General features: G+C 41.0%; 4 protein-coding genes and 1 pseudogene across 10 annotated transcripts; 2 read left to right on the top strand and 3 right to left on the bottom strand.

Annotated features, from left to right (window-relative positions):
- Positions 1 to 191,658: 191,658 nt before the first annotated feature.
- MSL3 (MSL complex subunit 3) lies at positions 191,659 to 207,812 on the bottom strand. Of its 3 annotated transcripts, none has more exons than XM_055393291.2 (13): positions 207,655 to 207,812; positions 206,286 to 206,368; positions 205,814 to 205,909; positions 205,383 to 205,474; positions 204,420 to 204,544; positions 203,792 to 203,914; positions 203,062 to 203,222; positions 202,178 to 202,336; positions 200,396 to 200,658; positions 199,500 to 199,609; positions 195,911 to 196,010; positions 195,492 to 195,576; positions 191,659 to 193,057 (listed from the first exon to the last, which is right to left on the bottom strand). In XM_055393291.2, the coding sequence occupies exons 1-13, from the start codon at positions 207,754 to 207,756 to the stop codon at positions 192,958 to 192,960; spliced, it is 1,599 nt and encodes a 532-aa protein (XP_055249266.1). In that variant the 5' UTR covers positions 207,757 to 207,812; the 3' UTR covers positions 191,659 to 192,957. The 3 variants fall into 3 exon arrangements, with proteins under 3 accessions (XP_055249266.1, XP_055249267.1, XP_055249268.1); XM_055393292.2 differs by having other exon boundaries at positions 204,465 to 204,544; XM_055393293.2 differs by lacking the exon at positions 202,178 to 202,336.
- A 92,498-nt stretch (positions 207,813 to 300,310) lies between these two features.
- Positions 300,311 to 864,201, top strand: ARHGAP6 (Rho GTPase activating protein 6). Of its 5 annotated transcripts, XM_088834028.1 has the most exons (14): positions 558,868 to 563,444; positions 748,044 to 748,119; positions 763,565 to 763,724; positions 795,215 to 795,286; positions 803,299 to 803,555; positions 812,013 to 812,208; positions 817,612 to 817,667; positions 820,861 to 821,011; positions 821,945 to 822,093; positions 828,641 to 828,820; positions 844,364 to 844,461; positions 854,166 to 854,437; positions 858,489 to 858,569; positions 862,170 to 864,197. In XM_088834028.1, exons 3-14 carry the CDS (start codon positions 763,586 to 763,588, stop codon positions 862,868 to 862,870), a joined length of 2,352 nt encoding a protein of 783 aa, XP_088690154.1. In that variant the 5' UTR covers positions 558,868 to 563,444; positions 748,044 to 748,119; positions 763,565 to 763,585; the 3' UTR covers positions 862,871 to 864,197. The 5 variants fall into 5 exon arrangements, with proteins under 5 accessions (XP_055293685.1, XP_088690154.1, XP_055293687.1 ...); XM_055437710.2 differs by lacking the exons at positions 558,868 to 563,444; positions 748,044 to 748,119 and adding an exon at positions 300,311 to 302,165 and having other exon boundaries at positions 862,170 to 864,201; XM_055437712.2 differs by lacking the exon at positions 748,044 to 748,119 and having other exon boundaries at positions 558,869 to 563,444.
- On the top strand, positions 322,104 to 328,676 carry LOC129564111 (glycogen synthase kinase-3 alpha pseudogene; annotated as a pseudogene).
- On the bottom strand, positions 701,217 to 705,942 carry AMELX (amelogenin X-linked). The gene is made up of 5 exons (XM_088833968.1): positions 705,889 to 705,942; positions 703,372 to 703,419; positions 702,078 to 702,119; positions 701,970 to 702,014; positions 701,217 to 701,693 (listed from the first exon to the last, which is right to left on the bottom strand). Exons 1-5 carry the CDS (start codon positions 705,940 to 705,942, stop codon positions 701,217 to 701,219), a joined length of 666 nt encoding a protein of 221 aa, XP_088690094.1.
- Positions 864,202 to 875,703: 11,502 nt separating the features above from the next.
- Positions 875,704 to 885,575, bottom strand: HCCS (holocytochrome c synthase). Its single transcript, XM_055393574.2, has 7 exons — positions 885,427 to 885,575; positions 884,481 to 884,630; positions 881,964 to 882,115; positions 881,050 to 881,198; positions 880,169 to 880,288; positions 877,970 to 878,056; positions 875,704 to 877,185 (listed from the first exon to the last, which is right to left on the bottom strand). The coding sequence occupies exons 2-7, from the start codon at positions 884,596 to 884,598 to the stop codon at positions 876,987 to 876,989; spliced, it is 825 nt and encodes a 274-aa protein (XP_055249549.1). The 5' UTR covers positions 884,599 to 884,630; positions 885,427 to 885,575; the 3' UTR covers positions 875,704 to 876,986.
- Positions 885,576 to 1,153,433: the final 267,858 nt, after the last annotated feature.

The following is a 1,153,433-nucleotide window of genomic DNA, read 5'->3' as shown; positions in this document are numbered from 1 at the left end:
GAGAGCAGGAACTAAATATGATCTGAGAATCTAGCTCAAGAGAGAACATGGAAGGGACACTTTACTCTCCTTACTTGTGCTTCTTTCATCCACATTCTATACTGAATTATGGTTTGGATTTCTTCCCCTACAATACTAATTGCTGTTCAGGGTAAAGTCTGTCTTCTCTGAGCTCAGTATCCTTTATTAAAAGTCAGATTCAGGATGCTTTAGCTTCAAATTTTTAAAAATACAGCTGGAACTGGCTTAAATGATAAAGTGTTAGTTGCTCAGTTGTGTTCGACTCTTCACAACCCCATGGACTGTAGCCCACCAAGCTCCTCTGTCCATGGAATTCTCCAGGCAAGAATACTGGAGTGGGTAACCATTCCCTTCTCCAAGGGATCTTTCCGACCCAGGGGTCAAACCTTGGTATCCCCATTGCAGGGAGATTCTTTACTGTCTGAGTCACCAGGGAAGCCCTAATTGATAAAGGGGATATATTAATCCACATAACTGAGAACTCCCAAGATAGGACAGGGTCTAGAACCCAGTTCCTTTTCAGCATTTCACATTGCTGTCGAAATTGCTGACCACATCTGGGGCCTGTCCCACTTAAGAGTTCTAGGATGTGGATGGCCAGGGACTCTCATAGCTACTTGCTTCCTCATTTCCACTTGAGAGGAGGACCATCTCTTCCCCAAACTATCAAAGTCCTGAGCTTCACTCTCAGAGAACCAACTCATTATACTGGATCCATTATAAGATGCATATTTTTCATACTGTAACATCTCTGAAGTATTGCTAAAAATATATCTTTACAATTCATATACAGTTAGGTCAGGGTTTTTCCTCATTTTTTCTTCAAAAGGGGAAGGGTTAGTTGTCAATCATGTCTGACTCTTTGCAACCCATGGACTATAGCCTACCAGGCTCCTCTGTCCATGGAATTCTCCAGGCAAGAAAACGGGAGTGGGTTGCCATTCCCTTTTCCAGGGTATCTTCCTGACCCAGGATTGAACCCAGGTCTCCTGCATTGTAGGCAAATTCTTTACCATCTGAGTCACCAGGGAAGTGGTTCCTAAAATAGTGTGTCCTTTTTGGTACCTAACACTTGGACTAACCAGTCAGGAATGATCTCCAAAGCCAAGGCAGCCTCAATCCTTGTACCAAATGCATCACTGCTAGTTCTCATGGGGGAGGGTGGAACAAATGTTGGGAAGACAATTGAAATGTGCTTTAAGTTACTAGGCACGTACTAATGTGAAAAGTCTAGTGCTAAGTTATTCATTCTTTTATCCCATCATTTATTTATTCACTTAAATGAAAGCATTTATTGAATTCCAACCATGAGCTGGTATTCTTCAAGGTGCTAGAATATAAATAATTAAGATACAGACGTTGCGACTGACTAGCTCATACTCTCTGCTGCTATTACATTGTAAAATTTTACATATACATATGTTTCTACATAAGTAATACAATAACAATATTATAATAATTCTGGAGTCATGTTCTACTAATAATAATCAGATAATAATCAGTTGGACAGGGAGGCCTGGCGTCCTGTGATTCATGGGGTCGCAAAGAGTCGGACACGACTGAGCGACTGAACTGAACTGAACTGAACTGAATCAGCTAAAGGAAATGGCCAGGCCACAGATAAAGTGCTGTATGGAATCTTATATTCCAAAAGCTTTGCTGCAAGAGAAGGAAGCATGTCTCCTTGGCTCTAACAAAATCTGGGGCATGTAACACAGCAACTCAGATTTCGATTTTGGAGTAAGAATGGCAGACCCATCTGTGGCTAAGATGCATCCAGTGACTCACAGATTCCAGAAAGGAAGGAAATAAAGAAATGTTGGATATCAGATCATGACCTACAGATATCTAGGAAGCCCAGTGGAAAAACCCAACCATGTGAGACATACAAATGATCTGGAAGAAGGGAAGAACAATTGCCAATTACACATACTGACTATCAGATCAATACTATATTTATTTTCAGGGGAAGCTTAAGCCAGGGGACAATAAAACAGAATTGGATTGAGCCAAAGGATGATTATCCAATTTCTATGAGATTCTTGGCTGGGAACAAATTCTCTGTCTCAGCTGTGTATAGTATGAGATAAATAACAAGCATTTGTGATGAGAGCCCCAGTGAGGTCAAACCACATTAGCAAAACTAGCAAATGCTTTAGGCAATCACCAAACCTTCCGGGAAAAATCATTTCACCCAGCCAAAGTGGCAGAGATTTGCAGTCAGCAGAAATTTTCCTCCTGACAGCTGCTCTTTCTGTTCCCTGGTGGTTCTTATATACCTCCTATTTATGAAGAACAGTGGTATCCTGCAGATCATCTGTACAGAGCGCTATTAGTTAATTTTTGTGATTGAGATGTGGTTGGTTAGTGCTGAGAGCATGCCTTCCTCCCCTGTTTTCTAGGCAGTCAGTGTGTTTAGGCATTTATCCTGATCACAGTATGTGGACTTTTGGCAATGATGAGGCAAAAGTGATCAAAAAGTTTGCACACAATGTGGCAGCATCAGACTCCGACTAGGAAGGCAAGTCCCATGCCGATATGACAACTATGTACTACAAAGTGCCAAGGGCCTGCAAGAAGATTAGATCACCTGATGGGCCCCAGGAAGAGAAAAAAAAGACACCAGGAAAAGCTGTCCTCTTTAGACTCTCCCGATAATCACTGCTCATTAGGGATGAAGATTGTTATAGTGACAAGAGTGGTAAGGGGAGTTGAAATGGAAATGGAGAAGAGACTTCATATACACCTTTAGAAAAGTGTATCTCTTTGATCTGGGCTAGAGACCCAAGTTGCCTACTCTTTTGGTTCTAATAGGCATCATAAAATTAGTAAGGTTTCCTTCAATATAGCAAGTTATATCTGCCTCTGGTTTTGCTACAGTATCCTAGAAACCCCAAATACCACAGTTATTGGATCTGAGATGGAGAAGGAATGTAAAATTAACAGCTTATTACTGTAACTCAGTCATGAAGAAGCAGATGGCTTGAGTAAAACTAACTGTACTTTGGATATTCCGGTGAGTGTTGGTGGGAGTGGAGAGAGGCAGAAATGGGGTTAAAGTGGTTAAAGTGACCCTCTAAATCTAGAAAGCGAACTACCTTGACAGATGTCAGTAAGAATGAATTGACATGTTCAGTTCAGTTCAGTTCAGTCACTCAGTCGTGTCCGACTCTTTGAGACCTCATAGACTGCAGCATGCCAGGCCTCCCTGTCCATCACCAATTCCTGGAGTTTACCCAAACTCATGTCCATTGAGTAAGTGATGCCATCCAACCACCTCATCCTCTGTCATCCACTTCTCCTCCTGCCTTCAATCTTTCCCAGCATCAGGGTCTTTTCAAATGAGTTAGTTCTTCGCATCAGGTGGCCAAAGAATTGGAGTTTAAGCTTCAGCATCAGTCCTTCCAATGAATATTCAGGACTGATTTCCTTTAGGATGGACTGGTTGGATCTCCTTGCTGTCCAAAGGACTCCCAAGAGTCTTCTCCAACACCACAGCTCAAACGCACCAATTCTTTGGCACTCAGTTTTATTTTAGTCCAATTCTTACATCCATACATGACTACTAGGAAAACCATAGGTTTGACTAGACGGACCTTTGTTGGCAAAGTAATGTCTCTGCTTTTTAATATGCTGTCTAGCTTGGGCACAGCTTTTCTTCTAAGGAGCAAGCATCTTTTAATTTCATGGCTACAATCAGCATCTGCAGTGATTTTGGGGCCCAAAAAATAAAATGTCTCACTGTTTCCACTGTTTCCCTATTTCCCATGAAGTGATGGGACCAGATGCCATGATCTTAGTTTTCTGAATGCTGAGCTTTAAGCCAACTTTTTCACTCTCCTCTTTCGCTTGCATCAAGAGGCTCTTTAGTTCTTCACTTTCTGCCATAAGGGCGGGGCTGTCTGCATACCTGAGGTTATTGATATTTCCCCCGGCAATCTTGTTTCCAGCTTGTGCTTCATCCAGGCCAGCACTTTGCATGATGTGCTCTGCATATAAGTTAAATAAGCAGGATGACAATATACAGCCTTGACGTACTCCTTTTCCTATTTGGAACCAGTCTGTTGTTCCATATCCCGTTCTAACTGTTGCTTCTTGACCTGCATACAGATTTCTCAGGAAGCAGGTCAGGTGGTCTGGTATTCCCATCTCTTTAATAATTTTCCACAGTTTGTTGTGATCCACACAGTCTAAGGCTTTGGCGTAGCCAATAAAGAAGATGTTTTTCTGGAACTCTCTCGCTTTTTTGATGATCCAACAGATGTTTGCAATGTGTTCTCTGGTTCCTCTGCCTTTTCTAAATCCAGCTTGAACATCTGGAAGTTCACGGTTCACATACTGTTGAAGCCTGGCTTAGAGAATTTTGACCATTACTTTGCTAGCGTGTGAGATGAGTACAATTGTGCGGTAGTTTAAGCATTCTTTGGCATTGCCTTTCCCTGGGATTGGCATGAAAGCTGACCATTTCCAGTCCTGTGGCCACTGCTGAGTTTTCCAAATTTGCTGGCATATTGAGTGCAGCACTGTAACAGCATCAACTTTTAGGATTTGAAATAGCTCAACTGGAACTTCATCATCTTCACTAGCTTTGTTTGTAGTGATGCTTCCTAAAGCTCACGTGACTTCACATCCCAGGAAGTCTGGCTCTAAGTGAGTGATCACACCATCATGATTATCTGTCATGAAGATCTTTTTGCAAAATTCTTCTGTGTATTCTTGCCACCTCTTCTTAATATCTTCTGCTTCTGTTAGGTCCATACCATTTCTGTCCTTTATTGAGCCCATCTTTGCATGAAAAGTTCCCTTGGTATCTCTCATTTTCTTGAAGAGATCTCTAGTCTTTCCCATTCTATTGTTTTCCTCTATTTCTTTGCACTGATCACTGAGGAAGGCTTTCTTATCTCTCCTCGTTCTTCTTTGGAACTCTGCATTTATTTTTTTCTCTTTTTTAAAATTTATTTATTTTAATTGGAGGCTAATTACTTTACATTATTATATTGGTTTTGTCATACATTGATATGAACTCTGCATTTAAATGGGTATATCTTTCATTTTCTCCATTGCTTTTTACTTCTCTTCTTTTCACAGCTATTTATAAGGCCTCCTCAGAGAACCGTTTTGCCTTTATGCATTTCTTTTTCTTGGGGATGGTCTTGATCACTGCCTCCTGTACAATGTCATGAACTTCTGTCCATAGTTCTTCAGGCACTCTGTCTGTTAGATCTAATCCCTTGAATCTATTTGTCACTACCACTGTATAATCGTAAGTGATTTGATTTAGGTCATACCTGAATAGTCAAGGCAATGGTTTTTCCCGTGGTCATGTATGGATGTGAGAGTTGGACTGTGAAGAAAGCTGATCGCCGAAGAATCGATGCTTTTGAACTGTGGTGTTGGAGAAGACTCTTGAGAGTCCCTTATACTGCAAGGAGATCCAACCAGTCCATTCTAAAGGAGATCAATCCTGGGTGTTCATTGGAGGGACTGATGCTAAAGCTGAAACTGCAATACTTTGGCCACCTCATGCGACGAGTTGACTCACTGGAAAAGACTCTGATGCTGGGAAAGGTTGGGGGCGGGAGGAGAAGGGGACGACAGAGAATGAGATGGCTGGATGGCATCACCGACTCTGTGGACATGAGTTTGAGTGTACTCCGGGAGTTGGTGATGGACAGGGAGGCCTGGCATGCTGTGATTCATGGGGTCGCGGAGAGTCGGACACGACTGAGCAACTGAACTGAACTGAATGGTCTAGTGGTTTTCCCTACTTTCTTCAATTTCAGTCTGAATTTGGCAATAAGGAGTTCATGATCTGAGCCACAGTCAACTCCTGGTCTTGTTTTTGCTAACTGTATAGAGCTTCTCCATCTTTGGCTGCAAAGAATATAATCAATCTGATTTCAGTGTTGACCATCTGGTGATGTCCATGTGTAGAGTCTTCTCTTGTGTTGTTGGAAGAGGGTGTTTGCTATGACCAGTGCGTTCTCTTGACAAAACTCTATTAGCCTTTGCCCTGCTTCATTCCGTGCTCCAAGGCCAAATTTGCCTGTTACTCCAAGTGTTTCTTGACTTCCTACTTTTGCATTCCAGTCCCCTATAATGACAAGGACATCTTTTTTGGGTGTTAGTTCTAGAAGGTCTTGTAGGTCTTCATAGAACCCTTCAACTGCAGCTTCTTCAGCATTATTGGCCAGGGCATAGTCTTGGATTACTGTAATATTGAATGGTTTGCCTTGGAAACAAACAGAGATCATTCTGTCATTTTTGAGATTGCATCCAAGTACTGCATTTCAGACTCTTTTGTTGACTGTTAGGGCTACTCCATTTCTTCTAAGGGATTCTTGCCCACAGTAGTAGATATAATGGTCATCTGAGTTAAATTCACCCATTCCAGTCCATTTTAGTTCACTGACTCTTAAAATGTCGATGTTCACTCTTTCCATCTCCTGTTTGACCACTTCCATTTTGCCTTGATTCATGGACCTAACATTCCAGGTTCCTATGCAATACTGCTCTTTACAGCATTGATCTTTACTTCTATCACCTGTCACATCCAAAACTGGGTGTTGTATTTGCTTTGGCTCTGTCTCTTCATTCTTTCTGGAGTTATTTCTCTACTGATCTCCAATAGCATACTGGGCACCTACCGACCTGGTGAGTTCATCTTTCAGTGTCCTTTCTTTTTGCCTTTTCATACTGCTCATGGGGTTCTCAAGGCAAGAATACTGAAGTGGTTTGCCATTCCCTTCTCCTGTGGGCCACGTTTTGTCAGAATTCTCCACCATGACCTGTCCATCTTGGGTGGCCCTACATGGCATGGCTCATAGTTTCCTTGAGTTAGACAAGGCTGTGGTCCATGTGATCAGATTGGTTAGTTTTCTGTGATTGTGGTTTTCATTCTGTCTGCTCTCTGATGGAGAGGAAAAGAGGCTTATAGAAGCTTCCTGATGGGAGAGACTGCAAATGGCAAAAGTAAATGGCTTTACTGCTTCCCATAATTGAGAAGGATGAGGCAGAGATGGCAAGTAGCTTAACTGAATGAGTGGCTTGTTGGTTGACAACATGGGTGCTGCAGCCAGGCTGCCTGGATTTGAATTCTCTTTGCCACTCATTACACATTTTTAACCTTAGTCAAGTTACTTAACCTCTCTGTGCCTTGGTTACCATATTATGGAAAAAAGACGGAAGAGGAAAATATCTTAGCATCTCATTGGGCTGGTGCAAATATGAGTACAGTGTCTGGCACAAAACAATAACTTTCACCATGAACTAGACCCAAGGCTCAAAAACTAGGCATTGGGAACTGGTTGTACCCAGCTGGTCACAGGAAAACAGAATGCAAGAGCAGAGAAGATGGAGTAGAAAGAGTTGGTGGACCTACCCGGTCAAACAGAGAAAACAGAGGACACAGAATTCTAGATGTTGGCCACATCCCTCAGTGAAGATTCCTGTGAATCTTTCATTTCTAAGAGAAAAATCAACAGGTCAGTCACTGTAGCATCTGCAATGAACTACCCACTCCAGCTGCCACTCATCAGTCTTCTTAAAGAAACCACAATGCCCAGGAGTCAGCCACTTGTCAGTGTATCCCAGGCTCCTGTCAGTCTGGGTCTAAGCTGAAGGAAGTTGGAGAGCTTCCCCTCCATTCTTGAGTCTGTAAGATCAGTTCTGGTCCTGATGCACTGCAAGTCCAGGTGTTCATTGTAAAAATGAAAATGATCAAGGCCCACAGTAAGAGCTCAAGGCACCAGAAATTTACAAATTCAAACCCTTTTTGCTTTGAATGCATTGTGCAAATAAAAGTCATTCAGGGACTCTTGGGAGGTACAGCTCTAATTGAGACAGCAAATTGTGACTCTAATGCTAAACTAAGGAATGCATCAGTCAGAGTCTCACAAGTCATCACCATATAACAGCACTATCCATGCAAAACCAGTCCATGATGCTGTACATTTTCAGCAGTAAAGGGAGTGGCGGAAGGTGGCGTCTCCAATTTCTGAAGGCAATGAATTGGGGAGAAATCCCATCATGGATGAGATATATTTACATCTAAAGTCTTTGCTCAGTTTTAATTCCAGAATAGTAATAGCACTTTATTTTTTAAATGGCTGTTACCTTTGCCATGAAAAACATAAAAGAAACCCAGATAAATGAGTAAAACTCACGCCCAAACTACTTACTTTCTGATGGCTGGGGAAGTGGGGCCTGAAATGAGCACAATTAGAAGAGAATCCTCCAGTGTAATCCAAATAAGTGTGGGCACGCAGAATATTTAATCTATCCTACTTGAAAAAAAATCAGCTGTATTCATATAAGTTAGGTTCTTAAAAATAAATGAAAATAGAGACATAAAGCATGAAACGTTCAGAAGGATTATGGATCAAAGCAAGAGTCTGTGTGAATTAAAGGATTGTCACTTGGCATTACCGGAAAGAAAAAAGAGAAAAAAAGCAAATTCGACTTAACTGGTGTTACTTATTGATTATGCTTTAGAAAATACTAGATTCATGAAAAATTAAGTCTTGGTTAAAGCATTTTGAAACCACAGATTATTTTTATATATCCATGCTATCTTTTCAACCCATTGCCATGGTCAATTGAGAAAAATTAAGGCTAAAATAGAATTATTATGATTAGATGCAAATATGTCCATCCCATATAAAGGTTTCATTCATTCTATTCTTTGTATAAAAGTTTCTTTCCTTCCAACTTTGTATATGTTTTCACTCGATTTAAGTCTCTTTTGGGCAGGATTTGTATCTTAGATGGATTTTCAAGCACAGCACTTAAAAAATACCACCTGACTGAGTCACTAAATATAAAATACAGAGTTGAGGAAGTATGACAATATTGTGAGAGACTGCAATAAATTTCATATTTTAATGCAAGACAAGAAAAATTTGTGAATGAAAAATGTTGCCTGCTTTATCAGTAAACAAAGGATGCTATAGCCATCAAGCTGCTTTGGCCTCCCCCATGGTCAGCCCTGAGGGGACTCGGTAGGAGAAAAATGGGCTGCTGGCTGCCAAGCCCTCAGCCACTGTAGTCACCCCCAATAGTGCACCCTAAGGGGACTCAGGAGTAGAAAGAACAAGATACTGACCTTAGATAAAGGGCATATCAAAGGAATGATTTCAATGAGCCCAGACTCCTGCATCTCCCCATATAAAGAAAAGCACTAAATTCATTACCTTGAGATACCTGGTTTTCTTTCATTAACAATAATCTTTTGACTTTCTGACTACCTGGTCTTTGCTGCAAAACTCCTATAAATCCTCCTCCTCTTACCTCTTTCCTCAGAGATATGAAAGTCCACCAAACAAAACATAAAACTCCACTTTTAGGTTGTGCAGTTTTTCAGTCGACAGCTTTAAACATAAAAAACTTTCTCTGCCCTTTGGCCCCCTCATTCGCCTCCACTGTGCACTGTGCAACTACATTTAGGCGCCCACCAAACCTTCCCATCAGCAGAAACACCTGCTCAGACACAAAGGCAACATTCTCCGAGCACCAACAAGACAACTCCGGAAAAGATTATCTGTTTTCTTGATCTTAAAAGGGCCCATGATGACCCATGACCTGTTAGACTGTGTAAACTGTCAGTAATTCACCATTAATATACAGCCCTGTCTCAAAAACATATATCTGTGCTTTGACTCCTAATAAGTGGAACAGTTCTCAGAGCTTTCTGCAATGCTGTTTCCAGGCTGCAATCCTCACTTTGACTTGAATAAAATTTTCCATTTCTTTTCTTAGAGAGACTACTTAAATTTTTCATTCCCCCTGTTAGAGAGGAAAGAACCTGCATTGCAAGACTATGGAACATAAGGAGTTTGCTTCTAAATAACAATCAAATCAAGGTACTATTCAAGTTCCATACCAGGGTGAAAACAGCTAACACCATTTTCTTTTATATTCATGTATTGTTTGATTTTTTTATTTTAAATTTAAGATGCTGAGAGAGTGGAAAGCAACAGACAAGAACCATGTACAACCAGCACAAGAATACTAATTTCTATTCCCAACAACGATGAAATGAGAGGATGCTTTTGCTGGACTCATCCTGACAGACAGCCCAGGGACTCCTGAAGGAATGAAACACTTACTGAAACAAACAATGGGAAGAGCATGTGGTAAATGACAACACCTTTGGTAGCATGTGAATTGATATAAATAAGCAGATATAATATCTTTTTGGACACTGAGGCAAGTTATAGTGAATTAATGAGTCTTATTTCTGATTAAAATACCCATAACAAAATTATTCTGGAGTATGAAGCAACATGCAGGGAAGGAATGCCACTTGTTAGCGTATGAAATTATCCAGCCCACATATAAGAAGCTTGATATTTCCCTTTCACTGCATCATAAAGGCCAGGAGAAATTAGTTCAACAACCGATCTTCAAGATAATGACTATCCATCAAAAGAAGATATCAGACAAGTTCACAAGAAACTCTGAAAAAAGCAAAAAAGATTGCTGAGTATCTCCAATGGGAAAACAATGAACTGAGAAGAAAACAACCTTCTGGGTTATCTGATTCTAGCCTATCATTTTCTTTGAGCTATTTTACAACAGTAAATTGTAGATGACAGCAATGTAAAATAATTCTTGCTTATGGACGTGCAAATAAATTGTCTGGCAGCCATTGACTCCCTCAACCACATTCCTCGATATTTTCGTACATTTATTTGTGTCCATTTGTACATTTGCTTCAACATTTCTTTACTCCATACGGATCAGTAGTTCACTAATGATACTTTGAATTGGCTGTAACATCTTTCTGGGACTGTCATTTAATTAATGAGTTACATAAAATAAGTTTTTTTAATTTAATTTTATTTTTTATTGGAGGCTAATGGGGCGGGAGGAGAAGGGGACGACAGAGAATGAGATGGCTGGATGGCATCACCGACTCTGTGGACATGAGTTTGAGTGTACTCCGGGAGTTGGTGATGGATAGGGAGGCCTGGTGTGCTGTGATTCATGGGGTTGCAGAGAGTCAGACACGACTGAGCGACTGAACTGAACTGAACTGAATCACTTTATAATATTATATTGGTTGGTTTATATGTTCAGTTTGTATTTGTATGAATCATGATTTTACCTTTTGTTTAAAATTATCCTTTAACAGGTTCTATGAAGGAAGTTGTTAACAGTCAAGGTCTCCAGAGGGAGATGACACCAGCCAGTGAGTTCATCTACCTTTTTATTGCTCTAGTTCTCTGGCTTGCCAACAATCACAGTGAAGAGGGAAATCATAGGGCCTAGACTCCATCTTGGAGAAGGCAATGGCATCCCACTCCAGTACTCTTGCCTAGCAAATCCCATGGACAGAGGAGCCTGGTAGGCTGCAGTCTATGGGTTCGCAAAGAGTTGGACACGACTGAGTGACTTCACTTTCACTTTTCATGCATTGAAGAAGGAAATGGCAACCCACTCCAGTGTTCTTGCCTGGAGAATCCCAGGGACGGGGGAGCCTGGTGGGCTGCCGTCTATGGGGTCACACAGAGTTGGACATGACTAAAGTGACTTAGCAGCAGCAGCAGACTCCATCTTAGGCCTGTTCATGGTGATCATGCTTGGCCACCTCTCCAATGGACTCTGAACTCTGTGCTTAGTGCCTATGGAAACTACCCTCTCTAGATAGGGGAATCTTGAAGATCACATCCAGGTTATTCATTGCCTAAGAGAAAACATACTTTAAATTCCCCTGCCTCCGGACAGGTCATAAATTCTTTCTGTGTCTATCGGAATGTAATCACAGGCTTATTGATTATTAACTGTTTGAACACCTAACACATGAATGATGGGGCTATTGTGATTGTATTTACCCTTCCTTTATCTTATGTAAGTCTCAGGAAATTGGGGTGGTGGGTTCGACATACACATAGGGTATAAAAGATTTTCACAAATGGTGGTCGGGGTCCTTGGCTAAGAGGAGACTCTGCCTTGGGCCCGCCGGTGTAATAAACTGCACTCCACTATCTGCACTGTTCTTCTGAGTGAGTTTGTTTCCCGGAATGCATGGCTATAACAACAGCTTTTCTGTAAGGGAGAAAAGGTAATACAACAGGCATGCTCATTTTCTTACAAACTGGATTTCTTAATGTGAACAAATAAATTTTGACTGATGATAAACCATTCTCTTATGAGGATGATTCAGTTCAGTTCAGTTCAGTCGCTCAGTCGTGTCCGACTCTCCGCAACCCCATGAATCACAGCACGCCAGGCCTCCCTGTCCATCACCAACTCCCGGAGTTCACTCAACTCATGTCCACAGAGTCAGTGATGCCATCCAGCCATCTCATTCTCTGTCGTCCCCTTCTCCTCCCGCCCCCAACCTTTCCCAGCATCAGAGTCTTTTCCAGTGAGTCAACTCGTCCCATGAGGCGGCCAAAGTATTGGAGTTTCAGGTTCAGCATCAGTCCTTCCAATGAACACCCAGGATTGATCTCCTTCAGAATGGACTGGTTGGATCTCCTTGCAGTCCAAGGGACTCTCAAGAGTCTTCTCCAACACCACAGCTCAAAAGCATCAATTCTTTGGCGATCAGCTTTCTTCACAGTCCAACTCTCACATCCATACATGACCACGGGAAAAACCATAGCCTTGACTAGACGGACCTTGGTTGGCAAAGTAATGTCTCTGCTTTTTAATATACTATCAAGGTTGGTCATAACTTTCCTTCCAAGGAGTAAACGTCTTTTAATTTCATGGCTGCATTCAGCATCTGCAGTGATTTTGGAGCCCAAAAAAATAAAGTCTGACACTGTTTCCACTGTTTCCCCATCTATTTCCCATGAAGTGATGGGACCAGATGCCATGATCTTTGTTTTCTGAATGTTGAGATTCCAGCCAACCTTTTCACTCTCCTCTTTCACTTTCATCAAGAGGCTTTTGAGTTCCTCTTCACTTTCTGCCATAAGGGTGGTGTCATCTGCATATCTGAGGTTATTGATATTTCTCCCAGCAATCTTGATTCCAGCTCGTGCTTCTTCCAGCCCAGCGTTCCTCATGATGTACTCTGCATAGAAGTTAAATAAGCAAGGTGACAATATACAGCCTTGACGTACTCCTTTTCCTATTTGGAACCAGTCTGTTGTTCCATGTACAGTTCTGACTGTTGCTTCCTGACCTGCACACAGGTTTCTCAAGAGGCAGGTCAGGTGGTCTGGTATTCCCATCTCTTTCAGAATGTTCCACAGTTTATTGTGATCCACACTGTCAAAGGCTTTGCCATAGTCAATGAAGCAGAAATAGATGTTTTTCTGGAACTCTCTTGCTTTCTCCATGATCCAGCGGATGTTGGCAATTTGATCTCTGGTGCCTCTGCCTTTTCTACAACCTGCTTGAACATCTGGGAGTTCACAGTTCATATATTGCTGAAGCCTGGCTTGAAGAATTTTGAGCATGATGTTACTAGCGTGTGAGATGACTGCAATTGTGTGGTAGTTGGAGCATTCTTTGGCATTGCCTTTCTTTGGGATTGGAATGAAGACTGACCTTTTCCAGTCCTGTGGCCACTGCTGAGTTTTCCAAATTTCCTGACATATTGAGTGCAGCACTTTCACAGCATCATCTTTCAAGATTTGAAATAGCTCAACTGGAATTCCATCACCACCACTAGCTTTGTTCATAGTGATGCTTTCTAAGGCCCACTTGACTTCACATTCCAAGATGTCTGGCTCTAGGTCAGTGATGACGTTATCGTGACTATCTTGTTCGTGAAGATCTTTTTTGTACAGTTCTTCTGTGTATTCTTGCCACCTCTTCTTAATATCTTCTGCTTCTGTTAGGTCCATACCATTTCTGTCCTTTATCGAGCCCATCTTTGCATGAAATGTTCCCTTGGAATCTCTGATTTTCTTGAAGAGATCTCTTGTCTTTCCCATTCTGTTGTTTTCCTCTATTTCTTTGCATTGATCACTGAGGAAGGCTTTCTTATCTCTCCTTGCTATTCTTTGGAACTCTGCATTCAGATGCTTATATCTTTCCTTTTCTCCTTTGCTTTTCACGTCTCTTCTTTTCACAGCTATTTGTAAGGCCTCCTCAGATAGCCATTTTGCTTTTTTGCATTTCTTTTCCATGGGGATGGTCTTGGTCCCTGTCTCCTGTACAATGTCATGAACCTCCGTCCAGAGTTCATCAGGCACTCTATCTATCAGATCTAGACCCTTAAATCTATTTCTCACTTCCACTGTATAATCATAAGGGATTTGATTTAGGTCATATCTGAATGGTCTAGTGGTTTTCCCTACTTTCTTCAATTTCAGTCTGAATTTTGCAGTAAGGAGTTCATGATCTGAGCCACAATCAGCTCCTGGTCTTGTTTTTGCTAACTGTATACAGCTTCTCCATCTTTGGCTGCAAAGAATATAATCAATCTGATTTCGGTGTTGACCATCTGGTGATGTCCATGTGTAGAGTCTTCTCTTGTGTTGTTGGAAGAGGGTGTTTGCTATGACCAGTGCGTTCTCTTGACAAAACTCTATTAGCCTTTGCCCTGTTTCATTCCGTGCTCCAAGGCCAAATTTGCCTGTTACTCCAGGTGTTTCTTGACTTCCTACTTTTGCATTCCAGTCCCCTATAATGACAAGGACATCTTTTTTGGGTGTTAGTTCTAGAAGGTCTTGTAGGTCTTCATAGAACCATTCAACTTCAGCTTCTTCAGCGTTACTGGTTGGGGCATAGGCCTGGATTACTGTAATATTGAATGGTTTGCCTTGGAAACGAATAGAAATCATTCTGTCATTTTTAAGATTGCATCCAAGTACTGCATTTCAGACTCTTTTGTTGACCATGATGGCTACTCCATTTCTTCTAAGGGATTCCTGCCCACAGTAGTAGATATAATGGTCATCTGAGTTAAATTCACCCATTCCAGTCCATTTTAGTTCACTGATTCCTAGAATGTCTATGTTCACTCTTGCCATTTCTTGTTTGACCACTTCCAATTTGCCTTGATTCATGGACCTAACATTCCAGGTTCCTATGCAATATTGCTCTTTACAGCACCGGACCTTGCTTCTATCACCAGTCACATCCACAACTGGGTACTGGCTTTGCTTTGGCTCCATCCCTTTATTACTTCTAGAGTTATTTCTCCACTGATCTCCAGTAGCATACTGGGCACCTACCAACCAGGGGAATTCCTCATTCAGTATCCTATCATTTTGCCCTTTGATACTGTTCATGGGGTTCTCAAGGCAAGTATACTGAAGTGGTTTCCATTCCCTTCTCTAGTGGACCACATTCGGCTGTGGTCCATGTGATCAGATCAACTAGTTTCCTGTGATTATGATTTCAGTGTGTCTGCCCTCTGATGCCCCCTCGCAATACCTACCGTGTTATGAGTATGATTAGGCTACACATAAGGCTGATTGACTCTGAGTACCACACAAGCCTCATTTCTGAAACTCCAAACCTGAGAGCCAGATGCTAGAACATATGTTAGTAGCCAGCCTGCTTTCTTTGGCAACAATTCAATCTCAGTTCTCCAACCATAACATGGAAAAAAATTTCTAATGCTCTTGAAATATTCTAAGTATATTTTCTGAAAGGCCAGAGATGAAAAGAACAAAGATGCTATTTAAAACTGGTACAGAAGAATGTTTCAAAGAGTTTTCTACACAAAAGAAAGCACAGTGATAAAAGAGGAACTATCCACAAGCAAGGAAGAGCTAGGTCACACTAGAGACTAATTCAAAATGTGCATACATGTATCATAGGACCACAACACATATGAATTCTACTAAGGGTCAATCTAACTCTACTAACAGTAAAATGAGCTCTTATTACTATATTCAGTATCTTCTAATGTAATGGTTTTACATGATTTTTGAGTAGCTAATGTGTCTAAAGCAGTCCTCCTCTCTTCAAAGCTCATGTACATTTTTAATTGAATTTATTACAATACCATCTTTTGGAAAGCAATAAATAGAATACATAGTGGAGGAAGCCTCCAGTCTAATTGGGGGAAATGGAATGCTTAGACATGGAGTAGAACTGGGCAATGAGTTCAATGCATGCAGAGAGCTGGGGAGAGTGGAAGCTTTGTGGACACATCAGCGATCAGGAACATGGTAGGCAGTAAGAATAGAGCACACCTTCCAGAGGGCATGAGCCATTGCATGGGAAGAAAAGTATCTTTTCCTTCTACTCTTCTAGGTTCTCAGCTGAGGCCACCATAACAAAAGACAGATTAACAAGAGAAAAGCACCCACATTTATGTTTTATGTGACCTGGGAGCCTTCATAAGGAAATAAAAACATGAAGAAATGTCAAACCTAAGTTCTACCACCCAACACAGAGAGCCCAAGCAAACCAAAATGGAGTGTGGAGCACAGAAAGGTTTATTGCAAGGGTCATCCAAGGGGAACAGGTGGCTCATGCTCAGAGACCTGAACTCTCTTTGATGGGTTTCAGGGAAGAACGTTTCAAAGGCAAAATCTCAAGGGAGGGCTGCAGGGTGTGTAACCCTCTTCAGTTGGTGGGGAGGTAAAAGAGTGGTGTTCCTGAAATCTCAACTATCAGTCTTCTGGTTCCAACAGGTTTGAGGTGCCCTTACTTGTGTTCAGCCTGAAGTTACCATTCTCCACCTTGGTGGGAGGCCTGCATTCCTGTAGAAGAACTCACAGATTTGTATCAAATTGTTATGCACATCCCTGAGAAGGAACCAGGACCAGGCCAGGTGCATTGTTTCTTTCTGCTTCCTCTCACTTCTCTAATTAGTAACTGTTTGAATCTGCCCTTTGGAACTCAGAGAAGGTCTAGGAGGTTGAAACCTTTGTCCAATAAACAAGAAAAGGGGGACACAGAAAACCCTTTGTATTCAGGAGGGCCCCATGAGGTCCTGCTTGGTTTCAGAAATAGAATGAAGTATTTTCATACTAGGTCTGATAAAGAATGGAAAGTTGTGGAAATGAGACAGGACAAAGGGTATGAGCTTAGGGTGGTCAACTGGAGGAAACTGACCAAGGACTATTCCTTCAGATTCCCTCCAGCATCGCTCCACTTGCAGAGAAAGGAATGCTCCTCCTCTTGGGTATGGGGGCGGGGGACACCTCTCACTTGAGGGCCTTGTGACCTGACTCAGGGGAAGGGCAGAGGCCTTCCTGCTCCTGCCATTTCTCAAATTTCTTCAGCTTAAAATGTTCAATATGCCAAGGTATCATAGTTTGAGGTAGAGTATCCTGAACCCTGTGGGCTTCCTAGATGGTGCTAGTGGTAAAGAACCCACCTGCCAATGCAGGAGACACAGGAGGCATGGGTTCAATCTCTGGGTTGGGTAGGCCTCCTGGAGGAGGGCATGGCAACCCACTCCAGTATCCTTGCCTGGGAAATCTCATGAACAGAATAGCCTGGTGGGCTACAGTCCAGATGTCTCAAAGAGTTGGACATAACTGAAGTGACTTAGCATGCATGCACATCCTGAACCCTGTAACATTGCCATACTGCCTACCTCTGTCAGAGTTGACTTTGCAACTTGGCGAAGATGAGCCTGAAATGTGAAGCCACTGAGGCCCATAGCTGTGAGAACCTGGGAATACCTTCACCCCCACATTGACCCCTTATTTGTCCTTCAGAAATCTAGGCTCAAAAGGGGACACCTTTCTTTGCCACGTGTTTTAGAAGTTTCCTCTAGTGGAGTGATAAGACTGAGACTATCCTTTTGGAAATTCAATTTTGCATCTGTGGAGTGAAACAATATCCACCAAATAGGTTGTGAGGTTTAAATGAGATAAAATGCATAAACTCCTAGTAAGGTAAACTAGTTAAAGCTGAGTTGGAGGTCTGTGATTGGTATGAGGTTTCCTTGACCATGAGGCATGTAAATACAGGCTGACTTAGGTTTAGATTTGTGATAGGGATCAGGCCATGTGAACAGCCTCCATTTTGTGGGGCCCAATATAAGAATTAACTTTATCACTACCTAAGACAGGGTCTGGCTGATTGTTAATACATGGTTTTCTTGTTACTGCTGTCACTGTGGTTGTTTGGGAGGAGTTGTAGCCTCCTCCTTGGTGATAAGACTTTCCTGTGAAAGAAAGTGAAAGTGTTAGTCACTGTCATGTCCAACTCTTTTGGGAGTCTATGGACTGTAGCCCCCCAGGCTCCTCTGTCCACGGAATTTCCTAGGCAAGAATATCAGAATGAGTTGTCATTTCTTTCTCCAGGGGACCTTCCCAACCCAGGGATTGAACCCAGATGTCCCACATTGTAGGCATATTCTTTACCGTCGGAGCCACCAGGGGTTCCTACTCTGTTAAAAAGCTGCCAAGGACACGAGCAAGGATAAGAGCAAATTCTCAATGGAAATCAGCAGTTCCTACAAGCAATTCATGATCTTATAATGAAAGACAGAATGATAGCAAACAACAGTGCAAACTGTAGAACACTATGTCAAGACTCCAGGATGATATTAAAAAGGATCTGCCTTGTTTTACAGAAGCTGTAGTCAGTGGATAGTCATAGTGGACCACAGCACTGAAAAATATAGTGTTAAAAAAATTAACCTTTTTTCCTCCCTCATCTCCACTGAAAGATTCCCCTGCTCTTAGTTGTGTTTCTTAATTTAAATTATTAAGCTTTTCATATTAAAAAAAAGCACTTCAGCCATGATGATTAGTTTTAGGAGGTGATAATGGGACAACCTGTGAACACCCTCTTAGCCACAATGTTCTCTCATTACTGTAATTAATGACCTCCCAGCATTTCTTTGTTCACCAAAATCACATATTGGTGTACACCAGATTCACTGACACGGGAAAAATTATGTAATATCTTTATCAGTTGCAACTCTTCCATCCAGCTTTAAATAGTTTACTCAATTCTATCTATCCTCAAAGTATTTTTAAATAATCTATGCTATATATTTGCATGTGTTTAAAATCACTGCAGATGCTGATTGCAGCCATGAAATAAAAGATGCTTACTCCTTGGAAGGAAAGTCATGATCAACCTAGATAGCATATTAAAAAGCAGAGACATTACTTTGCCAATAAAGGTCTGTCTAGTCAAGGCTATGGTTTTTCCAGTAGTCATGTATGGATGTGAGAGTTAGATTATAAAGAAAGCCGAGTGCAGAAGAATTGATGCTTTTGAACTGTGGTGCTGGAGAAGACTCTTGAGAGTCCCTTGGACTGCAAGGAGATCCAACCAGTCCATCCTAAAGGAGATCAGTCCTGGGTATTCATTGGAGGGACTCCAATGAATGTTGAAGCTGAAACTCCAATACTTTGGCCACCTGATGCAGAGAGCTGACTCATTTGAAAAGACCCTAATGCTGGGAGGGATTGGGGGCGGGAGCAGAAGGGGACAACAGAGAATGAGATGGCTGGATGGCATCACCGACACAATGGACATGGGTTTGGGTGAACTCGGGAGTTGGTGATGGACAGGGAGGCCTGGCGTGCTGCGATTCATGGGGTCGCAAAGAGTCGGACACGACTGAGCAACTGAACTGAACTGAACTGAACTGAAAATGGTACAGTGGGTGCCTATTTGTGGCCACATATATGCAAGCTTCAGAGGTTTGGATTCATGTCACCTGATTTCTTTTTGTTGGTTTTGCACCAGCTCTCAGAGCCATCTTGTTATGTCTTGCACTCCGAACCCCACCTGATCTTGGTCTTCTCACTGCATTTTGAATTTAAATGTGCAAAAAGAATCTCCTGTAGAGTTTGTTAAAACACTGCTTACTAGACATCACTCTCAGTTTCTGATTCTGGTGGAACCTGAAATTTTGCATTCCTGATCAATTTCAGGGCAATACTGATGCTGCTGATGGTCCCCACATTGACTCTATTCATTATATGGCCATCCTCCGGCAGGAAGTCCCAACCCCCTTGGCCAGGGCAGCCATCCGCAAGAGAGGTGTTGGTGACAGGGGAGATGCAGTATGAAAGTGGGTAGGGTGATGGCTGCAAATACATCCTCAGGGTTAGCTTTTCCCCTTCTAGAATCTCTAGGACAGGAAGAAACACAAAACACCAAGGCCTTTCAAAGCTCATTTTTTTGAGCTTTGAGTAACAGCTTCAATCTCAAGCATCTACTTCCTGCAATGGGAGAAGAAAGGAGACATTGGTTGGAGTGCTGCCAGTTCCCACTGCCTTTCAAAGATGACAATTGGGCTCTGGGGAAGGCGGATTAAGTGTGGCTCCCCTGGGATGCAAACTGTAGCATCTGCGACAAATTTGAGGAGGTGTTACCCTGATAAACAAGACTTCCCTTGAATGCTCCAGCTGTGATTTAATGCTCCCATCCTGATGTACCAAGAAGTGTCGATTTTGTAGCTTCAAGAAATAAAAGCACCAAGCTTAGCCTGACAGGGAAGGAGTCTGCAACCTGTTATTCTCTTAAAGTTCCCCTTAGGGAGATAAGGCTCCCACAGGCCCTGGGTCTCCCTGAAAAGCTGACCAGTGACTGGACTATTCATGAAAGCAGGACTGACTCACTCACTAGGTATATGAGGCTTGATGCCCAAGACTCAATCTTGTGAACATATTAAGCACCACTGAACTGGGCACTTTAAAAGCACGAATTTCACGGTATGTGAATTATATTTCAATCTTTTTGCAGAGTGATCATGGTCCAAGGCCAACCACAGTCCTCACTGAGCCTATCCTTGACCCCAAGTAAACTTATACTATTCTCACTTAAGAGTCCTGGAAATAAGACACATTCTGGATATGAGAAAAGAGGAAAAGGGAAAAATTCTGTTCCCCACCCGCCCCCTGCAAGCTAGCCTTCACCACCATATATGTACACATGTTTTCAGAGTTCATTCTAGAAATGTCAACATTATCTGATCTCTTCTTTGGAAACTTGCCATCTCCCTGCAAGGCTCTAACTTGGATTAGGTGTTAGAAGCTGCTTCTTGCCCCAACTCTTCCCCTTCTGAACAAATACTCTGCAAGTTTCCAGTTTCTTTTTTGTTTTTCCAATAAGGGCTCCCAAGAACAGGAATCCTTGAAGTACCAACAGTGAAGAAGGATGAGTAGGAAAAGCATCTTCTTATGAGACTTCACAGATCAGTCAGTGCATGAGAGGACAGCCATCTGTACATACACATACACCTCACAGCCCACACAATTCAAAAGCCAGACTGGGCTTTTGTTACTCAATGACATCACATTTATCATATTAATGGGACCACAAAAAGAAACTCTCCAACAGCCTTTTCTCAAAGCCTCTATTATACTTTAAAGTGGAACACTGATAGCCTCTCAGAGAACTAATTCACAAGCCAAGGAGGAAATTCTAGGAACTTTAAGTAATATCTCATTAAATTCTAGCTTAGCAGAGCTCTCATATGACTAACCTTACACATTTTTTAAGACTAATAATTTGTTTTTTGAGAACACAGGGAAAATGTTGTAAGGATTCAAATGCTCATGATTGCTAGAGCATCAAGTATTTTTTTTTTTAATGGTATGTCCAAATGCTACATTAAAACCTTAATTAGCCAGAATACCAGGACACCACGAATAATTTGTTAATTCATTTATTTTAAAAAGAAATTTACCAAAAAGCCTTGGTTTTCAACACTAGCTGCTGAAGGTCTCTCTGAAATATATTTTTCTTTTATTATTTTATTTTCATTGAAATATAGTTGATTTACAATACTGTCTTAGTTTCTAGTGTGCAGCAAAGTGATTCAGTTTATACACACACACACAAACATATACATAAATATCTTATTTAATGATCTTCAGGGTTGTTTTTATCTATAGGACTCCTTCTTCAATCAAAGTCCTATGTGAAAGCTAACCCATGATGGCTGCAAAGCAGAGCTGTTGAGGTTGGAGTGGGCATTGATGGTTCAGGCTCTACCCACATAGCTGCCCCTTCCCCTCTCTAGGGTTGAGAGATAATCCACCCTAGAGGTATTAAAGAGGTGCTTCAGAATCCACTGAAGAGTAAAGTACAGTTTGAAAGCCATAATTATTAGCCAGTTTCCCCTCTCCAATACAGTTTCAGGGGGATTGCTATTTTTTTTTTACGAATTGGATTTATTTATTTATTTACTACTATACAGTAGGTCCTTGTTGGCTATCTATTTTAACTCCAAATGTATTTTTAATTAATATTAATAATAGCTACATTTACTACAGGTTAACTATAAACCAGGACTTCCCTGGTGGCTCAGTGGTAAAGAATTCGCCCACCAATGCAGGAGATAAGAGTTCAAGCTCTGGGTGGGGAAGATTCCCTGCAGAAGAAATGGCAACCCACTCCAGTATTCTTGCCTGGGAAACCCCATGGACAGAGGAGCCTGAGGGGCTACAGTCCATGGGGTCGTAAAGAGTTGGACACAACTTAGCAACTAAAACAACAACTGTAAACCAGTTCTGTGCTAACAGCCTTACTTGTTCAAATTACCTCAATTAATCTTGACATCCACCCATGAGCGTTAACTTATAGCTAGTATATGGTCCTTTCAAACAAGATTTGTTCTGCCTCCAGCTCATTATTTTAACAAGGCAAAACCATGAACTAGATGAAGTAGATAACTTCTGCCTTCACCTCATATCTTCCTCTTTTGCTCGCTCTCTCTCTCAGAGCCTCAAGCTCCAGGTATTATCTGTCTTTGTGCCATTAATATTTTTCAGTGCCTAATTACCAAGTGTTCACTTCATATCAGGCATTGAGGCTACCAAGACAATCTCTGACTTCCAAGAGCTCAGTCCAGAGGACATTGCCCAGATGCTAGTCTGCTCATTTCAGGAAACTGCTGGGCTCAAAGCACCGACACAGTTCAAATTTTGGGGGGAAAGCACCCAACTTCAAATATTTAAATAAAGATCCACAATATCTTATCTGAAACCCTTGGTGCCAGATGTGTTTCAGAATTTAGAAATTTTCAGATTTTAGAAAGGTAAGGTGGTACTTATACCACTATATTTGTCAGGATAGACTAGATTATACTCCAGGAACGAATATCTCCAAAATGTAAGTTGATGGGAGCTCTGCTCTCCATCTCTTCAGGTCAGAATAGAGACTGTCAGGAGCATTGCTGGTCAGAGTTGTAGAGGGAAAGAATGAAAGCTAATTGCAAATTGTCTCCTAAAACTTTGACTCAGAAGTGACATAGATTACCTCTGCTCACTTTTCTTTGGCCAAATCAAGTTGCGTGGTCAAACCTAACTTCCAAGGGGAAGCAAAGTGCCAGCCTCACAATGTGCCCAAAGAGTGAAGAACAGGAAATGTCTGTTACAAAGTCACTTGGATTTCCACACCATATATTATGTAGCAGAGTCTGCCACAGCAAGGAGTAAGCAAACCCAATGTCTGTGCCACAAAAATTGTGGATATTTACACTAGGGGGTGGTTGCAAAAAGAGATGATGTATGACCTCACATTGGTTCAGTTCAGGTCTTGTACACAAATGACTTTGGGGGCCAAACTTACAAAAGTCTCTGCTTTTCAAGCTTCGGGCATTTCAGATGTAAAGGATGGCAGACATGTGCTGTGGTCAAATTTCTATTGTTGCTCAGTTTTATATTTATTTTATTATAATTCGATTCTTTTCCATAAAGACAGTGTCTATTTGCAAAATTAAATGTAGAGGGAGTGTGGTCATGACCTTGAACCCTGGAGGTGGACTTCCAGATCTGCTACTTATTTCTTGAGTATAAATAATCTGGGATGGGGCCTGGGCATGAGAATTCTGAAAAGCTCCCTAGGTGATACCAAGGTACAGTCCCATTAGAAAACTGCTGCTCCTATGGCAGTTCCTGAAACAGGAAATCAGCATTCTCTAGTTGGAAAAAACAGTGTATTTTTTTTTTTTAGCTCTCTTTCCTCAGCAACAGCACACAAAGCTTTTGTGTCTTGCTCTAAGAGAGGAAGGGAGGGAGTTTTGGAGCATAATTGTGGTTTGTGGACATATGTGGTGCTGTTCTCAGCTTATTGGGAGGTGTTGGTTCAGAGAGTGGCTTTCTGTCCTATTTGCCACCATGGCTCAATGTTCAGGGCACAAGGACTAGCAACTGCTCTTGGTGGCCTCAGTTCTATCCCTGGTGGGTGGTCATGGAAGCAGCAGCCTCTGGATTATCTGAGCATATTCTGCTGCTCCTGGCCTCTCCCTGGGAGAGCTGTTTTTCTCATCTGCCATTTGTAAGTTAGCCTCATACTGCCTAAAATCTATGTTCTATTAATTTTGTACAAAATCACAAATGCATGGCCTAAAATCTATGTCCTATTAATTTTGTGCGAAATTACAAATGCTAACATCCCACCAACTACTGGAAATAGATTTCTTGATAAAAGCTGACATGAGAGTAAAATTTGTATGGCAAGAAAGGAAAACAATGATTATAAGCCCCAAATCAGTCAGCCCTGCAAAATGGTGAAAAAAGTAAAATCATTTAAATGGCTTACAATGTCTGGGTCAACTTACAGAAATGGAAACCCCTAACACTACCCTTTATTAATGCTCAACTGCCATGTTCAGGTAAAGGTGTTGATAGAAACAAGATATTCCAATATTTATTTACATTCACTCCTGAAACTCCAATGAAAGCACTATAAAAACTATTTAAAACAACTAATCTCAAAATGGCAAGAATTGAACAGGGAGCAAACAACAGCAACAAAATCCTGGAAGCTGGAAAGCAGATGGGTCAGAAGTCAGAAAGTTAGCAGACCGAAAGACACTCCATCCTAACTTGACAGTGGGAAAAGCCACAATGCAGCTCAATGTATACACAGACCAGGGGTAAGTACATCAAGTTTGACTGAAACACAGATATGCCCATTTCTTTCAGTATTGTCTATGGCTGCTTTCATGATACATCAGCAGAACTGAGCAGTTGTGAGCAGCTGTGATTTTATAGTTGAGCAGTTATATGGTCCACAAAGCCTAAGATACTATCTGCCCCTTTGGAGAAGCTTGCTGATCCCCATCATACATTACTCCAGAGGGTTACGAACTGGCAGTATCAAGTACCTCAGGGAGTTGGTGAGAAGGTGAAGTTATAAAAAAAAAAAAAGATGGTTGGTTAAAAGTATGTTTAAGAAACAATTACATATCCGTTTCCCAGATCCTGTACAAAAAAGACATCCAGAGATTAAATACAAAAGGGGAAGGAGGTTCATAGAAATTAAAAATAGCTCAATGAATGGGTCAGAAGATAAGATTAAATGTTCCAAAACCAGGGGAAAAATATAAAGGACCAGTCTAGTAGTTCGGTATCTGAATATAATAAGATATCTAGAAAGTAAAAAGAAAATGGGAGACAGGAAATCATTGATGAAATTATTTTAAAAATATCAGGTACTGAAGAGAATGAATGTTGAGAATGAATTTGCCCAGTGAGTGCCCAGCAAAATGGATGACCAGAGACCCAAACAAAGGCCTGTCAACATCAAAGAGTGGAACAGAAAAGATCCCTCTGGTTTCCAGAGAGAAAAACCAGGTCAAATCAAGAGATGAAGGATCAGAACAGCTTTGGTCTTCCCAACAGCAGTACCAGCGCCTGAAAGATATACATGGAAGCAATGCCTTCAAAGTTCGAAAGGAAAATGGTGCCATCTGCTTGGCACAGACAGACATTCAATAAATATTTATTAAGCTGCAGCAAATTACCAACCTTATTCCTGATTTGTACTTTCTTTATTTCCAAGTCCCCTAGAGGAATATTACATGGACAAAATACGACAAGAATATGAACGCCCATGCTCATTCCATCTTGCCTGGCACAGTTGTAGAACTCCAGAGGTGATTAGTGTATAAATAGGTATACCTCCACCCTGTCCGGCCACCACTATCTTGCTCCCAGATGTTTTCATCATCCTCGTAACTCTACTCTTGCCTGCTTAATCATATCTTCTCACAGCAACAAGTGAAAAAAATTGCATCAAGTCAATCTCCTACTTGGTGTTGCCCAATGACTGACCATTGCTTTCATAATAAATTCTGTACCATGGGCTAAGAAGCCCTGCACGACTGGCCCCTTGGCTACTTCTCCAGCCTCACCTCACTCACTAAGTTTCTGATCTTTTCTTCATAGAATGTGTTATGATCCTTCTTGTCATGGGGCTACTGCACATGGCATTTTTTTTTAAACCTGGAACTCTTGTACACCACTTTCACACAGTTGCCTCCTTTGTATCTTTCAACTCCTAGCTTGAATACAACAGCCTCAGAGAGGCAACTCTTGAACACTTGATCTAAAGGAGCTTCCTACTTCAATTGTTCTCACTTCTATTATGGTTTTCTCTTCCTTCATAACACTTAGAGCACAGTGTAGCTATTTATTTTATTGTGTCTCTCCACACAAGTGTAGACTCTGTGAGGGCAGAGATAATGCCTGCTTTGTACATCATTGTTTCCATAGTGTTGACCATGCTATGTGCTTAATAACACTTGTTTGAAAAAGAAAATAAGGAAGGAAGGGCAAGAGACATGGAGAAAGCTGACTTAGCTTACCATCAGTAGTTTCATGTACCATACTCAGGTCACTGTAATGACTTGAGATTCCAGTATGGAATTCTGCCCAGATTTCTGGTTTTGTGACACAGGAATTCACCTGACATTCTAGTTTCATCCACAGTACCTAGGTAGTCTAGCATCACTTTCTGCTCAATTATCAAGATTCTCCAGCTGGTCCTTCACTTTTGGCAGAAGGAAAGGCCCCAGACTGCAAAATCTAACAATTCGCTTTTAGCGTACTTATCAAAGGATGATGATTGTTGGCTTAGATTATCCTGTTAAAAAGTTGATCCATTTACATGAAATGTTCAGAATCCATAAATCCGAAGAGAAAGCATATTTTACTGGCTGCCGAAGTTTGATAACTCAGTTGCAGGAGCTGGGAGGAGGGGGAAAGAGGAAACGACTGCTCAGCGGATATGGGGATTCCTTTGGGGGTGGTGAAAACATTCTGGAACTAGCTCAATCTGATGGAATATACTAAATGCCCCTGAATTGTGCACTTTAAAATGGTTAAATTGGTGAAGGAAAATGTCATTATTTACAAATTTTGCAAAAATAAAAAAAAATAGATCCTATGTGATTTCCTTTTACTTATTCTAAAAATAAGAGACCAGGATTATTGAAGACAACCTAATCCTTAACACCCCTTTGTTAGACACAAAAATCTGGTCCCAAATGGATAATAAATCTCACTGTGTTTGGGCGGAGCTTTCATTTTACGAGGTGGGAGGTTACTATTTTACCCTAATTCTACTATAGCCAGAATTTTACTTTGCTTCTTTTGTGCCTTAATTTGTAGTTAACACTTTTTAAGTTAAATACTATTCAGAAAACTAAGATCATGGCATCCAGTCCCATCACTTCATGGCAAATAGATGGGGAAACAATGGAAACAGTGACAGAGTTTATTTTTGGGGGGCTCCAAAATCACTGCAGATGCTGACTGCAGCCATGAAATTAAAAGACGCTTACTCCTTGGAAGAAAAGTTATAAGCAACCTAGACTGCATATTAAAAAGCACAGACATTACTTTGCCAACAAAGGTCTGTCTAGTCAAGGCTATGGTTTTTCCCATGGTCATGTATGGATGTGAGAGTTGGACTGTGAAGAAAGCTGAGAGCCAAAGAATTGATGCTTTTGAACTGTGGTGTTGGAGAAGACTTTTGAGAGTCCCTTGGACTGCAAGGAGATCCAACCAGTCCATCCTAAAGGAGATCAGTCCTGAATGTTCATTGGAAGGGCAGATGCTGAAGCTGAAACTCTAATACTTTGGCCACCCGATGCAAATAACTGACTCATTGGAAAAAGACCTTGACGCTGGAAAAGATTGAAGGCGGGAGAAGGGGAGAACAGAGAATGAGATGGTTGATGGCATCACTGACTCGATGGACATGAGTTTGAGTAAGCTCCAGGAGTTGGTGATGGACAGGGAAGCCTGGTGTGCTATAGTCCATGGGGTCACAAAGAGTCTGACACAACTGAGAGACTGAACTGAACTGATTATTTAGGTAATGATATATTTTAAAATGTATCTTGCAACTACAAATCAACATAATCATCCAGAAAAATTCCACATGGTAAGAATTTGAAGCAAAGTTACTATTAAAATGCAAAACGCAGCATAAATTTCTGCTACAGCACAACTTTTCAAAGATACATTTACACTGGGAAGAATCAGTAGTAGCTTTTCCCTTGCTATTTTATATGCATCAAAACCAGAAACCAATTTGCAATAACGTTTAGCCTTTGTTCACCTCCAAAGGTTTAGCATTCATATGCATCTTGGTGGTGTGTTTTCCTCATTTCCTCACCACACATGTCCTTCCTGGGAGCCTCTGGTCACAACTGGCTATTGGAGATTGATGTTTAACAGGGCTCCTGTTGGCCTCACATGCACAGCCTTAGGAAGGAAGAAGACCTGAAGTTCTCAGCACAGGAGAAAAGCCTTCTCAACCTACAGAGCGATAAAGATATCCCTCCATAATAAGTGCTAAAAATAACTGCCATGCCTTCAATCGCCTTTGCCTAAGTCCTCTAAACTAGGGGATAAATCTAAAAGCTTGCTTGAAGTTGACTGGATTTCTTCAAACTTTGAACACTAGATTTTTTCCAACAAAGGTACTGCTCTCTTTAAGATTCTGAATACTTGAGGCTGAAATGTTTCTTAAGCAAATGAAACACATTCCATGCTTCTCATTTTGGAATAAGCCTTCATATATGTAAGCTGTTTTTCCTTCTCAGGAAGGGATGATGTGTAAGAATTACCTATGGATCTGAAGTGGCATATGGCTAACTGTGGGGAAGGACTGGCAGAAAGTTTCTATATTTCATCAAGTGTTCAGAGCTGTGGGGAATGTGGTTACTAGCAAATACCAGAATGGCCTACAGGTAAACATATGGCACTGCACATAATAATCATCTCCTAAAACCTTCCAGTACTCTTGCCTAGAAAATCCCATGGATGGAGGAGCCTGGTAGGCTGCAGTCCATGGGGTCGCTAAGGGTCAGACACGACTGAGCGACTTCACTTTCACTTTTCACTTTCACACATTGGAGAAGGAAATGGCAACCCACTCCAGTGTTCTTGCCTGGAGAATCCCAGGGATAGGGGAGCCTGGTGGGCTTCCGTCTATGGGGTCACACAGAGTCGGTCACGACTGAAGTGACTTAGCAGCAAAACCTTCTGAATGTACTGTAAAAAAATTCAACACTACTTTATTGTACTGCTAGAAATTCAGTGTCACAAAGAGCCAAAGTTTACTGGCAAACTTGTATATATGGATGAACCCGATCTTCACCATTCACAAGAAAAGACCAATCACATTGCAAGTAATTTGTCTGTCCTAGGTTGGGGATACAGAAGTGGAAGAGACAGTCATGGTTCATAACTTCAAAGAGTTTATAAGCTTGCAGACCTGTAAATAATTACAAACAAATAATTGTTTTAGAAAAGACAAAGTCTTCCTTCATCAAGTTACAGTCTCAAAATACTACATACTACCCAATTATGTTTGTCAAGAACACATTACTTTCTCATGTGGGAACAGAAAACACTTCCTCAAATGCTCTCTTTACATTTATAATGCAAGTCAGTCTCCCTCATGAGTTAAGTAAACCACTCTTACCATGGAGACTTTCCTGGGGGTGGGGAGGGGGTAGAGCCACCGTTTAGAAACCACTGTTTCAAGCATCCAGAGAGATGCTCTCCATTTCTCAACAAATTCTCTACCGGTATTGAACTTGGAGATGCTGAATATCAAGATGTTCCTTCCAGCTTCAAACTTCCTGTTTCTGTTTTAGATCAACTGCCACGCAGGTTGGCAGAACCACACTTAAGTGTGAACTCAAGCACACTTTCCTATTTTAAAAGTTAGGTAGACTCAAATAAGGCAAGCAAACAGACAAAATCCTTGCAATTTCAAGTTTGAGTACTCAATGCTGTGACCCAGTCAGCATGAAGGGGTCTTTTCATCTTACCAGCACAGTAGATTAAATCCACACCTCTTGGTTGAAATTCTTTGAAATTAAGATTATCAGACAGCAGACTGGTTGCCTGGCATTGTCAAACCATCTTGATAAGCTTATCCCCCTTTAAGTATGACTGGCAATGGGCCAGGAGAGCTGGGTATATGCCATGAATAAGCCAGGACTACTTAACTGAAATAAAAATTCCACACCTTAAGCTTTCTTCTGAAGAGTTTAATTTAAAAAGAAAATTAGCACAGAGGCAAACATAAACAAGAGGGCAAGGTTATTGCATGCTTAGCACCAGACTGATCAACTGAATCATAATTAGAAGTTCTGCCACTGAAATAAAGTAATTTGATGCTACATTTATTCTAGCATTATATTGATCATCCCTAAAGAAACAAAACTAACTTCAATAATATCACCAAATATTTTGGAAACTCAGTTTCAGTCCTACAAATGTACACAATTATTCTACCCAATTGAGAGTAGGTGGGTACAACTGGTTTCTGAAATAGAATTGATGGTGGAGGTACTGAGAAACAGTAAGGGTTTTGATTCTCTGGAATTTCTGGGTGGTGATTTGGGTATAGGAAGAATTCAAAATCATTTTGCAGCAATAAAATATGTTTGATTTTCTGCTGACTTTTTCCTGGTTTACTGCAACTCCACACATCTGGAAAACTTTCAATGATCCAAATGAAAGATATTTCCAATGAATCATTTGAGGTTGCTGAGATTAGCTCATAGCTTAAATACAAAAAAGGAGAACAGCCAATGGAAGAGAGGGGACTGCTATGAAAGGCAGTAAGCCCATCTTCATGAGGAGCATTGCAAGGGGATGGTTAGTACAAAACAATAAATACTGCTGACAAGCCATCTTCCAAGAGGAAGAAACAATTCTTTTTTATGATCCATGAATAATGAGGCCAATCTGAAACTGTCAGTCTTTTCCACAATTGGGGCAGATGTCTCCACGTTAGAATCTAGGACTTACACTGGCAGTGTTTATCTTTCTCTTTTGTGGAAATGTGTACCTGAATTTGGAGTGTCTAAGCCCTCAACCCCTGTGCTGGCATTTGGGGATTTGGTCTTATGAATAATACATAAATATTCACTGAGCAGCTGCTATATGCCAGGCACTATACAGTGGCAGTGGAAAGCAATGCCCCTGCACTCACTGGAGAGAGACAAATTATAAAGAGGAAACCAATCATTCAATGAGAAGAAACTTAGAATAATGGGGATGATATTTTAGCAAGGGTAGTCAGGAAAGGTAACTCTGGTGCTACTGGTAGAATTTAAGCAGGCCTGTGAATAGAATCAGGGGCTAGTCCTGCCAAAGATGTGAGTTTCAGGGAGAGGAGGATATGGGCAAAGGCTGGACAAAGGTACCCAGGAAAATGCGTGTCAAGTTCAAGGCATCTTTTAATGTTTCTTGTATTATTCTCTGGTCCTTAGGAGACCTCCATTTGCTCAGAGAGGAGAACAGTACTTGCTTTGGGTATTTAATATCTGGAACCTGGTTTGAGACACTCTACTCAAAGTAGTGAATGTTGAATAATTTCATTGCACATTATATAGCTGGAGATTTCTGCTTTAAAATGACATATGTAAAACGAATCGCCAGTCCAGGTTCGATGCATGATACAGGATGCTCGGGGCTGGTGTACTGGGATGAACCAGAGGGATGGGAGGGGGGTTCAAGATGGGGAACACATGTACACCCAGGGCAGATTCATGTCAATGTATGGCAAAACCAATACAATAATGTAAAGTAATTCGCCTCCAATTAAAATAAATAAATAAAAATAAAAAACAAAATGACATAATCATTTGAACAGTTGACTAATCCCTCAATTTGAATAACATTCTCCCAAAAAGTTATTAATATTCCCCCAGCATTTTGATATACTTTAAAAAATATTTTTACCAATTAAAAAACTTTATTGAAGTATGACTGATTTATAATGCTGCTGATAAACTTTTTGTATGCTGCCTCAATCATTAATATAACTGGCAGTATTTAATTCATAAAATTAAAGCAAGCATGATATCTGAAAGTAGAAAATTTATGACTTCTAGGATTCCTATCACAGGAAAGAGAGAAAGGTAAAGGTTAGAAAAAGTTAAGCAATGGAAATAATGTGATTGTGAACATAGAATTACTCATAAAGATAAAAATGTATATATTGACTTAAAAGCTTTTAAATTCCATAAAGTTTTTTAGTGAATACTTCATCTTTCTTAATTAATGCCTATAGTAGTTTCATCTGCTAGATTAGAATTCATTTTTAAAAGAGGAACTAATCGTCATTAATATCCCTTTATAACAAGTCTCCCACCTAATGGCAAGGGGCAAACACAGTGTTTTTCCTGGGCTCAGGATTGTGGTATATATAGCCACCTTGCAGTTAACAACATGATTTAATTAATAACACTACTGCTACTGCTACTGCTAAGTCACTTCAGTTGTGTCCGACTCTGTGCGGCCCCATAGATGGCAGCCCACCAGGCTCCCCTGTCCCTGGGATTCTCCAGGCAAGAACACTGGAGTGGGTTGCCATTTCCTTCTCCAATGCATGAAAGTGAAAAGTGAAAGTGAAGTTGCTCAGTCGTGTCCGACTCTTCATGACCCCATGGATGGCAGCCTACCAGGCTCCTCCGTCCATGGGATTTTCCAGGCAAGAGTACTGGAGTGGGTTGCCATTGCCTTCTCCAATAAATACTGCTGCTGCTGCTGCTGCGTCACCTCAGTCGTGTCCGACTCTGTGTGACCCTATAGATGGAAGCCCACCAGGCTCCCCAGTCCCTGGGACTCTCCAGGCAAGAACACTGGAGTGGGTTGCCATTTCCTTCTCCCATGTGTGAAAGTGAAAAGTCAAAGTGAAGTCGCTCAGTCGTGTCCAACCCTTAGCGACCCCACGGACTGCAGCCTACCAGGCTCCTCCATCCATGGGATTTTCTAGGCAAGAGTACTGGAGTGGCTTGATCTGTAAGTAGACCCACACAAAATTCAAACCTATGCTGTTCAAGGGTCAACTGTAATTAAATAAATTCTGCTTCATGCTAATTATCATACTCCTAACAGGACAAGATCCATGGGGTCGAAAAGAGTCAGACACAACTGAGCAACTGAGCACACATGTGCATGTGCACACACACACACACACACACACACGCCAGGACAAGAAGGTTTTCTCTTTTTTCTAATGTAATAGCTAAACAATATTTCTGCCAATTTCATTACAATGTCCTTGTTATGATCAAAGCTTTTTAAAGTGACTTGGGAATTCTGAAACATAGGTGACTGCATGTGTCATGTAGTCATAAATCTATTAATCAAATATTCACTGAATACTTACCCTGTGCCTCTTCTTCTCCCAACTGTTGTGCTTAAGGAAAAAAAGTGCAACTTTAAAAAAAAACAGCCTTGAGACAGATTAAATATGGCTACCAATTCTTGGTCTTCTCTCATCAAGAAATGGAGGTTATTTCTCCATTTCTCATTTTTCATTGAATCTGGTTTACTGTGACTGCTTTAACTAAGAATGCAGCAGTAGCCAAGCCGTTCTAATTTCAGACTTGCCTTTTAAGAGTATGCACAGTTTCTGTTTTCTCTCTCTTAGAACTCTCACATTTAGGACCCCCAAGTCACCCTGCAAGAAGTCCCATTCTCTTTCTGGAGAGAACATGTGGAGAAGCCAAGTGGAGGGGAGAGGTACTGAGACAACGTGGGGAGGGAGAGAAGCCTGGCCGCCCCAGAGTCCCAGGTGAGCCTCTAGATGACTCTAGACCCAGCGTTATCTGACCACAACTGTGAGAAACTGCAAGAAAGGCCAGCAGAAGAGCTGCACAGCTGAGCCCAGTCAACCAACGGAACTAAGAGAGAGAATAAAAGGACTGTTATTTTAAGCCCCTATATTTTGGGATGGTTGGTTATATAGTAATAAGTAATGAAATAACCCTCAATGGAATCTGGGGGCTCACCAATGAGACACTCCTGCACAGACTCTGCACTCAGTATTTCTGAGGTCAGTATTCCAGAGGAGGCAATGTGTGGCCAGAGGGTTACAAACTTTCTGCCCTTTACAGAAGGGACTCACTGAAAAGGATGAATTCCCCTTCCTCTAGTAATGAACTGGCTATTCTGGAGCTACATAAAGGCAGTCTCTTAGACATCCCCTAAGAGGGCGGTGGGTTAAGTCACTGTTTGAGAAGAGACTACGGGACCTCAGAGCCAAGGCACAGTGAGTGTCTCTAGAGGCAGATGCACAGCTCCAGTCCCATTGTACCTTGGGCTCACCCACAGCTCTTCATCACCCCCTCTCCCAAGCACAAGCAGACTTACAGTAACTGTCTGATACCTTTCTGAGCCATGAGCATTGCCTTTTCATTTTTATCGATGTACAGTTGATTTACAATACTGTGTTAGTAGAGTTCCATCATGAAGATTATCAGTAATGCCTCCTGTGCCCATTCCCTGCTCTGAGGATGATGTCCAAACTCCTCAGGAAGACAGAACAGACTCTCCACATCTTCGTATATTAGTTTCCTGTGGTTGTCATAATAAATTACCTATATATAAACTTCATGGCCTAAAAACAGTAGAAATTTAGTCTCTCACAGTTTTGGAAGCCAGAAGTCTGAAATCAAGGTGTCTACAGAACTGTGCGCTCTTCAAAGGCACAAGGATTCTAGAAGAATCCTTGCTTCTTCTAGCTTCTGGTGGCTCCAGTCATCTCTTAGCTTGTGGTTGTATCACTCCATCTCTGCCTCTATCCTCACATGGCCTCTGTGTACATGAGTTCTTCTCTTCTTATGGGGACACATCACTGGAGTATAGGTGTTCACGCAGAGGGGGACAAAATGCACACCGATATTTCATTTTCCTGGGCATTTCGGAAACTGTTTCTAAGCCTCCCTTGCATTTAAGTTTGAACCATCAGATTAATTCTCATCAAAGAAATGAAAATAGAATGGTATATTCCATTTCTAGGCTTTTCCGCTAAAATTTCCCAAGAAACCATTGGCTTTCTCTTCTTTCCATCTGTGTGTCTGTGCTGCTGCTGCTACTAAGTCACTTCAGTCGTGTCCGACTCTGTGAGACCCCATAGACGGCAGCCCACCTGGCTCCCCTGTCCCTGGAATTCTCCAGGCAAGAACACTGGAGTGGGGTGCCATTGCCTTCTCCGTGTATGTCTATAGCCATGTGCAAATTTCATTAACTCTTTGAGTTTTACTTCGTCTGTTCGTCAAATAACACTGATAACCGTGTCCCAGGGCTGCTGTGAGAAGTAAAGGAGAGAAAAATCCAAGCACAGAGTAGGTTTTCATTAAATGTTATTTTGTTTTCTTCCTATATCCTTCTTAGGAACTGAAGAAGTTCATCCTGAGGGGAAGTTAAAGCTTAGCATGTATCAGTGTTACCAAAAGTGACATTTTCCTTTGCTGCCTAAATCATTATTTTAAATCAAAACTCATCTTAACAGGACTAATTACTGTATAGAGATATTGACTAATTGTATGGGGACTCTAGAGAGTGGAGATGGGGAAGGAAGAATGGAGGCTGTTGGAGCCAACCTGCAGGCAAGACAACAGGTTCACTGCATTTGGTTAACAGGGCCACTGTGTAGCTGACTGGAGTTTCCTTGTCCTAACAAAGCTGGCATTTAAATAAAGAAGTTAGTGTTAATCATCAATTTTGATTAAAACCTACAGTTACTGCAGAAGCTGAAAACATCCTTGGCTTTGTTTTCCCTCCCTTATTTTTCCCCTGGTCCTAGCAATGTAGAATCTCAATGGTCCAGAGGAAAATTTTTCTATTTTTATTAGAAACAAAATGAGCAGGGTGTGGAAATTATATAAGGAATTTAGACAATGGAAGGGAGGAGAGTTTGGTGTGTTTGTGTAACGCTTCATAAAAGGATGCCAGCTGTGTTGTTTTTAATTCAGGAATTATAGGGCTAAAAAGAGATTTACTCACCAATAAATAGCCATTTCCTTATTCTTCATGGCCATATTGTCCTCCAGTAATTCAGTACTAATTCCAGACCAGTTTAATATTAATAGTAACCTAGCAGATAACACAGTGCTGTCACAGATGCTGAGCTCTGTACCATTCATAAACTGACACTCTGAAGAGCAGCAAGGAGGAGGGGCAGAGGGCTTTTTCTAAAGATATTCTACACTGTTTAGCTCTAAAACCTAGAGAATGGGATATTATGAGGCAGCGTCAATCAACAGTCTTGAAGCGGAAGCATAAACTAGTTTTGTAGTGGAATTCTGATTTGGGCAGCGTTTTCCTCAGTCACTTATCCTCAAATTCAACTCGTCAAGTAGGCAAGAACTGTCACTGGACCCTGCCAATGGTAACTGCCAAGCACAATTTCTTGGTGCCCACTGTTGGCCCTGAGTTCCTAAGAGTTTTCTGAAACGTCCCAGCCAAACCAGTCACACCTCCGCAGCACCTATGTCACCTAGCGCCCCGACCCCTGTGGGCAGCCTCCCACACTCCATGGGCCCTGTCCTCCCCACCATGCAATCCTGTTTGATGGATTCTTATGTATTCACCAGTGATTCATAACAGACATTTGCATAGTTCCTATTCTTTGCCCTTTAGATTTTGACATATAACCACAGCATCTACCTAGAGCAGCGGTTCCCAACTGGGGAACAGGTTTGCCTCTCAGGGGACAAGAGTAAGAGGATGTATAGAGTCAGGGGAAGTCTGAGGAGAAGGGCAGTCCATGTTTGGTCCAGAGCCTCAACAACATCAGGATTCAGTGTCAGCTTCTACGATCTATTCACATTTGCCCCACTGTGACAATAAGAGTGGCCACAGCTCTATTATATTTCCATGGAACTATGTCTCAAAGCAGGAAGGAGAGAGAAGCCTCCCATTTCCATATGCTCCTCTGTCAAGGAAGAAAGTTTCTGTCTAGCCCCAGGCCCAGTAGTTTCCTGAGGTCACTTTGGCCAGAACTGAATCACACGTCCATGTCTAAGCCTTAGTGGCAAGGGAGGCAGGGAACATAGGTTCTGGCATTTTAGTGGGCGCGGGTGTCTGCTGTCAAGGAAAAGGCCTTGGGAGGTTCCAAAGAAGGCAGAGAATAGTGTAGACACTGCCTGGCTCTGTCCTCAGAAAACTCACAGCCTATGGCAGGAAGAATCAGAATAGCACAAGGCTGCTGCTGCCATCTAGAGCTAGAAGGTAAAACACAAAACAGGAGCTGTCAGCACTGTCTGGAGAGGTCAAGGAAGGCTTCACAGGACACACATGCCTGACTTTTGTCCTGAAATCCCTGTTGTAGAAAGACCATCTTCACCCAAGTCAGGAGCTCAGGGAGTTGTCTCTGAATCCCCCTTTTCCACCTCCCCACGTGTGACTCACTCCCAATATGTATCAACACTCCTCTCTCTCCCAGCTCCATACTTTCTCAGTCTTAATTCAAGATCACAGACTTAGTTCAAGATCTCATCCCCACTTTCCCTCCTGATTGCTGGACCCTTTGACTTTAATCCATCTTCCACGCTACCTCCATAGTTATTGTTCCAAACCTTAAATAGGGTCATGTCAAAACTGCTTGCTGACTCCTTACTTTTTAAATTAAATACAATCTGGCCTCCTTGGTGTACCAGGCAGGGCATTGCAGTCTTTCCTCAGCTGCCTTCATAGCCTCATCTTCTGCCTTTAAGCTTTTGCACCAAAAAATGGGGCTATTTTGCTATTACCCGGATATGCCACATAATTTCATGCCTCTGTGCGTTTGCACAGGCTACTTGTCCTTCCTTCCTATCCACGTCCCTTATTTGTTAAAATTCATCATTTTAGGTCCAACTTAAATGTCACCATATCCATGAAGCTTCCTCAGTCTCTCTGTGGCAGAATTAATGTGCTGCCTCTTCTGAGTGTTCAGAATGTTCTGTTGAACCTCTACTGTATTGAGGAATTCCCTCACTGTATCTAATATACACTTTCAATGGGCCAGGTACTTATTAAAGTTTTTTTATATGAAACTCATTTAATCCTCACAGCATCCCTCTCTATAATTATCACCCATTTAACTATGGGGGAAGCTGAGGCACAGCGATCTCAAGAACTCTTCTTGGTTTCAAATGCAGTCAATGAGTCCAGAGGTGAGTTCATCATTTCTATACCAGCACGATGGAACTTTCTATGGCGATGGACACGTTGCATCTCTCCACTGTCCAATATGGTAACCATTAACCACACAGAGTATTGCACACTTGTAATGTAACCAGGGTGACTAAGAAACTGGATTTTAAGTTAATTAATTTAAACAGCCATATGTGACTAGAGGCTACCATACTGGACAACACGGCTCTGTACCATATTCCTCTCCGTATAAGGGCAGAGACTACAGCTAGTTCATATGCCCCTAGGACACAGCTTCAAGGCTTGTTAGATTGAAATAGACTTATTTCCTTTTCTGCCATAAAAATGTAGTGCAGCCTTTCTACCCCTACAAATGAGGGACAAGACTGTTTTGCTGAGTTCCATTCTGCAGCATATACTACGCAATTCCTATTATTAGAAAATTTGGTTAACCACTCTAATTGAAAATGTTTCTCAAAAAAGCTGTTTCATTACTTTTGATACCACGAGCTCACAAAGCAACCTCATGCAGCTTAGAAGAGAATCCGACCTCTGTGTTCAGAAATACAGTTCCACTTATTGACAATTCTTCTTTATATTTACAGGTTAACATCTAATAACATTTTTAAGGTCAGCACACGGCAGCAAGGAATAGGAAATAAAAGTCAACTGCAGTAAACACAAGCACATCCTGAAAGCTATTTGTTTTGCATTGCTAGAAGGCTCTCTATTTGTATGTGTGTGTGTGTGTGTGTGTGTGTGTGTGTGTGTGTGTATCTCACCATATCCCATGATGATTTATGCTTAACTTTGGAAGATATCCATATCAAGAAATAACATTAAATTTCTGAACACTATTCACAAATCAGTGCGAAAATATCTAAGTGACAAAGGCAGCATATGTTTTGTCTTCACCATGTTATTTAATGTATACATAAAAAAAGGTTAATCTTTCTCCCCCATTCAGCACAATGCACAGAGAATAATAATATCCATAGAAATAACTTTCCCATATGGTTAGCTACAGTTTAAAGAACAGGCAGGGTTGTTTGCATGTTTTGAGTTTTGTTTTCTTTATCAGGGAGACAAGAGAGAAGGCAAGAACGTGACTGTTAAAAGTTGTAAAGAATTTTCCAATAATCAAAGGATTGTGGCTTTAAAGCTGTATATAACATAAGCCTGCAACAGGATACTAAATGGTTTTGTTGAATCAGGGGTTACAAAGTGGTGGCCCTGGGATGTATTTTATTTCACCCACACAATGCTTTTTTAAGAAATGTACTATCTGAATGCTTTCAGATAGGACCTGCATGCTCAAATGTTTCATTGTTCCCACCATTCTGTTTTGCTTTATATCTGTTGAGTACTCCCCTCTAGTTTGCCTGTTTGGCCCTCTGGAGGCATTTAAGTTTGAACACCTGGCTAGGTGGTATTCCACTAACTCAGAGCACCCAGACACTTTTCCCCGCAGTCCTATTCTTACCTAGTTATTATTCAAATGACATCATAATTGAAGGACACCGTGTAATGTGCTGCTCAGATGCAACACACCATCAGTTCACCAAGTTAGATTGATTTACTGATCTTTTAAACAAAAAGGACAAATTCACTTCCTGCACTTATGAACATTCTCTAAATCTGAAGGAACTGATTCATCCACGAAATATTTACAGAATACAGAGTTATAGACCCATGTTCTTCAAGTCACAGAATCCTAGCAGAACTAGAATTCTGGGATGTATTGGCAGGTTTCACTGCCTACAGTAGTTAAAATGATTTTAATTATCAAATCTACAAATCCATCCATTTTCTTTCCTCCATATCTGTTTTCTCCAATGTTTGCTGGGAATTCCAGTTAAACAGGAAACTTGAACTCAGGTTTCACCACCCCTCTGCTCACTCACTCAATCTACCATCTTCAGCTGCTATCTTTCTCCTATTTCACAGCTTTGGGGAAATTCTTGATCTTTCTTCTATAGGAGATGCTGAAACACAATCAGTTAGAAACATGCAAATACTGAGTTTTTCCTTATTTGCCAAAGGAAAAATGACATCAAAATGTTTAATTCCAGAAAGCAACAATCTATTCGAACATTTACTGAACCATGAAACATCCGATATCAACTAGTTTTCCTCTAAGACTCAGGTAACTCAAAGAGATCTTGAAGGTCAAGTTCAGTATTGGTCAGGGTTCTCCAGAGAAACACAACCAACAGGATATGCAAAGATAATAGAAAATGTATTATAGAGCTTGTTTCATGAGGTTATGGAGGCCAAAAATTCACCCTTCTTCTGCCTTTTGTTCTATTTGGGCCCTTGATAGATTGGATAATGCCCACTCACAGTGGTGAGGGCACACTTTCTTTACCCAATCTACTGATTCAAAGGCTAATCTCTTCCAGAAACACCCTCACAGGCACAATCTAAAATAATGTTTCATCAGCTATCCCTTAGCCTAGTCAAACTGACACACAAAATTAAACATCCCAGTCCCATGCCTTATGAAGGAGCAAGGACTGTTAGTGATCATGTAGTTACTCCCTACCGAAACTGAGATCAAAAACATCTAGACCAGAGATTCACAACCCTCAAACCCATTAAAATGATCATGACCCAGAGGAGCAGGACTTTACTTTAACATACCGATGCCTGGGCTCTACCCCAGAGAATCTGAGGTGAGGCACCAAATATTGGCACTTTGTAATTGAGGTTACTCAATGTGCAGCCAGCATGGAGAACCTCAGGTCCAGACTAGCACTCCTGCAAGTACTGGCTTCAGACAGTCAGCATCACAGTGGGAGGGGGTGCCCAAGAAAATCGGAATTTCTGCCTGTACTTCCAAAAGCACAACAGAATTAGGATACCTGGGGCCAGGGCTCAGGAATTTGCATATGCCCAGCTCTCTCTGAAATATGTAGGCTTAGTAAAATTGTAAAGCACAAGCTAGACAAAAGTATAGAACTACAAGGACCACTGGCTTTAGAGGCAGATATGGGTATTAACCTCAACTTGCCCACTTAAAAACTACAGGCCTCCTTTACAGGTGAATTTCTTAATCTCCTAAGCATTAGTTTCTTTATCTCTAAAATGGGGTAAAGATAATGGCCTCAGAATTAAAGGAAATAATATGTTATAAAGCCACAGCATCACAGAGTTGGTGATCCATAAATTCCCTTCCCCATTTTGCCACTGTCTAGAAGAAGCCTCTTTTGTGTAATCTCATTTATTCTGCCATAAATATCAGAAAACAAGCAACTTGGAGTCATGTCCTACAACCGTGATTGAGCAACAAAGTGCTTCCACATCTAGAAATATTGCAAGGATTGATGGAGTATTTTTAAATTGTCTGTTTGACCAAAAGAAATCTTCAGGCAGGGTCCCAAATCTTGTTTTGTCATCATGTATACATAGAACTTTTTTACTCCATAGATCAAGATAAGTTCACTAGCTTGTAAGGCCAGTGGACTCAACTGTCAAGTGGCATTTTTGTCCTTGGAGAAATCTGAGCCTTTGTATTTTTTTGGTGTGTTATTATCCCAACAAGTCATTTGCTATCTAACCTACCAGAGCAGTAGTAAACTAAAACTGTCCACTGTGTCAATCATTTAGACGTAAGGCAGGAGGAAAACATCTTTCTGGTAAATGATCTTCTTTTTGATCTCGAGAAGAGAAAACAATTTGTCCTGTGTTAACCATGAGCTTTCATTTCCAAGGGTAACCTTCTAAGGCTGCTTGCTTGCATGCTCAGTCAGGTCCGACTCTTTGTGACCCCATGGACTGTAGTCCGCCAGGCTCCTCTGTTCATGGAGTTTTCCAGGCAAGAATACTGGAGTGGGTTGCCATTTCCTATTCCAGGGGATCTTCCCAACTCTGGGATCGAACTCATGTCTCCTGCATTGCAGGAAGACTCTTCCTCCTGAGCCATCTAAGGCTGAGCTAAATATAAAGATGTGAGGCCAACATGGTTACACTAAAACTTTCAAACTAAGAGGCAAAAAATAAGACAAGAGGCTGGGAGTGGTTTAGAGAAACTCACTTTCCCCCAACTGTCAGCTTCTACTGAGAAGACCAAGGGCCGTGATTTTTCTTTCTTTAGTGGTTTCTGAGGAGGAGCACACCTTTGCAACTGACATAGCCTGGGAAAGCCTTCCCCTCTTTTCTGCACTGCTCACCTTCTTCATGCCTAATAACACTCATTTGTGAAGCAGCCGCACTGAAGTCCCCAACTCTCTCTCCTGCTATTATCATCACAGGAGCTCTCAGTTCCCACATATCCCCAAAATGGCTGCCAGCTACAGTCCATCCTAGCTGTCTACCCTGTGCTCCACACTCTTGCTAACCTGGTCTCTGTACCCTACCCACTGAGTCTCTAGGAGAAGCCTCCCTGATGCCAGTACCTATCAGGTCCCACCAAAATTACGCCGAAGAGTCTCTCTTTGACTGCTTTCTAAGGTGTCAGCACGGAGTTGGGGTCCATTCAGAAGGATGGAGAAGCCCTTTGCCCCAACATGGTGTCACAGTTTGGCATTCTGCACCACAAAGCTTCTGTAATTACTCCAGAGTCTCCTAGAGTACTTGAATGATTCTGTTAACCTTGGCCTCTATATTGCTTTCACTGTAGGGGGTTTAAAACCAGCTCAAAGTAGAGTATATGGATGATTTGCCTGAAGAATATGACAAAAGCTGAATCAATAAGGAAGGCTTCTTACTGTGGAATAGAATTATTAACCATGTGAAAGTAGATATAATTTATTACCTCAATAAAAGAAGGTAGGGAGTTCCTAGCTTGTTGCCTTAGATCAGCAAAATCACCAAGGTCCCAGGATCATTTCTATCTTTCCACTTTGTCACTGTCAGCATTTTTGCCTTAGTTTGTAACCTCGTGGTTACAAGATGGACGCTACAATCCAGGCATTACATCTTATAACCACATTCAAGGCAGTAAGAAAGGGGAAAGTGCAGTGTAGAGGAAGTGTCTTTCCAAGCTCCCTCTTTTGCCAGGCAGTAAAATCTCTCCTGATATCCCTTAGTAGTCTTCCTCATATGTCTCATTGGTCAAAAGTCACATAGCTACCTAGTTAATAAGAGGGGCTGAGAAAGGGAGTATTTGTCCAAAGGAAATGGAATTACCATGCATTTATTTAGACCACCAGTTTAGGCCACTTTCTGAGACTCATCTTATATAGTACATATTGCCATCTAAGTAAAATTGAATTCTTGGTGGCAAGGGAAAGGGGGGAATACTATTTTGGATAGATGAGCTTAGCATGCCACAGAAAGTAGGAGGAGAAAACACAGTCTTGTTACTTGAGGAGCTACTTCCATTATCACCAAAAGTAGACTTACTCTGTACATGTCAATAATACTGTGTATCTTTAAACAAAATCATAATATAAAAGTTCAGAAGCTGTGAGGACAAGGTCAAGACTTCAGAGTCCTAACATTAAAGGGAGAACAGCAATTAAAGGATCAATAACAATTCTGTCTTAGTATGGTCACTGTTGATATTCCTAAAAGGTGCTGATGAGTATTGACCTCCCTTGAGTGTTGGAGGTCAAGGCTGATGCAGAGTCAATTCCAACTTGCTTCCTGAGAAGGGTAAAAGTGAGGACCAACACAGGAATCTCAATATTGGTTTCAGCTAATTGTGTGAAACCACTTGACTTGATGTTGGCAGGGCAAAATCGAACGCCGAATTTAAAACCCAAATTCAACTCTTGCCTTCCTTACAGCCAATATTTTAAGACTGCCCCTTATCCTTCACCTGAAAAGGTCAAGGATCAATGGGATTTGATGAAAGAGACATACACCCTCCCTAGCCTCAAGCCTAGTAGCAAAGTTTCTTCTTAATGATGTGAGTTAAGTGAAAAAGACAGCATTTTATGAAGTCTACCTTTCATGATGAAGAGTCCTGTCTGATTTTCATCGAAATAGATATTGTATTAAGCAAAAAATGACAATGGTTTAAACCAGATGATAACGATTTATACCTACTCATTTGAAAGAGAAAGACAGAGGGGATAAGTGTGACCACTTCAAAATAAATGACACCATTTATGTTTCACTTAATGGATGTCTGGGTCAAGGAATTTAGACTATATATATATATAAACGTGGTTTTAATTTGCTCTTCAACCAAAGTTTCATTCAACTTTTCTTCAATAAAAGTGCTATATTAGAATAAATATTAAAATCAAAAATATTACAGTTGAGAAAACAAAGGCAATATATTCCATTTTGGGGTTGATGTCTGTCCTCAGGACTGACATATAAAACACATAACCACTCATCTCTGCAGCGTTTTTCATTTACTAGGGAGATTTGGAAGATGTCCAGTGGTACATTAGACTAGTAATCACACTCAAAGACTATAAACAAAATGAAAAATGGCAGCTATCTCCTGCACAATGCCTTCCAAATCCTGCCTTCCTCAGTTTCCCTTCTATAGGCCTCCAAGAATGCCCTGCTTATAAACTACATTCTTCCAGTTATTCAAGCCCCAAACCTCAAAATTATCTTAGACCCACACATGATATTTATGCTATCAGCAAATCCTGTTAGCCCCATATTAAAATCATCCCCAGAATCCACCCATCTTCTATAAGCTCCACAACCGGGCCAATGGCTCCAGCCTCCCTATTCACTCCCCTGGATTCTTGCAATAATCTCCAATCTCCTGACCCTTACCTTTACCCCTTTGTCAGCCACTCATTTTCCTTCAGGGAATTCTGCCCCATAGTGGGTGTGATAGAGAAGTCAGAGGCCACTACCATTTCCATTTCAATTCCATTTAACGATATGATCTCCCATGCCAAGTATGAGTGGACACAAAGTAAATTCCTACCAATTCTATTTTTCTGGGGTGAGAGTTAAATAACAAATCTCACTGAAAGGAAATTTAATAAGTTGTTAAGTTATCATATCTTTTATATTGGATTGCTTATGATTGGATAAAAAAACAAAAGATAAACAAAGAACTTAGCATCTGTCAGACCTGAAGACTATTGTTTAGTGGTTTGGACCCCTGAGTCACTAACAGAGTATTTTTCCAAAGACCAAGCATTTGGATAATTCTTTAATACCCAATACTTATGTATTATTGTGAAGTTATGGTAATAGCAGAAAATAATTCAGGGAAGGATGATGCTATACTGGTAGCAAATAACAGAGAGATGAAAGGGAAGGAATATTGTCCATTTGGCATTGTGTTCTCTATTTTTAGTACAAAATGACCCATAAACATTCTTTCACATAGTAGTCCATCTAAGTGCATGTATACTCATGTTCAAAACTCCTCCTAAAAATAAAAGTATTATCAGGTAACTCAGTGACGACAACAAAATAATCATTAACACATTATCTATCATTTCAGCCTTAAACCTTAGCTTTCATGAGAAGAGAGAGAAAGATGTCAAGGGGGTGACAATCAAAAGCAAAAATAAAGAAATAAAAGTGAAGGATGATAGCACAAAGTGTCAGCTGCAAAGAAAGTCAACATCACTTCTGAGTCACAGCAAGTGAAAATAAGATTAGGAATGCTATCAGGTTTTAATCCACAAGAAACTCTTCAGCCATTTTCTTCTGCACTAACAAATTATTCTGCAACATGCCTCTTGCTACAGTCACCAGCAATAGCCTGAAAGGAAACAAATACACTCTCTATCACCCAGGTGCATTTTTGGCATGAACAATTGGAGTGCCACAGAGAGAAATGTACAGCATGATACTGTTAGCTGCTACATCACAGACATGTCCTACAAATTTATAGTTCAGACTTCCTGCATTCCTCGGTACAATGGAAAAGCCATTTTGTCATCTGTATGAAGCTGTTGCACAAACATGTCTGTCTTTAGGGCAGGTAGATGTTATGTTCACTGCAGAGTGGAGAGTTTGTCAAACTACCTCTAAACCCTAACTCAGACAACCAAAGCAGTCTTCTCATCTCAAAGGCAACTCCATTTTTTCCCCTTCACTCAGACTCTCACCTTGGAGATATCCTTTGCTCACTGGTACTCTCACAGTCCACACACAACTGGTCAGGAAACCCTGTTAGCTCTACTTTCAGATGACTTCTGGAATCTGACTTCTTACCCCTATCTCCAGAGCTGCCATTGTGTCCAACACCCCCACAGTCTCTCACTCAGATTAGCGACAGGGCATGTCTGAGGCTCCTCCTCCAGGTGAGGTTGATGCTGACGATCCAGGGACCACACTTGGGTGGCCAGGCTCTGGAGTGTTTCCAATGGAAGGATATTGGAGAGAGGGGGAGAGATTGGAAAACAGGAGAGTATCCTTGGTTGTGAATAATAGGATATGGAGCCAATGACACACAGCACGTGAGAGAAGGTACTGGAGACAGTCCAGGCTAGTGGAGTCACCTGCCTGCCTGCCCCCCACCCCTTACTTCTGCCCTTGCTCTGAGAGTCTCCTCTCAACACAAGAGTCAGATAAAACCATGCCCTGCTCAAAACCCCCAGGTGGCCTCCATCTGAGAGCAAGTTAGTCATTACAGTGACTGGTCTGGACCCTCACTGACTGACTTCCTCTCTTATTTCCTTCTTCCCTCTTCCCCATAGACCACTCAGTCACAAGGTCCTCTTCCTTTTGGCTTAAGCCTCAGGCTGCTCTTGTTGAGGTTTCTCACCAGTTGTTCTTTGCCTAGGATGTTCGGTCCCACCACATGCGTCCTCTGTCCCTTACTTCCTTCAGGACTTGACACAAATGTCATCTCAGGAAGGCCTATCCTGAGCACCCAACTCCTCAGTGAGCCCTCATCTGTCCCTCACACCCTTCCCCACTTCTGCTCCCCTTACCCTCTTCTAGTTTTCCCACGGCACTTATATCTTACACACTCTACAGTCTATTTACTTATTACCTTAATCAGTTACTGCCTGTCTTCTGCACCAGAATGCAAGCACTATGAAGGCAGGGATTTTCTCAGTTCCATTCACTGATGTATCTCCATCACCTAGCACAGTGTAAGGCACAACGAACATATGTTGAGCAACTGAATCAAAGTAAGCTTTGGTGATAATACCGCCTACATGAAGAAAAAATTTTCACTGTGACAAAAAAAAAATCTGAAGAGAAAATAATTTTTTTTAAAAAGTTTGTGTTCTGGAAATAGTCACATATACAGAAATAGAGAACAGTACAATGAAGGTCCATCTAGTCAAAGCTTTGGTGTTTCCAGTGGTCACGTATGGATGTGAGAGTTGGACTATAAAGAAAGGTGATCACCGAAGAATTGATGCTTTTGAACTGTGGTGTTGGAGAAGACTCTTGGGAGTCCCTTGGACAGCAAGTAGATCCAAGCAGTCCATTCTAAAGAAAATCAGCCCTGGACATTCATTGGAAGGACTGATGCTGAAGCTGAAACTCCAGGCAGGACTTTGACCACCTTATGTGAAGAGCTGACTCATTTGAAAAGACCCTGATGCTGGGAAGGATTGAAAGCAGGAGGAGAAGGGGACAACAGAAGATGAGATGGTTGGATGGTTGGATGGCATCACCAACTCAATGGACATGAATTTGAGTAAGCTCTGGAGGTTGGTGATGGACAAGGAAGCCTGGCGTGCTGTGATTCATGGGGTCGCAAAGTCGGACACGACTGAGTGACTGAACTGAACTGAACTGACAGTGAAGGCCCTGTACCCAACACCCAGCTTCAACAATTATCAACACATGGCCACTCTTGTTTTAGTTATACCTCTATCCATTTCCCCAGTGGATTATTTTGAAGTTAGTCTCAGGAACTGTATCATTTATTTGTAGACATATCAGTATTATCTCTAAAATATAATACAAGGACTATTATCACCCCTAACAAATCCAGACAATCCTTCCATCACCAGAGGCCTAGGAAACCACTGATCTAATTTCTGTCACTCTAGCTGAATTTCACCTATTCTAGAAATTCATGTAAATGGAATCGGACTCTATGTATTCTTTTGCAACTGGCTTCTTTGATCAACATACTGTTTTTGCAATTCACCCACAATTCATACCATACTTCAAAGTAGAACTGGAACAGCAGTTGTCACCCAGGTTGCACTAGCAGTAAAGAACTCACCTGCCAATGCAGGAGACATGAGATACAAGGGTTCCATCACTGGGTCAGGAAGATTCCCCAGAGGAGGGCATGGCAACCCACTCCAGTATTCTTGCCTGGACAATCCCATGGACAGAGGAGCATAGTGAGTTACAGTCCATGGGGGTAGCAAAAGAATCAGGCATGACTGAAGAGACTGAGCATGCACGCAAGATACAGTGCATATTAAGTGACTTACACCCTGACTTGGAGAAGGCAATGGCAAGCCACTCCAGTACTCTTGCCTAGAAAATCCCATGGATGGAGGAGCCTGGTAGGCTGCAGTCCGTGGGGTCGCTAAGGGTCGGACACGACTGAGCGACTTCACTTTCACACACTGGAGAAGGAAATGGCAACCCACTCCAGTGTTCTTGCCTGGAGAATCCCAGGGACGGGGGAGCCGGGTGGGCTTCCCTCTATGGGGTCACACAGAGTCGGATACGACTGAAGTGACTCAGCAGCAGCAGCAGCAGCAGCAACACCCTGACTAAGTGAGATACTGAATTTAGCAGCTTCCAAACTTCCAACCACAAAAAGACAGGGTTAAATCCTCACTGTCCAAAGTGTGTTCTGTTGGGGACCAGCAGCGCTGACATCCTCTGGGAACCTGCTAGAAATGCAGGGTCCCAGGCCCTGCCCCAGACTGACTGAATTAGCATTTACATTTCAACAAGATCCCCAGGACACCTTCTAGTTTCAGCAGCACCTGGTTAAGTAGTCTTTGGGGGAACAGTTCAGACGGCTCAATAGCTTTAGGTAGAGGGTTGAGCACTTCCATATGTGTGTATGTATGTGTGGTTGTGTCTGTGTGTCTATGAGAGTAGACAGATTTTTCAGATGCTGCTAAGTTGGTCAAAAATGATACTGCTTTTTTTTTTTTCGGAAGCTAACTTTCCCCCTTCTCTCCTTCTCTCTTCCCCTTCCTCCCTTTCTTTTTCTTTTATTCCTTGGACTGTAGTTGAGCCTAGCCAAGTTGACACATGCAAAAAGCCATGGCAGAGTTAAATGCCTTATCACACCCAGCTCACCAGGTACAGTACCTCATTCATGGTTAGTACTCAATACGTGTGACAATTATCCTTACCAGAGCCATAAAACTTTATTTAGTCCAAGATTCTTATACCAAACTGCTTTGTGCATGCAATGCATTTTGATATTTTTGAAACTGAAATTCTCAATTTCAATTTTACATTGACTTATATTAGCTACAACATATTTTCATCCCTAACCAAAAATAGATTATTTGTCATCAAGATGTCACGGATTCTTGACAGACAGTATGAAAGCTTAATAAAGAATTCAGGGGGAAAATACATGCAAAATAAAATGCAAGCTCAAGCACCTGTACAGAAAGGAATTCCTAACAAAAGTGCCCTTTATAGTCAGAATCAACTCCAAACTTTTAAAAAGTAAATATACTCTTAGACAGGATTCCTCAAGACTCTCAAGGTCATAGAAAACAAGGAAACACAGAGAAACTGTCACAGAACAGAAAAGGCTGGGGAGACATGTCAACTAATTGCCATGAGGTACCTCAATGGGGTCCTTGAACAGAAGGAGTAGTAGAAAAACTGGTGAAATCTAAATCTAGTCTGAAGTTTGGTTAATAGAAGTACCATTGCAGCATGGAGATCTAAGATGTTAACACTGAGAGGAAATGGGTGAGGGCTACATGGAAGCTGTCTGGGCTATCTGTGCAATAAGCTTGTAAATCTGAAATTACTCTAAACTTAAAAGGGCTATTTAATAAAATAATAAACAAACCTGAATGATCTTCCAGGAATATTGATCAAAATCCTGAAGCCCAGACATGTGTACAGTGACAAACTGTCACTGATTCTGAAGCAAATCCCAGGACTGAGAGTCTTCCCAAGCTTCATTTCTGAAAGAGCATATTCTATTGCCATCTCTTTTATTTTTTGCATGATATACAGGATTGCAGTTCTCTGAACAGGGATCGAACTCATGCCCCATGCACTGTAAGCACAGAGTCCAAACCACTGGACCACGAGGGAAGTACCCTGTTCCCAGTTCTTGTTATAAAATCATCCCTTCAGGAAAAGAGAGGATACCTGAGGGACAAGAGAGCAATGTCTGCCCAGGATCCTTGTTGGGCTCCCCAGTCTCTGACCTAAAGCAGAAGACCCCTAGGAAATGCAAGGCTAGTCTTTTATTCTAGGCCCTTTCTTTAACTATGGAAAGTCCCCTCAGTCTCACCATCTCAGAACTTAATTACTGAGCACAGTAACTCCATTCTCTGCACAGTAGATTTTTATGTACTGATTCTTGTGCCTCTGGTTGTGTCCTCCTACACACGTGTCTTTTTGCTTACCCTGTCTTCCTTCCAGCACATGCAGGAGTGAAGGAGCAGATGGCTGTCAGAGCCTTCAGGCCTCCAACAGCCCAGACTGGGAGGAGCTCCACTCCCTCAGATGTTCATTCTCCCAAGGAGGGCTGCAGAAGGACTGTCCTGGCGCTTAGTTTGAATTACAACAAAAGCAAGTGCATTGTTGAAAACAGAGCAGGAAGGTTGTACTATTTCACTTGGCAAAGACCTTGGGTCTCCACCTATGTTATTCATTTCTGCTCTATTGTGAGCATGAAAGCAATCTATTCAGATAAGCCCTGAGGCAGGATTTAAATGCCAAAGCCAAAATAAGAACAGGAAATAAAAAGAAAAAGAAAGGAAGGGGAAGAGAGAAGGAGAGAAGGGGGAAAGTTAGTTAGCTTCTCAAAAAAAAAAAAAAACAGTATCAGTTTTGACTAGCTTAGCAGCATCTGAAAAATCTGTCTACTCTCATAGACACACACACACACAATCACACATACATACAAACATATGGAAGTGCTCAACCCTCTACCTAAAGCTATTGAGCCGTCTGATCAAGCACAGAAATAACAGTCAGAATATTATAGTATAGTATTTGGTCAGTAACTCATTCATCAAATAATTCATTTATTTATCAAACAATCACAGTCAGAACTGTACATGGAACAACAGACTGGTTCCAAATAGGAAAAGGAGTACGTCAAGGCTGTATATTGTCACCTTGCTTATTTAACTTATATGCAGAGTACATCATGAGGAACGCTGGGCTGGAAGAAGCACCAGCTGGAATCAAGATTGCTGGGAGAAATATCAATAACCTCAGATATTCAGATGACACCACCCTTATGGCAGAAAGTGAAGAGGAACTCAAAAGCCTCTTGATGAAAGTGAAAGAGGAGAGTGAAAAGGTTGACTTGAAGCTCAACATTCAGAAAACTAAGATCATGGCATCTGGTCCCAACACTTCATGGGAAATAGATGGAAAAACTGTGGAAACAGTGTCAGACTTTATTTTTTTGGCCTCCAAAATCACTGCAGATGCTGATTGCAGCCATGAAATTAAAAGACGCTTACTCCTTGGAAGGAAAGTTATGACCAACCTAGATAGTATATTAAAAAGCAGAGACGTTACTTTGCAACAAAGGTCCGTCTAGTCAAGGCTACGGTTTTTCCCGTGGTCATGTATGGATGTGAGAGTTGGACTGTGAAGAAAGCTGATTGCCGAAGAATTGATGCTTTTGAATGGTGGTATTGGAGAAGACTCTTGAGAGTCCCTTGTACTGCAAGGAGATCCAACCAGTCCATTCTAAAGGAGATCAATCTTGGGTGTTCATTGGAAGGACTGATGCTAAAGCTGAAACTCCAATACTTTGGCCACCCCATGCGAAGAGTTGACTTACTGGAAAAGACTCTGATGCTGGGAAAGGTTGGGGGCGGGAGAAGGGGACGACAGAGAATGAGATGGCTGGATGGCATCACCGACTCTGTGGACATGAGTTTGAGTGACCTCCGGGAGTTGGTGATGGACAGGGAGGCCTGGCGTGCTGTGATTCATGGGGTCGCGGAGAGTCGGACACGACTGAGAGACTGAACTGAACTGAACTGAACTATGTGCCAGGAACTGTCTTGGGAGCTGGGGATACAACAGTGGATGAGTCAAAGTTTCTATACTCACAAAAACTTTAGCATTACTAAATAACATTTATCAAAAACACATTAATTGCCAGTTATTGGCCTATGTACTCCCTTTACATGTATTTTTTTCCCATTTATTCCTCACAGCAACCATATGAGGAGATAAAATTATTACTCTTAGTTTTCAAATGATAACCCTGAGGCTTATCAAGATCTAGTAAATTACCCAAAGAAACTGACAGCACATAAATTTGAATCCAGAGAGGGTAATCATAGCACCAGGGCTAATACTACACAACTAATGTTAGATGTCAACTGTTAACTTATCCTGTGGTGGCATAAAGTGTTGATGGGACCAAAACAAATGTGAATCTTGCTCTTTACTTCAATGTAGAAGAATTCTGGAGCTTTCTTTCTTTGCTTTCTCTTCCCATGGCTTCTGGGTCTAGGAAGAGAAGTGCCCTTGCTTGCACTTGGTCCTCATTCTTCATTCCTTCCTCTCTCATTCCTGGAAAGGGAACAGCAAGGAGGATATTGCCTTTCCAGCCCACGCACAGCTGGTGGAAGGAAGCTCTGGCAGGCACCGAGCTCTCCCAGAAGCGGGATTCCAGGAGGAGCTGTTCCCTGCTCCTCGCCTTGGCTCGCCCACTTTTGGATGCACTGCATTCACATGCCACCTGTTATGTGCAGCTCAAGGATTGGCACTGGCTCCCTGTCAGAGCCCAAACAGGGCTCTCTGCTTCAGGTGGAGGCCCGAAGAGTGGCAGGAAGATGTGTCTGAAAGGGAAAGCAGAGAAAACACTGGACTGCACTCTCTGAGCAACGGCTCTTGGACACACCTCGAGAGGCAGCTGCCCAACAGGCAAGGTCTGAGTCAGGCAGCTGTGTGCCCAGGAATGAGGATCAGTGCACATATGGCAGAGCGGGGCCGTACCATCTGTCACACACCCATGCCAGCGTCTTCGCTTTAGGCATGGTGGGAGTGGGAGGTGTCAGGAGAAAAGTGGCAGCTCACCAAGCCAGCCACACAACATGGCTCCCTTCTAATGGGCTCTTCCTCTAAACATTTAGACTCCTTCACTGCAGCCATATGGCAGTTGCCAATGTATACAGTCCCATAATTAAGAGCATGGAGTTTGGAATCAGAAAATCCTAGGATTGAACTCTGCTCCACTAGGTACAAGTACAGGTCTTTGAGCATCAGTTTCCTCTTTTGTAAAATGAAAGTTATAATAATTACCCCTCAAGGTTGTTGTAAGGATTAAATTCAAGAGTAACTGTAAAGACCTAAGGGCAGTGCTTTTAAAAAAAAAAAAACATAATAAGTACTAAGTAAACAAAGCCTTTTCCATGCTGAGTCAAGCCTCTGACTGTAAAATGTTCTTCTTTTCTAGGTGGTAGCTTTACTGTCTCAATTTTTGAAAGTAAAAAGTGCAACAGCACTTCTCAGTAAACTTAAATGTGCATTCAGAGCCCCTGAGGATTGTAGGGAAAGACAGATGCTGGCTTAGTAGGTTTAGGGGAGCCTGAGAATCTGTATTTCTAACAAGCTCCCAGTGATGTTCATGCTCCTGGTCCAGGGACTATAATTTGTATAGCAAAGCTCTAGGAAAACAGCTGTGGTACCCTGGGTAAGCCATCTAACATTTTTACATTTCATCATTCTTAGATGTAAAATTTTTAAAGTTTGTCTAGATGATGTCACATTTCTTTCATGCTATCATGCTGTGATAGATTATTTGAAAAATGGCCACCTACAGTTCCTCCCACACTGCCTGCTCTTCAGCAGTATGACTTTGCTGCCCCTCCCATTGAAAGGTGGAGCCCCTTCCCTTGAATCTGGCTGGTTCTGGGACTTGCCTAAACCAGGAGAATGTGGCAGAAATAAAGTTGTATGACTTTCAGTTTCTGGCCTGAGGAAGCTTAGCAGCTTTCCTTTTTGCCTTCTCAGGAACCAGATGCTATGTAAAGAAGGTAAGGCTAGACTGCTGTATGAGAAGAGGGGGAGGGTCACCTGCCCCAGCTGTAAGTACCACAGCTGAGGGGCCAGACATGGGAATATAGCTGTCTTGAACATTCTAGCCCCAGCTGACCACCTAACTTTATGCGCAGCTATACAAGTGACCCCAGCTGAGATTTCATTCAGCAGATGAACCACCCTGCTGAGCCCAACCCAGAATTATGAGAAATAACAAATCTACTTTTAAAGCCATTATGTTTGGGGAGGTGGTTTGTTACACAGCAATTGACAGTTGATATACATGTTTTACTCCCATAGGAGATAATACAACCTTCAAAATCAGAACTGTTGGAAGAACTACAAAGAAATATGCCTACCAACTGGAGAGCAGAATGTATGCCAAGAGTTGACTTTTACATTTAGAGATCTCCCTTCTATATTCAGTTCAATTTAATAAGTACTTAGGGATACTGTGAGAGAATTTAGAGACATAATTTCAAGAAACTTGTAATATATTTGGGAATGGTAATATGTTACAAAGAAAACAATAAGAAAACATGCACCAATTAATAATAGTACACTAAGCCTTAATTTGAGTCCCATGGAACAGAAGACTGGTTCCAAATCAGCAAAGGGTACGTCAAGGCTGCATATTGTCACCCTGCTTATTTAACATATATGCATAGTACATTATGTGAAATGCCAGGCTAGATGAAGCACAAGCTGGAATCAAGATTGACAGGAGAAATATCAATAACCTCAGATATGCAGATGACACCACTCTTATGGCAGAAAGCAGAGAAGCACTAAAGACCCTCTTGATGAAAGTGAAAGAGGAGAGTGAAAAAGTTGTCTTAAAACTCAACATTCAGAAAAAGAAGATCATGACATCTGGTCCCATCACTTCATGGCAAATAGATGGGGAAACAATGGAAACAGTGACAGACTTTATTTTGGGGGGCTCCAAAATCACTGCAGATGCTGATTGCAGCCATGAAATTAAAAGAGACTTGCTCCTTGAAAGGAAAGCTATGACCAACCTAGACAGCATATTAAAAAGCAGAGACAATACTTTGCTAACAAAGGTCCATGTAGTCAAAGCTATGGTTTTGCCAGTAGTCATGTATGGATGTGAGAATTGGGCCATAAAGAAAGCTGAGCACCGAAGAATTGATGCTTTGGAACTGTGGTGTTGGAGAAGACTCTTGAGAGTCCCTTGGACTGCAAGGAGATCCAACCAGTCCATCCTAAAGGAAATCAGTCCTGAATATTCATTGGAAGGACTGATGCTGAAGCTGAAACTCCAATACTTCGACCACCTGATGCAAAGAAGTGACTCACTAGAAAAGACCTTGATGCTGGGAAAGATTGAAGGTGGGATGAGAAGGGGACAACAGAGGATGAAATGGTTGGATGGCATCACCGACTCGATGGACATGAGTTTGAGTAAGCTCCGGGAGTTGGTGATGGCAGGGAAGCCTGGTGTGCTGCATTCCATGGGGTCGCAAAGAGTCAGACACGACTGAGCGCCTGAACTGAACTGAAGCCTGAATTTGAGAATCAAAATATTTTAATATCAACAATAAAATTCAATGGACATTTAAAAGGAGTTCAGTCAATGTATTCTAGAGTTATCACAGAACAATTTACTAGAGGAAGTACAACTTAGGCCTGGATAAATGGAGGAGTAAAAAGAGGTATGTAAAGATTGAGTAATGGTGTTCAAATCTGCTATACAAAAATGAAAAACTCAGTCTTACTGACAAATGCATTCTAGAAAGTTCTCAAAGTCCTTTATACGGAGAATGACAATTTTAAACAGACCTTTGAAATTATTATTTGCTATAACATATGACATGTGTAATTTCACTAAATTAGTAAATTGTGGGGATTCAAGAACATTATAGAATATATGTGACAGTAATACAATAGTAGAATTTCAGAGATATAATACAGGTAAAAATTGGGATGGAATAGTGTGAAAGCCAAAAGATGATGACATAGAACTTTAAAGGTGAAAAGTGTATACAAAATAGACTTGGGACAAATAAATATAAAAGATTCAATGTATGCAGTGATCATCTTTAGCTCTCTCATCCAAATCCCAGTAGTAATACACTTCATTTTGTAAAGTATTTTCTATTAAGTTGCTATTGGCAATGTGAAACCTCAGAATTAAAAATTTCCAATAATATTCCAATAAAATGAGTTCAGTGTTTAAGGATAAAATGTAAGGAAAACAAAATTATACTTATTTTTAATAATATTATTTATAAGCATTTTCTGTAAGAAAATTATGCACTTGAAATCATATTTCAACTGTTCTGGATAATAAATCAACCAATCTATTTTTTTAGAACAAGAAATTAATCTTTTAGGCATCCTCTCAAAACTCCATTTATCTGTGTTATCATTTTGCTACCTCTTTCCCCATGAAAACCCAAGGGGAAAGAACAGAATCCTGACATACTGGTAATATGAAACCTCAGAATAGTATTTGTTTTAGACGAAAGCTCGAACTCAAAATCATAGCTGAGTGTTCAAGTATTCACAAAGTCTAGCTTAGTAAGGGTGTAACATTACTCCCCCACTAGCATATAGATCAATGCCAGGTACATAGTCAGCACTCAACAGTTACTACCTGAACACACGTCAGTGCATCCAAGCTTTCTCAAAGACAGCTTTGGAGAGAGGAAGTAAGAAAATACAGGGTTTTTTCCTCAACCTCTTATAGTTAAATCCTTCAAACACTCTTTCATTTATCCATTTAACAATGAAGATAAAAGGCCAATATTGGAAAAGCTACAGTAATTTAAACTCTAAATAAAGGGTTATTTATTTGTTGAGTACCTGTACCATGCTGGGGAAAAACAGACAATAACAAAGTAATACATTTATGGGATGCTAAATGACTGAAAATACTCTGAAGAAAATTAAAACTGCATTTAGAGGAGGAGAGCAGTGAGCATGAACAATTTTTAAGTAAAGCGTTCAGGACAATTTTGTATTTGAGGAGACATTTGAGCAGAGATGTGAGTGGTAAAACATTGCAGAGAAAGAGAGCCATTAGCACCAAAATCCTGAGTCGGAGACTCGCTATAAAGATATGACTAACAGATTACAAAATTAATACTAAAAAATAGAGAAATAGAAGAAGCCAAAAAGTTAAATAATAACAAAATCAAAATGTGATGACTGGAGCTGGCTTTGTGTGTGTGTGTGTGTGTATATGTGTGTGTGTTTATATTCTCCACTTTGGGGTTTTGAGTTCTGTATTAGGAAGGAGAGATGACATTTCTCAGGGCAAATAGATTAAAGACACAGAACTTTCAACCCATTAGCTTCAGTCCCCTGGGAGGATTCTGTTCAATCCTGTCAGCCATTATCTATAATACAGGATAACCATCTTTACCTGAGTGGGCTTTGAAATGGCAAAGCATAGTCCTTGTCAGAGAAGGGTCCTTCAAGTGCATGTTGAATTGCCTCGGGAAAGACCTTCTGACATCTCTGCTTTTCAAAACACTGAGTTTGTCTGGGCTTTGTAACCAAGAAGAAAAAAAAAAAAAAGGTTTGTCTAAATCGATCTCTTCTCTATAATTCCAACATATTTCCCAGCTGTTTCCTTCTAGAAATCCCACTTATTGAGACAGTAGAAGACTCCCTAATCGTCATCTCAAAATATCTTCAGAAAGTAGCGGTACATTTTGAGGAAAATTATGAACGGGGAGTATGCATTGGTGGGGCTTGAATTGTTGATTACTATTGGATTCACTTTCTTGACTTGTGTCAGAAGAGCTGAGAAAAAGACAAATATGATTCCTCAGGGCAGGTGTATCTTTGCAGAGTAAAGCACTCTCTAATCTGGGCATCTCAGAGGGACACCCTGGTTTCATAAGTATTTAGCCATAAATTCATCCCAGCAACTGAAAGCGTAGATGGAATAATCAATCACACAAATGAGCCTTAATAAGATTTTTGTTTATTTGAGTATATATTCAACTCAAAGCTTTGTGCACAGTTTATTTAATAAAGTCTATCAAATAGAGACAATCTATCGGGCAGCACTTCCAAGCCTTTTCTAATGGGGAGGGAGCTATATACCTCTTTGAGAAACTGAAGAAAGTAATGCCCTTTTCCTCAGGAAAAAAATGCTTAAACAAATAAGAATCTGAATTAAGTATGGAGGAGTTTATGAATCTCCTGGGTCTGTTGTTGAGGCCCCCCTGCCTCACAGACACTGGAAGACAAAGAATGTGACAACGGTAACACCTCAGGTCTGCTGGGCACTAGAAAAGTTTGAATTTTATAGGTGATATGTATACTCAAGCAGGCCATGTTGACATACAGCTTTTTTTAGCATTAAAAAATTTTAAATTGTGGTAAAATATACATAACATAAAACTTACCTTCATAATCATTATTTAGTGTACAGTTCAGTAGTCCCATCACTTCATGGGAAATAGATGAAGAAACAGTGCAAACAGTGTCAGACTTTATTTTTGGGGAGCTCCAAAATCACTGCGGATGCTGATTGCAGCCATGAAATTAAAAGACGCTTACTCCTTGGAAGGAAAGTTATGACCAACCTAGATAGCATATTAAAAAGCAGAGACATTACTTTGCCAACAAAGGTCCATCTAGTCAAGGCTATGGTTTTTCCCGTGGTCATGTATGGATGTGAGAGTTGGACTGTGAAGAAAGCTGATCGGTGAAGAATTGATGCTTTTGAACTGTGGTGCTGGAGAAGACTCTTGAGAGTCCCTTGGACTGCAAGGAGATCCAACCAGTCCATTCTAAAGGAGATCAATCCTGGGTGTTCATTGGAAGGACTGATGCTAAAGCTGAAACTCCAATACTTTGGCCACCTCATGCGACGAGTTGACTCACTGGAAAAGACTCTGATGGTGGGAGGGATTGGGGGCGGGAGGAGACGGGGACAACAGAGGATGAGATAGCTGGATGGCATCACTGACTCGATGGAGGTGAGTTTGAGTGAACTCCGGGAGTTGGTGATGGACAGGGAGGCCTGGCGTGCTGTGATTCATGGGGTCGCAAAGAGTCGGACACAACTGAGCGACTGAACTGAACTGAACTGAACTGAACTCAGTAGTGTCAAGTATATTTGCATTGTTGTAGAACCTCTGGAAGTTTTTCATCTTGTAGAACTGAAACTCCATATGCTTTAGACAAAAGGACAACTCTCCATTTTACCTCCCTCTCCCTCCCAGGAACTACTATTCTATCAATACTTTCTGTTTCTATGAATTTGACTACTCTAGGGACCTCATACAAAAGTATTTATCTTTTTGTGTCTGTGTTATTTCACTTGGCATAATGTTAGAAAGGTTCACCCTTGCTGTAGCATTTATCAGAATTTCCCTCCTTTTAAAGGCTGAATAACGTTCCACTGCAAGTATAGACTTTGAGACCCCATGGACTGTAGACCACCAGGTTCCTCTGTCCATGGGATTTCCCAGGCAAGAATACTGGAGTGGGTTGTCATTCCCTTCTCCAAGAGATCTTCCCAACCCAAGGATTGAACCTGGGTCTTCTGCATTGCAGGTAGATTCTTTACCATCTGAGCCACCAGGGAAGCCATATGTATAGACTACATTTTGCTTGCTCATTCATCTGTGATTGACACTTGGTTTGCTTCCACCTTTTGGTTGATGTGAATAATTTTGGCATAAACATGAGTGTATAGCTATCTATTCAAGATCCTGCTTTCAGTTCTTTTGGATGCATACTCAGAAGTGGAATTACACAATGATTTTAATGGAGATATTTTTATGGGTCTTATTGACCCAAGGAACACTTGTTGTGATCGTTCAGTCAATAAGCCAACTCTTTGTGATCTCCCGGACTATAGTCCGCCAGTCTCTGTCCATGGGACTTCCCAGGGGAGAATACTGCAGTGGGTTGCCATTTTCTTCTCCAAGGGATCTTCCTGATCCAGGGATCGAGCCTGTGTCTCCTGCACTAGCAGGAGGATTCTTTACCACTGAGCCACCTATGACTCAGCAATTTTGAATCAGGTCCCTTGTTGAAAAGGACCCTTCAAAATGTATGATTGGCATTCTGTTACCAAGTCATGCATAGGACAGACTTCCCTGATCCTTATTCTATACTTAACCCCTCCACAATTATGTGAATTTCACTTTCTACTTTATTCATTTGTTATTTTTTGAATTTTTATAAATATGCATTAATTTTATAATAAAAAGGCAATAAAGATTATCTAAAGTCTGTTAGAACTAAGTATCTAATGGTTTCTCAACTGTCTCTTAAAACCACCAATTCAAAGGAAATTTATAATGTGAATATTGGGATATGAATTCTATAGAGAGAGAATATATATATATTCTAATATATTAAAACATCTGCTAGAAACTTTTATTTGAAGACTTTCTGTGCAGTGTCGAGCTAAGAATATGAACACAAATTCCTTCTTTTTCCCCTAGTATCCAACATAACACTGACCAATACAATTGAGAATGCTCAAGAAGCCTCCAAATATGAGATGTATATCCTTTAATTATTAAATGGAAAAGGAAAGAAGTCAAATTTTTAGTTGAGTATGTATAAGCCTCTGTTGAACATCAACAAAGTAGGGCCACTGTAATTTTATAGGTGAAATTAATTAACATGAGGTGTTCAGTGGTAAAGAATCCACCAGTCAAGGCCAGAGAGGCAGGAGATGCAGGAGACACAGGTTTGATCCCTGGGTTGGGAAGATCCCCTGGAGAAGGAAATGGCAACCCACTTCAGTATTCTTCCCTGGGAAATCCCATGGACAGAGGAGCTGGGTGGGCTACAGTCCATGGGGTCGCAAAGAGTCAGGCATGACTGAGGGACTGAGCATGCACACACATAGACTATTCAAGATGTCCATGTTAGCTCCAAGACTGAGTGGTCACTCAGCGGAGAATGGCCTTTAAGAGCCAAGGACAGTGGTTAACACATGACTCCCTGTTATGGGTGGTTTGCCTACCAGGAGATGGTGAACCTACTCTTTACCTCCTCACTTCTAACTCCCACCTTCTCTCAAGCCCACCACAGGGGAAATGAGACTCTAGGATGGAGAAAGGGCATCCATCGATTTATTTTTCGGTTATCAGAACAGCTGGAATTTTAATGATTTTTTTCTTGGGACCATGTCAACACCATGACATCAGTAGGTACCTGAGTCACAAGAGCTCTAAAACACAGCTGGGTCTAAACTGCTTCAATAGAGTAATCTCTTCAAACACCAGTGTCCATTTATATTGTTCAAAGCGAAACTCAAGAACTTGCTATGGTATCCCAAGTCACTGTGGATTCAGGTCATCAACAATTTCAGAACATACTGCTTTTAGAAGTGTACTCGATTACTTTAGAACTTTGTCTGGAAGATTCAGTCCCCTTAGCCAGTGAGAATTTGCACTTGTTTGCTTATGGCTGTTTTCAGGTACTAGTTTACAAGGAGTCCGGAGGCTCTCTCTCTGTGTAGATTGTGAGTGTTTTCAGAACAGATACTAGGTCTACTCTTTTTTTTGTTCCATCCTCTCTGCCCACTCTCCACCCACACATTAGTATTATGCTGTGCATATCTAAAGTATTTGTAAATTTTAAGATGTAATTATCTTCTAGAAAGATTAGAGAGCCCTTTACCAGGATGTCAGAAAAAAGGAATGTGGATGGATGAGAATCCTTGAGTTATAGCATATGCTAGATGCACTGCTCCTTTCTCTCATGTAAGGACAAATTCTGATAGCAAGTTATTGAGAATTTTGGTGAAAAACTTAGAACTTTTTCCCAGCTTTATTGAGGTATAAAAATTGATTATTTAACCAACTTCTCAGGTTCTAATTTCTATCTTTGTGCCAGTGAGTCCTGATTTGTATTTTCAGCCCAGACTGCTCTTTACAGTTCCTGTCTACTAGGTATTATTACCTCAGAGGCCCTTTACACTCCAACACTGTCCAAAGCTGAGCTCGTTGAGCCTCTAAAATATCAGCTCCATAAAAGCTGGGATGTTGTTCTGTTTGCTGTTGAATCCCCAGGACCTAAAATAGTGCCTAGCATGCAGGTGGGTGCTCAATAAAGAGTTGTTGAATGAAAAGATCCTCCCAGAAGGCAGTCTTCCAGTAATGCTCCACATGTTACAAGAGGGTTCTCCAGCACTTGACAGTTAACATCGAACCCTATACCTCTTCTCATTATCTCAGCCCTCCAGCCTCCTCTCTTGAATCAAATTGCCCTCTCTGCTGCTTCATCCCCATTAACCTCTAAATATACTCAAAATCTGCTATCATAAAACAAACTGTTACTTTATTATACAAAGTTATCTATAAATCTGTTCAGTCTGTATTCCTATAATTTTGAATACCCTAGAGCTCCCACCTCACATCCCACTCTTCCTCTTCTCCGTACCTTTCTCAGGCAAGGAATGGTTCGCTTGGAATGCCCTCCTACTCTCCTGGAAAAGCCCTTTTTGATCTGGCTAGCTTCCTCTTATCCCTTAATTTCCACTGCAGGTATTATCCCCTCTATGAAGCCTTTCCCGGTACCCATCTCCTCCCAGGCATCCAGGCTAAGTGTTCTTCCCCTGTGCCTTCATAGTATCCCCAGCCAGGCCTTCCCAAATTTTTTCACATCTTGGTACACGTGGAAAATGCTTGAGCCCGAGTCTCAGTCCACCACAGCCCTTGTGCAACACCATTCGGGTACACTTGTGACTGAGTCATAGTATGCCAGTATGGCACATCACAATGCTTCACAGCTCTGCCGTCAAGATGGCACAATCACTACATGCACCCCGTTCTACTATGATTATCTGTGTTTGTGTCTGTCCCTCACTGCACCTGTGAACTCCCCAAAGGCAAGAATTTTGGATTCTCATTTTTTACATTTTAAATGATCACATACTAAACTTGACCTTTCTCTGGATGTACAGCTCTATAACTGTTATCACATGTATAGATGCCTCCAACCAGGACCACCATTAGGACATTGAATAGTTCCATCACACAGGGTTCTATCACACCCTCTTTCCACTTCTAACCCTCATTGGTCTGTTCTGTCACTATACTTTTGTCTTTTCAAAAATGTCATATAAATAGAACCATACAGTATGTAACCTTTTGAAATTGGCTCTTTCCACTTAGCATAGTGTGTCTGACATTCATCCAAATTGTCATGTATATCAATAGCTTGTTCCTTTTTATTACTGAGTAATATTTCATTGTGAGCATTTAAGACAGTTTGTTTATCCATTCATCCACTGAAAGATATATGGGGTGTCTCCAGTGTGGGCCAATTTCCAATACAGCTGCTATAAACATTTGTGAAAGGTTTTTCTGTAAACATAAGTTTTCATTTCTCTAGGGTAGATACCCAGGAGTGGGATCTTATGGCTTTTATGGCAAAGGTATATATATATATATACTTTTATGAGAAACCAACAAATGGTCTCCAAAGCAGCAATACTGTTTTGTTGCTACATTGTGCTGGCAATGTATGACACTTTCAGTGGCTCCACATCCTTTCCAGCACTTGGCATTGTCAGCATTTTTTCATTTTTCCCATTCTATTAGGTGTGTTGTGGTTTCTCATTGTAGCCTAGACTTTTATCTTGGTACCCCAGCATTTAGCACATTGGTAGATCCTCAATAAGTATTTACTGAACTGAAATAAACATCCCATTTTTTGACTCATGTTTCAAGTTCACTAACATTTTAATTATACTTTCTATAATAAAAGCTTTGTGTTTAAAACCAAAGAAGCTACACAGAAGTATTGAACTCCCTTGTACCCTCCTATACTCACTGCTCCCAAGTCCTAGAGGAACCACTGATCCTTTTGGAAGACTGATATAGTGATATAATCTATAACTTTCACTCAAACATAAATCAAACTTAAAGACCTGCCAGCAAGATTGCTTTGAAAGGCTCACTATCACCGCTACAAGTACTAACAATAAGAATCACTATCGGTTATCAGATAATTGGGTGAGCCAGGCACTGTGCTAGGAGCTATTCCTATAGTAACTCATTTACCCCACCAACCCCATGAGACAGGTATTATCCTCTCTTTATAGACATGGGGACTGAGGTTTAATGAAGCTGACAAATTTGCCCAAAGTCATACAGCCAATAAGAGAAGGCATCAGGGTACACACCCAGGTCAGGCTGGTTCCAGAAACCATGGTCCTGACCCCTATCCTGTGTGGCTCGCTCTCCTGGGCAAAGGAACCAGCTGCTCTCTAAACAACAACAAAAACTATCTCAAGTCACTTAAAATCTGAAGGATTATCAAAGTTCAAGAAAGCAAACCATTCTCCTCATCACATCAGTCTTATAATCAACAATGAGTTTTTGATCCTTCAGATCAACAACGAGGCACCTGGATGAGGGGTGCAGGGACCCCCAGTCTGGGAAGACTGCTCTGCCTGAATGGAGGACAGACTCGGGATTTTAGATCTTATTCCTATGAAGCCAGTAGCAAGAGTGGGACTCAAGTGAGCAGCACTTGTAGTTCTATGAAAATTATCCCCATCCACTGAATCTTGAGAGCATCCTCCACAGGAAACATGAGTTGAAGTTATAATAATGGTTGCTTTTTAGTCATAAAAATACAATGGAATTATATATGTATACATATAAAATAAAATTAGTAATGTACTAACCTGAATCATCTAATGACTAAGCATATCCAGAGATAACACAGAACTTCAGTCCTTAGAGATATATCTAGCATTAATTCTAATAAAACAAGACATACTACACTTTTCACTGGATGCATGGAATTAAAACTCTGGCCAACAAACCATCAAATTGGAATTCAGTGGTTTAGCTTTAGAATTTTTTATTTTAAATATTTCTTATCTCTTTTATTACCTACTTTCTCCCAAACTCATAAACAATATGCTTCAATGAGCTTGGAGCTGAATCTATTTCTTTTTATGTTATTGACCAGGCCAGAAAGAGACACAAGTCTCAGGATCCTATATCATAAGGAGTCACTTTCCTTAGCCCAAATATTAAATCATTTCATCCTTCAAGAATGAAATCAACAGGAAAATATGTGCACTAAAAAGTTACCAGATGAAATTATGTCACAAGCAAACAACAGTTTGGAGGGCATAATAGCTAGTTTCAAAATGTCAGACTGTTCTGTGTGATTTAGTCCTACATAAGGACATAATTTTCTAAATTTTCCTTACAGTGAACTACATAACAAAGAGAGGTTTCATCTGCACTCATGCAAATGAGTTAAACTGGTTTAAAAGGAAGAGTGCCACCAAGTGATTACTGTTGTGGAAAATTACAACAACTCTAAAAAATATTTGGCTCAAAGTCTCAAGTAGTAGAAGTCAAGGGTAATGAATTTTGTCCATTTGGAGAGCAGTTCCTTTATATGTGGCAGTTCCTTTACAGTCGGGCCTCCACACAATGTTCCTACAGCGATGCTTAAACACTCAATTATCACATGGTCTACCGAAAGAATATCATTTAAACAAATTCGTAAGTGGCTTAAAACACACACTGCCAGTGATTAATGAGGAAGCATTAAATAGCAGACTGACTGGAAACTTTCCAATCAGCATTCCAAAATGTATTCATTACTGACAAATTTCTCATCCTTGAAATTTTGACAACCTCGAGAAAGAATTTTGTATTTATGTAAACCATAATCCACTCAGCAGTGATCTGAACTTGCTGTAAAATTGTGGTTTTTCTCAAAGGAGAAAACCTTATTTATCAATACCACAGAACACAGAGATTAAATACAAACCAATTTGCATAGCCAACATAGCATTTTCTGTTTAAAATCAAAACTTTTCATCCAGACAGATACATTTGTCTCTGAGAAGACACCTTTTTTAAAAAGAAAATAAACACAACATAATCCAATTTCCCTTTCAAAAAGGGCAGTCCAAAGTTTACTGAATTATAGCCTATTATATCGGACACGACTGAGCGACTGAACTGAACTGAACTGAACTGATAATACCATATCTAAGGACGAGCAGCTGAAATCAGTTTCTTTTTCCTTAAAATGCCTTTGGACATTCAGTCTTATGGAAATAACCAGAGTTGAGTTGAGTTTTGTACTTTTCTTTAACAGTCTATTCGCGCCTCATCTGCAATATTCTTTTGAAATACTAGAATTTCCCGGACAAAAACTCAGAAACATCTCATCACTTTTCTATCAAAGGCATCATTCTTGTATAATTCTGACACATGTCTTGCAACTTTTGTGCAAATAAATTCGTCCAACCAAAAAACAGGAGCTAATCTCTGAAAACAATGATAAGCCCCCTGCTATTTGCACTTGAGGACTCTTACTCACTGGCATACGTGTGCTCCTTCCTCCTCTACTGTCTTGCCGAAGCCCCAGGGAATGGAGAAGGTCTGCCAAGTTCCTCCTTCAAGATCCTTATCCATGGTAGGAAGCCAAAACAGCCCACCACTTCCTAAAGATAGAAAGAAAGAACTCAGTTTTTGATTCTTTTATAAGAAGAATGTTTGTATCATAATAAACAACTGCTAGACAAGAAGAGTGAGGGGGAAGGAGAGGCGGAATCAATGCTGAGAGGCCAATCGTATTTCCTCACTCAGCTACTTGGAAACCAGATATGCTGAGATAATCACGTGCTTTGAGAGATTTGAAGATGCAAAAGAGGAGTAGCTCTGTCTTCTGTAAATTATTAACAGGGACCTTTTTCCTGACCATGAGCAAAGATTCACATGTTACCCATTTCAGAAAAAAAGCAATCATGTTTGGCAGGGAGCACATAAATCGACGGGCCAAAGAACAAGATTTCTGATCTGAGCTCTGCCACTGACCCGTATGAATCAGGACAACTCTGCGTTTAGAATCAAAGTGGTATTACGCTGGGAATAAAGCAGCACCTTCTGAAGAGGCCATAACTGCAGTTGCAGCATCTGCCTCTGATGAAAATGAATATTTGCTCCTCCCCATCTGAAAACTCACTATAGGCTATTTGGCACTATGAGCTGGAATGAAGCCACACCTGCATGCAATTCTCACAGCTCTCGTAGATTTCAAAGTGCTGTGAACGTCTCTCATGGCTTTCTTGTGTTTCATCCAAATTTGAGATTTAACACAACTGTCTTAAAGCCATTTGAAATTGCCAATGTTAACGCTAGAGCCTAACCGGTAACTTAAACTCAGTGGGAAAATGCTGATTCAGAAAGCTTTCAGAAAGCATCGGCTTCCAATGACACAGATGGGGACATTTGGGGCACACTGTGTTGAGTGCTGTGGAATGTCTCTTTTTCTCTAGACCAGGATTTCTCAACCTCAGCATTATTGGCATTTTCAGCTGGATACTTCTTTGTTGCCAGGCTGCCCGGTACACTAGGGGATGTTTAGCAGCATCCCTGGTCTCTACCCACAGATGCCAGCAGCACCTCCAGTTGTGACACCCAAAAATGTTTCCAGTTCAGTTCAGTTCAGTTCAGTCGCTCAGTCATGTCCGACTCTGCGCAACCCCATGAATCACAGCACGCCAGGCCTCCCTGTCCATCACCAACTCCCGGAGTTCACTCAAACTCACCTCCATCGAGTCGGTGATGCCATCCAGCCATCTCATTCTCTGTCGTCCCCTTCTCCTCCTGCCCCCAATCCTTCCTTCCCAGCATCAGAGTCTTTTCCAGTGAGTCAACTCTTCGCATGAGGTAGCCAAAGTATTGGAGTTTCAGCTTTAGCATCAGTCCTTCCAATGAACACCCAGGATCCATCTCCTCTAGAATGGACTGGTTGGATCTCCTTGCAGTCCAAGGGACTCTCAAGAGTCTTCTCCAGCACCACAGTTCAAAAGCATCAATTCTTCACCGATCAGCTTTCTTCACAGTCCAACTCTCACAATCATACATGACCACGGGTAAAACCATAGCCTTGAACAGAGGGACCTTTGTTGGCAAAGTAATGTCTCTGCTTTTTAATATACTATCAAGGTTGGTCATAACTTTCCTTCCAAGGAGTAAACGTCTTTTAATTTCATGGCTGCAATCAGCATCCGAAGTGATTTTGGAGCCCCAAAAAATAAAGTCTGACACTGTTTCCACTGTTTTTCCATCTATTTCCCATGAAGTGATAGGACCAGATGCCATGATCTTTGTTTTCTGAATGTTGAGCTTCAAGCCAACCTTTTCACTCTCCTCTTTCACTTTCATCAAGAGGCTTTTGAGTTCCTCTTCACTTTCTGCCATAAGGGTGGTGTCATCTGCATATCTGAGGTTATTGATATTTCTCCTGGCAATCTTGATTCCAGCCTGTGCTTCTTCCAGCCCATCGTTCCTCATGATATACTCTGCTTATAAGTTAAATAAGCAGTGACAATACACAACCTTGACATACTCCTTTTCCTATTTGGAACCACTCTGTTGTTCCATGTCCAGTTCTAACTGTAGCTTCCTGACCTGCATACAGGTTTCTCAAGAGGCAGGTCAGGTGGTCTGGTATTCCCATCTCTTTCAGAATTTTCCACAGTTTATTGTGATCCACACAGTCAAAGGCTTTGGCATAGTCAATGAAGCAGAATATTGCCAAATATCCGGTGGGAGGTAGAAGCACCCCAGCCAAAACCACTGCTCTAGACCCAATTCTTTTTTTAAATTGTACTTGTGCTTCGTTACTCAGTTGTGTCCGACTCTTTGCGACCCCATGGACCGCCAGGCTCCTCTGTCCATGGGATTCTCCAGGTAACAATACTGGAGTGGGTTGCCATTTCCTCCTCCAGGGGATCTTTCCGTCCCAGGGACTGAACCAGCGTTTCCTGTGTCTCCTGTATTGCAAGCAGATTCTTAACCTGTTGAGCCATTGGGGAAGCACTGTGCTGGGTCTTTGTTGCTTTGCACGAGGCTTCTCTAGTTGTGGTGAGCGGGGGCTATTCTTCATTGTAGTGCTCAAGCTTCTCATTGTGGTGACTTCTCGTGTTGCAGAGTATGGGCTTTAGGTATGCAGGCTTTAGTAGTTGTGGCTCACGGGCTTAGTTGCCCTTCAGCATATGGAATCTTCCGGGACCAGGGATCAAACCCATGTTCCCTGCATTGGCAGGCGGATTCTTATCCACTGCACCACCAGGGAAGTCCTAGACCCAATTCCTAACTAAAGCTTTACAAAATTGGAGGAATGTTATTTAAATTTGAGATAGGCGTATGCCAAAGACAGGTGGTAGGTAAATAGTCAACGCTGTGGGTTAACCCGAGGACTCATATGCAGGTGGCCAATTGATTTGTCTTAGTGGACATTTAAAGTGGAGAATACAGTGAATTCCCTGACTGTCCAGTGGTTCAGTTCAGTCGCTCAGTCGTGTCCGACTCTCTACAACCCCATGAATCACAGCACATCCAGTGGTTAGAGCTCTGCAATTCCATTGCATGGGGCACAGGTTTAATCACTAGCTCAGAAACTAAGACCCCACAAGCCACAAGTGGCCAAAAATAAATAAAGTGGGGAAGACAAACTCTACATTTACATTTGCCAAACTACTCACTACTTGTGATGGTTAACTGTATGTGTCAACTTGACTGGGCCAAGGGGTGCCCCCATATTTGGTTAAACATTATTTGGGATGTGTGAGATTTCATCTAGATGAGATTAACATCTGAATCAGTAGACTGAATAAAGCAGACTGCCTTCCCCAATGTGGGTGGACCTCATCCCAGGGAGAATTTACTCTCCACCTGTTTCTGAGCAGGGACATGGGCCTTCTCCTGCCCTCAGATTAGAACTACACTACTGGCTCTCCTGGGTCCCCAGCTTGCAGATGGCAGGTCATGGGCCTTCTCAGCCTCCATAATCACGTGACCCCTTTCCTTATAATCAATCAATAAATCTCTGTATGTATATATATATACACACACAGACCTCAGAGATAATGTGTGTTTGGTTCCAGATCACTGCAATAAAGCAAATATCACAACAAAGCAAGCCACATGAATTTTTTGGCTTTCCAGTACATATAAGAGTGATGCTTATACTATCCTATAGTCTGTTAAGTGTGCAATAGCATCATGTCTTAAAAAAAAAGGGTGTGCCTTAATTAAAAACAGTTTATTGCCCCCAAATGCTATAATCTGACAACACAGGGTTGCTCTAAATCTTCAATTTGAAATAAAAACAAATGCAGTATCTGCGAAATGCAACAAAATGAGGTATGCCTGTAAACACAATAATAGCAGCCTACTTAAATTCAACACAGAAAAAGTAGGTGCATGGTTTCAAAAGCAAAAGTACAGAGCAGCCATTCCACAGGTATGGTGGACCTCTCCTCATTAAGAAGACTAGCATGCCTAGGAGAAACCCTGCAATGGGGTAGTTGTCATGGGAGAAGGAACAACCTTCAGAGCCTCAGAATTTCCTTTCTGAGTAGGAGCAATGACCGAGAGGAAGATGAATTTCTCACGTGGTACAGTGTGTCAGGATGGCTGGCTGTCCACTCCAGGGCCTTATTGTGGAAGTTAGTATAGAGGGGTCAGTCTCTGAAGGGTTGAGGTTTGCGCTTTGTGGTTCCTATGGGAAAGGGTATGAATGGGTCTGGAAAGAGAGATGCTGCATCCCATTTCCTTTGGGATAAAACAGAGAAAGAGTTTTTAATAAAGCAGAAGGGTGTTCTGAGATGGTTAAACCACATCCCCCTCTATGGACTGGATTGTACAAGGAGGAAACTGTGTGCCTTGGTAACTGTCCAGGGTGCTCAATGTGGCCTGGATGGGGGAAAGACCCTCCACCTGAACACTGGGACCCAGAAGCAGGTGCTTCAAGAAATAAAATCTCTTTATTTCTAGTCAATTTATCATATTTATTCCTTGATTTGGTGCTGTGGATTTTCTTTTCTTTAAACTTAGAAACACTCCTTAATAATGTCAAGAGCTACCAACTGGAGTGCAGAAGTTTTATCCATATGTTACAGCTGGACACCAAAGGTCTATTAAATACCTACCAAACAGTCTGCACAAGGGCAAATATGAAAGACAGATCACATGTTGCTATCCTTAAATACCTTAGATTTGAGGATTGGAGAGAGATGATAAATATCCAAGAGCAGCAGATTTGAAATATTTCAATTCATATTTTCATTTTATGTTTTTACATAAAGTTGAATTGCTTTTCTTAGTTAAAAAAACTAAAGGTACACTTTGAGTGACTTTAAAATTATGAACATATCATCATTTCTAACTAGCCAATAGAAAAAGACTATATTCTATTGCCTAGTCAAAAAGAAGTAAGATTACTATTTGAGAGTTGAGAAAATGATTTTATACTCTTCTAAAGGAAGGTGTTGAGAACTATTTAGAATTGTTTAGATAAAGTCCTTAATTCTGGGTCTGACATTCAAGGCTTCTGCCATCTCTTTCCAACCTTCCTTTCTGGTCCTGCCTCTCTTCTGCTTTTATTCATACGTTCCATGCTAATTACACTAAAGAAAGCAATGAGCGCCCTGTGATTTTCCATCTCCAGACATTTGGGTTTCTTCTCTTCTTTCCCATTAGGACACCAATTCCCTTCTTCCGGACAAAAATCAATTCTTCCCCAAACACCGGTTTCACGACCCATCTCCTATGATGCATTTCACTTTCTCCAGGAGAATTAATCTTCCCCTCTGGGTATTTATAAAGGACATGGTGTATGCATGCATGCTCAGTTGTTTCTGACTCTTTATGACCCCTTGGATGTAGCCCACCAGGCTCCTCTGTCCATGGCATTTCCCAGGAAAGAATACTGGAGAGAGTTGCCATTTCCTCCTCCAGGGGATCTTCGTGATCCAGGGATCAAACCTACATCTCCTGTGTCTCCTGCATTGGCAGGCAGGTTTTTTACCGATGTGCCACCTGGGAAACCCAAAGGACATGGTGCCTCTGCAAAAGCAGCTATCACACTCTGCCTTCCATTGCAGGGACTTGTGCTCAATTTGCTAAACTCACTGATTGTCCTAATACGGTTTTTGAAGATACTTTAGGATTTTCTATATAGCTGATCTGCAAATTAAATCAGTTTTACTTCTTCCCTTTTGAAACCTTATCCCCACATCCCCCACCCCCGCCTTGCTTCAATGCACTGGTTAGAACCTCCAGTATAATTCTGAATGGAAATGGTGAGAGTGGAAATCCTTGCCTGTTCCTGACCTTATGGGAAGAGTATTCTTAAGTAGTACAAAGAATTGATAAACCAAACTTTATAAAAATTCAAAAAACATGTTCTTCAACAGTGTATGGGGTAGGGAAAACATTTTCGTGTTTCTGAATAAATTTTGCTGAAAACTTGGGATCCTGAGCTAAAAGCAACCCTTGGGACAGTAATTTAAAACTAGGTACACACTGAGAGAACTCCGGAGAGATGGGCCTAACTCTAGGGGTATATGTTTACATTTCAAGGGAAAATGGGGCTCAGGGCCTTAGAGAGCCAGAGACATTCAGGTTTATGCGGTCCTTGAAAAGATTTCACGACATTCCAAAACATTAGAGTAAGAACCCAGGATTCTTCCATCCTATATCCGAGGAGCCAAAGTTTTATTCCCTCTTTTTGAGAAAAGAGAGGGAGGCAACTGCCTCTTTCTCTTGTACACAAGCAGAGAAAATCCATTTTTCTCCATTCTTCACCTATGGATTATCTGGCCCCTCACATAAGAGGTTTTTCCATCTGACTTTCATTGTGATGGCCCAGGGATAAGGTCTGGGGCAAGGGGGCCAATGTAGTGATTATTAGGAAAGTAACACTAATGACAGTCTGTCTCTGATTCAGAAAGCCTCATGAACACATTAAGGATAAAATTAAAGAAGACGAATATTAAGAATGCAACAAAAAGACACTGGGCAAGATTTCTGTATCTCTTATGGTAGGAGGCTGTAAAGAAAAGGTCTGAGAAACGGCACACACCTTCAGGTTAAAAGCAGTTTTTGTGCTCACTTACCTGCCAATTTTCTCATTTTTTTCTTTTATTGTGGTAAAATATACATAACATAAACCTTAATATTTAAAGCCACTTTCAATTTACAATTCAGTGACACTAAGTACATTCGCAATGTGCAACCAGCACTACTATCCATTTCTAGAACTTTTTCATCACCCACCAAAGAAACTCTGTACCCATTCAACAATAATTCTTATCACTCTCTCCCCCAGCCCCTGGCAATCACCATTATACTTTCTGTCTCTATGAATTTGCCTATTCTAGGTATCTCGTATAAGTAAAACAATACAGTATTTGTTCTTTTGACTTTGGCTTATTGCACTTAACATAATGTTTTCAAAGTTCACCCATGTTGCAAGATGTATGAGGATTTCATTCCTTCTTATGGATGACTATATCCCACTGTATGGATAGACTATATTTTATTTATCAGTTCATCTGCTGATGGACACATGGGTTGTTTCCACCTTTTGGATATTGTGACTAACGCTGTGAGTCTCTGCTTTCAGTTCTTTTGAATATATACCTAGGAGTGGAATTGTTGGATCACATGGTATTTCTATGTTAACCTTTTTAAGGAACTACCAAACTATCTCACACAGCAGCTACACCATTTTTCATTCCCACCAGCAATGCACAAGGGTTCCAATTCTCCACATCCTTACCAACACTTGTTATTTTACAGTTTCCTTCACTTTTATACTTTTGTAAGCTGTTCAGCAATTTTAAGCTTTAAAAAAACTTTTTTTATCTAGAGAATTGGTCTCAATAACCGACCCTGCCACTGTCAGAAGCAGATCTTTTACTTTTTAAAAAAAAAACAAAACAAATTTCCATGACAATATCACACACAGTTGGTACAATAAATCTCAAAGTAATCTCACTGGCTCTACAACATCTGGGGAAACTTTTGATAGAAAGCCAAGAACAAGTACATCTTTAAATTTACATTAAAATATGTTATTTTCAATTCTTATGCTTATTTTTAGTACTTCTCCTTAAACAGATTTCTGCCCTTCTCATGTGGTTGACATGGTGTTAACATGAAATGAACATGTTAACTCTAAAAATAAATCATCCACAGAATAAATTAAGTTAAAACTACCCTTTGAAGAGCAGCCTCCTTGGTGTTTTGTAAAAATGTTTTTCTCCAGTAACAACAAAAGCTGACTTTAATGAAAATTGAGGAAATGTTGACATTACTTTCCTGTTATCTATACACTGTCATATATTTTTCTATTTTCTGTCGTTTTCTCTGTAAAAGAGTAATGAAAATACCACACAGCTTGCTGGAATAAGAACAATCTTTTTTAACTTCGAACTTATAGTTAGAAATAATTGTCAGAGAATGAGATTTTATCCTTCCTGCATAAAGAAAAGGAAATGTCATTAAAAGCATAAATTGATTACAGCTTTTTGAAATTGAAGGGAAAATTTTCTTCCCAAACTCTTTCTCTCAATCTAAATGCTCCCAGTAATATTGTTCAAGGTTCAGATAAGTCGGTTATTAAGTAAATTAGCTTTGAATATACAAGTGGCATTCAAAAACCTGTCTAACCATGAAAGATTTAAGTAAGTTCAATTGTACCTGCAATGAAAAATGAGGAAAAGATTAGAAAAGCTCATTACTTAGAATTCACATAGCAATTCATGTTTTCTATGCATCCATAATCAGATGCAAGTCATTGCTCAAAAAGGATCTGCATTTTTTGTTGGGCGCCCTTCTCCATAAAACTCATAACAGCAGAATTTCCTATTTCCATCCATCTTCCTTCCCATCATTCATTCAATGTCTACTGACTACCAAGAGTGACCTAGGCATTGTTTTAGGCAGTAGGGCTAGAGAAATGAATAATGTCTGGGTAAGTGCAGTGACTTCAGCATTCCCTCCCTGCAGTGTTTGAGACTGCTGGCTGTAGTTTTGCTTCCCTTCCTGAGCCCGTCAAATCAATAATTCCTTATCTGCCACCCCATATCCATCTGCTGTTTGGTTCCTGACCTGGCTTTGGCAGTGGCAGCGGTCTAGTTGCTAAGTCGTGTCCGACTCTTGCAACCCCATGGACTGTAGCCTGCTAGGCTTCTCTGTCCATGGGATTCTCCAGGGAAGAATACTGGAGTGGATTGCATTTCCTTTATCCCTGGGCACTGCTATGTAAGTGTGCTAAACAGCACTCCTTCCACATGCTGCATCTTGCAAGCCAGTCTCAATCACCCTCCACCTTCTCTCCAGCTCTGAAATTCTGTCTAGCTGTAGTGCCCAATGTTCCCAATGAAAGCTGGGATTCAGGACGACAGATAAAACTTAGGACTCCCATTATATTTGAATTTCAAATAAACAATGAATTTTTTAGTGTAAATATATCCCACACAATACTTCAAATGGGACATACTCATACTAAACAATTTTCTGATATTATCTGAAAGTCAGATGTAACTGGAATCCTGTGTTCTTTTATTTGCTTAATCTGGCAACCCTAGTCACAGCAAATAAAATACATTCCTCAAGAAACTGACCACTGTGAATTAACATGCATGCTACCAGAGGAATCACAGCAGAACTTGCTTGGAACTGGTTCTAGGTTGAGTTTCCCTGGAAGCAGACCCTAAGACAAGAATCTGAGTGCAGTTTATTTGGGAGGTGACATAAAAGAGGGCAGGGAAGGAATCCAAAACAATGTGCATTAACCAGCAAGTTACTGCTCTGGATAAGTGAGAACCCACTTGAGAGATGTGTCCCCAGGAGACAGAAATGCTGCGCTATTGTTCGTCAGCTCACATTTGGCATTAGTTAAGGATCACTCCTGGGGATTTTAACTCCCCTGCATTTCCAGCCAAGCGTGTCTGGGCAGCCAGCTAAAAGCCTCTGGCAGAGAGTGATAGGTGCTTGTGGAAAGCCAGCAGAGATGGTGAGTGCCAAGCAGACAGGAATAGGCACTGCTGTGACAGCATCTGCCACAGTGATATCTCTGGATGGTGAGCCCTGTATAAACTGAGTTAATTTGGGAATCAAACCTAAGTCCAAAAATCTCAGTCCAAGTAAGAATTGGGAAAGACCTCAAAGATAATCTAGTCTAATTCCTTACTTCACAGATCAGGACGTTGAGTTTCTTATCCAAAGGAAAGAGTTACCTTTTGGCAGGTCCAGATGCTGTTTCTATTACTGTAGGTCACTATCAGAGAGTGATGAATGAGTTGCAAAGAATTTTCACGTTTCATGACCTGGATCCTACCATTTCACACCCAAAGGAGAAGAAGCTCTTTGAGCTTGGTCAGGAGTGGGGTGTTGAGCAAGGACCAAAGTGATCTGGGTATTATGTAGACTCAGAGGGTCCCCCTCACTGTGAACTGAGAAGCCACCGTCCTGCTTGGATCTGGGAAATAGTAGGGTGTGAATCAGGAATCAGGCCCTTTGTATGCAGAGGTCACCCTAGAGCCACGTCACTACCCTTTTTCTGTTTCCTACCCATCCAATACTTTGGGCACCTCATGCAAAGAGTTGACTCATTGGAAAAGACCCCAAAGCTGGGAAAGACTGAGGGCAGAAGGAGGCAACAGAGGAGAAGATAGTTGGATGGCATCCTGAACTCAATGGACATGAGTTTGAGCAAACTCTGGGAGATGGTGAAGGACAGGGAAGCCTGGCATGCTGCAGTCCATGGGGTCGCTGAGTCAGACATGACTTAGCAACTGAACAACAACAACAATGCTCAAGTCAACAAGACACCTGGTCTTCCCCAGATCACACCAAGATCTCATATAATGAAAGTTGCCTGAGGAAAGATGGAACTAATCCAGGAGTGCCAGCTGAGGCTCACCTCTTTACTCCATCATCTCAGTATTCCTTCAGAGTGGTCCCATAGAAACTTTAGGGGTGGACAGAATTCTTGTTCTCATTCCCTCCCAAATTTGGGGTGAAAATCGAGTGGAATCATGGTGTGAAATCTCTAAATTTCTATAGGTTTGTAATCTGCAAAAGATAACATAAAATAGATATTCCAGCTCCTGGCACAGAACTGCCACATAGTAGAAGCTCAGTTAGTGTTTAATGAATGAGTGATAGAGTCCTTGAATTGAAACTTATTGCTTACTCTCACTGAAAAATAAATGTATTCCACTTGTTGCTCAGTTTGCTAGGAACCCTTGACTATATGATTTGATGGTGATGTTCATATTCCATGGCCTGGGATAGAGGGTGTAACCAATAGTATTATGAGTAGTTAAGGAAGAGGATGGCAAGTATTGGAAGAAATACCCAATGAAAACTTTATGACCTGAAGAAAATTTTGAGAGATCTGTCTTTGGAAAGTATCCATGAAGCTTTATTTAAGCATTTATAATTTAAACCGAAACAAGAAAACCAACCAAGATAATGTAATTGATTCTAACTTAGAATTTTTCTCCTGCCATATGTAGCAACTAATAATTTTCTTATCTGGTCCATAAATGACCTCACAGTAGGTCAAGGAAATTTGACTGGGATCTAATTTCATATTTAACATTATTTTTCACTTCTTTTAACTCAATATGCCAGACCTACACTTAAAGCATTACAGATTGTAAGTGAAGCCACTTATCAGAGTCACTTTACAAGGTCTTTACTCTTACTTTAGTAAAGCTGTTGGGGAAAGCAGTGAGATAGTAGCAAGCAAGATAATAACTCTCTTCTCTAAGCACTAAACACCAAACCATAGAAACGAATTCAACCTGCAATGCTCTGTATGTCTTCAAGATATCTGTGGTAAAATCTTTATGTCTATTTAATGAGAACTTTTACTTCTTGAAATCAAACGTTTTCTAAGAAGACAATGAGTATAACCCTAAGTCTGTATCACTCTGAGTTTTCTTTAGGGACATTGTGTCTTTTAATCATTTTTTATTTTTAATTGGAGGATAACTGCTTTACCATATCATATTGGTTTCTGCCATACAACAATGTGAATCAGCCATAACGGACATAGTGTCTTAAATTCTAGGGAATTTAGACATGAGCTCTGAAAAGGATCTTGCATACCACTGAGTCCACTGAATTCATTTTACAAATGACACAATCAATGCCCAAAGAAGTTAAGTAATGTTCTCCAGTCCAGGGATTAGCAAACTTTTACTGTAAATGACCAGATAGTAAATATTTTAGGCTTTCTGGGTCCTATGGTCTCTGCCACACCTACTCAGCTCTCTCACTGTAGTTTGAAAGGCAACATGGTTAGCCCTCCATATTCATGGATTCCACATCCATGGATTCAACCAATCACAGATCTAAAATATTCACAGACAAAAAAATTCCAGAAAGTTCCAAAAAGCAAAACTTGAATTTACTGCACACTGGCAATTACTTACATAGCATTTACATTGCATTTACAACTATTTACATATAATTTACATTGTATTAGGTATTTTAAGTTATCTAGAGATGATTTAAAGTATATGGGAGGATGTGTGTATATGATATACAAATATGACACAATTTTACATAAGGGATTTGAACATCCCAGATCTTCATATCCATGGGGGTCTTGGACTCCAATATCAAGGGATGACTGTACTTTGACAAATGAGCATGGCTGTGTTCCAATAAAACTTTATTTACAAAAACAAGTGGGAGCTTGGACTTGGCCTCTAGGCAGTAGTTTGCCAAACCCTGACCTAGACTGCACAGCTGAATAATGTCATAGCCAGGCCAGACTCAGCTTATATAACCATCTGTGTTTATTTATTTAGTCATCTAACTAATACCTACTAAGAGTACACTGAGTGCCAGCCATGAGGCAGAATGGTAGGGCATTTTGGTACAGTTGAATAACCCCAAGTTGAGACTGTAATATTTTGTCTACAGGGATAAAACTTAGCAGTCTCTACTAATTATGTCTCAAGAAAACATTTTCATTTGGAGATCAAATTTTTGATCATTGAAACTGTCTATGAGACACAAAAATTTGATCTCCTTTAGAGCTAATGGACTTCCCTTATGGCTCAGCTGGTAAAGAATCCTCCTGCAATGCAGGAGACTTGGGTTCGATCCCTGGGTTGGGAAGATCCCCTAGAGAAGGGAAAGGCTACCCACTCCAGTATTCTGGCCTGGAGAATTCCACGAATTGTATAACCCATGGGGTTGCAAAGAGTCAGACATGACTGAACAACTTTCACTTTAGAGCTAATAGTGTAATACACCTACAGTTGTAAGTCTCTGTTCTCAAATGCATAGGTGGCCTGATAATTTTATTCCCAGAAACAAGCCATCAGGATTTCCATGATCAGCACCCCTACCCTCCTGATAGATCATGAGCATTTCTTCCAGTGAGTTTTCACAGAATTTGGCTCACCCTACAACTAACTCCTCCTTTCTAATACAGAGTCTCTGCCAAAGGATATCATGGGGAGGAACCAGTGATCCAAAGGCACTGATTCAACTGAAGCAGAGGACAGGAAAAATGTTTTGAATCTTTCCACAAATATTTACAAGTCCTGATAACATTCTGGGCATACTGGGTTGAACTGTAAAGGCAAAATCCCTTTCTAGAAGGGCTTAAAGTAGAGTTTGGAGGACATTAAACAGTGAAAATTCCTGTGAAAATAAATAAATGAGAGTAATTGAATGCAGAGGGATGGGGGCTGTGGAGAGAGAGAGAAGGGGGCTATATAATATACAGTGATCAGGGATAAATGCTACATGGTGACAAGGAGACAGCCTCATAAGGATCATGGTGATAAGAACTGATTCTTAATGCACTGAGTTCAAATGTCCTGAGGTAGAAACTTGCTTGGTGTGAGTTCAGTGTGGTTAGACTAGAGAAAGTAAGTAAGCACAAGAATAGTGTGAGATGATGTCAGAATGGGGGGGCAATGGTGTGCAACCCCTGGCCACTGTGCCTATGAGTCAGTGTTTACAAAGTAGGGTACATGTTCCACAGGGCAGGACCCCAGACCATCCACTGGAGTGAGGGATAAAGAAATTAGCATTTATTTGAATATATTTCTATCAAAAATAACAGGAAAGGAGTTAAGCTTTGCTAATAGGTCATATAAAGACTGCCACTGGTGCTCTCTCTTAGTCAGGATGTCTGAATGTCATAAACCAGGTATGTTATTGGAAACTTTCCAAAGGAAAAGGGTTTTCAAAGGGTCTGCAGGACACCTGCAATGTTTTTGTCCTGTTGCAGTTGATGTGTGCCTTAAGTGAATTTAGATTAGATTCTTCAGCTGTAACTAAATGAAATAAATACAATACATGAATGCTTAAAAAGCTCTGTGCAAAGGAATCAAGCACTGAAAATAAGTCAAATAATGAGAAAATTGTATAGTTTACATTGTTTCTCCTTTCCCTAGTATAACCTCTTTAATAGCAACAACTCCTGGGTAAAAATAATAATGATCTAATTTAATACTTTCAAAAGTGTTTGCATGCCACATTTCACATCATGGTTCAGTAGATATGTATATACAGTCCTGTAACTATACACAGATACATAGATATAGGTATACAAGTGAAATAAGAGTGTATCAAAACAATACTTATTAGTAATATATGCTGATATTTTATCTTCTGTTTTTTTAAGTTTTATTAATTTTAAGAGATAGTTATTAGTAATATTATAATCTACCAATAGGTTGCAATATGCAGTTTGAAAAATACTGACACAATCAGATCTGAGGAGAAATCAGCCACACAAAATTGAGTTGAGACTATCTAAATATGGATTGACCTCCATTACGGTTAACCATCAATCTCACCACAAAAGTTATGTTCTAAAAGTTTTTCCTTTTAGAATTTGGCTAATGGTAGCAATGACGTCATCAGAATTCACAAAATATTTTAAAAACCAGCATGCATGCAAACACCCAGGCCACAAAACAAACCACTACCATATTTTTCAGTACTATTAAAACAATGAGACAATACTCATATATCACTTAACAAAATCTTACTAAACTTAAAAGTCTCTTTAAATATATATATATATATAATCTGTAAACATATTTGGACATATAAAGACACAGGCATATATAGATAGTCTCACCATTTTTGGGGGGCTGAGGTGATATATAAACATTAAATACGTTTGGAGATCACCATTATAGCTCACAGAATTTGTCTGCCCTGGGCCTTCATTATCCATCTGTGGATCTTCAGGGCTCTAGAACTGAAAACTGTGATTTTCCACCTTGTTTCTCCTACTATTGCCTAAACTCAATGTTTGCAGTCCTTTATTACCTGAACTACTAGCCTGAAACGTGTACCTACACTGTGAAATCCTTTTCCCCAGTGCAAGTAATTGATGGACAAAAGGCCTCTAAAGAGTAGGCCACATAGTAGTTATTCTCATGCCAGACCCTTGTATGATTTGCCTTGTTTTGATTCAACTTACTCTACAATCTGGATATCCTTTTAGAAAAATCAAATGTCTGAAAGGATTTGGTGTATCCCAATCAACAGTTTATCAGTCACATAATTTACTCTAGTTAGAACTATATTTGGAGAGAGATAAACAAGTCTTCCCTGGTGGCTCAGATGGTAAAGTGTCTGCCTACAATGTGGGAGACCAGGTTCAATCCCTGGGTTGGGAAGATCCTCTGGAGAAGGAAATGGCAACCAACTCCAGTACTCTTGCCTAGAAAAGCCCATGGATGGAGGAGCGTGGTAGGCTACAGTCCACGGGGTCACAAAGAGTTGGACACGACTGAGTGACTTCACTTTCTTTCTTTTAAACAAGTCTAGTCATATTAGATACATGAACCTCAGCCAGTGTCTTAGCCTTTCTAAACCTGTTTCCATATTCATAAAATGGTGAAAATACATAGCTCTAATTAATCCTACTACAGGGATCAAAAGTTTGCTTTACACTACAATGTTTTACACTACTTGTTTTCACTAACTTAAAGAAATATGAAGATTTCTGCTCTTACCAAAAAAAAGCCAAAAAGTGAAAACAGTGCTCAGCGTTTGCTTTGTAGCAGCCCTTAGAGAGGCAGTATGAATCCCAAGCAGTGAGAGTGGTACCACCAACCTCCTTCCTCAGGAACTACACTCAGCACCTCAGCATCAAGCCAACACAGCCCTGAACTATGTCTGTGAGCATCTGTGCTTTCTTATTTGTGCATGCATTAGCAAGATGTGTCCTAAGGTAACTGCCTCTTCGCTTTACATCATTTCAGTTTATGAAAAGTTTCATAGGAATACTTGACTTTTGGACAGTGGAAAAACCAGCATAAGGGTTAATTAGAAAATCTATAGAATGTACTTTAGCACATTGCTCAGTGTAGAATGAGTACTCCGTAAATTGTGGCTACCTTTTTCTTGTGGCGATTCAGTTCTGTGTAGCAGAACATCTTCATATGGTGTATACAACTGTCACAGATGTGCTTTAAAAAAAATCATACTTTTCCTCTAAGATCAGGAACAAGACAAAGATACCCACTCTTGCCACTTTTATTCAACATAGCATGGGAAGTCCTAGCCAGAGCAATTAGACAAGTGAAAGATATAAAGGGCATCCAAATGGGAAAGGAAAAAATAAAACTATCACTATTTGCAGATGACATATTATATGTAGAAAACCTAAAGACTTCATCAGAAGAACTGTTAGAAGTAATAAATGAATTCAGTAAAGCTTCAGGATATAAAATTAATACACAAATCTATTGTTTTTATACACTAATAACAAAATATCAGAAAGAGAAATTAAGAAAAGAATCCCACTTACAATTGCATCAAAAAGAATAAAATACCTGGGAATAAATTTAACCAAGTAGGTAAAAATCCTGTATATTGAAAACTACAAAACAATAATAAAAGAAACTGAAGAAGACACAAATAAATAGATAATCCATGCTCATTAATTAGAACAATTAATATTGTTAAAATGCCCATACCAACCCAAAGCAGTAGGCAGATTCGATGCAATCTCTATCAAAAGTCCAATGGCATTTTCCACAGAAATAAATAATCCTTAAATTTGAATGAAAGCACAAAAGATCCTAATTAGGCAAAGCAATCCTGAGAAAGAAAAACAAAACTGGAGGTAGCATGCTCTCTGATTTCAAACTATATTACAAAATTATAGAAATCAAAAAGTATGGTTTTGGCATAAAACAGACACATAGATAAATGGGACAGAAAATAGACCATAAATGTAAATCCACACATAATGGTCAATTAATTTATGATAAAGGATCCAAGAATATACAGTGGGGAAAGGAGAGTCTCTTCAGTAAATGGTACTGGGAGAACTGGACAGCCACATGCAAAAGAATGAAACTGGACCACTATCTTACACTGCAAACAAAAATTAACTCAAAATGAATTAAGACCTGAACATAAGACCTGAAATCATAAAACTCCTGGAAGAAAACACAAGCAGTAAGTTCCTTAACATAGGTCTCAGCTATGATTTTTTGACACAAAAAAGTGAAAGCGACAAAAGCAAAAATAAACAAGTGGGATTACATCAAACAGAAAAGCTCTCCACAGCAAAGGAAACCATCAACAAAATGCAAAGGCAACCTACAGAATGGGAGAAAATATATGTGAGGCATATATCTGATAAGTGGCTGATATCCAGAATACATAAAGAAGTCATACAATTCAATAGAAAAAAAATCCAATTTAAAAATGGGCAGAATATCTGAATAGACATTTTTCCATAGAAGACATGAAGATGGCCAACAGTCACGTGAAAAGATGCTCAAAATCATTAATCATCAGAGAAATGCAAACCTAACCACAATGGGGTATTACCTCACAACTGTTAGTATAGCTGTTATCAAAAAGATAAGAAACAAGTGTTCGTGAGGATGTGGAGAAAAGGGAAATCCTGTATGCTGTTGGTGGGAATGTAAACTGTTGGTGGTGTAGCCACTATGGGAAACAGTAGGGAGGTTCCTAAAATCTAAAAATAGAACTATCATATGATCCAGCAATTCCACTTCTGATATTTACCCAAAGAAAAAGAAAACACTAACTCAAAAAGATATCTGCACTCCCATGTTTACTCCAGGATTATTTACAACAGCCAAGACACAGAAACTACCTAAGTGTCCATCAATGAGTGAATGGATAAAGAAACTGGAGTATAAATACATGATGGAGTACTATTTGGCCATGAAAAAGAATGAAATCTTGCCATTTGTAACAACACAGATGGATCTTGAGGGCAATAAGTTGAAAAAAAATGGAGAGAAATAAACAAATATGTCCATCTATATGTACATAAGGTATGAATTTAACTAAATACATATATGTTATACACATATAGCTTTGAATATTTTGAGTGTATTATATAATACATATAATATATAATACACATACACACACACAAAATTCTAAAGTCTTTAGTCCTGGTAGTGAGCGCAATTCCCAGCCAGGTACGTGGGAGAGTTCAGCCTCTGGCACTCCGGCAGAGGGAAAGGCAGCAATGAAGTAAAGAAGGAGCAGCAAGCACAGGGATTGGGTAGGATGAAACCCAGATGAGGATGGCATCCTGGAAGGCCAGAGGAAGCAGGGAATGTGTGGCAGATGACAGAACACTGCTGGGGCACGTGGCTCCCCTCTGCTCTCTACCAGAGGCTCAAAGTGGGAAGCCCAGGAGACTTGGGTGGAGAGTCAGATGGGCTGACTGGTCACCTGTGACTCAGGGCTGTAGCCTCATATCTCCCTAGCACACAGATTTGTACACTGCCAGTGTTCCATCCTGCAGAGTAATGCAGCAAAGAGCTCTTCTTCCCTGCGCCAATTACCATGGGAGCGAGGGTGGCATATCTTGCCAAGCTAGTGCAACACAGCATTCAGGCCAGGTGGCCCTCAGATAGCCAGACATTCACTGTGAGTGACTGGGAAGAGGCAAGGACTGGGAAGAATCTCCCAGAGGAGTTCAAATACAGGAAGCATTGGTCATTGGTCATATTGCTGGCAAAATCCAGACTAGCCTGCAGCCTGACCCACCTCCCCACACCCTTGCCGTTCTTCTTTGTTGTCAAGAGAAAAAAAATCAAGTCACATACTTTTACATTCACAAACAAGAAGACAATACCATCCTAATGATGTTTGCAAGAAAATGAAAACAATCTTTCTGTCAGATTAGCACTGCTGTCTTGGTCACTTTCTGTTTCCTTAGACACTAGGTCAACTTTGAAAATGATTCATAAACATTCACCTGTATTTTTCAAAGATGAAATGGAAGGGCAGGGATTGGAATGTTGCATTTTATTTTCCACTCTCTGGATAAAGCGAGGTTATGAAGCCACTTATTTTTTTCTCTTGGTCTCATTTCCATCCACCTATAAGACAAATGATATCACGTTTGACTATCTTCTTCGTACAAAACACATTATGCATTTTTAAAGAACAGTGTGATTCAGTCAGTTTTACTCACTGACAAAAATCCTTCTTTTGGGAATGTCACAGATGGGTGTTGTTCAGACTTTTCTACCTCTACCACCCTCAATTTAAATAATGATTAACTTTATGAAACTACTGAAGACAATGAATTATAAGGTTTTTGTTCACATTTTTCTGCACAAGAGTACACATTTACCGGAGAAAACCCCATTTTACTATAAGCAGAAGTCAATATTGCCAACAACATCAAAGAGCAGTAAGGTCAATAGGAAGTGTCCATTAAATCCCTTCCAATTTTGGAACGCATCTTTGTGCCAGGGGATCAGCAGATGGGTGAAAGTCTTTGTGGATAAATGAGGTACCAATTTTCTAGAATAATCCCAGAGGAACAAAAGAATGACAGAATAGTTTTACATATAAAGACAAGAGGCCTGACTGCTGTTGCATTTGCTAAATAACCCCTCAGTCATTCAGAAGAAAGCATGAGTTTTCTCCAAAGAATACTAACAGCTCCTACTCCCCAATAGTGCAAGCAAATCAAAGCCACTGGCCGTTCCCCCCTCCCTCCTATCACCCTGTTCACAGTCTTGGCTCACTCTCAGGACTGCTCTCGGTCCTCTAGGCAGTCTCCTCTGTTTTCGCCCCGCAGTGTGTCTGGCCATCCTGTTAGTGCTGCCAATGCAATGCTCTTTAAGTGCCCTCCATCAGCACCCAGGCTCCTCTTGCTCCCACATCCCTTCACTCCTGTTAACTATCTGATCAGTCTTCATTTATTTATTGCACATATTCCCAGCATAAATTATTTTCACAGATGCATATAAGTGTGTGACTGGCCAAGGCCACAGCATGTGTGGGAATCCAGTTCTCCCTTCCTCTGCTTCTGCCTGTCAGACATCGTCTCCTCTAGTTAGCACCTGCAGCAAGGTCACAGCCTCAACTTGTGACAGTACCATGATATCCAAGGCAACCAATGGCAAGGTCCTAAACATAGAATTATTTCAATGCAAGACAAAGCATAACACAAAGCTGAGGAACAGGCAAACAAAGCGCATGCTTTAACATATGTCTTCATTAATATTAAATTGAGTTACTTTCTGGATGGCAAAGAGTTGTTTCACAAATTATACAAAGAAGGAGCACTGTAAATTAAGAAATTGTATGGCCATGTCATAATGCCTGATAAAATGTATTAAAAGTATACTGAAGAGAAAAAAATTAACAGAGAAAAGAATTCTTAAGTTGTTTTTCTCAAACACTTAAGACATCAGTTCTGAGTCTGAATCACTAAACTAGAGGCAGAAACTATTAATATTATTCATTATTTTGAGTTTACATGGAGTTAACTACAGTTCAAATAATGTTTTCTTTAGTCATACATTAAAACACAACTTTAATCATACTTTATGACTGAACTATGAAATAAACTGCAACTTCATTTTTGTAATAAGTCAAAAACTTTGTGACTCCCCGCCTACCAACACCTAGGGTAACCTAGGGAGTGCTACAGACCTCCTTAGTTTTCACCAGTTTCACCAGAGTCTCCTCAGATATCCATGAAATCAAAACAAAAGCAGTATGTTCACCATACAAACACCTCTTCAAGACAACATCCCTAGCCATACACCTCCAACCAGGTTGCTATCCTTAAAAACTTTGGTCTTAGTCCCTTGTCTAAGATGTAGAAGTCAAGATGATATTAAATGTACAAGGATTTTATTAGTGAAAATGCTTGTGCAAAGAGAAATACAGATGAAGCCAGGCAAGGCTAAGAGAGCTGATGCACCCACTTTCTTATGGATGGAGGCAACCCAGACTTCCTTAATTTATAAGTAAAGGTTCAGCAAAACCATCTGGGAGTTCTTGAGTCAAGGTCGACTGACAAAGGAGTTTGTGTTTCCTGGAACAGCATGCCTTATTGTCTTCAACCGGCTTGGTCACAGTTGGGGAGCAGCCTCTGGGAAGCAAGATCCACAATTGACTCGGACTGTAGGAGTGGGGGCCTTGGGACAACTGTTCCACAGTGTAGGAAGGTCCACAGGGTGCATTCCCAGGGCTTAACACACCACTACTACACAGAAATTCAAGTTTGTACCTATAAAATAAATCTTGAGCCTCAAATTTTCACTGATCACCACCTAACCTACCTGCAAACAATTTCTAGTATTTTGTTTCAGATACCTTTTTAGTAATTTAAGTATCATTTTCATCTGCCTATGAGCCCCACAGGTGGCCAAAATGCTTTCCCTCATGTTATTTCCTCATTCTAATACTTTCTTCATCTCAAATCCTCTTTTCAAGATCCTACCCACTTTATAAGGTCCATATGAAATGTCAATCAACCACTAAGACTGTCCTCAAAATTCTTGCTCCCACCCCATCTGCTCAACCTCCACCCAAGTTGACAGGTTCTCTCTCCTATCTAGGAACCTTCACGGGTTTTCACCGACTTAGACATGAGCAGTTAGAACGTTAAACACTGTCCATCACTTTAGTTGTTATAAATTTTATCACCATCACAAACCCCTGGAAGGACTGCCCATATTTCAAATTTGTATTCCTGTAATATTATACAAAAAATAAATTGAATAAACAAATGAATTTATTAGTGAAAGACCAATTCTGGCCTGGTGTATATCTTGAACAATCCAGGTTTAAAAGTAAAGCTAAAAGACCTTCGTTATATCTTGAGTTCTATGCTTGTGCTGATTTTTTAAAATTTTATAAGATAAACAGAAACTATTAAACCCAAGGGTAGCTCAGTGGTATAGAATCCGCCTGCCAATGCAGGAGACATGGGTTCAGTCCTTGGGTCAGGAAGATTCCCTGGAGAAGGAAATGGTAACCCACGCCAGTACTCTTGCCTGGGAAATTTCATGGACAAAGGAGCCTGGTGGGCTACAGTCCACAGGATTGTAAAAGAGTCAGATACAACTTAGCCACTAAATAAAAACAACAATATTGATCCTAACATTTGAGGCTAAAAATCCCATAGACCTGGGAAAGGACAGCTGCAGTCATAGAGAAATATACAGTAAAATAAGCTGACATAGGAAGTTGACCCAATAAATGACTATTTTGTGAGAGGTTTAAATATAGAATCCTGTTAAATTAATTAAACAAGGCCATTAGATAGAGGTGGCGCTAATGCCCTACAGGCCCACCTAAGTAAACTGAAATCTAAGTTTGTAAATGCCTCAAGGTTACAAGATCAAAATGCTAAGTATGACCAATCAGAAACAGCCAACTAGGCTTGAAGTTACAGCCAATCAATAATTTCCTTACTTTGCTTTAATTTCTATGTCTTTCCCCAGGCTCCTGTCAGTGGAATGTCCCTAACCACTTCTGACATGGCCCTGCCCGATTCAAACTGATTTTTGCTCAGAGAAATTCTACGAACTTTTAATACGCCTCAGTTTACCTTTTAACAACTCTGGTGTCAGCACAGGGGACCAAAGCAGCCCCGAGAGCCCCCAGGAGCGGTGAGCAAACAGGCACCCGTGAAGTCGCCTGACGGGCAGCCCGCTCGCCGCCTCCTGAGCTGACGGCCGAGTCCCTCTCAGAGCCTGGACCTTCACACTCTGAGCGTTTCTCTTCTCAGACTGGGTCCAGAAACTGCTCAGAATCAGATTGGATCCGACTTAGAAACCGAACGGAGTCCAGGGACAAACTGTGTCCACCTTCAAAACTGGGCCAGGACAGACCAGGTCCGACTTAGAAACCGAACCAAGTCTGATGGGGAACTGGGTCCGGCAAAGAACCGGGTCCGAATTAGAAACTGGACCGGGGCCAGGGCCAAACTGGTTCCAACTTAAAAACCGAAATGGGTCTGGGGACGGACTGAGTCCCACTTATTAAAAGAAACCGGAAACCTGGTCCAGGACGGACTGTTTTTGTTTTAATGTTTTCAATTGTGGTTAAAAGTCACATAATATAAAACATACTATGTTAACCGTATTTAACTGTGCAGTTCAGAGGCACTAGGTATATTCACATTGTCGTGCAACTCACCATCAGGACGGACTGGGTTTGACCTAGAAACCGGACTGGGTCTGGTATGAGGCCTCAGGTCGATAAAATGTTGTCTTGAAATCAACCTTACTGGACTTCCCTTCTGGCCCAGGGGTTAAGGTTTCCAGCTTCCAATGCAGGGGGGGGCCAGGGTTTGATCCCTGGTGGGGAAACGAAGATCCCGCGCATGCCTGGTGGCACAGCCAAAATATTTTAAATAAATACAAATTTTTAAAAATGAATTGAAAGAGACACATGTACTCCAGTGTTCATTGCAGCACTGTTTATAATAGCCAGGACATGGAAGCAACCTAGATGTCCATCTGTAGATGAATGGATAAGAAAGCTTTGGTACATATACACAATGTAGTATTACTCAGCCATCAAAAAGAATGCATTTGAATCATTTTTAATGAGGTGGATGAAATTGGAGCCTATTATACAGAGTGAAGTAAGCCAGAAAGAAAAACATCAATACAGTATACTAACGCATATATATGGAATTTAGAAAGATGGTAACCTTAACCCTGTATACGAGACTGCAAAAGAGACATAGGTGTATAGAACAGTCTTGGGGACTCTGTGGGAGAGGGTGAAGGTGGGATGATTGGGGAGAACGGCATTGTAGCATGTATATTATCATATGTGACCAGTCCAGGTTCGACGCATGATAGAGGATGCTTGGGGCTGGTGCACGGGGATGACCTGGAGGGAGGATATGGGGAAGAGGGAGGTGGGAGGGGGGTTCAAGAAAGGGAACACATGTACACCCAGGGCGGATTCGTGTCAATGTATGGCAAAACCAACCAATATATTAATGTAAGGTAATTTGCCTCCAATAAAATAAATTGTAAAAAATGATGTTAATTTTAGCAAACATAATCTTGAGTTACAGTGGCCGCAGTGGAGAACTTTTAACCACCTGAGATGACCTTATCCAGTTACGAGGTGCCCTAGAGAAAAGGGTCTCAGCCACGCACTCACTATGAAGGGTCAAGAGAGAGTTACTTTTCCTCCTCTACGGTTTCCAGTGACCAGGATGAGACCCACTGAAACAACCCACTTGCTCTGAATCGTGCAGACGGCATTATGGGAAAACTGGCAGAAGCCTGGCAAAGGGTAACAGTTCTTAGCAAGGTCAGCTCTCCTGATCTGTGGAGCATGAGCAAGAGAGGAAGGGGACATTTCACATTGTCCTTTCCTTTCTAAATTCACACGGGCAGGAAAACACATTGGCTATCGATCCTTTCCTTCCCAGGAATAGCTACTGCCTTCTTGTTTGTCTCATTTTGTGCCCTGAGAACTTAACTTGGCAACTGTCACGTTGGGGACCTTAAACATATAGCCAAACAGATTGAGATGATCCAGATGTACAAGTTGGATCATCAAAAAAGCAAAAGAGTTACAGAAAAAAACATCTGCTTTATTGACTATGCCAAAGCCTTAGACTGTGTGGATCACAACAAACTGTGGAAAGTTCTTAAAGAGATGGGAATAACAGACCACCTGACCTGCCTCCTGAGAAACCTGTATGCATGTCAAAAAGCAACAGTTAGAACTGGACGTGGAACAACAGATTGGTTCCAAACAGGGAAAGGAGTACATCAAGGCTGTATTTTGTCACCCTGCTTATTTAATTTATATGCAGAGTACATCTTGAGAAATGCTGGGCTGGATGAAGCACAAGCTGGAATCAAGATTTCCGGGAGAAATATCAATAACCTCAGATATGCAGATGACACCACCGTTATGGTAGAAAGCAAAAAAGAGCTCAAGAGCCTCTTGATGAAAGTGAAAGAGGAGAGTGAAATAGTTGGCTTAAAACTCAACATTTAAAAAACTAAGATCATGGTATCTGGTCCCATCACTTCATAGGAAATAGATGGGGAAACAATGGAAACAGTGACAGACTTTATTTTGGGGGGGGGGTCCAAAATCACTGCAGATGGTGATTGCAGTCATGAAATTAAAAGGTGCTTACTCCTTGGAAGAAAAGTTATGACCAACCTAGACAGCATATTAAAAAGCAGAGAAATTACTTTGCCAACAAAGGTCCATCTAGCCAAAGCTATGGTTTTTCCAGTAGTCATGTATGGATGTGAGAGTTGGACTATAAAGAAAGCCAAGCCCCAAAGAATTGATGCTTTTGAACTGTGGTGCTGGAGAAGACTCTTGAGAGTCCCTTGGACTGCAAGGAGATCCAGTCAGTCCATCCTAAAGGATATCAGTCCTGAATATTCATTGGCAGGACTGATGATGAAGCTCCAATATTTCGGCCACCTAATGTGAAGAACTGACTCATTTGAAAAGACCCTGATGCTGGGAAAGATTGAAGGTGGGAGGAGAAGGGGACAACAGAAGATGAGATGGTTGGATGGCATCACCGACTTAATGGACATGAGTTTGAGTAAACTCCAGGAGTTGGTGATGGACAGGGAGGCCTGGCATGCTGCAGTCCATGGGGTCGCAAAGAATTGGACATGATTGTGTGACTGAACTAAACTGAATCTAAACAGAATTAATAACAACTAAATTAAAGAAACAGAAGTAACATAAATGTTTGTAAATGCACTTTTCAACAACAATCATGCTTTATGGTATGTCTACTTAAAAATAGCTTTCACAACCACTATGGAAAACAGCACGGGGATTCCATAAAAAAGTGAAAGCAGAGTCACCAAAACACCAGCAATTCCACTCCTGGGCACGTAGCTGAAGAAAGCTCTAATGAGAAAAGATACATGCACTCCAATGTTCATAGCAGCATTATTTACAATAGCCAAGACCTGTATGTCCACTGACAGATGAATGGCTAAGGAAAATGAGGTACATTTATACAGTGAAATATCACTCAGTCATAAAAAATGAAATAATGCCAATTGTAGCAACATGGATGGACCTAGAGAGGATCATATTCAATGAAGTAAGTCAGGTAGATAGACAAATGTCATATGATATCACTTACACGTGGAATCTAAAACATGATACAAATGAAAAGTGAAAGTGAAAGTTGCTCAGTCTTGTCCAACTCTTTACGACCCCAAGTACTATACAGTCCATGGAATTCTCCAGGCCAGAATACTGGAGTGGGTAGCCTTACCCTTCTCCAGTGGATCTTTCCAACCCAGGGATCGAACCCAAGTCTCCCACATTGCAGATGACTTCTTTACCACCTGAGCCACAAAGGAAGCCCAAGAATACTGGAGTGGGTAGCCTATCCCTCCAGATTCACTGGAAGATCCAGTGGATCTTCCCAACCCAGGAATCGAGCCAGGGTCTCCTGTACTGCAGGCAGATTCTTTACCAACTGACCTATGAGGGAAGCCCTGATACAAATGAACTTATTTACAAAACAGAAATAGACTCACAGAGATAGAAGACAATCTTATGGTTACCAAAGGGTAACACCAGAAACTAACACAACATTGTAAACCAACTATACTTCAATAAAAACAGTTTCAAAAATATTTTTGGTAACTTAAAACCCTAAAGTTACCTGAGATAAGTTCAGTTTAGTTCAGTTCAGTCGCTCAGTCATGTCTGACTCTCCGCGACCCCATGAATCCCAGCACGCCAGGCCTCCCCGTCCATCACCAACTCCCGGAGTTCACTCAAACTCATGTCCACAGAGTCGGTGATGCCATCCAGCCATCTCATTCTCTGTCGCCCCCGTCTCCTCCCGCCCCCAACCGTTCCCAGCATCAGAGTCTTTTCCAGTGAGTCAACTCGTCGCATGAGGTGGCCAAAGTATTGTAGTTTCAGCTTTAGCATCAGTCCTTCTAATGAACACCCAGGATTGATCTCCTTTAGAATGGACTGGTTGGATCTCCTGAGATAAGTTAAATGATGGCTATTAATTGAACATCTAGATCATTTCCAAATAAGATAAAATACTGAAACATTAATTAATGAATATAAGTTTATTCACTTTTGATTTTCTTTTGCAGAGAAAGAAAAATATTTGGTTCTACTAGTAAATATGTTTTGTATGCAAAATTGCTAAAAAGAATATACTTCTAGAAACTGTGAAAGGTATTTATAAGTTTGCCAATCCACAGAATGGTAGTATAACAGATATGCCACACTGCTTACTTCTTAGTTTTCACTAGGGATAAAGGATTCTAAGAGTCAAGAATTTTAATAAATATATGTAATTAAAACTACTTAGAAATAATAAAGGTGAGAAGAAACAACTGTACCTGTAAACTGAACTGAATCCTGAATTCTTTTAGTTTCCTCAAATATCTGCTACAACTCTCCAAACTAGTGTTTCCAGTTTTCTCCCACTCTTCTGATTTGGAATCACTGAGAACAACGATGACCCTTGAACCTCCTTGGAAGGGACGATACCGAGTCTTTCTCACTACTCAAATGGCAGCCAAACTTCAGGGAACTGATCCTGGATACACATCCCCCACTTAAAACGGGCTCTTCCAGACCCTTGGAACTGCACACCAGATGGAGATATAAAATTGACTAGGGAGGTTCCTCCCCAGAAGCAGATGGCATCTTGAGGGAGACAGCTCTCCCGAGATCATGGATCAAAATCATCATCCCCAATATGAAATCTTTACTCCTTTGCCTTCCTGCTACTTTCATTTTCTCTCTGTTAACCCTGGGAAAACAATGCCCCTTAACTCTGAGCACTATTGATGCATCTGGGGCTAAGGCCATAGTGACAAAACAAGTCCCAAGACTATCTCGCTAAGGTGGTTTAGACACTATAATTGCTATAGATTACTTGTTGGCTGAATAAGGAGGACTATCTGCCATAGTAAATATCTCCTGCTGTACTTGGATCAACATCTTTGGTATTAGAGCAAATGCAATAAATTAATCAAGCCACCTGGCTAAAACTGGTTGATACTCCTATGGGTGCATTCTTTGATTTATTTGATACCAATTGGTTTGATTCATGGAGGCCCTGGTTAAAAAATATACTTCAGGCTCTTGGTATTATCCCCCTATAGTCAGCACTGTAGAGCCCCTGATGTGCTGTGTTCTCTCAAAGTTCTCAAATGTGTGTTCACAGCCATCAGCAGTGTATCAGGTGGTCTCACTGCACTTAGAGAGACAAAAACAAGATAATCATCAAAAATAATTCTCCCACAGATCAGACATCATAACCGATGAGTCTCACAGTGAGACAAGAGCAATTTAAGTCTGTTGGTGCCTGAAAGTGGCTCTAATACCAAATTTTAAGTCAATGTCTCCCGCATGAGAGGATGACCAAAAGAGGGGAATAGTTTCATTAAAAAGAAAACATTATTAGAACTGAGGTGGCTCGAATGCCTTGGTAGCCTAGTTAAGCAAACAAAATCTAAGCTTGTAAATTCTTCAAGGTTACGAAATCAAAATGCTATGGACTACCAATCACAAACAGCCAGCTAGGCTTTAACTAATAGTCAATCAATACTTTCTTTACTTTGCTTTCCCCCTTTTCTCTATAAAAGTCTCCCCCAGAGTTCCTGTTAGTGGAGTTCTCCTAATCACTTCCAGTTTGGGGCTTCCCTCTTCCAACTGACTTTTTGCTCAAAAAAACTCAAAATGTTTAATATGTCTCAATTTATCATTCAACAATCTTAATAATAATAATCCCTCTTCATCTATCTATCTCCTTTTTCTTGACTTCTTTTTCAAATATCACTTATCTCAGCTATTGGGCTTCCCTTGTGGCTCAGCTAGTAAAGAAGCTGCCTGCAATGCAGGAGACCTGGGTTTGATCCCTGGGTTGGGAAAATCCCCTGGAGAAGGGAAAGGCTACCCACTCCAGTATTCTGGCTGGAGAATTCATGGACTGTATAGTCCATGGGGTCGCAAAGAGTCAGACACAACTGAATGACTTTCACTTTCATTCTCTCAGATATCATAGTCAAACTCCTATTTGAACTTGTGACTCTTGTTTCCTTTGTACCAAACACAGCTGACCTTTGAACAATGTGGGGGTTAGGGGGACTGCACAGTTGAAAATCCAAGTATGACTTTATAGTTGGCCCTCTGTATCCATAGTTCTTTATCTGCAGAATCAAACAACTGCAGATTGTGTAGCACTGTAGTACATATTTATTGAAAAGAAATCTGGTATAAGTGGATCCACACGGTTCAAACTTGTGTTGTTCAACAGTCAATTGTATATCCATAATTAATACAAGGAAATAAAATCATTAAATGCTTTTAAGTTGCTTAAGAGTCCCATAGCAGAGATTGAACTGTGACTGGAGTCCCTCAGACAGCAAGGAGATCAAATAAGTCAATCTTAAAAGAAATCAACCCTGAATACTCATTGGAAGGACTGATGCTGAAGCTGAAGCTCCAATATTTTGGTTACCTGACACAAACAGCCGAGTCATTTGAAAAGACCCTGATGCTGGGAAAAATTGAGGGCAGAAGGAGAAGAGAGCATCACAGGATGAGATGGTTGGATGGCATCACCGACACAATGGACATGAACTTGGGCAAACTCTAGGAGATGATGGGGGACAGCAAGGCCTAGCGTGCTGCATTTCATGGGGTCGTGAAGAGTTGGACACAACTGAGCAACTGAACAACAGAATGTTGTAAAGTTTTCAGTAAAAAACAACCAGCAGTAAAAGATGATTAATCAATCTTCATATCTGAGAATAACCAGGAATTTGAGCTTTATGGATGCCCCTAAAACTCATCTCATCTTACCTGCAGCAATGAAGGAACCATCAGTTCCTAAGTTGGTGCAGGAAGAATCCAACTGACTTATGAAATTGTTATCTCCTTCATGAGTTCATTTGTAATCAGGTTTCAAGAACCTTGTAAGATGCTTCCAAGGCAGAAACATTTCTCCAAGACAATTTGTCTCTTTTAAATATCATTAAAGCATGATTGGCAAGGAGCCCTTAAGGATCAGACATCCAGAGGGAGAAGAATATATTACTAATAGCTAGTCAGGTACGGAGAAGGCAATGGCAAGCCACTCCAGTACTATTGCCTAGAAAATCCCATGGATGGAGGAGCCTGGTAGGCTGCAGTCCGTGGGGTCGCTAAGGGTCAGACACGACTGAGCGACTTCACTTTTCACTTTCACACATTAGAGGAGGAAATGGCAACCCACTCCAGTGTTCTTGCCTGGAGAATCCCAGGGACGGGGGAGCCTGGTGGGCTTCCATCTATGGGGTCACACAGAGTCGGACACGGCTGAAGTGACTTAGCAGCAGCAGTCAGGTACCAACTGGCTCAAAGTTGCCAACTCTCTTTCCTGGGAAAACCAAGGATACCTAAGCAAAGGGAACTTTGATGATAATCAGGAGACATTCTCTGGCCTCAATAAGCTGCTTGGCAGGAGATGAATCAGGATTGCAAATGCCACCTGGGTCATGGTATGGCTTCAATCACACAGTCCAGATACATCCTGGAAGAAGCTGAACTTCAGGCCAAGATTTCATAGAAAATTCTCCAGCAAGAAGTTCTCCTTAGACCCAATCTCCAAAACATGATTAACCCAAGAGATAGTAACCATGTGTAATAAGTTTTCTTAAAATTGACAACCAAGAACCACAGCAATAGAGTCCCTTGGACTGCAAGGAGATCCAAACAGTTCATCCTAAAGGAGTTCAGTCCTGGGTGTTCATTGGAAGGACTGATGTTGAAGTTGAAACTCCAATACTTTAGCCACCTGATGCAAAGAGCTGACTCATTGGAAAAGACCCTGATGCTGGGAAAGATTGAGGGCAGGAGGAGACAGGGATGACAGAGGATGAGATGGCTGGATGGCATCACTGACCTGATGGACATGAGTTTGAGTAACTCCGGGAGTTGGTGATGGACAGGGAAGCCTGACATGCTGCAGTTCATGGGGTCGCAAAGAGTCGGACACGACTGAGTGACTGAACTGAACGTCTAAAAGATAAAACAATAAACTGAGAAACTCTTCTTTCCAAAATATATGTCCATTGTTGTAGATTGCCAGTGTTCTGGCAAATGTGTTCTTACTTTCATATTGTCCTGAGAAATGTCTCTGTTGCATTTAATTGATAATTTCACTCATCTAAGTCAACAATGAAAGTGGAAGAAAAGTGAAAGTCAAGTCACTCAGTCGTGTCCAACTCTTTGTGACTCCGTGGACTGTAGCCCACCAGGCTCCTCCATCCATGAGATTCTCCAGGCAAGAATACTGGAGTAGGTTGCCATTTCTTTCTCCAGGGGATCTTCCCGACCCAGGGATCGAACCCAGGTCTCCCGCATTGCGGGCAGACGCTGTAACCTCTGAGCCACCAGGCAAGCCCAAGTCAACAATTACTGAGTATTATTATTATTAAGTCAACAACAATACTCAGTAATTTGCAAGGCAAAAGTTGTTGCTATTTAGTTGCTAAGTTGTGTCCGATTCTTATGCCACCCCATGGATTGCAGCACGCCAGTCTTCCCTGTCCTTCACCATCTCCCAGAGTTGGCTCAAATTCATGTCCACTGAGTTGATGATGCCATCATCATCTCATTTTCTGTCATCTCCTTCTCCTCCTGCTCTCAGTCTCTCCCGGCATGAAGTGTCCACTCCATCTCAAGATTCTGTCTCAAAGGATCATTCCAAGTTCAAAAAAGCAGGAGTGAATATATTTTGTAAAACTTGTTCATGTGAAAGGCTTTTTAACACTGCAGGAAAAACATCAAAACACACTGCGTAATGCTGTACTTTTCTGCTTTATGCTTCCTCTTTTTAGCTATTATCAACTTCATATTGCAGACAATAAAAATTGATGGCCTGGATAATTTTGTCTTTGTCTGCAAGTGTATTTCTTCCCATATGCCATAAATGAATACTACTTTAATTAAATAAATGTCAAATAGTTCAGTTCAAGCATAGGAATGGCTTTAATAAGTCTCTATTATGTACACAAGTGTTGAAGAACATGGTGAAGAAACAAATAATATTTTCACATCTTCAACTTTATTAGAACCAGGGTAAGAAAAATAAATTATTTTGACAGCTACATTTTTAAGGATTTCTGCAAGTATATTTGTTTTCTTAATAATCTATATTATAAATATGCATCATTTTGTTAAAGTTATCCTAAGATAGGAAGAAGGCTCATTTACACAGCAGTATTATAAACTGATTCAAAGTACATTTCACAGAATATTTCTTTTCAGAATCAACTTATTTTCTTCTACAAGAGTCTTCATAGTAAGAATTCTTTTAAAGTACATATGGAACATTATACAGGAGAAACTACAGACAGGGCCAACATACCATCCCCCCAAATTTGAAAAGGTTGAGATCATACAAAATGTGTTCTCACCATAGGCTCTGAAAAAGTACTGAAGTGTAACCCACTTTACTGATGAAGTCTGGTGCCTCCTCCTCCTGACACATAAGTAATTCCCAAACAGAAAGTGTGATTGTGGGGTCCAGAAGGCACAAAATGGCTGAATGGGAATATCCCAAGCCCCAGCTCACCCATCATCCATTTTTCTGCCCAATGGGCTGGACTCTTATTTTCAGCTAACACCCAGTAAAGAAACAGATTTGCCACCAAAACTAGGACTGTCTCCTTAGGCATCCGAGACAAAGATGTTTCACTAACTTCCTTGTGATAAAGAATTATAAGTTGGTAACAAAATCTCACTGTATATCTGTTAGAGGGGGTTTCTGGTATATACTTATACCTAAGTCGCTGTGGGTACACTGCATGTAATTCACATTCCACGTGGTCAGTTTCAGTTCAGTTCAGCCACTCAGTCGTGTCCGACTCTTTGTGACCCCAAGGACTGCAACACACCAGGCTTCCCTGGCCATCACTAACTCCCGGAGCTTACTCAAACTCATGCCCATTGATTCGGTGATGCCATTCAACTGTCTCATCCTCCGTCACACCCTTCCCCTCCCACCTTCAATCTTGCCCAGCATCAGGGTCGTTTCCAAGGAGTCACTTCTTCACATGGGGTGGCCAAAGTATTGGAGTTTCAGCTTAAGCATCAGTCCTTCCAATGAATATTCAGGACTTATTTCCTTTAGGATGGACTGGTTGGATCCCTTGCAGTTGAAGTGACTCTCAAAAGTCTCCTCCAACACCACAGTTCAAAAGCATCAATTCTTCGGCACTGTGCTTTCTTTATGGTCCAACTCCCACATCCATACATGGCTACTGGAAAAACCATAGCTTTGGCTAGATGGACCTTTGTCAGAAAAGTAATGTCTCTGCTTTTTAATATGCTATCTAGGTTGGTCATAGCTTTTCTTCCAAGGAGCAAGTGTCTTTTAATTTCATGGCTACAGTCACCATCTGTAGTGATTTTGGAGCCCAGGAAAATAAAGTCTGTCACTGTTTCCATTGTTTCCCCATCTATTTGCCATGAAGTGATGGGACCAGATGCCATGATCTTAGTTTTCTGAATGCTGAGTTTTAAGCCAACTTCCTCACTCTCTTTAACCTTCATCAAAAGGCTCTTTAGTTCTTCACTTTCTGCCCTAAGGATGGTGTCATTTGCATATCTGAAGTTACTGATATTTTTCCCAGCAATCTTGATTCCAGCTTGTGCTTCATCCAGCCCAACATTTCTCATGATGTACTCTACATACAAGTTAAATAAGCAGGGTGACAAAACACAGCCTTGATGTAATCCTTTCCCTATTTGGAACCAGTCTGTTGTTCCATGTCCAGTTCTAACTGTTGCTTCCTGACCTGCATACAGGTTTCTCAGGAAGCAGGTCAGGTGGTCTGGTATTCCCATCTCTTTCAGAATTTTCCACAGTTTGTTGTGATCCACACAGTCTAAGGCTTTGGCATAGTCAATAAAGCAGTAGTAGATGTTTTTCTGTAACTATTTTGCTTTTTTGATGATCCAACGGATGTTGGCAAATTTGATCTCTGGTTCCACTGCCTTTTCTAAATCCAGCTTGAACATCTGAAGTTCTTGGTTCATGTACTGTTGAAGCCTGTCTTGGAGAATTTTGAGCATTATTTTGTTAGCATGTGAGATGAGGGCAATTGTGCGGTAGTTTGAACATTCTTTGGCCTCGCCTTTCTTTGGGATTGGAATGAAAACTGACCTTTTCCAGTCCTGCGGCCACTGCTGAGTTTTCCAAATTTTCTGGCATATTGAGTGCAGCATTTTCACAGCATTATAATTTAGGATTTGAAATAGGTCAACTGGAATTCCATCACCTCCACTAGCTTTGTTCACAGTGATCACTGCTTCCTAAGGTCCACTTGACTTCTCATTCCTAGATGTCTGGCTCTAAATGAATGATCACACCATCATGGTTATCTGGGTCATGAAGATCTTTTTTGTATAGTTCTTGTGTGTATTCTTGCCACCTCTTCTTAATCTCTTCTGCTTCTGTTAGGGCCATACCATTTCTGTCCTTTATTGTGCCCCTCTTTGCATGAAAAGTTCCCTTGGAATCTCTAATTTTCTTGAAGAGATCTCTAGTCTTTCCCATTCTATTGTTTCCCTCTATTTCTTTGCACTGATCACTGAGGAAGGCTTTCTTGTCTCTCCTTGCTATTCTTTAGAACTCTGCATTCAAATGGGTATATCTTTCCTTGTCTACAAGATGGCTATAAGATGGCAGAGTACAAGGACATGCACTCATCTTCTCCTGCAAGAACTCCTAAATTATAGTTCAGTTCAGTTCAGTCGCTCAGTCGTGTCCGACTCTCCGCAACCCCATGAATCACAGCACGCCAGGCCTCCCTGTCCATCACCAACTCCCGGAGTTCACTCAAACTCATGTCCACAGAATCGGTGATGCCATCCAGCCATCTCATTCTCCGTCGTCCCCTTCTCCTCCCGCCCCCAACCTTTCCCAGCATCAGAGTCTTTTCCAGTGAGTCAACTCGTCGCATGAGGTGGCCAAAGTATTGCAGTTTCAGCTTTAGCATCAGTCCCTCCAATGAACATCCAGGATTGATCTCCTCTAGAATGGACTGGTTGGATCTCCTCGCAGTATAAGGGACTCTCAAGAGTCTTCTCCAACACCACAGTTCAAAAGCATCGATTCTTCGGCGGTCAGCCTTCTTCACAGTCCAACTCTCACATCCATACATGACCACGGGAAAAACCATTGCCTTGACTAGACGGACCTTGGTTGGCAAAGTAATGTCTCTGCTTTTTAATATACTATCAAGGTTGGTCATAACTTTCCTTCCAAGGAGCAAGCGTCTTTTAATTTCATGGCTGCAATCAGCATCTGCAGTGATTTTGGAGCCCAAAAAAACAAAGTCTGACACTGTTTCCACTGTTTTTCCATCTATTTCCCATGAAGTGATGGGACCAGATGCCATGATCTTTGTTTTCTGAATGTTGAGCTTCAAGCCAACCTTTTCACTCTCCTCTTTCACTTTCATCAAGAGGCTTTTGAGTTCCTCTTCACTTTCTGCCATAAGGGTAGTGTCATCTGCATATCTGAGATTATTGATATTTCTCCCAGCAATCTTGATTCCAGCTTGTGCTTCTTCCAGCCCAGCGTTCCTCATGATGTACTCTGCATATAAGTTAAATAAGCAAGGTGACAATATACAACCTTGACGTACACCTTTTCCTATTTGGAACCAGTCTGTTGTTCCATGTCCAGTTAACTCACTGCTGAACAACCATCAACAGGAGAATGTTGGATCCCAGCAAAAAAAGATACCCCACGTCCAAGGGCAAAGGAGAAGCTCCCGCAAGACGGTAGGTGGGGCAAAATAGCGATTAGAATCAAACCTCATACCCACCAGAGATGCTTGGAGGGCTCAAATAAACCTTGTGTGCACCACAACCTAGAGACCCCACAGAGACTGGGACAGAACTGTGTTCAGTGTCTCCTGCAGAGGGATGGGTCAGCAGTGGCCTGCCGCAGGGGCAGGGGCTCTGGGTTCAGCAAGCCTGGGTATGGAATATGCCCTCTTGTAGGAAGTCACCATTAACCCCACCATAGAGCCACCAGAACTTACACAGGACTGGGGAAACAGACTATTGGAGGGTACAAACAGAACCTTGTGCGCACCAGGACCCAGAAGAAATGAGCAGTGATGCCACAAGAGACTGACCCAGACTTGCCCGTGAGTGCCCAGGTGTCTCTGGCAGAGGCTGGGTCAGTGGTGGCCTGTTGCAGGGTCGGGGGCACTGAGCACAGCAATGTGTACACAGGACCTTTTGAAGGAGGTCTCCTCACTGGAAAAGGCTCTGATGCTGGGAGGGATTGGGGGCAGGAGGAGATGGGGACAACAGAGAATGAGATGGCTGGATGGCATCACCGACTCGATGGACATGAGTTTGAGTGAACTCCAGGAGTTGGTGATGGACAGGGAGGCCTGGTGTGCTGTGATTCATGGGGTCGCAAAGAGTCGGACATGACTGAGCGACTGAACTGAACTGAACTGAAACTCCACCATAGTTTGGCCCCAGGTCAAACAACAGGGAGGGAACACAACCTCACCCATCAACAGAAAATTGGATTAAAGATTTACTGAGCATGGTCCCACCCATCAGAACAAGACCCAGTTTCCACCTCAGTCAGTCTGTCCCATCAGGAAGCTTCCATAAGCCTCTTATGCTTTTCCATCAGAGGGCAGACAGAATGCAAAGCACAATCACAGAAAACTAACCAAACTGATCATATGGACTACAGCCTTGTCTAACTCAATGAAACTATGAGCCATGCCATGTAGGGCCACCCAAGACAGATGGGTCATGGTGGAGAGTTCTGACAAAACATGGTCCACTGGAGAATGGAATGGAAAACCACTTCAATATTCTTGCCTTGAGAACCCCATGAATAGTATGAAAAGGCAAAATGATAGGACACTGAAAGATGAACTCCCCAGGTCAGTAAGTGCCCAATATGCTACTGGAGATCAGTAGAGAAATAACTCCAGAAAGAATGATGAGATGAAGCCAAACCAAATACAACACCCAGTTGTGGATGTGACTGGTGATAGAAGCAAGGTCCGGTGCTGTAAAGAGCAATATTGCATAGGAACCTGGAATGTTAGGTCCATGAATCAAGGCAAAATGGAAGTGGTCAAACAGGAGACGGCAAGAGTGAACATCGATATTTTAGGAATCAGTGAACTAAAATGGACTGGAATGGCTGAATTTAACTCGGATGACCATTATATCTACTACTGTGGGCAAGAATCCCTTAGAAGAAATGGAGTAGCCCTAATAGTCAACAAAAGAGCCCGAAATGCAGTACTTGGGTGCAGTCTCAAAAACAACAAAATGATCTCTGCTTGTTTCCAAGGCAAACCATTCAATATCACAGTAATCCAAGTTTATGCCCCTACCGGTAATGCTGAAGAAGCTGAAGTTGAATGGTTCTATGAAGACCTACAAGACCTTCTAGAACTAACACCCAAAAAAGATGTCCTCTTCATTATAGGGGATTGGAATGCAAAAGTAGGAAGTCAAGAAACACCCGGAGTAACAGGCAAATTTGACCTTGGACTACAAAACAAAGCAGGGCAAAGGCTAATAAAGTTTTTTAGAGAGAACGCACTGGTCATAGCAAACACCTTCTTCCAATAACACAAGAGAAGAATCTACACATGGACATCACCAGAAGGTCAACACTGAAATCAGACTGATTATATTCTTTGCAGCCAAAGATGGAGAAGCTTTATACAGTCAGCAAAAAGAAGACCAGGAGCTGACTGTGGCTCAGATCATGAACTCCTTATTGCCAAATTCAGACTTAAATTGAAGAAAGTAAGGAAAACCACTAGACCATTCAGGTATGACCTAAATCAAATCCCTTACAATTATACAGTAGGAGTGACAAATAGATTTAAGGGATTAGATCTGATAGAGTGCCTGAAGAACTATGGACAGAGGTTTGTGACATTATACAGGAGGCAACGATCAAGACCATCCCCAAGAAAAAGCAATGCAAAAAGGCAAAATGGTTGTCTGAGGAGGCCTTTCAAATAGCTGAGAAGAGAAGAAAAGTGAAAGGTAAAGGAGAAAAGGAAAGATTTACCCAAGTTGTCAGTTTACGCATTTTCAAAAATTTCTACTGCTGTCATACCCAAGCTGCTGCTGCTGCTGCTAAGTCGCTTCAGTTGTGTCCGACTCTGTGTGACCCCATAGACAGCAGGCAAGAGGCTCCGCCATCCCTGGGATTCTCCAGGCAAGAACACTGGAGTGGGTTGCCATTTCCTTCTCCAATGCATGAAAGTGAAAAGTGAAAGTGAAGTCGCTCAGTCGTGTCCGACTCATCACGACACCATGGACTGCAGCCTACCAGGCTCCTCTGTCCATGGGATTTTCCAGGCAAGAGTACTGGAGTGGGTTGCCATTGCCTTCTCTGATACCCAAGCTAAAGCCAAGTATTTCCCCAAAGCCTATGTTAGCAAAATCCATGTGTGTTAGTCGCTCAGTCGTGTCTGACTCTTTGGGACTCTTTGGGCTATAGCCCATCAGGCTCCTCTGTCCATGGGATTCTCCAGGCAAGAATACTGGAGTGGGTAGAGATTCCCTTCTCCAGGGAATCTTCTCAACCCAGGGATTGAACTCAGGTTGCCTGCATTGCAGACATATTCTTTACTGCCTGAGCCACCAGGGAAGCCCAGCAAAATCTATAAGAAGAGTTTAAAAATTAACAATTAATTTCTTAGCTCTTTACATTGAGAATACATAGAATAATCTTGTAACTCAATAATAAAAAGACAAACCATTTTTTAAAAGACTTAAATAGATACTTCACCAAAAATGATACACAGATAAATAATAAGCATAAAAAAGGATGTATATCATTAGTCATTCAGAGAAAGGAGAACCCTTATATACTGCTGATGGCAATGTAAAATGGTATAGCCACTTTGTAAAATAATTGGCAGTTTCTTTAAAAAGTGAAACTTCCCATATAGACCAGCACTTCTACTTCCTGGAGTCTACCCAAAAGAAATGAAAACATATGTCTACACAAAGACTTGTGTGTGAATGTTCATAACAGCATTATTCATAATAGTCAAAAGGTGAAAACAACCTAAATGTCCATCAACTGGTGACTCCACAAACTCAAGGCACTCTATCCATACAATGGAATGTTGCTCAGCAATAAAAAGAAACAAACTACTGAGACATGCTACAATATGAATGAATGTCAAAAAAACAATTGTGCTAAATAAGAGAAACCAGAGACAAGAGATTGTCTATCATATGATTCCATGTATTAGAAATCTCAGAAGGGCAAATCTACAGCTACAGAAAGCAGATCAGCATTTGCCTGGGCCTGATAAAGGTAGGGGTGAAGGTTGGGGCAAAGGGCTAGGAATTAACTAGAAACGGGCTCAAGACAAATTTTGAGGATAACAGGAAAATTTTAAAACAAGATTGAGATGATGGTTACACAATTCTATGAGACTTACAAAAAATTAAAAAGAAAACCATTGGGTCCATTTAATCCAAAATCTTTATTTTTCAAATAAGAAAAGTGCCTTCTTTAGCCCATGAAAACATATGAATGTCTTCCAGCACCTTTTGCTCTGTCTCATATTCAAACTCTGACATTGATTTCTAATTTTTCATGTTGAGGATCCTATTTCTCATGGAATGAAGGATATACCTTAGAATATAGGGCAAGAATTTGTGCTAGATTCTTGATGAGTTACTTTGAACTAAACTGTCTTGATTTAAATTTATTGGAATAAGCTTGTTGAGACTGAGCCATTCTCCTGAATCAGATCTAACACTGTGTTTCGTCGTTTAGTCGTTTGACTGCATGGACTGTAGCCTGCCAGGCTCCTCTGTCCATGGGGATTCTCTAGGCAAGAATACTGGAGTGGGTTGTCATGCCCTCCTCCAGGGGATCGTCCCAACCCAGGGATCGAACCCAGGTCTCCCACATTGCAAGCAGATTCTTTACCATCTTAGCCACCAGGGAAGCCCAGATCTAACATAGTGGCTTTTTTATTCATTAATTACTCAGCTTGTACTACTGTAAATTCCCCCAAACATACACAGAAATACTCATATCCAGGGGTAAACAAAAAATAGCCTCTAGGTTAAAAACAAAAGCCAAATCACAGATTCCTGTCACTGTGAATTAATATTCATTTCTAGTTTTCTACTCAGTCCATGGGATTCTCTAGGCACGAGCACTGGAGTGGGTTGCCATGCCTTCCTCCAGGGGCTCTTCCTAACCCAAGGATCGAATCAGCGTCTCTTATGTCTCTTGTATTGGCAGATGGGTTCTTTACCACTAATGCCACCTGGGAAGTCCTAGCAATATGGAGAGTCCATAGTGAGGGGAGAGGCTGGGTGAGCCCTAAGTTTCCTTGCGGATCTAACATAAATCTTTCCCTTCTCCAGGGGGTCTTCCCAACCCAGGGATGGAACCCAGGTCTCCCACATTGCAGGTGGATTCTTTATCAGCTGAGCCAACAGGGAAGCCCAAGAATACTGGAGTGGGTAGCCTATCCCTTCTCCAGAGGATCTTCCTGACCCAGGAATAGAACAGGGGTCTCCTGCATTGCAGATGGATCCTTTACCAACTGAGCTATCAGGGAAGCCCACATAAATCTCAACTCCGTATTACTCCTGACTACTATTTATCATTTCAACCCCCTATTACCGATTTCGTAGAAGATGAGCATGAGTCTATTTTCATCTCACTCTTCTACCACATCCTTAGGAAAGAAAGTAAGATTTTTGTCAGAGCCAGCATAAAAGAAATAATTTCAGCTTAAAAAAAAAAACCTGAATCCAGGAACATTTCAAAATAATTTCCTCAAAATCCAACATCAATATAAATATTTCAGATTGCTAACTTAAATAATTGACCAGTAGGATTTTTTTTATAAAAAAGAAATGTATTGAAATAGAACTCCACTTCAGGCTAAAATGAAGTGAAATATAAACTAAAATAATATTTATAGTAACATAATTTATAGTCAGAAATATAATTCATAGTCTGAAACACAAGTTCAGTCCAACATGGCAATGAGCAGTCAGGATGCCCTCAGTTCAGTTCAGTTCAGTTGCTCAGTCGTGACCGACTCTTTGCGACCCCATGAATCACAGCACGCCAGGCCTCCCTGTCCATCACCAACTTCCAGAGTTCACTCAAACTCATGCCCATCAAGTCGGTGATGCCATCCAGCCATCTCATTCTCTGTCGTCCCCTTCTCCTCCAGCCCCCAATCCCTCCCAGCATCAGAGTCTTTTCCAGTGAGTCAACTCATCGCATGAGGTGGCCAAAGTATTGGAGTTTCAGCTTTAGCGTCAGTCCTTCCAATGAACACCCAGGACTGATCTCGTTTAGAATGGACTGGTTGGATCTCCTTGCAGTCCAAGGGACTCTCAAGAGTCTTTTCCAGCACCCCAGTTCAAAAGCATCAATTCTTCAGCGATCAGCTTTCTTCACAGTCCAACTCTCACATCCATACATGACCATGGGAAAAATCATAGCCTTGAATAGAGGGACCTTTGTTGGCAATTTAATATGCTATCTAGGTTGGTCATAACTTTCCTTCCAAGGAGGAAGCGTCTTTTAATTTCATGGCTGCAATCAGCATCCGCAGTGATTTTGGAGCCCCAAAAAATAAAGTCTGACACTGTTTCCACTGTTTTTCCATCTATTTCCCATGAAGTGATGGGACCAGATGCCATGATCTTTGTTTTCTGAATGCTGAGCTTCAAGCCAACCTTTTCACTCTCCTCTTTCACTTTCATCAATAGGCTTTTTAGTCCTCTTCACTTTCTGCAAATTGTTACATTAAATATACAGCAAGAAAAAGCATACAAGCGAATATCTCATTAAGTTGACCACACCCTGAATACCAGGTGATGATTGACTTTATTCCTGAACCCAGCCAGGGTCACTATTGATTGCAAAGATGCTTCTTTCTGCATCAAAAAAGTGTCTGATTCTTGGACAAAAAGAAAGCACACTAAAAAGCTGCTACATAGCACAGGGAGCTCAGCCTGGTTCTCTGGGATGACCCAGAGGGGTGGCATGTGGGGTGGGAGGGAGGCTCAAGAGGGAGGAGGTATATGTACACATATAGCTGATTCATTCTGTTGTACAACAGAAACTAACACAACATTGTAAAGCAATGATACTCCAATTTTTTTAAAAAGCAAAAAAAATGGATGCAGATTTTAACTTTACACGTTACTTTTTTGAACTGTCAGACTTTTTTTTTTCATGAAAATATACTTCTTTTACATTTCAAAACCTAATAAAAGTACTCAAGAAAAAAATAGGGCTTTTTCACTTTCCTCATATGCATTTCCCCTGAAAGGAATGGGGGTGGTGTTATATCAATAATGAATTTTAAAAAGAAAAAGCCTAAATTCTGCCATCAAAAATATTTAGATTCAAATTTCATAGCACCCCATATATTTGTCCTAAGCTTTCACCAGAGCCTAACAATTAGGTTTATCTGTTTGTCTCCTCCTTAAATAGTGAGCAACTCTATAGTTGGGTCTTGGCATCACTGATCATTTTTGCTCTTGTGCCTAGCACATTGCTTGTTCATTAAACTGAACTAAACCACTAATGTCCTGCCTCCTCCAACTTCCATCTTTGTGATCTTTGCTGAGTCAGCTTCCTACATCCACAGTAGGAGTGATGATAAAAACCTCACAGAGTTGTTGATTAAGATGGCACAATGTATATAAAGCACTTGGGCTTCCCAGGTGGCTCAGTGGTGAACAATCTGCCTGCCAATGCAGGAGACGTGGGTTCGATCCCTGGGTCAGGAAGATCCCCTGGAGGAGGAAACGGCAACCTATTCCAGTATTCTTGCCTGGAGAATCCCATGGACAGAGGAGCCTAGCAGACTACAGTCCACGGGGTCTCAAAGAATCAGACATGACTTAGCAACTGAACAACAACAACAACAAATATAAAGCACCTGGCACAGTGCCTGGTGTGTAATAGTCTCCATTCACTCTCACTTCTTTGCAAATAAGTCTATTCCCAATGAGAAACAGTAATAGTTTTCACAAGGTAAAAAAACCCCAGCAGTTATTTATCAGACTTTCAGTTTTTTTAATTATTAAAAATTATATATGTTACAAATATTTCTTCCCAGTTTATACATATATATTCATAAAATATGTATATATATATTTTGTTATTGTTGTGTCTTTTGGCCACATTGTGCAGCATGTGGGATCTTAGTTCCCCAAACAGATTTCAAATCTGTGCCCCCTGAATTGGCAGTTCAGAGTATCAACCACTGGAACACCAGGGAAGTCACGATCTGACTTTTCAATGCCACTTTGAAGGAGGCAAAGATGGGCCAGGAAAACCATTAGCATTGGCATGTGTTTCAGGGGGCCCAAGACTGCCCATACATTCTTCGATGTGCAAGAAGAGCTCACAAAATTCAGAAGCCATTGGACCCACGATTACAGGGTATTGGAGTAAGCACCGAAGGGAAAAAAACACAGCAGGAGGAGTCTGAAGGAATACATGTCCAGATTTCCTCTGTTCTCTCCTGGCACCAGGTAGGAATGTGTTTCTTCTAAAAACGAGAAGCAGCAACAGATGGGCAGTCTTCTGCCCAGTGAGGCCTGCTTGAGACTCAGAGTCCAGAGTTTATATCAGGCCTTGGTCACTTCCCTTGTGGCTCAGCTGGTAAAGAACCTGCCTGCAATGAGGGAGACCTGGGTTCAGTCCCTGGGTTGGGAAGATCCCCTGGAGAAGGGAAAGGCTGCCCACTCCAGTATTCTGGCCTGGAGAATTCCATGGACTATATAGTTCATGGGGTCGCAAAGAGTTGGACATGATTGAGCGACTTTCACTTTCATTTTGGTCAGTGAGGTATGATGACCTTCCACCACTGCTGAACTTCCAGGTTCCCAGAAGGAAACAGGTGTCTAGGAGCCCAGATGGGCCAAACAACCTAATGCCTGGAGAATGCTTCAAAGGCAAAGTTCCCAGGTATCTACCAAGGGCCAACCTTGTAAAGCGAGCCATTTAAAGACAGCCACCTCGAGCCAGCTATGCTAACTCTTCCCTGCACACCTGGCAAGGGATAACCTGGGCAAAGAGGGCAGAAGTTACAAGAAAGGAGAGTAATCAGAACTGAGGAAAGCAGAGAAAGGAGACAACTGTTGAAAGGAAGAGAGAAAATGAAGCAAAGGGAAGGCAAGGAAAGAACACAGGAAAGGAAGAAGGCAGTCAGAAGAGAAAGTCATCACCTGGCTGACCCAAGCTGACCTTTCCTCCAGCCACCAGACCCTCGAGCATCCTGGCTCCACGCTGCCCTCCCAATGCCCCACCTCGTCATCCGCTCTGTTTATATACATAACTGTTGCGTTGGGCCTCCTGCCTTGGAGTAACCTGGCTGTTCTGATAAGGAAAGAAGAGAAGGGAAGGGGAGGGAAAGCCCAACAGTGATGAGATGGAAATAGGAAAAGGCACTTGAGCTAAATGAAACAAGATGGCAAGAACAGGCTCCGGGGGCCCCTCTGAACTTTGAAAGAAACACACAGTCCTTCCAGTTTTAAAAGACAAGAAACACTGGGAAAAGATCATGGCTAAATAGGCTCTTCTGAGTGTATTTTAAATTACAGTGGCCTCCTTGACTTCTGAGATGTCCTTGCTTACTTCACTCATTTAAATACCTACAGCAAGTTTTGTTTTTTAAGTTGAAACTTTCTAGGGTTCTTAGTCTTTCAACCTTCCCTTTTTTGACTTCCTGAGTTCATGAAAAGGAAAAGAAGAGAAACTCTTCCTTGCTTTAGTGCCTTTGTAATTGAAAAATATGACAGATCCTTTTCTCACATTCCATCGTTTTAAAAATGCTGTCAGACTAAGGCTTTGCCAAGTTTCAACACCAAGTGAAATCTTACCAAAAAAACTGAAAGATGTATTAAAAGCAGATGGGTTATAGGTATAATCGTACAGCCTACACACGTGTTATTTTTTTTAAATAAGCTCATCTCTCTTGTGTTAAAAGTATAATATTAGCTACATTTATGTACTTAACTACATATATATCCTTTTATTATTCCTTTTTCTTATAATCAGGAAAGTTTCACTTTTGTAAAAGATGTATATATTCACCTGGATGAAATGAGACACTCTAGATAAGAGAAGAAATTAGGAGGCACACGATAGCTTGCCATCTTCAGTTGCCTAGAAAACTACCACATAGAAGGAGGAGATAATGTAAAGTAATTAGCCTCCAATTAAAATTAATAAATTAATTAAAAAAGGAGGAGATATTTTCACAACTTCAGATAATGGTAGTTGAACAAATACAAGACAATTTGCATCAGGCACAGCAAACTCACTTAAGGAAAAACTTGATGTCAGTTAGAGCCTTCTAAAAGTAGAATGGACTGCCTCATTCAGTAATTAAGTGAGGGGCATCGTCACTGAAGGAGCTCATGCCTGGAGCCCTCGTGTTGGTGAGACTCAGATATCAGTGGAGACCCCGTGGAAGGACTGGCTGGAAGAGTGAACACAGAGATTCCCACAGAGTTTAAAGACAAAGAATGAAGTGGGAGCCTGGGAAGCTGTACTGACATGGTATAGATCCCCAAAGTCTTACTGAGATGGGTCATGGGCCAAAGAAAGCTAAAGAGGTTGGAAAGTACAGTTTAGGACAGACATGGACGGGGATTCTGACTGGATGGAGCAACCTTAAAGATCAGCAAACAGAGGTGTACTAGTTAGGTTAGGCTAGACTGCATGGAGGTAACAAAGTAACCTGGAATCTCACTGGCCTAACATGACAAGCGTTTATCCTTGCTCAAAATACACGTCCCAGTGCAGGTGGGTAGGGAGTTCCACACAGGTATTCTGGGGTCCAAGCCCACAGAGCTCTGGTGCCTTATAGCTGCTTCATCTGCGTCACAGAGGCTCCAAGTTCTCTGAATATAAGGAACAGAAAGAGGCAGTGCTACACATACTCTTAAATTACTCACACCTAGAGTTAGGCTTCACCTCTCCTCTTACTCCCATTGGCCAGGGCTCAGTCACAGGTGCCAACTTAACTATGAGAGAGACCAGGAAAGACAGGGGAGGAGACGGACAGCCAGTGCGGTAGGAGGGTGCACTGCCCAGCGGAGGTGCCACAAACATTCTTTATTCCAGCCTATCACCCTGTAAGGCCTTCCTTGCCTGGCTATTATACATGTTCCGAATTTCTGACATAGTGACTTACCATTGTCTGAGCATTCAAACAGAAGCCAAGGAATGGCCAAAATCCAAAGCACTGAACACCACATGAGAGCAAGGATGTAGGGCAACCAGAACTCTCTCATTCACTGCTGCTGGGAACACAAAATGGCACAGGCACTTTGGCAGACAGCTTGGCAGTTTCTTTCTAAACCAAACATGCTCTCATTATAGCATCCAGCAAATGCTACTCCTTCGTATTTTACCCAAACACCAAACTTACGTCTACACAAAAACCTGCACATAGATGTTTATAGCAGCTTTGCTCATTATTACCAAAACTTGGAATCCATCAAGATGTCCTCCATACAGGACAGCAGTGGAGACATAGACATAGAGAACAGACTTATGGACACGGTGTCGGGGGAAGAAGGAGAGGGAGGGATGTATGGAGAGAGTAACATGGAAACATACATGCAGTTCAGTTCAGTTCAGTCACTCAGTCGAGTCTGACTCTTTGTGACCCCATAGACTACAGCACCCCAGGCCTCCCTGTCCATCACAACTCCCAGAGTTTACTCAAACTCATGTCCATTTAGTCAGAGATGCCATCCAGCTATCCCATCCTCTGTCATCAACCCCTTCTCTGCCCACCTTCAACCTTTCCCAGCATCAGGGTCTGTTCAAATGTGTCAGCTCTTAGCATCAGGTGGCCAAAGGACTGGAGCTGCAGCTTCAGCATCAGTCCTTCCAATGAATATTCAGGACTGATTTCCTTTAGGATGGACTGGTTGGATCTCCTTGCAGTCCAAGGGACTCTCAAAAGTATCCTCCAACACCACAGTTCAAAAGCACCAATTCTTCACCACTCAGCTTTCTTTATGGTCCAACACTCACATCCATACATGACTACCGGAAAAACCATAGCCTTGACTAGAAAGACCTTTGTTGGCAAAGTAATGTCTCTGCTTTTTAATATGCTGTCTAGGTAGTTCATAACTTTTCTTCCAAGGAGCAAGCATCTTTTAATTTCATGGCTGCAGTCACCATCTGCAGTGATTTTGGAGCCCCCCCCAAAATAAAGTCTGTCACTGTTTCCACTGTTTCCCCATCTACTTGCCATGAAGTGATGGACCAGATACCATGATCTTAGTTTTCTGAATGTTGAGTTTTATACCAACTTTTTCACTCTCCTCTTTCACTTTCATCAAGTGGGTCTTTAGTTCTTCTTCGCTTTATGCCATAATGGTGGTGTCATCTGCATATCTGAGGTTATTGATATTTCTCCTGGAAATCTTGATTCTAGTTTGTGCTTTATCCAGCCCTGTGTTTCTCATGATGTCCTCTGCATATCAGTTAAACAAGCAGGGTGACAATATACAGCCCTGACCTACTCCTTTTCCTATTGTGAACCAGTGTGTTGTTCCATGTCCAGGTCTAACTGTTGCTTCCTGACCTGCACACAGATTTCTCAAGGGGCAGGTCAGGTGGTCTGGTATTCCCATCTCTTTTAAGCATTTTCCACAGTTTATTGTGATCCACACAGTCAAAGTCTTTGGCATAGGAGAAGGCAATGGCACCCGACTCCAGTACTCTTGCCTGGAATATCCCAAGGATGGAGGAGCCTGGTAGGCTGCAGTCCATGGGGTCGCTAAGAGTCGGACACAACTGAGCGACTTCACTTTCACTTTTCACTTTCATGCATTGGATAAGGAAATGGCAACCCACTCCAGTGTTCTTACCTGGAGAATCCCAGGGATGGGGGAGCCTGGTGGGCTTCCGTCTATGGGGTCGCACAGAGTCGGACACGACTGAAGCGACTTAGCAGAAGCAGCAGTCAATAAAGCAGAAATAGATGTTTTTCTGGAATTCTCTCGCATTTTCAATGATCCAGTAGATGTTGGCAATTTGATCTCTGGTTCCTCTGCCTTTTCTAAATCCAGCTTGAACATCTGGAAGTTCATGGTTCACATGCTGTTGAAGCCTGGCTTGGAGAATTTTGAGAATTATTTTACTAGCGTGTGAGATGAGTGCAATTGTGCAGTAGTTTGAGCATTCTTTGGGATTGGAATGAAAACGGACTTTTTCCAGTCCTGTGGCCAACTGCCGAATTTTCCAAATTTGCTGGCATATTGAGTGCAGCACTTTATCACCATCATCTTTTAGGATTTGAAACAGCTCAACTGGAATTCCATCACCATCTTGGCTAATAGAGTTTTGCCAAGAGAATGCACTGGTCATAGCAAACACCTTCTTCCAACAACACAAGAGACAACTCTACACATGGACATCACCAGATGGTCAAAACCGAAAACAGACTGATAATATGCTCTGCAGCCAATCTACAGATCCAATGCAATCCCTATCAAGCTACCAACAGTATTTTTCAGAGAACTAGAACAAATAATTTCACAATTTGTATGGAAATACAAAAAATCTCTAATAGCCAAAGCAATCTTGAGAAAGAAGAATGGAACTGGAGGAATCAACCTGCCTGACTTCAGGCTAGACTACAAAGCTGCAGTCATCAAGACTGTATGGTACTGGCACAAAGACAGAAATATAGATCAATGGAGCAAAATAGAAAGCCCAGAGATAAATCCACGCACCTATGGACACCTTATCTTTGACAAAGGAGGCAAGAATATAAACTGGAGAAAAGACAATCTCTTTAACAAGTGGTGCTGGGAAAACTGGTCAACCACTAGTAAAGAATGAAACTAGAACACTCCCTAACACTATACACAAGAATAAACCCAAAAGGGATTAAAGATCTAAATGTAAGACCAGAAACTATAAGATTCCTAGAGGAAAAGATAGGCAAAACACTCTCTGACATCAATCACAGCAGGATCCTCTATGACCCACCTCCTGAAGTAATGGAAATAAAAGCAAAAATAAACAAATGGGACCTAATTAAACTCAAAAGCTTTTGCACAACGAAAGAAACTATAAGTAAGGTGAAAAGATAGCCTTCAGCATGGGAGAAAATAATAGCAAACAAAGCAACTGACAAAGAATTAATCTCAAAAATATACAAGCAACTCCAGCAACTCAATTCCAAAAAAATAAGCGACCCAATCAAAAAATGGGCCAAAGAACTAAACCGACATTTCTCCAAAGAAGACATACAGATGGCTAACAAACACATGAAAAGATGCTCAACATCACTCATTATCAGAGAAATGCAAATCAAAATCACAATGAGGTACCATCTCACGCTGGTCAGAATGGCTGCTATCCAAAAGTCTACAAACAATAAATGTTGGAGAGGGTGTGGAGAAAAGGGAACCCTCTTACACTGTTGGTGGGAATGCAAACTAGTACAGCCACTATGGAGAACAGTGTGGAGATTCCTTAAAACACTGGAAATAGAACTGCCATACGACCCAGCAGTCGCACTCCTGGGCATACACACCAAGGAAACCAGAACTGAAAGAGACACATTGTACTCCAGTGTTCATTGCGCACTGTTTATAATAGCCAGGACATGGAAGCAACCTAGATGTCCATCAGCAGACGAATGGATAAGAAAGCTGTGGGACAATGTGGGACATTTACTCAGCCATTAAAAAGAATACATTCGAATCTGCTCTAGTGAGGTGGATGAATCTGGAGCCTATTATACAGAGAGAAGTAAACCAGAATGAAAAACACCAATACAGTATACTAACACATATATATGGAATTTAGAAAGATGGTAACAATGACCCTATATGCGAGACAGCAAAAGAGACACAGATGTACAGAACAGTCTTTTGGACTCTGTGGGAGAAGGCGAGGGTGGGATGATCTGGGAGAATGGCATTGAAACATGTATATTATCATATGTGAAACACATCGCCAGTCCAGGTTCGATGAATGAGACAGGGTGCTCAGGGCTGGTGCACTGGGATGACCCTGAGGGACGGGTTGGGGAGGGTGGTGGGAGGGGGGTTCAGGATGGGGGACACATGTACACCCATGGCCGATTCATGTGAATGTATGGCAAAACCCATTATAATATTGTAAAGTAATTAGCCTTCAATTAATATATATATATATATTCTCTGCAGCCAAATATGTAGAAGCTCTACACAGTCAGCAAAAAGAAGACCAGGAGCTGACTGTGGCTCAGATCATGAACTCCTTATTACCAAATTCAGACTTAAATTGAAGAAAGCAGGGAAAACCACTAGACCATTCATGTATGAACTAAATTAAATCCCTTATGATTATACAGTGGAAGTGAGAAACAGATTCAAGGGATTAGATCTGATAGAGTGCCTGAAGAACTACAGACGGAGGTTCGTGACATTGTATAGGAGGCAGGGATCAAGAAAAGCAAAAAGCCAAAATGGTTGTCTGAGGAGGCCTCACAAATAGCTGAGAAAAGAAGAGAAACAAAAGGCAAAGGAGGAAAGGAAAGATATATTCATTTGAATGCAGAGTTCCAAAGAATAGCAAGGAGAGAAAAGAAAGCCTCCCTCAATGATCAATGCAAAGAAATAGAGGAAAATAATAGAATGGGAAAGACTAGAGATCTCTTCAAGAAAATGAGAGATACCAAGGGAACTTTTCATGCAAATATGGACACAATAAAGGACAGAAATGGTATGGACCTAACAGAAGCAGAAGATATTAAGAAGAGGTGGCAGGAATACACAGAAGAACTATACAAAAAAGATCTTCATGACCCAGATAACCACGATGGTGTGATCACTCACCTAGAGACAGACATGCTGGAATGCGAACTCAAGCAGGACTTAGGAAGCATCACTATTAACAAACATACATTATCATATGTAAAATAGACAGCCAATGGGAATTTTCTGTATGACTCAGGGAACTCAAACCGTGGCTCTGTAACAACTTACAGGGGTGGGATGTGGAGGGAGGTGGGAGGGAGTTTCAAGAAGGAAGGGACATACGTATACCTAAGGCTGATTCATGTTCATGTTTGGCAGAAACCAAAACAATACTGTAAAGCAATTATCTTTCAATTAAAAATAAATGAATTTTTTAAAAAAGGTGTCCTCCAGTAGATGAATGGATAAATAAACTGTGGGATATTCACACAATGGAATATCATTCAGTGCTAAACATAAACGGGCTATTAAGCCATTAAAAAATGGAGGAAATTCATATAACTAAGTGAAAAAAGCCAATCAGAAAAGGCTACATACTGTATGATTCCACCGAGATGGCACTCTGGAAAAAACAGAACTATGGCCACAGTAAAATGATCAGTGGCTATCAGAGGTTATGGAGAGGAAGAGATGAATAGACAGAGCACAGAGGACTTTTAGGGCAGCTGCTAACTGAAATGATTACTGGTATTTGACCATCTAGTAGTTTCCTCAACATTTTTATATAGTATGCTTTATGTCACAATATCTTGGTTTATCAAAATCAAATTTCTATTAATCTTTTGCTACTGCAGATGAAGATTTAACCTACTTCCCTCACCCAAATTCCCAGAAGCCCTTCTTCCCAAAGTTCTGCACATAGTCATATCTAAGGCAAGATTTTTTCAGAAAATTATCCCATCAAAAATTAAGTCCTTATTAAGCCTTTCATATGACAGGCAGTCTCTCAATTACTTCATTTTGAATAGCAAAGTTCTATGTGGGGAGGATACATTAACCTGAAATGACCTCAGTCAAACTCAGTCTGAAAGCTTACAGGGGTCACTTGACATGATGTAGGGAAGGGAAATCAGTTTAACACAGATTGAGTCATCATTTGTCGAGAAACAACTTCAAACTGCAGCTCTACGTGCCACTGCATACAAGCTTTTTTAAAAAAATCAGCTTATTACCCTAAATTAAGTGCTTATGCTGTAGAGCTTAATACACATTAATACGTGAATTATGATAAAATTTATATTGGCAGCATCATGCTCAGATTCAAAAAGTGCTGTGAACAATTGGAAGTGAGCATGGCACTGTTTTCAAGCAGCTCTGTCTAGAGAAGTGTACGTCCATGTGCATGTATGGGAGTTTGAAAAAATTCATCATCAAATGTGAGCATGAAAAAAGAATCTGGTGGACCTGGTGGTGCAGTGGTTAAGATTTGTCACTTTCACTGCCACGGCCGCAGTTTGATTCCTGGCCCAGGAACTTAGATTCCACAAACCACACAGCATAGCCAAAAATAAATAAATAAATAAAAGGCCATTTTGTAAAGCAATAAAGGAGATCAGTCCTGGGTGTTCATTGGAAGGACTGATGCTAAAGCTGAAACTCCAATACTTTGGTCACCTCATGCGATGAGTTGACTCACTGGAAAAGACTCTGATGCTGGGAGGGATTAGGGGCGGGAGAAGAAGGGGACGACAGAAAATGAGGTGGCTGGATGGCATCACTGACTTGATGGACATGAGTTTGAGTGAACTCCGGGAGTTGGTGATGGACAGGGAGGCCTGGCGTGCTGTGATTCATGGGGTCGCAAAGAGTTGGACACGACTGAGCGACTGAACTGAACTGAACTGAATATCTGATATAACACAAGGTTTAGAATACGTGCTTAAAATATGTATTTATATAACTGAAGTTTAACTGAACTATGATAGGTAGACATTTGGCCATTTCAACTCTTTCCGTAAATATCATACATTCAAGTTGAGAAAACAGAAGTTGTTTTCAACTTTCTCATTTAGGAAAATAATGATTTCACTTGTAGTCAGTGTCCACTAGGTCATATTTGGGAATGTGTTCTACTTTTGCCGTCAGACTGAGACCTCCACTGATCAGCGCACCATCAGGAAGCACACCTCTGTGTCTCCAGTTCACCTTCTCTCTACCAAAGGCAAAGTCGCCTGGCTCTTCACTCTGTCAGGAGAAACAGTAATGTTCTCTTTTTCCTTCCACCACTCCTTTCTGGTCTCCAACACTCTGATTCTGTAATAAAACTCGTCTTTGATTTGTCCAGCCATGGATGAAAAATTACATAGCTGTGTTTTGTTCGATTTAAATAGAAATTTATCCATTACATTTATGTCCCTGTATTTTAAAGTGAGAGACTTTCCCTATAACGCAAGTAGTGTTTTCTTAATATTGCTTTTGCTGTTTTAGTTGCTAAGTTATATCTGACTTTGCGACCCCATGGACTGTAGCCCGCCAGGCTCCTCTGTCCATGAGATTTCCCAGGCAAGAATACTGGAGTGGGTTGCCATTTCCTTCTCCAAATATGGCTTTAAGGCTTTACTTTTGTGTCATCTCAATTACATTCCCTTCACCCTAGAATGCTCAATCATCCAGCTGCCTGGAAAAGAGAAAGTCCGAGGGACTATGCATTTTCTGATCTTCAAAAAATGGGCTTATGAAAGAGGACACTAATCCTCTAAAACTAGCTCTCTTCTTGAGGGAGGATATTCTGGATTACTTTACGTCCCTCTTAAGTCTGCCAAGGACCAGCTTCAAGGAACCAGACTAATAGATTTCTACAGTAGCCGGACAAGAGGTAGTCTTCCCATCTCTGCCAGGAGGACATTAGCTACAACAGGTAGGGTTTAAGTGCAGTCACCATACTGCCTAGTTTGACTTGGACAGTCCCAGTTGATACTTGTTGTTCATACATCCCTTCCAGCTAGGGCCTCCTTTCATTCTCAGGTGTGTCCCAGATTAGAGGATACATTTTATGGTCATCCTAATGATACCGGAAGTTAAGAGAAAGTCCTCTGTGATGGTTAATTTTATGTGTCGACTTGACTGAGCTATGGGGTGCCCAGATATTTGGTCAAATGTTTTTTGCAGTGTTTCTGTGGGAGTGTTTTTATTTTTATTTTTAAAATTTATTCATTTTTAATTGAAGGATAATTGCTTTACAGTATTGTGTTGGTTTATACCAAACATCAACATGAATCAGCCATAGGTTTACCCATGTCTACTCCCGCTTGAACACCTCTCCCACCTCCCTCCCCATCCCACCCCTCTAGGTTGTTACCAAGTTTCAGTTTGAGTTCCATGAATCATACAGCAAATTCCCATTGGCTATCTATTTTATATATGGTAATATATGCTTCCATGTTACTCTGTGAGAGTGTTTTTAGATGAGATAAACTTGAAATTGGTAGACTAAGTAAAGCAGACTGTCCTCAACATGGTTGGGCCTCACCCAATCAGTTGAAGGCCTGAATAGAACAGAAAGGCTGACCCTCCCTGAGTCAGGAAGATCACCTGGAGGAGGGCATGGCACTCCAGTATTCTTGCTTGGAGAATCCCATGGACAGAGGAGCCTGGTGAGCTACAGACCATAGGGTCGCAAAGAGTTGGACATGACTGAAGTAACTTAGCACAGCACAGCAGCACAATACAGTACTATATAACTGATTGTGTTCGCTGGATACCTAGGCTAACTGGACATTCAAACAAATTGGACTTACAAACGTGCTTTTGGAACAGAACTTGATCGTATGTAGATGACTTACTGTATTTTGTTATAGCAGCCCAAATGGACTAAGTCAAGGTCAAGTGGAAGTCAGGGTCAGATCTCAGAGGGATTTGAAGTGACAAGAGAGGTAAGGTTGAGGCCATAGCAGCCAGAGCAATGCAGGACCCTCAGAGAACTACAAGCAGCCAGATCACCGGTTTTTCCATTAAAGCTGTGAGCCACAAATGCCAGCCAAGCTAGCAGCACCCGAGTGGACAAATAACATTGCTTCAGGAGCTCAGAAGAATATCCAAAGAGCCTAATTCTTCCCTCCTACTAGGAGGTCACAAAAGCAACACCCTATCTCACATACCTCAAGGCTCTTCTAGGGAGAAAAATAGGAGACTGGGTATTTTTATACTAGTTTGAACCATTTTACTTGCCAGATTCAACCATTTGTGACCTACAAAATATGAAAACAACATACATTTCAAACTGTGTTAAAAGCATACTGCACAATAATAAAAAGACAAATAATATAATTTTTTAAATATGTAAAGGATTTAAATAGACATTTCTTCACAGTAGATACACAAATGGCCGATGAGCACACAAAAAGAAGTTCAAAATTATTAGTCATTAAAGAAATAAAAGTCAAAACCACCAGGAGATTCCATTTCATACCATTAACTGATACGCAGAGTACATCATGTGAAATGCCAGGCTGGATGAAGCACAAGCTAGAATCAAGATTGCCAGGAGAAATATCAATAACCTCAAATATGCAGATGACACCACCCTTATGGCAGAAAGTGAAGAAGAACTAAAGACCCTCTTGATGAAAGTGAAAGAGGAGAGTGAAAAAGCTGACTAAAATCTCAACATTCAAATAACTAAGATCATGGCATCCGGTCCCATCACTTCATGGCAAATAGATGGGGAAACAATGGGAACAGTGTCAGACTTTATTTTCTTAGGCTCCAAAATCACTGCAGACAGTGACTGCAGCCATGAAATTAAAAGACAATTGCACCTTGGAAGAAAAGCTATGACAAACCTAGAGAGAGTATTTAAAAGCAGAGACATTATTTTACCGACAAAGGTCCATCTAGTCAAAGCTATGATTTTTTCCAGTAGTCATGTATGGATGCGAGAGTTAAACCATAAAGAAGACTGAATGCCAAAGAATTGATGCCTTCAAACTGGTGTTGGAGAAGACTCTTGAGAGTCCCTTGGATAGCAAGGAGATCAAATCAATTAATCCTAAAGGAAATTAACCCTGAATATTCATTGGGAGGATTGTAGCTGAACCTGAAGCTCCAATACTTTGGCCACCTGGTGCAAAGAGCCAACTTAATGGAAAAGACCCTGATGCTGGGAAAGATTGAAGGCAGGAGGAGAAGGGGACAACAAATGACAAGATTGTTGGATGGCATCACCAACTGAATGCACACAAGTTTGAGCAAACTCCAGGAGATGGTGAAGGACAGGGAAGCCTGGCGTGCTGCAGTCCATGGGGTCGCAGAGTTGCACATGACTGAGCGACTGAACAACAGCAACCCACTAGAATGGCTAGAATCAAAAAAGACAGATAATAACAAGAGTTAGTAAGGTGGAGAAACTGTAACCCTCATACACTGCTGATGACAATGTAAACTGGTATAGCCACTTTGGGGAAGAGTTTGACAGTTGCTCAAAAAGTCAAAACCAAAGTTCATATAACCCAGTAATATCCCTAGGTAAATATCTAAGAGAAGTGAAAACATATGTTCATATAAAGAATTGTGCACAGATGTTCACAGCAGCATTATCTGGAATAGCCCTAAAGTGGAAATAACCCAAATGTCCATCAACTGACATAAACAAAATGTGGTCTATCGATACAGTGGAGTATTATTCAGACATAAAAAGGAATGAAGTATTCACACATGTAACACACAGATAAACCCTAAAAATACACCAAGTGAAAGAAACCAAATAAAGAGAGCCATTATATGATTCCATTTATATGAAATGTCTGCAGTAGGCAAATCTTCAGGGACAGAAAGTAGATTAGTAGTTACCAGGGGCTGGGGAAAGGGGAGTGACTCCTAAAGGGTATGATTTTTCTTTTTGAGGTGATAAAATGTTCCGGAGCTAGACAGTGCAGTTGTTGCACAATGCTGTGAATACACTAAAAACTACTGAATCGTAAACTTTAAAAGGGTGAATATTATGGCATTTGAATTATACCTTAATGATTTAAAAAAGAAGATGGCAACATTTTCCAAATTTTCAGAGGGGACTAGCACTTACACAGGATTGACTTTTAGGTGTTATTTTCTTGGGTTTTTCTTCTAATCAGCAAAAGGGAGGTTGGAAGAGGTCATAATTATAGACTAAAGTATGAAGTGAGATTTTGTTTCTTCTTATCTATATTGTGGTATGAAAAAATTCTGACCCCATGATATGCATAAAGATCTAGGCTTCCAGTTCTCTTAATTCTTTTTTTTTTAAATCTGTTAACAGTAGGCTGGAAGTCCTGTATGAAAACTAGCCTCTCAGTTCAATAGCAGCAGCAACAGCCCACCTTATTATTCTATCCTATTTTATTTTTCAAAATTGAACTATAGTTGATTTACAATGACAGAGACAGATAATAACAAGAGTTAGTAAGGTGGAGAAACTGTAACCCTCGTACACTGCTGATGACAATGTAAACTGGTATAGCCACTTTGGGGAAGAGTTTGACAGTTGCTCAAAAAGTCAAAACCAAAGTTCATATAACCCAGTAATATCCCTAGGTAAATATCTAAGAGAAGTGAAAACATATGTTCACATAAAGAATTGTGCACAGATGTTCACAGCAGCATTATCTGGAATAGCCCTAAAGTGGAAATAACCCAAATGTCTCTGCTATACAGCAAAGTGACTCAGTTTTACACGTATATATACATTTTTTTTCAATATTCTTTTCCATTATGGTTTATCCCAGGAAACTGGATATAGTTCCCTGTGCTATGGAGTAGGACCTTGTTATTTATCCATTCTAAATGTAATAGTTTGCATCTGCTAACCCAAAACTCACACGCTAGTAAAGTCATGCTCAAAATTCTCCAAGCCAGGCTTCAGCAGTATGTAAACCGTGAACTCCCAGATGTTCAAGCAGGTTTTAGAAAAGGCAGAGGCACCAGAGATCAAATTGCCAACATCCGCTGGATCATGGAGAAAGCAAGAGAGTTTCAGAAAAACATCTATTTCTGCTTCATTGACTATGCCAAAGCCTTTGACTGTGTGGATCACAATAAACTGTGGAACATTCTGAAAGAGATGGGAATCCCAGACCACCTGACCTGCCTCTTGAGAAACCTGTATGCAGGTCAGGAAGCAACAGTTAGAACCGGTCATGGAACAACAGACTGGTTCCAAATAGGAAAAGGAGTGCGTCAAGGTTGTATATTGTCACCTTGCTTATTTAACTTATATGCAGAGTACATCATGAGGAACGCTGGGCTGGAAGAAGCACAAGCTGGAATCAAGATTGCTGGGAGAAATATCAATAACCTCAGATATGCAGATGACACTACCCTTATGGCAGAAAGTGAAGAGGAACTCAAAAGCCTCTTGATGAAAGTGAAAGAGGAGAGTGAAAAGGTTGGCTTGAAGCTCAACATTCAGAAAACAAAGATCATGGCATCTGGTCCCATCACTTCATGGGAAATAGATGGAAAAACAGTGGAAACAGTGTCAGACTTTGTTTTTTTGGGCTCCAAAATCACTGCAGATGCTGATTGCAGCCATGAAATTAAAAGACGCTTGCTCCTTGGAAGGAAAGTTATGACCAACCTTGATAGTATATTAAAAAGCAGAGACATTACTTTGCTGACCAAGGTCCGTCTAGTCAAGGCAATGGTTTTTCCCGTGGTCATGTATGGATGTGAGAGTTGGACTGTGAAGAAAGCTGATCGCCGAAGAATCGATGCTTTTGAACTGTGGTGTTGGAGAAGACTCTTGAGAGTCCCTTATACTGCAAGGAGATCCAACCAGTCCATTCTAAGGGAGATCAATCCTGGATGTTCATTGGAGGGACTGATGCTAAAGCTGAAACTGCAATACTTTGGCCACCTCATGTGACGAGTTGACTCACTGGAAAAGACTCTGATGCTGGGAAAGGTTGGGGGCGGGAGGAGAAGGGGACGACGGAGAATGAGATGGCTGGATGGCATCACCGACTCTGTGGACATGAGTTTGAGTGTACTCCGGGAGTTGGTGATGGACAGGGAGGCCTGGCGTGCTGTGATTCATGGGGTCGCGGAGAGTCGGACACGACTGAGCGACTGAACTGAACTGAACTGAACCCAAAACTCCCATTTTACCCCCCACCTTGGCAAGCATGAGTCTGATCTCTATTTCTATAAGTATGTTTTATAGATAGGTTTGTGTCATATGTTAGATTCCACATATAAGTGATATTGCATAGTATTTGTCTTTCTCTTTCTGATTTACTTCACTTAGTATGAGAGTCTCTAGCTCCATCCATGTTGCTGCAAATGGCATTATTTTGTTCCTTTTTATGGCTGAGTAGTATTCCCTTGTATATATGTAATACATCTTCTTTATCCATTCCTCTGTTGATGGACACTTAGTTTGATTCCATGTCTTGGCTATTTTGAATAGTGCTGCTATGAATATAGGGGTGTATGTATCTTTTTGAATCATGTTTTTGTCTAGATATATGAGAGGAGTGGGACTGCTGTGTCATATGGTAGCTTTATTTTAGTTTTCTGGGGAACCTCCATACTGTTCCCCATAGTAGCGAGGGCCCACTTCAGATGGGATACTCATTCTCCAGTTCGCCATGCCCCCTCCTCAACAGTTATCACCCACTCACATCACCCACCTAGTTCTGAATATATTTGAATTTGCGATTCCTGGTCAAAAAGTCCATTCTAAAAATTAAACTTCAATAAGCAGTGCTTATATTGGCTTCAGTTAGTAATGTGTTTAGCTGCAAATAACAAACATCTAAATAACAGTACCTTAAACGCTTAGGAGTTTATTTCAAGGCATCTGGAAGTGGATAGTCACTGAAGCTAGATCAAGAGCTCAGTGATAATAAGATCTCCACGTTGTAGAGGTTACTAGCTGTTTACCAAATATTATTTTATCTTTTCTGAGTTACATGAACCTTGAGATTATTTGAAAGGATGACGTAACAAGCTAAAAATGAAATTTCCTGTGGCTCAGCTGGTAAAGAATCCACCTGCAATGCGGAAGACCTGGGTTTGATCCCTGGGTTGGGAAGATCCCCTGGAGAAGGGAACAGGTACCCACTCCAGTATTCTGGCCTGGAGATTTCCATGGACTGTATAGTCCATGGGGTTGCAAAGAGTCGGACACAACTGAGCAACTTTCACTTTCACTTTACAATTAGGAGTATTTCAGAAAGCTCCTTATCAGCTAGATGTAAGTAAAAGTCACTGAAGGGAACTTCCATGACGGCAATTTTAAAGGGTTCACACAGCTGGCATATGCCTTCATTTCTCTTTGCTGTTCTCCTTCTTTATGCCTGAAAAGAAACTATGATGGCTGGAGCTCTGGCTGCCATTTTGAGAAGAGAAGGATCAGGAAGACAAAGCACAAAGTCAAAAGAGCATCTGTCCCTGGTTAAATCATATAACCACCATAACAGTCTTGGACTCCAGACTTAATAAAAACTGTCATTTAAGCCATCATTTTATGGGTTTTTATTACTAGCAGTTGAATGCAGTTTCTGATTGATACACTGCCAGTGTATCTATAGCTCCCTTTGTTTTTTCACTAAAATATTTAAATTGCTGCTGCCTTGCTCATGACAAGAATATGGAAAAGGGGGAAAGGATCTGTCACAGGTTCAGCTTTTGTGTTCACTGAAAGCACTGGGCATTATTCAGGCACAACGGATATCTTATCTAGCTGTGGTTGAAATTAGGAGCACACAAAATTTTCATTGACTATGTACATACTACTACACTTCCTATCAAGGAAGTTTTGCTAGTTAGGACAAAGGTGGCATATATGCAAAACATTCATTGGAGCTCAGAATATACCACTAATGCTCTAGTCCAGGTTCTTTCAATTCCACGTTCCCAACTACCCTGTGCTCTGGAATGACTCAGTTTTCTTACCTACTTTCAAACTAAAGCAAAACACTCACTGCAACAGTACATAGACGTAAATGCACTGAAACCATGTGGCCATGAGTGTTCAGTAAGATACAGGTTCATCCAATTCACAATAACTGCATTGTGGAAACAACCTATATATCCAGAGACAATGAATGGATAAAGAAAATGTGGCCTATTTATACAATGGGATATTCAGTTCAGTTCAGTTCAGTCACTCAGTCATGTTTGACTCTTTGTGACCCCATGGACTGCATCACGCCAGGCCTTCCTGTCCATCACCAACTCCCAGACTTTCCTCAAACTCATGTCCACTGAGTCGGTGATGCCATCCAACCATCTCATCCTCTGTTGTCCCCTTCTCCTCCCGCCTTCAATCTTGCCCAGCATTAGGTTCTTTTCCAATAAGTCAGTTCTTTGCATCAAGTGACCAAACTATTAGAGTTTCAGCTTCAGCATCAGTCCTTCCAATGAATATTCAGGACTGATTTTTTTAAAAATATGGAATATTAACCTTAAAAAATAAGGAAATCATGGAAATGGGACCACATGAATGAACGTGGAAGACATTATGCTAAGAGAAATAAGCCAGTCACAAAAGACAAATATTCTATGATTTCATTTATATGAGAAAGTGAGAGTAGTCAAACCCATAGAGGCAGAGAGTTGACTGGTGATTGCCAGGCAGTGAGAGGAGGTGGAAACAAGGAGAAGCTACTCAATGGATACAAGGTTTCAAATACAAAAGATGAATAAGTTCTAGAGCTTTGCTGTACAACACAGGACCGGAGTTAACAATAATGTATTGTGCACTTAAAAAAGTGTTATAAGAGTAGACCGCATGTTAAATATTCTTACTATAATAAAAAAATGTTAAGTTAGATTTAGCCAGATAACTGGAAAAAATATGTATGTAAGTGTATATATATATAAACATATAATTTCCACCTAAATGAAAACCCAGCAGCTAAAAAGATCCCACAAGCCATAATAAAGATCGACGTTTTCTCAACTAAGATTCGGTGAAGCCAAAGAAATAAATATTTTTTAAAAATAAATGAAAACACAGAAATTTTAAATTCTTGTAGTAAACTCAACACAGCCCAAGAATACACCTTTTTTTCAGACCCAGTTTAAGCCATGCTGTCCTAAATAGTTAATGATGTCTCCCTTATATCTTTCTTTGAACCTTACATGTGCCTTCTTTGCTGTGCTTGTCATTTTGTGATATACTTCTTTGTTTTCTCATCTTTTCCTACTTGTCCAGGAGCCTTTTGAGGTCAGCAACTGCTCTTCTCTATTTCCTTACAGATAAATCCAATTACTTACTACTGGATAAATGTTCTAAAAATACTGGTTGCTTTGAATGAAGCTCTAGATAAAATTCATCACACTTTGAAGGAGCCCCATCAGTATGACAAATCTGAAATTATCTGTACTTGCATTTGTGCAACACACACACAAAGGAAAACCCACTAAAAAGTACTCAAGCCTCAAGATTTTGACTTTCACAACCTGCAATGAAGACCAAAGAGGGCATCTTATTCTCTTTGATGGGTATTTATTATTTATCCTTTTTATCAGAACTCATAGATTTTGTTCATCCTTCCGGTTCCATCAGCACCAAGAGGCATAACGATTATGAAAGGTCCCCTAATGTCTTTGGCGCCCCCTTCCCAGCCTTCTATTTTAGGGCAGAGCCAGTGATCTCATTTACAGAGAGGCTTGCCAGGCTCTGCATATGGTTTGTAATATAAATAGATCACATCTTACGCATATCAGCAAGACAGGAGGCTTGCCCTCCCCAAAGTCTGCTGAAGTAGAAATTCTCACCAGAAAAGTAGGCAAGCCACCTCTACTTTATACTTCTCAGGGAATTTAAGGATGTGTTGGGCAAAGATTTCAATCTCTGGCAAATTTAGATGAATTCTGGACTATCCAAAGATAAAATATGCCCAAACTAAAGATAAATGATAATCCTGTTTCATTTCAGACTTCTTCCTTTCACTGGGCTTTGTGACTGCATAGTTAATATCAATTTATGTTCATGGTCTGGATTATAACCTACTGCATTAGCCTCAACATATATTGATTAGATTTTGTTTTGTTGTTTATAAATAAAACCTGATAACTGGGCTTACTCATGAGAGGAGTCGCCATTAAAATAAAAATAAACCACGATGCTTCTGAGCAACAAATTGTCACAAACAGGCGATCTTTCCAATCTATTTCAACACCTAATATTTTTTTCTTTTTAACACTTGTTATTTGAAAAAGTTTAACACTCATAAGAAACTACAAAAATAATATAGACATCTATGTACCCTCTACCCAGATTGTCCCATTGAGAACATCTTTAGTACCTAGAGTCCATTGACAAAACCAGGAAACTGACACCAAGACAATACACTGACATTAACTCAACTAATCATCTTATTTGGATTTCACTTCTTTGTCTCACTTTTTTGGAGGTAAGACTGCAGTGTCTAATTCTGTGGCATTTTATTATGTTTAGACATGTATAACCACTACCACAACCAGGATACACATTATTATTATTTTTAAACATCTACGGAAGTCCAGCTATGCACAAAGTACTGTTGGGTGCATTTATTAAATAATTTCATGAGGTAAATTTATTGTCTCCATTTTGGAGAAAGAAGACTTAAATAAAAAGGAAAAAGCAGACATTTCCCCTTTTTTTGGTCTTTTAGTATCAGCCGTGTGGCAAAGAGACACTCCTGTCTAATGATGCTAAATTCAATGTGAGGGATTTATTGTTTTTAACTTTTATAATCAACCTTTCTTAAGCCATAGCCCTCCGATTTTCAAATGTATAAAGTTCACACAATCTACTCACTTCTTAAAAATACCACCATTAGGCACAAAGTAAGGGAAGAGATCATAAAAGAGAGTCCATCCTACAGTTCAGGATGGCAAAAGCTCCAGGTCTTAAGTCACTTTTGCTTTTCCTCAAAACCACAGCAACTCTATTTCTGTTCTTACTTTTCTCTTGCACCCAGACAATAGTGTTTTTGTCCTCTGAGGATTATTCTAAAAATAAAATGTGAAAGAAGAAGAAACACGTAAAGGTCTCTATCTGGTTTCAAAACATTACTTTTAACCTCCTATTTAGTTTAACTACCATTCCCTACCAGAAAATACTCTGTCCACTGCACTGTCTTCAGATTCCATGCGGTTAGAAAACCCACATGGCCTTAGTGCTTCCTGTGCCCCTGGCCCTTCTACCACCACTGAGGAGCTCACAGAGGAAATATGGTGGAGCTCACTGGGGCTAGGGGACATTCAGTTCAGTTCAGTCGCTCAGTCGTGTCTGACTCTTTGCGACCCCATGAATCACAGCACGCCAGACCTCCCTGTCCATCACCAACTCCCAGAGTTCACTCAAACTCACGTCCATCGAGCTGGTGATGCCATCCAGCCATCTCATTCTCTGTCGTCCGTGTCTCCTCCAGCTCCCAACCTTTCCCAGCATCAGAGTCTTTTCCAGTGAGTCAACTCGTCGCATGAGGTGGCCAAAGTATTGCAGTTTCAGCTTTAGCATCAGTCCTTCCAATGAACACCCAGGATTGATCTCCTTTAGAATGGACTGGTTGGATCTCCTTGCAGTCCAAGGGACTCTCAAGAGTCTTCTCCAACAACACAGTTCAAAAGCATCAATTCTTCGGCGCTCAGCTTTCTTCACAGTCCAACTCTCACATCCATACATGACCACGGGTAAAACCATAGCCTTGACTAGACAGACCTTGGTTGGCAAAGTAATGTCTCTGCTTTTTAATACGCTATCTAGGTTGGTCATAACTTTCCTTCCAAGGAGTAAGCGTCTTTTAATTTCCTGGCTGCAATTAGCATCTGCAGTGATTTTGAAGCCCAGAAAAATAAAGTCTGACACTGTTTCCACTGTTTCCCCATCTATTTCCCATGAAGTGATGGGACCAGATGCCATGATCTTAGTTTTCTGAATGTTGAGCTTCAAGCCAACCTTTTCACTCTCCTCTTTCACTTTCATCAAGAGGCTTTTTAGTTCCTCTTCATTTTCTGCCATAAGGGTGGTGTCATCTGCATATCTGAGGTTATTGATATTTCTCCCGGCAATCTTGATTCCAGCTTGTGCTTCTTCCAGCCCAGCGTTCCTCATGATGTATTCTGCATATAAGTTAAATAAGCAGGGTGGCAATATACAGCCTTGACGTACTCCTTTTCCTATTTGGAACCAGTCTGTTGTTCCATGTCCAGTTCTAACTGTTGCTTCCTGACCAACATTACTTCCTGTCTAATTTTAACCTCTGCCTTTCAGCAACCATTCAGCCGAGTCCAGCCTAAGCAAGTTGGGACCTCACATACGAGTTTTCTTCCTACTTCCCTGGCCTCTCCTTCTTAGTCTCTTTTCCCATCTCCTTCTCTTCTTTCTGACCTCCAAAGCCAGAGTCCTTGGAGACCAACCTCAGTCTTTTCCCTAAAATACCGATACTCTACCAAGGGTGATTTTTCACCCCAGGGGCCAATTGGGATTGTCAGTAGACATTTTTAGTTAAGGGACAGGGTGGGAGGGGTGTAGGGTGGGAGGGGTGCTAACGGTATCTAGTGGGTAGAGGCCAGGGATGCTGATAAATACCCTATAATGTATATTGTAGGACAGAACAGTCCCTGCAACAAAGAATTATCCCACTCCAAGGGTCATTGGGGATTCCCAGACAGCTCAGTGGTAAAGAATCCACCTGCCAATGCAAGAGCCACAGGAGAGGTAGGTTCGATCCCTGGGTTGGAAAGATCCCCTGGAAGAGGAAATGGCAGCCCACTCCAGTATTCCTGCTGGGAAAATCACATGGACAGTGGAGCCTGGTGGGCTACATCCATGGGGAATCAGAGACCCAGACACGACTGAGCAGCTGAGCACAAGCACACAGGGTCAACAGTCCCCACATTATAAAGTCTTGCCCTAAAGATCTTACTCAGTGGCACACTGTACCCAGAGTCGGTCCACATGCTGATGACTCCCAGGTTTCAATCTCCAGTCCTGTCTTCTCCCCCATCTCCAGGTGCTTATACACAACTGCCTCCACTTAAATCTATCATGTGCTTCAAACTTAACTTTTTCACAACCGAATGTACTGGCATCCACAAACCTGCTTCTCCCCTAGTCCTTCCCATACTGATGATGAAAGCATGTGAAGTAGTCATCTTAGACCCAAATTCTGACTGCAGGAACACTCTGATTAGGATCAAAGAACAGTGGAGCTGCGAGGGATTTCATTTGGGAGATGAGGAGAGCAAGACCCAGAAGTTTTGAGATGTCCCTACATCTACACATTAAACTTGATAGTAGAGCCAGAATGAGAAAGACTGTTTCCTACAGCTTTGGGGCCAGTAAGCTGACTTAGCTCCCTCGGGTAAAATACATAGCTCAGTTGCATTCTCTTTTTTCAGAAGTCAATGTTAGACAGCTTTGTACAATTCAGGTTCAGCAAATCACAGCCCGAGGGTCAATCTGGAGCTGCCACCTGTTTTTGTATGGCCCATGAACAGAATGATTTTACCACCTTGAAATATTTGGGGGAAAAAATTAAAGGAACAACAATAATGTATGACATATGAAACTGACATTAAAAACAAATGACATTCACAAATGTCTGTGAATCAAGTGTGACTGGGACACAGACACACTCATTAATGTTTTACCTATGTCTGCCTTCGTGCTACAGAGCTGAATTGAGAAGCTGCAACATTCACTGTATGACAGGCAAAGCTGAAAATATCTGGCCCTTTATAGAACAAGTTTAGTGACCTCAGTACATTAAGTGTCCAAATTAAACAAACATGGATTTCAGCTTCATCTCAACCGGCAGTGTGATCTTTGACTATGTTCCAATGTCTATGAGCCTCACATTGAATAGGGGTAATGATACTTCCCTTAAAAGATTGTTTAGGAGTATAAGAAGTAAGGCTTGTAATGATCTGGAGTACAGTAGGAGGAACTCAACAAATACTAGCAAAAATAATAATAATATTTACTAATACTATTATTACCACAAACTTTACCCCTCAAAATGTCCTCTTTGGTACGCTTTGAGAGATTCTGTGTCAACTGCCTTCTGAAATCCAGGCAAACATGGAATTTAAAAGTCCTAGTCCTTTTCACCCATTAGTTGCATGATAACAGAACAAGTTCCCATCATATTATGGTTTTGGTAACAAGCTGGAGGGTGGTTAATATCTTTATAACTCATATGACATTGTGCCCAATTGTGAATTCCCTGAGTTTCCTGGAAAAATAATCTCCTGAGTAATAAAGGTAACACTACCTGAACGAGAAAATCATCGAGACCTACCCCATCCTTTTTCCAACTTTGTTATCCCAAGACTGTCAGAAAATAAGTTTAGTTAACAGAAAATGGGGAAACCAACATTAAGTTAGTGAAGAGCGTGTAGAAACAGTTCCCAAACCCCCAGGACCCCACTCTTTCAGATTTCCCAGAGGGTACTGCGTGTGGCCGGAGAGTCAGAGCCTGGCTATGGTTTTGGACTGGCATCCCCCACAAGCTTCCAAAGATAAGAGATGGGAGCATGGCTGACACTCACCTTGCCCATGGCTGCCCTCGGGGCCTTGACCTCAGCCCTGGCCACATCCAGTCCTGCAGGAGACTCTGCCATCCCTGGGGGCTTCTCAGCCTCAGGCTTGCCTCTTGGCTTATATCTCATTCCTGGAGTGGAAAAGAAGTCAAGCCTAACTCTTTTTCTTTGTGTGACCCCATCCTTTCCCCCTCTCACATCCTGCCATTTTCTCCGGCTCTCCAGGTCTTTTGGCTAAGCACAGGGTCCTTTCCAGTCTCCTCACACTTCCTCCTTCCACTGGACTGCCCCTTTCTATGGTACCTTCTGGGATGATCCACATTTCTCGTGAGTGACAAGACATCATCTTGCTAATTAACATATGGCCTAATTATGGCGGTGTTACACTTTAGGAGACAGAATTAAAGTCTGAAGTGACCTAAGTAATTAGGAGAGGCAGACAGAGACAAATGAAAGCAGTAGCAGTACCGTGGGGGTGGCCATGACTTGGCCACGTCCTGTGAGGCTGAGCACCACAGGCCAAGACTCAGGTGCGTGGACACCTCAGGATTCACCCTGCTTGGAGGTAGCATCCCCATGTAGGGCAAGATGGGATTTTCTTTCCTCCTCCCTCCCTTTATCCTTTCCCTGGCACTGAGGTTGCCTCTTGATAAGATGGAGTAAATGAATCAGAAAAATGCACGCCCACAGAGATGAATTTTCACCCCATGCTGCAGAAGAGACAGGACTGACAGCTTAATTGCTGTGCTGAGGGTGACGCTGCTAAGAAGTGGCCCCTACTCTGCTAGGAAATCTGGCCAAAAACTAGGACAAATGAGGACAGCAGGTATGCATTCTGGGTTCCCCCCAGAAGTTGACTTGGGGTCACGAATGTGAGTACAAGTCGTTTATTTGGGAGGCGCTCTAACAAGCACTGGCAGGGAGTGAGAAAATGAGGCCGAGGAGGGAAAGAAGGCAATAGAAGGTATGTTGACAAGCAAGCCAGCCCTGCAGCTCAATTCGGCTGGGCGAGTGGGAGAGCGAGGAGAACCAGCGGTCAGTGAACTTTTCCTATAAAGTGCAGAGAGTGAATATTTCAGGCTTTGGGAGCCATGGAATGTCTGTCACGATGACTCATTTCTGCCATTGTAGAAAAAATGTAGCCAGAGACAATATGGAAATGAATGGATATGTCTGTGTCTCAGTAAAACATTATTTACAAAACCAGGCAGCCAACCCAATGGCTGTAGTTAGTCAACCCCTTGTGATAGAAGAGTGTTGCTCAAACTCTCGTGGTTTAGGACCCATTTTTTTTTAAAGGTCCAATCCATTGAACGAGACTTTTGTAAATACAACAAAAATGAATCACTGGAAAAGCAAATTTTAAAAAACAGGCATACAAAGTCTTTTAAAATTAATTAAAATCAAAAGACACAGAATATCTTGGTCTAGTTGCTTTAGGAAGTTTCTAAATGCCCACTCTGAACTTCTGCTAAGTTATCACAGAAAGGTGGAATCCTTGATCTCGGCCAAGGCCCTCACCACAGTTTATAGCCCCACGGTCTCTCTTACTAGGTGAGGAAGCTGGGACTGTTACCCACTGATACCTCTGTTGTTATCAAGAGCTGCTCCCCAGCACATCAACTCCTGGTCCTTCTGGCCTGTCTGGCAAATGGACCATGTACATTTCTGCCATCTGAGAAGGAGAGGCACAGGGGCTCCAGGTAGGAAGTTGAAAGCGAGTATGGGAATGGTGAAGACCAAGAGGTCACTGGCAGGCCACTGTCTGCATCGCTACACTGTGATAGAATAGAAAGATCATGGGCTTGGAATGCAAAGAAATTGAGATAAAAGTCCTGGTTCTGCCACTTAACTTCTCTGTTTCTACATTTCCTTGTCTGAAAAATGAGTATAATATAGTGAGGGTTGGGCACTGTTGTTGTTGTTTTTTTTTTTTTGCTATTGTTGTTGCTGTTAAAGACTTTCTTTTTTTTTAAGAGCAGTTTCAGGTTCACAGCAAAATTGAGAATAAGGTATTGATACAAAGAATTCCCATATACTTCCCACCCCACACAAGCATAGTAAAGTCGTTCAGTCATGTCTGACTCTTTGTGATCCCAAGGACGTAGCCTACCAGGCTCCTTTGTCCATGGAATTTTCCAGGCAAGAGTACTGGAGTGGGTTGCTATTTCCTTCTCCAGGAAATCTTCCTGACCCAGGGATTGAACCCAGGTCTCCCACATTGCAGGCAGATGCTTTACCTTCTGAGCTACCAGGGAAGCCCACCCATACATGCATAACCTTCCCCATTAGCAACATCCTACCAGAGTAACACATTTGTGACAACTGATGAACCTACACTGACACAGCATAATTACCCAGAGTCCATAGTTTCCATTAGGGTTCAACTCTTGGTGTGGTACATATGGTATGCATCTATCATCATAGTATTATACAAAGTATTTTCACTGCCCTAAAAATCTTCCTTGCTCTGTCTGCTCATCCTTCCCTCCCCTCAACCCTTGGCATCACTGCTCTTTTCACTGTCTCCATCAGTTCAGTTCAGTCCAGTCGCTCAGTCGTGTCCGACTCTCTGTGACCCCATGAATCACAGCACGCCAGGCCTCCCTGTCCATCACCAACTCCCGGAGTTCACTCAAACTCATGTCCATCGAGTCGGTGATGCCATCCAGACATCTCATTCTCTGTCGTCCCCGTCTCCTCCCACCCCCAATCCCTCCCAGCATCAGTCTTTTCCAGTCAGTCAACTCTTCGCATGAGGTGGCCAAAGCATAGTTTTGCCTTTTTCAGAATGTCAACTAGTTGGAATAATCTTTTCAGACTGATTTCTAATGCTCAGTAATGTGCATTTAAGGTGTCTCCATGACTTTTCATGGCTAGATAGCTCACCTTTTTTTTTAGTACTGAATATTCTACTGTCTGAAATTACCACTGTTTATTCACCCATTCACCTATTGAAGGGCATCTTGGTTGCTTCCAAGTTTTGACAATTATGAATAAAGCTGCTGTAAACATCTGTGTGCAGGCTTTTGTGTAGACATAAGTTTTCAGCTCCTTTGGGTAAATACCAAGGAACACAATTGCTGGATCATATGGTAAGAGTGTATTTACTTTTGTAAGAAGCTACCACACTGTCTTCCAAAATGGCTGTACCATTGCATTCCCTCCAACCAGTGAATGAGAGTTCCTGTTGCTCCACGACCTTGTCAGCATTTGGTGTTTGTCAGTATATAAATTTTGGCCATTTTAACAGGTATCTAGCAGTATCTCATTTTTGTTTTAATTGTATTTCCCTGATGATATATGATGTGGAACACTTTTTCATATGCTTATTTGCCATCTGTATGTGTTCTTTGGTGAAGTGTCTGTTAAGGTCTTTGGCCCGCTTTTTAAAAAGGATTGTTTATATTCTGACTGTTGAGTTTTAAGAGTTTGTTGCATATTTTAGATAACAATCCTTTATCAGATATCTCTTTTGCAAATATTTTCTCATTTTGACTTGAGTTTTAAATGGTCTGATAAAAAGCCCTAGCATATGTGCAACATTTGGGGCACATTAACAAGAACTCAATAATAACTCCCTTCCCACAAAATATAAAAATTATACAAAAAGTTAGTGGTAGAAATATAGTAAATGTTTATTAAGCACTTATTATATCCTGGGTCCCATCCTTATATATGTAAGAATAATACATGGCCCTTATTCTTAAAGAATTTATGGTTTAACCAGGGTGGATAATAAAACCATTAGATAAATATAAAGTGATATTCATTGACAGTCTACTATGTGCCAGGGATCTCACAAGATTCTTTGTATACATTAGCTATGATTCAGTTGAGAACGCTGCAAAGAAAACACTGCTAACCTCATTTTAAAAAGGAAACTGATGTGCAAGGAAGGTATGTGACTCATTCCAAGCCACATGGCTAGTAAGTAACAGAGCTGAGATTCAAGCCCAAGGCTGTCTGATTCCAATGCTCACACTCTTCATAATACCAGGCTATTGAGAAAAGCTCCTAAGACAAATCACAGCTAGTTTCACTGTAAGAAGTGCCACCTGGACTGAAAAAAGAATACACAAAGACTCATAAAAAGAAAAACAATCCATAAGGAAGATACAAAAGAAATGGCTCCACTGTAACGGAAGCCTGTGAAAAATGGAAATAGAAGTAGGGTCAGGCGTTTGAGGGTTCTGACTGGTTTTGATGGTGTTTGCCAAGGATACTCTCAAGGAGATTTTTCTAGGAGCTGGAAACAAAAAATCAAAATTCATCTGAAAAAAAAATTTAAAAATTAAGCAAAAGTGTAATAAGGCCTGACACTAATATAATGTTGTATGTCAACTATAGAGTACATGTATAAAGGATATATATCCATGTCTGTGTCTATCTATAGATATCTATATCTACATATCTATACTACAGCTATGCTTGTGTTCAGTCATGTCTGACTCTTTGGGACTCTTTGGGCTATAGCCCATCAGGCTCCTCTGTCCATGGGATTTTTCAGGCAAGATTACTGGAGTAGGCTCCTGACCCAGGGATTGAACCCGTGTCTCCTGCGTCTCTTATATTGGCAGGTGGATTCTTTACCACTGGCGCCACTTGGGATGTTGATTATAGCTTCCCAGTTGGTTCAGTGGTAAACAGTCTGCCTGCCAATGAAGGAGACACAGGTTCAGTCCCTGGGTCGGGAAGATCCCCTGGAGGAGGGCATGGCAATCCACTCCAGTATTCTTGCCTGGAGAATCCCATGAACAGAGGAGCCTGGCAGGCTTCTGTAGCCCGCCAGGTTCCTCTTCAAAGATCACAAAGAGCTGGACACAACTGAGCACACATGCACACATATGTCAATTATATCTCAATAAAAAATTTAAAAATAAGTTTTAAAACTACGTACTATTTAAAAGAAGTGCAATAAAGAAGACTAGTCCTCACAGGAACTTACACATACTAAAAAGCAGTAAGAATTTGAACAGTAAAATACTGGTTCAAGAACAGACAGAAATCAGTCAGCAGAAGAGAATCAGCAGCCCAGAAAATGAGCTTTTTCGTATAAAATTGAATATTTAATAAAGAAAGCATTATAAAATAGAAAGGAAAAAATCATTTACCGTATGTTGTTGAAAAAAACAAATTAGGATAAAAGATGCTCTCACCTTATGCTATATATCAAGTTAAATTTCAAGAGGATTTAAGAGTTTTTTTAAGTTAAATATAGAAAATATTTAATTTCTGGTAAAGCATGCTTCAAAAGATAATGAAATTTAAAAAAGGAAAATGCAGAAAGCTATTCTCACATCTAAAGTTCAAATAAGGGTATGGTTAAGGAACAGCAGTACTTCAGCTCCATGGAATGACAGAAGGCCATTTGAATAATTATAAAACTATAGCAACATTAAAAAATATTTAGGCTGGACATAACTGTGAAAGATACGGCACATTATTTTTCTATTGTTGCTGTAACAAATCACCACAAATTTAGCTGGTTAAAAATAACACATATTTATTATCTTACAATTTTGGAGGTTAGAAGTTTGACATAGGTCTTACTGAGGTATAATCAAGGCATCCTCAAGGCTGCATTCTTTTCTGGAAACTGTGATGGAGAATCCATTTCCTTGCCTTTTACAACCTCTAGAGGGCACCCACATTCCTCAGCAGGTGGCCCATTCGTCCATCTTCAAAGTCAGCAAAAGCCAATTGAGTCATTCTCACATCACCACACTCTGACTTCTTTCCAGAGTCACATTTCCCTCTGACTCGTCTTCTGCCTCTCTTCCATTTCTTTTTTCAAAAATAATGGCTTCATTGAGATATAGTTCACATGCCATACTATTCACCCATTAAAAGTGTACAAGTCATTGGTTTTCAGCAATTCACAGAGTTGTGTAACATCATTATAATCAATTTTGGAAAATTTTTATCACTCAAGCTAAGAAACCTTATAACCATTAACAGTTACTTCCTCTTCCCCCTCAAGCTCTTATTCCTGGATGAATACTAATCTATTTTCTGTCTCTACGAATTTTCCTATTCTAGACATTTCAGATAAAAGGAATCACACAATACACAGTCTTTTGTGACTGGCTTTTTTCACTTAGCATAATGTTTTGAAGGTTTGCCTATGTTGTGGAAGTATTAATACTTTATTCTTTTTATGGATGAGTAATATTCCAGTATATGTATATAACATATTTTGTTTATCTATTCATCAGTCATGGACATTTGGATTGTTTCAGGGGATATTGTGAATAATGCTACTATAAACATTTATGTACAAGATTTTTTGTGGATATGATTTAATTTCTCTTGGGTTTTTATTCTATCTAAGAATTGAGTGGGGTGAGCCAAGCACTGGGGGTCATATGGTAACACTATGTTTAACTATTCAAGGGCTTGCTAGACTGTTTTCCACAGGAGCTGCCCTATTACATTCCCATCAGCATTGTATGAGGGTTCTGATTTGTTCATATCCTCACCAACATGTGTTATCTGACTTTTTGATGACAGCTGTCTTAGTGGATGTGAACTGGTTTTCCATTGTCGGTTATTTTTCTTTTTTATTTATTTATTTTAATTGGAGGCTAATACTTTACAATATTGTGGTGGTTTTTGCCATACAGTCACATGAATCAGCCATGGGTGTACATGTGTTCCCCATCCTGAAACCCCTCCCACCTCCCTCCCCATCCCATCCTTCAGGGTCATCCCAGTGCACCAGCCCTGACCACCCTGTCTCATGCATCGAACCTGGACTGGCGATTTATTTCACATATGATAATATACATGTTTCAATGTTATTCTCTTAAACCATCCCACCTTCGCCCTCTCCCACAGAGTCCAAAAGTCTGTGTTTACATCTGTGTCTCTTTTGCTGTCTCGCATATAGGGTCATCATTACCATCTTTCTAAATGCCATGTATACACGTTAGGATACTGTATTGGTGTTTTTCTTTCTGACTTACTTCACTCTGCAAAATAGGCTCCAGTTTCATCCACCTCATTAGAACTGATTCAAATGTACTCTTTTTAATGGCTGCGTAATATTCCATTGTGTATATGTACCATGGATTTCCTATCCATTCGTCTGCTGATGGGCATCTAGGTTGGTTCCATGTCCTGGCTATTGTAACCAGTGCTGTGATGAACATTGGGGTCCACGTGTCTCTTTCAATCCCGGTTTCCTTGGTGTGCATGCCCAGCAGTGGAATCGCTGGGTCGTATGGCAGTTCTATTTCCAGGTTTTTAAGGAATCTCCACCCTGTTCTCCATAGTGGCTGTACTAGTTTGCATTCCCACCAACAGTGTAAGAGGGTTCCCTTTTCTCCACACCCTCTCCACAGTTTATTGTTTGTAGAGTTTTGGATAGCAGCCATCCTGACTGGCGTGAGATGGTACCTCACTGGGGTTTTGATTTGCATTTCTCTGATAATGAGTGATGTTGAGCATCATTTCATGTGTTTGTTAGCCATCTGTATGTCTTCTTTGGAGCAAAGGAATTTAGAATGGAGCAGTGGGCTCCCACAGGTAGGGCAGGGCAAGTGGCCCACATCCAGTGCAGGCAATCCTGGGGGGCATTGCCCACGAAGAGTTTTATTACAAGAATAAAACCAAGTAAAAGCTGGTTCTGGTTTGATTACCATCTCCATACTCCAATATTCGAAAATAATGTCAGTAATTAAATACTTTTCCTCTGCAAAACCACATTTTGTTGGTTTCAGTTTTAAAAGTTTCTTGTCATCTATGTCAGGTTTTAATATTTTATATATTATTCACAAGGTAGAAAATTTAGTGTACATATACAAACGCACACACACGTGTGTATATATATACAAAGGCACATACATATGTGTGTGTGTGTGTATATATATGTATAATTTCATACGGCCACAGTTTTACTACCTATCTTTAAAAATTCATTGTCTTCTATGAGGGAGTTCATTAAGAGAAGACCCTGTTAAACAATTGTCGCCAACACAGGCTGCCATGGTTACTGCTGCTCCATTCCACAGAGCATCCTTAATGATTTGCAAGGCCTTGAGATCACTTCCTGCACAGCCTGCAGTCCCTGAAAGTGAAAGTGAAGTCACTCAGTCATGTCCGACTCTTTGGGACCCCGTGGACTGTAGCCTACCAGGCTCCTCCACCCGTGGGATTCCCCAGGCAAGAGTAGTGGAGTGGATCGCCATTTGCTTCTCCAGGGATCTTCCCAACCCAGGGATCGAACCCGGGTCTCCCGCATTGGAGGCAGACGCTTTAACCTCTGAGCCACCAGGGAAGCCCTGGTGGAATGTACTAAAGCAGTCCCTGAGGGAATGTACTAATACGCACCCCACATTCAAACAGTTGATTCTAAATACACAGTGATACCACAAAAACTGTCAAGGGAAAGACACACAATGTGCTTGTATTTATGTCTAAGTCAGTGAAACAAAGCATTCCCTGCAAGGTACAAACTTTTTCAGCTTGAAAAGAGTAAAATCATCTCATAGGTGAACATAAAATATCTTACTGAATTTGAAAAATATGTTTTAAACGAAATTCATTCTTAATTGTCAGTTGTCTTGATACTATGGAACAAAGAAAATAAACTTATGTTAACTGGGGCTGCTTAGGCTGTATCGTTTGCAGATTTTTTTTTTAATTCCCTTACACTTTTACAGTCATACGTAGATATAATAGACAAGGTTTGGAGGAGACATGCTCTCCCTGCCATGTGACCCATCGGAGTTGACTTAGAGAGATGAGGATGGCAGGTGAGTTTGGAGGCCTCTTTAGGGGCATTAAAAATGCCTCATTTCTCCCACCCAAACATCTGAATTGCTCCCCATCCTCTGCTAGAGGTGTCAGGATGGGGCTTTGTGATGTCAAGGCTCACCCAGGGCCACCATTGGCTGGGGAAGAGACTGGCTGACCTCATAAAGCATGAGGGTGTGTCTCCCTGGGGAGGGGTATATATAGGGGTGCTCAGGGGCTCTGGAACAGACAACTGCGAGTTCTCAAAAGGACTGAGGTGGCTGGGAAGCCACAAGGCTCCAGAGTAGTTATGGAACACAAGCCTGGTGCTCCACAGGACAAGAAGATGAAGACGTCCTCTCAAGTGAGGTCCGAAAACAAGATCAAGGTGAGCTGGACCCAACCAAACTCCTCTTGCCCATTGACCGCACCCCATAAGACCCCCTCCCCTGTCCTTGCCTGGCACATAACCCTTCTCTGCCCACACCCCTTGTCCTGAAGCTGTCGTTCCTGTCCATCTTCACCCTCTTCCCCAAACCAATGCCATTCTGTCCCCCTCTCTTGTTTTCTCCAGGTGGTCAGGCTAACTGTGAGAATGAATAATCACCTTTGGGAAAAGCTGACCACGAAGAGGTCTGAGAAACCTCCCACCACCCAGAAACTTACACAAATCAGAGGCTCAAAGCTCTGTAGCCAGTGTTCCAAGGGGAATGAAGAGCTGAATCAGAACCAACCGGAGGAGGTTGCGGAGACTGTGGAGACCCCTGTCATTCCAGCTGGACCGGTGGGCAGCCAGTGACCTCAGAGCATGGCTAGAGACCTCAGACATCTTCTGGGGTCTTGCCGCTGAGAGCTGGTACAGATGTTGCATATTATACCCACTGCATACATTAATAATGAAAATAAAATAAAATCAACCTGATGTGAAATGATGTTTGTCTCTGAGTTCTCTGATGGGGGGGGGCAGAGAGGGCAGGGAAGGGATAAATGTGTGAAGAGGGAGGGAGATGGGTCCTGTGGGGGGTGGAGATGGGACCAGAAGGTCCAGTTTTCCAGAAAGTAGGGGGGGAAGCACTGGTTCCAGACTCAGCTTCAAAGATGTACTTCCCATGGGAGAAGAGGAAGAGGACTTGGTGTGTGTCTGTGTGAGTGCAGAGATGGAAAATTAGCTGGGGAGCTGTGTCATGTGTGGGGTGGTAGTGCCATTTGCTAAAAAGGCATCCAAAGTAGTTGCCCTGTAAAAAGAATGGAATATCGACATTTGCAGCAACATGGAAGGTATAATATTAAGTAAAAGAACTCAGAGAGAGATAGACAAATCCTGTATAATAGCACTCATAGAATCTAAAATACCACAAAATAGAGAATATAACACAATTGGAGGTTCACAGATAGAGAGAATAATCTACTGGCTCCCAGCGGGGAGGGGAAGAGGGAGGGGCGATGCAGAGGTGGGGGAGTGGGAGGCACCCAGTGTTAGGTGTCAGATGAGCTCAAGGATGTATTGTACAACATGGGGAATGGAGCCAGTACTGGGTAAGAACAATTAATCGAAAGCCAACTGTAACAATGGTATAAAGAGAAAGAAAAGGGAAGAAAGAGGGGGGAGGAAGGAGGGAAGAAAGGAAGGAACAGAATGGTGTTTGTGGAGGTCCAAAAGCCAACACTGATTAGGCCCTCTTTAGCATAGGAATTCCTTTAATTCGTTGAAATTTATTTATTTTAATTGGAGGCTAATTACTTTACAATATTGTAGTGGTTTTTTGCCATACTTGACATGAATGCGCCACGGGTGTACATGGCTTCCCCATCCTGAAACCCCCTCCCACCTCCCTCCCCATCCCATCCCTCTGGGTCATCCCAGTGCACCGGCCCTGAGCACTCTTTCTCATGCATCGAACCTGCACTGGTGATCTGTTTCACATGTGATAATATACATGTTTCAATGCCATTCTCCCAGATCATCCCACCCTCGCCTTCTCCCACAGAGCCCAAAAGACTGTTCTATACATCTGTGTCTCTTTTGCTGTCTTGTATACAGGTTATCATTATCATCTTTCTAAATTCCATATATATGGGTTAGTATACTGTATTGGTGTTTTTCTTTCTGGCTTACTTCACTCTGTATAATAGGCTCCAGTTTCATCCACCTCATTAGAACTGATTCAAATGTTTTCTTTTTAATGGCTGAGTAATATTCCACTGTCTATATGTACCACGGATTTCCTATCCATTCGTCTGCTGATGGGCATCTAGGTTGCTTCCATGTCCTGGCTATTGTAAACAGTGCTGTGATGAACACTGGAGTCCACGTGTCTCTTTTGATCCTGGTTTCCTCAGTGTGTATGCCCAGCAGTGGGATTGCTGGGTCGTATGGCAGTTCTATTTCCAGGTTTTTAAGGAATCTCCACACTGTTCTCCATAGTGGCTGTACTAGTCTGCATTCCCACCAACAGTGTAAGAGGGTTCCCTTTTCTCCACACCCTCTCCAGCATTTATTGTTTGTAGACTTTTGGATAGCAGCCATCCTGACCGGCATGAGATGGTACCTCATTGGGGTTTTGATTTGCATTTCTCTGATAATGAGTGATGTTGAGCATCATTTCATGTGTTTGTTAGCCATCTGTATGTCTTCTTTGGAGAACTGTTTGTTTAGTTCTTTGGCCCATTTTTTGATTGGGTCACTTATTTCTTTGGAATTGAGCTGCAGGAGTTGCTTGTATATTTTTGAGATTAATTGTCAGTTGCTTCGTTTGTTATTATTTTATTCCATGCTGAAGGCTGTCTTTTCACCTTGCTTATAGTTTCCTTAATTGTGCAAAAGCTTTTAAGTTTAATTAGGTCCCATTTATTTTTGCTTTTATTTCCATTACTCTGGGAGGTGGGTCATAGAGGATCCTGCTATGATTTACATCAGAGAGTGTTTTGCCTATGTTTTCCTCTAGGAGTTTTATAGCTTTTGGTCTTACATTTAGATCTTTAATCCCTTTTTAGTCTATTTCTGTGTACGGTGTGAGAAATGTTCTAGTTTCATTCTTTTACAAGTGGATGACCAATTTTCCCAGCACCATTTGTTAAAGGGATTGTCTTTTCTCCATTGTATATTCTTGCCTCCTTTGTCAAAGATAAGGTGTCCATAGGTGCATGGATTTATCTCTGGGTTTTCTATTTTGTTCCACTGATCTATGTTTCTGTCTTTGTGCCAGTACCATACTGTCTTGATGACTGTAGCTTTGCATTATAGCCTGAAGTCAGGAAGGTTGATTCCTCCAGTTCCATTCTTCTTTCTCAAGATTGCTTTGGCTATTTGAGGTTTTTTGTATTTCCATACAAACTGTGAAATTATTTGTTCTAGTTCTCTGAAAAATATCATTGGTAGCTTGATAGGGATTGCACTTGATATAGATTGCTCTGAGTAGTATACTCATTTTCACTATATTAATTCTTCCAGTCCATGAACTTGGTATATTTCTCCAACTATTTGTGTCCTCTTTGATTGCTTTCATCAATGTTCTATAGTTTTCTATACCTAGGTCTTTTGTTTCTTAAGGTAGATTTATTCCTAAGTATTTTATTCTTTTTGTTGCAATGGTGAATGGAATTGTTTCCTTAATTTCTCTTTCTGTTTTCTCATTGTTAGTGTATACGAATGCAAGGAATTTCTGTAAGTTAATTTTATATCCTGGAACCTTACTATATTCATTGATTAGCTCTAGTAATTTTCTGGTTGAGTCTTTAGGGTTTTCTATGTAGAGAAATGGGTGAATTTAACTCAGATGACTATTATATCTACTATGGTGGGCAGGAATCCCTTAGAAGAAATGGAGTAGCCATCATGGTCAGCAAAAGAGTCTGAAATGCAGTACTTGGATGCTCTCTAAAAAATGACAGAATGGTCTCTGTTTCTTTCCAAGGCAAACCGTTCAATATCAAAGTAATCTAAGTCTATGCCATGACCAGTAACGCTTAATAAGCTGAAGTTGAACAATTCTATGAAGACCTACAAGACCTTATAGAACTAATGCCCAAGAAAGATGTCCTTTTCATCATAGGGGACTGGAATGCAAAAGTAGGAAGTCAATAAAAACCCGGAGTAACAGGCAAATCTGGCCTTGGAGTACAGAATGAAGCAGGGCAAAGGCTAATAGAGTTTTGCCAAGAGAACGCACAGTTCATAGCAAACACCCTCTTCCTAAAACACAAGAGAAGACTCTACACATGGACATCACCAGATCAGTTCAGTTCAGTTCAGTCATGTCAGACACTTTGTGACCCCATGAATCACGGTAGGCCAGGCCTCCCTGTCCATCACCAACTCCCGGAGTTCACCCAAACTCATGTCCGTCGAGTCAGTGATGCCATCCAGCCATCTCACTCTCTGTCGTCCCCTTCTCCTCTGCCCCCAGTCCCTCCCAGAATAAGGGTCTTTTCCAGTGAGTCAACTGTTCGCATGAGATGGCCAAAGTACTGGAGTTTCAGCTTTAGCATCAGTCCTTCCAATGAACACCCAGGACTGATCTCGTTTAGGATGGACTGGTTGGATCTCCTTGAAGTCCAAGGGACTCTCAAGAGTCTTCTCCAATACCATAGTTCAAAAGCATCCATTCTTTGGTGCTCAGCTTTCTTCACAGTCCAACTCTCACATCCATACATGACCACTGGAAAATCACCAGATAGTTAACACCAAAATCAGACTGATTATATTCTTTGCAGCCAAAGATGAAGAAGCTCTATACAGTCAGCAAAAACAAGACGGGGAGCTGACTCTGGCTCAGATTATGAACTCCTTATTGCCAAATTCAGACTTAAATTGAAGAAAGTAGGGGAAACCACTAGACCATTCAGGTATGACCTAAATCAAATACCTTATGATTATACAGTGGAAGTGAGAAATAGATTTATGGGACTAGATCTGATAGACAGAGTGCCTAATGAACTATGGACGAAGGTTCATGACATTGTACAGGGGACAGGGATCAAGACCATCCCCATGGAAAAGAAATGCAAGAAAGCAAAATGGCTGTCTGAGGAGGCCTTACAAATACCTGTGAAAAGAAGAAAAGTGAAAAGCAAAGGAGAAAATGAAAGATATACCCATTTGAATGCAGAGTTCCAAAGAATAGCAAGGAACGATAAGAAAGCCTTCCCCAGCAATCAATGCCAAGAAATAGAGGAAAACAATAGAATGGGAAAGACTAGAGATCTCTTCAAGAAAATTAGAGATACCAAGGGAAAATTTCATGCAAAGATGGGCTCAATAAAGGACAGAAATGGTATGGACCTAAAAGAAGCAGAAGATACTAAGAAGAGGTGGTAAGAATACACAGAAGAACTGTACAAAAAATATCTTCATGACCCAGATAATCATGATTGTGTGATCACTCACCTAGAGCCAGACATCCTGGAATGCAAAGTCAAGTGGGCCTTAAGAAGCATCACTACGAACAAAGCTAGTGGAGGAGATGGAATTCCAGTTGAGCTATTTCAAATCCTGAAAGATGATGCTGTGAAAGTGCTGCAGTCAATATGTCAGCAAATTTGGAATACTCAGCAGTGGCCACAAAACTGGAAAAGGTCAGTTTTCATTCCAATCCCAAAGAAAGACAATGCCAAAGAATGCTCAAACCACCACACAATTGCATTCATCTCACACTCTAGTAAAGTCATGCTCAAAATTCTCCAAGCCAGCCTTCAGCAATACATGAACCATGAACTTCCAGATGTTCAAGCTGGTTTTAGAAAAGTCAGAGGAACCAGAGACCAATTGCCAACATCTGTTGGATCCTTGAAAAAGCAAGAGAATTCCAGAAAAGCATCTATTTCTGCATTATTGACTATGCCAAAGCCTTTGACTGTGTGGATCACAAGAAACTGGAAAATTCTGAAAGAGATGGGAATACCAGATCACCTGACCTGCCTCTTGAGAAACCTGTATGCAGGTCAGGAAGCAACAGTTCAAACTGGACATGGAACAACAGACTGGTTCCAAATAGGAAAAGGAGTACATCAAGGCTGTATATTGTCACCCTGCTTATTTAACTTCTATGCAGAGTACATCATGAGGAACGCTGGGCTGGAAGAAGCACAAGCTGGAATCAAGTTTGCCGGGAGAAATATCAATAACCTCAGATATGCAGATGACACCACCCTTATGGCAGAAAGTGAAGAGGAACTAAAGACCCTCTTGATGAAAGTGAAAGAGGAGAGTGAAAATGTTGATTCAAAGCTCAACATTCAGAAAACTAAGATCATGGCATCTGGTCCCATCACTTCATGGGAAATAGATGGGGAAACAGTGTCAGACTTTATTTGGGGGGGCTCCAAAACCACTGCAGATGCTGATTGCAGCCACGAAATTAAAAGATGCTTACTCCTTGGAAGGAAAGTTATAACCAACCTAGATAGCATATTAAAAAGCAGAGACATTACTTTGCAAACAAAGGTCCATCTAGTCAAGCCTATGGTTTTTCCCGTGGTTATGTATGGATGTGAGAGTTGGACTATAAAGAAAGCTGAGCACCAAAGAATTGATGCTTTTGAACTGTGGTGTTGGAGGAGACTCTTGAGAGTCCCTTGGACTGCAAGGAGATCCAACAAGTCCATCCTAAAGGAGATCAGTCCTCGGTGTTCACTGGAAGGACTGATGTTGAGGCTGAAACTCCAATACTTTGGCCACCTCATGCGACGAGTTGACTTACTGGAAAAGACTCTGATGCTGGGAGGGATTGGGGGCAGGAGAAGGGGACAACAGAGAATGAGATGGCTGGATGGCATCACCAACTCGATGGACATGAGTTTGGGTGAACTCTGGGAGTTGGTGATGGACAGGGAGGCCTGGCGTGCTGTGATTCATGGGGTCGCAAAGAGTCGGACACGACTGCGCAACTGAACTGGACTGAACTGATGTAGACGATCATGTCATCTGCAAACAGTGAGAATTTTACTGCTTCTTTTCAAATCTGCATTCCTTTTATTTCTTTTTCTTCTCTGATTGCTGTGGCTAATACTTCCAAAACTATGTTGAATAGTAGTGGTGGCCTCTCTTCCATTTTTAAGGACCCTCATGATGACGTGTTGTACCCACCCAGAAAATCCAAGATAATCTTTCTATTTAAGGCCAGCAATAAGTAATCTTTGTTTCATCTGCAGTGTTAATTTCTAGGTTTTCATGTAACCTAACAAATTACCAGGTTCAGTGGATTCAGACATGGGCATCTTTGAGAGGCCATTATTCTGTCTATCACATATGGTTTTCAACTGATGAAGAAAATACAGAAAAAGATAACTTAACGTAGGCTGGCAGGACAGTGAGTGAATGCCATCCAGACAATCAAAGTGGGCAGTGTGCATGCGTGCTCAGTCGTGTCTGACTCTTTGCGAGCCTATGGACTATAGCCTGCGAGGCTTCTCAGTCCACAGGATTCTCCAGGCAAGAACACTGCAGTGGGTTGCCATTTCCTCCTCCAGGGGATCTTCCCGACCCATGGATTGAATCCACATCTCCTGGATTGACAGATTCTTTACCACTGAGCCACCTGGGCAGCCTTGGGTGTTTCAGCTGAAAAGGGCTGGAAGCCATTGATGGGTAAGCAGTGGTCCTTGAGCAGGGCCGAATGCCCCAGGGCAGACATTCACACTTTGATGTGCATGTGTCCAGGGGATCTTGTAGAAGTGCAGATTCTGCTTCAGTAGGTCTGGGCTAAGGCCTGAGATTGTGCCTTGTAACTATGCCCCCAGTGGATACTGACGTGCTGGTCCCTGGATCACATTTGAGTAGCAAGGCACTACAGTGCCTCCAATTCCCAGTCTACCTGGCTTTCAGAAAGATATGTGACTGGTGGCCAACAATTCTGGTTTGCTTGGGACTGAGGAGGTTGCCCAGGTACAGGACTTTCAGGGATAAAACCAGGAAAGTTCTAGACAAACCAGGATGAATTAGTCATCCTATTTAGAAATGTGAGGACGGACATTTATTAGAAAAAGCAATGGAGACTTTCCTGGCAGTTCAGTGGTTAAAACTCCACATTTCCATTGCAGGGAGCATGGGTTTGATCCCAGGTCAGGGAACTAAGATCCCCACACACTATATGGTGTGGCCAAGAAGAAAAAGATAAGAAAAACAACAAAAATCCTGTCTATTTTACTCCCAACTATTCTCTAATGGATCACAACTGTCTTCTGAGCAAGCCTAAACTTTGGCCCCAGGATTCTTCCTCATGTTGAGTTCCAGCAATCACTACCAATCCATTGGCACTGGAAAAGGAAATGAAACCTACTTCCAACTGAAGTTGGAACTAACAGTCAAAAAACATGCTTCAGTGCTTTTTGTTCTCTCCACAGAAATGATAGACATGATGATGACAATGAGGGTGATGATTACAACTCAGCAAAAATTTGGTGTGTGTTAGGGAGGTCATTTTTCATATTTTTGTAGCAGTAAATATAGGTGAGAATGACTCGTTCAGATCCCAATGATAATTATAAACACAGCTTGATGTGATGGAGCAAAAAACATATCTAAGAAAGTGAAGGTTGGGGTCCAAACAAGGGACATAACTGCCAGGAGCCTGTTTCACCCTTAGAAACATGGGGAAACCACTGACCTTACACTTATGACTAATGTTTGGGTCAAATGGTGAGCACATGCTTACAAGCCTGCACTCCATTTCCTTATTTCTGTTCTCCTTTTACCAGTGGATTCACTTCTCAAGTTACAGACTTATCAAGAAGAGCATTCATGACAGGAGGAATGAAGCCTGATTGCTGAATGACAAACCCTGTGAGGGGGGATCAGATCCTCAAAGTCAAGCTCTGGAGGGGTGAACCTTGTTTTTTTTTTTTGTTTTTTTTTTTAACTCAACTGTTACCATTGCTTTCACTGAGCTCCAAGTCTCAAAAAGGAGCATCGCCGGCAACTCCTCCAGCCACATTCGCCATCAGCACTGTTATTAGTTATCTATTGCTCTCTAACAAATGACCCTAAAACTTTGTGTCTTGAAACACCACACATTTGTTATCCCATAGTTCCTGTCGATGAAGGATCTGGGCACAGCTTACTGAGCTCTCTGTTTCAGGGTCTCTCGCATGGCTGCACTCAAGGGTAAGGCTCATCTGAAGGACTGAGGAGGGAGGATCCACTTTCGAGTTCACTCAGGTGCTTATACGGAGAAGGCAATGGCAAGCCACTCCAGTACTCTTGCCTAGAAAATCCCATGGACAGAGGAGCCTGGTGGCCTACAGTCTATGGGGTCGCTACTAGTCAGACACGACTGAGCAACTTCACTTTCTCTTTTCACTTCCATGCATTGGAGAAGGAAATGGCAACCCACTCCAGTGTTCTTGCCTGGAGAATCCCAGGGATGGCGGAGCCTGGTGGGCTGCCGTCTATGGGGTCACACAGAGTCGGACACGACTGAAGTGACTTAGTAGCAGCAGCAGCAGCAGATGCTTATTGGGAGGAGTCACTTCTTCAAGCATCCTTAGACTGAGAGCCTCAGGGCCTCATAGGCAGTTGCCTAGAGGCTCTCCTCAGTTCCTTACCATGCTGGCCTCTCCAGTTGGCTTAAAGTCAGCCTGTGAGTGTGGAGAGAAGGGAACCCTCCTACACTGTTGGTGGGAATGTAAATTGGTGCAACCACTGTGGAGAACAGTATGGAGGTTTTAAAAGATTAAAAACAGAGCTACTATATGATCCAGCAATCCCACTCCTGGGCAGGTATCTGGAGAAAACCATAATTTTCAAAAGATACATATACCCCCAATATTCATGGCAGCACTATTCACAATAACCAAGACATGGAAACAACCTAAATGTCCATTGACAGATGAATGGATGCAGATGTGGTATATATACACAATGGAATACTACTCAGCCATGAAAAGAACAAAATAATGGCATTTGTAGTAACATGGATGGACTTAGAGCTTAGCCTACTAGGTGAAAAGACGAATACCATATGATATCACTTATATATGGAATATAAAATATGACACAAATGAACCTATCTATGAAACAGACTCACAGACAAAGAGAACAGATCAGTGGTTGCCAAGGAGGAGAGGCGTGGAGGAGGAATGGATTGAGACTTTGGATTTAGCAGATGCAAACTTTTATATATAGAATGGATCAACAACAAGGTGCTACTGTTTAGCTCAGGGAACTATATTCAGTGTCCTGTGATAAACCTCAATGGAAAAGAACATGAACATATATATATATATATATATATATATATATATATATATATATATATATGTTGTGCTTACTCACTTGGTCATGTCCGACTCTTGGGACCCCATGGACTGTAGCCAGCCAGGCTCCTCTGTCCATGCGGATTCTCCAGGCAAGAATACTGGAGTGGGCAGCCATTCCCTCCTCCAGGGCATCTTCCCAACCTAGAGACTGAACCTAGGTCTCCTGTATTGCAGGCAGTTTTTTTGTTTTTTACTGTCTGAACCACCAGGAAAGCCCAAGAACACTGGAGTGGGTAGCCTATCCCTTCTCCAGGGGAACTTCCCAACCCAGAAATCAAACTGGGGTCTTCTGTATTGCAGGCAGATTTTTTACCAGCTGAGCTACCTGGGAAGCCTACATATACACACACACACAGTGATATGCATCCTAAGTTGCTTCAGTTGTGTCCAACTTTGCAACACTATGGACTGTAACCTGCCAGGATCCTCTGTTCATGGGGATTCTCTATGCAAGTATACTCTGAGTCTCTTACATCTCCTGCAAGCATCCCCTACTGAAATCACTGATTCTAAACCAGCAACAAGCATTTTGTGAAGCAACCACAGAATTGTTTCCATTCCTGCTTCTAGAAATGAAAGCACATTTCCTCCATCGCATTATTTAAGGAATAAAAATAAAAGATGATGTGTACTTTATTTGTTGCCATGGTGCAGTAGCAAGACAATAAGGTCATTAGGGGAACAGTCATAAAAGTCACAATGTCCAGTTTTGGAAAAATTGAGTAAGTTGGCCTTTAGTCTATGTTCATGGATCAGCCATGAAAATTGGTGTCAGAAGAGCTATGTGTCTTAGTTGTTCCTTAGCTCTCCCTGACTTCCTAAACTTTACTAAAAACTTAACTCCTCTGAAGGGGTTCCAGGGTTAACGCTTTCCAGCTCCAGCCCTTCTATTTATTGAATAACTTCAAATTATTACTCATGAATAATGTTCCATATATGTCGAGTCAACTATGTAGCTTGAGAACGCCTTCTCCCCATGAGTGTAAAATATTTTAATATTATGGATTACGTCAACCCAAATTACAGACACTAGTTCTCAATCTTGACTCAGAGCATCCCTCCAAACACTTGCATTAGAATCTCTGGGGGTGAGACTCGGGAATCAGTGGTTTTAAAGCTCCCCAGCACCAGAGCCAATGTTCAGAACCATTGCTCCACCCTAGAAAATGGGTGTCCAGAGAGGTGAAGTGATTTTCCTAACACTGTATGGCTAAATAGTATCAAAACCACCAGCACTGTGCTTTCTTTAGAGCTGGGACTCAGTCTGTATTCTACTCTGGCTGTGATCTGAAGGAGTTGTCCCCAACCTTGGCTGCCTAAAAGAGACACTGAAGTCTTTATTTAACACATACAGATTCCTGTCCTCATCCCAACAGAAATACTGCTTTATATCTTTATGAAGTTCTCCAGGTGATTCTAATATGTAGGCAAGGTTGAGCACTGCTGCTGCTGCTGCTGCTAAGTCACTTCAGTCGTGTCCGACTCTGTGTGACCCCATAGACGGAAGTCCACCAGGCTCCCCCGTCCCTGGGACTCTCCAGGCAAGAACACTGGAGTGGGTTGCCATTTCCTTCTCCAATGTGTGAAAGTGAAAAGTGAAGTCGCTCAGTCGTGTCGGACCCTTAGCGACCCCACGGACTGCAGCCTACCAGGCTCCTCCATCCGTGGGATTTTCTAGGCAAGAGTACTGGAGTGGCTTGCCATTGAATGTGAGCATATAGCACACAATGTATCTGCTCATCTTTCTTAACCACAGACCACAAAGCAGGAGGATGAGACTCCAGCATGTCTAAGGGGCTTTATCAGAATGAAGTCATGTCTAATAAGCTCTTAATGTCCAGAAGGAGAATGTAGAATAGACATAATACATTTAAGCTATCCCAAAATTACAGAAAACTTTCTGTGAAGAATGAGGAAGATTTCCAACAACAGGCTTCATTGTTTAAACCTCTAATACCAGAAGAAATATAACACTGAGCACATAAAAATTAATCCAAGGCATAATGTAAGGGAGTTTGTGATACAAATATTATCTTAAATATGAAATATTCAAACATGATAGAAAAAAACAGATATGTTCTTAGGAGCCTTGAGTGAGTCAGTGTGAGAAGGAGTTATTTAGGAGTAAGTGAAGATGTCCCAGTCCATTCTAAACGAGATCAGTCCTGGGTGTTCATTGGAAGGACTGATGCTAAAACTGAAACTCCAATACTTTGGCCACCTCATGCGACGAGCTGACTCACTGGAAAAGACTCTGATGCTAGGAAGGATTGGGGGCGGGAGGAGAAGGGGACGACAGAGAATGAGATGGCTGGATGGCATCACCGACTCGACGGACATGAGTTTGAGTGAACTCCGGGAGTTGGTGATGGACAGGAAGGCCTGGTGTGCTGTGATTCATGGGGCTGCAAAAGAGTCGGACACGACTGAGCGACTGAACTGAACTGAACTGAGCTTCTGTCTCCAACTCCGAAATTACAAGATTGTTTGTAATGCAAACCTTCCTTCTTTGCCTTTAAAAGCTCCTGACTTTTACTTCCTCAGTTCAGTTCAGTCACTCAGTCGTGTCTGATTCTTTGCGACCCCATGGACTGCAGCATGCCAGGCCTTCCTGTCCATCACCAACTCCCGGAGCTTGCTCAAACTCATGTCCATCAAGTCAGTGATGCCATCCAACCATCTCATCCTCTGTCGTCCCCTTCTCCTCCTGCCTTCAAGCTTTCCCAGCGTCAGGGTCTTTTCCAATGAATCAGTTCTTCGCATTAGATGGCCAAATTATTGGAGTTTTAGTTTCAGCATCAGTCCTTCCAATGAACATTCAGGACTGATATTCTTTAGGATTGACTGGTTGGATCTCCTTGCAGTCCAAGGGACTCTCAAGAGTCTTCTCCAACACCACAGTTCAAAAGTATCAATTCTTCAGCGCTCAGCTTTCTTTATGGTTCAGTTCTTACATCCATTTACTCCCTAGTGGGACAGTTTGGGTTGCTACCCAAATCTGTGTGCCCCAAATTGCATTCTTTGATCCCCAAGGAACATTTTATGCTTGATTATTGCCTCCTAGGTTTATTTAGGTTGACAGGACACAAAAGGGTTAGGATGAGAGGTAGATTGACTGGACTTCAACGTCCCCACAATTTTGCCCAGGTAGGGCTTCCAGTTGTTCAGTAATTGATCAGCTACTTCTGGAATTTTGCTTCATACTCTAGACAATGAGAAATACTAAGGCAGACACTTAAGATCTCATTCTCTGGAACTCTGAGGGTGAATCTCAAGTTTCATTCTTTGCTTGCTATGTTGTTTAGCAAGTCACATAAACATTCTGCACCTCTCCTTCCTCATTTGGACAAGGAGAATAACAAGGCCTATTTTAAAGGTTATTGGGTGAGTTAAACAAGTTATTATTTTCACATTATTAGAAAAAACACCTCTTGACAGTATGGCAAGATGCCCCATGACTCAACCTCAATATTTCTGAATATTTGTTGATTAGAAGCAGTACCAAAATTTCTAGAAATATGCATCCTCAATTGCTGCAGTTATTTGTCCTTCCAATTGACCCTGCTGTCTGAGGGACCATTTAAGTGAGCCTTCTTGTTCACATACCTATGTTAAGAGCAGACCCACAATCCTTGGGTAGCTCCTGACTACTTGAAAGTAGTAAAGTTAATTATTAAACATCAATAAATGTTTTTTGCTTATTCTTATATCAGCTTTTGGGCTTCTCTGGTAACTCAGCTGGTAAAGAATCTGCCTGCAATGCAGAAGACCACGGTTCAATTCCTCAGTAGGGACGATCCCCCTGGAGAAGAGATAGGCTACCCACTGTAGTATTCATGGGCTTCCCTGGTTGTTCAGACAGTAAAGAATCTGACTGAAATGCAGGAGACTTGGGTTTGATCCCTGGGTTGGGAATATCCCCTGGAGGAGGGCATAGCAACCCACTCCAGTATTCTTGCCTGGAGAATGTGCATGGACAGAGGAGCTTGGCAGGCTACCATTCATGGGATCACAAAGAGTCGGACATGACTGAGTGACTAAGCACAGCATAGCATATTAGCTTTTACCCACAAAAATGTCTTAACTTACCTTTGATATTTACAAACAAATTATTAAAGTTTCCAACTCAAAAATTAATTCTTCTCAGCTCTTCCACTCAATCTACTAATCATATTATTGTACTTGTAAATCTACCAAATTCTAATAATCGCTCATGGGGGATCACTAATTAATGCTTGTTCCCATCACCAATGCAGTTGATTAGACTCTAGTATATTAAGCAGCACCTAAATTTTTAATACATTCTATGTCTTTTTTACATGCTTCAATTGTGTAACAAATTTTCACAAGTGCTTAAGTCATGTTTATAAATCTAATGAATTAAATTTATAAATATGGTGATAAACTCAAGCTTTCCTGAATTTTCTAATACTGTTACTGAACACAAGTTGGTATGCCCAATGCATATTCAGGCCAAACAGATAAAAATGTGGGAGTTTGGAGCAAAGAAAGGTTTACTGCAAGGCCATACAAGGAGAACAGGTGGCTCGTGCGCAAAAACCTCGAACTTGCAGATGATTTTCAGGGAGAGGTTTTTATAGGCAAAATTTCGGGTAAGGGCTGTAGGGCATGTGACCTTCCTCTGATTGGTTGGTGGTGAGTTAACAGGGCGGTGCTTCAGGGATCTTGAGCTCAGTCAGAAGTTGCCATCCTCCACGTGTGTGAGTTCCCACAGAACTCAGAGATATTGTTATGTATATTCCTTGAAAAGGACGCTGGACTCTACCCCAAAGCTGCTTTATTATTCCTTCCTTTCTTCTTTTCTTCCTCTGTTTTATAACACCCATTTATTAACTCACAGCTCTGAAAGTCATAGTCTGGGTAAACTTGATTGGGTTATCTGCTCAAGGTCTCACAAGGCCAGAATTCAATTCTTGACTGGGTCGGGTCCTTTTCAGGAAGCTCTGGGGAAAATACATGCTTTCAAAATCATTCTTACAGGTAGCAGAATTCAGCTTATTTGCTGGCTGTTGGAAGGGGGTTGATCTCATCTCTTAGACGCTGCTCTTAGGTCCTTTCCACATGGCTCCCTCTCTCAAGCCGGCAATGGAGAATTTTTCATGTACTGAATCCCCCTTGTGCTTCTACTCTGTGATTTCCTCCTTTGATACACTACTGTTTCTTGACTGTTCCTCCTTTGTTTCTGCATTCCCTCCCTTCCAATCTGCCCTTTGGAACTCAGGAAATGTCAAGGAGGCTGAAGCTTCTTTCCTGCAAATAAGAAATGGAGGTGGGGTGTAGGGTGGGGGTCAGGACATGGAAAGAATCTGTACCAGGAAGGGCTCCGTAGGGTCCTGCTCTATTTCAGTATTGCTTCAGTTCAGTTCAGTTCAGTCGCTCAGTCGTGTCTGACTCTCCGCGACCCCATGAATCACAGCACGCCAGGCCTCCCTGTCCATCACCAACTCCCAGAGTTCACTCAAACTCATGTCCATCGAGTCGGTGATGCCATCCAGCCATCTCATTCTCTGTCGTCCCCGTCTCCTCCCACCCCCAATCCCTCCCAGCATCAGAGTCTTTTCCAGTGAGTCAACTCGTCGCATGAGGTGGCCAAAGTATTGGAGTTTCAGCTTGAGCATCAGTCCTTCCAATGAACACCCAGGATTGATCTCCTTTAGAATGGACTGGTTGGATCTCCTTGCAGTCCAAGGGACTCTCAAGAGTCTTCTCCAGCACCTCAGTTCAAAAGTATCAATTCTTCGGCGATCAGCTTTCTTCACAGTCCAACTCTCACATCCATACATAACCACGGGAAAAACCAGAGCCTTGACTAGACGGACCTTGGTTGGCAAAGTAATGTCTCTGCTTTTTAATATGCTATCTGCTGCTGCTGCTAAGTCACTTCAGTCGTGTCCGACACTGTGCAACCCCATAGACGGAAGCCCACCAGGCTCCCCCATCCCTGGGATTCTCCAGGCAAGAACAGTGAAGTGGGTTGCCATTTCCTTCTCCAATGTGTGAAAGTGAAGTAGCTCAGTCGTGTCGGACCCTTAGCGACCCCACGGACTGCAGCCCACCAGGCTCCTCCATCCATGGGATTTTCTAGGCAAGAGTACTGGAGTGGCTTGCCATTGCCTTCTCCAATATGCTATCTAGGTTGGTCATAACTTTCCTTCCAAGGAGTAAGCGTCTTTTAATTTCATGGCTGCAATCAGCATCTGCAGTGATTTTGGAGCCCAAAAAAATAAAGTCTGACACTGCTTCCACTGTTTCCCCATCTATTTGCCATGAAGTGATGGGACCAGATGCCATGATCTTCATTTTCTGAATGTTGGGCTTCAAGCCAACCTTTTCACTGTCCTCTTTCACTTTCATCAAGAGGCTTTTTAGTTCCTCTTCACTTTCTGCCATAAGGGTGGTGTCATTTGCATATCTGAGGTTATTCATATTTCTCCCGGCAATCTTGATTCCAGCTTGTGCTTTCGTCCAGCCCAGCGTTCCTCATGATGTACTCTGCATATAAGTTAAATAAGCAGGGTGACAATATACAAACTTGACGTACTCCTTTTCCTCTCTTGTTCCATGTCCAGTTCTGACTGTTGCTTCCTGACCTGCATACAAGTTTCTCAAGAGGCAGGTCAGGTGGTCTGGTATTCCCATCTCTTTCAGAATGTTCCACAGTCTATTGTGATCCACACAGTCAAAGGCTTTGGCATAGTCAATGAAGCAGAAATAGATGTTTTTCTGGAACTCTCTTGCTTTCTCCATGATCCAGCAGATGTTGGCAATTTGATCTCTGGTTCCTCTGCCTTTTCTAAAATCTGCTTGTTAAACTTCATAAGATTTCAAGCTAAAAAGCACAAGCTTAAATCAATAACAAATATACATTTTGAATTGGAATAACAAAGCTGACTGGTTATTTTAATAGGGGAAATTTTCTTAAATATTGAAAACATCTTAGGGACTTCCCCAGGGGTCCAGTGATTAAGATTCCATTCTTTCATTGCGGGAGGCAAGGGTTTGCTACCTGGTCGGAGAGGTATGATCCCACATGTCACATGGCATGCCCCCACTCCCTCAAAAAAGAAAGGAAAAAAAACACCTCAAATAGCAAATACGTGTTGGTTATTCTTAACCACAAAGATATTAATGCTATAGTTTTCATTTTCTTAAAAATTTTTTTTCTAAATTCTAACTTTTCCTTGGATTAAAGGATGTTTATCCACTAAGAAAACACAACTGTTTCCTTAAGCATTGAGCATCTTAATGTTTTCATTCAAGCAGTTATGGCATCCCCCAAGAATGTTGGTTTGCTTCTCCAAGTGATAATTAATTAGGCTTGTCTTCGAGTTCCCTGAAGAGAGGCCCTTCCCTCAGTCCTCATGAACAGATGCACATACATAACTCTGAAGGGACACACTGAAGGCTCTTTATAACTGACACATTCATGCTCTCCACATGGGGTGGTCTCACAGCTCAACTCCATTTAATCTGATTCTTGAGTCTGCCAATAAAAGCCTGGAATCCCTTCCCCAAATCTAAACGATGAGGTTTTGACTATATTTGCTTCATGAATATACTGAACACTTTTTCCTCCAGCTCTAGAGGCTTGAGTGAACCCTTCAGTCTTTTCGTATCCTTCAGTTCAGTTCAGTCGCTCAGTCGTGTCCAACTCTTTGCGACCCTATGAACCACAGCATGCCAGGCCTCCCTGTCCATCACCAACTCCCGGAGTTCACTCAAACTCATGTCCATCGAGTCGGTGATGCCATCCAGCCATCTCATTCTCTGTCGTCCCCGTCTCCTCCCACCCCCAATCCCTCCTAGCACCAGAGTCTTTTCCAGTGAGTCAACTCGTCTCATGAGGTGGCCAAAGTATTGGAGTTTCAGCTTGAGCATCAGTCCCTCCAATGAACACCCAGGATTGATCTCCTTTAGGATGGACTGGTTGAATTTCCTTGCAGTCCAAGGGACTCTCAAGAGTCTTCTCCAGCACCACAGTTCAAAAGCATCAATTCTTCAGTGATCAGCTTTCTTCACAGTCCAACTCTCACATCGATACATGACCATGGGAAAGCCTTGACTAGACGGACCTTGGTTGGCAAAGTAATGTCTCTGCTTTTTAATATGTTATCTAGGCTGGTCATAACTTTCTTTCCAAGGAGTAAGCGTCTTTTCATTTCATGGCTGCAATCAGCATCTGCAGTGATTTTGGAGCCCCCAAAAATAAAGTCTGACACTGTTCCCTAGTATCTAGTAAAGTCAGAGTCCTATAGTTATTAAAATAATATGCAACTGGAGAATGGATTGTTAGGGGAAATAGAGAAGCAGGAGGAAGGTAGTTCAATGATCCACAGGAGACACGACAGTGTCCAGGACCAGAGTGATGTAACCGAGGACTCTATGACGCCTTTCCAGGACAGACCTCCCCTCCCCCCCTCCCCCCCGCACCGTGTCCTCTGCCTGCCTCGTCTCTGTCAAAAGATGTAGTCTCCCAGGCCTCCTGAGTCACAAAAGCCTGACTCAAGAATTAACGATTGTACTGCTTTTCAAAAATTGGCTTTATTATAAAATATTTTGGTTTCAAATGACTTACTAGTCAAGAATTTGCTAAATATTATCATGATGGTTAAATCTGATGTGTCAATTTGCTTAGGCTATGTCTGGTTGCTTGATCAAATACTAGTCTAGTGAAGGTATTCTGTAGATGTGATTAACATCTATAATCAGTTGTCTTTAAGTAAAGGTAATTATTCTCCATAATGTGAGTCAGTTCAGTTAAGTCGCTCAGTCATGCCTGACCCTTTGCGACCCCATGGACTGCAGCATGCCAGACTTCCCTGTCCATCACCAACTCCTGGAGCTTGCTCAAACTCATGTCCATTGAGTCGGTGATGCCATCCTACCATCTCAACCTCTGTCATCCTCTTCTCCTGCCTTCAATCTTTCCCAGCATCAGGGTCTTTTCCAATGAGCCCAATAATGTGTTCCAATAATGTGGATGGGCCTTATCAATCAGTTGAAGCTCTTAAAAGCAATAACAGGTTTCCCAGAGGAGGAATTCTGCTTTAAGACTCTAACAGAGAAGTCTTGCCCAAGTTTCTAGCTTGCTGGGCTACCCTACACATTTAGACCTGCCCCTACAGATCTCAGACTTGGCAGCCCCACAATCACATGGGCTAATTCCTTAAAATAAATCTCTTCAATATATGTTATATAGAAATGTATGTATAATGCACATACGTGCAGATATATCCTATTGATTCTGTTCCTCTAGCATTAAAGAGAGACTGATACAGTTAATTATTCCCATGTTACCTGCAGGCAAAAATTAATAAGGAAACTACGTCTAAAAAGTAACCTTGGGGCTCCTCTAATTATGTACCCTACCTCATGTACATCTGATGTGTTTCAAATTTTTGATGAATCGAAGAAGGAAGAAGGGAAGGAAGAATTTCCATTTGCAAAGTGAACGTTCCTGGAGTCTGCTTGATAGAGACGAAGGTTGTAGCAGCTGGTCTTACTGCTGATACAAACTATCCTCAGCACCTCTTGGAGGGCTCACCATGTGATACTCATAAAAGAAAAAGGCTGATGAGTTGTTCTGCACAGAAGCTGAGAAAAGAGATTTCTAGAGACAATATGCCATTGATGAGAAATTATTTCAAATTGTGAAGTGCATCTGTGTAAAAGAAAAGTATTGAAAAACCTGCATATTCTTTTGTTAGCAAAACTGAATTCAGCTAGATAATCTTCCCCATATTATTACAAAGCAAGTTTTACACTAATTAGCAAGCTCTCCCAACAGAATGAAAGGCAGCTGATTTTCTAAATCACTTGCTTACTAATACATGATTGCAATTTAATAGGCTGCTATGAATAACTTATTTTTAGGACATATGTTTTGCATGCCATTATTTTCACAAAGAGATGTTTTGTCATATAAATTGGTTTTCATGTCCCTGACAGATTTGTATATATGCAGAAAATGAGAAATACTGTCACTGGATTATAGGACTAAATGTAAAAGCAAAAACCTTAATATTTCTTGAGGAAATCACAGGAAAATATCTCTTTGACCTTGAAGTAAGCAAGGGTATCTTTAAACAGGACTCAAAAGGTATTAACCATAAAAGAAAAAGTGATTAACCACACTTGATCAAAATGAAAAATTTCTGCTCACCAGAAGACACCATCAAGAAAATGAAAAGGCAAACCACAGACTAGGATAAGACTTGCAATACACAATCCATGACAAAGTACATGAATCCAGATGCTGAAAAGAACTGCTCTGTGTGTGTGTGTGCTCGGTCATGTTTGTGACCCACAGACTACAGCCCGCCAGGCTCCTCTGTTCATGGGACTTCCCAGGCAAGAACACTGGAGTGGGTTGCCATTTCCTTCTCCAGGGGACCTTCCCAACCCAGAGATCCAACCCATGTCTCTTGTGTCTCCTGTATTGGCAGGCAGGTTCTTTAACACTGCATCACCTGGGAAGGAACACATAGATGTATTCCTCTGTAAAAACTCCCTGAACTGTGCACTGAAGACCTTTGCCTTTTACTGCCTATACATTATTAGAAATTTCTTCTTCATGGGTAATATACATTGTTGCTTCCCTGCTTTCCCCATTCATAAGAAAATTTCCAGAATATACATAGGACAGTCACAATTTTAAAAAGTAAGTTAGATTGTTTTCAAAGGCTCCAAATAGAGCAACATCTTAAGATATTACAGCAACCGCTCTATCATGGTTTTACTAATGTTTAGCTTCTATAAAAGAGGCAGAATGTAATAATTGAATCCTCTGCTCTTTGCTAAAGTGGGCCATGACAGCATGGACAGCATGCAGGCACAAGGTCACCTAAGGAAGAGCTAACAGCATTCCTTCTTTGCAGCTCACCTGTCCTCATCAGTGTAGTTTCACTGGCTCCGGTATGTCATGTCATCTTATGTCTGTGTTCTATCATGACAGCTGTGTGGATCTCAGGAGTCTGCTGTGGGGCTGTTTCCAGGTGGCTGTCATCCTCTCTGAAAAGGTTGTTGGCTCTGTGGCCCCCTAAGCCTCTCCAGTGACCCCCCACCTCAGGCAATCCAAGTAGAACTCCTTGTCTTCCAGCAGAACATTGGTGCTCTCCATTACATAAAAAGGCTCATATTTCCAGTCCACTCTCCCTACGATTGGGTTTCCCAGGTGGCTCAGTGGTAAAGAATCCACCTGCCAAGCAGGAAACGTGGGTTCGATCCCTGGGTCGGGAAGATCTCCTAGAGAAGGGAATGGCTACCCACTCCAGTATTCTTGCCTGGAGAATCCCATGGACAGAGGAGCCTGGTGGGGTGCAGTCCACAGGGTCACAAAGAGTCAGACATGACTGAAGTGACTAAACAGCAGCAGGAGCAGCTCCCTACAACTATGGCAGATGTTTATGAACTTGGGCTGGGGGACAATTTGAGAGCACGCAAGGGGCTATTTTCACAATGTTTCCTCCATTCTACTTTGTCCCAAACCTCTGATTTAATCCCTACTGGGCTCTGTCCACCTCTAATCCTCTGGCCCTGCCTGCAATTGGAGGAGTTTGACCCTCAGCTGCTTCCCTATTGGCTTGGACCTTAATAGGCCACCTGCCTCTCAGCATCCCATGTTTTGCCCTGCAGATTCCAAACCCTGGCCCAGGTATACGGCCAACCCCAGATCCAGGTATGGGGCCATCACTCCATTACCACTGATTACTCTGAATGAGGTTGAAGAATGATTACAAGTGGTAATATGTTGATGGGAACGCTTCTATTTGAGAACAGTTTAAAGAACTCAAAGAAGAGCAAGTTTACACTATCCCCAATTTAGCAATTTTCCTATTTTGTAAATGCAGTTGAAAAAATTTCTACCTTATGTAAAACTTCTTGCCTTTTCATACCATTCACTCCAATACTTCGGCCACCTGGGCAAAGAACTGAGTCACTGGAAAAGACCCTGATGCTGGGAAAGATTGAAGGTGGGAGGAGAAGGGGCTGACAGAGGATGAGATGGTTGGATGGCATCACTGACTCAATGGACATGAGTTTGAGTAGACTCCAGGAGCTGGTGATGGACAGGGAAGTCTGGCGTGCTGCAGTCCATGGGGTTGCAAAGAGTCAGACACGACTGAGCGACTGAACTGAACTTTGTAAAACTTTGGGCAGGCAGCTCAAACTGGAATTTTGATATATTGAAATCCTTTTCTCAGTTTGGTGTTTTGAGGTATATATCTGAATGGGAACTTTCTTTAAAATGCTATAATGCTACATACACATACCCACATTTATGGGATACTAATACTAATATGTTTTCATAAATAAAGGGCTGGATTGAGAAAACGATGAGCTTTTCTGTTATCTGAGAAAAGTACTTTCTTTCAGATCCATGTATTGACTCTGAGCAAATTTACTGCCTAAAAGAGGTTTTGTTTTGGTTTTCTACCTAGCCGAGTGTAGGAACTAGCCTTAGTTTATAGCAAAACCCAAGAAGCACATCTTTATAGACTGAAATGAAAAGAACAGTTTCTGCAAAATTAAGTATGCATCACACTTGAAAACACTGAGGTCAAAGAGAAACTTAGACCCTCTCAGGAAACTCTTTTGTCCTAGGCTGAAATTCAAGACTGAAGTTCAATTTAGAAGCCTGGAAGTATCATCTATTATTTTTTACCCTGGCCATTGCACTGTTAAAATGGAAGATGTGTCTAATCAATTATAGCCGCTGAGGTGGAATACTGCATAGCTTGTAATCTCTGAAGCTTAAAAGAAAATCCGTTTACAAAAATTTAGAGATACATCAAAATGACAAGGGGAATAAAAGGGCCTTCATTTTCAATTAACACCAGCCCGAGTTTTAGAAAGTGGTAACATCCTCTCTCCCCTTTTCTTTACCTCTTTCAGTATCTTCCAATTTGATCATCACCACATCGTGGAAACAGAATTGATGGGATGTTTACAAAACAGATGTTTTCAAGGGATGCTAATAATATATTTACACTGAAGAGTTACTTTTCCAAGGGGACATAAATTACAAGTGACAGAATACAAGGTACACAAGGATGCATTAAAATGTATACCACAGAGCAGACAATATCACAGGAGATATTGTCTAGTCAGTATTTACTGAACACCTGCTATATGATAGAAAGTTTCCAGGTTTCTCCTGAAGAATTAATAACCTTTTACTCTGTCAAATTATGGACTACCTGTTTAGAAGATGACTAAAAAAAAAAAAGTATAATAATTCACCATACTCAGAACCAACAAGGAAGAATTAAGGATATTCAGGGTACTATCGTCTTATGACTAAGTGAAGGGAGAATCATATATGTGAGTGTGTATATACACCCTGGTGGCTCAGCTGTAAAGAATCCGCCTGCAATGGGGAGATGCAGGTATGATCCTTGGGTTGGGAAGCTCCCCTGGAAGAGGAAATGGCAACCCACTCCAGTATTCTTGCCTGGGAAATCCCATGGACAGAGGAGTCTGGTGGGGTACAGTCCATGGGGTTGCAAGAGTTGGACACGACTTAGCGACTAAACCACCACCATATGTGTATGCATGTGTCTATGGATATACACACACACACACATGCACACCCACATCTTAACGATGAAGTGCTTTTCCTTAACTTAATTACGAATGGAATATGCTTGTGCCTTCCCATGGCAAGTGCCCTCAGAAGGGAATTCTATTAGTGATACAGAGGTCCAACTGTTGTTGGTAATTTGTTCCTCCTGTTTCTTTCTTTGCTTCTCTGCCTGAACATAACTTTCTCATACCAAATACAGACTTTTTTACCTCTAACTTCAGCCAGCACACATCAGCGAGACCATTCTTCTGGTAGCATAGCCTCAGTTTCTCGATCACTACTCTAAGTCAGTGGTTCTCCAGCAGGGCTGACTCTGTACCCCTAGGGTCTTGGGCAACGTCTGGACATATTTTGACACAACTTGGGATGAGATGCTACTGGCATCTAATTGTTGGAGGTCAGGCTGCTCAATGTCCTGCAATGTATAAGCCAGCACCCCGATGACAAAGAATGATCCAGCCCAAAATGTCACTTGTGCTGAGATTGAGAAATTCTGCTCCAGACTTAGATATAACCAGGCCGACTATGTGACCTGGTAATGGCTTAATGACTAGCCCATTTTATGTTAGCATCTCAGAGGCAGAGGGCTGAATCAATCAGAGTTCCTGGTTTATGGCACATTCTCATCACTGGACTCTACAAGGCCTGATTTTCTTTATTTTCTATCCTCATTCCCCCACTCGACCACTCTAATGTACTTGATGTGTATCTTTTATTTGTATATGACCTTGGATAGCCCTTAGGGGTATGTTTGTGTACGTGTGTTTTTTGTTGTTTCTTTTTTTTTTAGGTAAGAAGTGGATTTATTCAGAGTGAAACAGATTCCAAAGACAGAGTGTGGGCCGTCACAGAGGGCGAGTACAGCAGCCTCGAAATGAGACGTGGTTAGCTTTTATGGGATGGAAAGGAGTGGGAGGATTATTCCAACTGTTTGGGGGAAGGAATCGGGCCCCCACCCGCTTTGGGGACTGTCATGGTGCTGTGTGCATGTATTTGATGCTACGTGCTTGGCCTTGGCTCGAAACCCACAGCATTCTCTTTCTGATTACACACAGCACTGTTCTCAAGATCTACCCACACTGCTGTGTGTGAATCCAGTATGCTCTTTCTCTAAGAAAAGAGAGGGGCATGCTAAGAAATATTCCAGAGTATGCTTTCACCACAGTTAGCTAATAGCCTCCCCCACTCCCACCAGTGGTGGCGTTTGTAACACTTCACTCATACAAATGTCATGACGAACACCTTAGGAAATGTTCCTTCTATATCTGTGTGAGAACTTCCCTGAGACATGGATCCAGGAGAGAGACTATTCAGCGCTATTTCAGATATTCTCACAAATGGTCTTCCAAGCAACAACGTGAGGTATCCAGCATCACTGTTTTCAACTGTAGAGAAGGAACAAAGGAAATGTCCAGGGATTACATACAGCGCCCAGGGTTACTCAGCAGAGCTAGGATTTGAACCTATTTTTTCTGAAGCTCACACCTCACTTTCTCTTGAGAAGCTTCTAGATGTAGAAGAGAATAAAATCCAGACAAGAAATGCCCTGAGCATTTCTGGAGCAATAAAATCCAGGAGTAAATTTCACAGGGACAACTGAACCCATCACAGGGAGGATGAGAAGGACCTGATGGCCTGAGCTTCAAGCCCAAAGGGCACTCTGCCAAAAAACCCCAATCCTCTCCTGGTGTTGGAATGTCTTCCCCATTTGTTCTTTCATTCATTTTCAGCATTAATCAATCCTTATATTCTCTTGCCTTCTAGCTGAATCATGTTTAGAGAAGTCAAAACTGGATTAGGCTGTGTACCAGGCAGGCTAATGAAATCAGAAGGAGGAAGCTAGTAAAATACCCCAGGCTCAGAATCTAGATTCCCAGGCCTGGGTCCAAATGCTATTCCACCGCTGAGAAACCGTGAGCAGCTCACCTTCTGTGAGTTTCACTGAACTCCCCTGGAAAAGAGGTGAGGTTCAACTTGTTTCAAAGCACACTCAGGGTCAGTAAACGTCCCTCAAGAGCCCTTCAGAACAGCAGGGCATTTGGGAATGAGAGGGCCAGAACTTGTCCACTTCGACCAATTTTATAGACAATTATCTCTCCATATCCACAGAAGGCTGGTTCCAAGACCCTCCTCAGACACCAAAATCCAAGGATGCTCAAGACTCTTATATAAAATTGTGTGGTATTTGCCTAAGCCTACACACATCCTTCTGTGTACCTACTTAAAATCGGCTCTAGACTATGCATCGGAGAAGGCAATGGCAACCCAATCCAGTACTCTTGCCTGGAAAATCCCATGGACAGAGGAGCCTGGTAGGCTGCAGTCTATGCAATCACTAGGAGACTGAGTGACTTCACTTTCACTTTTCACTTTCATGCATTGGAGAAGGAAATGGCAACCCACTCCAGTGTTCTTGCCTGGAGAATCCCAGGGAGAGGGGAGCCTGGTGGGCTGCTGTATATGGGGTTGAACAGAGTCAGACATGACTGAAGCGAATTAGCAGCAGCAGAAGACTATGCATAATACCTAACACAATATAAATGCTATGTACTCAGTTGCTCAATTGTGACCAAATCTTTGTGACCCCATGGACTGTAGCCCACCAAGCTCCATGGAATTTCCCAGGCAATATTACTGGAGTGGGTTGCAATTTCCTTCTCCAGGGGATCGTTCTAACCCAGGGATCAAGTCCAAACCTCCCGCACCTCCTGCATTAGTGGGTGAATTATTTGCCATTGTGCCACCTCAGTTCAGTTCAGTTGCTCAGTCGTGTCCAACTCTTTGCGACCCCATGAATCACAGCACGCCAGGCCTCCCTGTCCATCACCAACTCCCAGAGTTCACTCAAACTCACCTCCATCAAGTTGGTGATGCCATCCAGCCATCTCATTCTCTGTCGTCCCCTTCTCCTCCTGCTCCCAATCCCTCCCAGCATCAGAGTCTTTTCCAATGAGTCAACTCTTCGTATGAGGTGGCCAAAGTATTGGAGCTTCAGCTTCAGCATCAGTCCTTCCAATGAACACCCAGGACTGATCTCCCTTAGAATGGACTGGTTGGATCTCCTTGCAGTACAATGGACTATAAGAGTCTTCTCCAACACCACAGTTCAAAAGCATCAATTCTTTGGTGATCAGCTTTCTTCACATTACAACTCTCACATCCATACATTACCACGGGAAAAACCATAGCCTTGACTAGACGGACCTTGGTTGGCAGTTATGTCTCTGATTTCTAATATGCTATCTAGGTTGGTCATAACTTTCCTTCCAAGGAGGAAGCGTCTTTTAATTTCATGGCTGCAATCAGCATCTGCAGTGATTTTGGAGCCCCCAAAAATAAAGTCTGACACTGTTTCCACTGTTTCCCCATCTATTTGCCATGAAGTGATGGGACCAGATGCCATGATCTTTGTTTTCTGAATGTTGAGCTTCAAGCCAACCTTTTCACTTTCCTCTTTCACTTTTATCAAGAGGCTTTCTAGCTCTTCTTCACTTTCTGCCATAAGGGTGGTGTCATCTGCATATCTGAGGTTATTGATATTTCTCCCAGCAATCTTGATTCCAGCTTAAGCTTCTTCCCAGCCCAAGGTTCCTCATGATGTACTCTGCATATAAGTTAAATAAGCAGGGTGACAATATACAACCTTGACGTACTCCTTTTCCTATTTCGAACCAGTCTGTTGTTCCATGTCCAGTTCTGACTGTTGCTTCCTGACCTGCATACAGGTTTCTCAAGAGGCAGGTCAGGTGGTCTGGTATTCCCATCTCTTTCAGAATTTTCCACAGTTTATTGTGTCCACACAGTCAAAGGATTTGGCATAGTCAATGAAACAGAAATATATGTTTTTCTGGAACTCTGTTGCTTTCTCCATGATCCAGCGGATGTTGGCAATTTGATGTCTGGTTCCTCTGCCTTTTCTAAAACCAGCTTGAACATCTGAAGTTCACGGTTCATGTATTGCTGAAGCCTGGCTTGGAGAATTTTGAGCATGACTTTACAAACGTGTGAGATGAGTGCAATTGTGTGGTAGTTTGAGCATTCTTTGGCATTCCCTTTCTTTGGGATTGGAATGAAGACTGACCTTTTCCAGTCCTGTGGCCACTGCTGAGTTTTCCAAATTTGCTGGCAGATGGAGTGCAGCACTTTCACAGCATCATCTTTCAGGATTTGAAATAGCTCAGTTGGAATTCCATCACCTCCACTAGCTTTGTTTGTAGTGATGCTTTCTAAGGCCCACTTGACTTCACATTCCAAGATGTCTGGCTCTAAGTCAGTGATCATGCCATCGTGATTATCTTGGTCGTGAAGATCTTTTTTGTATAGTTCTTCTGTGTATTCTTGCCACCTCTTCTTAATATCTTCTGCTTCTGTTAGGTCCATACCATTTCTGTCCTTTATCGAGCCCATCTTTGCATGAAATGTTCCCTTGGGTTCTCTAATTTTCTTGAAGAGATCTCTTGTCTTTCCTATTCTGTTGTTTTCCTCTATTTCTTTGCATTGATCACTGAGGAAGGCTTTCTTATCTCTCCTTGCTATTCTTTGGAACTCTGCATTCAGATGCTTATATCTTTCCTTTTCTCCTTTGCTTTTCACTTCTCTTCTTTTCACAGCTATTTGTAAGGCCTCCTCAGACAGCCATTTTGCTTTTTTGCATTTCTTTTCCATGGGGATGGTCTTGGTCCCTGTCTCCTGTACAATGTCACGAACCTCCGTCCATAGTTCATCAGGCACTCTGTCTATCAGATCTAGTCCCTTAAATCTATTTCTTACTCCCACTGTATAATCATAAGGGATTTGATTTAGGTCATATCTGAATGGTCTAGTGGTTTTCCTACTTTCTTCAATTTCAGTTTGAATTTGGCAATAAGGAGTTCATGATCTGAGCCACAGTCAGCTCCTGGTCTTGTTTTTGCTAACTGTATACAGCTTCTCCATCTTTGGCTGCAAAGAATATAATCAATCTAATTTTGGTGTTGACCATCTGGTGATGTCCATGTGTAGACTCTTCTCCTGTGTTGTCGGAAGAGGGTGTTTGCTATGACCAGTGCATTCTCTTGGCAAAACTCTTACCCTTTGCCCTGCTTCATTCCGTGCTCCAAGGCCAAATTTGCCTGTTACTCCAGGTGTTTCTTGACTTCCTACTTTTGCATTCCAGTCCCCTATAATGAAAAGTACACCTTTTTCGGGTGTTAGTTCTAAAAGGTCTTGTAGGTCTTCATAGAACCGTTCAACTTCGGCTTCTTCAGCATTACTGGTTGGGGCGTAGGCTTGGATTCCTGTAATACTGAATGGTTTGCCTTGGAAACAAACAGAGATCATTCTGTAGTTTTTGAGATTGCATCCAAGTACTGCATTTCGGACTCTTTTGTTGATCATGATGGCTACTCCATTTCTTCTAAGGGATTCCTGCCCACAGTAGTAGATATAATGGTCATCTGAGTTAAATTCACCCATTCCAGTCCATTTTAGTTCACTGATTCCTAGAATGAACAGTATGAAAAGGCAAAATGATAGGATACTGAATGAGGAATTCCCCAGGTCTGTAGGTGCCCAGTATGCTGCTGGGGATCAGTGGAGAAATAACTCCAGAAAGAATGAAGGGATGGAGCCAAAGCAAAAGGAATACCCAGTTGTGGATGTGACTGGTGATAGAAGCAAGGTCCGATGCTGTAAAGAGCAATATTGCATAGGAACCTGGAATGTTGGTTCCATGAATCAAGGCAAATTGGAAGTGGTCAAACAGGAGATGGCAAGAGTGAACGTAGACTGTGCCACCTAGGAAGCCCCAAATGCTACATAAATAGGTATAAATACAATGTAATGTAAATAGCTACCAGTGCATGGCAAATTCAAGTTTTCCTTTTGGCAACTCTTTGAACATTTTTTTCCAGAATATTTTCGATCCATGCTTGATTGAATCTGAGGATGCAGAACCAGAGAAAAAGAGGGCTTGCTGTAGCACTGCTGCTGCTGCTAAGTCGCTTCAGTCGTGTCCGACTCTGTGCGACCTCATAGACGGCAGGCCACCAGGCTCCCCTGTCCCTGGGATTCTCCAGGCAAAACACTGGAGTGGGTTGCCATTTCCTTCTCCACTGCATGAAAGTGAAAGTGAAGTCACTCAGTCGTGTCCAACCCTCAGCGACCCCATGGACTGCAGTCTTCCAGGCTCCTCCATCCATGGGATTCTCCAGGCAAAAGTACTGGAGTCGGGTGCCATTGCCTTCTCTAGTAGCGAAGCTACATATCATACACATCTTTTCACAACAAAGGGTTCCAGCAAAAATGAAAGATTCTGAAAAATGATGGATCACAGTGACTTTCAAACCCGGCTCAATGCCAGATACTCTCTTTTTCTGTGACAAATCCCCCTTCTCTTGTCCCCAGAGCTCTGGCTTCCTTTAATTTCCCTTCTGCTAAAAACAAAGACACTGAAGGAAGAATCGTGGTAGAGGGACCAGGCCACCTTCTCCACTGAACACAATAAACCCGGGGTCCAGAGCTCACAGTATGTGTTGAGGCCCACACACTTTATTTGCATTTTCATTTCTTTTCAAATCAGAAGAAAAAAGTAGTATAATAATAACATACAAAAATGACTCCATCCTGGATTAGATTTGTATTTAAGCCAAAAGAGTGTGTGAGTGTGTGCTAAGTTGCTTCTGTCATGTCCAACTCTGTGTGATCCCATGGATCGCAGCCTGATAGGCTCCTCTGTCCATGGGGATTTTCCAGGCAAGAATACTGCAGTGGATTGCCATTTCCTTCTCCAGGGGATCTTTCCGACTGAGGAATTGAACCCACATCTCTTATGTCTCTGGTATTGGCAGGCAGGTTCTTTACCACTAGCGGCCTCTGGGAACACTATAGTAAAATACAATTTTTACTACATATTGGTGGAAGATGGGGTCCATGAGGGCATCATCCACCCCAGCCTTTGGAAGACAGATCTGGGTTCATATCCCTGCCTTTGCCTTCTTGGTGGCCTGTTATTTGTCTCTGTGTCTGAGTTTCTGGTCTGCTCAGCGGGGACTCAAGTGCCCCCAGGCATTGCTGGGAGGGTTAAGTGAGCACCACTGCTCGAGGTTCTGGTCCACAGGAAGGACAACACCAGCCCTCCTCCTCCTCCTGCATCCTTTTGGCACAAGCCTCCAGCCAGATCACACAGGCAGACATTTCACAGGGTACTTAGCCAAGATTTCCTCCTTGACCTTGCCTCTAAATTTCTACAATCTCCTGCCAGATAATTCAGCCGTGCTTTGTTCCCTCTGTGAGGGATTAAATAGAAATCAGAGAATGGTTTTATAATTACCCCCTGCTTTTCCGTGGAAAAACTCCAGTGTTGACATAAGCTGATGTAAATGCCGGAGGTCCCGCCTGGGCCTTACCCTCTGTCATTTTTATGCCCCAGAGCTGAGAAGCAGCCAGACCTGACAAGAAAAGTAGAAATGAGTAGAATGTACGGCTTGATACACTGGAACGATCTATCCCTGGAAAGGTGCACCTTTCAGAAACAAAGGAAAACTTTTAAACTTTGAGGTATTTGCTGTTTTCATTAAAAAAAATAAGAATATGACATTAGTAGAACCACTTCAAATCAAGAACCTGCTTAAAATAAAGCATAACTGATGGGCTACTTTAAAGCCATAGAGGTAGAATGAACAGTTCTGTGTACGAAAGTATTAATAGCTAGAATTCATTTGGGAAACTGTGTAGAATGTGTGTGTGTGTGTGTGTGTATGTTTGTGTGTGTGAGTATGTGTGTAGAGAGAGCGTGATAATAGACATGTACACACACACGTGTGCATGCGTGCTAAGTCGCTCAGTCAAGTCCAACTCTTTATGCCCCCATGGACTGTAGCCCACCAGGCTCCTCTGTGCATGGGATTTCCCTGGCAAGAATACTGGAGTGGGTTGCCGTGCCCTCCTCCAGGGGATCTTCCCAACCCAGGGCTCGAACCCGCCTCTCTTACATCTCATGCATTGCAGGCATGTTCTTTACCACTGATGCCACCTGGGAAACCCTACACACACACACACACACAACCAGTTAAAAGGAAATTAGGATAAAAAAGTGGCCTGGGACCCTAGCCCCACCCCCAGCTAGATCACCTGGACTAAAATCAGGCTGTGCTCATGCTTCATGTAAGAAGCAGCATGCCTCTTACACTCTTTCTCCAGTGAAAGGGGCCTCACCTGAACACAGCTCCCTCTAGGTCCAGGGACTCCCTTCCTGAGACAGAAGGGGCCATAAGTCCTCAGGGACTCTGAAGGCCTTGGGTCTTGTATAGTTGACATTTCTGGACCAGTCCTGCAAACATTGGACACCCATATCTAGACTTGTGAGTGCCAACCTTTGGGTTATTCCACCTTTGACATGGTTGCTCTCAGGTTCTCTTATTAGAAGGAAAACTCACAAGGGGCAAGGTGATTCAGCCAGCACATGGACCTCTGATGCATATGCAGCAAAAAGCCAGACTCCTTTCTATTGGGAGGATGGGGTGCTCACACCTCTTGTCAACCCTGGCTTGATAAATCCGCCCTTTCCCTATAGGACGTACTCCTTATCCCATACTGTGTAACATCCAGCTATTCCACATCATGATGAATGGCCCAGAGGCAGCCATAGATATAGGCTGAGATGTTGCTGCTGATCTCTGAGTGGTGGGGCTGTAGGCAATGGATATTTTCCTCTTTCTACTTCTCAGACTTTGCCAATTTTCTTCCTTTGCATTAGAATGGAGGAGGGGATAGTTACTATCTGAAATGAACTTGGGGACTTCTCTGGCAGTCCAGTATTTAAGACTTTGCCTTCCAATACAGGAGGTACAGGTTCGATTCCTGGTCAGGGAGCTAAGATCCCCACATACCTTTCTGCTCAAAAACCAGAACAAAAACAACAGAAACAATACTGTAACAACTTCAATAGAGACTTTTTAAAAAAGATCCTCTACATTTGAAATAAAGTAAAATGAGTGGGAAACCAAGCACATGGCAGCCCCTCAAAAGAAACCAATCTACTTGGTGATGTTGTCTGGAATTAACCACCAGTTCCTTCAAAGGAGTAATCTATGAGATACTGGTTTTAAAGGAAAGTTAATCTCTGCTTTCATTTTCTCACCTTAAATGCTGCTGAAAGAGAAACCAGTTTGTGTCTCTTTAGGTTAGAGGAGACTAGTCTCTGTTAGAAAGAGTCTTTCTTAGAAAATGTCTTGTTGCATCTTGACAAGGTTGCTTTCCCTCCAGGACCCTCAGGGAAAGCTATTTTTGTGAGAAATAATAAATCAAGCTAAATAAAAGATGGACTGGTACGTGGCAGTACATGAATCAAAGTCACCTCATTTAATTCGCTGTCCTAACAAGGGTGGTTATCTGGCTTCACAGCCTGCAGGAGAGAAGTGGGAGAGGAACAGGATGAAGACGGCAGGGCGAGAGATGTCATGGGCAACGACGACAGTGGCGAGCGGACACAAATAACCCCTGCCTGACTCAGAAGGCAAACGCCGAAGCGGTATTGAGATATTTCAATAGCAGATACCAAGAATTGCAAACAAAATACGTGAGGCACTATTGGACCAAAATTAAGAAATTGAGTCTGCGTTCCTTTGTTTGTTTTATGAACGGTGCCTGGCACACGGCAAGCATTTGCTGTAGGGATACTGAAAAGATAAATGACACAGATCCCTGACAGGAACACAGTGAAATGGCCAAACAGATTTTGCTGGAGCCAGTAGAAATTCTATTTTATTTTTGGCAAGTCATTTAGAAAAATGCATCAGATCTTAAAAATGCCATTGACTTGGGATTCAGCAATTGTATTTCTAAGAATTTGATCTAACAACATAATCTTAACAAACATATTATCAATTGATAGGCTATTAGCAGTCACACTGGAAACAAATCAAGTTTCCAATAAAGTGGAATGGTTAAATAAACTCAGTGGACTATTACACCACCAGTATCATAGGATGTTTAGGACAACCTATCGAAATATAAGAAAATTCTCTAAATTCTTTAAATATATCTATCAACCTATTTATCCATCTACAAATAAATATACACATATGTGAACATGTATAATTGTATGTGTATGTACAAAAGCATATATGTGGTATGATTATACTTCTGAACTAAAAGAATAACTATTATTTCCTATACCAACAGTGGTGGTGGTGGTGGTGGAGTTGCTAAGTTGTGTCCGACTCTTGCAACCCCATGGACTGTTGCCCACAAGGCTCCTCTGTCTGTGGAATTCTCCAGGCAAGAATACTGGAGTGGGTTGCCATTTCCTCCTCCAGGAGATCTTGCCAACCAAGGGATGAAATCCAAGTCTCCTGCATTGGTAGGCTGGTTCTTTACCACTGACTCACCTGGAAAGCCCACCAACAATACCGCAGAGTAATTAAATAGTCATTGAAGGAAAGTTTCATTTTATAGAAGTATTCTAGGCAATAAATGAAGATTGAATGAAAGGATTAGATTAGAATAACACCAAACTAGTTACCTTTGCTGAGTAACAAATTACCCCAGGACACAGTGCCTGAAAACAACATGGCTTCTAGGGGTCAAGAATTCAGGGGTAGGGCTTCCCTGGTGGCTCAGTGGTAAGGAATCCTCCTGCCAATTCAGGAGACACGGGTTCAATCCCTGATCTGGGAAGATCCCAGACACTGAGGGGCAGCTAAGGCTGTGTGCCACAACTATTGAACCTGAGCTTTAGAACCTGGGAGCCGCAACTACTGAGCTCACGTGCCATAACCCACGTGCCACAACACAAGAAAACTGTGCACTGCATCTAGAGAATAGAGAAAGCCTGTGCACAGCAATGAAGACCTAGCATAGTCAAAAATTCAAAAAAAAAGAAAAAAAAAAAAGACTTCAGGAGTGCCTCAGCCAGAGGTTCTGGTCAGGATCTTCCAGGAGCTGCCATCAAAACGCCATGTGAAGACGTGACTTCCAAATACACTTGTGGGGCTGTGGTCAAGAGGCCTCAGTTCCTTTCCCCCTGGTCCTCCTGACATGGCTACTGGCTTTTCTCAGAGCAAGGGGCCCAAGAAAGAGAGGCAGAAGCCATGTTGCCTTTTAAGATCTTGCATCACAAGTGGCATACAATCACTTCGCTCATATTTTAGGGGTCATGTACACTATGCCAAAGCCTTTGACTGTGTGGATCACAATAAACTTTGGAAAATTCTGAAAGAGATGGGAATCCCAGACCACCTGACCTGCCTCTTGAGAAACCTGTATGCAGGTCAGGAAGCAACAGTCAAAACTGTACATGGAACAACAGACTGGTTCCAAATAGGAAAAGGAGTGTGTCAAGGCTGTATATTGTCACCTTGCTTATTTAACTTATATTCAGAGCACATCATGAGGAACACTGGGCTGGAAGAAGCACAAACTGGAATCAAGATTGCTGGGAGAAATATCAATAACCTCAGATATGCAGATGACACCACCCTTATGGCAGAAAGCGAAGAGGAACTCAAAAGCCTCTTGATGAAAGTGAAAGAGGAGAGTGAAAAGGTTGGCTTGAAGCTCAACATTCAGAAAACTACGATCATGGCATCTGGTCCCAACACTTCATGGGAAATAGATGGGGAAACAGTGGAAACAGTGTCAGACTTTATTTTTGGGGGCTCCAAAATCACTGCAGATGTTGATTGCAGCCATGAAATTAAAAGACGCTTCCTCCTTGGAAGGAAAGTTATGACCAGCCTAGATAGCATATTAAAAAGCAGAGACATTACTTTGCCAACAAAGGTCCATCTAGTCAAGGCTATGGTTTTTCCCGTGGTCATGTATGGATGTGAGAGTTGGACTGTGAAGAAAGCTGATCGCCGAAGAATTGATGCTTTTGAACTGTGGTGCTGGAGAAGACTCTTGAGAGTCCCTTGGACTGCAAGGAGATCCAACCAGTCCATTCTAAAGGAAATCAATCCTGGGTGTTCATTGGAAGGACTGATGCTAAAGCTGAAACTCCAATACTTTGGCCACCTCATGCAACGAGTTGACTCACTGGAAAAGACTCTGATGCTGGGAAAGGTTGGGGGCGGGAGGAGAAGGGGACGACCGAGAATGAGATGACTGGATTGCATCACCGACTCTGTGGACATGAATTTGAGTGAACTCTGGGAGTTGGTGATGGACAGGGAGGCCTGGCGTGCTGTGATTCATGGGGTCGCGGAGAGTCGGACACGACTGAGCAACTGAACTGAACTGAACACCAACCCTGATATGGGCCAGAAGGACATCACAATCGTCCATGGCTACTGACATCAGAAGAGTGACAAGACCAGATATGAAGGACCACTGAAGTAACAGCAGCAGCCGTGAAGTAGTCTGCTCAAACAATTTGAACTTGGATCTGATGAAGCCTCTGCTCCCATCTACATTAGAAGGAACTAGAGGAGCCTAAGAAACTAGGCCTTCCCTGGTGGTCCAGTGGGTAAGAACCCGCCTGCCAATGCAGGGTACACAAGTTCGATCCCTGGTCTGGGAAGATTCCACATGCTGCAGATCAGCTAAGCCTGCAAGACACAACTACTGAGCCCACGGGCCGAAACAACTGAAGCCCACACACCCATGCTCTGCAACAAGAGAAGCCACCCCAATGAGAAGCCTGGACACCACAACTAGTGAGTAGACCCTGCTCTCCACAACTGAACAAAGCCCGTGCAAAGCAGTGAAGACCCATGGCAGCCAAAAATAAAAGTCATTAATTAATTTTAAAATGATTGAGTCAAATAATCTGAAGTTTGACTTGGGTGGAAGACACCAAATAAATGCTCTTATCTTCTTTGCTTTAATTTTGTAACAGATGTTGTCAAAAGACATCACTATCTTACCTTCATGATTAATATTCCTGCCCTAATTCTTCAAGCTTTTAGTGTCAAAGTAGATCCATTTACTTTCTTTTGGTGTGATTCAGTATTCTTGTTTCCATAGCATTATTTAGACTGAGACAGAATTCACATATCATAAAATGCACCCATTTAAAGCACACAATTCTGAAGTTTTTAGTGTATTCACAAAGTTATGCAACTATGACCACTATCTAATTCTAGAACAATTCCATCATCCCCATAAAGAAATCCCATATCCATTAGCATTCCCTTCCCAGAGCCCAACCCCCTCACCCATGCCTTCCCCCTTGCCGTAGGCAACTATTAAATCTATTTTCTGTCTCTATGGACTTACCTATTCTGGGTATTTCTTATAGATGAAATCATATAATCTATATATTCTTTTGTGACTGGCTTCTTTCACACAGTATGATGTTTTCAAGGTTCAGCCACATTGTAGCATGTATGAGCACTTTGATACTTTTCATGGCTAAATAGTACTCCATTGTACAGATAGACCACATCTGTTCATCTCTTTTTCACCTGATGGACATTTACACTGTTAACACTTTGGGGCTATTATCAATAATGCTGCTATGAACATTTGTGCACAAGTTTTTGTATGGACTTATGTTTTTCTTTTGGGTAGATACCTAGAAGTAGAATTGCTGAGTCCCATGGTACCTCTGTGTTTAAATTTTTGAGTAACTGCCCACACTTACATCTTCCCTGTGTCTACTCCACTCAGGGTCTTACTGGACTGGCTTGCCTTGTCCACATGTTCCTCCTCAACCAAGCACCATGATGGCTAAGCGTCTGTGAGGGGCTGACTGGTCAGTCTATGTCCTTTGCCCAACCTTGGAGCTGGAGAGGAGCTCATTCACCTCACATGCAAGCCACAAGCCACCGGGGACTGGCAGTGAGGAAGTGGGGTGGCTCTCACAGGAAATGTGAGGAAAGGGGAACAAAGCAGGGAGCAAAAAGCAAAAATGCCTGCCATGCTGGCTTTCTATGAGTCCAGATCTAGCTGACCCAAAGTAATGACGAATTGAGAACAAGACACAATCTGCTATGATCTTTTTGCCTCTCTCTGGCACTTTGTCCAATAGCTTGCATGTCATCAAAATCATTTTTAATACTGCCACAATTATTCCGGAAGCAAAAAATCTCATTCCAAGAAACCCGTAAAACAAGAAACACCAAAAAAGCAAATGAAAGTCTCCCTACTCTGAGCAACCAGGGTTAAAATTTCAGTGATTTACATGCTTTTTCTATACATATGCAAACATGTATGTGGACAAAATATTTATTAAGCAACTATAACATTTCAATTTGACTGGCTCTCAAATTATACCTAATTTGTTATTTTGGAAAAGTCTGGTTTTTTGCCATCAGGTTGACATTTAAATGCAGGACCTCACTCCATTTCTTGCTTTAAGTTGACATAATAGCTGTTATTACCTAGTACCTATTTATACTTTATTTTGTCCAATGTTTTTAAATGCTTCCATTTGTCATGGTATTTTTAATGGTGTGATATCTGGGATTTACTTCAAAAATTTTGACAGCAGTACAAGAAGTGGGCAAAAATGTGGATAAAACAGATTGGCTATGAATTGATAATGGTTGAAGCTGATGATCATACCTGGGGGCTCAGTACTCTACAGGGTCAACTTTTGTATATGTTCAACATTTCCCATAATAAAATGCTTAATAATAAACATTTTACACATGACTTTCCTAGATCTAAGCCAAAATTTTAAGAAGTACTTATTTTGCAATTTTCATTTGAACTGAAAAATCATTACACCATCCTTTTCTGTTATAAAACATAAAATATATTTCACTGGACAAATTTTCTCTTCTTCCTTTGTCCAAGAGGTACCGTGAAAACATATATTTATGTTGGAGTCCTATGTGGAAAGAATGTCCTTGTTATACCAACGCAAAATGAGTATTACAGAATCGTGTAGCAATGAACGCCCAGTTAGACCATTTAATGTGATGCAGAGCAGACTCCATGTTGACAAATTAGCTACAGAACAACCAGCTATGAAAAACGGTGCCACATCAGAGGGGCCCAGGCATCAGTTCTTCATCAACCTGTCCATCATGAAGGCCAATAGGAGCCATGCACCCTGAAAGCATGTGATTTACTCAAGCTGACGGGAGGCCAAGCCACGATTTAGCAAATCTCCAGCAAAACCTATGTGATTGTCACAAATGACTATGTATTATTTTTGCAACACTGCCTTAAATAATGCTATTGTTTACTCTTTTGTTAAAAAAAAAAAAACTCCCTATTTTAAGATGATTAAAATCAGCTCAGATGCTCTTTGGCTGACTTGATCGAAATATACAATTCAGTCATCAACACTGAAAACAGTATGCATTATATTGCTGTTTTTGCATATCCTGATAGCACACTAAATCTGTGGTGTGTCCCTGGAAAAGATTTGATTTGGTTCATTTAGATAAAGGAAATGGGGGAAACAGGAAACTATCCTTAGGAAAAGAATATCCTTAAGATTGCTGTTTACAATGAGATACTAAACATGAAATCACCAGTTCGGAAGTATTGAACAGTCTACTGGAAGAATAATTTCTCAACAACACATACTGGGAGGTGTCCATGGAATGCCCCTAGATGTGTCTATAAAGGCAATTAAGGCTAAAAAGTGGACAGCCAATTTTAACGTGCTCATTTTCCCCTGTCAAGGTCCATATCCTTATGAGGTGGCAATTTCCACAGTAATCTAGGAAATTGAAATGAAATAACTGTCATTTCTAAGTCTTCAAAAAACTCATTACTGGCTCTTTCAAACTATTCTGTACCTTTTAGAAAATATAGGAAGAGGGCTTTTCGGTTTCATAGTGGATCCTTGATTCCTCTCTCAAGCCTTGAATCACCAATATCAGCCAACAGCCTCACAAGCATATTTAATGTCTCAATTTCAGACTCTCTGAAGAAGATACTTCAACAGATGGTTGAAAAGGAAATAGGACAAGAATCAAAGGAGATGGTTTCAAAAGGAAGCTTAGAGAAACTAACCCAATGCATGGTAACTTCATATGGCTAAAAAAAGCGCCAGTCAGCTGGCTGGTGGATGAAATGGAATAAGGTCTGTGCATCACCGTGGACTGATTTTCCTTAAGGAAGGAGAAAAGAGAAACAGCCCCTCCCAGAGATCCAGGCTCTGGGCTGGGTTCTAGAAGCCTGATCTTGGCAATCAGAGGGGTGGAGCCCACCTCTAGGCTGAGTGCTCTGGAACTGAAGGGGAAAAAAAAATCAGGAAACGAAAAGATAATACATAGGAAGCACCAGTCTGAAAGAGCCAAAGAGGAAGGCAAAACCCACTTCCAGACAAAAGGTGTGAGGAATGAATTCTATTTATTTTTCTTTCATTTCTGAGACAGTTCCTGGAGAGATTCGTGGTGGCTGCAGGAGCTGAGAAGGAACTTTCTGTGGCAGGAGGAAGAGGCAACAACTGCTATCCTAGCCATGTTGATATTTTCAACCTACAGCACTTCTTGTGTTGTCTGTGCGAAGCCATAGCATGCCCAATACTATTCTAATCAAAGGAGGAGGGATCCGTGGGAGAAGCTAAAGGAATTCCATCACACTTAGAAAACAGACACTTAGTCACAGCTGCTCTCCAGTGAAGTGTGGGTTTTCTCGACCCCCTTCATGCATACAATAGGCACACACCTCCAGGGGAGGGTGTGACAGTCTGATCCAGGGGCAAACTGGAAAACGTGAGGATAGGACAAGGAAAGGCAGTGTTCCCGCCTGAGCTCTTCCAGGCTGAGAAAAGGAAGCCCAGAAGGCAGCACAAGCTTTTCGGTTCTGGTGTCTCAGACACAGGTAGAGAATAAACTCCCGAGACCTAGAATGAAATGGCTGTAAAGGGCAATACCATCGGCTTGAAAAACAGTTAAAATATTTACTTTTTAACAGATTGCATAGTGTTTTGCTTCCCTTTGGCTTTAATGTAGGTCACATTGTAGCAATGAGAAGAATGGCATATCTGATTTATGTAACGCACACACACAGAAATAGATGAAGCATCTTTGGTGCTGAGGAAGGAAATTCCTTTCCCTGAAATCCCTTGTACTTTTAAATGGCATGCAAACCTCCCCCAAAACCCCCTCCCATAAAACAAACCAAAAAAAAAATGGTGTGCATACTAATGAAAAACTCTCCACAATTCCTACCCACATATGGGCATCTGTGGATATGAAAAAAACCCAGCCATGACCTCATACAGCAGCAATGTATCACGAATGAAATATGAGATATTGAGGGATTACAGAAAAGTGCAGAGGTCAAAAAAAAAATCAGTCACTACAAAAAAGTGGGCAAGAGGGTTTTGAAATCATGACTTTCCTTTAGCTTCATTATTTGAAAGCCCAAGAACTCAGCTATTTGGAGTCACAGAATAGAAAGCTACTGAATGTACTTTGAAAACTGCAACTATCCCACTGTTTGCCTTCTGCTTACCAAACAGGATTTCACATTATCAAATACCCTTTCCCTGAAGACATTAAGTGATTTTATAGAATCGAAAAGGCAATGGTAATCAAGTAAGGAAAAAGCATGTGTCACTCTCTAAATCATAAACAGATTCTACAAATGGTGCTTGATGCTATTAGCATGGGGGTGATGCTAACGTTATAAAAATAACAAGTACAAACTCACTAGTTGTTCATTATTATATTCATTTAGTTAGTTTCAGATAGTTTATGTGGGTATTATCAGAATCTGAAATCTCCTTCCTAGATAATTAAAGTCCTTTAGAAAGCAGGAAAAGTACTGCAGAATTTCTCTAGACAAGGAGCACCAAAACAGCCTGCAGGACAAATCCTGCAGAAACCAAAACCACAGCTGTTGAATAAGTCAGCTGATGAGAGGTGACTTGTAATTGACTAGTGATAAAAGGATCAAAGTTGATAACTCCTCCCAGAGAAAACAATTGAGAAGAGGAAGGCTATGGAGAAGAAACTGATACAGCCTTGAGAAGAAAAGTCCACCTGGTGTCACAGAAAGGTAGAGCAGGGGATTAGATTTCCCAGGGAGTGTGGAAAAGGGCGTTTAAGCAAATATAATTTAAATATCATAGAACAGGGGACCCTGGTGGCTCAGTGATCAAGAATCCACCTGCCAATGCAGGAGACTCTGATTCCATCCCTGGGTCAGGAAGATACCCTGGAGAAGGAAATAGTAACCCATTCCAGTATTCTTGCCTTGGAAATCCTGTGGACAGAGGAGCCTGGGGGCCTACAGTCCATGGGGTCACAAAGAGTCAGACATGACTTAGAGAACAGAAGGACTTCAACTAACCTTTGAAATACCCTTGCCTCAAAGAGGAGTGGAGAAGGCAGTGGCGACCCACTACAGTACTCTTGCCTGGAAAATCTTATGGACGGAGGAGCCTGGTGGGCTGCAGTCCATGGGGTCGCAAAGAGTCTGACACGACTGAGCGACTTCACTTTCATTTTTCAGTTTCATGTATTGGAGAAAGAAATGGCAACCCACTCCAGTGTTCTTGCCTGGAGAATCCCAGGGAAGGGGGAGCCTGGTGGGCTGCAGTCCATGGGGTCGCTAAGAGTCGGACACGACTGAAGTGACTTAGCAGCAGCAGCAGCAGCAGCAAAGAGGAGGCTGGAAGAAAAAAATCCAAAATGACTGTGGCACCTGCTATAGTGGTGCGAGGATGGATGATATCTTTCCCCCCACTTTTTAATTGTGCTTTGATATGTCTCTGCCTTTCAGTTTTTATCTTGGTTTTATTTGGGGGGCTGAAAAGCGTTAGTATCATGTGATTTAAAATAAATAGGGGTGGGTTGGTTTAATAATAAAAAATAATAACCTTATATAGATGAACCTATCTGCAGGGCAAGAATAGAGACAGACTAGAGAACGGACATGTAGACACAGTGGGGGAAGGGGTGGGTGGGGCAAACAGAGAGTAGCCTTTACATGTATACACTGCCAAGTGCTCTATAATTATATCAGGGAGCTCAGCTATGAGCTCTGTGAGGACCTCCAGGGGCGGGATGGGGGTAGTGGTGGGAGCAAGGATTCGGGTGTGTGTGTGTGTGTGTGTGTGTGTGTTACAGTGTGTTTCAGTTCGGTGTACAGCAGAAAAACCACTGTAAAGCAATTTTACTCCAATTAAAAAAATAGTAAAATTATTTTTGAGTCTAAGTAGGATGAAGAAAATTAAGCATAAAGAGAAATATATTGGAAAAGAAAAATATAGCCTTATTGATCAATCTAACTGCAAATTTCTTGTGGGAATCCCCCCCCCCATAAATGTGGTCACTTTGACAAATAAAATCAACTTTAAAAAGAGGAAAATACCTCCGAAATAAATTATAAGTGTTAAAATGAGCCTAACAGAGGACTTCCCTGGTGGTCCAACGATTGAAACTCCCGTGGCCACTGCATCGGGCATGCCTTCCATCCCTGGTGGGGGAACTAAGAGCCCACATGCCACGAGGTGCCGTCAAAAAGCAAAAAACTAAATAAAAAATAAATGGGCCTAACGACAGCTACTGAAGAATAACTCTGAAAATGTAAACAAACAGGCAGGCACAATTTGAAAATGTGGATTGGGTTTCGTAAACTTTACCTGTAAAGCATCAGATAATACATATTTAAGTCCTTGCGGGTAAAAGACAAAGATAAGTTAATTAAGACTAACAAATGCACTGGAGCGGGCTTTCTAGAAGCATTTTCACATGTAACCAGTGAGAGTGTAAATCACAAAAATGCGTCTGGAAAGCAATTTGGCAAATGTTTCAAGAACTTTCCAAACGTGTATGACGTGTTGATACCTGTGGAGCAGAAAGTGCTGCTATTCGGCTGCTGCTGAGACCAGGGGTTTGAGAAGGGGCTTCTGAAGAACGGTGAACCTCCAACAAGGATGCTTCTGGAAAGTGCCTAAAGCAGGCGGAGGCTGCAACCCACTGCGGCTGCCAGGGCGAGGTGCCCTCACGTCCGAGAAGGGAAAAGCCAGAGCAGCAGGACGAAGTCCCGCCCCGCTCTGTCTTCCCTCTCCAGTGCCCTCTACTGGCGGAAACAGGAAGCAAAGCCAGCACAGGAAAAAAGGTGGTTTGCCAAGCCCCATTTTCAGCAAAACAGAGGACAGCAGAAAGCGGTGCATTTGAAACTGCCAGATAATCACTGAAAAACTGGCAACACCTGAAACCTCTTTATAAAAATTCCCTTAGGGGTACAAGATGTGATGGATATTTCCCAAATCAGAGCCTTGATTCCAAACATCTTCAAGGGCAGAACAATCTTCCCTGGTGGTGCACAGGGTAAGAATCTGCCTGCAATGCAGGACACGCAAGTTCAATCCCTGGGTTGGGAAGATCCCCTGGATCCGCACTCTTCTTGCTTGTACAATTTCATGGACAGAGGAGCCTGGGGGTGGGGGGAAACTACAGTCCATGGGGTTCACAGAGAGTCGGACATGAGTGAGCAAAAATAGACATATAGATGTTTCTTTTAGAGTGATTTCTGGGTGCAAGCAGTTTACATTATAATTTTAATCATTATAATTTTAATCATGATTTTGTGATCGTTCTGACTTGGAAGTTTTACACTTGATCTTAGCCAAAAGGCTGAGGAGTGATGGCTTGGAAGTTTTAAGGACAAAGATGTAGCTTTCCAGTAGTTTTAGTTTTCCTCATTTTTCTATACAAAATGCATGATGGGGTATTACTTCTGTTACTTCTAGTACAAACCAGCAATTCTTATTGCCAGTTATAAGAATTTTAAACTAGCAGCTGTATTACAGAGCATCTATAATGTAACCTGGCATAAATCAAAAAAACCTCAGGTGGCTCTCAGATATGGTTACACATTGAAAGCACTAGGGTGCTGCTGACATCATCCTGTCATGATCTGCTGGTCTGGACTGAACCCAAAGGACAAAGGGTACACACAATTTGTTAAGAAGAGTGTTTATTGGGAGGATAGGCTTCTTGTGGACTGATGCACTTTTGACAGGGGATGTGTAAAATCTAAGAACATTTAGCTACTTACTCCGTAAGCAACAAGGAGTATTGTTGATTTTCTCCTGGCTACAGAGAGAATATTGTTTGACCGAACCTTGATTGTACCATGGCTCAGTTCAGTTCAGTCCTTCAGTCATGTCAACTCTTTGCAACCCCATGGACTGCAGCACACCAGGCCTCCCTGGTGCATCAACTCCCGGAGTTTACTCAAACTCATGTCCATTGAGTCGGTGATGCCATCCAACCATCTTATCCTCTGTCGTCCCCTTCTCTTCCCGCCTTCAATCTTTCCCAGCATCAGGGTCTTTTCCAATGAATGAGTTCTTCGCATTAGGTGGCCAAAGTATTGAAGTTTCAGCTTCAGCATCAGTCCTTCCAATGAATATTCAGGACTGATCTCCTTGCAGTCCAAGGGACTCTCAAGAGTCTTCTCCAACTCCATGTTCAAAAGCATCAATTCTTCAGCACCATGGTATTTTTACCATATCATGTCTCAGAATGGTAAAATCAGGTTTTAAAATTTGTCCTCCTTCTCGATTGAGAAAACCAAAGAACTGGCTTGCCCTATGGACTAAGGAACCCATGGCCCCTAAGAAATTATCTAATGTGGTGCATTTGCCCAATTCAACACAATATTTGAAATATTTTTCAGGTGACCAATCAACTCCTTTCCATAATGCTTACTCTGGAAACCAATGAGTGAGCACAGTAGCAGACCATCACCTCCTACTCTGCTTTTTACCACTGTGAAGTTAAGTTTTTATTTATAATTTCTATGAGCCCATCAAAGAACAATCCCCATTACCACCTGAAAACATTGTTGTGGGGGAGGGCTTGATGTGAGATGAGGTAATGTGGAGAAAGTTTCAAAGAGACTTCAAATTTCCATCCATTTTCTTTTCTTTAGCTCCGTGTTTTAAATGTCTCACAAGACAGCCTCCCTGAAATTTAACACCCAGGAACTCTAGTAAAGCCAAATCTCTGTCTAATGGGGTAACTTTAGACTCTAGAAAATGTGAAAAAAAAGAAACCACACGTCTGAGCATCCAACAATTCTGGCTGTATGACCTAGAGAAGGACTGGCATTTGAATATAAGAACTATGTACAAGGGCTAGTTCTTTGCAGCACTGTTAGCTAAAAGGGTGCTTGGAAACAATCTGAATGTCCAACAGTGGTAAAGGAATTAATACAGGATAGCATATCCACCGGAGAAGGCAATGGCAAGCCACTCCAGTACTGTTGCCTAGAAAATCCCATGGATGGGGGAGCCTGGTGGGCTTCTGTCTATGGGGTCACACAGAGTCAGAAATGACTGAAGTGACTTAGCAGCAGCAGCAGCAGCAGCATATCCACATGACAGATTTTTATACAGCAATTAAAAGAACTAAGTGTGTGCCTATGTGAGAATACAAGTTGATGCAGTTTTGTATAGGTACAAATGTATATTTATGCATGTATGTATGTGTGTATATGTATCTATGTAAATATGAATCTATATGTTAAAATATGAAGAGTATACGAGCAGGAAGTTTCATGTGTACAGTATTTGTCCACACTACATCAGGTAATGGTAAAAAAAGAATTTTAGCCAAATCCAAAATGTTTTAGTTCTTTTCAAACAGTGGCTGGAAACAAATCTTACAAAATAAAGTTAATTTTATGGTGAAAGTGTATTTTATTATATTCTCCTTTCAAGTTTTCTGCAAACTTTAAATTTTTTACAAAATAAAACCCAGGTCATGCTAGCTACAAGATCTGGGATCTTGGGGTGTGTTGCTATCTTTGTCCATTCTGTCATTTGGTACCTGGTTAGAAGCAAGAGCAGGTATGCGTTCCTTTGGTGAGCTGATGGCTTCTGAACATGCCAGAATTTCAGCCATTTCAGCCAAGGCAATGGACTTTGAGCTGTTCCATAGAGTGTGCAAAATGTATAGCACATTGCGATGCTAGCTATTGCTGGATAACTGACCACCCCCAAACAGTGACTTAAAACAATAAGCATTTATTTTCAGTCCATAATATATGGGTCAACTGGATGGTTCTGTTAACCTAGGATGGGCTTGGCAGATTTTGACTGATGTGTCTATGCATCTGTGCTGGGCTGGTATAGGCTAGGGGTGGGTTGGTTGGTCTAAAATGGTTTCACTCACATGTTGAGCAATTGGCTGGCTGTTGGCTGAGTGATGAGAATAACTAGGCAACATGTCTCTTATCATCCAGTAGGTTAGCCCAGGCTTGTCCACATCTAAGGAAGAGAAGGGAAGTGAATCAATTCTGGCACATTTTCTTGGCCAAAGCAAGTCCCCAAGCCAGACAAGTTGGGTTTTTCTATGTAGGAAAACAACTCTCTCGTCAACAGCTACTCACAGTCACTCTTACACACACACACCCCAGACCAAATTCAAGAGGGAAGGAAAATGGATCTTTTTAAAATTGAAGTACGGTTGGTTTACAGTGTTACATGTTAGATCCTACCTCGTAATAAGAGAAACTGCAAATTTACATTTCAGGGGTTAGGGATATGGAGATGGTGGGCATGTAAAGATTTAGAAACATTCTTCATTCTGTGTACCACACTATGGCTTCTTCTAGACCACCAAATTAAAACAGGGTTTGATTGGTTAAGTTTTATGAACTATGGAATATAAAAGATCAAATGGATTATCATATAAGAAAAGCTTACTAGGTTTTCTAATAGAGCATTTTTGTTTTCAGTTTATGTACTGCCCAAGCACATTTAAGCAGCCTTCATCCTCTGACTCTAATAGGTGTGTTTCTATACAGCTCACAAATCATCCCACTCAAAATTATTTTCTGGATAATAATGGGTAACTAATAGAGGCTGACGACCTGAAATTATCTCAAAAGTCACCTTTACGACAGTGAAGATTGAACAGTAAATAGAACCTGCAGGCTGGTGTAATTTACCCTGTGCCACAGTAGAGCTCCAAAATGACTTATTAAATCATTCCACTGAAAGTTGTAAATCTGAATGAGAGAAGTACAAATCAATAGAAAAACACAGTCAAGCACTTTACCACTTATGCTTTTTTATGACCTTTTAGAAGGATAAAGATTGATGTTGCAAAGAAATTCCAGAATAGAAAGACTTGTAAAGACGACCTGGCTATAGTTTGCATTATTTTTAATTCATGTTACTTTTGCTGTCACTAAACTGTTTGTTAATCATTTTGGCTTATATCAGAATATCCGTATATCATTATTCCTCATACCCTGCCATGCAGAATTTGGGAGTCAGAGAAGTTTGAAGATCTGCCAACTTCCCGTTTTCCTATAAAAGACTTTGTATGAAGGCATGGTCCTGGGTCTCCTGACCGTCCGGTGAAGTGTAAAGTCAGTGGAGTGAGGAAAGGAGCCTTGCCTGCCTTGGGCAATGATGCATGAAAGAAGACATGTGAATGATTAGATCAAATGGCCAGCCATTCAGCTATCAAAAATGGATTTCCATGGAATATTTTTCTTGAGTTTTAGGCATAGCCAATCCCTAGATCTCCACGCTTTAACTGAGGTATAATTCACACGCCATAACACTCACCATTAAAAATATAAAATTCTGTGATTTTTAGTAAACTCACAGAGTGGAGCAACAATCATGACTGTCTTAATTCCAGAAATTTCCATCACCCTGAAGAGACCTCAGCCCTATTAGCAGTCAGTTCCAATTCCCTCTTCCCATCCTCTGCTGCTGCTGCTGCTAAGTCACTTCAGTCGTGTCCGACTCTGTGTGACCCCATAGACGGAAGCCCACCAGGCTCCCCCGTCCCTGGGATTCTCCAGGCAAGAACACTGGAGTGGGTTGCCATTTCCTTCTCCAATGTGTGAAAGTGAAAAGTGAAAGTGAAGTCGCTCAGTCATGTCTGACCCATAGCGACTTCACAGACTGCAGCCTACCAGGCTCCTCCATCCATGGGATTTTCTAGGCAAGAGTACTGGAGTGGCTTGCCATTGCCTTCTCCACTTCCCATCCTCTGACAACTGCTGATCTACTGTTTCTATAGTTTGCCTCCTCTGGACACGTCACAAATGGAATCGTATGTGGTCATTTGTCTGCCTCCTGCTAGACCACTTTTGATAAGTGAAAGAACATACGAACCTGGTGTTACCAGCTCTTGGGGGATCCGTGCTCTCTCCCTGCCTGACTGGAGGTCAGTCCCAGCCTGGCAATCCACCTCCACAAAAAGGTCAAAAGCACATATTCATCTTCTCAAGCTAGAAGTGAATGGCTGACAGTTTGGCCACGGTCACTTATGGTGATGAAAGAAAGGTCTGCACTGTAAGCCCCCAGCAAACGCGCCCCAACCCTCTTTTCCTGAAGCAGCCCCTTCATTGCTTTTCCTTTGGTCCTCAGAAATATCTGCCATCCCGAGACCACAATCGGACTGTTCGACACGCGAGCTCTTGCTCATTCACTCATTCATTGTATTTGTTGGTGTGTGAGGACGGATGTAACATGCATGCTTTCCATGCCAGAGGTACACTGGCAACATTTCCAACCACAGGAGGTGATCTGCGCCGGGCCCCTACTGGATGCGCCCGTCTCCGTGCAAAGGAGCAGAGCTGTGTGAGCGCGTCATCCCACGTGATGGAGAGTCACTGGGGATATACGTTCTGCTTACTGGCCCCACTATTTACACCAATCAGAGGGAGAGTTAAAGCAAAGAAATCATCATTTACAAATTCACTTTGAGTTTAGAAGACGTATTCCAGGAAAGAGAGACATAGAAAATAGCATTGTTTTTATTGAAACTAAGTAGGCACAACATAATTCAATCAGCTTAAAAATGCACTAAGGCTTTGTCCCAAATGAGCATCTGGAGGGATTTGGCTTAAGCATAAGAGAAGCAGAAGCTAAAAAAAAAGTGTCTCTCCAATTACTAACAAAGAAAGAAAAAAAAAAGATTTAACTGGTGTGTTGAAGAGTCTAATTTCATTGGGGTGTAAACATGACTTCCCCAAGTTACTGCTTTTAATCTTAATCTATTGAAACCCCTTTTCCCAATGGCTATCAGGTCCTTTAACATCATCTTGCTAGATTTTATGTAATGATGTAAGACAATAAATATGTTGGCCACAAACCAGCCCAGAGTCAGGCAAAAAGACAGTGATGGGCTGTACCAACTTCTAGGAGCCACCTTTCAGTTAGGCAGCCAAGGTAGGAAAATCAAAGAAAGGAAAGAAAAACAAAACTCCTTAACAAAAAAGGTACAAAGGGAAAGCAAAATAAAATACAAAATTTAGGAATCAAAGTTACCTTACTGTTTTCCTACAACAAATAAAGAGAAAAGGACAAGACTAGAGTAAAAACTCTCTCCTGGTTCCTTCCAATAAGATGGGGAATGATTTAATCAAAATGGCCAAAAATAACATTTTACAGGAAAGGAACCATAATATTACACAACCAAGTGTAGCTATAAAATCTCAAACATTCAGGCAATGCTTTATTTAAATCACCAAAAATAAAGTTTTATAGAAAAGGAACTTTAACAAGCAAATATATAGCTGCAAATTTTCTTTTGCCATCAATATTGATTCCCTCTAAAATATTCAGGGACTACTTTGCAGTTTCCAAGCAAAACTAGAATTTGTGGGACAGAGCTGCTCAGCCTTATCACAAGAATGAAAACAGTTTGCAAAACAATTTTGTTTAATGCTAACAAATAACTAAAAGACGTAGTTACTGCTAACAAGTAGCTCCATCTACTGAAACAGCCCAACCTAAGCACATGTTCATGAACAAGTCATTGTGAATATAGCTGCTGTTTTCCTGCCATCACAGATCACGTGTATGGTGGCAAAGGTTAGATGCTGAAGGCCATCAAGGCACTGAGGAAGTAATCCTTAACAGAAATAACTACAGTAGGTAAGCAACTCAAACAAACGGGCCCACCTCTGCCAAAGGCCCCCAGGGTGGGTGTCACATGTGCTTGCTGCATAAAGAAGGCCCACTGACTCCCTAGTTCTTTACTGGGAACCGAGAACTAGATAGAGAAGCTGTTCTTCTAGGACCATCGAAACCTTAATAAATCGCCCTGGGATTCTTCGTGCTGTAGTGCGCCTCACAGGCAGCAACATAGGCAGACTCTGGGAAGAAGTCATCATGGTACTCTGCTAAAAACCTGGAAAAAAAAAACAGCCCCTATGATCACCACAGTAAAGATTAAATACTAGGAAGCAAAACAGGAATTTCCACAACTGTAACATTTCACTTTTTTTGTACTAGGTAGAAAAAAATAATATAATCTTGATTTCTATATACTGATTATGTTCATTGCACATACCTGGCTTCTATGTTAATGACTATTTCATTGGAATCCTTTCACTAGCCAGTGGACAAATTTCTATTTCTACAGCTTCTAAACTCCACTAGGTGGCAGTCTTGATTATCTAAACACTTCCATGCAAAAAGGCCTCTGAGTATTTCTACATTTTCCTGTTTTAAAAAACAAACTATAAAAAATAAACTGTTAACTCAATAAATGTCACCTGAGAAATGCACAGTACTTACATGGTCTAAGTTAAAACAAAACTGATTGGCTTAATCAGTAAAGAGCATTTTGAGTTCTACTTTGCCGTTGCCAAAAGATGCTGCAAGTTCCAGCTTAGTAGTAAAAACCTAAGACTGACTTATGCCTGACTATGGATTGATATTGAAATATAGCAAGTCACTGAGGAATCTGCCACACAGACACTATCTTGACTCTGAAGTATCAAATATTTCACCATGAAAGGCTCAAACAGGCTCACATGGGCCACATGAACCAGCATGCTAAGTAATCAGCTTCCTGTTTGCTTCCCTGACCTCCTCCCAACTGTCCCAATTCCTAAAAAGGTAAGGATAAACCTCTGCAACACCTTCTTCAGTAAAAACCAAGTCAAATTCATCTGAGGTGACTTTTTCTTCTTTGATTGTACCTTTTTTATAGCAACTCTCGATCTACTGATTCTCTAGTTGACATGTTTGGATCCATTTTCATAACCCATTACAGCTGAACAGTATGGGGGTTGGGGCTCCAACCTTCTACAGAGTTGAAAATCCCTGTATAACGATTTTATTACTTGGGCCCTCCGTATCCACTGTTCCTGCAAATTCGCAGATGCAACCAGCCACACTGATCGTGTAGTACTAAGTATATACTATTAAAGAAAAGCCACGCATAAGTGGATTTGTGCAGTTCAAACCCATGTTGTTCAAGGGTCAGCTGTATGATTTGATTTGTAAATCTATGTAAGTAACCTCCTAAAACCCTAATTTCTATTTTGTTTTGGGCATATCTCAGAATTAGAAGGCTCTCCTGTGCTAACTAGTAGCTGTCTCATTTTGGCATTATTTGATGTTTATACAAAACAGAGTTGTAAGTTTGTTTGAGGGGAAGGCTGAAGGAGATTAGGGCATTTTTGAAACTTGTTTCTAATAAAATGTTTCAAAGTTGAATTCTACTCATTTGATACATTATTCCAAATACCCAGAGGAAAGTATCTTTTACAAAGGCCAAGACTCATTTCACTGGCTGGAGGGTTCTCCACTCCAGTAAATCCTACTTGACTAGCTCTTGCAGGTTGGGAGCTAAATACAAGGAAAGAGTATCCTCTTAGAAAGAAGAAACAAGGTCAGGTAGATGGGACACACTGGGTGAGGCAGAGTGACAACCAGCCTGGAAGGCCGGGAGAAACCAGTCAATAGACATCTAGGTGGAAAAACTGGGCCACAGGCGTAAAGGAGGCTGCAATCTACAGCCCCAGGTAAGCAGAGGGCACAGCCTCAGGGTGAATGATACAACCATACAATAAAATGGCTCTGTCAGGTGGAGGAAACACTATCTTTCTCCAAATTCACAAACTATCAGCACAGACTGATTCATCATTTCTCTTAACTCCAAAGTAGACACCAAAATCAGACCTACAAATGTATGTACATGGAACAAAGAAAAATCACATGCTTAAGGTACTCTTGAATAAAATACATAAAATTAAATAGTTATCAATCTCAATCACCTCTTTAGAAAATTAATTTTCTACTCACATGGCTATCCAACTGGATTCTTCCAGTGACACAAAAAAATTTTACCTCTGTGCCCTTTGCTTGCTGCTGCTGCTGCTGCGTCACTTCAGTCGTGTCCGACTCTGTGTGACCCCATAGACGGAAGCCCACCAGGCTCCCCCATCCCTGGGATTCTCCAGGCAAGAACACTGGAGTGGGTTGCCATTTCCTTCTCCAGTGTGTGAAAGTGAAGTCGCTCAGTTGTGTCCGACCCTTAGCGACCCCACGGACTGCAGCCTACCAGGCTCCTCCATCCAGGGGATTTTTTAGGCAATAGTACTGGAGTGGCTTGCCATTGCCTTCTCCGACTCTTTGCTTAGAAACCAGATAAACTATGAAAAAATGAAACAGCTCCAACTCCCCATATTACAATTACTATCAGAACCAACCATATTTAGGTAATACTGCTACCATTCCAAATACCAGAGCTAGCTTCTACATCTGCTGAAGACAAGTTCAGAAAAGTCATATATACGGTGGCAGGGTAAGTTTTGACAAAGTAATAACAATACCTCAGAAAGAGATCAAAGTGCTTCAGTAAAGCCTTCAGATTCTTCTCAGAAAAGGACATCTTTCCAAGGATTTCTGGAAGTTTCACTGCATTAAAAAGAAAAGCAAAATCATTTACAATGGCACAATCTGGCGATCAGTGGGACACACTCAGGGATCCTCTGGGTCCCCATGACCTTATTCAAACTGAAACTAACATCTATGCTGCCAAACAAAACCAAAACTCTTACTGAACATAGAGTAGTAAGTACAAATATCACAAACACAATTTGTATGAAATTTAAGATTCATTGTTTTTAAGAGATCAACATTCAATGATTTTTCTTAGACCCCCAAATTACCACAAGGTGTACTTAAGCCTACAGGTGTTAAAGTGGAAAATAAAAAAGGTAAGAAGAAAGCAGGGACCAGGATTTCTTACCAAACAAACGCAGCAAGTGTTGTGCCCCATAAATGTAAGAGGCTGGAGGTGGTTGGTCACCTGGGGGATAACTATCAGGTACAAGTTTCCAGGAGAGGACCTGTGAAAAGCACAGTGAATACTTTGTTGTTATATCTTCACACTCCATTACCCACAGATCTTTACATTTGGAATTCCAGCAGAAATACACACACTTTGACATTGCCAGGCTGGCAGAAAGACACGGCTCATCAAGTGTCTCATTTCTACCCTGGAGCTTCCCATCCATTTGGCACCTCTGGAGCTGCCTCACAGATGGACCAGAAAATGGGAAGAAACCAAACATGGAACAGGACAATGACAAGAAACCAATTTGGAGGTTCTAAAGCCATCCCACCTTCCTTTGCAATATGGAGACAGTTCTAATCACCTAAAATTATGACAAATTGTGTGCAGATGAAAAAAATATGCCACTGTATTAAATAAACACAAACTCATAAAAATAAAAAAGGAAAGAGGACTTAAAATTGGGAAGATATTTGGTTTTTGGTTTTCTAATTTTCAATAGCTTCTACCTATAAATTAGCTGTAACTGTTTTGTCATTCGGCTCTTTCTTCTTCACTGGAAAATTCTGCTGTTGTAGACAATGAAGCAATAAAAGTTGTTTTGAGAAATGTTACCACCGTGTCAAGATTCTCTAAGTTTCTGCTATGTTACAGTCACTCTGGAAACTAATTTCACCCACTGAATCAAGTGAAAATAGACTTCAGCCCTGGCAACTGACTGCTTTTCCTTCACTTTGAATTCCAGAAGTGTGGGTGGATTTGGGGCTTTTGTTAAAGTAACAGTTGAATTTCAAAACTCTCTGATGAGCTTCCAGAGAAATATTTCAGCAAATTATAGGTCTATTCTACCTAGTTGCTGCTTTGCTTTTTGGGATCTGCCAAGTTTAATCTGGAAATAGCTGGGTCAAAGAAAGCCCTCTATAAGACAAAGCAGAAGGATGCCAAAATGAGCCCAGAAAGGCTGATGTCGTCAATTTAATCAAATGAAATTTTAGAAATTAACAAGCACCACCATGGTTCCATCCGTCTCCATGATGAAGGCCCAGGTTGCAGCCCATGCCTCACCAACCCCACGCTTCTGTGGTATACAAGCCTCAAGGCAGGAGTAAGTTTCTGCTTCTTTATACTACCCCTAGCACCGAACTCCACGGTGCACACAGCTAAAGCTCAGCAACTGTTTTGACAGTGACACTCAAAGTGAACATGGGGGAATCCACCATCACTGGAGGCACGAAGGGCACACTCATGTGCAAAAGCAGATTGTGTGGTTAGTTAGCGAGCCTGGCCACATCCCTCCCTCAATTCTGCAGCTCAATGTAGTGAATCAGCTCTCTCAAAGATGCATTATGGGGGGAAATAACAGATTTCCAGTGGAGGAAGTCTCAACCGGGGTGTGCACAGGAATCACCTGTGATCTCAACCAGGACTACGCCAGTCCAGACCCTCCCTGGTGCGGCTGGGCGGCAAACGGCATTGGGAGAGTGAGTCTCAGGTGGTCAGGATGCAGGACCCTGGGGAAAACATGCTGCGATGGAGGCTTTATGCAGACGGAATGCACCAAGGTCCCATCGTGAGAGCCTGTCCAACCCCAACCACTTTTTCACTAGACCTTGTAGCTGTACCTATCACCACTAGATGGCGGCATTGCACCAGTGATCAGAGTGGGAATGGCTGTGCCTCAATTCAGATGTCTTCTGGCGGTCCCCAACTTTTTGGCACCAGGAACCAGTTTTATGAAAGACAATTTTTCCATTGGGGATGATTCAAGTGCATTAGATCTATTGTGCGCTGTATTTCTATGATTACATCAGCTCCACCTCAGCTCATCCAGCCTAAGATCCTGGAGGTTGGGGACTGCTGTAAGAAACAGGATTCTTGAATAAAAACACCTGCAGGGCTTTCTAGTCTGAAAAAAGGAAAATTAGGGACTGCTTCGGAGAAGGCAATGGCAAGCCACTCCAGTACTCTTGCCTAGAAAATCCCATGGATGGAGGAGCCTGGTAGGCTGCAGTCTATGGGGTCACACAGAGTCGGACACGACTGAAGTGACTTAGCAGCAGCAGCAGCAGGGACTGCTTGCACTAGGAATTTCCTAACCTTCCCTCAACATCACTGGAACACGAACTGGGTTTTCTAGTAGAGGTCAGTCAACTTATAGCCCTTGAGCCAAAGCAACCCCCTCATGCTAAAACAACTGTTTTTAAATGTTTTTTTTTAATTAAATGAATACTATTTCACGACATATAAAAATCATATGAAATTTGATTACTTAGCACACATGAATATTCATTGGAGGGACTGATCCTGAAGCTCCAGTACTTTGGCCACCTGATGAGAAGGACTGACTCATTGGAAAAGACCCTGATGCTGGCAAAGATGGAAGGCAGGAGGAGAAGGGGACGACAGACAGTGAGATGGTTGGATGGCATCACCGACTCCATGGACATGAGTTTGAGCAAGCTCCGGGAGTTGGTGATGGACAGGGAAGCCTGGCGTGCTGCGGTCCACGGGGTCACAAAGAGTCGGACACAACTGAGCGACTGAACTGAACTGAGCACACATGAATGAATCTGGGGGCCACCCAGCACACTCATTTGTGAACCATTCACACCACTTTCACAAGCTGATGCACAACCCTGAAAAGATTTACAATCTGACCCTTTATAAGAAAAGTTTGCTGACCCCTGTCACCAAACATTCTGTCTCGTAAAGCCATCCTCCCCTGTGCACAGAAACTTGCTAGGCAAGACATCTCCTGAACACTGGACTAAGACATCTCCTAATTCCTGAAATACTCACTATGTATCTCAGTTAACTGGCCTTAAAAATAGTTTCAAACGGAAGCTTTCCTGTCTGTAAAAGGGAACTCTGGTGGTAAGGCTATTCTCAAGAACCTGAGGTAATTTAGATCAAGCACCTGGCACGATGCTAGCATACAGCATGCCCTCAAAGGGATGGCTATTATACTGTTACAGATAGGTTTTATATTTTTAAATGGTTAAGACCAAAAGTAGAATAATATCACATAAACGAAAAATTATCTGATACCCAAACGGCAGTGTCCATAAACACGGTTTTATTGGAACATGGCACACTCATTCATTTACACAGTGTCTGGGGCCGCTTTGGAGCTGGGGAGTCTCGACAGTGACTATGTAGCCCACAAGGTTTAAAATATTTACTCTCTGGCCTTTTGCAGAAAAACTGTACTGACAACTGTTCTATAAAATAACAATACTCCTATTTCAATACTTGGACTTACTTGAAATAGAAGAGGAATGGAAGTGCAGGGCTATAATCCTAACCATTGTCTCATTTTAGAAACCACAAATACAATGTTACACATCATACAAAAAATTCTGTTAATATCCAGGGCAAGAGTAACATAATGTTCCTTCTAAGGCAAGAGTAACATAATGTTTCTTCTAAGGCAAGAGTAACATAATGTTTCTTCTAAGCAAACGGATTTCCTCTTATAAGACTTTTTAAGAAAACACAAAAGGAAGGGTTCAAAGGGGGTGAACAACAGACGTTAATGCTTTACCTCATTTATTTCATTAGTTCTTCTGCCTTCAAAGCCAGCAAACACCGTACTCCCTTCCTTGCTAGGGGTCAGAGGAACAGGCGAGGATGATCTGCTGTGAACAGGTGTCTCTTTAAAAGGAAAAGGCTTTAATTAGTCACCAATTCATTAATTATCCACTAATTAATCATACAGCTACTGAATTAAAGATTGCTGGAAGACCTTTGCAAACAGCAGAGAAGTTATTAATTTTTACCAATAAGACTTCCCTGTCAAGGACAGTACCTAGAATATTATTTGATGGAAAAAAAGGAAAGAAAAGGAATCAAGTTCAGAGATATCCCTAGTGGCTCAGACAGAATTCACCTGCAATGCAGGAGATCTGGGTTTGATCCCTGAGTTGGGAAGACCCCTTGGAGAAGTGAATGGCAACCCACTCCAGTATTCTTGCCCGGGAATTCCCATGGACAGAGGACACTGGTGGGCTACACCAGGGGGTCGCAAAGAGTCAGACACAACTGAGCGACTGACACTTTCATTTTCACACTTCACTGAGATAAACTATGTACAACATGATGAAACTCAAAAACATTGTATGTTACACAAAAGAAGCCATGGACAAAAGGCCACGTATTGTTTGATTCCACTGATGAATTCATGCCCAGAAGAGGCAGATCCATAGGTACAGGACATTAACTTGTTCAGGGCTTCAGGGAGGGACTGCCAACGGACAGGTGAGCCAGCGTGAAACTGGTCAGTACCAGGAATCCTGATTGTAGAGCTGAAGGTGCAGGGGTAGTGGGGGGGCTCCCATCTCCCGCTGGACTGGGTTCAGGAGCACGGTGCCTGACCCAGACCAAGCACAGAGTCGGCATCAGCTCTCTCCGGCATGGCCTTCCTGTGGGCAGTGGACTTACTCTTTTCCAGGTGCAGGAACAGCTTGGGCATGCTGGCAGACGTGTCCTGCTGCCGGCGCTTAGGCTGGGGTGAGGCGCTGCTCTCAGACAGCCTGTCGCAGTTGGCAGAGTGGCGTGTGGACCGCCTCAGAGACTGCAAGGCTTCCGGCTCGCCTTTGCGCCTTTTGGGGGTGGTTGGCTCGCCTGAGGCTGGCTGACTCTCTGTGGACTGTGGTGTGGATGGATTCAGCAAAGGTGGGCTTGGAGAGAGCTCCTCCTGGTTCCTACAGAAGGAAGGGGAACACATCACACGCGCCCGGCCCACAGAACCTCTGTAAAGCCTGGAGGGGTTCCTCAATGTCCTTCAGACAGAAAACAGCCTCCACTCCACTCCAGGAGGCTTAGAAACTTTCACTTCCAGATATGCCAAAACAAACACTTTCTCAAAAGGTAACTAAACATTATTATACCATTTTCACCCTTTAACTCTTCAAGGCACGCTGGCATTAAAGGCTGTGATACCCTTTGTCCTTGTTTTATATCAGTGGTTCACAACTCAGGGGTGATTCCACTCTGGGGGGAACACAGACACCTTCTGCAGTCAGTTTTGATGGTCACAACTGGGAAAGTGCCATTGGCATCCAGTGGGTGAAGGCCAGGGATGCTGCTCACCATCCTACAGTGCACAGTTCGGCCTCCGCCACCAACAATGATCCAATTAAAAACATCAGTTGAGCCAAGGCTGAGAAACCATGGTGGCGAGACTAAGAATACAACATCATCTCATCACAGTGTAACTACTGATAGGGCTAGAATGACACAAACGTTGGTCACATTTTGTGGAAACATGCGGTCCACTCTAGACACTGGGAATCTTGAGGTTTGGAGGAGGGTGTGGGGACATCAACAGAGGTCCCCACTGAGTCACACAGGCCTCTCAAATGGGGTGGAACCAACGGGGAAGGAAGGCAGCCAAAGAAGAGATAGTCGTAAGGCAGACAGACAATTAGCAGACAGGACCTGAGGAGGAAGGGGAGCAAGGGGGTGAGGGGAAAGGAGAGCAATGCTTGGTGCAGCAAGTGGGAAGCTGTCAGTGACTCTGGGGAGCAGAGGGAGGCGGGAGACCAAGATAGATGGGAAACAGGCAAGAGGAGATGCAGGGGTGGAAATCATGAAAACAGACCACTCTCTTGGGAAGATGGGCCTGAGGCAGACAAGGAAGCAGCTTACACAGATAGAGGCATGGACTCAGGTGTGGGGGTGGGGGGACTATTGTTGAACCCAAAGAATGGAGATTTGGAAATGTTTGGTCACCGAGGGAAGACAGTGGTGACACAGCAAAGTGGGAAAGAAACTAACCTTTACTTGAAGGCCTAAGGCAGCCGGCCCTTCATGCACTTGCTCATTTAATAACCACCTACAGGCAAGTGTTCTTCCCATTGTTCAGAGGGAAAGCAAGAGACTCAGATGACACTTCGCCAAGTCACAAATTCAAACCCACACCCAACCTTCTCAGACCATGCTCTCTTCACCCCACTGTCTTTGGAAAGAAGGGCACTGGCTACACTAAAGCCACTTTCTCTACACTGAAATCTTCACTTGGTAAAAACTTCCACAGACATTTGAAAGTGAATGATGACTCAAGCTTACCGAAGAAAAAAGAAAACCACCAGGATGGACAGTGGTTTGCAATGTACTCCCTTCTCCAAACATGTTGGCCCCGTAGCATCCAATGGAAATCTTTAAAACAGATCTAGCTATTTGATTCCTGATAACTGATGGTTGAACTGCAAGCTAACTTACCTATTAGTGTTTGTGGTACTTTCCTTAATTGGAAGAAAAAATTTGGATGAAGTCACTTTTTTATACTGAACTTGTTCATATGGATAGAGCAAAACCAATGGGAGAGTGTAATCAAAGGTTATTCTTAATCCATCCACCATCTCCTTACAAAGGTCAACGCTGCAAGGATTAAAGAGATTAGAGATGCAATAAAATAACAGAACTTTTCAAAATGTCACAGTGAAGGTGCACATTTCTAATCAGGAAGAGTTTTAAACACTATATATTACACCTAAGTGTGCAAAACACAAAGTCTGTAGGTGCCAACAATAAAGAATTAAATGGGAGCACAGACCTAGGATATAGAGTGCAGTAAGCAAGTAATTTTCATTTACACACTGAACTCAAGTGAATATGCTCAGTGCCACACAAGGAGCCCAAGTAGTCTGTGCTACAGAAAGTAGACACACCCCAGTCACCCGCAGCTGAAGGGGGTGGTCATGATGAACTAACACACCTGTTTAAACTGGAACAATCTACTTGTCTGACTCCACTCCTGCTGGGTCATGTTCCCAAAGCAAGCTATGAGGACACTTACTCAGATTAGGGTAAAGACCTGTTTGTAAACAAGTTTCAACAAAGTTCTCAGTCCCCATTCTGGTACTTCTCAAAGCAAAAAAAAAAAAAAAAAGAGTTAGCTCCCTAAATCAGGCTCCTAAAGAGTTACTGAACATTCCGATAAAAGGATAGTATTTTGAAACTTAACTGCTTACTGTGTGAGTTAAGTGTTACAGTACGTGAATTGATAGTCACTGAAACAGACAGTGTTACGTGTTCTAAATGGAAGTTTACTCTCTAATACCCAGAGTGAACCATGAAATGCCACCCCTCCCTCCCCCACTTACTTCTTTTCCGCTGGGACATAATGTGCATTCATGTTGGCGTGTGCCATGGCATGATGGTGACGAGGCCGCTCATTGGCTGAAAAGGCTGCATTGATAGCAAAATGCTTCACGTACGATTCCAAAATAGTTATGATGTTGGTCTGGCATGGAAGTTTCACTAACTGTCAACAAACACATAAACATTTGATGTACACATTCCACTGGATAAACCATATATTCCAAGAAACAGTGGTCTTGTGTATGTTATTTTTGAAGCTCTATTTTAAAGTCAGTTGTGTACGAAGATAATTCTTTAAGTAAATGTGCTTTGAAACTCTCTGACTTTTCTTCTACTGATCATATCCCCATGTAGATTACAATAATAATTTAATTAATAACTAATTTTAAAAATAAATGCAAGCAATGATTCTCAGCTTAGGGACCCATTAGAACCATTTGGGGAACCTCTAAGATATCCACAGCTGCCACTCCCAACGTCACAGATCAGTTTTCACCTTAAGCTTGAAGCCCAGGCATCAGGACTCTGCAAAGCTCTCTAGAAGAGTCTAACAGGCAGCCAGGGCTGGAAAAGACTGTGCACACTTCCATCAGGAGAACACTACTGCCAGAGAAGTTTAAAACCCAACTCAGTACAGAACCTGAGTTTCATCCCTCCAAGGTTCTCAACTTTCTGTGATTGCAAAATATGGCTCAATTACAAATCCACGTTTTATGTGTTCTCCTTGTTTACCCGTTTCCTTCTGTTGATATAGTAACAATCGTCCTCAAGCTTCTTCTTCAAAACTTCAGGGATTTCTATAGTTATTGCTCTTTCTTCCATTTCCTTTTTTGCGTGCAGCTCTGGTCCTTCCTTCTGCAATATCACAATTTCATTTTAACTACCTAAAACAGAGAGTCTACACCCAAAGGACTAACATAAGCACAGCTACAACGAAACAGACCAGTTAATCCTTGACATTGACACCAGTAATGCTGTCACATGTTCTAATGAGAAGTATATTAAAGGCCAAAAGTTAACTTGTTTCAGGGCACTAACAACATTGCAAATGCTTGTTTCTTTTCTTCCCAATTTAACTTTACCAGTGGGATTCATGTTAACTTTGTATTCAGGCAAACAGAAGATGCTAAACTCTTGATACACACCATTTAAAAATTAATCAGCATTATAAAATGTTCACAATTTCATTGAAAAAAAAGGGGTGAAATGATTTGTGGAAACATTTCATGGGTATAAAAAGCCACAGAGAAGTTTTTATAGTAAAAAGGGTTTTTTCCCCCTTATATATGAAGTACAATTTTATCACATTTGGTTAAAAAGATGGGTTTTGACAAAACATTTCACAACTAGAAAATTTTACCACCAAAATATATGCCAAAGAGCTTTTCCAATAAGAACTGTATACCACTTCAGTCTTTTCTTCAATATCACCCTCTTCACTTATTTCTCCATCCTTTTCTTCACTGTCAGAGGAACTGCTTATTGCTGGGTAAAACAGAAAACAGCAGGCAAACCTGCATTACACACTTCCTTAACCTTACATTCACAATTCCTTAGGGCGGCATGCCTGGCTTACCGCTAGTAATAAGAAACTACTGTCCAGCATAAAGTTTAAACACCGAACACAAATACTGGACCTTCCAGAATAGAAATTCATTTTGAAAGAATATAATACCAACCTCAAGGGGTGCAAAAACCACACAAGTAAATGATCTGCAAGTGTTTAGTCACCAAGGATCTTATCGTTCCCTGTCACATTCACAAGTGGAGCAAGGTACCAAGAAGAAAACATGAGAATGGAGCTCTGAGGGGCTACTACACGACACTGATTGAGAAGGCAGGGGTCATGTGCAAGACCACCAGGTCTAACTAGGGACTTTCTGACTGCTACTTTAATTATCAAAAACAAATGGGCAAATGTTTTATGAAATGAGCTTACCATGTTCCCTTGTCTAAAATTTCAGTGAATCTTTGCCCTCAATCCTGCAGTATAAAAGAACTAGGTAAAACTCCTTTCGGAGAAGGCAGTGGCAAGCCACTCCAGTACTCTTGCCTGGAAAATCCCATGGATGGAGGAGCCTGGTAGCCTGCAGTCCGTGGGGTCGCTAAGGGTCGGACACGACTGAGCGACTTCACTTTCACACACTGGAGAAGGAAATGGCAACCCACTCCAGTGTTCTTGCCTGGAGAATCCCAGGGAAGGGGGAGCCTGGTGGGCTTTGGTCTATGGGCTCACACAGAGTCGGACACGACTGAAGTGACTTAGCAGCAGCAGCAGCAGCAAAACTCCTTTTAACCTGAGACAATAAGTCAAGCCACTCACAGTTTTCATCGTTTTCGTCAGCAGGGAGGCTTTTTAAGACAGAGTCCACACCAGGCAACCTGCAGCGCTTCCTCTTTCTTCCTGTGCTTCTCCTGAAACGGATAAATACCCCTGAAATGTTGACTGATATGGGTGTTGAGGTTAAAAAAACAAACAAAAAAAATGCAGCAACAATAATTCTTAAGTATCGAAGATATAATTACATTTAAAAGATAAGTGGTAACCTCCATTTCAGAATACTACACGATAATCTCTCTGAAAGCACAGCAGTTATTTCGAATACAATAGAAGCACTATTTGCTACTATGCTTTAAATATGTTACATGACTTGATAAGACACGTTTATCAGATTTTTAAAGTTTTCTCTGACAAAAATTCTAAACCTTAAAAGAAAACACATTGAGCAAAATTCATGTTTTTGGTATTCTTACAGGCGAGCTACAGCTTTTTTGGCCAATTTCCGCTGTAATCTCCGATTTTCATCGGTGTCACGAAGGACATGATCCTCTGCTGCCCATCTATCCCAGCTAAAGACACAAAAGAGGAAAAAAGTGTAAAATTCAGTGTTTTAGTCTGACATGAAACAAATGTTAAAAGCACCACACAGGAACAGATGTCTCAAAATTACCTTTCAGAAAATTATTTAAATATTTTAAATCACAAAAAGAGAAACCACAACTCATTCAGACACAAAAGCAATGGGAGTCTCCAAAAGCACCCATAAAGAATCCAAATATAGTCGACTCAGAAGTAATCATTCGTCAGCGTAGGTAAGGTTTGACAAAAAAGCAAAAACAGGAAATGAAACTTTCCTAGGAGTGTTTCTAAAATTTAACAAAGAAGTTTGCAATGTTCCTGTGTGCAGATGATCAATTTTCAGTCCGGTTTAACAAGTACACTCACCTTCTGTTCCAACCATTAAAATGGATCAGATATTCTGGGATCTTTCTGCCTTTTTCGTCTTTCCCAACAATAACATCGACGATCTGAAACCAGAAAATATCGTCCACAAACAATAGAACATACAGAATATCAGAAGCTGGATTAGGAAAACTAGATCATGGGCTTTTTTGTAAAAGAAAGGAAAGCATTCTTTCCTTTTTTAGACGGAGAGCTGGGCTGAAACATTTTTCCTTTCAATTCCATTTTTTCCCCTGAGTGGATGCCTCAAAATAGGAAACATCCCTCCAACCACCCCCTGATTGGTCTCTGAGTGTGAGAACGGGTGTAGCTTCTGAAGCCATTAGTCAGCCGAGTTGTCACTAACTAAGAGTCCCGGCCTGACAAGCGAGCCTCTGCCAACAGAGCTCTGGGAGTTGTAGTTTCCTGGGCTCCAGGGCCCGTTGGGCTCGCAGATTCTGCCATCCCGCCTAGCGGTGTCCCCAGGGGGAAATTCGGGGGCAAATGAAGGGGCGTGTCACCCTTGGGGAGACCCAAGGCGGGGAGGGAGGTGGCATGGCAAACAGAAACCTGAGGCAGGGGCAGCGGGGGTGGAGCCCCAAAGTAGAATGTAAAGCCCGGAGGGGCGCTGGGGCCAGCCCCCACCCCCGACCTGCGAGACCCACTCCCTCACGCCACCTAGACCGGAGGAGCTGCTGATGAGGCTCCTTTATCTCCCAACCTCCGAAACTTAGGCGGACAGGCAGGGGGGCACGACACGGCCGACTGAAAACCTAAATGGTGCAAGGCCCTGGAGGACGAAGACACCCTCTCAACCTGGCTCTCGGAGAGTGGATCCGGGCCTACGGGAGGGGCCGAGCCCAGGCCACGACGGGCCCAGGGCAACGGCGTCGCCAGTTGACAGCCAGCACTGCGGTGTTACCTATGGATTAGGGCCGGGGCCGCTCGATCAAGGCATCGCGCGGGAGCCCAAGCGGCCCCAGACCGCACAGGACGGGGAGCGTTAACCTCCAGGCAGAGGCCTTGAGCAAGCGGCCTCCTGGACGCGCAGCCCCCGCCGCTCTCAGGTGCACAGACCGACGCCGCGGCTCCGGCAGCGCGACGCCGCCAGCGCTAGCTTTCCGACAGCGCCGGCGCAGCCCCCGGCCCAGGGCGGAAGCGGAAGCGTCCCAGCTCCGACTCCCCGCCGCGGCGCCCCGCGAGCGCCCCCTGCCGCCCGCGCGGCGCCGCGCAGGCCGAGGAGCCGCGAGCAAGGAGCGCCGAGCCCCGCCACTTCCCCCGCGCCGCGGCACCGTCAGCACCCGCATCCGCGTTCGCCTCCCGTCCCGGGGTTCCCGGCCCGCGCCTCCTCCCTGCCCCTCCGCGCTGGCACCTTGGCATCGTACAGCACTCGCGCCTTGGTGGGGTCAGGCTCGAAGCACAGCACTTTCTCCCCTGAATGGAATTTAAATTTCATGCCCTCGCTCGCGCTCATTTGCTCATCGTGGCGGAGGGCGAGGCTCCGGGGCGGGCGGAGCGCGCGCGGTGGGGGAGGGGGTGGGGGCTGGGAGGTGGCGCGCGGCGGCGGGGGTGGCGGGGAGGGAGCGGGGACTGGCGGAGGCTGTGGCCGGCCCGCCCTCGGCCCCGCCTCTGCCCGCCCCGCGCCGCCACTGGACCTCGGAGCGGCCGAGCGCGCGCGCTCCCGCTCGAGCGCGTCCCTGCGCGTGGCCGCCGGGCTCCCGGGTGGCTGGGAGTCGGGCGGCCTGCGGCCCCTCCAGCCCTCCTGGGAAAGGCGGCCGCAGCGGGCTGCGCCCACGAGGTCAACGCGCCGGGGCCCGCTCGGCTCCGGGGACCGGAGAACCTGGGGTGGGCACTGGCGCCGGGGAAGCTCCCTGGCCGCGCCGCCTCGGCCAACTTAGCAGAACGCTGTGGCACCGCGGGCAGGACGGCGGGCCGGAGTCGGATCTAGAGGGGCAGTGGCCTTGATTCGCGGTGGGAGGCGGGGAGCGAAGCGTGGTGGAAGAGAGATTAAAGCAGCGGGGTTATAGCGGGGCCAGGACGAGCAGGTGGCAGCTCTGGTGCACGCCGGTTACAGCGGGCGAGCAGTGGGTGGCGAGGCTGATGGGTCTTTACCAGGGTCGTTAACATCTCATGTCTCAGGTTCCCCCCGTGGTTTTCCAACACCCACAACTGGCAGAGATGCTCCCTCGAGGTCTGTCTGCTCCAACACATTGAAAACTCCCTACAGGTGACAGTTGTTCTAAGGCCGATACTAGCAGGTACCGGACAGAGAGGGGACGCTCAGGACGAATGATGGATGCTGGGAGACCCTTTCTTGAAGGGCAGACCTCTACAAACAGGAAAGATGGTAATGGGTTTGTTTTCTTTTGAGGAGTGGAAAGCCTTTAGGCAGTGTAGAAGACTCATCTGCAAACTGACTCTGAGGTGGTGAACTGCCAGTCCTCCACACTCTGTTCTTGCCTCCAGAAATGTACACTTGCCTCCTCCTTGACTGGGTTCCTGATGCACATCCTTCACATTTACAGTTTGGACACAGCCAAGAGAAAACCCCTCCAGCTTCCCTAGAGAATGATACACCACTCCAGGGATTCCCTCTCAGCCTTCTACTTACCCATTTCTTGCATTTACTGCCCCGCAGTAGAAGGGCTGTTTACTTGGTAAATGTCTTTAAGATGCTCCACTCCTGAAGTTTGGGAAGGCAGGACTGCAGGGAATCTCATCCAGCTCATCGTTACATACTCTTGCTTGCGTGCTCAATTGTGTCTGACTGCGACCTCGTGGGCTGTAGGCCGCCAGGCTTTTCTGTCCATGGGATTCTCCAGGCAAGAATATTGGAGTGGGTTGCCATTTCCTCCTCCAGGGGATCTTCCTGACCCAGGGATGGAACCTGCATCTCCTCCATTGCAGGCAGATGCTTTACCGCTTAGCCATTGGGGAAGCCAGGCCTGCCAATGCATACTCTTGGCACACAATGAATAGTGATTAATTGATTGACTAGATTACAGACTTATGAAATAGAGAAGGAAATGGCAACCCACTCCAGTATTCTTGCCTGGAGAATCCCATGGACAGAGGAGCCTGGCAGGCTACAGTCCACGGGGTCGCAAAGAGTCACACACACGGCTTAGCAACTAAACAACAACAACAGTTGTTGGGATAATACAGTGGAGAAGCCAGAACTAGAGCTATGATTCCTCTTCAGGTTGTGGTTTATCTGGGATGAGATCTTGACGATGGTGTTCCCCATAAATGGCAGGGGGACCTCTGGGCACAAATAATTGCATGTCATACTTAAACCATAATTTAGTATTAATGTTTTCCTTTCTCTTGCTGGTAAATGGAGATTTCCTCTCCAGACTCTAAGCTTTCACAGCAAAACTCGGATGCTTTATTTCTCTCCACTTCTACCCCTTATGTCCTTGAGCAATGCCTTTTCCCCTGTCTTCCTAAATAGTCCAAGAATGCACAAGGCTTCAGGATCCTAAAAGTTACAAATCCCACTAATGGGAGCACCCCGTGGCAGCCCTCATCCGGATTAGGACCCCTAGGGAAGTCTTCATGTCTAATGCGGGTGGAACATCCTTTTCCTCTTGGGTTAAAGGTAAAGAACGTGGTGGGCTCTGGGATCTGATACCACACTTGTCAGTTCCTAGTTTGTGTGTAACCTTGGACAACTGATTAGTCTCTCTGGGATGCAGTTTTCATACATTTAAAGTGACAGAAATAGTGCCTTCTACCTCAGGGTTGTTTTAGGAATAGATCAGTCTATTCAGTGTATATGCCTTTGTGTAGTGCATAAGAAGTGGTGGGTCAATGTTTGCTACTAATATCAGGCACTTCTTGAACACTTCTCCTTGTCCCTGATTCATTCAACAAATATTTATTGAGCCTCCTGTGTGCTGGATAGTAGACACACAAAGTAAGATACAGATATTACCCCTGGCCTCAAAGAGGATACATTTCAGGAGGGGCAGAGCAGCATGCAAGCAAATACAAGCCTCATGGGTACTCTGATAAAGCTGCCCTGGAGGAAGACAGACACAAGGGCTTACGTCTCTCTAGGAGGAGGGGAGTGTCAGAAAAAGCTCCAGACTGGAAGTGCTCTTGTTAAACGGTAAACTAAAGATATTAAACATTCTAAGAGCAGAAATCTTTTGGAACCTGGCAGCACCAAACCAGGTGTGGTTAGGAGTGCTACACTGTCAGGAGCTACCCAGGAGGGTTTCACAGAGAAAAGGCAGAAGTAAGGAAAGTGCTGATTGGCTACAGCATAAAGACCAGTTGGCTGTTTCTGATTGGTTGTCCTTAGCACCTTGATTTCATAACATTGAGGAACTTACAGGCTTAGATTTTGCTTTGCTTACCTAGGCTGCCAAGGCATTAGGGCCACCTCAGTCTAATGGCCTCTTTGTTTAATTGATTAAACTGATTCACCCTTTCGGTTATCCTTTCATGCAGGAGAGACTGACTGACAGTTTGGTATTAGTGCCACTCTCACTCTCAGATACTAACTCGGAGAAGGCAATGGCAAGCCACTCCAGTACTCTTGCCTAGAAAATCCCATGGATGGAGGAGCCTGGTGGGCTGCAGTCCGTGGGGTCGCTAAGGGTCAGACACGACTGAGCGACTTCACTTTCACGTTTCACTTTCACACATTGGAGAAGGAAATGGCAGCCCACTCCAGTGTTCTTGCCTGGAGAATCCCAGGGACGGGGGAGCCTGGTGGGCTGCCGTCTATGGGCTCACACAGAGTCGGACACGACTGAAGTGACTTAGCAGCAGCAGCAGCAGCAGATACTAACAGTTAAGTTGCTCTTGTCTCATTGTGAAACTCACAGGTTTTGATGTCAGATCCATGAACGATCTGGTTTTGATGTTCATCTTGTATTTCATCTTGTTTCTGTCTCTCTAAATGCAGTGAGACCACCTGATACACTGCTGATGGCTGTGAACATGCATTTAAGACCATTGAGAGAACACAGCACACCAGGGGCTCTACAATGCTGACTAAAGGAGGATAATACCAAGAGCCTGAAGTATACACTTTAACCAGGGCCCCCATGAATCAAACCAATTGGTATCAAATACATCAAAGAATGTACCGGAAGGAGCATCAACCTGTTTTAGCCAAGTGGCTTGATTAATTTATTGCATTTGCTCTAATACCAAAGGTGTTGATCCAGGTACAGCAGGAGATATTTACTATGGAAGATACTCCTCCTTATTCAGCCAACAAGTAATCTATAGCAATTATAGTATCTAAACCACCTTAGCGAGATAGTCTTGGGACTTTGTTGTGTTGCTATGGCCTTAGCCCCAGAGGCATCAATAGTGCTCAGAGTTAAGGGGCATTGTCTTCCCAGCGTTAACAGGGGGAAAATGAAAGTAGCAGGAAGGCAAAGGAATAAAAATTTCATATTGGGGATGACGATTTTGATCCATGATCTCGGGAGAGCTGTCTCCCTCAAGATGCCATCTGCTTCTGGGGAGGAACCTCCCTAGTCAATTTTGTATCTCCAGCTGGTGTGCAGTTCCAAGGGTCTGGAAGAGCCCGTTTTAAGTAGGGGATGTGTACCTAGGTTCAGTTCCTTGAAGTTTGGTTGCCATTTGAGTAGTGAGAAAGACTCGGTATCGTCCCTTCCAAGGAGGTTCAAGGGTCATCGTTGTTCTCAGTGATTCCAAATCAGAAGAGTGGGAGAAAACTGGAAACACTAGTTTGGAGAGTTGTAGCAGATATTTGAGGAAACTAAAAGAATTCAGGATCCAGTTCAGTTTACAGGTACAGTTGTTTCCTTTCACCTTTATTATTTCTAAGTAGTTTTAATTACATATATTTATTAAAATTCTTGACCCTTAGAATCCTTTAATCCTAGTGAAAACTAAGAAGTAAGCAGTGTGGACTGTTATACTAGCATTCTGTGGATTGGCATGTTTATAAATACCTTTCACAATTGCTAGAAGTATATTCTTCCTTTTAGTAATTTTTCAGTGTGGCACAAAACATGTTTACTGGTTAGGATCAAGTATCTTTAGTTCCTCTGCCAAAGAAAGCCAAAAGTGAATAAACCTGTGCTCAGTAATTAATATTTCAGTATTTTATCTTACTTGGAAATGATCTAGATGTTTAATGACTTTCATTTAACTCATCTCATACAACTTTAAGGTTTAAGTTACCAAGAAGACTTGGAAATTAATCTCAAGTAAACATATCGTAAGGTATGATTATTGTTGAAAAGTACATTTTTAAGCTATTACTTACATCTCCTTAATTTACTTGTTTTCATCAATTATGTTTAGATTCCTCATGAAAATTTCATGAGACATTGAACAGCCAGCCATCATCTTAAGTTACCGTTCTTGCTGACAAAACAGAGATTACATAATTTTACTTTACATTTACATAATTTAACTTTAGTTAACTCTGGTAGAATAAAAATGTTCAACTTAATACTGATTAATCTAAAGAGATGCCTGTTTTAATTAAACCAGCACACTTAAACTAGCTTTCATTTACCAAAGATTATGCTAGACCATGTGAACCTGAAAATCATTTGGGTTGGTTTCTATATTTCTTAGCACACACTTGATCTATATAAATGTTTGTTTTTTCAGCCTATTAGAGAAGGCAATGGCAAGCCACTCCCGTACTCTTGCCTAGAAAATCCCATGGATGGAGGAGCCTGGTAGGCTGCAGTCCATGGGGTCGCTACAAGTCAAACATGACTGAGCAGCTTCACTTTCACTTTTCACTTTCACACATTGGAGAAGGAAATGGCAACCCACTCCAGTGTTCTTGCCTGGAGAATCCAAGGGATGGGGGAGCCTGGTGGGCTTTGGTCTATGGGGTCACACAGAGTCGGACACGACTGAAGTGACTTAGCAGCAGCAGAGTTCTTCACAAATTAATTTTGGCTATACTATCCACAGGTAGGAAAATATCACACATCTATCACATACATAAACATACAAACAGATGCAGAGATCTCACAGGTTTTGTTTAACATTTTTAGCCATGGGATACATACAATAATGCAAAACTCACTAGTTTATAAAAGAATGGTTGGATCTAAATTGCATATCAGGCAGACAGAATAAGTTAAGGTTACTTGCTCAGATGGGTTATTTCTTTACTGATAGTGGGGAAAAGTTTTAAGATACTTTATTCACTCACTTTCCAAATACCTGCTGTTGCTGCTGCTTTTTCTTCTTTTTTCCTGATAAGCATGACTTCTCTGAAGTTTGCATTTCATGAGATGCCTCTGGGTTCCTAGAGAAAACCAAGTAAAACATTTACATTTCACAGCTATTCCTGGGAGGGAAAGGATCCACAGCCAATGTGTTTTCCTGCCCGTGTGAATTTAGAAAGGAAAGGACAACGTGAAATTTCCCCTTCCTCTCTTGCCCATGCTCCACAGATCAGCAGAGCTGACCTTGCTAAGAACTGTTGCCCTTTGCCAGGCTTCTGCCAGTTTTCCCATAATGCCATCTGCATGATTCGGAGCAAGTGGGTTGTTTCAGAGGGTCTCATCCTGGTCACTGGAAACCGTAGAGGAAGAAAAGTAACTCTCTCTTGACCCTTCATAGTGAGTGCCTGGCTGAGACCCTTTTCTCTAGGGCACCTCGTAACTGGATAAGGTCATCTCAGGTGGTTAAAAGTTCTCCACTGCGGCCACAATAACTCAAGATTATCTTTGCTAAAATTAACATCATTTTTAAAAATTTGTATTTATTTAAAATATTTTGGCTGTGCCACCAGGCATGCGCAGGATCTTTGTTTCCCCACCAGGTATCAAACCCTGGCCCCCCCTGCATTGGAAGCTGGGAACCTTAACCCCTGGGCCAGCAGGGAAGTCCAGTAAGGTTGATTTCAAGACAACATTTTATTGACCAGAGGCCTCATACCAGACCCAGTCCGGTTTCTAGGTCAAACCCAGTCCGTCCTGATGGCGAGTTGCACGACAATGTGAATATACCTAGTGCCTCTGAACTGCACAGTTAAATACGGTTAACATAGTATGTTTTATATTATGTGACTTTTAACCACAATTGAAAACATTAAAACAAAAACAGTCCGTCCTGGACCAGGTTTCCGGTTTCTTTTAATAAGTGGGACTCAGTCCGCCCCCAGACCCATTTCGGTTTTTAAGTTGGAACCAGTTTGGCCCTGGCCCCGGTCCAGTTTCTAATTCGGACCCGGTTCTTTGCCGGACCCAGTTCGCCATCAGACCTCGTTCTGTTTCTAAGTCGGACCTGGTCTGTCCTGGCCCAGTTTTGAAGGTGGACACAGTTTGTCCCTGGACTCCGTTCGGTTTCTAAGTCGGATCCAGTCTGATTCTGAGCAGTTTCTGGACCCAGTCTGAGAAGAGAAACGCTCAGAGTGTGAAGGTCCAGGCTCTGAGAGGGACTCGGGCGTCAGCTCAGGAGGCAGCAAGCGGGCTGCCCGTCAAGCGACTTCACAGGTGCCTGTTTGCTCACCGCTCCTGGGGGCTCTCGGGGCTGCTTTGGTCCCCTGTGCTGACACCAGAGTTGTTAAAAGGTAAAATGAGGCGTATTAAAAGTTCGTGGAGTTTCTAAGCAAAATCAGCTAGAACTGGGCAGCACCAAACGAGAGTGGTAAGGGGTGTGCTGCTGACGGGAAGTGCGGGGAGTGTGGGAGACTTTCTAAAAATTTATGTATTTTAATTTATTCTTTAATTGGAGTGAAATTGCTTTGTAATGTTGTGTTGGTTTCTGCCGTGCTACAGCGCAATTCAGCCATAATTATAGATCTATCACCTCCCTCTTGCAGGAGTGGGTGGGAGGGCTTTTATAGAGAAAAGGCATAATCAAAATAAGGAAATTATTGATGGGATGTAGTTTCAAGCCTAGTTGGCTGCTTCTTGTTAGTTGTCCTTAGGTTTCAATTTGGTAACCTTGAGGCATTTACAGGCTTAGATTCTGCTTTTGATTTGCTTATATTGGCTTCCAGGGGGTTAGAGTCACCTCTATCTAATGGCCTCCTTGTTTAATTAATTCAATAAGTTTATAAGGTATCTTCCTCCTTTTCCAGGTTTTGGGTTTCGCTTTTTTGTTTGTTTTATTTTTGGCAGGGCATTAGAGGATTAAGATAGCCATCAAATCTCTTATAACAGAATTTTTTTTTAATTTCGTATAATAGGTCAACTAGATTAAGCTGCAGAGATCCCTTCTCTTGGCTGTAGCAAGGTATGTATGTACATGTGCCAAATTTATGCATTGTTCACACGTGGCCTTTGGCTAGTCCAGGTGCATGGCTGCTAGCAGAGCCCCAGTTTTGTGCAGGTCTTTGCCTTCCCAAGTCCTCAGAGAATCGTCCTCCCACCAGAGATGGATCGTAGGGCTGGCTTCTGAGTATACATTTGGAGCAGCTGGGGAACTTTTAAAACCAATGGTTGCCTAGGGTAAAAACAAGGTTTCCAAAGCTCCCAGGTGATTCCAATGTGCAGGTGGCGGCAAGAACCATGCCTCTCACAGTGACTGCTTTTGGGCATGTACACGGGTTACAGTCCCACCAATAAGAAGATTTTGTGGTGAGGGGAAAGCACAGGGGTGGGCGCATCTAGAAGGGAGGCTTCCCTCCCTGGCTGGCTACCGAAAGAGATGGATGTGATATAAATTCTCTTGTTACTCACTGAGTTTTATTATCTTGGCGGGAGGGTCGGTTAAATGCTGCAGTCAGTCTTCCTCCATGCTCTGAGAATGAAGGCAAAACCTTAGGGCGGGCTCACTCAACTGGGTCCCTGATACCTTTTTGCGTGTGACTCCCTGAAATTTTCCAGCCCGTCTGCCTGACTCCAGGCTTCTTGTTATGCTGTAGACTGGTGCAGCTGAAACTATCCTGATCACGCCTCTTCTGCAGTTGCAGGCAGTTAAGTTTTTGGCACCTAGCATGATCTTTGTACTCATTTTAATGTTATTGCTGAAATGCTCCACCACCCCCCCGCACTGACAATGCATTAAAAAAAAAAAAAGGGCATAAAGACATAACTGATGGTGAATTCGAAGTAATCCTTCAGTGTTCAGTCGCTCAGTCGTGTCCGACTCTGCGACCCCATGAATCACAGCAAGCCAGGCCTCCCTGTCCATCACCATCAGGGTTAAATAGGCTTTGTGAATGAAGGGTAACAACCATTTATGATACAGTTGCAATTGGAATTTGCTCTTTTATGTTTGGAGAAAAATTTGAATGCATATCTTGAATGGCCTGTGGCCTTAATAGTTTTAATGTTGCAATTTTTTCGTTATTTTTGTCTCTAGTGATATGCAGACTTACATTCTAAGAATGTGTTTTGTGGTTAAGGAATATTCTGATACAAAGTTGTAGTGACTCTTTTACAAAAGTGGCAATGCGTCTTAATTCTTAATCCTCAGTTGCTGCTTCTCAGGTCCAAGTGGGGAATGACCTTTGCTTCTTGGCTCCCACCCTTGGTGTTTCCAATGATATAGAGATGTCCTTCCAAGGTGAAATCCAGCTCTTTACATGTGGTTTCATTATGCAGAGTTCCAGAATGACACTGTCAATGAATGCCAGCCAAAACCCACCAGGAATGCACCTTTTCAGCTTGAGTGGAACCAGTTTATCGCTTTGCTTCAGTCTGGGAGAAGGTGCACTGTGGGGAGCCTTGTTAGAGAACGTGGGCTTATGTTGAGTGATCTGGGGAGTGATTAAGGAAGTGGAGCTTCGTTCTCGGGTTGGATGCTGTCTGGAAGAGGGGATCATACCACTGGGTATTTGAATACATCTTAAGTGGGAGGGAGATCCAACTGAAGCTGAAGCTGTAACTGACAAAGACACAGCCATCACTTCTTTGCTTGAATAGGGACTGTTTTGTATTTTGGGTTTGGACAGTATTTGAGTTTTGTCTGTTCAGGCATGATTACAGAATGGGTATCTTAGTGACCAAGGTCCCTAACCTGGCCTTTTCTGCTATTCTGTGACATTGTTTAAGGCCAGTAGGAGAACAACCAGGCCCAGCTGTGAAGTCCTGACCAGTTCCTGGGTGTTAAAAGCTGCTTTTCTTTTTTTTTTCCCTCAGTGTCTAAGGTTTATTGAAGCTTCCCAGGTGGCTCAGTGGTAAAGAATCCACCTGCCAATGCAGGAGACATGGGTTCAATCCGTGGGTTGGGAAAAACCCCTGGAGGAGAAAATTGCAACCCACTCCTTTATGCAGTCGCACAGAGTTGGGCATAACTGAAGCAACTTAGCAGCAGCAGCAGCCAGTATTCTTGCCTGGAAAATGCTGTGGACAGAGGAGCCTGATGGGCTACAGTCCATGGGGTCACAAAGAGTTGGTCATGACTGAGTGACTAAGCACACAAGCACAGGATGTATTATTGAGTGTTTCTGCTGTGGTAGGCATGGTACTAAGTACTTTACACTTCAGACTGCATCATCCTCACCACCTTATGAGATGTATTCTGATTATACTTATTGAATTGATATAGAAACTGGGACCTGCATAGGTAAACTGACCTGTCCAGGGTTGGGGTGTGAGTTCAACCAGACACCAAAGCCCACAGTGCTCTTAATCACTCCTTCCCAGAAAACCATAATACTGTGCTTGGGCAATCAGACTTAAGTCAAGGTCACTTTATAAATAATAAGGGTATTAATATATATGAGGTCTAGCTTGAATTTGAAACAAATCAGAAGTATGAAAAAACATAACAGCAGCACATCTGTATTAGGAAGACTTTTAAAATTATGCTGTATAATGATACTTATTGACATGGAAACTTATTAATGGTATAGTAACAACAAAAAGCATTACGAAAGAATTTGGATTTCTGCTCACCCAAGGAGCTTTTTAAACCTTCAGTTTAGACCCCCTGTGACAAAATACTGATGGTGGGCCTCCAGCATCTATGTACCCAAGAATTCAAACTCTTATTGAACAGGTTAAGCCTAGTGTTTTGACAGGTTAACTGAGGCAGGTATTTGTCAGGCTTTCCTGTTGTGTGATCAAGAACATTCATGGCCAACACCCAGCTTACAGTTGGGTTCTGATGATTTCAGAGCTGTGGAACATGGCTGCTTAACATTCTCTATGGACTTTACCCTTATCTGGGTCCAGTTGATGCTTTTGAAGATGGCAGAGGTGATTATCTATATCGACTGGCAAGTTTGAGTAAAGCCACTGTCGGCATTAGATTTGTCCCCAGTAACAAGTCCAGAAAATTTCTTTTGTTTCTCAATCTTCTTAGTCAAGATTGAATGTTTGGAGCTGAGGCTTACTCCTTGTAACAGAACCAGATAATAATAGCAGTCACTTATGAAGTGGCTATGTGCCAGGTTCTTTATGTGTCATTTTCTTTAGCCCCATAAACAGTCCTCCAAGGTAGGTATAATTTTTTTTTTTTCTGGCCACACCACATGTCATGCAGGAATTTAGTTCCCTGACCAGGGATTGAACCTGTACCCCCTGCAGTGGAAGTGCTGAGTCATAACCTCTGGACCACCAGAGATGTTCCCTAAGGTAGGTACTATTATCTCCATTTATAAACAATAAAACCAAGGCCCAGTGACCTTTAGGGACTTGGCCAAGGTGGCATGTCAGTAAACCTGTCTTCCACTCTGATTGCAGTTCCCATGTCCTGCTACTTTTCTCAGTTTACTTGTTAACTTCCCATTGAGTTTTACAGGCTTTGAAAAAGGCATGCAAAAGTCTAAAGAAGTTTTAAATGTCTCTGTCTTTATGCCGCCATGTAATCTCTGTTCTCTGCACCTGTGACATATCAAATTAGGGCTTGCATTGGGAATATCATTTGCATGAAAAAGGACCCTGAGCTTACAGTCATAGAATTATTTCAGTCTTCAGGATATTGAGTCATACCAGCTACAATAGCCAGATTATGAGTCTCCTTACAGTTAGAATTTCAGAGAAATTTACAGAAAATAGTTTTATACAAGGGCCAAAATATCAAATCAGGTTTTCTTAATTTGCCCTAATAATAAGAGTCTCCAAATGCCAAGGCCTCTGAAATATTAAAACCTAATTGAAGTTTGCATAAGAATTCAACAGAAGCATTGAATGTTTTATTTATCTCAATTTGTTTTACTTAAGGTTCATGTGATGTTTCTGAGTAAAATAACTGTATTCTTGATTAATTTCAATAAAATGACAGTGTTATATGTAATAAAATCTACTTCTGTTAATTATATATTGTGAATTGGTGAACCTTGACTGGGGGACAGAATTCAAATAAGCTATAAATTTTGCTGTTAACCATATTCTGAAACTTATTAGTTTCTTGATCTTTTAAATGTTCACGTTCCAATCAGTGGATCTAGAAGAAAAGCAGTGTTCTTTGGTTTTATCATGTTTGAAAAATGACCCTTTAGTCCCTGTAATTGATTTGCTTTTTAGGTGTTTGGAGAGAGAATGGTAAAGAGAATTGAGATACAGTAAATATTTGTTATTAGCTTTAAGTTGTCCCAGAAGTCATGGCTAGAGGTTTACTTTCCCTTTCCTCAAATCTATGGGTACTGTTTATAAGATGTCATTTTAACATTGTTTTTAAGACTCTAAGGAAGAAAATACCATATGAGTATATGATGAATGGATCATGAAAAAAGTGGCATAATCATCAGATTAAAAATCATTGGCCTAGATTATCCTTTATTATACTAAAAATGGAAACTTTCGGCTCAAAAGTAACGGAAAATTATTTTCATATTTTATTTTTTAGAGATTAATTACTAAAAATATGCTTACTCCTTGGAAGGAAAGTTAAGACCAACCTAGACAGCATATTAAAAAGCAGAGACATTACTTTGCCAACAAAGGTCTGTCTAGTCAAGGCTATGGTTTTTCTCGTGGTCATGTATGGATGTGAGAGTTGGACTGTGAAGAAAGCTGATCGCCGAAGAATTGATGCTTTTGAACTGTGGTGCTGGAGAACACTCTTGAGAGTCCCTTGGACTGAAAGGAGATCCAACTGGTCCATTCTAAAGGAGATCAATCCTGGGTGTTCATTGGAAGGACTGATGCTAAAGCTGAAACTCCAATACTTTGGCCACGTCATGCGACGAGTTGACTCACTGGAAAAGACTCTGATGCTGGGAGGGGTTGGGGGCGGGAGGAGACTGGGACGACAGAGAATGAGATGGCAGGACGGCATCACCAGCTCGATGGACATGAGTTTGAGTGAACTCTGGGAGTTGGTGATGGACAGGGAGACCTGGTGTGCTGTGATTCATGGGATCGCAAAGAGTTGGACACGACTGAGCGACTGAACTGAACTGAACTGATGATATTTAAAAGAGCATTCAAAATTCTAGGGATGTTCAGTGACGCATAGGATTCAGCCTCCAAACTGTCTATGTGCACAGTACTCTCCAGTGAGGGTTATCATTCACAATGATGATTCTGAGGTATTGTCAGATCTGTTTCCATGCTATCCAAAAGATCAGATTCTTGGCATCACTGTCATATAGATTGTGTGGCAGTGACTATATCTGGTTAGCCTCGCAGGATTTGCCATAGTCCTTATTCTGGGAGAAGGTCTCTTTTTGGTCACTGGCTGGGCACATGACTCAGCATTGACCCACTGTAGTATTATCTCATCTCTCCACCAAGGTATTAGGCAAAAAAAACCCAGTCATCTCAGTTGTTGTTCAGAGCCAAATAGAATCATTCCCTGTTCTTTCTTGCTACTTGGACACAGAGAGAAAGCAACTTAAGTAGAAAGGAAGCAACTAAACTGGGACTGGGGTGACATCTTCCCCACTTGATGGAGAGGCTGATCTTCATAACAGTGTACAAAGCTAACTCATGAAGAGAAGCAGAAACAAGTTGAAATCCTAGTGGGTAAAGTGTCCTGATGATGATGTTTCCTGAATTCTCAGATTCTGCATTTTTTTCCTATGATAGCTGGGTAGCTCACTCAGTCTAAGGCAGTTCATTCTTTTTTCTTTGACCTGGGTTTTCAGATGGGTTTCTGTTACTTGCAACCAAGAGTCCTAATGAATATAACAGTCAACATACTAAGAACTTGCTGATGTGGCCACTATTTTATATGTAGCAAAGGTGGAAAAGTGAGCCAAGTTATTTAAGACACATTTTTTAACAGAGTTTGAAATTAATATGAAGGATTTATTCCACAAACCTTGTAGCAAATTTCATTTTTCATTTTATTAGCATCCACTTAAAGTTTTAATAATGAAAAATAAGTATTAGCTGTAATGAGTATTCTAATCTCATCTTGGGTTTGCAAATGCTTTTCTGAGTGTGGTAACACTCAATCCTGACTTGTGCATACTGTTATGTAATTGTTGGTATGTTGCAGGAGGAGGCTAGAAAGGATAGTGAAAGACCACTTCTCAAGTAGGAACAGAAAGATGCAAAAGGGGCTGAAATGTGAAATTAATTCTGCTTTTCTTTACTCAATACTTGGTTTCCATTGGAGGAAGACAGTAACTAGTGAATCTGACTCTCAGCCACTATGTGCCCACCCAGGAAGGGCTGTAACTTACATCTGGTGAAGTTGACAGACAAGATATGAATTATTTTGTGGCTATATAAACATGTGACTAAAAACAGACTGGACTCTGATTAATGCATTAGATGGTCAGACCTGCAGCCCTAGTTCTTCATGATGGTACTTCCCTAGATGGCCACCTCAGCCCCACTGATGGGGCCAACTGGCGTGACTCCAGACACTTTACTCCCAAGTGTCACACTCCTGACTCTAAACTGCCTGCTTGCGCTGTACCTATGGAGTACCCAAAGTATCTCAAATGTAACAAGTTCAAGTGAAACTCCACCTTTCTTCATAACCTTCTGCTGTGAATCTTAGTGGCTAAATCACCATCCACCCTCTTAGGCAAATCATATACCTGAATACCAACCGTTAAGTTTTCCCCCTCACCCAGTCATTCAATTCTACTTCCCAAGTAGCTCCTCAAATTTGTAGTTATTCGTGACACCCTCTTCCTCTCATCCCCCTCAGTAATCATACACCAAGTCCTAGCAGTTAAACAGCTATCCAGTGTATATCTTTTATTACATCTGTGCTGCTGCCATCCTCATTTGAGCCACTGTCATCTCTTATTGTGCTATGGGTCTTCCTTGAGAAGTTCTCTTTATCTTCAGGGCCTTGCACAGTTTCAGGTACACCATCATTTCTCCAAAAATGCTTGTCAAGTGAACTAATCAGTCGGTCAGTTAATTAGTGAATGTTCAGCCTTCAAAGGTCTCAGAACCTAGCATTGTTCTTGGTACATCTCAGTTGCTCCAGAATTGTTTGTTGAATAAAAGAAAAAAGAATCTTTAGCCTTCAAAAGTCATCTTGATCTCAATTTAATTTAAATTGAGAATGTGTAATAGAATATTACTCAGCCATAAAAAAGGATGAAAATGGACCTGGAGGGTATTATGCTTAGTGAATTAAGTCAGACAGAGAAAGATGAGTACTGTATGTTATCACTTACATGTAGAATCTAAAAGATAAACAAATGCATATAAAAAAAGAGAAATATGCTCATAGATATAGAGAGCAAACTAGTGGTGACCAGTGGGAAGAGGGGCAAGATAAGGGTAGGGGATTAAGAGGTATAAGCTACCATGTATAAGACAGGCAAGATACAAAGATGTACAGCACAGGGAGTATAGTCAATATTTTATAATAACTTTAAATAGAGTATAATCTATAAAATATTGAATTACTATATTGTACATCTGAGACTAATACAATGATGTAAATTAATTATAATAAAAATTTTAAAATTGTATAAATGACATTAATAGCTTTGATAGAAACCCTTCTATATATTTTTATTTTCCTTTTATTTCTCAAAATGTAATAAAAATATAAGGCCTAAGCAAGAAAATAGAGATAGACAGATTTTAGTAAAAGTTACATTGATACTCAAAATGGAAATCACAGCCCGGAAATTTATGAACTAGTAATTGTTCATTAGGAAAAAAAAATTCAAAGTTGCATTTTATTTAAAAAAAAAAAAAGAGGAATTGAGTCTTAAATGAAGTAGGCTACCCAGGTAATGAATATTACAGATGTGAGGATTAAAAAATCATTGCAGAAAAAAAGGAATGTAGAACATTGCACTTAGCAGTAAATTTGGAAAGCTCTTCCTTTGAGATGGAGAATGAGAGAAGAATGCCCATTATACCTCACTCCTATTCAGTACTGAGGCACTAGCTAGAGCAATAAGGCAAGTAAAGAAGTGAAAGAAAAAGTTTGAAAAGGAAAAAATAAAGCTATCGTTATTTTCAAATGACACTTATCTATGGAAAAAAAGAAAACTAACGCTCCATCTGTATTTAAGCTATAAGAATTGTTTAATAAATACATTTAATAAGGTACTGCATACAAAGTCAGTTATATTTCTATGTGCCAGCAATAAGCAATAATGAAATTTAAAATACCATTTACAGTAGCATCAAAAATGCCCACTACCTAGAATAAATCTAATAAAAGGTGCAAAAAACACACTATTGTAGCCACACATTCCAGGAAACAAACTCACCCAGAAGGACAATGCAGATAGTGGAGTGCAGTAAATTATACCAGAGGACCCAAGGCAGTCTCCTCTTAGCCATGGACCCCGACCAACATTTGTGAAAATCTTTTATACCCCATGTGTACATGTCCGAACCCACCACCCCAAATTCCTTGAGACTTACATAAACAACGGAAGGGTAAATACAATCACAATAACCCCATCATTCATGTGTTAGGTGTTCAAACTGTTAATAATCAATAACCCTGCAGTTACACTCCAATAGATACAGAAAGAATTTATGACCTGTCTGGAGGCAGGGGTGATTAGAGTATGTTTTCTCTTAGGCGATGAGTGACCTGGATGTGATCTTCAAGATTCCCCTACATTCAGAAAACAAAGATCATAGCATCTGGTCCCATCACTTCATGGCAAATAGATGGGGAAACAGTGGAAGCAGTGTCAGACTTTATTTTGGGGGGCTCCAAAATCACTGCGGATGCTGATTGCAGCCATGAAATGAAAAGACGCTTCCTCCTTGGAAGGAAAGTTATGACCAACCTAGATAGTATATTAAAAAGCAGAGACATTACTTTGCCAACCAAGGTCCATCTAGTCAAGGCTATGGTTTTTCCAGTGGTCATGTATGGATGTGAGAGTTGGACTGTGAAGAAAGCTGATCGCCAAAGAATTGATGCTTTTGAACTGTGGTGCTGGAGAAGACTCTGGAGAGTTCCTTGGACTGCAGGGAGATCCAACCAGTCCATTCTAAAGGAGATCAATCCTGGGTGTTCATTGGAAGGACTGATGCTCAAGCTGAAACTGCAATACTTTGGCCACCTCATGCGACGAGTTGACTCACTGGAAAAGACTCTGATGCTGGGAAGGATTGGGGGTGGGAGGAGAAGGGGACGACAGAGGATGAGATGGCTGGATGGCATCACCGACTCTGTGGACATGAGTTTGAGTGAACTCCGGGAGTTGTGATGGACAGGGAGGCCTGGCGTGCTGTGATTCATGGGGTCGCAAAGAGTCGGACATGACTGAGTGACTGAACTGAACTGAACTGAACTGAGAGGGGGTCTTATCCTTCTATTGTAGTTTCCATGGGCACTAAGCACAGAGTTCAGAATCCGTTGGAGAGGTGGCCAAGCATGATCAGCATGAACAGGCCTAAGATGGAGTCCAGGCCCTATGAATTCCTTCTTCATTTCTAATAAATGATGCTGAGTCAACTGCATGTTCATATGAAATAGGTATCTTGACCCCCTAACTCAGCCATCTGCAAAACCAATCTCAGGTGGATTGTAGACACACATGTGAAAGGTAAAAATGATAAAATGAAATCTTAAGAAATTATCTTCACGACTTTGGAGGTAGCAAAATGCTTTTTATCACAAAAAGCACTAATTAAAAAGAAAAAAGTGTACTACATTGAAATTAAGAACTCTTGTTCATCAAAGGGCAGCATAAAAAAAACATGGTTGCAATGTGGGAGAGGATATTTGCAAAGTGACTGACTTCAGCCGCTGCTGCTGCTGCTAAGTCACTTCAGTCGTGTCCGACTCTGTGTGACCCCATAGACCAAAGCCCACCAGGCTCCCCCGTCCCTGGGATTCTCCAGGCAAGAACACTGGAGTGGGTTGCCATTTCCTTCTCCAATGTGTGAAAGTGAAAAGTGAAAGTGAAGTCGCTCAGTCGTGTCCGACCCTTAGCGACCCCATGGACTGCAGCCTACCAGGCTCCTCCATCCATGGGAGTTTCCAGGCAAGAGTACTGGAGTGGCTTGCCATTGCCTTCTCCTGACTGACTTCAGCAGGGGCATGCAAATTACCAAGATTTTATCATATGCCTGCAAGTTCTTTAAATGTAAATGACCCATGGCTGATTCTTGTCAATGTATGGCAACAACCACCACAATATTGTAAAGTAATTTGCCTCCAGTTAAAATAAATAGATTAATTTTTAAAATTAAAAAAAGTGGAAATGACAGATAATACCTAGTTTTGGCAAAGCTGTGGAGCAACTGGGACTCTCATACCTTGCAGGTGGGACTATAAATTAAAACAACTACTTTTGCAAATTGTTTGGAAGGCTTCAGTCAAGTTTAACATGCAATACCCTATGACCCAGCTATTATATTCCTGACTCTATGCCCTGCAGAAAAGCATACATAAGTTTACCAAAAGACAAGAAGGTTCATAGTTGTTGTTGTTCAGTCACTAAGTCGTGTCCAACTCTGTGACCCCATGAACTGCAGCAGACCAGGCTTCCCTGTCCTTCGCCATCTCCCGGGAGCTTGCTCAAACTCATGTCCATTGAGTCGGTGATGCCATCCAACCATCTCATCCTCTGTCGCCCCCTTCTCCTCTGACCCTCAATCTTGTAATAGCATCTAGACTATCAGCTATACAAATATTCAACTGTAGACTGATACATAAATTGTAATAAATAAAATATAGCAGCTATACAAATATTCAACTGTAGACTGATACATAAATTGTAATAAATAAAATATAGTATAGCACAGATATCAACAAAGGTGAATCTCTCAAGGATATGATCATTTTTCTACTTTTAAAAATTGAATTATAATTAATTTATAATATTGTGTTAGTTTTAGGTGTTTGGCAAAGTGATTAAGTTATGTGTATATATATATGTATATAATTTTCCATTATATAGGAAAATTGTAGGTTATTATGAGAAATTGACTGTAATTCCCTGTGCTATCTACTAAATGCTTGTTGCTTATGTATTTCATGTATAGTAGTTTATATTGTTAATCCCATACTTCTAATTTTTCCCTCCTCCTTTGCCCTTCAGTAATTGTAACTTTATTTTCTATATTTGTGAGTCTCTTTGTTTTAAAGATAGATTCATTTGTATTATTCTTCAGGTATCAGATGTAAGTGATATCATGTAATATTTTTCTTTTTCTGACTTAACTTGACTTAGTATGATATTCTCCAGGTCCATCCGTGTTGCTCCACATAGCAATAGTTCATTCTATTTTATGGCCAAATAGCATTCCATTGTGTGTATACTCACCACCTCTTCTTAAACCAGTCAACTGTTGATGGGCACTTGGGTTGTTTTCCTGTCTTGGCTATGGTAAATAGTGCTACTATGAACATTGGGGTGCATGTATCCTTTTGAATTTGAGTTGTCATCTTTTCTGGATTGGGGGTGGGATTGTTGGATCATATGATAGCTCTATTTCTAGTTTTTTAAAGGAAACTCTGAGCTGTTCTCCATAGTGGCTGCATCAACTGACATTCCCACCAACAGAGAGTTCCCTTTTCTCCACACACTGTCCAGCATTTATTATTTGTAGACTTTTTGATGATAGCTATTCTGACCAGTATGAGGTGATATCTCATTGTAGTTTTATTTGCATTGTTTCTAATAATTAGTGACGCTGAGCATCTTTTCTTGTGTCTGTTGGCCATCTGTATGTATGTCTTCTTTGAAGAAATGTCTATTTAGGTCTTCTGCTTATTTTTTGATTGGGTTGTCTGGCTTTTTTGTTACTGAATTATATGAGCTGTTTGTATATTTTGGATATTAATGCCTTGGCAGCCACATCATTTGCAGGTATTTTCTCAAGGTTATTATTGAATGAAGGAAGCTACATACTAAACAGTACTGGTGGATAATTTCATTTATTTACAGTTCAAACATGGGGAAAAAGTATATAGTGGTTAAGAGTTGAGACAGTGTTTACCCTTGGGAAGAGGGACAAGAGAGGATATTCTAGGTTCTAGGAATATTCTACTTTGTTATCTGGTCACTAGTTACTTTTGTGAAAAGTCACTGAGCTGTGCTGTACTTTAAAAATTTGTGTATGTCAATTTAAAAAATTACCTAAAGAGTTTGCTTATCAGGCATGAAAAATAAGATGTCAGAGAAGAATTTTTAGAGAATGCTTAGAAATCAATAAGTAAAAAGATTAATGACCTAAAAGAAAAAAACAGGCAAAGCAATACAGCACTTAACATGAGAGAAATTTGGCAGAAACATTTGAAAATATGTATAACCTCATTAGTGTTTAGGGAAATGTACCTCCAAATAAAAATTTTAAATTTCACATTCTCAAGTTGGCAAAAATGTGAAGTCTAGATAATGCAAAGTTCTGGTAAAGGTACGTGGAGATGAGATTTCTTAATGCTAGTATAAAGACAAATGGGAAAAATCACTTTGGAGAACAGTTTGAGCATAGATCATAAAGTTGGAGATGCACTATTTTTGATCCACCAGTTCCATTTTTAGGGAGCTATCTAGAAAAATTCTTAACTTTATGTAGCAGAGACAAGTATAATAAGAATGTTCTTTATAGAATTGTTATCGCAAAAACTTATGAAAATTATTTAAATATATGATAAATGAAGAATGGATAAAATATATAGCATATATTCATATAATAGAATACCACACAACAAATAAAGTAACATAGAGCCATTGTATCAAAACCATAGTAGTTAGTAAAATATAATTTTAAAAAGCATATAAAATAATATTGTATATGATATTTGTATACAAATGCACAGAAACAACAAACTCATAATGATGTTTCTTTTTCCAGAAAACCAGAGAAAGAGGATGAGGGAAGGGGCACATATCAGGGAGGGGGTTTTCCCATTGCATAAATGTGTAACTAATGATTTTTTAACTTAAAAATTACTGAAACAAATAGCATACAATATAAAGAATTTATAAAACTGTGTAGTAAGCATGCAAGTAATTGTTATATTATTTTCTCTAACTTTCTGTGTAGCTGTGATATTTCATAGTAAAGTTTTAGCCAGAAGAAAAGGTGAAACACTGGGCTATTTTCCACAAAAGAAGAAAAGAAGAGCTAGCTATACACGTGTGTTGATGACACTTAACTTGATCAATATCTTGTTCCTACATTCAAAAGTACAGCCAAAAGCTTTGGGGATTGTTTTCAGATGATAATAGCTGACAGTTATAAAATGCTTTCTTTGTCAGACTCTTTTTCCTGCTCCCTTCTTGTCATTCTGTTTTCACCCCCTCTCTTCCATCTTCCTACCCTTCCTCCTTTTGCTCTTTCAGCCTTTAAAATAGTAAAATATTGCATTGTTAAAAAAAAAACTGCATACAGCTTAACAAACTCTTGTGAAGCAAATGCTTTGAAAACTAAGATTGAGGTTCAGAGACATAGCATGGTCAGCTCCCAGAAAGCCCCATTATGCCAGATTCTGTTCCAAGAGGCACATAGAGGCAGCATGAGGTGAGCCTGTATTCTACGTTAGGTCATTTGGTCCCTAGTCTGTGTAATGTGTGTGTATACACATACCTTTCCGTTTCCTCGTATGTAGACTGAGTAAGATATTCATATCTGACTCATAAAATTGTTGGAAAAGGTTAAATAATGTAAAATGTAAAGTACTTATAACAGAGCCTGGTACATATAATTCGTCTCCTGCAAGGAAGTATGGGCCAGCAAACTCACAAAAGATGTGTGAAACAGAACACATGTACAGTTTCCTGATGTAATATTGAAATGAACACGTAAAAGTTTAGGAGAGGGCACACAGTTCAGAGCTTGAGAGTCCTAGAGACTTAAACCTTTCCTACCCCCAGAACTTTTACATAAAGGAGAAAAGTATATTCTGCAATGGATTTGTAGTATAAATTCTGCATTTTGAAAGAGATGTGCAGCCTAGAGAAACACAGCAATGGAGAGACAACCGGAATAGTAAAGAAGATTATGCGGTGTGGTCATTGCCGATCACTATCTCATCACAAAAGAAATCAGTAAGTGTCACGTCTTAGAGGAGAGACTAAGGAGATGAAAGCACAGAAGCACGTTCCTGGCCTCCGGAAGCTAGAGACTAGTCATAGAGATGAATTTACAAACTCAGTGAAAAAATAATGCAGTGATAAAGGAAAGACAGAGGGCCAGAGGAGCAATTTCATGTCTGAAAGTCACAGAAAGGCCTTCTATAGGAGAATTTATGCTGAAAGAGAATGATTGTAGAGGAAACATTAGTTGTGGAGCTGAACAGAAAAGCAGAGGCAAAGATTTAGAACATGTGGCCAAAGCTGACTTTGCCTGAAGTTTAGACATCAGAGAGCACTTTGGGGGCTGCTCGATGCCCATTGTAGTCTTTTTGACCACAGTGGACAATGGGAAAATGTGGTCAAGTACATCACATTAGCTCGCCATGTTTTCTAAATGCTTATGTTGGATTGTGGCTGATCTAAGTCACTTATCTTATGAACAGCTCTGGGGTTTCTCACTGAGATTGATAGATTAAATGTGATAATGTTATAGTTTACTGTATTGAATCTTTTCTACCCTTTTTTCATTGTTTATATCCCAAAGGAAAAAAATACAAATAATACTGGATTTATTTTATAAACAGAAAGCTCCTAGATTCCCTATAAAGACAGTGTCTCTGACCAAATAGAGCTGTGCTATCAAACTTCCCTTTTTTGGAAATCTTTAACAATTTTCATCCAACAATGTTTTAAAAACAGTTTTTAGGATTATAATAAACTGATGTTGTAAAATAGCACTTGGGACAAGTCATGCATTCTTTACTCATTGTTTAAACTGTGTCATTTCAACTGGACCTAAATATTAATTCACTTTTATTAGTTTTATAACATTTTCCAGGCAACTTTTAAATGGGAACTGATTTTCAGATAAGTCTCTTACAGACTTGAGACCAATGGACCTTCCAAAAGGAGCATGAAAACAGCAAAATGTATAGTGTTCTAATTTTTAAGTTCTTTCGTGAGGATGATAAACTTATAGAATGGTCTATATATATATATACATTTAAGCTTACATAATTAAAATTTTATGCACCACTGACTATCCATAACAATGTTGTTTATACTAAAATTTTAAGTTTCAAGGGGCAAAAAACTGTGGTTGATAAACTCTGAGTTATGTAATTATTCTGGAAGACAAATGGGGATAGTGGCCTTTAACATGAATTTGCTGGAAGAAATCAAAATAACATAAATCTAAAACCCGCAATATCCCTATTTCTTCCTAATAGCCCTTTCTTTAGCTTTGAGGAGACATTAATCCTTTTAATCTCATTTTCCAATGTACAAACTGAAGGTAGTCATGCCTATTATGTTCCAAATTAATAGCAATAATCAACCTTTAAAAGACTGTATAAGGTTAGTAGTAAAGAACTAGGATTAAAATTTGGAGATAAAGGTCAGGTTGTACTGGACAAGCAAGCTAGTTCCTAGGAAGCTATATTGTGTGAATGTGAAAGTTGCTCAGTCATGTCCGACTCTTTGCGACCCCATGGACTATACAGTCCATGGAATTCTCCAGGCCAGAATACTGGAGTGGGTTGCCTTTCCCGCCTCCAGGGAATCTTCCCAGCCCAGGGATGGAACCCAGGTCTCCCTCATTGCAGGCAGATTCTTTACCAGCTGAGCCACAAGGGAGCCTTATGGAAGCTATGTTAGGCATATTCTAAATTTCACTGAATGTGGCTGCTCTGCCTAAGTGACTTAATTTCAGTTAGCAAGCAGTATATAGGCATTTTATATATACAGGCTTCCCTGGTATATATGTGGGCTTCCCTGATAGCTCAGTCAGAAAAGAATCTGCCTGCAATGCAGGAGACTCTGGTTCAATTCCTGGGTTGGGAAGATCCACTGGAGAAGAGATAGGCTACCCACTCCAGTATTCTTGGGCTTCCCTGGTGGCTCAGCTGGTAAAGAATCTGCCTGCAATGCGGGTAACCTGGGTTGGAAAGATCTCCTGGAGGAGTGCATGGCAACCGACTCCAGTATTCTTGCCTGGAGAATCCCCTTGACAGAGGAGGACAGAGGAGCCTGGCAGGCTACAATCCATAGGGTCGCAAAGAGTCAGACATGGCTGAGCGACTAAGCACAGCACACATATAGGCAGTTTAATCACACCAATTTATTAGTATGTATATATTAGCAGTATGTATGGGGCTCCAAAATGGTTTGAATTTTCAGAGTCCATTTGAATTGATCCCATTTATGACATAAAGAGGTTTATCGAAAGGATTTAGGGGACAATGAAATAATTGAAAGGGATGGGAGAGTGAAAGTCATGCAGTTGCAACTGTACTACTAATTTCAGAGTTACACAACCATAGCCAGGATCTGGAGTTGCAGAACCTTCAGTTGCCATAGCCACAAGTGTCACTGCTCATTCATACCTGTGAAGCTGGAGAGTAGACTCTAGGAGATGGAGGCCAGCAACCACACAGACTCATAGCTGTCTGACTGCAGCTTGCACAATATCTTTTAAAATTAGTCACAATTGTTGACATATATACATCACTATGGGCTTCCCAGGTGGTGCTAGTGGGAAAGAACCCACCTGCCATTGCAGGAGACATAAGAGACTCGGGTTCAATCCCTGGGTCAGAAAGATTCCCTGGGGGAGGAAATGGCTACCTACTCCAGTATTCTTGCCTGGAGAATCCCATGGACAGAGGAGCCTGGTGGGCTACAGTCCGTGGGGTCACAAAGAGTCAGACATGACTAAAACTACTTAACACACACACACACACACACACACACACACACTCTAGTGTATATGAAATAGATAACTAATGACAACCTACTGTATAGCACAGCAAACTCGTCTCAGTGCTCTATGGTGACCTAAATGGGAAGAAAATCTAAAAAGGAGGGGATATATGTATAACTAACTTTGCTGTACAGCAGAAACTAACATAACATTGTAAAGCAACTGTACCCCAATAAAAAGTAAGCAAAAATTGAATTGTTAGTCACAATTGGACTTTTATATAATATTACCCAAGGACTAAGTGATAAAAACAACCACTGTTTACACATCTTGATATAAAATAATAATAGAAAGGAGGAGAGAAAAAAGAAATTTGGTTAGGATATAAAGATATATACATAAAATGACAAGGAAAAAATATCTGTAGCTACAATATTCCTCAATTTGGCAACTAATCATGGGTTTATATTTGCTGTTTACAAATGTCTTTCCTTTTGCCTTTGAATAGTATTTCAGCTGGTTAGAATTGTGTATATGGTGAGATAGTATCACCCAGTATGGTGATGAACTTCCCACTGCCATGAAAACCAAACAGGTTAGAATTCTAATCCCAGTTCTCCATCTTGGTGCCAAATACTGTTTTAGTCAGTTACATGCAGAAAGCAACAACAACAAAACACTAGATATTTCAAGTAGAAAGGAATTTACTACAGAAAATTAGGTGCTAGGAAACTCACTGCAAACAAGGCAAGAGCTGAATTCAGGAGGGCTAATGGTTTAAAGATCACACCATAACCGCTGTGATTAATAAGTCAGGAAGCAGTTACTGTCGCTGTCACCACCACAACTGAGCCTCTTATTCATGGAGCTGGTAAGTAGACCCTGGAGTGTGGGGTGTACAGGTACTGGAATTGCTCATGTCCACTTCACTTTTCAGACTCCAAAGCATCAGGGAGATGTCTCTTTTTATTTTAAATTTCATACACATACAGCTTACTGATCAAATCTAAATCATGTCACAAAACCTAGCTGTATGAGAGTTCGGTAAATGTAGTTTTTAGTCCTCTAAACCCCCATGAATACAAAGTAGGAACAAAGAAGGGCATGAGGAAGCTCTGTGCTAGCACACTTATTATCACAGACATTTATGTTATTTCTTGGTTTTTGTTATTACACCCAGTCTTACGAGGAGTATCTTTATGCACACACCATTTCTCACATATCCTAGGAACTGTATTGTTGGCTTAAGAGATAATGTGCGTTGAAAATTTCTATTAAGCACTGCCAATCACACAGAGTGTGTTCTATGGATCAGAAGTATTGGCATCACCTGGGAGGTGGTTTGAAATGCAACATCTCAGGCCTCACCTTCAACCCACTGAACCTGAGTCTGTATTTTCACAAGATTCCCAAGGGTTTGTGTACACATTTCAGTTTGATTAGTACCAGGATAGGGATTGTACATATTGAATTCCCAGTGACAATATACGTATGGTATTCTCACAGTATCTTCACTAAGACTGTGCTCAGTCTTCTTAATATGTTTCAAATTAATATTTGAAAATAGGATTTCTTTTTATGAATGAAACTGAGCATCTTTTCAGATTAAATAAAATGATTTTACATCAGTTTCTTTGAACATACATTATACGTTTATTGAATTACTGGTCTTATCAACTTAAGAATGTCTTTAACAGGAAGAAAACTAACCCTTCATCTTTGCAAATATTTCCCCAATTTTGTCATTTTCCTTTTTGTTTATAGATTAATTTCCATACAGAATACACACATATTTTTATCTGGTTGATTTTGTTAGTCTTTTGTTTCATAAATTAGAGATTATTGTCCTATGTTTAGAAAAACTTTTATTGCCTTGAAGTTGTTTTAAAGACTCATGTTTTCTTTTGTGACGATAAAATCTTTGATTAATCAGAATGTGTTTTGGTGAGAGGTATGAAATAAAAATCTATCTGGATATTTAGCATTGATGACTATACATCAAGAATTCTTAGCCTGGCATTCATGAATGCATAGAGCACTTAAAGTCCTGAAATTGCATGTGTAGTTGTGCATGGATTTTCATTTTTCTGAAGCAAACATCTGTAGGGTTCAATCGATTCTAAAAAAAAAAAAAAAGAACTTAAGAACCATTTCTCTATGTGTCCATTATCCAACATGGTTTCAGTTACTTTCTGAATATTCATTACTCCCAAGTGTCCAGTCGGATCCTTCTCTTTACCTTCAGACATGGGCATACCAAAGTTGATGGGGCCCAGGGTAATCATCAGAATCCTTATAAGAGAGGCAAGAAGATCAAAGAAGAATGAGATGGAATGACAGAAGCAGAGACTGAAATGATGCACTTTGAAGATAGTGAAAGGGGCCAGGCGCCAAGAATACAGATGGCCTCTAGAAGTTAGAAGTCAAGGAAGTGGATTTTCCTCTGGAGTCTACAGAAGGCATCAGCCTTGCTACAGGGACTTTGATTTTAGCCCCTTAAGACTCACATAGGCCTTTTGACCTCCAGATCTATAGCAGAACACATTTGTCTTATTTTAAGCCACTATTGGTTTTTTTTTTTTTTTTTTGGTGATTTATTATGCTAGGAATAGGAAGTTAGTACATGGTATACCATTGGGACGGCAGCAACAAAGTAGCTCAAGAACTTAACAAATTTGCTGGTCTCATAACAGGTGATATGGGCCCAGATGATGCAGCATCCAAGCCCATCTTAATGGGATACATTTATGTAAAGTTAAAGGAAAAACACACTGGCAGATCAGCTCTCTTCTGTTACCTTAAAATTGCAAACAAGTGGGGCATTACTGAAAAGATGGATGGAACTGAAAGAGATGGAAGTCCATAGAACTTCGACTCTTTTTTCCCATCTTGCACTCTCACCTTCTTTGTCTTTTAGATTCTCAGCACCTTGTGCCATACAACACCTGTCAATGTATGAAATGTCTAGTTATGTCCCTGTTTCTCAAATAGGGGAAAAATGTAAGCAGAGATTCTCAAGCAGAAGGGAAAATAGCAGCGAGGCATGCCCAAAGGTAAGAACACACTGAGCATTAGGAAACTATAACTGAGTTTAACTTGGGGGCAGAGGAGAAAAGTGGAGAAACACTAGCCAAGGCGGGTTTGAATCTAGCACGTGCAATATAGTCTGAATGTTTGTACCTCCTCAAAATCCATTTGTTATAAGCCTAATGCCCAAAGTACTGTTATTAACAGGTGGGGACTTTGGGGAGGTGACTAGGTGATGAAAGCAGAGCCCTCATGAATGGGATTAGTGCCATTATAAAAGAGGCTCCAGAGAGCTCCCTCATACCTTCCTCTATGTGAGGACACAGGGAGGAGCCAGCAATCCAGAAGAGGGCTCTCTCCAGAACCTGACCTTGCTGGCACCCTGATCCTGGGTTTACAGTCCCCTACAACTATAAGAAATACATTTCTGTTGTTTATTAGATGCCTGGTCTGTGGTATTTTGTTGTAACAGCCTGAACAGATTAAGACACCACCGAACTCTTGAAAATGGGCACCTGGTATAGCTTGGTCCCGTGCCATCTGAATATCTCACTTCCAAAGCCACACTAAGATAGTGTTACTGTGACAATATGGTCAGATAACCAGAATTTGTAAACCAGGGTCAACTCATAACTCCAGCCTCTTGCTGCCCAGGGGAATCTGTGGAGCTGGAATCGACAGACTCCTTTCAAGGCCACAGGAAAGAACCTTTAGTAACACTTGCTTCTGAAGATCTCTTTCCTTAACCCCAGTCCCCTGCTCCTTTAAGACTAAGAGTTCTATCATTCTCTAACTGTAGTCAAGGACAGCATTTGTTTGTTTTTAGAAAGCAGTGACAGACAGACAATGTTAGCCAAGCCAGATGCATTTTCATGTTTGGTGAAATCCAAATAGTAACAAAAATTGCTAAAGGGATGTTGAAGAGTTCAAAATGACTGAGGATAGTCATCACCACTGTGGAGGGGCCTCAGAGTGGGTATAGGTAGCAAGAATATCTAAGGTGACTTTGAATGGAGCTGTATGGTTGATCGCTTTACAAATGAAAATGTGCCAATGTCATCATGAAGTAATTAAAAATAAATTTGTAAAGAAAATGTCTGTACTTGAGAAGCTGAATGTTGAGGAACGAAAGATAAAAAAAGTTCCCCAAACCTCAACAATAAGAAAATAGCACTGAAATCAACAGATAAAAGGAAGCAAATGATGCCTTTACATGGATGAGCATAATCCACCTAGAGATGGAATATCAAGGGAAAAAGAGACATTAAGATGACAAAAGAAGAGTCTGGAATAGGGTCAGGGCATACCATGAATATACAAGGAGAAGCAACTCTGTTATTCGTCTTCATTCCTCTGGTTCTAGAATAGTTCCTTGTAATTATGCATGCCTACATGAACACACATTGGATCTTTTTTCTCTTATTCTATTATCATGTAACATATGATACAGTGACTCTGCATCATAATATTTAAGTTATGGGATATTAAGAGAAAGAGTAAGCTTCACTTAAGGACTTATCTCCTCATCTGGGGAAGGAGTTAGTATGTTTTTGGTTGTACACAGGATAGATGGATCATGCTAGGTGGAATTATGACCTTGTTATTGTGTTTGGAGATTAATCATAGTTAAAGGAGATACATATTAGTGTCAAGCTGACAAGGTGTGGGCTTGTGATGGGTGATTTTATATATCAACTTGACTAGAACATGAGATACCCAGATATCTGGTTAAACATTGCTTCTGAGTGTGTCTTTCAGAGTGTTTCCAGAAGAGATTAGTATTTAAATTGGTGGACTGAACAAAGCAGATTGCCCTGTCTGAGGTGGATGGGCATCATCCAACCAGTTAAGGGTCTGAAGAGAACAAAAAGGTGGAGGATGCGGGAATTCTGTCTCTGCCTGACTGCTTGAGCCGAGATATCCTTGGCCCGGGATGTTCACCACAGGTACCTTGGCTTCCCTGGCCTTCAGACTCAGGTTTGAATTTATACCACTAGATTTCTGGGTCTCCAGCTTGCAGATGGCAAATCCTGGGACTTTTCAGTCTCTATAATCTCATGAGCCTTATAATAAATGTCATTTTAGATTTCTCTTTCTTACCTTCTCTCTCTCTCAAGATAGATATCTAGAATGAGATTTATTATAATATTTGCATATATATAGACATGTATACCTCCATATTCATTTCCCCTATTTGTTCTGTTTCTCTACAAGACCCTGACCAATATAGAAGGAATGTATAAATACTACTTGAGCTTTTGTAGTCATTGTGGCACCTGTGTGTCTATTACTATTCCCATACCATTTATTCATTCGCTTCTTAGAATTGAATCAAGTTCTCAATGAATCCTTTTCTTAATTTCATAAAAACATACCTTAAATGAGTCACATTGCATTGTCCTGACTTTAAGCCTAATGCACACATATGGAAAATAAAAAATTATGTTGATTAAACAGTAAAGTATAACAAAAGAACTGAGAGAATCAATCAGCAAAGAAAATGGGGAAGTATTTTGGACATGGTGGCACTTTGTGCAAATGTGATCTGTAATTACAGTATTCAGCCTCAGGTGGCAGCCTGAGACTGAGCTCCTGAACTGCTCTTGGTGGTGGGTCCAGTTTCTGTAGCTGAGTCGTTGTCCCTCACAGCCTTTTATTTTGTTCCCCTTAAGCAGGGCCTACTTCTTTCTCCTTGGGAGTATTGATGGATGTGAACTGGTCCTTTGTATTCTCTTACAATGTGTCCTCATCAGCGCTGCCAATTTACAAGAAGATGCGGAAGCTGAGGTGCCTATCAGCATATTGTGACCCTAAGTTTATTGAAATGAAAAATGATAAAAGGCCCAATGTGTCCTAATTCTGCCATTAATTATGCTTTTGTAGCAAATAATTAAAGGGTCTTATGAAAATGCACAGTTATTTGAGAATTATAAATAATTCATTATCGCTGATAAACTTTTAGCTGGAATTGTCTTATCAGACTTTCTATGCAGTTATGTGGAACTGTGTTGTCACAATGGAGGTAATAAATGCATAAGTATTGATAGTGAGAACAAGGAAGGGAATGTCTGGACTAAGAATGGCAAATCTAAGGCATGTGTGTTCTCCTCGTTCACTTCCCAAACCTGTGGCCAATATCAGACTCTTACCACTTTACGCCAGATGGAACATCAGTATCCTCCTCAACACAAAGTTCTAGGAAAACACTGCATGTTCATTGGTGTTGACCAAAGACTTGAAGCCTCTTGTCATGTCCAGGAAAATATAAGGGTATCAAAGTGGAGGAACATAGGCAGCGGTGCCAGGAAGACGATGAGGAGCTGGTCAACATGTTATTGCAAAGGGATGCAGTACAGTAGCCAACTAGGTGATTGCCTTTCCATATTCATACATACTTCTCAAAATTTAAGTATCAGTACACAGAAATCAGCTGAGGATCAGAATCAGCTTCTGATTCGATGGGTCTGCACTGCATCTCATGATTCTGCATTTCTAATAAGCTGATAAATGTTGCTGACATTACAGGTCAAAGGATTGCATCTTGAGCAATGATGATGGAAATTTACTTACAGCTAATTGACTCGTATGTTGGGCACAGGACTCTGTGCTCTTCCTCTGTGTTGTAGAGGAGAGAGACTAGAGTAGAAGTCAGAATAGCCAAGTTCAAGTTTAAGTCACCCACTTATTTTGTGACCTAAGTCTTTAAGGCCAATTTTTCTTATTTGTAGTATCACAACAGAAATACATACCTTATGCACTATTCAAGGGGATCAAATAATTATCTTTGTGTGATATTTAGAAAGGGCTCATTAAGTGTTAGTTAACTCTGAACCCATCACAATCACTAGTAATCCAAGAAGACTCAGAATTTCTGGCTACACACCACCAAAGTATCTAGAAGAAAAATTTTATCAGCCTTCCAGATGGCTGTCGACATGATGCCAAGCATCCAAATATTTGGACTGCATTCAAAACGTATTCGACAAGCATTTTTCTCCCTTTCAGATGGGTGTTTTGGCCTCAAGAAGACAGAGTGAGGGGATTTTACGTAGAAAGATGTTATCTATCTAACTTCACTGGCTCTTTTGTATACTTTGGAGCAGCTTACAGACATCGAAGAATGGTAATGCATGCAACATGGATAATCTCAATTTTCAGAAAGCCTTTGATAATGTTCCATCTAATGGGCTGCTTAAACCCAAGACAGCAGGGATGCTTGATAGAACCATGGGAAAAGGAAAAATTGGCTAGAGAACAAAGCAAAAAGTTTAGAATAAAACCGAATGGAAAATAGAAGATGGGGTTGCATTCAAAGAGCAGGGGAAGAAGTCCAGATGTTTGCATTGTGACTGTGACATAGATTGATGTGCAAACTTCCCAGGTAGCGCTAGTGGTAAAGAACCCGTCTGCCAGTGCAGGAGACAGAGATGCGGGTTCAATCCCTGGGTTGGAAAGATTCCCTGGAGACGGGCATGGCAACCCACTCCAGTTTTCTTGCCTGAGGAGAATCCTCATGGATGGAGGAGCCCAGGAGGCTATAGTCCATGGGGTCGCACAGAGTTGGACATGACTAAAGCAACTTAGCACATGAGCTACAGGAGAAGAAACAATTAGGACTATAGCTTTACCATACAAGAGCATCAAGCTTGATGGTGATGTGAACTTTATATGACACTCTCAACATTATATGGCCTACATATTAGACTAGAAAGACAGTTAAGGATACTTGAAATGACATGAAACGACTTCTGATTTAAGAATTAAAAATAGCCAGCTGCAGCACAAGACTTTCAGTAGAAATTTTATGTCTTTAATTACTTTATTTTAACCCTGGGTGAATAAGAAAAACATACTCTTTTAAATCAGCGGTTCTCAACTAGGGGCGATTTTGCTTCCCCTTGACCTCCAGGGGCCATTTGGAGATGTGTGGACATTTTTGTTTGTCACATCTAAGGGGGAGGCTGCCATCTAATGGGACAAGGCCAGGGATGCCACTAAACAACCTACAGTTCACAGCACAGCTTCTTAACAGAGTTTTGCAGCCCAAATGTTAACAAGTGCCAACATGAGAAACCTTGTACTCTGAAGTGCACAGGAGGAAAGAATTCACAAGAGAAGAATGTTCTGTACAAAGCATCTGTCTGAAAAAAATCATCTGTTGAATGAAGTACTCATTATCACTGAAGAAAAGTGATCTAATACTAGAAACAGGAGGAGGAGGAGAGACAGAAGAACAGCAGAAATATAAGGAGAAAGATTCCTTCTCAGGTGAAAATAGCAAATAAAGACATTTAATCTTTGCTGTGAACTTTTGTGTCCCCCTCAACTGGTGTTCCTCTTGGGTCTTCTGCTTAATTCACTTCAAATGAATTGGCCTGGAGTTTGCTATAGAACAGGATCCATAAAAAACATCTGTTACATTCTGGCATGCAGATGTTTGAGTCTGTACATGCCAACCAATCCCTTACCGACATCATTCTCTTTTAGAGAAAAATGTAGGTTCAATGAGAGAATGAAGAAGGTAGTTGGAACAAAGAAGGAATACCAAAAGTTTTAAAAATGTATAAAACTGATTATTTTCCTTTATTTTATGTAATATAAGAGAAGAAAGCAATTCTTCTAACTAGATGTTCCTAGAAGCACATTAAAAATAAAAACAGGCCTGCTTTCGATGACCACATTCTAGAACCAGTGGAAGAGGCAGCTACCATATGGTGTACATGGAATGATTTCAGGGGTTCTGGAGAGGACTCCAGGCCCTGTTGTCTACCCTAACTCTTGTCATTTCACCCTAATGGCAATTTAGAAGTTTTGCTTCCTATCATGGCATAAAACATTCTGTTCAAGGTTCCTCAAGCAACTTACTCAGCTAACTCAATTTATTAGTTACTCTATGCAACCCCATGGACTGCAGCCCACCAGGCTCCTCTGTCCATGGGGATTCTTCAGGCAAGAATATTAGAGTGGATTGCCATGCCCTCCTCCAGGGGATCTTCCCAACCCAGGGATCAAGCCCAGGTCTGTCACATTGCAGTCAGATTCTTTACTGTCTGAGCCACCAGTTAACATGGAGATGAACCAGAATAGAATGGAACATAGTTCATAAGTTGAAGAGAAGTGGGAGAAAAGAAATCTGGCTGAAAATAGAAAAAGCTGCCTTAATTTGCATTTTATTCAAAATTCAGACTTATTTGTAAGGAGGCAGGGCCCTGAATCACTCAAAATTCCCTCTTACTTAATTCATTGGAAAGCAAAACATACCTGTGTCAGGTTCTTGGCTAGCAAAATGATGTTTATTGACTTCTGACTAGTTCTACTTAGGAGCTTGTAACATATAGCTCCAGAAGTTTGTCTGGTATCCCAAAATGAGAGGGTTTATCTGGTGGAAGGGGTGAATTATGCTGACTAATATCATGCCAGAGCTAAGGACCCTTGAAGCAACTTGAGAAGAACTCTACAACTAAGCCCGTTTTTATGCATAGATATTCATATAAACTGGTAGTGTCTTGAGTTTCAGCATTATTGTCATCTTTCTTGGTTGCATTATTTACAAAGCTTAATTGATAGAACCCTATAAATTAATCAATTTATTTTTTGAATTGGTTTGTGAGATATGTGTATGCATGGGAACATAGACACTATATATCTTAACAGATAAATGTGAACATTCTTTTCATCCTTTTTTCTATATTCTATTTTAGATTTTATTAAGGTGTTAGTGAATTTTAAAGGTCTATATTTGATATCAAATAGGGCTAGTTACAGGGCTTCCCTGGTGGCTCAGAGGTAAAGAATCTGCCTGCAATCCAGGAGCAGCAGGAGACACCGGTTTGATCCCTGGGTCAGGAAAATCCCCTTGAGGAGGGTGTGGCAATCCACTCCAGTATCCTTACCTGGAGAAACCCATGGACAGAGGAGCCTGGTGGGCTACAGTCCACAGGGTTTCAAAGAGTTGGACTCAACTGAAGTGACTGAGGACAGGGCTAGGTATAGGACTTTCCAGGTGGGGCTCAGTGGTAAAGAATCTGCCTGCCAAGCAGGAGACCTGGGTTCTGTCCCTGGGTCTGGAAGATGCCCTGGAGGAGGAAATGGCAACCCACTCCAGTATTCTTACTTGGAGAATCCCATGGACAGAGAAGCCTGGCAGGCTACAGTCCATGGGGTTGTAAAGAGTCAGATGCGACAGAGCGACTAAGCAGCAACAGGGCTAGGTATGCTTCCCTTTAATACATTTTTGTGGATTCAAAAATCCACATTTTTGTTTGCAAATGGGAAGGAACAAAAAGAAAATGGTGAATCAGTGTCACCACTTATCCTCAACTGACCCTTTAGTGAAAGGGGTCATTAAACACGTCTTTCTTATATCTATATATCTATATCTACATAAATATATATATATACCTTGTGTATATATCTTATATATATATATATATATCACCATATACAAAGGGGAGGATATCTTATATATATAATCTTATATGTATATATTTAAAATGATTCTCAAAGAACACAGATGGCCAGCGTGAGTTTCCACCAGCCCCAATGCTAAGCAGCCAAGAATCTATTGAGGTGCTAGTCTGTCTGGCAAATACTGCATATAGTTTTATCAGAGTGGTAGAGGCGAGATACTGGGGTGTCCTGAGTATAGAGAGAGTTCCTCACTGGCTACCCAAATTCTGGTGGTTGTTTAGAAATCCATTTTGCATATGTGCAAGCTTTGGGGCCATTTTCAATCACTTCTAAGGCTCTCTTTTCTTCCACTTATTTCAGAACATTTAAGAGGGTCATGAGTAACATTGATAATGTGGAAACTTTACAAATGGGAGCTGCTCAGTTTGCATTTGTCGATTGTGATATTTCAGTCATAGATCATCGTCACCATAAAGCATCACTTAAGTCTCAGTATGTGAAGATGACAATTAACTTTTCGCATGTGAGGGATTGATTCATGACTTTGAGTCAGTCAGAAGAAATGTAGAAGAATATAGAGAAAGCATGCAAGAATGAAGAAGAGAGTTACAGATTTCAAACAGCTTAATAAGGAAGATTATCTATTTTTTGTCTTGTTCTTTATCTGCAATAGTCATTTTGTAAATGCTCTGTTGGCACTAACCATTATACATATTTTTGAAGTTGATATCTATGTTTTATGGAAGAAAATATCAGGGACTTACCCCTGGATTATCCTCTCATGTAGTGTACTCATAGACAAACCCACATTGAGGGCATCACTATTACCAAGCATGTGTAAAGTCCTGACCCTGGAGGGTACAAAAGATGCCTAAGAAAGAGTCTACCCTCAAGGAAGCTGCACGAATGATGGTGGCAAGAAGACATACTTCAGAAGGTTAGATGGCAATAAAAATGTTTTCCTTCTACACCAAGACATGTTGTTGGTGACAGGTACAGCCAATACTTCTTTACTAGGCAGAAAAATGCAACCCTCTCCCCGCAAAGATCTCTGCATCCTCATCTCTGGAAACTGAAATGGTACCCTGCACAAAAAATCACGCTTGCCAGGTATGATTAAGTTAAGGCTATTGAGATGAAGAGATTATCTTGGATTGTCTGGGTGGACCCAGTGGTATCACAGGGACTTTCTGAGTTGGAGGCAGGAAGGTCAAAGGCAGAGCAGGAGACGTGAGGAATAAAGGGGATCAGAGTAAGACAGGGCCCTGAACGAAGGAACTCAGACGATCTCTATAATCTGAAAGAAGCAAGGAAACAAATTCTCTCTTAGAGCTTCCAGAAAGAAGCAGTCCTACTGACCCATTTTGGATTTCTTACTTCTACAATCAATTTCTGTCATTTTAAGCCACTGAGTTTGCAGTAAATTGTTACAACAGCCATAGGAAGCTAATGCACTTGCTATAAGAATGCACCTCATTTCAGTGAACCCCAAAGTCCACAGCTATCAAAGGGATGTGAGAGAAAAATCACTATTAAGTACTGACACATCATATTCTTGATCAATTAAATATCTGAATATCCGTTCTTCAGAGTATATATAAGACAGAGCAAAGGAAAAACAGCCCAAGTGCACAGAGGAGGAAGTGGGAGGCAATGCTTAGTTTCTCTGTCTGAATTTGCAAAGTAAGGAACGAAGGTGGTATGATATTCAGGACTTCTCCAGTTTCAACTCCATATGAGGTGAAGTATCAGAGAATTGTGGTCCAAGTCTACCAAAGCCATTAATTGTTGGTTTGATTCTCAATAATGAACAAAGGTGTTTTTTTGTTTGTTTTTTTGTTTTTACTGATGTCAGTTTTACCCAAACTGATGTCATGTTGCCATTATCAGGTAAAATTGCAATGTTATGACACAGATTTTTTTCTATCAGTCTACAAAATTTTAGTTGATTTTTTTTTTTTGGCAAAAGATTAATCTTGGTTTATAGAAGAGCTTGGGGGTGGGGTGGAAATGGACATGAAGGATCAAAGCAGAAGTACTAATTTAGGGATGATGGCAAAGTGAAGGCAGCCAGTTCCTCGTTGTGAGCCAGGCATCTTTTCCTACTGAAATTCACAAGAATAAGCTAGAGTAGTATTACTGCAAGCACCGTAAAAAGAAAATAAATAAAGTAGGAAAGTCACTTAAGAGTGAGAAACCACTTGGTGTTCAAAAAAATATGTTTTTGTTTTTAATGGCTATCCTAGGATCACTAAGGGACATGGACTTCTTATCTTAAAGGTCCTAGGAAGCTCAAACTTCAAGAACAGAGGATAACAAAGAAAAAGATCCCTGTATATATAAAATGCCAGATATTCAAGTGGCATTGGAGGATCCAAATGAATACCTCAATAATGATACAGAGACAGTTTTCACCAGGGAATATGGCCATGATGGGAACTTCAGTGTGAGATGGCAGGGAAAGTAAAAAGGAAACAAAACACCCACTCCAAAAGAAGAGAGAGAGAGAAATTAAGGCAAATAAAAATGATTTATGCAGGAACATTGTTGGGAAAGAACAACACTTCAAGAACTGAAGTAAAAAAATATCCAAGATGCCAACTTAGTGTGTTAATTGCCCCCTTAGTTCTAAAATCAATTCCACACCCTAGCTGAGCTCTTTCATGTGCTTCTAGGTTACAGTAACAGTGATGGTTAATAAGAGCCAGCCCTTGTGCTAAGTAGCTCCCCCCATACATTATCTGCCTGTGGAAGGTAGAGAAAATCAAGGCTTAAGCTACTTGCCGAGACCTCAACATTTCCGATATGGAACCACTCTCAAACTAAAATCTCTGGTTCCAAAGGTCTTGTTTTCAAGCAAGCCCCCCACTATACTGAAGTTGAATTCACACATGGCTGCAAGAATATTTCCTGGAAATGTCTTGGCCCTTATCCCTTCCATTATTGCTTCTCTCCCCTTCTATCCATCTTTCCAGCTGTAATTCCTATTAATTGTACATTGGAGCTCACCATTTCATCAGTCTTGTTTCTTGGCTCCTATTGTGTGTGTTAGTCACTCAGTCATGTCTGACTCTTTGTGACCCTATGGACTGTAGCCCACCAGGCTCCTCTGTCCATGGAATTTTCCAGGCAAGAATACTGGAGTGGGTACCCATTCCCTTCTCCTGGGGATCTTCCCAACCCAGGGATCGAACCTGGATCTCCCACATTGCAGGCAAATTCTTTACCATCTGAGTCACCAGGAAGCCCCTATTGAGAAATTTTCAAATATTTATCCTTCTGCTCTCTGATCTTCTTGTTAGCTCTCTCTTCTAATTCACAATTATCTATTCAGCTGTATCTACCCTACTGTTCAGCTTATTTACTGAATCCTTTATTATAATCATCAAATCGGATTCATCTATTATCTATCCCTGTTATTTCTATGAAATTTGATTTCCTTACATACTTTATAAGTTTCGTCTGTGAGCTCATTTTTAGAAGAAATGATCTTCTATAGGAATCCTTTAATCAGCCTATTATTTGCCTATCATGGCCATCTTTGTCAGGACTCGACAGGGTATGAAGTTTCTAGTCCAGATGGAACATTAGTCTCATAGCCCTTCATCTCTTCAGCTGTGGAGGCATGAACAAGAGACACCAAGGGCAAGTAGGCAGTAGATATCCCTCACAGTCATCCTGAAGGAAGTCTAGCAAGTGGTTTGTAGATTAGACTGGGAGTTGGAAAACTATAGCCCATGAGCCAAATCCCCCTCTTGATTATTTTTGCAAACTGAGTGAGCTAAGAATGATTGTGGCATTTTAAAATGGTTGAAAAATACATAATATTTTGTGACATGAAAATGACATGAAATTCAAATTTCAGTGTCCGTAAAGAAAGATTTCCTGGAACGCACTGTGCCCTTCTGTGTACATATTGTCTGTGGCTGTGCTCACCCTCCAGTGGCATTGTTGAGTAAGTGAAACAGAGAACACACGGCCCACAAAACCTAAAGTGTTTACTTTCTGGGCCTTCACAGAAAACTTTTGCCAGGCTAGATCATCCCTGTTTGAAAGTGAAAGTACACTCCACAGATGTATGTCAAAATTCTCTGCTGTTATAAAGAAAATTCAGAGCACACAAAATAAAAAAGGCTGTGATTGCCAGTACCTTCAGATACCAAGGAAATATCTAAAATGCTCCCACTTCACACCATTTCCTCAGGAAAACATGCCATTCTTCAGGAAGACCACCAGATGGCAACTCCAATGATGGCACTAAGGCTCATCGACATTTATGTACATGATCCTTGATTTTCTGTCTTAGAATGACAATGAGGAACTGGTATGGGTACTCAACAAATGGCCATGAAAATAAAGAATTAAGTTCAATTTTAAAAGGAACAAAATCCATTATTATTCTTGTCTCCTTGATCCTTCTTTTCACATAGTTTCCTTCAGGAGCATGGGGAATTACAGAGGTTTGCATTACTTCACTGCTCACTTCTTGGTCAAAGATTCCTGTGTCTTTTTTTCCATAGTATGTAGTATCTATCCCTATAGCTTGTCCAAAGTCAGGACATGTACACTGCTTTCCTTGATTATTAGCTTAAAATCATTGTGCCATTTAAAAGTATATTTATCAGAATATCAACTTCCATGAGAATATAATGAAAGGAAAACCTACTTTGAACTGACAGACTTAGTCCAATCTACATATCATTGGTGAAAGCTCATGGCATAGTCACATAAGGAGCAAGGGCAGCCTGAAAACAGTGCCAGATGGGGTGGCTGCTTTGCAGTGATCATCCCTCATGATGAAACGGAGCACGATTGTTGGTGGGCAGCTAGCATCCTGCCATAATGAATATACATCTTTAACTCAAAGCAGTTTGAAAAAAGAAAAATTAGTAATTGCTGTAGGTTCAGTAGTGTCTCTTCAAAGGATACGAAGTTCTAACACCCAGTACCTCAGAATGTAACCTTTAGAAATAGAGTCATTGTGGGGCTTCCTTCATGGCTCAATGGTAAAGAATTGCCTGCCAATGCAGGAGACGTGGATTTGATCCCTGATCTGGGTGGATCCCACATGCTTCAGAGCAACCAAGCCCATATGCCACAACCATTTGAACCTGTTCTCTAGAGCCCAGGCACCACAACTACTGAAGCCCTCATGCCCTGCTGCTGCTGCTGCTAAGTCACTTCAGTCGTGTCCGACTCTGTGTGACCCCGTAGACGGAAGCCCACCAGGCTCCCCGGTCCCTGGGATTCTCCAGGCAAGAACACTGGGGTGGGTTGCCATTTCCTTCTCCAATGCCTGAAAGTGAAAAGTGAAAGAGAAGTCTCTCAGTCGTGTCTGACCCCTAGCGACCCCACGGACTGCAGCCTACCAGGCTCCTCCATCCATGGGATTTTCTAGGCAAGAGTACTGGAGTGGCTTGCCATTGCCTTCTCCGCCTCATGCCCTAGGGCCCAGGTTTCACAACAAGAGAAGCCACCACAATGAGAAGCCCATGCATCACAAGTAGAGAGTGGCCCCCACTCACCACAACCAAGAAAGCCTGTGTGCACTAATGGAGACCCAGCATAGCCAAAATAAGTTAATTCATTTAAAAAAAAGAAATAGAGTCATTGCAGATATAGTTTACCCCAAAGTAGAAAGTCTGTGTATATTAGTCATTTAAGTATAATTTAATTGAATTTTAATTAATTGAATTTTAAATAAATTTGAGCAAACTCCAGGAGATAGTGGAGTACAGAGAAGCCCAGCATGCTGCACTCCACAGGGTCACAAAGAAATGGACTTGACTTGTAACTGAAAAACAACAGCAAAGTAATTTAAATTTAAAACTAATATTTTATTACTTTTATGCTGTTATTAATAGTGAAGTAAGTCATGGTCATTATACTGCACAAATAAGGAGAAGGTTAAGGAGATGGAGAAGGCAGTGTGTTCTTTATGGATATTTTCTTTTCACTCATCATTCCAACATCATGTGGTTCTGCCTTGGTTTTTGGATGGAAACAGAAGGATGTTTTAATTTCCAAGTGCACAGACTTTCAGCATTTCAGATATCTATATCACGTGTCTCTTTGTTCAGTCCTGTTGGCTCAGACATCTCTGGTGACTGGTCCTGACACCACCCTCACTTCAGAATGTCACGAACCTGAGGAAGCTTAAGAGACTTCTCAGGAGAAAAGGCAATCTCACTCCGTATGGAGATCTTAGAATAAAACACTCATGCCAAAGGCTTGGTGATGGCAGAAGGTCTTTATAAAGGAATATATATGTATATATTTTTTGGTTCAGACAGATTACCTGGAGCAGAATTTCTCTGCCTGGTGTGATTCTGCACCCGCCTCCCCCGAGCAGGTTGACAATGTCCAGGCACAGATTTGGCTGTGACAACTGACAGTTAGTAGGTAGAAACCAGGGAAGTTGCTAAACATCCAACAATGTACAGGTCAATCCCCAAGCAGAGAATTACCCAGTTCCAAATTTCAGTCATGCTGAGGTTGAGAAACCCTGAAGTAGAGTAACACATGTAAAAATAGTTCATATGTAGGTAATCCTTTTATGGTATTTGCTTTATTCTCAAAGCTGAAGTTTCAAATAGAATAATCTTGAAAATTCTAAGAATAATACTAACTTTCCGTGAAATTTGATCATGTGCCAAGCACTGTGGTAACTGCTTTATATAAGCAGGAGTGACTTACAAATTCCCAGATCTCAGTTTTGCTTTTGACGTACAAAATTGAGAATCTAGGAAATAGAGAATTTACAACTTTTTTTACATTAAATTTATTTATGAATAGAACTTAATTAAAAAATCATAGACACACTGAATAAATCATCAAAGAAGCTTAATTCCATGAGTGCTAACACTTTTAGAAAAAAAAAACCATAAACACAAATAAGCATAATATTGCTCCAAGATGAACATGTTGAGAATGCTTCATCTTTTTGAAGAATATTTATCCCTTTGAGAAAATGTATATGATACAATGTTCAATTAAAAATTCAGCTATAAAAGTATGATTCCAATTCATAGTGATACTTTTCTTTACAAATGAATGCATTGACAAAAATAGTGGAGAGAAAAACTGTTGTAATGAATGAAATATACTAAAATATTATTATTTTTTGAGGTAAGTTTCCCCTTTATTTTGGTTATTTTATAAACTTTCCACACTGAATGTGTATTATGCACTACAAAAGGCAGAGGGGAGGAAAACAAAGAGGGAGAAACACAATGTCCTTGGATGAAAACTCTTTTAACACATTAAGTGAATAGAGACATGCTTTTGATTGAACTATTTATGACTGATAATATTGGCTTCATTAATTGTACATAATTATATGGAAAAATTTATTAATTATATGGAATAGGTCTGATGGGATAAATTACCCTCTTTCCATATTTGAGGAAATTTAAGCAAAATTAATTACTAATTCACCTAACGAAATGTGCTTTGCAAGTCTTCATTTCCTTCATGCTGTGTCTATTTCTGCTCAATTTTGTTTTTGAAGGTGGGTGAAAGGGAAACATTTCAAATATTAGCTATATTTATTTCAAACATTCTTAGGTATTTGGCTAAATAGAGAAAAATTCCTGTGTCTTTAGTATTTGTATTTAAAATGGTTCCTTTACCTATGAATCTAAAAACAGATTGTTGAGAGAAATTAATTCCAACTTCCAACTAACTTTTTAAAAAAAAATTTCAATTTGATATCTTTCACAACTCAGACTTCTTAGAACTCTGGCTTCTGACCACAGATGCTTAAGATAAATAGTATGGAACTGTCAAAAACCATACCTCAGTATTCTGAGCTTTATACTTGGGAATGCAGCAAGGCACACTCAAATTCAGGGATGTTCTCTGCTCAGTTACAAGCATAGATGAAAAGACTCTGGACCAAATGTAGGAATGGTCTCCTCAAAAATGAGAAATTATTTTTTCCAAAATTAAACTGACAGGAATTTGAAAACTAGTTACAAATTTCACACTGAGTTAGCAGGCAGGCTGTTCCAATTAGAAATGGTAAAAAGAGGCTCATTTCTCATTTCTCTTTATTATTATCAAAAACACTTAATTGACGTTGTTCTCAAGTGGTAGCAGACCAGTGGTTCTCAACCAGGGTGAGTTTTCGCCCCCAGGGGCCATTTGACAATGTCTGGAGAAGGCAATGGCAAGCTACTCCAGTACTCTTGCCTAGAAAATCCCATGGATGGGGGAGCCTGGTAGGCTGCAGTCCATGGGGTCGCTGAGGTAGGACACGACTGAGTGACTTCACTTTCACTTTTCACTTTCATGCATTAGAGAAGGAAATGGCAACCCACTCCAGTGTTCTTGCCTAGAGAATCCCAGGGACGGGGGAGCCTGGTGGGCTTCCGTCTATGGGGTCACACAGAGTCGGACACGACTGAAGTGACTTAGCAGTAGCAGGAGACAGCTTTTGGTTGTCACAACTTGGTAGTGGGACACTACTGGCATCTGGTGGGTAGAGGCCAGGGGTACTAATTTTGAAATGTGTGTTTTTGACATTGATTGTATTTCCAAAATGGATTTAGAATTTTTAAGGTCTCTGTTACTGAGAATTGACAGAAGCCTTGAAATCAGCAATGTAACTTAATTTATTTAACATCGTAAAAACTAATAGATTTTTAGAATTTAAAGTTGCATTCATTTGTTCCTACATGGGAATTTTTCTTATATTTAACCATGAAGCTAAACATTAAGTAGGAATGTGCCATTCATTAAGTTATTTTCTCTCAGCCCAAACTCGGTCTTCTATATTTTTCTCTTGATACTGGGGCTGAGAATCTGAAAACTTCATTTTTCTTTTGCCAGTAGGGTACTGGCAAGGAGGGTACTGCAGGGGAGACTGCAAAGCTGGAGGAGGCAGAAGGGGCTTGCCCTTTACTGTTTGCTTCTTGTTCCTGTCAGTGTCACCCTGGCAATGACTCTTTACCTGGCAGTGGCAGTTGTTTTCAAGTTTCTAGTTTTTTTCCCCACCCTCATTGTACTACCTTAGAGTTACCAGCACAGGCCAACTGGTGCCCTCTCTTCAGAGGTCTAGGTACTAGTTCTCTGCTGACCTCCTCTGATCTCCTAGGCTCCAATATCCCCAAACCCTTCTCTTTATTTCCTTAGCCCTCGAGTGGTAACTATTTCTTGCAGTTACTGTGTCTGTCTTCCCTCAGTGGGTCCTTTATGTCCCTTTAGTACCCCTATACCTGTTCAACCAATTCCTTGTATCTAATTGTTTCTGTTAAAATACCTGGTATGATTGTCATTTTCCTGACTGGACCTTGATTGAAAAATTAAATCTTCTTTTCCAAATGATTGCCACAGTATAGTTCTTTATCCTCATCTGCAATATGTAGAAGTATGAAAAACGTAAGTCTCAACACTGCTTGAACTCTGTTAAGAAACGAAACTACCAGAAAATTAACCAGAAAACAGATGAAGCTATAGGTATTGTTATTTAGAGTCTACTATTTTATACCTGGTTTTTTTAGGCTGACTTAAAATAACATCACATGTATGGGATTACATTCTGTTTCACCGGTGGATATCTTTTTATAGCATGTCTTTTGATTGTCCAAATCATTGGACAGTTTTTGGTGGCATCCTTCAGTTCCTTTTCAAACTTATAAAACACTCCCTTAGGTTCATAAGGGATGAGTGATCATAATTATTTTAGCCTACATCATTGGATGCCCAACCATTCTCCCCTATTATTTAGAGCAACCAGACACAAAATAAAAACTCATTATCCTCAGAGCATAGCCCAACTCTGCTCCTGAATGTCAGGACTTTCAAAGAGAGTACTCAACGCATTCTGTGAGAGTCTTTAATCCATCTAAAAGAGTTTCATCTGATGGTGGTACATTTTTACCAAAGAAGGCATCAGAGATAAGGTATTAAATTTTGAGTTGGATCTTAGGGGATAGATAGAAGTATTCTAGGTGGATGGGAGTGGAGAGAAAGACATGTCTGGGGGAATGCTTTGTGGGGAATTAGTTGTGTGGGACTGCCCTGGAATGCAGGTGTGGGGGCAATATATGTGGTTAACCATGTGAGAAACATGGGCTGTGGCCGTGCTAAGAGAGGGCATGGCAACCCATTCCAGTACTCCTGCCTGGAGAATCCCCATGGGCAGAGGAGCCTGCCGGGCTGCAGTCCATGGGGTTGCAAAGAGTCAGACACGACTGGGTGACTAAGCACACACACATGCTGTGCCGAGGAATAAAATTTGGCCTGCAGCCAAGAGGAAGCCATTGAATGATTTTAATCAGGGAACTGGCATGAATAGGTCTGTGCTTTAGAAAAATACTTCTGGTAGCCATGAGGGGGTCAGATTAGAGAAGGAAATTTGAGGCTAAATGAGACCCAAGTGGGGAGACGTCTCTTTATCCAGATGGGAGAAGGTAAGGCCATGAACCAAGCTGATGGCTGTAAAGGTGGAGAAAAGGATATGCAAGCTTTCCAACATTATAATAATAGTAATAAAAACCTTAGGACTTACCTGGTGGTACAGTGGAAAAGAATCTGCATGCCAGCTCAGGGGCTATGAGTTCGATCCATCGTCCCAGAAGATCCCACATGCTGTGGAACAACTCAGCCTGTGTGCCACAACTATGAGCCAGCGTTCTAGAGTCTAGGAGCCACAACCACTGAAGCCCAAACACCGAGAGCCTGTGCTCCTCAACAAGAGAAGCCACCACAGTGAGAAACCCATGTACCACAATGAAGAGTAACTTTCACTCACCACAAATAGAGAGAGCCCTGCACAGCAGTGAAGACCCAGCACAATCAAATAAATAAAACAGTAATCTTCAAGGAAAAAAAAATCTTAGCACCCAAAGCTGGAAGAAGTGGGAAATGGCAACTGAATGCAAGATCCTTGACAAAATGAGAACTATAGAAATAGTGGGTGGGGCAATTTCACCTTGTCTCTGTCCCCTAGAGGCCCTCTTCCTATCACTTTCTTACCATGCTTTGGGTATGTAAGACATCCATTTGTTGCATGATTTCCTTAATTAGGTTCAGTTCAGTTCAGTTGCTCAGTCGTGTCCGACTCTTTGCGACCCCATGAATCACAGCACTCCAGGCCTCCCTGTCCATCACCAACTCCCGGAGTTCACTCAAACTCATGTCCATCGAGTCGGTGATGCCATCCAGCCATCTCATCCTCTGTCATCCCCTTCTCCTCCCGCCCCCAATCCCTCCCAGCATCAGAGTCTTTTCCACTGAGTCAGCTCTTTGCATGAGGTGGCCAAAGTGTTGGAGTTTCAGCTTTAGCATCAGTCCTTCCAATGAACACCCAGGACCGATCTCCTTTAGGATGGACTGGTTGGACCTCCTTGCAGTCCAAGGGACTCTCAAGAGTCTTCTCCAACACCCTTCAATTGCTATTCTCAGGCCTCTATTTTAGAGAAAAATTTCCACTTCGGTTTTATTAATAACATTTGAATTTCTATAGTAGATACAGATAATATATTATGAATGGGAGGCATACTTTTTATTTTCCTCTTTTCTTTTTCTTCTATTTTTTCTGTTTTTTTTTGGAAATTAACTTTGACATTCTAATTAAAAGATAAAAACCAAAAGCGAATTGACAGCAACGTTTTTAGGTATTTTTAATACTGAATGTGCAAATTCCCAAATATGCCTTTAGCAGAAAAGGAGAACTTAGTGGTGAAGACTTAAAGATGGGAGGTGGGTCTGACAACCCTGTGTGAATGTGAGTGTTGTGCTTCTGCAGGGTTCAAATCGGCCTCAGAATGAGGAAGAGAAGGAGGAAGAAGTTGCAACATGGGCAGCGGCAGAGGAGGAGGGACGTGAGAAGGGGAGGAGGAGTAGGAGTAGAGAAGCAGACACTGAATTAACAGAACAGTGCATATTGAGCTTAACAGTTGACTTAAACCTGCTAGAAACCATATTGTGGATGTTGGTCACAAGTGCTACTATAAGGAGTGACATTTAAAAACCAATTTTGAGTTCTGTTTGGAATTCCTGTTGTGTTTGAATATTTTGTAATTTAAAAAATAGTGTATTAAGGGACTAGATAGTGACTTCTAATGCACAGGTTTCCTTTCTTGGGCAATAGAAAAATTCTAGAGTTAGTATGTATCTTGCACAATTTGTGGATATACTAAAACCATTCATTTTTACACTTAAAGAAATTTGAATCATAGTTTTAGTTCATGTTTTAATTGTCTTCTTATGTTCTGTTAATGAAATTAGTAAACTTTTTTGTGACTTTTAATTTTTATTGAATATGGCTGATGTATAGTATTATATGTTACAGATGTACAATATAGTGATTCATACCTTTCAAAGTTTATACCCCATTTATAGTTATTATAAAATATTGGCTGTAGTCCCCATGTTGTAGCTTATTTTATACCTAATACTTTGTACTTTTTAATCCCCTACCCATATCTTGTCCCTCCCTATCTCCTCTCCCCACTGGTAACTAGTAGTCTGTTCTCTGTGAGTCTGCTTCTTTTTTGTTGTATTCACTAGTTTGTTTTATTTTTTTAGATTCCACATATAAGTGATAATATACAGTTTTTGTCTTTGTCTGACTTATTTCACTTAGCATGTGCCTGCATGCTAAGTCGCTTCAGGCATGTCTGACTCTTTGTGACCCTATACACTGTAGCCCACCATGCTCCTCTGTCCATAGGATTCTCCAGCCAAGAATACTGGAGTAGGTTGCCATTTCCTCCTCCAGGAGATCTTCCCAACGCAGGGATCAAACTCATGTCTCTTAGGTCTCCTGCATTGGCAGCAGGTTCTTTCCCACTAGCGCCACCTGAGAAGCCCAAGAATACTGGAGTGGTTTACCATTCCCTTCGCCAGAGGATCTTCCCAACCCAGGGATCGAACCTGGTTTCCTGCATTGCAGGCAGATTCTTTACCATCTGAGCCACAAGGGAAGCCTCACTTAGCATAATACCCTCCAAGTTCATTCATGTTGCTGCAAATAGCAAAATTTCATTCTTTTTATGACAGACTAGCATTGCTTCCCTTTTCCCCATATCCTCACAAATATTCGTTATTTGTGTTCTTTTTGATGATAGTCATTCTGACAGGTGTGAAGTGATATTTCATTGTGTTTTTGATTTGCTTTTCCCTGCTGGTTAATGATGTTGAACATCTTTTCATGTGCCTGCATTTCCTCTTTGGAAAAATATCTAATCAGGTCTTCTGCCCGTTTTTAAATCAAAATTTTTTAAAATTTTGTTTCTTTATTTTTGGCCATGCTGAGTTTCTGTTGCTGTGCTGAAGTTTTCTCTAGTTGCGGTGAGCGGGGTCTGCTCCCTAGTTGTGGTGTGCGGGTTTCTCACTGTGGTGCCTTCTCTTGTAGAGCACGAGCTCTAGGGTGCGTGGGCTTCAGTAGTTGCAGCTCCTGGGCTCTAGGGCACAGGCTCAGTAGTTGTGGAGCACAGGCTTATAGTTGCTCCACAGCATATGGGATCTTCCTGGATCAGGGATTGAACCTGTGTCTCTTGCATTGGCAGGCAGATTCTCTACCACTAAACCACCAGGGAAGCCCCAGTCAGGCTGTTTTGCTGTTGAGTTGTATGAGCTATTTATATATTTGGGGTATCAATCCCTTATCAGTCACATTGTTTGCAAATATTTTCTTCCATTTAGTAGGTTGTCTTTTTGTTTTGTTGATGGTTTCCTTTGCTGTAGCAAAGCTTTTAAGTTTAAGCAGTCCCCTGTTTCATCTGTTTTTTTAAACATGAAGAAACATCTAAATAGAATTTAAAAATGTCAGTGAATAAAGAAAACACATACACAATTCACGCAGATGTATGACTTCAAATATTTCAGAATGGTTTCAGAATGAACAGAGTAAAGAAACTTATTTTTTAGGTTCTAAAACAATAATTTATAGAAAATATAGTATAGAAAACTCACTTGGAATCAAAATACTCATCAGTTAAAGAAAAGAAAAATGTTAGTGTCCATAGTGCGATTCTTTTTTTCAATATTTTGAATGAGGATACATTTCTTTTTAAAGTTTGGATTTCCCCAGGTCGGTAGGTGCCCAGTATGCTACTGGAGATCAGTGGAGAAATAACTCCAGAAAGAATGAAGGGATGGAGCCAAAGCGAAACAAATACCCAGTTGTGGATATGACTGGTGATAGAAGCAAGGTCCGATGCTGTAAAGAGCAATATTGCAGAGGAAACTGGAATGTTAGGTCCATGAATCAAGGCAAATTGGAACTGGTCAAACAGGAGATGACAAGAGTGAATGTCGACATTCTAGGAATCAGTGAACTAAAATGGACTGGAATGGGTGAATTTAACTCAGGTGACCATTATATCTACTACTGTGGGCAGGAATCCCTTAGAAGAAATGGAGTAGCCATCATGGTCAACAAAAGAGTCCGAAATGCAGTACTTGGATGCAATCTTAAAAACGACAGAATGATTTCTGTTCATTTCCAAGGCAAACCATTCAATATTACAGTAATCCAAGCCTATGTCCCAACCAGTAATGCTGAAGAAGCCGAAGTTGAACGGTTCTATGAAGACCTACAAGACCTTTTAGAACTAACACCCAAAAAAGATGTCCTTGTCATTATAGGGGACTGGAATGCAAAAGTAGGAAGTCAAGAAACACCTGGAGTAACAGGCAATTTGGCCTTGGAGCATGAAATGAAGCAGGGCAAAGGCTAATAAAGTTTTGTCAAGAGAACGCACTGGTCATAGCAAACACCCTCTTCCAACAACACAAGAGAAGACTCTACACATGGACATCACCAGATGGTCAACACCGAAATCAGATTGATTATATTCTTTGCAACCAAAGATGGAGAAGCTGTATACAGTTAGCAAAAACAAGACCAGGAGCTGACTGTGGCTCAGATCATGAACTCCTTATTGCAAAATTCAGACTTAAATTGAAGAAAGTAGGGAAAACCACTAGATCATTCAGGTATGACCTAAATCAAATCCCTTATGATTATACAGTGGAAGTGAGAAATAGATTTAAGGGACTAGATCTGATAGACAGAGTGCCTGATGAACTATGGACGGAGGTTCGTGACATTGTACAGGAGACAGGGACCAAGACCATCCCCATGGAAAAGAAATGCAAAAAAGCAAATTGGCTGTCTGAGGAGGCCTTACAAATAGCTGTGAAAAGAAGAGAAGCGAAAAGCAAAGGAGAAAAGGAAAGATATAAGCATCTGAATGCAGAGTTCCAAAGAATAGCAAGGAGAGGTAAGAAAGCCTTCCTCAGTGATCAATGCAAAGAAATAGAGGAAAACAACAGAATAGGAAAAACAAGAGATCTCTTCAAGAAAATTAGAGCTATCAAGGGAACAGTTCATGCAAAGATGGGCTCGATAAAGGACAGAAATGGTATGGACCTAACAGAAGCAGAAGATATTAAGAAGAGGTGGCAAGAATACACAGAAGAACTGTACAAAAAAGATCTTCATGATGAAGATAATCATGATGGCGTGATCACTCACCTGGAGCCAGACATCTTGGAATGAGAAGTCAAGTGGGCCTTAGAGAGCATCACTACAAACAAAGCTAGTGGAGGTGATGGAATTCCAATTGAGCTATTTCAAATCCTGAAAGATGATGCTGTGAAAGTGCTGCACTCAATATGCCAGCAAAATTGGAAAACTCAGCAGTGGCCACAGGACTGGAAAAGGTCAGTCTTCATTCCAATCCCAAAGAAAGGGAATGCCAAAGAATGCTCAAACTACCACACAATTGCCCTCATCTCACACGCTTGTAAAGTCATGCTCAAAATTCTCCAAGCCAGGCTTCAGCAATATGTGAACTTCCAGATGTTCAAGCTGGTTTTAGAAAAGGCAGAGGCACCAGAGATCAAATTGCCAACATCCGCTGGATCATGGAGAAAGCAAGAGAGTTCCAGAAAAACATCTGTTTCTGCTTCATTGACTATGCCAAAGCCTTTGACTGTGTGGATCACAATAAACTGTGGAACATTCTGAAAGAGATGGGAATCCCAGACCACCTGACCTGCCTCTTGAGAAACCTGTATGCAGGTCAGGAAGCAACAGTTAGAACTGGACTTGGAACAACTGATTGGTTCCAAATAGGAAAAGGAGTGTGTCAAGGTTGTATACTGTCACCCTGCTTATTTAACTTATATGCAGAGAACATCATGAAGAACGCTGGGCTGGAAGAAGCACAGGCTGGAATCAAGATTGCCGGGAGAAATATCAATAACCTCAGATATGCAGATGACACCACCCTTATGGCAGAAAGTGAAGAGGAACTCAAAGGCCTCTTGATGAAAGTGAAAGGAGAGTGAAAAGTTTGACTTAAAGCTCAACATTCAGAAAACTAATATCATGGCATCTGGTCCCATCACTTCATGGGAAATAGATGGGGAAACAGTGGAAACAGTGTTTTTTGGGGGCTCCAAAATCACTGAAGATGCTGATTGCAGCCAGAAAATTAAAAGACACTTACTCCTTGGAAGGAAAGTTATGACCAACCTAGATAGCATATTAAAAAGCAGAGACATTATTTTGCCAACCAAGGTCCATCTAGTCAAGGCTGTGGTTTTTCCCGTGGTCATGTATGGATGTGAGAGTTGGACTGTGAAGAAAGCTGATTGCCGAAGAATTGATGCTTTTGAACTGTGGTGCTGGAGAAGACTCTTGAGAGTCCCAGTCCATTCTAAAGGAGATCGATCCTGGGTGTTCATTGGAAGAACTGATGCTAAAGTTGAAGCTCCAATACTTTGGCTACCTCGTGCGACGAATTGACTCACTGGAAAAGAGTATGATGCTGGGAGGGATTGGGAGTGGTAGGAGACGGGGACGACAGAGAATAAGATGGTTGGATGGCATCACTGACTCGATGGACATGAGTTTGAGTGAACTCCGGGAGTTGGTGATGGACAGGGAGGCCTGGCGTGCTGTGATTCTTGGGCTCGCAAAGAGTCAGACGTGACTGAGCAACTGAACTGATCTGAACTGAACTGATCCCGTTGTGTAGGAAATAACGGAAGATGAGGAACAATTAATAAATTAGATGGTGTGCCCGAAAGAAAAATCCGTTCAGACATTTGTTAGCATGAATGATTTGATCATGCTAACACTAGTTTTTGAATAAATAAAACACACTTTCCAGTGAGCTAGAGGGTGTGATGATCGCAGGTGAATCTTTGACAATTTCATTGAATATCTGTTAGTTGTTTTCCATGTAATATACATTGGCAAGTCTTGAGGGCCAAACGTAGCGTGTATGACTTTTAAAATCTTTGTGATAGTCACCAGAATAATCTCATTTAAAATCTAGCTTGATTTTTAAATGCAACTGATTTTGGTACTTTTAGCAAAATGGTATAAGAAGTTTTGTTTTTTTTTTTAGAATTGTTTTTCAATGTGGCCTTCGAAAGGAAATTTGTTTTCTTTCCCTGGCCTATAGAGCAACACCAGTCAAAAGTTCCTCTTTTATTGCATTTGTAACATTCCCATATCACAAGGAACTTTTGCTCAGTCCCTTATAACTGTGGTTTCTAAGTGTTCATTAGCTAATTCAATTTATTATTTAATTTATATATTTTTTAAAAAGTCTGTTATGTGAGAAGCCCTGTACAATTTGCTGTTTGAGAAGCCAAGTGAAAAGTGTATGCCTGCTTAGTATACATGTAGTAAAACAAAGTAGAAACACATGAACATTTAAATAGTAACATATGAAATGGATAATATGAAGTGTACTAATATAAGAGGAGGAGAATGCAGGTAGGATACATGTGATTGCCCAGTACACGGAGTGAACAGATACCATGTGCGATGCAGAGATCACAGTGTGTACGGGTGTGAGTTTGGCTGGCTCCACAAAGAAGGAAAGATAGCAATAGGCCATGGACAGAATTTGGGTGAACAGAAGGTAAGGAAGGTCAGCAGGCATGGAGATACTTAGTAAGATACCTTGGAGAGGAAGAAGTCATTCTGTTTGGGGGCCAGTGACAATCCACGTGTGACTGGGGTCAAACATAAAAGGAGGAAAATAGCAAGCCTGGGAAACTGAGGTTGGAGTCAGCCAATTAAAGGTCTTGAGTTTGGAAATAGGGACAAGTTTACCATTTATTTTCTCTATACTGGGTACCATTTATTCATTCAGCAAGAATTTATGGAGTGCTGGGCATGGTCCTGAGGAGCTGGTCATGAAGCAGTGACTAAGATGCTCAGAATCCCTGCTGCCCTGGAACCTTTGTTGTAGAAGGGGAAGACAGATGATAACCACAAAGCAAATTAACAAGATCATTTTAGCTACTGAAATCATGGTGAAAATAATGAAATAGGATGATGAGAAAGACGATGATTGAGGGTTATGGACACATTTGAATTACATGTATGTGTTTTTTAAAACAAGGAAATAGCACTATCAAAACCATGTCTTGATGAAGTTCCATTTATCTTCACTTGATAAACATGTAAACACCAGTGGTAAAGAGGAGTCTCCTGGCCTCCTCACCTCTTATGAGTTATATAAAACTGAATGGAGCTTTCCTGGAGACTATTCTTTAATTTTGTTTTGTAAGTTAAGATTTCTAATGATAGAGATTTTGATCCAAGTAGAATAGTGAGTTCAAGGCAAGTTGTCACCTTTCCAATATAGGTCAACTGGAAGTTTCTCTTGGGGGTTTTGGTTAATGATAACATTGCAGAAGGGGCCAACGCTTTGGAAAAGGAGTGTTCCCTTAACCCATACACTGTCAGTTACTATCCATGTTCCTTCATGATCATTTCCACTGAATGTTATCATTCTTAAGGAAAAATAAATATTCCTAATGCTTATTGATTTGTCTGTGTTTGCACAGGTTACATGAATCAACACCATTTTAGGCAGTGCAGATTTGCCCAAATGAGCCCCCCAACCCCGCACACCAATGAGCAGATTTGCCCAAATGAGCCCCCCAACCCCCCCAGATGGGCAATGTTAAGCCAATGGCATAGTCAGCAAAAACTGCCAGTAAATATGAACAGAAATGAGTGTTTCAGATAAATGATCTCCTGGACATCCTTCCGGAAAACAACTGTGTGAGTTTAGCATTCTGGCTGAGGATTTCTGGAGCAAGTCAATTTCATAATCTCCTAAACTCTGCTTGAAGATGCAGATCCCAGCAGTTCGTTCTATTGGTCTCTTACCATTAAAGCACATCTTCCTTTCCTTCTAAAGTTTTATTCATTTTCCACCTCCTTTCAACTTGTAGCCAGAAAGTCATTGCAGTATAGCAGAAAGAAGTGGATTTTGAAGTCTGGAAGACCTAGGTTCATAAAACAGCTGTATCTGGATGGCTCTGGGGATCATTTCACTTTTTAAGCCTCATTTCCTCTTCCATGTAGATCACTGACTAAAAGCTTACCATATCTGAACTTTAAATAATGTAATGACTCTAAACCATAGTGTGTATATGTATGTGTGTGTATAAATGAATGGATGAATTAATGGATACCTTGCACATAGAAGATGATATACAGACAAATGTTTGAAACTAAGTGCCCCATTCCTCCCCTTCCCCCTATAATTCCTTGTTTGTAAAAATTGCTATTATTCTGTATGTGTACCCAGGCTATTTTTTTCTCTCCCTGTTTCCATAATGTCTTAGAACTGTGATTTTCAAACTTTAACATGCATACAAATCACTTGGGGATCTTGTTAAAATGCAGATTCTGATTCAGAGAGTCTGAGGTGGGCCTGAGATGCTGCCTTTTTTTTTTTTAAATAAGTTCCCAGGTGACACTGGCTGCTGGTTCATGGAACATGGTTTGAGTGGCAAAGTGTTAGAAGGAAAGTTGAAAAGATAGTGTTAGGAATGCATTCAGCAACATGTAATACAACATCTAAGAGTGCCTTATCAAATTTTGTTCTCACACATCAAGAAATCTAGAGGTGGCAGATTGCTGCTAGCATTACTTTTGTGATTCTATGATATCTTAATTTTCCCTCATGTTTATTGGTAAGTGGCCACAAAATGGGTGCTGCAGTTTCATGCTTCATTTTCACATTTAAAAGCACCAAGAAGGGAGAAGGCCCATGCCAAGCTATTTTCTTTAGTCATGAGAGCAGAAGCTTTTTCAGAACTCTCTGAAAACTTTATCCTATGTTACAAGTATCATGTTGCTGTCACATGGCCAATGTTGCTCCAAGATAGCATGGGAAAATGAGTCTTCTAGGAAGAAAGAGAGAGTGGGTATTGAGTGGGCAACTAGCAGAGTCTGCCCTATGTTCGAACTATTTTGGATAAATAACTTCTATGTAGCTCTTCTCTGATACCTAACCTCTTAATATAGACTTTAAATATTCTTAATAACTTCTGTAGGCTGAATGTGTATGTGTTCCCCTGAAATCCATAAGTTGAAACCTAATATCCATTGTGATGGCTTTTGGAGGTGAGGCCTTTAGGAGGTGATTAGGTAATAAGGGCAGAGCTTTTATGAAAGGGATTAGTGCCCCTATAAAAGAGACCCCAGAGAGAGCACTTGTTCTTTCCACAGTGTAAGGATACAACAGGAAGATGGCCTTTTATGCACCAGGAATCTGGCCCTCACCAGACATTGAATTTTTGCTGGCATCTTGATGTAGACTTCTCAGACTCCAAAACTGTGAGAAAAAAAAAATTTCTGTTGTTTGTAAGCTACCTAGTCTAGGTATTGTTATAGTAGCCCTAACACACTAAGACAGTAATTCTTTGAAGATTTACTTAGCTGCTCTAATTGGTCAACTGCTTTTTATAGCTCTTACATCATACAAGGCTAATATGATCTTCAAGACTACAGAAAATATAATTGTGGGTAAATAAAGTCAGCTTTCAATTATTTAAGAAAATGTTCAGATTCTTACTGAACGTAGACCACATCACTTCAGTAATCCAGACTCTTAAATACTTTAATTTATATTTAATTAGGTCTCAGTGAAGGAATTAGATGCTAGGAATAATAGGTCAAAGGGAACATGGGAATGTTAATCCCTTAACTATAAATAGAAGACTAGTGATACACAGTAAACACAGATCAAAATTAAGTTCAAAAGGCATGCCTGAAATAGGCTTTTGCAAATGGGACTTCTAAGGAGGAATTATTTTAGCAAAAATAACCCTAGCTTCTATTTTAAGAAATCATGAATGTTATAGTAATGTATTTAGTGGCAAATAAATTAGTGGATGTCTAATAAAATTGCATGAAAAAGAATCTTAATATGAAGAGACAAGCAGATTTATTTTCTAGGAAAATTGAGCCAACTCTTAGGAAATGAGAAATACAAAATTAATATTAATGTTAAATTAATTTTCATTAATATTAGTTACCAATAATAAAATAAAATTTCAATTACTCAAGACTATATTGACATTTCACCCACTTTATTTACTGAGTCAGTCAGTCAATACACATGAGATCTTTAAATAGTCTGTTAGGGGCCGTAGACTAAAATTTTAAGTAAACATAATTACCTCTGTGTCCTAGTATGACATGAACCAAAAAAAAAATCTGTTCCCAGAGATGATGTGCAAAGATATGGTTTTGACTTTAGATACAGATTTGGATTTAAAACATTCACCTGCCACCTTCTTCAGCTGACTGATGGTAGACTATTTCCACACTGTATTGCTAATGTTGACCACGTAGGACTGTTCTGAAAGTGTAGTGAAAGGATAGGAAGGGTGTCAAGCACTCAGTAGACCCTCAGAAGTATTCTTCTTTCCTTCTCTGTACCTTTCAGAGAATACTCAGTCTGCTTTCTGTTACTTGGTTTTCAGATACTAGATTATCAGAAAGATGCTTTGAGGGAAAGTATGGGAGGCAAGAGACTGTGAAAGCCTAGCAGAGTGACTCTATTATTTTAAAGTATTATTAGCCCCCAGGACATCTGAAATAAATACTAAAATAACATCCAAAAGCAAATGTAAATGATTTTTACAATTCTATACTCTTTGATTGTTTGAAAGTCTCAACGTTTAGCAAATTTGGCCATAATACAGATAATTAAGAGCTGATTAATTCCATTGACTGGATTTAGGCTCAAGGACAGCTGGTTTGGCTTCATACTTTGTTAAATAACATCTTTTTAAGAATCCATGTCAATTAGTGTCTGAACTTAAGTAGTCTTAATGGCAGAGAGAATTTGGGTGGCAAAGATCATTTCCATAGAAAATGGGTATGCTACTACTGCAGAAATGAGGAGCAAATTCCTACTTGGTGTTTTGGAGCAAAACAGGCACATTCACCATTACAGCAATATCAAAGTGGCTGGTTTCTTTTTCTGTGACACAGTAATCATTGTTACCTATTATGTCTAAGATCATAAAAATGATTGATCATATTTTTGATGCAGGATTAAAGCAGGCAAGGGATAGAAGTAGGGCTAATTTATCCATTATATCCTATGAGCATATGATTAAGGCTTTGAGGCTTTTTAGGGATTTAAAAAATATTTAAGACACAAAATAAAATTTATAGGCTCAAGAATACAAAGTGAAAACTGTAAAATGAATAAATGTTTAATTAAATGTCCACAAAGCCTAACATTATGTCAACTTCAATAATTAATAAACTTGGTATCCATAAACATTTCAGTATATTTGAAAACCATCAGTAAGTTATATTTTCTCACTTTGTGAGAGTTGGTGTGTGTGCATGATGACTGCTGAGAAATTATAACCAGTTCATAAATCAGAAGTTACTTGTAGCCAAATATCATAAAACATAATTATAAAATCGTTAAAGTTTTTGCAGCAATGAATTATGCTTCCTTTGAGATGTGGGTTTGTTTTAGTGTGTTTTATATAATGTAGAATGGGGACTCCAAAAGTAAGAGAGCATACTTAGACCAGCCCTGGTAGTAAAGACTTGTTCAGTCACTCAGTTGTGTCCGACTCTTTGTGACCCCATGGACTGCAGCGTGCCAGGCTTCCCTGTCCTTCACTATCTCCTGGAGTTTGCTCAAACTCATGTCCATTGAATCGATGATGCCATCCAGCCATCTCATCCTCTGTTGCCCTGTTCTCCTCCTGTGCTCAGTCTTTCCCAGTATCAGGGTCTTTTCCAATGTGTCAGCTCTTCACCTCAGCTAGCAAAGTAGGAGCTTCAGCTTCAGCATCAGTCCTTCCATTGAATATTCAGGGTTGATTTCCTTTAGGATTGACTGGTTTGATCTCCTTGCTGTCAAAGGACTCTCAAAAGTTTTCTCCAGCCCCACAGTTTGAAAACATCAGTTCTTTGGTAGAAACTTGATTGTATATAAAAAATATGAGTGGATGAGCACCCATCTTATAGAAATCCTATAATATAGAAAACTCAGTAATGTGGTTAATATTTGATGTGCAATTATGGCTGTTATTGGCAGAAGTAATCTCTAAGTTTTATACTTTAATGAACAATTCATCTTTAAAATCTTCTCTCATCACCTTTCTTTTCCTCTGTCCTTACTGATTCCACATTTTAAGACTTCTCAAATATAAAATTCTCAGTTCAGTTCAGTTCAGTCGCTCAGTCGTGTCCGACTCTCCACGACCCCATGAATCACAGCACGCCAGGCCTCCCTGTCCATCACCAACTCCCGGAGTTCACTCAAACTCATGTCCACAGAGTCGGTGATGCCATCCAGCCATCTCATTCTCCGTCGTCCCCTTCTCCTCCTGCCCCCAACCTTTCCCAGCATCAGAGTCTTTTCCAGTGAGTCAACTCGTCGCATGAGGTGGACAAAGTATTGCAGTTTCAGCTTTAGCATCAGTCCCTCCAATGAACATCCAGGATTGATCTCCTCTAGAATGGACTGGTTGGATCTCCTTGCAGTATAAGGGACTCTCAAGAGTCTTCTCCAACACCACAGTTCAAAAGCATTGATTCTTTGGCGGTCAGCCTTCTTCACAGTCCAACTCTCACATCCATACATGACCATGGGAAAAACCATTGCCTTGACTAGACAGACCTTGGTTGGCAAAGTAATGTCTCTGCTTTTTAATATACTATCAAGGTTGGTCATAACTTTCCTTCCAAGGAGCAAGCGTCTTTTAATTTCATGGCTGCAATCAGCATCTGCAGTGATTTTGGAGCCCAAAAAAACAAAGTCTGACACTGTTTCCACTGTTTTTCCATCTATTTCCCATGAAGTGATGGGACCAGATGCCATGATCTTTGTTTTCTGAATGTTGAGCTTCAAGCCAACCTTTTCACTCTCCTCTTTCACTTTCATCAAGAGGCTTTTGAGTTCCTCTTCACTTTCTGCCATAAGGGTAGTGTCATCTGCATATCTGAGGTTATTGATATTTCTCCTGGCAATCTTGATTCCAGCTTGTGCTTCTTCCAGCCCAGCGTTCCTCATGATGTACTCTGCATATAAGTTAAATAAGCAAGGTGACAATATACAACCTTGACGTACACCTTTTCCTATTTGGAACCAGTCTGTTGTTCCATGTCCAGTTCTAACAGTTGCTTCCTGACCTGCATACAGGTTTCTCAAGAGGCAGGTCAGGTGGTCTGGGATTCCCATCTCTTTCAGAATGTTCCACAGTTTATTGTGATCGACACAGTCAAAGGCTTTGGCATAGTCAATAAAGCAGAAATAGATGTTTTTCTGAAACTCTCTTGCTTTCTCCATGATCCAGCGGATGTTGGCAATTTGATCTCTGGTGCCTCTGCCTTTTCTAAAACCTGCTTGAACATCTGGGAGTTCACGGTTTACATACTGCTGAAGCCTGGCTGGAGTGTCATAACTTAATTGTAACTGACACAATTATCTATAGCTGTGAAATTAAGGCTTTGTCTTCCTGGCATCAACATTGCCCTTTCCCATTGCCTTCGAAATAGTTCTTCACTCCTTCTCCTTAATCTTCATTCATTTACAAGTTCATCCAGCACTTATTAAGCCTACTATACCAGACAGTATGCTAGGTTTTGGGAATGTGAAGGTGCCTGCCTCAAAGAATGGATAATCCAACTACCTAGAATTACTGTTATGCAAACATGAGCACTGTCCAAACAGTCCTGCTGAAGCACTGTTTATTAGGGGGAAACTGAAGAAAACAGAAGCAGTGGCAATGTGCAGGTCTCTAGGGCAATGCACAGAAATCTGGCAGGACCGGACACTAGACCCTAGGAGAGGGGTGAAACAAAATTGAGAAGAAACTTAATCCAAAGGACAGCAGAAATAGAGAAAAGGGAAAACCAGAAAAGAAAAATTGGAACAAAGGGAGAGCATACAATAAGATGGAAAAAGGAACCCAAATAGTTTATAATCATAATAATTGTAATTAACTCTCTAGTTAAAAAACAATGATCAGCAGCCAAAAATTTTTTAAAAATTTTTTCTAAAGTTATATCGTTTACAAGAAAGGTCTACAATAAAAAAGCACAGAAGTGTTGGAATTAAGATAATTAAAAATATTATAATCAGATAAATAATAATCTAGAGTTGATATATCCATATATCCTCAAAATAGACTTTGAGGCAAAATATGTTACTAAGAGGGCCACTAAATATCAATAAAAGTTTTAATGAGTAAAAAATTTTGACAGCTTAAAACTTGTGTTGTCTAATAGTAGAGCTTCAAATTCTGAAAAAATAGATATTGATAAATTATAAGGAGAAATAACAAACTTACAATAATTGGAATCATTTTTACTTTTCCCTCTCAGTTATTCATAGATGAATAAAACCATAACGGTATAGAAGTCATAAGCAAACTTGAATGTATATGTATATATATACATATATATCTAGAGAGAAAGAAAGGTTGATTGTAGTAAACAACTGTGCTATATATTCTTTTCAAGCACATGTGGAACCTTATAAAATTTGAATACACACTGGAACATAAAATAATCTCAACAAATGTCAAAGAACATTATCATACATCTCATCTTTTCTGATCACAACTACATTAGAAATCAAAAACAAAAAATAGAAAACAAAAACATACCCTACACTTTTGGAATTTAAGAAATATATATATATAGTTTAAAGGAGAAATATTAGAAATTTGAAAATACTTATAATTTAAATATATTATAATACTATTTATAAAATTTGGGAGATGCAACTAATGTGATATTTAATAGGAAGTTTATAGACTCAGATACTTTACTAGTTCAGTTCAGTTGCTCAGTCGTGTCTGACTCTTTGTGACCCCCATGGACTGCGGCACGCCAGGCTTCCCTGTCTATCACTAACTCCCAGAGCTTGCTCAAACTCATGTCCATCAAAGTGGTAATACCATCCAACCATCTCATCCTTTGTCGTCCCCTTCTCCTCTTGCCTTTAATCTTTTGCAGCATCAGGGTCTTTTCCAGTGAGTCAGTTCTTTGCAACAGGTGGCCAAAATATTGGAGTTTCAGCTTCAGCATCAGTCCTTCCAATGAATATTCAGGACTGATTTCCTTTAGGATCGACTGGTTGGATCTCCTTGCAGTCCAAGGGACTCTTAGGAGTCTTCTCCAACACCACAGTTCAAAAACATCATCAGTTCTTCAGCACTCAGCTTTCTTATATTAGAAGACTAAAAATAAGTGAAACCTCCAAATTAGAAAGCTAGAAAAAACACAGAATAAGCTCAAAGAATGTAGAAAGATGAGAATAATAGATAACATAAATTAAAAGAAAGATATAATAGTTCAAATAAAAGCCAAGTCATTTATTTTAAAAGATTAACAGTAGTGAGAAACAACTGACAAAACTCATAAAACAGAGAAATCAAAAAGCCAAAAGCCTACAAAACAGTATTAAGAATATAAAAAGGACTGAGTACAGATGCCACAGAGATCCAAAAGCTAATGAGAATGACTGGCTTAGACTGTGCACAGGTTTTATGCAAGAGAGAAGTGAGAAGAAAGAGTATATGGCATAGGTTGAGTGCTGAGGTAGAAAGGAGGAAGTCTTCTGGTTTTCTCAGCGAACTAAGAAACAGGGATCTCAGTGAGAATGAGAAAAGCAGATAGGGAATTTATGGCTCCTTAAAAGTAGAAAAAAAAGTGTCGTGTTAGTCACTCAGTCGTGTCCAAATCTTTGTAACCCCATGGACTGTAGCCCACCAGGTTCCTCTGTCCATGGAATTCTGCAGGCAAGAATATTGGAGTGGGTAGCCATTCCCTTTTCCAGGGGATCTTCCTGACCCAGGGATCGAACCCAGTCTACTGCATTAGAGGCCGATTCTCTACCGTCTGCGCAACCAGGTATAGCTCCTTGACTATCCTGCAAATCACTGTCATTGATCTTTTTTTACACATTTTCACCAGAATTTACTCCTCTAAAAAAAAGTACAAGTATTTCCTTTGACAAAGACTTGGGAGGCATATAACTTAGTAGTCATGATGCCTTTGGCCAGAGCATTTGGGCAGCCCCTCTCATGCTTAGTACCATCATAGTGAGTGCTTTGAGAACATATTTAATTTTTCAACTCAGTTTAAAAAGCCACTTGGATCAACCCTGATAAGAAAGATGAGTCAAGGTGAAAAACATATTTTGAACCAAAATAATCTGTAACTTTACAGAAACAATTGTTATTTGCTTCTTAAATGGTATTAGAAACCCTTTGTATAAAGGATTTCCACATATTCTAAACAATGATAATACACGCCATCTCCATGTGTGGTTATGTTGGAGTACTCACTCAGCTGGCAGGTCTTTAAAAAGAAAATTTGAATTACCTTACTGAGGATAATTACTCATTTAATGTTTTTTTTTTATTGATGAAGCAGATTAATAAACCCACTTAGTATTTCATAGGTGCTCAAAAATGGAAATTATTTTGTCAATGTTTAATATCTTTACTACAATATGTATGTTAAAGAGAACATACAGTCCAAATTCTGAGGAGTATATTTCTCGATGATTCTTTAAACAAAACTGGCAATAGACTGGGGTATGGATTGATTTCTTTAGTTAACTATTTAAGATTTACTATATGAGTGATAGTTAAAGAAACTGCACACATTTATAATAATCAGAAGATTTCTCTAATTTCAGTTAGATGATTAATTGACTATTCTTTATTAAAGTTTTATCTGTGTTTGTCCTCCAAGAATTGGGTAATCTTGTCATGATTTGAATTAAATAAGCTGGGAACTGGGGGTTAATTTTCCTTACACCGATGGTACCAATATCATCAGTGGTACTAGTTCAATTTATGTCACTACTGTTCTTTTCCTGATGCTTTATAATAGAAAAATGTTTTTCTGTCATCAAAATGTGACTATAAATTCAGAGGGAAGTAGAAAGTTTATCAATCAATTTAAGTTTATGTCATCATAAGGCTTGTGCACAGAAAGAATGAACAAAAGATTACATGAATATATATTCAGTCTAGGAACTGATTTGTCTGAGTACCATATGCATGTTGGTAGAATAAACGTTTGCACCCCATCTTCCTTTTTATGCAGCCAAGAGCTCACAGAACAGTGCTTTTCCATTTGGATTCCATCATTTATTTTGTTTATCACTTCCTGGCCCTTTCCCACGGGACAGCACCAAACTGATGACTCAGGTTTCAAAAAGCCACTCAATAGGTCAAAGATAAAGTTACTTCTCTTCTCCTGCTAGCCCCCTCCTCCTTGCTTACTTTATCTTCATGTGAAGGCTGTTGAACTGCATCACAAGACACACACACACACACACACACACGCGTACGCGTGCACACACACACACACACACACATACACTAAAGACAAAAGAGGAGCAAGCCTTTGCAAAACAGTGAGTACATACTTAGCCCCAAGTCAGATATTTTTGCATCAGTCTTTTTCGTTCCTGCAGTGACAGAATAATTGGCACCATAAAGCCATCAAGTTCAACCCAGGTTTCTAAGTTCAAGTCAGAGGCTTGAATTCTAGGCCCAACTCTTGAAATATGTCTTGTGAGTAATTTCACCAGTTGATGTTCTATTTGTTTCAAGACTTTTTTCACTGGTCATTCACCTGCCCCCACAGCATGGCAAGTTACATAGCCACATAAAATATGGTGTGAAACCAGTGCTGGATTCCCAGGAAGAAAGCTAACGAGAAGCATTGTAAGTAATAGCTCTTGAAAAGACTTTGGTGTCAGTCTTCTTAAGTGTACTTCTGGAAGAGTTCGTGTCAAACTATTCATGGTTAAACAAATGTATTGCTCTCTTTGAATACAAGTAATTTTAGAGTTTTTTTAAAGTTAATTTTCCGCATTTTATAAATATTTTCCTTCAGCCTAAATTGCGGAACATGCTAACTATAAATTGTGTCAAAATAGCAATAATATTTCATAAGTCCAGATGTCCTGTTTCACATAAAAGAATGAAGATTTCCCTTGTTTATTCTGGCAGATGAGTGAAACAGGTGACCCTTCCATTTGGTCCCACAAAAGCAGTTAACAATTTCTCTTCAGTCAGAACAGGAAGGGAATTTTGGGGACAACCCTCTGGCATGGGGACCATCTTGCCCTCAGGCCTTTGAAATGTAGATCACAGACTGTTATCACTTGACCTCCATCCAACCCCATTCTCCAGAGATGAAATAGGGACCAAAGGTGTTCAGTAATTGAGAAGGTCCAGGTTATATTAACCATAAATTCACAGGATTGGGTTGATCCCCCAGACACACCGATGGCTAAGGGAGCTTCAACAGATCCAATGACAAGAGTTATGTGGATTCATGGGTTGGCCATTTCTCTTCCCTAGCACTCTCCTTCCCTGCCTAAATCCTACCCACTGGCTGCAGGCTTCTGACAGTAAGTGGCAGGCACCACTGTCCACCTGGGAGCTGGTATTCCCACTGTTTGTTTAACAGAGTTGTTATCTGGAGGGAAGCGAGTTACTTGTAAGGTGAAGTCCCTTCTACTTGCTCTCTCACAGCCCTCTGTGGTATCGTTATCTGTGACATTCTGATAAGGCTCAGAGTGGAGTGGGCTATGGGGATCAGCCAGCAAGTCCAAGACAGAGCAGGAACTAGAATCTTTGTTTACCCCTGGCCTGTTCTACATCATTGCCTTCAGAAAGAAGCCAGCAATTGATCATCAGATGCCAGAACATGATATTGCTCCATGAAGACAAACACTCTGTTGCCCTATCCATCTATTGTTTTGTGAGACCAAACTTTGAATATTCTTTTGCATTTTTTAAGCTTTTAGTTTCCGTATTTGGACCTTAGATCTACAAATGAGTTACTAATATTCCTCAGTGCATAATATATGATCCCCTTCATTGTCATTTGAAGCATTTATTCTTCCCCTTTATTTTCCTCTCACGTTACATTACCCTGACAGGTTCAATATATGTCTTTACATAGGTGTGCAGTCTTGAAAAAATTTCTCTCATAGTCCACTGTTATCATCAGTCCAGGTGATATCTGTTTCCGATTTTATTTTGTCTATTTTCTTCTTCATTCTGAACCCTGTCCTAGGCATACACCCTAACATGGTTAATATATATGTTTGAATAAGAATGTATTCTAGGAAAATATTCATTGTTGTTTTGCATTTTTATATTTAGAATTTTAATTTACATAAATGATGTTGTATTCAAGATCTGTCTGATTCTGTTTCTTATGATTTTACTTAACTCTTTATCATTTTAAGATCTGTCTTTTTTGTGTACTTTCGGTGTACTGCTTCTAATCACTGTTTGTTTTCTATGGGTGACTTTCATTTTGGTGTTTTTAATTTATTTTGAGGTCACTTGTACACAATGGTTTTAGATAGTGGTCCGAGTTACTTTTCTTTATAAATAGAGCCAATATTCAAAACATTATCCAAGAAACATTATTGTCATCAGTTTTGAATGAAATTAGTCAAGCTCCTCTCTCTCCCCTTATTTTAAAGAAATTTTAATTGAAATGCTTAAATATCTTGTTTTCTTTCTTCATTTGGCTAGGTAAGCCTATTTAATTCAATTAAATGAACATTTCTCAAGCACCTTCTCAGAGCTAAATATCATGCTGAGTACTGGGAAAGTGAGATGAATTGAACTCAATGTTCCTTTTTACTTTACAGTCTAGTAGGGGAAACACTTCCACATTAACAACATAATGTGGAAAATGCAGTAATGAAGGCACATACTGAAGGTTATAAGAACCATGAAGGGACTTCATAGAAGTGAAGTTCAACTGGGCCTTGATTCTTGAAGCAGGTTTAAGTGTTAGACATTTTTAAGGAGGTTAGAGGTCACATTCCAAAAAGAAGAAAAGGCCTCTTTAAGATACCAAGATGTGACAAGAGGTGGGTTTTAATAGCAGCCATGCAATGCCATTAGGGGAAAGGAACGGTGTGAGTATGAAATGCTGAGTTAGATTATGACTGGTTAAGATCACACATGCTTCTGAGAGCTGACAGTGGTCATTGTGGTGCTCAACTGGGAGAGGGTCCTAATAAAGTTTGAATTTTTAGAGTAAAACTTTGGGCCAGATGAATGCAGCTGAAAGAGGAGGAAGCTGATATCAGGGGGACAAATTAGGAGGCCATTATCAGAAACAAGGGTAAGACAATGAGGGCTTGCTTCACAGCAATGGCGGTGGTGAGGTGGAGGAGGGGATGGATTGGAGAGGTATCCAGGAGCAAAAAACATTTGTAAACCACCAATGGCTCTGGAAATTGAGCAGAAGACCTCTGAATTGATTATTGCAGTGTGTCTGGTTCTCAGTTGTTTAGTATGGCCATGACCAAATAAAGCAATGGTGCTATGTTTTAAGGCTGCAGTCCTGTATAGAACTTGAGAAAATTTCTCTCTGGCTGAGGAAAACACTAGATGGGCCTCTGGGCTCTGTAAAGGTCTGTTCCAGGACCTAGTCACAGATGAGGAGTTTGAGGAAGATAGGGTTGTCTGCTTTGTGCTCTGGAAAATGATTTGAGCTCTCAGAACTGGTGGAAGTGAAGGGAGACTGAGATCTGTGGAAAGAGAATAAGAGGATTCTCTGTCACAGCTATGGCTGAGGAAACCCAGGAGTGTTGATGTCCAGTTTCAAATGACTTCTAAGACTCTGTGGTAAATCTTCTCCAGTTTTTTCAATCTTTGATAACCTCTACTATAGAATTCAGCACTTTTTTTGAGTTGTACTTTGACAATGAAGAAGAGGACACTGTGCATCCAGCCTGGGGCAGAGTGGTTTGAGGACAAAGGTAGAAGAAGCCAGAAGAGGTAACTGAGGATGGCAGGGCTCAGGAGTTCAGGGGGGGAGGAATAGGTGTCCAACCCTGCAACACAGACACACCCGGAAATCCTTAAAAATACCGAAGTAGTGCTCAGGGCTGGTGAAGTGGAGAAGAGGCTAGATTTCAGTTACTTTAATTGGAAACTTAAGGGAAGGGTAACTCAGCAGGTTAGAGACATGGGCACTCCAGTTACAAGATAACCAAAACATTCACGCCAGAACCCGAGATACAAAGACTCTAAACCCAACTTGGTGTGCTTTCTGTGGCCTGTGTTTCCTCAGTGACTGAGAGAAGATGGGTTATACTGGGTCCAAGATAACTTCTGATTCTGAAATTCTAAACTAACTTGATTGGCTGCTTTAAGTGCTGACTAACATGGTAAGTCTTGCAAGTGGTTTTCACAGTGTTGTTTTGGTTCACCACATTGTCCGACAGGGTCAAATGTCTTCTCTTGGTGATTTCCATCAATCACTCTCTGCTGCCTTTATTTCACTTAAATGGGGGAATGTGCCTTATTCACACTCCAAATCTTCAATCAGTTGACATTTTTTATGCAACTACAAAGAAGGAAATACTGCATTTTTAAAACCTCAAAATGACTTGAAGTGTTCAACTCATAGCTGCTGCTGCTGCTGCTAAGTTGCTTCAGTCGTGTCCGACTCTGTGCGATCCCCTAGACGGCAGCCCACCAGGCTCCCCTGTACCCGGGATTCTCCAGGCAAGAACACTGGAGTGGGCTGCCATTGCCTTCTCCAATGCATGAGAGTGACAAGTGAAAATGAAGTCGCTCAGTCGTGTCCAACTCTTAGCGACCCCATCGACTGCAGCCCAGCAGGCTCCTCCGTCCATGGGATTTTCCAGGCAAGAGTACTGGAGTGGTGTGCCATTGCCTTCTCCATCAACTCATAGCTAGAGGGGATTTAATCCTCTTTTTACCAGGGCCTTGTAAGTTCTAGAATAAAGAGCATACCTCCCCGCTTGGTTCCATTTTAGATGAATTGTGCTCCTCTATGACAATTTTGGAATTCCTAAGCACCTTTTCTAGGCTGACCGCTTATTTCACCTCCAGACTTTTGGGGCTACTGCTTTTTTTCCCTAATTGTGGACTTGAGATTGCTCTCAAAATAACTTTTACTGTGAAGCTTATGTCTCTTCTCATTGTAGCAAAAGTGATATGGGCAAAACATATACTACTTTTATTTTCTAAAATTAAAAAAACATAGTTGTGTAACACCCATAAGTAACTATTACAATTATACTATCAATAATAAAAGCATCTTTGTGTCTCTACTCTGTAACAGACAAAAGAGTAGTTGTAGAGAAAAAGTATTTGCTTTTTAGTATGTACTTTTCTAGCCAGTGGTAGAAATAAAATATACTTTATTTAATGTCTGTAATTCCCTTTAGTAGTTGTATTCCCTAGAATGCAATTGTTGCCATATGCACTGATGAGTGTTCATAAAAATAATTGGGACATATTGTAGATTATTATTTAGAAGAGAAATCTATTAATTTTTCCTTTAAATTAACCTGTAAATTATTTTAATCCCTTTAAATTAATCTGTTAAAAATTATTGTAGGGAAACAATTATTTTGTTCAGTTCCTTTGCTGAAATTTAGTACAATTCCATTCAAAGTACTTTCTTTTGGGGAGAGGAAATTTGCATTAAAATATGTGTGAGGAAATAAAATTCATCAAATATAAATCATTTTCAGAATATTCAAATTGAAGGTGTAAGAATGCCAGTAACTAGGTAAAAGTGAGGTGGTGTAAGAAACAGAGTAATTTCAAGGACTAGTATTAACTTGAAACTATCTTTTCCAAAGCATGAAGAATAATAAAGCAGCTATTTTACTGCCAAAACAATTTTGAGTTAACAAGAGAAGTCTGGCTCCAAAAAAGACCACCAGACTTGAAGCTAAAGATAGTGCTAAGAACATACTCGGTTCACCCAGCTCACATTTTTGTGGTGACCCAGTAACAAAGGAAAAGCTTATGGCATCTTTTATGTTGTTGCAAATGGATGTAGGTCTTAGCGTTGAGGGCAAAGCTCATTTTCCTATATATCCAAAGATCACTGGTGCACATCTTTTGTGGATAAATATATAAATATTTTGGTTTACTCTCAAAATTTTCTTGTTTTTCTCCATGTTGTGTTACTTATATTTTCCACAGAATGAATGTATTCAACTTCAAAACAGCACCATTCATTGGGAAAATTTCTGTAAAATCACAGATGGTTTCTTTGGAAGCCCCAGTGTGAAAGAAAATCAAGGCACTTCACAGAGGAGGAAAAATATCAGTTCCTATAATGCATTGTGTGTACATGTTATGCAGGAAAAAAATGTTTGGTGGTCATTGTGAAATTAACCAACTTTCTGAAGACCAGTTTCATTTCAGAAAAAAATTTGGGGAGTGGAAATTTCTATTAGAGAACTTTTCCAGGATTAAAAAATTGTAAAAACTAATGGAAACATTATAAGGAGTTGCTCTTTATAAACATAACCACTTGGAAAGAAAGAAATTGAAGTATGAATTATGAGCAATCAAAATACTTCCTGTTTTCTATCAACTGATACACCTACCAAAATACCAAATAAAGTGTTAAGTGTAATTGTACTTATTAATTTAAAAAACACTCATTGAGTGTACACCATGCATCAGGCACAGTCCTAAGCATTTTACAAGTATTAACTCATTGAATTTTCATAATAGCCCAGGAACAAGAATGGCTATTGTCCCATTTTTTCAGTGAAGGAAATGGAGACACAGAGCTAGGAAAGAGCAGAACCAGAAGTCAAATGCACCCCTGATTCCAGCATCTGTGCTATTCACCCCTTGCTCCATTACCTCTCAGATATGTCTTTGCTATGTGCATGATTTGCTAGACGATGGCCCATGAAGAAGTAAACAAGATAAGCTCTGTAACACTGCAATATTCAACAGCCAGAAATGCTTGCAACAGGGGAGCTGAGAGAGCTTTCTTGTCATTGCTCCCTGCTTCCTTCCACACCCCTCCTGAGAGGGTGCAAACAAACCCCTCTGCAACCTGTTAGTGTGTAATTTCTGACCCACCACCTTTTTAATTTCCATTCCTTCCTATGTTTCTATTCCTAAAAGCCCTGTTGGGCAGAGAAGAAACAATCTGGGTTGATGGAATTTCCCCCCTGCCTCAGCTCTCACCCTCAGTCTTGATTCTAAACTACACATTGTCTTTCCAGGAATGATGAAGGTGTGAATCTCGTAGATAATCAGGCTAAAGAACCTGGTCCCAGGATGGATCCACTGATATGCACAAACTTTATATATTACAAGAGCTAGTATCTTCCTTTTTTTATTGGCAGATAATTGCTTTACCATGTTGTGGTGATCTCTGCCGCACATCAACATGAATCGGTTGGTAAAGAACCTGCCTGCCAATGCAGGAGACATAAGAGACGTGGGTTCGATCCCTGGGTGTGAAAGATCCCCTGGAGAAGGAAATGGCACCCCGCTCCAGTATTCTTGCCTGGAGAATCCCATGGACAGAGGATCCTGGCAGGCTACAATCTATGGGGTCGCACAGAGCTGGACACGACTGAAGTGACTTAGCCCAGCACAGCACTCCCTCCTGAGCGCCCCCCTCCATTCCACCTCTCTAGGTCATCACACAGCACCAAGCTTAAGCTCCCTGTGTTATACAGCAGCTTATTGCTGGTTATCTATTTTGCACATGATATAGTGTATATATATCTATGCTACTTTTTTAATTTGTAAGAGCTAGTATCTTCATTAATTAATCTTGCTTAGTTCAGTCCCACTTTTTAAAAGAATTCCTCTATCATCTGTACAGTGCTGCAATACTCAAGAAATTCATTAAAAAACTGCTGTTTTTACTTGTGAGTTATTTGTATAACTGCTCAGCTCTCCTAGTTAATTCCCATTGTGGTTCCTGTGGAAATAATGAGGCAACTAGCTTAGAAATTGTGTTCTGCAAAATTTCCTTTAAAGCCTAACATATAATGAAAGTTACATGTTCAAGCTTTGCTTTGTAAGACACATTTATTTTCTTTTAAAAACTGATTTTACTACTATGGCATTGTCATTTGGTATTTATGTAGCACTAATTCATTGTGGATGAGTGAGTGAACAAAGATGCCTGACACATGAGTGGATTTTTATCAGCATCTGCATCATAAGACTAGCAAGTTAAAGGACTGCAATTGTTTAGAGATTTGGCCAGAGTAACATAGTTAGAGTTAGGAATACCCTTGAATCTTGGGTCTTGTTTAATTAGTCCATCTACTGCTGATCATTTGCATTGTTTTAGATATTTCTGACCTAGAAATCATGACATTGGGGCTGATCTTCATAGCCCAATGTGATATAGGCTCTAGAAAATACCTCAGATTTGGGCAGCTAAAGAATTCAGGTAACACTCAAGATCTCTATCGTGAATTCCCTCCCAAGTAGATACTCCCCTTGAATGTTTGTTTGTTTTTCTTACCCCAGATAGAGTGTTTTATTTCCCTGTTGAGTTTTTGAGATAATTGTAACTCTGTTGACCTGGCCTCAGAAAACTGGAGAGGATCCTGACTTCCATTTCAGCACCAGTTTCTGGATCTTGTCAGGTCTTGTGTTTGTTTAAAAGATGATATATTCTGAGGTCAAATTAGTCTAAGTACCAAATTTAGGATTTTGTGAAAGAGAAAAAGGCAAAAGGGCAAACGTTTGCAAAACCTAATGTGAAGAGAAATGTTTGTGTAAGGTTTTTTAAGAATTAATGAAAACATGAAAGGTCACTGAAACACTGCCACTTGCAGGGCTATGAACCCAACTGACAGCAGTGTTTGAAAGCAAGAGAACTAGAAAGTGCACATGCCCTTAAAGACAAATGCAATGCAGGGAAGTCAGCCAATGGCGTATGTGCCAAAACTATATTTAGTTTTGGAAACTATAATTTCAGTGTAAGTGAAGTATATTACAAATATATTTTTTTTTTGGAAATCACAGAAGTACTGTCTTTTCAGAGATTATAGATCTATGGGTTGAATAGGAACTCTTGGTCTCCTGAAGGTAAATGCCATTGCCACTCAGGGAAATATTTTTAAAGCCTCTTAACAGGTCTCTTAAGAGAAGTTAGACTTTGCTTTTCTCATAAGGACAGTGAAGTGAGCCTTGGGGAAAACTTCAGGTCTGTTAAAGCTTACTCTTCACATTTGCCTTTGTTGCTCAGGGCTTTTAAGTTCACCACCATTTGCCTTTAAAATATATATATATACTGAAGTATAGTTGACTTACAATATTTCAGGTGCACAGCACGGTGATTCAGTTATACAAATACAAATATATTATTTTTAAATTATTTTCCATCATAGGTTATTATAAGACATTAACCTATGTAGTTCCCTATGCTATACAGTTAGTCTTTGTTGCTTGCTGCATATCTATTTTTTAATTATAAATCTAGCATTCTATTCTAAGTCAAACAACTGGAATCTAAATATCATAATTTTTTTAGTTAGGCAAAAATTCATAAGTTTTCTAAAATATATGTTATACATATTTATATATATGTATACAAAGGCTTTTCTACTATACTTGATAAAGGCTTGAGAAAGAACATAAAAAAAAGAGATGGAAAAATTGGAGAATATAAACTAAATGAAATGGGAACACCGAATATGAAATAGAAAAAGTGAAACAAACTAGATAAAAGTAAAAGATAATCATATAATCCAGTTGTTTTTAAACATGACTGCTCATGAGAAATATATCTGGAGCTCTGGAGAAAAAAGCAATACCTGAGCATTTGTGTTTTTCAAAAACTTTCAAGGTAATTCTGATATGCATCTGGATTTTAAAAAGTGACTATATGTTTTTCTATTAGATCCTAGTTTTGCTGATATAGAGTTCTATTATTTTTCTCTTGACCAATCATGATACAATGGTATTGAGTGAGTAATAGTTACATAATCACAATAGTAAAAGATGTTTATCAATTTTCACAATCAATAGCCAGACAAAAATAAAGAATAATTACAATTGCAAGCTATAATGGGAAGATGATTAACTTCACAATATAAAATAATCACATAAAATTTGGGGGGTTCAAGCAGAGTGATGTGGTAAGTAGAAGTGCATACAGGCACATGTTTTCATCCACCCAGTCAGTCTATGTCTTTTGGTTGATGCATTTAATCCATTTACATTTAAGACAATTACCAATATGTATGATCCTATTACTGTTGTCTTAATTGTTTTGGGTTTTATTTTCTGTAGGTCTTTTCCTTCTCTTGTGTTTCCTGCCTAGAGAAGTTTCTTTAGCATTTGTTGTAAAGCTGGTTTGGTGGTGCTGAATTCTCTTAACTTTTGCTGGTCTGGAAAACTTTTGATTTCTTCATCAGATCTGAAGGAGAGTCTTGCTGGGTACAGTATCCTTGGTTGTAGGTTCTTCCGTTTCATCACTTTAAATATATCATGTCATTCCCTTCTAGCTTGTAGAGTTTCTGTTGAGAAAGCAGCTGATAGCCTTATGGGAATTCCTTTGTAGGTTACTTATCATTTTTCCCTTGTTGCTTTTGATATTTTATCTCTATCTTTAATTTTTGTCAGTGTGATTACTATGTGTCTTATGTGTTCCTCCTTGGGTTTATGCTTCCCGGGACTCTGTGCTTCCTGGACTTGGTTGACTATTTCATTTCCCATGTTCAGGTAGTTTTCAGCTATTATCTCTTCAACTATTTTCTCAGGTCCTTTCTCTCTTCTCCTTCTGGGACCCTATAATACAAATGTTGATGCATTTAATGTTGTCCCAGAGGTCTCTTAGGCTGTATTCATTTCTTTTCATTCTTTTTTCTATATTTTGTTCTGTGGCAATGATTTCCACCATTCAGTCCTCCAGGTCATTTATCCATTCTTCAGCCTCAGTTATTCTGCTGTTTATTCCTTCTAGTATTATTCATCTCTGTTTGTTCTTTAGTTCTTCTAGGTCTTTGGTAAACATTTCTTGCATCTTCTCAATCTTTGCCTCCATTCTTTTTCCGAGATCCTGGATCGTCTTCACTATCATTATTCTGATTTCTTTTTCTGGAAAGTTGCCTATCTCCACTTCATTTAGTTGTTTTTCTGGGATTTTATCTTGTCCCTTCATTTGGGACATAACTTTCTGCTTTTTCATTGTGATTATCTTTAGTAATATGGTTTTCATTTTAGCTGCTGTGAGACTGTGTTTCTTCTTGCTTCTTCTGTCTGCCCTCTGATGGATGAGGCTAATAGGCTTGTGTAAGGTCAGGAAGCAACAGTTAGAACTGGCCATGGAACAACAGACTGGTTCCAAATAGGAAAAGGAATACGTCAAGGTTGTATATTGTCACCTTGCTTATTTACCTTATATGCAGAGTACATCATGAGGAACGCTGGGCTGGAAGAAGCACAAGCTGGAATCAAGATTGCCAGGAGAAATATCAATAACCTCAGATATGCAGATGACACCACCCTTATGGCAGAAAGTGAAGAGGAACTCAAAGGCCTCTTGATGAAAGTGAAAGAGGAGAGTGAAAAGGTTGGCTTGAAGCTCAACATTCAGAAAACGAAGATCATGGCATCTGGTCCCATCACTTCTTGGGAAATAGATGGGGAAACAGTGGAAGCAGTGTCAGACTTTATTTTTTTGGGCTCCAAAATCACTTCGGATGCTGATTGCAGCCATGAAATTAAAAGACGCTTCCTCCTTGGAAGGAAAGTTATGACCAACCTAGATAGCATATTAAAAAGCAGAGACATTACTTTGCCAACCAAGGTCTGTCTAGTCAAGGCTATGGTTTTTCCCGTGGTCATGTATGGATGTGAGAGTTGGACTGTGAAGAAAGCTGATCGCTGAAGAATTGATGCTTTTGAACTGTGGTGCTGGAGAAGACTCTTGAGAGTCCCTTGGACTGCAAGGAGATCCAACTAGTCCATTCTAGAGATCAGTCCTGGGTGTTCATTGGAAGGACTTATGCTAAAGCTGAAATTCCAATACTTTGTCCACCTCATGCGACGAGTTGACTCACTGGAAAAGACTCTGATGCTGGGAGCGATTGGGGGTAGGAGGAGACGGGGTCGACAGAGAATGAGGTGGCTGGATGGCATCACCGACTCGATGGACATGAGTTTGAGTGAACTCCGGGAGTTGGTGATGGACAGGGAGGCCTGGCGTGCTGTGGTTCATGGGGTCGCTAAGAGTTGGACACGACTGAGCGACTGAACTGAACTGAACTGAAGCTTCTTGATGGGAGGGAATGGTGATGGGAAAAACTGGGTCTTGCTCTGGTAGGCAGGGCCTTGCTCAGTAAAGCTTTAATCCAATTATCTGCTGATGGGTGGGGTTGTACTCCTTCCCTAGTAGTTGTTTGGCCTGAGGCAACACAGCCCTGGGATCTACAGGTTCTATGGTAGGGTTAAAGGCAAACTCCAAGAGGGTCTATGCCAAGGGGGACCTTCCAGTGCCCCGTCCCTGTGGTGAGCCCCTGCTGACCCATGCCTCCATGGGAGGCCCTTTAACCCTAGCAGATAGTTTTGGATCAGTCTCCTCTGAGGTCATTGCTTCTCTCCTCTGGGTCATGGTGCACACAAAATTTTGTTTGCGCCCTCCAAGACTGGAGTCTGTTTCCCTCAGTCCTCTGGAAGGCCTATAATCAAATCCCACTGTCCCCCAGTGCCAGATTCCCTGGGAATTCCCAGTCCTTTGGTCAGTTCCCCAGGCTAGGAAGCCTGACATAGGGTTCAGAACCTTCAGAATAGCACAAGAACTTCTTTGGTATTATTGTTCTACAGTTTATGGCTCACCCACCTGGTGGGTATGGGATTTGATTTTATCGTGATTGCGCCCCTCCTAGTGTCTCACTGCAGGTTCTTTGTTGTTGGACGTGGGGTATTTTTTCTTTTTTGGTGGGTTCCAGCATCCTCCTATTGATGATTGTTCAACAACTAGTTTCAATTTTGGTGCTGTCACAGGGGGCGATGAGTGCACATCCTTCTACTCTGCCATCTTGAACCAGAAGCCCCCTTTGCCTTTTTGATTATTGTCTTAGTCTGAGTTTTCTATAGGCAAATAGAAATCAAATGGGCTACCACCTCCTCAGAAATGTCTTTTTTCATCACTGTAGCTAAGGCAGCCCACAATCCCTGTTTTCCACTCTTTATAGCACATAGTAGTCCTTGAAATTATATATTAATTTGTTTATGTATTTGCCATGTGCCTGCCTTTATAATTTGATAAGCTCTTTGAAGGCAGGGATGCTTTTTTTTTTTCTGTTTACTGCTATATATCCAGCACAGAGGAGAAAACATTTCAAGAGATGCTTTGATTAGAACTTGGAGGTTCAAACATACCTACTGACAACTATTTGTGTATGAAAACTATTTGACTAATTTGAGACAGGTCAGTCAAGAGATTTGTCCCAACGATTTTTTCCCTAGAAAGATCATGTGTGAAAATCAGGTGTGTCTCGAAGGTGTCTTGTGGTTGCCACACAAAGGGGGCTCCATATTGGAAGAAGTTCCATTTCCATTAGCAATAGAGCCTAAAAGCTGACAAAGGAAAAAAGAGGAGAAAAGGTTTTTCTCACCAGCAGGTTACTTTCATTTGCCTCTTTCAATCTTATCAAAGGAAAGTGTCGTTGAATCCAATGTCTACCTTTAAAAAGTTGATGATGTTTTACATTAGACTGATAGTTTGAGCCCTAGAAGAGAAAGAAGCTAGTTGACCATGGGTTAAATCTTTTCAAATAAAGAGAGGCATCAACAAAATATGGCATGAAAGGGCTCTCAGTCATCTTTATCAATTACTCTATCCCTCCAGGGTAGTTTGGGATTATGTTTTATCTGGCTCTTTCATTTCCAGTGTTTTTAATTTGCCTTTTAAACAACAGTAAATGTCAAACCAGGCCACTGAAGCAATCTGTGAAAACAAATATTTTATCTTGCTGGAAATCAGTAATAATAAATCCATCTGGCTTATCCTTAGAACTCTTAGCCTCTGGATCTAGTAGTCAATCATCTGAAAATCCCACGACTCTCCTTAGGAAACTGTTTTTCTAGCATGATTCTGACTCAAAAAAAAGTATATTCTCATCTTTGCAATGATTTCTCCAGTAAGTTAAAAATGTACAAAAAGAAAAAACCCTCTTTTAGTTATGGCCAATATATATTTTGGATCAATATACTCATTTCTTAGTTGGTGGTCTCAAGAGATGCATTAATAAATAAATCAAGAGATGGATTCCAAAACTAGTTTTAGCTGTATATATTCACTGCATCTCTCAACAAATCTTGAAACAGACTTTAAATACACACACACACACATACACACACACACACACACACACACACACACACACATATCTCAGAACTATTTGGCTCACTTGAGTTAAAATGAACTGAGCTGGAAATGATGAATTTTAAGGTATGTGACTCATATGTTAGTCAGTCAGTCAGTTCAATCGCTCAGTCACATCTGACTCTCCGTGACCCCATGAATCACAGCACGCCAGGCCTCCCTGTCCATCACCAACTCCCGGAGTTCACTCAAACTCACGTCCATAGAGTCAGTGATGCCGTCCAGCCATATCATTCTCTCTCGTCCCCTTCTCTTCCCACCCCCAACCTTTCCCAGCATCAGAGTCTTTTCCAGTGAGTATGTCAGTAATGATGTTTTAAAAGATGAACTGAGCTAATTAATGTCACAGATGCAATTCAGAATAACATTATAGAGGATGACTTTGGTATGTGAAGTGGCAAGAATTCTAGCTCCAGTAATCTCTCATTCACTGACTTACTCATTTTTTTTTCATTTAAATTAGTGCCTACCTTGTATCAGACATTGTAGAATATTCTAAGGATACACGATGAATAGAATACAATATCCCATATCATAGGCATATCATTTGTCATTTTTGTGCTACAGATTTCTCTATTTCTTCACTAAATGGACTGGATAATGTGCTTTTCTCCTTGTATGAGTCTCATTGCTGGTGGAGATTTGTAATAACTAGGTCAAAGAAAGAGGCATAGATTTGAGGACATACTGAATGCATAAAAGATTGCCTTGGCACTACTGAGCTGTAAGTGCTTACTGTCAATAAAGTTTATTATTTTTTTAAATTCAGGACATTTTGAATAAAAGGTTTATGCAATCAAATCAAAGTAGATTATTTCCTCAAATCAGGCTCTTGAGTAGTTTACGCATATTTTTTTCTATTTTCTTAATGATCCACATTTTGTCACATTGTCTGAGCCAAATAAATTCTTTCTTGGCCCTCTCTGCTTTATCAACTCAATCTCCATTTAGAAAGACACCGTTTGCTCCAACATCAATTTGGAAATGCCTCAGGGATCATCTGGCTTAAGTCCACTAACTTTCCATTGACAAGAACTCATCTGGGCAAGAGGAGTCCTTCTGAGTAAGAAAAGGGAATTTAGTAACAGTAACTTTTCATAACCTCAAAACCCAGTTTGTCAGGGTTGGCCTCCTTTCACTTTATAGATAACAAGAATTTGATGAGCTTACTACCACTCTAAGGATATCAAGCAAATCATAAAAGGCAAATAATGACCTTCTACTCAATTTCTTATGAAGTTATGACCAACCTAGACAGCATATTAAAAAGAAGAGACATTACTTTGCCAACAAAGGTCCATCTAGTCAAGGCTATGGTTTTTCCAGTAGTCATGTATGGATGTGAGAGTTGGACTATAAAGAAATCTGAGCACTGAAGAATTGATGCTTTTGAACTGTGGTGTTGGAGAAGACTCTTGAGAGTCCCTTGGACTGCAGGGAGATCCAAACAGTCTATCCTAAAGAAAATCAGTCCTGAATATTCATTGGAAGGACTGATGTTGAAGATGAAACTCCAGTCCTTTGGCCACCTGATACGAAGAACTGACTCATTTGTAAAGACCCTGATGCTGGGAAAGATTGAAGGCAGAAGGAGAAGGGGGCGACAGAGGATGAGATGGTTGGATGTCATCACCGATTCAATGGATATGAGTTTGAATGAACTCCAGGAGTTGGTGATGGACAGGGAAGCCTGGCGTGCTGCAATCCATGGGATTGCAAAGAGTCGGACATGACTGAGCAACTGAACAGAACTGAACTCAATTTCTTATTCAGTACACATGAATCAAACTAAACACAGCTTGTTTATGTCTCTCATAAGAGTATTGTGTCCAGTTTGGGGTTTACAACTTAAGAGGAACATGTAGTAGGTAAAAAGTGCCCCAAATAACATGTTTAAAGCACTAGATAGTGATACTGGGAAAAATATTTAAAGATTTATCCTGGAGGGAAAAAGGCTAGAACTCTTTCAATAAGTGAAAATATGCACAAGAAACACACCTCTGGCTGCCTAATTCCCATCTTCATTCAGAAAGTATGAAGGGCAAGTTCAAATTAAGTGTATGACATTCCCGTTCGTGTTTTAGGATTACTGTGATCTTTTGGTCTTCTTAGCCAGATTTCCTTGTGGCTCAGACAGTAAAGAATCTGCCTGCAATGCAGGAGACCTGGGTTCAATCCCTGGGTTAGAAAGATCCCCTGGAGAAGGGAAAGGCTACCCACTTTAGTATTCTGGCCTGGAGAATTTCATGGACAGAGGTACCTGGAAGGCACCATAACATCGCAAAGAGTTGAACATGACTGAGTGACTTTCACTAGCCAGATTCAACATTCACGAAGTGCAAGTGGGAAGTAGATGTGTTTTGACATAGGACAGGTATGGATGTGAATCACTAATTTATGAAATGGTAATAAGAATATTAACATCACAGTAATATTGTGTAGAAATTATCTGTGTAATGTTCTTGACATGGAATAGGTGCTTTAAAAATATTAAGCCCCCTTTCCTCCTTTCTTCCACACCTGACTCCCATACCCAGACACTCTCAGTCTTGGCTACGTGGTCTAGATCGGGGTCCCTAACCTCTGGGATCTAATACCTGATTATCTGACGTAGAGTTGATATAATGATAATAGAAATAAAGTGCACAATAAATGTCATGCACTTGAATCATCCCCAAACTACCCCTTTGTCCCCCAGTCTGTGGAAAAATTGTCTTCCATAAAACTGGTCCCTGGTGCCAAAACAGTTGGGGATGGCTGGTCTAGATCATGTGAATCAGGAGATTTGTGTGACATTATTTGTCATGCATCTTCCATAGAAAATATATTTTAAAAACCCAGTTCATATTGTGTGTTGGGGTTAACTTACTGGCCCCATCATTGACCACTTAATTTGTGTCAATCCTGGCTCTGCCATTTACTAAGTAACTTAGGCAAGTTTTTAACCTCTTAGTAACTTGGTTTCCTCATTTGGACAATGAAGATAGTAACTACCCAGGATTAAATAAGATAACCCACGTAATACACTTGACAAAGTACTTGATGCATATTAAGGTTTGGATTTGATTACTATCACTGTTACATTATTAGGTATTTGATTTGTGATGGTACATAGACAAGCTTAGACAAGCCATACTATGTGCCTTATTTTGTAATCCATGCTAATAAATTTTATTAATAGGTAATAAGTACGTGTTTGTTATATATCAGTGTGTTATTCACTCAGTCGTTTCTGACTCTTTACAACCCCATGGACTGTAGCCTGCCAGGCTCCTCTATCCATGGGATTTTCCAGGCAAGAATACTGGAGTAGGTTGCCATTAACCTTCTCCAGGGGATCTTCCCAACCCAAGGATCAGACCTGGGTTTCCTGCATTGCAGGCAGATTCCTTACCCTTTGAGCCACCAGCGAAGCCCATAGACTTCTCATAGTTATTAAGTCCATGTATCAGAGAAAGTACTGAGTCTCTGAAGAACTAAATAATTTTACCCAAGATTGGTTGGTCTCCCTCCTCCCTCCCTCTGTCTGTCTGTCTGCCTCTCTCACACACACATGCCCCTAGGACTCAAACTTGATGATGTCCAACTCAAAGGCCATCCAATTAATGAAATAGCAATAGTTTTGATAAGCAGATACCTATATCATAATTGCTTTTTTTCAGTTCTTCCACAACAAGTCAAATCAACAAAAACACCTTCCTCTGGTTCAGTTCAGTTTAGTTCAGTTGCTCAGTCGTGTCCAACTCTTTGAGACCCCATGAACTGCAGCACGCCAGGCCTCCCTGTCCATCACCAGCTCCTGGAGTTCAGTCAAACCCATGTCAATTGAGTCGATGATGCCATCCAACCATCTCATCCTCTGTTGTTCCCTTCTCCTCCTGCCCTCAATCTTTCCCAGCATTAGGGTCTTTTCAAATGAGGCCAAAGTATTGGAGTTTCAGCTTCAACATCAGTCCTTCCAGTGAACACCCAGGACTGATCTCCTTTATCCTAAAGGACAGGTTGGATCTCCTTGCAGTCCAAGGGACTCTCAAGAGTCTTCTCCAACACCACAATTCAAAAGCATCAATTCTTTGGCACTTAGCTTTCTTTATAGTCCAACTCTCACATCCATACATGACCACTGGAAAAACCGTAGCCTTGACTAGACGGACCTTTGTTGGCAAAGTAATATCTCTGCTTTTTAATATGCAGAGCTTGGTCATAACTTTCCTTCCAAGGAGTAAGCATCTTTTAATTTCATGGCTGCAATCACCATCTGCAGTGATTTTGAAGCCCAGAAAAATAAAGTGTGACACTGTTTCCACTGTTTCCCCATCGATTTCCCATGATGTGATGGGACCAGGTGCCATGATCTTTGTTTTCTGAATGTTGAGCTTCAAGCCACCCTTTTCACTCTCCTCTTTCACTTTCATCAAGGGGCTTTTTAGTTCCTCTTCGCCTTCTGCCATAAGGGTGGTGTCATCTGCATATCTGAGGTTATTGATATTTCTCCCGGCAATCTTGATTCCAGCTTGTGCTTCCTCTAGTGCCTGAGTTTAATTCCAAGTTTTCTGAGATACACAGGGTGAGAGTCAGCAGGGACCTGAAAAGCCAAATTACAGATAATTAGAATGGGACTGGGAGGTTGATTTATGATTATCGATTGAGCCCTTAGTCTTATGTGATATGAAATGTTCCAGCACTGGGAATACAAGGGGAAACCAATAAGTGATGGCTCTTGCTGCATGAAACTTTTAATCTTGGCAATGTCAGAGCTTGAACATACATGATTGCACTAATGAATACCATATAACTAGCACTTAGACTAGTGCTATGATGAAGAAAAGGTCTGAGAGTAAGAGCACATATAACATCTGCCTAATTTAGCCCAGAAAGGAGAAGTCAGGGAGAACTTCTCAGAAGAGTGACATTTGAACTGAGTCTTGGAAGGTGAGAAGGGATTTATTTTGCTCACGTTTAGTTGACTGGGTTAGTTAGTAGCCAAACTGAATTATACATTAGACCTATGATTCTCATTTCTGGGTTTCTCTCACTGCTCTATAAATCAACAGGTTCTGACAGTTTGCATTTGCCAACTCCATGACACTGCTTTACAAAACCATTTCTATTTAAAAAGGGAGGAAATCCCTTAGATTTGGCTCCCTGATTCACAACCTGCTTGTTGTCTTTGAGTGTCTTATTTCCATTCCTATATTTTTAAATACAGGGTGGGAGTTCTTTGGTATGTCTCTAATGTGTGTCATCACAAAGAAGTGAACTGTGAAAAATACCCTAGGAATTCCCAGTAAATCGTACAGGAGGCAAATGAAGGGCATCCAGCTATGAACCTGAGCAGTTCTCTTTTTTCAACTAGATCCCTGGAAGTTCTTTCTAGAACAAACCTTACCAGGATTTGGTTCTACATAACTTTTTGAGGAGTTTGATCAGCTCCCTCCAAAGGCATTTCTCTTGGTTTTGTTCTGTGAAGTTGTTTGTGTCTCAGGTGTATGCTCAGCCACTTTAATGCAGAATGAATTAAACACCAAAAAAGGTACCCCAAAGCATCATAGCCGTCCAGACCTTAGTGTGTCTTTTTCTGGCTTGAGCCTGTGATACACTTCTGTGTTTTGCTTGTCAGTTACATAACCAAGTCCCAAGGGCAGAAGTTTCCTGAGGGGCAGAGTGGACTCCATTCTGAAGGAGACCCATGTGGGGGACCCAGCCGCAGCTCAGCTGCTGCTATGACAATGATGTCACCAAGCTTAGCATCTAGGCAGGATGTGCCATGGATCCTTCTTCTCCTTTCTTTTAAAATGAAACACTGAAAAGCATTCTTTAGCCTTTCTCTTGCCCTGTTTTTAAAATCTTTGAGATTGCTTTTTTGCTCAATGAATTCTTGGCTCTGGGTTTTATCAAGTTGTTAGAAAGAATGAGAACCAATGGAAATAGTGAAATACTTTATTTTGGGGGGTCTCCAAAATCACTGCAGGTGGTGACTGCAGCCATGAAATTGAAAGATGCTTTTTCCTTGGAAGAAAAGCTATGACCAAGCTAGACAGTATATTAAAAAGCAGAGATATTACTTTGCAACAAAAGTCCATCTAGTCAAAGCTATGGTTTTTCCAGTAGTCGTGTATGTATTTGAGAGTTGGACTATAAAAAAAAGCTGAGCACTGAAGAATTGATGCTTTTGAATTGTGGTGTTGGAGAAGACTCTTGAGAGTCCCTTGGACTGCAAGGAGATCCAACCAGTCCATCCTAAAAGAAATCAGTCCTGAATATTCATTGGAAGGACTGACGTTGAAGCTGAAACTCCAGTCCTTTGGCCAACTGATGTGAAGAACTGACTCATTTGAAAAGACCCCGATGCTGGGAAAGATTGAAGGTGGGAGGCGAAGGGGACAACAAAGGATGAGGTGGTTGGATGGCATCTCCGACTCAATGGACATGAGTTTGAGCAAGCTCCTGGAGTTGGTGATGGACAGAAAAGCCTGGTGTGCTGCAGTCCATGGGGTCACAAAGAGTTGGACACAACTGAGTGAACTGAACTGATGCTTAAGTAGTGTAACAGAGTTTTACAAACTGGGTGGTTTAAAACAACAGAAGTTTCTTCTCTCATGATTAAGGAGGCCAGAAGTCCGAAAGCCAGGTGTCAAGAGGATGGCTTCCTTCTGGAGTCTCTAAGTAAGTAAGTGTTAGTCGCTCAGTCGTGCCTGACTCTTTGTGATCCCATGGACTGCAGCCCACCAGGGTCCTGTGTCCATGAGATTTTCTAGGCAAGGATACTGGAGTGGGTTGTCATTTCCTTCTCCAGGGGATCTTCCCAACCCAGGGATCGAACCCGGGTCTCCTGTACTGCAGGCAGATTCTTTACCGACTGAGCTACAAGAGAAGCCCTAAGGGAGGATATATTTCGTGCCTTTTATCTAGTTCTGGTGACTGCTGGTAATCCTTGGTGTTCTGTGATTTGTTGACACACCATTCCAATCTTTGCCTCCATTTCACATGGCCTTTTCCCCTGCATGTATGTGTGTGTCCAGATTTTCCTCTCCTTTCTCTTATAAAGACAGCAGTCATTGGATTTAGGACTTACCCTCATTTAGTCTAACCTCATCTTAACCTAATTGCATCTTTGAGGACCCTATTTCTAAATAAGGTAACATTCACTGATTACAGCAGTTAGGACTCGGACATATCTTTGGGGGGAGGATACAATTCAACTCAGTACAAGAGGTAAAAAACCCTACTCTCTATTTAATTTTTTTTCCCTTTCTATACTGACTGAGTGCACAATTTAACCATTATACAATGCAAAACTTAGTGGTTAGTGTTTATGGAATTTTAATAAAAGCATACCCAGGAGGTGATGGGCATGTTCTGTATTTTAATTATGGTGGTGGTTTCATAGGTACACATAGCTATCAAAGCTCATTGGTACAGTTTATTGTATGCAGATTATTCCTCAATAAAGTAGGTAAGAAAAAATATATCCCTGAGGCACAATACCAATTGTTTTTCTTTTTTCTTTTCTTTTTAAATTTATTTTAATTGGAGGCTAATTATTTTACGTTATTGTATTGGTTTTGCCATACATTGACATGAATCTGCCCCGGGTGTACATGTGTTCCCCATCTTGAACCCCCCTCCCACCTCCCTCCCCATCCCATCCCTCTGGTTCATTCCAGTACATCACTCCTGAGCATCCTGTATCATGCATTGAAACTTGTCTGGCGATTCATTTCACATATGATAATATACATGTTTCAATGCCATTCTTCCAAATCATCCCACCCTCGCCCTCTCCCACAGAGTCCAAAAGACTGTTCTGTACATCTGTGTCTCTTTTGCTGTCTCGTATACAGTCTTTTCTCCTTTCTTTTCTATGCTCCATCCCATCTTGTCAGTAGAAAAACATATTGGACAAATAGGTTCTCCCATTTCCATCCAAAATAGAGAAGTGAAAATCCTGGGGAAAAAAATTTTTTTTCAGAGGAAAAAAATTCATATTATTTAGTTACTTTAAAAATCAGAAATACTGACAAATGTTTGGACTGTGAGCATTTTAATTAACAAAATACTAAAAATTATTTATATTATTACATAATTCTCCATCCTCAAAAGTAGTTCTAAAGCATATGCTATGGAAAGGTTTTAAAAACTACTTTAACCACAGCTGAACCATGTGCCACGTTCAGAAAAAATTAACTTACCTTAAGACTCCAAGTGCACCTTCACCCACAAAGACATAAGAAAGTGAAACAAAGAAGGAATGCCGTTGGCACAAAAATGCATATTCAGAAATGTTTATAAACCCAAATTAAGTTTAGTTGTCAGTTAGCTTTATAATATTAACGTTATTATTAAATGTGTCTTGAATCATTTTAAAGCCAAAAACAAAAGTGATGATGATCACCCATTTCAGATTTGGTGTTGGAAAATTCTTTCAAATGCTAGTTGCAGGTAAACAACAATTGTTTGTTTTATGCTTTGGTCCCTAGAACTCTGCTAAGTACATCTAAATTGCAACTTGACTTAAGGTTTTAATATAACCTAGCTTTTCACCTGCCACACTAGGGGGTATCCTGAAAACAGAAGAGTTGGTATTTAGAAATATCCACACCAGTTGGAAAAATAAACAAGTAACAGGGTAGAACAATGTGTTTATGCAAAACTTGCTTTTTAAAGTTGAGAGAATTAAGATGAAACACTAGAAAACATAGAAGTGAAACTGTTGGTTGCTCAGTCATGTCCAACTCTTTGCAACCCCATGGACTGTAGCCCACCAGGCTTCTCTGTTCATGGGATTTTTCCAGCAAGAATATTGGAATGGATAGCCATTCCCTTCAAGAGATCTTCCCCACCCAGGGATCGAACCTGGGTCTCCTGCATTGCAGGCTGATTCTCTATCATCTGAGCCACCAAGTGGAGAAGGCAATGGCAACCCACTCCAGTACTCTTGCCTGGAAAATCCCATGGATGGAGGAGCCTAGTAGGTTGCAGTCCATGGGGTCTCTAAGAGACGGAAACGACTGAGCAACTTCACTTTCACTTTTCACTTTCGTACATTGGAGAAGGAAATGGTAACCCACTCCAGTATTCTTGCCTGGAGAATCCTTGGGACAGAGGAGCCTGGTGGGCTGCCATCTGTGGGGTCGCACAGAGTTGGACATGACTGAAGCGACTTAGCAGCAGCAGCAGAGCCACCAAGGAAGCCCTAGAAAACATAGACCATGTTGCTAATATTTGCACAGAAAATGATAGAATGGATGGTGTTAAAAGTGGCTTTTTGTGTGTTCATTGTAGATGGTAACACAGAAATAGGTATTTTTTCCTCTTCATTAATTTTGCTTTTTTTTAAGGTCATAATTGATAAGAGACGGTGGAATTAGACACACAAACTTGGGGGAAAGTGAGAAATATGAATAAGAATAGTCATTTAGGTTTCTGAATATACTGTCTGAAGAGATTGTCATAGATCTTGGTGTTAACCAGACGAGTATGAAAACTGGGTGTCTGTTTTAAAGGCAACTGGGTGACTTTTAAAGAGTTTTAAAGGTGTTTTAAAGGAAACTGGGTGCCTGTTTTAAAGAGAGAGTTCATGGTTCCAGTTCTGGGCAATGTGAAACTGATGCAAAACACTGAGTCAAAAAACTGACATGTTGGTATATAAATGTAATAGAGGGCAAAGAATTTTCTACACTCTGCTCTGAATATAGAGAAACCCAAACTGTCTTTCACTTAACTTAAAAAGTGCCCTGCCTTGAAAGACCATATTGGTATTGCTAAGTCACTTCAGTCGTGTCCGACTCTGTGTGACCCCATAGGCGGAAGCCCACCAGGCTCCCCCATCCCTGGGATTCTCCAGGCAAGAACACTGGAGTGGGTTGCCATTTCCTTCTCCAATGTGTGAAAGTGAAAAGTGAAAGTGAAGTTGCTCAGTCGTGTCCGACCCTTAGCGACCCCACGGACTGCAGCCTACCAGGCCCCTCCATCCATGGGAGTTTCTAGGCAAGAGTACTGGAGTGGGTTGCCATTGCCTTCTCCAATATTGGTATTATTTAGTTGATATTGACAACACCTCTAAATTTGGAGGTGAAAATCCCATCTAGACTCTTTACTGGGTTAACTATGAGTCTTTTTCTAAGAATTTTAAACAAAGGTTTCATTAGCAAATTATAAAGGTTTGAGTAGATCCTTTGAGTGTAAGACCAGGTGAACTCACATTAGGGATGGTCCTTCAGTATAGCTGGATTCATCAAGTAATTAAAAAATATTGATTTTGTATAGATGCTAGTACACTCCCATCACTCTGCTTATTCTCTGCAGGATGCTCTATGCTAGGCACACTGCATACATTAGGTCCTTTACTCATACTCAGCCTTTTGAAGTGAACATAATTTTGTAGACTGGGAAGTGAGGATGAAAGTTGTAAAGTGATGTGCTCAAGGTCACACAGCTAGATAACAAGTAAACAAATTGAAATGAATCCAGAAATGGTCCCAAAGCACTTCCAAATTGAACAGCTTCTTAATCTGCAATTCTAGTCCTGCAAGAGTTAGTAGATGAGGTTAGATCACATGGATCTGAGTACTAGCTCTGTCGCTTAAGTAGGGAGTTAGATGCTTCTAGATCTTGTTTCCTTCATCTGTAGAACTGGGGGTTAACTATTATAGCTGTGGGTGTGTGTATCTATTGATCTGGATAGTACATGCATAATTTCACCCCAGTGCCTGCCACATAGGAAGTTCCAATAACTATTATTTGTTCTTATATTGTTATAATAGCAATTGATTAAAGGGTTAGGAGCAAGCTGAGTAGATAATCTTGAATATAACACTAAATTTAAGTTACCAGATAATATGGACATGTTTGGTGCTTTGTGCTTTTTCCCTTTAGTGTTGGCATGAATATTTTTTCTGGATATCTCTTTTGGTATTATAATATTAAATTGTCCTTTAAGGTAGAGAGTCAAACTTATATCTTAGTCTTTTCACCTCACAGTACCAGTTAGGACTTAATCTCTCAAATACCGTTTTATCCTGTAGATCATTATATTCACTATCTAGAGAATAACTTGGGGAAGGCAATGGCAAGCCACTCCAGTACTATTGCCTAGAAAATCCCATGGATGGAGGGGCCTAGTAGGCTGCAGTCCGTGGGATCGCTGAGGGTTGGACACGACTGAGCGACTTCACTTTCACTTTTCACTTTCACACATTGGAGAAGGAAATGGCAACCCACCCCAGTGTTCTTGCCTAGAGAATCCCAGGGATGGGGGAGCCTGGTGGGCTTCCGTCTATGGGGTCACACAGAGTCGGACACGACTGAAGTGACTTAGCAGCAGCAGCAGAGAATAACTATGACACCATTTCCATCTTTTGAAAATGATCATTGTTCTTCAGTGCTGGGTTGATGTTTAACAAAGTGAGTTTTTGCTGATATTACCCATATAAGATTATCCTGCAAATCGAGATTTATTTCCACTGGCATCCATCATTTGTAGTTTAAGTTCCTGAATATTATATTCATTCAGGTAGATCCTAGAATAGGAATTAAAAAAAACCACTCTTGCTTCAGTTGCAAAAGAGAAAAAAAAAATCCTAGCTTAAAATCAAGAAGAATTTTAGGCATGGGGTAATATTTAATATATAGTATTTAATATATTTAATATAATTAGAATTCTTAAGTTCTGTAAAAGTTATTCACCTGTTTCTCATATATTCCATGTCATACTGATAAAAAGCATGTCCTCCTCTTCATATTTCAGGAGCTTGGAGTTAGAATCTTTGACTTCTATGGGATAGTCAGATACTGTGAACTGTTTACCCTAGGTACCACTAAGAATGTAGAAATGATATCAGAGGAACCACAGTCAGTTTGAGAGGCACAGGCAGGATGAAACAAAAATCAGTGATGCTGCTTAAGATTTATTGGAAGCCAATCAGATAAAAGTCTGAAATATTGTATGGCAGTAAATCAGGAAGTTCAATGTGATTTGGGACTATATAAGCAATGGGATTATATAACAAACAAGGGTAAAATAGGATGCCCTAACCTGGAATATTGGACCTCAGGACGGAAAAGAAATAAGCAACTGGAGGGTGTCCAGAGGAGATCATCTACAATGATGGTTTTAAAGCAAAATATGAACTTTATAGCGTAGCCAAACCACAAAGTCAGACCCAAGGGGCATGATAGAAATCTCCAGATAGCTTGAGGGTCTAGACACCAAGGGGAAAGAGGAATCTTGGCTGGAGATAAGAAAAATTTCAAGGGATAAAGTTAAGAAAAGGGAAATTTAGGTTTAACAGAAAATGTATGTTTGTAGAACAGTGTCTCAAGGGAATAGAAAGAACACTGATGCATTTTCAAGGATCCTTGATAAGAGGATAGCTTGATGTCAGACCAAGGTCTCTAGAACTTCCATTAGAATATTCTTGTGCCGTGACCAGATGGAATAGATATATTTTTATCATGAATTTCTAGGATAATTATAACATGATAGTGAACACACTGTTCTGCCCTTTAATAAAAGGTATCCTAAGGCTTTGATTAACTTCAACTCTGAGGGAAAAACAAAACCCAGAACAAATACAGACACTACTTTTCAACATCAAATGCCCTAATAAATGAGCAAAGTTTCAGAGACCTGATTTTTAAAGTTGTTGTTCAGTTGCTCAGTTGTGTCTGACTCTTTGTGACCGCATGGACTGCAGCATGCAAGCCTTGTATTCAAAACTATTTCTTTCTAGGCTTTCAGTTATATAGCTTCTGAAGCAGGCTAATGAATTGTAAGAAAGATTCTGGGGATCAACATAAAAAAACCAGTCATTTTTGAAATCGGTAAATGAAACCCAGAACTTCCTTAATCAACCCTGCTATAAAATGGCAGTCAATCAGAAAGTCCAATGTGAATTGGGTCTGTATAAGCAAAAGGGATTATATAACAAACAACAGTAAAATAGGATGCCTTAACTGAGAATGAATGAAAAAGCCATGCACCACAATGACTGCAAAATAAGACATAGCAGTCAGATTGGAAATCACGATACTTAAAAAAAATCATTTAAAAAATCCAAACAATCTTATAAAATCTTTCTTTCCAGAAGTGCCATTACATTTTCCCCATGTGTTTTAAAAGCACATATACTTACACCAGGTTTTTAAAAGGGAGCCAGGGCTTAATTTTATGGATATTTAAAACAATTTGTTCATTGTTCCCTTATGCTGAGGCAAGCTCTAGGTTGATGGAGTCCCGACCTGTTGAAAACAAGATGATGAATGAATTGGATGCGTCTGCTCTAAGCCTGAAGTGGCAATAGAAGAGTCCCTCTGCTCATTGGCTCCCCAGCATCCATGACCAAGCCTGTATGACTTTGTGCCTGGCCAGTATTCTCATTAGCCCTACATCATTGTGGCAGGGTTGCATTTTCAACCCCATGGTCATCTTTTGTGGTTAGAGAAATATTTAACATATATGAATTATAAATTACATTTGCCCAACCACCGGAATTGTAAGTAATCTTGTGAAGTGTGACTTTGCTAACCATGTACTCCAAAGGCCAAAATCCAACAAAGCATAACCAGTTCCATGCACGGGTATCCAAATGGCAGAGACATTGTTTTCTTTGCTAGTGACATGTTACATGATATTGTGAACTAAGGAAAGGTCAGGCAAGACACTCCGTCTTTTCCTTCTTCTGGGATTTGTTTGAGGAGGGAAGAAAGCAAATGACGACAATCCCCCACGTGTAATTTGGTGTGTGTAGTCAGGCAGGAATGGAGAAGGCAATGGCAAGCCACTCCAGTACTCTTGCCTAGAAAATCCCATGGACGGAGGAGCCTGGTAGGCTGCAGTCCATGGGGTCGCTACGAGTCTGACAGGACTGAGCCACTTCACTTTCACACATTAGGGAAGGAAATGGCAACCCACTCCAGTGTTCTTGACTGGAGAATCCCAGGGATGGGGGAGCCTGGTGGGCTTCCGTCTATGGGGTCACACACAGTCGGACACGACTGAAGTGACTTAGCAGCAGAAGCAGCAGCAGCAGCAGCAGTCAGGCAGGAAAGTCAGCAATTTTGAAGGCTATGGCTTTCCACAGCACACCTAATCAACAGCCACTGGAAAGTGTGCTTATGTTTCAGGGTGAGAAGAGCTGGGCGGCAGGGAGGGTGACAGGAAATTAGTTTCTCACTTTGTCTTGTGGTGGCAGATGGATCATAATGCTACCGGAGGGAGCTCTCTGAATGCAGTGGGTCCCGCTGCATTTGCAAAAGTGGGTACATCAGAGATCCTGGGGTCTGATGAAGCCCTTCGTAGAAGTGTTGAATTCTTCTGTTAATTAGATTTCATGACGTGACCCTTCCTAGACAGTCAAATACCTAGGACTGTTTAACACACTTTTTAAGACGAGAAAGACATTAAATTTTCCCCTGAAAATTTTACTGGGAATAAAACAAGCTTTCCAAAATCCATGTTGGACAATTCTGATATGATACACAACACAAGGCGAATGTTTGTGTCAAACACCTGCATTTATAAGTTCATAGTAAGCTTCTGTTCTTTAATAAAAGTAACGGTAAAGGAAAGCCACCTTCCTACTTGCCTAAAATCCTCTTCATCCAGAAGGGGTAAAAGAGGGCACAAGAACACAGTTAAAGTACTTGGGCATTTCCAACGTTTTCTCTGTTCCCCTGCTGAGATGGTTGTGAGATGCAAAACATAAATGTTAGGTCAGAAACATAGAAGCCTCGTAGAATCAGGCGAGGCTTTGAACTTTAGATTCTAAGGTGCTCCCAGACTTGTTTTCAACACTGAACATGGACATCGCCAGCGTTTTCCAGCTTCCCAGGAATGTGGCTGCGGCGCTCTGCACCCAGAGGCGTCCCACAACCGAACTCGGAGACTGATCTCTTTGTGAGCGCCAATCCCCGCAGCCTGTGGGCTGAAGCTGCGCGGGGCGCCTGCCGCCTGCTCGGCCCCACTAACCCCTCCTCGAGTACAGTTACTGCGCGACCCTTACACGGAGAGGACCCCTCGCCACCCCCCAGTTTTCTTAGTAGGTCCCCATCTCCAGCCCATTCATTGGCAGCCACTGCATTTGAACTGAATCTCTATCTTTTTAAAAACAAAAACAGCAGGGGGAAAAAAAAGGAAGGCAGGAGATTTAACTCCAACTTCAGAGCAACCGTCTTGGGCTGCCCATCTGACACCAGTGGGTGGGGTGCAATCTGACACTTCCTTTCCTTTCCAGAAACGTGAGTGGAGCTGGCGCCCCCTTCGATCTGGGGGAGGGGAAACCGGGGAGAAGGTCCGCACTTCCGTCCTCAGGGCTTTCTCCCCAGGAGACCCGGTATCAGTGGTGAGCAGCGCTCGCTCTGCGCCGCTCCCAGGTTTGGCGCCTGGAAAACTCCACGTTCTGCTTTCTCCGGCTTCTGGCTCCGCCCCAGCTCCAGACCTGGCTTCTCTCCCACCCTACCCGTCCCGGCCACCCCCTTCGCGCTGCCTCTAGCGCGAGCGTGCGGGCACATCCCCGCGCCAGCCCTGGGTTCAAGGCTGGGTTGAGAATATTAAGAGTCCCTCTCTGGCGGGTCATGGACAGCCGACCCTGGGGTTCTTCCCTTAGCTCCCTGAGCGCAGCCAGGAATTTTCTCCCACCGTAGCCGCTCAGCCGTTGGAAGGCCCTGGAACGCTGCGCGCTCCGTATCCCCACTTTGTAGCGAGAAACTAGCACCTCGGGGGAGCCTGGAACTTGGAGACACTCTTGCGCCTAGCCAGTCAGAGGAGTGGGCGCAGCAAAGTGTGGCGAGACGCGTAGCTTCAGGGGCCCGGATACAGCGACGGTGCCCTGGGGCGCAGATCGGGTGCCCAGCTCCAGCGCGGGAGGAAGTCCCTCTCACGGCGAGAGGAGAGCGAGGGACGCGCCCTGGGCGCACGCCCAGGAGGCCTCCTCCTCAGCCCTCGGGACCGTCCTTAGGGCGCAAGGAGGAGCTTGCTGGAGACTTCGAGGCTGTCCAGAGCCAGAGAGCTGGAGCACGGCGTCTCCTGCCTCAGCTGGGAAGGGGGAGTGGCGCTGGCCGCCGGAGCTGGGAACCTAGCGAGCGCCTGACCTTCCTCCTCTTCTTCCTTACCCTCTTCAGGACTTAGGCTCTGCGGGAAGATACTCACCACCGAAGGAGTCCTCCCTCTCCACCCCTTTTCCTAGAAGGCTGGTGATGGATCTCCTGCTTCTGCCCCCACCGGGGCACTTGGAGCGCGCTGGTGGCGCGTGAGCCGGTAACTGCCCTCTACCGCCCTCGGCGAGCCTCGGGCCGACGCCGCCTGGCAGCCTCGCCTGAGCCCCCTTGCTTCCTGGGCCCCAAATCGCTAGCAGTTCCGAGAGCTGGAAGAGGGTGGCCCTCAGGCACAACCCCGCCGAGATGTCCGCGCAGAGCCTGCTCCACAGTGTCTTCTCCTGCTCCTCGCCGGCCTCGGGCAGCGCGGCTTCTGCCAAGGGCTTCTCCAAGAGGAAGCTGCGCCAGACCCGCAGCCTGGACCCGGCTCTGATCGGTGGCTACGGGGGCGAGGCGGGCGCAGAGGGCGGCTCGCGGGGGACCAGCGGGGGCCGCCTCTGCTCCCCGCTGTCCCTGGCCGAGGGTCTTAGCCCTCGCTCGGCGTTCTCTCCCCGGGGCCCACCTCCTCGGGCCAACCGCCTCCCGCCCCCTAGACCCCTCTGCTCGTCCTTCTCCACACCCAGCACCCCGCAGGAGAAGTCGCCGTCTGGCAGCTTCCACTTTGACTATGAGGTCCCCCTGGGTCGCGGCGGACTCAAGAAGAGCATGGTGTGGGACCTGCCTTCGGTCCTAGCCGGGCCAGGCAGTGGTCGCAGCGCCATCCTCTGCTCTTCCGGGGGAGGCCCCAACGGCATCTTCGCTTCTCCCAGGAGGTGGCTCCAGCAGAGAAAGTTCCAGTCCCCACCCGACAGCCACGGCCAACCCTATGTCGTGTGGAAGTCCGAGGTAGGGTCCGGTGCCGCGTGTCCTCATGGCCCAAGGCTGGCCACCTGAGCAGTTCTTTAATTACTTCTCATTTACACAGCCAGAGCACCTCTGAGGGGTTTTCCTGGTGTGGCTGTTCCTCTGTGGCTGGTGAAATGGTGTCTGGAAATGGGACGTCCCTGGTGGCCACCCGCATGTGTCTTGTTAGGACTCCTTGGCTCCGCTCAGAGCAGTGGTAGGAGCTGAGGAAGAGATGCTTTCTGTGCAGCAGGTGATTTCAAAGGGTCACTTATCCCTTCACCCAATGTTGATATTTTTTGGAACTCCAAATGGTCTAGTTCTAAGCTGTTTGTCAGGATTGGAGGAAATAATATCTTGAAATATTTCTGCCATTTGGTTATTTTACAGAGAATTCGGGAATATTATTCTTGAGGGTGGTGTCGGTATGTGTGTGTTGGTCTGTGTGTTTGGGGGTGTAGCTACTACTAGAATTCTCTAGTTTTGATCGTTTATTCTCCCTAAAGGTTTAATATCGGAGATCTATGGTATTAAGTACTAGTTTAATCCTGGAGAAAAAAAAATCTCTCAAGACTATCAAAGATCATGGAAATATGCCCCAATTCCACTAAGGGCAACTTGTAGTTATTTCACTAGCAACTGACATGAATCAAGAATCATTAGCAAATAAGGGACTCAGAGGGAGCTATCGGTACCTTTAAAAATGTTTGCTGGTTAAAAAGAATGGAGAACAGAAGTAATAGGAAACTGTGGCTGATGTGTACTTGGAAAGCTGCATGCTTTTAAAGAGTAAATACTAGTTATTTTAGAAATGAACAACTCTTGTTCAGTTCACAAACTCTATAGATTTGCCTTGGGTCTGTTTCCATAAGGGGAGATTCCATCCATTGTAATTAAACATTTTAAAGTACAGTTAGAATTATAGAAATGGAGTACAACACCATGTAATTGCTGGAGATTTAGACTAAAGGAAGAAAACACAACCAAGAAAAACAGTTGGAAAGTAGTGTCCAATAGCATACCTTGCTCTCTTAACATGAGACGACTAACTATGAAATTTTGGCTTTTATCAGACCTCCTTAGAAAAATCAATATTTAGCAGAAATATTTGCATCATGTGTTAGTAAAATATTAGTTACTGTGTCAAAAATAACTGCTGGTGTTGGGTGGGGAGCATGGATTACAAATACTAACAAACATTGTTGACTGTCCTGCCCATTTTCTTGAGGAAGGTAGACAGTAGAGAAAAAAGTCAAATAGGAGAGGGAGAGATTCTCTCCAAACTGGAGAACTCAGCATTAGAAAGATGGTCAAGAATCTAAATGTTGAATTTCTGTTGGTCTTTAGAGGAGCCTGGATTCCTACTCTATATCAGAAGCACACATTAGCAGATTAGTCTGTAGCAGTTGAGAGAGAAAGAAATGCAAAAAACAAGCCAAGTTCTTGGATTGGATAGTCACTGATACTCACGTTTAAACCAATTGCAGCATTAAGAATGTCTCTGCTTTTCTTTGCAACTGTATGTACTTGGAATATAGTATGAAGATGGTGTTTGTCACTATTATGATCAAAAGGCAATCTACTGTGGATGATCACAACTGGTTAGAAATTTTCTTCTTATCCATTAAAATCTCATCATCAATGGACAAGTATCTGAACTTCAGCAATACTGGGTGACTTGAAACTGTTCTATGCAGTGTACAGGCAGTCTGCAGGCTCACCTACCATGACTTTCACCTCTTCTGTAGTGGTTAAAACTAAGTATATAGCCATCTAACAAAAGAACAAGATTTTTTTTCATAAAATGTTCGTGTGTGTGTGTATGTAATCCCTTTATTCTTGAGGCAAATGTGGGATGATTGGTTAGAATCCTGGCATGAAAATCCAAGGCTGATTTTGTTTGAGTCCTAGATATCCTAACTTAACCGCAGGGTCTGGAACTTAATGGCCTGGATTACCTTTCAAAGGTTTAACGCCCTGGAACCCTCTCCGAAACCAAGGAAGTTCATCCTATTGAGCACTGCTTGTCCTTCTCACTTGTAAGCAAGCTGGGTCCTTTGTCCTAAAAGAGAATCTTTACTAATAATGCCAAAAGTCCAGCATATGAGCACCTTGCAAGGTAACTTATGGGCTCTGGAATGGAGATTTGAATCGTATAGACTTGGTTCTTATGCTTCTCCTGGTTGCTCTGGCTTGGGGTTTCTCTGCCTCTGCACCATTGACAGTTGTGGCTGAGTGACTCTTTGCTCTGGACACTGTCCTGTGCATTGTAGGATGTTCAGCAGCATCCTGGGCCTCTACCCACTAGATGCCAATAGCACCCCTCCCCACCAGTATGACAGTGAAAAATGTCTGCAGACACTGCTGAATGTCCTGGGGGGTCAAAATTGCTCCAGTTGAGAACTCCAACACCAGTGAGTTGAATGTAGCCACACAGGATGGCCATCTTGACTGCTCACAGAAGTGCTTTCAGCTGGCAGAAAGTTTCCTTTTGGGGTCTTCTTCCAATTCCGAAACTATGTAGATCCCTCTTGAGTCTTGCCTACAGATTCCATGGACCTCTTATAGTTTATTCAACTTTCAGTTTCTCTTCCATTGAATCCATGGGCAAACATGAGAATTCACCTTTTTTCAGATGTAGCCAGTAATGGATCACATCCATCTCTATTTAGTTCTTTGAACAGATTCTCTGGTTTTAAACTAAATTGTTCAAACAATGGCTCCTGCTCCCAAGACTCTCCTAAATGCCTATAGCTCTATACCTTCTGTTCATTCAGAGCTCACAAATGGCAATTTTATGGCTTAAAACGTGGAGGTGTTAGACAAAATCAGCTACAACTCAGTATTTCTTTACTATGTGTTTTAGGATTGCTGTAACAAAATCTGAATCGTGAACATGATGGGTAGAATATCCATTGAGTAGAAAAAGGGAGAAGACAAAGGGATAAATGGTACATAGTGATACAGTTGGTGCACACTTCTCAGCTTTGCTCTTGGCAGCCAGGTTCTGTCCTTTACTCTGATCATAAACAAGGGAGTAAGGTCTCATTCTAACACTGGGGTTCTAATTATTTTGGATCAGAACTGAGCTGACATAGAGTTTGCCAGCCTCTATCCATGAATTCTTTTTTCTTCATTCACACTACAAGAACTTCTTCAGCACAAGCATTTCTCTATGTACCGGGAATGAAGAGAGGCTAAATTATGGTGTCACCCATTAAAGAGCTCACAGTCTGAGGAGGAGCATGGATAACTCAACCAATAGCTGCAGTGCAGAAGGGTCAGCTCAGTGAGGGACTGGGGAATGTGATTCACAGTGCTTTGGGAAGTCTTAGAAAACTTCACTGTGCAGAAAACACTTGAACTTGTTCTTCAAGGGTGATTGCCATTTATCAGAAGAAGAAGGGAAGTGATTCCTTGATGAAACAGAAAAGAATGGACCTGCAAAGGCACAGGGGTGTTGGTGATGCCAGAGTTTCCAACAAAGAGGACTTAGAAGAGCTTAAGTGCAATAGTTTGTTTGGAGGAGGAGGTTAATATATCTGAAGTTTAATATATGTAGCAACCACATGGTTTTTAGTATAACAACCTAATGAAACCAGAAATGAGACACATACTTGGAGGCATGCTGTGCTGTGCTTAGTCGCTCAGTCATGTCTGACTGTTTGCTATCCAGTGGACTGTAGCCCACCAGGCACCTCTGTCCATGGAGATTCTTCAGGTAAGAATACTGGAGTGGGTTGCCATGCCCTCTATGGGCTTGGATAAAAATGGCAGAAAGGTCAAAGCACATTGCCCATCTTCCAAGACATCCTTTGGTATCAAATCTGCAGGGAAGTGAAAGGATGTTTTTGAAGTTAGAAGTTTGGTATGCCTGGAGCATAGGCTATATCTCACTGTATGCTGGACACTAGCATTCAACGGGCTGGGTAGGAGTTTGGACTCTGCGTTTGAAAGAACAGTAGTTCTGAACCTGGAGGCAACTTTGTTCCCAGGGGACATTTAGCAATGTCTGAAGATAGTTTTGGTTGTCATAAGCGGGGGTGGTGATGTATTAACTTCATTCTGTGGCTATAACAAATTACCCCAAAAGTATGGGTTAGAGCAATACGAATTTCTTATCTTATATTTGTAGAGGTCAGAAGTCTGATATAGGTCCCCTTCGACTAAAGTCAAGCTGTTGGCAGGGCCGCATTCCTTCTGAAGGCTCTAGGGTCTGTTTCCTTTACTGGTCCAGTGTCCCCTTTCCCCCATCTTTAATGCCAGCCGTGTTCTAGTTTTTTCTTCCTCAGACACTCTTAAGGATGCTTGCGATTACATAGGGCTCACCTGGATAATCCAAGGTAATCTCATTGCTTTAAGGTCGGTTGATTAGCAACCTGTAATTCTATCTGCCGGAGAAGGCAATGGCAAGCCATTCCAGTACTATTGCTTAGAAAATCCCATGGATGGAGGAGCCTGGTAGGCTGCAGTCCGTGGGGTCGCTAAGGGTCAGACACGACTGAGCGACTTCACTTTCACTTTCACTTTTCACTTTCCACTTTCACACATTGGAGAAGGAAATGGCAACCCACTCCAGTGTTCTTGCCTGGAGAATCCCAGGGATGGGGGAGCCTGGTGGGCTTCCGTCTACGGGGTCACACAGAGTCGGACACGACTGAAGTGACTTAGCAGCAGCAGCAGCAATTCTATCTGCAGCCTTAATTCCCACTTGCCATGTACACTAACATATTCACCAGTTCCAGAGAGTAGGACGTAGATATCTTTGGTGGGACATTCTTCTGCCTACTAGGAGGGAAGGTGCTAGTTGCATCTAGCTGGGAAGAATCCAGGGCTGCTGCTAAACACTTTACAGTGCACAGGACACCACCCACAACAGAGAATTATCTCAGTTAACTCAATGTCAAGAGTGCCCAGGCTGAGAAACCTTGTTGTGGAGAATGGGGTAATTGGTGATTTTTAAGCATGGGTTTGTAAGATGATTCAATATGTGTTTTAGACAGATCACTCTAGTGTTTGTGGGGGGCATGCATCAATAGAATGAAACAAGCAGGAGGATGGATACTCAAAGGAGATAGGCATGGGGTAACCATGCCAAGCATCCTGCAAATAAATGGGAGTTGGCATAGAAACATAACACTTCTGTATTTCTTTCTTTTCCACTTTACCAAATTGTTTTCTTGCACTATTGAGCTACGTTGAATAGTTTGGTCTCAATAAACCAGTGGTTTTCAACCAGAGGGTAGGTTTGCAGCCTGGACGTATCTGGGAGTTGTTCAGTCATATCTGACTCTTTGTAGTCTCATGGACTGCAGCGCACTAGGCTTCCCTGGCCTTCAGTATCTCTCAGAGTTTGCTCAAACTCATGTCCATTGAGTCGATGAGGCCATCCAACCATCTCATCCTTTGTTGTCCCCTTCTCCTCCTCCCTCAATCTTTCCCAGCATCGGGGTCTTTTCCAATGAGTTGGCTCTTCACATCAGGTGGCCAAAGAATTGGAGCTTCAACTTCAGCATCAGTCCTTCCAACGACTATTCAGGGTTGATGTCCTTTAGGATTGACTGGTTTGATCTCCTTGCAGTCCAAGGGACTCTCAAGACTCTTTCTTATCCAACACCACAGTTCAAAAGCATTGATTCTTTGGCGCTCAGCCTTCTTTATGATATGGGACTACATGGCAATGCCTGTTGGCATTTTTGATTGCCAGTGCTGAGGCTGGGAACGTGTGTTACCAGCGTGATGGGTAGAGACCTGGGATGCTGCTAATCATTCTACACTGCACAGGAGAGACTGCCACAACAAATCATTTTCCTGCTCCAGTTTTCAATGGCCCCGAGGTCGAAAAACCCTATATAATGTACTACTTTATACAAGAAACTTTTTTAAAATTTATTTATTTTAATTGGAGGCTAATTACTTTACATAATCCTCAGTTTTGCTTTCTGGTACCATTTTCTCTTATGTTTCTGGCTTTACTCTGTCATTTCTTCTTCTTTCCTGGTATATGTCAATCAAGGCTTTGAATTGGGAAAAATACTATTTTAAAAGGTAATGAAGATAGGGAAAAAATATGGGGTATCTAAACATATGTGTAAGAAAGAATTGAATTGTAAATATGTAATGATGAAAACTGGTATTAAAAGTTAAAACATGGGCAGAAAGGAATATTGTGATTAAAAATAGAGACTCACCCATGTAGAAGAGGAAGTAATTAGAGTAAGGCAGCTTCAAACAGGAAATTGACAAAGGGGATTTTACAAGGAATTATGTCTGAAATCTGTTGGTCTCTGGATAGGGGGCATGCGCAATAAGCCCAACTGCCCCCCTTCACACACCCCGGCCCGCCACGATTGCTCCCACCCCCGCATGCAACCCCCACAAGTGGGGAGGGGACACGGGGCATGCACCCTGCCAAAAAGTCAGTTCCCCATGGCAGGTGGTGAGGACAACCACGGACGAGGCAGCACCTGGCCCCCACCGAGAGGGGGGAAACAGGCACGCCTCTCTTATAGTCTGGACCACGCCCCCCCCCCCCAACTTCCAAGAGAGCCACTCACGGGACTGCAAGGAGATCCAACCAGTCAATCCTAAAGGAAATCAGTCTTGAATATTCATTGGAAGGACTGATGCTGAAGCTGAAGCTCCAATACTTTGGCCACCTGATGCGAAGAACTGACTCATTAGAAAAGACCCTGATGCTGGGAAAGATTGAAGGCAGGAGGAGAAGGGGATGGCAGAAGATGAGATGGTTGGATGGCATCACCGACATGACAGACATGAGTTTGTGATGTCTGGGAAGCTCTGGGAGTTTGTGATGGACAGAGAAGCCTGGCGTGCTGCAATCCATGGGGTCGCAAAGAGTTGGACATGACTGAGAGACTGAATTGAACTGATGTCTGAAAACAGCATAATGCCCTAAGAATTTATAACTTGGGAAAATATTCACTTTTCATGTGCTTTCTCTTGGAGTATTTGTCTGCTAGAATTCATTTCATTTCTAAGGTAATTTTTAACTTGAATAGAGGATAATATTAAGACAAGTTTTTCTGAGGTTGAACTGAACTTTCACCAGGATTTTGGAATTTGACAATTGGCAAGAGCATATTTTAGACTCTGAAAGGACCTCAGGTAGCATCTAGTTGCAGCCTCCTTATTTTCCAGTTAAAGACAGGGATTGAAAGAGTTAAGCTCAAACTCAGACAAGTTGAGGGCAGAACCACCCTGAAATCCTCCTTGACTCTCAATATGAACTGCAAAACTTCTGGAAAAAGTAAGTAACCATGAAAATCTAGAACTCTGGCAATCCTTTTTTTCTAGCCCCATTACGTAATGAAACAATTTCCTCAAAGTTGCCCGAATCCCGTGACTTTCTGAGACCTTATTTGGCTGACCTTCTGGGCAGAAGTGACAGTACTGTTCTGCCCACCCCCACTACTCCTCTACTCCACTACTCCCGCCCCTCCCCTCCCCACTATGCACAGAAGAGTCCCACTTCCCTCCCCACTGCCTGATTCTCAGTCTGTAATGTCTCTTCCTGCTCTTCTGTTTCTGTGCTTGTCATCCACACATCCCCACAGTCCTGTGTTTTTCCTTCAGATCATTCTGCCTTGATGATCTCATTCACTTTTGTGACTTCAGCCATTATCGCTCTTGGGGACACTCATAATTCTGTGTGCTTGAGCATCTAACATCTATTCCAATTTCTTGCAAGACATCTGCTCACGATGCCCACTGGACTCCTCCTGGTCTACATGTCTGAAGTGGAACAAATCAATCCCCTTTTCTCTGTTCACACTTCATTTTCTGTATTCCTTATTCTTGGTTGGTGTCACCATTCTTAGGCCAGTTTAATTTTACCAGGCCAGAAATGTCTTCAGTTCCCCCCCCCCTTTTTTTTTCCTCCTGTCGTCTCCAATAAGTTATCAAATCCTATTGTGTTTATTTCTTATTTGCTCCATGCTTGAAAGGATTTGAAGAGGAATGTATCCAAGTTCTTACATCTCTCTCCAGCTGTTCCTTCTCATTGCCGCTGCCTAGTTTGGGTCCTCATTTTCTGTGACCTCCTGCTTGGTCACCCTGCCTTCAGTTTTCCCCTCTTCCCATCTGGCTTATGGGCCTTCTATTCCAAAGAAACAATTGTAATCACATTAGCTGCCTGAGTAAAAACCTTTGCTGGGACTTAGTGTGTACAGAATGAAATCCAAACTGCTTAGCCAGTCATTTGAAAGCCTTTTACACTATAATCTTAGCTGACCTCCTCCCCTTTCCCTAGGAATTTTCGTCCAACAAAAGCAAACTAGCCACTTAGCCAGGTCGTCATTAAATTGTTTGTCAAGTGCCGGCTGTGCCCTAAACACTGGAAGTTTGTGGAATAAACAGGCATGGCCCTACAAGGTGCTTACCCCTTTGTGAAAGCAATCATTTCCAATAAAGAAATTGCTGCACTTCCTCAGAATGCGATGGCATTATGACAGGAGGACTGTGGTGGACACAATAATGCCCCCCCTTCCGGATGTCCATGTCCTAATTCCTAGAACCCATGGATATGTTACCTTATATGGCAAAAGAAACTTTGCAGATGTGATTAAGTTAAATATCTTGAGATGGGGAGATGATACTGGATTATCTGGGCAAGTCTAATGTAATCACAAGGATCCTTATAAGAAGGAGACAGGAAAATCAGAGTTAGAGAAGAAGATACGAGGACAGAATCATCCAGAGAGAGACAGACAGACAGATGCAAAAAGAGACAGAGATAGACAGACAGACACATACACAGATTGATTTCAAAGATGCTACACTGCTGGCTTTGAAAATGGAGAGGGAAGACATGACCCAAAGAATGCGGCAGCCTCTAGAAGCTGGAAAAAGCAAGGGAACAGATTGTCCCTAGAGTCTACAGAATGACAGCAGCTCTGCCAACATCCTTCTCCTAGCCTGGTGAGACTTTTGATCTCCAGAACTGTAAGAGAATAAATAAATGTTGTCTTAAGCCATAACATTTGTGATAATTTGTTATAGCAGCCATAGGAAGCTGATACAAGTACTAAGGAGGTCTGGGATGTCTCACCTGAAACCAGTAGATAAGGAGGCTTTTGCCAAACAAAAAGAAGGGAAAAGATAGAATGGTATGTAATTAAGAGGGTATAGTATGCTTCAATGGAGAAGGCAATGGCAAGCCACTCCAGTACTCTTGCCTGGGGAATCCCATGGATGGAGGAGCCTGGTGGGCTGCAGTCCGTGGGGTCGCTAAGGGTCGGACATGACTGAGCGACTTCACTTTCACTTTTCGCTTTCACACATTGGAGAAGGAAATGGCAACCCACTCCAGTGTTCTTGCCTGGAGAATCCCAGGGACGGGGGAGCCTGGTGGGCTTCCATCTATGGGGTCACACAGAGTCGGACACGGCTGAAGTGACTTAGCAGCAGCAATATGCTTCAAGAACTTGGAGAAATCCAACTGGAAGCACCTAGAAGAGTAGGAAGATGGAGAAGCAGGAGTCTGGCTGGGCCTTGAGCTTCATGATACAGCTCAGGATTTAATGATTTAATGTAAAGGTCTCTGTAGGGATTTTTTCCTCTCCTCATTCTGCTTTTGATTGCCTGGGCCCATATCTGAGAAAACTCCATCATACTTTATGGTGTAACCAGATGTCACCTCCAAAGAAATACGTTTTGACTATCATACGTGTCATGACAAATTCATGATTTACACAAATGTGAACTCAGCGTTCCATAGCTAGATTGTAATTTTTCTAAGCCTGCATAGGGGAAAGTGTTTCATATCAGAATCTATTCAATGACTGAGGGAATCTGTGTTCTGACAGTGATTCTTCAAATCCTGAGACACACATTTGAGGCATGATGTCTTAGTTTAAATTTTACTGCATCCCTCTTTGGGCCATTGCTTATGATAAAGAGACTGAGATTATAACTGAAACTATATTCCAGTGTGGCAAAAATGGAAAGGAATATGTGGAAATGGAATTAGGTACTGTGTTAGCTAGTAATGAATGATGTTTTCATTGGCTATTAGGGAAATGCACATCAAAACCACAATGATATACTAATTTATATGGCAATATAGTCATATGGCTATAATAAAAAAGATAATATCAAGTGTTGACAAGGATGTGGAGAAATGGAAACTCTCATACACTGCTGGTGAGAATGTAAAATGGTGCAGCAGCTTTGAAAATACTTTGGCAGTTTCTCAAAAAGTTAAACATTGACCGTATTACCCAGCAATTCTACCTTTAGGTATCTACTCAAGAGAACTGAAAATACATGTACACAAAGATTGTAAGTGAATGTTCAAAGCAGCATTATTCATCATGGCCAAAATGGTGGAAACAATCAAATGTCTATCAACAGATGAAAGGGCAAACAAAACATGGTATTTTTATGCAATACAAGATTATTTAACAATAAGAAGGCCTGGAGTGCTAATATTTGCTACAACATGGATAAACCTTGAAAACATTACACTAAGTGAAAAAAGCTAGTTAAAGGACCATATATTGTGTGATTCTATTCATATGAAATGTCTAGATTAGGCAAATCTCTAGAGACAGAGAATAGGTTAATGGTTGCCAGAAGCTGGCAGTAGCGAGTGATGAGAAATGACTGCTAATGGATACCTGGTTCCTTTTTGGAGGGATGAAAACATTCTGGACCTTGATAGAGGTGATGTTTGCACAACTGGAGGAATATACTACAAACCTCTGAATTGTACACTGTAAAAGGGTAAATTTTATGGTATGCAAACTTTAATATCAATTTTTAAAAGAATACTGTTGATGACTTTTAGAGAAAATATATCAATATTGTTGCTACATCATCTTTTCAGTAAAACGTAAATGTGAATGAAGAGAGTTATGTAGCAGGCCCAAGCCTAATGTGTATTAAATGCTGTCCTTGAGGATGCAACAAGGAGGTAGTAACAGCTCTAACAGATTCAATGGAGGAGTCAACAGCCAGCCTGGGATTTTCTGAGACTGGTTACTGTGGAAATTCTGTGTCCTGATTAGTATGCTTTGGAAGCAAGTGCAGAGAAGCTATTAAAAAGATTGTTTTTCAGAATAGACAGAGACTTTAAAATGTACTTACAATCTTGAAAAATTGCCTGGCCATATCACACTATAGCTATTGAATAGCCACAGATTTTTAGGAGCCATTAGAACTAAAAGCAAATTGACAAACTACAACAAGTCTTGTGCCGATGAACCCAAGAGGAGAAGGCTGAATTGGAAATGAATTGAGTTGGGTGACCCCATGGATCAAGATAAATAACATGGTTTTCCTTCAGTATACCTGGACACTTGTGGAAACAGGTGAATTACTACTACCCATACGAGCTGAAGGGCTTCCCAGGTGTCTCAGTGGTAAAAGAATATACCTGCTATTGCAGAAGATGCAGGAGACGCCAGTTTGATCCCTGGGTCAGGAAAATCCTCTAGAGGAGGAAATGGCAACCCACTCCAGTATTCTTGCCTGGAGAATCCCATGGACAGAAGAGCCTGGTGGGCTACAGTCCATGGGGTCGCAAAGAGTCGGACACGACTGAGCAACTGGGCATGCATGCACAGAAGCTGAAGTTTGAATAAGCATCAGATCAGTTCTCAGCTTGCATTGTCAATAATTTCTTCTCTCGGGGGCTGAGAAGGTGGATGGGGAATGGGAAAGATAAACCTTAGGTGACAATAGCCACATTGCCTCTGGGTTTATTCTAACAAGGTTTCTGCTATAGTTAATAATTTGGTTTATGGAAATCCTGAACCAGGCCACCAGGTTTTCTGGCTTTTGAGCAAAGTAGCATTGTGCTTATAATGGAATTTCCAGTTGATTCCTTGCCCACTTATTTCAGTTTTTGCTTCAGATTGTTGGTGTTTTTTAGTTGCTAAGTCATGTCCTACTCTTTTTGTGATCCCATGGATTGTAGCCCTCCTCTTCCGTTCATGGGATTTCCTGGATAAGAGTACTGGGGTGGGTTGCCATTTCCTTCTCCAGGGGATCTTCCCAACCCAAGGATTAAACCCGCATCTCCTGCATTGGCAGACAGATTCTTTATCACTGAGCCATCAGCATAGATGATGATAATAATAAGTGAAATAACAATTATTAACAGTGTTTGTAGAATGCTCAGCAGTTTTTTTTTATAATTATTACAACTCTGTGGGGTGATAGAGTCAACCTTCGTTTTGCAGATAAGGACACTGAGACTCCTATTAAGAGGCAGCCAGACTTAGTTGGAGAAGAAATGAAGTGAATGGGTTAGAGCTGGACTCTGATCCAGACCACCTGGATTCAAATCTCAGCTGTGCTCTGTGACCTTGAACAAATTACAAAGCATCTTTCTGCCTCAGTTTCATTGTCTGTCAAATGGGGTTAATTAAAGTGCCTACTTCAAAGAGTTTTTGTGAGGACCTCGTGATCTGATTACTTGGAAAGTGCCCAGCACATAGGAAGTAATAAAAGATGGTTAGTAGAGCAACAAAACATAAAATGGAAGATGTGTCCAGGTCACACAGCTAGGAAGCAACAAAAGTAGGACTTGAATTAGAGTATTAGTTGAAAATATTTATTCTGCACCTACAGTGTGTTCCAGGAACCTCACTCTTTCCACCAAGGCACTCAAAGAGGGCTTAGGTGATCAAATGAATGAATAGACCAACTGAGTTGGACAACAGCAGAAGGTAATTGAAAATTTATCTTCAAGTTGTTAAGTAAGGTATACTTTTCATGATAGGCATTGGAGGCTGTCACCCCAGGGATTTGGGCTAGTGACTTGGAACACAGGAATTTGCCGGACTTGCATTGTGGATTTGGTGTAACACAAGATATGCCAACAAGCCAGGGGGTAACCTTCATTCCCACACACTAGTCCCAGTAACTTCATTGCATCAGACACTTTTTGTTTGGAGAATACTTAGCATGTTGGAAACTGGATAGCTCCCAGTTCAGTCCTGGTTCTCTAGCTGGCAAGTGCCGTGTACTTTCTCACTTGAAGCCTGGTGTTCTCACTTCCTCATGCTACCACTATCATGTGAGCTCAAGCTGACTATTGTTCATGGCTAATCTCATCAACATCTTCCCAGGGTAACAAGGCAGCATCACTAAGTTGAAACAATACCATCTACACTCAGATGCTTTTTTTGCTCAAAATCTAACCATAACTCCCATTAACATTTCTAGACTGACTTTGGCATTCTATGAACAAAATAGAATGTTGGGATGGAAAAGCCCTTAAAGGTTTTTTATCCAGTCAAGACATCCCTGTGATGCTTAAATCCTATCTACGACATCTCCAGTTTATGCCCAACACTGGCCCTGCCCCAACAGAGACCTTCAGAGTTCTGCCTTTAGATTATCATGCTGCTGCTAAGTCGCTTCAGTCGTGTCCGACTCTGTGCGACCCCATAGACGGCAGCCCACCAGGCTCCCCCGTCCCTGGGATTCTCCAGGCAAGAACCCTGGAGTGGGTTGCCATTTCTTTCTTCATTAGATTATCATAGACATGGTTAATTCTTCCTGGAATTGTGTTCAAAACAAGCCTCCCTAGGACTTTTATCATGCTACAAATGAATTCTGCCTCTTCCCTCATACAGATTATCACAAATATTACATTATTATCGTAAGTAAGGAAGTATAGGTTAGCTTTCATTCTGAGCATCAACACAAAGTTTGGTCATATTTTCTCTTTGACAGAGAAAAATAATGGATATATCAAATCAGAATTGAAGAATTGTTTACATGAAAATTAAACTATTGACCCGAAGGTCGATACTACTTAGAGAAATCCAGGATTAGAACTTTCTGTCTCTAGGTTCTTGCTGCTAACCCAGTGAGTCAGGTTTCTTCCTTTGATGATTTATAAGACAACTCAAAGACAGGTGCAATTTTCATATTGTATCACAGAGGGTGGCTCTGGGTCTTTCAGCAAGCCCCGAAAGAGGCATGTTGAATCTGGCTTCTAATGGAAATATATTGTCAAAAAATGGTGTGGTCAGAACGTGTTTGTCAAAATGCCAATAAAATAAACGTGAAAGGTGATGTGGAAATAGTAAGCAGCCTTGAATGTCATGGAGTGTGATATGAGTCCCAGGCTAACTTCAGAAGCTCAGAGTCATGAACTCAGCAGATATATTGTCGCTCTGCTGCAATGACAACATTTTAATATTTTAATTGATGATTAAATTGGAAATAAATTACTTTTTCACTGAGGGTGCCATTTTGAAGATCAGTAAAAAGTGCCATGCAAATGATCAGATATTTAGGTTCTTGTTCAGGGTTCTTATAACTGAAAAAGGTTATTCAGAGTGACAAGATTTTTTTTTTAGAAAGTGAAATAGTTTGTTTCTCTTTGCAATATTATTCAGAGTTTCATTTTTCCCCAAGGGAGAGGGATAAAAGCTAGATGCAGAAGAGTCAATATGTCATGATTCTCTAGTTTGTCTTTCCTCATCTAGAAATATCCCTTTTGTAGGAAATGTTTAAATAATGCTATGTATTTTACTGATCCCATAAAGTATCATTTCTAATTTGTATAAAGATATGGAAGATATAACTTATGTAAATGTTCACTGGAATCTAAAATCATTTTAAAAAGTAAAGTTATTTTTTAAAAGTTCAAAGTAAGACCTTTTACTTTCAGAGTGCAGAGTAAGAAAGTTGAATGGTCAAGAAGCAAATTAACTTAGCATACTTACAAAGATTCCTTTTGAGTTATTAATTAAATGTTTCTATGCAATATTTTGGCCTTCCCTCATAGCTCAGTCAGTAAAGAATCTGCCTGCAGGGCAGGAGACCCAGGTTCAATTCCTGCGTGGGGAAGATCCCCTGGAGAAGGCCCTGGCAACCCACTCCAGTATCGTTGCCTGGAGAATCCCATGGACAGAGGAGCCTGGCGGGCTACAGTCCATGGGGCCACAAGAGTCAGACAAGACTGAGCAAATAAACTACCACCACCATGTAATATTTTTAGGCTTCCCTGGTAACTCAGCTGGTAAAAATCTGCTGGCAATGTAGGAGACCCCAATTTGATCCCTGGGTTGGGAAGATACCCTGGAGGAGGGTATGGCAACCCACTCCAGTATTCTTGCCTGGAGAATCCCCATGGACAGGGGAGCCTGGCTGGCTACAGTCCATAGGGTCGCAAGGAGTCGGACACAACTGAGCAACCAAGCACAGCACAGCACATGCAAACTTTTTTTTCTCTTATTTTGAATGACTTCTGCAGAGTTTTAGACCACAATCTATTAGTGTAATTTTTCTGACTGTATGTCTGTTCATACAGCTTTTAAGTTCATGATAACACCTTGGTTTAGAAATAAAAATGATTGGTTGGATGTTGCCATATATAATTGGAACATGGATAAATCATTTTCATAAAAATAAAAACTTTTAAAACTTCATGAAAAAATTGTGGGAAGGGCACAAGTTCTGTGTCTTAGTTTGAGTTCCACCAAAGAAAGGACCTACCTGGGTGAATGTAGTTTCTTTGGGAGGTGATCCCGGGAAGCAGGAATGATGAAGAAAAAATGAAATGCCATTATAAATTTGTGTCATAAAATTCACATCTGTGGACAAAGGAATGACCACGATTCTAGCAGGACCACCGGAAAGCATGCAGAATGCCTCTCAGAATCATCTACCTGTGTTTCTGTTATCCATTTTGGTATAACAAACAATCCCCCAACTTAGTGGCATGACTCTATGGGTCAGGAATTAAATGATCACAGCTCAGCTGGGCAGTTCTGCTCCACATGGCATCAGCTGAACTCACTCATTTGGCTGCTTTTAGCTGGTGTCTGGGATGCCTGGAAAGTTCAGGATGTCTACACTTATATGTCTGGTGCATTGGTGATCCTCCATGTGGCCCCTCTTCCTGAGAGGATAGCTAGGGCTTCCTCACTGCATGGTCATCTCATGGTATTTGGTCAGCGTGAGTCACAGGGCCCGCCCAGATTCAAGGGCAAGGGAAATAGATTTCACCTGTTGATAGGAGAAGCAAAAATCACTTGTGGCCTTCTTGGATCTGTTTCAAGCTAAAATATGGGGAGATGGAGAATGTTTCCATTGATTTCTTTTATTTTTTTAAAAAGTACTGAATTTGTTACAATATTGCTTCTTTTTTACATTTTGATTTTTTGGCTGCAAGGTATGAGGGGACTTAGCTCCCTGACCAGGGATCAAACTCACATCCCTCTGCACTGGAATGCAAAGTCTTAACCACTGGACTGCCAGGAAAGTCATTCCATTGGTTTCTATCCTGAATTGGTTGAACTTCGTAACCTCTTGCATACGACCTAGTGTTCACTAGAGATGAATCACTAGGAGCACAAAGGTCAGTGTGAGCTTGAACAGACCTAACTTTCCAGCACAGTCCTAGGCAAATTGAAACATTTTTGCACGGGCTCATGGGGAGCAGCAAGTAGAATGCCAACCACAATCTTATTTAACTGAAGGACAGTATAATCATAGACTTCGGAGGTGTGTAAACCTGGGGTCAAATCCCAGAGCTACTACTTACGAGGTACAAATTTCAGTTTCTCCACCTTTAAAGGGAATACAACTGTACTGTCTGTGTAGGAGGTTGTGAAATCAATTGGTGAATGCACTTACGCCCCATGGGCCATGAGGTGTCATACAGCTATGTCTATTGTTTATCACTCCATCTGCTTCATTCCTAAATGCTGTTATAGGCAGTGAACATGGATTTTATAATGCTTTCAGAGGGAAAAAGCAACTATACTATTTTTGGCTTTTTAAACGCTTAAGAAAATATTCAGTACCCGAGGCAACTATGTACAGTGCAGTTTTTCCTCTACATATTAGGTTTTAAGATTTGTGTACAGTAATTAAAATTGTATCAAAAAGAGTGCTATTTATTTCCTGTCAACGTTCATATACATCCACCCATGAGTAAATGGCAAAATAAGCCCTTTCTTATGCAGAGTTGGGGCAAAGAAGTTAAGACTATATACCCAGTCCTGTAGTAGTTGTTCTTTAGGTAAGAGTGATTATATTGATTTATCTGCTGCCCTTAGGGAATTTCCACATATTCTTTAGTTGGCAGTAACTGCAGCTGTGATACCCCTTACCCCCAACTGGCTATTAAAGTATCATTGTGCAAAGCTACTTGTTCTTAGAACTTTTCAGTATGCTCCATTGAGATCCTTCCAACTGACTGGATGTTAATAAAACTATAAGCAAGGTGAAAAGACAGCCTTCAGAATGGGAGAAAATAACAGCAAACAAAGCAACTGACAAAGCATTAATCTCAAAAATATACAAGCAACTCCTGCAGCTCAATTCCTGAAAAATAAATGACCCAATCAAAAAATGGGCCGAAGAACTAAACAGACAGTTCTCCAAAGAAGACATACAGATGGCTAACAAACACATGAAAAGATGCTCAACATCACTCATAATCAGAGAAATGCAAATCAAAACCATAATGAGGTACCCTCTCACGCCAGTCAGAATGGCTGCTATCCAGAAATCTACAAGCAATAAATGCTGGAGAGGGTGTGGAGAAAAGGGAACCCTCTTACACTGTTGGTGGGAATGCAAACTAGTACAGCCACTATGGAGAACAGTGTGGAGATTCCTTAAAAAACTGGAAATAGAACTGCCATACAACCCAGCAATCCCACTTCTGGGCATACACACCGAGGAAACCAGAATTGAAAGAGACACATGTACTCCAATGTTCATGCAGCACTGTTTATGATAGCCAGGACATGGAAGCAACCTAGATGTCCATCTGCAGACGAATGGATAAGAAAGCTGTGGTACATATACACATTGGAGTATTACTCAGCCATTAAAAAGAGTACATTTGAATCAGTTCTAATGAGTTGGATGAAACTGGAGCCTATTATACAGAGTGAAGTAAGCCAGAAAGAAAAACACCAATACAGTATACTAATGCATATATATGGAATTTAGAAAGATGGTAACGATAACCCTGTATGCAAGACAGCAAAAGAGACACAGATGTATAGAACAGTCTTTTGGACTCTGTGGGAAAGGGCGAGGGTGGGATGATTTGGGAGAATGGCATTGAAACATGTTTATTATCACATGTGAAACGAATCGCCAGTCCAGGTTCGACGCATGATACAGGGTGCTCGGAGCTGGTGCACTGGGATGACCCAGAGGGATGGGATGGGGAGGGAGGAAGGAGGGGGGTTCAGGATGGGGAACACATGTACACCCGTGCCGGATTCATGTCAATGTATGACAAAACCAATACAATATTGTAAAGTAATTAGCTTCCAATTAAAATAAATAAATTTATATTAAAAAAAATAAAACACAGAGGAACACAAACAAGTATCTTGGGTTAGAACAGGCTTTCTAAAGCTTAGAGGCATGAGGTGGCAAATGAAGAAATTTAATTTTTGTTATCATTAGTTGATAATGATAATCAATATCAGCTACTGGAGTATTATCATTTCATTCTTACCAATTAACTCATTCACCAAACAATTCAGTACATCTTAAGTGTTGAACTCTGGCTTTATCAAAATGATGATTGTTACAAGTAATATTTTTGAATGCTTGCCTTGAGCTCTTTATCCTACTACATGCTTTAAAAAGGAATGGATCAGGCATACAGCCAATAAACTAAGTGAGTGACTTGACTCTGTTTCCCAGAGTGCATCAGGCCTACACAGCTCACCGATGGAGTGGCTGTGACTACATTTCTGAGGCACACATAGAGACACATGGTTGCCACAATGCAGTGGCAGTGGGAAGGTGACCACAGTGGTAGCCACTCTAGGCCAAGGCCCGGAGTGCTCCCAGGAGGTGGCTTATGCAGACATCAAAGTGATTGGCAGTGGCTCATTTGGGGTCGTGTACCAGGCATGATTGGCCGACACCAGGGAACTGGTGGTCATCAGGAAGTTTCTCCAGGACAAGAGGTTCCAGAACTGAGAGCTGCAGATTATGCATAAGCTAGATCACTGCAATATTTCAAGGCTGAGATGCTGTTTCTATTTCAAAAGGGAGAAGAAAGATGTTGTTCAGTTGCTAAGTCATGGCCGACTCTTTGCGACCCCATGGACTGCATGGAAGCATGCCAGGCTTCCCTGGCCTTCACTATCTCCTGGAGTTTGCTCAAAATCATGTCCTTTGATTCAGTGATGCCATCCAACCATCTCATCCTCTGCCACCCCCTTCTCCTCCTGCCCTCAGTCTTTCCCAGCTTCAAGATCTTTTCCAGTGAGTTGGCTCTTCACCACAGGTGACCAAAGCATTGGGGCTTCAGCATCAGTCCTTCCAATGAATATTCAGAATTGATTTCCTCTAAGATTGACTAGTTTGACCTCCTTACTGCCCAAGACTCTTCTCCACCAGCACAGTTTGAAAGCATCAATTCTTGGTCACTCAGCCTTCTTTATGGTCCAACTCTCACATCTGTACATGACTACTAGGAAAACCATTGTTGTTCAGTCACTCAGTCATGTCTGACTCTTTGTGACCCCATGAGTACAGCACACCGGGCTTCCTTGTCCTTCACCGTCTCCCAGAGTTTGCTCAAACTCATGTCCATTGAATTGGTGATGCCATCCATAGCTTTGACTGTACAGACCTTTGTCGGCAAAGTGATCTCTGCTTTTTAATATGCTATCTAGCTTTGTCATAGCTTTTCTTCCAAGGAGCAAGCATCTTTTAATTTCTTGGCTACAGTCACCATCTTCAGTGATTTTGGAGCCCAAGAAAATTAAGTCTGTCACTGTTTCCCCATATTTTCCTTGAGGAAAGATGAACTTTACCTAAATCTGGTGCTGGAATATGTGCCTGAGACAGTGTACCAGGTGTTCTGCCATTTTACCAAGGCCAAGTTGACCATTGCTGTCATCTATGTAAAGGTATACATGTATCAGCTCTTCCAGAGCTTGGGCTACATCCACGCTCAGGGTATGGTGGACCCTGTCATCCCTGTCCTCCAGCTCTGCGATTTTGGCACTGCAAAGCGGTTGGTCTGAGGGGAGCCCAATGTCTTATACATCTGTTCTCAATACTACCAGGCCCCAGAGTTGATCTTCAGAGCCACTGAAAGTGAAAGTCACTCAGTCATGTCTGAGTCTTTGCGACCCTATGGACTATACAATCCATGAAATTCTCCAGGCCAGAATACTGGAGTGGGTAGCCTTTCCCTTCTCCAGGGAATCCTCCCAACCCAGGGATGGAACCCAGGTCTCCCGCATTGCAGGCAGATTCTTTACCAGCTGAGCCACAAGGGAAGCTCATTCATCGATGTGTGTATGGTCAACTGGCTGCATACTGCCTGAGCTCCTCCTAGGCTAGCCCATCTTCCCTGGGGACAGTGAGGTAGACCAGCTGGTAGAGATCATCAAGGTGCTTGGAACACCAACCTGGGAAGAGATTTGAGAGATGAATCCCAACTATACAGAGTTCCAGTTCCCCCAGATTAAAGCTCACCCCTGGACAAAGGTATTCAAATCGAGGCCATTGCACTCCACTCTAGCCTGCTCACACTGGAAGCCTGTGCCCAAAGCTTCTTTGATGATCTTCAGTGTCCTGGAACCCAGCTCCCCAGCAACTGCCCACTTCTCCTTTCTTCAGTTTCAGTCCTGTCCAACTCACTGTGCAACCATCTCTCAATACTGTTCTCATCTCTTCTCACTTGAGGACCCCAGCAGGCACTCCCTTCCTCACCCCATCCTCATAAACTTGAAGTGACGCTCAGACCAGCCTGGACTTGGCAGTTGACTGATGCCACAGCTCTTCTCACTCTCTTCCTGAGGGCGCCACCAACTACCCCTTCCATCTGGGAACCCCAAGGGGGCTGGGAATGGGGGCCATAGCCCACCAAGTTCCTGCCCTGATTGGGCCCCTGGACTAGAGGGCAGAGGTAGTGAGTCCGTCTCCCCACCACCGGGAGGGAATAGAAGGAAGGACAGAGGATGGGGGGGTGGGCATGAGGACCCCTCCCCTCCCCCAGGTCTCCACCTCCTTCAACCTCCCTGCCCTCCTGTGTCCCTTGTGAATAGAACCAGTGCAGTCCCTCTCCTCTTCCCTTCCCTGGCCCCCGGGTGTGAATAGATTGTTATTTTTTCTCCTTAAAACGTGGATTCACACCATCCAACCTGGACCCTTCCCTTCCTACAGCTGTGTTCCCCCTCTTGTCCTCTGCCCCTAAGGGCTCCTCCCTCCTCTCCCCTCTCTGGAGGGCAGAGGCAGTGGGAGAGCTTCTCATGTCTTAGTTTTCACAGTAAGATTTGCCTGTGTACAGACCTCCATTCGATAAATTTTGGCATTAAAAAAAAAGCAATGGATCACTAAATCCTCAAAATAATCCTAGGACGTTTGAAGCCAATAAATGGCAAAGGGAGGATTTAAATCCGGCTCTGAGAATTCCACCCGGAAAAGAAAATAACATGTGGTCCTTGTTCCAAATGTTCTCAATCTAGAGGGACGTAATAACAATAATAATGGCTAACAATTATTGAGTGCTTACTTGAGTCAAACTCTTTTAGAATTACTTTATTTGCATGACTTCATTGAGTTCTCATATCAACTGCGTGAGATGTTTTTATTAGCCCAATTATCTAGACAAGGAAGTTTAGACACAGAATTAAGTAATTTGCTCTAAGTTACACAGCTGGTAAGAGATTGGGTCAGGATTTGAATCCAGATAGGCTGTTTTTAAATCTCTGACTTATAACCGGCACTTCATAAAGGCTATTGGAGAAGGCAGTGGCACCCAACTCCAGTACTCTTGCCTGGAAAATCCCATGGACGGAAGAGCCTGGTAGGCTGCAGTTCATGGGGTCGCTGAGGGTAGGACACGACTGAGCGAATTCCCTTTCACTTTTCACTTTCACACATTGGAGAAGGAAATGGCAACCCACTCCAGTGTTCTTGCCGGGAGAATCCCAGGGACGGGGGAGCCTGGTGGGCTGCTGTCTGTGGGGTCGCACAGAGTCGGAAACGACTGAAGTGACTTAGCAGCAGTAGCAGCAGCAGCACACATAGTACAGAGGGCTCCCATATACCTTTACCCAGCTTCCCTTAACGTTAATTTCTTATATAACCATGGTGCATTTATGAAAACTAAGAAATACACCTTGGTGACAGGCTCGTTACCAAAGTAATCTTTGAAATGCTAACTGAGATACTTTTAAGACAAATACGGAACTTGGATTTCACCGTTTTCTATTGTTAACTAGAATTATTTTACATTTGTTTGGTTAAAGAAATGCAGTAAAATATTAATGAGTTCATTTTTATTTTAATTAATTTTTAATTGGAGTATAGTTGATTTATAATGTTGTATTAGTTTCTGCTGTACAGCAAAGTGAATCAATTATACATATATATCCACTCTTTTCTAGATTCTTTTCCCATGTAGATCATTACAGAGCACTGAATACAGTTCCCTGTGCTATACAGTAGATTCTTACTAGTCATCTTTTATACTCATATATAGTAGTATGTATCTGTCAATCTAATGGGTTCATATTTTTCACCAGTAAAAGTGGCAAAGGTAAAAGTGATCAGTTCTCAAAGTTATCAAGTTGGCAAAAAAAAAAACAACTTATAAATTGGTATCAAACTTCATAGAGTTATTTGGCAATACCTGCTAAAATATTATCAGTGTGTGTACTTATTAAAAAAATTTTTTTACTCAAATTTTTTTACTTATTAGTGTGTTACTCGCTGAATTGTGTCTGACTCTTTTCAGTCCCTTGGGCTATAACCCACCAGGCTTCTCTGTCTGTGAAATTCTCCAGGCAAGAATACTGGAGTGGGTAGCCATTCCCTTCTCCAGGGGATCTCTTTCCAATCCAGGGATTGAACCTGGGTTTCCTGCATTGTAGGCAGATTCTTTACCATCTGAACCACCATTAGAGTATAGTTAATTTACAATGTTGTGTTGGTTTCAGGTATACAGCATAGTGATTCAGGTATACATATACATACATGTATATATATATTCGTTCTTTTTCAGATTCATTCTTTCAGATTCTTCAATAGGTTAATACAGAATATTGAGTAGAGTTCCTTGTGATATACAGCAGGCCCTTGTTGGTTATCTCTTTTATATACATTAATAGTAGTGTGGATTTCACTGTTTTTCACATTAATGTTATTTTTCAGTTCCAATTCCAAGTTCCCATTTAGTTAGCACGACTTAGTTTCTTCCAAGCAGTCTTTCATGATCTTTCCACATTAAAAAAGTACCAGCCAGGTATTTTGTAGAATGTTCCTCAATTTTGGTTTGTCTGATGTTTTCTGATGATTCAAGTGTGGTGATGGGAAAAATACATGCAACATCATTTGAACACCAAGGGTCACTGTTCATCTACATTAGTAAAATATAATGTGTCTGTTAACAGTGATACTTTTTAGCTTATCAGCCACATACTCCTGTCCTGCCTGTATGGTATATGGTCATATGGTTGCAATACTGAGGGTATAGACTGTGGCGAAGGGGCTAAAGAAAACCACATCCTAACAGTGACAGCACTAGCAACCAACATACGTGATTGGCCCTTCAGCCATATGCTTTCTCTCTAATCTGGATTTTCCTACCCTTCTCTATCACATCAGAGACTCTCTCATAGGGTACTGCTTTGTCTGCCTTTATTGCCTCCCTGGGCCATCAACAAGTATTTCTTTGGGTGCTGTATTTGTTGGCGTGTGAGACTGGGAGAAATCCAAGATCAAAATGCTCTTTGTCATTCCCCTATCAGAGGGGGTTGGAAGAGCTGAGCTTTGAATAAATATTCATTTACATCAGCAGCATTCCTCTGTACTCGTCCAGTGCTTACTTCTCTCTTGTTAACAGTGCTAGAATAAACACATAATTCTACCAAAATATTAGCAGTGTGTGCTGTTTTCTTTCACTTGCCAAGATTGTTTTATAATAAATACCATTAGAAAAAAATACCATTGGCCAACGTCCTCAGCAATTACGTTAATATCTCCAAAGAGCAAAGTGTGGATTTGCGAGGTGCTTTGCAGGGAAAAATGGAATCCACCTTTATACTGCATTCCTTGAATGTACTAATCTTGTTACCCTTCAGCTTGATTTTATCTTAAGTATTTCTCTTGGTAACAAAAGTTGATGTCATTATTTTCTATGATACTGACTAATTAAGTATCTTTTACAAGGTAAATCTAACATAAGATTTCTTTAAAACTGAGCAATACTAAAACAGATATTTGTTAATGTGCTTTCCTGGTAGAAATTTGTAGATTAAATTGGATATTCATGTTTGTCAAATAAAATTTCACTCAAATGGAGTAAATGGGTTTTCTCATGACTTTGTCCACTTGTTAATATTGTGTCTTAGTTTCAGCTCTCACTTCTGTCCTTTAGAGATGCAAATTATTATTTCCCTCCTTAGTTGAATCCTAGTCCCATATTTCCTTTTGCCTATAGGATAGTTCTCCTTATAGGTTCCATCTCACTTCAAACTCTAAATGTTCAAATAATTAGTGATCTTTTCTCCCTGAAAAGGAACAGTAGCTAAACGAACAAACATATCACAACCAGCTTTTTCTCTAAACTTTCCTGTTTTCTTCCATGATAACCATTTTTGTAGCCTTAGAACCTTGAAAATATTTTTGATTGTTCCTTCTCTTTTATATTCTGTATTCATATGGCCCCATATAAGGGAAGACTTATCCCTCTTTCTACACAGTGGTCATATTTATCTTTTTCTCTCTGTCCATCCTGGCACTGACCCTCATCTGTCATGCTAGTCCTTCTAACTAGCTTCCTGAATGAGATTTTTCTCATTTCAATTCATATTTTCTCCTTCATTAAGCGCTAATATCGTCATTTGATTTCCTGTTATGTACTCCCTGTTACAAGTAAGACAAAATATCAAAAATTTATTTTTAAAAGACAAAATATGTCATATAGAGTCTTCCTATAGTTGTCACCCATTATCAATAGTTTGTACCTTTTTGTTGCCGAGGAATAAATTTCATGGCATAGATATACCATAGTTTATCTATTAACCTGGGAAATAGTATTTGGCTGGCTTCCAGTTTGGGGTGATTATGCCTAGAGCTACTATAAACATCTGTGTAAAGATTTCTGTGTGAACAGGAATTTTCATTTCTCCAGGATAAATTCCAGGACTGGGATCACAGAATCATATGGTGAATATGTGTCTCACTTTATGAGAAACTGTAAAACTATCTACCAGGATGGTTGTACCATTTTGTATTCCTACCAGCAGTGTGTGAGAGTTCTAGATTTTCTGCATCCTTGTCAGCATTTGGTTGTGTTGGTGGATTCCATTTTTATCCATTCTAATATGGGCACATGTGGTATCTCACCATGGTTTTGATTTGCATTTCTCTAATCATGAACAATGTTTAACATCTTTTCCTGTGCTTATTGGCTCTTGTTATATCCACTTCAGTGAAATATCTGTTCTAGTCCTTTGCCTATTTTTAATATTTTTATAAGGTAAAATGCTCCCTAGGTTTCTCTAGGTAAGAGCATAATGAGAGCATCCATTTCCTCGCACCAGTGAAGCAGAAACTTCCAGCTTTGGGAGGCAGCAGTGTCAGAAAGGTTGAGTTTCTGGTGAGAGTGGCATCTGTCTGGTGATAGTGTGGCTGCTGCAAGGTTGAGATTTTGGAGGTAACATAAACTATAGCATCTGGAGTGGAGGAGGATCAAATGCAGTTTAATTATTAAGTCAGCTCTATTGAACTGATGCTGTTCTGAAAACCTTTTGGAAATTGTTCTGGAAAACTTGGTTCTGAGCCTCTCCATGATGCTCAGGTGCCCGCTATCTTTTCAACTCCATTTCTGATGAGCTGGAGTCAGCTTCTCAGAACTTAGACAAGAATTATATACTGCACCAGTTATCTATGGTTAGAATAAACTGTTTAGCAAACAACCACAAAACTTGGCTTTGTGTACCATGGAACAGTTATTTTTGTACCTTCTTCTGTAGGTTGATGGAGTAGTTCTGTTAACGTGGGCAGAACTTGGTTGATCTCTGCTGTGCAGCTTATGCATATGTGGTTACGTAGCATATTAGCAAAAGAGACTTCATCTCGGGTCCACACTGTGTCTCATTCTCCAGCAGACTCTCACGGCAGAGACAGGGTTGTAAGACAGGGAGAAGATGCTCCAAAGTCTCTTAAGGCATAGCCTGCAAACTGTATACCATCACTTCTGCTGTCTACTGTTGTTCGAGCCACAAGGCCAACCCAAATTCAGAGAATAGGGGCATCAGGGGCATAGACTCTGCCTATTAATGGACATTTCTGCCACATTGCAAGGCCCAATTCACTAATCAATGCACTCTATATATAAATGACTTGGAATTTTGAAGTATGTATAAAAAGATAATTCAGAAGGAAATACATCAAAATATTAAATTATAATCCAGATGAATTGAAATCTCCTTTTTGCATTTTTGTATTTTCACTCATCTCAAGCATGTATTCGGAGAAGGCAATGGCAAGCCACTCCAGTACTCTTGCCTAGAAAATCCCATGGATGGAAGAGCCTGGTAGGCTGCAGTCCGTGGGGTCGCTAAGGGTTGGACACGACTGAGCGACTTCACTTTCACTTTTCACTTTCACACATTGGAGAAGGAAATGGCAACCCACTCCAGTGTTCTTGCCTGGAGAATCCCAGGGACGGGGGAGCCTGGTGGGCTTCCGTCTATGGGGTCGCACAGAGTCGGACACGACTGAAGTGACTTAGCAGCAGCAGCAGTAGCAGCAGCAAGCATGTATTACTTGTATAAGTTAAGCAATAATTATAAAAATATTTTATAGAAGTATAGTTGATTTATAATGTGTTAGTTTCAGGTATACAGCAAAGTGATTCAGTTATACATATATGTGTGTATATGTATATCTTCTTTTTCAGTTTCTTTTCTATTATAGGTTATTATAAGATATTGAATATAGTTCCCTGTGTTATACAGTATGTTCTTGTTTTTTAAAATCTATTTAAAGTGAAGTGAAAGTGAAAGTCGCTCAGTCATGTCCGACTCTCTGTGATCCCATGGACTACACAGTCCATTGAATTCTCCAGGCCAGAATACTATAGTAGTAAAGGTCCATATAGTCAAAGCTATGGTTTTTCCAGTAGTTATATATGGATGTGAGAGTTGGACCATAAAGAAGGCTGAGTGCTGAAGAACTGATGCTTTCAAAATGTGGTGCTAGAGAAGACTCTTGGAGTCCCTTGGACTGCAAGGAGATCAAACCAGTACATCCTAAAGGAAATCAACCCCGAATATTCATTAAAAGGACTGATGCTGAAACTGAAGCATCAGTGCTTTCTTTGGCCACCTGATGCGAAGAGCTGACTCATTGGAAAAGACCCTAATGCTAGGAAAGATTGATGGCAGAAGGAGAAGAGAGTGACAGAGGATAAGATAATTGGATAGCATCACCGACTCAATGAACATGAGTTTGAGCAAACTCCGAGAGATAGTGAAGGACAGGGAAGCCCAGTGTGCTGCAGTCCATAGGGTTGCAAAGAGTTGGACTTGACTCAGCGACTGAAGAGCAACAACAACCTGTTGTAAAAGTGTGTTGGGCTAATCAGATGGCTCTAGCGGTAAAGAACCCACTGCCAATGTGGGAGAAATAAGAGATAAGTTCCTGGGTCAGAAAGATCACCTGGAGGAGGATGTGGCAACCCACTCCAGTATTCTTGCCTGGAGAATCCCATGGACAGAAGAGCCTGGCAGGCTACAGTCCATAGGGTTGCAGAGAGTCAAGCATGACTGAAGCAACTTAGCACACACAGGAACATAAGGGTTCAGGAAGGGGAACTTATGTAAACCTGGGGCGAATTCATGTCAATGTATGGCAAAACCAACCAATATAATATTGTAAAATAATAATAAAAAAAAGACAAGGTGGTTACTTCTCTCTCTGATGAAGGTGCTAACATTTCTTCCCAAATAGCAAGAACTGTAAATTGTAGCCCTCTGGGGGGTAAACTTGTTTAGATTTTTTTTTTTTGGTATAAAATTTTAAATGCATCATTTTTGCATGGGAACCTCTACTTTTAAACAAAACCTTAAGTGTTTTTGTACTTATTTTTCACAATAGCTGTCAAGAAGTAAGAATGTAGAAAGAGAGACGTTTTCCTCTTAGCTCTTAAGCTTGGGAGACTGGAGTCATGTGAGGAGGAACTCTGTGCTGTGGACTATTCTGTTTGACTGTTGTTGGATGGGTGGCTGGATGATGGATCTGTGATTGAGGTAACGGGTAAGAAAACTAATTTTCTTTCTCAGTGATTTCTGGAAAGTCTCAATTGTTCTTCACAAAAAATATAGGGAAGTTCTACAGGAGAACCCCTTTATTAAGGAGATTTCAGTTATAGCCTTTAGATTTTTTTGAAAAAGCTTTATTGAGATTTAATTCATACATGACACAACTCACTGATTTAAAATGTAGAATCCATTTGTTTCTCATATAGGCCCAGAATTGTGAAAACATCAATTTTAGAACATTTTATCACCCCAAGAAGAAATTCTGTATTCATTAAGCAATCACTGCCCATTCCTTCTTGTCCCCAGCCCCTGGAAACCACTAATCTGCTTTCTCTTTCTGTCTCTTTGGATTTGCCTATTCTGAGCATCTCATGTAAATACAATCATACAATATGTAGCATTTCATCTCTGGCTTCTTTTACTTAGCATAATTTTTTTCAAGGTTCGTGTATCAGGACTTCATTTCGTTTTGTTACTGAATAGTATTCCAACGTGCGAATATTCCAATGTGAGAGCACATCTGGTTTATGTGTTCATCAGTTGATGGACATTTGGGTTGTTTCTGCTTTTTGGCTCTTATGGATAATGATACGATGGATTCTCTTTTACAAGTCTTTGTGTGTGGACATATATTATCAATTCTTTTGGGTATATACCTAGGAGTGGAATTTTGGTGTACACTAAGGTTTAAAGAAATTCACTGCTTAGGCTCATTTGGAAAATATGACAATGGATAGTGCTGAAAAGGTAGTTTTTTTTGTTTTGCCTAACCAAGGTGTGATTCTAAGGCATGTTATATGTAAATATCTGAGGAGAGTTTCCAAAAAGCAGCTCTACTGACGCTTCTGAGCAGCAAGACCAAAGTTGAAATAAATGCTCGGCATCTTTAGGTGAGTATTTGAAGCAAATGTGCAAATTCTGCTGCTTGTTTCCAAGATATTCCACATATATAAGAAATTAAATCTTATATTTAATATTGAATGTAAGGGATATTGCACATAGTTGTTATTACCATACATACATGATGAATTGGGAAAGATGAAATGGCTCCATGCCCATGGACTGAAAATGAGTAAAAGAAAGGGTAATGTTATAAACTATCCATTCTGTCAAGAACTATAGGAAAGATATGGATGTTTGTTATTTTTTAAAATGGTATTTTTCTATTGGGAGAAAAGCATAATGAGAAAAAAAGATGAGAAAGCAAGTGATGTTGTCAAGCTTTTGCCAGAATGATATGATTGATAATTACCTGCAGCTGAGCAGAAACCACGTGGGCATGCTTAGAATTTGCTTAAGCAGTTTCTAGGCTTTCTCCCTGTGGGCTGTTGAAATTCTTCAGCCTAAGAGCATTTATTTGAACAAGGAGAATATTGCCTTGTTCTGACTATAGAGTCTATTCAAGCACGCAGAATGCATATTTTGTTGAAATGCTCCAAAGACAGGTTGTGGAAATATTTATAATGTACACATCAGTTTATTCATATAATTTAAATGCATGCTTTTGTAATTTTAATTTTTCTCTGAAGTTTTTCAGTGTCTATAAGACCAAATTTATTGCATCATCCATCACATGTGGTGTGACCTTCTTCAGGCTGAAAGCGCCCATTCAGCATATCACAACTAAAAGGTTCTCCTCCTTCTTAAATGCCGAGGCATTGAGCTACTTACCATAACTGTCGGTGTGCCAAATCCCAGGCTTTGCGCCACTGTTGCTGAAGAATAAGAAAAATGACTTTGGAAGAAGTTTTCTCCCAGCTGGGCAATCTTCTCAGAACCACAAATGTCCCCTTCTTCCATGCAAGGGAATAGATTGTACTCTCCCCTCTCTGTGAGTATAGTTTCAGCAAGTCCTTGTCATCGCTGTTAATTCAGGGGTGCTGCCAGCTTGAAGGATATGGTGAATGTGAAGCAAGGGGGCTCCCCCTCAATTCTTCTTTAGGCATAATATGATTGCTATGCCTTGATCCTTTATGAAACGAGATAGTTAGGTGACTGTTTACCCCAGGGACAAGTCTTTTCCCTATACCCTCTTCCATTTACCAGCCAAGAAAAGAATTGATCCCTCAGTCCATCCACCAGCAAGTATTTGTCAAATACCCATGCCTTTGTCATTGTTCAAAGCCTTGTAATATATATTAAAAAAAAAAAAACTGCCTCAGCCTTCATACAGATTACCATTCTGGTTGGATAGAACACAGGAAAAGTTAGAGAATAGCATAGAAATATTAAACTGGAGTAAAAACTGTATTGGAACACCTGCTAATTGCATCTAAATTGAGAGGGCAGAGAATTTGGAATGATTAGAAGTGATTAACAAAGACCTCATAGAAGGTGGGGGACCTTGAACTGGCTCTGGAAGAAGATAGATTGTCAATATATGAAGTGGAGACTCTTCCAGGCTTCTGAGGTTGGGGAAGAAATATGAGCAATGGCTCAGAGAGAGAAGCAGCCTGAACAACAGCTCCAAGGAAGAAGCAGTCCCTGCATGCATGAGATTATGATTGGAGTTTCAGTTATAGGATAAAGCAGCAAACAAAGCTGGTTTGTAAGCACCTGAGCAAACCGTTTCCTTTCTTGATGTTTCCTTGTTGGTCTTATCACATGTTTTCAATAGAAGATTCTTCAAAGGACAAGGACAGTTGTGGTCCTTTGAAAAACTATTTTTTCAGGGACAGCTGCAAAACTGCTTTTCACTGTTGGCATGTATATATTCAATTTGAAAAATGCCATGAAGCAAACAAAAGCTGAGTTAGGATGAACAGCCGATTCCATGTTCAAGTTTCCATCTTCAATTCAATGAAAAGATTAGTTCTTTTAGGTTTTTGTTTGTTCAGATGGGAAGTAAAATATAGACATGGACCTAGAAGATAATGCAGATGACAGGTTTGTTTTCTGGAGTGATGGATGTGGAATCAACAGCTCGCCTGATGAGAGAGCAGTGAGGATGAAATAGAATGCATGCTCGGTTTTCCAGGACATTGCCTTTGTCTCCTTTACATTTTATTGGATTTTAAAATTATGGGATCAGAAGCTTACCAAAAACACTTCTGTAAAAGAACACATTGAATACGATTAACAACAGGATCCAGTCCTCTGTTAACATCAGCAGTCATCCAAACGTGTATTTTTTTTTCTAGCATAAAATCATAGCTGACCTTTTGCTTATTAAAAATCACTTAAAATCTTAATATAAATTGGCTTAAACCTAAAAGGAAGCTTAAACAATCATAATTAAAGTTCACATCTACTTTTAAAACTCAGTGGGATTTGGGAGTTGGTGCTGTAGCAGGTTGGTGATGATCTCGGTCAGTATTTCCCTCCTCCCTTTTCTCTCTTGTTCTTACCCATACTACACACACTCTCTAAAATATATGACGAAAGTAACATCCTGTGAAAATTTATTTTGAAGCCACAGTATCATACAGGTGTCTAATTCAGAGGGAATATCTTTAAAATAATTTACATTATTTTTGTAAAAAAAATAAAATAATTTACATTATTTTTGGAATCTGTACCAACGTCCCCTTTTAATTTCAGTCTATGTTTCTGCCCCCTTCCACTCCTGCTGCCTTGGCAGTCTTTTCCCCTTTCACATTTCTTAGATTCTGGGTTTTCATTCCTGAATTTTGGCATTCAGAAATCCCTTCAGATGAGACTTTCAATTCATGCTTCCTAAAACCTCTAATTTTCAGGTTAGCTAAATTATAAACTTTCCCATTTACAAGTGTGGCATTCCTCTGCAGCCTAACATTTGTCTAAAAATAGAATTCATTATCCATTAGATCGTATTCATTCTAATATACCAAATTAGTGCTTTAACTTTTTGTACTTACTAGCTAATAACATTTTCAATTTAAAAATGTAAGTCTTTTAGTCTGGGGCTACATATGATTTTTCTTTCATCTGTTGAAAATGATTATTTTCTTCCTTTGGTTGGAAATTAAAACTTGAATTTAATATTAGGAGAGTAGTAATTATACTGCAAGGAGATCCAACCAGTCCATTCTAAAGGAGATCAATCCTGGGTGTTCACTGGAAGGACTGATGCTCAAGCTGAAACTCCAATACTTTGGCCACCTCATGCGACGAGTTGACTCACTGGAAAAGAGTCTGATGCTGGGAGGGATTGGGGGCGGGAGGAGAAGGGGACGACAGAGAATGAGATGGCTGGATGGCATTACCGACTCGATGGACATGAGTTTGAGTGAACTCCAGGAGTTGGTGATGGATAGGGAGGCCTGGCGTGCTGTGATTCATGGGGTCGCGGAGAGTCGGACACGACTGAGCGGCTGAACTGAACTGAACTGAATTTAGCCCTATTTTCTCTGTCTGCCAACTGACTCCTTGTTCAGTGGACAGATACCAGGAAGAGTTATTGTTACAACTGAAAACAAGTGGAGATTTTAATGAAGGGTACAGAGTGAATTTCAGATGACAATTTTCACTAAAAATATCTAAACAGTTCAGTCAAATTAGTTGTGTGGTTAAATTCATTTAAATATCTGAAATTCGGTTATTTGCACACAGAACCCAAACATTATTTCAACCTTCAGTTTTGAATGTATGCCAACTTGCCAGCAATGTTTGAAGATTTAGTTCTGGCAGATTTACCGCAGACCACTGATTTTGCATTGCTTCTGTCAGTATTTTTCAGTGTTATGCTTGCTCTTTTTTGACTTTATCATTTTCTTCAGTCCAACTGTAAACATTATTCAGAATTTATTTTATGTTGGAGTAGACAGTCTTAGATACCAATTGCTTAATAAAGGCTCTCTTTCCCACTTTTTGTTTCTTCTCATGGTATTGTTTTTCTTTTTTTTAATTAATTAATTTATTTTAATTGGAGGTAATTACTTTACATTATTGTATTGGTTTTGCCATACATTGACATGAATCTGCCCCCGGTGTACATGTGTTCCCCATCTTGAAACCTCTCCCACCTCCCTCCCCATCCCATCCCTCTGGGTCATCCCAGTGCACCAGCCCCGAGCACCCTGTATCATGCATCGAACCTGGACTGGTGATCCATTTCACATATGATAATATACATGTTTCAATGCCATTCTCCCAAATCATCCCACCCTCACCCTCTCCCACGGAGTCCAAAAGACCATTATATACACCTGTGTCTCTTTTGCTGTCCATTATACAGGGTTATCGTTACCATCTTTCTAAATTCCATATATATGCATTAGTATATTGTATTGGTGTTTTTCTTTCTGGCTTACTTCCCTCTGTATAATAGGCTCCAGTTTCACCCACCTCATTAGAACTGATTCAAATGTATTCTTTTTAATGGCTGAGTAATACTCCAATGTGTATATGTACCACAGCTTTCTTATCCATTCGTCTGCAAATGGACATCTAGGTTGCTTCCACGTCCTGGCTATTATAAACAGTGCTGCAATGAACATTGGAGTACATGTGTCTCTTTCAATTCTGGTTTCCTTGGTATGTATGCCCAGGAGTGCGATTGCTGGATCATATGGCAGTTCTATTTCCAGTTTTTTAAGGAATCTCCACACTGTTCTCCATAGTGGTGTACTGGTTTGCATTCCCACCAACAGTGTAAGAGGGTTCCCTTTCCTCCACACCCTCTCCAGCATTTATTGCTTGTAGACTTTTGGATAGCAGCCATTCTGACTGGTGTGAAATGGTACCTCGTTGTGGTTTTGATTTGCATTTCTCTGATTATGAGTGATGTTGAGCATCTTTTCATGTGTTTGTTAGCCATCTGTATGTCTTCTTTGGAGAACTGTCTGTTTAGTTCTTTGGCCCATTTTTTGATTGGGTCATTTATTTTTCTGGAATTGAGCTTCAGGAGCTGCTTGTATATTTTTGAGATTAATCCTTTGTCAGTTGCTTCATTTGCTATTATTTTCTCCCATACTGAAGGCTGTCTTCTCATGGTATTGTGTGTATTTTGCCTTCAATAGTTGTCCTATCACTGTATGAAAAACTTGTACTAATTGTTGTCCCTGTCTGCCCAATCCTCTGTTTTGCTTCCTAATGGGAATTCAGAATAAGTTTTTTCCTGACTTCGTTGAAAACTGTCATTCTTATAGCTCTGGCCATATTGTTTTGTCAGGAATGACAACCTTCTTTGTATTATGAACATTATTTCTCATTTTTCTTTCTCTGTAAGGATAAATTAATCACTATTATTATCTGAATGTTGATGGAACTACTCAAAAACTAACTTTAGAGAGTCTCAAATCATTTTAACTTAAGCCACCCAACCACTGATAATTAGGAGGATTAAAAATGCCAATAAAAACATTATCAAAATTTTCATTTATTATAGCTAATACTTCAGAGGAAGGGGTAAAAACAATTACAGAAAAGCTTAATGAGGTTTGGGAAGAACTTGGGGGACAGAAACATATTTAAACTTAGTGAAGTGACTTTTTGAGTCTTTCACAGAGAGACATTTGAATGAAAACTCTGCTTATTATCAAAAGTTAGTTTTTCTTTTTCCTCTATTGGTATAACAGGGTTTTCTCTTGAGTAGGAGCTGAAATAATTAGCCTAGTAATTTTTGCTTCCACACATTATTAGGGGAATAATCCTGATGGAGTGAAAGTGAAAGCAAAATTTAGAATAATTTTTTTTTAAGGTTGGAATTGTTAGGATTTTCTTTTGTGGTCCCAGAAGAGTCTTGGATGGTGGCAGGATTTTGTGTCAAATATTATCATTGTTCCCTTTTGTTCTATTTTAATGAAATTGCCTGCCCTAAACATCAACTTGACCGTATCAGCTCTCATGGTTGAGGTGTGCTGCTAGCATAATCAGACCACGATAAAACCCATGATGTACTGAGTAATGAATGCTATGCAATAAGGACTGTTTAAAAGTGACTTTTCTTCTTCAGAAAAATCTCTATCTTGCTAACTGTTGATTGCATATTGATTAATCAATTATTTTTCCCTCTTGCATCAAATTTTTCTGCTTAAATATACAGCTTATAAGTGTGTTAATAAGGCACTGCCTTGAAGCAATATTTTAATTATAAAGTAGTTCAGTTTTGGTATTATAGAGCCTTTCATGCAGATATTTTTATCAAATTGATCATAGCATAAAATTTTCTATAACATAGAAACTGGAAAATTCCAGTTTATAACTGACTGAAGTTATTGTTAAATTTGGCCTGACCAAAATTTGGATTTCATATTCCAGGATTACCAGTGAACTCTCTGTAACAAGCTGTGATTTTCTTGTGATGGCAAGAATGCTGAGTGATTGTGATTTTTTCTGGTGTCAGCCATTCACATGATTTAGGGCTTCCAATTTCACATTGTGTACAGAAATGATGATATTCAACTGGGGTTTGATTTGCTGAGCATGGAGATAGCATCCCCTTCCCCAAATCTCAGTTGATTTCAGACCAGCAAGTCTTTTAATTCTGTGACCCTTAGACTTAGTTCTAAGGATAAACCTGGGGGAAAAAAACCTTATCTCAATCCCTGCCCTGCAGAATCCTGGAAAATTTCCATAATATTCTTCCTTAAGCCATTGGGGATCTTTGTTCACTCTACAAACTCTAGATGTGCCTGTTACCGTGAAGCTTTAGGAATTTTTCTGATATCTCTTCTACTATCCTGATAACTGTAAAGAAGGGGGAAAAAAGGGAAAAAAACTATGCAAAAAAAGAAGACTCTCATTTACAGTCCATTCCTCTAGTTGGCTCTCTTTCTGCACTGACAGTAAAAAGTTAAAACAAATTGCCATTTTATGTTGAATTCACACTGAATAATAAATGAACAAATAATCTGAATGGACAAATGATCTCTTGCTGGTGCTAGTCAAAATTACTATCTGTTGAGCTGACTGACCAATTTAGTGAACATGAATGCCTACTGCTTAGAGTATTTTTGCTTAGAGTGTTCATATAATTTACTGTAAAAATTAGGACACTTTGATGTGCAATGTTGTACAACTATCACCATTATTTTCAAAACTCTTCATCATCCCCAATGGAAACTCTGAACTCATTAAACACTCATTTCCCCTCCCCTATCAGTCCCTGGTAAAAGCAGAGGTATTTTTCCTGTCTTTATTAATTTGTCTATTCTATATTCATATAAATGGAATCATGTGATATTTGTCCTTTTGTGTCTGTATTATTATTTGTGTCTCTGTTATTTCAAGATTGTACATGTTGTAGCAGGTATCAGGATTTCTTTTTTATGGCTTAATAATATTCCTTATATATTTATATATTATTTTATTATATATAATAATGAGACTGGGTGCTCAGGGCTGGTGCACTGGGATGACCCAGAGGGATGGGATGGGGAGGGAGGTGGGAGGGGATTTCAGGATGGGTAACACATGTACACCCGTGGCAGATTCATGTCAACGTATGGCAAAACCACTACAGTATTGTAAAGTAATTAGCCTCCAATTAAGATAAATAAATTTATATTTAAAAAAAAGATTGTACATGTTGTAGCAGGTATCAGAATTTCTTTTTTATGGCTTAATAATATTCCTTATATATTTATATATAATTTTATAATATATAATAATATATTATATATTATTTTATAATATATAATAATATATTATATATTATTTTATATATGTAATGGAGTAGAATATTCCATTATATATATTTATATATAATTTATCCATTCATCTGTTGATGGACACTTGTGTTGCTTTTTACCTTTTGGCTACTGTGAGTGGTGCTGCAATGAACACTGGTGTACACATAAAAAGAATTTGGACACTTTGGAGTGTGAAAAGGTGCACTATCAATAATTATACCAGAGTAACAAGCATAACATAAAACTACTGATCAAACCTCACCTGAAATGTCTTGTTCTTCTCCTTTCCACCTGCATTCAAGTGGTACCCACTTTAGAAGGGCCAGATCAACTCTCTTCCAAGAAGGATCTTTGGAGTACTTTGGCCTTCCGTTATCTGAATTATTGAGGCATCAGTGGTCCAAGCATGTCATACATTAGAATGTTTGATGTACCTAGGAAAGAATTATGTGCTGTTATTTGATGTGTATTTGCTGTCTCTTACCATTTAGAATGTAATCTTCTTGAGTGCAAAGACTATGTCTCCTTGAAGCGCTGACTAACACTGTAGTGCCCAAAGTCAGGAGAGAAGAAATTCTTGTTGCGAAGTTGACTATAAATAATGCTATGGTAAATATCCTCATATATCCATCTTTAACTCCATATCTTATTATTCCAGTAAGAAGCATTGCCAAAAGAGGAATCAGTGATTCAAAGGTTATGAATAATGTTAAGGATTTAGGAATATTGCAGAGTTACTTTCTGGAAAGCTTAGGCCATTAAACATACCTCTGAGTATTTCACGTGCCAACATTGAATAGGTTAAAAAAAAAAATTAGCCAACCTGAGAAATAGTATCATTTTGTTATTTTAATTTCTGTTTATCTCATTTTATTTTCACATGACTATTAGTTGGTTAAAGCTTACTCAACATTTAAATGAAAATAATTTGCTGTGTATATAGCTTAAACCACCAAATGTAAAAATGAATATATAAATATGAGGAAGTTTGTAAGTGAACATCTATAAAGTGTTCCTTATGTGCTTTATGAATATTATTTGATCCTCCTGGCAACTCTAAGTATGAAAGTGAAAGTGTTAGTTGCTCAGTCATGTCTGACTCTTTGCGATCCCCTGGACTATAGCCTGCCAGGCTCCTCTGTCCATGGGATTCTCCTGGCCAGAATACTGGAGTGTGTTGCCATTTCCTTCTTCAGGGGATCTTCCCAACTCAGGGATCGAACCTGGGTATCCTGCACTGCAGGCAGATTCTTTACCACCTGAGCCATCAGGGATAGGTACTATTATAATCCTCATTTTATTGAAAATAGGCAACAAGCAACTTGCTGAGGGCAGCACAGTTAAAGAAAACATGTTTTAAACTATGCCTAGCAATTCAGTTGTCTTAGCTCAGGCTGCTACAACAAAATACCATAGACTAGGTAACTGAACGTGTGCATGTGTGTTTGTGCTCAGTTATATCCGACTCTTGCGACCTTGTGGATTGTAGCCAGCCAGGTTCCTCTGTCCATGGAATTTTCCAGGCAAGAGTACTGATAGCAGAACAACAGACATTTAATTCTCTCAGTTCTGGAGGTTGGGAAATCCAAGATTAAGGTGCAGGCAGATTTGGCTCCTGGTGAGAACTCTCTTCTTGGTTTGCAGATAGCTGCCTCTCCCTTTGTCTTCACGTGGTGGAGAAAGAAAACTCTGGTCTTTTCCTGTTCTTATAAGGATACTAATCCCATTATATCATCTCACCTAAACCTGAATACTTCTCTAAGGCCTCACTTACAAATACCATCACACTGAGGGTTATGGTTTCATCATATGAATTTGGGGGAGACACAAACATTCAGTCCATAGCAACAATATATCAAAAGGATGAATTGAATCCATGTCAATACTGCTTCCATGTATTTGTGAAAACTGGAAGAGTTTTTAATTTGACAGTTGAGCTGCAGTTCCTGCTAAATCTTAATGTATCAAACAGAATTACAGAAATTGTATTTAGTTCTTTATACTGTGATCATTTATGCAGAATCTGTTGGAGTTAGATTTAGGTCAATTAAAAACACAATGTTCTAAGGGAAAATAAAGAAGAAGATAAATAATTTCAAGTCTCTAACTTAGAGGGTTATTGTTCAAACCAAATTGGAGCTTTGCAAGTGATAATAGTTAACCTGTGATTGGGGCATTTCAATTCTCTGCCTCAAAGGCAGGTTTTAATAAGACACGAAAATAATAATCCCACAGGTTTTATACCAGCAGGATAGGAAATTGCTATGTGTTATATTAGGAAATGAAATATGCCTTTCCAATGGTTATCACCCTAAAACACACTTTAAAAACTGATTAAGCAAAACCTGACAGAAGTTTTATTTACTTCTTACTTTTATTTTCTTAACTTGATGTCTTTGCTAGAAAACATATATGTTAGCTAATCTGTGGCCAGCAGCAAGCATCTCCATGTTTTAACTATTCCCAAACTTCATTAACTGAGTAGCTTGAAAATAGTGCTTCATTTCTAGTTAAATATTAATAATTTAATCTTTAACATTGGATCATCAGGAGAATATCAATGTCATATTTAAAGTAAATATTCTTGATTCATTAAAGGACTCCAGTCAGGTATTAGAAAGTAAAACTGTTTTCTCTAGACCAGTAATCAGTAAACTACAGTTCATGGGCCAGATTCAGCCTTGCATGCAATTTTTTTCTCACAGCCCAGAAGAATTATTTTGTGACACATGAAAATTACATGAAATTCAAATGTCAGTGTCCATAAGTAAAGTTTTATTGGAACAGACATACTTATTTATTTATGTATTGTCTCTGGGTGCTATTGTGCTATCACACCAGAATCAAGTATTTATGGCAGAGATTCTACCCCCCTGAAAGCCTAAAATTGTTACTATTTGATCATTTATAGAAAATGTTTGCTGACTCCTGCTCTAGACTTCTGTGCATCTCTTTGCCCATACTTTCTGATCTTTTAAAACAACACTAGAACACACACAACATGGGGAATCATGCAATGTGAAGAGAAGTTCATTTTACCTTTTTAGGGAAGAGATGATTACAGTTTATCTTGATGAATTTTTTTTTATTTAATGATATAATACTGCAACACAGACAGCATAAGAACTTTTATCTATGCATATTTAAAATGATCATAGATTTCCAGGGGCCAGAATTATCTGAAGTGTTATTTCTGTTCCCTCTATGTGAGTGATATGTCCTTTAGCACAAAGGTCAATAACTCTCTTCAATTTATCTGTTTTCAGCATTTTAAAAACACAGTACCAGGTAGTTCAATGGACTCTTTCATTGTTATTTCATTTAATCCTCTCAAGAGCCCAAATAAATTTTGCGTATCAATTTTAGTGATGAGGAAATGGGCCCCCAAAGGTGATGTTTTTTGTTTAATGTTGCATAGCTAATCAAAGATCGCTCCAGAATCTATACCTTAATTCACCTAATAGTAAAGCTTCACTCAAAGTATTTTGTCTTACTGCTAAAGGAAGAATGTGATTAACATGGGTCAGAAATCTTTCCCCAACACATTTTTTTCTACCCCATATTTTTCTTCCACTCATCCAAATAGAAAACAGTATCCATGCATTCATCCATCTTTCCATCCATCTATCCATGAAATATCAAATGTTTATTGAGTACCTAGTCCATGCCAATCATCATACTAACTGCATTAGGCATTAAGCATACAGTTGTGAGCACAAGAGACGTGGTCCCCGTCCTCATGGAGGTTACAGTCCTTTTTCATCTACCAGAACCACATGGAAGATGAGTTTTATTTGCCCACAGATCTCTGGGGTCCAGGCACCCCCATCACATATGGAGTTGGATGTGTACATAGTTCACCACCTGCCCTTTCAGATGTCACTTGAATTGGACTTCTTGAATATCTTGCTTTTATGAATAGTCTAAATAGTGGAATGAAGATGTTATAATTTAATTTTAAATTGGAGGATGAAAAATACATTAGACATTAGCTTTAAAAAAAAATAAGTAACACTTTACTTAAGTATTTTCCTCAGAGCTGCTGAATTCCACTAACCACTACATATATCTTTGGTTATACATTTTTCTTGATCCTGTTCCAAAAGATATTCACCTATTACTTGTTTTGAGAGAACAGAAGCCAGCAGGGGGTAATTAAAAGACTTGACCTTTAGGCTAAACAGACATTAGGCTCTGGTTGGGGAAACCTCAGATTCTCTTCAAAGAACTTTTCTGGTGGAACTTGGAAGTGCCGTATGGCTGCTGGGAGAAGTTTTGTTTTGGTAGTAGTTACTGGTTAGGCTCTGTAAATTTTCCTTTCAGACGTTTGGCTGGTTCTCAAACACTGCCTTTAAGAACTGTATTTTGTAAGTTAGGAGCAGAAGCTATTATTAGCTGTGTGTTTGTGGTTGAAACATGAGGTCAGATTTGGCAGAGAACTCTTCAGGGTGTGTGAAGAGGAACCTCAACCCAGCATCCTGCTGCCACTTGGTGCCTTGGGGAGTAGCTTATTCTTGGGCCCAGAAAGAATGACTCTGCCTTCCAATTTGTGGAATTATGTGCTTTAATAATGAAATGCTGCCTTTGGGAGTTAAGGAATGACTTGTAGCATTTTCCCCCCAGAATTAAATGTTCTACAGAGGAGAATGTCTAATTAGTTCAGTGACCATGTTGGTCTAATTCATTATTTTACCCCCAGCTCCAAGTTCAGTGCTTGGCATAAGTAATAAATATTTGTCAAGAGAATGAATGAATTAAAAATGATGATAAAGAGAAGGTTTAGAAAGATTAAGGACATAGGTTAAATGGAAGAGTAGATGTTTGTAGTCAGAGCACATTTGTGGGTTAAGCATTTCCAAAAGATGGCAGATACCTGAGGAACGCTGGGCTGGAAGAAGCACAAGCTGGAATCAAGATTGCCGGGAGAAATATCAATAACCTCAGATATGCAGATGACACCACCCTTATGGCAGAAAGTGAAGAGGAACTAAAGAGCCTCTTGATGAAAGTGAAAGAGGAGAGTGAAAAGGTTGGCTTGAAGCTCAACATTCAGAAAACTAAGATCATGGCATCTGGTCCCATCACTTCATGGGAAATAGATGGAAAAACAGTGGAAACAGTGTCAGACTTTATTATTTGGGGCTCCAAAATCACTGCAGATGCTGATTGCAGCCATGAAATTAAAAGATGCTTACTCCTTGGAAGGAAAGTTATGACCAAACTAGATAGCATATTAAAAAGCAGAGACATTACTTTGCCAACAAAGGTCCGTCTAGTCAAGGCTATGGTTTTTCCCGTGGTCATGTATGGATGTGAGAGTTGGACTGTGAAGAAAACTGATCGCCGAAGAATTGATGCTTTTGAACTGTGGTTCTGGAGAAGACTCTTGAGAGTCCCTTGGACTGCAAGGAGATCCAACCAGTCCATTCTAGAGGAGATGGATCCTGGGTGTTCATTGGAAGGACTGATGCTAAAGCTGAAACTGCAATACTTTGGCCACCTCATGCGTTGAGTTGACTCACTGGAAAAGAGTCTGATGCTAGGAAGAATTGGGGGTGGGAGGAGACAGGGACGACCAAGAATGAGATGGCTGGATGGCATCACCGACTTGATGGACATGAGTTTGAGTGAACTCTGGGAGTTGGTGATGGACAGGGAGGCCTGGCGTGCTGTGATTCATGGGGTGGCAAAGAGTCAGACACGACTGAGCGACTGAACTGAACTGAACCCCAAGGTGAGGTGACCTTGGAGTAAATATGGAGTTTTCTGGACCAGAGGAAATTGAGAAACCGTGACATTATGGGTTGCACAGATGCTGAAATCATTAAAGGTAATGGCAGGGAAGAAGAAAGTGAAGATAGAGGAAAGTGGGTAAGTTCCCTCCTTTTGTAGTTCTCTTGGGATGAATTGACTAATTTTGTATAGATGTAGAAATATATGTAAGACCTACAAGACCCACTCTCCAACTTGTATGCATTCATGTGTGTGCATACATGCAAACCCACACACATGCATACACATGGAGTAGTGTCTGAAGCATCTGAGATGATCACATGACAATAGTTAAATGCTCATTGTAGGCAAATGACCAATATTAACCATGGTTGGGAGCTATGGAATGATTAGTACACATAATTATTTTCCACTGATAACAAAACAGAAGATATTTATACACATCTGAAATATTTAAACAGGGAGAAAACAATTCTAGTTTGCCAAACTGTCTTTATATCCATTTTGTTGAAAATGCTCCATATTAGGGAAGAAGAGTTCATCTGTTCACTGCCTGCTTGCTTTGATTTTTGTTGGCATTTTCAGGGGAGCTTTGGAGGAAGTGGTTATCATTATTCCAGTTCACAGTCGTACCTAAATTTGTGTATGACTAGAATTTCTTTATGCTCTGATAATCAGCTTGCTGTAGAGTACAACAGAAGGAAACAGTCTTGCTGCTGTTTGAAAGTGAAAGTTGCTCAGTTGAGTCTGACTCTTTGCGACCCCATGGACTGTAGCCCTCCAGGCTCCTCTGTCCACGGGAATTCTTTAGGCAAGAATACTGAAGTGGGTGGCCATGCCCTCCTCCAGGGGATCTGACCAACCCAGGGATCGAACACAGGTCTCCCACATTGCAGGCAGATTCTTTCCCAGCTGAGGCACCAGGGAAGCCGTGCTGTTGTTTGCATAGATGCAAAATATACAAAGAATATAGCTATTTTAAAAGGAAGCTTTTGTAAAAATAAACTTGTAAGGCTTTCAATAAGGAATCCTTCAAATCCTCAATTGTAGACAATAATGCAGTTCTTTTTTTACAGATTCATTTATATCTTTACTAAATCAGAAGATGATGTTAGAGGACAGGTTGCTCTTCCATTGTAACAGTAGTATAATTTCACTGTAGCTTTCAAATAATTGTCTGTGAAACAATTTTGTGATTTCTCTTTCAGAAGTTTAGCCATGACAGCAAAATCATGTTTCCCCCTATGTCAAACATTTTAGGTGGCAGTTGGATCCACCTAGTACATTTTGTTTTCCTCTAAAATCTCAAATATTACACAAGCCAGTTCTTTTCAAAAGTTGTGGCTTAATAAACAATGGGATAGCAAAGTGATTTATTGCAAAGAAAATGGCTCATCTTTGTCTCATTTCTTCTCAGATTTAAAATGACATTCAGTACACTTTTATATCACATTGTTAATGAAAGTTTGATAGCTCAGTTGGTAGAGAATCCGCCTGAGTGCAGGAGACCCTGGTTAGATTCCTGGGGTAGGAAGATCAGCTGGAGAAGGGATAGGGTACCCACTCCAGTATTCTTGGGCTTCCCTTGTGACTCAGCTGGTAAAGAATCTGCCAGCAATGTGGGACACCTGGGTTCAATCCCTGGGTTGGGAAGATCCCATGGAGAAGGCAAAGGCTACACACTCCAGTATTCTGGCCTGGAAAATTCCATGGACTGTATAGCAGAGTCAGACACAACTGAGTAACTTTCACTTCACTTTAATGAAAGTTTACCTATGGCTCTAAAAATAGGAAAAAGAGAAAGTGGAAAACTGGAAAAATAATCTTCAGAATTTGAAGTTTGTGGAAATAGTAGCTTTTTTCTAATTGGGGCATGCTCCCCAAAGGCTTGGAGGTTGCAAATGCCAGTCTCTGCACTCCACAGGGAAAATGATTTCTATAATAACAATCATCATTTAATGAGGGATTATTACTTATCAGACTATGTATTGGGTGAATTTGATCAATAATTACATTTTGTCCTCCCATTAATCTTGTGTAAATTCTGTTAAACCTCCCTTTCAGTTCAGTTCAGTCGCTCAGTCGTGTCCGACTCTCCGCGACCCCATGAATCACAGCATGCCAGGCCTCCCTGTCCATCACCAACTCCCGGAGTTCACTCAAACTCATGTCCACAGAGTCGGTGATGCCATCCAGCCATCTCATTCTCTGTCGTCCCCTTCTCCTCCCGCCCCCAACCTTTCCCAGCATCAGAGTCCTTTCCAGTGAATCAACTCAACGCATGAGGTGGCCAAAGTATTGGAGTTTCAGCTTTAGCATCAGTCCTTCCAATGAACACCCAGGATTGATCTCCTCTAGAATGGACTGGTTGGATCTCCTTGCAGTCCAAGGGACTCTCAAGAGTCTTCTCCAACACCACAGTTCAAAAGCATCAATTCTTCGGTGATCAGCTTTCTTCACAGTCCAACTCTCACATCCATACATGACCACGGGAAAAACCATAGCCTTGACTAGACGGACCTTTGTTGGCAAAGTAATGTCTCTGCTTTTTAATATACTATCAAGGTTGGTCATAACTTTCTTTCCAAGGAGTAAGCGTCTTTTAATTTCATGGCTGCAATCAGCATCTGCAGTGATTTTGGAGGCCAAAAAAATAAAGTCTGACACTGTTTCCACTGTTTTTCCATCTATTTCCCATGAAGTGATGGGACCAGATGCCATGATCTTCGTTTTCTGAATGTTGAGCTTCAAGCCAACCTTTTCACTCTCCTCTTTCACTTTCATCAAGAGGCTTTTGAGTTCCTCTTCACTTTCTGCCATAAGGATGGTGTCATCTGCATATCTGAGGTTATTGATATTTCTCCCGGCAATCTTGATTCCAGCTTGTGCTTCTTCCAGCCCAGTGTTCCTCATGATGTACTCTGCATATAAGTTAAATAAGCAAGGTGACAATATACAGCCTTGACGTACTCCTTTTCCTATTTGGAACCAGTCTGTTGTTCCATGTCCAGTTCTGACTGTTGCTTCCTGACCTGCATACAGGTTTCTCAAGAGGCAGGTCAGGTGGTCTGGTATGCCCATCTCTTTCAGAATTTTCCACAGTTTATTGTAAACCTCCCTTTACACATGAGAAAACTGAGGCCCAGAGATTAGATAATATACTCAATGTCATGAAATCAGTAAGGGCAGAGCCAATGTTTGCAGCCAGGTTTGTGTTCCTAATCACTTTGACCTAATTATGCTGTAGCTACACTGTGACATTTGTTACTACTGAGGGAAACATGATAATAAAGACAATTTATTTGTAACCTGTATGTTTATGTATTTATGACTGACCTCAGCATTTTTATATGTTCTAAAAAACTCTAAGTAGTTTGATTTTTAGGTATCATTCTGCAACATGTTTTCTTTGCACATCATAATTTTAATTATTCTTGTTAACTTTTATATAGTATTCTACTAAATACTTCATGAGTATAACATCAATTCCTTTATCTTTTTCTATTGATGAACAGCATTTTCTTCAAAATTTTCTTGGGTGTTCTTAGACCCTTCTTCTTTTATATAAATTTTATGATAAACTTTTGAAGCTCTAAACAATCATGTTGAAATTTTGTTTGGAATTTATATATTAATTTAGGAAAATTGACATATATGATATTGAATCTTATCATAAAATGGTGTACTTCTTCATTTGTGCAAGTGTGCATGCTCAGTCATGTCCAGCTGTTTGTGACTCCATGGGCTGTAGCCCGCCAGGCTTCTCCATCCCTGGAATTCTCCAGGCAAGAATACTGGAGTGGGTTGCCATTTCCTTCTCCAGGGGATCCTCCTGACCCAGGGATCGAACCTGAGTCTCCTGGGCAGCAGCATGTGGATTCTTTACCACTGCACCACTTCTTCACTTAATAAATTGATATTCTCTTTTCTTAGCATTTAAAAATTTTCTAAACACACCTTATGCTAATTTTATTACATGTATTCCTAGGAGCCTTATAGTTATAGCCTTACTGATATTTTGTATGATGTAATTTCTTCCTAATTTGGTTATTACTGGTATATGGTAAGACCATTGATTATTGTGTGTTGAACTTGATTCAGCAACCTTACTGAATTCTATTTGTCCTAATAATTTGTCTATAAATTCTTCAGGCTTTCTTTTTTTTTTCATGTTTATTTTATTTATTTTTTTTTTACATCAGTTAAAAGTATTTTTATTGAAAAAGCACAAATGCAAAGAAATGAACAGAGGAAAATTTATGCATCGAACCTGGACTGGTCACTTATGATAATATACATGCTACAATTCCATTCTCCCCAATCATTCCACCTTCACCCTCTCCCACAGAGTCCCAAAGACTGTTCTAAATGCCTATGTCTCTTTTGCAGTCTCTTATACAGGGTTCAGGTTACCATCTTTCTAAATTCCATATATATGCGTTAATATACAGTATTGATGTTCTTCTTTCTGGCTTACTTCGCTCTGTATAATTGGCTCCAATTTCATCCACCTCATTAAAACTGATTCAAATGCATTCTTTTTGATAGCTGAGAAATACTCCATTGTGTATATGTACCAAAGCTTTCTTATCCATTCATCTGCAGATGGACATCTAGGTTGCTTCCATGTCCTGGCTATTATAAACAGTGCTGCAATGAACATTGGAGTACATGTGTCTCTTTCAATTCTGGTTTCCTCGGTGTGTATGCCCAGGAGTGCGATCGCTGGATCATATGGCAGTTCTATTTCCAGTTTTCTGAGGAATCTCCACACTGTTCTCCATAGGGGCTGTACTAGTTTGCCTTCCCACCAACAGTGTAAGAGGGTTCCCTTCTCTCCACACCCTCTCCAGCATTTATTGCATGTAGACTTTTGGATAGCAGCCATTCTGACTGGTGTGAAATGGTACCTCGTTGTGGTTTTGATTTGCATTTCTCTGATGATGAGGGATGTTGAGCATTTTTTCATGTGTTTGTTAGCCGTCTTTATGTCTTCTTTGGAGAAATGTCTGTTTAGTTCTTTGGCCCATTTTTTGATTGGGTCACTTAGTTTTCTGGAATTGAGCTGCAGGAGCTGCTTGTATATTTTGGAGATTAATCCTTTATCAGTTGCTTCATTTGCTATTATTTTCTCCCATTCTGAAGGCTGTCTTTTCACCTTGCTTAGAGTTTCCTTTGCTGTGCAGAAGCTTTTGATTTTAATTAGGTCCCATTTGTTTATTTTTGCTTTTATTTCCAATATTCTGGGAGGTGGGTCTTGGAGGATCCTGCTGTGATTTATGTCAGAGAGTGTTTTGCCTACGTTCTCCTCTAGGAGTTTTATAGTTTCTGGTCTTACATTTAGATCTTTAATCCATTTTGAGTTTATTTTGGTGTATGGTGTTAGGAAGTGTTCTAGTTTCATTCTTTTACAAGTGGCTGACCAGTTTTCCCAGCACCACTTGTTAAAAAGACTGTCTTTTCTCCATTTTATATTCTTGCCTCCTTTGTCGAAGATAAGGTGTCCATAGGAGCGTGGGTTTATCTCTGGGCTTTCTATTTTGTTCCATTGATCTATATTTCTGTCTTTATGCCAGTACCATACTGTCTTGATGACTGTGGCTTTGTAATAGAGCCTGAAGTCCGGCAGGTTAATTCCCCCAGTTCCATTCTTCTTCCTCAAAATTGCTTTGGCTATTCAAGGTTTTTTGTTCTTCAGGCTTTCTATGAAAGATCATCATATAATCACCAGTGTGTGACACTTTCTTTCTTTCTAATTCTTACACTTCTTAACTTTCATTTTGTTTTTGTTTATATTGATTATGACATTCAGAAAAGGCTGGAGTGACAGTGGTGATCTAACATTTTGCTGAGGGTTTTTTTAAATGCTTTATCAGTTTAAGAAAGTCTCTTTTAATTCTTATTTTCTAAGAACTTTTAAAATAATGTATGAGTGATGATTTTTATGGATTTTTTCCTTTAATATAATGCAGTATATTATATTTTTAGATTTATTTTACTTTGAACCATCCTTGCATTATTGATATACATGCTAGATTTTAAAAATTCTCTCAGACTTTGACATCTATTTTTATTGTCAGTTAGTTCTACAATTTTAATTATTCATACAAACTTATTCATACCAAGTTATTCATGCCTATCAAACTAGTATAAAAAACATTCTGGCTTCATTCAGAGAATTGGTTAATTTCCCCCATTTTCTGAAGTTGTTTGAACAAATTACAAAACCATCTGGGTCTGATTGACATTTTCAGGGGCACACTTCTAATTGTCAATTAAATTTCTTTAATGGTTATCTATTCTGTTTAGTGTCTTCTTGAACAATTTTCTCAATTTTTAAATTTCTTTTATCCACATTTAAAAATTCATTTCATGATGTTCATATTATTCTTTCATGATTTAGAATCTTTACTGTACTTGTATTATTAATTATTAAGTTCTGTATGACAAATTATTATTTGTATTAATTATAAATATTTATATTGTTAATATTGTGTATATGTGTATTTTCTCTTAGTATGTCTTAAGATTTCCTATTTTATTAGTTCTTTTTAGTATAAAACTCTTTCGGTTTTACATATCTTTATTATATCTTATTTTCTATTTCCGGAGAAGGCAATGGCAAGCCACTCCAGTACTATTGCCTAGAAAATCCCATGGATGGAGGAGCCTGGTAGGCTGCAGTCCATGGGGTCGCTATGGGTCGGACACGACTGAGCAACTTCACTTTCACTTTTTACTTTCACACATTGGAGAAGGAAATGGCAACCCACTCCAGTGTTCTTACCTGGAGAATCCCAGGGAAGGGGGAGCCTGGTGGGCTTCCGTCTATGCGGTCGCACAGAGTCGGACACGACTGAAGTGACTTAGCATAGCATAGCATAGCATAGCATTTTCTATTTCATCAGTATCTACTTTTCTCTTATAGTCTATTTTTCATGTGTTTTATTTTTTCTTGAAATGCATTGAGAATATATCATAGGTCAGGCACCATTGATATATTTGGCATACAATTAGTACAAAACTTTAGGAGTTATTAGAAATAACTGTTCCTGATTTAGCGGATCCAACCTTCTTTTTAGAATCCCTAAGAAGAGGTTCTAGATCTCTAATAAATGTCTAAAGTTGGAGACCCTCAAACCACCCACCCTGATTCTTTTTTTTTTTGATTAATTTATTTTTTGTTGAAGGATCATTGCTTTACAGAATTCTGCTGTTTTCTGTCAAACCTCAACATGAATCAGCCATAGGTATACATACATCCCCTCCCTTTTGAAACTCCCTCCCATCTCCCACCCCATCCCACCCCTCTAGGTTGATACAGAGACCCTGTTTGAGTTTCCTGAGCCATACAGCAAATTCCCATTGGCTATCTATTTTACATATGGTAATGTAAGTTTCCATGTTACTCTCTCCTTAAATGGTCTTTCACAAGTCTTATTTTTTTTTCTCTTTCCTCTGGTTTCCAGGCAAATTACTTGCTACAAAAATATAATTTACTAATTTACTTTTCAGCTATTTCAGGTCTAAAGATTATCCCATCTTTTGAGTTTTTAATTTTAAAAACTATATATTTTTCCAATTTTCAGTTGATTTCTTTTTACAGTTAACCTTTTCTTCTTCCCTTCTGCTTGATTTTGTGTCATAATTTCTTCTATTTTTGCAGATGTGATTTCATCTGTTATTTTCCTGAACATTTTAAACATACTTCTTTTAAAGAGGGTGGGATGATTTGAGAGAATAGCATTGAAACATGTATATTACCATATGTGAAATAGATCACCAGTCCAAGTTCAATTCATGAAACAAGGTACTCAAAGCCGGTGCACTGGGATGACCCTGAGGGATGGGATGGGGAGTCAGGTGGGAGGGGGCTTCAGAATGGGGAACACATGTATACCCATGGCTGATTCATGACAACGTATGGCAAAAATCACTACAATATTATAAAGTAATTAACCTCCAATTAAAATAAATTAATTACTTTTTTAAAAAAGAAAAAAATTAAGTATTTTTCAAGCTATTTTATAAAATTAATTTCATCAGAGTGAACTAACATTCTGAATATTTATACTATTGGCTGTCTTTTTCAGTGTTATATTTCTTCACATGTTTTGTAATTTTGATTCATAGGCTAATTTTGAGTGGGATGTTTTGTTTGTATTTTTCTGGCTCTCTCGTACTCATTTGTTCTTGTTCTTTCATTCTCTTCCCTCTCTCTCTCTCTCTCTCTCTCTCTTTAATGGGATCTCATTGTGTCTGGCATTTTTCAGTTGACTTCTACCTGGGTCCCCAGAACACCACCACATTAATATGATGATTTGGAGCTCCTGTCCCATAGTGAGATTTGAAATAATACAGAGTCAGTCTCCAGCCAGTAGCAGTTTGGTTCAGATCTTGGCCTAGGCAGACAGTGTTGATGCCGCTTGCTTCCATAGGTCTTCATCTACTTATAATCCAGGATTTCTCAATAAGAAAACTGTTGACGTTTTGGTCCATATGGTTCTTTGTTGTGAGGGACCGTCTTGTGCATTATAGGATGTTTACCAGCATCCTTGGTCTATACTCAGTAAATACTCATTAGAAGCACTTCTTTCTCTCTAGTTACAACAACAAAAATGTCTCCACACGTTGACAAAAGTTCTTTGGGGAACAAAGTAATATCTTCCTCCTTGATAACCAGTAGTATAACCTGTAAGTACTGGGATCAATTAGCAATAATTGACTTAACTTCTTTTAACAAGCAGAGTGTTCTAGCTTTACACCTAGAACATGACCCATGTTTAGTGCTTCATATTAAATAGAGGACGTTATATCCCCTACTCTAAAAGAAATTTCTGCCCCTGCCCCTTTCAGGGCCTGGCATCCAGCAGGCTGTGACTTCATGCTTACTGCTACTGGTTCCTGAGGATGTATATCGTAGTTTGTATTTTGCTGTTGTCTTTTGGTATTTTCCTTTTATATTTTACTCTCACAATTATCTGTATGAAAGAGAGGGGACACATTACAACCTAAATTTAAAATTCTTTCTTACCCACAAGTCATGCACGCAGTCAGTCACTTCAGTCATGTGCGACTTTTTGAGACCCCCATGGACCATAGCCTGCCAGGCTCCTCTGTCCATGGGCTTCTCCAGGCAAAAGTACTGGAGTGGGTTGCCATGCCCTCCTCCAGGGGATTTTCCCCACTCAGGGTTTGAATCTGAGTCTCCTGTGGCTTCTGCATTGCAGGCGGATTCTTTACCTCTGAGCTACAAGGAAGCCCAACAGTCAGAAAGTCATAGAAGAAAGTTTTACAGAAAGTGTTTAAAGTTTTTTCTTTGAATTTGAGTTTTTTTCCTGTTTGTTTAATTCCTTTAGATGCTTTTTTATTACCTCCTTGCCCCAGTTGATTATGATTTCTTTCGTCTTTTTTAAATTTATAACAAAAGCCACTATAAACCTGTTTTGTTTGTAGCAAAATCGTGTATTTAGAGTATTGATCAGACTAAATAAAACCTGTAGATATTTTTTAATGACTTGTGCAGACATCTCTCTATGGCTTTATATATTATCTCTTTGGGACAGAGAATAGGCATTGCATGTTGCAAATCAAGAAAATGAGATTATCCTACAAAGTAAGGAGTAGAGTAAAGGAAAGTGCTGCCTGTAGTTATAATGCAGAAGGACATTGAAGTCTGTGAGGGAGAAGAGGGCAGCAGGAGATTTAGACCTTGCTGGAAGATCTTCAGGAATGAAGCAAAATGTAGCCAAGTTGGAACCTACTCAGGCCCTGTCCCTCCATGTTAAAGTTAGTTAAGTCAAGTCCAATATCTATTTATAGTTAAGCCTTGGTTTTTATTTAATGATGTTGGACAAGGATAGGAGAGTGGGGGAGGGGACTGCTAGGAGGAAGGGAGGAGGCAAAGCTGCAGAAACTGATATGCTGATCTGTTGTTTGGATCCAGCCCTTCATCACACACAGATTTCTAGCCAAACATAATGAAAATTAGTTTTATTAGAGGGCAGTAATCCATGTCAACATTTTCACTACAAGCCGAGTGAAGACATCAAGTCCCTAAAGACTGAATAAACTGTAGAACAAATCATGCTGCTCTTTTTCATTGAGTCACCAGACGTGAGTTGTCATGGATACCAACTAAGGCTTAAATGACTTTATAAATTATGCTTTTATATGTTAACAAAATGAAGTTAGTAAGACAATCCTGCATTAATGTTTAAACGTAGATTGTTTTTGAGCTGTAAAAAGCCTTAGAGACAGACAACTGATCCAACATTTCAATGCTGTAGAGGAGAAAACCAAAATTTGAGAGTTCAAGGAACTTGTTTAAAGCTGCAAAGTATCTTGGTTCCAGAACAGGGACTAGATCCTATGTATTCCTCCTCTTCCAGAGCTCTTGCTACTTCTGCCCCAAAGAGAATCAATTTTAATTTTGGTCGCTAGCCATAAATACTTTTCTGGTTGACTTATGTTCTCTGCTTTTAAAGTTGGAAATAGATTAAAGTTTATAGTTCTCATAAATTAGCTTCAGTTACTAAGGAGATTAGTGTATTATTAATCCCTCCTATTTAAAAAAATTCTTTACTAAAGCCCACCTTCCTTGAAAAGTGATATTATCCAAAGGATTAACTCTCCAACCATGCACTCAAACAGAGAGGATTGTGAATAGGGATGGTCTGCATTTTGAAAATCTTTGTTTGCCTGGTAATTGTCTGGGTTTAAATGTTGTAGAAAAGCAGAGGGGCTTGTACTTAGAGGTGTAGATGAAATGTCTTCTTTGTATATGTAACTGTTGTTCACTCATAGCAATTTGATTTTATGTTGGAATTTCAATAGCATGGATTAGTTATGGCCATCTAATTATTTATCCACAGGGCATAATATTGTGTATGAAGAAGTATGTTATATCGAGCAATCACTCTTTATTTCTTCACTTCCTTTTCTTTTTGGTGATTTCTACTTGAGGCACATGTATGTTGTCCATGTCAATTAGCCATGTATGGGCCCACTAAAATTTACAATAAATCATGGGGTAAAGTGTTTTATAGAATACATGGTATATAAATGTGGAAATGATATAAACCCCTAGAATATAGCAACTGTCAATGAATGTGCTTAATCTTTCAGTTCTGTTCAGTCAGTCATGTCCAACTTTTGCGACCCCATGGACTGCAGCACACCAGGCTTCCCTGTCCATCACCAACTCCCAGAGCTTGCTCAAATTCATGTCCATTGAGTCGGTGATGCCATCCAACCATCTCATCCTCTGTCGTCCCCTTCTCCTCCCACCTTCAATCTTTCCCAGAATCAGGGTCTTTTCCAATGACTCAGTTCTCACATCAGGTGGCCAAAGGATTGGAGTTTCAGCTTCAGCATCAGTCCTTCCAGTGAATATTCAGAACTGATCTCCTTTAGGATGGACTGGTTGGATCTCCTTGCAGTCCAAGGGACTCTCAAGAGTCTTCTCCAAGACCACAGTTCAAAAGCATCAATTCTTTGGTGCTCAGCTTTCTTTATAGTCCAACTCTAACATCCATACATGACCACTGGAAAAATCATAACTTTGACTAAACCGACCTTTGTTGGTAAAGTAATGTCTCTGCTTTTTAATTTGCTGTCTCTGCTTTTTAATATGCTGAGATTTCTACTTATCAAAATGGAGTCATATGCTTTGGTAGAATCTTCCATTTTGAAGGAAAGCTGATGTGCAACATAGTCCATTTATGTGTGTGCTAAGTCACTTCAGTCATGCGTGACTCTTTGCGACCCTATGGACTATAATGTGCCAGGCTCCTCTGTCCAAGGGATTACCAGGCAAGAATACTGGAGTGGGTTGTCATGTTCTCCTCCAGGGGATCTTCCTGACCCAGGGATCAAACCCAGTCTCTTATGTCTTCTCCTTTGGCAGGCGGTTTTTTTTTTTTTTTTTACTACTAGTGCCACCTGGGAAGCCCCATTTATGTGTATGTGTAATACTATATTGTTTTCCTGTGGTGGTACTGTAACAAATTACCACAGACTTAGCGGCTTAAGGGGCTTCCCTGGTTGCTCAAACGGTAAAGAATCTGCCTGCAATACAGGGGACCTGGGTTTGATCCTTGGGTTGGAAAGATTCCCAGGAGAAGGGAATGGCAGGCCACTCTAGTATTCTTGCCTGGAGAATCCCATGGACAGAGGAGCCTGGTGGGCTGCGTCCATGGGACTGCAAAGAGTCGGACATGACTTAGCTACTCACTTTCACTTTTAGTGGCTTAAGACAGCACACAATTATTAACTTATAGTTCTAGAGGTCAAATATCTGAAATGGGTATCAGTAGGCTAAAACTGTGTCAGCAACTCTGTGGCCAAAGCTTTTATAGTCCCCTACCCATTTAAGAGCCAGGTTGTCCACCCAAAGGAATGTATTATGATGGCTAACACATTAGACCAGACCAGTTTCTCAACCTCGGCTCTACTGACATTCTGGGCCAGGTAATTAATTCTTGGTTATGGAGGGCTGTCCTATAAATAGGATGTTTAACAACATTCCTGGTCTATCCCACTAGATGCCAATAGCACCTCTTCTCCAGTCCCGACAACCAGAAAATGTCTCCAGATATTTCCAAAAGTCCCCTCCGGGGCAAAACTTCCCTGCTTCTCCTTAAGAACCACTGGACTAGGTAGGCATAGAAGGCTTGGATTTGAATTCTGTCCTCCATACATTACTTTGCAACCTTGAGGGCATCACTTGAACCTGTTAAAATATTTCAACCTTTTTAAAATGAGCAAAATGTTTTTTAGGCTGCATGAGCCTCAGAAGGGACAGTATAGATAAAACAAGTCTGTAAACTGTAGTTGTTCTGCAAGAAGTCAGCATTGTTTATATTTATTTATGGTTAGCATTTGAATTTAAGTATAGCTATTAACAGTTCAGTACTGATACTATGTCTCATAATATTTGACTTTAAAATTTTTTTTCTATTTATGACAATTAGATTAGCTTGAAAGAGATGTTTTAGGCATTTTTTTCTTGGCTGTTGGTGCTTGTGAGAGGGCAAAAAAAAGTAGGACTGGGTCGTTTTAGTGGAGGACCATCTTTGAAATAACCAGGAGTTGCTTTGTGGCCTTCTCAATGGTCACAGGGTGCAGCCTGCCCATGGAACTTGCACAGATGTTCTGTAAATTACTTTGACCCATCTAGCAGTTATTGAACATCTGCTCCTGCTAGGAACAGTGCTAGGTCCTGGGAATAGAAAGGAAAATGAGTCAGAGTACTTACAGGAGTAGTATGAGAAAAGGGGGGAAGGGCTGACAAATGTGCAGACTGAAAAAGCTCATGGATCCATGGAATGGATCAACATTCACAGAAATAGGAGCACAGCGTGGAGGAATGAAGTAGAAAAGGAGAAGGTGGGAGCACAGTCTCCCTGAGAAAAGTGGGTCCCCTTCTGGGAAGGGCAGTTCTCAGGAAGAGACAACTGGAGCTAATACACACAGTGCTGGGAACGGGTCGACCAGGGTGAGGGAGCCTGGAAATGGTACCACAGCATCCACTATAGGCTCTGATGTCCCTCAACCTTTTTTTCCTAAGGAGGCTTCAAAATTTAAAAATACAGTGTAAAGCCCCAAAGGTCTGTTACTTATTTTTATTTTATATTGCACTATATTTTATTTATAGTGTTTTGTTTGTTTCAGGTGTATAGCAAAGTGATACAGTCATATATATATATATATATATATATATGAATTAACAAAAGCAGTTCCCATCTTTTGATGGGGTGCTCATGGTTTATAACATAAATGGCATTATTTCGAGAGAGGGATCACTTAGGTATGGTATTGGGCTTTTTTTCTTTTTGCAGCTTGAGGCAGTTGTAAAATAACGTAATGTAGATTTTTACAACTGTGTATTCTATAGTATTTTTTCATTTGGTGAAATTTTTACTGCTAATGTTTTTGGCATTGTGCTTTGTACCATTTATTAAATAAAAAATTTTTTTAAAATAAAATTTAAAAATATTTTTAATTGAAATATTATTGATTTGCAATATCATATTAATTTTAGGTGTATAGCAGAGTGATTCAGTAGAAGCCATTTTTATACTTTTATCCCTAGTTGACCCTCCCATATGAAATTTCAATAGTATAGATATGCTGTTTATTTATTTATGTAGAGCATGTATATCTGTACTTTATACATAACAACGAGTAAATTTTCTTCTCCCTCCAAAATCAATTTTTACCCTCTTGGTGATGATGTCACCCTGCTGAGAATGCATGCACTAAACCCATTACTAATGAATTGTGTTCTTGTTCTTGGTTCCCCTGATTCATAAAGGCCTTACCAATAATTTTGTGTTTCAGGGGCTGCCCTGAAAACAACTCCCTTATCAGCTTTTGAGGGAAGAGACTAGAAGTGGAGATTCTGAGAAGCACAGACCCACTGATTCTGCTTGTGTGCCTTGTGTCTGCCCAACAGGTCCTTGAGGTAGGGCTTGAGGTAGAGTTGGCTGTGTGGGCCATGTAGAAGTTTCTGTTTGCCAAATTTGACATATAGGGAAGTGGGTGCCGCCAGCAGTTTCCTGCCCTCAAATGGACCATGTGGTACATGAACCATGGGTGAAAGACCATGATGGTCTTGAGACCAAAACCCTTCTAGTTTCTTGACAAGCACTTCTGGCTTGATCTGGGGTTATTAGAAACAGGTCAAACTAAAAATAAAGGACATTCTTATATTCTCTTTTGGTATTTTACTTCATGCATAGAGCTCTCTCAGAAACCTGGGAGTGGGGGATTAGAGGTAGATGGCAGGCAGGATCTAATCCAGAGGTATCCTACACCACCAACCACAGACTCTTCCTAAAAGTGTTATTTTATTTCCTCTTTTCCAAAGAATGGCAGCCTGGCCACAAACTATAGAGCCAGATGTATGATGGGACTGATGCTCAAAAGTTTTCTGACTTAATTATCGACAGTAAAATTACATTAAGAACTATAGGGAACCCTCAAATTTGTCCTTTGTTTTATACTATAAGAAGCTCTGTCAGGGCTTCTAATAACTTTGTGTGTTAGGGTTTTGGTTGCTCTTAATCTAAGCTGACTGAACTAGCTTAAGGACGTTTCATAAAAGTATTATAGGACTAACCATGGATTCTAAGAGCAGGGATATAGCCAGATTGCAGGAAAAGTTTGGAACCTAAAATTAGAATTATACGTGTAGTATTCTGTATACTCTCATTGCTAACATCTGCTTGATTCATCTTTCTGTGTTCACTATCCTTCTCAGCTTCTTGGTGCCCATGGTGACCAAAAGGTAGCCAGCTGTTGGAGGTTATATCAAATGGGCTTTGCTCCCCATTCACAACCTGACAACAACCCTTTAGCCTTGCTGTTCCTGTTTCCAGATGCAAAAATATGATTGGGCTTGCTTAGGTGGAGTGAATGCTCCAGTTTCGTCAGCTTAACCAAACAAATGATGGCTTCTGGAGGCCAATTCCTGAAGTGGGAGTGGATTGCATAAACAAGTAGATAGTAGGTCCCAGAGAAAAGAGCAACAAATAGTTGGCTTGTAAAAGTGTCTGTTTATAGGCAGTGATCAGTGATTTTCCCACCTAAGATAAACCACTCAGTTTCAGGAAATTATGGGCATTTTGAATAATGGAAACTTGAGTGTTTAAACAATATTCTTGGCTGGTACATAACCAAGGAATAATAACTTCATTTAAGTTTTAGTTGCAGACTTCATTCTTAATTCTTAAATCAGAATTCTTATGACTACCTACTATGGATCTAAAGGGGAATGAGTGAGAATGCAGATGGATTAGAAGCAGAGTTGAATGGTGGTTACCAGGGACTGGGGTGAGGGAAATGGGGAGATGTTGGTCAAAGGGCACAAATTTCCAGTTATAAGACTAATAAATTCTGGGAATCAAATATCCATTGACTGCTAAACGGATAAATAAAATGTGGTACTTCCATGAAATGAAATAAAAACCAATGAAGTACTGATAGATGCTATGACATGGATGAACCTTGAAAACATGATGCTAAAGTGAAAGAAGCCAGACATAAAAGATGACATATTGTGTGAGTGCATTTGTATGACATGTCCAGAATCGGCAAATCCATAGAGATAGAAAATAGATTAGTGATTGCTAGGGGCTGGGGAGAAATGCATGGGAGAATGCGTGTAATTGCTAATGGGAATGGGGTTTCTTTCTGGGTTGATGAAATGTTCTTAAATTGAGTGTGGTGAATCGGGCATGACTCTGTGAATATGCTAAAGTCCACTGAATTGTATACTTTAAATGTTGAATTATATCACATGTGAATTTTACCTCAATAAAGCTGTTAAAAAGTTAAAGGCATATTTTCGTGTGTGTGTCTATGTATGTTTCTGTGTACATATACTTAACACATATTTTTTACCTTTCTGGTTTTGGCAAATGCAGCAAGAATCGTTATGCTGCTGCTGCTGCTAAGTCACTTCAGTCGTGTCCGACTCTGTGTGACCCCATAGATGGAAGCCCACCAGGCTCCCCCGTCCCTGGGATTCTCCAGGCAAGAACACTGGAGTGGGTTGCCATTTCCTTCTCCAATGTGCGAAAGTGGAAAGTGAAAAGTGAAAGTGAAGTCGCTCAGTCGTGTCCGACCCTTAGCGACCCCACGGACTGCAGCCTACCAGGCTCCTCTATCCATGGGATTTTCTAGGCAATAGTACTGGAGTGGCTTGCTATTGCCTTCTCCGAAGAATCGTTATAGTGGGCCTTTATTCCATACGACTGCTGGAGGAGTGTGTGTAAGAATCCTGAGCTCTGCCATTGGTTGTGTGAAACTGAATGGGTCATTTCACCTCTCTCAGTCTCAGTTCCTCATCTGAAAAATGGGGATAAGAAACCCTCTTGGCACTTTTTTAAGAATGAAATGCAATAATATTTGTAAACCAACTGATCCATTAGGCAGAGCAAGCACAGCACCTGGGGCCCATAGTAGTTCAGGGACCCACAGAATGGTTTCGATTCTTTTACTCAAAAGAAAAAATATGTACTTTTAGGTCCAGGAAAATGTCTTATTAATGTATAATATTAATATACTTATTTTATACCAATGGTATAAAATATGTACTATATACTTTTTTGTGAAGGAGGGGGCCCATGAAGGCTTGCCTCGGGCCTGGGGAAGGCATCATGTGCAATTGAATGTGGCAACTCAGTGACACGGGCTAAGTCTATCTTACTGCTTTGCAAACTCAAGGAAAGTGAAAGCATTAGTCGCTCAGTCGTGTCCGACTCTGCGACCCCAAGAACTGTAGTCCAGCAGGCTCCTCTGTCCATGGGATTCTCCAGGCAAGAATACTGGAGTGGGTTGCCATTCCCTTCTCCAGGGGATCTTTCCAACCCAGGGATTGAACCCAGGTTTCCTGCATTGCAGGCAGATTCTTTACTGTCTGAGGCACCAGGGAAACAAACTCAAGGAAACCTTCCTCTAAAACCACACCAGCAATTTATCAACAGGGCAGGCAGCCTATGCAGGGCAGCTCACCTGCACACACCTGGAGGCATCCACCTAGAGGTGAGGAGGAGCTCTGGATTGGCCAGACGAGGTTACTGATTGGCTTCTCAGTTTGTTAGTGCCTGTCTTTCTCTTGTAGGGCATCTTTGCCACTGTTGCTCCCATTTCCTGAGTCCCTGTTATGAAATAAGCACTTTATGTTCCTGTGGCTGATCCTCATGATGTCCTGGAAAAATAACTTGTGTTGTCCTGAGAATAACAGGTGCAGTCATGCCCTTCCCCATGTCCTCTGTAACCTTCTAATGTTACCCACAGCTGCAGTTTCAGGTATGCCTATAGCTTCTCACTGCAAAAAGTCTGCCACTGTCATCTTTGTCATCTCTTCTCTTTTTCCTCCTCCTTCTTGACATCTGCTGGAGGAGGGAGCCTCCTTTAGTATCCCACAATCTTGTTTTGTTGCATGTGGACATGCAACAGAAACCTGAACGTGCTGAGGGGAACAGACACTCCACAGGCCATCCCTCAGACAATGGTGGAAAGAAGTAGGTAGAAAAATGCTACCTTCTTCTCCTCTGTAGTGGGTGATCCTCAGATGTGTTCTTTGTGGTTTCTCTGACAAGAGTGTTTCTGACAACACTGTCAATAGCAGGAACCCGCTCATTGATGCACCTCTCGTTGGTTTTCCTGCCTTACTTTCCCCACTCTCCCTCTTGGGCTTCTTGAGATCACCTCCCATGTAAACTACCTGCATATCCATTTTTCTCCAGAGTCTTCTTTTGGTGGATCTCAAATTAATATAACAAATTTGTAAATGCAAAAATACAGGTTTGAGAGAAATTGAGGAACTTGCCCTAGGTTCACTGGCTGAAAACAGTAGAGCCAGGTTTGCAACCCAGCTCTATCTGATGACAGGGCATTCTGTCTCCCAGCTATTACCATGATTACTATTAGAGGCCAGGAGTTCTTAATTGTGATGAAGTCTGCCATTCATGATGCCACAGAGATATCCAGCTGAGACCCGGGTGGGCAAAAACCACATAGCTGAAAGCACAGGAAATCATCAGTCACACAGCCAGCCTTGTCTAGCTCTGAAGATTAGGTCCCTTCTCCTAGGGCCCCATGCTTCTCCTGGGTATTTATGATGGTGATGATGATGATGTTGATGATGGTGGCAGCAGCTTTGCTGGTCATGGTTTACTAACTCATCAGCATCCTGTGTACCACGGTTATATCGTCATATTTAATACATCTCACAATCTTGTAGGAAAGAAAAATAGCATCTCTTTATATTTTGAACACTAAAATATATCAGAATCATAACTTTCTCATTTATATTATTGTTCTGTTACTTAAGTTTATTTATATTTGTAAGAGGAGTGTCATTTCAGTCATTCTGCTCACACAGTCTTGCCACTTTTGCATGATAATTCATTACTTTCTCTAGAGTTGTAGTTGTGAAATATCACTTCATAAAACTGAAATTTATTTATTAAATGGTAATAAATGGGAGATTACTGAAAATCAGGCTTATCTATTTTTTTCCAGTGAGGACAAAACATCTTTAAATAATAGTCTGCTTTATGCACAAAGTATAATTTCATACAGATTGCACATTTAATTATTGAATTAGTGTTTCGGAAGTAAATATCCTAAAAAGAAAACGTGATTATTTTCCCTGATTTTTTAATTGTAGCCTGTAGTGTCGGGTGTGCTCTTAAGCTCTTGTACTGGTTTATTTAAAACTTCGTTGAGAGAAGCCAGAAGATTACAAGTTATTTATTAGCCCAGCTTTGGGACTACTATTAAAGATAAATTTAAACTACAATATAAGGTCATTGTACAAGTATATTTTCATACCTAATTTAACAGTAACCAAACAGCCAGCAATAAGAACTAGATTACATTCCTTCACTGCTATTTTTAAAATATGTATTTATAAAGGAGGATGGAGATTTTTATTTTATATTTTTATTAATTTATTTACTTTAATTGGAGGTGGATGGAGATTTTTAAAACCCTGAACAGAACCTCAAATTGTCAGTTACTTTGCCTTTAATTCTAATTTATTAGCTTCATGAATTTTTCTTCTGGGCAACTCAAACATCACCTGACCTGTCTCTGAACACTGAGTAACAGTGGGAATATCTTCCTTAGCTTGCTTTTATTTAAACAGAGTCTGAAACTGACTATTGTGCTGTAACCACCACCAGTGATCATCCTTTTATATCCACTCATTGTTGGAACTGACTTTTTCAGGGAACTCTGGTCAGAAAATGCTGCCTATGAATAAGCCCTGTAAATTGTGCATAGTCACTGTCTGCCATCTTTTTAGACTTCTGTTGATATTATCTCTTGAGATGGTGGAAACTATGATAATAGAAATAAATAGAAGTAAGGTGTTTTTTTTTATAAAGCAACACTGAATGTAGGAAAAAGTGAGACTTGTATGTTGTCAAAATGCAAAGAGGCAAAACAAAAACAAAACCCCATGGTCTGCTGAGGGACACATTTATACAGATTATAATCCTACCTGTCTGTAAGTGACAGGTAAGTATTTAAAAATCATAATGAGGTCCCTCCAATGTTGTTATAAATGTAATACATAAAAATTTTAGGAATTACATGTATAGCTCATGAATTAGCAACTGTAAGCACTTAATCGAGTTAATACTTACTGAGGGAGACGTATTTGAGCACCTGAAGTAAGAAACAGAAGAGAATTAAGTATTGAATGAGGTGATTTCGCATTGTGTCATTTTTAATCACTATATTTTGAGCAACATTTGTGTTTTGCTGAGTGTCTTTCTAACATATTTATCTTATTAAATTACTATTGATAAGAGAGGTTTCATTCGAAGGTGCAAAAGTGAAAGTAGCACCTAAATTAAAAAATGACTAAACTGACTCAGGCTCAGATGGAGACTGTAAGATTTTAAAAAGTAAAACCAAGCCTCAAGAGGTCTAAAAACAATTTGAGAAGTTCGTGGTATCTTCCACATTGAAAAGATGCTCCCACTGCACTTTTCCCTAATGTTCTTGGACTTCCTAAGGGAGATCCTGGTTAGTGATTTCATTTTCAATTGAGCTGATGGTGTGACCCCATCAAGATCCATCTATTCATTCTCTCTGGTTTCAATCATTAATCCTGTGCTCTCCAAAATCTGCCAATCACCTTGGATCTCCATGGATAACCCTTGCCCTCAAAGAGATGATAAAGCATGCACATAATTATGAATAAGTAGAAGCTGCAGCCCCTTCTTGGGGTTCTCAAAAGTCAATAACACAACAAGGAGCTTCATGAAATGTAAGACAACTCTTTGAAAACCATCACAGGGACACCCTCTAAGTGTTGTACAGTTTTATTAGTTCTCTCACTTCATTTATATAACTTGGAAAATCTAAACCACTTCCTATCATGTCCATCTGGGCGTCACATTCAAATAAACACAAATGCAACAACCCCCCAAAGTACGAAAGTAAAAGACAGTGAAAGTGAAATTCTCCAGGCCCGAATACTGGAGTGGGTAGCCTTTGCCTTCTCCAGGGATCTTCCCAACCCAGGGATCAAACCCAGGTCTCCCACATCGCAGGCAGATTCTTTACCAACTGAGTCACAAGGGAAGCCCAAGTCTCCCACATTGCAGGCAGATTCTTTACCAGCTGAGCCATAAGGGAAGCCCAAGAATACTGGAGTCAGTAGCCTATCCCTTCTCCAGGGGATCTTCCCAACCCAGGAATTGAACTGGGGTCTCCTGCATTGCAGACAGATTCTTTACCAACTGAGCTATTAGGGAAGCCTATCCCCAAACAGGCTGCTGCTGCTGCTAAGTCACTTCAGTCGTGTCCGACTCTGTGTGACCCCATAGACAGAAGCCCACCAGGCTCCCCTGTCCCTGGGATTCTCCAGGCAAGAACACTGGAGTGGGTTGCCATTTCCTTCTCCAATGTGTGAAAGTGAAAAGTGAAAGTGAAGTCGCTCAGTCATGTCCGACCTTTAGCGACCCCACGGACTGCAGCCTACCAGGCTCTTCCATCCATGGGATTTTCTAGGCAATAGTACTGGAGTGGCTTGCCATTGCCTTCTCCGATCCCCAAACAGGAAAGCACTTTAAATCTTTGTTACAGTCAAAAAATTAAGTTGTACTTTAAAGAATTTCTTATTCTTTAGACAGTTAAAGTGAAATTAAATTCCATGGCACACAGAAAATCTTCAATGACCTAAAAATAAAAATCCTACTCATCACAGCATAATTTTTGTCTCTCATCACTTTCCTCTTTTAACTCCCCTCTCTTCCCTTTCCTCTTCCTACTCAGCTTACTCAAGATCTTGTGTCTTTCACAGCACTGCTCCCCCCAGCCCCCCATCCAGTTGCTTTATGACTCTGTTCTTTTCTCCCTGGGCTGGAGTTGCTTTTGACTGTCATATAGGTCATTCTGTCTTCTCTGGATTTCATTCACTTCACCTTTCTATCCATTATCTAGATCAATACAAACAAAGGCCAAGCCCTGTACTCTCTAGGCCTGCTGTTGGCTTCCAAGGCAGAAGTAGAGATAAACGGACAGCTCCCTTGCTCTGCATCAGCAATTATCATTTTAACCTGGCACTCAGATATGGAATCTCTTATGAAAATTTAAGAGCTTTAACCACAGCACTCAAACCCAATCCTAAGGACCAAATGGAGACTATTGCCTCCACTCTCCTTCTCCCTTCCCCTCTTCCTTGTGTACAATCACTAACTCTTCTCTCCTCTGTCAGTTACTTAGCATATAGATCCCTTAGCAGATTGGTGGATGCCAACTGTAGTGGATACTCTGGTGCTGTGTCCAGGGATTCAGGGATAACTTACTCAACCCAAGCCGCTGGGAATTGTACCTGCTGAAGGCTCACAGCTGTTCCTTTTGCTGGACTTGTCCTCTGCCCCATGGAACTGACTCTCCTAATGTTACACTCCCTCTGAGAGGGCAGTCCATAGCCACTGACTGGCTGATTTTGAGATATAAAAGCCTGGCCTCCCTGCCTCTTAAGGGCCACCCTGGCTCAGCCTCTTTGTCTGGTCACCTGAGACCTCCATTGCAACTACATTGCAGGCCAGCTCTTTCTGCCTGATCCCTCCCTCCTTACTTCCTCATAAGTTTGTCTCTCTGGGATTCTCTCTTTTTTAAATAATTAATTAATTAATTAATTTTGTATTTTTATTTATTTTTTTTACTTTACAATATTGTATTGGTTTTGCCATGCATTGACATGAATCTGCCATGGGTTGGGATTCTCTAAGAACCTTTCTGCATGAAGCTCCCTGGCTTCATGAGTCTTTTTCTAGGGAACCTAATCCTAAGAGTACCACAAATGGTGCTATTTGTTGAGGGTAGAGGCTACAAATAACCTAGGTTTGAGCCTGCTGCTGCTGCTGCTGCTAAGTCGCTTCATTCCTGTCCGACTCTGTGCAACCCCATAGACGGCAGCCGACCAGGCTCCCCCGTCCCTGGGATTCTCCAGGCAAGAACATTGGAGTGGGTTGCCATTTCCTTCTCCAATGCATGAAAGTGAAAATTGGAAGTGAAGTTGCTCAGTCGTGTCCGACTCTTAGCGACCCCATGGACTGCAGCCCACCAGGCTCCTCCTTCTATGGGATTTTCCAGGCAAGAGTACTGGAGTGGGGTGCCATTGCCTTATCTGAGGTTTGAGCCTAATCACACAATAAATAACAACTGTATCTTTCATGTGTTGTGTGAATTTCATGTGAACACTGGAAATTTCTAGATGTCTGTAGAGCATAGCCTTCTAACTCACACATGAAACTTGGAGCTGCTTTGTGATGTAAGCAGAAGTTTCCCATTGTTGAACTCAGTGAATAAGTCATTCATTTCTGCCTTCCTCACAATTATTCCTCATCAAAATGTATTTTGAGTGTTTGAGTGTTTTTGTTCTTTTGGGTTGTACTGATGGGCTCTTTGTACACCGTAATAGCTTGTGTTCTCAATTCTCCATTTGTTTCATGCAGTATGATATTGCAGTGTACTAGAGTGGATAAAGTATATTTTCACACTCCATTGTTGTTGAGCTCAGCCATATGACTTGCTTTAGCCAATGGAAGATTAGCAGATGTGATGCAAGTACAGGTCTTACGTATGATTACATGGTTAAGTTTGGCCTTTGGTCTCCTAATATTGCACTGCTTAGAATATGCCCTAGGTAGCCATTCCCTTTTAGCCTGGGCTTCACAGAACAGATCTAGATCCAACCTGAAGTCCAGAGCCAAACCCAACTGACTCTAGCCAGCAACAGAGTTAACTAAGTCATGTGAGCAAGAAAATGCTTATTTTTGTGAGCTCCAGAGTTTTGGGATTGTTTGTTAGGTAATATTGCAGCTACAGCTGACCAGTACATACCATTATTTTTCTACTCATGGTTTAGCATTCTTCTGCTTAATTCATCTTAACATCTCTTCCTTTTCCTCTTCTGAACTTCATGGTTTTCCTTGGTTTATCCTCTGAGTGCCTCTAAACCCCAAAGTCCTGTTTTTCCCTGTTGTACTTTCATGTATTTCAGTGGTGTTATATGTGGCATAGAAGGGACAAAGGACAAAGTCATTTGGGTTGGCATAGACTGAGAAAGCCTTATGCATGAAGTGCGACATGAGCCAGTCAGGGAAGACAAGGCATATTTCAGTTTCTGTGCTTCTTTAAGAAACATTGCATTAGCCCCTACTATGTGCTAGGCACTGAAGAATACAGTGATAAGCAAAGCAGCCAAGATCGGTGTTATCATGGAGTTTATAGCTTAGTCTTGGAGGCAGCCACTAGTCACACAGTGACACAGAGATACTGGCATGAGTGAAAGGTGGAGACATTAGTGGTAAATGTCTCAGTTCAGTTCAGTTCAGTTCAGTCGCTCAGTCGTGTCCGACTCTTTGTGACCCCATGAATCACAGCACGCCAGGCCTCCCTGTCCATCACCAACTCCCGGAGTTCACTCAAACTCATGTCCATCAAGTCGGTGATGCCATCCAGCCATCTCACTGTCTGTCATCCCCTTCTCCTCCTGCCCCCAATCCTTCCATCCCAGCATCAGAGTCTTTTCCAGTGAGTCAACTCGTCGCATGAGGTGGCCAAAGGATACAGTTTCAGCTTTAGCATCAGTCCCTCCAATGAACATCCAGAATTGATCTCCTTTAGAATGGACTGGTTGGATCTCCTTGCAGTCCAAGGGACTCTCAAAAGTCTTTTCCAGCACCACAGTTCAAAAGTTTGGGGATTCACAATTGGAAGCCTGACCAGCATGGTCACCAGTAACTGTTATCGATGAGGAAGTAACCTGGTTAATCTGTGTGCCTGGGCAGGGGTTGTAGAAAGGCATCATTCTTTCTAAGACTTTGGATTAAAATGGTCGGGCTAGTCTCAAAGGACTGATAATGCAGAGGTTTCTGGAGCTTGAACTTCATGTCCATGGCAGCTGTTGGTGTGAGCACTTCAGGGTCCTTGCTCACCCCTAGAACTCTGTAGGCCTATCAGCCCCACATAGGCACCCCTGAACTTCATCCCTGGATTTAAGGGTGCTTGATACCAGTCCTCCACTGTCCCTTTGTGTGGAGGAAGTGCCAGGTTGGGAGTTTCAGGTATCAAGAGTAGTAGCTGAAAATCCCTGGGTCTCTCATTCCTGCTGTCACTCTCTGAAGTTTGGGAAATGATCACACTAATCCCACTTGGTTAGCATTCAAGGAAAACATTTTTTCCTTGATTTTAATCTCATATTGGGGGAATAGGGAGATATTGCACAACAAAGGAAATGAACACTGTACTCTTTAACAAGTCTCCTCAACCTATGAGTCTGAGTCAAAGAGAACAATATTCACATCAAATGTTCCTTGGCACAGATCCTCTTAATCTGAATTGCATTTGCTGTTTCCCAGGATAAAAAAAAAATTTTTTTTATCAATGGCTGAAATTGCTTGAGAACTGATTGTGGAATTTCACAACTTCTGCTCAGGGTTTAAAGGACACTTGACAGCCACTACCAATGGGATATACTAGACAACCTCAGTGCTAATTTCCAGGATAGGAGCCCATCTCATTGACATCCTTATGAAGACTGGATGGGTTAGTCAATGCTGAATATGTAGCTGCAACTCAGAGATTTAGGTTAGTATTTTTAATGGCTTCATCCATTAAAAAATTATGAATATTTTTCATTACCATTTTGATTTATCATAAGGATAAGGCATATTTACAATGGACTAAATGTTTATGTTCCCCCTACAAATTCATATGTTGAAATTCTAACCCCCAAAGTTGTTGTACTGGTGGATGTAGCCTTTGGGGGTAATTAGGTCATGAGAGCAAATGAATAGCCCCTATAAAAGAGACCCCAGAAAAAGCCATGGTTATAACAAAAAGACAGTCATCTATGACTCAGGAAGCAAGCCTTCACAAGACACCAAATCTGCTGGTGCTTTGACCTTGAGCTTCTTAGTCTCCAGAACTGTGAGAAATGCATTTGGTATTTATAAGCCATTCAATTCATGCTATTTTTGTTATAGCAACCTGAGTGGACTAAAATAGTATGACTAAAAAATATACCTTTAAGAAGATTTTGTTCTTTATGCATAAATCTAAGTCCTCTACCCACAGTCCTCTTTTCTTCTTTAAGTATAAATTACAGTATTTTTCCTGGTAAATTATATTCAGATATATAATCCCTCTTTCCCCACAGCATGAATGAAGAAAAAAATGTCCCATTAATAAACCAAACAACACCTTGTATTAGAGTTGCAGAAACCACTGGCCGTTTGATGTTGCAAGTCTGAGATATTTGAAGTATCCCTCAACACAGACACATATACATAAAAAAGGTGTATAAACATCACACACACACACACACACACACACACACACACACACCCCACCATATATTTGTAAGCCAAAGCAGCAATTGACTGAGAGGCTATGGTTTTTCCCGTGGTCATGTATGGATGTGAGAGTTGGACTGTGAAGAAAGCTGATCATCGAAGAATTGATGCTTTTGAACTGTGGTGTTGGAGAAGACTCTTGAGAGTCCCTTGGACTGCAAGGAGATCCAACCAGTCCATTCTAAAGGAGATCAATCCTGGGTGTTCATTGGAAGGACTGATGCTAAAGCTGAAACTCCAATACTTTGGCCACCTCATGCGACGAGTTGACTCACTGGAAAAGACTCTGATGGTGGGAGGGATTGGGGGCGGGAGGAGATGGGGACGACAGAGGATGAGATGGCTGGATGGCATCACCGACTTGATGGACATGAGTTTGAGTGAACTCCGGGAGTTGGTGATGGACAGGGAGGCCTGGCGTGCTGTGATTCATGGGGTCACAAAGAATCAGACATGACTGAGTGACTGAACTGAACTGAACTGAAGACACTCAAGCATTCTTTGGTACCTTTGTTTTGTGAGAAACAAAAAGGCTTTCATATTGAAGTTTGGTCAATTAAAAACAGGACCGGAATTTTCACATCTAAGGTCCTCTTCATTTGAATAGCATTCACTATTTCCCAGTATAAAAAATTACACTCTTAGGGGACTGAGTTACCTGAGAACTGATTTAGGAATTTCACAATTTCTGCTCAGAGCCTAAATGCTGCTTGAGAGCCACTACCAGTGACATGGACTGGAGAACTTTGGCGTTAAATTCTGGGACAGGAACTCTACCCCATATTTTAGACCCAAGATCATATTCTTGGTGATTTCTTGAGCACACAGCCCAAATCAAGTCTACAATGAATGTGCATAATGACAGTCTTTATGATTTGATGATGGTCATAAAGTCAGGTGGGCCAGTTCACTGGCTCTCAGTCATTGGGAATTTTTAATACACATTGCTTTGTTCTTATATACATCCTGATTTTCTGGGCAAAGCTTGAGTCCATAAATACTTGGGTGAATTGAGTTAACCCTACCCAGTGGGAATTTTTGCAGCTTGATGTTAGAAGATGCAGATTTTTAATTTAATTTTTATTTTATATAGGAGTATAGTTGATTTGTAATGTTGTGTTAGTTTCAGGTGTACAGCAGAGTGATTCAGTTATACATATACATATATCCATTCTTTTTCAGGCTCTTTTCCCATATAGGTTATTACAGAATATTGAGTAGAGTTCCCTGTGCTATACAGTATGTCCTTGTTAGTTACCTACTTTATAGTAGTGTATATATGTTAATACCAAACTCCTAATTTCTCCCCTTTTCCCACCTTTCCCCTTTGGTAATCATGCCTTTGTTCTCAAAGTCTTTGAATCTGCTTCTCTTTTGTAAATAAGTTCATTTGTATCTTTTTTTTAAGATTCCACATATAACTGATATCTCATGATATTTGTCTTTCTCTTTCTGACTTACTTCACTTCCTACGATAATCCTTAGGTCCATCCATGTTGCTGAAAATAGAATTATTTCATTCTTTTTTTATGGCCGAGTAGTATTCCATTGTATATATGTACCACATTTTCTTTATCCATTCATCTGTTGATGGACATTTAAGTTGTTTCCATGTCTTGGCTCTTGTAAATAGTGTTGCAATGAACATTGGGATGCATTTATCTTTTGGAATCATTTATTTCTCTAGATATATACTCAGGAGTGGGATTGCTGGATAATATGGTAGTTCTGTTTTTAGTTTTTGAAGGAACTTCCATACTGTTTTCCATAGTGACTCTAACCAATGTACATTCCCACTAATAGTATAAGAGAGTTCCCTCTTCCCTTTTCTCCACATCCTCCTCAGCATTTTTTTTTTTTGTAGACTTTTAGATGATGGCCATGCTGACCAGTATGAGGTGATACCTCACTAGTTTTGATTTGCATTCTTTTAATAATTAGCAATACTGAGCATCTTTTCATGTGCTTTTTGGCCATCTGTATTCCATCTTTGGAGAAATGTCTATTTAGATCTAGAAGACTCGAATTTGAGTTCTGGTGCTTATGCTTGGACATCACTGCTCTGATTCTCAGTCTCCTCCAATGTTAAATGGGGACAATAATAATTCACCACATAGAAGTTTAGTAAAGCTGAAAGGTGTTGAATGTAGGAACTGAGCTTGGAGCTGACATATAAGCTTACCTGGAGATTGTAGACAGTGGGCTTTGCCACATCAGCATCCCTTTCCAAGACTTGGGTGATACCCATTAGGTGAGTTGTGAAGTAAAGCAGATTCACACATTCCTCTGTGGATGCTAAAGGCACAGATCTTCTTTCTCCCACCCCATCATGGGCATAGCAAGGCAATGTGACCTAGACTCAACTAGTCAGATTCTTCTTCCTGAGCTGTTTCATTGAGTGAGTGATAGAGAGACAAAGGCCTGGAGATGACTAGCAGGCTGAGGGGGCACCAGGTCCCATGGCAGTGACATTGCACAGGCATTGTGGCAGTGTCAGGTATCTAGGATAGTTTTGTTACATAGCTTCTTTCATTGTTGTGCATTTTCAAGCTTGACTTGAAAACAGTGATATTATTCCAATATATTGCAGTATATTCTTTTTTTAAAGTCAGAGTCAGGTTTCTGTTGCTTGCAACCAAGAATTCTGGCAGATACCCAGACATACATTTTGTTTGATATACTTTACAGTACCTTATTAATGTGAGGTATTGCTTTTATTATTGTGATATGTCATTATCTAAGGAATAAGTTAGAAATATTTTTGAAGGATTCAAAATTGGCCTTTTAAAAAGAACCAATTGCATTTTAATGTTGTAGCAAAATGTCTAGTAATAGGGAATATTTATGATATAAATATTTCCAGGTTTTTAAAAAATCTTTAATTACCTTTTAGACTCACTACATTTACATCCCTGCTCAGCAACCTCCACCCACCCCAACCAACCCCATATACACAGCACTACTATGACCAGCAAAACCACATGGTTGTTGTAGATTCTTTTCAGTCTTTATCATCTTTGTATTTTTTCTACTCTACTGGACATATGTTCTTGGTTTCTTTCAAATGCTTTCATTCTGTATGGTTCCTCAGATATTGCTCACAGTTGTTCTGTTCTCAATGTTGACACTCTCCGTGGACCTCTTTATCAGCCACCATGGTTGACTGTGGTTTCTGTCAACATTTATGGTGGGTAAAAACTGTACTGTACTGTACTGAAAAATCCAAAAGGGAAGGGATTCCTTCCTTCATATTTACCTCTACATTATCTCTAGAGACTAACAGAGTACCTGGCACATAGTAGAGATCTTAAAAAGTCTTTCTGGCATTAACTTTGTTTCTTATATTCTGATGGTATCAAGTCTCTACCTTCGGCAAAGATAGCTTCTGAGTTCCTGACCGGTAACATTCACAGAATATCTCTACTTGGATTCTGCAGAGGTCTCAAAGTCAACATGTTTTTTAAAATTTAATTATGGCGCTTACTCTGGACCATAAGTGATCTGTCCCTCTGAGTCCCTGGTATCTGGTCTCTTGAGGCAGACATCTAAGACTGACCTTCTTTTCAGGATTCTTTCAGTTCAGTTCAGTTGCTCAGTCGTGTCTGACTCTCTGCGACCCCATGAATCAGCACACCAGGCCTCCCTGTGCATCACCAACTCCCAGTGTCCACCCAAACCCATGTCCATTGAGTCGGTGATGCCATCCAACCATCTCATCCTCTGTCGTCCCCTTCTTCTCCTGCCCTCAATCTTTCCCAGCATCAGGGTCTTTTCCAATGAGTCAGCTCTTCGCATCAGGTGGCCAAAGTACTGGAGTTTCAGCTTCAACATCAGTCCTTCCAATAAACACCCAGGACTGATCTCCTTTAGGATGGACTGGTTGGATCTCCTTGCAGTCCAAGGGACTCTCAGGAGTCTTCTCCAACACCACAGTTCAAAAGCATCAATTCTTCGGTGATCAGCTTTCCTCACAGTCCAACTCTCACATCCATACATGACCACGGGAAAAACCATAGCCTTGACTCGACGGACCTTGGTTGGCAAAACAATGTCTCTGCTTTTTAATATGCTGTCATTATTCATTACATCCTCTTGATTTTATCTCTCTCCAGCTCTACTTCCTCTTCCTAGCATCAAACCTGTACCAGTTCTCTTTTGGGTAGGTCCAAAAGCTTCCCACATAATGGGACTCCTTCAGACGGACCCTCCTCCCACCTAGTGCTTTGTCACTCCCACAGCCTTCCCCCAAACCCTATTAATTCCTACTTGTCCTTCAGAACTTAACCTCCACCAGTTCCGCACAGTCTGTGGGGTTTGTGCCTCTCTGTAGCAGATGCTCTGAGTGCCCCTGAGCATTTGCCATTCCTCCTCACGTGACCTGTTGCCTTCCATCTACCAGCACATGCTCTCTGCCTCTTTGGACACTGCCATCTGCCTGGCCTCATGATGGTGCCAACTGGAAGTGCCAAGCTGTTCACATCTGCCAGGATCAACCCTTAGTCTAATGACAAATGGATATTAGTATATACACACACCAACTTTCTTAGCTTTGTTGGAATAACTCTGAGGCATATTCTATACCATCTCCCAGAAGTCCCAGCGGGATCAAACCCAAGTTGCCCACATTAATAATTTGCACTACTGAACACCTTCCCTTTGCGATCTCACTTTATACTCTACCAGTTTCCTGGGAACACCTCCAAAATAAATTATATGCACTCAAATGCTTGCTCACTACCTATAACTCAGATCAATCCTGACAAAAGCCTTTGAGAGACTGTAGAACGTCCCTCAGAATCATCCCAACTGGGGGCCCAGGAGATCAATATATTAATATTTGCTCCCCAACACCTTATTTGTCATCAGCAAGGCCTGCTTCCAGGGGCATTAACTTTCTGGTATTTTCCAACTTGCCTTCCTCGAGGAAGTCTTGCTCCTTCAGCCAGAAATAAAAAGCCCTGAAGCAGAGATTTACAGGTATTCCTGGTGGGTAGCCTTTAACAGGCAGAGTTGAAGGTCAAGGTCAATGGTGAAGCGTCAGCAGTATCTGCTTTATGGGTTTAATTTTTGTACAAGATTTTGTTATATTGCCACAACACAGAGATTTCACTGTTTGCTTCTAGGTCTAGAGTCTTGAAATAGAATGCAAGACTATTTTGCCCCCATATTAAACACTGAGAACATCTAGTTGCTTGACAACCTCATTGAGCTGGTGAGTTAGCATCCAGATAGGCTCTGGGATTTTGTAGTCAACATTACAATTGTCCTTCTGCATACTATTTGCCTTTGACTTTCCTTAGATTTTCATGAATTCATTCATGAGCAGCACCCTGGCCTGGGTTCATCAAATGGTTTCTGAGAGTGCAGCATATCTTGGTTATCTACCTGCAAGAAAGTTTACAGGAAAAAAAAAGCTGCCCTAGGCCTCAAGACATTTGATCACTGAAAGCCTAGAGTTATTACAAATTGACACCTCTTCCATTTACTTTCTGTAGTCTTTATTTTTCACAAATGGAAACTTTTTTTTGAAACTGTATTCGATTGTGGGACTGTGTTTCCTAAATGAAAATATCTATTTGGATTATAAACATGGCACTATAAATTGGTCTTCTTTTAAGTGTTTGTTAGTTTAGCATATAAAGCAGTTGAATTAATCATCTCTGCACTCCACCACCCCAACCCTCTTTCAGAGTTCCCATACCTGTGAAGAGCACCAGGTACACTGATTGCTGAAGCCAGACTCCTAAATGTCAATTTCAGCCATTTTTCTCTACTTTGTGCCCATCCCATATCCAATCAGTTGCCAAGTGCCAAGATTTCTTAAATGTCTCTTCATTCTCCCTCTCTACACCCTCACTGCCCTATGTTCAGTAACACCATGGCTTGTGACAGACTCAGGACTGGACTCTTTGCCTTCGACTTGATCCATCAACAGAGCACAGTCTCCTTTTGCTTTTCAAGTGGTTTGTCGGAAAAATGAAAATCTGACATTCACTTCCCTATTGAAATGCTTTGATATTTCCCCATTGCTCTTCAAATCAAGTCCAAACTCCATGACCTTGTTTGTAAGACCCTTGGGGATCTGAATCCACCTCTTTACTTCTTCATTGCTAGTCAATCACTATCTAGCCTCTTCTTAAATTCTATCTCAAACAAAATAAACTCTTCAGCTCCTTAAATACACTTTGTGGTCTCTTACTTTTAAGTCTTTACATACGTTTTTCCCTCTGCCTGGAACATTATTACTTAGCCTTGATTGCTTGCTTTTCTCAAGAGACAAGTTCAAGCCCTGACCTGATGTCAGTTTTTGATTAAAAATGTTGACTTTGGCTTTGTTTTTTATATTAACAGTGATAAACTCCGTAATTCCTTACAGCTTACAGAATGATACTTGCCTCCCCCCGGGGATTCAAAGTAATGTTTAATGTAATACATTTGAAAACAAAAAAATGGCAAGAGTCAATACCCTGCCATTATCATCAAGATTAAAGGTGGTAGAATGGATGTTAATCAGCTCTATTAATTGGCTTCAAACTTCAATCCTACTGAGTGTTTCTTGGTGGTCATAGACAAACTGTAGACTAAGTTAACACGGATTTTCCTAACTCTACCATATTTTTAAAAGCTATTAACATTTTGGCTCCAAACTTCTTTTTCTCTTCATGTCTAGGTTGCCAGGAACTGACAGACCATTTTGTCTAATTATAACAGTACTTGGACCTTATGATGAATTTGCAGAAAATCACTTCTGAAAACGGCTGCTTAAAAAACAGTGATACAAATGCATGCAATTGAAATTAATCAAAAGTATTTCTGAGTAAACATTATCCTTGAAGCCCCGTGTTAAGTCTGTGAAAAGCAAGATAAGCTCATAATTTACATCAAAGTTTACAGGATGACCAGCCATCCCAGTTTGCCCAGTCTTGTGGGAGGAGAGGGAGGACTGTGAGATGTAATTTTTCAGTGGTAAATTCAGAAAGTCGCATGCAAACCAGGGTGGGTTGATTATCCTAGCTACATATCAGAATATGGGTTCATAGCAACTCCGTTTTATAGAAAGCACCTCACAATTAGTTTTGAGGAAAAAAAATGATTTATTAAATGCTTGGATCATGTGGGCAAAGAAATATTAAGACATTCATAAGCCAGGAAAATAACCCGATCAAAGACAACATGGTATGAAACCTTAGAGTGTCTCAAGAACTAGATTACCTGGGCTTGAAAATAGGTGTAGGTTGGGAGACCAGATCAATGGGCCAAATGTGAACGACCTCCATATTCTAAGCCTGGAGGGGCCAGACCTTATTTATGAAGTGTTTGGATGCTAATTTTGGCTAATTTAGATAATCTGGGACAAGTTTAACCAAAATGACCGTATAATAAAAGTGATGTTTTTGGAGGAGTAGTCTAAGCTTTGTTTTGATCTTTCATTTCTAAAAGAATGGAGGAATTGGCAGGAAATTGTATTCATCCAGAAGACATCATTGCAGGCTTTGTTTTCTACTTTGCAAGCAAAAGCAAGTATTCAGAAACTTGTGCTTCTTCAACAATTCACAATATTACAAGGTATATTGAAAACTACCAGGTTGCCTTATTTTATGTAAAACTGCTTTGTGAAAATATAGATTTATCTATGCAAAAATTGAAAGGCTATTTCTTGTATTAAAAGAAATATTTCTTTCCTAAATTAGTGTTTAAAATAGTATTTTAAAATAGTTTTAAATTTAGGAAATATTATTTGTTATATAATATGAACATTGATATACTTAACTATCACTCCTCTGCTTAACTGGGACCTGCAGGATAAATAGCAGTTACTGTGATGAAAAAACAGGGAATTAAAGTCCAGGTAAGGGAAATACATGCAAAGACCTTGAGGCTAAGAGAGTGAAAAATTTAAGAAGTTAAAGGAAGCCCTCGATGACTAGAACATAGAAAGTAAGATGGAGCTGTGGGAAATGAAGCTGAAGAGAGTTAGTACAGTCCTGAAGGACATGTAGAAGTGGTTAAGGACTTTGGACGTCTTCCTCATTGTTTATAGGGGGCTCTTAAGTGTTTCAAGTGGGAGAATGGCACCCATATGCTAAAGCCAGAGCCAATTCATTGGCATGTAACCTGTGCAGTAACATAGGATCCAGTGTTCAGAGGGGTCCACACTTAGTTTAAGGCTCTGTTGTCACCATCTTGGAATTCTTAACAATTTTTGAACAAGGCGTCCTGTATTTTCATTTCTGGGCCCTGCCAATTATGTACCTGGCTCTGGCCAAGGCTCCAGGTAAATGGAGCATGGTGAATTCATGGCTACTGAATGCTAAGAGGACCATTTTTTTTCCTGTTTGCTGCTTAAACAACAACAAAACAGACTATAAGGGCAGTTTTAGGTTTGCGACAAAATTGAGGAGGAGGTACAGAGATTTCCCATATACCCTCTGCCCCCACCTACAGCCTGCCCTGCTATCAAAATCCTGTACCAAAGTGGTGCATTTGTTACAATTATGTTGATACATCATCATCAACCAAAGTTTGTAGTTTCCATTATAGTTCACTCTTCGTGTTGTATATTCTATCGGTTTTGACAATTGTATAATGACATGTATCCACCATGATAGTAATATACAGAGTAGTTTCACTGCTGTAAAAATCCTCTGTGCTCTTTTTGTTCATCCCTCCCTCCCCATCCTTCTTAAACCCTAGCAACAGCTGATCCTTTTACTGTCTCCATAGTTCTGCCTCTTCCAGAATGTCCTATAGTTGGAACCCTATAGTATGTAGCCTTTTCAGTTGGCTTCTTCTCAGTAATTTCTTCCCCCTGTTCAACTTTGGATAATTCTACAGGCCACTCTATAATAGCCAAAGGTCATATTTCTACTCCTGGAATAATGAGAACAGGAGGTTTTTCAGGGGTAATCAACTTTAGAGGGTTAAAGGACAAATAAACATTCCAATGGCATGGTATTCCTGGGCGATAATGTGAAGAAAGCATGGATGGATGTGGCAATTTTTATTCTGATGTTTTCTTCAGGCAGTTTTTTGTTTCCAGATTAGTGCAGAGTATTCACAGAGTTGCCAAATCTTATCAACCAACTAGTCATTCATTGCAGATCCTAAGGAAATAAACTTCTAGAAAACTACTAGCCAAAGATATCTGTTAAATATAACTCCTTAGACCACAAACAGTAAAATTATTATGCATGCCAAACATTTATAGTTAGTGACATCACTTTTGGGGACTGACAAGGATTAAAGGTGCAAATATGTTCTAACAGGATGCTTGTTGCCTTTAAGGATCATCTTCTGTGTAACCACAAATTTACCAGAGACTCTACAAGCCACGCTTTTCCCAAAGTGCAGCCCTCTCCACTGACAGTTTCCATTAAGCTAATGACTCCTTGCTTTCTGTGCCATATTGGACCTTAATTCTCTCTTCTTCAAGGAAACCAAAAACTGCATCTGTTTTGGCTTTTCTATAAATCTGATATTAGAATGTGTCAGAAATACTGTCAAGCTTTTCTTATTATGTGTGTGTGGATTGTATCATTCATATACTATGTTTCTGTGTATATTATATACTGTGAATAGTTTTGAGGGGTTTTTCTCCTTGTACAATTAAAACATGCTTCTTGCATTTTGCCAGACCTTCATCCATATTTTTCTTTGCTTTCTTGTTCCAATCAATTATGGTGCACACCGGCTCCTGGGAGCTTTCACACCCAACAGCCAGTACATGTGTCTCTTTTTGGGAGGACCAACCTTTAGGCTGTGGGTCCCACTACTTAGCGGGCACATAGATTCCTGGGAATTTACTCCTTCTGGCAGGTGAGTGGGGCATGGTGGGACAGCCAGTAACTGATTGGTGTTGTGGTGCTATACAAATGTGCGTGCGTGTGGTGTTTACATATTCCAGCTCCCTGATGAGATAAGTAATAAGGAACCCACACCGTCTCCCCAACTTCCTCCAGTCCTGTGGATTGATTCATCGTTAACCTTCCCAGAATCTTTGCCTGATAACATATCTTTCCTTTGCATCTTTATTTTCCTGGTCTCACTTTCCCACTTTGCTTCTTGTTCATCCTGGGAATACTTCTTATGAATCACTTGCACACAATTCTTCCCCTAAGGTCTACTTTGAGGAACGTACTCTAAGAATTTGCTCATGCAGAAAATTTAGAGATCATTTAAGGTGTTAAAAAAAAAAGAACACGAAAGAAATCACACACCATTCTCCTATCCCAAGACACTCACTATCAGCCTTTTTTCAATGAATAAAAAAATTTTATTGAGGTATATTTTGCATCTCATATAGTTCACCCTTTCAAATATATATTTCAATGAGCTTTTAGTAAATTGCTAAGTAGTCTGTCCATCACTACAAATTAGTGTGAGAACATTTTCATTACCCCAAGAAGACATTTCATACACATTTAAATGACATTAATCCTCATTTTCATCCATCCCAGCCCTTGGCAACCACGATTCTTTCGGTCTCTATGAGTTGCCCATTATGGGTATTTCATATAAATGGTATCATGAAGTATGTGATCTCTTGTGTCTGCTTTAATTTAGCATAATGTTTTTGAGATTCAGCAATGTTATAGCATGTATCAGTTCTTCATTTCTCTTTATTACCAGATAATGTTTCATTGTTTGGATGTACCTCCTTTTGTTTACCCATTCGTCAGTTGGTGGGCATTCCAGTTGTTTCCACTTTGGGGACTATTTTGAATAAGGCTGTTATGAGTATTCATCTGTGAGTCTTCGGCCATACATTATCCATTCTTTGGGGTATATACCTAGGTGTGCTGGGTCACATGGTCATTCTTTCAGTTTTTGAGGAACTGTCCAGATGTTTTATAAAGCTGAACTATTTTACAATGCATCAGCATATGGGGATTCTAGTTTCTCCACATTCTTGTAAAGACTTATAATACAGTAATTGACTGCTAAGAGACTCCATCTTTGTAGAGGTGTGATCTAGATTTTTCTCAAACATGAATGGATTTTTTAAACCTCCTTATTATCATTGTAGTGTATTTTTAAAGTATCAGATCTCCATCCAGGGCCATAGAGCCCTCCGAACACAGAAAGTCAGTATAATTTGTGTTTTCTCTTATTCTATTTGTCTTCAGCCTCCTTCTGATTCTCTTTATCAACCCCTCTACTCCTCCAAAATAAGGCTGATAATTAAACGCATGCCCAATTAGTCTTATAATTACTTTTTCTTCTCAACATCAGCTGATTACTTTTTAAAAAAGATTTTCATAGGAGCGTTTTGAGTGTCTCATCACTGAGTTTCAGGCTGATTTACTTGGTTCTCATAAGCTAGAGATAAGTTAACAATTCGCACAGATCAAGGGGGACTTGGGAAGTGAGGGCAAAAGTTTTTGCAATGAGGTAAATTTTCTTCTGCAAGTCTCTCTCTCTCTCTTTTTTTTTCTGCAAGTCTCTTAATGAGACATCACCACATGACTGGGCTGGTCTGGATTTTGTCACTCTCATGTATCAACCTTTCCCCTCCAAACCAGCCTATCAGGTTCCTCATTAGATAATTTTGTTCAGACTCAGCATTTCAGCAGATAGTAACTAAATACCTTCTTTCCTTCACCCAGAAAAGCTCCCTGTTTTTATAGAAAACAAGAAGAGCTTGCTGAAATACTTCTCAGAGGCAGGCTTTCCAAGTAAGTGTATTTTCCCAGGCTTTTGATATTTTAATCTATTCACAAACTCCTAGAAGCACAGTATGCCCCTTTCCATGCAATCTTTTGCCTGATATGCATGCATGAGAAGTTATAAACAAAAAAAAAAGTTATAAAAGTTCTTAATTATTTAAAACCGTGGTGAAAAAAACCAACACAAATTTCAGTACAGCAGATGAATATATCTTATTATCCTACATACAGCTATTGACAATAGGATTACAGATGAAACAGCAGATTACAGATTTATTTTTTAATTACAATTTTATTGAGAAATTAGCATACAAAAAATTCACATTTTTAAAGTACACAAATCAAGGATTTTTAGTATATTCCTGGAGTTGTGTAAGCTGTCATAACTATCTAATTTGGAAACATTTGCATTGCCCCCAAAAGAACCACTGTGTCTTTTGGCAGTCACTCCTCATTCCTCCTTGTCCTTCCCAGCCCTAGGAAACCACTAACCTACTTTCTATCTGTATGGATTTGCCTTTTCTGGACATTGCATATACATGGAATCATGTAATACGTGGTGTTTTGAGATTGACTTCTTTTATTTAGCCTAATGTTTTCAAGATTCATCTGTGTTGTAGCACATGCCAGTACTTCATTGCCTTTCCATGTTGAATACTCTATTATTGTATAGATATACCATATTTTGTTGATTGAGTCATCATTTGACAGACAATTGTGTTGTTTCCAGTTATTTTGGCCATTAAGAACAATGCTTCTATGAACATTAGTGTATAAGTTTTTGTGTAGACATTTGCTTTCACTTCTCTTGGTTATATGGGATTCCCTCGTAGCTTAGTCGGTAAAGAATCTGCCTCAATGCAGGAGACCTGGGTTCAATTCTTAAGTGAGAAAGATCCCTTGGAGAAGGGAATGGCAGCCCACTCCAGTATTCTTGCCTAGAGAATCCCATGGACAGAGGAGCCTGGCGGGCTACAAGTCCATGGGGTCACAAGAGTCGGACACAACTTAGCGACTCAACAACCACCAACACCACTCTTCAGTATATATCTGGGATGGAATTTTTGGGTCATATGGTAACTCTTTGTTCATGTTTTTGAGGAACTGACAAACCATTTTTGCAAAGCAGCTGTATTCTCTTAAACTCACAATAATCATGGGTAGTGATGATTATCTACATTTGTAGATCAGGAAATGGTGACCCAGAGAGCTTAACATTTTTGGGGTAAGCTAATAAGTCAAGCCCATTATCTTCAAAATGTTGTCTCATTCCAGAAATGAGGCCCTCTCAAATTCCTCTAAGAATGTCTAGCATTCCTTAAGAATGTCCATTACCTGGGATAATGGGTGTGTCTACCTCAAATTATGAACATCTCAAGATGCAATTCTTAAATGGAAAAACATCTGTAAAAATCATACTTCTGTTTTTAACAGCAAAAAATGTTAATTCTTTCTACAGTGAACACGCATCACTTTGAAAATCAAGGAGATGGGTTAAATATATAGAAAATATCATGCCACTGAAAACATGTTACTATAAGGATTTATTCTACTAAATGAAATTAACTCTTCATTTGTTTTTTCATTGGGGGTGAAGAATCCTGTGGCCCAGAGATTTTTACAGTGTTTTCCATCTTGCAGTATATTAAGGGATTAGTGTTTTCAGGAAATTCATTTCTGCTGAAAGACTCACTTTTCTAGCCCCTCAACAACATCATACAGCTTCCCAGGTGGCTCACTGGTGAAGAGTTCACCTGCAATGCAGGAGATGCAAGAGATGTGGGTTCGATCCCTGGGTTGGGAAGATCCCCTGGAGAAGGAAATGGCAACTCACTCCAGTATTCTTGCCTGGGAAATTCCACGGACAGAGGAGCCTGGTTGGCTACAGTCCATAGGGTCACAATGAGTCAGACACGACTGAATACACACACAGGCACACACACACACATACACACACAAGTATATGTGCTCTACTCTAGTTATTCCCAGCAGATCTCTCCTCAGGACTGACCCTATGGAATCTTTTCTTGAAGAGAGCAAATCCCAGATTTGTTTCCTGTTTTAAATTATTGGAAACTGATGTCTCAGAACCATGCAATTATTTATGCTTATAACTGCATTCCTATCTCCAATCACAGTATTCTTTATTACTGGCTGTAGTTCTTGGAACCCTTTAACCATTCTTGATGCAGGGTCTTCTTTCAGGTTACCCTCTAGGCCTATAATTATCTTCCAAATTCTTTTTTCCCTGTATTTAAAAAAGAAGAAGCATAGGTAATTTATAGTTTTCTGTTAGTTTCAAGTGTACAGCAGACTGATTCAGATATGAGCTTCCCGGGTGGCTCAGTGGTAAAGAATCTGTCTGCAATGCAGGAGACACAGGAAATGGTGGTTCTATTGGGAAGCTCCCCTGGAGGAGGGCGTGGCTACCCACTCCAGTATTCTTGCCTGAAAAATCCCATGGACAGAGGAGCCTGGTGGGCTATAGTCCATGGGGTCACAAATAGTGGGACATGACTGAGCAACTGAACATGCATGCATATGCATATATATATATTAATTTTTTCAGATTCTTTTCTATTACAGGTTATTACCAGATTTTGAGTACAGTTCTCTGTGCTCTACATTAGGTCATTGTTGTTTACCTATTTCATATATATGTTAAGTTGCTTCAATTGTGTCTGACTCTCTGCGACGCTATGGACTATAGTTCTCCAGGCCCCTCTGTCCTTGGGATTCTACAGGCAAGAATACTGCAGTGGGTTGCCATTTCCTTCTTCAGGGGATCTTCCTGACCCAGGGATGGAACGTGCATCTCTTTGTCTCCTGGATTGGCAGGCAGGTTCTTTACCACTAACGCCACCTGGGAAGCCCATTTTATATATAGTATTTATATTTTATATACAGTAGCTTGCATATGTTAACGCCAATCTCCTAATTTATCTGCCCCCTTCCCCACTATCCCTTTTGGTAACCATAAGTTTGTTTTCTATGTCTGTGAGTCTATTTCTGTCTTGTAAATAAATTCATTTGTATATATATTTTTTAGATTCCACATGTAAGTGATATCAGATGATATTTATCTTTATCTGGCTTACTTCACTTAGTATAATAATCTCTAGGTCCATCCATGTTGCTGCAAATGGCATTAATATTCTTTTTTATGCTGAGTAATATTCCATTATATATATGTACTGCATCTTCTTTACCCATTCCTCTGTTGATGGACACTGAGATTGTTTCCACGTCTTGGCTCTTTTGAATAGTGCTGTTGTGAACTTTGGGGTACATGTATCTTTTTGAGTTTTAGTTTTGTCTGGATATATGCCCAGTGAAGGAAATGGCAACCCACTCCAGTGTTCTTGCTTGGAGAATCCCAGGGATGGTGGAGCCTGGTGGGCTTCCGTCTATGGGGTCGCACAGAGTCGGACACGACTGAAGTGACTTAGCAGCAGCAGCAGTGGGATTGAAGGATCATATGGTAGTTCTATTTTTAGTTTTTTGAGGAAACTCCATACTTTTCTCCATAGTGGCTGTACCAGTTTACATTCCCCCCAACATCGTAGGAGGTTTTTTATTCCCCTCCATACTGTTTCCAGCACAAATTCTTATCTAGAATCCCTTTTTCTTTGACAGGCATGTATTCTTCATGTGGATTACCAAACACATTGCTTTAAAATTTGTGTGATTTCATGCCTTTCCATCTGCAGTCATTATAATCATAACATTTTGGAGCTGTGCACATGAAGGTTCACTACTGCAAAGCAGTTTTGACAGCAGAATGGTCTAAATGTATAAGAAATCCAGGTAGACTCTTGCTTGATAAATGAAGTTGCTTATATTTCTTGAAACAGTAAGGTAATTCACAATACTCCCTCACACAGCAACCTGTGAACATACCCTCCTCTTTGGGATACTGTATGGGGTATGATCCTGGAGGAGGGCAAGGCAATGAACTCCAGTATTCTTACCTTGAGAATCCCATGTACAGAGGAGCCTGGTGGGCTAAGTCCATAGGGTCACAAAGAGTCAGACACAACTGAAGCAACTTGGCATGCATGGAGCATGACAGAATACTGGCCAGGAAGGCATCACTGGGACCTGCCACTCTCTAAGGGGCTGATAAACACTCCAGAGGATGAAGATAAATGCCAAAGAAATGGATTCTGCTTTTGGCTCTGAAGCTGGTCAGACTGGCAAAATATCAGTTACTTGGTAAATTAGACCTGATTAGCCAAAGTGAGTAATTAAGCATTTCTCTCTTATGGGGTTTTAGCGGCTGACATGTTCCCATTCAATGATAATTATCCATCAAAGTAATAAACACAGTTAGCAGATTTTCATTTTCTAAAAACTCTTAAATTTAATAGCACATTTCTCATTAATTTTATTCCTCAATACTTTGTAGATTTAGTTTTGTTTATTTCTTGGTTGTTTTCCTTATCTAGATGAAATCTATTTTTCCATTATGTTTTCAATTTGGTTATTGATGGCATATAGGAAATCTATTAATCTGTATGTTGTTCTTATAGCCAGTAACCTTATTGCTTTTTTGTACTAATTCTAATAAATTGTAAATTCACAGGATTGTATTTGAAGATAGGAAATTCAGTTCAGTTCAGTTCAGTTCAGTCGCTCAGTCGTGTCCGACTCTTAGCGACCCCATGAACCACAGTACGCCAGGCCTCCCTGTCCATCACTAACTCCCGGAGTTCACTCAAACTCATGTCTCCAGTAGCAAATTCACAGGATTGTATTTGAAGATAGGAAATTATTTCTTGCCAATAATAACAGTTTGACACAGTCCTTTTCCATATTTAACTCTTTTTTGTCTTCTCATCTTATGTATTGATGAAGACTTCTGGTACAGTGTTGAATATGGGCATCTTTGCCTGCTCCTAGGAATAATGGGATCACTTCTAACTTTGTACTGCTAACTTAGGATGATTTCTAACAAGTTTTGGTAGATATCCTTGACTAATATAAAGCAGTTTCTATCTTGATTTATTAGTATCAATAGTTATATTTTTCTTTTAATCTGAGAAGTCTTTGAAATTTTGTAAAATATATTTTAGCATCTATTGAGATGACAATGTTATTTTCTTTGACCTTTAATAGCTATCCTAATGTTGAACCTCTTTGAATTCCTGGGATAAAGCCAACTTGATCATGATTTATTATTATGGACTTTTTTATTTACTTAGCTTTGTAATCATTCTCCATAAAAAAATACTTATTGGCTGAGTATATAAAAATATCTAATAAACCATGAAGTTGTTTGAAATTATTAGCAGGAAATACAAATAAACTAGTTGGCTATAATATTCACTTTTTTTCCTGAATAATTCCATTTCATGCAGACATGAGCAGTAGAATTTGATCGTAAAAGAGAAATGACTTCTTGGCAGTGTAGACCATGTTTTCCCTGGTGATTCAGTGGATGTCTTAACATTGAGTAGCCTGTGTGGCTTATTTTGTATGTTTAAACAACCTGTTCAAGTTCAACAAAGTTGCAACAAGCATCACTTACTGACAAAACTCCTGACATTTACTTGATTTAAATGTGTTGCATTACTCTTTGCCCAGCAATCTCTGGTTGCAGAGGCTATAGCTTTTTATTTTATTAATTGCCAAGAGCTGTTAGGAAGGTATAGCTGTTCAGAATATTAACTCCTGGTTTCACACCCAACCTCTGCCATTAACTGACTATGAAAACCTTAGTTCTTCAATTTCATCATTAAAAAACTGGGAATATTTAAAGTACCTTATGGGTTATTATGAATATTAAATGAGTAAATATAAAACACTTAAAATAGTACTCAGAGCATGGTGACTGTTATGTTTTAGCTGTGATTTTAAATAATCAAATCAGAGTTGTTAATTTTGTTACAGATGTTGGTATCTTATGATCACACATGAGAAATTTTTTTCTTATATATGACTCATGGAAACATCCCACGTGGAATTTGACTAGTCTTTTACTCATTCAAGGCATTTCTGAAAATAGGCAGTTTTGTTTGACTGCTTTTCCAATAAAAAAGGGCTGGCTGATTTTTCCAAAATATTTTACATTTTGGAAAATTCAGAAAGATGAGGTTGAGGCTGATTATCAGAATAAGACAATCTGTCTACTGATACAAAGAGAAAAATCATCAAACATTGGCAGCCTGTAATCAACAAACAAAGGGACCTGGGGAAGATGAGTTCTGAGTGGCAAGGGATAACCCTCACCTCTCATTGTTCTCCACAAGGCTCTTCTACCACCTGTGTGTGCACAAGGACAGTTAAGACTTAGCCAAAGTATCTTTTGGGGAATGAGAGAGAGATTGATTGATGAAGAGATTGAGATTGTGTGCAGACTGTTCCCAGACTGACTTCCTGGATTCAGATCTGAGCTTCACCACTGCTCACCAGCCAGTTGACCTTGGGTATGTTTCTAACACCTCAGTTCTCTTTTCTATAAAATGGTGATGATAATAGTAGTTAATTCTCAGGGCTGTGGGGGAGAATTTCAAGGGAAATCCCTGTGCAGGAACAACATAGAACCCTGCACACAGGAAGTACTCAATCCATGGTGTCAATTATTAACACAATGAGGTCAATCATTTAACACAAAAGCATTTGTTATCAGTTCTTTTTGTTCTACTCAGCAGGTCATAATATCTCCAGTTAGGCAGCATGTTGCATATGGAAGATTGGCAGCAGGGGAATTCACTGTTTCTTTAAGACAATTCATTGTTTTTTTAGTATATTCAGAGTATTCACAGATATATGCAACCATCACCACAATGAATTTTAGAACATTTTGATCACTTCCAAAAGAAACCTCTTACCTTTTAGCTCTTAACCTCTCTCTGCACACACTGTATCCACCTAACTAGCCCTAGGTAACCACTAATCTACTAGGTAACCACTAAATTGCTATAGTTTATTCTGGACATTTCATATAAATTGAATCATAGAATATTTGGAGTTTCATGACTGGCTACTTTCATGTACTTTAATATTTTCATGATTCATCCATGTTGTAGCAAGTATCAGTACTTCATTCTTTTTTATGGCTGGATAATATTCCACTGTGTGGGTGTAACATATTTTATCAGTTCACCCATTAATGGACAGTTGAGTTATTTCTACATTTTGGCTATTAGAAATAATGTGCAGTGAATATTTACATACAACTTTTTGTGTGATTATGTGTTTTCAACTCTCTTGGGTGTGTACCTAAGCTTCCCTAGTAGCTCAGATGGTAAAGTGTCCGCCTGTGATGCAGGAGACCCAGGTTTGATCTCTGGGTCAGGAAGATCCTCTGGAGAAGGAAATGGCAACCCCCTCCAGTCTTCTTGCCTGGAGAATTTTATGGACAGAGGAGCCTGGTGGGGTACAGTCTGTGGGGTCGCAAAGAGTTGGACACAACTTAGCGACTAACACACACACACACGTATCTAAGAGTGAAGTTGTTGGTTCATATTCCATATCAGGAGCTGTCAGACTATTTTCCACAGTGACTGTGCCATTGTACATTCTCCCTAGCAGTGTATGAAGGTTCCAGTTTTTCCATATCCTCACCAACACTTATTATTATCTTGGAGCCACTCTAGTGGGTGTGAAGTAGTATCTCATTGTGACTTTGACTTGTACTTCCTTAATGATGAATGATGTCAAACATCTTTTCATATGCTTTTTGGTGATTTATATATTTTCCTTGGGGAAATGTCCATTTGGATTTCATTTTTAAAAATTGAGTTGTTTTTTCAATTATTGAATTGCAACAACTGATTGATTTTATTGAGCTCTTCCTCTCTGATAGATCACTGCTGCTCATACATTCTCTGTATACATAGGTCTCCTGGGGCCCTGGTTAAAATGCAGATTCTGCTTCCCTAGGTTCTGTGTGGGCCCTGAACGTCTACATTTCCCATTAACTCCCAGGTAGTTCTGCAGCCCACAGAGCCCACTTGAGTATGAAAGAAGGATGTTATTTCCAGGGGCTTAATTTCCTCCACAGTGTGAAAGAACTGTAGGAAACATGAGTTCAGAGAAGAAACTGGAAGTGAAAAATGCAATTTAATGAAGTTAATTGTGAACACTATGGGTTTGTTTGAATGAGTTGCTTTTTTTGGTAGTCATCATCCTCATAGTTTCCTCACCTACCCTATTGAACATAGTATTTCACTTCCAAGGGGATGTCTCTGGCATTTAATGAGTCATCACAGTAGCTAAGGCTAGTTGCAGTGGCCGGTGGTATAATTTGGAGGTGCTTTCTGTTCTGCTGTTGAGACATTAAAACGGAAAATATGAGGCCAGAACTGGTTTCTCTGGGAACACACATACATTGTTAGAGCTCATAATGAGCCTGTCAACATCTTCTCTGTCCCTCCTCATGGGAGATTTTTTCTCCTGACACAGTTTTCAATGAGACTTTCACAAGTGCTGAGTCTCGTACCTTTTACAGTAAAATATTTGCTCAGATGAAGTAATCTCCTTTGGAATTTGAGATTTCTCTCTGAAAATACAGCTAAACCTGTGAGCTGTGAAGAATTATAATAATTTATCTAGAGATACCTTTTAAGCAGCTGGGAGCACTGAAAATTTTCTGGACTGTAAGTTTAGGGAACTTAGGCCGAAAATCTCTGCCCCCAGATAAGTGGGCCTTAGGGAATCTGCCATATCCTTAGGTGAGAGAGTGATAGATGGTGAGTTCATTTATACAGTCACTTAATCAAGATCTTGTTCTTTTAATAATTAATATTTAGTATACACGCATTGATGAAATTGGAAAATATCTACTCTGAAGTAATGTGACTATAATTTTAAATTTAGCTTCAATAATATGGTTTTAATTTATAGTGGTATGCTGCTGCTGCTGCTGCTGCTGCTGCTAAGTCGCTTCAGTCGTATCTGACTCTGTGCGACCTCACAGATGGAAGCCACCAGGCTCCCCCATCTCTGGGATTCTCCAGGCAAGAACACTGGAGTGGGTTGCCATTTCCTTCTCCAATAGTGGTATACCACAGTAATACTATAGTACTATTATACACGTAATACTGTGAGTCCAAGGGTTTGTAACCTTCTCTTTATTTCTTAGTTTAGAAGGCAAGTAGAGATGCTCCGTAATAAGTCCTTGAAAGTTTTTACTTTTTCCAAATGGGCCCATGATTGTTCAAATGTTTCTCTAAGGAAAGTCCCCTTGAATAGAGGAGTCATCCTCAGCCATGAAAGGAAGAGATCCCATACATGCACCATCAGTATTGAAGTGATAACCCTCCATTTGTGAAGTAAAGTCACATTATTTAGATGGTGCAATCTCCACCATGTTATTTGCCAGCTGGTCTTAGGAGATTGGAGTTGAGGGCAGTGCCCATGCCTGACTGCTGAGACCCTAGAGCCTCTTCTGTCCGAAGCACAGCAGTGTTGCTCTTACATCTTTTTCATACTGAGCCTCCACTGCTTTAACTCTTCCTTTAAAAGTATAAAAATGCCCCTTTCTCCTTCCTTCCTCCCCCTCATTCCCTCCCTTTCTTTCTTTTTTTCCTTCAAAATTTAGTGAGAACACTCGTACATCCTAGAGAGTGTGCCAGACATTAGACCATAGTACTCCCTTGAGATAATGATCTTGATGTGGTCCTTGAGACAGTCATAAGCTGTAGACTGAAAAGGAGGAAGTGCAAGTGTGGGCAGAAAGATGATGAGTTCCATTTTGATTTTTAAGAGCTAGGAAGCCATTTAAAACAAAGTGCCTCATAGGTCTGTGTAAAGCTGAGAAGAGAGGTTGAGAGAGATAAAGATTTAGGTTGCCTTGGTCAATGGGCCGAAGCTAACAAAAATAAGTTATAGCAAGGATAAATAAAAATTCTTTAAAAGAGGTAAATGCAGAAAAACCACCAGATAGAGGGAATACAACTTAAAAGAATGTTTATGTGTTTCAGCTGGGAATAAGCTGGCAGTAGAAGCAAACTTGCTGAGGCAATTTCCAAAGAATAAAATTTTTCTTGGGTTACATTAACAGAAGTATAGCATCTAGAATTAAGGAAGTGGTCGTCCTGCTGTATTTTATGCTGGTTGAGACGCTAATTAGAATAATGCATTTAGTTCTTAGCTCATGAGCTGTACAAAAATAGGGGGAAGCCTAGATTTTGTCTGTGTCCTATAGTGTGCCCAGACCACCTGACCTACCTCTTGCAAAACCTGTATGCAGGTCAGGAAGCAACAGTCAGAACTGGACATGGAACAACAGACTGGTTCCAAATAGGAAAAGGAGTATGTCAAGGTTGTATATTGTCACCCTGCTTATTTAACTTATATGCAGAGTACATCATGAGGAATGCTGGGCTGGAAGAAGCACAAGCTGGAATCAAGATTGCCGGGAGAAATATCAATAACCTCAGATATGCAGATGACACCACCCTTATGGCAGAAAGTGAAGAGGAACTCAAAAGCCTCTTGATGAAAGTGAAAGAGGAGAGTGAAAAGGTTGGCTTGAAGCTCAACATTCAGAAAACAAAGATCATGGCATCTGGTCCCATCACTTCATGGGAAATAGATGGGGAAACAGTGGAAACAGGGTCAGACTTTATTTTTTGGGGCTCCAAAATCACTTCGGATGCTGATTGCAGCCATGAAATTAAAAGACGTTTCCTCCTTGGAAGGAAAGTTATGACCAACCTAGATAGCATATTCAAAAGCAGAGACATTACTTTGCCAAGCAAGGTCTGTCTAGTCAAGGCTATGGTTTTTCCAGTGGTCATGTATGGATGTGAGAGTTGGACTGTGAAGAAAGCTGATCACCGAAGAATGGATGCTTTTGAACTGTGGTGTTGGAGAAGAATCTTGAGAGTCCCTTGGACTGCAAGGAGATCCAACCAGTCCATTCTAAAGGAGATCAGTCCTGACTGATGCTAAAGCTGAAACTCCAATACTTTGGCCACCTCATGCGACGAGTTGACTCACTGGAAAATACTCTGATGCTGGGAAGGATTGGGGGCGGGAGGAGAAGAGGACAACAGAGAGTGAGATGGCTGGAGGGCATCACCGACTCGATGGACGTGAGTTTGAGTGAACTCCAGGTGTTGGTGATGGACAGGGAGGCCTGGCGTGCTGTGATTCATGGGGTCACAAAGAGTCGGACACGACTGAGTGACTGAACTGAACTGAACTGAATAGTGTGCCAACTCATGCTCCAGAGATTTCTGTTAAACGTAACAGCCACTCATTACATCTAAGTCTCCATCTAGGTGTGTGATCTTGGCCAAGAGTGTTAGGACAATACTGATACTCTTGTTGGAGAGTTACTATGAAGAATAAATGTGGAAGCACATGTCAAGCCCTGGGTACAGCCCTTGGTACATAGCACCATCAGTGCTCTTCTTTGGTCATGTGACCTTGGGTAACCTCTCCACTCTTCTGGGCCTCTGCTTTTCTGAAAAGGAATGTGGTCAAATTACATGATTCCAGAGTCACTTCCTCCTGATGGCAAGTGCCTGGGGAGAACACCTCCAGTTCTCTTCCTAGTGTTTTCTTTCTGGTCATGGGATCTCACTGCCATCGAAGAGCAAGCCAGTGTCAGTGACTATGGGAGCAGTCCTCAGATGGTGATGGATGATCAATTGGGAAGCAATCACCTATCTTCTGAGATAAATCTGAAGCATTTCTGCCCTGTATCATAGAGTCTCCCTGCAGGACTGACCCTTGCCTGTCCTTGGTGATGTCTGTCTGGTGAACTCACGTTTTATTGGCTTCTTTCTTTTCCCTGCCTTATTTCTTCACTCCCCTACCATTGTTTTCTTGTGTCACATCCTATGAAGTGAAAGTCACTCATCTGTGTCTGACTCTTTGCTACCTCATGGACTATACAGTCCATAGAATTCTCCAGACCAGAATCTGCAGTGGGTAGCCTTTCTCTTCTCCAGGGGATCTTCCCAACCCAGGGATCAAACCCAGGTCTCCTGCATTGCAGGTGGATTCTTTACCAGCTGAGTCACAAGGGAAGCCCAAGTGAGTGAGTGAAAGTCGCTCAGTCATGTTTGACTCTTTGTGACCTCATGGACTGTATAGAATTCTCCAGGCCAGAATACTGGAGTGGGTAGCCTTTCCCTTCTCCAGAGGATCTTCCCAACCCAGGGATCAAGCCCAGGTTTCCCACATTGCAGATAGATTTTTTTTACCATCTGAGCCACAGAGGATGGCCCCTAAGAGATGCCTGTGTCTAATCCTGAAACCTGTGAATATGCTACCTTCCACGGCAAAGGAACTTTGCATCTGTGGATTAAATTAAGGACTTTGAGCTGAGAGAGTAGCCTGAATTATCCCGGCAGGCCCAGTATAATGGACTAGGGTCTTTATGGGTGAAAAGGGGGAGGAAGAGCACTCAGATTCAGAAAAGGAGAGATGATGACAGAAATAGAGTTTTAAAGATGCTGTGCTGCTGGCTTTAAAGATGTAGAAAAGAGCCACAAACCGAGAAATGCAGGTGACTTCTAAGAAGCTGGAATAGGCAAGGAAGTGTATTTTCTGTTGGAGCCTCCAGAAGGAATACAGCCAAGCCAACACCCTGGTTTTAGCCCAGTGAGGTCCATTTTGTACTTTGACCTCCAGAATTTAAGACAGTAAATTTGTCATGTTTTGAACCACTAAATTTGTAGTAATAGAAAACTAATAACCCTCCTAAGTAAACTATTTGCCCAGGATGAATCTTTGCTTCGACCTCTACTTCTGGGGTAACCCCAGTTAAGACACTTCCCAATCTCACATTGTATACTTATTTCTATTTAACTTAAAATATCAGTGCTTTTTAATTATTCAATGGGCATTAAGTTATTGTGTAAGTCTCTCTGTTTGATGTTGCTCTAAGACTAGTCATAAAGATGAAATGAACTCAGCTCTTCCCTGCAAGGAGATTACAGTGTAATGATGGAAATACCCCCCTGTGCCTATTTAGCGCTTTTTCTCTCAGTAGTCACATAACCATAAGTATTTAATAAACATTCATTGTGAACATTGATCAAAGCAATAGCATATATACATATATGCCATAGTCACTGCCCAACAAAAAAGCAAATTCTCAGATCTAATTTTCAATAAAATGGCAGTATCTCCCTAAAAGAGGCCAATCTCATTTTGTTGGTGAGGGAAAAAAAGAGAACAAGGAGTTCTAAGTGAAAACAATGCAGGATCCCATTTTAGGGAAACTGAAGCACTGATTTCACCTTCTAGTTCCCGTAAGAAGCATGGAAAGTTTATTCTGTTCCCAAGGAAATTCACTGTTGTTTAGCTCCTGAACCATCAACACATTTAAGAAGTTATAAACTGCTGCAGCATTTTGGCTGTGAAACCTATTGAAAGTTGAAGTCAGATGCACAAGATATGAGTTCAAATTCTGGATCTGTCAGTTCAAAAAATCATGTGATCTCAGGCAGAAGTGTAACTGATCTGAACTGCATCTGGTAAATGAGGGTAGTTCCATAGCTAATTGGCTTATGGAGGCTGGCAAACACTAATGCTCACAGCCCTTCTCTGCTTCATATAGTTGGGCATCTAAGAGAGTAAACTTCTCCAACCTTTTAGGCTCAGATTCTGGAATCCTGTTGCTTTCATTTTTGTGAGCATAGTTAACCTTCTCTCCCAGATCCCCTCCCCTTTCTTTCAACCCTTTGTCCTAAACGCAGTCAAAAGTATCCAATGTGTGTTGCCACTTTAATTCTAAAGGTGTGTGGTCAGCCTTCCAGGTCATCACAGGTGAAAGTTTTAGTAAATGTTTCACTGTTGCGTAACACGTCGCTTGTTTTTTCAACCACTGATATTTATTACCTCTCTGCTTGTTACCTGCTGGCTAAGCCAATTCTACTTCCTATAGCTCAGGTCTTGGTTACAGCAGTACCTCATGGTAATATTCATATATCTCTTCTAGGCTGCCTAACTGTTGTAACAAGAATCTTAACTGCTAGGACAATCTGAATGTCTCTGTGGCTTCACACAACAAAAGTTTATCTTTTTGTGTTAACGTTGGAACTGAATCAGGCATTTGAAGAGCAGACTTCCATGCAGGCGTTCAAGGACTCCGTCTTCTTCCACCTTGTGGTGCCTCCGTCTTCAATCTGTGTGCTCCATGGAATGGCACAACCTGGAGCTCTGTCTCCATTCCATTGCCCAGAGCTCGATCATGTGGCCCCATCTTAGCTGCACAGTGCGGGTGGGTTGCAGAAATGTGCACCCATGATTTAGCACAGATTCTTAGTCATCAACTTGCCATTTCTGCCTCTCTATGCTTTCCTCAAAATGTTGCTATGTGGGTTAAAATGCATAATAGACGGAAATTCTTTTAGGGGAAGAAGTGTGGCATAAATCAGAAGGATTGTTTTCCTCCAAGAAACCTTGTTGCCTATTATGATTTGGTTCTCTCTTATTGGGTACCTTATTTAGGCACCCAATAAGTTAGTGAGGTTTAAAGGACCTAACCCCTGATCACCAGGTAATAACACTGTTCTTATGGGAAAATGCCTATCCACTTCCAAAGCACTGGCCTAAAGTCAGCTACTAAGTTAGTAGCTTTCTCTATAAGCTTTATTAAGTTCATTTTGATTTAATTTCTGCCTTATCATAGTTTAATTCAAATTTATACTTGTGGTTTTATGTGATTTCATGTTTTGTCTATGTTAAAGTATGATTGTCCCTTGACCTTGACTTACAAAGTCATTAGTAACAGTTGTTGATTGCCTACTCTATGTCAGGTACACTCTAGGTATGTTATTCTCATTTTAATCCTCCTGGTGACCCTGCAAGGCATGCACAGTTACCTCTATTTGATTATTGAGAAAACAAACTCAGAGGTAACTATATTGGTTTTATATTGCTATGTGACAATCACTGCAAACTTGTGGTTGTGTTCTGTACTGGAGGCTCTTGGGGGAGAATCACTTCTGAGCCCATTCACGTTGTTGGTCGAACTCAGTTTCTCATGCTTGTAGGACTGAGTCTCTGTTGCCTTGCTCACTGTTGTCTGGGGGTCTTTCTCAGTTTTCAGAGGCCATCAGCATTTCCTGGCTTGTGGTCCTTCCGTCTTCAAAGCCAGAAATTGCATGCCAAATCTTCCTCAGGTTTTCAGTCTCTGTCTCCCTCTGCCTTTTAAAGGAGTCATATGATTAGAATAGGTCCATCCAGATAATCTCCATATCTTGAGGTCAACTTGGGACTTTAATTACATCTACAAAATCCCTTCTTAGTAGTATCTCGATTTGTGTTTGATTGTTTAACCAAGGAATGGGAATTTTGAGGGGCCATTTTCAGAATTCTGCCTGCCACAGTAACTAAGTTGCCAATTCACCCAGCAAGAGAGTTGTAAGGCACAGGCTTGGAACTCAATCCATGCAGCATGAAAGTCTATGCCTTTTCCATCTACCAGGCTGCCCCTCTACAGAAATGAGTGATGGGAAGTACCCAAAGAGAATTCCTAGAAGGAAAGCCCAAGCCTAATTCCTAACCTAGAAACATGTAATTTAAATAATTCTTACATTAAAAATTGTAGATTCAATATTTTAAAACTCTGCATCAAAGTAATACTGGCTCTTTCCAAAACGGCACCACCACAGAGGTGATACAAATGTGGGCTACATAGACAGATCTGGATAAATTCCGAGAGCTTCCACTTACTCAGAAACCCTAAGCCTCAGTTTCTGCACAGTAAAATGGGAATAATAATAGTATCTTAGAGTTGCATTGAGAGACTGAAACAATGACACTTACATGAAGTTTATCATATCACTATCATTATCATCATCATGTTGCTATAGCCTACCTTCAGCTCAGATGGTAACTATGTAGCAAACATAGTATCAAATATTTATAGTTTCATATCAATAACATATAAATATACCATGCTCATTTATCATATGAGCCGAAAAAGTTATTATGCCTATGATCTCACTTTTAGTTAGGATTTTCTTCTGAAATCTCAACTGCAGATTAGTAAATGTAAGACAGTAATTTTTTGGTCTCTTGGAGACTCAGAAGAGAGGAGGACATATTTTCTCTGCTATTCTGGTAATTTAGAGTTTGTGCACTCGGTACTGATTCTATCAATAGCTTAAATGGATATATTTCATGTCAAAACTCATGAGACTTGACTTAGTGTCACTTTCAGAGCCCTTCCCTTACCTTGCCCTTCTCCTGTTCCCTCTTGCTCCAAGACCCATTATTGGAAGGTCTCTCACATATGTTTCATTTTACTTTTACTCCAGACTCAAGCTTGCTGTAAACAAGAAATTTATTTTTGGTTTTTTGCTCTGCATTTTATTCTGAGCTTTTCTTTTCTGCATTTTCGCCACATTCCTAAGCTTCTGTTAAGCCAGCTTTTTAAATGTGAGAGAAATAAATGTCATGGAATGAAGACTTTGTGGCAGCCAACAGAAGTTCCTGTTGAGTCCTCTGTGGGAGGGAGCTTGAGACCCCTGAATGGTTTAGGCAGACATTTGCGTGAAGTAGTATGAAGGACAGAGGTCTCAGGAGGAAGCCCCAAGGCTATTTCTAAGCAGCATATACTAAAGAAAATATGGGGCTCAATTAGGATGGAGGATGTGATTGAGAGAGGCTGCTGCAGTGCAGACATCCATCTGAAGTCAGTAATAGAAATGCTCATTGGTACAATAGTGTTGGGGCTTCCCTGGTGGCTCAGAGGTTAAAGCGTCTGCCTCCAATGTGGGAGACCCGGGTTCGATCCCTGGGTTGGGAAGATCCCCTGGAGAAGGAAACGGTAACCCACTCCAGTATTCTTGCCTGGAGAATCCCATGGACGGAGAAGCCTGGTAGGCTACAGTCCACGGGGTCGCAAAGAGTCCGACACGACTGAGCGACAGAACGGAACAATAGTGTTACAAATGGTGCCAGAGTCAGAACTTAGAGTTTGATCACCTTATGAGGATTCCGTGTGTTATTAAAATGTAAAAGGAGATGAATTTTGAATTAATAAAACTTTAAAATCTTTCTAGCCTTCCTACCTTCTTTCAATACCTAAACTAGCCACCTTGGACATCCTTTACAAAGTAACAGGCCTCTTTTGCTTTACAAGTTAACCTTTTAGTATTTTTGTTGTGCAAAACAGGATTTCTCAGTGACACTGTTGATATTTCAAAGTGAAAATGTTAGTTGCTCTCTCAGTTGTGTCAGACTCTTTGTGACCCCATGGACTGTAGCCCACCATGCTCCTCTGTCCATGGAATTCTCCAGGCAAGAATACTGGAATGGGTTGCCATTTCCTTCTCTAGGGGATCATCTGGACCCTTCCTGACCCATTGCAGGCGGATTCTTTACCATATTTGGGACCACATAATTCTTTGTTGCCCTTTCAGCATTCACTGTTCATCAGAAGGCTGCTTATTGGAAACTGTTGAAACTTTGCATGTGCAGGCTTTTTTTCTCATGATAGGAAGTTCTGGGGAGTTCCTATCTATGAAAGCACCCCTCAACCAGTTGAAGGAATGATGAATGGAAAGTTGGTGGTTAGTTGCTCCAGCATCCTAATCCCTCAACCGGAACAATTCTGAGGAGTGTTCTACACTGTCTCCCAGCATTCCCTGGTGGGATTAAGCTCCAGTTCCCACAGAAGTAACTGGTTTGATAACACACCTCTATTGATTTCTTTCCTTTCTCTGACTCACCTCCCAAATAAACTATTTACACTCAAATCCTTGTCTCAGGGTCTACTTGCCAGGGAACCCAAACCGAGATTCTGTGTTCCAAACATGGCAATTCAATATGTTTAGAGAAATTGTGAGCTAATTCGCAGAGATTTGCCTGTGAAATGCTGTTGATCGGTGTTGTCACCAAGCGCTCTAAGGCCTACATCCTGGGTGGGCCAGGGTGTGCACCAATGTGTATGTCTCTGATGATGTGGACGTTGTTATTTCTCATGGGTTTGTTCTGAGTAGAGCTTTTGGGAATTGTGTTTTCCCACAAGTTCCACAAATGTTTCCACATTTTAGAAATTGTTTGAGCATGCTCTAAGCCATGACTTTGAAAGTCAAACAGTTTGGCTGGTGATATTATTTTTAAAGAAACAAAAACAGTTTTGTTTTTAATTTTGGCTTTTGTTATGCTTTGCAATCTTTTTCTGCTCTAAAGGCCTTAACTTCCTTTGTTTAATGCAGGGCTTTGCATGATGCTCGTGGAGGTATTTCATAGACATTTTTTATATGATGTGATTACAATGAATTTTTCTGATAAAATTTGCATTCTAAAGTTCTTATACATATAGTGTTTCATTTGATCTTCACACATACCCTGAATAATAGGATTATCATCACGGTTTAATGAAAGAGGAAACCAAGTTACCAAGAGTTTAAGCAAGTTTCTGTTCAGCACTTCAACTATTCCTGAATTAACAAAAACTTTCCTTAATGTAATCAGCATTCTGCAAAGACACAAAGGAGGAAATTGTAATCTCCAAGGGAAGCGTGACATATATTAGCAAGCTGTAGGATGTGGCGAGCTTGAGGGTGAAAGGATATAGGCCTCAGCCTTGGTCGTAGATCTTGTCTTTGTTTAGATTTTTAATTGACCATATTCTCATGGTCGAGAGGGAAGCGGCTAGCATGCTTTAATAAAATTAATTCTAGTGAGTCAGAGATTAAAAAGCAGCATTTTCCCAGGTGCTTTTCTCACCTCCTAGAAATCTCCACTATTGCCTTCAGTTTCCAGTGATTTCTTGGCATAATTAAAGTTACAGTCCATCTTTTCTGCATTATCAGGCAGGAGCCCAGAGGCACCGCTGTGTTGGCTCACACACTGTCTTGCTTGCACTAAATTTGTACCTGTAGTGAAGAGGAAATGCATCACTATTTAAAATATCAATGGATCTTGAGGTCAAGTCCAAAGCTAGTAGACTCTCTTCCTTCCAGTAATTTGACTCTTGCTGCTGATATCCAGCTCTGAGTCAGAGTCCCCACTGACAGTGGCCACTGATGTTGAGCTCAATTAGATTTTTCCAACCTTTTCCTGTTGCTCACTCTTGGTACCCAAGTTGCTCTTATGGTACTCGGTTAACTCGCCTTGCCCTTCCCCCAACAATGAGCCCCAGTTAGGATTAAGCCATTCTGCACTAACCAGGAATCAGATGGGAGAAGAGGAAACTCTTAGATGTTTCAAAAAGAAAGCGATTTAATACAAGAGTTAGAGGCTCACTGGTGGCTCAGATGGTAAAGCGTCTGCCTGCAATGTGGGAGACCCGGATTCGATCCCTGGGTTGGGAAGATCTCCTGGAGAAGGAAACGGCAACCCATTCCAGTACTCTTGCCTAGAGAATCCCACGGACGGAGGAGCCTGGTAGGCTACAGTCCATGGGGTCGCAAAGAATCGGACACGACTGAGCGACTTCACTTTCACTTTCAAAGAACTGAGAAGGACTACAACTAACATTCTAGAATTTAGGAAGATGGCACCTTTAAGAAAGCACCACTGATGATCTCAGCTACCCGCTAAACCTGGAAGCACCTAGCAATACCTGCATTTGGCATCCGCCAAAGCCTACACACTTACTTTCCACTTCCTTTGTTTAGTGCAGGGCTTTGTATAATGCTCATAGAGGTACTGGGCTTGGTCTTTTGCCTTGTGAGTGTGTCTTGTTTGTGTGACCTCACTGTGAACTGTGATGGCCGATATTCTAGAAAATGTAGCTCCCAGACTTCTAGCCCCTGGGATATAAGACACAGCATAAAAGATAGAATATGATATTGAGCAGCTTACTATTCAGGCCATATCTTGTCTCTAGAAAGTTTCTGAAGCTGCTCTGTGAGACTGCTGCATTCAAAAAGAGGATGTTATTCCTCCAAAATTGCAAGTGCTATGGACAATATTTATGATCTGGGGCAGGTCAATAGCAAAAAAGGAGAAATCAACTGGAGAGATAGTGGCCCTTAAAACTAAGATTCTGTAATTGTTATGATAGTTGTTGATGTGAAATAGGAAGATAATGGGACTTAGGCTTGAGGCAAGTTAAGCAATGTTGTACCCATATGCTACTATAACATGCATAGTTGTACTCTGAGATTTCCTACTTTCTGGTAAAATATGCTGTGCACTATAATCGACTGGCTGGGTGTCCATTCTATTCCTGTATGCCAAGGTCAGAGTCCTGAATAAATCAGTTCAGCGGAGACAGGCCTTGGAAAAAGTCTCCAGAAGGCAATGGGAACTGGGCAGAGGATCATCCCTATATACCTGCTCTATCAAACCAGTCCTACGGGGCATGGGACCTGGCCAGGAGTGCTAGAACCACTGTGGTATATTCTACTTGTCATCTGATTCACAACATTTGCTTCCAGAAGCTCTGCTTTTGGCCTGGGTACAAGACTGGCAGGCAGAAGCACCCATGAAATTGACATAATGCTGTTTAAAAATGTTACTGCCTGTTACGAGTGATAGAGTCTAATTTATTCCTCATATATGATTTATTACTCATAGAATGCTAGTTGTTGGTTTTCTGTAATGTAAAATAGTCTTTGTACATTTATGATTAGGTTTTGTTAGGCAATTTTACTCTACTTAGGTTAATTAATAATAAACATCAAGCTATGATGTATTTTTTTTTCCCTTGAGAGCACCTTATAAAACCAGGCCTCTGTAAAAATAAATTGTTTTTTGTATGAGCCAAATAAAAGGTGCTCTACCTAAGCATCTAGGAACTCCTGATTTAATCCAACTGAACATTAACTTCAGACATTCTTAATACCTTGATATCTAATGCTTCTGTTCCATTTCCTATAGAAAATTTATATTAGAATTATAATGAATATTATTCTGAAAATTTTAAAAATTCTGATTACAAAGTACTTTACAGGTATATATGTATATATAATATTGAAATTTTATTTCTTTGATAATGATTAGCAGGCAAACAGAAAGGCATAATAACTTAATAGTGAAAGTATTAAAATTTAAAACTATTTTCCAAAGTAGACAGTTAATTAATTGGAACCTGTATTTCTTCCCTTTCTGTATATTTTGGAGATGTTCCTTAGTTGCACTAAACACTGGTTTATTGTCTCTTCTTGCTATCTCTCATTTTATTTTTTTTTCTTGGAGTAAAAACACCTTTTAGACTTCATTTGACTTTTCTGTTAACAATGATAAGGTAATAAGTAAACAAAATTTTTTATAAGAGAGTAGGTTTAGGGGCTGCATCTGACTCTTTATAACATTTAAAACATGATGTTTTAGACCTTAAAACTAGTGTAAGTTTTGACAAGTCAAAACTAAAAATGCTAAGAGACATAGTACAGAAAATAAGGCCTGCCGGAAATCATTCTAAGCTGATAAACAATGACTTATCAAACAGCATTGTTTTTCAGTTGTACAAGAAGCCAAGAATACCAATATTTATTCCAGAATTTAACTTTACCTTGATTTACTGTGTAAACATAAATGTGAATTTATGGTAATTCCTTTTAGACTTAAGTTGTGACATGAAATTAGAACCTGTTAACTGAAACTGCAATACTTTGGCCACCTCATGCGACGAGTTGACTCACTGGAAAAGACTCTGATGCTGGGAAGGGTTGGGGGCGGGAGGAGAAGGGGACGACCGAGAATTAGACGGCTGGATGGCATCACCGACTCTGTGGACATGAGTTTGAGTGAATTCTGGGAGTTGGTGATGGACAGGGAGGCCTGGTGTGCTGTGATTCATGGGGTCGCGGAGAGTCGGACACGACTGAGCAACTGAACTGAACTGAACTGTAATCAAGTTTTTAATTATTATAAATGAGAAATATGTGCAAAGTATGTTTCCAATCTTTGTATAAATGCATTGTTGTTCTGATTCATGGGAATATCTTTCTGGTTAATCAAAGGGTGTGTACTTATTTGTGTATACATGCATGCAAGAAAGAGAGGAATACTTACTTTTTGCTTCTCATTATATATATCTTGTGGGATTTTATAAAACTGAAAATTAGCAAGGAAGAACAATAACACTCAACACATTTCCATATGCCTGCTCTGTGACCCATGTTATTTATGTACCTGAACATCTTCATTATTTTTAAATTGGTTCTCTTCTAGTTTTTTAAAATAAGAGGATATTCCAACTCTTGGCTCATTTAAATATAGTTGGTAATTAATTTTTCAGGAGTTTTAATATTGAAATTTCTTATTTCAAATAATATATTCATTTCATATCCTTTTTTGCTTTCATTTCATATCTTTTGAGTTTTCTAATAAAAGAGCATTTCCCTTTCTCTTTTCAGCTCAGTCCCTTAAAAAATGATATTAATATGTGGCCATAAGGATGCATTTATCCCAGGTGCTTAATGGTCATTACATTTTTAAAATAACTTTTACTTGTTGTGGGGTTTCTCCCCAAAGCAGAAATTAGTCAGTACAAACAGATGGCATAGAAATTTCACAACAAGCAATTAAATTAGAAATATGACAGTTGGCATGTGTTCAAAGTAATAAAGTTCCAAAAATAGAAAGTGAATCAAATTAACATAAAGGCATTAACTTTTTCTGGGTGGCGTGAGTTTGCAAACGTCTTGAGTAATTAGATTTGCTTATACTCAAAATAGCCAGTGAACCTTGAGTGACATTGCATTTCAAAGGTGGGAGCCAGAGGGAAGGTCACTGTTGGTATTAAAGAAGGAAAAAAAGAATCAATTTCACTTTGTTTTTGTTGGGAACTTATAGAAAATTTGGCTTCATCAAATATAACTGTTTCTTTTGGAGTAATAGCCAGCCTTGATTTTATTTAATGTATCATTTTTAAAATATATTATTTCCTTGTTATATACTTATCAATGTTGAACGGATCATATATATTTATGGTTAAAATAACTGAGATGGTCCAAAACAGTATGTGCCTTTTAAAGGTCTCTCTCCCATCTCAATCCTGAGTCTAATGTTTTACTTATCCAGAGACGACAACTGATACCGGTTTCTTTTAATAAAAATTAAATTAAGGTATGATTGACATATAACGTTATGTTAGTTTCAGGTGTAGAACATGATGATTTAATATTTGTATACACTGTGAAATGATCACCATGATAAATCTGTTTAACATCCATTACCTTCTAGTTTCTTGCAAATATTTACATTCTTCCTATGATGTATATACATTTATAAGCATACATATCTCTCTCTCTCTCTTACACACATGTATACAAGCACACACAAATTTTAGTACACTATTTGTACACAATTTCTTACACTTGACATTCCTTGGAGATAAATATAGTTTCATATCTCTTCAGGTCCTTTATTGTATTTAACCTGTTTCCTACCGATGTTGTTTGGGGTCCTTTGCTTTGGATCAAGGGTTGACACTTTCTCTAAGGGACAAGTAGTAAACGTTTTAGGCTTTGCAGGCCATGCAGTCTCTGTCACAACTCCTCAACTGTGTCCTTATATCATGGGAGCAGCCTTAGACTATATGTAAATGAATGGATGTGGCTGCTGCTAAGTCACTTCAGTCGTGTCCGACTCTGTGTGACCCCATAGACGTAAGCCCACCAGGCTCCCCCGTCCCTGGGACCCTCCAGGCAAGAACACTGGAGTGGGTTGCCATTTCCTTCTCCAATGTGTGAAAGTGAAAGTGAAGTCGCTCAGTCGTGTCCGACCCCCAGCGACCCCATGGACTACAGCCTACCAGGCTCCTCCATCCACGGGATTTTCTAGGCAATAGTACTGGAGTTGCTTGCCATTGCCTTCGCCGTGGATGTGGCTGGGTTTCAGTAAAATTAACTTACAAAAACAGGCAGCAGGCCAGATTTGGCTCCTGCTCTGGATGATCAGACTATTTTAACAAGCACTGTTATAACACCAAGTACTGTGGCTGGCCTTCAGCAAGTGTTTAATGGATATTTGTTTATTAATTGATAGGTTGTCTGGAAATTTTTTATTAGCAATAAGGTGAATGCTAAACAATGAAAGACTTGAACAAGACATCTTGCTATCAAAAAAAGTTAAAAGGAAAATGCATGACCTGAACAACATTCTACATTTGGTGTTTAAAAAAAAAATTTAAGATGGTACTTTGACTTCTTTTTCAGTGTGGTAAACAGTAATGAGAAAATTATATAATGGAGGAAGGACTTATCTGACTCCTCCTAGCGCTGCTACTCTCTCTTCCTGCCCTATGGGCCCTCAGTCTCACCAGAAAACTCAGAATCACCTGCAGAACCCGGTCCAATGACGTGACTCATGTTGATTTTGGGCAGTGAGTGTATCTTCTTGAAAATGACTATCATCCCCATTATGTCTTCATCTTCATGTCCTTCATGATTTCCCCTCATTCTCTTGTGAGGGATCCTAGATATCATGTGATAGCTTCCCTTTTCATGAGACACTAAATTTGATACCTTGGACTCATTTGAAGTTGTAGATCAGGAATCAGCAGGCTAAGTCTTGCAGGCCAAATCCAATCTACCGCTTGTTTTTGGAAATATAAAGTTTTATTGGAACACAGCCACAGCCATTTATTTATGTGTTGACTGTGTCTTCCTTCACATTATAACCTGAGTAGCTGAAACAGAGACTGTAGAACTCACACAGCCAAAAATATTTCTTATCTGGCTCTTTATGGAAAAGGTTTGCCAAATCCTCTTGTAGATTGTATGATTCTTTTCTCACCTGAGAATTTGGCACTCTCTGCTCTAAAGCTGCAGGGGATTACTTCTATTTTTTGGGGGACTGAGACCTTGAAATAGGCTTGTTTCTTAGTTTTTATAGAACAGGCATCATTGGTTGATTTGTCTTTTCACCCAGTGAACTTCTCTTTTATTGAGCAGACAATTATTGAACACCTACTATGTTCAAACCTCGGAATACAAAGGCAAATAAGATTGATTTCTTGTTCTAAAAAACTTGGTACCTGATGGTTGACACAGATAAATGACTCAGTGGTTATATTAAGTGATAGAAGTGTGAAGGGACTGCTATGGGAGGAGCCATCATATTATCCTGGAAGACCGTGAAGTCTTCCCAATGCAGGAAGATGAACTTGAGCTAAGTTTTGCTGGATGAGTAGGAGTAGGTCAAGGAAGGAAAAGGAAGGCATTCAGGCCAGGTGGAGTGTACACTTAGCATGCACAGAAGTGCTTAGGTCTTAACTACTCTAAAATAAGGAAAGAAGGGATAACAGAGACAAAAGGATCAAAAGCGTGGGTGGTACAATAGTGGGTGAAAGTATTGCCTCCTCTTCCATACTGCTACTAGCTATCAAGGGATCATGACCTTGAAATTGCTGGAACATGAAGGACTCTAATGTTCTGGATCTGTTGCCGTCTCTGAACTCTTCAAAGAGAAGTAAGATAAGGTTTGTTTCTCCAGCTGAAAAGTAGGTATAGCCAGAGCAGACAAGTTGCCAAAGGCAAAATGACAGGTTCCAGTAAATCCCCAAAGTAGTTAACCTAGGGGTAGAGGGAGTTTACATGATTTTACTCTAGAATTCTCCATGGTTGAGGGGGACATCTTCTTGGAAATACTGTTCTCCTTTTCAAACTCTAACTAAAGCTCTTCATCTTAGGAGAGCAAGTAGGATTGATAAAGTCTTCATAACCCTCTGCAGCCCAGTTCAAGTTAAAAGCAAGAGAGAAGAAAACAAAAGCAAATTAAGCCTATTCTTTTGCCAAGAAGAAGTGTTATTTGATTTTTATTTGCATCCTGAATGTTCCTTGGAAAAGAACATGCCATTTGGCAATGTCCAAAGGCCTGTTGACAATCCTCCGACATCATTTTCTATTTCCATTGCCTCACTCGGCAAGAGGGCCCTCATAAGCTTTCCAGTCAACGATGAAGCCCAGATGTTGTGGATAAACCACAGCCTTTGGGGGGGGGGGCGGGGAAATAAGCAAACACCAATAATAACTAATGCCTCAAGGTCATGCTGTGGCCCCCTCTAAAGTGTCCTGAAGGTCAGGCCTCATTGTTCCCAGCACATTGCTTGGATTTTAATTTTGACAGAAAATAACATGGAGCCTATAGGCTTGGGAATTGGTAACTCCATCCCAACGATTCCTGGTGATGGTCCTATTCCAGCTTTCTTTAACGTGGTGACTTGAGTGCACATTGTGGTGTGTCAACAAACCATTTCTGTTGAGAGTGATATAGCGAGTCTGCTCTCAGTCTGGGTCATTTCTCATCCATATAAAATATTGGAGACCATGTTAGCCTTGAGTATAATTTGGGAGTTAGGATATGCTCAAAAGAAAGCCTGGGTTTGATTAACAGGTAAGAGGTTAGATACCTCCTTTCTTGTGATTTGATCCCAAATTCCCATTTTATATTGTGGTACTCATGACATTTTTCTAACTAAGGATGACTTGATGTTATCTACCATGGGGATGGATTTGGGGTGAAGTTTCTCATGCATACAGGTTTTTCCATGGTAATTAACACTGGATTGAATCAAAAGCCTCATCTTTGGAAAAAGTCAGTCTTCTTCCCATTTTGAAAGGATTATTCCTGAAAGGATGTTGTTCATGCTTTGGCTCCTGTAGTATCTCTATTCATTTTTTCATGGGATTATTATTTGTGTATTTTTTTTCTGTATACTTTTTGCATTTCAGTAGAAATAAAGAAGAAGAAGGCAATGGCAAGCCACTCCAGTACTCTTGCCTGGAAAATCCCATGGATGGAGGAGCCTGGTGGGCTGCAGTCCATGGGGTCGCTAGGGGTCGGACATGACTGAGCGACTTCATTTTCACTTTTCACTTTCACACATTGGAGAAGGAAATGGCGACCCACTCCAGTGTTCTTGCCTGGAGAATCCCAGGGACAGGGGAGCCTGGTGGACTTCCATCTGTGGGGTCACACAGAGTCGGACACGACTGAAGTGACTTAGCAGTAGCAGCAGAAATAAAGAAGAAATTGCTGAAATGCAGGAGATTGTTGTGGCTCTGGGTGTAAAGCTTGCAGTCTATTGGTACCATTTGTGATCCCTGCAGGCTCTTAGCATTTTATTTCTGTTTCAGGATTGGGGCTGCTATCTTTCTCATCATAAGTAATCTAGCATTCATGCTGCATTCTATTCATAGCTGTCATGCTATCTCTGACAGCATAATTTCAAAGCTTCTGATCTGCTTCCAGAAAAGACTTTTACATGAGTGATAGGATTTATAGAGGAAACTGTCAACTCAATAACAGGTATTAACTTCTTGGAAGGAACAAAACATCTAGCACCATCTCCTCCTCCTCCCTTTTCTCCTCCTTTCCTATTAGTAACTCTTGGTCTGCAATAACTTTATGTTTCCTTTTAATCACAGTGTCTTTGTTCTTTTCAGTAACAATGCCCTAGGGTAGAAAACGTGATTGTTGTTGTAGGGGAGAAGCAAGGAAAAGAACTTATTTTGATGAAGATTTGATGAGCACCTACTCTGTGCCAGACTCTGAACAAGTTATTGGGACACAAACATGGGTAAGACATGGTCTCTGTCTTTGGGAATGTGTGGACCTAATAGTGTGATAGTCATATAAATATAGTATAATATAGGAAGCAATAAGCAGGACATTCTAGAAGCACTGAAAACTCTGAAAGCAAAGCCATTTCTTGGAGAAGAAATTCAGGTTCTAATATTAAATTCATGAAAACAAGGGCACCCTTGGAATTACACCATAGTACAATTAGCTACAGTTTGTTATCCTAATAATAACTGGTGTTCTATTCTGGAGAAACTCGTTTGTTTTAGTCCTCAAAAAAACCTACTTTTGTGGGAAACCCCAAATAAGAAACGTTTTGCTTTTGGGGCGTTGGGGGGTGTAAGACTTTTTGAGAAACTCTGTTATTTACAAAGAATGGGTCTATTGCTGGAAGTTGCCCAGTGGAATGTTGGCCAGTTAAATAGCAGCCTTGACATGGTATGGTGCAGGTTGGCCAATTTGCACTGGCAATGTGGCCTAGCCTCTTGGCTCTTCCTTGCAACTCAAATCACCTCATGAACCCTGGGAGCCACATGTAGGTCAGAGGTACCACTCACTCTGACTCCATGCACCTCACTCTGTGTTGGATCTTAACCCATTATTCAGGAAAGTGTACTGAGCATCCAGTATGTAATAAATAATAGCATTTAGAGGAGGAGGAAAGAAGAGGAGTGGGAGGATGGTGATGATAGTGATGTTGATAATGATGATGATGATGGAGATGATAATGCTAATAGCATGCTGCTGCTGGTGCTCTTGATTGTAAGGATATATGATAACAATAATAATGCAGCAGGGTCTGTTCCTTACTTATTCTTGCATATTTAGTATTTGACACAGAGTAGGGATTTCAAAATTTTTGTTGAAGGATGGAACGACAGTCAGTTTCTCTCTTAAAAGGTAACACAGAGCTTGCTACCCTTCATGTTCACACCCTCCAATGGACTTCCATTTCATCAGCATTAACACCCATCTTTTCTTGCCTTGGTCTATGCTCCTCTGGTATCTTGCTTGGTTACGACAATCAGTTTCGACACAGAGTAGGGATTTCAAAATTTTTGTTGAAGGATGGAACGACAGTCAGTTTCTCTCTTAAAAGGTAACATAGAGCTTGCTACCCTTCATGTTCACACCCTCCAATGGACTTCCATTTCATCAGCATTAACACCCATCTTTTCTTGCCTTGGTCTATTGCTCCTCTGGTATCACCCTGAATTGTATTGTTACTGCTCCCTAGACACACTGGCTTCTTTGCTTTTCTTCAAATATTCATATATGTTCCCATCTTAGGTTCTCTGCACATACTCTCCCATCTGCTGGAATGCTTTTTCACCAACCAGCCTTGTGGCTCACCCCTTTGCTTTCTCAAATTTCTGCTGAAATGTCCCCTTCTCAGAGAGGTTTCTCCTTACCACAATGTATAAAAAGGCATCACCCCTGCTTCCTTCCCATATCCCTTAATATGTCCCCCTCAAGTTCATATGTTGAAGCCCCAATTCATTCCCACTATGATGATGTTTGGAGGTGAGACCTTTGGGGGTGATCAGATCATGAGGGTGGCACCCTTATGAGTGGGATAGTGTTTTTATAAGAAGAGACATGAGAAAGATGATCTCCCTTTCCAACATGTGGGGATACAGCAAGAAGACAGCTATTCATAAATCAGAAAGAGGGCTCTCACTAGACATAGATCTTGATCTTGACTTTTTAGAGTCCAGAACTGTTAGAACTGAATGTTTATTGTTTAAACCCCCCAGTCTATGGTATTTGTTATAGCAGCCCAAACTAAGATACCTGGCTCTATTTTTCTTTGTAACATTTACATGGCATGCATTGTTTGTGTATTTATTTATTGCATTCCTTTTCTCTCCCACTGTGTCTCCACTGACTGTAAACTACATGAGGTCAACTGCTTCGTTTCTTTAGAGTTATTTCCCCAGAACCTAAAACAGTACATGGTACATAGGCATGCATCTGTAAATGTTGGTAGATGAATTTGAAATGAATTAATGAGTTGTTTGTACCATCAGAAAACCTGTTTTACAAACAGGCTTGTATTCTGAGACACCTTTCTGGGTTTGTCCTTCTCATCACCCTTTTGGTTGTATGAGCCTTTTCAGGACAAAGATGCCATCAGCAACTTTTGTTGTCCCCATTCCAACCTCCTTGTTTACCTGCTTGTGTTTTTGCCATGTCCTCATCCGTCTTTTTCATTGTAGGTATCTATGGGAGAGGGAGATTAAACAAAAGCATTTGTACCTCTACTCTCAAATAAATAAGGTGGGCTCAGGTTCATTTTGTATTATTCATACCACCAAAGACCAACTACCAAGAAGGTTATAAAAGTCAGAGAGTATTTTTTTCCCTATTTTTGATGAAATGCAGGTCCTCTTTTTTAAAACCCCAAATCTCTAACTTTAAAAAAACTGCTTAAGATGATTCTTCAAAGGAATTTGTGGGTGATTACATTTAGATTTTTGCCATAGTTTTTTTTTTTTCTAAAAGCTATTTGGCAGCTCTTGAATATAGTACATTTCCACAAACTCAATGCTCTAGAAATGTCTTTCTGAAATGGTTAATTACATGTTGATATTCATGCTGAACTCAGTATCACTGCCCCCCTTACCCAAAGGAGCTTGGCCAGTCACTTGCCAGCTGAAGCTGGCCTGGTATTTGCTGACACATTTTTCAAGAACTGATTGTGCAATACATGTTGATATTCTCTGTTCTTCTTCCTTCCCTTATTCATCCATTTGGCTCCTTCCTCCTTTCCCGACTCCCTCTATTCCCTCCCCTGTTGGCTTTTTGGAATCTATTATCTGTTTTAGTAAACCTAGTGGTAAATTGCCTCAAGGATAAAAATATTCTGCATTTCAAATCAGAAAGGACTGTTTTTCATATTTCTTGAGAATCTTGTTCTGTCATAAGTCTTCTTTTAAAAAGTTTTAAGCAAGTTCTTTTTTGTTTGTTTGAGATTGGATTTTTCTACTCTCAAGCCTGATTTGTCACAAATAAAACTTTGAAAACGTACTTTCTCACATCCTTCCTCACAAAACATATCCTCAACGAATAGCTGTCATTTTCATTAGTAGCATTGTCTTACTATTACATCAAATAAACTCCTCCAGGTTTTGCTTCTATTTGTATCTTCTCTTATAGCTCGTTGGATTACGTCGCTGTAACAGAGCAGGACAAACTGGGTGGCTAAACAGCAGCAGTTTTTTCTCTTACAGTTCCGGAGGCTAGAAGTCTGAGAGCAAGGTGTTAAGAGAGTTGGTTCTTTTAAAGGGCTGTGAAAGAAAATCTGTTCCATGTGTCTCTCCTATTTCCTGGTAGTTTGCTGGGCCATCTTAGATATTTCTTGGCATGTATATGCATCAGCCGTATCTCTGTCTTCCATCTTCACATGGTGTTCTCCCTACACACATTTGTCTCTGTGCCTAAATCTCCCCATTTTACAAGGACACCAGTATATTGGGTTAGGACCCACTCTAATTACCTCATTTTAACTGGATTGTCTCTGTAAAGATACTTTCTTAAGGTAACATTCTGAGGGCCTGGGGTACGAACTCCAGCATATCTTAGAACAACCCTTTAACACTCATCTTCTGAAAACTGAAACTCTGGGTTTAGTAAATGGAACCCATATTCTTCTTTATCAAATCTTTAATTTTGACTCTTTAGATACAGTAAAGCTTCACCTGATTAGGATGAAAGATTGTAACAGATGGAATTTCCTAATTTACTAAGAATTAAAATTCAGACTTAAATTGAAGAAAGTAGGGAAAACCACTAGACCATTCAGATATGACCTAAATCAAACCCCTTATGATTATACAGTGGAAGTGAGAAATAGATTTAAGGGACTATATCTGATAGACAGAGTGCCTGATGAACTCTGGACGGAGGTTTGTGACATTGTACAGGAGACAGGGACCAAGACCATCCCCATGGAAAAGAAATGCAAAAAAGCAAAATGGCTCTCTGAGGAGGCCTTACAAATAGCTGTGAAAAGAAGAAAAGCAAAAAGCAAAGGAGAAAAGGAAATATATAAGCATTTGAATGCAGAGTTCCAAAGAATAGCAAGGAGAGATAAGAAAGCCTTCCTCAGCGATCAATGCAAAGAAATAGAGGAAGACAACAGAATAGGAAAAACAAGAGATCTTTTCAAGAAAATTAGAGATATCAAGGGAACATTTCATGCAAAGATGGGCTCGATAAAGGACAGAAATTGTATAGACCTAACAGAAGCAGAAGATATTAAGAAGAGGTGGCAAGAATACACAGAAGAACTGTACAGAAAAGATCTTCACCACCAAGATAATCACGATGGCGAGATCACTGACCTAGAGCCAGACATCCTGGAATGTGAAGTCAAGTGGGCCTTAGAGAGCATCATTACGAACAAAGCTAGTGGAGGTGATGGAGTTCCAGTGGAGCTATTTCAAATCCTGAAAGATGATGCTGTGAAAGTGCTGCACTCAATAAGCCAGCAAATTTGGAAAACTCAGCAGTGGCCACAGGACTGGAAAAGGTCAGTCTTCATTCCAATCCCAAAGAAAGGCAATGCCAAAGAATGCTCAAACTACCACACAACTGCACTCATCTCAGACACTAGTAAAGTCATGCTCAAAATTCTCCAAGCCAGGCTTCAGCAATATGTGAATTGTGAACTTCCAGATGTTCAAGTAGGTTTTAGAAAAGGCAGAGGCACCAGAGATCAAATTGCCAACATCCACTGGATCATGGAGAAAGCAAGAGAGTTCCAGAAAAACATGTATTTCTGCTTCATTGACTATGCCAAAGCCTTTGACTGTGTGGATAACAATAAACTGGAAAATTCTGAAAGAGACGGGAATCCCAGACCACCTGACCTGCCTCTTGAGAAACCTATATGCAGGTCAGGAAGCAACAGTTAGAACTGAACATGGAACAACAAATTGATTCCAAATAGGAAAAGGAGTACATCAAGGCTGTATATTGTCATCCTGCTTATTTAACTTATATGCGGAGTACATCATGAGGAACGCTGGGCTGGAAGAAGCACCAGCTGGAATCAAGATTGCCAGGAGAAATATCAATAACCTCAGATATTCAGATGACACCACCCTTATGGCAGAAAGTGAAGAGGAACTCAAAGGCCTCTTGATGAAAGTGAAAGAGGAGAGTGAAAAGGTTGGCTTGAAGCTCAACATTCAGAAAACAAAGATCATGGCATCTGGTCCCATCACTTCATGGGAAGTAGATGGGGAAACAGTGGAAACAGTGTCAGACTTTATTTTTTTGGGCTCCAAAATCACTGCAGATGCTGATTGCAGCCAGGAGATTAAAAGACGCTTGCTCCTTGAAAGGAAAGTTATGACCAGCCTAGATAGCACATTAAAAAGCAGAGACATTAGTTTGCCAACAAAGGTCCGTCTAGTCAAGGCTATGGTTTTTCCCGTGGTCATGTATGGATGTGAGAGTTGGACTGTGAAAAAAGCTGATCGCCGAAGAATTGATGCTTTTGAACTGTGGTGTTGGAGAAGACTCTTGAGAGTCCCTTGGACTGCAAGGAGATCCAACCAGTCCATTCTAGAGGAGATCAATCCTGGGTGTTCATTGAAAGGACTGATGCTAAAGCTGAAACTCCAATACTTTGGTCACCTCATGCCGAGAGTTGACTCACTGGAAGACTCTGATGCTGGGAGGGATTGGGGGCAGGAGTAGAAGGAGACGACAGAGAATGAGATGGCTGGATGGCATCACCGACTCAATGGACATGAGTTTGAGTGCACTCCGGGAGTTGGTGATGGACAGGGAGGCCTGGCGTGCTGTGATTCATGAGGTCGCAGAGTGTCGGACACGACTGAGTGACTGAACTGAACTGACGCCTGTAAATGACACTGTGAGTTACCAGCTCAGATACCTCCATTAGAATATACACTACTGAAACTTTGATGACTAACAGACTTTCCATTCAGTTATAATTTCCTTTCTGACCTTGCATTCTTCATCCAGGCCCACATTCCATTTCACAGACCCACCTGCCCATAATGTACAATCAAGATACCCTAGTATTATCTGTAACTTTTGTATAGGTCCCTTTTTCCCTATTCTAATCACTCCTCCAGCTCCTGAATCTTGCATCTCTCTCTTGCATTTGTGTCCATTCTCTGAATTTTTTCACTCACCCTCCCCTAAAGAATTTGTCTTAGATATACTCTACTGACTCTCACTGTCTCAAATCAAGTTGTTAGTTGGGCCACCATGGGCAGCCCTTCGCTAGGTCACCACTGCCAACAAATCCACCCACCAGCACACAGAATAGACCCCCTTAGTTTCTCCACAAAGTGGGGAATTTGACAGAAGAATATATTATCATCTCGAGATAAGTACTGTGATAGCCTCCTAGAGTTTTTCCATGGCTAGTATCTACCTTGTCTGATTTAATTAAGGTGCAATTATTTGAATAATCTTTATAATGCATGATTCTGAAAATTCAATTTGCTGCTCAAAACTGTTCAAGTTCCTCCCCTCCCCAGTTGCCTATTCAATGAGTGCAAATTCTTCAGCCTGACATTTCACCTTCAGCTCCAAACCAGTGGCTCTCAGTCCTGGCTGTGCATTGAAACCACTTGGGGAAATTTGCAATTAATTGATGCCTGGATCTCACTCCTAGAAGTTCTGATGTAATTCGTCTGGGGTGCATCAAAAATTTGAAAAGCTCCCTAAGTGATTCTAATGTTCAGTCAAGGTTGAGAACCACCTATTTAGAGCAACAGGTCTCCAGTGTTAATGTATACAGTAATTGCCTGGTTCAAATGCAGACTCTGAAATTCAGCAGGTCTGAGGGTGATAGAGTGAGCTTTCTGAGATCCAGGACCACATTTTGCCCATCATTGTGTCTCCAAAGGGTATTGTAAAGATTCTCAGCAAATATTTAAAAACTAAATTTTTACCTACCCACAGCTTTCCCATGTTTTCCTCTGCACAGTGAAGTCCACGTAAACTTAGGCCTACTTCCTCTTGGAAAAATATCCACAACCACAACCAGAAGGCCACCTTTTTCTTCATTCATTCGTTCATCTGTTTGACCAACATTTACCAAGTACCCTTTATGTCCAGGTACTGGGCATTGGGTTAATAAGATGACATTCCTGCCCTCAACTTTACATGTTGGTGGAGGAATTATGCTCTAGGCTGGCATTTTATAGATTTTCTGGGCAAGGACCAGGTGTTTTGTTCCAATCTGTTTTACTTTTGTAAAATACAAAATTCGCTTCTTTGGTGTCTCCGCAATGTTGAATAAAAGTTTCTAAGTGAGTGTTCTCAGGGCCTTCACTTGTCATGGGAATGGCAGAAACTAGTTTTTTTAGGATACAATAGTCCATGGATCCCACTCTGAGTACCTCTGCTCTAGCACCTTGCCAGACAGAGTGGAGTCTGTGGACCGGCTGCACCAGCATCTCCAGCAGCTTCTGAGAAATGTAGAAACTCGGATCCCAGCCCAGGCCTGCTGAGTCAGAATCTGCACGTTAACTTGATCCCTAGGGGACTTGGATGCACATACAGATTGAGAAGCACAGTTCCAGTGCAGTGGCTCTTGACTTTGGTTGCATATTAGATTTCTCTGGGAGCTTTAAAAAATTTCACTGACCAAGCTTTATCCCAGACAAATTAAGTTAAAATCTCTGGGGTTGGCACCCAAGCATCAGTATTTTTTATAACTCACCAAGTGACGGTGAGAAACAGCCGGTGAGAACCACTGCTGAGTGATTCAGAATCTAGGAGGTCCTGGAAAGTGGTTGCTGTTGTTCAGTCACTCAGTTGTGTCTGACTTCTTAGTGACCCCATGGACCGTAGCCCGCCAGGTTCCTCTGTCCATGGGATTTCTCAGGCAAGAATACTGGGGTGGGTTGCATTTCCTTCTCCAGGGGATCTTCCTGACCCAGGGATTAAACCTGCATCTCTTGCATTGGCAGGCGGATTTTTTTACCACTGAGCCACCAGGCAAGTCCAGAAAGTGGTTAACCCATTGCTTTAACCCTCAAATCAGCTTAGGTTTCCAGAGACTCATTTATCACTCCCTTCCCTTCTCTTAGGAAACTCAGGACCAAATACAGAGTATTGTGTGTTGGGCAGTTTTAGGAGGACTGCTTGGGTCAGTGGTTCTTCACCTTTCTTTGCATAACAGTTTGTGAAATTGAACAGGTTCATCTTTAAAATGTAGTTTCAAGGGCTGTCTTTTAAACTGGGTTGGATCCCGGAGTGTGCATTGGAGCACACTGAACACATTTCATTGGGGTGAAGACCAGCAGCTATTCTTTTGCCTCTTCTTTTTAAGGGCAGAGTCTGCTCCCGGGAAACTGTCTGGAAACACCAGATCCTGTCTTTTCCAGCCTCCCTTGTGGCTTAAAAATGGCTCTGTGACCCAGTTTTGGCCAGTAAGATGTAAGGGCATGGTGCTAAGGAGCTCTCTCCCTGATAAAAGGAGAGGCACAAGGAGAAAGTCTATTAGAGGGCTACACTGATGCCCACTCACCTCAACTTTTTAGTGTTTCAATTTCTACCCCTGGCAGCTCAGATTGCTCAGTGGGCCAAATGGTTAAAGAAAGAGAAGGGACTGGAAAATAAATCCTGCTTAGAAATACTCCAGTATCTTCCTCCGAATGTGGGCCATGGACCAGCTATATTTGCTCCACCTAAGCAATCATCAGAAAGCAGCATCTCAGACCCCAACCTGGACCCCCAGAATCAGCAAGATCCCCAACACTAAATGTTGAGAAGTGGTGGTCTGTAAGAGACAGAGTTTTCTTTCCGGAACATCTTTGTAACACCCTTGATCCTTCTGATGCCGTGTTAGGTGGGCTTGCCACAGAGGGAAGACCACCAAGAGTCTAGGCACATTCTTCACTTGGAATTCAAACATCCATTTTCACACTGCAGTGTAACTGTTGTGACATGTTCCATTGGAAAGTCACTACCTAGATGCCATCATGTCAAGCCACAAGCTATTTTTAGGCTTTCTGGACAGGCCAAAGATTCTGCTGCCCGAACGACTTCAAAAAATGTGAGGCTGAAACATTTCAGATTTTCCTGTAACCCTTCCTTTTGAAATAATGTCTTGGGTGTTTACTCTTGAGTTCAGCCCCACTGTACTAACTAAAGAAACCCATGTATTACTATGTCCCACTTAATAGGTTGTGTTCCTCCCCCCACCCCTCATCTTCATTTACAAAGACATGTCATGTTTCCTGGCACTGTTATATCTAAGAAATAGAACCAGAAATGGATTTTATATGCATAACATTTTATAGATGGTCATCATCTCCATCTCAGCTTTTTCTTGGGGTTTGAGATGGGAAAGAACATTGAATGTAGACCTGGAAAACAGAGCGGGGGTGGAGGTTCAAGTTTCCTCAGTTTCTGCTAGAGGAGTGTGGAAGCTGCCAGGAAGTGATTAACAAATAAGCAGGCAGCCGCCTGAGACAGTTCACGAAGCCTGGAAGAGCAAGTGCAAAAAAAAAAAAAAAAAAACAAGAAAAAACCAAGCAGCACATGCTCCTTCAAAGAAAAGAAAAAGGCCATGGGAGAAGGAAATTACTTAAGTCTAATAGAATTAGTCGAAAGTGGTTTCCAAATGTGCTTCATTACCCCTTGCTTTGTAACCCTCTGAACACTAAGCAACACTCTCATGGAATCTGGGAAAAAAACAGATGTGAGTTTAGGCTTAATACTTTCTTAATCCTTGGGCTATTATAGTTTATAGTGTTTTATAGATACATATTTGAAGAAGTCTTGCTACCATAATTAAATTTTTCCCACCATGATCATTTTAAAGGGCTTAATGGATGGAGGAAGACATTTACGTACAGGGAGTAATCTTTTATTGTAAACCCAATAAATGCTGGTCATTAGGGATATAAATATAAATAAGATAATGTTCCAGCATAAAAGGCAAAAACAATATATAAATCAGGAGTCCCACAGAAGACAATAAAATGATCCTTAAATCATAGTTCATTTCTTAACTCTTCCAGTAGGAGAAGGCTCTTGTTTCATATTTTTCTTTATTATTTTGAAGACAGGACTTCAAAAGAAATAAAAACAGAAGGTTGGCAGCAGGCAAGTCACAGTGACTCCATTGCTGCATATCCAGATGGGCGTCACCCAAGTTTACCTTCTTAAATTGAGAATTTTTACCTCTTTTCACAAAAACGTAATCCATTATTACTTTGTTCTACTTCACTTTTTTAAACCGGAAGGAAATATGCAATTGATGGTAAGATACTCTTTGAATAATAAACTTATTAAAATTTCCTGACTGCAATTTGAGGTGTTACATTGAGCCAACATCAGCTCATGCAGTGTGCAGAGCAACTTTTATTTCTATTTGAGACATGTTGAGACTAGGTTTAAGGTATAATTTTCAACAAATCTCAGCTAGAAATGAAGGGATCCAGTCAGGGTGTCCATTTGACCCCCAGGCTTAAGTTTCTAAATGTTGGCTTGTACACTGTCTGTTTTGTAATCTGGAACTCATAGGTTATGGGCCATCCTGAAACCCAAATCTGTTTTATAAAAAAAATGTTAGTTTTATCTGAGAGAATTAACTCCTTTGTGAAAAAGTCTGAAGGAAGAAAGCTATACAGCTCCCCGAATTTTTGTATTTTAAGTTTGAGGGTTGTTGAAATTAATAGGGCTATTATTCAATCTGATATTTACAAATAAGCACAATATCTACTTGAAGTCAATGATTGTTGAAAGGTGTCATAGTTTGGAGAACGGAATATTGATTTGCCAAATAGGATGTTTCTTATTCTTGAGAATATATGTAATAGAATCATGGAACATTTGCAGTTGCCAAAAATAACTTTTATATTATGTAGAGCACTCCCCTCCTCCTTTATTTTATAGATGAGAAAATCAGAGAAGGAAAAGCATTTGCTCCAGGCTACACAGCTTGCTACCATCTGAGATGAGTTAAACCTGAGAGGTGGTCTATTCAACACTGTGATGGATCGACCTCCAGCTGAACATTAAGTGTAATCATGAACTATTTACATATTTTTGGTAGGAAGTTTCAGGGTGATGAGATTATTTCTTCAAAAATTTTCTTGTTTATTTGTTTAAGGTAATGTTTTAATTTATGCCAAATAGCTTTAGCCCTATTGGAAAACTTGGATTATGTAAATCTAGCATGAAATATTTATCATTTCTTCTATCTGCTGAAATGTTTGATCTTCTTACCACTGTATAGGAACAGGCTGGATTCAGAAAGGCTGATTGTTTATTCACAAGATAGAAATCACACTATGCAAATAACCAACATGTCAGTGTGAAATTAAGTTCCACCAGAGAACTGACAATATGATATTGACCCTTGCTTGAAACAAATAAACAAGATGAATGATGGAGTGAACTCCATTCCAAACAGGATACCAACAAATATAATGAAAAATGAGAAAGACTCTTGTTCTGGGTGCCAGATTTTTCAACCTCAAAATAAAGTGACTATGAAGTCAATTTCTAAATGACAGGGATAACCCAGCCTCTAGGGCTGGTTAGAACTTTGGTCGTATTCTTAAGGCCACTCAGGTTTTTGGCATGCTTTAAACATTTTCCACTCTGTTCCGCATATAGTAAATCCCTGACTTCTGACTCAAGTTTGGCCTGTGAAATTTTCCCTGTACATGGATTTTAAGCATTCAAACATTTTGTGTTCTCTGAAATAAACATTAATTTGAGTTATAGACCCCTGCTGTTGATGCATATCCTGTAGTCATATATTAACTTTTTTATCTTTTAATCTATTCTTTCTCTTCCCCCTGAGCATTATCCATCACACGGACAGTGCACATTTCAGATGTTATATGTATCACTTTGTATGCTTCATAATGCCAGATGTCTAAAAGTATTTAAACCAGCCTAGATACAAGGGTTGTTGGCAGCCCTAAGAGTGAAAAAAGAAAGAAAGTGAAGTCACTCAGTTGCTTCCAACTCTTTGCGACCCTATGGACTGTAGGCTGCCTGGCTCCTCCATCCATGGGATTTCCCAGGCAAAAATACTGGAGTGGGTTGCCAGTTCTTTGGGGATCTTCCCAACTCAGGGATTGAATCCAGGTTTCCTGCACTGCGGGCAGACTGTTTATCGTCTGAGCCATCAGGGAAGCTCCAAGGCTGAAGGACCTTCTAAATCATCAAAGATTGGGTTAAACTGAATATAGTCTTAGCATTACAGCAATTTTCCTGTATTCTCATTCGCTGAAAATTGGTACTCTATCTATGAGTATATGGCCTTGACTGCATTGCTCAGTTCCTTAGGGAATCTTGATTTCAACAAAGATTTTTAAAATGCTGGAGAGGGTGTAGAGAAAAGGGGACCCTATTACACTATTGGTGGGAATGCAAACTAGTATAGTCACTATGGAGAACAGTGTGGAGATTCCTTAAAAACTGAAAATAAAACTGCCATATGACCCAGCAATCCCACTGCTGGGCATACACACCGAGGAAACCAGAATTGAAAGAGACACATGTGTACCCCAATATTCATCGCAGCACTGTTTACAATAGCCAGGACATGGAAGCAACCTAGATGCCCATCAGCAGACGAATGGATAAGAAAACTGTGGTACATATACAGAATGGAATATTCAGTTCAGTTCAGTTGCTCAGTCGTGTCCGACTCTTTACGACCCCATGAATCACAGCACGCCAGGCCTCCCTGTCCATCACCAACTCCCAGAGTTCACTAAACTCATGTCCATCGAGTCGGTGATGCCATCCAGCCATCTCATTCTCTGTCGTCCCCGTCTCCAACTACCCCCAATCCCTCCCAGCATCAGAGTCTTTTCCAGTGAGTCAACTCGTCGCATGAGGTGGCCAAAGTATTGGAGTTTCAGCTTTAGCATAAGTCCTTCCAATGAACACCCAGGATTGATCTCCTTTATAATGGATTGGTTGGATCTCCTTGCAGTCCAAGGGACTCTCAAGAGTCTTCTCCAGCATCACAGTTCAAAAGCATCCATTCTTCGGCGATCAGCTTTCTTCACAGTCCAACTCTCACATCCATACATGACCACTGGAAAAACCATAGCCTTACTAAACGGACCTTGGTGGGCAAAGTAATGTCTCTGCTTTTTAATATGCTATCTAGGCTGGTCATAACTTTCCTTCCAAGGAGTAAGTGTCTTTTAATTTCATGGCTGCAATCAGCATCCGAAGTGATTTTGGAGCCCAAAAAAATAAAGTCTAACACTGTTTCCACTGTTTCCCCATCTATTTCCCAAGAAGTGATGGGACCAGATGCCATGATCTTCGTTTTCTGAATGTTGAGCTTCAAGCCAACCTTTTCATTCTCCTCTTTCACTTTCATCAAGAGGCCTTTGAGTTCCTCTTCACTTTCTGCCATAAGGGTGGTGTCATCTGCATATCTGAGGTTATTGATCTTTCTCCCAGCAATCTTGATTCCAGCTTGTGCTTCTTCCAGCCCAGCATTCCTCATGATGTACTCTGCATATAAGTTAAATAAGCAGGGTGACAATATACAACCTTGACGTACTCCTTTTCCTATTTGGAACCAGTTTGTTGTTCCATGTTCAGTTCTAACTGTTGCTTCCTGACCTGCATACAAGTTTCTCAAGAGGCAGGTCAGGTGGTCTGGGATTCCCATCTCTTTCAGAATATTCCACAGTTTATTGTGATCCACACAGTCAAAGGCTTTGGCATAGTCAATGAAGCAGAAATAGATGTTTTTCTGGAACTCTCTTGCTTTTTCAATGATCCAGTGGATGTTGGCAATTTGATCTCTGGTTCCTCTGCCTTTTCTAAAACCAGCTTGAACATCGGGAAGTTCACGGTTCATGTATTGTTGAAGCCTGGCTTGGAGAATTTTGAGCATTACTTTACCAGCGTGTGAGATGAGTGCAACTGTGCGGTAGTTTGAGCATTCTTTGGCATTGCCTTTCTTTGGGATTGGAATGAAGACTGACCTTTTCCAGTCCTGTGGCCATTGCTGAGTTTTCCAAATTTGCTGGCATATTGCGTGCAGTACTTTCACAGCATCATCTTTCAGGATTTGAAATAGCTCAATTGGAACTCCATCACCTCCACTAGCTTTGTTCATCGTGATGCTCTCTAAGGCCCACTTGACTTCACATTCCAAGATGTCTGGTTCCAGGTGAGTGATCACGCCATCGTGATTATCTTCGTCATGAAGATCTTTTTTGTACAGTTCTTCTGTGTATTCTTGCCACCTCTTCTTAATATTTTCTGCTTCTGTTAGGTCCATACCATTCCTGTCCTTTATTGAGCCCATCTTTGGAATATTACTCAGCCATTAAAAAGAATACATTTGAATCAGTTCTAATGAGGTGGATGAAACTGGAGTCTATTATACAGAGTGAGGTAACCAGAAAGAAAAACACCAATACAGTGTACTAACGCATATATATGGAATTTAAGAAAGATGGTAATGATAACCCTATATGCGAGACAGCAAAAGAGACACAGATGTACAGAAGAATCTTTTGGACTCTGTGGGAGAAGGCAAGGGTGGGATGATATGGGAGAATGGCATTGAAACGTATATTATCACATGTGAAACAGATCGCCAGTGCAGGTTCGATACATGAGAAAGAGTGCTCGGGGCCGGTGCACTGGGATGACCCAGAGGGATGGGATGGGGAGGGAGGTGGGAGAGGGGTTCAGGTTGGGGAACACATGTATACCCATGTAGGATTCATGTCAATGTATGGCAAAACCAATACGATATTGTAAAGTAAAATAAATAAATATAACTGAAATTAAAAAAATAAAATTAAGCAAATTTAAAAATTAGCACTAGAATTTAAAATTTCCACTTCCCTTTTCTACACACACATGCAATTATTTGTAGGGTTTAGGGACCATGCATATAGCACACTGTTTAGGGGTACTGTCTTTGGAGTTAGGCAGTCTTGAGTTAGACTCAGCTTTGTCACCCACTTTTGACATTGGCAGGCTCCCATCCTCATGTGAGCAGCAAAGTGGGGGAGGATAATACTTACCTTTTAGCATTAGGATTTAATGAGATAATTTGACCAAAATACTTTTGCATCTTCCAAAGGAGGGTCTCTTAAATTTGGCTCTACTAACATTTGGAGCTGGATCATTCCTTGTTGTGAGACCATCCTGGACACTTACTAGAGGATGTTGAATAGCATCCCTGGCCTCCACCCATTAGAAGCCAGTAGTGCCCACTCCTCCCTTCACTTCTCGTTGTGACAACTGAAATGTCTCAAAACACTGCCAGATGTCCTCTGTGGAGCAAAACTTGCACAGGTTGGGAGCTGTTGCTCTAAAAATAAAATACTCTCATTTTTGATAAAGCAAAATAACTGTTAGCCATTCAAAGTCTTTGAAGAGAAGGAACGTTGAAATGAATCGAGCCACTAAGGACATTTGAACTGAGAAGCTGCACCAGGCAGAAGCACTCCCAAGCCCCTTTAAGAGCCCTGAGGGTCTTCTGTCTACATTTCCTTCCCTCCTGAAATTCTGTGAGTATCGCAAGTGAATCACCACTGTGTAAATTCTACTAGCTCCATTTTTCAAGTCATTACTTCATCTCTCATTTGAAACCCCGGGTAATAAAAGCTATTCTTTTTTATTAACTCCCCCCATACATATTTCCTTTCCTACTTGAAAGAGATGCTTTCTACCCCATGTCTTTTTTTAAAATTTATTTTAATTGGAGAGGGCAATGGCAAGCCACTCCAGTACTCTTGCCTAGAAAATCCCATGGATGGAGGAGCCTGGTAGGCTGCGGTCCGTGGGGTCGCTAAGGGTCAGACACGACTGAGCGACTTCACTTTCACTTTTCACTTTCACACATTGGAGAAGGAAATGGCAACCCACTCCAGTGTTCTTGCCTGGAGAATCCCAGGGACAGGGGAGCCTGGTGGGCTTCCGTCTATGGGGTCACACAGAGTCAGACACGACTGAAGTGACTTAGCAGCAGCAGCAGAGAATAATTGTTTAATTTATTTTAATTGGAAGATAATTGTGTTGGCTTCTTTCATACAAGAACATGTGAAGTGAAGTCGCTCAGTTGTGTCTGACTCTTTGTGACCCCATGGACTGTAGCCCACCAGGCTCCTCTGTCTATGGGATTCTCCAGGCAAGAATCCTGGAGTGGGTTGCCATTTCCTTCTCCAGGGGATCTTCCCGACACAGGAATTGAACCCATGTCTCCTGCATTTTAGGCAGACGCCTTACCATCTGAGCTATCAGGGAAGCCCAAAGTATACATATGTCTGCTCCATTTTGAACCTGCTTCCTGCCCCCACCCCTCTAGGCTGTCACAGGGTACAGCGTTGAGCTCCCTGTGTTATATAGCAACTTCCCATTGTGTGTGCTTAGTCACTCAGTTGTGTCCGACTCTGCGACCCCGTGAACTGTAGCCTGCCAGGCTCCTCTGTCCATGGGGATTCTCCAGGCAAGAATGCTGGAGTGGGTTGCCATGCCCTCCTCCAGGGGATCTTCCTGGCCCAGGGATCGAACCCAGGTCTCCTGCATTGAAGGCGGATTCTTTACCATGTTAGCCACCATTAGCTGTCTATTTTACATATGGAAATATATATGTTTCAATGCTACTCTCTCAATTTGTCCTACTCTCTCCTTCTCCCACTGTGTCTGAAGTCTATTCTCTATGTCTGCATCTCTATTCCTGGCCAGCAAATAGGTTTATCAGTACCATTTTTCTAGATTTCATATACATGCATTAATATATGATATTTGTTTTTCTCTTTCTGACTTACTTCACTCTGTATAAACAGGCTCTGGGTCCATCTGCCTCATTAGAATTGACTCAAATGTATTCCTTTTCATGACTGAATAATATTTCATTGTATTTATGTACCACAACTTCTTTATCCATTCATCTGTCGATGGACATATAGGTTGCTTCCGTGCATGTGTGCTAAGTCGGTTCAGTCCTGTCCAGCTCTTTGCGACCCCATGGACTGTAGCCTGCCAGGCTCCTTGTCCATGAGATTCTCCAGGATTCTCCAGGCAAGAATACTGGAGTAAGTTGCCATGCCCTCTTCCAGGGGATCTTCCTGACCCAGGGATTGAAGGCACATCTCCTGCAGCTCCTGCATTGCAGGTGGATTCTTTACTGCTGAGCCACCAGGGAAACCCAGGTTGCTTCCATTGTAAATAGTGCTACTATGAACACTGGAGTACATATGTCTTGTTTAATTATGGTTTTCTCAGGGTATATGCCCAGTAGTGGGATTTCTGGGTCATATAATAGTTTTATTCCTAGTTTTTAAAGGACTCTCCAAACTTTTCTCAATAGTGGCTATATCAATTTACATTCCCACCAACAGTGCAAGAAAGTTCCTTTTTCTTCACACCCTCTCCAGCAATAATTGATTTTAGATTTTTTTGATGATGGCCATTCTGACTGGTGTGAGGTGATACCTCATTGTGGTTTTGGTTTGCATTTTTCAATAATGAGTAACATTGAGCATCTTTTCATGTGTTTTTTGACCATCTGTATGTCTTCTTTGGAGAAATGTCTAAGTCTTCCACCCACTTTTTGATTGGGTGGTTTGTTTTTCTGGTATTGCACTGCATGAGGTCTTTGTATATTTTGGAGATTAATCCTTGTCAATTGTTTCATTTGCAACTATTATCTCCCATTCTGAGGGTTGTCTTTTAATCTTGCTTATAGTTACCTTTGCTGTGGAAAAGCTTTTAAGTTTAATTAGGTCCCACTTGTTTATTTTTGTTTTTAATTTCCATTACTCTAAGTGGAGGGTCAAAGAGGATATTGCTGTGATTTATGTAAAAGGGTGTTTTGCCTATGTTTTCCTCTAAGAGTTTTATAGTTTCTGGCCTTATATTTAGGTCTTTAATCTATTTTAAGTTTATTTTTGTGTATGGTGTTAGGAAGTGTTCTACTTTCATTTTTTTTTTAACATAGCTGTCCAATTTTCCCAGCACCACAATGGCTCTCTTTTCTCCATTGTATATTCTTAATTTCTGTAAAATATAAGATGACCATAGGTTTGTGGGTTTATCTCTGGGCTTTCTTTCTTGTTCCATTGGTCTATATTTCTGTTTTTGTGCCAGTACCATACTGTCTTGATGACTATAGCTTTGAAGTATAGTCTGAAGTCAGGCAAGTTGACTTCTCCAGCTCAATCTTTCTTTCTCAAGATTACTTTGGCTATTCAAGGTCTTTTGTGTTTATATACAAATTGTGAAAAATTTTTTGTTCTAGTTTTGTGAAAAATGCCATTGGTAATTTCATAGGGATTGTGCTGAATCTATAGATTGCTTTGGGTAGTATAGTCATTTTCACAAGGTTGATTCTTCCAATTCAAGAACATGGTATATCTCTTCATCTGTTTGTGTGGTCTTTGATTTCTTTCATCAGTGACATGGTTTTCTGTATGCAGGCCTTTTGTGTCCTTAGGTACGTTTATTCCTAGATATTCTATTCTCTTTGTTACAGTGTCTATGCCATATTTTAATATGTCTATATGTTGACTTAAATAAGATCGTTGCTAAAAAAATTAATATGTGCCAGTTGATCCTTGAATTTGCCTCCAGCAAGCCCAAAGAATTTTTAACTTTGCATCTTAGACTCAAAGACTCTTCAACCTCAAAGAGAGTCTTTCCTTGTCAGCCTTAACTACAGGTTCAGATCTCATAGATAGCATATACTTGAGGTGGAAATGAGAGGGGAGTGGAGAAACCAAACCCATTTTTGGAAAATGGAGTCTGCTGTCATGCCTTCCCATCATACCTTTCTGAATGTCTAGCCCCAGTCTGAGACTTGAATTTGGGTAGATTGCTTGAACTGGGAGGTTAGGCTTACATGCGTGGAATAAATTGGTCCATAAACTGTAGAAGATTTTGTCTGTCCATCGCTCTCTTCTTCTCTCTCCCATTGTCCCTCCTCTGATTCCATTGGCGTGAGGACTGGTTTCTGGGGAATGATCTGACAGGCACAGAATTTAATAGTGATTTTCCCCACCATTATTTACAGCTCCGCAAACAGTCTAAATCTAAGTAGGGGAAAGTCTCACAACCTTAAAGAGAGACATAATTCACAAAAGGCTCAACATTCCCACTGATATGCCTTTAGTTCAGTTGAAATGACATATTGGAAACCAAACAGTTATATGATGTTTACAGAGATTTTTATAAATGTTAACCAATTCAACACTCATATTAAATAGATGTGGTTGGTATTATTATTTATCCTCATTTCACTTGCCAAAGGTCATAAAGCTAGTAATTGGTGGCACCAGGAGTCTTATTTATTGAGCAGCTACCAGATGTGATAAGCCTTGTATATCAGAGATTAGTAAGAAGCTTGTAGTTTCATGGGAGACCTCTAAATTGTTAATCCTGTGATGGAGTGTGTGTGTATGTGTGTAAGTGTGCTCAGTCATGTCCGACTCTTTGCGACCCCATGGACTGTAGCCTGCCAGGCTCCTCTGTCCATGGAATTTTCCAGGCAAGAATACTAGAGTGGGTTGCCATTCGCTTCTCCAGGGGATCTTCCCTACCCAGGGATCAATCGTGCGTCTCCTGTGTCTCTGGTATTGGCAGGCAAATTCTTTACTGCTGAGCCATCAGGGAAGTGCACCTCTCCCTCCCCTACCCCCCATTCACTGTGATAGAGTGGTGCAGTGCTATTAATCTTGCCTTTTTATTTTCTGTATTTCTGACAGTTTGACCTCTGGAACCTTGCTGTCTCTGCAGGGAAATGCCCCTCCTAGGCCTAGTAAATTCCTAATCACAGTAAATAACTGGGGCTTCCCTGGTGGCTCAGAGGTTAAAGCGTCTGCCTCTAATGTGGGAGACCCAGGTTCGATTCCTGGGTCGGGAAGATCCCCTGGAGCAGGAGATGGTAACCCACTCCAGTATTCTTGCCTGGAGAATCCCATGGACAGAGAAGCCTGGTAGGCTACAGTCCACGGGGTCGCAAAGAGTCGGACACGACTGAGCGACTGAACGGAACGGAAGCATACCTTTCATGTGCCAACTAACTGATGCAGAGCTTGGACCCCAACCATTTCTTTTATAGGGCTCTCATGCTCCAGGCAGAGAAGGCAATGGCAAGCCACTCCAGTACTCTTGCCTGGAAAATCCCATGGATGGAGGAGTCTGGTATGCTGCAGTCCCTGGGGTCGCTACGAGTCAGACATGACTGAGCGACTTCACTTTCCCTTTTCACTTTCACACATTGAAGAAGGAAATGGCAACCCACTCCAGTGTTCTTGCCTGGAGAATCCCAGGGACAGGGGAGCCTGATGGGCTGCCGTCTATGGGGTCACACAGAGTCGGACACGACTGAAGTGACTTAGCATCAGCAGCAGCGTGCTGCAGGCCCCTACTTCCCAGTGCCAATCATCCCAGACCAGACACCAAACACTAGAGACAGTTCTTGCATCCCTGAACCTATTTAAATTATTTATACTAGCCAATTCTAAGCCTGCGTACAATGCCTAGCCTATTCCTTTCCTTGAAAACCACAATAAAGGCTCTTACCCATGTTTCCCCTTTGCTCTCCCAGCCTCCTGACTGGCCCTAGTGTTTCCCTGTGTGGCCTTGTGTAGTATGGCATACACCAACTCTTGGAACCTGTGAGTCACAAACTATCTTTTCAATGGCAGTTGTCTCCTGATCTATTGGCCTCGCCATATTTGAATAATAATAAAATCTCCTTTTAAAAACAGTTGTGTGCCAATGAAGCTCCATACGGGCACACAGGAGATGAGCACTGCTGGACATTGCCTTCAGGCCACTCAGATGTACCACAGTGTGCCACAAAATGCCATTCTTATGCCATTGTTCATCTATAACCACAGTTTGGCTCCCCACTGCCCTGGTTTGTGTTACAGATGACTGTTCATATGTTGCATACATAGAACCATCACTTTGCTTACACAGTACCGCTTACAAACTGCTTCCAACACCAAGTGATTGCTTTGTCCCTTCCTTATCTGAAGGAGCACTGTGCCTTGTTTAAAGAAAGAATCTTTATTGAATTTTCTGCTTATTCTCTTGGGGCCATGTAGGTGGCAATTAGCCATTTACAATGATGAAAGCCACTGTTTGCCTCTGGTTGGGAACTGATCACCTTTAGAGGCCTCTGTGTGGGATCTAAGACTGTCTTGAGCTGGACTAGTCATATGGTCGAGGAAAGACAGTTATCTGTCAAATGGATAATTTAGCTTGTGGAACTCTTCCCAACTTCCAAAAGGTGAACATTTACCTTGATTATTGAAATGAAGATTCTAGAACTGGGTGAAAGAGTAGAAGGAAATGTAAGGTTTCTTGTAGCAGAGAGCCTCTTCCTTTTCCTACCAGCTTTTTTCCTAAGCTATAGTATTGAATCTCATGGTACTTTTTCTAAATTAATTATTTTAAATATTGCAATTGCTGATTGTTTTGTCCCTCAATTCAGTTCAGTTCAGTTGCTCAGTTGTGTCTGACTCTTTGTGACCCCATGAATCACAGCACGCCAGGCCTCCCTGTCCATCATCAACTCCCGGTGTTCACTCACACTAACGTCCATCGAGTCGGTGATGCCATCTAGCCATCTCATTCTCTGTCATCCCCTTCTCCTCCTGCACCCAATCCCTTCCAACGTCAGAGTCTTTTCCAGTGAGTCAACACTTCGCATGAGGTGGCCAAAGTATTGGAGTTTCAACTTTAGTATCAGTCCTTCCAATGAACACCCAGCACTGATCTCATTTAGAATGGACTGGTTGGATCTCCTTGCAGTCCAAGGGACTCTGAAGAGTCTTCTCCAACACCACAGTTCAAAAGCATCAATTCTATACATCTTATCTCTTTTGCTATCTCATATACAGGGTTATCATTTCCATCTTTCTAAATTCCATATATATGCATTAGTGAAATGACTACTGTATTGGTGATTTTCTTTCTGGCTTACTTCACTCTGTATAATAGGCTCTAGTTTCATCCACCTCATTAGAACTGATTCAAATGCATTCTTTTTAATGGCTGAGTAGAGAACAGTCTTTGGGACTCTGTGGGAGAGGGTGAGGGTGGGATGATTTGGGAGAATGGCATTGAAACATGTATATTATCATATGTGAAACGAATCGCCAGGTCAGGGTCGAGCATGTTACAGGATGCTCGGGGCTGGTGTGCGGGGATGACCCAGAGGTAGGATAAGGGGAGGAGGGAGGTGGGAGGGGGGTTCAGGAAGGGGAACTCATGTACACCTGGGTCAGATTCATTTCAATGTATGGCAAAACCAACCAATATAATATTGTAAAATAATTAGCCTCCTATAAAAAATTTTTTTAAAAAATCATCAATTCTTCGGCGATTAGCTTTCTTCACAGTCCAACTCTCACATCCATACATGACTACTGGAAAAACCATTGCCTTGATTAGACGGACCTTTGTTGGCAAAGTAATTTTTCTGCTTTTTAATATGTTATCTAGGTTGGTCATAACTTTCCTTCCAAGGAGTGTCTTTGAATTTCATGGCTGCAATCACTGGAAAAGACTCTGATGCTGGGAAAGGTTGGGGGCGGGAGAAGAAGGGGACGACCGAGAATGAGATGGCTGGATGGCATCACCGACTCTGTGGGCATGAGTTTGAGTGTACTCCGGGAATTGGTGATGGACAGGGAGGCCTGGCGTGCTGTGATTCATGGGGTCACGGAGAGTCGGACACGACTGAGCGACTGAACTGAACTGAACTGAACTGAATCAGCATCTGCAGTGAATTTGGAGCCCCCCAAAATAAAGTCTAACACTGTTTCCACTGTTTCCCCATCTATTTGCCATGAAGTGATGGGACCAGATGCCATGATCGTTGTTTTCTGAATGATCAGTTTTAATCCAGCTTTTTCACTGTACTCTTTCACTTTTATCAAGAGGCTCTTTAGTTCCTCTTCACTTTCTGCCATAAGGGTGGTGTCATCTGCATATCTGAGGTTATTGATATTTCTCCTGGCAATCTTGATTCCAGCTTGTGCTTCTTCCAGCCCAGCATTCCTCATGATGTACTCTGCATATAAGTTAAATAAGCAGGGTGACAATATACAGCCTTGACGTACTCCGTTTCCTATTTGGAATGAGTCTGTTGTTCCATGTCCAGTTCTAACTGTTGTTTCTTGACCTGCATATAGGTTTCTCAAGAGGAAGGTCAGGTGGTCTGGTATTCCCATCTCTTTCAGAATTTTCCACAGTTTGTTGTGATTCACACAGTGAAAGGCTTTGGCATAGTCAATGAAGCAGAAATAGATGTTTTTCTGGAACTCTCTTGCTTTCTCCATGATCCAGCGGATGTTGGCAATTTGATCTCTGGTGCCTCTGCCTTTTCTAAAACTAGCTTGAACATCTGGGAGTTCACAGTTCACATATTGCTGAAGCCTGGCTTGGAGAATTTTGAGCATGACTTTACTAGCGTGTGAGATGAGTGCAATTGTGCGGTAGTTTGAGCATTCTTTGGCATTGCCTTTCTTTGGGATTGGAATGAAAACTGACCTTTTCCAGTCCTGTGGCCACTGCTGAGTTTTCCAAATGTTCTGGCATATTGAGTACAGCACTTTCACAGCATCATCTTTCAGGATTTGAAAGAGCTCAACTGGAATTCCATCACCTCCACTAGCTTTGTTTATAGTGATGCTCTCTAAGGCCCACTTGACTTCACATTCCAAGATGTCTGGCTCTAGGTGAGTGATCACACCATCATGATTATCTTGGTGGTGAAGATCTTTTTTGTACAGTTCTTCTGTGTATTCTTGCCACCTCTTCTTAATATCTTCTGCTTCTGTTAGGTCCATACCATTTCTGTCCTTTATCGAGCCTATCTTTGCATGAAATGTTCCCTTGGTATCTCTAATTTTCTTGAAGAGATCTCTAGTCTTTCCTTTTCTGTTGTTTTCCTCTATTTCTTTGCATTGATCGCTGAAGAAGGCTTTCTTATCTCTCCTTGCTATTCTTTGGAACTCTGCATTCAGATGCTTATATCTTTCCTTTTCTCCTTTGCTTTTCGCTTCTCTTCTTTTCACAGCTATTTGTAAGTCCTCCCCAGACAGCCATTTTGCTTTTTTACATCTGGTCTTGATCCCTGTCTCCTATACAATGTCACGAACCTCCGTCCAGAGTTCATCAGGCACTCTATCTATCAGATCTAGTCCCTTAAATCTATTTCTCATTCCCACTATATAAATCATAAAGGATTTTATTTAGGTCATATCTGAATGGTCTAGTGGTTTTCCCTACTTTCTTCAATTTCAGTCTGAATTTGGCAATAAGGAGTTCATGATCTGAGCCACAGTCAGCTCCTGGTCTTGTTTTTGCTAACTGTATAGAGCTTCTCCATCTTTGGTTGCAAAAAATATAATCATTCTGATTTCGGTGTTGACCATCTGGTGATGTCCAGCTTAGAGCTAATGGTCTACCCTGGCTAGTTATCTCCCTAACACTTATTGATTTTCATCCTACATGAATTTAAAAGATCTTAGAGACTAAATTAAGTGATAGTAGCTGGAAACAGAGTGTGGGAAAAGCATGAATTATGTACACTGTGATTACAGGTCAGTGTAGGCCTTAAGTCACATTCCTTTCTGTATCCTCAGCACCTAAACAGTCAGTGATTAGGCACTCTGCTAACATTAATTGAATGAGGGTGTTTTCCAATGTTAGATCGCTTAGGCTAGTTAAGAAGTGGGAGTTGTGGTCTGGATCTCTGGGAAACATTTCCTGCAAGAATGGGAAGAAAATGTTTACCCCTAAGTGTCTAAGTTTATGTCCATGTGAGTGGCTAAGGGGTCGTGTGTTCAATAGAGTAGCAGCTAGGCACATTTACAGATAAATTAACTTTGTTGGAATCAATGGACTGGTTTTAAGTTTAATTCATAGAAATGAAACAAAGCCCTTACATAGATCTTGCCAAGAAAGTAGAGTAATATTCTCAAGCCCTCTACACTTGCTTGTTATGAGTAAGTTAATTTTCTCAGTGTTTCATTTCTCATATAGCACTTGGAGAGTGCTGCTGGCATCTGGTGGGTGGAGGCCAGAGATCTTACTAAATATCCCACAATTTATAGGATAGCCCCCACAGCAAAGAATTATTTTGCTTCAAATATCAATAGTGCCAAGTTTGAGAAATCATGATTTTTATTTACACAGAACAACTGGATTAGTTTCCAGGAATCTATGCTGAAAATTGAGTGTCCAGAATATTAAGAAATGGAGAAAATGATTGTTTAAAATTACTTTATTTATTTTTTTAAATTTTTATTTAATAAATGGTACAAAGCACAATGCCATAAACATTAACAGTTAAAATTTCACCAAATGAAAAAAATACTATAGAATACACAGTTGCAAAAAGCTACATTAAGTTATTTTACAACTGCCTCAAGCTGCAAAAAGAAAAAAAACAAACCCAATGCAATGCCTAAGTTATCCCTCTCTCAAAATAATGCCATTTATATTATAAACCACGAGCTCCCCATCAAAAGACGGGAACTGCTTTTGTTAATTCATATATATATATGACTGTATCACTTTGCTATACACCTGAAACAAACACAACGCTGTAAATGAAATATAGTACAATATAAAATAAAAATAAGTAACAGAACTTTGGGGCTTTACACCGAGTTAGAGTTCCTATCAGAGGGATAAGAGCACCACAGCCGCACTGAATCCTCATGAAGTAGGCACACGAATGACTGGGTTACAAGAGTTACAGGAATGAGAGCGGCTCATTTCCCAGAAACTACAGCTCACGGAAAACCAACAAAGGCACGAGACACAGACCATTCACTTATGAATGTGTAAAACTGAAGAAAGTCCACATCACTCCTACAACATGTCGAAAGTGCCTCAGAATTCACACAATACCAACTTTCTCATGGTTCTGGTTAAATTACATATACCAGTTTATAACAAATGGCAAAATCTGTAACTCTGTTCAAAGTTTTAAAAGATTACTTAAGAATAGTTTCTTGTATTTCTATGCCACCTTTATAGTTCTGGTTTCTCATTTCTTAATTAGTAAATTCAGTGTGCAGGTTCTATCCCAGGCTAATTTATACACTTCCAGAAGGAACGGCCTCTTAAATCCACAGAGTGTTGAGGTGGGGAGCCCCCAACCACGTCAGATTCATTTCACATATGATAATATACATGTTTCATGAAACATGTATAAAATTTCTTTAATATTTAAAAATTTAGAAACATTTTTTGAAAAGCCAAATGGTTTTCATTATTGATGTCTTACCACTGAGATTATATATGTAGCTTCGATCCCTGGGTAGGGAAGATCCCCTGGAGAAAGAAATGGCAACCCACTCCAGTACTCTTGCCTGGAGAATCCCATGGATGGAGGAGCCTGGTGGGCTACAGTCCATGGGGCCACAAAGAGTCGGACACGACTGAGTGAATTCACCTTCTTTTCTTTCTGCCTTTAAGAAATTCAGTCATTGGTTACTATTGTACATGTTTGAGACATTAATTCTTTATCAAGTAGAGAAAAAAGTTAAAAAATATTGAGTTCTCCCACAATCTTTATTTAAAAAGCCTTTCTGGGTTTTCTCTCTGGGCAGTTGACTTTTTGAGAAGAACAGATTTGTTACTCTTCTTCTTCTAGAGATAAATTTTATTGGGAGGTGCTCAACCACAAAGGGCTAAGGAAAGCAAAGAGAAATATAGTTCAAGATCTCAGAGTCCCTTTTCATTACCAGATTTAATTGGGTTTGGACTCTTTAAACATGAAAGCACGGTATTCTGATAGTTCCAGATGTCTCAGATTAGAAGAAATTTAGTATGACTGATTCTTTTTCTCAAGTGATCTGCAAGACCAGTGATCCAGTTCAATGTACATATTCAGTATTAAAAATATCAAAAGTCACTGTTAATCATACCATAATTAATTTTTATATCTTTTATTTGTATATACCTTGGGCTTTAGAGAGCTATGAGAAAGAACTCTCTATACCTTGTAGAAATGAGGAGCATATATTTACAAGAGAAAGTCCCCTTTCTGTGACAAAGGATACTAGAATTTTTATTTATGTATACGTCTTTAAAATGGGTTCTTGAGTCCTATGATTCTCAAAGTACGGTCTGAGGAACGTTTTAGGGTTTCTGAGTCTCAGGAGTTCCTTGAGGTCAAAATTATTTTCATTATAATATGAAAATATTATTTGTGTGTTTAACTCTCATTCTTTTAGTAGTCTACAGTAAAATTTTCATAAGATTACATGGTGTGTGATGATTCATTGTGCCATTACACTGTCAGCTAATGGAGTGTGTGCTTATGTTTTTCAGTTTTAATTACTAAATCAATAAATAGTATACATAAAAACCAAATAAATGCATGAATTTGGAGCCCTAAGTACTTTGTAGGAGCTTAAAGGGGTCCTAAGGCCAGAAAGTCATAAGAACCACTGCTTTAGTGAATGACAGAGAACATGAATCAGGTTAAGCAAAAAATCAGGGCTCAGAATACTTCAAATACCATGGCTAATAGCATGAGCCAGCGTCATCTCTTATTACTTTGTAGATATCAGAGTAGCAAGAGGCTCTTGGATTCTGTGAGGAGCTTGAGAAAACCAGAAGCAGTTGTTTCTGAGTAATTGTTTCAAATCCAGTGTCTAATTCAGAGTTTTTATACCTTGGCAGTATTGACATTTTGGGTAGGATCATTCTCTGTGGTGGAGGTTGTCCTGTGCATTATAGGATGTTTAGCAGCTGCTCTGGTCACTGCCTATTTGATGCCAGGAGCAACCTCCAGTTGTGACAATCAAAAATGTCTCAAGACATTTCTGAATATCCCCTGAATAGCTAACTATCACAGTTGAGGATTATCTCTAAAGGCTCTGTTGTCGGAATAGGACATTTCTGCTTACATCCCATTTTCCAGAATTTAGTTACATGGCCATTCCTAACTGTAAAGGAGGCTGGATAACATGAAATTTTAGTCTAGCTGGATATATGCCAGCTGAAGGCAATGGCAAGCCACTCCAGTACTCTTGCCTAGAAAATCCCATGGATGGAGGAGCCTGGTGGGCTGCAGTCCGTGGGGTCTCTAAGGGTCGGACGCGACTGAGGGACTTCACTTTCACTTTTCACTCTCACACATTGGAGAAGGAAATGGCAACCCACTCCAGTGTTCTTGCCTTGAGAATCCCAGGGACGGGGGAGCCTGGTGGGCTTCCATCTATGGGGTCACACAGAGTCAGACACGACTGAAGTGACTTAGCAGCAGCAGCAGCAAATTGAATCCTTAGAAGAAAACAAGTATCAAGGGGGCAGCTCCGAGCCTCCATCATTCATGAAGAGAGAATTCATGTGTGAAATATTTGTGATTATGATGGTGCATTCTATCACCTTAAGACAAAAAAAGTCATTGGATTTTACTAAAGTATTAGGTCTAGAAATTTGAAGGTTCTTTCAGAGAAACAATTTCTAACTCGTAATTTTCTTTTAAGCAAAGATCCTATTATGCTGTTATTTGGGAGAATTAAAATACAGCATTTATCCTTGGTGGATAAAATTTAAATATCAGAAACAAATATGAAAATAATTTTATAGACTTTTTACTTTCTCCTAGTCATATTTTGGTCCAGGAATATGTTTTCTTGTGCTTCTTTTCACACCAATAGTTAAATTATTTTTCAATTTTCATTAACATTTTATCCTCTCTCTTAATGGTCATTGTCCACAAGAAACCAAAAAAATCTATCTCTTAATGAAAGTTAGCATGATTTGCATGAGATTCTCCAAGAAGCTGGATCTGAGTCTAGGATTCAGGTTCAAGCGGATTATTTGGGAAATATGATGCGAGGAGTAGAGAAGAAACATGAGACAGAGAAGGAAGAAATACAATAAAGAGTGTATTATAAAACAAATTTCCACTTTAGCCAATGGACTACAGTCCCTTTAAGGAACCTGAGAGTCAGTATAGAACATGTATCAGAGTTATCTCACCCAGGGGCAAGGAAGCTGGCTGTTTATCCTCCAACTCTCATATGCCATTTGCTCTGGGCTACATCCAGAGACACGAGCTCCCCAGCACTTCTGGCCTGTGCTGTCTCTGACTAAGAGAAAGCCCTTAGGCAGGTGGTTGCAGACGTGTGCAGTAGGATGCCATTGATATGTACCGAAACACTGAATGCTTAGAGGATGTGGCTGCTGCTGCTGCTAAGTCACTTCAGTCGTATCCGACTCTGTGTGACCCCATAGACGGAAGCCCACCAGGCTCCCCCTTCCCTGGGATTCTCCAGGCAAGAACACTGGAGTGGGTTGCCATTTCCTTCTCCAAAGTGTGAAAGTGAAAAGTGAAAGTGAAGTCGCTCAGTCGTGTCCGACCCTTAGCGACCCCACAGACTGCAGCCTACCAGGTTCCTCCATCCATGGGATTTCCTAGGCAAGAGTACTGGAGGGAGGAGCAATGACTGTGTCTGCTCCGCCCTATAAGCTGGTCAGTTGGTTCAGCTCACTCACCAGGCTCTGGCCCACCAGCCTGATTGTATGTTATGCTGTGGGATTATTGAGGGTCGCAAAGAGTCGGACACGACTGAGCGACTGAACTGAACTGAAGCAAAGGAAAACCAGCTGATACAGGACCTCAAAAGGATGCTGACAGAATACTTGGATAATGAATAAATGCACAAATTTCATCAACTTGATGATCACGAAGACACATAATTTAACAGAAACATGAAGCTAGTTTGCAAGAGCCGTAGCAATACAGCTAAACATTCCACCTCAAAGGAGATCTGCAGAATAGCAATGGGAAGTTGAATGTTTTTGCTGTCGTTTAACTTGAACATATCACAGATCCATCCCCTCTAGGACATTAATCAGGGACATCTTTGCACCATACTTACTGTCAGATGTTAGCCAGACCTCTGCTAATGAGCGTCTGGAATGCAGCCCCAGAATCAATGTCTGCTTCAACACAGATGGGTATGGAGATGAGACAAGGTGGGTGTTTTTGGAATGTGGGGAGACAACATGGTGACCTGAAGAAGCGCACACGCCCTAAAAGCTTCGTTTATAGCATATCAATGCTGTTGGACCACTGTGGCCTGCTAATTTCAGCAAGAATGCTTATTATTTTGAGCATGTACTGTGTTAAGTCGCTTCTGTCATGTCTGACTCTTTGCGACCCTATGGATTATAACCCACCAGGTTCTTCTGTCCATGAATTTCTCCAGGCAAGAATACTGGAGTGGATTACCATTCCATTCTCCAGGGGATCTTCCCAACCCAGGGATCGAACCTAGGTCTCTTGCATTGCAGGCAGATTCTTTACCATCTGAGTCACAGGAAGCCCTGCTTTTGAGCCTAATTAAACCAAATAGCCTCATGTAAGGGCCCAGTGTTCATTGGCAGATATTGCTTGAGACCACACTATTTGCAGAACAGAAATTAAAGCAATCTACTGAAGAAGACAGTATGGCTACCTGAGCCTCATGTAAGTGGGACTGATCCTAGAAAGCAAGTGTCGGTCAGTGAGCCGAGGGACATGAGGAAGAGATAAAGACTTCTGTGGGCAGTGGAGAGTGGGGGCAGGAGACTGCACATCAGTGGCACAGTATATAAAACTAATAAGATTGAGGGATATGAAGGGGAAATGGTGGGGGTGGGGGGAAATAACAAGATATCAGTATTCAGAAGTATACATTAAAAGATCCTGTACCTGCAGTGTCCAATACAGTAGCTCCAAACCACACGTAACTATTGAGTACTTAAAAAATGCTGAGTTCGGGGCTTCCCTGGTGGTGCAGTGGTTAAGAATCCGCCTTGCAATGCAGGGGATCCCGGTTCGATCCCTGGTCTGGGCAGATCCCAAATGCCTCTGGGCAACTAAGCCCATGCACCACAACCACTGAGCCTGTGCTTTGAAGCCCAGGAGCCACAACTACTGAGCCCCAAGCTGCAGCTACACAAGCCCATGTGCCCTAGAGCTCTTGCTCTGCAACAAGAGAAGCCACTGCAGTGAGAAGCCCTGTGCACTGCAATCAGAAGGTAGTTCCCTCTCGCTGCAACTAGAGAAAGCCCACCCACAGCAAGGAACACCCAGCACAGCCAAAAATAAAAATAATTTTTTTTAAGTGGTGAGTTCAGATGGAGATGGGCTGTAAGAGTTAAGTAGGCACACTGGATTTCAAAGACTAATATGAAAAAATACATAAAGTATGTCATTGATAATTTCTATGTAGATTGTGTGTTGAAATGGTAATATCTTGGCTATATTGGGTTAAGTAGAATATAATTTAAAATCAATTTCATCTGTTGCTTTTTAATTGGCCACATTTTAATATGGCTACTAGAAAATTTTAAGTTACATAGTGGCTCTCAACTGTGGGTCGTATTATATTTGTATTGGACAGAACTGTTCCACATCAGTCCAATACATGTTCCGTGTTCTGCACCAGTAGTTCTCAACCAGGAGTGATTCTTGCCTTCCATGGGACATCTGCAATGTCTGGAGACATATTTGGCCATCACAACTGGAGAGGAAGGAATATTGCTGGTGTCTAGTGGATAGAAGCCAGAGATCTGCTAAACTTCCTACAATCAGAGGCAGTCCCACAACAGAGAATTATCCAGTTCTGAACGTCAACACTGCAGAATTTGAGATGCCTTACTTCAGGTAATACAAGGATATTTTGCTTAAATTATCTCACTAAATCCTACGAATTCCAAGATGCACTGGACACCCCATACAACAAAAATGATCCAACATCAAATGTCATTAGTGTCAAGGCTAAGAAACTCTGCCCATGCCGTCACTATAGGGTGCTGGGAGACCCAACAAGGGGCTACAGTTTAAACCTAAGTGTGAGGGTGTAAGGGTTTTCTCTGGAGTGAAGACAGAAAGACCCATAGTTAACATCCTCTGCCATACATCTGTGAATTGACAGGGAATACATTAAATAGCTTCTATTGGTGTTATTTGGAGAAGGAAATGGCAACCCACTCCAGTGTTCTTGCCTGGAGAATCCCAGGGACGGGGGAGCCTGGTGGGTTGCCGTCTGTGGGGTCGCACAGAGTCGGACACGACTGAAGTGACTTAGCAGCAGCAGTAGCATTGGTGTTATTTAATCCCCAGGAGAGCACTAGTGAGTTGGGGAATATCTCCATTTTACTGATCACATTACCTGCTGTTCATAGGAGTCAAGGAACTTGGCTGACCAATTGCACTTAGGGCGGGGGAGGCACATTGGAATTGCAACCATCTAACTCCACTGCATGAGCCTTATCCACCACAGGGTCGAGGGTTGTAACCACTTAGATAAAAGTTCAAGTCTCCAGACACCATCTCTTTCTGTCCATCAGGAGGCCCACCCCCCTAGTCGAGTCACCTCACTGGTTTCCTATTGACCACTTCCGTCTTCCAGTTCTCTTCATGCCTCAGTGATCTTTCCCCAAACCCTAAACCTTTCAATATTTCTTTAATTACCCTTCAGATACATTCTTTGTCATGGGTTAGAAACTATGAATTGGATTTAAGGAATTTTTCCTAAGTCTGCACGCTGTATTTGGGGCTGTGCTAAGAATTAAAAATAGCTTCACAGCATTATGTTAGTGACTGTCATTAATAGAAATGTACCTCATGGACAGGCTTAATGATGGCACTCTCCCCTATAAACAAAGATTTGAGGGGCAGTATTTTGCTCATGTAGAGTGGGACCTGTGACCATGTGGGTAAAAACACATTTAGAAGATTTAAATAGTTATCAAACCAGCAACAAGTATGTTGAAATAAGAACACTTTTATTTGGGGGTTAGGGCAACTTACGTTTTACTTTAAACATTTTTAACTTTAAATCTACAGGTTTGTTCTACAAACGATAAATACTTGGAGGAAAGAGCTCTGATTTATATTTTTTTCTGTATTTCCAGCGATAACTGAATACACAGTGCACTTTGCTAGATACCAGCTATCAATTAAGTCAAAAACCTTGTGATGATCGTGAAATAGTTTTGAAAGTGTAAAAGCTCTTAAGCGCCCCCTAGTGGCAATAAGGTGATATATTCTACTATATATTTTAAAGTAAGTTGCTGAAAATTTCTCTTCACCTTGGTAGCCCCAGCATGACTTAAGGCCTGTGAATAAAAAGCAGAAAGTGGTATCCTCTTAAAAATATACATTCTTATATGTTTTTATTTAGTTTACCTGATGTAGTCTTACTTGTCTGTCTGCCCTGCCTCTGCCCTTGTTGTTGTTTAGTCGCTCAGTCATGTCAAGCTGTTTTGCGGCCCCATGGACTGTAGCCCACCAGGATCCTCTGTCCATGGGATTTCCCAGGTAAGCATACTGAAGTGGGTTGCCAGTTCCTCCTCCAGGGGATTTTCCCATCCCAAGGTCTGAACCCAGGTCTCCTGCTTGGCAGGTGGATTCTTTACCATTGAGCCACCTGGGAAGCCCACACACCTCTGCCCTAGGCATTACAAAAAAAAACCTTTTGTATTAGTTGCAGTAAGCCTGTGTCCTGAAAAGAATGGACTTTGAAATCTGACCAAATTTATAATATGCAAGTTTCTTGCCCTCTTATGTCACCATCCAATGAAGATATTTGGTGAGCAGCCTTCCTTGTGGTGACTCAGAGCTCCTCACATCTTGTAGCTCGGCCCTAAAGGAAGCAATCAGAAAACTTCCTGTGAAGGTATTTTAGGCTGTGTGGACTACAGGCTCTTTGTCGAAATGCTGCCAGCTCCATTGTTTTGGCATGTGAAAGCAGCAGTAGACAATATGTAAATGAATGAGTATGGCTGTGTGCCAATAAAACTTTGCTTATCAACACTGAGATTTGAATTTCATATAATTTTTATGAAATATTCTTCCTTTTTAATGTCTTTTAACCAGAAAACTGTAAAAATCATTCTTAGCTCGTAGGCAGTACAGAACCAGAGGGCAGTTGTAGCTTGCTGACCCTTGCATAACGGTAAGGAATCTTTTGCTTCCGATCAGAGATTGGAGAAGGGTCTTAAACAGGAGATTTTTCTGGACCAGCCTGGAAGTAGTGAACCATCCCTTCTGCTTCCATCTTGGCCAGAACTCAGTGATATGACCACAGCCAGGGAGGACAGGGAGTAGGTTTTGGTGAACAGGTAACAGTATAGCCACAATTTGTAAAACAGTTCACCCTGTTAGTTTAAAAATGCAATTTCATTCATTTATTAATTCTACCAGTTGATGCCATTCCTTAGCCATATTCTTCATAATCCCTTTGTATGTATGTATTGGCTTTAAAGCGTAAAGATCTTAAAGCGAGTATGTTCAAGAACACATTTGTGATATTATAAATACCAGATATTTATAATGGCTAAGAAATGGCATCAAAGAATAAAGAATGCATGAAATTGTATTCCTAAAGAAACAACGTCAACTCGAATAGAGATTGTGGCTACACTGCTAAGTGTTCACCAAATCCTTTTCTAATGCCTATTCGCTTCTGCATGTCAGCTCAAGGCAGGTCAGTGTTCTCACAGTATCTGGCAGGAGCAGTGTTTCTCAGTCATGAGTGTGCGTGTGATCACCTGGGGTATCGTGCCAGCACTGCAGGGGGCCTGCACTTCCACATCTGTAGTATCAGTCATGTTCATGTTGCTGCTCTGGGGACCACACTTTGAGTAGTAAGAGTTAGAGTGCCGTGCTCATAAGACTCAGTTTTTGCATCTCAGTAATCTTATATACATTTGGCTTTAATGGCTGGGACCCTATGCAGCTGTCTGGATTTCGGACAAAATGGGGGTAAAAAGAGATAGTGAACTAAAGCCCCAAACTTGGGCTAGCTCACATTGTGTTTTTTGCCAGGAAAAAAAAAAACAGTCTTTTTTTTTTAGCATTTTTCATGCTGCCTTACGGAATTTTAAAAGCCCAGCCCAACTTTTTACTACTGAAATGATCAGACAGAATTAATGAAATACTCTGCTTTTCCCTGATGTCTACTTTGGGACATTTGAAAAGCAAGAAGTATTGAGTATTGTAGCATTATTATCCCACAGAATGAGCATATTAAATACTTCTTATATTTGCACATTTTCATTGGTTTCATTCTAATCTCTATTGGCTAGATCTTTTTTGAGAATGAATTTTACTATATCATTGTCACTTTCTTGTTTCTATAATAATTAACTCAGTATATGGGGAAATATTTAGGATGCTTTTCACTGAAATATATGCGTGTTCAAAAGTGCTAGAAAACCTAACAGATTGTTAAAATCCTAACAATATTCAGAGTTTGTTATATATTTGTGGAGAATCTAAGTTTATTTACCAATGCCTAATAATGTTCCTAGAAAGTAAAAATAATTTCTAAACCAAAAGTAGTACATATCAAAGCAGATATACTCTCAACTCGGAAGTTAATGAAGAAACGTGATCATAGGGGAAACAACAACGTATGAGGTCTTTGTACATTGTAGACTTAAAACTGAAAGGAAATACTAGTATAAGATGTGCTCCATCTAAATATAGAGTGAAATGGAATCATCTGTCCATGTCTGTGCTCAGTTGCTCAGTTGTGTCCGACTCTTATGACCCCATGGACTATAGTCCGCCAGGCTCCTCTGTCCATGGGATTCCCCAGGCAAGAATACTGGAGTGGAGTCCCATTGCCTACTTCAGGAGATCTTCTCCACTCAGGGATCAAACTTGCATCTCTTGTGTCTCCTGCATTGACAAGAGGATTCTTTACCACTTGTGCCACCAATTTGAACAAATTTTAAAGCAAGAATGACAAATGGAAATTAAATATCTAACGCAGTTCAGGTTTTAAAATAAATCTCATAGCACAAAAAAGTGGCCCCTGTCATTAAATGAACTTGACAAATATGAATCAACAGTATATCCAGAAAAGAAAGGAAATTGTGTGATAGCGGAGTAGTGCAGGCTAGGATGGGATGTTGTGACCTAACTGGAGTGCTTATTTTTATTTCATGTCATTTTTCACATTGCCAGGAGAGGGCAGCCAGTCCCCACACTGAAAATCACCTAGCAAATTAAATTTCTAATTTGCATCTACCATTTTCAGAGATTTTTCTTTTAAGTTTGCATCAACTGTCCATTCTACTGACCATACTTGGAAGCGTGATGCATTCAAAGAGCATTAAACAAGCAGATCTGAATTTAGAATGTCTTTGCCGCAGATCTCAGCAATTCTGTGTCTGCAAGCAAGTTTATGAACAACCTATTTTTCTTTGTAAAATAGTTGTAATAATACCAGCTGCCTCCTCAAAGTGTGGCAAATAATGTTCGTGAAAGCCCTGTGTCCATTTCTTCATTCATCTCTTCACTTAGTCAATGCATTTAAGCCTTAATAGTCACAGTTCTGGATGCCAAAATCCAAAGATGAGGATTACACAGACTTTGCTTTCGAACGATACTTTGCTAACTGAATAGAAACAGGGTAGTGGTGCTGTAACTGGGCTGCAAATAAACGGACAGACTGACAAGGATTGGTCCGAGCACCTGTCCTCTCTATAGCCCTGCCCTGTTGTCCTCACCTCCCACCACTCTGCCCTTCACTCACTCCATTCTGATCGTTCAGACCTCCCAGCTGTTCTTTAGACTCAACAAATTCCCTGCTGCTTTGAGGATTTGTATTTTCAGTTCTTTGCCTGAGTGCTCTTCCCTTAGTTATCTACAGGACTCACTTTTAGGAGTTGAGTTTTAGGTCTTGTGTCACCTGTACAGTCCTTAGAGAGGCCCCTCTGTGCACATTATCTGAAATAGCATCTCCCTCTGTATTTCACTTTCTTTCAGTCTGAGAATTAAGACCTCAGTCCCTAAAGCATCCATTTGTGTGTAATGAATTAACTTCTCTCCTATGTGTCTAGAATGATAATAGCTATGCGTCATATTTAGAAAACTTGAGAAATAGTTATCACTTTCTGTGCTCTGATGAGGCAAGCAAGTTGAATCTGTGGTCTAGTTTCTTAACTTACGATACTGTATTATGACTATATTTGTTTACTTGTTTTTCTCTCCTTTGTCTTCACCGAAACACAAGCTCCAGGAAGATAGGAACAATGGCATGTTCACTGTGATACCTCCAGCACCTAGAACCATGCCTAGCAATATGTCTTTGCTGGGCCAATGAATGAATGGATGACAAATGAATGAATGAATGTTGAGAAAGCACTGGCAAGGTAACTCTTGATCTGAATCGACTAAAATAAGCAGGGACTTCCCTGGTGGCTCAGATGGTAAAGAATCCGCCTGCAGTGCAGGAGACCTGGGTTCAATCCCCGGGTTGGGAAGATTCCCTGGAGAAGGGAATGGCTACCCAGTCCTATATTCTTGCCTGGAGAAGAATGGGATCATGGACAGAGGAGCCCGGCACGCTACAGTCCATGGGGTCTCAAAGAGTTGGACACAACTGAGCAACTAACACACACACACACACACACACACACGGTAAGCAGAGTTTTACTTGGGAGTGGGAAAAGTATTCCAAACAGTAATACAACATGGCTTGCTGAAATGGGCTTGTAAACCTAAGAGTGCCATATTCAGGTAAAATAGTAGCTTTCTGAAGTAATCAATCCATACCCTTTAGCTCTTCTGGGGTGTTTCTCCTTCTTTGAGGAGTATTATATACTATATGTATATTCTGTTATTCACAATATATTTTTAACAAAAATAAGTCATATTCCCTGAACAGACTTCCACCTGTTGACAATCTGTGTGTTCAGGAAAATAAAAATTTTAATATTAGCCGAAAAGTTATATATAATTGAAATTTAATCTACCAGGGAAAATACTACTAGATAAAATTTCAAACCCAGCACATTACTTTGGCTTCTCAGAGTTATTCTTATTAATAAAAGAACCACATGTCAAGTCATTGATTAAAGCAATAATATTCTCCCAGTGCAAAAATCTCTCTGTCTCTCTTTTAGCAGTGAAGTATATATGCAGTGACCATTAGATCTCTGCTACTTAAAATGTGGTCCCTGGACCAGTGCTGGTCCTTGTGTAAGCCTTGAAGGTCTATAATGAGATAAAACCAAGTGAGAGGATACACATTTAAAACCTCTAATGTGAGAGTTGGACTGTGAAGAAAGCTGATCACCAAAGAATTGATGCTTTTGAACGGTGGTGCTAGAGAAGACTCTCAAGAGTCCCTTGGACTGCAAGGAGATCCAACCAGTCCATTCTAGAGGAGATCAATCCTGGGTGTTCATTGGAAGGACTGATGCTAAAGCTGAAACTCCAATCCTTTGGCCACCTCATGCGAAGAGCTGACTCACTGGAAAAGACTCTGATGCTGGGAGGGATTGGGGGCAGGAGGAGAAGGGAACGACAGAGAATGAGATGGCTGGATGGCATCACCGACTCGATGGACATGAGTTTGAGTGAACTCCAGGAGTTGGTGATGGACAGGGAGGCCTGGCATGCTGTGATTCATGGGGTCGCAAAGAGTCGGACATGACTGAGCAACTGAAGTGAACTGAATGGAAATTTGACAGCATAATTTTATATATAATTTATTTTATTTTTATTACATTTTCAAAAAACATCAGTCTGCAGTGAATTTAAACGAAAAAAATAAAAAATAAAATCAGACCCTGGTGTTTGAGTACAGGTCGTTTAAGGATCATTGCTATAGAGTGTGATCTGTGGACTGCTTTTAGTCCCACAAAGTCTAAACTATCAGACACACGGAAGATTTAGCTTGGAATTCAAAAGCCTCAAAATTCAGGCAGGTGGCAGTACTTCCTAACAGTGCTGAAAGCTAATTTTTATGAGGCACTTACTATGTTTTAGCTGTGCTTTGTTGCTCAGTTGGGTCTGACTCTTTGCGACCCCATGGACTGTAGTTCGCCAGGCTCCTCTGTCCATGGGATTTTCCAGGCAAGATTACTGGAGTGGGGTGCCATGCGCTCCTCCAGGGGATGAACCCAGGTCTCCTGCATTGCAGGTGGATTCTTTACTGTCTGAGCCACCAGGGAAGCCCACTGTGTTCTAGACATAATGCTAAAAACTTGAGAGCTATTCTTTAGAGTAAGGGATGGAGAAAAATAATAGTAGTAGTTACTGTGGTGGGGAGAGGACGTACCATGAAAATGACAGGTGTTCTTGGTCTGTGCCAGCCAGGTTTCTTTTAGGAGTTATAGCTCAGCTGATAAAGAATCTGCCTGCAATGCGGGAGACCTGGGTTCTATCCCTGGGTTGGAAAGATCCCCTTGAAGAGGGCATGGCAACCCACTCCAGTATCCTTGCCTGGAGAATCCCATGGACAGAGGAGCCTGGTGGGCTACAGTCCATGCGGTCAAGAGTTGGACACAACTGAGCGACTAAGCACAGCACAATGCATAGAAAGTCTAGAATGCCAACCACACCAATGATAGTTGTGCTGATCTGAACATTATTTCTGTCTCAATACTGTCTTGGTTTTAGTAATGTTTTGAGAATTTAAACCATTAAACTCATACATGGGTACAGGAAAGGCTAAAAGTTTCAGACTACTTTGTTTGTTTCTTTATATATGCCTTGGAGACCTGATGGAAAACTCAAAAGATTAATAAAGGCTCTTGCTTCAGGAAACCTGGTGTACTTGACCCCAGGACAAAGCCATTAGTGACCAGGATCTGGGTCTTGTTGCATGGAGATCTTGCTGTAACCGGTTCCAATCTTGGTATGCTGGGCCAGTATGCTGTTTAGAAGCTCTAGAATTCACAACCTCATTGCCCATTGTGGTCTTTTCAAAGCATCCAAAGAATGTACCATGATAACATTCTATAGATTAAAAGGACAGACAACCTCTTATGTAGTTTCCTGCATTTGGAAATTCTGTGGACCCTCGTAGGCAGTCCTGCTAGTAAAATGCAGACACTGAAATGTGATGAGCAGTGGAGCCAATGTCATGTCTGGACTAACTCAGATGTGTGCCTGAATGGAATGGGAAGATGTGCCCTAGATAAGGTTGATTCACTGGCAGTGTGCTGAAAGGTTAGCAAATATTTCATATAAGTGTGTCATAGAAAGGCACCATAAACACTGTCCTACTAGAGTAAATAGTGCAATAGACCATCTCTTCTCAAATAGGGATTCAGAATTCAGGGTCCTGGTTCTGTAGTGATTACTCATATAAGAATATGAACCTTTAGACTAAGGCTCCCGAAAGAAATCCAGGCATGCTTCTTTAAAATTTTAATAGAAGCTGTAAAACTGATCTGAAATTCATATCCACAAATCCTTAAGGCCTTTATGCTTCTGTGATCAAGCATATTCAGGTAATGCAGGTAATAAAAATCTAGGAAGCCCAGTTCAGCTTGAGTTTCAGTAAAACAGAGAATGTACTTCTTAGTAGAACTATATCCCGTGCAATATTTGGTAGTTAGTAAAGTATGCCTCATGCAATGCTTTGAAAAGACAACAATGGACAATAAGGTTGTGAATTCCAGGGCTTCTAAAAAGAAAACTGTACCCAGCCCATCTAGAACCATGCAATATTTTGGACATACTTATACTGAAAAATATTCCTTCAGTTCAGGTCAGTAGCTCAGTCGTGTCTGACTCTTTGAGACCCCATGAATCGCAGCATGCCAGGCCTCCCTGCCCATCACCAACTCCCGGAGTTCACACAAATTCATGTACATCCAGTCAGTGATGCCATCCAGCCATCTCATTCTCTGTCATCCCCTTCTTCTCCTGCCCCCAATCACTCCCAGCATCAGGGTCTTTTCCAATGAGTCAATTCTTCGCATGAGGTGGCCAAAGTATTGGAGTTTCAGCTTTAGCATCAGTCCTTCCAATGAACACCCAGGATTGATCTCCTTTAGAATAGATTGGTTGGATCTCCTTGCAGTCCAAGGGACTCTCAAGAGTCTTCTCCAACACCACAGTTCAAAAGCATCACTTCTTCAGCAATCAGCTTTCTTCACAGTCCAACTCTCACATCCATACATGACCACTGGAAAAACCATAGCCTTGACTAGATGCACCTTTGTTGGCAAAGTAATGTCTCTGCTTTTTAATATGCTATCTAGGTTGGTCATAACTTTCCTTCCAAGGAGTAAGCGTCTTTTAATTTCATGGCTGCAATCAGCATCTGCAGTGATTTTGGAGCCCAAAAAAATAAAGTCTGACACTGCTTCCACTGTTTCCCCATCTATTTCCCATGAAGTGATGGGACCAGATGCCATGATCTTAGTTTTCTGAATGTTGAGCTTTAAGCCAACTTTTTCACTCTCCTCTTTCACTTTCATCAAGAGGCTTTTTAGTTCCTCTTCACTTTCTGCCATAAGGGTGGTGTCATCTGCATATCTGAGATTATTGATATTTCTCCCAGCAGTCTTGATTCCAGCCTGTGCTTCTTCCAGTCCAGCATTTCTCATGATGTACTCTGCATATAAGTTAAATAAGCAGGGTGACAATATACAGCCTTGATGCACTCCTTTTCCTATTTGGAACCAGTCTGTTGTTCCATGTCCAGTTCTAACTGTTGCTTCTTGACCTGCATACAGGTTTCTCAAGAGGCAGGTCAGGTGGTCTGGTATTCCCATCTCTTTCAGAATTGTTCACAGTTTATTGTGATCCACACAGTCAAAGGCTTTGGCATAGTCAATAAAGCAGAAATAGATGTTTTTCTGGAACTCTTGCTTTTTCCATGATCCAGTAGATGTTGGCAATTTGTTCTCTGGTTCCTCTGCCTTTTCTAAAACCAGCTTGAACATCTGGAAGTTCACAGTTCACGTATTGCTGAAGCCTGGCTTGGAGAATGTTGAGCATGACTTTGCTAGCGTGTGAGATGAGTGCAATTGTTTGGTAGTTTGAACGTTCTTTGGCATTGCCTTTCTTTGGGATTGGAATGAAAACTGACCTTTTCCAGTCCTGTGGCCACTGCTGAGTTTTCCAAATGTGCTGGCATATTGAGTACAGCACCTTCACAGCATCATCTTTCAGGATTTGAAATAGCTTAACTGGAATTCCATCACCTCTACTAGCTTTGTTTGCAGTGTTGCTTTCTAAGGCCTATTTGACTTCACATTCCAAGATGTCTGGCTCTAGGTGAGTGATCACACCATCGTGATTATCTTAGTTTTCTGAAATTCAAGTTTATCTGTGTTATCGATAAAAATTTTGTGAACAAATGAAAATATGCACCAGAAGAGAGTGGTTAAGCTAAGATAACTATCATGCAATGAGTACTAACTATCTACCATGTCCTGAATTGAGAGTTTTATACATATATCTCATTTAAATTTCACAATACTCATAGAAGAAGGACATATCATTTAAAAACTTATTTTACAAATGTGGAAACTTAGGCTGAGAGAAGTGGTCACTTGTCTAAGATCAGACATCTACTGAGTTGTAGAGCTGACATTCAAGCTCACATTTAACTTTGGCCTGGACTTTTAAATACTTCATTGCAGTCCAGGTGTCAAGTAATAATAATCCTTAGGAAGCAGATGGACTAAAAGAAGCACACACACACACACATACACACACACACATGCTTGCATGGGCGTCTTTCAATAAGTTTCATCTGGAGTATTTCTCCTTTAGTATTCTCCAATAATTAAATCAACAGTTTCCAAACTTTTCAGTTGTGGAGGATTCCCCTCCCTTATTTTAATCTCTTATGGTTCAGATTACTGTGGTAGTTTTAGTTTCTGCTGTCTAAATACTCCCACATAATGACATAATGATTTTTGTGCTTTAAAATGAACTCATATATGATTTCACAGTAGCAGCAAACAACATATGAAAAATGTTAAATTATATTTCTTGAGATCACATATTTATTCTCCAAATGATGTTTGGTGAGAATAAAATTTTGAGGATTAATTTGTATGATTTGAGACTCTCCTCACCCCTGCCTCCAAGCATCTATGTACCAGTGGTTGGGAATCTTTAAACTAGAGCAATTAAACTTAGACCCAGAATGAATGAGCTTCCTTTCCTGAATGCAGAAATGGGCTCAAAGGAAACTACTGAAGATGGGGATAAATGCAAAGGGCAGGGAAGTGGAGGTTCCATGATTTGATTCTGGACCATAGAAGATACTTCTAGTGCCCTGCCCACATCCACCAGGAGGCTTTAGACTGCAGTCACTTGAAACTCTTTACCAGAACCCTTTCTCTGCCGCCCCTCCCTACTTCGTATGTTCAGCCAATAGCAGGGGAATCTGGAAATGGCAGGAAGTTCCACCCAGGAAACAACCCTTAACATGACCTTCCTTGCCTCTTCAGTGGGCAGATTTTAAGTCAAGCCTTCTGCAGTCTTCCATGGGGCCCAGCAGGGTTGAGCCCCAGTTACCCACAGTAGTCACCTGCTCATTAATGTGCTGTGAATTGGCCACCTTTCCTTCCTTGTCTCACTTCTCCCCTCATGTCCAAATGCTATTTGGGACCACCTCTCAATTAAACTACTTGCATACTTTCTGATCTCACTATCTGCTTCTGGGAGAACCCAAGGTTAAGGTATGAATTAAGAAATTATTTTTTATATTTTCAAATTCTGCTGTAGGTACCAATAGTTTCAAGATTAGATTCAGTTCTTTCTCTAATATTCAGTGCCTTGAGAATGAGTCTAGCATTTTGAGAACTAGTAGGTTGGAGAGCCTGGTTAATATCAGTTCTCGACAGAGGGGATGTGTAGTTACTAACAACATTTGTAAATAGAGCCTGATGCCATTATTCTTGTGTAGGTTTTTTTCCTCTGTAAATTTTGGTCATTGTAAATAAATTATTGAAAGATTTAAAAAATACAGTAAATAGCAAATAACTGGTGTTCTTCTGTGCCTCCATCCTAGCATTTTTTGGGGGGCATTTTCCTTGAACTAAACTATGGAAGATAAATCAAATGCCTTTATTTGGTGAAAACATTGTGTAATAATAGAACAATGTATCCACTCAGCCTCATGCCAAGCAGTGTGGGGTAGTAAAAGCGAAATTAAACTGGGAGTTGGGAGCCCTGATTTCTGCATGACCTTGGGAAGTCCTAAAACATCTCCAGGTCCAATTTCCTTGGAGACTGAATTATTTCTAAGAATCCACACATCAATAAATGTGTATGATCTCTTTTACCACTACAAGTTCTAGTGTAAATTGCAGGATTTAAAGGGATGCAATCATGGATAGACTTCAACATCTCAAGCCTTCCTGCTCAACCACCCTTGAAAGAGGGTGTGCTTGCAGTACCTTGAATACCTCTGAAGATAAGTGTATGATTAGGATAGGCTAGAATAGTGGTTCTTCGGGTGATTTTTTGCTTCCTAGGGGATATTTTGCAATATTTGGAAACATTTTTGGTTGCCACAACTGGACAAGAGGAGTACTAGTGGCACCTAGTAGTGATTCTTCTAAATATTCTGCAGTGCACGGGACACCCCCCATAACAAAGAGGTGTGTGTGGTGTGTGTGTGTTAGTCACTCAGTTGTGTCTGACTCTTTGTGACCCCATGGGCTATAGCCCGCAAGGCTCCTCTGTCCATGGGATTCTCCAGGCAAGAATACTGGAGTGTCTGCCATTCTCTTCTCTGGGGCATCTTCCCAACCCAGGGATGGAACCTGGGTCTCCCACATTGCAGGCAGATTCTTTACCATTTGAGCCATTAAGGAAGTCCTAACAAAGAGTTCAGTTCAGTTAAGTTCAGTTCAGTCACTCAGTTGTGTCCAACTCTTTGAGACCCCATGAATCACAGCACGCCAGGCCTCCCTGTCCGTCACCAACTCCCGGAGTTCACTCAAACTCATGCCCATAGAGTCGGTGATGCCATCCAGCCATCTCATTCTCTGTCGTCCCCTTCTCCTCTTGCACCCAATCCCTCCCAGCATCAGAGTCTTTTCCAGTGAGTCACTCTCCGCATGAGTTGGCCAAAGTATTAGAGCTTCAGCTTTAGCATCAGTCCTTCCAATGAACACCCAGGATTGATCTCCTTTAGAATGGACTGGTTGGATCTCCTTGCAGTCCAAGGAGTCAAGAGTCTTCTCCAACACCACAGTTCAAAATCATCAATTCTTTGGCGATCAGCTTTCTTCACAATCCAACTCTCACATCCATACATGACCACGGGAAAAACCATAGCCTTGACTAGATGCACCTTTGTTGGCAAAGCAATGTCTCTGCTTTTTAATATGCTATCTAGGTTGGTCATAACTTTCCTTCCAAGGAGCAAGCGTCTTTTAATTTCCTGGCTGCAATCAGCATCTGCAGTGATTTTGGAACCCCCCAAAATAAAGTCTAACACTGTTTCCACTGTTTCCCTATCTATTTGCCATGAAGTGATGGGACCAGATGCCATGATCTTAGTTTTCTGAATGTTGAGCTTCAAGCCAACTTTTTCACTCACCTCTTTCACTTTCATCAAGAGGCTTTTTAGTTCCTCCTCACTTTCTGCCATAAGGGTGGTGTCATCTTCATATCTGAAGTTATTGATTTTTCTCCCAGCAATCTTGATTCCCAGCCCAGCGTTCCTCATGATGTACTCTGAATATAAGTTAAATAAGCAGGGTGACAATATACAACCTTGACGTACTCCTTTTCCTATTTGGAACCAGTCTGTTGTTCCATGTCCAGTTCTAACTGTTGCTTCCTGACCTGCATACAGGTTTCTCAAGAGGCAGGTCAGGTGGTCTGGTATTCCCATCTCTTTCAGAATGTTCCACAGTTTGTTGTGATCCACACAGTGAAAGGCTTTGGCATAGTCAATAAAGCAGAAATAGATGTTTTTCTGGAACTCTCTTGCTTTTTCCATGATCCAGTGGATGTTGGCAATTTGATCTCTGGTTCCTCTGACTTTTCTAGAACCTGCTTGAACATCTGGAAGTTCACGGTTCACGTATTGCTGAAGCCTGGCTTGGAGAATTTTGAGCATGACTTTACTAGCATGTGAGATGAGTGCAATTGTGCGGTAGTGAGCATTCTGTGGCATTGCCTTTCTTTGGGATTGGGATGAAGACTGACCTTTTCCAGTCCTGTGGCCACTGCTGAGTTTTCCAAATGTGCTGGCATATTGAGTGCAGCACTTTCACAGCAAACAAAGAGTTACCCACTGCCAAATGTCATTGGTGCTAAGCTTGATAAATTCTGGGCCAGAATAAGCTAACAAACAGAACAAAGCCACTTATGGCTCAAAACAATAGAGATTTATTTATTTTTGCTTCCATAGCAGTTTAGGGCACTTCAAGCTAGACTAGGATGGAGTTGAAGAAGTCAAAAAGCATAGACCCAGTTCTTCTCCATGTAGGGATGCCATGTTATCATGCTGTCTCTCTTTTTCAACATTTTGTTCTCAAGACCACACTTAAGGTCCCTCCATTCCAGCTGGCTAAAACAGGGGAATGGTATGGAGGAGCATGTGAGCCAAATTGAATAATAACACACAGCTCTTTCTCTCATATTCCGTTGGCTGGAAATCAGTCAGTGAGTACTCCTAACTGCAGGACAAGTTGAGAAATATGGACTAATTATTTTCCCAGAAAGAAGAGGAGAGAGTACTGCTGACTAGTTAGTATTCTCTGCTCTAATAAGCGATTGTACTACTTCCATTATCATAAAAATGAGAGTGAGAATAATACCCTTAGTTGTTGAATACTCGTATGTTTTCTGAATTTGTGTGCATTTTGTGTGTTTACTTATTTAGTTCTCTCAATTGCCTAATGGGGCACATCTTGTTGTCTCCGTTTTACATTTCAGGAAAGCGAGGCATGAGAGGTTAAATTATTTCTCCGAAGTATTCAACTAGTAAGTGTCAGAGCCCAGTTATAAACTCAGGCTGATGTTAAAATCTGAACCCTACTCATTGTCATCCCATTCTCATTTTCTCCTTGAGTATCCTAGTTATTATTTCTTCTGTCGAACCAAAACCTGCCTTTCTCTGATCCCCACCCCCTCAAGTTGCTGGTTACACGTTCGTCATTGAGAAGAAATAGGCAAATCTTCTTTAGACTTTCTAACACAGGGGAGTAGAAGCACGGGTAGAAGTCAAGAGATGCAGGGCCAGGATGATGGCAGATAAAAGAGATGTAGCATCCACAGGGTAGCATCTTGACCGGCGAGTATTAGATCTGAGACATAGTAAGTACTCAGTAGCTCTTTTTGTAAGTGAAAATATGAGTGCAGAGAAAATTCAGAGTTCCCCCAAAACAGGGTTAGAAATAGTTACATAAGATTTACAGGTAACCTGGATGGTTTGTGTCTATTCATAGCAAGTAAGATTTAACAGGAAAATTAGTACATTCCATTGGGGATTTTGTATTTGGGGGTGGTCTGGCAATGCAGAGGCTCATGGGGACTTTTGACTCCATCTCAATAATTTAGTTTTCATTTGTTGTTTTCAAAATGCCAGTAAAATGTCATGAATCACATACAGTTTTGAGATACAGCTCAAATGAATTTTAGAGAATGTTTTGAGCAAATTAATTGTTTACTGCTCCTGGAAAGGAACAGATTTCTTCCGTTACTAATTTGTATGAATCACATTTTAATAAACAAGATGATTTTGTGCCCACGATAATGACACATTTTGTTCTTTTAATACAAAATATGTTTTAAAAGAAAAAGTGAAACATTTAGCAGGCAGATGTCCAAAAAATATTTTAAGAGGTACAAATTTCCATGGCCAAAGGTTTTTTTTTTTTTTTTTACATTATTTCAGAAATTTGGCCAAAATTATTGAGAGAGAGCTTTGGCAATCAAAAAAAGAAGAGGTATATTTTTATGCCCTAATAGGTATATATTATATAGCTGCTACTCAAATTGATAATTTGAAGAAATAAAAAACACAACTCCCTAACATGACAGTGTGATTGACACAGAGCCTAGGGTAATCACTGCATTAGAATGAAACTTTTCTTTCTTGATGAATGTATTAGTAAAAGGTTTAGGAATGATTCTAAAAAAATTCTCTGTGCCCTTACTGACCTATAAACTAATATTTTGTTATTTGAGAACCTGAGACAGTTTTTCCTCCTAATTGAAACATTGGTCCTGTGTTTTAGGAAATGATAATAGGTACTCCAGTGTTCATTGCAACATTATTCACAATAGCCAAAATATGGAAACACCCTAAGCGTCCATCATGAATGAATGGAATCTAGAACAAAAAAGAACTTTGGACAATAAGAGTAGGTCAAATTATGAATATATCACAAATAACACCGAGGAGTTTAGGTTTCTGCTGATAAGAATGGAGAACTGATCTGCTAGAAGAGAGAAGACTGTGCATACCAAAGAGATCAGAAATGGGGTGGATTAGGCAGTATAAAACAGTGGTTGTCGCATGGAGGCAATTTGTTCCCCACAGGGGACATTTGTAATGTCTGGAGACACTGTTGGTTGTCACAGCTAATGAAAGGGTAGTTCTACTTGTTTCTAGTGGTAGAGGCCAGGGATGCTGCTAAGCTTCCTATGATATTGTAGACAGTTCTCCACGACAATGAACTTTCCAGCCCAAAATATCAATAGGGCTGAGGTTGGTAACCCTGATACAGGTTAGTTGCTGCAAGAAATAACCCCATATCTCAACAACTTAACAGATATCTATCATGCTCATGAAAAGACCAAATCAAGTGGTTTAGGTCAGTGGCAGCCCTGGGAGTTCTTCAAGTAACCACTCAGGGACTCAGACACCTTCCACTGTGTAAAGCGATTGTCTTTTACATGTAGACACGAAGGTAGTCATGGAAGGAGTAGGAGAGTGTGTTTGTAGAAAAGTTACACTTGCTTTTATGTACATAGGACCAGAAGTGACCCATCATTTCCACTCACATCCCTTTGGTAAGGCCCTTCCTGAATGCGAGATGGCTAAGAAATGTGCTTTAGTTCTGGGCCTAAGAAGAACTACGTCTCTTGGAAGGTGGTCACGAGCTTACTCCTCTTTGAAATCTCAGCTCACTTGGGCATAGCTCACCGTCCACATTTCATACATGATTGAACAGATGTGTAGAAATAAAGAAGGTGGGAATAAAGGCTTTGTTGTTGTTGGTGGTGGTGGTGCTTTGTTTTTTTTACTGGAGTCTCCTAGAGGAGAGGATGATGATTTAAGATGTAAAACATGATGAGTTTTCAGTAATGGTAAAATGTTCTAATAGAACCAGACCCTAAAATATTAGATGAGAGTGCAGCATTGGAGATATAGTTTTGGAACTAATTATCAGTTCATTGGATTTCATTGCTATATCCTTGGAGCTCAATTCATAACCTGGCAAAGTTCAGGATCCCTGGGGTTGGAAGATCCTGTGGAGTAGGAAATGGCAGCCCATTCCAGTATTCTTGCCTGGAGAATCCCATGGACAGAGCAGCCTGGTGAGCTATATAGTCCATGGAGTCACAAAGAGTTGGACACAACTGAGCATGAGCAGGATGGGCTTAGCTGCTCCACGGCATGTGAGATCTTCCCATCAGTTGAGTGGATTTCACTGCTATATCCTTGGAGCCTAGTTCACAACCTGGCAAAGAACAGATGATTAATATATTTAGTTGAATGAAATAGATCATCAATGTATGTTTCAATAAGAGAAATGAGGAAAAGAATAATTTTTCTTTTCATTAGAATAGAAAGAAACCTGATGCTAACATATCTGCATATCAGTTAGCTATTGACACATAATAAACCACCCTAAACCTCAGTCATGGTGAGAAAACTGGGCTCGTTTATGTATGATTTCCATTAGACTCTCCTGAACTTTTCTCATGGTGTGGATAAGGATCCATGAGAGAGTAGATGTACTCAAGACTTCTTAAAGTTTAGGCTGAAAACTGGTCTCATCACTTCTGCCAAAGCCTATTAGCCAAAACAATGGACAGGACCAGCTCATAGCCAAAAGTGGGGAAATAGACCCAACTCTTAATAGTAGTTGTTGCAAAGTCACATTTCAAAGCATTAGTTCATCACAGTGTGGAAGGAGGTTACTATATAGCAAGGAAAGACCAAGCACTATCCTTGATTTGTTCAGTTTTGAGCATCCTGACCTCCAGGATAGTAAATGACATTCTTAGAATAATTTCAAGGCCAGATTTATGACTTGATTTGTGAAGAACTAGTTAAAATTCTAGTGTATTCCCCGCCCTTTAAAAATAAGTATCTTTCAGACTAAAGCTAATGGCTTTATATGTTAAATCCTGGCTCAGCTTGCCGTGAGTTATTCTAACCATTTTCATGTCATGATACATAGAAAAAAATAATTTTTTGGCACATTAGAGTAAAAAGACAAGGATGCTTATGGCTGGGAGGGCTAGCCTTGGAGGTTCTGGCTACCTCAGGTCCCACCTGGATGGACAGAAGGCTGATTTACCCCTACAATCTGTAACCCAGCAATGGGTGGGCTGACTAGGATCTTCAGTGGTAAACCAAAATAATAATGAGTCCAGTGACTCTCACCACTTATTTGCAAGATCAAGCATAGAAAACAAACCTATTGACTCTCAATCTCATGCACTTTCCACAAAACCATGTCTTCAAAGATATGTCTCCAATCAACATATGTTTATCAAGTGCCCATTATTTGTCTTGAAATGTACAAGGTGCTGAGGGTGATATAGAGGTCATATATGGCCTGGTCCCTATGCTCCCTTGGGTTAGGAAAGAAACTCTCATCCACCTATTCTGGTCTCTTTTCTGGCCCAGTGTCTGGTCTAATGCAGGTAAGGAGGTTAGTGCCCGTTTCTTCTGGAGTTGCAAGCTTGGCATAGTTTTCCTCCTCTGTTTTAGTAACTGCATTTCAACATAAGGTAATCCACAGAAGCACAGAAAAAATCACCAATTTACTTAAGAATCCTTGACAATATGAGGCGGTATGAGGCATGTATGGATGTGAGAGTTGGACCATAAGAAAGCTGATCGCCGAAGAATTGATGCTTTTGAACTGTGGTGCTGGAGAAGACTCTTGAGAGTCCCTTGGACTGCAAGGAGATCCAACCAGTCCATTCTAGAGGAGATCGATCCTGGGTGTTCATTGGAAGGACTGATGCTAAAGCTGAAATTCCAATACTCTGGCCACCTCATGCGAAGAACTGACTCATTTGAAAAGACCTTGATGTTGGGAAAGATTGAATGTGGGAGAAGGGGATGACAGAGGATGAGATGGTTGGATGGCATCACCAACTTGATGGAGATGAATTTGAGTAAGCTCTGGGAGTTGGGATGGACAGGGAAGCCTGGCGTGCTGCAGTCCATGGGGTCGCAAAGAGTCAGACATGACCAAGCAACTGAACTGAACTGAACTGAACTGATGAGGCTTGTATAGCTCAATGCAAGAGATCCTCTGGTTCTGCTACTTTTGTGCTATTTTAAATATGTTCATTTCCTGTGATGAAATCACTACTTATTATTTACTACTTTATTGTTTGGGAAGGGTAATTACTTATATTTTGCTACATAGTAAGCCACTTGAAAACTCAGTACCTCCAAGAGAGGTGGAAACATTTTTTCTGGAGAGAGCCAGATTGAGTATTTTCAGCTTTGTGGGCCATATGGTCTGTATCACTAATATCCCTGTCTGCCATTAGAGTGCTAAAGCAGCCCTCAGCAATACATAAATGAATGGCAGTGGCTGTGTTTCAATCCAACTTTATTTATGAACACAGTGTTTTGAATTTCATATAATTTATAAGTGTCACAAAATCTTCCGATGCTGTTTCCTTCTACTCTTTAAAAATCTAAAATCCATAAATAGCTGGCTGGTGGATGAGTTAGGTGGCAACTGGCCATAGTTTGTCTGCAGGCCAGAGTTCATGGTCTCCTGGCCTAAAAGGACCATCATTACTACTCGTTAGTCTTCAGGGTGGGTGAGGGTGTGGTGAATCGATGTAAGCTTGGGCCCAGTGACTTTGTTTCAGGGTCTGGATCCAGTTAGTCTTGGCTTCTCACCAAGTGAAGGCTCATGTTCTCATTTCTGTGTTCATTCTGGGGCTCAGGCTTAGTGGCAGCATTTCTTGAGTGAGACTCTGTTCATGGCCATGGCACAAGAGAGCAAGCCTAGTCATCCAGGCACTTTAGTTGCCTCATGCAGACTAACATTCCATTGCTCAGAACAAGCCACTTGGTGGAATTTGAAATCAACAGGCAGGAAAATACACTCTTTAGTGAGAGCAACTCCATACAGTGTGATTTCAGGAAATGGGGCTATTAATGTCATCTACCAGTCACATTTCTTTTCCCTTATTGAAAGGTGTAATGTAATGGTCTCCATTTATTTTTCCTCCAACTTTATTCAAGGTGGAAAAGAAAGGAATCAACAATCCATCTTGGATTCTTTCCGGAGAGAATAGCTTCCTGTGACTATTACTCATTTGCAGGAAAATGTCATTTATAATTTTGCCTCATTTGATATCTCTCTTACTGGAAAATGCACATTACACATTTTTGGCCATTCCACGACCTAATCTGATATACTAAAGGTCAACCAAATGTTTCTGTGAGAGAACTTCAAACCGCCAACTGCTGTCTTTTAATAGCCTTTGTTTAGCATCTGAAGGGTCCCTGTTACCGAGGAGTTCCTCTTATTCTGTACACCAGGAGGTGAGAGTTTATTCCCGGAAGTGGGATCTATGAAACCACTGGACCTTTTCCTGCAATGGTTGTATCTACATCATTGACTGAGGGCTGTTTCACACAGCTTTTTTTTGTTTGTTTGTTTTGCCTTTAGCCACATTCCTTCCACTTCACCATTTGTTGATGCAACTTTTAACACAGGACAAAGGGTCTTATGTTTTTCTAAACTTTCTTATTTTCTGGATTTTTTTTCTGATAACCTTCTGCATTTTAGAATTATGAATTTAAATTCCTGAATAAAACATTTCTAAAAACAACACCTCTTTTTTTAAGCATGTGTCCTGAATTTTAAAAATAATAAATCAGTGAACAATCTGCAGCAAAACATCAAGAAGACCAAGAATGCACACAGTCCACCTGGCCAGGCTAGGAGGGCCACTTAGCTTTGCAAGACCTCAGTGTTTGCATCTGAAAATAATAGTCAATCCTATCTTGGAAATTATGTGATTCTGAGGTATCACAAAACTAGAATTCTCTATAGCATTGAGATAAACATTCCAAAAACTTATTTTTATCAACTGAATATAGACCATATATTGGACCAGAAAACTTTATTCTTGATCTCTCAGTTTCTTCCCTTCTTTTCTGCCCCAAACTCTTGTCTGACTCTTTGTGACCCCATGGACTATATGGTCCATGGAATTCTCCAGGCCAGATACTGGAGTGGGTAGCCTTTCCCTTCTCCAGGGGATCTTCCCAACCCAGGGATTGAATCCAGGTCTCCCGCATGGCAGGCAGATTCTTTACCAGCTGAGCCACAAGGGAAGCCCAAAAATTCTGGAGTGGGTAGCTTATCCCTTCTCCAGGGGATCTTCCCGACCCAGGAATTGAACTGGGGTCTCCTGCATTGCAGGCAGATTCTTTACCAACTGAGTTATAAGGGAAGCCCTTTCCTGATCCTAGGTACCATAATCTCCAATTTTATTTTCTTTACCTGGTAAGATGACATGAGTCTTTGAGGAGCTTCTTATGGACAAATGTACATCTCCCCAAAATTCGTATGTTGAAGCTCTGACTCTGAGTGTGACTGTATCTGGAGTAAGGAGTGATTAAGGTTAAATGAGGTCATAAAAGTGGGGCCTGATCTAATAGTATCAGTGTCCTTATAAAAAGAAAACATCAGAGAGCTTGTTCTTTCTCATTCTCTCTGTGTGCACACACAGAGGACAGGGGAGATTCCCCTAACTTTACATTTTCATAATTAATTACATGCAGGTATTTATGAACACCTTCATGAACATAGTACTGGATATGTCACACAGAATAGATCCAAAAGAAAATATAGTTTCCCTTTTGATCTATAATTATATATATATATATATATATATGTTGTGTACCATAGCTACAACTATGGTAAGACTTGTTGTGATATGTTTAGTAGTAAAACCTTCAAGAAAGCAGCATGGTGGTTGAGAGGGGAAACCCTGGAGCCAAAACGTGGAATAGTTAGATCCTCACTCTCCTTCCTACTGGCCATGTGAGTTGGCAAGTTGCCTGAACTCTCTATGCTTGGTCTATAAAAAGGGGGAAATAATTACATCTACTTCATAAGGTTGCTACATATTAAATGAATTAATATTTGTAAGATGTCTAGAACAAGATATAACACACAATGCACATGATCTCAGTGTTTGATAAGTAGAATAAAAGTAAGCATAGAAAATAATGAAATGTATTCATCCATACAAACAAAATTAGAAAAAAAAGGGGGGAAACATTTGGAGCTTATGTGATAACTCATATATGTGATTGGGGGATTCTGTGAAAACCTTGCTATTTCTTCCAAAAAGGCAAGAATGTTGAGACTCTGACAGGCAAGGGAAGGGTAGGGAGTGGATAGTATAGATGCCTAGATCTCAGCTGTGACTTTGCCACTGGATGCCCTTGAGCTAGCATGTTACCTCCCCTCCCTGGAGCTTGCGTCTTCCTCTGTCTAGAAATAGTTGGATTAGATCTATAGATTGGCTTATTTGAAGACTAGGAAAAAAAGATATTTTGTGATCCTAAAAGCACATTGTACAATGCTGTTAGGTCACATTGGTTAAAGGTTTTACTTAAGTGAGAGGCAAAGAATAAATGATCCTAAATATTTTAAGAGGTATGAAAATTAAAAAACGAGAGAAAATTTTAAGAGATATTGGTACCTAGAAGCTTTAAGTATTATACCAAGATTGCTTTAGTTCTGAGCATTGGGCACAGGGGTGGGGAAATAATTTGTGAGTCATTGAAATTTGTCTAATGACACCTTTATAGCTGTTCTTGGTAGAAAAATATTCCTAGCCTGACTCTACATATTCAAAGATTTAAAGATTGGGAAAATGGTAGTCACTATCATAGGATGAAAGATTTTAACCTGAAAACCTTTAAGAGAATTACTGATTAGCATCCCTTTTTATTCTATACTCCCTGCTTCATTTGGTGGCCAGTGTTGGCTGGGGGAATCATGCAGCCTCAAGACTTACTCTAGATTTATGGATCTTCCAGGTGATTCTGCAGACTGTAGTTGCAGTGGTAGAGTGTGTTGTGTGCCAGGTGGCTTAAATGGTTTAGATGTCAATGCTGCACCCAGATCATGAGTGTGTGTATGTGTGTGTGAGAGAGAGAGAGAGAGATCAGTCAATGTAGACCAAGGTTGCTCAACATCGATGCTATTGACACCCGGAGGCACATAAGGCCTTGTGCACTGTGTGCTCTTTCACAGCATCCCTGTCCTCTACCAGCCAGATGGCAGGAGCACCTCCCCCCTCCCCGCACACACACGTCAGTTGTGGCAATCAAGACTGTCTCCAGATATTGTCACATGTCCCCTGAAGGATACAGTTGCTCCTGGTTGAGACCCATTGCCCTAGACTGACAATCAGATGGCCTGCTCTGTCATTGTCTGAGTGACTTTAGGAAGGTACTCAACTTTTGTGAACCTCGGTTTCTCCCTTACAAAAATGGGGGTTAAAATCAGTAACTCAGGGGCACGCTAAAGGACTGAGAATGCATGTAAATGAAAACGCATATTAAAAATAATTATGCTGTGCTTTTTGAAGACACAAAAGCAAATTTCCATACCACAGAAATGGTAGAAGCCCCAGAGAGAAATATTCCTGTCAACTGAACAGATATCTCTGGTTTGGAAGATGTGTACAGTGAGATGTAGAATCTTTCCTGCTCGAGTGCACCCTCTAGAAACTGCTTAAAAACCGTGCTGCCTTCACCATCCCGTGTGCCACCCTAAGGCCACTTTGTGGAGAGTGTAGGCGAGGAATTGACCCTGTAAAGAGCAGTTGTCAGCTCCCCCTCCCTGATCATAAACAGTCGTGTTCCTTTGTAGCAGATGACTGAGTCACAGACCGCCAGATAGTTCTCAGGAACTCCTCTCCCCTTTAGGATGAGGTTTTTTATATTTATACTCAACTTTCACCACTGAGTAACCCGTAGGGATTCAGGAGTGTATTAATAGATGAGGCTCAATTAAACAAGTATTTAGAGTCCTAGAAGGCTCTACGCTTGGTAAACAGTGGTGAAAACAAAGATGATTACCACACATCATGCTAGAGTAGGGAGAAAAAGCTTTCACATAAACAACACTAATAAAAGAGCGAAAGACACAGGCTAAAGAGAGGAACTAGAAACTTCTGACTGAGGGCTAGGGATAATCAAGGAAGAATTGTGGGAGGATGAGACATGCATTGGGGGTTTGTACGTTGTATAGAATTAAGGTAATCCCCAGTCAAATTCTTCCTTATTCTCAAGTTCATGACTCTGTGCCATTTATATGATTGATTTATCCCAGTATAAAATGAAGGTAATGCAACCTAAGTTGTCTAGGCTACCTCAGAGAGTAAAATGAGAGCTCGTAGATGGGATGAACTACACTGGTCTTATTGAGTGGCCTGTCACCTCCATTAGTCCTTCTCTCATATTTTGCTCTTTGGGGAGGAGAGGATTTCAGGGAAGCTTCCATGTTGGTTGAATGAGAGCCATCCAGACAGACCTATCAGTCATTTTCTACTTTGAAAAAAAAAAAATCCACCTTTTTTCTGGATGTCTTAATTTACCAGGACTAGGGAGAAGTATAAAAAGGAGCACCCACTAACTTTTGGGTTTGCTCTCCCCATTAGGACTTTCCCATCATGGCATCTGAAATATCTCTATAACTTTGTCTGTAGCTGTTAACCATTTCCATTCATGTTTTTCACTATGTGTTTACCTCCAGGAAAGTGTGGAACCACCATCCCCCACTTACTGTCTTTTCCTGAATCTCTCTTCAGCCTTATCCTGGCTAAGTAAGCAACGTGAATGTGTTTCCCTCATTTGGCTAAAGACCTACTTGTTTGGCACTTAATGCGGGTGAAAGATATCGTTGGGTTTTAATCAGTGCTTTGGATTGCATCTTGATCAATAGACAACAAGTTTAGACAAAAGGACTTAACAGAGTTCTAGGCTTCCCTCATGGCTCTGTTGGTCAAGAATCTTCCTGCAGTGTAGGAGACCCTGGTTCAATTCCTGGGTCAGGAAGATCCCCTGGAGAAGCAAATGGCAACCCATTCCAGTATTCTTGCCTGGAGAATCCCATGGACAGAGGAGCCTGGTGGGCTAGAGTGCATAGGGTCACAAAGAGTCAGACATGACTAAAGCAACTTAGCATGAACACAGTATACACATATATTTTGGAGAAAAAGTGCTTATTTTTGCTTCCAACTGTTAAGTTGTGGGGCTTAATAAAATGTTTTCAAAATGTTCTTAGGAAAAAGAGATTTTACTCTCAGCAGGTTACAGTATAGTAGGCTAGTAAGTTAGGTGGCAATGGGGGGCACAGAAACAAAGAGGGAGCCCCCACAGATGAGGCAGGTAGACCAAAGCAGTGATAATGGAGAGTCTTGGGAAGGACCTTTGAAGGAAAGAAAGGGCCCCATGAATATTTATCTGAATAAAAAGAAAAAAGGTGGACCAGGTGACTCTTAATGTTCTTTCAAATTCTCTCATTTTGTAAAATCACATACAGGGAAGTTTTTACATTGGATAAGGCAATTTTCTCCCTTCTTCAGATATCCTCCTATGCCAAAGACTTTGTTGGGAAGTACTGTTCCTCTTCTAATAAGAAAATTGTAAGTAAATTAAACAACCCACAACCACCTAGGTCTGAATCAGTCTTTGAGGAGAAAGCTGGTGCACACACACATAAACTGCAGAATATAGCTCAGTAAATCTTCCTACTTCCAGATTGTTTCCAGCTGAAGTCATGCTTGGCAAAACCAGACGCCTCTGAATGTAAAGATGGCCTTTGTCCAGGAGCAGACCACCATGCGGCTCCTTCCTCTTCCCGTTTGCATCCAGCAGTGCCTGGGAGAGGCTGGGATCAGAGTCCCTTCAGGCAGTAAGAGTGAGATGGAGGCAAAACAAGGACATTAATGCTGGGAACCAGAGGTCAGGGAACCTGAAGCCAAGGGTAGCAAGGAGATATGAGGATACGGGTCATTTCATAAACACCCAAAAGGGGAACCTTTGCTCTCAAGAGAAGAATTATTGGTAAAAAACAAAACAAGAAGAGTTAGAAGATCTCTGAATCTTGGAGGGACCTGGAGGGACATTGAGAAGGAAAATAAGGACACACCATTTTGATTAAGAAAGGAAAGTAGTGGAGAAGCACAGGACTACTATTGTGAAGATAAATGAGTTAATAGGAAAATAATCCTATGATATGTTTAGAAGGAAGGAAAACTCTGCTTGATGAACTTAAGAAAACACTTTCATAAATGTAAACTTCACAAATATCTTCAGATCAAATGCATGACTGACTAAAGATGAATGACCTCAAATTCAACTAAAAACACCAAGGTTATGTCTACACACAAAAGTCGGCTTGACTCAGTGCATTAGGGGGAGAAAAGATTAAGTTAATAAAACAACACCAAATCTTAAAGTGCCAAGTACCTGCTTTGCCTGAACATTTTAGTTTTCACTTGTTTTGGCATCCTGTAGACACAGCCAGAATATATTACGACAACAGAAATATCCCGTTCTGAGATGTTATTTTAGTTACAGGGAAAGGGACAAGTGCATTCCTAGATATAACTCAGTCAATGTGTACCGCTTGTCCTTAAAATCTTTTTCAGAAATTTCTAGAGACCCTGACCAAATACAGTTAAGTATATTCATTTTAAAAAGCTTCCAGAAAATGTTTTACCAAGTGGCTACAAAACATGGCCAGAAATAACTAGGTCACTTTTTCTACGTGTGTTGACTTTTATTTCAACAAAACAAAATATTATTTGAGAAGTGGGACAATATATTACCTTTAAAAAATTTTCCTCCCCCTCAAAATGCTTTGATATAATCAAACTTTTTTTTACTTTATATTTAGTGTATGGGATGAGTGTTACCACACTATCATTATGATGAAATAAAGTTCCAAGAAGTGAAATGAGTAGCCTAAAGATGTCTAGGAAGGGAGTACAGACAGGTCTTAAAGAGGGTCTAATGATTTTTTACCTTGATGCCTCCACTGGAGTTGGTTCCAATTACGTGCTTTGATTTCAATAACACAATGTCTATATATGAATGTTGTAAAAATGGGATTACTATGTACAATATTTTTTGCTAGTTTAAAATAATCAGAATGCACTTAACCAAAGTGAATCATCCTCAAATGTCAGTGCTAATGAAGAACAAATGGTGATTCTGTGAATCTCACTCATTGGTCTGAATATAAAGTTAGCACAGTCACTTTCTTGTGACTCTTATAATAGTAGATATAGCATAATAAATCTTATAATAGGCAGAGCTTGTTACTATGATAATGAAATATTATAAGTACAGAAGGACTGGATCCACATAAGAAATCTCCCTACGTATCAACCAAGCTGCTTTTGGCTGCATGTTTCAGAATATATGACTGAAAACTGCTTAAACAGTAAGGAAGATTTGAATTTCACCTAGGCATTGTATTAATTATCTATTCAATTCACTCAGTCGTGTCTGACTTTTTGAGACCCCATGAATCACAGCACACCAGGCCTCCCTGTCCATCATCAACTCCCAGAGTTCATTCAAACTCATGTCCATCGAGGCGGTGATGCCATCCAGCCATCTCATTCTCTGTCGTTCCCTTCTCCTCCTGCCCCTGATCCCTCCCAGCATCAGAGTCTTTTCCAGTGAGTCAACTCGTCACATGAGGTGGCCAAAGTATTGGAGTTTCAGCCTCAGCATCAGTCCTTCCAATGAACACCCAGGACTGATCTCCTTTAGAATGGACTGGTTGGATCCTCCTTGCAGTCCAAGGGACTCTCAAGAGTCTTCTCCAACACCACAGTTCAAAAGCATCAATTCTTCGGCAATCAGCTTTCTTCACAGTCCAACTCTCACATCCATACATGACCATGGGAAAAACCATAGCCTTGACTAGACGGACCTTGGTTGGCAAAGTAATGTCTCTGCTTTTTAATATATTATCAAGTTTGGTCATAACTTTCCTTCCAAGGAGTAAACATCTTTTAATTTCATGGCTGCAATCAGCGTCCGCAGTGATTTTGGAGCCCCCAAAAATAAAGTCTGACACTGTTTCCACTGTTTTCCCATCTATTTCCCATGAAGTGATGGGACCAGATGCCATGATCTTAGTTTTCGGAATGTTGAGCTTCAAGCCAACTTTTTCACTCACCTCTTTCACTTTCATCAAGAGGCTCTTTAGTTCTTCTTCACTTTCTGCCATAAGGGTGGTGTCATCTGAATATCTGAGGTTATCGATATTTCTCCTGGCAATCTTGATTCCAGCTTGTGTTTCTTCCAGCCCAGCCTTCCTCATGATGTACTCTGCATATAAGTTAAATAAGCAAGGTGACCATATACAGCCTTGATGCACTCCTTTTCCTATTTGGAACCAGTCTGTTGTTCCATGTCCAGTTCTGACTGTTGCTTCCTGACCTGCATACAAGTTTCTCAAGAGGCAGGTCAGGTGGTCTGGTATTCCCATCTCTTTCAGAATTTTCCACATAGTCAAAGTCTTTGGCATAGTCAATAAAGCAGAAATAGGTGTTTTTCTGGAACTCTCTTGCTTTTTCCATGATCCAGTGGATGTTGGATAGTAGTAATTATCTATTACTATATAGCAAATTGCCACTAACTTTGTGGCCTAAAACAATGCATATTTATTATCTCATCGTTTCTATGGGTCAGAAGTGCAGACACAACTTAACTGAATCCTCTACTTCAGTGTTTTTTACAAGGCTGCAATCAAGGTGGCAGCCTGAGCTGGAGTGTTTATCTGAAGGCTCAACCAGAGAAGGATCCCTTTTTAAGCTCATTCTGGTTGTTGGCAGAATTCAGTTGCTCAAGGGCTGTTTGACTGAGGTCTTCAGTTTCTCAGTGGCAGTTGACCAGAGGTCATCCTCAGTTATTTGCCACATGGGCACCTCTGGTCACTTAGTGAGTGAAAGAGGACATTTATACCTTTTTTATTGTGAAAGAAAGACTTTTCTAGAAAGTCAGACTTTCCTGGCAGACTTCCTCTGAGGTCTCGTTTGTCAGTATTGGGTCATGTGTCCATATAGATATTGTAAAGGAGTCTGGGAAACTTAAGTGTGAGCATGTGACATTTTTACCCTTAATAAGAGACAAGTCTCTGCCAACAAGGAAAGGTATGTGGAGGGCAGGAGCTGGAGACTTGCTGTTGAGGAGGCAATAAATATCTACAACCAGCAACTGTTATAAGGGACAGGCTTTTTCAGGGACATATGTCAGTAGTCCTGTTTCACATAATGGCTGAATTCTCTGCCTCTTTTTTCTGGTCTGCTTGTTTGAGATGTTTATTCATATAGTGTGCTGCAATGTCATTGAAGTTTAACTCGACTGAAATATTTTTGGGAAACAAATGCAAACATAGATTCTGAAGCTGCTCAGAGTTCCCTATTGTTATTGTTTTTATCCCAGTGTTTCCTGAATAAATTAATAAGCTAGTTATAAAATTCTTATTCTCAGATTTCTTATTTGAAAAATGTTTGTAATGTTTCTTATGTTTTTTTTAAATTTCAAACCAAAATGACTAGTTTTTAAATTTAACTTCCACTCATCTAAGTCATTGGTTTAGACATAGAAAGATAATCATTAAAAGAAAAGCAAGTGATAGTACGAGCATTTGATCTACCGTCCACCCCACCTCTTCAGCAAAAGGCTCCAGATAAATACACAAAAGGTGGATTCATTGCAAAAATATCCTCTGTAATCAGAGCTGGAGCTTGTGACCATCAACACCTTCCAGCCCTCCTTGCAAGTCCCTCAAAGCCTGGTGACCATCTCTCATAGGTGAACCTAACACCAGTCAACTTGACCATCCATCCTAGCTGACTGCCAGGAGTTTGCCTAAAATGACTCTACTCCTGTAGTACCACTCCTTTTGGTAGTTACATTGCAGTTTGCTCTTTCAGAACTTCTTTTCATACTTGAAGAAGCTAAATCATACTTGAAGAAGACATTTAGCTTCTTTCCATCCTATAATTTGCTGTTGGTAGCCTGGACTCAAGTGACTAAGCTCTCTTTATTCCTTTCGAATTGAGTCATATTTATTAGGCCCATTTGCGATGACCTTCTGAAGCCCGCTTCTATAATCTCCTTCAATTACTGTAATGCTCAGTGTTGTGTCAGCCACAGGTTTTTAAAGCATGTCCAGGCATATTAATTGACTGATCCAGTGCTCAGTTATGTCCCAAATGGTCTGACCATTTTGTGAGATTTTAAAAGAAAACATGCTAGGGAAAGCAGAGATTTTTATTAGTTCCCTTAATGCAGTGGTTCTCCTCTCATTCTGGGTGGGAGAGGAGGATTCGGCCCCCAGAGGACATTTGGCGATGTCAGGAGACATTTTTGGTTGTTACAATGGGGAGGGAGGGTGTACTGCTAGTATCTAGTGGATAGATACCAGGCTGCCGATAAATACAGCACAAAGAACATCAGCATCTCTCCAACAAAAGATGACCTGACCCCACAGGTGCATGCTTCTGAGGTTGAGAAATCTGATTTAAGAAATGGCCTCTGGTTTTGTATGGGAAATTTTATACAGCAATTTGATATGAATTTCTATTAAATATTTTTATGTGCAAGTGTAGAGCCCAAGTCTTGACATATTTCTCCACATCTTTGTCTCATTTCTCTCTTGAGCAATTCTAACTATTATATCTGGACCCTCACAGCTGAACTCCCTGCCAACACCCTTAGGATTCTTAATCTCTTCTCTGTATCCCAAACCACTGATAGTTGAGAGCAGAGACAGGGGCACACCAAGGAATAGTCAGGTAAGAAAGCCACATTTGTGGGCACTTGCCACCACTCCTGCTGGACTCAGTGCTGCTTTTGTCCCCATGAATAATCTCTCATTGCCCTGTGATCCTCTGTCACTCTCTATAGATCCAAAGTGCTGGTCAGGAGCATGTGATTGAGTCTGAACTTTAGGGATGGGCTGAAAATCAGGAGGTTCACATGTTTAATCCACCTTGTAATTCCCATCCCCCATCAACATGTCAATTCCCCAGAAATAACTACTGTTAACAATTTGCTGATTATTTTTGCAAGCATTTCAATGCATATACAGACATATATTGTATGATATACTTTTTATATTACAATGCACATGCAAGTTTGAGTTGGCTAAGCTGTAATCAGATTCCCGTAATTCAGTGGCTTCAAGAATAATGAGATTTATTTTTCCTTCACGTCAAGGCCTGATGTGTATAGTCCAGATTGGTGGGCAGATCTGCTCTAGTCATTTGGGGATGTAGGATGACTGTGTCTTTGCCACCTTCAGCACATGATCCAGCAGGTCCCTCTGGGAGTCACCATTCCACCTACTGACAAAGAGTGCAATGCAGCCTGAAGAAGGCACACAACCTAACTTAAAGGACAGGCTTAGGCAAGAACCTAGTTGCATGGCCATGCCTAACTGCAAAGGGTGCCGGGATTGAAGTGTAGCTGGGCACTTTGTTTCTCTCTATCTCTCTCAACATAAGTAGGACCACATCATATAAAAACTTTAACTTGAATATTGTCCATATAAAGATGCATCCTTTGAAAATAACTGTTAACTTGAATGAATGGATTGTGTATTTTTGATTCTCATAAGGCACGTGTATAATTTTTCCCCATGAAGGGGCTCTTTTGACCCCTTCAGTCTGTTTAAACTGTGATCGAAAGCTCAGCACAAATAGGACTTGGCCAATATACAGTAGTGCTTTTTGAATGACCAGTTAAATTTTCTTTTCTATAGCCATTCTTTTTTAGCATAGAAATTTGCATTCTGATATAGAATGCTTATAGAAAAGCTATGACAAACCTGAATAGAATATTAAAAAGTGGAGACATTACTTTGCCAACAAAGGTCCATAAAGTCAAAGCTATGGTTTTTCCAGTAGTCATGTATGGGTGTGAGAGTTGGAACATAAAGAAGCCTGAATGCCAGTCCATCCTAAAGGAAATCAATCCTGAATATTCATTAGAAAGACTGATGCTGAAGCTGAAACTCCAATACTTTGGCCACCTGATGTGAAGAACTGACTCACTGGAAAAAACCCTGATGCTGGGAAAGATTGAAGGCAGGAGGAGAAGGGGACGACACAGGATGACATGGTTGGATGGTATCACCGATGGCTTGAGCAAGCTCCGGGAGATGGTGATGCACAGGGAAGCCTGGCGTGCTGCAGTCCATGGGGTCACAAAGAGTGGGACATGACTGAGTGACTGAACAACAGTATAGACTGCTTGCTTTGCAACTTTCCAAAATCACATATTAAAGAATTGTTTATTTGTTCTGTTTATTATTGCACTGTTTTTTGAATGTTTTGAATTTATTTTAATTGGAAGTTAATTACTTTACAATATTGTAGTGGGTTTTGCCATACATTCACATGAATCCACCATGGGTGTACATCTGTTCCCCATCCTGAACCCCCCTCCCACCTCCCTCCCCATCACATCCCTCAGGGTCATCCCAGTGCACCAGCCCTGACCACCCTGACTCATGCATCGAACCTGGATTGGCAATTTATTTCACATATGATAATATACATGTTTCAATGCTATTCTCTCAAATCATCCCACCCTCGCCTTCTCCCACAAAGTCCAAGAATCTGTTCTTTACCTCTGGGTCTCTTTTGCTGTCTCACATGTAGGGTCATTGTTACCATCTTTCTAAATTCCATATATATGCATTAATATACTGTATTGGTGTTTTTCTTTCTGGCTTACTTCACTCTGTATAATAGGCTCCAGTTTCATCCACCTCATTAGAACTGATTCAAATGCATTCTTTTTAATAGCTGAGTAGTATTCCATTGTGTATATGTACCACAGCTTTCTTATCCATTCGTCTGCTGATGGACATCTAGGTTGCTTCCATGTCCTGGCTATTGTAAACAGTGCTGCGATGAACATTGAGGTACATGTGTCTCTTTCAATTCTGGTTTCCTTGGTGTGTATGCCTAGCAGTGGGATTGCTGGGTCATATGGCAGTTCTATTTCCAGTTTTTTAAGGAATCGCCACCCTGTTCTCCATAGTGGCTGTCCTAGTTTGCATTCCCACCCACAGTGTAAGAGGGTTCTATTTTCTCCGCACCCTCTCCAACATTTATTGTTTGTAGACTTTTGGATAGCAGCCATTCTGACTGGCATGAAATGGTACCTCGTTGTGGTTTTGATTTGCATTTCTCTGATAATGTGTGATGTTGAGCAGCTTTTCATGTGTTTGTTAGCCATCTGCATGTCTTCTTTGGAGAAATGTCTATTTAGTTCTTTGGCCCATTTTTTGATTCGGCCATTTATTTTTCTGGAATTGAGCTGCAGGAGTTGCTTGTATATTTTTGAGATTAATTCTTTGTCAGTTGCTTCATTTGCTATTATTTTCTCCCATTCTGAAGGCTGTCTTTTCACCTTGCTTATAGTTTCCTTCATTGTGCAAAAGCTTTTAAGTTTAATTAGGTGCCATTTGTTTATTTCTGCTTTTATTTCCATTACTCTGGGAGGTGGGTCATAGAAGATCCTGCTATGATTTACATCAGAGTGTTTTGCCTATCTTTTCCTCTAGGAGTTTTATAGTTTCTGGTCTTACATTTAGATCTTTAATCCATTTTGAGTTTATTTTTGTGTATGGTGTTAGAAAGTGTTCTAATTTTATTCTTTTACAAGTGGTTGACCAGTTTTCCCAGCACCACTTGTTAAAGAGATTGTCTTTTCTCCATTGTATATTCTTGCCTCCTTTGTCAAAGATAAGGTGTCCATAGGTGCGTGTATTTATCTCTGGGCTTTCTATTTTGTTCCATTGATCGATATTTCTGTCTTTGTGCCAGTAACATACTGTTTTGATGACTGTTGCTTTGTAGTAGAGCCTGAAGTCAGGCAGGTTGATTCCTCCAGTTCCGTTCTTCCTTCTGAAGATTGCTTTGGCTATTCGAGGTTTTTTGTATTTCCATACAAATTATGAAATTATTTGTTCTAGTTCTCTGACAAATACTGTTGGTAGCTTGGTAGGGATTGCATTGAATCTATAGATTGCTTTGGGTAGTATAGTCATTTTCACTATATTGATTATTCCAATCCATGAACATGGTATATTTCTCCATCTATTTGTGTCATCTTTGATTTCTTTCATCAGTGTTTTATAGTTTTCCATATCTAGGTCTTTTGTTTCTTTAGGTAGATTTATTCCTAAGTATTTTATTCTTTTTATTGCAATGGTGAATGGAATTGTTTCCTTAATTTCTCTTTCTGTTTTCTCATTGTTGGTATATAGGAATGCAAGGGATTTCTGTGTGTTACTTTTATATCCTGCAACTTTACTATATTCATTGATTAGCTCTAGTAATTTTCTGGTGGAGTCTTTAGGGTTTTCTATGTAGAGGATCATGTCATCTGCAAACAGTGAGAGTTTTACTTCTGCTTTTCCAATCTGGATTCCTTTTATTTCTTTCTTTTCTCTGATTGCTGTGGCTAAAACTTCCAAAACTATGTTGAATAGTAGTGGTGAGAGTGGGCATCCTTGTCTTGTTCCTGACTTTAGGGGAAATGCTTTCAGTTTTTCACCACTGATGATAATGTTTGCTGTGGGTTTATCATATATGGCTTTTATTATGTTGAGGTATGTTCCTTCTATGCCTGCTTTCCTAGGGTTTTTTTTTTTAATCATAAATGGATGTTGAATTTTGTCAAAGGCTTTCTCTGCATCTATTGAGATAATCATATGGTTTTTATCTTTCAGTTTGCTAATGTGGTGTATCACAATGATTGATTTGCAAATATTGAAGAATCCTTGAATCCCTGGGATAAAGCCCACTTGGTCATGATGTATGATCTTTTTAATTTGTTGTTGGATTCTGTTTGCTAGATTTTGTTGAGTTTTTGCATCTATGTTCATCAATGATATTGGCCTGTAGTTTTCTTTTTTTGTGGCATCTTTGTCAGGTTTTGGTATTAGGGTGATGGTGGCCTCATAGAATGAGTTTGGAAGTTTACCTTCCTCTGCAATTTTCCGGAAGAGTTTGAATGGGATAGGTGTTCGCTCTTCTCTAAATTTTTGGTAGAATTCAGCTGTGAAGCCGTCTGGTCTTGGGCTTTTTTTTGTTGGAAGATTTCTGATTACAGTTTTGATTTCTGTTATTATTGCAGTTAAGTAACAAGGGTAATTAAGATGATACACAGCACATTGTATTCTGTTTTCCAAGAACTGGAGACAAGTCTGAATTCCTGTGATGTCTGTTGCTGGTTTGCTTTTACACTGTTGACATACCTCAGAAGAGACAAGGATGGCTGAAGAATAACATGATGCCCATTTCAGTTCTGACCTTCACTGCTTCAGCCCCTCCTTCACTGTTCTTTGACATTACAGTGTTAACATTAAGTATTCTTTCTGAAAAACTGACAGGGCTTTGGTCTGATAATCTCAATGTTGACATTCTGTGAATGAGTTTTGACCATAAAATCGAATCTGTGCTTAAGCACAACAGTTTTAGTATTGTCTCCTTACACCTCTACCAATCACTTGAAAAAGAAAGAAGAAAAGGTGGAAAGCTTGTAATACATGAGGCACCTCTAGGTTTTGGTTTTCCCAAGACTATGAATAGTCATAAACTGTCAAACAGAAGCAGACCTGAACATCAATTGCCATCTGAAACACTACCACCATCTGGGACAACTCATTGCAAATCATCTGTATTAGTTTCCTATTGCTGTCACAGATTCAGAGGCTTAAAACAGCACACATTTATTAATTAGTTCAGTCTCCCTGTGTCAGAAGTCCAGGCATGGCTTAACTGGGTCCTCTGCTCAGTGTCTCACAAGGCTGCAATCAAGGTGCTGGCCCAGCTGCATTTCTTTCTGGGGCTCAGAGACCTCTCCCAACTAATGTGGCAGAATATAGTTCCTTGTGGTCATAGGACCAAGTTTCTGGTTTTCTTGCTGGTGGTTGGCAAGGAACTCCACTCAGCTCCTGGAGTCTAGTCACATTCCTTGCCACATGGTTCTTTAACAAGGTCTCACATACCTCCTAACGTGGCAACTTACTTCAAAGCCAGCAAGGGAGAGTGTGTTGCTCTAGTCTACTAAGATAGAGCTATATATGCGTGTGTGTGCTAAGTCAATTCAGTTGTGTCTGACTCTTTGTGATCCTATGGATTGTAGCCCACCAGGCTCCTCTGCCCATGGGATTCTCCAGGCAGGAATACTGGAGTGGGTTGCTGTGCCTTCCTCCAGGGGAATCTTATTGTTCCAGGGATCGAACCTTCATCTCTTATGTCTCCTGCATTGGCAGGTGGGTTCTTTACCACTAGCTCCATATATATAGTGGAACATAATCATGGGAGTAGCATCCCATCACCTTTGTCATATTCAGTCGGTTCAAAGTTAAGTTCTAGGCTCTGCCTACACACCAGGGGACTGGACTACCCAAGGATGTGACTCATTAGGGGTCGTCTGAAGGTGTGTATATCACATTGCTTTTACGATTTAACTCTCTGCCTTCTTTCCATTTAATCTCCAGTGCTCCTCTGATGCCCATCTGGTGCCTGGTTTCAAACCTTCACCTGTTTGGTCTGCACATTATCCGAGTTCTCACCTGCTTCCTGAATACCTTATACCCTGCATTTCCAACACCTCCACAAAATGGATCCCTCTGCCTGTCTCCATGATCTTCTCTTCTCTATGGTCAAGCCAGTGATCCCTTGGCCCTGTCTAGTGTTCCATTTAGTCCTCCTTTTAGTGTTCAAACACAACATGGGTAAAATGAAGCTCTTCTGTTTAGTATCTCCTCCTTCTAACTTTGCTACTCATCTTAGTGGTGTGATCATTCTTCAAGTCATCTGAAGTCAAAACCAGAGGTTATCTTGGACTTCTTTCAACCAGGGGTTAGCAAACTATGACCTGGGGGACACATTTGATTCATATGTTTGTTATTGTACATGAAGATTTGCTGGGGCACAGTCATGCCTGTTTAAGTGTGATCTCTGGTTGCTTTTACACTTCAGTGGCAGAGTTGGGTAGTTGCTACAGAGACTGACTTGTGCTATGTGCTAAGTCTAGCTGATAATATTTGCTATCTGACTCTTTATAGAAAACATTTGCCCACTTGTGCTGTAGAATAAAGAAGACCAAGTTTGTTTCTTTTTCATTTGAAATTTCAGTAGCCCCTATTTTTTCCAGCCTGTTCCTTCTGCAATATTCACCCTAGTTGACTCTCTTTTTACCATATAACTGCATTGACACAGTCATCTCCTAATTAGGACCCAAAAGCTAATTAGATCTTCTCCCCTTTGGAGCCTTTGTTGGATTGCTATTGATTGAGCATCAAAGGCTCTTCCCTATTTAGTTCCAAATTCTTTTTTCTCTCTCTTTACCTGTGCTCTTTAATAGAAACCCATCTTCCCCAAGAAGGCTGACAACAAACACAAGCTCAAAGACTTTGCTCAGTTTTACCTCTGTTGTGTGATTCATTTAGCACTTCTCATAAATTGTACAGATTTAATCGTTTTCTCTTACCCTATATAAGCCTTGGAGCCTCTGTAGATCATAAGATCATTGCACCCAACAACTGTGTCATATACCTTGCATCTGATAAAATGCTTAGCATTAGACTGAGCTGGAAAGGAGGTGTAGGAAACATACACTGTTGATAGGTCTGCATGACAAACTGCCTTACTATTTAAAAAAGTAAAGTTTTGCTCTGTTTTATGTTATTTTTAATGGTGGTGATTTTTTTTCAGTTCAGTTCAGTGACTCAGTTGTGTCCAACTCTTTGTGACCCCATGGACTGCAGCACGCCAGGCTTCCCTGCCCATCACCTACTCCTGGAGCTTGCTATATTTTATAATTTTCTTTAAATAGATAAAAACTTACAAAAAAGTTGGACTTTTCCCTAACCCATTTGAGAGTAAGTTGCCAATGTGATACCATTTTACTGCTAGTCCTTTAGGGTGTAATTCGTCTAAGAAATGGCCACAATATAATCAGCAAACTCAGGAAATTAACATTGATATGTTGCTTCCATTTATTCCTGGGGCCCTATGCAAATTTTACCAACTGTCCCAATGCTCTCCTTTGTATCAAAAAGATCCTGTCCAAGATCATGAGTTGGATTTAGTTGTTATGTTGTTTTAGTGTCTTTCAATCTGAAACAGTTCTTCAGTCTTTTTTTGTATGTCTGCTGGTTCCTCGTGGTTGTTGTTGTTTAGTTGCTCAGTCATGTCCAACTCTTGCAACCCCATGGACTGTAGCACGCCAGGCTCCTCTGTCTATGGGATTTCCCAGGAAAGAATATTTGTGTGGGTTGCCATTTCCTTTTCCTGGAAGGGATCTTCCTGACCCAGGGATTGAACCCACATCTCCTGCATTGGCAGGCAGGTTCTTTAACACTGAGCCACCTGGGAAGCCCTCCTCATGAATAGGTTTAGGTTTTTTGTTTTTGTCAGAAATACTGCACTAAAGGTATAAATATCTCACTCCTCATCAAACTTTTTCCCATTAATTTCAGCATTTATTGATGTTTCTTGACTAAATTATTACTGTGATAGCTACCACATGATAACTTTCTGTTTCTATCAGTCCTTCTACAAATATTATTTGGCATTCCACCATATTGACAAGCTTTCTACTCTCCCTATTTGCTTATTTATATCACATGAACACCCTATTCACCCCTTTTGTGACTCCAGAAACCCATACCGGGCCAACACTGTTGTTACCCTGTGTGGGCCTTCCTCATGGCATTCGAGCTCTAACTGCTAGCATCAGGCAGCCTGGAGCAAATACCCTGCTCAACTTAATTGGGCTCTGATTTGCCTTGCTGGGTTGCCACCTCTACCTTACCCTGTGCAGATACGTACCCTGCATGGCCCACCTCATATCTCTTAGATTGGAATATTTAGAAAGAAAGGAAGAGAAAGAGGAAAGGAAGCTCTCACATTCTTCTCATCACATGATACTATAATTGATTTACTGTCTCATTGCCTGTTTTCCCCTCTTCATTTGCTCCATTCACTGGTAAGTTACCAAGACCTAGAACATACTTGCCCTGAAATAGGCATTCAAGCATACATTGAATGAATAAGTGAGTGAATGAGTAAGCAATGAATACATAGAAACTTAAGCTGGTTCACCCCCTGAAAATAAATCCTAACAAGCTTAACATTTTCTTTCCTTTTATCCCTTGAACTCATTTTAATTTTGATGTAGAATTCACCCGTGGTAACCCATTGGTGTTTTGGGTTTCCTACTTGACCTAGCCTGATGTTGGTGTAAGTTTATTTTCAGGTCACCACAACTCAGCCTTTTTTTTTTTCCTTGCAAGAGAATGGCTAAAACATCATTTTTCCTTATTAGGAGGCAGCTCCTGTGTTTGTGCTGGGCTCACATTTCGTGCCTCCCAGGCTTTTCCTGCTTCTATCCTGTGTGCAGGCTTAATAGTAGGCCTAATGGACATTTCGATACACAGAGAGCAAAATCAATCACAATCAATTGCTGCTTCTGTCTCAGAATCAAAGTGTTATTCAAGAAGACATGTGCTCAGGAAAGCTGCTTCTACACATGGAAAGAAAGAATTGAGGACCACTTCTGCGAGTGATATAAGTAATGAATTGGAGAGAGAAGGAAGTAAGTCACCCAGATGCTCCCGGAATCAGGAGGCACAGTCTCATCCTTTCACCAGCTTAGTAAATTCCTGTGGGAAAACCTTCCTGTTGAACCTGCCAGCTGGGGAGACATAACAGCTACTATGCTCACTTCTCCCGCCCCAAGTCATCACAAGGAAAACAAGCAATGTATATGAATGAGCATTGCAATTTAAAATTATATTTTCATTTAGCATTGTGGCTCAGCTGGTAAAGAATCTGCCTGCAATGCAGGAGACCTGGGTTCGATCCCTGGGTTGGGAAGATCCACTGGAGAAGGGAAAGGCTACCCATAGAGAATTCCATGGACTGTATGGTCTATGGGTCACAAAAAGTGCACGACTGAGCGACTTGCACTTCACTTAGCATTTATTATAGGGGGCTTCTCAGGTGGCACTAGTGGTAAAGAACCTGCCTGCCAATGCAGGAGATGTAAGAGACTCAGGTTCGATCCCTGGTTTCAGAAGATTTCATGGAGGAGGGCATGGCAACCCACCCCAGTATTCTTGCCTGGAGAAATCCCATGGACAGAGGAGCCTATTGGGATCCAGTCAGTGGGGTCACCAGGAGTCAGATACGACTAAAGCGATTTAGCACAGCATTTATTATAACTAATTTCCTTAAAAAATCACATATTACAAAATGCTGTGTAATTTCTGAGTTTTTTGTACTTATGTGTGTGGAAGAGAGAAATGGTAGATGGGCCTTTAAAAAGAATGCTTATTTCTTAACTAAGAACTGCTTCAGGGGCTGAGAAGCAGACTACATTATGTAGACTCAGAATATTCTTGGAAGTTAAATGGCATTTCCTACAATTTTACTTCCAATGCATTCAACTGCTCACCTCTCTCAAAACACCTTGTGCCTTGCATGCCCTTTGAAAGATTTATTTCTTTCCTCCCTCTTTTCTTCTAAAACATTTCCCTGATAAATCCTCATTCATCCTGTAATGAAGAACATTTTCTCTATGAAATTTCCAACAGCTTTCCAGCAAGCTTAGAGCAATTATCATGCAATGAAATAATGTATTTATATTCTGTATCTACCATGGGCTGTGAATTTCCAGATGGGGAGATGTTGCATTTCATTTTGTTTTATTTTCTTTATGTTAATGGTCTCAAGTGTACAGAATTGAAGTAATTACACTGGCTACCTCATGACACTCTTGAATGATGTGTTATGTGTCTTTTCATTTTTAGCAACTAGCCTTTAATAAAAGAATGACTAACAGCAAAACAATGAACTTAGGCACACCTGGGCTGAATTCCTGTGCCACTTAGCTGTGTGACTTTGGGCAATTTATACAGCCTCTCTGAGCTTCTGTTTTCTCAAATGTAAAATAGGAATAATAAAAAGGTCCTATTTAATAGTTTTTCTTTTTTTCTTTTTGAGTGTTAAATGCAATACTGAAAATCAAATGCTAAAGAGGGTTTCTTGACGATAAACAGTTGGTAAAATTTTAGCTTTTTTTTTTTAATGGAATGAAGCTGAACAGATACTTGATAAATGAAACCTCCATGAAGCTTTTTGGAATTCCATCTGTTATAAAACTATTTTCCCTTTTCCTTTCTCCTCCCTCCCTCTTCCCCCTCTTCCTTCCTTCCCTCTTCTTCCTGCTCCTCTCCCTCCGTCTTCTTCCTTTTCCCTGCCCACACTATCTCTCTCTTTCCCTCTCTCCTTACCCCACCCCCACTTTTGCCATCTCTGAGCTTAGCTGCGGCACAAACCAAGGCAAAGTTGAATCAGGTGCCAAGGTCTTTTTCAAGGGAAGCCAGTTTTCAAGCTCAGGCACACTCGACTTCTAGGATGCAACACAAACACTATCAAATAACAGCATTAAGCTTCTTTGCAGATAAGACTGGAATACCTCATTCTCCAAGGTTTTTAAATTTAAGGGAAGTGAAACCAGGCATTTTATAAATATTAGTTCAAATTATTCTCATAGCAGTTCTGCATTGTTGGAATTATTATTCCCAGTTTACAGATAAGGGGGTTGGAGCCAGTGTCACTATAAGAATTAGCTTTATTGTAGGTGCAATCTCTCAGTTCTTTTTGCTTCCCTGAGGGTTTGTTTTCTCATACTACAGATGTCATTGATTTCTACCCTTTCTCCCAATAGTCACAGAAGATGATCAATGGCCAACAGAAACATCCATCCTTATTGCTCACAGCCCCAGAGAAAGTGAAACACTATTGTGGCATCCAGTTTCTTGACCAGGACTATAATTGGGTTTTGTCTTGGGGTATTTTCATTGGCAGTCAAACAAGCAATTGGCAGCGGTTTAAGCAAAAAGAAAATATTTCCTTATCTCACAGATCTAGAAGTCGGAAGGTAGGGTGCTCTTGGGTTGATTCAATGACTTACTATAATCAGGAGCTGAGTAGTGTGTTGTGAATCTTTTGAGTTTATACTCAGAGTTGCAGGTGACTGTTGCTGCTCCAAACATGGCATGTCTTCATGTCAGAGTCATAGTAGGAAGGAAGTTTAGTAAAGAGGTCCTTCTGTCCACAACAGTCTTATTTTGGGGAGTTGATCTCTACTGTCTAAACTATCTGGAGATTTCTTCTTATATCCCATTGGCCAAGTGGGTCATATGTCCATCTGAGACCAGTCAGTGGCTTGGGATGATGGAGTTACCATGAATGGCTTGGAACATTCATGACTCAGCCTCTGAGGCTAAGGGAAGGGATAGCTCCCCTGACAGCAATGGTTTTTGACCTTCAACCTGAACACACCACAGGTTCCCTGGGCAGGAGAGAGTGTGTGCAGATGGTCATTGGTAAGGTGATGGCTGGGACTTCCCCAGTGGCTCAGTGGTAAAGAATCCGCCTGCAATTCTGGAGCCAAAGGAGACGTGGGTTCAATTGCTGGGTTGGGAAGATTCCCTGGAAAAAGAAATGGCAACCCACTCCAGTATTCTTGCCTGGAGAATTCCATGGGCAGAGGAGCCTGGCAGGCCACAGTCCATGGGTTCACAAAGCTGGACATGACTGAAGCGACTTCAGTTGCATGCACGTGTGCATGCAAGGTAATGACCAGTGTCAGCTATAGCCTGTTTTGGTCTCATGTCCATCCCTCAGATCTGTTGAGGATCATGGATGAGTTCTGCCTCTGATTGTGTTCCCCACGTATGGACTCTGAAACTGGGATTAATGTGAAAGGGATTGATCAGGACAAAACAGTAAGGGATGTGGGATAAAGAATGAAGGAGGCTCCACAGGGTTCGGGGTCCATAAAGTCCCCTCCAGAGAGTCACTTTAGCTCATCCCCACGGAGGAGCACTGGGAACAGTGCGAATCCCACTCAGCACTGCTGTCCCTGTCGGGTTTCTGCCCCCAACCCTGTGGGGGCACTTTGTGCTTTCCATGTGTGCAGGCAAAGGTGGTTGTGGAAACTCGAGTGTGGGCCTCCAATTAGGAGACACAAGACTGGCTGTTGGGAACAAGAGTCCAGAGCTACTCAGCACAACACCAGGGAAGGGATTGGAGAAGGTGAGCAGAGCCCTGAAGGCATCTGCCACAGTGTCCATGAGAGTCCAGACCTTCATTGTATGCACCCCAGAGCCAGATGGTGGGTGGGCATTGCTCGGTGGTTGCCAAGTGAACTGGAACACTCTGGGCATGAGAGGATGGCTCCAATGTAAACGTGAGTGCTGAGAGGTCAGCATCTCAGGGCACCCCTTTGTAAGCCCTTTGCACATTTCCCCAACTCAGGAGGGCAATGCAAGGGTCTTGTACATGCACAGAAATGTTGGCTCTATAAGTACTGTGGAATCAGCCCAGGTCTTATCTTCAAGTTAGCTGCTGCAGGGACCCCACCTGTCAGTGATGACTTCTACTGCGGCTCCTTTCTTCCTGCTGTAGGTCCCTCTGACTCTCTTTAGTTAAGCGTAAGGTTTCTCAACCCCAAGAACTATTGATATTTGAGGCTGGATCATACTTCACTGTGAGGGTCTGTCCTGTGAACTGTCGACTTTTTAGCAGCATTGCTGGCCTCTACCATCATTCCCCCTCCTCATATGACAGATGGCCCCCAGACCTTGCAAAATTGCCCTCGGTTGAGGACCAGTGGCTTCAAACACTGGCTCCTTGAACTCTGACTTGCAGGACTTCACCTGCTATCCTAGGGCAAATGTCCTCCACCTGGTGGAACTCTATAGACTTGATGTGAATTTGTCAGACTTAGTGCCACAACTCTTTTCTTTTGTGTTATTTAGTGAGTTGATTTGGTACTTGAGTCTCGTCTCTCCTGTTCTAAGGGAGGAGTACTGTGTCTGGATTCCATCTCCTCTCCCTGCTCACACTCACCCAGCATGGCCCGAGCTGAGGCTTTCTTCCCTTAGAATTCGAGTTGGCAGATTTAGCAAATAATTTGATTTTCGGAAAACAACAAATGAATTTTCAGTGTAACTCTAGCTCGTGCAATATTGGGGATATGTTTGTACTATACAAGTATGTGTTCTTTATCCGAAATTGAACTAAGTGGCTTGTATTTTGTCTGACAGCTGTACTTGATACATTCACGCTCCAGGGACCCCAGCACACAAATGCCCGCCATTACTGACTCCTGATGCACTCGGCTTCTTTCACCACAAAATCCTAGCTCTGCTGCCTAGTTCGTTTCTGCTCCATTCACCACAGCCTCACCACTTAGACTGTTTCTATCACAACACTTAAGCATAGTCCACTTCCATAGTCCCTTGTCCTTCCTTCTTCGGCTTTTGTGAACTTCCCTCAACTCCTCACTATGGGCTTGAGTTTTTAAGGCCTGATGGCCTGATGGATTTGTGTGTGGATGTGCATGTGTGTGAGAAAAAAATAATTACTGTCCCTAAGAGAATCCCATGGGAATGGAATAACTGAATAACACAGTCATGGAAGGGCTTCCCAGGTGGCACTAGTGGTAAAGAACCTGCCTGCCAATGCAGGAGACATAAAAGACCTGGGTTTGATCCCTGAGTCAGGAAGAAAGGCACCCCGTTCCAGTATTCTTGCCTGGAGAAGGAAATGGCACCCCGTTCCAGTATTCTTGCCTGGAGAATCCCATGGACAGAGGAGCCTGGCAGGCTACAGTCCATAGGTTCGCAGAGTCCGACACGATTGAGGTGACTAAGAGTACACACACAGTCAGGGGGGATCCTGGGGAAAGAATTCTCCAGCATTCAACACTAGCCCCTATTCAGAAAGCTAACATACACATGAAAATAATAAAGTCAGAGGAAAAAATCCTCTGTAAATAATAATACTCCAGAGCACATCCTCATAGTTTGTATTTTTAAAGATCAGTTACGAGTAACCTTTGATATGTTTCACATACTTTGGATGATTTTTCTAAAAGATTTTGGTTGTTAATACTATCATGGTCTAATGAAGCAGCTGAATTTTGTGTTGTTTAAACAGAGCAAGTCAAAAAATAAGAAAAAGTGTTTGCTTGTCATCTCCCTTAGACTTGCTAACTCTGTTCTGTGTTAGAAAGGCCAGTGGTAAACTTTTGGTGGCTTAGAGAACTACAGCTGAGTGCAAAGATGCAGGAGGCAACCTCATGGGAATCCCACATCCAAGTGACTCACAACTCATGTCTGTTCATTTAGTAGCCCAGGGGAATTCGGGGTTGGGTTATAGTATATGTATTTCTGTGTCCTTTCTGAGTATTTTGGTTCATTCAACTAAAAAGACCAGAAGAAAAAAAGCAGCTAATGTGCTAACATTTTAACAACTACTAAAACATCACTTAAAAATAAAGCAGCTTTCAGTTCAGTTCAGTTCAGTCGCTCAGTCGTGTCCGACTCTTTGCGACCCCATGAATCACAGCACGCCAGGCCTCCCTATCCATCACCAACTCCCAGAGTTCACTCAAACTCATGTCCACAGAGTCGGTGATGCCATCCAGCCATCTCATTCTCCGCCGTCCCCTTCTCCTCCTGCCCCCAACCTTTCCCAGCATCAGAGTCTTTTCCAGTGAGTCAACTCGTCGCATGAGGTGGCCAAAGTATTGCAGTTTCAGCTTTAGCATCAGTCCTTCCAATGAACACCCAGGATTGATCTCCTTTAGAATGGACTGGTTGGATCTCCTTGCAGTCCAAAGGACTCTCAAGAGTCATCTCCAACACCACAGTTCAAAAGCATCAATTCTTCGGCGATCAGCTTTCTTCACAGTCCAACTATCACATCCATACATGACCACTGAAAAAACCATAGCCTTGACTAGACGGACCTTGGTTGGCAAAGTAATGTCTCTGCTTTTTAATATGCTATCTAGGTTGGTCATAACTTTCCTTCCAAGGAGGAAGCGTCTTTTAATTTCATGGCTGCAATCAGCATCCGAAGTGATTTTAGAGCCCCAAAAAATAAAGTCTGACACTGTTTCCACTGTTTCCCCATCTATTTCCCATGAAGTGATGGGACCGGATGCCATGATCTTTCTTTTCTGAACGTTGAGCTTCAAGCCAACCTTTTCACTCTCCTCTTTCACTTTCATCAAGAGGCTTTTGAGTACCTCTTCACTTTCTGCCATAAGGGTGGTGTTATCTGAATATCTGAGGTTATTGATATTTCTCCCAGCAATCTTGATTCCAGCCTGTGCTTCTTCCAGCCCAGCCTTCCTCATGATGTACTCTGCATATAAGTTAAATAAGCAGGGTGACAATATACAGCCTTGACGCACTCCTTTTCCTATTTGGAACCAGTCTGTTGTTCCATGTACAGTTCTGACTGTTGCTTCCTGACTTGCATACAGGTTTCTCAAGAGGCAGGTCAAGTGGTCTGGTATTCCCATCTCTTTCAGAATGTTCCACAGTTTATTGTGATCCACACAGTCAAAGGCTTTGGCATAGTCAATGAAGCAGAAATAGATGTTTTTCTGGAACTCTCTTGCTTTCTCCATGATCCAGCGGATGTTGGCAATTTGATCTCTGGTGCCTCTGCCTTTTCTAAAACCTGCTTGAACATCTGGGAGTTCACGGTTCACATATTGCTGAAGCCTAGCTTGGAGAATTTTGAGCATGACTTTACTAGCATGTGAGATGAGTGCAATTGTGTGGTAGTTTGAGCATTCTTTGGCATTCCCTTTCTTTGGGATTGGAATGAAGACTGACCTTTTTCAGTCCTGTGGCCACTGCTGAGTTTTCCAAATTTGCTGGCATATTGAGTGCATCACTTTCACAGCATCATCTTTCAGGATTTGAAATAGCTCCACTGGAATTCCATCACCTCCACTAGCTTTGTTCGTAGTGATGCTTTCTAAGGCCCACTTGACTTCACATTCCAAGATGTCTGGCTCTAGGTCAGTGATCACGTTATCATGACTATCATGGTCGTTAAGATCTTTTTTGTACAGTTCTTCTATGTATTCTTGCCACCTCTTCTTAATATCTTCTGCTTCTGTTAGGTCCATACCATTTCTGTCCTTTATCGAGCCCATCTTTGCATGAAATGTTCCCTTGGAATCTCTAATTTTCTTGAAGAGGTCTCTTGTCTTTCCTATTCTGTTGTTTTCCTCTATTTCTTTGCATTGATTGCTGAGGAAGGCTTTCTTATCTCTCCTTGTTATTCTTTGGAACTCTGCATTCAGATGCTTGTATCTTTCCGTTTCTCCTTTGCTTTTCGCTTCTCTTCTTTTCACAGCTATTTGTAAGGCCTCCTCAGACAGCCATTTTGATTTTTTGCATTTCTTTTCCATGGGGATGGTCTTGGTCCCTGTCTCCTATACAATGTCACGAACCTCCGTCCAGAGTTCATCAGGCACTCTATCAATCAGATCTAGTCCCTTAAATCTATTTCTCACTTCCACTGTATAATCATAAGGGATTTGATTGAGGTCATATCTGAATGGTCTAGTGGTTTTCCCTACTTTCTTCAATTTCAGTCTGAATTTGGCAATAAGGAGTTCATGATCTGAGCCACAGTCATCTCCTGGTCTTGTTTTTGCTAACTGTATACAGCTTCTCCATCTTTGGCTGCAAAGAATATAATCAATCTAATTTCGGTGTTGACCATCTGGTGATGTCCATGTGTAGAGTCTTCTCTTGTGTTGTTGGAAGAGGGTGTTTGCTGTGACCAGTGCATTCTCTTGGCAAAACTCTATTAGCCTTTTCCCTGCTTCATTCCGTGCTCCAAGGCCAAATTTGCCTGTTACTCCTGGTGTTTCTTGACTTCCTACTTTTGCATTCCAGTCCCCTATAATGAAAAGGACATCTTTTTTGGGTGTTAGTTCTAAAAGGTCTTGTAGGTCTTCATAGAACTGTTCAACTTCGGCTTCTTCAGCATTACTGGTTGGGGCATAGGCCTGGATATCTGTAATATTGAATTGTTTGCCTTGGAAACGAGCAGAAATCATTCTGTCGTTTTTAAGATTTATTGAGACATAATTCACACACCATAAAATCCACCCAATTAAAGTGTACAGTTATATGGCTTTCAGTATATTTACAGAATAATGCAACTTTTACCACAATCCGATTTTTATCACATCAAAAAGAAACCCCATATCCATTGGCTGTTACTCCTCATTTCCCCCACCCCTACCTCTAGTCCTGGGTAACCACTAATCTACTTTCTGTCTCTATGGACTTGTTTACTCTGGACATTTTGTATCAGTGGAATCATGCAAAGTGTGGTCTTTTGTTTTTGGATTCTTTTATTTAGCATAATGTTTTCAAAGTTCACCCATGCAGTATCATGCATCAGTAACTTTATTCTTTTTATTGCCAAATAATATTCTGTTATATATACCACAATTTACTTATCCACATATCAATTGATGGATATTTGTGTTGTTTTCACTTTTCAGCTATTATGAATATTGCTGCCATGTAATTCATGTATTATACAAGTTTTTGTGTGAATATATGTTTCGCTTCTCTTGGATAGATACCTAGGAGTGGTATTGCTGAATCCTATGATAACTCTATATATAACATTTTGAGGAACTCCCAAACTATTTTTCAAAGTGACTGCATCATTTTAATTCCCACTAGCAATGTGTGAGGATTCCAATTTGCCTACCTTCTTGTCAACACTTGGTATTACGTGTCTTTTGATTATAGTTCTCCTAGTGGGGGTGATATGGTATCTCACTGTGGTTTTGATTTGTGTTTACCTGCTGCACTCAATATGCCAGCAAATTCGGAAAACTCAGCAATGGCCACAGGACTGGAAAAGGTCAGTCTTCATCCCAATTCCAAAGAAAGGGAATGCCAAAGAATGCTCAAACTACTGCACAATTGCACTCATCTCACATGCTAGTAAAGTCATGCTCAAAATTCTCCAGGCTAGGCTTCAGCAATATGTGAATCGTGAACTCCCAGATGTTCAAGCAGGTATTAGAAAAGGCAGAGGCACCAGAGATCAAATTGCCAACATCCGCTGGATCATGGAGAAAGCAAGAGAGTTCCAGAAAAACATCTATTTCTGCTTCATTGACTATGTCAAAGCCTTTGACTGTGTGGATCAGAATAAACTGTGGAACATTCTGAAAGAGATGGGAATACCAGACCACTTGACCTGCCTCTTGAGAAACCTGTATGCAGATCAGGAAGCAACAGTCAGAACTGTACATGGAACAACAGACTGGTTCCAAATAGGAAAAGGAGTACGTCAAGGTTGTATATTGTCACCCTGCTTATTTAACTTATATGCAGAGTACATCATGAGGAAGGCTGGGCTGGAAGAAGCACAAGCTGGAATCAAGATTGCCGGGAGAAATATCAATAACCTCAGATACGCAGATGACACCACCCTTATGGCAGAAAGTGAAGAGGAACTCAAAGGCCTCTTGATGAAAGTGAAAGAGGAGAGTGAAAAGGTTGGCTTGAAGCTCAACATTCAGAAAACGAAGATCATGGCATCCGGTCCCATCACTTCATGGGAAATAGATGGAGAAACAGTGGAAACAGTGTCAGACTTTATTTTTGGGGGCTCCAAAAGCACTTCGGATGCTGATTGCAGCCATGAAATTAAAAGACGCTTCCTCCTTGGAAGGAAAGTTATGACCAACCTAGATAGCATATTAAAAAGCAGAGACATTACTTTGCCAACCAAGGTCCGTCTAGTCAAGGCTATGGTTTTTCCCATGGTCATGTATGGATGTGAGAGTTGGACTGTGAAGAAAGCTGATTGCCGAAGAATTGATGCTTTTGAACTGTGGTGCTGGAGAAGACTCTTGAGAGTCCCTTGGACTGCAAGGAGATCCAACCAGTCCATTCTAAAGGAGATCAGTCCTGGGTGTTCATTGGAAGGACTGATGCTGAGGCTGAAACTCCAATACTTTGGCCACCTCATGCGACGAGTTGACTCACTGGAAAAGAGTCTGATGCTAGGAGGGATTGGGGGTAGGAGGAGATGGGGACGGCAGAGAATGAGATGGCTGGATGGCATCACCAACTCTGTGGACATGAGTTTGAGTGAACTCCGGGAGTTGGTGATGGACAGGGAGGCCTCGCATGCTGTGGTTCATAGGGTCACGGAGAGTCGGACACGACTAAGAGACTGAACTGAACTGAACTGAACTGATGGCTAATAATATTCAGAATCTTTTCACATGCTGAGTGACTATTTGAATATCTTCTTTAAACAAATGTCTATTATATCCTTTCCACTTTTTGAAATTGTATTTCTCTTTATTATAGCATTGCAAGAATTCTTTCCATTTTGGACACAAATTCTTTATCAGATATACGATAGACAAATGTTTTTATCCCATTCTTTGGATTATCTTTTCATTTTCTGTATTTTTTTTGAGAACAAGAGTTTTTAATTTGCTGTAGTTCATCTTATCTGTTTTTTCTTTGGTTCCTTGTGCTTTTGGTATTGTATCTAAGGAGACTTTGCCTAACCCAAGATGATGAAGATTTACTTCTATGTTTTCTTCTAAGAACTCCGTTTTTAGCTCTTACATTTAGGTCTGTGATCCATTTTGGAGCTAGATTGCAGTGGGCCAAGTACAAAATGAAAAATGTGAGGCTGCTTTTGAAAAAGTTATTAGAATCTCAAGATGGCAACAGCTGAGCATTTACCCATGTTCAGAGCCTTTCTGAGGATGGAGCCCTGTGCACAGGTTTCACCACACCCCCCTCCATGAAGCTGGCCCTGAATAGAGTTCTTCTAAGTTTGAGAATTTGTAGACTACATCTGCCATATGGTACCACACTATAATCAGAATCACACATCTGCAGATGCTTCCTGAGCAACTGAACACCCACCATGACCTGTTGATCTGAAAGCTGCTACTTTGTCTGAAATGAGTATGCAACTAGATGTCTCCAGTATTAAATCTTTTTGGCTGAATCTTTGGAGCTGTGGTGCAAGGAGCTGGACTGTGATGTTGCCCTTGTTTGGGAAGGTCTTTGCTGATTGTACAGTCACGCTCAAGCTCCACTCATCCAAAGGCATATGAGCAATCTTCTGACACCCATGGCCCTCAAGCTCAGGACCCTGCAAGTCAGATTAACTGTGACTGCAGAGTGCACGGGTTGTTATGAGTAACTCTGGGAGAAAGCTGCATTTGTTTAAAGTGGGCACTGAAGTTGATTCTGAATGTATTTTAAGATATCTGTGACGACCAGATCATTGTTTCAATAGCCTCGTTGCCTGCCTGAAGCTTTAGCATGCATGAGTGTTTTTGCTAGGAAAGGGAAAATGTTAGTTCCCAATTTAGAATTCGTTCTTTTGTGAGTTCAAAGATTTGGGGCTTCCACATCTCAGCAGGCTCCTGTTTTTGTTTCTTTGGGATCTCAGAGAACTAGAGCTCTGTGTCACTTTGCCCTAGGAGGAATTTTGTTGTTTATCAAGGATATTCTTGATAAGTGGCATATTTGGAATCTCCAAGAAAATGAGAAAATAAGTACAAGTGCACACAAGTTCTGAAGAATTCCCCACCCCCCAAATCTTCCTGGCTTTAGATTTTATTTTTGGTTTTTTTATACCTTGTCAAGGTATGATTTATAGCCATAAAATACACCAATGTTCAAGTATACAGCTTGATGAATTTTGAGAGGCATACACACTCATTGTGCAGATTGAAATATTAAACATCTCTGTCACCTCAAAAAGTTTCCTTATGTTCTCTTCCAGTTAGTTCCCCTTCCCAGAGGCAATCACATGGCTTAGGGACTGAGCATGGATCTATCTATTTATCTATATATAGATATAGATGGATATATATTTATATATATCTCCACATAACCACCTCAACAATAAAGTATTGATTGTTCAATATTTCAAATATTTCTATCACCACAGCACCCCTTCATGGCCCCTCCCAGTCAGTGCCTTCTCCCCTCATACCAGGCAATCATTGATGTACTTTCTTTTGCCCAGCATGTTTTTGAGATTCATGCATATTCTTGTGTATTTTGGTAGTTTTTTATTATTGAATTATATTCCATTGTATGAACATATCATAATACGTTATACCTATTCATCTGTTGATGAACATTTGAGTTTTCCCAGTATTTGGCAACTATGAATATAGCTACTTTAAACATTGTGTGCAGTTTTGGCAGGGGATACATGTTTTCATTTCTCTGGAGTAAATATCAAGAAGTAAAATGGCCATGTCATATGGTTAGTGTATGTTTAATCTGTAAAAAAGCTATCATACAGTTCTCTAAAGGACTTTCATATTTTACACTCCTATAAGCAATGTATGAGAGTTCCAGCTGTATTACATTCTTGCCAACCTTTGCTGTTCAGTACTATAATCATACAATATGTTTCAGTTCCAGTGGGCTTATAGTGGTACAGTCATTGTGGTTTAATTTGCATTTCCTGATGACTAATGAAGATAAATATCATGTGCTTATCAGTCATTCATATATCTTCTTTTGTAAAGTTTCCAAATGCTTTTCCTAGTTTTAAAACTTGCCTAAGTTTTTAAAAATTTATTTCTAAATTGTAAGAACTTTTTGTATATTTTGGGAGCAAGTTGTTTGTCAGATATAAGTATTGTGGATATTTTATCCTAATGTGTGTCTTGCTTTTTCATTTCTTAATAATTCCTTTCAAAGAAGAGGAGTATTTAACTTTTATAGAGTTCAATTGCTAATATTTTCATCTAGGTTTATTGCTTTTTATATGCTAAGAAATCTGTCTGCCACAAGAGTGCAGATTTTCTTCAGTATTTTCTTTAAAATGTTTTTATAGTTTTAACATTTACATTTATGTATATGTTCTACCTGTGTACCTATGTATAAATATATAGTTATATAGCATGAAGCGTTTTTTTAAAAAAACTTTTTCTAGTACAATCTATTGAAATTCTGTTCTTGATCATTGAATTACTTTTTGACATTTTTGTTGAAAATCAATTGATTGCATTATGTGTGTTTGTATTTGAGGATTCTCTATTATGATATTTTGTTGTGTATGTCTTTCTTTATGCAGTATCACACTGTCTTGATTATTGTAGCTTTAGAATAAATCATTAAATCAGGTAATATAAGTCCTCTAACTCTGTTTTGTTCAACTGTGCTAGCTAATCTTGGCTCTTTGAATTTCTATAACATTTTATAATAAGTTTGTTAATTTCTGCAAGAACTGATGCTAGAATTTTAATTGGGATTGCATTGAACTAATCAATTTATTTATGCCTAAATTATTTTCTCAGTAATGTTCTTAAATTTTGAGGTTTTTGATTATGCATATATTTTGGTACATTTATCCCTGAGTGCTTTATGCATTTTGGATACAATTTTTATTAATTATATTCATAAACTATATTTGTTTCCTAATTTCACTTTCCAGTTCTTGGTTTCACAAACAGAAATATAGCTGTTTTTGTACATTGACCTTGCATCCTGAGATCTTGCTAAATCTACTTATAAATCAATGACTTTTTGGCATAGATTTCTTGTTTTTCTTCCCACATAATTAATACATGATTATGTTGTCTGGAAATGAATTTAGCCTATTTTGTTTCCAATGTGTTTCTTTTGCTTGTCTTGTTGCACTATCTATGACCTCTTAATGAATTTCATTATGGTTTTGCTAAGAATTTCCTTGTTTAATGCCTTTTCATATGTTTATTGACCATCTGAGTATTTTATTTTGAGAATTTCCTGTTTATATATTTTTCCACTCATTATTGAATTGTTTGTTTGCGTTATTTATCTGTAGAACCTTTTGAAAATATATCTGAATACAAGTCCTTTGTTAGATACATGTTTTGTTAACATTTTTCCTAGTCTGTGACATGTCTTTTTCACTTCAGCAATGGTGTCCATTCATGAGCAAAATGTTTTTAATGTGATGAAGTCAAATTTATCAGATTTTCTGTCCTAGGAATTGTTTGCCTATTCTAAATTCATAAAAATATTCTAGGAGCTTCTATTCTTCTAGAAGCTTTTAAGTTTTGCCTTTTACAATGAGCTCTATGATTATTTTGAAAAAGCTATATGTGTATTTTTTCTTTAATTTGCATAACATTCAAAAGCCTTTTCACCATTTTTCAAATGTAAATTTGGAAAAGATAAAAAATATAAAATACATAATGTTGGCGATTAGGTAGGGGAACAAATAGTTATGATGCTGGTGATACAAATGCATGCAGTCTTTTGGTATACAAAAGAGCTAATTCTGCAGTAGGAAGTAAAAGCATTAAAATTAAAAATGTTAATTCCTGAGACCTCACATTTTCAGATTCAGAAATTTGTTCTGTGAAAATAATCCTAGATGTGTGCCCAAATTTATTTTCAGTTCAGTTCAGTTGCTCAGTCATGTCTGACTCTTTGCCACCCCATGGACTGCAGCACTCCTGGCTTCCCTGTTCATCACCAACTTCCGGAGCTTACTCAAACCCATATCCATTGAGTCGATGATGCCATCCAACCATCTCATCCTCTGTCTTCCCCTTCTCCTCTTGCCTTCAATCTTTCCCAGCATCAGGGTCTTTTCAAATGAGTCAGTTCTTCTTCAGCATCAGTCCTTCAGGACTGAATATTCAGGACTGATTTCCTTTAGCATGGACTGGTTGGATCTCTTTGCTGTCCAAGGGCCTCTCGAGAGACTTCTCCAACACCACAGTTCAAAAGCATCAGTTCTTCAGTGCTCAGCTTTCTTTATAGTCCAACTTTCTTTATAGTCCAACTCTCACATCCATACATGACTATTGGAAAAACCAAAGCTTTGACTAGATGGAACTTTGTTGGCAAAGTAATGTCTCTGCTTTTTCATATGCTGTCTAGGTTGGTCGTAACTTTTCTTCCAAGGAGTAAGTGTCTTTTAATTTCATGGCTGCAATCACCATCTGCAGTGATTTTGGAGCCCCCCAAAATAAAGTCCGTCACTGTTTCCATTGTTCCCCCATCTATTTGCCATGAAGTGATGGGACCAGATGCCATGATCTTAGTTTTCTGAATGTTGAGTTTTAAGCCAGTTTTTTCACTCTCCTCTTTTACTTTCATCAAGAGGCTCCTTAGTTCTCCTTCAGTTTCTTCCATTAAGTGTGGTGTCATCTGCATATCTGAGGTTATTGATATTTCTCCCAGCAATCTTGATTCCAGCTTGTGCTTCATCCAGTCCAGCATTTCCCATGATGTACTCTGCATATAAGTTAAATAAGCAGGGTGACAATATATAGCCTTGATGTACTCCTTTCCTGATTTGGAACCAGTCTGCTGTTCCATGTCCAGTTCTAACTGTTGCTTCCTGACCTGCATACAGATTTCTCAGGAGGCAGGTAAGGTGGTCTGGTATTCTCATCTCTTTTAAGAATTTTCCACAGTTTTTTGTGATCCACACAGTCAGAGGCTTTGTCATAGTCGATAAAGCAGAAGTAGCTTCAAGAATGTGTGATCACAACCTTTTTTAAAAAAAAAATGGCCAAGGAAGAATGGAAACAGTCTCTAATGGTGGATTGTTTAGATTATCATATACCACTATTATAGAAAACTGTCTAACCATTGAAGATGATACTGTAGCATATTCAGTGTCACAGATGATGTTCATATACATTTTAAGTGAAAGATGAATTAGAAAATTGAGCTTATAAGTTGATAGTCTTTTGATCGGTTTGCACACACATAGATGCCTACATTCTTACCCCAGGAATTTGTGGTTACTCTTGTTTCTAAAGCACATGTATTCCAGGAAAAAATGTATATATTTAAAATTTTGTCTCTAGAAGAATAGAGAGTGTGTGGGAAGGGGAAGCATTGAGGTAAGTGATAGCCGGGAGTCATTGTGTTACAATGAGAACATCTGTTTCGTGCTAGAAAATGTTTTTAAGTTACCATCTGTTTGCTGCTTTTATACTTTTAATACATTCCTTTGATTTCATATCTTTATTCTTCTGTACATCTAAGAAAAGGAGTAGCTAGTCCCTGCCTATGAATTGAAAGCATGACAGAGAAGTGCTCCTATCCAAACCATTTCTCTTACTGCCTAGTATTGTATCATTAGGGCTACAGTGCCTTGGGTGATTTATAATTTGGGGAGATTCATGTCTCCATTTAAATTCCCTTTGAATGGAAATGGAAGTAGATTTCAACAAGAAACCCTTACCTGATCTAGGGAAGGGGGATGTGGATCCAAAGGAGCACCCACAGGTGAAGCTGTAGATGGACTTGAGGATGAAACTGTGCTGGACTCCCTGGCATTTTGCCAAGGCTGACTCAGGTTTGGTGAGGGCAGCACTTCCAGAAGCCTGTGCCCAGGTCTTTGGGGAGTCATGTGGGCCTATGTCAAGCTTCTGGCCTGTGGGAAAGAGTAATCAAGATGTCCAAAGTCTTGGTCAACCTTGTTTGAGGCACTTTCATCCACGTTATACCAGCTTCAGCATCCTGAGGGTGTGCACTGGAATTTGTGCAGCTAGAGGGAGTTATCAGAAAGGCAGTTTAATCAAGGCACATGTGTGAAATGCCAACTGAACTCAGGTCTAATGAGGGAATTCTCCATCTTATTCATCTTCATCTTTCAAACACTCTGTGTTACAGTTTTTCAGAAGATTCACATGTAGATAAAAGGTACCTTTTAGCCCAAATTGTCCAAATGAGCATTGGGAGTATTGTATTCGTTTCCTAGGGCTGCCAAACAAATGACCGCAACCAGGGTGGTTTAAAACAACAGAAATTCATTCTTCTCAACTTGGGAGGTCAGAAGAGCAAAATCAAGGTATCAGCAGAGCCGCATTACCGCTGCAGGCTCTAGGGGAGAATCCTTCTTGGCCTCTCCTAGCTTCTGGTGGCTCCCAGCTTCCTTGCTGTTCCTTGTGTTGTATAATTGCATCACTCCAATCTCCGCTTTTGTTGTCATGTGGCCTTCTTCCCTGTGTGTGTCTGCGTCAATATGTGTCCTCTCCTCTTTTTATAAGGATTTAGTCACTGGATTTAGGGCCCACTCTCATCCACTGTGATTAACTTAACTAATCACATCGACAAAGACCCTATTTACAAATAAGTCACATTCACAGGCACTGGGGGTTAGGACTTAGACATTTCTTCTAGGGGAGCACAGTTCAGCCCGCTACAAGCATATACAATAGAAACATCACTTCAAATATCACTCCTTGGCTGCTATGTTGTACCATTAAGCTGAAATTCATTCCTCTTTATTGTGTTTCTGACCCCATACATTTCCCTCATCTTTGGTTCGTATGGTGACTCTGGGAAGGCCCCTAGGCCCTTCTCTGGAATTTGTAATGGAGATTGTTTGTGCGTTTCTGTATTCATAGAAACAGAATGTTGAGCTTTAGCTCCCAAGAGAGTTAGAATTCAGGCAGCGTTTGGAGGGAAAGTGGATGTGAGGGAAGGGCAGGGATGCTAAGGGAAGATGAGGCCCCTGAACGTGGAGTTGACCTAGACAGAGGTCCGGGGGGTGACATCCTAGAAGATGACGGTCCAGAGAGGGATGAAGAACCAGATATTGAGTCCAAGCAAACAAATGTGCAAGTCTGGCACAGTGGGAAGCATGGGGCAGATATACGGAATATGGAAACTGGGGCCCCCCTTGGCAGACAGGCAAAAGGAACGGAAATTGTTGTTCATATCCAGTCTCTCAGCTGGGCCTCTCAGCTCTCCAGCTCCCTGTATAGCTGTCCAGTATCTTCCCATTTCCTCTGCTGAAGCCCTATCCCAGCCTCCGTCAACGCTCTCCTAGATAGCCAATTCCCTCTTCTTCTGCCATCCAAACTGCTCTCCAGAGGGCCACTAAATTCTCTTTTTACAATGTAAATCATAAGTTGCTGTACGATCTTGTCCCTGCCCACCCATCCCATGTCATTATACTTTAGCCGCTCTGCTTTCTGTACATTGCTTTAGCATACCAAGCTCCTGGCCCCCTCACAACTTTGCATCTGGAACTCTCTGGTTCTCTGGGGCTCTACACCACCTGGAACTGTCCCCCCAAGTTGTTGAAGCAGAGCTTCTTGGCCTCTACTCCTTGGAGTTACCGTCTGTAATCCTTCTGTCTAAAATCATGCCTCCCCATCACTCCCCATCCCAAATCCAATTTTATTTGTCTCTTATCACAACCTGAAATTATCAAGTTTGTGTATTTCAATGGTTCTCAACCTGGACCAATTTCGCCCCCAGGTACATTGGACAATGTCTGAAGATGTTTTGGGTTGTCATCCCTTGGGAGTGAGGGTAGGGTGCTACCACATCTGGTGACTAGAAGCCAAGGATGCCATTAAACATCCTACAGTGCATAGAAGAGCCTCCAAATGAAGATTTATCTGTCCCCAGGTGTCAGTAATGCCAAGGTCATGCCAATGTTGAGAAACTTTGATATATTTGTTTCTTTTCTATTATCTACCTATGTTTGACCTTCTCTTTCAATGTATATCCCAAGACAGCAAAACCCTGTTCTGGCTTGTGTTTTATTCACTCCTCTATCTCTGATCTCCAGAAGAATGCCCGGCCCATGACTGGTGTTCAAAAAATCATTGATTGATAAAATAATTAATAGCTTCAAGCTGTGCATCTGACTTTTTGAGCCTGGGAATCTTGTCTCCATGCTCGGAGCTTCAGTTGCTTCATCTGTAAAATAAGAATCATAAAGGTGCCTAGTTTATTAGAGTTATTGACTGAATAAATGAGAAAATTGCTTCTAAGACACTGAACAGCATCTGTGGTAAGCAGCAGCCCTCGATTCACAGGAGCTTTTCCTGTTGCCATGTGCCCTTTGCCCTAAACTTTTGCTTCCATCTCCTTTTCCCTTTTCCATGTTTAGAAAAGAAAAAGTTCTTCTCCCCCTCACTTTGGCCTGAGTTTGCTGTCTTAGCTCTGCACTCTCGCTTCACTTTACCTCTGTAGCCATGCTCAAATTCTCTCTCCTGCTCAAGTACACACTTCTTTGAAACGATGACAGGGAATATTCTTCTTAATGTAGATCGTAACACCTCTTAGAGCACGCTCACACAAGAGATACTCAACTAAATATGTTTCTAAGTGTATTAAACTGCTATTGACCTAGCTCCAGTCTTAGGCAGGCTCTGGATCCCTGGGCTCAGGGCTTAGACTATGAACTTGCCCTTCCCCGCAGGATCTTTTCCTTCACTCTTATCACTTAAGAGGCTAGAGAGAGTTTTCTTTATGTTGTTTTTTGCCAATTACCAAGAGAATTTATTTTTATATATTAATTTGGGGAAGACTGATATTTTTACAGAATTACATCTTCCCATCCAGAAATGGTTCTTCATACATTCAAGTTTTCTTTAGTATCTTTTCATGAAATTTTATTGTCCATTAACACACATGTGTATCATTAATTGAAATTTCTTACAAAATTGAGTCATAGCTCTTTTATAGTTTTTGTGACAATTATAAAAGGGATTTTCAGTTTTGCTATTGTTGCTAGTTTAATAAACTATTGATATTTAAACAGCCCTGGTGGCTCAGATGGTAAAAAATCTGTTTGCAGAGGAGGAGACCTAGGTTCAATCCCTGGGTTGGGTTAGGAAGATCCTCTGGAGAAGGGAATGGCAACTCACTCCAGTATTCTTGCCTGGAGAATCCTATGGAAAGAGGAGTCTGGCGAGCTATAGTCCATGGGGTCTCAAAGAGTCAAACTCAACTGAGAGACTAACACTTTCACTTTTGCTATATCAAAACATTTAAAGTAAATCTTTTAATTGTTCTAAAATGACATTAGCATTATATTGTCAAGTTTATAATTTCCATTGAGATTTTTCTTTGATACAGTAATTTTTTAGAATATTGTTCTTTTTAATTTTAATTTTTGGTTGTGAAAGGTTTTTTTTATGATTTTACAACTGTCTTTTTAAAACTACTTATTTTATTTTGTAAATTTGTGATGAGCTGGCCTTCTTATTTTGGGATAAAACTTACAGAAAAGTTGCAAAAATTGTGCAGAGAATTCTCTTGTGCCCTGGACCAATTTCCATTCCCTCTGATGTTATCTTTCCACATTACTGTTCTTTGATCCTCTTTTTCAGCCTTCTGGTGAGATATACCCTTCAAAGAGACCCAACTGCTGAAAAGTAAATTTTTAATTTAGTGTGAGCAGAAAATATTGTATATGCAAATGACAAGAAAGAAAAATGTCTAGAAAGGGGGTGGAGGTAAGACCACACTACTCTTCCCAGGATTGTTACGTAATTTGGGAAGCTCAATGCAAAATGAAAGTGCTGAGTTCCTTGTTCAAGACTTATTAGGAATTTCAAGATGGCGACAGCAGAGTATTAAATGAATTGTGAGGCCCTTTGCAGTGCCAAGCCCTGGTGACTGCCTGGGTTGCACACCCATGAAGCCAACCCTGACTGTTCCAACCAACATTTCAACTTCCTCCATGGTCTCAATACCTAGCAGGTTAAGGGAAAGTCTTTTGCATAACCAGGCCAGATCTACTCATATGTGAATTTTTCTAGAACCATACTCCAAGTCGCAAACTTTGCAGCTTGCCCACCTTCTAAATTTCACTTCAGAAGACTTTGAGGTGAGGACAGTGGTATTAGGTACCCTGAAATGGCAGTGAAGCTAATTCTAAAATAACATCCATGTTAGCTCACACAGGCTGATATTTTCTTTGCTGAAGATCAGGCAAAAGGAGTGTTTGTTTTGAGTGCCTTCCAGTAATACTTACAAGTAGCCAAGATTGCTTGGAAATTGTACCTGATGCTGAGAGGCTCTTGGAGAATATATATTTTTTTAACCAGGTTTACTCATTTAACTTGTCCAAATGGGACACTTTCACAACGGAACCTATCAGCCAATCTTTTCTGATGAAATCACAAAAATACCTATGAGGAAATGAACTATAAAAGTTCTTGGGAATCTGGGATTTTGAAAGTATCTGAGAAATACACAGCTGGAAATTGATTTAGCTCCATCTTTTATTTATCAACCTTCAGCAGCATTGTATTTTGAAATTTGAGGGCATGCTGTCTACTTGTAGACATAATAAGTCCCCTACATGTGAACCTTCAAGTTGCAAACTTTCAAAGATGTGAATGTGTTCCGATATGCCAGCTGTCATACTGTGCTTTTCAAGGTATTGTAAGATTAAAAATGTTTCCTTTATTTTTTGTTTGTTATGTATCATTTGTGTTAAAAGTATTATAAACCTACTGAAGTATAGTACTGTATAGCCAATTGTGTGAGTTGAGTACCTAGGCTAACTTTGTTGGACTTACAAACAAATTGGACTTAAAACACAGTCTTGGAACAGAATTCATTCATATGTAAGGAACCTACTGTATTTTCTTAGCTGACCTAGCCAGGTAGCTTCACACCCAGATCGATCTTCAGTGTGACTGCACACCTCTGGTCATGCACACACACCCTTCTTTCTGTACTAGTGTCCTAGTGCTATGCTGTGCTTAGTCGCTTTAGTCGTATCCGATGCTGTGCGACCCTACGGACTGTAGCCTGCCAGGCTTTCTCTGTCCATGGGATTCTCCAGGCAGGAATACTGGAGTGGGTTGCCATGCCCTCCTCCAGGGGATCTTTCCAACCCAGGGATCAAACGTGCATCTCGTAAGTCTCCTGCATTGGTAGGCGGATTCTTTACCCTAGCCACCACGTCAAAGAAGGCATCCTGGATCTGTGGTGGCTTTCTCCTATTTGTACAGCACAGGGACTAGCTCCTCTATGAAACAGCATCCCACTCATTAGGAGAGATGCACCCATCTGTCTCTCCTCTCTCTTTTGATGCACAGGAGTTGTTCCACTGGCTTCTGGGAACTGACTCCCACTGAAAGCAAATGGGCAGATGACCGCTGAGAATGACACTGGAGAGCCTTTTGTTCTGCTGTCTCTTCCCTGTGTGTGTGCTCTGTGTGCAGCTGGTGTGCAGACCTAGTACTTTACATCCTGCCACTCTGGAGCCCTAGTTCCTGGAGTGTAAAGAGGTCACTCACTCAGAATTTCTGGCTGTGTTTTAGTGGCTTGGAATTTCTAAAAGTCTCCAAGAGACTGTTTAGGAGGCTGTGTCAGAATTCTATGGAGACAATATAAGCATAAATCAAATATATATAATTATTATATAACTAAACACATATAAGTTTGTAATAACTAAATGTATATAAATATTAACACATAATTATGTAAATATATAAATAACTTTAAAGCATAAATGATATATGTGCTGTGCTTAGTTGCTCAGTTGTGTCCAACTCTTTGTGACCCAACGGACTATAGCCTACCAGGTTCCTCTGTCCATGGGGATTCTCCAAGCAAGAATGCTGGAGTGGGTTGCTGTGTCCTCCTCGAGTGAATCTTCCCAACCCAGGGATCAAACCCAGGTCTCTTACATTGCAGGCAGATTCTTTACCAGCTGAGCTTCCAGAGAAGCCCAAATGTTATATACCTACCATTCAGCTCAGTCAGTTCAGCTCAGTTGCTCAGTCGTGTCCGACTCTTTGCGACCCCATGAACCACAGCACGCCAGGCCTCCCTGTCCATCACCAACTCCCGGAGTTCACTCAGACCCACCTCCATCGAGTCGGTGATGCCATCCAGCCATCTCATTCTCTGTTGTCCCCTTCTCCTCCTGCCCCCAATCCCTCCCAGCATCAGAGTCTTTTCCAGTGAGTCAACTCTTCGCATGAGGTGGCCAAAGTATTGGAGCTTCAGCTTTAGCATCAGTCTCCTTCCAATGAACACCCAGGATTGATCTCCTCTAGAATGGACTGGTTGGATCTCCTTGCAGTCCAAGGGACTCTCAAGAGTCTTCTCCAACACCACAGTTCTAAAGCATCAATTCTTCTGCACTCAGCTTTCTTCACAGTCCAACTCTCACATCCATACATGACCACTGGAAAAACCATGGCCCTGACTAGACAGACCTTGGTTGGCAATGCCATTAATATATATTATATATATAAATGAAAGTATTAGTCACTTAGTTGTGTCTGACTCTTTGCAACCCTATGGACTGTAGCCTACTAAACTCTTCTGTCCATGGGATTCTCCAAGTAAGAACACTGGAATAGGTAGCCATTCCCTTTTCCAGGGGATCTTCCTGACCCAGGGATCAAACCCTGGTTTCCTACTTTGCAGGCAGATTCTTTACCGTCTGCCCCACCAATGCTGCTGAAGGTTGATGGCTAATCATTCTCTAAACCACCTTCTCCAAGGTAACTCATATTTTGATCTCTGTCACCATAGACTAGCTTTCTCCATTTTTCTACTTTATATCAGTGCGGTCATACTTTTTGTGCTCTTTTGTGTCTGGTTCTCTTGCATATCTTATCTGTGAGTTCACTCACAGTGTTGCATTTATCTGTCATACTTCCTTCTATGTATATACCACAATGTACCCATTCTCCTGATGATGTACACTGGAGCTGTTTCCACTGGCCAGGTATAAGGCAGGAAATTTTCCTGTTTTATGATTGGAGAGAGGGGTGTTTCCCCTTGCCACAAGGTTATATACTGTTGGAGTTCCAGCTTTATGGGAAGGAATGTTCTATTCAAATTGCCACCTTGGGCAGACTCTGGAATTTGCATTTCATCTCCTGAATCCGTGAGACCAGGAAACTAGAACTTAGATTCACCAGGTTCAACAAATTGCTTCTAGGCAAACAGTGGCTATAGAGCTACAATGTCCTGTCTAGTTATTTTGAGATCTAGGTGTTTATTTTCTTGTCTACTCATGGATTTTAAATATGTTATCCAGCATTTATAGATGCTTTCTGTGGAAGGTCAACTTGATATTTATTCTGCCTTACTGTAAGAAACATAAATAAATAAATATGTATGTCTAAAATGCCCCTTGGTTTTTGAGACCAATGTGTCTGTTCTAAAACTTATAAAAAATGAGGTACACTGATATTCCTTTTATCCATATTCTTTCTCAACTTATATAAGGACACCAAAGAGATTATAATTTTTGCTAAAATAATTTTCTTCTTCGGGTTTTGTTTGTGAGGATAACTATAAATATGTTCATTTCAAAAGTTTAGACTTGTTTCTTTTTAATACTTCCTCCATAAATCACTTTGTGTGATTCAGGCAGAAAATATTTTTAAGGAACTGTTTTTTACACAGTTTTGAGTTAGACCAAAGATGGGAGTGTGGAGACAGGAATAAAAGGAAACATCTATTATGCAAAGAGAAAAATAATGGTTGCCATTGAGGAGGTCTAGAGAAAGTGCTCTGCAAGTTCAGAGGAGAGGTGTATTTTTGGATTCCTTTTGAGTGGATCAGGAAAGTCTCAGTGTAAGAGGACAATCTGAGCTGAGCTCTGGAGAAGGAGCAATGATAAGCTTTTCTTTTGAAGGAAGAGGAGACATACTCACTGCATGAGCTCACATGGGAGCATATAGTTGAGTTGTCTGTAAGGACACATTCCTAGATTAGAACTGTGCTGTCCAACATGGCAGCCACTGACCCCACATGGCTGCTGAGAAATTGACATGTGGGTAGTGCGACTGACAAACTGACTGTGAAAGTTAAAAGTGAAAGTGTTAGTTACTCACTCATGTCTCTTTGTGACCCCATGGACTGTAGCCCACCGGGCTCCCTGTCTATGGGATTCTCCAGTCAAGAATACTGGAGTGGGTTGCCATTCCCTTCTCCAGGGGATCTTCCTGACCCAGGGATCGAACCCAGGTCTCATGCATTGCAGGCAGATTCTTTACCCTCTGAGCCACCAGGGATGTTGGTTGCTCAGTTCAGTTCAGTTCAGTCACTCAGTTGTGTCCGACTCTTTGCGACCCCATGAATCACAGCATGCCAGGCCTCCCTGTCCATCACCAACTCCCGGAATTCACTCAAACCCATGTCCATCAAGTCGGTGATGCCATCCAGCCATCTCATTCTCTGTCATCCCCTTCTCCTCCCACCCCCAATCCCTCCCAGCATCAGAGTCTTTTCCACTGAGTCAACTCGTCACAGATTCTTTACTGTCTGAGCCACCAGGGATATTGGCTGTAATTTTATGTAATTATAATGAAATTAAATTTAAACTTTACTAAAAAAAATGATGCTATGTTCAGTGTTTGGAAAACATTTAAATATGTTTGGTACAACTTGGGTATGTGAGTTGACTTTTTCAACTTTCATTTTATTAAACCTAAATCCAAATCAAATATTTGTAAAGAAAATTTATTATCCAAATTGAGATATGCTCTTACAATGCAAAATGTTTTATTAATCATTATTTTTATATTAATTGCACATTGAAATGATACTCTTTGGGATATTCGGGTTAGATAAAATATATCATTATGATCAATTTCACCTGTCTAGTTTTACTTTTTAAATCTAGCTACTGAAACATTTAAAATTACCTATGTCTCTTGCATCATATTTCTGTTGAACAGTGCTGAAGACAGAGGAAGGTTGGAGCATAATGTGGGAATGTCCTAGGAACTTTAGCAAGTTAACTTCTCTGGGTTTATCTTATCTCCTATGGTTCTTACCTCATACAAGTATTGAGAGGGCAAAATTAATTTTCATGCAAAGCCCATGTAAACACAGTGACAACTGGCTCAATAACTGGGTGTCATTGTTCTTCTTTAATGAGATAAAGAGGAAGAGAGTCAAGTTCTGCAGAAAAGGGGGAAACGATAAGGTTGCCTGATTTTATAAAACATGTGATGGCGTGGGTAGTAAGAAGGATCAATGCGTAATAGAGAGGGGTGTGTGGTGAATCAGCAAATGCAACTAAGGAAGCTGAAAGAAGATGGCAAGTGATGGATGAAAGGTGGAATTGGAGGATTGTTCTAGGCTTGGAAGGCAGTTTTAACTTTACCATGAATAGACAGGGTGTAGGTGGGAAAGCCAGGTCACCTGCGATGCCTCTTTTTAGTTTCAACAGAATGACACACTCCTTTGAGGCCAGTTGCTTAATTTGATGGAAAATATGTGGAGGGAAAAATTGTTCATAAATGTTGGTTTTGCTTTGTGTGTAAGTCCTGCTGCAGCTAAATAAAAAGGGGCAATTTATCTAAAGGTAGGTCTAAGAAACTTCTGATGAAATATTGAAGAAAACGAACAGTGTATACAGAGAGAAGTAAACTCGTGAAAGAAATAATTGGCACATTTTTTAGCTTTGCAGTTGGACTTGCTTGACAATTACTGAAGATAAGGAAAAGAAGGAGGGTTTGACTGCAATTTGTTAATTTTTGTAAACAGGTAGGAACATCCTGTGCCTTTCCCCTCTAATTATAGTTTATGAATAATTGTTTGAGTATTAGGACAGCTGTCTCTGTGCCTTTTAATATATTGCTATGTGTACTCCTTGTTTATCTGTGATTTAGTTTCTGTTTTCATGTCTATGTGAAGTAGACATCAGTAAAATTAATCACATCATCTTTAAAATGCTAAACAAAAAAGCTCAGCAAGAAACATTTGAAGTGAATGCACAGTGATTTCTTTCAAAATAAAGAAAAGGAAATAATAACTTTGTAAATATTCCTCATTAGTGGAAAGCTCCACTGTCTTCGGTCACAAAGAGGTCATGTTTTTTATATTCTCAAGGTGGAATTAATTTTACATTTTAAACAGTACATAAATGAATATAAGATTTAGGTGAATATATCAGAAAACTAAAATAACAGTAGCTCATAAAGATAGAAGTTTTTATTATTATTATTATTTAAAGGAGGCTGGATCTGCATTTACCTGGGGCCATGTTCCTTCAGTTTCCCTCCTCCATCCTTCCAGCACCTGCCTTTCTCCTTAAAGGGATTTGTGGTCTAAGATAACTGCTACTGCTACTGTAGTAGCTTTATAAGGACACATCACAGGCTGGGTGAAAGTGGCAGTATTGGTAGATTCCTGGGATGGTTCTTTAAAGAGTCTAGCCAGGTAGGAAAAACCAGGCTTTTGAGTACAAATGGAGAACTCTGATCCTAGGCTAAGAGCTGCTTTCTCTCTGCTTTGTTCACACTGCCTACTGGTACAAGTATATATTTGTTAGGGGTACAGAGCATGGCTAGGAGGTAGACAGTAGTTTGATAATCAGTTCAGTTCAGCCACTTAGCCATGTCCAACTCTTTGCAACCCCATGGAATGCAGCACACCAGGCTTTCCTGTCCATCACCAACTCCCAGACCTTGCTCAAATTCATGTCCATTGAGTTGGCGATGCCACCCAACCATCTCATCCTCTGTCGTCCCCATCTATCCTGCCTTCAACTTTCTCAGCATCAGGGTCTCTTCCAATGAGTCAGTTATTCACATCAGGTGGCCAAAGTATTGGAGCTTCATCTTCAGCATCAGTCCTTCCAGTGAATATTCAGGACTGATTTCCTTTAGGATGGACTGGTTGGATCTCTTTGCTGTACAAGGGACTCTCAAGAGTCTTCTCCAACACCTCAGTTCAAAAGCATCAATTCTATAGTGCTTAGCTTTATTTATGGTCCAATTCTCACATCCACACATGACTACTGGAAAAACGATAGCTTTGACTAGATGGACCTTTGTTGGCAAAGTAATATCTCTGCTTTTTAATATGCTGTCTAGGTTGGTCATAGCTTTTCTTCCAAGGAGCAAGCGTTTTTTAATTTCATGGCTACGGTCACCATCTACAGTGATTTTGGAGCCCCCCAAAATAAAGTCTGTCACTGTTTCCATTGTTCCCCCATCTATTTGCCATGAAGTGATGGGACCAGATGCCACGATCTTTGTATTTTGAATGTTGAGTTTGAAGTCAGCTTTTTCACTCTACTCTTTCACTTTCATCAAGAGGTTTTTAGTTCCTATTCACTTTCTTCCATAAGGGTGGTGTCATATGCATATCTCCCGGCAATCTTGATTCCAGCTTGTGCTTCATCCAGCCTGGCATTTCCCATGATGTACTCTGCATATAAGTTAAATAAGCAGGGTGACAATATACAGCCTTGATGTACTCCTTCCCCAATTTGGAATCAGTCTGTTGTTCCATGTCCGGTTCTAACTGTTGCCTCTTGACCTACATACAGATTTCTCAGGAGGCAGGTCAGGTGGTCTGGTATTCCCATCTCTTTCGGAATTTTAAACAGTTTGTTGTGATCCACACAGTCAAAAGCTTTGGCATAGTCAGTGAGGCAGAAGCACACTGAAATCATAATCACAGAAAACTAGTCGATGATCACATGGACCACAGCCGAATGTGGTCCACTGGAGAAGGGAATGGCAAACCACTTCAGTATACTTGCCTTGAGAACCCCATGAACAGTATCAAAGGGCAAAATGATAGGATACTGAATGAGGAATTTCCCAGGTCAGTAGGTACCCAGTATGCTACTGGAGCTCAGTGGAGAAGTAACTCTAGAAGGAATAAAGGGACGGAGCAAAAGCAAAACCAATACCCAGTTGTGGATGTGACTGATGATAGAAGCAAGGTCCGGTGCTGTAAAGAGCAGTATTGCATAGGAACCTGGAATGTTAGGTCCATGAATCAAGGCAAATTGGAAGTGGTCAAACAGGAGATGGCAAGAGTGAACATAGACATTCTAGGAATCAGTGAACTAAAATGGACTGGAATGGGTGAATTTAACTCAGATGACCATTATATTTACTACTGTAGGCAGGAATCCCTTAGAAGAAATGGAGTAGCCATCATGGTCAACAAAAGAGTCCGAAATGCAGTACTTGGATGCAATCTTAAGAACGACAGAATGATTTCTGTTCATTTCCAAGGCAAACCATTCAATATTACAGTAATCCAAGTCTATGCCCCAACCAGTAATGCGGAAGAAGCCGAAGTTGAACAGTTCTATGAAGACCTACAAGACCTTTTAGAACTAACACCAAAAAAAAAGATGTCCTTTTCATTATAGGGGACTGGAATGCAAAAGTAGGAAGTCAAGAAACACCAGGAGTAACAGGCAAATTTGGCCTTGGAGCACGGAATGAAGCAGGGAAAAGGCTAATAGAGTTTTGCCAAGAGAATGCACTGGTCACAGCAAACACCCTCTTCCAACAACACAAGAGAAGACTCTACACATGGACATCACCAGATGGTCAACACCGAAATTAGATTGATTATATTCTTTGCAGCCAAAGATGGAGAAGCTGTATACAGTTAGCAAAAACAAGACCAGGAGCTGACTGTGGCTTAGATCATGAACTCCTTATTGCCAAATTCAGACTGAAATTGAAGAAAGTAGGGAAAACCACTAGACCATTCAGATATGACCTCAATCAAATCCCTTATGATTATACAGTGGAAGTGAGAAATAGATTTAAGGGACTAGATCTGATAGATAGAGTGCCTGATGAACTATGGATGGAGGTTCGTGACATTGTATAGGAGACAGGGACCAAGACCATCCCCATGGAAAAGAAATGCAAAAAAGCAAAATGGCTGTCTGAGGAGGCCTTACAAATAGCTGTGTAAAGAAGAGAAGCGAAAAGCAAAGGAGAAAAGGAAAGATATAAGCATCTGAATGCAGAGTTCCAAAGAATAGCAAGAGAGATAAGAAAGCCTTCCTCTGTGATCAATGCAAAGAAATAGAGGAAAACAACAGAATAAGAAAAACAAGAGATCGCTTCAAGAAAATTAGAGATTCCAAGGGAACATTTCATGCAAAGATGGGCTCGATAAAGGACAGAAATGGTATGGACCTAACAGAAGCAGAAGATATTAAGAAGAGGTGGCAAGAATACACAGAAGAACTGTACAAAGATCTTCACGACCAAGATAGTCACGATAACGTGATCACTGACCTAGAGCCAGACATCTTGGAATGTGAAGTCAAGTGGGCCTTAGAAAGCATCACTACTAACAAAGCTAGTGGAGGTGATGGAATTCCAGTGGAGCTATTTCAAACCTTGAAAGATGATGCTGTGAAAGTGCTGCACTCAATATGCCAGCAAATTTGGAAAACTCAGCAGTGGCCACAGGACTGGAAAAGGTCAGTCTTCATCCCAATCCCAAAGAAAGGGAATGCCAAAGAATGCTCAAACTACTGCACAATTGCACTCATCTCACATGCTAGTAAAGTCATACTCAAAATTCTCCAAGCCAGGCTTCAACAATATGTGAACCGTGAACTCCCAGATGTTCAAGCAGGTTTTAGAAAAGGCAGAGGCACCAGAGATCAAATTGCCAACATCCGCTGGATCATGGAAAAAGCAAGAGAGTTCCAGAAAAACATCTATTTCTACTTCATTGACTATGCCAAAGCCTTTGACTGTGTGGATCACAATAAACTGTGGAACATTCTGAAAGAGATGGGAATACCAGACCACTTGACCTGCCTCTTGAGAAATCTGTATGTGGGTCAGGAAGCAACAGTCAGAACTGGACATGGAACAACAGACTGGTTCCAAATGGGAAAAGGAGTACATCAAGGCTGTATATTGTCACCTTGCTTATTTAACTTATATGCAGAGTACATCATGAGGAACGCTGGGCTGGAAGAAGCACAAGCTGGAAACAAGATTGCTGGGAGAAATATCAATAACCTCAGATATGCAGATGACACTACCCTTATGGCAGAAAGTGAAGAGGAACTAAACAACCTCTTGATGAAAGTGAAAGAGGAGAGTGAAAAGGTTGGCTTGAAGCTCAACATTCAGAAAACAAAGATCATGGCATCTGGTCCCATCACTTCATGGGAAATAGATGGAAAAACAGTGGAAACAGTGTCAGACTGTATTTTTTTGGGCTCCAAAATCACTTCGGATGCTGATTGCAGCCATGAAATTAAAAGACACTTACTCTTTGGAAGGAAAGTTATGACCAACCTAGAAAGCATGTTAAAAAGCAGAGACATTACTTTGCCAACAAAGGTCCGTCTAGTCAAGGCTATGGTTTTTCCTGTGGTCATGTATGGATGTGACAGTTGGACTGTGAAGAAAGCTGATCGCCGAAGAATTGATGCTTTTGAATTGTGGTGCTGGAGAAGATTCTTGAGGGTCCCTTGGACTGCAAGGAGATCCAACCAGTCCATTTTAGAGGAGATCAATCCTGGGTGTTCATGGAAGGACTGATGCTCAAGCTGAAACTCCAATACTTTGGCCACCTTATGCGAAGAGTTGACTCACTGGAAAAGACTCTGATGCTGGGAAAGGTTGGGGGCGGGAGGAGAAGGGGACAACAGAGAATGAGATGGCTGGATGGCATCTCCGACTCTGTGGACATGAGTTTGAGTGAACTCTGGGAGTTGATAATGGACAGGGAGACCTGGTGTGCTGTGATTCATGGGGTTGCAGAGAGTCGGACATGACTGAGCGACTGAACTGAACTGAACTGAGATGTTTTTCTAGAACTCTCTTGCTTTTTTGACAGATGTTGATCTCTGGTTCCTTTGCCTTTTCTAAATCTAGATTGAACATCTGGAAGTTCACGGTTCAATTATTGTTGAAGCCTGGCTTGGAGAATTTTGAGCGTTACTTTGCTAGTGTGTAAGATGAGTACAATTGTGATGTAATTTGAACATTCTATGGCATTGTCTTTCTTTGGGATTGGAATGAAAAACGAACCTTTTCAGGTCCTGTGGTCCTGTTGAGTTTTCCAAATGTGCTGGCATATTGAGTACAGCACTTTCACAGCATCATCTTTAGGATTTGAAATAGTTCAGTTCAACTGGAATTCTATCACCTCCACTAGCTTTGTTTGTAATGATGCTTCGTAAGGCTCACTTGACTTCCCATTCCAGGATGTCTCGCTCTAGGTGAGTGATTACACCATTGTGGTTATCTGTGTCATGAAGATATTTTTTGTATAGTTCTTCTGTGTATTCTTGCCACCTCTTCTTAATATGTTCTACTTTTGTTAGGTCCATACCATTTCTGTCCTTTATTGTGCCCTTATTTGCATGAAATGTTCCCATGGTATCTCTAATTTTCTTGAAGAGAACTTAGTCTTTCACATTCTGTTGTTTTCCTCTATTTCTTTGCATTGATCACTGAGGAAGGCTTTCTTATCTCTCCTTGCTATTCTTTGGAACTCTGCATTCAGATACTTATATCTTTCCTTTCCTCCTTTGCCTTTCACTTCTCTTCTTTTCTCAGTTATTTGTAAGGCCTCCTCAGACAACCATTTTGCCTTTTTGCATATCTTCTTCTTGAGGATGGTTTTGATCATCACCTCCCGTACAGTGTCACAAACCTCCATTCATAGTTCTTCAGGCACTCTATCTATCAGATATAATCCTTGAATCTATTTTTCACTTCCACTTTATAATCATAAGGGATTTGATTTAGGTCATACCTGAATGGTCTAGTGGTTTTCCCTACTGTATTCAATTTAAGTCTGATTTTTGCAATAAGGAGTTCATGATCTTAGCCACAGTCAGCCCCCGGTCTTGATTTTGCTGACTGTATAGAGCTTCTCCATCTTCAGCTGCAAAGAATATAATCAATCTGATTTCGGTGATGGCCATCTGGTGATGTCCATGTGTAGTCTTCTCTTGTGTTGTTGGAAGAGGGTGTTTGCTATGAACAGTGCATTCTCTTGGCAAAACTCTGTTAGTCTTTGCCCTGCTTCATTTTGTACTCCAAGGCCAAACTTGTCTGTTACTCTAGGTATCTCTTGACTTCCTACTTTTGCATTCCAGTCCCCTGTAATGCAAAGGACATCTTTTTTTTGGTGTTAGTTCTAGAAGATCTTGTAGGTCTTCATAGAACCATTCAACTTCAGCTTCTTTGGCATTAGTGGGTGAGGCATAGACTTGGATTACTGTGATAGTGAATGGTTTGCCTTGGAAATGAACAGAGATCATTCTGTCATTTTTGAGATTGCACCCAAGTACTGCATTTCGGACTCTTTTGTTGACTATGAGGGTTACTCCATTTATTCTAAGGGAATCTTGCCCACAGTAGTAGATGTAATTGTCATCTGAATTAAATTCACCTATTTCTTTCCATTTTAGTTCACTGATTCCTAAAATGTCAATGTTCACTCTTGCTGTCTCCTGTTTGACCACTTCCAATTTACCTTGATTCATGTACCTAACATTCCAAGTTCCTATGCAATATTTTACAGCATTGGACTTTACTTCCATCACCAGTCACATCCACAGCTGAGTGCTTTTTTTGATTTGGCTCTACCTGTTCATTCTTTTTGGAGATGTTTCTCCACTCTTCTCCAGCAGCATATTGGGCACCTACTGACCTAGGGAGTTCGTCTTTCAGTGTTCTATCTTTTTGCCTTTTCATACTGTTCATGCGGTTCTCAAGGCAAGAATACTGAAGTAGTTTGTCATTCCATTCTCCAGTGAACCAGGTTTTGTCAGAAATCTCCACCATGACCCGTCCTTCTTGGGTGGCCCTACATGGCATGGCTCATAGTTTCATTGAGTTAGACAAGGCTGTGATCCAAGTGATCAGTTTGGTTAGTTTTCTGTGATTATGGTTTCCATTCAGTCTTCCCTCTGATGGATAAGGATAGGAGGCTTTTGGAAGCTTCCTGATAGGTGGGACTGGTTGTGGGAGAATCTTAGTCTAACTCTGATGGGCAGGGCCATGCTCAATAAATCTGTAATCCAATTTTCTGTTGATAGGTAGGACTGTGTTCCCTCCCTATAGTTTGGTGTGAGGTCAAACTGTGGTAGGGGTAATGGAGGTAATGGTGACCTCCTTCAAATGGGCTTATGCCAGGACTGTTGTATTCAGTGCCCCTGGCCCCATGGCAGCCACTGTCGACCCACACCTCTGCCAGAGACTCCTGGGCACTCACAGGCAAGTCTGGGTCAGTATCTTGTGAGGTCACTGCTCCTTTCTCCTGGGTCCTGGTGCTCACAAGGCTTTGTTTGTGCCCTCCAAGAGTCTGTTTCCCCAGTCCTGTGGAAGTTCTGTAATCAAATCCCATTGGCCTTCAAAGTCAAATTCCCTGGGGGTTCTCAGTCCCTTTGCCAGATCTCCAGGTTGGGAAATCTGTTGTGGACCCTAGAACTTTCACAATAGTGTAAGAACTTCTTTGGTATAATTGTCCAATTTGTGGGTTGTCTGCTCAGTGACTCTGTGGTAGGGTTCACATGCCATGCCTCCCAGGTCTGCTGCAGCCAGAGCCCCTGTCCCCAGGCCACTGCTGACCCATGCCTCTGCAGGAGACACTCAAACACTCAAAGGCAGGTCTGGCTTAGTGTCTTGTGGGGTCCCTGGGTCCCTGAGCCCTCCAAGCATCTCTGGTGGGTATAGGGTTTGATTCTAAATGCGATCTGCTCCTACTGTCTTGTTGGGGCTTCTCCTTTGCCCTTGGATGTGGGGTATCTTTTTTGGGTGGATCCAACATTCTCCTGTCAATGGCTGTTCAGCAGTTAGTTGCGGTTTTGGAGTTCTCATAGGAGAAGATGAGCGCATGTCCTTCTATTCCGCCATCTTGTCTGTTAATAATCATAGCTAACGTTTGTATATAGTTCCTACATGTCAGGCTCTGTTTTAACCCTTTTATATATACACATGTGTTTGATCTTTTCAAGAACCTGACGAGGTGGGTTACACGTAAGAAAATTGGGGTACTGAGGAGTTAAGTAACTTGTCCGGGGTCACCCATCTATAAGAAGTAGGAAGCGAGTTAGGGCAGTCTGGCTACAAGTCCATGTCCTTATAATCCTGCTGAACTGCCCTACACTTCCCTATGCTGACTCCCAGGTGGCTAACAGTCACTATGAGTGCTTTACCTCAACTCAGGGCTAAGCAGCAATGCTAGAATCAGAGAAGACCAACAGAAAAATCAGAATAATCAGGCAAGGATATGAATTGTCAACTCCCAGAGGAGTAAACAAACAAACAAGAAGAGACATGGAGGAGAGAGGGGGTAAGAAGGGGCAGAAAAGGGAAGGGAAGGGAGATTATTATTATTAAATATATGAGGACATCATCAAGCTCCTTTGTTGTTAGAGACATGCAAGTGAACACAATAATGAGACATCACTTTAAATTCAACATATTGGCAAAAGTTAGAAAGCTGGAAATGCCAGGCATTGGTGAGGAACTGGGGATCTGGGACTCTTCATTCACTGTCATGGTGTAGACTGGTACAGCCATTCAGGGAGGGAATCTTTTTATACTTTGTCAAATTCAAGTACCTTACCCCATGACCCAGCACTTCTGCTCCTGAGTATATATATCTCAGAGAAACTCTTAAACAGATCCATCAGCAACAACACAGAGACGTTCATCAGAGCATTTTTTGACACTGGGGAGTTGCAGGCAACCAATTGTTCATCCCCGGGGGAACAGATAGTTTAGACACGCACTAGGAAACATGATGCAGCAGTTCGAAGTGCCAGGCTGAATATATGTGTAGCAACGTGAGTAGATGATTTATTTTTAAAAGGGTTGAATATCTGTTCTCTTCTATTAGTCATTAATTGAAGTTGACCATTTGTTCCAAAAGTTTATTCCTTCAGAGAGTCTCTCAATTGCAATACTTTTAATTCCTATGCTGATCTTAGGGACTGAAGAATTAAGTACCCACTGAAAACACTGAGCTCCCTGGAGTACACCAAAGGCCATTAGATATGCCACTCCTCCTGCTCAAAGTGTTCTTCTCCTTCAACTGGTTGGTGCTTTTTTGCCTTCTGCCACCAACTCAAGTGAACCTTCTCTGACTCAAGCCTGGGTCCATGTTCTTCTTTTTCTTTGTCTGCACAGCACCAAGTACTCACCTCCATGATAGGTAAGCCTATCGTCTTGTACCCTGATTGCCTGTTTACTTTGTTTACCTTTCCCACTACACTTGGCATAAGGGCCATGTCTCAGACTTCTTTCCCAGCTCCTTGCTTAGAGACTGGATCACAGTAAGTGACCAATAGATGTTTTCTGAATGAGAAATTAATAAATGAGTAAATGAGTCAAGGATGAATGAATGAATGGCCTAGTCAGGAGCCTTCCCATGAATCATCTCACACTGTCTGTTGTGTTTCACTGGCCTGCACCTATTGACTTTGCAATGCTCAAGGTTGAGAGAAGCTGGAAAATAAAAATATTTTGGCTGAACACACTGTCCTCCCCAAAGGACAGAGGGGCTCTCTAACCAAGGAAGCAGGCAAGAGTGAACAACCAACAGTCCGTTCTCTATAAACTAATAATGGCCTCTTACAACTGAACCCCCTGAGAGCACTATCTACCCCATGGGTCATGTCCTTTCTCTGATCAATGACTGGTCAGCAGTTTGATGCCCAAAGTCTGATCTATTTACAACCAGTCCTGTTCTTCCTGACTTACATGGAATTTTCTGTCTCTTCTATTTCTATCTCCTCTGCTGGTTTATTTTCTGCAAGTGAAACTCATCTCTGGTTCTCTGGGTAAGCACTGTCTGTATTAGCTGCCTTCCAATTGGGGACTATGTCATATTTTAAAGTGAGTGACTTTGAACATTAAGTCCAGCTCAGCTCAGCAAGCTACTGCCTCCTTGGGAGCCAGGCGAAGACAGACATAGACAGAAGAAAGTTAGCCATTCTGACTTTGTTCTACGTTATTTTTCTAAGTTATGTCCATCCTGGAGGGACACACTCATTGAATGCAAAGTAATCTGAAATCAATATTTAAATGAAGAGTAAGATTGCTCATGGCCTCTGTCGCCTCTTTCTCTCCCTCATCCTTCTCCATGTGCCCTTTCCACGTCTTCTCTGGAGTAACCATGGTTGAATGCAAGGCAAATTCTTCTGCATACTATATGACTTGTACCTGTCTCTCCACTCACCCAACACTACCTGCCACTCTGCTTAGGTTCTTGTGGGCACTGAAGTCCTGAACTGAGCAAAAAGAGAGAAATCTACCCATGCCACTGACAAGAGACATGTAAATTGCTGCCATCAAGTGGCAGTGAGCTGGCCGCCCAGATTTCAGCCTGGGACAGACCATGGTGAATTTCCCAACCACTGAGCAGACAGCAGGGGAGAGATGGGAGCATTTTCTCACATCCTTCCAAGGGTCTTACCACCCCATTTTAAAAAAAACAAAACACTTCACTCAACCACGCAGCTAGTAGAAACACCTACACGAGTACAGCAAGGTGCTGGCATGGGTCCAACACTTGCTGCTGTTGTTTGATCTCCTGTTGCGTCACCATAGGATTTAGGTTAGAAAGTTGGAGGAAAATATATCATAGAGTCTTTGCCACAGAAAATTGTGAATTCCAATCTCACCCTGGCACAGCTCTTGTGGTTGATTTGGGGAAAGAAATGGCTGCTTTCTAAGATTTGGGGGGATCAGAATGCCATTCTAAATCTCCTAAAAAATCAGTGAATCAGTTTAGAGTAAATTTTCAAACACGGCATGGTGGTGATGTTTTCTTTCTTGATTGAGTCATTAAAACGACAAAATTGCTAGATTCCTATTGTGTTCTTCCTTGACCAGGACTACAGTAAAGTTGGAACGTGTTTTCAGAGGGTTGGGAAGGAGGAAACACAAGGACACCATTATGCACCATGCAAATAAAGTAAAAGGTCATTTTCCCACATCTTCTCAAGGTTTAATCTTAATCTGGGACAAACACAGTTTAATGTTTTTTTTTTTTTATGGAGAGGACACTGCTGTGGGTGGAGCAGAGATGAGGCAGTTCCCTTGGACTAAGCTGTGACTCAGCTTAGGTCACATCTATTGGCCTTAATTCTCAGAGAGAATTAGATGTGTGTGATTTTACAAGTTGGACTTTCTTTTTTAAAACATTTTAAAAAGCACTAGAAGGAAATGTGCAGCCCATCTTGTGCTAAAAGGCCAGCAGACACTGTTGCTCTCTGATTGCCCCTGGTTCATTTTGTGTCTCATAAATAAAATATTTCTGCAAAAATATGGAAAATATCCTTGCCCTAAATTGGGAAAACAGCTTTGCTTTAATTTCCTTCCCTGCAAGTTGGCAACTGGGTAAAAGAAAATATTTTGACTTCCAGAAATGCTATTGTCCCTCCTCCAGGCTTCCTCCTAAAGACCTAGGGTATGAGCAGTCTGAGGGGCATCCTCTCTGATCGGTTCTGGTCGGGTCTGATCTTTTTCTCCTTGACATTGGCCCCTGGTTTTCAGCCACTAGAGCCTATGGCTGGGAAGATTTTCTGCCTGCAGGAAGTCTAAACTCCAGTCATATCTTTCAACTCCATCCTTAGCCTCCAAGATAGGAAAGAGGCTTCCTTGATAACATTCTGCTGAGCTGTCCTGCATGCAAGAAACTTTGTTTCATCATCCCTGAGATATGTTTCCAGAGCCTGGTTGTGATGGTTACAAAGAAATCTGTACCTTGGCTAGATTTGCGGAAGAAAATTCAGTGAGGCACATCTATCAACACTGATAACTTGTTCATTTATTCGTTCAGTCAGTGAAGCTTCTTTGAGTTTCTTCTCTGTGTCCAGCAAACGTGCTAGGCACTTGAGGTGTCAAAGTGAAAAATACAGATACCTGCTACCTTCATAGCTAATACTGTAGAGGCAACACAGACATAGGCATTTTCTCTTTCTCTCACTCTTTCTAAAAACAGCTTTATTAGAGTATAACATATATACTGTATAATTCATTCATTGTAAGTTTACAATTCAGTTATTTTCAGTAAACTTAACAGAATTGTGCAGCTACCACTATAATTCAATTGTGGAACATTTCCTTCACACCCATAACATCCCTCATCATTAGCAGTCACTCTCCTTTGCTCATCCCAGTCTCTGGCAGTCACTAATCTACTTTGTCTCTAAAAATTTGTCTATTCTGGACATTCTGTATAAATGGAATCATACAACACATATTTTTTGTCTGGTCTCTCTCACTTCCTATACATTTTGAGGTTTATTATGTTGTAACATGATTCAGTACTTCATTCCCTTTTATTGCTGAGTAGATCTATTGTATGAATATGCCACGTTTTGTTTAGCCAGTACCTAGTTGATGGATGTTTGGCTTGTTTCTGGGTTTTTTGACTGCTGTGAATAATTCTGCTGTGAACATTTGTGTACCAATATTTGGAAGGATATATGTCTTCATTTATCATAGAGATACCGAGAGATGGAATTTCTGAGTAAAATACAGATGTTTCAACAAGTATTTATAACAAAGTGAGTGATTTAAGGGCAGGAAGATTCAGTCTAGAAGCTATAGCACAGTTTATTACCTCTAGTTATAGAATATAGGATGAGCACCAATCTGAACATACACGTTCAAATTCTTCTCACCTTACTGACTGGGTAAACTTGGGGAAAATGGCTTCACCCGTCTAGATCTGTCACATTATCTATATATGGTGATGTTAATACCTATAGTGGATATTATCATGAGGGCAAATTTAAATAATTTGTTGATTGCCTGGCTGATATATGACATTTGAGGATGTCATGTACAGCTTGATGGTTATAGTCAATAATATTGTATTACATATTTAAAGGTTGCCAAGACAGTAGAGTTTAGAAGTTCTCATCACAAGAAAAAAAAATGTGTAACTCTGTGTGGTAATGTACATTAACTAGGCTTATCATGATGATTATTTGGCAACATATACAAGTATTGAAACATGATGATATATACTTGAAACTAATATGTAGTGTTACATGTTAGTATTGTGTTACAATTGACATATGTCAATTACATCTCAGTTAAAAGGATGAAAATAAAACTTACTTGAAAAAATAAATAGAAGTACATAAGGCTTTCAAAAACTATTCTAAAAGATATTTAATAATGAAAAATACATACACGTTACTCAGGAAAGTTAAACTAAGCTGATTTTAGGCAGTCTGGCTTTATTTGGGTAACTCTGTTCGAAAGACTCTAAAGGAAGAAAGTTCGGATTTCCAAATACTCAAGGATGTTGCATCTACTTTTTGTTGAGGGAAGGCCTGCCTGAGAATGGATGTGGCTTCCAGCACTACTCATGTCCTCAGCCCCTCTGTACTAGGTATGATTAGCTCCCACTGAAAGAGCCAAGTGACACTCACTCCTGTGCAGGCCTGCTCCTTTAACTGGACTGAAGCACTATGGTTCTCAGAAGTAGGGTGCAGATGTGTTTCCTGCCATCAGCTCCTAGGAGGGACTAACATTCTCCTATAGGATTGACTCCTACAGGATCTAAATGGAAAATTTATCTTGGAAAGGCCTTTGAGGCAGACAGTGTGTTCCTTCACTGAACTCATCAACTTTGGTGTGTGGAAGCAAAGTGAAATTAAACATTCCTCCATTTAGTCATTCAATGAGCATTTATTAAGTCTTTTAGGTTCAGGTACTGTACTAAATGTTGAGGAGAGAATGAACAAGACAGGAGTCTCTACCCTCATTTTGCTCTCTAGTAAGGGGAGTCTGTAGGGAAGCAGTAAGAAATACATGATAGAATTATAGGTACCTACAGTGAAGGCAATTAAAGCAGGCTAAGAAACGGGGGTCATCAGAGAAATGGGGATGCTACATGCAGGAGTCACTGGAAGTGCGGGTTCGATCCCTGGGTGGGGAAGATCTCTAGAGTAGGAAATGGCAACCCACTCCAGTATTCCTGCCTGGAAAGTCCCATGGACAGAGGAGCCAGGGAGCTAGAGTCCATGGGGTTGCACAGAGTCGGCCATGACTGAGCAACTAACACACCCGTTGAATCATGATAAGACCCTGTATGATCTCCTCCCTGCCTCCTGCCTCTTCAGTGGTTTCTCATCTTTAATCACCACACAGCTGTCACAGCGGCTTCTTAGTCCTCCTTGAGTAGATCATTCCTTCCTTCCTCAGAGCTCTCTACTACCTCTTCTCTCTACCTGGGACGATTTCCACATGGCGACCTTCTCCTGTGTCCAAGTTTCTTCCTGACTAACAAGTTTGGTGAGGCTAGGCAATTCGTTTGAAACATGGGCTGTGAGCAAAACTAATGTTGTTACTTAACTCCCAAGGTGGTAGATGTCTCTCCAGCTCTCTCTAGGCCATATGTTAAGATGGTCACATCACAATTTGGAGGGCCTGCCATCAGCTAGAGTGCTGTGAGTAACTAGGAGAAGCAGAGCCCCCTGAAAACCCAAACTGAACACCTATCATGAGTAAAAAATGTTTTCATTTCATAAAACACTGAGGTTCCATGGTTAATTTCTTGCCTTGGAATAACCTAGCCCACTCTGACTCACATGGCCCATTTGAATGTAACAGAAACTATTATCGCCCATTACAAACAAGGAAACTGAGGTACCAGAAACTAATTTACCTAAGGTCACACATCCGGTAAGCAGAACTGAGATTGAAACCCAGGTAGTGTGGCTCCTAGGACTGTGCTTTAAGCCCCATCATGAGCTGCACAAGGAACACAGGCAGATGCACTTAAATCTGACTAGCAGGCTAAACCCAGAAAAGCATAGTGGAAATTTCCAGCCTGAGGGAGCTGTTCTGGGGAAGTACACACAGCAGGGGATCAATGAATGTTAAGTGAATGAGTACATCTTTTTAAGGAGCAGTGTGTTCTGTTTCTGTGGCTGGGTAACAAAATGCCACAAATGTAATGGCTTAAAATATCATCCATTGATTATCTCACAGTTTCTGTAAGCAGTTTAGATATCTAACTGGATCCTCTACTTAGGATAAGATAAAACTGCAAAGAGGGTATCATCTTGAGCTCAGAATCCTCTTCCACACTCATTTTGGAAGAATCTAGTTCCTCATCATTGCAGAACTAAGGTCCCTCTTGCTGACGCCATAGACATCCAGGGATTGCTCTCAGCTCCTATAAGCCCCTAGACGTCACTTGCCACATGGCCCTGTCATAGACCTTTTCCTAACAGGGAAGCTGACTGCTTCAAGGCCAGCACGGGAGAGAATTTCTCCACTCAACTACTATGGGGTCTTACATAACATCATGTCATCATGGGAGTAACATCTCCTTTGCCATATAAGGTAACCTAATCTACAACCTTACCTTATAGTTCCCATCCCATTCCCAGGTCCTGCCCACATTCAATGCGAGCGAGGTATACAGGGCATATTGCAGGGAATGTTGCAGGCCATTTTAGAGTTCTGCCTACCACAAGCAGTAAACAAACAGAAACTGCTATACATTTTTTGGTTAGTCAGATTCATTGGCTACTGTGGAGAAACTCAAATTTCATAGTCTATACAAATTTTTGTTGTTGTTTAGTTGCTAAGTCCTGTCCAACTCTTTTGCGACCCTGTGGACTGTAAACCACCAGGTTCCTCTGTCCATGGGATTTTCCAGGCAAGAATACTGAAGTGGGTTGCCATTTCCTTCTCCAGGGGATCTTCCTACCCAGGGATCAAACCCGTGTCTCATGTCTCCTGCATTGGCAGGCAGATTCTTTACCACTGAGCTACCTGAGAAGCCCATACAAGTTTTACCTCAAGGAAAAATAAGAGAGTTAAGAGAAAACACATAAATCACTTTTAGACCACTAAACATGGTTAAATAAAGAGATATGTTCTGTGGAATGACTGGGGTAAATGGTGATTTCAAGATAAGTGAAACTATTTTTAATCAATTTCATTATGGAATAATTTTATATATAATAAACTATATCTGTTTCAGGTATACATTTTGATAAATTTTTATAATTGTTATGAAACAACCACCACCGAAAAACAGCAAAACATTTCCATTACTCCCAAAAGGCCACTCATACCCCTTTGCCATCTAGACTTCTATCCATACCCCCAATTCCCACCCCAGGAAACCTGTCCAGTACCCCTATATTGTTGTTGTTTAGTCGCTAAATCATGTCCGACTCTTTGCAACCCCAAGAACTGTAGCCCATCAGGCTCCCCTGTTCATGGGATTTTCTAGGCAAAATGCTGGAATGGGTTGTCATTTCCTTCTCCAGGGGATCTTCCTGACCCAGGGATAGAACCCACATCTCCTTGTAGGCAGGTTCTCTACTGCCGAGCCAGCAGGGAAGCCCCAGTATCCTTTTAGCTATTATTTAAAGAAAGGCACTATGATGCAGCAGTTGAGCATTTACTAGTTGATTCCTCCCTCACTTTGATTCCTCCCTCACTTTGATTCCTCCCTTACTTTGATTCCTTCCTTGATCACGTACTTGCTGTGTGACCTTGAACAATTTACTAATTTCTCTCTGCTTCAGTTTTATTATCTCAGAATAGGACAGTATCTCTCTCAAAGATAGTTGCTATATCAAAGAGCTGCTGTGAGAACCAATTTAGTTAATATATGAGAAGCATAAATAGTGTTTAGCACATGCTGCTGCTGCTGCTGCTTAGTCGCTTCAGTCGTGTCCAATTCAGTGCGACTCCATAGACAGCAGCCCACCAGGCTCCCCTGTCCCTGGGATTCTCCAGGCAAGAACACTGGAGTGGGTTGCCATTTCCTTCTCCAATGCATGAAAGTGAAAAGTGAAAAGGAAGTTGCTCAGTCATGTCCAACTACTAAATAAATGTTTGCCATGTTTCTTTTATTGTTATTGTCAGCATTGCTTGCTTCAATTATAGGTTCTTACAAGATATTGAATATAGCTCCCTGTACTGTACAATAGGACCTTGTTTATCTATTTTACATATAGTCGTTTGTATTTTATACATAGCAGTTTATAGTAACTCCTAATTCATTCCTCCCCATATTTTCCCTTTGATAACTACAAGTTTGTTTTCTATGTCTGTGAGTCTGTTTTTGTTTGGTAAATAAGTTCATTTGTATTACTTTTTAGATCCCATGTGTAAGTGATATCATATAATACTTAACTGACTTATTTCACTCAGTGTAGTAATCTCTAGGTCCATTCATGTTTCTGCTGATGACATATTTCATTCTCCTTATGGCTGAGTAGTATTCCATTGTATGCGTGTATATATATACACATATATGTCTAAATAAATACACACACACACACATATATATATACAAGATATATATATATATACACCATGTTTTTTTTAAATGCATTCTTCTGTTAATGGACGTCTAGTTTGCTTCCATATCTTGGCTATTGTAACATGTATCTTTCTGGATTAGAGCTTTCTCTGGATATATGCCCAGGAGTGGGATTTCTGGATCATTTGCTAACTCTATTTCTGGTTTTTGATGGAATGTCCATACTGTTCTCCATAGTGGCCTTGCCAATTTACATTCCCACCAAGAGTGTAGAAGGGTTCCCTTTTCTCCTCCCACCTTAGCCTGCTATACTTTTAATCTGTCCCTACCATTTATCACCATCTAAAGGAGATCAATCCTGGGTGTTCATTGGAAGGACTGATGCTAAAGGTGAAACTCCAATACTTTGGCCACCTCATGCGACGAGTTGACTCACTGGAAAAGACTCCGATGCTGGGAAAGGTTGGGGGAGGGAGGAGAAGGGGACGACGGAGAATGAGATGGCTGGATGGCATCACCGACTCTGTGGACATGAGTTTGAGTGAACTCCGGGAGTTGGTGATGGACAAGGAGGCCTGGTGTGCTGTGATTCATGGGGTCGTGGAGAGTCGGACACGACTGAGCGACTGAACTGAACTGACTATTCTAAAGACTGGGAGAGGGATTGGGGGCGGGAGGAGACGGGGACGACAGAGAAAGAGATGGCTGGATGGCATCACCAACTCTTTGGACATGAGTTTAAGTGAACTATGGGAGTTGGTATTGGACAAGGAGGCCTGGCGTGCTGTGATTCATGGGGTCGCAAAGAGTTGGACACGACTGAGCGACTGAACTGAACTGAATATTCTAAATAATTGTATATTCTATTTCCTGTTTATTGTCTATCTCTCCTTGCTAGAATATAAGCTCCAGCAGGACAGGAACGTTTGTCTGCTTTGTTTGCTGATTTATCCCAGCCTCTTAGAATAATGTTTAGCACATAAACAACACTCAATAAATACTTGCTGAATGAAATGGACACCTGTAGTATGAACTTTATTTATGTTATCGCATGTAATTCTCACAACAAAACCATGAGATGTAGATGTTATCAACACCGTTTAATAAATTAAGAAAACAAATACTAGAGAGATGTAGTAGCTTGCCAAAAGATACACAATTAGTTGGTACAACTCCAAAACATACTCTTTTAGCCATGGTGTGCCACATAGAGGAGCCTGAGGGCAGAGGTGATGAGTCAGGAATTATTGTCCAGCTTTAGGAACCCACAAGCAATTTGCTTGTTTACACACATTGGGTATTACACACTTGCTTATGCCAAGCTAATTCCTTATTCCTGCTTTGCCACATTTCAAAAAACTGGAATGGCGAGAGGCAGAGGCATATTTCTGAAGAATGAGCTCATTCCCTGGCCTGCAGCCTTGCCAAAGTCTTCAGTAAATCTATTGCAGAAGGTTGGACTCCATCAAGTTTAGGATTATCTTGCTTTACTACAACTGGGACCTCAGGAGAATCAAAATTTAAGTCATCATAGTAACTCTGTGAATCAAGGACAATCCTATTAGAGGAGAGAATTTATTTTCATACTGAGATATGTAAAGTCTAGACATCACAAAGTAAAGATGTCAGTTATGGACCTGAAAATTCAGCACACATTTAGTTTCTTTGCTCTATCTGCCTTGGTATGAGTTTTCCCAAACCAGACGTTGAGACTGGAAATTGAGTGCAGGCATTTTATTTGGGAGTTGATGCCAGGAGCACAGTGAGGGAGTAGGAACATGATACAGAGAAAAATGGGAAGCCAATAAATAATATGTTAATGAGCTGATAACTATTGTGGGAACTTGGAGCTCTGTTCTGCTGAGAAACTGTATAGAACACACCTCGGAAATGTCCCATTGGGGCGTGATGAAGTGGGGGAATGCATGCCAGCATTGGGAATCTTTTCTGAGCCCTCAGCCTCTCTGCATTTCCAGTCTGCCTGTGCAAGTGATCCAGCACTCCCATGGCCAAGCGACTATCCTGAGGCAGACACAGGAAGCCGTCTGAATGTAAGAAACTGTCTGCAAGTGACCACTGTTGAAAGACGAATCTTACTGTGTCTCTCATATTTCATACATATTGTGAATAGGGGCAAAACACCTGTGTTTTGGAATATTTGAAAAAGATATTTGTATAGTGAACAGGCTTGAGAGATGAAGGCCATGTCTCCCCCTAGAGGGAAGGGCAGGTCTGTTTGTGGTCCAGCATAATAAAGATAGTGTCTCCCTCTGGGACAAAGTTCAGGCAGGCTTACTACCCATTATAAAAATTTATTTTCCCTAAAGCTCAGGGTTCCTCTCTTGCAGTGCAATCCGTTATGTGCACAGGTGTCAACTGAATCTCTTCAGGTCGCCTTGTGGGACTCAGTGGAAACAAGAACTGGGGCCAGAGCCGATACTCTGGCTACTACTACTGCAGTGAGGAACAAACTATCCATGACATCTCCACACTGTGAGTCTCTGACTTCCATGTCTCATGTCTTCTGCCAGCACCCATGAAACTGTGGCAGGAAGACTTGTTCGCTTGCTAGTAGGGTTGAATCTCAGACCTTTCACAGTTCTGGAGGATCTCCAAGGTGGATGCAGGGGATATGGACAGTATTCAAACTGTGACTAGTACATGCAGTGTTTCTCTCTCTTGATAGTGGTATTAGCCTTGATAGTATTAATACTAAATCTCTATTTTATTCTTTATGTTTGATTGAGCCTCAGGGCTAAGCACTGTATTCCTCTAAGTAGTACTATTCCCCTTTTAAGGATAACAACAGCAACAAAAATAATATTGGGGAAAATCTCTGAACATGTAAAAACGTACTGCCTATTGAATACTCATCACATATTCATTTCTTCAAGGCCAGACACCTTTTCTAGTTTTGTACAGAATAGATTCACTAGTTAGTGAATGTCTTCCTTTATTTCTGAATTATGTTGAACATGTTAGAAAATTACCCCGATTGTGTTTTGTAACCAAGGTTTTATTTTGTTCCCCTTTTCAAGGAGTACTTTCATGTTCTGTTATATGCAAAGAAGGTTCATCTTCACCTGGGTCCTAGGGGACATTAATGGGCTTAACCCACCCCTGCCTCTAGTCATATTGGCAAGGAACCTGAAACTCTTTATTCCTAGACACCAGGTCTGCCATACATCAAAATTCCATAAACATGTGAGTCTGTAGGTAAATTCTATTCTATTTCAGTCTTCGTTGTCTATTCTGCCGCCCTTGCCACATTCTCTTACTGACATTTGATAGGGCAGGCCACTCTACATTGAATTTTTTTTCTTAAAGAAAATCTCAGCCATTCTTGAGCCTTTTCTTATCAAGTTTCATTAAAAAAATTAGTTGAGATTCTGCTTGGAGTTTTATGAGCTCTATCTTAAAATTTGTGGTATACTGAAACATTTACTCATTTTATCTTAATATGGTATTTATCTCCATTTACTTGAACTTCTTTAATAGCTTTCAGTAATCAAAATGTATAATTTTCTTAAAGCTCTTGTATAATCTGATAGCTTTTTTCTTGAGTACATTATATATTATTTTGCAATTATAAATGGAACAGGTTTTAATATTGCAGTTTATAACTGCTGACTTCAAGTTTATCAAAATGTGATTTGTTTTTACATATTGAAATTATTGCAGCCACCTGTTAATTTTAATCATTTATCTGTGGAATCTCTTGAGTTACCTATCTAGGCAGTTATATCATCTGCAGATTATGCAACAAGCTAGAATTTTTAAACATTTTTGCATATATTATGCCATCTGATTCTCCCAGAGCAAATATTTATCCCATCCTAGAAATGAGAAAATGTATCCAAAGGTTTTAAGTGCTCTATCATAGATATCAAGTAACTGAAGTGGAATAATCTAGTCTCCTGTCCTCTTTTTTCAATATCGTATGATGCCTCCTGAAATCACTCAGCATGAAAAGATGATGAAAATTACAATCAGAGAGAAGTCACAGATAGTGAAGGTAGGTGAAAAAGCGGAAAATAAGTTCAGTTACCATGTGAACATCAAAATATAAGGAATTGGCCAGGTTTTTATTTATTGACCATAGAGATTTAAAAACTCTCCCCCCACCCCAGTTTGCAAGGTTTAATATTATTGCTATGTTTACTTTAAAACTTTAACATTTTGCTTTTGCCCCAATGCTCCTGGGCTAATGAAGTCATTGGCTGCATTTATACAACCATGGCAAGATCAGGCTGCTCCAGTTTCAGATGGTCACTTCCTAAGTGGTAGGGATGGGTATCATTAACTGTTCTGCCTCTCATAATGCTTTGGAAAATGACAAAGATGTCACCAGCGAGTCTAGCCATGTTTATATCATCCTAACCATTATTCCAGGTGGAAGTTCACAGTTTCTTGTTTTGTCTTCACGCTGCAGAATCTGCAAAAGTACTTTAGAGTTTGGGTTCTGAAAGAGTATATCCCATTTCTTCCTGTGGTTATTTTCAAAAGAGGCCTGGAAAGCAAATGGAGAAATTTCCATTTGGTAAATATAGGAATTTCTTCCACTACCTTGGAGAATATGTTTCCTCTGCAATGTCAAGAAGATATATTAGAATCTTCCCATTGAATAATGAGGAAATTGAATCCAAGAAAACTCATGAAAGATTAAGTATTGGTTTCCATGTTTACAATAAAGATCTGGCATCTCCCCAAGTTGTGCTTGAAAAAAATGTTACTTGTTATAAAGCCAAATAGCTCCTATTCCAAGGTAGTACAGTATTGGTTCATAGTCTGCAGTAATTCCAGTCATGAGGCCAAACTGGACTGAGGTATATGTACTAAATACAAAATATTTTGCATAATATGTGGCCTGCACCATAAAGTCCCTCCCATTCCAAATGCTATCTAAAGTGCCTGCTGCTGCTGCTGCTGCTAAGTTGCTTCAGTTTTGTCCAACTCTGTACGACCCCATGGACTGCAGCCCACCAGATTCCTCCATCCATGGGATTTTCCAGCCAAGAGTACTGGAGTGGGGTGCCATTGCCTCCTCTGTCTAAAGCGCCAAGTGTGGACCAAAGACTTAAGTTCCCCAATTGAACCATCTGTTTCACATGGAAGTAGAAATTGAGAATTTGTAAGCAGGACTTGCAGCTGTGACTCACAATAAGGTGGGACTGGATCGGCAGTACAATCAGTAAACAGAACACAGCATAAGCTTAATCATCTCCAAGACCTGAAAACCACACTCCATGATTCTTGCCAATGCAGTCCCATATGGAAACTTACTATAGGAAATACTCCAGTGAATTCAAATGCCAGATCGTTGGAAAGCCTTCTCCAGAAAAATAAATCCCTCTTATTCAGGCAATTACTTCCTTTTGAAAAAAGATCCCCTTAGTTTTAATTCAGGGACTGCAAATTAGGCCTCCTTTCTCTTTTTCGGTACTCTGAATGCTTCCGGGAAAGCATTTTAGAGATTGTATTTCGGAAGTGTGATTTTATAACAAAGGAGGTCCATCATGGAAGGTTCCATGAGAGCCTACTCATTTCATGAATCTTCAGTAAACAGTTTGCCTCTGAGACTGACCCTTTTTCTAGACTCTGGCATGCCAGAGACAGCGTGAGACAAAACCAAGGGAAGACAGTGAACCCCGCCTGTAGTGCAAAATCACAGGAGATGGCTCCAGAAGATGTACAATTAAAGCCCATGAAAATGGAACAATGATAAAAAATGAGAGCTGACACACATGCCCTACATGCTGCTATGCTTACTCTTCTTTTGCAAATACTACTACAAAATAAAAATGTGGATTGACAGGCTTTTATGAGCCTTGCTATGCAACAGCATACCTTCAGAGGGCTGGAGATATGTCACGTAACTCGTATGTGGCTCGGTTTTGGAAGAGTCAAAAGAATACTGTTGATACAACCAGAAGGAATTTTGAGATAACTCAAGTAATTTACTTAAACTTCTTGGAAATAAACAAACATTCAACCAGAAATACTACTTATTGTCTTTCTCCTTTTCCATCCACCATCCTCAAGCACTATAACCAGATCCATGCCACTTTTCAAGTGCTCAGATCCTCAATAACCACTTTTGTGAGGCTCAATTCCCCTTGGAAGCCAGGGCAGGCACAGCCTGGACAAGTCAGAAGATTTTAGCATGCTGGGGAAAGGAATATCTAAGAACACTCCTAGAACTTTGTAAAAAAAAAAAAAAAATATATATATATATATATATATATATATATATATTTAGCCCTTCTCACATAAAATTGCAGCAAATAAATAGAATATATCCCAAATGAAATTGTAGCTTGCCTATTTCTATGTTCTGAGTGACGCAAGGGTATCTAATTATTTCTGGGTTTTTCAAACCCACAGTAGCATCACCTTTCTTTGAATAGGGGCTTTTATAAATGCCCATATAAAGATGCTTGTAAGTCAACCTTTCAGAGTATAGTGGTGAGGAGTAGTTTTGGAAAGCTTGGCTTTGACAACTTTGCAAGGATAAGAAAAAAAATGTAGAATTCATTTAGCTTCTGCATAGCTTCCTTTGCTATTTGTCTTAAAAACTCAGTGAGCTTCCTACCTTTGGACAAAGCTCAGGGGACTTTACCACAGAGAGAGATTCTTGTGTTCAAATTGCTGCTTCTGTGACAAGTCTCTTTAGAGTAAAATTCTGATTAGCTAGCATGATTCTTGTGTGAACTGAATATTGAAATTTTGAAAATTTGGAATTTTAATTATTTGCTTACTGAATTTAAGTCGCTCAGTCATATCCGACTCTTTGCCACTCCATGGACTCTATAGTCCATGGAATTCTCCAGGCCAGAAAACTAGAGTGGGTACCCTTTCCCTTCTCCAGGGTAACTTCCCAACCCAGGGATCAAACCCAGGTCTCCCACATTGCAGGCAGATTCTTTACCAGTGGAGCCACAAGGGAAGTCCAAGAATACTGGAGTGGGTAGCCTATCCATACTCCAGCGGATCTTCCCAACCCAGGAATTGAACTGGGGTCTCCTGCACTGCAGGCAGATTCTTTACCAATTGAGCTATCAGGGAAGCCCATTTGCTTACTGAGAAGCATACAATTCTTCAGAGGTATTATTCTGAATGTAAACAGCTATAAAAAGAACACTAAGCATAGCCTTAGTCAGGAGAAGTGGATCTCACTTTGTATGATCTTAGGAAAGAAAATCATTCAAGGAGTTTCTGGATATGCCTTTGATTAGATTATGTGGATGAAACTATTGCATGCACTATAAAACCTTGTGTAAGTATAAAACATTATTATTCTCACCTGTTGGGTGCCCAGGACATCATAGACATGCAAGCAGATCCCTCAAATGAATGGATAGATGAATGAATAATAGGTACTCTAAATCAGTCAATGGAAAATTTAGAATTTCAGATTACATCTCAACTAACCAAAATCTCCTGCCAGAAGTCTGAGGTGGGGAGTGGAGGTGTGATTCATAATTGTTCTTTTTCGCGCTTTTCTAAATTCTTGTGGAAGTTTCTTTTATTATCCTTTGGTTTTCATCTTTTCTTAAATGTGAATCAAAGTAGTCCCTTCATTTCAGCAGACACTTACTAAACCTTTATTAAATATCAGGGAAGACATCATCTCTGCCTTCGAGGAGTTGCCAGTCTAGTGGTGAATTCAGACATAGAATGTCCCTACAATGGGGCAGTTTATGAACAGGTGCTATTTGGTCATGGAGAAGGGGGCATCATTTTCACCTGGGGACTCAAGGAGGTGACACCTGTGCTGGATGAGGGAGGCACTGTAGACAGAGTTACCAAAGGAGAGCTGAGCTGAGAGGACAAACTAGTGGGATTATTAGTCGCTGGAATTTTGCTCTTCAGAACATTCACTTGGGTTCCTAAATTCTGCCTTCACTCAGAATTTGAGTCCATCTACAAAGAGCCTTGGTGCTTCCCTTGAGCTGATCTCCATATATAGAGCCCCTTTTCACTAGAGGAACCACATATTTTTTTAAATCGAAGTGTAGTTGCTTTACAATATTGTTTTAGTTTTAGATGTACAGTATGTTGTTGTTTAGTCGCTAAATTGTGTCCAACTCTTTAGTAACCCTGTGTCCTGTAGCCTGCCAAACTCCTCTGTCCATGGGATTCCCCAGGCAAGAATACTGGAGTGGGTTGCCATTTCCTCCTTCAGGGGATCCTCCTGACCCAGGGATCAAACTCATGTCTCATGTCTTCTCCATTGGCAGGTGGGTTCTTTACCACTAGCGCCACCTGGGAAGCCCCATATTTCATTATAGAGTATTACAAGATAATAGGTATAATTCCTTGTGCTATATAGTATATCCTTATCTGTTTTATATACGGTAGTTTGTTAATCCCAAACTCCTAATTTGCCCCTCCCACCCCTCCCTCCTTTGGTAACCATAAGTTTATTTTCTGTGGGTCTGTTTCTGTTTCCCACATGCACTCATTCATATGATGTTTCAGACTTCACAGGTAAATGGTAACATGTAAGTTTGTCTAACTTGCGGGCTTCCCAGGTGGCGCTAGTGGTAAAGAACCCACCTTTGCAGGAGACATAAGAGACACAGCTTCAATCCCTGGGTCAGGAAGATCCTCTAGAGAAGGGAATGGCAACCCACTCCAGTATTCTTGCTTGGAAAAACCTATGGACAGAGGAGTCTGGTGGGCTACAGTCCATGGGGTCGCAAAGAGACAGACACGACTGAAGCGTGTAACTTGTCTAACTTGTTTTGCCAAATATAATATCCTCTAGGTGCTTCCCTGGTGGCTCAGAGGTTAAAGCTTCTGCCTCCAATGTGGGAGACCCGGGTTCGATCCCTGGGTCGGGAAGATCCCCTGGAGAAGGAAATGGTAACCCACTCCAGTATTCTTGCCTGGAGAATCCCATGGATGGAGAAGCCTGGTAGGCTAAAGTCCACGGGGTCGCATAGAGTCGGACATGACTGAGCGACAGAACAGAACAGGTCTGTCCATATTGATGCAAATGGCATAATTTCATTCTTTTATATGGCTGTATAACATTCATTCATAAATATATATATGTCTGTACACACACACACACACATACATATATGTGTGTGTGTGTGTGTGTGTGTATCTCACATCTTAATTCAGATACCTGTTGATGGGCACTTGAGTTGCTTCCATGTCTTCGCTATTGTAAATACTGCCTCTATGATCATAAGGGTGCGTGTATCTTTTTGAATTAGCATTTTGGCTTTTTTTGGCTCTATGCCCAGGAGTGGGATTGATGGATGTGTGGTAGCTCTATTTTTAGTTTTTTAGGGAACCTCATACTGTTTTTCATAGTGGCTGCGCTAATTTACATTCCCGCCAACAAAGTACAAGGGTGAGGAACCACATTTTCAAATGTTCATATCACTTTTAACTGAAGTTTTATTTCTTTAACTGAAGTTTTATTTCTTTAACTGAAGTTTTATTTCTTTTGTAATACCTGAGTATACTGATTCCTCTATTAAAGCAATCAAGTCAGATAGCACTGGGAGACTGCACTGTGAACTCAGAGGGTTACAGGAAATGTACCTTGGCTCTGCTGCTATGGCAACAAGTGGTTCTCCTGCTTTCCGATTCCAGCATAGGCCACAGTGATGACATTTTTTTTTTTGGAATGATTAAGAGAAAAACTTGAGAAAGCAATAAAGGCAATGACTTGGTGTTTGTCTCTGCATTTGAGAGCTGAATTGTATCCCCACATCTACTAAAGGGATCAGAATGGGCTTTTGGAAGGTGCAAGTGTTGCTGGTAACTCTTCCCTGGGGCTCTGTGTGACACTTCCCTTAGGAAAACTGAATGTGCGTAAGGTGCAGGAGGGCTGATCATCGCCGGCTGTGCTGCACAGCTGGACCTGTGAGTGAGGACGTTTGAGTCTCTCACCTGGGAGCTCTACTAACAGCCTCCTTGATGATTCCCCAGCCAGACACCATCCTTTGGTGCTTCTCAGTGTGGGAGTGGGGTGGGCAGGTGATTTTTCACCACACCCCCACCCCCCACATTTGGCAAGGTCTAGGGCTTTCCAGGTGGTGATAGTGGTAAAGAACCCACTTGCCAATTCAGGAGACACAAGAGACGCAAGTATGATCCCTGGGTTGGGAAGATCCCCTGAAGGAGGGAATGGCAACCCACTCCAGTATTCTTGCCTGGAGAATCCCATGGACAGAGGAGCCTGGAAGGCTACAGTCCATGGGGTGGCAAAGAGTTGGACACGACTGAGCAACTAAGCACACACACAAGAGACATTTTTGGTTGTCACACTGGGAGAGGTATTATACTAATGGCATTTAGTAGGTAGAAGCCAGAGATACTGTGAAACATCCTATAGTCCACAGGTCAGGCTGCCACCACATAGACTTGTCCAACCACAAGTGTCCATAGTGCCGAGGCTGGGAAATTGTGCTTTAGACCATAAGGTACATGAGTTTGGAACAGCTAGCTTTCAGGATGCAAGAATAGAATAAGAGGCCATGAAATGGATTTGAATCTTCAGGGTGAAGTTTCTGGACTCCTCATGGGATGATCAGAGATGGTCCACTGTGGAGGAAGGTGCCTTACTGTGCCTTACTAACTGTAGCCTCTTGAGAACCTCATTCAGCTGGAAGCTTGCGTGACTCAGAAGCCCGAGAGGCTCAGGTGCTCAATTTCAGAAGTAAATTCCTTTCACTTCTCACTGTATGACTTGTTTAGAATTTCACGTAGGTAGCAGAGCACATGGAAATGACACGTTGGTTGTACTTTGTTTGAACACCATGTGTTGAAATGGCTGCAAGAGCAGCAAGCTGTTTTCCAGAGAATTTCATTAATCACCCTTCTCATCAACCTGGAATTAAACACATAGGAGATAGCAAAAGAAAACACAGCTAGTGATGACGACTCACAGACATAGAGAACAAGCCAGTGGTTCTTCGTGGGGTGAGGGGAGGGTGTCGGGGGTTAAGAGATACAAACTCTTCAGTCTAAAATAAGCTACAAGGATATACTGCACAGCACAGGGAGTATAGCCAATATTTTATAATAACTAGAAATGGAGTGCAACCTTTAAAAATTGTGATCATTATGTTGTATACCTGAAACTTACGTAATATTGTACAGCAACTATACCTCAATTAAAGAAACCACACTCACACACAAACATGAAGACACATGCATATAAAAACAGGTACATGTGCAAAATCTTGGAGATTTTGAACATAAATCACTTATCAGGTTCTGTGTAAGTATCAACTAGAAGTCAGCCTAATTCTTAATACTCTGGAAAACCTCCCTTAAAGGGGCAAGAGCACACTGCCTTGTTATAGGTATCTGGGGACCATTCTGATGACACGTTTGTGTGTACACAGCTCTGGAATGTGCTTACTCATCCGCCATGGCTGTCAGGGTGAATACCTCACCTGTCATAGGGAAATAATACACCCCTGTGTAAGCGTCTCTAAGTGTTTCCCAGCGGCACTTTGAGGGTTCACGGCCTGTCAGTTTTTTCTGAGCCAAGGCTTTCCAGACACGTCCATCCACCAGCGTCTACTAGCATATCTGCCCAAGGCATTTGCGGTCACTGATGTCGGTCAGATACAAGTTGCCCTGGAATCCTTCTGAATCCTCAGACTTTCTCTTGTCAATTCACTAAGCCTTTATGACCACACCTCCTGTGACATGCCAGACCCTGGGCCCTAGGATGCAGATCTGGGAATCTGGAAGGTGTGGTCCCTGCTTTCCAGAGAACTCGGTCAGGGGAAGAAAGTGCAAATGGAGACCATCCAGTGGATTTTCATCCCAGAGAGAGCATAGGAGTGCAGGGCCAGGAGTAGCGCAAGGAGGGATGGATATGAGGCATGTGGATGTCAGAGGAGGGCTGACCTGGGAGCTCGGCCATAAAGCCCCAGTGAGAATGTACCTCGGTGGAGAGAAGAACGAGATGCAGACATGGAAAGAGAACAGCGAGGTTTCTTCCAAGGGCTCACATGCAATGTACAGTGGCTGCCCAGATGTTTGGATCCCATTGCTTATGAGATGTGACGGGTCTATCCAGCATTTTAGAAAGACCATTCTGGAAGCAGAGAAGGGCATATGTGGATTGGGACTTGGGAAGGTGACGGAAGGAGGCTGAAGCCAGGGAGACCAGTGAAGAGACCCTTCATTGGTGGTGATAACCAAAAGTAATGGGCTTGAGAGAGATCTCTGATGTAGGGCAGACTGGCCTTGGTGCCTCGTTGGGTTGGGGAAGGGGGGTGGTGTCTCAACTGGCAGTTGCATGGAAAGCTTAGTGGGACATCTGGCTTCTCAGAATTTTCAAAAGCATCCTATTCCCAACCACCCCAGATTAGCCTAGAAACCAAGTGAAAATAGCTTGCTCCCAGTCTCCCACCCCAAACAACAGTTCTGTGTATACAATTCTGGAGGCATCACTGGCTCCTGGGCTTCCCTCTTAGCTCAGTCAGTAAATCATTTGCCTGCAATGCAGGAGACCTGGGTTCGATTCCTGGGTCCGAAAGATCCCCTGGAGAATCAAATGTCAACCCAGTCCAATATTCTTGCCTGGAGAATCCCATGAACAGAGGAGCCTGGAGGGTTAGAGTCCATGAGGTCGCAAGAGTTGGACACGACTTAGCAATTAAAACCACCACCAACCACCCATTCCCCCCCACTCCCACCCTTACCGCCTGCCTCTGGCAATCACCAGTCTTTTCTCTGTATCAGCTTGGTTTTTATTTTTCAGATTCCATGTATAAGTGAGATCTAACAATATTTGTCTGACTTATCTTACTTAGCATAATACAGTTTACACATTAGTGCAATTTTTTCCCAATGTACTTAGTATTCACCAGGAAGGAGGAGGTGTGGTCCGTTTGATCAGGAGTGGAGTTAGCTGAATCACAGCAAGAAGACAAAGGAAGGGCAAGAAGAATTTCTGCAGCTGACCTAGGTATCCGGGTTAGATAAGGAAGGAGAGTCCTTATCTGAAGTTGACAGGGGGCTGATTATCTGGAAGAAAATCAAGACAAGAGGAAGGATTGGAGGTGATGCTTAAAGACTGGAATATTTGAGTTTAAGATTCCAAAGTAGTACAGTTAGGGTGGAGGCAGGAGCGAAGGTGACTGGATTTGCTTGGAAGTGAAAGCCATTGCAATTAAGAAGGCATTATGTGTGGAGAAATATGTGTTCACTCCTCTATACTCCTTTCTTCTAGAAATCTGTCTTGGTTATTGCTAGTTTCATTAACATAAGAGCTATCTAACAGTGACCTTGGAACATTTTAGGACAGTTATATCTATAGATAGGTCTCCATTATTTAAAAACACTCACCACAACAAATTAAAACCCCTCACTCCTGTATTAGGAAGTGCATATATCAGTCCAACTCTTTTTTTGCCAATTACAAATTATGTATGCAAATTGCATGGTTCCAAGTGAATGCTTTGCAGAGTCAGCACCCTTTAGAAACATCTCTCTTGCTAGAATCATGTGTTTTTGACTTATGATTGCATTTTTTTTGGTTAAGTCTGTAGATAACATCCTTTCTTGAAGATTATTAATTATATATACAAATATAGTTCAAACAATGGATCATTTGCTGTGCTCAGTCACTCAGTTATGTATGACTCTTTGTGACCCTATGAACTGTAGCCTGCCAGGCTCCTCTGTCCATGGGGAGTCTCCAGGCAAGAATACTGGAGTGTGTTGCCTTCATTTATGGAAACCTAATAGATGATGATAGGCTTCCCCAATGGTTCAGTGGTAAAGAATCTGCCTGCAATACAGGAGACCCGGGTTCCATCCCTGGCTCAGGAAGATCCCCTGGAGAAGGAAATGGCAACCCACTCCAGTATTTTTGCCAGGAAAATCCCATGAACAGAGGAGTCTGGCGGGCTACAGTCCATGGGGTCTCAAAGAGTCGGACATGACTTAGTGACTAAAAACAACAACAAGTAGATCATGATAGTCTATTGTAGACAGTGGTCAGGTTTGTCATCTTAACTTGCTTCCTTGAACACTCAAGCATGTCCTCCCTGGTCTTGAAGAAATGTGGGTATCTGACACTGCACTGCCATTCCCTTCAATGATATAATCTATAGACACAAGGCAAGCAGTGTAATTCATGCTGTACTGATGCCTGTATTCTAAAATATTTCCTCATGGAAATGCAGTATTTTGGACTGAAAATCTGTTTCCAGCTTTTAGAGACTTTTCATTAATAAGCACCTTTTCTTGATAGTAAACTATGAGTGAGTGAGTGAAGTCACTCAGTTGTGTCTGACTCTTTGCAACCCTATGGGCTGTAGCCAGCCAGGCTCCTCTGTCCATGGGATTTTCCAGGCAAGAATTCTGGAGTGGGTTGCCATTTCCTTCTCCAGGGGACCTTCCAGACCCAGGATCAAACTCAAGTTTCCTGTATCGCAGGCAGACTGTTTACCATCTGAGCCACCAAGGAACCCCTAGTAAACTTGACCAAAAATATCTCTGACAACATGTCAAGACTTAACGTTCCTCTTGTGATTTAACAGACATAATGAAGTAGAAGGGTACTTCTCGCAAATAAATATTCTTTAGAATGTCAATCAGAGTTTTATGGTTTCCTTGTCCCCTGAACATATTTAAATACTTAGTATTAAGGCTTATTACATATTTACTACTGAGGTTGCCACTCTCTGAGGTGGTTTGATGTTTCATTTAGGACCCTGAAGGGCTGTTTTTGATCAGTCATTCTTTGGAGTTAAATGTGTGTACGTTGGTAGGACAGAAAAGGAATGGAATGTCAACTTTCTGCCAACGACTCTTCTGGCTGAAAGAAATTTTTTCTTTTCAGTATGAGTCACATGGAGAATCTATCTTAGGAATGGACCAAAAAAAAAAAAAAGAAGTGAAAAGCAATTAAGAAGAAAAAAATAACTGCTTACATCCATGTTGGTCCTATTCCCATTGGAAAATGGGTAACAAATAGCATTTTTTGGTTACAGCTTTTTCTTTTTAAAGCAACACTGAACTTAATGAATTATTCATTTGGCACATGCCCAGATGAAATGGGCCTTATTCAGGACTCACTGTGAAAGAAGATAGCAGAAAGCATGATCTGCTTTTTTCACTCTGAACATGGAAATTCTCATCAGAGTGGTCAGTTGGGACAACTGCAGGGAACAATTTCTGAAGGGATCCTTTTATCCCAGGTTGTAGAGCAAAAACCAAAAGAATTCATTGAGAATGATTAGCTTCTGGATGGAATAAATTAGATTTACAGTTTATTTCAAAATGTTACTTGAACATATATAGTAACAGGAGTCTGACACTCAATTTATTAATCCTTCTGCATGAAGCAACTGGTAAACCCTTAATGTGCTGTGGTGAAAAGTTAACCATGCCAGTTTGCAACAGGATCTCCCTTCTGCACATTCATAGGGCATAGCAGGTAGTGCATGTGTTTTAAATCTCACGCCAGTGTGCTTTGGAATGGGCATGACCCATCTTAGGTGTTGCTCTAGCTTCTGTTCATTCTAAGTCAGGGTTTCTTTTTCTTTTGCTATTTATTTTTCAGTTGAAGGAAAATTGCTTTATGATGTTGTGTTGATTTCTGCCATACAACAACGTGAATCAGTCATCATTATATATATATACACACAAATATACACATATTATATCAGACTACAGCACATCCTGTCCATCACCAACTCCCAGAGCTTGCTCAAACTCACGTCCATTGAATCGGTGATGCCATCCAATCATCTCATCCTCTGTCATCCCCTTCTTCTCCTGCCTTCAATATATATGTATATCTCCCCTTCCTCTTAAGCCTCCCTCCCTTCCCTCATCCTACCCCTCTAGGTCATCACAGAGCACCAGGCTGAACTCCCTGTGTTACATGGCAGCTTCACACTAGCTATGTATTTTACACATGGCAGTATATTTATGTCAATGCTACTCACTCAATTCATCCCATCCTTTCCTTCCCCTGCTGTGTCCACAGTCCATTCTCTACATCTGCATCTCCATTCCTTCCCTGAAAATAAATCCATCAGTGTCATTTTCTAGATTCCATATATATGTGTTAATATATGATATTTGTTTTTCTCTTTCTGGAAGTCAGAGTTTCTTAACCTCAGCGACCATTGATATTTGGGGTCAAGTGATTCTTTGTAGTGGGTGCTATTCTAGGCAATGTGGGATGTTTAGCAGCAGCCCTGGCTTCTACCTACTAGATGCCAGGAGCACCCCTCCACCTCTCCCACTCCACCCCTTCCACATTATCACAACCGAAATGTCTCCAGATATTACCCAATATCCCCAGGGAGGCAGAATGAGCCTGATTGAATAATGCTGCTTTAATTTGATATATCACAGCCTTGGTTTGGTATCATTTAACTGATATTCTAAAAAGCGCTGGCTATATGCCAGTGCCACCCTGGCCTTCTTTGTGCAAGTGTGATCTTTGCTTTGCAATGAGTGGTATAAGGAAGAGGGCACATGTGTAGGGTGTGCACACATCTAGATTTGTCTGGAATAGCTGAGTTTTTGCCTCTTGCCTGGATGTAATTATTAAGTAGCATCACCCGAAAGAATGTCCAAATAGGGGTGAAAATTATCCAGCCTCCTTGCCATCCGGGGCACTTTGACTTTGGAGAATAGGTATGAGTTTTAAAGACTCCTACAGTCTCAAGAGGCTCTTTTCCTATGCAGAAGTCTTTGACTCCTTCCTGTCCTGTTTCGGAATCTGGAAATTTACCTATTTCATGCTTACATGGACTGCATACTCAAGTCTTAACTCCTAACGACTTCACTTTTTAACCAGCTAGGCAATATGAGCTTAGACAATAGGGAAAGGAATGGTGCTTTTAAAAAGAATTTTCTTCTCTCAATAGAGACAGTTTGAAGTTCTGAGTAAAGAAAGAGTTGCGACTGATTTTATAATGGCTTTTATACTGGCTTTTACAATCACGCTATTACTGGGATCAGGCTTCCTGCTTGGATAAGTGCTTTGCAATACTTCAGACAGAAGAGAGTGAGTTTAGAACAGACTGGGCTACAATAGAAGGGAGTTGAAGAAATCAGAGGTGGGTTGAAAAGCAATCATTCCTTTGGTCTTAAGAATAAGGAAAAACATTTTTTATTCCTCAATAAATCCTGTCAAACATAGGAAAGACTGCTTGTTAAGTCCTTGAGTGGACGTTTGGATTGTGTGGTTCCTGGCATGTACCTTTGCTTAAAAAAGCACACAGAAAATCTCCAGGTAGTTATAGGCACTCTAACCTGTAATCAGAATTGGCCTCCTACCTGAAAATATGAAGACAAGATTTTCAATCCATAGTGAAAGCAAGATAATTATGTGAGAACACTCCATTTCAAAGGTCAGCATTAATCTGGTTATCTGTAACTCAATGTCAGCTGAGATTTGATTTTTAAAGTAATACAAATTCATGGAATCTATGTGAGATGTTGGATGTACAATCTCCCTTCCTCCCCCTACTTTTCTTCTCTTTTCAGCCCCCTAGAACCTTCATCTTCCCTTTAACCCAGACCAAATCCTCTGGGTCTGGAGGGCCAAAGTTATAGTTCCCTGACTGGAAACAAAATAAGGCCAGGTGGCTTCACCTACTAACAAGTCCTTGTCCCAATCTCCTTGACCTCACACTGGGATGATTTTTCTCCCTGGGTACACCTGGCATCAACATTGTAGTGGGTGTTGTCTCTAACACTTTAATGAAGGTTGTGTTTTTCTCTTCATTTGGATTTCAGTAGATTTTTCAGGTATTTCCTGAGTCTTGTTGCTTTTCCGTCTTGACTGTGAAATACAAGTTGGCAACTGTGCTGTATTTGCCTGTGGTTGTCAGTCAGTAGCCTTCCGTTGAAATGATCATCTCCAAAATTGGTCTTTAGCTCAGAATAATTACCCCTTATCAACTAAGGGAAACTTACTATAGGGAACATGGTAGAAGTGATTGTTTATAAAATCATTGAGTTAGATTATGCTTTGAAAAGTCTATTTCATACTTTCAAGTTATATATTAATAGAAAACTGTCTTAGGATATCGTGTTTGAGGAGAGTATGAGCCTGGCTCTACACAACTGCAAGTGACAGCAACCAGGTTGTTGCCTTATAAGGGAACATCCTATATGAGATGAGATTCACCTGAACCTCAGCTTAAATGCACTCAGAATATAAGAAGTCAGTTTCACAGTAGTGTACCAGAAGACTAAACAATGCCCCAAATAGTGTAACTTTGAGTTGCATAAGTTTAGAATATTAGTGTTATAGGCCTCAGTTCCTATTAAGAAGCTATGGAGCCCTGTCTTTTGCCTTCAGACTCCAAAGTCTCCTTTCTTTGTCTTTCTCACCAAAAATATGCTATCATTTTGCCGAATGAAGAATGTTCTTCGCCATCTTTAGCATAACCATTCTCATCACAAAGAACTATTTTTTGGAGCATTAACTACATGATGCACATAAGTACTGTGGGCACAGAGAATTACAAGACATGATCAAGGGGAGGAAACAGGACAGAAGCAGTGAGAAAGTACGAAAAGATAAAAGAGCATGTACTAAGTGTTCAATGACAATGGATGAAATAGTAAACAATAAAACTGAAGGTTAAAATTTCAGTAAAGAGTTAGTAGGAAAAAAATACAATCAAAGATGAGAGTTTTCTTTTATCCATTAAGAATTACATTGCTAAAAACAGGCTGTCAGAACTGAAAGAAGAATGTCTTAGACAAGGTAGGTAGTAAGTTTTCTTTATTTTTTTTCACTCTTTAAATTTTTAATCTAAAAAAGAGTTCAGGAATACTACTATGTGCACAAAGGATAAATCTCCAAAAGCAGATGAGTGAAAGATGCCAGACAGAAAAAGAAAACAAAACTAGATACTAGGTGACTGCATTTTTATGAAATTCCAGAACAGACAAAATTCATCTGTTGTGATAGAAATAAGGATAATGGTTGTCTTTGAAGAGGGAAACTTCTGGAGGGCTGGAAATACCCTGTGAATGGATCTAGATGAGGGTTAGATGGATGGACACAAAGTGAAGATTCATTGAGTTGTACATTTCTTATTTTTTTATGGTTTAGAAAATTTCTTTGTATTTTATCCTAACAGTTTTCCTCTAATGTGTATTTTTTTTTCACTTTACAATATTGCATTGGTTTTGCCATACATTGACATGAATCTGCCCCGGCTGTACATGTGTTCCTCATCTTGAAACCCCTCCCACCTCCCTCCCCATACCATCCCTCTGGTTCATCCCAGTGCACCAGCCCCGAGCATCCATCCTGTATTATGCATCAAACCTGGACTGGTAGTAAGTTTTCTTACACATAAAACAAATGAAAGGATTGGGCTAGTATAGCAGTTCTACAATGTCATTAGTGTCTCGAGTTCTGTTTTGTCATTCCTAGTGCCAGCTTTCCTATTCAAGATTGTCTCATGATCACACAATGTCTGCTATATATCCAGCCATCATGTCCGTGTCTTGGACAGAAAGAATAAGGAATAGGGGAGCTCAAAGGGTCATCCTTGCTGAGAGAGCTTCCTTTTAAGAATTTCTTAGAAGCCTTCCACCCAATGCTTGGTCTCTGATATCTTTAATTTTACCTGCCATAATTGGCACCTCCTCCATTGTCACAGTATCAATAAATAATAGAAGAATGGATACTGGAGAGATAGTTTTGGTATACAATTCCACTTTTGCTGATATTAAAAAATCAAAACCACGTAGATCTTCTAAGCCAGAGGTGGACAAATGCCTGTGGGCTAAATTCAGCCCACTGACTATTTTGGTAAAAAAAAATTCACTGGGACTCAGCCACACCCATTAATTTATGTATAGTCTATGAATGCTTTTGCATTGTCACAGCTGAGTTGAGTTGTGACAGAGACTGTCTGGCCTGCAAGACCAAAAATATTTTTCATCTGTCCCTTTATGTGAAAACATTGCCAACCCCAATTCTAGACAGATAACCAAATGGAAAAATGGGCAAAAGAATGGAACGGACTTGGCAAAAGGGATCTCTGAAGACCAATACACATATGAAAAGTGCTCTAACTCATTAGTCATCAAGGAGATGTTAATTAAAACCACAGTACAGTACCACTGAGCGCCCATCAGAATGGCTCTAATTAAGGAAGAGTAAGAACTGATAATATCAAGTATTGCATTAATATGGGACAACTGGAATTCTCATACATTTCTGGTAGCAATATAGGTTGGTACCAATACTTTGGGCAGCTACTGGGCAGTACAGCTAAAGCAGAATATATGTACTCCCTATAATGGAGTCATTCTATTCTCAGGCATATACCCAACAGAAATGCCTACCTATGTTCACCTAAAACCATGTTCTAGAATGTTCTTATCAGCACTATTCATTAATAACCCTAGACTGGTAACATGCAATAGTGATGAAAGACACCAGATGAAAAAAAAAAAAGACTGTCCACTGCAGGATTCTATTGATCCTAAGTTCAGAAAAAAACCAAATAAAATCTAAGATGGTGTTGGTCAGGAGAGTGGTTCCTTTTATGGGGTAAAGGTTGGGAGCGGGTTTTTCTTGTTCTAAGTAGTCATTAAATAGGGATGTTCACTTTGCAAAATGCACTGTTATGCACTTATGAATTCCGTACCATCCAGTTTGTATATGTATTATATCTCAATAAGGAGCACCACCCATCCCCCCAGAAAAAAATTCATATCCTTTAAATGATGGAAACCTTGCAGTGAGTAATTAGTTTCCTATTAAAAATGTTGCCTAGATGATGTGTTCTTCCTCATACAATCTCAGGAGTCTCCACAACAGGGGCAGCCCTTTGTTTGAGACTATGTTTGCATTCTAGTCTCAGTAACAAATGGGACACATTTTCTGTTTCTGGTTTTCCGCGTTAGACTATATCCCCCCTGACAGTGTGGCCGCCTAGGTGGTCTCAGCTCCAAGCAGCCTCTGCCCAGGATAAGAAGATGAATCTAAGCTGCACTGGATTAACCCCCTGAGCAGACCCTGTGCCCCTGGGTTTTCTGGCCAAAGGAGAAAGTGAAGGCTGCAAGGTCAGCTGAGTGTGTAATTCATGGATCCTAAGAAGGCCTTTTGGAAAGAGGGTTTTCCCCCGTTTCTGTTTAGTCTTAACATTGTGAAGTTGTAAAGAGGTGCTGGAGACTGAGGGAGCTGTTTGTATGCTGTGTTGTCTGCCTCAACTACACTCTTGAATTCTGGCTGGCTGCCCAGTCTTGTGTGGGAAGCTGCTTAAGATGTGTGTACTTCTCCAAAACATCAATATTAGATTTTAAAAAGGAGAGTCCCTTGGACTGCAAGGAGATCCAACCAGTCCATTCTAAAGGAGATCAATCCTGGGTGTTCATTGGAAGGACTGATGCTAAAGCTGAAAAGCCAATACTTTGGCCACCTCATGCGACGAGTTGACTCACTGGAAAAGACTCTGATGCTGGGAAGGATTGGGGGTGGGAGGAGAAGGGGACGACAGAGAATGAGATGGCTGGATGGCATCACCGACTCGATGGAGGTGAGTTTGAGTGAACTCCGGGAGTTGGTGATGGACAGGGAGGCCTGGCGCACTGTGATTCATGGGGTCGCAAAGATTCGGACACGACTGAGCTACTGGACTGAACTGAACTGAACTGAAAGTATTATTCCTCCAAAGCCAGAAACTCAGGCAGCTTTTAAAGGAGAAGTTCAGAAGAAATAGCCAGGTCTTTTTAAAGAATTACCCAAACTTTTGGCTGATCAGTTCAGTTCAGTCGCTCTTTGTGACCCCATGGACCACAGCACGCCAGGCTCCTCTGTCCATGGGATTCTCCAGGCAAGAATACTGGAGTGGGTTGCCATTCTCTCCTCCAGGGATCTTCCCGACCCAGGGATTGAACCTGTGTCTCCTGCATTGCAGGCAGATTCTTTACCAACTGAACCACCGGGGAAGTCATACAGACTAAATGAGCTCATATGTGAGGTACTCAGAAGACTTAGAAGTCACAGCCTGTTAAAAAAGTGATGCCATAAAAATAAATAACAATTCAAGTTTGCTTCCTTGAAATGTCATAAGGCTTTTAAGACACAACAAAATCGTCGGACTCTAAGGGCCAAATGTAGACATGAGTGTTCTAGAATCTTCTGCTTTTCTTATCTCAGAGCACATGATGTGTATAATTGAGTGTAGACATGTGCAAAGTCTGTTCAAATTTGAGGAACAGCATGTGTCCAAAAGCAGGTTTATACTTGCAAGGCAAGGGCACAGGAAAAGCTTTTCTTTTGATGAGAATTAGAAAACCCCAATCAATGAGAGGGAAATACTTTGACAAATGATTTGAGACTAGTGAATACAAACACAACAGATGTTTGCTTTTGGTTATGGTTTGGTTATTATTTATATATGCTCTAGAAAAAATGGGAGTGGGGGGCTGACTTCTGCACACCAAATGAATCCCACATATATTTACCTGAGGCTTCTACAAATAACAAAGGTGTGTCTCTGAAAGCTGAGATATGCGGAAAAAGAGAATCCAGTTTGGAAGTCTGCCTGCTCTCAACAGGCTGGTTTATCTTAGGCAAGTTGTCTCTCTGCTTCAGGGCTACAAATGAAATAAAATAATTAAGATGTTAATAGAAACAAATATATGAAAAATACATTTTTTAAGTCCAAAGGAAAGACATAAAACTCCAGGAGGGAGAAGATGAATACTAAAAGTAGAAAAAAGATCAAACGAAATAAAGTGCTATTTTAGTTTTCTAAGTCAGGGGTCAGCAAAAAATTTCTGTAAGAGAACAGATGTGTTAGGATGTTGGAAGCAGCCATAGATAAATACATATATGAATGGATGTGACTGTGCTCCAGAAAGACTTTATTTATGGATGCTGAAGTGTGAATTTCACATAATTTGAATGTCATCAAATATCGTTCTTTTGATTTTCCTTTCAACCATTTAGAAATGTAAAAACCATTCTTACTCCTATGCCAAATCTGAGACAAACATCTCCCTTTGCTTGTTCTTTGCAAAACAAAAAAATGTTGAAGTACAACATGCCTTCATTTTCAGGTTTTTTGGTGAATTATTTGAGTGATGGTTTTCTACCTTTGGTATTTTCCTGGATTTTTCTCTGCTGCTTTATGCCCCTGCTAGAATGCTTTGTGCCCCTGTAACACTTTTTAACATCAGCTGCCATGCATATATTAAATGCCATCATGAACTGAAATCCTGGGGACAGACTTCAGAGGAAAAAAGATATTAGCAATAGAAAGTGGTACAGAAGCTCCTCTATTTATGGAATTTCAGCTTGTGCACTTTCATAGATACAAACAAAACCATACCCTGGAATAAAGCCCTCTGGCTCTCTCCTCATCATCAAAATATGCACTAAGAGGCTCTGGGAGCTCTCTTTGTTTCTGCTTCCCCCCCTGACCTTGTTTTGCAATTTACCTAATATTTACAGTACTTCTGTTTGGTGCTGAGTTTTGCCATTAACCCCATCTTGTATGATAACCTCAGAGGAAATGAGAGAAGTACTAGTAAGAAGTAGCAGAAAGAAAGACAAGATAGAAACAATTTTTCAAAATCCAAATAGGTCAGAAAAATTGTTGCAAGTCCCTTGGCAGGAAGAATAGCTTTGAGGACAAAAACCTCATCATGCAACCTGAGAGTTCTATACCTATGTGATAAGAGCAAACGCTGATACAGAGTTTATATATGCCCAGCACGTTTCTAACTAACTGCTAAATACATACACACACACACACACACACGTGTACTAATTTAGTCCTAGAAAAAGATGGCAATCAACAAATGATGTCATAAAATGATTGATGAAGCAGAGAAAAATTTAACTGTATGTCTGGAGATCAACATTTTAGACCTTTTTTTTAAAATTGATTTACAATTTTGTGTTAATTACTGCTGTGCAGCAAAGTGATTCAGTTATATATACATTCTTTTTCATATTCTTTTCCACTGTAGTTTACCATAGGGTATTGAATGTAGTTCCCTGTGCTCTACAGCAGGACCTTGTTTATCCATTCACTATATAATAGCTTACATCTGCTAACCCCCAAACCTCCCACTCCATCCCTCACCTCCCCACCTTGGCAACCACAAGTCTGGTCTGTTTTCTATGTCTGTGAGTCTGTTTCTTTTTTGTAGATAGGTTCACTTCTGTCATATTTTAAAGTCCACATAAAAGTGACAACATGTGGTATTTTTATTTTTTGTTCTCTGTCTGGCTTACTTCATTTAGTATGATAATTTCTAGGTCCATCCATGTTGCTGCAAATGGCATTATTTTGTTCTTTTTTATGGTTGGGTAGTATTCCACTGTATATATGTACCACATCTTCTTTATTCATTTATCTGTTGATGGGTATTTAGGTTGTTTCCATCTTAGACCTATTTATGATAATCCAAGGGAAAGAAGTAAATCCAATAAGTAAAATAAACTAGTTGTGAATGGTTCCATGGGTTTGCAGCTTTTGAAATTTATCCAAACTTGAAGTCCATCACTAAATGACAACTGGAGATGCTAAAGCTGCTGAGAAATTCCCCATAGTGTAGAAATTCCCTGTATGAGCACATTAACCACTTCAGAAGATTTTCAGCATGTGAAATGAAATAAGTCTACTGTGAGCAAAGATGCCAGAAGGGCAAGGAAGGGGGTAAGCTGGAATATGAAGTCTTGGAGGATCAATTCATACTTCACTGGAAATACATCTGGGACTGCCAGCTTCTACTCTGCTCAGGATATCTGGACATAGGAACGGTCATAGACGGCTTTTAGAGCTTAACAAGTTTTCAACCAAAAAGTATAGTGGATGCTTGCTGTTGGTACTCTGCTCAGATCTTTTACCATTCTGTGTGTCTGTTCCATCCCCCCGTTTCTGTGTGGTTTGCTTCTAATGACCAACATCTGTGAACTTCTTCCGAGGATTTCTCTTGGGGTTCTTGAGCAGTTTCCCTGTACCCACAAAGAACGGGAAGTGCTTGAGAGTTTACATCACCCTGGGGCATCCCATAGACCATGATTGGTGGCTGTGAGAATATTTAAGCTCAACTCCTTTGACTTGAGGTGGGACAACTCCAAAGCTCCCCTCAGGATCAGACTGAGACTGAGAACCTGCCAGAAATCACACCATTACTTGACTCCCTCCCCTTTCATACCCTGTTATGCTTACCCCTTACCAGTTACCCCTGGGAACATGTCCTTAATAAATCACTTACCCATGAATCCTTATCTTAGTGACTGTTTCTGAGGAACTCTACCTAAGGCAAGAAGCAACTGTATTATTAAGAGAGAGACAGCATAGGGCCTTCATTTGGCATTTAAAGAATGAATTAAAGAATGAACTTAATGAATTAATAGAAGCCAATCTTTAATCTTAAACCACACATGTTATAGTCAGGGAAACAGGAAAGGGATAAAACACGAATGGACAGTTTAGACTTGCAGATCCTATAGTGAAACTGCTTACATGGTGTAGCCCCTTAAGCTGATGGTCATACAGGCTCATTCTAAATATTACTGGGAAGAGCACTTCTCCACCTCCCAGGATAGCTGCCTCCTTCTCTTGCATTAGTCAGTTTATTATAAAGACCTTCTATCTTTCTTTCCTTTCCTCTCCTTTCTTCCCTCCCTTCTCTCTGTGTCTGTCTCTGTCTTTCATAGTTTTATGGAGATAGAAAAGAATCCACCTTCAATGCAGAGACCTGGGTTTGATCCCTGGGCTGGGAAGATACCCTGGAGGAGGGCATGGCAACCCACTCCAATATTCTTCCCTGGAAAATCCCCATGGACAGAGGAGCCTGGAGGGCTACAGTCCATGGGATCGCAAAGAGTCAGACACGACTGAGCGACTAAGCACAGCACACAGCACAGAATTCACATTTCATACAATTCACCCATTTAAAGAGAATAATACAGTGTTTTTTCATACATTCAGAGCTGTGCAACCATCCCCATGATTAATTTTAGAACATTGTCATCACCCCAAAAAGAAACTGTGGGCCCTCTAGCTATCAACCCTCTCAGCTCCCCAACCACTTCTGTCCCCAGCCCTATGCAGCCATGGATCTACTTTTGGTCTCTGTAGCTTTTCCTGTTCTGAACATTTTGTGTACGTGGAATCATGTAAATATGTGGTCTTTTGTGACTGGATGCTTTCAGTTAGCATAATGTTTTCAAGATTCATCCATGTTTTAGCATATGACAGCATTCCTTTTTATGGCCAAATAGTGTTCCAGTGTATTGATAGACCACATTTGATTTATCTGCTCATCAGTTGATTAACATTTGAGTTGTTTCTACCTTTGGCTATTATAAATAATATTGCTATGAACATAAGTGTACAAGTTTTTGTGTGGACATATGTTTTCATCTCTCTTTGTTGTATACCTCGGAGTGGAATAGCCAGGTCAAATACAGAAAGTTGTTTCTTATGCTGAGCCAAACTTTGTTTCTTCATAATTTCCACTCTTGATCCTGGTCCAGCCTTCTGGAGAAAGCTGACCAAGCTTTCCTTTCTCACACATGACATCTCAAATCATTCATCATTGTCCTCATGTTCATCTTCAACTTTCCCAGACTGAATTTTCTTTATTCTTTTGATCAGACCACTGTAAAAATGGGACTTCACAGAAATGCAAAATGATAGCCTTGAAGCTGTCATATTGTCTGTTATGATGTACAAAACAGCTCTCTTTTGTTCCAAATCTCAGACTGCCCCATCAACCATAAGGAACTAGTGGCTGACAACTTTGCTTTGCCAAGACAGGAGACAAAGAATTATTTCTAGGTAGGAAGGGTTTTTTTTTTTTTTTCAATAGTATCTGAAGTAATTTTTCCCTTTGGAATATCTAAAAGGACTAACAATTTGTGTAATTTATACACATTTGTCATTTCTGGACATGTTAATATGAGAAAGAGAGTTCCATGGTCTTGAAAAATAAAATTTAACGGAGATCAGTTATCCCTAAGAGCTTTGAAACAAATACTGTGTAGCATTCTTTCTACTCTTAGTCATGAAGACACTGAAGAGAAAACTTGACAAAACCACAGGAAAATGTAACAAGTCACTCAGAAGGCTCTGGGTTATGATCAATGAGGTCAAACATTATGTTCATTTCTTCTTCATTAATTATGAATGAATCTGATTCTTGCTTGTTTTTTCAAACATTTAGAGATATTTTCCACCTTCTTTGAGCATTAAATCCAGAGCTCTGGGTGGGTTTTGACATTGTCTTATGCCAGGCGCTTGACCTTGAACAAGTCAAGTATTACTTTCTGCATCTTACTCCCATGATGGCATTGGTTCTCAAACTATGTTGTACATGACAACAATCAAGGGATCTTGCTAAAAGTATTGTTCACGAGGTGGTGCTGTAAGAAATTCTGATTCAACATGTTTTGGGGAGGTCTACACAATCTATTTTTTTAAATCCCACCCCAAGTGATTCTGATGCATGTGTTCCTAACGACCATATTTTCAGAAACACTGATTAGCTATTTCTTCCTGATCCCTTTACCTTTTGTCCTGTCTTCTGTTGAAATGGAGAAGGAGTCTTGTTGCCTTTCCAGGTAATATCTTTCCATGTATGTTGTGTCTATAAACTTGAAGAAAGATGGCAACCAAGCTTGAAATAAGCAAATGTCCTAGTCTAACACATAGAATTCTGATATATTAGGATTATTGGGACCAAAAGGACAACTGTATCCATAAAGTAGGGTTTGTCAACCTTGGCAGGATAAACATTTGGGACCAGATCATTCTTTGTTTTGTATATGTGTGTGTTGGTGGGGGGGCGGGTAGGGATTGTCTTGTTCAGTGTGGAATTAAATATCACTAGCCACTACCTCTGAGAAGGCGATGGCACCCCACTCCAGTACTCTTGCCTGGAAAATCCCATGGACAGAGGAGCCTGGTGGGCTGCAGTCCATGGGGTCGCAAAGAGTCAGACACGACTGAGCGACTTCCCTTTCACTTTTCACTTTCACACATTGGAGAAGGAAATGGCAACCCACTCCAGTGTTCTTGCCTGGAGAATCCCAGGGATGGGGGAGCCTGGTGGGCTGCTGTCTGTGGGGTCGCACAGAGTCGGACACGACTGAAGCGACTCAGCAGCAGCAGCCACCACCTACTGATTAGCAATAGGACGTCCCCTAGCGTGTCTCCAGACCCTGCTGGATGTCCTTTGGCAGACAGTGTTGCCCCTGGTTGAGAACCACTTTCTTAGAGCATGGTCCCAAAGAAAAAGAATCAAGAAATTAAACTTGGCTCCATTGCACAGCAAGGCAAAGAAGGCAATGCTAAACCATTGATGTTCGACGTTTATGTGCCAAGCATTCCTTGAAGATCTGAAACTCTGGACCATACTCTCTATTTGGTGGATTAATGGGATACAGATAGGTTAGGTGACTTGACAAGCAAAGGACACTCTGTTTCATTCTCCTCATTTTATTACACTCCTAACAGCAAACTCTTAACATTTGCCTTATATGTTCTGCTGCCTATAAAAAATGTAAATCACAATCACAAAACAGATTAATTAGGGGAGGGGGACTGATACGTGTGGGATTGCTTGAAATGGGTGTCATCATTCATAATACTGCTGAAACTTCAAAACCGGGGATTTTCGAGGATGTAAAGAGGAGATCAATCCTGGGTGTTCATTGGAAGGACTGATGCTAAAACTGAAACTCCAATACTTTGGCCACCTCATGCGACGAGTTGACTCACTGGAAAAGACTCTGATGCTGGGAGGGATTGGGGGCGGGAGGAGACAGGGACGACAGAGAATGAGATGGCTGGATGGCATCACCGACTCGATGGACATGAGTTTGAGTGAACTCCGGGAGTTGGTGATGGACAGGGAGGCCTGGCGTGCAGTGATTCATGGGGTCGCAAAGAGTCGGACACAACTGAGCGACTGAACTGAACTGAACTGAACAGTGGTTTCCTTGGGTGACTAGTCAAGTGCTCTAAATGACTCTAATAATAGCTGCCAGTTTTGATCACACAAATGGTCAGTTTTTTGCACCATCTGTTAGCCTTTTGACATGCTATGCTGAGTGGAAACCCACTTGTATGTAAGTTCCAAAACTCAGTCCTACTCTTCCACTCTAGGGAAATGTCTCCTTGTTTTCTTTGTGGGCACAAGACCCACTCCACTAAAAGAAAATGTGTTGTTGGTGTGAGGTGTACTGCTAAGTGGAAATTATTAAAGAGTGAATTTCTTACATCTATGAAGTATTTGTTTCTCAACCTCTGTACCCTTGATGTCTGGGGCAGGCTAGTTCTCTGTGGTGGGGATGTTGTGCATTGTAGGATGTTTAGCAACACCCCTTGCTTCTACCCACTAGATATAAGTGGCACCCCCACACAGTTGGGTCAATAAAAAGTATCTCCAGACGTTACCGTGTGTCCTCTTGGGGGAAAATTGTCCCCGCTGAGAACCACTGGCCTAGGAGGTATGGATGGGGCACTGGCAGCGTCTGCCTCCCCTCTTCATAAGAAGACACCACAGCGACCTAATGAATGAATCTGACTTATCAAAGAGTCTCCACTTTAAAACACACTGGAATGGCCTGTGAAGAGATTTGGACCCAACTTCATTTACATCTCAGCCCCACCATTTACCAGATGTGCGAAACAAGTGATGCACTCTCATGAATAAAATGGAGATAATCGTACTCTCCTCACACAATTATTCTGAGGATCTAGATTTGCTATTTGTAAAGCCTCTGGTTGAATAAAGGGCCGGCGATGTAGGTGCTCAATGATTAGTGGAATTGCTATCATCCCAAATTAGCACCTGCAACATTGGTGTTGTCTTGAGTGTTCTATAGGCTTTACATGCTTGCAACACCGTGCAGAGGAAAGGAGGTTGTAATTGGTTGGGTGGAGATAATAGAATAACATTAAATTATGGATGTGATGAAAAGTAGTTTCTTGATTCTCCAACTGTTTCTTGGGAAATCATAACTAGAGGGAATACAGTCTCTGGTTTTGTTTGTTTGCTTTTTGTTTTTTGCCTAACGAGCCTGAAATAGAAAACTTATTTTAGAAACATCTCCCTGTGGATACATTTTAAGGGCACTCTCCTTGGCTGCAAGTCACTGAGTAGCAATTCTTCAGTGAAAATATCAAAATGGCAAGAAAAGGGCAAACCAGTGATACTAAACTGAACCAGTGAACAAAAGTAATGGTCACTTTTGTTTTCACCCACACCTTCTTTCCCTGAATCCTAAGATCATCAGATTCGCAGTTCCAGTTGTTGATGCATAGCTTCTTGTTATTCTCTGTAGTAAGGGTCAAGATTGAGGGCAAGAGTTCTGAGTGATACTCTCTCCTCTGTCATATATCACCACAGTCCCAGGCATCATTCTTGGGACCTCCAGGAATTGCTCAATCACTGGTCATTGGACCAGGTCTGTCTTTGGCTGGCATTCTCTCTCTCTAATGTACCTGGAGAAAGGAATGGGGCACTTCATTCTTCCTTGGTTTTGTCCCATCCCCATATCCCTGTTAAGGTTAAAAGGAAGGGGTGAAGATTATGGTTGTGGAGCACAATGATAATTCCGTAAGTGGCATTTATGTTTATAGTTTGGTTGCTGAGGTTTGCCCCCACCATACTGTATGCTGCACTCCTGCCTAAAAATATATCCTCCTTCACTCAGAAGAGTAACTGGTATGCCCATTACTGTTACCCATATGAGTGGATTGACTCAGCAATAGTGTTTCCAATGCTATGACCGTGGAACTGCTGGCAGGTCTTTCTTCATTTGCAAGAGACATGTGATTTTGGACAAGAAGGACCTTATGCCTGTTTCCCCATTTCTCCTTCCCGATCCTGGAGTTTGACTTCTTGAATTTTATCTTCATAGCCCCATGAGAAAACCTAGAAGAGAGACAATTTTAAACTGTGTTCAGCCTTTATATAAACTATGTTCAGTCTATTTATACTGTAGTGTAAATAAAGATTCTAATTGGCATGATCAGTTTGGAAAACCATTGGGCGTTGTCCAGTAAACTTGAAGGTATGCATGCCTATGAGCCAGCAGTTCTGTTTCCAGGTTTGCACCCTATTCACGGGCAGGCAGATGTGTACAAGGAGATAGGTATACTGATGTTCAAGCTGTGTGTTTTCAGTAGTCCAAAACTGAAAAGGACACCAATGTCCACCAGCAGTAAACATAGACAATGGACTACTAGACAGCAATGGGAATGAACAAACCATAGCTACATATGACAACCTGGAAGAACGTTAGAAACATGATGTTGAGTAAAAGAAGCCAGATGCAGTAAAAATGTAACTATGAATCCATTTATATAAAATTAGAAAGAAGGCAGCACTAAGCTCTAAAATTTGTGAACATAGAACTTCCTAAAAAGTAGTAGTGCTCAAATAGGGGTGATCATGCCTCCCTGCTCGCAGGGGACATTTTCAGTGTCTAGAGATACTTTGGCTTGTCACAACTGCAGGAAGGAGATAATACTTTCATTGGGTGGGTAGATGCCTGGGATGCTGCTAAACATCCTGTGATGCACAGGATGGCCTCCACAACACAGAATTATTGGTATGACACCAAAATCCCAAGCAAAATCAAAGCAAAAATAAACTACTGAGACTTTATGAAGCTAAAAACTTATGAACAATGAAAGAAACAATCAACAAGACAAAAAGGAAATCTAAAGGACAGGAGAAAATACTTGCAAACCACATATCTGATAAGGGGTTAATATCCAAAATAGAAAAGGAACTCGAAGAACTCAGTAGCAAAACAAAAATTTGTCTGATTAAAAAATGTGCAGGACCTGAATAGATGTTTTTCTTAAGAAGACATACAGATGGCCAACAGGCACATGAAAAGATGCTCAATGTCACTAACCATCAGGGAAATGCAAATAAAAACCATAATGAGGTATCACCTTATACCTGTTAGGATAGCTGTTATCAAAAAGACAAGAGATAAAAAGTATTGGCAAGAATATAGAGAAAAGGAGCACTAGTACACTGTTAGTGAGAATGGAAATTGGCACAGCCATTATCAAAAACAGTATGAAGGCTCCTCAAAAAATTTAGAATTAAAAATAGAAGTACCACATGATCCAGCAATCCCACTTCTGTGTATATATCCAGAATAATTGAAATCAGGGTCTCTAAGAGACATCTGCATTCCAATGTTCACTGTAGCATTATTCACAACAGCCAAGCTATGAAAGCAATGTTAGTGTCCATCTACATGGATGAATGGATAAAGAAAATATGGTGCATATATGTACAATGGAATGTTATTCAGCCACAAAAATTCCTACCATTTGAGACAACATTAATAGACCTTGAAGGAATTCTGTTAAGTGAAACAAAGCAGAGAAAGACAAATACTGTATGATCTCACTTACTTGTGGAATCTAAAAAAACTGAATTCAGAAATGGAGAATAGATTGCTAGTTACCAGGGACTGGCAGTGGGGGAATGAGGAGATGTTGGTCAAAGGATTAAAAACTTGTGGTTATGAAATAAATTTTGAGAGATCTAATGTGCAGCATGGTCCTTTAGGTAACAGGACTGTATTGTACACTTGAAAGTTGGTAAGAGGGTAGATCTTAAATATTCGCATCACACACACAAAACTGTTCACTGTGTGAAGTGATGGAGGTGTTAAGTAATCTCATGATCATCATTTCACAATATGTGTATGTATCAACTTACCACATTGTAGACCTTAAATTTGCACCATGTCAGGTATAGCTCAGTAAAGCTGGTGGGAGGATTATTGGTCCCCAAGTGTCAGTAGTGCTGAGACTGAGAAACCCTGCTATAAAAGGGAAGCAAATAACTCTGTACAAGACAAGACAGCGTGTGCCCCTGGTTTGGGGGTGAGGGGAGGGTGTTATAATGAAGCCGAAGGACACTAGCAATATTCTGTTCCTTGATATCAGTGATGGTTAGAGGGCTGTATGTTTTGCAATAATGCATTTAGCTGCACATTGTATGTTATCAATTTCTCTGTTTCAAAAATTTAAAAATATTCTTGGAGGTGGGTTGACAGGATAAGTAGGATGGAAGTGTATAGGAGGTGGGTTTGGAGGAAGAGGTTCCCCATCTAAGAGGGTCCCATACCTGCTCTGTCAACGACAGGGCTGGGTGTACACGAAGGTCCTCGTCCGCTGATCTAAGTGCGTTTTAGTTCTCATGTGGGCCTTTGGCTCCTCCTACACCCTGAAGCTGAATTTGCTTTCATGGATTTAGATAAAGTTTTCCTTTAAAAAATGTAATCACCCTTGGGTTGGCATGAAATGTGGAAAATATTAACTCAGTTTATAGGCAGGCCGAGTAAATGCAAACAGGGATTGTAATTTAAATGTCCTGGCCGAGAGGGCAGCTGTCAGTACTGGAAATGCTGTAATATTTGGGGATAGGAAGTCATGAAAATGCCACTGATAGCGTGACATATTTTCTCTTAAAAGTGATGCTAGTAGAGGAACTCCTAGAGATTATTTTTGAGTCCTCTCTGGGGAAAATTGTAAACATCAGAGAAATTTATTTTAAAAAGAGATGACTAAACAAAAGAGAGCATTAAGCATTAGCTCAGCAGGCTCTTAACCTAACCAGTGAATGATACGAACTTCAGCCTTTTCTGAAGTGAGGTTTTTATGTGTTCTCTTTATTGCCCTCCATCACCCCAAAAGAACAAACCTGAATTTTGAAACCACCTGCCATTTAAAGAATAGGTTAAATGACCTAGAACAATAACTTCAAATTATACGCACTTAGAATATTTATTGAATAAGTAACCTAGTAAATAGTTAAATAACATGGAAGTAGAGATGTGCAAAAAAGAATTTTTTCTTAGAGTGGTATTTAAAATATACCTTGAAATAGATTCAAATAAAAATAATGTGTGGAATTCAAATTGTTTAAGATTTTTATTGAATTATAGTTGATTTTCAATGTTTCAGGTGTACAGCAAAGTGATTCAGTTATCCATATATATGCATACACATATATTCTTTTTCAGAAACTTTTATAGGTTATTACAAGGTATTGAATATAGTAATGTGCATCGGTTAAACCCCAATTCCTAATTTATCCCTCCCCCTTCTCCTTTGGTAACCATGTTTGTTTTCTACTCTTTCTATTTTGTAAATAAGTTCCTTTTTATCATTTTTTAAGACTATATATCTGGGAGTTGATGATGGACAGGGTGGCCTGGCGTGCTGCAGTTCATGGGGTCACAAAGAGTCGGACACGACTGAGCTGCTGAACTGAACTGAATATAAGGGATATCATATGATTAAGTTGTTCAAGATTTAGCAGAACTCGTAGAGTTCTGCACAATCTTCTAGATCCCTTGTCAAGTCTTGAAGAAATGGATTGAGAACTGAAGATGTGCATAACTCACTCAGGGATGAATTAAAGAGTCTTGCAGCATGGACTGATGATTTCTTTTCTTAGATGCTTTGTCCTATCTCCTCAAACCTTTCAAACACAGAAAAAAACAACCCTGTTGCCCTTGAAAATTTAAGTCCAACTTAGCAATGACAATTTAGCAAGAAATCTGCTAGCAGACAGAAGTCATTTCTAAAGTGTAAGTACACAGTTTGGGGAGTGATGGATTATTTTTGGCTTACAGCAATGCTGTTTAGTGACTTAATAAATTTTTCAAAGACAGAGTACAAACAAACCAAGATCTAAGATAACCCAACTTTGACCTGGAGGTGACATGGTCAAGGGTAATGATCAAAGCACTATGTTTAAGTTTTTTTTTTTTTAATCTAGGGACCTGATTATTATTGTGTGTATGTAGATAGATAGATAATGAAAGTTTTCTTTTTTTTTTTTTTTTTTAGGAAAAGGGATTTTTAGCTTTGAGGCCCTAATGGGAGGTGTAACAGAGGGAGAAGTCGTCAGGCTAGAGAGTTCCTCTTTCTAAATAGAGCACCAGGAAGCAGAGATCGACATGGGTCATTTGCATATGCATGCCCTCCTTTAACTGCTCCAGTGGCATTCTCTTAAGGGTGCCGGGTAGCTTGTACTGCTTCTCCTCCTTGTTCTGAGGGTCTTTGATGACATGGCTCTAAGGGTTGCTTTCAGCAGCGGAGCAGAGTGAAAGTGAAGAGGTGACTTTACTGTGTTGTTTTTCCAGCTCTGCCTGGACGTGTCTGAGAGTAGGGAGGGCCTCTAAGGTGACTGGGTTCACTCTCTTCACCCACTCTACAGAGGCAAAGGTGATCTGAGCAAGGCAGGCTGCAGGGAGGAGGCGACCTGGGCAAATGGTGAAACTGACTTTTTCCTTAAGACTGGTAGCACTCTGGCTGGAAGTTCCTGGTTTGGGCAGGGGATTGAGTTTAAATTTATTTTTGTTTCTTTGCTATTACAGTATAAAATACACATGGTGAAGGGTGTAAATTGCCCAAATCTGAACTGTACCACTCAGTGAATTTTTACACATGGGTGTCCTTGGGTAGCTGTCATACAGAATAGGATACAGAACATTTTCAGAACCCTAAAAGGTTCCCTTGCATCCCCTTCCCAGTGAGTACCACCTCCCCATGTTGGAAATCATGATTCTGGCTGCTATCACCAGAGATCACATTTCCCTATTTAAGTCTAACATGTGAATTTCAACTTCTGAATAAATAAATGGAATCTTACAGTACGTTCTCTTTTTCAGTCTGATTTCTCTCTCTGGACACAGCGTTTGTGAGAATAATCCATGTTGTCGTGTCCAACAGTAGCATTTTCCTGTCATTGCTGAGCAGTATGTATTATCTTGTATGGAGGGACCAAGGTTGGTTCATCAAGCACCAGTTGATGGACATTTGGATAGTTTCCATGTTGGTGATTCTGTTTAATGATATTATGAACATTCTTGTACATGAGAAGAACACTGGCACACATTTCTATATATATTTATGAGTGGGGTCAGAGGGTAGGCATATGGTCAGCTCTAGAAGATGTAATCTTACAGTTTTCTAGGCAGGTGAACTGTCATGGTATCTAGTAGTAGATTCTTTAGGGTACCTGCACCCCTGGCTTCACATTATCACAACTGTGAAGAACAGACACATGTGCATGCACGCTCAGCTGTGTCCAACTCTTTGCGACCCCATGGACTGTAGCCCACCAGGTTCCTCTGTCCATGGGACTGTCCAGGCAAGAATACTGGAGTGGGTTGCGATTTCCTTCTCCAGAGGATCTTCCCTATCCAGAGATCGAACTTGTGTTCCCTGCATTGGCAGGTGGATTCTTTACCACTGAGCCACCTGGGAAGCCCGGAATTGACACAAACCATCCACAAATCCATCCTGTACTTGATAGCCACCCCTCTTGGGCTTGGAATGAATGATTTCACAGAGTCTGGAATTTCTCTGCTGCTGCTGCTATGCTGCTAAGTCGCTTCAGTCGTGTCTGACTGTGCGACCCCATAGATGGCAGCCCACCAGGCTCCCCAGTCCCTGGGATTCGCCAGGCAAGAACACTGGAGTGGGTTTCTATACTCTGGGGAGGGACCTTGGCGCTCAAAGTGTATGCTTCCACCAGGGGATTGCGAAGTAGAAGTCAGTTTTAGGTGGCGTTGTTAATCTGCAGTGTGTGCTAAAATCATTCGATTAATCTGGTAGCATTTGCAAATAGTGTGCGTTTCTTCTCTTTTCAAATCCTCCCTGTGTTGTTTTCTCATTTGCTAAGACAAAGAAAGGAGGGTTCCGAGCACCCCCCCCAACCCCCAACTCAGCTTCATCCTGGCACCTACGCTAGTCTTCAGTGCCAGCTGAATTCCTGCAGATTTTCCAGGACTCCCCCGTGCCGCCGGGTTCCCTAGGCACGCCCAGGTCCTGCACGCCCTCTGGGACTCAGTTGGCCTGAAGTGGCGTGGCCCAGCAAGCCTCCAGCCCGGCCTCCCTCTCCTCAACAGCTCCCCGAAGCAGCTGACTTGGCCCCTCTCGGCCTGCCCCCTCTTGAGGTTCCCGCCACTGAGATTCTCTCAGAGGAAGGCTTTCCAAAGGCTGAAACTCCACCCTCGCCGGGGGCCCACACCTCCTTCAAAGTTAGTCAAAGTCTCTCTCTGGGAAACCCAAGCTCTCTCCCTCTCGCCGGTGGTGAAGGCGTTAGCAGCCCCGGTCCTGGCATCCCGGGGCCCGTGGGCTCGGGCCGGGGCGGAGTGGCAGGAGTTGGGAGCGCCGGCCGCCCTGACACCTGTCGTGGGCGCGCTCGGTCGCTGTAGCCCCCAGACAGCTGGCGGCGGCGGTCGAGACTGGGGCCCGGCAGGAGCGGAAGGAATTAAACGCCCGCCCATCGAATCTGACTCGGCCTCTCCCTCCTCCTCCTCCTCCTCCTTCCCCTTCGCCTCCTCCCTGTCCCCACCGGCTCCGCGGCGGGACGCTGGTGCCCCGGACGCTTTGCACCGCGCTCTGGGCGCAGGGAGCAGAGCTCGAGTCCGGGGGCTGCCCGAGGATGGCGGTAAAATAGGGGGACCCCAGAGAGGCGCCACGACCCCAGCCTGAGCCGCAGAGCCCGCCACTCCTCCCCCGGTGGCGACATGGGGGACCCGGTGAAACGCGAGAAACCGCAGCTGCACTATGCGGTGAGTGTCCCGGCGCGCGCAGAGGCGACAGGGGGCGCCACACGGCCGACCTGGGGGGACGGCCCGGAGTTGAAAGGATCCGGGGCTCCGCAGAGGTCCTCTGTGTGTGATTGGGGAGGGGGGCGTTGGAGAGTGCCGCGTGCATCCCCCCGAGTGTCACCTGTTCAGAAACTCGGGTGCCCCTTAGAAGGGGAGCCCCCACTCCCAGAGCCGGTGGTCCTCTGCCCCGCGCAGTGGATCACTGCGTTTGGGGTCGGGGACTGGACCCTGCCGCCGCCTCTCTGGCCAAGGCTGAGAAATGGGACTCCCGGGGCTGGGTCCAGGTTCGCCCACCCAATCTTCGGTGAGATACACCGCAAAAACCCACAAAAAACTGGACGGGACACCGGGCGACTTGGCGATCCCAGCCGGTGACCAGTGGGACCCTCCAGAGAAGCCCTGCAGGGCGCGTTGGGGTGCCGCCGGTTTGCTCCTTGGAAAGGGGGCGTGCATTTCCCTAGGAGTTTGTAGCGGTACACAAGATTGCACATTTTCTGATTTAATATAAGAAGGTGGTAGGGTGTCGTGTGTGGGTAGCCTCTCTTCGTGTTGCCTCAAATATTCCACATCTCTTGGGGTCCTACTGTATGCCAGGCACTGCTCAGAGCTGGGGACCGCAGGACACACGAGACATAAAACTCGTGGAGTTTGCCTCCTTTAAAGAAGGAGTCAAGATTTCTAGGTGAATGATGGGACCGACCAGATCCAGATTGTAGACTGAGTTTCTTTTTGAGAAAGAGAGAAGACTTAAGAAAGAAAAGTCCAATGAACATAGAGATGTTTCTGAGGAATGGGTACTACTTCTGAAGATTCTGAGCACCGCCTCCAGGAAGCCGACAGGCATCTGTGTTAGTTTACCCCAGTCTTTGGACATGTCTCTGTGGTAGATGTGTGGCTTTGACGTGGGGCATTGCAGTTGTTCTGGCATCTGCTACTTTACTGAGTTCTCCCTTACATGATTTTACCTATTGAGATTGGACATTCTGGGGGCCGACTTTCAAAACTAGGGAGAATTAAGACTGAAAGTTAGGAATCATCAGTATTTATAGTAAGGCAGAGGCAGTTATCTGCTGGGAATTCGTGTCCTCCACAATGCACTCTCCACATTTAAAAAAGGGAAAGCTTTCAAGGAAGGAGTCGAGGTGAACGGGGGTGGTAGGTGCAGAGGTCCCGGGCAGCTGCTCCAACTGGTTCCTGGGCCGTAGTAGAGTGGCTGGCTGCGGACGGGGCGAGGTGCGGGGAGACGACAGGTTGGGCTCACCGCGACCTTCTGTGGTTTCACTTTGCTGCGCTGGAAAAAAAAAAGAGGGCCTGAATTAGGAAATTGTTAAGGTACCTTCTCAGGCACCCCGTTCTAGGAACCTATGACGGCTCTTTCTCTAGTTTTGCCAGCGTTACTTGCCTTGAAATGCCCAGTGAGACACTAGTAAGTTACTAATGCTTGTTCTTTTACTTTTTTTTTTTTTTTGAGACACTAGCGGCTCAGCGATTTGCCTTTTAAAGCGGTATTAAAGGCAACCCGTTTTCAGCAGAGGTTTCTTTGCACAGAAAGATCTAGGGTCTGTGCTCATTATGGATAATCAGCGTCTCATCCCACAACCTTCTTCTGATTTTGAACTGTGTGCTGGCGCCCTTTGAATTGTAATCTAAGGTGTCAATATCATTTACAAGGTGATGGAGGAAAGGTGAGAACTGACTCCTTTAAAAAATCTATTCCTTGTATGAATGATTATTGCTTTAATTATGCAAATACACCCAATGCATCACGAAACAAATTAAAAATTATTTTCCATCAGATATCTCATTTTCCTAAAAGCAAAAGCTTAAGAGTCAAGCAGATGTTAATGCCTCCTCTTGCTCTCTGAAGATATGCTGATGAAATCGCCCTGCATTCTAGCACAGATCCCTACATACGTATTTTCTGATTTAAGACTCAGAAGGAAGATTCCAGAGAGAATATGTTGGCTCTCAGGTCGGAAGAGGTCACCAAAGCAGCAGCGCTCAGCAGCACTGTATCAGTCACAAGTCAAAAGAATGTTCTCTATTAAGTGTGACCCATTGTTTTTCATATTAACATAACCCTCTATGGCTTAAGATCTATTCTAACGCTGCACTCTTTGTCTGCTTCCCCCACAGTGATTGAGGTAGTTCCAAGAGCTTCTTTTGCCTTTTTGCATAAATATTCCACTTATTTTGCCCAACTTGGTTTTGCCCCATTGTGTATTATCCTGGAGTCCTGGGGGCTGTTTTGTGGGGTTTTTTTTTTTTTTGTCTACATCTTCTAGAAAAGAATTATCCTCAGGTGTCCTCAGTACCTCTTGCCTCCTCTGAAATCTAATCCAGGGGCAAGTAATACTCTTTCTTCGGTGGTTTTTTTTCATTTGGCCAAGGGGAGACTGCATTTAAGAAATCAGTGGCTCACATTTTACTCAAATGTTCATCAAACATTTTTGTGGGCCAGGTATTCAGCCATTTTTCCAAAGATGATGAAATAGTGAAAATCTTAAGAATTGCTATGAGTTCCTCACTCATCTTTTCAAATGGTCCTAATAGTGAGAAAGAGAGAAATACAAAACACTTAAGCAGAGAAGAGCATCCTGCATTTATAAAATCAGTTAGCACTTTCCTGAAGTATAGCACAACTATCTTGTTTTATCATCAAAACAAAAATGCAGCCAACATTTTCCTCCCAACCTTTCCTCCCACGGTTTTCCCACATGGAGTTTATGGTAACTCCATCCTCCCAGCTGGGTGTCATCCTTTGATACCTTTTGGTGACTTGGTCAGCTTTGTATTTTGAAAATCCTGCTTTGGTCCCTGGATGGGGTAAAGGGTGAGGAGGCGTCAAAGTGCATGCTTCCTGGCATTTGGACCAGGGAAAGATGAGAGGAGATGCTCTTTACCTGAACTGAGCTGGAGGTTGAGTGCAGTCAGCATATTTTAGAGATGCTTAGCACACTGAACCAGCCAGACTGCATTTGGAGGGGCTATAGAGGGTCAAGGATGACATGCACAAATCAGTGCTTGCCTGGCAGCACTCCTAGAGAAACTGCAGCTTCTCACTGTTACTGTTTTAAACATGTTGCAAAGTGTTTGGACACTGTGTCAATTTCAGCCTCAAATCCAGCTGGTGGGTTAGGTTTTCTATTTTGTGGTTGAAGAAATCCAAGTTTAGAGTGGTGGAGTTCAGGGTGGCACAGGTGGAGTTGGTGACAGAATAGAGAGTTTTATGCAGGTGTCCTGATCCCACAGAGCTCATTTGACTCAGAAAATTGAGTTAGAAGAGCCAAATTTTCCTCCCTTCTTCCTCTTTTGTCACCATAATAAACCAACAATCAAATATCCTACTTTCAGTAACTTAATGTGACCCTTCATATCATTGAATTACACAGCCAGATAGCTCTTTAATTGGGCTGCTATAGACAAACCCCCAAATTTGCACATCCTTTAAGTTGAATGCCATTTCGTCTTGTGTTTCTCAACCTCAGCAAAATGAATGTTTTGAGTAGGATTGTTCTTTGTTGTGGGGCCGTCCTGTACTCTGTACAGTGTTTAGCAGTATCCTTGATATCTACCTACTAGATGCCAGTACCATAGCCCCACCCACCCCCAGTTGTGATAACCAAATGTATCTCCAGAAAGGACCAAATGTCCCAGAGAGGGCAAGATTGCTCCCACTGGAGACCCCCTGGTCTATCTAATTTTAATGTATATTTTTAAGATGTAACATTTACTGTGTAGCGAGACTGAGAAAGAAAAGACAGAGTAAATTATATATATCCTATTCAAAGAACATGCAGAACTTCAGAGAAAGACCAACACAGAGGTTCAGAGAGAGCCTCAAATGCAGCCCAAATGCTGGGGGTATAAATATGAGTCAGCCTAGTTTCACTGATCGTGGCCTTAGCAATGTTCTCCCACTTTTGTTGAGCCCCCAAAAGTCAGATCGCTTGGCCTGAGTTAAAGGTTTCCTTAATCTGCCTTTCCCAAAAGTCCTCATATGCTTTCTTCCATTAACTTCAAAGAGAATATTGCAAACCTTGATCATCTACCAAGATCTTGTGACAAATGCCTAATTTCATGACAACCTGTGCAATTAAGTATGGTGATTTCAGTAGAATCACTACACTGAATATTAGTTTTAGAACAAATTATCGGAGGCGTCTTAGAACAACTTATGGAATACTGTTATCCCCAGCATCTCCCTGGAGGCACTCACTTGTTTTCATCCCCTTTTTGTGAAAGAGAAACAATAAGGTTTCATGTTGTTGCCTATAAAGATAAGTCTACGAATGGGTTGTGTGTGTCCTGTTCATGGAGGTGTGGCAAAAAGCAAGGGACTTAGGCTCTGATTTGGGACATCCCCCATGGAGTCCAGCTGTCAAGAGGCAGCCATTTTCGTCCCTTGGGCTGGTCCACTTCTGAGTTTCTCTGTTGCTGACATCACTTCCTGTTTGGTGCAGTCCCCTATCCTCTGTTCTCTTGACCACAGGCAGCCTCGTTACTAACCGCTGACTCTTTCCTTGCTCTACTTAAGGTTCCTCCTCCCTAAGGAACCCACTGGAAGGGCTAAGCTGCTTACCCTGGCAGGGAGCCTTTCCTCACCCAAATCTGTTGAGGTCTTATTATGAAAGTTTCCAAGTTTGCTTTCTATGAACATTTGATTTTGAAAGATTTAAAGCCAATAAGTCTACTTAATGATTCAGTGGTGTTGGTTACAGGATGGGTGTGTGCATGCTCAGTCACTTCAGTCGTGTCCGATTCTTTGTGACCCTGTGAACTGCAACCCACCATGCTCCTCTGTCCATGGGATTCTCCAGGCAGGAATACTGGAGTGGGTTGCCATGCCTTCCTTCAGGGGATCTTCCCGACCCAGGGATTGAACCTGTCTCTCTGCATTCCTGGTGGATTCTTTACTGCTGAGCTGCCGGGGAAGCCTCTGATTACAGGCTATTCTTTGGTAATTCCAAAGACACCTGGAACTGGGCACCTTTGCAGCACTGAGCTGATATGGATCAATTATCATCCATCAGTTCTGCCAGTGTAGACATCTTAGGAAATTCAGCGGAATTTGTACTGGCCTGCTGCATGGCTCAGAATTCACTTTTCTAATACTCTGCTTGCTACTCATTGTCTCCTCACAAAAGCCCAGATTTTGCAAGTTACAAATCAGAGGGAGATTATTGAATCACCTTAATTAACACCTCTACTAATCGTGGATACCTTTTCCATTCCCCACCCCCACCTCCCAACACACTTTCTTTTCTGCTGCCCTGAGTTTTTCCTGAATATAACTTCTTTGGCCTGGAACTCTCATTATCTTAAGAAGCCACATCTCCCATCCTTCAAAATACTTCTTTTAAAAAAAAAAGTTATTTATTTAATTATTTCTGGCTGTGCTGGGTCTTTGTTGCAGTGTACAGACTCTTTGTTGCTGCATGTGGGCTTTGTGTAGTTTTGGCGAGCAGGGACTACTCCCGAGTTGGTGTGTGTGGGCTTCTTATTGCGGTGGCGTCTCTTGTTGTGGAGCACAGGCTCTAGGGCATGCGGGCTCAATAGTTGTGCATGGTCTCAGTTGCCCCACGGCATGTGGGATTCTAGTTCCCAGACCAAGGATCAAACCCATGTTCCCCTCATTGACAGATAGACTCTTAACCATTGGACCACCAGGAAAGTCCCTCAAAACACTTGCTAAGCACCACTGCTAGTTGATAAACAATCAGATTCCTGTTGCATGTTGGGTAGCGGAGATATCTGTTAATCATAAGAAAACAGATACTACCCTTGGTCTCAGTCCTTTCTGATCATAAACTTGTATGATTTACTTTTTCTGTTCCCCACCAGGTGGTAACTCTGAACCAAATACACTTGAGTCTCAACTTGTGATATCATTGTCCAGTTGTATGTGCTCTCCACTGGGCTTTTGGTTTCTCACCTGTCCCTCACCTGTATCACTCTTGGCCTTTCCTGCCTCAGTCAATGGTCGGTGACTTGGTGAGCTGCCCAAGCCAGACACCTAGGGGTCATCCTGAAGCCCTCTGTTTCCTGCATCCCCCGCCTTGAATCTGGCCCTGCCAGATCTGTTTCCACAGCACTCTCAAAAGTCATCCTCTTCTTTCCACCTGCACTGCTGTCATCCAATCCCGAACACAAGGCGTCCGCCATCCTCACTAAGACAACATGGTAACCCTATAGTCCAGTTGTGGGACCAGTTGAGATCTTTTTTAAAAAATGAGATCGTGACATTTCGGTGCTTAAAGCTCTCTGATTGGTTTCCATTACACTTAGACTAATACCTTCATCTATGACCTTGGCCTTCCAAGCCCTGCTACATAAATCTCCCTGCTTCCTAACACCCTCCCTCAGCTTAACACTGCTCAGCCACATCAGTGTACTTTCTGTTCCTCAAATGTGACCAGCTCTTTCCTGCCCTGGACCTTTGTTCCTGCTGTCTCTTCTGCCTTGGATGTTGTATGCGTCTCTCTCTGTATATATCCTGTAAGTTGCGGGGAAAAAACTCACTTCCTCGACTGCTCTCTCCAAAGTGCTTCTGATCCCATCAATTATCATTGATCATAGCATACTAGATGCTGCATTCATTGTCTGCTCCACTACTTGGTATTGTATTATACATGTTAGACTCCCTACATTCAGGGCAAGGACCTCATCATTCTTTTCCCATGGTATTCCCACTGCCTAGAATGGGTCCTGGTACAGGATGGGCACACAATAAACATCTATGAGGAAATGAATTTGGCTACTTGAGTGGTTTCACCTATACACACCACAATCCACAGTGGATTCAAAACTTCACTCATCATCCGCTGATGATTGCAGAACATACTGGCTTGAGGGCTTCTTCAAGGCCTAGGCTTGGCATCAGTGATTCTGACAGCAGCCATGTTTGGAAACCAGCAATTGATTGAAATACATGGTGGACCACGTATTGTTCAAGAAGCCTCTACAAAGTCTAAATTCGGTGGTAAAGGGGATCCAGAGATTTCAACGTAGGCCTTCTCCTGAGGTGACTCTGAGGTAATGGAGTACCAGTTTTCAGAGAGGTCTTTTGTTTTGTAACCTGGCATTTTCATTTCAGCTGAATGCACTAAGAGTACAGGAGGCATACGAATGCTTCCTCTCACATAGCGTGAGGGCAAAAATGTCCCTCAGCATCTGTTTGCTGGGTAATCTAAGCCAGTGTTTCTCAACCAGGGGACACTGAGAAATGTCTGGAGGCATTGTTGTTGTCGCAACTGGCAAGGGATGCTACTGGCATCCAGTAGGTAGAGACCTGAGTTGCTGCTCAACATCGCGCACAGCATAGCCTAACAGGATTGTCCATTCCCAAAGTCAGTAGTGCTGAAGTTAAGAAACCTTGCCTTAGATTTATCTCTGTAGATACCAACATCTTTACTGTTTTTGAAGTTCATTTTGTATTGTGCTCTTTCAAATGAATTGTATGCCTTTCCTTACTGTTTAAGAGTGAGACAAAATGTGAGTTACCTCTTCCAGATGTGAGTGAGTCATGGCTGTGAGCATCATGGTTCACACCGTAGGGGAAGGGTGATGGTGGACCTTCTAGAAGCCTCACTGCCTTGGGCTTTTTGCTTCTTCACTCCTCAACTCCTGATGCCCTTTGTCATCTTGGATATTGTTTTTAAACGTTTGCTGTCTTCTCTCTTGTGTCAGGCTTCAGGTGACTTCTTGATGCATCAGTGTCTAACGATCTTGTCTCAGTTCACTACCTCTATTCTGAGATAGCTGGAATAGCAGTTTATTAAACATGGTAGTCCTGGCTCTAGAATTCAGTTCAGTTCAGTTCAGTCACTCAGTCGTGTCCAACTCTTTGCAACTCCATGGACTGCAGCACATCAGGCTTCCCTGTTCATTACCAACTCCCGGAGCCTACTCAAACTCATGTCCATTGAGTCAGTGATGCTCTAGAATTAGTGATCATCATCTCCCAACTAGGATGTGAGGGATTCTCCGAAAGCCTGTGTGCTTGGACGTTGGGTCCATGACTGTAGGTGAGTGGGGAGCTAGGGTCTGTCACTCTCCAACAATCGCTTGTTGAGGATGTGATACAGAGTGGCCTGCTCTGGGGAAATTCAAAGGCACTGAAAGAAAAACAAAAGTGAGAAGGAGAAAGTTAGCTTCTCCCAGCTCTTCTCTCTCAGGTCCATCCTGGTTAAAAATCTCCCAGTCAAGACACACCTCCTTGGTCCAATGTGGGCCCCTCGCCAACACAGGAGGACAGAGTGACAAGATCAGTCAGACTTGAGTCGTTGCCCACTGCTATTGCTAAGGAGGCAAACTGATTCAAAGGCATTGAATTTAACATAATAAGTGCTTAATTCCTTTTCAAATTTTAAAAATTATATAATTTTCTATGATCTTCATCATCCTATGATTTGTGCTCAGTACAAATGCTCAGTACAAATCCTGTGATTTGTACTCAGACTTAAATGGTTTCTAATTATCCTTGTTTCTCTGTGTTACTTCTTAGAGTGGCAAAGTCTTACATGGGAGCATCTGATTGGCTGGAACAGGTCATATGATTTCATGTTAATTTTAAAGGGGAGAGAGAAGGTCTCCCATTAGGAATTTCATAGTTGGAGATATGGATTATTGGCCAATATAATGATATATTGCCTTGAAATAGCAGTTTGCATGATGAAGTGTTAGTAAATGAACACATGTCAACTGCAAAAAAACCCCACAAAACTCCCAATCAACCCAGGGTGGCAGGTGTGTTGGCATTCTCTCTGTCACTGACAAGGATTGTGGGGCCCCTTCTCAAGTCCTGGCCACATCAGTGAATGTTAACTAGCGTGGCCTGTCTTAGATTGTAAGTTCTGAAGTAATGGGGGAGTAAATAGCTTTAAAAGTCTTCAGTTCAGTTCAGTTCAGTCGCTCAGTTGTGTCCGACTCTCCGCGACCCCATGAATCACAGCACGCCAGGCCTCCCTGTCCATCACCAGTCTTAGGAGCTTGCAAAATTTTGGACTAAGATCGCCAAGGTTTACAAATGAATACAGTTAATTTAATATCTTTTAATGTACCGTCTCAAATTTTCTGGTTCTAATCTTATTTTCGAAAGACTGACTATTCTGATTTGTTTTATTCTTAAGTGCTTTCTGAATACTTAGAAACTTAAAGATAGATCAAATGAAACAATAAGGACTACCACCCATCCTAATATGGTAGTGCTTTCTCTGTCTTTATGGTGACTGCTTGGATGTGGCTGTGGAATATAACTCAGTTTGGGTAAGTTATACACAAAGTACGAGAGTACTTTACTCAAATATGAGCAGTGTTGATGAGGGCTCTTTCCTTGAAAGATGTCATGATCCTTTGAAATGAAAATAAAAACCGGTCAGGATTTTCTCTCTGTTCTTTTGGTTGTTTGACACATTCTTAGAATTCTTCCAAGTTAAATTTGTATAGTAAAATTTGAGTGTTTGGAGTGCCAAATACATTAGATTTCTGAGATGAAGTTTTCAGAGGAATTTAGAGTTATGGATTTGGGGAAAAATTGCCATGGAAACAGCAAAAGATTTTCAGATGAATCAATTTTAAAAATATTTTTTGAACGACCCCTTTCTATAGCTGACTGAGATCTTGGTAAAGAAAGGTGTCCATCCAAGTGAAATAATGAGGCTAAAAGTATGTCACCAGTGTGCGGAGCACTTCGGTTGTGTATTTGCAGAGCTCCCCTGTGACAGGGAACACAGGGCATGAGCTCCACCCATCGTGGACAAGACTCTTGGACATCACTCTGAAGTCCTTACTTAGCAGTGCCATTTTAATTCAGTGCTGTTTTAATTCAATCCACAGAGTAATAATCATTTAGCAAGAAAATGGGATGTCAGGTTTGCTGAGGGAATTTGAAAATGGTCACACGTAGTAATATTTATGTAAGTATTTATGCACATGACCTGTAACAGTCCCATTATGATGTCAGTTTGATGGTCTGAGCAAAATGTAAACCACAGTCTTAACTTCGATCTCAAAAGATAAGGTGTTCTCCCACCTTAGCTACTGACTCACAGAGAAGGGCATTGTATCCATAAGAATGTGACAGGAAACAGATGGGACACTCAAAAATGCCTAACTTAAGGAAAGGACTATTAACCAGAATCAACAAGGAGTGGTAAGGTACATAGAAATTAGCAGTGGGGAAGCCGTGACTGCAGGGAGACAGAGAGGGTCCAGCATTACCAAAACCCGTTGACAGCCCACCTCGCAGGAAGGGACCCTGGAAAGGTCCCCAGTGAGAACTGCAGCAAGGGCACAATATAGAGAAGCAGGGATGGAGTGGGATAAGAGATGAATACTCTGACCTTTTGGTCTTCTGCTCACTCATCTCCTTCTAGTACTAAACCCAACAAAGTCCACTGAGATCAGTTTCAGAGGGCAAAGGCCAACGCAGAGAAGGGAGGACATTTTTTGCTTTGTTTTGGCAGACATGGGGGAGAATTGGCAAACAGAAAATTCATCATATGCATGTCAGTCTTGTTTGAAGTTTAATTGCATTATGAAAGACACTAAATTCCTGAGTATATGGAGGACTCCCAAACTGCTTACCATGGCTCTTTCCTCTCCCCATGGGTTATCTATATTACCATATTTAAGCTAGTAATGTGTCATGCCAACTCTATCTATATATGATGTGCATGCCTTTAATATCAAAGCTTGTTAAAGCCCTTCAGTTCAGTTCAGTTCAGTTCAGTTCAGTTGCTCAGTCATGTCCGACTCTCTGCGACCCCATGAATCACAGCACGCCAGGCCTCCCTGTCCATCACCAGCTCCCAGAGTTCACTCAAACTCATGTCCACAGAGTCGGTGATGCCATCCAGCCATCTCATTCTCGGTCGTCTCCTTCTCCTCCCGCCCCCAACCTTTCCTAGCATCAGAGTCTTTTCCAGTGAGTCAACTCGTCGCATGAGGTGGCCAAAGTATTGGAGTTTCAGCTTTAGCATCAGTCCTTCCAATGAACACCCAGGACTGATCTCCTTTAGAATGGACTGGTTGGATCTCCTTGCAGTACAAGGGACTCTCAAGAGTCTTCTCCAACACCACAGACATATCATGTATTATACGGTGATGTATTTACATAGGCATTGTGATTAATTTAAAATCAAGAAACTCCATACTTAATTCAGAAATGCTTTGATCTAAATTTATTAATACAAACTCAAACTATAATAAATTCCTTTTCCTCTATACCCCTGGGGATAGTTTCATGTCTTTTCTAAAGAATGATAAAGGAAGAATGGATTTACTCTTTTTCTAGTTGATAGGTAAAGAGTTTTAACCCTTAAAGTTATACATCAATACCAATGGGTTAACCTGTTCTCTGTTCTCATTTCTGTCTGTTGGTAAAGGAGTGCTTGCAGCTGAAGACTGCAGTTGAACCATCCTGTACTCCAGTAATTTAGCAGAGAAAGCTCCCATTTCAACCTTTACTGCAGAAAGGGCCTCTCGTTCTTAAGTTAGTTCCTCCTCAAGGCCCCTGTGTTTCCACTTTCATAACATCCATCTTGCATGTAAATTGCATCTTTAAAGAGCATATTCATTATAGAACTGCAAAATCCAAAGGGACAGAGAACAGAACCAGGGCCCATGTCTAGACTCCCTCTCCTTGGTCACATAAGGCATGTGCCTGGCACTTAGTGTGTGCTTGAATGTCAGCCGAATTAATCAAGAACTTAATTCTCTTAGAAGTACTTAGACTGATTTACTATCTTAATAATAATAACAGACAAAACTTACTGAATGCTTTCCATGAACTCTGGACATATTACCTGTAGTATCTCATTTAATCCTTTAAAGACCCCTGTTAGGTAGGTCCTATTATCATTCCCACTTATAGGATGAGGAAACCAAGGCACTGAGTTTAGATCTCTTTCAAGGTCACAACAGCTAGTAAGCAGTGGAACTGGGACTCAAGCCCTCATCAGTGAGACTGCCAAGTCTCAGTGCTTGAACCACTGCATGGTGGCTGACTGCAAAATGAAACTGGGTTGAGATGTTACCTTTGAAATGACAGTTTTAAAAGCTTTTCATTTTGTAAATATTCTAGAGTCATAGGAATATGCAAAAGGAGAGTAAAACCAAGAGAGTCCATGTACCCTTTATCCAGCTTCCCTCAATGATAGCATCTTCCATAATTATAGTACAATTTCAAAATCAGGAAATTCACATTGGTATAATGCTGTCAACTTGACTATAGACCTTGTTCATGATTCACCAGTTTTTTACATGCATTCCTTCGTATTTTGTGAGGGAGGGAGGGACAATCAGAAGGAGGGAGAGAGAGACCAAGAGATGTCTGGGCAATTTTATCATGTGTCTAGATTGGCGTATCTCCCACCACATTGAAGATATGAGACTGTTCCATCACCACAGAAGAGCTCTCTTATGCTACCCCTTTATAGTCACACCCACACTACCTCCTACCTCTTTCTCTAATCCGGGCAACCACTGACCTGTTCTTCATAGAATGCCACCTTTTCAATTACTTCCTCAGTCCTTCTGGCACAGCAGGAACATTCCTGTCTCCATTGATCATTTACGTCAGAAAGGTCCAGAGACCTAACAGAAGAAAGTTAAGGTGAACTGACAATGAGATCAGAGAGGATTTTGGTGTTCTTGTTGTTAGTAACACATACAACCACAAATAGAGAACATCCTGTTTGGTATTTTTAGCTGAGTATTGTGGTTATTTTGTAATTCTAACTGTTGTGTTTTCTTTAGCAAAGTGCTTTTGATTGAAACAGCACAGAATTTAGCTCCTGCATGAATGCTCCATGCTCCTTCTCTGCGTGGCTGTTCTAATGGAACATCCATTTCAGGAATGACAACTGCATGGTTGAACTTGCAGCCACCTGGAAAAGGTACAGGAGAGCAGGCACTGTACCATCCAAAGGTATTTATGAACAAGGATAAACACAAGTCCCATATGCATTTGAAGTAGCCACGACCCAGTTGGGCAGCACAAGTGTTATATAAACCCTGATGTTAATGGTACACATGAATTTTTATTCATTCAATTCGAAGGGAGTGGCAGTTCATAGACCTCTCTTGGGGAAACGTTTGAACCTTATCAAGATTAGCTGGTTCAAAAAAAACCTTAATAGCTGTTTTTATTCAGGATGGCTGCAGAGTGAAACCTTATCATTCGGGACACAGTTCTAAAGACTTCCTGCATTTATTTGGTTCCCACTATTTTAAAAAATGTTGTAAAAAGAGCTGATGCTGTCTGATTCTTCTAACATAGGCCCACTCTTATTGGATACTTGAATTATTAGTTTTTATTAATTATAAGTTTTACTATATGATTTTCCTTGATCTTTATTAGAAACAGAAAATATTTTTTAAAACCTTGGCATTCTTAGACCAACCTATTCCTTTCAATGCAGTAAGCAGGGAAGGCCCTCATTACCCTGTGGGTCCTTCATATCCCCTTGTAGGGACTGTAGGAAGAACCTGGGTGTGAAGAGCTACAGGGCCTTCCAGGAGATTTCTTCACTGGGGGACACTCTTTTATTTTGGATATCATTAGAAAGGAATGAAATAGAGAACTGCCATGCATACACATGTGCACACAGACACACAGAATGGTGCTTTATGCTGTGTTATCGAAAATGTAGAATTGTGTTTCTTTCAGTTGGCTATTGCCACACTAAATTGCTGCATAAAAAAGCTACTTTGAAAATCAGTGGCTTAAAACAACCATCACTTATTTTCACAGACGTGTGGCTTTATCTGGCAGAACTCGACTGATGGACCCGAGGTCAAGCTGCCAGCTCTACGGGGCTTGACTTCTTGACGATTCTATTCTACATGTGTTTACTCTAGGACTCAGGTTGGTGGAGCAGCATTTATTTGGAGAAGTGCAGATGCACAATATGACAAGTGGAATTGACTAAGGATTCTTAATGCGCAGGCTGAGCTCAGGCACACTCTCATCTCTACCCATCTACCATTGACCAAGGCAAGTCATGACCAAGCCTAATGTCACTGAGTAAGGAAATATGCTTCCTCCATGATGGGGCCATGGCAGGGGTGTGAGCACAGTAAGGGGTGAAGAAATAGGGCAAATCATTCACTTTCCCACAGTATGTAATCAAATTGTGAAAACACTGACATGTTTAAGAACATGCAAATCTATCTCAATTGTTTCCTATTTTCTCAATGATTCCTTTCTGTTATGTATATCAATAGGTATTTCCTTATGACCTAATTAAGCAAGAGAGGGAGGATAATGGGGCGATCCTTCTGATACCAGTCTCCACAAATCCACATTGATTGGATATATACTGAATAAATGTTGAGGGAATATTATAGAAATAGACTGAATCTATTAACATTTAAACAGAATTGTCACAGTCTTCCCCTGTTTCCTTGGGCTTAGCAACACTGGTTCCTCAATATATTAAAAGGAAAACATTCACCTCCCAGGAGATTTTTTAATTCGTTTTAATTTACTAGTGTCACTTTACAAAGATTTATAAATTTGGCTCCCGTTTTTAAAACCGTCTTCTGAGACTGTGGATGAGGTCATTTACAATCAGAAGAAACAAATATTAATACCGTAGGTCAAACAAATCAGAGCTAACATTTGGAAATTAGCTGATGAGTTTGATCAACTTTGCCATGTACATGGATAAACTAAATTAAAAATAATGCACACGCACAGAATTTCCTCTCTGAAGTTTAAAACCTTTGCCCTGTCTTCCTCTAGCAAATCAACTGACTGAACAGTTGCCAAATCCCATTTTGTTTTGCAGTTTGCTCTGTAGGTGGTCATACCTAGTAGAGCACCTACCATATCACAGTCACTCAGTTGTCTAAATCGGAGGCCAGCAAACTGTGGCCCATGGGCCAAGTCTGGGCTGCTGTCTGCTTTTTTTTTTTTTTAACAGCCTGCAAGGTAAGACTAGATAAGTATTGTATTTTGAAATAGTGGGAAAAAATCCAAAGAAGACTAGTTCATCACGTGTGAACATTATATGCAATAAAAATTTTAGTGTCCATGAAAATAGCCCTGCCCTTTCATTTCCATATCAACTATTACTGCTTTCAGGTTACACCAGCACGGTTGAGTAGTTGCGACAGACTCTATGGCATGCAAACTCTAAAATATTTTCTATCTGGCTCTTTACCCAAAAAGTTTGCGGATTTCTAGTCTGAAGCTGTGTCTCAAATGACCACAGATTTTGTAGATAGATCTACTGTTATATAAGTGTGTTAGTGTTAGTGACTCAGCCGTGTCCAACTCTTGGTGACCCCATGGACTATATAGCCTGCCAGGTTCCTTTGTCCATGGATTCTTCAGGCAAAAATACTGGACTGGGTAGCCCTTCCCTTCTCCAGGGGATCTTCCTGACCCAGGGATGGAACCCCAGTCTCCTCCATTGCAGGCAGATTCTTTACCGTCTGAAGCCACCAGGGAAGCCCACTGTTATATAAGAGTGAGGGCAAGAGAAAGGGGACACATATGGTCCATGTGGAGAAGAAAGTGGAGTATGTTCAGATAAGGGCAAAATAGCACTGGACATTCATTTATTCACTAGAATGTGTGGCGAACCAGATGTGAGTCCAGTGCTAAAGGAAAATTTCAAAAAAGTATAATATCTAGTTTCTGCTCTCAGACTTCCTCTTTTTTTTCTTTTTTTAAAAATTTTTTATTAATTAATTTATTTTTTATTGGAGGCTAATTATTTTACAATATTATATTGGTTGGTTTTGCCATACATTGACATGAATCCACCACGGGTGTACATAAGTTCCCCCTCCCACCTCCCTCCTCCCTTTATCCTCCCTCTGGGTCATCCCCGTACACCAGCCCCGAGTGTCCTATAACATGCATCGACCCTGAACTGCTGATTTGTTTCACATATGACAACATACATTTACGTATAGCTTATAGTGTCTAAAACCTTTGCTCTTTGTCTCATTCTCTAAGTCACCAGAAAGCCCTCTGCAAGTTTTAAGTTAAAAATTGTGTTTTCTGATATTTTCCCTCTTAGCTCAGCTGGTAAAGAATCCGTCTGCAATGCAGGAGACCCCAGTTCAATTTCTGGGTCGGGAAGATCCCCTGGAGGAGGGCATGGCAACCCACTCCATTATTCTTGTCTGGAGAGTCCCATGGACAGAGGAGCCTGGCGGGCTACAGTCCATAGGATCGCAAAGAGCTGGACACAACTGAGCGACTAAGCACATAGCTTATTTTGTAAACATTCTAGGCAGAAAAATTTTCACAAACTTTGCTACTCTTACCCCTTCAAAATGGAGAGTTGAACTTGGAAAAATGTCATTTACTCCTTGGTTTAAAGTGCTGGCTCTTGTTTTGCATTTGCGATTTTTACATTAATGTGTCCAGAACTCCCTCAGAGCAAAGAATGTAAAGGGCCTCCAAGGGCTGACCCTAAAAACACCAATGCCCTTTTCTTTAAACTCTTTAAACTATATAGCTTGCTGAGTGCAGCCACAAGAGCTGGGCGGTGAGAGAGCTGTTGGTCCTCCAGTGCAGCCTGTGTTTTGCCAAGGGATGTGGCCCCATCTTATGCTTTGTGATGTTTCTTTTGGCTGACTCTTCCACATTCTTGTGACCCTTTGAATGGAGATGTCTTTACAGCTTTAGCCCTACAACCTGGCCTCCCTGCTATCATTTCCTGCAGGTCTTGTCTTAGATCTCAGCAACTTCCTGAGTAAATATCACCTTGGTGTCTCCTAAGAGGAACTTGGGACATTCACAAAACCTGATTCCCACCATACGTGAAGCATAATGTCCATGGGTGTTCCTGTCATTGGACTCTGCAAGAGGCGAGCCTGGAATTCCCTTCAGTTCCAGAGTGAGGGGCAAGCTATAGAACAGGGGCACTGAACAGAAAACCAGGCGAATGCCCCTGAGGGTGGGGATCCTGTCACCCCAGAGGAGGAAATTCCAGTTGAAAATAGAAAGCAGGTCAGCACCCTTGTGAGAGCCAGTGTACTAGACTCAGAAACCGCCAACCTGGGGGCCTGTGAAGTCTGCTGTCAGAATTCTGTGAATTGGCCTGAACAAGACTGTTGTGTTTTAGGGCAGTAAATTGGGTGGTACAAGCTCAAATGAAATGTGATTTATCTACTTTCACAATTGTGCTGGGCTGGAGAGTTAGGGGGAAATGACTTAATTTCATACATTTGTCATGTTGACCAATGGTCAATTCTTTAACTTACCATGATAAGAATTTTTTTCATTGGTTGTTAAGGGGCAAAGGGTTATTTTGTAGAACCTATTTAATAACCTCTTGTTAATTTAATTAAAAGATCTCAATTAATGATTGTTCCTTAAAATAACAAGATCTATAATTAACTTGGAAATCTCACAATATTACCGGGTTGCTAAGGAAGTTAGTGGCTTTATGACTAGTCTGATGAGTTTCCAGAATATCTTTAAAGAGAGTCTAGAAACTTTATCATAGCTCTTAAAAGCTATGGAACAGGATGTCATTTGGGGAAGTTTCATTTGCTTGCTTCAGCTCGTGATCCAAATTTGGAGGAGACTAAACTTCTCCAGGGTTTTGTCTGCAAATGAAGTTAAGAATATGTGCTATAAACTCTTTTAAACCTGTGAAGAGTTTGATTGGGGTTGAGGGGATAGGAATACTGGAAGAGAGTAAAATGGACACTTTTGACTTTAATGAGGAAAACACTGCATGATGGAAAAATGCTGTCTGTTGGTTGGTTGTCATAATCTTTAAAGTAGTATTTTGCAGTGGAAAAACATGTTGTTTGTAGGACTGTTTTTCAGAGGGTTCTTTGCAACCTTTCATTTATTTGTTACTAAAAAAAACTTTAAACATTGCAAACAGCAAAATCTTGGTGTATAAGTAGGATTTTGTTAAAGAAGAGATGTATTTTTGATTTATATTCCATATGTGTGTGTGAAGATATAATACTTTCCACAAATCTCTAGAGATAGAAAGTAGATTAGTGGTTGCCTAAGGCTAGGAATGGAAAAGGGGAATGACTCCTCATGGTCACCAGGAATGTTATTAGGATGACTGAGATGTGCTCAATCTGGACTGTGATGCTGGTTGCAGATTTTGGTAAATTTATAAGTGAATTTTATGATAGGCAAAGTACATCTCAATAAAGTTGTTTGTAAAGAGTAGGCCTGGATAAGAGAATCAGAAAGTATATATTTGCAAATGAAGGACTGAAATCAATCTTATGCAGCCAAACTTGAAATACATTAGTAAAATTATAGTATATATTTTTCCCTTCTAGACCACCCACTTAGAAAAATAAAAATGTAAGGAATGAGACAAAGCCCCATTTTTTATTCCTTATTCGGGGTTCACAGAAATCTGACCAAGCATACATTTGTGGTTAACACAGAAACATCCTACTGAACTAGACCCTCTAGACTTCTAAGAAATTCAGTTTTCTAAGTGAACTGTTATCTTAGTTTTGTTACAATCTCTGTTTTAAACAGAGGCACATTAGAAGGTGACTGTTTGCTTTACAACACTGATTTCTGATTTCTTTTAGCAATGACAAAATTAGTATGTATTTAAAGAAGTATCCTTAAAAAAATAAAATCCCACTGCATCCCAGCAGTATCCATTATAGAAAGCAAAGTGCGTACCCAAGGGTCCCTCCTCCTCTCCTTGCCTAGGTCTGTGTGTCTCTGTGAGTACGAAGACCCAGCACTACGTCTGCAGCTTCATGGGAGGATGTGACAGGGGCCCTCAAGCTCAACAGCTCTCTAGCCCTGGCTCTTGGCAGCAAGACCCTGAGAAGGCCAGAGGATGTGTGACCACAGGTCCCTGCTCATGCTCCTGAGTGAACACTTGACTTAGGTTTCCAGTGAATGTGAAAGTGAAAGTTTTAGTCTCTCAGTCATGTCCAACTCTTTTTTGACCCCATAGACTATAGCCTGCCAGGCTGCTCTGTCCGTGGAATTCTCCAGGCAAGAGTACTGGAATGGGTTACCATTTCCTCCTCCAGGGGATCTTCCCGACCCAGGGATCAAACCTGGGTCTTCTGCATTGCAGGCAGATTCTTTACCATCTGAGCCACCAGGGAAGCCCTTCCAGTGAATCATGGGCTGCAATTCAGAGACTCCCACCCTTCCTCTTTTCTGAGGACTGTGGAACCAGATCGACCTGGCTGTGGCACATGTATCTTTTATGCCTGGAGAAGTGATGTTTATGGCAAGATATCCAGGCTGAAGAGGTATTAGGTTGGCCAGGAGAGGGAGAAAGCCCTCCAGAAAGAAGGAATAGTTTGTGCAAAGACCCTGAACAAAGAGGAATAGCAGGTTCAAATAGCTGAATGAAGGAAGTTCAGAGTGAGTAAGGGGGAGAGGACATAGAAACATTTGGAAAAGTGGGTGGGCATGGGCAAAAAGAATGACAGGGTCTTACAGGCCACAGAATAAGAATATTAGATTATAGCCTAGGACCAAGAAGAAGCTATTGAAAAATTTTAAACAGTGTGATGGTGTATGTGTGTGTGTTGTGATCAATTTCCTCATCCATAAAAAAAGACATGATGAAGTTGTGTTAGAACCTTTGGATACTCAAGAGGTTCTTTATTGCCAGGATATCCACAGGATCTCCAGCCCAGGATATCTTGTCAACCCCAACAGGAAGAATTCATGGATGACTACTGTGGGATTCTGGGCTTCCCTGGTGGCTCAGAGGGTAAAAAATCCACCTGCGATGCACGAGACCTGGATTCTATCCTGGGTTGGGAAGATCCTCTGGAGAAGGGAACAGCTACCCACTCCATTGTTCTGACCTGGAGAATTCCATGGACAGAGGAGCCTAGCAGGCTACACACAGTTCATGGGGTCACAAAGATTTGGACATGACTGAGCAACTTTCACTCATTCACTCACTTTGGGATTCTATTACTTTAATGTCTACTTCTGACTGTTCCTGGCTCCTCCTGCTCTGTCACCCACTGAACAGCAATGACTACATCTCTCAGGTAACTAGGAACAGAGAGAATCCCATTAGTTAGTTCAGTTTGAGCAGTGGCATCTGTGCAAGGAGAATGATGTCAGCATGCCTCTTCATAGGCCCCTACTGATTCAGTGACTGTTAGTCAGTCAACACCCCTGGACCAATCAGATATGGGTAAGGGTGGGTTTTTATTACCTGGAGGGAAGTTTGTGCTCTAGGAGCTTCCAGCGGCTGCTAACCTCAGCAGAGGTGAATGTGGGCATGGAAAGAATTGTGTAGCCCTTCTCAGTAACAGATAAGCAAACCACTTCAAAGAACAGCAATTACAAAAATCTTACAGAGTTGTGGCAAGGACAACAGATACTGTAGGTGAAACTTATACAGTGCTTGCCTCACTGTTTACAACAATGCTTGTCAGTTAGTGTGCACTGAGAAGTTGGTTGTTGTTTTGTTATTAATCATCCCGTTCCTCCCACCCCCACACACTATGTCACTTCAGTAGATTCTGCTTGACAGGTTACCAGGTTGGGGTCTTAATCTTTGACACAAGAATCAGTGATAATACCTTCGCCCAATGGATGGATGACGTATAGCTCTATTTTTATAGTTTTTTAAAAAAGTTATGTTATTGAAGTCATTTGTTTTCTTTAGTTATTAATCTCACTGCTTCCTCCAACATTTTGTTGAAAAGCATTTCATCATGTTTTGGTTAAGTCATTTATGGTTAGCTCACAAATTCCAGTCTCAGGAGTACAGTTACTCACAAATTCCTTAGGGCACTCACTGTGTTAGCAGAAATTAAAAAAATAAAAGAAAAAAGAACTATAGGATACATTCCTATATCTGATTCCTTCACAATTCTGTTGAATTTCATCATATACCTCCACCCCATTTACCTCCAAATGGCCAGTAAGCATATGTAGCATGCATACAGTTGGCCAATAAAGACATGAAGACATGCTCGAAATCATTAGCCATCAGAGAAATGCAAATCAAAACCACAGGGATGAACCATCTTATAACTTCTAGGATGATAATAGTCAAAATGACAGATAATAACAAGTGTTGGTAAGAAGATGGGAAAATTGGAACCCTCATACCCTGCTGGTGAGAATGTAAAATGGTACTGCCACTTTGGAAAACAGTCTGGCAGTTCCTCAAAAAGTTAAATATAAAATTACCATATGACTCATCAATTCCACATCTGGATATCTACCCAAGAGCAGTGAAATGTGTATCCACATACAAACTCGTATATGAATGTTTATAGCAACATTATTCATAGTGGTCAAAAAGTAGAAGCAATCCAAATGTCCATTAACTAATGAATGAGTAAATAAAAGTTGGTAGTCTGTAATAAAAAGAATGAAGTACTGTTCCATGCTACAGCATGGATGAACCTTGAAAACATCATGCTAAGTGAGAGAAGCCAGACACAAAAAGTCATGTTGTATGATTTCATTTATTTTGAAATGTCCAGAATAGGCAAATCCACAGAGACAGAAAGTAGACTGATGCTTCCCTAGGACTGTGTGGGAGACAATGGGGAGTGACTACTAATATTTGTGAGGTTTCTTTTGGAGGTGACAAAAATGCTCTAAAATGGTTGCAGTGATGGTTACAAAACTCCATGAACATACTAAAAACTATTGAATTGAACATTTTAAATGCATGAATTATATAGTATGTGAATTTTATCTTTATAAGGTAGTTTTAAAAATAATAAAGCCAACCAATGCCAGACTTGAATGATGTTCCGTTCAGTTCAGTTCAGTTCAGTCGCTCAGTCGTGTCTGACTCTCCGCGACCCCATGAATCACAGCACGCCAGGCCTCCCTGTCCATCACCAACTCCCGGAGTTCACTCAAACTCATGTCCACAGAATCGGTGACGCCATCCAGCCATCTCATTTTCCGTCGTCCCCTTCTCCTCCCGCCCCCAATCTTTCCCAGCATTAGAGTCTTTTCCAGTGAGTCAACTCGTCGCATGAGGTGGCCAAAGTATTGCAGTTTCAGCCTTAGCATCAGTCCCTCCAATGAACATCCAGGATTGATCTCCTTTAGAATGGACTGGTTGGATCTCCTTGCAGTATAAGGGACTCTCAAGAGTCTTCTCCAACACCACAGTTCAAAAGCATCGTTTCTTCAGCGATCAGCCTTCTTCACAGTCCAACTCTCACATCCATACATGACCACGGGAAAAACCATTGCCTTGACTAGACAGACCTTGGTTGGCAAAGTAATGTCTCTGCTTTTTAATATACTATCAAGGTTGGTCATAACTTTCCTTCCAAGGAGCAAGCGTCTTTTAATTTCATGGCTGCAATCAGCATCTGCAGTGATTTTGGAGCCCAAAAAAACAAAGTCTGACACTGTTTCCACTGTTTTTCCATCTATTTCCCATGAAGTGATGGGACCAGATGCCATGATCTTTGTATTCCATGGTAAAGTAATTGTCTAAGCACATTTACCTGTGGAACAGAAGCTCCTCGGTTACCTATTGGATTGACCCACAATTTCGTTTGTGTTAGGGAAAAACTTGAATGAATTTTTTGCTAGCCCAATATTTATGAGTTGGTTTACCATACATGTACTTCTCAGTTTACTCAAAATATACATGACAGGCAGCTCACTTGATGTTGTGAGAAACAAACAGAATGAGCAAGGGCTGTTGACGAGAGCATAGTGTGGCCTCTCACTGAAAACTTGGGTTTATTTTAGTGCCCCAAACCCAAATATCCCACACATTCATCAGGGCCAACATGCTGGGGGCAACCATGACTGCCAGCCACAGAAACTAGGATGCATTTTATGTGGACATTCGTAGGCAAATGTAGCATAATCTATTTAACTGGTGTGGCAGTTGCAGTGATGGGGTGTGTGTGGGGGGTGTGTTTGTATGTGTTTACTTTCTGTGTGTGTGTGTGTTTATAGCAAGCTCAGTCAGAACGCCCTAGGCCAAACAGTACCACAAACCTCTAAAGGAAGAAAGACTAATATCTTGGAAAATGCATTCTTGCCTGCTCTCAGTTGTTCAAGGATTGCCTTCCTCTGCTGAGGTCCAGTTTAGTCTTCTGTTGCCAGAGGATCAAAGTGAGAAGATGTTTCTCCACATACCTCCTCTGTATAGGACATTTTACTCTGTGCATTTATGTGTACTTTCTAATTGTAAGAACAACTTTCTAGTGGGGGTTCTTTATCCTATTCTATAGATGAAGAAACTGAGGTTTGCTGAGGCTAAGTAACTTTCCCAGAGTCACAAGCGTATTAAATGGTGGCACTAGGTTTTGAATTTCTATTAGCCGACTCCGAAGACCAGATTCAGACTCCTTCATGTTAAACTGTTTTTCATCTTCCCAAGGGGAAATGCTACCCTTTACTCTTTTGCTATTGACTTAATTATTATCATTAATAAAACTGGAGCAGAAATTGATTATTTGACTAGAAATTAATTGTACAGCAATTCAGTACTTAGTGTAGGAACCAAGGATTTCCAGTATCCTTGCCAGACCATATCCATTCAAGTTCTAAAGTTAGTTGGGTTTTTTCCTGTGATTATATAAAATCATATAGTAAGCCCTTGGTTTGTAGGATACAAGCCTGCAGAAATGACTAATGATAAAGAAAGAAAGGAAATGAAGGAGGGGAGGGAGGCAAGGAAGAAGAAAAGGGAAAAGAAATTCTCCTGAGAAGTTGAGCTGGGATCTGGAGAGCATGTGCCTTTACCCGGTGGGGTCATCCTTCATGAATTTTGTCTTACAGAAGGAAAGGACATGCTACCCAGTTGGTAATAGATGCATGAGAAACTCATCTTGAGAAACAGTAAGTGTGAAAAAGCAATTGTAGACAAAGATGGGGCAGTGAAGAGGAGAAGGATGGTAGAGATTATGTACTGGCAACGTTCTGGTCACCTGGGACTTCAGAGTGGGCATCATGGCCCCTTAGCGGTGGAGGTGACTTTCAACAGTGGGATAGCAATTTGCCCATACTGTTGGCAGGGGAAAAGAGAAAACTCAGTAAGGAGGTAGAACCAAGAACTGCTCTAGCATTCGCAGGAGAGGCAGCCAGCGGCCCCATATTGCCTAAGGTCACTGACCACCACATTGAAAGGACATCAGTCACAATAATTGTCACTGTGGATGGCTGGAGACATCCTCACTTCATGTGGTTATACCGTGACAGACTCACTCAGCTCTGTACTGGATCTGCATTTTCACCTCTAATTACGCCTATAAGACTAACTGGTTCAGTGGCCTAAAAAAACAAGAAAATGTCTCCAGCAGAAAAATGAAAGCTCTTCCAAGAAGATGGTTAGAGCATAAACTTTGGGCTATCCAGGATGCGTGCTTATCTGGAATGACTCATTCCCAGATGATCCAGGGTAGCTGAGGATTTGCTGTACTGGGCCTTAAGAGCTGTGACCTACTCTTTTTAAAAAATATTTTTGGAGACATTTTTCCTTCCTGAGGTTACCCATAGCAATATCCTTTGACCACATTTTCTTTGAGGTCTAGATTAGAAAAAAAATCTATAACCACCCACAAATACAACATTTCTTAAGAAGAGGCTTTCAAGGGCATAAAACTTACAAACTGAAAAGAAAATTTGGTTCCTGTTGGCAGGCACTGTTACTTTCATTGAGTTCTAACTATACGGAATGGCTTTTAGATAAATTGAACAAATGCAAATGAAAAGGATTATTTTATATTTTAATCTATACATTCCATTAAAAGGACTAAAGATTGACTTGACTAGATTGGAAGTCTTGACACTTAATGAGCCTCATGTTCATCTTTGGACTCTTGCTCGGATGGCATATGTGGAGTTAAACTTTAAGGCTTTGATGCAAGGGTGACCTTGTTGCCAACCTGAAGACTCCTTGTGACTATGGCAGGTTCTGGAGCCAAAATTTAGGGTGGTTTCCATTGGTGGGGTACAATACAGCTGAGCAATGGGAGATGCCAAGGGTGGAGAGGCTCATCTGAGAGATGAAGAGAATGGCTTTGCCTCTGACCCCGTGAATCGACCAGGTGCTGGTGGTGAAGATGGAGAGGAGAGACCAAAAAGCAAGTAGTACCTAGAAAGTATAAAGTAGTTGAACTCAGATATCTGTAACATATTTGCATTTGTATATTCAACATTTTCTCCTCTCCTGCCTTGTATAGGCCTGGCCTTTTTCCATCTATGTTTCTTTTTGAAACATTGCAGGATATTTAACATTAGCACCTAATTATAGGTTCGTTTCAATGTTACAGCCTGTTTCATCTCTACTATAACGTGGTTTAAGTATGTCTGCAAAGGAAGAAAATTTTACTTACATTGTTAACCATCGCTTTCATGTCTCAAAACAGCAGATTTGTTTATCCAACAGATTTTGCCAAGGAGGCAGTGAATGAAATTTTAGTTTTCAAGGATGTTTGAAGTTAACATTTTGCAGTAGATAGCCAAACTCATTCAAGCAACACTTTCTTATGAAAGCGTCTCCGAGCTCAACATAAATCATGCCTTAAAGTAACATTCAGCTTTCAGACCAGCAATATCCAGTGGAAATGTAATTCAATCCATATAGGTAATTTAAAATTTTCACATTTAAATAAGTTTTCTAAAAAAAGGTAAAAAGAAACAGTAATATATTTTGTTTCACCTAAGACATCTGAATTGTTACCATTTTGATAGGCAGTCAGTAGTAAAATTAGTAAGGAGACATGTATATATATATGTATGTATTGATGCTTTTGAACTGTGGTGCTGGAGAAGACTCTTGAGAGTCCCTTGGACTGCAAGGAGATCCAACCAGTCCATTCTAAAGTAGATCAATCCTGGGTGTTCACTGGAAGGACTGATGCTAAAGCTGAAACTCCAATACTTTGGCCACCTTATGTGACGAGCTGACTCACTGGAAAAGACTCTGATGCTGGGAAGGATTGGGGGCGGGAGGAGAAGGGGATGATAGAGAATGAGATGGTTGGATGGCATCACCGACTCTGTGGACATGAGTTTGAGTGAACTCCGGGATTTGGTGATGGACAAGGAGGCCTGGCGTGCTGTGATTCATGGGGTCGCAAAGAGTCAGACACGACTGAGCGACTGAACTGAACTGAACTGATATATGTATATTTCATTTCAATCTTTGAAATATGGCATGTATTTTGTACTCCTAGCACGTTTTAATTGCGACTAGCCACATTTCAAATACTGAATAGCCACAAAGGCCAGTGGCTACTATATTTGACACTAAGGCTTTAGAGGACTGAATTAGAACCCAAAAGGCAACAGATGTGACTCAATTCTCTGCTGTGGAAGTTTTCATATCAATCAGTGGGCTTCTACACTATCTTCCATCCTACAGACCAGCTCTGGGCACCCCAGGACTGTGTTTCTGTCCTCCCACTGAAGCACTCAAGATCTAGAGTCTCAGTAGGTACAGTGTGGGTGGAGCCATGTTTTCGTGTTGCATGGTAAAGCCTAGCTACTTTTCTCTGCTGGTGTCCCACTTGGCTTTGAATTTCAGCCCCCTGGCTTTCCTATACTGGGCAGCCACCGCAAACTATTGTTTGCAGTGATACCTGTTCCTTTCTAAGAAGATGAAGGCAGTAATCAGATTCGCACTTAGCACAAGGTGTTCAAGTGACATTACGTACTTGTTTTGGCCATTCCCCCCCGCCCCAAAATTGCTGGGGTGTATCTTCATCAGGGGTTATATAAATAGGAATTGCCCACCTCCTAAATAGAGTGTGTAATACAGGAGGTAACCTAGGCATCCTCCCACACCCTGCCACAATTGACACCCACCTATTCCCCAGAACACCTAAGCCTTTATGTAATAGGGCCCTGGGAAGAAGGGAAGTGGCAGACGAAAGAGGAATAGATAGTTCAAACAGCGCTTATGTGTGAAACATTTAGATCCAGTGCTTAGATGCAAGACTTTTTGCTTCCAGTTTCAGGGTTTGTTACATTGCGAGTGTGGCTCGGTTGCCAGGGCAGCATCTTGGAGCTGATACTCACAGAGTGAGCCAGCGGTTGCTAGACCTTTTGATACAAACACAATTTCAGACAAAGTCATCCTAAGGGAGAGGCAACTCCGGTGCCATAAAGCCCAAGTTGCATGATGCGTTTCCTCCTGTAAAATGGAGAGAGAGCTCATCTACTTTGTTAATTCATTTGCTATATAAAGTTTTGCTTAAATTAGACATGGGCTTGAAGCATGACTCACAGTCTTTAATGTTTGGGAAACATTCGGAGACGTTGGAATCAAAGCGGATGGTAATCTTTTAGCATATAGTTTTAAGATAAGTGGTTGATTGAGTTTCTCAAGAACTGACTGAATTTTTTTTTAATTGTGAAATAGACAAGGTTGCCTGTTTATTGTCATCCTACTCATAATGACTACCCATAGTGTCACTGTTCATGTATACAGATTAAACAAAACCCGAGATGACACTTTCACCACATGCAGGTAAATGGTGATTACTTTGCCTTTCTGCAGCCACGGCAGTTTTTGATTTTTAGAAATAGTTGCTGGTTGTGGTCTGAGAGGGTATCAGCATTCCATAGTATGACGGCTTATAGAAAAATACCCTTAAAAATCACTTAAACATGTAAAGTTTCAAAAGAATTCATTGAATATTAATAATACATGCCTAATAGATGTACCCTGGTTAATCTGCTCACCTAGTGTCATTTACATACTAGACAGTTGGTTCTCACTCAATCAGTTTTGCCCTCCGCCCCACCAGGGGACATTTGGAAATGTCTGGAGACATTTTTGGTTTTCACTAGTGGAGTAGGCGGAGAAGGCAATGGCAAGCCACTCCAGTACTCTTGCCTAGAAAATCCCATGGATGGAGGAGCCTGGTAGGCTGCAGTCCGTGGGGTCGCTAAGGGTCGGACACGACTGAGCGACTGAGTGACTTCACTTTCACACATTGGAGAAGGAATGGCAACCCACTCCAGTGTTCTTGCCTGGAGAATCCCAGGGACGGGGGAGCCTGGTGGGCTTCTGTCTGTAGGGTTGCACAGAGTCGGACACGACTGGAGTGACTTAGCAGCAGCAGTGGAGTAGAGGTGGTGTGTTACTGGGGCATATTGGTTCAAGATCAGTGATGCTGGCTAAATATCTACAGCGCACAGGACAACTTCCACCACAAAGAATTAGCCAGCCCTAAATGACAAGGGTGTGAGATTGAGAAACCCACTCTAGACACGTATTTTTCTAGAGTTTATATAGTCTCTTTTCATTCAAGATTTTGGCTAGGCTATTAGGATTGTCTAGGTAAAAATTGTCCAGTTTTGTGCTGGCTGGACATAAAATTGTTAGTGTTAAAGTCAAGGTGATGCCTACCTGTAACAGTCGTCAGAAGGAATTTGTGTATTGGGTACGAGACTGGCTTAGCTTCCCTTAGATGTCCTTCTGATCCCAGAAATATCATACTTTTTCTCTTTTGCCCCACCGAGCTGTGTTTCAGGAAGAATCCCTCCCAAAGTTTGTGTTCATCATGACCAGCGTGTTCTCAGATCCTGCCATTAGAGCCAAGCAGAGTATTTTTGGAATGTTGATGAATGTGCTGAGATTGTTATTTTTAAATAGCGTTCTGCTATGCAACACCATGATACAGTCTCCTGAATGGAGCTGATTCCAAGTGGAGGCATGACCTCTAATGTTGAATAGTAAACTATTGAAAACTTATCAAAACAAACAGCACAAGGGATTTCCAAATCTCCTAACATGACTAGGAACTGTGATTGCTGTCCCCCTGTATACATAGACATCCCCCTTCTTGAAATTCAGACCCTCACATATTGGGAAAGAAATAGAATACTGCATAGTCATCAGACAAGTATCATTATACAGTGAAAGGTCAAGCTAGGTTAGTGTTAAACATTTGAGTCTAATGTAGAAATCTAAAAGTTAGTGTCTTAAAATACTAAGCCACAGGAGTGGAAATAGAGGCTTCCATGGTATGCATTTTGGCCACCTGTTCTTTAGCTATGACTTCCACCTGCAGTAGAGGCAGATGTACTTTTTAGTGAGGGAAAGCACAAGTTCACTGACAATTGTGTCACAATGTGTGTTGGCCTTTCTTTTCATGATTGGAACAATGACTAGCCTCACTTTGCCATCTTCTTCCTTTCATCCAAAATGCCCTCCCTCCTTCCACCGAAATCCAATGCATTCCTGAGACCTAACTCAGCTTTCTCATTCTCCTGGGAAGTCTCTGTAGGTCTTCTAAACTTGATTTCTCTCTCTACTGAATTCCTGTACCCATGTCTCTTTGGCATCTTTAAAAAAAATGGAATTCACATACCATTACATACACAATTTTAAAGTGGGCAATACAGTGGGTTTTAGTACATTCACAGAGCTGTGCATCCATAACCACATGTTTGAGAACATTTTCTCATCACCTGAAAAAGCAATGCGGCTTCCATTTGCAGTCAGCTCCCTGCCATTTCCCTTCAACACACCCACTCCCACTCCTGAGAACCACTAACCTACTTTCTGCCTCTAGACACTTCATATAAATGGAAATATGCAATATGTTTGCCTTTTTTTCACTTAGTGTAAGGTTGATCCAAGGTTGATCCATGCTGTAAGATGTTTCAGAACTTCATTTCTTTTTGTGGCTGAATTATCTTTCGTCATATGGATATACCACATTTATTTATCCATTCATCAGTTGATGGACATTTGGGTTTTTTCACTCTTTGACTATTATGTATAATACTGCTAAGAGGATTCACATTCGAAATTTTGTGTAGACATATGTTTTCATTTCTCTTGAAATGAAATATACCTAGAAGTGGAATTGCTGGGTCATACTCTATGTTTATCCATTTAAGAAGCTGCCAGATTGTTTTCCAAAGTGGCTGCACCATTTTACATTCCCACCAGTGGCATATAAAGGTTCTGATTTGTCCACATCCTCTTAGACATTTTGAGCTGCACAAGCCTGTTGATGTCACTTTTTGTCTTCAGGATGAACTCCCTCACACATGTTAGTCTCACTTCCCAAATTCGACTACAAGCTTCTTAAGACAGCGATCCATCTGTTCAGTCATCATCTTAGGAAATATTTCCTAATGTCCTACTGGGTGCCAAGAACTACTAAGTTGTAAGGCTACGAATATGAAAAAGCTCTGTTTTGTGGAGGAGGCGCATACAATCACAATAGCCCATTTCTGAGCGACAGGTGTGGTAATGACCGCCTATTCAAGGAACAGCCTTTGCTTCTCAGAATTCATATTGATTGTCTCCCTCCCACAATGTCATACTTATAAACACCACTCAAGCCTATTATTTAATCCATCCTATTTTAGAGAAAGAACAGAACTCTGTGTGTGTCCTCCTTTTGTCCAAATGTAGAAGGTCTGATTTTTCTCTTGGGCTTTTGTGTTTCAGTACCACTTAGCAAATATGCTTAAGAAAATAAATGCCAGCAATATTTCTAGCAGTAACTTTGGAAGTACAATGTGAGTTATTTTGAAACAGTGAATCATCAAGAATGTTAATCTGTTGACTTGTCAGTATAAAAGCTGCTTGAGACTCTAGGCTAAAGAGAGACAAGGAACCTTCTAAAAGTTTAAGTCCTCTGGACTCAACAATAAATTGTCCATATGTTGCTTTCACCTGCAGCCAGTCTAGTTTCATGTTTTTCTTTCTTCAACTACCAGTCAAGAGAAATTAAGATATTTGGTAAACCATGTCAAGAATGAAAAGAATCAAACTGCAGACTGTTGAAATAAAAGACGTTATGCCATATGAAAGTACAATTATCCAAATATAAGAATATGATCATTAAAACACATCTTATAGTGTGCCTTTTAGTGATTTAACAGTAGTATCAAATTGTTTTCATTTGATTTCTTAATTACCTAATATAAAAATGTCAAATCAGCAATGCCAGAGCATTTGTGGATGGAACTGGCTTGCATTTAGAAAGAGGATGTTGATCATTTGATGTGTTCAAGGAGAGAGATTGGCACTTCTATTCTAGTTTGTAAATCATATCAATTTTAAAACTGACTTAAAAATTCTTCTGTGATTTGTTTGGACTCTGAAAAGAGGTTTGTTTATTCCAAAGAAAAACTAAGACGCTAAGAGGGAATTGTGTGTTCATATTAAATATAGATGAGTGAAATTCATATTGACTCTGTGAACATACAAGAACAATAAGATTCTCCCATGGGTTCAAGGTTTTATTAGCACTTACAAAACACTTTCTATTTACCAAGCACTGGTTTAGGGTTTTTACAACTATTAACCTCTTTAATCTTGATAAAACCCCTAGAGAACACATACAGTTATTGTCCCCATTTTATAGAGGAGGAAACGGAGACTTTCAGTAACTTGCTTGAGGTCAGCCAAGTAATTAGTGTAATCCCATGCAATTTGTCACTAGGGTGCTTACTCTAGTCTGTCTCTCAAAGAACACACTCATCGAGTTGAATAAAGATGAGGATTCTGTTGGGCCTGACAGTATTCCAGGTTTCAGAGGGCAGCCGACTGTAGGAATTTTCATACAGTCTAGGATAGCAATGAAATTAAGTATGTGAGATAAAATATATACATTGTAACATTTTACATTATAGAACATGTGCATTGCATTTTCTTATTACATCTTTTCTTATTGCATGTTATGCACATATGCATATATATGTATATATTCTACACACACATGCATACTTAGCCCCTGGCAGGCTACCCTTTCCTCTGTGCCTCCATGGCCTTGATAATGATGTGAGCTCTCCATCCCCAATCCTCCCTTCTCAGACTTTTGGGAACTTCTATGCTACTAGTATTCTTGGGAGATATTATTCTTTCTTCTTGGTATATTGAAAGATCAACAATGTCGATCTTTCTTTAGAGGTCAAGCATGGATCACAGAAGAAAGGTTCAAAGACCTTGAGCTTGTCTACAGTTGGGCAACCTGACAGTAACTTTTCTGCTCTGGAGGCAGCTCTTCTTGTCATGGTTCTGACATGCAGGGGATATCTCATGGCAGTGGTCTTATTACCAGCTTCTCCCAAGAATGACAAACCTGTATTTATCTATTGGGCAGTGGCTTCCCAAAGATGGGCCCCGTTTATGAGCAATTCCTACTGGCAGTAGTTCCCCCTCAACTAATCATTTAGGGTGTGTGGTGTGGTGGTGGTGGTGGTGGTGGTGGTGGTGTGTGTGTGTGTGTGTGTGTGTGTGTGTGTGTGTATTTAGTGGGCTAAAATAATGAGTGTTATCAAATCTTCTATGCCTAAAGGATGTAAAATTAAGTAGGACATCACATGTGCTCATGACAGTAAGTTATAAAGGCAGAGAAGACACTGGATTGAAACTAAAATTTCCAGACAGGCTCCGAGATAATTTTTTTTAAATAAAGCTTATGTTAAACAGATGTAATGAGTATAATCGCAGCTGTATAGGCTTCTTTAATATGTCAGTGTTTCTCATTTTGGAATTCATTCCAGAACTTATTTTTAAATGGGCTTCTAGGTGCATAGTATATTACCTTGCTTTCCAAGTGCTGTCTCTGAATTTAGATACTGGATCAGTATCTACCAAGAATGACAAAATTATGAGTCCCAGAACAGGCCTGGTTATAATAAGCACTGAATATATACTTTTGAAAGAATAAGTGGACTGACTACAGTTTTATCACAAGATTTAGGTGGCGCTAGTGGTAAAGAGGAGAAGGCAATGGCAGCCCACTCCAGTACTCTTGCCTGGAAAATCCCATGGATGGAGGAGCCTGGTGGGCTGCAGTCCATGGGGTTGCTAAGAGTCAGACACGACTGAGCGACTTCACTTTCACTTTTCACTTTCATGCATTGAAGAAGGAAATGGCAACCCACTCCAGTATTCTTGCCTGGAGAATCCCAGCGACAGGGGAGCCTGGTGGGCTGCTGTCTATGGGGTCACACAGAGTTGGACATGACTGAAGCGACTTAGCAGCAGCAGCAGCAGTGGTAAAGAACCCGCCTACCAATGCAATAGACATAAGAGATGTAGGTTCGATCCTTGGGTTGGGAAGATCCCCTGGACAAAGAAATGGCAACCCGCTCCAGTATTCTTGCTTGGAGAATCCCCATGGACAGAAGAGCCTGGTGGGCTACAGTCCATAGGGTCGCAAAGAGTCAGACATGACTGAAGTGAGTTAGCACGCACACCGAACAAGATCACTTTAACCTCTTTTCACTTTGGAGGAACGAGCAGTTACTATAAGAGGGGCAATCACTCAGGATTGTCTTTTGTCACCTCTAAATAAAAGGACAACTGAGAAGGGGTTGGAGAAATGTGGGGCATTGGGTGAGCAAGATGGCTACCCTCTTGGATACCATCAAGGAAGTGTCTTGTGTGGTGTCATGCTCAGAGCCAGAGTTTGGTTGACTTCTTGTCCTTTTTTTTCTTAATTTATCTATTTTGAATTGAAGGATGATTCCAGTATTGTGTTGGTTTCTACCATACATAAATATGGATCAATATGGATCAGCCATAGGTGTACATACGTCCCCTCTCTCTTGAGCCTCCCTCCCACCTCCCACCCCATCCTACCCCTCTAGGTTGTCACAGAGACCCGGTTTGAGCTCTCTTGACTTTTAAGAGGTTCTAGAGTTCTCCTGAGATGGGAGCTGTAGTGTAGGTTAGTGATTCTCCACATAACCTATTGGGTTTTGAAATGTTTACTTTTCAATATCCCATTTACCCTCTTGTCTTTGTGTGTGTTAGTCTCTCAGTCGTGTCCGACTCTTTTCAACCCCATGGATTGGGGCCTACCAGGCTCCTCTGTCCATGGGATTTTCTAGGCAAGAATACTGGAGGGGGTTGCCATTCCCTTCTCCAGAGGATCTTACTGACCCAGGGATCGAACCTGGGTCTCTCTCACTGCAGGCAGACTCTTTACCATCTGAGTCACTAGGGAAGACTACCCTCTATTTTAGTGGAAGCTAAAACTAAACTAACACTAAAACTGATAGTGAAGTCTTATGCTTTTGCTATAAAAAGTATGAGTTCCATGTTTCTGATATAACACTCCTACAGGGTGATTCATAGGTTAAACCATTAGAACAGAAAAGAGGAAATATTTTTACTGGGCTATGCTCTTCTTTTTAAAAACAAATATTATTTTTTTAAAAATCATATCACTGGCATAGTATTCAGCTCTTTTCACAATTGATTGTCTTTAAGCATACAATCTTTAACTGTGAAATCATTCAGAGATAATTATTTTGGGGAGGAAAATGACAAGGGAAATACTTATGTAGTCAGTTTTTGATTATCCATGATGATTTTGCCACTGGAATTAAACCTCCATTTTAACAAATTGCAACAGTTACCATCTCTTTCTTTGCTAACTCTTAGAACAAAACGTTTTATTAGGAAACAGAACTGAATTTTATTTCTCCTCCTGAGCCTTGGGTCTGTCTTGTATTTTCACTTTCTATAGCACCTGATGTTTCCCCCATTTCAGCAGTGTGTTGGAGCTGGCTTGTACTGGATGGAAAACCAATTGTGTGTATCTCTTTCCAGCTCCATGTTCTGTTTCCCCACCTTGGTACCCTAAAGTCTGCCCCAGTAGGAGTATTTACATCATGGAAATTGACAAAGGTTGCAAATCATGGCTTTCCCCCAGAGTTAATTATTAAGCATTTTGCCAGCACACTACTCCCCACTCAGTCCTCACTTTTGTTTTGGATAAATATCTCTAAAGTGTATTATATGTCAGTCTTTTTACAAACAGAGGCTGTGATGGGAAAAGTCACTCTTCCTTGGCCTCATTTTAATGTGTTTGCTTTTAGTGTCTCTTTCTTCATGTTTCCCATCAGGAGGCTTCTTCCTTTTGAAAGCATTCACTCACTTCTTATTTGTTGACTCTGATTACAGTCTGTGACTTAGAGAAACAAGTTCACTAGGTATGCATATTGAAGAAAAACAAATGAGAGTTTGTGGAGTTCTGTAATATTAATAGAATATAGTTTGTGAGTAAAGTCTTGGCCCAGATCTTTTATGACAACTAGTTTGATTGCTAGGACTGGCTTTATGGGCATGAGATCTGAGCAGTCACTCAGGGCCCAGTGCCCAGAAGGGCTTCACGCATGGCGAAATGCTCTGCAGTCACCATCTTGAAATTCTGAATACTTTTTGAGCAAGAGGTCCTGCATTTTCATTTTGCTCAGGGCCCCGTAAATCATGTAAGCAATCCTGATAGTTGTTCAGATGTCTGTTTTACTTCTGATTTTAGAAATTTGAATTTCTTAGAAGTCTGGTGTCTAAATCAGTGGACTGTTTCTATATCAACCACAGACGAATGCTTGGTCAGATCACTGTAAATCCTAAGTAAGTAGCAAAAAAAAAAAAAATTGGTGGTGTTCTCATTTATTGTATTTTGACTTTTTTAAGAGAATGCCCTAGAAAGGAAAAAGATATAATGGTAAATGATTTATCTTAAGTTTGGGTATATTTTCCTCCTTTGCAAGTAAGTACTTTTTGATTCTCTTATTAATGCATACTTTTAAAATAATTTTATTAACAGATTAGCTGCATATCACAAAATTCACCCAGTTTAAGTGTACAATTAAATGACTTTTAACAAATGTACACAGTTGTGCAGACAACCCTGCAATCTTCTTTAAAACATTTCCATCACCCCAATGTGATTGCTCCTGCCCGTTTACATTCACACCCTCTTCCCACCCCCAGCCCCTGGCAACTGCTAACCTACTTTCTATCTCAATAGATTTGCCTTTTGTGGACATTTCAAATATGTGGACCAATACAATATATGACCTTTTTGTGACTCACTTCATTCACACAGTTTCATGTTTTTGAGGTTCATCCATGATATCACACATAAATGTACACTTTCAGGCAAAGATTCATATGATATGTGAGGTTTGTGCAGGGGAAATAATCTCTACTGTTCTTATCTGTGAGTACACATTCATTTTACCTCAAATTTCCATTTTGAATGGAAAGGTAACCCAAGTGAATTACAAAGGATCCCCATTTTCAACATCTACCCACATACCATTTGGCACTTCCAGATCAACCATTTACTACACCTCCTAAGAAAGTTTATACTCTATTTCTTAAAGTCTACATGAGCTTGATATTTGATTTCAATTACTACCAAGTACACTTTCTGGAATTATCACTCAATTGCAAATATATTCTGACAGTTATAAAGAAGCTTTTTTGAGTTAATGTTCATCAGTATTAAAAACAGTTTTCTTAGCTTAAAAACAAAGTAAAAATACCATGAATTAGAATTCAGGCTCTGGACTCAAACAACTCTCAGCTGAAATCCTAGGTTTACTACTCAAAGTTGTGAGCTTAAGTAAGTTACTTAATCTCTCCAAGACTCAATTTTCTATAAAGCTTTATCATTATTTCTATCATTATTATTTACACTGGCTTTCTTTTCTTTCTTTCTTTTTTTTTTTTACTTAAAGGAAAATTTTTATTGAAAATGTCTTCCTAATGGGGGTTGGGGAGTGCATGGTTTCCATTAAAGAAAGCTCTGTTGACCAATATTTCAAATTGTCCTTGTTTGGCTTTCTTTTTTCAGTGAAATCATGAGTTTATTTAAAAAGATGACCTAAGAGGGCAATCATAAACAGTTTCTACATTCTCTTTTTTTCCTCCTAGTGTCTTTCTCTTTATTGTTACATTGAAATGGAAATGAGTCTTTATATTTAACATTTGAAACAAACCATTTTAGTATTTTGTATTTTGGTCAAAACAACAAAGAGTATAGAGGTAAACTCACCAATGTTTTTTCCAAAACACCTTGTTTGACTTTCTAATGATTTTTAAATGCAGGTTGATGATGATGGTTTAGTGCAGCCCAGACTCCAGCAACCCCTTGGACTAGAGCCCACCAGGCTCCTCTCTCCAAGGGATTTCCCAGGCAAGGATACTGGAGTGGGTTGCCATTTCCTTCTGCTACACTGATTTTCTTTAGGGAGTGCAACTATAGAGGATTTCCTCTTTTCACAGTCAATGTCTGGTGTTTTGGTTTTTGCTTTTCTTTACTTCTTCACTTTTTAAAACAAACATTGTTATTTTTTAAGTAGGAACAAGTCACAATTTCAAAAGCTTAAATCATTCTCTGACAGATTTGTAGTCATTATATGATCTCTTATAGTGCTATTACTCAGCTTTTATAAATTTTAGAATCCACAAAAATATGAAATTCCATTTCCTTTAAATAAATCAGTGATTGCTTTAAAATCATGAATAACACAAGGGGACTGACTATTTCATGAATTTGGCAGTGTCTTTTTCAGAAAATTCTTAGTACTTTACACTTAGGCAATGGAAATGACCCCATCAGCAATCACAGGCATGGGATGAACACATTAGTTGGATGGGGCTTATGGCCCTTACTTTCTCTTTCTAGATGGTGTAAGTAAGTAAGTGTTAGTTGCTCAGTTGTGCCCGACTCTTTGCGACCACATGGACTGCAGCCCGCCAGGCTTCTGTGTCCATGAGATTTTCCAGGCAAGGATACTGGAGTGGGTTGCCATTTCCTTCTCCAGGGGATCTTCCAAACCCAGGGATTGAACCCGGGTCTCCTGTACTGCAGGCAGATTCTTTACTGACTGAGCTACAAGGGAAGCCCATTCTAGATAGTAATGGGGTAAAATTTACTTTCTAAATATTCATTTCAAATGTGTGTGTCTTCTTAGGATTGTATCCTTGGTTCTTCAGAGCATGTTGAACAAATAAAGAAGGCATCTAGGTGAAGCTGAGGGACCCTGGAATCCATAGGTCTTTGTTTCTATTTCTGTTATTTTTGAGATGCTCTGTGGCATCTCAAAAGCTCAGTTTTCCCATCTTGAGAATGGGGATAATCCCCACTCTACTTCATAGGGTTTTCCTGAGCATTGAATGAGATAATTGATGAGAGGTTATTCTATAAATGTAAACACTCCCCCCAAGTATGAGCCAGAATGTTTTCTAAGATCATTTATTATTTGCTATCCCTTTAATATTTCTTTCCCCCAATGCTCCTCTACTGATGAACAGTCAGGATACCTTCATGTTTCATCAGGGCTTGGAATGGCTGTGGGTTTCTTTGAGCTCACTAATCAGTTATTATTGTTGATTAGTTAATCAATAATCAATACCTGAAGAAGAAAAACAAGATAAGGAAATGAGAGTGATGGTGTAGGGTTGAGAGTAGTACCTTGAGAGAAGATCTGAATAATGAGGAGCCTACCGTGTAGAACTCTGCTGAAATCAGAGCATTCCAGAAAAGAGAACAGCAAATGCTAAGTCCGAGGATTGTGGCCTGTGTTGATATAAAATCAACATGGAATGGCTGCCCTTCCAAAGGAGTAACTGGGTTGTTTTAGCCCACACCGGAAGCTAAGATAAAGATATGTGGATTGCATAATGGTGAAAGCTCTGATTTAGGATGGAATAATTCCTTACTTGAGGAATGCTTTTTGAAAATTTTTCTGTTTCATCTCTATGCCCACATAGTGCCCAGCCCAAAGCTAGGGGCTCAACCATTGATGGTTCTCAATGCTGGCTACATATTAGAATCCAGGAAACTTTCATCACTTCTGTATCCAAAGTGTGGCCCTTAGACCAGGACCATTGGTATCAAGAAATGCAAAACCTCAGACACATCCAGACTCACTTAATCAGAATTGACATTAGAGTAAGATCCTTAGATAATCTATATACACATTGAAGTTTGAGATATGTTGTACAATATCATGCCAAAGGCCAGGAGAATCTTCACTTCTGGAGATTCTCATTCATTTGTTCTTGGGAAGAGCCCAGGCATCATTTTTAAAAAAGCACCTCCAATCTTCACTTGATCAGAGTAGACTGTGGGGCCAAGTTTGACACCCAGTGGCTTGGTATTTCCCATTCATAGGCCCTCAATAATGGATAACTATCAGGTACTCAGGGCTTCCCAGGTAGCACAGTAATAAAGAGTCCGCCTGCCAATGCAGGAGCTGCAGGAGACTTGGGTTTGATATCTGGGTTGGGAAGATCCCCTGGAGGAGGAAATGGCAACCCACCCCAGTATTCTTGCCTGGAATCCCATGGACAGAGGAACCTGGCAGGCTACAGTCCATGGAGTCACAAAGAGTTGGACTCGGCTGAGCATGAACACATGTACCAAGTACTTGATTTCATCAATTATTTAAATTGCCTGTTTTAGAACACCCATTCATGTTTCAGTATTTTCTGACATACTACAAATAGCCTTAATAATTTGTAAATCTTCCTCTAAAATAGTCTTCAGTTCACATTTTAGAATTATTGTTACCACAGATCAGGGACTGGAGATAACTGATTAGTTTCTGTTGTCTTTAAGCCAGGTAAGAGTTTTTCTTCACCTCTAGCCACACCCACTTTCCATATTTGGAGTCATATTACTTCTCAATATCTACTTGCTTTGCAGTCCTGAAAATCATCTTACTATCTCAGATTCATTTTGATTTCGATAAAATGAGTACATTTACTAAGTGGTTTGGTAGAAATAAATATAAGTGTATGGCTTTAAAAAGCTTCATTTTTTTCTACAAATATATGCTGTGAGGAGTTTAAAATGTAATGTTCAATGTGAATATATTATTTCAGGCACCATTTGTTAAATATTGATAATAAAGTGTGCTCTTTAGAAGTCTTCATTTAAAGAACTTTCAGCTAGTTTGAATGTAAACTCCAACAAATTCAATTTGAAACCCAGTTTTCATTTCGGCATACTGATTCTCTAGTCCTCCATCTTTAACTGTGTGGTAAACCCACAGAATGATTTTATTAGTGGTTTAATGTTCTGTGGGAGGCTTTTTTGTTTGTCTTTATTTTGGCATATAATTTGTGCATGTTGAAAATTGTTTCATTTGTGTTGAGACTGGAAGGCAGTGTATATTAGTTATTATTTGTGGAAACGTTAACTTTATTGTTTAGAGCAGGGTTTCTTAGCCTTGGCACCATTGATATTTTGAGCTGAATTTTTCTTTGCCACCGCCAGAGCTGTCCTGTGCATTTTAAGCTGTTAGCAGCATCCCTGGACTCTACTCACTAATTGCCAGTAGCATGTCCCCAGTTATGACAATCAAAAAATGTCTGATACATTGCCCAATGTCCTCTGAGGGGACAAAACTGCCCCTAGTTGAGAACCATTGATGTAAGGCAGAAATGAAAGAAAAATAATCTAGGTATCTTAAAAAACTAAAAATAGAGTTGCTGTATGATCCAGCAATCCCTCTCCTGGGCATATATCCAGAGAAAATCCTAATTCAAAAAGATACGTCTACAATTCCAACGTTTGTTGTAGCACTGTTGGCAGTAGCCACAACAAGGAAGCAACCTACGTGCCCACTGCCAGGTGAATGGATAAAGATGTGGCACATATATGCAATGGAACATTACTCAGCCAGAAAAAGAATGAAGCAATGCCGTTTGCATCATCATGGATGGACCTAGAGAGTGTCAGACTGAGTCAAGTAAGTCAGAGAGCAAAAGACAAATGCCATATGATATCACTTATGTGTGGTATGGGAAATGTGACACAGATGAACTTATTTACAAAACAGAAACAGACTCACAGACAGAAAACAAACTTATGGTTACCAAAGGTGTAGAGGGTAGGGGCGGGATAAATTAGGAGTTTGAGATTAGCAGATGCACCCTACTATATACAAAATAAATAAACAACAAAGTCCTACTGTATAGCACAGGGAGCTATTCAATTATAAACCATAATGGAAAAAATGTATATATATATTACATATATAAAATATATATAATACACACATATATATAATTTTATATATATATAAAATGAAATCACTTTGCTGTACACTAGAAACTAAAACAACATTGTAAATTAACTATGCTTCACTTTAAAAAAAGAATGCACAGATATTTTATGATCTAAATAAGACACTTCATTTCTCAGTGTTGCTAGTTTTTATTTTGTGGCTGGGTGAATTGATATCAGTGTGAAGAGCACTACTACATTGGATTTCTATTAGAGATGGTTACAAATATTTATAATAATTAGCTGAGAAAACTTTCTCCTTTCTGAATTTTAAAGCTCTTTAAGTCAAATGGAAAATCAAGTCATTTATCTGCCAAGTTAAAATAAGAAAATGACTTTGACAACAGTTAGTGGAGTGCTCCAGGTACAAGTGCCTGTTTTGGCCTGCTAATCTCAAGACGGGGGACCTCACCCTTTTACTCTGGATGTGCAAAGCAGTGGGTCTCCACCCTGGCTGCTCACTGGAGCAGAAGAAATGTTGTGCTTGGGCCCCAGCTCCCAGACATGCCAGCTCACTTGTCTCAAGAGGGGCATAGGTATGTTTTTGGACTGCCCAGGTAAATCCAGAGTGCAGCCAGGGTTGACATCTGCTGATGTAAGGAGATACAGCTCCACTGCCTTTATCCTTTATCCATCACTTCCCCTGTGGCCTGCTTTCTTCCTATCTACACAGTGCTGACCAAACTCTTTTGCCTATCCTTGATTATTATTTTTTAATCAAATGATTTTTCCCCAGTGTTTTTCCTTTGCTCAGACCTGGAATTGCAAGGAAACAACTGGCTCAGTCTAGTCCACTTAATTCATGACCTTCTTTTGACTTCTGCCTTCATTTCAACTGTTAACCTCATTCCACCTGAAAAACCTTTATTGTTTTAAAACGGGTATTTCTTCTTTGGCCAGCAGATCATTATCCCCAGTCTCCATTTATGTTTCCCATTATTACTTGCCTCTTTTTCCTCCTTACAGCTTAATTTTCTTTCTTTCCTTTGTGCTCCCTCTTACTCATTTTTCCATCCTTAAATGACATGCTCACATTTTGTGGATTCTTAAGTGTGTTTTAAAATGCTGGGAGAGTATGTTTCACTTGACGCTGGTCTCTTTGCCTTTTTGGTCCTCACCTACCTGTTATTTTTAACTTGAGACTCGTGTGTTTTGTCTGTGCGTTGGTTATTTCAAATCGATGCTCTATGTCCCTGTTTGCCCCACCTGAGCATTTCAATGTGACACCTCATGTCTGCAGGGCTCCCAGGTTCCTATTATGGCTGGTGGCTCTGGGCCAGGGAAACCAACCCTGGCCTCAGGCATCTCGTCACGTCTGGATTCACCTCTCCCCTTCCCGCAAGACAAGCTCACCTGCCTTATAACCCAGGAGCCAGACTCTCCTTAAACCCTGTTGTCGCTATTGTACTTCTAAATAATATCTAAACAGTCTTTCTCCTTGGCTTGCTTGAGGGTATTTCTGCTAAACCCCACCAGCAACTGTCATCTTGTTCCTTCAGCTAGTTCTTCCAAAATAATTCATAACTTGCCTCGTTGCTAAAATGTATGCCACATTCTCTCAATTCTAGTATCTGAATCACAGCAGAAAAAGGCCCCTTGGATTCATCCCAGTGATGGTGCAGTGGAGGCTCCCACAACACAATATATATGTGGGCTCCCTTTGGCCTTTTCATTCAAACTTAAGGATGGATTCATTGTGCCTGCTATGTCCCTTTCCCTCTTCTAGTTTTACACAAATAGTCTTGCTTTCTTGTCCCCTCTGAGACCACAACACCACACCTGTTCCAGAAATATCACCTGACTTCTGATTTTCAAAGCCTGAGCTTTTGTTTGTGTGTGCCAGGTACAAGAACATTAACATTGACTCCAGCTTCATGCAAGACCCAGTATATCCATACCCAGTTGTACTTTTCCAAACACCATTTTAAAGCCTCTGAGTTTAATTTACAAATCTCATTTCACTTGTAAATCTTAACAGGTTTGCATTAATGTAAAAAGAAATACTGCTTTTCTGTTGATCCTTTAAATACCAGCCAGTGAGATTTCCGAATTTAACCCTTAAAATTTCACTTAAAATTTCATTTTACGAGGTCTAAATTTCCATATTTAATACATTAGATTTTTCTCAAATATTTGAACAGTGATAACAAACTTAAGTCATTAAACCCTAAGTATTTTAATTAAAATCATAAGTTTAATATGTCAGATTCTCCCAAACAATTCAAAGACTGCAAAGCACAAATGAAATATGCATATCCTAACATATGACTCCAGAAGTTATCATACTCAGTTCAATAGTATTTAAATGGAAGTTTTATTAATCTCTTTATTAGCCCCATGTATTTTATTAGTATTAGGACTAAAGGTGAAGGAAATGGCAACCCACTCCAGTGTTCTTGCCTGGAGAATCCCAGGGACGGGGCAGCCTGGTGGGCTTCCGTCTATGGTGTCACACAGAGTCTGACACGACTGAAGTGACTTAGCAAGCAGTAGCAGCAGCAGGGCCTATATTAGTATTGATATTATATTGAGTATATTATACTGAGCCTATATTAGTATCAAAACCAACACTAGCAATAGCAATAAAATTTAAGTTAAATTAATACTAGCACAAGTATTAGTGCTAATAGGAGTACTGGTAGTAGTGCTAGTGTAAGTAGTACTGGTAGTAGTGCTAGTATAAGTACTAGTACCAGCATTAATATTATTTTTGCTAATTATTATTGTTAATGCTAATATTAGTGCTAGCATTGGTACTAGCATTAGCATTATAGTAGTAGCAGCGCTAACATTAGTATTTGCATTATTATTAGCACTAATACTAGTTTTCAGACTAATATTAGTGTTTTTGTATTCTACTAGGCTCAGCACTAGTGTCAGTATTAGTAGTACTGCTATTAGTAGCATTGCTAGTGAGGTTAATACTTAGCATTAATATTAACATTAATATCAGTTTTAACAGCAATACTAGTGCTTGTGTTCGTGTTTGTTCTAGTACCAGCATCAGCGTTAGTATTCACATTACTGCTACTAATAGAATTACCTGTACCAGCACCCGCATTATTGTTAACATTAACCTTAGTCTTAGAATTAGTGATTGGTATACTTCGCAGAGTTTCTGACCCAAGGTTATTGACCCAAATAAGGAAAATAGAGATTGTGGATACAGTTATTGGTTGAGAATGTGGCTCCAAAGTTAAGATTCAGCTGTTTCAGTCAGCAATTTCTGGACCAAGATACCAAGAACTGGAGTTTGCCAACCTGGCGCTACAACCTCAATGGCCTTTTTTGAGCTACAGTCATTCATAGAGCAGTAGTATTTTCTGAGCCTCAACCTTCTTCTGCAATCTGGTGAATTGTGGTTACTTACATCCAAGAATTTTACTTAAGATCAGTATTTTCTTATTTGATTTTCATTGAAATTTCTGCGACAACTTTTATTGCCTGATTGGAGAAAATGATCTATCATCCTTGTTCGCCTAGGACTGAGGGGTTTTCTGGAACGTAGGGCTTTCAGGGCTAAAACTAGGCGAGTCTAGGCTGGCTGGTCATCCTAGATTCTAGACCAGTGGTTCTCTGGCTTCTTTTGACTGGGCTGGGAAACTTTCAAACATATCAGAGCCCAAGTCCCACCTCCAGAGATTCTGATTGAATTGGTCTAGAGGTAGTGCCCCAGCACTGATACTTTAAAAAATCTCTCCAAGTGATTTTCATGTGTAGCCAGGGTTGAGAACCGCTGTTCTGCACTCCCTATCTGGTTGGAAACACCTTGTGCAACATCTCACTGCTCACCTTCACCAAATGGGATTCAGCAAATCTTGAACTGGATAAGCATGTGTGTGGGTTCATCAGTGTACAGCATTTCCAGTAAATATTCCTGGGGGGCAATTAGGGCTTCCCTGGTTGCTCAGCTGGTAAAGAATCCACCTGCAATGCAGGAAACCCAGGTTCAATCCCTGGGTCGGGAAGATCCCCTGGAGAAGGAAATGGTAACCCACTCCAGTAGTCTTGCCCAGAAAATCCTGTAGATAGAGGAGCCTGATGGGCTACAGTCCTTGGGAACACTAGAGTTGGACATGACTTAGTGACCAAACCACCAGTAATGTACACCTTTCTTGCATATCATGTCACTTGTTTTTGAGTATTAATGTGTTCTCATGAAAGTGAAAGTGTTAGTTGCTCAGTCATGTCTGACTCTTTGTGACCCCATGCACTGCAGCTCCCCAGGCTCCTCTGTCCATGGGATTCTCCAGGCAAGAATACTGGAGTGGGTTGTCATTTCCTTCTCCAGGGGATTTTCCTGACCCAGGGATCGAACCTGGGTCTTCTGCATTGCAGTCAGATTCTTTACCGTCTGAGTCACCAGGGAAGCCAAGCATAAGGACTCTGGTAGTAGGTATCTGAGCATCCACAGGTGGCACCTGACTTGTGAAAAACTTCACGGTGCTTCCAGCTGGGGCATAGGGCCTGGCAGTCCAGCCAGTCCTCAGCCACGGGGACCACAGGAAGGAGCAGCGGCCAGCTCGGTTCCAGCCAGTACCTTCCACCGTTCTAGGTCCACAGACTGATGGCGAGGATCCCGCCTATGGCTCCCACCTTCTCCAGCTCCTCTTATTCCTCCTCTGCAGCTGCTTCCTCATGTGTTCTCGTGAGAATGTGTTCTCATGGCTTTTCATAAAATTATTATGTTTTTGTTTTGGTGCTTACATTGTCATACCTTCATCAGTGAGAACTCCTCACAGCTGCCCCATTTGTCCATTTAGCACTATCCTTTTATTTAAATTTATTTATTTTAAAATTATTTTATTTATTATATTTGGGCGCTAATTACTTTACAATATTGAGGTGGTTTTTGCTCTACATTGACATGAATCAGCCATGGGTGTACACGTGTTCCTCCTGTCCTGAACCCCCCTCCTGCCTCCCTCCCCATCCCATCCCTCTGGGTTGTCCCAGTGCACTGGTTTTGAGTGCCCTGTTTCATTCATTGAACTTGGACTGGTCATCTGTTTCTCATATGATAATGTACATGTTTCAATGCTATTCTCTCAAATCATCTCACCCTCTCCTTCTCTCACAGAGTCCAAAAGTCTGTTCTTTATATCTGTGTCTCTTTTGCTGTCTCACATATAGGGTCATCATTACCATCTTTCTAAATTCCATATATATGAGTTAATATACTGTATTGGTGTTTTTCTTTCTGACTTACTTCACTCTGTATAATAGGCTCCAGTTTAATCCACCTCATTAGAACTGTCTCAAATGCATTATTTTTAATAGCTGAGTAATACTCCATTGTGTATATGTACCACAACTTTCTTATCCATTCATCTGCTGATGGACATCTAGGTTGCTTCCATGTCCTAGCTATTGTAAACAGTAGCACCATCCTTGAAAACATTTCATGTTTCCTGGTGACAACAAAGTATAACAGATCCATCCTGATTTTTCTTGCTTCACATCGTGGATTCAATTACTGTCCAAGGATCCCTGGTTCTTTTGAGTGGGGAAAGTTTTCAAGATAAAATCTTGGCTATAGGGGTGCACATCAGGCTGTTTTACCAGAGTACTAATAGCAGCTACATCTTGAATCCATGACCATTTCTGCAACTGAAATCCATTCTATTCAGTGCTCTGTGGTAACCTAAATGGGAAGGAAATCTTTAAAAGAGGGAATATATGTATATGTATAACTGATTCACTTTGCTGCACAGCAGAAACTAACACAGCATTGTAAAGCAACTATACCCAAATAAAAATTAATTAAAAAGAAATCCTTAATTCTTTCATATGCTTTTTGTGTATCTCATTGGCTATCCTATGAGTTTTTCCCTTATTGTATATTTTTTCCCATCAAACTGGTATTACAATGTTCTTTGCCCTTTTTTTTTCAAGCATTAAAATTCTTTTACTCCTTTATTTACTATCTTTTCAAGTTTCAAATATGAATCAGAGAAATATGTGAATAGACTTCGGGTATTTACTAATTTATGCTCAGAGACAGGGGAAAACACCCTACTCTTTTTTCCAGGCCCAAACTCTATTTCCTTTTATAGTTTTGATAATTTCTCCCTTCTCTAGTCCTCATATTTTCTCAAGTTTCATCACTCCTCCGCCTATTTCTTCATAAGCCATAGCCAACTGAGTTTTATACACAAAGTAGAGAGTGGACCTTCCTCTGAAATGATAGGAAGTAACTACTTTGTTACTGTTTTAAGAGAGGTGGAGATGAATGAGCAGATTTACCCTCTCAGCCATATCTCAGGCTGATCATTTATGTCTGAAATTACAGATTCAGGATATGGGTCAGAAATTAGGGATCGGAACAGCACAGACACTAATGGCAGGGACCACAAACAAGAATCAGTAATAAAACCACATAAATGTTATTTTTCATGAGCTTCATACTCACCTTGTATTGTTTTGTAGAGAAGGTATAGGAAGAAAGAGGTAATATCCAGCAAAGTCCCTTTGTAATCTTCTTGACTTGTTAAAATAAGTCTTTTTTTAAATTGGAGTATAGTTGATTTACAATACTGTGTTAGTTTCAGCAAAGTGATTCAGTACACACACATACACACACACACACAGAGACACATATATATTATTTTTTTCAGTTCTTTTCCATTATAGTTTATTATAAGATATTGAGCATAATTTGCTATGCTATACAGTAAATCTAGAATAAATCTTAGTTTTAGAATTCACTCTGAGAAGACAGTAGGCAAACCCCCACCATCCAAAGGATTTCCCTCATTTGAGACCTTGAGTTTCGTCAAGTCACTTAAGATCAGTGATAAAATCCCCTTGAGAGTTTCCAGATTTTTCTCCACAAGGAACCATGAACTAGACTGTTTATTTGTGGAACTCCTAGTCCTAGTTCTTTAAACTCTTTCCTTCGTTGACCTAAAGATAGCCAGCAAAAAAAGACTCTTAAAAATACATGCTTTATTGATTTTGGAATGTTCTGGTAAATGCTAATCTGACTCATGTCTTTTACTTAGGGGTGGCTTTGGCTCAAGCCCCAAAGTCATTTTAGACAAGAGGAAATAGAGAATCTAATAAATAATACAGAGTTTACATATCCAGATACAAAATAATAATTATTGTTGCTAATGATATGACTATAGATGCCACACCCACCTCTCCATTTAGGTAAATTCCTAATAGATAAATCTAAGTGAAATTTGATATAAGTATAGGCTTCTTTGGACTTACTATTTTTGACTTTTGGTACAGGTGCATTTTTATTCATGTTTTTGTTAGCTTCACTTATACTTTTCCTTGTTTTGGTAAAAACTCGGTGACTCTTTAATGACTTAGGAAACAGTTTAATAAATATGTACATCCATGTTTCAAACTCGTAACTACAAGTAATTATTTCTGAGAGTATCCTTGGAAGCTACATCTTTTGTTTGTTCTAAGATGACAAAGCTGTATTCTTTTGGTTGTACATATAACACATGCTCATGTAAAAATGTTACAACTATAGAGAAAATTATAAAGGGCATCATAGTAAGAAAAACTGTGCAGGATCCATGTGATATGCATATTCCTGCCTCATTTTACATGGACATCAATGAAGATGGGCCAGGAACTCACCAGAGCAGAGCCAGCCTTCACAAACACAGCTTTATGGAATTTTGTTTGAACATAAAATCATTCTCTATATAATAATCGTTAATTTAGTATTTGTGTATGTGTGTGTGTTTGTGCTAAGTCAATTTAGTTGTATCTGACTCTTTGTGACCCCAAGGACCGTAGCTCGCCAGGCTCCTCTGTCCATTGGATTCTCCAGGCAAGAATACTAGAGTGGGTTGCCATTTCCTTCTCCAGGGGGTCTTCCCCACCCAGGGATCACAGCTGTGTCTTCTGCATTGCAGGTGGATTCTTTACCACTAGCACTACCTGGGAAGCCCAATTTAGTATTTGGTTAACAAAAACCTTTACTTACTTACTTGTTCACTTACTTACTTGTGTTTGAGGGCATTGAAAGGTTTTTGAGAATGATCTGGATACCCTAGCTTTAAAACAAGTAAATGAAGACAGCTCCATACTTTCCTCCTAAGATTGGGAGAAGTTTTATAAATATTTATTTATTTATCTGGCTGCATCAGCTCTTAGTTTTGGCCTGTAGATTCTTGGCATGCAAACTATTAGTTGTTTTGCATGTGGGATCTAGTTCCCTGACCAGGGATCGAACCCAGAGCTCCTGCATTGAGAGTGCAGAGTCTCACCACTGGACCATCAGGGAAGTCCCAGATTGGGAGAAGTTTTAATTAGCTGTTGATGTTAATTGCTTAGCCCAGTACCTGTCCTATGGTGGTAGGCTTTCAGGAAATGGAGCTAAAGGCATTAGCACCTTCATCACCACCATCATCTTCTTTATCATTACCACCATCACTACAACAACCAACATGATCACACCATCATCTTCACTATCATCAATCTTACTATTTTACCTTGTATAGATAGAGACATTCAAAGCCACTTCAAGTTATTCCACGAACATAGGGATTATCTGAAAACCATTGTGGTTCCTCTGCCTAAATGTTTGTTGTTCTATCTTGGAGGATTTCATTATTCATTGAAAAGACATACCAATTACTGTACTGGGATATTAAAACACACTGTAAAAATAAAAGCCTTAAGAAATTTTGCTCACAGAATTACCAAGATATTGATAACATGTCTGCTACTAGCTGATGAAATAGATAAAAATGGAAAGAACTGGGTAGGGATGTGAATAGCATTGTCTTAATACTTGGTTCAGAGATGGTGAAAGGAGCCAAGTGGCCATTTCTGCTTCCTTTCTTTAAGTGCACCTCTTTCTATACTCTTCTTCATAATAAATTGTTGGCCACTGGCCATATACTTTTCTTATCTCTAAATTGCAGAACTTTCTTTTACGTAACATTATTTTTTACTTGTCTTATTCCTAATTCTTCATCTTAAATATAAAGAAATAAAGAACACCAAGAGATGGTTAACTTTGTCATCTCTTGCCTCCCAGGATCAAAAATAGCTGTTGCTGCAGTGTTTGGAATAGAAAAACTTTAAAGAACCTTATATACAGAACTGGTTTGTACAGACTTCTCTGCTGATTTCACGCCAGGAGATATTTTTATCCTGTTAGGAAGTAACTAAAAGCTTTACTCAACTCCGCCAGCCTCTGTAATGCATATCTGACACATGCTTGTGACCCTGTGAGAAAGTTCTGTACTCCTCCTGGTGGTGAAAGAGAAAAACTAATAATCGAGTTCCTCAGCGGAGAGTGTGGATAGCTTATGAGATGTGTAAATGTTGCCGTACGCTTTTAGCCAGTTTCTTGTGAAATTCTTGTCTCAACACCTTTGGTTGTTTTTGCTTTTTGGACAACAACCTTCTTTATCTTCTAAGGTCATTGGGATGAAAGAGATTTGACATAAACGGGCATATCATTTTGCTTTAGAGAGAACTTGAGAAACCCAACTATGTCTTAAATCAAGATAATTTCAGGATCACAACACTGTGTTTGGCATATTAGTCACAGTGCTAGCTTCTAGGCCTCATGACTGTAGAAATAGATGTTGGGCTTATTTTATTGTTTTTGCCTCTGAACACTAATTTCTCTAACTCAGTAGACAGAAATTTACCCTTCTGTGATAAACAGAGTTTGGAGAATGTCAGCCCACACAAACACTGTCTTTTTGAAAGAAACACACCCACCACCCCTTACTGAGCCCTGCTTGGGGGCCAGGCTGCATGCTACATGATCACATACATTCTGGGTCAATCAGTCCTTGCAACAACTCTGTGGGGTCGGACAATCCCACTCTTGATTTAACAGTCTGGACACTGCTACACTGTGTCACATGGATAGGAAAATGGTTCAGCCAGACTTCAACCCAGATCTTTTTCTTTTAATTGAAGTATATAGTAGATTTACAATATTGTGTTAATTTCTGCTATACAGCACAGTGATTCAGTTATATATATATGACGTGGCTTGTGTGTGCTTAGTTGTGTCTGGCTCTTTGCAACTCCATGGACTGTAGCCTTCCAGGCTCCTCTGTCTGTGGGGTTCTCCAGGCAAGAATACTAGAGTGGGTTGCCATTTCTTTCTCTGGGGGATCTTCGTGACACAGGGATCGAACCCATATCTCTTATGTCTCTTGCACTGGCAGGCAGATTCTTTACCACTTGTGCCACCTGGGAAGCCCTATACGTGTATATATATATATATATATTCTTTTCTATATTCTTTTCCACTATGGTTTATCACAGGATATTGAATGGAGTTCCCTGTACTCTACAGTAGGGCCTTGTTTATCCATCCTATATATAGTAGTTTATATCTCCTAATCCCAGACTCAATTCTATCCCTCCTCCACCCTCCAACTCAGATCATTTTTTATTCAGAACTCATTCTCTAAGCCAGGGGTTCTCAGTGGGGGCAATCTGACCCCTAAGGACATTTGGCAGTGTCTGGAGACAATTTTGGTTGTCACACCTGTGGAGGAGCTACTGGCATCTAGTGGATAGAGACCAGGGATGTTGCTAAGCATCATATAATGCACACAATGGCCCTTGCAACATAGAACTATCTGGCTCCAAAGGTAGATAGTGCTGAGGTAGAGGTAACTTGCCTTAAACTAATACTACACAAAATGTGGTTCTTGGACCAACAGCTTCTGAGTCACTTAGAAGCTTGTTAGAAATGCAGAATCACAGGCCCCATACTAGAACTAGTGAACAGAAAGCTCTGGAACCGGAGTCCAGGAATATGTGTTTCAACACGCTTTCTCCATCATTCTTGCACACTCTAGTGGGACAAGCTCTGCTGTGAAACCCCAGACCATTGTGTGTTATATTGAGCTGGACACAATTGTATGATTTCCTCATCACTTTCAGTGTTCCATTGTTGAATAGAAGTTTCTCTTCAGGCATCCAAATGGGGAAAGTCTGGCATTTACTAGGAACAAGTGTGACTCATGGGGAAATCAGCACAGTTACAAACCCAGGAACCTTGCCCAGCTGAAAGTCTAGGGGGCTCTTTTTTTCCTGTTTTCTCAGCCTAAGGAGGGAAGTCTTGGAGACTCAGTCGAAGTTAAAAAAAATGTGAGTCTAAGCACTGGTTTGGTTTTGGGTTTGATTATCTAAAATTAGGCTTGTAATTGAACTTAGCAAAGACCTGTTGAAGAGGATAAAAGCCACAAAGTGATAAATTGAAAATTGCATGAGTTTCTGATTTACTGACAGTTACCAAACAGATCTTCAACTCTGTATGTACATTATTTTGGACCATGAATTGTTTTTTGGAGAGCCAGTGGAATAAGTATTTTGACCTGGGTCTCTCTTCAGAGAAGTTGCTCATTACTTTGTATTTTATGTGATTTGTGTGGGGAATACATTACAGGCAAGAATACATTGTAAAGAATAAACATTCCAGACAAGACATACATATATGTTCAGGTAGTTTGTGCTGCAGTGCCACACCATTCTCTGCCTCATTCCTTAAACAATACTGCTGGAACTTAAAAAATAGCATTTATTTAAAATTTGAAAAAAAACCCCACAGTATCCTCTAATTTTGTCATTATATTGATGGACTCCTTCGATTTCAGAAGGTTAAATTTTTTGTAAAACCTAGAGAAGGTTTTTCTAATTCGTCTGTTTTTTCCTTCACCATCTATATTCAAGTTAGAAAAAGTGGGTATTCTCCTTAAGTAGTCTGTAAAGGTTGGCTGCATTCAGATCGCTCAGGGTGGTAGACAAATTCCCTGATCTGCTTCTCCTGGGTCCAGGATTGAGTAGCTGGGATGCTCAGAAACCATGTATTTTAAAAAATGTTTCTGAAGTATAGTTGCTTTACAATGTTGTGTTAGTTTCAGGTGTACAGCAAAGTGAATCAGTTATGCATATACATATATCCACTCTTTTTTCGAGTCTTTTCCCATATAGGTCATTACAGTGTATTGAGTGAAACTATATTTTTTAAAATAGCCAAGTTTAGGAACCAACACTAGAGTATGAGTCTTCAGCATCAAATGTTTCCTAATGTGAAGGAATCAAACTGATGCATCTTAGTTATGGTTATATTATTTTGGTGGCAGAATATTTACTGTAAATATTTTATACTGTTGTTAAGTGGTCAAAAGTAAAAATCATTAAACCAATAGGCTAACATATATATAGAAGTTCAATAAAAAGTGTGTTAGTCACTCAGTCGTGTCTGACTCTTTGCAACCCCATGGACTGTAGCCCACCAGGCTCCTCTGTCCATGGGATTCTCTAGGCAAGAATACTGGAGTGGGTTGCCATTTCCTTCTGCAGGGGATCTTCCCCACCCAAGGATCAAACCACGGTTTCCTGCATTGCAGTTGGGGTCTTTACTGTCTGAGCCACCAAGAAAGCCCAGAAGTTCAAAAACTTCAATATGGATAAATGCTTATTGAGTAGAGGATTTGGCAAGTGAATAAAGGATAAAACAGTTGATTTACTAAGGCATTTATATGCTCTCTGTACAAAGTTGCTGTGACTTTGCTAAGTAGAAAAAGAAAGGCCAAACCACGTGGCAACCTGAGGATTTGGGGACAGCAGCATCACTGATGAAAGCTCTAGAATGATCATTGATCAGACACTGCTAAGGGAGGTTAGGAAATAGATGCAGGAGTTTTCCAAGTAAGTGAAGTTTTACAGTGTATGTATTGACTTCCATTTTCCTCAACATTATTCACGTAACAACCGAAAAGTGCACAAAGTGTCATTTTGAGAAGTAGCATTGAGCATCTACCCTACCACCAGAGCTAGGCAAAGACGCGATTAAGCCACTCACTTCCGGTCTTTGAGGGGCCGGTGTTCAGACATGAGGCTGGGGCATGAAGCGCTCCACCGAGCTGCAGACTGAGGGATAGTTTGCTCTGCGTGAGCACAGAGAACAGGGAACTGCAACAGGCTGTTTCTGAACACAGGGGCCTCTGAAGATGGGCCTCTTTTCCACATGCATATGCTTCTCCACTGTGGCTGTGACTGAGCGAACTCTGCTGTAATCGGGAGGTCTTCAGAGAGCCCCGAGGTGTGCAGGAATATCTGCAGAGTCCCAGAGGTCTCGGGAGGGTAGAGTTCCCCTCGCTGGCTTTCCTCTCTCGCCTCATCCATCACTGTCCTCACCGCCTCCTCTCACAGGCTCTGAGGGCAGAGTTTAAGGCTGCCACAGGAAACCAGAGTACCGTGCTCATTAAATAACCTTAGCTAGAAACACGATATGAGGCTCACCAACTCTGGCCAGAGGGAGTCTCAGAGCTTCCCCATCTTGAGACGAAAGTTCACTGGAAAGCTTTGGGTTTCCTTCCACGTCTAAGATCATCTGAATAGTTCAAGCCCTTGCATAACAGACAAGCAAATAAGTGGAGGCATATCAGTCATTATTTTTCAAGGGCCCAAAGGAATGACTATTGCTATTTGTTGTTAAAAGATTTTATTTGTTAAATCTCATGGCACAGATTTTTATTTCTGGTGAGAATTCATAGAATTGTATGCTCTGCAGGAACCTGTTTGCCGATTCCTCCTTGTCATTTCTGAAGAATTCTTGTAGACTCCAGAGTCTGGGTTACTTTATATTTTCCTGTGCCAAACTGGGGCTTCCACCAAAGCTCAGTGGGAAAGAATCTGTCTTCAATGCAGGAGATGCAGGTTTGATCCCTGGGTCGGGAAGATTCCCTGGAGAAGGAAATGGCACCCACTCCACTATTCCTGCCTGGGAAATCCCATGGACAGAGCAGCCTCGTGGGCTACAGTCCATGGGGTCGCAATGAGTCAGACACAACTGAGCAATTAAAACAACAATGCCAAACTGAGCAGTGATCAAGAGACAATACAGGGGAACCCGAATGACAGCATAAGAAAAACAGGGAATATTCCTAAGACCTCTTGTCTGTTTAGGTCTTTCCAGTGTGAATACAACACATTGACTTGGGGGTATCATGGCAACAAAGAGGACTTTCCCATGAGCTTTTCTGTGTCATACGTTCAAAGACTCTACAACACACAACATGGAACTTATCATAAACACTGGGTCAGAGGTTACTTGTACTCAGGTGGGACATATTTTAAGACAGATAATCTGTGGGAAATTTATGAGAAAAATTGATGGATGTTTTGTTGTTTCACTAATAGGAATTGCTCATTTTTTTCAAGGACACATTTTCCCCTCAATTCTCAAATATATCACTAGAGATCAGCAGCTCATTTGTGTAGTTTGGCAGGCAGGAGAAAGAAGTGCTAAAATGTTATCAATGTTTATTGATCTCTAGGAAAGGTACAGTGTCTCAGAATATTATAATTTAAGGCCAGAGGACAGTGAGTGATCTAGAACCAATTAGTAGCAAGATTTTACTTTTGTACAGGGATGTAGAGTATATAGACTCTATTATGTGATAGTCATATTAACTATTTCTGCTTTGTGGGATGCGGAAAACAAGCAAACATTATTAGCACTGGTTTATAGAAGAGAGTCGAAGATTTAACCAAGATCTTAACATCTAATAAATGACAGAGCCTAGATAAGAAGGGAGGCCTTTGATTCCTTTTATGCACATTTTTAGGAACCTTAAAAACAAAAAAACATGCTTAAACATACTTTAATTTTCTGATCACCTCTTTGTGTGTGTGTATGTTTTTAAGATTTCTGATACTCATAATACTGGTTTCCTTCATTTCACTCTTGAATGAAGATAGTCTTCATGTGATTTTATTGCTAAGGGTTGGAGCTTCATTTGAGGCAAGGATCAAGGTTGGAGGCCACGCAGGGAGTGGAAGAAGGCACCGTGAATTGGGGATTCACAGTTAGCAAAGTAGCAGTGTGGCTTTTCTTTGTGCCTTTGTGCCTTTCTTCCATCATCACATCTCTGTCTCTGACAGAACCAGGCTGGGAAAGGCTCTGGCTTCTCAAGACCCATGGAATTAGATTAGGTCCACTTGGATAATCCAGGGTAATATCACCATCTCAGGGTCCATACACTTAATCACAGCTGTGAAGTCCCCTTTACAAGGCTCCAGGGGTTAGTGTGTGGGTTTCTTTAGGGGGCTGTTATTGTGCCCACCACACCATCTTAGTCAATGGATGTGTTTCTGGTACTGTGTTCCCCATCACCCTCCGCCAGGTTTGGGAGTGCATGCACATGACCATCTCTTTTTCCTCCCTTCTCTGTGTATGTTTGCCTTGGAAACAAACAGAGATCATTCTGTCGTTTTTGAGATTGCACCCAAGTACTGCATTTCAGACTCTTCTGTTGACCATGATGGCTACTCCGTTTCTTCTAAGGGATTCTTGCCCACAGTAGTAGATATAACGGTCATCTGAGTTAAATTCGCCCATTCCAGTCCATTTTAGTTCATGGATTCCTAAAATGTTGATGTTCACTCTTGCCATCTCCTGTTTGACCACTTCTAATTTACCTTGATTCATGAACCTAACATTCCAGGTTCCTATGTAATATTTCTCTTTACAGCATTGTACTTTACTTCCATCACCAGTCACATCCACAGTTGAGCGCTGTTTTCACTTTGGCTCCGTCTCTTCATTCTTTCTGGAGTTATTTCTCCACTTTTCTCCGGTAGCATATTGGGCAGCTGCTGACCTGGTGAGTTCATCTTTCAGTGTCCTATCTTTTTGCCTTTTCATACTGTTCATGGGGTTCTCAAGGCAAGAATACTGAAGTGGTTTGCCATTCCCTTCTCCTGTGGGCCACGTTTTTTTCAGAACTCTCCACCATGACCCATCCGTCTTGGGTGGCCCTACATGGCATGGCTCATAGTTTCATTGAGTTAGACAAGCTGTGGTCCATGTGATCAGTTTGATTGCATATGTGTGTGTGTGTATGCGTATGCATATATATATTGTTTTCTCTTTTCATGGTGTATCTCTATTTAGCCCCCTTTTTACATTCTGTTTTTCCTTTGCCATATATTTCTTTTTTCCTTTATTATTATAATTCTTTCCCCCTCCTCTTTACCATTTTGTTTGCATTTCTTATATATTTGGCTATTTATGGCTGTTTTGAACTTGTTTTATCTTCCTATTCTTTTCTATTTTTCTTATCACTTTTCTTCAAGCCTCTTTGGTCTCTATTTTTATACATCCTTCACCCAATATTTTTCTGTCCTTCTTCAACTTCCCCTCCTAATCCTCGCTCTAATCCATAATTCTTTTCTCCATGCACACACGTTGTTTCACTTTGGTGGCTCCTGCAGCTCTGACCATGCAGTTTAAATTTGAGCAGACAAGATAGGTGGAGAGGGAGACATAGCAGGGAGAAGCCACTGGTGCTGAGACTTATAACCTAGGCTTACTTGTATCAGTTTGCCTTAGGAGGCCCCAAGTTCTACACCCAAACTGGACTCTCTGGAGCTCCTGCTAAAATCTCTTAGGGAGACCTTGACAGACAAAAAGTACATAGTTATTGATTACGCATATGTAAGTATATCTATGTGTTCAGTAGGAAGGGTCAGAATAGAATTTGCAGTGACCTCAGGAAAAGGAGTACGTCAAGGTTGTATATTGTCACCCTGCTTATTTAACTTATATGCAGAGTACATCATGAAGAACACTGGGCTGGAAGAAGCACAAGCTGGAATCAAGATTGCCGGGAGAAATATCAATAACCTCAGATATGCAGATGACACCACCCTTAAGGCAGAAAGTGAAGAGGAACTCAAAAGCCTCTTGATGAAAGTGAAAGAGGAGAGTGAAAAGGTTGGCCTGAAGATCAACATTCAGAAAACAAAGATCATGGCATCTTGTCCCATCACTTCATGGGAAATAGATGGGGAAACAGTGTCAGATTTCATTATTTTGGGCTCCAAAATCACTGCGAATGCTGATTGCAGCCATGAAATTAAAAGACGCTTACTCCTTGGAAGGAAAGTTATGACCAACCTAGATAGCATATTAAAAAGCAGAGACATTACTTTGCCAGCAAATGTCTGCCTAGCCAAGGCTATGGTATTTCCAGTGGTCATGTATGGATATGAGAGTTGGACTGTGAAGAAAGCAGATGGCCGAAGAATTGATGCTTTTGAACTGTGGTGTTGGAGAAGACTCTTGAGAGTCCCTTGGACTGCAAGGAGATCCAACCAGTCCATTCTAAAGGAGATTAATCCTGGGTGTTCATTGGAAGGACTGATGCTAAAGCTGAAACTCCAATACTTTGGCCACGTCATGCGACGAGTTGACTCACTGGAAAAGACTCTGATGCTGGGAGGGATTGGGGGCAGGAGGAGACGGGGATGACAGAGAATGAGATGGCTGGATGGCATCACCGACTCTATGGACATGAGTTTGAGTGAACTCCGGAAGTTGGTGATGGACAGGGAGGCCTGGCGTGCTGTGATTCATGGGGTTGCAAAGAGTCGGACACGTTTGAGCGACTGAACTGAACTCAAAATATTTAGTATGGATTAAATTCTTTTCAGAGTAAAATTTACTACTTTTACAACAACAATGACAAGCTTGTAAAATATAAACATTCTATATCATTTCTTCCTCAATTTATCTTTGTTTATTTTGTAGAATTCTAATAAAGTGAGCATTTGGTCAGCTGCAGAATTTTTTAATTTATGGATATTGCTGATAATAATGTTACTGATAATGAAATGGAATTACACGTGTGTAACTGAGGTTTAACTGAGGTGTAACTACGTTTAGTCTTTTTAGACCACAGACCTAATCCGTACAGAATAAGATCTCACTTATACATTTTTCTCTCCATAGAAATGCTCATGCACAAAATTCTGTATTCATTTTTAGGCGATTCCATTAATAAGCTCATTCTATAATTATTTACTGAGCATATACAAAAAACAAAACAGAATTACTGTTCTAGACATGATAGCTATGTCAGTGAATTAAAAGGTTACATCTTTTTAGAGATTACAAAGAATAGGGAGATTGACAACAAATCAACAAATCGGTAATAAATAACAGACAGAATGATGGACCAGAGTTGGTAGGATGCTAAGGAAAGCTTTCTCAGAAGGTGATATTTCATCAGAGATGTGACATAATGGAAGAGCTGATTTTTAAAGAATGAGTCAACTGTTGTAACATCTTGCTATCACTTAGGTTCCCGCGTAGGAAGTCATTTTAGATAGACAGACAAAGCCCTTTTTGTCTGTTAATGTGAAGAGCAGGTTTTAGTTTAAATTCTTACACATGGCCCTGAGTAACTAGAAATTAGCACATTCCAGGGAAGACATGCTCATTCAAAGTTATTTGGTTTTCCAATTTGACTAAACAAACTTGTGATTAGCCATTAAAACCATAGCTCCAAAGATGATATTAGATTGCCCACTTCTGGGGAATTGACAGAAAAAATCATTGCCTATCAGTTTTGAAAAGGACATTTTTAAAAGCTGACACCTTAAATTTTTACAGCATTGTTTGTGATGCTGGAAGTGTTTTATATTTGCTCTGTCCTAGTGAATAATCTTCCTTAGAGGTTTTCCAAGCTCCTGTTGTTTGAAACACCTCAAGGGCTGGAAAGACCGAATCTATAACCTAGAGACAGACTTTCTTAATATCTCACTGGTGGCTCCCAAGTTCCTTGCCAAGTAAGCTGCAGTCCTCTTGAATCCAGTTTTGGATTTTAAAGCTGCCCTGAGTTTACTCACTCTATGTCTAGTACCACAGAGAGCATGTCTGGAGTGTGATGACTCCGAGAAGAGGGCTCCTCTTGAAACCCTAGCCCTTTGCCTCAGCAGGCCAAGCTGTAGAGTCATTGGCCTTGACTCTGGTATTTTATGTTACACAGCCGGAAGGTAGATAATTGCTTGGTCTCAATTAATAACATGAATTGCTTGGACATTGGAATAGTAATCAGAAGGGTGGGTGCTGCTCTTTTAGTCAAATGCTGATTAATTTAGTCCCAGTTGTATTTCCTAGAGGAAAGAGAAGTTTGGTTACAAACACCATGTCTTATTTTTCATCATTCACATTCCCACCGCAAAGGAAATACATCACAAATCAAAGTTACCTCACCAACACTGCCGGTGCCCATGTTACCATGGTGTTCACAGATGTTCAATCATCCCATTCCAGTGAAGCTCAATTGGGAAAAACTGGTTAAGCTGTCTATGCCTTTCATTTAAATTTCATCCTCAAAGTATGCCCTTCAGAATGTCACATCTTGGGGAGTGGTGGTAAATTGCTTTTCATAGTGAAGGCAAAATTCCTTTATGTTATTTGTGTGCTTGAAATGCAAGCTTCCTAATATCTAAGTCCAGAGAGAAGGTTTTAATTTTCAAAAGTTAGAAAGTTCTCTCGTCAAAAAAAAAAAGAAAGTTCTCTGGTCAAATGTTAAACCTTGTGCTTTAGAAATCTGGGCAAACGTTGCTATCATTTTCTTTCTTGCTTTATTCTTTTCTTTTTTTTTTTTGGTATCATTATTATGAACTTGAGAAGGCTAGTGATGTGGCATTTGTTTCCCCAAAACTGAAAAAACATGATCTCTTGTTTTACATGTATTTGTTGGCCTGATTTCTCTCCTACTAACATTCACATATTCTGGAATTGAGGATTGGCTACCATAAGCTCTTTACAGGGTCAATACTGACAGGCAGAGATTTAGCATTCTAACTAAAGAAATATATATAGAAGTAAAAAAAAAACCTAGAACTCATTCATATAAAAATTCAGAATATTAGAACCTTTAGTTTCATGTTTAGGAATTTTTATGAATAATTTTTATTTCAGTATCTCTATATAGTAAGTATTTCTTGAGTCATTTTTTGCACCTGATTAAAGAAAAAGGGATAAAGCAACAATAGTTGTCTTGACTTTTTTATTTCCAAAGTCATTCCTTAGCTTTTCAGTACAATTAGAATTGTAAATCATTGCTCAAATTAAGTTATTGATAATTTCTGAACTCTTAAGATGCACACGAAATGAGGAATATGAGATTAATACTCTAAACATGGAGATTTTAAAAAATAAAATCATTCTTTATCACTACCCACCTATATAGTTATAGATAGTGTATGTTAATTGCTGATTCATTAATTGTAAAGTATTTGTAGTAAGAAAAATAATATCTAGTTGTACATATTGGCAAGAGGTAGTAAAAGTGGTAATAAATAAATATAGATATTAATTATGTACTTCATTTACCTAGAAAAATATACTTCTGTTGAATTTCCCATCTGATTTTAATGACACATCTAGATATCATGAAAATAAAGCTGTAGCAGATACTTGAAGGCCTTTGGAAGGAGAGAGAAGGAACATTTCAAAAGCAGTTTGGATGTTAAGTTGCAAGTTATTTATGGCAGATGGTCTTGTTTCCCTTTTTGTTTTATCAAATGTGAGTATTCATGTCTTAAAATTAAAAGCAATACACAAAGTTTTTTTTTCATTTAAATTTAGTTTTTCCTTATTGACTCTTGGTCCTCAAATAATTATACATTTGCATTGTTTAAAAATATATAATGAGATACATTAAATCTAAATTGAGTAGATACAGGGACATTTCTTATGTTACAGAGAAGTCTTTTGGATGTATTTGTCTATTCCAAATTATTTTTTTGATACTTAGGATGTGAGCATAAACTCAAGTACTAGTATTTATGATATACTTGCAAAAATCCAAGATACTGAATATCTGTGTTACTGTCTTTTCCAACTCAGTATGTAAAACTAGATATTATCTTTTCTCACAAATAATATTTGATTTATTTGTCAGTGATTAACTATATACCAAAGGGATATTGATAGAGAAATTTTTAATAAAAATTTCTTTGTATTAGCTTTTAATGTCATGTTAACAATTATAATTATTTTAAATTATTGAAAATGTTTATGAATGCTTCAATTTGAGTCAATTATTTGTCAGGGCAAGTTGAATTTTTTTAGTGGAGGACAGAGGAGCCTGGCATGCTGCAGTCCATGGGGTTGCAAAGAACTTGATATGACTTAGCAACTGAACAACACTACATAATATTTTAGTTAGTTAGGGCCAGATAGTAAATATTTTAGGTTTATCTGGCCTTATGGCCTTTGTTACAACTCTGACATTTTAGCACAAAAAACAGCCCTAAAAAATACATAAGTGAATGTGCATTGTGGGTTCCAATTAAACTTTACAATAACAAGAGGGACTGAGTTTGGTTGATGGGTCATAGTTTGCCAGCTGCTAGCTTAGAGGATAAACAACTGTATGCCTGTTGAACTAATTTGGTGAGAGAAACACTTGAGTGAACATCTTTATTTTGATACTGCCCATGCCCTTGCTGTCCATTCTTTATCCCTCCAATAAGATAATAGAAATGTGTTGGAGATTTTTCTCTCTGTCTACACAGAGACCTTAAGAAATTTTTGAGATTTATGCACCAAATGAGATGTCAGTGCCAAGTGCAACCCTGGTGGAAAAATATGTTAATTTTGCTCATCTTAATAAATACATTTCCTATTTCAGCCTTCCTGATAGTTGGGCCAGTCTTTATTATGAGCATATTTTCTATTGTAGATGTTCTTTGAAAATGACCTGGCGTCCAGGTGCCAAGATAGTTATCTCAGGATGGAGCATGATTAGCCTGTACATAGTGATAGACTTCAGGAAACATTCCCAGGTAACTCTTGAACTCTCAGTGGGAAAGCCATTTTCCTGTGTTCTTCATGCCATAGGTACTGTGGTAAAGTCTGGTGTTAAATGAATAAGTCAATGGATGAATCAATAGAAAAGTATAGTCCACAGTGAGCTTGAATTGTAGGAGGTAAAAGCACAGCACATTGTGACTTTGAATTTATCATCTAGTTTTACAATGACCAAATAGTCAGAGATAACTTTTCCAGTGAGAGAATTATCCGAGTTTCTGATCTTGCTTTTTCCCTTCCATTGTTGACTCTACCCAGAGAAAGAACATTAGTCCTATATTAGGACTGACATCAGAGGAAAGAGAAATGTTTATAGCTGGAGATGACCTTAAAGATGAGGAAGAGGATAATAATTTTGATGGCTACAAAAATGATTGTGACCCCATTGATTTAAATAGCAAGTTATTGTTTACAAAATTCTATTTCAACCCTATCACTTTATGATAGTTAAAACAAAGATTCCGGTTATGTGACTTTTGAAAGACTAAAGGAAAGAAAGTGAAACTGAAATATTTGGAATTTTGCCTCCTGATACCCAGTTAGCAAAGAAAGGAGACAAAGTTTAAACCAAGATCTCGTTTGAAGAGTCTGTTCAATCCCCCTATTTTTCTGATATTCACTGTTTCTTCTGCTGGTAATACTGGGTTTTAGAAGAGTTTTGCAGTCAGATTGTTCATGGCTGCCACTACTGACACTTGACAACCGGGGAAGGCAGCCATGGTGCGGAGAATTGAATCTGCCCAGTGCCGACTGAACATCCATGAACTGGAGTTTATCACCAACTTTCAGCTAAATGTTTGTTCCTGCTTTCCTGTGAATCTGTCCAAACATCAGAGTTTGTAACTCCTGCCTGTACTGGCAATTTGATAATTTAGTATACCCAAACATCCGTTTTTAAGGAACGATTCATAGTCTTCATTACTTTCTGATGTTTATCTTGAGTACCTTCTAATGTTAAGTTTTGAGTAAAACAGAAGAAATGGCAGGGAAGTGCTGGATAGAGTTGAATGGGGAAGAAGGCAAACTGCATTAATTATTATGATGACAACAGTTTCAACTGCCACCATTTTTAACATTTTCAAGGGATGAGAACAGGATTGTTTAACATTTATTATCTCATATCATCTTCACACCATTCCCCTAAGATAGACCTTATTCTTTCTATCTTACTTGTAAGAAAACTGAGGCTTAGAGAGATCAAGATCACATAGGTAATAAGCGATAGAGTCAGGATTTGACTTCAATGCTGTGACATCCACAGCACACGCTCATAAGCTCCAAGTGATGCTGTATCATAGTGGCTGGTCTCCACATTGTGGCTAACTAGGAATACTTGCAGACCCTCACCACTCAAAGTGTGACCGTCAGGCCAGCAGTATCAGTATCACCTGGGAGCCAGTTGAAAATGCAAAATTTGTGTCCCCATCCCAGACTTGCTGGATAGAATCCAAATTTTCACAACAGCTCCAGGTGATACATTACACTTCAAAATTTGAAAAACGGTTGCCTTAGGCTTTTCATAGACAGTCCCTACTGAATAGTCTGAAGATCCATAGAAACATCAGAAAGAGAACTGAGAAACAAACACAAACTACTGCAATGTACAAGAAAGGGTTCACCCGTTCCTGAAATTCACGTGTAGACCATTATAGAGGAGCTCAAGAGAACCCAGGGGAATAGTGGATACAGTTTCATTTAAACCAGGACACTTTGGAAAGCACCACTAGCAATAAAGACACTGGCACATTAGGGATAAACTGGAATGACCCTAAGCAAACTGGGACATATGGGCACCTCAATTATAGCACCTAAGTCTTGTATGTTGAGAATCCATGGAAATATTAGGTTTCTCTATTCTGTAAAAAGTGGAAGCAAAGAGATGGGAAGCTTCAAGGCTACAAATTTTAAAAGGGTGACAAATACTTGTTTATTAAATTATTTTATTAAACCTTTTCATCCTTCGTCAGGTATTTTTGTAGGCTATGGAGATAGAGAGGTAGACGTAATACTATAGAACATAACAGACTAGATAATACCCTTTAAGCTTGACAACAGCAATATTAGGAAGCATGATTTTAGAATAAGAGTTAACCTTATGGGAGTCATAAATTGAAAGCATCTTTGTTCTTTTTTCAGTCCTATATCTTGAGAAGTGATATGTTCTGTTCAGTCACTCAGTCGTGTCCGACTCTTTGCGACCCCGGGGACTGTAGCCTACCAGGCTTCTCCATCCATGGGATTCTCCAGGCAAGAATACTGGAGTGGGTTACCATTTCCTTCTCCAGGGGATCTTCCCGACCCAGGGATCGAACCCGGGTCTCCCGCATATAGTCTAACCTTTTTTAATTAAAAAATCTTAAAACAATTTCAAACAGATTACTGGAATCTGAATCCACATGTGATAATTAAGGCAAGTTAGAAGTTAATATTGGAGAAGGGATAAGAATGCTGTTTTAGATGATAAGAAAATAAACTTGCCCTCTCTAATGTGTCACCTGGATCTTCTGACAGATATGGAACCATTAGCCAAATGGGCCATGATGAAACTGAATACATGTAAGCTTTTGAAAGTTCATTATCTTTTGTGGGTTTCAGAATTGAGTATTTATCTTAAGGGTTTGTTCACCCTGATCTGTACCTCATAAATGAAAAGCACAACGTGTGCATCCTCCATGCTGAAAAGTAAACAACAACCTCATTTTATTGTAAACAGTAATGCAATATGCTTAGTGAGATTTACAGATGCATCCGTTTAGATAAACCATAAGAATCCTTTTTTTTCTCCTCTAGAAGCACCACATTTTTTAACTTATTTTTTTAAGTGTCGCTAATTTGCAGTGTCATGTTAGTTTCAAGTATACAGCAAAGTGATTCACACACACACACACACACATATATACATATCCTTTTTCAGATTCTGTTCCATCATATGATAGATTATTACAAGCTATTGAGTGCAGTTCCCTGTGCTATACAAGAATTTTTATTAATAATCAGTCCATATGTGAGACCCATGGCCTTGTATATGACATAAAAAATTCATTTTATTACCAGCACTCCTTTCCAGCACCTGGAATAACTCTAGTACATGGTAGGGAATCAATTAAAATTTGTGGGGTGAGTAAATGAATTAACTGGCTTTTCAGAGATGCTGCAGGAAAAAAAAGCACTATCCATCATTCCTATTTTAGTTCTTCTCTCAGAGTGCAGAATTACTCCAAGACAGCTCACATAGATAGTTCCGGGTCAGTACAGGAAACAAGAAAGGAGAGGGCAAAGGCTGACCTTGAGGCTTTGCCAACTGTCTCTTCTATTCTTGTCTTGTTTCCTTCATCTGGAGAAGCAGATGTGCCTGCCTGATAGGGTGGAAGCCTGAAAGCTTCAAGATCTGGAGGTAACAACATCCTGGTCTCTCAAACTTCCTGGGTGATTCATTGGCCAGCCACAACTGTGAGATTCATCACTTCCAAAAACCCAGCCCCAGCAGTGCTCTTATGAAATGGTCTTATGATCCACAGCAAGAGACAATAATTGGCAAATTATGGACAGCCATATTGTCTATGCATAATACTTCATAAGCGTAAACCAAGCTAATTTAAAGCTTGAAATATTCCTTTGTTATAGATAGTTCCATTTGAAAGCACTGTGTCAATTTGTCTTGTGGCAAAAGATCTATCACAAATGAAATTCAAATGAGCTGCCAGGCCCTATTTCTTTCAATCTCAGAGGTAAAGAAGTTGTCTTCCTACCCAAATTCCATGCAGTCATGCTTCCTCAGGGTCAGCTCCAAATAGTATCATCTCACTTTCCGCTAGCTTCAGCTTCTCTTCTACACACATAATTATCTCATATCAAAACCTTTCCTTGAACAAACCTCTCCTGAAAGCCATATTATCTGCTTTTTTTTATAGCTACACCTTGCATAAAGGTAGTTTATATTCAAAACTACTTCACATACTCATCTCTATTCACTTCTCAATCCTCTGCCAGCTGGCTTTCACCCTATCACTCTCTTGATTCTGCTTTTTCCAAGGTTATGGACGACCTCATTGCCAGCTCAGGAAGATGAGTCCTCATTGCATTTAAGCCCTGTGGCCTTTGAATTCAGCTCTGTTTCTCCCTGGCAACCTCTTTTCCTCCTTTTTTCCATAGCTCCTTTATTTCTCTCCCTACATTCCAAGGCAATACATCTTAATCTCCTTTGCAGGCATCTTTTCCTTCATTTGTTCTTAAACACCTTTCCATTTCAGCCCTCTTCACTTAACACTGTACTCACATTCCCTTCACCGTGTTGTTAATTCCATGGCTTCTGCTACCATTTACTTTGTTTCAGGATCTCTTGTGTTGCAGAGAATAGAGACAGGCTTGGTTATTTCAGAAGGTAAAAATTCATCATAAAGTTACAAGAGAGGGAATGGAAGAGGAGAAAAACCTCTTAGTACTTGGGAGCACTGGAACACCACTCCAGGCAGGACCCAGAAGAAACTCATCACTGTGCAAAACTTGAGTCTTTAATGATGGTGGATATTTACCAGGCTGTAGACTCAACTTCACCTACCCACTCACTATTTCAGTCTCTCACTTTCTCTCCCTTTGCCTCTCCTGCGTCAACCCCCACTCTCTCTTCTTTAACCATTTCTTCTCTCTAGTCTCTAATAGATTGACTGTCCTCTTTCCCTCAAGGTTTCTCTTCATTTGTGTCATATGCTGTTTCCTTCTTTCTGCTGTCTTTGATAACTCATAGTTCTCTGAGTTCCTTATTCTCTAAGGTAAAACATTGCTATCATTTTTATATTTGCCTTCTGACTGCTTTCAGTGACTTTGGAAACTCGGTAGCATATGTATGTATATACATGTGTATAAAGAAATGAAAGGAGGGAAAGAAGGAAGGAATGCAACTCTGAATGAGATCGACCCATTTCATCTTTCTGTCCTCAGTGGCTGCCCATGGTATTGAAAGGTTGCTGTTAGGAGCCATGAATAACACCAGGATTCATGGCCTCCGGAGGAGAGGAATTCAACCCAGGGCCAGTGATGAGGCTTGATCTCTCAGAGCTTTTTGTGTAATAAAGTTTTATTAAAGTATAAAAGGGGCTTCCCTGGTGGCTCAGCTGGTAAAGAATCCACCTGCAATGTGGGAGATCTGGGTTCAATCGCCGAGTTGGGAAGATCCCTTCGGGAAGGGAACGGCTACCCACTCCCGTACTCTGGCCTGGAAAATTCCATGGACTGTATATCTGTGGGGTTACAAAGAGTTGGATACGGCTGAGCGACTTTCACTTTCCAAGTATAAAAGAGATAGCAAAAGTTTCTGACACAGACATCAGAAGGGGACCAAAAGAGTGCTCCCTTGCTAGTTTTTAGCAAGGAGTTATATACCTATTGAGCTTCCCTGGTGGCTCAGATGGTAAAGCGTCTGCCTGCAATATTGGAGATCCAGGTTCGATCCCTGGGTCGGGAAGATCTGCTGGAGAAGGAAATGGCAACCCACTCCAGTATTCCTGCCTGGAGAATCCCTGGGACGGAGGAGCCTGGTAGGTTACAGTCCATGGGGTCGCAAAGAGTCGGATACGACTGAGCGACTTCACTTCACTTCATATCACTTACATACCTATTAGCAAGCTGCTTGTGGCTCACCTCATGAACTCCTTATTGCCAAATTCAGACTTAAATTGAAGAAAGTAGGGAAAACCACTAGACCATTCAGATATGACCTCAATCAAATCCCTTATGATTATACAGTGGAAATGAGAAATAGATTTAAGGGACTAGATCTGATAGAGTGCCTGATGAACTATGGACAGAGGTTCGTGACATTGTACAGGAGACAGGGATCAAGACCATCCTCATGGAAAAGAAATGCAAAAAAGAATAATGGCTGTCTGAGGAGGCCTTACAAATAGCTGTGAAAAGATAAGTGAAAAGCAAAGGAGAAAAGGAAAGATATAAGCATCTGAATGCAGAGTTCCAAAGAATAGCAAGGAGAGATAAGAAAGCCTTCCTCAGTGATCAATGCAAAGAAATAGAGGAATACAACAGAATAGGAAAGACTAGCGATATCTTCAAGAAAATTAGAGATACCAAGGGAACTTTTCATGCAAAGATGGGCTCAATAAAGGACAGAAATGGTGTGGACAGAAACAGAAGATATTAAGAAGAGGTGGCAAGAATACACAGAAGAACTGTACAAAAAAGATCTTCACGAGCAAGATAATGACGATGGTGTGATCACTGACCTAGAGCCAGACATCCTAGAATGTGAAGTCAAGTGGGCCTTAGAAGGTATCACTACGAACAAAGCAAGTGGAGGTGATGGAATTCCAGTTGAGCTATTTCAAATCCTGAAAGATGATGCTGTGAAAGTGCTGCACTCAATATGCCAGCACATTTGGAAAACTCAGCAGTGGCCACAGGACTGGAAAAGGTCAGTCTTCATTCCAATCCCAAAGAAAGGCAATGCCAATGCTCAAACTACTGCACAATTGCACTCATCTCACACGCTAGTAAAGTCATGCTCAAAACTCTCCAAGCAAGGCTTCAGCAATATGTGAACCGTGAACTTCCAGATGTTCAAGCAGGTTTTAGAAAAGGCAGAGGAACCAGAGATCAAATTGCCAACATCCGCTGGATCATGGAGAAAGCAATAGAGTTCCAGAAAAACATCTATTTCTGCTTTATTGACTATGCCAAAGCCTTTGACTGTGTGGACCACAATAAACTGTGGAAAATTCTGAAAGAGATGGGAATCCCCGACCACCTGACCTGCCTCTTGAGAAACCTATATTCAGGTCAGGAAGCAACAGTTAGAACTGGACATGGAACAACAGACTGGTTCCAAATACGAAAAGGAGTACGTCAAGGCTGTTTATTGCCACCTTGCTTATTTAACTTCTGTGCAGAGTTAACATCATGAGGAATGCTGGGCTGGAAGAAGCACAAGCTGCAATCAAGATTGCTGGGAGAAAGATCAATAACCTCAGATATGCAGATGACACCACCCTTATGGCAGAAAGTGAAGAGGAACTCAAAAGCCTCTTGATGAAAGTGAAAGAGGAGAGTGAAAAGGTTGGCTTGAAGCTCGACATTCAGAAAACAAAGATCATGGCATCTGGTCCCATCACTTCATGGGAAATAGATGGGGAAACAGTGGAAACAGTGTCAGACTGTATTTTTTTGGGCTCCAAAATCACTGCCGATGGTGATTGCAGCCATGAAATTAAAAGACACTTACTCCTTGGAAGGAAAGTTATGACCAACCTAGACAGCATATTAAAAAGCAGAGACATTACTTTGCCAACCAAGGTCCATCTAGTCAAGGCTATGGTTTTTCCCGTGGTCATGTATGAATGTGAGAGTTGGACTGTGAAGAAAGCTGAGCGCCGAAGAATTGATCCTTTTGAACTGTGGTGTTGGAGAAGACTCTTGAGAGTCCCTTGGACTGCAAGGAGATCCAACCAGTGCATTCTAAAGGAGATCAGTCCTGGGTGTTCATTGGAAGGACTGATGCTGGGGCTGAAACTCCAATACTTTAGCCTCCTCATGCGAAGTGTTGACTCACTGGAAAAGACTCTGATGCTGGGAGGAGACGGGGACGACAGAGAATGAGATGACTGGATGGCATCACTGACTCAATGGACAGGAGTTTGAGTGAACTCTGGGAGCTGGTGATGGACAGGGAGGCCTGGCGTGCTGTGATTCATGGGGTCGCAAAGAGTTGGACACGACTGAGCGACTGAACTGAACTGAATTAGAGAAAGGAAATGCCTCAGAACTGAGAGAGTTGCGCCAGGTCTCACACCAACAACATGCATTTTGAGATAGCATTGGCACAAGGTGAGTCATTCTGGGCCATAAGAGAATTGACATGAATCTTGAAATAAGGCAGATTTCCAAGCAAATGCATAGTTCATTAACATAGCTTAGGAAAGACATTTCCATGAAGCAAACACATTGGTTGGCTCAAGGTTTGAGATAAAGTAAGTTCAGGTGGAAATAAGTGTTGCCATGACAACACAGGATTAGATGAGAAAAGAAAAAAAAATCTGCCACTTGTAGTTTTATTTCCTCCTGCGGCTTGGGGACCCCCAGCTTGCCGACTGAGGCTGTTAACACTCTCAATATAACAGTTGCCAGTTATTGAGCACCTACTGTATATCTGACATTATGTCATTTATGTGTACTTCTGACATTCACACACTCCTGAAAAAAGATGGTATTTTCCTTTCTTTTTAAACATATAAGGAAACTGTGGCTCTCAGAGACTAAATTACTTGCTCCAGATCCTTGTGCCAGAAATGGTGAAGCCAAGATTTCAAACCTGTTACGTTTTCTACAACGAATTTAGGTACCTGAGTAAATGAATGCAGTATGGTTTCCTGTATTCATTTTTAAATAAAACAAGGAGTAACCAAAGTATGTTTTGATAATAGTGATTAAACAATAATTGGTTGGTTGTTTATATCACTAGAATTTTTAGCTTGTGAAGATACAGACCAAGAGGAAGAAATAACTGTCTTCAAATTAGGAAGGCCTATGGGCTAGGTTGAATGAATTAGAAAGGATTCAGCTACAAGGACCAGAATACTGACTCTCCAACATAATGGAATAGCAATGAGATTGCAGAATTTCAGAGTGGCATGGGATCCTTGGACAGAATATTAGAGTGGCCGATCTTCCCCCTGCAGGCTCTGGCTTGCTCCGTGTGTTGGCTTGACTCTTGGGCTTGCAGCGAGATGGCTGCCTCAGTCTCAGACATCACATTGACAGTAACAGTGACTGGAAGAAGTACAGGCCATCTCTTCCTTTCTCCCTCTTAGCTAGAGACTTTCCTAGAAGCTTCTTCATATTGCATTGGCCGAAATTTGGTCACATGCTGTGGCAATGACTGCCAGTTGTTGCCCCTTCTCCCCACCCACCTTTCATTGCCTCCCATACAGCTAATTGTGGCCATGTAACTAAGTCCCCACAAGCTGGAATCAAGATTGCTGGGAGAAATATCAATAACCTCAGATATGCAGATGACACCACCCTTATGGCAGAAAGTGAAGAGGAACTCAAAAGCCTCTTGATGAAAGTGAAAGAGGAGAGTGAAAAGGTTGGCTTGAAGCTCAACATTCAGAAAACAAAGATCATGGCATCTGGTCCCATCACTTCATGGGAAATAGATGGAAAAACAGTGGAGACAGTGTCAGACTTTATTTTTTGGGCTCCAAAATCACTGCGGATGCTGATTGCAGCCATGAAATTAAAAGACGCTTACTCCTTGGATGGAAAGTTATGACCAACCTAGATAGCATATTGAAAAGCAGAGACATTACTTTGCCAACCAAGGCTATGGCCTTTCCCGTGGTCATGTATGGATGTGAGAGTTGGACTGTGAAGAAAGCTGATCACCGAAGAATTGATGCTTTTGAACTGTGGTGTTGGAGAAGACTCTTGAGAGTCCCTTGTACTGCAAGGAGATCCAACCAGTCCATTCTAAAGGAGATCAATCCTGGGTGTTCATTGGAAGGATTGATGCTGAAGCTGAAACTCCAATACTTTGGCCACCTCATGTGACGAGTTGACTCACTGGATGCTGGGAGGGATTGGGGGTGGGAGGAGACGGGGACAACAGAGAATGAGATGGCTGGATGGCATCACCGACTTGATGGACATGAGTTTGAGTGAACTCTGCGAGTTGGTGATGGACAGGGAGGCCTGGCGTGCTGCGATTCATGGGGTCGCAAAGAGTCAGACACGACTGAGCGACTGAACTGAACTGAACTGAACTGAACTGAAAAACAATGAGGATCTGTCAGATGGACCCATCTAACAATGAGATGGTTCATCTCCCCTTTGTCATTTGGTAGAAGATTAAATAGCCAAACAGTGTCAGGCCTCTATTTGGAAGGAGTAGGGAAGGGGAAATGACTGTTGGATCAGCAACAGAGGCTGCTAACCAAGTTAAATTACTTTCCCAAGGTCATGGATAAATATTGGTAGAAGAGAACTTCTAATTCAGGTTTTCTAAAAGCAAGTTTAGTGGACTTTACCAGCTGAGGTTAGTTGACAATTTGTCATTGATACTACAAAGGAACTTCATACATATCTGGGAGATGACACCCCAACATCTATTACTTTATTCCCTCTTACTAAGATATAAATGGTTTGCAGTTACCTCTGCATTGGTGAGAATTGGCAACTCACTCCAGTATTCTTTTCTGGAGAATCCCATGGACATAAGAGCCTGGCAGGCTACAGTCCGTGGGGTTGCAAGAGTCGGACACGACTTAGCAGCTAAACCACCACCATGTAATTGTTACCTGCACACAGAAAAATAGCAGGCAGAGCAGACCACCTCAGAGTTGTGTACTTGGCCAAGTAGTAATTTGCCTTGCTAATATTGTTTGCCTGAGGTAAATGCTAAAATAACCTGTATTCCTAGCACGGAAACTGGGCAGAATGAGGATTGATGTAAACTGGGATTGTTTTGAGTTGTGAAAGGAAGGCAGCTCTAATGTGTGTTCGTGGGCTTTTTACAGTTTGGAACCAGTTTGAAAAACAACCCACACTGCACCATGCTTGTGGATTTCCTTGTCAACACGCCTGATGCTGACCCTAGAGATTTCATTTCCCTTAACATGCTTAACATCCTTTCGGGGATAAGGCATAACACTTGGATTTTAAGGGTAGTGGCCTTGTTAGTGATTTGTGGAGCGCAGTAGCCATCTCAAAAAGCAAAATCAGTAGGGATGACACTGCTCAAAGATCTTGTTCCTCAACTTTATTTTCTATGATTTTTTGTTTCTTTGTTTGTTTTAAGAGGACCTTCAAAGTGAAGTATCAGAGGGAATGTGTTTGTATAGTCTCTTCATCAACTAAAGATGTAGAAAAACAGTTTGTGTTTGTGAATGCTATTTCTATAAGATTCAAAGTCGCATTTTATCTGTGTGACTGATTGGTAAATTGCTTATGGTCTTCAATCCCAGTGGATTTTTACAAAATGATTTCACTGAAGCATCTTCTTAGAAGACAAGGGGAGGAAAATTGTTTTAAAGTGTGAAGCAATGCAGTGCACAATTACAGTGTTTAATAATGCTTATACTAAGGTGGCTCGGAATAGTGAATGTATTGAAATACAGTGTTCGGAAGTATGTTGCTGATACACATTTTGAACAAACCTTTTAGTATATGTTACATGAGATTTAGAGGTTATAATTGTAATATTTATGAGCAAGACTGGTTACCTTTAAATTTAGGAGATATTTACAGAATTAATGAATTTGTTAATTATAAATGTTCCCCTTATTTTCTAATTAAGTTTCTTCTTTTATTCTGAGTGATTATATGTATTCCTGAATATTTTCTTAAAAAGTTACACATAAAAAGTTTTTTATGACATCACTAATTCCGGTTGGTCCATTTGTATTACTAATCAATGGAGAATTTACCCATTCTGTTACATACAGATTTTTTCTAAACTAAGATGAATTTATTTTTAGGAAGATAAATACATAGGATATAATTTTAAGTTTCTGCAGGACTTCCCATTAAACTGTTACTAGACATGAATGGATGACCTTTATGATGATAAAACAGAATGAAATAACCGGAACTGATTTTTTTCTTATAAAAAAACAATAGAATTACTAAATTATGGGAGAATTTACAAAAGGATTGAGATCATTTATGTCTCTCTGAGGAAAACAAGATATAATTATGAAAAGAATTATCATATGACCTAGAAATTCTACTCCTGAATGTATTCCTAAAAGAAATGAAAACCTATGTCCATACAGAAACATGTATATGAATATTCATGGCAGCATTATTTATAATAGCCACAAAATTGAAAGAATCTAAATGTCCATCAAGTGATAAATGGATAAGCAAATGTGATATTTGCATATAATAGAATTCTATTCAGTCACAAAAAGGAATGATCAATGTTACAACATGGGTGAGACTTGAAAACATTACACTAAGTAAAGAATCTAAACACAAAAGGCCCATACTGTTTGACTGCCTTTATATGCAACACCCAGAACAGGCAAATCCACAGACAAAGAAAGGAAATTCATGGTTGCCAGGGACTGGGGGAGATTGGAATGGGGAGTAAGTGTTATTGAGTATGGGTTTCTTTTGGGGGTGATGAAAATGTTCTGAAATTGATTGTGGTGATGGTTACACAAGTCTATGAATATACTAAAACCCATTGAGTTGCACACTTTCAGTTCAGTTCAGTCACTCAGTCGTGTCCGACTCTTTGCGACCTCATGGACCGCAGCACGCCAGGCTTCCCTGTCCATCACCAACTCTTGGAGTTTGCTCAAACTCATGTCCATAGAGTCGGTGATGCCATCCAACTATCTCATCCTCTGCTGTCCCCTTATCCTCCTGCCTTCAATCTTGCCCATCATCAGGATCTTTTACAATGAGTCAGTTCTTTGCATCAGGTGGCCAAAGTATTGGAGTTTCAGCTTCAGCATCTCTCCTTCCAGTGAATATTCAGGACTGATTTCCTTCAGGATGGACTGGTTGGATATCCTTGCAGTGCAAGGGACTCTCAAGAGTCTTCTCCAACACTACAGTTCAAAAGCATCAATTCTTTGGTGCTCAGCTTTCTTTATGGTCCAATTCTCACAGCCACACATGACTTCTGGAAAAACCATAGCTTTGACTAGATGGACCTTGGATTGTCATAGCTTTTCTTCCAAGGATCAAGCGTCTTTTAATTTCATGGCTGCAGTCACCATCTGCAGTGATTTTGGGGCCCAAAAAAATAAAGTCTGTCACTGTTTCCATTGTTTCCCCATCAATTTGCCATGAAATCTTTCACACTTCAAATTGGTTAATTTTATGGTATGTGAATTATATCTCAATTTTTAAAAAAATATCATAGTGAAGGCCCAAGTTTGAGAAGAAGCATACCTGGTTGGTACTTCTAGTTCCTTTGTTCATACAGCAGATATTTATTAGGAAAATTGCTGTGTCCCTAGGACACTACTGGTCATGACTTACAGATATCCAAGGTACTACTTGGGCTTTAAGCGACTTATTAGCACAAAGGAGAGATGCTTTTTGGCATTCAGACAGTCCTGTGCCACTAGCCAGAGGGACTCCATACCTGAGAATACTGCAAACTTGGGGGAAGAAAGGAGAAAAAGTACTATAGCTATTTGAATGCAATGGATAGAATTAGAAGTCTGATCAACTGACCAAAATACTATCAGATTTGAAGACCAATAAAGAAAGGAGCCAAATCATGAGAGTGTAGGGTGCAGATTTCTCTAACTGTATCCCTCATCTAACTTGAAGAGAATTTCCCACCAACTGAATGAGAGAAAAGTCAAGAATCCCCTGAATCAGAGCCCCTTGGATATCATCCATCATCAGTGCTCTGCTGCTGCTGCTGCTAAGTCACTTCAGTCGTGTCCGACTCTGTGTGACCCCATAGACGGAAGCTCACCAGGCTCCCCCGTCCCTGGGATTCTCCAGGCAAGAACACTGGAGTGGGTTGCCATTTCTGGCAGTGATTAAGTCCAATGATGAAATGTGAAGAATGATGCATTGTGTATGTACCTGTCATTTTGATATTAATTATAAAAGGTGACTAAAAGAAAATGACTTCCCAATTCAGTGCAGTTTGGGGTTGGGTTATAAGCATGCTATTGCAATTAAAATCCATAATGAACAACTCAGAGACTGCAGGAGAGAATGTGATAGCATTCTCAGTTGACCTGAACTATCATCTTCTGGCAGGTAATATAGTTATGATGAAATTCCCCAGCAAGAAAAGGTGAAAACAAATTAATTAGAGGCACAGTTTCAGTTAGTACTAAGTGTATTACCAACATAGGAATAAAGAGGCAAAGGGAATGTTTGAAGATATCATGCCTTCTAGCAAATATGCCCTGCGATAATGTTCTAACTTGTTTAACACTGTAACATCATTTCCCTCGTTTCTGGGTCAAAGCAAGGTGGCTATTTTATGTTATTTAATTATGTGATAAATTCTCAATTTCTTTTGGTGTAATTTAACTAGTGAATAGATGGATGTAAATCTTCTAGAAAGTTTTATTAGATATTAAAATGTGCACATAATAAAATATATGTCATGTATCTTAGAATATTATATCAAGTAATTATATTAAATCACTACCGTATTGAATCACAGTCTAGCAAAATTCATTAATGTCCCACCAGATATAAAAAAGTATAACAATGTTTTTCAAAAGGCAAAAAATTTAACAGTGATGAAAGTGTTTAAGGAAAAAACCCCAGGGAATTCCCTGGCAGTCTAGTGGATAGAATTCCATGCTTCCACTGAAGGGGAAATGGTTGGGGAACTAAGATCCCACATGCTGAATGCATGGCACAGCCAAAACAAACAAACAAACATATTGATACTATGATATTTTGCCACAAAACAACCAAAGCAATTTTCATCATTCTGACATCAAAATACTTCCAGTCAGGTTAGACTCATACACCCTAGTGAAAGCAGTCAAGCAAATAGCCACTTTACCAAACCAGAGTTTCCACTGTTGGCTAATTATTCATCATTCTTTAACCTGAATCCCCTAAAGAAAAAAAAGGAAAGTTAGGAGGTTGGTGAACACCTACCACATGCCTACTACCTAAGATATTGTAGGGAACATGAAAAAGCATAAGGCATCATTCGTAGGACCAGCCTTAAAATTCTAAAGTTTGGTTCAGGCCTTTATTAATTAATTAGCATGAATCCACTTATCATGGAGACTACACCACTTGCTACATACCTCAGCCACCCAAAGCCATTGATAGATTTCTCCTCTCTCATTTCTAAGCATCCTCTTCTCCATTAATGAACCCTTGCCTCTTCTTCATGAAGGGAAGTGAAACTCGCTCAGTCGTGTCTGACTCTATGTGACCCCATGGACTGCATAGTCCATGGAATTCTCCAGGCCAGAATACTGGAGTGGGTAGCCTTTTCCTTCTCCAGGGGATCTTCCCAACCCAGGGATTGAACCCAGGTCTCCCACATTGCAGGCAGATTCTTTACCAGCTGAGCCACAAGGGAAGCCCTGGGTTTTTTTCTGCCTCGTCTTCATATATTTCGTCAGAACAGTGTAGAGAATTGAATCTTGGTGGTGCGACCTCAGAGATGATGTACTTGGCCTCTCACCCAAAGTAGGAATCCTTTTTCTCCACATTGGTAATAGATGATCAAATGGTTAGCTACGTGAACCTCTGAATTTAAAAAGTTCTCTTCCCCCTAAGCCACTTATCCTTGGGTAAATGTTTTCTTTAGAAAGAATCTCCTGGGGAAAAGTCCAGGCCTACTCCCAGGAATTCCCATTCAGTCATTTGAAATCTACTCTCTTAAAAGATAGGCCAGATGTACTACTGAATTCCCTTGATGGCCACTCAAATATTTTAAGCCAGCGTTTCTCATACCCCACAGTCTCTGCCACTCCAGACTGTAATGTGTGAAAGTCTCTCAGTTGTGTCTGACTCTACGACCCCAAGGACTGTAGTCTGCCAGGCTCCTCTGTCCATGGACTTCTTCAGGCAAGAATACTGGAGTGGGTAGCCATTCCAGCCATTCCAGTAAGATCTAGAGGATCTTCCCAACCCAGGGATTGAACCTGGGCATGCAGATTGTTTACCTTCTGAGCCACCTGGGAAGTCCCACCACTCCAGACTAAACAGACTCAAATCCATTTGTGAAATTAATAGATTTATTAAGTGATGATGTATCTAGAACTTTCCCTCTCCCATCCACACTGCTCCCTTCAGGGCTTGCTGGATGGGTCAATGTCTTCCAAAGTTGTGGCCTCCAGCACAGAGTTTGATGCTTCAGGAGTGCCCTGACCTGAATGGAGTACATTGCATTACAATTTTTATCAGGTTAGATTCTAAAGTTCTTTTCATGCTGCCCAAGTTTCCGTTACCTGGTTTAGCACTTTTGTCAGACTTCATTTGAGCTTCGTGGACAATCTGAAAGCTCTACCTCTTCCTCAAACTGCTTCTCTATCCCAGACTAATTATGTTACAATTTAAATGCAGACTTCTCTCTAATTTTTTGAATCTTTTTGTCTTAGTCTCATTCTAAACTTTTGATCTAATTAAATTATTATAAGTTTAAGCTATTGTTTAAAACTCGAATTCTCTCTCCTATTATCTATTCTTCCTAGTAATTAGTACATGATATTCATAGTTTTTATGTCCATTTGAATGTGTAACCATTTCTGCTACATGTTATATCTGGTAAATTTCCAGAAAAAAATTTGTCTAATACTTCACTGAAATTGGTCATTTACCTAAACCTTTTGGAGTCATCCGTGGGGAAAATATATTGAGGCTGATACATTACTGGGGCACCCCTGTAAATACAAGAACTATATATCACTGTGTTTACCTTTGAGTTTACTTTATCATAGAACTCATTCCTTTCTTAACTAAAATCCTGTAATTAATAGTCAAAATGATGATGATGGTGATAATCGTAGTGGTAGTAATGATGAATATAATGATAGTAATGATGATGCTGCTGATTGTGGTGATGGTGGTTGTGTCTCTTTCTAGATGCCAGGTTCTGTCTTAAATGCTTGGCAGTTATTCTCTCATTTAATCATCACACCAATCTTGTAGGGTTAGGTGTTATACACTGACCCTCACCAGTTTGGGCATTCACAACTATTAGATTCTCTTTGGTAGATAATGAAAACCACTAAAGAACTGTGAGATGGTAAAGGCTACCTACCCACTCCAACATATCACTATGTGTGTGTGCACGTGCTAAGTTGCTTCAGTCGTGTCTGACTCTGCAACCCACTGGACTGCAGCCCTCCAGGCTCCTCTGTCTATGGGATTCTCTAGGCAAGAATACTGGAGTGAGTTGCCATGCCCTCCTCCAGGTGTATAAGTCCATGTTCATTGCAGTTCAGTCACTCAGTCATGTCCGACTCTTTGCAACCCCATGGACTGCAGCACACCAGGCCTCCCAGTCCATCACCAACTCCCAGAGTTTACTCAAACTCATGTCCATTGAGTCAGTGATGCCATCCAACCATCTCATCCTCTGTTGTCCCCTTCTCCTCCCGCCTTCAATCCTTCCCAGCATCAGAGTCTTTTCCAATGAGTCAGTTCTTCGCATCAGGTGGCCAAAATATTGGCGTTTCAGCTTCAGCATCAGTCCTTCCAATGAATATTCAGGACTGATTTCCTTTTGGGTTGGATCTCCTTACAGTCCAAGGGACTCTCAAGAGTCTTCTCCAACACCACAATTCAAAAGCATTAATTCTTCGGCACTCAGCTTTCTTTGTGGTCCAACTCTCACATCCATACATGACTACTGGAAAAAACATAGCTTTGACTAGATTGGCGTTTGTTGGCAAAGTAATGTCTCTGTTTTTTAACATGTTGTCTAGGTTGGTCATAAGCTTTCTTCCAAGGGGTAAGCATCTTTTAATTTCATGGCTGCAATCAACATCTGCAGTGATTTTGGAGCCCCCCAAAATAAAGTCTATCACTGTTTCCACTGTTTCCCCATCTATTTGCCATGAAGTGATGGGACCAGATGCCATGACCTTAGCTTTCTGAATGTTGAGTTCTAAGCCAACTTTTTCACTCTCCTCTTTCACTTTCATCAAGAGGTTCTTTAGTTCTTCTTCACTTTCTGCCATAAGGGTGGTATCGTCTGCATATCTGAGGTTATTGATATTTTCTCTTGGCAATCTTGCTTCCAGCTTGTGTTTCGTCTAACCCAGTGTTTCTCATTATGTACTCTGCATGTAAGTTAAATAAACAGGGTGACAATATACAGCCTTGATGTACCCCTTTCCCTATTTGGAATCAGTCTGTTGTTCCATGTCCAGTTCTAACTGTTGCTTCCTGACCTGCATACAGATTTCTCAAGAGGCAGGTCAGGTGGTCTGGGATTCCCATCTCTTTCAGAATTTTCCACAGTTTATTGTGGTCACACAGTCAAAGGCTTTGGCATAGTCAATAAAGCAGAAATAGACGTTTTTCTGGAACTCTCTCGCTTTCTCCATGATCCAGCGGATGTTGGCAGTTTGATCTCTGGTGCCTCTGCTTTTGCTAAAACCAGCTTGAACATCTGGAAGTTCACGGTTCACATATTGCTGAAGCCTGGCTTGGAGAATTTTAAACATGACTTTACTAGTGTGTGAGATGAGTGCAATTGTGTGGTAGTTTGAGCATTCTTTGGCATTGCCTTTCTTTGGGATTGGAATGAAGACTGACCTTTTCCAGTCCTGTGGCCACTGCTGAGTTTTCCAAATGTGCTGGCATATTGAGTGCAGCACCTTCACAGCATCATCTTTCAGGATTTGAAATAGCTTAACTGGAATTCCATCACCTCCACTCGCTTTGTTCATAGTGATGCTTCCTAAGGCCCACTTGACTTCACATTGCAGGGTGTCTGGCTCTAGGTGAGTGATCACACCATTGTGATTATCTTGGTCTTGAAGATCTTTTTTGTACAGTTCTTCTGTGTATTCTTGCCACCTCTTCTTAATATCTTCTGCTTCTGTTAGGTCCCTACCATTTCTGTTCTTTATTGAGCCCATCTTTGCATGAAATGTTCCCTTGGTATCTCTGATTTTCTTGAAGAGATGGCTAGTCTTTCCCATTCTGTTGTTTTCCTCTATTTCCTTGCATTGATGACTGAGGAAGGCTTTCTTATCTCTCCTTGCTATTCTTTGAAACTCTGCATTCAGATGCTTATATCTTTCCTTTTCTCCTTTGCTTTTCGCTTCTCTTCTTTTCACAGCTGTTTGTAAGGCCTCCCCAGACAGCCATTTTGCTTTTTTGCATTTCTTTTCCATGGGGATGGTCTTGGTCCCTGTCTCCTGTACAATGTCATGAACCTCTGTCCAGAGTTCATCAGGCACTCTATCTATCAGATCTAGTCCCTTAAATCTATTTCTCACTTCCACTGTATAATCATAAGGGATTTGATTTAGGTCATGACTGAATGGTCTAGTTGTTTTCCCTACTTTCTTCAATTTAAGTCTGAATTTGGCAATAAGGAGTTCATGATCCGAGCCACAGTCAGCTCCTGGTCTTGTTTTTGCTGACTGTATAGAGCTTCTCCATCTTTGGCTGCAAAGAATATAATCAATCTGATTTTGGTGTTGACCATCTGGTGATGTCCATGTGTAGAGACTTTTCTTGTGTTGTTGGAAGAGGGTGTTTTCTATGACCAGTACTTTCTCTTGGCAAAACTCTGTTAGCCTTTGCCCTGCTTCAATCTGTACTCCAAGACCAAATTTGCCTGTTACTCCAGGTGTTTCTTGACTTGCTACTTTTGCATTCCAATCCCCTATAATGAAAAGGACATGATTTTCGGGTGTTAAGTCTAGAAGATCTTGTAGGTCTTCATAGAACCGTTCAACTTCAGCTTCTTCAGCATTACTGGTCAGGGCATAGACTTGGATTAACATGATAGAGAATGGTTTGCTTTGGAAACGAACAGAGATCATTCTGTCATTTTTGAGATTGCATCCAAGTACTGCATTTCAGACTCTTTTGTTGACCACGATGGCTGCTCCATTTCTTCAAAGGGATTCTTGCTCACAGTAGTAGATATAATGGTCATCTGAGTTAAATTCACCCATTCCAGTCCATTTTAGTTCACTGATTCCTAGAATGTCGATGTTCACTCTTGCCATCTTGTATGTATATGTATGTGTTTGTGTGTGTATAAGCATTTATTAGCCAGTTGGCATCACATATTGAACCTGTTTTGTTAGCTTGACAACAACAATAAAAATGTTAGATGTCCTGTCCTTTCAGGTATTCTGAGCATCTCTTTGCATGAAAAATATACCTGATGCAGTCACAAAAGATGATTGTCTCGTTAGAAATCCTAGACCCTTTATTGGCAAAGGTGCACCACTGTATGGGCACACCTTCCCCAATGATGAGGTCAAGGAGACTCACCAAAAAGGAAGTAGATCAATTGGGGAAGAGGGAATTGAAACAAGGGGTGAGGGGATCAGGGTAAAATTCATTTGGGCCACATGCCAGATATTCAAACTCATCCTAAACTTGATGTGATCAACTGTTGAGAAACAGGTGTGGCCCTTGGTACACCTGAGCCCAGGTTGACATACATGCCACCCATATTTTTTTTTTTCAATATAGTGGGAGTTTTACTGTTGCCTGAGACAGATTGCTTCTGGTCAAATGAGGACACTCCAGAAAATACATCAACACTGAAAACTTCTAAGCACTGATCAAGCTGGGTAAATTCCCTGAAAAGAAGGAGCTTAGTTTTCAGGGTGACTTGAAATTAGAACTTAGTTCCCCACTCTTTTTAATCTTAAAATACTTTTGCCTGGGAGAAAGCACTGTGTGAAATTAATACCTTCTCCAACTCCACACCACCATGCAAGTTAACCTAACTTGGATGGGGAAATTCTTTCTTGCTGTCTTTCCACATGTCTTAAGAGAACCCCTTTGGAGGGGCAGGGCTTACCTTTGTGTATTGATCAGACTGAATATTTCAAGGAGCTCTGTCTACCCTGGAGGGCAGATTTTTGTTGAAACATGTGCAATGGTGCAAAGGATAGTGTGTTTCACAACTGAAGCAGATGTGCATGCTTATAACTTACCTTCAGTTTGGAAACATGTTAATTAGTAAGGCACTAATTTCTAATTAGCTACCCATGGATGGCTGTGGAACTGAGTATGGTTGTACTCATTAATACACTTTGAAGGCATTTTTCAGGTGGGGATATCCACATTGTATGGAAAAATAGTATGTATTCATACACATATACACAGCATATATACATTTATCTGAGTAAACATAGTCTGTATACTTAGTACAAAGTATACATATATTGATATTTGATATGCTAACTTGAAAGATCATTCTCGGGCATTTATTTTAAGAAATAAACTCAAGTCTGCTCTTACTTCACTTTGGATTCTCCATGGTGCTAGAATATTTTATTCTTTGGATGGTTAAGTAAGAAAGATATAACAACAAAGCTGAAGTGCCACTTATGGCTCTTTATTGGAGAATTAGGGAGTTGATTCAGGTTGCTGAAATCTCTCTTCTGGCCCTCTTCCTGGAAGACAAGTCACCATAGTGAGCTTGATCCTGTCTTTGCCCTTGCCCTTTGGTTAATGACTCTGAGTATATGACATAAGATAGCACATTTGGAAGACCCTCTGCTCTTTCATACACTACCCTGATCTTCAGTGGTTCCTATGCTGTCTTTAAGTAATTAATAAAGGCCTTGGCTTCTTTTGCTGAATCAACTGAGTGTATACTGGATGTACCTGCTTCGGTAGATTCATTGCTTCATTTGGACTGGTTAACAGTGTGTGTTTTTAAGGTGCCTAGGCTGCGAATGGAGAAGGCAATGGCAACCCACTCCAGTACTCTTGCCTGCAAAATCCCATGGACGGAGGAGCCTGGTAGGCTACAGTCCTTGGGTCGCTAAGAGTTGGGCACGACTGAGCGACTTCACTTTCACTTTTCACTTTCCTGCATTGGAGAAGGAAATAGCAACCCACTCCAGTATTCTTGCCTGGAGAATCCCAGGGACAGAAGAACCAGGTGGGCTGCCATCTATGGGGTCGCAGAGAGTCGGACACGACTGAAGTGACTTAGCAGCAGCAGCAGGCTGGGGATATCCTTCATTTCCTAGTGTAATTATCAAGCATCTCCTCTGTTGCCTTATTAGTTGTGTGTGTGAGGGGGGTACTATTTGAAATTGTAATTTATCAGTTTGTACCAAATTCTTCCTGCCATTGATGAGAGCAGCATCTTTTGCACACGTTTCACTAATTTAAGAGAACTACTATGTAATAGTGAGTTTCTCAGTTGATTCGAACATGATGTTATTTAGGTCCCAAGTCTAAACTTGATTCTGGAGCAGGTAATGGCAACCCACTCCAGTATTCTTGCTTGGAAAATTCCATGGACAGCAGAGTCTGGTGGACTGCAGTCCTTGGGGTTGCAAAGAGTCAGACACGACTGAGAGCACACGCATGCACGCACTAATCTTGATTATGATTCTTTCACTTCCTGTCCAATACTTTGCCTGGTTGTCCCACAGTTGTCTTTTGGGCTTGGAAGAGTCAGTTGAGAATGAGGATTAACAAGAGCAAATCAATACCCACAATCAAGTGCAGGCAAGAGAACAACATTTAGAGTACAGAACTCAGGCCTGGATTATGGTTCATCTTTTCCTCAAGACAGACGTTTCTATATAGATGGAAACATATTTGCATGGAGCATTGCATAGTGGAGTGTGTGTATGTGTGCATGTATGCAAGGTGTCTATATGCATGTACATGTGTGCATTGGGGAGGAGTAGATCTGTTGTCACATTAATGACGATAGCAAAAATACCCACTGGTTACCACGGAGCAGGTCATGAGCCGACTGTTGGTCCTGCTGTATGTTATCTGTGCAAGGGTTTGCTATAATACTCATCCAGAAATTTCCAGAAGGAAAGGGTGAGGATTGATTTGTCAATGCCTAAGGGTCTCCCAACATGTGGTCTACTACAACTGTGTTTGTCAGTGAGTTGTTTGGGCCTCACAGGAATTTTCCCACAGCAAGGATGTTCTAACTGGCAGGCTCCCAGGACCGCCTACAAATCCATTTAACCATAACAGAGCTGACGAGCACTGTCAGAACTGGAGTTGGCTTCCAAATGGGAAGTCAGCCTGGTATTAATAGCACAGTTCCAGCTGCACTTTGGGTCCAGCGGACTTCTGATGGACCGGCCTGGGAACCCAGGCGCTCTCTGTAACATTTATAGGAAATGGATTCCTTGGTGAGCATGGGGGGAAGGGAGTACTGTGGTGGCTTGAGAATCATGGCTACCCATTTCCCCCTTCTCTGATCACTGCCATCGTCGGTATCCAGCAGGAAGAGACTAAGGTGAATCCTAGGGGAATTCTCCCAACTTCAAGTCTGGGGAGAGCCTGCCCTGGTCCTGGTCCTCTCGCTTGGGTTGACTGTTCCCATGTACAGGATATTTGTAAGTTGGGCGTTCCTAGGCCACTTATATTTAATTGTGTGATGCAGATGTTTATTTTAACGTAGTAGCTATTTATCCATGTAAAATTTACATTAAAATTACAGGTTTATTTTTATTTTAAACATGTATTATTCATTTTGACTGATTTCGGCCCTGATGATGTTTTTGTGCTTCTTTAATGGGTTAAAGGCATTATATTTATGCAAATTGAAAGGGTGTGTGCTGTTGCAGTAAAACATTCCGTTTTCTGGTTGTAGGAGGAAATAAGAGAAGTGGGTGGAACCGTGGTGTGTGTGTGTGTGTGTGTGTGGGCGCGCATAATTTGAATTTGACTCAAAGTTGTGTACTTTGAATATGACCCAAAGGTGTGTTGTTCAAACCAAGATATGCTTTAAGATATCAAAAATTGTGTTTGTACTCAGGAGAGCACTTTCTCAGTAGTGTATTTGGAAATATTTCAGGCCATTTTTTTCTGCAGAAGTTACAGACCTGAAAGGTTTTTTTCCCCTGGAAGCTCTTTGAATATATAAATTTTTTAAAAGGATTTTTAAAGGCTAGATGGCAGCAAGGAAATTGTTTTCTGTTCATCTTAAGTAAATATCTCTGTGATATAAGTGCTGCGTCAAAGTTATCTTATGGGCTGCATACGACTCAAAGGGAAAATAATTTGTTTAGTAACTTGATTTTCTTCCTTTTTTTATGATTCACAAGTTGTCAAGCTCATTCCATTTAGAGCATTATAAATGTAGTAGTAGTTAGTCGCTCAGTCATGTCTGACTCTTTGAGACACCATGGACTGTAGTGTGTGGGAACCTGTAAATTAATAACAAATTTAAATGTAAGTCAACTGAAATGTATATGAAATCCTACTGGATTCTTAGGAGGTCTTTCGGTATTTATGAACCGCACTTCTCTTTTCTAGGATTCTGTTTTGGGACACAGTCATAAATGCAAAAGGAAGGTTTCAGCACCTAATGACATTTATCCTTATAATATTGGGCCCCTTCAACCCAAGCATTGAAAAACTATCTGGAGTTGGAATTGCTGAAATATAGAAAATTTTTCTTCCAGAAGGATTTTTTTAAATAAAAATTATACTTTAAGATTATGAGTATAGAATTATAACACAGACAATTCATCATACTTAATAAGCCTCTCTAGATCAATCTAGATTATCTCTAAAAGGTCTGTTTTACCCAGTCCCATAATTACATACTTGGGGAAGTAAAATGAAGTGTATAGGGTTTTCAGAGTGGCAGATCTATTTGGAATCACTCTAACCCAGTTGTTTATTGTGTAAGAAAGGGAACTGGAGACCAGAGGGATTAAGGGACTTGAGTAAGGCTGCTGTAGTGAGGGCAGGGCTAGGAGGGCAATAAGCAACAGTGAGAATGTCTGTCACCTCTTAAAGGCCTTCAATTTCCTGGGTTTACTTCCATCTTTTCATTTAACCCTCACAACAGTTTTGCAAGGCATGGATCATATTCCAGTTTTTAAAATGATAAAACTGAAACATGGGAGGTTCTCTAACTGCTCAAAGTCAGTAGGCATTAGGAGGCAGAGCAGAAATTCAAACACACATGCCCTGATTCTGAGGGTCTGGTGTCTCCTGCGTTGAGCTGTTTCCCACTGTACCAGGGTGGCTCCCTGGCTTCAGTATATAGCCTAAAATCCAAGCAGCATTCCATTTTTCTTCATGTTTACAGTCATCACTCATCTTTTTGAGCTTCATTTTATCACGCTTCGTAGATAATGCTTTTTTCACAAATTGAAGTTTGCGGCAACCCTGTGACAAGCAGGTCTATCTGCACCATTTTTTTTTTTCAACATCATTTGCTTACTTTGTGTCCCTGTGTCACAGTTAGGTAATTCTCACAATAATTCCAACGTTTTCATTATTTTTATATTTGTGGTGGTGGTCTGTGATCAGTCACCTTTGATGTTACTAATAATACTATAACCTGCTGAAGGCTCAGGTGATGGTTATTATTTTTTAGCAATATTTTAAAATAAAGATATGTACATTTTTAGACGTAATGTTATTGCATACTTAATGTTGTTGTTCAGTTGCTCAGTTGTGTCGAACTCTTTGTGACCCCATGGACTGCAGCGTGCCAGGCTTCCCTATCCTTCACCATCTCCTGGAGTTTGCTCAAACTCATGTCCATTGAGTTGATAATGCCATCTAACCATCTCATCCTCTGCTGCCCCCTTCTCTTCCTACCCTCATTCTTTCCCAATATAAGGGTCTTTTCCAATGAGTCAGTTCTTCATATCAAGTGGCCAAAGTATTGGAGCTTCAGCTTCAGCATTAGTCCTTCTAATGAATATTCAGGGTTGATTTCCTTTAGGATGGACTGGTTTGATCTCCTTGCTGTCCAAAGGACTCTCAAGAGTCTTCTCCAACACCACAGTTCAAAAGCATCAATTCTTTGGTGTTCAGCCCTCTTTATGGTCCAACTCTCACATCCGTATGTGACTAATGGAAAAATCATAGCTTTGACTATTCGGCAAAGTGATGTCTCTGCTTTTAAATACACTGTTTAGGTTTGCCATAGCTTTGCTTCCAAGGAGCAAGCATCTTTTAATTTTATGGTTGCAGTCACTCTCTGCAGTGACTTTGGAGCCCAAGAAAATAAAGTCTGTCACTGTTTCCATCTTTTCCCCCATCTATTTGCCAGGGGATATCTAATAAATAGCAGAAAATAAAGTGAGTGAGATGGTGGTAAGTGACGAAGAAAAAAAAGACATAAAGGAAAAAAATCAAGGAAAGGCAACACCAGAAAGATGGGGTGGGAGTTATTAAAAAAGGAATTTGCTGTGAGTATGTATTTGGGAAGTGTTTGTTATTGAGTTATTGGTTCCGTGAAAGAAGCTGGCAGGTGTCTGTTTTTTTCAGCAGTTTCCTTTCCAAAGCCATAATATTCCATTCTATACCAGTGGTAAAAGGCTTATTCCAACTCCATCTCCATCTTCATGATATATCTTCCCATTTGCCCCTTGTGGGAACCATTGTTATCCCCATAGTATCAAAAAAAGAAAACAGGGGTCCAATGAGTTACACATAAGTAGAGAACAAGACAAGCATAGTGCCTGGGCTACTCTTTCCAAATATCTAATTTACAGGGAAGGAGAATCTCAGAAATGCTAAAATGACTAGCCCAGAAGTACGTGGCAAAGTGCTCATCATTTTATTTATCCATCAAGATATGGATGGAGTCTCTACAGTGGGCCAGGCTGCTGAGATGGATCCAGGAAGTAGTACTCACAGGAGATGCTCTCTGACCTAGGGGCACATACAGGGACGTCTGTACCCTACCCAGTGCTCATTTATGCATACCATGATGGACAGTCTTCTCTCTTTTCCAGAGTCTGAGAAGAATGCTGTTGCTGCTTATATTTCCCACTCTGCATTTCTAGTGTGTTATGGATTAAATTAGACGATATCAGCTGGCCTGGGGACCAATACAACTATGTATACCATTATTTCCATGGGCAAATGCATTTAGACTTTCAAACATCCAGCCATATTTACAAACTTCCAGACTGGGGAGTGTCTGAGTTGGAGAATACAAGCAGAGATTGTTTAGCGTCCATCAAGGCAACCTCTGGCTGCCCAACCTCCCAGATATTGACCATTGCCTGGAGCAAACAATATCCTCTTCAGTCCGAAAGATAGCATCAAATGAGATACAAATGAGCAATAATAGCTTCCTCAAAATTTTACGGAAAAGATTTTATTTTCTTTACTCGGAAGGCAAACTGATGGTCACAGGTATTTACCTTTAGGGAAAAGGTCTTCAAATGGTAATCTGTGGATTGTGCCTACCAGCCATTCTATAGTTTGTCATAGTTCTCTAGGGCTATGGGAATCTACAAGGAGATTGTGGCTCATTTAATCTGTGTTTATTCCATTATCTATGTATGAGACTCACATTTCCATACATGGCAACTGCCAGTCTAGTACCACAAGTGTGTCTTGAATGAAACAGAATGGAAAGAAATGTTCTCTTGGCCATTACATATGCTAGCAAGTGTTGTATTCCCATCTTTCTTCCATAATGTGAATGCCATGGGCATTTCAGTTCTTGTTCTACATGCCTGTAATCATCTGTTTGATTTGAATGATACTGCTGTAGATAATAAGTACTTTGAATTTATATAAGCTTCTTAAGGAATGATGAACTTAGATTGAACTGCAGTGAATGCTTCAGTAAAATTCAAAGGGATTATGATTATGGTTGCCTTGGCAACCATAGTTCTGTGTTCTCTTTGTTTTATTACTTACCATTTTCCTATATTGAGGTCATTTTGAGATCATTAAGGTCTCATTTTCAGTTTATGAGGCTTCTGGGAATGATACAATTTTATGTAGCTACAAACGTATCTCCTTTTCTTAAAATTTCCCCAAACATTGGAAAGTCTAGGCATGTGAAATGGACTAAAAATAAGCTATAACTTATGTTGACACATACATGTCATCTTTACTCTCTATTAAGGTAATTATTTGTAAGGACTGAAAGACATTGTTACTTTACGTTTCTCCTTAGCATGCAAATATGACTTTTTGTTTCTTTCAAAAGTGAAAAATTCTTTGTCAATAAATTTCCATAAATGTTTTTACCTATAATGCAGTTATTAAACTGAAAATAGCTAAACAAGAAAAATAGTTTTACTTTAGGAAAGGGCCAGTTTGAGAGACAGTCAAACAGTGATATTTTAACAACATATTAAATAATTAATCATCAACACATCCTCTGTTAAGATTTTTGGTAGACCACATTAGTTTTTTAAAGAGAAAATATGGTAATTAACACTGTAATCTTTATAATTGGTTTATTGGTATTAAAAGGAAAATATAGTATAAATTGTATATTACCACGTGAATACAATATAAAAGTCATTGTAAAACATTTTATTTTGTCCAATTACTAATTATTTTAATCTAAAGGAAAATTCTATATGTTAACATTCTAGGACAGGAGTTAGGAAAGTTTTTTGTAAAGGATCAGATGGTAAATATTTTAGGTATTGGGGCCACACAGATTTTTATTGCAACTACGCAACTCTGAAATTGTAACTGAAAGCATCCAGCTGTATTAAATTAATACCGTGTTTATAGAAAGAGTTGGCAAACTGGATTTGGCCCTCAGGCTGAAGTTTGCCAGGGTTTCTCTAGTGGATCAATGGTAGAGAACCCGCCTGCAATGTAGGAGATGTGGGTTCGATCTCTGGGTCAGGAATATCCCCTGGAGAAAGGAATGACAATCCACTCCAGTATTCTTGCCTGGAGAATCCCATGGACAGAGGAGCCTGGTGGGCTACAGTCCATGGGGTCGCAAAGAGTCATCCATGACTGACACGCATGCACAGGAGGGTAGAAGCAGACATTTCACGATACATTGCTTAGTTTAAAAGCTAGTAGAACATTTGACAAAAATAAGCTAATAACTACATCATGAGGAACGCTTGGCTGGAAGAAGCACAAGCTGGAATCAAGATTGCCAAGAGAAATATCAGTAACCTCAGATATGCAGATGATGCCACCCTTATGGCAGAAAGTGAAGAGGAACTAAAAGGCCTCTTGATGAAAATGAAAGAGGAGAGTGAAAAGGTTGGCTTGAAGCTCAACATTCAGAAAACTAAGATCATGGCATCTGGTCCCCTCACTTCAGGGGAAATAGATGGGGAAACAGTGGAAACAGTGTCAGACTTTATATTTTGGACTCCAAAATCACTGCGGATGCTGATTGCAGCCATGAAATTAAAAGACGCTTACTCCTTGGAAGGAAAGTTATGACCAACCTTCAGTTCAGTTCAGTTCAGTTGCTCATTCATGTCCGACTCTTTGCGACCCCATGAATCGCAGCACGCCAGGCCTCCCTGTCCATCACCAATTCCCGGAGTTCACTCAAACTCATGTCCATCGAGTCGGTGATGCCATCCAGCCATCACCGCTTTTTAATATACTATCTGACAGAATGTGGTCCACTGGAGAAGGGAATGGCAAACCACTTCAGTATACTTGCCTTGAGAACCCCATGAACAGTATGAAAAGGCAAAATGATAGGATACTGAATGAGGAATTCCCCAGGTCGGTAGGTGCCCAGTATGCTGCTGGGGATCAGTGGAGAAATAACTCCAGAAAGAATGAAGGGATGGAGCCAAAGCGAAACCAATACCCAGTTGTGGATGTGACTGGTGATAGAAGCAAGGTCCGATGCTGTCAAGAGCAATATTGCATAGGAACCTGGAATGTTGGGTCCATGAATCAAGGCAAATTGGAAGTGGTCAAACAGGAGCTGGCAAGAGTGAACGTAGACATTCTAGGAATCAGTGAACTAAAATGGACTGGAATGGGTGAATTTAACTCAGATGACCATTATATCTACTACTGTGGGCAGGAATCCTTTAGAAGAAATGGAGTAGCCATCATGGTCAACAAGAGTCCGAAATGCAGTATTTGGATGCAATCTTAAGAACGACAGAATGATCTCTCTTCATTTCCAAGGCAATGACCAACCTAGATAGTATATTAAAAAGCAGAGACATTACTTTGCCAACAAAGCTCCATCTAGTCAAGGCTATTGTTTTTCCCGTGGTCATGTATGGATGTGAGAGTTGGACTGTGAAGAAAGCTGAGCGCCGAAGAATTGATGCTTTAGAACTGTGGTGCTGGAGAAGACTCTTGAGAGTCCCTTGGACTGCAAGGAGATCCAACCAGTCCATTCTAAAAGAGATCAATCCTGGGTGTTCACTGGAAGGACTGATGCTAAAGCTGAAACTCTAATACTTTGGCCACCTCATGCAATGAGTTGACTCACTGGAAAAGACTCTGATGCTGGGAGGGATTGGGGCGGGAGGAGAAGGGGACGACAGAGGATGAGATGGCTGGATGGCATCACCGACTTGATGGGCATGAGTTTGAGTGAACTCCGGGAGTTGGTGATGGACAGGGAGGCCTGGCGTGCTGTGATTCATGAGGTGGCAAAGAGTCGGACACGACTGAGCGACTGAACTGAACTGAACTGAACTGACTGAAGCTAATAACATTTCCTTATGTGTTGGGCAAGTTCAAAACTGACCTTCAGTGTCAAAGGTCTGACATCCCCTACCTGAATATGCCAGCAATGTAAACTGAGTCAGTGAGATGAAGCCACTTTGCCTATAGCTGGTTTCTCCATCCTTGTGGAGTTTCCTTGGTCACCTGACACCAAGTGAAACATACATTTTCATCTTTATTTTACTTTAGAGTATTCTCTGGTGCTTTGTTCAAACTAATTTTATCATCCTCTTTTAGGTTTAGGGCTTCCCTGGTGGCTCAGCTGGTAAAAATTCACCTGCAATTCAGGGGACCTGGGTTCGATCCCTGGGTTGGGAAGATCCCTTGGAGAAGGGAAAGACTACACACTCCAGTATTCTGGCCTGGAGAATTACTTGGGTTGTATAGTCCATGGGGTCACAAAAAGTCAGACAGGACTGAGCGACTTTCACTTTAGGTTTAGTCAAATATTTCAAACATAAAAGTACAGAAAAAATATTTGACCCTCAGGTTTAATAAATTTTAATATTTAATATTGTTTGATTCAGATATTTTCAACTTTTTAAGAATAAATAATACATATGAACACAGCCGAAGCCTATACCAGACTTTTAATGTGTATGATTTTTCTACATTCTAACAATTTTTAAAGAGGCAGTTTATTTTTAGATGGATCTGCATTTTTCCTACTTATTAAAGTGAATTCCTTGAGAGCCAAAATGATGGAAAGATTAGTGAATTGATTTTAGATGTGCAAATTATCATTGGTATACAGTAGATCGATTTGACTTGATTTGATACATTTTTCTGTCCATCCAGGACTAAATTAATGCTATGAGTTTACTTCCAAGAGAAACTTTGCAAATTCCCTATATCTCTTCCATGTGGTAAATGAGATGTGTGATTAAGAAACAGTGAGTATAAATCATCCTAATTCATAATCAAGGACTGAAGACAGCTTTACTTTTCTATAGTGACTTATTCAAATGCATTATTTTTCTCTGCTGCCTTTAACACAGTTAATGCTTTGTGGAACAAACGCTTTCACAAACGTTCTGTCATTCAATCTTTGGAATGTCCCATGTGGTGGTTAGAACAGATAGTATTGCAATCATCTCCTAGGTGAGGAAATTAAGGCACAGTGATGTCAGTGCAGTGTTTATAAGTCTTGGCTGAACCTTAGTACCACTGGGTGAGCTTTGATAAAGGACTTGTGGATCCCTGAGCCTACTCACAGAGATTTGATACAACCAGTCTGGAACGGACTGAAAGTGTTAGTATTTTTCATTGATTCTTCTGTGCAGCCCAGGTTGAGAATTTCTGCTGGACTAGGGAACTGATCAAAGTTGTTCAACCCTGTGGTTCTCGAATGGGGGCTATTCATCCACCCCCCACCCTGCCAGGGGAACATTTGACAATAAGACACTTGATTGACACATGTTGGTTGAGGATGACTACTGGCTTTTAGTGAGTAGAGAAAGCAGGGATGCTGCCGGAACATCCTACAGCCTCGCCTCTCAGCATAAAACTCTCCAGCCCCAGGACTTCCCTGGAGGTCCAGGGTTAAGACTCCGCACTTCCACTGAAGGGGACATGAATTTGATCCCTGGTGGGAGAACTAAGATTCCCCATGCTGTGCAGTATGGCCAAAAATAAAAGACTGAGAAAAAAAGAAAAAAGCAAACCAAAAAATCCCTATCCAGCCCCAAATGCCACTATGTCAGTTGTGCTGAGGTTCAGAATCTCCTGCTTAACCTCTAAGTGTTGGACTGATGTCCCTCTGACTCTAAGCCATTGTTATTTCTTCAGTTCCAAATTGCTAAATTATTCAAATTAGTCATCCTCTTATTATTTCTCTAATAATGCATTTTTAAAGTGACTTTGAACTTTTTCAGGAATTAGGTGGTCTCGTGTCTCAACCACAGTAAGATAGGCAGAAATCCTACTTTTCTCAGAATACCAAAAGTAACACAAAAACAAGCAAATAGTCACAAAGGATACAACATCAAAAAGAAAAGAACTATTTCTCAACTTAAGTATATGTATGATCCCAAATAAAAAATGTGAATTATATAAAGCAGTGGCTCTCAAAATTGAGTATGCATTGAAATCCCCTGGAGGGCTTGTTAAAATACAGAGTGCTGGACCCTCAGAGTGTCTGATTCCCTAGGTCTGGTGTGGTGCTCAAGCACTTGAATTTCTAAATTTCTAACAAGAGCTTCCAGCTGAGACAGACTCTTCTGGACCTGGGAACACACTGAGAATTACAGATGTAAAATGTGTGATAGCTTCTCAAATGCGTACCCTCAGGACTATCTATTAAAGCAACAAGTTAATATTCTTAAAAATGCAAGCACAATTTCATCATAGTATACACATGATTTTAGAATATAATCCATCAATAAGTACAGGAACCTTGCAGTTCCATGATTACAAGACCTATGGAATTAAACCTTTTGCACCCACTTCTAAGAGCAACAGGAGCTAGTTTCAATAAGCTTCCTGTCCAGAACAAGTCCAATGTTAAGAATGTACAGCTGTCCACCTTATCAGGAAAAAAAGGTGACAATACCCTAAGACATTTAAAAAGGCATCTAAGGTACGTGATGCACATTCTTCAAATTATAAGGAGATACCTAAATCAAAAATGACTTGAACAGAATTTTCCTACTTTTGGATACATTAACACGTGATTGTAGGAGGGTGGATTGATATCTAAAATTTCAGTGAAACTTATTGCCTATATCAAATAACAAATCTTAATTCATTAAAAATTATAATACTGACATAGGTGGCTAAACAATCATAGAATTAAACATGGAATCTGAAACCTATTTCAGAAACAAATCAATTACTTTTCCAGTTCATCACTCTAAAGATAGCAGCGATAAAGATGGTGTGGTTTGTGATTTTCATAAACTAGCCTTAAGTTAGATATTACAGCATATTTTGTAGGTCAAAAACCTAAACCCTGAAGAAGCAAAGTACATGTCCCTTATTTTCCACAGTAAGAGCTCATAGAAACTAGAATATTCTCTTATCTCTGCCTCTTAGATGTTTTCTGAATCCCTTGATAGTGAAGATTTGATCTCTTTCTAGAACCTGGCACACTTCCTAGCACATACCAAGGGATAATTAGGCTTTTACTGAATTTACTTCAGTGGGTTTGTGAGAAGTTCATGCATTTCTGTATTTCTTGAATTTTATATTGCATATTTCAGTCCCTTTTAAATTCAGCATCCTTACTCAAAAAATCCAAAATAAGATCCAGTCTATACTGTCCAAAGTACAAACTTTAATTATGAGCTAGGGATTGAGAAAAATAAAGGGAAACTATGGGAGAGTTTTCCAACATGTAAGCACTTCTGTTGCACCGGCATTGATGATATATATGGCAGTCAACAATGATAAGACTTCCAAAGAATAACTAAATAGCCCTGTACTGTAAAAGAGAAAATTTGCACTTCTAAGGGAACAAATAAAATCTAAGAATTGAAAAAAAATATACCTAATAGCATCGTTGTGCTCCAGTGTTTAAGAGCAAACCGAGAAGTTGCTATGGCATTGACGTATGTGAGCATAGCAACAGCGCGAACTCAGTGATTCAGCTTGATAAAAGAGGAAATTATCTCACCATTTCCCTTTCCCTAAATCAGTCAGATATCCAAATATTTCATGTTGAAATGGTATATCCATCAACATGTTCTAATGGATAAAAGTCAATAGTGGGGGTGGGAAGGAAGATCATAAGACGAAATGTGTATGACATATGCTTACTTTAGAGAATGCAACTCACATCTAAAAAATCTATTAATATCTCTGCATCCTGCTTTCCCCAGATTGAATGGGGTTTGTCAGTGGCTTATATTGGTTGAATATTGGGTGAATATGAGTAATCATTTGGCAAAAGACAACAATTTATCAGCCCGTATAACTTCGTTCTAATGAAAGTTGACTGTGGTATATTTTGAGAAAGAAACGTTGTTCCACTGTGAAACTGTAATTCCCTGTGTGCAACAGCCCTCCAGGGAAGGGATAGATAATGCCAGCATAATATGTGAAGTTTAGTCATGATCACTTGTACCAAGCCGAGGTCAGCCGTGGGTGTATATGTGGGAGGCACCACTGTGGTGAGCCAATACAAGCAGAGCCAAATGTCACAAATAAGTGCTGACATTTTATCACGTTATTATTTTAAATATTATTTTACCACTGTGTTTTTTCTTGTATTGTTTAACCTCCACATCTTTATTTCCCATTTCCTTTCTTTAAAATTATAAATGAGAACTGGATAAGTATGATTTGAGTCACTACTTGACCATGAACACGGGAAGTTAATTCACCCCACGAAAGAGCCCCAAACCTATGAAACTTGGATTCTTAGATTTATTCAGTTTATTTTTGTTTGTTTTGTTGGTTTTTTTTTTTAAAATACAGCAATTCTTTATTTATTTTTTACTTTTTAAAAAAATTTATTTATTTTAATTGGAAACTAATGACTTTACAATGTTGTGGTGGTTTTGCCATACACTGATATGAATCAGCCATGGGTATAGATGTGTTCCCCATCCTGAATCCCCCTCCCACCTCCCCCGCATCCCATCCCTCAGGGTCATCCCAGTGCACCAGCCGTGAGCACTCTGTCTCATGCATCAAACCTGGACTGGCGATGTGTTTCACATATGGTAATATACATGTTTCAATGCTATTCTCTCAAATCATCCCACCCTCGCCTTCTCCCACAGAGTCCAAAAGACTGTTCTATACATCTGTGTCTTTTTTGCTGTCTCGCATATAGGGTTATCATTACCATCTTTCTAAATTCCGTATGTATACGTTAATATACTGTATTGGTGTTTTTCTTTCTGGCTTACTTCACTCTGTATAATAGGCTCCAGTTTCATCCACCTCATTAGAACTGATTCAAATGTATTCTTTTTAATGGCTGAGTAATATTCCATTGTGTATATGTCCCACAGCTTTCTTATCCATTCATCTGCAGATGGACATCTAGGTTGCCTCCATGTCCTGGCTATTATAAACAGTGCTGCGATGAACATTGGGGTCCATGTGTCTCTTTCGATTCTGGTTTCCTCAGTGTGTATGCCCAGGAGTGGGATTGCTGGGTCATATGGCAGTTCTATTTCCAGTTTTTTATGGAATCTCCACCCTGTTCTCTATAGTGGCTATACTAGTTTGCATTCCCACCAACAGTGTAAGACGGTTCCCTTTTCTCCACACCCTCTCCAGCATTTATTGTTTGTAGACTTTTGGATAGCAGCCATCCTGACCAGCGTGAGATGGTACCTCATTGTGGTTTTGATTTGCATTTCTATGATAAAGAGTGATGTTGAGCATTCTTTCATGTGTTAGCCATCTGCATGTCTTCTTTGGAGAAATGTCTGTTTAGTTCTTTAGCCCTTTTTTTATTTATTCTGTAGTGACTTGGGTTTCAGAAACATATAGTTTGATTAATTTATTTTTAATTTACATATAGTAAAATTCATCTTTTGGAGGGGTACAATTCTGAGTTTTGACAAATATATAAAATTATGTAGCCACCACTACAATAGGGACCCAGAAGAGTTCGGTCATCCCCCCCCCTCCACAGATTCCCTCCTGCTGCCCCTTCATAGTCAACCCCTCCCTGAACCGCCCCAGGACCTGTCATCAAAAATCTGTTGATGCTCTTCTATTTTAACTATTTTTTTTCCTTCTCCATTCATTCACAGTACAGTCTATCATGTGCTAGGTTCTGTTTGAGGTTCTGGGATGAAATAGTGAATAAGATTTACATGGAGCTTTCCATGCAAAAACAAGATAATGTACAAAAGTAAATCTGTAATTCCAATGTGCAGTAAATAGATCCCGCTTGCTTCTATGACATACTTATGAAAAGCTATGACAAACTTATACAGCATATTAAAAAGCAGAGACATCACTTTGCCAACAAAGGTCTGTATAGTCAAAGCTATGGTTTTTCAGTAGTCATGTACACATGTGAGAGCTGTACCAGAAAGGAGACTGAGCACTGAAGAATTGATGCTTTTGAAATGTGCTGAAGAAGACTCCTGAGAATTCCTTGGCCAGCACAGTGATCAAACCATTCAATCCTAAAGGAAATCAACACTGAATATTCATAGGAAGGATTGATGCTGAAGCTGAAGCTCCAATAGTTTGGCCACCTGATGTGAAGAGCTGACTCATTTGAGAGGATCCTGATGCTGGGAAAGATAGAGGGCAGGAAGAGAAGGGGGCAGCAGAGGATGAGATCATTGGATGGCATCATCGACTCAATGGACATGAGTTTGAGCAAACTCCAGGAGATGGTGAAGGACAGGGAAGCCTGGCGTGCTGCAGTTCATGGGGTCACGAAGAGTCGGACATGACTTAGTGACTGAACAACAACAATAAACACATCCCTATGATAACAAGTATCGGAAGATGAAACTTCATTTTAGACAGAATGTTAGAAAAGGTGGCTCTGAGAAGTTGGCATTATATCTGAGGACTGAAGTCTAAGAAGGAGCCAGCTATGTGAAATGAGCAAGGGGTGGGGACACATAGGCAATCATTTCATGCAGAAGGAACATTATATGGAAAACAGGGGTCAGTGTTCCCAAGAGTGAGAGAAGAAAGCAATGGCATGAAGTACTGTGGACAAATAGGCAGGGTCTAGCTAAGATGTCGGAGAAGGCAATGGCAAGCCACTCCAGTACTATTGCCTAGAAAATCCCATGGATGGAGGAGCCTGGTAGGCTGCAGTCCGTGGGGTCGCTAAGGGTCAGACACGACTGAGCGACTTCACTTTCACTTTTCACTTTCACACATTGGAGAAGGAAATGGCAACCCACTCCAGTGTTCTTGCCTGGAGAATCCCAGGGATGGGGGAGCCTGGTGGGCTTCCGTCTATGGGGTCACACAGAGTCGGACACGACTGAAGTGACGCAGCAGCAGCAGCAGCAGCTAAGATGTATCAACTTCATTCCCTTGCAGCAGGACACCATCAGGTAAGTCTGTACCTGGAGATGATTTGATTGATGTTTTGAGTTCTGTGTAGAAAGTTGTTATAGAGTGAGAATGGACACAGGGCAGTTACTGGGCCATGGCAACCATCCAGTTAACTGCTGACAGGCAGCAACTGTGGAGATGTAGAAGAAATGGATTTGAAACACATTGTAGAGGTTGAGGGCTTCCCTGGTGGCTCAGCTGGTAAAGAATCCACCTGCAGTGTGGGAAACCTGGGTTTGAAACCTGGGTTGGGAAGATCCTCTGGAGAAGGGAAAATTCTTTCGACTGTATAAATCCATGGGGTCTCAAAGAGTTGGACACAACTGAGCAACTTACACTTTTCACTTTCAATCCATGTTACAAATATGAATTCATTCACTTATATTTATTGACGTCCCACAATGAGTGAGACTCAGATGAGGAAGTAGGGATATAATGTTAAAGAGGAGCCTACAAGATTGGAGGCAAACTGGCAGGAGAGAGAGGACTTCATTCAACAGTCTCACACATATGTGTAAAATTAGAGTGGCAGTAAGTTGCACAGAGGAGAGGGTTCTGTGAGAGAGCATAATAAAGAGATCTGACTTAGTCTGAGCAGAGGTTGGATTCTGGAAAGGCGTCTCAGAGCACTGAAGAATGAGGAGTGGGGAGAGGGTATTGGATGAAAGGTCATGTGATAGAAGAGCAGAAGTTCTCAAATGCCAGATACACTGTGATTCCATTTGAAGAGTCCAAAAATACATACCAGGAACATGCATTTCCATAAGCACTTCAGGCAATCCATTTCCTCCACAAATATTTACTGAGCACGGAAGTAGGCCTGAGACTCTTCCAGGTGCTGAGAATTCAGTAATTCATGTTAAAAGTTTGCTTCTTTCATGGAGCTTGTTTCTGACGAATCTGATTCAGGAGATTCACAGACCCTGGGCACGTCTTGAGAAGATTTGACTTAAGAGATGTTAGCCTAGAACAGAGCCATGAGGAGTGCCACCATTTAGAGCCTGAAAGGAGGAAGAGCAGTAGCAAAGAAGCTTGTGATCAAGTGGCTAATGAAGGAAGAAATGAGGAAAATGGTGCACATAAGCAAAAGTGGGTTCCATGGGGTCACAGAGAGTCGGACACGACTGAGCGACTTTCACTAACAGCAGTGGAGAAAATGGAAAAAACAGAGAGGTAAGGGTAGAGAAAGCACTTGAAAGTGACAATAGAAATGGTATAGTGTTTGCAGGAAAATAGTGTATGTTGGTATCTTATAGAAAAATACATACATTAATAACAAAACATAAGGAAGTAAATAAAACTGGTTGATCATTGTCTCGTGTCTATATCTATATTTGCCTTTCCATCTATTTATCTCCATCCTGGTGCATTTTTTCCTCCAAAAAGAAATACTGCAATCATCAGAGATTGTCAGTGGAAAGATTCTCTGGAGGATCAGACAAGAGGAAGCATTCTCAGGACCCATTAAGGGGCCTAGAGACAATGGGCTCTAGGACTTGTGTGGAGAACTTGAAAGCTGTCACCTCTTGAAAGAAAGGACTGTAAGAGGTGAAGTAGACTTAATCTGTGCATGTCCCCCTGGGATCTTACTAACTGACCCAGAGGAATTAGATTGAACAAGCATGTGGAGAATGTCTGGGGATCATACTTGTTTCTGTTATTTCCTGTAATGGAAAGAGTGGCCTGCAGAAGCTGTGCATTCTGGGTCACCACTAGATTCAGGGTTAGTGTTTCCTGGGAACTGGAGAAGGGAAATGAAACCAGACCACGTCTAGATTCCTTCCCAGATCTCGAGTTGAATAATTTGAAGTTGCCTTTTTTTTTTAATTTAAAAAAGAATTTTATTAAAAAAGCACAAATGCAAAGAAATGAACAGAGGAAAATTTATGCGTCGAACCTGGACTGGTCACTTATGATAATATACATGCTACAATTCCATTCTCTCCAATCATTCCACCTTCACCCTCTCCCACAGAGTCCCAAAGACTGTTCTCTGAAGTTGCCATTTTTATAGATCCAAAATGGTACAAAAACATTAACCATTTCATACAGTTCAACCAAAAAGTATAATTCTGATACTATAGTGCAAATTTGTGGATGGTGGGAGAACTTCTTGTTGGTTTAAAGATTGATCATTTGGTGCAAGTATGGGACCATATATTAAAGCCTCTCAGTTTTGTGAGCCAGACCAAAGGCATTCTTGTTCCTGACTCTATTTGAACAGTATATTTGATGAGAGAGTGCCAGCATCATCTATTTATTACCCTCCATACTCAGCGATTATGTGACAAGAAAGGAAAAGACCTTTAAAGCTGGGGTGATTGTCTAGACAGTCCTAAAATAGCTCTTCCCAGGTGCAAAGGAAGCAGTAAAATGCAGACAAAGCATGAGGGTCCTTTGCCAAAAATACAGTGCATTTGAACTTTGGTAAGCTCCTTGTAAATTCTGAAGGAGAAAATCGCCAGAAGACTAAATCTCGATAATTATGATCACTAGTAAAAATGGTATAGTATTAGCAGAAGAATAACATCTGATTGAGGTATATACCACCCCCTCATACAGAGGCATTCTCTGCATGCTAAATTACATGGAAATGTTTGAGATAATTATTTGAATAATTTACAGCTAAAATAGTCCAAGCTAAAATATTTAACTGACTGAAACACCTGTGCAAGCTTTCATTTAAAATATACAAAAAATTGGTTTCATTTTTCACATCACAGTGGAGGTCTTGTAATAAAAACAAGATAGTTTATGTAACTCCCCTGTCAAGTCATATTCTGTAGCATTGGTGCAGTTAATAAGATTGCATTGAATCCAAAAATGCATTTTTGTTAAATAAACTGCAGTAGTAGGTCATACCCTAGAATATAATTTGACCAAAAAAAAATGAGCTATTGATACACTCAACAACTTGGGTGGATCTCAGGGAACTTGTACTGAGTGAATAAAGCCTGTTCCCCCAACAAGCTACATGCTATATCATGTCATTTATGTAACATACTTGAAATGACAAAAGTGTCAGAATGGAAAACAGATTAGGGGTTGCCAGATTTAAGAAGGTGGTGGATTGAGAGGGAAGTGAGAGTAATATAAAGAGGGTAGCAGGAAGGAATCCTCATGATTATGGAATGTTCTGTGTCTCGACTGTTGTTCAGTTCAGTTCAGTTCAGTCACTCAGTCGTGTCCGACTCTCTGCGACCCCATGAATCACAGCATTCCAGGCTTCCCTGTCCATCACCAACTCGACTGTTGTGGTAGTCACATAAATCTACACATGTGATAAAATCGCATAGAATGAAATACACATTCACCTTTACACCCACAAATGAGTGCAGGTAAAACTGGTTAAATCTGAATAAAGTCATTGTATGCTATCAGTGTCAGTTTCCTGGTTTGGACATTGTATGCAAGATGTTACCACTGGGGGAGGCTAGGTGAAGGGTACAAAAAGGCTCTGTATTATTTCTTCTATCTGAACATTAATCTACAGTTGTCTCAAAATAAACCGTTTAATTAAATAATAAACTTTCTCAAAACCATTGGCATTGGTTCAAACCTTGTTTATTAACATGGGAAGAAAGGCTCCACCCAATTTTGGGATGGAGGAGCCTTCTGAAATCACCAGGGAGCCACATGTGTATCAGTAGGTAAAGCTTCTGCACTGTGCACAAGGGAACGCATGTGCTCTTTAGAACATTAGTTTGCTTTCTGTGGTTTTCACCCTAAAAATTTACAAATGAAGGTGAATACATGAATACATACATCTCTAAGATTCATCAGCACTCTAAATACAAGAGTAAACCAGGTGTCATTGGGAGGTTCTGCGATGGCAAGTATGGAAAAAAATAACCCCTGGAAAATTGAGTTTATTCAAATTGAGAAGGCCTATTTCTAGGGGATATATCTAAGAGAAGCCTGTTGAAAATAAGGGTAGCAGAAAGATGGTCACTGAGGGTGAGTGATGCCTCCAGTACTTGTGAGAACCCACTTAGCTAACCCTTTAAAGTCTGTTAAAGAAACTGAAATGAATAGGCTACAATCAGAAGTAAACAGTTTGGAAATGTTCTTGTCCTTAGGTACTTTACTCTCATTGACTTAGCAATATGCTGTGTTTCGTTAGCTGTTTATACAAAGCTTCACAGTTGATTTTAAAGTCACCCGTCGTTGGTTATGGCTTATTTTATTTGCCCAGGGAAGTCCAATTAACCAATAGTTATCAGTTATCTTCCCCATGACAACACTGGGTGAGGTGGAGTACCAGGATGAGACCAAAAGTGCTTCCCCATGATGGCTGCAGACCTCCAAATCTAATCAAGTGAAAGAATAATACATAGTGAATCAACACCACCTATATTGCATTTGAATTCAGGTAGTTTGGTTTGTGGGCCTAACTGCCTTTACTTTGCAGCTCGCAGAACACTGTGTTCATCCTACCTGTCTTAAGCAGTTTCACTTGCTTACAGTGTTAGCTCATTTATTTTATTTAACACGTTCTCTAAACTACTGACCATATGCCAGGCACTATAAGAGCATCATAAATATTAGTTCATTTTAAATACTCAAAGCAAACCTAGATTATTTGCATCTTGCAGATGAGGCAGCTGAGGCACAACAAGTTTAAGTCACTTGCCCAAAGTCACACAGCTAGTCAAGTGTGCTTTGCTTTTGGGATTCGCCTCCAGATACCAGTCTGTATGATCAAGCCGTTAATTCATGTTCAGCTGGAGTCCTAAGTCAGGCAAAAGAGATGCTCACATCTCAGATGTGACTGTATTCGCTCCCTCTGGCTTTATTCCGTCGTTCAGTCCTTCCTTTATCAAACATCCTTTAAATGTTCACTATGTTCAAAGCATTACGATTGGCAATGTAAACACAATATGACTTTGGCTCTCATGGAATTTACATGCAATACAAGAGATAAGACTTACACATAAGTCTTTAGGATGAAAAGTCTTTGGGGCAAATGTCCTGACAATGGTCCAGATAAAATGTCTAGGGGAGAGCAGATAAAGCAGTGATGGTTTCCAGTTGGGGAAAGGAAGGGAGGATTATTGAAGTCAGCTTGAAAGAGATGTCATTTGAGTGAGTCTCCAGGATAGGCAGTGTTCATACTTGGAAAGAAAGTTCATCTTGCTAGTCTATTTGGGCCATATTCCTGAAAAAGTGTATGTGCTATGATTGGAGACGAGGGTAATGGTATGGAGAGGAGAGGAAGGGGGAAGGAAGAGACAGTCAAAGGAAAATGGGGCATAGACTGAGAGGTAGGATGAGACCAGCATGTTGGGACCAGGCCAGGAGGTTGTCCAAAACCCTTGTCATTTCACATACTGGGTAACTCTTGAAAGTTTATAAGCCATGGAATGGCATCAATAAACTTCTGCTGGCAATGAGCAGAAGGGATTAGAGAACCGGGAGGCTGCAAGTAGGGAGACTATCCTAGCACATGAGTCCGTTCAAATGCCTATGAGGGGCTCATCAAAGAGGTAAACCTTAGAGTTACCACATGACTCAGCAATCCCACTCCTAGGGAGATGCTTAAAAGATGCAATTCTACTCCAAGGTATGTGTTTCAAAAGAATTGAAAACAGATATTCAAAAACATTCTTGTACGTGAATGTTCATTGCCGCTCTGTTTACAATAACCAGACAGGGAAAGCAACCTGGATGTCCATCAATAGATGAATGAATAAACAAAATGTGGTCTAGCTATACAATGGAACATTGTTTGACCATTAAAGGGAATGGAGTACTGATTCATGGTACAGCATGAGTGAACCCTGGAAACATTAGGTCACATATTATAGTTTCATTTATAGGAAACATCCAGAATAGGTAAATCCATAGAGGCAGAAAATGCATGAGTGGTTTCCAGGGGTTGGAGGGAGAGAGGGAGAATGAGGACAGATTACTTAGTCGTACTACTGACTTTCCTCTTGGGATGGTAAAACCGTTTGAGAACTAGATCACGGTAATGATTGCACAACACTGTGAATGTACTAAATGCCATTGAAGAGTACATGTTAAAAATGGGTAATTGGATTTTGTGTGAATTTCACCTCAATAAAAAACCAAAAGGAAAAATAAAAACCTATTTGGACTTGGGCCAAGGTGAGAATGTGAGAATGGAGGGGAATAAGGAAGAGAAGTCACTCGGGAGAATTGGCCAGTTTAGTGGTGGTAATAAGGGAGAGCAGGAAGGGGGAAATCCTGAAGGTTCCAGCTAGAGTGCCAAGATGAATGGTGACCACATTCACCAAGTGACTTGAATGATTAACCAGATTTATTGTCTTCATTTTGATGCTGCCACTTGCTAGCTGTGGGTCTGTGGGCAAGTTTGTATACCTTTCTGCCTGGACAGTGGGGACATCGGTGTTGTCATGATGACTGAAGGAGTGAGTATATCTGGAGCCTGACACATAGGAGGCCCTCAATGACTGTGGAATGCACAAAGGATGACACTTATTTGTTTTTTTCAACATTAGGCTATCCTATTCAGAGATGCCAAAATGGTAGTTTCTATACTTTCTGGAATTCTAAGACAGGTGTATCTTGTTATGTGTGTGCATTCATGCTCAATTGTGTCCAACTCTTTGCAACACCATGGACTGTTGCCCGCCAGGATCCTATGTCCATGGAATTTTCCAGGCAAGAACACTGGCGTGGATTGCTATTTCCTTTTCCAGGGTATCTTCCTGACCCAGGGATCTTCCTGACCCAGGGATCAAACCCATACCTCCTTGAGAAATTTCCTTAGGACTTTTAGCCAGCATGGTGGTGCACCCTGGGCTTAGAACTATGCTTAGAAGAGTAGCTGGCCTGTGTGTGTGTGCTCAGTCGCTCAGTCATGTCTGACTCTTTGCAGCCTCCTGACTGTAGCTCATCAGTAGTAAGTGTTAAACAATTGTTAGCTTTAGTTGTTGCTGTTGTTATTGTGGTGGTGGTGGTGGTGGTGGTTATAATACAATGGCCAGAATCTACTTGAGAATATATTGGGTTGGCCCCCAAAATTCGTATGGTTCATGAATATGTTGTTCAATAAAGTTCTTCGTGAAAGTGAAAAATCTGTTTGAACTTAAAACCCAATGAACTTTTTGGCCAGCCCAACATTTTGACACAGATGCAGTTCTTGAACAACTTGTTGTAAAGAGATGAGATAGAGAGTAAAAAGTTAACTAGGACTATTGAATCACTAATTGCAATGTTGAAAAAAAAAAGACTACTCCAGTGTTGATCCATGAAATCTTTACCAACAGAGACAGAATGGATAAATCAGTCTCCCACCAGCAGCTCCAGGAACTTCCCAAAATGACCTCATAATCCTGACGTCAACAGTGCTCAGCTCTGTCAGCCTTCCTGAAATTTATTATTAAAGTGAGGAACCTGCTCTTGTGTAGGTTTAATGGGATTAGTTGAATTACAAAGATGCTAGAGCTGCCATTTAGAGGAAAAGCGCCTTTCTACCACTTGCCTGTTTTAATGAGTCCCCATCATCCCTCTATGATTATCAAATCAATTTCCTTTCACAGATTAGCTATTTTACAGTCCTGGGAGAATTTGTTGAGAACATTCAGTTATTTAGTCTGAAGAACAATCTAGCTGTAGGTTAATATTCTTTGGATTGAATGGGTTGAAAATTAAATGACAGTAGAATGTTTGTACACAAAAACCTTTAGATGACTTTTGGTAACTCCAGGGCACGAAACTAACTTTTGACTTGGGAGACAAGTTGTACTAAAAAGATTTTGTACTACTTTCCATCCAATCTGGTCCACTAAATGCTGGTCCTCTAAATCACTGGATACATTCCTGTGTCAACAAAGGTCCATCTAGTCAAGGCTATGGTTTTTCCAGTAGTCATGTATGGATGTAAGAGTTGGACTATAAAGAAAGCTGAGCGCCGAAGAATGGATGCTTTTGAACTGTGGTGCTGGAGAAGACTCTTGAGAGTCCCTTGGACTGCAAGGAGATCCAACCAGTCCATTCTAGAGGAGATCAATCCTGGGTGTTCATTGGAAGGACTGATGCTAAAGCTGAAACTCCAATCCTTTTGCCACCTCATGCGACGAGTTGACCCCCTGGAAAAGACTCTGATGCTGGGAGGGATCGGGGACGGGAGGAGACGGGGACGACAGAGAATGAGATGGCTGGATGGCATCAGCAGCTCGAAGGACATAAGTTTGAGTGAACTCCGGGAGTTGGTGATGGACAGGGAGGCCTGGCGTGCTGTGATTTGTGGGGTCGTGGAGAGTCGGTCATGACTGAGCGAGAACTGAACTGAACTGAACTGGGGTAACTTCTTGGTCACCAAGCTGGTTATAAATTGTAAGGGTAAAATCTCACTTAAATGGTTACTGCAGTTGACTATTTCTGAAATAATCTCCCTACAGAGGGTTTTTGCCAGCTGATTCCTGAGTAATTAATCAGTTCAGTTCAGTTCAGTTCAGTCGCTCAGTTGTGTCCGACTCTCCGCGACCCCATGAATCACAGCACGCCAGGCCTCCCTGTCCATCACCAACTCCTGGAGTACACTCAAACTCATGTCCAGAGAGTCGGTGATGCCATCCAGCCATCTCATTCTCCGTCGTCCCCTTCTCCTCCCGCCCCCAACCTTTCCCAGCATCAGAGTCTTTTCCAGTGAGTCAACTCGTCGCATGAGGTGGCCAAAGTATTGGAGTTTCAGCATTAGCATCAGTCCCTCCAATGAACACCCAGGATTGATCTCCTTTAGAATGGATTGGTTGGATCTCCTTGCAGTATAAGGGACTCTCAAGAGTCTTCTCCAACACCACAGTTCAAAAGCATCGATTCTTCGGCGATCAGCTTTCTTCACAGTCCAACTCTCACATCCATACATGACCACGGGAAAAACCATTGCCTTGACTAGACGGACCTTGGTTGGCAAAGTAATGTCTCTGCTTTTTAATATACTATCAAGGTTGGTCATAACTTTCCTTCCAAGGAGCAAGCGTCTTTTAATTTCATGGCTGCAATCAGCATCTGCAGTGATTTTGGAGCCCAAAAAAACAAAGTCTGACACTGTTTCCACTGTTTTTCCATCTATTTCCCATGAAGTGATGGGACCAGATGCCATGATCGTCGTTTTCTGAATGTTGAGCTTCAAGCCAACCTTTTCACTCTCCTCTTTCACTTTCATCAAGAGGCCTTTGAGTTCCTCTTCACTTTCTGCCATAAGGGTGGTGTCATCTGCATATCTGAGGTTATTGATATTTCTCCCGGCAATCTTGATTCCAGCTTGTGCTTCTTCCAGCCCAGCGTTCCTCATGATGTACTCTGCATAGAAGTTAAATAAGCAAGGTGACAATATACAACCTTGACGTACACCTTTTCCTATTTGGAACCAGTCGGTTGTCCCATGTCCAGTTCTGACTGTTGCTTCCTGACCTGCATACAGGTTTCTCAAGAGGCAGGTCAGGTGGTCTGGGATTCCCATCTCTTTCAGAATGTTCCACAGTTTATTGTGATCCACACAGTCAAAGGCTTTGGCATAGTCAATGAAGCAGAAATAGATGTTTTTCTGAAACTCTCTTGCTTTCTCCATGATCCAGCGGATGTTGGCAATTTGATCTCTGGTGCCTCTGCCTTTTCTAAAACCTGCTTGAACATCTGGGAGTTCACGGTTTACATACTGCTGAAGCCTGGCTTGGAGAATTTTGAGCATGACTTTACTAGCGTGTGAGATGAGTGCAATTGTGCGGTAGTTTGAGCATTCTTTGGCATTGCCTTTCTTTGGGATTGGAATGAAGACTGACCTCTTCCAGTCCTGTGGCCACCGTTGAGTTTTCCAAATCTGCTGGCATATTGAGTGCAGCACTTTCACAGCATCATCTTTCAAGACTTGAAATAGCTCCACTGGAATTCCATCACCTCCACTAGCTTTGTTCGTAGTGATGCTTTCTAAGGCCCACTTGACTTCACATTCCAAGATGTCTGGCTCTAGTTCGGTGATCACATTATCGTGACTATCTTGGTCGTGAAGATCTTTTTTGTACAGTTCTTCTGTGTATTCCTGCCACCTCTTCTTAATTAATACAAATTATCAATATTTATCTATGATATATGTAATATCTAATGTAAAAATTTTAGAATTTCAAGGTATACCATCCTCAGTAATATTACTCTGAGACTTTGTCCAAATAGGAGAAACAGACTGTTTTCCTTTATTTAAAGTATAACATAAGCAACATCATTCCCATGCGGTTTCCAATGATAACACAATCTGTGCTTCCATTCTGGAGAAAGCATTATGCGAAACATTAATAATGTTTCGGTTTAAGCCTCAAATTACAAATGCTGGATGAGAATCTTTAGAATTTTCTTAAGATCATCAGAAGTATTTTAGTGGATTTTAATAATTTCTATGTCTAAAAACTAGTCACTCCAGATTTGTCAATCTGTTGTGATAAAATACAAAAATTGGTATACAACACTTTGGCAAAATTAACAGAATGAGTTCTGTGTGAATATAAACTTTTGAACAGTTTTATAATATTTACTACAATTGATCAAGCAAGTTTATATAAATGTGTGCTGTCAATGCTTTTAACTGGAAGAATTCCCTCACTCCTACCCCAAGACACTTTTGCAGTCTGGAGACATTTTTGTTGTCAAAATGGGAGGTAGTGGTTGGCTTCTGGCATCTAGGGAGTGAAGACCAGGGGTGCTGCTCAACATCCTTCAATGCACAGGACAGCCTCCCATGACAAAGAATGACCTGGCCTCAAATGTCAGGAATACCAAGGTTGAGAAATGCTGTACAAGAGATGATTCACTGAAATACGTTCCTTTTTTTCCAACAATTTTTTGAAATGTTCCTCAGACCTGGGACATTTTGCATCTCTAAAGTTGACATTACTGTTTCACTGAGGATGCCAGCTGTTTTACTCATGTATGTGTCATCACAGTACAAAGAAAAGATAATTCCTTAGTTGGTCACTTATCTCGTTTTCTAGACCTATCATTTTAACTGCAATTCCTTCATAAAGATTTCTCGCTAAGATACCATCAGCTTTAATATTTATGGTCAGTTTATATTAACGATGGGAGTAAAAAGTTTCACTCTATTCCTGTGACAAGTGTTTTTGAATTTCTGAAGCAAACTTGTTTTGATAACTGCGTTGTGTGTTACTGTGCCTTTAAAATCTTAATTTGAACAATGTGGAAGCTGCTATAATGGCTATAGCCAAACTGTGCATCTTTTGGTGTGATGGGTAGTTGTAATTTCTTTTGGCACAATTTTTTTTAATAGGATTACACTCAATTTGAAAATGAGTGTGTGTGTGTGTGTGTGTGTGTGTGTGTGTGTGTGTCTGATATCTGTTGAAGTTCTGGGAGCTAAGATCTGAGAACCAACAGATTTTTAAAATGTATTCTTCTATTCATGCATGCATTCACTGTATTGGGAAGTTCCTTGTGAGTAGCACTTATCTCACTATTCTTTAAAGATTAGACATCTTTAGAAAAGATATTCATTTTGGAAAAGTTTTACTTACTGCATCTTCTGTACTAATTTTTACTTCAAAATAGCATTTTGCGACTAAATTTGTGCCTAATCAAACAAATTAAAACTATAGGCCAACTGTTGCATATGAAAACTCTTACAGTCGCCATTTCTACTATTGTAATGCTTCCAGTAAATTATCTTCACAATTTGCAATAAATTATCTTTTTATACTGGGCATATCGTTAACACAAAAACCAGAACCTAACACATATATAGCTGTAAATGTTAAAATGCAGATATTTGTATTATTACAGCCTATGAGTACTTTCTTTTTGACATTTTTTAGTGGCAATTTTACTTCAGTATTGCTGATTCAGTTTAGTTACTCAGTCATGTCCGACTCTTTGTGACCCCATGGACTGCATCACACCAGACTTCCCTGTCCATCACCAACTCCCAGAACTTACTCAAACTCATGTCTGTCGAGTCAGTGATGCAATCCAACCATCTCATCCTCTCTTGTCCCCTTCTCCTCCTGCCTTTCATCTTGCCCAGCATCAGGGTCTTTTCCAATGAGTCCAGTTCTTCACATCAGGTGGCCAAAGTATTGGAGCTTCAGCATCAGTCCTTCCAATGAATAATCAGGACTGATTTCCTTTAGGATTGACTGGTTTGATCTCCTTGCAGCCCAAGGGTCTCTTAAGCATCTTCTCTAACACCACAGTTCAAAAACATCCATTCTTCGGCACTTAGCTTTCTTTATAATCCAACTCTCACATCCATACATGACTATGGGAAAAACTATAGCTTTGACTAGATGGACCTTTATCGGCAAAGTAATGTCTCTGCTTTTTAGTATGCTGTCTAGGTTTGTCATAGCTTTTCTTCCAAAGAGCAAGCGTCTTTTAATTTCATGGCTGCAGTCACCATCTGCAGTGATTTTGGAGCCCAAGAAAATAAAGTCTCTCACAGTTTCCATTGTTTCCCCATCTATTTGCCATGAAGCAATGGGACCAGATGCCATGATCTTAGTTTTCTGAATGTTGAGTTTAAACAATGATTGCTGACTGTATCATTGTTTCAGTGGCTATTTGCTGAAACATTTGCAATTAGGGGCATTTTGAATGCTTAACAGGAATGAGAGGATCTTACAGATAAATTGGAATTATTCCATAAAGTTTGATGTGAGTGTGTACATGCACACACATTTATTGATCTACAGATATATTGAGGTAGAAAGAGAGACTTTCTCTGAACTGCTCAAAGCACACATCTTCCTTTTTCTCCATTAGGGCACAAGTTTTTTTTCCCCCGTTCTTCCATCTATCCTGTTCTCCCACCATGAAAGACATTCGGGATAGGTTGCAGGTGGCCTGTAATTTATGATCATTTCAGTAGTGGCATTCATCATTCTTGGGATTATTTCCTCTCTTGTCACACATTAACTCCTCCTTCAGGCAGTCTTTGCTTTGACCTCTTCTGTAGAAATTTGCCTCCCTTTTCAATGTCTGCATTTCACTAATGGAATATGAGGTTTTTCCCAACTGCACCAGAGCAAAGTGACTTTCTATTTCTCAGTCCTGCAATTGTTTACCCATTAAAGTCACCAATTACATTTCCTTGTGTTTACATCTTGTCTCCCACTAATTGGTACCCACTGGGGTCTGAGACAGCACAGCCTGTATTCTTTAACTTAACCCTGAAGAAATGCAGGCCTAGCTTTTATTTAGGTTACAGTTGGCATCTGGGAAACTGTGTTCCCATTGCATGCTGCAAACCTGAGCCAACACAACCCCTAAATCAAGCGCTGTCAAACCAACATGAGGAAGCAGGCCACAGAACTGTCTGAGGAGCTTTGCTCTTTGAACCACATCTTGAGTATGGCTAACATGGTTGACATCCAGCAAAGCCAAAATTTACTCAGGGTACTGTTGGTTCGGTACTGTAGACCTAAAAAAAGAGAGAGAGAAAGAAGTTAGGAGAATAACATCTGCTTTTCTGTGTGATATTTTCCTCAGCTGTTTAGAGAATTATAAATTGCTCCGTCAAGAGCTTGTTTACAAGAGCTTGGCCAATTTCAAAATGAAGCTGCCTTTGCGTCGTCCCTGTTTCATCTCACTGTTTGGAAAATAAATCTGAATCGTTAAGATGTAAATACATCAAGTTAAAAGCCAAAGGCAGTGAAAACCAAGTAAAAGCAAGAAATATACCACAATTTAACTTTTCTCCTGGGAGGAAGAAGGTGTGTGGTGATAATTTTTATATCTTATAATTTTTTATTGAATTAAATGGAAAGAATTTGAAAGCACCATAATATCTGTTTTGCATAGTATGTGACACTATGGTTTATATTAGCAATTTATGATAATGAAATTCAAGCATGTGGGGATAACCATATGTTCACTAAAATATAGATTAGTAATGAGAGATAAAGCATAGGCAGGGCTTCTCAAAGTGTAGGCTTCACACCAGCAGCATTGCATCACCTGGGAACTTACTAGAAATGCAGATTCTTAGATTGTGTCAAAGACGTGCTGAATCAGAAGCTGGGGGCAGGATAGAGGAATCTTGGTTTTAACAAGAAGCCCTCCAGGGGATTCTGATGCACATTCAAGTCTGAGAACCACTGGTACGTCGATGGGCAGCGGATGGATGGGTGGATGGATATGCAGGTACAGTTAGTTACAGGTATGTTTATAGATATAGACATAGGTAATAGGCATCAATACAGATATTAATACAAATATAGATATAAATACATATAAGTATAAATAAACATGGACATGTGGATATATATGCAAATCTAGATATTTGAAATTGCCATCACAGGATTTTTATAGAGGAGCAAGCTGTTTATTTTTCACAATTATACGATTGAGGACAGCCTGTGTTTTTTCCCTAGATAGTGACTTTATGACTTACAGACTGAGAAACTCTGCTCGGGACTCGTTTGTGGCCTGTTTCTCCATTAGGTTCATTTAATGTTTGTCCCACTGTGTCTGTCGCAGGGGTAGTTTCTTTTGCTGCAAAGCTGGTTTTCTCTTCTTTCTCCTTTGTCCTCTTTGAGGCTGCTTTCTGTGCTTGGGCATACAAGTGAATGGTAGCAGAACTCTGATGCCAGCGATATTCAGTCCATTTTGTAGAATTTTTTGTTTTGTGTTTTACTCTCACATGTTTATTTTTGAGCATGTATAACTCGTTTTCAACCAGCCATTCATATGAAGCACTGTTTACAGTGGGGTCATGTTAGGAACAACTTAAACATCTGATATGGAGAAGGAAATGGCAACCCACTCCAGTATTCTTGCCCGGAAAATCCCTTGGACGGAGGAACCTGGTAGGCTATAGTCCATGGGGTCGCAAAGAGTTGGACACGACTGAGCGACTTCACTTTCTTTCACTTTCACTAAACATCTGATTAAAAGAAAGTATTAAAATACCTTAAAGTAGATTTCAAAATATTATGATACTATTTGGGAAGAAATATCTCAATATGCAAGAAAAATATTTGGGAGAATATTCACTAAAATATAATCAGTGATTGATTCGTGGATTATGGATTATTAAATATGATTCCTTTTGCTTATTTTTATAGTTCTGATTTTATAATTGTAAGCTTGCATTGCTTTTATAATAAGCAACAATAATACATAAAAATAAAAGTCATAAGAAATGGATTACAATTTTTTATCTTCTCCTCCTCCCCACTATACCCCAAATGGAATAGTCTGTTAATTATGCCAGCTCTAGTTTGTGCATCAGTTTTCAGACGTAAAAAAATAGATGGTAAAATTAAATGACAGATCTGCACATAGAAATGACAGAAAGTTCACTGTAAATAGATAATTGATTTAGTCATTGAAAGCATGCAGAATTCCTATTTAAGGGGAAGGAATATTTAAGTGTATGTGGCCATAAGAAAATGTCTCCCTTTGCTTTTTACGCAAGATGTATGGTGACTCGTCATGCTCAGGAAGTGTTTTGAAGTGGATAATGGCTCTTTTCCTGATATTTGCAGGCACATGGCTTAATCCTCTTTGGAAAGCTTTCCTTTGAAGATAAACATAGATGTTGGTTTTAGCTTAATTCTCCTTCCCTAAAATCACTTCCTGCTTTGCAATTATACAATTCTATAACAAATGTGGATAAGCAGTAATTAACAAATGGGAAAATGAGCCATTTTATTTCTGTCCTAAACAAAGCTGAACCCATGGAACTGTGCCCCAAGCTGAGACTTGGCTCATTTCTCCAAGCTGTAGGATGCCCTGGAATAAAGCAATGTGCTGTGAACTTTGATGGTGGACCCTGGATCCGTTTGATTCTCCTCGCTGATAATAATAGGAAAACCCACTTAAACCAGCTTAAATAATTAGGAATTGTAGAGGCTTGTGTCACCCCAAATTTCACAAGTGTGATGGGTTTCATTCAGTGACTCTGGTCTTTTTCCTGCAATCCTCTTGGCTTTGTTTCTCTAAGCATCTCTAGAGCTTCCCTGGTGGCCCAGGCTATAAAGAATCTGCCTGCAATACGGAAGACCTGGGTTTGATCTCTGGGTTGGGACGGTCCCTTGGAAAAGAGAATGGCTACCCAGTCCAGTCTTCTTGCCTGGAGAATCCCATGGACAGAGGAGCCTGGCAGTCTATATTCCTTGGGGTCGCAAAGTGTCGGACACGACTGAGCGACTGACTGACTAAATATCTCTAAGCTCTTATTGAGAGAACCTGTGGCAGTCTGGGGATAAATCTGACATTTAGGGCAGTGGTTCCCAACTTGGGGTAATCCACCCCCAGGAGACAATGTCTGGTAATGTCTGGAGATGTTGTTGATTCTAACAACTGAAGAGATGTTACTGGCATCCAGTGCGTAGAGGCTAGTGTTGCCGCTAAGCATTCTTCACACACAGGGCAGTCCCCATGACAGATGACCCCAATGTCAACAGTGCTGAGGTTGAGAAACCCTGACAGAGAGGAAGAAAAGGTTTCCGTCTTCTGTGTCTCTTGCTAACAGTCAAAGCAGGATTTTGCAGAAGCCTCCAGACACCTTTCCTTCACGTGCTTTCATCTGGGTTCTAGGGTCAGTTATGGGCGGGAAGGGTGATATTACCAAGATCAGTTCATTTGGCCCTTAAATATATGCGAGTGCACACTCTACACACTGTGTCCACATGAAGAATAAACACACTTCGTGCAATAGTACTATTTATGTTCTGAGCAAAAAAGGGTAATTCAGGTCTTGTTAAGAATCCTGTGAACTGCCAAAGAATAACCACTCTCTGTAGCAATCCAAGTCCCCACTGTGGGATTTGGGAGAGCTCTTCTGCACCCCAGTTTTTTTTTCTGGATCATCTGCATCAATACCTTTCTAGAAAAAGATAAGACTGGAAGTGACTAACAATCTGAAGACTTTCTCAGGGAAAGTTATCTTCAGTGAGGAGGAACGAGAAATGCATATTTTAGGGAGGGTTTGCAGAACCACTTTCTATGCTGAGTCATTTAGAGATTTTTATTATTAATCGAGGTGAGAGATGATTTTAGCTTGGACCAGAGTGGAACAGTGGAAACGATGAGAAAAGGTCAGATTCTACCCTGTTTTGAACAAAGTGACAGTGAGATTCACTAATGGATTGGCTGTGGGGTACAGTATCGAGTCAGAGGTGATAGGAAGACAAGTTTTTGGCCTGAGTCACTGGAGGGATGAGCTTAGACCAGCTTAGCTGGGGAAAGGCATAGAGAGGGAGGTTGGGAAGAAGTTGAAGAAGTCAGGGAATTCAGGAAGAAAGGTCCTGCTTGGCTACATAAATTAGGGAGTAATAACAGACGGGATATTTAAGGGGAAATATGAGGGTCAAGGGAACCCTGGAGAAAGCAAATGACAAAAGCAAAGACAGGATCTGAAAAATAGGAGAGTGAATAGTTCTGTTGAGTCAGAGTGCAGGATTTGCTGGGAAGAAGGGCAAGGGAATGATTCGAAAGACTGGATTAGGGTCCGGTCATGGAAAGCCTAGGGTCTTGTGCCGAAAGATCTCAATTGACTGAAGAACAGTGGAAGGGTTTTGAGCAGGGAAGGGCCATGCGAAGAGAGGAAGGTCACGGTGGACCAGGCAGGAAATCATCTCCAGCATCTCCAGCATGGGGTCTAGGTGTGGGGGCTCAGTAGCTGTGGCACACTGGGCTTAGTTGCCCTGCAGCATGTGGAATCTTCCCGGTCCAGAGACTGAACCCATGTCTCCTGCATTGGCAAGGCGGACTCTTAACGCTGGACCACCAGGGAAGCCCTCCTGCTTACAATTTTAATTTTCTTAACACTATCCACTTATAGCCTAAAACATAGCCTAGCCAAATGATTCATCCTTCCCCTCCAGGTGAGAAATGCCAGGCCCTTTCATCCCCTGTGGACCTATAGGCTCACAAAAGATATTTAACAAAGATGATTCATTTTCCTGAAAAAATTATTGATAATTTGCATTTCCAGACACGTAATCAGCTTAACATTAATTAGTAGTGTATGTTTTACCTTTATGTGAAACATTATCTTGGATTTCTCAGAATTAAACCACAGATTTAAAGAGCGGGCACTGCTTTCTGTTGTATATTTTTCTAAAACAATACACATAAGTCTAGACAAAGAGAAAAAAATAGCTTTCAAATTTTATTTGCATAGGAATTTCCTGAAAAATTTCTTAAAATGCAGATTCCTGGGCAGGAGTCCTGTTGTGGTTGATTCATGGCTGACTCCTGCTGGTCCATTTTGTCCATTACACACCATTATCTGATTATGGAGCCTAGGAACCGCAAGCTCTCCAGGAGCCCCCACAAATGTCTACAAGCTGAAAAGGAAATTATTGGCTCCCAAGGTAATAATGTAATTACCTAAAAGCATAGTATGTCAATTTCACTGTCAGTATTTTTAATAATATTATCACATGTAAAAGCGATTTACAATGTACATTTTTCTCTCCTAGCAAGTATTCCTGAAAACACACAATGATCACTTAAAAATAACAGCCAAACAAGAATTCTATGAGTTACTCATTGCCAAATCATGTCAAAATCAAAATTTTAAAAATTCTTTACAAGACTGTGATAGGCCTCAAAAGTAAGTGCTTAAAATAACAGTCCTGGGGCTCTACTTTGATTTAAAAATGCATCCCCAGGTAATTCCAGTCACACTTGGAGAACCAGTGGTCTAAGTGGATATTTCATATTACCAAAGCTTTCTTGTCTTCATCCAATCTTTTATCAAATTTCTCAGCACCCACTGTGTGCAGGGCAATATGCTCAGTGGTAGAAATACAGTCATGAACAATATTATCCTTGTGAAGCCTCCAGACCAATGGGAGAGACAGTCAATAGACAAATGGACAAGCATATGAAAGCAATTACAAGCTGAGATAAGTGCTGAGAAGAAAATCAAAGGAATGTTGAGATCAAGAAACCAGGGAACATTGATTTCAGATTGAGGTCAGAGAAGCCTTTAGCAAGGGAGTGGGATTAAAGAATAAAGAAGGAGGAGGCAGGCCTATGAAAATTCCTGGGAAGAACAGTTCAGGCACAGGGAACAGCACGGGTAGAAATCCTTGTGCAGTACCCAGCTCGTCTTGTTTATGAGTGTCAGGACAACAGGAGGAAAAAGAGAGGAATGATGGGGTGTCTGAGGAAGTCAGTCCAGACCATTTTGCTCAGGGCAGTCCTGTGCAGATGGACTGTATTCTAAGTGAAGCAAGTTGGCAGTCTTTGCTTGTTTGTTATTTTTTTAAAGCTTGGGTATGGAATGGTATTTTGTGTAGCAGTTGAAAGCCCAGCTCTAAACTCAGACTGATTGAGTGTGAATTGTGGCTTTGCCCTCCTTACTCAATAGCTTACCTGTAAAATGGAAGTAATAATAGTACCTACTTCATAAGGATGTTTAACATATTTAATAAATACATGATAAGCACCATACAGTGCATGTTAAGTCATTTCAGTCATGTCCAGCTCTTTGTGACCCCATGGACTATAGCCCGCCAGGCTCTCCTGTCCGTGGGATTCTCCAGATGAGAATACGGGAGTGGGTTGCCATGCCCTCCTCCAAGGAATCTTCCAGACCAAAGCACCATATATGTTTTGGTAATGAAGGTTTGCGTTTAAGAAAATCATTCTGGTTTCCCCTCTGGGAAGAAGGAACAAGGGCAAGGGCAAGAGTGGACATGGTTAGGTTGGCTAGAAGGCTGTTCAAGAGAAATATGATGGAGGCTGGAGGTGGGATGATGACAGCAGAGTTGGAGAAGAGGGGTTGGTTTCCTGATTTGTTTTTTTTTTTTTGAAGGTGGAGTTGACAGAAACTGGGAATAGATTAAATGTGGGGCATGAAGTGAAGAAAAGAATTAAGAAAAGCCATTTGGTTTCTGGCTCAACTAATTGGGTGCATAAAAATCATCTTCATCACTATCAATCATCATCAATATCATCGTCATCAACCTTTATTGAGCAGATCTGCATGCCAGGCACTGAGATAAATGCTTTACAAACACCTCTTAAGACGTGGGAGGCTTAGGTACAAAGACATTTGCCAGAAAGGAAAGTCAAGAGTTCAGCATTGGATAAATGAAGTTTGAGATGACCCTGAGATACCAGATGGAAGGGTCAAGAAGGCAGTTGGATAGTCGACTCTATAAAACTCAGAGATGACTGGTTTGGAGATAATGTTCACGAGTCATGAACTCTGCAACGGAATTCACCACAGTGTTCTTTTACATAATGATTTGGACTGTTCCAATAATGTTTTATTTCTTTTGGCCTACTCCTTTCTTTTTGAGTTCAGGACCTGCTTCCTAACAACCTTTGTGTCAATTGAGTTTTCAGTCAATTCTCCACAGTATAAAATAATGCATTGCATGAACATTTCTGATTCTGAATAGAACTCAGCTGAGCTCAACTTGTCTACTCTGAAGTTCATGTTCTCCATGAAACATTTCCTAGTTAAAACTCAAAGAAACTTCAGTTCAAGTTATGGTCTGAAATAAACAGAATTATATTAATTCATATGGGTATAGAAAATCATTTATTTACAGTGTTTAAAGTGACATTTAAATTGACATTTGAATAGTTTTTACAATCCCACACAGTTAGTGGCATAAGGTCTTGAGAAAGCATGAAACATTTTTTATCAGCTTCATATTTCATCAAGCTTGCCAAACACAGTTCGTTTTCCATAGAAATTCACAAACCTGAGCAGTGGCCAAATTTTCAGAATCTCTGACTATCAGCCAGTGAATAAAATTGTTAAACCCTTTGATTCCCCCCCACTTTTTTTTCCTTAAAAAGTAACATAGCGTGTGCCTCTGAGCTTTATTATATGATATCTATTACCCATAGCACTCAGATGTGTTTGAGAAAAAACATGTATGAACATTTCAGCACAGAATGAACACAGACAGGGTCTATTGTGAACATTCATTTGCAACCTTGCTTATCCTCAGATGGGAAAGCCTTCTCTTCTACCGATGTTCTTCAGAGGGCAGTGGTACCCACTTGTAAAAATATTCATTTTTAAAAATTATTCAGATTTTTAAAACATTTGTTTTGCTGAGGTATAGTTGATTTGCAATGAGTTTAATTTCTGCTTTAGAGCAAAGTGACTCAGTTACACATATATACATATATATTCTTTTCATATTCTTTTCCATTATGATTTATCACACGATATTGAATATAGTTCCCTGTGCTATACAGTAGGACCTTGTTGTTGCATTCACTAATCCCAAACTCCCAATCCATCCCTCCTCGTTGGCAACCACAGGTTTGTTCTCTATGTCTGTGAGTCCATTTCAAAGAAAACTTCATTTGTGTCGTATTTTAGATTCCACCTGTAACTGATAGTGTATGTTATTTATCTTTCTCTTTCTGACTTACTTCACTTAGTATGACAATCTGTAGGCCCATCCATGTTGCTGCAAATGGCATTATTTCATGCTTTTTTATGTCTGATAATATTCCATTATATATATACACCACATCTTATTTACCCATTCATCTGTCAATGGACATTTAACTTGTTTCTGTGTCTTGGATATCGTGAAAAGTGTTGCAGTGAACATTGGGGTGTATGCATCTTTTCAGATTATTGTTTTCTCTGGATATATGCCCAGGAGTCAGATTGCAGGATCACATGCAACTCTATTTTTAGTTTTTTGAGGAACCTCCATACTGTCCTCCATAGTGACTGTACCAATTTACATTCCCACCAGCAGTATAGGAAGGTTCCCTTTTCTCCACACCCTCTCCAGCATTTAGTGTTTGTACATTTTTTGATGATGGCCGTTCTGACCCATGTGAGGTGGGACTTCATGGCAGTTTTGATTTACATAAAAATGAATAGTTTTAAGGACTTCTAAAAGTTGAAAAATTTCCAACAAATCCAAATAGGCAAAAATTACATGTTGGTCCAAAATGTGATAAATTCCAAACACTATGCATGATTGTTAATTGGGGCCTCTCATGAACCTTTCTCTTAAGACTTTTGTCCTAATATCAGAATGCTCTGATTCAAACAAAATCTTGAGCAGGGGACAGGGTAGCTAGTTAGCATGAAGAAAATAATGTTCTTGGGCACTGGCATATTGAGCCCAAGAATAGTTTGGAAAGATAAAGGCTATGGAAATAAATAATAATAATAATGAGTATCATTAATTAAAATGTCAGTAACTCTAATATAAGAATGTCGAATCTCTTTAACCCAGTGAGCACTGTGATTTTCTCTTCATTGAATTGCTTGCTTCATTGATGTCACCTGATAATCTCATTTTTACTTATAATTGTAAAAATGCACAAGAGCATGTAGAGGCAATACTCTTCTTTTTTTAAATGCTCAAAAAAAAATAGCTCCATTTTCTTCAAGAAAATAAAACAAGGTGAAGAGTAACAACTGCTGAATTTCAGCTATGAAAAAGTGACTGTGCTGTCAGGGGCCACTGTGCTTAAGTCACGCCTCATGTATTTGGAGAGGGTGACTCCATGTGATACCGGAGCAAGTGTGAGTTTGGAAGGACTCTCACCAATGGGAACCGTGGGTGTGCTGGGAAGGGAGTCACCACCAGGGAATGAAGGAGTCAGGGCAGAGAGGGGCCAAACCATGAAGCTGGAGCAGAAGTCTTATCAGCAGTGTCCTAGAAAGGAAGCTAAGGAGAAGCGTCCCAATTTGCCAGGGGCCAGGAGTCACAGCTCATGCTTGATAGAAGCCCTGTCTCACCATGGCCCCTGGCAAGTCACATAGGTGAAGCTGCCAGAGTCATGGTGATCTCAGAGGAGCCCAGTGTAACTGGGGAAGGGTTGTGGCTTGGGAATAAGCAAGAGCCAACACTTCAATTTTTAATGAAACAGCTCTATTGAGGTTTAATTCACATTACTTACAATTCACTCATTTAACGGGTATAATTTAACAGTATAGTCAGTTTTGCAACAACTACCACCATCAATTTTAAAAGTTTCATCAGCCCCAAAAGAAACCCTGTGCCTCCTAGTCATTGCTGCCCCCAGTCTTCCCGTCTGCCTCAGCCCCTGGCAACCACTAATCTTTCGCCACTCTCTAGATTTGCCTGTTCTGGGCATGTGGGCTGCTGTCTATGGGGTCGCACAGAGTCAGACATGACTGAAGCGACTTAGCAGCAGCAGCATAGAACTGGAATCATACAATCTATTGTGTCTAGCTTTTTTCATTCAATGTAATGTTTTCAAGGTTCATCCACACTGTAGCATTTATCAGTTCTTCTTTCCTTTTTATGGCTGAGTAATTCCATTGTATAGGTATGTCACATTTTGTTTACTTATTCATTGGTTGATGGACATTTGGGTTGTTTCAATTTTTTGGCTACTGTAAGTAATGCTGCTCTTAACCATTTTGTGTACAAGTTTTTGTGTGGATAAATATTTTCATTTCTCTTGGGCATATAGTTAGAAGTGGAATTGTTGGATCATTTGATAGCTTCACATTTAACATTTTGAGAAACTGAAAACTGTTTTCCAAAGAATTTACATTCAGACCAGCATCTTATGAGAGCTCTAATTTCTCCATATCCTTGCCAACAATTCTTTGTATCCATCCGAGTGGGTGTAATGGAGTGTCTCATCGTGATTTTGATTTGTGTTGCCCTGATGACTAATGCTGTCAAGCATCTTTCTTTTCATATCCTTATTGGTCATTTGTATATTTCCTTCAGAGAAATGTCTATTAAGAGTCTTTGCCCATTTAAAAGTTGGGTTATTTGGTTTTTTCTATGATTGAGCTGTAAGATTTCTTTATATATTCTGGGTCCAAGTCCCTTATCAGATATATGAATTAGCATATCATGTAAATGATGTGCCCCCCCAGCATTCATGTTGCACCTCCACCATTTACTTTAAACTGGTATACGCCCATGTAACCATTTACCTCGGATTTATAACTTTCAGAATTTTCCCTCTAGTAAGTTCTTGGTGCCTTTCCGCCTCGTGTGCCAAAGGAGGCTTTTCAGAGCTGAGAGTTCCCCAGGGTGTCTGACTCAGAGGATCACAGTGACCCCAGGCCTTCTCCCTCCCAGGGCCTCTAGCTATGCATTCCAGCCGGGGAGCCTGCCTGCCTGGCTCCTCCAGCTCCCCAAGCAGTATCCCCATCTCCAGCCTCCTTCTCTGTTCCCACACTGGCCAGGGGCTCTGCGTGGGGAGGATGGGAGGTCAGTTCTGCCTGGAGCTGCTGCTGCTGCTGAGATGTAAGGACCCTGCAGAGGTAAGAAGATACGGTGTGCACATTTCAAGGTCTGTGTGTGTGTGCCTCCTGCCTGAAGCGCAGCAGGACCCAAGTCAGTAAGATCGTGGATGGCTTCATGGGGTAATAGTCTTGGAGCTGGAACCGGGGAAGGTAGACACAAGCAGGAAAGGGTGAGAGAAGCAGTCACTTTGGAGGGATTGACTCAGCTGGTGCCAGCACCTGAGTCTCTTTCAGCTTCAAAGTTCAGATGGTTCAAATGACACTTCAGATGTCTCTGCCTGTTGCTTTAGGAGAAGGTTCAGAGCCTTCAAGCCAGGCTGACTGGAACGCTACATATCATTGCCAAGACGCTCATATTTTTATTGAACATGTAAAGCAAATCTCAGTAAGGACCTGCCATTTCTTCAACACCTTTCCTTTTGGCTGTTTTTTCAGTATTTAAAAATGGATGCAATTTGATTTTAGCAATGCACATTGGCTTATATTGTTAGTGTTGCATGCATCTTAGTGGCCTTTGATTGGAATATTTTTCTGAAAAAGAGAAACTGAATGTAGGAGCAGATTTGATGATGGCAAGGTCACCTGGCTAGTCCGTGGTAGAACCGAGATTAAGTACTTTGCTTTAGAGCTTCTCTTTGCGTCTGGATCATTGGATGCCATATATTGATGAAAATTCGGCAAAAGGGCAAATCTTACCCTTCCCCTCAATACAATGGAGGATGAAGATTCTATGACATTTACAAGCAGAATGGGTACTGATGTGAAACCTTTAAATGTGGTCCGACTCTTGCATGCGGCAAAGACAGATGACTGATGGAGAAAAGCAGAAAGCCTTGGTTTTGCTGCTTGCAACCTCTGGTACATACCTTGTTTTGCGTGGTTCCAGCTTTTTATGATTTCAGAGAAAGACCTAAAAATTTAGAATATTCCGAGGGTGTTCACAGAGCTTAGATACTTGTTGGTTTTATATAGCTACAAGTAAAGGTTTCTTTGAATCCTTCCTAAAGGAACAGAGGGTATCATATTAAACATTAGCTTATTTGATGAATGTTTTTAACACCAAGAAGGTGAAGCCACAGGTCTTCCTAAATAACAGCCATCTCTTACCTTAAACTACGTGACCATCTACTTCAATTCATATGTGGAGTTCTTCCTCTCTATCGTGTGCACATTGCCACTATCTATATATTGTTAAAAAGTATTGTAAATATATGAAAATTATTTAATTTGTTAAAAACCAAATTACTTTTGGAGAAAATTTATTCGTCTTAAGTCACCGTCGTTTACAATCTGTTGAATGATCCATTTTGAAAGAAGGGAAAAGACTTAAATACTACACTTCTGGTTATTTACAGTATTAGCAGCTATAACAGAAATCGACTCAGGCTGCAGTGACTGCAGGTTCCAAGCTACCTAACACTATTCATCTGACACAGTTTTTTTCTACCTGTGGGAAAATGAGCCACAAAAGCAGTAAATCCCCTTTTGTTTTCCAACTATCTTCGGAAATCCTACTGATAGGAATTGTGCATTTAAGCAATCTTCAGTAAATATGGTTAAAAATCCATCACTGTTTTTTCTATTAAAATTTTTTTTTTGCAGTTGCTCACTTGTGGCTATTTCCAGATTAAGAACAAAGTATTTGTGGAAACCAGGTTGAGCCCAAGTTCCTCATGACAGGGCGAACATTGGATTTTGTGAATCTTCCTTCTGAGCCTGAGTTTGTTCCTGCATGTCACTGGGCAAATTCACAAGTGTTTCCTTCTCTAGTCAGCACCCCGTGGGGGGAGCCAGTTGGGAGTGCCACCTCGATAGCTAGGACTTGTGGAGGCTTCAATGCAGGAGGCTGTTGAGATACTGAACCTTTTCATGTATTTTAATCTGGACATCAAGTGCCGGGTAGAGAAAGTATGCCAGCCAATTAGTTCTGAGTTAATGTCCTGAGAAGAATATGTCAGCAACCTTCCTATTCTGACCATTCTCAGTGAACTTTAAAATGCCACTTGAAATGGCCTCTCCATACGTGTTGGTTATGAGTTCAGTGCGCCTCCTGGGAAGCAAGATAACGTAGGGCCAAGGCCTGAATTTTCTAGATGTCCTTAGTTCCCACTGTAGCTTTCTCTGAACGAATCAATGAAAGACAGCACCTAGCTGTTCCCATAAGGTCTGGACTTGTGTTTGTTTGTTTTCAAACCACCTTTTGGAGCCAAGGAAAGGGTGAGGGCCGTTCATGCTCAGGTTCACACTCACAGCTGGGATGGACAACTCTCTCCTGGTTGCCATGGCAATGCTGCCCTGGAGTGGGGATACTTGCTCATATTTGCAGAGCTTTCCTCCCCATGTGTGCTGGTTCACCACAACTGCAGAGGAGTGATCAGATTGAGAGTTCTGTAGCTTTCTTTACAGTGAACTCCTTATCACATCCTTGGGAGGTCAAATGGGCAGGAAAAATTAAGTGGCAAAAAGAGACAAGCTTTATGACTCTGATCAGTTGAATTTATATTTGCTGTTAGCAATATAAATTGGTTTAGTTAGGATCCTAGGGGCAGATGACAAATTAGTTAACCTTTTAAATGATACTTATCAAACATGGGACAGGGTTTGTGTTTTAAGAAATACCTCATTTCTTTTTCAAGTTGAATGTTTGAACACCTCCTCGTCTATAAACTGAGGACAGAGACAAGTTTTCCTCTATAAGTTTGTGAAAATTGAAGGAGCCAATACATGTCATGTGCTTAGAACAATGCTTCGACTGTACCAAGAGCCCAGTAAATGTTTGATGTTATTATTATTAGCTTTACTTTTATAGGACTGTGTGGTAACTTTTTAATGCAAATGACAGTTCCTTGAGTAGATATTAAGCATACAGACCAACTTCCAGATATTTTTCTAAATCTCCCTCAAGGAGTTTACCAGTTAGTAGAGAGACCAAAGTAGAAACAAGTAGTTTCTTGAAATAGAGGCACACCCAACATATCCTGGGAAACCTCCAGGCCTGAGCACTCCAGCCTGTGTGGACCAACAAGAAAAGGTCTCCAAATGAGGAGGCATTGAGCTGAAGCTCGTTTATGGCCATTCTCCTGATTTGTGCTGTATGGAGGCTAGGAGGGAGGGGCTTAATCATACTTGGAAGAGTGTCTTGAGTTTGATATTTGGACAGATAGGATGTTCTGTGTCTTGAGTCCCTCAAATATTGTAGGTTTCCCAAGGTCTGCACTCAATCAAAGTAGGTCTCCTTTACTTACATCACACTGCTTTATATTCCCATGGTTGTCAGAGGTTTTTGGTAATAATTTTGTGACCAAAACTTTATTTATCAAATATTGGGAGAGTGGTGGTTCTGAAAATCATGAGAATTAAGGCATCTTAAATCCCTGCCCACTCTTTGCACACAACTACTTATCTCATTATTCTGCCAAATTCAAGCAAATTTAAAAACCAGATGTTTCCCAAACAAACTAAATGAACTCTAATTCAGTGCTTATTCTAATGGCTAATGATCTGATTATTTTTCTCCACCTTTCTTACTCAGCTAGCACAACCACTTTTATGTAACTTCAGAAGAAGCAAGTAACTATTCTAATTTCTGCAGAATTGCCTTGATTTAGAGAACTCAGCTGATTTAATCCTAGAGTAACCATCTCTTCATCTTGCACATTTTCTTTAACAGCCTGGTCACTCCCCAAGCTGTTTAGAGTTTTCTGATGCAGTTGATACAGGAAGTGAAAATCCTTTTGTATGAGGTCCTATAGCAAGTTTGCTAACTTTGAGATGTGAGCTTTTGGGTTTTCTTTCTCAGTGATGTTTTTAAAATGCATACAGACTCAGGCATTTGTCCAGAGTTTCATTCTTTCTGTATGTTAGGTTTTGAACACACAGCATGACTCATTGTTGGTGTTCTTTTCTAGAGTAGGGTTTCTCAACATGAGCAGTGCTGACATTCAAGGCTGGATCATTCTTTGTCGTGGGGGGTCTGTCTTGTTCATTGAGGATGGTCATTCCTGGTCTCTCCCTACTCACGCTGATAGTACCACTTCAGGCCCATCTGCATCCTCTCAGCATGACTCCAGACGTTGTCACATGTGCCCTAGAAAGCACTGCTGCCTGGTTGAGTACCCCCGCTCTAAAGAAACACATTTTGGTAAAGAAATGCCTAGAGTGGAATTAGCTGAGCTGAGACCAATGCCAGAGTGACAAGGAAAGGTTCAGAGTTGGAAGTTGCTATATACGGGGGCCAGGCCTTACAAAGAAGGTAAAAGGAAGACATTCCGAGGGAGAAGTTCTAATGCTCTGGCCTCCAGTGAGCCCATACTGCCCTCCTGGTGGATTTACTCTCCTGCTGCCTTTAGAGTGACCTTAGAGGTGGCAAAGAACAGCCTCTGAGGGTGTCAGAAGGCAGGGACTGTGGAGCATAGCCGTCGTGAGAGAGGTGTTCAGCTGGCTCTATGTCAGAAATGGCACATTGACATGAGGCAGTTGTGTTTGACTTTGGAGCCTTTGGCAGAGAAAGCCTTCATATTTTCAAATTCTGTATCAGTCCCTGCTTCCACCTGTGTAGTGTTCCCTTTGTGGGTCTATAGAGCCAGGAGAAGGCTCCCCATTTCTGAATATGAGTGGTAGAACATGTTGACATAAAAGGACTCAAAGATGGACGTTAGTACCACTTATAGATGAAGAAATTGAGGCACAGAGAGGCAAGAAACTCATCCAAGTTTCCACAGCAGATAGGCCAAGGTCACGATTGTGGCCCCAGAACCCCCACATTCCACAGACAAATTCGAAGCATGGAAAATTCTTTGAAGAGGAAAACAAGATCTGGCTGTTCTGAGGGAGATAGTTAACATTGTTGTAAAATTTTTTTGATTAAGAAAAAGAAAATAAATGCTGCACCTTGGACTATTTTTTGTTGACCCTAGGGCCTGTTATTTGTAAGGGCCTTCACTGATCTTGATTTTTTTTTGATGGGTGATTCAGGCATGATTTATTGAGGGAGATATTTTGGGACATAAATGACCTTTTCTTTCCCCTCACCCCAACCTGTTCTGTCCTCACCACTCCCAGCCCTAGCTTATTTCTCAAGCATTATCTGTTTCTAGAAGAGTCAGGTGTTTCAGATGAAGACTAGATGGATAGCCATTCCCTTCTCCAGGGGATCTTCCTGACCCAAGGATCGAACTCGCATCTCCTGTATTATAGGCAGATTCTTTACTGTCCGAGCTACCAGGGAAGCCCATCTTATTTCTCAAGTATTATTTATTTCTAGAAGAATCAGGTGTTTCAGATGAAGACAGGATGAATTCTTCCCAGCAGGGAAGTGTTTTGGAATAAGTAAATTTCAGCCAGTGACTCCCTACTGATAAGGCTCTAGACCAAATGAGAGCAACGGGAATTATAAGGCAAATGACAAAACAACAACTAAAAATTCCAATTAACAAGAATTTCACAACAAACACAGGCTGATGGCTGTTTTATTAAAGCAATGTGGAACACAGCTAGAGGCCACTATGTTCTGGAAATGTGGGAAATTGGTTGAAATCATTTTTCTCTTGTGATCCCCATGTTAAGCCACAATCAAATCCCTTTTAAGAAAAATCAATACAGTTCCTTGCTATTTTGTATTCTTTTTAAAACCTTGGCCTTAAACTCAGTCTTTTCCGCAAGTGTTTATTGCTAAGGGGCAAACTTCAGATATGGGAGAAAAGTCAGTGTTTTTGTGTTGAGTTGTGAGAGGAAGTGGTCAACTTGACTTTGTTTGTAAATAAAATGAGCAACTTGACCTTTTCCCCTTGTAATTTTGTATTGAAAGAAGTATAATATGCCTTGATAATGATAACTAGTACAATAGCCATATAGTCTCTAAATGACTGGAATGGAGAAAAGTTTAAACTTTCAGATTGTTCAAATAGCATGTATCCTTTTACTGGAGGTAAACTTCGTGGATATGTAAGTGTGTCTGTCGGTGTGTGTATTCTCAAGCACGCAGGTACCCATTTATCCTATGTTGCGCTGTTGGTTTGAACCACAAAATAGAGAAGAATGTAAATATTTTCCAATGCTTACAGGCAGTCAGCCACTCTCAGGGATGGACGAAAGTTTGTTATTTTTTCTTTATCTTTCCATCAGTTTACACTTTGGCCTAATTCCAGTGAAACCCTAGGTCAAGGGCAGCCCCCGCCTTCTACCTCCAGTGTGGATGTGGCTGGTAGAGGACTGAGAATAAATGACCATTTCTTTGGAACTAAAAGTGTCTCTTACAAGCAGAAAAATCAATTTAGTGGAACTCTGGATTTGTCTATTTTAAAAGAACACTAGAAGGGAAACCATTTTGCAGTGTGTGACTCAACCTGAGGAAGAGAAGGGTGTTTCTAGGGTTCTTAGAAAATTCCCATACAAGATCGTACTTCCTGGAATGCTTGGAAATTACTTGTAGTGGATAGTTGAGATATTCAGTTTTAACCACCAAGTCTGTTTGTTTCATCTTTTGTTTAAAATCTTTGAATTCCTAGGAGTTGCTTTTCTACCTCAGGAGGAAGTATATAGAGCAACACTGTATAGTAAAACTCTGGGTGGTAAAAGAAATGTTCTGCATCTATGCAGTCCAATATGGTAGCCACTAGCCACATGTGTCTCGTGTGACTGAGGAACTGAATTTTAAATTTAATTTCATTTAAAAAAATTTGAATAGCCACATGAGGATCTTTACCAGTGCCAAGTGTAGTGCATAATTACCAGTCAGCATATGTCTTTGATTTTAAATATTCCATTATATTATCACCCTAAATTTTGATTTGTAAAATGTGACAACTATTACTCTTTCTAACTAAGTGACAATTACTTCCAGGTAATCCTTCATTTCCCATCCTCTTTGCACGCTAACAATGCATATATTATAATAATGTGTCTTACACTTTTATTCTAATTTTGCTGCTGCACAGCATTGTTAAAGGACTCTTGCCTTCCAAATAGCTCATTATCCAAAAGCTATATATCTGGCAAGGGGTAATAAGCATTACTCATGAATTTAAGAAACCAGTCTTGGGTTTTCTTTCAAATTGTTTTCAATTTAATAAAACCAAACTTCCCATAAAAAAATAGGGGGTTATGAAAATAGAACCTAGATATTAGCATGTTAAATTGCATCTTCCTTTGCCCTTTCAAATAAGTGAACTGTGACCATTTTCTGGTTAATTGGAATAGGTATTGACTGAGGTTGAACTCTTCAGATGATTCAGACCCGATGTAATTAAGCATAGGAGAGAAAAATATACATTATAGCCAGTTGAAGTCCAAAAGTAAAATTAGATAATTGATTAATTTTAAGTCAGCAGTAGTTTAGGTATTATTTGAATCAAAAGGGAACCAACCCATTTAATCTGAAGTCATCACAAGCCTCCTCTCTTTAAGGGTTTAGGACTTTAGACTTGAGTTTTCTCTTTGACCTGCCTGGTCTTTGAATCCAGATAATCTTTGATAGAATTTCAGTAGGAGCTGCTTTGGTGATCATTTCTATTTTACTTTATTTTTCTTGTTTCTAAATTCTTTTCCCTTAACTTTATAATGCTCATATCTTTTTGTTGTTTGATTGTATTATTAGTTTTTGTTCTGGCTAAAGCCAGTTGCCCCTTTCCTTTCACATTTCTTTGGTCCAAATATTTCTCTGAAAAATCAAGTACATATGAACTGATTTCTGCTGGGAATTTACCTGGAGGGGACTCACCAAGATCCAAAACTCACATCAAAGGGAACTGAAGGAAGGAGGTGTGTCTGAATTGAAGCAGAAAAAAATGGAAAACAAACTTTAAAAATTAAATTTGTTCTTGATTACAGAAGTAATTTATTATTTTTTTGTAGAAAAATTGGATCTTCATACAAACAGATGTATCTTCCTTCTAGTTTTTTTCTATACACATTTATATATGTGTGTTCAAATTATCTACACATTATGAAAAGTGAAGTGTTAGTCACTCAGTCGTGTCCGACTCTGCGACCCCAAGGTCTGAGGCTACAGTGCATGGGATTCTCCAGGCATGAATAATGGAGCAGGTTGCCATTCTCTTCTCCAGGGGATCTTCCACACCCAAGGTTCAAACTTGAGTCTCCTACATTGCAGGCGGATTCTTTATGGTCTGAGCCACCAGGGAAGCCCTGTTTACATGCTATGGTTACATGTAATATTCACATTTGCTATGCAGTCTTGGTCTTAAATTTTATTTATCACATTTTTTCCACTAATAAATTTTCTTCTAGAGATACTTTTTGCCGCATAATTCCTTCAGATACATATAGACAAATTCAGAGAGATGCAGGTTCTCAGTAGACTACATAATCATCATCTTTGAACATGTCTTACCATACGTTTTGATGACTCTCTTTGGCTAATTCCTAGACATACATTTGCACCCTGGAAAAGTTATGCATATTGAAGCCCTCACCAACACGGAGTGAATGAGAGCAGAACAGATTTTAAATGTGTTAGTGACATGGGAGTGGTTATGGTGAGATGAGAATTTCCTTGAGGTTATCTACTCAACTGCATCTGTATTTTCAGCTTAATTTCAAAGACATAGCACACCTTTGTCAATAATATATGCTTGTGTTTCTTTTTTTGCTGATTTAAGAAGTTTTTATATATGTTTGTGTTTATTAGCATATTTATGATCAGTGTTGCTATTTATTTCAGCCTATAATTTGAGTCTTGGTCGTTATTATCTAGTGATTTTTCTTCCATATTTTATTCAAAAACATACAACATTGGGCAACAAAGCTTGAGTTTGAATGAATTAGAAATGCTCTATTTTATTTGATTTGCATCAGCTCTGTTATATTACGTGGTGATACTTTGTGTTACACTAGGTAGCCACACATATGTACATGCAGTTTGTTGACTACAGTCATCTACCACAGATAGGCAATCGGGAAATAAAATAATCTCAAAGTGACTGCAACTTCCAGAATAACAATCCAAAGGTCAATGTACTTTATTTTGTTAGGAAGAAAATATATACAAAGTAACCTACATATTAGAAGGTGTAAATATACAGTAACAAAAAGAAGGAATTGCCTGGAGCAGAAAAGAATGATTAGACTGACTAATAATATCAGGCAATTTAAAACAGGCATAAGAGCTTTATTGCTTCTGAATTTCCAAGACAACTCGCTTCAGTGATGGATGTTCGTAAGTCTTATTCTGGACCATCAAACAGATCCTATGTTGTGGTTACCATGCATGTCCATTATAGAAGACTATGATGAAAACGGTTTGTTAAAACATACGTTTGGGCATTTAATACAGAAGTTTCTGTTTCTTGTCACTTACAGTACAACTCATTCCATAGTAAGCAGTCCTCAGAGTCCAGAGCCTGAACTTTTTCCCTATAATTCAAATATGTGGTTTGAATATATGTAATAATTTGAATTATTATAAAACAAGAATAATTTTGTCAATGACCTTCCCAAATAGAGAATCCTCTTATATCAGAAAACTTGAAAGCAACTCCAGTCTGATTTGAAATTTTGTGTTCTTTCCAATATCACACATAGTTTTCAAATAACATCATTCCTTACATCCTGAAAATGTTTCTCAGTACGAAAACATAATGGCAATATTTTCATGAGCCATGGAAGACAAAGTGTGGTGGGGGCATATATTTTGGAGACTATACCAGGATATATATTTCTATCTTTCTACTGGATTTTTTTTTTTCAGGAAAATCATTGACAGAACAATTCTCCTTAGTCCTGACTGTATAAGTGTTACATTGTTGGAAGAGAAAGTTTGCTGGCGTGGCATAAATGATAGGGCTCTTGATGTCGATGTCAGGACCCACTAATCAATTATGACCCACAATTGAAAGATACTAGCATGGAAGTTGGAGAAGGCAATGGCAAGCCACTCCAGTACTCTTGCCTAGAAAATCCCATGGATGGAGGAGCCTGGTAGGCTGCAGTCCATGGGGTCACTAAGGGTCGGACATGACTGAGCGACTTCACTTTCACTTTTCACTTTCACACATTGGAGAAGGAAATGGCAACCCACTCCAGTGTTCTTGCCTGGAGAATCCCAGGGACGGGGGAGCCTGGTGGGCTTCCGTCTATGGGGTCTCTCAGAGTCGGACACGACTGAAGTGACTTAGCAGCAGCATGGAAGTGGAGAAGGAAATGGCGACCCACTGCAGTGTTCTTGCCTGGAGAATCCCAGGGACGGGGGAGCCTGGTGGCTGCCATCTATGGGGTTGCACAGAGTCAGACACGACTGAGCGACTTAGCAGCAGCAGCAGCAGCAGCATGGAAATAGAGTGCATCATTCATCTAGAGATAGATGGTTCCAAGGGTGGTTATTTCAGGGGCACCGAAGACGTAGAGACTTTCTGTCTTTCTACTTGTCCCTCCTGGTTACAAGACGGCAGACACAACTCCAGGAATCACGTCCTCAAACAAATAGATCCAAAGACTTTTCCCTAGCATGTGTATACACAGTTTTTTGGGGTTTTTTAATGTTTTTATTTTTTAATTGAAAGATAATTGCTTTACAGGCTCGGTAACAACTTAGGTACACAGTTTTAACTAGAGGGTAATTCTTTTCCCCAGAAGCTCCGTCTCTCCTATTAGACTTCCCTTTTGGCCTCATTCATTGTTCAGGTTCCAACACAACCAATCCCTAAACCAATCACTAATGAGGGAAACAGATGCCACATTTGGTGTGAATATGGTATTTTATAGTAATTGATGCCGTAATTGGAGGAGTGAGCATTTGTTCTGTGGGACAGGGGAGGGGGCTCCTCCTTCCTGAATTTGTGGAAAGCCTGATGCTGGGATTTATTCCAGCACTGCCAACAAGGACCGAGTGGTGAGGAAAACTGTTGGACACATGGCTAATGATGTCTGCCTGGGTCGGGAAGATCCCTTGTAGAGAGAAATGGCAACACACTCCAGTGTTTTTGCCTGGAGAATCCCATGGACAGCCTCTGTCTGGCTGTAGTCTGGCGGGCTACATCCATGGGGTCGCAAAGAGTTGGACATGACTGAGCGACTAGCACTTTCTTTCATATTTGCCAAGGCATTTTGACTACACTTCTGTCATGGTGTTAACACTATCAGGCTTTCTCTTATCATTATTTGTGAGCTTATTTTAGCCCTTTGGTAGATTATAGATTCCTTAAGGATGGGGACTTACCATTTTTATCAGGACATAGAATAGTGCCTTACCCTAGAGGGTGATTAATAAATAGATACTAAATTGATTAGAATTGGCCTATGCCAGTTGATTAAAAGCTTTCTTTCTGACTTTTTTATTTATTCTAAATTCTTTAAAATCAGGTTATTTGCTTGAATATTGACACCCTCCCAGTAATGTTTATTCATTCCAGAAAATGATTAAGGGCACTTAATCATAAAGGTATTGGAATAAAGTTACTGTGGGTACTATGTAATATAAACCCTAAAAAAATTGTTTACAATTCCGTTTGGGTGGAGGAAAAAAAGAATTCAAATATAAATATAAATAGGAAAGTAAAGCTGTATTGAGTCCATTTTATGCATCTGTTAACATTTTGAAGACTATACAGTAGAATTTATCATCTTAAAGATTATGAAGTGAAAGAAATGACTTGTATATAAAACCACTGTGATTCCCTATTTGAAGCTCCATTTAATAAAAGTTTTCTTAGGAAAATACCTCAAAGATTTAAAATTCAGTACATTATTTTATGTATCACATAATTTAATTTAAAAAATGCTTTCAGTAGAATAAGATCAAAAGACCAGATTTTGGTTACTAATGTGGTGTGAAGTATGAAGCCAGTGCTCCAAGTTTTCATTTGTTTTGTAATATAAACATTTCAGAAAAGCTTATCTTTTTAATGTAAAGAATTCTTCATATAAACTTCCCCTCATTTGGTTCTGACTTCCCAGGTGTTTCAGTGGTAAAGAATCCTCTTGCCAATGCAGGAGATGAAGATTAAATCCCTGGGTTGGGAAGATTCCCTGGAGGAGGAAATGGCAACCCACTCTAGTATTCTTGCCTGGGAAATCTCATGAATAGAGGAGTCTGGTGGGGTACCATCCATGGGGTCACAACGAGTCGGACATGACTGTGTGACTGAACAACAACATTTTGTTCTGGCTCAGTGACTATATATTTGTTCATAATTTTTCACATTACCAACTATTACAACTACTATATAAACTTCTATTTTTTAAAAGTTTTGAGATGGTGTAATTTAAATTGTCTCTAAAAAGAAACAGCCCTCATTTGCCTGCAGAATGGTCAATTTGTAGGTGTAAATGAGCAATTCCTATCTTATTCAAGAAGATCCATTTATAAAATCTTCTTTCCAGTTACATGAAATTTTAAGTTTAATTCAGCACAAAATCAGGAGTGATTTTTTAAACTTTTTATTGTTTGCTTATTTTTAGTTACAGAATTTACTAAGTAAGGTGGTGGTAGGAAAAAATCTTGGTGTTCTTGTGTCTTTCTGAAAGCAACTGAAGTATTTACTTCAGGTCTCTTCTCATTTCCTGATCTTTTAATCCTGGAAAAAAATTGCAAAAGAAGCAAGTAAAACAATTTACAAATATTCTTAGTGAGTACCATTTATAGTAACAAATATGGCTTCAATTTTGCCAAAACAATGTTATAGCCATTGAAGCTGAACTCTATAATTTTCAAACTTTCTTTGTTGTCTCATAGTCATTAGATATGAGGTGACCAGGATGGAGGCCCCTGCCTTCAGAATACTTAAAACAATTATTGAATAATAAAATAACAATTGCTGTCTTTTGTTGAGTACTTTCTGCATGGTCATTTCTGAACTCATCACTTTCTTTTCTTAAGACAACTCTAAGATGCTATCACTAATTAACTCTAATTTTAGATGAGAGTTTTAAAGAGTTCAAACTACCTACCCAAAGTCAGCTTTCCATGAATAGCTCTGGCAAGCTTCATAAAGCTCATGACATTAATTATTAATAAAGAGATAAATGCATTTTTTGAGATAAACACATTTTCTATACAAAGAGGTAACCTGTACCTTGGACTAGAATAATCAACTGTAGGCATCAGATTATTTGGGATACAATCATTTTCAAATATGCTCCATATTTTCCACAAATATGCCTGTGTTCTCCACAAATATGCCCATAATTTTGAAGCCTTATATAAAATATATTTTTTATTGGAAAACTATGGTATTTGTTTTTAGACAAAGGCTTGAAAGTTATCTGATTTAGTTACTTTCTCTCATTTTAAAGGGAAAACACCCATATAGTTGAAGTGACTTGTTAAATAGCATCTCCTTTTTGAGTGCAGAGTTATAGTTGGAACCCAGGTATCCCGGCTCCCCATCCAGGTCATTTCTACCCCTCCCCTCACTTTCTCAGTAGAAAATCATTAATAACATTTATAGCTTGGAATTATATTTGAAAGCATATATACAGTAGAATTACATAATCTCTTCTACACAAAAGTGAGGGTTTATATATATGGATAAGGGTCACTTATTGACTATTTCCCACTCATTTGGAAGAGTGGGAAGAGCTTTCTGTAATGAAAGGATATTTTATCCTTTACTGTGAAGACTTATTGCTAAAAGCTTAATCTACAGAATCCAAGCACTGAAAAGGAATCTAGCAATCTGTCTAGTTTAGCTTCCTCCAAGTTAGATTAAAAACCACTTTAAACAAGTAATTTTCCTTTAGGTTTTTAAAGAGATCTCCCACCTACCTGTTCAAATATCTGCATCCCCTCATTGGCAAAAATTACCCTTTAAAAAGAAATCTCCGGTTCAATTCTAGCCTATTCTTGCTGGTCAAACCTTTGAAAGATAAAGAGAACTAATGTTCCCTTATAGTACTGTCTGTAAAATTAACAGGTTTCAATAATAGATATTCTGGTAGGAATTCAAAGTAATTATAGAGTTTAAACCCACCATAAAAGCGATCGTGTTAGTTACTAAGCCATATAGATGAACTCATTTATAATATAAACTTATAACACACACTTGGACCAAGCGAATCACTGAGCTGTAGCTGTAGCTGCTGAGACTGTAGGCCTTGGACTGTGAGAGATTTTCCATCTCTGGGGGGCCATTTTCGCTCGACCATTTTCATAAGTGTTGTAATGACTTCAAGGTGTACTCACCACTTCCTCCCGCTTGGTCTTGTCTGTTGCTGGCCAAGCTTCCAGAGGCAGGTCAGGAAGCATGGGGGGCAGAGGCTGCATGGGGAATATCGGAGGCAGAGGTGGCTGTGGCGGCAAGGGCTGGATGGGGTGCACGGGTGGCTGGGGCTGCAGGGGCTGCAAGGGCTGCAGGGGCTGCAGGGGCTGCAGGGGCTGGTGAGGCTGCGGCTGGATGGACTGGGGCTGGAAGGGCTGCTGGGCGGGCAGAGGGAGGTTTGGCTGGTGGTGTTGGGTTGGAGTCATGGAGTGTTGGCCAGGAACTGGCATCATTGGTTGCTGGGGGACCACGGGCTGCTGAGCTGGCACCATGGGGATGTGGTGATGAGGCTGCAGGGCGTGATTCTGGGGAGTCTGCTGGGACACCACGGGAATGATTTGGTGGTGCAGCCATCCACCCATGGGTTCGTAACCATAGGAAGGGTACTGGTGAGAAACAAAGAGTCAGGTTTACCATCAGCTCCATTGACTTCCAACTGGAGAAGCAGCAATGTTTTCTTTGTCATTATGGCAATATTAATATTTACTCAATTTTTTTTCCTGTGCGAGAATTTCTAACTGTGTATACAGATTTGACCTCTTACCAACTAGAGTTCCCATTAGTGTCTAATATGTGGCATAGATATGTTGCCTCACTTAAAAAGGGAATTGAAATGCATGCTTAATATTTTAAGGGAATAAGAACCAAAAAATTCTACATACCGGGTGTCTTATCATGCTCTGGTACCACTTCAGAGGGGTGAGCACCTTAAGAGAAAGAGAGATTAGAATACATTTGTTTTAATTTAGTTGCATGAAATATAGACTCACTAATGTAGTCTCGTCAATACTGATACCCCGAAAGTAAGAGCTCTAAGGAAGAAAGAATAAGGCAAATATGTGTTAGGTGCTTCCTGTGTGTGAGGTTCCACCTTGCAGCCATCACACACACTTTTCATGTTTTCTTACATACTCTGAGGCAAGGATCATCACTTTCACTTTTACAGACAAGGTCATGGAGATTTAGAGGCTCATGAGCTTGACTGAGATTATAAAAGTTGTAAGTCTGTTTAATTCCTCAGCTTCTGCTCTTCTTTACAAGAAAAGAAACAGAAAATTAGTGTGATATAATTTTAATTATATCCTTTTTTGATGTGATGTAACAATGAAAAAAAATAAAGGAGGCAGAAACACTGTCCCTTATACTAGAAACACAGGTTTTCAGGTCACGTATGTCATCCTTTTAAGATATAACAGAAAATCTTGCCTCAAATTTTAATTAACACTTTCCCTCAGTTTGTATGAGTAAACAAACTCATGGATTGTCATTTGAACCTATGAAAGAAGACTTTTCCTTCTTTCTAAGCAGTATGTATTTGGTTCACCTGAGGTCCAGCGACTCCTTCAGATAGTAGTATGGTATTTGATAGCAATACAATAAACAATGATTAACTTTGCTCAAGTCATACTTAACAAAGCACCTTTGATATTACTTAACTATTTTGCTCCCCAAACAATATTTTGAAGGCAGGATATTATCATTATTTCCCTTCTCCAGATGAGGAAACCAAAGTTCTAGAGAGAGAAAATGATTGACCTAATGTCTCATGCTAAGTATGGGGGTGAGGAGAGCCTCAAATTTCCAGAAATCTCATTCTTTCCATTGCTTTCACAGACCACTTGGTCACTAATATTTCAGTAAGGACAAATGAGGGAGATACACAGAGTGTGAACATCTTAGAATTGGGAGTTTTCCAGCTGGAAAGGATCTTAAATAACATCTTACCTGATTCCCCGTGTTTTACAGGCTGGGATAGAACAAAGCTGTTCAGCCAGAGTTCATTTCTGCCCTACCGTGCAGTCCCCCTGAGTGGTAATTCATGGGAGATAAACTTTATAGCCATATAAGGAGGAGAAACTGAGTTCAGAGAGGCCAGGTAGGAGGGTTCTGGGGCAATGAAGGCTTGGGATGACCCACCAGGACTTAAACCAGGAAGCTGGTAGTAAGAACTGAAAAAGTGGGGCTGAGAAACATCTTGAATGAAGAATCAACACACTATTCTTTACAGAGCCCAGGGCATTGTTAACTCAAACAATGGTCAAAATTAGTAAAGAGAAAAATTACCTCATAGCTGAAGTTGATATAACCAGGGTGCCCAGGATGAGGTGGTAGCTTTTATAGGAAGGGGGAAAGGAGAAGAAAAAGAATGAGAAAGAGGAAGAGAAGAAGGAGGGGGAGAGAAAGAAGGGGAGAGAGAGAGAGAGAGAGAGGGAAAGAGATTAAGTCAATATGCAATTTTCACATTAAGAGAGACTGCAGCTACTTTTAAAAAATCTATATAGTGCAGAATATATTTGAGGTCTACTTTTAGTTTGAACATGTACCCTGTGTAGGAGAGGAGCCCTCTTATTTTAAAGAGGTCCAGAACAACTAGATGTCCTAGAAACAGAAACCAGCACACGTTTATCCTCCCCTGATCTTGAGACACCTCTCCGTCCACGTTGTCAATCAGTCTTATTCTAGCCCACCCATCATTTTATTTCTTGATGAAGCTGTCTACTGAAAAAAATATTCACAACCTAAAAGTTGAGAGTTATAGTTTATTCAGTGGGAATTTTTAGGACTTCAAGACCAGGAGGCAACATCTCAAGTTACCCAGAGAGAACTGCTCTGAGGAGGTGATGGTGGGGAGCCAGGATATATAAGAATTTTGTAACAAAGGGCAGGTAGACTGAATGTCAAAAGATTATTGTTAATGAAAGAAAACCAAATATCTCAAGGAATTTAGTGCTTTTTCTGTATATAGGAAGATGCAGGAGTCTGGGCTCACTGAAATCGTTCCTGTGATATGCACCTCAGCTATCTGGGGCCAGCATCCTGTGTTCTCCTTTCCTGAAAGTTTCCTCAGGGCTCACCTTTGGGAGTGACTGCAGTCTGATGGCTTCTAGATGGCAGGTATTCCTTCCTCCCTGAGGTCCCCTAGGGCTCACCAGCTCACCCTGAAGGGGGCTGCAATCACTGATGACTGTGACATCCTTTGTTCACTGATATGGCAGGCAATATTCCTTGTCTCAAAACTCACTCCAAGTTGGGAAGAAAGATATGTCTTTCTTACGCAATTACAAAATGCCAGCAAGAAGAGAATTGTCTCATGAACATTCCCTTATAGATCAGGAGGTGGATATGTGGTTAAGTAAAAGATATTACTCATAATTGGCATGCGAAGTAAATAACGCATGAGCAGCAACAAAGGAAACAACTATGTGTGAGTCGGTGAATGTGAACACAAGATGGGTGTGGCACAGTGGAAACAGTATAAATCCCATGGGGAATGAAAGAGCTGATTTATGAAGTTTTGGCTGATTCTTTTTATTATTCTGTCATCTTTGTATGATTCTGTCAATGTTTCTATAGTAGAAAAATTTTGAAGCTCAAAATAAAAAACAACCTGAATAATTGTCGAAACCAGGACTGTCTGTCTTGTCAAAAGTGGAAGCCAAGTGATTGATGCCTGCATTGTGGAATTCTGGTTGGCCCTGGGGGGTGGGGGGAAGGGGGAGAGGAGGACCATTCAGACCATCCCCCTCAGGCTGTGAGCTGATTAAGGCTCTGTTCTTTTAAAATGCTCAAATTTCACAAGAGGGTTTATTCCTCTCATCTGAGTGTGAATTGTTTTCCTTTTAGTTAACTGCCTTTCCTCTATATTCTTGATAGAGGCCCTCAGAGAATAGGGGTGTTAAATTGAAGAGGAGAAAAGGGACTGAATTTGTAATGCTGAGGCCCTCAGGGACCTAGGAATTGCCACAATGCAGGATTTCAGGAAGGCAGAGCACAGAATCTTGGTCTTATGGGTGAGAGAGGAAGAGAGGAGGCAGATATTCAAGCTTTGCTGGCTTCTGGTTGTATCAACTGCTCTTTAGGCCACTGAAAAACAGATGGATCCTGCTTTGCCTGCATGGGATCTAACCTCTTGTGTACCTGTATTTAGAGAGAATTGGTCAGACCTCCCAGCCCTTGGTACATCTGAATATAACATGTATCCATATGTATTGAGCATAGATTGGATTCCAGACAACCACACGGATGTCCTTTGCTTAACAGGTACACCCAAAAGGATGAGGTCTCTTAGAACGTGGAGATGTTTCAAGAAAGGAATTCCTAACACAAAATCTTACCCTCTGAAGGTCAACAGCAGTGGACATGGGGGAGCAGGAAAATATTTGGACACTTGTGAACAGTTGAATTTTAGAGAAAACTGACATTTTTGTAATATTTGCCTAAGGCTGGTTGAATACTTTCTCTGGAGGCCTTTGAAGGGTCCCTTCCAAAAGTTTCCTCCATCTAGAGATGGGTGATGATATTTACAGGCTAATTGTTCCAATAGAATCTCCTGGGGTGTTTGTTAAAATACAGAGTCCTGGGCCCCACCCCAAATGTACTCAATCAGAATCTTTGACAGAAGCATCTGGGAATCCATTTTTTGTAACAAGCTCTTCAAAGTGTTTCTTAAACACAGAGACATTTGAGGAAATCTGATCATGTACTGTTTTAAACCCCAACGTTTACCCACTGTGGGGGCAGACTTTTGTTTCCAAACTTATGAAACTGGACATTTACTTTTGAAGGAGGGGTTTTACTCACAGGCATAGAGAAGGCTGCTCCCAGGAGGCAGGCAAACAAAATCCAGGTCCCCATTTCTTGACAACCTTGAAATACAGTCAACACCCACTTTTCTTATCTCTTCTCAAAGAAGGACATAATTAATGCTTCATAAAACCCACATAAAAATCTATATTAGCCTGTTGCTAACAAAAAGGATGGACCATTTCTTGTGAGATTACTTCATTCCTATATGATTCCAGTTCTCAACCCATTTTATTGTTTCTGGAATTACAGTGGTAATAAAGATGTTTTTCGTTTAGATTGAGAGTTGAACAAGCTTTAGGGACATAAATGACATGAATTTGCAAGCCATTATCCCATACCTATATAGCCTGTAGAGTCATAGAAGCTAAATATATGTTATAATTAAAGTGATTAAAAATAGAATTAACTCTAAAAACTGAGATCATCAAGGTGCATACTATTTGATACTTTTAAAAACTGGAGGCACAGAAACGTTGGTTTTGGTACCATCCACCTGAGCACTGCTACTGTTAAAGATCAGTCATCTGAGAAGTAGAATAAGGAAGGAATGGAGTTTAATTTCAGGTGTTCTGACTGACAGGACTTAAGACCCTCAGGTAACATCCTTGAGCTCCAGATGTGGAGCAAAAGATGTGGTTGAACAGAGTGCAGAGGACGGTGCTAATATTCTGTTATTATTCTCTGAATGTCAAATGACTTTTATTGAAGAGATTCCATATTTAGATGATGACAGTTTCCTTTTGTTTGACATTGCACTGTAATTATTCCACAAATAAGACCCTTGGAACATGAAGCAAAACAAGTCATCCTAAAATACATTGCCTTGTGGTGCAAATTACTGGCTAACTTTGAGAACTGTCAGAAGAAAAGCCTTAAATTTGCATCGGAAATGAGTATCCGGTGTAATAATGCAGCTTATGAGAAGTACACTGACGTTTTTACCTCTTAAATCTGTTTTTTTTTGAAGTTTGCCTTAATGAGGAAAACCATTTTGTTGATGGTTCTGTTTGATGGAATTAAATGAAATGTTTTTCAAAGTAATGTACTACAGCCTGTGAAAAATTACTTTTGCCTTAATTGATAAATAATTACATATTTTGCTGTGAAATTTGCTTTGGGATTCTGGACCTAAAATTTAAAGAAATATAGACAAACATTTTGCTGCATGAGAAAGTAACCAGTTTAATTTAATCATGGTCCAGCTGAAGAAGCAACTCCATATTGACAACATAAGTTATTAGAAATGCAGAACACATTTGCATCTTTTGAACATGAAATGCAGAAAAAGAAGTAAGTACAATAGAAAGGATACCAAATTATGAATAAAATCCACATACCTTTGAGCACACGTACTCAGTAAGTTTCTGTCTGAAACTCAGGGATGCTTGATTCTTTAGATTTCTTCCAACTAAGAGCTCATTTTATACCATTCACAGCATCTAGAGCAACCAATCAGGTTTCTGAAGGAAAAATGTGTTGAGTGTAACTAAAAATCCCTGCATCATGACTTTTAGAAGCTGTGATCAAATATAAGACTGTATGTTGTGATTAGTGGATATAGTCTTTCATTATAGGCAATAATAGGTTTAACAGGCAAAAAATTTCATCAGTCTGTTTTTAGGTCAGCAAATGAGTTGACTGCACATGTTGATATATTCAGATTTACTATTAAGAAACAGCCATGTCATTGTCTGTTCCCTAGTTCTAATGAACATAACAGTGTTCTTTACCAAAAAAATGTTAGATGGTTGAGTTTCTATAGTCTAATCGATGTGTCCTCTAGGGTTCCCCAGCCCTCAGATCAGGATAAATTGATTGAAATCTCCATTCTGGTAAAATCCCAAAGCTCTTGCCAATAATTCTCTGAGGAATTATAATTTCAGGATTACCACTGCTCTTTTTGCTACTTCCATTGAAGATATTTTCTCTGTTGCTTGTGAAAATTCCTTTATCACCTTCTCCCAACTTTATCAACCTTTATGGTGATAAAGGTGTCCACTGAAAGGGAGGATAAAAGCCCTTCTCCTTGGCTTCATTCTGTAACCCATCTGCCATCCTAGCCACCATGAACTCAAGGTTCTCCCAGTAACCAAACTTTTACTCATGATTTGAAGGACAAGGCCAGGGACATACCACATACCACACCACACACTTAAAAACACATTTGATTCCTGCAAGCAAATGTATATCACAGGAAGCATTGCCCTGGCTCCCCCACCCGACCCAGCAGCTCAGCCTCTCTTAGTATGATGGCCCTTCTTAACCTACATCCTTCTGGCCCAATCCCACATTCTCTCATAAGCAAATCTGAACTCTACTCTTTCTTTTTTGTTTTTCTTTCAGAGACTCCTAACTGTCCTTTTAGTTGTCTTATCCCCATGTTCACAGCAGCCTCTCCTTTGCCTGAACAACGACCAAAGCCCTGTCCTGAGAGGACCTCCAATCTAGCTATTAAACTTTTTTATTCTTCTACCTTAGTAAAGCATATGGATTTTTATTTTGTTCTAAAATATGATCAGTAAAAAAGCAAAATTTGTTGGAGAAGGAAATGGCAACCCACTCAAGTATTCTTGCCAGGAGAACCCCATGGATAGAGGAGCTGAGCAAGGTGTCACAAAGAGTCGGACATGGCCTAGCAACTAAACAGCAACAGCTGCATAGCACAGGGAACTATATTCAATATTCTGTGGTAAACCGTAATGGAAAAGAATATTTAAAAAGATGGATATATTTTAAAAAACAAAATGTGTGACTATTGATGAGGTAGCTGATGAAGAGTCTATCATTATTCGATCAATAAAGGAAATTCTCATTATATGCCCAGATACTGCTAGCAGTATAGCTGGATCTTTTTGACTACTTAAGTAATATTTCTAAAGTTTGTTCATGTACATATATCTTTATATTGATACTCCACATCAGCTGAATTAAATTCAAGGAGATAATATCCATGAAAGGCAATATAGTATTAAGAGCTGGAGGTTAGAATTACCTGTGGGTCCTGAACCCAGCTTCACCAAGGGTTGAGGGACTTGAGAAGGTATGTAGCCTATCTGAGCCTCAGTTTTCTCATCAGTAAAATGAGGACAACTCTAGAGCCTACCAAGAGGATTCGTGTAAAAACTAAATGAGAGGCATCTCTTGGGGGAATGGAAAGTTATCACCTTTCTCAATCCCAGCACTTGGCACACAGTTAATGTTTTAAAATGCTAACAAATAAGATTCGAAGATAATCCTTGGGGATGAATTAGTAGAAAATGAATAACCATTGTGAAGAAAGGTAAGGTAGACCTTTCAACCAGAGAGATAGAGAGAAATTACAAAAGAGAAAGTGGAAAGTTATAAGAGGCAAGTATGTGATTCAAAGGGAACATAGACTATGCTTCTAAAAGTCAATTGTGTCCATAGTTTGCATTTATTCATGAGTGTATTTATTATATGTCAAAGGTAAGAAGGATTCCTTTTGAAGGAAGTTGCAAAATGGATGGAGAATTGATATCAGCTTATTTGGAGGGAGAGTAGGTGGGAGGTGTGTGGCAAGGAGATAAGGGAGAGTAGGAGGGACAGTACAAGGAAGAGGGAGGAAAATGTAGATCATATTATATGCTTTTGCAATCTTTCTCCTCATTTCATTTAACTACATATATTGAAGTGCCTAAAAAGATTAAGGACAAGTCATTTGTGAACTAATAGTGGTTTTGTAGGTTTATAAAATGTGTCTCATTATTTTGCCTCACCTTTCAACAATGAGAAAGAGTCATACATTTGGCCACAAGGATCAGCAAAATGATTCTTTATTATGGCATTAATTTATCTGGTCCATCAGATAGTGAGTCATTGTCAGTCCACCGTGGGCACTTGTTCAGTGTAATGGCAAATACAATAGAAACGATGTGGTTCTTTCTATTTATTTCCCCCCACTGAATATCCCAAGTCACAAGGTACTAAAATATGGATCTCTATGCTTGAAATCTCTTCCACTAATTTAGGTCCCACAGGCAATTTAACAGCTACTCAATGTTTTTCAATTGAAAATTTTTTCCTATAAGCAGTTGTTTCATTTATGAATAAGTTAACTTTATAAAACAGAACTTACTAGACTGAACTTACTAGGCTTATTTTGTTAGGTAGAGGCTATAACATTTCCAAAGTATTTGTGTTATTGTTTTTCTTATTCTCTGACATCAAATATTTTCTTTTTTTTTTTAAATCACTATTTCAAAAATGCATCACAAAATAAAATATTTTCCTCTCTGGAAATATCTATGGAATATCTGTGATAGAATGACCCCAGAATGTATCTTTATTCCCTTATGCATTCATTTCAAATATATATGTTGAATACTTAGGAACCTAGGACCATTTGTATTACTTAGGGGACAAATATTGATATGTGAATGATTTTATTCCTGTTTCCAAAATCTTTTCTCCAAAATGATTAGTGAATAAATGCCCTTATAGATTTCTATTCTTTCTTAATGGGAACAAGGAAGGTACAAGAAAGGGTTATAAAAACATTACATTCAGACACCTGGCCCAGAAACAACTGCTCTAACTTCCTCTTGATTTTTGTGGAATCAAGCAGAGGCTGCAGGACATGCAATTCATGTGGAAGAACCTCAGGATGGGATTTTGGCACAAATCAAGAACCAAATGGTCCCTGCCTGCCAGTGGTCAGTTCAGTTCGGTCGCTCAGTCGTGTCTGACTCTTTGCGACTCATTGGACTGCAGCACAACAGGCTTCCCTGTCCATCACCAACTCCCGGAGTATGAAAAGAGATGAGCCAAGTATGGGTTAATCCCAGGCAACTAGAATCTAACCCACTGCCGTCACACTCCTTACTTTGTCCCAATCAACTACTGTTACTAAAGAGAAGCCATGGAAGTCAAGAGCCGAAGCACCCTTGAGCTCTGAGCGGAAGCTTATCTTAAATGTCTTCACTTCCTGCAATGCCTAGCCTCGGACAAAAAGTTAGATACTCAACAACAACAAATTTCATACATACAGAAAGTTTTCATGTGGTGCTTTATAGTTTTTTAATAAGTCCTTTTGCCCATTTTTTCGTATTCTTTTTTTTTTTACTTGCAACCCATCACATTTTGCTGTTCTTACATTCCTTATGCTAGCAACTTCTTCCCTTGTAATCTTCTGATTTACAGTATGCTGGAAAATCACATGGCCAAGCGTGTTATGAAATGTGTGGACTGTAAGTAAAGAGATGCTCTAAGTTGAGGTGGCCTGGGAGGCTGACTTATGAGAAAAGCTCAAAACTTTCAGTATTGTGGCCTTGGTTTTTTAATGCTGGGAGGAAATTTTGTTCTGTGTTTGCATTTTCCCCCTTTGCTCAACTTCCTAGTTTTCAGCAGTGGTCGAGATATGCAGGTGACATTTATATAAGTGAGGTGGTGTTATGAGTTCCAGAAGACTTTCCTATCATCTATAGGAGCCCATTTCATCTTCTTTTAAAGCAGATCTACAACTCTCTAGTATTCTAAAATAATTTCAGGAGTGGGTTTTCTTATGTGGCTGAAACTAAAGTCAGATTTTAAGTGTTTCTTCTGTAGACATTTACTTAAAAGAAAACATCATTCTCCAGGTTGGTTGTTTTGTTTGGGTGCCTTGCTGGAGTGGAATTCTACCCTCTTCAGAACCCAGGGCGGAGAAGGCAATGGCAAGCCACTCCAGTACTCTTGCCTAGAAAATCCCATGGATGGAGGAGCCTGGTAGGCTGCAGTCCGTGGGATCGCTAAGGGTCGGATACGACTGAGCGACTTCACTTTCACTTTTCACTTTCACACATTGGAGAAGGAAATGGCAACCCACTCCAGTGTTCTTGCCTGGAGAATCCCAGGGACGGGGGAGCCTGGTGGGCTTCCGTCTAAGGGGTCACACAGAGTCAGACACGACTGAAGTGACTCAGCAGCAGCAGCAGCAGCAGCAGAACCCAGGGACACCATCACTCATTGATTCCAATAAACACACTGACTTCCCTTTGAAACCTTTAAAAGTCAGGTATTGTGTCATACTTCCTCGGGAGCTCTTTGGTAGCTAGAAAAATCTCTTTTACAAAGTAGGTGCTGGATAAATGTGTCAATTAATTGATGAAAATGTAGAGAAATTATCCATGATATAACAAAAATATTTCAAATGTCCTTAATCTATGTGGAGTCTCCTAAACAAAGAATCTTGCAGTAATTTAGATGAGCTTTTAAATAACTAAGATGGATACCTCTGTATTGCTGTCAGTGCTCCTATGGACCTTCATGCAAGCAGCCTCTGATAAGGACCTAAAAAGGGAGATGCTGTAAAGGATTTAGAATCAGTTATCACAACATCCTTATTATATTTGGCTCTGGCCTGTTAGTTTAAATTGTAATATATTACAAGCAAATATACTATGATAGATAAAATTAATTTTTTCCTTAATCGAAACTGAGTTAATTTGCTTGCTATAATAAAGTTTTATTGTTATTATTAGCTTTTTAGGCTTCAGCCCAAGGTGTAATTTGAAAAGAATAATAGCATAAAAACCCTAACCTCTCTCACCCATATTCATATATTTTATTGACTGCAAGCCATCAGTACATATTCCAGAATATCCTGGACTCAAGTATTTTATGGCTGGTCATTTGAAGCTATGGGGAAAAACAGGAATCTTCTACTGGCTAACAACATTTAATAAGTGAGTAGACTTGGGATAAGAAAAAAAAAGCATCACGAGTAAAGAATTAGAAAGAAGAATGGCATATATAAGCAGACAGAAGTGCATGGTGATGGTATTCAAGGTGGTGATCAAAAGTGGTGACTGGCTCAGCAAGCCCCAAGAGTCCTGAAATGCAAAAAGGAAACTTTACTGAAGCAGCAGGAAATACAACAGCACTCCAGTAAAGGGAGATGGTCCTAGGACCCTAAACTCTTAACTTATCTCTCAAAGGCCAGAGCTGTGATCTAACTTCAGTAGCCATTGCTGAGCACTTCGTATGTGCCTAGCACAGTCATTGGCGCTGGAGTACAAAGAGGAATAGGTCAGTGACCCAATTCTCAAACTGCTCACAGTTTCTAGAAGTGTTCTTCACTCTGCATTGGGGTGGAGAATGCTCGGAGAGGGGGTTGGAACAGATGGTCCTTCTCACCTTTAGGAAGTGAACACATTCTTGGCCCATGTCTGCGTTTGTGGAGGAGAAAGGGGTGAGGAGGGCGGAGAAGGAGCACAGTGACACCGAAAGACGCGGGGGCTGTGGGAAGGCGGCCCGCCTAGAGTCTTCCGGGGGCTCTCTGGCTGGACTGGGGAGGGGCATATTAATTTCCCATGGGATCGCTTCAGTCTTTCAGCCTGAGGTCCTGCAGTGATTGGACATGAACGGATACCCACACGCTGAATCACCAGGGAAAGATTCAGTATAGGCAGTGCCTACTGTTTCCAAGGACAATATAAAGTAGACAGAAGTGTCTATGAACCAACATCTAGAACAGAATGCCTCCCAATGGGGCACTGGTTCCAATCCACTCTGGCACCTATAAAGGGTTCAGTTCAGTTCAGTTCAGTAGCTCAGTCGTGTCCGACTCTCCGCGACCCCATGAATCACAGCACACCAGGCCTCCCCGTCCATCACCAACTCCCGGAGTCCACTCAAACTCATGTCCACAGAGTCGGTGATGCCACCCAGCCATCTCATTCTCTGTCGTCCCCTTCTCCTCCTGCCCCCAACCTTTCCCAGCATCAGAGTCTTTTCCAGTGAGTCAACTCGTCGCATGAGGTGGCCAAAGTATTGGAGTTTCAGCTTGAGCATCAGTCCTTCCAATGAACACCCAGGATTGATCTCCTTTAGAATGGACTGGTTGGGTCTCCTTGCAGTCCAAGGGACTCTCAAGAGTCTTCTCCAGCACCACAGTTCAAAAGCATCAATTCTTCGGCGATCAGCCTTCTTCACAGTCCAACTCTCACATCCATACATGACCACGGGAAAAACCATAGCCTTGACTAGACGGACCTTGGTTGGCAAAGTCATGTCTGCTTTTTAATATACTATCAAGGTTGGTCATAACTTTCCTTCCAAGGAGTAAGCGTCTTTTAATTTCCTGCCTGCAATCAGCATCTGCAGTGATTTTGGAGCCCAAAAAAATAAAGTCTGACACTGTTTCCACTATTTTTCCATCTATTTCCCATGAAGTGATGGGACCAGATGCCATGATCTTTGTTTTCTGAATGTTGAGCTTCAAGCCAACCTTTTCACTCTCCTCTTTCACTTTCATCAAGAGGCTTTTGAGTTCTTCTTCACTTTCTGCCATAAGGGTAGTGGGGTAGCCATCTGTATTTGGTAACATAGAAAGATGCTTGTGATACATCAGTTCAGTTCAGTTGTGTCTGACTCTTTGTGACATAGTTAAGTGGAAAAAAAGATTTTTAAAGTCCTTTGGCTCTGAAATGATTCTGCTTCTCCTCCTCTTTCCTCTTCCCCTCCTTCTCCCTCTCTCCCTTTCTCCAGTTGGGGAGATAGTCACCAAAATACTAACAGCCGTAATCTAACAGACTTATTCCTGAAAGCTTTTGGGAAACCAAGATTTTATTTCTTTTAAATAATTGGTGAACAAAACAAATGCAGGAGAGATACAAGAAGTTTAGGGTATAATATTGCTCATCCATGTTCAGAGAGAGTGCTGAGTGATAGGCCTGGATCTTTCACAGGCCCTAGGTTTATTTAATATTCATTCTCAGGGAGAATAAAAGCTGAACATACAAATCAAAGACAAAAGAAATGATTTTTAAAAAGCTATAGGGTCCCTTTTAGATCACTAGTGAAAGCTATCTGAATAATATAAGCACATACAGAACTCATACAGCTTGTAATTTGTCAGGTCTGTAAGCATTTCCTAAGTATCTGGTGGAGCAGTTTGCAGTAAGGGAAATTATATGCAGATGGATAGTATGTTGTTTGGGTTATAATTAACTGGTAACTGTCGGGAGTGAAAATGTTATGTCTGTGTTAACAGAGGTAACACAGTAACATAAGAACAAGCATTTTTATTTCTGCTTATTGAGCAAAATACACCAAAATCAGTTGCACTTTCCTAAGGGAATTCAATGTACACATACACAGATTGGTAGTCTCCAAACAAAAGCAATATGCTATGGTGGAGAGAACTTGTCTTTGGTAAAGGACAGCATAGGTTAGAGTAATGGTTGGGTCATTGAGCCATGATGCTTGACCTGAGCCAAGTTCTTGACTCTTGTATATTTACCTCACTACCTGGAAAATGGGGGAACATCAGTAATGGGAAGCTGGTAATGTCTTGAGCATACAATTGGAATGGGGTTGCAAAGAATTGGACACGACTGAGCGACTGAACTGAACTGAACTGAAACATTATTTCCAATATTATGACAATTATATGTGATATGCAGAATTTCTTCTATTGTTCTTGGATAGAAAATTCTTACTTTGTTACAATTCAGTAAGATACCTTTCATGTTCATTTCTTAAGGAATTACCCACAGGGACATAAGTGTAAAATGTCAGAATACTATTTCCTAAGATCAGCTAATTCTATAGGGAACAAGAAATAAATGGTAAAACCTAAGTGCAGGCAATGTCCCCAGTTCTGGTTGTGTTGTCATTTCTGGTATCCATTCTGGTTATTGTTTTAGCTCATGGCCCTTTGAACATGGACAGCACTGTGAGCAGCTTTTCAGCTAGTATTTTCTTTATCATATCCCTCAATTATATAAAATTCAGTGATAGTAGTTGAGAGTTATTTCCAAACTTGTATTTAAAAGGCCACATCATGAATGGTAGGTCTGGAATATTAATTATATTTGAAGTTGCTATAACTCTGAGGAAATAAATTAGTAGGAATACCAAAAGTTCTTCCCGACTCAGAAATCGAACCCAAGTCTCCTGTGTCTCCTGCACTGGCAGGCAGATTCTGTACCACTAGCACCACCAGGAAGCCAATAATTCTACTCACATCCATTTTATCATAGGAATTTTTACTTGAAATTAAAGAGATACAGTCACCTATCACAGAATTCAATGGAGTGAGTACAAGTTTGTTGTAGTCGTAGATGACATTTGCCCCAGTATAATGCTAACACAGCTTGAAAAATCATAAAACCTCTATTTTTTTTTATGTTACCTCATGCATCATCTTGATTATCATGTGCTCTCAGGAGAATCATAGTCTTGTGCTAAGTTTCTTCTCAGTAGCCTTCCATATGCTTTCAGAAATTTTAAATCATTGGGCTAAAATGTTTATTGAGTATCTGTGATATTCAAAGCCTAGCACACATGGAAACATATGGCATGATATCCATACAACACAATATTATTCAGCCATAAAAAAGAAGGAAGTACTGGCAAGTGCTGCAACATGGATGAACCTTGGAAACATGATGCTAACTGAAAGAAGCCAGACACGAAAGACTATATATTGTATGATTCCCTTTTCAAAATGCCCAGAATAACCAAATCCATAGGGACAGAAATTAAATTCCTGGTTGCCAGGATGTGGGAGAGAGAAGCATGGGGAGGGACTGCTAATGGGTTTGGGGTTTTTATGAAGAGGGTGATGGAAATGTTCTGGAATTAGATTAGTGGTGACAGTTGTACAACCGTTTGACTATACTGAAAGCCACTCAGTTGTAAACTTTCGAGTGGTGAATTTCATGGCAAGTGAATTACATCTCAATCTGAAAAGAAGACATATCAAAAATATATCGATGCCATTGGTCTCTACCCTTAAGAAGCTTACCCCATCTTTATACAGTATATAAAATACAGAACCAGGAAAGCGTAAACACAGTGCAGTGGGATGAAATAAAAGTATGTAAGAGTTGCCCCACGATGATACAGTTGATGGTGACGACAGCAATGATGTTGAAACTAAAGTTTATTAAGTGTCATCCGATGTTCTAGCATTTCACATGTTTAAATAATAGTTGATTACCTTCCACATGCCAGGCATGTTCTACATTCATGGAGTGTATCAGTGAACAAAAGACAAAGATCCCTGTTCACAATCTCGCAGAGAACAATATGAACAACAGATATGATAAATAAAAGATGTTAAAAGATGAGAAGGGCTAAGGAAAGGGAAATACAGAGCTGACTGCTGCTGCTGCTAAGTCACTTCAGTCGTGTCCGACTCTGTGTGACCCCATAGACGGAAGCCCACCAGGCTCCCCCTGTCCCTGGGATTCTCCAGGCAAGAACACTGGAGTGGGTTGCCATTTCCTTCTCCAATGTGTGAAAGTGAAAAGTGAAAGTGAAGTCGCTCAGTCGTGTCCGACCCTTAGCGACCCCACGGACTGCAGCCTACCAGGCTCCTCCATCCATGGGATTTTCTAGGCAAGAGTACTGGAGTGGCTTGCCATTGCCTTCTCCGACAGAGCTGACTAAGGGGCATTAAAATGCTGAGTTATAAGTTACAATAGGGTGGTCAGTTTTAAACAAAACCTGAGGATTTCTTGGGGGAGAGCCAACACAAAGGCACCAACATGGAGGCAGGCTCAGCATGTGGGAGAACTGGCAGGAAGCCAGTGCTGCTGGCATAGTGTGAGGTCGAGGCTGGAGTATAAGACGAGGTCCAAGAGGTGACATCTTGTCATGCTTCCATGCTCTTAGCAATTAAATGTACAATTCCTTACCTGAAATAACTGCTGTCATTTACCGTCAATCAGAGGCTTTGGAAAAAAAGGTAGAAGGGTGTCTGGGCTTTGGGCATGCAGAGGATTTGGATAGATGTAAAGGCTATTCCATCACTGGGCTTTGTCATCGGAAACAGCAGAAATGGAAAAATGCAGAGGGCGCTTGGGTATGCAGAAGAAGACCAACTGGGCAGGAGCGGGGATTTTATATTGAAAAATAGCTATGCAAGTGGCCAGTGGGAAGAGAGAGACCTGGATGTCAGGGCTAGGAACGTGAGTTGCGTACAATTGGCAGCAGCGAAGCATTACGCGTTTGCTCTCACCATGCTTGCTTACTTGGGTTTCTAACAAGAAAGTTTGTCAGGAACAAGCAAGTTGAAGTGGAAAGTGGTTGGCTGACTTAGCCATCTTTACATCACAATGAGAGCTAGAGTAGACCAGACCCCTGGATACCCACCCTGTCCCAGGCACTCCTGACCTATTAGCTCACAGATAAATGCAATATCTGCAAGGGCCCCAGACCAAATAATATTATGGAAAAAAACAATAACATTCTGGGAACATCTTAATTTAAAAGGTAAAAGTCTGTAATCTTTCCTATAAAATATAGAATTGAATTTAATAAGGGCTGCCACAGAATATTCTCCAGCCAAACCTATAGCTATTCAAAAATGCCCTTGCTTAGTCAGAAATAAAAGCTACTTGATGAAAGGTCTATAAAAAGAATTTTAATAACTTTATTGTCCTAGCATTTACATATCATAAAGTTTACCTGTTTAGAGTGTACAGCTGAGTGGGATTTAGTATATTTTTGTATCTTTACAAAGTTTGTAACCATCCCCACAATCTAGTTTCAAAATATTTTCATCACCTGAAAAGAAATCCCATCAGTTCAGTTCAGTCGCTCAGTCGTGTCCGACTCTCCGCGACCCCATGAATCACAGCACACCAGGCCTCCCTGTCCATCACCAACTCCCGGAGTTCACTCAAACTCCTGTCCACAGAGTCGGTGATGCCATCCAGCCATCTCATTCTCCGTCGTCCCCTTCTCCTCCCGCCCCCAACCTTTCCCAGCATCAGAGTCTTTTCCAGTGAGTCAACTCGTCCCATGAGGTGGCCAAAGTATTGCAGTTTCAGCTTTAGCATCAGTCCCTCCAATGAACATCCAGGATTGATCTCCTTTAGAATGGACTGGTTGGATCTCCTTGCAGTATAAGGGACTCTCAAGAGTCTTCTCCAACACCACAGTTCAAAAGCATCGATTCTTCGGTGATCAGCTTTCTTCACAGTCCAGCTCTCACATCCATACATGACCACGGGAAAAACCATTGCCTTGACTAGACGGACCTTGGTTGGCAAAGTAATGTCTCTGCTTTTTAATATACTATCAAGGTTGGTCATAACTTTCCTTCCAAGGAGCAAGCGTCTTTTTATTTCATGGCTGCAATCAGCATCTGCAGTGATTTTGGAGCCCAAAAAAATAAAGTCTGACACTGTTTCCACTGTTTTTCCATCTATTTCCCATGAAGTGATGGGACCAGATGCCATGATCTTAGTTTTCTGAATGTTGAGCTTCAAGCCAACCTTTTCACTCTCCTCTTTCACTTTCATCAAGAGGCTTTTGAGTTCCTCTTCACTTTCTGCCATAAGGGTAGTGTCATCTGCATATCTGAGGTTATTGATATTTCTCCCGGCAATCTTGATTCCAGCTTGTGCTTCTACCAGCCCAATGTTCCTCATGATGTACTCTGCATACAAGTTAAATAAGCAAGGTGACAATATACAACCTTGACGTACACCTTTTCCTATTTGGAACCAGTCGGTTGTTCCATGTCCAGTTCTAATTGTTGATTCCTGACCTGCATACAGGTTTCTCAAGAGGCAGGTCAGGTGGTCTGGTATTCCCATGTCTTTCAGAATGTTCCACAGTTTATTGTGATCCACACAGTCAAAGGCTTTGGCATAGTCAATGAAGCAGAAATAGATGTTTTTCTGGAACTCTCTTGCTTTCTCCGTGATCCAGCGGATGTTGGCTATTTGATCTCTGGTGCCTCTGCCTTTTCTAAAACCTGCTTGAACATCTGGGAGTTCACGGTTTACATATTGCTGAAGCCTGGCTTGGAGAATTTTGAGCATGACTTTACTAGCGTGTGAGATGAGTGCAATTGTGAGGTAGTTTGAGCATTCTTTGGCATTGCCCTTCTTTGTGATTGGAATGAAGACTGACCTCTTCCAGTCCTGTGGCCACTGCTGAGTTTTCCAAATCTGCTGGCATATTGAGTACAGCACTTTCACAGCATCATCTTTCAAGACTTGAAATAGCTCAACTGGAATTCCATCACCTCCACTAGCTTTGTTATTTTCAAAATATTTTCATCACCTGAAAGAAATCCCATAGTCATTAGGAATTCCTCCCTATTTCCCTTTGCCCAAGCCCTAAACACCTACCAATCTGCTTTCTGTCTTGATGGGTTTGTCTGTCCTGGACATTTCATATAACTGGTATCATACATTATGTGGTTGGAAAATGGATCCTGGAGAACCTCTCTAGCAGGGTTCCTCAGTGTCAGCATCCTTGGCCTTTGGACTAGATCCTTCTTTGCTGTGCACTGTAACATGTTAGCAGGATCCCGGGCCTCTGTCCAGATGCCAGAACCACCTCCTCTCCCAGTGATAACAACCAAAAATGTCTCTGGACATGGCCGTATGTTCCCTGGGGAGGAAGGGGAACAAAAGTGCTCCCAGTTGAGAACCACAAATCTATACTTACCTAAGAATTGGGCTGAGTGTTGAGGCGTGGGAAGTGGGGTGGATGCCTGCACCCAGCTTCTGTGGTGGAAAAACCACTGTTTCAGGGTCCTTGACAATCTGAATGATGAACCCCGAGTTTTCAAATTCTGTGAATTCTTTTAGAAAAGTAAAGAGATAAATAGGGGAAATGAGTTATTTAGATAAAAATTACAGTTGAAAAAATATCTGGTGGGAAAAACCACCCACTTTTTGGAGTATTAAAAAATATTAAAATTGTTACTTAAGAAAATGGTATGTCCCAGTGGTCTTCACCTTCAATACGCAGATTTGGAATCATGGTGCCAATAATTTAAAACGTATATCAATTTGGATTTGACCTGTTCTATGTACAACTGTAACACTGTATTAATCGTTCTCAGAGAGTTATGCTTAACTCAGCTTTAAAATTCTACTGCAGATTATAAGTACCCCATGAGCAGCAAAAAGAAGCATGAGATTTGATTTAAACCATGGATAATGAAAACAAGCGGGCAATCGCAATTTAATCATATCCTACTAATCTAACAGTCTAAGGAATGAAGAGAGGAAACACGTAGGTTTCAGAAATGTATACACTTCAGAAAGTCAGTTTATAAGCGTGACCTCTTTTCTGTGAGTGGACGAGGCCCTCCTCCTCCTCCCTGTAACCTGTTTACAAATGAATGCTAGTTCGCGAGATCTGCCCTGGTCAGAGTGGGAATCTTAAAGTCATGGAGATAATAATTGGCCCATTTCCTGCTCTCAATTTTAAAGAAGTGTTTTCTCAAACTGCCTGAGTCTGTGTAACCTTGACTGTCTACGACTTGATGCCCTGTGTATGGCAGTGCTATCAGATTCTTCCCACTCAGTTCTTTATAGAATTGTTATGAGGATTAAATGAAATAATGTCAATCAAGCACGTGGACTAGTGTTTGAGCCTGTTAAGCACTTAACAAACTGCTAGCTCATATATCACACATTGGCTGAACCATCTGAAACCGTAACATGGTAGATTACCACCTTGTGATCAACTTTCTAGTAAAACTGCACACACTGAAACCAACTGTCAACAAAACAATAGTCACAACCTAGGACTCTGTTGAGAGTTATGTTCTATTAGATGGGAATTTTTAGGATATCAAGACCTGGAGACAGCATCTCAAGTAATCCTGAGACAACTGTTCCCATGCGGCGGAGAAAGGAGTCAGTCAGGTTATACAGAAGTTTGCAATAGGGCCAGATAGTCGGAACATCAAAAGGCTATTGTCAATTAAGAAAAACCAGATATCTGAAGTTAAGGAATTTAGCGCTTTTCTATGTATGGGTAGACGCAAGACTCTGGGTTCCCTGAAATTTTTCCTTTCCTATGCATCTCATCCTGCGGCTGATGGCTGCCACTGCCACTTTTTCACCCATCCTACCCTCACCCCTACCCTGACCCCACTCCTCAGTGCTTTCCGGGCTCAAAAGACCAGAATCACCCATGGCTGTGACATCCTCATTTATTGATATGGCAGGAAATACTCCATTTCACATAAGTCATATTGGGTCCCTTTACAAAATGCTTCTTGAAGGGCCACCTTTGATTCTTTTACAATATAAATTTAGAAGAAATGTGTTTCAGTGCAGACTACAGTTTAGAGCCACTTGGGTAGCTTTTAAATAACACTGTGTGTCCCATTCCACCTAGCTTCTGATTTAATTGGTCAGAGCAATGGCTCCAATTCATCGTGGTTTTGAATCACCTGGGGAGCTTTTACAACTATAGATGGCCAGGTGCCACCTCTAGAAATTCTGTTTCAGTTGAATTTAATATGCAGCCAGAGTTGAACTCCATGGGACACCATCTAGTCTACCTTATGAATTGCTAATGTATGTCTCGTAGACATTTACTGTGTATGAAAAGCTGTAGTTCTATCAACTTTACCCAAATCAATGGTTTTTTCTTTCAAGTGAAGTTCCATTCAGTGCCATGAGTGGAATTAAGTACACTCAGCACAGTGGCATTTGAGATTGGTTATAAAATAGGAGTGTCAGTATACACACTGCTATATTTAAAATGGCTAACCAACAAGGATCAACTGTACAGCACAGAGAACTTTGCTCAGTGTTATGTGGCAGCCTGGATGAGAGGGGAGTTTGGGGGAGAATGGATACAGGCTGAGTCCCTTTGCTGTCCACCTGAAACTATCACAACGTTGTTTATCAGCTATACTCCAACACAAAATAAAAAGTTTAAAAAACAACAGGAGTATTGGACCCCCTGAGTTTTAGCATGATGGCAAACCCCTGGTGAGCACTCAGAAAACATTTGTTGATGATGGTTCAAGAAAAAAGTGTTTTCCATGGTCTGTTGGTTTATCTACAAGTATTTCATTTCAAACAGATTCTCTCACAGAGTCCGCATGAGGCTGCTAAAATGTTGATTCAATGAGTGAGTGAATTTCATGAACCACCCATCTGGGTAGGTTACTTTGGGTGTAGCTGTTTTGATTTTTCCTTCCTCTGAATATACAGTTTTGTTCATGTAATCAAACAAATCCAATTGTTTTGTCGTTTTGTAGACACATTCTTTGTGTGGCCAAGAATCCTGCTTGCGGTGGCCACACCACAACTAGATTTGGATGTGGAGCAGCCCAGAAAACAAGTGTTAATTTGAATCAATTGTTAAGATTGCCAGCAACAAACCAACAGTGACCACCCTCACTGGATTCAATTAGGAACCCTGCAGGCAAGGCACTAGGTTTATCTCATTAGCATTGCCTTCATCCAGCAAAACCCCTTACTTCCCACGTGATGACATAATAACCGTCTCAAATGTAAGCCGTATCTTGTTCATCTTAATTTTCTCCATGCCCTTCTTCTATAATACATGTTAGTAAATAAACTCAAACAGTATTGAAATACATTAGGCAGAATGTTAAAATCCCTCAGAAGCCCCTCCTCAAGCAAAAGTGACTATTAACCATTTGAGAATATTCTTTCTGCTTTTTCTGTGCTTACACTCACACGTGTTTCCTATAAAATTTATGATAGACACCATGCCGTTCTGCAACTTCCTTGTTTGCCTTTATATAGTGTGGACATTTTCCCAAGTTTATTCAGAGAGTGCTACTTCATTTTCTTAATGGCTGCATAGAATTCCATTGACTAGATATCCCGTTTTGTAGTTTATGTAGCTAGTTACCCACCGATGTATATTTAGGTTGCTGATGCTTATATATGTATTTGTGTGTGTGTATATATATATATATAAATATATGTATATACACAGAGAGAGAGAGAATAGAAGCGTGTGTGTGAGTGCTAAGTTGCTTCAGTAGTATCTGACTCTTTGCAACCCCATGGACTCTAGCCCGCCAAGCTTCTCTGTCCATGGGATTCTCCAGGCAAGAATACTGGAGTAGATTGTCATGCCTCCTCCAGGGGATCTTCCCAACCCAGGGATCGAACCTGCATCTGCTGCGGTTCCTGCATTGCAGGCAGATTCTTTACCGCCGAGTCACCAGGGAAGCCCCTATAAAATAGAATGCACCTGTAGAAAAGGGCACCTATCATACATAAGCTTACAATTTCATGTTTCCCCAAAGTGAACACACCTACAGCATATGAGGAAACAATATGACCAGCACCCTGGGCTCCCCTTGAACTCCCTTCCAGTCACTTGTCCCCTACAGTAACTCCTGACTTGTCTTTTTACAGTGCAGATTTGCCTATTGTGCTTTGCATGTAGAGTTTTAGACAGTATGTTCTCTTTTGTGGCAGACTTCTTTTGCTCAGAATCATGTCTGTGGAATTCATCCATATTGTTGTAGGTGGTTGAAGTTTGTTTATTCATTCTCATTGCTACACAGCATTCCATTGTGTGGATATATTTACCACAACTTATCCATTCTACTTTGATGAGTATTTGTGTACTTTACAGACTTTGATTGTTGCAAATAGCGCTGCTATGAACAGTCTTGCATGCATGTTTTGGTGAACACAGGCAAGCATTTCTACTGTTAGGGAGTTTGTTTTTTGCTATCAGAGTTGATGTTGAGGTGAACATCTTTGTAAATGTGTCTTGCACATTCCATATTTCTGCAAAATACATTTTTAGAAATAGGATGGCAGGGTCAAATGGTATGCACAATTGTATTCTCAGTAGATATACAGAAACTGCTCTCCAAAAGTATTTTAACTACATCCCAAGCAACCCAGTTGTGGCTGCATCCCTTTGCTATCTCCATTGCCTGTGACACAGACACTGCTGTTGCATCTCCTGGACTATAAAGACAAGGCTAATGAAAAGCCAAATCTTCATGCCCTGGTGGGCTACTGCTTTTCCCATGTGGCCATTGAAGGACAAAATTAAAATAATGTATTCCAGGAGGGCAGGGCAGACTGTGAAAGTACCAGCTGAAACTATTGAGTAAATCGATGCTATGAGAAAATGCACCAAACGGACCCTGTGATTCTAAGTGGCCCCATCCCTGGTTGAGATAACCTCATTTCCCAGATAGAGATTCTAACTAGAAATGAGAAGGCACACATCCTACCAACAATTAGAGCACTCAGAATGCCCTGTCCTGAGGAGGCATTGGGTTTGGGCAGAGTTTCCCAATCTTGGAGCTCTCGACAGTTCGAGCGGAATCTTCCTCTGTTCGGGGGGCTGTCCTGGTCCTCTAGGGTGTCTAGCAGCATCCCTGGCCTCTGCCCACTAGATGCCAGTAGCATGCCACCCCTCAGCTGTGACAACCAAGAGTGCCTCTGCATGTGGCTAAAGGTCTGAGGAGGTAGAACCACCCCCAATTGAGAAGCACTGGGCTACTGCTTACAAGGCCCCTGGCTCTAAGTCAGATTACGTGCAGACTGACTCCACCACTTCCTGTCACTTGACCTGGGCAGAGTACTCAAATTTCTCTGTGCCACAGTTGGCTCATCTGTAAAAACAGATATTAATAGTAATACTTAACTTAATCGGATGTTGTAAAGATTAAATGAGATTCCTCACATGAAGCATGTAGCACAGATTTTGGCACAAAATAAGCATTCTGAGTTGTTAGCTTTATCAGTTGTAATCTTTATTACTATCGTTTAAAAACCTAGGTGGTGGAAAAAAGTATTCACTTTCTGGAAAAGGATGTGGATAATGTGTATCTGAAAAACATCAAAGGACAGTGCTCTTGGAACAGGCAGTGGGAAATGTGGAGAAAGCATTATTTAAGTGCTATGAAGGAAAACAGCAGCATTTGGTTGTACCTCTGTTCCTTCTCAAATTAGGCTTTATGGGAACCAGAGTTTGTGGAAAATGGACTCTGGCAGCAGAGTTAGGCATTTTGAGGAACATTCTTAGTCACTGGGGGAAGTATTTTACTGCGTTCCTCTTGTTAGTATGAAATTAGTAAATTTTCAATAGTTTGTTGAACCCTTTTATTTTAAATAATAAAATTAAGTTCAGTACTAAAGCAGCCATGTTGTTTTTGCTATTATTGAGGAGAGAATTTTATGTTATGAGCTTTGTTCGGGTGAGTCTCGCCTTATAGTCCGGATTCCAGGGAACGTTGTCTTCTTGTCAGTGGGACAGAGTGGCTTTCTGAACAGGGTTCTAGATGAGGGCTGTGATGCCTGGGCTGAGTCTTTGTGTTGCCAAAGTGCCATCTTGATGAATCACTTATTTCCTTTCGGTCTCAGGTTCTCAGCCGAGCAGGTAGGATTAGCTCAGCATTTCCCAGCTCTGTAGAGGAATCTGAGGGGTGTGAAGACATGTTCTGAAAAGAAAAAAAGAAAAAGAGGTGAGATTATAGCAAGTGCATTTAGAAGATACTCTGAGTTACAATGCTCCCTCTTCAGGACTTCTCAAGTTTTCCTTAGTTATAGTAATTGTGACTCTTTAAGATGGGGCTCACATGAACAACTTTCTCAGAGTTACTTGATCATGGAACAGTTTGGGAAATCCCACGTTAAATAGTTTATGAGTCCCTTGTAAGGCAAAGATGTTTTCTGACTCCCCCTGGATTCCTTTTCTATTGCTGCTCTAACAAATTACCACAAAATCAATGCTTTACAATGATACACGCATTGTCTTACAGCTCTAGGTTAGAACCTGACACAGGTCACAATGGACTAAAATCAAAATGTCCACAGGGCTGCATTACTTCAGGAGGCTCTCAGTTCAGTTCAGTCATTCAGTCGTGTTTGACTCTGCAACCCCATGAATCACAGCACACCAGGCCTCCCTGTCCATCACCAGCCCCCAGAGTTCACTCAAACTCATGTCCATAGAGTTGGTGATGCCATCCAGCCATCTTGTTCTCTGGCGTCCCCTTCTCCTCCTGCCCCCAATCCCTCCCAGCATCAGAGTATTTTCCAGTGAGTCAACTCTTTGCATGAGGTGGCCAAAGTATTGGCAGGAGGCTCTAGAGAATCCATTTCTTTGTCTTTTCTAGCTGTTAGGTGCCACCCACATTCCTAGGCTCATGGAACCCTATCTCCAACTTCATAGCCAACAAGATTGAATCTTTCTGACCAATTTTCCATAGTCATATCTCTCTATCACTGTGAAACTTGCTGGAAAATGTGCTTCTATTTCAAAGGCCCAGGTATTTATATTGGGCCCATTTGGGTAATCTAGGGCCTCTCTACATCTCAGTCATTACTTTAATTACATCAGCAAAGTCCCTTTTGCCATGGCAACATAAGGTGAACCTTGAACAGTGCAAGGGTGGGCATCAGGGGCAGTGACCCCCTGCACAGTTGAACATCCACATCCAACTTACAGTGGCCCTCCATAAATGCAATTCCTCTGCATCTATGCTTCCATATCAACCAACTGCAGATCATGTAGTACTGTAGTATTTACTTTTGGGAAAAAATCTGCATGTTAGTGAATCTGCGCAGTTCAAACCCATGTTGTTCAAGGATCAAATATATTTCCAGGTTTCAGGGATTAGGGTGTGAACATCTTTGGGGAGGTCATTATTCTGCCAGCCACATTATCTGTCTAGTGGCTCCTCCATTTCTCGACAATGGAGGCTGTGAAGGACTGTTCTGTAGAACCAAAAATAAGCTCAGAGAGTCAGAAAGAAAGCTTGATTATCTTTCTTATTTATTTGCTTCTGGCCCTATTAAATGTTGCAGGATAGAATGACTACCTTGCAAGAGGTACTAAGCTCTTCTGGCTTTTCCTTACCCAAAGAACAATAAAATCAAAGAACACAAGGGTAATTAAAACAAGGCTAATGAACTGTTCTGTGCAGTTATTTTGTTTTTAGCTTCTCTCCTTATATAGACAAGAATATCTCCTTGAAAAGAACTAGATTCTGAACTGTACTTTATTTTTTTGAACACGTAAAATTGCCAGGCTAGATATCAACATTTAGTCATTGAAATTAAAATGTGAGCATAAAGGGATTAAGACTTTACTTGCTCTTTTTGATATAGCCATTACCTGGCTCAGTTTCAAAAAAAAAAAATAGTACTCCAAATGTTTAAATTTTTCAAGCCACTCATGATCATCAGCCTGTGAAAAGAAAATGAAATTGTATTCCTTCTCACTGCTTAGTTAAAGCTTCAAAGCTAATCTGTATGAAGTGGAAGTACTGTATAGGTTTGCTTGTACTTGATATTTTATTTCACATGAAAGGAATGAACGGAAAAATGAGATTTGCACTAAAAATATTTTAAAATGTTGGTGTTTGAACTCGTGTTGTTTTTGTTGTTGCCTTTGTTTGGCTATTTGTAGTGTAATCATATGATCCAGCAATTCAACTCCTAGGCAGGTACTGAAGAGAATTGAAAACATGTTAACATGGATACTTTTACACGTATAGCTTTATTCAAAATGGCCAAAAAGTGAAAGTAACCCAAATATCCATCAATTGATGAATGGTTAAACAATATTTGGAATATTCATATAGTGAATGCTATTCAGCCATAAGAAGGAATGAAGTACTAATGTATGCTACAGTATGGATGAACCCTGGAAACATGCAATGAGAAGGAAACCAGAAACAAAAGGCGACGTTTTGTATAATTCCACTTAACTTAAAAGTCAAAGATGGGCAAATATATGAAGACATAGAGTAGATTAGTGGTGGTCAGGACCAGAGATGAAGGGGGAATGGAGAGTGACTCCTAATGGGTATAGAGTTTCTTCTGGGGGTGATTAAAATATTACAGAATTAGATAATGGTAATGGCTGCGGAGAGCCAACCAGTCCATTCTAAAGGAGATCGATCCTGGGTGTTCATTGGAAGGACTGATGCTAAAGCTGAAACTCCAATACTTTGGCCGCCTCATGTGACGAGTTGACTCACTGGAAAAGAGTCTGATGCTAGGAGGGATTGGGGGTGGGAGGAGACGGGGACAACAGAGAATGAGATGGCTGGATGGCATCACCGACTCTGTGGACATGAGTTTGAGTGTACTCCGGGAGTTGGTGATGGACAGGGAGGCCTGGCGTGCTGTGATTCATGGGGTTGCAAAGAGTTGGACACAACTGAGCGACTGAACTGAACTGAACTGAATGGCTGCATATATCTGTGAATATACTAAAAGAAAAAACACTGACTCATGTACTGTAAAATGATAATTTCTATGGTATGTAAATTTTATCTTTAAAAAATCGTATCAAAACTTTGGGTATCTGGTCTGACGCGTAAAAAGCTTGGAAGACACCCCTGCGCCTAACAAGTACGAGTATGAACAAACTGAAAAGTCAACAACTCTGCTTAGATACATTAGAGAAGGAAAGTCAGAGGGCACACTGATGCCTCTAAAAATTGGAGAGATCAACAGGTGAATACCGAGAACCACAACTTATTGAAGCGGCAGTCTCTAAGGGAACCAGTGCTGGAGTGGGGAAACCTGAACTGCATTGATAAATTGCTGGAGACTCACTGTGAATAACTCTGAGAGTTAAAAACCTCAGGGAAACCCAATCATCAGGAGGCCCCCACACTTTTGTAAGTTTTACCTCCTGGATCTCTACCAGGTTCACAGATGATGTGATCATCTACATAGAAAATCTAAAATGATCAACAAAAATCCTGAAACTAATAAGCAATTATAGCAAGGTTGTAGGATACAAGGTTAATATACAAAATCACTTTCCTATATACCAGCATTCCCAGGATTCTGTTTTATTTCCCACAGTTTCATGTGTCTCCCACAATTCTTCCCACAATTCTTTATTCTACCCCAAAGTTCCATGTGACTCCCTGAACTCTTTGTTCCCTTCCACAGTTCCATGTGTGATGCACAGTTCTACATTCTACTCCAAAGTTCCACTTGACTCCCAAAATGCTCTGTTCATTCCCATAGTTCCATGCCTCTTAGAATTCTGTGTTCTTTCCCATCTTTCTGCTTGACTCTGACAATTCTGTGTTCTTCCCACCACTCCATGTGTCTCCCACCATTCGATGTTCTTTCCCATAGTTCCACTTGACCCCCGCAGTTATCTATGCTTTCCCACAAATCTATGTTCTTCCCTATAGTTCTGCTTGACTCCTGCATTTCTTGGTTCTTTCTCATAGTTCTGTTTGACTCCCATGATTCTCTCTTCTTTCCCATAGTTCTGTTTTACCCTCACAGTTCTGCGTTCTTCCACATATTTCCCCTTGACTTCCACAATTCTATGTTCTTTCCCATAGTTCCACTTGAGTCCCAGAATTCTGTCTCCTTTCCTGTACTTCTGGCACAATTCTCAATTTTTCTCTCAGTTTTCTTTCCTCTAGTTCTACTCGACTCCCCAAATTCCCTATTCTTTTCCAAAATTCTTTGTACTTTTTGATGGTTCGACCTGACTTGGAATGCGCTCTTCTTTCCCATAGATCCATGTGTCTCTCAGAATTCTATATGCTTCCCCCTTGTTCTGCTAAACACAGAGTTCTTTGTTCCTTCCCATAGATCCATGAGTCTACAAAACTCTATGCTTTTTAGTATAGATCTATATGACCAAGACTATCCCCATGGAAAAGAAATGCAAAAAAGCAAAATGGCTGTCTGAGGAGGCCTTACAAATAGCTGTGAAAAGAAGAGAAGCGAAAAGTAAAGGAGAAAAGGAAAGATATAAGCATCTGAATGCAGAGTTCCAAAGAATAGCACTCACTCACTCAATATGCCAGCAAATTCTCAGCAGTGGCCACAGGACTGGAAAAGGTCAGTCTTCATTCCAGTCCCAAAGAAAGGGAATGCCAAAGAATGCTCAAACTACCACACAATTGCACTCATCTCACACGTTAGTAAAGTCATGCTCAAAATTCTCCAAGCTAGGCTTCAGCAGTATGTGAACCATGAAATTCCAGCTGTTCAAGCAGGTTTTAGAAAAGGCAGAGGAACCAGAGATCAAATTGCCAACATCCGCTGGATCATGAAGAAAGCAAGAGAGTTCCAGAAAACCATCTATTTCTGCTTCATTGACTATGCCAAAGCCTTTGACTGTGTGGATCACAATAAACTGTGGAACATTCTGAAAGAGATGGGAATCCCAGACCACCTGACCTGCCTCTTGAGAAACCTGTATGCAGGTCAGGAAGCAACAGTTAGAACTGGACATGGAACAACAGACTGGTTCCAAATAGGAAAAGGAGTACGTCAAGTTTGTATATTGTCACCCTGCTTATTTAACTTATATGCAGAGTACATCATGAGGAACACTGGGCTGGAAGAAGCACAAGCTGGAATCAATATTGTCGGGAGAAATATCAATAACCTCAGATATGCAGATGACACCACCCTTATGGCAGAAAATGAAGAGGAACTCAAAAGCCTCTTGATGAAAGTGAAAGAGGAGAGTGAAAAGGTTGGCTTGAAGCTCAACATTCAGAAAACGAAGATCATGGCATCTGGCCCCATCACTTCATGGGAAATAGATGGGGAAATAGTGGAAATAGTGTCAGACTTTATTTTTGGGGGCTCCAAAATTTTCACTGCAGATGCTGATTGCAGCCAGGAAATTAAAAGACGCTTACTCCTTGGAAGGAAAGTTATGACCAACCTAGATAGCATATTAAAAAGCAGAGACATTACTTTGCCAACAAAGGTCCGTCTAGTCAAGGCTATGGTTTTTTCCGTGGTCATGTATGGATGTGAGAGTTGGACTGTGAAGAAAGCTGATCGCCAAAGAATTGATGCTTTTGAACTGTGGTGCTGGACAAGACTCTTGAGAGTCCCTTGGACTGCAAGGAGATCCAACCAGTCCATTCTAGAGGAGATCAGTCCTGGGTGTTCATTGGAAGGACTTATGCTAAAGCTGAAACTCCAATACTTTGGCCACCTCATGGGACAAGTTGACTCACTGGAAAAGAGTCTGATGCTAGGAAGGATTGGGGGTGGGAGGAGACGGGGACGACAGAGAATGAGATGGCTGGATGGCATCACCGACTCGATGGACATGAGTTTGGGTGAACTCCGGGAGTTGGTGATGGATAGGGAGGCCTGGCGTGCTGTGATTCTTGGGGTCACAAAGAGTCGGACACGACTGAGCGACTGAACTGAACTGAACTGATATACCAGCATTCAACATATAGAATTTAAACTTATACCATAATACCATCTATATTGGCACCCCCCAAAATGAAGAACTTAGGTATAAATGTAACCAAATTTGTACACCATCTATATGAGGAAAACCACACAATTTCAATGAATAAAAACAAGGAAGAATTAAATAAATGGAGATATTCTGCACGTTTATGGATAAGAAGAGTCAGCGGTGTCAAGATGTCAGTTCTTCTCAACTTGATCTGCACATTGAAGGGAATCCAGTCAAAATCCCAGCAAGTAATTTTTGTGGATACTGGCAAACTGATTCTAACATTTATATGTGGAGACAAGAGACCCAGAACAGCCAACACAATTGAAGGGGAACAAAGTTGGAGGAATGACACTATCTGACTTCAAGACTTAGTATAAAATAACAGTCATCAAGACAGTGTGGTATTGGCACAAGAATAGACAAATAGATCAATAGAACAGAATAAAAAGCCCAGAAGTAGACCCACATAAATACAGTCAATTGATCTCTCTCACAAGAGCAAAGGCCAGACAATGGAGCAAAGTCAGTCTCTTCAACAAATTGTGCTGGAACAATCGGACATCCACAAACAAAACAATGACTCTAGACACAGACCTTACACTGTTCACAAAAATTAGCTCAAGGTGGACCACAGATCTCAATGTAAAATGCAAAACTATAAAACCCCTAGTAGGTAACACAGGAGAAAACCCACATGACCTTGGGTATGGTGATATAACAACAGAGGCATGACTTCATTAAAATTAGAAAATCTTTGCTCAGTGAAAGACAATGTCAAGAGAATGAGAAAATAAGTCACAGGCTGGGAGAAAATATTTGCAAAAGACACATCTGATGAAAGGTTGATGTCTAAAATATACAAAGATCTCTTGAGACTCAGCAATAAGAAAACAAACAACCTTGTTAAAAAGCAGCCAAAGACCATAACAGACACTCCACCAAAACAGATCTACACACATAATAAGATCTACACACATGAAAAGATGCTCCACATAATGTGTGATCAGGGATATGGAAATTAAAACAGCAATGAGATACTACTGTACACTTACTCTAATGGTCCAAATCCACAACAGTAACAGCACCAGGTGCTGGTGAGCGACAAGAACTCTCATGCATTGCTGGTGAGAACACAAAACAGTACAGCAACTTTGAAAGGTACTTTGACAGTTTCTACCAAACTAAATATACTCTTACCATATGATTCAGTTAACCTTTTAAAGGTGCTGAAACTTATAGACACGTGAAAATCTGCACATGGATGTTCATTCATAATCACCAAACCTTGGAAGCAATCAAAGTGTCCTTCAGGCGGTGAATGGATAAATAAACTCTGGGACATCCAGACAATAGACTATTAGAGCCAAAAAGAAATGATCTGTCAAGCCGTGAAAAGACATGAAGAAACTTAAATGCACAGTAGAAAAAGCCAATCAGAAATGACTATGTACTGCATGATTCCAACTAGATGACATTCTGGAAAAGGCAAAACCATGGAAACAATGAGAAAATCGGTGATTGCCAGAGGTAGGGGAAGAGAGAGATGGATAGGTAGAGTACTGAGGATTTTTAGGGCAATGAAACAACTGAAGATGATACTATAATTGTGAATACATGTCATTACACATCTGTCCAGACCAGTAGACCATACAACATCACACATGAACCCTAATGTAAACTATGGACTTAGCCTGATGGTGACATGTCAATGTAGGTTTGTCAGTTCTAACAAATGTGCCCCTCTGGTGGGGATGTTAGGAATGGGGGAGGCTGTGCTTGAGTAGGGGCACGAATTGTATGGGAGTCTCTGAATCTTCTACTCAGGTTTGCTAGGAAACTGAAACTGCTCTAAGAAATAAAGTCTATTAAAAATGCATCCATTTGTTTTACCTCTCCAAGCCCCAGTAACATTTTACTATAATTTCGTTTTAAACTTCAGTTTCTATACATTTCATTGCTCAAAGGAAGCATTTGTTCCTTATGTCAGTTCAGTTCAGTTCGGTCGCTCAGTCGTGTCCGACTCTTTGCGACCCCATGAACCACAGCACGCCAGGCCTCCCTGTCCATCACCAACTCCCGGAGTTCACTCAAACTCATGTCCATCGAGTCGGTGATGCCATCCAGCCATCTCATTCTCTGCCGTCCCCGTCTCCTCCTACCCCCAATCCCTCCTAGCATCAGACTCTTTTCCAGTGAGTCAACTTGTCCCATGAGGTGGCCAAAGTATTGGAGTTTCAGCTTTAGCATCAGTCCTTCCAATGAACACCCAGGATTGATCTCTTTTAGAATGGACTGGTTGGATTTCCTTGCAGTCCAAGGGACTCTCAAGAGTCTTGTCCAGCACCACAGTTCAAAAGCATCCATTCTTCGGCGATCAGCTTTCTTCACAGTCCAACTCTCACATCCATACATGACCACGGGAAAAACCATAGCCTTGACTAGACGGACCTTTGTTGGCAAAGTAATGTCTCTGCTTTTTAATATGCTATCTAGGCTGGTCATAACTTTCCTTCCAAGGAGTAAGTGTCTTTTAATTTCATGGCTGCAGTCAGCATCCGAAGTGATTTTGGAGCCCAAAAAAATGAAGTCTGACACTGTTTCCACTGTTTCCCCATCTACTTCCCAATGAAGTGATGGGACCAGATGCCATAATCTTCGTTTTCTGAATGTTGAGCTTCAAGCCAATCTTTTCACTCTCCTCTTTCACTGTCATCGAGAGGCCTTTGAGTTCCTCTTCACTTTCTGCCATAAGGGTGGTGTCATCTGCATATCTGAGGTTATTGATATTTCTCCCGGCAATCTTGATTCCAGCTTGTGCTTCTTCCAGCCCAGCGTTCCTCATGATGTACTCTGCATATAAGTTAAATAAGCAGGGTGACAATATACAACCTTGACGTACTCCTTTTCCTATTTGGAACCAGTCTGTTGTTCCATGTACAGTTCTAACTGTTGCTTCCTGACCTGCATACAGGTTTCTCAAGAGGCAGGTCAGGTGGTCTGGGATTCCCATCTCTTTCAGAATGTTCCACAGTTTATTGTGATCCACACAGTCAAAGGCTTTGGCATAGTCAATGAAGCAGAAATAGATGTTTTTCTGGAACGCTCTTGCTTTCTCCATGATCCAGCGGATGTTGGCAATTTGATCTCTGGTGCCTCTGCCTTTTCTGAAACCTGCTTGAACATCTGGAAGTTCATGACTCACATATTGCTGAAGCCTGGCTTGGAGAATTTTGAGCATGACTTTATTAGCGTGTGAGATGAGTGCAATTGTTCGGTAGTTTGAGCATTGTTTGGCATTCCCTTTCTTTGGGACTGGAATGAAGACTGACCTTTTCCAGTCCTGTGGCCATTGCTGAGTTTTCCAAATTTGCTGGCATGTTGAGTGCAGCACTTTCACAGCATCATCTTTCAGGATTTGAAATAGCTCAATTGGAATTCCATCACCTCCACTAGCTTTGTTCGTAGTGATACTTTCTGAGGCCCACTTGACTTCACATTCCAAGATGTCTGGTTCCATGTGAGTGATCACGCCATCGTGGTTATCTTCGTCGTGAAGATCTTTTTTGTACAGTTCTTCTGTGTATTCTTGCCACCTCTTCTTAATATCTTCTGCTTCTGTTAGGTCCATACCATTTCTGTCCTTTATCGAGCCCATCTTTGCATGAAATGTTCCCTTGATATCTTTAATTTTCTTGAAAAGATCTCTTGTTTTTCCTATTCTGTTGTTTTCCTCTATTTCTTTGCATTGATCGCTGAGGAAGGCTTTCTTATCTCTCCTTGCTATTCTTTGGAACTCTGCATTCAGATGCTTATATCTTTCCTTTTCTCCTTTACTTTTCACTTCTCTTCTTTTCACAGCTATTTGTAAGGCCTCCTCAGACAGCCATTTCGCTTTTTTGCATTTCTTTTCCATGGGGGTGGTCTTGGTCCCTGTCTCTTGTACAATGTCACGAACCTCCGTCCAGAGTTCATCAGGCACTCTATGTATCAGATCTAGTCCCTTAAATCTATTTCTCACTTCCACTGTATAATTATAAGGGATTTGATTTAGGTCATATCTGAATGGTCTAGTGGTTTTCCCTACTTTCTTCAATTTAAGTCTGAATTTGGCAATAAGGAGTTCATGATCTGAGCCACAGTCAGCTCCTGGTCTTGTTTTTGCTAACTGTATACAGCTTCTCCATCTTTGGCTGCAAAGAATATAATCAATCTGATTTCGGTGTTGACCATCTGGTGATGTCCATGTGTAGAGTCTTCTCTTGTGTTGTTGGAAGAGGGTGTTTGCTATGACCAGTGCGTTCTCTTGGCAAAACTCTATTAACCTTTTCCCTGCTTCATTCCGTGCTCCAAGGCCAAATTTGCCTGTTACTCCAGGTGTTTCTTGACTTCCTACTTTTGCATTCCAGTCCCCTATGATGAAAAGGACATCTTTTTGGGGTGTTAGTTCTAAAAGGTCTTGTAGGTATTCATAGAACTGTTCAACTTCAGCTTCTTCAGCATTACTGGTTGGGGCATAGACTTGGATTACTGTAATATTGAATGGTTTGCCTTGGAAACGAGCAGAGATCATTCTGTCGTTCTTAAGATTGCATCCAAATACTGCATTTCGGACTCTTGTTGACCATGATGGCTACTCCATTTCTTCTAAAGGATTCCTGCCCACAGTAGTAGATATAATGGTCATCTGAGTTAAATTCACCCATTCCAGTCCATTTTAATTCACTGATTCCTAGAATGTCTACGTTCACTCTTGCCAGCTCCTGTTTGACCACTTCCAATTTGCCTTGATTCATGGACCCAACATTCCAGGTTCCTATGCAATATTGCTCTTTACAGCATCGGACCTTGCTTCTATCACCAGTCACATCCACAACTCGGTATTTGTTTCGCTTTGGCTCCATCTCTTCATTCTTTCTGGAGTTAATTCTCCAGTAGCATACTGGGCAACTACCGACCTAGGGAATTCCTCATTCAGTATCCTATCATTTTGCCTTTTGATACTTTTCATGGGGTTCTCGAGGCAAGTATACTGAAGTGGTTTGCCATTCCCTTCTCCAGGAAAAGAATGCTCCTTATGTCAAAGCAGAAGTATTTAGACAGGTCTGTGAAACACTTTTTATCATTTTAAACATAGTATATTGAAGAGAAACCATTTCTGGAAGAAAAAAAAAGCCTGAAACATGACAACTAAAAAGTCAGCTCTGTGCCAGTAAGTGCAGATGGCTTGTTTTCATGTCATACCTGGCATTTTGTGTTGTTCTGCAAATTAAGTTGCCCCTTTTACATGTTTTGACACTTAATAGTAAAAGCCAGAAAGTAAGATTATTTTCATTTTTATTGGAAGTGAGTTTAGCTACTTTAGAACAAGTGTCCTAAATATAAGTATTGCCTGCCAGTCTTGTTGTTTCCTTGCTAATGGACACAAATGGTTTTCAGTTTAGACTCAGAAGTGTACTTTCCCTAAAGCTTCAATCAATAAATATCCAATAGCATAAAATGTAAGTGCTATTTTGTCGAAATGCCATGTCTATGTGCAATCTAGGCAGAGTGAAAAGGCCCAAATATAAAGAGTCAAATAGATTTCCGATGTTTAAATGTCAAGAAATTAGCTTGAATGTGATGGGTGGAGTGGTGAGTTTGATAGTTGCAGAGGAGGGAGGCAGCCTATGAAGTTAGAGTTTTCTGGGAAAATATCTGACATTTAGACATTCCCCATCCTCTCTTCCCTCCCTCCACAGTGAGACATCACAAGTTATTCCCTAAGTAGCTCCAGGGTCTAGGTCGTTTGGGGCCTCAAAAGAGACATAAAGGAAAACTACACTATTAAGCAACCTATAGGTTCATCTGCTCATACATACATACATGTTGCAATGGGAGTTGTAAAAAGATGTGATTCCTTTGCAACTCTGTCATTTCCTGTGCTGCATGTCTGGTGATTTCTTTTCAGTGGGTCCAGAACAGGATCAACTTTTTCTGTGAAGTTGTAAAGATTTGTCATTGGAAGTCATACATCTCTAGTGCAACCACTCAACTCTGCCATTCTATCAGTCATGGCCCTAGACAAGGTGGAAATGAGTGGACCTTGATTGGGCTCTAGTTTACAAAAGCCAGCAGGGGCTGGATGTATACCAGGGCTGTAGTCCACCCGCCTGTCCTCTAGATTGACAGTTGCCACCTCAAGGTCAAGTCATGCCTGAATTGATGCTGCTGCTGCTGCTAAGTCGCTTCAGTCGTGTCCAACTCTGTGCGACCCCATAGACGGCAGCCCACCAGGCTCTGCCGTCCCTGGGATTCTCCAGGCAAGAGCACTGGAGTGGGTTGCTAGGAGTAATTTATTCTTGATATCGGATCATTTAGAAACTTCAGAATTTTATTTTGTAAGAAAAAATAAATTAGAGAGGATTTGAGATCAGCCTAGAGTGCCCTCACATAGTCATTCTGATGTACTTTTGGAGTCATACCGCCCATACTTTGAGAGAAAAGTTTGGTACTCACAGGGAGGTAGCATAGTGGGGTGGTTAAGACCCCAAACTCTGGGGTTAAGGCTCATGAACTTGAATCTCAGCTCAGTCACTTACAATCTATTTCCTGGGACAAGTTAATTGACTAGTGCTTGATTTCTTTATCTGTGAAATGAATCATATTAATATACCTTACCTCATAAAAGTGTTTAATGATTAAAACAAGGAATACATAATTAGGGCTAGGAATAATGATGGCTATAGGGGGCATTAGTGGTAAAGAACCCACCTGCCAATTCAGGAGACATAAGAGATGTGGATTTGCTCCCTGGGTCAGGAAGATCCCCTGGAGAAGGAAATGGCAGCCCACTCCAGTATTCTTGCCCAGAGAATCCCATGGGCAGTGGTACCTGGTGGGGCTACAGTCCACAGGGTTACAAAGAATCAGACACAACTGAAGCGACTTAGCACGCACACACATACTTACATCCACAAGAAATGTTAGCTATTCCTCACCTATCTAAATCCCCTGGGGATGGTGCATAGCTCCCTGCTTATCTTATCTGTGCTGTGAGTCACTGACAAGCAATCCTTACTACTGATAGTTGTGTTGACTACAGACTCTGATGATGCCAACGGATTGTACTTTTAGGTTTTCTTACATTAAATTTTTTTTCTACCCGTAGACAGATATTTAACAAGGAAGAAGGCAGGAAAACTCAGTGTAGAAAATCAATCAATAGTGTTTGTAATTGAAAATAATATTGGAACATGTTGTTAGACTACATTGAGAAAGCTCAACAAAGGGATAATGTGCCTGGAGATTGTATAGTATGCTTCTGATGTTGATATCACTGAACCCTGGAATTCTGAGTCTTACAATTTTTATGAAAAAATTGTTTATGTTTATTAGCACATACTTCATTGTCCCATTAATATTAACTGGTGGTATGGAAATCAATCAAAGTGAAGACTCATTAGAATAAATAAGTTCAATATTTTTTGAAAATCACAGAACCATATTATTTTTCCTTGTAACCATTTTCCAAATTGTCTTCATATTGCCACATTAATTAATCACTGCTTGGAACATGCTTTTATGAATTCCATGACTTCCTCCCAAAAGTTTGTCCTGTTATTTGCTTTACTCACCACAAAATGGCAGGGCAGGTTGTCAAAATGTGGGGGTAAGAGAGTGTGTGTAGCACATGTCTCATTCATCATGCATATTACACGCATTGCTCAATCCTCCCCACAGGACTATTTTTTTAATTAAAGTATAGTGGGCTTCCCTGGTGGCTCAGATGGTAAAGAATCCGCCTGCAATACGGGAGATCCAGGTTAGATCCCTGGGTTGGGAAGATCCTCTGCAGGAGAGCACAGCAACTCACTCCAGTATTCTTGCCTAGAGAATCCCATGGACAGAGGAGCCTGGTGGGCTACTCTTGGGTCGCAAAGAGTCGGACACAACTGAGCAACTAACACTTTCACTTTCACATAGTTGCTGTACAATATTTCCTTCTCCAGGGGATCTTCCCGACCCAGGGATCGAACCCGGGTCTCCCGCATTACAGGCAGATGCTTTACCGTCTGAGCCACCAAGGAAGCCCATATAAGTTGCAGGTGTACAATAGAGGTTCACAATTTTAAAGGTTATAGTCCATTTATAGTTATTACCAAAAAAATGGCTATATTCCTCTTGTTGTATAAAATATCCTTGCAGCTTATGTTGTATCTAATAGTTTGTTTACCTACCTCTGTCTGGCTCCTTCCCCATCCCCTCTCCCCACTGGTAACCACTAGTTTGTTCATTAGGTCTCCCACAGGACTCTGTAACTGAGGCTTAGAGTGGTTAGATACAGACATTGGCTAGCTGTGGGCTGAGCTGGGATTCAAAGGGACCACAGAACCTGCCCTGCAACCACTGTGCTGTCATCCACATCCCATTCGAAGGAAACAGTGACAAATGAGCAGATGAGACCTGTTTATCACACCTCAAAGACTGTGGCCGCTTCACTGCGCTACCGTTAAAAATATTCCTCATTATGTCCATGGCAGTAATCACAGAAAGTGGCATCTGGATCAAGCCTGTGCAAGGGAAAAACAATTTTAAATTATGGGTGTAGAAATGTGGGGACTGAATTCTTCCTCGGTAGCATTATTAGGTTTTATTTCTGCCGCCCCTGAGAGAGAAGGAGAGAGGATCAGAATCTACCCTTGGTATCAGGGAACTCTGGCAGGGTCAGTAAATAAAGGACTAGACAGCGTACGTTTCACATGGCAGTGTGGCAGGATGCGAGAAGGGAGGAGTGGGGACAGCAGGAAGAGAGGCAACGGCGCATGGCACACCCTTAGTGGAATTTGGAGAAAAGTAATGCCTTATAGAAACAGTGCAAGGAATTTGCCACCACTGATGAGTTCCTTAATTGCAGACCTTTGCAATGATTCTCATCCTGGACCACACGTTGGAATCCCCTGAAGAATTTTGTAAGCCTGCCAGTACCTATACCCCAACCCTACAGAGTCTCACTGATTTGACCTCTTCCTTCACTGTCCAATATGATAGCCACTCACCACAGTGGCTACTTACATTTATATCAATGAAGATGAAAGAAAATTAAAAGTTCAGTGACTGTCTGCTTAGTCACATCTCAAGAGCTCATTAGCATTGGTGGCCAGCATATCAGACAGTAGAAAAATTTCCATAATCACAGAAAAGTCTATTGGACATCTCTGGTCTGGAGGGGGTTGAGGTCATGAGTATTTTTGAAAACTGCACCAAGTAATTGAGGTATATGCCAAGTAATTCTAACGTGTGCCAGGTTAGAGAACGGCTGGTCCTTGTAGTGAAAGTCACTCAGTCCTGTCCGACTCTCTGCGACCCCATGGACTATTACAGTTCATGGAATTCTCCAGGCCAGAATACTGGAGTGGATAGCTGTTTCCTTTTCCGGGGATCTTCCCAACCCAGGGATAGAACCCAGGTCTCCTGCATTGCAGGTGGTCCTTGTAGAGTTTGTTCTAAAATTTGTCCCCACCTAAATCTGAACTGATTTTGCTTTTGTAGCAAATATTCCAAGAATATTATTAAAACTAGGCTTTTTTTCTGCAGTCTAGTAACAGAGGCATATACTTGAAAATGAGATGCGAACATCTCACTATGCCCCTGAAGGTGTTTCTCCCAGTATAATATTGGATCCGACTCTCTGGGGAAACCACATTTATTGGACAAACTAAAGGACTGTCATAAAGAAAGCATCTCTAAGCACTGCTTGCTTTATTGCTCCTGTGGGAAATAAAGCCCACGGGCCCAAACCCAAAGAATGGACTTGGAGACACGAAGTGCAGTGGAAAACGAGGCTTTGATGATGGTCTTGCAAGATCTGGCGGCTGGTGGGCAGGCACACCCAGACTGGTTGCAATGGGTTTCCCTCAGGCACCCTAGCCCCTGCCCCAGTTCCTCACTGGCCGAGTGCTATGGGGCTACCAATCTTCCCGATGCCACCTGGATTTATTATCCTCCTCGCACTCTTCTTCCCATTCTTATGTTTTGAATTCACCAATAGAATGAGCCTGAGTGAAAATCCTAGGCATTCCACTCTCCCTTTGTCTGGATTTTCCCGCACGAGGATCCTAATGGCTGTTACATCAACAGGCAGTCACTCTAGGTTAGCAGTCCTTGAAAGTGGCCCACGTTAAGTGTTTATTTCTTATACTGCCCAAAGTCCCTTTCTGCCCGTTGATGCCACGCGCAGAGCCTCCCTTTGCCACTCACACTGTCGACCTCAGTGTTGACTTCCTCTTGCTCTCCCTTCCTGTCTGTTGTGCAGCAGTTTGCATCATTCATCTTTCCTCAAACACCCCTTTCACTGTGTCACACCTCTACCCCAAAACTTGGCCTGTGTCTTCCGAGTTGTAAAGGATATGACCCGGGAGGCTTTCTCAAATGCCTGTTTCTCCTTCTTTCAGACACCAGTCCCCCACTCTTGCTCCCAGAGGTAATCTCCACCTCAAGCTTTCTGTTTGTTTCCTCCAGCTGCCCTGCCTCTGTGTGTGCACATTTCTGTCCCTCTGTTTCATAAAGGCTTTGGGAACTCGGCTGCCCTCCATGCATTTACCAGATTTCTCCCAGTTACAGAGGGGCCATCCAGTCCTTGGCGGGTGCTTTGTGCCGTACTCACGTCGCTCACATGTCTTCCAAGAGACTCACTGAAGAAAATGTCCCTGGCATGCAGTGATATAGCCTAAGGGTTAAACCCATTGCATTTGGAAACAGGCTGCCTGGGTGTGAATTCAAGCAAGTTACTTGTCTGCAAAAGGAGAACAATCGTGGTACCTGCCTCCTGCTGCTGCTGCTGCTTAGTCGCTTCAGTCGTGTCCGACTCTGTGCGACCCCATAGATGGCAGCCCACCAGGCTCCCCTGTCCCTGGGATTCTCCAGGCAAGAACACTGGAGTGGGTCGCCATTTCCTTCTCCAATGCAGGAAAGTGAAAAAGGAAAGTGAAATCGCTCAGTCGTGTCTGACTCTTCACGACCCCATGGACTGAAGCCTACCAGGCTCCTCCGTCCGTGGGATTTTCCAGGCAAGAGTACTGGAGTGGGGTGCCATTGCCTTCTCCGACCTGCCTCCTAGAGTATAGCAAATATTCTGTAAGCCCTAAGTATTGGGCTTCCCTTGTAGCTCAGTTGGTAAAGAATCTGCCTGCAATGCAGGAGACCTGGGTTCATTTCCTGGGTCACGAAGATCCCCTGGAGAAGGAAGTGGCAACCCACTCCAGTGTTCTTGCCTGGAGAATCCCGTGGACAGAGGAACCTGACAGGCTACAGTCCATGGGGTTGGAAGAGTTGAACACGACTTAGCTATTAAACTACCACCACCACCAGGTGTTACAGATTCTTTGTTGTGGTTTTGATTGTTTCAGGTTTGTGGCCTTTAGTAACTTTCCAGATATCTAATACTTGGTTTTGATGGTAGATACTTAGATCCCAAGGATCTGAAAGTTAGTCTGTCTGCAAGTGGGTGACAGTAGGAGCAAGAGGATACTAGAAATTAGACAAAGGTCAAGTGCTGGGAGTGAAGAGGACAGATATATATTGTTAGGGAAGCAAATGATAGCCACGAGATAATGCAGAATCGTCCCTCTGTGTTTTTACTTGTTGTTGTTGTTTAGTCGCTCAGTCGTATCCCACTCGTTCGCTACCCCATGGACTGCAGCCCACCAGGCTCCTCTGTCCATGGCATTTTCCAGGCAAGAATATTGGAGTGGGTTGCCATTTCCTCCTCCAGGGGACCTTCCTGGCCCCAGGATAAAACCTGTGCATTGCAGGCAGATTCTTTACCGCTGAGCCACCAGGGAAGCCAAATATAAAGGTAGAGTCTGATAATGCAACTAAAAGATACCACATCTTCACTGTACTCTGTACAGTATCAGAAGAATTGAAATGTCCTTAACAATTTTTCACATTTTTTATGTACCATCACAAAAAATATTAAGACCTCAAGTACTAGTTCTGTTACTGGTCAAAAGAGGGTAAAAGTTTTATCAATAATAAATATGATCTAGATGAAATTTCAGTATGCTGTTTCATCATATCAAGTCATAATTCTAAAAGAAGCATCACCTATTTCTAAATATTTGCTATATATTATTTAAAACCTGGAGGATGTCATTAAACATATATTTATCCTCTTGTTCATAAAAGACTTTCTACATGTTCTGCAAAATGACTTATAAAGAATAGTTTTTATTTTATCATCCAGTTGATCAGCTACTCTCTTTCCCTGTGAAAATGTAGAAGCTGAAGGAATGACCTGACATGTGGATCAGCGGGGGGAAGTACATGAGAAGTTCCAGGGATAGGACTCCAGATTCAAACTGTTTAGAACTGTGATCTGTGTGTACAAAACAAGTTTAAAAAGGTGAGGTTGATTGCCATATCACAAACGTTCCCAAATCTCACCATAAAGTTTGTTACTCACTTATATTGTTGGGCTTTCCTGGTGGCTCAGCTGGTAAAGAATCTGTCCGCAATTCAGGAGACCTGGGTTCGACCCCTGGGTTGGGAAGAGCCCCTGGAGAAGGAAAAGGCTACCCTCTCCAGTATTCTTGCCTGGAGAACAGTCCGTGGGGTCACAAAGAGTCGGACACGACTGAGTGCCTTTCACTTTCACTTTCATATTGTCATAGTCTCTATGATTGGTAGGATGGCTGAGTTCCAAACAAGGATTCAAGGACCCAAGCTGTTTTTTCCTGTTGCTCCACTATCTTCAATATAAGAAGACACTGATTTGGTTATTCACTGCCTCAAAACAACCCCCGCCCTCCCTGCCCCCCAGCTTCGGTGGCCTAAAACAACCACCGCTTTATTCGCTGATGGTCCTGCAATCTGATCTGGGCCTTGACACTTCTGCTGGCCTTGACAGAGGTCGCTCATAAGACTTGACTCAACTGGGAGGTTGTCTGGAAACTGGATTGAGCTGAGACATTGGGACAGCTAAGCTCTTCTCACGTTTAATGTGGCCTCTCCAGGTGGTCTCTCCAGTAGACTAGCCACAGTTAGGACATGGTGGTTCAAGGGTCCCAAGAATGCAAAAGTGGAAATTGCCAGGACTTCTTAAGTCTTAGGTCCAGAATTATCTCACTGATAGTTCTGCCACGTTTGATTGGTTAAGGCAGATCACAGAGGTGGTCAGAACTGAAGAGCAGGGAACACTCAGGCATGGATATTGAGAAGTGTGGTCCATGCAAGGGATGACCTCATGTAGCTTTGAGAGATGTTGTCTCCAGGTTTTTATGGGCCAAGGCTAGAAATGAAGCCTATCACTTCCTCTTGTGCAAAGGAGACTGGGATGGGTCATCTAGCTTAGAGCCCATGAAGAAGTCTTTGTGTAGCCTGCGAGTCTTTTCCTCTGTTTCTTTATCTCCATGACCGCACCCGTAAAATGCAATTGTGGGAGTGAATGCATACCACATGTGTAGTGCATATCACCTAATACATGCTCAGTATTTTCAATTATTATTATTTCCTGTTTTGCAATGAATATTTGATTTTATTCTGTTTAAATCAGCACACATGACAATGGATGCCATGCTGAGAAATCTGAACTTTATCCATGAGCTAAAGAGGAGACATTAAAGGGTTTTAAGCAAAACAGTGGTATCATCAGAAATGTGTTCATTCCAAAAATTTGAGAGTGGTTCTATAATATTTTTGCCCTGAAAGTGCAAAATGTCCCCAGTGATATAAACAGTAATAATCCAGAATAAGAGTCAGGAGTAAATGCTTAATGGCTTAGATTTTGAGGCTGTAAATTGTTGCTTGGCATCCTTGGCTAATCAAGAGTTGAATGGGTAAAAGATCACCGTGTTCCTGGCATTTTTTTCTGGGTGGCAAAACTCTTCCACAGATTGGACCTTATGATTGCTTCCTGATACTTATTTCAAAGGCTGTTTGGGTGACTTTTTTGGCCTCTTCTTGGTTCTTCAGTTCAGTTCAGTCGCTCAGTCGTGTCCGACTCTTTGCGACCCCATGAATCACAGCACGCCAGGCCTCCCTGTCCATCACCAACTCCCGGAGCTCACTCAAACTCCTGTCCATCGAGTCGGTGATGCCATCCAGCCATCTCATTCTCAGTCGTCCCCGTCTCCTCCCTTAAGGAGTATTTGAATCTTAAAGAAGATTCCTTATGTCACCCTTTGTTTTTCTGGCTTGAATGCATTTTTCCAAAGAATGCCAGAGATACACAACTTCTCCATTATTTCTGTATATCCTCTCAAGGCTTGACTTGGTTCCACTTTTAAAACAAACTAGGAATTTCACAAGACATTGTCTCTTGAGATTATTTGAGATTAGCTACTTGAAGAAGTGCTCACTTTCACATGAAACATTCATGGACCTGACAGTGTATGTCTCCATCAAATGAACAGGCCACTCCAGGCTTAGGTAATTGTACTCATTAAATCCCTGTGTTTATTTCTTACTGAACACCATGACGTGGCTCCGACTACGGCTGCTTGTGAACTATGGCTTTGTCTTCCAGCCAATTTCATAGAAAAACCTTAATATAGTTGGGATCACAGCTGCATTACTTATGAGCTGTGAATTTGGGAGTAAGTTACTTAACCTCTTGAGCTTCTGTTTTTCATATGGGGATAAGAATGTAAACTACTTTTTATAATTCTTTCATCAGTTAAACGAGTCAATGGCCATAAAATGTTTAGAACAATATCTGACACTTAATAAGGACTAACTGAGGACTACAGGCTGCTTCCATCTATTCATAAACTGAAAGATCACTTGCCCAACAATGACAAATGAATCGCATACTTATCATTTCCATGCAAAGTATTATATTAAATAACTTTGAGTGGTGGGTCTAAATTCCATAAATGAGAATTCAGATTACATGAACTTTATTCACTATCTGCTGAAATGATGACTTTTCAATATCTGAGTTTTGAGGGTAGTGGAGGTGAGGGTATATGCTACAACAGGCAAATTTTTATTCTGAATTTCTCTTTAAGTGTAATTGTTCTAGTAAAGAAAAACATCTGATGTACTTTATTGTTTTTAAATTCTTTCCTCTCACTAAATAAATATCAGGAGCAACAGAAGCTGTGTGTGGCTTATATCAAGTGATGATTAACCTCACAGAATCCTAGTAAAAAATGTACCGAGTCCCTAAATTTTGAGTCAGTAAGCTCTTCCATGAAATCATTTCTCAGTTTGTCAGTTATAATCACCGTGATTCTTTTGTTGGAACTCACTTGCGACCACAGGAGAACTATAACTTCATATTGACTGGAAAACAAAGATCTTTTTGAGTTATTTTTGGTTCAGTGCCATGTGGAATACATGGAGATCAAGGTAATTAGTGATCACGATATGTTTTTAATCTTTCCTTTTCTCTCTGTTCTTCAAGGCTGTCTCCCCGCTGCCCCCACCCCCAACCTGCACCCTCTTAAACAGGGCCACAGTGGTTACACCCACTCTGACCTCCACACCCCCTGTTCAGGAAATGAACAACTTCTCAAGGACTATTGTTTTACAAAGAGCGTAAAATTCAGAGCATGTGTTGTGCTTCAGTATAAGGGAGAATGAAACCTTTTTTTTTTTTTTCACTAGTGTTAGAAAAATGAAGAAGTCAGTGTTTTTAAAATGTAATGTAAGAACTGAGACTTTATCCTAAACAAAGAAAGCACCCTATGTGCTTTATCACGCTCTCAGGGGTTTTACCCGAGGCTTCCGTCATTCTTTGGTTGATTCCTAATAAGGACAGTTTGCACAGTTACAATCCAATTACCATTTGTAGATCCCTGTGGAAAAGGGGATTTTTTTTTTAGAGGAATCCTTTTCTAACTCCAGAATATCTCTTCAAAATAGTCTTATTAAAATAAAAATCAGGAAATCCAGTTTCAATTTCTCTGCATTCTTTTTGTTCCTCCCCCTTAGCACTGCTTTCACACACACACACACACACACACTCAGTCACTCGCACACTCACTCACTCACTCACTCTCTCAGCGACACAGCCTGCCTCCATTCTGAAGGGACAGGAACTTCTCAATGGTCCGATGAAAAGATAGCATTTTTTTTTTTTTGGTCCCGAGACGTATGGTAGCGGAGGTCTCTGGCAACAAAAGGTATCGTGGGAGTCACAGCTATGCCAGCTGGGCCTTTTCTCAGACACTTGCTGCAATCTGCCATTTCAGGATGTATTTTTCATCAAAAAAATACTTTTTTTTAAACAGACTCAAGTTCCTACTCCAAGCTTAGCTCAGTGAAATTAGAGAGGACAGCAAAGACACAGCTGAATGTAATTCATGGGTAAGCAATATAAATATCTATACTTCCTCTTTTCCAGATTATTGTGATATAATGTTGTGATTCTTCCACATTTGTCTTGTGATTTGAGAAGAAAAGTGGATTGATCAGTGTCTGAGATGTGTGACAGCTAAGTCTGTCTGTGCCAATGGAGATTTATGGGAACATTATTTTTAGATTGATTGATGATATTGGAGCAGCTTGAAATGAGCAAATTGGACCAAAAAGGAGCGTGCCATGATGAAATGGATCTGGGCTGATTTCTATAAAGATTCAGCACAGGCTGTTTTCAGGTCTGAAAGGGTAAAGTAGCTTATGTCACCCTCTAGACTTCTTGAACTCAGGGCAAGATTTTAGTTGCCGTGGCTATGATAAATATGGGCTTTGCAGAACAGCTCAGACATTAGATAAGCCTAATCATAAATTGAATGTGCTCTGCTTTATAAAAGAGTAAAACCTTAAGCTTTTGGATTTTTACATAATCTCTGGTTTATACTATTATAAGGGTATGTCTCAGAATGAAAAGATTCGGTGGTGGAAAAGGTAGAATGTGACTTCTCTTACAATGCAGATCCCACTGCTACTGCAGGGGTCACCTAACTTCTTTGGATTTTTCTTTGCTCCTTTGTAAAGCAAAATCCCTTTGTAGGGATTGGATTGATTCATCAGGAGAAGTGGTGAAATACATATGGTTGTGAGTGTCTAGATTCTGGAATCTACATCCCGGGTTCAAATTCCAATTCTGCCATTTACTAGGTGCGTGATCTTTACACGTTAAGATAATCTCATCTGAAATATGGGGATAATACTGGTAACAAAGTTCTTAGAGTTGTTGTAAGAATTACATGAGTTAATATAAATAAAGGACTTAGAACAGTAGCTTGCAGAGAGTGGACAACGTTAGCCATATCTCCAAGGTCCAATCCATCTCTGGAGGTCTGTCATTCTAATTTCAGTGAACTAAATTTAATTATAGAAAGACAAGCAAAACCATCAGCTGCTGGAGCTGTCATTGAGAAGTTTCTAATTCCTGCAAGCGTTTCCATTTTTCCACACTCTTAGGATCTGTGCGGGCTCTTTTATCTCTTCCCCATCCAAGATTCAAGTGAAGCTTAAAACTCAGAATTAAATTGGTGGCTGGTAGACAAGTCCACAATTCAACTCAGGATACAAAGAGATGAAAATGGCCTTTTGTTCTGACGTTTTCGCCTTTGGGAACTTCGAATATGTGGTTGTGTCTCTTGCTTGCCAAAGGTTCTTTCCACTGGAAACAAGATGTACGTGATGAGTGACATTTGGGAGTTTTTTGTTTGTTTGTTTATTGTTTTTTGAGTGGTGGTAGCACAGCACTGGGTTTCACAGTGTTCATTTCAATTTTGGTTTATCAGTAATAGGCCATTTGCAGAGAACCACTTTTATTTCACTCTAGCTTTTACATACTTGACAATGTCCCCAAGTCTTACTGTGTCATGTGATATCTTTATAGGTCTTTTGGGATGTTGCCCAGAGAAACAAAATCTTAGGAGAGGAAAATGATGATCCCAAAGAGAAACTCTAATCATAGGTGTGCCTTTACTTTTAGTCTAGTCCAGGGGCCAGCAAACTTTATAAAGAGTCATATAGTAAATATTTCCACCTTTACAGGCCAGACAGTCTCTGTTAGAACCACTCAAGTCCACCATTGTAGTGTGAAAGCAGTTGTAGACATTCCGAAAGGAATGACTGTGGCTATGTGCCAATAAAACTTTATTTGCAAAAACAATCAGTAGATGGGATTTGATTCACAGGCAGTAATTTGCCAGGCCCTGGCTTGTCATCATCCCCATTTCATAGATTAGGAAAACAGAGCATGGGGAGAGAAAATAAGCTTGTGAAAAGCCACATGGCTGGAAAGTGGCAGAACTGGGACTCAAGCCCAGGCAGCCAAGTTTGCCAACCTTTGCTTTTAGCCACTTCCCCAAGCTGCCCCTGTGTCAACTCATCCTTGTCTGGGATGCTTATCTCCTGAAATCTGCCTGGCTCATTACCTCACCTCCATAAGAGTTAGTTCAAATATCACCTTCTCAGTAAGGTTGCCCTGGAAACCTTCCCAACACTCCTGATGCCCCTCACTTTCCTCTACCTTCTCTTTTTCTTTGGGGCTTATCACCTTATAACTTGCTATGTAATCGACTCATTGATTACGTTTATTTCTTATCAGTTTCCTCCACTGGCCTGGACACTGCATGACAGGAGAGCTCTTTGTTTTGTTCTCCAGTGAATCCAAGGTATCTAGAATGGTGCCTGGCTTATCAAAGGTGCTCGTTAATATTTGTTGAATGAGTGAAGTCCATTTTTCCATCATGTTACTCTAACATATTTTGGCACCTCTTGTACTAGCAATCAATAGCTAATATACTAAGGCAAAAAGTAAAAATGCACTGTTATACCAACCAAATGTTCAGAATTTTCTAAAGTTTCTGCTTTTGAAAATAAAGCAGAATAGATAAATAATACAAAAAATTAAGCGAGATATAGAATTATTAAATATTCCTAAAGATCTGTTGAGAAAGAGTGCTCGAAGAATCAAGAGAAGAAGAATTAGCAAGTTATTTTGTTGAGTTCATAAAGGAATAACCTCTTTGAAAAGTCCAAACAGGAGTGTGACAGCTATGCAAATACCCTCGACTTTGCCCGGAAACTCATGAGGAAGGGATTTCCTTGTCATTGGAGATGTGTTTATTTTGGAGTTATAAAGAACTAGGCAGCCCTTTTCAGAAATGTTGGTTGTGAGCCTGGTATTTAAACTTATGCCACACTTCAGCAAGTATTAATTATTAGTAAATGACTGGTGGCCACAGTAGAAAACAAAAGAAATTCAGCCCCTGGCATGGTTTATCTAAATGGCATGCCAGTTTTCCCACCCTTAACTTACTGATCTGGTCTTTCCTTCTGCTTCTCACCTATGTGGAATCACAATTCAGCTGTGCATGAGTGCATGCTAAGTCGCTTCAGTTGTGTCCGATTCTATGCAACACTATGGTCTATAGTTCACCAGGCTCCTCTGTCCATGGGATTCTTCAGGCAAGAATATGGAGTTGGTTGCCATGCCCTCCTCCACCTTACTCACAGTGAAACTATTTATGAATTCAATACACATTTCTTAAGAGTTTTTGGTATCACTAAAACTGCTAAGTTTTTGAAAGGGAGGCCAATTTAGAAGAATGATGGTTAAAATTAATTATAACTTTGTGTATGTGTAAACATGCTTAGTCACTCAGTCCAGTCTGACTCTTTGAGACCCCATTGACTGTACCCTTCAGGCTCCTCTGTCCATGGAATTCTTCAGGCAAGGATACTCAAGTGGGTTGCCATTCCCTTCTCCAGGGGATCTTCCTAACCCAGCAACCGAACTCCGGTTTCCTGCATGGCAGGCAGATTCTTTACCATCTGAGCCACCAGTGAAGTCCAATTATAACTTTAATTACCATGTATTCAGGGCTTGCCGGGAACTCAGACTCACTCAGCAAGCAATTCACTTGCATTGTCTCATACCATCACTACAAACTGGGAGTAAGTCTTATTCTTTTCTCCATCTTATTTATGAGAAAACTGAGGCTTAGAGATGTTTTGAATCATGCCAAAGAGCTCATACCCATATAAATCTAAGTCTTTACTGCCATCCCAGTGGGTCCCAATATTTATTGTGCAAAGATGAGAATCTCCTGAGGATTCTCGTTTATGGCAAAGGTACTTGGGCCCTGTTCCTTGTGACCCTAATTCCCTGAATCTGCCTTAGATCCCAAAACCTACATGTTGACAAGAATCATCTGCCCAGGTAATTCCACTGCCCCAGGTCTACAGGCCATATTTTGAGCAGCCTTGTATAACTTCTTGTTGGCTCACTGGGCTTTGGGGAGTTTACAGTTGGATGAGGTTAAAGAGATGCTGCAATTAGCGTCTAGTCTCAAGGACATAAAAAAACAATGTGGTGTAGACCAAAACCAAAATTATTTCAATCAATTTTATTTCATGGGAAAATCAAGTCTGTTTGTAAAGATGCGATTTAGCTCAAAAGAATGACCTTTCTGAATAAATCACAGATATTAGATGGTTGGTTTTTCAGTTTGCCTTTTGCTTCTTTTTTCTCAATATGGAGACATATACTTCTGGTGGGAAGGAAATCTCTTTAGTTAATGCTTTTGGTGATCTGTTCTCCAGTTAATGAACATTTGAGGCTTTTTTGTTTTTCTCTTTTAAATTGGCTTGTGGTATTTGTCCTTCTTAATGCTAATTCTAAATAACTTCTAGGATTCTGTTTATTTATTTATATAACATACAGAAAAATACATGTATAATATACATAATCATGGATAGCATGCATAAGGGTATATATAAGTGTGCATACCTTTGATGATAAACAAAGCTGATACATGAGTGTTAATATCTTCTGACACCATCATTTTAGGGAGATTGTGTGTGATTTGGGCCTAAGAGCAGACCTCACTTACGCTAGACCAGGCTTTCTCCATCTCTGATTCGTGGACATTTGAAGCCAGGTAGTTCTTCGTTGTGGCACAGTGGGCTGTCCTGTGTATGGCAGGATGTTGAGCCAATCCCTGATGTCTACTCACTAGTTGCCAGTAGGAAACCCCACCTAAGAGTCATGATAGCCAAAACCGTTTCCAGAAATTGCCAAATGTCCCCTGAGGGGGCAAAAGCACCCCCAAGAACCACTGTGCTATATCCTTTTGTTACCATTTATTAGTGCTGTCCCATGGAATCCCAGAATGAAAGGATAATTTTATAACATCAAGGTCTTTTGTCTATCCAGAAACATTGGGTCACTTTCAATCTCACATTTATGAAATGAAAGCAAATTAGAAATCATCCACTTTCAATCTAAAAAAAAAAAAATCCTGTGACAACCTCTCAAAAACTGGATCCAGAGAGCCTTAAAATGAGTCATCCACTTATGAGATAAACAGTCACCAAAGAAAAATGCTGGCCTGGAGTGTGTGTTTCAGAATTGAGGAACAGCCAGAAACATTCTAGGCTGCGCTGGTGGGCCTTGGCACGCTTCTGGGTACTTGTTTACTGCTTCGTGGCCCATGAAGCGAGTGTCACAGGGCAACACTAACCTTTGTGTCTTCCTGCTCATAAGAGTTCTGATGTGTGAGTGTGAGTGTCATAGTTTCATTATCCCTCAGGTCTGATATTCTTACACTTAGTTTCTGCCCTCATATACTGGCATTTGGGGGCTCGTCTACAGGCTTTGTTTCAAAAGACTGTTTCTTAGCAATTTATTCAAATCCAGAAGATATTCTCCCTCATAGACACAGTATTACATGAGTTGGTGAGTTTCCAATTTCCTATTGGGCTCATGATGTGCCTTATTCATGTAATTCTTAGACTGACAGATATTTATTATTTGTGAATTATTTCTTCTTCAGTGATAATTAATTGCCAGATACTATCTTGGGTACTGGGAACACCAAAATCAGTAAACCAGACAAGCTCTTGCTCTCATGAATCTAGCTGATATATATAGCTCATGATGCAGGGAGAAGGAAATGGCAACCCACTCCAGTGTTCTTGCCTGGAGAATCCCAGGGATGGGGGAGCCTGGTGGGCTGCCGTCTATGGGGTCACACAGAGTCGGATACGACTGAAGTGACTTAGCAGCAGCAGGGTGCTAGGGACTGGGTCTTGGCCACGTGAGAGTAGATGCCAAATAAATATGCATAGGGTCCTTAGTGACCCCAATCTCTTTATATCAGGGTTTGGCAAACCACAGTCAGTGGACCAAATTGTTTTTGTATGACCTCCATGCCTAGAATGGTTTTTACATTTTTAAATGGTTGAAAAAAGTCAGAAGAATAATATTTTGTGACTTGAAAATTATATTATATTAGAATTTTAGTGTCTATGACTAAAAGACACTTACTCCTTGGAAGGAAAGTTATGACCAACCTAGACAGCATATTAAAAAGCAGAGACATTACTTTGCCAACAAAGGTCTATCTAGTCAAGGCTATGGTTTTTCCAGTAGTCACGTATGGGTGTGAGAGTTGGACTGTAAAGAAAGCTGAGCACCAAAGAATTGATGCTTTTAAACTGTGGTGCTGGAGAATACTCTTGAGAGTCCCTTGGACTGCAAGGAGATCCAACCAGTCCATCCTAAAGAAGATCAGTCCTGGGTGTTCATTGGAAGGACTGATGTTGAAGCTGAAACTCAGCCACCTGATATTTGATGGCTCAACTTTGGCCACCTGATGCGAAGAACTGACTCATTTGAAAAGACCCTGATGCTGGGAGAGATTGAGGCCAGGAGGAGAAGGGGACGACAGAGGATGAGATGGTTGGATGGCATCACCAACTCAATGGACATGAGTTTGGGTAAAGTCCAGGAGTTGGTGATGGACAGGGATGCCTGGCGTGCTGCAGTCCATGGGGTCTCAAAGAGTCAGACAAGACTGAGCGACTGAACTGAACTGAACTGATGACTATAATTTTATTGGAACTTTTGTTTACATGTGGTTTATGGCCGCCTTTGTGCTGCGTTGGCAGATCTGAGTAGTTGTGACAAAGACTATATGAGCCACAAGCCTGAAATATTTACTATGTGTAACTTTCTAAAATTCTAGTTCGTGGGGAAAGTGCTTTCAGGATTCCAGTCTTGGAAACTTTCCAGCTTAAGTCATTGGCGGCATACCTGTAGTGTGAAGCAGCACTTTAGCACAAGGAGATTAAAATCTGACAGGTCGATCTACCTTCTACAGTGTTTGGGAGCTTATCATCATCTGAACTCAGTCCCCTTGACCTCATCAACATTCCTTTCTAATGCTCCCCCCATTCCTTCTCTGTTAGTTTCCTATTTATTGCTGATGTGACAAATTATCATAAATTGAAAGCATCAGAAATTTAATATTATACAGTTTTGGATGTCAGTCTCACTCCACTGAGATCAAAGGCTGCATTCCTTTTGGGGGTTCTGGGGGAGAATCTGTCCCTTGCCTTTTCCAGCTTTTAGTAGCTGCCTGCATTTCTTGGCTTATGGCTCTTTCCTCCATCTTTAAAGCTGTAGGCCTAGTATCTTCAAATCTCTCTCTCTCTCTCACACACACACACACACACACACACAGAGCCACCTCTGCCTCCCTCTGGTAAGGACTCTTTTGATGACGTTGCATTCGTCTGGATAATCCATAATAACCTCACTGTCTCAGGATCCTTTAACTTAATCACGTCTACACAGCCCCTTTTGCCAGGTAAGGTAACAAAGTCACAGGAATTAAGAGGTGGCCATCTTTGAGGGCAGGGGCTATTATTCTGGCTGCCACACCTCTGTCTAGTAACTCCGCACTATACTTCTCTCTGCCTCCGCAGAACTTGACTGCAGGCTAAAGAGCATCTCTCAAGCTTTGTATCCACCAGCCAAGACATTGTAGTGGCTAAGAGTATAGGCTTTCATCTCTGAGTGTCAGGTTCAAGTCATTTGTTGTTGTGGTTGTTGAATGAATGAGGAATGAATGAGGTTATGTATCACTGCATTTGTTCAATAAAAGAAAGCAGAACATGCTTACTGCTGGGCGCCTTAAAGCTCACATTGTGTTTTAGAAAATCACATCTTGTAAATTTGCATCTTTCTTTGGTGGTAGTGAATGTCTTGAATTTTCTAGGAAGATCAGACTTACAAGAACCCAACCCGAATCTGGTCAACATTTGAACACAGTGGTTCTCAATCCTGATTGTGTGGACCAATCAGAAAACCATATATATATATATATATATATATATATATGCTCAATATAGGTGCTCAACTGCAGAGCCGATACCTGCCCCAAAACTTCTGCGAGGTCATTAGTCTAGTCTCTGTCTTTGCTCATATTTGACAGTTTTCATAATATAAAGGCAAATATATTTTACAGACTGCCCCCCTGCCCCACACACACTGGTCTGCGTGGTTTCCATGGACACCACATCTGGGGACTCTGTCCTAAGCTGTAGCAACCTGAATGAAGAAGTGAGGAGGCAGGAAAAAAAAAAAGCTGATTTTAGACTTCAGGGTAAATGCTTCATTGAGAGTACTCTGATTTGGACTTTAGGATAACTTGCATAAACCTTGGATGAATGTTTTGAGAAAAAGCTCTTTAATTTTAAAAGATGATGTGGATTGAGACAAGGAAGGTGGATGCATTCGACCAAGTATCCTAAGTCCCCTACATATGAAAGAGCTCTGTTCCAAGATTGAGATCATAAGTCCAATTTATTCGTTACATCCAACAAAGTTAGCCTATGTGCCCAACTAACACAATCGGCTATATAGTACTGTACTGTAGTAAGTTTATAATACTTTTCACACAAATAACTCATAACAAACAAACAAACACAAAAAATAGCAAGCTTTGATGTTTGCCTCTGGACATCCTGGGCTTGAAATAAACATATTGTACTACTGGACTCTATACAGTTGTTGTTATTTAGTCACTCAGTCGAGTCTGACTCTGCGACGCCATGGACCATATCCCACCAGGCTCCTCTGTCCATGGGATTCTTCAGGCAAGAATATTGAAGTGGGTTGCTATTTCCTTCCCCAGGGGATCTTCCCAACCCCGGGATCACTAAATTATCACACCTTAAAAAGCAATCCAACTGTAATTCTAAGACATGTTTGCAGCTCTCCCAGCCATTGTGTTGTGACATTTCCTTGACTCTACGTGTGCTTGGCTCTGAAATTAGATGTCTTTTTTCCCACAATGTCTCTACTGCATTAAGGATAAAAATAAAAATGAAGAACACTGTTCTAGGTCATTTAGACCAGTCACGCACCTCCTGACTTTCTCCCAAGATACTACGAAAGAATATGGGTTTAGCCTGTGAGTTGTGTTCATTTTATAATTTCCCCAAAATGAACCTCGTGTCTCCAACTTAAAAAATAATGTTGAAATTACATGCACTTAATTTGAAACAAAGTCATTAAAAATTCACAATCGAGGAAATATAAACTAGGAACACTGAGAAAATTGGGACCTAGGGGAAGATGGAGATTATTTGATGTATTATGACTGCTGATTGGCAGGTAGTATCTAAAGCCAATGAGATGGTGGAGAGGATGAAGGGTGATGAACTGAAGTAGCCCATATACAGACTTTTCCAGGTCTGAATGAACTCTTTAGGCTTCAATTATTCAAGTTTCTGGTACATTATGTTTGTGACTATGAAACAACTTGGTCCATTACCCATAATCAAAAATGTAACTGAATGATATTTTTAAGATGCCACACATTTGATAATACACAGGTTTTGAGATGTCTTCGAAGCCAATCTTCATTTATTATTTGATAACTTTCTCTCCGAGGAACATTATTTTTTCAGCCATGTCCTAAGGATGGGGTTAAGAACCAATTGACTCTGGGGACAGTTTCGTCTCCTTTGAGAAATGACTTTTCTAAAGCCTGATCAATGCAGCTGCCGTGCTTTCAAGAAAGCGCCCCATTCTTTTCTCTTTCTGGGTTTGTCTGTAGCCTTCTCTGGAACCATCAGCTGCTTCAAGAACTAAAGTCGCAGGAGACAGCAACTCCATACATTCAAGTCTTTACAAATAGACCAAGCCTTTTCTCCATTTTGGCTAATAATTCCAAATTTTCCAAAGAAGTTCCAAATTCTACAAAGTTAAGAGTCATCGGCTATGATGTATAATGGACTCAGAGGAATTTAAAACACCACACTTCACTTTTTATTATGCTAAGTGTAGTCATTTGTAAACAGTTTCCAAAACTATGTATTACTTGATTGCGAAGGAACTATTATAATTGAGAGAAGAAGATGAAGGCTCAAGAAAGATGTAAACTGGCCAGATTCTATTTTGCCAGATTTGGGAATGTGTTTTATTTATTTTTAGAGATAAAATATCACTTTCAAAATTTGAACATCTTTCTTCTCCACTTGCCTCCCCCCCCAACACTCACACACACCAGACCTAATTCCCTTCTGCTTGTTCTCATCTTGGTGATTTAGTGTATTATCCTCCCAGTTGCTCAAACCAGAAGTGTTTAAGTCATCCTGGATTACCCCTTCTCAACCCCCCACTAGATACAGTTTGCCCCCAAGCATCTTTGTGGTTCTAAGTATTTCCCCATCTATTCCAATTTCAATCAGCATCCTACCTAGTCCAGTGTCTCTTCTGATCTCTGCATCTTTGGCTTGCTTTCTCCCTCAATTCCTTTACAACTGTGTTTCCAGTCATCTTTCCCTTCCTCTCTTAACCAAGGTTCCTTAATGACTAGCCATCACTGGCTGAGTAAAATCCTACAGAGATAGCACTCCAGGATCTGGCCCTGATTTCTATGAGGCTTTACCTCCTGCTGTTTCCTTCTAGCTTTGTAATTTCCCCCAAACAAGCCTGTTCTCTCAAATTCATTTGCCTTGGCACCCACTGATTTTTTTCCCAATGTTGCATTTTTATTGAACAAACCCTTACTCTTCTTATTCAACTTCAACTCTCCACTGAAACACTGCCTTCTTATAAAGCCTTCCTTCACCCCCAGATTGATATCAAAGCCTTTTATTCTAGGCATCCCATTGCATTTGGCTCTTACTTCTAATATCACAATCTCTGTATTTCATGGATTGTGTTCTTTGTACCAAAATTCAACTCCTTTAAGGACAAGGACTGTTGTCATTTTGATCATCTCAAGCCTAGTACTATTTTTAGCATGTAATAGGTGTTCATTACATTTTGTTCAAATTAATTATGCAGCAGGACATTTGTTGTTTTTTACTCTCTCAGTCGTGTCCGACTCTTTGCAAACCCATGAACCTCATGCTAGTTTCCTCTGTCCATGAAATTTTCCAATCAAGAATCCTAGAGTGGCTTGCCAGTTCCTTCCTCAGGAGATCTTCCCAACCCAGGGATTGAACCTATGTTTCCTGCTTTATACACAGATTCTTTACCACTGAGCCACCAGGGAAGCCCTGGAGGACATAGTAAATAAAAAAATAAAATGTATCTTGTAGGAATTGGTTTGTTTTACTTGAGCCATAAACTATTGTACATAAGTTGGCAAATTGTAGCCCACTGTCCAAATCCAGCCTTCCACCTTCTTTTGTAAATGAAGTTTGATTGGCACACAGCCATACCCATTCACTTACAAACTATGGCTGCTTTCATGCCACAAAGGCAGATCTGAGTAGTTTTGACAGAGACCACATGGCCCACAAAGCCTGAAATATTTACTTTCTGGCCTTTTACAGAAAGATAGTCAACCCCTGTACAGATAACAGAGCCGTTGGAGGGCATATTTTTTAAATGCTTTTAAATAGGTATGCAATTCCATTGATACCTAAACTTCATATTTAAAAACCACTGGGGACTTCCCTGGCAGTCCAGTGGTAAAGACTCCACAGTTCCAATGCAGGAGACCTGAGTTCAATCCCTGGTCAGGGAACTAAGATCCCACATGCCTTGTGGTAAAGCAAAAAAAACCCCACCAGCTCATCGGGGAACTTCCCATCTGGGATGCACTAGTGTGTGCATGTTTAGTGAAACATAGCCTTCCCTGAGGTCTTTCCCAGCGCCCTGCCCATCCCTCCAATCTAACACTGTAAATCTCTGTCCTCTGCTAACACTGCCGGCCCCTTCCCTGCTTTTTCCCCCATCCTTAGCTGTTATTATTCAACACACTGTATTCTTTACTTACCCTGGTTTATTTTCTACTCTTGCCAAAGTGGTGCAGTGGTGAAGAATCCGCTGGCCAAGGAAGAGACACGGATTTGATCCCTGGGTAGAGAAGATCTCCTGGAGGAGGAAATGGCAACCCACTCCAGTATTCTTACCTGGAAAATCTCATGGACAGAGAAGCCTGGCAGGCTACAGTCCACGGGGTCTCAAAGAGTCAGACACAACTGAGCAACTGAGCATGCACACCAGAGTATGATGTCTCCATTTGCTAAAACAATGAATAAATAAATCAGTGAAATCCCAGATAAAGAGGGGAAAAAAATCCAATCATTAACATACTTCCATTTACTCTTTGGAATGAACCATCTAGGCAGAAATTTGCTACCAGTACAGAAGAAAGGTGTCTTAATAGTCTCTGGGGCCAGTCTTTCTGTCTCTCTTCTTTCAGGTGAATAATTAAGGAGGGTGATGAAGTCTTTGGGGATTCCTTAATGTTTCCCGCATCCACAGCAAATCCCTGGCAGTGTTTGTGGGGCCCAACGCTGTTCCTTCTCCCAGAACTTTTCTTGATTGTTGAGGAGACAGTAGCTACCTCATCAAAGCTCTTGTGCCCTGGCTGATATCTGTGATTCCTAGGAATTCCTTCTCTGTGAGGGGACATTAGGTTTCAGAGGACTGCGAAGTGTTGTTTCTTAGGTCATCACTTGCTCACTGTCCGCATCAAGGGCAGAGATATTCACTCTCAGTGGAATCAACGGTGTGTGTGTGTGTGCACACAGACAAACCCGGGATTGTGGGGATCTCTGCTTTCATTCTTTGATGTGGGGCATTTTCACATCACATGTCTATACGAATATGTACTTTTTATTGACCCTATCTCTATACTTACTATGATGAAAATAACTCATTAGACTGCTATAAAATAGAAACTCAGTAGTTACAATTTAGCATTGAATTTAAAAGCCTAAGACTTTTTAGCTCAAGTCCTGGTTGATTTCAAGTCTTAGAAGTTTTACGATTTGGGAGAAATTACTTAACCTTCATAAGCCTCAGTTAATCTATATTATATTTGTGTACTGCGTTTGCTCAGTCGCTTCAGTCATGTCTGACTCTTTGTGACCCCATGGACTGTAGCCTGCCAGGCTCCTCTGTCCATGGGGACACTCCAGGCCAGAATACTGGAGTGGGTTGCCATGCCCTCTTCCAGGAGATCTTCCCAACCCAGTCATCTAACCCACATCTCCTGCGTCTCCTGCATTGCAGGTAGACTGTCTACCCAGTGAGCCACCTGGTAAGCCATATTATATTTATACATACTATATATTACTATAATATCAACATAATGTATCCTAAGTAAACATTGTGATAATGTATCATAAGTATATATTATATATAATAATAATATATTGTGTGATATATTATAAATATACTAGATTGCATTATTATATAGTTAGTATTAAATACTATATAAGATAAGGTTAGAAATGCTAAATGCCTCTTAAGGTTGTTTGAAGGAGTAACTAAAAATCCTTGACACTGTCACTGGTACACGGGAGGCTATCAACATACATTCCTATGTCTAGTGTGCATGATGGCAATTCAGTTCAATAACTCAGTTGTGTCTGACTCTTTGTGACTCCATGGACACCAGACTTCCCTGTCCATCACCAACTGGAGCTTGCTCAAACTCATGTCCATTGTGTCTGTGATGTTATACAACCATCTCATCCTCTGTCGTCCCCTTCTCCTCCTGCCTTCAATCTTTCCCAGCATCAGGGTCTTTTCCAATGAGTTAGTTCTTCACATCAGGTGGCCAAAGTATTGGAATTTCAACTTCAGCATCAGTCCTTCCAATGAATATTCAGGACTGATTTCCTTTAGGATTGACTGGTTTGATCTCCTTGCAGTCCAAGGGACTCTCAAGAGTCTTCTCCAACACTACAGTAAAAAGCATCAATTCTTCGGAGCTCAGCTTTCTTCACAGTTCAACTATCACATCCATACATCACCACTGGAAAAACCTTAGCTTTGACTAGATGGACCTTTGTCGGCAAAGTAATGTCTCTGCTTTTGAATATGCTGTCTAGGTTGGTCATGGCTTTTCTTTCAAAGAGTAAGCATCTTTTAATTTCATGGCTGCAATCACCATCTGCAGTGATTTTGGAGCCCCCAAAAATAAAGTCTGTCACTGTTTCCATCATTTTCCCATCTATTTACCATGAAATGATGGGACCAGATGCCACGATCTTAGTTTTTTGAATGTTGAGTTTTAAGCCAACATTTTCACTCTCCTCTTTCACTTTCCTCAAGAGGCTCTTTAGTTCTTCACTTTCTTCCATAAGGGTGGTGTCATCTGCATCTCTGAGGTTATTGGTATTTCTCCCGGCAGTCTTGATTCCACCTTGTGCTTATCCAGCCCGGCATTTCACATGATGTACTCTGAATATAAGTTAAATGAGCAAGGTGACAATATACAGCCTTGATGTACTCCTTTCCCGATTTGGAACCAGTCCGTTGTTCCATGTCCGGTTCTAACTGTTGCTTCTTGACCTGTGTACAGATTTCTCAGGAGGAAGGTCAGGTGGTCTGGTATTCCCATCTTTTGACTTTGCATTCCAGGATGTCTGGCTCTAGGTGAGTGATCACACCATCATGATTATCTGGGTCATGAAGATCTTTTTTGTATAGTTCGTCTGTGTATTCTTGCCACCTCTTAATATCTTCTCCTTCTGTTAGGTCCATACCTTTTCTGTCCTTTATTGTGTCCATCTTTGCATGAAATGTTCCCTTGGTATCTCTAATTATCTTGAAGAGATCGCTAGTCTTTCCCATTCTGTCGTTTTCCTCTATTTCTTTGCATTGATCACTGAAGAAGGCTTTCTTATCTCTCCTTGCTATTCTTTGGAACTCTACATTCAAATGTGTATATCTTTCCTTTTCTCCTTTTCCTTTTGCTTCTCTTCTTTTCTCAGCTATTTGTAAACCCTCCTCAGACAACCATTTCGCATTTCTTTTTCTTGGGGATGGTCTTGATCCCTGTGTCCTGTACAATGTCATGAACCTCCATCCATAGTTCATCAGGCACTCAGTCTATCAGATCTAATCCCTTGAATCTATTTGTCACGTCCACTGTATAATCATAAGGGATTTGATTTAGGTCATACCTGAATGGTCTAGTGGTTTTCTCTACTTTCTTCAATTTAAGTCTGAATTTTGTAATAAGGAGTTCATGATCTGAGCCACAGTCAGCTCCTGGTCTTATTTTTGCTGACTGTATAGAGCTTTTCCATCTCTGGCTGCAAATAATATAATCCATCTGATTTTGGTATTGACCATCTGATGATGTCCATGTGTAGAGTCGTCTCTTGTGTTGTTGGATGAGGCTGTTTGATATTACCAGTGCATTCTCTTGGCAAAACTCTGTTAGCCTTTGCATGATGGCAATTAGCAGTAGTTTTTTCTGTTACTGAGAAATAAAAATGAAAAAGTTTCCATGTGTTCCCATAAAAGAGAGGAAGCAGTATCTTGAAGTATCTTTCCACATGGTTTTCTTTATGTCATTTTATGAGATCGGGTGACCTAGAAGGTTCTCCAGACTGGGATGCTAGCAATTGACTGAGAAAATCCACAGTTAATGAAGAGTGGGTTGGATTTCAGGGACTGAGAGCCGATTTTGGAACACAAAAATGAAGTTTGCTTGACATTGTGACCAATTGAGGGAGAGGCTGAGGTCTGTGAGTTGCAGATCGCTGTGTGACCCTTGATGTTTTCCCCCTTGGTCTGCAGGGTGATTTCACCTGGAACAGTATGTCGGGCCGCAGCGTGCGGCTGAGGTCAGTGCCCATCCAGAGCCTCTCAGAGTTGGAGCGAGCCCGCCTGCAGGAAGTGGCTTTTTGTCAGCTGCAGCAGGACTGTGACCTGAGCTGTCAGATCACCATTCCCAAAGGTAAGGCCCCGTTTTGCCATTCCGTGGGGGATGTTGCCAGTCAAACAGATGCTCTGCCACAGTTACAAGCTGCAGATTCGTCTCAGCCCCACCACTGACTCAGAAAGGAAGCTACAGCTTCTGGGTCATTGGCTGGCATGGGTGTCCAGTTTGACAGATATGTTCAATAGGACAGTTTACATGTCAACTAATATGTTTATTAAAAGGAAGATTGACTTGCGGCATTAAAGGAGAAAGCCACATGCATCTCAACAGTCTATGTGGCTTCAGCACAACCAGTTAAAAAGAAGTTTCAAAAAAGTCAACTTAAAAGATTAGAAGAGAAACCATGTCTATCTCAATATGATTTCAAAATAATCAGTTGAATGGTTTAACAATCTGTTAAACACGTCCTTTGACCGTATGCAAACCCAGAATCAGCTATTATACCAATGTTGACTTATTTTTATCCACCTGGCATTCTCTGTTAGGGTTCACCACTATAATTCTGAAGCCAGTGTAGGTCTAGTTGTCTGATGTTTTTACAAACACAGATCCTGATTCTGGTAAAAATGGGAAACATATATTTGAAATCCTTTGATATATAAAGCCATGTTTCTGAATGTTTTCTATTTTCTATAAAAGCACTTTTTAATGTGTATTAGCATATGCAGAAAGGTAATTTGAGGTGGAGTGAAAAGCTGTGATGCTACATAAATAGAGTAAACCTGACATAAAAAGAACATTGGATGCTGTGCCTAAAACTTACATATAAAAGCTAGATTGCCTTGACAGATTTCAGTATCTGCAGAACTTCTCCTTTGTTTTCTTTTGAGGGGTTGAGGGAAGAGAATGCTTCATGAATAGTTATTCATAAAATAATTCATATCATGCATACGCACATACACATAGATATGTAGTTCTCAACCAAAGATGGTTTCCCCATCCCCAAGTAGAATTTAGCAATGTCTGGCTCCACTTTCGGTTTTCACAGCTTAGAGGAAGGATGCAGCTGACATCTAGGGGTTAGAAGCCAGGGATGCTGAACATCCTATAATGCACTGGACAGTTCCCCACAGCAAGCATTGTCAGGTACCAAAGGCCCAAGTGTAGAGATTGAGCAACCTGAATATACACATGAACCCATGTGCTTATATTTCGTCAACAACACTGCTGGTGGGGCTATTTTCTGGGCTTATTTGTGGCTAATGGAAACAGTGCTAGCGTGGGAGTCTGAAGACTAGAATATGAGGACTTGTCCGGTCACTTCCCCTCCACAGGTGAGCTTGTGTAATTCACCTCTCTAGCAGGAGGTTCAGTTTCGTTGACTAAAGAGAGCAACACAGAAACACTGACCACCCAGAATTTTTCACTGGATAATGACTCTCAGGGCCACTTTTATTCTTTTTCTTAAAAAATTCTTAAAAATTTGATGTATAGTTGGTCTACAATGTTGTATTAGTTTCAAGTATACAGCATAGTGATTCAATATTTTTACAGACTATACTCCAGTCGAAGTTATTATAAGATAATGGTTATGGTTCCTTGTGCTGTACAATATATCCTAGATACATAGTACTTCATACCTCTTAATCCCATATCCCAATCTTGCCCATCTCTCTTCCCATTCCAAACTTGTAATCACTAGTTTGTTTTCTGTATCCATGAGTCTATTTCTTTTGTGCTATATACATTCGTTTATTTTTTGCATTCCACATATGAGTGATATCATTCAGTATTTGTCTTTCTCTGTCTGACTGATTTCACTAAGCATAATATTCTCTAAGTCCATCCACATTGCTTCAAATATTCCATCGTGTGTGTGTGTGTATATGTACATATATATATGCCACATCTTCTTTATCCACTCATATGTTGTGAATACTTCAGTTGCTTCCATATCTTGGCAATTGTAAATAATTCTGTCATGAAATATTGGGGTACATGTACTTTGGTTCAGTGGTAAAGAATCTGCCTGTCAATGTAGGAGACGCTTGTTCGATTCCTGGGTCAGGAAGATCCCTTGGAGGAGGAAATGGCAACCCACTCCAGTATTCTTGCCTGCGAAATCCCATGGACTGAGGAACTTTGTTGGCTACAGTCCATGGGGTCACAAAGAGTCGGACATGAGTTAGCAACGAAACAATTTGAATGTGTGTTTTTTTTCTAGATATATACCCGAGTGGAATTGCTGGATAATATGGTAGTTCTCTTTTTAGTTTTCTGAGGACCCTCCATATTATTTTCCACAGTGGCTGCACCAGTTTACATTCACACAAACAGTGTTGAAGGATTTCCCTTTTCTCCATATCCTCGCCAACTTTTGTTGTTTGTAGACTTTGTGATGATATCCATTTGGCAGATGTGAGGTGATATCTCATTGTGATTTTGATTTGCATTTCTCTGATGGTTAGTGATGCTGACCTCTTGACCATCTGCATTTCCCTTTTTGGAAAAATGTCTATTCAGGTCATCTGCCCGTTTTTCAGTTGGGTTATTGGTTTTCTTTAATGCTGAGTTGTATGAGCTGTTTTTGTATGTTGGATACATACAACCCCTTATTGGTCACATTGCAAAAATTTTCTCCCATTCCATAAGTTGTCTTTTTTTTTTCCTTCTTCTGTACTGCACAGCATGTGGGATCTTAGTTCCCTGATCAGGGATCTAACTTGTGCCCCTGCATTGGAAGCATGGATTCCTAGCCACTGAAAGTCCCCATAGGTTATCTTTTTGCTTTTTCAAGGGCAAAATTTTAAGTTTAATTACACCCTGTTTGTTTATTTTTGCTTTTATTTTTTCTGCCTTAGGAGGTAGATCCAAGAAAATATTGCTCTGACATGTCGAAGAGTGTTCTGCCTATGAGCTTTATGATTTCAAGTGTTATATTTAGGTCTTTAATCCATTTTGAGTTTACTTTTGTATATGGCATGAGGAAGTGCTCTAATCTCATTTTTTTGCATTGGTTCTTTTTAAAAACTTTTATGTTTTATTTATTTTTGCTTGCACTGGGTCTTTGTTGCTGCCCTTGGGCTTTCTCTAGTTGCGGCATGCGGGCTTCTCATTGCAGTGGCGTCTCTTGTTGCAGAGCAGGGGCTCTAGAGCATGTGGGCTTCAGTAATTGAGGTTTGTGCGCTCCAGAACTCGGACTCGATAGTTGTGGCACATGGGCTTAGTTGCTCTGCAGCATGTAGAATCTTCCCAGACTAGAGATTGAACCTGTATCCTCTGCATTGGCAGGCAGATTCTTTACCACCGAACCACCAGGGAAGTCCTAATCTTATTTTTTTACATGTAGCTGTTGAGTTTTCCCAGCACCACTTATCCAAGAGACTGTCTTTTCTCCATTGTATATTCTTGCCTCCTTTGTCATAGACTAATTGGCCAGAGGTGTGTCAGTTTATTTCTGGGCTCTATGTGTCTAATTTTGTATCAGTATCACACTGCTTGGATTACTGTAGTCTAAGGACTAGGAAGGAGAAGGAAATGGTAACCCACTCCAGTATTCTTGCCTGGAGAATCCCATGGACGGAGAAGCCTGGTAGGCTACAGTCCACAGGGTCACAGAGTCGGACATGACTGAGCGAATGAATGGAACAGAAGGACTAGGAAAGTTATATCTCCAACTTTGTTCTTTATTCTCAAGATTGCTTTGGCAATCCCAGGTCTTTTGTGGTTCCATACAAATTTTAGGATTATTTGTTCTAGTTCTGTGGAAAGTGTCATGGGTATTTTGATAGGGATTGCATTAAATCTGCAGATTGCTTTGGGTACTGTGGCTATTTTAATAATATTAAATTCTTCCAGTCCAAGAGCATGGGCTATCTTTCTATTTCTTTGTATTATTTTCTGTTTTCTTCATCAGTCTTTTATAGTTTTCAGAGTATAGGATTTTCACCTCCTTGGTTAAGTTTATTCCCAAGTATTTTATTCTTTTTGATGTGATTTTAAATGGAATTTTTTTTTTTTTACTTTTTTCTGATAGTTCATTATTACTGTATAGAAAAGCAACCAATTTCTGTATATTATTCTTTCATCCTGCTGCTTTACTGAATTCATTGCTTAGTTCTAATACTATTTTGGTGGAGACTTTAGGGTTTTCTATACAAAATATCATGTCCTCTGCAAATAGTGGTAGTTTTACTTGTTTGTTTAGTCCGACTCTTTTGCGACGCCCTGGACTGTAGATGCCAAGCTTCTCTGTCCATGGGATTCTCCAGGCAAGAATACTGGAGTGGGTTGCCATTTCCTCCTCCAGGGGATCTTCCTGACCCAGGGATCGAACCTGGGTCTCCTGCACATCAGGCAGATTCTTTCTCACTGAGTCACCTGGAAAGCCCCTCTTTCTGTGTTGTAAAGGTACACAAACTTCTCCCACTTGTAGTGACCCAGGAGACTCAGGATGGCGCCCTTCAAGGCTGGGTGCATCTGGAATAAGTTTTACTTATTCCCGTCTAATTTAGATGCCTTTTATTTATTTTCCTTATCTGATGGCTGTGGCTAGGATTTCCAATACTATGTTAAACAGAAGTGGCAAGAGGGGCCACTTTTATTCTTTAAACTTGTATCTTGGACTCTGTTGAAGGTCATGAAAGAGTTCAGGAGAAGGCAGAGGTAGTTTAGGCCAAGGGACTGGTGGGACAGGCACATTTCACTGACTGATGCTTGGTTCCTGTGGCTTTTTCATCATACTCTACTTGACACCACGACCATAGCCAGTTCCTCCCAGGAGGAAATTCCTAGCCTTGTTATATCTTCTCATGCTAATGTAACACAGAGATCCTCACCTCAACTAAGAAGAAAATCCCTTTGGCAGTTGGTGAAAAACGAGTACTAATCGCCATCAGGCCGGGTTGCTGCTTCTTCCTAGGACAATCTCATTCTGCCTCATCTTGTCTTTGTTTGGTTTTAGGGTGGAGATGAAACCTGCCCTTGCTTCCCTATTAATTCACAAGATAGCTCAAGTGGGGTCCAAGAGTCCTGTCTCTGTTTTACAAGAACAGATGATCTTTCAGTTCCTAAGAAAAAATTTGAATAGAAATGTTGGCAAGCCCAATTTATAGTGAAGGAAATGATGCCTCTAAAAAGTTATGTGAAACCCAGATTTGAGACATATCAGATGAGATATCAAGGAACACATATTCTTTGTAATTTTGTTTTCAAACCCAGTTAATTTGATGTTTCTCTTTGTTCTTTAAAGAGTCCATTAAATAAATAACCTTTAAAAACCAGAGAATTTTATATAACTTATCTGCTAGAAGCTCTGTCTCCATTGCTTATTTCTGTGACTATGTGGGTCCTAGTGCATTCAGGGAAAGATTTGTTCTATCAAGATGTTCAAAGATGTTTGGGCTACAGGAGTTATTTTGACACTTTCTATCAAAATGGGAGCTAATGATTTACAAATCATCTCTTATGAAAGAGAGAAGGAATTGTGTGGCTGGGTGGGAAAAAACAGATATCACCCAAGAGTTCTAAAACTACTGTTTGGGTGAGATGATTATAGACATTGAATATTTACCAAGATCAGATGCATGGCCGGTGCTGAGTGCTATGATGGCAGCTTCGGTCTGAGGATGGCTGCTTTTGTTCGATGGAAAAACCTAAGTGGAGGTTCTAAACAGAGTCAGAGTCACTGTATGGATTTACTCAGGAAAATAAATACAGACGCCATGGTCTAGAACCTAAACTAATGATATAAAGCCTACTGAGATAGTGGGTATAATGAAAATGGAAACATATTCAAGCTCACATTTTTGCTCTTTGTTACCTTAGAATGACTGTGCATGCGTGCTCAATCACTCAGTCATGTCCAACTCTTTGCAACCCCATGGACTGTACCCACCAGGTTCCTCTGTCCATGAGGATTTTCCAGGCAAGAATACTAGAGTGGGTTGCCATTTCCTTCTCCAGGGGATCTTCCAGACCCAGATTAAAAAACCCACATCTCCTGAATCTCCTACACTGGCAGGCAGGTTCTTTACCACTGTGCCACCTGGGAAGTCCCTGGAATGACTATAGAAATTTATTTATGGGTATGTTTGGAGGACTGTCTTCCTCTATGAGACTGGTGCTTCCATAGCTCGGATGAATGATAATATAATGTATTCATCAGCTGCTGAGATTCACCATCGAGAGTGAAGAACTGAAGGATGAAGGTTAGGAAATCACTGGAGTTATTGCCTAGAGTGGACTGCAGTGGTGGGATCCAAAGCCACAGGTAGAGAGTTTGAGTCCTGAGGTTTAGTAGTAGGTGGACATGGGTTATATGGGTACAGATGCAGGCAGATTAGGTGATGGGAAAGTGTGTGGAATTTCACTTCAGATTGCCTCTCCTCTCTCAGCAAAATAAGAAACAATTTCACCTGTTAGGAGTGGGGATAAGAAGGAGGTCCTGGAGGTTTGAGGAAAGAGGAAAAAAATGGAAAAGCGGGAAGTGAATGGACCAGCAATTTTGCAGGATTGCGGGGCAGCCCAAAAGGTCTATTCAAGGTTAGAAGCTGGGAATTTAAATTGCAAAATAAACATCCGGGCAGCTTTGTTGTTGTTGTTGTTGTTGTTCAGTGGCTCAGTGGTGTCCTACTCTTTGTGACCCCATGGACTGTAGAGCAAGCCAGGCTTCCCTGTCCTTCATTATCTCCCGGAGATTGCTCAAATTCATGTCCATTGAGTCAGTGATGCCATCCAACCATCTCAGCCTCTGTTGCCCCCTTCTCCTCCTGCCCTCAGTCTTTCCCAGCATCAGGGCAGCTAACCACTGCTAAAGCAAGCACACCATTTTGTACTTTGAGTTCCCCAGCCTTAGTTAATCCAAATCTCCTCTCAGTGGAGTTAGTATTTTCTAGTTGAGTTCAATCATGGTAGGGAGGGACATGGCAGTTGAGAAATCTGTGGTAAGAAGAAATCTAGACCCGTCAAAGATGGCCCGGAATCTTTGACTATTTCCTTCACATGTCTAAATCAACTTTGCAGATGTGATCAACTCGGGTCTTTGAGACAGCAGGATTATTCTGGATTATCTAAGAGGATTAAAACTAATCACACGGGTACTAAGAAGCAGAGAAACTTCCCTCAGTTCAGTTCAGTCGCTCAGTCGTGTCCGACTCTCTGCGACCCCATGAATCACAGCATGCCAGGCCTCCCTGTCCATCACCAATTCCCCTGCCCTTATTTAATATTCCACAAATCTATATATTGCTTGATATAGTGGAAGAATGGCTCTAATAATAACCACTACGAAATATTTATAAAGGCTTTGTGTCAAAAGTAACTATTGCATTTAATTAGAAAAGTATTTTTTAAGGTTTTTAGATTTTTTTGTTATTAAAATGTTGCAAACTAATTATAAGTTTGATAAAACAGAAAATAGTAGGAAGTACAGTTTATAAATATATGTGACATCACTTTTGAAAGACAGCCTTTGTTAGCATTCTGCTGCACTATATTTCCTTCCTGTCTCCTTTCTGTGCATAAGTTTTTTGATTTATTTTTTAGGGAAGGGTGTTTCCAGGCTATCATTCTTTTTTTATCTTAACATTTAATTTTGAAAAGGTTTTTGGCCATCTTTTTAAACATCATTTTTAAAGACAGCACATAAAAGATACCCATTGCAGTATTATTTGGGACATAGTCTGTATGTCCAACAATTGGAGAATTTAAAGATATCTACTTGAAAGCATTTAGTCCAAATACATTTCAGATGTATTTCTTTAGGTGCAGAAATTATACACATAAGATATTATGTATACATATAAGATATTAAATATATATACATATAAATTATTCATATAAGATAGATGGATAAATATCTTAACTTTCACAAATCTGGTTAAAAAAAATCCATTTTTTCCTCACTAATATGTTGCTATTCAACTAATTCACATCCACAAGTGTTCAAGCATGCTGCCTTGACCATGAGAAAAGAAGATAGACATTTCTAAGGTGTCTTCCAAACTTAAGACCAACCAAAGGACCAAACTGCTAGTTTTTTCATGCTTACTACAGTAAGTGAAACAATACACTTTCAAAGCAATATGAAAGCAAAGCTAATTATATCCCTTTGCCCCTACTTCTCCACTTCTACTTCCTGAAGTGACTGATTAAAAACAATCTGGTGTCCACCTTTTCCCATTTTTCTGGTTCATAACACCAGTACAAGCGAACATAAAGATATACGTTGGAAATTCACACTGAAATATTTCTGGATATAGTTATATGACATTTGGAATTTGCTGAAACTTCTCTAGTTGTAGTCAAAGAGAGATATGACTTTGGAGGAATAGTCAGAGAAATGCATTGCTGCTGGCTTTGATGATAGAGGAAAGGGCCACAAGTCGAAGAATGCAGGCAGCCTCTAGAAACTAAAGAAAGGCAAGGAAACAGATCCTCACTAGATCTTTAGGACAGAAGGCAACCCTCTGACACCTTGCTTTTAGCCCAGTGAGACTCATTTCAGACTTCTGATCTCCAGAAATGTTAGTAATAAATTTAAGTCATTTTAGCCACTAAGTTTGTGGTCATTTGTTACAGCAGCTGTACTAATACAGTATACAAGAGAGTGATTATAGTCTCAGACCATGGGATCTAAGCTAAATAAGAAGAGAAGTTAGAAATAAATGTAAAAGGCATATTTTTCTTAAGTAAGAAGAATCAATTATATAAAGATATCAGTTATGTCCTAAATTATCTATAAACTGGGCATGGTTCCAGAAAACATACTGAAAGAATTAACTTTTGTAATATCACTAAATTGATCTAAACATCATCTTTGCAAATAACTTAATGAAAGTAAGTAGATGGGGAAAAATCTGAAAAACAGGTCAAACAGAAATTATCCCTAGCCATTTATTAAATGTCATAAAACTAAAGCAATTAAAAGAATATTGTACTGCTTCACAACAGGCAGATCAATGGAAGATAATAGAGTTCAGAACTGAGCTAAAATAAATATGAGAATTTATGTCATAAACATTGCATTTCTTATCGGGGGAAATGATGGATTATTATTGTATTTCTGACAATGAGACTACCATTGAGAAGAAAAAGTGAGATTCTGACTTTGCTCCTTATATCAAAATAAATTGATGTGGAAGAAAGATTTGAAGATTTAAAAAATGAAACTATGAGTGCACTAAAACAAAACATAGCTAGATATTAATATATTTTTACGTGGAGGAAGTCACTACACAGAAAACAGAGAGTGACCTGTTTCACTACATTTAAAAAAGAATAGAATCCTCTGTGTGGCAAAAAAGTAAATAAACAAATATATAGAAATGTATAACACATTTGAAAAACTAAAGGCTAACTTCTCTAGGATACAAAGCTTTATTACCAATTAATATGAAAAAGAAAATAATTAAAATGCAGACAAATTATAGGCATTTCACAGAAAAAGAAATTCAAATGATTTATAAATATCTGTAAAGGTGCTCTCACCTTCATATTCATTCAGGAAATGCAAGCTCAACAACAGGGAGATTATTTTTTCCTCTTAGATTGGAATGACTCCAAAAGTTGGATAGTATATTTTCTCAGAAAACAGACTCTCACATACTGTTGATAGGAATATAGTTGTTGCAGCAGCTTTCAAGGCAATTTGACAACATTGGGCTTCCCAGGTGGCGCTAATGGTAAAGAGCCTGCCTGCCAATGCAGGAGACTTTAAAAGTCGCGGGTTCGATCCCTGGGTCAGGAAGATCCCCTGGAGAAGGTCATGGCAATCCACTGCAGAATCCTGGAGAATCCTATGGACAGAGGAGCCTGGTGGGCTAGAGTCCATAGGTCGCACAGAATCAGATATGACTGAAGGAACTTAGCATGCATGCAACTTTGAAATGGTCCAATAAAGCTACTTCTACGAATGTATCTCACAGATATATACTTGTCAAGATAGGCTATATATATATCTTGACTAATATATATTAGTCAAGATAAGCTAACCACTTAGTACCTTAATAGTATAAAAGTGTCTTTCAGGCACCATCTAATGCAGGTTGGCCACAACGATCAGGAGAGTGGACTGTCCTCCACACAGTCATGCAGGAACCTAGGATTCTCCAATCCTGTGACTCCTCCCTCCTCTATATCTATTTATCCTGGAGACACACACAATAAAAATGAGCAAGATTTACATAAACCTTATAAGATAACTGATGAGTTTACTTTGTTACCCCCATCTAGACTTGAGCCATTTCATTGAGGAAATTTTGAAGATGCTATAGAGAATCTAGTGTAGAAATAAGGATGTCTTTCAGTGGGAGGGATAGTATCTATCAATAGAGTTTTCCTGTGAGCTTGAGATTGCCCCATGGAGGCAACCATGGAATGTTTCTACCTGGTCAAAGGCTGCTCTTGGCATAGGCTCTTGAATCAGACTGTCTAGTCTATAAATGGTTTAATCCTTAACAGCCGATCCAGGAAACAAATGCAGAGATCATGATCGAAAAATTAAACACCTAATGGCCTTCATGGGATTCCCTGATGGCTCAGTGCCAAAGAATCTGCCTGCCAATGCAGGAGACTCAGGAGATGTGGGTTCAATCCCTGGGTCAGGAAGATCCCCTGGAGGAGGAAATGGCTATCCACTCCAGTATTCTTGCCTGGGAACTCCCATGGACAGAGGAGCCTGGCAGGCTACAGTCCATGGGGTCGCAAGAATTGGACATGACTGAGCAACTAAAAAACAACACCAGCAACAATGGTTTTCACGAACTTTTCATTGATTCAGAGCACATCAACTGAGTTGTGTTTATGTATCAGATTCAATTAATAGTATTTGGATAGCATTTTAATACAAATGGTCTAAGACAGGGGTTAGTGAACTGGCACCCACTGCCAAACTCAGCTCACCGTCTGTTTTTGTAAATACAAACTTATTGGCACACAGCTATGCTTATTCATTTACATATTGTCTATGGCTGCTTTTGCGCATCAGTGGTAGAGTTGAATAGCTGTGAGTCCTTCTCCCTCACAGAATCTCAAACATTTACTATCTGACCTTTTACAGGAAAGAGAAATCACTGACCTCTGGTCTAAGGTAAAATGAAAGGAAGTGACTAGTTGATGCCCAATATGTAAAGCAGGTCAGTGTAGGTGATATGGCTTCACCCCATTATAATGGAAACTAAATATTTAAAGCTGAATAGTGTCACAAGAGAGAAATACATATTCAAGTTTTCTTCAGTGCTGTTTCTTTCTTCACTTAATTTCTGGTATTGAAATTGAGAAAGGCTTTGTTTACGTATTTTGAAAACAGTATCATGGAATGAGGAATAGCTGATGGTTTAAGAAAATGTGGACGATAGTCTGATAAAGGAGAACCCTGATGCCTCACAATTGCTCAGTGATATGGCCTCCTTATAAAGTGGCCCCTCACCATTGTCCCTCAGGCTGTGTAAAACCCAAGTAAACAACTCAATGAAAGCAAGAGAATGACATTCTTGGTTGGTTAACCCTGCAGCTGTCTTTGGTTTGTGATTTGAATGTTGATTTTAAAAAATAAGGGCAACCAGGTGGATAAGGCAATTGATTTTGGGTGTTTATGTAACAACCCTAGACAGAAACTATAACTGTCCAATTTCTGCATCATCCCTGCTGCCGTTGTCCACTTGAAGAGGTTAAATGCTAGAACTGTTTAGCAGAGCTTTCTGTGTAACTATGGGTTGCCCGAAAAGTTCATTCGCGATTTTTGGCCAACCCAATAAAAATGAAGTTGAAACCTACTTTCAGATCCCCAAACTCCAGTGTAGGTAAAAATGCTGATAGGAAACAATCACCAAGTAGGGTGACCAAAAAATAATGTTAGGCCACTGGCCTCAGAGACCCTCAGCAAATGTCTCTAGTGTATAAGCTATAGAGGTAGTCGCATCTTTTATGTGTTCACAGTCACCAATGCTGTGATCTCCCCAGAGAGTTGTGATTTCCCATGGGGTGAGGCCATTTCTTATTTGTCTCTGAATCTGGAACACTGGTTATACTGCCCAATACTCCAGTGACTCTCAGCAAAATCTTTGAGAAATGCATGAATGCATGTATGCATCCCTGCACATTTACCTTTAAAAGTAAGCTCCTGCCTTCACTCTTCCCTATCTCTCTAAAGACCACCAGCCATCTTTCTCTTGTGTTCCACAGGATCCTCAGTAATGCTTTTGAAACGGCAGTGCTTCCCTATTGCTTCACCCCATGCCTAGTTTCTGACTTTGATTGATGGTCCCACAAGGTTGACAGGATATTTGAGCAAAGTAATAACCATGATGAGTTGAAAACATCACCTAACGTTTTATACTCTCAAGAAAAGTCATTCGTCATCATTATCATATCATTACCATATCACTTTGTCTTGTATCTACCCTCAGTACTAGGTCACCCCATCATTCTGTCTCACTTTAACTATAACCACAGACTCTGCTTTCCTCAGTTCAAGACTTCTCTCCGATTCTGCCCACTACACCTAAAAAGCAGCAGAGTAATCTTCAACCACAGAATCTATTCCTTTGTTGAGAAACCAACTCCCAAGGCCCCCATTGCCTACTGAGGTTACTATCAAAGCTGTTTGCAATACTCTTTCATTTAAAAGAAAGAATCCATTCAGTTTGTAGCCTGTGCTGAACATGCCCCACAGATTTAAGTTTGTCTTAGAGGAAAAGGTTTCAAACTTTTTGTCCAAAATCTATAGTGAGAAATACATTTTACATCTCAGCCCATCAAACACACAAGCCAAATGATGCTTATCGTTATCTGAGAAACACCTCTACAATGTTCTCTTCTATTGCCTTCTGTGTTGAGAAGGCAACGGCAACCCACTCTAGTACTCTTGCCTGGAAAATCCCAGGGACGGGGGAGCCTCCTGGGATTCCGTCTATGGGGTCGCATGGAGTCTGACACAACTGAGGTGACTTAGCAGCAGCAGCAGCAGCATTGCCTTCTATGAGCCACTATATTTTTATGATTCATTAATAAGTTATGACCCACACTTTGGATAATGCAGTCTTGGAAAGCAGATGGAATGGAGAAGAGATGATCACAAAGAACAAAAAAATGTCAGCATAGAAAACTTTCACTTGTTCGTTACTGTGGCCCTTAGGGCCTTGGTAAGATGGATGGGGCGGTTTCCCTAGGGCCACAGAAAGAGAGTAGACCCTCGGCCTAAGCATCTAGTGCCTTCTCTACCTGGAGTGCAACAGTGGAGTGTTACCCAGGGGCTTCCCATGCCGCTTTACTGCTCCCTTTCCTGTACCACGCTGGGCATACAGTCTGAAGGAGGGCGCCACGTGGAGTATGAGGTTCTGAAGAGGTAGAAACCTCTGATGGAAGCTATAATGTCATGTCAAAAATAATCCACAGGGACTTCCCTGGTGGTCCAATGGTTTAGAATCCATCTCCCCCAATGCAGGGGACATGAGTTCGATCCCTGGTGTGGGAAGATGCCACATGCTGCAGGACAACTAAGCCTGCGCACTGCAACTCCTGAAGCCTGAGCACCCTAGAGCCTGAGCTCCACAACAAGAGAAGCCACTGCAATGAGAAGCTCATGTGCCACAACCAGAGAGTAGGCCCCAAGCACTGCAACTAGAGAAAGCCTGTGTGCAACGCCAAAGACCCAGGGCAGCCAAAAGTTGAAAAAAAGTAGTCCATATCCTCCAGGAGTTCTTAGTCTGTTGATAGAGAAAGCACAGATACATCAACCGTGTTAAAACACAGAGCAAGGGATATCATCCTATCCAAGTGACCTGTGGTGGCCCTGACAGATAGAAGTTGCCTTATCTACCTATTCCAGGAAAACCCAGAAATGACAGCGAGGTTTCGCTGCAGGTTTGTTTTGTTTTGTTTTGAAATTTTCTTCTTGGATGCTCTCCTCTATGTCCCGGGGCTTTTACCATGTCAAGCTCTCGAGTGTGTGCTGCTGTATGATTCTGTTCTGGTGCCAAGCAGGCAAGTCAGTACAATAGTCAGTGGTTATTTAAGCCATATGTTTTGTGCCTTCATATTCACAAATGGCTTCCTTCATGTTCTCAGACAATATAGGTTTCTAGCTGAGCTCTTGTCCCTACTGATTACATTTACATGTATGGATATATCTTTGTTGGAGTAGCAGCTATTACTGCACAAGGTTTTGGCATCTTGAACAAAACTTTTGTCACTGCATTTTCTGAAATATTCTGGCACCTTTCAAACATTTCAAGACTACACTGTTCTCTCTTTTGGGATCATGGCCCAAAAGTAAACTTGATAATTAGCCAGAATGTCCTATCCTTGAAATATGAATAGGAGCTTCCATTTCTGCTTTTTTCTGTGTTTCCCTTTGGGCAAAACAAAGGCAAATAAGTATTAATTGAAATTAAATACTGAGTGCTTTTTTTAATCCATCAAGCTTTCTAGATAATTTTAAATTGAGCCCTCAAGACGATTTAAAAATTCAATCAGTGGGTGTTTCTAGCATTTTTATAAGTGGAAAGCTGTGGGAAAGTAGTTTAAGGAGGTCTTCATTCAAGATTGTAGAGGGCAAATTACAGCCCACAGGCCAAACTCAGCCCACTGCCTGTTTTGTAAATAAAGTTTTATTAAAACGCAGCATGCTCATTTGTCTCTGTATTATCTAAGGCTACTTTAGTGCTTCAACAGCAGGGTGGAATAGTTTTGGCAGAGACCATGTGGCCCACAAAGCCAAAAATATTTGCAGTCTGGACCTTTACAGATAAAACTTGGTGACCTCTGATTTAAGAGATTTACATTAATTAATTTGATATAGTAATTCACAGTTATTATCCATGTGATTGGTCAACTATACCATCCCATTCATTTCAATTTCTTCACTATCTTAGTTTTATTTTTCAATAATTGAGTGTTTTTTTTTTTTAGTTATCAAACCTTCAAAACTCTCAGATGTTTTAGTGTTTATATTATATGTGATCAAATATTTTTTCTTCAAAGTGAGTAATAAATTCCTTTGGTGAAACTAAACAAGAAAGAAATGTCAATATTTTAATGAGTTTCTTAAACAACTGAAGCCACCATGCAGGTTATAGGAATGTTAAGTTATGCATCAGATGGGTGACTTTAATAATAAGTTAATCTCCAGTATGGGTTGATTTTTAGCTTTATTATTACTATCTGGTTTGATAACAGCATTTAGCTATCTTTGTCCTTAAGGACTTCACTTATTTACAGATTTGCAGTTCTTTGTAATCTGATCTTCCTGTTCCTACCCTCCTTCCTTATCTCAGATGCCACTCAAATCCAAATCTTCTAGGGCTGCCTAGCATTACCTGACAAGGCTAGTGCAAATATAAGTAGAAAAACACATCCTGCAACAGTTTTGAACTATCCACCGTTAAAGATGCTTTGGCTGCAAATGACAGAAACCAAAAAAAAGTGAACATATAGCAAAGCAACTGATTATATTTCTTTTCTAGGAGGCTACAGATAGGCTAATTCCAGGACTCAATAATTCAGTGGCCTTCCACCTTTTTTCTCTGCCACATGGGTCACTTCCTTCTTTGTCTGGCTTCCCTCCTTGTCACAAAATGACTGTGGTAGCATCCAGCATCCCTGCTTCTGTGGCAGCATGAAGAGGCAGAGAAGAGCAGTGACTCTTCAGCAAGTATTTTTTAATGGCAAAAAATGGATTTTCACTGCTGTCTCGTAGCAGGCTCCCCTCCCTTCTCAATCCCTAGAATGGCAACACCTGCCAGTGCCCAAATCAGTATGGCAAGCAGAAAGAACTAGCTTGACTTAAGATTCCTTTCCTGAGCCTGGGCTGAGAACTCATCTCAGGATGCATGACCACACAGAGGGTGAACACCTAACAAAACAGGGAAAGAAAAAATTGGATGGGAGTGTACTAAGATAAAGATGGGTTTAGATTAGAAACTATTGATGTCCATAATAGCAATGTCATCTTCTGCCATTGCAAACAAGCAGTAGGAAGGAAACCATTCTTAGACTGATTTGCATTCGTGTTTAACAGTGCTTTGCTTTTGCTGCTCAGGAAATAATTAAGACATTGAATGGAAAGGATTAAAGATTTAATCATAGCACTGTTACTTGTATGGTATTTCTATAGCATAAGGGGCTTCCCTGGAGGCTCAGTGGTAAAGAATCAGCCTGCAGTGCAGGAGACCCAGGTTCAATCCCTGGGTCGGGAAGATCCCCTGGAGAAGGAAATGGCAACCCACTCCAGTATTCTTGCCTGGAGAATCCCATGGACAGAGGAGCCTGGTGGGCTACAGTCCATGGGGTCACACAGAGCTGGACACGACTGAAGTGACTTAGCACACATACATATCATAAAGAACCGCTCAAATGTTTCAAAGAATAACCAAAAACAGGAATGGGAAAGGAAAGGATGAGGAGCTTAATAGTCTTCATCCAATTGTACCATTGAGCCAGTGACTGAATCTATGAGAGCTGGTTTCATGACAGCAGCTGGTGGAAATTTGGAGGAGTTTCCAAGGATTGAAGTCTATGACTTAAAGATAATTGATTCCCTTCTTGCTATTCACTATAAAATGATATCTATCCAGAGAAGGTAGGTAGCATTAACCCCTTCAGTTCAGTTCAGTTCAATTCAGTCGCTCAGTCGTGTCCGACTCTCTGCGACCCCATGAATCACAGCACGCCAGGCCTCCCTGTCTATCATCAACTCCCGGAGTTCACTCAAACTCATGTCCACAGAGTCGGTGATGCCATCCAGCCATCTCATTCTCTGTCGTCCCCGTCTCCTCCTGCCCCCAATCCCTCCCAGCATCAGAGTCTTTTCCAGTGAGTCAACTCATCGCATGAGGCTGACAAAGTATTGGAGTTTCAGCTTTAGCATCAGTCCTTCCAATGAACATCCAGGATTGATCTCCTTTAGAATCGACTGGTTGGATCTCCTTGCGGTACAAGGGACTCTCAAGAGTCTTCGCCAGCACCACAGTTCAAAAGCATCGATCCTTCGGCAATCAGCTTTCTTCACAGTCCAACTCTCACATCCATAGATGACCACGGGAAAAAACATAGCCTTGACTAGATGGACCTTTGTTGGCAAAGTAATGTCTCTGCTTTTTAATATACTATCTAGGCTGGTCATAACTTTCCTTCCAAGGAGTAAACGTCTTTTAATTTCATGGCTGCAATCAGCATCCGCAGTGATTTTGGAGCCCAAAAAAATAAAGTCTGACACTGTTTCCACTGTTTTTCCATCTATTTCCCATGAAGTGATGGGACCAGATGCCATGATCTTTGTTTTCTGAATGTTGAGCTTCAAGCCAACCTTTTCACTCTCCTCTTTCACTTTCATCAAGAGGCTTTTGAGTTCCTCTTCACTTTCTGCCATAAGGGTGGTGTCATCTGCATATCTGAGGTTATTTATATTTCTCCCGGCAATCTTGATTCCAGCCTGTGCTTCTTCCAGCCCAGCGTTCCTCATGATGTACTCTGCATATAAGTTAAATAAGCAAGGTGACAATATACAGCCTTGACACACTCCTTTTCCTCTTTGGAACTAGTCTGTTGTTCCATATACAGTTCTGACTATTGCTTCCTGACCAGCATACAGGTTTCTCAAGAGGTATTCCCATCTCTTTCAGAATTTTCCACAGTCTATTGTGATCCACACAGTCAAAGGCTTTGGCATAGTCAATGAAGCAGAAATAGATGTTTTTCTGGAACTCTCTTGCTAGAGGTCAAAAATCACACCATGTGTCAATGCCCTTGTCTGAATCTTTTCAACTTGACCTGCAAGCTTTGGCTTTAAAACAAGTAATGCTGAAACTCCTCTAATTTGCAATTTAATATCCTTAAGTTACCAATCTAGGATATTTCTTTGGGATGAATGCTTTCTGTCTTTTTGTTCTCTTACCTCCTTGCTTTCCTTTATGCTCCAGGAAAGAAATATAACTTAAGGAAATGACTTGCCAAAAGCCATTTTTCTTGTCCTGATATTTGGACACTTTTGTTTCTGCAAATACAATACCTCCATAGACTAAGTTAAAAATACTGTTTTCAACTCAATGTATGCACAATAAGAGCTGCACTTTCAAGAGCCTGGACGGGCAGACTAGCTCCTAGTTTGAGAGAAGGTAACTGCAGAGCTGTTCTTTTGGATCACGAGTTTATACCTTTATTTTTTTTCATAACTCATAGTACTTGAAAGTGGAAAAAATGACAGCAAGGAAAAGGTCCTTGTAGGGTATAATTTATTCACGACCGGTTATTACAGTAAGCAGTGATTACACAGAATGCCTGGTTAAGGAAAAAACCATAGTTGAGCTTTTAAGCCCGTGGCATCCAAGCCATGCAGACAGCTTTTCTACCTCACATTTTGGTAGAATAACGAGACATGCTGGACAAATCAAATAGCTCAATGTTTTCTGTCCTAGAACCTTACTTGTTTTGAGGTTCAAGAATCTACAAGGCCTTTATTTTCCTGTTGAGAAAAAAATTTCAGAACTAATTACCTTGCCAAATAATTTACACGAAAGGAGAAAGGTTTCTTAGTGTTTAGTTTAGCTGGAAGCATGGTGACCTCCAAGAGCTGTCTTTCTTTACAACAGTGAGACTCACAGAATGTTCTTAGTTTCTAACCATGGCTTTGATAATTTCACTACCACTTCAACATGTAAACTGTGGGGATTACTACGTTTCTCAAGTACTTTGGGGAACCTTGGCCCTAAGGAGAGGCATCAGCATTGCTTAAGAATACCATAAATATTTCCTTCCCCAAGAAACACAGACACTTTGGAAATTAGATTGTGAAAACCCTAATCCACAAGGTGATAGCAGGATGAAGAAATAGTGTTGGGTAGATTGGAATTTAAACCAAGAAGAATGACTCATTGACTCAGTTTCTACCTTCTTTCTCTTTCAATCAATGTTAATGGAAAAACTGCCAAGGATAAGGTGATACGTAAATGGAAACTTTAACCTATATAGATTTGATTAAATAACCAGGAGTCCATAGCATGAAATATTTCTTGAAAATAGCATGAATATCTCTATATACAGTGAGATTCAAAGTTGACTGAAAGGCAGAGCCAGTTTGGACTCCAACACATTGTTTCCCACTTTTTCCATGTAGATTGTTTTCTTCCAGAATTCTTGTTTTTCACTCTCTAGAGCCCTAGTTTCCACTAAAGAAATTATCAGTGTTCCCCCCTGAATTTGAGATTTTCTCATCTTTTTTCACCAGTAGAACACTTGCTTGATAAAAGTTTGGATTACAAGGAATAAAACACTAAGAGGCTTAGGACAAGAATGGATTTCCTAGACTCAGCAGGCACCATGTGATTTATCCGGAGAAAGCCCCACCAAAATTCAAAGGCTCCTGAGAAAGGTAACTTCATCCTTTAAGACTGAATTTGAGGGGCTTTCCTAGTGGCTCAGTAGTAAAGAACCTACCTGCCAATGCAGGAGACATATGTTCGATCCCTGATCCTGGAAGATCCCACATGCCACACAGCAGCTAAGCCCAGGCACCACAACCACTGGGCCTGTGCTCTGGAGCCTGGCGATTGCAACTACTGAGGACTGTGCACCCTACATCATCCCTTAACAGAGGTTACTTGTTTTAGAATAGAGGTGAAAGCCCTCCTTTGGCTCCTGTCCTAAATATCTGGGGTCAATCCCAGTTTAACTCTTAGGCCAGAGTATCTCACTGGCTCCAATGGTTCCCCTCTCCTAGGATTGTTGCCACATTTCCGGCCAAGAAGCAGAGGTGGCCACTTTCCTGGTAACCGCTACTCTTTCCTGTCCAGGCTGCTCTCCTTTCTTTTTCTTGGGATGTACTTTCAATACGAAGCAGGCAACTCAAAGTGGCAGGGGCTCTTTTGAACTCATTCCACTGCACATACATGTGGCAGTAAGTGGCTCCATTGTCCAGCTCGAACTTTCCTGGAATATGATTTTGCCTGGCATTGTGGCTGCCCAGCTCTCATCAGTCCCCTATATTGTTTTTCAATGCTGATTAATTTAGCCAAATTAACTTACATTGGTGAGATTAATTATCCAAAAACACTAGACTTGGAGTGTGGGCCCAACAAATGGCCTTCAGGTGCCAGGGGCCATAAATAATATTATTACATCTTTGACAGAGCTCCAAACTGGAAATAAAATATCTGGTATAGTCTTTCACTTGCCTTATTTTGGGGAGATCTGTGGCTTGAGAGCCATCGAAAGGGGATGTGGATGAGAATAAATGATGAATTTTAGTTTTAGTGAAGGATTAAACATAGTTTTAGTAAATGCTTTTATAAGACATCCACAGATTGTAACTGTGGATTGTAACTCACCTAATGTACTTTCACACATCTGATTTAAAACTGCATTTTGGTTTATCAGAATAGGCATTAGAACATGAAAAGTAAACAGATTCTGTACTAATCAGTGTTCTTGGATGCACATGACAGGTACAAAGTCTAGATAACTTAAAAAGAAAAACGATTTAGAAAACCTAAGGAATAGGTTCCAGATGTTCAAGCTGGTTTTAGAAAAGGCAAAGGAACCAGAGATCAAATTGCCAACATCTGCTGGATCATGGAAAAAGCAAGAGAGTTCCAGAAAAACATCTACTTCTGCTTCATTCACTATGCCAAAGCCTTTGACTGTGTGGATCACAATAAACTGTGGAACATTCTGAAAGAGATGGGAATACCAGACCACCTGACCTGCCTCTTGAGAAACCTGTATGCAGGTCAGGAAGCATCAGTTAGAACTGGACATGCAACAACAGACTGGTTCCAAATAGGAAAAGGAGTAAGTCAAGGCTGTATATTGTCACCCTGCTTATTTAACTTATATGCAGAGTACATTATGAGGAATGCTGGACTGGAAGGAAGCACAGGCTGGAATCAAGATTGCCAGGACAAATATCAATAACCTCAGATACGCAAATGACACAACCCTTATGGCAGAAAGTGAAGAGGAACTAAAAAGCCTCTTGTTGAAAGTGAAAGAGAAGAGTGAAAAAGTTGGCTTGAAGCTCAACATTCAGAAAACTAAGATCATGGCATCTGGTCCCTTTACTTCATGGGAAATAGGTGGGGAAACAGTGGAAACAGTGTCATACTTTATTTTGGGGGGCTCCAAGATCACTGCAGATGGTGATTGCAGCCATGAAATTAAAGACGCTTACTCCTTGGAAGGAAAGTTATGACCAACCTAGATAGCATATTAAAAAGCAGAGACATTACTTTGCCAACCAAGGTCTGTCTAGTCAAGGCTATGGTTTTTCCCGTGGTCATGTATGGACATGAGAGTTGGGCTGTGAAGAAAGCTGATCACTGAAGAATTGATGCTTTTGAACTGTGGTGCTGGAGAAGACTCTTGAGAGTCCCTTGGACTGCAAGGAGATCCAAGCAGTCCATTTTAAAGGAGATCAGTCCTGGGTGTTCATTGGAAGCACTGATGCTAAAGCTGAAACTCCAATACTTTGGCCACCTCAAAGAGTTGACTCCCTGGAAAAGACTCTGATGCTGGAAGGGGTTGGGGGCAGGAGGAGAAGGGGACGACAGAGGATGAGATGGCTGGGTGGCATCACCGGCTCTGTGGACATGAGTTTGAGTGAACTCCGGGAGTTGGTGATAGACAGGGAGGCCTGGCGTGCTGTGATTCATGGGGTCGCAAAGAGTCAGACACAACTGAGCGACTGAACCGAACTGAAGGAATAGGAAGTATCTAAAGATCATGTGACTAGCCACGTATGAAAACATCACCAGTGTCATAAAAACAGATCTGGTCAAGCCTCTCAACTGTCCACTCCCTTTCCAGAAAACATGCTACACAGAATGGCAGATAAAATGGATTCTTTATATTGGCCTAGACACATGTTTTCTTTCAGATCAGAGGGATGTGATTAGGAAGATTATTTCTATAGTTTCAGCTAGGTCAGAAACTGGCTTGTGAGTCACCTTCTTGTCATAAAGTTCAGCTTTATGTGTGTGCTTCAGATGTACTTAAGTGAGCACTACAATCCTCCACTTTCTCACATGCTTGACAAATGAGTCTTCAGCCTTTGCTTGAATTTACCTAGTGCCTGGGGGAAAGGGCATTTAAAAAAAAAAGCAAATCCTTAATTTGGGAGTCATTTTAGATTGGCAGAAAAGTTACCAAAATAATACAGTCCCCCTATGCCCTTCACCCAGTTCCCCCTAATGATAGCATCTTTTATAATCTTGGTACCCTTATCACAACCAAGAAACCAACATTGGTATGTTATTCTCAACTGAACTACAGACTTTGTTTGGGTTTCACCAGTGAAAGTGTTATTCGCTCAGTCATGTCAGACTCTTTGCAACCTCATGGAATTCTCCAGGAGAGAGTACTGGAGTAGGTTGCCATTCCCTTCTCCAGGGAATCTTCCCGACCCAGGGATCGAACTTAGGTCTCCCACGTTGCAGGTAGATGCTTTATTGTCTGAGCCTCCAGGGAAGCCACACTAGATTTCACCACTTTCCCCACTAATAATATCCTTTTTCTGTTCCAGGATCCCATTCAGGATACTACATGCATTTAGCTGAGCATTATGTTTTCTTTTTTTAAAAAATAACAAACTTTTCTTATGTCATACAGTTTCTGGGAATACCTTACCCTGGTTGTTCTGGTTCAGGTTCTGGTTTATGAGGTTTCCATCCAGCTGACCCGGGGCTGCAGTCATCTGAGTGCAGTCATCCTACGGGACTGGCCTGGAGGATCAGGGTCCAGGCTCGCTCACCCGGCTGCTGGCTGGAGACTCCTCTTCCTCACCACAGAGCCCTTTGCAAAGGGCTCCTCATGTCACGGTTCCCCCCACAGAGTGAGGGCCGCAAGACAGAGAGCATCTGAGAGTGAAGCCACAGGGAGCAGTGCTTTTTTGTGAGGCTACACATTTCACTGCTGAACAGTTCCATTTGCCGACAAAAGTGTCTTCCTACAATTTCCTCCCGAATCCTAGTTCTGGCCAATGAAGGGCTGGCCAGTAGGTCTCTTCACCCCCACATGTTTAGCCCTCTTAAAAAAAGAAGAAATGGTTTCCCTGAGTCTTCCATAAATGCTAAAGATTCTCCATTCACACAACTGTTCCCCACAAGATGACATGATCTGGTGTCCCCCTCCCTGCCCCCAACCCCATCAGAGGAGAAAAAAAAAAAAAACTTCATGGAAAGAAATAGAAGGTTGTTGACTTACGGAGTTTGCTATATCCCCCTACCTGTAATCAGGACTTTGGTATAAAGATAGCTATAGGCAGACTCATGTTTCTTTATAAATTGATGGAACTTGTTATTGTGTCCAAAACTCATCATTATATATAAAGGCTCATTGATTCATAAACATTTTTATATTGTTCTTTTAAAAACAGATACTGAGATTAAAGTTGAGTATTGTGACCAGTCAGAAAATGGCAATGTTTTCTAGTTCAGATGTCACATGGTTTGAGCCCATAGCTGTTCTCTAGGTAGAGAGTTATACAGAGACCAGTGGTGGTCAACCAGAGTGGTTTTGTCCCTGAGGGACACTTGGCCATGTCCAGAGGCATTATCATTTGTCACAACAGAGAATGGGTGGGTGTTCTGGCATCTGGTAAACTAAAGCCAGAGATGCTGCTAAATATCCCACCATGCAGAGGACAGCCCCTCAGGACAGAGAGTTATCCAGCCCCACACAACATTCATGCCAAGGCTGAAAAAGTATGGCATGAATTATTTGCAGTTTCTAAAGGGCCACTTCCCATTCTGCCACCCAAGTGTGTCTTTTTTATGTCATTTTTTCCTTACTCTGTAACTGAGCTCCCATCACTGCCTATGAATTCCTTTGGTTTGTGTTCTCTAAGAGTCTGTTTTTCTGGTGCAAGTAAATAGCGAGACAGCTGTGGTTGGGGAAAGTGGGAGAGGTGCTGCCAAAAAGCATTCCTTCAACTTTTCTCTGCAGGATTTTTTTTGAATATTTGAAATAAGCTAGAACCTCCCTTGTAGGCTTGGATGGAGTTGCAAACTCCAAGGCTTGCCAGGTGTGCCATGGCTCAGGGGCATAGGTGTCCCTGCTGGCCTGGGGTGAGTGTGAGGACTGTGGGACTGGTGCTGCCAACTCTCACACCTTCCTCAAGAGGTTGGGAATCCAGACACCCATGTGAACTTCCCAAGATTTCACCTTTAAGTTTTTGCAATTAAGTTTTTGCAAATCTTCATGTGGCTTAGAGATGATCATACTGAGTAAGTAAGCCAGACAGAGAAAGACATATGATATCACTTATATGTGCAGTCTTAAAAAAAATGGTACAAAAGAACTTATTTACAAAATAGAAATAGATACAAGGACATAGAAAACAAACTTATGATTACCAAAGGGGAAAGGAAGGGAGAAAGAAATTAAGAGTTTGGGATTAACATATACATACTACTAATACATACAATAAATTATGAACAAGGTCCTACTGTATAAGACAAGGAGCTATACTCAATATTTTATAATAACCTATAAGGGAAAAGAATATGAAAAAGAATACACACACACACAGGTATAACTGAATTACTTTGCTGTACACTTGAAATTAACACAACATTGTAAATCAATTACACTTCAATTCAATCAATCAGTCAATCACTGTGTAGGCTAAGCACAACCGGAGTAGTGGGGCAGGGATGTGGGTATGGTCATGTCGAACCCACTGGACTAGTTCTGTGGCAGCATCAGAAGAGGGTTTTGTCCCCAGAGTTGCACTTAGTTCTGTTCATGTCTCAGGCAATTTGCACAGGCAGTTTCTTCTCCTTTCCAATAATGTGATCCTTATGGAACTCTGCGAGTGAAGGAATTTAAAGGGACTTAAATGTTGATGCCGGAGAAGGCAATGGCAAGCCACTCCAGTACTCTTGCCTAGAAAATCCCATGGATGGAGGAGCCTGGTAGGCTGCAGTCCGTGGGGTCGCTAAGGGTCGGACACGACTGAGCGACTTCACTTTCACTTTTCACTTTCACACATTGGAGAAGGAAATGGCAACCCACTCCAGTGTTCTTGCCTGGAGAATCCCAGGGATGGGGGAGCCTGGTGGGCTTCCGTCTATGGGGTCACACAGAGTCGGACATGACTGAAGTGACTTAGCAGCAGCAGCAGCAGCAGAAATGTTGATGCCCAGTCCCATATCCAGGTGCATCTCTGAATGTGGCTGTCTGCATCCATTCTCTGCTATTGCTTCACTAAGGAATGGGCCTTAGCGTGTTCTTGCCCATCACTCAGACTTCCTGTAGGGCAGAGTCTAAATGACCCTCACAGATGAACAGCCACTGTTTTACAAATACCTCCAGAACCATCTCTCATGATGCAATTTTCAGCTTCTCATCACAAGTATCTGAGTTCTCCTAGCCACACCTCTCAAGACAGAGTCAGGCTTTTTAGAAAGAGCTGTATTAGGAGTTTGGATTTCAGTTCTACCACCTACCAGTCCTGAGATTTGGGGACAGTTTCCTTTAGTTCTCTGATGTTAATTTTCTCAACTGAAGATGGATAGATCAAAAGGCTACATGAGTGGATTGTATGCTGATATGTATTAGATAATATCATACGTGCAAAAATAATTGGTGCCCATCCTGGTGAACATTTAGGACTCAAATGTTGTTAGTTTCTCTCTCCTCTGTAACTCTGTATTGCTTTGCACATGTTGCTCCCTGTATTTGGTCTTAAATGCCACCTCCCTCAAATAGACACAATATTTTCCTCACTACAGCACAGTTAGGAATCAAGAACACCAGTTTGGTGTGGGCTAGTCCTGGGTGCAAGTTTAAATTTATCCCTTACCAATTTCTGCCCAGGACAAGTTACTTAACCTCTCCTAACATCATCTATAAAATCACAAAATATAATAGTGTGAGCTTTGTAGAGCTGCTATGAGAATGCAATGAGACCGTGGATGCCTAGCTTCTAGTACATACTCCAAAATCACCAGCTCTTCATTGTCCCTGTATGCCTGTGTCACAAGGAAGTCATGGTTGTTGGATGAGATCATGGGCATTCAGATATTTAGAAAAGTTAGAGGTACGAGAACTTTCTGGTGGTGCAGGACTTTCTTGCTGAGTTTGCAGCCCCATTCAATTCATGTAATTTTTACATATGTGCCATTCCATAAAAATGACAAAGTCTTTTGTTATTTTTATTGAGGAATAACGTATATATAGTAATGTAAATAAATATGAATGTCCGCACATATGACTCAATGGGTTTTTAATATGTATATCTCGTGGAGCATGTAACCAACAACCAGATCAAGCTAAGGAACAGTCTAAGCATGCCAGGAGGCTCCTTCGTGCCCCTTTGCAGTCAGTTGCCATTCCCCAAAGTAACCCTTACTCTTCCATCTATCACCAAAAATGAATCTTTCCTTGCACAATATTTTTCACCCTTAGTATCTCTGCTGCTGCTGCTAAGTCACTTCAGTCGTGTCCGACTCTGTGCGACCCCATAGACAGAAGCCCACCAGGCTCCCCCGTCCCTGGGATTCTCCAGGCAAGATCTATCTCTAGAATCAACTTAATATGGAAAATACTCTTTAATAACCTCTGTTCTCTGAATCTGATCTTATCTGATTAAAATTAGGAATTGTATACTTCAGTGGTCCTGGGCTCTCCCTGGAACCAACCCAAAACCTCCATCTGACTTCTGGTCATAGACAGTGCTGACAAGTCCTCATGGCGTGCTCTGCCCTGTGCTCCTTACCTGGAGGGAGACAAAAGCCTAGGAGACATGGTTCTACCCTCAGAGAGCTTCTCATCTAGCTAGAGAAACCACCACTACCTGACAGCAAATGAGACCATGAAAAGCCTGTCCTAGAGGGACAAGCTCATGTTTTGTTGTTCTCGACTCTCCAGAGACCCTGTTTGGTACTGGCCTCTCCCAAGATGGCTAGATTAACCACACTTCATATCAATGATTCCTTTGCTCTGTGGTCACTTGGATGTGGAAGGCTTGCTGTGTTGCCACCTGCTATTGTGTCATGTATGTCTGTGGGCTCTCCCATCTAGGATGTGGTCTCCTGCAGGCACATGGAGGGCAATCCTCTAGTGCTTGTTCCAAGATGCCTTTGATCAGGATGTGTGACCCCAATTTTCTCTCCAGGTCACTGTAGCCCATAAGATAGTGCCCACTCTGGGACCAGTTAGTAAGCATATTGTTGTTTTTGTTGTTCAGTTGCTAAGTCATGTCTGACTCTTGACTCCATGGACTGTAGCATACCAGGCTCCTCTGTCCTCCAGTATCTCCCAGAGTTTGCTCAAATTCATATCCATTGAATCAATGATACTATCTAACCATTTCACCCTCTGCCACCCCCTTCTCCTTTTGCCTTCAATCTTTCCCAGCATTGGGCTCTTTTCCAGTGAGTCAGCTCTTCGCATCAGGTGACCAAAGTATTGAAGTTTCAGCTTTAGAAGCAATCCTTCCAATGAATATTCAGAGTTTATTTTCTTTAGGATTGAATAGTTTGAGCTCCTTGCTGTCCAAGTCACTCTCAAGAGTCTTCTCCAGCACCACAGTTCAAAAGCATCAATTCTTTGGTGCTCAGCCTTCTTTATGGTCCAACTCTCACATCTGTACATGACTACTGGAAAAACCATACCTTTGACTATATGGACCTTTGTGGGCAAGGAGATGTCTTTGCTTCTTAATGCACTGTCTAGGTTGGTCACAGCTTCTTTTAGTTTCATGGCTGCAGTCACCATCTTCAGTGATTTTGGAACCCAAGAAAATAAAATCTGTCACTGCTTCTACTTTTTCCCTTTCTATTTGCCATAAAGTGATGGAACTAGATGTCATGATCTTAGTTTTTTTTTTTCTTTTTTAATATTGGGTTGCAAGCCAGCTTTTTCACTCTCCTCTTTCACCATCATCAAGAGGCTGTTTAGTTCCTCTTCATTTTATGCCATTAGAGTGGTATCATCTGCATATCCGAAGTTGTTGATATTTCTCCCAGCAATCTTGATTCCAGCTTTTGACTCATCTAGCCTGGTATTTCACATGATGTACTCTGTATATAAGCTAGATAAGCAGGGCGACAATATACAGCCTTGACATACTCCTTTCCCAATTTGGAACCAGTCAGTTGTTCCATATCTGGTTCTAAGCATATGCTCATCACTGTTTGCGCTGTAAAAACATTGCTGTGCAGTATGGATAGTCAGGAAGCTTAAATTACTTTAAAAGATAGAATGGCCCTTATCACACTTTCTGGCATCCGAGGAATGATGGGTTGAACATAAACTGTTCTGTATGGTTGCAAGTACATGGCACAGCAGTCTCTTGAGCAGATTCTCTATGCTCTATGGGAACAAAAGTCATTCTTCAAAAACTGAAGAGTCAGTCAGCAAACTACTGACGGATCACAAGGAAGGAGTGAGCAGTTTTATTGAGCAGCTCTGTTTGTTTTTCCTGAGGGTTTTAAATGAGAAAATGGCTAAAGCCATGCCTCCTTATACATTATTGCACATCATCCATCATTTTATCTAGTTGCCTATTAATAACATTCACCTCTAATTAGGGGCATTTTTAAAGAATGTGCCTGTGGTGCAGGAGACCCAGGTTCAAATCCTGGGTTGGGAAGAGCCCCTGGAGAAGAGAATGGCTACCCACTCCAGTATTCTTGCCTGGAGAATTCCATGAACAGAGGAGCCTGGTGAGATTCGCCAAGACTTGAACACAACTGAGTGACTAACACTTTCACTACCTACCTCAACAGGGTGAATTTTAGCAAGTATTAATGAATGAAATATGTAATTGAGGCAAGAAAGAATACCATCAGTATGATTCCCTCTCTGGAGGCTCCTTGGGTTCTAGCAATAGTCTACATCTGAACTTGGCTGCTGGTTATGTGAGAGTTGACTTCATCATTACTTACACTGTGTATTTATATTTATATACATCTACACATATTATGACCAACCTAGATAGTATATTAAAAAGCAGAGACATTACTTTGCCAACAAATATCTGTCTAGTCAAGGCTATGGTTTTTCAAGTGGTCATGTATGGATGTGACAGTTGGACTGTGAAGAAAGCTGAGTGCCGAAGAATTGATGCTTTTGAACTGTGGTGCTGGAGAAGACTCTTGAGAGTCCCTTGGACTGCAAGGAGCTTCAACCAGTCCATTCCAAAGGAGATCAATCCTGGGTGTTCATTGGAAGGACTGATGCTGAAGCTGAAACTGCAATACTTTGGCCACCTCATGCGATGAGTTGACTCACTGGAAAAGAGTCTGATGCTGGGAGGGATTGGGGGCGGGAGGAGAAGGGGATGACAGAGAATGAGATGGCTGGATGGCATCACCGACTGGATGGACATGAGTTTGAGTGAACTCCAGGAGTTGGTGATGGACAGGGAGGCCTGGTGTGCTGTGATTCATGGGGTCTCAAAAAGTCAGACATGACTGAGTGACTGAACTGAATTGAACACATATCCTACATCCTCTAATTTAAAAAAGTTTTAAACAGTTGTTCTATGTTAAAAGAAAATGTCTCCTATCCTACATGTATTCTGGTTCTTTGACAGCTTGTTTGAAATTTAGGATATGTCCACTGGTTATGAAAAATAAATCCCTTGGGATTTAATATATGGTTTAATTATTCTTCTGGCTCAACTATTAAAATGAAGAGATGATAGAATTTTTAAAGGAATATGCTCGTAATGTAGTCAAATATATTTGTTGATATGAACTAGTGAGGAACAAAGTGTTGTTGTTGTTCAGTCACTAAGTCACGTCTGACTCTTTGTGACCCCATGGACTGCAACACAACAGGCTCCTCTGTCCTTCACTATCTCCCAGAGTTTGCCCTAATTCATCTCCATTGTGTCGGTGATGCTATCTAACCATCTCATCCTCTGCTGTCCTTTCTCTTTTTGCCTTCAATCTTTCCCAGCATCAGGATCTTTTCCAATGAGTTGGCTCTTCGCTTCAGGTGGCCACAGCATTACAAAGTAAAAGACCTGTCAGTTCTATTTGAAGAACAGATCAGAATCATGTACAGTTAGTATGTTTAATGTCTATATGATATAACATGTCTATATGATAAAGTCTGCGATGTCTATATGATGTAACATACACAGATTAATGTTTATATGATGTAACAGATCATGGTAGGTCCTGGGGTGAAATCATCTTTTAGATACTGAAGATAAGAACATACACATGATGAAAGAGATTGATGGCTCTTTGCCACATCACAACTGATTTACATCATTTTCACCTATATATTTCATAACTGCAAAAGTGAAGACTGTCATGAACTATGTCCATTTTATGGGTATATTCCTTTGCTTTCTGAAGGGAAAGAGGGCTTGCGTGTGCCTGTTGATTATATTGTGATGTCTTCTGACTCCAAAAATTCAGAGAGGAGGCGTGGGGAACATCTGCATCCCCATGAGGATCCCAGGAATGCTCATTTCTGCTGACGAATGCCTAGTCTGTCTTGTCCTGATATCAGTCTTGCCTTTAAGTTGTATTGGACTCAATCTCTTGCTTTACTACACTATTAAGGCTATCTTGTGAAAAATAACAATTCTTAATCTCCTTTTAAACCCAAGTTTCCTTGCAGCATGGGCTGCATTTCTACTGATGGGTAGCAGTGCAGAGTCCTGATTTGCACTTCTACACATGAAGTTGACAGCTGCATTATTCCAAAACACATTCTCACTATGATGACTGCCAATATTTTATGATGACATACTAGGAATTCATTTGCAGCTGCCTACTGATATAGAAGGCATCTATATTCTTTAGTGAGTTAACCAGTGAAGTACATTTGTTGCAAGTGCATATATATAAGATGCTAAAAGGATGAATGCCTTACTTATTCTAGTAAAAATTAGAAACAACCCAAATGCCCATCAGTGGGGGTGATGGGGGATGGTTAATTAAGTTATGGTATAGCCATACTATGGAATACTGTGAAACCCGCCCCCACCACCCCAAAAGAGAGTAGATCTGAACTTATGGAGTGTGTCAGGCTCTCCATTAAGCACTTTATATGCAACATTTTATTTAGTCTTCACAACAACTCCATGAAATTCCCATCTTATAGATGAGGACCCTGAGATTTATCCAAAGTCACAAGATTAGTAAACAGTGTAACAATGATTAGATTTGAGTTCTATGGACCCCAAATTCACTTCCTTATTCAGTTACACTCTATTAGCTCATGGATGTCAAAGCTGTGTGTACTGTTGACTCCCCTCTCATGGAGATTAAATTTGAGATGACATTAGTTTTTATAAATATGAAGAGACTCATGTAATAGTAAAAGCAAACATATCTAAGTGTCAAAACTAAATGGCTTCTGAAGGAAATAAGTTTCCTGTACTTTCCATGGTTGAAATAGAATTAAAGAGCACACACCAAGATTCTGGCTGTATGTTCAATCTAAGTTAAGAATTTTCATGTATTTTCAAGGCCATTACTCTGTTTAAAATGCCAAATTATGAGTAAAGTAAGAGGTCACACTTCTGCTCAAATGTATTTATTGAAAACGTAAACTGTCATTTATCTGCTTGTTTTTACAATTTTTCATTTTTTTAATATTTACAGATGGACAAAAGAGAAAGAAATCTTTGAGAAAGAAACTGGATTCACTCGGGAAGGAGAAAAACAGAGACAGAGGTAAAAGACAGAATGAACTAAAGCAAATGTGTCTTCCATGGAGCATACTGGTTGAATTTGCTGGGGTTTTTGAATTGCATTGATTTACGTGGTTCAACTCTATTATGTAAACTGGATTTCTACAGTGGAATGCCATTAAAGGCTGTTTGGGTCTACTCTTTTGTGTTCGAGTGGCCCTGTATTGAACTGATGAGTTCAATTGTTTTGAGCAAAGTATGATTCATGCCAAGTTCATGGTTCCAATTATGAAGCTGGCCAATCAGCAGTGTATAAGGAAAACCTGGGTTGAGTAGCCATGGATAGCATCTCTAACACTAACCAGCTGTCTGGCAAATCTAGATAGTTAGGCAGGGCTAGTTGAATGAGAAAGAGTTTGGATTCGCCTACCATTTCTACTGGAAAGAAATAGTCTCATCCTCATGGTTAGTGAAGATGGGCTATTGTCAGCATTGTAATGTTAGATCACAGCATGCTCATTTTTTTTTTGCCCTGTGTGTTTTGGGAATGGTTGACTCTCTTCATACTGTCCCCTTCTGTGGATATTTAGAAAACCAATAGTTTAGCCATTCTCTCAGAGGTATTTGGTGGAGAAGGCAATGGCACCCCACTCCAGTACTCTTGCCTGGAAAATCCCATGGACGGAGTAGCCTGGTAGGCTGCAGTCCATGGGGTCACGAAGAGTTGGACACGACTGAGCGACTTCACTTTCACTTTTCACTTTCATGCATTGGAGAAGGAAATGGCAACCCACTCCAGTGTTCTTGCCTGGAGAATCCCAGGGACGGTGGAGCCTGGTGGGTTGCCGTCTATGGGGTCGCACAGAGTCGGACACGACTGAAGCGACTTAGCAGCAGCAGCAGCAGAGGTATCTGTGTTCCTTTTTAACTAATATTCATTGAGCCTGCATATTGGGCATCTGGGCCCCATTAGCCAGTATATCTTTTTGTGGCTTGTTTCTATGTCTTCATATGAAACGACTGCTGAGTGGTGTGGTCATATGAATGTATTTCCACTTTATGTGTCATAGTGAAGGAGTGTTGAGTAAGGGAGGCCATATGTCTTGCCTTGGCATTCTTTTATATAATGATCAAATTTCTGCTTGAAAGTAATGAAAGGCAATGAAATCAAAGATATAAAAATAAATGCATCGTGATAAGTATTAGATAAGACCTAGATACACCACTGATCCCAGACTCTACACACATATCTTGAATTGTGCCTAAAGGGTCATGACATCTGGTTCTTGGACTAAAAAGAGATAAAGAATCCTAATAGAAAAAAAATGGTATTGATGAACCTATTTGCAGGGAAGGAATGGAAATGCAAATATAGAGAACAAACTTATGGACACAGTGAGGGAAGGAAAGAGTGGGATGAATGGAGAAAGCATATATATATATATACTACCATGTATAAAACTGGTAGCTGGTGAGAAGTTGCAGGCGCTCTGTGATGATCTAGAGAGGCGGGGTGCTGGGAGGGGAGGGAGACTCAAGAGGGAGGTGATATATATGATATATATGTATGATATATGTATGATGATGGTTGAGTTGCATTGTCATATGGCAGAACCCATCACAATATTGTAAAGCAACTTTCCTCCAAGTAAAAAATAAATTTTAAAAATAAAATTAAAAAAAAGAATTCTAGAGAATAGAAAACTAGTGTTTTACTTCCCTTAGAGCATGATATCTCAATCTTGGGACTGTTGACATTTTCTATGGAACAATTCTTTGCTGTGGGGGCTGTCCTGTCCTGTACATTGTCTGAGATGTTTGATATAAGCGTCCCTGGTCTCTACCACTCGATGCCAGTACCACCATCCCCAACCGGAATATCTCCAGACATTTCAAATGTTTACCTCCAGCTGGAGGAAAGGACATGAAAATATCAAGGATCCCTGCCCCTAACTGCATTGTATTGATAGAATAATTTGTGAAACCTTTAAATATTCCAATGCCCCCACCTCAGAAAATCTGACCCCATTGGTCTGTATAGGTACTGGGCATGAGTCATTTTATAACTACCAATGTGCACTTTCTAAGATGAGAACTCTGGTCCAAACTAACCAGTATACTCATCAGGGCACAGTCTACCATAGCAGAATCTAATGCTTGCATAATAAATGCAAAGGATATTTACTCTTCTTCAGCTACCCATCATTGTCTGAAAAAATGTATTCTGTTCAATTAATTCATAAATTCATGCCTTTATATTTTAAATGAATATTAGCAGCCAGGGTAGCTTTTTTAAACTAGAGTTTTTCCTCATCCTATTCCTGCCCTGGGCCATCTTTATCTTGTTAGATTAGAGTAATCCTCAGTGTTATAGAGTTATTAAAGGGATCATCCAGACTGATATTAATAAAGTGTTATCTTTAAAGTTGTTTATTCTAGGATGATGATATTGGTACTGGGATCTGAACACTCATAATGTAGACTTGTGATTCTTCAGACGTGCCCATTCGTGTTAAATGAAACAGAATGAGCTTTTCTTTTTTTGCAGATGTTTTAACTCCCTCGGCAGAGGGAGATGTATGTGTGCTTCTCCATATAAGAAAACAGCAGGAAGTAAGGGTTGGGCAGGAAGGGCCAGGGGAAGTAATCAACCAGTATGCACTGGGCTAGTATACATTTTTCAGACCAAATCATATTTAGATCTTATATAGGCTCACTGAAAATTTGGCAGTGTTCTATGAGGTTGCATGGGGTGCTGGCTGGGAAAAGGAAGGCACATTCTGGTGACTCCAAGGGAAAGATACATCACACATCCAACTAAGGACAGAAATATCAAGATATATGGCATAAGAGGTGGTTGTGTTTGTTTTTTTTTTTGTAGCTTTGATAGTTAAAAAGATGATATCCTAGGCCTAAGTGAAGCTTAATCACATGGCATTTTTTCTGACTAGAAAGTCCCATGTATGTCCACACATCCATCACAAGGATGTCCTGGGAACCAGGGTGTGATGGAGCAGTGTGCAGGGCTCTCACAGTTGTGGTCAGTTCACATTGTTTTCTTCCATTTGAATATTACCATTTGGGTTCATAACAGCTGCACATGTGAAAAATGACAATCATTTGAATTCAAGAGTAAAAGAAGGAAAACAGGAAACTCTAAATGACCTTTTGGGTTAGGTCATCTAAAAATAGATAGGAGCAGCTTTTCAGAATCAAATTGCTCTCCCAACAGAGTGACTCATTAAATGTTTGATTTGCTGCTATATTAATTGATTCAATCAGAATGAATCATGTCCTGTGTTTTATTAAATTGCCTTAACATAATATACAGCAGATCCTGTGACACTTCTGTGTCCCTCCTGCCACTTTAAGCAGTGCCCACATGACTTACGATCTCCGTATGAAAACCAATTCAAGATTAATGCTGGTTCAGAAAGCATATATTTTCATACAGAATACTTCCAAGTCCTTCATTTCTTTAGTTAAATTACTTGGCATCCCAAAAGTATTTTTTCAACTTTCAGAACTTCAGAAAATTTCTTTCTTCTGTCAAAAAGAATCACTTTGGGGAAAAAAAGGTTTAAAAATGGCTGCTTTGTTCCAGTTAACATTGTTCCTAATCAGAGCACAAGGGGAATAGGTTTTACCATGGCCTAAGTCTGGGAGCTCAGAGAAGTCAATGGCAAGCCACTCCAGTACTATAGCCTAGAAAATCCCATGGATGGAGGATCCTGGTAGGCTGCAGTCCGTGGGGTCGCTAAGGGTCGGACACGACTGAGCGACTTCACTTTCACTTTTCACTTTCACACATTGGAGAAGGAAATGGCAACCCACTCCAGTGTTCTCGCCTGGAGAATCCCAGGGACGGGGGAGCCTGGTGGGCTTCCGTCTATGGGGTCACACAGAGTCGGACACGACTGAAGTGACTTAGCAGCAGTAGCAGCAGCAAGTCTGGGAGCTAGGTCCCCACTCTATAGGATATTTTCGGATGAGGCAGTACGTTTATCAACGTAAACTCGTAATAGTTCAGCTCTAGCACCTTTCTTTATGCTGAAATGACATCGTGCCATATTTTATTGTCCCTCCCTGTCTAGAAGTGTTACTACATGTGAGCTGTGAAGTAGCCCCATAGAAGAATAGTTGATACAATTTCATTCTGTGTCGTATTAAATAACAGTTGAAACATCAAGTATTTGTTACTACTCTTTAAATTAAGGGGGGATGGCTTAATGGTATCTTTGAAAGGACTGTCACACTGCAGTGTAAAACCTGATCTTGGGTTGGGGGTGTAAGACAAGAGTGGAGGGAGGAAGCCTGAATCCAGATGCCAGATCACTTTTTCTGCATCTATTTAAAAAAATTTTTTTTAATTTGTTTGAATTGGAGGATAATTACAGTATTGTGATGGTTTGTGCCATACATCAACATGAATCAGCCATTGGCATACATGTGCCCCTCCATCCTGAACCCCAGCCCCCACCTCCCTCCCTACCCCATCCCTCCAGATTGTCCCAGAGCACTGGCTTTGGGTGCCCTGCATCATACATCAAGCTCCCACTGGCTATCTATTTTACATATGGTAATATATATGTTTCAGTGCTATTGTCTCAAATCATCCTGCCCGCTCCTTCTCCCCCTGAGTCCAAACGTCTTTACAGACTTCTTGACATCTGTGTCTCCTTTGCTGCCCTACACTTAGTTCTGGTGAAGGTAAGGTCCAGGATGGGACCAAGGGAGCTGGTGAAAAAGGCAGCATGCAGGAAAACAGAAGAGGAGGAGGAAGTCAAGGAGATGTGAGGACAGAGAATCAGATGGGTCATTTAGGTAGACATCCACGTCACCTGGGATCATGGTGGCCAATGGTTCTGACTGCCAGGATAGAAGATAGCGATGAGCAGGGGTGCCAGAAAGCTTGCAGCAGTGGGAGGGAGGGATCTGGAAATTGCTGCAGGGAGCTGAGAGACCAGCACACCACCTCCAGGGGCCCAGGACCATGGGGAGGCAACGGAGACAGTCTGCAGTGAGGACGGCAGGGGATACCGTCTCCTCAGGAAGCACAGACAATAGATCAGAACATGATACACACTGTCCCTGGCCCCAGAACACTGACTCTTGGTTAATGTCTTTATGGTTTGAAAAATCCATTATCAATTTTACGAACAGCTATCAGCACAGAGTCTGTAGGTTCCCTTTCCCCGCAACAGAAGAGGTTCGAGCCCACAGATAAGCCTGTGCCCAGCACTTTATTTACACAAACAGGAAGGTTTTGCTCAACCCGGTTGGGCTGAATCCTCGATTTTACAATAGCCACATTTCAAGAAGCAATCATATTCAAGGAACCCTGCCGAGAACTTTCCAGCAACTAGACACTGCGACACAAGTTCAGGGCATAGAGAGATCTGTCTCCTCTCTCAAGCTTGTGAGAGTTCTCTGGAGAAAGCAAGGAGAAATTAAAGAGATTAGATCAAAACACTACCTCTGAAAGAATAAATAAACTCAGCCAGGGAAGAAAGCCTATTAGAGAGAAATAAAAATCTGTTATAGGTGGCTACATCTCTTGAGTGGAAAGAAAAGAGAAGTGAAAGAGTCATTTGGGGAGAATGACTTTATGTATTCCATCTGCTTCATTTGTATTCCATTATTCCAATTTACAAATAGAGCAGCAGACTTTTAGATATGAAAAATGACAGATACTGAAGGAAACCATATTTCTTTTTTTTTTGCCAAGAATATTAGAAATCTCTAGCCGAAGCTGGTTGGTTCCCTTTATATGGATAAAATGTCTCGAAAGAAATCAATACTCCTCATGTCATATTAAATTCCTGCTATGAATATGTCTACTTGAGCCGACACAGGTCATTTGATATATTTATCAATGTCCTTTCTGCTGTTATTACTCTCCAAAAGATTTTATGTATTCCAAATAGCTCTCAGCCTTGCCATACACATGTTCCTAGACTTGCCCCAAACTTTTTGAAGGAAAACTATTAGATTATTCCGATAGACAAGATAGCCCTGATAGACACAATAAATCCTGAGCTGCCTCTTTTGGTTTCTAATTTTGCTAGTAGTGAAAATGACCTTTTACCAGTAGTGACTATTGGATCTTACTACCCTATCCACATTGATCCTCAAAACAAATGCCTAAATTATTTTTTGTATCATCATGTGCTGACTAGTTTGTGATACAGAGTGAGAAGCATCCTCTGAAAATCCAGAAATGTGGAAGTTTTGATTTTTCACTTCAAAATAAATTGCATGTTTTGACAGAACAAGAGATGCAGACTTTTCAAGTGCCATTTCTGCTTTTACTGCAGATTTGAGTACAAGCCTGGTGATGTTCAATCTGTTGCCATGGATCAAAGAGGAAAACCTTTTAGAGCCTCTTTCCACCTGATTTAATGTTCGCCTTTTCAACCTTTGAATTGTTTTCCCTTGATCATTCTGGTTTTATTCACAAGGGTTATGAAAACAAGGGCGAGGCTGGACTCCAGTTTCTGCTGCTAGGAGATATAATTTTAAGTCTCAAAGAAATAATCCATTTAATTTAATTATTAATGCTTTTCAGCATAAATTTAAAATATTACCAATAAAATGCCTGGCCCTAAGGACTGGTGTGCTTACAATGTATGTGTATACAAATGGATTTACTCTAGAGATCCACAATGCGACTGTCTCCATCTGCATGATGCTCCTTCCCCAAAATTGTCCTTCCTGGAGGATGTAACAAATTATATCCTGGGCCCTTCACCAGATAGTTGGTGGTGAGAATCGACTTCTGTGTGTGGCCAGGAGAATGGCTTGAATGTAGATCATGAGAGTGACAGCACAAACCCAGCAATTGGAGGCAGCATGTGAGGACAAGAAACACAAAGAAAGAACTGAACAAACTCCTTCCCCAGCTGTTCCTCTGCCTCTTGGGTTGTCATTTCAGGCATTGGTCTTTAACTTGGAACCTCGAAGTGTAACCACTTACTTGAATTTCAGGCTTTCTGCATCTCTCTCTTAATAGCCTGTGTGGTGGTGGTTTAGTCAATCAGTTGTGTCTGACTCTTTTGAGACTTCGTAGACTATAGCCCACCAGGCTCTGCTGTCCATGGGATTCTCCAGGCAAGAATACTGGAGTGAGTTGTGATGCCCTCCTCCAGGGGCTCTTCCCAACGCAGGGGGATTGAACCTGGGTCTCCTGCATTGGTAGGCGGCTTCTTTATCATTGAGTCACCAAGGAAGCCACTATAGCACATGATAGACTCAATTATAATTATGTATCTGATTCTCTACTCCCTCACCCCATCCCACAGTCTGAAACCTGCAAGGGCATACTCCCCACTGCATAGCTTGACACAGTACATATAGGTATTCAGTAAGTGCCTGTTGAATGAATGTATATGCACAGTCTTCTCAGGACTTGTAAGCTTTGGGGGTTCTTGAGACATCAATCAAAGACTTAAGTTTGTAAAATGGTGTACCTATGAGGGGGCTTCCCTGATAGCTCAGTTAGTAAAGAATCTGCCTGCAATGCAGGAGACCCCAGTTCGATTCCTGGGTCAGGTAGATACACTGGAGAAGGAATAGGCTACCCACTCCAGTATTCTTGGGCCTCCCATGTGGCTCAGCTAGTAAAGAATCCTCCTGATGCAGGAGACCTGGGTTAAACCCCTAGGTTGGAAAGATCCCCTACAGAAGGGAAAGACTACCCACTCCAGTATTCTGGCCTAGAGAATTCCATGGACTGTATAGAACATGTTCATCCTATCAGAAATGTCACCTTTCTCTATAAAGTTATTTCCTTTAAACATTCTTGAGATACATGGAGAAAAGCTGGAAGCCTAGATTTCTAAAATCCTTGTTCTTTAAACAAACTGACTTTCTTTTACTGAGATAGAAACTTTGGCCTCTCTGACAAACCCAAGAGTCATCTCCATATTTTTTGGATGAATCGGTTCTTCAGAAAACAGTCATTTGAATATGTCTGCCCTTTGATCTGCAACATGACTGAGGGTCTTCCCTGGTCTGCTCTTCTCTGAAAGTGAATGTTTGTTCTTTTGATTGCAGAGTTCATCCCACAAGCGTTTGGAATGCCTTTATCCCAAGTTATTGCAAATGACCGGGCCTATAAACTCAAGCAAGACTCGCAGAGGGATGAGCACAAGGATGCCTCTGATTTTGTGGCTTTCCTCCTCCCATTTGGAAATAAAAGACAAAACAAAGAACTCTCAAGCAGTAACTCATCTCTCAGCTCCACCTCGGAAACACCAAATGAGTCAACGTCTCCCAATACCCCGGAGCCAGCTCCTCGGGCCAGGAGGAGGGTGAGTTGGCCACTGTTTTCTCTGACACTGAAGTTAGGACAATGGAAGAGTTCTAAGGTTATTCTCTGAGTCTTGGCTTATGTGAAAACTGGAAATATAGTTTGTGTCCAAGTATCTGTCAACAACCCCATTCAGGGAGAATTTGCGCTGGCCCCGAGACACCTGACACACCCTCACAACCTTTCCCTGACCCCTTTCAAAGGTATTGGGTGCCTCTCCTTAGTTACCCATGATATTCATAACATTCTACAACATCACCACTGATCCTGCTCTAGTGTGATCTTCTATTGTTACCAGAATTTCCTGTGAGACTGTGAGGCTTGAGGGCAGGGCCAAGTGTTTTTGTTAATCTCTTCATCTCATCTAAGAACTATGCCTGGCTAAGTAAATTTGCTACCGGTCTTCATAAACAGGGCTTCCCTGGTGGCTCAGACGATAAAGAAGTTGCCTGCAACACAGGAGACTCAGGTTCTACCCCTGGGTCGGGAAGATCCCCTGGAGAAGGGAATGGCTACCCATTCTGTTATGCCCTGAGTCCGGTCCCCCCATACTGGTAGAATAAGACACTCGCAGCAATGCAAAAGCAAGAATGGGGTTTATTTCTAGCTCGAGCTAGGGCTCATGCCTCCTCCAGCACAGTGGAGTGGGACAAGAGCCCCGAGCCCAGGTCACAGCGGTTTTTATAGTCTTAGATTACATAAGCACCTATTTTTGTTCAAAAGATCAAGCTGGCAGAAGCTCATTGGCCAGTTCATGTGCGCGTGCGGGGTTTTTCTTGGGGATTTCCCTTTTTCCTCTGATTGGCCCGATTTTTGGCGCTGGCGGGATCTTCTTAGGGAGGAGTTTCTGTGGACTTAGCCTCCACCCTGTCTCCAGGAAATCGAAACTTAGGCTGAAGCAAGGTCTCAGGCCTATCCTGGCTACTCAGATGTTAGGGCTCCTAACATCTCCCCCCTTTTCTGTTGTTCAAACGGAGGAATCTTCCTCCGTGGGTAGAGTTTGATCCAGGGATCTTTATACAGCCTTACTCAAAAACAATTCTAGGAATCTTTACTTAAAAACAACCTTATCTAAAATGGAGTAACTGGTTTTACGAGCAGCAAGCAAAGTACAGAAGCAAAAATGCATTACAGAAGCATTAAGTTCTACATTAGGTTACAGTGTCTAATCTGAAATCACACCCATAATATCATTTTTCAGGATATCTGGGAAATAGTTATTTCCCAGGATGTCTGAACCAGAGCTACTCTATTTTGACTTTTAATAGTAAAATTTTTTTAATAGCCAAAGCAGATGTCACCATTAATGACGTCGGTGTTTTTCTAGGTATGAGAAGATGCAAGAATTGGAACTCATAAAACCTTTTTCTGAAAAGATCTGACTATCTGAAGGCCTGTTATGCCAGTTTTTTCAGAGCACAGAGTGCCTCATTCCTGATTTTCACCCTGAACTTCTTTCAGGGGGTGTTGAAGGTCAGCAGCTTGCAATGGTCGTGACGTAATCTTTGTAGAGGCAGCTGGCAAGTACCAACTTCCAGTCAGCAGGGTCCCTTCATAGCCACATATCTGACCATGTGACACCATTTCATGGCCCTTGTGTCCCGCGATGCTGGGAAGGCTCATTCCCAGGTCTAGGGAAGCGATGGGCCACTCAGTGTGCTAAAATTGGACCAGGCCTTGCAAGTAGCAAAAGTCTCTGGACCACTGTCTTACTAGCCTCCTGGTCCAGGAAAATATTCCCTCTTGTTGCTTTTTCTCATATCCAGAGTCACATTATTACAATTATTGATCTCATATGGAACTGCATATCAGCATTATATCACAGGCTCAGTGAAACAAGTGACATAGAAAATAATATAGCCATAGCTAGCAGTTATTAGTAAAATAAGAATTATAAGTCAAGAACTTTTATTAGATAAAGCCTGGTGTATCCCAAGTCACCTGACTTCATTTGTTAAATGACTATAGCCTGGTGTTAATCTCCTGGTTGTACATTATGGAGCATCTGACCTTTATCTGAAGATTGGTTACTGAGATAAGCCTTAGAAACTAACCTAGAGTGTCCTTTTTAATAACTTAATTAAATATTTTAGCAGTATCACGTAACAAGGAACTGTCTCAGCAGTGAGTCTTAGTAAACACTAGACATTAACAAAACTAGAAACTTAATTTAACAATTTACAAAACTTAATATTCCGTGATTTTTCATTATGGAGGCCCTGTAGCCAGGGAGGCTTTAACCCATCCAATAAAAAATGAGGTTTGTCAGGGAGCTGGGAAAAGCCAAGCAGCCATCTTGGATTTCCCATAGCCCTGACTCTGATTTCCAGCTATTTTTTTTAAATTTTCCAATTTAGAAGCAGACTGTTGCTATGGTTTAAGGACATTAGGATGGCACAAGTCTAACAGAGTTTTTGTATAAGCAGAATAAGCTTTTACATGTCTACAAACCCGACAATTGGATTAATTTCTAAAACTAGCATAGGATCAGGCCTATGGTAGAAAAGCATTTGATTTATATGCAGAGGTCTAAGAAGTCAGGAAAACGTTATAAATGATCATACAAATCAGGTCCAGCATCTTGGGCAAGCTGTCTACCTCTGATGTCGTCGTCTTCTCATCCTGGTGTAGTGTAGTTTCTTCTGAAAAAAGTCCTTCCATCTAGGTTGGAGACAGTCCCTTAAATTATGTCTTTTTCTAGTCCTGGTTGCAGGTCATGAGGCATTTGATCTTCATCCAAAGATAGATCACTGAGACAAGCTTCAGAAACAAACCTAGGGTGCTCTTCAAGAACTCAACCAAATCCTATATTAATATCACATAACAGCAAAGATCTATTCAGGAAATGAGTCTTAGTAGAAACAGATTTCCATTAACAAAATGGGATTTAACACTCATTGAAACATCATTTTTTCCCTAAAATTACTCTCATTTTTATCAAATATAACCAAATTAAGACTTGTTTACAAAATAGATCTGTTCTCAACAAACTTGACCTGATTATTTATATAACCATAGACTTCTCTTTTTTTTTTTTTTTTTGCTTTGTTTTGCTTTGCTGAAACTTTTATGGAGTCTCAAACTTAACTTTAAAACCTTTCAGGGTTAGAGAAAGTCATCTCAAAGGCTTATCACAGATTTTGCCTAACAGATGTGAGTGAATTCCTCCCTTTCTTAAGGTCTCCCAAACTGAGATTTCTGTACCTGTTAGTGAGATAACCTTCTTAGTTTATCTGATAAAGTTACTGGAAGCCTAAGAGTTTCCAGTCTCTGAAGGGGTCAGATAGAGAAAAATGTTAAATGCTTCAATTTGTCTATTAAATACCATTTTACAAAATTACTGTTAAGTCACAATTAGTTTGAGGGGAAGGTTTCCTAAAATCTGGAAAACACAGATTCAAACCAGTAATTTTTCAGAAACCATAAAAGTTATAAGCATATTTGCCAGTTCATTCGGTCCTGTTGTTAACCTTTGTACAGTCATCAGGTTTCTCACTAGAATCTTTTAATTTCTTACCCAGTTCAGAAACTTGTATTTATCCAAAAGTCCTTTTTATAAATCTTCTGGAAGAGGAAGCATTTTCACAAGAAACTTGGTTAGTGCTGTGACAACACTTTAAGATAGTAATCAGAATTACGGCAACATTTTACCTGAATATATCAGAATTTATATATAAATTGTTTCTAGGATATCTGTATTAGTAACATTTACCATACAATATACCCGAGACTTATTATTCACTTGACAGTGCTTCCCATGTAATTTAACATGGAAGTTGAACCCAATTAGTGTAACATCTCCCTTTGGGATGTTTCAGGGGCCCTCTGAAGCATCCCAAAGTCAGCTAGAAGCACTAAAGCTCGTGCTGTTTAGAGCACTCAGTCAGATGGGATTTTAGGTCACTGTGAAACAATAGCTATTCACTCAGCCATAGTAACAATATAGGATTTCAGAGGCAAATATAGAACAGACCACTTAAGAGGCAAATAAACTTAAATCTATTGTCAAATGCAGTTTAACATCTCAGGAAAACATTTATACACAAAACTCTTTCCTTGGGGTCCACTTTCCACAAAACCATTTTATCACTTTCTGTACCCATTTGTTTTCCCATCCTGGAACAGCCAACTGTAAGTCAGACCTACTACCTTTTTCCTTCATAAAATGTAACTTCATTCTTCATACCTTCTTTACTGGACACACACATCTTACTTCCCTTAAGCAACCAAGAATTGACCTTTGTATTAGCATTCTATAGATTGGTGAACATAAATACCAGTGATAACTTAAAAAATTTTAGCAAACATCTCAGGATGGCATCAAACATTATTTGTTAATAGTCTAAAATCTTTAGTTTTTCTGTAAGTTAGTATTCAGTAGTGAATGTTTCAGAACCTTATTTTATTTGGAAATGACCTAGCTATTCAATAAACTTTTGTTACTTAATTTAGCACAACCTTAGAAATTCAGGTTACCAAAATCTAGAGAAACAGTTTTAGACAGACATTTTTAATCTTAATAGGGTTTATCTAAAAGCTCATGTCTCATTTACATTTTTAGAAGTTTTTTTTTTTTTTCACTCAAGGTAATTTCTTTGTTGACAAACTTGTAACAGATATATTTAATTTATATTGAACCTAGGTTCAATGAAAATATTCTACTTAATGTTAATTACTCTAAGACATGTCTATATTAGATAGATCAACAAACATTAATATCAGGTATTTAATATTGAATATTTTCCACTTTACTTGAACCTGGAATTTATTAATTTAGAATTATCTGATTTGTAAGCGCTTACCCTTTAAGCCAATTAAATAGAGCTCATTTACAAATTAACTTCAAAAATATTACTCAAAGACAAAGACATACCAAGACATATTAAGACAGACACAGTGCGAGTCTTTAGTCATGAATTAGACATTACAATATAAAATTTACTAGTTTATGAAAACAGTTGGATCAATTCTATAGGGGGTCGGCGGAGGGACCCCATAAACAATAAAAGGGCATAAGGAAGGAGAGTCACCCAGTCCCCGCCAGTCTCTATTGCCAATTTTGCCAATGTTTCCTTTAGGGTCCGATTCATCCTTTTTACTTGACCCGAGCTCTGGGGATTGTATTCACAGCGTAATTTTCATTTAATCTCCATAGCCAAAACCAATCCCTAAACAACTTTATCTTAGCCAAATTCCTTGGTCTCCGGGCAGCTGCTCAGAGGCCTGCCATAACAGTCTGGCGGTACCCTCGGAGATGCTCCCTACCTTCTGCGCGCTCAAAGTCCCACTGGGGCCGGGTCAATGGAAATCCCTCATCAATTAGGTTCGGCTGCAGGGTGGGCCTCCCGTCCACACCCCGGACATGTTTCCGAGCTTCGGATAGAATCCGCTCCCATTCTTCCGTGATGAAGAGCACCTGTAACAGCTACTGACAGTCATCCCAGGTGGGATAGAAACAAAAGGCTTTATCCATGCTGGTGGATTTTCCACCAGATCTTGCCAGACCAGGCTATAGGGCATCTGGTCCGGGTGGCCGGAAGGGCCCGGCATGAGAACCTTCCCCCAACAGCCGGATGGTGGGCAGGCTGAAGGTTCCCTCTCTCGGCCACCCGACATTAAAAGTGGGCCACTCCGAGGAGCAGAGCGTCACCAGCTTATTCCTCTTCACTAGCAGAGACAAGTCTCGCGCCCTAGATTTAAAGTCAGAGAAATGATCCATCATGAGGGAGAGCGGGGTAGAGCTTCCTTGACCCATGACCACAGAATAGATTACGGGAGAGAAAAGACACAGGAGAGAGACAGAGACAATGCCGGCACACACGATAACACGACAAACGGAGGACAGACAAATGTCGGCCGAAAACACACTACTAGGCCTCTGAGACCTCTGAGGCTTCCTGCAGTTTAAAGTAACCTTACCGAAGGGCGTCCACTGCCCACCAGATTCCGGATCGGGAGAGACCTCCTCTCTCCCACAGAGCCAGCTGCCTTCCAGCGCGAATGCTGGGCCTCGGCCTTATGCCGGCTATGGCGACCAATTCGCCCCTGAACAGACCTTGCAGATCCAGCTGCCTTCCAGCGCGAATGCTGGGCCTCGGCCTTACGCTGGCTACGGCAATCAATTCGCCCCTGAACAGACCTTGCACCGGTGCTGTAATCAGCCCTCCTCTGGGCTGATGAACCCCTTCTGCCGGGCTCCAGGCTGATGAACCCCTTCTGCCGGGAGAGCGTTATTCTCCCCAGTCAGAGGGATCCCGGACGAGCCCCCAAATGTTATGCCCTGAGTCCGGTCCTCCCATACTGGTAGAATAAGACACTCGCAGCAATGCAAAAGCAAGAATGGGGTTTATTTCTAGCTCGAGCTAGGGCTCTTGTCCCACTCCACTGTGCTGGAGGAGGTATGAGCCCTAGCTCGAGCTAGAAATAAACCCCATTCTTGCTTTTGCATTGCTGCGAGTGTCTTATTCTACCAGTATGGGAGGACTGGACTCAGGGCATAACAATTCCAGTATTCTTACCTGGAGAATCCCATGGACAGAGAAGCCTGGCAGGCTGCAGTCCATGGGATTGCCAAGCATCGGACAGGACTGAACTACTAACACTTACTTACACCTACTTCATAAACAATGAGATTTTTTTCTTATCAATAGGGCGTGGGTTTTTTCTCCAACATAACTATAGAAACACATACACATATCCTCTTTCAAATCAATACTATAATAACATGGTAGGTGGTGCTAGTGGTAAAGAACCCACCTGCCAATTCAGGAGATATAAGAGACATGAGTTCGATCCCTGGGTCAGGAAGATTCCCCTGGAGGAGGGCATGACAACCCACTCCAGTATTCTTGCCTGGAGAATCCCATGGACAGAGGAACTTGACAGGCTGAAGTCCATGGGGTCACAAAGAGTCAGACACAATTGAAGCAGCTTATCATGCAGCACACAATAATATGGCTCCATTTATTAAGTGAGTACCGTGTTCTAGGCACTGCGCTATTATTTAGCACTTCAGATTTCACATTTCAATCCAGGAAAACTGAGTTTCCAGGCAAATTGGTTGATGATTAGCTGAATCAGGAGATAAATATCTCTGAAACTTCCTGGGTCATTGAGAGATCTCTCCTTTTCCTCTTGCCTGAAAGCCCAAATCTTTGCCATCTCCAGCCATCAACTCCTACCCTAGTTAAAACCCCAGACACTTCCCAGTTAAAATCCACAATGCTCAGTCAGCCTCCAACATTTAGAACCTCTCCAAGATTCAGGGGCACCTGAGCCACCCACCGCTGTTTCCAGGGTTTCCCTGTGTTTAAAACTGAAGAAATGACAGCATCCTTGAATATTTGAATTTGCATGATGGAAGTGTTCTTCCAGTCCCATCATAATCTATCAGACTGTGTGTATAAGTCTACAAGGCAGTGACACCAAAATGCCGTGTATGAGCTTTCTGAGACTCTAGAGCCCAGGCAATGGGCCTCCCCAATGCCCTCCCCTCTGTCCAGGCCTTGCTAGGACACCAGCTGCCAATTTCTTCCTCTAGGTTTCATCAAAGAGTGGGTGACCATACAGACATCATTTTTGCCCTGTGCCCTTACCCCCAGCTCTTACCATTCCTAGTGTGCCAGCCCTCTTTCCACCTGTCATTGACCTCATCTCTTGGCTGGAGGCTCTCTCTGATGGCCGGAGACACCCACCCATGCAGATGACAGCCTGCAAGTAGGAAGGCATTAATGTCGCCTCCGTACTGCTACCAGAAGTTGACCTTAATCAATGACACTGGAGACTTGTGGTAAATACTTCAGCTCCCTCGCTCCTTAGCAGTAATAGCTCTGAGGTACATGACCTACATGATCATCCAGGTTCCCAGGGCAGTTGGGCTCCAGCTGCCCACTGGCTTGTCACGGGCTTGGAGAGGCTCCCTTCGCTGGCTGCCTTCACTTCCCTTTCTCATTTCCCACTCCCCTACAGCTGTCTCCTGGGACTGTTCCCCTAATAAAGTACATTGTGCCACTTCTGGGGAAAACCAAACTAAGACTGTTTATGGAATCCTATTTTAAAATCTACTTTCTAGAGCCATAGTTGAATTTTTTTTTTTTTTAATTCACAAGTGTTCTCTGACTTTACCTCATTCATCAAGTATGTGATTTTTTTTTTTTTCTTGTTTCAAGGAATGAAGTGGTTGGGTCAAACTATTTTAATTGTATGTTTGCCATCTCTTGTCTTCCATTTGGAAAAAGTTGTCTATTGTTGAAATTGTAACTGTCAGTACCTTACCCTATGTTGTGAAGTTTTCCTAACTTTTTCAAAAGGTGTTTGGTTTTTTCCTTTTAAAATAAAAACAGCACAATTAAACAGTATAATTTCAAGTGGGCAAAAGTATTTATTGGACAGCATTGGGGGAAGCAGTTTTTATTTTCTCCATCTGTACTCTTTATTCATGTCTGTGTATAATTTGCAGGGTGCAATGTCAGTGGATTCTATCACCGATCTTGATGACAATCAGTCTCGACTGCTGGAAGCATTACAGCTCTCCTTGCCTGCTGAGGCTCAGAATAAAAAAGAAAAAGCCAGAGATAAGAAACTCAGCCTGAATCCTATTTACAGGCAGGTCCCGAGGCTGGTGGACAGCTGCTGTCAACATCTTGAAAAACATGGTAAGCAGACTTGTGTGTCAGCATTCAAGTACTTTCATGTATTCAAGCATCATTCATTTAAACACCCAATTTCAATTCTATATTCATTTGATCAGGCTTTAGGTGGAAATTTCCTTTGTGAAGAAAGTTTACACAGTGTTGGCATAACCCCAGTAGGGATAAACAAGACATGGGTGGTGGGGGATAAACTTGATGATATTCAAACTCCCTAGAGCCAAAGAGTCCTCAGAAGTGACACTGGAGACAGGAAATTGAAGGGAGGACAAGGTATGTTGAGCTGGGTTATTATCCTCAGGACCTCCTTTAAACAAAGCAGAGTCACTTCTATGTTCTTTATATGGTGAGGTTACTCAAGACTTCCTTTAAAAGAAAGAATCAACTTTAAAAAAAAAAAAGATCAGAAAACCATTCCTTAAGTGAATAGAAAATATGTAGTTTGGGACAATAGTTTTCTATATTGTTATTTGCATTTTTGTGGAAAGATGTCCACTTAAAATTTCTTCATAGTGCCCCTTTTGGCAACTCAGTTCCATTTAATATGCTGACTTTAAAGCTATGTACGGTTTTTTAAAATCTTTGTTGAACTTTAGACTTTTGGCTCATCAAACTGCCCTGTCTACAACCTGAATTTGTTTGCTATAATGTTAGCATGCATTTTATGGAAAGAGAAGAGTTTATTAATTGCTTCTTTTTTCCAGTTTTATTGAGAAATAATTCACATAAATCACTGTAATTACCTTTTTACTATAAAAATGATGTACTCATCATAATAAAACAGAAACAGAAAAGCAAATCCCGAAGATATACAGACATAACTACATTAACATTCTCATCTATTTCTAATAAAAGTGGGGCTTTACAAAAATTAATCAACTCGTTATATATGGAAATCACTAGATAACATATGAGTGACTTAATATAATTAATATGTATTAAAACTTTGCTTATACAAAATTTTAATATGTAGATGTATGTATATATGTTCATGTGTTTGTTTATCTGTCTCTTCTCCTTAGAAGATAAACTAGACATCAAGAAAAGTATCTTAGACGTTTGGAATTCCCAAAACTTAGTATCATGATAACAATGTAAATGTTCAATCAGTATTACATGAACAGAATTATTTTTCAAAATAGTTTAGCAAGTAAAGAGTTCAGGACCGTGAATACATAAATTCAGCCTATACTTTACTAAGAGGTAGAAAAAGCGACTCATACTTTTATAATTGTAATTTTTCCTTGCAAAGAATGTAAAGAGTAAACCGTAGGCACTTTAAAGAATTCTAAATGAGAAAATTCTACTCCAATCATGCAAAAATGCAGTGACAGGTTGAGTAACTGCTTTTGTGAAAGAAAACTTGGCATGTCTTTTTATTTTCTGTTGGAAAATAAATTTTCATGAATTTTAATTTGTGAAAAAGCATTTCCTTTAAGATTACTGAAAAACAGGGCAGTTCATGTTTTCCTGGGGCGGAGGGTGGTGTGGGAAATAGTTACAGTGCACTTTAGGGCCTAAAGGAAAGAAGATAACCTGCATGATCTTTCAAGGTCCTGATTCTGTTCTGAGTTTCCATGATGCTTAGACCAAATGGCTCTGGAAAAAATAGGAGACAGGCTCAAATTCAAACAGATGTTAATCACAAAAAAGAGCAAACTTCAAAAGCAATTTTTGTAAGACTTTATTTGCCAGTTTTTGAAATGGATAGCAGAGAGTTTGAGTCACTTTAGCCTTATAGATATTTGTCAAAGATCTTTTCATTCTCTCTCAAATCAGTCTTGGACTTACACACACAATAATAAAACAAACCAAAAAAAAGGGAGAGAGAGGGAAAAAAAACGGTCTTGGGCAGCAGTCTTGACCCCATCTATATTTGTGTACACTACCCTTCCCTACTTTTACTTCACCAATTGCTTTCTTTACTATTAGGCTAAAATTTCTTAACCATCCTTGCTGTCTCTGAACCACACATTTCAAACAAAAACAAACAAACAAACAAAAAACCCAGACAATATAACAAAGAGTCAGACTCTCTTCTGTCTCTTGGATTTAGGCTGAGTTGCCAGTGGGGTCCCCAATTTATCATGCCTGCCCTAGTTACTTGAATTCCCTAAGCCTGAGATTCAGGCGCCTGGGGTCTAGTTTCCATTCCAGCTTCTGATGAAAAGGAGAGAAAAGTGATCACATCAATTTCTGGGACAGGGTACAGCAACGTCATATTTCTTTGCCAGATCTATGACTTTTTTGATGGACACCTGTTTTTCCTCAGTGACTGTCTCAAGTCAAGGTTACTGAATGCCTGGACTGCATCTTCTTGAGGAAAATTACTCTAAAGCTTATGTTGGAGAATGGCATTGGCTATCTGAAGGCTGTCATCTGCTCTGCCTAAAAATTAATTAATTAAAAACTTAGATTATAATCAATTGATACATAGAAATTATTATTAATAGTTATTTTCAAAATCACAGTCACCTTTACTGAGTGGAAAAGTACTATAATTGAGGAAATAATGACATAGAAATAGGCCTTTCTGCCCAGACTGGAGGAATTCAAGCAAAGGAATAGTCTCACGTGGGAAGAAAGTGCCCTTATGTGATATCTCACTTAAGGAGAAATTTCAGCTATTTAGAAACCATCAAATCAACAAGAAAATAATGCAGCCAAAATTAAAATTCTAAAGTCATACTACTATAATAAGGGCTTACCAAGTGTCTCAGTGTAAAGAATCTGCCTGCCAATGAGGAGACACGCATGGGTTTGATCCTTGGGTCAGGAAGATGCCCTGGAGAAGGAAATGGCAACCCACTCCAGTGTTCTTGCCTGGAGAATCCCATGGACAGAGGAGCCTGGTGGACTGCAGTCCATGGGGTCACAAAGAGTCGGACACGACTGAGCACAGCACAGCAATATTAAAATAAAGTTTTCTGTTTTGCATGGAAATTCTCATTTAGACCAGTCAGGACCTATATCTCTCTGTAGGTGCCCTATACAAGTCTATGTATTTTATATGCATTGATTAAGTGAATCACTGAACAACTTTTGAGGCGGATACTTGTTATGCTTATCTTGTAGGTGAAGAAATACAATTCTGTGTTTGATTCTGATATCTTTATTATGTTGTTTTCAAGTCCCCACAGATGTAGAAGCAATGAATTAGGCTGGGGGTTGGCTGGACTCAATTATAAGGCAGACAAATTGATGGCAACAACAAGGAAGGAACAGAAGTCTTTTGAGAATAGATGCAGAGCAAAAATTCCACCCAAGAGCAAAGCACCAAGATGTACTTATGCAAATCAGCAATGACTAGCCTCTCAACATGATTCTCTCAAATTATTCTGGAAATTCAGGATAACACATATAAGATATAACAGTGATAAAAATAGTCCATTTTTTTGATATTATATTTTTGGATATTTTTGCATATTATATTTTCTAACTGAGAAACTCTAGAAAACCAATCTTAAAAGTCTTATACCTAATACACAATGTGGCAATACCATAAAATAAATATACAAAAATCTATCCACGTCTTGTATAAGAGCAATAATATTATGTACAATACCAATAAAATAATTCATTTATATTAATATCAAACGTACAGCTAGAATACCTGAAATAAGTAAGAAACTTCTGTGAAAAAAACTGCAAAGCTTTACCAAGAGACATTAAGGAATTAAGAAACAAAGTAAGATGTCTACTTTGTTTCAGGATGGAAAGAAATAATGTTATAAAGATTTTAAACTCTTTCTAATTAATTATATACTGGACCAGTCAGAACTCTTTCAGTGGCAAGAGAAGAACCCAGATAAAACTAGATTAAGCAAAGTATACCGCCACCCCCCCCCCCCAAAATCCCATTTACATGCTGGGAGTCTGAATATTTTATCTAGATTCAGGATCAGGCAGATTTAAGATGCAAATGATGCCATGAGAGCGTGGGTCTGTTTGCTGGTCTGTTTACTATGTTTTCATGGTCTGTTGACTCTCACACCAGCCCTCTTCATGTGGCAGCAAAACAGACATGCGCAGCTACAATCTGGCATTGCCCTTATAATGAAGAGAAAGTAAGCCAGCAATGAAACCGTAAGTGTAGGTGATGATCAGCAGTGGCAGTGACTGATGGCTTGCATAGGAAAATAAGTCCTTCACACATTCTCTGCCCCCTTAAAAGAAGTGTGTAATAGCTCTTGTGAAGTATTCTTGCCCCCAAATTCTAAGTGGAATAAGAGAAAACTATCTCTTTTAGAGGAAATAAAGGGGAGAAAGGAACATATAAATGGCACTGCAGAGTGTCTTCATCCAAAGAGTGAGGGAATCTACAGTGGGAAATCAGTGCTATATCTTCATCAAACCAACTATGACAAGCAAAATGTATAAACAGCGAGGGGGGAAACATACACATTAAGAGACTGCAAGCCGATCACAGTTTGTGAACCTTATCTGAATGTTGACTGGATATTTAATGATACTAAGGAACTATTTTTGACCTTTCTAATTCGTGATCGATTGTTTAAGAGACCTAATTTTTTGGAGCAAGTTTTCTCAACCTTGGCACTACTGACATTTAGGACTAGATAAATCTTCCTGATGCATTGGCCCCATAATCCCACTTCTAGGACATGTTCTCAAGAGAATCAGAAATATAAACTGAGACGGATGTGCAGAGTTGTTCCTAATAGGCAAGGTGTCAGAACAAGTGCATATGTGTTGGTGGAATCTATATTGTCATTCAGAGGAGAATATGAAGTGAATTTTGGCACATTCATGAAATAGAGTATTTTGCATCCATTTTAAGTAATATTTACACAGAATTTTTACTGGCTTAAAAAATTCTTGTGACATAATATTAAGTAAATGCAGCAGCATTTCCTCTCTCTATATATAATTTTTTCGTGGAGAAAAGACTGGATAGAAATAAATCAAAATATTAAATCATTACTTCTGCACCAGGTATTTTTAAAGTATATAATTTTTTGCATTTTTTTCACATTATAGATTTTCTTTCATAAGTACATGCTTTAATTATGATCAGTGAGACAAGAAATATCTATCTTCAAATTGATAAAGGGCTGGAAATTCATAGAAAACTCATGTTTAATTCTTCTGAATAATGAAGAAAATGTTACAGTATTTTTTTCATATGGAGGAAGTGTAGAAATGCATAATATCACAAGAACAATTTTTATTCAGAAGCGTTTAATGTAAAATGATCCTGGTGCTAGCAGGGCTAACTTCCAGGTACCTGGTGAATCTCGCATGGCATAAATAAGCATTAGTGCATGCTGGCAAGTCACCACTACCCTGCATGTTGCAGCATGGTATTGGCATTCTGTTTTATATCTATTTTGATTTGCTCCAGTTTGAAACCATAAAACAGAACTGAAGATTTTGTTTCCTTATTTGCAGGCCTCCAGACAGTGGGGATATTCCGAGTTGGAAGCTCAAAAAAGAGAGTGAGACAAGTAAGTGAAAAGTGGAGATGATATTGTACGTTTCACTTGACTTTTAGGTGAATTACCTTGTGCAAAGTTTGAGCTTATGCAAATTCATTTCTGAATATCTTTTCTGTACCATCTCACCAATTATAGTATAACTGAGTCCCAAGAAGTAAAAGGCGAACTCAGAAGCTCAGAAAGATTAGGAGCATACAGTTGAAAGCACGTCTATACGTGCCCCTAGCATATACAACAAAACAAAACTAATTTATAAACATTTTATTGACACTGTAAATGCAGGAGATTCAGAGAGTACCTGATCAGTAAGTGAAAATAAATAGAAAACAATTATATAGTACCCATTTCTACTAAAATGCAACATGAGTAATCCCGTTAATATCTCTTCTGTGAAAATGCTACATTTATAGCTTTAGCTTCTCAAAAATAATTGTATTAATTACCCTGTATACGAGACAGCAAAAGAGACACAGATGTATAGAACACTCTTTTGGACTCTGTAGGAGAGGGCAAGGGTGGGATGATTTGGGAGAATGGCACAAAAACATGTATATTTTCATATGTGAAATGAATCGCCAGTCCAAGTTTGATGCATGATACAAGATGCTCGGGGCTGGTGTACTGGGATGAAGCAGAGGGATGGGATGGGGAGGGAAGTGGGAGGGGGGTTCAAGATAGGGAACACATGTACACCAAGGGCAGATTCATGTCAATGTATGGCAAAACCGATACAATAATGTAATTAGCCTCCAATTAAAATAAATAAATTTAAAAAAATTTTTCTAAGGAACCATTGATTCCCCAATTCATCTTTCATGTGGGGATCGTACCCCTCAGTTTCCTTGAACACTTTCCAGATTTTTTGCAAAAGAAGTTTGGTATTAGAGCTTCAGAAGCAGGTTCTTATGATTAGGCAGGTATCTATGTTCATGACAGCTTCATAAAAGACAAACCTTCCTTTGAGAAAAGAATTCATATGTTGGCTAAATGAAAATTAAAATATTATTTTCCCTCTGTTGGTTCCAACAGAAAGAAGTAAGGAACCCAGCAATTCAAAAATGAAGCCAAATGAAAATAATTTTTAGTTGGATGAAGCTGAAGAAACGATATTTGTTCATATTATTGAAACTAAGTGAAATAAATGCCTTCTTGTGTCTTTTTTTGTCCAGACAAAAGGGGTTTTTCAAAAGAAGTATGTTTTCTGTTCAGTTGGTTGCTTGGTTTTATTTATAATAGTCACTTAAGAGACTATTGAACAACATTAACATTTCACAATAGGACTAGCAGGAAGAAGATAGCATAGTAATATTTCTTAGGCCTCCTGTGCAGAACTGCAGAATATTTTCAAAAATGTTACCTCACTGAATTCGCCCACCAGCTGAGAGACAAGCCCTTTTCACCCACTTCTGAGGCTTAGAGAGATAAAGACATTTAATTCAAGACACACAGTTTAGATCAAGCTCTTTGCACAATCCTTTCTTTCAGCACGCGCATGCATGCATGTGTGTGTTCTCGCTCAGAAAAGAAACATGGTCTGTTTGAATGGTCACGAATAGGAGTGGTGCCAACGGAAGCCTTCTTGGTTCTGGCTGCCTGGTGCACACTAAGGATGAGTGACCTGGCACTGATGAGCCACTCAGGTCAGTGATGGCCACTCTTATCAGGTGGCGAGGAGGCTAGTGACAGACATCATTCCTCAGTTATATCTTTATTCACCCAAGGGAAAACCTTTGCATGGAGATTTACCTATGGACTCTCCAAAAAACCCAAATATATATATATATATATATATATATATATATATATATATATATACACACATATATAAAATAAGTGGTCAGATTTCAATCATGAAGTATGCTCCACCTCACCATTTGATGTTGTTATATCACTTCATAACCCGCTACACTTTTTCTTCAGAACAAATGGCACAGTATTAAGAGCTAATTAGTGATTGATGGGATCACCAGTTTATCACCTGACTGAGAGCTGGAGGAGGGGAAGGGCTCTGCCTCTTGACTCATCACCATATTTCAAGGACCTTTACCAAGGCCCGGTGCACAGCAGATGGGCAGTGCCTCTTTCTTGAATGAATGACAGAGCACATGACACTTACAGCAGTTACTGCCTAGAGCAGATGCATAAACTCATTAACTTAGGTTAACAGCAGAGAACAATACCTAAGAGAAGTTGAGCTGTCCGAGATGAAAGCAGGGTGTAGAGTTATGACTTCCTTCTGGCTATTCTGTTTTCCTACTGTGATAAACACTAAAAGAGTGAGCATAATGATGAAGGCAGGCAATCTTCCTGGAAAATATTAATAAAGCTACTTTGACAAATCTAAGGCAGATTTTATTTAGTTATTGTCACCCTTCAAGCCTCAGAGAAACAAATGGTTTCTCAGGGTGTTTAATTTAATTGTTTGCAGAAAAATCTCTTTGCTTCCTTATCTAGCATTTGTGGAAAATGTCAGAATTCCAACGTGGTAAAATTGCTGACATTCAAAACTGCTATACAATGGATTAATTCCTCCCTCCCACAGTTAGAGTTGACCTAACCCCTTAGCTCTTCCTCCCAACCTTCTAGATGTCGTTATCAAGCCCTGCTGCTTGTGTCATTAACAGTAAACCCACGCATACTTTTATTTAATAATGCATTTCGTATGTGTGTATATATATATATATGAAAGTGAAAGTGTTAGTCACTCAGTTGTGTCCGACTCTTTGTGACTCCCTGACTGTAGCCCATCACGCTCCTCTGTCCATGGGATTCTCCAGGCAAAAATACTGGAGTGGGTTGACCATTCCCTTCTCCAGGGGATCTTCCCGACCCAGGGATCAAACCCAGGTCTCCTGCATTGCAGGCAGATTCTTTACAGTCTTAGCCACCAGATGGCTATAGATATATACACATATATATGGGCTTATATGGGCTTCCCTGGTGGATACACACACACACACATACATATATATATATATATATATACAGTGAGACTAACACTTTCACTTCATATATTCAGGGCTGAGTTTGCATAGACTCTGTAGATCAAGGTCACATGTTGTTTGCTTCTCCTTTCCGGGGTCTGGGCAGGGTCTGGGTAAACCTACTCCGCAAGGCTGCGTGTCACAGCCCTTCTCTTGCTGGGTGCTGAATGTTGAGATGTGCTGTTCTGAGACTTCCACTGGAACCGTTGTCTTTCCAGCTACGTGAGGAGTTTGACCGTGGGGTTGATGTCTCCCTGGAGGAAGAGCACAGCGTCCATGATGTGGCTGCCTTGCTGAAGGAGTTCCTAAGGGACATGCCAGACCCTCTGCTCACCAGGGAGCTGTACACAGCTTTCATCAACACCCTCTGTATGTAACCCAGCCATCTGCAGGAATGTCTTACTGGGATGTCCCACTCACTCATCAAAACCTTGTGCATATGTTTCCTAATAGCTATTTTGACCTGATTTATCTGTCTCTAATGATCGGGCTATTGGGGGAATTTTCTGAGACTTACCCTGGGGAGAATTGGCAGGAAGAAGGTTGCCATGAAACAAATGGAAGTAGCCAAGAAAAAGTAGGGATGCCTTCAGATGACTCTAGGATAGTAGAAAGTGCTACAAACTGATGCTTTGGAGTAACAGAGAGGTTGAGTCCATGCCTAAAAATGAGTTTGCAATTCTGGAACCCAGAGTGAGAAAGGGAGACAGGAAATAGTCCAGGCAGAGCCCAGGACCAGGACTTGCAATGCGGCTGGTTCAGGGCTAGAGGCACAGATCCCCAAAGAACAGGAAGGCAACCGGGAGGAGGAAGTGACTGGAACTGTGTGAGCCTCTATGCGTTCCTTTCTGCTGTGGGTGACAGGCTCACAACAGAGAAGACCCTGACTTTGTACCGGGTTTCACTTATTGCCAACAAAAAGTCTACCTCTTGTGTACTGCTCAACATACCAGGGCCTCCGACCTGTTAGAAACTCAGATTTTAGAACATCCCCACGTGGTTCGCAAATGGGCCGTGATCCCTAAAGTATGTGAGGATTTCCACCAAGGAAAGGAAGAAGACGAAAGTAAGGGAAATGAGGTTACCTTGACCCTGGATGAGAATGATTTCTGTGGGTGTTACATGTCCCCAGGTCGCGTTTATCTATCCCTCATAGAACCTTACTGTTGAATTGCTAAACCAACAGCAGGGGGCAGGAATGAAAGGTGACTTGCCTTGCTAATCCCTTTCTGAAGACAGTGGAGCCGGAAGGGCTGAGCTCCGCCTTGACTTACTGAGAGCCCCTCTTCTTGCCTTGCTCAGTGCTGGAGCCAGAGGAACAGCTGGGCACCTTGCAACTCCTCATCTACCTGCTTCCTCCCTGCAACTGCGACACACTCCACCGCCTGCTGCAGTTCCTGTCCATCGTGGCCAGGCACGCCGAGGACAACGTCAGCAAGGACGGCCAAGAGGTGCGCCCCCCGCCGCCGCCACACATGCGCGCCTCTTCCTTTTTCCTGTTTTGAAGTGAAGTGAAGTCGCTCAGTCGTGTCCGACTCTTTGCGACCCCGTGGACTGTAGCCTACCAGGCTTCTCTGTCCATGGGATTCTCCAGGCAAGAATACTGGAGTGGGTTACCATTTCCTTCTGTTTTGAAAGGGAGAGCTAAAAAAGAATAAGGCTGCTTCCCTGGTGGCTTGGCAGTAAAGAATCCGCCCGCCAAGGCAGGAAACGTGGGTTCAATCCCTGGGTCAGGAAGATCTCCTGGAGGAGGGCGTGGCAACCCACGCCAATATTCTTGCCTGGAGAATCCCATGGACAGAGGGGCCTGGCAGGCTACAGTCCATGCAGTCGCACAGACTTGGTCACTACCGAGTGACTAAACGACAATGCATCTCAGTGCCACCTGGCATCAACTGCTAAAGACAGGTTCTCCGCAGTCCTCTGGACGCCTCTGGAATGTTCTTGTTGGACTTGGCGCCCAATCTGAGGTCTTAGGCTCTGGTGTTCTTTGGTGCTTCAAGGTATTTTCCACTTTCTCCTTTGAACAAAGGAGAGATGCTGGCCTCAATTTTAAGTGACCTATTCGGTTCAATTCAGTCACTCAGTCGTGTCCGACTCTGTGACCCCATGAACCGCAGCATGCCAGGCCTCCCTGTCCATCACCAACTCCGGGAGTTTATTAGCGAGCAACTTATTTAATCCTAACCCTAACAAGAGACCTGCTTCCCTTTTTTGAAAGCATGCAGTCATACTTCTCCCCGACCTTTTACTCCCCAGGAGATCTCAGACCCTTTACTATGCTAACACGCATTGTAAATCAACAAGAAGGAGCCAAAGACATTCCAAGCTTACTTACCTCAGAAGCTTTCTATTTTAAATCCTATTAAGCAGAAGTCAGCTGTGTCATGGATTCATTTCTGTAATTGTCAGGTTCCTTTCCCTAAGGCCATACTCATATGTAATTTTTTTCGCTTTAATCCAGAAAAGCAATTCTACCTTTCTTATCCTCATTGTCCCTATCAGTGTGAGAATGGAACTTCCCTGAGTTAGCTGTTTTTCTCCATAGCAGTTATTAGTGAAACTCTGCTGGCTTCAGGTTTCGTAATATGACACTGACAACTTCCTTCAGCAGACACTGCTCTTCATTGGATGTACTGTAATTTGCATAATTGTTAAGTAGTTATATTACCCGACTGGGTGTCAGCCTTTATTGACTATAAGGTATAGAATCATCTGCCTAATCATTGGGTTAAGGCACAGCCCTGTCTGGGTTCCCAGGTACATGAAACGCCTCTCTGACATTTCTTAAGTACTATGTGCGAAGAAAGTCAGGTTTTAGGTGGTTAAGAAGACATTGAGGAAAGCAAAATGCCCAGTGGAACTCACTTGTGCCTTTTAGAATCATTTTCAGACTTTGTTTCAGTCCAAATGCTGAACAAGACTACATTGCCTATGGCAAAGAAAACATCCTTGCATGTGTGCGTGCTAAGTAGCTTCAGTTGTGACCCCATGGACTGTAGCCCACCAGGCTCTTCTGTCCATGGGATTCTCTAGGCAAGAATACTGGAGTGGATTGCCATGCCCTTCTCCAGGGAATCTTCCCGACCAAGGGATCGAACCCACGTCTATTACATCTCCTGCATTGTCAAGCAGGTTCTTTACTACCAGTGCATCCCGGGAAGTTCCCCTTTCCCTGGGCATAATGGGGAGCCCACCCTGGTTGTGAACACTTGGTAGGTTTATAACTCACTGATTCTGTGTTCTTGGACAAATCTGTTAACCTCCTAAACCTGGATTTCCTTACCTAAACTTTGGACACAGAACTTCTTCAACTGGTACTGCACAGTCATTGAGAAAACTAGTTTATTACAAACCACAGAAAAATATGTTGGTAACAGCAAAGTTGTACGGGAAGCAAGAGATGACAAGGGTTTCTAGACACTCTTAACCTAAACCTTGAGTCAAAATGGAAGGACCAGTAACCAAAAATTAGAGAGACAGAGGAAATATGAGGAGAGCATTGCTTCTGTGAAATGTTCAGAAGTTACAGGAAGATGTAGCCCACACAGCCATCTTGGAGTAGAGGCTGCAGCATGGGAAAGTACTGATGAGGTCTGAGAGGAAATTGGGCTAAGTTCCCAGAGTGCTGAATGCCTTTGTCAGCGGTCGGTGGTTGATTCTTTGGAAGAATTTGACTAAGGTGATATAATCTATGTTGTAGATTGGTTTGAGACAGGAAGAAAGTTAGGAAGGTTTCATAGGAATAGCAATGTGGAAAACATCACTTCACATAATATATGTTTCCATATAAGCGTGGCCTTGGTATCTGAATCATGTATGTTCCAAACACCTACTCTGTGTTCCTCTAAACCAGTGAGCATCATTCAGGAATTTTCTAATTCATATTCCCGGAATGCCATGACATCCTAGAAGGTGGAGGGGGTAAAAACACAAGGCAAATACAGAATTAGAAATCTCAACACAGAGTCAGTGCAGAACTCCAGAGATGAAGTGATGAACGTGGACCAGAAAAGTTAGGAATGGCTTTGCGGAGGAGTTTGAATTTAAACTCCATATCAAAGGGTGTGCAGGGGTTGAGTAAGCAGGCCACATGAGTATGGCCTAGGAATGGGAGTTAGCTGAAAACCCCTTCTGGTAGAAAAGAAGGGCACGGGAAGAAGAATGAGAGAGAGGTTCTTTATTCACGATGTAAGTTGGTTTGGTATGAGCAGGTAGAGAACTCAGAATGGGAGCACGGAGTGATAGAAAAATTCAACTGTAAAATGCAGTCAAGAAACAAAGCAGTTTTCCACTTTTGCTCTTACCTGTTTGTTAGTTTGTGCTAGGCATGTTACCTGTCTGTTGGGCAGTTATTATGCATTGCAAAAGAAAGAAGAATGATGCAGAGTGTCAAGGAGCTTGGAGGCCCGCACAAGCTATGCCAGCACCTTACTACGTGAAATTGTTTTTATAAAGCAGAGGAAGAGGAGGGAAAATAGAGTCAGGGTAGGGGGAGACCTGAACTTCCTCTTTTATAAGATGAATGAAATATTTCTTTTCTAATAGGTGCTTAAACTCCGTGCAGCACTGACGGAATCTTAAAGATGTCTAAAAGAAGGGCGTGAGAAAAATTAGTGACCAGTAAATGAGTGCTTTAGGGGGAAAAATGGTGGTATTTTGTCAAATGTTTTGCTATCTTGGGTTTATTTTGCTTTATTCCATTTTGTTCAGATTGCTATTTGTTTTGCTACTTAGGGGAAAAGAGAAATTCCCAAATGCAAGAAAGATTTCATTTCCTCTAGAGAGAATATTGCTGGAACATCATGGAAATGTCTAGAGCAGTGGTTTTCAGGTTATCTAAGAACTCCCTGGCATGGCATGGAATATGTGGTGTGAATGTATACTTTTTTTTTTTTTGGTGAGTGGGTCCATAGCTAGCCTCCAGTTCTTCAGAGAATCTTATGAGGCAAAAAAAAGTTACAGACCACCAACACAGGGCCGGGATTATGGGCCTTTGATGAGATACAGGCCTCAAGGAAGTGGAAGCTTGGCTTTGGATCTGTAGCAGGGTCAGTACCTGACTCTCCTCACCCTGGCCAGGTTTTGGAGCCAGATTTCCCACATGCCCGCTATGCGAGTTCTGTCAGAAAGAGTGAGGGGCAGAGGCTGCCTGAAACCAGGCTCTGAGCATCCCTTCCCTTGTCTGTAAAATAATGATGACAGCAGCAGCGGCTTCGTCTTGTGAGTAGTGAGAAGGAATCGCAACAGTCTGTGGAAAGCCCCTAGCCCAGTGACTCTACGTGCTAAACTTGAAAATTTTTTCTATTTTACTGACATATAGCTGATTTATAGTGTCGTGTTAATTTCTGCTGTACAGCAAAGTAATTCGGTCATATAGATACATTCTGTTTCATATTCTTTTCCAACATGGTTTATCACAGGGTAGTGGCTCAAGTAGAGCTGGCCCAGTAGCTCAAATGGTAAAGAATCTGCCTACAGTACAGGAGACCTGAATTCAATCCTTGAGTCAGGAAGATACCCTGGAGAAGGAAGTGGCAACCCACTCCAGTATTCTTGCCTGGAAAATCCCATGGACAGAGGAGCCTGGCGGGCTACAGTCCATGAGGTTGGCAAAGAGTCGGACACAAGTTAGTGACGGAGTGCACAGGAGCACGAATTGTATGTATCTCCCTGCGCTCTACGGTAGGACCCTGTTGTTTATCCATTCTATGTGTAAGTTTACTTCTGCTAATCCCAAACTCCCAATCCTTCTCTCCCTCACCGACATGCTGAACTTTCAATAAATGTGAGCTATTCGTATTCGGCTACGAAATGATCTAGGATGCTTATTTAGAGATAAATGTTTCCCTTGAATTCTCTGATAAATAATGGAGCAAGCCCAAGTGCACATTATATTAGCCAGTCATAGAGAAAGGTGAAGGGGGCAAGCGAGAGAGAGAGAGATGCTGTAACATGGGGACAAAGGTGGATGCCGTCTGTGAGCAAATCTTTCCAGTTTAAAAGACAATTAAGTAAAACCAAAACAAAACAAAACAAAATAAAAGTGTTAACAAACCACAGCATCGTGGTCTGCAGCTGGAATCTTGCTGCATTTTAATAGTGGGCTTGTGTTGCATTCCCAAAATAGCGCCAGGAGAAGGCAAGCGAGCGGAAGCAGGGTTCTGGATTGTCCTTGTACTAAACATTCTTTTCAAAGAAAACAAAATCTTCTATTTGATCGTGTTGTTGTTGTTTTAATTAGAAAGCCCCAATATTACTTTAAGAGGGGAAGGGGAAGCATTCCAAATGCCTCTGAGTTCTAAAGGGATGAATTTGAAAATAGAGCACATTTGGTTTTATCCTCAGCCATGAGTTTCCAGGAAGAGAAATGAAAAATAACATGAAAACTTGTCAAGTTTTATATCGATGACATGAAACAAAGGAAAAACAGAATTGAACCATTGTACATAAAGGGCACTTTCTTAAAAGTTCCCAGTGTTTGCCACATGAAATCATTCCACTTGGCGGCAAACCTGAAAATGGCCTCGCCTTCTAAAAATAACGCACCCCTTTATCTTTACTTTAGTGGTAATGATAAAGAATCCCCCTGCCAATGCAGGAGACGCAGGTTCGATCTCTGGGTTGGGAAGATCCTGTGGAGCAGGGAATGGCAACCCACTCCAGTATTCTTGCCTGGAGAATCCCATAGACAGAGGAGCCTGGTGGGCTACAATCCATGGGGTCGCAAAGAGTCAGACACAACTGAGCTACTGAGCACCCACGCAGGCAAGTGCCACACTGGGCTTGCAGGGCTGGGTAGCCATCCACTCAGGGCTCCATGGGACAAGGTGGGGACTCCAGAGGCTGAGTCTCAGCTGTGAGTCAGAAATTGATTCTGTGTTTGAATTTTATGCTCTGCATCCAACTGTCTCTCGAAGGCCGAGCAGACCTTCCCAGGCAAAGGAACCTCCCCGAGTATCCACAGGTCCCATACTTACCTGGGCATTTATAGATTTTCAACTGATTTCAATAGGAGAAATAACTGGCCTAGATCAGTGGTTCTCAACCAGGAGCAGGTTTGCCCCCCAGGGGACACATAGCGATGACTTTCACCTGGCTCTTACCAGGCCTTCCGGTAGCACCCTCTGCCTTGCTGAGCTTCCTGGGGTGCCTTGGCATATTTTATCTATTTCTGTCTTTGCATACAGTGTTTTCACCACTGTGAAGGTGCCCCCTGCGCCAGCTCCTCTGTTTCAGCCTGGCAAACTCTATTCTCCTTCAAAGTTTTGGGCAAACGTTGCCCCCTCTTTGGAGTGTCTTCCCTGGGGCCTCCAGAGTTGATAGTTTCATACTTTATCCTCGTGCGTGCATGCTCAGTCAGTTCAGTCGTGTCCGACTCTTTCTGACCCCATGGACTGTAGCCTGCCAGGTTCCTCTGTCCATGGGATTTCCTAGGCAAGAATGCTGGAGTGGGTTGACATTCCCTTCTCCAGAGGATCTTCTCGACTACTTGTAATTGATCAGTTGCTTTTCTCCTCTAGAATGTGAACCCTTTAAAATAAGGAGTGGCTTGTGATCTTTGTTGAAAAAAAACTTTAGAATAATTAGAATCCATGAAAAACGCCTATCTATGGTGGGTACTGAGTGGATGGAGTAATAAAGAGATGATGGGTTGATGGATGAAAGGATAGATAGAGTGATGGATAGATGGTCAGTCGAATGGATGAACATCAATATTTTTTTGAGAGCAGACAGGATAGAAATTTTATATAGTACCAGTTTCACAAAAACAGCATTCTAAAAGTTTACTCAGTATGCTATTGACATGACCACTGAGATATGAACTTCAAGATATAAAGCAAAAGGAAAATGTGATGCCCTTCATGGATTCTGACAGAGATGATGTGGTCCTTGCAGAAAAAAATGAGAAAGTAAAAGGATTCTATTGATTATTTAACCACTCAGTGTTTCGAAAAGCAAAAATCACAACCATCCTTGTATCCTCTGCTTCTGTAGATCACTGGGAACAAAATGACATCTCTAAACTTGGCTACCATATTTGGACCCAACCTGCTGCACAAGCAGAAGTCGTCAGACAAAGAGTTCTCAGTCCAGAGCTCGGCCCGCGCTGAAGAGAGCACAGCCATCATTGCTGTGGTGCAGAAAATGATTGAAAATTATGAAGCCCTGTTCATGGTGAGTGTCCCGTGTTCGGCAGGACATCTCAGTAAGCTGCCTGTTGATTGCTTCTTGGTGGCATAATGAAACAGGGACACCACCTTTTGGCTCATAGTACTGGTCATTGACTGAATTCACTGGAAGCCAGGCAATTTCAGTAGGAATAGAAATGTACATACCTATGACATCACTGTAAGTTTATAATTCCATGTTTAAACAAACATATCCAAATTATAAATTTCACTTCATTGTCTCCTAAACAATAGTCATGTTTTGGAGTCACTTGATTATTTTTATAGCCATGTCCTTGCCCCCAAAATTGGTAAAAAGACTTCTATTTGGAATTATATGTGGCTCCCATGAATTCATGTATTTATAACCATCCTCAGCAACGGCCCCTCCTCCAAGGTCAATCTGGAGATTCTGCTTCCTGCATGAAGCTCTACCTGTCTTCCCTGTGTCCTTCTCACATCACTTTGCCATGCCACTCTCTGTCCCTTAAACCCTATTACTGTTCCTATTGATGTTTATCTTAACATTGTGTTGAAGTCATGTATGGCTATTTCCCCTAGTAGATTATCAACGCATTTAAAACACAGGCTGTGCCCTTGTTATCTCCTCTCTGTATCCTCTGTACAATTTTGGAAGGCTTTCCATCTGGCAGGCACTCAGTAAATAGGTCTTGATTTGTATTGAATTACTGGTTCCTGTTTTCCTTCAGAAAAACTGCGTTGCTTGCTCCCAACTCTCTTCTGTGTCTATTCCCCACTCGTAGCACATATCAAAATTTGCAGGAACCTTCTCGATGAAGTCATACATTTCTTTTTTGATTTTGCAAGCACTCACTATAAATCTTACCTATTCCACTAGAGCCTTTAGTGGCTTCTTCAGCTGAGTGTGCTAGTTCCCTCTTTTGAATTTCCCTAATATTTTGCCCATGTTTATCAAAGGCCTTGCATTAGATTTAATTCCATCCTTGTCTTATATCAGTTATTTTTGTAAATTTGAGAGCCAGTGGTTTAGAATGTTTGCTCTCTCTGTTGCACCTTTGTGATCATGACCAAGTAATTCAGTATTCAATAAGCATCAATTTCAGGTTTTGGGAAATGGGGAAAAAATTAAAATATGACTTGTTTCCCAGGGCGGTTCCCAGAATCCTTTAATATGTGAAAGCATTCTGCAAACTGTAAAATTCTATGCAAATGTTCATCAATAATTGTATGACTTGGGCAACACAAATTGGCTCAGATCTCAGCACTTCAGCACAACAGACACAAATATCACATCAGTTCAGTTCAGTCGCTCAGTCGTGTCCGACTCTCCGCGACCCCATGAATCACAGCACGCCAGGCCTCCCTGTCCATCACCAACTCCCGGAGTTCACTCAAACTCATGTCCACAGAGTCGGTGATGCCATCCAGCCATCTCATTCTCTGTTGTCCCCTTCTCCTCCTGCCCCCAATCCCTCCCAGCATCAGAGTCTTTTCCAGTGAGTCAACTCGTCGCATGAGGTAGCCAAAGTATTGGAGTTTCAGCTTTAGCATCAGTCCTTCCAATGAACACCCAGGATTGATCTCCTCTAGAATGGACTGGTTGGATCTCCTTAATTTTAATCAGATGTTTAGTGGACAGCCTTCCTGCTCGTGACATAGGGACCCCAGCTCCTTGCATTTTGAGACTCTTCAATCCCCTAGGATTTCATGGGCCAAACCTAAAAGGGACATCCATCCTGCCCACTCTAATCCCATTGGCCAGAACTCAGCCACAAACTGTACTTCACTGCAAGGGGAGTGGAGAAATGAATTCCTTCTGGATGCCGAGGAGGAAGTGAAAATGGATCTACTGCAGTGAAAAGTTCACTGAAGTAGAAATGTGACTTGCTCGTCTTTGAGTCTCTGAGGCACTGGCGTATGTGTCGCATGCAGCAGACTCTCAAAAAAAAAAAGCATGGAAATTTCCATGAACTCTATGTAAATTTCAGGGCTTCCTTGGTAGCTCAGTGGCAAAGAATCCACTTGCCAATGCAGGAGATGTGGGTTCAATCCCTGGGTTGGGAAGATCCTCTGGACGAGGAAATGACAACCAACTCCAGTATTCTTGCCCGAGAAATCTCATAGACAGAGGGAGCCTGGTGGGCTACAGTCCATGGGGTCACAAAAGACTTAACACAACTTAACAAATAAACAGCAACAACAATATAAATTTCACCCTTCAGCCAAAATCCTTGTAATTAGTTACATATTTGGGTGAATCAGATGTTTGAAATTTTCAACATTTTCATCAAATTTTAAGTCATATATCATCTTGCCAAGTAGTGTTGGTATTGCTTCATGCTCTGTAGATTTAAAAAAAAAATTATAATAATACCGCTTGTCAATCTGAATCCCATTCTCTAAATTCTGTATTCTAAGCAAAGTTCTTTGTGTGAAACCACAAACCATCAGACATTTCTTTTCGCCTCAGATACTAGCAAATTGCTTCATGGCCTCCTTCAAAGTCTAGTTGCCGCCATTTTAATTGTTCCATTCCTCTACTTCCATTTCCTACTGCCTAGATTATTAACAGCACCAAAGAACGTCAATACTCAAATCTTTCCCAGCATTTTCCAGATCTCATCTCTGTCTGCCATTCCCTGTAGAGACTGATGTCAGAACTCTCTTGGGTAGTAGCTCATATTTGCATTCCCCAGTTATGATCTGCACTTCTCAACAAGGCCTTCCATGGCCACCTTGTCTAAAATACAGCCCACAACCATGCACGCACATTCTCACTTCCTATTCCCTCTCCCTGCCTTTTCCTCTTAGCACTCATCATTACTCATAAGGACTTTATTCATTTCTCTTGTTTGTGTTTCCCCACTAGAATATAAGCTTCCTGTCGGAGTGAATTTTTGTTCATTTCCATCTGCTTTCTTTACTGCATTACCCACACACCTGGTACATGGTGGAAACACAAGAAATATTGGTTGGATTAATGAATGACTCAATGGTACCTCTGTGACATATGATGATTTCCATAGTACTGATCCTTACTCCTTATGAAAAGGTATGGGTATGAAGGAATTAAGGCAGCCTTTCTCAGAGTAAGTTAACCATTCACATAAGCATTCTTGATCTCCTTAGACAACCAATGAGATTTATATATTAAGAAAAAGGACAATGAAGTTACAGGACAGGACAAAGATCTCTAGTGTAGGTCAGTAAAAAGAAAACTGACTTTACTATAGTCCTCTCTTTATTATACATGGATTCCCTGGTGGCTCAGATGCTAAAGGATCTGCCTGCTATGCAGGAGACCCATGTTCAATCCCTGAGTCAGGAAGATCTCCTGGAGGAGGAAATGGCAACTCACTCCAGTATTCTTGCCTGGAGAATCCCATGGACAGAGGAGCCTGGTGGGCTGCAGTCCATGGGGCCAGAAAGAGTCAGACATGACTGAGTGACTACATTAGCTCTGAGACCTCATCTTCTTTGATTTCCATTTCTTTAATTATCGAAGGACTAGGTGAGAATTAATAATAACCAAGATTCCTTCTAGTTCTAAAATCTGTACATTTCTGTGCCCAAGCTTCACCTCTTTTATTAATTAATCTCCTCACTTGTAGATGCTTTTTGGAATATTTGGCATTTCAGAATCTAGTTTGTTATACTGAAGCTGGTGACTGGTTGGCAAAGCTGGTCTGTGTGAATGGACAAAAATTCATTCCTGTATATGGCTGTTTCATTTTGTTTTGTTTTAAGAAGCTTTCAGAAGTAGCGCAGTAATTCCAAACTAGAAAGGATGAAGCTAGACAGAACCTAATGGTTAAAGGTGGTTAGCAGTTGTACTCTTTCACAGTTCTTGGAAATGTTTATGAGGTCAGAGTGGGAGGCATCACTTCCTGTTGGCATCAGAAAGGAAGACTTGTTAGAAAAGGTGGCTGTGAGTTCATCCTTCAAGGCAAAATGCACTCTGGAGGCAGTGGTTCCATGGAGCTGATGAAAGGGATATAAAAACCCACAGAGGCCTGGCAGGGACCCAAAGCTTGTTCTGAGTGTTATAATGTCCTTCATTTCCACATATTGACACTGCCTTTCCCAAGTGGCCAGTATCTGACTTAATGGGAAAGGGCCAAAAAGAACCTGACTTTGTCCCAGAACACAGAAGCAATACCCAGCTTTAGAGGCTGACCTGCAGTTTGAGAGCGTGGCTAGGACAGTCTTTTTTTTTTTTTTAACTGGTTGTTTGCTTTTCAGACACTGGGTTAGAAATCATCCAGCTGGAAAGAGGTCATGATAACAACCACCACCATGATCACTCTATCAAAAGACCAAAGCAGCAGATTAAAATCACAGTTCTCAAACTTGAACCTGCACCAGAGTCATAAGAAAAATTTGTCAGACATTCAGATTCCTGGGCGGCACTCCAGAGATTCAAACTGAGTAGCAATGAGATAGGGCCCAGAATTGTGCACTAATGAATGCCTCCAAGGCTTTCTGCTAGTTTCCTAATCACACCTTGGGAAAACCACATCTTGGGAAACGCCCAAAATGGTGGAGGACCATGAGTTTTACAAACAGTTCCCAGAATTCAAATCTCTGCTGAGCCAGGTATTTGCTATGTGATCTTGGCCCTATGCTAAGTCTTCATTTTTCTGATGGAAACAAACAAACAAAAAAGATGAAGCTTTACAGGATTATTTTGAGAATTAGAAATGATATCTTAAGGCACTTAACGGAATGTACTAGGTACATCAAAGGGCTTGCCTGGTGGCTCAGACAGTAAAGAATCTGCCTGCAATGCAGGAGACCTGGGTTCAATCCCTGAGTCGTGAGGATCCCCTGGAGAAGGGCATGGCAACCCACTGCAGTATTCTTGCCTTAGAAATCCCATGAACAGAGCAGCCTGGCGGGCTACAGTCCATGGGGTCGCAAAGAGTTAGACATGAATGAGCGACTTAACACACACACACACACGCACACACACTCAGGCACTTCAGAAACAGAGAGAAATCACTGCTATTATTACATGAAATTGATCAGGTGCCTGCCCTATCAAAGTACCTCCAGGTGTCACCTTGGCAGATGCCCATCCACACCATGCCGTGTGACACTGACCTGCTCCCACATATATATACTCCTAGCCCTTTATTCTTTTCTTCCTTTTAGCTATAGCACTTAGCACCTTGAACTCACTGTGTATTATGCTTGTTGAAACCTAATAGAATGCAAACTTTATGAAAGCAGGGATTTTTGCTTGTTTTATTCACTGATATCCACAGCACCTAGAAAGTACTTGGCAGAAAATGGGAGCTCAGTAATTATTTATTTAAAAAAATACTGTAATACTGTATTGCTAAGAAAAAATGTGTTTTGTTGTTTGTTTTTAATTCAGTACCCATACACCTTAGATTCCCCAACCTTTAAATCATAACCCTCCATCTCTGATATCAGTAACTATGTAAAAATTGAAAACACAAAATCATACTCTCTGGGAACACTGAAAATCAAATCGAAGAATCATGCATATCTAGAAATGATCAGTAGTACCACTGCGAGGCAGAAAGCATTCACCGACTCCATCAGGGACCCATTAATTGTTCTGAAAGTTGTGGCTTCTGTAACTGATGTTGGGAATGCCAGAGAAAATTCATTGTGGTGCTTGGAATTAATAAGAGCTTCAGAGCAGAGTGGAGAAAAGAGTCCGCTCCCTCTCAGGGCTGATACTACTAGGGCTTCTTTTTTGGAGAGAGGGAAAGAGGCAAAGGCACCGCCCTTATGGGCTGATGGAAAGTGCCGAGCACAGTGGAGACGTGGGAACGCCAGAGCGTTCCCACCCTGCTGATTGGTCAGTCTTAGCTGGGGATCAGCACAGCGCACGTGGGAAATTTCGAATGAGAACTACTGGGAGCAAGGGTCAGAGGCTGTGATGAGGATTCCAAGCTCAGAAGCCAAGCTTTGCTCTGTGTTCTCTTCTTTCCCGGCACAAATTACATATTCTTAAAATTTCTTTCGCATGCCAAGTCAAAAGGAGTCAAGCAGGAACCCAGATCATCAAGCTAGAGACCACCCCCTATCGACATAGCTAGATAATTATATGTGATTTCCATTTCCCTTTTTATATAACCACTGTTTTTCTTTTTTAAATAACCACTGTTCGTGTGCCAGGAGTTGGGCTAGTTATTATGTACATCATAATAATTTATTCTAAGTTTCACCACGATTTCATGAGAAGTAAGCCAAGAGTGTTTGCTCAAGTGATGCAGCAACTATAAGTGAACTGTTACTACAGTGTGATACTCCCCCCTACACAAAAGATGAGGTGCTTTAATATGATGTCTCATATATGGAGTCCATTTGGCCAGGGGTGGGTGGGGGAGAGTATTTTAGACAATTTGAAAATGGGGAGAAAAGGGGACCTTCAGCAGCATCGGTCCTTCTGAACTGATTATAACACTGACCCACTCGATGTCCAGGCCAACAGATGGCTACAAGAGCCAGTGTGTGTTCCTGCTGGAGCCAGCTCACCTTGTCCCTGTTTGCAATGACAGAATGCACGCACTGTCGGTACACGCACAGGGGGAGAGGAGCCCAAGTGTATTACACCTGATCCGTTTCCACTTCCTGTAACCTGTTGCCATGGAGCAAAGACTGCTCCTTGCTCTTCATCTTCCATGAGTCATCCTCCATCACAGCTCCATAAATCCTGGGCTCTTAGAGTGTATTTGTTCATGAGTGCTTCCTAATTGCCAAAAACGCTGCTTGGCTTGGGTTGGCATGTGAGAAAATTTTTTCGAATTTCTTAATGCATTCTGACCCTTCAAATGTACTGAGACATCTTTACATAATATTAAGCCATCCTCCAAACCAGTGCTGCACAAAGGTCCAAGGCTGGGCCTGCCCGTGTTTGAGCTTTTGCTCCCATAAATAGCCAAAGTGATTTATTTGAGTGTGTTTGTTAGCTGAAAAGAAATGTCATCATGACTTTCAATGACATTTACTTCTGCTGGGGAGTGTTAAAGAGTGTTCAATGCAGAGCATCCTTTTTGGTTCAGTGCCAAGTGGTGGATTGGTGTGAAACACCTAGTGGCAAGTCAGAACAGTAGGGTTGGGTCCTGGGAACTGCTCTTTCAGATGCCCTTAGTGGTTTGTTATGGTGACTTAGTAAATGGAGAAAACTCAAACCATCTTTCCCTCTCTGTGGTTTATGGAATAAAATACATCATAGCAGTTATACCCGAGGCAATCATTCAAGGTTTCATCTTTAATTTGATAGGGTGGATTTTAATTGTGACAGTTTTATTCCTTCATATGTGCAGTGTTTACATTTTTTCTTTCAAGCAGTAGAGTCCAAAGTTCTTTTGATTTTTGAAATAGCATTATCCTTTGAAGGAACGTATGAAAATCTAAGGAGTTGAATCTCCAAATAAACACAACCATATATGGTACCCTTAGAAAATATCTAAAGTTGCTAAATCCTTGAGTAAAACCCAATGGAGATTTTGCTTCGAAATAATAAATTGTAAAGGAAGAAGCCCTTTGGGATGGGTTTGGTTCCTTCACGTAAATGTTCAGAATTGATTGATTTTAAAAAAGTAATATGCTTTTCACAACCCTACTCCTTAGTTTCCATTTCACTATATACAAAGTCCCAGAAGAAAAAATTTTGATTATTGAGTCATACATTTCATTTTTAGAGTTTTTGTATTGATGGCAACAGTAGTGTAAGAACTTACTAGAAAAATTCTAGTGACCCTCAGTTGGGAAAGGAAATTTATTTTCCAACTCTGACAATGAGTAACAAAGAAATTTTCCTATAGCCTGAGGTTGGTACCGCTTCCAAGAAGAGAGAAACAACTAGACCAGTGTACACCATAAAGACCAATAATCCTGGGTTATTTTTATTATTATTATTATTTTATTGTAGCCATTCCAGCAACATTCATTCAGTATCCATTGCAGAGGAAGCACCAGACTAGCTTGTGTTCTGAAAGAGCATAAAATTGCGTGTGTGAGCGAATGAGTGAGTAGGTGAACGGTCCTGTATATGCTGGTAGGAGTTCCAACTGCAAGGTGGAGAGCAATCAACTATAGGTGGTGGCAAACGTCAGGATTTATTGGGCTGGCCAGAAAATTTGTTCAAAGATGTTGTGGAAAAACCCAAATGAACTTTTTGACCAATTCAATATTATCTCACATAATAAGAAGCCTGGGGGCACAATTTTAGCAGCTCAGTTGCACTTATCCTTTCTCTGATCCACCATCTTTAGCTGAAGAGACCACAGTCATTTTCAGCAGCTCTGGAAGCCATTATCACATCCAGTCACAAAGAGAGATGTTTTCTTTCCTGCATCTCTTGTCAATATGAAGGAGAGCCTTTTCTCGAAGCATCTACAAGACCCCCCTTGGGGTCCCTTGGCCAGGATTGGCCCATATGATCTTGATGTAGCTGTGAAGGAGGCCAATTGACAGAGAACTGCAACCTCTCAAAGTTCCAGGCAGTCAAGTCAGATAATCCCTGCTTTCTGACAATGTGACCAGCCCAAAGACCTGAGTTCTGACAGAAGAGAAAAAACCAAAAAGTAGAAGCTACACAGAGTCTAGCTTCAAGAGGTCATACAGTGTAGCTCTAGAAATTCAAGGGGCAGTCAAGAATGGAGACATGTTGAGAGGAAATCCCAGAACTTCGTTACCCACCAGAAGTGTTAGGCAGAAGAGAAGAGGCGTGTTTCTTTGCAAGCACCCAGGATAAGAGGTGGAAATGATGGCTGTCAGGCAAGAAAAAAAATCTCAGAACAAATATTCACATCTCCAAGTGATCTGCTTTTAGTTTTTTCTTTTAAGTGTTTGACTTATTTTGTCTATTTCCAATACAGTTTTTATTCTAAAGTTCTTTGCAACTCTTCAGGTACTTTAAAATTTGTTAGCCCTTTGATCCACATAGCATCCCCGTAAAGGAGAAGGGGACAGATAGGATATGCTCAGATTTCCAGATGGAGGAACAGAATCCTAAAGAAGGTGGTTGATGTTTCCTAAGTTTATGTTAATTATAAGCAGCAGAGCCAAAACTGGAGCTCAGGAACTATCGATTCTTGGTCAGATATTCTTTCAACAGCATCCTAATTACTGAAAAGGAATGTGTGTGTGGATGGTCTGCCTAGGTATTTCTTCTTCCTCGCTGTGAGCTGCTATTTCCTGTCAGTTCATTCTGTTCACTTTGGTTTCTCTATTAAGTATCTAAATTAATAGAAAATGAATACTCATCCTATTGAACTGAGCCAGTAATTTGAAATTTATATTAAATAGTAGGAAATGAAATGTGCAAATGTGGACACAGATAAGAGGAATTATTGGGAAAACAGCACTGGATGCTGTTGTATGAATAGTAAAAGTCAGTTCCAGGCATCATTTCAAATTCTCTACTTTCATTTTCCCACTGGCTCCAATTTTCTGAACTGTTCCTTTATTTTTTAAACAAATGTGGTTTTATCATGTGAATTCTGAAAGCTGCTTTAAATCATTTTGTAACAAGATGGGCTATGAATAAATTAATTAAAATAATGGATTATGTATTATACACTGTAGTCAGTCTTGTGTAATACATAGGAAAATAGTACCCACCCTTCCTGCAATACCCAGATCCATACATATTTAAGCTATACTTTTTCAGTCATTTGTAAATAGTGTCTCCAAGGCAAAATGGTACCAAGAGTCTTTTAGAAAGGAGCTGTAGATAGGGTGATGGCACCAGCTCTTTCTATTTGTGTTGGTTACCGAGTGAAGGCCACATATGATACAGAAAAGAAACATCAGTAATTGTAATTTGTTCGGAATGAAGCCTAGTTGAATGAGTAAAACTCTGAATTGCCGAGTGGTTTTTGAAAATTTATGGAAAGTTATTTTCCAATAATGAGCCTTCCTGTAAGCTATTCTAACAATGAATCTGAGTTGATCAGAGAACTAATATTGGGATGTTTGCACCACTCTGAAGGCCATCCACTCCAGTTGTTTATTCTTAGTGGGAATGCATTTGGCGCTTGGAGCAAAATTTTTTATTACATGTCTAAGCATCAGTTCAGTTCAGTTCAGTTCAGTCGCTCAGTCGTGTCTGACTCTCCGCGACCCCATGAAACACAGCACTCCAGGCCTCCCTGTCCATCACCAACTCCCGGAGTTCACTCAAACTCATGTCCACAGAGTCGGTGATGCCATCCAGCCATCTCATTCTCTGTCGTCCCCTTCTCTTCCCGCCCCCAACCTTTCCCAGCATCAGAGTCTTTTCCAGTGAGTCAACTCGTCGCATGAGGTGGCCAAAGTGTTGCAGTTTCAGCTTTAGCATCAGTCCTTCCAATGAACACCCAGGATTGATCTCCAAAATTCTCCAAGCCAGGCTTCAGCAATATGTGAACCGTGAACTCCCAGATGTTCAAGCAGGTTTTAGAAAAGGCAGAGGCACCAGAGATCAAATTGCCCACATCCGCTGGATCATGGAGAAAGCAAGAGAGTTCCAGAAGAGCATCTATTTCTGCTTCATTGACTATGCCAAAGCCTTTGACTGTGTGGATCACAATAAACTGTGGAACATTCTGAAAGACAGGGGAATCCCAGACCACCTGACCTGCCTCTTGAGAAACCTGTATGCAGGTCAGGAAGCAGCAGTCAGAACTGTACATGGAACAACAGACTGGTTCCAGATAGGAAAAGGAGTATGTCAAGGCTGTATATTGTCACCTTGCTTATTTAACTTATATTTCTAAGCATAGGAAATTTTAAATTAAACTAACTGGACAAAAATACACATAGTTTTCCTAATTTGATCCTGAAATTTTGTCTTTAAAAAAAAAATTTCTTGTATACATTGTTGGCCTATACTATTTTTTGCTTCGCGTTTCATTTTTTTTAAAATGAGTTCCCTCTATCTCATTTTCACCCTTTGAATTTTACTTTTGAAAAAACGGATGGAATCATGTATATCTGTTGGGTCATGTTGTTTGTAAACATTGCCAGTCTTTTAATTGATTTAATGTATTCAATAAAGTAAGAGAACAGATATTCCCATTCTGGATCTAAAAGTCCTGCTCCTTCTCCTCTCCTTCCATTCTCATTCCGAGGCCATTGCACTTGGTTACCGAGCTTTAAGTACTATCTATATGTATCCCCCAAATTTCTATGTTCAACCCAGGACTCTTCCTGAACCCCAGATCCTTATTCCTGATCACTTACTAGAGCTTTCCTTCATTTGAATATCTCACAGGCCTCTCACTCTTATACCAAAGCAAAGTGAAAGTGCTAGTCACCCAGTTGTGTCCGACTCTTTGCGACCCCATGAACTGTAGCCCACCAGGCTCCTCTGTCCATGGGATGCTCCAGGCAAGAATACTGGAGTGGGTAACCTATCCCTTCTCCAGGGATAAGCCCAACCCAGCGAGCCAACCTGGGTCTCCTGAGTTGCAGGCAGATTCTTTCCTGTCTGAGCCACTAGGGAAGCCACAGTCCTAGGCTCTACCCCCAGCCTCCTCCTCGTCCTGCAGCTTGTCTATATCAGTTAACAGCAAGCCTGTCCTTCCTGGGAACTTTGACGTCAGCCTCCCTTCTTCTTCATCCCCTGCTCCCTCTCCTCTTCCTTCTCCCTCGCCACCCAGTCGATAGGCTGCTGCTATGGTCTCTACTTTCACTGTCTCCAGGATCCAAATATTTCTCATCCACTCACCACGCTGCTCGGCCCTCCCTTATCTCTCTTCTGGATGTATCGACAACAATTCCCCCATCTGCACTCCCAGCTTCAGCCTTTGCTTCTTTGCAATCTTCTAGCAAGCAACTCGGTAGCCAGAGTGATGACAAGGCGTGTTCGTCTTCTTCTCAGAACTTCCAGAGGCTCCCTGCCTACTTTGATTGAGAGCAGAAATCATTATCATGGAGTGAGACTTCACAGCATCTGGCCTTCGTTACCTCACCTACTTCCTACCACTCGCCTTGTCCCTCTCACTCTGTTCCAACTTCCCTGGCCTCCTCACTGCTCCTGACTCAACATCTTGCTATTTCTTTCTTCCTTCTCCTTGGAATGATTTTCTCCAATTCCCTCGTCCTTTCCGTTCTCTGCTAAAATGTCAGTTTCTCTGACAATCCCATTTAAATGGCATGCTCCCACCCAAGATTCTTTGTTCCCTGTCTTGGCTTTATCTTTCTCCAAGTGATCCTTGCTATGTTTTCTGTTTATTTCTTTAGTGCCAGTCTTCCCATATTCACTGTCAGCCTCAAGGAGACATGAATGCTTGTCTGTTTGGTTTGTCGCTGAATCCCAGAATCCACTGCCTGGCACTCGGGAAGCATTCACCAAATATTTCTGTAATGAATTAAAGGGATGAGGTGGGAAAAGGTCAGAGTAAGAAGCACAGTGGTACTGAAGTAGAATGCATGTGGGTATGACTGCTAGGGGCGAAGATGGGAAACAGATCGAGGCAAGCAAGTGAGGGGATGGCTTTGATTAAAAAGGGTTTTGGTCAAGTGTCTTGATCAGAGCATTGTGACAACCAGAGAAGAAATTTGATGTACGTGTTAAGGGAAACAGAGAGTACACAGGTTAGAAACGGAAGCTCCAGTATTCTGGCCACCTGATGCGAAGAGCCGACTCATTGGAAAAGACTCTTATAGTGGGCAAGATTGAAGGCAGGAGGAGAAGGAAGCAACTGAGGATGAGTTGGTGGGATGGCACCACTGACTCGATGGACATGAGTTTGAGCAAGCTCCGGGAGACAGTGAAACACAGGGAAGCCTGATGTGCTGCAGTCCATGGGGTCGCAGAGTCAGACATGACTGAGTGACTGAACAACAACAGGTTAACAAGCTGTTGTATCAAGGGCCCATCAAGGATGGATCTTTGTTTTCGATTAAAAGCTCAAACCAGCTTAAGGAATTTGGGGACTCACACAGCTGAACAATCTAAGAGCAAATGTGGCTTCAGGCACGGCTTTACCTGGGACTCAAATGATGTCAACAGACCCCTTTTCTCTCTCTCCATTTCTTGGAATTGTTTCTTCATTTGTCAGCACTATCTTCAGGCCCTAAGTCCTGTCTCTCCAAAGTCCCTGGGAAGTTCTCCCAGCTTTTCATTGCTTCTAATGAAGTTGCGTGCTCATCACTCAAGCACCCGTGCTCCAGTCTGGGGATGAAAGAATCATTGATTTAGGTGACGGTACACCTCACCCTCAAGCTGAAGGTTGGGGAGCAGTTAGTTTTCCAGAGGGAACTTGCAGTATGACTGTCAGGAAAATGAAAGCTGGTAATGGCTAACAGATGAGCACTCCAAAGGGATAATGAGGGCTCAAACTTGGATCATTGCAGCTGGAATGAAAAAGAGAGGGAAGAAGTAACAGACATCTTGGAGATGAAATCAAGTGGGTTTCCTGGCTCTGAACGTGGAAGGATAAGGACACAGAGAAGCTTGAATCCAACCCAGCTTTTTAGCCTGTGTGACTACGGTTTGGCAATGTCATTAATGAAGACTCAAAATGAAGTAGGAAGAACAGATTTATGAGAGGAGGAAAGCATTTTGTTGCTTTCTCATCCCTGTTCTTCTTCATAAATTGTTTCCAGCTTCTTAGAGTTCAAGATGAATTGAGTTCTGCAAGAGGCAGGAGGCAGATTCTTCTTCCACCAACTCTCAGAAGACTTGTCCCCACAATTTTTAAGAGTCTTGTCTCCGAGCCCACATGTGAGAGAATCAGAATGAAAATGTATTTTCCCTCAATATTTGAAATTTCCTTTGGTTGAGCATCTACAGAGTAGAAAACCATTGGAGCCAAGTTCAATCTTGTTTTCTAGAAATTCCTACATGAGTGATTTAGGATTGGAAGGCCATCCTATCATGCCCTGAGGATTAAGCTTAAAGAAACATATGATGCTCATCTATAAAGTTCTAGATCATGCCTCATCCCATTGTGAAGCAAAATACTTTAATTGTTGGTAGACAAGGATGCAAGAAACAAGTGAAGGCAGGCACTGAATGACAAAGTGACATCTGCAAATGTAGTAGCAGCATTTTTTGAGTGTCTGCTATCTGCCAGGTGCTGTTCTAAGTTCTCAACATGTAATAAGTCCTTTACATCACCACGTCAATCAGCCCTTTGTGGTGGGTCCTCTTACTGTCTCTAGTTTCCAGATGAGAGCACCGAGACCTGGAAAGGTTAGATCCATTGCCCAAAGCCCCACAGCCATATACTGGAACTCAAACACAAGCAGTCTCTGGCTGCAGGGTCTGTCCCCAATAAACTAATCATATGTTCCAGAACTGCCCAAGACAGTCCTCATTTCTGCCTGTTGTCTTGGCATAATTATAAATATGAACTCTAGAAAGTGTCCCCGTTTAGACAAGAAGTTATGAACACCGTTCTTCTTAACCATGATATTTTGCTCATTCAAAGGCAAGAAAATCGAGTTCAAGCAACAGAGGTTTCCAAGTGGTTAGGCTCTATCTCCAGTCACGAGTGGAGTGACAGTTCACCCCACTTGAATTGAATTGAGTAGTGAATGTGAAAGTGTTATTTGCTCAGTCATGTCCAACTGTTTGTGACCCCTTGGACTGTACCCCTATCCATGGAATTCTCCAAGCAAGAATATCGGAGTGGGTTGCCATTCCCTTCTCCAGTGGATCTTCCCAACCCTGGGATTTAACCCAAGTCTTCTGCATTGCAGGCAAATTCTTTACTGTCTGAGTGACCAGGGAAGCCCAGTGAGTATGACTCTCTGGTAATCATCCAGTTTGTTCTAAGAATGAAACTGGCTGCATGGGTTGGTGTAGATTTGGTTTTAACCAACAAATCCCTCTGTTCTCTTATAACTTTTGTTTTCTGTGCGACCCCACGGACTGTAGATAACTTTTTTTTTTAAAATTTACGTAAGTAATATTTTCTTTTTTAAAATTTATTTATTTTAATTGGAGGCTAATTACTTTACATAATTGTATTGGTTTTGCCATACATTTACATGAATCTGCCCCGGGTGTACATGTGTTCCCCATCTTGAACCCCCCTCCCTCCTCCCTCCCCATCCCGTCCCTCTGGTTCATCCCAGTACACCAGCTCTGAGCATCCTGTATCATGCATTGAACCTGGGCTGGCGATTCATTTCACATATGATAATATACATGTTTCAATGCCATTCTCCCAAATCATCCCACCCTCACCCTCTCCCCCAGAGTCTAAAAGACTGTTCTATACATCTGTGTCTCTTTTGCTGTCTCATATACAGGGTTATCATTTTCATCTTTCTAAATTCCATATATATGCGTTAGTATGCTGTATTGGTGTTTTTCTTTCTGGCTTACTTCACTGTGTATAATAGGCTCCAGTTTCATCCACCTCATTAGAACTGATTTAAATGTATTCTTTTTAATGGCTGAGTAATACTCCAATGTGTATATGAACCACAGCTTTCTTATCCATTCGTCTGCAGATGGACATCTAGGTTGCTTCCATGTCCTGGCTATCAAGGCAGCCTTTTAGACGCTATTGTCAGACTGCCAGTGACCACAGTTTGCCTCTTACTGGAGCAGTTTTATTTATGCCTCGACACTTGGTCTGTGCAGGTTTCCCCGGATCTGCAGAATGAAGTGCTGATCAGCCTGTTAGAGACCGATCCGGATGTGGTGGACTATCTACTCAGAAGGAAGGCCTCCCAGTCTTCGTGAGTATGCTTGTTTTCCCATCTTCTCAAAGCATCTCGGGGATGTCTACTTCCATTTCCAAAGAATTAGAAAAGTTTACATAACTCCACACAGGGTGACTTGAGTGGAATTTTGGTGACTTCCCGGCAAATCTGATCTGTCCCCCTAAAAAGAATATCCTTGTCTTACCAATTCACTTGTCAAATTAGAAACTGCCTTTGGGGATTTTTCTGTTTCATTTTTGTCTTTTTCCAGCCCCTTGAGACTGTGTTTACCAGAAGAAAAAAAAGCCACTAAATCACACTGGCAGGAAGCGCAGGAACTGACAGTGATATGCATCCTTGATTCCACTTCTAAAATCCTTAAAACTGTGCTTAGCAGCCCCTCGATGTGGCTGGATACATCTTAACTGTGTAACTTACCAGCGGGACAGGTGCATCACCAAACCACAGGACAGGCCTCAGCCAAGGCCTAGGTGGCCATTTGAAATGAGACATGTTCACCCTCTCGACTTGCCCACTCTATAGCTAGGATCCTTTTGACAGAAACGCACGCTGGTCTCCACAGGCCCCCATGTTTGCAACAAGGAAATTACAAGCCTCCTTGTAGTCTATGGTTTGCCACCATTCTTTCCCCCAAAGGAGAAGCACTGAATTTTTCATGCTGGTTAGATTTTATGATTTCTCTTCACCATTTGCTATAGAGGCAGAGTTCATGGAGGGTGCTGAACATTGAACAAAGCCAGTTAAGGGGACAGTATTGCATCATGAACCAGGAGCGATGTTGCCATCAAGGCACCAAACTCTAAATTTGTGACAGGAAAAGTTGTGATCCTTCGTGAAAGTATCATTTATGCTGTGCTTTTTAATCTACTGAATTTCAACAATTCTAAGACACATTTTCCCCCAGGTTTTATAGTCTCTGAAATTAAGATTAATCTTTTTTATTAATTTTTATTGGAGTATAGTTGTTTTACAATGTTGTGTTAGTTTCAGATGTACAGCAAAGTGGATCAGTTATACATATACACATATCCATTCTTTTTCAGACTCTTTTCCCATATAGGTCACTACAGAATATTGAGTAGAGTTCCCTGTGCTATACAGTAGGTTCCCATTTGTTATCTCTTTTAGACATAGTAGTGTATATATGTCAATTCCAATCTCCCAATCGATCCCACCCCTTCCCCTCCTTGGTATCCATAAGTTTGAGATTAATCTTATGACCAGTGACATGTCTTCAGTTAAGTCAGCATTTTCTCTCTTAGTCATACATAAATACTGTAATGATCTGTCTTATTCAGTGGTATCTTGGAAAGATGGACATGCATTAAATTGTTCTTTTATACTGATGTTGAATTTGATGTACTAATTTTCATTTAAAACTATTTCAAATATTTAAAAATTATGTTCTTTACAGAAACTTGGTGGAAAGAAATTGCACATTGTTCAGGCCTCCTTCTTTCCTGGGTCATTACATTAATTACCCTGCTCAGTTCACTTTCACTGTATGTCCTGTAGAGCAGGGAAGAATTTTAAGTGGATCATCCTTTCAAGAGCACTTCCTAAAATCCATTTCTGTACCAATCATTATCAAGATAATTTCTGCTTCAAGTAAGACATTCTGCCTAGCTTGAAGCCCTAAGAGCCAGGAGAGAATAAAAATTAATTCAAATTATATACATGGGCTAGCATTTCATGGTCTTGCTTTTCATATCAGAGAATTAGGCTTTCTTAAATTTTCCCGAGATACCCAGGTATCATCAAGGTGTAGATTCCAATTTAAACTAACACAGGGCTTCTCTTCGCAGTAGATCTTGTGCCACCAGAATTTAAAGGAACTTACCTATTTCCTTCCCCTGTGAAGGAGAACAGACATTGTGGCCTTCTCTCTGAATCCCCCATTAGGCTGCCTTTAAACCACTTCTCTGTGGGAAAGCTAGAAAACACACACCTAAAAAAAACACTGATTTTTGACTTGCCGAATTTCTTGTTTTTACATGGCATTTAAAAGTATATGAATATTATATGAATAATATGATATGAATAATATGAAGAATAGGTGATAGACATTATTTCTGTGTGGTTTTCAAGTACACTCTTTGCATAAAAACACCAATAAATGGGCCTTTCTTTCTCTAATCTTAAGAAAAGGAGGAATCATATTAAGCCCATCCCAAGCTGTAGAGTGGTTTAGCCTCTTCTGCTGCCTGTCCCCATAGGAACAAGAATTGCAAGGCCTAGGCAAGCTGACCCTATTTCAAGATGTTGGGTGAGTGACAGGGCTTTAAGGAAAGGGAGGTGAGCTCACAGGAGCATGGAAGATGTCAGAGACGAGTGCCATGGAACAGAAATCTTTGGGAGAAGACTGGCTAAGTAAGGAGGAGAAGTGAGTGTTTAGTTTTTCCCTCTGGATACAGGTCAAACAGCAGCTCAGAAGGGTGATAATGCTGCCAGGAAATGAAAATACATACATTAACAAATAAATATGGATTTTTAATGGCCGTTTGAGGCTTGAAAGTCCTAACTCTTGAGCTGTAGATAGTCTCTGCAGGCCTTAAAATGTGCTTCTCCATGTCACTGTGCTTCTGGATCACCAGGAGTTCTTGTTAAAAAACTCTCTGAATCAGTATGTCTGGGGAGGGAGCCTGAGAAACTGCATTTTTGACAGACCCTCAGATGGTGCTATAATATGGCTGGGCCATGGTCCATACTTTGAGGAGCAAAAGCTTAAAAATCTCAAGGCAATTTTTTTTCAATTTTTTTTTATTGAAGTATAGTTGATTTCCAACGTTGTGTTAATTTCTGCCATACCACAAAGTGATTCTGTTGTGCAAATGTATATTCATATATATAGATTCATTTTTTAGATTCTTTTCCAACATGGTTTATCACAAGATACTGAGTATAATTCCCTGTGCTCTGAAGTAGGACCTTCTTGTTTATCCATCCCATTTATAAAAGCTCACATCTTTAAGAGCTTGGAGTAGGCCTCCAAGGGACAAATGGTATGTGCTGGGCCCCTGGTTCTCAGCCTTGTCTCCCCATTCAAATCACCCAGGGAACCTGAAGAACACCTGCACCTGGATGCCCCCCTCTAGAGATTCGGATTCACTTATTCTGGGGTGCAGTCTGAACACCGGGACTTTCAAAGCTCCCATGTGATTCTCTCCCAAGTGACCAGGCTAAGAACTGCCAGCTGAGAGCTGCCCCAGTAGATATTACATATTTCCTGTCATCCAGAGAGTTGAGGTTAGGTGATTTGTTACATTCCAAAGGGGGCTCTGTGTTGACAGAGAAGGCAACCAGTGCTCCAGACCATAAATCCATATGAACTTTGGAGAAGAGAAAGAAATGTTTCCTGCTGTCTCATGGATAGCTTCTGAGAAGAGCAAGGATTTGAAGGGAACTTTGTAGGGCTGGAGAGGTTGTCAATAGGCCTGGATGTTTGGGGAGCTTGAACCAGGGCCTGGTCATAAAAGTAAATATGTCAGCTGGCTGGGGACACGGTAAAAAAAGCTGGCCAGCACAGAAGGCAGAAGCCCTTAAATGGCAGGCTTAGTGGTGATGCCTAAAGCAAGAAGCAGTGGCAAAGAATTAGAGTGATGAGAGATCATGGTCATGATAGATTACAGTGATGAGAAAGTGCAGTATCCCAATGCTGGCAACACTGGCGTGCCAATTACCCATCAATAGCACATGCTTGTATGATACAACACGCTGGTCATGAGGTTTGAATTCAGAGCCAGATTGCCTGAGTCCAGATCCCATTTCCACTTCTAGTTAGCTGTGCTGTCTTGGGTAAATCAATTTATCTCTCTGTCTCAGTTTCCTCATCTGTAAACTAGAGATAAAAAGTCATACTGGAATGAGGACTTCCCTGGCAGTCCAGTGGTTAAGACTCCACACTTACAATACAGGGAGGTGCAAGTTCGATCCCTGGTCAGGGAACTAAGATCTCACATGCCACACGGCCAAAAAAAGGGGAAAAAGTTGTACTAACTTTATAGTTATTTGGCTATTAGAACAGTATCTGGCTTTATTATAAATGCTTAGTATTCGTTAATGATCATTATCACATTGCTTGGCATTTCATCATTCTGTTCATTTATAACTACTTACCGAAGTAGGAGTTGGTAACTAGTTGTAAGTAGTTTTAAGTGGGGTGTCACTAGATTCTGCCTTGCTGTCCACGAGACAGCAACTTATGAAGGCACCATGGTGCGAGAGAACCCATCCGTGTTAAGTTGTGGCACTCTGGGAAAAGGCAAAGCCCACCTGATCTAACTGGCATCGGGATGGTGGCATGGTTGTGGAATAGAAAGAGGGGTGAGGACGAAAGGCACCAAAGTTGGGAAGGTGGCCTGATCACATCAGGCCAGGTAGAGTTTGAAAGGGACAGGAAGCGGTTCCGGTTGCAGGTCATGAGGTGGAGGACCTGGATAAGCTGTGGCGCAATGGAAATGGACAGAACTCTTGTTCTGAAGATTTTATTTAGTGAAAACTCAGCTACACAGGCTATAAAAGGTAAGAATGGAAAGGATTTTCAGGAAGACCACAGAGTAGAAAGCAACAGTAGCTTCTAAAATGAACTCCATAAGTGCAGCAATATGCACGAGCTCCCTTGTTATTCTCTTCTGACTCTTTGATTTATTTCCTGAAGCTTCTGTTCTGTGCCATCAAATCACATACCTAGATAAGGTTTTAGGTTCCCATGCTCCACGTGGAAACTGCATAAGATTTTATTTGGAGTGGACAAGTAAATTTGCAAAAGAGTGTCAAACCAAGAACAAGAACATACAAAACATCATTTCTGTTTTGAAAGATGAAACAGTTAGTAATATTTGGGAATTTCATGTTTCCATTTGAGTTGTTTCCTCTTCTGTATGTGACAACTGAACTGGGGGAGTGAAGGGAGGATTCATTATTTTTCCTTGTGCTTGTCTGCTGACATTTCTGGCTTCAACCAAAATGGAATGCCAAGAGGAGATTAGAAGAGATTTATATTACTAAAAAGGCAAGACTTCTGGTTTTTTCATTGCTTGTCTGGTATATGTATTGAAATTATATGCTCTTTTTTTTCAAAGATACTTAGGATAGATTACCCCCCTCCTTGATTTAGGGATGTAAGGAAATAGGGGATGAGAACAGAGTCGAAGAAGGCAAGGTGTGATAGACACAGGCATTTGCAGCAGAACAGAGCAGGGCTGGGACGAGGGTGAGGAAAGTGAGGTGCAAGCTTTAAGGGTGTGCTGCAACAGTCATCAACACAAGCCACAATTAAATGTTTAAAACCAGTGTTATTGCCAAAGGTATGCAATCAACAAAAGAGCAACAAACATTTCAGCAGACTTGGGCAAGCTCTAACGTCTGTCTCCTGGTGGGAGTGTGGATCCACGTCAGCTTCTCTTTGGAGCGGGCTGCCTTTGTCCCTAGGATTCTACATAAGGGATGTTTGGCAGAAGTGAACATGATGCATGTGAAAATCTTCCAGAAATCCGGAGTGACTGTGGCAGTGGATTCCTTTCCCATTACAATTAACAGCGCCAACGATGGTTCTGTGCTTTGAGTTCCAAGAGACGGAGGTTTATCAGTTCACAGCTGAGCCAAGCATGAAACCAAAGCAAGTTTGAAATCCCCAAGGATGTTTCTCACTGGGGTCACTCAGCCAGGGGCCGGGCCGGCCACTTTCCGGTGATTGAACCGGAGTTTTCCGTCTATCCACAGAACGAGTTCTGTGCCTCCGGCTGCAGTGCAGGCCTGCCCGCAGGACCCTGCCAGCGTGCTTAAACCCTGACCTGGAAGGACCAGCTAAGGGTGAGAAAGCAATTCGCTGTCCGTGTCCATCTCATGCTTGTTTGGTTGGCCAAGACTGGCCATGCATGCTGTGGATGGTCCCGAGGTTTTCAGGGCTCATGGGAAAGCTCTTCAGTCATGGAGGCAAACCCATGTCAACTGGCAGTGTATCCTCTCAGCATTCCCCACCTCAATCCATGAAATTCCAACACCTAGAGAGACAGAACACCATGTGCCTCTCAACGGTCTCTCACTGCTTAGAGTAAATATTTTCTATAAATAAACACGTGGATATTTTAGCCCTTTACTTGGAGCACTGAACTTAAAATTGTCTTCCTAGAGGTGAATCAGCTTAGAGGCCAATCTTAGAGAAGATATCAGTGACAGCTTCTCTCATTTTTTTCAAAGATACTCACAGGGAAGGTCCTGGATTTGTTTCCAGTTGATTTAATGATAAAACAATGGAGTGACACTAAAATTTTTGAAAACTCTGGACTTCCAAGATTATAGTGAGACTTCTGAGGAGTAAATATAATAATTTTATTTCATTAATTGGTGGGCTTTCGTGTGGAAAGACAAGGCTTCCCAGGTGGCCCAGTGGTAAAAAATCTGCCGGCCATGCAGGAGATGCAGGTTTGGTTATTATCTTATTTTTATTTATCTATATCTTGTCAAGAGGGCTTCCTTGTGGATCAGTGTTAAAGAATCTGCCTGCCAATGCAGGAGACGCGGGTTTGATCCCTGGGCTGGAAAGACCCTCTGGAGAAGGAAATGGCAACCAACTGCAGTATTCTTGCCTGGGAAATCCCATGGACAGAGGAGCCTGGCAGGCTACAGTCCACGGGGTCACAGACAGTCAGACACGACTGAGCACACATGCACATGTGTAGAAAGAAAACTCTTGGGCGTGGGTTCTTAGGCAAATTTGGCCACTACCTTACTGACCTCTGCTGAGAAATTAAAATGATAAATAGGAAATACTTTAAACATATAAAAGAGCCACCAACTGTAAGCATAAAACAAGGCATTTTACTATTGATTTTGAATAATTTTAAACTATACAGTCCAGGGAATTCTCCAGGCCAGACTACTGGAGTGGGTAGCCTTTCCCTTCTCCAGGGTAACTTCCCAACCCAGGGATCAAACCCAGGCCTGCTGCGTTGCAGGCAGATTCTCTACCAGCTGAGCCACAAGGGAAGCCCATGAATACTGGAGTGGGTAGCCTATCCGTTCTCCAGCATATCTTCCGGACCCAGGAATCGAACCAGGGTCTCCCACCTTGCAGGCAGATTCTTTACCAGCTGAGCTATCAGGGAAGCCCATGATTTTAAACAGTATTTATCAAATACATTTTTAGAGTCTCGACCCCATGCAACGTCACCATCCCCTCATTCCTTTCGGTCCTCTCTTGCCGTGTGATCAGAGTTGTTGACAGTAACTTCATCCAGTTGCTGCCACACAATGAATTCTATATACACGTCAACTTATGTGCTTCTGCCAGGCCAAGGGGTTGCTTCACAGAAGAGGCTGCCCCAAGCTGTTTGCCATGCGCACTCAGCCTGCATCAGCTCCCATGGCTAAGCGCACTGGCTGGGAAAGTGGGATCCCCCACCTGCCCATGCTCCTGGGGGCAACCCCAGCCCCACTGAGGAGGTTCATGGGCTGTGTCTGCCACTTTCGCCTCCACCCCCAGGGATTAGCTCAGAAGCAGCACCCATTTGGCTTAATGATCTGCTGTCACCATCTTGTAATTCTAGTCATTATTCTCACTGTGGGGCCCCGTGGGTTCATTTGGCCCTGGGCTTGCTTGTGATCGCCAGTCCTGTCAGGAGATCCAAAGGGCAGCCTGCGAATTCGCATTTCCAACCAGAGATGCATTTCCCAGATGATAGGGACGCTGCCATGTCAGCAGTACTGTCCCTAGTACTTGAGATGTTCAAGAAATTTCTTTCAGGGGGTGTTTTTCCTGATGCATGTAACTGTTGACTGAATCTGCAACTTATAATGTTTTGCTCTGTATATTCTCTTCTGTGTGTTTGTAAGACAGATGAGCAAGATATGAGACCGAACCATTGTGGTCTCCATGAGCTACATTACGACCTTTCCAAAACTCTCTTCCTATTGTAAGGGGGCCCCAAAGCATCTGTGGCCCTGATAGTTATTTTCATTTGGCAAAGGAATTGACTAGACTCTCTTTAAAACAGCTCATAAAAGCAGGTTTTATGTGCCCACTCTTATCAAAATAACACTGTGACTTATTCTTGCCGAGTAGACATAAGACACTTTCATTAATGAATGGAAAAATGTCAACTAAACAGGGAAAAACAACTGAAGTTAGCCCAGCAATTTGATGTCTAGCCCTGGTCAGAATGTAGAACCCAGTTTCTGAGCTGAGCTCTGTGTGGCTACCACGTCAACACACTTGTATTTGCTCATTCTTACAGTGGAGAGTCCTCAATGAGAGTCAGACCCCATGATGACAGACAAGGGTCCGTTTGTTTTGTCCTGTGTTTTCTCCATAGAATCAGGGAGAGTTTCCTGCTTTAATTAAATGATGGCAGTTAAATTGCTTTTTTCTCCACTTTCCAGCAAAAGTAGTAAGTTCCTTCTATTTTTCCTTCATTCATTGGAAGCCTAAAGTTTCTGGAAAACCACCCTCGTGGTTGTCCTCTGGCTCTTTCCCATAAGGTCATCAGTCATTGGTTTAAAGAGGAGGCAAGGAAAGGACTCTTTATTCCATGTGGGTAAGAAATTCCCTCAGCAGAAAGTGCTTGGGGACCTAACTGCCTCGGTGACAGGGAAAGCGTGTCACAGCTGAGTTGCCTTCCCCTGTCAGTAAGCCCTGCCCAAGCCCCCAGTGAAGCCAGACCCCCTGAGAGCATCCTTTCTCCTGCATACACAGAACCCTTAGATTAGGAAGGGCTTGCTCAGGCATGGGGTTACCTTCTATAAGATCACCAAGGATTTGTCTTGAAAAATTAATCCAAAAGAAAGTAAAGACCAGAGAAGTGAAGTGGGGCGAGGGGTGGGGGGCAGCAGAAGCAGGTTTGGGAACTTTTAATCAATCTGTCATAATTTTCCTTTAAGATGTTGTCAGGGCCACTGTTTTGAGGAAAGTAGAAAATACAGATGTTCCCAGGTAAGACTTCAAACACTCTTGTCATGTTCCTGATGTTCTCATTTTCCTGTTCGGCTCACATTTTCACCATTATTTCTGTTGCTGTGACAACTCATGCTCATATAAAACATAATGGATATGCTCATTAGTACGCTTTACATCAATTTGAAAAAGCACCTGTGCCTTGTAGAATCCTTTTAGGTGTACTTAAATACCATGGATTCCAGTGACGGTCATTTGTTTATCTTTTTAGCCACCATTTTATCCATAAAACAGTTATTCCCACCACCACATCCATCATTATCGTTGTCATCTTCATTGTCAGGAAGGATGGATTGATTTACATTAGTATTTGGGTGAAAGGAGAAAAGGTGTCCATAAACTGCATGTACCGTTTCAATCATAGTTTTGTCTGAATTATTTTTAATTCAGGATATTGAGGAAAGTTAAAGAGTTATCTACAGTTTTCCCTATTTAACAGATAGTGAGCATCAGGTTTTAATTTTTAAATGGAAACAGGGATTGATCCAACAGGCATTTCAGCGATGCACCTTGAAGAAAGGGTTTCATCACTTTGCCCTGCCGTTTCCTGTGACATCTGTTGGGTTTTGCTGCCATCTGCTGGCCATTTCATAGAAACGCTTTCACCTGATTGATATAGGCGTCTTGGAACCTTGCTCAGAAACTTTTTTTGTTTCAGCCCCTGTGTCCACACATTCTCCTGCCGTCATTTGTAAACCTGTCCACTGGTTTGAATCTGGTCTCTCATTGCTAACACACTCACGTACCTGTAATTGTCTCCTTCTGCCAGAAGCCCTGACATGCTGAGGTCAGAAGTCTCTTTTTCCATGGGAGGAAGGCATTCATCCACAGATTCCAACAAGGCCTCCAGCGGAGACCTCTCCCCTTATGACAACAACTCCCCTGTGCTGTCTGAGCGTTCCCTGCTGGCTATGCAAGAGGATGCAGCGCCGGGGGGCTCAGAGAAGCTTTACAAAGGGCCGGAGCCGTGTGTGCGCCGGGTGGGCCACTTGCCCTCCTCGAAGTCGAGGGAGAGTTCTCCTGGACCAAGGCTTGGCAAAGGTAATTCATCCAGTCCCTCTGATTGCATGTGGCCTGGTGTGGGAACTTTGGACCTGGTCTCCAACCCTTGCTTGTTTCATGTTTCTCTAATTCAATGAGCATTTACTGAGGACCTCCTGAACACTGATCCTGGGTTCAAGTCCCTGCACGCCCAGCTAGGTGGGAAGCAGTCTCCAGCTCGGTGAACCCCAGACAGTCTTAGCTGACTCTCCCCTCCAGCATCTGAGGAACTTGCTGGCTCCTGGACTGTGGGCTTGGGTATATATCTTTTAGTCTAAGATGGCACCCCGCCATTGCTGTTACTTTTATACAGAGAACAAGCTGAACTCACTATATAATGAGCAGTCATGTTCCAAATAAGTCTCCATGGCAATGATGACTTTTAGGCAAAAGAAGATTTCCATGGTCAAATACATTTGGGAAAGTCTGAGTTAACCAACCTAACCATTTCTCTGCGGTACAAGTTCTCCAAAATCTTTAAACTGCTCGCAGGCACCATGAATTTCCATGATGGGAGTGAGGGGATGGTTTGCAGCTTCTCTCAAATGGATTTGACCACCAAATGTTCGATTTTGTACTCCCCCTGCACAGAACAATTCCTCAGGGTCAGGACTCTCAGGACACTTTTAAACTGATCATTGGAAGACGCAATACAAATTCTTGCTGCTGTATCACAAATATATAGTTTTCTCTGAAGAATCACTTTGAAAGGGCTCCTTTTTTTTTTTTGGTGTTTTTAATCACAGCAGCTTTATTTCACAAGTATTTGTTTCAAAAATTTCTTTTAATTTACAGTGAAAACAGTAGTTGGTGTTTCCATCAGGCATAAAAATTTCTTTTTAAAATGTGAAAGTACTTGCCTCATCGGTGAAATGGACTCAGGGATATCTCTTCCAGATTAAATGAGAGAATGAATGCATATGAACTGCTAAACACGGGGAAGCACCGGTAGACATTTGCTTCTAGAAAGTCATTATAATCACGTTGTGAATTTGTTTGTTTAAATGCTAAGTTGTATTTGACTCTTTGTGACCTCACAGACTGCAGCCTTCCAGGCTCCTCTGTCCATGGACTTTTCCAGGCAAGAATACTGGAGTGGGCTGTCATTTCCTTCTCCAGGTTCTCTTCCTGACCTAGGGATTGAACCCATGTCTCCTGCATTGGCAGGCGGGTTCTTTACCATTGAACCACCAGGGAAGCTCTTAGGTTTCAGGATTGTTCAGTTCAGTTCAGTTCAGTCGCTCAGTCGTGTCCGACTCTCCGCGACCCCATGAATCACAGCACGCCAGGCCTCTCTGTCCATCACCAACTCCCGGAGTTCACTCAAACTCATGTCCATCGAGTCGGTGATGCCATCCAGCCATCTCATACTCTGTCGTCCCCTTCTCCTCCCGCCCACAACCTTTCCCAGCATCACAGTCTTTTCCAGTGAGTCAACTCAATGCATGAGGTGGCCAAAGTATTGCAGTTTCAGCTTCAGCATCAGTCCTTCCAATGAACACCCAGGACTGATCTCCTTTAGAATGGACTGGTTGGATCTCCTTGCAGTCCAAGGGACTCTCAAGAGTCTTCTCCAACACCACAGTTCAAAAGCATCAATTCTTCGGCGATCAACTTTCTTCACAGTCCAACTCCCACATCCGTACATGACCACGGGAAAAACGATAGCCTTGACTAGACGGACCTTGGTTGGCAAAGTAATATCTCTGCTTTTTAATATGCTATCTAGGTTGGTCATAACTTTCCTTCCAAGGAGTAAGCGTCTTTTAATTTCATGGCTGCAATCAGCATCCGCAGTGATTTTGGAGCCCCAAAAAATAAAGTCTGACACTGTTTCCACTGTTTTTCCATCTATTTCCCATGAAGTGATGGGACCAGATGCCATGATCGTCGTTTTCTGAATGTTGAGCTTCACGCCAACCTTTTCACTCTCCTCTTTCACTTTCATCAAGAGGCTTTTGAGTTCCTCTTCACTTTCTGCCATAAGGGTAGTGTCATCTGCATATCTGAGGTTATTGATATTTCTCCCAGCAATCTTGATTCCAGCTTGTGCTTCTTCCAGCCCAGCGTTCCTCATGATGTACTCTGCATATAAGTTAAATAAGCAGGGTGACAATATACAGCCTTGACGTACTCCTTTTCCTATTTGGAACCAGTCTGTTGTTCCATGTCCAGTTCTGACTGTTGATTCCTGACCTGCATACAGGTTTCTCAAGAGGCAGGTCATGTGGTCTGGTATTCCCATCTCTTTCAGAAGTTTCCACAGTTTATTGTGATCCACACAGTCAAAGGCTTTGGCATAGTCAATGAAGCAGAAATAGATGTTTTTCTGAAACTCTCTTGCTTTCTCCATGATCCAGCGGATGTTGGCAATTTGATCTCTGGTGCCTCTGCCTTTTCTAAAACCTGCTTGAACATCTGGGAGTTCACGGTTCACATATTGCTGAAGCCTGGCTTGGAGGATTTTGAGCATGACTTTACTAGTGTGTGAGATGAGTGCAATTGTGTGGTAGTTTGAGCATTCTTTGGCATTGCCTTTCTTTGGGATTGGAATGAAGACTGACCTATTCCAGTCCTGTGGCCACTGCTGAGTTTTCCAAATCTGCTGGCCTATTGAGTGCAGCACTTTCACAGCATCATCTTTCAAGATTTGAAATAGCTCAACTGGAATTCCATCACCACCACTAGCTTTGTTCGTAGTGATGCTTTCTAAGGCCCACTTGACTTCACATTCCAAGATGTCTGGCTCTAGGTCAGTGATCACGTTATCATGACTATCTTGGTCGTGAAGATCTTTTTTGTACAGTTCTTCCGTGTATTCTTGCCACCTCTTCTTAATATCTTCTGCTTCTGTTAGGTCCATACCATTTCTGTCCTTTATCGAGCCCATCTATGCATGAAATGTTCCCTTGATATCTTTAATTTTCTTGAAAAGATCTCTTGTTTTTCCTATTCTGTTGTTTTCCTCTATTTCTTTGCATTGATTGCTGAGGAAGGCTTTCTTATCTCTCCTTGCTATTCTTTGGAACTCTGCATTCAGATGCTTATATCTTTCCTTTTCTGTCCTTTATCGAGCCCATCTTTGCATGAAATGTTCCCTTGGAATCTCTAATTTTCTCGAAGAGATCTCTTGTTTTTCCTATTCTGTTGTTTTCCTCTATTTCTTTGCATTGATCACTGAGAAACGCTTTCTTATCTCTCCTTTCAGGATTGTAGTAAGGATTAAATGAGATGGTGGGAACACCTAAGACAGAACCTTAGGCTGTAAATATTTACAGACAGATTGGGCGGGGTGTGTGAATAAACACATGCAGGACTGTGACTCTGCTGATGCCGCAGAGGAGTATTCCCTAGGCAAGATAAACAAACTATAACCATTGTTCCTCTGTCTTTATGTTGATGCGGTTGGAGCTGTTGTCACCCATGACAATTCTACTCATTTCCTAGGGGTGCCATAACAAGTGAACACAAACTTAGTGATTTGAAACAACACAAAATTTATTCTCATATAGTTCTGGACATCAGAAATCTAAAATGGGTCCACAGGGCTCTGTTCCTTCTGGAGACTCTAGGGAACAATCTGTTTCCTTGCCTTTTCCAGCTTCTGAGGCTGCCTGCATTCCTTGGTTCATAGCCCTTTCCTCCATCTTTAAAGTCAGCAGCATAGCATCTTCTATCTTACTTCCCTCTTATAAAGACCTTTGTAATTACACTGGGCTCACACAGATAATCCAGGATCATCTCCTCATTCCAAAATCTGGAACTTAAGCACACCTGCAAGACCCTTTTCACTATAACATCTTCACAGATTCTGGGGATCATGACTTACTCTGTCTACCACAGCCATCACAGAGAAAGAGCCTTTTCGTGAATCCCAAATGGAATAGGCCTCTTAAAAGGCAGGTCTGCATCATATTCTGTCTTGTATCCATCACAATCTCGAATACAGTACTTTGAGTAGAAGAGGTGTCATAAAAATATTTATTGATTTATTTTTAATCTTCAGTTTTCATTTTGAGTTACATACCTTTTTTTTAATACTTCTTTCTAGATATGGCAGAGGAGGCTTTCAATATCTGGGGAACTTGGCATTCAACGTTAAAAAGTGGATCCAAAGACCCAGGAATGACAGGTAAAGGATTATATTTTCAAACTAATATTGCACTTACTTTTAATTTTTGTTGCTTTTAACCTTACTATCATCATATTCAGAGAAGGCAATGGCACCCCACTCCAGTACTCTTGCCTGGAAAATCCCATGGATGGAGGAGCCTGGTGGGCTGTAGTCCATGGGGTCACTAAGAGTAGGACACGACTGAGCGACTTCACTTTCACTTTCATGCATTGCAGCAGGAAATGGCAACCCACTACAGTGTTCTTGCCTGGAGAATCCCAGGGACGGTGGAGCCTGGTGGGCTGCCGTCTATGGGGTCGCACAGAGTTGGACACGACTGAAGTGACTTAGCAGCAGCAGCAGCAGCATCGTATTACATGCTTCTCAGATATTATTTGAAAAATGCTGTGTCGACTTAGGGAGAATATTCACAACCTAAAAGTTGAGTGTTATATTTTATTTGGGGGGAATTTTTAGGACTCCAAGCTGGGGAGACTTGGAGTAGTGTGAGAGAACTGCTCTGAGGAGGCAAAGGAAGGAGCCAGGTTATATAGACGTTTGCAACAAAGGGCAGGTAGTCTGAATGTTAACAGATTATTGTTAATTAAAGGAAAACCAGATATCTCAAGATAAGGAATTTAGGACTTTTCCCTGTCTGGGATGATGCAAGAGCCTGGGTTCACTGAAATCATTCCTCTGATCTGCACCTCAGCTACCTGGGGCCAGTATCCTGTATTTTTATGTCCTGAGCCTCCTCAGGGCTCACCACAGGGAGTGGTTGCAGGAAGTGGCCACCATCTGATGGCTTCTACTGCTGCTGATGGCTTCTAGATGATAGATATTCTTTTTTTTTCCTGAGTTTCTTCAGGGTGGCTCACATTGGAGGGCTGCAATCACTGAAGGCTGTGACATCCTTGTTCACTGATATGGCAGGAAATATCCTATTTCTCAGCTGGAAATAGGGGAAAAGGAGATAAAGCTATACCTTTCCACCAAATTACATCAATCTTTGACTCTATTTCATTTCATTTGCAAGAGTTTTTAAAGATAGTTATAATCATTCTGTGTACCTTTATATGATTTGTCTACCTTTCATTCTCCAGTTATTTTCCATTATTGTCGTTAAGGGCTGTGTAGTATTTTGGATGCATATTCATAGTTTATAGCCCAGTGTTGGGACCACTGAGTTGTTTCCATTTTTTTAGTGATGTTGCAATAAGTTAATGTCAGGGACCTCTTTTATGTACTTTTTAGATTTTGTATTTTAAATTGTAAAAATAGTTCACAAAATTTTAGAAAGCCAGTTATAAATCTGAAATAAGAAAGTGGGAAAATAGGAAAATTCCTTGGTGGTCTAGTAGTTAGGGCTCCATGCTTCTACTTCTGGGGACCTGGGTTCCATCTCTGGTTGGGGATATAAGATCCTGCAAGCTGTGATGCAGCCAAAAAAAAAAAAAAACAATAAGAAAGTGGGTCAAAATATAATGAACCTATATAAGAATTCAGAGGTATATATAGTCACTTCACATTGCATAGAGGATACAGTGGCTTGTGTTCCATAAGCCCTAGTGGCAGTGCCATTTCACGGTACTGTCCATGTCACTTTAATCTCATTGGTATTGCAAATCACTGGGTTTGCATTTGGGTTTCTTTAAAAAACAAAATTGTATTTACTATTATCATTTGCCTGTATTTCTCGCCAGTATCTTTCAATTTTTCTGTTAATCAGCTGAATTTCACCCATAGATTATCCTTATGTCATTGGCTATTTATATATGCTAGTGTTTTTAAAATTGATTCTTACAAACTTCTTATAATAAAGGCATTAACCCTTTGACCACATTGTTTGCCACTGATATTCCTTGCATTTTCTCCCTTTTTGCATATCTGGATATTTTTTTATGTTTTACATGAGTAATTCTATCTCTTTTGTGTGAATTCTTTCACAAAATTAATCTTTACTTTTACTTAAGCATTGGCGAATTAGTCATCTATACACTTTTTCCATCACAGTATTTCATTATTTTAACCCTTAATTCTTTAATCTATCTGGAATATATGTTAATATATAATATGAGGGCTTCCCTGGTGGCTCAGACGGTAAAGAATCCTCCTGCAATGTAGGAGACCTGGGTTCGATCCCTGGGTTGGGAAGATGACATGTCCTTCCTGAAGGAGGACATATAATATGAAGTGTGTGAATTGTTTTATTGTTTCCGTGTGTGTGTGTGTATTCCCTTTTTCATTGTTTTGTAATACTTCCCATAGTACATTTTTAAAGCATGGTGCATTTTTATTTTAATGGCCTCTACTCCAGTTTGAGTATTTGAGTACTGATCCATCATCTAAGTACATCTCACCTTATCCCACGAACCACTTTACTGTCTTTTACCCGAAGGATAAATTATTCCAAGATATCCTACTCTGTTTTCCTTCTGCTGGTTCAAGTCTGATCTGTCCCTGTGTAAATGTTTATATGCTCCTCTCCCCCCAAAATGATCTCCCTGCTTACTTTCTAAGAAATGATAGAATAGGGCAAATCAACAGGAGACAGGCAGCCTACAAACATACGCCCCAGGAACTCCTCATTTGCTTGTGAAACACACTGTTTTGCTCTCCTTTCAGTTTCCTGAAGAAAGTTTTATCAGTTAGGGAAGGTCACAAACATCCCCTAAATATCAGTGGCTTTATGTTTCACAGGGTGATTTATCCTCACTACACAGCTCAAGTTCCATCTAGCCAGTGGCTCCCCCATCCTCCAAGGCCTCAGAATCTTCCATGGTTGCTCCATCTTGGGCTAGAAGTTGAGGGAAGAGAGCAAGTGCAGACAACTAGGAGTGCATTTGCTGTTTTTCCTACTAGACCAGGCCTAGAAATGGCTTCCATCACACCTCTCCACATTTGTTAGCCAGACCTTATCTATGTGGCCCTCCTAACTGCTAGGGAGGCTGGGAAATATCATCCAGGAAGGAAAGGGGATGATGGGTGAATAAGGAGCCAGTCTCTCCCACAGTGGCAGGGGTAGAAGATACAAAGGGGCTGCTGCCTTCCCTTTCTGGCACTAAATGGAGCATTTTCGATTCAATTCATTTATTCCTACGGCTTTGATTGACACAAGAGAAACATGGAAACACTATAATATATGTCTCCTCCGGACTGCAAGTTGCACTCAACAGGAAGAGAACGTTCCTTTTACCTTCTAGGTTCAGAAAAGTTTCCGTAAGCATGGCAGAGAGGGGCCATCCGAAGGCAGAAATTAAGGCACAGGACTATTTAGTCTCATTTGACAGTGAAGCTGCCCGAGTCCAGGCATCTGTCTTTGGAGCTGTTGCTGCTGCTAAGTCACTTCAGTCGTGTCCGACTCTGTGTGACCCCATAGACAGAAGCCCACCAGTCTCCCCCTTCCCTGGGATTCTCCAGGCAAGACATGAATTGTACCGATAATCAAGAAGCATTGGTCAGGTCTCTTACTAGGAAGTTTTCTACTGTAGTCAGCCACAGCTAAACATGCCCTGTGCTTTTAAAAAAAAAAATTTTTTTTTTTTTTAAACTGGCAAGGTACCCCGAGAGGGAGGCTACAAACCAATTGCATTTCTCATCCTTCTCTCTGGCTCCTAGGTTCCTACGGCGACATTTTTGAAAGCAGCTCCCTCCGCCCGGGGCCGTGCTCCCTGTCTCAAGGGAACCTGTCCCCCAATTGGCCCCGGTGGCAGGGGAGCCCCACAGAACTGGACAGCAATGCGCAGGCTCTTCGGAGGACTCAGCCCACGAGCGCGGTGGCCGAGGCGAGGGCGCACGCCCCCGTGGCCCGCGTCTGCAGCACGCCCCACATCCAGGGCGGTGCGCAGCCCACACCGAGGCCGAGGCCGGAGCCGTGCTGGACTCTGAGCAGCGCCGAGGACCTCGCCGAGAGCGAGCCGGAGGGGGACTGGCTGCAGAGGAGAGCCAAGCCTCTGCCCCAGAGACCTGCAGAGGGTGCCGGGCACGACAAGCGGCCTCCTCCTCCTTATCCTGGTCCAGGAAAGTCAAGCGCATCATCCCCGGCCCACCAAGCCGCCGAGCCGCCGCTGTGGAGGCCGCGGAGACCCGAAGAAGGCTCCGGAACAGCTTCGCAAGAGGGAAGGCAGACAGTCGAGCCGCAGCGAGGGCACCAGGCTGCCCAGCAGAAAGTGAGCAGCGCCTACCCCAGTCCCGCCGGCGATCAGAACAGTAAGACCTTGGGGGAACCCAACTGGCTCGACTGGCAAAGGGATCGATGGCAGATCTGGGAGCTCCTGTCCACCGACAACCCCGATGCCCTCCCGGAAACGCTGGTCTGAGCCCCCCACGCTCGCCCCTCACCTCCCAAACAGCCTTCTTCCACTCAGTAGGAGAAAAAGTGGGTGTTGGACAATTGGGCACTTACTTATTTTTCTTCTTTTACACTTAAAAAAAAAATAACACGAGAAAAGTCAGTTCACTTAAAGATAGAGCACCCTAGGACCCTGACCCTTTATAATAAGATTCTATTGCATAGCCAGCCTTCAGAAAATAAACAAAAATGTATGCTATCGTCCTATCTAAAAGCTATTCACATTGGCTCTATATAAGATAAATTCTCGCTTTGGTATAGCTTAATTGTATTTATGTGTCTTCAATTTTGACTCTTGTGTATTCTGTAACAGATTATGTATGATAATCCTATATGTTATATTCACAGAAAACAGAAGGAACACATTTTTAGTCACTTATTCTAAGTAATGAGATTCTATAGAATGTTCTAGAATATGCACAAGCGGGTTTCTGTGCTTTTGCCAAAGCTTTTAACTGGGGACAGCCCTTCTTTCAATGCCTAAGAATAACACTAACAAAGAAAATAGAACAGAATATGAGAAGCCATATTTTTATATAGTAGTGAGATACAAAAAGAATATAGTCACTGAATGCTTTTTCATATTGAATATGTTTTAAGGAAAATATTGAATTTGATACATTATGGAATATATTTTTAGAATCTGTTTAGAAAGAATTCAGTTAATGAAACAAGAGAAAGGCCGTGCCTGACAAAGAAATAATAAGAACTTGTCCTTCCCATTTTAGGTCAAATTCAACTTTATATAGACCATATATAATATATATTTATAATGTACGATTTCTATGTATTTTTCAAAACTATAAACTGGAATGCAACTATAAAGTGTTTGAGTGAAAAGAGAGCATTCAAATTACAGAACATGGTTTTTCCTTTTGCCCCATCATGAGTATTAACCAAATTATATGCAGCTGTTTGTGAAGTAAATCATATTTGGAAAAAAACGGAGCTCTGTATTTACACTGTGCCAAAGGCTGAGGAAATGTTTTCTTTGGTAATTTTCTGTGTAATGTAAAATGTTCCTAGCATACTTCAGCAGTAAATTTGAAGTTTTTCAACTGCAAAGCAATTTTTGACCAGCAGGTGGCAATTCGCTTCAGTATCTTATGAGTTTTGTGTTTTTTTCCACTTCGTAAGGGAATGTGTATCATAGAAAAAGATTTTTTTTTAAAACATGCTACTCTTAATTTTCATATTGGCGATGACATTTTCAGTGGTGTTTCTTCAAGTTCTTACTTGTGCCATAATGAATAAAAAGTTAAAGCAAAGGCTTTGTTCACTGGCATTAAATCTCATGAATGAACCCACACACCATTCCACATACACACTTCCCCATCTGCAAGTCCAAACGTAATGAATAGTGGCAGTACTATCTGCATACAGCTAAAGAGCTAATAAAAAGTCGTAGGTGGCTTGGAGACATAACCCAGTGAAACTGATATTTGTTGCAAGTGAAGGTTGATTGTCGTTCATTTGAAACTCAGTTGTTGATGAGGAAGTAGATGGGAACTTGGGTGGTTTCCCACGTGCTGAACAAGTGTTTCCCAACACAATCCTTATATGTTATATCTACACTACAGGCCTTGGATGCTCCTTCTGTTTCAGGGTTGAGATGATGAAGTCTAGAAATGCTGTCTGACATTTCTTAACCAGGAGGAGGGGGCACTGATGGGGGTCTTTGGGCTCTGCCCTTGGGTCCAGCACTTCTACTGGCGGGAATGTGGGAAGGATTTGCCTGCTGGCCTCTGGCTCTTTCTGGCTGCCCCCACACAGCCCAGAGTTGCGAACAAGACCCAGAACAAGACCCAAATGCTGCCTGATTGTAGATCACAGGTTGCTTTCCCATGCTACCTCCCCTCGTCCTCCTCCTATTGATTCTGTGTTTTCTTGGCTTTAAATTTAACCCCCGTCTGGCTAGTTCTCTCTCTCCTTTCTGGACTCAACTACCTAATATATGGGACTTCCCCCCAACCCCCCGCCACCACCAGGTTTTTGCCCTAAACAGTCCTATTTTTTTAAAACTGCCAGATCAGATGGCCCTGAGGTAGATGTCTGTGTCTTAAAAGGTAAAGTATGTCTGTCTATTAATGGTCAGATCTAGAATAGTCCAGAAAACATGGCTCAGAATATTTTTATGTAATGCAATTGTGTGTGTGTGTGTGTGTGTGTGTGCTGTGCCGGTGTATGCCCATGTATGTCCATGTAATGAACAATATTCACTCTCCCTTTCTCTTTAGATGGTTTAGGCCAGTGACCATATCATTAACTCAGTGAGTGAAGGCTTGTTTCTCAGATGCGTTTATCACATTGAAAATAAGCTGTTTTAAAACACACACGCACAAGACACAAAGACCTGAGTCAAAGTTGGAGTCAACTCTAACACCTTGTAAGTGATAGAATACCTGACAAGAAAAAAATAATACACTCTTTCAGGTTGGACAAAACCATTTAAAAGGCTGTCGAAGTCATTCATTCCTAGGAGCAAAGAGATCCTACAGTCAAGAAGAAAGCTACCCGGTGACACAGATGTCTTGCATCTTTGAATAGTGAATCACCATCTTTATGTGTCTGGGATGAGGCACAGTGATAGGACCCAAATGGCCAAACAGGAATTTGTCTTGATCTAAGTGGCTATTAACATACGTGTGTTGTGGGTTTTTATACCGAAAAAAAAAAAAATCTCTTCTACCAATGGAGTTTGTGCAAATTGAAGAAATTTCTAAAGAAGCCCAGCTTGCTTCTTTTTCTTATGCACATTTTAATACACATCTGCTTGGCAGACGACCAGCATTGGGATCAAATCGAAGGAGATATCAGGTCCCCGTCCAGGCCTATGTGTACATCGCTCTGATAAGCAAACTGCAGGAGGCACCAGAACTGAGAAGAAAAGAAATGACGGAGTAAGAGTCACACTGAGATGAAAACAATTCAACATCTCGACCGGACAGAATTTTAAAACAAGACTAAATCAGCAGCAAATGTTCTGAGAAAGAAAAAAATCCCAAACAAAGGAAAATGCCGATAAAGCTTGGAATTCTTTGGCACAGGATGGCTTCATGAAGCTGTGGAGCTCCAGACACCGGTCTCTGGAAGTGCGGACCCCTGGCCTGGTGTGGCCTGCGGTCCTCCGTGGTGCACACAGCAGCAGCCCCAACTGCAGGCCCCCTGAGGTCACAGAAAGGTCAGAAGATTCTCTCAATTCAATTTGACCAACATCTGTTCACCACTGTTTTTTACGCAGCACGATGAGCTAACGTTTATTAATGACACCCGCTCTAGTCTAAGTGTTTCACTCACATTAACTCTTTCACCCCCTCATAAGCAGTAGATGGGAATCACGACTATCCTCATTTTCCAGGGCGCACGAAAGACCCAGAGTGACATCAAATGAGTTGCCCAAGGTTGCACAGCTGGAAGGTGACAGAACCAGGATTTGGTGGTGGGCCATCCACGTGTGGGGCTTCCCAGGTGGTGCTAGTGGGAAAAGAATCCACTTGCAATGCAGGAGATGCAGGTTCGATTCCTGGGTCAGTAACATCCCCTGGAGGGAGGGCATGGCAATCCACTCCAATATTCTTGCCTAGAGAATCCCATGGACAGAGGAGCCTGGCGGGCTGTGGTCCATGGGGTCACAAAGATTTGAACACAGCTGAAGCAGTTGAGCATGCATGCATCCAAGGGTGCAGACCTGCTGTTTGAACTGAACCTTTGGAAGCAAAGCTATTTCTTGTTTCTCTACAAACAAGATGCCCACATTTGCTTAGAGGGTGTGTGTGTGTGTGTGTCACTTCAGTTATGTCCGACTCTGTGCGACCCTATGGACTGTAACCTACCAGTCTCCTATGTCCATTGGGTTCTCCAGACAAGAATACTGGAGTGGGTTTGAAGGGAAAAATCTTTCCCATACTCTCTTAATCGCCTGGCAAAAAGGATTTATTTCACATGTATACAGGAACCAGCAAAGGAAGTATCTGGCTCCTTAAATGGTTAAAGGTTTACAGACCTAACCTAGTAGGGAAAAGGCAGTGGAGAGAAACAATTTCTAAGGGAAAAGCAAATAGGTTTGTTTGAAAAAACAAACGAGTTTTCAGGAAACCAGACAGGAGATAAGAAAATTTGTGATAAAGATAGTCTATACAGGTATGAGCAGTCTTTCTGTCTCCCTCGGAACCATAAAACTCCCCCAGAGAGGGGATTTATAGTAGCTTCATTTCCCACAAGTTGCTTTTAGTCAGATAAGGGAAGCTCTAAAAGGCTATTTTCTGCATCTGTTGAATCTCAAATGTCTTCATCTTAAAGCCGTCTTGATGCCAAGTCTGGGATTCTGAGTGGGTCTTCTCTAGCAGGGGAAAATGACTTAGAGAATGAATCAGAAACATGTCTAATCATACAGGAAATGATCATGGCAAGTCAGTGTTCAGAGTCCTCCTAAATTCAAATCACTTTACTTGGTCAAAGACTCAGGAGCTGGGTCCAGAATCTGCTTGGGAAAATCTGCCACGAGGGGAGGCTGTGGGTAGGTGAGTCGCCTGCTTCGTTTTCCTTCCTGGCACCTTGCAGGAGGTGAGCTGGTTGCCTTGCCCTTTCCCTGGCCCCCCACCAAGAGACTTCCATCAGCCGCTGAGCCCATCTGGAGGGGCAGATGTCACGGTGGCCCTGAGCACAGCCAAGCTTGGATGAAGGGCAAAGAGTTGCTAGGGACCAGGGCAGTGCTGGTTTGCCATGTCACTGCTGAGCAAAGTGTGCAAAGAAGCAATTCAGCAGTGACAGCTCTCAGACGCCAGAGGGACAGGCTGCCTGGCCCCTACGAGAAATTTCACAGCCATTCTGCAAAAGAGCATGTTATGGGTTGAGTTGTGTCCACTATGGTTGAAGATGTTGAAGTCCTAGCCCTCAGTACCTGCCAGCGTGGCCTTATTTGGTAAGAGGGTCTCTGCAGATGATCAAGTTAAGATGAGGACATTAGGGTGGGCCCTAATCTCGTATGACTGTTGTTCTAATGAAAAGGGGGAATTTGGACGTGGACACAGACACGTACCCAGAAAGAACACCTTGTGAAGACTGAAGTTCTGGCACCAGCCAAGAACTACCAGAACTTTGGGAGAGAGGCCTGAAATTGACCTTCTAGCACCTTCTGGCACAGCTCTGTCAACATTTTGATCTGACTTGTTGCTTCCAGAACTGTGAGGGAATCCATTTCTATTGTTAAAACCACTTCAATTGTGGCAGTTCGTTATGCCCTTGGAATTGAATATGATGAACAGAGCTCAAGGAGCAGAGACCACCCAGAACACCTCTGCAGCTCAAGGGAGCAGCCACCAGGAGAGGGTTTGCCTTTTGAGACTACGACCCACAAAGAAAGAGCACCCACTAACAGAGGGGTTTTCTGTCCCAGCTGAGAGGTCATTGCCTTCACCCCATTGTCATCGTCCTCTGCCCCCCCCCAGCATCGCCTACTGAAGTGATGTGAGAGGGTGAACTTTCCAAGGAAAGGTTTTCATTATGAAAACAAGACAAAGGTGGGATTGTGCAACATTCAGAACCGAGGGAAGCAGGAGGACTTCAAGGAACCCTTGGGAATAAGCCACAAAGGACAAGTGGCATTTACATGTAACCTTTGCTTTTCCATTTCCTACTTGGGACTTTGATCCACGGCTGTGTAAATACGTGGCAATTGTAAATACATGGCAATTGTAAATACATCGTGAAGATGGGGTGCATGGAAGTGCAGAGGATTTGAAGGCTGCAGAGTCCAGTGAAGCTCAGACCCCGGTCAGCACCATTAGCATCTCTTGGGCACACTCTCCTCTTAGGAATGCCAATTCCCAAGAGACTGACTGAATCAGGCCCCCTGGAGTTGGGGCTCAGCATCTGCATTTTAGCAAGCCCTCCAGGGGATTCAATCGTCACAAAATTTTGAGGAGCATCTAGCTGGGGAGACCACAGACGGGGGAGAGGCGGGGAGGGGGAAAGGCAGCAAGATCCAAAATGCTACTCTAATGCAATACTTTGCCTGAACAGTATTGGAATCATATTTTTTTAAGTCAGGTGAAACAGGAGATCATAGAATGATTTTTGTCTTATGTTTTAACAGCACATAAAGAGACACCGTTTACTAAGTTTCCACTGTGGAGCCGAGGCCATTTCTTTCTCTGGGTGTGGGGGGGCCCACTTTCACATTCTTAGTCCATCCACAGCCACTGTCTAACATCCCACTTCCAGTTTCTTTGCAGCAAATCGAAGAAACCACCGTGAAACAATGAACCGAGAGTTATCCTGGATTTTTACAATATCTCCCCTTTCCGATTTCATGGCTGTATTTGTACTGATTCTGCTTTCAACTCTTCTCAATCATTCCTTAGTATGTATGGATTTCGTTTATGCATTTATATCACATCTTCTTTTGTTTGGCTTAATTAAATTACTGACTTTTGGTAGACTGACTACTCAGTTAATAGAGGGATCAGCCAGCACATTTTCCCCCATGTTTTTCAAGTAGATTTATTGAGCTATAATTAGAAACCAGACACTTCACACATTTAAAGTGTACACTTCAGTGGTTTCCAGTAGAGTAACAGAGTTGCACAAGCATCAGCTTTAGAACATTTCATCACCCCTGAAAGAAAACCCTACACCCATTAGCACTCACTCCCAATTCCTCTCTCACGCCAACTATGGCAACCACTGATCTACTTTCTGCCTCTATACATTTACCTGTGCTGGACATTTCTATAAATAGAATCATACAGTCTCCAGCCCTTTGTATCACTTAGCACGTTGTTTTCAAGATTCATCAGTTCTAATGAGGTGGATGAAACTGGAGCCTATTATACAGAGTGAAGTAAGCCAGAAAGAAAAACCCCAATACAGTATACTAACTCATATATATGGAATTTAGAAAGATGGTAATGATAACCCTGTATACGAGACAGCAAAAGAGACACAGATGTATAGAACAGTCTTTTGGCCTCTGTGGGAGAGGGCGAGGGTGGAATGATTTGGGAGAATGGCATTGAAACATGTATATTATTATATGTAAAACAAACCACCAGTCCATGTTCGATGCATGATACAGGATGCTCGGGACTGGTGCATGGGGATGACCCAGAGGGAGGATAAGGGGAGGAGGTAGGTGGGAGGGGGGTTCAGGAAGGGGAACACATGTACACCCGGGGCAGATTCATGTCAATGTATGGCAAAACCAACCAATATAATATTGTAAAATAATTAGCCTCCAATAAAAAAAAAAGAAAAAAAATTCATCCATCTTGTAGCAGGAATCAGTACTTCATTCTTTTTATGGCTGAATAGATTCCATTGTATGGATGGATGACAATTATTTTTTTATCCAGTCATTAGTTGATGGACTTTTGGGTTGTTTCTAAGCCCATTTTATGGAGGAAAAAGAAAGCACTGGTTAACCAGGAATGGTGTGAAATTTTAAGAGTGCTGATGTACTTTATGTAAAAACCAGTCTGAAGTAGGTTTTCAAAGCACTTATTTTTCCTTAGCTTAAAACATGCCATCACCCAATCCATCAAATGTGAGAGAAATAGGCCACATAAAACCTAGAATTATGCTCAGAAAGGAACCTTTAGGAGGATCTTTGGAAAGACCCAAAAGTCCATCAACTAATGACCGGATTTAAAAAAAAAAAATTTCCTCCATCCATACAATGGAATCTTATTCAGCCATAAAAAGAATGAAGTGAGTTAGCCTTATAGACCTAAAGTGATTGCTCAAATCCCCTAGCCGATGCAGAGAATCAATACAGAAGTGAAGATCCCCCAAGCCTGTCTTCTTCTATTACACTAGCCACCACCTCCAGATTTGAAATGCCAGCCTACGAGAGTGAAGGAAAAATAATGAAATGACAGTGAAGACTGGGACTTTCTCATTGTTTAGTGATATAATTCTCTAGTGGGCACTGAAGTTTTCTGCAGATGATTCCTCTGGTTAATCGAAGCACCAGGCACTCTCCTGGGAATATAAATTGGGAGGGGTGTGAGGATGCAGGCCTAATGCCAAATTGACCCAAACTGATTAAAGAGAAACCTTATTTTCCATGTGTTGTGGGAGACATCCCCCTCCCACTCCACCCCTTATCTACTAGCCATAAGCAAGGATCGTAAAGCTCAGACAGCATCTGTTAATAGAAGCCATCTGATGGTGATTAAACGAGTTAGCCCATTAAATGTTAGTCACTCAGTCACGTCCTACTCAGTGCGACCCCGTGGTCTGTGGCCCGGCAGGCTCCTCTGTCCATGGAATTCTCCAGGCAAGAATACTGGAGTGGGATGCCATGCCCTCCTCCAGGGGATCTTCCCAACCCAGAGATCGAACCCGGGTGTCCCACATTGCAGGCAGATTCTTTACCATCTGAACCACCAGGGAATCCTATGAAGATGAAGTTGAAACTGTGCATGGAAGGCAGAGTCGTCTGGAGAGGTACAGCTGACCAGGCACACACCCAGCGTTGCAAGTGCCAGCAGGGTCTGTTACCTGCAGCCAAAACATCCTGATAATATTCTGCACCCAGCCCTTGAAGGACCACAGGAACTCATCACAGTAACTAATCCTAAATGTAAAAGGAATAGCAACGTGTTTAAAGGATGATTCTGGGGCTTCCCTGGTGGTCTAAAGGTTAAGAATTTGCCTGCCAAGGCAGGGAACATGGGTTTGGTCCCTGGGCTGGGAAGATCCCACATGCTGAGCAGCCTGTGTGCCACCACTCCTGAGCCTGAGTGCTGCAACTCCCTGTCCACGCTCTGGAACCCATGCTCTGCAACAAAAGAAGCCTGCAACTGGAGGGTAGCCCCCACTCGTCGCAACTAGAGGAAGCCGGTGCACAGCAACCAAGGCCCAGTGCGGCCAGAAACAATCTTCTTTCTAAAAGAGGGTGATTCTCCACAGAGCTCCAAGATAATATCCTTTAATCATCCATCAGGACTCCACTCAACTGTTACTGTGAAACCGTTTCTCACAATTGCTGTGTTATACCACTCCATACGAAGTTTGTGCAGGCCTTGTCACATGTGACAATGTATGTGTTAAAGCACGAAGTAAAAGCTAATTGTAAACATAAGCTTCATTGCCCCAATAGATGTAGGCTCCCCCCAAATAAACTTAGGAACTTTACTTTTCAATACCTGCTGTGATTTCAGAAAAAAATATTAGAATACTTTCCACGTGATGCATTGCTTTTGAGTTGATTTTGCATACCTTTTACTTGCAGTAAATATAACCTTGTAATGTTTTTAATCTGGAGACATATTAAGTTGGATTTCCCAGATGACTGAGTGGTAAAGAATCTGCCTGCCAATGCAGGAGACACAGGAGGTGTCAGTTTGATCCCCAGGTCGGGAAGATCCTCTGGAGGAGGAAATGGCAACCCAGGCCAGTATTCCTGCCTGGAAAAAATTCATAAACAGAGGAGCCTAGTGGGCTACAGTCTGTGGGATCGCAAAGAATCAAATCAGACAGGACTGAGCAGGCACGCACATTTGAAGTTTCCATGGAGGGGACACCTTTGTGATCCTGAGGACACAATGAGCTACATCTCAGGTTAGGAAGCACAACAGCCTAATTATAATCTTTAGTTTTGTCAAGCAGATCTGGCATAGTACTAAACCAAATGTCATCCTGTCATGTTTCTGGTTTTTAAAAGGTCAAAGACTGCTACCCATCTTTTTTCCCTTTAGTGATTTTAAAGAACATGGGCTCCTTTGCTGCTGCTGCTGCTGCTGCGTCACTTCAGTCGTGTCCGACTCTGCGTGACCCCATAGACAGAAGCCCACCAGGGTCCCCCGTCCCCGGGATTCTCCAGGCAAGAACACTGGAGTGGGTTGCCATTTCCTTCTCCAATGTGTGAAAGTGAAAAGTGAAAGTGAAGTCGCTCAGTCGTGTCCGACCCTTAGTGACCCCACGGACTGCAGCCTACCAGGCTCCTCCATCCATGGGATTTTCTAGGCAAGAGTACTGGAGTGGCTCGCTATTGCCTTCTCCGTGGGCTCCTTTAGAGCAAGATAATTCTTACGAGTAACCAAAATCAAAAGGAGACCCTTCTGCTCCCTCTCTAGACAGACTTGTCTTGGGAGAAGCAAGGCAAGCGGTGGGTACTGTTTCTCAGTTCTTTGATTCCTAGCCTCGCCTTTTCCTCGTGAATGACCAGGCACAGCTGATGTTCATTAAGCCTTTCCAGGCTGTGGGCTCCGAGTGGGTTCAGGTGATTTGGGAGGAGATTAGGTCAAGAGGGTGGAGCCTCAGGAACAGGATTATCAGCCTGTAAGAGACCCCCACGCTCTCCCCTTTCACGAGAACAAGCCCAAAGACGCCATCTGTGAACGGGGGAGCGGGTCCTCCTTACAGACACGGAATCTTCCAGTGCCTTACTCTGGCACTTTCTGACCTCTGGAATGGTGAGTGATGAATTTCTGTTGTTTATAAGCTACCCAGTTGACGGTATTTGTAATAGCAGCCCAAACAAACAAAACCACTCAGTTCTTTTATTCTTTTTATGGCCAAGAAAGCTAAGGCCCAGAGATATTAAGATTACATACCAAGTGAAGGACTGAGACGTCTGCCCCCAGGACATGGGTTTGTTTTTCCTTTTTTTAAAAAATTGAGCTTTAATTGCCATGTAATATTAGGCTTCCCTAGTGGCTCAGACGGTAAAGAATCTGCCTGCAGTGCAGGAGACACAGGTTTGATCCTTAAATCACGAAGATCCCCCGAAGAAGGGCATGGCAACCCACTCCGGTATTCTTGCCTGGAGAATCCCATGGACAGAGAAGTTTGGAGGGCTACAGTCCATAGGGTCACAAAGAGTCGGACACGACTGACTAACACTTTCATACTTTCACCATGTTGGACATTTGTCCTTAATTGCTTTATAACTGGAAATGTGAACCTTTTAGTCCCCTTCACAAATTTTGCCTACCTCAACCCCCACACTCTGGAAACCACCAGTCTCACCAATCTATGAGCTCAGGTTTTTGGGTAGTTGTACTGTATGTTCATTGGAGGGACTGATGCTAAAGCTGAAACTGCAATACTTTGGCCACCTCATGCGACGAGCTGACTCACTGGAAAAGACTCTGATGCTGGGAAAGGTTGGGGGCGGGAGGAGAAGGGGACGACCGAGAATGAGATGGCTGGATGGCATCACCGACTCTGTGGACATGAGTTTGAGTGTACTCCGGGAGTTGGTGATGGACAGGGAGGCCTGGCGTGCTGTGATTCATGGGGTCGCGGAGAGTCGGACACGACTGAGCGACTGAACTGAACTGAACTGTTTTTTAGATTCTGCATGTAAGTGAGATCGTATTGGATTTGTCTGTTTCTGACTTACTCCACTTAGCATAACGCTCTCAAGGTGCTGCAATATTTTTGCAAATGGCAAGATTTTATTATCGTGGCTGAATAATAGGCATATGTGTCATATATATATATATATACACACACATAGGGGCTGCCCTGATGGCTCAGCGGTACAGAATCCACCAGCAATGCAGGAGACCCAGGTTTGATTCCTGGTTGGGGAAGATCCCCTGGAGGAGGGCATGGCAACCCACTCCAGTATTCTTGCCTGGAGAATCCCATAGACAGAGAGAGGAGCCTGGCGGGCTACAGTCCACAGGGTCGCAAAGAGTCGGACACGACTGAAGCGACTTAGCATGTATGCACGTACACACACACACACACATGATATATGACATTTTCTTTATCCACTCATCCATGAGCAGACACAGGTTGTTCTGGGCTGTTGTAATATAATGCTGCAGTGAACATGGTGGGGCGTGGTGGAGGTATCTTTTCAAGAAAAAGTATTCTTGATCACCACACACAGCCTCAAGCCTATGGTGACAAAAATGACCCATGGCATAACTCCCATTGTTATTGCAGAGGTGAGGCGTGAAAGGTGAACCTCTTCAGTTAAGGAGGAGTAGCTGATGGAAAACACACCGCACTGGTGTCTCATTAAAATATTGGTTAACTGTATATTCATTTTTAAAAAAGTGAATTTGCATTTAACCCATGGATTAACACAACTCATTTTAATCAGCACTGCATTTATACTGTCCTCCCTAAGGTTATGAGTCCCCTGCAGGGGGCGCTGGACCTTTTGCCTTTTTGTGTTCCAGATAGGACGCAGAACGTCATAAACATTTCATGAGAGGGTAGGAGTTAGGGCACTACTAGGAATACTCTGCATTTTCATCTGCAGTCCCAGTTGGCACCCTCACCTTATTTGCTAATCCTTAGCCTCAGGCGCAGTACGTTGTTCTAATCTTGAATAGCCTATGAGGAAAGATGTAGCTTAAAAGCCTGGAGAATATCCAAAATGATTTCAAGTTATAAATGAAACCTCCTATCAGAACAGAGTATTGATCCCTGGATCTGATCAAGTATAATTTAGACACCAGGCAGCTCTTATGTCCAATAGGCTGTAGTTTTCTCTCCCCAAGTGGAGGGTGTATAAACGTGATCTCGTCATCAGGTTCACATGAGTTTATTTTAGAGGTGGTTTTTCTCAAGAAATATTAGAATCCTTTAAAAAGGGGTGATTCCCTGCCTGTGGCTCAATTTTCAGTTTCCAGATGCAACACTTGGTTTCTCATAATAATGCCTTAACCTGAACTTACTCAATGGCATTTAGGATCAAAAAACATGCCAACAGTAACTCCTTTCCTCAGTGGGTGAGAAATACGTGCTCAGTGACGAAAATGCCAACCTCCAGCAGAAAGACTATAGCTGTCATTTCTGTAACGATTATTTCTGTCTGATGAAGTAGAAAATTATTCTTAATAGATTCTCAAAACCTGTTAATCATCAGCTTTATTTTCTTTGAAAATACATAAATATTTTGAAACGTAGAAGTTTACGGTTGTTGGATTTTTAAAACTCCACACAGACACACCAAAGAAATTCATACCAAATGAATCACTCCAGACTGCTAAGTTCACATACTAACTTAACTCCACAGTATTCAGGATAAATGAGTTATTACTATAAACACTTAAAACACAACCAACCAACAGTCGTATTATGCTGTTGTAAGTTGAGCAACCAGTGTGTTGGTGACAGATACAAAGAATTTCAGTGGCAAACTTAGAAATCCCTTAAAAACAGATATGAACAGAGAGCGAGTTGATGCAACCGTTCTACATCTGGGAAAAATATTCTCCTTGTGAATTCTAGCAATGGATAAAATACCGTGTTTTAGAGCAGGACCATCCCTAGCGTTGTGACTTCAGTCAGACCTTCAAGGTTCAGGCGAGGTGGACAAGAGGAAGGTTTCAGGCAGGGGAAGGGATGAACTCCAGAATGGAATTAAGTTGTCAAATGCCAGAACAGTGAAGCCTGCTTACATGGAACAGTTACATGTCAGAACAATGGGAATTAAAAAGAAAATACTTAAAAAGTTAAGACACATACTCCCAACACATGTGTGCCATCAAGTCATAGGGGAGTTGAAATTATTCTGGATCAAGGTCCAGTCTGAAAAAAAATAACAGCAAGAATCTGGAGAGCAAGACACACACCTCAGGCTGGCTGAGTACACTGCCAGTGTGTGGTTGTATTTTCTTCAGGGGTCACTACTATATTTGATGGACTTGAGAAATGCTGGTAACTTGTATAAAAAGCCTAACAGAACACTTTTAAATAAAATATTGGACCAGGTCAAAGCTGAACATCCTGTGGGCTTTCAGGTCTATGCATCAGTATTTAAAACAGGGAGGGAAAAGAGCAGCTCTCTTCATATTTTCAGCAAAGGTCGTTTTCAGAAGTTCAGACTTTTTCGATCAAATACACAGACAATACTGCAGTTAAAGGAAAAACTCAGGACCTCCCACTTCTCTACATGGGAAGAAAACTTAAAATGATGTGCCGTCAACTGCAAGGTACAAACGGAACTCAGAAGCGTGCGTGCCGAGTGCCCTTTGCTAAGTGGCATGGAAGGTAGGATGATCCACTGGAAATCCCTGTCACATCAGGAGCGCAATTCAGTTTGGGGAAAATAGTTTAATGTACTTCTCAGGAAAAAAATTGTTTCTATTTTCTCATCTCTGACGAAGCGGAGCTTAGGAAGTCCAGCGCCACCAGGCCACCTTCATCCGGTCCCACACGGCTGACAGCGAATCCAGCGCGGGCCGCACATCCAGGATGGTGAACTGGTAGTCTTGGTTGACCTCACCGCCGTCGTAGTAGTCAATGACATATCTCACTTCTGTCCCACAACGGTTGATGATCCAGTCATGCCTGTCGAAAGGCAGCTCGTACCTGGAATGACAACATGCTGGCGGGGGTTACCACGCCTGTGGGATGCCGAGCTGGGGTTTAGGCGGTGAGAAAGCCAGCAGGGCAGTGCATGGGGAGGCTGGCTCTTGGGGTCCACCTCGGATGAGAGGTGAGACTCCGATGAGCATGGTCCACAGTGCTGCAGGAAGGTAGGGCTGCAAAGTGGGAGGCGCCCCCATCAGCGGACAGCTCATCCGCTACAAGGGAAGAAGTCAATGGCAAGAAGCACAGCCAGGCTGGGGAGTCAGCTCAGCACCTGAAGAAATGCAGGTGAAAGTGAAAGTCACTCAGTCATGTCTGACTCTTTGTGACCCCATGGACTATACAGTCCATAGAATTCTCCAGGCCAGAATACTGGAGTGGGTAGCGTTTCCCTTCTCCAGGGGATGTTCCCCACCCAGAGATCAAACTCAGGCCTCCCGCATTGCAGGCGGATTCTTTACCAGCTGAGCCACCAGGGAAGCAGGTGGGAGCTGTGAATCCCACGACAACAGGGAGCGTGGAATGCACAGATGGACAGAGTGGGAGTGTGGGAGGCGAGGGGGCAGTGCAAGAACAGAGATGACTCCCGGCAACCCTATGAGAAGTAGACAGGAAGTAACCCTGAGCTGCCTGCCAGCGCCACCTGGAGGGAGCACAGGAAGTCTGCAGCTGAAAGTGAAGCATGTTTCGCAAGATGGCACTGCAGTTCTTCGATGGCCTGGTTTTAATGCCAAGAGCAAGTAGACCGTGACCTCAGGAACAGAACATTTCTGCAGACACTCACCCCATCCAGGAGCGAATTCTTGCCCGTGGCGAATACTCCTTCGCTTTGCCTCCAAACCGGATCAGGGATGGACCACAAGGACACTCACTAGAAATCCCCAAAGAAGTATCTATTAAGAGAACTCTCTTTCCCTTGAAAAACAGAATGTTGCAGTTTCTCCATGACACACATTTCTCTGTATACATTTTACATAATATTAGAGAAAGGTAACTTTGAAAAACCTCACAGAAATACCCCTATCTGCTTAAAAAATATGCTGTGCTTTAACTTCTGGATCAAGTGTGTGCCACTCCCTGTGCTGCTGTTGGCAGGAGTCCGGGGTCAGGGCCTGGTCACATGGTGTACTCTCAGGAAAAAGAGAGTCAGGTGTCAGGTATCAACTCTCCTCTTGCACGAAGAGCAGTTGGGGTTTTTTCCAGATGAATGTAAGAAAATCCTATACTCCTCTCTTGTCTGAAAGCAATGAGCAACCTTCATGAAGAGAGGAAACCGCTGCCCTCCCTAGGAACTAATGTAACCAGTGTCGGACCATCCCTTTAAATAACTGTCCTCAAGCTGATGGGGGGAGGGGCAAGGTTGAGACCATCTGCTCCCTTTCTGGGCAGACCCTGGGTTTGAACTTTCTGGGTGCCCTGCCAGCCCCAACCCCAAGCTCACAGGGGCCCAGGATTGGGGGGGTGGGTCTCCTGGTCATCTGGCATGAGGCACACAGCACTGTCCCCTGCAGGGGGAGTGGAGAATACAAGAGGCTACTTGTCTTGGCAGTTGCTGTCACTGTAAAGACAGGCTTTGGCCTAGACAGGTCTCTCTAGTGAACTGGGATGGAGCAAAGCACCGCACGAGTGATGGGCCCCCAGCTAAGGGCTAGCCAAGCCCCGTTCATTCTCCGCTTTAACAACAGCACACTTACAGCCTAAGTCTCCACATTAAGTGGATTTTGTCCAAGAAGTTAATCACGTTTTGCCATGAATTAAAAACATGAGCCACCAACCATGACGTCTGGCTCCGTAGAGACACGCCCCACCCCCTACCCTTCTCCAGGTGGAGCCCTCAAGCGGGCACCATTCTGGAAATGCTCACCCCAGACTGACTGAATCAAGAATCCTGGGGGCGGGGTCCAATGCTCAGTTATTGCAACAAACCCCTAGATGATGCTGAGGCAGTTCAAACGTGAGGACCATGGCTCTGAACAGACTGATGGCCCATCGCCATTAACTCACAACTGCATTTAGCTAGTCTCCCAGAGAAAAAGTGTGTAGTTTCTCAGTCGTGTCCAACTTTGCAACCCCGTGGACTGCAACCTACCAGTCTCCTCTGACCATGGCATTCTCCAGGCAAGAATACTGGAGTGAGTTGCCATTCCCTTCTCCAGGGGATCTTCCTGACCCAGGAATCAAACCTGGGTCTTCTGCATTGCAGGCAGATTTTTTACCATCTGAGCCACCAGGAAAGCCCCATCTCCCCAAGAAAAATGATCATGTGCAAAGATGCCTCTTGATGCTAACTCCTGATGGGGATTCAATACATGCTGCTGTATGAACAAAATCTTTCCCGGCTCCCTTGGGGCAGAGTGTTTTAGAGTTTCTCGCCCCTGTGCTCTGCCTGGAGTGGACTATGATGCTCCTCCTGTTGAGAACTGGGGTCTACGGGCCCTCCCCTTGCATATGGGCAGGCATGTGACACCATGGAACTTGCCAGGCTTGGTCATCACAGGAGATGCAGTGTCCCTGGAGCTTTCTGTAACTCTAGCTGGGGGAACTTAGTCACCATGGTGTGAAGAAGCCAAAGCAGCCACATTTAGAGGCCATGGGCAGGCGTCCTGAGCTGGCACGGTATTGCTTACCAAGGGAGTAAATGGGGCCTTCGAAGGCTTCCAGCCTATGGCTGCCCAGCTACCCCTGAGCACTAAGTCTTGGTGGCTGGGACCCCACACATCAGGGAGCAGAGACCAGCCATCCCTGCTCTGTCCTTTCTGCACTGGGGACTCATTGAACCCAGGAGCATACTTAAATAGTTGGCATTGTACATGTTTGAGCGGGGCAGTCATGCAAGTCACTGAGACAGGCCCGCTACCTAAAATGTTTTAATAGAATAGCACAGTGTTGGACTGAAACTCTTCTGTATTTCTTTCATAGAAAGCAGCTATGAAATTAAGAAGATGCTGGAAGAATGGTTTTTCAAGATCTCGAACATACTTACTCAGCGTGAAGGGCTTCCCATTTCAAAATCTCCTTCCAAGCTTGCTCGTTATTCTGGTTGTGAATCCTAATGATATTATACATGTCTTTCTGACTAATATCCTCATCCTTCCATTTCCACCTAGGAAAGAACATTTGGTAAAACTTGACAAACATTACTGCGAACGCCATGTATTCATTTCACTGTGTCACCAAAAATCCGATTTACCCAAATATCAAGGATCCCTCGATTTTTCAAGTGACACTTTTTCAATTAGTATCACAAATTCACTTTTTCTAAGTATTTTCTGTAGCAGTGGTACTTAAAAAAACTTACTGGCTGTGATGGGTTAGTTTTATGTGTCAGCTCGATTGGGCCGGGGCACCCAGATATTTGGTCAAACATTATTCTAGATGAGATTAACATTTAAATGGGCAGAGAGGGTCCAGCTCTAAAAGCTGAAACAGAACAAAAAGGCGGAGCCTCTGCAAGAGGGAACTCCTTCTGCCTGCCTCCTTTCCAACAGGGACATTGGTTTCTCTTCCTGCCTTTGGACTTGAACTGAAATATAGACTCTCCTGGGTCTCCAGCCTACCGAGCCGATTGTTGGACTTCTCCACCTTTGTAACTATGAGTGAGTTCCTTACCATAAATCTCTCTATACATATAGCAAGATATATACAACTTATTAGTTCTGTTTCTCTGAAGAATCCTAATACACTGCACTTATATTCTGGTTAAATCTGAAAAATCAGTTGGTTAGTATAAAATTTTCTGTACACTTTGGGGATAAAACCTCTAACATTTAATTCTTAGATTAGATTCATCTAAGAATTAAATGTTAAAAAGGTTAGATTCACAAGCAAATTTATAGCCTTAGGAATTTATGCTCATTCACTCACCCTTTCCTTAACATCGCATTCCAGAACATCTGTTCAGAAGGATAAACCCACTTTTTATCTGAATCTGCCCTCGGAATAGATGATTCCTCTCTCACAGTAGATAGTGGAAACGGCTGGTCGGGGGCTGGTGTCTGATTAGGTGGTGGCATCTATGTAAAATAAGTGGGTTAAAAAAAAAAAGGTTGGAAATACAAAGTAGAAACAAGCAACATAATCACTTCCTGGAAAGCAAGGCATCACACATACACAGACCAGTTGCCTCATGAAACCAGCAACGTCAGTTTCGGGCCTCTCAGTTGTGAAGAGTCAGAGTGCAGAAGCTCTTTTCCTTGTTGACTTCACATAAATGGTAAATACACGCTACAGTCAAACATTTGATCTCTTTCTCAAGGATTAGAAGGTAAAAACTAATACCATGATGGGAAGGCACTACTACACATTTCTGGAAAAGATGGGGCGATAAATGTGTGTGTGTATTCGTATGTATACAAACCAGAATACCACCACTTTCTCGATGGCATTCTGTCACTGGCAGCCACACAAGGCTGGCACCCAGCTGTCCCTTAAGGGGCACCCCAATCTTGCAGTGTGCCTATGGTGTTTCCCCAAACCAGCAACACCTTTCTGAACTCTAACCATGCTCCTAACAGATCTCCTGCCCACCTAATACTCTACCTGCTAAGCAACATCCTCTGGCGTGGCTGATTCCAGCTCAGCCTGCTTCGGCGCTTGGGGATAGCCCACCGCTTTCCTAGGTGCTCTCTGAAACTACGCTTAGTGACACAGTCTAGATTTTCTCTATGGATGGAATACCAGACTTCTCCATTTTAAAAGGACAGAGGATCAATCCTAGCAGCCTGTAAGAGCATCCCTACATTAAAAACTTCTCCGCAGAGGGGCTGGTCGAGGGTTACCAGGTTAGAAGGATCCAGGTTCTCCTTATTCCCGGCCTTGGCGCCGGTGATGGGACACTGCACGTACTCGTAGGCGCGCTCCTGGTGTGCAGGCACAGAGTTTGTTTTGCTCCCACAGGTTGAGTCCGATGGCTCGGCACTCACTGGACAGCCTGAAACAGATCAAGGGTGAAAACACTGTCACCACAAAGGCAGCACATCTGGCTCTCAATCTGGGCCCCGCAAAGTCGAATGTCTGACCAGGGATCACCAGCACAGACCAAGGCAGGACTCTACTGGTCATACCAAGAGCTAAGCTGGCTGACAATCCAACACCCTACAGACCAGGAAGAGGCTCCATCAATTAACTTTCCCCTTGGAAGAGAAATGGGTACCCATTCTCCTATTGTGTTACTCCCCCAAGAAAAATAAACCCCCGAGTCTCAGCATTGGCAAGAGTAGGTACTACCCACAGCAGGGGTTTAGGAAACGGAGCAGGGAGTTGCTATGAGCTGTTACAGAGGTACCTCTGCGGGCAGGGCCCCCCGTGAATGGGTCTCCCTGACTTTTCTATTCCCCAGTTCCAGACAAGACCCAACTCCCACCAGGGCACAGGAGGCCAGGCTTTCATTATGGATGTCTTCTCTCAGGGACTGGGAACAGGAGGTAAAAATGAGCAGAGGAGCTGTCCAAAAGGCTCATGGAGAAAATTCATGATGCTGCTGTGCTTGTTCCCTGCTTCAGGATTAAAAGAAGACCACTTGGCCGAGGTTCAATTCACTGTCAGGAGATAGCAAGTTCATCAAGCAAAGGCACCCACTAAAGAAAATGTCCCCTAGTCCACATGGGATCCAAATGCCACTTCGAGAACAGCAGCGGGCAGGGGAGTCAATGCCTAGGGATCCCGGGTGCCGCTGGAAACAAGTGTGCGGGCCGGAAAGGCAGTGTAGACACAGGAGGCAGGTGGGCAAGGGAAGAGCCCAGGAAGACCCAGCTGGTGTAAAGGAACCCTTATCTTGGGCAGCAGCAGTGAACACCAAGGAGACACTGAACTCTGGGAGCCCTACATGCAAAAGACAAATTTCCGTTTACTTCCTTTCCTCTGTGAGGACCCTGCAGAGCTGTCTACTGAGGGGTGGAAGGAGACTTGTTCCACCCCCTCTCCTCGCCAGTCCCTTCTGGCACACTGGTCCCAACTGGTACTGGAAAGAAAATCCTGTTTACGTTCCTCATATCAGAGAACCAGCAGCCCCTTCAGTCTCCTACAGATACCCACCTTCTTTCCTAATGCAAATTCATCTGACTGACAGCTCTCCTAGGAACACAGCAAATGAAATCAGACCCTAGACAGGGCTATGTGACTTTCTGGGGATGCTCAGAACAGACACACACTTGCTTCGTCCAAGCCTGCCTCCATTCTGCCTGTAAGGAGAAACCCTGGAAGAGCACTGGACTGGTCCTTATGCAAGGCCCCAGAATTTTTGCTGGTTTTGCCACTTACTAGCTGTGTGACTTGTAAGTTTCCTTAACTATATGAAACAAGGGGGTGGGGGTGGGGCACGTACCATGCAGGATTTTGAGGATGAGAATGTAAACCCCACTAGGCAAAGGATTTTTGTCTGTTTTGGATACTGCTGTTCTCTCGGTGGGAAAAAAAAAAAAAAACAGAACCACTCAGTGCTTGGCACAGGGTGGGCAGGGAGGAAATTCTTGTGGGCCGATTGAAGGAATGAACAGCTGTAACACAGGAAGCATCAGCACTAGGTAAGCACATTAACACTGCTTCCTGCCCTCATGTCTGGAAACAAGAAGTCACACATGTTGAATTCAGGCCATACTTTTACAAAGACAATCTAAAGCGGCAGGTGACCCAATGAAAAAGGAAAGCATTTCAAGTCTCACCTTTGCACCTAAAAAAATGAGCAGCAAGTCCATCAGGCAATGACTTATTTTTCACAGAGAGTGTAATCCTACAGAGGGAGGAGTAAAGCTGTCTGGATAAAGACAACATGATCTAGACCCAAGCTGCTCAGCCTGGGCACTCTCGACATCTGGGGCCAGGTGACTGTCGCAGGGTCTGCACTGTACACTGTAGGATATTCAGCAGCATTCCTGTCTTCTCCTCATTAGATGCACCCTCCCCTCTGAGCTAGGACGTGCAGAAAGGCCTCCAGGCACTGCCAAGTGTCCTCTGGGCTGAGGAGGGCTTGCTTCCCCAGCTTAAAAACCCGCTAAAGTAGACAATGGCAAATTGTTGGAGTGGGGGCTGATGTATGGAGCAATCCCTCCTCACTTACGCACGATCTCAGTCATGGCCATAACCCTGGGCAATACTATATCCTCAGCTTATAGGCGATGATGGTCGAGACTTACAGAAGTAACTTGTCTACAGTCACATACCTTGAAAGTAACAACAAAAGGACCAAACGCAGGTCACCCCACTCCCAGGCCTTAGGCGCCTCACCAGCATGCTATACCGCCTCCTCAGAGCTCTTTTTGAGAATTCTCTTTTTAGCTTCTAGATAAACGGTCCATTACCTTTCACTTTCCCTTCATGCATTGGGCATCCAGACGTTGGGGCTGCTGTCTGATGATCTGAAGCAGCAAGGGTAGAGGTCTGAACCGAAGCAGCAGGGGTAGATGTAGACAAGCCCATGGTGGGACTCGCAGTGTTGAATCCAAGCAATTCTAAATTCACACAGGCCAAACCAGAGAGATGAATGCTTTGATGCCTGGGTTCCCACTACTCCCTTAGTATTCTTAATCTGGCCAACCCTTGTTTTTCCTTCTTGTCACCTTTATAGAAATGTACTGGGCAAGGGCTCCACTTTGATGAGAGACAGCTTTAACAGATCACCCCCTTTGGGACATACTAGTGTGATATCTACACCTTTGAGGGGTGAAGTAAGGTGGTCCCTGAGAAACCATGTCATAGCGAGGGGGCTGTAGGCCCGGGGTTCCCACTACTCCCTTAGTATTCTTTATCTGGCCAACCCTTGTTTTTCCTTCTTGTCACCTTTATAGAAATGTACTGGGCAGGGGCTCCACTTCGCCCTCCACTTTGATGAGGGCCAGCTTTAACAGATCACCCCCTTTGGGACATACTAGTGTGAAACCTACACCTTTGGGGGGACGTTTCTAAGGGTGTGCGGACTTGGGGGGGGTGAAGTGAGGCGGTTCCTGAGAAATCATGTCATAGCGAGGGGGCTGCAGGCCCGGGGTTGGGGGGAAGAGGGTCCCGAGGTGGTGATCCGATCAGAGACGAAGCCCACCGAGTCCAGACTAGACCAGCGGCACTAGGGGTAGGCGAGGGTCTGGGAAGAGTGTGGCGCAGAAGAGAGGCGAGAGAAAGGAAGGAAAGGTCAGCGGAGGGCACAGCGCGACCGCAGTCTTCCTCGCACGGTCCCCGCGCGTGGCACCGTCGAGTCCCGGGACCCCAGACACCGCCCCCGGCCTCTGCTTCAGCCAGCCTGCCCCTCCGCACCTGACTCCTGTACCCGGCTGCCGGTCCCGCCTCTAACCGCCAACTCGGGCGCGGAGTGGCAGCAAGCCGCCGCCACCACCTTCCCCTCCCTCGTTCGGTCACCGCTGTTGCCCGGGTCACCGCCGGCTCGCGCTCACGCCGCTACTTCCTCTTCCGAAGGCAGGACTTCCGGGCGCGTGGGAGGCGGGCGCACCGGCTGAAGGGGGAGGGTTTCTGTCCATCACAATGGGGTAGGCCCCGCCCCTCCTGTCCTCCTCGGCCTATAAAGGCAAAGCCCCTCTCTGGCCCCGCCCCTCCTGGCGGAGCCAAGAGAGACCTTTCGGCTAGAACGGAGACTTGCCCTAGGGCGGGGCGCTTTAAGCTGCGGAGGCGTTGCATTGGAAGAGTTTTCAAATTTCTACCTTTTAAATTGTATCCCGTCAGTTTTAATTATAGTAATGACTCAAGAAACATCAGTAGGTATGCAGAGCTGTGGCCTAATCTGGAGATCCAGAAATGAACAGAAGTTCTCGGCTCCGCAGGTCTTCTTAACAGGGTGTGTGGAGTTCAGTTCAGTTCAGTCAGTCGTGTCCGTCTCTTTGCGACCCCATGGACTGCAGCACGCCAGGCCTCCCTGTCCATCATCAACTCCCGGAGTTGACCCAAACTCACGTCCATTGAGTCTGTGATGCCATCCATCCATCTGTGTGGATTTGAAGGTCTGTATTTTAGCTTGCCGCTAACAGAAAGTATTTTCCTCCATCAGGAAGGCAGGCGACAAATCCTGGTAGTGTTAGCTATATGTGGCACTGATAGCAATTACAGAGAAATGATGCTATATATGATTGTCATTTCTGTCTCAAAATACTACTATTCATCACTACTTTAAAATTAAAGTAAGTTTATCTTGTTATTTAAAATGTAAATAAAAAGCATATGTCTTTCTGTACTACCGTGGTGCATCTCTGAGGTCTGTTTCCAGGAATTGCCCCGTGCCTAAGAGAACTGCTTCAGGCAAAATCATATTACCTCTGTGGGGATAGGCTGCAATGCACCTAAGCCCAGGCCCCTAGCCTCAAGGGGGACAACTCAGAAGGGCCATTGCAGCTTCAGAGCTGCTCTTAGAATGAGCTGAGGCTCTCACTCTGACTGCATCACAGTTCGATTTTTCCCTTTGCCTTGTCTTTCCATCTCTCTCAAAGTTGTTCATGAGGATATTTGTATGCACAAATCTTGTGGAATCTCAGCCTTTTTAATAAGTGTAATCTGATGCTGGGAGGGATTGGGGGCAGGAGGAGAAGGGGATGACAGAGAATGAGATGGCTGGGTGGCATCACCGACTCGATGGACATGAGTTTGAGTGAACTCTGGGAGTTGGTGATGGACAGGGAGGCCTGGCGTGCTGTGGTTCATGGGGTCGCAAAGAGTCGGACACGACTGAGCTACTGAACTGAACTGAATTTTACTTAGATTTCATGACAGAAAATGACTACCGTTAAAAACATAGTTTATTATACTCACAGATCCCAAGAGTCAGAGTACATGTCACACCATGAGGCACCACACATGGGGGTACTGGGAACACCACTAAGCAGGGATGGAGAGGGGAACTGTGGGTATGAGCCTTTATTATGTTTTCCAAAGGAAAGAGGGCTTTCCGGGTGGCAGAGTGGGAAAGAATCACCTGCCAGTGCATGAAATACAAGAGATACAGTTTCAATCTCTGGGTGGGGAAGATCCCCTGGAGGAGGAAACAGCAATCAGCTCCAGTATTCTTGCCTGGGAAATCACAGGGACAGAGGAGCCAGCAAGGCAGGGCAGGCAGGTTGAGGATTGGCTGATTCGAATAATTTCAGCAGGCTTTGGAGCATAGGAGCTATCCCCAGTTGTTTGGTACCTGGCCCAGGGGTGATGAAGGCATGTAGATGGTGGCCCAGAATATGAGAGCCCAGTAAGGAGGTGATTGGGGCCTGTGGGCTTAGATGCTCAAGTCAGGGAACTGACCAGGCTCTAGCCAGTGCCTCAAAACTGGATCAAGACAGCATTTTAAAAAACTATATTACTTTGGTGTGTATTTCCCGGGCAACCTAGACTTTAACCTACACAATCTGTTTTTTTTTAATATATTGTTAACTAATAACTATATTTCAATATACAGTCGACCTTTGAATAACATGGGCTTGAACTTCATGTGTCCATTTACATGCAGGTTTTTTCCTTCCAATAAATACTAGAATCTGGAGTGGTTGAATCATGAGTATGGAAGGCTGACTATGGGACTTGAGCTTCTTTGGATCTGGAGATCTGTGGTGGGTTCTGGACCCATGCCCCCATGGATACTGAGGAGCAACTGTAATTGGCTTCTTTTGTAATTTGTTTTATGCACATAAAAGTACTATTTTGAGAAGATAACACACTTCACCAGATTCCAAAAGGGCACGTTTCAGGAAGAGGGCAAGAACCTTTGGTAGTTGAAGAGACAGGCATGCAGACCAATAGCCACATTTGCATCTCAGTATATGGATGTGCAGGTCATTCCTGGACTTTTGAAAGAAGTGACTGTTGGGAGGTTGATGTGCAGCGGGTGGAGAGAAAGGAAGGAGTAAGCAGCAGACTGCTTTACAGAGAAGGAGCTGCCAACACTAATGCTGGGAGTTACAGGAAAAGCAGCTGGTGGATGAGAAGACTGTGGCAGGACACCTCCGGCCTCACTTTCCACTCTCTGAATTGTTTCTTCTTGTTTGTCCCTTCACATGCTAAGTGCCATGCTAACACAAACATGCACACATACACGTGCATCCCTCCCCTCTACCAGTAGTCATAAACTATTTTGGATAAATCTTGTGTAGTATTCACATTCAGTTCAGTTCAGTCACTCAGTCGTGTCCGACTTTGTGACCCCACGGACTGCAGCATGCCAGGCTTCCCTGTCCATCACCAACTCCTGGAGCTTACTCAAACTCATGTCCATGGAGTCGGTGATGCCATCCAACCATCTCATCCTCTGTCGCCCCCTTCCCCTCCTGCCTTCAATCTTTCCCAGCATCAGGGTCTTTTCCAGTGAGTCAGCTCTTCACATCAGGTGACCAAAGTATTGGAGCTTCAGCTTCAGCATCAGTCCTTCCAGTTAATATTCAGGACTGATTTCCCTTAGGACTTTAGTATTTACATTATTATGACTATAAAAATATTTGTAATGACTGCTGATGACAGTTTTTCTTGTACAAAATATCCATTAGAATTTAATCCTTGTTTTTCCTTTTTCCCCTTTGTCTAGTTTTAAATGATTACCTGTCAGCATTCAAATATATCAACTACTCTGTATGTGGCTCAGACGGTAAAACGTCTGCCTACAATGCGGGAGTCTGGGGTTCGATCCCTGGGTCGGGAAGATCCTCTGGAGAAGGAAATGGCAACCCACTTCAGTACTCTTGCCTAGAAAATCCCATGGATGGTGGATCCTGGTAGGCTACAGTCCATGGGGTCTCAAAGAGTCGGACACGACTGAGCGATTTTATTTTCACTCTATATGTATGTTCAGCCGCTCAGTCATGTCTGACTCTTTGAGACTATATGGACTGTAGCCCGCCAGGCTTCTCTGTCCATGGAATTTTCCAGGCAAGAATGCTGAAGTGGATTGCCATTTTTTTCTCCCAGTATCTACTGTATATGTTTTCTTTCCCCCAACCCCTTGAGTCCTCACTCTTGGATAAACACCTCACCTCTGCCACTGCCCAGTTCTGGACTGTTTGGAAATGACTTCTGCCTGTTGTCTTCCTGGACCTTGCTGTCAACCTTTTCCTGTCTTGATTTGGATCTCTGGTTCTTGGATGCTGTGTATTCTTTGCATTGCTTTGGGAGCACATCAGTTTTTAAGGTCTTGGAAATCCAAAATGTCTGTGTTTTACCCTCCCACTTGATTGGTAGCTTGGATATATAATTCTAGGTTTAGAAACATTTCATTCCAAATTGTTAAGTAATTGCTTCATTATCTTCTAGTTTCCATTGTCGATATTGAGAAATCAGATATTATTTTTTTTTCTTCCTCGATATTTTTAGGCTCTTCTCTTCTTTATAGTGGTCTGAAAAGATGTGCTGTTTGCTTTTACTGGCTTTGCACTTGACTCCATTCATTCTGAATACTCATATCCTTCATGTTAGAGATCTTGTTACCGAAAGGAGTTTATGGTGGCTCTGGCTGCTCACCTCTCAAAAGCCAATAAACAGGCCAGATTGGTGGAAAGGAAAGGTTGCTTTATTTTAGATGTTGGCAACTGAGGAGGAAGGTGGGGAACATCTGTCCAAAGGTTGATTCCCTCTGTCTATAAAAGTTGAGAGCTTTTATAGACAGATTGGGGGGGGAGGGGAGCAGGAGTTACATGCAGAGACAGCATAGTCATCTCTAACAGTCATCTTCAAATTGATCATCAGTGGTCTGACCAGCATCATCTTGATTGTTTGAGGTACAGTCAATCTTCTGTCCCAGGGTCCACTTGTTCCCATTTCCTTGTGGTCAGTTGTCAGAATTGTTTTGCTATCTATAAGACAGCTCACAGAATATGGCTCAGAATATTATCTATAGCCCTTGAGAAAGAACCAAAAGTCCTTGACTATGCTTAATGACTCCATTATTATTATTTAGTCTCCTTTGACTGTTTTCCTTTGTTTCAGTGTTTCTCACTTCTCTGATTACATTTATTCTTTGACTAAAGTTTTCCCCAGGCACAAGGAAGGCAGAAGATAAGGTAGGGGAGCAAGGACCATATGGTCCTGCTCTGTTTCAGTGTTTTCTTATGTTATTAATTTTCTGAATAACTTGCTCCCCTACTCTTTCTTCATTCTCTCTTTTAAGGAGCTTCTATTACTCATATGTTAGATTCCTAGACTGGCAGTATAATTTTCTTATATTTTCTCTCATTTTCTGTCACTTTTCCATTTTGCTTTATTTTTAGGAGGTTTTAAAAAATTTTCCCAGCCATTTTATTAGGTTTATTTCTGCTCATGTATGAAATTTCCAAGGCATGTATTTATTTGTGTGCATGTGTGCATTTGTGTGTGAGTGTGTGTGTGTACACACGTGCACATACACAGGCAGTGTAAACAGGTTTGCCAATCCAAGGTAATGTGATATGAACTGCTACTGTCAGACCCAGGGTTTAGCAAAGAAGAAAAACTGAATCTCTTTTAGAGTTACAAACAAAATTTATGACTGGTCCTGGTAAAATGAGTCTCCTTTCCAAACCTGCAATTACTTCTGTTTACAAAGTGTTACTTTGTTCTCAGAGCTCTCACAGTTCCTCATCTCTTGCACAGTTCTTTCTTTCCCATACTTCCATTTCTCCTATATTTCCCCATCTCTTCCACAATTATTCATTCTCTCTCACAATTCTTTTCTCTCATAATATTCCGATCTCTTTCACAATTCCTCCATACCCACATTCCCTCCCCCGCCATTTTGTTTTTCCCACAAGTCCCTGTGTCTCCCACATCTCTGTGTTCTTTCCCAGAATTCCCTATGCTTTCCACAATTCTTTATTCTTTCCTGACTTACCCTCTCTCTCACAATTCTATTTTTCCACCACAATTCTCTGCTTCTCCCATAATTCTGTCTTTCCCATTACTTTTGTGATGGAGGGGTTGTTTTTTTAATTGAGATAAAGTTGGTGTATGTTGTACTCATTTCAGATGTACAACATACTGGGAAATGATCACCACAATAAGTCCAGTCAACATCCATCACACACTTAGATACAAATTTTTTTCTTGTGATGAAAACTTTTAAGATCTACTCAATTAGCAACTTTCAAATATATAATACAGTACTATTAACTGTAGTTGCATGCTGTATATTATATCCTGAGAACTTTTTTATAACCGAGAGTTTGTATCATTTCACCACTTCACCTATTTCACCCTGCCCCCAACCCCTAGCCTCTGGCACCACCAATTTCTTCTCTGTATCTGTGAGTCCTTTTTAAAAGATTCTACATGGTATTTATCTTTCTCTTTCTGACTTATCTCACTTACCATAATGCTCTCAAAGTCTTTCCATGTTGTCTCAAATGGCAGGATTTCATTCTTTTTCTGGCAGTATAATAATCATTGTATACAAATACCACATCTTCTTTATCCATTCATTCATTGATGGGCACTTAGTTTGCTTCCATGTCTTGGCTATTGTAAATGATGTTTTAATGACTTGTGGGTGTATATATCTTTACAAGTTAGTGTTTTCATTTCCTTTGGCTAAACAACCAGAAATGGAATTGCTGGGTCATATGGTAGTTCTATTTTTTTTTATTTTTTGAGTAACCTTCATGCTTTTTTCTGTAGTGACAGCATCAATTTACATTTCCACCAGCAATGCACAAGAGTTTCCTTTTCTCCACATCCTCATTCTTTTTTCTTGTCTTTTTGATAGTAGTCATTCTGACAGGCCTCATATAATATCTCATCTGGATATATTTGCCTTTACCTGAGGATCAGTGATTTTGAGCACATTTTATATACCTGTTGGCTATCTACATATCTTCTTTGGGAAAATATCTATTCAGTTTTTCTTCCCTTTTTTAATTTGGGTTGTCTTTTTTGCCATTGAATTGTATGAGTTTTTATACACACACACACACACACACACATGTATATATATGGCATTAATACCTTATTAGATCTATGATTTATAATTTTTTCTCCCATTTGGTATGTTTCCTTTTCATTTTGTTGATGATTTTCTTTGCTCTGCAAAAGCTTTTTAGTTTGATAGAGTCCCACTTGTTTATTTTTAATTTTGTTGCCAAATCACCTCCAAGACCAATGCCAAGGAGTTTACTGCCTTGTAGACTTGTGGGAGTTTTCTAGTAGGAGTTTTCTGGTTTCAGGCCTTACATTTAAGTTTTTCACCTATTTTGAGTTAATATTTGCGTTTAGTGTATGATAGTGGTCCAGGTTCATTCTTTTTGTATGTGGCTGTGCACTTGTCTAACACCGTTTATTGAAGAGCCTGTTCTTTCCTCACTGTATATTCCTGGCTCCTTTGTTGTAAATTATTTGTCCATATATTCATGGATTTATTTCTGGACTCTATTTCCATTGATCTGTGTGTCTCTTTTTATGCCAGTACCATACCATGTTTCGATTACTGTAGTTTTCAAATCAGCCTTTGTAGTGCCTCCAGCTTTGTTCTTGTTTTTTCAAGACTACTTTGGCTGTTTGGTCTTGTGAGTCCATAAAAATTTTAGGATTCTTTGTTCTGTTTCTGTAAAAAAAAATGCATTGGAATTTGAATAGGGATTGCATTGAATGTGTAGATTGTTTTCATGTTTCTATGGTCATTTTAACAATATTAATCATTCCAGTCAATGAACACAGAATATTCCTCCATTTACTTGTGTTTTCTTTGATAAATATCTTATACTTTTCAATGTTCAGATCTTTCAACTTCTTGGTGAATTCATTCCTAGGTATTTTTTTCTTTATGTTGCAATTATAAATGAGAATGTCATAGTTCACTTGACTCCCCAAATTCTGTTCTTTCCCATACTTCCAAGTGTCTCCCCAAATTCTATGTTCTTTCCCATAGTTCTGCTTACTCTCAAAATTCTGTTTTTCCCACAGTTCTATGTGTATCCCACAGTTCTCTATTCACTCCCACAATTCTGTGTTCTTCCCCAAAGTTCTGCTTGACTCCCAGATTTCTGTATTCTTTCCCATAGTTCCACTTAACTCAGAAAATTCTATTCTTTCCCTCAGTTCAAGATACCTCCCACAGTACTCTATTCTTTTGCACAATTCTATGTTCTTCCCCAAATTTTCTTGTGACTCCAAGAATTCTGTTCTTTTGATATTTCCAAGTATTTCTCAAAATTTGATGTTCTTTCCCATAGTTTTGCTTGACTCCCACAATTCTCTGTTCTTTCCCACAGTTCCATGTGTGATGCATAATTCTACGTTCTACCCAAAGTTCTGCTTGATGCCCACAATTCTAGTTCTTTCCCATAGTTCAGCTGGACTCCCACAATTCCATGTTCTTTTCCATAATTCCATGTGTTTTTCAAAATTCGATGGTCTTTCCTATAGTTCTGCTTGAATCCCAGAATTTTCTATTTTTTTCCATAGTTCCCTGTGTCTCTCAAAATTCTGTGTTCTTCCATATAGTTCCACTTAACTCCCAGAATTCTTTTTTTTTCCCATAGTTCCATGTGTCTCTCAAAATTCTGTGTTCCTCCATACTTCCATGTATCTCCCACCATTCTCTGTTCTTTCTCATTGTTCCATGTCTTTCAAAATTTGATATTCTTTCCCATGCTGCTACTGCTACTGCTGCTGCTAAGTCACTTCAGTCGTGTCCGACTCTGTGCGACCCCATGGACGGCAGCCCACTAGGCTCCGCCATCCCTGGGATTCTCCAGGCAAGAACACTGGAGTGGGTTGCCATTTCCTTCTCCAACGTGTGAAAGTGAAAAGTGAAAGTGAAGTTGCTCAGTCTTGTCCGACTAGTAGTGACCTCATGGACTGTAGCCCACCAGGCTCCTCTGTCCATGGGATTTTCTAGGCAAGAGTACTGGAGTGGCTTGCCATTGCCTTCTCCGATTCTTTCCCATAGATCTGCTTAACTCCCAGAATTCTCTGTTCTTTCCCCATATCCATGTGTGTAAAAAATTCCAGGATGTTTCTCATAATTCCATACATCTCTCACAACTCTCTGTTCTTTTCCACAAGTCTGTGTATTTTTCCATATTTATGTTTTCCTTGGAATTCTGTTCTTTCCTAAGATACATGTGTCTCTCAAAATTCAGTGTTCTTCTCCCTAGTTCTCTATACTACCATAATTCTCAGTTCTTTCCTTCCAGTAGAACCATGTGTCTAAAATATTCTGTGTTCTTTCCCATAGGTCCATGTGTCTCCCACAGTTCTCTGTTTTTTCCCATAGTTCCTCTTAAATCCCAGAAATCATTATTCTTTCCCATAGTACCATGTGTCTACAAAATTCTATGTTCTTGCACAAGATCCATACGACTCCCCCAATTCTCTGTTTTTTCTGATTGTTCCATGTCTCTCAAAATCCTATGTTTGTTATCATATTTCTGCTTAACTCCTAGAATTCTTCAGTCTTTCTCAAAGATCTGTGTGTCTCTCAAAATTATATATTCTTCACTCTTTTTTCTGTTAACTCCCAAAATTCTCTGTTCTTTCACATAGATGTATGTGTCTGATAATTTCTGTTTTTTTTTCCCCATACTTCCATATGTTTCCCTCAATTCATTGGTTCTTATCCAGATGTCTGTGTTCTTTTCCAAATTTCTTCTTGACTTGGAATTCTCTGTTCCTTCCCATAGACTCATGTGTCAGTCAATATTCTATGTTCTTTCCCATATTCCAGGTGTCTCCCAAAATCCTCTATTCTTTCCTACTATTATGTGTTTTTCCATAGTTCTGCTTGATAGAGAAGTCTCTGTTCTTTCCAGTTGATCATTATGTCTCTCAAAATTCTGCCTTCTTGTCGCGAGTTCGACTTGACTCCCAAAATTCCCTATTCTTTTCCAAAATTCTACTTTTTGATGGTTCGACCTGACTGGGAATGCACTCTACTTTCCCATAGATCCATGTGTCTATCAAAATTCAATATTCTTCCCCCTTGTTCTGCTAAACAGAGTTTTGTTCCTTCCCATAGATCCATGAACTACAAAACTCTATGCTCTTTAGTATAGATCTATGTCCTTTCCCATAGTTGCGTGTGTCTCCCACAATTCTATCTTCTTTGTCATAGTTCCTCTTAACTCCCAGAATTCTCTGTTCTTGCGCATCGTTCCAAGTACCTCTCACAAGTCTGTGTTCTTTACCATAGTTCCCAATGTCTCCCCTGGAAGTCTCTGTTTTTTTCCACCAGTTCCATGTGTGATTCATCATTCAACCTTCTACTCAAATGTTACACTTGACTCCCAGAATTGTCTGCTGTTTCCTGTAATTCCACTCGCTTCCCACAATTCTGTTCTTTCCCATAGTTCCATGTGTCTTTCTAAACTCTATGTTCTTTTCCACAGTTTTAAGTCTCTCAGAAGTCAATGTTCTTTCCCATAATACTGCTTGACTCCCACAATTCTCTGTTGTTTCCCACAGTTCCACGTGTCTGCCACAATTCTCTGTTCTTTCCACATATCCAGATGTCTCCAAAAATTTTCTCCTCTTTGTCCCATTTCTTTGTTTTTCCCCTTGTTCTGCTTAACTCCCACAAGTCTCTGTTGTTCCCTATATTTCCAGGTGTCTCTCACAATTCTCTATTCTTTCTCCCAATTCTATGTTCTTCCTCTCAGTTCCCCTTGACTCCCAGGATTCTGTTTTATTTCCCACAGTTTCATGTGTCTCCCACAATTCTCCCCACAATTCTTTATTCTACCCCAAAGTTCCATGTGACTCCCTGAAATCTTTGTTCCTTTCCACAGTTCCATGTGTGATGCACAATGATACATTCTACTCCAAACTTCCACTTGACTCCCAAAATCCTCTGTTCATTCCTATCGTTCCATGCTTCGTAGAATCCTGTGTTGTTTCCCATCGTTCTGCTTGACTCTGACAATTCTGTGTTCTTTCCCACTACACCATGAGTATCCCACCAATCGATGTTCTTTCCCATAGTTCCACTTGACCCCACAGTTATCGATGCTTTCCAACAATTCTATGTTCTTCCCCATAGTTCTCCTTGACACCTGCATTTCTTGGTGCTTTCTCATAGTTCTGTTTGACTTCCATGATTCTCTCTTCTTTCCCGTAGTTTGTTCTACCGCCACAGTTCTGTGTTCTTCCGCATATTTCCCCTTGACTTCCACAATTCTATGTTCTTTACCATGGTTCAACATGAGTCCCGGAATTCGGTCTCCTTTCCCATATTTCTGCCACACTTCTCAATTTTTCTCTCAGTTTTCCTTCCCCTAGTTCTACTCGACTCCCATAATTCCCTATTCTTTTCCAAAATTCTTTGTACTTTTTGATGGGTCGACCTGACTTGGAATGCGCTCTTCTTTCCCATAGATCCATGCGTCTCTCAAAATTCTATATTCTTCCCCCTTGTTCTGCTAAACACAGAGTTCTTTGTTCCTTCCCATAGATCCATGAGTCTACAAAACTCTATGCTCTTTAGTATAGATCGATGTCCTTTCCCATAATTGCGTGTGCCTCCCACATTTCTATCTTCTTTGTCATAGTTCCTCTTAACTCCCAGAATTCTCTGTTCTTTCGCATCGTTCCATGTACCTCTCACAAGTCTATGTTCTTTCCCATAGTTCTCGATGTCTCTCCTGGAAGTCTCTGTTTTTTCCACCAGTTCCATGTGTGATTCATCATTCTACCTTCTACTCACATGTTCCACTTGACTCCCAAAATTGTCTGCTGTTTCCTGTAATTCCACTTGCTTCCCACAATTCTGTTCTTTCACCTAGTTCCATGTGTCTTTCTAAATTCTATGTTCTTTTCCACAGTTTCAAGTCTCTCAGAATTCAATGTTCTTTCCCATAATTCTGCTTGACTCCCACAATTCTCTGTTGTTTCCCACAGTTCCACGTGTCTGACATAATTCTCTGTTTTTCCCACATTTCCAGATGTCTCCAACAATTTTCTCCTCTTTTTCCCATTTGTTTGTTTTTCCCCTTGTTCTGCTTAACTCCCACAAGTCTCTGTTGTTCCCTATATTTCCAGGTGTCTCTCACAATTGTCGATTCTTTCTCCCAATTCTATGTTCTTCCTCTCAGTTCCCGTTGACTCCCAGCATTCTGTTTTATTTCCCACAGTTTCATGTATCTCCCACAATTGTTCCCACAATTGTTTATTCTACCCCAAAGTTCCATGTGACTCCTTGAACTCTTTGTTCCTTTCCATAGTTCCATGTGTGATGCACAGTTCTACATTCTACTCCAAATTTCCACTTGACTCCCAAAATGCTCTGTTCATTCCCATCGTTCCATGCCTCTTAGAATTCTGTGTTCTTTCCCATCGTTCTGCTTGACTCTGACAATTCTGTGTTCTTTCCTACTACTCCATGTGTCTCCCACCGTTCGATGTTCTTTCCCATAGTTCCACTTGACTCCCACAGTTATCTGTGCTTTCCCACAATTCTGTGTTCTTCCCTATAGTTGTGCTTGACTCCTGCATTTCTCGGTGCCTTCTCATAGTTCTTTTTGACTCCCATGATTCTCTCTTCTTTCCCGTAGTTCTGTTCTACCGCCACAGTTCTGTGTTCTTCCGCATATTTCCCCTTGACTTCCACAATTCTATGTTCTTTCCCATGGTTCCACTTGAGTCCCAGAATTCTGTCTCCTTTCCCATAGTTCTGCCACAGTTCTCAATTTTTCTCTCACTTTTCCTTCCAATAGTTCCCCTCGACTCCCATAATTACCTATTCTTTTCCAAAATTCTTTGTACTTTTTGATGGTTCGACCTGACTTGGAATCCGCTCTTCTTTCCCATAGATCCATGCGTCTCTCAAAGTTCTATATTCTTCCCCCTTGTTCTGCTAAACACAGAGTTCTTTGTTCCTTCCCATAGATCCATGAGTCTACAAAACTCTATGCTCTTTAGTATAGATCGATGTCCTTTCCCATAATTGCGTGTGCCTCCCACATTTCTATCTTCTTAGTCACAGCTCCTCTTAATTCCCAGAATTCTCTGTTCTTGCCCATCGTTCCATATACCTCTCACAAGTCTGTGTTCGTTCCCATAGTTCCAAATGTCTCTCCTGGAAGTCTCTGTTTTTTCCACCAGCTCCATGTGTGATTCATCATTCTACTTTCTACTCACATGTTCGCCTTGACTCCCAAAATTGTCTGCTGTTTCCTGTAATTCCACTTGCTTCCCACAATTCTGTTTTTTCCCATAGTTCCATGTGTCTTTCTAAACTCTATGTTCTTTTCCACAGTTTCAAGTCTCTCAGAAGTCAATGTTCTTTCCCATAATTCTGCTTGACTCCCACAATTCTCTGTTGTTTCCCACAGTTCCAAGTGTCTGCCACAATTCTCTGTTCTTTCCCACATTTCCAGATGTCTCCAACAATTTTCTCCTCTTTTTCCCATTTCTTTATTTTCCCCTTGTTCTGCTTAACTCCCACAAGTCTCTTTTGTTCCCTATAGTTCCAGGTGTCTCTCACAATTGTCGATTCTTTCTCCCAATTCTATGTTCTTCCTCTCAGTTCCCCTTGACTCCCAGGATTCTGTTTTATTTCCCACAGTTTCATGTGTCGCTCACAATTCTTCCCACAATTCTTTATTCTACCCCAAATTTCCATGTGACTCCCTGAACTCTTTGTTCCTTTCCACAGTTCCATGTGTGATGCACAGTGCTACATTCTACTCCAAAGTTCCACTTGACGCCAAAATGCTCTGTTCATTCCCATCGTTCGATGCCTCTTAGAATTCTGTGTTCTTTCCCATGGTTCTGCTTGACTCTGAGAATTCTGTGTCTTTTCCTACTTCTCCATGTGTCTCCCACCATTCGATGTTCTTTCCCATAGTTCCACTTGACCCCCACAGTTTATCTATGCTTTCCCACAATTCTATGTTCTTCCCTATAGTTCTGCTTGACTCCTGCATTTCTCGGTGCTTTCTCATAGTTCTGTTTGACTCCCATGATTCTCTCTTCTTTCCGGTAGTTCTGTTCTACCGCCACAGTTCTGTGTTCTTCCGCATAATTCCCCTGACTTCCACAGTTCTATGTTCTTTCCCAAGGTTCCACTTGAGTCCCAGAATTCTGTCTCCTTTCCCATAGTTCTGCCACAGTTCTCTATTTCTCTCTCACTTTTCTTTCCCATAGTTCCCCTCGATTTCAATAATTCCCTATTCTTTTCCAAAATTCTTTGTACTTCTTGGTGGTTTGACCTGACTTGGAATGCGCTCTTCTTTCCCATAGATCCATGCGTCTCTCAAAACTATATTCTTCCCCATTGTTCTGCTAAACACAGAGTTCTTTGTTCCTTCCCATAGATCCATGAGTCTACAAAACTCTATGCTCTTTAGTATAGATCTATATCCTTTCTCATAATTGCGTTTGCCTCCCACATTTCTATCTTCTTTGTCACAGTTCCTCTTAACTCCCAGAATTCTCTGTTCTTTCGCATCGTTCCATGTACCTCTCACAAGTCTGTTTTCTTTCCCAAAGTTCCCGATGTCTCCCCTGGAAGTCTCTGTTTTTTCCACCAGTTCCATGTGTGATTCATCATTCTACCTTCTACTCACATGTTCCCCTAGACTCCCAAAATTGTCTGCTGTTTCCTGTAATTCCACTTGCTTCCCACAATTGTGTTCTTTCCCATAGTTCCATGTGTCTTTCTAAACTCTATGTTCTTTTCACAGTTTCAAGTCTCTCAGAATTCAATGTTCTTTCCCATAATTCTGCTTGACTCCCACAATTCTCTGTTGTTTCCCACAGTTCCACGAATCTGCCACAATTCTCTGTTCTTTCCACATTTCCAGATGTCTCCAACAATTTTCTCCTCTTTGTCCCATTTCTTTGTTTTTCCCCTTGTTCTACTTAACTCCCACAAGTCTCTGTTGTTCCCTATATTTCCAGGTGTCTCTCACAATTGTCGATTCTTTCTCCCAATTCTATGTTCTTCCTCTCAGTTCCCGTTGACTCCCAGCATTCTGTTTTATTTCCCACTGTTTCATGGGTCTCCCACAATTGTTTCCACAATTGTTTATTCTACCCCAAAGTTCCATGTGACTCCCTGAACTCTTTGTTCCTTTCCACAGTTCCATGTGTGATGCACAGTGCTACATTCTACTCCAAACTTCCACTTGTCGCCAAAATGCTCTGTTCATTCCCATCGTTCGATGCCTCTTAGAATTCTGTGTTCTTTCCCATCGTTCTGCTAGACTCTGACAATTCTGTGCTGTTTCCTAGTACTCCATATGTCTCCCACCGTTCGATGTTCTTTCCCATAGTTCCACTTGACTCCCACAGTTATCTGTGCTTTCCCACAATTCTGTGTTCTTCCCTATAGTTCTGCTTGACTCCTGCATTTCTCGGTGCTTTCTCATAGTTCTTTTTGACTCCCATGATTCTCTCTTCTTTCCCGTAGTTCTGTTCTACCGCCACAGTTCTGTGTTCTTCCGCATATTTCCCCTTGACTTCCACAATTCTATGTTCTTTCCCATGGTTCCACTTGAGTCCCAGAATTCTGTCTCCTTTCCCATAGTTCTGCCACAGTTCTCAATTTTTCTGTCACTTTTCATTCCCATAGTTCCCCTCGACTCCCAAAATTCCCTATTCTTTTCCAAAATTCTTTGTACTTTTTGATGGGTCGACCTGACTTGGGATGCGCTCTTCTTTCCCAGATTCATGCGTCTCTGAAAACTCTATATTCTTCCCCCTTGTTCTGCTAAACACAGAGTTCTTTGTTCCTTCCCATAGATCCATGAGTCTAGAAAACTCTATACTCTTTAGTATAGATCTATGTCCTTTCTCATAATTGCGTTTGCCTCCCACATTTCTATCTTCTTTTCACAGTTCCTCTTAACTCCCAGAAATCTCTGTTCTTGCGCTTCGTTCCATGTACCTCTCACAAGTCTGTGTTCTTTCCCATAGTTCCCGAAGTCTCTCCTGGAAGTCTCTGTTTTTTCTAGCAGTTCCATGTGTGATTCATCATTCTACCTTCTACTCACATGTTCGCCTTGACTCCCAAAATTGTCTGCTGTTTCCTGTAATTCGACTTACTTCCCACAATTCTGTTTTTTCCCATTGTTCCATTTGTCTTTCTAAACTCTATGTTCTTTTCCAAAGTTTCAAGTCTCTCAGAAGTCAATGTTCTTTCCCATAATTCTGCTTGACTCCCACAATTCTCTGTTGTTTCCCACAGTTCCAAGTGTCTGCCACAATTCTCTGTTCTTTCCACATTTCCAGATGTCTCCAACAATTTTCTCCTCTTTGTCCCATTTCTTTGTTTTTCCCCTTGTTCTGCTTAACTCCCACAAGTCTCTGTTGTTCCCTGTATTTCCAGGTGTCTCTCACAATTCTCTATTCTTTCTCCCAATTCTATGTTCTTCCTCTCAGTTCCCCTTGACTCCCAGGATTCTGTTTTATTTCCCACAGTTTCATGTGTCTCTCACAATTCTTCCCACAATTCTTTATTCTACCCCAAAGTTCCATGTGACTCCCTGAACTCTTTGTTCCTTTCCACAGTTCCATGTGTGATGCACAGTTCTACATTCTACTCCAAATTTCCACTTGACTCCCAAAATGCTCTGTTCATTCCCATTGTTCCATGCCTCTTAGAATTCTGTGTTCTTTCCCATCGTTCAGCTTCACTCTGACAATTCTGTGTTCTTTCCCACTACTCCATGTGTCTCCCACCAATCGATGTTCTTTCCCATAGTTCCACTTGACCACCACAGTTATCTATGCTTTCCACAATTCTATGTTCTTCCCCATAGTTCTGCTTGACTCCTTCATTTCTCGGTGCTTTCTCATAGTTCTGTTTGACTCCCATGATTCTCTCTTCTTTCCCCTAGTTCTCTTCTACCCCCACAGTTCTGTGTTCTTCCGCATATTTCCCCTTGACTTCCACAATTCTATGTTCTTTACCATGGTTTCACTTGAATCCCAGAATTCTGTCTCCTTTCCCATAATTGTGCCACACTTCTCTATTTCTCTCTCACTTTTCATTCCCATAGTTCCCCTCGACTCCCAAAATTCCCTATTCTTTTCCAAAATTCTTTGTACTTTTTGATGGTTGGACCTGACTTGGAATCCGCTCTTCTTTCCCGTAGATCCATGCGTCTCTCAAAATTCTATATTCTTCCCCCTAGTTCTGCTAAACACAGAGTTCTTTGTTTCTTCCCATAGATCCATGAGTCTACAAAACTCTATGCTCTTTAGTATAGATCTATGTAGTAGGGAAAGGTTGGGGGCAGGAGGAGAAGGGGACGACGGAGAATGAGATGGCTGGATGGCATCACCGACTCTGTGGACATGAGTTTGAGTGTACTCCTGGAGTTGGTGATGGACAGGGAGGCCTGGCGTGCTGTGATTCATGGGGTCGCGGAGAGTCGGACACGACTGAGCGACTGAACTGAACTGAACTGATGTCCTTTCTCATAATTGCGTTTGCCTCCCACATTTCAATCTTCTTTGTCATAGTTCCTCTTAACTCCCAGAAATCTCTGTTCTTGCGCTTTGTTCCATGTACCTCTCACAAGTCTGTGTTCTTTCCCATAGTTCCCGAAGTCTCTCCTGGAAGTCTCTGTTTTTTCCACTAGTTCCTTTTGTGATTCATCATTCTACCTTCTACTCATATGTTCCCCTTGACTCCCAAAATTGTCTGCTGTTTCCTCTAATTCCACGTGCTTCCCACAATTCTGTATTTCCCATAGTTCCATGTGTCTTTCTAAACTCTATGTTCTTTTCCAGTTTCAAGTCTCTCAGAAGTCAATGTTCTTTCCCATAATTCTGCTTGACTCCCACAATTCTCTGTTGTTTCCCACAGTTCCACGTGTCTGCCACAATTCTCTGTTCTTTCCACATTTCCAGATGTCTCCAACAATTTTCTCCTCTTTGTCCCATTTCTTTGTTTTTCCCCTTGTTCTGCTTAACTCCCACAAGTCTCTGTTGTTCCCTGTATTTCCAGGTGTCTCTCACAATTCTCTATTCTTTCTCCCAATTCTATGTTCTTCCTCTCAGTTCCCCTTGACTCCCAGGATTCTGTTTATTTTCCCACAGTTTCCTGTGTCTCCCACAATTCTTCCCACAATTCTTTATTCTATCCCAAAGTTCCATGTGACTCCCTGAACTCTTTGTTCCTTTCCACAGTTCCATGTGTGATGCACAGTGCTACATTCTACTCCAAACTTCCACTTGACTCCCAAAATGCTCTGTTCATTCCCATCGTTCCATGCCTGTTAGAATTCTGTGTTCTTTCCCATCGTTCAGCTTGACTCTGACAATTCTGTGTTCTTTCCCACTACTCCATATGTCTCCCACCATTCGATGTTCTTTCCCATAGTTCCACTTGACCCCCACAGTTATCTATGCTTTCCCACAATTCTATGTTCTTCCCCATAGTTCTGCTTGACTCCTGCATTTCTCGGTGCTTTCTCATAGTTCTGTTTGACTCCCATGATTCTCTCTTCTTTCCGTAGATCTGTTCTACCCCCACAGTTCTGTGTTCTTCCGCATATTTCCCCTTGACTTCCACAATTCTATGTTCTTTACCAAGGTTTCACTTGAATCCAAGAATTCTGTCTCCTTTCCCATAGTTCTGTCACACTTCTCATTTCGCTCTCACTTTTCATTCCCATAGTTCCCCTCGACTCCCCAAATTCCCTATTCTTTTCCAAAGTTCTTTGTACTTTTTGATGGTTCGACCTGACTTGGGATGCGCTCTTCTTTCCCATAGATCCATGCGTCTCTCAAAATTCTATATTCTTCCCCATTGTTCTGCAAAACACAGAGTTCTTTGTTCCTTCCCATAGATCCATGAGTCTACAAAACTCTATGCTCTTTAGTATAGATCTATGTCCTTTCTCATAATTGCGTTTGCCTCCCACATTTCTATCTTCTTTGTCACAGTTCCTCTTAACTCCCAGAAATCTCTGTTCTTGCGCTTCGTTCCATGTACCTCTCACAAGTCTGTGTTCTTTCCCATAGTTCCCGAAGTCTCTCCTGGAAGTCTCTGTTTTTTCTAGCAGTTCCATGTGTGATTCATCATTCTACCTTCTACTCACATGTTCCCCTTGACTCCCAAAATTGTCTGCTGTTTCCTGTAATTCGACTTACTTCCCACAATTCTGTTTTTTCCCATTGTTCCATTTGTCTTTCTAAACTCTATGTTCTTTTCCAAAGTTTCAAGTCTCTCAGAAGTCAATGTTCTTTCCCATAATTCTGCTTGACTCCCACAATTCTCTGTTGTTTCCCACAGTTCCACGTGTCTGACATAATTCTCTGTTCTTTCCACATTTCCAGATGTTTCCAACAATTTTCTCCTCTTTGTCCCATTTCTTTGTTTTTCCCCTTGTTCTACTTAACTCCCACAAGTCTCTGTTGTTCCCTATATTTCCAGGTGTCTCTCACAATTCTCTATTCTTTCTCCCAATTCTATGTTCTTCCTCTCAGTTCCCGTTGACTCCCAGCATTCTGTTTTATTTCCCACAGTTTCATGTGTCTCCCACAATTCTTCCCACAATTCTTTATTCTACCGCAAAGTTCCATGTGACTCCATGAACTCTTTGTTCCTTTCCACAGTTCCATGTGTGATGCACAGTTCTACATTGTTTTCCAAACTTCTACTTGACTCCCAAAATCCTCTGTTCATTCCCATCGTTCCATGCCTGTTAGAATTCTGTGTTCTTTCCCATCGTTCTGCTAGACTCTGACAATTCTGTGCTGTTTCCTAGTACTCCATGTGTCTCCACCATTTGATGTTCTTTCCCATAGTTCCCCTTCCCCCACAGTTATCTATGCTTTCCCACAATTCTATGTTCTTCCCTATAGTTCTGCTTGACTCCTGCATTTCTCGGTGCTTTCTCATAGTTCTGTTTGACTCCCATGATTCTCTCTTCTTTCCCGTAGTTCTGTTCTACCCCCAGAGTTCTTTGTTCTTCCGCATATTTCCCCTTGACTTCCACAATTCTATGTTCTTTCCCATAGTTCCACTTGGATTCCAGAATTCTGTCTCCTTTCCCATAGTTCTGCCACACTTCTCTATTTCTCTCTCACTTTTCGTTCCCATAATTCCCCTCGACTCCCATAATTCCCTATTCTTTTCCAAAATTCTTTGTACTTTTTGATGGTTCGACCTGACTTGAAATGCGCTCTTCTTTCCCATAGATCCATGCGTCTCTCAAAGTTCTATATTCTTCCCCCTTGTTCTGCTAAACACAGAGTTCTTTGTTCCTTCCCATAGATCCATGAGTCTACAAAACTCTATGCTCTTTAGTATAGATGGATGTCCTTTCCCATAATTGCGTGTGCCTCCCACATTTCTATCTTCTTTGTCATAGTTTCTCTTAACTCCCAGAATTCTCCGTTCTTGTGCATCATTCCATGTACCTCTCACAAGTCTGTGTTCTTTCCCATAGTTCCTGATGTCTCTCCTGGAAATCTCTGTTTTTTCCACCAGTTCCGTGTGTGATTCATCATTCTACCTTCTACTCAAAAGTTCCAGTTGCCTCCCAAAATTGTCTGCTGTTTCCTGTAATTCCACGTGCTTCCCACAATTCTGTTCTTTCCCATAGTTCCATGTGTCTTTCTAAACTCTACGTTCTTTTCCACAGTTTCAAGTCTCTCAGAAGTCAATGTTCTTTCCTATAATTCTGCTTGACTCCCACAATTCTCTGTTGTTTCCCACAGTTCCACGTGTCTGCCACAATTCTCTGTTCTTTCCCACATTTCCAGATGTCTCCAACAATTTTCTACTCTTTGTCCCATTTCTTTGTTTTTCCCCTTGTTCTGCTTAACTCCCACAAGTCTCTGTTTTTCCTATATTTCCAGGTGTCTCTCACAAGTCTCTATTCTTTCTCCCATTTCTATGTTCTTCCTCTCAGTTCCCCTTGACTCCCAGGATTCTGTTTTATTTCCCTCAGTTTCATGTGTCTCCCACAATTCTTCCCACAATTCTTTATTCTATCCCAAAGTTCCATGTGACTCCCTGAACTCTTTGTTCCTTTCCACACTTCCATGTGTGATGCACAGTTCTACATTCTACTGCAAATTTCCACTTGACTCCCAAAATGCTCTGTTCATTCCCATCGTTCCATGCCTCTTAGAATTCTGTGTTCTTTCCCATCATTCTGCTTGACTCTGACAATTCTTTGTTCTTTCCCACTACTCCATGTATCTCCCACCATTCGATGTTCTTTCCCATAGTTCCACTTGACCCCCACAATTATCTATGCTTTCCCACAATTCTATGTTCTTTCCATAGTTCTGCTTGACTCCTTCATTTCTTGGTTCTTTCTCATAATTATGTTTGACTCCCATGATTCTCTCTTCTTTCCCGTAGTTCTGTTCTACCCCCACAGTTCTGTGTTCTTCCACATATTTCCCCTTGACTCCCACAATTCTGTGTTCTTTCCCATAGTTCCTCTTGAGTCCCAAAATTCTGTCTCCTTTCCCATAGTTCTGCCACAGTTCTCAATTTTTCTCTCAGTTTTTTTCTCTCTTACAATTCCTTTTCCCTCTCCCAGTTCTCTGTTTCTGTTTCATTTTCCTTGTGTACAGTATTTTTTTCTCCCATGATACTCCCTTCTTTCCAATGATTTTTTGTTCTTGCTCACATTTGTCTGTTTAGTATGTAAGTGAAGTCTCTCAGTAGTGTCCGACTCTTTGCGACCCCATGGACTGTAACCTATCAGGCTCCTCCATCCATGGGATTTTCAGGTACGAATAGTGGAGTTGGTTGCCATTTTCCTTCTCAATTGTTTTTACTATCTTGGTCTCCCAATTCGTCCCCAGTTACCCCGTCAGTCCTTCAAGTCCTTGTCACTTTCACAGTTCCCCTTTTCATGCACCTTTCTCTGTTCTTTCCAAGAATTTTCTAATTCTCTCCCATAATTTTCTGTTTTCTCCATATTTCCCAAGCATGAAAGTAGTAGTTGCTTACTCATGTGTGACTCTTTGCGACCCCATGGACTGAACCCTCAATTCTTCTCTGTCCATGGAATCCTCCAGGAAAGAATACTGGAGTGGGTTGCCATTCCTTCCTCCAGGGGATCTTGCTGACCCAAGGACTGAATCTGGGTCTCGTGCATTGCAGGGAGATTCTTTACCATCTGAGCCACTGACTATACTGGAAGCCCGGAATCCCCAGAGCGGGTAAGCTAAGCTTGAGTTTGGCACCTTAGACCACTCAGCCATGCTGATACCCTGTAATTCCCAATCTATACCACAATTCTCTGTTCTTCTCCAGAGTTCCCCTTTTCTTTCACAAGCTTCAGCGTTTTCCTACAATTCTCATCTCTTCCACAATTTTCCATTCTTTTCCACAATTCCCTTTGTCTCCCACAATTCTCCTACTCATCCAAAGTTTTCTGTTCTTTCTAATAATTTCCTGGTTTCCTTCCAATTCTTTTATTCTCCCCATCTCACCACTTTCTCTCATAATTTTCCATTCTTACAAAACTTCATTGTCTTTCACAATTCTGTATCTCAGAGAATTCCCCCTTCCCTCCATAATTCTTTCTTCTTTTCTACCATTTATTATCATTTCACCTGTCATTCTCTGTTCTCTGTCAAAATTTATTAGATCCCTTTCATAATTTCTTGGAAGACTTGAGGCCCATCTCCAGAATTTCCCAGGGTCAGGCTTTGGGGAAAAGGGAACACAGAAAGTTTGGCCTATTCACGAATGGCATGGCCAGAGTGTGGGATGGAAGCATGGGCCAGCAATGAGGACTTGATGCAGAAGCTAGGGTCTCAGCAGGAGAGCATAGCTAGCTTTGCATGGGATATAGATGTGGCCAAGGAGGAAACAGGGATTTGGCAGGAGGACTGTGACCCAGATGAGGCATGTAAGGCCACGCAGCAAGGAGGGTCACGGTCATATGGGGGTGGGGAATGGGCATGGAAACATGCAAGGGTGCGGTCAAAGTGGCGGGAAGACTCCATCAGGGAAAAAGTGGGAAAATTCATGGTTATGATGGAGTGCAGGTGACCTGGGAGGGCATAGCTAGGAGGGAAGGACGGGGGGGTCAATTTCTTGTCTCTCATACAGTACTTTATTGCAGTACATGGCAAAAATATTTTGTAATTATGTATTTTAAAGTGTATTTATTTTACCTACCTATGGTTATATGCTCCTGTGACTGATTCATGTCGATGTGTGGCAAAAACCACCACAATATTTTAATTAGCCTCCAATTAAAATAAACAAATTAATTTAAAAAAAAAAGAAATCAGAAACTATATTTTAAGCTTTCTGTCCCTTATATTCAGTTCAGTTCAGTTCAGTCACTCAGTTGTGTCCGACTCGCTACTCAAAATGTGTCACCCCAATGGGCCTAGTTCACACACTGTTACCGGTCTGCCATGAGATGAGGAGCTTGGACTAGAGGAAAAGTAAGGCATTGCTTCCTTCATCAGGAACCTCTTGCTGTGAAAAATACATCATCTCCACTACAATTGTGCTGAGTGACAGTAGATTTAAATTCTAGGACAAACTTCATATCTCAGCTTGGACCTGGAACTAGCAATTCCTGCCTGGCATTTGAATGGCTAGCACTGTCCTATTACTTGCAGCCTAGATCCTGGTTTGTAAATGAGCAGTCACTGAAGCAGCCAGTAAGCAGGCACTGAAAGTATGAAAGAGTCAGTGAATCTTGAACAACATCATTCATTCAACAGTATAGAGCATCTGTGATGCTTTGTGATGTATGCACATCTGTGATATGCCAGGGCTTGTGTTAAGTGCTGAGAATACAAAGGTAAACACAGCGGACAAAGTCCTGACTCTTACGGAATTTAACTTCTAAGTAAACAAATAGATCAACCAGCCAATGAACGATCCAGTACATGAACAGATGATTTCAAAGTGTGAGAGATATACCATGAAGAAAATGAAACAGGTGGCGCTAGTGGTAAAGAATCCGCCTGCCAATACAGGAGACATAAGAGACACAGGTTTGATCCCTGGGTCAGAAAGATCCCCTGGAGGAAGGCATGGCAACCCACTCCAGTATTCTTGCCTGGAGAATCCCATGGACAGAGGAGCCTGGCGGGCTACAGTCCATGGGGTCACAAAGAGTCAGACACAACTAAAGTGATTTAGCATAGCACAGTGTGACAGGAATTGAAGGGTGACGCTGCTACTCAAAGTGTTGTGGTCCATGAAGCAGAGATTTGCATCTCCTGGGAGCTTGTTAGAAATGTAGAATCACAGCTTCAATAGCATCCCCCGACTGCTGAGTGCAAGTCTGCATTGTAGCAGGCTCCCCAGGAGGTCGGCGTGCACAGGACAGCTTGAGACCCTGAATACAGCTTCAGCTATGGGCATCAGGAAGACCTCTCTCTAAGTGGTTGGGGCGGGGAGGGGTATTTTAGCTGAGACCTGAATGATGAGAAGGACCTAGCCCTGTAAAGATGAGGACAAAGAGTGGTCCAGACGGTGGTGATGGCACAGGAGAGGTCCTGTGATTGGAATGAACCAGGAAAGGCCAGTGGGGCCCGCATGGGGTGAGTGAGGGCAGAAGGTAGGAGAGGATGCAGGGGCTGGAGCGCACTGGATTTCACAGGACACAGCGGCAGGGAGCAGGGTGGGGGTGCGGGCGTATTTTCTTCTAAGTGAGATGTGAAGCCGGAGAAGGGTTTTATGAAGAATTATTCACCTGACAACAGGGAGAAGTTTGCTTTTCTCAACTTCACTCTTCACCACTCTGCAGTAAGGTCCAGGACCTTCCCTTGGAAGCACTGCCCATGACCTTCACGGTCTTTGCTGAGGCCTGAATACACGAGAGAAAGTTGCTGAGACAGAACTGGAGGGCATCCTTGTAGCTCAGGGCTGTACAGGTCTGCTCGGATTCACCGGGACTCGCCACATCTGTGTTCAGAAGGACCATGTCCACATCATGTCTATCATGATGAGGGCTGCCTCGCACTCTCTGAGATCAGGGCCCCTTTTCATCAAAGGAATTTGTTGCCAGTAAAATTCAATTACTGGAGGTTATGATACTGCTTAATATTTTTAATACTGTTGTAATAACTTCAGAGACTGTATCAGCACTAATAAGTTCCAGGCCTTGTGTGTGTGTGTGTGTGTGTGTGTGTGTTTTATTTAGTTTTTATGAGACCAGGGTCTCTTAACATAAACCTCTAAAAAGTGAATTAATTCACTGATTATAGATAACCACCTTTTATTGTGGGTCACTCCCAAATTATCTGAACTCTACTTCCATGTGTTCACATGTACACAGGGCATCACTATTTGAAAAAGTTTCTGTCATTTATAGTGGAACTTATTTAAGACTGAACTCTCCTTGATGCCTGCCTGGGAAGGCATTGACGGGCCTCCATGGGACCAGTTCAACAAACTGAAGGCTGTCCTCCGATGAATGCTGATGGGGAGATGCGCAGCCTTTTCCTGGGTTTGGGACCCCATCATGTGTGCGGTTTGATGGGAGGCAGGGCCTCGCTTCCCTCTCTGGCAGTGCCTCTCCACTGGAGATGGGGTTTTATTGCCCTCGCCCTATCCAGTTGGCAATGTCTGGAGCTGTTTTTGGTCATCACACTAGAGGCAGAGATTTGAGAGAGTCAGTTCCTAGGCAGATTGATAAGAAGTCTGGGGGTCCCCAAGGAGAGAGGTCTGGGGTTCTTGAGGAGATAGGGGTCTGGAATCCTCAAGGAGGAGGAAAGGACAAATGTTTTTTCCCCCCTCTACATTCCTTAGTCTTAGTCACATAAAGTGTTTTTTTCTTTAAGCCTCGAACTGATGATTACACAATAAACAACTCAGTTTAAACTCTGTACTGGGGATTATATAACAACAATGTATCCTTCTTGAGGAGGGTTTCTTCTTCCTGAGAACCTTCTGGCTAATCCTGATATTTTAGAATGTATATTATGGGAGTGGGTCTGGTAGGATCTTCCTATTGTTAAGTTCTAATCCTGTTATCCTAAAATGTAAATTATGGGAGTGGGTCTGGTAAAATTTTTACAACCTTGAGACATTCTTTTGATTAATTGTAATAACCAATTAAAAAAAATATGTAACTCCCTTGCTAGCACCAGCAAGGGGGGCATTCTCTGGCCCCCTTCTGATGTCTATGTCAGAAGTGTTCTCTGTCCCTTTTCTTACTTTAATAAAACTCTGCTACACAAAAGCTCTTGAGTGATCAAGCCTAGTCCCTGGTCCTGAAGTTAAATCTTATTCTTTGGAGATCACGAATCCGACACCATTCACTGTAAGCTATCAGACTGCCGTTGGCATCTAGTGGATCAAGGCCAGGGATGCTGCTAGTGTTTAGTGTTAGTCGCTCAGTCGTGCCTGACTCTTTGCGACCCCATGGACTGCAGCCCACCAGGCTCCTCTGTCCATGAGGTTTTCCAGGCAAGGATACTGGAGTGGGTTGCCATTTCCTTCTCCAGGGAATCTTCCCGACCCAGGGATCGAACCCGGGTCTCCTGCACTGCAGGCAGATTCTTTACTGACTGAGCTACAAAGCAAGCCAACATCCTAAAATGTCCAGGACAGCTCTCGCAACAAGGAATTACCTAGCCCCGTGGCAATAGTGCCAAGGTTAAGAAACTTTGTTCTTGGCAAACCAAAGGCCGGAAACTTGCTGTCCTTGATTCCTGGCAGCTAGGGCAGGTGCGCCTGTCTCCTCAGCTTGGGCAGTATACAGTATCGATATACATGTACTTGGGCATGTGTGTGCGTGTGCGTGTACACTCAGTACTGTAACTGCATTGGGACAATTTAACTTAATTCCTCTTCTTTCTACCCCAGTCTTTCTTTTTTTAATTAAAAATGTTTTAAATTTAACTTTTTAATTAAAAATGAAGTACAGTGGATTTACCATGTTGTGTTAGATTCAGGTGTAAAGTGATTCAGATATATATATAGTTTTCCAGAATCTTTTCCATTATAGGTTATTATAAGGTATTGAGTATAGTTCTCAGAGCTATACAGTATATCCTTGTTGGTTATCTATTTTCGCCCCAATTATTCTGAAGCTGAAATGGTGGGAAATGCTAGCGTTTAGAGGCAAACTTGTTATTATTACTGTGTTATTGTGATTAAATTATTAGACCAGTTGTTGTCACATTGCAAGCGGGCCATTAGTGGTGAGCAGATTTAACATGGTGGACTGGAAGTGATGGGAGTAGCACTGGTCATGATGGGTGAAATGCACATTGCTTTGGAGAGGAGCTTTGCAGAGCAATGTGAGTTACCACCCACCTAGGCAGCAAACACGAGAGACTCTGGCTCCGGCGCAACCGACCACACACAGAAGCGCGGCCGAGAGGAGCTACCCCACGCCTGAGGCCAGGACCGGAGGCCGAGAGGAGCTACCCCACGTCCAATAGGCGGTGGCTGGGTGGGCGCAGGAGGGCCGAGAGGAGCTACTCCACGTTCAAGGTCAGGAGGGGCGGCCTTGAGGAGATACCCCTCGTCCAAGGTAAGGTGCAGTGGCTGCGCTTTGCTGGAGCAGCTGTGAAGAGATATCCCACGACCAAGGTAAGAGAAACCCAAATAAGAAGGTAGATATTGCAAGGGGGCATCAGAGGGGAGACACACTGAAATCATAATCACAGAAAACTAGTCAATCTGATCACATGGACCACAGCCGAATGTGATCCACTGGAGAAGGGAATGGCAAACCACTTCAGTATACTTGCCTTGAGAACCCCATGAACAGTATCAAAGGGCAAAATGATAGGATACCGAATGAGGAATTCCCCAGGTCGGTAGGTGCCCAGTATGCTACTGGAGATCAGTGGAGAAATAATTCCAGAAAGAATGAAGGGATGGAGCCAAAGCAAAACCAATACCCAGTTGTGGATGTGACTGGTGATAGAAGCAAGGTCCGATGCTGTAAAGAGCAATATTGCATAGGAACCTGGAATGTTAGGTCCATGAATCAAGGCAAATTGGAAGTGGTCAAACAGGAGATGAAAAGAGTGAACATAGACATTCTAGGAATCAGTGAATTAAAATAGACTGGAATGGGTGAATTTAACTCAGATGACCATTATATCTACTACTGTGGGCAGGAATCCCTTAGAAGAAATGGAGTAGCCATCATGGTCAACAAAAGAGTCTGAAATGCAGCACTTGGATGCAATCTTAAAAACGACAGAATGATTTCTGTTCGTTTCCAAGGCAAACCATTCAATATTACAGTAATCCAAGCCTATGCCCCAACCAGTAACACTGAAGAAGCCAAGTTGAACAGTTCAATGAAGACCTACAAGACCTTTTAGAACTAACACCCAAAAAAGATGTCCTTTTCATTATAGGGGACTGGAATGCAAAAGTAGGAAGTCAAGAAACACCCAGAGTAACAGGCAAATTTGGCCTTGGAGCATGGAATGAAGCAGGGCAAAGGCTAATAGAGTTTTGCCAAGAGAACGCACTGGTCAGAGCAAACACCCTCTTCCAACAACATAAGAGAAGACTCTACACATGGACATCACCAGATGGTCAACACTGAAATCAGATTGATTATATTCTTTGCAGCCAAAGATGGAGAAGCTGTATACAGTTAGCAAAAACAAGACCAGGAGCTGACTGTGGCTCAGATCATGAACTCCTTATTGCCAAATTCAGACTGAAATTGAAGTAGGGAAAACCACTAGACCATTCAGATATGACCTAAATCAAATCCCTTATGATTATACAGTGAGAGTGAGAAATAGATTTAAGGGACTAGATCTGATAGACAGAGTGCCTGATGAACTCTGGACGGAGATTCGTGACATTGTACAGGAGACAGGGACCAAGACCATCCCCATGGAAAAGAAATGCAAAAAAGCAAAATGGCTGTCTAAGGAGGCCTTACAAATAGCTGTGAAAAGAAGAGACGTGAAAAGCAAAGGAGAAAAGGAAAGATATAAGCATCTAAATGCAGAGTTCCAAAGAATAGCAAGGAGAGATAAGAAAGCCTTCCTCAGTGATCAATGCAAAGAAATAGAGGAAAACAACAGAAAAGGAAAAACAAGAGATCTCTTTACTTCAAGAAAATTAGAGATTCCAAGGGAACTTTTCATGCAAAGATGGGCTCCATAAAGGACAGAAATGGTATGGACCTAACAGAAGCAGAAGATATTAAGAAGAGGTGGCAAGAATACACAGAAGAACTGTACAAAAAAAGATCTTCATGACCAAGATAGTCACGATAACGTGATCACTGACCTAGAGCCAGACATCTTGGAATGTGAAGTCAAATGGACCTTAGAAATCATCACTACGAACAAAGCTAGTGGAGGTGATGGAATCCCAGTGGAGCTATTTCAAATCTTGAAAGATGATGCTGTGAATGTGCTGCACTCAACATTCCGGCAAATTTGGAAAACTCAGCAGTGGCCCCAGGACTGGAAAAGATCAGTCTTCATTCCAATCCCAAAGAAAGGCAAAGAATGCTCAAACTACTGCACAATTGCACTCATCTCACACGCTAGTAAAGTCATGCTCAAAATTCTCCAAGCCAGGCTTCAGCAATATGTGAACCATGAACTCCCAGATGTTCAAGCAGGTTTTAGAAAAGGCAGAGGCACTAGAGATCAAATTGCCAACATCCGCTGGATCATGGAGAAAGCAAGAGAGTTCCAGAAAAACATCTATTTCTGCTTTATTGACTATGCCAAAGCCTTTGACTGTGTGGATCACAATAAACTGTGGAAAGTTCTTCAAGAGATGGGAATCCCAGACCACCTGACCTGCCTCTTGAGAAACCTGTATGCAGGTCAGGAAGCAACAGTTAGAACTGGACATGGAACAACAGACTGGTTCCAAATAGGAAAAGGAGTACGTCAAGGCTGTATATTGTCACTCTGCTTATTAACTTATATGCAGAGTACATCATGAGGAACGCTGGGCTGGAAAAAGCACAAGCTGGAATCAAGATTGCTGGGAGAAATATCAATAACCTCAGATATGCAGATGACACCACCCTTATGGCAGAAAGTGAAGAGGAACTAAAAAGCCTCGATGAAAGTGAAAGAGGAGAGCGAAAAAGTTGGCTTGAAGCTCAACATTCAGAAAACAAAGATCATGGCATCTGGTCCCATCACTTCATGGGAAATAGATGGAAAAACAGTGGACCCAGTGTCAGACTTTATTTTTTTGGGCTCCAAAATCACTGCAGATGCTGATTGCAGCCATGAAATTAAAAGACACTTACTCCTTGGAATCTCCATGATCCAGCGGATGTTGGCAATTTGATCTCTGGTTCCTCTGCCTTTTCTAAAACCTGCTTGAACATCTGGGAGTTCACGATTCACATATTGCTGAAGCCTGGCTTGGAGAATTTTGAGCATCACTTTGCTAGCGTGTGAGATGAGTGCAATTGTGCGGTAGTTTGAGCATTCTTTGGCATTGCCTTTCTTTGGGAATGAAATGAAGACTGACCTTTTCCAGTCCTGGGGCCACTGATTAGTTTTCCAAATTTGCTGACATATTGAGTGCAGCACTTTCACAGCATCATCTTTCAAGATTTGAAATAAATAGCTCCACTGGGATTTCATCACCTCCACTAGCTTTGTTCGTAGTGATGCTTTCTAAGGCCCACTTGACTTCACATTCCAAGATGTCTGGCTCTAGGTCAGTGATCACGTTATCGTGACTATCTTGGTCGTGAAGATCTTTTTTGTACAGTTCTTCTGTGTATTCTTGCCACCTCTTCTTAATATCTTCTGCTTCTATTAGGTCCATACCATTTCTGTCCTTTATCGAGCCCAGCTTTGCACGAAATGTTCCCCTGGAATCTCTGATTTTCTTGAAAAGATCTCTTGTTTTTCCTAGTCTGTTGTTTTCCTCTATTTCTTTGCACTGATCACTGAGGAAGGCTTTCTTATCTCTCCTTGCTATTCTTTGGAACTCTGCATTCAGATGCTTATATCTTTCCTTTTCTCCTTTGCCTTTCGCTTCTCTTCTTTTCACAGCTATTTGTAAGGCCTCCTCTAGGCAGCCATTTTGCTTTTTTGCATTTCTTTTCCATGGGGATGGTCTTGGTCCCTGTCTCCTGTACAATGTCATGAACCTCCGTCCAGAGTTCATCAGGCACTCTATCTATCAGATCTAGTCCCTTAAATCTATTCCTCACTTCCACTGTATAATCATAAGGGATTTGATTTAGGTCATATCTGAATGGTCTAGTGGTTTTCCCTACTTTCTTCAATTTAAGTCTGAATTTGGCAATAAGGAGTTCATGATCTGAGCCACAGTCAGCTCCTGGTCTTGTTTTTGCTAACTGTATACAGCTTCTCCATCTTTGGCTGCAAAGAATATAATCAATCTGATTTCGGTATTGACCATCTGGTGATGTCCATGTGTAGAGTCTTCTCTTGTGTTGTTGGAAGAGGGTGTTTGCTATGACCAGTGCGTTCACTTGGCAAAACTCTATTAGCCTTTGCCCTGCTTCATTCCGTGCTCCAAGGCCAAATTTGCCTGTTACTCCAGGTGTTTCTTGACTTCCTACTTAGAAAAGGCAGAGGAACCAGAGATCAAATTTCCAACATCCGCTAGATCATGGAGAAAGCAAAAGAGTTCCAGAAGAGCCTCTATTTCTGCTTCATTGGCTATGCCAAAGCCTTTGACTGTGTGGATCACAGTAAACTGTGGAACATTCTGAAAGAGATGGGAATACCAGACCACCTGACCTGCCTCTTGAGAAACCTGTATGCAGGTCAGGAAGCAACAGTCAGAACTGGACATGGAACAACAGACTGGTTCCAAATAGGAAAAGGAGTACGTCAAGGCTGTTTATTGTCACCTTGCTTATTTAACTTATATGCAGAGTACATCATGAGGAACGCTGGGCTGGAAGAAGCACAAACTGGAATCAAGATTGCTGGGAGAAATATCAATAATCTCAGATATGCTGATGACACTACCCTTATGGCAGAAAGTGAAGAGGAACTAAAAAGCCTCTTGATCAAAGTGAAAGAGGAGAGTGAAAATGTTGGCTTGAAGCTCAACATTCAGAAAACAAAGATCATGGCATCTGGTCCCATCATTTCATAGGAAATAGATGGAAAAACAGTGGAAGCAGTGTCAGACTTTATTTTTTTGGGCTCCAAAATCACTGCAGATGCTGATTGCAGCCATGAAATTAAAAGACACTTACTCCTTGGAAGGAAAGTTATGACCAATCTTGATAATATATTAAAAAGCAGAGACATTACTTTGCCAACCAAGGTCCGTCTAGTCAAGGCTATGGTTTTTCCCGTGGTCATGTATGGATGTGAGAGTTGGACTGTGAAGAAAGCTGATCACCGAAGAATTGATGCTTTTGAACTGTGGTGTTGGAGAAGACTCTTGAGAGTTCCTTGTACCGCAAGGAGATCCAACCAGTCCATTCTAAGAGAGATCGATCCTGGGTGTTCATTGGAAGGACTGATGCTAAAGCTGAGACTGCAATATTTTGGCCACCTCATGCGACGAGTTGACTCACTGGAAAAGACTCTGATGCTGGGAAGGGTTGGGGGCGGGATGAGAAGGGGACGACCGAGGATAAGATGGCTGGATGGCATCACCGACTCTGTGGACTTGAGTCTGAGTGAGCTCAGGGAGTTGGTGATGGACAGGGAGGCCTGGCGTGCTGTGATTCATGGGGTCGCGGAGAGTCGGACACGACTGAGCGACTTAACTGAGGCAGCAAATATCAGGATAGTCTTGCTTAGAGGAATGGCAGATTTCATCCTTTCTTCCCTGTGGAAATAATTGGTAATGGATCTCGTTTACTAATAATTGCGTGTATGTGTGTGCTCAGTCACTCAGTCATATCTGACTCTTTGTGACCCCATGGACTGCAGCATGCTAGGCTTCCCTGTCTATCACCAACTCCCAGAGCTTACTCAAACTCACGTCCATTGAGTCAGTGATGCCATCCAACAATCTCATCCTTTTGTCATCCCCTTCTCTCCTGCCTTCAAGTTTCCCAGCATCAGGGTCTCTTCCAATCAGTCAGTTCTTCACTTCAGGTGGCCAAAGTACTGGAGCTTCATCTTGCATCAGTCCTTCCAATGAATATTCAGGACTGATTTCCTTTAGGATGGACTGGTTGGATCTCCTTGCAGTCCAAGGGACTCTCAAGAGTCTTCTCCAACACCACAGTTCAAAAGCATCAATTCTTCAGCACTCAGCTTTCTTTATAGTCTCAACTCTCACATCTATGTATACATGACCACTGGAAAAACCAAAGCTTTGACTAGATAGGCCTTTGTTGGCAATTTAATGTCTCTGGTTTTTAATATGCTGTCTAGGTTGGTCATAACTTTTCTTCCAAGGAGTGTCTTTTAATTTCATGGCTGCACTCACCATCTTCAGTGATTTTGAAGCTGAAAAAATAAAATGTCTCTCACTGTTTCCGTTGTTTCCTTATCTATTTGCCATGAAATGATGGGACCAGATTCCATGATCTTAGTTTTCTGAATGTTGGGTTTTAAGCCAACTTATTCACTCTCCTCTTTCACTTTCATCAAGAGGCTCTTTAGTTCTTCTTTACTTTCTGCCGTAATTGTGGTGTCATCTGCATATCTGAGGTTATTGATATTCCTCCCAGCAATCTTGATTCCAGCTTGTGCTTCATCCAGTCCAGCATTTCTCATGATGTACTCTGCATATAAGTTAAATAAGCAGGGTGACAATATACAGCCTTGATGTACTCCTTTCCCCATTTGGAACCAGTCTTTGTTCCATGTCCAGTTCTAACTGTTGCTTCTTGACCTGCATACAGATATTCAGAAGGCAGGTCAGGTGGTCTGGTATTCCCATCTCTTTCAGAATTTTCCACAGTTTGTTGCGATCCACACAGTCAAAGACTTTGGCATAGTCAATAAAGCAGAAATAGATGTTTTTCTGGAACTCTCTTGCTTTTTCAATGATCCAGTGGATGTTGGCAATTTGATCTCTGGTTCCTCTGCCTTTACTAAATCCAACTCGAACACCTGGAAGTTCACGGTTCATGTACTGTTGACACCTGACTTGGAGAATTTTGAGCATGACTTTACTAGCGTGTGAGATGAGTGCAATTGTGTGGTATTTTGAGCATTCTTTGGCATTGCCTTTCTTTGGGATTGGAATGAAGACTGACCTTTTCCAGTCCTGTGGCCACTGCTGAGTTTTTCAAATTTGCTGGCATATTGAGTGCAGCACTTTCGTAGCATCATCTTTTAGATTGAAAGAGCTCAACTAGAATTCCATCACCTCCACTAGCTTTGTTCATAGTGATGCTTCCTAAGGCCCACTTGAATTCACATTCCAGGAGCAATAATAGGGTTATGTTAATGAAATTTCCTGTAGGTGTTGGATTTGCTGTCCACTTCTAAAGTATAAACTATAGCCAAGGACCATCTAACACAATTTTTTTTGGGAACAACAATATGGTAGACTTTGTCTGAAATTAACAATTTACTGTGTAAAGAGAAAGCTAAGGGTAAGAAGGTAAGATGTGAGGGAGTATGAGAAATGGCTGCTGATTTTGAGAAATATGTAGGTTTCAGGGCAAGATGAGTTCAGTGTTGGACACACTGCCATTGTGATGACAATGGTTATGAGCAGTGAAATCCAAGAAGCAATTCGGAGTGTAGAACTGAAACTCAGGAAAGTAAGTGCTGGTTGCAAATAAAGAACTGTAAGTCATCTGGTGTGGTTGGCTGGTAAAACAACAAATGTGAATGGTGGCAGTCTTCAAGGCTTTTTTCTTTGCTATCATTCCATATTTACTAAAAGCCTTCAGACTAGCTGAACTTCCCTACTCAGAAGGGCATGCTTGGCTCAACCGCCTACTTATTCCTGCCTCTTAATCAGTTTTGTTTGTTATTGTAAGCATTATGAATTAATAAATTGGAGAGAAGAAAAGTAAAAATGGAAGGAAAGTCAAGAAGGTTAGTTATAAGTGGCTATAGGGGAAGGAGGGGAAGGCTCTCTCAAGTGGTTTGGATTCACTGGAAAGTGGGGGTAAAGAATTAAAGCCAGAGAAGACAAGTTGACAAACCATTCTTCTACCACCACCACATCAGACACAGTTTTCCAAGAAATATGCTTCAGGGGATATTAAAATTCATGTTTTATCTCTTGAATCCTAGATCCAGATGTTTGTGATATTATTTTATTGCATGGTCTCCTTATACAATAAAAACCAAAGATTGCAGGCTCTAAGTGCAGAGTTATTGGTACACATATTTGAAAGATATAATCAGAATATAGCAAAGATTTGGATTTTTCTCCTCTCTTTCTCTTTCTCTCTGTCTGTCTCTCTGTCTTTTCTCTCCAGCGATGGCAATATAAGGCTTTATAGCCAAAGAAATATACTATAAATTATAAGGGGCTTCCCATGTGGCTTTAGTGGTAAAGAATCCACCTGCCAATGCGGGAGACTCAAGAGACATGGTTTGAATCCCTGAGTCAGAAAGATCCCCTGGAGTAGGAAATGGCAATGTACTCTAGTATTCTTGCATGGGAAATCCCACGGACAAAGGAGCCTATTAGGCAATAAATTGTCAACATAAATGCTAAAATATAATACTCCTGCTCCACTTCTCTGGGGCCTCTCTACTAATTTGCTCAAGGTTCCTCTTCAGCTGCACTTTCCTTGATGTTACATCAGAATCAGAGGCAGCCATGTTAGTAGGAAGCCTAATGCATGAGGTTATCTGAGGAGTTCTTTTTTGTCCCAAATCAGGGTTCTCCAAAGAAACATCACCAATACGAGATATAACTAGCTAGATCCTTAGAAATTCGAGGAATGACAAATCTTAAATTTGTAGGGCAGGCCAGCAGGCTGGACACTCAGCAGAGTTGATGTTGCAGGCTTGAGTCTGAAATCAGTAAAGGAAATATTTCCTGAGCTGCTACCACATGCTGGATATGGGGCCAGTGTTGGAGGCCCCAAGGGATGGGTGGGACACATTCCCTGCCACCTCACCAGTACTCTAGGTGCTGAGACAGATACATCCTCAGGTGATTTGATTCATTGTGGTTACTTTATAAACTTACTGTGGGAGTATAAAGAAAATGTGTTTAGCCTGGTGGCTCAGACGGTAAAGAATCTGCCTACAATGCGGGAGACCCGGGTTCGATCCCTGGGTCAGGAAGATCCTCTGGAGAAGGAAATGACAACCCACTCCGGTACTCTTGCCTGGAAAATCCCATGGACAGAGGAGCATGGTAGGCTACAGTCCATGGGGTCACAAAGAGTCAGACACGAATGAGCAACTTCATTTTATGGCCTTTACTCTGGAGGAGATGACCTCTGAATTGTCTTTTTGAAAAAACATTTTGGCTGTTTTTAAGCAAGTGTACAATTTAGTGGCATTAAATACATTTATAATGTACAAACATCACTATGAGTTGATCTTTAAAGGCTAATTAGGGATTATTGCATTGTATCAGACCTGTTAGATGCACTATTACACCTATTCTCTTTTTCCTTCAGTTAAGATATCTTGGAGGTTTTCCATATTGATGTGTAAAGTGTGCCCTTTTGTTTTTACTTAACAGTTGTACACTCTTCCATTGTATAAGTTAATATACTTTACCTAGCCGGTCTCTTACTAGTGAACAACAAATTCAGTTCAGTTCAGTTCAGTTCAGTCGCTCAGTTGTGTCCGACTCTCCGCGACCCCATGAATCACAGCACACCAGGCCTCCCTGTCCATCACCAACTCCCGGAGTTCACTCAAACTCATGTCCACAGAGTCAGTGATGCCATCCAGCCATCTCATTCTCTGTCGTCCCCTTCTCCTCCCGCCCCCAACCTTTCCTAGCATCAGAGTCTTTTCCAGTGAGTCAACTTGTCCCATGAGGTGGCCAAAGTATTGTAGTTTCAGCTTCAGCATCAGTCCTTCCAATGAACACCCAGGACTGATCTCCTTTAGAATGGACTGGTTGGATCTCCTTGCAGTATAAGGGACTCTCAAGAGTCTTCTCCAACACCACAGTTCAAAAGCATCCATTCTTCGGCGATCAGCTTTCTTCACAGTCCAACTCTCACATCCATACATGACCACGGGAAAAACCATAGCCTTGACTAGACGGACCTTTGTTGGCAAAGTAATGTCTCTGCTTTTTAATATACTATCAAGGTTGGTCATAACTTTCCTTCCAAGGAGCAAGCGTCTTTTAATTTCATGGCTGCAATCAGCATCTGCAGTGATTTTGGCGCCCCCAAAAATAAAGTCTGACACTGTTTCCACTGTTTTTCCATCTATTTCCCATGAAGTGATGGGACCAGATGCCATGATCTTTGTTTTCTGAATGTTGAGCTTCAAGCCAACCTTTTCACTCTCCTCTTTCACTTTCATCAAGAGGCTTTTGAGTTCCTCTTCACTTTCTGCCATAAGAGTAGTGTCATCTGCATATCTGAGGTTATTGATATTTCTCCCAGTAATCTTGATTCCAGCTTGTGCTTCTTCCAGCCCAGCGTTCCTCATGATGTACTCTGCATATAAGTTAAATAAGCAAGGTGACAATATACAGCCTTGACGTACTCCTTTTCCTATTTGGAACCAGTCTGTTTGTACAGTTCTAACTGTTGCTTCCTGACCTGCATACAGGTTTCTCAAGAGGCAGGTCAGGTGGTCTGGGATTCCCATCTCTTTCAGAATGTTCCACAGTTTATTGTGATCCACACAGTCAAAGGCTTTGGCATATTCAATGAAGCAGAAATAGATGTTTTTCTGGAACTCTTTTGCTTTCTCCATGATCCAGCGGATGTTGGCAATTTGATCTCTGGCGCCTCTGCCTTTTCTAAAACCTGCTTGAACATCTAGGAGTTCACGGTTCACATATTGCTGAAGCCTGGCTTGGAGAATTTTGAGCATGACTTTGCTAGCGTGTGAGATGAGTGCAATTGTGAGGTAGTTTGAGCATTCTTTGGCATTGCCTTTCTTTGGGATTGGAATGAAGACTGACCTTTTCCAGTCCTGTGGCCACTGCTGAGTTTTCCAAATTTGCTGGCATATTGAGTGCAGCACTTTCACAGCATCATCTTTCAAGATTTGAAATAGCTCCACTGGAATTCCATCATCTCCACTAGCTTTGTTCGTAGTGATGCTTTCTAAGGCCCACTTGACTTCACATTCCAAGATGTCTGGCTCTAGGTCAGTGATCACGTTATCGTGACTATCTTGGTCATGAAGATCTTTTTTGTACAGTTCTTCTGTGTATTCTTGTCACCTCTTCTTAATATCTTCTGCTTCTGTTAGGTCCATACCATTTCTGTCCTTTATTGAGCCCATCTGTGCATGAAATGTTCCCTTGGAATCTCTAATTTTCTTGAAGAGATCTCTTGTTTTTCCTTTTCTGTTGTTTTCCTCTATTTCTTTGCATTGATCACTGAGGAAGGCTTTCTTGTCTCTCCTTGCTATTCTTTGGAACTCTGCATTAAGATGCTTGTATCTTTCCTTTTCTCCTTTGCTTTTCGCTTCTCTTCTTTTCACAGCTATTTGTAAGGCCTCCTTAGACAGCCTTTTCGCTTTTTTGCCCAAATAAGACGGTAAGTATTGCGAGGGGGCATCAGAGGGCAGACACACTGAAATCATAATCACAGGAAACTAGTCGATCTGATCACATGGACCACAGCTGAATGTGGTCCACTGGAGAAGGGAATGGCAAACCACTTCAGTATACTTGCCTTGAGAACCCCATGAACAGTATCAAAGGGCAAAATGATAGGATACTGAATGAGGAATTCCCCAGGTTGGTAGGTGCCCAGTATGCAACTGGAGATCAGTGGAGAAGTAACTCTAGAAGGAATAAAGGGATGGAGCAAAAGCAAAACCAATACCCAGTTGTGGATGTGACTGGTGAAAGAAGCAAGGTCCAGTGCTGTAAAGAGCAATATTGCCTAGGAACCTGGAATGTTAGGTCCATGAATCAAGGCAAATTGGAAGTGGTCAAACAGGAGATGGCAAGAGTGAACATAGACATTCTAGGAATCAGTGAATTAAAATGGACTGGAATGGGTGAATTTAACTCAGATGACCATTATATCTACTACTGTGGGCAGGAATCCCTTAGAAGAAATGGAGTAGCCATCATGGTCAACAAAAGAGTCCGAAATGCAGTACTTGGATGCAATCTTAAAAAGGACAGAATGATTTCTGTTCGTTTCCAAGGTAAACCATTCAATATCACAGTAATCCAAGCCTATGCCCCAACCAGTAACACTGAAGAAGCCAAAGTTGAATGGTTCAATGAAGACCTACAAGACCTTTTAGAACTAACACCCAAAAAAGATGTCCTTTTCATTATAGGGAACTGGAATGCAAAAGTAGGAAGTCAAGAAACACCTGGAGTAACAGGCAAATTTGGCCTTAAGCACGGAATGAAGCAGGGCAAAGGCTAATAGAGTTTTGCCAAGAGAATGCACTGGTCATAGCAAACACCCTCTTCCAACAACACAAGAGAAGACTCTACACATGGACATCACCAGATGGTCAACACCGAAATCAGATTGATTATATTCTTTGCAGCCAAAGATGGAGAAGCTGTATACAGTTAGCGAAAACAAGACCCGGAGCTGACTGTGGCTCAGATCATGAACTCCTTATTGCCAAATTCAAACTTAAATTGAAGAAAGTAGGGAAAACCACTAGACCATTCAGATATGACCTAAATCAAATCCCTTATGATTATACAGTGAGAGTGAGAAATAGATTTAAGGGACTAGACCTGATAGATAGAGTGCCTGATGAACTCTGGACAGAGGTTCGTGACATTGTACAGGAGACAGGGACCAAGACCATCCCCATGGAAAAGAAATGCAAAAAAGGAAAATGGCTGTCTGAGGAGGCCTTACAAATAGCTGTGAAAAGAAGAGAAGCGAAAAGCAAAGGAGAAAAGGAAAGATATAAGCATCTGAATGCAGGCCTCCCTGTCCATCACCAACTCCCGGAGTTCACTCAAACTCATGTCCAACGAGTCGGTGATGCCATCCAGCCACCTCATTCTCTGTCGTCCCCGTCTCCTCCTGCCCCCAATCCCTCACAGCATCAGACTCTTTTCCAGTGAGTCAACTCGTCGCATGAGATGGCCAAAGGATTGGACTTTCAGCTTCAGCATCAGTCCTTCCAATGAACACCCAGGACTGATCTCCTTCAGAATGAACTGGTTGGACCTCCCTGCAGTCCAAGGGACTGTCAAGAGTCTTCTCCAACACCACAGTTCAAAAGCATCAATTCTTCGGCGATCAGCTTTCTTCACAGTACAACTCTCACATCCATACATGACCACGGGAAAAACCATAGCCTTGACTAGACGGACCTTGGTTGGCAAAGTAATGTCTCTGCTTTTAGATTGTTTCTAATACTTTCCCATTACTAACAATGCTGCATTGAGTTGTATTGTACTTATACTTTGTTTCTCACATGTGAGCACATCTGTGGAATAAACATCTAGAATCAAAATGACTGGGTCAAGAGGAAGTTGCCTTTATCTTTGATAGGCATTTCCAAATTATCATCAGTAGGTGCTTATACCAGTTGACCCGTCCCTCTTGGAATGCATGTGTTTCCCCACACCTTCATCAATACAATGTATTGCTCTTTTTGTTACTGATTTTGTAGAAACCGTTTACATAGTAAAGAAATTAGCTCTTTTTCTAAAGTATGAGTGTATTAGTCTCCTTGAGTTGCCATAACAGAATAATACAGACTGAGGGGCTTAAACAACAGAAATTTGCTTTGTTCTGGAGGTTAGAGCTTTAGGTCAAGGGGCTATCAGGGTTGGTCTCTGGTTTCCTGACTTGGAGACAGCTGCTATCCTGGCCTCTTCTCCATGCATGTGCAGAAAGGGAGCTCTCCGGTGTCTTTTCCTGTGAGGACACCAGTCCTTTCAGATTAGGGCTGTGCCCTTATGACCTAATTGACTTTGATTACCTCCCGGAAGACCCGAACACCAAATATAGTCATATTTGGGTTAGAGCTTTGACACGTGAATTTGGAGGAGAAATACACAATTCAGTTCATAACGATGAGGTAGAAATATTTTCTCAGTTGGTCATTTTTCTTCTTTCTTTTTTTAAGGTTATTATTTATTTATTTTAATTGGAGGCTAATTACTTTACACTATTGTATTGGTTTTGCCATACATTGACATGAATCTGCCCCAGGTGTACATGTGTTCCCCATCGTGAACCCCTCTCCCACCTCCATCCCCATACCATCCCTCTGGGTCATCCCAGTACACCAGCCCCGAGCATCCTGTATCGTGCATTGAAGCTGGACTGGTGATCCATTTCACATATGATAATATACATGTTTCAATGCCATTCTCCCATATCATCCCACCCTCGCCCTCTCCCACAGAGTCCAAAAGACTGTTCTATACATCTGTGTCTCTTTTGCTGTCTCGTATACAGGGTTATCGTTACCATCTTTCTAAATTCATTTTTCTTTTGTTTTTGTTTGTGGTGAATTTTGCTTTGAGTAATTTTTATGTACCTTAATTTCACAGCCTTTTCTTTTATGGTTTCTAGGTGTTGGGGCATGGTTAAAAGTACTTTCATTTAAGTCCTAAATGAATTCTTCTGTTTTTTCAAGTTAAAAAAAATTTCACCTGTTTACTTTAAACCCTTAATATGTTTGAAATTTATTCTGGTGTAAGGAATGAAGTACAACTCTAGTCTCCCCTCTATCTTTTTCATTTACTCAATTGTCTCAGGGCTAGTTTTTCAGTAAACCATCCCCCTATATCCCTCTATATCCCCCTACACACAGAGATTTGAGACATCATCGATCCCTGGGTTGCGAAGAACTGCAGGAGGAGAAAATGGCAACCTGCTCCAGTATTCTTGCCTGGGAATATCCCATGGACAGAGGAATTTGGCAGGCTATAGTCCATAGGGTTGCAAAGAGTTGGACATGACTGAGAACAGAGCACGCATGCATGCTCATTATTAAGACACTAAATTCCCACGTGTATGTGGATCTATTTTTGGACTTTGTACTCTGAGCCATATGTCCACAAATACACCAATACCGTGTTAGCTTAGGTATTGGGACCATCCAGCATCATTCTCCTCTCATTATTCTTTTTCAGAATTGCTTGATACTTTTGCTTGTTTATATTTCTGAATGAAATTTGGAGTTGGCTGGTCAAGGTTGTTTGTTGTTGTTGAAAATCTGGATGGTAATTTTACTGGGATTATTTTAAATTCCTATATTTAGGAAAACTAAAACTCTAGAAAAATGTGTCATCCTATATATGAACATGCAGTACCTTTCCAAATGTTCAAGTCTTCTTTTGTGTCCCTCACTACAATTTTAAAGTGTTTTAAAATCATTTAAAAATGTTGAGTTTATTACTTGTTATTTAAACTTTGTTTTTGTAATGTCAGGGTGATCGTTCCCTTTTTTATATCTTCAAATTTATTGTTGGTATATTTATGAAAGCTTTTGACTACATTTGCCTTATGTTTTGCAATGTTTTGAATTCACAGGTTGTTGTTAGTCTTACTTTTTGTTTTTTATCTTTGATTTTCCAGGGATTCTGTCATATAATTTCAACTTATAATAATTTTACCTCCTTATTTCTAACTATAATGCCTGTAATTTTTTTTTCTGATTATGTGGGTTAGGACTTTCCAGCAAAATAAAAATATTAACTCAGGGAAGTGGCTATGGATAGTCCTAATTTTTGGGGGGGCGCAGTGTGTCTAGAGTTATTTATCCATTAAGCATTGGGTTAATTTAGATTGACATATAGTTTTTTTTTTTTAATAATGTTGATGAAATATCCATGGAGCTGTGTTTTATTCTGAGTTTTAACAAAATCAACAAAAGCTTTTGCAAATGGATTTCCATACAAGATGATAGAAGGGTTGATTTTTTTCATCTGGGTCAATGTGAACTCAGTCAGCTCCAGGTAGAAAGAGGAGTCCAGAGGCAGAGGTGACCATAGGAACATAGATCTCTGAGAAGCACCATGTAACTTAGGGAAACTTGATCTTCTCAGGACCTGGAGATTCAGGTGACTCAGATCTTGAGCCCTGGGGGGATAGGAAGGCTAGGCCTAGCTGATGAAGGCTTACACTTTGCTTAAGGGTGATACTATTAAATAAATATTGTACAAAATGTGAGTTGATAATAAAACATTCTGTGGTCTTAAAGTTATATGTGTGTGTCTGTGTATCTATGCAATTGCTTTTTTTAAACAAAATTATTTTTAATTGGAGGATAATTGCTTTACAATGTTGTGTTGGTTTCTGCCATACATCAACATGAATCAGCCATTGGTATACATATGTCCCCTTCCTCTTGAGCCTCCCTCCCACCTCCCAAACCATCCCACCCCTCTAGGTTCTCACAGGGCGCTGGTTTGAGTTCCCTGAGTCATGTACAATTGCCTTGGATTTTCTAGTTTAGACCAGTGCATCTCACACTTTACTGGGTGTACATATCCTTCAGAGAGGCTGTTAAAATGCAGATGCTGATTCCATTAGTCTGGATGGGGTGTGAGAGTCTACATTTGTATTTCTCACAAGCACCCAAGTGATGCCAGTGCTCCTGGTCCAAGGAGCACACTTTGACAGTAAGACTTTCGCTTCCCCTATGTGTTGTCTTTGGAAAGAAGTACAGAAAGTGAGGGGCAGCATTTAGAAACACTTGGATAGCCATTTATGAGAATAACTTTTGTCTCATGAATCTGACAATAAAGTGCTTGGGGCACATTTAGCATGTTTGCATCTTATTTAATCGCATTAGTACTGTTGGCAATTGATTAGAAATTTACAAAAATTAAAAAAAAACTAGTCCTTCACTGCAGATAGTTCAAGAAGCATTACTTTCAAGTACCTCCTGGTGAGGGAAAATTGCTTAGGTCTCATCTCATGTGGAAGTGGGACATTTGCCTAAAGTTTTGAGTTACCCCCAATTAATTCAGTGAGTAGACGAGATGATTATGACTATTCTACCATTTATTGATACGATCATTATTTAATTAGCCCCTCAGTTCAGTTCAGTTCAGTCGCTCAGTCGTGTCCGACTCTCCGTGACCCCATGAATCACAGCACGCCAGGCCTCCCTGTCCATCACCAACCCCCGGAGTACACTCAAAGTCATGTCCACAGAGTCGGTGATGCCATCCAGCCATCTCATTCTCCGTCGTCCCCTTCTCCTCCCGCCCCCAACCTTTCCCAGCATCACAGTCTTTTCCAGTGAGTCAACTCGTCGCATGAGGTGGCCAAAGTATTGCAGTTTCAGCTTTAGCATCAGTCCCTCCAATGAACATCCAGGGTTGATCTCCTTTAGCTTTATCAAAATAAGTTCAAAAGTAGTTATCAATGAAAATAATATAGTTGATATATTGTTTAAAATTCCTTTATAATTTCTAATACTGGCCTCATACTCAATTCCATTGTTTTATGCAGGGTAGCAGCACTGAGCACTGGGCCCTCTGAGGTGAGACAGGATCGGGCAGCACTCTTGTAGCTTGAGGATCACCTCCAAGGGCTTGCCCCTCCAGATATATTTATCCTTGGGTGAGTCTGCTATGGTGCTGGAAATTCTAACACCAAAAAGTGACTACTAGAAAGAAAAATGGGCTACTACTCCTTGGGAAAGAGCATGAAATGTATCTTTTATTGTATCACGCAGATTCCAGAAATGACTGTGCATTATACTAGTGGTTAAATGCCTAAGGGAAATTCCATTTCTGGGAACATCTTTGAACTTTGTGTTGTTGTGCATTCATGTGCTTTGCTCTCTGCGAACACTTCGACAATGTAGGTAAGAATTGTGTGGTAGGAAAAGGGCTACATTGAAGAATGTTCTATCTGCTACTTTAAAGATTTCCTGAAAATTGTGTGTGTGTGTGTGTGTCTGTGTGTGTGTAGGGGGGGTTGTATTATTTTATTTTAACAGAGAACAGGTCAGTCTTTACCCCAAAGGACCACAAGAAAATGCTGAAAAGCATCACTTTAAAGTATTAACTCTAAGAGATTACATTTGTGTAAAGTCAAATCACTGAAAAAACTTCAAAAGTTTTGAAGTTTTCACTAAGAAAAAGTGGGTATTTAATCGGGGGGTGGTGTTTATTTGAGAGATGACTTGTTATTGTTTAGTTGCTTCAGTCATGTCCAACTCTTTTGCCAGCCTGTGGACTGCAGTCCACCAGGCTCCTCTGACCATGGGATTCTCCAAGTGAGAACACTGGAGTGGGTTGCCATTCCCTTCTCCAGAGGATCTTCCTGACCCAGGGATCGAACCCAGGTCTGCTGCATTGGAAGGTGGATTCTTTACCACTGAGCCAGCAGGGGAGCCCAGAGAGATAGTAGGTCCTTGTAAAAGAATTCTTTACTCTCCCTTTCCTTTCTTTCTCTTTTTCTCTCCTCCCTCACTCTCTCTCTTCCTTCTGTCCTTCCTCCTTCCTTCTGTCTTTCTCCCCTGTTCTATCCCCCTTCCCTTGCTTTTTAACAAATTATTAAGCAACTACTATGTGCAAGGGGCTTCCATGATGGCTCAGATGGTAAAGAATATGTAGTGCAGGAGTGAAAGTGATAGTCACTCAGTTGTGTCCAACTCTTTGTGACCCCATGGCCTGTATAGTCCATGGAATCCTCCAGCCAGAATACTGGAGTGGGTAGCCTTTCCCTTCTCCAGGGGATCTTCCTAATCCAGGGATCGAACCTGGGTCTTCCACATTGCAGGCGGATTCTTTACCAGTTGAGCCAAAAGAGAAACCCAAGAATACTGGAGTGTGTAGCCAATCCCTTCACCAGCGGATCTTCCTGACCCAAGAATCGAACTGGGGTCTCCTGCATTGCAGGCAGATTCTTTACCAACTGAGCTATCAGGGAAGCCCAGTGACCTGGGTTCAATCCTTGGGTTGGGAAGATCTCCTGGAAAAGGGAGTGGCAACCCACTGCAGTATTTTGGCCTGGAGAATTCCATGGACAGAGGAGCCTGGTGGGCTATAGTCCATGGGGTTGCAAAGATTTGGACACGGCTGAGCATAACACACACACACACACACACGCAAGATATTATGCTAGACATGAAAAAGGAAGAAATGATAGACTTTGGTGCTAACAATGAGGCCCTCAGATCACCAGGATTCAGGATACTTGAGCAAAAGAGATTTGATGAAATTAATCCTGCAAAGGTGAGGGGAGCAGGTGGCCAGAGGAGGAGAATGTTCTGGCCGGAAAGAAGTCAGGATCTGAGTAAAGGAAGCTGAAGGGCACACACTTCCACTCCGGATTTAGGAGTGGCAGGAATGCTTGATGTGTAGCGGGTCAGCACGAGGTCAGTATTATTTAAAGGACTATAAACCCAGCTTCTAATTTAAAAGCAGAGTGGGGGTGGGGTCTAGCAGGTGGTGAACCCAAAGAATTTACTGTGATCTGAAAAAATAAGCAGAAGTAGTAACTCCTGCTAGGGTAGGGAGGCAAGGATCTTCCCTTTTATGAGTTGAAAATAAGCCTCTTCAGTCTGGAGTTGCTTTCTGAAATTCCACTTCCTCCTTTGCTCAAACATGAGGTGAAGAAGAACACTTTATACCAGTCACCAAAAAGCATTGACTGTATTTGACATGAGGCTGTGAGCTTATGATGCCATAAAAATATTCTTCAGCTGTTCCATACATATACTTTCTCTCTATCTCAAAATCGTTTGTGTTTTTAGAATCTCACAGAGCCTACATTTTGTTCTTGAGAGAAAATATTCAGTGGCTATGGAGGGCAGAGTTCTCATCTCTAACCCATGCAGTCAAGGCTGACTAGGTCTCTAGGCTTCTTGATGTTACCTGCTCAAGGTCTTTTCAAAAGGTATTGATTTGGTGCTGGTTATTCCCACCTTCTCTGAGAATGAAGCCTTAGAATAGAGACCATGTTGAAAAAAAATCTTAAAAGTCTCATTTGATTTGAAAACCATGACAGCAGGTAGTACATCTTATCCATCTTCTTGCCTTGGTACATCACAGAACATCTGGCACATACCTAATGGATAGATGGTTGGATGGAGGTAATCAGGAAAGAGAAACAAAGCCCACAGCACATGACCAAGCGGATGCAAAGTTATTATTTCAGTGAAGAAACACTTTTTTCTCTTTTGTTTTCCACACAGTATCTTTCTAAACCTGTCTAAATGGATAAGTGGGGGGATGGACTGATGGGTGGGTGGGTGAATGGATAAGGGGATGGGGTGATGGGTGGGTGGATGGGGGGGAGATGGATTAAATGTGGTCCATCAGTTCCTACTGACCATGGAGACTCTTTAGGATCATTAAACATCTCTATGCGATGACTCAGGGCAACTCTATCACCTATTTCTGAGTTTCATCTGGTTGAGGTTTGAAATCACTAGAACTTTTTTATTCCTTTGATTCTGCTACTTCGTGTCTTAATTCATCTGCTACAGGTCTTGACAACCTGACAGTGATAATTTCTAGTTATTTGTATGGGTTTGAGGTTGGCTTTTACAACGTTTATATATATACATATATATATATATATATATATGGTTCCAAAACCTTCATAGTTTTTGGCTTTAAATGTTTTTTCGCCTTCTCAGATAATGTTACAAAACATTTTATGGTGGAAAAGTTTACAAAGGGATAGCATGAGTTTAGAAATCATGACTTTGGAGGGAAAAGGCATAACCTAAATTCTTTTGAGTAACTAACACAAAGATTTAAGAAATTGCCACTGGGGGGCGATGGAAGTTCAGAAACTGCCTGCTAGTCCCTGGGGCAACCCAGCACTTCAGCTGGTTTATTTATTCAAAGCTGGAATTTGGACCAGTGAACCACCAAGCTCAGGGAAATTCCTGGATGAGGAACACAGTCCTGGGAAAAACCTACCAAGGATGGAATTAGCACCTTGGCGGACCGCCTTTAACCTAAAGAGTTTTCCCTTCCTTGTGCATTTTTAAAACTGACTTTAGTTCCTATCAGTTTGAAACAGAGGAAGCCAAGGTAAACTGCAAAGAAACAAGACAACAAAGAAGGATATTTATTTATCATGACCTGCAAACACATGTAAGTGCCCAATATCACTGGCATTAAGGTAACTGCCAGCCACTTGGATCAGAATTTTAGCTGGTGTGAATGGGCCTTGGTCAGGAACTTTCCTGGGGGAGGAGGGAGGTTGTAGAGTTTATCTCCAGAAACTGAGTCATAGCTCTCACTTCAGGTGACAGTTAAAAAATCTAGTGAGGCAGACTTTAGATGGGTTTAGAAACATATCTTCTGGAAAGCAAAGGAGAAAAACACGGGTCTTCACCGAAGCGGTAATTTTGCAGCCACATGGTGGTGGACTGTGAGTTTTATTTCTCCTTCCTGGTTACCTCTGTAGTGCTTGGGACCACTGATAGGACTGGCGTCCAGCCCTGGCCGCAGACTTTAGCCTGACAACTCTGTTAAGCATTATCAATGTTGGGGGTCCAGCCACTCACCTACTTGGTCTTCTCTTCTTTCCCAAGACTGATACCATCAGTGTTACATCCTTATGGATTTTGTCCGGCTTCTATGCCACGAAAGGCCAAAGATCAGGGAGAAATGGAATTTAAGAAAGCAAGTCCAGAATGCACTTTTGTGCATAAGGGAAGGCATAAATACTGGGTTGGCTAAAATGTTCATTCAGGTGTTATTGTTCAGTTGCTCAGTCGTGTCCGACTCTTTGCAACCCCATGGACTACAGCACGGCAGGCTTTCCTGTCCATCACCAACTTCTGGAGCTTGCTCAAACTCATGTCTATCGAGTCAGTGATGCCATCCAACCATCTCATCCTCTGTTATCCCCTTCTCTTCCTGCCCTCAATCTTTCCCAGCATCAGGGTCTTTTCTAATAAGTTGGCTCCTTGCATCAGGTGGCCAAAGTATTGGAGCTTCAGCTTCAGCATCAGTCCTTCCAATGAATATTCAGGGTTAATTTCCTTTAGGATTGACTGGTTTGATCTCCTTGTTACAAAAACCCAAACAAACTTTTGGCCAACCCAATATACCCAAGAAACTGGGTTGCATCCCATGTCCCATCAGTTCGGTTCAGTTCAGTTCAGTCGCTCAGTCGTGTCCGACTCTTTGCGACCCCATGAATCACAGCACGCCAGGCCTCCCTGTCCATCACCAAGTCCCGGAGTTCACTCAAACTCATGTCCACAGAGTCAGTGATGCCATCCAGCCATCTCATTCTCTGTCATCCCCTTCTCCTCCCGCCCCCAATCCTTCCCAGCATCAGAGTCTTTTCCAGTGAGTCAACTCGTCGCATGAGGTGGCCAAAGTATTGGAGTTTCAGCTTTAGCGTCAGTCCTTCCAATGAACACCCAGGATTGATCTCCTCTAGAATGGACTGGTTGGATCTCCTTGCAGTCCAAGGGACTCTCAAGAGTCTTCTCCAGCACCACAGTTCAAAACCATCAATTCTTCGGCGATCAGCTTTCTTCACAGTACAACTGTCACATCCATACATGACCACTGGAAAAACCATAGCCTTGACTAGACGGACCTTGGTTGGCAAAGTAATGTCTCTGCTTTTTAATATGCTATCTAGGTTGGTCATAACTTTCCTTCTAAGGAGTAAGTGTCTTTTAATTTCATGGCTGCAGTCAGCATCCGCAATGATTTTGGAGCCCCCCAAAATAAAGTCTGACACTGTTTCCACTAGGTTCTCCATTTCTAAAGTCCCTGAAGCTAGCAGAGGGAAGGCCTGGGAGTTCTAAGGTTGCAGCTGGGATTAGGACTCATGGATCCGAGTGCTCAGTGCCCTACACCCTCTGAAAGTTGCTGATGCATATTCCCGAGACTACTTAGAAATCTATCTGAAAGTGTGTTATATTAGTGAGGACATTTGGGGCTTTGAGTGAGAAACCTAACTAGAATTAGTCAAACAGAAAAAAGAATTTATTGGTCCACATCCCTAGGAAGTCCAGGGCTGGGTAAGGCTTCAGGAAGGGCTGGATCTGGGGACTCTGCCTCCCTCTCTCAGCCTTGTGTCCTTCTGTGTGACAGCCTTTCTCAGAGCTTCTTTAACATCCTGGTTGATAAGCTCCTATCAGGTCACTTACTTTCTTTTGGATCGATGACTATGTTGAGGGGTAGAACAGGGTAACACGATTTGCAGGTAGCCTGGAGTGTTGCAATTGATTACAACTACATGCAATGGGAGACAGGATGTCCCTCAGAGCAAGTGATACTGGACAGACTAAAGCTGCAGGAATCTATATGCAAATGATCTGTCTGTATGGACAGGAAGATCAGTCAGTCAAATAATAAGATCCATTTGCCAACAGTAAAATTAATCCCAATTGTAGTTTTGCCTCCTTAAATTCTACCATAGGACTAATGAGAAGGCTCTGGACTCTTGAATAAATAATTTGGGGAATGTCTCTACTAATTCAAAGAGGATCTAAGAACTGTTTTCTATTGACAAATGTCTCTATAAAAACGAACCCGGGTTATAATCAATACAGTAAGGAAAACACCATGACTTCAATATCGGATGCTGAAAAGAAAAGGAAACATACTGTCTAATAATGAAAAGGACCCACAATTGCATCTGGGACTAACGGTCCCGAAATTTTCCCTGGAAATCCCTTAAGGTCTCTGTAATTATTTGCAAGGCTCCCTTAATTCAAGTGATCTGCTTTCTATGGAAATCCTAATCATACAAAACACATGCAAAACTGAAACAAAATAAAATTTCAAGAAATTGAGCACCTACTCACAGCCAACACTGATAGGGTGTGATTGGAAACAGCCATGGCATTTTGGGCCTGAGTGACAAGAGTCTGTAAGGATGAGAGGGTTGTCGGAAGCCACAGTGCTGAGGGCTGATACCAACACACAGTTCCAAGGTCTAAGAGAAAAGCCCTAGGCCCTGTGGTGGGGTGGCCTGGAAAAGACAGTCTGTGAGCCTTCTATTCCCTCGATCGAGTTCTCTTGAGCTCCGTGCCTGCGGGCTGTGACTCTGGAAGTCACTTCTGCTCCCAGTGAAGTGGCAGGATTATCAATCTAAGGAGGCATCTTGCAGGTGGCACCAACTATCACAGATTGGTCTAACCCAGGAGTTGGTGCACTTTTTCTTTAAAGGTCAGGAAAGTTCATATTTGGGGCTTCAGGAGCCGCTAGTCTACTTAGCCAGCCTAGCAGGAAAGCAGCCCTGGGCAAAATGCAAATGAATGGGCATAATGGAGCTCCAATAAAAGCTTCTTGACTTAACAAAGATGACCTTTGAATTTGACCCAATGGCCAGAATGAGCTGACCTCTAGTCCAATTGTTTGTTCTTCCCGTCCTCCAAGAGTTAGCTCATCCCTGTCATCCAATGAACTCTTCTGCCCCTTGTCAGAGAGCACCCTTTTATGGATGGAATTGGGTTTGGGGGTGCCATTCCCTACCCGCTGGGCTTCCCAGGTGGCTCAGACAGTAAAGAATCTGCTGGCAGGGCGTGACAACCCACTCCAGTATTCTTGCCTGGGAAATCCCATGGCGGAGTCTGGTGGGCTCCAGTCCATGGGGTCGCAAAGAGTCAGACATGACTGAGCAACTAACACACCTACACACCCGCCCCCTACCTCCCCCACCCCAGCCAAATTCACTGGTGACGTCCTAGCCTCAGCTGTGACTGCCTTTGGAGAAGGGTTTTTTCTTTTCTTTTTTTGAGAAAATAATTAAAGTTAAGTGAGGTCAGCTGAGAAAGGCGCTAATTCGCTAGCCCTGGTGTTCGTGGAGGAAGAGGAAGAAGAAACCCAGTGCCTTCCTTCTCCACCAGAGAGGACGCAGCAAAAGCGGCTATCTGCTGGCAGGAAGAGAGCTTGTACCAGAATCCCACCCCAACGGCCCCTTGCTTTGGGACTTGCAGACTCCAGAACTGTGGGGAAACCAATTTATGTTGTTTAAGACCCCTAGCCTGTGATATTTTATAAGGGCAGCCCCAGTAGCTTAATACAGGGACCCACAAATTAACTGTATGAATCCACTTGTCTCCTGAAATTTCTTTCTTCCCTCCCTCCCTTCCTTCCTTTCTCTGGAAAAATTTTTACATCACTCAAATAGAGGTAAAAACATCTGCCCTGCTTATCTAACAGCTTTTTTTTCCCCTGAAACTTAAATGAAATCAGAAACACGAGGTACCGTATAGTCCAAGCGAATATTAAAGTATTCGTTTAAGCTCTATCACCTGTATTTGCAAATATAACCAGACCCTGAGGGTGAGGCCTTCCCCACCCCCACCAAGCGAGGTTACTTGGTCAGTGGAGTGGTGGTGTTTGCATTTATTGGCTTGTGTGCTTTTAGTTTTTGAGAGGTAGAGGAGCTGCAAGGAGGCTTGGAGGAGATAACATGGCTGAAAAGGGTTCTGGTTCTGTGAGGTGAAAGTATTAGTCGCTTCGCCATGTCCAACCCCATGGACTGGAGCCCGCCAGGCTCCTCTGTCCATGGGATTTCTCGGGCAACAATACTGGAATGTGTTGCCTTTTCCTTCTCCAGGGGATCTTCTTTTCCCAGGGATTGAACCTGGGTCTCCTGCATTACAGACAGATTCTTTACCATCTGGGGCACCTCTGGCTAGTCCATAGTGGTTTTCCTCTACCCTCTGATGCTGACCCTCTAGCTGGCATGTGTGTGCATAGGCAGAGGGGTACAGGAGTTTGGACTCAGAACTGGGAACATTTGAGTGAAGAAAGTAATTCCAGCCTCTGAGCAATATCAGGGAGAAAAGCAGCAGAGTCATGTGACAGGAGTTACAGGCCTGGGACTGGCTGTAGACAACAGAAACCATCTTCATGGCTTCTGCATATTCCCTCTCATCTTCTCTCAACCCATCTCTGAGGTTTCAAGCTCCTACTTTCTCATGAAAATGTTGGATCAAGATGCTGGTTTTCCCTTTGGTATCATCCATAATAGGGCTTCCCAGGTGGCTCAGTGGTAAAGAACCTGCCTGCCAATGCAGGAGACGTGGGTTCGATCCCTGGGTGAGGAAGATCCCTTGGAGGAGGAAATGGCAACCCACTCCAGTATTCTTGCCTGGAGAATCTCATGGACAGAGGAGCCTGGCTGGGTACAGTCCATGGGGTCACAAACAAGTCGGACACTGCTGAGCAACTAAGTGCACACACACACATACACATCATCCATCATGTGTAATTCACAATAATAGTGACTATGGTTAACTGTGTAATTCTGACCTATGCGCTACCATGCTAGGCATTTTTTTTTTATAATAAACCTTTAAAATTGGAGTTGTTTTAGATCTACTGAAAAGTTGTAAAGACATAGAGTTTCCATAGTGCCACACTCAGTTTGTCCTATTCTTGTCTCCCATGAGTATAGTGCATTTGTCACAAGAAGTAAACCAATTTTGATACATTAATATTAACATTCATTCTTGATTTGAATTTTGTTTTTAAATAAAGCTTTCCTCTTTGTATTCCATTTATTTATTTGAATCTTTTGGCGGCACAGCGAGGCACGTGGGATCTTAGTTCCCCCACCAGGGATTGAACCCACCCTCCTGTATTGGAAGGCGAAGTCTTAACCACTGAAACTCCAGGGGCATCCCAGAAGTTTGTTAGTATTTAATCTAATGTCCTTTTTCTGTTTCAGAGTGCCATCCAGGATGCCACATGACAGTAGATCATCCTGTCCCCTAGAGCTTCCCTTGGCTGTGACAGTTGGTTGGGCTTTCCTTGCTTTTCAAGACCTTGACAGTTTGGAGGAGGACTGGTCAGGTATGTTGTAGAATGTCCCTCGACTGGAATATGTCTGCCACACGCATTGATTTTTACTCTCACGGCTAAGCTTCACTGTTGGTTTGAATGACTCATCATCCCAGATGAAAACAGGTACAGAGAGGTCAAGGAACTTCACCAAAGTCACATAGCTAGCAAATGACAGAAGCAGTGATCAAACTTCAGGTTGACATGCCTTCATGCCATACACTGACTTGGCCTCCCCAGCTCCTAGCTACTGAATTCTTGACATTGAAATCGTTCCCTTTAAAGCTCTCAGGGTGCCCTCTTTGGTAGCTGCTCTTGCATACAGTTTTACATAATTTACTGATAAATTTCCTTAGGTGAGAGCTTTTCTCCAGTAGTTATTTGCTGAACTATTTGTGTCACTTCAATGGCTGCTTTTTAGGGCAGTTGGTTAATCCAGAAAGGATGGCACTAGAAAATATTCAACAACCCGTGTTTCTCAGCATGGTTCTCAAACTGCACACTTGGTGTCTACAGTGGTCACTTGGACCACTTGTTACATACACACTATGCCGGGGTAGGATGTCCTCTTGGACTGGTTGGCTCAGAGCTGAGCCGCTCCCAGGATGTGGTGCTAGAAACCCAAATGGGACAGTCTGGGCAATCCTGGGTGGTTTGTCACCCTACCACAAAGTTCTGGGACTCACTCAGGCCCAGCAATTCTGCTTTTAAACAAACTATGCAAGGAATTATTCTAAGCACAGAGAAGTTGGAGACCCAGTGCATTGGATATGGAAATGAATTGCTGAAATTGCTGGGGACAGATTTCTGGAAATAAATGAGAGGACCTCGATTTTCATATCTTTTGGTCTGTCTGATTCTGCCTGGAGTTGAGGAAGAATAATCTCATCCAGCCTCTGGCCCTGATAATACCCATGGGGACGCTTTTACCCTTCAGGTAAGAAATAGGCAGTACAGTAGTACTCCAGTTCCACCTTTGAGTTGAGGAGTGATGGAAACTCTTAAAAGACATAAGGTCCTTCAGTTCAGTTCAGTTCAGTCGCTCAATCGTGTCCGACTCTTTGAGACCCCGTGAATCACATCACGCCAGGCCTCCCTGTCCATTACCAACTCCCGGAGTTCACTCAAACTCATGTCCATCAAGTTGGTGATGCCATCCAGCGATCTCATCCTCGGTCGTCCCCTTCTCCTCCCGCCCCCAATCCTTCCCAGCATCAGAGTCTTTTCCAGTGAGTCAACTCAATGCATGAGGTGGCCAAAGTATTGGAGTTTCAGCCTTAGCATCAGTCCTTCCAGTGAACACCCAGGACTGATCTCCTTTAGGATGGACTGGTTGGATCTCCTTGCAGTCCAAGGGACTCTCAAGAGTCTTCTCCAGCACCACAGTGCAAAAGCATCAATTCTTCGGCAATCAGCTTTCTTCACAGTCCAACTCTCACATCCATATGGTCATTATTTATCAGTTAGGATTAATGAATCTATATTAACTTGGGGTGGTGGTTCTCAATCTTGGCAGCTCAATAGAATCACCAGCGAGCATTTAAAAATTCTAATGCCCTGGTTCACCCCAGACCAATTTCACCAGAATCTCTGGGATTGAAACCCAGGCACCAGTAATTTTAGAGTTTGAGACCCGTGGATCTAAAGTACCGTCCAGTAGAAATAATACCTGAGGCATTATATTCCAGTAGTCATATGTTTAAAAGTAAAAGAGAAGCACGTGAACTTTTTAACTCAACATACATGAAATTGTGTTTTAACCCCGAATCATTCTAGAAAATGTGGCCCATGTTGCATACATTTTTTTCATGCTAAGTCTTTGCAATCTGGTATGTATTTTACATTTAGAGCACTTTCTCAATTCAGATACTAAGTTTTCATCAGAAATACTTGATCTGTATTTAGATTCATATATCAGAGTTGTTTCCAACATATTTAGAAGTATTCCAGTAATGGAATAAAGTATTATATTTTAGATTTACATTTTAATTATTATAATAAGGCAGTTTGTCAGTCTCACTAATCACATGTCAGCTGAATAGACAAGTGGCTCATCATCGCTTGTACTGGGTAGCGTGGATCTAGGGCAGTCCTTCTCAGACTTGAATTTGTACATACAGACCACCAGGGAATCTGGTTAAAATCTTGGTATTGATTCACGAGATCTGGGGTGGAGTCCGAGACTCTGCATCTCTAACAAGCTCCCAGGTGGTACTGGTGCTACTGATACAGGGACCACACTTGGAGTAGGCAGGGACTAGAATCATCATGCAGGAGGGCTGCCTCAACTGATTTCTTCACTTGCTTAGTGGTGGTATTCGCCCATTTCAAAGGCTAGGAAATGTATGTTGGTATGAATAAATCAGTGTATGAAACAGACAGGTAGACAACACAACATAACACACATGAGTACACATCTGAAGTATGTGTGTGTGTGTGTGTGTGTATAAAATGTCTGATCATGTCTAGACACATGAGTAAGCTCTGCAAATAGAACTGTTGAGTACTACATGTGTTATTTATCTTCTTCACTTTCTTTCAAATTCAACTGGCTCTTCTTCGGTTCACTGGAAGGGAACAATAGCTGAATGTTTAATCTTAAGTCCCTGTGTTCCCTTGTTTGCTTTTTGAAATGAGTGCAGTAGGTTTCTGCATTGTGTTTCAGTGTTTGAAGGTATTTAAAAACTATTTGATGACCCACGCTCTCTGTGGTTTGTGTACAGTTCAGAGTAAATCCCAGTTCCTTTTGTTGCCTTTGTACTTCTCTGTGGAAATTGTGTGCCCCAGTACTTGTGTTTATTTTTATAGATGCTTTTTTATTCTTCTCTAGACATCAGTATGGAAAGGTTATGTGTTGCTTCTGAAGTGTTGTTTCACCACTTATAGAATTACTCAATTCAGTTGGTTCCTCTGAGCCAAAGCTGATTTAGCTCCTATGCCAAGTTCTAAAAAATGGATAAACAAACAAAAATTCGAAAAACAAAAACTAAAAATGATCTGAGTTTGCTTTTTGAGGATTTATAATTTGAAAAAGCCATTTGTGTATGAATGGCAACCAAAATCATAGTGAAATTAGAGGAACCGGTTTTTTGTGTGTGTGAGCAAACACCATTATTTTCAGCAGTTACTGAATGAAATCAGACAAAGGAAGATAAGGATGTAGCCATTAAAAACTTACGGGGAAAAAGCCAGAGAAAATAACCCACTAAAATTGAAGGAAATAAAATGAGGAATAATAATTGGGTATATCAAAGGAGGATGGAGAAGAAAAATTATTTTTACTTTAATCCAAACTTTAATTTTATTTTCTACTATTGGCCAGGTGAAGTGGGGAAATTCTTTTTCTTTGTGGAACAGATTCTTTATTCTGTACACAGTTGTAGATCCACCCAGTTATAAGGGCTGGCATCATCCATGAAAATGGCTATTAGTTCAAAAGCTTAATTCACTGGGCTAGGTTCTAGAGGATTCAAAAGTCCCAAGGGAAATCAAGGTGGAGCTGAATATTAAATGAATATTCTCTTTATTTTTGTTTTAACTGCATGGGTATCTCTGGGAGAAGTTAGGAGCACGCTACAGTTTTTATTTCCTGTGCATCATACTGAATTTAATTACAGCTAATAATAATAGCTAATATTCATTAACTGCTTAAAATATCAGGGCCTTATTAATTGCTTTTTTGCATTATTTTATTTAATTCTCATAACAACTTCATGACATAGGTACTATCGGCGTATAATTTTTAAAGCGCTAAAAACAGGTGTCTCACCCAAATAGAGAATGAATGCCTGTGAAGAATTTATTCAACTCATTAATGATGGAAACCCTAAGAGGGTTAAGATGATGCCATGGGCATTTTGAATAATTCAATATTTATAGACATTTTGAGGGGAAAATAGCATGTTAGAATAATATTGCTAGGGTAGATTCAAAACTGGTTAAAATCCTACAGGGCAATAAAACCATAACCTTTGAGGTTATGTTTACCACTGGATAAAAATCGATGTGTTAATATATGACTTCAGAGCATGTGAATTCTAATCAAATAAAAGAAAGTCAAACAAGCATATGTTCCCTAGATAATTAACTCTTCAGTAGTCAGGTTAGTGCTCCAGTAAGATTTTAAAAGGTCATGCCACAGCCCATTTCATCTCACTCAATGTTGGTGATAATTTTCTTCAGAAAATTAAAATTATCCACACTTTACTAATGGAGAAAATTGATGCTTACAGATGTTAAGTAACATGATAAGGGAATCACAGTAAGGGCAGAGCAAGACTGGAACTCGGGTCCTTCTGACCCTTAGTTGAAATCCATTTTGACCTGTCTTATATAATTCTTTGATTATTTTGTGTGTTCCACGTATGGGTGTGTATGTAGGGGTACACACACGTGGGGAGGGAGAGTGGAGAGAATGAGAGAGGATTTGGAAACTGGTATTCTTAACTGGATATTGTGGGGGCTTTTATTGGCAAAGCTTATTCAGATGATATTAACATTTTGACCTTTATTTCCTTTTTTTTATAAAAAAAAAGAAGAGAAACCTCATTATCCCTTGCCCATTAAAACACCTGTCATTAAGAAGAAGACGTCTCTATCAGTTTCTTAGGGCTGGGGGTAGCGCTTGCACTGAACCATCACACATATTATCCTTGCCCTTGACCACCAGCACACATTTGAGAGCTGGCTGGCTAGGGGAGTTAGACTTTGAAGTCCTGAAATAGGCTTTTCCTTGGTACAAAGCAGAATGTGTTCATGCCAAATCTAAATCCATGAACCCCGGTCTGTAATCAACTCAGCTACCCAGCTTAGATCAAAGAGAGTTAATCCATGCCTTTTAGGTATAATTTGAATGAAGATACTCTCTCTAAAATCTAGTAGATTTCAGAGAAAGAGAGGGGAGAGAGGGGGAAAGAGGAAAAGAGGAAGAAAGAGATGATAGTAACTGAAGGTGAAGTTCATCTAGAAGACCAGAGACCGGACTTAAAGGTTAAAACATAGGGGTAGGAGGAGCATGTGGATTTAGAAACATGGCAGCCTGGATGGGCTTTGTTCCTTTCCTTGGCTTACCCAGCTCTAATCTCTTTGCCTCCCTTGAGAAACGGAGTTGCCAAGAAGTGGGTCACTAGAGGGGGTGAGACTGTGGGCTCTGTTTGGGGGGCCCCAGGAGCTGGAGAAACCAAGGCTGGACTCATGCACAAGGCAAGGCAGGCGCCTGATGATGGCGGGCGGGTGGCAGATCCCAGCTGGGTGTTCTTAATCCATGATGATGCTACTTGAGTGTTCTGGGTGTATGCCACTCCCTGTGAGTAACAAAAGAGACAGGTATAAGAACTAACAGTGGTCATGTGACCAGTTGTAGAAATGAGGGTTGTATTAAGGCATTTTTCTTCCTGTTTTGTTAGGGATATATCTGTATACATCAATAAAATCCATCCTCCTTCCCACTGTTATGGAATAAGGAGTGAGTGAAACCTGTATTTCAGTTTTTACACTGCCCAATGAAGGTGTTAGTCACTCCGTCGTGTCTGACTCGTTGAGAGCCCATGGACTGCAGCTCGTCAGGCTCATCTGTCCATGGGACTTCCCAGGCAAGAATATTGAAGTGGGCTGCCATTTCCTCCTTCAGGGGATCTGCCCAACCCAGAGATTGCACCCAGGGTCTCCTGCACTGCAGGCCGATTCTTGACCACCTGAGTCACCAGGGAAAGTGCTATTGTGATTGAACTAAAGGACAGTCATCAACCATTTGTGGATAAAATAACAAACAGGACTTGGTGGCTCCACTTGTGGGGGACGCTTGAGTGAGTTTGGGGCGAATAGGGAATCCCTGCAACAAGTAGGACAGAAGCACTATGTTGTTTATTTTATTTGAAAGTTAAAAATGGGTAATGGGAGATGGATGGATGCTGCCTTGATCAAGGAGAGGAATGCAGTGGCCTAGCCATTGTCAAGTAGGTATGACTACCTCCCCTCTGAAGATCGCTTCTACATCACTGAAGTGCTCTTCAGTGGGCACAGCATCCCTTCAAATTCTCTTCCCTGTATGGTCTGGAGTTAGAGTCCGCCAAAGAGAGTAACGTGAGCTTTGTTCAGATGAAAGAAATAGAAGTTATTATGTTCAGGGGTGATTGCAGCTGTATGTCAGGCAGGAAGAAGACTCACAGCGGCTTTTTAGGGAGTGTTGGAGACCAAGATGCTTTGCTGGTGTAGACAGAGATAGTTGCGGGGGGGGGGGGGAGGGGAGGGAAGGGGATGTTCATAAATTCTTGGATATTGGAGCAGATTTCTGTAGAGCTTTTGGTAGCCCCCATATTACTGGGATGAGCTGGTGGATTCAAATGTCTACTTTCCTGCGTTTTGGTAGTGATTTTCTTTTTTTTTTTCCCATTTTGGTATCAGCCTGCTTGACCTCTAGATATTCCAAACCTGATATAAGCCCTAATACTTCTTTATTGCTGGGGTGTTTCAGTTCAGTTCAGTTCAGTCGCTCAGTCGTGTCCGACTGTCCGCGACCCCATGAATCACAGCACGCCAGGCCTCCCTGTCCATCACCAACTCCCGGAGTACACTCAAACTCATGTCCACAGAGTCGGTGATGCCATAGAATGACTTTATTTTCTTGGTCGAATCTAAGCTTATGCAGATAGCTTGAGAAGTGTATCTCTGATTTATTTAAGAAACATGCTACTGGAAGATGGTGAAGATGCACTCAAGAAACGTAGGTAGTGCTGAACGTGGTTTAAAGTACAGGGCATGAAAATCACTGTAATTTTCAATGGGACCTTAAGTTTGGCATCTTCAGTCTGTTTTGGAGAGGCATCCATGTTTGATCCCAGAGGTCAGCAAACTCTGGCTTGTGAGCTAAATCCATCCTGTCTTGTCACCTACCTTTATAAAGTTCTATTGAAACACAGCTCTGCCTTTTTTTATTTTTTGACCATGACTGTTTTCCCCATCATGGTAGCTATCTGCAGCAAAGGTCCTGTGGCACACAGAACCAACAACATTTGCTCTTTGGCCCTTTACAGAAAGTTTGCTGACCCCTATATTCTTGTAATTCCTACTGTCTTAAAAAATGGAAGCTTCCTTTCTCTGTCATCAACTTGGTTCACTTGCTGGGATTAGATTAAATAAAAATATTCAATTTTATTTGACAGAGAGATGGAGAATGCCTATAAGACTCTCATCTGGCTCCAAGTAAGTACCCACTTACTAACACTTTGCACATGGCATTGCAATGGGTTATTTTTTTAAATTAATTTTGATTTTAAACTTTTTAAAAATATTGGCATATAGTTGACGAATAATGTCGTGATAGTTTCAGGTGACCAGCAAAGTGATTGAGTTATGCATGTACATGTACCTATTCTTTTGCAAGTTCTTTTTTCATTTAGATTGCTATATAACACTGAGCAGATTTCCCTGTGCTATACAGTAGGTCCTTGTTGATCATCCATTTTAAATATAGCAGCGTATACATGTCCATCCCAAACTCCTCCCTTTTCCCCCCATAAGTACCCTTCCTCACTTCCCCCTATTCCATTTTGTAAGTAAGTTCATTTGTATAATTTCTTTTTAGATTCACCATATAAGGGATATTGTACAATATTTCTCTGTCTGACTTCACTTAGTATGATAATCTCCAGGTCCATCCATGTTGCTGCAAATGGCATTATTTCATTCCTTTTTTATGGCTGAGTAATACTCCATTGTATGTATATACCTCATCTTCTATGATTTCCCTGATATATCAGTTAGTAAAGAATCTGCCTGCAATGCAGGAGACGCCGGTTTGATTCCTGGGTCGGGAAGATCTGCTGGAGAAGGGATAGGCTACCCACTCCAGTATTCTTAGGCTTCCCTCATGATTCTGCTGGTAAAGAATCCTCCTGCAATGCGGGAGACCTGGGTTTGATCCCTGGGTTGGGAAGATCCCTAGGAGAAGGGAATGGCTACTGACTCTTGTATTCTGGCCTGGAGAATTCCATGGACTGTATAGTCCATGGGGTCGCAAAGAGTCAGACACAAGTGAGTGATTTTCACTTTCATTTCATCTTCTCTATCCATTCCTTTGTCGATGGACTGCTTCAATGTCTTGGCTGCTGTAAACAGTGCTGCAGTGAACATTGAGGTTCATGTGTCCTTTTGAACCAGCAATGTGTCATTTTTACCAAGCTGAATTCCTTAATTATTTTGGTTCCCTTTGCAGTGTGTCTCTCCCTGCATTGCCTAAGGGAGACAGATAGGCTCTTGCTGCCTTACTGGTTCCCAGAAATCTCCTCAGCACAAGGACTTTTCTGAAGGATACTTCCAGTCTCTAATTGGAATTGTGACTATCACAAATGCAAGGAAGATTGCTCCGTTGTCTCATAATCTTCAAATAATAACAAGCAGGGTTGAGATGTAGAAGTGAAGTATTTCACATCTTAAAATTCAACACGTTAGGGGCAATTGAAGAGGTTTGATAGAGAAGGAAATGGAAACCCACTCCAGTATTTTTGCCTGGAGAATCCCATGGACAGAGGAGCCTGGCAGGCTATAGTCCATGGGGCCACAAGGAGTCAGATACGACTGAAATGACTAAGCGTGCACATGATACATTACTGGAAATAGAGAGGATAGTGATTACAATGTTTTAAAAGCAAAACCCTCAGTGAGTCTGTTGAAATTATTCATTTTTTACCGACTGGTCTTGCTGATCCCATCTCTTTATTAAATAACAAAATGGAGTTTGTTTTCTCTTCTTAAAAGTGTTGCTATTAAAAAGAAACTTCTGGGGGCTTCCCTGGTGGTCCAGTGATTAAGCATCCACCTGACAATTCAGGAGACATGGGTTCAATCCCTGGTCTGGGAAGATTCCACATGCTGCTGGGCCACTAAGCCTGTGCACCGCAGCTACTGAGCCTGAGTGCCTAGAGCCTGTACTCTACAACAAGAGAAGCCACCACAATGAGGAGTGCACACAGCAGCAAAAAGCCTATGCGCCACATGAAAGCCCCAGCACAGCCAAAAATAAATAAATAAATTTAAAAAAAAACTCTGGAGAGGTATAGTTCAGTACACGTTACAGCCATGTTTTAACACTCAGAAAAGATTCTTTAACTTTTGTGATACTGCCTCTGCTGTAATCCATTGAGCCTGTAAATATGTAAGATAATTAATCTATTGATAAATATAATCCATGTGCACATGTCTTTCATCAAGTCCAGCCCATGCTCATTTAGTTCATTTAAATGTGTGTGTGTGCATGTGTACATACGTACTTCCGTTCCGTCGCTCAGTCGTGTCCGACTCTATGCGACCCCGTGGACTGTAGCCTACCAGGCTTCTCCGTCCATGGGATTCTCCAGGCAAGAATACTGGAGTGGGTTACCGTTTCCTTAGTTCCTGCTATATTGCAGGCTTTGCTTTAGTTCTGGGCTTGTGAGGACAGGAATCAAATAATGAGAGAAAGGAAAGTTCTGGAAAGTCCTCTTGCACTCATCCTTTTATATTTTAGACAAATAGCTTGGGGTTATACAAACCCTGAGCTTGTGGCTATGGAACTATCAGCTCTCAGTGGCTCAGTCGGGCAGCCCCCTCTGCACTTACCCCTGGCATGTGCCCTCTTCTCTGCCTTAGCTCTGCTCAGGGTAACTGCAAAAGCACAGAGGAAGATCACTTTGAATGGACGTTTTTTGTGAAGAGTCAACTCTAAAGTTTGTATTGGACCCAAGTTAAGATGGAGCAGCAGGAAGCCTCTTGCACTTGGCCTTCCAACTCCATAGTCTGATATTTATTCTTCTTGACAGGAAGATAGACTGCCAACTTTGTTTTTAATTATTTGAATAAAATTACATACATCAGTCTCCCTTTTCTCATGCCTTCCTCTGAAATCCCATCTTCTGTGTAGCTGATGCTGATGAAATTGCCGGTTTTGGCATTAGTGCTTCTGTCAGCCAAGGGAGATGAACTGAGTTAATATCCACACCCTGACATGAAGCCAGGAACGTTTACCCCAGCTTATCCCTCGCTCCCCGCCTCCTTACCTGCCACCCTGTGGACGTACTGCATGTCGAGATCGCATCTAACCTGGCACCTGAATAAACACTTTCCAGTATGTTCTAATTCCCTACCTCCCCCTCCCCCATTCATTCTTTTCTTTCTTTTGTTTTATTTTTTTTTAACAAAATAGTTGAATCTTCTTTTTGTATTTTAGTGTAAACATGGAACAAATGTGTAACTCATCATAACGGACATCTGTTACATGAATAGTGGCGAGCTCGTATCTCCAAGATTAATCACTGTTTCTATTCATTTGGAGTTAGCAATCTGTGACTTCAAGTAACTCCCTGATGAAACAGAACACACATTCTTTTCACAGATGTATAGAAAGAGGAATAAATCTGCAATTTGGCAAGTGCTCCAGGTGCAGGACACAGTGCATGCTTATAATAAGAAAATATAATAACTGTCTTAGACTAATACAGAGTAAGTCTGACAAAGAGGAATTTATATAGTCGAAACTTCTTGAAAGCGGCCTCACCTGCATAAGTGTTTTCTAAACTCTAGCCCTGGGGGCCTGGAGTTTCCTGACCAAGTTTTCTCCTGTTATTTGTCCTCCTTGGAGACTTGAAATTCCTCATCACTTAGAAGCAAGATAGAAATTTGGAGGCTCTGAGGCATAACGGAATTATCGTCTGTAGGAGCCAGGGTCTTACTGGCTACCCTTCTTTGTCAAGGGATGTTTTCAGAAAGAGTGCGTTTCTGTGTGCTAGGACTGTGTATCCAAGACATCTATCATACACGGCCCATTGAGTAATTGAGTCTGCATACACTAATGATTCACAGTTGTATCCCCCTGCACATTGAGACAGACTCTTGCCCTGTAACCAGAATAAGGAGTTGACGGCGTCAAGTATTTGCTGAGTTCATTTATGCTATGAAACTATGCCAGCGTTCATAACGAGGTCATTTGTTCATTCAGTAATCATTTGTTGAGAACCTACTGTCCTGATCTTTGCACTGTTCTCATTTGGGGAATAAAGACATAACCTTTTTTCGTAAAACAAGAATCATGTAATGCAGGAGACAGATATGTCTACACATGAGGCCGAATCTGTGGCAGATCCTTGAATGGGCATCTGTGCCATGGAATGGCACTCTCTCTTCATTGGCCTGTAGGCAGTGAGAATAAATTCAGCAGAAAACCAGAGGGTTGTTTGTCTGGGTCCTTGGTGAGAGTATTAGACATAGCGGAGGGACAGAGTGGGAATGTTCCTGTCTTCCATAGGTTCCATTCTGCTGCTTTTCTGCTTCCAGAAGCAAATGTGGTAAGTGGAAGATAGAAGCCGGAAATTACACAGCAGGGTCAAGGCTTGAGAGCAAGAGGTGAGGGACAGCTTAGGCCACTGAACGGTTGCCATGATTGGATGGTGGGAGAAACATCACATAATTCACCTCTGATTGCCTGCAGTTGACTCTGTTGAGGACAAACAAGATCATCTGAAAATGGTAGATCGCAAGTTGTCAAATGTTGGTAGTATCCTTAGGTTCAGTCTGTTAGCTCTAACATTCATGTACATGATACACAATTCCCCCAAAACAAGAGAATGAAAAATACATGTCAGTTCTGGCCTTCTTTGCCCATCCATTTCCCTCAGGGAAGACCACCACTGGAATTCTTTGAAAAAGGTAATCTTACATATTCAAGCATTTCTGTAATGTCCCATGTTGTTAAAATGGGGCTCTTCCAGGGAAACAAAGATGAGGGACACTGCGTTCCAAGAGTCCACCAGGCCCATCATTCTGAGTAAGTCAAAGAAACCCGGAACAGAGGAGTCACTGACGTGGAATATGACAGGCAGGAGGATAGAGGAGAAAGATACATTTGTGAGGGAGTGTTTTTTTGGAGGAAGTAGCACTGAGAGTCCTACCTTTCCTAACCCCAAGAATGAAGGCAGGGGACTTCTCCCCCTAACCGCTGTCACAGCGAGGAGCACACATATGGGCCTCGTGGTGAGACTGGTGAGGTCTGTTCCTTGCATCCTAGGACCCCACAGGGATGGAGCTGGTGCCTGACTCAACTGCAGAAGCCCATATGGCTTATGGCGGAGGGAGGGGGCTCCATCTGGAACAACTGTTGATTCATGTAGTCTGTAGAGCTCAGCCCCTGGGGGTACAGAGCCAGGCTCCAACAGTGGAGCGTGTGCATCTTCTCTTGTCCGATTGGCTCCTGGATGGGATCCATAACTGTCAGTAGGCAGATGAGATTAGAAAAAGGGAGAGGAGAGGAGAAGGGAGGGAGGGAGGGAAGGAGGAACACGGCCTGCCCTTGGATCACCTGGCATGTCTCTATAATACGCCAGCTGGAGGTCATGGTACATAAGGGCAACTTCTTAGTTGAGACACAGAATGGAGTGAAATTCTCAGATCTGGCTGAATAATAAAATGGATGGGAGGAGGTGAGAGTCATCAGTTCCTTGGCATTTGCTCTGGGGATGATGTGGGTCCCCTGTCTAGATCCTCCCCTCCCTCATGTCAAGGCTGCTTTTTGCCTGCTAGGTCATGAGCTTGGGGACAGCTTCTCTTTCTCTGAGACTTCTGAATCAAGATGAAAGACAGTCCCAGAATTTTAACCCTGGGCCTTAATTGAAGAAATTAGTCCTGGGATATTTGAGCCTTGGGAGAAAAAGACATACTAGTGTTGAAGTTTCTGTGGTTTATTTTGTTGCTGCAGATGGATGGTTGATTCCACTTTGAGGATGATTGCTCTTCAGTTGTGGCAAGAAAAATGCCCACAGTAAACTTTTTGGTTATGCCAAAGGGAAGCTGTAACTGTGAGCCATGTGTGTAATAATTCTTCATAGCAGACTGGAGTTGAACCGTCACAGGAAGTGAACCTGAGGCTGGTAATCAAGGATAAACTAGTGTTTCCTCTCTCTAAGTCCCAGGAGAGTTGGGGTATGGGGGAGACAACAGTGAAAACCCCTCCCAGGATGAGTGGGTAATGGGAGGTAGGCTCTACTCTATAACATGGTAGATACGGGGAGCTGTGCTCGTTCCCATCTAACTTCCTATTAGCCTCATGTAGTCAGTAAAATTTGATTAACTTCTAGAGCCTGGTCTTAGCCATGCTTTGTGAAATTAAGTCCCTGTTGGGCTTCCCTGGTGGCTCACCTGGTCAAGAATCCACCTGAACTGTGGGAGACCTGGGTTCAATCCCTGAGTTGGGGAGATCTGCTGGAGAAGGGAAAGGCTGCCCACTCCAGTATTCTGGCCTGGAGAATTCCATGGATTGTTTAGTCCATGGGGTCACAAAGAGTCGGACGTGACTGAGTGACTTTCACTCTGCTAAAGTGGAAGTTGGGGGCAAAACTGTGAGAAGAGTTACTGTAACCTTCTGGGAAAGACTAGGAGATCATCGGGCACTGAATTCCAGGACTGGCTATAGGCCCCCAAGGGCACCAGGGTGAATTGAGGGATAGTTAACATGCCATTAGGCATCTTGGTTCATGGACCTAACATTTGAAGTTCCTATGCAATATTGGCTGGATGGCATCACTGACTCAATGGACATGAGTTTGAGTGAACTCCGGGAGTTGGTGATGGACAGGGAGGCCTGGAGTGCTGTGTTTCATGGGGTCACAAAGAGTCAGACACGACTGAGCAACTGAACTGAACTGAACTGAACTGATGCAATATTGTCCTTTACAGCATCAGACTTTACTTTCACCACCAGATGCATCCACAACTGGGCCTGCTTTCTGCTTTGGCTCAGCCTCTTCATTCCTTCTGGAACCATTTCTCCACTCTTCTCCAGTAGCATATTGGATACCTACTGACCTGGGGGGTTTGTCTTTCACTGTCTTTTCCTATTTTTTTCACCATCTTTTTGTCTTTTCCTACTGTTCATGGGGTTCTCAAGGCAAGAATGCTGAAGTGGTTTGCCATTCCCTTCTCCAGAGATACCTGAGCTCAAGAACATTCTGTCATGAGTGGGCATTTGACCACTAATACAGGAAAGTGGCGCTGGTGGTAAAGAGCCTGCTTGCCTATGCAGGAGACATAAGAGACACGGGTTTGATCCCTGGGCCGGGAAGATCCCCTGGAAGAAGGCATGGCAACCTACTCTAATATTCTTGCCTGAAGAATCTCATGGACAGAGGAGCGTGGTGGGCTACAGTCCATGGGGTCGCAGGAGTCAGACATGACTGAGCGACTTAACACAAGCATCAGTTCAGTTCAGTTCAGTCACTCAGTTGTGTCCGACTCTTTGCGACCCCATGAGCTGCAGCATGCCAGGCCTCCCCGTCCATCACCAACTCCCGGAGCCTACCCAAACTCATGTCCAAGCACAAGCATATGCATGGACATTAAAGGGAAATGTCACCATGAGGTACATCTGGACATCAGTATTGGAAGGACTTGAGTGGTTTCTCTAATACTCCATCTTACCCAGCCACTGCTTGGGTGTCTGTAGTCATTCTTTGGTAGCTTTGCATGGAGCTACTTAGTAGAAAATCCTTTCCCAATGAAGAGTGCGTTCAGGCTTCCTTACTTGCCTCTTTCTAGCTGTCTCTTATGCTCCTCACTTCTGCACTTGTTTCTTCAGTTAAGCATTCTTTGGTCGAGGAGTATGCTTTATGGTAGGAGCATCACTCTGAAGTCATGAAAACTGTCAGCATCAACTTCACTTCTTACTGGCTGAATGTTCTTGGACAAAGTATCTCACTTTCCCCAGCCTGTGTTTCTACAGTTAATATTTAGAAAGTGTAGATAATGAATTGTAGTCACTGTTTGCTCAGATTTTCATAGATTTGACTAGTAGGAGCCTCTTTAAGGTGGTTCCACTGTCCTTTTGAAATGATTCTATGTCTTTGAAATCTTCCTTGGTTTCTGGCACTACAAAATATCCTGGGTTCATCTTGTATCTTCCCTGTCACTGACCCAGATCTTGAATTGGCCATTTTTCCAAGAAACTCTGATCCATTTCAGAAGGGGGGATAAAATTAGAGGCCAGAACCTAAAGGTTTGGACATTTATTTCTACTGGTCATTTTACTCATCAGAACCAGACAGTACATATTTTTTAAATGTATGACTTCATATTAATAATACATATTTCCAACTCAAATTAACAATACTAGTTTGTTACTTTAATTTTATAATCATAACTGTATTCTCTTAAGTGGAAAATCTTTTTGATTTACTAATAGCATGCTACAAGAAAAATTCAAAATAACAATACAAATATTACCACAAAAATAAAACAATACAAAACAGTACAAATATTACTACAAAAAATAAAAACAGAATGAACGGTACCCAGCACAGGAAGCTACTAATTGAAAAATACCAAAATCATAGGGTTGTGATGAGGATTTAATGATCTATGTCAGTTTCTGAGAATAACACTTTGGACAATAGTCAGCACCCAATAAATATTAGTCTTCTACCCTGTCTCCTTCAAACTTTTTCTTAGGAATCTTTTTTATTCCCCAAACTTATTTATTTTTCACTGAAGGAAAATTGCTTCATAATATTGTGTTGCCCTGTGCCATACATCAACATGAGTCAGCCATTGATACACATGTCCCCTCCTTCTTTAACCTCCCCCCCAACCTCCCACCCCTGTAGCCCCAGGTTGAGTTCCCTGAGTCATATAACAGTTGCATAAAGCCTAAATATAGCCTGGCATTTTGGCCTTCTGCAAACCTCCTATGTGCTTTCCCTAATCCCAAACTACTCTCTTGTATTCCTGCTGGAGTTCATTGAATTCTTTCAACATGCCATATGTACATCTGCATTTCAGTTTCCTTTCAGTGTTCCATTGCCCTTCTTCCTTCCCTTCCTTTCAAATGCATTGCATATTCTTGCCCTTTGTAATGGAAACAATCACTTGAACAGACATTATATTCTTACATGTTTATTTGAAACACTTTGTCTTTTCTCATGTTAATGCCATACCCTTTTATGATAGTAACTTCATTACGTTTTAAAACAATGTTTTTTAATTAATTTATTTTAATTGAAGGCTAGATGACAGAGAATGAGATGGCTTGATGGCATCACTGACTCGATGGACATGAGTTTGAGTGAACTCTGAGAGTTGGTGATGGACAGGGAGGCCTGGTGTGCTGTGACTCATGGGGTCACGGAGAGTTGGACACGACTGAGCAACTGAACTGAACTGAACTGAACTGAATTACTTTATAATACTGTAGTGGCTTTCGCCATACATTGACATGAATCAGCCATGGGTGTACACGTGTCCCCCATCCTGAACCCCCTTCCCACCTCCCTCCCCATCCCATCCCTCAGGGTCATCACAGTGTACCAGCCCTGAGCACCCTGTCTCATGCATCGAACCTGGACTGGTGATCTATTTCACATGTGGTAATATACATGTTTCAATGCTATTCTCTCAAATCATCCCACCCTTGCCTTCTCCCACAGAGTCCAAAAGTCTGTTCTTTATCTCAGTGTCTCTTTGGCTGTATCACATATAGGGTCATCATTACCATCTTTCTAAATTCCATATATATGCGTTAATATACTGTATTGGTGTTTTTCTTTCTGAGTTACTTCACTCTGTATAATAGGGTCCAGTTTCATCTACCTCATTAGAACTGATTCAAATGGATTCTTTTTAATAGCTGAGTAATATTCCATTGTGTATATGTACCACAGCTTTCTTATCCATTCATCTGCTGATGGACATCTAGGTTGCTTCCATGTCCTAGCTATTGTAAACAGTGCTGTGATGTTGAGCAAATCTATTTTCATCATTACATTTCAAAGATTTCTTGTAATTTTCATAAAACTTTATAACTATTTTCACCTGATTCTTCACCTCCAGCCAAAGAAAATAGTCTCACAGTCCAAATGAAGTTCACTTGGATTCTTGGGGAAATAGCATTAAACCGATAGATTGACCTTTTCTATTCAGTCTTCCAGAAAAGGACCCTGGTATTTCCCTACCTTTTAGAAGATCTTATTTTAATAATTTTAATATAATTTTGTATATAAATGTAAATAATGGAGTAATACTAATGATTTCGGAATAAGGAGATGTGGTTCTAGAACTTTTTTGAAAGCTCTTGTGACTAATATTTTGGAAAAGGTCTTTTCTCTGATATAGTTTATTCTACGTATTCTCTGTAAACATTTCATTGCTATGTTAACATAGTCCCCTTTATGGTGGTATGGCCATCTTCTTTCAGGTGGAGATAGCTTGGCAGAGTGAAAACTGCACAGGCTTTGGCGTTAGATCTGCATTTAAATGCAGCCTTAGTCAAATTAGCTAACAACTCAGGGACTTGCTTTCTCATCTATTAAATGCAGATGAAAACATTGTCTCAAGGATAAAATTAGATACTGTGTGAAGTGACTAAAGTGAAAATGAAGTTTCTCAGTCGCGTCCGACTCTTTGTGACCCCGTGGACTGTAGCCCACCAGGCTCCTCCGTCCATGGGATTCTCCAGGCAAGAGTACTGGAGTGGGTTGCCATTTCCTTCTCCAGGGGATCTTCCCGACCCAGGGATCGAACCCAGGTCTCCTGCATTGCAGGCAGATGCTTTAACCTCTGAGCCATCAGGGAAGTGTGAAATGACTGGTTAACTGTTTAATAATAAATGATAGTTATTAACATATATATGCAGCAGTTTTACAGTTCTCAGCTTCTAAAAGAGTGAGCCAATAAAGGGATACAAGGAAATAGTTGCATAAATGAGATTTAAAAACTGCAGAAAGGAAATTCAGACTCTGGCCTTGAATTAAAATGAATTTTTAATTTATTTTTTATGTTTATACAAGTTTTCAAAGTTGCAGTGCATTTACAGTCATTACAAAATATTGACTGTATTGCCTGTGTTGTATAATACATCTTTGTAGCGTATCTTTCACTCAATAGTTTTTGCCTCCTACTTCTCCACCTCTCTGTTGCCCCTCCCCTTTCCCACTGGTAACCACTAGTAATATGGATTTTTAATAAAGAATCCAACTCCTTGTAATACATTTAATTATTCAGTATTTTAAGTAAGCCCTCAAATTTATTATAGAACTGTATAAACAATTCTTTATAACTCATTCATACTTTGACGAAAACAGAATAGATCTTCCTCTAACAGATTCAGAGACAACTTATCCTTCTCAACATTAATTGTATTTTCTTCAATTAAATTAAATTATTTGTTACTGATTCACAGGAAATTCTGTTTGAAGAAAACACTTAAAATTTGAGGATATCGTTCATTGGAATGCCACAAAAGTAGAGCACAGATTAGAGAAACAGTTTCCAAACCAACGTCTGGGATTTTGTTTGGAATTATCCTCAAAACCCCAATCCTGGAGCTTAGCTGGTAATATCAAATGACTTGCCATGTCAATTATTCCTCCTATCCCTTCCTTGTACCTCTTTTCTGCCAAATAGCTTTTTCCCTCTATGGCATTATTCATTCGACTAAACCTCCCTGAATGTGAAACGAAGTGAAAACTCACATGGTGTCAGAAGTGGAAATAGCAACTCATATTTTTGATTGTGTTATAATGAGATATGGACTATACATTGTTGTACATTACTGTTGCTTCCTCGGCCAGCAATGCCTTCCCAGAGTTGGAAATGTGACATATTTCAAGAAGCAGTTCTTTGTGCTAATATTTGGAAGGCAAGCTCCTTTGTGTGGTGTCCCACCCCACCCCATTACTGGTATGAAGCTACATATTTCAAAAATGTCTTGCTTATGAATACCAGGCAGAAAGAGCAACCATGTCAGCATTTAGAGAAGAAAGAAACAGACTAAACTGGATGAAGAGCAGCATAAATGGAGTTTGGAAACCCCATTTGTTTTTCGAAAGGAGTTTCCTTTGTTCCTTGGCTCTCTTTTCCTTTCAGTCCTTATGGAGCTGTTCCAGAGATGGAGGGAGAAAAAGGAAAGAAGAGAAACGTTGGACAAAAAAATTCCATAATGTCACAGTATTCTTTTTCTTTGTGTTTTTCTTTTCATGTGGAACAGAGATTAGTTTGTTATATTTTGCCTAATTTCCTTTTGAATTTGCATTTGTAGTGCTTGGCCACTGTGAAGCCTTTTTTATTTTTTTTTTATTTTTAATATAAATTTATTTATTTTTAATATAAATTTATTTATTTTAATTGGAGGCTAATTACAGTATTGTATTGGTTTTGCCATACATTGACATGAATCTGAAAATTAATTATTTTAATTGGAGGATAATTACAATATTGTGATGGTTTTTGCCATACATCAACAATAAATCAGCCACAAGTACACATGTGTTCTCCCCATCCTGAACGTCCCGCCACCTTCCTCCTCACCCCATCCACTGGATTGTCCCAGAGCACCAGCTGTGGGTGCCCTGCTTCATCCTTCGAACTTGCACTGGTCATCTATTTTACGTATGGTAATGTACATGTTTCCTTGTTATTCTCTCAAATCATCCCACCCTCGCCTTCTCCCACTCAGTCCAAAAGTCTGTTCTTTACATCTGTGTCTCCTTTGCTCCCCTGAATGTAGGATTGTCGGTACCATCTTTCTAAATTCCATATATATATACATTAATAGGCGTCTGCCTGCAATGCAGGAGACCTGGGTTCGATCCCTGGCTCAAGAAGATCCCCTGGAGAAGGAAATGGCAACCCACTCCAGTACTCTTGCCTGGAGAATCCCATGGATGGAGGAGCCTGGTGGGCTGCAGTCCATGGGGTCACAAAGAGTCGGACACGACTGAGCAACTTCACTTTCACTTTCTGACTTACTTCACTCTGTATGATAGGCTCCAGTTCATCTACCTCATTAGAACTGACTCAGAGGGGTTCCTTTTTATAGATGAGTAATATTCCATTGTGTATATGTACCACAACTTCCTTATCCATTCATCTATCAACGGACATCTAGGTTGCTTCCATGTCCTAGCTATTGTAAATAGTGCTGCAATGAACATTGGGGTACACGTGTCTCTTTCAATTCTGGTTTCCTCAGGATGTACACCCAGCAGTGGGATTGCTGGGTCGTATGGCAGTTCTCTTCCCAGTTTTTAAAGGAATCTCCACACTGTTCCCCATAGTGGCTGTACCAGTTTGCATCCCCATCAGCAGTGTAAGAGGGTTCCCTTTTCTCCATGCCTTCTCCAGCATTTATTGCTTGTAAACTTCTTGATGATGGCCATTCTGACTGGTAGCGATATGATACCTCATTGTGGTTTTGATTTGCATTTCTCTAATAATGAGTAAAGAAATGCAAGCTCCAGTACTTTGGCCACCTGATGCAAAGAGCCAACTCATAGGAAAAGACCTTGACGCTGGGGAAGACTGAAGGCAGGAGGAGAAGGGGATGACAGAGGATGAGATGGTTGGATGGCATCACTGACTGAATGGACATGGATTTGAGCAAACTCCGGGAGATGGTGAAGGACAGGGAGGCCTGGGGTGCTGTAGTTCATGGGGTCACAAAGAGTTGGACACAACTGAATGACTGAACAAATAATGAGTGATGTTGAGCATCTTTTCATGTGTTTATTAGCCATCTGTATGTCTTCTCAAAATGGATTAAAGACCTAAATGTAAGACCAGAAACTACAAAATTCCTAGAGGAAAACATAGGCAGAACACTCTCCGACATAAATCACAGCCAGATCCTCTATGACTCACTCCCCGAGTAGTGGAAATAAAAACAAAAATAAACAAATGGGACCTAATTAAGCTTAAGAGCTTTTGCACAATGAAGGAAAGTATAAGCAAGATGAAAAGACAGCCTTCAGAATGGGAGATAATAGCAAGTGAAACAAGTAACAAAGAATTAATCTCCAAAATATGCAAGCAGCTCATGAAGCTCAATTGCAGAAAAATTCACAACCCAATGAAAAAGTGGGCAAAAGACCTAAACAGACATTTCTCCAAAGAAGACATGCAGATGGCTAGTAAACACAAAGACTTCTAAAGCAATGTAATATCTTACGGATATTTGGATTTTGCCTATTGCAATCTCTAGGGTCTTCCAGTTTACCCTCAATGTGCTTTCCCTTTCCTTACTCCACTCAAGGAAACCTCTTCTTCCTTTCTTGCCTGTCCTGAAGACCATTGCATTTCTAGGATTTTCATCACACTTATTACTGATTTTGGAATCCTGCATAGTTTTGTTGTTCCCTTCTCCTATTGAAGTCTTTAAGAAATTCTACAATGAATATTACTTTTAACCTTATAGCTTGTCTCTTTGCAAACAGTTTTATTTTCTTTATTGCTTCATTTAAAGTCATATTAAGAGCAGGATTACAGGCAAGTTAGTCAGGTTTGCCATATATGAGAAAGGAGGAACTGTTGCTTTCAAAGTATAATTGTTCCCATGAATTTAAGGTCTAAAATTACCCATCTCATTTTGCACATATTCCGTTATTTTTATCTTGCTATATTTATGTTGTCTGTTGGTAAATTTATGTGAAGACAGAAATACCAAATTACATGAAGAGATAAACACAAGGAAAGAGGTTCTCTTTCTCCTCCTCCCCTTCTTCTTTGCCACTGAGGATTTGTCAGTTTCCTTACTGAAGAGTGAAATGTGATATCAAGGCAGAATCCTTACTTGTCTTTACAAAAAAGCAGGGGTCTCCTGTTTTCTCCAGGAATGGATGGTGACTCTGAATGGAAGCACTCACTCTCCAGGTCAGAATGATTGCTTAAAATGGGAGAATTGTTTTGCCTTCGGATCTTGGATCATTTCTCTTCTGCTTGGTAGTAAAGAATCATTTTTGAATGTCTACCTTCTCATTGTTGTGGACTCTTTTTTTCCTTTGTATCCTCTTCAGCATGTCACCCAGTTCTCCTTAGCCCATTAACCAGAGGAGAGATGTATCTGGAAAAAACTGGATTGGGATAGACCTTGTATCAAGCAGTGAAGTGAAGTTAAAGGATTGTCATATTTATTCAAGCTATTACCAGCTCCTCAATAGCCTGCACACAAGCTCAATTAGGATGAGATTGGAATGATTGCCTGTAAACAGCAGAGCTGTTTTTTTAAAGAAAGGTTTAGAACCCAAGTGGATTTGGAGATCAAACACTTTTCCTTTCTGACCATACACTGTTATGCTTGATCTAGGATTGTTTCAATTCCCAGTGACAGAAAACCAATTCAAACAAGACAAATAAAAAAATAGAATACACTGATTTATATAACTAAGGAATAAAATAATTAGGTCTGACTTCAGGCATGGTGGGATCCAGGAAGCCAAACAATGTCATTGGGAGATATATGTGTTTGTCTTTCTGTCTGTATATCTAATCTTTTTTTTTCCATCTCAATGGTTTTCTGGTTTTTAAAATGTTTTGTGATAAAATACATACAAAATATACCGTCTTCACCATTTTAAAGTGTGTGATTCAGTGGTATTACCTACCTTAACAATGTGTACAAACATCATCACTATTTGCTCCAAAAGCTTCTCCATCACCTTAAATAAGCTCTGGTATCATGAAGCAGTAACTTCCCTTTCCCCTTCCCCCTCATCTGTGGTAGCCTCTAATATACTTTCTGTCTTCATAAAATGACCTATTGTAGATATTTCATATAAGTGAAATTATACAATATTTATCTCTTTGTATCTGGCTTATTTTACATAATGTAATGCTTTCCAGGTTCATCCATTTTATTGCAAGTATCAGTACCTTATTTCTTTTTATGGCTGAATAATATTCCATTGCATGATATGCCATAGTTTGTTTATCCACTCATCTATTCATGGATCAGCATTTCCATCTTTTGGCTATTTTGAATAATGCTAAACAAACATTGGTGTATAAATATCTGTTCCAGCCCCTGTCTTCAGTTCTTGTGGATCTATACCTAGGAGAGGAATTTCTGTCTAATCTTGATTGCTCTTTCTTCTTTGTTCATTTATCCACAGGCAGACAAAGACAGAATCTCAAGTAAGCTTGAGATTTTCTCTCATTGCCCATGAGAAATTCTGCTTGTTTCTATTTTGGTCTCTATCTGTGATGGGTCATTCTACCTAGACAGAAGATCCTTTGTGACTGTGACTAACAACTCAGAGTGGGAGGGCAGTTTTCTGTAGAAAAGAGAGGCTCTGTTTCTAGAAATAGGGGATGCTAGCGGGCAGAGGTAGAGGTAAGATCTGTCCACTGTCATCTCACTCTAGCTGTGAGCAGGAAACTCATCTTGGCTGTTGATCAGGGATCCTTGGATGAGTGGAATAACTTAAGAATGACATAGTTGGAGTTTTGCCAAAATGAGGGAAAACAGAAACTGTCAGTGCTTCTGATCAGAATACTAATTGTGATCCCCTCTTGGGAGAGTGTTTTGATGTTATCTGAAGGCAATGGCAAGCCACTCTAGTACTCTTGCCTAGAAAATCCCATGGATGGAGGAGCCTGGTGGGCTGAAGTCCATGGGGTCGCTAAGGGTCGGATGCGACTGAGCGACTTCATTTTCACTTTTCACTTTCACACATTGGAGAAGGAAATGGCAACCCACTCCAGTGTTCTTGTCTGGAGAATCCCAGGGACGGGGAAGCCTGGTGGGCTTCCGTCTATGGGGTCACACAGAGTCGGACACGACTGAAGTGACTTAGCAGCAGCAGCAGCAGCAGCAGCAGGGCTGGAAGTGTGCAGACACTCCAACATTCTGTCCTTGATGAAGTCCAATACAGCCTCTAGAAACATGAAGGAGATGCATCTTTGCAGCATTGTCTGTAATTGTCTAAAATGGACAACACTCGAAGCTTTTATCAGCTGGCTAAATACAAATTGTAGTGTATTTATAGAAGGGGAAGGTGATGCTGCCTTTAAAAATGACCTCAGTCTCTATGTATCAGTTCAGTTCAGTTCAGTTCAGTCACTCAGTCGTGTCCGACTCTTTGCGACCCCATGAATCACAGCACGCCAGGCCTCCCTGTCCATCACCAACTCCCGGAGTTCACTCAAACTCATCTCCATCGAGTCGGTGATGCCATCCAGCTATCTCATATTCTGTCGTCCCCATATCCTCCCACCCCCAATCCCTCCTAGCATCAGACTCTTTTCCAGTGAGTCAACTCTTCGCATGAGGTGGCCAAAGTATTGGAGTTTCAGCTTTAGCATCAGTCCTTCCAATGAACACCCAGGATTAAGACAGGCTCAAAAGTATAACACTGAATGAAAAATATCAAGTTTCAGTATCATCTGTGCTGTATTGATAGCAGCTATATAGATATTGGGATTCCCTGGTGGCTCAGACGGTGAAGAATCTGCCTGCAATGCAGGAGACCTGGGTTTGATCCCTGGATTGGGAAGATTCCCTGGAGAAGAGAATGGCCACCCACTGCAGTGTTCTTGCCTGAAGAATCCCAAGGACAGTGGAGCCTTGTGGGCGATAGTCCATGGGTTCACGAGTAACAGTTTCCTATGGATATTAGAAAACATATAACACTATATTCAGCATTGTTCTGGAATATATGTATGTAAAATAAAAGGACAAAACCCTGTATAGGAAAGACTTCCAACAAATTCGATAGTGAGAGGTGAATAAGACAAGGGGAAAAATCAAGGGGATTTCAAGCTCTTTCTGTATTTCTTTTTTTCATCCTAAAATTAGCTCTGTTAGATTGGAGTTGACCCACACTGCTATATATAAAATAGATAACTAATAAGAACTTACTGTATAGTGCATGGAACTCTACTCAATACTCTGTAATGACCTATATGAGAAATGAATCTAAAAAGTGGCTATGTGTGTATGCATAACTGATTCACTGTTCTGCACAACAGAAACTAACACAGCATTGTAAACCAACTATACTCCTATTTAAAAAAAAATAGCTCTGTTAAATTGACTAAAATCAGTTATTTCAGGCTGGTTGATACTGTATTTTCTGCTCAGTGTCCTATATCTATTTTTTCAGGCTTTTCACAATGAAAAAGTAGCACATGGTTAGAACTCAAATGGAATACAAGTTTTTTCTTTCATCTTAAAATTATGGGATAATACGCAGAGAGAGAAAAGGATACCTGATTAGTTAGTAGATGAAATAGTGTATTTTTTTTTAACTTGGTGTTTTTTCAAGTAACCCTAAGAATAGGCTCTTGGCAGTATCTCCCTGCTGTGCTTTACTTCTTCACACCATTTTCTATCATTTATGTGTTAGAGAGCGTTTTGTCCTTAATCTTCCCTGTGCCGTGGTATTCCCCTAACTAGCAAAATGCCCAGTGTGTTTCCTATTAACCTCAAAATTCCTACCAGGATTTAGTCCTAGAGCCCTGAAATGCCTCCTATCATTTTAGCAAACAATCAGACTGCTCCCTGCACGTCAAAAGCTGGCAGAAATAAACTACCCAAATCGGTATTCCTGGGAGAAGAAAGTCCTGGGAGGTGAAGATAGATTGCAGAAATCCTATTCATACCAGGAGGGAAAAGTCATTAAATAATTGCGCATGAGGCAGTTGATGACAGCCTTGTCTCTTTTGCTTTTATAAAAACACTAACAGAGATTTGCAACCTCTTGCCCGATTCTGAAGTGGTTAACATTTTATAACAGGAACCTTAACAGCCAGGAAAAGAATCTCAGAAAGAGCGTTGCTCGCTGGGCCCTGACATCACTCTATGGGAATGAGTATTGTCTTACACGATGGAATGTTCTCTATCCGTCCTCCGAGAGGGAATCTGGCTTGGTATGCAAATTAAAATCTTGTTTGGAAAAATCTGTTGCCTCAAATGACAGAAAACATTTTTTGTCTAATCCAGCTGGTCCTTTGTCTAATGCAGTGGTCCTTTGTTGGCCACACAGCTGACAGCAGGCTCAGCCGGCAGTTCGTCTGGGCCACGCTCTTGCATTTTGTGACGGAGCACAGTCCTGGCTTTTTGTGATGGCAAAGAGGCAGAAAGCCTACATTCTTGAGACCTAAAAGAAAGGAAGGGATCATGGACTTGAAATACTTGTACACCCTTAAAAGCGTTTAGAATTTGAGTGTGACTTTATTCTCTTTGTTGGCAAGTCGGCGTGTGAGGTAGTGAGAAGCCGGCTTATTTGGATAGGTGGACTTTCTCATCTCCCTTCAAGCTTCCTTGAAGGGGGTATACCCCCAAATGAAGTCGTCTAGTCTCAAGTTCTGCGGGCTGGAAATAATTTGAAGTTATTCAGAAATGTCATACATTTCACATGCTCTGCTCTCCGTTGTTTGACTGGGGTTGAGCCTGAGTTCACAGGTGGGGATTCACGGAGAGGCCAGTGCTGTCGCTTACAGGCATGACTCCTGCATCCCTCGGGCAGTGGTTCTCTGACAGGAGTCCTGAACACCATCCTGAGCATCACTTGGGAGCTTGTTAGAACTATAGAGTCCACCTTAGACCTACTGGGAGCAAGACCCAGAGATCTGTGATGTAACACACTCAGAGCATGGCAACCCACTCCAGTACTCTTGCCTGGAGAATCCCTTGGAACAGAGGAGCCTGGCAGGCTACAGTCCATGGGGTCATGAAGAGTTGGACCTGACTGAAGTGACTTAGCAGCAGCAGCAGCCAGGTGACTCAGATACACACTCAAGGGTGAGAACAACTGCTCGAGGTAAATCTGTCTATTTGGATGAAGAGAAGCCCAACTCTGAGCCCTTTAGCTCTTCCCCTCCCCACTGTGGCTAAAATCAAACTGCCAAATTTGTCATCAGATTATTTATAGTGGAGTAATTTTAAGTTGCCGTCATGTGCAAAGGTCTTGGGGAGTTACTGCTTTGAAATTGGCAAGAAGACGAGTTTCCTGAGAAAGTAAATGTCTCCTCCTTAGTTGTGAGAGGGAAATGGGAGTCTGGGGTTAGTGCCCTTCCAAAAGGGGCCGGGGAGACCTGGCTCCCTCTTCCTTTCTGCCACATGAGGTAATAGCGTCCAGTTAGCACCCGTGTGGTGATCCCTTTGTTCATCAAGAGATAAACTTGAAATTAATATTGAGAAAGTCTTTCCTTGATGGTGTATCTCCTCTAGTGACTTCTATTACTTGTGTTGCTTTCTACAGGACTCTTTGAAGTGTAAGTCGCTCAGGTGTGTCCAACTCTTTGCGACCCATGGACTATATATTCCATGGAATTCTCCAGGCCAGAATACTGGAGTGGGTAGCCTTTCCCTTCTCCAGTGGATCTTCCTGACCCAGGAATCAAACCGAGGTCTCCTGCCTTGTAGGCAGACAGAAATAGGACTCTTTGCAGAAACCAATTTGGCATTTCAGACAGACAATGACATTTCTGGTTGCAGAATATACAGTCTCCCGCATTGCAGGCAGACACCTTACCATCTGAGCCACCAGGGAAGCTCATATTATGTACATAGGAATATCTAAATGCAAGGAGTAGAGAACTGTATGTATTTCAGCTCCTACTTTTCCTGGTGTCTATCTTTTAAAAGGCTAAATTATTGATGGAAGTGATTGAGGACAAAAACTGACATTGATCAAGAACTTTGTATAAGCGAAGTGCTCACCATATGCTATCTCATTTAGTGTACTCAGCAATTCTGAGAATAAGTCATTTGCCCCCATTTACAGATGAACAAACTGACTCTTTAATTACTTATTGTAGCAGTTCACCGGCTGTTCAGGGTGTGTGTGCATGCGTATTCAGTCTGTCCAGGTGTTTGCAATCCCCTGGACTGTAGTCCACCAGGCCCTTCTGTCCATGGGATTATCCAGGCTAGAATACTGAAGTGTGTTGCCATTTCCTCCTCCAGAAGATCTTCCTGACCCAGGGATGGAACCTGTGTCTCCAGCGTCTCCGGCATTGGAAGGTGGAATCTTCACCAGTGAGCCACCTGAGAAGCCTGGCTGTTTAGTGGTGGTTTGTTTATTATTCTTTGTTAACAGAGGAATCCAGAATTATTGTGGGCAGCAGATAGTTATATGCTCAGGGACAGAGGGCTCAGTCTCAGAATATGAACTATGTTTGAGCTTAAGTCAAACATTATTCTCTTTCCCAGTGATTCACGTGAAGGTAGCTATGTGACCTGGTTCTGGCCAATTAAATGTAAGGGGAAAATGTGGGAACTTCTGTGAAAACCTATCCTCCCTAATAAGGTAGAGACCTGCATGTATAAAAGACCTCATTCCTTCTTACATTGGACTGCTGTCTTATAAGGATGTGGTGTTTTGTTGGAGCTGCAGCAGCCATATTGCAACTATGAGGTAAAAGCCAGGGGCGAACTGTTAAAGTTTTCTTCCTTGGTAGTGTTCTGTTTCGGGGTTTCTGGTTGTGTGAGTGAACAAACCCCTGTTGTTTAAGTCACGTTTTGTTAGGCATCATGTTGCATGCTACTTAAAGTATACATTCTAAGAACATATGTATGTTCTAAGAACATAAAGTATACATTCTAAGGACATATGTATTCTGAATCCCTCAGTCAGTTCAGTTCAGTTCAGTTCAGTCGCTCAGTCATGTCCGACTCTTAGCGACCCCATGAATCACAGCATGCCAGGCCTCCCTGTCCATCACCAACTCCCGGAGTTCACTCGAACTCATGTCCATCGAGTCGGTGATGCCATCCAGCTATCTCATTCTCTGTCATCCCCGTCTCCTCCCGCCCCCAATCCCTCCCAGCATCAGAGTGTTTTCCAGTGAGTCAACTCGTCGCATGAGGTGGCCAAAGTATTGGAGTTTCAGCTTTAGCATCAGTCCTTCCAATGAACACCCAGGACTGATCTCCTTTAGAATGGACTGGTTGGATCTCCTTGCAGTCCGAGGGACTCTCAAGAGTCTTCTCCAGCACCACAGTTCAAAAGCATCCATTCTTCGGCGATCAGCTTTCTTCACAGTGCAACTCTCACATCCATATGTGACCACTGGAAAAACCATAGCCTTGACTAGATGGACATTTGTTGGCAAAGTAATGTCTCTGCTTTTTAATATGCTATCTAGGTTGGTCATGACTTTCCTTCCAAGGAGTAAGCGCCTTTTAATTTCATGGCTGCAATCAGCATCCGCAGTGATTTTGGAGCCCCCCAAAAATAAAGTCTGACACTGTTTTTTACTGTTTCCCCATCTATTTCCCGTGAAGTGATGGGACCAGATGCCATGATCTTTGTTTTCTGAATGTTGAGCTTCAAGCCAACCTTTTCACTCTCCTCTTTCACTTTCATCAAGAGGCTTTTGAGTTCCTCTTCACTTTCTGCCATAAGGGTGGTGTCATCTGCATATCTGAGGTTATTGATATTTCTCCCAGCAATCTTGATTCCAGCTTGTGCATCTTCCAGCCCAGCGTTCCTCATGATGTACTCTGCATATAAGTTAAATAAGCAGGGTGACAACGTACAACCTTGACGTACTTCTTCTTCTATTTGGAACATTCTAAGAACATATGTATTTATCAGGTACCAGAATAGGTATTAAAACCCACATTTAACTGATGGTAAGCACCATCCTGGTGTGTTCTTTCTCTTACCACTTGCCTTCCTGCCTTTTAACAAAAATAAACTCGGTCTGACATTAGCCTACAAAATCTGAATTCCTAGGAAAATGACCAACAATGAGGGCATTTGAAAACATCCTATTAAGTATAGTTTGTTCTAGACTAGATTTTGACAAGTAACACTTTATCAGTATTTTTTCATGTAGCTTGGTAAATTTTAGGTATGCATGTAATAAACATATTCTTCTGGTAAAAATTCAAATATTACACAAAACCAAAATTGTCCATGGCTTACTCAATTCCACTTTCCTCTCCAGAAGTAATCATCCATCCCCTGTTCATAAGGTATCGTCCTGGATTATTTTCTACTTAGTTGGATTTTTACAGGCTCAGATTGAGATGACTTTTATTATGGGAGTCAAATTGCACTGTACTGCATATATTGTACCATGATTTGTTTTAACTTCACAACATGTCTTAGAAATTTTTTTCCACATTAGTTGATTGGGTGTTTTTTTATTCTTATTGCATGCAGCCCAGTGTTCTGCAGTACTCACATACGAAGATTTTATTTAGTCATCACTTTGGCTAAAAATGGTACCTGACACAATAGCCACTTGATAGACATTTGTTAAGTAAATTGTCTTTGAAATTATTTAGGGTGTTTTGCAATTTTTTCTTGTTTCAAACAATTTTCTATTGGTATGTAAATTTTAGAGTCAATTTTCCTAGAAATATTCCTGTTAGGAGTATGTAATTTTATTGGTGAGAATTGACATTTTTATGATTTCTTCCATGCTTTTTTTTTTGGTACCCATGTATTTCCATCATACAGATAACCTTGGAGAGAAACTGATGATTCAAATGGGATATAAATTTGTAAGGTTTAATAGTTACTGCTAAAATTATTTTCAATGAAACTTCTATATTTTCTGTGCTGTCACTAGTTTATGATGGTGACAGTAATGGTGATGATTATAATGATGTAATCAGGGTGACAGTGATGATTGCAGTGAGGGTGACAATGTTTGTGATTATACTATGCTGAAAAAGAACCCAGGGCTTTTCTGTAATAATTCAGTTTCACTCTGATTATCCTCGGATATCCTATCACCTGCAGATTTTATCACTCATTTTGAGTCTGGAGAGAAATCCTGATGGTTTAGCTAAAGCGATGTTAGGAAAACTAGGCTTAATTGATAATATACATTTTATAATTGCTAACAAAATACTGGGCCAATGCTCAGTGAATGCTTGAGTATTGCAATGTTAAGTTATACAGAATTGCTTTTTAGGAATAAAGACTCCCACAACTTTGAACAAGTGTTATAATGTCCTAGGATGGCAGAGTTTTAGACTTTTAGAAGAGAAGGCAAGCAATGAAAATAAAAGTTGACTGCTTATGTAAGTGCTTATATCGTTATGTTGCTGAGTACCAGAAATCCCAGCTCAACTCCTCTGATCTTAATAAACCCCCAGATTTCTGTATTTAGGTGGATTCCTGAACCTTAGAGGCAGCACTTAACTGGATGCCTCCATTTACAATTTATTTATACATTTTTAATCTGGTTAAGCAAAATTTAGAACTCCTAAACTTTCTTCACACTATGAGGGACTCATCTTCTTTATTTCTTTTTAAATAATTGTGTTTCAGGTCTCCTTTTCCCAGGCTTCAAGGTTGAATTCTTTCTGCCTTTTGGTTTCTGCCCTCCTAAGGTTGGTCCAGTGGTTTGTGTAAGCCTCATGTAGAGATTTGTGCTGAGTTTTTGTTTGTTTTTCCTCTGATGGGCAAGGCTGAGTGAGGTGGTAATTATGTCTGCTGATGATTTGGTTTGTATTTTTGTTGTTTGTTGTTTAGATGAGGTGTCCTGCACAGGGTACTACTGGTGGTTCGGTGATGCCAGGTCTTATATTTAGTTCGGTTCAGTTCAGTCGCTCAGTCGTGTCTGACTCTTTGAGACTCCACAAACTGCAGCATGCCATGCCTCCCTGTCCATCACCATCTCCCAGAGTTTACCCAAACTCATGTCCATTGAGTCGGTGATGCCATCCAACCATCTCGTCCTCTGTTGTCCCCTTCTCTTCCCACCTTCAATCTTTCCCAGGATCAGGGTCTTTTCCAGTGAGTCAGTTCCTCTTCACTTTCTGCCATAAGGGTGGTGTCATCTGCATATCTGAGGTTATTGATATTTCTCCCGGCAATCTTGATTCCAGCTTGTGCTTCCTCCAGCCCAGCGTTTCTCATGATGTACTCTGCATGTAAGTTAAATAAGCAGGGTGACAATATACAGCCTTGACGTACTCCATTTCTATTTGGAACCAGTCTATTGTTCCATGTCCAGTTCTAACCGTTGCTTCCTGACCTGTATACAGATTTCTCAAGAGGCAGGTCAAGTGGTCTGGGATTCCCATCTCTTGAAGAACTTTCCACTATTTGTTGTGATACACATAGTCAAAGGCTTTGGCATAGTCAATAAAGCAGAAATAGATGTTTTTCTGGAACTCTCTTGCTTTTTCAATGATCCAGTGGATGTTGGCAATTTGATCTCTGGTTCCTCTGCCTTTTCTAAAACCAGCTTGAACATCGGGAAGTTCACGGTTCATGTATTGTTGAAGCCTGGCTTGGAGAATTTTGAGCATTACTTTACCAGCGTGTGAGATGAGTGCAACTGTGCGGTAGTTTGAGCATTCTTTGGCATTGCCTTTCTTTGGGATTGGAATGAAGACTGACCTTTTCCAGTCCTGTGGCCACTGCTGAGTTTTCCAAATTTGCTTGCATATTAAGTGCAGCACTTTCATAGTATCATCTTTTAGGATTTGATATAGCTCAACTGGAATTCCATCACCTCCACTAGCTTTGTTCATAGTGATGCTTCCAAAGACCCACTTGACTTCACATTCCAAGATGTCTGTCTCTAGGTGAGTGATCATACCATCGTGATTATCTGGGTCATGAAGATCTTTTTTGTACAGTTCTTCTGTGTATTCTTGCCACCTCTTCTTAATATCTTCTGCTTCTGTTAGGTCCATACCATTTCTGTCCTTTATCGAGCCCATTTTTGCATGAAATGTTCCCTTGGTATCTCTGATTTTCTTGAAGAGATCTCTATTCTTTCCTATTCTATTGATTTCCTCTATTTATTTGCACTGGTCACTGAGGAAGGCTTTCTTATCTCTCCGTGCTATTCTTTGTAACTCTGCATTCAAATGGGTATATCTTTCCTTTTCTTCTTTGCTTTTCACTTCTCTTCTTTTCACAGTGATTTGTAAGGCCTCCTCAGACAGCCATTTTGCTTTTTTTTGCATTTCTTTTTCTTGGGGATGGTCTTGATCTCTGTCTCCTTTACAATGTCACGAACTTCTGTCCATAGTTCATCAGGCACTCTGTCTATCAGATCTAGTCCCTTGAATCTATTTGTCACTTCCACTGTATAATCGTAAGGGATTTGATTTAGGTCATACCTGAATGATCTAGTGGTTTTTGCTACTTTCTTCAATTTAAGTCTGAATTTGGCAATAAGGAGTTCATGATCTTAGCCACAGTCAGCTCCTGGTCTTGTTTTTACTGACTGTTTAGAGCTTCTCCATCTTTGGCTACAAAGAGTATAATCAATCTGATTTTGGTGTTGACCATTTGGTGATGTCCATGTGTAGAGTCTTCTCTTGTTTTGCTGGAAGAGGGTGTTTGCTATGACCAGTGTGTTCTCTTGGGAAAACTATTAGCCTTTGCTTCATTCTGTACTTCAAGGCCAAATTTGCCTGTTACCCCAGGTGTTTCTTGACTTCCTACTTTTGCGTTCCAGTCCCCTGTAATGAAAAGGATATTCTTTTGGGTGTTAGTTCTAGAAGGTCTTCTAGGTCTTCATAGATCTGTTCAACTTCAGCTTCTTCAGCATTACTGGTTGGGGCATAGACTTGGATTACCACTTGTATTCAAGTGGTTTCCTTTGTGTGAGTTCTCACTATTTGATATGCCCTAGAGGGCTTCCCTGGTGGCTCAGAGGTTAAAGCGTCTGCCTGCAATGCAGGAGACCTGGGTTCAATCCCTGGGTCGGGAAGATCCCCTGGAGAAGGAAATGGCAACCCACTCCAGTATTCTTGTCTGGAGAATCCCATGGACGAAGGAACCTGGTGGGCTACAGTCCATGGAGTCACAAAGAGTCGGACACGACTGAAAGACTTCACTTTCACTTTCTTTCAGAGTTAGTTCTGTGGTAGTCTAGGGTCTTGGAGTTAGTGCTCCCACTCCAAAGGCTCAGAGCTTGATCTGTCTCCAAAGACCAGCCTAGGTCCAGTCTACCAAGAGGAATTTCACCGGAAATGAAAGGGCCTTTACTTCAGTTCCAAAAGCCAGTACACAGAAATACAATGGAGATCTCTGACTCAGCAGTAACCGTTGCCCTGCCCTCAGCCTGAGCCATGAGCTCTTAGAAGGTAAAGAGAAATTCTGAGAGCTTGGAGACTTGGAAGAGCTTGGAAACTAAAACCTACTTTTTAAATTAATTAATTAATTTTAATTGGAGGATAACTACTTTACAATATTGTGATAGTTTTTGCCATACATCGACATAAATCAGCCATGGTACACATGTGCCCCCCATCCTGAACCCCCCTCCCACCTCCCTCCTCACCGCATTCCCTGGATTGTCCCAGAGCACCAGCTGTGGGTGCCCTGCTTCATCCTTCGGACTTGCACTGGTCGTCTATTTTACATCTGGCAATGTACATGTTTCAGTGTTATTCTCTCAAATCATTCCACCCTTGCCCTCTCCCACTGAGTGCAAAAGTCTGTTCTTTACATCTGTGTCTCTTTTGCTGACTTGCATATAGGATCATCGTTACTGTCTTTCTAAATTCCATGAATATGTGTTAATATACGATATTTGTGTTTCTTTCTGACTTCACTCTGTATAATAGGCTCCAGTTTCATCCACCTTATTAGAACTGACTCAGAGGGGTTCCTTTTTATAGTTGAATAATGCTCCATTGTGTATATGTACCACAACTTTCTTATCCACTTGTCTGCAGATGGACATCTAGGTTGCTTCCATGTCCTCGCTATTATAATCAGTGATGCAATGAACATTGGAGTACATGTGTCTCTTTCAATTCTGGTTTCCTCAGTGTGTATGCCCAGGAGTGGGATTGCTGGGTCATATGGCAGTTCTATTTCCAGTTTTTTCAGGAATCTCCACGCTGTTCCCTATAGTGTCTACCAGTTTGCATCCCCATCAACAGTGTAAAAGGGTTCCTTTTTTTCCATTCCTTCTCCAGCATTTATTGTTTGTAGACATTTTGCTGATGGTCATTCTGACTGGTGTGAGATGATACCTCATTGTGGTTTTGATTTGCATTTTTCTAATAATGAGTGGTATTGAGCATCTTTTCACGTGTTTATTAGCCATCTGTATGTCTTCTTTGGAGAAATGTATGTTTAGGTCTTTTGCCCACTTTTTGATTGGATTGTTCCTTTTTCTAGTATTGAACTGCATGAGCTGCTTATATATTTTGGAGATTAATTCTTTGTCAGTTGTTTCATTTTCTATTATTTTCTCCCATTCTGAAGGCTGTCTTTTCACCTTGCTTATAGTTTCCTTCATTGTGTAAAAGCTTTTAAGTTTAATTATGTCCCGTTTGTTTATTTTTGTTTTTATTTCCATTACTCTGGGAGTGGGTCATAGAGGATCTGGCTGTGATTTATGTCAGAGAGTGTTCTGCCTGTTTTCCTCTAAGAGTTTGATCTAGCAAAACTATGAGCAGATTGAAGATTTCTTTTGCTGTCATTGTGTGTGTTGTTGTTCAGCCACTAATTTGTGTCTGACTCTTTGTAACCCCATGGACTGCACCATGCCAGGCTTCCCTTTCCTTCACAATCTCCTGGAGTTTGCTCATGTCCATTGAGCCAGTGATGCCATCCAACCATCTCATCCTCTGTGGCCCCCTTGTATGTTTTGGTTGTTTGTGGTTTTTTTTTTTCACACAATATTCATGTGGTCAAGGACTAATGCCACTTATCCAATTAAACCTGATCAATTGCAATAAGTCTTCTATGTCATTACGTTAAGCACTGGTTATTTTTTGTTTTGCTTATAAAGTTTTTCCTAAATAATGAATCAAGTGCTTAAATGGTTGGGAAATTTATAAATATTCTGGATTATTTAGATTCAGTATCTCAAGTGTATTTTTCTTTAAAAAAGTTTCTGGAATTATTGGGTAAATATCACATCTTAAATATTTTTTGAATTATTCAAGAACTTGGATGCCAAATACCATGCTGTCATTATAATCTTACCATCTCTTAGAATGCTGTTGCCAAAAGGTCACTGTGGGGCAAAGTCTCTTTTCCTTTGTGTCCATCTGAGAAGCATCATTGTACTCAGCAGAGTCAGTGGGGAAGGAAGCTGTTTTCCCCACTTGGTTATGGAGGCAGGCTCTGACCCATTCCAGAGAGGAACTTACTGACCTGCATCCCTATCTCTCTGTCAGTCAGGATGTACCTTCTAACTGATATGAGCTGAAGTCTTGGTGAAGCTCCTGCCTATGACCCATTGTCTGATCCTAGATGCTTCTGGAAGGTCTGCCTACTCTATGGAAGCTACTGATCAATGGGAGTCCTACAGATGGATGATGGGAGGACGTGAGAAGAGATGGAATAATTTTCATTTAATCTATGAAAACTAAAATGCCTTTCCAGGTTGTTTATTTTTAATTCCAATAGCTAACCTTAGTCCACTGCCGGAACCCTAGCTTGCATGTTTAAACCTGAAGCAGTCAAAAGCTGAAGCCTGGGCTGAGAATTCACACATGGAGAGAGAAACCTTCCAGAAACTGAAGAGAAAGGAAAACTTTTGCCTTAAAATCAAAGTGTGCACTGTGGACCAGCAACACCCCAGAACCTGGGAACTTGCTAGATTCAACTCCAGGCCTGCTCAATCAGAATCATAATTTTAACAATATTCCTTGATGTTTCCTATGCACAAAAATGTGTGAGAAGTGCCATTTAGGCAGTATTAAGACAAGATGCTTGTTTTCTCACCTCTGGTCATCCTACTGCATAACACCACTTTCTATCTCTCTAGGAGGAGTCATTTCGGAGCATGTCATAGGAGCCTTACGGAAAAGTGTTTGCCTATGTGGAGAAGTTAAGATCAGAAACGGCAATAAGAAAATAATCAAGCAGTAGAGCTCTAGCATGCCATACATTGATAAGCTCTGTGCAGTTAGAGTGGGAATCTCCAGTGTTTTAAGGGCTGACCCTGAGCAATTAAAGGCTGACACTGAGAGGTTATAGCAGTGACACATCAGCAGGTTTTGGATAACTCAGCATGAGATAACACTGGGTAGAAACAGATGAAAGGATAGAATCACTCATGAGGTGTGGGATTGTGCCTTTTTTCTAGCATGTCCCGTCATGTGTGCACCTAACTGTCAAAAGCTCTGAATAAGAGAAGTGCTGTGATTGTTTTATATTGACCTTGGGTGGCCTACAGGACCTGGCATTTTACTCTGATATCATGGACTCAGTTTGGAGCTGACTCATTCACATACTCTGAAAGGACAATATTTAACCTTATACCTTTTAAAAGCGAGGTATCATTAAGCTCTAGTAAATTGCACAAATCTTCATTTCAACTAAATTTTGACAATGACATGTATTAACCATCCAAAGCAAAAAAAAAAAGAACATTTCCATTATCCCAAAAAGCTCCCTTGTGCCCCTCACTGGCTAATTCAACTTGGGTTTTATCACCCTGCATTATTTTTCCTGTTTTAGAACTTCATATAAATGAATAGATACATGTGTACTCTTATGCTTTGCTTCTATTGCTCAGCATGTTTCTGAGAATCATCTATGTTTTTGATTGTACGGGTAAGTCAGGTTGCTGACTAGTATTGTATTGTGTGAACACACAAAACTTTACCTACATGTTGATGAACCCATAAGTCGTCTCCAATTTTGAGCTCATCAGTTATACTGCTTTGGTCATTTGTAAATAAGTCTTTTTTTGGACATACATTTTTATTCATCTTAGATTATGACCCAGGAGCGGAGTGTTGGTTCTTAGGACTGATGTGTGTTTGACTGTTAGAAATGGGGACAACCCAGAGGGATAAGGTGAGGAGGGAAGTAAGGGGGTTCAAGATGGGAGGGGGACACATGTATACCTGTGGCTGACTCATCCTGATGTATGGCAAAAACCATCGCAATATTGTAAAGTAATTATTCTCCAATTAAAATAAAGTAATTAATTAAAAAAAAAAAGAAATGGCCAAACAGTTCTCCACAGTGGTTGTACTGTTTTAAACTCTGACAAGAAATGTACAAGACTTGCTCCCTAGCTTGACCAGTATTTGATGTCAGTCTTTTCAGTTTGGGTTTAAGGTCACATTTCCTTGGTAATTTGTAGATTCTTTTTTTTTTTTTTATTTCTAAAAAATAATTTTATTAAAAAAGCACAAATGCAAAGAAATGAACAGAGGAAAATTTATGCGTCGAACCTGGACTGGTCACTTATGATAATATACATGCTACAATTCCATTCTCTCCAATCATTCCACCTTCACCCTCTCCCACAGAGTCCCAAAGACTGTTCTAAATGCCTATGTCTCTTTTGCAGTCTCTTATACAGGGTTCAGGTTACCATTTTTCTAAATTCCATATATATGCGTTAATATACGGTATTGATGTTCTTCTTTCTGGCTTACTTCACTCTGTATAATTGACTCCAATTTCATCCACCTCATTAAAACTGATTCAAATGCATTCTTTTTGATGGCTGAGAAATACTCCATTGTGTATATGTACCAAAGCTTTCTTATCCATTCATCTGCAGATGGACATCTAGGTTGCTTCCATGTCCTGGCTATTATAAACAGTGCTGCAATGAACATTGGAGTACACGTGTCTCTTTCAATTCTGGTTTCCTCGGTGTGTATGCCCAGGAGTGCGACTGCTGGATCATATGGCAGTTCTATTTCCAGTTTTCTGAGGAATCTCCACACTGTTCTCCATAGTGGCTGTACTAGTTTGCATTCCCACCAACAGTGTAAGAGGGTTCCCTTCTCTCCACACCCTCTCCAGCACTTATTGCATGTAGACTTTTGGATAGCAGCCATTCTGACTGGTGTGAAATGGTATCTCATTGTGGTTTTGATTTGCATTTCTCTGATGATGAGGGATGTTGAGCATTTTTTCATGTGTTTATTAGCCATCTTTATGTCTTCTTTGGAGAAATGTCTGTTTAGTTCTTTGGCCCATTTTTTGATTGGGTCACTTAGTTTTCTGGAATTAAGCTGCAGGAGCTGCTTGTATAATTTGGAGATTAATCCTTTATCAGTTGCTTCATTTGCTATTATTTTCTCCCATTCTGAAGGCTGTCTTCTCACCTTGCTTAGAGTTTCCTTTGCTGTGCAGAAGCTTTTGATTTTAATTAGGTCCCATTTGTTTATTTTTGCTTTTATTTCCAATATTCTGGGAGGTGGGTCTTGGAGGATCCTGCTGTGATTTATGTCGGAGAGTGTTTTGCCTACGTTCTCCTCTAGGAGTTTTATAGTTTCTGGTCTTACATTTAGATCTTTAATCCATTTTGAGTTTATTTTGGTGTATGGTGTTAGAATTTGTAGATTCTTATTGTTCTTCTATTGCTGACTTAACAGGAATATCATAGGTGAATTTCTCTCAACTGACAAGCCCCAGACCTTTGGGACCTCAGAGTCCAGAGGGCCACAGATACACTTTAATCAGGTCTGCTTTTGGAGATGGGAGATGGCTGCCTTGCACTTGTTGTTCAGTCACTCAGTGATGTCCGACTCTTTGTGACCCCATGGACTGTAGTCTGCCAGGCTCCTCTGTCCATGGGATTTCTCAGGCAAGAATATTGTAGAGGGTTGCCATTTCCTTGGGAAAGGCCATATTCTTCCAATGGGGAAATCCATTTTCTGTCCTACCTGAACCTTTGGCACAATACTCCTGAGAACTTGGTGACACACTGTGGGAATGATTTGATGGCTCAGCATAGACTCACTCTATGGCCAAACTCTTGATGTTGTCCACGTGTCTGCCACACATGACCACTGAACTTTCACTGCAACTTGGCTACTTTCTCCTTACGCTTACCATCTGAATTTCATATCCACTTGTCATTCTGCTGTGAGTGAGAACACTTATGGCTCTCCTCTCACTTGGGACTTGCTCATTGTTTTCTAGAAATTTGTTCCTTTAGGGTTTTTTGCATCCCCTACTCTTGACAGGAGTTTATAAAAGTTTGATTTTTGTAGCTCATCAGGCTTATTTTGGTGGTTGGAGTAAGAATGATGCTCTGTTAGGACTTTGTACATTTTAACCAGAATCAAAAGTCCTGTACTCCCCACCCTACCACCCTACTCCATTCTTCTCTGTGATGTGCCAAAAATGTCCTCTGGATTAAAGCCCAAAGACTGACATTGCTTTAGAAATCACGAGCCAGGAGGCTCACAGTAACCCAGTGTGGAAACCCTGGAACTAATAGAAGAGCCAAACTATGTAACACTTTCATGTTAATATTTTAAAGGTTAAAATAGCATCCATTAAACCATGATAGCTGTCACCCCCAAGCACATTACTAAACATCACTGGGTCAAGTTTCATTGTCTATAAAATGGGAATAAAAAGAGTACTTGTACCATGGTCTTGCTGTAGGCTTATAGAAATTATATATGTAAAGACCTTAGAGGTGCACTGCAAATGCCTGAGAAATGAAACCTCAGCTTCGTGTCTGACTCTGCGACCCCATGGACTATAGCCCTCCAGGTTCTTCTGTCCATGGGATTTCCCAGGCAAGAATACTGGAGTGTGTTGCCATGCCCTCCTTCAGGGGATCTTCCCGACCCAGGGACCAAACCCATGTCTCCTGCATTGCAGGTCTTTACCACTGAGCCACCTGGGAAGCCCTACTTAAACCTTTACACTTTCTCTAGGGATTACTAAGAGTTAACAGAGCCAACCAACACTACAGTCAATATTCCAGTTCCATAAACAATGAAATCAGAAAATTGTGACTTAAAACTTTGTGCCTGTGGTAATAGTTAATATTATTCAGCAATATCTCTGGTTCTCCTGCCTTTGGGTGTGATTGTACCTTCATGCCCCCTTGACATGAGGCAGACAGGGCTGCATGACTTGCATTGACCAAAGAAATATGGCTGCAAATACATTGCTTCTGAATGAGTCATTAAGAGCTCAATTGTAACACCTCATGCTTTCTTCCTCTAGCTGTGGGGACCAGGGATGTTCCAAGTGGTGGAGCCTCTGAGCAAAAGTGTTTTGGAGTAGAGTCATAGCTGGGCCATGATGAACATGTAGGATAAGCTGAACAAACCTCAACTGTAGATGATGGAGAGTTTGGAGCTATTTGTTACACGCACATCACTAAACCTATATTGACTGACAGATAGGGTACTTTTAGGATATGGTTCAGACTGTTTGCTTTGGTCTTATTAGGTAGGATTGCATCTGGGGGAAGCACTGGTCAACCAGAGGACTCCTGGATACCAAAGTTTGGATGGAGGGGGATCCAGAGGCACGGGTGCCAGAGAGTGAGTTGAAACCATATTAAGGCAAGGTGCCAAACATCAGGGTGTCCAAGTCTGTCCACCGATCAGGTGTGGGACTGGTGGGGAGAGGCAGGAAGTAGAGCCAGAAGGTATGGAGCTGAGAAGAGGCAGTGATGGAGCAGGAACTGAGAAAGAAATCCTGGAACCAGGTAAGAGGGTTTATCCATGGAGTCTCATTACCAGCAAAGGGAGAGCCGAGGCATAGTCTCCTTGGGGACAGCTGTTGGGTGTGTGGTGGGCTACCTGGCTGAAGGTCACCAGGTCATGTCAGCAACTCCTCGGGGTGCTTTCTCTTTGTATGTACCCATCTTCACACAAGCAGGATTCCTGGGTACCCCAAGGTCTGAGGAACAGCAGAGAAAGTCCTTCTGTTCTGGACACCTTCTGTGCTCATTCTTTTTCTTATGCTGAAGCTCTTCAGCTCCAGATTTAAAGAGAGATCTCTCTCTGATTAGCTGAAGAATCACACTCCCTTTGCCAGAGAGAACCACTTCCGGAACATCAAAACACATATCTTGGTTCCCTTTTAGGGCACCTTGTCATTTAAATCATACAGAATGTTACAAATACAGAGCTATCCATGTATGTTTCTAATTGGGTCAGCGATGTTAATGTTGCAGCAGTATAAGCAGAGCATTAAAAAAAAAATTCCTCCAGTCCTTTTGGAATTCAGCTCATGGGCTTAACAGACATGTATTGACATAACTAACTTGTTCAACATGTCTTTCTGTAAGTTATAAGTGAGGGGAAAGTAAAGCTTTGCATTAAGCTAACAGATGAGATTTTTGTATTAGGGATAATATACTTGATACACACTAAAAGGATATATAACCCAAAGTGCAGTTTCATTATTTAAGGCAAAGTGACCTCCTCCTGGGAACTGAGGATTATTTTACAGGAAATAGAAATAATAGGAAGACTTTCTGGGCACTGAGTAATAACCTAGGTTGTGAAATAACTTGACATGTGCCAATGGCCATGTATAGTATCCTTTGGTAGAAGATCATTGTCAAGATTTTATGGCAAATGGGTTACCAGGGCTAGAGAATGGACAATTCCTATTATAGTACACCAGGACCAAGCTTTTTAAAAGCTTATTTCATTCTCACTTGCCTCTTAATCAGCTAGAAAGGTAGAAAATGGTCTCACAAGTCTGATTTTATCTGTGGCTATGAGGTGCATGGGTTTTTTTTTAACATTATTGCTTATTATTGTTGTTATTTTGGCAATTAATTTGCTATGATAATAATATGCATTGACACACCAGCACATCCATCTATACAGAGTAGATGTTTAATAAATTCTTGTTGAAAGTCATTATAGAAATACATTTATAAAGTCGGAAATCTCCTTTGCCAGAAAGCTGAGAACTCTTTTGTAAGAAAAAAATTCAGAGCAATAAGAAACATTTCAGTAGTTTGTAATATATGTGTGTATGATATGTATTATGTATACGTTATTCATACATATATAGGCACACACATACTTTATAGGAAACATTTCTAAAGAAATATTATCAAATAATCTTTAGGTGTTTAGAGGAAGATTTGTACAAGAAAGGTAGATTCAAAAAGAAAAGCTGCCTTAACTTACTTTATTGCTTCTTTGCTAAAGGTATTTATTCAGAACATCAGAAGCAAAGCTTTAAAGTCAAATGTCTGGAGAAATTTAAATATATGTGAATGCGTATGTTTAAATTGAAGAAGAATGTTGACAGAAATAAATCACTTTTAGAGAGAATTCCCAGGGCCTGGTCCCTTTTAGGAAAGCTCTCCTGGTCCTTGTGCAAATACATGTTCCTTTAAAGTACTTGCCCACATAATTTATGGGTTTATGTCTGTATGCCTCTGTTTATTTTCGGTATAAAAATCCTTGCTTATAAAAAGGGTAGTTAAGTATGGTACTACATAACTGTGAGCCCTTTTGCCTGACTTAAGAGTTTGGACTTAAGGAACATAAACTAAAGTCAGAGGTAATTCAATTAACATTCTGAACGCACAAAGGTATGCTCGCTTCTCAGCTTTAGGGCACAAAGCAGCCCCATTAAATTATGGCAGCAATTACGCGACACATGCACATTCTTTAAAATTTCATGAATCACAAGGCTGAGCTCTAATTTGAGATGTTTGTGTCTGTCTCTGGAGAATCAACTGAAATAGAAATCGTGAAGCCAAAGAGCTCAACTTCATGTCCAGCTTCACAAAATAAAACCCATCACCTTCCAGTCTCAGACACATTCCAGATTCTCCCGGTTTCCTTACCACTCATACTAACTCATCATTAAACTCTGTGGATGATAGCTCTGAAATAGCTCATGAATCTGCCTACTTCCGCCCATCTTCCTTGCCATCGTCCTGGTCTAGGATGCCATCTTCTCTCATTCATATCCGCATCAGTGGTCTTCTGCCTGTTTGCTCTGCCCCCATTATTGTCTTCTCCTGTCTCCATTCCACTTTGCATAGACCCAAGCTTTTAATGAAATAAGATCACACCTAGAAGGCTGCTGCAAGTCTTAGTCTACACATCACTTCTCCAGGCCTTTTCCTGGGCTCAACTCCCTTGCACCACCCTCCTGAAGCCCCTTGTAATTCCTCTGTCATAACAAGTGTCACATAGGATTGTAACTCCCCGGGTAGTTTTATTTTTCAGTATATCCTAAGTTCTGTGAGGGTAGGGACTCTGCTCATCTTGTTAATCCCAGAACCCTTGGCTTCCAGCCTGGGGTGAACTCTCAAATTATGAAGGAATTTATCATAACTCTTTAATATTAGGCGAGTTTAGAACCACAACACGTACCAACACTTCTTAATGTGCCTCTAATACACTCTATACCTCTAATACACTATTTTTCTCATGCTAGAACATTTATGGCTCTAAAGGAAAGTTCCCCAAGGTGTGGTGTATCCTAACAGCCCTTATTGTAATGAGAATAGTAAAATTTTATAAATTTTTTCTTGCACTAAAGTTACCAACTTAAATTCCTTCTTTTGACTTTGAGCGAAGTGCTAATCATAAGATTTTGAAATATTATTATTTTAGGTATGCTTTATGATATCTTACTGTGAAGTTTTCTAGAACTATGGTATAAAATGTGATAGGAAAATCTGCCCGTGGAATGTGTGGAATGGGGTGTGGCATTGATTTCCTTAACCGTGTTAATGTGTTAGATGACCTTTCATGTGTTTTTCTTATTTCTTACTTTAACACCTTATTTATAGATTTCTTTTTCCCCTTGACCAAAAAAATCTGGTTTGGTTTAGGCTTAGAAGAATGTGTTGCAAGAAGAAAAATTACATGTGTCTTTCTGTATGTGTGTTTATATGTATGCATATATGATGATTGATTAATGAGTATTATTAGCCATAAGAAACATGGAACATGTGGGAGTTCTTGGAGAAGTTCATTCACAGCTCTATTGTTAAGGAAAGGTCATTGTCAGTTCAAGTGCATCCTTTTTTCCCCTGGCTTTATTGAGATATAATTGACACATAACATTGTGTAAGTTTAAGGTCAAATGAAATCTTGTCTTTATTGCAAATGTTAAAAATGAGTACTGTTGAACAGACTCAGTCCATTTTATGAAAATAGTAGGAAATAAAAGCCATTCTCCTGGCAGAAGTCAAAACAAATATTTATTTAATTATTGTTGTTCAGTCGCTAAGTCATGTCTGACTTTTTGCAACCCCATGGACAGCAGCACACCAGGCTCCATTGTCCTCCAATATAGCCATTGATAAAACTGTCCTAAAATCCGACAAGAAATGTAAACCTAAGCTTATATGCATATACAGAAATAATTGTAGGTGGCATGGTAATAACCCAGGGTGAGGAGGAGAGGGAAAAGTAGGTAAGGGTATGGAAGAAAATAAGAAAGGTCCTGAGTTGATAGTTCTTGAAACTGAGTGATGAGTACATGGTGAGTTATTATATATTCTTCTGACTTCTGTATATGTTTGAAAGTTTCCATATACAAAGTTTTTACAGAGGAAAGAATTATGTAGAAGTAAAAACATCCTGAAGCTGATAAAGCTTAAGCCTGAGGACCACCACTGGATGGGTCCCTTCTAGAATGCTGGAAGGAGCCTCTGTCTTCAAATGGTCATATGTTTGTGTAAAATTTGTGAATATAATATCATTTAACTAGAGTGGGCTAAAACTGCTGTCTCTTCGATTTCAGAACCCCCTCTGTTATACTTCTCTTCATGGTGTTCAAGAGGTCATGGGCTTCGGGGGGACCTGCTAAGGGAAAGTTGAGTTGGGGCTACAAATATGAAACTTTCGGTGTGTTTACTTGTGGCTGAAAAATGCAGATATAAAATTCCCAGCTGTGACTTTGACACCCCCATGATTATTGGAATATATTTATTATCAGTCTCTTCTGTGTATATTACTGCTAGTTGTGCTGGCGTAGGAATGGCTTCCGGGAAGACTCCAGTCTGTCCCTCTGACGACTCACTCTGTGTTATGACTTGAAGCATAGGACCACAGATTGTATTGGGGTATGAGTGTGCTCCGTGGAATGTGGCAGAAGAGTGTGTAGACGGTGGGGAAAGAAATAAAGTTTGAAATGTATGAAGCCAACAATCATTCTGTGGACATTTTTGCTAATCAACAGATGTGTAAAATTATATGCATTGGTTTTGGTTCTCATTGATACTTAACTGGAAATCCTTTCCAGTCAGAAATATACTCAATGCTACAAACATAATTATAAGTACATCCTATTTTTGCATTTTGACTGAAGTCAAGAGAAATATAATTTATCAAAATGTTGTGTCGATAATGTACAGGCCGCTACTACCAGAAGCATAAATTTGAGTTTCCTGAAGTTTGTTCAAGTTGAGTGTCTGTAGCTGCTTGAATATCCAGTCATTGGATCTTATCTAAAGCATTTTTCCCTGAAGAAGTGTGGGATCCTAAATTTAAAAAAACAGAAAACTGCCTCTGATGCAACAAAACGACTTGCATGCATGCACACACACACACACACACACACACACACACACACACACAGTGGATTGAACCAGCAATGAGTATTAGAGGTATTCTAATACTCATTCTAATTCATCCATTAGTAAGTGGACGAAAATGTTGCAGTAGATAGTGAGTACTCTTGTGAACTGAAAGATTTTTGGAAGCCCCCTTCCAGACTGACTTAAAATACGTAATGCACTCCTTGAGGATAAAATTTAAAATAAAATGAAATCAGATGGGTTTCTAGGTTTGAAACCAAAGTTTCTTACAACTTCAAATTTGAGCCCTTTGTGAAGATGGTTTCAAAGATAACAATCTAAGTGGTATTTTTTTAATAGCCCCTCCGGAGAACTGAAGCATAGCCAAATCCCTCAACATAGAAAATTCACTTAAAAGAGAAAAAGCAAGTCTTCCTGTTTCACTTGGTTATTTTACCTTCCAAATATGGAATATAGGAATCTAGAAAGCAGGGTAACAGTGAGTTAATATTCATCGTGTTTTATTTATCTTGGCTTTTAAAATACACATTTCTTATATTTCTGGCTTATATAATTTCTAAATATACCCAAGCAGCCTTATAGCTTATCCAAGTTTTCACTTAAAAGTGAAAATCTTAGTCCATTTTCTCCAGTTTTCCTTCTCTTTTCCCAAACGTTGTTCATCATTCTTTTCTAAGAGTTTGTTTACCCAGAGCATGCCGGCAGGGCAGTTTGTTATTCAAACAAAATTTAAACATAATTAACACACAATCAATGATGTGTATAACATGTATGGGTGAATGCAATTACATGATCCATTTATATCTTCCATAGCTAAATACAGGATGCCAGTTGTTTGTTGGTGTGTAAATGGTTATGCTTTTGGTTAAATTACCTCCACTGCTGCTGCTGCTGCTGCTAAGTCACTTCAGTCGTGTCCGACTCTGTGCGACCCCACAGACGGCAGCCCACCAGGCTCCCCCATCCCTGAGAACACTGGAGTGGGTTGCCATTTCCTTCTCCAATGTGTGAAAGTGAAGTCACTCAGTCGTGTCTGACTCTTAGCGAGCTATGCTAATAATGGCATAGAAGTCTTTGCTTTTTCCTGATTTTTCTAGGATGTTTTTATGTGTGGGGCTTCTCTGAGACAAGTTTCCTCAAATATCCAGAAAACTTCTCACAAACCTACCTCTTATGACTGCATTCAAATAAAGTTGGAATTAATGTGGCCAAAATTCTATAAGCCAGGCTTCAGCAACATGTGAATCGTGAACTTCCAGATGTTCAAGCTGGTTTTAGAAAAGGCAGAGGAACCAGAGATCAAATTGCCAACATCCATTGGATCGTCGAAAAAGCAACAGAGTTCCAGAAAGGCATCTATTTCTGCTTTATTGACTATGCCAAAGCCTTTGATTGTGTGGATCACAATAAACTGTGGAAAATTCTTAAAGAGATGGGAATACCAGGCCACCTGACCTGCCTCTTGAGAAATCTGTATGCAGGTCAGGAAGCAACAGTTAGAACTGGATATGGAACAACAGACTGGTTCCAAATAGGAAAAGGAGTACGTCAAGGCTGTATATTGGCACCCTGCTTATTTAACTTACATTCAGAGTACATCATGAGAAACTCTATGCTGGAAGAAGCACAAGCTAGAATCAAGATGGCCGGGAGAAATATCAATCACCTCAGAGACGTAGATGACACCACCCTTATGGCAGAAAGTGAAGAGGAACTCAAAAGCCTCTTGATGAAAGTGAAAGAGGAGAGTGAAAAAGTTGGCTTAAAGCTCAACATTCAGAAAACTAAGATCATGGCATCTGGTCCCATCACTTCATGGCAGATAGATGGGGAAACAGTGGAAACAGTGGCAGACTTTATATTTTGGGGCTCCAAAATCACTGCAGATGGTGATTGCAGCCATGAAATTAAAAGACGCTTACTCCTTGGAAGAAAAGGTATGACTAACCTAGACAGCATATTAAAAAGCAGAGACATTACTTTTCTGACAAAGGTCCATCTAGTCAAGGCTATGGTTTTTCCAGTAGTCATGTATGGATGTGAGAGTTGGACTGTGAAGAAAGCTGAGCACCGAAGAATTGCTGTTTTGAACTGTGGTGTTGAAGACTCTTGAGAGTCCCTTGGACTGTAAGGAGATCCAACCAGTCCATCCTAAGGGAGATCAGTCCTGGGTATTCATTGGAAGGACGGATGTTGAAGCTGAAACTCCAGTATTTTCGCCACCTGATGCGACGAGTTGATTCATTGGAAAAGACCCTGATGCTGGGAAAGATTGAAGGCAGGAGGAGAAGAGGACGACAGAGGATGAGATGGTTGGATGGCATAACTGACTCAATGGACATGAGTTTGGGTAAACTCCTGGAGTTGGTGATGGACAGGGAGGCCTGGTGTGCTGCGGTTCATGGGGTCATAAAGAGTGGGACACGACTGAGCGACTGAACTGAACTGAATGTAGTAAGGTAATCAACACTCTCTGTAGAGGCAAGTAAGCCATAAATCTCTGTGGCATAACCGAAGCACAGTTGATCTGGTGCCGTGGAAGGCTGTATTACATTCACCCCTTCAGGGGCCCAGGTTCCATACATTTTATGGCTCTCCTCTCCTCAGAGGCCTCAGAATTTTACAGGATTATTTTCAACCAAATGGTAGAACAAAGAGAGGTTGCCTGGAGAACTGTTTTGGGGTGTGGGTAGGTTAAGGACCTGACCTCATAGCTGATGGCCATCATCTCCACCCACTCTGTGTGGGCCAGGATTCATTCATATGGCCTGGGTGCATAACAGAGGAGGCTGGGAAATCATTAACATGGAGCCTAGGTGGATAAGAAAATGGAGTCTGGTGAGTTCATGGTATTGTCTCTCCCACCATACAAGGTGACCTGCTCTAATTTCTAAGGTACCAGCAAGGTTCCCCAACTATTCTCCTGTGGCGAACTGATTCCTTGATTTAGCTTGCATCGAGCCTGAATGGAAAAGATAGATTTCTGTTAGGTGAGACTTAAAAATATTATCAGTCATTGAAGCTCCCATGCAGAGGAGGCTTTGAAAGCAGATCTCATTTGAGGGTAGGTAGGAAAAATTCCCAGGGATATGGGGTACTGCAGGGTGTGTGAGATGATTGATTGATTGATGATTGATTCCTTTCCTACTGACAGTGGTCTAACTGCTGACTGCCCAAGAAGGACAGTGTTAAAATCTGTTGGACCTCATCCTTTCTCATTTCCACCACTATTTTTGGTTCATTTCCTCTCTTGTAGTCTTAGTTGAGCTTTCCAGGAAATAAGATGAGATGGAGATTTTCCTGCAAATAATTTATTGGGGAGTGCTGTCAAGGATAGAAGTAGGAGAGAGAGAGGGAAGAGTTGAAATGGTCATGGGTTAGGAAGCTTTAGAGCTTTGAAAGTGTGTGAAAGTGCTCGTCACCCAGTTGTGTCCAACTCTTGGTGACCCCATGGCCCATAGCCCGCCAGGCTTCTCTGTCCATGGAATTCTCCAGGCAAGAATACTGGAGTGGTTGCCATTCCTTTTCCCAGGGGATCTTCCCGACTCAGGGATTGAACCTGAATCTCTTGCATTGCAGGCAGATTCTTTACCATCTGAGCCACCAGGGAAGCTCTTAGAAGTTTGACAGGTCTTCAAAATTGTCGTGCCTTGAGACAAGGGGACCAGGATTTTATAATATACCCCTTTCCATTTGACAGTCATTGAAAGCAAGCTGCACTCAGACAGGGAGTGTTAGCTAGGGTAGGGTGAGGTGACTCTCTTTGGTAATGAGTCATTCCTAGAGAGGAACTCAGCTGTGAGTTACCAGTATCCCATATGCTGGCAGTTGTGAGTCTGAGTAGCACACTACAGCATCTACTACACTAGTGAAATCTATCTCGAAGAAATAGATTTAGACCCAAAGTTCTGTTTCAGAGATGATAATGCCTAGGCCTCTACCACTGCTTTTCTGTAAACCACTGTGCCCCCCCCCAACTCAGAATACTCTATGAGAAGGAGTATGAAAGAAGAGCCCAAGAATGTGCTTTCAATGGCCATGGTTCTGATTGACAAAGTGCTTTTGCTTTGCTCAAGCTGCCTTTCACATCCACCTCCTACCAGCGTGGAATGGCCTCCTCATTTTGACTAGCTTACAAAAGATATCCTCATCCTTTCAGGTATATCTCAGTTTTGTGAGGCACTCTCTGCTTACCAGCATTCTAAGGGAATTCACACCCATCAGAAATCTTTCTAGTAATTGTTATCTGACTTAGACATCTGCTACTCATTAGGTACTATTTTACATTGCTTGCTATCCTTTCCTGTGTGTATCTTCACCCCAAAAGGGAAGTAGTTGAGGGCAAAGGTTATGTTTTATATTCCGTGAATCATTATCCATATTTAGTAGAGTGCAAATCTCAAGTTATTTCATTAGCTTGACAAATATTTATTATGCACTTACTATGTTTAAGGCACTATGTTGGCAGCTAGGGGGACTTAGGTAAGAATTGACACTCAAGAAGATGATTCTTGAGAACAAGAAAGACAGACCTTTAGTTCCAATGCACATTGTACTGATAAAAGTTTAAGGTGATATGGTGGGATCTAAACCGTCTGATGGGAAGAGTTGGTACAGGGGCTAGGGTTGAGGGCATGAATCAAGGAAGGCTTCAAAGCGATTAGCAGCAATTAATGTGAGGGTGTAAAGAACTCTGAAGTCAAGGTGCTTGATTCAAATGATGATTATTATGGTAGAAAGTTGGGAAGCAGGAACAGACAGAGTCTAAGACTTTATGGTAGTGGGCATTAATTTGTAGAACCATGGGTTTAGCCCAGGGTTTCTCAACTGTGGTGCCATTGATATTTGGGGCTTCACAATTCTTTGTTAAGGGGGCTATCCTGTGCTTGATAAGTTTTTAGCAGTATCCCTGGCTTCTACCCACCAGATACCCATAGTTCTCCTCAGATCTGATCTGACAATCAAAAAATTCTCCAGATACTGCCAAATTGTCTCCACTAGAAGTCTAAATCATTCCTAGCTGATTCCTACCTAGAATAACAACTTGGCTGGAAACTTTAGCAATAGGCAACACTTGCCATGATAGCAGCTTCTCCGTGAGCAGTGGACATTGCTGTTGTGAGGTAGAGAAGTTAGGAGTTTGTTTAATGCTAATGGAAGTCCAGATGCTAACACTTTCCCTTGGGAATAATGCACTTGTGGTGGGTGTTGTACTATGTATTCTTGATGATCTTTCCACCTCACAAAATATCTCTAAAGTTGAAATCTGGTGTATGGACCTTATTTCCCCCAAAGTTAATAGCTCGGGCTTCTCAAGTGTTTTTTATGGAATACATGGTCATGGAATAAAAAGATCAGAGTTAATAATCATTTGTTTATTATTTTTTGGAAACTTTGACCAGCAGGGAAGTATGAGGATTTTTAGAAATCACCAGGGTACAGTGAAAGTTGCCAATAAAAATGTAAAATAATACAGATGTTGTTATGAAGCAGAAACATGTTATGTTTTAAATAAATCAGTATTCTTAACTATTAGCAAGAGAACTTGAGTTTTTAAAAAAGAACAATGGTATTATAATTTTATTATCTTTTTCCTACACATCTGGAATTTTGAAAAAAACTTTTTGAATTAAAAAATCCCCATTAGATTATTTAAGTCACTCTTGAGTTTAATTGTACTTTTGAGAATATATGGAAAAGTTCTGCCTCCAATCTCTTCTCCTTTTACAGAATCTTCCTAGTATTTTGAAAAAATTTATTGATGAGTTACTGCCTGATATATATATAGGCAAAATTCAGGAATAGTCTACAGATTTGCTTTTAAAGTCACACATTTGTTTTCTTATATAACTATAAAATTTTCAAAAAGAGGCAAGTATGAAAAAGAAAACAAATATAATTTATAATATTCTTATTTAATTTTTGTAGCCCTTTTTCTTGTTATATTTTAGAGGTTCCTTAACTCTAAAGTGCATAGAAATCATAGTGAGAACTTGTTTAAAAAGCATGTTCTACATGCACTACAAAAGAAGGGTAAAGTGTGGGAATTATATTACACCTGGGAAACGGCATTTTACCAGGTACCCCTGGTTTGGGGGCAGGGAATGTAAAAAGAGAAACATCATGCAAAGTTGCAGGGATCAGAGTCTTCTGTTAGCAATGAGTACATGTTAGCGATGTGTACATGTTTAGTGATATGTATAAGTAACTTAGAAATGTTGAATCATGCTTAAGAAGTTGATCAGTCTGAAAGAGAAAAATAGGAACCAAAGGACTGAATAGACTAACCGAAAGAGAGTAAATATTAAAAGAGGGCCAAAAACTAAGCTATGTGGTGTGTCTTTATTTAGAAACCTGAGGAGGAAAAAAAGGAATAAAGACAGCTAAGAAATGGACAGAGAATAAACAGGAATACCAGAAAGAAAAAAAAAAAAAAACCTGTTCTGGAATAAACACTTTGGGAAGAAGATGTGTCCAAAGCCAGAAGAATCAAAAGGAGGAAAGGGTTGAAACAAACCTGTTGAGCCTGGTGGCCAGAATTTCATTGGTGACCTTTGATAAAAGGTCAGTTTCTTAAGGAGATTTAAATGAGGTCAGGAACTTAAGACAATTTAAAATTCTTCATCATTAGGTTCCTTGTATTTGTTGTTGACTTCTGCCTGCAGGATATGTATTCACCTGCAGTCTTCCCTTGATAACCCCTTCAGTGTGACTGGTTTAGTATTCTGATGCTCTTCTGTGACCCTTATTTGAATCTCTGTGAATTAGGTGGGATGCTTCAGTGAAATTAAATGGCTCAACTGGCGATTCATACCCAAGGCAGTTTATCTTCTCCCCAGTGACCTCTTGATATGCCAGGAAATGAGAAAATGAGAGGGGAGTTGAACTAATAATCTATAACCCTTTTATCTAATGTCCATGGTGTAATCCCTCTCCCTTTTGCTCACCTAACACATATCAAAACCACCCAGTTCAACCTACCGAATCCCTGAAACAGCTTTGTTGTTGTTTAGTCACTCAGTCATGTCTGACTCTTTCTGACTCCATGGACTACAAGCTTCGCTGTCCTTCACCATCTCCCAGAGTTTGTTCAAACTCATGTCCATTGAGTAGGTGATGCCATCCAACCACCTTGTCCTCTGTCATTCCCTTCTGTTCCCCAACATCAGGGTCTTCTCCAATGAGTTGGCTCTTCTCATCAGGTGGCCAAAGTATTAGAGCTTCAGCTTTAGCATCCGTCCTTCCAATGAATTCCCTGGGATTCCCTGGTGGCTCAGAAAGAATTCCGTGGGATTCTCTGGTGGCTCAGATAGTAAAGAGTCTTCCTGCAGTCTGGGAGACCCACGTTTAATCCCTGGGTCAGGAAGATCCCCTGGATAAGGAAATGGTAACCCATTCCAGTATTCTTGCCTGGAAAATCCCATGGACAGAGGAGCCTGGCAGGGTATAGTCCATGGGGTCTCAAAGAGTCGGACATGACTGAGTGACTTCACTTCTTCACTTTTCCAATGAATATTCAGGGTTGATTTCCTTTAGGATTGACTGATTTGAAACAGCTTAACAAAATGATATAAAATGATATAATTCAGATATTTGGAAAAAGCACATGATGGGGTTGATGTGTACCTGCTTCCCTTTCTTTCAGTGAGTCCTGTTGCATTGTCTACTTCTCTACTGGCATGACTTCTAGCATGGCATAAGGCCATGAACCTTTACTTAGATTTGAAAAGCTAAGTCATTGGGAAGTTGCAAGTTGAATTTGAGCCCTGACTCCATTGCCAATAATATTTCCACCATACTGTGCTACCTTGACAGATAATCTTTCAAGTTTTGCTTTAAGAATGGATAGTTAGCATTTTCTTCCTGCTGCCTCCTATGGCACATAAATACAGTTAAGAAATAAAGCCAAGAAAACACATATTAGCTAATTGATTATGTATGACCCAAATGCTTAGGAATGAAAAATTTAGCCGTATGCCCATTCAGCATATGCAGCTAAGAACAAGTCCTAGTTTCTTAATGTACCTCTTGATAAGCTAAAAAAGGACCATAATGAACTTATCTTCTATAACACATCTCTTATGTTTTAAATATTTTATATAAAGTCAATTTGTGGCATTAAACTTCTACAGCCAGATTATGGGATCTGACAGGTCCCTCTTTGTAAGGCGAAAGTTGAAAATGTCTAATTCAGAAGCATCATAAATTACTTATACATAAGTTAAACTTTTTAAAGTCTCATTTTTGGATTGTCCTCATTTTCAGAGAAGGAATGAGTTTGGAGAGCAAGTTCTAAGTATAGTTTTATGAGCTATCAACTTATTTCTAGATATGGGGATGTGGAATACCCATAGAGCATGCTGGGGAGGCCTTACAAATAGCTGTGAAAAGAAGAGAGGCGAAAAGCGAAGGAGAAAAGGAAAGATATAAGCATCTGAATGCAGAGTTCCAAAGAATAGCAAGGAGAGATAAGAAAGACTTCCTCAGTGATCAATGCAAAGAAATAGAGGAAAACAACAGAATAGGAAAAACAAGAGACCTCTTCAAGAAAATTAGAGATTCCAAGGGAACATTTCATGCAAAGATGGGCTCGATAAAGGACAGAAATGGTATGGACCTAACAGAAGCAGAAGATATTAAGAAGAGGTGGCAAGAATACACAGAAGAACTGTACAAAAAAGATCTTCACGACCAAGATAGTCACGATAACGTGATCACTGACCTAGAGCCAGACATCTTGGAATGTGAAGTCAAGTGGGCCTTAGAAAGCATCACTACGAACAAAGCTAGTGGAGGTGATGGAATTCCAGTTGAGCTATTTCAAGTCTTGAAAGATGATGCTGTGAAAGTGCTGCACTCAATATGCCAGCAGATTTGGAAAACTCAGCAGTGGCCACAGGACTGGAAGAGGTCAGTCTTCATTCCAATCCCAAAGAAAGGCAATGCCAAAGAATGCTCAAACTACCGGACAATTGCCCTCATCTCACATGCTAGCAAAGTCATGCTCAAAATTCTCCAAGCCAGGCTTCAGCAATATGTGAACCGTGAACTCCCAGATGTTCAAGCAGGTTTCAGAAAAGGCAGAGGCACCAGAGATCAAATTGCCAACATCCGCTGGATCATGGAGAAAGCAAGAGAGTTTCAGAAAAACATCTATTTCTGCTTCATTGACTATGCCAAAGCCTTTGACTGTGTGGATCACAATAAACTGTGGAACATTCTGAAAGAGATGGGAATCCCAGACCACCTGACCTACCTCTTGAGAAACCTGTATGCAGGTCAGGAAGCAACAGTTAGAACTGGACATGGAACAACAGACTGGTTCCAAATAGGAAAAGGAGTACGTCAAGGTTGTATATTGTCACCCTGCTTATTTAACTTATATGCAGAGTACATCATGAGGAACGCTGGGCTGGAAGAAGCACAAGCTGGAATCAAGATTGCTGGGAGAAATATCAATAACCTCAGATATGCAGATGACACCACCCTTATGGCAGAAAGTGAAGAGGAACTCAAAAGCCTCTTGATGAAAGTGAAAGAGGAGAGTGAAAAGGTTGGTTTGAAGCTCAACATTCAGAAAACAAAGATCATGGCATCTGGTCCCCTCACTTCATGGGAAATAGATGGAAAAACAGTGGAAACAGTGTCAGACTTTGTTTTTTTGGGCTCCAAAATCACTGCAGATGGTGATTGCAGCCATGAAATTAAAAGACGCTTGCTCCTTGGAAGGAAAGTTATGACCAACCTTGATAGTATATTAAAAAGCAGAGACATTACTTTGCCAACCAAGGTCCGTCTAGTCAAGGCAATGGTTTTTCCCGTGGTCATGTATGGATGTGAGAGTTGGACTGTGAAGAAGGCTGATCGCCGAAGAATCGATGCTTTTGAACTGTGGTGTTGGAGAAGACTCTTGAGAGTCCCTTATACTGCAAGGAGATCCAACCAGTCCATTCTAAAGGAGATCAATCCTGGATGTTCATTGGAGGGACTTTTGCTAAAGCTGAAACTGCAATACTTTGGCCACCTCATGCGACGAGTGACTCACTGGAAAAGACTCTGATGCTGGGAAAGGTTTGGGGCGGGAGGAGAAGGGGACGACGGAGAATGAGATGGCTGGATGGCATCACCGACTCTGTGGACATGAGTTTGAGTGTACTCCGGGAGTTGATGATGGACCGGGAGGCCTGGCATGCTGTGATTCATGGGGTCGCGGAGAGTCGGACACGACTGAGCGACTGAACTGAACTGAACTGAACTGATGCTGGGGAGATGTATGTTTCTTCTGGATTGGAAGGTTGTAAGACATGGGCTAGGGTCAGGTTAAAGACACCAAGTCTAGGGAAAAATGAGAGTTGGGTAAAGTATGGGAATGTGTCCAGGTAATGTGATCTGGCTGCTGGGTCCGATCACAATAATGACAACACAATAATGACAGAATTCACTCTAGGCCAGCCATGATTAGAGTGGTAGTCACTGAGAGGACAAACGTTCTGATTGTAAATGAGTCCCCCAGAGAAGGACCTTCAGCAGTAGCTCTTGGTTTATGGTAAATGGCACCCATCAATCACTCAAGGGACAGAGTTGGCAAGAGTTGGGAATGGGTAGGGATGGCAGGATAGTTCCAGGCCATCCCAGCGGAGAAACCAGAGGATAAAAATGATGGTTGTAATGGGAATTGTGGGAATTAGGAGGGCCAACAATTGGGTTACACTGTCTTCTCCTGGTGGTAGGATTGGGTACTCTAAGACTACATTGTCACAGAAACCCCACAGCATTGAGTCAGCAGTGTTAACCCCAGCTACAAAAGGCTGAGAAAAAGAGAAGCTGAAAACTTCGAATCTGTTTGTCTTTGACCCTGTAGTCCCACGGCCACAGATACTTGTATGTGTTTGTGATTAGGTCTCCCAGAAGTCAGCAAGGCATTGTGAATATGAGCATAGACTGCCTGGGTTCAGTCGTGGGCCCTTAGACAAGTTATTTGACCTCTTTGTTGTTCAGTTTCCTCAACTGTTAAGTTGAGGATGATAGCACCTACATCATTAGTTGTGAGGAATAAATGTGTTAATACTTGTAAAGTATTTGTAACCATGGCTGGCTTAGAGTGAATTCTGTCATTATTGTGTTGTCAGAACTAAGAATAAAACTTCATCTGGGTTAGTTGGTCCATTTATATCAGCCTCTCGCTCTCCTAACTCATTCCTTCTCTGAAAATGAGGACAATCCAAAAATGAGACTTTAAAACTTTAAGTAGGGTCATTGTTTAAAATGCAGGTTCTGGGATGTTATACCAGACTTAGTCAAATTCTTAAAGGTGATTCTAGGGATCTATTTCTATTTCAATATATTTCTAACAAGTCTGCCAGGAAATTCTATTGATCAAAGTCAGATTTGGGAGTTAAATAGGCCATGTCTCTGGTTCACTTTATGTTTAAGGTAAAAAGCAAATTATTTTTTGATTCACTTCTTAAGAAAGACCCTCAGTACATGGGACCAAAGCTTGCTTACTTAGTCCAAATCTTATGTCTTTGGTATAAGAAAGAATATAAGCAAACTGAACTTTCTCCCTCATCTTACTCCAGGTGCAAATATATCACTTATGAATTTTAGAATCTAGTCTCAAGCAACATTTTGGCATGTCAGTTACTGAAAATAACCTGGAATTTGATTTGGATTATAAGTATTTTTCAGTTCAGTTCAGTCACTCAGTCATGTCCAACTCTTTGAACCCCATGGACTGCAGTACACCAGGCTTCCCTGTCCATCACCAACTCCTGGAGCTTGCTTAAACTCGTATCCATCGAGTCAGTGATGCCATCCAACCATCTCATCCTCTGTCGTCCCCTTCTCCTCCCACCTTCAGTCTTTCCTAGCATCAGGGTCTTTTCCAGTGAGTCACTTCTTTGCATCAGGTGGTCAAAGATAATATAATAGTAAAGGAAATGTAGTGATTCTATATGTTAGAAATGTCTAAGCAGATTGCTTTTTGCAGTGTTGTGATTTCTTTTAGGAATTAGGAAATTGCTAATTTTTCATGGGTACATTTGTAAAAAGTGTAGTCATGATAGAAAATAAAATGATAGAGCCTCTACAAAGACTTGGCTAAATGTACCTACAAGAGAGTAACATTGAATTTTTAGCAATAACATGGCATGTTCTTAGTTAAAAGAAAAACAAAAACCTGATCTGTTCTTCTATAAATGAGTTCAGTAGAGCAGTAATGTATAAGTAATTTACTTGGAAAGAAAACAGAAAATAATTTCCTTCTCCTGTCACTATAAGTATTTGTAGGCCGCCCTTATTTAGGCAAAGAAAAAGTCCTAATGTATCTATTTTTTTCCTGATCTTTAATAGATCATGTGCTAGTGGAAATAGAATTACACTGAGCTATTCTTTTTATTGTCTGGTTACCCTTGTTAGCAGTATCATTTATTTTCAAGGTGACTGCCTCTGGTTAAGGGCCTATTCCATGACCTTGAAGCAAAGCAGAGTTAATTGATGTAGTGAAGGATTTGTTAGCACTTGTAGCTCAACCGTGAAACCAGATGGGCAGGGTAACCTAACTGAGAAATTAACTGTATCTTTTCTTGCCTGTGGACTTTTCACGCAGATAAAGGAAGCATTTTTTTCTTCCTCTTCTTTTTAATGTAGGAAGGCAGGTATGGCAAATTCTGTTTTGTCAAAATATAGTCTCACACATGGTCCTCTAGAACCATGCCATAATCCTATCAAGAGATATAATCAATTTCTCCTCCTCTGAGCCTGAGTAGAATTTTGGATGGGTCGACAGATAGAATGTAGTGGAAGTGACACTGTATGAGTTCTGAGGCTAGGTCATAAGTAGTATTATGACTGTACCTGGCTCTCTGTCTTTGGTACAGTGATCCTTGCAACCCAGCCACCATGGTGTGAGGATGTGTCAGCCACACGAGGAGACTATGTGTTCATTCCTGACTTGGCAGCACCAGCAGGGACCTTTGGCCCCCACTCTGCCCCAGAAGCCACCAGAAACCTTAGCGTCTTAGCCTCCAGATAATTCCATATCCCAGTCCTCAGCCTTTGAGCAGTCCCAAGTCAAGGGGTTCCAGGCAAAATAAGAGTTGTTATTGCTTAAGATGCAAAGTTTGGGGATAATTTGTTAATCAGGATGACAGCATTCTGGAACCTCAGGGCTTCCTCTCTGGAGGTGTATAGGTTTTTGCTTCAGGGGACAGAGAAGAGGCCCTTGTTTTGAGAAGTCAGGGAGGACAAGATCAGGGCTCAAAGAGTTGAAGGAGTGAGGCAGCAGTCCAGCCCTGAAGGAGCAAAGGGCCCAAGCTCTGTGGACTTCCCAGGTGGTTAAGTGGTAAAGAATCTGCCTGCCAATGCAGGAAACTCAGCTTCGATCCCTGGGTCAGGAAGATCCCTTGGAGGAGGAAATGGCAGCCCCACTCTAATATTCTTGCCTGGGAAATCCCATGGACAGAGAAACCTGGTGGACTCTAGTCCATGGGGTTGCAAAAGAGTTGGACATGACTGAGCAACTGAAAAACAACAACAACAATGTGGATAAGAGCTGGGAATTCTGAGAGCAGTGGATAAGGTGTCCCATTTCCAACTGGGCCTTAAGGGAGTGGCAGAACCTCTGACAGAGCTGGCAATGTGGGAGCCTGTGGACCAAATCCCGAGCTCAGTGATCTTGGAAGTGGTGGTAAAGGCTGTCATGATCTCTTGGGTGTGCGCCTACATGTAGTGGGCAGAGGGTGTCAGAAAAACCAGCTGCCTTCGGATGTGAGAGCCAGAGCAAAGAGAAATACAACCAAATACTGAAAGATGTCCTTGGAATTCTTTTCTGATCCTGAGAAGTGGTAGGGACTCTCAGAATTTCTTTTTCAATATTTATTTATTTGGCTGCACCAGGTCTTAGTTGAGGCATGCAGAACATTTAGTTGCAGCATGTGGGATCTAGTTCCCTTACCAGGGATCAAACCTGGACCCCCTGCATTGAGAGCATGGAGTCTTAGCCACTGGACCATCCGGGAAGTCCATCAGAATTTATTCTGATGAAGGCTTTATATGTATGTATATAAAAAGTATTAGTTATTTGTTATAACATCATTTGTCAACTGGCAAATTTGAAGGTTAATTCTTTTCTTTCAATTTGAAACAATGGATTATCATGTACCAAATATTTTTATGGATTTGATTTTGCTATTTTCACTCCATTAATTTATCTGTAACCACTAAAATGACTCCATTTTAGTAATTATGTACTTTTTTTTTTCCCCCGGAAGTCTCTTGACTCTTTCATGAGTGTATTCCTCCAGACAGGCTCTCAAATCATTTGGAGAGATTATCCTTGCAAACTCTGATCGTGATGGTCATCTACACAAATAGTTAAGAATGGCAGATTGAACACATAAGTACTTTCATGGCTCTTCTTCCCAGAATCCCACTAAATGAGAGGAAAGGAATGTTAAAAAGAAGATACGAATAGACAAGGACAAAGAATGAGGAGGAGACAATAGCGACAAAATCTTAGAGGCCAGTAGGAAGGTAGATGGGAGTTAAATGACTTCCCAGACATGAGAAAGCTGAATCCTAAGCTGGAAGTTGGGAAAGGACAGAAATGACCTAATGTCCATTGCAGAATCCTCCAAAGGAGCATTATTTGGCAGGTGGAAGAACTGGTTGAAAGACTGTTTAAGAATTTAGCCCCTCATATCTCCATTCCAAATTTCGGCAGCTGAGCAAACATCCCTCTCCTGTTCTGGCCAGAGACTTGAGGTTTATTCTGTAAAGGAGATAAACAGATGATCTTTGAATGAGACAATATGAGGCACATGCTAAAACAGACCAAGTAGAAAGCATGGGGATTAAGATAAACCTTATATATGAGACTTGAGATCTCCAGCCTTCTCCCCTCCCATGGCTCAAGAGTTTTGGCAGCCAGACATGTACTTTCGATGCAGGAGGTCAGAAGTTTCTTCTCTGGAAATCTAAGTTGCAAAAGAAGTGAACAGAAGATACTCAAATCAGAGATCTTCCAAATATCACCATAGAGACAAAAGCACCATTGAGAACCATCATCCCCAAGAGCTCCCAGTTATCTTTTTAGTGCCTCATCCTTAAATATGACCAGATAGTCAAGGACTGCCAGTTACTTTAGTTACTTTTATAAAACTAACTTGAAATGCCAATAACAATGGAAAGAAAATATGCATAATAACTTTTATTAATATCTTCAGAGAGGATGTAAATCTCTGAAGCAAGAAATGGATACTATAAAAAAATTTACTGAACAGAAAATCTTAGACATTAAAAATATGGTAACATACACTGTTAGAAGACAAAATGAAGGGAACTGTCCAGAAAATAGAATAGAAAATACAGAATAAAATAAGACAAAAATTTTAAAAAGATAGAGATCCATATAGGGTATTCTAGAATAATTGCTGTTCTATAACTTGAGGACAGATATCAGAGAAAAGGAAATCATCAATAAAATAATTCAAAAAGTTCCCCAGAATTAGAGAGCATGACTGTTCCAGTTGAAAGGGATGGCTGAATGTACAGAACAAAGGATGAAGCAGACCAAATCCAAGGCACATTATCAACAAGTTTCAGAAACCCAGGGACAGAAAATAGATTCTAAAAATTCTCAGGAAGGAAAAAAAAAATTTATACTAAGTACTAAGTATTTGAAGACAGTAGAGTTACTACTAGCAACAGTAGAAGCAAAAAAGCAGTGTAGTAACACACTGTGAAAATTCTGAGGAAAAGTCACTTCAAACTGAAAATTTCATCGCCAGTGTCTACAAAACAGAACTTAGCTTCCCAAGCAGTCCTTTTCAGGAAGCTATTTGAGACATGCTTCTGCAAAATTAGGGAGTTAATCAAGAAAGAAGTCAAAGGGCCCAGGAAACAGGGACTCCAACCCAAGAGAAAGGCTAAGGAAATTCCCATGATAGTAATGAAACTGGTTCTTGCATGGCTTCCAGTTACTAGGTGTAGTAGTAGACAGAATTCTAAGACACCTCCTGTTCAGGATTTCCAATCCCTGATAGACATACTCTGAATAGTCCCCTCCCTTGTATCTAGGTATGACCTGTGACCCTGATGTCACTTTCATGATTAAGTTTTATGGTGAAGGGGAAGAGATTTTGCAGATGTAATTAAAGCCCCTAATCAGTTGATTTTTAAGCTCCTCAAAGTGAGAGAAAGTGAAAGTGAAGTCGTTCAGTCGTGTCCGACTTTTTGCGACCCCGTGGACTGTAGTACCAGGCTCCTCCGTCCATGGGATTCTCCAGGCAAGAATACTGGAGTGGGCTGCCATTTCCTTCTCCAGGGGATCTTCCCAACCCAGGGATCGAACCCAGGTCTCCTGCATTGCAGGCAGACTCTTTAACCTCTGAGCCACCAGGGAAGCCCAAGCTCCTCAAAACGGAGGTTATTTTTGGTGGGACTGACTTGATCAGGTGAGCCCATTCAGAGGGTACAGAGATCATAGAGTGAAGAAGTAAAATTTGAAGTAGCAGATTGACTCTGCTGTTGGCTTTAGAGAAGCAGACAGCCATTTTATGGAGAGGATCACATGTTAGGGATTGGTGGGTGGTCTGTAGAAACTGAGGGTCTGTTTTATAACCTTAAGGAAATGAATTCTGCCAAGAGCCACATGAGCTTGGATGAGAACTCTGTGCCTCAGATGAGAATGCATCCCTGACCACCATCTTGATTTCAGCCCCCTAAGACTCTGAATAGAGAATCAGTTGTGCCACACCTGGACCCCTGACCCAGAAAAATGTTGTGGTAATGAATAAGTATTGTTTTAAGCTAGTAAACGTAGGTCAGTAGATAACTCATGAGGGTAGAGTTAGAAGTGGATCCAGATTGGAGCAGCTCAGAACATTCTGGAGGGATTTATCCAGAGGCGTCAGTATGTCCTAATGTCTGGAAAGGTACACACAGCTTGAGGATAATTAGATATGCTTATATTAAGTACATACAAAACTAAGCACTCAACCACAAGACCATTAATAACTTTAAGAAAAACAAAATGTTGCATGGGAAAGCAGTCATAGTATATAACACGACTGAGTTATAAATAGGATTTACAGAGACATAATAATGTAAAAAGCACATGACAGTCTAAGCAAAATCACAGGATGAATACTGTTGAGGAGGAAAAAGTTTTCCTCCATCCTCTTTGGGTCCCTGGCTGGGTCTGAAAATTGAACAAAAACAGGTTGACAGGAGAACAGCATACAAATTTATTTAGCATGAGTTTTATATGACACAGGAGCCTTCATAAGGAAATGACCCAAAGAAATGGTTGAATGGTGTTTTTGTGCCAGGTTTGATGAAGAGTAGACAGTTGTGGAAAGATATGAGAGGACTAAGGGTATGAAATTGGTGTAGTGAAGTGAGGGAAACTGAGCAAGACATTCATTCAGATTCCTGTCTTCGACTTTGGAGATGGGGATGCTCTTTTCAGTGGCACTAGGGGTCAAGAACCCGCCTGCCAATGCAGGAGATGCAGGAGACCTGGATCGATCCCTGGGTCGGGAAGATCCCCTGGAGAAGGAAATGCCAACCGACTCTGGGATTCTTGCCTGGAGAATCCCATGGACAGAGGAGCCTGGCAGGCTACAGTCTATGGGGTCACAAAGAGTTGGATACGACTGAGTGACTAAGCACACATGCACGCATGCATAGGGAGGTTACCTCTCACAGGAGGGTTTTCTGACCTGCTCAAGGGCAAGGTCAGAACATCCTTCGCACATGTGCCTTTTCTCAAATCCCTTCAGCTGGAAAATGCAATATGATAAGGTGCCATGTTTGGGGGTAGCATGTCCTCAGCCCTGTCAGTACTTTGAAGGGTTGGAGATGGGAGCTGTCTGGGGGTGGGTAGAGGTGGGGGGAGGAGAGGCAGGAACCAAAACCTTCATATTCCATAATAGATAATGACTAGAGTGAAAATATTCAGAAGTAGCAATACATGTGTCTATGGGAAGGAGAAAATTGGAGTTGAGAGACTTTTCAGTGAATCGGAGACCTTGTTAAAAACTTGTGGAGGTACCTGACTGTTTATGTGACTGTACAGATGGGACAAAAATGAAAGTGAATCTGAAAGAATTGAAAGTTCAGTAGATGAATTTTAAGGTACCCAAGATTGGTTCTTGAGATGACATTTTCATATAATTGCATTTTCAAATTCGTCTCCCTTATGGGTTGTTGATAAATGAACAAGATTATGAGCAGTGAAATTCAATTAGCCTCTTCGATGTGTAAACAGATACCACAAAATAATAGAATTTCTTTTTCTCCCAATTACATGCAGTTCCCTTGAAAAGTGACCTTCAGGAAGCTAACCTGACAAAATAAACAAGAGCTGCCACTTCTCAATTTTTAGCCCATCATGGAGTGAAGGGGGTTATATCTGTTTACCCATTTGTTCCTGAGAGTAGTTAAAATACTTGTGATATATTAATGCGCTCTGGTGAAAGATAGAACACTTCTTCAATGTCTGCCTTTTCAACAATCAGCTTCTTGTTTGAAATAGCAGGAACTCTAAATTCATTTCTTTTCACTTTGTACTCTCCGATGGACATGAATTTGAGCAAAATGGGAGATAATGGAAGATAGGGAAGCCTGGTGTGCTGCAGTCCTTGGGGTCACAAAAAGTCAGACACAACTTAGCAACTGAACAACAACAGTAACTATCCAGCAGCTGTGATTCAGCTAGACCAGGAAGGCCATGTGTTGTGGTTGTTCCTGTGTTCTCTAGTGAATAGTATTGACTAGCTGTGCATCAGCAGTGTGTACCTCTTACTATTATACACAGTTTCTGTGCAAGTTTCTAAACTCTGTTACACAGCTATTGCTGTTTTCATCTGAAGGATATAGTGATAACATGTAGGATTTTTGACCAGCTTAAATGAGGTAAGGGTGTGAAGGGCTTGTTAGCACAGTGACTCACACAAAATAAGCTTCCCTGGTGGCTCAGACATTAAAGGATTCGCTAGCAATGAGGGAGGCCCGGGTTCAATCCCTGGGTCGGGAAGATCCCCTAGAGAAAGGAATGGCAACCCAATCCAGTATTCTTGCCTGGAGAATTCCATGGACAGAGGAGCTTGGCAGGCTACAGTCCATGGGGTTGCAAAGAGTCAGACATGACTGAGTGACATGACATCTCATGATGACATCACTTTCCCTTTTCACATAAAGTGAGGTGAGAAATCAACAAGTGTTAGCTATTGTTATCGTTGTCTTTCAGGGGAACAGAATAGTTAGTAATAAGCATTTATATGTGTGTTAAATAAGTTTAAGAATGAAATTCTAACTCTAATCCAATAGAGGCTTTTCAGTTCTGTAGATGGAAGTTTCCTCATCCACTCCAGGAGATAAATAGTGAATAGAACCATTTCTACCCTCTTTCTGAAACTAAATTAAACCTGCAAAGCATGGTAATTCACATGTATGGGAAAACTCAAAGGAACTTTTTGGCCAACCCAATACATTCATGAAAGATGTAACTTTGCAGACTTAGAATTTAGTAACAAATTTTGTTTAAAATCCTCAAGCTCTTCAGGAAGTTGATAAGGAAATTATGTTTAGATATCCATTGATTTCTAATTATAGCTGATATAAAATAATTATTTGATCTCATCTAGAAAACCACAGCACTCACTATCTGAGACCACTATTTGCATATGGAAAGCAAGAAGAAAGTGCTAAAGATTTATCCCTGTGAAAAATTTGACTCTTTAGTTATTAATTAAGGTTTTGTTCAGGAAAAGAGAGAGCAAAAATGGATATGAATGAGTTTCCAAGTTCAGCTTTTCCTATCAATTTTACCCATTTATTTCTTGATCAAAAACAAAAGTTAAAGCACAGATACAAGGGGTTTCATATTTCTGAATGGTAAATTTTAAAAAATTCACTTCAGCAGAATGGTCATTTCTCAGGAAAAATTCCTAATATGAATGTAAAGAGTAAGAACCTACAAAGACATGTAAATTTTTGTTCTGATTTATTAGTGTTGTTCCATTGCAATCCCATAAAGACACATGAATTAAGAACTTTTGAGTTAGGGACTGCTAAGTTGAAGATGTCTCTTGAATACTTTCTTCCTTTAATAAGCCCATAGAGCCTAAATGCAAATATTGCTACCACAATATCTATGTGCACAGTTCAGTTTTTAGAACAGTTGTCAGGAAATTCCAAAAGTTCTCCAGCCCAATTACGTGGGTGTTGTGGCCTGAATGTAATTTTTCTACTCCTCTCTTCCTTGTAAGCTTATACTTTCAGTGCAGTTCTGTTCATGTGGTAAAAACTGTGTCATAATTTACCCAGACTATATAATATGTCCAAGTTCTCATTGCTCCTAAGATCCTTAACTAGGCATTTCCTGACTTTTGATTCTTCACCCTTTAAACACTTTTGCATTAATGCATTCCATACAAAATATCAGCTTGAGAGAATAGGAGGTAGGAGGATAAGTAGATTTATAAACGCATGGCATCCACGAAAAAACAGTTCAGTAAGACCACGTTTGCTGTTGGAATAAATACACTTTGTAGGACAGTCATCTGGTCCTTCTAAGCATAATGAGAGGAAGAGAAGTACATTGTTATTTTGTATTTTGTGCAAAAGCTAGACTAGACTTGCCTCATTTATCATTGAGCTACAAAATGGAAACTTTGCTTGTGTTCACTCACAACTCTAATTTTTCAAGAAAATGGTGCAGAGGTTTGAACAATTCCCACTTCTTCTGAGTGATCAATGTGAAACCCAAAGTTTTTAGAACTTAGAAAAAAATAGATAAAAATTTCAACAAGATAAGAAAGGGTTTTATTTGGAGATTCAAACCATTAAATAATGGGGATCTTGAAGGGGATTGGGAATGAAGACAGATCAGAGCTGTCCACAAACCACAGTTGAAATAAAGTAGTTCTGATGTGGTGCAAAGATAAACTGATGTTACCATAATTAGTTAGTATTAAACATGAGTTTGAACAGACTCCAACAGATAGTGAAGGACAGGGAAGCCTGATCCCCAGCCTGGCATGGTTAGCAGGTTCCCACTCACTTGGGTGATCCCAGACTCCCAGTTTTGTTCGCTGAGACTTAGGAGACTGTCAGAAGTTCTGCTCAATTTCTCAGCTTCTCATTCCCTTCTCATGGACTTGACAAATGTTCCAAAGGGAGAAAGAGCACCCAAAAGGTAGGATTACCTCTTTGCCACTCTCTCTCTAGTTCCTTGATTTTAAAATGGTTTTCTCCCTTGTTAGTTGCTGAATGCCATAAATCATCTGTTTTAAATACTCTCACCACTACTATTCAACATAGTTTTGGAAGTTTTAGCCACAGCAATCAGAGAAGAAAAAGAAATAAAATAAATCCAGATTGGAAAAGAAGAAGTAAAACTCTCACTGTTTGCAGGTGACATGATCCTCTACATAGAAAACCCTAAAGACACCACCAGAAAATTACTAGAGCTAATCAATGAATATAGAAAAGTTGCAGGATATAAAATTAACACATGGAAATCCATTGCATTCCTATATAATAACAATAAGAAAACAGAGAAATTAAGGAAACAATTCCATTCACCATTGCAACAAAAATAATAAAATACTTAGGAATAAGTCTACCTAAAGAAGCAAAAGACCTATATATAGAACACTATAAAACACCAATGAAAGAAATCCAAGATGACACAAATAGATGGAGAAATATACCATGTTCATGGCTCAGAAGAATCAATATAGTGAAAATGAGTATACTACCGAAAGCAATCTATAGATTCAATGCAATCCCTAACAAGCTACCAATGGTATTTTTCAGAGAACTAACTAGAACAAATAATTTCATAGTGTGTATGGAAATACAAAAAAACCTCGAACAGCCAAAGCAATCTTGAGAAAGAAGAATGGAACTGGAGGAATCAACCTGCCTGACTTCAGACTATACTACAAAGCCACAGTCATCAAGACAGTATGGTACTGGCACAAAGACAGAAATATAAATCAATGGAACAAAATAGAAAGCCCAGAGATAAATCCATACACCTATGGACACCTTATCTTTGACAAAGGAGGCAAAAATATACAAGCAGTTCATGCAGCTCAATACCAGAAAAATAAACAACCCAGTCAAAAAATGGACCAAAGAACTAAATAGGCATTTCTCCAAAGAAGACATACAGATGGCTAACAAACACATGAAAAGACGCTCAACATCACTTATCAGAGAAATGCAAATAAAAACCACAATGAGGTACCATCTCATGCTGGTCAGAATGGCTGCTATCAAAAAGTCTACAAACAATAAATGCTGGAGAGGGTGTGGAGAAAAGGGAACCCTGTTACACTGTTGGTGGGAATGCAAACTAGTACAACCACTATGGAGAACAGTGTGGAGATTCCTTAAAAAACTGGAAATAGAACTTCCAGCAATCCCATTGCTAGGCATACACCCCAAGGAAACCAGAACTGAGAGACACATGTACCCCAGTGTTCATCACAGCACTGTTTACTGGATGAACTGTTTGGACATGGAAGCAACCTAGATGTCTATTGGCAGATGAATGGATAAGAAAACTGTGGTACATATACACAATGGAATATTACTCAGCTGTTAAAAAGAATGCATTTGAATCACTTCTAATGAGGTGAATGAAACTGGAGTCTATCATACAGAGTGAAGTAAGTCAGAAAGAAAAACACCAATACAGTATGTTAATGCATATATATGGAATTTAGAAAGATGGTAACGATGACCTTATATGCAAGACAGCAAAAGAGACACAGATGTAAAGAACAGACTTTTGGACTCTGTGGGAGAAGGCTAGGGTGGGATGATTTGAGAGAATAACATTGAAACATGTGTATTACCATATGTGAAATAGATCGCCAGTCCAGGTTCAATGCATGAGACAGGGCGCTCAGGGCTGGTGCACTGGGATGACCCTAAGGGATGGGATGGGGAGGGAGATGGGAGGGGGCTTCAGGATGGGGGACACGTGTACACCCATGACTGATTCATATCAACGTATGGCAAAAACCACTACAATATTGTAAAGTAATTAGCCTCCAGTTAAAATAAATAAATAAAAATACCTTGTCCAGTTTTCCTTTGGTGGAAGGGTGGTTCCAGTAATCTAATCTGCTATTATTGGAATCCTTCACCTTCTAGATTCATTTGTACACCATTCCTTTGCGATGTTATAAAGTATCTCTGATACCCCTACCTTCTAGGCACAATTCATCATGTCATCCCCTGTGCCAGCAAACTCCTGGGCATATACTTGTCTACCCATATAATTACTTATTTAAGCATCTTTTTGTCCTAATAGACAATTCCTGGGTAAATGGCACCAGTTATACCCAACCCATGTTTATGTTCTCAGTGCCTAAGTTGATGTATATAGTAGGTGCACAATAAGTGTTTATTGGTGGAAATGGTTGGTATTTCATCTGAATTTCATGTCTATGTAAATTCATTTTAAAAATTATTTAATAGCTATCCTGCCACCACAGGAAAATAAAATAAAGGACGACAGAAGAAAAAGCAGAACTTATTTGTCTCTTTTAGAGTGATTCTGATATGGAAAAATTTTTCTTTTTTTGCTTTATGAAAGTATGATAGCACATTTACAGGAGACTTAGAAAATACAGAACAAAGTTACATAAAGTTCCACTATGTTTCAATTATTTTTTTAAGTAGATAAAGATTTTTAGTTGGAGTTTCAATATCAAACTCACAAAAATTAATAGAATGAATAGAAAAGTAGAAGGCTATAGTAGACCTGAAAAGTACCATGAAACAATTCAACATAATTAAGATTTATACAATTTTCACACAAGAGGAGGATACAAATTCTTTTCAAGTTCCCATAGACTATAAACCAGGAGACACTGGAACATATCCAAGGACATAAAACAAGGTGAACAATTTTCATGGTCTAAAAGTATTGAAATCATATGGAGTCTGTTCTCATATCACTGTGGAATTATGTTAGAAATCAATATCAGAAGATGTTTGAAAATAACCCACATATTTTCAAGTGTAATGTGACAGTTACCAAGAGAGATCTTTGACTTAGCTGTAGAAAGCCTCAGTAAAGTTAAAAGACTGAAAAACCACAGAGGGTGACTGCAGAGAAGAAAGCATTTAAATGAGAAATTAATATCAAAGATACTTAAAAAAACCCATGTATTTGGAAATTCAGTGTCCATTTTTAAAATGATGGGTGCCAATATGGACATTTTTAAAAGCAAGGGTAGTCTTTTTTTTATCAAAGGAAGGACGGTGAAATAGGAAAAGAGTAATACAGTAACCATCAAGGTTAAGAGAAAAAGGCAGAAAGGAGTCCTGATCCACAGATTTGAGGGCTGATGTTCCAAATGCTAACCTGTTGGCATCATTCACCCTCTGCATGTATGCCTCTGTCCCCTAGAAGAAAATCATAAGCTACCCAAATACCTGCCTCCAACAGTTTACATTTACCCAGTGCCTAGTAGAATGGAAGTTCAAAAGTTATTTGGACAATTGTCCTCGGAGGTATCCATCTCAATGTTTAGGTTTTATACATGGAGTTTGATCACTGAATTTTGTAGAAATGCATAAGAACTGAACTGAACTGACTGAATTTTATGGCATCTGGTCCCATCACTTCATGGGAAATAGATGGAAAAACAGTGGAAACAGTGTCAGACTTTATTTTTTTGGGCTCCAAAATCACTGCAGATGGTGACTGCAGCCATGAAATAAAAGATGCTTGCTCCTTGGAAGAAAAGTTATGACTAACCTAGACAACATATTAAAAAGCAGAGACATTACTTGCCAACAAAGGTCTTCTAGTCAAGGCTATGGTTTTTCCAGTGGTCATGTATGGAAGTGAGAGTTGGACTATAAAGAAAGCTGAGTGCTGAAGAATTGATGCTTTTGAACTGTGGTGTTGGAGAAGACTCTTGAGAGTCCCATGGACTGCAAGGAGATCTAACCAGTCCATCCTAAAGGAAATCAGTCCTGAATATTCATTGGAAGGACTGATGCTGAAGCTGAAACTCCAATACTTTGGCCACCTGATGTGAAGAACTGACTCATTGGAAAAGACCCTGATGCTAGGAAAGATTGAAGGCAGAGGAGAAAGGGATGAAAGAGGATGAGATGGTTGGATGGCATCACTGACTCGATGGACATGAGTTTGAGTAAGCTCCAGGAGTTGGTGATGGACAGGGAAGCCTGGCATGCTGCAGTCCATGGGGTCTCAAATAGTCGGAGATGACTGAGCAACTGAACTGATACACACACACACACAGACATATACACACACAGATAGAATTGTGTATATGTCAATCCCAATCTTATATTAACTTATTTAATTGTCACAGGAACCCAAATGAAGTTAGTGTTGTCATCATTTCCATTTAAAGTGAAGACATTCTATAAATAAAAGTATGTCATAATTCTATATTCCTATCGTACATAATGGACAAAAAGAGGGGAGGGGAAAGAGAAATAGAAGGAAAAATAGAGCAAAGAAGGAATGGTGGGTGAAAAGGTGAGGAACAGGAATCTAGTAGTGAAGTATTGTAGGAAAAGAAGTCATAACTGCTAAGACCATAGTGAAAAACACAATTCTGGTATTTGCCAAAGTCACATGCATTAACAGATTAATCATTTTAGAAGAAAAAAGAATATATAAACGATTAGATTAAAAACATGTATAAACACTGTCAAAATTTATTAGAAGTGTTTGAATTTCAGTGTAATATTTGGAAATACAGACATTTCTGAAATGTTCGCTTTTCTTCATTTGATGGAAAAAATCCTTATTCACACAGTGTTGAAACAGACGGAAAAAATAGTTTTGTCGAATAAACATCCATCTTCCATTTGGTCTTTTGGATTTTAATTAATGGACCCTCATAGTTCATACTGTATATTGCTGAAATTAAGCCAAGAGCTATATAGAGACCCCAGATGAATGCTAGTCCATTTTTCCTTGCTAGCCAAGTCTACCATGAAATTGAACCTGACCTGTCATCATTGGAAAGTAAATTATCTCTATTGTACTGAAATGCTCTCAATAGGTTTAAAGTAGTCCTGTATACTACCTGCGATAATAAACATACTACTGTAGAGATTTTAATTGGATTCTTTCTCCTCTTTAACAAAAAAGTGAAGAAAACAGTGAATGCATTTAGTACAGGGAAGTTCACATGAATTCCCTATCAAAGAAAGTTCACTATGCAAAAGGGAGTGGTTGACTTAGGCCTAGTGTCATGTTTTTCATTTTATTTGTTCATCTTTAAAAATGTGAAGAGTGGAGTTGAGTATTAAAATAGAATTTGTTTTCCTACCTTTTATTCTCGGTGATCAGGGTAGCCCTTGGATGTCTCTTTTGAGTATTTTCTAGTATATTTGCTATTCATTGAATTAAGCCTCTCCTCCTTCACTCTTATCACCTGCTTAGACTATCTACAAGATTATGTGTCATGGTATTGTACAATTTGAGGGAGTGGGGTAGGGATCTACTGTTCAGGTACTCTGTCAATCATCCCATTTACAGAACTTACTGGTTCATAACAATTTCAATTAAATGGCTATCAAAGATTGATGTTAAATCCCTTGAATTGGCTCCAAATGACCAGTTTCATATACATTTCAAACATAGAAAGGGGAGTTGCTTGCTCATTGTTACTTTTATGTCCACTTATAAAAATATGAACTCCCTACTTGCCTGTTCCTTTCATGGACATAGATTGTTGTCACAGTCAACTCATGAAGCTGTCAGCAGGCCCGTGGAGACCATTTGATGATGTCAAAGTAGAGGCAGAGTGACACTGATGCAAATCCCATGGCTATTAACAAAACAAAAAGATCTCATTTTAAATGACTTTTACAGTTGAGATCCCCTCTCTGGCCACTTCCTCATGACCCTGTCTCCCTTTGAAAGTCACATCGTTGTTTATAATATCACAGGATCCTGAATTCAAATTGCTTGTGTATTGCTAATCTTGGGAAGACTCGGGCTAGTGTTCTAATTTGCCTTAGGCAGAGTGCTGCTGCTGCTAAGTCACTTCAGTCGTGTCTGACTCTGTGTGACCCCATAGATGGAAGCCCACCAGGCTCCCCAGTCCCTGGGATTCTCCAGGCAAGAACACTGGAGTGGGTTGCCATTTCCTTCTCCAATGTGTGAAAGTGAAAAGTGAAAGTGAAGTTGCTCAGTCGTGTCCAACCCTTAGCGACCCCACGGACTGCAGCCTACCAGGCTCCTCCAACCATGGGATTTTCCAGGCAAGAGTACTGGAGTGGCTTGCCATTGCCTTCTCCGTTAGGCAGAGTAGAAAACCACAAACTATTTAAATGGTTTTTAGTGTTGGTTAGACAACTTGGTGAATTATAGTGCTATATTATTGAGTCAGAATTTAAAATCTTCCCTTAAATTAGAGGTGTTAAGCCAAAGAGAATTCAACCAATGGTATATTACTGAACTATTTGCAGATAAAGAGTATTTGAATTAAGATTTCTTCCATTTTTACTCCTTCTATCAAGAAGAACATTTATTAAGTGCTTACCATATGCCAGATATTGGTTGAGTGCTAAATAAGGAGAATAATAATGCAAAGAAGGATCAAGCACACCCATGACAATGATGGGTTTTATGGAATTTATGAGTTGAGGAAACACAAATGCACAATTCCAAGACAGAGTGTCACAGTATAGGTATGCTCCATGAGATTGAGAGCCCAGTGCCTGAGGTAATCTGCTTTGTCTTGGAAGAAGGATATGAATTCGGTCATCAGGAAGGAAGGATATAGTGGATGATTGTTGCCTAGAATCTTAAGAACACTCTTGTAATAATTGAGAAACTTCTGGCCTCCCAAAATGGAAGGCAAAAAACTCTCCTCTAGCGTCATTTGGAGCCAGACACTTGCCCATGACCTAGGTTTCTGCAGCCAAAGATGCCAATCGGAGATGTTGACATAGAAGTGAGCAATCTAAATGTGTGGGATTTGCCTTCTGAAGAGAAAAGAATTTTGGTATGAGCTATGCAAGGGTGGGAAAGCTGTGATGTTGGCCTCATTTGGAAGAGACTAGAGTGGTTGGGTATTGGAGAAGGCAATGGCAACCCACTCCAGTGTTCTTGCCTGGAGAATCCCAGGGACGGGGGAGCCTGGTGGGCTACAGTCCATGGGATCGCACAGAGTCAGACACGACTGAAGTGACTTAGCAGCAGCAGCAGCAGCAGAGTGGTTGGGTATTGTTCTTGGCTTCCATGTAAACAAACTGGTCCTTGTTTTTCTTAGAGATTCTGTACATTTCCTCATACCATTCAATATGTTGTGTGAGCTACTAATATCCCATAAGTACGACAGTTTTTTTCCCTATGAGGTATGTCTATCAGGTACCTGCATATGTTTCTTTCCCAAGTGCAGCTTTGCTCATTATGGGAATTGATCTAGGATGCAGCAGGGTGATCATCTACTGGATTCAAGATGGGCCCACAACTCACTGGAGCTGATCCTCCTATGCAGCCTCGCATGAAAAGGAGAGTCAAGCCAGTCAGATTCCTGGAAATTTTCCCTTGGAAATTTAAACTAGGAATTGAAAACGAAGGGTTGGATTTTTCTTCCAGCTCTTCTATAGGAATGATCAAAAGCCTAAGGTAAAAAGTAGTGAGGTACAAGGAGGGCCATGAGCAGGACCCCCACAGTGGTGCAGGGCAGAACCTTGGCAATGAAACAGAGAGGCTGTGGTTATGAAGATTCACAAGTCATGATTTAGCTGAAGCTATGACGTAATGAAAAGATAAATGAAGTAGGGGAAAAGAATGAACTAATATTCACAGTGGCTGCAGGGAGGCCGTCCACCCTGGGTTCACAAAGGAGAAGGTACATCGTATACAGATAATTTTAGGAGACTAATGCATGTCTGTGTGTTCACTCACTCAGCTGTGTTTGACTCTTTGTGACCCCGTGGACTGTAGCCCACCAGGCTTCTCTGTCCTTGGGATTTTCCAGACAAGAATACTGGACTGTGTTTCCATTTCCCTCTCTATCAGTTCAGTTCAGTTGCTCAATGGTGTCCGACTCTTTGTGACCGAATGAGTCACAGTACTCCAGGCCTCCCTGTCCATCACCAACTCCCGGAGTTCACTCAAACTCATGTCCATCGAGTCAGTGATGCCATCCAGCCATCTCATTCTCTGTAGTCCCCTTCTCCTCCCACCCCCAAACTTTCCCAGCATCAGTCTTTTCCAGTGAGTCAACTCGTCGCATGAGGTGGCCAAAGTATTGGAGTTTCAGCTTTAGCATCAGTCCTTCCAATGAACACCCAGGATTGATCTCCTTTAGAATGGACTGGTTGGATCTCCTTGCAGTCCAAGGGACTCTCAAGAGTCTTCTCCAACACCACAGTTCAAAAGCATCAATTCTTCGGCGATCAGCTTTCTTCACAGTCCAACTCTCACATGCATACATGACCATGGGAAATATGGGAGACTAACAAAACTGGCTAAAAGTTGGTCTTTTTTTCATTATTACCGTGCACCTGTGATTGTAAATGTCAGTGATAAAATACCACTGACTCCCCTTCCTGCCATTTTGGTACACCATTGGTCAATGGGTGGCAAGAGAAGGAAATAGAAATACAGAGTGAGACTTGACAAGAAAAGGACCACGTGAGTATGTTTGTGTGTGAGGAAGAGAGACAGACATAGAGGGAGAGAGAGGAAGCAGTGGGCACAGTGGGAAAATTGAGGGTTCCCAGGAGATCCAAAGAAATGACTGACCCTGCAATCCAAATTGGGAAGGGCACTTTAAGAGTTTGTTTATTCCATTAGCTGATTACTATGTGCCTGATTCTCACCAGGTCCAGTGACTCTTCTATCCCCAGATTTCTGCTTCGTCAAGGAAGGACTTAAGAAAGGAAGTGACAGCCTTCAAGCCTGTCTCCTTGACTCTCTGCTTTCCTAGACTCCCTGTCACTAAAAGGCTTCCCCTGTGGCTCAGACAGTAAAGAACCTGCCTGCAATGCAGGAGACCCAGGTTTGATCCCTGGGTCAGAAAGATCCCCTGGAGGGAGGGCATGGCAACCCACTCCAGTATTCTTGCCTAGAGAATTCCATGGACAAAGGAGCCTGGCAGGTTACAGTCCATGGGGTCACAAAAAGTTGTACATGACTGAGCAACTATGCTTTCACTTTCTATCACTAAAAAGGTCTGCAGTCTCTGGCCTCTGACAGTCCAGTCTCTGAAATGCATTTGATTTTCCAGAGTATTTTTCTGTCCTTTGATACACAAAGAGCTGCTGTTGTTCCCATGCCTTAGATTTGGTCTTGGCCTAAGCAAAACATTACTTCTCAGATTTATATTATACAAGTGTTCTGTTTGATAAAGAAGAAAAACATCAATTAAGGTTGGTTTGGGAAAGGGAGAAAATGGGGTGGATGAGAGAAGGAAAGAAGGAAAAGAAAACGGGGAATGGAAATAGGAACAAAAAGAAAAATTTTGAGAAGCTTGATACAAAAAAAGTTAGAGAAGTTCATTATGGCTGAAAGGCTGTGGGGAGAGGTCCTTAGGAAGTCTTTAAGATTTAAAAAATGATAATATCCAATTCTGGAGGGTTGAAAAGGGTACTGTGCATTGCTGAAGGCAGTAAAAATGTGTATGGCTCTTTTGGCAAAAACCTAGAGTTTGGCAAGAGCCTTAAACATGTTGATATTGTTTGGCTCAATGTTATATCTCTGTGAATTTAGTCTAAAAATATTTCTAAATTTTGAAAGAAAATGTACAAATATTTATGTACAAAATTTTTTCTAAGTAGTGTTTGCATTTGTGAGTAATGAGCAAGAATCAATATGACTAACAGTAGACACATAATTAAATAGTTTTCACAATGAAGTAATTCTTGTCACTTGATTGAATTTTAGGTGGCTAATGAAAATGGTAATTTCAAAGACCATGTCACATAGAAAATACTTACATCAAACTGTTATAATAGCACACTGCCAAAGGCTGTGTAGATATAATGGTCATCTGAGTTAAATTCACCCATTCCAGTCCATTTTAGTTCACTGATTCCTAGAATGTCGACGTTCACTCTTGCCATCTCCTGTTTGATCACTTCCAATTTGCCTTGATTCATGGACCTAACATTCCAGGTTCCTATGCAATATTGCTCTTTACAGCATCGGACCTTGCTTCTATTACCAGTCACATCCACAACTGGGTATTTGTTTTGCTTTGGCTCCATCCCTTCATTCTTTCTGGAGTTATTTCTCCATTGATCTCCAGTAGCATACTGGGCACCTACCGACCTAGGGAATTCCTCATTCAGTATCCTATCATTTTGCCTTTTGATACTGTTCATGGGGTTCTCAAGGCAAGTATACTGAAGTGGTTTGCCATTCCCTTCTCCAGTGGACCACATTCTGTCAGACGAAGATAATCACGATGGCGTGATCACTCACCTGGAACCAGACATCTTGGAATGTAAAGTCAAGTGGGCCTTAGAGAGCATCACGATGAACAAAGCTAGTGGAGGTGATGGAATTCCAATTAAGCTATTTCAAATCCTGAAAGATGATGCTGTGAAAGTGCTGCACTCAAAAGGTAAGGTACAGCGGCTGCACCTTGCTGGAGCAGCTGTGAAGAGATACTCCACGACCAAGTGGAATATAAGAATCCAGTGTTCTGGGGAGGGAGGAACAAGATGGCGGAGGGATAAGATGGCGAGACCACTCTCTCCCCCACAAATTCATCAAAAGAACATTTGAACGCAGAGTAAAGTCCACAAAACAACTTCTGAATACTGGCAGAGGACATCAGGCACCCAGAAAAGCAGCCCATTGTCTTCGAAAGGAGAGAGAAGAAATCCAGCTCCACCCACCAGAACACCGACACATGCTTCCCTAACCAGGGAACCCGGACAAGTCACCCATCCAACCCCACACACAGCGAAGAAACTACATAATAAAGAGAACTCCACAAACTGCAAGAAGAGGGAAAGGCCACCCCAAGCAAAGCAATATAAGCAAGATGAAGAGGCAGAGAAATACCCAGCAAGTAAAGGAACAAGATAATTGCCCACCAACACAAACAAAAGAAGAAGATATAGGGAATTTACCTGATAAAGAATTTCGAATTTTGATGGTGAAAATGATTCAAAATCTTGAAAGCAAAATGAAGTTACAGATAAATAACCTGGAGAAAAGGATTGAGAAGATGGAAGAAAGATTTAATAAGGACTTAGAAGAAATAAAAAAGAGTCAATATACAATAAATAATGCAATAGATGAGATCAGAAACACTCTGGAGGGAATAAACAGTAGAATAACAGAGGCAGAAGACAGAATAAGCGAACTAGAAGATAGAATTGTAGAAATAAATGAAACAGAGAGGAAAAAAGAAAAACGAATTAAAAGAAATGAGGACAATATTAGAGACCTCTGGGACAATGTTAAACGCTCCAACATTCGAATCATAGGAGTCCCAGAAGAAGAAGACAAAAAGAAAGACCATGAGAGAATACTTGAGGAGATAATAGTTGAAAACTTCCCTAAAATAGGGAAAGAAATAATCACCCAAGTCCAAGAAACCCAGAGAGTCCCCAACAGGATAAACCCAAGGCGAAATACTCCAAGACACATATTAATCAAATTAACAAAGATCAAACACAAAGAACAAATATTAAAAGCAGCAAGGGAAAAGCAGCAAATAACACACAAGGGGATTCCCATAAGGATAACAGCTGATCTTTCAACAGAAACTCTTCAGACCAGAAGGGAGTGGCAAGACATACTTAAAGTGATGAAAGAAAATACCCTACAGCCCAGATTACTATACCCAGCAAGGATCTCATTCAAATATGAAGGAGAAATCAAAAGATTTACAGACAAGCAAAAGCTGAGGGAATTCAGCATCACCAAACCAGCTCTCCAACAAATGCTAAAGGATCTTCTCTAGACAGGAAACACAGAAAGAGTGTATAAACTTGAACCCAAAGCAATAAAGAAAATGGCTACGGGATCATACTTATCAATAATTACCCTAAACGTAAATGGGTTGAATGCCCCAACCAAAAGACAAAGGCTGGCTGAATGGATACAAAAACAAGACCCCCATATATGTTGTCTACAAGAGACCCACCTCAAAACGAGGGACACATACAGACTGAAAGTGAAGGGCTGGAAAAAGATATTCCATGCAAATAGAGACCAAAAGAAAGCAGGAGTAGCAATACTCATATCAGATAAAATAGACTTTAAAACAAAGGCTGTGAAAAGAGACAAAGAAGGAAACTACATAATGATCAAATGATCAATCCAAGAAGAAGATATAACAATTATAAATATTTATGCACCCAACATAGGAGCACCGCAATATGTAAGACAATTACTAACAAGTATGAAAGGGGAAATTAACAATAACACAATAATAGTGGGAGATTTTAACACCCCACTTACATCTATGGATAGATCAACTAAACAGAAAATTAACAAGGAAACACAATCTTTAAATGATACAATAGGCCAGTTAGACCTAATAGATATCTATAGGACATTTCACCCCAAAACAATGAATTTCACCTTTTCTCAAGTGCACACGGAACCTTTTCCAGGATAGATCACATCCTGGGTCATAAATCTAGCCTAGGTAAATTCAAAAAAATTGAAATCATTCCAAGCATCTTTTCTGACCACAATGCAGTAAGATTAGATCTCAATTACGGGAGAAAAACTATTAAAAATGCCAACATATGGAGACTGAAAAACACGCTGCTGAATAATGAACAAATTAGAGAAGAAATCAAAAGAGACATCAAAATATGCATAGAAATGAATGAAAATGAAAACACAACAACCCCAAACCTCTGGGACACTGTAAAAGCAGTGCTAAGGGGGAAGTTCATAGCAATACAGGCACACCTCAAGAAACAAGAAAAAAGTCAACTAAATAACCTAACTCTACATCTAAAGCAACTAGAAAAGGAAGAAATGAAGAACCCCAGGGCCAGTAGAAGGAAACAAATCATAAAAATTAGGGCAGAGATAAATGCAAAAGAAACAAAAGAGACCATAGCAAAAATCAACAAAGCCAAAAGCTGGTTCTTCGAGAAGGTAAATAAAATTGACAAACCACTAGCCAGACTCATCAAGAAACAAAGGGAGAAGAACCAAATCAATAAAATTAGAAATGAAAATGGAGAGATCACAACTGACAACACAGAAATACAAAGTATTATTAGAGAATACTATCAGCAATTATATGGCAATAAAATGAATAACCTGGAAGAAGTGGACAAATTCCTAGAAAAGTACACCTTGCCAAAACTGAACCAGGAAGAAATAGAAAATCTGAACAGACCCATCACAAGCACGGAAATTGAAACTGTAATCAGAAATCTCCCAGCAAACAAAAGCCCAGGTCCAGACGGCTTCACAGCTGAATTCTACCAAAAATTAAGAGAAGAGCTAACACCTATTCTACTCAAACTCTTCCAGAAAATAGCTGAGGAAGGGAAACTTCCAAACTCATTCTATGAGGCCACCATCACCCTAATCCCAAAACCTGGTAAAGACCCCACAAAAAAAGAAAACTACAGGCCAATATCACTGATGAACATAGATGCAAAAATCCTTAACAAAATTCTAGCAATCAGAATCCAACAACACATTAAGAAGATCATACATCATGACCAAGTGGGCTTTATCCCAGGAATGCAAGGATTCTTCAATATCTGCAAATCAATCAACGTAATACACCACATTAACAAACTGAAAAATAAAAATCATATGATTATCTCAATAGATGCAGAGAAAGCCTTCGACAAAATTCAACATCCATTTATGATAAAAACCCTCCAGAAAGTGGGAATAGAAGGGACATACCTCAACATAATAAAAGCTATATATGACAAACCCACAGCAAACATTATCCTCAATGGTGAAAAACTGAAAGCATTTCCCCTAAAATCAGGAACAAGACAAGGGTGCCCACTCTCACCACTACTCTTCAACATAGTTCTGGAAGTTTTGGCTACAGCAATCAGAGCAGAAAAAGACATAAAAGGAATACAAATTGGAAAAGAAGAAGTAAAACTGTCACTGTTCGCTGATGACATGGTCCTCTACACAGAAAACCCTAAAGACTCTACCAGAAAACTACTAGAGCTAATCAATGATTACAGTAAAGTTGCAGGATATAAAATCAACACACAGAAATCCCTTGCATTCCTATACACTAATAATGAGAAAATAGAAAGAGAAATTAAGGAAACTATTCCATTCACTGTTGCAACAAAAAGAATTAAATACTTAGGAATTTATCTACCTAAGGAAACAAAAGACTTGTTCATAGAAAACTATAAAACACTAGTGAAAGTAATCAAAGAGGACACTAATAGATGGAGAAATATACCGTGTTCTTGGATTGGAAGAATAAATATTGTAAAAATGAGTATACTACCCAAAGTAATTTATACATTCAATGCAATCCCTATCAAGCTACCAACAATATTTTTCATAGAACTAGAACAAATAATCTCACAATTTGTATGGAAATACAAAAAACCTCGAATAGCCAAAGCAATCTTGAGGAAGAAGAATGGAACTAGGGGAATTAACCTGCCGGACTTCAGGCTCTACTACAAAGCCACAGTCATCAAGACAGTATGGTACTGGCATAAAGACAGAAATATAGATCAATGGAACAAAATAGAAAGCCCAGAGATAAATCCACACACCTATGGACACCTTATCTTTGACAAAGGAGGCAAGAATGTACAATGGAGAAAAGACAGTCTCTTTAACAAGTGGTGCTGGGAAAACTGGTCAGCCACTTATAAAAGAATGAAACTAGAACACTTCCTAACACCATACACCAAAATAAACTCAAATTGGATTAGAGAGCTAAACGTAAGACCAGAAACTATAAAACTCCTAGAGGAGAACATAGGCAAAACACTCTCCGACATAAATCACAGCAGGATCCTCCAAGACCCACCTCCCAGAATATTGGAAATAAAAGCAAAAATAAACTAATGGGACCTAATTAAAATCAAAAGCTTCTGCACAGAAAAAGGAAACTATAAGTAAGGTGAAAAGACAGCCTTCAGAATGGGAGAAAATAATAGCAAATGAAGCAACTGATAAAGGATTAGTCTCCAAAATATATAAGCAGCTCCTGCAGCTCAATTCCAGAAAAATAAATGACCCAATCAAAAAATGGGCCAAAGAACTAAAGAGACATTTCTCCAAAGAAGACATAAAGATGGCTAACAAACACATGAAAAAATGCTCAACATCCCTCATAATCAGAGAGATGCAAATCAAAACCACAATGAGATACCATTTCACACCAGTCAGAATGGCTGCTATCCAAAAGTCTACATGCAATAAATGCTGGAGAGGGTGTGGAGAGAAGGGAACCCTCTTACACTGTTGGTGGGAATGCAAACTAGTACAGCCACTATGGAGAACAGTGTGGAGATTCCTCAAAAAACTGGAAATAGAACTGCCATATGATCCAGCAATCGCACTCCTGGGCATACACACCGAGGAAACCAGAATTGAAAGAGACACATGTACTCCAATGTTCATCGCAGCACTGTTTATAATAGCCAGGACATGGAAGCAACCTAGATGTCCATCTGCAGATGAATGGATAAGAAAGCTTTGGTACATATACACAATGGAGTATTATTCAAAAAGAATACATTTGAATCAGTTCTAATGAGGTGGATGAAACTGGAGCCTATTATACAGAGTGAAGTAAGACAGAAAGAAATGCACCAATACAGTATACTAACACATATATATGGAATTTAGAAAGATGGAAATATAACCCTGTATACGAGACAGCAAAAGAGACACAGTTGTATCGAACAGTCTTTGGGACTTTGTTGGAGAGGGTGAGGGTGGGATGATTTGAGAGAATGACATTGAAACATGTATGTTGTCATATGTGAAACGAATCAGCAGTTCGGGGTCAATGCATGTTACAGGATACTCGGGGCTGGTGTGTGGGGATGACCCAGAGGGAGGATAAAGGGATGAGGGAGGTGAGAGGGGGGTTCAGGAGGGGGAACTCATGTACACCTGGGGCGAATTCATGTCAATGTAGGGCAAAACCAACCAATATAATATTGTAAAATAAAAAAAAAATAAATTAAAAAAATATATATATGTCAGAAAATTTGGAAAACTCAGCAATGACCACAGGACTGGAAAAGGTCAGTCTTCATTCCAATCCCAAAGAAAGGCAATGCCAAAGAATGCTCAAACTACCGCACAATTGCACTCATCTCACACGCTAGTAAAGTCATGCTCAAAATTCTCCAAGCTAGGCTTCAGCAATATGTGAATCGTGAACTTCCAGATGTTTAAGCAGGTTTTAGAAAAGGCAGAGGCACCAGAGATCAAATTGCCAACATCCGCTGGATTATGGAGAAAGCAAGAGAGTTCCAGAAAAACATCTATTTCTGCTTCATTGACTATGTCAAAGCCTTTGACTGTGTGGATCACAATAAACTGTGGAAAATTCTGAAAGAGATGCGAATACCAGACCACCTGACCTGCCTCTTGAGAAACCTGTATCCAGGTCAGGAAGCAACAGTTAGAACTCGACATGGAACAACAGACTGCTTCCAAATAGGAAAAGGAGTACGTCAAGGTTGTATATTGTCACCCTGCTTATTTAACTTATATGCAGAGTACATCATGAGGAACGCTGGGCTGGAAGAAGCACAAGCTGGAATCAAGATTGCTGGGAGAAATATCAATAACCTCAGATATGCAGATGACACCACCCTTATGGCAGAAAGTGAAGAGGAACTCAAAAGCCTCTTGATGAAAGTGAAAGAGGAGAGTGAAAAAGGTTGGCTTGAAGCTCAACATTCAGAAAACGAAGATCATGGCATCTGGTCCCATCACTTCTTGGGAAATAGATGGGGAAACAGTGGAAATAGTGTCAGACTTTATTTTTGGGGGCTCCAAAATCACTGCAGATGCTGATTGCAGCCATGAAATGAAAAGACGCTTACTCCTTGGAAGGAAAGTTATGACCAGCCTAGATAGCATATTAAAAAGCAGAGACATTACTTTGCCAACAAAGGTCCGTCTAGTCAAGGCTATGGTTTTTCCCGTGGTCATGTATGGATGTGAGAGTTGGACTGTGAAGAAGGCTGATCGCCGAAGAATTGATACTTTTGAACTGTGGTGTTGGAGAAGACTCTTGAGAGTCCCTTGGACTACAAGGAGATCCAACCAGTCCATCCTAAAGGAGATCAGTCCTGGGTGTTCACTGGAAGGACTGATGCTAAAGCTGAAACTGCAATACTTTGGCCACCTCATGCGTCGAGTTGACTCAATGGAAAAGACTCTGATGCTGGGAGCGATTGGGGGTAGGAGGAGACGGGGACGACAGAGAATGAGGTGGCTGGATGGCATCACCGACTCAATGGACATGAGTTTGAGTGAACTCCGGGAGTTGGTGATGGACAGGGAGGCCTGGCGTGCTGTGGTTCATGGGGTCGCTAAGAGTCGGACACGACTGAGCGACTGAACTGAACTGAACTGAACTGAACTGAACTGAACTGAACTGAAAGGCTGTGTGATTCCATTATGTTTATAAATGAAGAAAAAAGTATGATAAACATTCAGAACACATCGATATATTAATAGTGGTTGTGTTTGAGTAGTGAGATTGCAGACTGGGTTTGTTTTTCCTTTTTAACAAAACACTTTTTAAAAATTAATTATTATTTATACATGATATAATTTACCCATTTTTGGTATACAGTATAATAAACTGTGATATTCAATCTATCATCACTGTCCCAGTCAAGAAGTTCTCAGTGCCCTTTTATGGTGAATTCTTTCTACCCACCCCTAGGCCCAGACAACTGATCTTTCTGTCACTAAAATTTTGCAATTTCTTATATGTCATTTAAATGGAATCATATAGTATATAAGACAATAGTTTTTCTTTTTTTAGTTGGAGGATAATTGCTTTACAGTATTGTGTTGGTTTCTGCCATACATCAGCATGAATCACACACAGGTAGAAATATGTCCCCTCCCTTCTGAACCCACCTCCCATCTCCCACCACATACCACCCCTCTAGGTTGTCACAGAGCACTGGGTTGAGCTCCCTGTGTCACACAGCACATTCCCACTTGCTATCTGTTTTACATATGGTAGTGTATATGTTTAGATACTATTCTCTCAGTTCATCCCACCCTCTCCTTCCCCTACTGTGTCCACAAGTCTGTTCTCTGTGTCTGCATCTCCATTGCTGCCCTGCAAATAGGTTCATCATTACCATTTTTCTAGATTCCATACACATGCATTAATACACAATATTTGTCTTTTTCTTTCTGACTTACTTCACTCTATATAATAGGCTCTAGGTTCATCCACCTCATTAGGACTCAAATGCATTCTTTTTTTAGCTGAGTAATATTCCACTGTATATATGTACCACAATTTCTGTATACATTCATCTGTCAATGGACATCTAGATTGCTTCCATATCCCAGCTACTGTAAAAAGTGCTGAATGTTGGAGTACATGTGTCTCTTTCAATTATGGTTTTCTCAAGGTATATGTCGGAGAAGGCAATGGCAGGCCACTCAAGTACTCTTGCCTAGAAAATCCCATGGATGGAGGAGCCTGGTAGGTTGCAGTCCATGGGATTGCTACAAGTCAGACATGACTGAGCGACTTCACTTTCACTTTCCACTTTCACACATTGGAGAAGGAAATGGCAACCCACTCCAGTGTTCTTGCCTGGAGAATCCCAGGGACGGGGGAGCCTGGTGGGCTGCCGTCTATGGGGTCGCACAGAGTTGGACACGACTGGAGTGACTTAGCAGCAGCAGCAGTAACGTATATGTGTATGCCCAGTGGTGGGGTTGCTGGGTCATACCATAGTTTTAAAGTTTTAATCTACTATTAGAATGTTTCTTCAATGACCACATTAAAACATAATTTTTTAATCATGAAAAAATTATTTAGAAATCAGACTCTAAAACATACCGATTTCAACTTTTTCTACTAATGGCACAGCAGGAAAGAAATGAACTCTGATTACATGGGGTCGCAAAGAGTCAGACACGACTGAGCAACTTTCACTTGACTACTTAAGAGAGTTAAAACAGACCTGAATTATCAGGGAGCTTGTGAAATCTCTGACTTAGAGACTGTAATAGATTCATACTCACCAAGTGCTGGTGGAAAACTGACCTTCCTTCAAGGCTGACTGAGATGGAGTAGAAGATAACTTTTTTAAACCATTCTTTTAATTGAAGTTAGTTAATTTTCAAGGCTGTTAGCTTTGGGTGTACACCAAAGTGATTCACCCCAAAACTTTCATTTTCATATTATTTTCCATTATAGGTTATTAAAAGATATTGAGTAGAGTTCCCTGTGTTACACAGTAGGTCCTTGTCATTTATATTATATGTGATGATGTGTGAGCTCAGTGGTATCCAACTCTTTGTGGCCCCATGGACTAGTGCGCCAGGCTCCTCTGTCCATGCAATTCTCCAGGCAAGAATACTGGAGTGGCTTGCCATTTTCTTCTCCAGGGGATCTTCAACCCAGGGATTGAGCCTGTATATCTTTATTTCAAACTCCTAATTTATTTCTTTCCTGCACACCCTGCTTTCCGCTTTGGTAACTATAAGTTTGTTCTCTATGTGAGTTTATTTCTGCTTTGTAAAGAAGTTCATTTGTATCATTTTTTAGATTCTACATATAAGTAATATTGTAGGATGTTTGTCTTTGTCTGTCTGACTTACTTCACTTAATATGATAATCTCTAGATACATCTGTGTTGTTGCTGCTGCTGCTGCTGCTGCTAAGTCGCTTCAGTCGTGTCCGACTCTGTGCGACCCCATAGATGGCAGCCGACCAGGCTCTGCCGACCCTGGGATTCTCCAGGCAAGAACACTGGAGTGGGTTGCCATTTCCTTCTCCACAGATGGCATTATTTCATTCTTTTTTATGGCTGAATAATATTCCATTGTGTGTATATACCACATCTTTCTTCAATCAAATTGAAGTATAGTTAACTTACAATGTTGTGTCGGTTTCTAGTGTATAACAAAGTTATTTAGATCGCTTCCATGTCTTTACTATTGTAAATGGTGCTGCTACAAACATAGGGGAACATGTATCTTTTTGAATTGTAGTTTTCTCTGGATATATGCCCAGAGGTGGGATTGCTGAATCATATGGTAACTCTCTTTTTAGTTTTTTTGAAGAATGTCCAAAGTGGCTGTACCATTTTACATTTCCACCAGCAGTGGAAAGAGAGTTCCTTTTTCTCCACACCCTCTCCAGCATTTATTATTTTGCAGTTTTTAATAGTGGTCGTTTTGGCTGGTGTGAGAGGTGATGCCTCACTGTAGTTTTGATTTGCATTTCTCTAATAATTAGCAGTGTCAAGCTTCTTCTCATATGTCTGTTGACCATCTGAATGTCTTCCTTGGAGAAATGTCTGTTTAGGTCTTCTGCTCATTTTTGATGGGGTTATTTCTTTGCTTGTATGTTGTATGAGCTGTTTGTGTATTTTGGAAGTTAGTCCTTTGTCAGTAGCATCAGTTCAGTTCAGTTCAGTTCAGTCACTCAGTCGTGTCCGACTCTCTGCGACCCCATGAATCACAGCACGCCAGGCCTCCCTGTCCATCACCAACTCCCGGAGTACACTCAAACTCATGTCCACAGAGTCGGTGATGCCATCCAGCCATCTTATTCTGCGTCTTCCCCTTCTCCTCCCGCCCCCAACCTTTCCCAGCATCAGAGTCTTTTCCAGTGAGTCAACTCGTCGCATGAAGTGGCCAAAGTATTGGAGTTTCAGCTTTAGCATCAATCCCTCCAATGAACACCCAGGATTGATCTCCTTTAGAATGGACTGGTTGGATCTCCTTGCAGTATAAGGGATTCTCAAGAGTCTTCTCCAACACCACAGTTCGAAAGCATCGATTCTTCGGCGATCAGCTTTCTTCACAGTCCAACTCTCTCATCCATACATGACCACGGGAAAAACCATTGCCTTGACTAGACAGACCTTGGTTGGCAAAGTAATGTCTCTGCTTTTTAATATGCTATCTAGGCTGGTCATAACTTTCCTTCCAAGGAGTAAGCGTCTTTTAAATTCATGGCTGCAATCAGCATCTGCAGTGATTTTGGAGCCCAAAAAAATAAAGTCTGACACTGTTTCCACTGTTTTTCCATCTATTTCCCATGAAGTGATGGGACTAGATGCCATGATCTTTGTTTTCTGAATGCTGAGCTTCAAGCCAACCTTTTCACTCTCCTCTTTCACTTTCATCAAGAGGCTTTTGAGTTCCTCTTCACTTTCTGCCATAAGGGTGGTGTCATCTGCATATCTGAGGTTATTGATATTTCTCCCAGCAATCTTGATTCCAGCTTGTGCTTCTTCCAGCCCAGCGTTCCTCATGATGTACTCTGCATATAAGTTAAATAAGCAAGGTGACAATATACAACCTTGACGCACTCCTTTTCCTATTTGGAAGCAGTCTGTTGTTCCATGTTCAGTTCTGACTGTTGCTTCCTGACCTGCATACAGGTTTCTCAAGAGGCAGGTCAGGTGGTCTGGGATTCCCATCTCTTTCAGAATGTTCCACAGTTTATTGTGATCAACACAGTGAAAGGCTTTGGCATAGTCAATGAAGCAGAAATAGATGTTTTTCTGAAACTCTCTTGCTTTCTCCATGACCCAGCGGATGTTGGCAATTTGATCTCTGGTGCCTCTGCCTTTTCCAAAACCTGCTTGAACATCTAGGAGTTCACGGTTTACATACTGCTGAAGCCTGGCTTGGAGCATTTTGAGCATGACTTTACTAGCGTGTGAGATGAGTGCAATTGTGCGGTAGTTTGAGCATTCTTTGGCATTGCCTTTCTTTGGGATTGGAATGAAGACTGACCTCTTCCAGTCCTGTGGCCACTGCTGAGTTTTCCAAATCTGCTGGCATATTGAGTGCAGCACTTTCACAGCATCATCTTTCAAGACTTGAAATAGCTCAACTGGAATTCCATCACCTCCACTAGCTAGCATCATTTGCAAATATTTCCTCCCAGTCTGTAGGTTGTCTTTTGTTTATGGTTTCCTTCACCGTGAAAATGCTTTTGAGTTTACTTAGGTCCTATTGGTAGTTTTTGTTTTTATTTCCATTGCTCTAGGAGACAGAACCAAAAAAATATTGCTGTGATTTGTGTCAAAGAGTGTTCTGCTTATGTTTTCCTCTTGGAGTTTTATGGTATCTGATCTTGCATTTAAGTCTTTAAACCACTTAGAGTTTATTTGTGTGTGTGTTGTTAGAGAATGTTCTAATTTCATTCTTTTACATATAGCTGTGCAGTTTTCCTGACACCACTTATTGAAGACACTGTCTTTTCTCTATTGTATTTTCTTGCCTCCTTTGTCATAGATTAATTGACCGTAGGTGCATGGGTTTATTTCTTGGTTTTCTATCCTGTTCCACTGAACTATGTGTCTGTTTTCATGCCAGTATCATACTGTTTTGATGACTGTACCTTTGTAATATAGGCTGAAGTCAGGGAGCATGATTCCTCCAGCTCCATTCTTCTTTCTCAAGATTGTTTTTGCTATTTTGGGTCTTTTATGTTTCCATACAAATTTTAATTTTTTCTTTCAGTTTTTTTTAAAAGTGCCATTGATAATTTGACAGGGATTCCATTGAATCTGTAGATCGCCTTGAATATTTTAACAATATCAATTCTTGCAATCCAAGAACATGGTATATCTTTCCATCTGTTTGTGTCATCTTCAATTGCATTCATCAGCATCTTACAGTTTTTGGAGTAAACGTCTTTTGCCTCTGTAGGTAGGTTTGTTTCTAGGTATTTTATTCTTTTTGGTAATAATCACTTGGTAAATGACTAATTTCTATTTCTAATATTGCATTATTAATGTATAGAAATGCAACAGATGGCTCATCAATGAATTCAGTAAAGCTGCTGAATACAAAATTAATATACAGAAGATAACATTTTACAGTTTATTTCTAACCTGGTAAGAGGATAATGGGAGGACAAGAGAAAGAAGAGACATTCCTCAGCAGAAAACTAAAGGAGGCTCACTTTTTCATTCCTCTGTATTTTCAATGTACACTATTATAAATTGAATGTTCTGGAACATTTAAAGAATGCAAAGTTTCTGTGATCACCTGCTGTGTTTCTTTCCTTTTAGAAAATATTTCTTCACATTGGTTCTTCATGTTAGGCCATATCGTTATAAGTGATGCTAAGTTGAGTATCATTATGACCACCATGAACTCAAAAGTCCTTTTTAGTAAAATTGAAGTTTGATTAACTGTCATCCTGTGATTATCTACATGAGGTTCTGTGCATTTTAGATCAGTGTAAAGTATAGACATAAATATTCTAAATGTCTATCAGCTGAGGAATGGATAAAGATGTAGCGTGTGTATACACACACACACAATAGAATATTACTCAGTCATTAAAAAAAAACAAAATAATGCCACTTACAGCAAAATGAATGGACTAAGAGATTGTTATACTAAGTGAAGTAAGTCAGACAGAGAAAGACCAATACCATATGAGATTGTTGATATGTGGAACCTAAAGAAATGGTACAAATGAACCTAGTTACAAAACAGAAGTTGTGTCACAGATATAGAAAACAAACTTTTGGTTATGGAGTGGGAGGGGAAGAGGAGGGGTGATAAGTTGGGAAATTGGGATTGACATATACACACTGATATATAGAAGAGATAACTAATAAGAACCTACTAATAGCCCGTGGCCATGTATGGATGTGAGAGTTGGACTGTGAAGAAAGCTGATCGCCGAAGAATTGATGCTTTTGAACTGTGGTGCTGGAGAAAACTATTGAGAGTCCCTTGGACTGCAAGGAGATCCAACAAGTCCATTCTGGAGGAGATCAATCCTGGGTGTTCATTGGAAGGACTGATGCTAAAGCTGAAACTCCAATACTTTGGCCACCTCATGCGACAAGTTGACTCACTGGAAAAGACTCTGATGCTGGGAGGGATTGGGTTCAGGAGGAGAAGGGGACGACAGAGAATAAGATGGCTGGATGGCATCACCGACTCGATGGACATGAGTTTGAGTGAACTCCGGGAGTTGGTGATGGACAGGGAGGCTTGGCGTGCTGTGGTTCATGGGGTTGCAGAGTCGGACACGACTGAGCGACTGAACTGAAGTGAACTGAATAGCACAAGGAACTCTATTCAGTATTCTGTCGTGACCTATATGGGAATAATATCTTAAAAAGAGAGAGAGAGAGACTGTGTGTTAGTCATTCAGTGTGTCTGACTCTTTGCGACCCCATGGACTGTAGCTGCCCAGCCTCCTCTGTCTGTGGGATTCTCCAGGTGAAAATACTGGAGTGGGTTGGGACATTCCCTTCTCCAGAGTGTATATATGTATATGTATAACTGAATCACTTTGTTGTACAGCAGAAACTAACACAACATTGTAAATCAGTTATACTCCAATACAAGTTAAAGTATTAAAGAAAAATGCTATATACACATATATGTTTATATGTATGTGTACATCCATATATTTGTGGCTAGAAATGTTAAAGATTTTTTACTTTTTAAAGAAAAGATAAAATTTTAAATGTTTTGTTGTTTTTGTTCACTCTTTAATAACTTCATTTAAAACTGTTTCAATTGTAGTAAAATATACATAACAAAATATACCATTTAAATCATCTTACGGAGAAGGCAATGGCAAGTCACTCCAGTACTATTGCCTGGAAAATCCCATGGATGGAGGAGCCTGGTAGGCTGCAGTCCGTGGGGTCACTAAGGGTCGGACACGACTGAGCGACTTCACTTTCACTTTCACACATTGGAGAAGGAAATGGCAACCCACTCCAGTGTTCTTGCCTGGAGAATCCCAGGGATGGGGGAGCTAAAAAAATATAATAAATAAATAAATAAATAAATAAATCATCTTAAATACACAATTTTTAATACAGACTGTAATTCCAATACTTTGGCCATCTGATGTGAAGAGCTGACTCGTTGGAAAAGACCCTGATGCTGGGAAAGATTGAAGACAAGAGAAGAAGGGGATGATGGAGGATGAGGTGGTTGGATGGCATCACCGACTCAATGGACATGAGTTTGACCAAGCTCCGGGAGTTGGTAATGGACAGGGAGGCCTGGTGTGTTGCAGTCCATGGGTTCTCAAAGAGTTGGATATGACTGAGCAACTGAACTGAAATACAGTTAGTAGCATTAAGTACATTCATACTGTTGTGCAACCATCACCCCATCCGTCTCCAGAACTTTTTCTTTGTGTAAAACTGAAATCATGTATCCATTACCCAGTAACTCTGTTTTCCCCTTTTCCTCCAGGCCCTGGCAACCACTTTGTCTCTATGACTCTGACAACTCTTAAGTACTTGTATGAGTGATAGCATCCAACATTTGTCCTTTTGTGTGTGGCCTATTTAACTAGCATAAAGTCTTCACCCAGGAGTTGGTAATGGACAGGGAGGCCTGGCGTGGTGATTCATGGGGTCACAAAGAGTTGGACATGACTGAGTGACCGAGCTGAAATGAACTGAACTGAACTGGAAGTCTTCACAGTTCATCCATGTTCGAGCATATGTCAGAATTTCCTTCTTTTTTAAGGCTGAGTTCCATTGTATGATTAGACTGTGTTTTGTATATCCATTTATCTGTTGATAGTCACTTGATTGCTTCCACCTTTGAACTCTTGTGAATATGTTTCTTAATAATAGAACATTTCTAGTAGTATGCTTCATAGTGATACAGGGAAGCTGATCTTCTAAATAATACAAAGATGCCCAGGATTTCTTTTTCTATGTATCATGATGCTACATTCTTAGTTATTTTGTGACAATAGTACTGCTTCTGGGAATCTGATTAGTTCATGGTATGCTACTTTATAGTCATATGTAATAATAAAGTGAGGGCTTCCCTGGTGGAGTCTGCCTGCAATGCAGGAGACCTGGGTTCGATCCCTGGATTGGGAAGATCCCATGGAGAAGGGAATGGCAACCCACTCCAGTATTCTTGCCTGCAGAAATCCATGGACAGAGCAGCCTGGCAGACTACATACAGTCCATGGGGTCTCAAAGAGTCAGGCCAATGGAGCGACTAACAGTTTAACTTTCTTTTATAATAATAAAGCAGAGTGATGCTCAACTTGACTTAAGGACTCCATTGTGTTACACATTTGACAGGAATTTTCAATCTGGAGAGTTCTTAATTTCTGGGAAATTTATGTGTTATTTCTTGCATACTTTTCTACCCACAATAGTCTCTGTTCTCTCTTTCTGAAATTTCTAATAATTTGAAGTTTGGACTTAAACTTAGCTTCTAGTATTTTTACCTTTCTCTCTCATTTCCCCAAATTTTTGTTTTACTTCTTGGGCAATATTATCAACTTCAACCTTTAATCCTTCTCATATATTTAATGCCTATTATCAGGATTTTACTTTCTAAAGTTTATTTCTTTCTAATAATACCACCCAGTCTTTCCTTCCTGAATGCCATACCTTTTCTTACCTCTTGGTTGATAGTTTAATTTCTTAAAGTGTCCTCCCTGCCTCCCTATCTTTTCTTCAGTTCCTCTTTGGTACTGATCTCTGTTGTTTGTGCTAGAGGCTTTCTGGAAGGTCTATGGATAGTTGGTGTCCAGATTGTAAAAAGGAGCTAATTGGTTGTTCCGGATTCCTGTGTGCCTTTTGGGGAAGGAGGGCCTTTTAGAGGAATGGGCTTCAATGTCAGTCATTGGGAGGAGTTATTTTGTGAGGGTCCCCCACATCTCCGGATCAATGAGTTTTTTCTCTGATATGAGTTTTCCCAGGGGGATGTTCTCCATCTCCTTCTTGGGAGATTTAATGCTGGTTGGAAATTTCTCACTCATCACTCAATGGAATTCTAAGTAATGGCCCTACAGCATCCTTTCCCTGACCATCCTGAAGTCCAGGCCACCTGCAACTCATCCCCTCCCAAAAATATATCTGTAATCTTTACCAAAATGAGTAGTTTCAAGATCACCTGGATTAGGGAAAATATACATGTATTTCAGTTCAGTTCAGTCGCTCAGTCGTGTCCAACTCTTTGCAACCCCAAGAATCACAGCACGCCAGGCCTCCCTGTTTTAACCGCTTTTAAAAATGCAATTAATTGTACTATTTTCTGCCTTCTCCATAATCCAATTTTAAAGATAACTAGTGGCTCCAGTTCCTGAATGATTCCGGCATCCTGTGGTATAAATTAGCTTGCTTTGGGGATTTTACATTGCCATTGTCAATTCTATCTGTATTCCAGACTCCAAAATGTTGTGGGTATAGCCTTTCCCCCCATTTCTTTATTCTTGTGAGTTTTGGCCATTTTATACCTCTGTAATCTTATTGGGGGTGGGAGGAGAAGGGGACGACGGAGAATGAGATGGCTGGATGGCATCACTGACTCTGTGGACATGAGTTTGAGTGTACTCCGGGAGTTGGTGATGGACAGGGAGGCCTGGCGTGCTGTGATTCATGGGGTCACGGAGAGTCGGACACGACTGAGTGACTGAACTGAACTGAACTGAATCTTAGTGGAGTTTGGGGAGGGTGTAGAGGTAAATATGTATATCCAGGCTGATGTGTGATACTGGAAATTAGATGTGTTATTTTTTAATTCATACTGTATTTTTTCTATCATTTAAAGACCTATAGCTGTATCTTGATTGCATTCTTGCCCACACCTGGTGTGGTTAATTTTGAAAGTTTTAATCATTTTAGTAGGTGTGTAATTGTATCTTGTGATTTGAATTTGTATTACCTTAATGACTCATGATATTGAGTATCTTTTCAAGTGCGTGTTTTTTTTTCCTATATATGTATCTTACTTTTGAAGTGTCTTCAAATCTGCACATTTTTATATTGTTGGGCTGTTTGTTTTCTTATTATTGAGCTTTGAAAGTTCTTGGTGTATTCTGTGTACAAGCCTTTTATCAGATAGATGACGTCCAATGATTTTCTCTAAGTCTGTGGATTGTCTTTGAGTTATGCCTCCTAAAAATAAGCACATAACTACTTTTGTTGTATTACTCAGTTGGGGAATATCCTTTCAGAGTGGATTTGATTTGTTTATATTTTTTTATTGTTGTGATATAAAAGTTTATTTCTATTCTCTTATTTTTTCATTTTCTTCCAATTTTTTCTCACTTTTTTGTTTGAGTTGTTTTCAATCTCTGTATATTTGTCTGCTCGTTGGAATTATTGCATTCTGTTAACTTTCTGTTAGCCTTAAAATGAAAAAAGCATATATGACTTCTATGCCAGGTGGATTTCTTCTGGTCACCACATGTTATGCCTCTGGATTTGGAGCAAAGTCCACTTCGGCATATGAGACTCTTTCTTTTTTTTAATATGGGACTCTTTTAAAGGGGGCTTTTATAGGGAAAACTGAAGCAAGGGACTGAAAGATGCAGTTCTCCCTTTGATCCACCATCCTACAGAAAGCTCTCTGGGCCCATGGTGCTGCTGAGCCTGTAGTATGTGCCTGTGCTTGGTAGTAGGAATGTGCCTCTTCCTACAGGGCAACATGGAAGGCATCCTCAACAATCAGGGAGAACACACAGGTTACTTTCAGTTTTCGATCTAGATTTGGGGTGTGTGCATGCGTGCTAAGCTGCTTCAGTCATGTCCAACTGACTCTTTGTGACCCCATGGACTGTAGCCTGCCAGGCTCCTCTGTCCATGGGATTCCCCAGGCAAAAATACTGGAGTGGGTTGCCGTGCCCTCCTCCAGGGGATCTTCCCGACTGAGATTTGGGGTGCCAGTTGATAGGAATTCTGAGGTTCCAGCTGTTCATTACTTCATGTGGAGCCCAGTCCCAACCTGCAGCCTGTCTGCAACCCAGATGGGTTTCTGTGTTCTCATTCACTTGATGCTCACCACTGTGCCTCATGAGTCTACAAAAGGTGTTAGTCACTTTCTACAGTCAGCCTCTTTCTAAGCAATACAACACCTTAGAGCTCTGATTATTCTGTTTACCATATTCATGTTACTGTGGTCTAGATTTTTAGTTCCAACTTATTGTTACTATACCAGTTAGAGTCATCGTAATGTTCAGAATTATCCTTTACAAGAAGCGATTGTTTACATTTATTGTCACATTTTCCCATTTGTTCCTTCTTGCCTCTCACATGTCAATTTTCTTTTCTGAGTTACATCTGAACTTTGGCAGTCCTTTCATTAAAGGTCTGAGAATTGGAAATTCTCTCAATCTTGTTTGAAAAATACCTTTATTTTCCCACCACTTCAAATGATACTTTTTCTGTGTATAAAATTTTAGACTGGGGACTTCTGTGGCAGTCCAGAGGTTAAGACTTCATTCTTTCAATACAAGGGACACAGCTTCTATCCCCGGTTGGAGAACTAAGATCATATATGCCATCAGTTCAGTTTAGTTGCTCAGTCGTGTCTGATTCTTTGCAACCCCATGAATCGCAGCATACCAGGCCTCCCTGTCCATCACCAATTCCTGGAGTTCACTTAAACTCATGTCCATCGAGTCGGTAGTGTGGCAAAAGATAAAAAAAAAATAATTATAGGTTGACGGTTGTCCTCAACACATTGATGATGTTTTGCCATAATCTTTAACTTCTGTTGAGAAGTCTGCTTGAAGTCTAATTGTGTTTGTTTGATTTTTATATGGAATCTATCTTTTCTCCCTAGCTGCTTCTAAAATTTTCTAGTAGTCTTTGGTGTTGTGTGGTTTCCTAATGATATTTCTATGAATTTATTTTTCTCCTCCTTAGGACTTACTGTGTGACTTTGAATAGATCATATAATTTCTTGGACTACTATTCACATAACACAGGGCTCCTATAAATTTATTAGACCACCCACATGCCAAAGCAGAACAGACCCCACTCTTAATAAGGCACATGCCCTCTTGTGACACTTTAGTATCACTTTACTCATTTACTTCTCTGGCTTTAGAGTCCTTCCCCCACCCCCCACAACCTTTTTTTGGAGAGGATTTTCCTCTCTTCTTCCCTTACATCTTCGTTCCCTTACTCTCTTCCTTCCTTTATTTCCTTTAAAATTGGCTATATACTAATCTTTAAAAAATTTTATCCAGCATCTATATGCATTTATAGCAGTACCATCACTTCATGCCAAATAGATGGGGAAACAATGGAAACAGTGACAGACTTTATTTTCTTGGGCTCCAAAATCACTGCAGATGGTGACTGCAGCCATGGAATTAAAAGACGCTTACTCCTTGGAAGAAAAGCTATGACCAACCTAGACAGCATATTAAAAGCAGAGACATTACTTTGCCAACAAAGGTCCATCTCATCAAGGCTATGGCTTTTCCAGTAGTCATGTATGGATGTGAGAGTTGAACTATAAAGAAAGCTGAGCACAGAAGAACTGGTGCTTTTGAACTGTGGTGTTGGAGAAAACTCTTGAGGGTTTCTTGGACAGCAAGGAGATCAATCCAGTCCATCCTAAAGGAAATCCATCCTCCATACTTATTGGAAGGACTGATGCTGAAGCTGAAGCTCCAATACTTTGGCCACCTGATGATCGAGGAACTGATTCATTGGAAAAGACCATGATGCTGGGAAAGACTGAAGGCAGGAGGAGAAGGGGACAACAGAGGATGAGGTGGTTGGATGGCATCACTGACTCAACGGGCATTAGTTTGAGCAAGCTCTGGGAGTTGGTGATGGTCAGGGAAGCCTGGTGTGCTGAAGTCCATGGGGTCCAAAGAGTTGGACATGACTGAGCAACTGAACTGAAGTGATAGCAGCATCACTTCAGTGCTACTATAGCTGGAAGTTTCCTGTATTTAAATCTTTAATTCTTCTGAAATTTACTTTGGAATATATTTAGGATTTTTAATGAGGATAAACTCTGTGCTTTTGTCACAATACTGTTTAGTGAATTTGCCTTCCTTTTACCACGAATCTATAATATATATCTAATAAATTCTTATGTATAAAAGTTCAGTTCAGTTCAATCGCTTAGTTGTGTCTGACTCTTTGAGACCCCATGGACTGCAGCATGCCAGGCCTCCCTGGCCATCACTGACTCCTGGAATTTACTCAGACTCATGTCCATTGAGTCAGTGATGCCATCCAATCATCTCATCCTCCGTCATCCCCTTCTCCACCTGCCCTCAATCTTTCCCAGCATCAGGGTCTTTTCAAATGAATCAGTTCTTCACATCAGGTGGCCAAAGTATTGGAGTTTCAGCTGCAACTTTGGCCCTTCCACTGAATATTCAGGACTGATTTCCTTTAGGATGGACTGGTTGGATCTCCTTGCAGTCCAAGGGACTCTCAAGAGTCTTCTCCAACACCACAGTTCAAAAGCATCAATTCTTCGGTGATCAGCTTTCTTTATAGTCCAACTCTCACATCCCTAAATGACTACTGGAAAAACCATAGCTTTGACTAGATGGACCTTTGTTAAGGTAATGTCTCTGCTTTTTAATATGCTATCTAGGTTGGTCATAACTTTCCTTCCAAGGAGTAAATGTCTTTTAATTTCATGGCTGTGATCAACATCTGCAGTGATTTTGGAGCCCCAAAAAATAAAGTCTGACACTGTTTTCACTGTTTACCCATCTATTTCCCATGAAGTGATAGGACCAGATGCCATGATCTTAGTTTTCTGAATGTTGAGCTTTAAGCCAACTTTTTCACTCTCCTCTTTCACTTTCATCAGGAGGCTCTTTAGTTCCTCTTCACTTTCTGCCATAAGGGTGGTGTCATCTGCATCTCTGAGGTTATTGGTATTTCTCCCGGAAATATTGATTCCAGCTCTTGCTTCTTTCAGCCCAGAGTTCCCCATGATGTACTCTGCATATAAGTTGAATAAGCAGGGTGACAATATGCAGCCTTGACGTACTCCTTTCCCCAGTTGGAACCAGTCTGTTGTTCCATGTCCAGTTCTAACTGTTGTTTTCTGACCTGCATATAGATTTCTCAAGAGGCATATCAGGTGGTCTGGTATTCCCATCTCTTTCAGAATTTTCCAGAGTTTGTTGTATCAGATTTGCATGCATGTATGTAATTTAGTATTTGGTAGGCCTTATACTGCAAGGAGATCCAACCAGTCCATTCTAGAGGAGATCAATCCTGGATGTTCATTGGAGGGACTGATGCTAAAGCTGAAACTGCAATACTTTGGCCACCTCATGCGACGAGTTGACTCACTGGAAAAGACTCTGATGCTGGGAAAGGTTGGGGGCGGGAGGAGAAGGGGACGACGGAGAATGAGATGGCTGGATGGCATCACCGACTCTGTGGACATGAGTTTGAGTGAACTCCGGGAGTTGGTGATGGACAGGGAGGCCTGGCATGCTGTGATTCATGGGGTCACAGAGAGTCGGACACGACTGAGCGACTGAACTGAACTGAACTGAGATCATACTTTCTCACACTTCAATCTTTTCTCTTTCAAAATTTTATTTTATGTAATATCCATTTAATCTTCTTGATATAATTTTGAATCACTTTAAAAAGACTCTTCAAATGGACTGATGAAACTGTAATTGGAATTAGATTAATATTACTGTTGGGGAATAATTGACATCCTACTCATTAGTCTTTCCATCCAGGAAAATGGAATGCCTTTTCATGCTTTTGAATCTTACATCTTATAATAGATTTAACAATTCTTTACATTTCTTATTAACCCTAGATTAAATCTAGATTTTTTCTCATGTTATGACTATAATGTTTATCTCATTATATTGTTACTGGAGTTATATAGAATAATATTTTATATTTCTATTTTTTATTTTGAGGTACTTTATTATACTGATTTTTGTACCAATACTAGCTTTGTTTTGTTCATTTTCTGCATAGGTAAAATCAGTCACAAAGTAAGAATTTTCCCTTTCTATGGGAATAGCTATAAATGTTCTTTTCTTTCATGTGTTAGTACACTGGCTACAACTTCTAGGACAATTTCAGGAAATGTGATATTGGGCATTCTGAATTGCTCTTGATTTTCATGAGAATTTATTTGTGCTGACATTCAATTGTGAGACAGACTGTTTTCCTAATGGAGATGTTAATTATTATCTTATGGAAGTACTCATATTTCTGGATTCTACAGATTTTAAGAATTGGCAACAAGTATTGAATTTAACAAAATATCCCTCTGAGATGTATTTGAAATAACATTTTTATCCTGTGACATATTTAAGTGATCAATCAAAATAATAAATTTCCTAATAGTAAATCTTAAATAAATCCCATGTTTTAGGTGTGTCATTCTAATAATACACAACAGTTGTTTTAATACACTGTCTTGATTTGCTTCTGTTTAATGTTGATTTTTGCTTATGAATTTAAGAATGATTTAGGCTCTAATTTTCTCTATAATCTTTTCTTGTTAGGCTTTTCATCAGCCTTTCCTTTACATATTATGGTCTGAAATTTTTCTGAGGCAACAGTATTCTGTCTCTTGAAGATTTGATAGACCTCATCTGTAGGACTCTTTAGACATGGTGGATTTCAGGGGAGATAATTTTTGATAGCCACAGAAGACGTTTTAAAAGTTAGTGTTACAACTATTCTCATGTCAGCTTGGTGATTATACTTTGCTTGGTGATTATACTTTGCTAGCAAATAACCCTTTATTAAGATTTTAAACTGTTAGCATATTACATTTTAACAATATTTTTCTCCTTTTCACATTTTTGTGTTTGGTACTTTTCAATATTTTTCAGTAAAACTTAATTGAGAGCTTTCCCTTTATTATTTTCTTTATTTTTCAATTTCTCATACATTTAGTTTCATAATTACTACATCTATTTTCTAATTTATTAATTTTGTCTTTTATTTTAATAATTTCCTTTCTCTGAAGTTTACCTTGTTCTGTTCTTGATTGCATTGAGTCATTTATTTCTGTTTCTTCTTTTATCAACATTAATATACTTTAAGGTGCTGAAGATACCTGTGAGTATAATTTTGACCCAGCCTATATCTTGATATGTTATAATTAGCTTTATTTGTAGAACTTATTTCCATTGTAAACTGATACAAATCTAGAATAATCCTTTAAAATTTCCAACTTGTTGAATTTTATGTGTATTTAACTAAGTTTGTTACTAATTTCTAGTTTGTTGCATTGTAAAATTTCTACTTCAGGGAAATCAAAGTAGGGGTGTGTGGTGTGTGACCATTTGTAAATACCCATGAATGTGAATACATATTCTTTGTAGAGAGCACGGTTCTGTGTGTAAATATTAAGTAATTTTAGTACTTAAATTATTCTGATTTTATTCCTATCTGCTTTGGGTCTATTTAATACTTCAATACTGTTTTATAATCTAACACTAAGACATGCTCTTTCACTTTTAAAATTTTTTATTGGGGTATAGTTGATTTGCAATGTTGTATTTCTGCTGTACAGCAAAGTGAGTTGATTATACAAATACCCACTCATTTTTAGATTCTTCTCCCATATAGGTCATTACAGAGTATTAAGTAGAGTTCCCTGTGCTATACAGTAGTTCCTTATTAGGACCTACTTAATAGGTTAACCTTTTCTATATATAGTAGTGTGTATACATCAACCCCAATGTCCCAATGTACCCCTCCCCCTCTTTCCCCTCTGATTACCTTAAGTTTGTTGTCTATATCTGTGAGTCTTATTTCTTTTTTTGTAAATAAGTTCATTTGTATTATACTTTAGACTCCACATATACACAATATCATACAATGTTTGTCTTTCTCTGACTTACTTCACTTAGTATGACAATCTCCAGGTCCATCCATGATGCTACAAATGGCATTATTTCATTCATTTTTAAACTCTCCTTTTAATTATAGCAACATTTACTACATATATACTAAGAACTAGACTTGCGCTGTTCAATATTGTAGTCACTCATCACATGTGGCTTCTTAAATTTTTAATTTTAATTTCAGTTAATATGCCACTCTAGCTGTATTTTCCATACTCAGTAGCCACATATGACTAGTAGGTACCATAGTGGACAGCACAAGTATAGAATATTTTCGTTATCAGAGAAAGTTCTATTACACAGCATTGATCCAGACTGTTATATTTTATTGTGAATTATGCTTTTCATCAGTGTAGCATTGCTGGATTTATTATTTATTACACTCTGAGTAGTGCTTTCTAGTTTTGCTTTTAATGGCTTGATACATATTAGCACATCCTTTTTATTTGTAAAGTTTCTATGTCATTTTGTTCTGTGTATCAAGTCTCTTGTAAATAATAGATAGTTCTATTGCTTATGTTTATGTTAATATATTTGAGCTTCTAACATCAATTTCCATTAAAAATATTTTTTCTATTGTCCTTACCAGTTTCCATTTTTTGATGCATGTGTAGTGTGTTAAACAGACCATCAGCTCATGGATCTCATTCCAACATTTCAAGAATCAGTAGCTCTTAAATTCTTTGCACCTAATGTCTTCATTTGTACAATTTGTAAAATGGAGATAAAAACAGTACCCATTTCATAGGCACTATATTTACCCATTTGGAGGACCATATAAATAAATACCTTGAAAGTGCCTGGTATATTGTAAATATTCATAACTATAATTAGTTAATTCCTGGCCTGTTTTCCTCTGGAAACACTGAATGTATTTTAATTATAATAGTTACCATTAAATTTAAAAATGCAGCTTGTATATCTCTAATTGTCAGTCTCACAAAGGAAATACAATTATTTGAATCCCGTGTAAGATGAGGTCATTAGCTTGGTTTTATTTTTCCTTCCCTCTCCATGATTTTTGTTGGAGTTATCTGAGATTGTGGAGCCCTATTATTTAATATTGAAACTATTTTAACCCATACCTCTGCTTTCAAGAATGATGAATTATTTTGGATTCTTTAATATAAACATATGTATGTGACTCACCTTGGATCTAAATATTTTCACTGCTTCAGTTCAGTTCAGTTCAGTTCAGTCGCTCAGTCATGTCCGACTCTCTGCGACCCCATGAACCACAGCACGCCAGGCCTCCCTGTCCATCACCAACTCCCGGAGTTCACTCAAACTCATGTCCATCGAGTCGGTGATGCCATCCAGCCATCTCATTCTCTGTCGTCCCCTTCTCCTCCTGCCCCCAACCTTTCCCAGCATCAGAGTCTTTTCCAGTGAGTCAACTCGTCACATGAGGTGGCCAAAGTATTGCAGTTTCAGCTTTAGCATCAGTCCTCCCAATGAACACCCAGGATTGATCTCCTTTAGAATGGACTGGTTGGATCTCCTTGCAGTACAAGGGACTCTCAAGAGTCTTCTCCAACACCACAGTTCAAAAGCATCAATTCTTCGGTGATCAGCTTTCTTCACAGTCCAACTCTCACATCCATACATGACCACCATGTAAAACCACATCCATACATGACCACCATACAAAAGCCATAGCCTTGACCAGACGGACCTTTGTTGGCAAAGTAATGTCTCTGCTTTTTAATATACTATCAAGGTTGGTCATAACTTTCCTTCCAAGGAGTAAGCGTCTTTTAATTTCATGGCTGCAATCAGCATCCGCAGTGATTTTGGAGCCCCAAAAAATAGTCTGACACTGTTTCCACTGTTTTTCCATCTATTTCCCACGAAGTGATGGGACCACTGTTTACCAACAGACAAAAGGTCTTTCTTAAATTCTTTTACCTTTACATATTTACAGTTGTTGGCCAAACAGTATCAACATTGTATAAATTTTGAATCTGCCTTTATTTCCTTAACAGTCTTTAAGAAGCAGAATCATCCCAAGAGTAAAAAATAAAGTTCAAATGATAGACAAAAAAATATGAAATATAACTGTCCATCTTGCTCTGTTGAACCACGTGGCTTGGATCATAGAGTTATGTATGTTGAGGTGTTTCCCATTTGGCTGTTTCAATGTGTTACTCTGTACATGCTTTGCTTGGAAGCTGAAATGCATCTCTTCTCTCTGCTAGGGTAAACTGGATCATTGTATATGATTTCAGTTACCGCATGTACCTAGGTAACTTCTAAGTCTGCATGTACATTTCCGTATTCTCTTCCTCTTTCTAGTACAGTAATGCCCGGTTTTAATAGGCTATTTCCAAGGTCTCTTATCCAGAAGATGTGTATTTCTTTGCCTATAAATAATTGGATTAGATTAAATGATCTCAGAGGCTTATTCCAGGAATAAAAGTCTATAATCTGTAGCTGCCCTTCTTTTATCATTCTACCAACAGTGCTCTTTAACATTCTTTTAGTCTCCTCCATCTGAATTTGTTCTTTTTTTCAATATTGGTCTGGAAGGCGGACATTATTTCTCTAATAAATTTACTGGAGCATGTTGCCTTTGTGAAACACTGAGAGTCTTTGATTCTCTCAAACCCTCCCTGTTACAATTAGTAGCTCCAGGATCCAGATGGAACATAACTCTCAATCGTGTTCTCAGCATTCAACCTCTTACCAGTTTTCTTCCTTCTTACTTATCCATACAGGCTCTCAGTTCTACAAGTCATGTGATAACTCACCTTTGGGTGCCAATCAGTAAGCAGAGTTGTAAGAGCTGGGATGAAGGATCAGCCCAAGGCTTGGTGGCTTTCCCTCCATTTCTGTTTTCTCTGCCTTTTCAAGATTTTCAGGAGAACCTGACCACCACTGCCACACTTCTTTCTTGGTTGATACTCACTATAGCCAGAGAGTTCAAACCATACCTCTCACCTCAGAAGAACTGGCACAGTTTTAGTCCAGTAGGTACAGCACATGTCACAGTACTGAGAACACCCAAGAGAGAAGGGTAAACCTCTCTAGGGGCTGAGAGGGTCGCTTCAGTGCAAGGGTGATGACCATTGCGCCATAATCTCCAGAGATGATTTCTGGTCCCAGTGGTCTTGCCTGGTGAGAACACCACTTTTTCAATCTCTGTCAGTCTCTCTCCCCCTGCCCCCCTTTCCTCCTTACCTCCCTTCCCTTCTCTCCCATTTGACAATAGTTTTTGTCTCTAATCTCTACTGGAAACTTCACATCCAAGTTTTTTAAGCTACTAACTAATATTCCTCCTGCTGCTACTGCTACCATTACTATTAGACCATTAGTACTGCTGTTACTGGGCTTCCCTGGTAGCTTAGATAGTAAAGAATCCACCTGCCATTGCAAGAGACCCATGATCCATGGGTTCGATCCCTTGGCTTAGGAAGATCTCCCAGAGAAGGAAATAGCAACCCACTCCAGTATTCTTGTCTGGGAAATCCCATGGAGAGAGGAGCCTTGTGGGCTATAGTCCATTGGGTCTCAGAGATTCGAACACAGCTGAGCGACTTTCATTTTTCACTGCTATTACTACTGTTAGGGTGACCATTGCTGTCATCACTATAATTGTCATTCTTGTTGCTCTTACTCTATGCCATGAAATGGGTGAAACCTTTACATGCATCATCTCATTTAATCTTTACAATGGCTCCTTTGGGTAATTTTCATTATTGTCTCTCAAGTAGGATTAATCATCTTCGGGAAGTGAAGTAAGTTTCCTAGAGTGTCTGAACTTGTAAGTAGTGGAGCTGTGCCTTTGAACTGAGGTCTGGTGGATCACAGAGCCCACTCTCTTAACTGCTACCAGGCTCTGAGCTAGAAAATTCCTGCTTGGTAGCTGACACCCTCTCTTTCTGGAGAACTGTCAGATATTGCTAAGAAACTCCAACCTTTTTTCTGCCCAGATATGATCTCAGAATCCTTCAGAAAGGGCCTATGCAGCCAGTAGTGAAAATCCATCAGCTTTGGCACGTGAGCCAAATCTGAACAAATCCTGTTCGTGAACTGTGTACTGTGTGACACAAAATGGTGTCCCCCTCCTCCTCAGCTTTCCATTTCATGGTTCTCCTTTGGAACTGAGATGACAGGGAACTGAAAGCAAAGCCCAATCGCTTGGAAGACACAATGATGTAGAGCCAGCAGCAAACACTGAAGCTCTTGTCATGATGTACCCGTGTCCCTTCCCTTGAATGGCACGTAGTGATGCCTGTTCCGCGTACTTGAACAATGTATTTTTATTCATTGTATAATAAAATAAAACACTTTGTTCTCTCTTTTTTATTATATTCTCCTTTAATATTTTTACAGGGCAGGCAGCGCTGTGCTTCCCACACCATTGATCACACCACCTCTCCTCACTGGAACCAGAACACTATGAAATCATGAAATATACATGTATGAGAATCACCAGGAAGTTCAAGTTAGTTATAACTGACACAGTGAAGCAAAGTAAAAATGCTTATCTTTATGATTGTACCCTTAGAAAAATGCCCACTTATTCTTTGTGTTGGTATAAGATATGTCAGTTCAAGGAGAAGAGATGTCTTCCTGTTATGATGAAGCATTGCCAAAAAGAAAAGATCAATTATTCTCAAGATGCATTTAGTAGAGCCTTCTTCCCACATACTAAATACTTATGTTTATGTGAGTTGTACATCTGTACAATGCAGCAATTGTTTCATCTTTCTCAGACTAATAGAGATGCTAGAAACATCTGGTAGTTGATAGTTAATTCATTTTTTCATTGCACCTTTTCATAGGAAGCAGGGAACGCAATTCAATATATCCCCGGAGAGAATCTTGCATTTATGACAGGTGTGTATTTTTTAACAAGTCGTTGTTTGACACCATTGCTTCTCCTTGGTCCAGCTGGAAGTACATTCATCTGGCAAAAACAAGAAGGGAGGAAAAGTGAAATCTGAAAGTTGGAGTTTCAGGTGGTAGTTTCATAAAGCATCCAGTTCACTCCAGTAATATTTATTCTGCCTATTTTGTGCAATTTCCTGCAACTGCCTTTTACAAGTCTGTCACCATGATGACTGTTTTGAACGTTCCTTAGCTGCAAACTACTCATTTATTTGAGATGGTGAAATGAGGTTTCTTTTCACCATGGAACTAGGAGTTAATTCAACATTAGGCTTTACCTGTGGGACAGATAGCCTCCTCCCAGCCCTGTCTGAGGCTCGGAAAGAGCAGGCGGATGTAAGATGAATCATTAGATCCTGAATTTTCTGACCCCTTCTGCGTATAACTCTTTGATCTCTAAAGACTTCTTTTTAGCTCCTTGTGGCTTCACCGAAATTATCTTTGTCTTCCACAGGAGTAATGGTTAGTGAGGGTTATTTTTACTGAAAACTTCTCAGGTCTTGAAATAGGAGGGTCAGGATGCTGCATTCTTGGTGGAGGGCCCAGTGTTTGGAATTCTTCCCTTGATCTGACTAGTGAATGTTAATTGTCCTGCCCTTGGGCAATGGCAACCGCAGCTGGCTGAGCCTGAAGAACTGGTGCTACTTAGGGAGGGTTCGGAGGTAGCTCCAAGAAATGCCATTAGTAGACAGATAGTGAATGTAGGGCCACCTTGATGACCAAGACTATGGCTTCACCCCTACTGGTGTAGCTACTTCCTCAGCTGAAGGCTTGGATTGCAGATAGCTATAGAATATTTATTATGAAAGCTTCAGTGCTTAGTGCCGTTTACGTCACTCTCACTTATCTCAAACTTCTCAGACTCTTAGGAACTGTTGAGAAGCCAACCTTTTAGTTGGCTTAAATTACTCTTTCTTACGTGAGCATGTGTGCATACACGCACACACATTATTTTCTTTCTCTATCTCTCTGAAGAAAACCTCTGCTGTTAAAAGGAACATTTGATTGATTTCCTTCTAATGGTTGATGTCATGCTCAATAGGATACTTGCCCCCTGGCTCAGTAATTTCCCATTCAACTTCATTGAAAGAGACTTGGAATATGGACCACTTTTAATTGGTTCTTCAAGCTAAAAATGCCTATGGTGCTCTGCATGTATGGGAAAAAACCATCCCAATATTGTAAAGTAATTATTCTCCAATTAAAGAAAACAAATAAATTGAAAAAATAAAAATACCTTGCAAATTGTTGGATGCCCAGCTCCTTTCATCCATTTCTCTCAGGAGTCATCCCGTAATGAGCTGATGATAATATTCCCACTGGACTTATGGGGTCACAGGAGCAATGAGAGATTTAATCAGTTGACCAAGGTCAATAGTAATGAACGAAGTGGCCATGCCTCCAGGTTAAATTACCTGGCCAGTGCTGGTCCTATAATTTAGCTGAGTGCAATAAATTATTTGGACTTCCTTGAAGCATCTCTTGTAAATTGGTAGAGCTAATCCAAATAAACAATCGGATTTGGACGGCAGTGGAAAGTGGTAAGGTAGTTGCTGGAACTGAGATGAGCTCAGTGCCCAGGCATCTGTATCCCCTCAAAGGATTCTCCTGCTGATAAGTTCAGGAAGGCTCTTGCTCAGTCACACTCTCCCATTACCAGGCCTGCCCTCCCTTATCCTTACCACCACTTAATGGCTATAAAGAAATGTGTTTTTGTGAGATACCCACTTAGAAACGGCTTTAATAATTGATGTTTGTGCTGCCTCCAGTCAGTCGTCTTTTCTCCATCATTAGGGGTGGTCTGATGGCCTCAAGAATGCCACAAATGTGAAGAATGTGCCGAAGTCTGGGGCTCTGATTTCAAGGCAATTTCACCTGAACCCCCACCCCCCTCCCACCACCTTTGTGACTGCAGTAAAGAGAACTTGAGTAATTAGGTTAATCTCTTTAGGAAAAATTTCTTTGGAGAGGTTGTGTGTCAGCAACACTGGGAAAGTCACTACAGACAGGTATTCTAATTCGTCTTGGCCATTCTGTCTTAAAAGTTTTCTTTGTCTTAGAAACCAAGGCAGTAGTTTGTGGAATGACCTAATAAGTGTTATATTTCTTCCATAGCAGGAAAGAGAGAAATTTCTTTTCCCAAGTATGGTCTTCTATTCCTCTTTTCTTTAAGTCTCAAGAGTGGTATTTAATCTTTGAGAACATTATGCTTTGCATATGGTAAAGATTGCTAAAATCATTGGGGAAATTTACCAGGAAATTGGTGAATTTTTTTTCCCTTCTTCCTTTTCTTCATAGGACTAACAATGATCCTAACACTGTTTTCTCTGATCTAAGATTCCAGGCTTCCAGGATTCCACCAACATCTGTACAGACTAGCTTTGCCCTTTTTTGCTTGGCTAGGTGATTGGAAGTGGAGCGTCATCTGAGGGAGATGTACCATAATCACCCAGAGTTCCTTAAGAATTACATAGCTGTCTTCTACCCCCAGAGTTTCAGATTCACTGTGTCTTGGGTGAGTCCCAAGGATTTGCCTATCTAACAAGTTGCCAAGGTGATGCTGATGTTGCTGGTCCCTTGGACCAGTTTTTGAGAATCCCTGGAGAAGGAAGTAAGAGTATATAACACATGCCACAGAGCTAACATCTGGAGGCTTCTTTTCTTGTGCTAGGGTAACCTATGGACTTGGCACGTTGGAAGTGTCGGGACAACCTATGCTACTACCAGGAAGTGCTTAATTCTGTTGTCACCCTGTTTGAAAAATCGGCCAATGATATATTCATAAAATGTGCCTCTAGCTTCTAAAGAGAGATTCAAAGTACCGTTATTATTTTTTTTTTAAGTTTTATATTGGGGTATAGCTGATTAACAAACAACGTTGTGATAGTTTCAGGTGGACAGCAAAAGCGCTCAACCATACATACAAATGTATCTATCCTCCCCCAAACTCCCCTCCCATCCAGGCTGCCACATATAATCCAGCAGAGTTCCCTGTGCTGTCCAGTAGGTCCTTGCTGAAGATATCATCATTTTGTTACTTTCTGTTCCAAATCCTGTCTCTAGAATTGTGTTGTGAGAAAAATGACTAGAAAACCCACTGGGAAAGGAGGTCTTAGTACCATATTCAGTCTAAGACTTCTTGGAGAAGGACTTTCTTTTTCCCTGTGTCACATGGCTTAAAAGTTTAGTTTACCAGGACAAGCCTTAATGTGTCTGGACTGAGCTCTCGAGTAGCTGAATAGTTTACCGGTAAGTGCAGAGTAATCCTCATGACTATATGATATAATATGGAAAATAATCAACAGTTTTAAAAACTGACATCACCCTGCCTATTGTTTTTGTTTGACTTAACTGAGAGTTCCTACATGCCTTAAAGGGAAACCTGGGCTAATTAGTAGAGGTGGGACAGAGCACCTGGCCAGGAGGCCCAACTCTAATTACATTTGCAAGCCCAGCCACAGGCCTCAGGCACGGCATGCAGTGCTGGGGGAGAAAACAGTGCAGCAAGAAGCCAGGGCCCGGCAAGGATGAGAGGTTGAGCGTTCTGCCAAGGGCATAGTGACAATTTCCAGCAATGTCACAGATGCTTTGTGAAAGGAACAACCAGATGATAATAGGCCAGTTGTTGGAAGTGAAGTTAATGATAGTGTCTTCCTCTTTCAGATGGCCTCTTGGGAGAGGCTAATACATATACATCACCCTGACAACTTAGTGATGAATCAGTAGTCTTCAAATGCACAAACGTCAAGCGTTATACAGCTTTAGGTAAAAACTAGTTTGTGGTATTTCACGGCAGGAAATGGTACAAAGCTATAACCTGGGAACAATAGGCTAACAAATTATTGATGGTGAAACTTAATTTTTTTTTCATCTTCCAGCTCAGCGCTCTGTGTTGTCCAGTGAGATTCTCCATGTTAAGTTAAAGCACTGGAGGATGATCATAAAGCTTCTAGGCTCTGGATGCCTCCTACCATGAGGCACTTGCTATCCTCTTCTTTAGAAGACACCTGGAAAGGAAAGCCTGGCCAACATTTGACCAGACTCATGAATGACCTCTGTCTCCTGGCATTTCCAACCTCTGCTTCTCCAGAGCTGGTGTTTCCTCATTCTGTCACCCTCCCATTGTTAACTGGCGTCTCCACTCTGCTTTCTATCTGTTCCCGTGCAGCCATGGCCCACACCAAAACCAGAGACTTTGGAAGATCCCAAGCGATTCTAGTGTGACCTCTAAATGACCTCAGCTTTTTGGGTTCCCAGACCCAAAGAAATTCTGCCGTTTCAGTTTTTGTTAATTGCTCAGACTAGGCTGGAGAACCTGGATGCATTCTGTAACTTACAAACACAACTTCCTCCAAGGCCCCACCCACAAATAGAGAGCTAAAGATAATAAAAATTATATCCACATGTATCATTCACTTAGGCATTTTTCTAAGCCTTTTCTAAGTGGCAGAGTACAATTAAAATAGAAACCAATTTTCACATACTCAAAACATACAACTTTAAAGAAGTATGTTTGAACCTGTATAACACTTTATTTTTAGAAAGAAAAGGTCAAAATAAGAAATCAGTATTCAAGACGACTTTCTTAAGCAGGGGACTACTGAATTTGGCTTATTTTGCTAAATTTAAATGAAAAAGTATACTAGATCTAGAAAGAAATCTTTAAAAATGAGACTTGGTGGTTTCCATTTTGAGATCATCTAGCAAATATTTATTGAGCTCCTACTGTATGCTTGGTGGTGAAGAAATAGCCCTGAACAAAAGAGATATTTCTTTTCCTGGTGGTGTTTAAAGTCTAGTGGGAAAGACAAATACCAAAATTAAGGTAAAATCTGATGTGATTTATGTTGGTGGAAGATGGAAGAAGTTTTCATTAAGGGACCTAAGCATGGTAGAATTAAATGGCATCATACTGAGATCTGAACGATTTGGAGGCTCAGCCTTAGCCTTCACTCAGCAATGAGTGAAGGACAAGCATTTCAAGTAGAAGCAACAGGGTGTTTGAAAAATGGGAGGTGGGAAAGTGTATAGTGTAATCAAATAACTTAAAGATTGTCTAGTGCTCAATTTCATTTAGCTGATGAGGAGATTCCAACCTGTGCTTAATTGCTCAGTTGTTCCCGACTCTTTGCAACCCTTTGGACTGTGGCTCACCATGGGATTTTTCAAGCAAGAATACTGGAGTGAGTTACCAATTCCTTGTCCAAGGGATCTTCATGACCTGGGGATTGAACCCATGTCTCCTGTTTCTCTTGAACTGCAAGCAGATTCTTTACCCACTGAGGCACTGAGAAACATTCTCACCTAGAAGGGTGAAGAAAAGTGTCCAGTGGAGCCAGGTGTGGGATGCAGGTCACTTGACTCGAAGAGCTGGCATCTTGCCCAGTACCCCATGGCCTTCTGTAGACTGAGTAGACCTTTGGGGAAGGGCTGCTGCAACTCGTATGACACCTTTGCATGAAGGAGAAAGAGAATCTCTTTCTAGACTACCATAATATAAAATTTTTGCTAGAAAAAGGCCTCTGTAAAATGGCAATAAATATTCGTATCTACAGTGTCTGCCGTCTTCATGGTTCCCTCTAGATGTACAAGGTGTGTTATCACGTTGGTCTCTAAGGATTCAGATCAATCCAACTTAAAAAGTAGTCACCTTTGAACCTTCTGTGAGGGAAGAGTCCATAACTATCTCATTCCAGTGGCTTTTTAATGGTTTCTGATGGGCTGCCCAGAATGGAACCACTGACCTTGACCTCCTCTTAGGCATTTGTGTTCTCTTAGCTCCTGATTTATGACCCATTGCCTGCTGTGACCTTCCACATTCCTATCCGTTCTCCCGCCTGCTTGCTTTCTGATTTTCTGATTTATTACTTTCCATGATCTGGTTCATTTTCTGCCTGAAATGAACATAACCATCAACTCACAGAATCAGATATTTAATTTTGAAATTTTCCTCCTTATTGGGTTTCTCTCCCTCTCCTATTTAGTCTCTCTCTGTTTTTTTTTTTTTTTTTATGGTTGACCATAAACCCTGTCGCTTTGTTAGGGAAGTTCACTGGACTCTCTTTTATAAAGGACAAGCTGGAGAAAAGAAGAGAAGCTGGACTTGGGTTAGAATAGATTTTCCCAATTGTGGTATGTGTTGTTGTTGTTCAGTCGTTCAGTTGTGTCTGCTCTTTGCGACCCCGTGGACTGCAGCATGCCAGGCTTCCCTGCCCTTTACTATCTCCCAGAGTTTACTCAAACTCATGTCCATTGAGATGCCATCCAACCATCTCATCCTTTGTTGCTCATGCTTGGGAAATACTAACCCTGCATCATGTTCACAGGCGTTCAACAGAGGGAAGAGGCATTAGTCAGATAATCTTGGGTAGCTGCTGGGTGGAAACAGGCAACAGTTTTTCTACACTGCAACCTTCAGAGTCGTTATTATGCCAGTGTGGTTATGCATATGCAAGGGTATGCAAAATTTGTAAGGTTTATTTATCTGTATAAGTGAGATTCTTGTGTTCCATGGAATAGAGCTTGGAGCTCTAACCAGGTCCTAGAAGGACTTGGTTCAGAAGAAGGAGACAGTAGTCCATTCCTTGATGTTCATAGAGGCATGGCAAAGTCAGAGCTCATTCTGGGCAGGCTGCACGATCCCAGGCAGTATTTACTGGCAAGAGACAGAGTAGCCAGGGAAGGCCAGAGGCAGTGTGCCACACAGGGAAACAGAGATGGTCAAGTCTGATGATCACAGCTTCTCTTAGCTATTCAGAGCAGGGTTCCAGCTGCACTGAGAAACTGGAGTGCCTGGCTGGAAACAGGGGCTGGGGATTATGGATGGGGACAACTGTGGTGCTCCTAACAGCTACCTGAAGGCCTTGGCAGAATGACCAAAAGCCCTAAATCAAGAGTCACACAGAGTTTTTTTTTTTTCTCTCATGGAAACACTGAGATTCAGTGGCCCGTGGCCATCTTGAAGCATAAACAATTATATACGTATACATCTTTTTAAAAAACCCACAAATGTTAGCATATGTATATAATGTTCTACTGGAGAAGGAAATGGCAACCCTTTCCAGTATTCTTGCCTGGAAAATCCCATGGGCAGGTGGGCTACGGTACATGGGGTCACAAAAGAGTCAGACAGGATGTAGCGACTAAGCACATGGTGTTCTGCACCTTGTGTTGTTGGTTTTTGTTTTTAAACTTGGCGTTCTATCTGTGAAGCCATCCTATATAAAGCTGCTTCAGGTTTTAAATAGCAATACAGAATTCTATTGTATGGGTGTATTTACTTAGTCTTACATTGATGGGCGTGTATGTCATTTCCAATGCCACAACGAATATTGAACATACGTAATTTCACACATGTGAGAGTCTCTCTGCAGGATAAACACTTAGGACTGGAGTCCTAAGGACTGGATAAACACTTAGCTGATGGAGAAAGAATGCACACTTTAATTCTGACAGGTATTTCCAAACTGCCTTCCATAATTGTTTTTCATTCTCCCAGTTGTCTCTGACTCTTTGCAACCCCGTGGACTGCAGCTATGGTTTTTCCAGTGGTCATGTATGGATGTGAGAGTTGGACTCTAAAGAAAGCTGAGCGCCGAAGAATTGATGCTCTTGAACTGTGGTGTTGGAGAAGACTCTTGAGAGTCCCTTGGACTGTAAGGAGATCCAACCAGTCCATCCTAAAGTAGATCAGTCCTGAATATTCATTGGAAGGACTGATGCTGAAGCTGAAGCTTCAATACTTTGGCCACCTGATGCGAAGAATTGACTGACTGGAAAAGACCCTGATGCTGGGAAAGACTGAAGGCAGGAGGAGAAGGGGACAATAGAGGATGAGATGGTTGGGTGGCATCACCGATGTAACATGAGTTTGAGCAAGCTCTGGGAGTTGGTGAAGGACAGGGAAGCCTGGTGTGCTGCAGTCCATGGGGTCGCAAAGAGTCAGACACAACTGAGCACACACACACACCTAACATGGAAGCCATACTTTGGTGCCATTTATCATCCTGTGTATGTAAAATGTGTATATAGAAGAGTTATACATTTATACATAAATATATATAGGAGAGTTAAGAGGAAAGTGAAATATTTCTTGTCTACAGTAAAGACGGAAATGCGTGTCGACTATAGATGTATTAGATAGAGAACTCCAACAGCTCTTTGCCCAGTGCCCCAGCATATAGGAAGCCCTCGATGGAAAGAGGTCTATTACTGGTTGGAGGACAGATTAATTGGGATTGGGCTAGCATGGGCTTGCCTCTGGGGGCTTTTAGTACCTACAAATGAATGGAGTTGGAGACTCTGGGGCTGACATTCAATACATGTTTATTGAATGAAATTGAAAAATCTAATTTTAAAAATGATTCTTAAAACCTGGGATCCTTTTTGCTAACCAGGCATGTATTTTAAATGGTGTAGTTTTACAATCTTGATTTAGGATTAACATCCTGTCAAAAAATAAAGACATAAAGAACAAGGAAAGAAGCTTCAGATAGAAATAGTGGAATGTAGGAGATTGAATGTGAAGGCCTTAGGTCTAATATTTTGCATTCCTCTAATATATCATAGAGAGCTAGGCTTTTATTTCCTCCTTAGCTCTGTATTTACACTGTATGTGTTCCAGGAAGCCTGATTCCAGGGGAGACTGTACCATGATTGTCTAGGCGAGGGAGGGCTCCTGGGGCTGCCTTTGTCTCCTAATGTGGTGCCAGGCAAGTCAAACTACCTTGGCTTCACTTTCCCTCCCAGTAAAGGAGAAAGCCTTGAACTTAAGAGAACATATTTTCTGAAATGGGAAAGTGAGGGTGATGTGTTCTCTAAGCATTGGTGAGAAAACTGATAAGTTATAAGAAGAGTTACTCCACTTTCCTCACACCTCATGGAGTTGGGTGGGTGGGAGTCATGGGAAGTCTTCCTACAGATTTGACTTCTTAGACCATCTCCATGTGAGCTGGAAAAATGGATGAGTGTGGACATGGACGTCCAGCATGTTCCCAATGATGTAAAAATACCCCCAGAAAAGAACAAGACCAGAGCAATGGCACTGCAACCCCCCAGGCAGGTGGTCCTCTCTGAGCAGTGGCATGATTGACAGTAACCATGTTTCTTTTTTGTTATTGTTCAAGATTCCAGCCTTGCTAAAAGGCGTGTTACTTTTGTGATCAGAAAGTTGTTAAAGTACATGTATTTCTCTGAAAATAAGAAGGGATGAAGGTACCAGTGACCACTGCCAGTGTTTATCTGACCGCTCTGCCTCCACTACTCATGTGGTCCCTTCAGAGTGCTTGGGTTTCCTATGGATGGCCTCCCGTGTTCACAAGGTGACTTCCTGATGGTGTGGGAGTGCCTGCCATCTCTCCCCTCCCCTCCTCTGGTCTCAGTGGGGAGGAATTTGCTTGCTTTTAAGGACCCCAGAGGAACTACTTCCACTGCTGATATCTCTCAAGGGCGTGGCTGCTGCAGTTGCCACCAATGACCTCTGTCAAGAGTGTGCCTACTGGCCACCATGTCACCAGTATGGTCATCAGAGTAAAGGACCCCTTCCATCAAAACCTCCTCCAACACCAGCTCCTCCTCCACCATCACAGATTCTGTGATCCTTTGCCCTTTCATTAGCTCTCAGAAATCTTGCAGAAACAATTTTGGATTCTAGTGGATATTTATTAGAGTTTTGTTGGCCAGAGACTCAGGGTGACTCCACACTGAGCGAACGAGAGAGCCATTCTATTCTAGGACCTCTGGTGTGCTCAGAATGACCCTTTCAAAGCACACCCGTTGTCTTTGAAGCACACTTCTGTGGTGGACCCTTGGCTCTCTTAGGGTGAGGAATCTTCCGAGAGGCTTCTTGGGCTCTTTTGTGCCTAGAAGCCCTGGTAAGTTCACACTGCTGGATCTTCTTGAGTCACAAGGTTCAAAAAGAGATCTCTCCGGCTACTGCCCAGGCCTTTGATTGCTGATGGAGGGAGACCTCCATCCTCAAAAGGAGCTAGAGGAGAAAGAAAACAGAGAAGGGAAATGGGACCAAGGGACCCTGGAAATGTTGGGCTGTGGAAAGAGGATCAGACCGTCCCCCTCCTCCCTCTGCCTCTGTGATTTTCATTCCAGAAATGATCCAGAGGCAGAAAAGGGGAGGGAAGTGCTCTTTGTTGAAGGCCTGTGGAAGGCCTGAGAAGTGCTTCATGGCCGACCTGTGCTTTCATCCTTGCAGATTCCTGGGCAGATGTTAGGACCCAGGAGCTGGCACTGGAGGAGGCATAAATGGCAGAGGCTACTTTATCTTGATAGCTACAGTGACAGGGCAGCCACTATACACACTGAGACTGAGAAATGTGGAGTAACACACAGCTCTGAAGAGGGGCGCTCTGAATTGTGACCGTGAAGCACCCACCTGGCTCTCTCCACCTCTGTCCTCGGCCATGTATTCCGGCTGCTTCTCCACCACCAAGCTGACCTTTGGGATGGGCTCTTTTTAGGTCAGGCTTTCTCACCCTTGGCATGAGTGACATTTGAGGTCCCGTAATTCTCGGCTGTTGGAAGGTCTCCTGTGCATGATAAAATGTTTAGCATTATCCCTGGCTACTACCCACCAGAAACGAACAGCATCCGTGCCCCCCCCCCCGCTGCCGCAAGTTACGACAACCAAAAGTACCTCTAGACATTGTCCAGCGCTGTCGTGGTGGGTGCAGAACTGCGCCCACAAGAACCACTCATTTTTATGGGGTTCCGGTTGTAATACGTTTCTTCTTAAGTGACTCCTCTTTCTGCTCATGTCTTTTAACACTTCCTCATTACTTGCTCTAGCCACATTTGCCATGCTAATGGATTGCTCATTTCAGACAAGGGGATAGAGCCCTGTGCGCAAAGGCAATTAGGATGAGCCAACCACCCAGGCAGCAGACAGAGCCTGGGTAAAAGCGGCAGCCCTGAGGGATGAACCAGGTGGTGATGGAGCAGGGGCCAGTGGTTGCGGGGAAGGAGGGGGGGCTCTGGGTAGGACATGCTGATACTCCGCTGCTCTTCTTCTTACTTCCTCCCTCCTTGAGTGGGCAAGAAAGTGGGTAGGGGTGCAGCTGAGGCCATGGCCTTACCTATACCTCTCCCATTCCCATCCTTAATAGATTTTGAATTTGGGCCTCCAATTGCTGGGTCTCCCCTGCCCTGTGTTTCGTGTCCCCTTCACCTCTTTTACTGCCCTCTACCCCTTCCTGGAGAGTTGGGGCATCCCAGGTAAAAGGGGGAGATGCATCGGAATGAGCTGAGTTTTGTGTCTCAAAGGAAGCACCACATCCTTCACGTTGACTTCATTCCCTCCCAATGACACAAACTCTCTTCACTCAGCAAATTCCACAACCGTACTTGCCAACTGTGATTAGACACATCACCGCACACATGGACACATGTGTACTTTAACGCAAACACAGATAACGGTGCTTTTGCTCCCACTGAAATAGTGTATTTTTGTTCCTCTACTCTATTGTCTTATCTAGACACCTCTTCATGCAGGACAGCTTCAAAAGTCACCTTACCTTTGATCATGTCTGCACCAAACTACAAATAGCACCCCCCTGTCTGTGTGGCTGTCTTTAAAGAACACTCAAGGAGGATGACTCAGTCCTGATGATTGGCTTTGGTGAAGGACAGATGGAAGGGCATTTGGGTACTCATGTGTGTTTAGTTGCTCAGCCATGTCCAACCTTTTGTGACCCCATGGGCTGTAGCACACCAGGCTCCTCTGTTTATGGGATTGCCCAGACAAGAATACTGGAGTGGATTGCCATTTCCTTCTCCACGGGATCTTCCCAGACCAGGGATCGAACCTGTGTCTCCTGCATTGGCTGGTCCAAAGAATACGGATGCCCAGTGTTTCCACCTTGCCTTTTGGTGTCTTCTCATGTTGTGATTGTGTCTAGAAGTCCCTGGCATCATGGTGAGCTCTACAGGCCATTGTGTTATGGTGCTTTGTTAGGGCATCTTCATACTTCTGGTCCATAATTACTGGATGGAGAATTTTGCACACTCTGGGAGATCTAGCCCAGATCTTAATTTTCTGTTCTTGAAAAAATGCCTCTTGCTCACATCTTCTTCCCAGCCGTTATGGATTTTGTTGTCTCTTCTTTGTTGGCACTTGAAAGTTGACCTACATCCACGACTTGCCATTTCTTTTGACTTCACCCCTCTCTTGTCTTCCCTTTTTCCTATTTTCCTCAACTCTTCTTTCCCCATTCTCCTTGTCCTCTCTGGTCAGCTTCTCCTAGTTAATAGTTTTCACTCTGTAAAAATGTTTTGCGTCTATGTTCCAGTTATAATTGACATTTGTTGCTGGTGAATTTGGACAGGATATCGCATTAAGTATTATGAAAAGCCTAAATACAGACGTAATTCTTGCCCTACCATTGAGAAAATTCATAGCTTGAATTATAATACAAGACAAATTATGAAACTATATTTTTTAATCCATTAATTCCACAAAAATTGAATGAGTTAAATATGTTTGAGGTGATATTGGGGACATTGGATGCACAGTGGAGAATAAAATAGACCCATCTTGCCTTCACACAGCTTATAATCTCAGATGTCATCAGTGATAAGATGCAACGTCAACTTAATAATAGAGTTTTCAGTAGCAAAATCTGTGTTAAATGTTCATTGCAGTTGTAAGATACTCTTTGACTTTAGAAGCATTTTTATGTGAAAAATAGGTTTATATTCAGTTTGGTCCCCAGAAACTCTGAAATGAGGGTCTACATGTAAGTGATGAAGAAAATACTGGCAGGTAATGAGCTTCGGGGACTGGGCAAGCAGACAGCCAGGGTAGAAGGAAAGCAGGGATATGATGTTGAGCAAAGTCTCATCCTCCTGATATGCCACAGGGTACCTCTAAGAGCAGCTACTATCTCAGAGGTTGCCACCTCCTCTGGTGCCAGGAACTGAGCTGGTTTACATGCTCCTCTCTTATTGGTCATGAGCTAAGGGTCAACTACCAGGTGTGTCAGGATGCAGCTAAAGCTGCTCCCCTAGGCCAAGGACCATGCCATGGGCAGTCCCTGGAGGCCAAATTGTACCCACAACAGGGGAAGTGGCCCAGAAGGAGTGGAAAGGACCTCAGGGGATCTGGAGGAAGCAATTGTCTACCATCATTTCCTCTCAGATCAAAGACCTATGGCAAGCGCGACCATTTATAGGCATGTATACCCAGAATCCGCCTGCCACTGCAGGAGACTCAGGAGATATGGGTTCAATCCCTGGGTTGGGAAGATCCCGTGGAGGAGGAAATGGCAACCCATTCCAGTATTCTTGCCTGGAAAATCCCATGGACAGAGGAGCCTGCGGGGGGCAGCTACAGTCCATGGGGCTGCAAAGAGTTGGACATGACTGAGTGAGCAAAATATATATATATATATCAAAAAATCTGAAAAAGAATATGTTCTTTTTCAGATTTTTTGATAATTGGTTATTACAATATATTGAGTAGAGTTCCTTGTGCTATACAGTACATATATATTTTAAAAATTGGTTTTTAAGTAAAATGTGAATGTTGAAAATGTAAGATAATTTGAAAAACAAACTTCCTTATACTTTTAACATCCACTTGCGAGTTGCCTTGAAGATTTAGTAATATACCACTTCAGCCTTTCTTCTTTTCAATTTGTGCCATTCAGCTTATAAGAATTGTACTTTTCAGAGGAATTTGGCCTAATATTCTTACTTATATTTATGGGCATTTCTAGTATCACTGCTTATATTTATGGGCTCTATTCACCACCACCACCCACCTTCTGGGCAGCTGTGTGCCATAGAAAAGGAACAGGCACATGGCATCTACTACCTCTTCCTCCAAGAAATTGCCTGGTTTTCTTGTTTCAGATAATCATGACCTCAGGCACCATCTATACTGTTATCACTGATAGTGCAGGTGTTATGATCACAGACTTCCATGCATGGCACGTGACTGCTAGGAAAGAGTGAAACATGTCCAGATAGACATGTCCTTTGCTGAGGAATTAAAAGACCATTTCCTTGTTGTGTTATCACAACTTGTCTACAATACTAACATGACTGGGTTCATTTTAACATGACTTAGTGTTTCCTTAGCATAAATAAGTTGATCTGAGCTGTTGGAAATGCATGAAAACTTTTCCCGTTGCTACTAATAGTGAATTTCAGTTCAGTTCAGTTCAGTCCAGTCACTCAGTCGTGACCGACTCTTTGCGACCCCATGAATCACAGCACGCCAGGCCTCCCTGTCCATCACCAACTCCCGGAGTTCACTCAAACTCATGTCCACAGAGTCGGTGATGCCATCCAGCCATCTCATTCTCTGTCGTCCCCTTCTCCTCCTGCCCCCAACCTTTCCCAGCATCAGAGTCTTTTCCAGTGAGTCAACTCTTCGTATGAGGTGGCCAAAGTATTGGAGTTTCAGCTTTAGCAACCACTAAATTCTTCTCCATCTCTATAACTTTTCTATTTTTATACCTTTATATAAATGGAATTATAGACTATGTGGCCTTTTGAGATTAGCTTTTTCCTCACATAGAATAATTGTCTGGAGTGTGCCAAATTGTTGCATGTATCAAGATTTTATTCCTTTTTGTTGCTAAGTGGTATTCCATGGTGTTGACATACCAGTTAATTTGTCTGTTCATCAGTTGATGAATGTTTGGGCTGTTTCCCCTTTTTGACTATTACCAATAAAGCTGCCATGAATATTTGTGTATAGGTTTCTATGTAGATGGATTCCCTGGGGCTCAGTGGTAAAGCATCTGTCTGCAAAGCAGGAGACATGAGTTCAATCCCTGGGTTGGGAAGATCCCTGGGGGAGGACATGGCAACCCACTCCAGTATTCTTGCCTGGAGAATTCATGGACAGAGGAGCCTGGTGGGCTACAGTCCATGGGATCACAAAGAGTCGGACATGACTGAGCACACATGTGCTTCCCATGTGTGCACACACATTTCATTTTCCATGTGGACATGAATCTTCATTTCTCTGGAATAGATGTCCAGGAGTCTGATTACTGGCTTGTGTATTAGTATAGATAGGGATGTTTTAAAGCCAAAATGTGAGCACATTGGTTAATTTTTAGAAGATGTGTTTTGTTTAGTTGCGATGTTGTGTCTGACTCTTTGCGACCCCATGGACTGTATCCTGCCAGGCTCTTTTGTCCATGGGATTTGCCAGGCAAGAATAATGGAATGGGAAGCCATTCCCTTCTCCAGGAGGTCTTCCTGACCCAGGGGTCAAACCCACATCTATTGCCTTTCAGGGAGATTCTTCACCACTGAGCCACCAGGGAAGCCCCTTGAAAAGGTATAGACTCAGCCAAAAATGTTAGAGAGGATGAACTTAATGTTAAGATAATGATGATTTATCAAAGAAGGTTTTTTCTGCATAGGAGTTCATGTCCTAAGCATTATTTCAGTTTTCTAATCTTGTATTTCTAGTCCTTGTTCTAATGTGTAATTTTATAACAGGCTCTGACTCCCAGTAAATTTACCCAGAGTGGCTACTTTTCTGCATAGGGAAGCACAGTGTCCTTAATATCAGATCATCATATTCCACTAAAATTTTACTCTCTCTGTGCAACTGATCCTTTCAGTATAGCAAATCTGAGAACATACTAAGTGTAGCCAGTATATATTATTTTCCTTTCAAGGAGTCCTATTTTAGTTTTCAATTTTCTCTCTTTCTCTCTGTTTTTTGACAAACATTATTTTCAATGCCTGTAACAACTGGTAGCCCTTCATATTCAAAAGGCATTGATAAGTTATGGTTATTATCTTGTATAGCTTTCACACTTTTAAATACTATGGAAAGAAAACCTCTGTCACATAAGCCTAAGAGGATCAGCTTCAGTGGGCAGCCCTTACCCCCTCCCATCCAGTGTTGAGAATCAGCTTGATGAAACAATTTCATGGTATTTTATTTAGTAAAGATTTCAGGCACTGTCCACTGGGCTTCTGGGATTCTCATCACAGTGGAAGTCCAGTGACTGAAGCATGAAGAAGAAAGATATTGCCAAATGTGTAGCAACCGCTGATGTAATTTGCAGTTCACGTCTTTTCAGCGAAATAACATAGAGCATATGTGGCCAGCCTAAGTTTATTTGGAAGTCAGAATGTATTGAGAACCAAAAGAGAAAATGAAATAGAAGAGAGAACCTCATAAGTTAGTTGAGTGGCAATTTAGATGCAGGTATATTCAGGCTCCTGAAAGCATGTGTCTCAGCTCTGGATGTCTGCATTCTAGTGTTCAGTCCTTCCTAGATAGCTCTATTGGCTTTGAGATGAATGATTTATGGTTTGCCTCTTATGAAGTATTTATATAATTTCAATAGAGAAGATTCTGACCAGTGTCATGATTAAAGGACAAGGGTTTAAAGAAGTTGGCCAAGGTCAGAAAGGAACTTGATTCTGAAGTTAACATTAGCTATCTGGCCCTTGCTTTCATCTTCTCAGTCACAATTAGCTTGAGTGATCATGAGACTTAGTTTTCTCAGGGAAGTCCAGGTTACATGGTCCCAGTGCAAATGTTAGGGCTTCCCAGGTTGCTCAGTGGTAAAGAATCTCCCTGCCAAGCAGGAGATGCAGGTCATGAAGATCCCCTAGAGAAGGAAATGGCAACCCACTCCAGTATTCTTGCCTGGAAAATCCCATGGACAGATGATCCTGGTGGGCTATTGTCCATGGGGTTGCAAAGAGTAGGACACAACTTAGCAACTAAACAACAATGCCAGTATTAACAGTGCCCTTTGTACTCTGAAAAGTTTCCCAATTTCAAGACACATTCTATGTCCACCCTACCATTAGGTATGTTAAGTATGTATTTTCTTGATACATTAACTTAAAAGTTCATCTATTTTTTCTTTATGCAAAATAAATGAGTAATGAGCATTGTGTCCTTTAAGCCTTTACCCTGATATAAAAACTTCAGTTTAATGACTGACATTTTCTTTTTGTTTATATTAGAATTTGACTTCTAGTTTTACACCCAAAGGAACCACATGTATACATCCAGACAAGGCTTTTATGCATTTTCTTTGCAGCATTATTGTAAGGGTCCCTAAATATTTTTAAACTCCACAAATATCCATTAACAAGGTCTGCGGTTTACTTCCATGATGGAATACTACATAGCAACAACAACAAAAAAAACTGACACATAAAACTATATGCATGAACTTAAGAAATATGTTATGTGGGGGAAAAGCTACAAAGAGTACATATTGTACAACTTAATTCTAAAAGAAACAGATAATTTGCATTAACAGAAATCAGAATATTGCTTGTCTTGGGAGGGACAGGTGGGTTTTAACTGCGTGAAGGTAAAGAAACCTGCTAGGGTAATGGAAATGTTTTATATCTTGATCTTGGAGGCAGTGACATGAATATTGTTGTTTAGTTGCCAAGTCTTGTCCTACTGTATGCGACCCCATAGACTGCAGCACGCCAGGCCTCCTTGTCCCTCACCACCTCCCAGAGTTTGCCGAAGTGCATGTCCATTGAATCAGTGATGCCATCCAACCATCTCATCCTCTGTCACCCCCTTCTCCTTCTTGCTTCAGTGTTTGCCAGCATCAGGGTCTTTTCCAATGAATCGACTCTTTGCATCAGGTGGCCAAAGATTTGGAGCTTCAGCATCAGTCCTTCCAATGCATGTTCAGGGTTGATATCCTTTAGGATTGACCAGTTTGATTTCCTTACCGTCCAAGGGACTCTCAGGAGTCTTCTCCAGCATCACAGGTTAAAAGCATAAGCTTTTCAGCACTCAGCCTTCTTTATGGTCCAACTCTCACATCCATATGTGGCTCCTGGAAAGACCTTAGCCTTGACTATACAGACCTTTGTTGGCACAGGGATGTCTTTGCTTTTTAATACGTGAATGTATACATATGTAAGGGCTTCCCTGGTAGCTCAGCTGGTAAAGAATCTGCCTGCAATGCAGGAGACCTGGGTTTGATCCCTGGATTGAGAAGGTCCTCTTGAGGAGGGCATGACAACCCACTCCAGTATTCTGCCTGGTAAGTCCCCATGTATAGAGGAGTCTGGCAGGCTACAGTCCATGGGGTCACAAAGAGTTGGACAGGACTGAGTGACTAAGCACAGCACAGCACATACCTATGTAAACATTCACAGAGCTTTACACTTCAGATTTGAGCATTTTATTATATTGCAATCTAAGAAAAGCCAGAAAAAAGGTAGAGAAGAAATTAGGTAAGAATCACATCTATCAAACATTTCTATCAAATTCCTACAGCATGGCTATCATTGGTATATTCAAAGAAGTAATCTAAGCTATAAATAAAGTCTCCTATCTCTTTGTGATTAAGCATGGGTGATTTGGCTCTTCCATCCCTTCCTTCATCATACCACTATGGTTGAGTCCTGACCATCTCATCAATGTTCTGTGATCTTGGGTGAACATACTGAGCAAATGAGAACCTTGTTGTGGCACAAAGTTGGGGTAGAGGCAAGGTGATGCTTCAAGTGTGGTGAGCAGGTCCAAACTACTGGCTAAGGAAGAGAGAAGAGGAGAGAGCAACTTGGAGGTTGGAAGAGCACCAATTGACTCTTACTGAAATTTGCTACAGATTAATATTATAATTACAAACAGGCAAGCTCTGTTTTCATGGCAACAAAAATACACTTGAAGGCAGAAGTGTGGTGGGAGTGAGGAAAGGCCTAGAGTTGATTAAAACAAGTTTCCTTTTTTTTTTTCACCAAAACATTTCAAACAGCTTTGGAGCTAAAGAAGGTTCATAGTTGAAAATACCAGTGAGCTCCTTTTTATCCCACGTTTCATCTCGGCTTTTGTGCCTCTCGTGTGTCAAGGTTTATATAGGTGCTGAGGGATTTAGACCAGTGGTTCTCAATCTGGGGTGATTTTACACCCCCACCCCCCGTCAAGGGACATCTGGGACGTTTGAAGACATTTCTGGTTATCACAACTCATGGATGGCACTCAACATCAGTGACTGATTCAGAGTTCACAGTGCTAGAGTTGAGAACCCTGGGTTTAGACTAAACCCTACATCTAGGATGAATGTGGAGTGTGTTAAGGTCTAGAATCCCATTAAGGAACTAGTCCCTGAGGGATCTTTTCCTTTTACGATTTCTATGAGTTAGATGTGAATTGCTTTCAAAGGGCTTGGGTGAATCCCTTTCTCACAGCATTGTTCAGTGACTTTGTGGGAGCATTAAGACAAGTAAAACCTCAAGAACCAATTTGTTCATGTTATTTTGATTCAAGATACATTGCTGCAAGTTGAAATGGGGTTATAGTGGAGGAGCAAGCTAATACTAACTACACAGCAATAAAATATAATGTTCTCGTGGAAAGTACAATAATAAATGAAAAGATCATTGACTTTATCATCACAGAAACAGGGTACTAGTTCTGAACTGTTATGGATCTCTGAGTTTTTACTGTTGGATGGCTTGGAAACTCTTTGTAGATCTTGCAAAGAAAGAGGCCAAAGTAGATGATTTCAAAATCTCTCTTAATACCAGTACTCAATGTTTTAAAAGAAATCAACATATTCTTCACTTAAAAAAATGATGCCATTAGTTTTTGAATACCTCAGACAACAAAATGACTAAAGGAATATACAAATTGTTATTCAAGAAACACTTCTTTAAAAAAAAATTCTCTCATGCTTGTCACATAGACAAAGTTCCTTTGTCTCTATAACATCAAGATGTGTCTTTCAAACTTGTCATTTTAACTGTTTGGCGAAATGTGTTTCAGGTATAGAAAAATAACTGTGCTGAGCTGTTTAACATTTGTTCCTAATGTTAACTGTTAAACTCTGCTTAGAAAAATAATTCTGCTCAGAAATTTGATCTGTCTGCCTTCCTTTTGTATTGCTTTTGGCTCTTCCAGAACTCAGAAATGTCAATTTGTTATTCATGTTTGCCTTCACTAATCCTTCCAAAAGAATGTGAAAAGTCCCACAGTCTTTTATATTAGGAAATAACTATGATTAAAATGGATTAAGTCTGAGCTCCTTTCTCTTGCTCTGTACTGGTGTAAAGAGTGTTATCACCACATTTATAAAAGCGATGGGGTTTTTCATACTAAACTATAATTTCATTGTATGAGCATTCAGTAGGGGCATTGATACAGTTAGGCCTGGCAACTTCTCACAAGCTCAATGCCAAGATCCTGTGGTGTCCTTCTGAAATGTTGGACAAAGTGGTGGATGGGCAGGGATTAGAGAGACAGAAGTGCGTGTCAAGTCAAAAGTCTTCAAGGGGGGCAGGCAGGGACTGGAGAGACAGACTGAGGGCTCTTGACTTGTAAACTCAGCAGGAGAACATAGCATGGTGGGAGAATTCAGCTGCTTATGAATTGGAAGTAGACTTGTTTACGTGAATATCTTCTATGTAGCATCTACTTTTATCACCAGGGATAATAGAATGCTCTCCCTTTACATGGAAGATGCTACAGGTTTTACATCAGAAGGATGGTGTTTTATTGGTGGCTCAGTGGTAAAGAATCCACCTGTTAACGCAGGAGACACAGGTTCTATCCCAAAGTTGGAAAGATCCCCTGGAGAAGGGAATTGCAACCCAATCCAGTATTCTTGCCTGGGAAATTCCAGGAACAGAGGAGCCTGGCAGGCTACCATCCATGAGGTCGCAAAACACGACTTTGCAACTAAACAACAGCAAAAACAGTTTCCTAGAACATGCAGATCTATCCACACCCATTTTCTGTAGACCTATTTAGGGTGAGACAGTGTGAGGTAAGGCAAAGCTAAGCAACCTACAGAGGTGGAAACACATGTGACATTGGACTTCAATTCTAGCCCCCAGGCTGGCATGTCAGTGACTTTAAAGAGAGTGAATGCAGAGTGAATGCGTGGTGATATTTATCAGATCTTTCTCAGCTAGATTTTATAACCCAAAGCCAAGAGAATGCTAGAACCAAATGCTCTCAAGGGTCTGTGCAAAACTTTTCCCTTTTTATTTATGTTTTAACGCCAAAAACATTTTTATTGGGGTATAGCTGATGAACAATGTTTTGGTAGTTCAAGGTAAACAGTGAAGGGACTAAGCCATACATATACACGTATCCATTCTCCCCCTGGAGAAGGGAATGGCAACCCACTCCAGTATTCTTGCCTGGGGAATCCCATGAACAGAGGAGCCTGGTGGGCTACAGTCCACGGGGTCACAAAGAGTCGGACACGACTGAAGTGACTTAGCATGCATGCATGCATGCATTCTCCCCCAAACGCCTCTTCCATCCAGGGTGCCAAATAACATTGAGCAGAGTTCCCTGTGCTATACAACAGGTCTTTGTTGGTTATCTATTTTAAACATAGCAGTCTGTACATGACCTTCCCAAAGTCCCTAACTAACTGTCCCTTCCCCCAGCAACAATATGTTCGTTTTCTAAGTCTGTGAGTCTGTTTTTGCTTTGTAAGTAAGGTTCATTTGTATCATTTCCTTTTGAATTCCACGTATAAGGGGTGTCATGTGATATTTCTCCTTCCATGTCTGACTTCCTTCACTCAGTATGACAGTCTCTAGGTCCATCTATATTGCTGCAAATGGCATTATTTCATTCTTTTTAATGGCTGAGTAATATTCCATTGTATATATGTTCCATATCTTCTTTATCCATTCCTCTGTCAATGGACATTTAGGTTGCTTCCATATCTTGGCTATCGTAAACAGTGCTGCAATGAAAGTGTTCGCCTTTTAGAGACTGGATGAGCAGGCTTCCTCCCCAAAATCTGAACTCCATAGATATTCCTAGTTGTTTTGCTTTCCAAAAGGGAGTGATTCATGTCTGCTACTCAATAGTGAACTTCCAGCTCTCAGCTCTCTTCCAAGGAGCCACAGAGACGCCCCTCAAGGGCTGTGTGGGGTCACAGGAACAGTTTTTCCATAAAGGAAGGGCTTCTGAGGTCCAGAAGGATAACCAACTGTCCAGGATGAATAGCAGTTGAATATTTTTTTATGGTTTACTCAAAGAAAGAGTTATGCTGTCAATCCACTTTGAATTCAAATGGGGAAGTCAGACTTAAGCTTACTGTTGCTGCTGTTGTTAAGTCGCTAAGTCGTGTCCGACTCTGCGACCCCAGGGACTGTAGCCCGCCAGGCTCCTCTGTCCATGGGATTTTCCAGGCAAGAATACTGGAGTGGGTTGCCATTTCTTTCTCCATAAGCTCTCTATACAATTCAGAAAAAGCAGCTGAAAAATGAAAAACAACAGCAAATCAGTTCTGCATTTCCCTCACCCCAGTTGAATGATGGTTTACACTTAATCACCTTTTTAAAAAGATATTTCATTAACTGGGCTTTACAACTGGGTATAGATAAGCTTCCCTGTTAGCTCAGATGGTAAAGAATCTGCCTACAATGCAGCAGACATGGGTTCAATCCCTGGGTCAGAAAGATCCCCTGGAGAGGGAATGGCAACCCACTCCAGTATTCTTGCCTGGAGAATTTCATGGACAGTAGAGCCTGGCAGGCTACAGTCCAGGGGGTTGCAGAGAGTTGGACATAACTGAGCAACTACACTTTTACTTTTTCATAGAAGGAACAAGGAGAGAAGAATATCTTTTTGTGCTAGATTATTTCTTTTTTTTTTGGTCAAGAAACAGTTTATAACTCACTTAAAAGGTCATCCATGGTGAATGCCTCTTCACACATGTTTGCTTCAGTTGTGAAAATTTTGTGAAATGATTTGCAGTTCTAATTATTTCAGAGGAGAATTTTTGGTACAGTAATACTGTTGAGACAGCTTGGTGGTCATTTTATCAGTATAACCACATTCTCCATTCTTCCTTGTCCTAAAAAGGCAAGAAAACAAACACATGAAATAAACATAAATTAAAAGGAACATCTGTTCCTGCTCCTTAAAAAAAACTTCCTTGAAATCGTCCATAAAGTTCATCTGTTCCCTGAATGCTTGTACCTCATGATACACTAGTAAGAAAGTCATGGGCTTTCCTTAGTAATCTCTTGGTGCTCTTGTTTCACAGCAGTCTGCCTTGCTTCCTTACAACTATCTCCTTGTCTTTGTGACCCTCTGTCCTCCTGGTGTTCTCATTGCTCTCATCACTAGGTTTTTGCCCATCTTTCCCTTTCCTTAATGTGATCCTTTCCCACATGTCTCTCTTCCCTCCAACCTTCCTCCCTCTGTTCCCTTCATCACTGAGCTTCCTCCTTTCTTCCTATATATTAAATGTTATCCATGTCCCAGGAATGGGGCTTCTCAGGTGGCTCAATGGGTAAAGAATCCACTTGCAATGCCGGAGACACAGGTTCAATCCTTGGGCCAGGAAGATCCCCTGAAGGAGGGCGTGGCAGTCCTCTCCAGTGTTCTTGCCTGGAGAATCCCATGGACAGAGGAGCCTGGCAGCTACAGTCCATGGGGTCACAAAGAGTTGGTCATGACTGAAGATACTGAGCATGCATGCACACACACACATCCCAGGAATACTGTCTGAATTCATGCCCCCAATCTGCTAGTCACTTGTCATACATAGCTTGCAATGGAGTGCATGTGATTGAGGAACTGAACTTCAAATTTTACTTTCTTTTAATGAATTTAAATTTAATAATGAAACTCAATTCAGTTATTGGGAAACTTTGAAGAAAGGAACTTCCTTCCCTTGTTTCTTTTTCTCCCTTTTTTGATCTGCCTATACCAACATGGCTTTCCTTGTTTTTCCTCAATGAAGAACCTCACATCTTTATTCATTACCGACCCATCCTTCAAGATTCATCTAGACCAGGATTTCTCAACATCAGCACTATTGATGTTTGGAAGCCAGATAGTTCTCTGTTGTGGGGTGTCCTGTGCACTATAGGATGTTGAAGAGTACCTCTGACCTCTACCCACTATATTCCAGTAGCAGCACCCCCACAGTTGTGCCAACCAAAAAATATCTCCAAATGTGCCCCGTGGAGCAGAATTGCCTCTTGTTGAGAATCACTGGGATAGATATTGACCATCAGTGGATGGCAAGAAGTAGACACAGGCCTTAGAAGAGGAGAGATAGTTTTGAAAATAAGTAGGTTTTCCCTAGCAATGACATCAATTAGTAAGTATTTCTCAACAGTGAAGTTAATTAAAACTTTTCTAACAAATTAGAAAGGAAATTGATTTTTGCTTTTCCTCACATAAAGTAGTTAATTTTGGAAGGTTTTTGTTTTCATACAAAGTTTTTAGGTATAAAGATCTAAATGATAATAAAGAGAACTGGTGTCCTTGGAACTTTCATCTTAATTCTGTATGAAAGATCACTTATTTGACCATTTTTTCCCCATGTAAGAACAATAAACTCCTTTAACAAAACTCTGGAACATACCCAATACCAAAGGGAAGAAATGTGTAGTTAAAGGTTAGACAAAGTGCAGGCTTAACCTTTAGACATTTCAATTAGAGAAGCAAACATTCTCCTTTAAGCCAAGTGTCTGTCTCTTCAGTGTCTATCAATTTAATGTTATCGGTTCTAACTAGGAATTAAATAAACTGTGTTTATATCCCGGCATTTTAGTTTTTAGAGAAGACATTAGATTTAGGAGACAGAGGGCCTTGGGAGAACAAGCCTACCATTCAGGTTTTATAAGATTGCTTCCCAGGGGATTTTTATCAAAATGGTGATTTTCAGACTGAAATTATTTAAGTGTGGTCACATAAAACAAAGAAGAATACCATGAACTTTTGACTTGATAGTTATGCCCCTGGAAAGTTAACCTTATTTTCAGCTATTTTATGAAGTCTATTTGGATTTCCTTTAAATTTAAATCTTTATCATAAAAGTATTAGCAATATGGCATATATATGCATTAGTTTTTTATTACTGCTGGAACGTATTACCACAAAATGGCAGCCTAAAACACCACAAAATGTCACACATCTGTGAGTCAGAAGTCAAAGTTGGCTTGGCTGCTTTCTTTGCTCAGGGGCTCACAAGATGGAAAGCAAGCTGTCAGCTACCTGTGCTGTCCTAAAGAGGCTTTGGGAAAGATCTGCTTCCAAGCTCATTCAGCTTATTGGCCAGTTTGATTCCTTGTGGTTGTAGGACTGAGGTCCCTGTTTCCTCACTGGCTATTAGAGTGCTCTCTGCTCCTAGCAGTTGTTTGCATTCTTTATTTTGCTTTCTCTGTGGCTCCCTCCAGAAACAGTGAGTCAAGTCTCACCTCCTTCATCATCTCTCTGACTGACTCGTCTGCCTTCCTCTCCTGCTTTTAAGGGCTTATATTATTCCTTTGTGCCCACTCAGATATTCTAGGAAAAAACTCCCTACTTTAAGATAAGCTGACTCACAACCTTAATTCCATCTGAAAGGTCCTTTCACAGCAGTACCTAGATGAATGTTTGCCGAAGTAGTCAGCAGTTAGGCAGCTTGGACATTTTTGTTAATAGAATTTTGCCTACCACAGCATGCAGTGTGCAGCCAAAAATCTTTCTCAACTTATTCCCCAGTCATAATGTTTTAACCTCTTCCCCCAAACAGGTAAGCACAATTACTAGCTTCTTCCATCTAGTCAAGGCTATGGTTTTTCCAGTGCCCATGTATGGATGTGAGAGTTGGACTGTGAATAAAGCTGATCGCCGAAGAATTGATGCTTGTGAACTGTGGTGTTGGAGAAGACTCTTGAGAGTCCCTTGTACCGCAAGGAGATCCAACCAGTCCATTCTAAAGGAGATCGATCCTGGGTGTTCATTGGAAGGACTTATGCTAAAGCTGAAACTCCAATACTTTGGCCACCTCATGCGACGAGTTGACTCACTGGAAAAGACTCTGATGCTAGGAGGGACTGAGGGTGGGAGGAGACGGGGACGACAGAGAATGAGATGGCTGGATGGCATCACCGACTTGATGGACATGAGTTTGAGTATACTCCAGCAGTTGGTGATGGACAGAGAGGCCTGGCGTGCTGTGGTTCATGGGGTCGCAAAAAGTCGGACACGACTGAGTGACTGAACTGAACTGATCCTTCCAGAGTTTCTTTATGCATATAAGATATATGTACTCTACTATACTCCCTTTATTATAAAAATTATCCTTCTTTATGTAGTGTTCTTCTGCTTGTTCTTTGAGGTATGACAGTATCATAGAGAACTTTCCATATTGGTATGTAAGGAACTTTCTCATTCTTTAGAGTGTTGCACTGTATGGACATGGACATACCACATTTATTTAACCAGTTCAGTAGTACTGTACTTTAAAGTGGCTTCCCTTCTTTTGCTGCAACAGTTCAGTTCAGTTCAGTCGCTCAGTCATGTCCGACTCTCCACGACCCCATGAATCACAGCACGCCAGGCCTCCCTGTCCATCACCAACTCCCGGAGTTCACTCAAACTCATGTCCACAGAGTTGGTGATGCCATCCAGCCATCTCATTCTCTGTCGTCCCCTTCTCCTCCCGCCCCCAACCCTTCCCAGCATAAGAGTCTTTTCCAGTGAGTCAACTCTTTGCATGAGGTGGCCAAAGTATTGCAGTTTCAGCTTTAGCATCAGTCCTTCCAATGTACACCCAGGATTGATCTCCTTTAGAATGGACTGGTTGGATCTCCTTGCAGTACAAGGGACATTCAAGAGTCTTCTCCAACACCACAGTTCAAAAGCATCGATTCTTTGGCGATCAGCCTTCTTCACAGTCCAACTCTCACATCCATACATGACCACGGGAAAAACCATAGCCTTGACTAGACGGACCTTGGTTGGCAAAGTAATGTCTCTGCTTTTTAATATGGTATCTAGGTTGGTCATAACTTTCCTTCCAAGGAGTAAGCGTCTTTTAATTTCATGGCTGCAGTCAGCATCTGCAGTGATTTTGGAGCCCCCAAAAATAAAGTCTGACACTGTTTCCACTGTTTTTCCATCTATTTCCCATGAAGTGATGGGACCAGATGCCATGATCTTTGTTTTCTGAATGTTGAGCTTCAAGCCAAACTTTTCACTCTCCTCTTTCACTTTCATCAAGAGGCTTTTGAGTTCCTCTTCAGCAACAGATGGTGTTGAAACAAATGCATCATTTCACATATGTGCTGATGTATCTATAGAATGAATTTCCAGAAAGCGAATCTGTAATGTTAATAGACATTACCCAGTTGCCCTCTATAATGAATGTGTCAGTTCATCATCATTGCCCTAGCAATACTTGAAAGCTGCTTTCCTACAGCCTCAGCAGCTCAGAGTATTATAAGATTTTTAGATGTTGCCAGATCCAATAGTTGAAAAATGGTGTTTCCTTTTTATATCTCCTGCAACATTGTATTTGAACGTTATGACCACAAACGCTTTTGTCTCACAGTGTAATGCTTAAAAGTATATATTTTTCTGTCATGGAATATTATTCACCCGGGAAAAGGAACAAAGTTTGGATACATGCTACCACATGAATGAACCTTGAAAACATTATCCTAAATGAAGGAAGCCAATCACAAAATACCATATCTTGTTTGTTTCCACTTATAAGAAAGGTACAGAAAAGATTAAAAAAGTATGATAGTGGTTGCCTAGAACTGGAGTGGGGAGGAGAGAAGTTACTACTATTGTATTTTGGGTTTCATTTTAGAGGGATGAAAATGTTTTCAAATTAGATAGTGGTGATGGTTGCACATCTTTGCAAACATACTGAGCACCCCTGAACTGTACTTTAAATTTGATGGCATATAAACTAGATTTTTTGAAAGATACTTCTGGTCCTTACTGTTTGTGTGACATGAGCATATGAATTACTGAATCTATTTGAATCCCAAATACCTATCATCTGTAAAATGGAGGAGGGCTCCCACTAGTTTTCATAAATTGAGTTTTTAACCTATTTTTACACTGTCATTGAAATGACTTACATATTTCATGTGTATGTAAATTCATTTATTGAAAATGTAATTTTTGAGAATGTTAATATATTTAATGTTTTTAAAATGTAAGTCTGCGGATTTTACATACACATGCAATTAATTTCAGGCAAAAGTAAATAGCTGTATGAAAAAAATCTATATCTTTTCCACAAGGATTATATTTCTGCAAAAGCTTAGTTCTGTATTTATTTGGCTAGAATAATGTTAGACATTTTAAAATAAGCAAGATTTCCCCCCACAAATGTTGACATCTTTAACATCTACATAAAGTCAGTTGTTTTTCTAAAATAGCTTTCTCCTTTTATGCTTCTTTCTCTTCATCTTTGGGCTTCAATTGGCAGCAAAAATTGTTTGAACTATTATGAGAGGCTTTTGAAACCTATAACAGGAATATATTAGTGTCAGCAGTAGAAGGCACATAATTTCGTTTTAAACAAGGGGCAGCCATATGATAAAGGTTATAAATTAAAATAATATTTTGTAACCAACTTACGGAAACAGAGATGGAGAGATTCTTACCTGAAGGCAGATCCAGCTATTTGGGCTAAGAGTTCTATGCCTGTGATGATCAGCACATGGAATATTTCCATTTCAATGAGCTTCTTTGACCATTTAATTCAGTAAAGAGTTAGTGCTTATTACATAAAACATAGAGTTCTTTAGGACTCATGGGCAGAGTGGCTCTATTCTTCAAAACAAAATGAAGCACCATTTTATATTTATGAAGACATTGGTCTAGAATTTTTTAATCTGCATGATCTCAGAGAATTCCTATTAATGTCATTATGTTTACCATTTTTCCTGTGGGTCTATGAAAGGCTGAACAACTGAATATTTCTTCCCACTTGAGAGCTACTTTTATTTCTTCTTTTTTTAAATTTTTGGCTGTGTTGCATCTTATTTGAGGAATTATAGGGTAAATATAAGGGCAAAAGTGAAATTATTGATTATTGGCACTCTCCCAGCTGGGTTAAGAGGGCATTCAACTGTGTGAGTGGTGTATTAGTTTCCAGTCAGTATTGTAGCAAATTGCCATAAATTTAAGGAATTAAATTAAAATTTTACTCTCATAGAATTCTGGAGGTCAGAAGTCCAAACTGAGTTTCACTGGGCTAAAACTTTGGAGTAGGGCTGGTTCCTTTGGAGGCTCCACAGGAGAGTTTGTTTCTTGCCCTTTCCAGCTTCTAGAGGTCTCTGCTATGACTTCACTTGTAGCCACATCACTCCAGTCTCTGATTCCATCCTCACATCACCTTGTCTGGCTTTGTTTTTCCCATCATCTTATATGGGTCTTCATGGTTACATCGGGCCCTCTGGGATTATCCAGGGTTCTCTATCTCAAGATCCTGAATTTAATTGCATCTGCAAGTTTCTTTTGCCATATAATGTGGCATATTGACAGATTCTGGATATTAGGTCATGGACACCTCCCAGGGCCTGTTGTTTGCCCACAGATGCTGATCCACTGGGCAAACAGGGAGGGTCCAGAAGTTGATGTCCTGATGAGAAAGGAGCTGTAGGAGCAGTAAGGATTTGCTAGAGTTGAAAGGTTGGGAACTTGTGGCCTCTTAGAGGACTCTCACAGTTTGAGATTTTGGTAGCAATAAATTGTGAAGTGTATTGTGATGCTTCCTTAGAGGGGAGGTGCAAAAGAAATAGGTTCTTAATGCCCTAAAGGACAAGGATCTGTGAGGTGTTGTGTCTGCAAGGGTGTCCATAGGGTTGTTAAAGCCTTAAAGGATGATGAAAAGGAAAATTGGGGTGGATGCTCAATGTCTTAAAGGACAGAGGAAAATGTCCCCAGGATGTAAGAACATGAATGGCAAAGGTGAGATACATAAGCATATAGCAAAAGACTTAAAAACTAGAAATACAGTTGCACATTGGAGCAGGAATCTAGAAGCTTCAGAGGAGAGCAGGGAGTGTTTCATCACCTTCTAGTCATTCTACCCTGCCCCCCAAATCCTGGGAGGTATGACAAGGGGCAGCCCATCTTCCTTTGGTCAGGAAGGGAGGTGGAGCTTTATGGTTAAGAGGCAGAAAAGGACAAGGGAAGGGGCAGAGAGATGAAAGGAAATGAAGTTGCAGGAAGATGTTACCAGTAGGCAGAGCTCCTCAGATGATAGAGAGGTGTTATCTTCTGGGGACTGGGACTAGGAGGGTCCTGAGTGTTGAGAAGGAGTTTTCTGGAGATTGGAGTGGGAAGACATTTATCCTTAGAGAACTGAGTGCTGACACATGAGACAACTGTTGGGCTGTGGTGTTGGAGAAGACTCTTGAGTGTCCCTTGGACAGCAAGGAGATGAAACCAGTTAATCCTAAAGGAAATCAACCCTGAATTTTCATTGGGAAGACTGATGCTGAAGCTCCAATATTTCAGCCACCTAATGTGAACAGCTGACTCATTGGAAAAGATCCTGATGCTGGGAAAGATTGAAGGCAAAAGGAGAAGAGGGTGACAAAGGATGGGATGGTTGGATGGCATCACCAACTCAATGGACATGAGTTTGAGCAAACTCTGGGAAATGGTGAAGGACAGGGAAGCCTGGTGTGTTGCAGTCCATGGGGTCGCAAAGGGTCGGACACGACTGAGTGACTGAACAGCAACCCTTTCTTCCAAGAGGAAGATACTGAAGCATTCTTTTGCCCAATATTCCTCATCACACAGATGTGTCTGAATAAAAAACTACCTTTGTGCGGCATCTGGGCACTTAGAAAGCTTCTTCATAAATTCCCATTTCTTTGAATCCTTTACTTATGCTGTAGTTATTTATGTTGTTCTTTTACAGATAAACCTAAGGGCTCAGAGGGACTCAAGTATCAGCCACAGTCCACGTGGCTAATAAATGGCAGAGTTGGGGTGGATCTCTGTTTTCCTAATCCAAGTCCAATCTCTCTTTTTCTTCTTCATCTGGAAAGGATAATGGCCTGACAAATACTGGTTCAGTTGAAGGGAGGGTGAGAAAAATAAGGTAAATTTATCAAACCACCAGATAATTTCACAGTTTCTTCTCACCAAAAGAAAGAGTGGACTAAGAGAATTGTTTTGAATTTAGAAGTAAATATGAAAATGATACTTCAGAATTTTAGAGGAAAAATTTATTGCCTCACACAACACCCACTGTTGCATTGAGTTGTTGTTCATTTTGTGGTGAACTTGGAAAAAGTTGGCTTAAAAATTTTCCATGCAGTGTGGACATCGTAGTTCTGACTTCCAAAATGACTGTATCATTTTGGAATTTCAAGCGACAGAAAGGCAGGATGAACTCCTAAGCAAAATGGAGCTGAGGACTGGGACTACAAGTTCTTGCATGGGCAAAAGTGCAGAGTGATTGAGGTGTGTGTGTGTGTTTCTCCTGAAAAATTTAATTGGGGACTGAGAAATCACTATTCTCCCCAATGTGCCCTGGTTATGAAGTCTTTGAGATAGTTGAGCCTGTTCTTGGGCCAACTAAAAGAAAAATCAGATGGATAGAATGGAAATGTAACACTCCTCCTCTCTAGAATTTTAACCTAGAAGCTGTGAATACTGAGTAAATGCATGATTTATTTTAGTCAGATCTTGAGAGACTACCATTTAGCTAAGAGTTTAAACATTTTCCTAGTGTTTTTATTTCCAGTTTCTGGTCAAGATATGAAAAAGGAAGGCAGGCAAAGAAGAGTTGAAAGAAGAGGGGATTTTACATGCAAGCGAAATTTTTTTCCATAATTATCATGAAAGAAAATTAAACATTGTCAGAGATTAGGGAAACAAATTCCTTCAGGTGACTTTTTTGGGGGCCTTTCAACAAAATATTTTACCTCAACTCAATTATTCTGCTGATGTTTATGTGAAGTACTCTGGAGGAATTTTAGATTTTATTTCTGCCAGTAATTTAATTATATGTCATAAGAGTTAGTTTATTTTAGCTCAACTAGTGATGAATACTTTCAGCTGAGGAATAAATCAGAGTTAAAAGATTGTGGGGTAGGGGGATTACTCATTTAGAACATTTTTAACTTTTTTCCTGTGTCAGACTTAGAAGATGTACCTCCAAAGGAGACCAAATGTAGTAAGCACCTGTAATGGATTTTAAGCATGGAGAAGTATCACTCTGTGTTGTTGAAGGAAATTAGGAACCCAGTGGAAGGGTTGCAAATCATACTAATGTTGTATTTTCATGTTCCAATCGAAATTCTGCTTGACAAGCAACCAGAGATCATTACCAAACACTTTAAACCTGCAATTCTTCGTGAATGCATGAGTACTCTCTTTAATGGAAAAATGATGCATCAATTACCAAGAGACTGGCTTCCAGAAATGCATTTCCCAATTGCTAGAGGGATGAAATGGTATATATCATAGCAGACAGGTTGCTAGGAGGCAGAGACGGATATCAGGCTACACATTCCAAAAGGAATATGGAACTATCACATGGGGAATAAGTTTTCAGGCTCAGAAATAAGAGGACTACATAAAACACTGTCAGACACTCAACCTAACCTGAATGATTATGTTATTCCCCAGAAAAAGCAGAGAGTAAAAGGCTTTCTCAGTTCAGTAACTGCAATAACAGAAAGGACTGATGGAAGCCAATTGGCTCTCTGTTAATTTTGTGAATACCCAAGCCAATGCCGGCCATCCTTCAGTCTTGCAGCATTGCCTCTTCCTCTTTATTCAGTCTGCCTGCCCCTCATCATCACCATCTGAACTCCACAGTTACTCTGCCTTGGAGGTCCAACCCACTGGCCTCCACTTCCACTTTCCCACAGCATAGTTATGGTTAGACAAGCCCAGATTCTCAGGGCCCCCTTTTTATGTCTTATGTGTAGCAGCTTTGGCATTGTAAATATATGAAACACTCGAGTGCCAGTTTCTTTTCTGAAGAGGAGGAAAACATTGACCTTAGAGGACTTTTGTGAGGAGAAGATGAGGTAGAGGTACGTAAACTGCTGATCGAGGCTGGCATGTTTGATTAGGAATCTGTTAAAATTTTGAATTCCAACGATCTTCTACCAGGAAGACTTAGCATCGTCCTTCCACTCTTTTTTCACTCCCATTTATCTCTACATTCATGTTTAAGACATTCCCAACCTACTTGTCTGCCTGTTCCTCACCCTCCAGCACTTCATGGACCTCCATCTTCACCTCACCTCTGCTACCCAACTCGGCCACTTCCATCACTCACAGCTGCCCCATCTTCAAGATCTTCAACTCTGAATGACCACTTGCCTTCTTCTCCCTCTTCCCTGTGTTGCATATGCCACTGGTGTAAACTCAAGCCTCACCATGGCACATCACAACATTGTTTCCATTGGTATTTTCTAGAGAATGAAGCTGTGGCACAGGAAGACAGTTTGATGTCCAAGGTCCCAAGGCCAGGAAGCAGTGGAATCAGGATTCCAAAACAGGTTCAATGTTGGCAGACGCTGTGGTCTTCACCATTGCATCATTCTCCCTCTCCTGGAACATATTCTCCACTGTTCATTTGGAATCCCAGACTGGGGGTTCCTCATCCAACTCCATCCCAGGTTTCCCCTTACTCCAGTTTGCTCATGTAGTAATCTTCATCAGGGTCTCATGATCCTCTTCAAAGACCTGAGAACTTCTAAGTGCATCAGTTCATCCAGGGGGTTGCTCCCTGTCTAGTCTCTTGTGCCTTATTTCCCTCTCCTTCCCATCTCTCTCACCTGCCTCAGTAATATCTCTGAATTCTGTATCACTGGCCTCCAAATTTGCATTTCCCACAATCCACTGCTCCTAAAATCCAACTGTACCCCACCACAGCCCAAGAGAAGACATCTCTTTCCTCAGCATCACCCACTTTAAAGTCTTGGCTCTCTCTGCCCTCCAGCATTCAGTGGGTTTCCAAACAGATAGTTCTATTTGTCATTGTCTCTCCCCTCAGCTTTTTCCATCCCTGCTGCTTTGGCCTGAGTTCCTGCAGCAATAAACTCTCCATTTCCTCCTTGTCAGGGCCTCCCTGTTGATTCTACTCAACAGGAAGCAGTGTCCCTACCCTCATCTGTCGTCTTCATTCTGCATCTATTAGTCTTGTAAAGTCCACTGTACTTAGAAACTCAGATATTCCCAGCTTCCCCTCTTGGAAAGAGATGGAATGTTGTGTTTAGGGAACATGGAAGATGTGACAGGACCTACAATCAGTTCACAGAGGTCAGTACAGAGTGTTGATCTAGGGGGCAGGTGGCCCTCATGGCTTCAGAAAGAGCTCAGAAGTCAGAAGGGACTGTCTCAGTGAATAAGAAACAGAAAGAAAAATGAATCTCCACATACTTAGTGTTTATGTAACTGGAGACATAATTTGGGTAAATACGTATTTTGAATAGTAATTTGAAAACTGATCTTTAAAACAGATGAAAGAGGAAAACACACATACAGTGGGGTCAGAGAAAATTATTTTGGTAGTTTTCACTCGGCGGCAAGTCAACAGATATCCATTTCAAAGTGGCATGTGGATGTCCTTGTATTATGTATTTAACACAAAAATGTTGATTATGTATCTCTCTGGGTCAAATGCGGAGTGACTGATTTAAGAAAGCTCTAATACATGTACACAATGAATCTGCTTCATACAAAGAAATAAATATGAAGTGAACTAGTAAATGGGAGATGCTAACTGGAAAAGACTCTGATGCTGGGAAAGGTTGGGGGCGGGAGGAGAAGGGGACGACGGAGAATGAGATGGCTGGATGGCATCACCGACTCTGTGGACATGAGTTTGAGTGTACTCCGGGAGTTGGTGATGGACAGGGAGGCCTGGCATGCTGTGATTCATGGGGTCGCGAAGAGTCGGACACGACTGAGTGACTGAACTGAACTGAATATAATGGAAAATGCTAATTTTTTGACAAGGTAGACTAGTATAATAATGGATTGGTCAAAAAGTTCATTCACGTTTTCCTATGAGCTCTCATAAATGAACGAACATTTTGGCCAACCCAATACAATTTAAAAAAAAAAGCCAGTAGAGAAGCAGAAAGTGAACTTGGTGATTCACTGCTCTTTGTCCTTTAGAGCTGGATTCAAGAGTTGGCTTTCCTTGAATGAGTTTTCTTATCTTGCCTTCTAGCCCAAGGCTGAATTACTTGAGTGCTCGTCCCCTGGAGTCCTGTTTTGTAGGATGATGTGAATCTGTTTTTGTGGTACTGATCATAATACCTTTGGTTTTCTTGTCATCTTTACCATCTCAACTTGTTCTGTACAATAGGATGGTCACTAGGTACACATGGCTATTTAAATTAAAATTAATTAAAGTAAGTTTAAAATTCTTTCCCTAAATTGCAAGAGCCACATTTCAAGTACTCATTGGCCAGAGTGGCTAATGGCTACTGTATTGGACCATGCAGATAGAGAACATTTTCATCATTGTAGAAGGTTCTAATGGACAGTGCTGATACCCTCTGATCCCCTTAAGGGATTGATATTGCCCTTTTTATTTCTGTATTCCCTAAACCTCGGACACAGTAGAAACTCAACATGCATTTGTGGAATGAGTAAGTACAGAAAGTTGAAACACTGAGCTAAGAGAATTAATAACTTATGTTATTTTGAAGACATGTATTCAAGTTTCTCTTGTTTGATTGCTCTGGTGAACATTTGATTGTAAATTAGAAATGATGGATTAAAGACAACATTACCTCAATTGTGTGTATTAAGGTAGCCTGAGCTTCAAAAACATTGCTTTCCTCAAGTATGAATGGCTGTCATCTCTGGGTATATTACCATCCAACTGTGAAGTTCACTTGCAGAAATTTGTTAATAAAGCACATTTCTCTTCTAAACTCTGGAATGCCAGACTATTTGCTTTCCTTTTGAAGCATCAGATTACCAAATGTAGCCAGACAGCTACTTTGTGCTTTTTTGTATTTTGGGGAAAAAATGAGTTGAAAACTGATTTTAGAAGAGATGAGGGAGAAACACAACCAGGAAATAGCATCAGATAAATGGTTTCAGCAGCTTGGGTTCAGAATCAAGATACTCTCAATCAAGTTGACTTAAACCATAAGGAGAAGTGTGAGGTGACCAAAAGAAATGTCCATAAACAGAGCAGGTTCAGAGTGGTTGATTCTGTGACTTAATGATGTCCACAGGTTCTGTATCTGTTTGCCAGAGTCATCTTTATGATTGGTTTAACTACACATAAGATGACAGCTCTCCAGGTGGTGCTAGTGGTAAAGAACCCGCTTGCCGATGCAAGAAATGTAAGAGACTCGGGTTTGATCCCTGCTTCAGGAAGATTCCCTGGAGAAGGGAATGGTAACCCCCTCCAGTATTCTTGCCTGGAGAATCCCATGGACAGAGGAGCCTGGTGGACTACAGTCCATAGGGTCACAAAGAGTTGAACATGACTAAAGTGACTTAACATGCATGCAAGATGACAGCTCAGGTGTCAGGCATTGTCTACAGACACAGTAATTTCTAGAGAAAGAGGAGAGACAGTCTGTCCTGTTGCCCTCTCAGGAGAATCAGAAAACTTTCACAGAAGCCCCTACCTGACTTCTTAGCTCTCACTGGCCAGAATAAAGTGACATACCCATTCTCTATCCACTCACTGTCACTGTGAGAAGACATATATATAACTCCTAGGTGAATCAAGTCCTTGGCTGGAGCTGAAAATAGGAGCTCAAATTTCCTAGCGTGAAACATACCGTGGCACTTGAGTGAGGTGTTTGAATGAAATAGGAATCCCTTAGCAAGGAAGGAAGGAAATGCATGTTGTATCCCTTAGCACAGAAGTCAACCAACAATTTCTGCTTCTAGACCATCCCAATATTTTACAATATATGTCAGAGAAATCTTCTAACCCTCAGTATACAAATAGGTAGTTTGATGGTCACCCCCAGGATATTTTGCAAAGCAAACTCACTGATGATACCGAGTATAAATCAATCTTATGTCGGCTAAATCCTGATTTCATAATTTAGCTAATAGTGTCTCATGTTCAGTGGAGATTAATGGGTTGTGGAGATTTAGGTTCATATTCAAGTTGCCAAGTTTAGGAGAATGGAGTGAACAAACCCCCAACCCGAATCTTCTACCTCTGAATGAAAACAAGGAATTGTCACACTCTCTTCATCTCCTCTCATCTTCTGGGATGATGGGAGATTTATCAAAATTTAGGCTAGTGATTCTCAGTTGGTGATGAGATTGGCCAGGACCATGGCCACCACAACTTCTTGAGGGGGCTTCTTTGTATATCCCTTTTACCCTTCTTCTTCTGCTGCTGCTGCTGCTGCTAAGTCGCTTCAGTCGTGTCCGACTCTGTGCGACCCCAAAGACAGCAGCCCACCAGGCCCCCCTGTCCCTGGGATTCTCCAGGCAAGAACACTGGAGTGGGTTGTTTACCCTTCTACCTATCCCTTTTTCATATGTCCTTGTCTCTGACAGTGAGAATAAATTTTGATGAAATGTTTCTCTTTTCCAAATAGTCTAGGTTTCTCAAACTTTTGTCCACACAAATTACCAAAACAAAGAATCTGATAGTAGTCAAAGTTCTCAGGTTGTGAAATAAGTGTTTACTGAGCACATACTGTGTGTCACGTGTGGCACCGGGTCATGCAGTACTCATTTAATCCATACAGACATTTTCCTTTGGAAATCTCATCCCTGGCTTACAATGCAGACACTCTAGCCTCAGATGGTTTGAGGGAACTGCAAGAAGTTCTCCTGCTATTAAAGTAGAAGAGCTGGGACTCAAAATCACAGCTTTTGGCCCAAACACAGCCTTCTTCCCAATAAATAAGTTATTCCAAGAGGCATGTTTAAGCTTGTGAAAGATAAAGCATGTTGCTGTTGTTGTTTAGTTGCCAAGTCATGTCCAACTCTTTTGCAACCCCAAGGACTGTAGCCCACTGGGTTCCTCTGTCCATGGGATTTCCCAGGTAAGAATACTGGAGTGGGTTGCCATTTCCTTCTCCAGGGGATCTTCCCAACCCAGGGATCAAACCTGGGTCTCCTGTGTCTCCTGCATTGGCATGAGCCACCAGGGAAGCAAAATGAAGCATAGCAGGTCCAAAGTTGAGGTTTGAAAGTCCCAGAGAACTGGTAGAGGAACCATAGCAGTCAGTGAACGAAGAGCAGAGCCAAGCCTTGGGTTTATTATTGATGAATGATTAGACCTTGGGTAAGATAGTTCACATCTCCAGGCCTCTCTTCCATAGGAACGTTCTACTACATCAGGGGTTGGTACACCATGGCCCTTGGTCCAAATCTGGCCAATCACTTGTTTTTGTAAATAAAGTTTTAGTGGAACACAGCCACACCCATTAGCTTACATATCATCTATGGCTGCTTTCACCATGCAACAGCAGGGTAGTTGTGACAGAGACCATATGGCCAGCAGAGCCTCAAATATTTCCTGTCCGGCCCTTTACACAAAATATTTGCTGACCTCGGTACTTAATCAGTAATCGTCAACTTTAGGGATGACTTAGAACATTTAAAAATTACTCATGTGTGAATCCCACTCCCAGAAATTTTTCATTTATTTGCTCTAGGTTGGGGCCCAGACATTGTTCCATTGAAAAATACTCATGCCATTCAATCTAATGTATAGCCAGAAGTTCTCCAAGTGTAACATTCTTTGAGTCCATGAAGATGTATACGTATGTTTAGAGTAAGTTCTTTGTTAAACTACTAAATGACCAAATCACAATTTGAACACTTTGAACTGAGATCTTCAAAGCTAGGGCTTTCTACCACCACTTCCCAGCTAATGAGTAACTGTTCTGAGCTTCCGTTTCTTCATCTACAAAAAGTGGATAGTCAATTTTTTCCCGCCTGCCTCAGTGATCCAATTGGACTGAAGTGTTTGTATGTATCCAGACAACTGTGAAGTGTTAAATAAATGTAAATACTCATAATCTTGGAAATGTTTTCTGGGATCACTGGAATATACTTTAAAGATCTGGATATTGAGATTTTTTTATTCTGAACTCTGGTAGGGAAATTTGGCCTAAATATGTATTTTCCAAATTTCATTCTACAATATTTCATGTTTTCAAGTCTCCAGATAGATGAACGGCATAAACCTCTTCTGTCTACAGTATTTGCAGTGTTCTTACATGAGCACTTCCGTGTGTCCTCTGTAGTCTTCATTTATCCCCCCTTGTTACAGATCTTGGGGTCTTTTTAATCCCTCTCCATCTATTAGCTTCCTGAGCCTTCTTTCTGGCTGTGTGCCTCTGAATGCATGCCAGTGACTGTTTAAAGCTTTCCAATTTTTTGGCCGTTCTTTCCCCATTTTCCCTTTAATAAAATGCCTGGACCTGTCTCTATTTTTCCAAGTGTGATCTCATCAGCATCTTCTTGAAGGGGAGGGTTATCACTTCACAATCGCAGAGTGAACCCTGTGAGTGTAGCCTCAACCATGATGTGGCCATTGGCATTGCTGCTACTCAGTCTTTCTTTTACTATTCTTACCTTGGATCCACTTATTACTTGGTTTCAGTATTTTTCTAGACATACAAATTTTCACTGTAGTGTTTCTGGAAGTTTTTTGCCATTGAATTTTTCTGTTTGTCTATTTTTTAGTTTATTTTTAATTGGAGGATAATTGCTTTATAATATTGTGTTGGTTTCTGCAATACATCACCATGAATCAGTCATAGGTATACACATGTCCCCTCCCTCTGGAACCTCCCTCCCACCTTCCATCCCATCCCACCCCTCTAGGTTGTCACAGCACACCAGGTTTGAGTTCTGTGCATCATACAGCAAACTTCCGCTGGCTGTCTGTTTTATATATGGTGACGGATATGTTTCAATGCTACTCTCGCATTTCATCCCACCCTCTCCTTCCCCCACTGTGTCCACAAGTCTATTTGGTTTTTTACTTTTAGCTAGTATTTTCCTGTTACTAATTGTGATCTGTGTGTGCATGCTAAGTCACTTCAGTCATGTCTGACTCTTTGTGACCCTATGGACTGTAGCCTGCCAGGTTCCTCTGTCCATGTTCCCAGGCAAGAATACTGGAGTGGGTTGCCATTTCCTTCTCCAGTGGATCTTCCCAACCCATGGATCCAACGTGTCTCTTATGTTTCCTGCATTGGCAGGTGGGTTCTTTACCACTAGGGCCACCTGGGAAGCCCCAGTTGTGATCTACAGGTAGGAAATTATAGGCCAAATCCAACAGATGCCTATTTTTGCATATAAAGTTTTATCAAAACACAGCCATACCCATTTGTTCACATACTGTGTATGTTCACATACTGTGGCTTCTGTACTTCTGAGTAGTTGAGGCAAAGACCATGTCCCACAAAGCCTAAAATATTTACACTCTGGCCGTTTACAGAAAAGTTGGCTGAACCCCTGCTTTAGATGGATGAATTGGACTTTTACCCCAAAGGAGGAAAAAGTTAATCACAAAGGGAAGGGAGTTAGCCATGATATATTTATGTATCTGTTCATTTTGTTAATTTTTATAATCAAGTCAGCTTAGAGTATATTGTCTTTTATGGGTTGATTGGTTTATCACTGGCACATGTCATGCAGGGCTCCTTGCTCCAGAGAAGGAGAGGGAAGCAAGATCCTCTTCTCTTAGGGGTTCATGTGCTAGTGTGAGGACCCCAACGAACAAGCCAACCAAAACAAGCACTAAGGTCCCTGAGTGAGTGTAGGGAAGGAAGTAAGACCTCATAATTGGTTCAAAAGTCATGCGCAGACTGATTCTATAGTGGTCAGGAAAATGCTTCCTTGAGAATTGAACCTGAAAGCTGAATGAATGAAGAAGCCTCTATATGAAAATCAGGGGAAACAGCTTTGCAGACAGAGTGAATAGCCGGATCTTAGACCCCAAGAGTGCTTTAAGCAGAGTTGAGGGAAAGGAAGGGAGGTGCGAGCTGAGGTCTTATAGAGCCAGAGGCGTCAGAGTACAGGAGTCTAGATTTTATGCTAAATGCAATGGAAACCCTTCGGAGGATGGCCAGCATGTTAGAGACATGCTTTGATTTACAATCCTGAGGGATCACCGTAACTTTCCTCTGAAGAATGGATTATAGGGAATCATGAAGGAAGGCAGGCATCCCAGTTATGAGCTACTAATACAGTTTGTTGTTGTTGCTCGGTCACATCCAACTGTTTGTGACCCCATGGACTGCAACCTGCCAGGCTTCACTGTCCTTTGCTATTTCCAGAGTTTGCTCAAACTCACGTCCATCAAGTCAGTGATACCATCCAACCATCTCATCGTCTATCCCCCCCTTCTCTTTCTGCCCTCAATCTTTCCCAGCATCAGAGTCTTTTCCAATGAGTCAGCTCTTTGCATTAGGTGGCCAGAATATTGGAGCTTTAGCTTCAGCATCAGGAAATTTAGTCAAATTTAATGCAGCCCAAACCTCTACCTGGGATGGGTGATCCAGTTTAACAAACTGGAAGGCAGAGATAAATAAACTACCACTCAATCTCAATTGAGTTCAGCCAAAGAGAAAACACACATACATGGTCCATTCTGCTAAAAAGAACCTAGTTACTGCTCGTTATTCATTTTTTGCCCTGGTCAACAGGAAGCTCAGAGTTACATCTGTTATTTACTTTCCTCAAACGTATGAGTGTACATCTTCTGTCTACATCCTTTCATGACCTTAGTTTCCTGTTTTTACTTGGAATTTATGTACTTAGGTAAGAACTGTCTCAAATCCTCCTTTGAAAGAATTCGCCAAGATCTAAAGTAATGATGGAGTCTCTAATTTCTCAGTTCTACTGGAACTTCTGAAAGCTGTTTTCCCTTTGTTCCCTTAGTTTCTCTTTGTTTTCCTTGCTGTATTCGCTTACACTGGTTGTGGAAAGAGGCCCTTTGAAGAGTTTATCATATAAGTGATGGACTGACAATTGTAATTAACACCAAAGCACTCAGTTGTTGCTAACTGTTCAAGGAGGCCATGGAACCTTCTCTTCACTTTTGAACTCAGTACACTTGGCAAAATTAACTCTTTTGTGTGTAACTCTCAATATAAAAAAGAAGTTCTAATTAGTTCCTTAGTGGAAAAGAAGTTTGTCTGTGACAGATTTCTTCATGACCGTTAAAGCTCTGAGCTACACAATGAACTAAGAGAAGAGTTCAAGGGGAAATGGCATGTTTAAACAACACTTTCTTTGATTGGTTAATGGAATGCTGGCCTCGTGTAAGGGATACTTCTTTCTCAATAGAAGCACCATTCTGTTTGAAGTGCAGTCAGCTATTAGATGCTAAATGCAAGGCTGAAATGCAAGATGTCTTTGTGTCGGATTTACAGTCTCACGCTACACCGGAGAGGGGAAGAGTAAACAGCGCTCTATAAACTGGAGTCTGCCATCAGACGTGCTGGACCAGCCATAGCAACACTATTCATCAATGTATGTGACATAACAAAGGTGGCAGGTGCTTGCACAAGATTGAACTCTCAAGACAGAATTTATTTCTTAAGATTCTCTGTTTTCAGAGCTCACAACAGCACTCGGCATGGTAGTATCACTGAAGGGGTATTTGTTGAATCATTAAAGTGAATGAGTTATTCTCTGAGGTTGGAGGGCATGTACTGAGATAACCAGGGTACAGGCTAGAATCTGATGACTACCTTACAGGAGTTGAGAGCATCAACCTAAGGTTGCAGAGCAGGCTTGCAGAGTGGAGGGAGGGGTGCATGTGAACTGGGGCTTAGGGGCTGGGCACGGTTCGGCAGGTTGGGGATCCTGGAAAGAGGCAGCCTGTGCTGGGCAAAAAGCATAGACAAACATAGTGTATGCACCCACCATGCGCTGTATGTTCTACTTGGCAAGACCCACAAGTCCCAACAATTAGGGAGCATTCCTTTCCTGGTAACATACCAATTTTCACCCGCTGCTCATGTGTGTGCACGTACTCAGTTGTGTCCAACTCTTTGCCACTTCCTGGATTGTAGCCTGCTGGGCTCCTCTGTCTATGGGATTTCCCAGGCAAGAATACTGGACTGGGTTGCCAATTTCTCCTCCAGGGGATCTTCCCGACCCAAGGATCAAACCCATGTCTCCTGAGTCCCCTGCATTGTCAAGTAGATTCTTTACCACTAAGCCATGTGGGAAGCACCACCTGCCCTTCAGTTCAGTTCAGTTCAGTCGCTCAGTCGTGTCCAACTCTTTGCGACCCCATGAATCACAGCACGCCAGGCCTCCCTGTCCATCACCAACTCCCGGAGTTCACTCAAACTTATGTCCATCGAGTCAGTGATGCCATCCAGCCATCTCATTCTCTGTCATCCCCGTCTCCTCCCGCCCCCAATCCCTCCCAGCATCAGAGTCTTTTCCAGTGAGTCAACTCGTCACATGAGGTGGCCAAAGTATTGGAGCTTCAGCTTCAGCATCACTCCTTCCAGTGAACACCCAGGATTGATCTCCTTTAGAATGGACTGGTTGGATCTCCTTGCAGTCCAAGGGACTCTCAAGAGTCTTCTCCAGCAGCACAGTTCAAAAGCATCAATTCTTTGGCGATCAGCTTTCTTCATAGTCCAACTCTCACATCCATACATGACCATGGGAAAAACCATAGCCTTGACTAGATGGACCTTTGTTGGCAAAGTAATGTCTCTGCTTTTTAATATGCTATCTAGGTTGGTCATAACTTTCCTTCCAAGGAGTAAGCGTCTTTTAATTTCATGGCTGCAATCAGCATCCGCAGTGATTTTGGAGCCCAAAAAAATAAAGTCTGACACTGTTTCCACTGTTTCCCCATCTATTTCCCATGAAGTGATGGGACCAGACGCCATGATCTTTGTTTTCTGAATGTTGAGCTTCAAGCCAACTTTTTCACTTTCCTCTTTCACTAGGTACTAACATAAAAAGTATCATGCCGTTTTTTTGTAGTATAAAGTAGCTAATTTTAAGTAGAATATATTTAATTTTCATTTATAGTTGCTTATTCTATGATTTTAAGGGCTATTAACTTTATTAATGATCTATCAAGACAAACTTTCTTTTACCACTGAATAAGGTCCTATGTATCCGTCTTTTTAAAAAAATATTTTAATTGTGTTTATATAACTATCTAAGGTCCATGGGGGAAAAACAAGGTCGGGGGAAGAGTGATTTGTTGACAAATAAATTATTGACTGTGGGACGCTGAGCTAGTGGTTTACCATCCACAGTGACCTCATCGACACACATAGGCTGTCACACCATTAAATAACATATTGGAAAACAGTTCAGCAGTTATAAAGGGCCATAGACATGCAGTACTGGGTGGGAGTTTGAAAATATCTCTCTATGAGTTGGGAGCCTACTGCACAGTGCCAGCGAAAGAGAAAGAAGTCCAGAACTAAGGGTAGAAATCTGGAGAGGATCCAGTGAATGTGAGTGTCATTTCAGGAACAGCATGGATCCAATTCAATGGCTATTTAAATGATCATAGTTAAGAGAAGGAGGATGTGAAAATGGCTAAAGTCTTAAACATATGTGATTAGACAGATGGTTTTAGTACATGCAAACTACACATGTGTAAATGCACACACATGCATACAGATATATTTGTGAGTATACACACACATATATTTTAAGGTGAGAATGGATTCCAGAGAATGTCCTTCATCTAATCATGTGGCAGGAAAAATCTTGTTCTCTGGCAGTTTTGCCGAAGTGTTTGGGGAAACACTGCGGTTGAACTTGACACCTCAGGGGAAATGGCCACCCTCCCTCAAGTGCCTTTTAGACAGTTGCACGAGATAGAAGGTGTGACTGAGGATGATTTCCTTAGCTGTGAGTGTCTTGCAACTCTGAAGCAGAGTACTAAGCATGGCTTGAAGCCTCTTTTACTGGAGTTTTTAAATAGAGAGCTGATCTTTCACCTTATGTAGGTCACTTTTGGACTGGGGACAAACAGTTGCGTAGAGGTTGTTTCTGATGGCTGTATCTACTGATTCCCATGGTCGTCTGTGAAAGTGGGGACTGGAACTTCAGAGAGGAGGGAAGTAACATGAAAACCAAGGAATTGCCCAAATTTGGTGATCGCTATATCAGAGTCACTCTACAGATAATTCACTGAGTGCACACATATGCCAGGACAACTTGGCCCCACTCTCAAGGTACTCAACCCAAAGGACAAAAGGGATTGCTGCTACTTGTAATTCGCAAACCCTAAATTACACAGTTGAATTTCTCTCTACTTTCTGCATTGCCCCTCATGTCTCAGCATCCCTGGAACCACTGCTGTCACCCCTAGGTGGGTGACAAAGTGACTGTCACAGAGGAGTACATTATCAGGGCTGAAATAGTCAAGCACTTGTGTGGTGGGTCCTGACATGTGCCAATAGAGCCACTTAATTAAAAATAGCTTCCCATCAGCTACCTAGGAGGCCTGCCTGTCCTACTTAAGACTCCTGCCCTGGGATATAGTATTAGACCTTGAGAAGTTCCTTTTAGCTGGTGACATTGGTTGTTGTAGTTGTTTAGTCATTAGGTCATGTCCAACTCTTTGTGACCCCATGGACTGTAGCCCACCAAGCTCCTTTGTCCATGGGATTTCCCAGGCAAGAGTACTAGAGTGGGTTGCCATTTCCTTCTCCAGGGGATCTTTCTGACCCAGGGATTGAACCTGAGTCTCCTGCGTTGACAGGTGAGTTCTTTACCAATGAACCACCAGGGAAGCCCAGTAACATTGGTAGTGGTTCTCAAAGTGAGCTCTGTGGAACATTCTTCCTGGAGGACACTCAGTAGAAAAGGAAGGAGTCCACATTAAACTACAAAACAACCTGTACTCCACAGACCATGAACATTCACAAAGAACATTAACATGGAAAGCTCTGGGCATAAAAGCTTTTCAGACGTTTTGACTCCCCACACTTTTGCCACAGGATCCTTCTTTTCATAGAACTCTTGTTAGCAGCCATAAGGCTCACACTTTGGGAAATGCTGGTTCTTCTGATTGGGTGGCATCTTCAAAAGTAGATATTTGAGCCTCAAGTAAATGGAACATCAGACAAGCCAGTTAGAACGGAAGAGGGGGAGGAGAAGATTCTGGGCCGTGTATTCTCCTGGCAGCCTTCCTCCTACGGCCTGGACCTTGTCCCCAGTGCTGGGCAGAACATTGACTTGCAGAAATGGAGCAGAGTCCCATTCGGAGCTGCATTTTTGCTCAAGGAATTTTTAAGAGACAAGGGTGAAGGATTCCAACTGCAAACATATATACATGTGGGTGTAAGAAACATAAACAGAAGGAGCACTTACGGGTAACAGAAGTGCCAGCTGGGACTTGAGAGCTGGGTGGTTTGTGTTTGCACAGTGTTTTTAGCCCAGAGTAGTTCATAGAGTACATAATCCATATGGTGTGTTTAAAATAGACCACATAGTTTGAAAATGGAGCTCCTGAGAAATTCACAGATAAAAATCTCCCGTTATTTTCATATGTAAAAGCTGGAATCATCTTGTAAAGATAATTCAGGATGAAATATTTCCATTTCCATTTGAATGCAGAATTATTTGGTTTTCATTGCAAAAAAGTTCCAGCCAGAGCCTCCTATTAAAGTCACATGCCTGACTCCAGGCATTTTTGAAGTGTCTGTTACAATGCTTCAGTATTTAGCTGGCAGGAAGAGATAGAAAGGGAAGATAGGCAAAGAGAAGATCTGGAATGAAATGTTCTAATAATTAGTTCTACTGGGAACAAGGAAAAGTGACCTGTAGTATTTTAAGTGTGGATGGTGCTTGACTACTCAGATTTATGATAAGAATCCCGAATCACTTTCAACTCTCTCTTTGCTTAACTTTATTCCTGAAAACCATTCAATGGGGGGAAAAAAGCTTTCATAGATTAGATTAAACAGATGCTACATAAATGGAATAGGTAAGTACATAAACAGATTTCACATGTAAAATACAATGTTTTGAAGATTTGTTGTCATTTTCTTGGACCCATTTTTCTTAACAGGTTTGCAATCTTTAAGGCTTATAGTTGCATTATAAGCAACTTACAAATTAAGTTGGAGCACAGAAAGGTACTTTCAGAGAAACATTAAGTTAAGTATGATTGTGCTTAAAAATATAAAAAATGGTACATGTAGCCCACAACCATCAACTTGTTCATCACTGAACACAATTCTTTGCGTTTATTCAGACATGGTATACCTGAAATATGTTTCATACTATTGAGTTTTCCAACTAAAAATTGTGTTGGGTAAGTTGGTGAGTATGTAGTTTCCTAAATTAATATATTGACATATCATTTCTTATAGTTTATTTAGTGTGTTTTGGGGGTTAAAAAGTTGATGTTCTGGGAAAAAAAGGAATTGTTCACAAATTGCTATAACTCAAAAACTATTATGGCAGAAAAATTAGTAATGGCATTTCTTCTGTGTGAATTATATATTACATTTATTGAATCTGTATATTTATAATTTTCAGTTCACTTTAAAGAATTGTGCTGTATGCCTAGTGGAAAGATTTTAATTTTAGATGAAACAATGATAAATAACTTATTCAGGGACTTATATCAGTTTATAGACTCACAGTGAATTAGATGACAGAAATTGATACAGTTGTTCTAGAAAGTTTCAGTTCTAGAAAGTTTCAGTCTAAACAAGCAAAGAAAAATTAGTCTATTGGGAAAATCCCAGAATACTCCAAGAGAGGACCAGAGCTTTTTTCCATGATTGGCCGCTAACCAGCATTGTTAGAAGGCTTTGAGAAAGTCTTCTAACCTCTGGGAGCTTCTCTTTCTTCATTTGTAGTAAGAGAGGTGTGGCTGCACTAGATCATTAGTCCTTCAATTATCCACATTCTGGTAACTAACAATGTTGTAGTTAGCCCCTAAAAGTGAAGAATACAATACATGTGGGATTTCCAATTTAAGATGTCCCCACTGGTTACACAGTTATACCAAAACCTACACATATGCTTATGCTTGAAATAAAGATTGATTTGAGCGTTTTGGATTAAAATGTTCCTAACTCATCATACACGACCTTCATTTATGGATTTGTGGATTTGAATACTGTATCAGGTTGATAGATGTAGGTATCAACAAACCATCCAGAAACTTGAACTGCAAACAGATTCTGAATGAGTCAATAAATCACTGGATATTTATTGTCAGCACCTACTATGTGCAGTGCACTTTGCTTCGTTCTTTGGTATTCATCTCTGGAGTATCAGTTTGGTGCCAGATCTGTGTTTCAGGAAATTAGTTGCTACTGAGCTTTGCTCTGAGAATTTCCAGAAGCTGGTCTAGTGCTATGTGGGTGACTTACATGGGCATGAAATTGTCAAAACTGTGTCTTCAATGAGATGCACCAGAAGTCTGAAAACCAAAATTCTGCTCATAAAATGTAAATCTATTTTAATTGGATATTTGCTCCATAGGCCCATGGGATTATAAATGTTTTAAATGGAAATTAGAGTGTTTCAAACTTGACACTCTTGGAATTTGAGGCAAGGTTATTCTTTGTTGTGAGGGTTGTCTTGTGCATTACAGGATGTTTAGATGCATCCGTGGGCTCTATACATTAGATGCCAGGAGCACCCCCCCCCCCGCCCCTTCCTTGTTAAGACAACCAAAGATGTTTTCCACGGGTTGCAAAATGTCCTAGGGAAGGGATGAGAATTGCCCCTAGTTGAAAACCACAGCTTTAGAGCAAGATAAGTTGACAATGGTGTTACATCACAAATTTTGTTTTCTTGAAAATAGTGGCACAATTATACATTGGAAAAGTAGAATAGTTTGACCTATTTAGCTAAGGTGCTAACTGCACCTTGCTTGAAGTTTTTGATGCTCTCAGTACTTTCCTAAATTCGTCTATTTGTGAATGGGATTCAGTGGAGTTACTTTACTGCCCTTTTAAACTCTTAGGCAACATGGAGCTAATTCATACACATGGAATAGAAGCTGGCCGGGGAATCAGGAGTTAGTTCATATATTAAAATGGATGAAGGGAGATGACTCTCAAAACTGCACAAAGAAGAACTTGTTCCTTTCCCTGGGAGTAGACTGAAGAACTTAATTTATGTTGATTTTTTTTTCCCAAAGAGTTGGAAGCAAGGAAAATAAAACCAGAATACAAGAACATTTAAAAATGAATAAATCAAGGCATTTCTTCCATTCTTATTTCAGTGGAGAATGTTCTCACCAGATGATAATGGATAGACTTATACTTCTCCTGGAAGGTCATAATGCTTTTGCCCACACAAAACGTTTTTTTTGAGTGACTATTATATATACAGTGCTGCTTTCATTCTTTTTTCCCCCCAATTTTTTATAGTCAGATTCAGATGAACAGTTTTTGCAAATATCAACAAAGGGAGAATCCTGAGGAGTTGATGTTTATGTATAATACACATAAAATATATAAAAATACATATATACATATAAATATATAATATATACTGTATATAATGTAGAATATTTTATATATTATTTATTATGTGTATATATATATTTGGGCTTCCCTGGTGGCTCAGATGGTAAAGAATCTGCTTGCAATGTGGGAAACCTGGGTTCAATCTCTGGGTTGAGAAGATCCCCTGGAAGAGTGCATGGCAACCCACTCCAATATTCTTTCCTGGAGAATACCCATGGACAGAAGAGCCTGGTGGGCTACAGTCCATGGGGTCCTAAAGAGTTGAACATGACTGAGTGACCAAGCACAGCACAGCACAAATATATATATTTAAAGAATATATATATATATAATCCAGTTTTTCCAGAAGCCAGGGGACCATTGTAATAATCTAGAAGAGATTGGACCAGGTAATTTGGACCTAGGTGGTCAGAGTAGAGGTGATGAGAACAGGTGATACAATTTGCTGAAGAATCAAATGTGAGTATGGGAGAATCAAAGGTATCTCTAAGCTCTTCGGCCAAACCATAAAGATGGAGTTGTCATTAACTGAGATTGAAAGACTAGGAGCAGGAATGGCAGCAAATGGCAAGTCAGGGAGAGTATTCAGAGTTCCAATTTGGATGTATTACATGTCCAAACACACTGAGCTTGGAAAATGCTACTAATGAGCCCCAAATGAGGAGGACTGAGAATTGAGATTGGGCTTACTAATGTGGAAGCAACTAGTGACCTTTCAGTAGAACAACATTAGTGAGTGGTGGCTGCAAAGCTTAATCAGAAGAAATTCACAAAATGGGAATTCATGCAAGCAGGAAATTGGAAACCAGAAATAGTCACAACACTTGGAAGGACTCCTTATAAAGGGAAATCAGGAAATGGGCAGTATCTGGAGAAGGATTGAGTGATGGGAGAAATAACTGCATGTTTTGAAGGTGATTTTAAAACTTTGACTTACTCCCTATAAGTACTCAAAAGTTGCTGGCAGGGTTTACCATTGGAGGGTGAATACAGTTGCAAACCAATCCATCACCCTCATCTCCTATTATCACTTAGGGAAGAAACACGTTCAGTGAGCACAGTTGTAGAAATGAAAGATGACTGAGTGGCATTTGTATACTTCAAGGATACATAGCACACACATGGACACACACTCTGTTTACTGGCCCTGACTAAGAAGAGTGAAAACACAGTATTTTAATTGTATATCATGTTGCTTTCCAGGGCATTGTATCAGATTTGGACAGACTTGTTGGTACTAGAAAATACTGCTGACTGTGAATATAGCTGACAATAGATTAGTATTTGCACTGCAGAATGAAGTGGTAGACAGTGTTTTCACTGTGGTTTTATTGGCTAATTGAAGGACCCACCATAGGAGAGTGTAGCTGTGAACGAAAAAGAAATTCTTGAACTGATGCCTAAGCCTAATTAGAACATGGTCCTCAAGTGAGAGAGTAGAGGATTGGAAGGAACATGAGATTCAGCCTCGAAGCAGAGCCTACTTGTGTGTCTGGAAGATTTTCCAGTGGATATCTTTTGTTGTGAGATAAAAAAATTGAAGTCACATAGAATGTGTAGGAAAAGAGAAATCAGGCTCAATGTTCAGACAGTTCTTTAAAAGAGTTGTGTTATCAATGATAGGAAATAAAGAGCAGAGTAGCTGGAGGGGGATTGGAGTGCATTTTTTTAAATAGAAGAGATAGTAGGATATTTGTAAGTTCAGTTCAGTTCAGTCTTCCAGTCGTGTCCGACTCTTTGCAACCCCATGAACCGCAGCACGCCAGGCCTCCCTGTCCATCACCAACTCCCAAAGTTCACCCAAACCCATGTCCATTGAGTCAGTGATGCCATCCAACCATCTCATCCTCTGTTGTCCCCTTCTCCTCCTGCCCCCAATCCCTCCCAGCATCAGGGTCTTTTCAAATGAGTCAGCTCTTCACATCATGTGGCCAAAGGATTGGAGTTTCAGCTTCAGCATCAATCCTTCCAATGAATATTCAGGGCTGATTTCCTTTAGGATGGACTGGTTGGATCTCCTTGCAGTCCAAGGGACTCTCAAGAGTCTTCTCCAACACCATAGTTCAAAAGCATTAATTCTTCAGTGCTCAGTTTTCTTTATAGTCCAACTCTCACATCCGTACATGACCACTGGAAAAACTATAGCCTTAACTAGATGGACCTTTGTTGACAAAGTAATGTCTCTGCTTTTCAATATGCTATCTAGGTTGGTCATAACTTTCCTTCCAAGGAGTAAGCATCTTTTAATTTCATGGTTGCAATCAGCATCTGCAGTGATTTTGTAAAGATGAGTTTTAAAAGTTTAAGCTATTCCTTTCCCCACTTATAATTTCTCAGAAACTACTATTAGGTGAATGAACTAGCAAAACAATATCCATCACCTTCAACCAATAGCACCATATTAGGAAGGCAACCATTGCACTCTTTTTGTTGTTGAGTCTCTAAGTTGTGTCTGACTCTTTGCCACTCCATAGACTGGCCTGCCAGGCTCCTCTGTCCATGGGATTTCCCAGGCAAGAATACTGGAGTGGGCTGCCAGTTCCTCCTCTGGGGGATGTTCCACATTCAAGGATTGAACCTGTGTCTTCAGCATTGGTAGGCGGGCTCCTTACCACCGAGCCCCCTGGGAAAACCATTGCCCTTTTTACCTTCATTTGAAAGGTTAAAATTGTCGACAGTTGTTTCTAAAATAAGAACACAGGTTTAAAAAAAAAATCCACATTTCACAAATGTGAGTTTTCCCATGCTCATTCCTCAAAAAAGAAGGATACAACTGCTGTGTACATTTCTAGGACAGTGGCTGGGAGGAGGGCGCAACAATATGGGAGGTGACTGGAGTCATTGGATGATTGATTCATTTCAGAGGTTTGTATCACAGCCAACTGCGTGGACATATTGTTGCTGAGTTCAGAGCGCCAGCATTAGGGACATCCTCAACCCACTCCCATCTCTTTAAGAGGAAAAACACAAAGAGCAGGATGCATGGGGAGGCGACCCGCCAAACATCTGTGTTTAATTTTTCAGCAGCAGTGACCACCCAGGGGGCAGCGGCTTCTTCCCAGGGAAACTCAATTACACCAGCATGAGGTGCCTTAACTTCCTGGAGGAAAAATTATACCTTTGGTCAAGCAGAAAAATCTGTTTGGGAAAGAGCTTTCCCAAAGTGTTGTCCCTGCTTCGGTTCAAGAAGGAGTTTTAGAGGAAAACTTTCTGAGCCCAGTAGTTTGCCCTCTCCTGCCACTTTGAAGTTCTGGAGGAGGCAGGGGCGGTGAGAGAGGGGTTCACGACAGAACAGGTCAGTCCGTTGGGAGTTGACAAGATGCTTTGTTTTGTGCCCAGTCTGCGGAAGTTGTTATCGCTTGAGACCAGAGAATTCTAATTGGGCGTGTTTCCAGAAGAATTAAGAACTCCCTCCTTTAGGTCAGCGTTCCTCTCGGTCAGCCAGAGAGATTTTGCAGACTTGCCTACAGATGCTAATATGCTAATATGTGCTGGCCACATCCTTAAATGTTCCAAGAGAAGCCATGATGGATTGGGGTTGAGACCCAAGCCATGTTCATGTTACCTCAGGTGCCACTCACTAGCCCAACAAGCCTGCCCTGTGCTCCATGTCACCTTTATACCAAATTGGCTTCCCTTTCCATTGGCATCCATGGTCTGTGGACAGTATTCCTTCTCTTTCGCATGTGACAGTATGTTCTTCACTAGTCTTTACCCACTTATACATGATGAGATGTACTTTTATTAGGTCTAACAACACATGCATGCTCAGTCATGTCCAGCTCTTTTCAACCCCATGGACTGTAGCCCGCTAGGCCCCTCTGTTCATGGAATTTTCTAAGCAAGAGTACTGGAGTCGGTAGCTGTTTCCTACTCCATGGTTATTACATCTGATCCTGAGCCCGAATTTCTGTACATGATTTTGACTAAAGTTATTTGCTGGAGTACGTCCTGTTTCATAGCATTTCCTCCTGTTAGACTCCAGCACCCAGAAGGCGATGTCTCATTCTTACTCTATTTCCATCTTAACAAAATGGCAGCCTGCCCATTGCTCTGCCTTCAGTGTTGCTTTAAGGGTAGAATTCAAGGGCCGTGGCCCTTTTGTCCTCAAGCCTATCATCATGCCTGGCATATACTGACAGCATTCTGGGAGTATGTGTTGAACGAATGAATGTACGAATGAATGGGATGAACTGGTCAAGTCATTTAAAATTTCAGTTCAGTCGCTCAATCATGTCCGACTCTTTGTAACCCCATGAACTGCAGCACGCCAGCCCTCCCTGTCCATCACCAACTCCCGGAGTTCACTCAAACTCATGTCCATTGAGTCAGTGATGCCATCCAACCATCTCATCCTCTGTCATCCCCCTCTCATCCCGCCTTCAATCTTTCCCAGCATCAGGGTCTTTTCAAATGAGTCAGTTCTTTGCATAAGGTGGCCAAAGTATTGGAGTTTCAGCTTGAGCATCAGTCCTTCCAATGAACACCCAGGATCCATCTCCTCTAGAATGGACTGGTTGGATCTCCTTGCAGTCCAAGGGACTTTCAAGAGTCTTTTCCAACACCACGGTTCAAAAGCATCAATTCTTCAGTGCTCAGCTTTCTTTATAGTCAAACTCTCACATCCATACATGACTACTGGAAAAACAGCTTTGACTAGATGGACCTTTGTTGGCAACCTTTAGACTGTGGACTCTGACCCAGCCTACCTGGGTTTAAATCATAGTTACATCCCTTATTGGATACTGTGAACACCTTCTGCTGTGAAAGTCACTCAGTCATGTCTGACTCTTTGAGACCCCATGGACTATACAGTCCATGGAATTCTCCAGGCCAGAATACTGGAATGGGTAGCCTTTCCCTTCTCCAGCTGCTATGAGGATTACTAGGAGTTAGTAAGCAGGAAGAACTCTGCCTGGTGTGCATTAAGACTATATAAGGATTCACCATTTTTATGTCTCTTTGCCCTCTGGCCCCAAATCTATGCTTGAATCAATCCACTCTCATGGCAGATGCTTTGGGGATGCCAGCCTGCCTCCTGAAACATGGTCGTCCCACTTCTTTAATTACCATCTTCTACAACCTCCAGGTTTTTTTCAACATATTTATTTGTTTTTTTGTTTGGCTACACCAGGTCTTTTGTTGTAGCATGCGGGGTCTTTTTTATTTGTGGCATGTGGGATCTTCAGTTGCAGCATGTGAATTCTTGGTTGCCATATATGGGATCTAGTTCCCTGACCAGGGATCAAACCCAGGCCCCCTGCATTTGGGAGAAAGGAGTCTTAGCCATTGGACCACCAGGGAAGTCCCTACAGCCTCCAGTTTTAAAACTTCCATGGCATCCCCAGTCTGTGCAGGCTGCTGCAACCAAGGGCTTTGGCACATACCTACCTGCCAGAATGCTTGTATTGTTTTGTGACTGGCTGTTGTCTGTCCTTGCCACAAAAACATGAGCTCCTGATGGATGGGGACATTCTTTTCCATCGGTCGATCCCTAATGGGACCTGTAGACAGACCTCCCCAAACGTCAGACTCTGAAGAGCTTCTGGACCACAGTGACGTTTCTGGGTAACGATACATCCCCGTGTTTGACTTAGTTTTTGAGGCATTAACCAGATAAAATGGTAAAGCAGCTTTTCTCCAGGAGTAACTTGAAGATTCAAAGAACTGAAAGCTGAAAGATAATATGTGAATTACAAGGATGCGAAAGAATGTGAAAGCTGGCCAGGAACTTATCAAATTCCAAGTGCAGTAAATTAAATCAAACCAGAGGCTACTGAGAAAGAGACAGTTTTGAAACTGATCTGGTTTGGTGGGTGGGAAGAGGCAGCAACCCAGGCTGCACTGTGCTGGTAAAAGTGTAGCAAACTTTTCAACCTTTCAAACCTCCTCCCAGGTTCAGGGTGGTGTTATCATGGCCAGTTCATTATAGAGCGTCCTCAGAGCAGAAAGTGAAGTGAAGTGAAAGTGAAGACACTCAGTCGTGTCCAACTCTTAGCGACCCCATGGACTGCAGCCTACCAGGCTCCTCCGTCCATGGGATTTTCCAGGCAAGAGTACTGGAGTGGGTTGCCATTGCCTTCTCCACAGAGCAGAAAATAAACATGAAATATGTCCATCATTCATTGTTGTTGAGTTGCTATGTCGTGTCTGACTCTTTGTGACCCCCATGGAACTGCAGCACGCCAGGCTTCCCTGTCCTTCACCATCTCCTGGGGTTGCTCAAACTCATGTCCATTGAATCAGTGATGCCATCCAACCGTTTCATCCTCTGTCACCTTCTTCTCCTCCTGCCTTCAATCTGTCCCAGTATCAGGGTCTTTTCCAATGAGTCGGCTCTTCACATCAGGTGGCCAGAGCTTCAGCTTCAGCATCAGTCCTTTCAGTGAATATTCAGGGTTGATTTCCAGGCACAAAAGACCACATAATGTATGAATCCATTTCTGTGAAATGTTCAAAGTAGGCATTCCCATAGAGACACAAAGCATATTAGCAGTTTCTAGGGGCTGAGGGAAGGGAGGAATGGGGAATGACTTCTACTGTGTATGGAATTTTTTGAGGGGATGAGGAAATGTTCTGGAATTTGATAGTAGTGATGGTTGTGCGACCTTGTGACTATACTAAAAAACACTGAACTGTACGGTTTAAAGGGGTGACTTTTGTAGTGTGTGGTGTATCTTTAAAAAAACTAAGTCCAATCCTTACCATTTTTGTGACATGGGCCTGTGAATTACTGAAACTGTTTGAACCTCAGATGTCGCTTGTCTGTCAAATGGAAGAGAGCTCTCACTAGGGATGTTGGGAGGATGGAAGTTGATGATATTTGTGAACCCTTGCTTATGGGCTGCCCTCAGTACATGGGAGGGCAGTGCCCTCTTGACTCCCTGCCCAGATCCCAGAGAGGAGGACACTAAGCAACCAGTGTCCACAGGGAAGTAAGGAGCACCAAGGAAAAGGACTGAGTGGGAACTGCCCAGTCATCCTTCCAGGATTGGACTCTTTTCTTTTTATGATCTGGTGATGGTCTTGGTCAGCTATGTTGGATGTTATGGACTTAGTGTCCCCCCAACCCCCACAAATTAATATGTCAAACCCTCACCCCCAGTGTGATTGTATTTAAGATGGGAAACGATGAGCATTAGATGAGGTCTTGGGGGTGGGTCTTTATGATGAGAAAAGTGCTTTTGAAATGAGAGATACCAAAGAGTTTGCTGTCTGCCATGTGGGGACCCAGCAAGATGAAAGCCAGGAAGAGAGGCTTCCTCAGGAATGGAATTGGAATTCACCAACACCTTGATGTTGCAATCGCCAGCCTCTGAAACCAGGTCAAGTAGATGTCATAGTTGTTGAAACCCCACCACCTGAAGTTTATATTATGTCATGGCATTCCAAGAAAACCAAGATGCTAAAGTAGAATCAGGAATAGCTCTTTAGGGATATGATACACTCACTGAAGATCAAGCACATGAACCCATCTGCAGCAATATCATAGATAAAAGGGTGTGCTTTTCTTTTTCTTAAGTTATCATTTCTCTTTCCATTGTAGTTATGTGGTTGCCAAGCTCTCTAGAGGGTGAATAATTTACAAGAAAGCTGTATTATATTTTTCTAAAATGGAAAGATTCACAATTGAAGCCTGTGTGTATGTGTGTGCGCTTAGTCATAGTCCAACTCTGTGACTCCATGGACTATAGTCCGCCAGGCTCCTCTCTCCATGAGATTCTCCAGGCAAGGATACTGGAGTGGGTTGCTGTTTCCTTCTGCAGAGTATCTTTCTGATCCTGGGATTGAACCTACATCTCTTATGTCTCTTGCATTGGCAGGCAAATTCTTTACCTCTAGTGCCACCTGGGAAGCCCCACTGAAGCCTGTATGATACAATAATTTTCCTTATTGTGAAGGAGCAGTTAAATTAGGTTCATAGAGCAGTGAGATAAACGTTCTGCTTGGCTAAGAGGGTTGAATTCTGACTGGTGAAGGCTCATTGTAGTCATCATTGTTTCTCTCCTCATTCCTGGAGGATTCCCAAGTTTGCTCTCTTGGTGTTTCCATTCTTTAGGACTCAGAACGAGAAATGAGAGTTCTGAGGACTTTGATAAGTCATTCTCTATCATGCTGTGTTGCTAAAATGGAACTTCCAACATCCTTTATGCTCTTTAGTAATTATTATGGCTGCAAAAATTGTTTAATAAGGAATTTTTGCTTTAGCATTATCTACAAAGAATTGTGGCATATAAGAAATATTTAAACACTGGGAAATGCTCGCAAGTGTTTTTGGGTAGTATCTGAATAAACTTATGTTCAGATGTGCTTATAAGATTCACAGTGCTGTCCAGAGTTACACATGGAAACTGACAATTGAAGAACTTACTTTTGCTTCAAAACTTATTTGTTTGAATACCAATGATAGGATTTGTATAAAGTATACTATGCCTAGAAAGTTATTGACATTTATCTTATCTACAAAGAACACACATATATATCATGGCAACAGGGGCAAGCAAAGCTGACTGACTAGCTGGTGACCTCTTTTCTGGGCTCCTGTCCCAGTTCCAGAAACACTGACCTTGTTCTTTGACTCCATGCATCAGAGTTTCCTGCTCTTTTGACTTGGTGTCAGTGACTTCCGTCAAACCAGTTATGTCTCTATATTGGCTATGCTAAGTTGCTTCAGTCATGTCTGACTCTTTGCAGCCCTATAGATTATAGCCCGCAAGTCTCCTTTGTCCATGGGATTCTCCAGGCAAGAATTCTGGACTGGGTTGCCATTCTTTTCTCCAGGGATCTCTGTGGCCCAGGAATCATCAAACCAGCATCTTTGTTCCATCTTAATTCTTGGAGGAGAGTTATAACACCTTTTCTTATTTTCTTGATGTCTCAACTCTATTATTTTTTAATTTGGATTTGAGAAACACACATAAATTCCCTGAGAAATGCCAGGAGGTAATTGACACATGAAAGTGCTGCCTGAGATAGGCTGTGAGCAGCCTGGTAGAGGCTGGGTCCTGGACATTAAACAGCATCCTGGCCAGAATGAGGTCAGCTCCTAGGGTACAGACCTGGCTTCAAGTGTTTGAACAAAGTCCAGTCTGGCAGGTGGTGAAGGCTCTGAGCATGCACCTGGCTGGCCTTTGACTGTGGGGTGGATAACTGACCAAGGGCCCTAGGTGTTGCCCCCTTCTGTCCATCGTGGGATGTGCACTGAAGCCCCTTTCCCAAAGACACGGTACCCCTTTGATGGGTGACTGTAGTTGTGGTGCCCTGACAGCTCTTCTCAGGTTGAAGGGCAGACTAGGAGCTTATGCCTTCTTCTCTTCTCTCCTTCACTGGAAGTCCCTGTGCATCACAGTCTGCATGTTCTCCTGTCCTCCTCTACTTCCTCTCATGCAGTTCAGTTCAGTTCAGTCACTCAGTCGTGTCTGACTCTTTGCGACCCCATGGACTGCAGCACGCCAGGCCTCCCTGTCCATCACCAACTCCAGGAGGCTTGCCCCCTAATGAAAGCCTTGGGCACTTCATCCTGTCTCAGTACTCGCTTCTCAGAGGATGTGGGCTAACACACAAGTAGATCACACTACCCAGCCATTGTCCCTACAGGAAACAGGGGTTAAGAGATCAAGTCGGGTGTCTGACAAGTAGAAGGGGCACATTGGCAGGCATTTCAGGAGCCAGAGGGAATATTCAGCAATCTCAGCAGCAAGCAGGCAGGAGATTCCAAGAGGGTTCCTCCTTGAGCTGATGGGGAGCAAGAGAATACAGTCCTCCACTGCTGTAAGGTTCCTAGAAGCAATGAAGACAGTACATTCCTATGGATGCTGTAAGTGAAGTCAAAGCGTTAGTCACTCAGTCATGTCTGACTCTTTGTGACCCTATGCACTGTAGCCCAACAGGCTTCTCTGTCCAAGTTGCAATTACTGAGATATATACTGAGCCCAAGAGGTGAGTGGGAGGCCACAAGTGAGCCGACCATCCTGGGGACAAAACAGACATTCAGTTATAAGAACTCCAAGAGAGTATGAAGGGATGTTCTGGATATTAAAAAGAGTTCCTTAAATCCTTCCAGCGAAGAGAAAGTTTGGCTCTAGAAACTAGCACAGGACTGAATGTTCAGTTATGGAGGAGGATTTCTTTTAATATTTATTTGGCTGAGCCAGGTCTTAGCTGCATCATGTGGGATCTTTTAGTTGTGGCATGTGAGATCTTTATTTGCAGCATGTGAACACTTGGTTGTGACATGTGGGATCTAGGTCCCTGATTAGGGTTCAAACCTGGGCCCTCTGCATTAGGAGCATGGAGTCTTAGCCACTGGACCACCAGGGAAGTCTCTGGAGAAAGATTTCTGTAGGAATCCTGAGAGCTAAGCCCTAGGGAAGGATAGAGCTACTCAGGGTCCCACGGAACAAGGTAAACATTCATATGGCCTGAAGAATGGGGCCACCCATGGAGTTGATGCTGGCATAGTCACTTTACTGGCTATTTTTGGGAGCTGGCCTGTGAAAGAACATAGACCAAAGAACCAATGCATTTTGCAATTGGAAGTATGTTGTTTGAACATTATCCAAGTTACATATTTTGGCTGATTGATATGGAGAAATATTTATAGAATTATTCATTCTTTCAAAAAAATTCACTGGGCAGCTATGTGCAAGCAAATGTGGGAAGATGCTAGTTGTAAAGCTATTTATATGTATGCTGTAACATATCAATTATTTGCACCTGAAGAGTGTATTTGCTTAGTTCAAAAGTCCCAAGAAACCATGAAAAATTAAGTGCTGAAATAGCCCAGTGTAATCCGAGATCATTAGAATGTAATGAGGATATACAGTAAATGAGGAACTTTTAAATGAATAACTTTATTCATTTTTATTAAGTATCCCTACAGATGAAATCAAAGATTTTAGCATATATCTCCCAAGAAATGTGGGTTATTGGCAGCATTAAATCTGAATTTGTTCTCCAAAGAAATCTGGAAGTCAATATTTCTCTAACTTTTACCACTGTCATGGATGATCAAATCTGACATAGCTATTTTGGAATCAGATCTTGTGAGAAATCAAAGTAGTCCAAAAACCAGGAGAAAATTAGAAGTAAAATCTAATTGAAATGCAAGCTGAAAATACAAGCCACATTGTGAGAACCCACTTTTTAGATCACTTACCTTCACTGTGATTGAACGTTGTCACTGGCAAGAGAAAGGAACGATGCAATTGAGTTCAGTCAGTGCACATATTTGTAGTCTAATGTGTTTAAAACAGTGCTAAGCTGCATGAAATGAATTAGAACTTTCTCTCACTGTTATTGCACCCTTATTAGTGAATATCTGAAAATATTTTATAAGATTTCAGAAAAGCTACTCCCCTAGTGTCAAGGCAAAAACTAATCTTGTTAATGAATTTCAGACTGTCTCTATGGTCTTCTCCATACCGAGTAAAAACCACATGCCAACGTCATGTTCTGGCTTCAATATAAAGCTACCCTTGGAACTGGGGATATATGTGGGTTATGACGATTGCCTTCAGTGTCTCAATGATATTACCAAATGTTATGCCCAAACCAATGTCCCAATGTTGTATTCTGAAAGGCGAGCCTGATTTACTGCTGTGTCTGAAACTTTTATTGGAACAGGATACTGTGTTTTCTTTCCAATGACTGCACAAGAACTATACGCTCCCTTAGAATTAGCCCAGGACACCTATAAAGCTACTTTCAAGTGTTTATAAAATTGGAATCAAAACATGAGATCATGAGTCTTTTGCTGCAAATATCATTATTTGTTTAAATGTCCTTTTCTGTCATATTACAATATCAGGAAACTACTCTTTGTGTGTTGACTAATGGCACAGCTGAAATCAAGAAAACCAGGCTCAAAGACTGCCTGGGGTAGATATCTGTGTTGGTTTAAAAAGGAAAAATAAAGTCCCCCTGTCCTTATCTTACATTGATTTGCCATAAATTAGATGATGGTTCAGTTTTTTTCTGTCAGTATTTATTGGACACTTACCACATGCAGAGATAGAGTTATAGGACATTGAGAGCTAAGATATTCTGTTCTCAGTGGGCTCCCACAGTCGACTGGGGAATAAAATACTCCAATTACTTTGAAACAAAGCATAAGATTAGAGACAAGTGTCACTAAGCAGGGGATAGCACAGCTGTCCGGGTGATTGCATAGAAATGGCATCTTCCCCAAGCAGGTCCCATGGCTCAGCCGAGAGCCATGTACACTCAGCTCCAACAAGAAGGACAGCAGGAAGTAGCTGATGACTCAGTGTCTCACACATCATTCTGTGCTTTTCATGCATAATATTCCTTCTGGAACATTCTCTCCTCAGCATCTCCTGCTTCTTTCCCAAGCCAACCATATCTACTCACTTTGTTGTTGTTCAGTTGCCCAGTCACATCCAACTCTTTGTGACCCCATGGACTGCAGGACGGTAGGCTTCCCTGTCCTTCTCTATCTCCTGGAGTTTGCTCAAACTCATGTCCATCAAATCAGTGATGCCATCCAACCATCTTCACCCTCTGTCACCCCCTTCTCCTCCTGCCCTCAATCTTTCCCAGCATCAGGGTCTTTTCCAATGAGTCAGCTCTTTGCATCAGGTGGCCAAAGGAGTGGAGCTTCAGCTTCAGTATCAATCCTTCCAATGAGTATTCAGGGTTGATTTTCTTTAGGATTGACTGGTCCACTCACTTGACCTGTCTAATTCCACTTCATTCCTAATATTTTGAATTGGCCATCAGTTCCTTTAGGAATCTCTCTTGGCCTCTTCCTGAAGGGACTCCATCCTCTGTGCTCCATAGCACCATGTATTATTTCTTCTTGTATCTCAGTACTTAAGCTTTAATCATGAGTGCTTGCTTAATTATTTGACTCTCCTGATACAAGCATACCTCAGAGATATTGCAGATTTGGTTCCAGACCACTGCAGTGAAGCACATATTGCAATAAAACAAATCATGAATTTTTTGTTTTCATGGTACATGTATGGTCTACATTATACCATAGTCTAATAAGTGTGCAATAGCACTATGTCTAAAAAAATCTATGTACATACCTTCAAAAAACGCTTTACTGATGAAAAATTCTAACCATCTTCTGAACCTTTAGTAAGTGGTAATCTTTTCACAGTAATAACATCGAAGACCATTGCTACTCAAAGATCACCATAACATATAAAATAATTTAAAAAACTTGAAATATTGTATGAATTTCTAAATGTGACACAGAGACATGAAGTGAGAAAATACTGTTTAAAAAATGGTGCCTATAGACTTGCATGATGCAGGGTTGTCACAAACCTTCAGTTGATTTATAAAAAAAATAACCACTATCTGTGAAGTGCAATAAAGCAAAGTGTAATATTAATAAAATGAGATCTATCTGAGGAGACAGATTTAATCAGTTTTGCTCACCAGGATCTAGTACAGAGCCTACATATGATAAACACCCAGTAAGTACTTAATTGAGTGAACAAACAACTTATGAATTCTTTAGAAAGCTTCCTGTCGAGGCTTTTGTGAACAGTTGAGCAGGTTGTACACTGTACAACTCCCAGGGACGCTATTCATTGCAAAGACCATGAATGACTCTCCCTGGAGCTGAGCAGTGTACAACCAGTACAGTCTTAGATGATGGTCTTTCCATCTGCTATGTACTGCACCCCAATTTTTTCTTTGTTGAGTTAGTTGAAACATAGACTTTTAGTGTCTAATAAAAGCCAGAAATTGCATTTTTAACCTGCATGTCCAATGAAACTCCATAAAAATTCCTTGGAACAACTGCACATGACTTACAAATCTAACATTTGCATGGCCCTTCACAGGGATTAAAGTCTTGGAATCTGGTACAACAGGAAATTGTCATTAAAGAAGGCATTCTGGTGGTGGTGACAGGTTATGTTCAGACAAAGAAAGTTAAGACAGCCTTGAGTGAATCAACATTCTTGCTCTTTACCTGCTTTATCCTGTTAAGAAAGAGCAATCTGCATCATCTCCAAGGTTTAAAAAATAAAAAGGGAAGGAAGAAAGGTGGGAAGGAGTAAGAAGGAAGAAAGGAAGGAAAAGAAAGAGGAAAAAAGGAACGCATTTGTAATAGTCTGGAATAGAAGAGAAACAGAACCCAGGATGAGATGAAAAAGTTAAAATTTTTATCTGATTTTAGGCTATGATGCTATCGAAGTCAACTACAATCTTAATGCTGATTTTTCTAGTTTTGCTCAAACACAGGGCAAGTGTACATCTCACTGGCCCAAATCAATCAGCCATTGATGTTAAAGCCATTATTGCCACAGGATGAGTCAGGAGATAGCTATTAATAATGTAGGGTCTCAAAGTTTCTCCTCAACTAAGAGGCTCAAGAGTTTTTATCATCTGATCAGTACAGCATCTTGGGACATAATTTTTGTTGGCTTCTCTCAGCTTTACATATTGCAGTCCCCAGGAATGCTTTCCTAGAATCCAAAGTTACTCCCCATATAAAAAAAGTGTGCACTTCCCCCTAAGGATCGCTGATCCCCCTAGATTAGTTAATAGCTTGTTAAGTATAATGGGACTTCTCTGGTAGCTTAGATGGTAAAGCGTCTGCCTACAATGAGGGAGACCAGGCTTCAATCCCTGGGTCTGGAAGATCCTCTGGAGAAGGAAATGGCAACCCACTCCAGTACTCTTGCCTGAAAAATCCGGTGGATGGAGGATCCTGGTAGGCTACAGTCCATGGGGTCGCAAAGAGTTGGACCTGACTGAGTGTCTTCACTTTCTTTCTTTCTTTCTTTAAGTGTAATACATGACTCATCTGTCCACAAAGTATAGGACATACTGTCTTCTTGGTTGGCTTAAGATCTCTGAATACTTGTGGTGACATCAGAACTTTGTTTCCTGGTTAATTTCATTCAGATCTCACCAACTCCTGAGATCATTTTCCTCCTCAAGGATTCAAATTGTTATTTTTTCTTTGGAAGATTCAAAGCAAATCATGATGGGATTTTTTGACAATAGTTACTTGTTAAGATGCTGAAGTGGTTTAGTCAAAAACACAGACCTTCGTGCCAAAGCAAGTTTATAAATCCTCCATCTCTTAGCCTGTAGAATGCTTGTTCTCCTATACTGTGTTCTCTCTTGATACCCAAATGCCATCTTGCATGTGTCTGCTTCCCTGAAGAAGGTACGTTCCTGACACCTTCAACAGCCAAGTAATATTCCTCTTTTCAGATGGGACTGGAGCATCCATTTATTTTGTTTAGCAAGGCTATTATATGTTTAGCAGTGCTGGAGACCCACAGCTTAGTTTCTACTCCTAATGTACCTATTTTTCTTATCTCCTAGTTGTGTCCTGATCTTCCATTTTCCATCAAATATGACCCTGGGGAATAAGAACAACATTCTGTGCATCTTGACTCTTCAAGTGGTACCTAAGGCAGTGCCTCGCCCAGAGTAGGCCTTCAAGTTCGCATTTGTTGTGTTAAATTGCATTGTGTATATGCTTGAGGTATGTGTAGACAAACAAATCAGGCTGTTTGCCCTGAATTTCAGGGAGAATTCTAACTTATCAACAAAACAAAATTACTTGCCTCCTTGGCCATTTACCTTTGATTTTACACGTTCTCTGAATTTAGGTATCCCTAGAAGTTTAATCTTAGAGCAAGTTCTAGAGCAGCATTGTTCAATAGAACTGTCTAGGGTGATAAGGAGTGTTCTAATCTGTGCTGTTCATTATGCTAGCCACATGTGGCTACCTCACAGTGGAAATGTGGCTTGTGCGTCTAAGGCACTGATGTTAAATTTTATTTGATTTCAATTGATTTGAATTTAAATAGCTTCATGTGGCTACAGGCTTCCTTATTGTGCAGAGATGCTCTGAAGATAAGTAGATAGCCTTTGGCACTAAGGTGATGAAAAGCTTTATTCTTTTCTCTATTTTCTTCCTCTACATAGTGTCTGGCACATTGTTTTTGTCATTCTTTCTGTTAATATGAAGTGAAGAATTTTCACTCTTTTTCCTTCCTTTCCTTTACTCTCCTTGTTTGTTTGTTTGTTTTGGCTTTTTAATTTTTATTTTTATCCCATTTAAAGACTTATTTTTCTTCCTGTGTCTAAGGTCTGTCCCGTTGCTCTTGTTAGTGGCCATCATGGATAAAATAGAATCTGATCCAAGGTACAAGAATTTCCCCCTCCCTGAACTTAATAGGGTTTTAAGAATATATGACCTCCTTGGGTAAAGGAGTCAGCATATACTCACTGCAGGGTCTGGATGATTTCTCTGTGGCTCTTCACTCTTCTCCACCTGGAAGCTTTGATCTCACATCTTGAGGTCACGTATGGATCAGCCAAACATTTCAAGTGTCACTTCCTCTCCCCTTGGCCAAACCTGAGGCTTAACACCCTTGCTAATTCAACTCTCCCACAAAGCGAGTGGTCGCGCCAAGGTAGGTACAGATACGGGCCCATCTGATTAAAAAGCCAGCCAGGCAGTTTAAAATGTCAGACTGTTAAAATGTAGAACTAAATGAAGCAAGTAATCCAGTGATTTCCTAGCCAAGAGTGCCAGATGCATGCACCTGGACCCCGTTTGTAGATGTTGACAGTGCTGCTCACTTATAATCCTTTCCAGCTGAGTCCTCTGGTAATGGACTGTGTGGGGCGGTCTTTAGTTTAGATGGTTCACTTGAATGGCATCAAGAAGAAGATCATATGGGTCTCGATTTGCAGGGATGTTTAAGAGACACTATCTCCTCCTTCCAAATATGACTTAAGCGCTTTGCAGGGGAGGGGCATTTAGAGCAGTGGTTCTCAAACTTGAGTGGACCCTGGAGGGCTTGTTAAACACACATGTTGGACCCTTCCCCCAGAGTTTCTGATGAGGGGGAGGTGCCGAGCATTTGAATCTCTAACAAGTTCCCCAGGGATGCTGCTGGTCCAGGGACCACACTTTGAGAAACTCCCTCTTAAGGAATATATAATAGATAGCCACCATAAATCCTGAATTTTCCAGGGTGATTCCAATATATTGCTATTTTTCCTCTTTCCTGCTAAGCTGATTTTTTTAAACCCTGTGGCTAAAAACGTGGACATTTGTCAGACGTTTTATGAACATGCACATATAAATTAATTAATTAGACAAGCATTTACACTATATGCCAGACAGTATCCTAGCTTTGGGGGCTGCCAATATGAACCAGACAGATCATCTCTTACAGATTGTGGCCATGGGTGAGGGTAAAGTGCCCTGTAAAGGAAACAGGTAGATAGAGTAGTGGATGCTGGGAGGGATGGGGCACCACAAACAACTTCGTTCAGCACCTGAAGGTGCTGATATAAACTTGGGTGCTTGGTTGGTGGGGTGGTGGGGATGTTCCTGGAGGAGGCAACATTTAGTTGAGATCTAGTGAATGATAAGTAATTAAGTGTGTATAAAAGATGAAGTGGGAGGAGGGGAAAGAGAAGGACAATATGGAAGGCTGGAGAGGAGCCACATCGTGGTACTTTGTAGGAACGGAAAGAATGGCAGTGTGGCTGGAGCACAGAACTTGAGAAAGAGTGTATTACTTAAGTAAGAGGAATAATCAGACTCAGGGTCACACAAGCCTTATCAGCAATGGCAAGGAATTTGGGTTCATATAGTCTCAAGCCAAACTTTCTGTCTGTCAGATCCTTCATCACCTTTTACATTTGGGGAAATACAGTAACACAGAAAAGAAAGGAAAGCAAAGATGAATTTTATTTTTTGAAAATCACCTGATACATTTTGATCCAATAAGGACAACTGATGCTGCAATCAAAATCAATTTTATTGATCTCCCACATCTGCAATAGAACTTGGTTTGGAAGGGTGTGAATGTCCCCTGTTCCAGAATGAAAACTTTTCTCATCTTCCTTGGTTAACACACAACTCTTCTGATTATAGAGAGTTGCAAACATTCTTGTTTCACAAGTCAGTGTCCAACCCAGGATGGTAGCGAACCCTCTGAACTTGATTTCAAGGCAGCATTTCATTACTTCCCCAGGCTTGAAGCCTCCAGTGGAGAAAGGAGGCATTGGATTTCTTTTTCCTCGTCTGCAACCCTCCAGCCTGTTGACCGGGATGGCTCAAGGGTCTGGCCATAGGGAGGAGTGGGAAAGGGAAGGGAAAATGAATGGAGTTGGTCCCTTCTGAGCTGGCTTTGTCTTTCCCATGATTGATGGTTATTTTCAAGCAGGTTATTTGTCAGATGGGCCTTTTCTTTTTTAAAAAAATATTTGTATTTATTTATTTGGTTGCCCGAGGTCTTAGTTTTGTCATGCAGACTCTTTACTTGTGGCGTGGGAGATCTAGTTCCCCGATGAGGGATCAAACCCATGCCCCCTGCATTGGGAGTGTAGAGTCTTATCCATGGACCACCAGGGAAGTCCCATGTGGGCCTTTTTGAGGGCTCCTTGGAGGATCTCTGGTTGAACCCTCTGACCTTGACTCCTTTGAGCTAGACAGGTGCTTCTCTCTTTTGTTTGGTTACTTGCATCATCTTCCACCACCCATGCCTGGCAGATCCTCATGGTGTCTCACTATGTGCTCTTAGTCTGACTGATCTCCATGTACCTGAAATGAACATTCCATGCATTGTGCCAGCTTACAGCATCACCATTCAGCATCTCTTTTTTGGCTGCTAGGATCTCTCTGCAAAGCAGGGGGAGAACTGTTAGATCTGTAATAGCCACTGTTCTGAAATGTGAGGGAGATGTTAATGTCCCCAGGGGTGATCCTAATAAGAGGGGCAGTGAGAGTCAGTAGACAACTAACTTTATTTCCATTTCATGTGATGTGACATTTTTGAGATCTCTTCTACTGGTTCTTCAGATGGTTTGATTGGGCTTGGGTCCCAGTTTCCCACACTCTTTATTAAATCAGTAATTCAGTCTTTTGTGGCTTTTTCTTCTTTCCTGTCATACCCTCCTTGTTCCCTCACTTCTATTGCAAATATCACCTTCCAAATTAATTCCACTCAAGTCATCATCTCAGGCTCTGTTTTTAGGGAAACCCCAAAGTGAGATAGCCTGATAATCCAGGTTATCATCACTGGGATCCTTCTGGAGGAAGGCCAGTCACATAAGCCCACAAACCATACCCCTTTATTAAGTCCAAGAAAGTAACTGGTCCTAATGGATCGTGAAGATGAAGAGTACTAAGAAAAAAGTGAGATAGGAGAACATGGTATAGGGACTGAGAGATTTGATTGCACAGAAATCTGTATTGCTGTATTATTTTACAGTATTGGGAGAATTGTCATTCTTCAGTCACTAAGTCATGTCTGACTCTTGGTGATCATGACCCCCAGGACTACAGCACCCCAGGCTTTCCTGTCCTTCACTGTCTCCCAGTTTGCTTAGACTCATGTCCATTGAGTCGGTGATGCCATCCAACCATCTCATCCTCTGCCACCCCCTTCTCCTCCTGCCCTTAATCTTCCCAGCTTCAGGGCCTTTTCTAATGAGTTGGCTTTTCACATCAGGTGGCCAAAGTATTGGAGCCTCAGCTTCAGCATCAGTCCTTCCAGTGAATATTCAGGGATGATTTCCTTTAGGATTGACCGGTTGAACTAACCACAGGTAAAAAAGAAAATGAAGCAAAGAAAAATGAGACAGTTATTAGCACTAGAAAATAAAATTTTACAAGAAAGTTAGTTTCATCATGGTAAATAATTGGCTTAATAATACTGAATAACAAACATAGCAGAAAGTTATTATCTATCCTTATTTGTATGGTAAGTTGAGGTGAAGAGGATGTAAGAGAGAACTGCATAATTATATATCAAAATGGCTAATAAATGATGTCACTTTAAATAACTGGTTCAGTTATTAAACTAACTTAAAGATAATTTTGGATTTGGGAGCTCATTATCTTATATAAACTAGTTCATCCAGGTGTTTCCAAAACATGTTTAATAGAAGTGTAGATTTTTCCATCTAGATGACCCAGTACATTCCTGATTTGGTGTACAGTTTCTGCTCCCAGTACATGACATTGAGATCCCAAAGAGCTTTTTTAAAGAGCACATAATTAAACAGTTCTGTGGTCCAGAAATATAACAGAAAAGCAAAATGATAGGGAGAGGTGAAGCAAGAGACCATTTGAAATCTGAGTCTGATAGCAGGTTGTTGGACTTCTACAAAGTAAGAGCAACTAAAGTACTCTCCGATTCAGTTGGGGCTGAGATGCGATTTCCTTTTCCCTCATGAATGAAAGGAGGTTGAAAAACCTGTTGCCACTCAATACCCAGGACCATGCTCACAGTTTATTAACTGTGGGCCAAGCCTGTGGGAAACCTCAGGTGTAGTTAGTCAACTAAGATCTCAACCAATTCATCAAATGGCTTGGAACCCAGGTCTGTGATAACTTAACCCCACAATGCAAGGAGTTCAGTTCAGTTCAGTTCAGTTCAGTCGCTCAGTCAGGTCCGACTCTCCGTGACCCCATGAATCACAGCACGCCAGGCCTCCCTGTCCATCACCAACTCCCGGAGTTCACTCAAACTCATGTCCATCGAGTCCGTGATGCCATCCAGCCATGTCATTCTCGGTCGTCCCCTTCTCCTCCCGCCCCCAACCTTTCCCAGCATCAGAGTCTTTTCTAGTGAGTCAACTCATCGCATGAGGTGGCCAAAGTATTGCAGTTTCAGCTTTAGCATCAGTCCTTCCAATGAAAACCCAGGACTGATCTCTTTAGGATGGACTGGTTGGATCTCCTTGCAGTCCAAGGGACTCTCAAGAGTCTTCTCCAACACCACAGTTCAAAAGCATCGATTCTTCGGCGATCATCTTTCTTCACAGTCCAACTCTCACATCCATACATGACCACGGGAAAAACCATAGCCTTGACTAGACGGACCTTGGTTGGCAAAGTATTGTCTCTGTTTTTTAATATACTATCTAGGTTGGTCATAACTTTCCTTCCAAGGAGTAAGCGTCTTTTAATTTCATGGCTGCAATACTCCAGACTAGATACCTGGAAATGCTAAAAGGCACAGACAAAATAAAAACTGAGAAAAGCCATCTCTCTCTAGCTAAAGGACCAGGAAAGGGAGAGACTGACAATATAAAGAACTTTTAGATACTAACTACTCTAGCCAAACATCACAGAAAAGACTGGAAGGAAAAGACTACCCTCACCAGCAAAGGCCAGATGTAGACCTTAGATGTCCATCCTCTCCAGACTGTAACAGGGTACCTCAACCCTCCCTAACTGATCAAAGTGGTGTCAGAAGAATGGGGAACTAAGATTAGAGAAAATGACTGGTACAACAGCTTAACTATATCTAAATTGGAGAAAAACAAGAGTCCTCAATTTGAAATAATGCCCCCAGTATTAAGCAGGTTAAATGAAAATAAATCCACACCTAGACACATAGTATGGAGAAGGAAATGGCAACCCACTCCAGTGTTCTTGCCTGGAGAATCCCAGGGATGGAGGAGCCTGGTGGGCCGCCGTTTATGGGGTCACACAGAGTCGGACACAACTGAAGCGACTTAGCAGCAGCAGCAGCAGCAGACACATAGTAATGAAACTCCAGAACATGGAGGGTAATATACAAAAGGCCTTTAAGAGCTGCCAGAGACAGAAGAAAGAGAATGGACCATTGTCAGGTAGACTCCCAGGATGTTTCTTCATAATTGGAAATAGATGCCAGAAGATAATGGAAGATTAATAGCCTCCAAGTGCTGATGGTAAATGTCAGCCTAGGGTTTTATACTCAGTTAACTGTCATTCAAGAACAAAAGCAAAATAAAGATGTTTTCAGTTTCACAAAGACTAAGTGAATTTACCCCCACCAGAGACCCTCACTAAAGTACCTAGGAGTGAGGGGCTTCTGCATAAAGAAATGTAAGCCCAGGAGAAAATATGGGATACAAGAAAAACTTGGGGCATAAAAATCAGTAAAATATGTAAATGGATGTAACTCTGACAGGAAATAACTTTATTTTTGAAAGAGAAAAAAATTGTGAACAATCATAAGAGAGAGGGTGGAAGTTACTATGGAGCTTAAGGCAGTAAAGTACTTGCTTTGTCCCGAAAAAAGGGTTGGACTACCAAATAATCTTAAAGTTGTTAGAAAAATGTAAAATTGCTATGTATGCTAACATGAAGAGCCACTGAAGTAATATAAATGCAAACGGTATCTTTTTAAAAAAAGAATAGAAAAAGTTATTAATCTGACAGAAGTCAAAAAAGGGAAACAGAGTAGCAGAGAAAAAAGAACAAGTAAAAGATAGCATACACTTTAACTTGTCAGTAAGAATAGATGCATAAAGATTAATATAGTAAACATGATAATCAGTTTGGATAAATAATAAAATGTATGCTGCTCACAAGTAAAACATAAAGTGATACAAAGCATTTTAATATAAAGGGATTTAGCAAAACTATATTCAGGGAAATATCAGCTCTTTCCCATACACACGTGTACATGCCAACAACAACAAAAAAAAACAGAGATGACTAATGCATTTACAAAGTAAAATAGAATTTAAGAAAAATGTATAAAAGGAGAAAAGATATTAAAAATGGAATGAGTAAGGACAAAGTAATTAATCTGGTAAGGGTATTAAAGGGATTTGCTCTTGGTAAAATGGAGTTGATCATATCAAGTATCTCAAGGATTTCTGTACAATATACCTACTTTATTTTTAAATTTTTTACAGGTGTACAGCATAACAATTCCCAATTTTTAAAGGTTATACTCCAGTTACAATTTTTATACAGTATTGGCTATATTCCCTGTGTTGTACAATATATCCTTGTAGCATATTTTATACATAATAGTTTATACCTCTTAATTGCCTATCCTATTTTATTAACAAGTAAAAGTAATTTTAAAAAGAAAAGAAACTGATATACAGACTAAGAAGCACAGTATTTAAAAAGAGGTAGTACAATGAGTAATTCACAAAGAGTAGGAGCATGTTTTTGTCTATTTTACAATTTCCTGGTTTTCAAAAGACACGATGATCAGGCTTAACGGTAAGGATGCATTCGGGTGTCTTAAGCTCTTATTCTCTGTTTTTATTGTATATAGAGAAATATGAACCTCTGAGAACTATTCAGTTTTTTTAAAAGCTCCAAATAAAATATTAGAAGATGTGAATACTAGAAACTGGAAAGATAATTGAAAGGTTGCTTACTAAATAATTAATAAGGAAATAAATATTTATCTTATATAAATATTAAAGGTAAAAATTAGTTTGGTCTGGGTGTTGAATATAGTATCAAGGATCACATTTTCAAGGATAAATTTTATTTTATTTTTTGAAACTTTTATATTGGTTTATAGTATTATTAATTGAGTGATTTACAATATTGTGATAGTTTCAGTTGAACAGCAAAGGGACTCAGCCATACATATACATGTATCCATTCTCCCCCAAACTCCCCTCTCATCAAGGATAAATTTTAGATATGATATGGATATGGCAGGAAATTGACTCTGTGTGTAGGGGTGATTACATTAATAACCCTCCTCCCCTTTTCTAAAATGGATGCTTATGTACCAAAGCTTTCTTATCCATTTGTCTGCAGATGGACATCTAGGTTGCTTCCATGTCCTGGCTATTATAAACAGTGCTGCAATGAACATTGGAGTACATGTGTCTCTTTCAATTCTGGTTTCCTCGGTGTGTATGCCCAGGAGTGCGATTGCTGGATCATATGGCAGTTCTATTTCCAGTTTTTTGAGGAATCTCCACAATGTTCTCCATAGTGGCTGTACTAGTTTGCATTCCCACCAACAGTGTAAGAGGGTTCCTTTCTTTCCACATCCTCTCCAGCATTTATTGCATGTAGACTTTTGGATAGCAGCCATTCTGACAGGTGTGAAATGGTATCTCATTGTGGTTTTGATTTGCATCTCTCTGATTATGAGGGATGTTGAGCATTTTTTCATGTGTTTGTTAGCCATCTGTATATCTTCTTTGGAGAAATGTCTGTTTAGTTCTTTGGCCCATTTTTTGATTGGATAAGAAAGCTTTGGTACATATACACAATGGAGTATTATTCAGCCATTAAAAAGAATACATTTGAATCAGTTCTAATGAGGTGGATGAAACTGGAGCCTATTATACAGAGTGAAGTAAGCCAGAAAGAAAAACACCAATACAGCATACTAACGCATATATATGAAATTTAGAAAGATGCAAATGATAACCCTGTATACGAGACAGCAAAAGAGACACAGATGTATAAAACAGTCTTTGGGACTCTGTGGGAGAGGGTGAGGGTGGGATGATTTGGGAGAATGTCATTGAAACACGTATGTTGTCATATGTGAAATGAATCACTAGTTCAGGGTCAATGCATGTTATAGGATGCTCGGGGCTGGCATGCGGGGATGACCCAGAGGGAGGATAAAGGGAGGAGGGAGGTGGGAGGGGGGTTCAGGAGGGGGAACTTATGTAAACCCGGGGCGAATTCATGTCAATGTATGGCAAAACCAACCAATATAATATTGTAAAATAATTTGCCTCCAATAAAAAATAAATTAATTACAAAAAATAAAAAATAAAATGGATGCTGATACTCCAGTCATGTTTATGCTCACATCCCCAATCTATAGCTCTTTGTCTTGAAAATAACCAGAGGGAGTTGTTCTTGTTGAATTATTCGTCACAAAGTTTTTATAACTGGTCATTTTCATATCTAAACCTCACACATCTCGCATATTATTAGCCCTTACATTTTGTGCATGAATGATTGCTTTCCAAAGCTCTTGTCCCTAACACACATTAAAAACAGATTTTATCAATCTAAATGTCCCATAAATAGCAAGATGGCTGGGTAAACTGAGGCAATGTCACCTGAATATCAAACCTAATAATTATAAGCTGATCGCCGAAGAATTGATGCTTTTGAACTGTGGTGCTGGAGAAGACTCTTGAGAGTCCCTTGGACTGCAAGGAGATGCAACCAGTCCATTCTAAAGGAGATCAATCCTGGGTGTTCATTGGAAGGACTGATGCTAAAGCTGAAACTGCAATACTTTGGCCACCTCATGCGACGAGTTGACTCACTGTAAAAGACTCTGATGCTGGGAGGGATTGGGGGCGGGAGGAGAAGGGGACGACAGAGAATGAGATGGCTGGATGGCATCACCGACTCGATGGACATGAGTTTGAGTGAACTCCAGGAGTTGGTGATGGACAGGGAGGCCTGGCGTGCTGTGATTCATGGGGTCGCAAAGAGTCGGACACGACTGAGCGACTGAACTGAACTGAATAATTATAAGACAGAGTTAACAAATAGAGAACCATGTTGATAGAATACTATGGAGTGAAAGACGTTTGGGACAGAATTCTCTACACACTCTGACTGTCAGTATGCAAAATGCACTGCTTATATTAAAAGAGAATGAAGAGCTACTGCATTTGGGCAGTAAGATTATAAATGATTTTCTCCTCTCTTCCAAAATTGTTCATATAACTATTACTTTTATAATTATGTTACTTTTTATAAGCCCAGTATAATTAAATTGTTACTTTTATAATGGTAACCCACTCCAGTATTCTTGCCTAGAGAATCCTGTGGACAGAGGAGCCTGGGGGCTGCTGTCCATAGGGTCTCACAGAGTCGGACACAACTGAAGCGACTTAGGATGCATTTATAAGCCTGATATTATTATATTTTAGAATATCTTAGAATACTTTGAATAAGAGTTGGAAAAGACAAACTTTGAGAAGCTGAAAGATATATCAAAGAAAGGAGAATGGAAAGACACTTAAAAAGGAGGTTCACAATGGCACATTCAGCAGTAAAAGGAGTGGGGGTTTTAGGCCAAGGAACAAATCAAATGCCAGTGCCCAGAAGAAAAACAACACTCAAGAGTTAAGCACTTCAGATTTTTTTATTAGCTCTTAGTAAATAAAGCAAGATTAAAGGAAAGCATTGGAGACAGCCAAGAGATCTTCACTCTTCAACCTCCTCTTGTCTTGGTGCTAAGCACGAAGGAATTAAATAGAGACCATATGTTCTATTCTTTTACCTGGTCAGCAGCCTGGAGGGTTTTTAAGAAGAATAAAAGAAGGACAAGTTTCCAGAGCATTCAGGTGCTCAGCTCAGTCAGCATGGGGAGCTGAACTTTGCTTTCACTCTAAGTGGGCACTTAATGCAACCAAGGAAAGCCAGTGCTAGAACAGAAGAATGCACAGCTTGAAATCACACCGGGCCTGACACCCTGCCACACTGGCTTGGCCTTTGTCTCTCTTCAAAGCACTTTATGCATTCCTTCCTTGAACTTAACCAAACCTCCATTTTGCTCCAGAATGTTTTCTTTGAAAAAAATCAATCAAATGGATAAGCTTTTGGCCAAGCTGTGAAGAAGAGAGATACGCAAATAAATAGTATCTGGTTAAAACAGGAGACGTCCCTAAAGATCCTCAGGACATCCAAAGGGAAATAAAGGCATCATTAGGAGCAACTTGATACTATTTAATAATATATCTGATAACTTGAATGCTATGAAAAGGACTATTCGAAAGTCATAAACCAAGCACTCAGACTCAACCATGAAGATGTGGGTAATGTGAGTAACCCTATACTAAATAATGAAACTAAATTTGTAGTGAAACACCTTCCAACAAAGGAAACTCTGGGTTCTGATGACTTCACTGGCAAATTTTAGAAACAATGAAGGAAGAAATAATACAATTTTATATAAACTCATCCTAAAAATAAAGGAAGATGAAACACATTCCTACTCAAATTATGAGTTTAGCATTACCCTCAAACCAAGACCAGACCAAAACATTTAAAGGAGAGCAAATAACAGACAGACCAGTTTCCCTCATGAGCATAAACATAGAAATCCCTAACAAAATATTAGCAAATAAAGTGCATGAATAAAAAAATAGGTTATGACCAAGTAAGACTTCTCTTAGGAATGCAAGATTGGTTCAGCATTCAAACATCAGTGAAATTCATCATGATCATCTCAATAGATGCAGAAAAATAATTCAACAAAATTCAGCATCTCTTCATCATGGGAAAAAGTCCTCATTCAATGTCACATGATATTTCAAAGAAATTGTTATGGTCACATCATTTTCATACTCAGAAAAAATTCTCTCAAAATTCTTTAGTTGACTACCAAGGTACTCTAAGTATTGGGGTGTGTAAGGTTCCAGGCATTGTCCCTCTTTTGTCCCCTGGTGGCCTCCCCCAATACCAAAACTATAAATACCACGTATACACCAGTGACTCTCTGAAGCAGATACAGCAAATCGACATATTCAACACTCATTGTAAACTCCCCTAGCTTGCCTTCCAATACTAGAGAGCTTGTAAAGCTAAAATTGTATGTTTTTCTTATAGCTAGAGAGCAAACATGCGACTAAATGTCTGCGACTCAAATACACAGAGGTGCAAGATTGGGGTGTAGTCATGCCTAGGAGAGACAGGATCACCTTTCCTAATGGCTGAGGTGTCTGCTTCATCTGAAACAAGTCAGACAGACTTCCAGTGTCCAGTTCCTAATATCACAGTGAGTAGTAGCAACAGTGATGTTTCCCCTAGAACTTTCCCATGATTTGGTTAGCCATTTGCCCTAGCTGCACTGCTTCTGGCTGTATAACATCCAAGTGTGGTTCTATCTCACCCCCAAATTCTTGGAGCTATGTAATATCCCTTTTCTGTTTAAAATGGCAAGTGTGAATTCTGTTGTCTGCAATTAAGAACTCTGTGCAGTACCACTCCCATATTTTTATTTCTAGCCAAGCACCTAACTTTAGATCAAAATGGCCATTTGAAATTAATGCTTGGATATCTAACAAGTTCCTTAATGTTACCATGTCAACAACTGAATTTTTGATATCTCCCCAAACTGGCTACTTCCCTAAGTTCCTCAACTCATTATTTTGTTCCATGAAACCTGTTTTTTTTTTTTTAAGTTACTTCTTACACTGAATTCATCTACAGTTTTGTTGGCTCAATTTTCACAATATATCTCTAACCTCACCACTTCTCATGGTCGCCATCCCTAACACCAGGATCTAATGTAATGAATTCCTAAATGATTTTCTTCCTTATTCCCTAGATCCATCATAGTCTGTTCCCTTCACAGCAGTAGAGGGATCCTGTAAGTCCTCTTCTATCCAAATTGTATTGCTATACTCATCGTTGTATTCCACGTGATATCCACATAGTGAATTGTCTGATTCCTTAATCTGGTGGCTCTTAGATTACTGCTGAATTTAAGAGTAGGACATTCATAAGAACATTACTTTCAAAGGAGGAAAACAACATGAAGAATGATGACCTTAGTATATCAGAACATACCTGGTTCATCTGAATACCATCTGTATTTAATAGAGAAATCATACTTTTAGACCCCCCACACTCTGAACTTCAGAGACCTTTGGTTTCCATTTACTTTGTAATGATCACTTCATCTTTCAAAGCCTTATTTATTTTTTATTTAAAATAGTTCTTTTGTTCCTTTGTTCCCCTTTTTACATTGCCATTATTCTGCTGATGTACTTTATTGATCCATAGAAAGGATATAAAATAATTGTGTTACTGTCTCCATGGCTTCAGGGTTTTCCTTCTCCAGTCTTTCCAGCTCAATGTCACATGATGATATTTCTTTTTTTAAAAATTTTTTATTTTTCTGTTTTAACTGGAGCTAATTACTTTACAATATTGTGGTGGTTTTGCCATACATTCACATGAATCAGCCATGGGTGTACATGTGTTCCCCATCCTGACCCAGCCTCCCCCTTCCCTCCCATCCCATCTCTCAGGGTCATCCCAATGTACCAGCCCTGAGCACCCTGCCTCATGCAACATAATGATATTTCTCAGTAAATGTGTTGGTCATATCATTTTCATACTCAAAAAAGATTGTCTCCAAACTCTTTCATTTGACTACCAAGGTGCTCCACAATAATTGACCTGACCATCCATCCAGGCAACCAATTAGGCATCTAAGGGAGGTGCTATATGGCTGATTCATGTGAATGTATGGCAAAAGCCACTACAATATTGTAAAGTAATTAGCCTCCAATTAAAATAAATAAATTACTTTTTAAAAATAAAAAGAATAAAGTGATAAATTGGGTATAGTATCTATAAACTGGGCAGTAGGAAATGAATGCTACAAACTGAATGCCATGAAAGAGCTCAAAAGAGAGTAGACCCATCCTTTGGAGTGGCCACTGAGACCATACAGGTGCTATGGTTTGGGGATTTGGAGGCAAATAGGAAGGTCATAAGCCAGGACTAGATGTGAGTTCACAGAATGGGTCCTCACCTATATTGACTGTGGTTCAGGGCTCTTACTAGGGAGATATTAGGAACAAGGTTACCCTGTGAGCTTCCTTAGCTAATCCAAAAACTCTGTGAAGCTAAGCATCATGCAAAGATCATGTCGAGTACCACCCTGTGTCTGGCACCACTCTTTATATAGTAGTTAACTGTGGAATGCGACCATGAGTGAAGAACTCAAAAGACAGAAAATAGATACTTGTCTTGCTGGTTATAAAATGGTGATTCTCAACAGGGGATAGTTTTGTCTCCCAAGGGACATTTTGCAGTTTCTGGAGTTATCTGTCGTTGTCATGACTCTGGAGGCGGGGTGATACTGCCATCTATGAGTAGAGGCCGAGGCTGCTGCCAACATCCTATGATGCACAGGACAGCCCCCACCACAAAGAATGGCCTCAAATGTTCAGAGTGCCAAGGAGATTGAAAAATCCTGGTTATAAAGCATTACTACCTTTGTCTCTTTTTCATTAAAAAAAAATGGGGGAGGAGGGGGACCACAATTCTAATAGGTAGAGTCAAGCAATGACTTTGCCAACATGTTTACTCTAAGGAATTTGATCAGTAACATATTCCACTGGCTTTGGCAAATGGGTCCATTACACTAATGAAAAACCTGGTGTTGTCCTTCCACTGGTGAAGGTCTAAAATGACATTCTAAGTTCCAAAAAGAGAACTTGGCAGAAACCAAATGTAATCATGACAAAGCACAATGCCCTGGGGAAAACTTGCCCTGAGCAGAAACTTAGATCTTCAGGTTCCACGCGTGATAGAGAATGCTCGGGGCTGGTGCACAGGGATGACCCAAAGGGAGGATAAGGGGAGGAGGGAGGTGGGAGGGGGGTTCAAGAAGGGGAACACATGTACACCTGGGGCAGATTCATGTCAATGTATGGCAAAACCAATCAATATAATATTGTAAAGTAATTAGCCTCCAATAAAAAAATAAATAAAAAAGAAAATGAAGCTAGACTTTCTTGAAGCTGGAAGTAATGCAATGGGCTAACTTTATGAAATTGAAAAGTAAACAAAAAAGCTAATGTATACTTTTAAGCTACCATGAAAGGCAATATATGGACTATTAACTGCACCATGTTTCAATGAAAGGGTGTATTCTCCATGAGGAAAACTTACCTTTGTCCTCACGAAGGGGACATTCCCCATGATGATGACAGTGTTCTTAAATATTCTAGCAATTGATGGACTACATTTCAGTGGAATACACCTCCTTTCAGGACTCTTGCATTTTCCAAGTTTTCTTTATGTCAACTTTGCCCCCAGAAAAGAAACCCTCATACCTTGGCTCAGATCACCCAACCAAGACCAAACAAAAAAATAAGAAACAAACCCAACCCCCCAGAACACTTTAAAAGGTTTGTTTTGGATACCAAAATCAAGAGTTACAGAGTGGATTGGAGTCTTCAAAACCTACACATTTTTCAGACACAGATTTAGAAGTCTACCTTTGTTCCTGCCACATAAAAGAAAAGCAAACCTTTGTTTAATGGTTAACAATTTTTGGCAGCTACTACCTTTTAAACTCCTCCAGGGCCAAGATGACTATCTACAGAGGTGAATTACAGATCACTTAGACAGGAGATTATGCCATGTTGACCCTCTCTGAAGTTTGATTTTAAGCAGCGATTATATTCTTATTGTGCAGGCTACATTTACTTGAGCCTTGTTATCTGAACCAAATGGTAATAGAGCTAGCAAATACATTTGTGCAAACGTTGAAAAGAGCTCTTGAGATGTAGGGAGCCATATAACACAGCATGACAGTTTGCAGTGATGAAAAGTCTTATTCCCACCAGGAATTTAAACTGAGATATTAATTTAAAAATCAGAACAGAACACACCAAGTTGCTTATCTTCAAATCTCCATATTAATATCCGGATTTTTTTTATGACTCAACTGTGAACTAAAGTGGAACTAATTCAAAATAAAGTCTTGTCTGTTTACTAACTGAAGTGAAAGTTGAAACTGACATGACTTGAAATGTTCTTATTTGGGTTTTATTCCAAAACAAAACCAAAATTTCATTTGCCTGAAGCCCCTGATGCAAAATATACACATCTCTTTGTAGGATTTTTAATTAATTTTCCAGTTATTTTGAGGACCTACTATGACTAAGCTTGTATGGAACAATGCCAGGTAAGAGAAGCAAGTCTTCCTATCTGGTGGCCAAATAAAGAACCCTTTCCTGTGTCCCTATCGCTGTATTTGTCCTTTGTACCCTACTCTGGACCAGTAATGCCAACCCACGTATTCACTGCCAACAGAATCAACTGGCTGCACTGTTTTAATAGTAACAGTCATCTTTTAAGTATTTTGATCTGTAAGATAAATGATCCACCAATTCTGTTTTCTTAATATCTGTCTCATAACCCCCAACTCCTGCTGTGTAATAAAAATATAATTTGGAATACCAAACTATAATTTGGGTAAAATCTGAACTAACTTCAAACTATTTCTGAAAATTGAGGGGAATCTCAATCATTTGGAGAAATAGGACCTCAGATTTCTTTTTAGCTTCCTCTGAATGTTTTAAGGAAATTAAATTTAACCAAAATAATCTTTAAGAAGAATTCTGAGGCATTGGGAATATTTGAACATAGACTAAATATTAGAAAATGTTAAGGAATTGTTAAATTTTGTTTTGATTACATTTGGTTTTATTTGTAAAGGCATTCAAGGGATTCATATTGAAATGTTTAATAGTTACATGAAATAAAGTATGCAATTTTTTAAAGAACCACAGGAAAAACAAAAAATAGTCGGTTGTAGTGCTTGAAACAAATTGGCAAAATGTTGATAATCATTGACACTTGGGTATTCAGTTTATGCAGATTTATTATACTGTTATACTACTCTCTCTACATCTGTACAAGTATTTTTTTTTAATGCTAGGGAAAAAAACAGTAACAAGAAAACAAGTTACTTGCCAAATAAAAAACCCACCTAGGATGATTTAGAGCATCAAAACTATCAATGAGACACTACTAAACACTTATTAGAATGGTTAAAAACAAATTAAAAAAATCTGACAATATCAAATGTTGTCAAGGATATGGAGCAACTAGAATTCATACTTTGCTGGTAGAAATGCAAAATGGTTGGGTTTCCTTGAAAAGATTTTAGCCATTCTTTTTAAAGTTAAAAGTAGAATTACATGATGCAGTAATCCACTCCTAGATTCTTACCCAAGAGAAATTAAGATTTATATTCACACAAAAACCTATGTTATTGTGGTTTTATTCATAATTACCCCAAACAAGAGACAATCCAGACATCTTGCACCTGGTAAATAAATAAATAGTGGTATCTTCATACAATGAAATACTATTCAACAACAAAAGGAACAGACTACTGATAAATTTGCTGTCATTGGCACAGTCCTGGGTACCTTTCTGACTCTTGCTTTTCTTTGTTTCTAAGCTGACCATGTGAAGGGAACATGGTCACACAAAAACTTGTATCAGTGCATGAATGTTCACCACAGAATTACTCATAATCGCCTGAACTTGAGAACAACCCAAATGCTCATCCCATCAATTGATGAATAGATGGACAAAATGTGGTCTGTCTATACCATGGGATATTCAGTTCAATTCAGTCTCTCAGTCATGTCTGACTCTGCAACCCCATGGACTGCAGCATGCCAGGCCTCCCTTTCCATCACTAACTCCTGGAGTTTAACTCATGTCCATTGAGTCAGTGATGCCATCCAACCATCTCATCCTCTGCCATCCCCATCCCCTCCTGCCTTCAATCTTTCCTAGCATCAGGGTCTTTTCAAATGAGTCAGTTCTTCACATCAGGTAGCCAAAGTATTGGAGTTTTAGCTTCAACATCAGTCCTTCCAATGAATAGTCAGGACTGATTGCCTTTAGGATGGACTGGTTGGATCTCCTTGCAGTCCAAGGGACTCTCAAGAGTCTTGTCCAGCACCACAGTTCAAAAGCATCAATTCTTCAGCACTCACCATGGGGTATTATTCATCTTGAAAAAGAAATGAAGTGATTCATTCTACAGTGTGGATGAATCTCAAAAACATAATGCTAAGCGAAAGGAGTTAATCACTAAAGACCGCATGTTATATGATCCCATTTACTTGAAATCTCCAGAACCAGCAAACCCACAGATACAGAAAGTAGTGATTGTCAGTGCTGGGAGAAGGAGGGAAGAGTGAATGACTGTTTAAAGAGTATAGAGTTTCTAATTGCAGTGATGAAAATGTTCCACAATTAGATAGTGGTGATGCGTTGTGTTTGTTTTTTTTTTTAATATTTATTATTTATTTGGCTGCACCAGGTCTTAGTTTCAGCGTGCAGGATCTTTATTTTTAATTGCTGCATGCAGAACTTTTAGTTACAGCATGCAAACTCTTCGTTATGGCATGTGGGATCTAGTTCCTTGACCAGGGATTGAACCTGAGACCCCTGCATTGGGAGCACAGAGCCTTAGCCACCGGCCCACCAGGGAGATTCCTCGATAGTGGTGATGATTGCACAACTCTGAATATACTAAAAACTACTGAATTGTTCACATTGAAATGATGAATTTTACGGTATGTGATTTATATCTCAATTTAAATTAAAAGACTAGAGCTTCACCAATGTAAAAAAAGAAACACTTTCTTTTGGTGCATGTATTCTATAGATCAACTACCAATCGAGTTTTGGTCTTAAAGGTGACTTGTATTTGCAGCTGATCTCAGCCTTATGTGTTGATTTTATTGTTCTACCTGTTAGAGTTCTGAGGGTAATTTGCTCTCACTTCAATGCACGGCCTTTAAGAATAGCAGTCACTGAGAAAATAGAAAGAGAAATTAAGGAAACAATTCCATTCACCATTGCAATGAAAAGAATAAAATACTTAGGAATATATCTACCTAAAGAAACAAAAGACCTATATATAGAAAACTATAAAACACTGGTGAAAGAAATCAAAGAGGACACTAAAAGATGGAGAAATATACTGTGTTCATGGATTGGAAGAATCAATATAGTGAACATGAGTATGCTACCCGAAGCAATCTATAGATTCAATGCAACCACTATCAAGCTACCAATGGTATTTTTCACAGAGCTGGAACAAATAATTTCACAATTTGTATGGAAATACAAAAAAACTCAAATAGCCAAAGCAATCTTGAGAAAGAAGAATGGAACTGGAGGAATTAACCTGCCTGACTTCAGGCTCTACTACAAAGCCACAGTCATCAAGACAGTGTGGTACTGGCATAAAGACAGAAATATAGATCAATGGAACAAAATAGAAAGCCCAGAGATGAATCCACGCACCTATGGACACCTTATCTTTGACAAAGGAGGCAAGAATATTCAATGGAGAAAAGATAATCTCTTTAACAAGTGGTGCTGGGAAAACTGGTCAACCACTTGTAAAAGAATGAAACTAGAATACTTTCTAACACCATACACAAAAATAAACTCAAAATGGATTAAAGATCTAAATGTAAGACCAGAAACTATAAAACTTCTAGAGGAGAACATAGGGAAAACACTCTCTGACATAAATCACAGCAGGATCCTCCATGACCCACCTCCCAGAATATTGGAAATAAAAGCAAAAATAAACAAATGGGACCTAATTAAAAGCTTCTGCACAACAAAGGAAACTATAAGCAAGGTGAAAAGACAGCCTTCAGAATGGGAGAAAATAATAGCAAATGAAGCAACTGACAAAGAATCAATCTCAAAAATATACAAGCAACTCCTGAAGCTCAATTCCAGAAAAATAAACGACCCAGTCAAAAAATGGTCCAAAGATCTAAACAGACATTTCTCCAAAGAAGACATACAGATGGTTAACAAACACATGAAAAGATGCTCAATATCTTAAGATGCTCATCATTATCAGAGAAATGCAAATCAAAACCACAATGAGGTCCCATTTCACGCCAGTCAGAATGGCTGCTATCCAAAAGTCTACATGCAATAAATGCTGGAGAGGGTGTGGAGAAAAGGGAACCCTCTTACGCTGTTGGTGTGAATGCAAACTAGTACAACCACTATGGAGAACGGTGTGGAGATTCCTTAAAAAACTGGAAATAAAACTGCCATACGACCCAGCGATTCCACTGCTGGGCATACACACTGAGGAAGCCAGAATTGAAAGAGACACATGTACCCCAGTGTTCATTGCATCACTGTTTACAATAGTCAGGACATGGAAGCAACCTAGATGCCCATCAGCAGACGAATGGATAAGAAACCTGTCGTACATATACACAATGGAATATTACTCAGCCATTAAAAAGAATGCATTTGAATCAGTTCTAATGAGGTGGATGAAACTGGAACCTATTATACAGAGTGAAGTAAGCCAGAAAGAAAAACACCAATGCAGTATACTAATGCATATATATGGAATTTAGAAAGATGGTAACGATAACCATGTATGCGAGACAGCAAAAGAGACACAGATGTATAGAACAGTCTTTGGGACTCTATGGGAGAGGGCGAGGGTGGGATGGTTTGGGAGAATGGCATTAAAACATGTATATTATCATATGTGAAATAAATCGCCATTCCAGGTTCGATGCATGATACAGGATGCTCGGGGCTGGTGCACTGGGATGACCCAGAGGGATGGGATGGGGAGGGAGGATGGAGGGGGGTTCAGGATGGGGAACTCATGTACACCCGTGGGTGATTCATGTCAAGTATAGCAAAACCAATACAATATTGTAAAGTAAAAAAAAAATAAAACATCTCAGTGTACAACCATAAAAAAAAAAAAAAAGAATAGCAGTCACATACCACTTTTCATAGATGGAAAAACAGTGGAAACAGTGTCAGACTTTATTTTTTTGGGCTCCAAAATCACTGCAGATGCTGATTGCAGCCATGAAATTGAAAGACGCTTACTCCTTGGAAGGAAAGTTATGACCAACCCAGATAGTATATTAAAAAGCAGAGACATTACTTTGCCAACCAAAGTCCGTCTAGTCAAGGCTATGGTTTTTCCCGTGGTCGTGTATGGATGTGAGAGTTGGACTGTGAAGAAAGCTGATCGCCAAAAAGAATCGATGCTTTTGAACTGTGGTGCTGGAGAAGACTCTTGAGAGTCCCTTGGACTGCAAGGAGATCCAACCAATCCATCCTAAAGGAGATCAATCCTGGGTGTTCATTGGAAGGACTGATGCTAAAGCTGAAACTGCAATACTTTGGCCACCTCATGCGACGAGTTGACTCACTGGAAAAGACTCTGATGCTGGAAAAGGTTGGGGGTGGGAGGAGAAGGGGAAGACAGAGAATGAGATGGCTGGATGGCATCACCGACTCGATGGACATGAGTTTGCATGAACTCCGGGAGTTGGTGATGGACAGGGAGGCCTGGCGTGCTGTGATTCATTGGGTCGCAGAGAGTCGGACATGACTGAGCGACTGAACTAAACTGAACTGAACCACTTTTCATAAAACATAAAATTGTTGGTTATCTTTTATGAATACAAATCAGTCTTAACGAACTTAGTATCCTGATGGATGGCATGTAAGAAGGATTTTACGTTCATTAGTATTTCCTGAGGGCTTCCCTTGTGGTTCAGCTGGTAAAGAATCTGCCTGCAATGCAGGAGACCTGGCTTTCATCCCTGGTTTGGGAAGATCCCCTGCAGAAGGGAAAGGCTACCCACTCCAGTATTCTGGCCTGGAGAATTACGTGGACTCCTGAATGAATGATTCTGTTGTATGAGAACAAGCTCTGTTTAGTTTGAAGAGGTTACCAACTTCCTTTTCTCAGTTACTCAATTCTTTCATTAAAAGAATTTTATCTGAATGTTGCTCCAATTTGGACCGAGGAGCCTCCATTAGAACTGAAAACTTTTTCTTAAAACTCTGCCAGTTGCATGCAGCTCTCTGAGAATTCCTTCCAGCTACATATTCCGTCACTCTTTTGTTCATTAAAAGAAATGAATTCCAGCAACTCAGCTTTGTAAACAACTTTGCAGTAAAAAAAAAAAAAAGCAAGTGTTCACATGCGATGAATGAAAACCATTTTAGACAGGAAATGGGCTTCAGGTTCTAAATTCAGTGCCTGTGTTCCAACCAGGAACGTGATTAGGGAAATATTGGAGTGGGGATTGGGAAGGGTTTTCTCTAAATAATAACTGATGACTTTTTGGTTCCTTAACAATTCAAAACACTTCCTTTTTTGTGGTTAAGGAGCGATTCCTATATCAGATATTCAAATAAAAATGAGAAGAATCCAACATTATCCTTTATTTGCTGGGATGAGGAAAGATTTTGCAATTGCTTTTGTCCACTGAATACCATTTTAGGCAGCTGGTGTGGAAGTATTAAACTTGGAGTAAGAAATTTAGGATCTGATCCTAAATATTTTTGCTTTCCTGTTATGTGATCTTGGGACTTTATAAAATGAGGATAATGTTGCCTAACTAGAAAAGTCATTGTGAAGTGTAATTGGCAATAAGTAAATACATTGCACAGGGCCTGATAACCTCAGAGATAATCAATTAAACTGAAATATTTATTGAAATGCTCTGTTACGCACAAACCACATAGTAGTGCCTGAAAGACAAATGCCTAATATCCCTACCCTCACAGAGCTTACAGACTAATGAGAAAAACACTGCCAACTTCTTAGGCAATGGAAACATGACTTTTCTTTTTCTTGGTCTTCACTCATTTGTATGAATGTGCAGTGAAGTTTTGTATGGTCATTTTCAAGGACACTATAAGTAAACAGGAATGTTTTAAAATAAATATTGTTGGGATTGGGAAAGCAAAGAGTCCTGACTAACAAAACCAGTAAGTGCTACTCTGAATATTCCATGGAAAGGTAAGCAAGGAACTGAAATAAATCACAGAGACTCTGTGCACTGAGTATCTCACCTAGTAGGAATTATGCCTCAGATTTGGAACCAACCCCCCCTTTAGGAAAGTATACAGCAGTCCTATCTTATCTTAGAAGTTTCCTTTGTAACTTTTGGACATGTTAATTTCATCAGCCCCCTCCTGCTTTATATAAATGTTGGATTATAACTTACTGAGTTTCATAAACTTAACCACAAGTTCTGAAACCATTGAAGAAGTCTGTCAGCATCTTTCTTTTTTTTTTTTCCTTTGCAAAGAGAAATCTGGAAATTTACTTTCCTCTCATAGCCAGGGAATTAAAGTGGAAATTTTGATCTAGATCAAAGTATATTACTGGTCTGATTCAATTTTTATTAACCCAAACCTTGGAAGCTTGAGGTTGACATTAGCTTGTTTCTGAGTTCCTTCATCCTGATTCTCCTGCATGTCTAGGTAACCTACTCGATTTCTGTGCAAATCATGATTTTATGGAATTTCTCAATGTGTATTATAAATGATAGTGTTCAGTTCTACAGCCAAAAACATGATTGTGGCTGTGAAATTTCCTCTAAAATCTTGGAACATTTCAATAATTCTGCACCTACATCAGAATATATATATTATTTTCCAAATCAAAGAATATACTGTTCAAATAATCTACTCAAATATTGAGCTGACCTTTTAAAGCAAATGATTCACAAGAAGGCTTCTGATATATATATACCATGAAAAGCCCCTGGGTATCTGGAAGTCAACAAAAAGAAACTGCAAAAGGGTCATTACTTGTTCTGGAAACCTTTCTCATCTCATGACTTACAGATTTGTAGAAATACTGCAATTTGAAATGCTTTATTGGTTCACATTATTGCTTACTTGAGGCAACTAAATATTTCTGTATCCCAAGACCAATATGATATAAACCCATTCCTTTTCTATTGGAAATTCCAAGTTTTTAAATCAAAACCTCAGAGTGTAGTCCTAAAATTGCTTAGTGGTGAATATTTTTCAGTGAAGCCATATCTTACAACCACATCTGCTGAACCATAAGGTTTGTCAAGCTGTGGTCACCCTCCAACTGCCCTGTGGCCTAAGATAATTTATGCCCAAAGGAATGCATGGATTTAATGATCAGAATATTCACAGCCCTAAGACTCAGATGATTCTATAATCTGTTTACTGTTTTTGGATGTGAAACTTTTTTTTTCACAAAGTAATAGCTAATTGTTGACAAGTTTCCTACAGTCTTCCCTGATAGCTCAGTTGGTAAAGAATCCGCCCTCCATGCGGGAGACCTGGGTTCGATCCCTGGGTTGAGAAGATCCCCTGGAGAAGGGAAAGGCTACCCACTCTAGTATTCTGGCCTGGAGAACTCCATGGACTAGTCCATGGGGTCGCAAAGAGTCAGACATGACTGAGCAAATTTCACTTCACTTCACTTCCTACATGAAAAACAATTTGCTTAATATTTCAACTCCTGTGTTACAACAAAGTAGCTGAAGACATGGATCCAAGTATATTTTACACCAATATTCAGTATAATAAAATATAAAATGGGCAAACATCTTGATATTTTGCTAAAATTGGCTCTTTTACTTCAAATCAAATCTGCAAAGTACAATTGTTTTTGTTTGTTTAGTCACTAAGTCATGTCTAAGACTTTTGCGACCCCATGGACTGTAGCCCTCCAGGCTCCTCTGTACATGGGATTTTTCAGGCAAGAATACTGGAGTGGGTTAAGATTTCCTTCTCCAGAGGATCTTCCTGACCCAGGGATCGAATGGACATCTCCAGGATTGCAGGCAGATTCTTTACCACTGAGCCATCAGGGAAGTGCAAAGTATGATACAGGCTCGAAGTTAAATTTCCAGAGAACTACTAAGACATTATGGAAACTGAAAATATTGAAAGGGATTTTTCTCTATTCATCTCGCAGATGAGCAGCTTCGCATTTTTCCTGTCTTGCCTTAGGTTTGCATCCAAATAACTTTCAAAGCTGCTAAAATTATAAAGTAATGTAAAATTAAGTTAGCAAAGAATTCTAAAATGTTTTTGATGCTACTTGAGAATAAATACACAGAAATATCTTCACAGGAATTCCAGTTATAGAGTAGGGATTTCAAAGATTCAAGAAATCCCAGAGGGTACAAGGAAAATAGAATTGATATCTCACTCCTAAAAGTGTTCGTTTAATGTTTTCTCTATGTTCTAACTCTCCTAGAGCAAAATGATTTGAAGTTCTCGGGTTCATCCCCCTCTATTTAGCCACGATTATGTTCTAAAAGCTTGTATTTCAAAGGAATAATGTTTAAGGAGAACGTTAAATAAAACACCGGTACAGAGATGAATCAAAGGATGGAGAGAATGTTAGTTTCCTTTATTTCAACTTACTGAAATAATTTAAGGCAAGAACTTGGTTCAGATTACTCATATCATAAAATTTCAAGTTAAGAGGCCTTTTAATAATAATAGTGGCTTATATTCAATTTTGGTTCAAAATATCTTAAGAAACCTCAACATAAAGCACTTCTAAAATTTGACTTCCAAATAAAAGTATATAATATATCTAATTTGGGTGGGAATGTATTATAAACGTAAGTAATTTGGTTACATTTCAAGGTAATGCTCACCCCTTTATCTAGAAACAGAGCAATAACTAGAGTAACCCCAGGATCCCTTATTATCGGGAATCCCCCAAATGTCTTTGCCTTGTTTGAAGTGACTGTAGTCACTTTGTTAGTTCTCTGCCACTTGAGGTTTTTAAGTGAAGATAAGACCAACTAAGAGGTACTTTGTATAGAGCCTAAAGGACATTTTGGCTCCAGTTATGCTATTGGCTTTATTTGCTTCATAATTGGCAAACTAAGATCCACAGGCCAAACTGACCCACTGCAGGACCAAGCCTACTGTACCTATTCCTCTCCATACTGTTCGTAGCTGCTTTCACACTGCAGCTGCAAAACTGAGTTGTGGGACAGAGCCTTTTACAGCCTACAAACCCAAAATATTTATTCTCCTGTCCTTCACAGAGAACAATTCTGATGATACCAGGTTTTCTATTTCCCCATTCTGTCACACTTGCCTGGTCCTTGCTTTCACCCATATTCCTCAGTTCCCAGTCCTAAGCCTCATGAGATCTTAGCCTCTGTTCTTTCTAGAATTTCTTCACTGGCCCTGCCACCTTTTCTCTGGACTCTCTTAGTAACAAGTTGGTTTTTTTTTACCAAGCATCCAATTGCCATCAGACTATTTAACCTTTTCTGCATATATTCTCTGAACCCCAGAAATTCTCTTATTCCTGACTAGCATTAACACAGGCTTCCCAAGTGGCTCAGTGGTAAAGAATCTACCTGCCAATGCAAGAGACGCAGGTTGATCCCTGGGTTGGGAAGATTCCCCTGGAGAAGGAAATTACAACCCACTCCAGTATTCTTGCCTGGAGAATCCCATGGACAGAGGAGCCTGGCCAGCTACCATCCATGGGGTTACAGAAAAGGTCAGATATGACTTAGTGACTAAAAAACAACAAGCATTAACACTTTTTTTCAGGTGGATACTTCCAGAAACACTCCTCTTCACATCATCACCACTATGCTGCCATATCTACCCTAGCTCTGCATTTAGGGTTAAACTCTAGGATGTTCCATGTCTAGTGTGTGTTTGGCTAGTCTTTAGGGTAGAATCTCCCCAGGGAATACAAGTATAGCATCATGTTCTAAAGACCCAATCTGCTATGCATGCTGTTCTACTGGTCTACCTAAAATTGTGTAGCCTGTGTTTGCCCTTTAGCTTTTTGTCTTAAATGGGTGTGGGGAGGAAGGAAGCTATACTCTTTCTTATGGAAGAATTCTGGCTCAGATGGTAAAGAATCTGCCTGCAAACAGCAAACACAGGTTCGATCCCTGGGTTGGGAAGATCCCCTGGAGATGGAATGGCAACCCACTCCAGTATTCTTGCCTGGAGGATTCCATGGACAGAGGAGCCTGGTGGGCTACAGTCCATGGGGTTACAAAGAGATGGACACACAACTTAACATTATCTCACCTAAGATATTTAGTAATTACAAGGGAAAGAATAGTTACAATGGAGAATTCCGGCAGACACCACCTTAACCAGGTGATCAAAGTTAACATCCCTAGTAATACCTGTGAACATCAGTTCAGTTCAGTTCAGTTGCTCAGTCGTGTCCAACTCTTTGTGACCCCATAAATCACAGCACACCAGGTCTCCCTGTCCATCACCAACTCCCGGAGTTCACTCAAACTCATGTTCATCGAGTCGGTGATGCCATCCAGCCATCTCATTCTCTGTCATCCCCGTCTCCTCCTGCCCCCAAGCCCTCCCAGCATCAGAGTCTTTTCCAGTGAGTCAACTCTTCGCATGGGGTGGCCAAAGTATTGCAGTTTCAGCTTGAGCATCAGTCCTTGCAGTGAACGCCCAGGATTGATCTCCTTTAGAATGGACTGGTTGGATCTCCTTGCAGTCCAAGGGACTCTCAAGCGTCTTCTCCAACACCACAGTTCAAAAGCATCAGTTCTTCGGCGATCAGCTTTCTTCACAGTCCAACTCTCACATCCATACATGACCACTGGAAAAACTATAACCTTGACTAGACGGACCTTTGTTGGCAAAGTAATGTCTCTGCTTTTCAATATGTTGTCTAGGTTGGTCATAACTTTCCTTCCAAGGAGTAAACGTCTTTTAATTTCATGGCTGCAATCAACATCTGCAGTGATTTTGGAGCCCCCAAAATAAAGTCTGACACTGCTTCCATTGTTTTCCCATCTATTTCCCATGAAGTGAGGGGACCAGATGCCATGATCTTAGTTTTCTGAATGTTGAGCTTCAAGCCAACTTTTTCACTCTCCTCTTTCACTTTCATCAAGATGCTATTTAGTTCTTGCATATCTGAAGTTATTGATATTTCTCCCAGCAATCTTGATTCCAGCTTGTGCTTCTTCCAGCCCAGCATTCCTCATGATGTACTCTGCATATAAGTTAAATAAGCAGGGTGATAATATACAGCCTTGACGTACTCCTTTTCCTATTTGGAACCAGTCTGTTTTTCCATGTCCAGTTCTAACTGTTGCTTCCTGACCTACATGCAGGTTTCTCAAGAGGCAGGTCAGGTGGTCTGGCATTCCCATCTCTTTCAGAATTTTCCACAGTTTATCGTGATCCACACAGTCAAAGGCTTTGGCATAGTCAATGAAGCAGAAATAGATGTTTTTCTGGAACTCTGGCTTTTTCCATGATCCAGCGGATGTTGGCAATTTGATCTCTGGTGCCTCTGCCTTTGCTAAAACAAGCTTGAACATCTGGAAGTTCACGGTTCATGTATTGCTGAAGCCTGGCTTGGAGGATTTTGAGCATGACTTTACTGGCGTGTGAGATGAGTGCAATTGTGCAGTAGTTTGAGCATTCTTTGGCATTGCCTTTCTTTGGGATTGGGATGAAGACTGACATTTTCCAGTCCTGTGGCCACTGCGGAGTTTTCCAAATTTGCTGGTATACTTAGTGCAGCACTTTCACAGCATCATCTTTCAGGATTTGAAATAGCTCAACTGATATTCCATCACCTCCACTAGCTTTGTTCATAGTGATGCTTTCTAAGGCCCACTTGACTTCACATTCCAAGATGTCTTGTTCTAGGAGAGTGATCACACCATCGTGATTATCTTGGTCGTGAAGATCTTTTATGTACAGTTCTTCTGTGTATTATTGCCACCTCTTCTTAATATCTTCTGTGAACATCAGGCACCCCCAGATATGATACCCTGAGAAGCACCCATTACTTCAATAGTTTTCTTGCCCCAAATGCATAACCTCACAGAAAACATCACACAGACCCATACTGAGGGGCATTCTAACAAAATAAGCAACCACTGTTCTTCAAAGGTGTCAAGATCTGGAAAGAAACTTTCACATATCAGAAGGGACTAAGGACAAGTGACAGTTGAATGCAATGTTGCATCTTGGGTGGAATCGTAGAACAAAAAAAAGGACATTGTGGGAAAACTGGTGAAATCTGAATAAGTTCTATACTTTTACTAGTATGTGCATGCTTAGTCACTTCAATCATGTTCCACTCTGCAATCCCCTGAACTGTAGGCTGCCCATGGGATTCTCCAGGCAAGAATACTAGAGTGGGTTGTCACTTCATTTTCCAAGGGATCTTCCTGACCCAGGGATCAAACCAGCATCTCCTGCATTTGCAGGCTAATTCATTACCACTGAGCCACCAGGGAAGCCCAGAGGGTGGGGGACCAAACAAATGGAACTATGTTGGGCAACCACATCACCAATCAGAAAACTGCATGGTGAAGTTTGAGAAGGTATTTCACATCATAGACTAAAAATCTAAGGAGCTATTTTACACAACAGAAAATACTGGAAGGTAAAGTAGAATGAGCACATGAAAATGAGCACAAGAACCTCTTCATTAAACCCTGTTTGGGCTCTTTGGACAAATTTCCCTGCTCCCACCTCTGACTATTTTCCAAAGATACTGTCTGTTTAGTCTTAGATATTACTCTTGACATTCCTTCCTTCCTCATTCAGTGGATATTCAAGCTTTCCCTGTGTATAGCATGCCTCACTGGTCAGAACCTTGTGGCCAGTAGTAATGGATCCCATGGAAGAAGCCTGGGATTTTATGTTGGAGGAGCTGCCTTGCAATTCCATCTCCTGCTTTGTCAATGGATGAACCAGAAGTGTAGAGCCACAATTCCCCTTAGAGAGCTGGTTCTATTTCTTTGACGTTTAGAAATACAGATACGCAGCCCACCTTTTCAAATTCTGATTCAGTAGGGTTTCTGTTAGGATTCTGGTGTTTTTGAAAAAATAAAGATTTGTAATGTACAGTCAAGGTTAAGTTTCCCAGCGGTGCTTGATCATACACCTCACCAGGGAAATATTTCAAAAACACATGAGCTGATAGAACCCAAGAATTGTTATTTATCCCAAGTTCCATGGGTGATCATTATCCTAAAGCTCAGGAAATACTGATCAAGAGAGAGAATTGGAATGTAGGCTTAAATAACTGTGAAAAGTATGATATACATGTAGACTTTTGCTATCTTTCATTGTATTCTCTGATGACATGGTTGCTGCTGCTGCTGCTAAGTCACTTCAGTCGTGTCCGATTCTGTGCGACCCCATAGAGGGCAGCCCACTAGGCTCCCCCGTCCCTGGGATTCTCCAGGCAAGAACACTGGAGTGGGTTGCATGTATGATGCAATTCCAGAATCAGTGATGACCTTGACTGAAAATGGTACTAATATTCACTTGGATTTTCTGAGCTTATATAGGCAGGAGGAGCCTTCCCAATCAGCAGATTTTATTACGATCACTTACTTGGATTTAACAAAAGGAAAAGAAATGGCCAGTGTGCCGAAAAATAATTTTTCATCCAGATGATTAATTCCCTTAGTTCAGAAGAGAGATGAAAACCTCTGCTCATCTTGGAGCAAAAATGGGTTGAATGAGCTGTTAAACCCTGAAAACAGTGATTAAATATCACCATCAACCCTGGGCTTAGATCACTGACATTTTATAACTACCACTGCTTTCTATGCAGATGATCTGAGGAGAAAAATAACTGTGTTCTCAGGAAATTTTGACCCCACTTTTCAGGGTAAAATCCACAGTTTAAGGGATTCTCTCTAAAATAGCGTGTCCCAAAGTACCTATCACAGAGCATTAGTTCTGTCTAGGGATCATAGTTCTATGCAAGAGGTAATGCCATGAAAAAGGAGTTGTGTGGACAAGTAATTTGGGGAAATGTGCAATTTTATATTCATCTCTTGGAGATCCATAGCACATATTAGCATATTTAAGGCTCTGTTAAATCCTGCATATCTGAGTAACATTATTTAATCCAACATTTTAAATTAACTTTAATAGAGTCCTTTTTTTTTTAAATAGAGATACATGTTTACATCTGGAGAATCTACTCCTTGAAGAAATCTTGAGGAACATTATTCTAAGGTACTAATATTGTGTTGACATCTAGAGATTTGTTTATGGGATTTAATACTGATGACAAGGAACAGACATTTTCTCTGTTGTAAGAAGATGAAATTAAAAAATAGGTACAGTGAAAAATGCATTTGTTTAATAACTGATGGAAATGACCACATAGAAAAAATGAAATGTTCTGTTTTATGTGTCTGTTTATATTGTAAGACTTAAGGAATCAAATAAGTTGTAGATCATCTAAGTTGTAAATCAAATAACAGACATGTACTAAATACTACTGATTGTTGTTTGTTAGTTGCTGTGGGCATGATAAAGTGATATGCAGCACAGGTTATCTCTGTTTATAGATTTATAATAGATTTATTTTATTACTACTGATGTTTATTGAGTCTCTAGTATGTGCTGGGGTTCAGTTTAGTGATTTACATATATTATCTCAGTCTCCACAATCGCCATATTAGGTAAGTACTGATATTATGCTCATGTTTATTGAGGTCTGGATCTTTTCTCAGTCATACTGATACTTAGTAACAAGGATGGTGTCTAATGCTTGAAGATTTCACTCAGGAAACTCCAAGCTTGACTGGTACATGGCCTCCAAACCACAGGAGCATGTGTGAGTCCTTGCTAGCTAGGCATGAACAAGAAAGGATTACTTGAGCTTGGAGGCTCATCTTAAAATTTCCCACTTGTTGTGGCCTTACTTTAAAATCCTAGCTTTGTTTGATTTGAAATATATGTTTTAAAATTTACATTTATATTTTAATTTATTTTAAGACACATATGATACATATGTACATAGACAGTGTGTATGGTTTGAGTGAATCAACATACAGTACATACAATCAATATACATCCCATGTGTCCCATAATATTCGCCTTAATGTTCCTATCTCTTCAAGAAAGCTCCTATCCCTCGCTTTTGTAGGAACTAGTGTTTTGAGAAAAAAACATGACCAAGTTCATTTTTGCCATCTTCTTTCAGTGACAGGCCACATGTGAAATTTCAGCCTTGTTTGGGCTCTGTGCACAGGCAGATTTCATAGTCTGTCATTATTTCCCAGTGACATGGAATTAAAGGCCTTTCCTTGTGTGTGTTGGCAGCTTTCGGTTTTCTGGTCGTAATGAGGTACCGTAAGCATGAATAACCCTGCTGGGTTACCAGGAGTTTTTAGTCTAGCCTGTCAGATATTATTTCAGGTAAACCCTATCTGTTCGTTTTCTCATGGTTTTATTTTCTCCCATCCCTTTGGGCTTCTATCTTTGGATATTTATTTATGCTTCTGTTGTTTTAGAACTTGGCTTTCTTGTTCCATGGGATCCTTTAAAAATATTAAGTCGACCATGTCGATGACAAAACACTCTCAATGAATTCTCTTCTCTCGTTCGCCTTATTCCCTGCAGTTTCTCGGTGGGGGCCTAGGGCAAGGCTTGCTACTGACTGGGTGCCAAGCTGTTCACTGCATCACGTCTGTTGAATCTGCACATGGCAACAGCTCATGCACAGGGCCAGAGGTGTCCTTGGATAAGCGTCTTCCCTTCCAAATCCCTTCTAGGATGACTTTCCCATTTCCTGTCCTGCTGATCGCACCCTTGGAAGGGATTTGAAGTCTGGAGTGTCTTTGATGTTTTCTTCTGAGCATGCCAAAGCCTCCCCAGGAGATGACCGGTTCTCTGAAGCCTGTGCAAATGGGTTTTTAAGTCAGAGTGGCTGCCAAGCTGTTGTGTTTCTTTGCTGTCTCTTTGATGTCTATCTAGCATGGTGCCTTGTACGCCTCACCCAGTGCCTGGCATGTAACAAGTCCTCATTACCATTGGCTTGGTGTGGAAACTTGCATGGAAAATATTTCTGGAACTCCCCCTTACCCATCACAAGAGTATTTCCTTCTTCCCATTCCACCTCTTTCCGTCTCCCCTCTACCACACAGACACATTTGCTAGATATGAAGAAATTTCCTTACATTGAAGTATGAAAAAGACAAACCAAGAAGAGATAAGAACATGTTTCTTTAAACAGCAGACTGCAGCATTGGAATAAATTTGTGTCATTTGACTCATACACTGAGAACCAAGGCTTACAAGGGTTCAGAGCTTCTGACAAGGCTTTGGGCACATCCAGTTAGCCCACTTTAAAAACATTCCTTTCTTGGTCTTTCTGAGGTGTGAAAAGTGTATTTATGGAGGGGCCAACCCAAAAATGACATATTAAAAAAATGAGACAATCTGTTTCACTATCTATTGACACATACATGAAAGTCTACTGACAACTTTCACCACATTCATTTTATTTTCTGCTTACTGGTTGGTTTCCAAATGAAATTTTGCATTCTGATGAAACTACTGAAATAAAGCTCAAGGGGTGCATCTAAAGGATGCCATGTTACATTTCAAATCTGGATAAGACTTTGATATCATTAAAAATATATGTGAGTATATTTCTGTTCCCAGACTTTCAGTTATCAGAGTGTGCCAGTGTGACTCCCTGGAAGGGAGTGTAGAGGAGGATGTTGAGACGTGGAGAGGCTAAGGCGCTTGAGTCCATGATACTCATTGAGTCATGTTTTCTCTCAAGATTTTTTTGAAGCATTCTCTTCTTTTTCCTCCTGACTGATGATTTCAGTTCTGCTCCTTCTGGAAATGTTTAGAGGGTAATTATTTTGTATAATATTGTGATGGTTTTTGCCATACATCAGCATGAATCAGCCACAGGTATACATGTGTCTTCCTTTTCAACTTGAATTGTTCTACCTGCTTCGCATCATTCTTTTGTATTTGGTGCTTTCCCTCCAACAGTTCCAGCAGATGCTGCTCTTCTTTCTTTTCCACTTCTTTGAGTTTGATGTTGCTCCTGTTGTCTGTTACTTTTGTTGGCTCTTTATTAACTCTGGAATGGAGAGGAACAGAGACACAGTTAATCCAGATACCTAAACATGACATTGCATGTGACTTCATAGCACTCCTTTTGCAGTGAAACTTGAATGTGAGCTTTTGGACCTTCCAAACATGCAATCCTTACACACCAGGGTATTTAATCACTGAACCGAGGCATTGGACACTTGGGCCAGGTTATGTCTCCTGAAATCTTCCCCCAAACCTAATTTTCTGAAGATGAGCTGCTTTGCATTCTCTGTTGCTTCTTATAGCCCAACCTGTTCCAGTTGAAGATATGTGTTTTCACAGTTCAACTTGCCTTCCCAATTCAAGCGAGATTATCATTAGAAGTGTCAGTTTAGCATATCTGCCACTCTGTGCTTTCTCCTTCCAGGGAGGTCAGAGCTCAGAAAGTCCTGCCAAAATACTGTTCCGCACACAGAATGTGGTCTCTGGCAATATCCTATTTTCATAATTTTGCCCAATTGTGTTTTCAGAAGGAAATAAAGACACCAATACATAAATACAAAGATATAAAATATATAATGCTTAAATTTATAAATTTTTATGTATCTTTTAAAAAGAACATCTATGTCCCATTAGAGTGAAAGAATTTGTCTGTGATAAAAATCACGGAAAACAAAGAGTTAAGGAAACCATTGGAGTAAATCTCCAAACAACAAAAAGCATTACCCTAAATACACAATTTTTCAAGTTCTTTGTAAGTATTTACAGAAGTTTTATAATGTGACATTCATTGTCTTGGATATTTTGGTATCTAAGAAATAAATATAAGAGATTATTTCTGCTCACCAAAGCTTCACTGTTTCAAAATCTGAAACTTTGCATTGGACACCCACATACGTTCCCAGAAAAGTTGAATGAAAGCATATGCATGCCAACTAAGTTGGTCATAAGAAATGGAGTTTTTAAAAAAAGCTTCATTTTTTACTGAATGCTTAAATTTAGAAATATGTGTTCATGAGAAATTGCTCAGAGCTTTCTTAGCAATATCTCCCAGTAAGCAAGGCTTCTACTAATTTATTATCCTATCTTTGCCTAGAATTTAATACTGTCAAATAGAGAGCAAGAGAAGGGAAAAAGATTAGGTAAACAGTAGGGCTATGGTTCATTTTAGAGATATACATCCATTCAACCGTGTCTGAAGCTGATTACAAAATATGAGATTAAGTTATAGTAGCGACTCTTGAACCCCAAAAGGGATCATTCAGAAGATGGTCAGAATCTAAACTGGAAGCCCCACCCAGCCTGCCTTACAGGTATTTGAGACCACAGGATTAAATTGCTCCCACACCCGGAAGGCTTCTTCCTAGTATGGAATGTAATTGTAAACAATCAAGTTTCTTAGGCACAAATGTGCTAAGCTTAAACATTGTTTTCTATACATTGCTTTTAGATGGTATTACATTGTATGCTGTAGCCCCAGCTGACAGCCCTATCTACACCCACCTATATTTGCTGATTCTTCTGCTATGTTCCTTCTCCCAGGCTTCCTAAAACTCAGCTGTGTACCCAGAGTTGGAGGTCTGTTTCCATCTAGCTGTTGTGTAAACAGTCCATGGGTAGTAAGAAAAAGAACAACTTTTCCTTTGACTGGGCATGTTGAATGGCTGAGTTACATAGCCCATGACACTAACTCAAGAAATGTTGGAAGATGATGACACAGAAGAATCAATCTGAAGACAGTGGTTCTGCTCTTGCACAAGGTTGTCCTTGTTTTTCCTTGATGTGTAAGAACGGGGTAGAAGATGACAAGCACTGGAATTCAGGCAGTTTGCCTAATAGCCTTGTGTATATAGAATGTGAATTGTACATAATGTGTGAGACAGGGTGAGTGGATTTCAAGTGTGAGACTTAACAGAATGTAATGTATTTGGATGGCTTCCCCAGTTCTCTCTGCTGGAAGCCTGACCCTGCTGTCCTGTGTGGGTGTAAAGATACCCCATTAGCCATGGTTTCAAAAGGTAGGCTTTGCTGCTGCTTGGATAAGTCTGAAACTGAACATAGAAAGTCAGGAAGAAATTTGAGATTGCAAGTAAACTCTCAACTCGAGAAGCCCTTTGTTACAGACAGGAAGGGACATGTGCTCATTATTTTCATGTAGCTAAGAAATAGAAGTTCAACTTAGGTTTACGTGTACTTTAACCTAAATTCCTATGACAACTCTGAACAAGTTAATTAAATTTGCCCAGGTGCTTCCATGTAGGTATATTTTTTTGTAGTTTTGTTTATCAGACTCCAGACAAATAGCAACACTAGAAGGGGTATGTGCATTTGAGCTGATGGGTCATTAACAGTTTTTGAATACTTACTATGTGCTAGACCAGGGCTTCTCAAAAAAAAATTCTAGATAAAATTTTAAGAAGTCAAATCCATCAATACATAAAAAGATTAATACATCATGACCCTGTGATGTTAATCCCAGGAATGTAGGTTGGCATAAAATGTGAAAATCAGCCAATATAATTCACTATATTTATAAACTAAAAATAAAGAAAAAAAAACTATGTGATAATAAACATAGAAATAACATTTGTCAAAATCAAGCATCCACTCCTGACAAAACCTCTCAGCAAATAGGAACAGAAAGGAACTTCCACAATCTGATAAAGCACATCTATGAGAAACCCACAGCTAATGTCATTCTTATGGTGAAAGACTGAAAGCCGCCTCTCTAAAATAAAAAATAAGATCAGGATGTTCATTTTCATCACCTCTATTTAATATTGTACTGGAAAGTCTAGCCAGAGAAATTAGTTAAGGAAAAGGACGAAAGAATAGACAGGAAAAAGTAAAACTGTCTTATTTACAGATGATAGTTTATATAGAAAATATGATAGATCTATAAAAAAGCTGCTGGAGCTAGTGAGTTGGGAAAAGTTACAAGATATAAGATCAATATACAAAAATAATTGTACTCCTCTATGCTGGCATGGAACAGTAGGAAATTAAAGTAAAAATATCATTTACAATACCATAATAGTGAAATGTTTTGGGGATAAATTGGACAAAATATGTAAAAGACATGTACAGGTAAAACATTTTTGAGAGAAAACAGCTATAAAACACTTTTGAGAGAAAATAAATGATTACCTACATAGATATGGTTTGTTCAAAGGCCAAAAGACTCAATATTGTTAAAATTTCACATCTCCCAAATTAATCAATAGATTTAATGCAATCCTAGTCAAAATCCCAGTAGGAATTTTTTTAGCAGATATTGAGAAACTGATTCTAAAATTCATATGGAAATGCAAAGAAGCTAGAATACAACTAGCTTTAAAAAGCAGAAAAAAGTGATAACACTACCCAGTTTCAAGAATTATTATTAAGCTCCTGTAATCAAGACAGTGTGGTATTGATATAAATATAGATAAGTATAGCATTGGAATAGGTTGGAGAAACTATTAATAGATGCACATATATATGCACAGCTGAATTCTAACAAGTGCAAAAACAATCCAATAAAGAAAGTGTGTGTGTGTGTGTGTGTGTGTGTGTGAGACAGAGAGAAAGAGCACTCAGCCGTATCCAACTGTTTGTGACCCCGTGGACTGTAGCCCACCAGGTTCCTCTGTCCGTGGAATTTCCCAGGCATGAATAATGGACAGGGTTGCCATTTCCTCCTCCGGGGATCTTCCCAACCCACATCTCTGGTGTCTCCTGCATTGGCACATGGATTCTATAACACCAGCACCACCTGGGAAGCATCACGCATTATATGCATAGTAGGGTTTGGGAAAAAAAATGTCATTTCTTTGCCCTGGCCTGACAGTCACTTTTAGGAAGAGAGATAACAAGCCGATTGCACTGTGGCAGGTGATATCCCAATAACATAGTCTGTAAAGGTGGAGGTTAACCAGCATTTAGGGGGCATAGCGAATACTGAGTGCCACGTGGCGATCAAAGAAACAAGGCAAGACTAGAAATGTGAAAGATGTGGCAACAGGTTGAAGCCTATGGAAGAAGAACTGATGGGAAATAATAAGATGGGGTGTAAAGAAAAGATTTTGAGGACAAGAGTGCTAAAGATGCATTTATACATCATTCGACGTGTTACAGGGTAAATGCTCTCCTTGGCCTCCAACCTTCAGGAAAGAAAAAAACCTGCTAAACACAGAACCTTGTGTCACTGCTACTTTGAGTGGCCTCTAGCATCAGGCAATAAGAAAAACTGTGTGTCAGTTCAGGTCATCTGAGAAGCTGCTACACAGATGGAGAAAATACCAATGAAAGATATGGGAGAGAGAGAGAGCAGTGATGTCTTTCCAGGTGCCTCAGTGGTAAAGAATCTGCCTGCCAAGCAGGAGATGAGGGTCCGATCCCTGGGTCAGGAAGATCCCCGGGAGAAGGAAATGGCAACCCCTTCAGTACTCTTGCCTGGGAGAATCCCAGAGGAGCCAGGGGACCATCCATGGGGTCGCAAGGAGCGACTGAGCGATGAAACAGCAGCAGCAGAGCAGGAATAGGTAGGGAGAGCCTTTGGTTCATGATGCATGTCTAATACCTGTGAGGAGAAGGAAGGAAGGAAGGAACATTGGGACAGGAACCCTATGGTCTATAGCACAGCTCTGAGACCATCATGGCCTAGATGTTGGGCAGTCCTTGAGCAAAGCTTTCCCATTAGAGGATCCACATCAGACAGGGTCTTGAATCTAGCCTCATTTCCTGCTAAGTCTTTGGCTCGGAGTGGTCCCGAGGCAGTGCAGTCTTGGCAGAAATATCATCACAGATCTGTAGGTACAGCCGCTGTGGGCTATCTGCTCACCATATACTTGGCCACAAGTTGTCCTGAAGGGAGATCTGACTGGTGCAACCCCATAACCTCAGAAAGGTCAGTGAGGTGGCCCAAACACAACTAATTCATCAGAAGAAGGAATTAGCATAAAAAACAAGTAGGAGAAGTCCAAGCTCCACCTGCCCCTGTGAATCCCTGAAGGATCTCTACTACAATTGGGTTGGGGGTAGCAACAGGTTTAGTGAGAATCAAAAGGGAAAGCCTGGCTGGGCTGACTATTACATCCTGGCTCTTCTTAGAGAATAAAAAATATCCAGCCAGGTCTCCTCCCTTGTCTGTACATTTTGTCTAGCTCTCAACTCCAAAGCAGATGGAAAAATTTTGAACCCAAATCTTTCCTACAAAATGGCTGATTGAGAAGGACGAATAAAGAGAGGTATCTAGTTGTTTGTACTCAACATATACATGGTGACTGTAAATACCTCCCTTTCAGAGGTCTGTGCTTCAAATCAGACACATTTAGATATGGTCTTCAATCCTGTGCCTAGCTGAATGTGGATGTCAGTGGCAGACTCGGGTATAGCTTTTTTAAAAAGTTGCCACCCAAATGTCAGCCACTGGTGGCTTTTCCCCGGAGAATGGGCATTCCATTATCTTGGTCTTGTTGTTGTTCAGTTGCTCAGTCATGTCTGCCTCTTTGTGACCCCCTGGACTGCAGCACACCAGGCTTCCCTGTCCCTCACTATCTCCCGGAGTTTGCTCAAACTCCTGTCCATTGAGTCGATGATGCCATCCAACCATCTCATCCTCTGTCGTCCCCTTCTCATCTTGCCCTCAATCTTTCCCAGCATCAGGGTTTTTTCCAATGAGTCAGGTCTTTTCCAATGAGTTGGATCTTCTCATGAGGTGGCCAAAGTATTGGCATTTCAGCTTCATTGTCAGTCCTTCCAATGAGAGAGAGTCCAGTGCTAATAACAATAAAAGAAGCTGCTTTCACAGTGGCTTTCTGAGCATAATATTGCCCTTCCACCAATACTGTAAATATGCCTCTTCCCCTCATAGCAAAACACCAAGTTGATGTACATCTTAGACTAGACATTTATCTTAGGGACGGTAGTTTTTCTCTAATTCAATTTGCTTCAGAATATAATGTGTTTATAACAATATCCTGATGACTGGAGACATTAAACTACAAAACACACTCCTTTTAAACTTACAAAACCTTTAATATTGTGGCTTCAGAATTTTTTCTTCCATTTAGACACTGAGCACGTCCAGGCATGGTGTCTGGGCACATGAAGGAGAGGTATATATTCCAATATCAAACCCAGAAGTGTACAGTTTTACCACTCAAGACAGGTTGACCAACCTGTTCTAGGCTGACCAACATCACAGTTTCCTAGGACTTTCCCAAGCACTGAAAGTTCTGTATTTCAAGAATCTCCCCTATTCTGGGTAAATGGTTTTAATACAATTGGTCACCTGCTCTTAACCTGAAATAAACAAAAAAGAAAGTGCTATCAGCAAAGCAGCTGTTTTTGGCTGGTAAATGACACCCCTGTTTACTTTCAAAAATGGGGAAAAAGCAGGACCAGCTGGTGATGAACAGGAAGCCTGGCGTGCTGCAGTCCATGGGGTCGCAAAGAGTTGGACACGACTGAGTGACTGAACTGAACTATTGACATCTTTGATTGCTGTCACATTATTTCAAACATTTTAGAGTTACACTGGTTTAGAGTGTCTAATGGATTTACCTGTGGTTACTGATTTATCAGAATGTATTCTTCTTAAATACTGAACGCATAAAAAATACTGCTTGTTTTCTAAAAGCAGTGAAGTGATGGAATTGTATTTTAGCAGTCTGCATATATATATATTTTCTGTTTGTCCTCTCTCTTGAGTTCACTGTTTTTCAGTTTCTAACTCCTTGGAGCTGCCCTAAATGAAGAAATCAAATTAGGAGTAAGCTGAACCATGCATGCAACGCTTTTCTTTTTTAACCTCAGTCTCTGTGTGTGAACACACACACACATATATACAAGTATGTATATTTCATAGCACATCTTGCAAATCAATGAATCATAGGGGAGAAAAATATAAAAAGTGGTTTATTCCTCAAAGCAAATTCAGTCCAACTGAATTACTATTTCAGTTCACATCATGACAAAGTCAACTGGGAATTTCCAGACGCAGAAGAGGTAAAAATGCCAACTTTATCAAAATATAAGCCAAAGCAAAATCACAGTTTAAAATTGAAATGGGATTGAGGAAAAAGCTGATTTTGTTTGGCATGTACTGTAAAATTCTAATTTCATGTAGGTTAAAGAAAACAAAATGCCCACCCTTATACAGCCGTAGAGGGAAAGAAAAGCCCACACTAAGCTGATTGTTCATGGTTCTTAAATTTTTTATGTTAATAATAATTTAAATTGTTGATAACATTTTGACACTTGACTGATAATGGCATTGGCAGATTTCATGAACTATAACAAATAATTTTAGTAGAAATGATCAAAAGGGAGATACAGTTTGATCTTGGGAGATCAACTTGGACCTACCACATATCCATGTGTATCATACAGATGAAGTCACAGAGGACCCACGTGTTTTAAAGAAGATTGGAAGTATGAAGACAACCTTCCTATAAGCCAGAGAAAGTAAAATTTTTTCAGTGCTTTAAGTAGGACTTCTCTTAGAGGACCCACTTATCTGTTTATAACCTTCAGATGAAAGCAGAAGGTAGCCTCATGTTCACAAAGATTGGAAGTATGCACACTCAAGAAAGCCAGTTTCCCCTGCAACTTCAGGTGTGTTTTCCCTTAGAATGATGACCTAATATTTGAATGCAGGACATTTCACTTCAGAAAAACAGTATATTAAAACTAAAAATGTCTGATTAGTGAAAAATCTCCCATTCATAAAATTGAAGGATAAATGGCAAATATGACAGATGAAGAGTTGATTTAATTAAGATACAGATTTTTTACAAATCAATACCCAAAAGACATATATAGGTGAGTCACAGAAAAAAAAGCTTTTAAACAACAGAGGTTGTTTTAAACTTCAGCCACAATTAAGTGAATGTCTTTTAAAACCTCAAAAGAGTAAATATTAAAACCATGCCATGTATTAGGAGAAATGTGGAGAAACAGACCCTCATATTCCCTAGGTATGTCAGCTGGCAATCCCTTTTGGTACTGCGCTGAAACTCCAATACTTTGGCCACCTCATGCGATGAGTTGACTCACTGGAAAAGACTCTGATGCTGGGAGGGATTGGGGGCGGGAGGAGAATGGGACGACAGAGAATGAGATGGCTGGATGGCATCCCCGACTCAATGGACATGAGTTTGAGTGAACTCCAGGAGTTGGTGATGGACAGGGAGGCCTGGCGTGCTGTGATTCATGGGGTCACAAAGAGTCGGACATGACTGAGCGACTGAACTGAAATGAATAATAAAGAACATGAGGAATGTTAGTCTGATATCCTGGAAATAAGAAAATATGTGGGGCACCATGGCTTAAGTAAGTCTAGGTGCACTTTTCTCTCATAATTTGAAATTTGGAGGTAGGTGACTGCTGGTTTAGAGGGCTCTGGGTTGCCACTGTCTGCTGGAATTCTCTTGCCCTTCCCTTCATGGTGACAAGAATTGGAACCATGTCTGCAATCAGGCCAGTAAGGATGAAGAGGAGGGAGAGAGGGAGGGGTGCTGGCACATCTGTTCCTTTATTAGGTAAATAAGATTGTGCCCAGGTAGGTCCCGGCAGACTTTGATTTATACCCTCCTGGCTAGAACTTTGATACATTGAAGAAGAAGGAAAGTTGGGAAAGTCTGAACTTAATGATAGTAGGAAGAAGATGGGAGGCAGCGGTTGTTGGTTCAGACAACTACCAGTGTCTGCTACACATTTGGAGAACAATATTCATCAAAATACACATGTCAACTAACCATATCGGGTGTTGGCGAGGATCTGAAGCAACTGGAACTCTCATACACCTCTATGAGTATAAAACGGCATGATCACTTTGCAAAACCATTTGGCACTTTCTTGTAAAGGTAAATGTACACCTTGACCCATTCTACCTCTGGGTATTTTTCCAACAGAAATGTGTACCTGTGCCCACAAAAGACATTTGAAAGAGTATTCAAAGCAGCAGTATTCATAATAACTCCAAACTGGAAACAATGCTAATGTCTATCAGAGATGAATGAACGAAGAAATTACAATATATCCATGCAATGGAATGGTGCTCAGCAAAGAAAACAAAAAGCTATTAATACACAAAACAGCATGAGTAAATTTCAAAAACAGTATCCTGAGCAACAGAAGGCAGGGACAAAAGGTTGCATATTGTTTGATCTCATTTATATGAAGTTCTAGAACTGGCAAAACTATGGGGATAGAAAGCCGGTAAGTGCATGTCTGCAAGCAGAGGTTAAGGAAGGATTTTCTGAAAAGGGTCGTAAGGGAACTTTGGCAGTAATGGAAATTGTGTTAGCCACATTTTTCAGTTCAGTTCTGTCGCTCAGTCGTGTCCGAATCTTTGCGACCCCATGAATCACAGCACGCCAGGCCTCCCTGTCCATCACCAACTCCCGGAGTTCACTCAAACTCATGTCCATCGAGTCCGTGATGCCATCCAGCCATCTCATTTTCTGTCATTCCCGTCTCCTCCAACCCCAATCCCTCCTAGCATCAGACTCTTTTCCAGTGAGTCAACTCGTCACATGAGGTAGCCAAAGTATTGGAGTTTCAGCTTTAGCATCAGTCCTTCCAGTGAACACCCAGGACTGATCTCCTTTAGGATGGACTGGTTGGATTTCCTTGCAGTCCAAGGGACTCTCAAGAGTCTCCTTCAGCACCACAGTTCAAAAACATCAATTCTTCGGCGACCAGCTTTCTTCACAGTCCAACTCTCACATCCATACATGACCACGGGAAAAACCATAGCCTTGACTAGACGGACTTTGGTTGGCAAAGTATTGCCTCTGCTTTTTAATATGCTATCTAGGTTGGCCATAACTTTCCTTCTAAGGAGTGAGCGTCTTTTAATTTCCTGGCTGCAATCAGCATCTGCAGTGATTTTGGAGCCCCAAAAAATAAAGTCTGACACTGTTTCCACTGTTTCCCCATCTTTTTCCCATGAAGTGATGGGACCAGATGCCATGATCTTCGTTTTCTGATTATTGAGATTCAAGCCAACCTTTTCACTCTCCTCTTTCACTTTCATCAAGAGGCTTTTGAGTTCCTCTTCACTTTCTGCCATAAGGGTGGTGTCATCTGCATATCT

The sequence above is a fragment of the Moschus berezovskii genome, chromosome X (genome assembly GCF_049115385.1).
Source record: "Moschus berezovskii isolate FMDL1 chromosome X, NW_MosBer_1.0, whole genome shotgun sequence".
Taxonomy (NCBI): Eukaryota; Metazoa; Chordata; class Mammalia; order Artiodactyla; family Moschidae; genus Moschus; species Moschus berezovskii.
The sequence above is the reverse complement of the archived record's forward strand: the minus strand, read 5'-3'. Positions and strand labels throughout refer to the sequence as shown.

Bases quoted from the DNA above. Each gene is read 5' to 3' on its own strand.
- MSL3 (XM_055393291.2), bottom strand. From the start codon at position 207,756: ATGAGCGCGAGCGAGGGCATGAAATTTAAATTCCATTCAGGGGAGAAA. The intron at 199,610-200,395 runs GTAAGTCCACTG...TTCCTTTTAAAG, and splicing joins GTTCCTGCACCTGGAAAAGA to AGACACCTGTTCACAGCAGA. The intron at 193,058-195,491 runs GTATTGTTATTA...TTTTTTTTCCAG, and splicing joins CACTTTGATCTCTTTCTGAG to GTTTTTAGCAGAGTACCATG.
- ARHGAP6 (XM_055437710.2), top strand. From the start codon at position 301,587: ATGTCCGCGCAGAGCCTGCTCCACAGTGTCTTCTCCTGCTCCTCGCCG. The intron at 795,287-803,298 runs GTAAAAGACAGA...TTTTGATTGCAG, and splicing joins GGAGAAAAACAGAGACAGAG to AGTTCATCCCACAAGCGTTT. The intron at 812,209-817,611 runs GTAAGCAGACTT...CCTTATTTGCAG, and splicing joins TCAACATCTTGAAAAACATG to GCCTCCAGACAGTGGGGATA.
- AMELX (XM_088833968.1), bottom strand. From the start codon at position 705,942: ATGGGGACCTGGATTTTGTTTGCCTGCCTCCTGGGAGCAGCCTTCTCT. The intron at 702,015-702,077 runs GTGAGTCTATAT...CTTTCTCTTAAG, and splicing joins GTATTGACGAGACTACATTA to GTGCTCACCCCTCTGAAGTG. The intron at 701,694-701,969 runs GTATGTAGAATT...GTTTCTCACCAG, and splicing joins AGAGCATGATAAGACACCCG to TACCCTTCCTATGGTTACGA.
- HCCS (XM_055393574.2), bottom strand. From the start codon at position 884,598: ATGGGCTTGTCTACATCTACCCCTGCTGCTTCGGTTCAGACCTCTACC. The intron at 878,057-880,168 runs GTAAGTATGTTC...GGGGATTTCTAG, and splicing joins TGGGAAGCCCTTCACGCTGA to TGAGTGTCCTTGTGGTCCAT. The intron at 877,186-877,969 runs GTGAGTGTCTGC...TTGTCATTCCAG, and splicing joins AGAATTCGCTCCTGGATGGG to GTACGAGCTGCCTTTCGACA.